At 37.5% G+C, this 1,018,469-nt stretch overlaps 1 protein-coding gene and 4 long non-coding RNA genes across 12 annotated transcripts; 2 read left to right on the forward strand and 3 right to left on the reverse strand.

Moving 5' to 3' along the window:
- Positions 1–113,508: 113,508 nt before the first annotated feature.
- Positions 113,509–937,140, forward strand: LSAMP (limbic system associated membrane protein). Of its 3 annotated transcripts, none has more exons than XM_072613944.1 (7): positions 113,509–114,316; positions 586,260–586,492; positions 681,638–681,763; positions 869,782–869,916; positions 879,956–880,076; positions 880,534–880,682; positions 927,941–937,140. In XM_072613944.1, the coding sequence occupies exons 1-7, from the start codon at positions 114,162–114,164 to the stop codon at positions 928,036–928,038; spliced, it is 1,017 nt and encodes a 338-aa protein (XP_072470045.1). In that variant the 5' UTR covers positions 113,509–114,161; the 3' UTR covers positions 928,039–937,140. The 3 variants fall into 3 exon arrangements, with proteins under 3 accessions (XP_072470045.1, XP_072470047.1, XP_072470046.1); XM_072613946.1 differs by lacking the exon at positions 927,941–937,140 and adding an exon at positions 889,339–894,779 and having other exon boundaries at positions 113,516–114,316; XM_072613945.1 differs by lacking the exon at positions 113,509–114,316 and adding an exon at positions 583,785–584,010.
- LOC140506607 (uncharacterized) lies at positions 193,031–196,053 on the reverse strand. The gene is made up of 3 exons (XR_011968008.1): positions 195,968–196,053; positions 194,049–194,293; positions 193,031–193,275 (listed from the first exon to the last, which is right to left on the reverse strand). It is a non-coding gene; the product is annotated as an uncharacterized lncRNA (long non-coding RNA).
- Positions 257,779–306,467, forward strand: LOC140506608 (uncharacterized). Its single transcript, XR_011968009.1, has 2 exons — positions 257,779–301,259; positions 304,135–306,467. It is a non-coding gene; the product is annotated as an uncharacterized lncRNA (long non-coding RNA).
- LOC140506609 (uncharacterized) lies at positions 336,203–354,991 on the reverse strand. The gene is made up of 3 exons (XR_011968010.1): positions 354,883–354,991; positions 350,494–350,588; positions 336,203–337,213 (listed from the first exon to the last, which is right to left on the reverse strand). It is a non-coding gene; the product is annotated as an uncharacterized lncRNA (long non-coding RNA).
- LOC140506606 (uncharacterized) lies at positions 806,173–877,729 on the reverse strand. Of its 6 annotated transcripts, XR_011968004.1 has the most exons (9): positions 876,742–877,701; positions 869,811–869,914; positions 864,661–864,989; positions 819,518–819,730; positions 818,435–818,622; positions 814,393–814,516; positions 809,990–810,041; positions 809,572–809,707; positions 806,173–809,284 (listed from the first exon to the last, which is right to left on the reverse strand). It is a non-coding gene; the product is annotated as an uncharacterized lncRNA (long non-coding RNA). The 6 variants fall into 6 exon arrangements; XR_011968007.1 differs by having other exon boundaries at positions 809,990–814,516; positions 819,619–819,730; positions 876,742–877,728; XR_011968006.1 differs by having other exon boundaries at positions 809,572–809,646; positions 809,990–814,516; positions 876,742–877,726.
- Positions 937,141–1,018,469: the final 81,329 nt, after the last annotated feature.

The raw sequence follows: 1,018,469 nt of genomic DNA on the forward strand, positions 1-1,018,469 counted from the left end.
TTTATACTCCTCATGGGCAAAATTTTAAAAAATTAAATAAAAACCTTGCTCTCACCCATGCTGTTTTCTTCTGTCTCCTGTCTTTTTCTCCACACACTGTGCTCTATTGAGTTGTGTCTTTGATTAGAGTACATCAGCCATAAAAGAAGAATGGGCTCTTGCTGAAGAGAAGAAAATCTCTCTGATAACTCTTAGGTTGTTTGCTCACCTACCTGGAAGTGGCTCAAAGAAATTCAGTGTTAAAAACTGCACTGGAGTTTTCTTCCTGTACTTCCCAAGAGTTCTAAGGCTAGTAGGTTAGAGAATACCTGATTTTCTAATTAGTTTCCTGGAGACTCAGTCTGTGATTATGGGAGAAGCAGGTCATGGCATAGTTAGATCTAGTTAGAATTCAATGAGAGAAATAAGTAAAGCATGAAACTTATTTGTAGTTTTCCATATTGTGATATGTTCTTAAAATGCCTTTGATACATTCCTAGGAATGTGGAAACACATATGAATCATGCCATATAATCCATCAATTTGGAAAGTTATATTAAGATGATGAGTGGTAATTCAGCCCAGCATCCCTGTTGAAGACTAACTTCTTGTCTATTTTGAAGCCCTCTGCTCACTGCTCTTTGTAGATGACATTTCGCTAGTTACAATAAGCCCCAGAACATTGCAGAACATCCTAAAAAGATATGTAACCAGTCAGATGAGTTTGGCCGCACCATCTCCATAGACAGCCTAAGTGAATAAGAGATTTCTGTTGTCCAGATTATGATACATATATGGTTGGAAGATATATAGTGCTAACTTATCCGAATATGCGTGTGGCACAGACAGTGCAGATGAACAATAAGCTGTAGCTAACATTGAACAGGAAGGAGGGGATTGATATCAGGAAATTCAAAAGCTTTAATGGCCCCAAACTTCTCCCAGAAAAAAGTCCAGATTTTAATATGAACATTTAATATTTACTATATTGCAATATGGCAGTAAGATGAAATACAATGTCCCCTAAAGAACTTAATGTGGTTGTGTTAGAATCTATATCACTGAAGGAAATATTCAGGTCCTTGAGTTCAGAGATTCATTCAAGTATTTGAGTATTTACACAGTGATGCTGTTGTGAAAAGAATGCCTTCAGAGAGACCAAGATGAGGCCATGTGTAAAAAGCCATATGGTCTACTGAAGTCCATATAGAAAGTGGCTCAAGAAGTCAGGCAACGGATGCTATTGATCACCTGATTGGGAAAGGAGATCGGTAGATAATGGGACAGGACCAAAAGATAAGAGATAGCCTGAATGCTCCAACAGTACCCACATCATTAAAAAAAAAATTCTAGAGAAAGGACTCTATTGTGGAGGAACAATGCAATAACCTGGACTAGGAAGGCTCAGAAGGTGGGTTTTATTCTGCTTTGACAAAAAATCTGTATATTGATAAAGTCACAATTCTATTGGAATATTGAATTATTGTTTTTATTCACTTCTTTTTGTTAAAATCTGGGTATTTAATAAGACCACTCAATCTGCAGAGTAGAATCAAAAGTAGAATTAAGGAAATTGACATAAATTTATAGTACTCAGAAACTGTACTCATCAAGATACATTATTTAATTTCAGTGATATAAATCTTCCCCTCTTTTCCACCTTTTCAAATAAAGAAACATTCTGAGAAAGTCAGATGGTATTTATGTAAGAAGACAGAAGCTTGTTCATGCTAGGGACATGATTGCCCTTGTGTCTTACTAGGATTGAGTTTGGAACATAGAAGTAGCACAGGGAATGCATTTGTTAATTATTGTGCTAGGTAGGCATGTTAAGTATATCTATGTAGATTTCATTTTTGTTGTTGTGCAGTTGTTTTCATTCACATTTGACTCTTAGTGACCCCATTTGGGGTTTTTTTGGACAGAGATACTGGAATGATTTGCCGTTTCCTTCTCCAGTTCATTTTACAGATCAAGAAATTGAGACAAACAGGGTTAAGTGACTTGTCCACACAGCTAGTAAGTGACTGAGACCAGATTTGAAATCAGGAAGATGAGTCTTCCTGACCTCAGTCCTGGCTCTCTATGAAGTACACCACCTAGTTGCCCATAGATTCCATATATCATTTCAATTGAGATGTACACCAGTCCAGAGAGGTATTATTATGTCCATTTTACAGATGAGAAAACTGGAGTTTAAAGTAATTAACATTATCTCACCTGAGATTCACACTAACCCAGAGAGGATCATTCCATAAATGTTATTACCATGTTACAAAGGTAGTGAATGGGTAAGAACCCTTCCTGACTCCAAGTTAACCATGAATTAACTATGAGGTTGTTCTTAAAGAAAATGTCTAAGGTTCATTGTTATTATTGTAAGCAAAAATTGTAGTGACTTTTCCCTCCTTCTTAACAGAGATAAATGGTTAATTGAAAAGAATGGCATACAGTGCATTGACCATCATTATTTTTAATTCATTCTGGATAGATCCCAACAAATAGCAATAGCCAGTGTTCTGAAATGAGTCATAGAGTCCCAGAGCTAGAGGGACTCTTGAGAAGTCATTAAACATATCTCCTTCCCTCTTTTGTTGAAATATGCAGAAACTTTCTCAGGGAAAAGAAAAAAAACCAAACTTTTATTTGGTAGATGTTGAGGATTTGAGAGGTGCTTTGATTTGTTTATATTGTAGGGGTTTTGTTTATTTGTTTTCCCAGAGGAGCAGGAGGACTGAAATTTAATGAATCCTCATGATCCGTGGCGATATTATCTATACGCTTTAGGGGCTTTTCTACTGGTGTTACTTTTAAAAATGTGGAGGCAGCAAAATGTGATAAAAAGAGCATTGGACCCAGGAAGACCTGGTTTGAAATACTACTCCTGAAACCTCTAGATGTGTGACGTTGGGTAAGTCACACAATTATATGCTAAAAGTACCTGCCTAGGATTTATCTACTAAGCTCTAGAGGGTTTAAATCTGTGTTGAGGAAATTCCCCATGTTTACAAAATCACAGATCTTGTTTTCTAAAACTAATTAATTTAAGAAGCCACTTGGTATAGTTCAAGAAAAGGCCCCAGGATTGGGAGTCAGGAGACTTGGAATACAACTAACTTGACATTCAGTCTTGGAGAAGTTTTGTCTGTTTCTGGGCCTCAGTTTTCTCATGTATAAAATGAGAATGTTGAACCATATGATTTATAAGATCCTTTCCAGCTCTGATGCTCTAGGACTACTTAATGGTTGGATTCAAAACACCTAGAGCCAAGGAGTCCATGAACACTCCCTTCTCTAATAAACCCACCCATTGTAAACTTGGCCAGGGTCACAAGCTATAATGTGATCTAAAAATTTTCACATTTTTCTGTGCCATGCTAGGAACTGAGCCCTTGTCCTTGCGTGGGAAAAAGAGTCCATTTGTCTCTCTCAAAAGAGAATGGGATAGTTGTTTGGGGTGTTTCTTAAAAAAATGCATTTTCTGGTTAGAGGGTAGAGAGAGGAAGAAAGAGTAAAAGAGATAACCCCCAAGAAAGTCAAACTATCTATTTATTTAGTTATGTGTTTTGGGTTGCATTTTGCATTAATCGCTGCCACACACAGGAGCCCTGCAATTTATTATTGGTGATAAGTGTGGACAGTAGCTATTATTTTCTCTCCCTGTTCTAAAATGTGGCATAGTGGGACACTTAGATTTATGGAACATGCATTATTCAAAACTCCAGGTCTGGCTGGGATGGCTCAGCAGGAACGGTCCCAGCTATTTGCAGAACCTTTCCTTTCCTCCTGTGTCACACACTTCTCCAAAAAGGCTGGAGAATTTTACTGACACATCTCCCAAAACAGAGGAGGGAGCATTCACGTAAGGAAAACCCATTGATCCTGCCATCTTTCACAGGGGGGAGTGACCAGATACCCTGATTTAACCTGGCACTTGAGGGTTCCTAGTAAAAGTGAGCAGTGTCTTGTGGGAAGTAATTAGGGAGCGATGATATTTTAATGCTACAACAAACTGTGTAATAAAAGCTGACATTTATGAAAGGCTTCACAGTTTACAAAGCATTTTACGTACATTAGCTCATTTAATCCTCACAAAAATCCCTGGAGAAAGAGAGTACGTGTGTAATATATTCTTCCCTTTTATGAATGAAGAAACAAATGCCCCACAAAGGTGAATGACTTACCCAAAGTGATATAGCTGTCATACACTAAAGTGAGAACTCAAACTCAGATTATCTGATTCTACATCCAGATATTTTCTTTCTCTACCTCTCTACTACTATGTTTTTTTAAAGGTCACAATTAAGGTGACCCAGTGGATAGAGTGCCTGGAAGACCTCAGTACAAATTTAGCCTCACACACTTACTAGCTATGTGACCTGGGGAAATTACTTAACACTGTTTAACTCAGTCTACTCCCTTGTAAAATGAACTGGAAAAGATCCACTCCAGTATCTTTGTCAAGAAAACGCCCAAAAGAGATCACAGTCAGACAATACCAGAAAAATGACTAAGCAACAAGAAGAGAGAAGGAATAAACATTCCTATAGTGCCTACTATGTGCCAGGCACTTTGATAAATACATTACAAATATTATGTCGTTTGATCCTCACAGTACTCCAGAAATTAGATCCTATTTTGTCCCCATTTTACAGTTGAAGCAAAATTGAAGCAAACAGAGGTTAAGCAATTTGCCCAGTGTCTGAACTGGGATCTGAAATCAGGTGTTTCTGACTCCAGGTTCAATGCTCCGTCTACTCTACCATCTAGCTGTCTCATCACCATATAATGTAGTTCCTTCCTTTTTCAAATTTAAGAGAATGTTCTATTCTCTATGAATTAATCATTAAGGCACTTTTCTCCCCTTTCTCTCAAATATATCTAGATTTTACCATATGGCCAAGAGACTCAAGGTGTTGGAAAAATGATGAAGGACTTGGAAAAATATTACTAGGAAATTTGCTAGAGAGTGGAGATGTGCAAACATCAATATATCCATAAGGATAAAAACTGATCCTGTGATATCCTTGATATAGGGAATTGGTAAAATTCTTTTACCAATACAGCAATTTATTTTATCTAAACCATAATTTTATTTGCCTAGAATAGTGGTTCTCAACTTTTTTGGTCTCAGAACACCTATACATTCTTATTATTGAGTATCCAATAATATTCTTGAAAATTATTGAGAACCCCCAATAGGTTTTGTTTATCTAAGTTCTCTCTCTAAACTTTTACCCTATTAGAAATTAAAATGAATAATTAAAATGTATTTGGTAATTCATTTTAAATAGCAATAATGAACTAATTCTTTGAAAATATTAATAATATATTTTACAAATATATATTCCAAAAAAGTTAATAATATATTTTACAAATGTACATATATATATATATTTCAAAACAAGAAATTATTGAGGGGCAGAATGGCATTGTTTATTTTTGCAAGTCATCCTAATGTCTGATTTAGCTGAAGACAACTGTTTTTATGTCTGATTCAGTCTGTTAGGAAATGTTGTTTTGGGTGAAGTATATGAAGAAAATCTGGCATCAAACATATACATGTATATATATATTATATAAATACATATACATATTTCAAAAAGAGAGGAGTATTTTCATAGGTAAATAATGTCTTAGTATTCTTTTGAAAATAGTTTTGACTTCAGATACACCATGAAAGGGTCTTAGAGACCTCCAGGAGGTCCGTAGACCCCACTTTGAAAATCACTGTCCTAGAGCACTGAGTTTTAATGACTCCCCAGGATCGTATAGACAGATTGTGTAGGTATTTGTCTATCTGCTGCAAGGCCTGCTCTTTCTTATGCTCCTAAGGGAAATAATGACAAAAATAAAGATAACAAATTATATTCAGAGTACATCGTTCTAAAAAAATTCTTTATATATCATTAATCAATGATCAAGTCATTCATTAAGCACCTAGCCTATGTTACAGAGACCTTGGTAGTCTATAGGCAAGTCAAGAAGGTAAATACTTTGCATGTTATTGCTACATAGTACAGAAAAAGAAAAAATGAATCAGCCACATTAAGTGGCTTATCTGTGGGCATTCAACTAGAAACTGGCACAGGTAGGTATGATTCAAATCTAGCTCTGTTCTGGTGTAAAATCTAGCATATTAACCACTAAGCCACAAACAAAACTCTTAGGATAATTTAGGAACAGCAGGTTCAAGATTTAAAAAAAAATAGCCATAGATGTGAACCGAGCATGGGCTAGGTGTGCTAACAAATCCCCTGGGTGAGAATTCCCATTGGCCATTGGCTTAAGAGGAAGAGGAAGGGTCCAAGAGAGTGCTCCTTCAGAATATACCCATATATTCACCTCATACTCAATGCATATTTATGATAATAGCTATTGGGCAACATATACATAATTCATAAATAATTTGGTGACCAGAACCTGACAGGTGCTGGCTAAAGCATCATTTAAAGAGATGCAGATGGTCAGAGAGAGGAGAAACGAAGCTGCAAGTTGTTGTGTACTAATAAGAAAAGCCTAAAATCAAACAGGGATGAGCTGGACTTTCTGGCATTGGATGAAGACCATAATTGGCATTTCAGCAACATGGTGAGATAAGGAGAATCAATAGGACAATGTAATCCCCAGCTATAGCTGATACTGAAAAGGTAGATAACAGAGGAAGGTGGCTGGTGTCCAAAGCACAAGACAGCTGCTCCAGTGTTGGCATTCCAGGCCTGACAATGACTTCTTCAGCTTTCCCAAAGTCACTTTCCTACCTTTACTTTTCTCATATATGTAAGTCTGGAAACTCCTCAAGGGCAGCCAGTGAGATTCTTATCCTCAGTAGACCAGTTTTATATGAACCCAGGAGCCATACCTTAAGTCTACAGGTTGCTGTTGCTGCTACTGCTGCTGGAATACTTAGTTACTTATGTCTCTTGGAGTTGAAGTGATAGGTTCATTCATTTAACAAGCATTTCTTAAGCGTTGACTCTTTTGCAAAACACCACATGAGGCACTGGGTTAGTTATTTTTTTTTAAATCAGAGAACTTGTGAAATGAGCAATAGTCTAATGAACTGAAAGTTTAAAACTGTATTTTATGATTTGATTCATGTAACTCCTGGATTCTGGGCTCAAGCTGGGATTTGAAGGCACAGGTTTAACCAAGAGATTTGAAACTGAGATGGATCTCAGCCCAGACCCATTTCAAATGAATTGTAAAGAAGTACCATATTGTAAAGAAACAAGCACCAAGAGCAGTATGAGGAGTGGAAGAAAGAGGAGGGGAGGAGACGGGAAGGTACTACACAAATGAAAAGAAAGACAGTCCCCACGCTCAAGGAGTCTGTTAGAGAAGATATAACATTTTCACTGGTAGGAGTTAAATTTTGAGTTGAAATGTAAAATCGTATTCCAGGAGACCCCTTAAGGACTTAGCTTCTGAAAGAGAGACTTCCTCCCATGGCATTGTAAAGTGATGCTTACTACCAATGGACTGTAAAAAAAAAAAAAAAATCCTTTAATACAGAAACCTCTCTGTTCTTGTTTACTGGTTGATTTGTCGCCCCCACCCCCACCCCCGCCCTTTTCTAAGTGAGGATAAATCAGAGATATAGTAATTCAGTGCAGCCAGGGCTAATACAAGATGTCCATGAATATATGTATAGGTGAATATAAGGATGAGAAGAGTCACCTTGTAGTAAAGGGTGAGGCATATGAGGTGATGTAGTGGAAAAAAAGCATGTGATTTTTGAGTCAGATATTGTGGGTTCATGCCTTGTTTTTCCTACTTGTTATACATAGGACCTTGAAAAAGTCATTTCACTTCTCTTGGCACCAGTTTAAATTGTTTTGCCAATTAAATGGTTGGCTATCTAACTTCACAGCACTAAGTCATAAGCCTTGCCTACATACTGAAAAAGCAACACCCTTTTGCCTTGATACTCAAATGACTTAGAGAGTTAACTTAAACAGGTTTTCCTCTGAGAACCTGAGCATCAGTGGCTTGCTAGGAAAGGAAGGAAATTGGAGCAATTGAAATTTTGGGAAATATGCAATATGCTGTAGAATAGACATCTAGAAGAAACTCTGAGAAATCTTTCCAATGGGTTACTTGTCAGTATGTATGTATATATATATGTGAGCATGCATGTGCATGTCCCAATCAATCTATATGAGCTTGCATTTGACAGGAGCAGTTATTTCTCTCACCTAGACTTACATTATGCAAATGATGTACTTTATCATGCATTTGTTTTCTGCTTCTTGGTCATGAATATGGATGCCATTTACTTTTGTAATAAAAATATAGTAATTTACACCTGAAATCAATTACATCCCTAAAGTAGGTTCTGCACAGGTCTTTTAAAAACAACTCTGCCATTGTCATGTCCCCACTTTCTGTGCTGAGTAATAGGATTGATGAGGCATTGCTCTATTGAATCATACAAATATCTTTCTGCCTCCCATAGGTCTCCCTACCAGGTCCTCATCCAAGTTTTGACTTTTTAATATCTTATTTCTATTGTAAATTATATGTGAAGGGCCTTCACTCTTCCTATACACAAAATTAAAACAAAATATAAAAATTTTCCATCATTGGAAATGTCAAACAGTAGCTAGTCATCTGCCAGGATGACGGGGGTTGGTGTTTCATGCATCAGTTAAGTGTTGCTTTTGAGGAGCTCTGAGGTTGCTTCCAAATCCAAATCTATGAAATGCCACATGGGACCAAGCTAATGACCGAACCAACATTTTCTCCTAAGTGAAAGTATCAGGGAACAGTTTGTGGATGAGCTTGGTAATGAGCATGCAATTCTGAAGTTAGAAAGCACCTCAGAAGTCCTTTAGTCCAAATGGACAAAGAGGAATCCATTCCACAGCATATCGGGGAAATGGTTATCCAGCTTCCACCTGAAGATTTCCAGTAAAAGAGACTTCAATACTTCTGAGGTAACCTATTCCACTTACATAGCTCTAATTGTCAGAACCTTCCACCTCCCTGACATTATTTCCAAACCTACTGCTTAGCAAATCCTTTCCCGTTGTTTCTAGACCTGTCCTCTGGCGCCAAACAGAAAAATTCTAATCATTCTTTCCTTTAACTACTTAAATCATCTATGTGTTCCTCCTAATTCTTCACTTTTTTAGTTTAAATATACCTTATTTGAAAGCCTCCAGTGGCAAAGAAATTCCTTCAATTGATTTCTATCTAGAATAACCTCCAGTCCCCAGTGATATCAACCTTAAAATATTAGGAATCAGAAATAGAATTCAAGAAATCTATATCTATCTGTCTATCTATCTATCTTTCTATCTATCTATCTATCTATCTATCTATCTATCTATCATGCATACACACATATAGGTTTGTGTGTATATATATATGTGTATGTAGAATATACACATATAAAATACACACATATATTTATAACACACATATACACATATATGCATACACATATATACATACATACACATATATGTAATACAAGCTCATATATACACATATATGTACATATATACCTACATATATTATTAGTGTTTGAAAAAACCCATACTTAACACACTAAAGAGTAAAATCACTGTTTAATTTTAAAAAACTGTATGGAAAGGATAGCAGTATTACAAAAAAAAGGCTTAAAATCCACCCCTTACATCATAAACCACAAAAGACTGAATCAATAAAGTAAATACAAAGCAATAATTTACAAAAGTGAAAGAAAAAGGAACAATACATTTTTTAATGATAGAGAGGAAAAGTAGTTTGTCAATATGGAAGATTTTGGTGGCTTTAATTATACTAAGATTAATATTTTTATGCAACAAAAAGCAATATTCTCCAAATGGAAAAATAAGAAACAAATTGGGAAACTATTTACAGTAAGTATATAAGATAATGAACTGATAAACAAAACCTATATGCAATACCCAATGGAACAAATCGTCAGTGAATATGAAACAGACAATCTTTTAAATACACTGCTAATGGGAGTATATAGTTGTGAAAATTTTTAGAGAGCAATATGGCAATATGTAACAACAGTCATAAAACCGATTTTACCTTTCAACCCAAAGATTCTATTATTAGGATTTTATCCTAGAATAAAAATATTCACAGTTGATCTATTTGTAAAAAGAGAGAAATAAACAAATAAAAACAACAAAATTAAATTTCCTACACATTTAAAATTTGAAAATGGCTGAATAAATTTGCCATATTAATATAAGATATTATGATTCCAGAAAGAGATAAATATGAAGCACAAAAGGAAATACATAGAGGCATATGTAAGATGATGCAGAATCAGATCAATAACATCAGAACAGTATTCACATTGACTACACTATAGAAAATTTTTTTTAAAAAGATGGAAGATAACCACACCACATATAATAGAACTGTGGGCAGACTTGAAAGGGGAAACAGAATCATTTTATTTGAATGTTTACTGTTTGTTAATGAATTTGGTTCTGTCTTGGTAAAGGCTAAAGGTTTGGGGAAATAACATGCTCGGTGGTTTATAGGTTTATTTGATTGCTTTTTGTTTAAAATGATTATTGACTCAGTTTCCTTATCCATAAAATGAGGAGGCAGGATTATCTCCCTAATATTCTCTCCAACTTTAATAGTCTATAATTTTACGTTCAACTTCTCCATCATTGACATTATGGAACTATTATCTATCTGTTTATTCAAACAATTTTTTGATCTTTTCATACCTTTTATATTCCTTTTTATATCTTTTTATACCTTTGCCTCTCTCAAGATAAATTGAAACCGTTTACAAACCATTATATAAAATATTTTTTCCTTTTATTCACCATAAAATTAGCTACTAAAGCAAAGAATCATGGAGTTGGAAAGTATATCAGAGCCCATATAATCCACATAGCTGACCAATAATTCGCATTGCCTAGTAACTGAAAACTGACTATCCAGTCTCTCTTTGAAGATTTATAACGAGAAAGAACTCACTAGCTTCTACGTTTTGAATAGCCTATATTATTAGAAAGTTAGATTTAATCTCACTCTCTTCAACTTCTACCAGTAGATCCACATTCTTCTCTCCAGGATGAATAAATAACAACTCCAATCCTTCTTCCATATAATAGTCTTTGAAATATGTGAATAGGACTATCTAGTGAAACATGTCAAGTTCTTTAACATAGTCCTATTATGGCATGTATTTCAGTCCATTACCAATTTGGTGATTCTTCTAAGTGCTCCACTTTGCCCATGTGCTTCCTAAAATATGGAATTCAGAATTGAAAACAATTCTTCAAATGTGGTGTGACCAAGGCAGAGTGTAGCACAACTATCATTTCCCTGCCCTCTCCCTTCTCTGCTCTGAGGATCTGGTTCCTTTGCAATCATGACTCTGTACAATTCAGTACTTGTACAAATTTGGGCAAGTACCTTACTCTTTAAAAGCTTCAGTTTCCTCATCTATAAAATGAAGTCATGAGACTATAGGAGCTCTAAGGTCCATTTTGAATCTAAATCTATAATACTTTTGTATGTTACTATGTTTTCATGTAACATATTAGTTTTTCTTCTTAGCAGATTTATGTTGTATTACATTTAATAATTCTATTATCTATAATTTCATTCAGATCAATGTTAAAAGTTTGTTTCTGTTGTTTAGTAGTTTTCTTATATATGATAAGAGATGTTTTTCATGAAGCATCTATATTTTCTCTCCCTCCCCTCCCATATGGCATGTATGTTGTAGCTAATGTCCAAATAACAAAATCTGAGATTCAGTCTAGACAGTCCATCAGAAAACATACTCGTTCATCAAAGAGTAGTAGTATTTAGCTTTTTAAAAATCAATGGCATTAGTGAGGTAGTTGTTTGTTACAACTCTTTAAAAGCAAGCCAGGGTTGTACACAATATTTTTTCCAGTCTGGAGCTGGTCTGTTGTTGTTCAGTCATGTTCAACTCTTGATGGCCTCATTTAGGGTTTTCTTGGCAAAGATACTGAAATGGTTTACCAATTTCCTTCTCTGGCTCATTTTACAGATGAGGAACTGAGGAAAACAGGGTTAAGTGACTTGTCCAAGGTCACACAGCTAGTATGGGTCTAAGCTTGGATATGAACTCAGGAAAATGAGTCTTCTTAATTCCCAGACCAGCACTCTGTCCCCTAGGCACCTAGCACCCCTTGTTCTAGTTTACATCAGCCCATTAATGACTCCTCAGAGATCACTATAGACTTAGAGCTGGAAGAGACATTTGAAGATGATCCTACATAAACTCCTTTCATTCTGGACCCTGGGACCTAATCAGCTTCAGCATTTTGAAATCTAAATATAAGATTAATGGTATTACATCCATAAAAATGTCTACTTTATTACTTCCTTTTGTGGTTTTAAAAATATTCCCTTACAAAGTACTCCATTTCCTCACCTTTCCCCCATATTTCCACGGGTGTTAGTATTTGTCATTTTTTAAAATTGAATAGTTTTTGGTGTGTTGTTTGAGGCTTTTAAAAATAAAAATAAATTATACCTCTCACTCTACATACCTCTTTAGCACCTCAAAAAAGAAAAAAAAATCTGTAGTCAATTAACAAGGCATGCTTTTGTCTTTAATAAAAACATGTTGACTTTCCTTCACCAGGTTATTTAGGTTTACATATTTACTGATTCCATGTCATATTCTAGATTCCACACACATATGTGTACATGCACACACACACACACACACACATCCTTAAATCTAATCCTTAAACTTGTTTTCTATTTGGTTTGGAATGACACAGTTAGAGAAAAGGACAGTAAAATTAGACAAAAGAAGAGTTCAGATGATAATTCTCCTTTTGATTGTATCTAGGAAATGCAATGAATTGAATGGACACACATTTATTAAGTGCTTACTTCTTGCCAAACACTATGTCAAGTTTCTTCTAGGAACTGAGAGGAGACAACACCTATAGCACAGAGGAATCCTGGGAAGAATGCTTGATTTAGGAGAATTATAGGAAAGATGAGAGAAGCCCACCAACAAGAGTAGATTGACAGACCCTTTCCAGAAATAACAGCAAAGATGCTGTGATTATGTTTCCTCACAAACACATACATACATACACACATGTGTATGTGAGTGTGATGTATAACATATACATAAAGAAGTGTGTGTGTGTGTGTGTGTGAATTTGTGTGTGTGTGTGTGTGTGGTTTCAGTTGTGTCCAACTTTTTATAACCCTATTTGGGGTTTTCTTGGGAAAGATGTTGGGGCAGTTTGCCATTTCCTTCTTAAGCTCATATCATATTACAGATGAGGAAATGGAGGCAAACTGGATTAAATGACTTGCCAGGGTCACATAGATATTATGTGTCTAAGATAGACACATAATTGATATTTTATGTATATGTATACATATGTGTGTGAATACACACATATGTATACATGTAAGCACATACGTACATTTGTAATGACTGAGACCACCACCAATCAAGACAAGATGCCTCAGAGCAAGAATTCTGGGGATGAGAGGGTCAATTCCTACAGGGTTTAATTTCTAGTCTGAGCCCATAGCTTGGAGGACATGACCAGGAAGTGGTCTAGATATAACTTCTAGATATAATAGGAGTATTTTTTAAAAAGTTAATTAATTTATTTAACTTTTCAACATTCATTTCCACAAAATTTTGGGTTCCACATTTTCTCCCCATTTCTCCCCTCCCCCAACCCCAAAATGCCGAGCATTCTAATTGCCCCTATCACCAATCTGCCCTCTCTTCTAACATCTCTCCCTTCCCTTATGCCCATCTTCTCTTCTGTTCTGCAGGGCAAGATAACTTTCTATACCCCATTATCTGTGTTTCTATTTCCTAGTTGCAAGAACAATACTCAACAGTTGTTCCTAAAACTTTGAGTTCCAACTTCTCCCCATCCCTCCCTCCCCACCCATTCCCTTTGGGAAGGCAGGCAATTCAGTATAGGCCATATCTGTGTAGTTTTGCAAATGACTTCCATAATCGTCATGTTGTGTATGACTACAATTCCCTCCGTTCTATCCTGCCCACCATTGTTTCTATTCTCTCTTTTGATCTTCTCCCTCCCAAGAGTGTTGACTTCAAATTGCTCCCTCCTCCCACTGCCCTCCCTTCTATCATCTCCCCCACCCTGCTGATCCCCTTCTCCCCCACTTTCCTGTATTGTAAGATAGGTTTTCATACCAAAATGAGTGTGCATTTTATTCCCTCCTTTAGTCGAATGTGATGAGAGTAAACTTCATGTTCTTTCTCTTACCTCCCATCTTTTTCCCTCCACTGAAAACTCTTTTATTTGCCTCTTTTATTAGAGGTAGCCTGCCCCATTCCATTTCTCCCTTTCTCCTCCTAATATATTTCTCTCTCACCACTTAATTTCATTTTTTTAAGATATGATCCCATCCTATTCAATTCACCCTGGGCTCTCTGTCTCTCTGTCTCTGTCTCTGCGTGTGTGTGTGTGTGTGTGTGTGTGTGTGTGTGTGTGTAATCTCACCAACTGCCCAGATATTGAAAAAAGTTTCAAGAGTTACAAATATTGTCTTTCCATGTAGGAATGTAAACAGTTCAACTTTAGTCAGTCCCTTATGGCTTCTCTTTCCTGTTTACCTTTTCATGCTTCTCTTCATTCTTGTGTTTGAAGGTCAAATTTTCTTTTCAGCTCTGGTCTTTTTATCAAGAATGCTTGAAAGTCCTCTATTTCATTGAAAGACCAATTTTTCCCCTGAAGTATTATACTCAGTTTTGCTGGGTAGGTGATCCTTGATTTTAGTCCTAGTTTCTTTGACTTCTGGAATATCATATTCCACTCCCTTCAATCCCTTAATGTAGAAGCTGCTAGATCTTGTGTTATCCTGATTATATTTCCACAATACTCAAATTGTTTCTTTCTAGTTGCTTGCAATATTTTCTCCTTGACCTGGGAACTCTGGCATTTGGCCACAATGTTCCTAGGAGTTCCTCTTTTTGGATCTCTTTCAGGCAGTGATCTGTGAATTCTTTCAATACCTATTTTGCCCTCTGGTTCTAGAATATCAGGGCAGTTTTCTTTGATGATTTCATGAAAGATGATGTCTAGGCTCTTTTTCTGATCATGGCTTTCAGGTAGTCCCATAATTTTTAAATTGTCTCTCCTGGATCTATTTTCCAGGTCAGTTGTTTTTCCAATGAGATATTTCACATTATCTTCCATTTTTTCATTCTTTTGGTTTTGTTTTGTGATTTCTTGGTTTCTCATAAAGTCATTAGCCTTCATCTGTTCCATTCTAATTTTTAAAGAACTGTTTTCTTCAGTGAGCTTTTGAACCATTTGGCTAATTCCATTTGGCTTTTCTGCTTTTGAAAGCATTCTTCTCCTCATTGGCTTTTTGAACCTCTTTTGCCAATTGAGTTAGCCTATTTTTAAAGGTGTTGTTTTTTGGGGTCTCCTTTAGCAAGGTGTTGACCTGCTTTTCATGCTTTTCTTGCATCTCTCTCATTTCTCTTCTCAGTTTTTCCTCCTCTCTTCTTGATTTTCAAAATCCTTTTTGAGCTCTTCCATGGCCTGAGTCCACTGAATATTTATTTTGGCTGTTTGGGATACAGAAGCCTTGACTTCTGTGTCTTTCCCTGATGGTAAGCATTGTTCTTCCTCATCCGAAGGGATGGGAGGAGATATCTGTTCTATAGTCTTATTTTTTTTTCCCTTTTTTGGACATTTTCCCAACCAGTTACTTGACTTTTGGGTCCTTTGTCAAGAGTAGGGTATACTCTGGGGACCTGTAAGATATCAGTTCCTCCAAGGTGGCACAATCAAGTGTGTGCTGGTCTGGGCGCAGGGAAGGATTTTTGTGCCCAGAATCTTAGCAGCGTTTCCTCACCACAGGCACCTGATCTCCAGTTCCGCCAAGCTAACTCTGGGGGTGGGGGGGTGGGATTCAGTCAAGCTGCGGGAGCAGGGCCTCCATTCAGTGCGAGACAAAGACCAGCTGCCTCAGGGCATCTACACAGGGCTGAGGTAAGACTCAGCTCCCTTAGTGCCCTCAGAGGTTTTTGCAATCCAGCTATGATCTCAGGCTGCTGTAGGGGCTGCCCTGAGAACTCCTGCTGCCTGAACAATGTGGAGGCCCTTCTCCCTTCCTGGCCATCTGAATAAACCCTGTCACTGACCTTTGGTGCCTGTGGGTTGAGGGATCTGAGGACCCTCTGCTGCTGGGACTGGGGCTTCCGCCACTGGAGATTCTGCCCCTAAGGGCTGTTCATGAGCCCTGCGGCTCCTCATTCCAGGCTCCGCACTCAGAGCTCTGCTCCACGTCTGGTGCAACTAATGTTTCCTGTGGGTCTTTCAGGTCACCCTGGGCTGGAAATCTCCTCCACTCTCTTGTTCTCCACTTCTGCTGCTCCAAAATTTGTTGAGAGTCCCTCTCTACAGGTGTTTTATGGGCTGTGTGGGGGCTGCCTCCTTATGTGTGTCTTTCTACTCTACCATCTTGGCTCTACGCCCCCTAAGAGGAGTACTTTTTAAGAGAATGGGGCCTTGGATTTTTTTACCCAGTTTACTGCCTACTTGATTTGATTTGAAGAAAGATTTTTTTTTTGTTTCCTAAGTCCCTGTGTGACCCATCTATGAAGCAACTATTGCCAGTTAGTTATTCATTAAGTGTTTATTAAAAGTTTGCTATTTGCAAGGGACTGTGCCAGATTCTGAGGATACAAAGATAAAAATGAAAGAGTTCTTGCCTTCAAGTAGCTTATATTCTAACAGAGAAGATAAACATATAAACATGTAAGTATATGTATAATATATACAAGATGATTGCAAAGTAATTTGGGAGAAAAGATCCTGGTAGCTATAAGTTTTCATGTAGAAGGTTAAATCTAAATTCATTCTTGAAAGAAATTAGGGATTCCATGATACAGAGGTGTTCTAGTCATGAGATTTAAGGTTTAGCAAATAAGGAATTTAAAACATGTTGAAACATATGAAAAGCACTTGAGGAAATAGAGTACCATGATATCTGTACTCTGTTTTTTCTTCCTGTTTTGAGGAAATTACCTTTGAGTTGAAATTGTATTCATCCTTCATTGCCGAAGAAGACCATGCCATCAGAGAAATGATGACATGCCTTGTATTTGACTTTGTTTTGAGTGAGGGAGGGCTGTACAGGTCACCAGCCTCACTTCTCCTCCAGAGCCTTCTGAATCCAGTGACCAGATACTCATCAGGGTGAAATATGGTATAGATGAAAGAGCATGGCTTTGGAGGCAGAAGACCTCGGTTCCAATTCTTCCTTTGCTTCTTATGTAAATCAGGAAATTCATTTTATTTCCTCGTCTACAAAGTGGAGATGGGGAGGACTAGATGGTCTCTAAAGTTGCATCCAGCTCTAAATCTTTGCTTCTATGATGTCTCCTGACTTCCATCTACCTCCTGAGTTGCCAGTGGTTTCTTTCATCATTATCCAGCCAACATTTCTCCATCTTATCCACAACAACAGCTTGAAGAACTCGAACAAATTCTTTGCTTAAAATCTAGCTAAACAATAACTACTCATCCCTACAAGCTATCAAAATGACGACTCTGTCAGGAAGGAAATGAGGTTAGTCAGGTATGACCTTTTCATAATGACATGGCACTTGATTCTTTGTGATCCCTGTTTTATTTTCTCCGGGAAACCCTTTGATAATCCATTTTAGAATTTGTCAGGAATTTTCATCGTAATTTGAAGACCCACTTTCTCCTCCTCTTAAAAAATTGGAGATAATTTCCCCTTTCGTAATTCTGTCACATATGTCCTGTTCTCCACAAGCTTTCCAAGATCATGGAAGTTAGCTCAGAAAACCTCATCTATTAGTTCTTTCAGCACCTGGTCCCAGTGATTTGAACTCATTTTGGTTATCCAAGTATTCTCATCTTACGTCAGTACTTTCCTTGAGTTTCAACTCCTAATTGTCCATTTTTTTTCTATTATTCAAAGTCTAATGGCCATCCTTTTTGGCAGAAAAAAATAAAAGTAGAAGAAGAATTATAGAATGTTATCTTTTTCTACTATAACCTGTTGTCATTCCATCCCCCTGAGCAGTAGCCTGTCTTTTCCTTGACTATCTCCTTTGCCCCTGGATAGATGAAAAAAAATAAAGTTGCAAAAACACCTTTTTTAATTCTTTACTATTCTTTAGTTCATTTTGCATTTTATCTATCCAGAGACTATTTTTATATGACAGCAGAACACTTTTTAAATTCATCTGTTATTACCTACCTTTGTTTCTATCCTATTTGCATGTGTTTTTAAGCATCAAAATTGGTCAATCAGTTCCCTATGCAACCGCATTGTTCTCTCTTCAAACAGCTCTGCCTTTTCTTCATCATTGGAATTTTGCTTCTAAAGTAGAATCTCTTGTTTGTTTTTGTGTGTTACAGACCTCTTGTGCAGTGTAGTAAAACCTATGAACCCCTTCTTGGTGTAAAAATACTTCAATTTATAAAATAAATAAATAGAATCACAGTGGAAATTCATTATATTGAAATTGAACTATCAAAATATTTTAAAATAAAATTTGTGTTATTATAATGCATATGCTTCTTTATTAATTTGTTAAATAATAAGCAAATATAAAGAAGTTAAAGAAGAGTTAAATTTTTAAAGACATGAGTGCACAAAAGTTGTTTTAATTTAATATGACTAAGAACTATTCATTGCGGATTGGCCTTTGACAAGGCAATGTTCATGTCACTTTGGACATAAAATTTTTATCAGTTATAATAAGAAATGAAATATTTTTTATTTATATTGGAGACCAAGTTACAAGTATTTCTAATACTATTATTGTATATTATCTATATTCATAATTATGCATTAGTGAAAACAGATTTTAAAAAATTTTTTTTGAAAATAAAATTTTTAACAATATTCAATCCATTTAAGTAGAGAACTTGGAATCTATCAGTGGTTCCCAGGTTAAACATCTTTGATTTAGAATTTCATTCTTGAGAGCTTTCTATTTCACTTACATTGATTTCCCCCATAAATTTGTAGGCCAACAAATTCTTTTTAATCTTTAGATACTGAAATCTGTTCTCCCAAACTCTAGAGTACATACAGTCAGACTGTGTTTAGCTTTCCTTTCCTCTATCAGAAATTCTAAGACTGAGTAGTTGCTTCTTCTCGAAATCCCCATGATTTCTACATCAGCAACCACTTCCTCACAATAGCAGATTCTTTTGTTTGGTCTTCTGCTTTTTGAAGGATGAAATTAGCATTGAGGTAAGCCAAGAAATTATTAGTTGCACTGTTTTTGGCAGAGAGTTCTAACAGTTGTTTAGATAATTGAAGTCCCCAATCACTACTGTATCACGCCTCCTGTTCCAGGCTTGTGAACTGTTTTTGAGACTCTGTATTTATTTATTTCTCTCTAGGTGGGTCTGTAGTATCCTCCAAAGACAATATTACTTGTATTTCTTTCTCCATTTATCTTCAGCCAAATTCTCTCCATCACATATGGCATCTAGATGTTATAGTGGATTGTGTACTAGATGAGGAGTTAGAGAGAGCTGAGTTCAAAAGGAATATCAGATGCTTAACTAACTGTTTGACCTTGGGAAAAGCTCTTAATCTCTATCTGACATTGTTCCCTCATCTGTAAAATGGGGATAATTTTGGCACCTAACTCATAGAGGGTTTTTTTTTGAGAATAAAATGAGAAGATGAACATAGTTCATTACAAATCTTAAAGCACTACAAAAATGTTCATTATTATTAATTATTATTATTATTAATTATTATATGTTGTCATGCTTCCCACATTTATCTCCTCAATTTTCTCACATGAAAATATGTTCTTAATATACATTGGTATTTTTTCCTTCTCCTTACCTATCCTGGCACTTTTAAGTATGGCATCACTCAGTAAAGTTCTATTCCTGTGTTGGATTCCAATCTATCAAGTTTAAGTGTAATCTATGAGGTCAAAACTCCTAACTGGCACACTGGAAAGAGAGACTATCAACATTATAATAATTGAGCGTCCTTTTATATTGCAGAAGAAAGGTTGGTTGGTTTGTTTTATTTTAGATTTGCATTGTTTTGCTTCTACCATTACATGAATCCTCAAGGTTGAACATTATGAAAGACCAGTTGTGGAAGAGAATCTGCTTTGGAATGTGTGTGAGGTCAGTTTTATTGTATTTTTGTTCCTGATTAGGAAAAATAGTACAGAATATAGGAATAGGGGACAGAACCAGGCTGATTGCAATGAAGTAGTGTTTTTACTGATATTCTAGTAGGTTCTTTGGGGCTTTTAAGTCATGGAGGATCTGAACTCATACATTCCCAAACTTTCTTTAATAAGCATTTATAAACAGCTAGATCCTGATTAGTGTGATAATGAATACCATGAAATGGTCTCATATATTTCAATTCACACTATTCAAAGTTAAAGTTACATAAAATATGGCAATTGATTTCAGCCCATTGGAGCTATGCAGTAAGATTTGAATAATGCTAATAGTTCACAGGATTCATTTTCCATGTTAATTGGGTCCTAGCTACTTTAAGCTTTTCCAAATACTTTATAGATAGTATCTTATTTGATCTTACAATAACTTTGGGCAGTAGATATTATTATTACCTTAATTTTAAAGATGAGGAAACTGATGAAGATAGAGGTTAGTAGACTTTCCCAGGTTCACACATTAAGAAGTATCTAAGACCTAATTTGAATCCAGTACTTCTTGACTCCAGTACTTTATCCACTGTTTCACCCAGCACCACCTAGCACACATAAGTTATGTCTTCCATTTCTCCTTCAATCTAATATTCTCATAATGAAGTAAATAAATGTTCAGACTGCCTTCCTATATATACAGTTTGTCATGTGATGACATGTGATGTTTATTTTCTAGTCAATCCCATGATATATGCGCATTCACATATATGCATGTATTTATACATATTACATGTGTACATATATGCACATACCATGTATATATGTGTGTATGTGTATATACCAAGTAGTGCTAGAGTTTGCTTTGATTGTTTTCTGGTTTCAAAAATCCCCAACATATATCAGAATACCTAAAATTCTATTGGGATTATAAAACACATCTTTTTTAATTGATGGAGTAAGATGACAGTGTTAGAGGAGAAACAGATCATTTGAAGTTTCCTAAGAATTTGGTAGAAGCACCAATTGCTTACAAAGGATTTTCCAGAAAGAAGTTCTGCAGTGTAAGTATCATGGTCATCTTCTTACCAAGGAGAATACTGAAGTTATGAGAAGGTGTGATTTGCTCATATTCACACTGTCAGTTGGTAACTTCTAGAGCCAGGACCACCAAGGTCTATGTCTTAGTTGACTGCTTTTTCTACTGTACCACCTTGCTTTGCCCACACTGCTACCTGTAGAATGCCTAAGAAAGAATGTTAAAGGACTTTCTAAAAGTACTTAAAGAATTTAATTACCAGGTAAGAACCTATAAAATTCTACTACCACCCTCTAGACTGCAGAAATGGTACCAGACTCACATAAAAAAGATTCTGATCCACTTGGATTCATTGGCATTGCTGTTACTTGGTCTTTCTGGTCAACACAAACTCAACTGTTTCCAACACAGAAAGCATTGGTACTGTTAGAATATAACAGAATATAAAGTAGGGCCAGAACTATCCCTTAACACTGGTATACATAAGAGTAACAGCATTATCACTGAACTAATGGAAAATATATTTCTTGGATGAGTTCAACCTTGTTTCAGATACTTAATTCCTTGAAAGTTTGAGTAACTTCAACCAACTTGCCCATTCCATTCTTTTATGTTTGAATCCTCCTGAATCATTGACACATATCTTTTAAGCTTGAATATATCTCCTGCCTCTGACCTTTGTTGTTTTGCTACTTGGTGATAATCATCCCTTGGCCTTTATAGTAGTCAGCTTTCTTTTAGCTTTTGAACACTAAAATAATCATAAGCATCTCTCTCTCTTTCCTCTTCTCCTTTTCCTTTCATTGGACTTCCTACCTTCCTAGACTAGTCCTATCACTAGCCCAATCCTAGGGTAAGGCCAAGAAGAACAGTGGCCTTCTCCCTGTTGTCTTGATGTAGAATTGTATTATAAATCATGAAGTGGGTAAAAAGGAATAGGATATGTTTGAGGAGGACAAGGAAAGAAAGTTCATCCAATTGCCCTTGTAGTGAGCGATCTTACCTTGAAAGTATCCCAAGGCTGTCTGAATAATGATAGGTGTCAGAAAAGAGACTGATAAAGACTGAATGTCTGACACTGACAACAATAACATTTCATCATTGGTAAAAATGTTCCATGAGGGGCTTGATAATATGCCCAGGCATCATGCATGACTTACTCACATAATGGTAGCTGGTCCCATTCAGAAGGGTTTCTGTAGACAATAGAATATGGGCTGGTAAAGCATTTCCACTCCATCAGGAAAGACATCTTTGTCCAGTAGAGGGGTCTGTGCAAAAACATAACTTGAAAGCTATCTTTTTTGTTCTTTAAGAGTAGAGGAATGAAACACTTTCAGCCAGGATTTTAAAAAAACATATTTAGTTTTATGTGATGCCTGTATATGAAAAATGTCAATTCTTCTACATGTTGGGCATTAAAAAGATTTTTTTAAAATGTGAAACAGAAGAGTAGGGGGGAAAAGGTCAGTTGAAGTTACAGTCATAGAATTGTAAGAGATGCATGAGTCTTCTCATTATTGAACTAAGATATCTCAGAGAAATGATCAGTTTTACCCCTCTCCCTCCAGATATTGAATGTATTCTTAATGCTTCGCTGAGACTCAGAGTAATTTAGACAATGTATATCTAATTATTCAGGAATGATAGAAGTCAGAAAGGTGAAAAGAAGGGGTACAAGCATTGCTTCCTGGTCACAAGAAGATTCAGCAAAAGTCTGTAACCACTGTGAAAAGGAAATATTTGTACTCTGCAGCTGTTAAAGGGTGAATGGATTTCACTTTTTCTAGCTTGGTTAGGGGTAAAGAATTGGAACTATAAAGTCTTCATAGTTGCCTAAAGGAACTTTTTGTTTGATGACCAAATGGGACTTTGGAATCTGTGTTGACTAGACCAGAGGCATGTTGGCCAGACTGACACTGTAAGAAAAGAGTAGTTGTAACAATTTCCTGAGAAAGCCACAGCAACAGCAGTAGAAAGAATATAGAAGCAGCAGAGGAATCAGGCATATCAGAACCATGAATTTGCAAAAGGAGACCAGTCAACACTGAAGGAGTGTGTGTGTGTGTGTGTGTGTGTGTGTGCGTGTATGAAAGAGAAGGAGAGAGAGACAGAGAAACAAAGACAGAGAAGGAGAGATGAGGGGAAGGAGAGGGAGAGAAAGGATATCAACATGTGAGAGAATGTAGTTCCCTATCTTTAAAGTCCAAAAGAAAGTCAAGGAGGCATAAAGTCCCATGAAAGAGCAAATCTGGACTTCTCATTGATACAATAAATTATGTGGACTATAAAGGTGTGAGGGAGTAGGGTTGGCTCTCTAGAAACCTCAAGTTCTTTATTTTTTGTGTGCTTATCTGATGCCTATACTGTTGGACTCCTTCAAATTCCTTATTTCTTTTACCACATGTTCTTCTGTCATTGTGGTGGTGTCAAGTAGTGCTACTGGTCATAAATGACTCTGGCTCTCTGAAAGAAGGCAGAATCTACCAGTGGGTACAATTCTGTGAGTAGGAATTCTTTGTTTTTTCTTTGAATTCTATATTTCATAACGTAGATGTCTGATGTTTGAATGGCACCTAAGGATCCTATGGCAAACCAAAAAAATAGCCAAATTTGTGTATTCCCAAAGAAACTTCTATGACTGGGCAAGCTTGAGTCAGGCCAATTGTTATTTGTAAAAAAAAATGTCAAGATTGAGTAATGCAGATGGAAGCAAATTAAGGTGTTATCAGTAGGCAAACATTTTGGAGGATTCACTGACATTAAGTTACTGAAATTTGGAACTATAAGTGACCTGCTCCCACACCTTCTTTTAAAATGTGAACAGAGAGCCCAATTGTTAATATCTAAAACTTATATAGTACAAATTAAGGAACTATATAAATACAATTGCAAAACATTTCACACAAAGATTTAAACAATTGGAAAAATATTAGTTACTCATGGACAGATCAAACCAATGTGATAAAAATGGCAATTTTATCTAAATGAATTTACTTATTCAGTTTCATACCAGTGAAACTACCAAAAATTATTTTATAGAGCTTGTATAAATAATAACAGTATTCATCTAGAAGAACAAAGGTTCAAGAATATGATGGGAATCCATGGGGAAAAATGTGAAGGAAAGTGGCCTGGCAATACCATATTTCAAACTATATTACAAAGTGGTATCATGAAAACAAAACCTGGAACTGGCTAAGAAATAAAATGATGGATAAGTGGAGTAGATGGTAATTTAGCATTTAATATACCACAAGATCCAAGCTTTTGAGTCATATACTCAATATTTGACAAAAATTTCTAGGAAAACTGAAAGGCAGTTTGGCAGAAAGTAGGTATAGATTAACATCTCACACCATAAACCAAGAAAAGAGCAAAGTAGGTATGTGGTTTAGACATAAGGATAATACTATTAGCAAATCAGAGGGTCATGTAACATTTTACCTGTCAGATCTAGAGATAATAGAAGAATTTATGACCAACCATCATTGCAAGTAAAATGGATAATTTTGATTACATTAAATTAAAATGTTTCTGCGCTAACAAAACCAATGCATCCTAGATTAGAAGGAAAGGAGGCAATTGGAATTACAGCAAGTTATTCTGATAAAGGCCTCATTTCTCAAATACATTGCAAACTGCACGAATACAAGTCATTTCCCAATTGATAAATGCAATAAATGGTCAAAGGATATAGATGGACAGTTTTCAGAAGAAATCAAAGCTATCTATGGTCATAAGAAAAAAATGTTCTAAATCACTGTTGATTAGAGTAATGCAAATCAAAGTAACTACAAGATACTGCTTCACACCTATCTGATTAGCTAACATGACAGAAGAGGAAAGTGATAAATGTTTGGTGGGGATGTAAGAAAATTGGGAAAATAATTCACCATTGATGAAATTGTGAACTGGTCAAATCATTCTGGAGACCAATTTGGAACTATAGCCAAAAGACAATGAAGCTATGCATATCCTATGACCCAACAATACCACTACTAGTTTTATATCCCAAAAAGGTCAAAGAAAAAGAAAAATAATCTATGTGTACAAAAAACATTTATAGACCTATTTTTGTGGTGGCAAAAATTTGAATTTTAGAGGAGGCCCAATCAATTGGGGAATGGCTGAATAAATTGTGGTACATGATTGTGAGGGAATACCAATGTGCTCAAAGAAATGACAAAGAAGATGATTTCAGAAAAGAACATGGAAACACTTATATGCCTTGATGCAAAGTGAAATAAGCAGAACCAGAATACTGTATGCAGTGACATTTTATATGATCAACTGTGAATGACTTAGCTATTTTGATGAATACAATGATGCAAGACAATTACAAAGGATTTATAGTGAAAATGCTATCCACCTCCAGAGAGAGAAGTAATGGTGTCCAAGTGTAAATTGAAGCATACTTTTTTCATTTTCTTTATTCTCTTTTTTTTTTTTTTTGCAAAATGGCTAATTTGGAAATATGTTTGACAAGATTTCACTTATATAATTGATATTACATTTCTTTGTTTCTCAATGAGTGGGGAGAATTGGAAGGAGGATAGAATTGGGAACTCAAAATTTTAAAAAAATGAATGTTAAAATAAATAGTAGTTATTTTTAAAAATAAAAACATATAGTTCTTTATGGTTTGCAAATTACTTTACATTTATTATTTCATTTCATCTGCACAATAATACTATGAAGTAGTATGATTATCTACATTGTACAAATAAGGAAATTGAGGTCAAGAATTGTTAAGTGATTTGCCCAGTGTCACAGGACTAGGAAATGTTTTAGAGAGCAATTTGAAACTATATCTTTCTAACATAAAGTTCAGTAATCTATCCATTGTGTCAGATAAGTGAAATAATTTGTTTAAGGTCACAAAGTTCCTAGCATGCTAGCAGAATCTAAATGCTAGGTTCTTTACCTTCTAGTTAATTACTCTAGTTATATCATATCCTATCAGGACTTTTGGTCCTGCTTTTATCCAGGAAGGACATCCTTGAATCTCAGCTGGTGAAAAAATCTAGTCTTTTGAAACTGAGTATACTTAACGGCATTATGTGAGGAACAAATGGATTCTTTGCATTGGACCTCTCCCCTGGAGAGGGAACTTTAATTTGAACCCTGTGTAAGGGTCACCAGGGAAATAAGTAGTTAGTTTCATTCAGTTGCTCAATATATTATGTACATCTTAAAGACCAGGACCAAACAAAGCACCAAAAAGCAACCTTGGCCTGAAAATGCTGTTAAAGATACTAGTCCTGACTGCAGTGTCTTGATAAAATTGTTAGAGCCCCTGTAGCAGCTTAAAGTAAAATTCAATAAAATCTTGAAAACTCCATGCCAAGCTACCTAGGATTTTGAGGTTTGGTGTTTGCCTCACTTCCTCTTAAAAACATGCTATACACTTTTCTGGCCTTTCCAAAGTGTCTTTGACTTGTTCTTTCACTACTGCTGTAATTAGTCATTCAATAATCCTTCAATATTATTGCATGCAAAGCACTATTCTAGGTACTGAGGTGAATAGAGATATAATTTTTGTGCATTCTTTCCCTCTTTTCTTTAATTCCTTCCTTTTCTTCTTCCTCCCTCCCTCCCTCCCTTCCTTCCTTCCTCCCTTCCTTTCTTCCTTCCTTCCTTCCTTCCTTCCTTCCTTCCTTCCTTCCTTCCTTTCTTCCTTCCTTCCTTCCTTTCCTTTCCTTTCCTTTCCTTTCTTTATTTTATTTGTTTTCTGTTTTTTCTTTTCCTTTTTTTCTTAATGGACCTGTGAGTTCATCAATATAAAGAGTTTCTAGTGAAGAGTTTCTTTTAGCAGTGCAGGTAAGTACTTTTTTTTTTACAACTTATACTCTAAAGAAGTTAAATGATATGTTCAGAATTTTCCAGTATGTGTTGGAGGCAGAACTTGAATCAAGGTCTTCCTGAGTCTAATTCTGTATCCTCTTGGCAATGCTTGCTTTCCTTATAAATATGATTAAGATATGAACTCTTGCCCTCATGCAACTTATAGTCTAGCAAGAAGGATATGACACACAAAGAGATATCCTATTCTATTTTATTCTGTTTTCATCTTTGTTTGGTTCAATGTGATTCAATCCTGTGATATTCAACAAATGATTGACATATATATATATTCACAGAAGAGAGGTATAAAGTATTGTTCAAACTTAGAGGAAAATATGATTTCTGATAAGAAAATGAAACTTCATAAACTATATGACATTTGAACATGACATGTCAAAGAAGGGTAGAATTTCAAAAGATGGATTTGAAGTTGGTGAGGGCATTTTATTTTATTTCTCCTTTGTAGGAAAATTTCATATTATATTATTTATTTTTAATACTATTTTATTTTTTCCCAATAATATGCCAATACAATTTTATTATTTATTGCTGTGAGACTTTGAGTTCCAAATTTTTCCCTCCTTCCCTCCCCTCCCCTTTTCTTTAGATGGTAGGCAATTTGATATAGGTTATGCATGCATTATCATGTAAAACATGCTTCCATATTAGTCATACTTGTAAAAGAAGAGACAGGTCAAAAGAAAAAACACAAAAAAGAATAAAGTAAGTGAAAAAAGTATACTTCAGTCTGCATACAAGAATCCATCCATGTCATCTGGATGTGGATAGCACTTTCCTTTATGAGTTCTTTGTATTTGTCTTGAATTACTGTGTTGCTAAGAAGAGCTGTGTCATTACACAATGTTGCTGATACTATGTACAATGGTTTCCTGGTTCTGCTCATTTAACTTTGCATCAGTTCAAGTCTTTAGAGGTTTTTCTGAAATTTGCCTGTTCATTGTTTATGTTCCATTACATTCCCTGCATGGTTTGTTCAGCCATTCTTCAACTGATGGGCATCCCCTCAGTTTCTAATATCTTGCCACCATGATAAGAGCTGCTATAAATATTTTTGTACATTTAGTTCCTTTTCCCTTTTTTATGGTCTGTTTGGGATCATACACTAAAGACTATTAGTGGCACTGCTAGATCAAGGTTATATACAGTTTGGTTGCTCTTTGAGCATGGTTCCAAATTGATCTCCAGAATGGTTGGATTAATTCACAACTCCACCAGCAATGCATTAGTGTCTCAATTTTCCCACATCCTTTCCAACATTTATCATTTTCCTTTTTTTTGATCATATTAGACAATCTGATAGGTGTAGAATGGTATCTCAAAGTTGTTTTAATTTGCATTTCTCTAACCAAAAGTTATATAGAGCACTTCTTCATATGCCTATAGATAACTTTGATTTGTTTATCTAAAACCTGCCTGTTCATATCTTTTGACCATTTATTAATTGGAGAATGGCTTGTATTCTTATAGGCTTGACTCAGTTGTTTATATGTTTGAGAGATGAAGCTTTTATCAGAGACACTTGCTGTAAAATTTGTTTCCCAGCTTTCTGCTTTCCTTCTAATCTTGGTTTTGTTTGTGCATAAGCTTTTTGATTTAATATAACCAAAATGATCTATTTTATATTTCATAACGCTCTCTATCAACCTGTAACTCACTTAAGTTCTCTTTAAGAATTTGGATGCTATACCACTTAGTGCAAATATGTTTAGCATTGATATTACTTCATTGCCTCTCATACCTTTTACAAAGGTGGTTTCCTTTTTTATCTCTTTTAATTAGTTCTATTTTTGCTTTTGCTTTATCAGAGATCAGGATTGCTACACCTGCTTTTTTTTTTTTTTCACTTCAGCAGAAGCATAATAGATTCTGCTCCAGTCTCTTACCTATATTCTGTGTGTGTCTCTCTGCTACAAGTGTGTTTGATGCAAACAACATATTGTAGGAATCTGGTTATTGATCAACTCTGCTCTCCATTTCTCTTTTAATGGAGATCCATTCCATCCATATTCACAGTCATTATTACTGTGCATTTCCCTCCATTCTATTTTTCCTCCTGTTTGTACTCTCTCTCACTCCTTTCACCCTTTCCCTCCCCAACAGTGTTTTACTTCTGTCTACCACCTCCCCATGGTTTGCCCTCCTTTCTTTTTCTTTTTCACCCTTCCACCTTTACTTAATCTCCTTCCTTCCTACTTTTCTTTCCAGTAAGATGAATTTCTTATTCAACTGAGTGTGTGTGTGTGTGTGTGTGTGTGTGTGTGTGTATAACTCCCTCTTTGTGCCAATTCTGATGAAAGTAAGCCTCAAGCAGTGCCCATTGCTTACCCTCCCATCTTTCCCTCCACTGTGAAGTAGTTTATCCCATTCTACTTCTCCCTTCCTTTGGACCCCAGGGCACTCCTCTTCCTCATCCCTTAATTATTTTTTCTTGTCATTCCCTCAAATTTACCTTATGCTCATATCTTCTGTCAAGATATATTCCTTCTACATGAATTTTTGAGAATTACATATATCATTTTCTCATGTAGGGTTGTAAACAGTCCAGCTCCATTGAATCCCTTATGTTTTCTTTTCCCTTTATACCTTTTTAGGTTTCTCTTGGGTCTTGTTGGAGATCAAATTTCTTTGATCATTTCTGGTCTTCTCTTTATAAAAACTTGAAACTATTATATTTCTTTGAATCGTCTTTTTCCCTCTTGGAATACTGTGCTTAGTTTCACTGGGTAAGTGATTCTTGGTTGTAGTCTTAACTCCTTTACCTTCCAGAATGTCATGTTCCATGATCTCTAATCCTTTAATGTTGTAATGATAAGTCCTGTGTAATCCTGATTATGACTTCCCAGTATTTGAATTACTTCTTTCTGGCCACTTGCATTATTTTTTCCTTGACCTAATAGTTCTGTAATTTGGCTGTAATGTTTCTGGGAGTTTTATTTGGGGATCTCTTTCCTAAGGTTATTGCTGTATTCTTTCAATGCATATTTTGCTCTCTGCTTCCAGGATATCAGGAAAGTTTTCCTTGATAATTTCTTGAAAGATGTTGTCCAGGTCCTCCTTTTGATTATGACTTTCAGGTAGTTCAATGATTTTGACATTTTATCTCCTGGATCTATCTTTTAGGTCAGTTGTTTTTCCAATGAAGTATTTTACGTTTTCTTCTATTTTTTTCCATTCTTTTGAAATTGCTTGATTGATTCTTGATATCTCATGAGTCATTAGCTTGCACTTCCCAATTCTAATTTTTAAAGAATTGTTTTCTTCAGTTAGCTTTTGTACTTCCTTTTTCATTTGTCCAATTGTACTTTCAAATATACATATATGTATGTATGTGTGTATATATATATGTAAACATACATATATATATATGTTCCAAATCCAACGAAAGTAAGGTTCACTCATTCCCTCTTACCTCCCCCTTCTTCCACTCCATTGTAAAAGCTAATTCTTGCCTCTTTCATGTGAGATAATTTACCTTATTCTGTTTTTCCCTTTCTCCTTCTCCAAATATATTCCTCTCTCACCCCATATTTTTTAGATATCATACCTTCATATTCAACTCACCCTGTGCCCTCCATCTACCCTAATATTCTTAAAGGTTATGAATATTATCTTTCCATGTAGAAATGTAAACAGTTCAGCTTTAATCTCTTAAGATTTTTCTTTCCTATTTACCTTTTCATGCTTTTCTTGATCCTTGTATTTGAAAGTCAAAATTTCTATTCATCTCTGGTCTTTTCATCAAGAATGCTTGAAAGTCTTTTATTTCATTAAATGAAAATTTTTTCCCCCTGAAGTATTATACTCAGTTTTGCTGAGTAGGTGATTCTTGGTTTTAATCCCAGCTCCTTTGACCTCTGGAATATCATATTCCAAGCTCTCCAATCCTTTAATGTAGGAGCTACTAAGTCCTGTGTTATCCTGATTGTATTTCCACAATACTTATATTGTTTCTATCTGGCTGCTTGCAATATTTTCTCCTTGACCTGAGAAGTCTTGAATTTGACTACGATATTTCTAGAAGTTTTCCTTTTGTGATCTCTTTCAGGAGGTAATCAATGGATTCTTTCAATATCTATTTTACCCTCTGGTTGTAGCATATCAGGACAGTTTTCTTTGATAATGAAAGATGATATCTAGACTTTTTTTTGATCATAGCTTTCAGGTAGTCTTGTAATTTTTAAATGATCTCTCCTGAATCTATTTTCCAGATCAGTATTTTTCAAATGAGATACTTCTCATTGTCTTGTATTTTTTCATTCTTTTGATTTTGTTTTCTAATTTCTTGATTTTTCATAAATTCATTAGCTTCCATCTGCTCCATTCTAATTTTGAAGGAATTATTTTCTTTGTTGAAGTTTTAGACATCTTTTTTCATTTGGCAGTTGTGCTTTTTAAGGCATTCTTCTCCTCATTGGCTTTTTAGACCTCTTTTGCAATTTGAGTTAGTCTATTTTTTAAGGTATTATTTTCTTCAGCATTTTTTGGATTCCCTTTAGCAAGTAGTTACTTATTTTTCATGGTTTTCTTGCATCACTCTCATTTCTCTTTCCAATATTTCCTCTAGTTCTCTTATGTGATTTTCAAAATCCTTTTTGAGCTCTTCCATAGCCTGAGGCCAATTCATATTTTTCTTAGAGGCTTTGAATGCAGGAGCTTTGACTTTTTTGTCTTCTTCTGGTTGTGTGTTTGGATCTTCCTTGTCATCAAAGTAAGATTCTATAGTTTGAATTTTTCCCCTGTAGTTGTTCATTTCCCTTGCCTGATACTTGATTTTGGAGCTTCTGGCAAGGTAGTTCTCTTCTATCAGTGGGGAAGAGATTATATTATCCCAAGCTTTAGAGGTTTTGTGCAGCTGTTTTCAGAAATACTTCTAGGGACCTGCAAATTTTCTTCCAAGTCAAAGAAGTGGTGTTTATTCCTCTCCTGGTCTGTGCCCTTGTCTGTGCATGACCCCCAAAACTTTTTTCTCCCTCTCCACCACTGCTACAAGCTCCAACACGCCAGCACTCCTCCCCGCCCTAAGACCACCCACGTCTACATCCCAGAGCCAAGCCAGGCAAAGTAAGAGAATCCTCCCTCAGCACCAGCAAAGAGATCCCTTCATTCCCTTCCAATCACCTGCTCAGTTCCCTCACAATCTGTGGGCCTAGAGCTCCAGAAATAGTCACTACTACTGCTGTGACCACTGCCCTCTCCACTGCTTCCTCTACCACCCCAGGTATGGGGTCAGACTGAGCTACTCTCTCACACAGATCCAGCAGATCTTTTTCACTCACCTTCCATGTTGTCCTCCACATTTTGGGGTTGAGAAATCTGGAAACTGCCATGGCTGCCAGTGATTCAGTCTGGTCAAGTACTGTCTGCTGGCAGGTACTGTGCTGGACTGTACTCCACTCCCAGCCAAGTGTGATAGACTCTTCCTGTTGACCTTCCAGGATGTCTTGGGCTGGAGATTTGCTTCACTCCATCATTCTGTGGATTCTACAATTGATTTGTTTAGTCATTTTTTTACAGGTATTTGGAGGAGTTTGGGGGAAAGCTCAAGCAAGTCCCTGCTTTTACTCTGCCATCTTGTCTCCCTGCACTTCCATCTTCTTCTTTCTTGTGAGGTCTTCCTTCACCTCCCCCGCAACTGTTTTTTTTTTAAGCAATTGTTTTCTTTTTCCAAACTGTTGACACTTTTTCATAATTTTGTTGCATCACTCTCATTTCTTTTCCCATTTTTTTCTTCCACCTCTCTTCTATGATTTTTAAGCTCCATTTTGAGCTTTTCCATGGGTCCTTCCTGGGCTTCAGACCACTTCCCTTTTTCCTTTGGTGTTTTGTCCATAAGTTTTTTGACATTGTTGTTCCCTTCTGAGCTTGTGTCTTGATCTTCCTATTACCATAATGACTTTCTACAGGCAGATTCTTTTGTTGTTGTTTGCTCATCTTTTTTTGGCCTTTTTCCTTTCTTTTAAATTTGAGCTCTGCTCCCAGGGTGGAAGAGGTACTGTCTCAGGCTTCTTATGACAGTGTCTATAGACCTTTAGTGTTTAGTTAGTATTGCCCTGAGGCCCATGGGGGACCCTTATGTCTGGTACTATGCCATAGAAGTGGTGTGAGTAGTGGTTGGCACTGCTAAGGCCTTAGAGCACCAGCTTACCTGGTGCTGAGCTACTCTCTCACATAGGTCCAACAGGCTTGTTCTGGTATCTGTCACATGCTGAGGCCATTAGAGTGTTTTTGCATTTCTCTGCAGGTATGCTGAAACACATGCAGGTCTGGCTGCTGGAGGATGCCTGTTTGCCCCTGACTGTCCTGAAGCATGGGGGAGGGTGGAGAGGGAGGGGTAGAAATGGCCCTAGTGTTGTTGGCATGTGCTTACTCTACAACAGTAGGGCTCAAGATCTCTTGCTTATTGAGGTGGGAAAACTCTGAATATATAAAATATAAGAGAATAAGTAAATAAGTGTGTATAGAGGACACAAAGAAGAGTAGTTATTGGATAATGCTAGAGAGGTAAGAAAATTCTAGATTGAAGTGATTCTTGAATGCTACCCTATGGAGTTTGGGATGGTAGGAGATAAGAAGGCCTTAAGGTTTTCTGCTTTTTATTGTTGTTCTTATTGTTATTTATTTGTATGTGTGTTTAAAAAGTATGAAAATAAAAAGGATGGTTAGGCAAAAAATCCATTTCTGAAAATATTCAAGGAAATCTACAATCTTGTCAATTTGAATACTTCTTTCAATGATGTAGATAAATAACCCAATCACAGCTGGTCATTCTGTGACTCACAGGTTAGCCAGAGAGTAGCCTTCCTTTCTGCTGATATCTACCTGTTATCCCTTGTTCTCACCATATCACTAGCCGATTTTCTTTTTTGAGTATACATTTCCCTGATGACATCTTTTATTCAAGTTCTTTTTTGATACTTTTTACATATTGTATATTGCAGCTATCCTACATCTTCCATGTATGTTTTAATCCTCATTTTCAGTTCTTTGCAGACAGTTGTATTTCATCCTAGATCCAAATAACAAAAGATTACCTGAATACTAAAACATTGTAAAAAGTCTGTGATTATTAAATATAATATAGGAAAAATTATAGTAAAAGTAAAATAGTTTTTACATAATAAAGGAATAATGGATTTCCAGGTAAAAAAAGACAGAAACTAAAACACAAAACAAAACACAAATACATTATAACAATGATTCCTTAAAGATTTTTTCCTGAGGCTACCTAAGGGACTTTGTGATAAGTCTTTCCCCATCTGGTTCTCCATGCTCCATCAGACCTATAATTAATTCATCCTGGATATTGACCATAGTTCAGTCCTACACTTTCAGGTCTGTATTCACTCTCTTGGGATTCATATATTCAATTCCATGGTTTGAATTACCATCCATGTGCATAGGAATCAAAAGCTACATCTTTTTCCTTGAGCTTCTCTCTCTCTCTCTCTCTGTCTCTCTGTCTCTCTGTCTCTCTGTCTCTCTCTCTCTCTCTCTCTCTCTCTCTCTCTCTCTCTCTCTCTCTCTCTCTCTCTCCAGACTACATGTCTAGTTACCTCTATTCCTATATTTTTGGAAGCCTACAATTTAAGTTGCCCAAAGCACCATATACCTTCTCCCTGTTTCCATAGTCCATTCTAACTCTCTCTAATATCATGAGTTGCCTTTGTTCTTCAAAGCCAGAAAACTTTTGATCATTTTTATCCTCCTCATCAATGTTTCATTACAAGCTATTAATTGTTACTGTAAAACATTCGTTGAAAGCAAACCTTTCTAGGCTCCACTCTCATAGCCTCCAATCCAGCCCTGTTGCCCATCACTTTATATCCATGCCCTAGCTGTACCCTTTGCCTAAAAAGAATTAAGCCCTTTAAATGACTGAACTGCAGAAACAAGTGGCACAAGGTGACAACTTTGTGAGAGGCTCTTTATGGCTTCTTAAGTTAAATTAAAATTCCTCATACTATATTCCATCTTATCACCTTAAACTTTCTCCCCTCATTTAAATGCCTAAATGCCTTCATCTATTAATAAACTTGGGTTGCACAGTCCACTTCAGCCAAGCAAAAGTACTTGCAGAGCATCACTTGTTTCTATTTTATTGTTCCTGCTTCACTGTAGAATGCATTTAACAACAGCAGTAATAATAACCTTGTGATTATATGATTTCAGAGACAGAAGAGACCTTTTTGACATGTAATGCTGGGAACATTCAGATTTATATCCCAAGGGCATCGCTAAAATAAATGGAAACTTGATCTAAGAATCACCCCCTATTCCTTACCAATCTCATATCAGAAGACCTTAGAGACTAATCAAGTCTAAATCCTTCATTTCAGAGATGAGAAAATTGAGGGACAAAGAAGACAATCCTTAGCAGGAATAGTTTCCTCCTCCTATATTCCATGAAACCTTCTAAAACTGACTATAAGTACAATATCCTCAAAGGGAATTCTCTCTCCCAGCACTCATTGCCTTAGCTTCATCACTATCCAAGGTACCTTTGTATTTTAAGGTATTTGTGAAATGAGAAGAGCTTGTTCTACCAGAAACCTATGTGCTTTACAGTTATCAAAGGGCAAAAGAGGCTTTTCCTGGGATCAAAGCATGGTAAACCAGAGTTAAACTTTTACCTTAGCTGGTCATTCAGAGATCTTCATGCTGAGGATTCTGAAAAAAGCAAAAAAAAAAATACATATTACATATTTAGAGCTAAAAAGTACCCTGAGGATCACCAGTTCAACTCTCTCATATTACAGATAAATAATCTAAGGCCTGGCTGGGAGAAAATTATTTCATTAATTATTTAGTAGTAGTAGCATTTGAATCCAGTTCCTCTAGCTGCAACTTTAGTTCTCTGTCACACATTAGCTGAATAAATTGTAAGCTTATTTTGAGGGAGGAGAAGAGGGGATGAAGGGAAATTATCCTTATCTTCTTTAAAAATCAACTATTACTAGTATACATATTTACTTTATGAAGTATTTTGAGTTATCCTTCAAGGGGCAAAGGTGGCACAGTGATAGTCCCCCTCCAATTATCCAGGAAAAATACATTCGCCAATAACAGAGCAATACTTCTCATGAAAATGACAATGATTTGTTTGAGGTCCCTTGACTGTGCCATTATGGATATTGATATGATCTAGAATTATCTTCCCATTTGTTTCCCAATACAATAGTAGTCAAATACTTTTAAAAAACAACAATTGGCCAACCTAGTATGGATTCAATTAAGCACCATATCCTGCACTAATTAATAAATATTATTACAGAAGAATAGGTGATTAAAGTTTTTGTGGATATTTTTCTTTGAAGAAAAAGCTAGATGACCACTCATTAGGCAGACTAGATGGAGTCTGAAGTAATTTCCAGTTCTTTGATTAGGAGACTCTGTGACATATGGGCAGAAGGGCACTCACTATATAGGTACTAACCAGATTGACTCCATATAGTCACAAGGGTGGAATAATTGATGTTATCGTTCAGTCATGTTCAGCTCTTCTTGACTCCATTTGGAGTTTTCTTGGCAAAGATACTGAAGTGGTTTGCCATTTCCTTTTCCAGCTCATTTCGCAGGTGAGGAAACTGAGGCAAGCAGGGTTAAGTGACTTGCCCAAGGTCCAACAGTTAAGTAAGTGTCTGATTCTGGATTTGAACTCAGATTTTTCTGACTCCAGGTCCTGTGCCACCTTGCTATGACAAGGGTGGGGTTTGGGGTAAAGCTTTTTTCCCCTGCATTTCATTTTGTATTTTAAAAAGTTTACACTAAAATGTATAATTATAGATGAAAGAATTGATGGTGCTTTATTAGTAATTCTGTAGCCTCCTACTAGGTCCTATGATAATACCTTCACATGTGTACAGTCAAACACATTTGCATATAATAATGTACATAATGTTGCTTATTGCTTTTCTCACTTTGGATTATTTCATTTGGGTCTTTCCATATTTCTGTATATTCTTATTTGTTATGCTTTGTTGTGATTCAGCATTCAATTACATTGACATTCTACAGTTTGTTCAACTATACTCCAACTATTGGGCATTTAGATTTTTTCCAGATTTTTTCTTTTACTTTTTCTCTGCTACATATAACAACTATAAACGTATTTGTACAGACTGTTATTTTTTATTTTCTTTTAATTGCTTCTTTAGGTTATATTCTCAATAGTGGGATTATTGGGTCAAGGGGTATAAATGGTTTTCTGATTCTTACTGCATATTGCTTATAAGATTGCTTTCCAGAAAGACTGCACCAATTTGCATTGCCAACAGCAACATATGAATGTACTTTCCCCACTGCTCCAACAATATCATTTTATTTATTTTTGCCAAACTGATGACTGTGATATATTTTATAGCTATTTTAATTTGCATTTATTTAATTATTAGTGAGTTTAAAGTTTTTTTAAAGAAATCTTTGCCTCCTATTTGCATTCCCTCTTTAATAAAATGTTTGTCCTTGCTTGTCCATTTGAAATTCATATTAGTTTTCTATAAATTTTGGATGAGAAGCGTTTATTTACTATATTGATTTAAAATTTTCCCCAATCTGTAATTATTGCACACACAATAATAATAATATATCATCATTTCCTTACTCATTTCATCATTTCATTTAAAATTCCCCCCAAATAAATGGACTAAGTATATTATTCCATTTACTTACTTAAATAAAAATATTTTATTGATCCAACTTGAATTTGTTGTGGTACATAGTATGGCCTATGAACTAAGATGTATGTTTTCTTCCCAAAATATTAGCTAGTTTTCCCAACATTTATGAAATGTTCATTTCTCCCATTGCTTAATGGCAATGTGGTTATACTGTAGTATTGTGTGTGTGTGTGTGTGTGCGCGCGCGCATATGTTTGTGTGTGTATGTTTTGGGGATTTGCATTAATTTCTCTTTTTTGAAAAGGAGCGAACAGTTTTGATAACTGTCACCTTATAATGTGTTTTAAAGGCCAGATAGATACTGAAGAGGGTTGTAAATTACTAGATGAACTCTGTGCCCTTCTAACTATAAGCAACTATTATTCTACTCTGAAGTAGGATATGATCATTTTGAATCTAGATAGCCTCTCTCTAACTACTGTTGGAACAGTAAATGTTTCTGCTTTGTAATACTCTCTCTCTGAATCTGGGGCCAGGGCTCACAAAATCTGAAACTAAGAAGTATGTAGTACAGGCCATATTCCATTATGACAGTAAAAGTGCAACATAACCCTAAATGTGCTATGTCATAAGGTTGAAAGATAGTAAGATCATAGCTGTATAGTTAGGAGGGACATTGGGATTATCTAGTCTAACACACATTTTCAGAAGAGAAAGGTTGGCCCCAGGGACTTTAAGAGACTTGTCAAGGTTCCATGTCACAGAGCTATAATATGAACCCAGGTCCTCTGACTCCAAATCTTCTTGTCTTTCCACTGGACCATTCCAACAAAATGGTCTATCTTTTTCAAACATTATTAAATGTCATATCATTTCAAGATTGTCAAATTATTAGAACAGGTAATTTGTTGTGAATTGTTCTTACAATTTGTTCTTGTAATGTGTTCTAATGTCATGAGTTAAAGATAACTACAGTGGTCATTGGGGTGAATAGAAGGCTAGTGGTACACTCAAGGGAAAAAGAAGTTAAGAAGATGAGAAGGTTTGGGCAGGAGGGAAAGATACTTCTGTCTTTATCAGTTATTGATTTTAAGTCTATTTTTCTCCCTAAGTTTTTCCTTTTCCTAAACTAGTATTTATTTGTTCTTCTTTGTCATGCTTGGGTACTTCCTGTCCTTTATCCTAATACTGGTATGGAAACCTATTAGAGAAGGGTTCATGGGAGGGGAGTGTCACATATTTTCCATATGTATATACATATGTGTATATGTGTGTGTACACACATGTATGTATACACACACATTTACATACACATGTGTATATATACACATACACACATATATATTTTTTAATTTTCTATCTTTATCCAAATAACTTATTGTAAGCCTACAGTCACTCATGATATCTGGATTACATGGGCACCTAGGACCCAGAAATGACCATTTTATCATTTCCAAAGTACTTTGATGTTGCCAGTCAACTGGATTTCACAGTCCATTCACCATCCTTGAATAGACATAAACTATGCCTCTGAAAGTACTTGAGTGTGTGACCTTGGTCAAAGTCATTTAACTTTTCTGGGAATCAGTTTTCTTACCTGTAAAATAAGGACCACAAGCTAGTTTTTTAATACTTCTCCAGCTCTAGAGCCATGAGCCTACAACCTTATAAATATGGTGGAAAAAGTCCTTTGAAATTATTTGATCTGAGGCAGTTGGATGTTGCAATGGATAGAGTACCGGCTCTGCAGTTGGGAGACCTGAGTCCAAATTTGGCCTCAGACACTTACTAGCTACATGACCCTGGGCAAGTCACTTAACCCTAGCTGTCTCCAAAAAAGGACGGAAGGAAGGAAGGAAGGAAGGAAGGAAGGAAGGAAGGAAGGAAGGAAGGAAGGAAGGAAGGAAGGAAGGAAGGAAAGAAGGAAGGAAGACAGAAAGAAAAGAAAAATAAATTATTTGATCTAAGCTAAACCTTCCATTTTGCAAATGAAGTTATTGAGGACCAAATAATGTAAGCTTCTTAACTCTCTTTTTTTATCAATAACCTTGCATAGTACCTAGCACATAGTACGTTATTTAAAAATATCTTTTTGAAGGGGATAAACTCTCCAGGATGGAGGAAAGAAATAAATACAGGGGGAATCTAAGTGATATGAAAGCAAAAGACAACAATAAAATCAATAAAAATAAATATTAAATGAATGATGTAATTTCTTAGTGTTATAAAGAAAGGTCACAGGACATACAGAACTAGAAGAATCTAGGTCTCCTGATTCCCAGTTCAGTCTTTTCAGTACTTGAAAACATCACTTTTTTTTTTCTTTTGCCACATAAATATGGAGATTTGTTGAATCAAATAGCTAAATTGTTTCTATTAAAGACCCTCCATGAATAAGGCTATAATTCTAGGTAAGGATATGCAACTACAAGTAGAAGATTTGAGATTGAGACTGAGGTCATCTGATCATGTCTGATTTTTTTCTATAGTATTGAAAAACGCAGCACAATTTTTCCCATTAATATACCAACCAAGGAAGTTGGTTTTTTTTTTTTTAAAGATGTGACTTTCAGGATTTTCATGCTCTGTGAGACAATAGGAGATTTCTAGGGCTTCTTTCCTAGAGTTTTACAGGATTAGTTCATGTGTATGTGTCTGTTACATGCATGATATCTTCTTGCCATGGAAGAGAGCTATGAAATATTTTTTTAATTAATTTTCTTATTTTTATTTTTGCTCAGTAGTTAGTCCAGCTGCTTTCAGATGCAGAGTCCCTCCTTTTCTCCATTTAATTCCTGGCTGGAACAGATTCCTCACAAATGAGGCTAATCCTGCCTTTCCTGTTTATTCACTTGGTTCCCTTACTGTGCTCAGTACCATACATAGCCGGCTCTGCTGCCGTTAGGTTCTTTGCTAGAATGCGCTTGTTCATTAGCTGTTTCATTACATTGTGGTTGACACGCATTCACTCCAAGCCTCTACATATATTTAGTGTCATGTAACTTTGTTTGCCAGCTTGCCTCTGAGGCTGAAAACTCTCCTGTTTGTTCTCTGCTCAGAGATGCAGTTTTTATTTTGTTTTCTCAGAAGGGAGAAGAAAACTTGAAAGGATGTGCTGACACACTGATGAGTCAGCCCTGGCATTTATGTAGCTTGCAGATTTTGTCACATGTCTAATGAGCACAGACATCTCAGCCAAGGTGAGTGAGCTGTCCCAGAAAATGCAAGCAATTGTCCTGGCTGCTGGACACGTGACCCTTGGATGCTTCAGAAAGTCAGTGCCCTTAACGTTTCTCACATATCTCCTTTCTTCCCCTGAGATCTCTTTTTTAGTGAAAATTTTAGAAATATCAATACCAAAAATATAATTATAAATTATAAATAATAATGCTTGCAATCTGTATAATGCTTTGAGGTTTTCAGAAAGCTTTACATGCATCATCTCATTTGAGTCTTAGCACTAGCCTGGAAGGTTAGGTACTATTATCATTTCTATTATATAAATGACAAAGCTGAGGCTCAAAGAGATTTAGTGTCTTCCCTAAAGTCATATAGCTAATAAGTATCAGTTAGGATTCAAACCCTGGTCTTCCTAACTCCAAAGCTAGCAATTGATGTGCTTCCATGCTGCCTATATGTACATAAAGTCAAGAATTATCAAATAGTTGGATGAATAGAAAATTGATAGTCAGGAATAGGAGGTAGAGACTGGAACTATAATTTCAATGGAATAGGAAATGTATGGATAAAGAGACCTCCTCTTCTGATGAAGATTGTCATGTTCTCTGCATCTTAAACCTGAGCTGGTTTTCCAGAGGGTAAGACTTGTCCAGGGTCACAGTGCCAGTATTTGTCAGTGGTAGCACTGGAATCTGGGTCCTTGACTTCAAAGCAACTAGACCCTCCCATCACAAGTAAGTGACTACCTGCAAATAACCAGTTTGTGACATGTTTGAACCAGTTATTTTAACAATCTTGCTAGCTGATTCAGATCAATCCCATATCCTATTTGTGATCAGTTTTTGGTTTTTGATTATTTCCCATGATTGTGGCAGAAAAAAAAAGAATCAGTCTTATTGCTGTCTATTCAGTCATATACATGAGCTTACATTTTTACAGGCTTTACATTGGGAAAAAAAGAAGTTTACATTGGATAATTAATTAACTGGAGACTAATCAATGTAAGATAACTAGGCTGGATAATTTACCATCTCTCTCTCTCTCTCTCTCTCTCTCTCTCTCTCTCTCTCTCTTTCTCTCTCTCTCTGTCTCTCTGTCTCTCTCTCTCTGTCTCTGTCTGTCTGTCTGTCTGTCTGTCTCTCTCTCTCTCTCTCTCTCTCTCTCTCTCTCTCTCTCTCTCTCTCTCTCTCTCTCTCTCTCCCCTCATTTCCCACTCCTGAACAGACATATAAACATAAAAATAGCCTTCTGTTGTCAGTCTAAGTATGTGGGAGTTGTGGCTTACAGTCATGCTGGTTCTTTGTTTATGCAGTATAAACACTAGAGATAATTGTTAGGGGCTAATTGTTAATGAATAAACAAGAAGTGCCTCTTCATTTCCCATAGTAGACATAAAATGACTAAAGATCCCCTGCATAAATATACCAAAAGAACATTCAGAACTCTGGGGGACCAGGGAAAACAATGATTACCCACCTACTGTATATGGATAAGGTATTTTATAAAGTTTCCTTGTTTTTGCACTTGAGGAATAGCCTGAATCTTGTAAATTAATTACCAGGAGAGAGAGAGAGGGAATGTGCTCCTTTTCTTTCCTTCCCCATGCAAGGGGCTTGAGACCTGAGGTGGTGGCAATGGATGGAAGGAAGCCTTTGAACTGTCACACCCCTCAAATCATTTTTCCCCAAGTACGTAGGTTTCAATGATTTAGATAAATATTTAAAATTTCCACTTCAATTGTCTATAAAGCCGTACCTTGCTTCTTTCTACTAGCTAAGCCTAGAAGTCAGATGAGAATAGGTTAATATTTTTGGAATAATAGATTATTGTAGAGCATATGGAATGAACGGGCAAGATACTTATCTTGCAGGCTAGACACTAAAGACTATTTCTATAGATCCATCAGAATAAAGAAGGTTCTAGCTGAGGGACAACACATGCCATGCAGGACTCATAGAAACAGAGCTGGAAAGCACTTTGAAGATCCTCAAATCAAAGTACCTCATTTTACAGATGAAGAAAATGAAACCTCAAACCATTTACCTACATACACACTATGGTCAAGCAAAACCTAGAACTCAAATCTCTTAATTGTCAGCTGAGTGGGGTTTTTTTGTTTGTTTAAACTATACCACTTAACTAAGTTGAATATTCAACATTATGGAAAGTATTCATTATTCTCTACCCAGAGAACAAACAACCTCATTGATAATCAAGGGCCTTCAGTCTCTGTGACTTTCAATGTCTTCTACAGCATCTAACTGATATTTCAAAGAGATTAAAAACTGAAGGGAAGGAACATATGATATCCATTTAAAGCCAAGACTTCAGATTTAATGAAGGCTATATCAGAATGAGATATGATTCAGATATCAAATTACATTTGTTTAGTCCAACACAGCTTAATAAATCACAGCCACATTTAATAAATATTTATCTTGCTCTAATCACCATTTAATGCTTTTCAGTGGTCGGCTCTCCCTTAATGGCTCACTCCAATATTTATTAAATGTGATTTCCATTTCTAAAATAATCAATAAATCTTTATTTATTTAGTAATCCAGGCAGCTCCTGCCTGCCTTAGTGAGATTTAATTAAGATTAAGGTTAATCTCTAATTCTGATATATACATTGCCACATGCTCAGTATTAAATTATTTCTTGGTAAACTCATTTGGTGGCAGATCTCAATATGGCACTGCCAAGTAGCAAATGTGGCATTTATTTTAACGGGTTAGGAAAGAGTTCTTAGGTGAAATAATAGTGGTGTCTGGTGTGTACCTACCGGCTGTTATTATGGATGATAACAGAGTGGTGATTTGGAAAAATGAAGCAGATTATTAGAATGCGTTTTAAACTCTTTAGATAATTTGACACATATCTCAATTATTTAATAAGTGAAAACAGTAAAATCCTTCATGAAATGACATTTTACTACATGCCAAGATCCAGAATAATATTTCTGAAGTTTACTTTGCAGAATAGTATGAACAAAATGGTAATATTATCACTTGAATCTCCAATTTGAAATTAATAGCTCCTTTTTAAAATATATATTATTCTTTGTATAATACATAATAATATCCTTTATAATAATAATAACTCTTATTGGAGCTGAGCACCATAGTCTAATGAAAAACCTGCTAGACTGGACTGAAGGCAGAATTTGGTTTTATGAGACCATGGGATCATAGATTTAGAGGCAAAAGAAAATTTGACATCATCAAGTCCAACCCTCTCCTTTTACATAAGAAGAATTAAGGCCTAGAAAGGTAAACTGACTTGCTCAAGGAACCACAGTGACTTGGAATTCTAATTTTAGCTCTAATATTTGCTTCGCATGTTACCTTGGACAAATTATATAACATTAACCTCAGTCTCCTCATTTGAAAAATGGGCAGGATATTCCCTACCCTAATTCTTTTGCAATGTTGTTGTAAAAATAAAGTGAGAGACATATATGTATGCATGTGTGTGTATATGTATGTGTAACATATATTTGTATACATGTATACATGTGTGAGGATACTTGTAAACTTCTGTATATGTATGTATATATGTGATATACACATAAATACATGTATATGTGTGTATACATATGTGCATACAGAGACATTTTGTGAGAACATTTTGTAAACTGAGGTATGATGAAATTGAAGTCTTAGTATGACTGTGTGATCATATACATATATATGTGTGTGTATTATATATAGCACTTTAAGTTTTGTAGTGCTTCACAAAATAATTTATTTAAATTTATTATCACAACAAACTTGGGAGGTGGGTGCTATTATTATTCCCACTTTATAGAGGATAAAACTGATGAAAAGAGAAGTCAATTGCCAAGGGTCACAAAGCAAAGAAAAATCTAGGGCAGGATTTGAACTCTGTTTTTTCTGATTTTCCAAGGCCAGCGTTTTATCCACTGAAGAAACACCGACATTAGTTGCCTGTTAGGTGTTCAGGATCTGTTAGGAGAAGTCAAAGAACTAACAGGTATAGGACAATAGGACTGAAAACTAGAAGGTACTTTAGAGATTACCTAGTATAAACTTTTTTTTTTCATAGATTAGGAAATTGAGACCTGGAGTCAAAGTAATTTACTTAAGAATACATGGGCAAAAAATAGCAGAGCCAAAATTTCAACTTAGATCTTCTGAGCTGAAATCCAAGGCTCTTTCCACTTTGTCACAAATTCACAAATTTCAGACGTGAAGATAACCTGATGTGGCACAATATATTTACACTAGACAAAGGGACCAAGTATTGTTCATTGTTGAATCTCTCCCCATACCTAGAACATTGCCTTGCCTATGGTCAGTGCTAAACAAAAAATACTTGTTGAATGAATGAATGACTATCAGATGGTCAGCTCCTTCTAGGCTCTTTCCTCTTTCCCCAAACTTGAACCCACTTTGAAGAAAGGATGACTATTTCACCTGCTCTCAAGGTTCTAAGAGTAATCTTGGGAGAAAGATATATTCCTACTACTATAGCTTCTGAGTCCCTGCTGACATGCTTCCCATTCTCATTCTAATTACTCTTATCTATATTTAAATAAATATTACAATGATGAATCATGTTATTTATTTCATTTGCAATTATAATTTATTGAGAATCATTGTATATGCAGAGGTTCCCAAACTTATTTGACCTTTAAGAAAAAAAAAGTTACTGAGCATCTCCACCCTCCATTGAATTAGACTAACCTTCATTTTCATTCTTCTACTGCCACCCTGGATTGTTCCAGAACCCCCCAGAGCATGGTATTACCCACTGTGGGAACCCATAGGTGGATAAATTTCCTCAAAATACGGAAGATCTAGCTTCATGTGCTGTTCTGATACATATTGACTGTATGACCTTGAGGAAGTCACTTATTTCTCAAGTGTTCCCATATAAGGATGAGAAAGACAGTACTGACCTGCTTAGGTAGAGGAATTTCTCTTACTTATAAATTAAACATTGACAGTGAGGGTGGGAGATAGATTCTGGAACCTCCTTCCCTAAGTAGCTTTAAAATAATGAAAAGGTTGTCAGTCTAGGATGATTTAGGTGTAATTCTGCCCGAAGGGAAAAGCAAAGTCTAAATTAACATCTTCCAAGGTCTCAAACACTATATGATTCTATTATTGTGTTTCCTTGTGTGGGAAAATGACCCTTCTCTTGCTGTCAGTGGGAATTGCCTGTTATTACTGCTCATATATAAAGTATTTTTCCCCCTATGGTGAACCTTTATTCTAGGAAGGCTCAGGTTGGGAGCACAGAATCTGATGGATGAGTTATCACAAAGTACCTAGGGAAGATTTTTTTTTGGTGGTGGAGGCGAAAGGATAGAGTTCCAGACCAGTTATCCTGTGATTTCAGCATTGCGAAGAACTCCCAATGTGGTCTCCCTCCCCACTCTCCCATCCCTCTATCTCTCTGTGTAATTCTCTATATTAATATGGAACGCCAATAGGATTTTAACTTAAAGGTAAACCTCCTCCCCATCCCAAGTGAGAAAATCAATTCTACATTGGAATAAGTCTTGGAGCAAAGCAGTTCTAACTGAGGGATATAAAGTGCTAGAGCTAGAGTCAGGAAAACCTGACTTCAAATCTAGCCTCTGAAACTTACTAGCTGTGTGACCCTGGTCAAATTACATCCTCTGTCTCAGTTTCATCTGTAAAATGGGGATAGCAAAAGTACCTGCCTTCCAACGTTGTTGTATAGATCAAATGAGATAATAATTTAAAGGTGTTTAGCACAGTGTCTGGCACATAGCAAGCACTATAGATTTATCCCTTCCACATTGCAGGCATTAAGGGTGCAAAGAGAGTGCTTTCTGGAAAATCTATGTTAAAATTTTTGGTCCTCACCTATCAGATTGGCTAACATGACAAAACAAGAAAATTATAAATGCTGTAGAAGATGTGGGAAAATTGGGACATTAATTGATTTTTGGTGGAATTGTGAACTGATCCAACTATTCTGGAAAGCAATTTGGAACTATGCCCAAAGGGCTACAAAAATGTGCATACCCTTTGACCCAGGCTGTATCTCAAGGAGATCATAAAAATGGGAAAAGGTCCCACATGTACAAATGTTTATAGCAGCTCCTTTTGTGATGGCCAAGAACTGGAAGTTGAGGGGATGCCCATCAACTGGGGAATGACGGAACAAGTTGTGGTATATGAAGATAATGGAATACTGTTGTGCTATAAGAAATGATGAGCAGACAGAGTTCACAAAAACCTGAAAAGACTCATACAAACTGACACTGAGTGAGGTGAGCAGAGCCAGGAGTACACAGTAAAAGCCACAGTATGTGAGGACTGATTTTGAAGGATCTTCTGATCTTCTCAGCAATACAAGGACCTAAAACAACTCCAAAAGTCTCATGATGGAAAATTCCACATCCAGAGAAAGAAATGTGGAATCTGAGTTCAGAATGAAGTGTACTCTATGTTCTCTTTTTTTGGTTTTGTTTTGCTTTTTCTTTCTCATGGTTCCTCTCATTCATTCTAATTTTTCTATATAACATGACTAATGTGAAAATATGTTTAATAAGAATGTAAACGTAGAGCCTATATCAGATTGTATGCTGTCTTAGGGAGGGAGGTGGAGAAAATTTAAAACTTATGGGAGTGAATGTTGAAAACTAAAAAGAAATAAATTAATTTTAAAAATGGCCCTCCCTTTGTACCAGAGAAGATGTCTGAATTATTATGATATTAAGAGATAAAATATCTTTGTACTATATAATACTCTACATGTATTTTATGCATTTCTGAGTTTCTAAACTTTTTTCTGTTTCATTTGTGGTATCTGCAAAACTCCCCCCAAATTCTCACTTAATTTTTTGTGGCTACCCCACAATATATCAAAACCACAATGAGGAAAGTTGTGATATGAAAGGGATAGCTGTATAAATGTTAGCTATTATATTGACAAAGGACATTGAATAAGTCTGAAAGGAACATACATCATAAGGTAAACAGACTAAGTTTATGTTGGAGGATGTTAGAGTTTTTTTCCCCTTGATCCACCTCAGGACCACACCTAGGATATCTTAAATAAATGGTGAGAATTTTAAAAGATTTACTTATAATTACATAAGCTTCTGGGTGTCAGAGACAGGACTTGAAGATAAATTCTCCTGACTCCAAGTTGGCTCTTCCTCCCTTACACCACCCTCCTTCTCTAGAGAAGAGAGGTGAGCTAATTACCTGTGTAATAATGTTTACATACACATATACACAAATATATGCATATGCACACATACATACATTTATATGCTTAAGTATATGCATTATATATATATACTTTAAAAATTTCACTGGTTTTAGGAATTCTATGCTTGGCAATTCTATTGTTGAAGATCAGCACTCCCCAATTCAAAGTTTTCTGCAGGCATTCAGAAGCTCAGTGAATTTATCAAAGTCATTAATGACAATATGTAAAAAGTGAACCCAGTTCTTCCTGAATCTTGGCTTCACTTTCTAACCATTATAAGATGTTGTCTCACAATAAATACAGCAAAAATAATAATTGGTATTTACAAATCACTTTACAATTTTACAAAGCCATGTTCCTTCATAGAGTTCAAGACCTGTTTGTTATCTGTCCTACAAATAAGGGTGAAAGGTTCACTTAATATACGAAATGGAAACTTAGTGAGAGTTTTAATATATGCTGAGTACTTTGAATTAGGAAGATAAGTTGAATCTTTGGTCTTTGGAGAGAATGTTCATGAAAAAGAAAGATTAAAAAACCACTTCCCAACAAATTATGTTATTATCATCAGGATGTATAGCTCCTGGAGGAAGCTGGTCTGGAGATGCAATGGTTAGTAAACAGGTAGAGAATGTGTTTCAGGTAAACCAGTGAGGACCAAGAGGAATGAGATGTGAGTAACAGAGTACTTTAAAGAGTTAGAGCTATGGAAACCTCTTAGCAAGAGAGATGCCTACAAGGTCAGTGTAGGATGGCCTGAAACCAGTGGAAATATATTTGGAGACTTCATAGGGAAGGGGATTTTCTTATTCAGAAAACCAGTGGAGGTGAGGATTAGATTTTTTTTTAAAAGATTATTTATCTGTTGAGGTATTAAATGAGTGACAGGAAAATAAATGGAAGTCCATTAGAGGATGGCAGAAGGTCCATGGGATCAGCAGGACATTTTTTTAGTGGAAGGGAGGGGAATAAACAAAGAAAAAAAAAGATAGGGGGGAGAAAAATTCCAGAACCACATACTTATAGATATGATTGGGAAGCAAATTGCAGAAAGGATACAAAAAACAGTAGCCTTGTCCATTTAAATCCATGCCAGGCTGGTACCTATGAACATGAGTACTATCTAACCCAAACAAAAGCAAAGCTAACTGCTTTGGATAGAAGATGGTTCTGGAGAGAACGATTAAAAAAAATTAAGACCTAGATCTTTCTACATTGCAATGGAAAACCAGGGTTAGCTTTTAATTTAGGAAATTTTCCTTTAAAAAATATTACCTGTTTCCTTGTAGTTACTAGCATAAAAATTCTTAGCAAACATCTAGGAATGGTTAAATGCTAATTCTAGAGACAGTGGATAGGAGACAACTTGAAAACAGGAATCTTATTTTGCAGGAGAGAAAGGGGAAAAGAAGGCAAGGCTAGAAAAGGAGATGAGGGAACGTTTAGGAATGGAGACTTTCAAGCCAGCCATGGACTGGAAGGTAGAAAATTGGAGGATCTTCCCCTTCCTGGTTGATATTTTTGTGATAGTAAATTAGACCATCTTTTGTCTGCATTCTAACCAAGTTGTTAGCCTGTAGGTGGGCATTATCTCAGAGAAACTGAGGCCTCTGAATGATCTTATTTTAAAAAGACCAAGATCTTCCACTGTATCCTGGGTCATTGCCAGTCATGTTTTCTTGCCACTACACTCTGATGACTCTGGAGGCTGATAACTTTGTGCAGCTCTGCCTTACTAAATTCAATTTACTAGCAAGACAAAAACATCACCCTTGTGACGTCATCGGTCATTTTCAAAAACAAAGAATGAACCACAACAACATTAACAACAACCCAGCAGGAGGAAGTGGAGGAAATCTGAGTCTAAAGAAGGAAGAAACATGACATCAAAATACCTACCCAGATTTATTTCAGATATAGCAAGATTATTTCTCATGTTGTGTTTGTTGTTGCTGGTTTGGTTTTGTTTTAAATTCTTATCAATGTTTCTAGATGACTGCATGTTCATTAAAGAAATGTGCAACATAGACAAGGAGGAAAAAAACCAAACAGCCTAAATTACACATTAGAACAAACCAAGTTAAACAAATATATCTTGTTTCATGTCAGGAACATCAGCCCATTATCTCTTTATTGTAGCAGACAGAGAGGATAAGCAAGTTCTGTGAAAGATTGCCTGCTTCTTGATCTTCTAACTCTGAATCTAGAAACCATTAGCTCCAGTTTGTTTTGTCTTAGAGAGTTAATAGAGACTAAGAGATTCACTTAGATACCCGGGTTTAAATATTTGAAATTTCAGCTCAAAATAGACTGGAAAGTTAGTATTGACCACTGATATGTCTCATACGGCATAGCTTTAATTTTTTTTAGAAGAAATGTATTGCAAGATTCCAATTTTGAGTTCATAAAAGTATAGTCATTCAAAATAGAATCAGTATCTTATTACATCATCTGTGACAAGAACCAGAACTGTCATCTGAGACTTAAAATCCTCGCTACCCCAGCCTAACTCCACTCTACCTTCCCATTGCTTCTACTTCCTTCCCTATCAAAATTACCTTGTAATTACTTCAGTATAGTTGTATCCATAGACGTATACATTTTGTTTCCCATGATAAACATAAGCTTCTGGAGGACAGAGACTATTTATGGTGGTTTTTTTCTTATATATTCAGCACCTAGCAGAGTGTCTAGCACACAGTAAACAACTCACATTTGCTGATGGACTGACTGAATCCATCTAAAAGTGGTATTAATACTACAAAAGCAAAATACAGTAAACCCCCAATACTACTGACTCCCTCATTTAGCTCTTCTATCACTTGGTGTTCAGCAGAGATCAACAAGACTTCCTTCAGTTCCTAGTGAAGACTCACTCCAGATCTGCCCAGCCTTCAAGGACTCTTCCAAACCACAATTGTATTAGTGTCCTCATTTAATGTAGTCCTTAGGATCTTTATTGAATACATAACAAGGACATACTGTAATTTATTGTTAGATATTGCAATCACACACTGGTCCTTTTCTCCTTTTCTCAATTTGATGTCTCAGGGGTCTTGATGGCACTCAAGTCAGGGTTAGTTTGAAAGGACTTACTGAATGTGAGAGCTTAAAAAGTGTCATCCCAAATTATGTTTGTTGCCTCACGTGTAATAAGTATGTGACATCACATAGAGGACTGTAATTCTTCCAGTGACTCCTTGTCATCTGCACATATCTCTTAATTTATGCCTTCTACACTTTCCTCATCTGAAAAAAAATGTGTTAACAATGATATCTACCTTCCAAGGATTTTGTGAATATAATATAAAATAAAATAATATTGGTAAAGATCCTTCTAAACCTCAAAGAGTTGTATAAATGCTAGCAATTATTAGTAATTGTTATTTTTCTTTTTGGATAAAAAGAACCTAGTCATGCCTTCCTTGTACATAGGTGATGAATAACTATTGGATTAGAGTGATAGATACTGACAGGTGTGTGGCTAGATCCATCTTTACCTTTTTACTTCTTATTAACTATTCATCATGGGTATTAATTGTGTATAATTGGTTTAATCTTAGGGATGACTGCTTTGTATTTCTTAGTACCTTTTAACTGGAATTTATTCATTCTAGTCCAAGAAATTCACTCACTGACATTTCCAGGTTTACTAAAACCATAACCAAAAATTCTATGATTATTGACTATCCATATGTCTAAAGCTGAACAGGGAAGAAAAAATGGAATGGGATGATTGTTTCAGAGTATTACCTAATTATTTGGTTTAACAATGTTGCAATTTTCTTTCCTCAATTTCTAAGAAAGGTCTACCTTCTCATATAAATATTTGAGATCTAATTTATGTTCCTAAGATGATACAGTGTCAGTTCAAAACATATGTTGAACATATAATGTTATGTGAGAAATTGCAAAGAAATAAAGACTTAAGGATCACCCTATAGCAGTTCATACAAGGGTGGTCATGAAGTCAGAAAGACATGTAGCCTCTGCTACATGCTGGCTGTGTGACTATGGACAAATCACTTAATTTTTTGTCCCCCAAGACAGTCAGTAATAGACTATTTGTTCATATGTGTAGGCAATGGAATTTTCTACACTGGGAGTTCTCCCACATAAATAAACCAATAAGCCTAGACAAAGACAAGAAGATGACATAACCCTTCCATCAAGGGGTTATGATTTTGGAGTGGAGCAATAAATGCTCATTCATTCATTCATCCTTTATTACTATCATATTTGAGTTGCTGTGTAAGATTATGTAAAACTCCCTTAGTACAAATTCATCCTTTTCATCTCCCTCCATTTCTCCACCTCGTCTTTATCACTGGACCACCCAGGCACCTTTCTAAGATGAGCTGCCTTAACACAATATAGTTATTACCATTACTGGAAGTGCTGACTATAGTCGTCTGACAATTCTCTGTCCAAAGGATAAAAGTTTTCTTTAAATTATTTAATAAAAATCAAAACTCCACAGACCAATGTACATTAAAGTAATAATGCAGATATTTCAATAAAACTTCTACTTTAGGACAGAATAAGCTGAATGTACACCACAAAAGTTGATTCAATACAGAATCATCGAAATTCAACATAAGATGGGGAATTGGGGACCTCAGTTGAGAGATATAATCAGCATAAGGCCAACTGGATCCCATAAATGCAGTTTTGATTCTTGACAAGAAGTGCTTCCCCAGCTGGGAGATAGCTTGCTTCCTTTCCTCCCATTTTCAACAGAAATCCTATGGTATTCTTTTGGTCATCCAAATATGTCCCAGGCATAGTTCTGGTGTGTTCTACTGAGGACTCTACTTTTCCTAAAATTTTTAGGCCCTGTCAGTTTCAGAGCAGGGTGAATAGATAATATTCCTGGAAGTATAAAAAGTAAACTTCCCAGCTCAATCATAACATAAGCAGATAATCAATTCTTCTGACAATATCACACATTCTTTAATTTTTGGCATAACAAAAGAGCTGAGAAAAGGCAACCTCCCCTCTTTTTCAGCATGATGAGTAATTAATTAAGCTCACTCAGACACATATCTCTTGAAAAATGAATTTGTGGCTTCATAGCTAATCCCAAATCGGACATCTCAAGTGACATATGATCTTGAAGGTATGCGCTAACTTCAAAGGGAGAAAACTACTGAATCATGATACCATCTTCTTCACAAACTTGAAGATTCTGCTGTCTAAGAATTAAGAAAGCACAGTAAAATAAAAGTCAACAACATTGTAACTTTATATATATGCATATATATGCATACACACATATATACATATTTATATATACAACACATACACATACACATACACACACATATAAAATCAGTACATCTCCATATATTCAATGGGTGTTTCAAGGATGGCCTCCTAAAATGCCAAGGGGCAAATGACATTAGCTTTCTTCTCATCAATGATCAAAGGTGGAATATTTGTGATCAAAGTCAGAAAACTTAATCTCTGCCTCTTTTATCATCATCCTCTTTCTTACTAGCATACTCACATAGGTTTTCCTCAATGATTTTAATTAGACACTCTATATTAAATTCTTGCTTGTAAAAAGGGAATAATTATGAGCCACATCAGTCTATCAGGATTGCTGATAATATTAATATTAATAATAACTAGCATTAATATAGTAATTTAAGGTTTGCAAAACACTTTACAAATATCTTACTTGTATCCTAACATTAAACCTATTATTATAATTCTATTATTGCTATAATAATGCTTTTATTATCTCCATTTTATAAATGAGAAATCCAAGATTGAGGGAGTTTAAGCAATTACCCATAATCACACAGCTAATACGTGTCTAAAGCTGGATTCAAATTTAGGTCTCAACTGAACCCAAGTCAAATATCGAACCACTGAGGCACCTAGATGCGATGTCTGTATTACACAATATGAAGTACAAAAGGTCAAATTGTATTATAGTATATATATTATATAAAAAGTCATGTTTTGAATTGAGAGACAGTATGGTGTAGTCAATAGGAAGCTGTTTTTGAAGTCAGGAAGAAACAGTGTTCCCCTAATTTCATTTCCAATCCTTATTCTATTCTCTTTACCCTGGAATAAAAAATACTGATTTGTACTGGAATTCCAATAGTTGCAATTAATTTCCTTAAACCAGTGAAATAACAAGGAGAGAGAGAAGGAAACAGAAAAATAGAGCAAAGGGAAGAAGGAAGGAAAGAAGGAAGGAAGGAAGGAAAAAGAGGAAAATATTATGTGCCATCATTTGATAGTAACAGAAATGTTAGTTTTGGGAGTATCCCTCTTAGTTCTACAAAAAAAAAAATCTTTATAGCCACAGTTATTACACAGCATGAACCAATAAGGCAATAGTTAGAAATTGGTAACTTATCCAGAATTGAAAAATTTCTATTTCAGTATGATGCTGCTGATATGAAGATCATTTTTGTAATTCTGAGACAGAAGATTAGTTCTATATACAGGCTAACATGCTGCTAGTTGTTTGGGGATAATAAAATTTATTATTTCAATCCTTGCTTGCCTATACATGTCTAAAAGATTTTGCAGAGTGATTTAATAATCTTTCTCAAAATAATCCACCTTTTGGCAGACAGTAATCAGTAAATATAACCTATCATATTTAGATCAGTAACTTCTATTTGGGGGTTTGTGAGTGGGATTGTGAAAATAGTGAGCCAGGCATAGATTAAATAGTCTGGTCGGTGTCAAAATTTTCAACTCACCAAGGTTCTTGTATTTTTCTTTCATAGAATTCAATTCAACTCCACTCAGTTTACCACATATTCAATAAATATTCATTAAATACAATTATATGAAAGACTCCATGTTAAAGTTTTGTGAAGGAGGGGAAATAAATAACAGAGAGTATGTCTGCTCAAAGAGCCTATACTCTTGTAAGGAAAGTGACAAGAACACACAGGATTGAAATATAAATTGGCATAAGTTCATGAATAAAAAAAAGTACAATGAAAATTAGGATGAGGTATTTATTCATTACCAGAGGTCAGAGAAGTCCTTATCAAAGAGGTAGTATGAATTGCACCTTAAAGCATATTTTTAACAGATGAAAATATGGTGGAGAGATGTAAAGAATCAATCAGTAAAGATATGGAAATGGAAAGGGAAGGTTAAGCTTGGGGAATGGGGAATAGTACAGTTTTTCTTTAGCACAAAATATTCCAAAAGGAACAGTAAATATAATTTTGCAAAGATTAGTTGGAGTTAAAATGTGGAGGGCCTTGAATGTCAGTCTTTGGACTTTGTTAATAATCACTAGCATCTGCCTATACACTTTCATTTTTATAGGAATGTTTTTAAATTATTTTCTTTTATTCAAAATCCATCTTTTCATTGGTGATTAGACTTAGATTTGTAAGATATATTATTTTTCAATGCATATACATAGATATAGATATCTTAAGATACTTTATTTTTCAAAATACATTATTTCATTAACTTCTGAAGTTTGTGATGAGTATAATGTTGTCTTGTATTGTTACGATTTAATTTCTTTTGCATTTGAGCATCCTTCTCTGGTCACTTGCAGAATTTTTTGTTTCTCATTAAAATTGTTAAGTTTGATGTCTTTCTTCTTTGAGTTCAAAGTATAAAGTCTTTTTGCTCTGGAAATGTTTGAATTCTTTCAATTTGTGCCCTATTTTCTGGATTCAGAAATTCTAGGCAGACTTCCTGTGTTGTTTCTTGCATTGTGATATTCATTTTTTTCAACTTGTCATTTTTTCCCCAGGACTTACTACTCTTAAATTATCTCTTTGCCTCCTGTATTTTAGATAAATGTGGTTTTCTTCCTTTATAAATATCCTGTGTTCTTTTAAATTTATTGCTATTTGCCTCTCTTCTGTGAAATCATGCTTTATTTCATTCTATTTGAAGTCTCAATATAGTGTTCTCTCCTTTGTTACTTTAAAGACATTCACCAATATGGATTCAAGTTTTGTTTTTGTATTCTGCTAATGATTTCTGCTGTGCAGGCCATGTATTCTTCTGTTTATTCCCTTTTAACTTCTTTCAAGATTTCTGATTTTCCTGTTGAATCATATAGAACATCTTGCTGTGATCCCATGATCTTTTGGAAATCCTGTTTGAAAATCCTATTTTCTGTTTCATTAAGTATTAGTTCAATTTTCCTTTGCCTTTACATATGTGTTTCAAGAGGTTTATAGTCATTTATATATCTTGGTAGCCATCTTCTTTTCTTCTTTTAATATCTTCCCTGTTTAATCTTCTCCCTCTCCTATTGGTTTTTAAATGTGTTTTATTCCACTTGAGATGTATGGTGGTTTTTAATCCTTTTTTTGACCTTATATACACTTATTATTGTCTTCTGACTCTTTCCCCTTTGATGAAAGTTTATGTCTGGGCATTAGCATCAAAGCTGTTTCAATCTTATTCCTCATAGAGGGATACATCCAGGCTCAGGTCCCGCCCCAACTGACTTGTGGAATAGTAGGAAGAAACAATGAGACGAGCTGCATGCCAGGCCCTTTTTCTTCAAGCCTTGTGCAGCTTCAGTTACTGGCATCCTGATTTCATTTTCTTCAGTTCTTTGGTTTCCTCACTAAGCATGGCCATTCTCAGCTGAATGGGATTCTCTGCTCTCTTATAAATTTTCCTCTTCTTCAAGTAGGTTGGCTCATTTGAGGTCCACTGCTAATTGCACAATGAGAGGTCAAAGGCTGGATCAAAGTATACGCTCAGAGACTGTAGGAGCCTCAAGGAAATAACTGAAGAGTTCCAAGAGCACAGACCTCTATGAATCTGTTTGTGTGACAGAATAAAGGTCTTACCTAGAGTGCTGAGTTTGTTAGGGTGATATTAAATCATAAGTGGGTTACTTTGTTAAGCTTCTCGTTGTCTTGTCCTGTCAAGATACCTGTGAGTATTATACTTTATTCCTCATTTGGGAAGTCTTTGAGGAATAAACAAAATGTTGAGCCACCCCTTTGTTGATCTCATGACCAGAAAGATTTTACTGTTGCATTGATCAGAATTTTCTTCAAAATTGTCTTTACAATATTTCTAATAATTTAATAAACTGTTCCCTTGTTCATTTCACTTTACTGATCATAAATTCATGTGTTTTCCCAGGTTTTTTTGAAACTATTTTGTTTATTATTTCTTCAAGTACGGTGATATTTTCATTATATTCATACAACATGGATTGTTCTCCCATTATTTACTGATGTGTATCCTTTGAACAACTGGCTAAAGAGTTTAGCAATAGGGAGCCCTTGAAGGTTTTGAGCAAGGAAGAGAACTGTGCTTTTGAAAGATTATCCTAGTGCCACTATGAAGGATGGTTTGATGGATATAGAAATTGGCATTATAAAGTGACTTAGTTATTGCCATAGTCTAGGAAGAATAAAGCTCTGAAAGAGAATAGGAGCTGTGGAAGTGGAAAGAAGGGCACAGAATGTTACCTGGTTACAGCTTTTAGTTGCTGGAAGTAGAATTTCTAAAGGTATTGTGCTGGGAGAGAGAGAGAAATAATTTGTGCTAAGGTCCCAAGTGGTAGAATGAAACATATCTATCTATATATAGGGCATTTTAAATAGGAATTTTCAAAATAAAAATTTTGAGTAGTGCTACCAAGTCATGAAGACACATTTCCATGAGATGCTACTGAAAATAATTTTGTTTGTGTTTTTTATGATGTTTACAAAAATAATTTACAGTTATTGTTAAGTTGAAGAGAAAAGATAGCTATATTCAGTCTTTAAAAAGTATTTTCCTACAAAATGCCTATGATTTGTAAATTGCCAGTATTTTGGAAGCGAAACACTGACACTGTCCCTAACAAACCAGTGATGACGAAACATTGGGAGGCATTTGTTTTCCCTAACCAACTGTGATTATTTAATGCATAGTATATAGTACATATTATGACAATGGTTGTTTGAATATCAATTTAAATAAGAGATGATTAAAACTATATAGGTCTGTGTTTGTTACAGAAGTGTTAGACCTCATTAAATATGTTCTGAATCAGTTCATGATTGTTTGACACATATTAGCTCTTCAGTAAATGTGCCGTTCTGGATCTGTGGTTTTCTGTACTCATCACTGATTTTGCAGACTACATACCAATGTGAGTGCCCCCTTTTTGCCTTACAGCTCTTTTCCTAATCTTCTCAAATACCACCACTTAATTCGCAATAATTTCTAATTCATTCCTTGCTAGCAGCTTATAGGTTTGAATTACAGGGAACTCAGAATAATGTATTTTTCCATGAAAGGATCAATTATTTGAATATCTGAAAGTCCCATCTCCCCTTCCTTCTTCTCTTCCTCTCTCTCTCTCTCTCTTTCTCCCCCCCTTCCCTCCCTATTTATCTTCTTGATTCTATACAATTTTTATCTGATAATCATGAACTTGGAAGACACATTAATTTGTCAGAGCATAATGTTGGAGTGTACACAAAGTGAGGAAGACATTGCCTCAGATACTCTCTGAGTGACCCTTGACAATTTCCTTAACTTCTCTGCGCCATGACTTCCTCACCTGATATATGAGGTTATTGGTAGACCCTCAAGTCTCTTCCAGCACTAAATCTGATTTTTAAAGAAACTCCTCTAATCCCCATTCTTCCTTTGTGACATTACAATTACCTTGTGGAATGTGAGGAGATGGCCTGAGTGAAAACTCATTTTTGTTATGGTCCTCCTCCTCCTCCTCCTCCTATTCCTCTTCCTCCTCTTCCTCATCCTTAGCAGCTGTGCTTGACTATTTTCTCTTCTGGATCCCTAACTTATTCAAGCCCCATCCCTTCTCATCTTTACAAACTCTCATATTGTATGCTTGTGACCCCTGTCACAAATGACTTTTAGGGTATACTGAACCTACCACCTGGCGAGACCAAAGTCAAGAAAACATAATAATAATGATTTCCTCTTATTTTAGCATAAATAGAGCTGGAAATTTTTTGTTATTGAATTCTTTCTAGGAAATGAAGAGAAAATTGACATAAATGCTTTCTCTACTTCTGACATAAATTATGTACAGCAACCTCTAAAATATAGATCTCTAATCCTCACCTCTTACCTAGGACCAACTTGGCTTGAAAGGTGTGATCCTTTTTATTAGCATAATTTACCCATGTAAAATTCAATGGAATAAATAGATAGTCAGATTTTTTGAGGGGGTCATCTTCTCACCTTGAAAAATATTTACTAATCCTATTTCCTGGGAGAGATGCCCATTTCATCCTCTTTGGTTTTGGGTTGTGCTGAACATCTACTCCATAACCCTCTGGACCTTCTCCTCACCCTGGTCTGCTGAATGAAGAAAATGTTTCCTTATCTGACACCCCAAATTTCTTCCCCTATGCTTTAGACTCCTTAACCATTATATTTTTCTGGGTGCTGTGGACCTCTTCTCTGAATGTTTTTAAATGCATAAAATAGAATGCATAGGATTACAGAGAACATCAATTATATTGAAATTGTTACTTAAAAAAATAAACATGGTTTATGGACCTCAGGATAAGTATCCTAACTTTAGAATATCATTGTAGACATCACCGTTACTTCTGTCCTGGAATTCTCTGTGACTCTGGGCAATGGGAGACCCAAGGTTATGGCTGACACATTTCTTTCTATTGCGTTCCTTTTCTGAAGCATATTCATTGGGCCTCTGTTGAGGTTACCTTTGTCAGGGTCTCTGAGATTCTGTACCTATTGTTCTAAGCCACGTGCTGGTCATGGGCAGAGTGACAGCTATGTGATCTCACCCTGGGAGGCAGAGGTTGTATCATTGTTCCCTCTCTGCCAGACATCAGCTCCTTCCTCATAGCTTCAGTGTTTACTGCTGTTCTTTCAGGTGACCCACTTCATCCTCTGGGGGAGGATTCCAGCTCTCAGGTCACTGGCCTCTGCAAATGATGACAAATACACTAAGCCCAATGAATGAGTAAGATTTTCTTGACTCAGGTTGCCAGGTCCCTACCATTTCTGAGGTTCTACCTGATGACTCATCATTCCGGTGTCCTTAGGGGAGTGATAGCCAAAATCTCATCACTGTGAATTTACGGTTACAAAATTGCTTTACTAATAAATAGATAGAATTTTTTACAAAGGGGAAAAAGGGGGAGAATTTTAGGAGAGGCAGTATGACCTAGTGGAAAGAGCATTGGACAGGGGGTCAGGAATTCTTGGTTCTAGGCCACGCTCTGATGTTAACCCGTCATGTGAACTTAGAGAAATTTTCAATATTTTACTTCCTTAGATAAATGCTAAATTCTCATTGACTCTAAAAAAGAATGAACTTTGTAAAAAGATTTCATTAAGCACAGGACTTAAGAGGTAGATGATTTGGGTCTATTTACTACCCGTGTAACCTTTCATAAATCTTATATTTTTGAACCCCAGTTTCATAATCTGTAAAAAAACAAATGGACACACTATATCTCAAAGGGTCATTAGGAGGATCAAATGAGAAATACTTATATAAAGCATGTCTAACACAATGTACATTTGATTAAATTCACATTTCTCAAAACATTCATTTTAATTAAATTGCAATTTCCCAATATATTTATTGGGAAATAAAAGATACCTCAGAAGCCATCTATATCAACTCCTTCATTTTTTTAGATATAAAAATGAAAGTCCAGGGAGACTGAATGTCAATTTACCTGTGTAGCCTTAGGCAAAACAGTTAACTTCTATGAACTCAACTCCAGAGCTAAGTACTCATTTAGCTGTTTGGATTCAATGAGATCAGAATGCTGGGGGCGGGGAGTGGGGTAGAAAGGAGTTTAAAGTTGGAAATTGCTGCCCTGCTCTTATCCTCCCTATTTTGACAAAATCCTATGCTATTTCATTCACAGCACATCTCTTTAAAATAGACATGTTTAATTGACCATTCCATAACTCAGGGTATAATCAGCTCTTTCACCTTTTCTTCTAAAAGGCTTTATTTCTTTTTTCAACCTGATCTTAATGTTATATTTATATTTCATACATATATGCAAAAGTCAGATGTCAATGAGATGTTTTATATACATCAAATCAAAATGGGCAGGGCATCCAATCTATTTTTAGTTTTAGAAAGTGGATCACCCTGAAGTCAAAGGGAACTGACTGCCACACTTTGTACAATGGACACAGACATCCCAAAGTCAACTTGGGATCTGCTTCTGTAAGACATCAGCTCTTCAACCACAACTACGTGAAACCAACGTATTTATTTATTTATCCTAGTAAAAGCAGGGGCCTTTTAACTTTCTCAACTCTAAGAAACCACCAGGTGGCAGTGTTTTAGAACATTCATCTTAGATCTTGGCACCTATAATTGATGATTCGATTCTACTCAATTGTTCTATTAAGGGATTTTTTCTTCATAGTTCTGTCATGTTCCCTTTCAATATGGACAAAAATGTCAGGAGCAACATTTAGCATTTAAATATATTGTGTGCTGGTCTTTATTAACTCTATTTAAACTAGACATCTTCAGTTTTTCCTTCCCTATTGGCATCTCCCAGTATACCATTATTAACTTTCTTTTGCCCAGAACTCAATCAGGTCCAGCTCTCAGATTTGATATAATTTGAGGATTGGTAGGGCCCTTACTCCTAAAAATATCCCTTCACATTGCCTGCTGTTGCTCCTTAGGAATCTCCTTAGATATCCATTGTATTTTTACTGTCTTGTTTCCAAAGGTGGTTGACTAAACTCAGTCAAATGAGATTTCTTCTTCAGAACTAAGGAAATGTGGTACAATGGAAAGAGCATTCAATTTAGAGACAGAGGAACTAATTCAATCTTTTTCCATCTTCTGTTTGCTACCTATATGACTTTAGGCAAAACACTTCCATAAAGACCAGTTCCTCATCTATAAAATAAGAAAATTAGACCTATATATCTATAATGTCATCATAATAACTAAAAACAGAATAACAGATCATAGAATATTATACCTACAAGGTAAGAGATAAAAGTCTTATCATGTAAGCTCCCATTTCCCTCCCTTTAGTTTCTTGTTGTCTATCAAATGCTATAGTAAGAGCCACTGGTTTGAAGTCAAGAGGAACTGATTCTGAATTCCAACTCTGCTCCTTCTTACCTGTGTCAGCTTGGGTATAATCCTTCTCTTTCTCAGTTCCCTCACCTTAAAAGTGAGGGGGTTCTTGATCTTTAAGGTATTTTCTAGCTTTAAATCCCATGATCTTAAATCTAAGCTTCAAGGCCCTTCATGCTCTGACCCAGTCTGCATATCTTTTAACATATGCCCCATATACCACACAACATAGTCTTTACAGTTCCCTAGACAAACCTGACACTTTCTTTACCAACTTTTGCTTCTGTCAGAATAGTACCTAACTGGGCTGCAACAATGTGCATACCCTTTGACCCAGTAATATCACTCCTAGAGCTGTATCCCAAAAAGATCATAAAATGGGAACAGGTCCCACATGCACAAAAATATTTATAGCAGCTCTTTTTGTGGTGGCCAAGAACTGGAATTCAAGGGAATGCCCTTCAATTGGGGAGTGGCTGAACAAGTTGTGGTATTTGAATGAAATAGAATACTATTGTGCTATGAGAAATGATGAACAGTCAGACTTCAGAAAAACCTAGAAAGACTTATATGAGCTGATACTGAATGAAATGAGCAGAACCAGGAGAACATTATACATAGCAACAGCCACAGTGTGGGAGGACTGTTTCTGATAGACTTAGCCCTTCACAGCAATGCAAGGACCCAAAACATTCCCAAAGGACTCGATGCAAAATGCCACCTACATTCAGAGAAAGAACTGTGGAATCAGAACACAGAATGAAGCAGACTATTTTCTCTTGTGTTATGTTTTGTTTTGTTTTTTTCTCATGGTTTCTCCCATTCATTTTAATTCTTTTATGCAACATGACTAATATGAAAATGTGTTTAATGAGAATATATGTGTAGAACCCATATAAGATTGCATGCCATCTCGGGGGGGGGGGGAGGTAGGAGGGAGGGGGAGAAAATTTAAAGGCTGAGAAAGTGATTGTTCAAAACTGAAAACAAATTAATTAAATATTTAAATATATATGTATGTGTGTGTATATATATAATTTATTTCAAACTCCAAAAATAAAATAGTACCTACCTTTCTAAATTCCCCTTTATACCCTCTCAATTCTAAGCACAGTGTCCCATTTGCTTTTCTCTGTATATGACATCTCTCACCTCTGGGCTTTTGTACAGAATACCTCTCCTCCCCCTTTTGTCTGGAATGCACTCCCTCTTTACTCCCACCTCAGGGAATCTCCAGCTTCCTTCAAACTACATCCCAGGGACCACCTCCTACTTTGGGTCTTCCATATTCCCACTGTCATTAGTTTTCTTAAAAGTGATTCTTGTTCCTTTTGAAATTCATCTACATTACTTTGTATATACTTCAAATTTACTTATCTATGCATATATTATACTCCCCAGCAGACTGTAAATTCCTTAAAGGCAGAGATTGTTTCTGTTTCTTTCCCAGTCACCTGAGGACCTACTGCCTTGCACCTCTTAGGTGCTTAATAAACACTGGTGTATTTGAAGTGTGGATTTGAAGTGAAGGTCAAAAACTACCATCTTCATATAATTCTCACTAATTCACCAACTGAATCTGATTTCTCTCATCTTTAAACCCCCTCAGAAAGTCATGCATGTTGCTTTTATAGTACATTCATTCTACAGTCTTAAGAAAAGACTTCATGGAGTAAGGCCTTTGAAAAGCAAATAAAAAAAGCCTATTTACTGTTCTCATGAGAAGGAACAGGAAATGACCCTTTTCAGAATACTGCCCCTAGAAAAATTTGTGTCCTTTGAGTCCTGGCTTCCTCTATCAGTAGAAAACTTATGATTTCCCAGCAGCTATAAACTCTAACTCATGAACTGTGAAACATTCTCAAATTCCATGGTGTAAGCATCTTCACGTATAAAAGATTGAACCTGCCGTGGAAAATGTAGATGTGGTCGAATGAATGAATGAATAAGCATTTATTGAACAATTATTATTTTCCAAGTATTATGTTGAAAACTGAGGATATAAATAGAAAAGCAATACGATCTCTCCCCCCAATGTGCTGGCATTCTAACTGGTAGATACGATACAAATTGGAAGCTACAGGGCTGATGGAACATTTAGGATTCAGGAACATAGTGGATGGAAAGACAAAGGGGTCTTTGGGGAACCGCTACAGGACAAAAGGTAAAGTCACATGGTCCAACATAATAGCAAAACAAAAATGCATGAAATAGACCAAATACACAAGTTGTACCAAATACACTGGTTGTATCTACCATATCTGGACTGCATACTACATAGTGGCCATTTGTTATATTTGGTATAGTATATTAAGGTTACAAACAGATTACATGTTATATATATACTCCTTCAATGGGCTTTTGCTTGCTACTGGAGATCGTAGAAAGCCATCATGCTATGGTGGAAAGAAGACTGGTTACAGCATTGAGCTTGATGCTTGGAACATAGTAAGAGTTTAACAAATGCTTGTTGACATTGAAGTCAGAGGCCCTGACATTGTAAGGCAGTTCTGTCATGATCTGTGTGACCTGGGGCAAACTTCATCTCTCTAAACTTCAATTCTCTCATCTCTAAAAGGAAGGGATTGGAAAAAAAGACCTCTCACATACTTTGCGCTTCTAAATCTACGATTCTGTGATCAGAAGGTATGTGAAACGCACTAACTGATGCCATTTTTTATTCTACAAGGAGATAAAACTTAAAAGAATCAGGATATATGAAGAACACATTTCAGAGTATTTCCAGTTACTCACATATGCAAGTTTTTGGATAGTTATCCCTTTTCTCTGCTAGAATCTTTCAAGGAATAGTCATTTAAATTCTTCCTGTTCCCAAACTGACAACATTTCATTTAGGAGTCTGAGTGGTGTTGGTAGTAGGAGGGGGTTGATATTCCTTAATGTAATTTTAAATAACAGACCCAATTTAGTTCAGCACTAGCAAAGTATTCAATTAAAATTACATTATTAAAATAAAAATTAATGTTCTGTTCCTGAACTGCTTGGCTGAATGCACCAATTAAAAGTTTTCTTATCTTCCTGCCTCCCCCCACACATCCCTTTTAGAGAGCAAAGACACACAACACACACATACACACACACATAGCATTATGACTCATGAATCAACTCTGAAGGTGGCTATTTTCCCCTGAGATATTGCATATGCTCGATTATCCAAGGTAATGGGAGATAAGGATAACAGGGATGAACAGAAGTCACTGGCAAACCCAATATTTTATTGTAATCCAGACATTTATTCCTCATCCCCACTATATTTCTCCCTGGGTTGGACCTTACCCTTCCTCCCTTTTCCCTGCTAGAGAACAAAGACATATCAAAAAGAACAGGGGTATCAGGCAAAAGGAGAAATAAGGAGCTTAGATAATAAATTTATGAGGCAATACTGAGGAGCTAGAATGTAAAATGTGGTTACCATAATCTCTGTTCCTATATTTAGCCAATTTCAGATACCTCTGTGAGGGGGCAAGAGGGGATAGGAAGGCAGAGAGAAATAGAGACATGGCAGGTGCAACCCAGTTATCAGGAACTGGCTTTCATCACATCAGGGATCACAAAAGAGCAGCCACCTGCTAAGAAATGCTGTCTAGAAGGAGTGGATGAAGTTATTATGAAAACAATTAGAAAGATGTCCTGGGAAAGAAGGCTAAAAAAGGAAACAAGTCTTTATAGATGGGGCATATGTCCTTCAAAAACCAGCATACAGACAAGTTACCTCACTTCTCTAATCTTTTTAAATGTGTAGATTTATTCTGGATGGCTGATTCAACTAAATCCAAAGCTGGAGAAGGGCACAATAATTTTATTTCTTTTCATGAGAAAGTTCAGGAAAGTGATTCATGAGCATTCAAAAGGATTCATATGGCATAATTGTTTGGAATTGAAGATTAAAATAAGCATCATTACCTTCACTAATATTAGTGCTTGCCATTTATTTTGTTTGTGGGCATGTGTTTGTGCATCATCTTATTTGATGTGCTTAATGGAGAGGTAATTCAAGGATAATTATTTCTGTTTTACAGATAAAGAAACTGAGTTAGAAAAGTTGAAAGACTTTCCCAAAAATTGCATGGCTAATAAGTGTTAGAGTTAGGACTCACACCAAGTTCTTCTGAGTTGAATCTGAATGAACTTTCTGTTGTAACACATTTCCTTTGAGTACTTTTTATGGATCTTGTAGGAAAATCTTATAGGAGTTTGCTGAAGCCAGCTCAAACTGGCTGATTGTTAAATTTTCAACATGACCATTTCCACTTTCAAAACTGTCAAAAGCTACAAATCAGGGCTTTATTTATAATTTGGTTGTTTGTTTAGATTTGAGCAAGTGATGGAGAAAATGTAATAATTCGGATTAATCTTAAAAGTATGTCTTTCATACCAGAAAACTGGTTGTTAAATATTAACTAGCATATATTGGCCTCTGGAAGACAGGTGAATTCTCAATAAAAGGCCTTGATCTTCTCTTTTCTTCTTCTTTATCAACCTACTCTGCTGTTCTCTGTATTCTAATGAGCAGAAATCACTCTCCCTATCATCACTCTGATAGCAATATTTATTATATCCCTACTTGAGCCTTCCTTTCATCTCTCATGTGTTTCTTCTAAGGTCCCTTTCACTGGAACTTTCTTTTTATTCTCACACTCTTAGATGTTATCATCATGACATTTATCCCCATTAATTTAAATGTTTCTTTGACTGAATTGAGGGTGACCAGAACAACTCAAGTTTGGATCCCAACAAAGCTTTTTAAGCAAACTCTCCAGCACTAATAAAAGTTAATGCATTCTTAAAGCTGATTAAGAGGCAGCTAGAAAACTCAGTGGATAGAGTGCTGTGCCTGCAGTCAGGAAGATCTGAATTCAAATCCTGACACTCACTAACTTTGTGACCCTGGGCAAGTCACTTAACCCTGATTGCCTCATTTTCCTCATCTGTAAAATGAGCTGGAAAAGGAAACAGCAAACCACTCTAGTAGCTTTGCCAAGAAAACCCTATATGGGGTCGCAAAGAGTTGGATATGGCTAAATGACTGAATAACAGTAACAAAGCTAATTAGCAGTGCATTCAATTCTCACTTATGTTATTGATTTTTCTGTTAGTAGCTATAAATGAACATGTATGTTATCAATACATATAATTTAGATAACATATAGGTATATGTATGTGTATATTCATATATACACAAACATGCATATGTGTATATAAATATATACATACATACATACATGTGTGCATATACATGAATGTATGTAGGTAGGTAGGTAGGTAGCCTGGGATGCTGAGAAGAGGAATGTTTTATTCAGAGTAACATAGTCAGTATGTGTTAGAGATGGACTTAAATCCAGGTTTTCCTGAGTATTTGGCCGCTTCTCCATACATTACTGCATTCTGTCAATTTTACACATGCATACACGTATGCATATATGTATATATAAAACATATTTGTATAAACACAAAGATATGTATAACATTTCTTTCTAAAGCCTCTTCAGCAGAAGCTACCACTATTCTTATAGTTTAAGATCAAATGTAATGTTATGGAAGTGACATTTTTTACTGGTAGTTTGGAAAGACTGTTCAGAGAGATGGCTTGAGAGGTAAAGAGATTATCTTCCTGTAGTTCTTAGAGAGAAACTCAAGAAGACAGAGAGAAATTAGTTAAAAACCTTCTTTCTTACTGAAACTATTTTTTAGCATACATGTTGTAAAGAAAATAATTCCTGAGAAGAACCTTGACTTGGTCTCTTGAGTGAACTGTATTTCCAGAAGTTAGGTTATCCCATCTGCAGTTTACATGGTATTTGAGGTAATTCTGGTTATGATCTATCTCAGAATGAGAATATTGTGAATGCTTGTTGTTGAGTTAAGTCATGTCTGATTCTTTGTGCCCCTATTTGTGATTTTCTTTGCAGTGGGGTGGTTTGCCATTTCCTTCTCTACTTCATTTTATAAATGAGGATCTGAGACCTAACTGAGATTAAGTGACTTGCACAGGGTCACACAACTTGTAAGTGCCCAGATTTGAAGTCAGGAAGATAAATCTTCATGACTCCACGTGTGACACTCTATGCACTGTGCCACCTAGCTGCCCCACATTGTGAATAATTAAATAGCTGCATATATGTGTGTATATGTATATTGATATATACATACGTATACACATGTACACAAGACATATGTGTGTTTATGTGTGTATGTGTATGTATATATACATACATATTTTATTTATATATATTATATATCTCCTTGGGTCATTATTGATTACATTTTTCTAACTACTTACAGGAGAAAAATATCTTCACTTTATTAAATAGTACATAATAAACTGGGACAGGGTTCCAAGCTAAGGGATTTATGAGAGCAAAGCTGCAATTTTATGGACTATCCAAACATATTTCTGGATTACTATAGAACCTAGGATAATATGAATAAATATGGTAATGAATCAAGTAGCAGGTTGAAGGATTACCAAGGTAGGTTCATCAGCTTCTCCCATAACACAAACACACACACAGGCACACACACCAATGCACATTCTTTCTCACACATACTCCTTTCCCTATAGATTGCTTAATTATTCAATTCAAAATTCATCCAATTACTCTAATGCACTTAACATCACCTGATAAAGTAGTAAAGCCTGTGATAAGCCCTCCCCCTAAAAAAAAAAGTTGCAGTTACATTTTAATGAATTTGGGTTTGTTTGGACTGTATATATTGTAGAAGAAAGTTCTCAAAATATACTTAAGCTTTCCTACCAAGTTTTCACTCCAGGAGTAGTCAAATCTAGATATGAGGATGAGGTGTGGACTCAACCTGGTACTTCCCACTGGTTGGGACTGAAGACTTTGTCCTGTGGGATTGAGGGAGTCTACACCTGGAAGGGGGCTGGTCTTGAAGTAAGGAACTCATTTGGTTCCTTAGAGACAGAGCTTGGTTGCCTGGGCTGCTAGGAGATGAGTAAAAGAGACAGAAAATAATGGAGCATCTATACCAGGAACAGAATGAGAGAGATGAATGCTAGCGATACAATCTGGGTTTATGTTTGAAAATTTCCCTCTGGGATTACTAGGCAGATCTGAGTTTTTCTCAGAATTGAAAAAAAAAAATAAGAACTAGCATTCAGCTCTTTGGGGGTATGTGCAGATAAGTGAGGCCAGCTCCACATTTTTTGGTCCTCTAAGATATCTGGGCTGTTCTCTGATATTGATGACAATACTAACTTACCAAAGAATCATACATTTTAAAGCAATGGTAGACACCTGGCAAATGCTAAGATATTTCTGGAAAGAGATGTGCCTTTAAATTGTCTACTTTTGGAGATATGATACCACATTAGCATTTTCTGGTCTCTTTAGTGAAGAAAGTATATTGTGGCATGGAGTAGCATAGAATGATATTATGAGCATACAATGACTAATTTTCATTTTTAATTCCTTTTTCTCTCCAGTAAGTTTCTAGTCTGGGAAATTGACAACTTTATCATCTGTATCAAGGGGGTGGGGGTGGACTAGATAACCTCTAACAGTCCTTTCCAAATCTAAAATTCTCTTTCTTCGTATTTTATCTTGTCCTAGTAACAGAGAATTCTAAAATGACCTCCTTACTGGTGAATAGACCAATCAGAGTGAAAGAGGATTTATATAAAAGAGTAGTATGAGATCACTTGAAAGGTAGATAGCTTTAAATACCAGCTTAAGGAAAATAGATTTTACACAGTAGGCTTTGGAGAGGCAAAGGATGTTTTTTAAATAAAGGAATACATCAGAAAATTAGTGTTTTGGGAAGAGTAACCTGACAACTGGATATAAAATGGGTTAGATTAGGCTGAGGCTAGAATTAGGGAGAAGAGTTAGGGAGCTGTATCATATGTACTGGATGCATGAGATATCAGGATAGGAACAAGAGTGAGTGGGAACAGAATGGGCAGTAGCAATACAAAGAGAATGTAACTGTGAGAAGTTGTTTAGAATCTCTTTTTTCCCCAAAAAAGAATTGAAAGAGCCCTTAGAGGAGCAGGAAATACAATCTCTCATTTGACAGATGAGAAAATCCAGCAAAGTTAAAAGACTTGCTCAAGATTACAAAACTATTTATTGGCCAATTTGGAACTAGAGGTTTCTTGATTCAAGTCCATTGCTCTGTCCAAAGTGTCTCATCACATCTCTTAGAGATGTATTAGATATTTGACATTAAGGGAGGGATCAAATGTGATACCAAGGTTTCAAGGAATAGGAGTGTTATTTAAAAAACAGAGAAACAAGGAAGAAGAACTAGTTTTAAGAAAAGGTTATAGGGAGATGATAATAACTTTGGTTTTAAGCACATTGAATTTAAGATGAAAATAGGGCAGGCAATTAATGTTTAGCAAGTACTTGAAAGTGGGAGGCTTAAGTGTTGGAGAGATCAAAGTTACAGATGTGGAATATGGAGCCATCTTCATTGGGGCAGGTGATAGTTGAGGCTATAGCAGTGAATACATATCCATGGCAGTGACAAATAAGATTCTGTATCTCTTTATGACCACAATACCATCTGCCATACAAAAGTAAACACAGGTCTTCACCTGGATCAAAATATTTGAAAACAGTTGAAAAATTATTATTGCTTCTAAATTATATCTTACCATCTTTTTAAAAAAAATGAATGTATTGCTCCAGCAAAGGGACAGAAAAAGGTCCCGGAAGATATTTCACCTATTAACACAAGTAATGGTATCAGACAAGTCTCAGAACTATAAAACAGCTCTTAAGCAATTTGCCCATACATAGGACCTGGAGGACCTAGTAGAGGGAATAGTTCCCCTATAAAAGAGATAGGATTGGGGGATAGTGGGATATGTCTGTTCACACACAACTTCTTTGTAGATTTGGGGCTCCACAACATCGTCTAAAATGTCAGCTTTTTTCAACGTATTCATTGGTTTCACTGATTTTCTCTTCCTTTTCTTTTAAAAATTCTTTATTATCTGGGATCATTCTCTGTGAGGTGGAGGGGGAGGAACATTGGAATATTGGAGGACATTTAAATGATGCCAAACCCAGAATTAACAAAAAATATTTATTTTTAAAACTGAATGATAATGGCATTTATTGTTCATATCAGTAAATATTTTTAAAAAATGTACCTTGGTGTCCAAAATCTTAACATTCAACATTATTTGGATATATATATACATATGTATAATATAAATTATATATATAGGCTATTTGTTTCAAAAATCAGTGTGCTCACTTTTTAAGTAATAGAATTATATTATGGAATTGAAATTTCAAAAATTATTATATAGAATTATTATATATGAGATATTCAAAGTTAGATATATTTTGTTATTCAAATTATGAGCAAAGTTTGTGAGATCTCTGGAGATAGAGCAAGATTTCAGAGGACAAAGTAGCCTTTGTTGGGACATACATGCCAAAGCCGCATAAGAAGGAGCTGAGTTGGAAAACAGACCAACTCTTTAAAAGTCTTAGAAATTACAGATAAACCAAGGCTTGAATAAGGAAGCATTAGAAATGTATTTCATATCAGGAAAGAAGTTATCACTACATTCCTAGGTATTCAATTTCTTAGAAACTTGCTTCAAATAATATTGAAACTTTCATTTTAATGAATTTATTCTCTAGAAGGAAGTATAAGGACAAAATATTGAAGTAACTAGAAAATCAATTTTTATGATGTCTGAAATGCTTAGAAAAAAATAATCATGGCTATTATTACAACCAAAATAATGTTATCAAGAAAATATCAGAAGCTATCAGTCTAAATGACTACTTTCTCATCTCTGTAATAGTCTTATGACTGTAGCATATATATGTATACAAATATGTATTGCGTGTAGATAGATATAGATAAACATATAACGTGTGCATCACGCAATTGATAGGTGCAAAAAAATGCAAGTTTCTAAGTTCTCCTCTAAAAACATAATTCCCATGAAAATTATAAAATCACATAAGATTCCTTGGTAGAAAAAGCAACCTGTATAACTGTATTTGGTGATCCTTTGATAATTAATATTAAGCAAGGAATACAACAGATAGATGTATACTTGCCAAAGGTATTTGCCGGTCTCATGGAAGATGATCTGTGCAAGATTCAAATGAAAGAGGGATTATTCATAAATTGTGAGGTCCTATAGATACTCCTGCTTGTTGATGACATTGCGATGGTTATGTTAAGTCTTAGAACACTGAACAGCCTCCTAAAGATGATCCTTAATCCCTCAGAGGAGTTTGCTCTAATTATCCACATTGGAGGGGGGAGGGGTAAGTGGATGGAGAGTATTTATTATCCATACTGCAATTAGGTGGAAAGCCCATAGAGCTCATGCATCAGAAACTAAGATTTAGATAGTCAGTATTAATGGAAAAATAGCTGGCACCAGAATTGAATGGGGGAAGAAATCAGACTCATTCGCAGCTTGGAATGTATGTATTTCTTTTGATGACCCCAAGCTTCACCCTGAAACAGAGGCCTTACTTTTTTTTTTTCAAACCATTCATTAATCTTCCCCTGGAGCTAAATGGAGATGAATCATAAAATGCCACATTTTGTGAAGAAACTGGGTCATCCAAAGGCGAATTAGGAGATGCATGGAAGGTATGTAAAGACTTCAGCAGATTACTTATGAAAAATTATTCACCCAAAGTGCCATGAATATCATCAAGAGATGTGTAAATAGAATAAGTTGAGCAGTTATGTAATGAGTGCAAGTCATAAACCAGTAGCAGATGCCCCACATAGTACTAGGAGATCTAGTTTAAGGCACTCAGGACGTTGGATGGATCCTCTGTAGAAAATTTATCAGAGAACATGTATAATATTCCTACAGGATGAGAAACCACTATGATTTATATCACTGAAAAGACTTCCACACTGATGAGATGACAGATCTATCAAAGCACTTTCTTTAAAATCAATTGATTGGATCATGTATTAATTCATAGCAATGCCTGTTATCCACACTGAACCTATGCTACCTCATGTTAACTAACAAAGCCATAAGCATAGATTTATAAAGGGAGTAATTCATCTATATTTACTTTGAAAATCAATTTTATTTAATGTAGGATTGGAAAAACAATTTACATTGCAGATCATATGTGCCAATTATTTTGGTTAAGTCCCTCAGTTATTTGAATGTCTGATTGTATTTGATCTATAATGCAGCTTTAAGAACTGATATTTGCTATAAGAGTCTTCAAGTGGCTTTATAGCAGGTATATTTAACACTAGAAATAATGACATTGTTACCGTGTAGTCATAAGAAATAGGGTTAAAAATACTGAAAAGCAAAGCTTAACAGGTAGTAGGCCTGTAACTACACAGGAGAGAATTAATGGAATGGGGGTGCATAGCATCCATATATTAGGACATCATGGATAAATAACAAAAGATATATGGAATTTTAATGGGGGAGAGCATCATGGAAACATCAGAGGAATTGAGGTATATTAGTGCTGGGCACATAGGAAGAAGGGTTGGAATTGTAATTTTAATGCATTTCATTTGTTCAATAAATAATGAAAAGACTAGAGAACTGTTTATAATTACAGAATAGTAAATTAAAGGCACCTTTTTTTTTTAAGATGGTACAGTGTGTCTGTGTTTCTCCCAAATGGGAAAAGGGGCTGTTTAAAATTTAAAATGCTGTACTTGGGCCCTGCCTATCGAATACAGATGAACTCTTTAATAGTCATTGAAAACTTTCCACTAGAGAAAAAGGAGGTAGGAAACAAGGATAAATTCAGAATTGGTAAGGAAGAGATTTGACTTCAAGAAGCTAAGTAATATAAAAGAAGGAAAACAGTTAAAATAGAATTAGCGTACTTAGATATTTTGTTCGCCTAACGTTGAGCTCAACTGTATTGTTAATAGCGTTATGAAAAAGTTCCTAATAGACAATCACATCTTTTTAGAATCAAATTCTGTACAAGAAAAAGAGAGGAGCAATGAGAGAGGTGGGGGTGGGGGGAGAGAAGGAAAGAAAGAGAGAGAGGAGTAGAGACAGATTTTAGGAACAAAATTGAACTAGATTCCTGTAAGCATATTTCTATTGTAATCAATTCCATTGTAGTTTATATTATTCTGTTCTATTCTGTAACATATGCCACAAAAGAATGCTTTAATTCCTAAAATGAATGCAACGAGACTAAACCATTGTTCTTATTTGGTTGTTGTTGATTTATTTTGTTTTTGGGGTAAGGGTATTGTTACATGTACTGGAGATTTTTTTTAAATTTCTCTCTGACATCTAGTTAAATTTTCTTCCTGAAATTGTTGCTCAAAATATATTACTCTAAAGTAAAAGAGATGATAAGATCTTTCTAATTGTCACTTGTATCGCAGGCAGTTTGTTAGAGTTGCTGGTTGCCAGGGGCAACCTAGCTGTTTTGAGAAATAATACTTTATTTTAAGTTTCAAGCTTCACCTCACAAAACTGTTAATGAAGAATGATACCCATTTGTAGTGGGGTGGGATTCTCCATTTTCAAAATGCCTTAGGAAATTATTCACATCTTTTAGGGAAAGTGACTCATACAGGTTTGACACTGTTGGTGTGAAGATCTAGTTATGTACCTTAGCTTTGCTCCTGTTTTTGTTGGTTTGGATAGAAGATGGAAGCAGCAAGGAACATGAAACAAGATATAATTGATAATAACAGCCTTAGTGACAAAGGGTCTAAATAGAACCCTTACTTATAATCTCTTGCTCTGTTTGTATAATAATTGGTTATCACAGAATTTTTAGCCAAGGATGAGAATCTAGAGATATTCTTGTCCACTATCCTCATTTTATGAAGGAAAAAATTGAAATAAATAAATAAATAAATGAATGAATGAATGAATGAATGAATAAATAAATAAATGAAATGATTCTCCTAATGACACAGAACTAAGGGTAGATGATAAGGACATCAGTCTTCTGACTTCAAATGCAGAGAAACACCACTATGCCTTATTTTAATAGTATCTTTAATATATTTTGACTTCAATAAAATTATGATCTCATTAAAATGAATATCTGTTGATTGGTAAACATTGTGGAAGAGAAGTGTGAGGTATCTCCAGCCCACAGCCAACATAAACTCATAATACTCCCAAGTATGGCCTGAATCAGATTAAAATGGTGGAAGATATTTAACAAAATACATGAAATACAGTGAACCATAGATAAAATTACATTTTAAATCTGAATCAATATTTGGCCTGCAGGGATCCTTATCTAGTATTTAATGGCCCCTTTATCTGTTTAAGTTTGACACTATTGCTTTAGAACGCAACTTATCTCCACCTCATTCTGTATAAGTTTGTGCATGCATGCCCCCTAAAATTTTTCCATAGGGAGACCCCAAATCCTGTAGGACTTCTTGAACTATTGACATGATATGGATATCAGTGGAACAGGTGATCCCTCAACCATACTACATCTTTATTTCCATTTATGCATGTCTCTGATGATCATCTTTTACACCACTTCTTATTTGTAATTCTTTGTAATGTCATGTTGCCACATAGATATGATTTTGTGCATTTCCCTATTGTCCTTTGAGTGATCCCCAACTTGAACTCCTCAGAATCTGTGGTATTTCATGACTCACAATCATATAGAATTATCATAAGAATACTGATGTTAGAAATATCTTTGTTTTGGAATGAAACTTGTAGTCATTAAAAGCACTCTGTGGTTTCCTAACAGTGATCTAGCTCACTCTCCTACTTCTATTCAGTTCTGAGCCCAATTCTTCTCCATCTTTGGTGTCTGAGACATAGGTACATACTTAATGGCTCAAAGAGCAATTCAGCCAATAGCAGACAGCATGCTCATCTCATCTTTGCCATGTGTGGTGTCTAATTCTGGTAATTTGGATTATGCAAACCAAATACCAATTCCTACCCAGATTAAAACTTCTATGACTTAACTGGTAGAGGAAACTCCTAAGTCTAGTGAGGAAATTCTGTCTACTAGTTCAGAGGGTTGGGAGTGGGGGAGACACTTCCTCTACAAATTATAGTGTTTGAGCAAAGGTCCTTATTCTATTGTCTATGAATCCCAAAGGAGTCAGTGGATAGATTTCAGGGGGGCATGCAAAACTGAATAGGAAAAACAAATTCATCTTGATTTTCCCTAACCTCTAAATGAAACTGAGGATTTCTTTTGTAAATTATGAAAGTAAGAACAAACAATATTATCATTAACAGTACCTGTGACTTTGTTACCATCACAAATCATAGATTTTTTTAATTTAGTGTTTAATTTTTTCCCCCAGTTACATGCAAAAACAATTTTAAACATGCCTTCTTAAAACTTTGAGTTTCATATTCTCTCTCTTGATCCCTCCCCTTCCCCCCTCATTAAGAAGGCAAGAAATTTGATACAGGTTATACCATTCAAAACATTTCCATAATAGCCATGTGAAAGAAAACAAAATAAAAAACCCTAAAGAAAAATAAAGTCAAAAAAAGGATGCTTCAATAAGTATTCAATCACCATCAGTTCTCCCTCTGGGGATGTACAGTGTTTTCCATTGTAAATTCTTCAGTTGTCTTGGATCATCGCAACTTATTATTTGATAATATTACTGTTACAGTGCACACAGTGCATTTCACTTTGCATCAACTCATGTAAGTCTTTTCAGGTTTTTCTGGGAGTATCTTCCTCAACATTTCTTATAGCAAAATCCGATTCCATCACAATCACATAGCACAATTTGTTCACCTGTTCCCCAATCGATGGGTATCCTCTCAATTTCCAATTCTTTGCCACCCAAAAAGACCTTCTCTAAATATTTTGTACATATAGGTCCTTTTCTTTTTTAAAATCTTTTTTGGGATAACTCTCTGGTTCTAGAATATCAGGGAAGTTTTCCTTGATGACTTCTTGAAAGATGTTGTCTGCTCTTTTTTTTTTTATTATGACTTTCAGGTAGTCCAATAATTTTTAAATTCTCTCTCCTGGATCTATTTTCCACGTCAATTGTTTTCCTAATAAGATTTCACACTGTCTCCCATTTTTTCATTCTTTTGGTTTTGTTTTATTATTTTTGGATTTCTCATAAAGTCATTAACTTCCACTTGCTGACTTCTAATTTTTAAGCAATTGCTTTCTTCACCGAGCTTTTGAAATTCCTTTTCCATTTGGGCAATTCTACTCTTAAGGAGTTTTTTTTTCCTTCAGTGAACTTTTGTGCCTCTCTTTCCATTTGGCAAATTCTGCTTTTTAAGCAGTCTTCTCCTTGTTGGCATTTTCTGCTTCTTTTACTATTTGGCATAGTCTGTTTGTAAAGGTGTTATTTTCTTCAGTGCTTTTTGTGTTTCCTTCACCAAGCTCTTTTTCCTCATTTTCTTTTTTTTTCATGATTTTCTTGTATCACTCTCATTTCTCTTCCCAATTTCCTCTACCTCTCTTATGTGACTTTCAAAATTCCTTTTGAGCTCTTGCATGTCCCAAGACAATTCATATTTTTTCTTGGAGGCTTTGGTGTAGGAGCTGTTAATCTTCTGGGTATGTGTTTTGATCTTCCTTGTCACTATAGTAACTTTCTATGGTCAGATTTTTGTTGTTGTTGTTGCTTGGTCATTTTCCCAGACTGTTAATAAACTTTTAACTCATTGTCAAAAGTAGGGTTCTGCTTTCAGAGTGGAGGGTACACTTCAGGAGTTTTGTGGAGATGTTTTCACAGATAAATCTAGGAACCTGTAAGTTTTCAGTTCTTCCAAAGTAGTATAATCTAAGGAGAGGTGTTTACTACTCTCCTGGCCTGTACTCTGATCTGTGAGTGACCACAAGCACTCTTCTCTGCCCTGGAACTGTGAGGGTCCCTGCTCCACTACAGCCTAAAGCTCTGGTGTGCTAGTGCTCCTTCTCTCCTAGTTCTGTGACCTGGATCTGAGTATGGGCAAACCAAGAGTCCTGACCCCAGTGCTAACAAAGAGACCCTTGTTATCTCCTTCTATCCAGTTGTTTGATCCCCTTACTATCTGTGTGCTGAGACCTCTGAAAGCAGCCACTGCTGCTACTGATTCAGTGGCTCCCAAGCAGGCTCCCAAGATCTGCTTCTACTTTGCTGGGGCTGGGGCTATGCTAGTGCAGCTTGTGCTGTACTGTGCTGCACTCTCTCCCTGGTGTAACAGACTTTTCCTGCCAACCATCTAAGTTCTCTTGAGCTGCAAAATTGTTTCCCTCCATCTTTTTGTGGGTTCTGCCACTCCAGAATTTGTTTAGAGTCAACATTTAAAAGATGGGTTTGGGAGAGAGCTCAGAGCAGTCCCTGTCTTTACTCTGCCATCTTGGCTCTGCCTCCCAATTATAGATATTTTCATGTCACATTGTAGTTGTTACTAATAACTCAAATGTCATCTACACTCATTGCTGCTTCAAGATTATTGCAGTTATACTTTCTGCTAAATATGTTGCTATATCACAAATTTGGTTTTTAAACATTTTGATAAACATATTTCAATGTAATTAATTTTCTTTGACATATTACATATTTTATTTCACATACTTAAAATTACTTATCTGAGAATGGTTCCATATACTTTTCCAGACTTACAAAGCTGTTCATGAGACACATAAAATATTAAGAGCCCCTGTGTTAGAGGCATCAAGAGTGCAGGCCATAGGCTATGGGAGGCTGTATGCATTACCAGATAAAAATGTAACTGGAAAATATTTAACAAAATAAATAAAAATAGGATAGGACAGAGATAATATTATATGATTTTAAAGTCAATATGTTCTTATGGTTTAGTTGTTCCATTTCTATTTGAGACTAGCAGAACTGGCCTGGAACACTGAGATGGTCAATGATTTCCCAGGTTCACCTAGACAGAATGTGTTAGAGATGGGAATTAAACTCAGCTCCTTAAGTCTGACTTTCTGTCCCCTACATTGAACTGCATCTCAATTTGGCAGAGAGGAAATATTGTTATAAAAGTTATATCTGCAAAAGTAAATATATATGAAATATGTACTTCTATATAAATATGCACATATTTATATATTGTGGAAAAATAACAGGCCAAGGTAGCATAAGGGGCACAAAGAAGCCAGGAAATAAACATGGAGTGAAGATTACATTAAAAAAGGAGTCAGAGACAATAAAATCAGTGAAAATGGTACTTTTTAAAGAAGCATTTGGACTGAAAGAAGATAGAAAGTTGATTCAAAGGGAGACATATTGATAGATGGAGAAGGAGGCTGAAGTAAATTAGAGGAATGATAAAATGTAAGCTCCTTAAGGGTGGGTCTATTTAATTTTTGTCTCTTTCCTCAAATACAGTGTCTGACACATAGTAGGTGCTTAATAAATGCGTGCCAATTTATTGATTGATTGAAGAAAGGGAAATGAAAGAGCAAGAAAGAAGAAAAATTAAGAACAATCGGAGCTTAAGGAAAAGTAGTTGATTTAATGCTATAAGTGAAATGAACTATAGGAAATGAAATATGGAGAAACATTTACTATGGGATAGTATGATAATGAAAATCAGAAAAATTAAAAAGATACAAAAAACAACACGAAGAAGGATGGGCTTTGAAAACAAAAGGTTTCTAGATAAGGTGACAAGAAGATGGAACTTTGAGAGTCAAACAAAACATGAGGGATGAAAAGAAATATTTTGAAGAACCTTTCCTATCTTACCGAGTTTCTTTTCCTCCCTTCTCCTTATTGTAATACTTGTTGTTTCCCCCAGCTCAGAATGTTTAAGCATTTTGGGAGGGGAAAAAAGGCATAGCCAACAAAGACAAGTTGTGTGTTATGTTTCTCTGCAGACCTCATAAAAGAGCGATTTACTCTTGCACGTTCTCTAAATGTTTATGAGAGAGAGAGAGTTTTATGGGCATAAAGATTTTGTACTCCCTTCCCATCTCCACCCCTACCAGACCTTAACTAGTTCATCTTTTCTTTTTTTCCTTTTACAAATCTGGCAGAGAAAAAGGGGCTTTTAGAGATGGAGACTTCCTTTGGAATGCTAGTTCTAGTTTGGTTTCTCGTTTCAAAATTAATATAAAAATAGAAAGGTCATTTTAAAAGCTATGGAATGTTGGAGGCCCCTAGATCAGACCCAGCCTCCCTTGCTTCATTTTGAAAATGAGGGATTCTCATAAATTCTTTAGCTTATAGTATAATGTAGGAAGATCACAATTAAGAAACAAAGTGAAAAACTGTCACAGAAAATAACTTGCTAAATAATGAATCCTGTCTTTTCTTAGGTGGGATAGTCACTGGGAAAGTGAGGAATCTAAGAACTGAAAATTCCTTACCTTGAAGATCATCTATTCTAGCCCACAACTCTCATTTTCTGCATGAAAGTGTCCTGAAACCAGAGAGAGGATGTGACACAAAGTCACAAAAGTCACAAAAAAGATGCTATGAGGCCAACTCTGTACAAGAGAAGAGAATAAAAGATAAGGGCTGATTAAATCCTACAATGTTAGACCTAAGAGGTAGGGCTCATGTCATTGGTAGAGGGATGGTAGCCTTGGAGTTAGGAAGACCTGTGTTCACATACTAGCTGCATAAATATGTGTTAGTCTCAACATTTCGATGCCTCTGACAACCAAGGCAATAAGCTACAGATTAACTATCAATGTCCATCTGTGGAAGAAATTTCTATGCTAAGGCATTTTCCACAAAGGTGAAATCATAACCTATGACCAAAGAAAATCCTAGATCTGGAAATGATACTACAGATCACATAGTTCAACCCTATCTTTTCACACTTAAGGAAATGAGATCCCAGAGAGATGAAGTGACTTATAGTTAAGTCACACATATTTCAGAGCCCAGATTCAAGTTTTGTTATGACTCAATCAATCTATGAACAGGCATTTATTAAGCATAACTACCCTCAGGGAGATTACACTCTAGTGGGGCATATGAAAATGAACAGAATATAAACAAAATTAATATAGGGTAACTTTGGGGGCCAGCTGGTACAAAGGCCCAGACATCGCAGAGATGAGAAGTGGCATGGGATGTGTGTGTGTTTGCATTAGAGTCACAAATTCAGAAATGATAATGAAAATGTCCTCAGTACCCTGTTGGCTACTTTAATAGCTATTGCCTCTCCTAAAGAACAAGAGACTTCTTGAATTTATATAGTATTTCTTTTCAAATAGTTCAAAAAGTTTTGAAAAAAACCATCATTCCTAGAAGAGATGTCAAGATTATCATCTCTACTCTATAAATATTCCAAAAAAGAGACAAATGATAATTATTTCAGGAAGCATATTTTCATAGACTGATATAAATTCAACCTGTCCAACCCTGGGCCAGTGACTGGTGAAGTGAAAAAAAATTTGATGAGTTACTGGGAAGAAAATCTATAGTTCCTTAAGTCATGTTAACAACACCAGCCTTCTTAAGTTGTCCTTTGGCTTCAGGGACATAAGCTCATCACCAACTGGCTTATCTCCCTCCTGGAATTGATGGAGCACTGCAGAATGCTACCCAGGAGAGTACACACAGCTATTTCTTTTAGTGTTTCACTTTCCTTCCTCACCTCAGCAAGCCTTATTCTCACTGAATGGCCAGCTTAGTTTGGTTACAAAGAGGGGTGGAGTCCATCTGTAAAGGAGGGAATGAGGCTAAGAAACAGTGCCTGTCTCTTCGGTTTCCTCCCTCTATCCCCCACATCTTTCCCTTTTTCTCCTCTATACTGTCAATATGTCAACTGCTTTTTATTGCACTACCACCCCCAACTCCTTTCCTCTGCATCATCCAACCTAAAAACAAGCAAATCCTCAAGTTTCCTTAAAGAGAATGGTAAGGAGTCTAGAAATATGATGAGGAAATATTGAAGAAACTGGGGATATTTAGCCTGAAGAAGAGAAGACATGATAACTGTCACCAGTTATTTCAAAGAATTATTGGATCTCAGTCAGAAGTTTCCTCAGAAGCCTTGTAATTTAACTTCTATCTGGACATGTATTCCTGAAGATCTAAGTTAAGTCAATAAGCAGATGTGCCAAGCACTGTGTTAAGCGCTGGGGATACAACAACCGCAGCCCCTGCTCTCAAGGAACTCACAATCTAATGGGATTTACAACATGTAGCAAACTAGATAGGTGGAGAGACAAATCTGCACATAATATGGAGATAAACATAAAGGAAAGGCATTAGCATTACAGAAAACTGGGAGAGGCTTCTTGCAGAAGATCAGATTTTCACTGGAACTTGAGATTTATTCATTTTGGCCCTAGATGCCTGAATAAGAAGGGATGGTTGGAAATTGCAGAGACATGTTCTATCACAGTATAAGGATGGAGAACAACTTCTTTACTTTTAGGGCTATCAAAAAATGGAACGGACTGCTTTGGAAGTAGTGATGTTCCCCCATACCATCACAGAAGCTAAACAACTACTTATTTGGGAATACCAAAGAAGAAATTCTCATGCGAGTACAGGTTGGACTGTACTCTGAAGTCCTTTTGTGCTGTGGCATTCAGAGAAAGGAGATGATTTACAAGTGCCCTCTGCTAGCTGAGAAGCTGTAATCAGCCTCCTATTTCCCATGCTAACCTCTTCAAAAATGGATTGTTCCTTCCTTGTCTTGTTTGCAATGTGGATACTGGCTGAGGCAGGCAGTGCTGGAAGATGAGACAAACACATCCCCTCATCCTGCAGATAATTGCCAAAAGACAGCTCAGTCTGGGAGCCCCACCTGTTAATGAGCTGCCAATTATTTATATGCTTATAAATCACCTTTTAAGCGCTAATAAGCACAAGCAGTAATAAGCCTTGGCCTGCTGTTACCATAGTAACAGACCAGTCCCAAAGGGGACAAGGGACTACTAACATGGAACTCTGGACTGAGATTCCAGTTACCACTAGAAAGCCTTTTCCTTTCCTCAGCATCCATTTATTATATCCTGCTACAGCATGGACTTACTTGGGGAGGAGGTTAGTGAACAGGCATAGGGCATGACAAAAAGTCTGCCTTTCTCATCTTTGGGCAGAGTGTCTAAAGAGAATAGAATTATGCCCCACTTGAGGCCAGCCTTGGGAGCAAGCTGCCTGCCCTACCTAGTTAGTGGATACTTCCTATGTGGTCTGCCTAGGCCACCTGCTGTCAGATATATTAATTCCAGAAAAACATTTAGAAAACTGGGCTCAGCCAATCTGAGGAAGTTTTACTAAAACATTCAGTTTGGTTTTACTAATAAACAAGAAGATTAGCAACTTGTTGCTTGCTTAGTAATATTTAGTGAGATGCAAAGAATGGATCAGATTTGAGGGGAGAGGAAGTAATATATATATTTTTTTCTTCCAGCTGACTGGAGACATTTTCTTTCCTCTTTAAAAAACAGTGTGTGTGTGTGTGTATGTGTATATATAATATGTATATACATATATATACATATACACATACATACACACATGTATGTATGTATGTATGAACACAACCACCTGTGACCCAAATAGACTATGATATTTTTTTAAAAGGAGGGAAAAAGGCATTCACTGCCTTCACTGGTTCCCCAAACATGTATGGAAGTTCACAACAAATCACAGTGTATATGAGATTCATGAGTTTAAATCTTGGGGAGTTCATGGTCACACAACCTTCCTTCCTTCCTTCCTGTTTCCTCTTCCTCTTCTTCCTTTTTGTCTCCTTTCTCTCCCTTCTTCCTTTCCTTCTTTTATTCCTCTTTCCATTCTTTCCTCCCTTTTTTCCTTCCTCTCTCTCTTTTCCTTTCTCTTCCTCTTTCCTTTCCTTTCCTTTCCTTTCCTTTCCTTTCCTTTCCTTTCCTTTCCTTTCCTTTCCTTTCCTTTCCTTTCCTTTCTTTTCCTTTCCTTTCCTTTCCTTTCCTTTCCTATCCTTTCCTTTCCTTTCCTTTCTCTTCCCTTTCTTTTCCTTTCTCTTTCCTTTCCCCTTCCTTCCTCTCTTCCTTTCCTTCTTTCCTTTCCTCTTTCTACTATCTTCTATTCTTCTTCTTTTTTGCTTCTGAGAGAAAATTATGAGATATTGACTATAGACTATATAGAAGGATGCTGTGAGTTGTCTACTTCTAAGTTCAGGCAAAGGCACTGTTCTCTGGGTTAGGTGATTTTGGTGTTAAGTGGGGAGGAGGGAAACATTCCCAGATGTATATAAAGTGATTTCCTGCAATTCCTCAAAGTAGACAGTGCCCCAAATGAGATGGACATAAAATAAGAAGCTCGTGAAAGAGCAGATGAAGTACTTAAAAGAGGATGTAAAAGAAGTACACATTGGGTCATTGAATTGAAAGTTAGAATGAATATCAAAGAGGAAAGGATAATTAATCTTGTGGGCTGCTGAAACAAAGAATAGGAGGAACCTACCATCCCCTTTCTGGTTTCAGCAGGTGAATGCTAAGGGCAAGGAGGTGAAGGAGTAAATTGTAAGTATATGCATGACTGATTTAATAAGATAGTAAGTCATTTGAAATGTCAAAGGATAGACTAAACTCATATGTGATAGAGAATTTTATTTTCTTTGGTTCTTTTTATTCAATAAGAATCTGTGTTAGGAATCGCAAGACTTAGGTACATATTCTGGCTCTTCATTAAGTAGCTGAGCAAAACTAGTAAAATCATTTAATTTTGTTCTGTCTCAGTTTTCTCATTCATAACATGAGAATAAGGGATAGGGTGAGGATACATTGAGTCTATCAATATGAGAGGACTCTGAAAGCTGAAAAACAAACAAACAAGTATAGCCTTGATAAAAATTTAGGGAGAGACAGTGCAGTATATTGGATAAAGAGCTAGCCTTCTCCCCTCTGACCGTAAAATAATGCTTACAAAAATATTAAAAGGATTTCATGCAGCACATACACACACATAAGCAAAACTGTCCCTCAAAAACAAACACACAAAATTTAAAGAGTCAAAAAAAAAAAAAAAAAGACTGTGATAAAGTCCCTCTATAGCCTGAAACAAGAAAAACAGTGAAAATGTCCGAGTGGCAAAGTAAAGGGAAGTGGGAATATGCTCCCTCCTGGATGGGAGTGGTATATTCATAGTGAACCAAAGAAATCTCTTTCAAATAGAGAAGGCCACCTGTCACCAACTGTAAAGGATATTGAAACAGTGCTTTCTGAGACTGCCGCCTAAGGGAAGTTCTAATGGAGATGGGGGTGGGAGTACTGGTTAGGGGAATGCAGAAGATTGAGTGCTGATCTCAACTTATCTAATGATATAATGACCAAGTTATTGGTGATGATCTTGTCAGTACATAACTAGGCTGGCCCTCATGCATCACACACCACCTATCACTTTAGGCATAGTCCTCATTTTTTCCAGCTTTTTGGGTAGAATTCTCAGAGCTTGAGCTCTACTGACAAAGCCTTAGTAAGTTCAGAGCCACCTCTGCCACATAATAGGGTATGTCACATACCTAGAGAGGGATATCCACATATATTCCAAATAAGCTTCCATTTCTAATGAACTACTTGGTGTTTTAGAGAAAAGTAGCACATAGCACACAAAGACAGAAACACTACATTACCCAGTGGTGTATGCCTATGATGCCTACTACCAGTGAGGTTGAGGTTGGTAGTTTGTTTGAGTTTGGGAGTTCTAAACTAGTAGAGCTAAAACCAATCAGTATCAAAATTAAGTCAGGCACCAATGTAGGGAGCTCCTGGGATTTGGGGGTGGGTACCAACATTTGTAAGGAGAGACAATCTGGTCCAGGTTAAAAACAGAGAAGGTCAAAACCTCTTGCAAAAATCAGTAGTAGAATTGGGACTGTGAGTTGCTTCTTTACTTCCAATCTGGGTGAAACAGAAAGACCTAGTTGAAATAAAGGAAGGAAGGAAGGAAGGAAGGAAGGAAGGAAGGAAGGAAGGAAGGAAGGAAGGAAGGAAGGAAGGAAGGAAGGAAGGAAGGATTACTCTAACAATGAGATGGGCAGAAGGTATGGTTCCAGTGATAATCTAGTGTCTATGAATTTTGTTTAATCCCTTTTGTGCCATATCTGAATGTCATCCCTGTGGAAAAATGTAAAAGATAGTGGTATAGGAAAAGCTGGCTATAAATTCAACAAGTTCATTTGGTGCCCTAGGACCAAGCAGGATTTAGGGTTAGGATTAAACTGCTTTCCTAAAGAAGTCATCACCCACCCCTTAAAAATGTTAGCAATGTGAGAGTAACTATGGATGCTGAATAGGGCCTTTACAAAGGAGCTTGAACCATGTTTTCCAGTGTCTTACAGTAGTGACTTTTATTTTGCCTCCTTTGAAAAGAAAAGTTATTGTTTATGTGTTCAGAGACATTGAAAAAAGAATATTTTCACCTTTGCTTTTGAACTGAAAATTCAATTTCCAAGTCTGAGTTTTCCTCCTGGACTGTGCAAGCCCTATTCAGAGGGAATCAGGGCTGGATGAGTAAGTGGAGAGATGCACAGTTGGTGGGAAAACACATATGTTGGATATTCTTTGTGATACCTATCAGACTCTAAGTATTGTAGATAGAATAATGTACCTGTGAAATTTGAAAAATACACCACATTTATTAATTTAATGACTAAGAAATGGCATAAAATGCATGTTTTTTCTATAGTTGAGTTTTTAAACATTAAATATTCCATAAGGGATTTTTAAGTGTAATTGCAGAAATGTTTTAATTCTCTATAATTTTTTTCTGTGCTGAGCTTCTGACCTCTGGAAATTCACAGTAATAACTGGTATAAGTTAAAAATCTGGCTGAACTCTCACTTAGTTGTAGCTAAAATGAGCTTAGAAAGATTCAGTGTAAGTGATGGCCAGGAATTGAGGAAAACAAAGGAGAAAAGGAACAAAAAAGGAAAAACAATCTTCTGGTCCTTCCAACATTCTTTTTTCCCTCTGCTTTTTATAATTTGTAAAGCATCTTCAAATGCCCCTCTACTTTCTTCACCTTGCCCCCAACCTCCCCACTGGGAAAAATAAAAAAAACCTAACTGGTCCTTTTCTTTCCCCTTTGACCTTTTGATCACCTATCTCAAAGTCTGAGTCCATGTGTAAGGAAGGGAATAACTATTTATGGAGTCTCATATGAGCTAGACACTACACTAAGCACTTTACAAATATTATCTTATTGGATTCTCACAAAAAACCCAGTGAGTTAGGTCTTGTCTATACCCTACTTTTTATTGTTAAAGAAATTGAGGCAAACAGAGGTTAGATGACTTGGTCAGGGTCACTCAGCTAGTAATATTTAATAGGTCATACATTTAAATATATATTTATATAAATAGGTCATATTTAAATTCATGTATTCCTGACTCCAAAGCCAGCATTACATTCACTTCACCCCCTAGCTGCCTATGGGGAGAATGGGGGTTGGGGTCACAGGGATTCTGGGGCAGACCTCTACTCCCAGGATGTCCTCCCCACTACTATCTAGAAAAGTTTTCAAGGAAATAAGACTGTGAAGGCCCACTAGATCAACCTTCTCATTTTATAGATAAGAAAATCAGAGAAAGCCACTTGCTCCAAGGTCCTTAGTAAGGAGAAGTATGGCTGGCATTTAGGCTCTGGCCCTGGACTCCATTTTTGTCTTGATATCTCTTGTAAATAGTAGTAAACATTTTATAAACACTGGTTGATTATTGATTAATTTCTTAGTTTACTGATAAGTATAGTGTATGTGTGCATTTATACACACACACACACACTCACACACACTCACACACACACACACACACTCACACACACACACAGAATAAAGGAAGTAGTCTGGTACCATGGGAAGAAGTTCTGGATTTGGATTCAGAACTGGGTTTTAATCATGTCTCTACTATTCTCTGTCTGTGACCTCAGCTTCTCATCTATAAAAATGGGAGTAGGAAACTCTAAATTACCTACGTAACCAGGTAACCTCTAAGATTTCTATTCTCTTTCATATCCCTTTCATGGGGCAGATGAGTGGTGCAGAGTAAATAGAGCACCAGGCCTGAAGTCAGGAAGACCTGAATTCAAATCCAGCCTCAGACATTTACCAGCTATGTGACCCTGGACAAGTCACTTAACTCAGTTTGCTTCAGTTTCCTCATCTATAAAATGAGCTGGAGAAGGAAATGGCAAACCACTCCAGTATCTTTGCCAAGAAAACCCCAAATAGGGTAACAAAGAGTTGGATATGACTAATCAACGAAACAATAACAATCCCTTCCATGACCGTATTAAGTGTCTATTAGCAATTAAATTGGTTTCCATAAGACAAACACACACAAACCTCTCTCCTTACTTGATATCCCTATCTTCTAAGGAGTTTTGTTCATTCAATTCATGTACAGGGAAAGGTTAGCCATTTTATTCTGGCATATTTATCATGAGAGATTCATGGTTTTAAAAATTAACTTTAACAAACAATTCTGCTTAGGCCCTAGGACAGAGTAATTTTATTCAGGAAAAAAAAATGTGTTTCAAGCATTATGGACATTTATTAATTTTTGCAATGACTTTAATCATATTTATTTATTTATTTGGAGTCTCTCCAAAGTTTCCCTATTTTACTTTATTTTGAAGTCTTGCAAGTGTGCATAAATGCTCATTACAGTGTGGCAGATTCCCTTAAATTCCTCCATTCAGTATTTTTCTAATACATTTCACTACTGTATCTTCCTTTCAATGAGGTTGGGAATGTTGTCTTTTTTTTCTACCAATGAACAATGACCCACAGGAGACAAATATCAGCTAATGAATGCTCACATATTATTAAAAAACAACTTCACTTAACTATTTCAGAATCTAAGCATTTGTGAATAAAACACTGTTTTTTATCTTTAAGGTCATTGAGACTATTCAAAGAACTTTGCAACTATAAGGGAAAAACTAATCGGAAAATTAATAATAAATATAATCAATATTCCTAAGAAAAATATTGCAATTTTGTATTACAAACCATTCATTCATTTAGATGGGCCTGGAAAGGGGCGGGGAACTCAAAGAAAAGGAAAAAAAAGAAAAGAGAAAGAGATTAAGACCAATAGATAACAAAAAATAACAAAAAAAGGTATTATAACTTTCTATTATAATGAAAAATGAAGGGAAGCAAGCAATTTTCTTGAGCACCTACTAGGTGCCAAATGACAGCCAGGTGGCACCATAGTGCACCGAGTTCTGCGTCAGAATTCAGAAATATTCATCTTCCTGAGTTCAAATCTGGCCTCTGATACTTAGTAACTATGTGACCCTAAGTAAGTCATTTAACCCTGCTTGCCTCAGTTTCCTCATCTATAAAATGAACTAAAGAAGGACATGGCAAGTCACTTCATTTTCTTTGTCATGAAAGCCCCAAGAGGGATCATGAAGAGTCAGACACAGCTAAATGACTAAACAATTGCAGTTCTATATTATAAATAGTTAATTTAGATAGGCATGAGGTATAGGGGACTAAAAGAAAGGGAAAAAAAGAAAGGAGAAAGAGACAGATTAATAGGTAACATCCTAGATTAATAGATAACATATCCTAACAAATAGTATGTCTGTGTCATCTCTCATTCTATCTCTCACCCCATCTCTCTGGTTTTTTTTGTTTTCCCATTGCTCTCTGTTCCTTGACCATAATTTTCTCCCCCACTTTTTTCCTTGTTCTTTCCTTCCTTTCCCCCCACTTTTATTGTCAACTTATCTTCTCCTTCCCATGTCCATGGAACATAACTGGCCATGATAGTTATACTATATACATACATACAATCGTATATATACATATATATGTGTGTATGTATGTATGTGTCTATATAACTATATATAGTCATGCTACATACATATATAGAACTATATATACATATACTTGTGTGTGTGTATATATATATATGTGTGTATATATAAAACTACATACAACTATAAGTATTGTAGAAAGAGCACCATACCTGGAGTGAAAAAGACCTCACTTCCCATGAGACCTTACCTACTTACTATCTTTTTGATTCTGGTTAAATCGCTTACTCTCTATTTGCCTCAGTTTCCTCAATTGTAAAATGGGGATAATAGAAGTATTGTTAGAAGAGTTGTTATGAAAATCATATCAAATGAGATGAGTCTTCCAGACTCCAAGCCCAGAACTATCCACTGTACCTCCTAGCTGTCCCCAGAATTGTGATTCTCTTTGTTATGTATTGATTGCATTTACTCTTAATTTTTTCCATCAATTCTTCAGTTGCAGTTACTTTTCAATGTAGTTCAGTTGTTTTAGTTTGCTTAAAAATAAAAAGAGTGTCCTACTCATGAATATTTAGATTCTGAAATGGACAATGAGACAAATACGTAACTACAGAAAGGAAGTGTAATGCCCCCAGCTTGTAACATCTCTTCCTTATATACAGGTCAGTATCTTTAAGAGTCAATTCATAGGGAGGTTACACAGAAAATCAAATAATCTCTTTTTTTGCCTTATCCCAGTTTTATCTTTCATATATGTATGTTTTATTTTTGATATCTCAATTGCATGATTTTTGAAATGCAATAAAAATTATGACCACCCAAAAACAATAGTAACTCAACTAGTATTTCTGATATCTCCTATTTTTAAAAATCACCCAAATAACCAAACCAGTAAAAGCTAATGTAAACCTACTTTGAATGAGGAGGAAGGGTGGAGAGTGAAAATGAATTTGTCTCAGATGACTTTAGCCAAGTTTAAAATACATGCACTTAGAGAGATAGAAAGTAGAGAATAGAGCGATAATAGAGAATTCCCTGAAATTTGACCCAAGGAGGCTTTAGAAGTACATGAAAAATGATGGGCATTTTTCAAAATCAGATTTGATTATATAAGGGTAAAGAGCTACTGATGGTTTTGAAAAATCACAGGGTCACTGAAAAGGAAAGTTAGATTGATGGGCAGGGTGGGGTGGGGAAATTGAAAGGAAAAGAAGAATACTTATTATTTGGCTTCTCTTCTGTCTGATTAAATCCTCTCTAGGATCTCCCATGGTGGTATGGTACTCTCCTAGTAAGTATAGCCCTTGGTTAACCTAACTCTCTGAAAACATAGTTTTTACAGTACTTTTCTCAATGAAATTGAACGGGCAACTGGATCCCCTGCTAAGGGCTCCTTGTCCGTTTTTAACCATGCCATTACTGCTGACTAATATTTACTTTTTCATTACTGAATTGCTTAAAGCCTTTTCATGAGGTCTTATGGAAGAAAGAAATAGGAGAGAGACAGAGATAGAAACATAGACAAAGAAATAGACAAATAGTCTCACAGAGAGAGACAGACAGACAGACAGAGAAAGATAGATGTATCTTTTTTCTTTCCCTAGGTATGGGAGGTACATATATTTTTGTCTAGAGGCCCCTGCCCTGCCCCCCGCAGAGTGATTGATCTATTTCTTTTCTCTTTTTAATTAAAGGAGCCATCCCCCTGACTCCCTTTTAAAGAGGACTATTCACTGAATGGGCATTACCTCACTTTAAGTGAGTACTGAAAAGGACTTAGCCTAAAAGGCCAAGGTCTCCCATTGCATCCTGGGCCATCTCCAGTCATTCTGATGAATATCTGGTCACTGGATCCAGATGGCTCAGGAGGAGAAAGTGAGGCTGGTGACCTTGCACAGCCCTCCCTCACTCAAATCAAAGTCAACTGCAAGTCATATCATCATTTCTCTGATGTCATGGTCCTCTTCAAAAACTAAGGATGAACACAATAATCTTCCTCTAGTATACACTAGTGGTGGTAGTAGTAGCAATAATAGTAGTGGTGGTGGTTGTGGTAGTAGAAGCAGCAGTAGCAACAGTGGTAGTAACAGTAGCGATAGTAGTAGTAATAGTAGCGGGTAGTAGCAGCAGCAGCATGAGTAGTACTGTTAGTAGAAACAGTAGCAGTAGTAGTAGTAGTGGTAATAGTAGCTGTAGTAGTGGTGGTTCTGATGGTAGTAACAACTGAAAATCTTTGTAGCTTTTAATCTTCACAAAGTGCTTTAAATACACTGTTTCAACTAAACCATGAAAGCACTGATATAAGTACTACAGGTATTATTATCTCAAACCAGAGAACTTAAATGATTTACCCAGGGTTCCATCGTTATTGTCTTTGTGGTAGATTTTGAACCAAGGTTACTCACCATCTGTTTGTAGTCTTCTAAAAGAGGTAACTAACCTCTTTGGGCTTCTGTATCATTGCACTTAACTGCATGACTTTGGGAAAATCAGTTAATCTCTTCAAGCCTCAGTTTTCTCATTTGAAAATGATGAGGTTGAACTAGATGAGGTTTTTTTCTAGCTTTAATTTAATAGATCTTATGAATCTGAAGTATTCTTATTGATTGTCTAGTCCAAACCCACCATTTAGTGAAATCATTTTGAGAATATAATGATACCTATTTATACTGGTAAAGAACATATATATATATTTACAATGATTCATGATGCCTGAAGATAAGACTAGCTAGCTCTAGACTGCTTTTATTGACTGATTTGGAGAAAAGTAGAAAAAGGAATTGCATTAGTAGAAACATTTTTAATATTTTAATTTTGCTATTCTGATCTGGTGTGAGGAATATAAGAATCTTGAGATTTAAAGTTCAGCCTTTTCCTTTAAAAATTAAGGACGTTTATTTTAAAATTTAAGATAAAAAAACTCAGTGCCAAACGCCAGGATACTGACACATAGTACATTATAACAAATACATTCTCTCTGACTCTGCCTAGGCAAGTGCAGATGATAAAGAATGAGGGCTGGCACATAGCTCGCACTCTGAACATTTCTAGGTGACAGTGAGAATTGAATAGCTGGAAATAGAGTAGGAATGTACCAAATCCTCAGCTCCTATCGGAATATCTTCAGGATTTGCATTTGTCAAATATGAAAACTCTAGCTCAGGGACGAAGGGCAATACCTGAGATATCCTCAGGCACATCATCCTTTTTTCGGTAACCTTTCTTCCAAGGTTTAGATCTCACAGTTTCAGCCTCTTCTTTTCTGGCTCCCAATGCCTCCCTCCCTGCCTCTCCCATCAGAGCTCTGACTCATTGGGTCACATTATAAGTAAACTTACAAGGTAAACTCTGCACATTATGCCATCAGCTTGTTTGCTGACTTCCAATTGAGACTACACTTGACAAGCCTCTCTTTCTTGTTTTTGCACATCATTTGATATTTAGCAGTCAGAGATATGTTTGTTTATTTTCAACAGTAAATATGGAGAATAACAGGATAGTATTTAATAAATGCCTGTTGGCTGACTGATAGGAATAATAACGTATTCTATATGGCAGCTTAAAAAGTTTTGTTTTTTTTTCCTTTTTATCACAGTCCTTTGGGGTAGCAAATCTACTATGATTCCCGTTTGAAAAAATTAGGAAATTGAGATTCAGGTCAAGTAAACCAACCTTAATAAGCATCTATTATGTGGCAGGTACTATGCTAAATGCTGAGGACCCAAAAAAAGGCCAAAAATAAAATAAAATAAAAAACCAATCCCTACTTTCAGGGAAACCAGAGTCTCAAGAGTGAGGTAACACAAAAACACCTAAGTACAAGCAATATTTATACAGGAAAAATGGAAACAATCATCTGAGGGAGTGACTAGCATTAAGTTCACTTTGGAAGTACCATTTGTGGAAGGTGGGATTTTAGCTGAGACTTGAAAGAAGGAAAAAAAGCTAGAAGCAGAGTTAAGCAACAGCTGTAACATAGGTCCTGTACATTATGACCTGGCATTCATTTGCTGATTTCCTGATGAGCCTAAACTAATATGTATATTTGTGTATGTGTATGTATGTGTGCACATGTGTATGTGTATGTGTGTATATATGTATATGTATGTGTATATATACATATATGTATAGTTAGTTGCTACCCTGATGTACTTACAACTAAATTCTTTTAATTCTCAAAAATAAAAGACTAGATACTAATACTTACATACCACCTTACCAAGCATCATTCTTCTCACTACACAGGGCTGTAGATAATCCATGGTTATCTTCACTAGACAGATGAGAAAAGTGAGGTATAGGAAAGCTAAGTGACTAGCCCAAGGTCACTTGGCAAATAAGAATCAGAGAAGTGATTTGAACTCGGGCCATTTAGTTCCAGAGCCAGTTTTTTCTCCACTATGGTATACAAACACTGTTCTTCACATTTATACTTGCAGAAACTGTGATCAAAATCACTTCACTTTGCATCTGCTGCCCTGCCTGGTTCCAACTGCATGGAACAAGATATTCCTTGGTATTCCTGTAACCCTCCCCTGCCCTTCTTGCTTCCTTTTGTGTGTTGTCTCCCCCTTTAGATGGTAAACTCCTTGAGGCCAGGGATTGTCTTTCTTTCTTGAAACAGGCACTTTGTGGAAGTTGATTGCATTGAGTTGGACTGGACCGGATAAAATGGCATTTCCTAGGACAGAGAGCAGCCACCCTAGATCTAGGGGAAAGCACACAGATACTCAAAGCTCTATCGTCACAAGTGAGTAGAGCCAAGTGTCATGGCCTAACAAATTTTATTTAGGGATGGGCACAATTGAATAAGTTAGAATGTTGTCTAAGAATTACAAGAGAGTAATAGTAGCAGTTCCACATTGTACCTATAGCAATCTCCCAGTTTACTTAGTGTTTCTGATGGTACTTGAAACAAGATGGTTTTAGTAACCTTGAAGTCATCTTTGGATACCAAAGAGGGAAGGGGGCATTTGTATTTGCTTCTATACGTCTTGTTGTTGTTGTTCAGTTGTTTTAGTCACATCTAACTCTTGGTGACTCCATTTGGGGTTTTCTTGTCAAAAATACTGAAATGCTTCGTGATTTCCTTTTCCAGTTCTCTCTCTCTCTCCCTATATATATACACACAAATGCATATATATACACACAATTGCATACATATATACATACACACATATATGCATAAATATATGTACATATATACATACACACTCACGTATATGTATGAGTATGTATGTATGTATGTGTATTTATATATGTAGATATGGAAACTGAGGCAAACAGGGTTGAGTGACTTACCCAGAGTCACGGTGCTAATGAGTGTCTTAAGGCTAGATTTTAATTCAAGTCTTCATGCCTACAGGCCCAGCACTCTGTCTGCTGTATCACCTCACTCACTACCCTGGGGAGGAGGTAGTATGGGACTTTACAAGTGACAAGAGGTGCACTGTTCATTCTGAACTCTTCAACTTGATGCCTGTCTTTAAATCCAGAGGTCAGGCAGGGCACACCTGCACACATAGGAGCTGAACGTAGCCACTAAAGGAGAACCAGAAATGGATTTTATGAGGCCAGATTGTAAAGAGCTGAAGCGCAGTTATTAGCCTCCTAATTCAATGTAAATGAAACATTGATAAAGAGGGAGGAGCGAGTGACTTGGAGGAATACACCCCAAGTTGCCATAGGAACCTCTTCCTGATCAGAATGATGTTGTTATGGGAAAACTGCACTGCATGTAGAGATTCTTTTTCCTCTTCTCCTTTTGGCATTTCCTATCTCCTTCTCTCATTTTTGGTCTCTTTTTCCTTCCCTGTTACTTCCGAACATATTCATATTTCCCTATTCTTTAAAAAACAAACAAAAAAACAATCAGCTACACTTGATCCTAATATACCCTCAAGCTATATATTTTTTTAAATCTCTCCTACTCTTTCATAGATAACACACTGGAGGCACTGGAGTTCTCGGTCTCCATCCTCTAGCAGGTTCACTCTTAATCTGATTAGACAGGTAGACAGCTTTGGAAGGGTTAATAATCAGTTTTATTCTAGTCTATTCTTCTCAAAGGGTTGTGGGAGAACCAGCTCCTAAAGCATTCCCCAATCACCCTTCTCACAGGGCCTGGTGAGAAGCAGGGAGCAACAACCCCTCCATCTCGGTGGGGTCACTAGAGACAGGCACACTTGCGCATTCCCTTAAATCTCCTCAAGCCTCAATAGGGGTCAGTTGAGGCACACACAGATTTCCCTATGAATTCCCCATGGTTTTTTCCCCTATAGGTTCCCTGTGGTTTTCCCCTCTGGATTCCCCATTGTTTTCCCCCTCACAGACCAGTGCCTACTTGCTTTATTGGGCAACAAACAAAAAGGGTATCTTGCCAACAATGGCCTCACAGGTTAGCTTTAGCAATACCATCATTTGGTGCAAGTGTAGTAATTATTACATTATGTCACCCCTTATTTCACGATGCAGCCTCAATAGGACTATCTGTCTATATTTCTAAGAACTACTATTTAGAATCCTTGGGGCTATCCTGGGAGCTATTATCTGACACCTGGAAACTAGACATTCCCATGGCTATTGGTCCTGGGAAACTAACTCTAAAAAAGATTTTAAAAATCCTCCTTACATACACCTACCTTTCAATTTGATGCTCCTAGACAGATTACTACTTATCTCAAACCTTTTAGTTCTCTGATTCTTGTCATCTGGCTTCTAAGTCAACCACTCTACCAAAGCTATTCTCATAAACAACTTCGAATGTCAAGTGTCAAACTCAAATAGAAATGGAGGTCACTAAATTGTGTGTGAGAATCCCTGTGGGTATGTACTGACTTAGAAAACCACATATTAATATTATCTATGTATTATTGCATTATCGTTATCTGTGTCAAAGTTTACCAATGATCTCCTAATTGTTAAGTCGATGGACCTCTTGAGTCATTATTTTCCTTGACCCTTTTTGTAGCTTTGGTACTGATGACCTTCTTTTCTTCCTGGATAGGAATGCTATGAGTGAATTGATCCCTCCTTCCCAAGAGCTTACTTTATAATTGGGGAGGCAACAAATACATTTATAAGATTACAAATAATAAGTACACAAGGAATTAATACAATCTAGTCCAATATAAATTAAATTGAGATGGAGGGCATTAGCAGGAGAAGGAATTAGGAAGGGCTTCATGTAGATGATGCTTGGATTGAATATTGAAGGAAAAGTGATGTTAGGAGGCAGCAGTGAGTAAGGATCACTGTCTAGACATAGGACACTGCTAATGCAAAGTCACGGTGATGGGAGGTGAAATATTACTTGTGAAGAAACAGAAAAAGCCAGTTTAGCCTTTGGTCTATTTGGTCTATTTTCTTAAATTTTGACAGTCATCCTGGACTCCTCACTTAATTTAATATCTCTATCTAGCCAGTCTCCAAACCCCATAGCCACACATAGCAAAGGCTCCAATGTCTGGTTAGGGTAGGCTCCATGCTTCCTCTCCACAGAAACTTCAGGCCACATGCCCAATCTCATAGTCCCCTGAATTATGAGCAGCAGTAAACCCCTTAGGTCATCACTTATCACTGTAGTCCCTCTTTCTCAAGATCTGCCTCTTCCCCTTCCTCTCTATGAACTCTCTAAGGAGGTTGGTCCATTCTCTTTCAGAATGACTGCCTCCTAGAATACAGTCTTCTGTACAGCCACCCCCTCAACTGCTTTCATTCCAAGTATAAAAATAAAACAGTACAAGTAGCAAATCATACGAGTTTTCTGTAATCCTGTTTTCTTTATTCCCCAAACCACTGGTACCTGACTTCTTGACTAGTACAACAGCCTCTGGGCTGAGCTTCATAATAAGTCAAGCTATACTACATACAGCTGCCTAACTAATCACCCGCAATGACTCCCTGTTGCCCAGCATATCAAATCTAATCTGCTCTGCCTAACCTTCAAGGCAGTCTATAATCCGACACCACCTCCCCTATCCTGTTTCATTTTTCATTGTTCTGAGCTAAACGGATGCCCTCTTCAGGCTCCTCCATGGGTTTTGCTATAACTATAGTTATCCCTTCCCTGCTGTCATTTCTCCCATCTCTAATTTTCGATATATTTTGGGTCAGCACAAGAGATTAAATGGAGATTTGGGGGGAGTTTTGCAGAAAGCGCAGATGACACCCAAAGGCCAGCAAACAACACAGAAAAAGTTTAGAAACTCTGAAATGTATAAAATATATGTATAGCATTGTATAATATAGACCAGATGTGAGGAGCCTGTGGCCTTAAGGTCATGTGTGCCTTTCTAGATCCTCAAATTACCACACTTAAGGATTTACAAGGCCACATGTGACCTTAAGGCCTCAGGTTCCCCACCCTAATATGTACACTATGACCAAATACTTAACCTAAATTTTATAGTAAGGTATTGAAATGCTCCAAAAGGGAAAAAAAAATCAGGAAAGAAACTTCTTCTCTGGTAGGAAGGAAGGGTCAAAAAATTTTACACAGATTTTCCAGCTCTCAGGAGTGTCATACTCATAATCCCTGCAATGTGGAAGAAATAACTGTACTTATTTTTTTACTCCCCCATGCGAATCCCTGCTTCTTTGCTCTCTCTCTTCCCTACTTACCTGATATTCCCCACCCCCTTGTCCACCCATGCAAATCAAACTCTTTAAAACCCACCAGAAAACCTTCCCTCTTCAGTAATAGCTCCATGTTCATTCCAGCTCATACTAATTGCTCCCTTCTCTGAATTCTTATCATGCTTATAAACTGTACCACAGTTTAGCGCTTAATTGGGTGTTGTCTTTTGTCATTAACCAATTGTTTCATGTATGTCAATGCTATTTCACTAACAAAGAGCCAGGCCATGAATTATATTCCTTTCCCAGCTCCACCCGGCATCCATGACAGTGGGGGCAGGGCACAGAGTAGGTATTTAGTAAACACATGTTGTTTCATTAGCAGAAAAATTGTCTTTACTCAAACAACAAAATAACACAAGTTACTAAGATAAGAGAGAGCATACAGAGAGGTTTGTTGTTCTACATTCATGTTCAAGTGACTTTGATGAACGCTGACCTATTTTCCTAAAACCACACTGGCCACTGTGTATCCCCGGGGGTGGGGGGAAAGCTATTTTACCTTAGTTACTGCACAAGTAAAAAATGAATATATCACTAACCTCCCTTATAAGGAGTAATGAATAAAAATGGCTAGGAAGCATTTTGTGTTACACGAAATACCACATCACATTATTAATTGCTTATCCCTCCCTCTTACCATTCTTCCACTGCCCCTATTTGCTCACTTCTCTTCCTGATCTTTGAAAATGAAATAATCTCAATCTCCCGGCTTTATCCCCCTAGAAGCTACCTTTCCAGCTTTCCCAAAATCTAACTCTTTATTTGTGATGTACTTTCCTGTCTTCACAAATGCAAGCCACCTGCCAAGGAACACAGATAAAGACCCATGAATTTCGTCCAGGTCCTCAGTGGTTTCCAGTACAACCAGCAAGTCCTGAAGATTGTAGAAAGTGATAGTGTTTTGAAGTATAAGGAGTGATTAATTTGATGTCCCTGGTTCAGGGATGGAATCCTGATGTAGCTACTTGCCACTTATTTGACTTTGAATAAGAAGTCTCTTCCTTTCTCTGAACTTCAATTAATAAAATAAGAAGGTTAGAGTGGGTGAATTCTATGGTCTCTTCTAACCTTAAAACTTTTGATCTATGACAGAATAGCTATTGATTAAATGCTTTCTATAGATTGTCAACACCTAGAGCAGAAAACAAGACAAAACAATAATGCACTAGTTCACCACACCCATGAACTAGAGTTTTTCTTGTTTGATCAGTTGTTGATCACTTGATCAACCTACTGAATTGACTAGATCCTCTTTGACTGAATTGACAGGGCTCTCTTGACTAAATTGAGTACTAGATCCATGTACAACTAGTTTAAAAGGAAAAGGTGTTTCCACCTTCCAGGTAGAAACCAAATGGCAGCTCCATTTTCACTGCTCTGTGTTAGTATTCAAGGGCAGTTAGGTGGCGTCATAGTGCACAGAGTGCCAGGCCTGGAGTCCGAAAGACACCTTCCTGAGTTCAAATCTGACCTCAGACATTTACTATCCTTGTGACCCTGGGCAAGACATTTAACCCTGTTTGCCTCATTTTCCTCATCTGGAAAATGAGCTGGAGAAGGAAATGGCAAACCACTCCAAGAAGACCCCAGATGGGGTCACCAAGAGTCAGATGTGACTGAAAATAACTGAGCCAACAGCATGTTATTATTCATGTGTTGAGTATTCTACTAATACTAAGTATGCTATAAGTACTATCATGAAGGATACCATCATCCTCCTGTCAGGTTTCCACTTGAGTATCTCCACTAATGGGGCAGCTATTACCACCTGAGATATCACATTCCATCCATCTTTGGACATCTCTAATCATTTGAGAATGGTTTACAATTGAGCCAAATTTTCTCATTCTAAAACTCCCAGCATTGCTCCTAGTTTTGCCTTCTGGGAGATTCAAACAAAGTCACTCTTCTCCCTCTTCCAAATACTTAAAAGCAGCTATCATGTACACTCTAGTCTAATCATCTCCAATTCTGCCTTTTGATTCTTCTATAGAATGGTTTGCAGCAACCTCATCACCTTAGTAGTCCTCTTTGGGTATGTTTTTGCTTGTCAGCTTTAAAAATTCCTGTGTCAGCCTCAATTCCTCTCTCTCATTCACCCCATATATCCAATCCATTGACAAATCTTATCATTTCTACTTTCATAGCATCTCCCATATGCATCCTCTTCTTTCCACTCACACTCCTCATCCCCTTTTACCTTGACTAATGCAGTAGCCTCCCAAAAGGGCTCTATTTTTCAAATTTCTCCCCACTCCACTCCATCCTTTGTTCAGCTGCCAAAGTGATTTTTGTAAAGTCTAGGTTTGCCCTTGTCACATCTTTCTCTCCTCTCCTCCCCATCCCCCAACCCATGACCTTGACTAGCTCTACATTACCACCAGGATCAAATATGCATTTCTCTATTAGACATTTAAAATTGTCGTAACCTAGCCTCTTCCAGCTTTTCTGCGTTTTCCTTCCCACTCTACAATCCAGCTCCACAAACCTGTTGTAGTGCCATGAACACAACACTACATCTCTCATTCCTGAGTCTTTCTCTTGACTGTTCCCCATGCCTGGAATTCTCTGTGCTCTCACCTCCACCTCTCCATTTTTCTGGCTTCTTTCAAGATAGTTCATATCCTACCTTCTACAGAAGATCTTACAGGTAACTCTTAGATTCTAGTGCCTTCCTTTTTCCTATTATCCAACCATCCCATGGTTTGCTAGTAAATGTTTAACAGCTAGCTCTCTGAAATGGTCCATAAAATACTTTAAAGTTTAATCTGCATTATTATTTTCCCCATCACTCTCTTGAGTCTAGACAGTCAGCAAAACAATAAATCAAACCCAGATTTTAGCATTTGCCAATTTCCAGGATATAAATGCTCACACTGAAAATTTAATAATTGGCACTTGTAAAATAGAAAGGCTCCATCATACCACTAATTATACATTCTTCTTCTATATTTTATAAATACCTATTTGTTTACAGATTGTCTCCCCCACTAGAATATATGTCCCTTGAGGGCAGGGGCTAATGTGTTTTGTTTCGTTGTTGTTGTTTGTTTGTTTTCTTTGTGGGGGACTTCATTTGTCTATCTGGCATTTATATCAGAGTGCCTGAAAATAGTAAGGACTTAAATGCTTCTCGACTGACTGAAAGATTTTTTTTTTACTCTTGTGATGTTGGGTGGAAATACCAAGGATATCTCAATCTGCTTCCAGTAGGGGGAGACAAATCCAGACTAAATTTCTTTGGGAAAGAAAAAATTTGATGTTTGCTGGGTTTTGTCTTTTTTTTTTCTTTTTTAGTGATCAGAATAAGATTTATAGTAATGATAAGTTTAAATTCTCTCCCTTAAATTCTTGTTAAATGTTATACACACATACATGAACTTGTGATTTCCCTGGTGTAAGGAACTGCCAAATGAGGAAACATCTTCCTCCAATTCAGGTTAGCACCTTCTCTGTAATGTATAATTTTGCACTTGAGTCTTGAGAATACTGAGCCCTTAAGTAACTTGTCTAGGGTCACAGAGTGTAAGTTTTCCTGACTTCAAGGTCAGCTCTCTATCCACTAACTCAGACTTCTTCCCTCTCTTAAATTCATCTTCAAGGTTATCCATACATACATATGTAAATTTGTATGTGTATATTAAAAAATACATGCATCTATGTTTACATCTTACTTAAATCATCCTTTCTCTGATTGAGGGGTACCTACTTTATTTCTAGTACTTTGTTATAACAAAAAAGTGTCGTAATAAAAAAAGTTTTGTATTCCTGTATCCTCTCTAAGACAGAGTTTGGTTCACTTCCAGGTATGAGCCTTGTAATTTTACTGGGTCAAAGGTTATGCACTATGTAATGACTTTTGGGGACTAGTTAAAAATTACTTTCCTGACTAGGTGGTGGATTTCATTCTTTCATCAAAAGTACTATAATACGCCTATCCCTTGGTAATCTTTCAACAATTGCCATTTTTCTTTTCTTTTTTTTAATCTGATGGATCATCTTTATTTTATAGTAGAGGATACAGAAGAGACGAAAAATTATGGCATTTTCTGAAGATCTCACAGATAGCAAACCGTAGAATGAAGATTCAGACTCAAATTCTCTCATTCTAAATCCATTGCTCTTTCTACGATGCCTCAGTAATGCTGATGTTCACACAGAGGAAATGGCATTCTTGTAAATATCTCTATCCCTGTTTTGCTTTAGTGGTAGCCTACATAATTGGAAATTGATTTTTCCCACATTAAACATTATTTCTCATTAAACACACACATACACATGTATGTACATATTGGGAGTACAGATACTTATGTCAGTCTATACATACACACATGCATATATATGTATATATGCATAAATAAGTGCATAGATACATTGTACATTTGCCAAGTGTAATAATGTGGTGAGCTAGAGTTAAAAGGACAGGGCAGGGTTTGCAGAGGGCTGAGAAGTAGTATGATGGTCTCATTCCTAGTCATAGAGGGTAAAAGTTCATCTGTCAGAGCCCAAGATGACAGTTTGATTTTTTTAATGGTAGAGAGAGACATGGTTTGGCGGTAGCCAGGAAGTACTATGTACTATGTAACTAACAATAGTATATCTACTATTGTTTGGTGATATCTCACCTAATAATGTACTGAGTTCTCGAATTTCTGAATTAAGGTTAACTTTAAGCATTTTTTCAGATTATAACATATTTAACAAGCTAGTCAAAGTAGTGCCTTGTTGCCTTCCTACTTTCCACCCTTCCAAGTCACATATTATACTTATCTATAATTCTGAGCTTTTTCATTTGCTGTTCCTTCTTCTAGATTATGTCTTTGCCTTCCCTCTAACCCCATATCAATCCTATCTCACCAGAAAGAGCTCCTGCAGAACTAACTTTGCCACAAGCTTTTCTTTCTGAAGTACTGAAAACGATCATTATTTCCTCTGAATCCCTACAGCACTTTATTTGTACCACTTACTTGGCACTCATCACATTCTGCCTTGTATTGTAGTTACTTGTCATCTTATTTCCCTTACTAAACTGTAGTTGAGTACAGACACTGTCATTCATTTTTGTATGATTCTCCCCTTCACAAAACTTATCAATTGTACTTTACCTTTCCTAAGTGTTAAGATATGGATATATGTATGGATCAATGGACGGACAGACGGATGGACAGACAGATGGATGGATGGATGGATGGATGGATGGATGGATGGATGGGTGGATGGACTGATGGATCATCTTAAGTCCCTATAAGTATTCCTACTTTGGGTTTTGCTTTCATTTATGACCCACTCACTTCTGGCTGTAAAAAGTTGCCCTTCTAAATGCTAGTACTCTGGAGCAAAGCTATTTGGCATTACTTCGGTATCTCTGCCTTACAGCCAATATTCTCTGCTCCCCTTCTTAGTGACATGTGACTAGTATAATAATATAACAGTATACTTCCATTAGGGCGCTACTTGAAAAGGATTGCTTGGTATTTTGTTTTATGTCTCCTGAACATACCAGTATTTCTACATAGTAGGTCCTTAATTGATTGTTGGATTGGATTGGATTAGCAGTGGAGTCTCTCCATAGGGCTTTCTCATTGCCAAAGTGATAATTAATCTGATAGATTAATGCATGACAATGAGCTGACAGGGCAAGATTTAAGAACCTCCTACCCTGGGGGGAAAAAAAGTAGAGCAAAACTACACTGCATTCATTATCTAATCCAGAAAAAATGACTCTGATGATGGGAATTACAGGCCAGGTGGGAGGGGAAGGAGCAATTTAAATCAGTAGAGAAGATATTTTTAGGCTAACAAGGCCTTTCAGTGCCCTTCAAATTGAAGGATGACCTACCTCTAGGACCCTTCCACTTGTAATGTCTGCCTGCAGCTCTCTCCAGTCAGTGCTCCTCAGAGAGAGTATATTGCTGACACTTTATATGACTTGCACCCTTGATATATTTAACTAGGCATTACATTTAGATTTCACAGGATAGTCATTGCTTGCTAAGTAAATACTGATATGTAAGGAAATATTTAGTGAGGTTTAGCAATTATATAGCAGATGCTCATCTTATTATGTAGTTCTTAATCTTCCACAAATGTTTTCTTACTCTACTGGCATTTAATTAACATATAATAACTTCTATTAAGGATAAACAAAGTACATACTTGAAAAGATGCAGAGATGGAAGCATTGTTTGATCCTGATTAGTTAAAATGATAGAACTACTGTCAATTTTTACCCTATCAGTGTTAGCTTTCTTAAGTGAAATGAATTCATCCATCCACAATCATTTATCAAAATGTTTACTATGTGACAACCATTCTTCTAGTTACGGGGGGATACAGAGACAAAATAAACCATCTTTACCCTTAGAAAGCTTACATTGAAACAATCTCTACCCTTAGAAAGCTTACATTCTATAGGAAAGATGATGTGTATACATATAGATGTGAATACACTCACATATGAAATGTATATAATTGTTATACACAAATATATACATATTAGCATATGTAGTGTGTATATAATAAAAATACAAAGTAATTGTTTTGAAGGAAAGTACTAGCAGCTGTGGGAATCAGGGAAGTCTTCATGTGAGAGGCAAGTCCCTTGGTGTCTTGAGAGAAACCAAGAACTCATAAGTGACAGCCTTTGCAAAGTTATAGGGAAGAGAGATTAATGTCAGTGTGTGAAGACCAACAAGGTCAAGTGGGCTGGACCAAAGAATGCTGAGGCAAGGTGAATGGGGTGCATAAAAAAGCTGAAAGGTAGACTGGAGCTATTGGAAATACCATATGGGGTAGAAAGGATGAGCTTGCTTTACAACCTCAATGGATCCTGTGATATTATTAACTCCATCCCACAATATGATTGGATTCAGCCTTATTAAAGCCTGTTTGTACTCCAGGACAGAAATCTTTTCATACCTTGTATCTATCTTTAAGTAAGGAAAGTGACATTCCTACACTACCAGAACTCACCAGCTATGTTCCTGATATTATCTTTGATTATAGGGATCTAAAGTTACCACCAGCATCCAATCCAAGAATCTATGATATGCAAAGTCCTATGGTAGGCACTTGGGACACAGAGACAAACAGTGTCTACTCTCAGTGAGCTTAAGTTCATCTTGCTGCATGTAAGAGATGAATATATATATATATACATATATATATATATACCAAATAATTTAAGGAAAGAAGAATTACCTTCTAGGATAGGGATCCTTAAACTCTCTCTCTCTTTTTTTTTTGGTATAATGGACTATTTTGACAACCTCATGAGGACTGTAAAACCATTTCCATAAAAATGTTTTAAAATACATAAAATTCCAAAAGAAATCAATTAATATAGTTATAATTTTTTTTCAAGTTCTTGGATCCAAGATAGAAAACACTGTCCTGGGGAGATCAAGAAAGATAAAAAGTAACACATGAGCTAAGTCTTGAATGAGGTTAGGTGGAATAAGGAGGAGGCGCCTTCCAGGTATAGAAGATAGACATGCAAAGGGGCAGAATTGGAAATGGAATGCCAACTTTGGAGAACTAGTAGTAGGTCAATCTGCCTACAACATAGAATGTGTGAAGGGGAATAATATGAAATAAACCTGGAAAGAAAGGCCAAGTCTAGATTACTACCAGCCAGAAAGTGATGTGGTTACCAGGTCCTGTCCTCATTCCATCTCTGTACAAGGCAAAGCTTTATCCACCTCCTTTCTAGATGTTGTGACTCTGTTCTTACTCAAATGAAAATCCTAGCACTTGACGCTATGCCTGGCACATAGTAGGTGTTTAATATTTTTTTTATTTATTTACTGACAGACTATAACAAGCATGGCAACAGCAAGAATCACAGATAATACATGGTATTCAGGTAAGAGAGTGGAGTAAAGAAAAGACTTGGATTATTTTAGTAGGTAATTATAAGGGTAATAACATTTATATACTCTTTACTACATGCCAGATGCTGTGCTAAATGCTTCACAATTATTATCTCATCTGAATCTCACAATACCCTAGTCCCAGGGAGTAGAACCTGGACCTTGAGGTTACATGACCTCGAGGCTGCAGGTTCCATACCCTGCCTAGAAGGTAGATGCTATTATTACCATCTCTATTTTACAGAGAAGGAAACTGAGGAAAATAGAGGTCAAGTTACTTACCCAGAGTCATACCACTAGCAAATGTCTGAGGATAGATTTGAACTCAGGCCTTCCTGACTTTAGGCCTGGCATTCTATCTATTCACTATACCACCTAGCTGCCACCTAGATGCCACATTTGCAACTCTAGATGGTGTGCTGGCATGGAAGAGAAAATAGGAAAAAAAAAAAGGAACAGCTATTTAGGTGCATATGAAGGGGGACCAATCCATGTATACAGAAGTTTCTATGAGTGTTCATGAGAACAATGTTCATGCTTATATGTACAATTGAGTATAATGGAATGAATCTGTGCCTACAAGGATGTATAGGGGAGGTTAGAGAACCAAAGTGGAATTTAAAAATTTCTAAGGGGCAATTGGAGTGCATGATGTCTTAGGGTGTGTGGAGGGAAGAGATGGGGAGAAAATTTGGAACTCAAAATCTTACGGATGTGAATGTTGAAAACCAAAAATTAATTAATTGTAAAAAATTTCTAAGACTTTCCTAAAAAAAGAAAATGGGACAGATTGAAACTTTGTGAACTGAAGTAGTTTAAGTCAGAAAGAAATCTGAGTTTTGAGGAAAACTCCAGTGTTAACACATGGTACCCCAAATGAGTCAAAGTAAAAGGAAAGCAATACTGGTTATACTGCCTAGAGTAGTTTCAATATTGGAAGCTTTATAGCAGATACTGACACTATTTACTCAACCTACACCTGACTGATCTTGACAAGTTCTTAGGTATGTATGAATTAAGTTAGTCTATTAAAAGGAACCAGATTCAGGAGGAGACCCTGGGAAGAACACCGAGGGAGTGTCACACTCATGAGTATAAACTGTGATCCTTGACGATTGCTAAAATATGATGAAATCATCATAGGTGTCATAGGAGGAATTCTAAAGAGGTAGATTAACAATTTAGTGCTTCTAATTCATATGGGGATGCTAATTCCTCTTATAAAAGAGATGTGCAGGAATGGTGTTATTGAGATTAAGACCTTGTAGCTATAGAAATGCAGAAGTATGAAATTTATAATATTGAAGGCATGTTTAGCATAAAATGCAAATATTGCTGCAGTTGGTTGGGCATTCCAGGCCACAGCTGGATTTCATTTGAACCTATTACCTTACAAAGCTAAATAGAAGAATAGATCTTTCATGCTTCTTGGGGTGCTTAAACATTTTCCCATATCTTGAGGCAGCGTTGGTCCCTGGAGGGTGCCACAGTCTTCTAAAGCCTCTCTAACAAAGGCAGTGAGTGATTCTAAAGTAGTATTTTAGATCATCTTGCTTGGGTTATGATGGCTGCTTCAACTGGCTAACAGGAGAGTTTGCCTCACAAATAGCCCCGAAGTGTGTTCATTTTCTGCCAGCTATCTAGGAAGAATGTGTGTGGTTTTTCACAGCAAAATAGCCTTTTAAAATTTCAATAAATTATTGGTATGTTCCCTTTTCTTGCATTTGCAAGAAGAGAAGTAGGATGGAGAGGGCGGCAGAGATGAGATAGATTTGGAGAAAGGATAAAAAGAAAATGGGAAGCAAAGGGGCAAGTTTGAGGGAAAGCAACCTGAGGATAGAAGTGATTGAGGGTCCACGTTGGAAAGTGCTCTAGGGGGTGTAGCTGAGTAGCTTGCCTAAAAATAGGCTTAATCAATTATACATAGTTAAATCTGCCATGGAAAAAACCCTCCGTGTCTTAGCACTGTGATGGCCTCTGTCTTTTTGTTTCATTCAGTTACATGGAAAACATGACAGCCATTATTGGCTTCAAGGAGACAGTCTGAACTTGGTCATAACTGGTCAGTGCTAGATGATACTAATATAATAAAACCTTATTAATTTAATATGAATTACAGAAAATTCTCAATTATAGAAACATCAGTGTGGTGTCATGACAAGGTACTAGATTTAATATCAGTAGATTTAAGGTCAAATAATGACCCTCCATCTACTGTGAGTGTTACCTTGGGCAGCAAGTCACTGAACCTCTGTGAACTTCAGCTTCCTGATATGTAGAAGGAGGGTTTTGGATTAGATGACCTCCAAAGTGCCTTCACACTTTAAATCCAGCATTTACCATAGAACATGACACCTATTATTATTTAGTCTTTTTTCAGTTGTGACCAAATCCTTACAACCCCATTTGAGATTTTCTTGTCCAAGATACCGGAGTGGTTTCCCCTTTCCTTCTCCAGCTCATTTGACAGATGAGAAAATTGAGGCAAACAGTGTTAAGTGACTTGCCAAGGGTCATACAGGTAGTAAGCGTCTGAGAGTGGAGTTGAATTCAGGTCTTCCTGACTTCAGGTTCAGCGTTCTATCTACTGTGCCACCTTGTTGTCCCACTTAATGAATGCTTACTAACTTATTGGCTTAAAGTATATACAAATGTTATTACTTTTAAGCAAACTCAGTGATGTAAATTAGTTACAGCGATGTCATGTGAAAAATCTTTTTGTTTTTTGCCTACACACACACACACACACACACACACACACACCCCTCTACCTGTCACAAAAGTCTTAACGCAATTTTTAAGACTTGCACTAAGACTTTTGGGATGTCTTCCATCTTAGTCCTGTGTATTGGTTTGGTTTATCAGGTTGTTAAGCACTGTTTTCATATACAAATATGCAGATATTATGTAGACATACATACCAATAGCATATGAATATGCACTTCATATCTTTCTATCTAGATATGTGTATCCATTTCGATCAACCTACTTATCTACTTGATTTACGTCTTTGTTCCTACTGCACTGGTTTTAAGACGAGGTCATCCTACATCTGACATATACTTGCTCTATTTGATCATGGGCAAAGTCTTTATCTGAGCCTCAGTTTCCTCATCAATTAAATAGAGATAATAATATGTACCCTACCAAACGGAATTATCCTAGAGATCATCATGATAACAATATATATATATATAAAACACATTGCTGTGAAAATGTGTTAGCTATTACTTCATTTATATATTTCTATTTTATTTCAAGATTTATCAAGTGCTTTGCATACAATTATCTTATTGGACCTTGACAATGGTCCTTGTGAGGGTAGTACTACAGGTCTTATTATCTCCAGGGTAATGACAATAAAAAGAAAAAAACCAAAAAAATGGTTATAGTTTAGGAGATTTGACCATTGTGACATAGCTAATGTGTCACAGGTAGGATCTGAGCCTAAGTCTTCTGCCTAGGGAGCTGGGTGGTACAGTGGGTAGAGCACTGTGCCTGGAGTTAGGAAGACTCCCAAAGAAAACATAAAAATGGGAAAAGGATCCACATGTACACAAATCTTTATAGCAGCTCTTTTTGCGGTGGCCAAGAACCGGAAGTCAAGGGCATGGCCATCAATTGGACAGCCTATACAAGTTGTAGTATATGAATGTAATGGAATACTGTTGTGCTATAAGAAATGATGAACAGTCAGACTTCAGAAAAACCTGGAAAGACTTAGAGGAACTGATGCTGAGTGAAGTGAGCAGAACCAGGAGAACATTACACACAGTAACAGCCACAATGTGCAAGGACTGTTTTTGATAGACCTAGATCTAAAATATTTCCAAAGGACTCTGATGCAAAATGCCATCCACGTCCAGAGAAAGAATTATGGAGTCAGAACGCAGAATGAAGCAGACTATTTTCTCTTTTGTTATGCTATGTTTCATTTTGTTTTTCTCATGATTTCTCCCATTTGTTTTAATTCTTCTATGCAACATGACTGATGTGAAAATGTGTTTAATAAGAATGTATGTGTAGAGCCCATATAAGATTTCAAGCCATCTTGGGGAGAGAGTGACAAGGGAAGGGTAGAAAATTTGGGACTTATGGAAGTGATTGTTGAAAACTGAAAACAAATAAATCAATAAATTTGGGGAAAAACATTACATTAAAAAAAGAAAATCCCAAATGGGGCCATGAAAAGCTGGATATGACTAAAATGACTCAACAACTTCCACTTGTACTATATCCTTTCTTCTGTTATATAAGTCTGGGCTACAATGTTGTTGACATTACACTAAGTGAGCTGGACTTTTCTCATCTATAAAATGGTAATAAGAATGCCTCCCTACTTTATAAGGCTGTTGGAAGGATAAAATGAGATAATGAATGAGAAAGCACTTTGCACCTGTAAAGTGTTATACATATGGAAGTTATGGCTACATATTATTACTTAGAATAATCATTGACATAGTAAATTATTATTTTTCATACATAGTGCAAAGGTAAACTTCAGTCTTTACTGAATTAGCACAAATTCCAAATTAGTGGAGTTCAAATTAATGAGATTTTATTTTAGTAAAAAGCCAAAATGCATTTGCATTTATGAAGGTGTCCTTCAGCGTAAGCTTCTTTGTGTCAGTACACCAGATGTGCTCTGGATAGTTTCAGCTTATTAGTGTAAAACTTTCTCCCTATTATCCCTGCACCTGTCCGTATGGAAGTCCTCTGTAGCCCTACTCTTACTGATTAAAATTTAATAAAAATAAACATTATATGTGTATATATATTATCTATTGGCCAGATAGATGAATGATAGATAAATAGATAGACAGATAGATAGATAGATAGATAGATAGATAGATAGATAGATAGATAAAGCCATAACATCAGTGTCCTTTTTGGCTCCAATCCCCTGCCTGGAAGGCCTTGGTCATTGGTGTATGAGGGAGCTAAAGCCTACCATATCTTCTCCACTGTTCAGAGAAGAGTTCATTTGGTGTCAGCAGACCTAGATTTAAATCCCGAATCTGCCACTTGGATAAGGCACCTAGCCTGGGCGCAAACTCAACTTAGGCAAATCATGGCTAGTATGCTTAGCATGATATAATAGAAACTGAGTTCAAATTCTGACCGTAATTTCTTGCCTTGGGTGAGTCACTGAACCTGGCTGGGGTTTGTTTTCCTTATCTGTAAAATGAATTGCTAAGACCAGATGACTCTTCTAATTATAAATCTCTGATTGATGATACCCAAGGGAGTTGGTTTCCTTGATCCTATACAATCCTGTGAGATCCTGTTCCTCTCCAGTCAGAACTCTTGATCCACCTCATCCAAGCAAATCCTCAAACAGTTTGAGCTATTAGAGCTTCTTCCATTACCACCCTTACTATCAGAAGCACAACCTACAGAGACCTATCTCAACTAGCACCTTCCATCTTCACTCACTGACTTCCATCCTCTGGTAACCCTTCAAAAAATGTGAAGCCTATTGGGATTAGGGAAGCATTGCATAAAGCTTCTTATTACTGGGGCAGATGTATAAATAAATCCTTGGCATCTCCATTTAGGATTTGGGGTTTATTTTTCCTGTGGAAAACTGTTTCAAATGGATCCTTAGATTATGAAGCAGGACTAGGACCTTTTGGCTGTATTGTGTGTCAAATATTCTTTTCTGGATTGGCATGAGAATTGAAATACTACTTAGGATATTGTTTCTATTAAAAAATACAAATTCCAAAACCATAAATATACAGACAGATAGATGAATAAACAAAAAGGAAGAAAGAAGAAGAGAAGGAAAAAGGGGAAGGAAGGAAGGAAGGAAGGAAGGAAGGAAGGAAGGAAGGAAGGAAGGAAGGAAGGAAAGAAGAAAGAAAGGAAGGAAGGAAAGAAGGAAGGAAGAACTTTTGGAACAAAATTTTTGGTTGACTGGGGCCTGCTTGTATGAAGAGATTTCAATTGAACTCTTCACATTTTTTTTTTTTTTTGGTCAAGGAAAACAAAAGGTTTTGTCTCTTTTCGTTTGCAATCTGTAGGAGCATATCACCTTTTGTAGTGGTTAAATTAGGTCTGTGGCATGCAGTGTAGTAGTTATAGGAAGATCCTTGGGGACAAGGCCAGTGTCAGTAAGTTAAGCAACTGCTCAAAGTCTGTGTTCTCTGGGGACTTGGGTATGGATCTCTAAACTCATTTCACTTTTTGTGAGAATCCTCAACTAATACGTGCCTATCATCTTGTCCAGTATCAACAGTGATGGAGGTGAGTCAGTTTGATGTACTTAGTACAGGAAGTATAGAAGAAAGGCAGATGTAAATCTCAATTCCATTAATTTAGGGGATCATTACTTGTAGGCTGATTGTAAGCCTGTAAATGGTATTACTGTGAAATTATTTTTACTTGTATATTAAAGAGTTAGAGGCACATGAGCAGTTTGTGTAGTCACGGATAAGTCTTGCTTTAAAAAAAAAAAATTCCTAATATCATCACTTCCTGAATGGTAGCTGAGTATTTCCTGGAGAGTTAAGTTTATGGTAAGGATCAGGGATCAGCTGCTGGGGCTGGCATTTGGAGAAGACAAACCAAGCATTCACACCACAGACCACTCAATACCAGCATTGTCTCACATCCATCTTTCAGAAGCCCAAAGAGAGTGGGGAGAAAAGAAAGGAAGAAGAGAAAATAAACGTTTTTATCTTGGGAAAGAAAGTGGAAGATAGAAGGAGTAAGATGTGAATTTGAAAAGACAGTAGCCAAGAATGTTACTCTCTAAATCAACTTTGGCTTTTGCTTTGGGCCATTGCTACCAAGTTCTTTTCCCAGTCCCCTCCCTTTTTGCAGTCATTTCTGCTTCACTTTTCCCTCTTTAACTTCTTCCTTATCATTATTTTTATTCCCAGACAGTCACTGGGTATTTTGTATTTTCCCCTTCCCTATCTAGCATCTCTCCCAGCCCCATTCTTCAATGTCTATTCCTTTCTCTCTTCTCATCTTTCCTCCTTCCCTTTTCTCCCTTGCTCTCCCTTCTTTTCCTTTTCCCCTCTTCTCAGCATCACATCACTCTGTCTTACTCCCTCTTTCTTAACTCTACCTCTAAGCTCCATTCCCTCTTCTTAAGGAAATCAGCCAGGCCTCAGATGGAGCTGTTGTCGTGACAACCTAAAGGAGCATCAAGCTTTCATCAAGGCTCGCTGCTGCTGAAGGGGGCAGTTGTGCAAAGCAAGGGGCCAGCCAGAGGGAGGAGGGGCATGAGGTGGAGGGGTTGTTGAAAAGCAGCACAGTGAATGGGGGAGGGGGGAGAGAGGGAGAGGACTGGGGAGAGAGGGAGAGAGAGAAGGAGAAAGGAGGAGAGAGAGAGAGAGAGAGAGAGAGAGAGAGAGAGAGAGAGAGAGAGAGAGAGAGAGAGAGAGAGAGAGAGAGCGCACTGCTGCTGCTGCTGATTTTTTACACTCACAGTGTAGAGCTTGGTGCTTGCTGGCCTCCCTCCGCCTAAGGAAAGTGGGTTATGAAAGGAGCTCCTCTCAGAGACTGTATAGCCCTTCCCTGGAATAGGAGCATTCAGCAACAGAAAGAAAAAGGAAAAGACAAACAGCACCAACCACAAATCTCTATCTTCTCTTTTTAAGGCTTTCCTTCACCTTTGCAAGTGGTTTATTTTTGCAAAAAGCTTTTTTTAAAAAAAGAAATTGTATTTTTGTTCATTTGACTTTTTTTTGTTTGTTTGCTCTGGTTTTATGAGGGGCTCGTTAAGACTTAGGGGGGAAAGAAGAGAGGTGCTAGAAAGAGGAAGGGAGAGCAGAAAAGTGGAGAGGCTGGGAAGCTGGAAAAGCCCGGCGTGCTTTCGCTCCGCGCTAGCTGTGTTGGTAAACTGCTCGTCCTGTCCGAGCTGCACGCCCCCACAGTGCCCATCTCCCTATATATACCCTGAGAGGCGGCGTGGCCACCATGGTCGGAAGAGTTCATCCCGATCGGAAACAGTTACCGCTGGTCCTACTGAGATTGCTCTGCCTTCTCCCCACAGGGCTGCCCGTCCGCGGCGTGGATTTTACCCGAGGCACTGACAACATCACGGTGAGGCAGGGGGACACGGCCATCCTCAGGTAGGGCATTCTGGCAACTTTTCCCAGTTTTGGATCTCTACATGCATATGTTACCGAGATGTGTGTGTCTGTGCATGGACGTGTTCCCCTTGAACTACGGCGGCGGCCGCTGCTGTAAGCATCTCTCTGTGTATTAGCTCTTTTCCTGATTTGATAATGTTGAGCCATAAACTGAAAAGGGGTTCTGGTCCCATTGGAAGCTTCAACACGGGTGGTTAAATGCTTTGTTCCCTTCATCTACTTCTTTTACCAAGAAATGCTAACTTTATGGTATGGCAAAAAAAAGAGATTTTTTTTTTTTTTAATTTATCAGTGCCTTGGTTTCTGAAGTCCTGGTGAGGTCCCTTAGTTTAAACACGGGTGTGTGGTAAGCCGAGTTATGGCTCTGACACACACTTCTAATGGTTCGCTGTGCTGGTCTCTCCACTCGTTGAAAAGAGATGCTTGTGAATACAGACCTGAGTGTTTTGCTTTCATACTAGTTCCAGTAGTCAGGAAGCTATTTGTCCCTATCCTATAAACATGGGATTTCCTTGTGGGCACTGAGGGAACTAATAAAGTGGAAGAACTTTATTTATCCCTTGGTCTCTAATATCCCTTTGAATTTTGCTAAAAAATCAACCTGATAAGTAAGGTGAAATAAAATAACTTTTCAAATACCTAGTTATTATAAGTGAAATATAGGACTGTTAAGCCAAAAGGCCTAAGGCAGAAATATTTTTTTTATCCTGGTTCATAATCCTTGACCTCAAAGTATTATTTTTATGGACCTCTACCATACTCTGAAAGAATAATTGGTGGATTGATATTTGGAGGGGAAAATCATAAGTCCTTGGTGAGTTTGACCCTTCTGAGGGGACAGAGAGAGCTGGCTCTCCAGGTGGTATTGTGTGCCATTCACTTTTTAGGTAATCTCTTAGTTCACTTCCCAGTCTCTACTTCCTCTTTATCCAACTCTCCCCCCCCCCCCCCCCCCCCCCCGCAGACACCACCCATACATATATATCCCTTTCCTTTGGTATTATTCTCCCAGAATTTCTGTCAGATGCTGACAACTGAACCTTTCCTATGGGATCCTTTAAAATCTCATTTTATCCCAATAAAATGTTCCAGTGTCTATCTGGCTATCTGGCTAATATCGCTTGTTGTGGCAATAAAGAACTATATAGAATTGAAAATAAACCTCTAATCTATGTGCAAGAAGCTGATAGTGCATAAACCCTGGGGCATCAGGGAGCAGTTCCGTAGCAGAGCTGCCGACAGCAGCAAAGTTTTCATTCCTTTCCTTAGAAATAAATTTGGTTGGCTGTCACAGTGTCCTGCTTTGGGATCTCTACTCTTGTTATAGAGGAAAGTGTGTGTGTGTATGTGTGTGTGTGTGTGTGTGTGTGTGTGTGTGTGTGTGTGTGTGGTGGTGGTGGTGGTGATGGTGGTGGTGTGTGTGTGCGTGTGTGTGTGTGTGTGTGTGTGTGTGTAGCAGACGGGGGAGGAGAGAGAGAGAGAAAGAGAGAGAGAGAGAGAGAGAGAGAGAGATTTTTCTAAGTTGGTAGAAACTAAGGCGAACGAGGACATAAATTATGCCTTCTTCCTCTTCTTGTGTACTGTGGTTGTGATCCTCAAAGATCCTTCCTTTCAAACACATTCGCTCTCCCACCTCTCTGGATTTGTTAGCTGGCATGTAAGGCTTATCCACATAGAGTAACAGGATTTACAGTGATTCATCTGCTTGCAAAGGGGTTTAGACATGACATGGGAAATGCTTTCCAACAACAACTCACAAGAGTCCTTCTTCAGCCATTTGCTAAAATCCCCTCTTCACTAAATTATTAACCCTTCATTGTATAACCTCTTTATTATGAGCATATGCCCTGGAAATACTTCTTTCCAATGAGTGAGTACCAGTTTGTTACTCAGAAGTTTGGACATGAGAGGGGAAAAGGGAACATTCTGGATTTGTAGGTACCTAAAAGACACATGAATTTGATAAATTATTTCTCTATCATGCAACTGTACATTTTTAAAAAATCAAAGAAAGTGGCTAAGAATTGTATATCTAGTGTGTGTGGAAATATAGGCATATATTTTTATGCAGTACGTATGGAAGTGTTTGTCTCTGTCAGTGGAAACTTGGGCTTCTGTACCCATGAACAAGTGTGTATCTGTGGACAGATTCATGGAAGGTGATTTATCAAAATGGAGTAGAGGATATCTATGTATGGTTTTTTTTTTTCCTGTATTAGACCAAGCATATGAGTGAGAGATAGATGAACAGATATATGATAAATTGAAAAATGATAGATTTGATAGATAAATAGTGGGTATGTACCTGTAAGTAAATGTATAGGCAAGGAGACTCCAGGTTATTGACAAGATACTTGGAGACATCAAATAGAGCTTCTAAATAAGGAGTCAGTCACCTGTGAGATGCCTGAGTGTTCTTTTAGTTCCCTCCACCCAGACCTCACCCAATCTGCCTCAGTGTTTGGTTGTACTTGCTTTGGGCAAGAGTATATTTGTGACTTGGTGAAACTTTATGAGAAGTAACTGGACATACTGTTTCCTTTGCTTTTTTTACTGGTCTTCTTCATGGTCTCTAGATTAATCTAGTGGTAAACTGTGCATTTAGGGTTAGAATCAGAGCATATGCCCTCTGTTTAAGAGTGACAGTCTGGGAAGGATACACTTCCACTTTCTCTGTGAATTTTACTGTTAGCATAAGCCTTCAGGAAGGAGAAACTGATTCATCAGAAGCCATGGATGTTGATTGGTGCTTGGTGAGTGAAAGGAGCTAAAAAACAAAGAAAAAATGAAATCCATATCAAAAGACTCTCTGACCCTGAATATTCTTAGGTAAGGGAAAGACATGGATGATGGAAACTTTTTTTTAATTCTTGTGGTTCAGTGGCAAGTAACTGACTGCCCATCAAACTTTCAGTCTTGCCTCTTTATTTCTTCACACCAGTTTTTCTTTGGAGAATTACTCATCAATGCAGTATAATTATGACCTTGAGTGTAAATATGTATCTCAGTAAGCTTACTTATCTCTTTTCTGATTCTTGGCTGTATATATAATCTTTTTTGTGGGAAAGATGAGGAAAATATCAGTTACTAAGGGAAGAGTTTATGATAATTGGTCCAAGTTCTAACACTCATCCTTTAAATCATCTCCCCTGGCCTCCTTTAATGCCTTCCACATATGCACAACTTCTTGTCTTGAAGTAGGTCAACAGGTAAATGAAAAAGGTCTGTTATAACTTGAACTTTAGAAAGAAAGGAAGGAAGGAAGGAAGGAAGGAAGGAAGGAAGGAAGGAAGGAAGGAAGGAAGGAAGGAAGGAAGGAAGGAAGGAAGAAGGAAGGAAGAGAAAGAAAGAAAGAGAGAAAGAAAGAAATTACAAGTCCCTGCTGAAAGTATAATTATCAGCAGCATCTTCACGAAGAATGATGAGTCAAATACATGACGTCAAATACATGATTCTATTCATAGTATATCAGCAGAGCCTTGTTAAAATGCAAATTCATTGATATAAATTATTGCATTCCAATAATCCACTTATATATTGGATGTGCAATATAAGTAGTTGTATATTAAAAACCAAAGAGTAAATTAGCAAAATAGTTGACATTCTGAATTCTCTACATTAGTCACTGAAAGTAATTTTTTCATAGAAAAAATTTCCCTTTCATATTATTAGAGATTATTACCATTTTATTAGATATTAATTATCATATTATTAGTCATATTACTATAATTTATATTACTGGATATGAGTATAACATTATTTATTCCCAAATAACTATGCATGGAAGTATAAATAAGCTACTTCATTTGGAACCTAGAAATATAAATTGTTGAACTTATTAGGCTTTAAAAACATTTTAACTATTATGTTGTATTATCAACCAATTCCTTTTTGCATTCACTTTCCTTATCAATTTTTAATAAAGGAAGTGAAGAGTCATAGAAGAACAATTCATTTATCTGAGAATAAAATGTAAAGATCTCATGCAGATTAAAAAAAATACATCAATTTCGCTTCTTTAAGACATCTGGAACTCCTACATGCAATAAAGACGTGTCATATTGGAGGAAACACACAGACAAATTGACTAAACAATATGTGATTTTTCTAACACTTATAATTATATTCTTTGAAAACAAAGTTTCTATATTAATACCAAAGGCATGGTTTGCCTAAAGGGTAAATTTGTGCAACATAGAAGTTCCATACCAAAACATTATGGTTCAGCTCTCACACCTTATAAAGAAGTCACAAAACTAGTTGGCTCTATGACCTTGGGCAAACCATTTTCACACTTTAAATCAACATTTTTTTTCATTTACATTATGGTTTGAAGAAGATAGTCTTAAAGGAAGGTCCTTTCCCATGATGCATCAATGACTGTATGGTATTGGTACTATAACTTTTAAGTAAAGATGTATGTATATGTGTATACATATATACATACATGTACATGTATATATGTTGTATATATATATTAAATTTGGTCATTATTAGACTGAAATTAATTAAAATAAAATTTTGTAAATTTTATGAAATTCTTGGAAAAAATTCTGAAATAAATTGTTAAATTCTATTTTGATAGCACAATACAATTATAACAGAATATGTGATTAATGTGTATTGAGTAAACTATATTCAGTATTGTTTAAACTAAATATGTTTAAACTAAAAATGTAGCATGATTTATACTTAAATGGCACTTTATGGAATGTTTAGCAACTTAAAACAATTCTAGCTCATTCATCGCTAAGTACAATAATTCTTTGCATAAGTTAAATTGTCCTAGATCGTTGGCTCCTGAAATCTCTCCCTGTTGTGACCTAGGATACTTATTTAACTATCTCATGAATGATAATGCTTTATGCATGCATATGTACATATGCATATATGTTTGTATATGTATATGTGTATGTATGTACGTGTATGTATGTAATGTACCTGTGATTTCATTTCTGTAAAGAATTCCCTGTCAGGAAATACCATCAATCAGTGCTGATTGACAATGCCTTTGTAACATAGAAAGTTGCCTAGGGCATTGAGAGATTGACTTTACCTAGGGTCACACAACCAGGATGTATGTATCAGATGCAGGACTCAGATCCAGTCTTTCTGATTCTGAGGACAAGTGTCTAGTCACTACATGACATACTTTCATAAGCACATTTTTTTCTGTTTTCTTCACCAAAAACAATAGACTTCAAATTGAGAAATATAGAACAAAAATGGCCTAATAGATAAATAAGAAGGTGGTAGGAATACCTACTAATGATTACATATGTATGAATGTATGAATATATATACATAATTTTATATGTGTATATCACACAGACATAGTATATATGTATAGCGTGTGTATATATATGTGTGTATATATGTATACATGCACATGTAATACTCATACAAACCCTGTGAGGTAGGCACTTTTGCTGTCCTTATTTTGAAGATGAGAAAATTGAGACTAAAGAAAAATAACCAGCTGGCTCAGGCTCATGCAGATAGCAGGCATCTAGGATCCATGTGAACTTGGGTCACTGTGATCAAACCTGCCACTCTAATCCACCATACATCTAGCTCCAGTAATTTTACTGTATTCAATGAGTTCAAGTCACCAGACTCAGATAAATTTGTGGATGTGATTGTTGAGCTATTCAGGAATGTGGAGAATAATAGATTTATCACATGGATGGAGATAAGCAATTTTGTATTTTTTTAAATGAGAAAGTAGATTAGCTATTATAGACTCTGAGTTTGACTTCAGTTTCTAGAAAAGTAGTAAAACCTATTATTTCCCACTCTAAATATGTATGAGCGTTTAGAATGTGAAGTGGTGATCAGCAAAAGTTGGCAAGGATACAACAAAAATAATTCATAGAATCATAGATCTAAACCTCAGAAGGGCCTAGGAGACCATCTAGGTCAAATCCCTAATATAAGGAACAGGGAGATTAAGTAGCATCCAAAGAAATAGGAGTAGTAAGCATGAGAGGGGAGACTTTTTGTAGGTCCTCTGACTCTTTTCACTCTACTCTACTACAGAGATTTAACACGCTAACTAGACAGAGAAAGGGAGGCAAAGTGGTGCAATGTTTAGTGTTGGCCCTGGAGTCAAGAAGACATCTTCCTGAGTTCAAATCTTACTTCAGACACTTACTTAGCTGTGTGACCCTGGGTAAGTCACTTAACCCTGGTTGACTCAGTTTCTTCATCTGTAAAATGGGCTGGAGAAGGAAATAACGAATCATTCCAGGATCTTTGCCAGAAAAACCCAAATGGGGGGTCCTGAAGAGTCTGAGATGATTGAAATGAATAAATAACAAAGCTAGAAATAGATCAGTTATGTTTGTAAACTGCATTTTGCAGGAAGGACTAAAGTAGGGCTTTGTTCTAGCAAAAATCTTTTGTTATATCCTTGTGTATAAAATGGAGAGATGTAAACTGGATTGATTCAGAAATAGTTGAATCAGCAGACCCAAAGTGAGATGCTTGATGCCATCCTGGAGTGATGTCTTTGTTATAGTTCCACAGGGATCTCTTTCTGGTCCTCCTCTCTTCAACACTTTGATCAGTACCCTAGATGAAAGCATTGATACTAAATGTAGTGTCTTTTTTGATGGTCCAAAACTGTGAAAAATGCTCAGATGATGGTATGGCAGAGCCAGGATCTGAAGAAGGTCTTGGCAGATTAGAATGATGAATCAAGATGAAATTTAATAAGCAGATTAAAAAAAATCTACTGCAAGGGCATATGTTGCTGAGTTCAACTTCTTTTAAACCTACCATTTTCTTTCCTCCCCATCAGCATATTTATAACAAACGTACGCAAGATAACTATTGTCTTTTTATGTCATTTAGTTGTTTCAGTTGTGTCTGACTCACTGTGACCCCATTTGGGGTTTTCTTAGCAAAGACACTGGAGTAGTTTGCCATTTCCTTTTCCAGCTCATTCTAGAGGTGAGGAAACCAAGACAAACAGGGTTAAGTGACTTGCCATGGGTCACACAGCTAATAAGTGTCTGAGGCCAGATTTGAACTCATGAAGAGGAGTTCTTCTACTTTAGGCACGGTGCTTTACTCACTGAACCACCTTGCTGCCCAACTACTGTCTTTAGCTCCCCAAAATACACACACACACATACACACACATACACATATGTATGCTTCTATATAGTAAGCATATGCATGTATAGCAATTATTCCAGATTTATTTCCTAGTTATGGCCATATATTGCTAAGATGTCTCATGAACTGAGCAGAATTTTTTGGACATCAATATCAAGTTTTGTAGACATGATGTGAGTAGATTTTAGTTCAAAACACAATGAAATTTATTTGTGTCAATATCCAAGGGAGCAAAAGGGAACATATTAACTGTCAGAAATTTTGCTATATGATAGCTCTTATTTCTTCATTTGAAATGCAAACACGGAAAAACTTTCAGTATTGGATGGATAGAAGCAGATTTCATTTAATGTAGTTCTTTTCTCACCTACATGAATATTCATTTATTCATTCATTCACTCCTTAATTTAGATGAGAGCATAGATTCACCAAAATAGCAGAATCAATCATATTGTAACCCCCTTTCCATCTCTTTCCAATCAGAAAATAGGTTCATTCTAACAAATTTTGGTTTCTTTGTTAATAATTCACATGTATATATTAGAACAATATCATTTTTTCCTCATAACAATATCATTTCTAATGTTGATGAAATTGCATTGTATTTCTCTTTTATTTTTAAACTTAGTTGTTAATTTTGGGTGAACTACTCTATCTAATATTGAGACTAATATACAAATTTTGACATAATAGTATTTATATAGTACTTACAATGTGCCAGCCACTGTACTAAGCACTGCACAATTATTATCTTATTTGTTTCTCACAACAACCTTGAAAGGTAGGTGCTGTTATTAGCTCCATTTCATAGACTAGGAAAATGAGGCAAATGGAGGTTAAGGGACTTGCCAAAGGTCACACTGTTAGTAAGTGTAGGTGGTACTCAGTCTTAAGCTATGATGATTATTTCTATTTCTATACATCGATAATTTACCAAGGATTCTATGGACTCCTGCTGTTTTGCAGGTGTAGTCAGTGTTTACTAGGAAGGTCTCTAATTGAGTACCCCAAGAGTCTCTCTTTCATCCTGTGATGTTTAATTTTTTTAGACTTTAATCAAAGGCCTATTAATTGCATTTGCAGATGAAACACAGATAGAAGCAAAGGAATACATATAGTGGAATACTGGACATAATGTCTAGCATGGAGAAGGTGATAGATCCACTCTGCTCTGCCCCGATCAGCCCACAACTGGAATATCAGCTCAATCTGTTTAGTTTTGGACATTACATTTTAAGAAGAGCATTAATTATTGAAAACACACACACAAACACCTACAAAAAAGAATAAAATATATAGATGTTTTAGTATTGCAAAGAGATCTGATTGCTGTCTTTAAGGATCTGAAGTATTTTCATGTTAAAAATGTACCAGACTTTTCCTGCTTAGCCCCAGAGGACTTAACTACCAATATCTGGACATGTCAAATAGGTCATTTACAGCTCTATAGAAGGAGCTAATCATTAAAATTGTGCAAAAGTGAAATAGATTTGGTTGATCTGGTGATTTGGTGCCAGTGAGCTAAGTAAAGGGAGACAGTTGTGGTGGAAGCTAGGAAAATGGAAAGAGTCCATCCATCAGCCTATCAACAAGCAATTTTTAAAAGCTTACTTTGTGCCAGTCATTGTACTATGTGTTGTGGATATTAAGAAATGCAAAATCATGGCCCCTGCCCTCAAAAAGGTTACATTTTATTGGTGGAATATGCACACCTGTAAGTATGAAACAAGATGTATATGATATCAATTGAAGTTAAACTCAAATGGAAGGCATAGTAGTGGAGACAGAAGGAGGGGATGAGTAGGGAAAGATCTGTAGAAGTTGAGTTTTGAGGTCATTTTTAAAGATAGACAGCAAAACTATCATTATTGGGAAAAGGAGGAAGGGAATCTACCATTCATTCCCGTGTTTGAGGAGCAACTGTTAAAAGATATTCAGGTTAAGATTCTCTATAGAGGATGAAGGAGTAAGCAAGCCAGAGAGGAAATTCTCCATGTTGAACCTGAAAAAGAGCACATAGAATCCCAGATGTACCTGGAGGTGTCAACCAGGGAGTATAACCACAACTACAACTACTACCACCTACTCCAAAATAACTGGTGAATGTTTGCAAAAATAGAAGTTTACAAAAAACATTTTTACTGTCCTGTGAGGCAAGTAGTTAAAGTATCAATATCCATATTTTGCAAGTGAGGAAATCAAGTCTTAGAGGTTCTGTGACTTGCCTGGGGTCCTATAGGTGGCAAGTGTCTTAGGAGGGATTTAAAAAGCAAGTATGGAAACAATGGAAAAATCAAAGAAGCAGTGACATTCTTCATTAAATGTTGTGGAGGAACAATTAGCCAGAGTGTTCAAGGGACAGTAAACCTTGTACCTCCTTTGGGGTCTTGTTCATGTTGACTACTTGGCTTTCTTATGCAACAGTGTTTGTCTTAACCTAAATCATATATCAATGGTCACCGCAGTTGACAGAAGTGGAAATATTGAAGAGTTGAGTTTGGCGCTGTTTGTTATGTGATGGAAAGCAAAGATGTTTTAAAAGGGATATGATGGATCAAGAAGAATCCAGGGAAGTAAGAGAGAGGAAATGAATCATAATGCTAGTATCCCAGATGCTACCTGGAGATCTGGTTTCCTGACTATTGATTTTGTGATTGTTGGATACAGACAGATACATGTACAAGCCTAAGAAATCTAAAAGGCCCTTTAGGAATCAGGAGATTCACTAGAGACTTAAAAGAATGAAAAGAAAAGGAATTTAATGGTTTGTAAAACTACTCCCAGAATTAGCATAACTGTGGAATGGAGGACAGTTTGTGAGAAATTCCAAGTGGGGCATCTCTTTCCAGTGACCTTTGAGGAACTGGCCAAGGATATTGCAACCTCTGCTGTTGCTATGGTTGTGGAAATGATTCTGGCCACCAATGTTGCTGTGTGCCATGCAGTCCTCTACATCTTATTGAATAGGAGGGATCCCAGATGGTGTAGTTAGCTGGCTGTAGTGGCATGCACAGACCCCTTGTGCCCCATCACAGTGTTGTAATAAACCTGCAGGGCTTGGAGCTGCCCTATGAGAGGAAACATATGTTTTTCCTTGGCGTAACAGCAGCCCTTGGCAGAGACAAAAATCAATGTGTTTGCCACCTCTTACCACACACCAAAAGCGTCCTATAACAGAGAATTTAAGGTTTGTTTGTTTGGTTTTTTTTCTGAAATGATCAGAATTTCTGATTGCTTTAAGAAAGTGGTAGGTGTTTGTTAGAGGGAGACAAGGGTGATGGGGATTAAGGGATCAGAGGACAGGATTTGTATGTGTGTATAGAAGCAGAGAGAAATCATAAATGGGTGAGAGAAGAGATGGGTGTTTCTTCTCCCTCTAGTGGCAATTATATATTTCAATCAATTAAATTCTTATTAAATTTCTGGAGCTGTTCTAGGTGCTAGAGTTAGAAGGAAAAACAATGAAACAGTCCCTATTTTAAAATAATTTATATTCAAATAGAGGAGATAACATGGGAATAAATAAGAATATTGAAAGTATATGCAACATATGTAAACACATATACAAAATAAATGAGGTGGAGACTCGTTATTTAAGTATTTACTATGTTTTATTCCCTGTGAGAGGTTCTGGCAATATAAGAACAAGTTAGCAAAAGGTTCTACCCTCAAGGAGCTTATGTTCTAATAGGAAAATGCAATATGCAGAATAGAGTAGTGACCAGGGTAGTGTATTTTGGTACTGTTATTTTGAACACCACACTCAGAAATAGCTAAAAGAAGGGAAAAGGAAGATATAAACCTAACTTAATGGAATCAAGAGGGCAAGGAAATAATTATGACATCAACAAATATGTGTTAATAAAATCAAATCTTGGAAAGTATTCTTCCTATGTGCCTCCACTGTGCCTGCCATGTCTTTAGGACTTGGGGACCTTGAGTAATCCTAGTCCTTTATTTGTTGCAAGATCGAACTTAAGAAGTATAGAAACACCACAGACTAAGGCCCATTCACTCTTTCTTGGATCCCTGCTCTTGGATCCCTCCCTCCCTTTCTCCCTCCCTTCCTTCCATTCTTCCTTCCTTCCATTCTTCCTTCCTTCCTTCCTTCCTTCTTTCCTTCCTTCCTACCTTTCTTCCTTCCTGTACAAGAGTTGGTTCCAATCCAATGTCAAACACTTATTAGCCACGTGACCCTGAGTAGTCAGGCAATAGTCAATTATTAAAAACTATGTACCGGGAACTATGCTAAGCAGTTGGGATACAAAAAAAAAAAAAAAAAGGTAAAAGAAATTCCTTGGTTTCTCCCATAGTGTAATGTGAGAGAGTATATGAAAGCAACTGTGTATAAACAAGCTATGTGCAAAATAGGAGATAATCAGCCACAGAAAGGCACTGGCATTAAGGGTGATTGGGAAGGGCTTCTTGTAGAATGTGATATTTTATTTGGGACTTAAAGGAAGCTAGGGATGCCAGGAGGTGGAAATGAGGAGGGAGATAATTCCGGGTATGGGGATGACCTGTGAAAATGTCAGAATTGGGACCCTAAATGCTTCCCACTCTATCATTTAATCTTTCCAGGCCTCACTTCTTCATCTATAAAATAAGAAGATCAGACTAGATGGCATCTAGGGTGTATTCTAGCTCAAAATCTATAATCCTATGACAACCCCCCCCCAAAAAAAAACTGGAGGACATGTACGCAAATCAAATTCCAAGAATGGTAAATTAGTTCAGGGTATATAATTTCTTAATCTACATTTACAAGTTAGCCCTAATAACAACTTCAAATATATAATGATATTTTAGAGATATTTAGATATTAGATATTAATTTAGATATTAAATTTTTCAAAAAAATTAAAATATTCCCACATATGCAATTCACTCATCTAATCAACAAACATGTTTTAAACACCAACTCTGTACATTCTCATTGTCAATAGAATTAACAATTCTATGGGACAGAGAAGAAATAACCTTAATCTTCTTACTTCTAGTGCAATGTTTTTGTCACCCTATCTATTTTTGTTTTATTTTTAATTGGCGGAGGGTAAGGAAGCTCATTATGCTATGTTGTCTTTAGAATAGAATTTAAATTTATGCCTACTGTTTCCCACCAAACCTTGTCAAACAACTTGTGAGAATATAAAAAAATGAAAATGATATAAACTGAAAGCTATATTAAAATTTTAAACTGATATTTACTTGCAGGAACAAAAAAGAGTTAAAGAAATCCTTTGCTTTATGTATTCTTGATTCTATACGTTTTTACCAGTGTGCCTCATGCCAATACAGTATAGGTCAGGATTATTTAGTACCTAAGCCGTAAGTCACACTAGCCTCACTGAATCACTAATTTTATTCAATTCAATTCATGTCTCTTCTTGACTACCAGATAAGACACTTCACCTTACCAAAACTATGTAATAAGTAGGATGAGCTCCTCACCACAAAACTGACAAGCAACCTAAATCTTATCAGCACCAGGTGAGCTAGAACCCTAGGCAGAAGAGCAGGAGAACTGAGTTTTAATCTAAGTAATACTACAATTGTAACCTTAGGTATTTAATATCATTTTCTATGCATATAAAATGGAGATAACTCTTTACTTTTCTGATTTAATGGAACAGCAATAAGATGAAATGCTGGTGAGATGCACGGGCAAAATTGTGGACAACTAGGTGTCACAGTGGATAGAGTGCCAGGCCTGAAGTCAGGAAAATTTGGTCTCAGACACTTGCTGGCTTGTGATTCTGCTCAAGTGATTTAACCTCTTCTTGCCTCTCAGTTTCCTCACCTGTAAAATTGGTATCTAAGTAACACCTACCTCTCAAGATTGTCGTGAGGGTCAAATAAGATGATGATTACAAAGTGCCTAGCACAGTGCTTGACATAGAGTAAGAGTTACATAAATGTCAGCCATTGTTATTATGTGGATATATGTCTCTCTATATGAAATATAGATATATAGATATATAGATATGAAAATATATACATGGGTGTAAGCGTATGAGTACTCATATACACGAAAAGTAGAGACACTTCAGGGCAGTGTGAAAGGAATATAAGACTGGGAGTAATAAGGTATAAGCATAAACAAAGTAGGATTTTTTGGTTTTGTTGTTTTTTTTTTTTTCCTGGAGTTCAGTTTCTAAGGCTCAGGCCAAATTGTAAAATTCTGAAGAATCACCTTGGTAATTCACAGCTGTGCTGAGTTATGTGGGTTGTCATGCCTTCTGGCTCTGAGCCTATTAGCTAAAAACTGTATATTCTGGGAGGCTGGCATTTTGCTTTGGGGGTCACGCATGAGAAGGACCTTTTGATTCCTTGGACCGGACTCTGGCTATCTGTTTGTTAAGAGCCCTCCCCGACTACTCAGATGTTGGTGCTCTCCCAGTCTGATGGTGTATGTAGGTGGTTGTATTATTCTGTTTAGACGGTTGGAGCCCTAGCTATTGGATTCTTTCTTGGATACCTCTTCCTACTTATCTGTAATTAAAGTAATATTGTTGACCCTTTTGATGCTGTGTTTCCTTTAGAAAAGCAAATCAAAGAACCTATGCTAGCCATCCACCCTCTGTGCTAGTGTGGTTGCTAATACATAAGGCAAGAAGATCTAGGTTCTATTCCCAGTTTTTCCACCAGTTTGCTGTGTTTTCTTGGGCAAATCTTTCACCACTTTGGTGTTGAGTTCTCTCATATGTAAAATAAGGGGTTTGGACCAGATAATCTCTGAAGTCCCTTCTAGTTCTAACATGCTGTGATTCTATGAATGCTGTTCAGACACTTCAGAGGAAAGGGTGTTATTTTTATAAAGATGATGTGATTAAATGAAAAAGGAAATCCTCATTTCTTATAGTTGTCATAATCCCAGAAGGGCAAAACAGATTTTCAGCTAAATGTTACAATATTTGCTACAAGGATGAGACAAAACTCAAATGTCTAGTTTTCCTGAAAATAAGTGTATGTGATCATACAGAAACAACCATGTGCTATAAATAATTTGTGTCATAAGCTTATTTCATCCATATTGCATTAATATATTTGTGCAGAAGGATTTGTTTTTCATCCTTTCCTTATTCCTCTCGGTGCCTGTGAATGAATTTATATATATTTGTGGTCATGTGCACAATATGAAGCATGCAAAGCTATTTCATATGTGTATATACATAATCTGAAGCACATAATGTGAATGCACACTAATAATGGCAGTGGAGGATGTCATTATAAAAAATAATTCTAGATTATCAAGTATGTAAAGACACAATATTTAAGAAGCATCAAAAAAATGCCTTTTTTCCTTTATTTGGATTAGTGTCTTAGAGCCTATTATACAAGAAGCTATTCAATACTAAGGAAGTATTGAATATAAAGGGTCCTTTACTTTTAATTGACCATTATGATACTTGAAATATCTCTTGTAAAGTAGTGGAGAATAATTTACAGGGAAATTTAGTTCTTAATATTTTTTGACATCTTGTAAACCTTTGCTTCCACATCATTAATGAAAACTAAAAAGAGATGTGTGAGGCATTTTAGCTTTGTTTTTTTTTATGCAAACTATTCATTAGACTAGCCAAACATTCTTGAATTATATTGCTTTATGTTTGTGATATGTTCCAGTCCACATGGAGTAAGATTGGACAAGGTATCTTCTTTCTTACCTTTCAACTCTATTATACATGTTTCTCATTTCTACTTCTTAGTTTTACATTCCCCAGTTGCTCTCCCACTTGTCATTATCTTTCTCCTGCTCTTTCTCTACTTCTCAACAGCTTTTGATATATTTGGTCACACTTTTCTCACCACAATTCACTATAATCTTTTTAATGGGTATTTTCTTATCTCTGATTATGTTTTAAAGCAGAGATTCCTCATCTGGGGATCTTTAAACTTGTGTGTGTGTGTGTGTGTGTGTGTGTGTGTGTATGCACACGTGTTTTTCCTTAACTATTTACTAAGAAGAGAATGCTATCAAGAAGCTCCACAATTTCAAATTCAGCTTATTCCTTCCAACACACAAATTGAAGAAACAATTGTCTTTCTCATCCTACATCTTGCAAAGGCAAAGCCAGACATCTCTTTAAGAAGAATACTGTCTCAATTTTACACTTACCTGGCACGGATATGACTTCAGTCAAGACAGATTATGAAGGACAAGTTAAGAAGGTATTAGAATTAATGGAAAACTCTTTAGATATTTTTCAATAAGGGTTTCCATTGTAATCCTGTGAATTTTATTTTATTCTTTTAATAGCATTATCCTGAGGATATGTCCACAGGCTTAACCAGACTACCCAAGGGAACCATAACACAAACAAGATAGAACCCATGCTTTAGAGGCAATTTCAGTAGTAACTTTACCAGGACTCAGTAGCAGGAACCTGATTATCTTCTGTTAATACCCATACTCCTAAATTACATCTGCATCATGAGAGAGTATTAGATCATAGTTCAAAGTTCCAGTTAGATCCAGTCCTTTGGTCCCTTCTATTTGGTATCATTAGGATGGGAATACAGAACACAAAACGTTATAATTAGCATAGTAATCACCTTATACTGAAGGAACAGATTGGTCAGATGAAATGAGAACCTTTGGTCATGATTGAATTTGGTTGTTTTATATTAATATAGCCTAAGAAATGTTATGTCCATCATCTCTCCACCTCACCTATCATCTCTACATCCATGATAATTTCTTTTTTCTCAACCTCTTTCCTTTAATTCACTTCTGCTTCTGATTCTGTTTATAGGGCACCTCTAAATATGTATTTCAATTCTGTCTCAACTTCCAAATGATTAAGAATTTTGATCCCCCCAAAATTCTCCTGTACCCTACTTCCTGATTATTATGGGGATTATATCATATACTCTTAGCTTTGAGTTATGAGACTTTCAGTACCTCCCTTTATACTGCTCATGTATACAGTGTTTTATACCAAAATTAACTTCTTTATTGTCACAGATCCATATGCATTCTGTTCCTTTTCTGGAACAAGTAAAAGAAGAGTCTTAATTTAACAAACATTTATTAAGCTCCTAATGTGTGCAGAACACTGTGCTAAGAAATTGAAGAAGACACAAATGTTAGGTAAGACTTGGTCTCTGCCTTCCAGAAACTTAGATTCTAGTAAGATTTCTAACACATTAAGATAAAAACAAATTATTATAAGTACATAAATGAGGTACAACATGGTATGTGAACATTGTGTCTTGATCATAAATCTATTCATCAATTCTAATCGTTATATACTAATATGTTGCTGTCTCTGATAAGACAAGACAAACTCTCAGTGACATCAAACCTCTAATAGGATACAATGATAACTGAGAGTCTACAACAATCCTCTACTTTCCAAGGAAAATGAACTGTAAATATTCATTATAATTATGTTGTATGTCTTCTTTGCTCCCGAGTCCAAATACTCACCTTCTGAAACAGAAAAGAGAAATATGAAGGCAGACTCAATGATTACAACAATTCAGATATGTTGTACTAGATGAAGTCTCACAAAAATAACAGAATTTTAGAGTTGAAACCAGAATCATGATCTCATCCACTCCACACTCAGCACTTGGCATGTGGTTACCTAGGTTCTGCTTGTAGATTTCCAATGAAGGGAGATCTTTTGTCACCTGATGCAGCCCCCTACCCCAGTTTGAACAGCTCTTATTTTGACTTTTATTTCTTTTTCCTTTTGCCATAGAGCCTAAATTTACCTCTTAGCACCTGCACCCATCCATTCTGGTAATAACATCCGGGACCAGTCCCTCTTCCACATGACAGCCCTTCAAACTCTTGAACACAGCTCTTATATCTACTGTGAATATTCTCTTCTCCAGAATAAATATTCTCAATTCCTATAATCATTCCTTTACTCCAGACCCTTTACCAACTTAGTTGTCATCCTTTAGATGTTTTCCTAGACTATGAATTTCTTCCTTAAATTATGCTACTCAGAACTGAACATATTTCTCCAGATGTTGTCTATCCCTTTTTTTATATGCATACATATGCTTTTGTTTTTTCAGGAAAACTATACATTTGATTTTTTTCTCATTCTTGTAATAAATACTGTAATGCAGAAAAGCTATTTAGTACCTCTGGAATATGAAAATTATAAGAAACATTGATTTATTTCTTTGATTCAGTAGCATCATTTTCATAATAATAAAAGCAAAGCTTTTACCTCCTCATTTCTAGAAACTATAATTCACAAAACAGAACAAGATCACTTTGCTTTTTTTGGTTGCCATAGCACACGGATGACACAAAATGAATGTAAGAATATACTAAAACTGGGAAGATGATTATTTGAACCCAAGTGTAAGTCTTTACATTTACCCTATTGAATCTCATCTTAGACTCCCAGTTTTTTAGTCTCTGGGTGTTTTGGGGGATCCTGACTCTATCATACTATTTGATGATTTTTTTTCTACTTTTTTCATCTGCAAATGTCATAAACATGTCTTTTTCTAAGTCATAGAGAAAAATGTCAAGCCATTCAGGGCCAATATCTCCCTGGAGGCATTCCCCTGGAGAGCTTTCAACAAGTGATCACTAAATCATTAACTTAATGACTTCTCTGAATTTACAGTATTCTTTAATTCAGGGATTCTTTATTTGTTTTGTGTCATGTACTCTTCTGGCAGTGTGGTAAATCTTATGAACCAATTCACAGAATAATATTTTTAAATATGTGAAATAAAATATAGAGTATTACCCAGGTAACAAAATATATTGAAATACTACTATCTAAACATTTTTAAGTGTTTCTGAAGCCTAGACTAAGAATTCTTCATCATTCTACATGTTTTCTATAAGAATAATGAGGTACATTATCAAATGTTTTGCTAATACCTAGGTTAACCATATCCAAAATATTCCCATTATTGATCTTGTTAACCTGAAAAAAGGGAATAAATTTAGTGTGACATTACCTGTACTTGATAGATCGAGGCTGGTTCTTTACAATCACTGATTCAATTTTTAGATATTTACTGTCTCCTTCATGAAACATTCTACAATTTCTCCAAAAATCAAATTCAAGCTCATAGGCTTTTAGTTTGAAAACTGTTGTTGTCATTCTTGACCTCTTCCTTCTCTTCCTCTCCTTCCTCATCTTCTTCCCTTTCTCCATTTTCTTCCTTTTCTTCTTTTTTTCTTCCTACTCCTCCTTCTCCTTCTCTGTATAAGTATGTAAGGAATAAATATAAAACAAACAAATGCAAAATAGTTAAATGCTAGGTAGCTTAGGGGAGAGACTACTAGCAGTTGGAGGATCATAGAAGACTTCATTTAGAAAGTGGCGCTTGAGCTGTATCTTGGCAAAAGAACTGAATTCTGTGGTATGGTGAATGTAAGGTGTGTTCCAGATGTCAGGAATAGACAATGAAAAGCATGGAAACAGAGGACGGAGAGTTGTAGGTGAGAAACAGAATACCCAGTTTGATTTTATTGCAGAGTGCAGAAAGGTGAGTTCATTCATTCATACAGTGAATCTCAGGAGATAGATTGGGCCTAGGTTCTGCAGGACTTTACAAGCTATATAGAAGAGTTTACATATATATTTTTACTATAAGAAATTGTTGTTGTGTGTTTGTCCTTGTTTTCAAAGAGGATCATGACATCGAGGGGATGATGACATGACTTGCAACTGACTTTGACTTGTGTGAGGGAGGGATATGTATGGTCACTAACCTCACATTCTCCTCCAGAGCATCTAGGTCTAGTGGCCAGACATTCATGAGGACAACTGAAGATGGCCCAGGATACAATGGGAGACCCTGACTCTTTTAGGCTAAGATCTTTTCAAGTTCTCACTTTGAATGAGGTAGTGCCCATTCAGTGAATAGGATTTTTTAAGAAGTGAGTTAAGGGATGACCCCTTTAATTAAGAAAAAAAAATCAAACTGGGAGGGGAAGACCCTCAGGCAAAAGAGAAATAGTTACTATTTATATTCACTCTGAACCAGTCTTGGAGGAAAGGAAAAGAAAGAGGAGAGGAGAGGAAAGTCAGGGAGGGGAGAGGAAGGTCAAGGGAGGATAAATTACTGAGAGATCAGATCTGGTGCTAAGAAAAGTCAATTTGGCAGCAGTGTACATAATAGGCAAGATTGGGGAGCAACTTGAAGAAGGGAAACAAATTAAGAGGCTGTTGCAATAATCTAGGCAAAAGGTGATGAGGTCCTGAAGTGAGATGGTGGCTGTATGAGTAGAAAGAACATTAGTCAGCTATGTGAGATGTTGTGGAGATAGAAACTGATTCAATATTTGGGTGTGAGTGAGAATGAGTAGTTGATAATAATATCAAGTTTACGAACCTGGGACACTGGAATAATGATTCTGCTTTCATCAGAAATAAGGAAGGTTGGAAAAGGGGTTGAGTTTTGTGGGGAAGAGAGTGAGTTCTCCTTTGTGTATGTTGACTTGTAGATGTCTTTAGGATGTTTGGAATGTCTATAGATATTTGGAAATGTGGGAAGATCAAGGCAGAGAATGGGGCAAGATATAAATCTGAGAGTCATCTTCATCAAGGTTATAATGAAATCCAGGAAAGCTAATGATAGAACTAAGAGAGAAAGAGAGTAGAGAGGAAAAAAAAAAGAATAGAGACCAAATGGTGAGGAACATCCACAGTTACAGTTTGAAAGGGATGATGAACCAACAAAAGAGATGTAGGAGTGGATAGACAAGAGTAGAACCCAAAGAGAGCACTATCATGAAAACTTGGAGAGACTATACAAGAGGAGAGAGTGGTCATCAATGTCAAATGAAGCAAATGAATGAAGGATGAAAGATAGACTGAAAAAAAAGTCATCCAGTTTGACAGTTGAAGATATCATTGATAACTTCAGAGTGAACAATTTCAGTTGAATTAGTAGGTCAGAATCCAGATTGCAAACAGTTTAGCAGTAAGAAGAAGAGAAATGGAGGCCAAGAGTATGGAAAGCTTTCTAATAATTTGACTAAGAAAGGGAGACATAGAAGAATGATTTTTTTTTTAAAAAATGAGAAATAGGGAGAAGATATAAAAGCATGATTTGAGGGGGTGGTAGGGTCTAGCAAAGGCTAAAACTTCCATGCAGTTCATTATTCAACTTATCCTACAAAATAATGTTAAAAATTCCCCACTATCACCACCACCATTATCTTACTCCACTGCTACTGCCAGCATTTTCTTTCAGTTCATTTCTGGCAAGAGCAAACTTACATAGTTTAGAATATGAAGATTTTGATTTTCCTTCGTATACTTGTTTCTGTCAGTGATCTCTATAAAACATGGAAAAGATGTTATCTATTTAAACCTCTATTGCCCAGGGTTTTAACACAGTTCCATAAGCAGGTGGGTACCTAATTAATGCTGTTTAATGATAATGATGCAGATTAAAATCAGTGTCTTCCTCCCTTTTTTTTCATGTACAACTGTTTACTATCACAACTGCCAATTTAATTCACAGACTGAAGCAAGAGATAGTTTGGTCTTATAAATTCCCATTAAAAGCCTGATCTAAGGTCCTGAGGACTGACTCTGTGGAAACAAGGGGATTAGGGGCAGAAAAAAATGAAAGAAAGTTTTTTTTTTTCTTGTTACTCTTCCTGGCAACTGTGTTTCCATAATTCTTTTCTGTTCCTCTTCCCTCCTCCACTTCTCTTTCCTTTCTCTTTTATTTTTTCTCCCCCTCTCTCTCCCATCTGGGCTTTGCTTTTCAACACCCACCAGTTTACACAAGGAGCAGAACTGAGGCAGGGTACTCAGATTTCCTGCTTTCTATTCCTAACAATGCAAACAAACCCTACCAATACCAGATCTGAAATCTGAAATCTGTTGGCAAGCAGCTTCCATAGCATTGAATGGGGGGAAAAAAAAGCTTTCTCCCACCTCCTACTACCCCCTCCTTTGCCACCTCCAAAATCCCTTTATTTTTCTCCCTTTCTTTTTGTGTTTCTGTAGATCTCTAGTTTTCTCTTTTTGTGGAAATGCTTTCATTTGTTTGCAAAGTACAACTGCTGAAATTTACAGACTGCACCTCTCAGGGTATAAACCCGGACTCTCTCTGTTATTAAGCTGACAGGCATGTAGCCAATTACCCCATCGTAGCCTCAGCTGTATTTATGGTGAAAGAAACACACAGTTGTATAGCATTTTCTGTGTAGTCAAGTGACGTATCTGTTGTATAATGTGGCATTTTTTTTGTAGTACGTTTGAAGTAGCTTGGGAAGTTCAAAAGGAAAAAAACAACAAGGTTTTGAAATAAGGAAAAAAACCAGCAAGAGATAGAAATGGGTAAGGCAGAGCTTCATTGACAAAACCTCTGGTCATCTTTAGTGAAACTTATAAACAATCCCAAGAGGGCCACATATGAGTGAACCCAGAAAAAGAACAACATAATCATGGGATTTATTAAAACGTAATGACACAGGAAGTCTTGCCCTTGTCCAACAAAACTTTCAAAGCATCCCTATGGATGCCTGGGAAAATGAAACCTTGGTCTCATTTGGTTTTAGTCACAAAGATAAAGGTTACTTTCATAAGAGGGCTCTGGAAATATAGAATAAACTGTGCTAGGCTTGAAGCAGGATTTGAACTTGGTCTTCCTGCCTCCATATCCTTCTATCCTTCTATCCTTCTACTGCATTATCTTAGCTGCCTCATGATAAAAATATTGAACAGAAGCTATCCAAGGACAAATAACCAGGACACTCCACTAGGGATCTCCCTCCAGATGGAAAACATTTTCTTTATTCAACACATTCCATATCTATTGATCATGCTATCATATAGGCCATATCTCTCCATATTTTTTACAAAGACATTGGAAGAGACTAATAAATGCCTTATTGCAATCCAGATAGGCTTTGTCTGTCATGGTACCCTTATTTGTGTGTGTATGTATGTTTGTGTACATATTTATGCACAAACATACGTATATATACACAAACATATATACATACATACATATATATATATCCAATGCATTACAGTGGAAAGGAAATAGGCTTTTAATCAATCGATCAAGAAGTATTTATTTAGCAACTACTACGAGCCAGTCATTGTGCTAGATGCTGAGGATCTAAGTACAAAGAATGAAACAATCCCTGTTCACAATTAACTTATATTTCAATTTGGGGGACAACAAGGGCATATAAACATACATACCACATACCTATATCATGAAGAAATTCAAATATAGACAGAGTAGTTCAGTACTGGATAGTTTGTGAGGATGGACCCTAGTATTTGAGTGGACTAGGACCTGTTTTCTAAATCCTGGCTCCACCTCTAAATAGTCCCTGGGGCAAGTCATTTCACCTCTTAGACTTTTTCCTGATTTGTAAAATGTAGAGGTTGATTGGGTGGCCTATGAAGTCCCTTCTACAATCTTTGCCAAAAAAGAAAATAATGTTAATCCAGCATGATGTTGTCTTAAAGACACTATTCTCACTTAGAGGTTATACATGCCTTTGCTTCTGTGTTGTTGTTCAGTTGTTTCAGTTATGTATGACTCTTTGTGATCCCATTTAGGGTTTTCTTGGCAAAGATACTGGAATGGTTTGCCATTTCCTTCTCCAGCTCATTTTACAGATGAGGAAACTGAGGCAAACAGAGTTAAATGACTTAGCCAGTGCCATGTTACTAGTAAGTGTCTGAGGCTGGATTGAACTTGGCGGCACAGTGCTCTATCCACTGTGCCACCTAGCTGTCCTCTTCCTTTTTCTTAGGGCTTACAGATTGTCTCTCATAATCCCTGATAAAATTTTACCAGGAATCTGCAATAAAATCATCAGATTCTAATTTGAGATACTCATCTTCTTTTTGAAATTATAACATTTTCCTGTCTCCAGTCTAGTGGCACATCTTTTGATCCACTCCAGGTGTAAATGATCACTTACAATGGTTCAGCAAGTAGAGCCACAAATTATTTTCCATACTGTAAAATGTAATTTATTCAGACCAGAAGACTTGAACCTCAGGAGCTCATATCCAATGATTCCTTTATCTTCCTCACAATTTCTAATACATTCTTGGGCATATGTAGATAATCAATAAATATTGTACAGGGAGTATAATCCTCCCTGTTATCCATCTCATTGAAGATATCAGAATAAAGGCAACAATGAGGGGGAATTATGCATCAAAATTACCAAGAGAGTAGACAAAAATGGGTTAAAAAAAATTCTAAGCCAGTGAAATTTTTAAAGATACCTGCAACTACATCTTTGCAACTACATTTTGAAGATAGTTTCATCATAATTTATCCAATGAAACCTTTGTGACTCAGGCATACTCAGGTTTACCACTAGGTCAGAGTGAAGTCTGTTCCAATGGTCGGTCCATTTGGCCTTGGAAAATTTTTCTCTCTGTCATTCATTAGGGAAGTTTCTCTCACAGAGATAATATTTCCAGAAGTAATGAATATATCTCCTTTTCTATCAATAAAGCTGTGATTTACAGTATTTAATCTAGTTGAAAGGCAAGAAAAATGAAAGTGTGCATACAGGAAAAATGATTCCATAATAAAAATGGCATACACCCCAAATTCTTCCTAATATGTATAGTATTAACCTGGCACATAGCTTTATTTGCTGCACACAGCAGCCATCAATCAGGGTAATGGAGAGGCAGAGGCTTCCCTAGTCTCTTGCTCACTGTCTGAGTGTATGACCCACTAGGATACATGATTTTTACAGGACAAATAACATCAAAATCATGGCATAATTCCTTCCTTTTTATCTCATTTAGTGGCATGACTCCACTTTCCTGGTCCTACCTTGCCCAGATCTATTATATCCCATCTGTGCCTTGGTACCTAACCCTGCATTAGACTTTTTGCACAATGTTCAAACCAAATTTATTGCAAAAAGATTGTTAATTTTGTTCCCATTCCTTTAGGGTTCCAAGGAAGCAACACATTATTATCATTTTGTGTTTTCTCTTCCTTCTTGCTACTGAGAAGTGAAGCTTTTCTATAGCTTCTTCAGTGATTTTTTTTCTGACTGTAGATAACCTAATAACAGGTATACCCTGCACAGACATATAGTCCTATTTACATGCACTGAGGAAGCTTGTACCACTAAGAATTATAGGATTATAGAATCACAGAGTTGGAAGGGATTTTAGGCATCACCTAATCCATTCCTCTACCCTGTACATATTAATCCCCTCTACATTATACACTACCAAATTCTTCCTTATGCATATATGTATTCATCTATAATCTATCTTTGCTTGCAGCACCCAGAGCTCCATCACAGTGTTAGACAATAGCATTTACTCCTTCCTGAGTGCCACTCCTCACTGGCATTCAATGCATCTGTACTTTCCCTGCAGACTTTTCAAATAACTACTTATCACACCCAGAATTCCTCAGATAGCAGCACTGAAGAGATAGCATGGTATAGTAAATAGAGTAGACTCAAAGCGAGAAAGATCTGGGTTCCCATACCACCGGTGATGTTAAGATGTCACTTTGTTACAGTTCACAAGCCACTAAGCTCTTTAAGTCTGTTTCCTCATCTGTAAAATTGGGATAATCATATCTATTGTGCCAATCTCACGAAGTGTTAGTAAGTACGAACAACATAACCTGTATAAAAGAATTGGCCAACTTTTAAGTATGATGTAATTGTAAGTTATTGTTAAATCTCAAAGCTCCCTATTTTAGCTTATCTGACAGACAACTTGATGAGTAGAATAGTTGATTGTATTACAGAAAAGGAAGGGTCCCTCGTCAAAGCTGTTTGTTAAGGAGAGAAAATAAATATATTGAAAATGATTAAATCACATCTCAATATAGTCACATGTTTTAAATACCTGGTTCTTTTTATCTAGATAGTTTCTGAAACAGGAAATTGGGTCTATTTGTTTTATATTATCTGTATTAATCAGTTTTTCCTTTAAAGAAAAGAACCCTGTATGGATATATCAGTGTTTTTCTTCTTAAAAGGAAAATGACAAAAATGCAAAGGACAAATGCTAGAGGGGATATGGAAAAATTGGGACAGTGATTCCCACTGTTGATGGCATTGTGAACTGGTCCAGCCATGCTGGAGAATAATTTGGAACTATGTCCAAAGGGTCAGAAAACTGCATACCTTATGACCAAACAATAACAGTGCTAGGTTGTATCCCAAAGAGATCAAAGAAAAAGCAAAAGAATCTATTTGTATAGAATATCTATAGCAGCTCTTTCTGTGGTGGCAAATAATTGGAAGTGGAAGTGATGCCCATCAATTGGGGAATGGCGGAACAAGTTATGGTATATAATCATGATGGAATACTGTTGTGCTATGAGAAATGGCAAGCAGGAGGGTTTCAGAAAAGCCCAAGAAGACTTACATGAACTAATGCAAGGTGAAGTTAGCAGAACCAGGAGAACACTGTACACAGTCATTGCAATTTTGTAAGTTTGATCAACTATGAAATACTTAGATATTCTGATCAAGGTAATGATCCAAGACAATTCCAGATGAAAAATGGCATTTACTTCCAAAGAAAGAATTAAGGAACTCTGAATGGAGAATGAAGTGCACTTTTTTTTACTATGTTAATCTTAATTGTTTTATTTTGTTTGTATTTTCTTTTTAAGCATGGCTAATATGGAAATGTTTTGCATTATATCATGTGTAGAATTCTAATCAGATTGGTTGGTTTCTCAAGGAAGGGAAAGGAGTAAGAGAGAGACAGATAATTTGAAATTAATTTTTTAAATGATTAATTTTTCCCATGTAATTGGAAATTATTTAATGAGATGTATAAAAATATTTTTAGAAATTATTATAAGCAATAATAGAGACTTTTGGCATGAGTTCCCTCCATTCCCAATGCATCCATTATGTTTTATTCAGCCAAATGATATTCTTCATAGGATGTTTTCTTCATTCACTTCAAGTCAATAAACATGTGTTAAGCACCTTCAGTGTACAGAACATTGTGCTAGGTGAAAAAAAGAAAGGATAAGAAATAGACCTTAAAGAATTTAAAATCTAAAAGGGACTGTCATATGTGCAATTAACTATTAATAGTGTTATACTACCTATAATACAATTTTGAATGTAATAACTGCATGAGATATAAAATAGAAAATAGAAAGAATCACTTTTAACTGGACAGAACAGAGAGCGTTTCAAGTTACCGATTGTCTTTAACTTGGCCCTTGAAGAAAGAAGAGTAGCATGTGCAAGTAAAAATGAGATCAGGAAGCAGCTGGCAGGCGGATTGGCAATGAAACATGTAGGGAGATGACCAACACCTTTGGTTCACTGCCCCAACACACATGCTTACTGCAAGATTTGGCTGGATGACATGAAGTGGAGTATGAAATAAGGCTGAAATGGCAGAATGGAGTAAGATTAGGGATAGCATTCAAAGTAAGGCCCAGGACTGTGTGTATTGTCATGCAAGAAATGTGGAGCTATTGAATGTTCCATAGCAGAGAAATTACGTCCTCAAGCTTGTGCATTTGGAAAACGGCAATGCAAAGTTTTAGAAAATTGGATTTGGATTTTGGAAAATGAAAATTTTCTATGAAAGATGGATTAGTGAGGACCGACACTGGAAAAAAAGAAATTGCTTAGGAGACTTTTACAACAAATGATTCAAGAGATAGGTAATAAATGACTGATCCAGTGGTATGGCAGTCATAGAACAAAGGGAGAGAGACACACATGTGAGAAACAGGGCTCAGGAAAAATTGACAGGAATTTTCACCTGATTGGATGTGAGAAGGTGAACGAAAGAGAACACCTAAAAATGATGTGAAGGGTTGGTGACTGCAAAGGTGATGGGATCAATACAACAGAAAAAATTAAGAGAAATAGTAGACTTGGGGAAGAAGAAAATGGATTCCATTTTGGACATTGTTTGAGATACCGTGAAAACATTCACATGGAGAAATGCAACAGACAGTTGGGAATATAGAGATACATCAGAATGGGGATATAGATTTTAGAGTTCTTTGCTAAAAGGTCATGATTGAAGAAATTGGATAAGAATTGTTAAGGGGAGCAATTATATAGAAAGGAGAGAAGAGGATTGATGACAGAATCCTGAAGGACTCCCAGATTTAAGGGACAGAAGGAGGAAGCAGAATCCATGATGAAAACTAAGGAACAGCTGTCAAAGATGTGGGAGTTGAATGAATAGATCAGTATCACAGAAGCCAAGGGGGCAGAGAATCAAGGAGTGAGGTTGGAAATGTCATAACATTCCATTGCTCAGAATGAAGGAAGATAAATTTGTGAAAAGTTTTCCGGTAATTAGGAGATCTGTGGTGACCTTAAAGAAAGCGGTTTTAGTAGAATGGGAAAATCCAGATTCCAAGGTGATGATAATTGTATGTATGATGAGAAATCAAGGCACTACATATAGACTCTTTTTTTTTTTAGAAACTTGTTAGTGAAAGGAAAGAGGTCAATGGAAACCTAGTTGTTGAGGATTGAATCAATGGAAGGGATTTTGTTTTGTTTTGTTTTGTTTTGTTTTAAAAGCAATAATTAGGACTCGTTTCCATGGTAGTGGAGACAAATCAGAATTGATCCCTGCTTCCTCTCTATCCTCTCTCCAGTTCCTCATTATCTCCTTTTTCTACCTTCATTTCTATTTCCATACTTAGAGAAAAGGATGAGCAGAGAGGGGAAAGAGACAAAAGAAGACAGGTAGGACTGAGGGTTGGAAAGCTAGGTGGCACCACAGTTCACAGAGCACCAGACCTAGTGTCAGGAAGACATCTTTGTGAGCTCCAGTGAGGCCTCAGGTACTTAGGAGCTGTGTGATCCTGGGCAAATCACTTAATCCTGTTTGCCTCAGTTCCCTCATTTGTAAGATGAACTGAAGCAGGAAATGAAATCCCAACTGGGGTCACAAAGAGTCCACCATGACTGACACAACTGAATGACAACAAGGCTGAGGATTGCACTATAGTGATATTTTGGATGGATAGCCTATGTGTAGTAAGATGAAATTAAAGTTCTTCCTCAAAGAACAGGAAACCATTATCCCCTGAATGACCTCAAAGCCTGTATATGATTTAATATTTATTCAACACCAACAATATACAGGAACTTCACATAAATAAACCGAAGTTAATCTAACGGTTTAGGATACTCAAAGCACCTTAAACATACTATGTGATCAGTCCTCACAAAAACACTGTAAAGTTGGGAAAGGAAGGCAAACACATTATCCCATCTTATAGACGGTAAAAGTAAGTTTAGGACTGAGTTGATTTTTGAAAGGTTATTGAGCAAATTTGTCATGGAGACTTGAAAAGAACTCATTTCCATAAACAGTTCAGGCTTTGCACCTAACACTCAACTCTGCTTTAAATGATCAGCTAGTCTGCCTATCTCTCTGTCTGTCTGTCTCTCTGTCTCTCTCCTGCTCTCTTCCTTTCTTCTTCTTATCATCAGTTTCTACCACCTATACTTTGTCCCATTTATTTCTTTCTTTTTCTTTTTTCTTACTTTTTTCCCCTTTTTCTTCTGGTCCTTTTTCTTTTTTTCTTTCCCTTTTATCCTGTTGTCTCCTCGTTCCCCTTGGACCATTCTGTGGTCAATTCTCTCCCTACTCTTTCAGTTCCTATTACATTTCGACTCCTTCTCCTGGAATAAGTCACAGTATAGAAGGAAGGCAGCAGTCAGCATTCAGCAAGTGCCTTTTTTCTAGGCCTCAGCAGCATAGTTCAGTGCAGGCTCTCACCTCTCCTCATTGAGGAGACCAACAGCTTCTGTGCTGAATTACTGCTTTGTATTCAGTCAGGGGCTGTGGAGTATTCCCAGTGTATTTATTTTCTGTTCCTGAGCTGAATGCCTGGTGTTTCTTTGTCCTGATGCCTTCTGTGAAGGAGGTTGGGACGTGGAGGGGAGGAGGAAAATGAGAGGAGGAGAAGGAGGAGAGGCCCCAGCTCTAATAAAGCTTTCTCTTATTCCCAGGAGTGAGTGTCTTAAAGTTGCTTCACTCACATTTCCCCTCTCCACTACCCTCACTCTTAATTGGATCTAGGCCCCAGAGAGAACAAGTTTGTTAATGGGGTGTTTAAGGAAACGGAGAGGTGTCAGTTGTATGTGGGCTCTTCTAGCAACTTGGCTTGCCTGGGACTACAGGACTTAGAAGTTGCAGCTAGAAAGAGAAGCTGTTTTCTTTCTCTTGAGGAACCCCCTGATTCCTTCTAGTGCATTCTTTTGAGGGACATGGTACCTTTTTCTATGTTGCTATTGGATCTTGATATTACATATGCAATGATTATTTCTTATGTTTAATATATAATACAAGAGATAATTAGCACATAATTATTTGGTTATATATGATATGTGATAATACTATCTATGATATATGACAGCTATATATAATAATCACCTGAAAACAATCCCACTTTAGAAGATATTTTGATTTGGAAATAGGGGGATGTCTCATCAGATCTATCTTATTATTATTTTTTAATTCCCCCAGTCCAGGAGGTAATGGTGAGCTTCCCTATAAAATCATAAAATCTGACGAAGATTTGATTGGTGGTCAGTCAATGAGAACAAGTACCTAATGTTTATGGAACGATAATCCTGGGCACTGCAGCGTGAGTAGTAAAGAAAGTAGGTGATACGAAGTCCAGGCCTCAGGAAGCTTTACATCCATCAATACACTTCAAAACACTTACCATGTAATATGTATATACCAGGTACTATGGAAAATATAGGCAGGTAGGTGGAGTAGTGGCTAGAATGCCTGGTCTGGAGTCAGGAAGACTTATCTTCTTCAATTCAAATCTGGCTTCATACATTTATTAACTGTGTGACCCAGCACTTAACCCTGTTTGCCTCAGTTTCCTCATCTGTAAAATGAGCTTGAGAAGGAAATGGCAGATCACTGCAGTATCTTTGCCAAGAAAACCCCAAATGGGCTTACAAAGAATCAGATACAACTGAAACAACTGAACAACAGTAATCTGGGAGGTATATATTTTTTTTTTTTTAAAAAGATGCACAAGGCACAGTTGTTGCCTTCAGGGCACTTAGAATCAGGAGAGACTTAAGTTCAAATTCTGGACTCTACACCTGGAAACTCTGTAACCTCAGACCTCTATGAATCTGTTTCATTATCCATAAGATAGAACCGATATTTATTCTTTATATTCATATAAATATATGTTATTATTTTCTTAATATTCCAATGGATCCATCAATTCTGGTTTTCCTTCTAATTGCAGTTTTCTTCTAGTGGCAGGTCGCAATCCATCGATGCCACCATATCCTATGCAACACTTGTAACATCTTCCCATACTTTTGCTCCTTGGTTTTCACCTCGTTTTCAAGGGGCTTTCCCTTTCCTCAATTTCTCTTGACATCTGAAGGATGCCAGTGCAGCTCATGGGCTGTCTGTCATGATTATTTCTTGCCTTGCCATGTCACCAACCTGTCTTTTTCTTTTTTTGGAGATGATATTTCTCTGGTGACATCTTTTGCACCACTTCTCCTGCATAATTCCTCATCTGTAATACTTTGTGGCATGTACACACCTACCATGAGCTTTGCTGCTGTCCTTTGGATGATCCTCAACTTCATTTCTTCAGAAACTGTAATAGTATTCCATGACTTGCAGCCATATATAGTAGCACTGGAAGAATATTAGTATTTTTAAAAAGTAAGACTTTGTTTTAAACAGAAGCTTGAGGTTATTAAAAGAACTTTGCAATGCCTCCCCAGGTAATCCAGACCAGTTTCCTCTGCCTTTTTTAGAATGGATTTTAGTTGAGAAGCCAATATGAAAAAACAGCTAAAAATTCAAAAGCAAAAATATATTTCATTTCACAAAAAGCTATTTGTTTTTTCCAGGCCTATTTATTTCATAAACATGGGAATCTCCTGTACCAATTTATAGTCTTTTAGGATGAGGGTAGAGGGGAAGAGGGAAAAGAACTGAGTAGTTATGTGACTTTACCATGATCACACAGGTAGTATGGATCTGAAGCAGAACCTGAAAACAAAGTGCAGGCAGGGGGAGACATGGGTGGGTTGTGATTAGCAGCATCAGAGAAAATACTATCATTGAGAACAGAGAACCACTTCAGGAATTTGCATCTTATTCAACATATAATGGGTAATTGTTGATGGCTTTTAAGCATGGGAATAATATGACTAAACTGTACTGGGAGTCTGGAAGTCATTAGTTCAAATCCTTCCTCATATACTAACAAGGAAAATAAAACAAAATTCCAATAAACTTTTATGCATTTAAAAAATAAGTTTATTGTTTATTTGTTTTTTACATCCTTTTTTTAAAATTTTGAGTTCCAAATATTCTTGATATGAAATGAAATGTAAATTATACATGTGAAATCATGCAAAGCATATTTCCATATTAGCCATGTTTATTTCAACAAAAGCAAGAAAAGTAAAGTGAAAAAATTATTCTTCTTTCTGCACTCAAACTCCATCAACTCTCTCGAGAGGTAGATAACATTTTTCATCGTATATTTTTGGAATTGTCTCAGATCACTATCTTGATCAGAATAGCACAGTTGATCATTGTACAATATTGCTGCTATCATGTACAATATTCTCAAGGTTTGGCTCACTTCAGTTTGCATCAATTCATATCAGTTTTCCCAGGTTTTTCCGAACCTGTCCTGCTACTTAATTGGTAAAGCACAATAGCGTTCCATCACAATCCTAGTTCATGGTTTGTTCAGTCTTTCTCCTATTGATGGGCATTCCCTCAATTTTCAGTTCTTAGCCAATACAAAAAGAGCTGCTGTAAGTATTTTTGTATATCTAGATCCTTTTCCTTTTCTTTTGATCTTCTTGAGATACAACCAAGTAGGGGTGTTCTTTGGTCCAAAGGGTGTGCCCAATTTGATGACCCTTAGGGAATAATTTCAGATTGTTCTTCAGAATGATTGGACCAGTTCACAACTTCACCAAAAGTGCATTCATGTCTCCATTTTTCCACATCCCCTCCAGCATTTATCATTGTGCTTTTCTTTCATATTAGCCAGTCTTCTAGGTGTGAGGAGGTGTCTACCTGAATATAACAGCATGAGTTTTTCCATCTCTAAAATGGAGATAATTATGTAGCACTTAACTTGCAGGACTGTTGTGAGGATCAAACGAGGTTATATATGTAAAAACCCTTTGTAAACCTTATAAGTCTACATAAATATTGTTGTATTGATATTATTCTTGACTCCAGGATCAGCCTGCTACCTACTGTGGCATGTTTCTTCTCTTTAAAATAAGTCGAACAGTTTAAATTGTGACAAATTTAGTGACTTCCTGAGTGTACAGTTAGGTAACACTTAAGAACACATTAGAAAATCTCTCACCATGCTGCTTTAATTGCAATGCCTAAAACAGTTTCATGTCCCATTTTCAGTGTGACCAGTCCAAGGAAGCTCTAAAAACTAATGAACTGTCAGTGATGGACAGCTAATAATGTGTTCTTTCTAAAGTGAATCATAGTCCAACTTTCAATGAACTTCTGAACACAGTATACCACAAATTCAAGACTATTAGGTAGTTAAATATCAAAGAGATGGTAAGGTCAGAGGAAGGAGAGATCACTTCCAATTAGGTGATGCAGGAAAGATTCATAAAGAAGTTTATATGTAAAATGAATTTTGAAAGATAAGTAGGAATCCTCCAGACTAGGGGTAGGGAACCTGCAGCCTCAAGACCACATGTGGCCCTCTAGGTCCACATTTTTTAATTGATTTAATTGAGTTGATTGAACCCAAATTTTACAGAAGTTTCCAGATTTGAAAGATCTTGAACGTCAATGTTGGTTGTACCGCCTGTTCAAGATTTATGGGAGGACGTGGACATGAGTGGGAAAGCATGGATGGATTCCAATATATTGCAGTTGGAAGGCATACCCATATTGATGAGAATGCATTTCAGCATAAGTAAAGGAATCTGGATTTTGTTCCATATAAAATGGGGTTGTTATTGATTTTTTTTAAGTAGAAGAGTAACATAATCAAGGAAGTATGGAAACATTAATCATAACACTGCATGAATGCAGGGACAGGGGTATCACTAGACAATGAGATGCTAAGAACTTGAAACAGTATAAATAGAAAGGAGAGCTTAGGTGGCAGAGACATGTTGAAGGGAGATCTCACAGTACCTGGTGAGTGATGCAATAGAGAGGCAGAGAGGGAAAGAAGAGCTTTGGATTAAGTATCAAAAGACCTTCATTCTAGTTCTTGTTCTGTCACATACTAGCTGTGTAATACTAAACAATCCATTTAACCTTTCAGAGCCTCATTGGAAAAAAAAGAAATAATAATTATAACATAAAATATGGGGAAAGGAAAATAAAAATACCCTCTCTGCCTACCTCATAAGTTTGTTTCAACAATTGTTTCAAGAATTTGTTTCACAAATTCAACCACTGAGAATCAGTCTTCAATTTGCATTCCATGGTGTACAGTAAAATTTATTTGTAATATCATCCGTGTCATTGATGGATGCTGGAACCATCCAGCACCTGGCTAGCACACTGCCTGAAACTTAATAGGCATTTAATTAATGCTTGTTAACTGACTGATTTATTGATTAAATTTTGGGTACCCCTTTTTCCATGTCTTCCCATAAATCTACCAGAGGGATTGTGCATAATATAGTGGAGGCTTTTTTTGAGCTCTCTTCAGATTGCATGACTACTCTTGGAGCACATGAGTACATTGCTTCTCATTTGTAAGATATTTTGACTTACTTATGGTCAGCAAGTGCTTCTTTATTATATTTTGAGTGATCCTTAACTTCAGTTCTTCACATTGTAGTATCCCTTAGCTTGCTATCATAACAACATTACTGGATGACTATTGGGTTAGAACGAAGATACATCTTTGACTCAATAAGTCTGCAGCTATTAAAAAGTGCTGTATGATTTCCTGCAGTCAAGATCCATATTCATCATCTTGTTCACTTCTGTTCATTTATAATTTATCTTCAAAATATGTATACTGATGGGTGAACTCTATAGTTTTGACATCCAACTGTATATCATAGTCCAAACTTGTGGTCTTCATAAGAGAGGCCATGACACATGGAACAAATGACAGTATGATTCTAAGTGCTGTATCATCAAACAATCTGAGGGTGGAAAGGAGAGTTTGAATACCATCTTCCCAATAGGCAATAAGAGGACTTTTCTTCAATACAATTACATCTATTCTTCACTTCATTAATCCCCAATACACTCCAACTCCATCCTTTCTCATTACTTTGCAAGCTCTAAACCTTGAGCTTTCTGTCCCAGTTGTAAACCCCTCAGGGCACTTATAACCTTACATACATACACATGTACATATATACACACATGCATACATACATATATACACACATACAATGGAAGTATATATTCATTGTCCATCTATATCTAGCTGCCCATCCATCCATCCGTCCGTCCACCCGTCCATCTGTCCGTCCGCCCATCCATCCATCTATCTATCTATCTGTCTATCTATCTGTCTATTTACCTATCTATCTATCTATCTATCTATCTATCTATCTATCATCTATCTATATATCTATCTACATTTAGTGGTAGGGTATGTCACCAGAAAGTTTAAGGGCCACTCATCAAGGTGTGTTCTTCATCCCCTTGTTTGAATCAGTGTGTATCAGGAAACCAAAGTCTTTTGAGACGTTCTATATCCCATTTAGGAGGCTATGATGCTCCAGGACTTTATGCAGTCAAAGCAAATAGCAACTGTAACAGAAGCAGCTGCCAAACTTCACCATCCACAGGGAATTCCTCTTCATTTTGAATTCTGTGCTGGACAACTTCCATTACAATGGTGACCAATCCCCCCAAAATATGATATCATTTGATATGAATAACTAAAGTGTAGAGGAACAAATGGGTCTCTGTTATACCTTTCAAACAATCTTGTATGATTTTTGCATGTAAGGAATTTTGTTGGATAAGAAATTTTAAGGTGGTGTCTTGTTCTACCAAATCAATCCTTTTTGTATACTAAACAAGCAATAAACACAGTGGTTCTTTGTATTCTCTACAATTTTAGACAGTTGTGTGACTTTAAGGATCTAGTCTCCAGTAGAATATCATTCCTCAAAGCCTGCTTATTCCCTTCTAATATTTTGATTAAGGATGCCCAGAATTCTTATGCAGAAAATAATAATGGAAATGTTGTTTCAGTGAGAAAGTAGGTGCATGGGTCATTAGTTACCAGTATTTTCTCAGTTACCGTTTTAAAAAAAATAACACAATACTTTCCCCCTCTTTACTACTGATATATTCCCCTAATAAATTATCCTTTTGTGGCCCCCAAAATTTGTTCCCCCAGTAAGGATCACTTCTGTGAACACTTGGTCTAATCCATATGCTTTTCTCTGTCTTTTTTATTTCCTTCAGTGACATTTCCACTTCTTTACATAATATACCCAAGACTGCATTGGTAGAGTCTAGATATGATAGTTCCATTATCCTTGAGGGTGAAAAGTGTTTGTTAAAAACCTTTGATGAATTTTTTTTTATTTAAAAAATTATTTGTGTCCCTCTATCCTGTTTTACCTTTAAATGTCTGAGGGATGACTTTAATTGGGTCTTTTACCTAGCTTTCTTTAAACTCCTTTTTCTCTACATTGCTTTTTTATTTTGAAGGTGGTAATTCTCATAATCTTCTACCATGGAATTTTTCCAATGAATTTATATTTCAAATTGATGTTCCCATTGGTTGTCATTTCTGTCTGCTTGGCAAAGAAAGTAAGTATGTATTAAATAAGCAAGTTTCTAGACTCTAATTGATTTATACCAGTTAAATTTTTTTAAATCACATAATTAGAACATAGATATAGATGCCGATATAAACGACCTACTAAAAACAAGATATTTGATGTTAACATATGGGATGTAATTATGAGAGAGGAGATAAAGAAAACTGCAAGGTGTGGAGACTGGCAAATCAGATAATTAGTAATGCTTTTAGACAACCCAGGAGCAAAAGTCAATATTGTAAGATGATAAAAAGGGAAAGAATATTATGAATTTTGTTTTAGATGCAGAATCTTCTAGAACAAGAGTTCTTAATGATGAAGGAACTAATTATGTTAAGTACAATAATATATATACATGTGCATATATACATATATATATTTTTAATTGTACATTCTAGGTTAAGGATGTCTGTCTTGCATGAGATGGTTGGCATCTAAGCTCCTTTTTAGTAGAAGGCCTGTGATTCTATGTTAGAATTTAGGTAATGTTGGCATATCCAAGTGGAAATATCGAGTTGGCATTTGGAAATACATTAATGGTTCCCCTACACTCTTAGAACTGACAAATCTCTTTGGCACCAGAATGGACTTCAGAAACCATCTAATCCAATGCCTTCATTTAAAGATAAACTAATTAAGATGTAATGAGATGAAGTGAATTTCATCGGAAGCCACAGAGATGGAGTCTTGACTCCAGCCCTAATCTAATGCCTTTTTCCACGACATCACATTGCATTCTTCAGTAGAGCAGATCAGGATGGACAAATAAATTTCATATTCATTAGACTTAAATGGAGGAAACAGGAAAGGTACAAATTACAAATAATCACAAAAACATAGACTGGCCTTCAATTAGTTTTGCTGCTGTGAAGTTATGACCAAAAAAAAGAAGTGAAGTATTTAGGGAGATGAAGAAGATAAAAGGGGGAGAATATCTTTCTTCTAAAGTAAATATTGTAATTTGGGGCTGCTTTTTTGTATGCCTTTTGCTTTTCACAGTATCTGGCACACAATAAACATGTAATAAATGATTGTTGGTGTTGATTGCCTACAAGGGTGGTGTAATTTACTTTCCTGTCTTCCCTGGAGGGACAGCTCAGAGAAGGTGGAACTGCCAGTCATAACATATCTCCCCCCCACACCCCTTCTGGAGTACAGCCCTGCACTATAGGGAACTCCTGATGAGGAAATTCCCTCTACCAATAAGACTTAGAAATATAATGACTGTGTCTATGCAATTTTATCATTTGCAGATTCTGTTTACACTTTTATTGACTATAGACAGAAGACTGGAATTTATTAGGTAGTGATGGACCAGAACAGTGATTCTCCTAGGAAGAAAGTGATTTTCATCTAATGAAAACATGAAAAGAGATACAGAAGAACTATGCTGTCCTCCTGTCTTCATTTTTTCATAATTAAGATTGGCAGATGAAATAGTCTCTCATTCCACCATCTTCTTAAAGGAGCAGGTAACCAGTTGTAGCAAATGCCCGTTATTAAAAACCAGTTAGGATGGGAGTCAAAGCTTTTCTGCTTCTTGCTTTCTCATCCCCGTGTCCTATTTCCGGATTGTGTTTTCTTGTCAGCATTTTCTCTGGTAGATCGATTCCTCCTCAGCTAGTCCCAGTGATTTTTAAGCAAAGAGAGAAACTTACTCTTCGCAGGTGAGAGATAATCAAATTGAATATTACACAGCCCCTGAAGTGCAGGCAGCTGATAACAAGAGCCAAACTCAATATCCTGACAGATGTTGTCTTGGATTGATTAATCTCTCCCCTTACTGTGGTGGAGCCATCCCCAGCATGGGCAGCAAAGATTCTTGGCACGGTCCCAAAAGGGTTTCCGTGTAAGGCTGGGGTTGGCCCACAGGAGCAGCACTTTGTCAAGTGCTCCAGAGAATGTGCTATTTTTAAGGAGAGAAAAATGTAATAGCCGAAGGCCATTCTCTTCTCTGAAACTGAACATAGTAGGATGCCAGGTTCTGGTTACCTTATAGTCTTCTGAATAAAAATGTCTTTTCTTCTGGTTTTCATTTGATGAAAATAAACTAAAATATACTGCAATAAAATGAACATAATCCCCCAAAGTCTCCTATGTATTTTGAAAATGAATGATGTATAAGTTTGTGTGGAGGAAGAAAAAAGAGTAACATCAGTATTGTTCCCAGATAAGAGTTTAGAGAGATAAGAGAAGAAAGAAAAGTCAAGCATTTCCAAAATATTCATTTAAGCAATGAAGATGCATTTATTAAGCATCAACCATGTGCCAAGCACACTGAGAAGGGAAAAATAAGTCCATGGATCCACTTCCAGAAATGTTTTGGGAACACTGGAGAAGAAACCTTAAACAGTAACTAACGAGCAAATACCCAGAAACTTCCTTTACATCTCCCAGGTTTTTAAATCTAGAAGTAAAAACTCGTTTGAATTATAGCCCTGCTTCTTTCCGTTTATGGATGATTTTTATAGTGCCAGCGCAAAGAAATACTGGAAAGCCTTTGTCTTACTGCTTGGAAGGAAATCTTCGCATTTGGGAGAGCTGTTTATTTCTGAGTTTTACTGCATATTCTTGTCTTGACCTGTGGCCTCTTATCTTTCCTCCCTTTTCCTGCTCCCTTTTTGTTGGATTCCTTGTTCTATCCTTCTTCTGAAGTCCAGGTTCCCTGAGTCCCTCATTTACATTCTGTTCAACTCCCTATGTTAATTCTGCATCAGGCAGCATTATAATGCAGTATGAACTATAAAGTATTATTTTTATTTATGTGTGAGGCTTAGAGTCTGCAGTTTACCTGTGAGGAGGTTCAAATGCCTCCATCCTGCTAGTCTGCAATAATCATCTGTATACATAACTTGGGGGTATGGTGCCACCTCTCTCTTAAACAAAACTGAGCCACAAAACTGGGTAGCACATCTTGCTTCAATTCCAAAAGCAAACAGCCACGCAGAAGAATTATATTATACAAGGGGAAACTCTGTACAGTTTCTGTGGCCCACTGACTTTAATGACGCACTCTGGTATTAAAGCAGGTTCAGCAGCTCACCTCATAGATTTAGTTTCATTTGAACTGGACACAATCAGGGTTAGTCTCAGAAAAGTTGAGACATAGGTCAAATTTGTACTCAGTGCTCTCTAATGTGTCTATGGCTTTTCCCATCCTTGCAATCCACCCCACTCCTGCTCCCTCTCACATCTACTCCTTCCCCATATACATGTTGTCCCATATCTCTGGTTAACAAAAAAAATTACCTTAAAGTGTTAGAGATTTAATATGTTTTCTTCTTCCAGAAATATTCACATTTTTAAGAAAAGGATTCAGTGTAGAAGATGGACTAAAGTGGGAAGAGTCTTGAGGCCACTGCAAAAATCTAAGCTAGAGAGTCGAATTCACTTGCTGAGGGTCAAGCAACCGGCTCATAGCAGACTCCTTGAACTAGAAGCCATATTCTCTGTCTCACCATCCAATGTTCTTTCTTTTCCACCATATGCTGTGATTGGCCCTTTCTGATTGTGCCCATGGCTAGATGCATTTCAGAGCTGGCTTTGGATTTCAACAATTTGCTTCAAGTCATGTTTTTAATATTTTAGTAAAATTGCTAGGATCAGCCTGAACTATAGGTTGTCAGCAGGTGCAGAGGATCTGGTCTTATCTATCTGTATCTCCCACAGTGTCTTGCTATATAACTATTAGTGGTTATGATCATCATCGTTGTCATCATCATCATTATTCAATAGCTACTATCTCTTTTTCTATATATGTGAATATATGCACATAGACACAGGTTGTATGCATATATACATACACAGAGCATGTGCGTATATGCAAATATGTACACAAAAAACCATGTGTTTGAGCTGTGAATTCATCCTCCAGAGAAATTTCTACATTGGAACTTCACCAATGAACATCTCACATGGCAACTCATCTGTGGCTTACAGTGTTAGAGTAAAGCCTGGAGCAATAAGACGGGGAAATGATTTGCTCTGGGACACACAATAAATATACGTCAGAGGCAGGACTTGAACCCAGGTCTTTGCGACTTCAAGGCTAGCCACTGATGAAGTATGCCATGTTTCTGCATGCTCGGTCAACATGTACTGAACGATGACGATAGCAGTACTAAAGGCCAAGAGGCAAATGAACTGGAAGAGTCCTTGCGTTAATACCTGATCTTACCCTAATATACTGTATTATCCTGTATTATAATACAGGAAAGGTGAGGGCCAGTATGAATAGTGCAAGACAGAAGGAGCTGAGGATATTTCAAGGGAAAATGGAGGTGCATCTGGCTTTTTCTACTATCAAATCTTATACCAGCCCAATTCTCACTGTGCTTGTTTCTAACCAGTGGTAACAGTCCCCAGATGAGCTATAAAATTCAACCTCCAAAAAATATAAATCCCAGCAAATGTAAGTTTGTATGATAGTTCTGCAGTGTACTACAGGCAGGTTAAAATGAAGGAAGTGCTCTTAAAAGAGAATAATGTACTTCACTTCAATTGCAAACTTCAATCCAACCCCTTTCCCTACCTCCCATCTCACCCAACCTTCTTCATACCTCTGGATTTGATTTAATGCTACAGAAATGCATACAGTACAGAAGAGCCAAAAGAACTGATTTACAAAAGCAATATCTCTCTACCCCAATGCCTCATTCTAAGATTAGCATGTGAATGTCTTCAGCCTTCTCTGAAACAGGCTGATCTTGGGTACCATTTTGCAATGGCTCACTCTACCTTCTGCTTTGCTACCTGTCCTCCTGACCTCTGCATCTCCTTTTCCTACAGCGAAAAGTATCCTTGAGTATCTAAGGGATTGAGTGCTATAGTCTCTATGCCTAGAATTGTGCTCAATAGCTGTGGATTTCCCTCTGCTTACTTTGTGGTAAATGCTTCTATTGCTTGGGAGAAATCAGATGGGGATGTCCTGAGTACAGCAAACCAGATGAACCTATGTGATGCTTTGGAAAAGCCTATGCCAACTCATAAAGGAAATATGTAGTAACTGATTCCTATAGAGCTGACTGCTCATGCATACCAGAATCTCTTTTAGTTCTATCCTGAACTCCATGTTCTCTTATTGTACCATATAATACATCATCTGCCTGCTTCTGCATTTTCGTTTTTACCCTTTCTTGTTCTTTTCTTTTTTTCCATTTCCTTTTATTATTCTTCCTAGTTATTGATTTATATAGTGTCTTTGGCAAGCATCTAGGTGATTTTCAGAATTACAAAGCACATGTTCTGTATTCCTGGGCAGAACTTAACAAATATTTTGGAGAAAGGAAGATAACACTTTCTGTTAAATAGGATTCCTCCCTACCCACCCCCACTTCTGACTCTCTAAAAGTGAGTTGAGGGTTGAAAAATTTTCATTGATCAGTTACAGTCCTGTAAGGTTGTTGAATTTACAATAAAGGCATATTCCTTAAAGAAATGTGTTGGTGGCATAAAAAAAAGAGCTTAGGAACAACTTTGTCACTGTGGGAAAGCTTACTCTATGAAGTAATAAGCTTACTATTTCTTAAAATAAATGTCTCAGCAATAGTAATAATTTGAGAATTTGGGGAGGGGCGTATAAAGCGCATTTTTTACTGATTTGTAAAATATGACCTCTTTACTACAAACTAATTCTTTACAAAATATGCTTTGTCTTCACCTCAAATTCACATGTACTATTTTTCATAAATGTCACAGTTATTCTTAGTTTTAAGATGCTTTTCCATGCTTGTATAAGTGTCTGTTAATGGGATCCCTATTTTTTCCCCACAGAAAATAGGCTTACGGATCTGCCCCCAGACTTTATAGTAAAGAATGATGATTCCTAATTCAAGTTCTGTTTATAAATGCATGGGATAAGTCACTTACTGGACTTCTTTATGACTGTTACTAAACCATTCCTAGGACTCATGAATGTCCAGCACTGGCATAGATAATATTTTGAAGTTGAAATCTAATGCTACTGTGGGTGGAGAGGAGGTGGGTGAGTGAGGTGCATGCCTGTCACATTTAGATGAAGAATAGTTTCAAAGCATGCCCAAACTGTGCCCTCACTGCCTGCTGGTGACAGGAATGGATGGAAAAGAGCTACATACAGGTGGGAATAGAACCAGGAAATTGGGAAATCTGGGAAAAGCAATGGGAACCTTGGGCACAGGAAGAGAATGATCATGCTTGTCTGTCAATCCCTGAGGATGACTCTGCTGGGTCAAATTACCTCTGGATCTGGAAAAAAGTAATATTTTTTCCCTTTAATAATAGGTAAAGGAAAGAGAATTTCTATTTCATGTCTGACACCAAACTCAATAGCTACTTTTCATATTCAATCCTAAATCCATTCTTGCATGCTGGGCATTCTTTGTCATTTCCTCAGAAACACTTTAATTTTCCCTAATTTTCTCTAAAGCCTAGAATTCTATCCATGATCAATAAATGTCAAATAATAACATCAATAGCTATCATATTTCACACTAGTTTTCCCCTTCTTGATTTCCCCCATCGTCTTTCTTTCCTTTTCTTTCTTTCTTTCTTTCTTTTTCTTTCTTTCTTTCTGTCTCTCTCTCTCTCTTTCTTTCTCTCTCTCTCTCTCTCTCTTTCTTTCTTTCTTTCTTTCTTCTTTTCTTCTCACTCTCTGTCTCTGGCTCTCTCTGGCTCTCAGCATAACTTTTATTCTGAGAGAGGAGTCTTTTGGAAGAGAAGCTAAAAACGAAGCCCACAGCCTTGAGGCAGCATCTCCTTTTGACTCAGTACCCTTTGCATAATGTAGCCACAAGTTTGAGAGTACTTATTTTTCTTTCCCAAGAAATTTATACTGATATGAATCTACTTTTGGCACAGTCTCAACATATCTCTCTTAGCACACTAGTAGTCTGGCACCTCTCTTCATCCTTTTGATTTCTGACTTGCTTTGTACTTCGTTGGTTCCTCATCCATAGATCATAGCCTCAGAATCTTTTTGTTATGAAAAAAGTTGACCCTGAAAAAATTATAAAGTAGGTAAAGTTGGTCTCCTTTACCCCTATTCCTTCTAGTTATTATTAACCAGATTATCCTTCTTTGCCATCTGATGCCTTGATACCCAGCAGATCACCTCAGTTGCATTATAATATAGACACTGCCCTCTGTAGCTCACTATCCTTATATCTCCTGGATCCCTAAGGCCCACACTGAGGTAATCTGTTCATGCCCCTTCTGCCAAGTTAATATATTGTGTTGCTTCTTGGCCACACAAGAAGCTGCCATTCACTGCTTGATTCATGTTTAGCCCTTTGGAGTCAGGGTCTGCATGCTTTAGCTAATCTGTGATAGGAGGCTAGAAGAAATCCTGAATATCTTCCCTTCCCTTCTTGAAAACAGTGTATTCATTATCTAGAACTTCCTATACTATTCTAGTCAACAGCCTTGGCACAATGCCTTGTGTACTGCTTTGTTTTGTCTTGACCCCTGATCTCATTTGAAGGGAATTCCCTTTTCTAACCACACATCAGCAAGCGCTTTATAACTTGGAGGTGTAGAAAATTGTCTGTAGATACTATTTGCCCAGGATGATAAAACTAGTACTATATACCAGAAGTAAACTTGAACTAAGGTCTTCCTGACTCTGAGTTCAGCTCTCTATCCACTATTCCATGTTGCCTGGTAAATAATAATAACAATAACAACTCGCCTTTATGTAGTGCTTACTATGTGCCAGGCACTATGCTAGTACTTTACAAATATCATCTCATTTAATCCATCTGAGTATACTCTGATACTTAGCAGACATTTAATAAACTGTGTTACATTTAAATGAATTGAATTTTATTTACCTAGTTTTTTGTCATATGGGGAGAGGAAGCTTGGGAAGTAGTGACAAAGCATTCGATCAAGAGAGATCTGAGGGTTCTTCCCTATTCTTATAAATTCCAAAAAACAACACTGAGGAATTGAATTTCAGAGGGAAGAAATGGATAACTTCCATGTGGCTCTTACTGCTTTCATAATTTCTTGCAACACAAGTCACATGATTTTTTAGTCTCTGTTAGAAAAGATAACTGACTCTTTACTCTATGACTCATATTTTTCTGCCAGTTTTGAATCCCTGCCTCAACTGCTCAGCAAATTCTTCAGACATCTTTTATCATCTCTTCCAATCTCTTTTTCTTCAGCTCTGAACTCTTCCCCTCCTTACTCTTTCTAAACTGTATCCCTCTTTCTCTCATGCAACTTAAATGTCTCCATATCTGTTTGTAGTTGCCAATCTCTCTACAATCTTATATGTCTCTGATTCTAAAACAGCCTAACATTCACTGTTCTATTCAATTAAGCACTTGACCCCACATCTCTTCTCTGCCTTCTTTGCTGAACTTCTTTAAAAAGTTGTTGATACCCAGTCTTTTTCTCACTGCTTTCTCCATTCCATGGCTCCATCCTATAGTCTTGACCACTCCTTACCCAGTTCTGACCTATTTTCTGCTTTTGTCACTGTTGATTACCCCTTTCTTGTGGATGCTGACTTCTTCCTTGCCTTTAGAAACACAATACTTTTCTATACAAATAACTCCTTGATCTTTATTTCCTGTCCTTACTAGTCTCCTGACCTTGCTGGTATGCATTTCCAACTTTCTACAAAACCTTTCTACCAGGATGATTCAACAAGATATCAAACTCAAAAAGTGTGAAGCAAAGTTTAATATTATCCTTTCCCCTAAAACTTCTCCTCCTCTTGACTTCACTACTTCTGCCATTGGCTTACCTATTAAACCTGCCTTCTGTGTTCAAAACTTTTGGGTTCTTTCTCACCTCCAATATCTAATCAACTGCCAAGTGTAACCATAGGATCATAGATAAAGAACCAGATGGAACCTAAAGGTTTTTTTAGACCAACTTTTGCATTTTAAAAATGAGAAACTGAGACCCAGAACTTGTATGACTTGTCCAAAGTCATTCAAGTGATAAGTAGCAGTGGTTGTTAGTGTTTTTCAGTCATTTGGTCATGTCTGACTCTGTGTGAACCCATAGATTTTGTCCATGGGGTTTTCTTGGCAAGGACATTGGAATGATTTGCCATTTCCTTCTCCATTTTTCTTCCTCATTTTATAGAAAAAGAACTGAGACAAATAGAAATTAAGTGACTTGCCTAGGATCGCACAGCTAGTGTCTAAAGCTGGATTTGAACTCAGATCTTCCTGACTCCACTGTATCATCTAGATGTCCCTAAAAAGCAATTACTAGAGTTCAAACCCAGATGCTTAACAATTTGACCTCAGCAATATGTTGGCCATCTCCTAACCATCACTCTGGTATTGACCCTCGTTAACACCTCATGTGCTGTTGCACCAGCCTGCCAACAGGTCTTCCTTCCTCTGTTTTCTCCTTCATCTCCTTTCAGAGCATTATTTCTTATGAATTAATCTGTCTACACCAGTCTTTAGCTCAAAAACTTTCTCTGTGTTGTCTGATGGCTCAAGTTTAAGCTCCTTTGCCTGGTAATCATTTGCCTCTCTGTTCTGTATTCTTCCTTTCTAGTCTTGTTTCCTTTTCTTTTCCTCTATATATTGGAGAGGAATGGTCGTAAAGGGGAATGTATGGGGTTAGAATCAGAGGACTTGGGCATGAATCCCAGCTTTGACCCTTATTACTTGTGTGACCTTGGGTAAGTTTCTTAACTACTCTGGACTTATTGGCTTCTATTCCACCACTGTTACCACCCTCTCCCCACCTCCAGCTCTTAACTTATGGTCCTTGTGCTGTTTTATTAGATAAATCTCCCTTTTACCACAACATTCTATGTCCTATTCTCTCATACCTCATTGTTGTTTAGTCATTCCCAGTTGTGTCCACCTCTTTGTGACCCCTTAGACCATAACATGCCAGTACTACCTATGGTGTTTGGTTTTTTTTTATTATTATTATTTTATTTATTTTTATTTTTTTTTATTTATTTATTTAACTTTTAACATTCATTTTCACAAAATTTTGGGTTACAAATTTTCTCCCCATTTGTCCCCTCCCCCCACCCCAAAACACCAAGCATTCTAATTGCGCCTATCACCAATCTGCCCTCTCTTCTATCATCCCTCCCTTCCCTTGTCCCCATCTTCTTTTTTGTCCTGTAGAGCCAGATAACTTTCTATACCCTGTTACCTGTATTTTTTATTTCCTAGTTGTATGCAAGAACAATACTCAACAGTTGTTCCTAAAACTTTGAGTTCCAACTTCTCTTCATCCCTCCCTCCCCACCCATTCCCTTTGGAAGGTAGGCAATTCAATATAGGCCATATCTGTGTAGTTTTGCAAATGACTTCCATAATAGTCGTGTTGTGTAAGACTAACTATATTTCCCTCCATCCTATCCTGCCCCCCATTGCTTCTATTCTCTCTTTTGATCCTGTCCCTCCCCAAGAGTGTTGACTTCAAATTGCTCCCTCTTTCCATTGCGCTCCCTTCCCTCATCCCTCCCCACCCTGTTTATCCCCTTCTCCCCCACTTTCCTGTATTGTAAGATAGGTTTTCATACCAAAATGAATGTGCATTTTATTCCTTCCTTTAGTGGAATGTGATGAGAGTGAACTTCATGTTTTTCTCTCACCTCCCCTCTTTTTCCCTCCACTAAAAAATCTTATGCTTACCTCTTTTATGAGAGATAATTTGCCCCATTCCATTTCTCCTCCCAATATATTTCTCTCTCACTGCTTAATTTCATTTTTTTAAGATATGATCCCATCCTATTCAATTCACTCTGTGCTCTCTGTCTCTGTGTGTGTGTGTGTGTGTGTGTGTGTGTGTGTGTGTGTATAATCCCACCCACTACCCAGATACTGAAAAGTTTCAAAAGTTACAAATATTGTCTTTCCATGTAGGAATATAAACAGTTCAACTTTAGTAAGTCCCTTAAGACTTCTCTTTGCTGTTTACCTTTTCATGCTTCTCTTTATTTTTGTGTTTGAAAGTGAAATTTTCTTTTCAGCTCTGGTCTTTTCATCAAGAATGCTTGAAAGTCCTCGATTTCATTGAAAGACCATTTTTTCCCCTGAAGTATTATACTCAGTTTTGCTGGGTAGGTGATTCTTGGTTTTAGTCCTAGTTCCTTTGACTTCTGGAATATCGTATTCCATGCTCTTCGATCCCTTAATGTAGAAGCTGCTAGATCTTGTGTTATCCTGATTATATTCCCACAATACTTGAATTGTTTCTTTCTAGTTGCTTGCAATATTTTCTCCTTGACCAGGGCACTCTGGAATTTGGCCACAATGTTCCTAGGAGTTTCTCTTTTTGGATCTCTTTCAGGCGGTGATCTGTGGATTCCTTGAATACTTATTTTGCCCTCTGGTTCTAGAATCTCAGGGCAGTTTTCCTTGATAATTTCATGAAAGATGATGTCTAGGCTCTTTTTTTGATCATGGCTTTCAGGTAGTCCCATAATTTTTAAATTGTCTCTCCTGGATCTATTTTCCAGGTCAGATGTTTTTCCAATGAGATATTTCACATTATCTTCCATTTTTTTCATTCTTTTGGTTTTGTTTTGTGATTTCTTGGTTTCTCATAAAGTCATTAGCCTCCATCTGTTCCATTCTAATTCTGAAAGAACTATTTTCTTCAGTGAGCTTTTGAACCTCCTTTTCCATTTGGTTAATTCTGCTTTTGAAAGCATTCTTCTCCTCATTGGCTTTTTGAACCTCTTTTGCCAATTGAGTTAGCCTATTTTTCAAGGTGTTATTTTCTTCAGCATTTTTTTGGGTCTCCTTTAGCAAGGTGTTGACCTGCTTCTCATGCTTTTCTTGCATCTCTCTCATTTCTCTTCCCAGTTTTTCCTCCACCTCTCTAACTTGATTTTCATAATCCTTTTTGAGCTCTTCCATGGCCTGAGCCCATCGAATATTTATTTTGGCTGTTTGGGATACAGAAGCCTTGATTTCTATGTCTTTCCCTGATGGTAAGCATTGTTCTTCCTCCTCTGAAAGGAAGGGAGGAGACATCTGTTCACCAAGAAAGTAATCTTCTATGGTCTTATTTTTTTTCCCTTTTCTGGGCATTTTCCCAGCCAGTGACTTGACTTCTGAGCTTCCCACCCACCTCGCCTCCAGATCCGCCCAGCCATCGCTTGGGGTCTGAGATTCAAATGCTGCTTCTCAGCCTCAGGGCTTTGGGCGGGGGTGGGGCTGCTATTCAGTGTGAGATTAAGTTCAGGTGCTCAGATTGGGGGAGGGCAACCACACGGGGCTTAGTTCCCTCAGGGGGTTTATGCAGAGACCTTCAACAATGGATCCAGGCTCTTGCCTGCTTTGGGAGCCCTTGTCTGCTGCTGCCTCCCGAGGGGGCCTGAGTTATGGGGACACACCACTCCCCTCTCGGCCACCCTAAAAGACTCTCTCACTCACCTTTGTCACCTGTGGGTGGAGGGACCTGCACGGCTGCTGGGGATTCCATCCCTGAAGCCTACTCAAATCTGCTCCTCTCGGTGCTGCATGGCCAAGGCAGGGCTGGGCTCTGCTCTGGGTCCGGTGTGCAATGGACCTTTTGGGTCAGTTTTTCAGGTCTCTCTGGAACAGTAATCTCCTCCACTCCATTGTTCTGTGGCTTCTGCTGCTCCAGAATTTGTTGAGACTTCTTCTTTACAGGTAATTTATGGGCTATAGGTTTGGAGCTAGCATATGTGTGTCTTTCTAGTCCGCCATCTTGGCTCCTGCCCCCAAGAGGCCCTATGGTGTTTTCTTGGCAAAAATATGGACTAATTTGCCATTTCCTTCTCCAGCACATTATGGCAAAAGTAAGTTAAGGGCCTTGCCCAAGGTCACACAACTAGTAAGTGTCTGAGGCTGGATTTGAACTCAGGTCTTCTTGACTCCAGGTCCAGTGCTCTATTCACTGAACCACCTAGCTGCCTCCGTAAATCCATTGTTTTAATATATTGTGGCATAGCAGAAAAAGGGCTTGGAGTTGGGAGAGTGCTGGATTCAAATTCTACCTCAGCACATTAACTATATACCCATGTTCAGGTCATTTAACCTACCTAAACCCCAGTTTCCTCCTTTGGAAAAGAGAAATAATAATATCCATATTATTTATCTCACAGAGTTATTGTGAGGAGTGAATAAGATAACAGTTTCATAAAACTTTAAACATTATGTAGATTACAGTTGTCATTATTATCATTACTTCTGGAATGCTCTTCCTCCCTCCCCTTCCTCAGTTCAAAGGTCACCTCATCAATAAAACCTTTCCTTGTTCTTCCAGTTAGTAACAGTGTCCCTCTTGGTCCTCATTTAACATTGTTATGTAGCTTGATAATGCATTTACTATGTTATTATTGTCTATGATGGTTACCCTCATTCTTCTTGGTCCCAGGAAGCAGAACAAAGAAGAATGGATGGATGTTGCAGAAAGGCAGAGGTCAGCTCTAATGAAAAAAAAATTCTAACTATTAGAGTTGTTCAAAGTAGGTATGTGCCACCTTAGAAGACAGTGAGTTCCTGCTGGTTCGGTGTCTTCACACAAAATCTGGACATCCACTTAATGCAGATATTTCAAAGAGGACTCTTGATCAGGTGGTGTTCAATGATGTTCCATTCTTCATGACCCCATTTGGTGTTTTCTTAGTGAAGATACTGGAGTGGTTTGCCATTTCTTTCTCCAGCTCCTTTTACAAATGAGGAAACTGAGGCAAACAGGGTTAAGTGACTTGCCGAGGGTCAAACAGCATGTGTCTGAAGCCAGATTTGAACTCAGGAGGATGAATCTTTCTGAATCCAGTCCTGGTGATCTATTCACTGAGTCACCTAGCTGCCCAGGCACAGCTCAGATTTGAAAGCCTGTGTGGCCCAATACAACTCAGAGATTCCATCAGTTTGTATTTATTTCTTGCGTTTGCTTCTAAGTGGCACAGTGGAGAGAGCACGGGACCTGGAGCCTGGAAGATCTGAATTCAAATACAACCTCAGATCCTAGCTAGTTCTGTGATGCTCAGGAAGTCACAACCTCCATGTGTTTCATTTTCCACATGAGCATAGAGTGCTAGACTTGGGGTCAAGATCAGAGTTCAAATCTGTCCTCAGGGACTATCCCTGTGACTCTAGGCAAGTCACTTAATCCTGTTTGTCTCAGTTTCCTTATATATGAAATGAGATGGAGAAGGAAATGGCAAACTATTCCAGTGTCTTTACCAGGAAAACCCCAAATAGAGTTACAAAGGGTTGGACACAACTGAAACACCTGGATATCTGCATCTTAGAGTATAAGCCATGTGAAGGGTCTTGGAGAACACCTGCTCTAGCCCCATCATTTTATTGATGAGGAAGGAAGCTAAAGTCCAGGAAGGTTGAAACTTACCTAAAGTCACACAGATAAACTTTGAATGTAGAATATAAACTCAAGTCCTCTATTTCAAAGCCTATACTCTTTGAAACAGAAACCCAAAGTAGAACAAAGCAGTTTGTACTGGGATCACAGAACAAGCTAATATGATAATCACTGAAAGATTTTAAGAAACAGAATGTCCTTTTGGAGCTAATTTGGAGTTGGACAATGAGAAGTCAGCATAGTAATGGAAGCATGTTCAAAGAGTTTGCTTTGAAATCCTCAGCTAATGCCTTCTGGTCCGCAGTGTCCTTCAGCAGAGTCAGAATCACAATCATATTGTGTCTCAATGCCTTAGACCTAAAACCACTTTCTAATGAACTCCTTCTGATATTTAAGTAGCTTCAGCCCTACAGACTGTGTTCAAACCCAACAGGTTTTCTGTACATTTCTCCAATCATTATGCACTTTAACAGTAAGGCTTCACTGCATTAAAAGTGTAAAGAGTGTTGGTGACTATGGAGTGTTGCTGTAAATGACATAGAGGCAATTTGGTATTGTCTGTAGAATTCTCTATCTAGAGTCAGGAAGACCTGGGTTTGATTCCCGCACTAGCCAGTGATATGACCTTTGGCAAGTCAATTAATCTCAAAAGTTCTAATACTATTATCTATCACTAATGGAGAACTATTCAGATATAGGCTGGTTACCTAATAGACAGTGGAAGGAGATCCCATACATGCTTGATGTAAATGCCACATAGAAACTTAATGAAAAAAAAAAGGGAGGAAGTCTGTAAGGTTACGGAAATGTCCTTTAATAACAGAAAAAAGAGAGCAAATGAGATTCCTCTTTCTTCCATTAAAGAACCTCTCCTGAATGAGTGACTACAGGGCAAATGAGATTCTACTTTCTTCCAATAAAGGATACTTCTTGAATAAGTGGCCCCAGGGAGAATCGGGAGACATGTTTTTTTCCTTCTCTACTACAGGAAGAAGAGCCTGGATATATTATAACTATGGATTGTGAGAGAACTGGGGAACTGAAAGGATTTTGACTGTCCTTTCCTTCAGAAAGCAGTTAGTTTAGCTCTGTAAATAAGCTCCTCTCTCCCTCCATTCAGTCCCTCCAAAGCATTTCACAGCTTCTTAATTAGACATATGTCCTCTATTTATTACCATTTAAAAGGGCAAGTGGTTAATGTCCCACTGTTGAAAATTCCTAGTAATTAATTATTAACTCAATAGGCCCAGCTACTTCTCTACCTACCTCATCGTTAGTTGTATCTCTCTCTATTTATACATTAATATAGAGTAATTAGATGATGGCAGAGAGAAGTACCTCAGAGCCAGCCAGTGTCATCTGCATTACAATGGATCTATTGCTGTTTCCTCCAGTCATCTTTTTCTGGGCATCCACAGGGAAGAAAAGAGGAGGCTGATCCATCAAGACCTGGCCACCCCTCTGAACTTCACCCCCCACTTGCCAGGTCACCGAGGCAACTTCCAATCAGTCTGAGGCCCCTGATTTAGAGGAAGAAAAATTCAAGGGCTTGCTACCGCCTTCATCTTTAATGGGGAGGTGTGATGAAGGGAAACTACAGATCCCAGCATGCAATGCAGCTTGGTTGCTATGACCCAAAGACAACTTTACATAGGGAGATGTTTAATCTCCCTGGGATATAACTCAGCAATGAAAATGAGGACAGCCAGAGGTCACTTTGAAGAGCTGCTCTGCCAGAGTTGGCCTGCAAGCTACACTTTGCCCACCCCTGACTTACATCGTGCTTCAAGGATGGAAAGGGAAAATGCTTAACAAAGAGCTGGTGGTTAAGCTTTTACAGTGCCTCATAACAATGTCAATGATAACATAATACTTTGTACTTAAAAGCATCTCTCATCCAAGGAAGTGTAAGAGCTTTACACCCGATAACTCGTTATAGCTCCCAACATTCCTGGGAGGTAACTAACAGGCAAATATGATCTCTGTTGTACAGATGGAGAAACTGATGGCAAGAAGGGTGATTACGCAATGATTCAGTTGTAGTCCTGGAAAGAGAATTTCTGTTCTCTCTCCATAACCCTACCCCATTTCTGCTGGACCACAGCTTTACTAGCACAAATGCACTTCAGAACCACGTCCTCCCCCTCCCCCACCCCAATGAAATTGGCTTCAGCTAACTGTATTGCTAGACTTTTTTTTTGCAGCAACAACAACAAATGTATTCTCTCTATCCAGTTGGATAGGTCTCTAACCTTTAATCGTAAGGTTGGTAATTAATCTTTGGGATAGGCTGAAATTATAAGTAAGAAAATTCAGTTTTTTGTGTTTCTTTCCTGACACCATAAATTTTTTTTTTATTTTTAGCTTATATGTGGATTATCTATTGTAGTCAGATATGAATTGGATTTTAAGAAAGTATATATACTATGCATTAAAGACTTTTTTTTATATTTATGTGATTCATTTTCCATCAGAAACTTAAATGATTTTGTTGTTTTACTTGCCAAAACTACCAAAGAAGAGACATGTGAAACTCCTTTAGGTGAAGCATTTCTAAATCAACAGAGATTTCATGGGTATATGGAAGATAATTTTGCTATCCAAAATAATATTCTTTTCGGTAAAATACTAACTAAAATACTAACCTTATGTATTTTGACATATATGTACGCATGCATGCATGCATGCGTACATATATGTATGTATGTTTTCCTTTAACAAGAAGTATGTGTTGCCAAAGCAAATAGGTTCAGTTTTTATTATTAAAAAAGTCATTAAGTACTTATGTGTTTGAAGCACTATCCAGTAACTGGGATATAAAAATGAAAAAGATATAGGTCCTTCCTGACCTCAAGGATTTTACAATGTATGTAATTGTACTGTTTAATCCTTTTGGCTATAAAAGTGAAAATAAAAATAATTTTAAATGACTCATTTAATCAAATCAATAAGAAAAACTTGAAATATGCCATCATGTTGATGTTGGGGAAAGAGGACAAGATTTGGAATCAGAAGACCTAAGTTTAGCCTTCGCTGCTTATTGGTCCTTTGACCAATCACTAAACCTCTTTGGGCATTCATTTTCAAATCTAAAAATTACAAGGTTAGACTGGATAACTTCTAAGTTCCTTCCCAAGTCTAAGTTTATCATCATAATAACAAAATGAAATTACCATCTTAGTTAATGATGGTATGTATTTTATAATTTAAAATATCTTAAATTGAATTTGTATTTAAATATTTTAGTTAAAAGTGATCAAGAAATAATGCACAATATTTCTCTTTAAAAAAATCATTGCTATTACGTAGCAGAGAGAGGCTTCAATTAGGTGAAACATCAGAAAATTGTGTGCATGCTTGACGAACTGTTTGAGTAAGAGCCTATCAGAGAGAACAGGAAGTGAGGTATTCAGGAGGCTTCATCTAGCCAATGGATGATGGAGTGGGAGACTCAAATTTGGAACAGTATAAAGAGGCTTGCATTGACCCGAACATATGTAGGAACCCATTAGGAGCTATCTATTCATTCAGAGGGAATGAACATAAAAGTTAGTAAAAGCTTTTCAGATTTCACAAAAAGAAGAACAAAAAACTTTTGGTTTTTATCCACTTGACCATACATTCATACTTTACAAGTGGGGATGAGTTCTGGCTGTGAATGGCCAAAATAATTCATCATTACAGGGCCAGTCTAAGAGTTAGGAACCTCCCTGAAGTTATCTAGATTGATTTTTAGAGGAGAAACTGTTTAAGACCAACATTCAAACATTCCCAGTTTGATAGGACCTGCCAGATCTTTCATTATTCTGGAACAGGCTTCAAGTACTGAGGGTGACCTCCATTCCATATATGAAGTACAGTTATCCCTTCCATATCAAAGGGTTTAAGGGTCATGACTCTCCCTTGATCTGGAAACCTGTGCAAATATTTTTAGCTCTCCCTTTGTAGTAGATTAGAAGTCTGAATTATTATAGTATTAAAAGATAAAATATGTAAATATTATACAATACTATGCACGTATTTTATATATTGAGTTTCTTAACATTTTCTGTGTCATCGGCTGGCCTTCATATGTCATCTTCAGCTTCTGCAAAACTACCAAAATATTCCCATTTAATTTCTTATATTGATTCACAATATATCATAAGTGTGATGGGGAAAGTTGTGATGTGGAAAGGATAACTTCATCTTTAAAGCTACATAAGGTAGGGTGGCAGGGTGGAAGTGGAGGGAAGTTATAATGAAGTGATATATCAGTAACATAGAGGATATGTTGAAACCATGGTTAGTGGTCTTAAATCTAACTCAACTGCTTGGATTTGATGCTTTGTGAAGATTCCACTGTTAATGAATTTCTTCCTTCCTCCAAATTTTAATCATATCCACAATGCCCTGGCTACTTCTTAAACAGGCCTATTCAATGAATGGGCGTTGCCTCACCTTCAGTGAGTGCCTGCAGAGACCTTGGTCTAAAGGGACCACGGTCTCCCAGTGCATTCTGGGTCATCTCCAGTCATCCTGAAGAATGTTAGGTCTCTGGATTCAGATGGCTCTGGAAGAGAAGTGAGGCTAGTGACCTGCACAGCCCTCCCTCACTCAAAACAAAGTCAAGTGCAAGCCATGTCATCATTTCTCTGATGGCATGGTCTTCTTCGGCAAGGAAAGACAAACCCAATATCCATCAGGACTAGACTTAGGAGTGACAGATTAGGGTGATATATTTAGATCTGCAAGGGACCTTAAGGATCATCTTATGTCAGAGTTGGAAGGGACCCTCAGAGGCCATCTAGTTAAGTCCATACCTTGGCAACATCTCTACAACATATTTGACAAGACATCATCCAGCTTTCAATTAAAGACCTCCTGTGCTGTGGAACCTGGTATTTTTGAGAGGCAGTCCATTCTACTATTTTGCACTATTCTTATAGGGAGCGTTTTTTGCTCCAGGTTATCTGTCCCCTAGAATCAAACAGAATAAGTCTAACTTCTCCTAATAGCCCTTCAGATACATAAACGCAGAGATTAATTCCCCTAACCTGAATCTTCCCTTCTCAAAGGGAAGGAAGCACCCCCATTTTGTACATCTCATCTTTAGTTGTCATGAACTTGAGTCCTGGTTGCTTCTCCCATCTATATACTCTTTAATTGATCAATGTACCTGCTAAAATGTGCCTTGAAGAAGGTCCACCCTCCTGACTTGATATTTGGGAAGAACAGGTCCCCAAAAGGTAAAGTGATATGCGTTGACCTCTGGATTGTGCTCATTATGATTTATTTGCAGATTCTAGTTTGAAAAGTCTCTTTTTGCGTGACAAGGTAAATTGTCATGCAAACCATGCACCAAAGCCATAAAAGAGGACAAAAAAATGCAATAAAAACTAAATGTTCCTAAAAGGAGTCAATTGGAAAAGGTTTATACTTTTCCCCTAGTTGCCAGAAACTCAATAGGGGTCAGCCCTGAAGCCTGATATTTAACAAGATATTTGGTACCTGGACTCCTGCCCAAGGACAAGATATAGGCACAAGACTGTAAAACAGAGTTGAGGTGTGCAAAGTCTTAGGATGTTTGTTTGGATGATCTTCCTTCAGCCATAGGCGAAGAGGTCTAGTCTTCTTAATTCTCTCTTCTCTCTTGCCTGCATTTTTAAACAAAATTTACTTTTTTGTTGTGCCCATAATAATGATCAATAAACACAAACATTTCAACATAAAAAAAGGACCAAGAAAAAGGCTAAAAGGCTATATAACAAACTTAACTTTTGTTATGTAAGGATTTTTTTTTAACAAATCAATTTCTCTTCTTTCTCATTTTTTCATCTCTCTCTCTCCATCCCTCTCCCTTCACATGTACCTATATATGTAGGTAGGTATGTCTATTTAGATATATGTGCATATATGTGGTATATATATACTTCTTACAAAACAAATTTTAATTTTCTGTATACACACATATATTTCTTAAAACTGCAAATGGTATATATAATTTAACAGGGTAGTAACAAAAACTCTTCTATTTATATTCCCTTCTGCACTTGCACTTTTTTGTTTCTTCCTGTGCATTTTTCTGCCAGACCGTGTCCTGATGTTAATTCAGCTTTTTGCAGTAAATTTGACTGGCTACATTTGCATATCTCAGCCTTCCAGAATCTGCTTTGCCAACCGTCAGTTATGTGTGTGGGAATCTAGGGTTTGGGCAGGCATCTCCCTGCTGTATCGTCATAGCTTGTTTATTTTCAAGAGATGTATTGTTCTAGAGCAGGAGATCCTGGCCTTTGTTTGTGTCATGGACCCTTTTAGACAACCAGTGGATTCCTTCTCAGAATAACATTTTTAAAATATATAAAAATGAAATATGTAGAATTAGAAAAGAAACTGATTGTATTTTAAAAGTGTCATAATTTTTTTTTATGAACCCAAGATTAAGAATTCTCCTGTTAGCATACAAACCTATAGACTGTGACCTAGGGAATTTCCTACTTTATTTCCTGATTCCCAAGACAAAACACCACTTCTCTACCTGGCCCCCTGTCCTATGTCACCATCTGTTTTCCAGCCTGGTGCCTTTCTCATTTTCAGCTGATCTCTATTTTCTGGCTTCTGAAAATTTATTCTCAGTTTCTTACTTCTGCTTGTCCTTGTTATTCTTGGCTGATATCCAGGAACTAAATTCTACTAGTTAGATTTTTTTTAGTTTGGTTCTTTGTGGCGAATTTTCTCTTCCAGCTATTTTCATCATCCAGTTTGTGACCCAGACCCCTCAGTCCCTCTGAGCCTGATTCCCCCTGCTATTCCTTCTAGATTCCTTGGCCAGATTCCTCTCCTGAATCTCCCTATAGAAGACAATAATTGCTTTAGTTTTCTACTCACTGTCAGAAATAATCTGGCTGATACCACCAATGACACTAGAATCGATGACTTTGTTGTCTCTCCATTACTAGCTCTAACTCATTCTGTGCCTCAAGGTGAAAAGTCATGATGTAGGCATGGGTCTCAATACTTTGGCACTAGATCCCGTAGAATAAACATATTCACACTAATTATAAATAAAAGTAAAATGACCTACAACAATATCAGCATAGTTTCACTACCCCTCTAGACAAACACCCAACTCTAGTCATACAGGGTCATATCACCCCAAAATACCACACAGCTTCCCACAAGACGTTCCTTTATGAATTTTTTAAAATCTAAATTCAAGATCTTTATCATCTTATTCCTTCCTTTCAATAGAATAACTGTTATTGTTATTCGTCCTTCATTCTTGAAGAGGACCGTGACAGCAGGAAGATGGTACCATGACTTCGCAAGCAAATTGGATGGCAAGATATAATAGAGGGGGAAGACTTTTTATCCTTGAAAGTTAAGTTGAAAATTCAGCAATAAGCAAATAGTTTATCACTTAGGAGAACTTTTTTTTTTTTCTGAGATGTCTAACATCTAGCATTCCCAAAGATCTGGAACTTAACTTTTCAGAGTCAGAAGATAAATGACTGAGGTCGTCTTTCTTTTCTTCATATTTATTTTAATGTCACAGCATATCTCTGGATCTATTGGCAAAGCTATTTATGCTTTGCCCTGAAAAGTCTTTTAGACTTTCTATAGATATCTTCTCTCCATAGATATTTGAGGGATACATAGATGGAGAAAAAGATACATAAATAATATGATGAGATAGACAGGTAGATGGAAGATTAATAGACTGAGAGAACTATGAATGGATGATGAATTGATACGAATGTACTGTGTGTCCTCTTTACAGACAGATATGCTTGGCTTTTTTCTTTATCAATCATTGTGAGCAATTTGAAATTAAAATGAAAAATATTCAATTAGTGAAGGCAGAAAGTTAAATTTTCCACAGACTCTCACAGCAGATGCCTGGGGATCCAAAGACAGGTGGCTCAAGCAATTACTAAAAAGAGCCATCATTTTTTTGCCTTTCTAATTTTCCAATTCCCCCTTTTCTTTTCATAATTCTCCTTATCTCTTTATTCACCATTTATACATTTTAGCTTTCATTCCTCTTTTTCTTTCATTTATCTCTCTTCTTGCCTTCCCCATCTAATTTTCATTCCATTTCCCTCTTTATGCCTTGAGGCAGCATGATATTACATTCCATAGAACATTCCATTTAAAATCAGGTCTTGGGTTCTAATCTCCCCTCAGATTTGTACTGACTGCATGACCCTAGGCAAGTCATTTAACCACTCCATAAATTAATTTCTTCTGTAAAATGTGAGGATTAAACTCAGTTATCTTCCAGTCATTAAGAACTGGTCCCATGTTGGTCTAAATCTGTGATTAAAAAAAATAATAAAAATTATTCTTAGTTCAAAAGAGATGCTTTTTAGGCCCTCTCCATAAGGAAAGAGAATGAAGAAGGGAATTAGAAGGGAAAGGAAAGGCAAAAATACATGTGCTATTTAGAATTTTGATGATGTTTTTTCCTTCAGAGGATTACTTTGCTGAAATGTTTTCCACTCTAACTCCTTCCTGAATGGCAGAGTAAGAAAAATGGGGAAGCAAGAGACTGGGGAAAAAAGTCACAGAGAGAATCAGGTGCCTTGAGGGATTGGAAGGTTGGGATTCCAAGAAAAATGGAGACAGAATGCAGTGAGAAACAGTTTGAAAATGAGAAAATAAGGAAGCAGTGAAGGTCAACCCTATGACGCATGATCACGAGAAATCAATAACAGATGCTTAAAAATAATAACAATTATTATGTATGTATAAATAAATTACAAAATACTCTTTACATAACATTTCTGCAAGGTATATGATATAAATATCCATTTCATAAGTAAGGAAAATGAGGATTAGGTCTTTGTGAAGGTCAAATAGATAATGTGAATGCCAGGATCTGAATTCAAATCCCTTGAGTTCATTTCTATAAATGACGTAGCATCTTTTTTTTTTTTTAAGAAATCTCAAAAAAAAAAAAAAACGAAATCTCAGACCATCTTAATGCTATTCATTTATTGTGTTTATCTTTTTCAGTCTCAAAACTTTAAACTTTCCCTATAGGACCACTTTCAAAACATAGGCGAGACTATGGATTTGTTGGCTGTTGAGTTTTTGTATGATTTATTCATTTTTGGTGCCCTTAGCCTGTACTATTGATCCCATGAAATCCCCTAGGTTTATGGGAACCCCAAAGAAACACTGTATTTAAAGGCTGAAAACAATTTGGAGGACATGTTGTTCGGTGGCCTTTTATTTCTTGGCAGTTATCCACTTCCAAATTTTAGCCAGAGCTGAAGAAAAAGAGAGAGAGGTGCCAATTGAGTTCCCATGAGAAAATGATGCAATTTGGACCTCCAACTAATTGGAGATAGAAAGAGATCAGAAACTTCATAGAGAAAGCTGTTACTGGAGACATTTCCGAAATGTTCTCCAGATCCAAATAATATAGGGTTCTGTTCCTTCCCTAATTACTTCCTTCTAGCCTTGGTTTTCTATTTTCATCCCAAAATTCAGCAGTAGGATGACCATGCTAGAACTCATGAATTATACAGAACTTAAATTATAAACATAAACATATATATGCATATGTATAATATATAAAAGATACCTACATATGTGTGTAAACACACACGTATTTGTGTGCACATACATAAATGTATATACACATATATATATATACATGTATATATATAGAAAGAAATATATATATACTTTAGAAAGTACATTCATCACAACAGCAGATAGGGTAGGGTAGGTAAATGACACCAGTATCCTTCCATTTTTACAAATTAGCAAGCTGAGGCACATGAAAGAGTCAGTCAATATCCATTTATTTCAGAGTTTAGAGTTTATTTCAGAGTTCAGAGTTTAATAAGTTCTCGGTACTAGGGAAAGAAGGAAAATTGAAAACAACCTCTACCCTCAATTAGCTTACATTTGAATAGGGCCCAGAACATGTATATAAATAGGTATATACAAGATACATGCAGAATAGAGAGAGATTACCTTCAGAGGGGAAGGCACTCACAGTTGGGAGAGTGAGAATGCTCTCCTACAAAAGGTCGTATTTGAGCTCAGTCTTGAAGGAAGCCTGGAACTCTAAGAGGGTTGAGACAAGTCGAGGGTACGTTTTAATTATAGGAAACAGCCAGTACAAATGAATGGAGATGGGAAATTAAGCATCCTATGTGAGGAACAGCAAATAGGCTGTACCATAGCTTGTATGGAAACGAAAAGTATATAAAAAGACTGGAAAGATAGGAGAGTTGAGTGACAAACACAGCAATAGTAGAGTTCTCTTTTAGGTACAAGCATATTTTAGTATGAAGAAAAGATACCATATCATGCTGGCTTTCCACAAAAGAAAATAGTAAAGAAGATGAAGAAGCTACTTCCAAATATATGCTGATTTCAGGCAAATTATTTAACTTCTCTTGGGCCTCGGTCTTCTAATCTGTAAAATAATGGGTTTGAACAGGATAGTGAGTGGATAGTCTTGGAGACAAGAATCTTTCCTTCAATTCATAGGCCCCCAAAGTGGGTGATGCCTCCCCCTGGGGGGGTGCTGGAACAATCCAAGAGGGTGGTAATAGCCTCAGGTGCAATTATGAGGCATTGAATAAAAATAAGGGGCTGTGGAAGCATAAGGGAAGAAGAAAAGATACAAAAAGTTTGAAAAACTGTTCGTACATGTTTCAGCTGCTGTGTAACTGAATTCATAGTTTTTTACATTATTTTCCAAGTAAACATACAAAATGGAAGTCATAACCCATCAGTGCACTGATAGGTCTTAACAAGCAAGTGTTAGCGGATGAGTTGTGATGCATTGTCAGAACTCCAGCATGCAGGAATGCGTGCAGGTGGTGACTTCTTTACAGTAGGATACTATATGGTTACATAACAGTACTGCATCATCAAAATTTCAATGAAGGAAAACCCCCTACAAAATGTGTCTTTTTAATACACACACACATATGTGTGTGTATGCATGTATATATATATATATATATATAAACATATATTTAAAATGACACACTTTTTTTATAAAAACACCTTTAAATGGTAAAAGAAAGGAGATTTCCAGTGGAACACTGAGCAATTTTTTTTTTAAAGGGGGCAGTAGGCCAAATAATTTTGGGAACCTCTGCCTTAATTCCCAGCTCCAATGCTTCTTAGCTGTGTAACTTGGGGCAAGACTTAACCCTGCCCAGTCCTAGCTTCACCATATATAAAATGAGAATTATAATGCTACCTTAAGCCCCATACCTACGCCTGCTGGGAGGGGAAGGTTTTTGTAAAGCTTTAAGCTCTCCATGTACAAGTGAGTTCTTATGATTATCAACATAGAAGCTTAAAGGTCCCTTTGGCTCTAAAATCTGCTTTTCCCCTCCTCTTTCTAGCTCTTGGTTAGGGCTCCAGTGAAACACAAAAATAATGTTCTCATTTGCATATAATTTTGCATGTAATTTATTTGTTATTCATTTAATGTCAAGATGCACAACCCCCACCCCCAGCACTTTATCATTTTTTTTTTTGGTTTGTCTCTCTCACTGTCATGCCTGTTACCATCAGTCTGTCTGTCATGGAGAACATTTGGAAAAGTGGCAGACTTGCAGCACAGGCAGAGAAAGCAACCCCTCTCTGTCTGTCTTTCAGCTACTGTCTGACTCTTCGGCCTACAGTCCTTATCAGGGGAAGAAGTAATTGGTTCATATTCTCCATGCAAATGACTGAGCCTACTCTCTGACTACAATGTGGCCATCCACAGCCCCCGCAATAGCTGGATACTTGACGTCCCTCAAATTTTCTTGCCTTTTTCTCACCCCCATGCACTCGTCAGTCAGCATTGCCAGCCCCATCAGAAAATATTTTCTCTCTTCAAATTTTTAAAACTCCTCTGACATCACCTTTGCACCTAATTGTAGCATGGACACTTGACTGGACTTGGAATCAGAAAGTACTCACTCAGTTCAAGTACTATCTTGAGGTACATCGATGGTACAGTGGATCCAGCACAGGCCCTAGAGTCAGTAGAACCTAAGTTCAAATTTGGCCTCAGACTAGTTGTGTGACCCTGGACAAGCCACTTAACCCCAGTTGCCTCAAAAACAACAACAATGAAAAAAATACTATCTGAGAGATTTATTTGGCCTGTTTCCTGGTTCCCATTTTCCTTAAAACTTAACTTTTTCCCTTTTTTTATCTCTAATTCCCATTCAATTCATATATCTTTCTGCTTCTGTCTCACTGTTCTCAACCTCTTGCTCAGTGTAACCATTAGTGTGTCTAAAACCCATGGTTAAGTTATGACATACCTGCTTCATTCAGAGAGGGACACTCAGATCTGGATGTAATTGAGTAAAGAGAGACCTTTGTGGGGTGGGGGTGGGGTAGCATTGCAGATGTGAAAGACTTTCTAGAGGCACATCACTGGGAGAGGAAGAAAGCAGACCTTTCCCTTGAGACTGCTGGTACAGAGTAACTGGCACATGCTGGAGAGGGATCAGCATATTCCCCTCCCAAGTTTAATGTGATTAGGACCTGCTAGTGAGTCATAAGAAAACATCAGCTACTTGCTGCTGTTTCTGGTGAGTATGTTCCTCCTCTAACTGATGGCTATCTCTAGCCTTTATGACATGATGAAGAGTAGCCAGGCATTCTTCTTCATCAGGTATTCCACTAATATATTATGGTGCTAAAGGTCACTTCCTTTCCTATTACCTAGTCAGCATGATGTGATGTAAGGGGCACTGCCCTGTGGAGTCAGGAATCTGAGGTTCAAACCCTTCCTCTGCTATTTTCTAGCAGAATGACCCTGGTCAAGTCACTTGATCTTCTAAGCTTCATTGTCCTGGTTTGTAAGATGGAGATAATAACACCTGAGACACATACCTCACTGGGTTGTAGTAAAGAAAGCAATTTGTTAAGTGTAAAAGTTTTGTATAAATGTGAATTATTTCTATCCATATTATCAGAACACCTATCAGAGAAGATGGAGATGAATATTCTAAAATATTCATTGTAAAGAGAACCTCAGCTTTTCACCCTTTCTTCTTTTTTTACTTTCCTTACTTTGATTTTCTTTATACCACTATTGATAAACATAAATATTTCAATATGAAGAGATCAGAAAAAAAGAATTCATATGGAATTGTGAACTTCTCTTATGCTCAGTTATATGTATATAAACATAATAGTAAGCAAAATTGTCTGTGTCTCCTAAATTTCCTTTTGCTCTCTTCTGTGTATTCTTCTTTTAGCTTTTTGTTAATGTACTCTTTCCTTTTTGCAGCGCTATCAACAGCCTCTCCCCCACAATTCTCCTCTTCCTTCATAGAAACCTTGTCTGCATGAATAAATATAGTCAAAAAAAGAAAGTCACACAGTAACTGTGTCAAACAGTAAAAGTATCAGATGGCAATTCTGCTCCCTCACCCCTCTACAAAGAGGTGGGAAGCATGTTTCATCATCACTTTTTTTAAAAGTTATGATTGGTTGTTATAATAATTAAGGTTCTAAGTCTTTCAAAGTTGTTTTCTTTTACATTTTCATAGTCATTATATAAATTGTTTTCTGATTCTGCTCGTTCCTGTCTCCATTAGTTCATACAAGTCTTCCTGAGTATATCTAAGTATATATCTCTCATCATTTTATGCTGCATAATAAGATTCTATTACATTCATATGCCATAATTTTTTCAAGTGCCCCCAATTCGAAAAGAACCTACTTTGATACCAATTCTTTGTTATTAAAGAAAGTGCCATTATACATAGTTTTGGATGTATATGACCATCTCCCTTTCTTATTACTTTACCTGTTTCCTTTGAGCCAACCACCATATTTCTTATCACCCCAATTGTCTCCCTTACAGCCATCCTTTAGTTCTTCCTCTTCTCATTCTTATTTCTACCTTCAGTCAGTTTAATCAGTAATTGCAAATCTGACACATATCCCCTCTCAATTTAAATGGCCCAGGCTCTCATCACCTCTGGAATAGACTGTTGGAATAGCTCACTGGTTCTCCTTAACTCCAATCTCTTTCCTCTCCACTTTATTTTAGACAGGAATACCAAATTAAAGTCCCTCATTCAGAAAGCTGACTATGTCCTTCTCCAGCTCGAGGAACTATAGTGCTTCCCTAGTACCTCTAGAATAAAAAACAAATATGGAATTCAAAGCTTTCTAACATCTGACTCAAGCCTGCTTGCCTCTTACATCGTATTGTCATTCATAGACTACAGCCAAACTGGGCTACTTTCTTTTTCATAAACATGACGCATTCCATCTCTCACCTCTGGGCTTTTGCATGGGCTTTGAGCCTATACCTTAAAGGTCCTCCATTCTCATAGATACCTGGTAGAAACCCTAATTTTCTTCAGTTTCCCCAATAAAGCTACGTTAATAATGCTCTCTCAAAAATGGCTGTGTACTCTCTGTCTCTTTCTGATATGTATACATACATATGTATGTGCATGTGGTATGTGTGTGTATATGTGCGTGTATACTACATATGTATGTTTGTTTATATATTTAAATATTCATGATCTATATGTATGTATGAATGGATACATATACGTGTTTGTGCATCTGCAAGTTACAGTACCTTACTTACCTGTTACTTACCTGTTAATTCTCCCATAGATAGTAAACTTCTTTGGGGAAAGACTTTTTTTTGTCTTTGTCCCTATAGTACCTGCAAATACTGGACACTTAATTGCTTATTGAATTAATTGGCTAAAGGTCACTAAAACATTCACATTTATATTTTCATTGGATTTTTGTATGGGGTTATTTCCGGGTCTGTGATTTCATTGTTTTAGGAAACAAGTGTGATAATTCCCTCATTGCATAGTAGATGATCCACTCATCTGTAAAACAGAATCTTAAAGGTTTGCCTGGGGCATTAAGAAGTTAAATGACTTTCCTAGGGCAACTCAGTTAGTGAGACTTGAACTTAAGATATTTCGGACTCCGACCAGTGAACCATGGAGAATTTATACTTAATAAATAAACAGCATATAACTTATTCACACACATATGTTCAGTTAAAACCTTTAAAAATCCCCGCCAAAATCTCAAGGGTGAAGCATACCATCATTGATATTTTTCCAAGTGTTAATTAAGTCTTGGGGAAAAAATAGTACTTTTCCATAGACAGTTCTTGCATGTGAATCATTCTAATGCAGCCAAATTTTAAAATGTGAAATTTTTATTTTTTTGTGTGACTGATCAGCTCTGAGGAATATTTACTACATCAGTGTGGTAAAATATGATGCAAAATGATGAAAGTATATGCATTCTTAACCCATATATTCTCTTATGCCTATGAAAACATTTGAATTATTTGAAAATTTGAAAATATTTGATTATAGAATTCAGTGACTTGCTAAATCTAAGCAATTAAATGATTAGGACTTTGACTTTAACTTTATGGAATCACAATTTCATTGGTCTACATATTCTCATCATGATATAAATGGAAACCTTTGTCTAGCTTTCTTATTTCTCATTCTATATGGCTATTGTCCCTGTTTTCCCAAAGTTTTATTTTGAGGATTTACCCAAAGACTTGAAACACTTTCCCTTCTTCTGTGTGTGTTTATGTGTGATGGAACGCTTTGGCAGTTTGAAAAAGATCCCATCTTGAAAAGACGCCATCTCACTATAATATTTTTGAATGCATAAAATAATACATGTATGATTGCTAAAGAAACCAATTTTACTGAAATATGCTTAGCAAAACTTTTTTTAAAAATTTATAGACTCAAGGTTAAAACCTACCTACTCTCTCTGTGAAAACATAACTATTTAGTTTTTCCTTTGCAGTGGCAGAAGCAGAAATAACGTATGCTTTGTAGGTCAATGGAAAATTGTCCTTGACCTCCATACTTAAGGAAAATGAAATTCCTCAGTTCTCTGTCATTCTTGTTGGTAACTTTTGTCTAACACTTAGACAAATTGATACGGGCAAATTGCCTCCTCTCACCTGAGAAATTTTATTTATAATGGGCTTTCCACATTTTCTGGGGATATGACCTACTTTGTCTGACTGCCTTTGATCCATAAATAGCTGATCTGCTGAAGTCCTAATGCATGGATACCTTTTTCAGTTGTTTTTAAGCTCTTGAATTGAATTCTACTCTTCCTCACTTCTCACCTCTATGCAGAGATCTGACTTTAGATAGCTTCCAACTCTCCTCCTGCATTCTTCAGTGTCTCATCAGGCCTCCAGGACTTCACAGGGTTCCTTGGCTCATAGTAGGCACTTATGTGTTTATTGACTGATTATTGACTGATTTTTTAACTGAATAGACAAGGGAAAAGCCAAAGATAGCACCAAGGCTATGAATTAATGAATGTAAATGATTGGGCAACCCAACCAGAAACAGTAATGTCAGAAATAAGGGTATGATGATGCATTTGGTTGTGGACGTAGTGTGTATGGATGTGTGTACACATACACACACACATATATACGGAAGCATATTCGAAGATACAGAATAGAAAGCATAGCTAGTCTCAACTTGGACTTTTTTAGTCCAGAAATAGGAAGTGGTTTACTAATTAATAAAGAGGCTGATTATGTTTACAATTCTATGACCAGGCAACATGACTTGCTCTTGTAAACTGAGATTGCCTTTATCACAGTCATTAGGGCCAAGTTGGAATATTGAATGTTTTTGAATTTCCTAAGTATAGGAAAATTGCACATATTTTCCATTTCCTAGCCAAACCCACCCTCAGTCAGCATTTTCCTAGCCTGACAGCCCTCAGCAAGGTACAAGGTCTTACCTAAGCTCAGAAGTGATTATCTCCCATAATAGAACTATGAACATCACCATAATGAATGTATTTCCTAATAACCTTTCCCTGTTTACAGACATTAGCCCAGATTTGGTCTTTAGCCCTGACATGTGGAATCACATTTAAAATATATAATTATCTATTTAAAATAGTATCAGATCAGCTGTTTCTACAGTATATTTAGACTATGACTCACTGAACGTTTTCTACAATGGGAAAATGAAGTGTACTATTGAAAAATGACAGTGGAAAGATTTTCTATTTTGAGTTTTCTCTATTGGGGGAGAGGAAAAAGAGAAGAGATTCCAGAATAACAAATAGTAGATTCCTTTCCTAATTCATCCTTGCTGCTCCTGTGAGGAAGATAGGAAGTATTTCACAGAGTATGCTAATATAAACCATTTGCCACTAAATGGTAAATAATTTGTACAGATCTCTTCAGTTAGTCTATTTTGGTTAGGGTACAATCCTTGTTTCATAGCTGTCAGTGATATGAAGGTTTCTATTATTATTAAGAAATTCAGAGTTTATGTGACTCCCCACCCAACCCCCAGTTATGGGTAAATAGCTTTGTGGTATGAATCAGTGGATTGGCACCACTTAGCAGCTGAAATCACTGACCACAATGAAGCAAGAAAGAAGTTTTATGACTATATAATAATATTTTAAGTTAATAATGACAGTCAAGTGACCCACAATACTTCTAGTGTCACATTCCTTTAGGAAGGTTCCCTTCACACATCCTTTGTTTTAATCAGTTTCACAATCATCCAATGTAATAGCAGGTTATACTGCTTTTAAGCACTTTTCGTATTTGAATTTGCATTGTATTTTGAAGAACCCAGAGTCATTTCAGATCAGGAGATTTGGTTAAGAAGGTATTTTAAATTGGTATGTATGTATGTGTGTGTGTGCATGTGTGTGTATATATATAGTTTGTATGTATATGTATGTACATATGTTTATATATGCATACACGCACATAGTTTACCTAATGTACACATATGTGTTTAGATGAGTTGCATGTTCTATATACTATCTACATGTATACAACTGACATGTATTTATATACATGTTCATAGGTAGATACCATAGGTAGGCAAGTTCTGTATAATAATAACTCTATGTATATAATCTAAAATATATATGTATTTATAATGAAGGGGTGCACATCATAGAAATGTACTTATAAATATCAATTAACAAAAATATATCAGTTGGTCAGTTTCTAAATATTTTGCTACAAATAGTAATCCCTAGTAATCATTATTGTCATCATCCACATTTATATGGCCCTTTAACTTGTACAAAGTATTTCCTTCACAAAGAAACAGTAATTCAAGGATTCTTAATCTGGGATCTGTGAACTTCTTTTTTAACAAATTTTATAACTATATTTCAATATAATTGGGGGTTTTTTGTTATCCTGTGTATTTTATGTGATGAATTTAAAAACATTAAAACATGAATTTAAAAACATTTTTTCTTAGAAGATAATAGGTTTGATCGGATTGTTTAAGGGATCATATATATGTATATGATCATACACACATATACATATATATGCAAATACATATACACATATATACATAATACCTACACACACACATATACAAACACATATAAATGCATACTTATATACATATATAGAGAGATGTACACATACACATGACAGACAGACAGACAGACAGACAGACAGACAGACAGATAGATAGATAGATAGATAGATAGATAGACAGACAGACAGATAGATTTAAAACCCATACTATAGGTAGTGCAAGTACAATTCTCCCTCTTTTGTACTACTTGACCTGCCTGAGAATCTGAAGGCTAGATTCCTCCATCTCTTTCCACCACAGCTGAGCACTGTTGGTGCATTAATTCTGGTAAAATCCTGCTGCCTTCTTCTGGCATCAATGGATTTCCTTAAGCCCCTGTCATTTCTGTTAGGCTCATTAACCCAGTAGAGCTCCACGTCCCCCAATGTGGCATAGTGGAGAAAGTACTTGTTAAATGGTCAGAAGCCCTGCATTCAAATCCCGGCAGGAATGCTTAGTGCCTATGTGACCTTGGGCAAGTAACTGAACTGTCCTATACCTCATTATCTTCCATCAGTGAAGGAGTTGTACTTGGTGACTTATGTGGTCCCTTCCAGTTCTAAATATATATAATTCTATGATCTTATTGAATCACTGAAAATGGAGGGGAAAGAGGGATATGAGGGTGAAAAATAGCAGCCAGGAAAAAGCAACATAGGCAAAGCATATGAAGAGTATTTGGAAATGGTGCTGAGTTGGTCAATACAGGTCCAGGCAGATAAGGCCACCTGACTATAAGGTTGTTTAATTACAAGGCCAGATGCTGTCACATCTGCTGTGACTGCCCAAGATTGATCCTAGGTAAAGAGACCATCTGGTCAGAAGATTGCATCCCCAGCAGTGCAAGCTAAGGACAAGAGAGTCTAGCCTTCTAGTCTCTTTTGGGATAGAAGAGAAAGGTAGGATTCCATGGAAGTTAGCAGTCCTTTGGTGACTCTGCAGACAACAAGTTGAGTCATTCTGAGTACTCTAATATTCTGAGAAATAGTTATGCCAACACCCTACCAGTATGTACCTCTTTTGTTTTAATCAGTTAAAATTAAAAATCTATGTCTGTCTCTCTGTATCTGTCTCTATCTCTGTCTCTCTCTCTCTTTCCTCTCCCTCTCCCTCTCTCCAAATCATATTCCCTGTTTCCCTTAACACACACCAAGGTCAATGCAGAGATCCATACAATACCCCATATAAGAAGTCAATTGTCAAATCTCTCCTCTCCTTCCACCATGAGCCCAGTTTTCTGACTTTAAGGTCACGGACTGGGCACATGTGAGCCTGAAAAAACACACAGAGAAATATCAGAGTTGGCAAGGCATATAGGCTCTTGGCTGCAGGTCAGTAATTCTTTCGCAAACCAAGCATAAACCCAGGGAGGTGGGAGAGTGAGGGTTTTCTTTCCTCTGTGACTCCACAGAGCAAGCCATTGTAGCCTGCTGAGCCAGAAAGAACAGCTCTTATAATCAGCCCATCCTCTCCATTCTTTCTGCCAACCCCCTTATGCCTTAACCATCCCTCACCTGGAGTCCTTGCCAGATTGTCTGCTTCTACAACTAATGTTCTCCAGAGAGTTCTTCCCATCACTACTGGAATTACTTTTTCTTTGTCACCTTAATACACTGACTTTATAACCATCTTCCTTAAACTCCCAGGGTATGATCCCGTTGACCTCAAGCACAAGATCTTCACCATATGCTTTGAAGTTCTGTTCCAGGATACCTAAGAATACCTTATCTGTCCTGTCAGGTCCTAAAGCTTTTTCACCCATCTCAAGCACAATTAACCCCAAACTTTTATATCCATTTCTTTCTCTAGGTCTTTTCCCCAAGCTATACAATGTGATTACAATGACTGTCTCCCTTACTCCCTCATCCCCTTCCTTTTTCTCTTTCCCTCTCTTTACTAAGCTATTTCCTTGTCTTCATTCAAATTTTTGTAACCTAAGCTTTTAAAGCCTTTCCTCTTCAATAATTATGTAACCCTGAGCTTACCACTTACCATTTCAGTGGTCTGGGAAATGAAAGGTTGCAAAGATGGTACCATATTGTATTGGTTGAAATTCTCTCGTCAGGGAGTTCCCTGTACAAGTGAAACCACAGCTGTACTTCCCTGGACCTGCCCTATAAAACCTTTCCAGATTCCATGAATGACAAACACATTTATAGTTGCTAAGTGTGAAAGTCCCATAGCTACCCAAAACGTCACCCTTGACATAAGCAAATACTTTAATAGATTCATAATTTTATTGTTCTGGGTATTCTTTCCATTCATTAAACCCCTTCCAGGCTTTCTCACCCAGCACTTATCATAATGCCTGTCATTAGTAGTTCTTATTAAATATTTCTTTTTTTCCATCCATTGATTGATCATTTATACATTCTATATAATTCTTGCCTGTACTTTCCGACCAACTTCCCATTTAGTATCTACCTAGGCTATTGGAAATGGTCCTCTTATTCTTTAGGATCCAAGGGGTTTAAATGTAGCACTGTACTGCATTGTCTCTTTTTTCTTTCTTTTTTAGTCCTTTTAGGTCTATGCTAAACATACAACCTCTTCATAGGCACAGGTCATCATTGTTCAACATTCACAGCCTACTCTTATCCATCACGCAAATTTGTAGCCCTTTGACTCCTTTCTAACTTTATTTTTTTCTAAGAGCATATTGGTTAGTAGTACATACATGTTTTGTTATATTTAAAGTTTCTAAGTGGTCCAGATGCTGATCTGTATCAGATTATTAGATTCAGAGAGAAAGTGAGGAAGGCCTTGATCATGTTGGTACTGGGTTCTTTGTCTGTGGTGAACTTAAGGAAGGGTGTGGTCTCACCCAGGAGGGGGGAATATATGGATAGCTTGGGATCAGAATTATTGAAGGGAATTACTAATGATAAGATTAGAGATTCATTTGAGTACATCTGTTGGGGCCAACCTTAATGTAAGGCAGTCCAGTGATCACAGCTGAGAATTCAAATGAAATGAAACATTGATGGGTCATAATAAAATTCAGTAAAATAAATATACTCACAATAAGATCAAAAAGATTTAATTTGCTAAAAGCATTTACTATTTCCCCTCCACTTCCATATTTACAGGGTAGCAATGCTGGATCAGAATGAAATCTCACAGAACAATGGGAATTCTGCCAAAACTCGGGAACATAAACATCTCAAAGTCTGAACTTTTTATGCTTCTTATCCCCTGGATCAACCAAATTCTGAGGATGACTTCCTTACCTCCTTCAAAGGAACATACTCCTCCCCATCCCCATTCTACAAAAAAAGAGATGTCATCTCCACCACACTATTCAAAGAATACAGACAGATGATACAGAACGTACACATACAAAAATGATATGAGAGAAATTACAAAGAAATATGTCAAACTGGAAAATAGAAGACTGAACAGAGGGGAACTGAGGCACTGAGATGCTGAAAGTCTTTTCTGAGGTTATAAAGTTAACCAATTGTTATAACAGGACTAGAATTTAGTTATCCCAACATCTAGTCTGGCACACAATAATTTCCTTCTCACTTTTGCTACACAAATAATTCATCATTCACTTGTTCATAAGATATCTATTGCATGCCTCTTCTGTAGAGGCAGTGTGGCTCAGTGGACGGAGAAGAGGCCTCCTATCTAAGAGGAACTGGATTCAAGTTTTATCTTTGCCACATACTGGCTGTGTGACCCTGGGCACCTTCGTGTTCCAGGCACTAAGGTGCTAACTTTCGTTATTAAAGGGAGTTTTTTTACATCTGGAAATTCCCTAAAGGATTATACAGGGTTTGGGAACCTACAGCCTCAAGGTCACATGCAACTCTCTAGGTCCTCAAGTGTGGCCCCTTGACTGAATCCAACCTTTATAGAACATTGTTTGGATTCATGTTTGGGTTGAAGTTTGGATTCAGTCCAAGAGCCACACATGAGGACCTAGAGGACCACATGTGACCTGGAGGACAAAGGTTCCCCATCCTTGCAGGAATTTCCTATCTACTTAGGGCAGAAGTTTAACTCACTCTGCTAAGTGGGCAGATGAGCAACATGAAATTGGGCAGTGGGCAACATGAAATAACTGTTTTCTTCCTAACATCAAACTTAGTGAGATATCATTTTGCTGAGGGAGAAGTGGTATCGAATGGTAATCATGGAGTGGCTTTGAAGCTAGGAAAGCCTTAGATAAATCTTGGCATATGCTGGCTTTGGGACCTTCTGAAAATTAGGTAAACTCTCAGCATGTGGTCCAGTCTGGGACTACGAGTCATGGAGAAGGTGCCAGACTATGCTGATAGAGGAATTTCCTTCATCAGGACAGTTCTCTGTACCAATGAAATCATAGGTCTAGTTCTTGTCCTCTTTGACTCTGTGAGCAAGTACTTCGTAAAAAAAATTACTATAAAAAATAATACCCTATTTGTCAGCTTGGGAAGGAAAAGGATCCATCTTTCCTCAAACTCATACACATAAGCAAAGAATCATATACATGTAACCAACTACCCTCATAAGCAGAAATACCACAGTGTACTTAGAAAGTCAAAATACAATATATCCACACATGTGTGCATATTATGAGTTACATGTGCATGTGTTGCATATACACATGCTTGTGTGCATACATGTAATATTGTATTGAAGTATGTGTATAGATGTATATAAAATTATATGTACTTCTGTGTATAGATATGGAGAGGTGTATACCTATAAACATGTATGAACATATATACATGCATGTACACATACATATATGCACATGTCTGTATTTGTGTACAAATTTGCACACAAATACGCACATATATCTCTATATTTAGATATCTATATCTCTGTGTATATATACATACATACACACATATATGTATGTTTATATATACATATATACTTACACATATTTTACATATATATGTATACGCACACATATATGAGTAGGCTGTACAATCTGAGCCTTTCTCTAGAGGTAATATGGAGTGCAGCCCCTTCTCTCAAGGGATTTTTGTGTACTGGAAGTGCCCAGAGATACATTTTTCTTGGAGTTAAGATATCCAAAATGGCTTTTGGGCTTTGTGTAATTTCTGTCTGCATACATACAGCTGGACTTCATTTCATTATATTTGTACTTAACAATAAACTGGTTTTCCTTAATCACAAGTTGTGAATTATCAAAATCTATCAAAAATCCTCTCTACTTTCCCACATCCTGCTACATATACTTTGAAATCATCCCAGTTGCCACCGTGGTGATTCTAGGGCAACACAAGGAAATGTGCCATATACATGAGGTGGTAAATTCTCTGCCATATTTCTTTTTCAATTTTGTTTTAATGTAAACCCTAGGAATGTCTCCATAGGCTTTGTGGTAGATTCATCTTTAATTGTTAAAAGACAGCAGATCATTCATGCCGATTTGAAGTTCTTATTTATTTTCTGACAGTGAAATTAATATAGAAGGCACTACATATGTAGCAAGGTAGATAATAGGTATAACAAATAAAGAGGGAAACAATGGAATGAAGGACTTCCTAAGGGGCAGAGGGGGGAAAGGGACAGTAACAGAGAAACTTGGAAAACATGGAAATATCTAGATAGATATAGATATATGGAGATATATGTGTGTATTTGTATTCAGATATGCACATGTGCATATATATGTGTGTGTACATGCATAAATATATGTACACACCTGTTTCTATGTCCTGTTGGATAGAATTGTGAGTGTATATTTTCCTCCATTATTTAGTGAGAGGCACTTGATATTCTTGCTGGGTCACTGTCAATAGATATATGTGCAACTGTGTGCTCACTGCCAGTGGGCTTAGAGAAGCTAATGATCAAGGAAAGATTGAAGAATAAGGAAAAAAGCTTTTAGATATTAAAAGTCACTGAGTGATGGCCTGATCTGGTGAGGAATTTGGAAAACAAAAGCACATACTAGTTCAATGAGTTCAGGAAGAGGGAAAAAGTGGGCGCAGAAGAACAGTGAAGACCAGGGGAAAAAAAGTTGTCGCTCAATATCAAATATCAAAGATCTCATGAGGTGTGTGGTTTTCATTTCTTTTTTAAAATTGCCTAGTTCTGGTAATTAGAAAGTGAACATAACGAGGGGGTTGGGTTGAGTCATACTTTAATGAGTCAAAATTATAGCAAGCTGGCATTCGTTAAGTGGAAGCACTTGGGGGGGAGGAGGGATAAAAGCTATTTTATTTCTGGTTCAAGGTACATTGATAAAAAGTGTTCATAGTACTGACTGGAATCCCTGAGGGAGTTTTAGGAAAAAATTAAGGCACATATAATGGAACAGATGAATATTATTGTGAATATTTTTATTGCTGAATATGTACATACACACATATATAAATGTTATCTTGTTTCCTTCTTGCTGCCTAAATTTTCAATTTCCAACAAAATGACCATGAAACAGACTGGTTTCTAAGTAGGACTTAAGTTAAAGAGACTGGATTCCTCTACTCACAAAATGTAAATGGCTAGTGGGTCTTTCCTGCTATAAGACCTTCCCTTATTTGCATGTTTAGTTTTTGATTGTTGACTCAAAATTATTCTACTCCAGCAGAGACATATATATCAAAACCAAATGAAAACATTTGAGGTTTATGTGTCCAAAAAGCCCTATGTGAACAGATAAGGTCTCCAGGAGCAAGTTGCAATGACTTCAGCAGCCTCCTCACCCTGCTAAAACAAGACTCAGATTCCCTGAGTAACCCTGTCGAAGTGAGATCAGCAGTGCTGGCCAAAAGGTCCTTTTCCCACCGCAGTAGAATTTGAATATCAACTCTGCCCCTCCAGCATGGATAGACCCCAGTCCCCAAACCTTGATCTACACACCATTTCCAAGCTTTCCTTTCCTCAATTTTGAATCATGATTGACCCAGATTATAACCCTATAAAATTGCATCTGGCTTTACTGGGTTTTGGCATGCCCAATTCCACCCTGGAATCTCTTTCCATCCTTCCTGATTGTCACTCTTGGTGTACTATCCCCAAATAAAACTAGTTTGCTTGACTTTTTCCTTGCTTACCCTTTCTTGTTATATTCTGTGTTTCCTTATAGTGCAATTTGGAGTCCTAAATCTTGCCTCAAACTCTTTTAAGATACATAACTCCACCTGGCTGTATGGGACTCATAGAATATCAACATTAGAAAGCACCTCAGATGTCATCTAATTCAACCTCACACCCCATGTGCAATTCTATCTCCACAATTTCCCTCTTATAATCATCTAGCTTCTATTAAATTAAATTGTTTGTCCTAAACTTTTTTTTTGAAAATAAACCACAGTTTTCAACATTTCACTGAACCGTGCAAATCCAGAGACATATTATTTTCATCATTCTGGGTGAATGTACTTCTCATCAGTAATGATCAGAAGTCCATGATTTATTTTTCATGGATTGCTGTGGAGGAAAAAAAAGTGTATCACTTGGTGGCCAACCTTCTAGTGATGTCCTTATAACTCAGATTAAAATGTTCTCTCTAGGGTTGCCAGTGATCTCTTAATTTCCAAATCAAATGACCTTTTTTCAGGTTTCATCCTTGACTTCTCTGTAACATTTGAAACTGTTGACCAATCCCTCTTCATAGAATAATAGATTTAGAGTTAGAAGTGACCTTAAATGCCAATGATATCACCCCTGGCCCCAGGATATTTTTTAATCTAAGGAACAGCTAAGTAACTGATGACAGAACAAGGTTAACTGATTTGCCTCGGGTCACACAGCTAGTAAGTTTCCCACATTTGAATTCTGGTCTTGCTAACTGCAAGTCCAGCACTCTATTCAGTGTGCCACTTAGTTATCATCCTCGATACTTTCTCTTCCCTGGATTTTGTACCACTACTTTATCCTGGTTTTCCTCCTACTTGTCTAGTCACTCCTTGAGCTCACTTTATGAATCATCATTCATTCCCTACCCCCTATGTGTGAGTTTACTTCGGGACTTTGTCCTGGTTTGTCTTTTTTTCCTGCACTAACTATTCCAGTGATCTCAGCAGCTCCAATGGGTTTGACAATTATCTCTATCCAGATGACTCTTAAATCTATATCTGTAGCCCTATTATCTCTCTTGAGCTTTAGTTCCCATAATAATAACTGCGTTATTGGCATGTTTCCTGCTAGATGTTCCAAAGGCATCTTTAACTTAGTATGTCCAAAATGGAACTCATTTTTCCTCCAATATGCTCCCCGTTATTGTTGTAGGCACAACTATGCTTTCAGACACTTTGTTTCTGCAACTTGAAGTCATTCTTAACGCTTTCCTTTCCCTCACCCACAGTATCTAATAAATTATGACAAATCTTGCCTGTTTTACCTCCATGCCCTCTGTTACAGTAAAAGTTGCTCTTCCACAGACTGTCCCCCATATATAGAGGGCATCCCCTCCTTGACCCCGCCTCATAAAGCCCTTGGTTTCCTCCCAGATTCTGCTTGTGTCACCTCCTACACAAGACCTTTCACAATCCTATCAATCTCTCCCTTTCCCCCAGCCCCCACCCCCAGGAACTCTTGTAATCTTGTTTTTGTTCTCTTCCTGGAAATTACTTTGCATTTAATTTATGCTGCATTTTATGCTGACTTATCTAAATATAGTTTGCTCATGTTTACCTCCTGTGATTGAATGTAAACTCCTTGAGAGAAAGTACTATTTAATTCTAGCTTTGTACTCACCGTGCCTAGAAAAGTAGAGTGGATTTAAATGATTGTTGAATGAATAAATTTATCATTCTGAACTTAACTACCAGAGTTCTAAGGTCACCAACACTATGATCAAAGTTTCTGAAGCTTGGTAGGACCTCTCAGATTCTATGTTCTGACTTAATCTCTCAAGGAGCCAGGGTTAACTCCATATCATGTCAAGGGTATAAAGCAGGGTTAAAAGGAGCTTTGTTTGAGCTTTTATGGTGATTCATGAGGCAGAACCCAGGAAAAGATAATTAAAAGGAATGTGTCACAAAATATGTCAAGAGAGGAACATGTGGATGGACTGATCCCTAGAGATTGGCAAAGGATTCAAGATGGAGCCAGCTTTTAATGATAACTTTCATAATGAGATAAAGGCAGTTTGGATAGGTCCACATCAGGAAAAGGAGATGGCTCATTGCATCTCAGCTCCTCGCCATAAGGAAATAATATTATAGATAAAGGGAATGGGTTTCTACAAGCTGACTAACAAGTAGGGGATGACTTGTTCCATGCTGAATAGTAGATAATACAAAAACTGCAAGACTGGATGATGCCTCCCCCAACAGAGCCTCCCTCAGCAGAGCTTCTCTGAGCAGTGATTGACAGGCAGTCCTGGAAACTATAGGCACAATGAGTCAGCATAGCTTTCAGTAATAGGACGTTAGTGGAGAAGCTATGGACCAGTCTGTAATGTATGATCACAGAGTTGTACTTTGGGTAAGAACTGTGTGTGGATAGCATGCTTTTCCTGGTAGAAAACAAATAGGACCTGGAGCAAGTGGGGTAAAACACACCCCAGTACCATCATCTTATGGGCAAGAGACATTGAGATATTATAATTTAAAGCCTTAAGAGTACAGGAAGTTCACGAGGATGTGGCTGCTTAAGGGGGGATGAGGGAAGCATCTGGTTGCTTAATATTTTAACTAATTCCCATGAGCTGCATGCATTCCTGCTCTCTTGATAACAAAGTTGTTTCTTCTGCTGAAGGAATATAGGTGCTTCACCTAAAAATGGAGCAAGCTCTAATTTTCACACCCTAGGGAAAAGCTTCAGACACCTTATCTTAGTTACAGATCAATTTTGGGTGAAGTACTGCATCTCTACTCATTAGAACTGCAATTGTGCCTCACTTTGATTCTTTGGAGTGCTTCATAGTCAAGTTTAATGGAAAACATTTTATTTCACTAATTAGTACTTCCCCACCCCTACTGAGAGATGGCTTCTTCTAGTTAAGAAATTAGTGAATGGTTATAATACATTATAATACTATAATCATTCATTGTGCCTGAAGTGCTCTCCCTCACCTATTCTAGGAATCCTTGCCTGATAACCACAGCCTGAAGTGATCTGTTCCTCCTTGGAATAATCATAAAACTGTTCCTTTTTTAAACACATGCTATTTTTCAATATTTAAATTTTGCATTGTAATAAAGCACTTATCACCTTAGAATTAGAATATAAAATCCTTTCAAACAGGCTTTATATTATTTTTGGTGTTGTTCTATCTCCCCCAGGACCTATCAGTGTGTAATTAACACAGTAGGCATTAAATGAATATTTGTTAAATTTGAATTTTAGTGTGCAGACACAAACTGACCCAGCATTTTCTCTAGGATCTTTCCTTTCAGTCATTGTTGTTTATTGTTGTTGTAGTTTTTCCGGTGTGTAGCCCTTCTCACCCAGTTTGCATTGTGGCCAATGTCATGCAGTTTCAAGACAGGTGGTCAGGGTTAGAGGTCTAGTATTTGGCTATGGAAGAAGTAAAAATGAAAAATGAATATGGTAGCCAGTCAGTGTTTTAGGTGGAACAGAAGGGACACAGATTGGAATAATGGACTAAGTTAGAATTTGGCAAGGACACAGACCCACTCTGGAGGGAGAACATGGAGGATGAGGTAAGACCTAGGATAGGCACGAATGGTCAGGGAACACATTGCTACAACTCATCTGAAAGTCATTTTGTCTGAGCTCTGAGTACTCCAAAGTCAATCCTTTTTCTTAACCATTCTCCCTGGAAAATGTCTTCTCTACTCTTTGTACCACCCTGTGCTCCTATAAACATTCCCTCCAAAATCCTTCCCACAGCTGGAAGTTGGCTGGCTTTTGAAATAGACACTGGAGAGCCTATGTTTGCATTTTTTTCCCCTCCATGCCATCTGTTCACAGAATGGATTACAGTTGCCTCCAGTTAAAAAGCAGATTGTCTTGGCCCAGAGTTGGGATAGCAACCTCAGCACCCTGCCTCACTGCCCAAAACCCCATCTCTATTCCCAAGATAAGCTTTTAACACCTGCAATTAGAACCCAATGCCCTTGGCTGATTCTTGCTATTAACTATTGATTGATTAGATTGACTGATTGATTGATGACCTACTCCTGCTAAACATTACTACCTATGATCTGTGATTCTACTACCTATGATTCCTGCTCTATGGCCAGACTCTACCCTCCTTCATAAATTCTATTAAGCATAGTTTTTTTTTTGTTTTTTTTTTAAGATGCATGCTGTCAGACTTGATTTACCTTCAAATGGTTGTTTGTGCTCAGAGCTTTCAAAACCATGGCCCTAGCATTCATCAGGGCTGGTTGGAGGAGCCAATGTTGTCACTGCCAAATCACTTTGGCACCTTCTTCAAAGGGACATTTTGTGTGTTTCAGTTCCTCTGCTGTATGCACACACTGCAGGCTGAGGTTGGGGAGGTGCAAGGACAGAGGAAGAGAGTGGAACTGAAAAAATTAGAGTCATTCTTGGATTTGTGGAATAATGCCTTGGATGAGAAGGAAAAAGAAGATGTAGTATGTGTGATATCTGTCTTCTGCTCTCCAGAGCCTGCCATGGGCAGTTGGGAAAAGAAATCACACAATTCCATACCCCTTATTTTCACTTTAAGGAGATGTACAAAAGTGGGGGGGGGGGGAGTCCAGCCAATTGCAGGGTAATGTGCCTGAAGGTGATAAAGGACTGATATTGGTGTAAGTTGTCTCTGAGCGGTAGTAGAGCAGCAAGAGTAGTAGAAAAGCAAAAGCCAGATGACAGGACATCCATAAACTCTCACACCACCTTTCAGGACAGATACAGTGACCAGAAAGCTACAGAGAGTTCCACTAACCAGGCATGTTTTTAGGCATCAAATATTTACTCCATTTCAAATTTCCTAAAGATATCCAAATTTCCAAATCCAATGACTTTACTTTCTTTAGTCTTCCCTTTCTTTTTTCCTCCCTCCCTCCATCCCTCTCTTTCTTTCTTTTTCTTTTTCTTTTTCTTTCTTTCTTTCTTTCTTCCTTTCTTCCTTTCTTTCTTTCTTTCTTTCTTTCTTTCTTTCTTTCTTTCTTTCTTTCTTTCTTTCTTTCTTTCTTTCTTTCTTTCTTTCTTTCTTTCTTTCTTCCTTCCTTCCTTCCTTCCTTCCTTCCTTCCTTCCTTCCTTCCTTTCTTTCTTTCTTTCTTTCTTTCTTTCTTCCTTTCTTTCTTTCTTTCTCTTCCTTTCTTTCTTTCTTTCTTTCTTCCTTTCTTTCTCTCTTCCTTTCTCTCTTTTCTCTCTCTTTTTCTCCCTTTTTCTCTCTCTCTTTCTCCTTTACTGTCTCTCTCTTTCTTTTCTTGACCTCTCTGAATCACTTGGCCTTGTTAATTACTTTTTTTCTTAAAACTTTCTCATCCCTTGACTTCTATGAACTGTGTTCTAGTCATCTCCATAGCACTACAACTACTTCTTTGTTTCCTTCATTGGTGTCTCTTTATGGCCCCCCAATGTAGGCATCCTGCAAAGTTTAGTCCTCAGCCCTCTACTTCTCTCTCTATTCCCTGTTTGTTAAGTGAATTCTCACACCATCAATAATCATATCCTGTGAGGTTGACTCCCATTGTCCATCATCTCTCTCCATGACTACTCGCTCAAACATTAGTTCTATATTCCTCAATTACCTGTTGGCTACTTTACTTGTGTATCCTATTATTAAGGTAAACTCAACATGCATCCCAACATTATCCTCCTTCCTTAAAAAACCCCATCAGAACCTCTTCTAGTATTTTTGACTTCCCAGTTTATGTCAATTATTATCATTCTCTAAACTATTTAAACCTTGAAGTCACATTTGATTCTTTCTTTTGCCCCCAATATTCAATATAATCCAATCATGTTGTTTCTTCAAAATGTCCCCTATATCTGTTCCTTTCTTCCTATTCCCATTGCCATTGTCCTAGTTCAAACTCTTATTACCAGGCATGTAAACTGTAATAAATTTCCTCTTTGATCTCTGCCATATATCTTCCCTTTTCAATCTACATGTATGCCGCTACCAGGTTAATCTTCCTACAAGAATATCACTTTCATCATGAGCCTTTCTGGCTCAGAAAACATCAGTGACTCCTTATTATCTTTAAGGAAAAGTTCAACATCTTTAGCCTGGCATGCAAGGTCTGCCATGATTGGATGCCATCCTACCTTGAGCCTTAGTTTTGTATAGTGACTTCCTGTGATAGATCTAAACTAGAGCAGTTGCTATCCCCAGTACATACTCCATTTAATCCCAGTTCCTTTGCTTCTAAATTCTCATAGAACCTTCTATCATTTGTGACATTTATTGCCTTCTACCCTGTGTTATGGTTCTTGGTGTATGTGCTGCTGTATCTCTCTTACTAGGGTCATAAACTATTTGAGGTAAGGGACTGCTCTTATTCATCCTTGTAGCCCCCATGGTCAGTATGTCCCTACACCCCCAACACTTATTGTTTTAAGTGCTAAATAAATATTTTGTGAATAACTTAATGAATACTTTATAATTTACTGACTTTTTTCATAGATATATACTCAACATTCATTCATTAATTTAATGTTTATTAATATGCCCAATTTATTTCTTTTTAATCAATCAAATATTGTAGTTTAAGTATGTACATATAACTAGGTATGTATTTTTGCTTGATATAACATTTCAAGGAGATGGAGACAAAAGAATTTCCTTATTCCCTAGCAGCCCCAATTGCCCTCTTTCTGACTTATGTTTGGACTTGAATCCACCTGGCTTCTACCCCTTCTGCTCTTACCAAGCCAAAGGGCTACCTAATGAACTAGAAGAAACAAGAAATCTGGAGTCAGCAATGAGCCTACTACAAGTACGAATGGAGAGCTAGCCAGAGGCTGAGGGTAGTCATCTTGGCAATGTTCTTAGATGAAACATTGCTATTGAGCATGAGATCATGCTTATGATGATGTTTACGAATGGAAAGGGGGGAGAGAGAGAGAGAGAGAGAGAGAGAGAGAGAGAGAGAGAGAGAGAGAGAGAGAGAGAGAGAGATTGAGAGAGCCCTATGTTCCAGGTTATTTAGTGCAGCTAGCTGGAGGGGGAAAAAACGCTTGTTGGATAATATGAAAACAAATCAGTCATATTCTAAAAAGTAGAAAAAAGTTAAAGAATGGAAACATGGTGATCCCTCTGACTACAGGTATGAACAAAGACTATATAGGGAAAATGGTGTTTGAACTTTATGTTTGGTGGGGGACAGTACATTATTTTTGGAAAACAACTTTTGTTTTTATAACACTTATATTTGGAAATGCAGTATATCTCTCCTCCTTTCTCCTACACAGAAAACCATCCCTTGTTATAAAGAATAAATAAAAGTAAAAACATACTTCATCAAAATTAACCAAATTATATACTAAATCGGATAGCACACAAAGTGCTCCCCTATGAGAAAAGTAGGGAGATCTGTTTTCTTATCTCTGCTTTGGGAACAACGTTGGTCATTATCATTACACGGTTTTCATTTTGGTTTTGTTTTTATTTTTACTATTGTCATTATTCTTGTTTTTCATTCTTCTATTTAAAGTGTTGCTATCCTTGTATTTATTGTTTTCCTGATTCTGTTTACCTCCCCTTTACATTCTTTTTGTCTTCCTATGATTCTCTAAATTTTTTGAGTTCATGGTTTTTTGAAACATAATAATATTCCCTTTTATTCGTGTACTATAATTTGTTTGAACTGCATTCCAGTCAAACTGGAGGAACTTGGGAACCAGGCTAAAGAGTCTGGATTTCATTATATAGGAACTGGAGAATCTTGAGGGGTTTTGAGTAGGGGGATAACATGATCAGCATTATTCTTTCAGGATATGGTAGCTGTGTGCAAGGCAGACTGGAGTAATGGAAGGCTGAAGGCAAGGAGTACATAGTAAACCTTTTTAGAAGTAATGACCACACTATGAAATTCATAGTCTGTGCCTTAAATAGATTGTGTGTGTGTGTGTGTGTGTGTGTGTGTGTGTGTGTGTAGACAAAGAGAAACAGAGAATGATACTAAAGAAAATGTACAAAACTCAGGAGAAAATATGTCATTAGAGGTATTGGATAGAGCTGGGCCTGGAATCACAAAGACCTGAGTTCAAATGTGACATCAGACACTACCTGTGTGATCCTGGGCAAGTCACTTAACACCTGTTTGCCTTAATCCACTAGAGAAGGAAATGACAAACATTCCAGTATTTTTGCCAAGGAAAACCCACGGCCGTTACTGGTGCGCTATACTCTATGAAGTCAAAAAGAATTGGATGTGAGTGAACAATGAATCATATTATTGCTTTCAGGGTATATTTACTCTCTCGAAATTATTTATTCTTCACAGTTCTGTTTTACTTCCTTCAATTCCTTCTAACTTTCTCCTTTACTCTTACCTATCTATTTCTCTACCCATGTTCCTTTTTTACTCTTTCCTTTCCTTATGAATTTCTACTTCCAAAAGGAAAAGAAAGAAAGAAATTCTCACTTCTTATTCTCTGACCAGGTCAAATTCAGTGACTTACACACATGCATGGTTATCCCAGTAATCTATATGTCCTCAGTAACTGCTTAGTTCCTAACATCCCAATAATTCATTCCACATAATTCAGTGGTGTCGTTTTGACATGAAGCTTAGGAAAGAGAAGAAGAGGAGGGAAAACTTGAGAGAGATGTGGGGTTGGAGAGGAAGCTAACAAACCTTGTATTGAGCATGTTGGAGTTTTTCATGATTAGGAAAGCATGATCAGGCATATCATAATGTATGACTCACATTAAATTCATTTTCTAAGGGGACAGGTGGTGGCAAGTAGGTGGTGCAATGTATAGAGCGCTGGGGACTGGAGTCAAGAAACCCCATTTTCCTGAGTTCCAATCTGGCCTTAGACACTTAATAGCAGTGTGACCCTGGAGAAGTCACTTAACCCTGTTGGCCTCAGTTTCCTAATCTGTGAAATGAGCAGGAGTAGTAAATGGCAAACCACTCCAATATCTCTACAAAAAAAAAAAAAAACAAAAAACAAACCCAAATGGAGCCATGAAAAATCAGGAATAACTGAGATGACTGAACAACAGACAGGTGGTAATGTGCAAGGAAAGAGGTAGAAATCACAAAAGCTCCTCTGAAGTCACCTTTCCTCTGCTTCAGATTTTTTAGACTGTTTGCATTTATAGAGAACAATGTGCCATCTGTCATCAGTACTGGAAATAATCCAGTTGATTTGTTATCTGCCTCTCTACACACAATCTCCTCTGAGCCTAAACACACACACACACACACACACACACACACACACACATATATTTTTATATATATGAGTATGCAATAGTTTGAAAATCATAGAGCTATTGGGGGAAAACAATTAGGCACTGGTATCTTGGTATGGAATGGAAAGGGAGTCATTAAGTTATAAAATAAGAATACTTTAGAATAGAGGAGGGAGAGTGAGAAAAAAAATAGACAACTCCTTTCCAAGGTGAGACATGAGACAGCTGCTCCCTAGAATGGGACAGAAGGGCTTTGAAGCTCCTGGATTCACTTTCCCTTTTCTAAATCATTCTGCAGTGTCATAGCAATAGGAATAAGAATGCAGGCTTCTGTGCATGGGACTGCAGAGATTGGCCCAACGGTACCCAAGCTCGATTAATGAGTTTCTTCCTGAACAAGGAAAATGGATTTGTGCTTGTTTAATTCAACAAAATCACTGCACACTGCTTGCTCTGGGTTTAGCAGGTTTAGATCTTAGCTGAAGAAGGAACTGCTAGTTAGAGTGTACCTATTAGGCACCGATACACTAATGAGCCAGCAATGGCATGTAATCAATGTGTGAAAAATGGGTAATTCTCACTAATGCCCTGCTAATGTTCTCATAATGATCTGTCAAAGTACTACAGCTAATTATTGTCATGGCAATTTGGCACAAGTTCACTAGGATAATACTGGCATTGGTGAACAAGTACATGCATTGTTACTTTTGTCACCCACATTCCAAAATATAAAGTAGATTTTCTTTCCTTTTTTGCCCATTTCTCCTTGTTTTATTTTGATTTTCCTTCCTTCTTTCCTTCCTTCCTTCCTTCTTTTCTTTCTTTATCTTCTTCCTTAACTCTTCTTTTTCCTCTATTCTATTCCATCTTTCCTTCCCCTTTTTTTCCCACCATAGGCATATATGGTAAGGGGCGGGGGGAAGTCCTGGATTATGTGTCAAAAGCTCTGATCTCCTATCTGAGCCCCTCCTCTAACTAGATGTCTGAGAAACTTAGACAAACAATTTCAGCTCTCTGATTCCAGTTCCTTCATATCATGCCGAAGGTCTCTTCTTGCTCTTAAGGTTTGAAACTATATGTTTTTCCATTCATAACTATCTGCTCCAGGGTTTTGGAATTGTATCACCATTTTGTGTAAAATCTTATTCTTCACCATGGCAACCCATTGTGGTATCATAGAAATACAGCTGCCAAGGTCACGGGTGCCAAGTGGTAAGTGATGGAAGAAAATCCTAAGTTCACATGCTTTAGAGATTCAGAGGAAGCAAAAGAAAGTAGGCGGGGAAGCCAAAGCAAAAAAACCAAAAACAAAAAAACCCGAACCTTTGTACTAGAAGACAAGTGGTATACAGTTTTATTTCAGGCATGTTTTTTGTTTCATGCATTATTTCACTCAGGGGATTTGATTGGCTGTAACACTACTTCAGCTTTCACCATATCTCATTTGAAGGATGCAGTGGGGCACTGGGCAAAAAACAAAAATAAGTCATAAACCTGGCCAACTGAGTTCAGGAAATTTGAATTCTGTGCCTGACTCTGCCACTAAGGACATGAATGGCTCTGTCAAATCAGATGAGTTAGATGAGAATATCCCAAAATCTTCCTCTCCAAGCTCCAACATTATTTAACTTCTTAGAAGATTCCCTGGTCTTAAGGAAGAAATTCTCATTTGACTATTACAAAGAAATGCATCAGTATAGAAACATGGCAGATTAATATAGATCCACACTTCCAAAGAAGCTGAAGAAGAGCATTGGATTTTGGTTCAAATCTTTGTTAGGAATCTTATGACTTTTGTGACCTTGAGCAATTCACTGAAACTTTCCAGGACTCATTTTCATCATCTGTGAAATGAGGGAGATTGGGGTAGATCACCCCTAAAACCTATGCCAGCCGTAAATCCATATTCCATGATCCCAAGACTTTTATACTTAAAACTATAAACTTAATACATATACATAACCTTTATACATACAAACTATAAATTCCCTAGCTTTCATTCCTTTTCTTTCCTTCTTTCTTTTCTTTCTTCCTTCAAGAAAGAATTTTTTCCTTCTTTCTCTTTTTCTTCCTTCCTTCCTTTTTCCTTCTTTCTTTCTTTCTTTTTTCCTTCTCTTCTTTCTTTCTTTCTTCCCTCCTTCCTTCCCTCCTTCCTTCCTTCCTTTCTTCCTTCCTTTCTTCCTTTCTTTCTTTCCAACAATTGCAACCTAACACATTAGGGGTAATCTGTAATCATTCTTAAGTCACCTTGAAGGAGAGGAAGAGAGTAAACCTTTCCTTCTTTACACAGACAGAGGAAAAGGAGAAACAAACTATAGTGCTACCAAACAATAGTTCATACTGCAAGTTCAGCCTCATTTAAACACTCTTATATTGCACAGAATTGTGGCTACAAATAATCAATCATCTAGCATTTATTAAGCATTTACAATGTGCCAGGCACTACACTAGGTGCTAGGGATATAAATTCTAAGAATGAAACAATAAAAACTCTCAGAAGGAATTTATGTTATATCAGAAGAGACAGCAGGTATAAATATATACATATACGTATATATGTGTACAAACAGAATAAATATAAAGAAAATAAATGCAAAGAAATGTCAGGTAGTTAAATAAAACTTAGCTGTGGAGTGAGCTCTAGAGTTGGGGGTGGGTATAAATTTGGTATAAGATGTTACTTAAATTTTGTCTCAAAAGAAGGGAAGAATTATATCCAGCAAAGGTGAGCAAGGAGTGCATTTCAGGCTAGGGGGACAGATAGTGAAAAGGCATGAAGATGGGAAATGGAGTGTCATGGATGAGGAATAAACAGAAAGGCTATTTTCACATGGAGTTTGTTGGGGACTGTAACATACACTGAGACTAAAAGATAAAATAAGGTTGCAAAGGACTTTAAAGTTTTTACAGTTTATATCTTATCTTGAAGGTAATAATAGCATGCCACCAGTTTGTTAAGTAGGAGGGTAGAATTGTCAGACCCATTTTAAAATAAAATCATTTTGGAATATTGTGAAGGATAAAGTGAAATAGGGGTAAATTTGAGGAAGGGAGAACAATTAGAAAGCTCTTGCAATGCTGTAGATGGCATGTGGTAAGGGCCTGAACTAAGGGGATGGCTTTGTAAATAGAGAGAATGGGCCTGATGTAAGATTTGTTGGAAAGGTATAAGCAGCAACTTTTGTTAACTAATTGGGATGAGCGAGAGGGAGGACTATGGAATTCAAAACAAGGTTAGTTACAAACCTAAGGGACCAGAAGGATGGAGGGGAGTTTGAAAGGAATAGTAAAGTTCAGAAGAAAGGTGAGTTTTGGAGAAAAGATTAAAAAGCTCTGTTTTGAATACATTGAATTTGAGATGCCATCAGGAAATTCCATTTGAAATATCCAAAAGGCCATTGGTGACATAGAACTGAAATCTGGGAAGAAAATTGGTGATCATCTTCATAGAAGTAGTAATTTTCCCAGTGATAGTTTCTGAGGCCACCAAGAGAAGAGAGAGGTCCCAGGATAGAGCTTATGGGAACATTTCCATTTTAAAAGGAATGAGTAGATGATAAACCAGCAAAGGTGGGTAAGCAAGGTAAGAGAAGAACCAGAGAAGAATGAGTATAGAGCAGGAATGGGTGGTCTATATATCAAATACGTCAGATGGATCAAGAGGGATTAGCACTGTGAAAAGACCATCCAATTTTTGAATTTAGAGATAATCTGTAACACTGGAAAGAACAGTTTCAGCTAAATGATGAAGTCAGAAGCCAGATTGCAAAGGATTGAAGAGTAAGTGAAAGGAAGTATAGGCTGTGAATATAACACCTTTTTCAAGGATGTTGGCTAAAAAAGTGGGGAGAGATATAGGATGATAGTTTGAGGGGATAGGAAGCCAGATTGCAAAGGGTTGAGGAGTGAGTGTGAGAAGAGAAGTGGAAGAAATGTATACAGAGAATCCCAAAACTCACCACTAGATTTTCTGGATTCCATGGAAAGTGATGTGTTGCCAGAAATGCTGTATATAGCATATAAAAATAACAATGATCACAATAAAAAAACAAATAAAATGAAAATAATGGTTCATCTTTGAGACAGTGGCAAAATTCCTTATTCTAGCAATATAAAATCCAGAAAAATCAGGATGCTAGGGGTATTAAATCCATTGAGAATTCTTCACTTCGAGGCAGAGACTTACACATATTGACCTAGGTTTATATATATATTAGATATACTCAAAAAAAGTTATCTCTAAAATGAAGTTGTATTGCATTATATTTTGCCATTTATGATACAATTTGGGTTGTAGTTCTATATAATCCTTTTTTTTTTGTTTTCTGTAATAAAAGTACATTCAAACTACTTGCATTTACTCCTAGAATACTTTGATTTTGTTCATAGATAAATTGCACGTGTACAAGAAGGTATTCTATACTTTAATGGACCTGTGATATTTCATCTATATTGATAGATTTTCAATATTAGAAATTACCACCCATCCACACCTTTTCATCCTGTGTCATCACAGATTTCAGGAAGGAAGAAAGGAAGGAAGAGGAGGAAAGCTAATATCTACGGAGTGCTTTAATATTTGTGAAGTACTTGTCATGTGTTATTTCATCTTCACAAAAACCTTGTAAAGTAGGTGCTATTATTTTTCTCTTTTCATACTTGAGGAAGCCACATAACTAGTCAGTATCCCAGGCTGCATTTGAACTCATCTTCCTGACTCCTGACCTAGTTGGTGGTCACCATTATCAATTATATATGGTATATGATTTCAAGGTTTTCTCAGTATTTGCCTCATATATTTGCTTAGGTAGTATAAATATTATTGTTGTTATTATATAAATAACATTTCTATAGCCCTTACTATGTTCCAGGCACTGTGCTGAATGCTTTACAATTATTATCTCTTTGATCCTCAACAGGTAGGTAGATGTTATTATTATGCCCAGACCTATTTTACAGATGAAGAAACTGTAGCTTGGAGAGGTTGCTTGTCCAGAGTCAAGCAGTTACCAAGTAGTAATATCTATATTCAATCTCAGTCCTTCCAAATATAAATTTAATGCTCTTTATATCACACAACCCTTAGAAAAAGAGAACACTTAACACAGTATGTAGCAGATAATGAGCTCTTAATCAGTGCTCATTGACTTGACAATGTGTAAAGCATTATTGTTGAAAGTCAGGTTGATATAGGGAATGGAATAACCATCTTGGAATCTGGAAAATCTGTTTTCAAATCTCTTGTACATATATGTGTGTGTATATATACACACATATACATATATTTATGAATGTGTATGTATGTGTATACATGCACACACATATGTATACATATACATATATGCATGTATACATAAATATAACTATAAATGTGTGTGTGGAGAGAGAGAGAGAGAGATAGTATTTGTGAGCCTGAGAAGGTCTCTTAAACACTAAGACCTTCAGTTGCAAAGAAGTCACCATCTGCTTTTTTTCCCCACCCAATGAAAGGAAACACAATTTAATAATTAAAGCTATTCCAGAACATGAAATGGGCTACCACCGTTTTCTGTCTTTAATCAAGAGGTTTTCTAGCAACAATTGTGTAACTCCTTTTAGGTGATATTGTACAGGGACTTTATAGTCAAATATAGTCTGGAGTAGATGGCCTTTGAAGTTTTTCCAAATCTTTCATCTGCTTTTGTAGTAAAAGATTCCTCACTAGGAGTTCCCAATAATGATGAAATCTCAGGTCTGGACCAAGAGTTGAGCTTTGAAGGAATTGTAATATTTGAATTGATGGAGTGGAAGAGAGAGGTCATACTAAATGGGGAGATACTTAGTATGATGCCATGGAAGTGGGAATGAGCATGTGTGTGGTAAAACAGATGGACCTACCCTGTTGGACTGGGTGATTTGTCTTAAGGCTAATTAATAGAGGGTCTTGAAAGAAAGGGCTGAACAATTTGGATTGAAGCCATTAGCAAAATAGTAAGGTGATGACAACGAGGTTTTAGAAAGATTAATCTGGCATTAAGTGACAGCTTAGATAAATATTTATAGGTGCTAATTGACCCCAAAGGGGTGTCTTTGAAATACATTCTAGGATGAAGCTTCTTTCAAGTTTTGTTCAGACACCAGCAAAAAAAGTGCTACCTGAAAATATAACATATGAATTGAGTCATTGCCCTAATTGATAAAATGTGCAGCCAACTAACTGAATGTTTCCAAAAGGAGGTTGAGGTTGACAAGAATCTGAGGACAAAGAGGACAGAAATGGTGTTTCTGTATATGAACTCTGATTCTCTCCAATTATATAGAGGTAAACTAATACTTTCTAGACTATTTGAGTAATCACAGGGAGGAAAATTCTTATCCCTGGAACTTCTCATCTCCAATTACCATAAAGTACTTCTTTAGAGAAGGAGGGCTCAGATTTCAGATTTTAAGTTGTCTTGTAATGATGATACTTATTATCATAAGAAAGGACTTGTTCATTATCACACTTCTCATCCACATGGATCTTAAGGCACTATTTGCATTTGGTGCTTAAAATTCAGCCACCTTGAAGCAGATTTGTGCATCATAGTCAGTTTTACCAAAGGGCATGACTGTTCAACTATTGATTTCCCAAGGGGATTGATGAGAAAGACCCAGCAACTTAATTACAACAGACAAGCCATTACTTACTAACAGGTTGTGTTTGGTGTGTATATGGGGGAAGGGAAGGTAGGGGAGGGAATTTTCAGAGTAAACCCACTCATTTGCGAGCAGTACTTCCTACGAATTCTTTAAGTTGTGAGAGGGTGACTATACTTCCTCTAAGGCAAAGAAAATACAGGTAGAATGAAAATATTTATTTCAAAGTAAAATTGTAATAAAAATTATGTCAATTGATATGTCTGGTCCTTCTAGAGTTTATTGGTAATATAGGTATTTAGCAAACTAGTAAGCATATCATGAAAAATATTATAATCAGCATTATTTTTATACCACCAAACTGAGTTTTTGTAGATCTTTTTTAGTTCTGTATCAGTAAACAATGCCATCATAGGCTGTATATCCTGATAACATATCCTATTCGGGTCCTGACATCCCAACATAATGTGTTTCAATCAGTTCTGCTACTTAGTACCTAAGTTACTTTAGTAAGTACTTACTAAGTACCTTAGTACCTCAGTTTCTTCATCTATAAAATGAGGAATTGATCTGGACAGGCTCTAAGGTCTCTAGGGGCAGCTAGATGGGACAATGGATACAGTTACAGGCCTGGAATCAGGCGGGCTTATCTCCCTGAGTTCAAATCTGGCCTCAAACACTTGCTAACTGTTTGACCCTGGGCAAGTCACTTAGCCCTGTTTGCCTCAGTTTCCTCATCTATAAAGTGAACTAGAGAAGGAAATGGAACTTCAGTATCTTTGCCAAGAAAACCCCAAATGGAGGCACATAAAGTCAGATAAGATTGAAAATGATTAAACAAAAACAACAAACGGTCTCTTTCAGTTCTAAATCAATGATCCTGTCAAAATAAAGACAAAGATCCTAATTCAGCCTTCCAAGTCCTTTCCTTTCATCAACCAGATTTTCACCTGCTTGTCTTCTCTTGTGCCTCCTCGCTCTTTTTCTTGCCATCCTATTCTCTTTGCCGCCATAGTCTTTAGTAATCACGCAGAAATATGGCCAGATCAGTCTCTTCCATCAGCTTGGTTTCTGCTCTATTTTTCCTTCTCCTCATCCCTTTGTGGAATTTTTTTTTAAACTGGTAAGAATTTGTTCTGGTGACACGAGATATAAATAGCTGATTGACCAGAAAGCTAAGTCTGTACACAAGTTTATATCTCCACCTCCCCTACTTGGTATTTCTTTGCAATGTTCTCCAGTCTCTCAGTATCTAGTAGAATGAAATCCCTTTGAGGACAGGCATACTTTCATTTTTGTCTTTTCATCATCAGAATATAGTACAGTGCCTTTGTTCGCTTAAATGGATTGTGAGATCAAATCATAACATGGAATTACTTCAATTCAATCAAAAAATATTAAGTATTTGCTATAAGTAAGGCACAGTCCTAGGTGCTGAGAATTCAAAGAGAGTGATAACTTACATATGATCATAAAATTTTAGAGTACAAATAAAAAATAAAACCCTACTAAACTCTAATAGTAATAATTACCTAAATTTGGTTTCAAGATTTTGATTTTAAGATGCATTATCTTGAACAAAAAGTGCTTAACTATCTCTGCTTCATGCTGTTATAAAACAATCATAGGAATGAATAATTTGCTTCTGAGAACTGCAGCACACCCTAGGTATGGCTCTGTGAATTGACAATTTAGTAGGGTTTTGAGGCAGCGCAAATTTTAATCCTGAGGTCACATATAAAATCTTAGCCATAGTTTCTTCACCTGCAAAAATGATTAAAAAAAAAAAGAACACTTTAAAATTTCCCAAGTGTTTTCCTTACAATAACCCTTCTAAATAGGCATGGAAGAATTAGTATCTCTGTTGTGCATATGAATAAACTGAGGCTCACTAAAGAGAAAACATTTCTCTCCAGGTTTCCATACAATGACTCAGTTTGAGAGCCATGATTCAAACCCAAATCACCTGATTTATGATACGGTACAAATCCCTAAAAATATGTGAGAGATGTATATTCACTCCCTTTTGCTTCTTCGGAATGATAAATAATTGCAAGATCAAATATTTGTATTTATTGAAAACTACGCAAATGCAAAGTAATGCTATTTGAACCATGGTGAACTATTCTCAAAAAGACTTTTTATGTTGTTCATTATACAGGCCAAGATATGATAACATTTTGATATTCTCCAAAGACTGCCCTCAAACTCTCAATGTGTTTTCAATTGACAAAGGCTTAGAAAGCTGCCAATTATTTGGACATATCCTTCAAATCGAGTGGGCCCCAGAGATCAATTGAGTCCAGCACCACACCAGCTGCTCTGTTCTGATAACTGAAAGATCATGGGTGTTAGGCTCAATTTAGCTATTCCCTGCCCCTTGATATTCAGCCCAGAAGCAATCTGCCAACTTTTAATGATGCACCTAATTGATTCTGTGCTTTTCATTAATAACTTTGTTTTTTGCATCCTGTGTATGTGTAATTTGATGACCTTATGATTGGGGTGATTCAAGTTTCTTGGTCTAAAGCTGGTCTCCATATTCCTGGCTCTGGGTCACTACATCAAGAGGTAGCATAGAATAGTGGGCAGAGAATTGGACGTGGAGTCAAGAAGACCAGACTAAATTCCACATCAGACACATACTATCTGGATAGCCCTTGGAAAATGATACAATCTCTTTATGCCTTATAAGGTTCCTTATTCATACGAAGAAGGAGTGGGCCTCAATAACTATAAGCTTACTCGAAGCTTTAAATCTACGATCCTGTTATACCTATAAGACCACAAAAGTATAAATAGTGAAATGTCTATTGTCGTCTTTGAGATATGTCTAATTCAACAGAAATGGAAAACCATGTGCACCTTGACCATTCAGCATCCATGAAGACAACACTGGAAGAAATAGAAAAGATAATGAGAGAATATGTAAGAAAGGCCCAAGAGTATGTGGAAATGTATCATTGAAATGCTGAAGGAGAAGGAACTAGTTATTAAAAAAATGGAATCAGGTGCACTTTCTAAACTTCTGTTGATTAAATGTGTCCTAGGTCTATGATTTCAACATTATAATTTTGGAAGACCCTAATTTCCTTTTCTTACCGGTATTTGTAAGTGTGAGATGAATACCATTATCCATCTATGACTGGGGTTTCCATCTCTCCTAGAGAAGGAAGAAGAAGTAATAAGTGAAGTGGAATGCTGAGGTTTTTTTTGTCCTTGATCACTGTCCTGTCATGCCATCATGGAATAGACCCATGAAATCCCATGATTTCATTCTCTTCAGCAAAAATATCTTTAGTAACTACTGTATGAAAAGAAAAGAGTGCCAGGCTCTGAGTTAGGAAAACTAGAATTTAAAGCCCACCTCTGTAACATACTGAGTGATGCTGGTAAACATTTCTGTAGCTATTATTTGTGGAGAAGGATTTGCCCCAATTTTCTAAAAGGAGTTTCCTCATTTAGGAGTTCCCTCTATCAATACATCACAGTTCTGGTAAAGGAAAGAAAAAAAATTACTATGCCAGGTTCTGAGGATAGAAAGATGAGAAACATGAGGTCTTCAAATTCACAATCAAAACAGGGAGATAAGTTATATACAAAAAATATACCATAATGCAGTATGATTAATGCAAAAGGAGAAGTCAAAAGAAAGTTATGAGAGATTTTAGGTGGAAGATATTGTTTTTAGCTGTTGGGATCAAGGGAGGTTTCATGAAGAAAATGGAACCAGATTTGGGCATTGGAAATATTGCAACAGGGTGGATGGGGAGCTGGGGGGAAGGGAGTCTATTACGGACATGGAGGTTTTGGTAAGTATGGGGACTGGGGAGAAGGGGGAAGGAAGTATAATGACAAATTCAGTGGTATTAAAAAGATTCGGCAATGGTGAATAGCCCAGTTTGTCTGAAATAAAATGTAGGTATGGGGAGTAGGATGAGATGATGAGATGAGATGAGACGAGATGACAGAGAAGAAACTTAAAATTGGCGATCTGATGACTCGATTGCTGCATCAGAAGAATTGAGTTCAGTCTTTGCTTCACCTGACTCCTTTGTTGACAAAGGGCAAGTCACTCAACCTATTTGACCTTTAGTTCATCAGCAGTTAAATTTCACATCTCATAATAATAATCCATGTCAGACTTAGTAAGAATCTTGGAAGCAAGGTACTAAGTGTCAAGAAGCATTAGATCTAAGCAATAGCAATATTTCTATCTCATTCAGTCTTTCATGAAAATTCAACATCTGTGTGCAAAAGCTAAGCCCTGTATTTAAAATATGATCATCTTCTTTTTACATGACAGCTTAATATGTGCTTCACTATGGATGGCAGCAAGGGTTCTTGACACTTATCTATAAAAAAGAAAGGCTTTTGACTCCAAGGAGATGATGGTCATGGATTTACATGATCATAAATTGAATACAGATGAGAATCCAAGAACACGTTGTTTTCAAGAAATACACTTGTAACAGAGAGGCACACACAGAGTTAAAATAAGAGAGTGGAGCAGATTCTATTATGCTTCAATTAAAGTAAAAAAAAGTAGGAGTCAGACAAAGCAAAAGGAAAAATGGATGTAATTAAAAGGAATAAACAGGGAACTACAACTTTTTTCCCAATTATTAATTTATTTTTAGTTTTCAACATTCACTTCCATAAGATTTAAATTTTCTTCCCTTCCCTTCCCCCTCCTCACCCAAGATGAGATGCAATCTGATATGGGCTCTACATATACATTTCTATTAAATATATTTTCACATTAGTCACATTGCATAGAATAATTATAGCAAATGGAAGAAACCATAAGAAAGAAAAAACAAAGCAAAAAAAGAAAGTAGTCTGTTTCACTCTGCATTCTAACTCCATAGTTCTTCCCCTGGATGTGGATGGCATTTTCCATCATGAGTCCTTTGGAATTGTTTTAGGTCCTTGCGTTGCTGAGAAGGGCTAAGTCCATTAAAATCAGTCATCGCACACTGTGGCTGTTACTGTGTACGGTGTTCTGGTTCTGACCACTTCACTTATTATCAGTTTATATGTCTTTCCAGGCTTTTTTGAAGTCTGCCTGTTCATCATTTTTATAGCACAATAGTATTCCACCACATTCATAGACCACAACTTGTTTATCCATTCCCCAATTGATGGACATCCCTTCAATTTCCAGTTCTTGGCCACCACAACAACAACAAAAAACTGATATGAGTATTTTTGTACATGTGGGTCCTTTGCTCATTTTTATGATCTCTTTGGGAAGAAACTACAACTTTTTAAATGGCACCATTGACAATTAAGTAATATCAGTACTAAAAATGTATGTACCAAATGACCTAGCATCCAAATTCTTAAAGGAAAAGTTAAGTGAATTAAAGGAGAAGGTAGAGAGTAAAACTGTACAGGAAGGAATCTCAACTTTCCCCTCTCAGAGCTAAATAAATATAACCATAAAATAAATATGAAAGATGTCAAATGGGTGAATAGAATCTTAGAAAAGTTATACATTATAGACCTCTGGAAAAAAAAAATGAATGGAAGTAGAAAGGACTATGCCTTTTTCTCAGCTGTAAATGGCACATTCATAAAAACTGATCTTGTATTAGGGCATAAAAACCTCACAAACAGATGCAGGAAAACAGAATTATTAAATGCTTTATTTTCAGATCATAATGCAATAAAAATTACATTTAATAAAGGGATGTTGAAGCATAGATTAAAACCAAATTAGAAACTATCAATAATTTCATTAAAGAGAATGACAACAATGAAACAACATTCCAAAATTTGTGGGATGCAACCAAAGCAGTACATGGGGAAAATTTTATATCTCTAAATGTGCACATCAGTAAAATGGAGAAAGAATAGATCAACGAATTGGTCATGCAACTAAAAAAAACTAGGTAAAAGAGCAAATTAAAAATCCCTAATTAAGCACCAAAGTAAAAATCCTGAAAATCAAAGAGGGCAATTAATAAAATGGGAATTAAAAAAGCTGGAACTAATAAGTAAAACTAGGAGTTGATTTTATTGAAAAAAAGCAGTAAAACATAAATTATTGGTTAATTTGATTACAAAAAAGAAAGAAAACCAAGTAATTAGTATAAAAAATGAAATGGATGAATGTACCACCAATAAAGATGAATTTAAAGTGATTATTAGGACTTATTTTGCCCAGTGATATTCCAGGAAAACTGACAATCTAAGTGAAATGGATGAATATTTAAAAATAAATAATTTGGCCAAATTATCAGAAAAGAAAATAGAATACTTACATATCCTATATTAGAAAAAGAAACTGAAGAAGGCATTGATGAGCACCTTAAGAAAAAATCTCCAGGATTAGATAGATGCACAAATAACTTCTACCAAATATTTGAGGAACAATTCATCAATGCCATATAAACTATTTTGAGAGGGAAAGGTACAGAAATAGTTTTGCCAGATTCCTTTAATGACACAAATATGGAGAGCAAAACAGAGAAAGAAAACTATAGACCAGTTTCCTGAATGAATATCAGTGGAAAATTAATAAAATACTAGCAAAGAGATTATAGCAATATATTACAAAGATCACATATTATGTCCAAGTGAGGTTTATACCAGGAATGTAGGACTGATTCAATATTAGGAAAACTATCAACACAATTGACCATATCAATAATAATAACAGTACAAATCATATGATTATATCAATAGCTGCAGAAAAGTCTTGGACAAAATGCAATAGCCATTTCTCTTAAAAAATACTAGGAAGAATAGAAATCAATGGAACTTTCCTTAAAGTTATAAGTATTATCTGTAAGAGAAATAAACTTGAAATCTTCCCAGTAAGATCTGGAATGAAGCAAGGGTGTCCATTATCACCAATATTGTTCAATATTGTACTAGAAATGCTAGTCATAGCAATAAGACAAGAAAAAGAAATTGAAATAATAAAAATAGGCAATGAGAAAACAAAACTATCACTCTGCCAATGATATGATAATGTACTTGGAAAACCCTAGAGAATCCACCTAAAAATATTAATTAAAACACGAACAATTTCAGCAGAGTTTACAAAATAATTAGCAGATACAAAATAAAGCCACATAAGTCATCAACATTTCTATATACTACCAATAAAACACAGAAGAAAGAGATAAAGAGATATTTTATTTAAAATAATTGCAGACAATATAAAATATTTGAAAGTTTACCTGCCAAGTCAAAACTCGGCATTATATGAACTTAATTACAAAGCACTTTTCACACAAAAAAGATAGAAATATTAATTGCTCATGGATAGGCTGAGTCAATATAATAAAATTCTACCTATGTTAATTTACTGATTCAATACCATACCAATCAAACTATCAAAGATTTTTTTTTAAAAGAGCTTAAAAACATAGTAATAAAATTCATCTTAAAGAACAAAAGGTAAAAAACGTCAAGAGAATTAATGAAAAAAAAATCTCTGAGGAGACTTAGCAACTCCAAATTTCAAACTATATTACAAAGTGGTAATCATGAAAACAGTGTGCCCCTGGATAAAAAATACAGTGTTGGATCAGTGGAATAGATTAGGAATATTATATATACAGTAGTGAAAGATCACAGTAATCTCATATTTGATAAACCAAAAGGTCCATGTGTTGGGGGTGGGGGAAATGGAAGTGGAGGGGTGGTTAGAATTCACTATTTGACCAAAGAAAAAATGCTGGGAAAACTGGCAAGCAGTTTGGCAGAAACTAGTCATAGACCAACATTTCACACCATATACCAAGAAAATGTCAAAATGAATAACTGATTTAGACATAAAGGGTGATAGCACAAGTAAATTAGAAGATCATGGAAAAAATGTACCTGTCAGATCTATGTATAAGGAAAGAGTTTATGACCAAAAAGAGATGGAGGGAATTATGGAAAGCAAAATAAATAATTGTTATTCCATAAAATTAAAAAGGTTTTATACAAAGAAAATTAATGCAGCAAAAATTGGAAGGAAAATAAGAAACTGGGGGAAAATTTGCAGAAGGTTCTCTGATAGAGGTCTCATTTCTCAAATATATAGGGATCTGAGTCAAATTTATAATAACAAGAACCATTCCTCAGTTGGGAAATGGTCAAAATATGTGAATAGGCAGTTTTCAGACGAAGAAATCAAAGCTATTAATAATCAAATAAAAACTCTCTAAATACTATTGATAAGAGAAATGCCAATTAAAATAGTGCTGAGATACCACTTCACACCTATCAGACAGGTTAACATGACAAAAAGGGAAAATGACAAATGCTACGGAAAAATTGGAACGCTAATGCACTGTTGGTTGAGTTGTGAACTGTTCCAGCCATCCTGGAGAACAATTTGAAACTATATCCATTGTCATAAAACCATGCTTATCCTTTGATCCAGCAATACTACTACTATGTCTGTATCTCAATGAGATTTTTTTAAAAAGGAACAATCATCTATTTGTATTTTTAAAATATTTATAGCTACTCCGTTTTGCTTTTATAGTCTTTATTTGTGAAGGTTCTGTTTTGTAAACTCAAGTGGAGTACTTAATACTTATCCCTTTTAAAATTTAATTTGATTATGGATAATCCACTAGCCTACTTTGTCAAGGTTATTTGTTGTTGTTGTTCAAACCAGAGTGTTTTAGGTATCCTTTCCAGATTCATAGTACCTACAGATTTGATTACCATTCTGTCTATACCTTCAACTAAGATTTTTCTAAAAATTTCCGAAGCATTGGAAATGAAGGGGATGTCCATCCATTGGGGAGTGGCTAGACAATTTTGGTATATGATTCTGATGGAATACTATTTTGCTTCAAAAAAAATGATGAACAGTATGATTTCAAAAAAATGGGAAGGCTTAAATGAATTCATAAAAAATGATGCCAGCAGAGCCAGGGGAACATTGTAAACAATAATAGCAGTGTTGTAGCTCTGATCAACTATGAAAGACTTAGCTACTTTGATCAAGACAACGATCCAAGACAGTTCTAAAGAACCCATAATGAAAATGGTATCCACCTCCAGAGAGAGATTTGATAAACTCTGATGCAGGTTGAACCAAATTTTAAAAATATCTTTGTTGTTGTCTTTTGTTGGTGCTTTCTTTTGCAGCATAGCTATTATGGAAACATTTCCCATAACCTCACATGTATATTCATAATCAAAAGGCTTGCCTTCTGAAGGAGAGGTGAAGGGTGTGAGAGTGGGAGAGAATTTGGAGATAAATTAGAAAAAAAAAGATTGTAAAAATTCTTATAATTTACTTGGGCAATATTTAATGAAATTAGAAAAAAAAATAATTCTATTGCAATTCCAGCTTCTATATTGTATACTTCCCCCACACTGTGTGCTAAGAAGCCAATGTAGATGAAACTTTATTCTCAATGAAATACTAATAAGCATACTCTTCTATTTGAAAATGTTCCCATTTGTCCCTTCTCCTGGGATTTGAAGTCTCATAGTGTTTTAATCCCAGGATTTTCAAGAGACCAGCTATGGAAAGCTGATTTTTTACCTTTCTTCCACTACTGTATACTCATATTTTTTAAATGACTCCAGATCAAAAATGTCAAAAATCAATTTTAGGTCTACAGTTTTTGACTTAACTTTGAGTGTAAAACTGACATATAGAGTATGCTTTTCAAATTGTGTGGATCACATTCCAGTTGCTCTGAGGCCTTCTTTTATTAGTTACTGGATGAAAGTATGAAATATTGAAAAAAAAAGAGATTTGGACTTGAAAGTCAGGAAACCTAGTTTGGAATACAAGTTCTAACACTATGTGAAGATGGAGTCAGTTCTTTAATCTCTCTGTGACTCAGTTTACCATCTGTAAAATGGGAATTCCAGTACTTATACACAATATGAGGTTATTTTGGAAAAAACACTTAGAAACTCTCAAGCATTTTATAAATAGGAATTGTTGTTATAAAAAATTTGGCTCCTATGAAATGGAAAAGTACCCCAATGAAATCAATAAACATTTCTTAAGTGCCTACTAGGTGCCAGGCCCATTTTACAGATGGAGCACTGAGAAATTAGTTGACTGCCATGGCTCACCAAGCCATTAAGTGACTGAGGCTGAATTTGAACCCAATCAACTAGTCCCATTTCCTTCAACCTTTATTTGTGGAAGTTTTGTTTTTTTTAAACTCAAGTGGAGGACACTACTTGTCCCTTTTAAAACTTAATTTGATTATGGATAGTCCACTAGTCTACTCTGTGAAGGTTCTTCTTTTTTTTTTTTTTTTTTGTTCAATCCAGAATTTGTCATCCAATGTTTTAAGTATCCTTTCCAGATTCATGGTACCTGCAAATTTGATTAGCATGCTATCTATACCTTCATCCAAGATTTTTATAAAAGCCCTAGTTTATTAGTGTGAAGCTATACTGTTAGTTCCATGTCACAAAAATATCTTATCCCAACCAGGGCATAGAAAGTTTTGTTGAGTAAGGAAGAACTACAGCCTTGGCTTTTTGAGACCCCTTTTCTGTGTTTCACAAGAAAATATAGCATTGATGTTATAAAAAAAAAATGAAAAATTTCCTAAGCCCTTAAGTGACTATAAAGTACATCTTCATAAAAAGTGGCAAGAGATAAATTCTGTCAATGTGATTTGCTACTGTGCCTCCTTACGGTTCTTTAATTGGCACAAATTTGGAAGTATTGGTCTCAGTTGCTTGTATGCCTGTCTGAACATAGCAGTTGGTCATGAATTGTCTCTCTGGAAACATTCATTCATGGATAGCAATGGCTATCAAAAGCAATGGGCATTAGAGACACGCATAGATATATTTATTATAGTACATTAATTATATTATGAGGATGGTAGAATAAAATATAGTATGAGGCATAGCCCAGATTTTCAGGAAAGATTTCATTAAGTTCGGAGGAAGTATACTTTAGGACCTCATAATCTAAATGTCTACTATGTACATAGAATCAAAAAGTTGTGCTAAAGAACAAAATAACGACACAAATATATCTTATTCTAATGAATAAAAAGATCTGTCTACATAGAGAATCCATTGGCCAAATTAGATTTTAATGAATTTACAGAAGATAGAAACAATAGCAGGTAATTTACAAAGAGTGGCACAGTCTATAGGAAAAATGTGAAGAATGGAAAATCCCATATTGAGTTGAGGCTACTTATGAATATTAAGGACAACAAAATGTCTATTTTTATCAGGTTGGGAGTATAAGGAAGATCACAGAAGCGATAGGGTCACTGCTTGGGGTGAACAGAATGAAGATGAGAGATGAGACAGAGAGTACATAACCCTGGCATTTCTTATTTCTCTATTCAAGGGAATGATCTGCAGACTTGCAAAAATGGAACTAATGCCAAAGTAATTTGAAAAATTGAAAAGTGAGATAAGTGAGGAAATTGTTTTTTTTTTAAGGAACCTAATTATTGTACATGTTGAACATTACTAGGCTGGAATGAATTTCATGGAGTGGCACTGAAAGAGTTTAGAGATGTTAATGCTCACTGGTTGGTTGTGATCTTTGTCACAGAGGAAAATAAAGATTCTTTTGAATAAAAGTTGGGCAAAAGTCCCAGTTTTCAAAAGGGCGAAGCTTGATAGGCCAGTGAGTTTGATTTTACTTTTTTGCAAAAATTTGAAATCATTATTAAAGGAATACTCTCTGGTTATTCTTTCATGCATTGTCTATGAGTTTGTAGTGAGTTCACCAAATATGTCATTACAGACTAATCAAATTTCTTCTCCTTCCTTTTTAAAAATGTGATGGAAATATTTCGTTATATCTAGATTTCAATAAGGCATTTGACAGTCCTTCTTAATGCCTGGGTGAAGATGGAGAGAGTGAAGGAAGACTTATATTTCAGTTAGGTGTTTGTGGAATTGGTCATATGACATTTAGAGTGCTGATGTGTGTGTGTGTTGCTATCAAAATGACTGTCTTCAAGTATTCAAAAGGCTGACATAGAAAAGGTACTTAATTTGCTCTGCTTTAGTACCTAATGAAAGAACTAAAGCCCTTTGATCCAGCAATATCACTTCTAGGACTGTATCCCAAAGAGATCACAAAAATGGGAAAAGGACCCACATGTTCAAAAATATTTATAGCAGCTGTTTTTGTGGTGCCAAGAACTAGAAATCGAGGGAATGTCTATCAGTTGGGGAATGGCTGCACAAGCTGTGATATATGAATGTAATGAAATAATATAGTGCTATAGGAAATGATAAACAGGACGACTTCAGAAAAACCTGAAAAGACTTAGATGAACTGATACTGAGTGAAATGAGCAGAACCAGCAGAGCATTGTACATAGCAACAGCCACAGTGTGTGAGGACTATTACAATACACTTAGCCTTCCACAGCAATGCAAGACCCAAAACATTTCCACAGGACTCTTGATGCAACATGCCATCTGTATTCAGAGAAAGAACTATGGAATCGGAATGCAGAATGAAGCAGACTGTTTTCTCTTGTGTTGTTGGGTTTGTTTTTTTTTTTTTTTTTGGTTTTACTCATGGTTTCTCCCAGTCATTTTAATTCTTCTATGCAACATAACTAATGTGAGAAAATACTTTTAATAAGAATGTATGTGTAGAATCCATATAAGATTGCATGCCGTCTTGGGGAGGAGGGGTGCAATGTAAAACTTATGCAAGTGATTGTTGAAAACTGAAAACAAATAAATTAATAAGAAAAAGAACTAAATACAGTAGTTCAAATCAGAAAGGTAGATTTTAGGCTGATAAAACTTCCTAATAACTTAGATTGTTAAAATAAATAAACCTATAAAAGGAAGCAAACTGCATTGGGACCCCATTCTTAGGGGGTCTTCAAATAGAGACTGAGTGACCTCTTGTCAGAGTTGAGCTAGAGAACTTGCTTGTTTAGATGTAGATTGACTTCTTTGTGACTTTTTCCCCAAATTTGAAATCATATAATTTTCTAATAATGCCAGTTTTCTGGTTTGCAAAGGTGACATTCTCTACCTCCTGGGTACAAGGCTCCAGAGGAATAACGAAAGGATTCTTTTGTGTCTTTGGTTATTATTGGGCTAAAAATTAAATCACAAATGTTATATATAGGCAGCTAATATTTTCACTTAAAGATATCTAAAACTACCCTCTCTTCCACTTACTCTTTCGCTATTCACATCTGTGTGGTATAGTTTGTGTCAATAGACCAACACATTAAGAGATCACATACAGTCACAAGTACTTATCCCTGTTCATTGGGGTGAGGGAAGAAAGGACTTTTGGGGAAAAGAAGGCCAAAAAAATTAACAATTGAATAATTGTTACAGTGTAATCAGTCTGGGTATGCATGTGTTGGGATCTTGGAAGAGGGAGATAGTGAAGGGAAAAGAATAGAAAGGGAAGAATAAAGAGAATGAAAGGAAAGAGAAGTGAAACACTTGGATTAAAAAATAGAGACAGAATGAAGGAGAACAAGAACGAAAGGAAGAAGGGAAAATAAACAGATATTTGATGAAGTAACTGATGTTATTAAATTTTTTTTCTTGTTCATCCATCATATTACTAAAATCTTATTTACACAGTTTAAAAAGTAAACTGAGTCTATCTGGGTACTTTATCTCAGATTGTCTTACTTAAACAATTGCTTTGCTACGTGCTTTACCTATTGTACAGAGAATTAAAATGATGAAAAGCATAAAATCAGTTGTGATCTTTTAAAAATGAAATTCATATCATCAGTGAGATAATCTTGTGGAGGAAAGCACTTGGATTCAAGTATTAGTGTTAAAAGAATAACTTAAGGTTTTTCCCATCAGTTTAGACTCGAAAACAAGAAACCTGGGTTTGAATTCCAAATCTAACACATATTTGATGTGTGAAAGTGGGCAAGTACCTTTTATCTTACGTTCAGTTTCTCATCTATAAGGTAGGGATAGCATTATTCCTAGTAACTGGGCAGAGTGGATACAACACTGGGTATGGAGTCATCATTCTCTGAGTTCAAGTTTAGCTTCCGACACTAGTTGCATATCCTGAGTAAGTTACTTAACATTGGTTTGTCTTAGCTTCCCCAACTGTAAAATGAGAATGAGCATTATACCTGCCTCCCAGGATTGTTGTAAGGATCAAATGAATTGATATTCATAAAGCACTTAGCACAGTTCCTGGCACATGTTGCTGAGGCATTTTTCAGTTTATCTGACTCTCCATGACCTCATCTGTGTTTTTCTTGGCAGAGACACTGGAGTCATATGCCATTTCCTTCTCCAGCTCATTTTACAGATGAGAAAACTGAGGCAAACAGGGTTAAGTACCTTGCCCAGGGTCACACAGCTATTAGGTGTCTGAAACTGAGGATAGATCTTCCTGATTCCAAACCCAGTGCTCTATCTACTGCACCACAAAGCTGCCTTCCTGGCACGTAGTAGGTACTATATTGTGGTGTCACTATAATAGCCTACAATCCAAAGTGTAATGTGATTCATAGAGTCTGAAGAGTATAACGTAGACAGGCAGTCAAAAGTTTTAGACCTAAAGAAAGTATTATCAAGACATACCATTTTCACTTTGCTCCTTCTTTCCCCCTCTACCTTCCCTCACTCATGTTGCAGTCACTCCTTCCTTCTGCTTTTTCCCATTTCTTAATGCCTACCTTGGGTGGAAGTTAGAAACAAGCATCTGTAGCAATTTTCTGCAAGTTCTCTATCCTCCTGTGGGTAGCCTTGCATGAAGCCACGTGTGAAAATGCATGGTTCTTTAAAATAAAGCAGTGGTGAGCAGATAAGGATGGGTCTAGGTGCAAAGGAAATGCCTACATGACCAGAGGATCCACTTGGCCTCATTTCTCACCCATCCCAGGATTTGCCCTAAAGAAAAGTCTTTCTGAAAAGAGCTAGACTTCTGCCTTCAGATAATTCTGTCCCTAGTTAGTTTCCAAGGGGCTTGGGAGTAGAGGGGGAAAGTTAAGGTCTATTATATTGTGCTTTATTGTTCAAGATAATATAAGCCAAGTCCTTAACATAAGCAGCTTGAGGGTACAGAATACACATTGTTCTACTCTGTTGTGAGTAACTAGTAAGGTACTTGGAACCTAGTGGAAATCCCACATCAACTGAAAAAGTAAGGCATCCATGTCAAAAGTCAATAAGCACTTAAACACAAACCAGCCTTGGTGACTGAGCTGAACAGAGGAAAAACTCAAAATCCTTTCTCCTTTGCTACCATTGAGAACTCTTTAAAAATTCTGATTATGTTCTGACATGTTTCAGAATTATGTTTTTCCAGTGACTTGAGTTCTCTGCAGTACTTATATTTATTTGTTGTTATTGAGTTGTTTCAGACTCTTCATGAACACATTTGGGGTTTTCTTGGCAAAGATGCTGGAGTAACTTGCCATTTCCACCTCCAGCTCATTTTATAGATGAGGAAACTGAGGCAAACAGGGTTAAGTGACTTGCCCAGGATCACACAGCTGGTAAGTGTCTAAAGCCAGATTTGAACCCAGGAAGATGAATCTTCCTGACTCCATACTCAGGAACCTATCCACTGAGCCACCTAACCCAATTTATTCATTACTGGGTGGCCACTGCATTCATGACAGTATGATAAACATAAAGGGAGAGTCAATTCAGTTCTATAGATATCAGCCCTTTCTACGTTCAGGAAACGATGTTAGACATTGCCAATGTGAGGAGATAAAAAAGGAGATAGAAACATAAATGTAAAACATGTCTTGTAATCTAGTTTGTCATGTGACTACATAAAGAACTTTTTTTTACTTTTTAAATTTAAACTTGGAGATAAAAGTCTTAGATGTAAAACTTTAGAAAGAATGCTTTGATTTTTTCTTTCGTTGTGTGAAAATATTATATGCAGTTGCCATTTCTCTGGTATGCCATTTTCTGAGTCTTTTTTATATTATATGACTATCAGAGCTAGAGTTCTGCAAACACAGGCTAGCACTATGTAGGGGAGGACAATTAACAGATACATTAATTAAAGTACCATTTGCCCCACAATTCACACTGTTATTATGCCTAAGAATTTATGTGCTATATTTACACTAATGTCTCTATTTTTTAAAAGCCAAAGTGTTATTCAGGAAATGATAGGGTTTGATTTATAAACATTTTGCACATTATAATAGTTGACTAAATTCTGTTGTCAACTTTTTCTTTTATTAACACGTTACATTCAAGGTGTAGTCATACTTAAAATACAAGTGTTTATCATTCATAATATGAAAAGCATTAATAGCATTTTAATTAGTGAGTTTACTAATTGTTTTCCCCCCCGCTTCAGGCATCAGCCTTTTTAGTCTTTAGTTTTAGTAATATACCTAATGAGTTTCATTGGGTTGTTTATTTTACATCTCACAAGTCAAATAGTATATTGACATTTACAATACTAATAGCCTTCTTTTAAAATACATTAACATTTGGCTTACTTTTCAATGTGTCTAATGACTTTTCTTCAACTGGGCAATATTAATCTGGCCATTTATAGAGAGATGTGTGTCCATCAACATAGCCATGCCTATAGGGTGTGCAGAGTGCCAGGTATACCCTATAGACAGACCTGTGTACCAATAGAAACATATCCTCATCTGGATATACACACTCTCACTATATCATGTTTGGTGTGTGGATGGTGGTATATTCCAGGGCTTCACTGGTAGTTAAAATAGGGAGAGATCCATAGAAAAGCTGAATATAAACAGTAGGAGCTAGTCAAGAAAAGAGGCTGTTCCAAGGAATTCTCTGGAAGCCAAGAACAAGACTGAACAAGTGAATCTAACATAAGGTTTGTAACCAGTAGTAAGCAAATACAAAGAAGTAAATGAATCAAAAGCTATGAAAATTTATAGAAATTGGGACATGTGCAGGAGTAGGAAGTCATGGCAGAGCAGTTCGTTAAAAATCAAAGGACAAAATGATCCCTTGACAAGCAATCCATAATAGCAACTTGAAGTTGAGGCAAATCAATGTGTCCATGCTAGGGAACCTCATGGGACAGCAACTGTTGGGGACCAGAGACAATGGAATCTTGAAGCTGAAGTGACTCCTGACTAAACCAAAGATCCTCTTCAATATTAATTGCTGCACCAGGAGTTCGGTATGAGTTTCTAGCATATGTCTAGCCCAAGGACTGGAGGTCCAGGCTATTGTAGCACCTTCTCATCATATCTGGTAGATCTTGACGTGGGCTGCTTGTAGCAAAGCCACAAACCATAGCTAAGTTCTGAAATCTAGCAAATGTCCTGATTGCAGGGGAGACGAGGGGGAATCAGCAAATTGTGCTTATACAGATTTAAATGTGGATTAGGGCAATAAACTCGTGACACTGGCACGCACTGAAATGAAAGAGTGTTTATTGCCCAAGGGTTTATATAGAGTGAGATGTAGCTGCACAGTCCTTCCAGGCACCATACTTATTTGGGTCTACTCCCTACTCCCTGTCTTGTTGCCTTAGTTCCATGGCCTTCAAATCTAGAATAGACTCTCTCCTCCCCGTTGCCTTTTAGAATTGTTAACTAAAGCTTAAGGGCCTTCTCTAATAAGAGGACTATTTTCCCTTTCTTTCTCCTTTGTTATTGCCACCCCTGCTGTGAAATTCTATTTAATTCCCATTTCAGGTTAGGGAACTTATTTTTAGAGGCAGCCAAGTACTTCAGTGGAGTGAAAGTTGGCACCTGGAATAAAGAAGACTGAGTTCAAATCTTGACATAGATAAATATTAGTTGCATGGCCTGGGCAAGTCACTTAACCCCTTCTGCTTTATCTTACTCATCTGTACAATGAGTGTAATAATGGCACCTACCACTCAGGACTATCATTGGATCAAATAAGATAATAATTGCAAAGTACTGTGCATACCTTATGGCACTATATGAATGCTTCCCTTTCTTTATTTCCCCTGTGCTTAGCACAATGCTTGGCATAGAGTAAGTTCTTAAAGAGAGAAATGACTCTTTCTCTTGTATTAATAACCAATTAATATGAGGTAGGAGGATCCAGGTTTTTTTTCCTTTCTGTTTCCTCAAGATCCAACTCTGAAGGGCATTTCTGACCCTGCCCAAAGAATTCAGCCCACCCAAAACCATCTTATGTAGGTGAAATTCTTCATCATTGTTTACTGACTGGGATTTAAGGGGTTTCAGAGTCTCCCTTGGTATCCAGTTCCTGAGAGAAACCGTCAGTCATCAACTTATTGTCAGCTTCTCTAATTAATAAATTGATTATTAATTACCCAGAAATTTGGTCTCTAAGTGTTTTCATTTGCCACACTTCTATAAAATAGAATATGCATTATGTCCATATAAGTATTTGATCTTAGCCCATACATTTTCATCAGTGTATAGCTACTGCAGATGTGTACACAAAAAACATTTCTGCCACATGTGGTACTTCACTATATAATATTGCACAGGGAAGAGAATGAATGATATAAATGAGCCATTATTACTTCTAAAAAATTCCTATTCCTTTTATCCCTTGATTTACCCACTGTGATGTTATCTTTCCATTTGTTAGGTGACCTATTAGAAGAGATGTATCCATTCTGATTTTAGTTTAGTTTAAAGTTATATTTGGGCAGCCTGGTATAAGGAGATAGATAACGAGCAGATCTCAGAGTCGGGACTTGGTTTCAAACCCTGCGTCTGACACACACTGTCTGTGTGACACTGGAAAATTAACCTCTCAGGGCCACCAGGCAACTCTCTTATGTTTATATATTATAGAGCAGTTGCATATTGGAAGTGGTAGGAGTTTTCTCACTGAGAGGGAACAATTATATACATAAAATCACATGGTCCAGACATAGTGAAATTCAATTCTTTGGGCACTTGACAAGAATCTAAAGAATCTATCCTCAACTTTGCCAGAAAGTCACTATGTGACCTTGGCCAAGTCATTTATTTTCTGTGCATCTTTTGATCTTATAAAAAAAATATGCGAGAACGGTTAAATTAGATTTTTTTCTAAGATATTTCTTGGATATTTGCTTCTATTTCTAAGGTTCTAATTATAATAGCTAGCATTTATATGGCACTTTATAAGGTTTACAAAGCACTTTACAAATATTATCTTGTGTTTTTAAATTCTCACCATAACTCTGGGAAGTAGTTATTATTATGAGTCCCTTTTGTTAAATGTGGGAACAAAGGAAAACAGAAGCTAAGTGATTTGCCCAGATAGCTATTATCTGAGGTTGGATTTGAATTAGGTCTTCCAGACTCCAGGTCCAGCACTTATCAATTATCTCACATAATTAATTTCATGAGTCACATTGGGGAGGATGAAATATTCAGCAACCTCCCTGCCTAGAGGGAACTCTGCAATGAACACACTTATGAAACAATTAAACAAAAACACAAAAATAATGTAAATAGGACATGATCATGTTCAGAAAATGAACATAGTCAATAGAACACAGAAGAATTCACGGTCCCTATATCATAGAGTTAGAGGAAGAATTAATCTTAGGAGTTATCTTATCTAGTTCAGTACCTTCATTTTGCAGATGAGGACTAGGTGCCTTAAGTGACTTGTCTAAGGTGATACAAATAGTATGTAACAGAGCCAAGATTTAAACTCAAGCCTCCCAATTCAAAAGTGGCACAGTGAATAGAGCGCCAGGTCTGAAGTCAGAAGACTCATCTTCTTGAGTTCAAATCCAGCCTTAGACACTTACTAGCTGTGTGACCCTGGACAAGTCACTTAACTGTGTTTGCCTCAGTTCAGTCATCTATAAAGTGGAGAAAGAAATGGCAAACCACTCCAGTATTTTTGTTAAGAAAACCCCAAAATGGGTCACGCAGAATTGTACATGACTGAAAATGACTCAACAACCCCTTCTTCAATCCAGTATTCCTTCCACTAGTTCTTCACAAGCCAGCTATTGACATGCTTGACACATGGTACTATCAAATTCATGTTCCTCTTGAGTCGCCTGATGATGGGTAATGGTTCATTCATAAATCCTTCAGGCAAGATACTTGCCTTCTCATGAACCAGAGGTTCATCCAACTGCTAATAATTTCTGTTAACCATCCAGATTATAGCTCAGAACATAAAAGTAAATGGGGAGGGTTTCTGAGTGATAACTGTTTGTCACAAAGTTCATACTTATTCATTAGCAAACAGGGAACCACCCTCAGGCTCTCACCCAGACCATTTTGTGTTAAATAAGGCAACAAATTAGAACCAGTAATATGCTGTTCAGAAGTAACAATTGAGAACAGAGGAAGAGATAGGACTGAAAAACAATCTCAGCAGTCTAGAGCCATTTTAATGTTGGGCAGAGTCCCCACATACTTCAGTTGACCTCAACAGAGTACAATCATTGATGTTCATAAGGAAATGCTAAATTTGGTCAATTATGTTCCATTTAAGAAAGCATAAAAGTATGAAATACAGTTTAGAAAGATCCCCATCAAAGACGATTAAAATAAGAGAGCACATTTGGGCACTTAAAAGGGCATGCTTCTTTTATTTGGAAAATTCACTCTTGTGAAGGAGTTTGCTCCCTGTAGACGTTAGATAAATGAGGCATCCAGGAATGATTGTACTGGTCTGCAGATTTCCTAGCCGAGCACACATGGTAAAGATAGTGCAGATAATCACCTCCCATTATCCTCAGGACTAGCTCTAGGCAAAATTCTAAAGCAGATGGGGCTTGCTTCTGTAGGAGTCAGTCAATAAGCATTTATGTGCTTTCTACTGGCCAAGCGTAGTGCTAAATGCTCAGGATTTGAAGAAAGGCAAAAAACTATCCCTGCCCTCAAGGTGTTTGCTTTGCATTCTAACAGGAAAGAAGGTCCCTACCCTTAAGAAAAACAAAAGACCTTCTACATCTATGACTCTGTCTCGGGGTCTGAATCTTTCCCAAATATCTCCCACTCAAAGCATGCCCATCCTGTGTCCTATTCACTGGGTAACTTGGCTCTGATACCTAGTCTGATGGACTACTACCACATGCTAATAAGCCTAATGGGTGCTAATGAATTAATGAGTTATCCTCCACAGGCATTTGAACATTTAGAGAAAATTAATATGGAATGATGGACACTGCAGACACCATAGTCACTCAATAATAACCTTTTAGACTGGGGGACACTTAAATCATGCTATGCAATTAGAATCTAGGGAAATGGTGAGAGCTGGTTACGCTTTTCCCTTGTTACACAGCTTGTAATACTGATGTATGATAGCTTCTTTAAAAGGGAAATGAAAAACCCCATAACAACTTCATTCTGTTACCTAGGAAAGGGAAGTAGGTGTCCACACTCCTGATACTGATAAACAGAAGAATAAAAAAACATTTAAGACCTTGTAATATGTCATGCACTATTCTAAGCAATTGGGACACAAAAATTTCAAAAGAGACAAGGAGAAACCAGGCCTTAAGAAACTTGCATTCTGATAAGGGAGACGACCTGAATATAGATAGGAATACGAAAGGTACCTGGTAAGACTGTTGTGATTTTGTGTGTTCAGTCATTTTCAGGCATGTCCGACTCTTGCATGGCAGCATTTGGGGTTTTCTTGGTAGAGACGCTGGAGTGGTTTGCCATTTCCTTCTCCAGCTCATTTTACAGGTAAGGAACTGAGGCAAACAGGATAAAATGGCTTGCCCAGGGTCATACAACTAGTAACTGTCTGAGGGCCAGATTTGAACTCAGGAAAATAAGTCTTCCTGACTTCAGCCTGGTCCTCTATCCACCATACCATCTAAACTGCAGTACCTGGTAAGATGGAGGGAACTGTTTGTTAGATTGGGAAAAGCCTCTTGCTGGGAGTAGCAATTTGAGTTAAATATTGAAGAAAATGAGGGATTCTAAGGAGCAGAGGAAATGAGGAACAGAATTCCAAGCCTGGACAACAGCCACTGCAAAGACATGGCTGAGATATAAAACTGAGGCATCTTCTGATGTCTAGGACCAGCCAATACACATAGCGGTTAAATGAAATAGATAGAACTGGACTGGCCTCCAAAGAAAGGTAGATTAACTTCCCCAGGACCTGATACATGCATCCGGGAAACCCTACATATGATCGAAGTCTCAGGTCCTGTTTACTGGGGGATAGGTCACCGAGGGAGGAGTAGGTCAGCACCTATGAGACCTGCCTTTGTCAGCATACTTATTTTTGCAGTCCTTGAGTTCTGCATTTGCTAAAGTTATGCTTGAACCTAAACAGCAGGTTTGAGGGGAATATTGGTGGAGAGCAATAGACTCCGCAGGAGTCCAGATAAACAGAAAACAGCTTCTGCTGGTTTGCTTTTATTCATTTGATTGGTTTATCACTGCCATTCGTTCTGTAGTTCCTAATGCAATGCTCTTCTAATCATCTGAAAGAGTGGGTTTATTCCAGGCTGATGAACACTGACTATATGCTGTTGTGAAGGAACATAATTACAACTTCATAGCAGGGCTGCGTCTGGGAAAGGTGTAGATGAAGGGCATAAGCCATTCGGCTCCTGCCCCACATTGTAAGATCCTATCCTTTCAGTAATTTCTCAATGTCAAACAATAAAGCTAACTCATCGAGGCAGAGTAGTGACAGAAAGCAAGAGAGATTTGGAGTGGGGTAGCTGGATTAGTATTGTGGAGTAATCTTCAGATTACTTGAACTGGTCACTTGCCCTCTGTGGGCCACAGTTCTTATAAAATGAGGATTGGACTAGGCAATCTCTAAGGTCATTTCCTAATTTAAGTCCAAGATTCCGTGCTCTAGTTCATTGACTGAAGAAACAAACCATATGGATGTAGACAAACTGAACAGCAGGTAGAATGTCCCATCTTACTGACATCTTACTGAGATCCTTAGAACTGGATACTTTGGTCCAGACTAATTCTTGGTCAATGGTCTCCTTTCTGCCTCCTCAAGAAATTCCCTTTTTCAGTCAAAGCTGGATTTCATTTACGTAGGCACCTAAGAAATATCTGACTCAGATTCTCAGTTCTTGCATGATAACCATTTTATTTTCTCCTTTCCCACTCCTCCTCTACCCCACATACTCTATTGATTTTGTATATAAAAAATAATGTGGCATAATGTTTAAAGAGTTAGCCTCAGGGTTAGGGAGACTTGGGTTCAAGTCTTCTGACTCTAAGAAGATCCAGGGACAACTCTAAGATTACAAATTGCACAGAAGGTGGTAAACTGTGTTGCTTGAGAAAGTCAGACATCAATGAAACCATAGATCTGGGTAAAATAAAATTTGAAAATCAGATAAACGTTTATGTGTATATATTATCCCTTCCAATTGGATGTAGTCTCCTTGAGGACCAAGAAGCTTTCCTTTTTTGTATTTGTTTTTCCATTGCTTAGCCCAGTGCTGGGTATAGAGGAGATACTTGATAATGACTTCATTGATCTCTCTCTTCCTGTACTCCTGAAGAACTCCTGAGTTAATATTAATAATTTTTATAATAGCTATCATTTATATAGATCTTTAAGATTTATTAAACACTTTACATGTGTTATCTTAATTGATGCTCACAACAAACTTGGGAGAGATATACTGTTGTTCCTACTTGACAGATGAGGAAACTGAGTCAGGAAGACATTAAAGGATGTGCCCTGTGTTACATAGTTACTATGTACCTGAAGCAGGATTTGAATTTGGGTCTTCTTGATTTCAATTCCTGCATTCTTAGGTAAAATCCTTGAGAGCAAGGACTCTGTCTTGATTAAATACCAAATTAATGAATGCCTGTAAACACACACACACACACACACACACACTCAACAACAACTAAACATAAAGTAATCAGGCATTTTCAGAAGCATATAGACAGGCATTTCTTCATTATTCATTAACAATTAGTAATTTAGCACAAACATGCAAACATGCATGCATTGGTACATGAGGTAGACGTTAGTAATTGCATCCATTCTGCAACCTTTAATGAGGAACAGCTTGCTCCACTTCTTAGCAATTCTGGTTTCAGAGTTCACTGGGAAGAACATTTCTAGAAGTATCAGTGTTGGGGGTAACAGGTATGGTTGTTATTCTTATTAGCTAATGTGACTTTGAAGATTATAGTTCTTATTTGAAGCAATGGAAAACTAATTCTGCTAGCTGTTCCAAAGAAAAGTAATTTCTCTAAATCCAAATCTAGACACCATTCACTGATCCCAGGAAGTTAGATGCTCCCCTCTTCCATTATCTGTAGGATGGAGTTAAATGCCCTCTGGTCCAAAGTTTAAGATCCATATCCTACTTGCTTCATCCTTCTCTGGTTTTTCTACTGGATTTTAAACTCCTGGAGAGAAGGGACTGACCAATCTCCTTCATCTTTATATCCTCAGCAGGTTCTACCAGAGCATTTGCACATAATCTACTCTTGATAATCATTACATGAAATTGAGTTGTCAGAAGCTTAGATAACACCCATGAGGTTAGAAATTGCCCACTTTCTCCTAAGACTATTCAAATCCTGGCTATTCTCAGAGACCAGATTAACACTGCAACCCTTAGAATCTAGAAAGATGTGATCCAAGAGGAAGACTAACCAAAATATTCCTCATTTATACAGCAGAAGGTTTTTGTTTGTTTGTTTTATTGTACACTTGGCGTTTACAACCCCATAAGAATTAACCCGATGCCTAGAAGTTAACACCAGTGTTATTGATTTTTCATATCAGTTATGTCATGATGCTTATATTGAAATGTTTTCCTTAGAAAGGGAATGAGGACTTACTATTCATAGTTACAGGGTCATATATTTAATTAACTGTCAAGGAAAAGGGCAGAGAGCAGGAAAACATGATTATATAATAGTTGATATTAGCCACTGATCCCACTGTTTCACAAGATAGTCCATGAATCACACATCTTAATGTTATATCCACTACTGAGAAGGACAAAGGATACTTTGTCAGGACACCATCATACCATGTGCCCCTTGAGGATGTGACGTTGTGATTCTTGCATTAGCGCTTCAGGATAATTCTTCTGCTATGACATTAGAGGCCTTAAACTCTACTATTGTCAGATTTATTCTCACTGTGACAACCAATAAATGCAAGATTAAGAGAGTTTGCTCAAATAAAAAAAATGAAATCTTTATTAAAAATAATAGGTCATAAATAGAGCATCTGAAAAGATCAGATGTAGAATTGTCAACACATTATGAGTAAACTTGGACCAAACTCTTTATTCCCCTCTCTTTCCTCCTACACATATGCTGCCAAGTCTACTGGATGGAAATATTGAATAAGTGATGGACAGCTACAGTTTGCAGCTTATCCATTTTCCCCCCTCACTCTCTTCATTAAACCTCTCCCCTGTCCTTCTATTCTTCCGCTTCCACTCAATTCTAATTCCTAAGACTTCATGTAAGAAAAATTCCTTTAAATATGGTAAAAATCAATGCTTTCATACATCAATGGTTCTGTGATCTCATTCACTTAGAGTCCCTCCAAAGATACAGATGAGAGTAAATCATCCTTTATCCAGCAGAATATAGGCTCTTTGCAGTCAAGGATAATTTTATATCAGTATGCCTAAAATCTACCTCAATGCCTGGCACATTGCAGGCAATTAATAAATATGTGTTGAATTCAGTGGAACTTTTCCTATAGAAATTTGATATTCAGATGTGGTTGGACTCAGTGAGGAGCCATTCTCTGTTTCTAGATCCTCCAGATGCTAGATGTCTGCATTTTTAGTTCTCCTTTCATTGACTTATGTCCCCTTTTGTACTTTCTCTGCTACCTGCTACTTCAGTTTTCAAATTAAATCTGTGGGTTACTTCCTCAATAAAAATCTCTCTCAACCAAAGAAACCAAACATGTCTGTCTGTGTATATTAAAGAAAAAGAGAGAGAGACAGTGAAAGGAAGAGTGAGAGGTAAGGCTGCCTTGTTATAAGTAATCAAATTTTTCAACACCCCTAAGTGACACTTCTCTACCCACACATACTGTAAATTTACTGCCTTGTGGTATTAAACTCGAGTTAAAGTAATTTACGTGTAACTTCGAAGAGATGAAATGTTTGTTTTCTGAGGCAATTATTTACAACTGACTGGCCCACCAACTGTGAAAACTATTTCCCAACTTGAGAGTGAGGATAAGAGTGAGGATAATAGTGAGGAGAAGAGGGGGATGGGGAGAAGAAAGGGGAAAAGGAAAAACCATGTAGGGGAAAACAACAACAAGCTAACAACTTTAGTTTGTTGTTCATACCAAGGTATATTTCCTGGATGATACACAAAAAAGAGGACCTTTATATATTGAATTAAATTCAAGCTAACCAAATATATTTAGTAAACAGTTCCACTTACTTCAGTTCACTGAATGTTTTTGGTTCTACACCTTTGGATAGTATTCTGTTCTGTTGAAGATCAAACATAAAATGCAATGCTTTTTGTGTAATTTTCACTGTTGTTGATATGATGTCGCTGTGTTATCCTCGGCATAGAATACCTTGCAGAGACGAGAGTTTGGGCTTAACTGTAGTGAATACAGGTCAACATAACCTAACTCCCCAGATTTGACTCGGGAGCAGTCCAACTACTGTGGATTCCCAACAGACCAAGAGATATAGAAACCACTCATGCTCTTAGCTACCTCTTCCTGAGGATGAAAAAATCCTCTGTAGTGTGGGGAAAGGGAAAGAAAAGAGAGAAGTTGAGGGAGAAGAGATAAACAGGAAAGTAGGAACTACAGCCCACATGTGCACTGCTCCCTTGGATGGGATCTGTTTCTAGAGTTTCATATTTTTTGTTTTGTTTTGTTTTCTGAAATAGAAACCATGTATTAGCTAGTTTGAGTTTATCAACAATGAAATGCTTTACTTCTTCCTTTTCTTACCTTGGTCTCAGGGGCTATTCACTGCAGCTGCTTGTTTGTCAATCCCATATCTAAGCAGTCTCTTATGCTCACAGATCATAAATCACTAATTCTCCTTTACTTAGTGGCAACAAAGTCCAACAAAGAAGGAAATTCACCTGGAACTTCTTGATTATCTTAAAGAGGTAGTGGAACTTTTGGTGACAGTATTAAGCTCTTGACCAGGTCAGGGGACTGGATTCTAATCCTGTTCCTGCTTTGCTGCTTTTTTGACCTTGAAGAAATAACTTCACTTTCCTGGACCCAGGTTTCTTCAGAATACGAGTTTGTGACAGCCTGGCTTCTGAGGCCCTTCCTGTTATAAAATTCTTATTCAGGGCAGCTCAGTAGACTCACAGATATTTTGTCAGGCGATTTGCACTAATTATTTTTGTATTACTTCTAAAAGCACAAATGAGGAAATCATTTTTACTGAAGAAACAGGTATACAAACCACAAAGACAACTTACGTTTTGCAGGAATTGGGGAGTGGGGTAGGGGTGGGTGGGTATTGAACTTGATAGTCACAGATGAGATGGAACATTTCTAGCACACACTGGGTTCCATGTGGGATTGTATTGTGGAGCTAGGACTGGGCAGGTTGGATAGACTTCTGTAGTATCACAATCTGAGCACGAGGAACCATGAAAAAGCAGAAGAGTGTAAGAGGTCAGTTACTAGTTGAACAGATGCCCAAGTTCACACAAATGGTGAGGCAAAAAGATGTGGCCAGAAACCTAGTGATGGGAAGTCGTTAGAATCCATAAGGATGGAAAGAATATAGATCCTGAGGCCAAAATAGTGGTAAGCAGAGCCTGAACACCAGGCAACCCAAAGGAATGGGGTTTGACTTGTGAATTACATGTTCATAAATTTTCACAACTTCATAGAAATTATGAATGTTTTCATGTTTAATGAGCTGAGTGTACACAGGTTCTTTTAAGCTGGGTTGAAATGGGACTAGTCCTACTTGTTTTGTTACACAAGATGAGCTGTGGACAAGTCACTTGGGCTGCATCCATCTTCTGCATAGGAATCAGTTGTTTCAGGATAATGGACACTTTAAATCCTTGCATTCTTGTGCGCTGTTTAGGTCTAGAATATCAGTGGGTGAGTGGGAGTAAACCTGCAGTCTTCAGGTCACATGTGGGCCTTCTAGGTCCTTTGGAGTGGTCTTTTGACTGAGTCCAGTTTTACAGAACAAGTCCTTTTATACCCCTAGACATCAACAAGGCCAGTCAGTACTAGAATCATACACATGTGGGACTGCATATTCACATGCTTTCACGTTGACATGAAAATAACCACTGATTTGTATGACCAGAGTCAGTCATTTATAAATCAAATGGTAGGATTTGAATGAAGCTGAACATATCTCTACATGTTTTTGTTCTCTTTTTCTTTAGTTTGCGTAGAATTCTGTGTCATTTCATTTGCTATATAACTAGATGGTTACCTGTGTTTAGCTTGGTGACATGTACCAGGACCCTCGAACAGCTGGTGCAAGAGATTTCATTGTCATATATGGACAAGGTTAATGCATATTTTGTAGATGTTATAAAACCTTTTCAAGTCTCAGGATTCTTAAAATCTATTTGCAAGGCTGAATACAGATATACTTCGTTTATTTATCTATCATTCATTCATTTATTTATCTATTTACTTATTTAGTCTTACTAGTCTTTGTCTAGTATTCAATTATTCTGCTTTGGGTTAACCTTATTTGTCCCTGCAAGACATAATTAATTTGGTGAATTCTAGGTAATTTTCTTTCTTCCTTTTCACTTTCTTTACTTTTTATTTACAATATTATGCATTCCCTTTGTATATTTCCTTCCAATCACCATGGAACAGGAAGGAGGAAATCAGTTTAGGTGATCTGATAGGCTTGTCCAGGAGTGGGGAAACCTGCGGTCTTGAGGCCACATGTGACCTTCTTGGTCCTCAAGTGCAGTCTTTTGACCAAATCCAAACTTTATTGTAAAACCTGGACTCATTTAGATACTTATTAAGTATCTGCCTCAATGCCACAGGTTCCCCACCCCTACTTGTTCATGTGGCTGAGCGCATGATTTTCCACCTAAGAAGTAATGCTTCTGTCCTCCCCTCCCCTCTTCTCTTCTCCCCTCTCCTTCCCTATCCTCTCCTTCCCTCCCTTCCCATCCCCTATCCTCCTCTTCTCTTCTGTCCTCTCCTCTCCTCTCCTGTCCCTTGTCCCGTCCTCTCTCAAAACATTAAACCTACTGCACTCTGAAACTGGGACTCCCCTGGGGCCCTGCCTGAGGGCTCCTCTGGACCCTCCAAGCTTCAGAGTGATTATCAATAGTAACTGTTGCTGTTCCCCACCCAGTCTGATGCCTTTCTTTTTCTTGACCTCATTAAAGGGGCAATGCCCTCTACTTCTTAAACAGGCCTATTCAATGAATGGGCATTGCCTCACTCTAAGTGAGTGCCTGCAAAGATCTTGGCCTAAAAGGCCCAAGGTCTCCCAGTGCATCCTGGGTCATCTCCAGTCATCCTAAGGAATATCAAGTCTCTGGATTCAGATGGCTCTGGAGGAGAAGTGAGGCTGGTGACCTGCACAGCCCTCCCTCTCTCAAAACAAAGTCAAGTGCAAGTCATGTCATCATTTCTCTGATGGCATGGTCATCTTCGGCAGTGAAGGACGAACACAACGCTTTCACCTTTCCCTTGGTATTAATGGAAGCTGTCTGTGTGTTTGCTTACTTGTTTTTTAATGCTTGTCTACTTTGATCATTACTCTACAAAACCAGTCCTTGTGTTGCTTGAAGTTTTCTCCTTTGTAGGAATTTCAGCTTCGGGACGCCATTGTGAGGATGTTTCTAAGTATACTTCTGTTTCTTTCACTCTTGTGAATGTCATATTTTCCTGCTCTAGATTTATGCAGAATAAAGAAGCAACACGATTTGGCAATTGCCCAGTGGAATCTGATCAAGTTCAACATATGACCCATAAAACTGAAACATCAAAATCCCCTTTACATACGTAAAATGTGTACTAATCCTGACCATAGTTGCTAAAACCAAAAGTCAACTTTGCATCCTGAATTATCTAGATTTCCTATCTATATTGATCACAATAATTTGCAAGATTGCAAACTGTCTTCCTTACTTTGTATCATATTAACATTACAAGTAATTTCTTATTGTAGATAAATTAGTATGATTTTGTCAATAGAATAGCAATGCTTAGTTATTGTCAATTGTAATGACTTATATAGGAATTCATGCTATCATAAGTACCCTTATTAGACTGACCTGCCACTATCAATTAATCAACAAGTTTTCTTAAACATCTACTATATCCTAGGAACTGTGTCTGACAACCCAGATACAAATACAATTAATGAAATAATCATTCTTGTAAATTAATGGGTAGTGGTATTGTCCAGTCATTTTCAGTAATGTTTGACTCTCTGCGACTCCCTTTTGGGGTTTTCTTGGCAAAGATACCAGAGTGGTTTGTTATTCATTTCCTTCTCTAGCTCATTTTATAGATGAGGAAATGGAAGCTAACAGGGCTGCATAACTTGCCCAGAGTCATACAGCTTGTAATTATCTGAGACCAGATTTGAAGTCAGGAAGATGAGTCTTCCTAATTTCCAGCCCAGTGTTCTATCCTTCAGTGAGTTAAGAAGAGGGAACTAAGGACGTAATTTATGCAGATGTATACAACAAATAAAAAGAGAATGAATACAAACGACTTAAATACAAAGTAATTGGGAGAAGAAGGCATTAGTAGTTGATGGGATCATGGGAAGGTGGCATTTGAACTGAGTTTTGAAGGAAGTTCTCTGAGTCAGAAAGGAGGGAAAAATATATTCCAGATATAGGAGTAATGTCCAGTGTGACTGGAAATACAGTTTGGTTCTAGGCTGTTTCAGACTTTAAAATTTAAGTAGAAGAGTTTGTATTTTACCTTAGAGGAAATAAGAAGTCATCAGAGTTGGTGGATTAGGGGAGTTATGGCACAGTCAGAGCTGGGCTGCAGGAAAATAATGGGCTGGAGTAAGTAAGACTAGTGAGAGACTTGAGTCAAGGAGAATACTTCAGAGGCTGTTGCAATAATCAAGGCAAGAGATGATGAGGTCTTGAACTGAGATAATGGCTGTGTAAGTAAAGTGAAAGGGTTAGATGCAGAAAATATTGTAGACACAGATTCAAGATTTGGCACCTGATTAGACAGGTAGGAAGGATAAGAGAAAATGAGAAATTGAGATTAATGTCAGGCTTAAAAAGACTTAGAGATTAAAAGAATGGTGATGTGTCTGACCAAGTTTAGAAGAAGGTTGAGTTTTAGTGGAAAGATATAATGAGTTCTGTTTTGGATGTTTTGAGTCTGAGATATATCTGGGGATGTCCATTTGAAATGTTCGATAGAAAACTGTCAGAAATTCATGAAATTCCATCATTAGGGTGCCTCTCCTTTGAGTCAGATTTTTTCCTTATAATGCATGGATCTCTGGACCTATTAAGCATCAAGCTGTTAGCACTTCCAAAACTTTAGTGGGAATTTATTTATCAGATACTTTTCAAGTAAAATTCCCTTGAAAGCAGGTTTTAAAATCATTAAGAGCTTGAGTAGCACCAGTTCCGTCCTAGGAGGGGAGTCCAGGATGAGGAGGTCACAGAAAATAGATGAGAAAACAAAGCCATACTTCGTCTAAGTTTCAAGTCATCTTTCACTGAAACTAGATTGAGGAAAAAAATTTCTTTTTTGGGCTAAGAGGTAATATCCACTCTCTTACAATCACAAGGAAAGAAAAATATCTCAACCCCTAACGATAAACTGACATAATTTTTTACCCTTTCCTCAGTAATATTTTTTGGGTATTTTATTCTTATGACTATTATTTTACATTTATATAGCCCTTTCCTCCAAGGAAATTTACACCTTTCAGATGTTTGCTGAGTAGTATCATGTCCCCACTTGTCATTGCTTATCCAGGAGATACACATTTAGCTCCTTTAATCTTTTCTCATAAATAAATCACTCCATTTCTGTAATCATTTTTGTGGCTCTTCTCTGAACCCAGTCCAATTTCTCTCCACCTTTTAGGGATTGAGAGATCTGACATTGTTCAGTTGAGCCTCCCTAGACTCCTAGAGGGAAGTTTGGGATTTTTTTTTTCCCCTCCATCCTTTCATTCTGTTATAATATAATGGATATTTGTATGCAGCCTAAAATAGCATCAGCCTCTTCGCTTGCCATATCACACTGTAAACTGATATCTCATTAGTTCTCCATTATCATTTCCAGGTCTCCTTCAGCATTACTTCTCTCTGGGTTCCTTTTGTCCATTGAATTGTTTTTACCCTGAATGGATTAGTTTTCATTTTTCCAAGGTGAAACTCATTTTGTTATTTTTCCACTCCTCTCTCTAACCTCTCTGAGTCCATCTGCATGATATCTTAGGAACTTCAGTATTGCCTGCTCCAAGGCTTAACTTATAGCCTGCAAGTTTCATTAATAAATGATTTCTTCTCTCCTTTTCCTGGAGATCATTAACATAATAAAAACAACCCCTATTCTAAGTCACGAAGAAAGGTATTAAATTGATACCAGAGATGATAAAACCCCCAGCAAGGGAAACCACAGTTCCAATATTATTTTTGCACATATAGTTAGGCATTATTTCTGTTAACGATAGTATTGTCTTTGTTAGCAGCCCCCATTATTAAAATTCATTTCATTCATGAAGCTTCATAAATGAAGTTTTTGAAATTTCCTGGTTTCTTTTACTTCTTTTTATGAATATTTTGTATTTTTATTTAAGGATGAGGCAATATGACGTAATATGTATAGGGCTGGATTTGGGAGTCTGAAAGACCCAGGCTCAAGTCTTTCTCTAACACACTCTGACTGTGTGACCATGGACAAGTCACTGAATCTCTCAATGACCCAGGCTACTCTTTAAAACAATAGTCTATGTATGAAGTATTTATCTCTATCAGTGTCAATAGTTTTGACAACAGGAAGTTGCCATATTGATGACACAGCAGGTCTGGAAGGAGGGAGAGAAAGGGGGAGGGTGGAAGTAGACACACACATACATACATACAGAGGTGCACACACACACACACACACACACACACACACACACAAAATGAGGAAACACCAAAAGATAGGAAGAGACACAGAGTGATTTAAAAAAATGCAGTTTTTGTAATGTAATGTAATATTTGTTCAAATATTCAGCAAACATTTATTGAACAGGAGTGGTGTAAGAAGATGATACCATTACCTTTATGGAGAAGAGTCTAAAAATAAGAGATATATTTTTAAATATATATATAAATATATGTAAATATAGTTTTTTAAATAGAGTAAATTCTCTTAGCAAAATAAAATTTATTTTTACTTCCCCAAGAAAAAAGCCCTAGTTTATACCACCAACAAAATAATAAATCTAACCCCAATTTGTAGTGTCTGCTGATTTTTTAGGTGTAAATGTTCACACTAAAAACTTAACAATGCCTTATTTGCCAAATCTGGTTCTAGTACACCCCTGGAAATAATCCTAGGTGTGATCTTTCCATCTCCTGGATGTTAGTTTGCCAATGTTTCTCTTAAAATTTGGTAGAGTAGAATATTGAGCACATTGCAACATCTGTTGTCGCACAAGTGCAATGTGAAATGTACCTTGATCTAGGCACTAAGCTTCAGTTAATGTGAGCATTAGCTTTTGTTTTAATTAAAGCAGTTCATATTGAATTTATAGTTAATTAAACTTCCTATGTCTAACTTAATTACTATTAAGACAGGTCTCCCCTTAGCACTGGGAACAATGGGTTAGAAAGAGTAGAGCTGTAGATTTCATCACCTAGGCAGCTAGTTGGCAAGGTGGATAGAGTTCTGATCCTACAGGCATTCATCTTCTTGAGTTCAGTTCTGGTCTCAGGTACTTACTAGCTGTTTGACCTTGGGCAAATCATTTAAACCTGTTTGCCTCAGTTTTCTCATCTGTAAAATGAACTGGAAAAGAAAATGACAAACTACTCCAGTATCTTTGCAGAGACAACGCCAAAAGGGGTCAAGAAGAGTAGGACATGACCAAAAACAACTGAACAACAAAGATTCCATCTAAACATTTCAAAATATTGTGGGATTTGCTGCCTTTGAAGGTTATAGGTTCACCTTCACCATTAGTCAGTTAATAAATGTTGATTAAGTGCTATCATGTGCCAGGCACAGTTCAAAGTGTGGAAAATCTCTAAGAAATTGAAAGAAAGTTCCATGAGCATCTTTCATTTTTGTCTTTGTATCCAGGTGCCTAGTGCGGGCCCCAGCGTTTGGAAGGCAGTAAACGTGCTTGTTGTCTGTTTGATTGCTTGATTAATTTTTGCCATCTCCTTGCTGGAGCAGACAGAATAATGTGCCTTCTCTTGAAACTGTCACTTAACCTTCATTGTACTACCCCCAGTATGGTTTCTGCAAGAGTGACTCTGTTTGTATATGCACTAACTTGATAAGCCTGCAAAAGCTCTCCTGAGCTAGAGCTCCCCTTATCAGAATGAAAATCTCTTCTGAGAGTCTTCTCATCTTGCTTTTACATGGTTTCCTTCAATGAACATTGGATCAGGGGTGGCCCCCAATCCCAGCTGGGATTGTAGATAAAATCCATCAACTGTCTCTCCCCACAAGCAGAAGCTTTCACAGCCCAGATACAACAGTAGGTATCTCCACAATGGAAAAATGAGTGGGGTTTGAGTTGAAGAGATAAGAGGGAGGTTGTCTCTGGGCTCTGGAAGCAGCGACTTGTCTCACCAGCCTTTTTATAAGAAGACTTGAGGAAAGGCTTAACTCTGATCTTAGTTTTTTTTTAAGAAAGCAAGATTACAAGGGTTGTATATTTGAGGGGAGTGGTGGAGAGTAAAAGGGATAGAAGGATTTGGATGGGAGACCTCACCAGACTGTAATGGTAATTTAAGGTTAATGGGGGTAAGAGTTAAAGATCTTCTCTGCCCAATAATAGACTTCAATACCTTTTTGTAATTTCAGTTGAAACACTGAGTCAGAGGGTTCTGCCTTCCAGTTCTGAAAAGTGTATAAATATTCTGAAGTGAGGTTTTACTTTGGGCTTACTCATTAGAAGTGTTTGTCTGGCCAGATGAGAATCTGGGTATCTCAGAAGGAGCCCTCTGGTTTTAAAAAACTACATACTGATGCTTCTCTCTCTGGTAACTATTTATGTATTGCTTACGGTCAGACAGTTGGAACCCTTGTCTGTTGGTTTCTATTTCTGTTTGTATTTCTTGAAGTTCAGGATGCTGACTTATTTCCTTGAACTGAGTGAATGATATGTGTGCTTGATTAAATAAGATTGTTGACCCCTCAAAAGTTGCTTCTCCTTTTAGAAAAGCAGATCAAAGAACTTGTAGAGCAGGCCTTCCTGTGTTTGCCGATATACAGCTTCTCACCAGTTTTAAGGAAAATGGCATACACTTTAGGTAGATGGGTATAGGGGCAAATCAATCAGTATGTTGGCCTGAAGGTCAGAGGAATAGCAAAGGCCTCAAATTTTCTTCATTTCTACTTCCATTAGTGTGGAATGTGCTCCTAAGTTCCCCAACAGAAATGAAAATTTAAAGAACCAAGGATAGGAAAATTAAAGTGATAAATTTAGCAAGATTCTGGTTATGTATTGGAGAGAATGGGAAAGTATTTTCTCTCTCTTGCTTTGTCTCATCTCTGGTGGTCTAATATTGAATGCCTTCATTAGAATGAATAAATGTTTTTCTTCCTAGAAGAGAAGTTAGGAATCCTTGGCATGGGCCTATTGAATTTTGACTATGAGAATTCTCAGATCCTTGAGGTATTCTGCAAATCTCCACAAATTCCCATTTAATTATTGATGACCAACCCATGAACATCCACAACCTCCAATGTGAAACCTGTGAGTGTTGAGGGATGATTGTATAAACAGACTATATCTGTATAGATATACATATGTATATATGTATACATATATGTAGCTGATATATATGTATACATATATAGTTGATATATACACATATGTAAACTTGATATATATGTATACATATATAGTTGGTTTATGTATGATTTCATGTATTGATGCATATATGTACTTGTATGTACCCAGACTTGTGATTTCATTGATAGAAAGGGCTACTTGTTGATGGAATTCCCTCTACCAATGCAAATTGCAACTTTTTAGTCTTACAGAATTCCTAGGTACTGAGATATTAAGTGACTTTCCCAAAATCACAGTCAATATATTTCAGAGGCAAAATTTAAATCCAAGTCTCCCTGACTGTTATAGCTACTCTCCATAATTATACGCAAATAATAATTAAGGGAAAAAAATCATTTGAACTACTATAATTTCTTCTCTGTTTCTGAAGCTGTGTGTGTGTGTGTGTGTGTGTGTGTGTGTGTTTTAAATTTTTATGTCCTTTAAATTAGGGCAGGGATATCAGGGCACTTCAATTTAGAGATTTTGAAACTTTTAAGTTCTTTTCCCATAGTGAGGTCTTGTGGCTTTATGAATATTCAAATTAATTATTTATCATTCCACTAATTATCATAATCAGACTTTCACTCCCCTTCTTCAGCAGTGTTCCTAGATGCTTAGGTGAGAGGCAGAAGCAAAAGATGAGTGCGTGCTAACCCTCAACATCTTCGTTCTCTGTATTGAAACTGGAAATGTTGCCCTAGTTGCAGCTCCATAGGAACCAAGACATCTTAAACTATTCACAATCAACAAGCTCTAAATACCCTAACGGATCTGCGGGTGTTTCCTCCAAATATGTAATCTGTCTTTCTTGCCTGATGATCCTATGTAACTTACCCATGCCATCAAACAAGGTTGCTACAGTCCTTAGGACAAAAACCACATCATTATAGCCATCTTTCAGGGCAGCTTGGTGGCACAATGGATAGATGACTGGGCCTGGAAGACTCAACTTTAGGCGTCCAAATTTAGTCTCAGACACCTACTAACTGTGCAGTCCTGGGCAAGTCACTTACCTGGTTTGCCTCAGATTCCTCATCTGTAAAATGAGTTGGAAAAGGACATGGCATACCATTCCAGTATCTTTGCCAAGAAAAACTCAAATGGGGTTATGAAGAGTTGGTCGCTACTGAACAACGATAACAGATCTTGGGCAAATCAGGAGTTGCCTGCTTGGTTTGAACCCTGATAAAAGTTATAACTGCATGTATCTCTATTAAATTCATGGAAGGCTAGCATAAAATCAATGTGGGCATGCCACTGACATAGCTAAAAGAGTTCACCCTCATATCCCATGGGATCGGTAACAGCTTCCACAAGAGGCTGGAATTTACTGTCATTGTGTACTGACTCGAAGCACTCTAAAAGATCTTGTGAATTGTTTGTTTGACTAAATTTCTTAGAAAGGCTATTCAGGAGGAATAATGGAACACAGACTTCATGTTTACAAAAGAAGAATTTCACTTCAAGTGGTTTCACTTTCTTATGTGTCATTTTTAAAATTACAGATTGAGGCCAATTGTTTTTGCTTCCAACTATCTCTGAAGATAATGGAAACATAGAAAATTTGGATTCTATATATCCTCATTCATACTAACAACAACTGTTCTGTAATTTTACAATTCTATCAGTAATATTAGGTAGAGAGGAATGAGAGGGATTGGACATCAGCAGCCATAGGCTTGAGTTCCAATTCTACTACTTAATTCCTATGTGAATTTTGACCTTATTTCCCTTCCCTAGGCTACAAGTTCCTTATTTATGCAATGAGTATTTGGAAAAAAAATAATCCTTTCAACTCCTTTGATCCCCAAATATATAATACTAATTTCTCACTTGGGTCTTAATATATGTGCCTTTTCCCCCCTGTTGATCTATTAATTATGCAGATAACCCTATCAAGTCTCAACTATTCCCATTAAATTATAACCACTTATGCACACTTTAAGCTCCTTATCCCTTCATGTCTGGTATATTTATTGTTCACAAACAGTTCTCTTTTTACATGACAGTTCTAATAATTAACAAATGTACATGCAAATTAGAAAAGCAGAGTATTACCCAAATGCCAAAAAAGATTACCTGTATTGTTAATCTGCACTGCAGGTTGATTTTGTATGTTAGGACTATAATAACATTTATTAGTGTGCACTACTTTTAGTAGGGCTCATTTACTAAAAATATGTCTACATTTTTCTTTCTCAGTTTTAAGCCTGTTTACTTAAGTCCCTGGAAAATGCTGAGTCAGATCCTCCTTCATTTATGTTTCCCTTTAAGGAAGTCTCAGGCTCAGCATCCTGTGCTTTGCCATCTCAATACAGGGTGAGGAAAATTGGTAAAGGGGAATAAACCTCTCTGTTCTCTTTCATGGCAGCTGGAGGGCAGCTGGAGGGCAGGAATGGAAAAATCATTTACTAGGCATAGTGAATTACTGGTGCCTTCCCTCCATTGATTATTTCTAATTTATCCTGCATACAGTTTGCTTATTTCTAAGGTTTTGGTTTGTTGTCTCTTCTATTAGACTCACTTTTGTTTGTTATCTCCCCTATGAGTGCCTTAAGCTCAGGGGTTCTTTTGCTTTTCTCCTAGGTGCTTAGTTGAATGCCTGACACATAATAGGTACTTAATAAATGTTTATTGACTGACATAGATGTCTCTTTCTAGTCTTGAAAATACCCTGGCCACATCCTCTGAATCCATTTACTTTAAATAAGAATAATTAGTTACTGTGCAGACCTTCCAGCACAGAAAATCATTCCATTAAGTCCCTTCCATTGCCTAACCAATTCCCACCCACTCCTCCAGCTTCAAAGAAAGCTAGTTAAGCTTTGAGTTGAAAAAGAAACAATATTATCTTACATGATAGGTGTATTTCTGTATGTGTTCTTACACTTAACTCTTCTACTAGAACATAATCTCCTTGAGGGCAGGAAAAGTTGCATTAAAAATTTTTGTATGAATAGTACAATGCTTTGGCTCTATAACATTAAATAATTTTAATTTTATTAAAGAACATTGAGTCAAATCAACCCATTATTATTATTATTATTATTATTATTATTATTATTATTATTATTATTATTATTATTGTTATAACCAAGGTTGACCAAAACTGTTAAGTAAGTAAAGTTTGTATTTCCTCCCACCTTCCATACCCATTCTCACAAACAATGCCTCTTATTTAAGGACTATTTTTAATAGTTTCCTCTCCAGACCTGATCTCTCTTCCAGCCCCAGTCTTATCTCCACTCCCAACCCTACCCAAAATGGAAAATGTAATGGTATGTTGGAATTTATACTTCATCTGGGTACCAGAAATGGGAATGACCGACAATCTTGCTAAATCATAAAATCCATTAAGGCAGCAAAATTTGTGTCTCTGCCTTCCCAATAGCAGCATTCTTCACAAAGCAGGTACTTAATAAATGTTTGGTGGATTGAAGTAGCCCTTCTAGATAAAAAAGAGCCTTTTGAACACATCTCTTTCCTCTCTTTTCCCTATTTTTTTCTTTTGAGTTCCCTGAGGAAGCCATAGGCTGAGTCACCTACAGACTGATAACTTGTTCCTTGCAGCATATCATCAGTGGCACCCTACTCACTTTGTTCTCAGAAAGGATGTGCATGAAAATCCTCATTAAATTAGGAGTAAGAGAAAACAAGAATGCATATCCAAGAAAATGTTAGGGGCTTGGGATCCTCCAGCCACTTCACGATTCAATAATTGGTATTATTTCTCTCATCCCAACTGACTCCTTAGTACCCTAACATGAGCACAATAGAAAGAAATGAACCACCCAGAAAAGTAGGCAACACCAGTTCTCTGAAACTTTGTCCCTCCAAGGCTCAAGGAAGAGAAATGATTCAATTCAATTAAATAGTTATCCTGGGCATTGAACATTCAGTGATGAAAAAAATAAAGCCTCAGCCTTCATGGAGCTTAAAATCCATTTAAGGGTCAGACTTGGGGCTGTGTTGTTTTGTTTTGCTAAACTGTATTTTCTTTCCTCTTCCTTTTTTTTCCTTCTTTGTTATAAAAGAATGGTTTGGTGGGGAGGGGGAACAGTAAATTTTCAGAAATGACAGCTTTATCAAAACCAAAGATATCAATGATAGTTTAAAAAAAATTTTAAATCTTAATAGATGTTGTGTACAGGAATGATGCAAGGTTGAATTAATAAAGGCAAAGGAGTGGTTCCGATATCGTCACTGATTCAGTGGAAAAAGCACTGGACTAGGAGTTAAAGGATTATGGTTTTACGTGTAACTCTGTCTCTACGTATGTGAACCTGATTAATGCCATTTCACCTCTGAGGAGCAGTTCCCCCATCTGTATAATGGAAGGTTGGACTAGGTGACTTCTAAGTCATTCTGATCTAATGTGATTATTATTACTAAGGATAACTAATATTTATATAATACTTCACAGATATAGTAATAATAGTAATAGCAGCTAGCATTTATACAACATTATAAGATTTACAAAGCCCATTACAAATGTTATATCTCTTTATCTTTACAACTAATCTGGGAGGTAGGTGCTATTATTTTCCCAATTTTACAGATAGGGAAACTAAGGAAAACAGGGTTAAGTGACTTGCCCAGAGTCATACAGCTAATAAGTGCTTCAGACAAGCTTTGATCTCAGGTCTATCCAATTTTGAGCCATGAGCTTTGCCTTCCACATCACCTAGTGGCTCTGTCTAATGTGTTTCTATGATTACTGGAAATTAGAAATGGTCCTCTGTGTACTCCAACCACACCCAGGTGACCAGTTCTGACCTGGGAAGGCATTATTTTTGTCTAAAAAAAATTGCAGATTTAGAAAAGATCTTGTGAAAGGGAAACAACAATTGGGAATATGGAGTAAGAAAAGCACAGAAGAGAAATGTGGAAGGTGGAGAGGAGGTGGAACTAATAGTTCCTGTTCAGTCATGTCCAACTCTTTGTGATTTCTTTTGGGATTTTCTTGGAAAATTACTGGAGTGGTTTGCTATTTCCTTCCACAGCTCATTTTATAGATGAGGAACTGAGGCAAACAGGGTTAAGTGGCTTATCCAGAGTCATACAGTACTAGTGTCTGAGGTTGAATTTGAACTGGGGTCTTCCATGACTCCACTCTGCCGGACCACTCCATCCATTGAGCCACCTAGCTGCCCAGAAGGGAGTTTGTTAAGTCCCTTACATCAGGTATTGTTGCAGTCTTCTGAAATTCTAGAAATCACATCTTTCCTTGGCAATTGCATCTTGATTTATCGAGATTTGGGTGGCTTCCAAGTCCTTCTAGTGATACTGACTGTTAAAGAAAATCGTGGGTTCTCCTCTTGGCGCTGACTTCATTGAATGAAGGAAGGGGTTGAAGTTGTAAGTGAGAATGTAGCCCAAGGTGGGATTTAGTGGTTTAGGGAGAACAGGAAAGCAAAGGTTTCTTATCCCAGGAAAGTGAAAGTAGTGTGCCAATTGGTGCCAGATCTTCTGACAAGACAACTGGGGAAGATAGATTAAAGAGATTGTTAGACAAGGAGATGTCACCATTCTCCCTCACTTTGAATCTTGCCCTCTTTCAGCATCTGTGTTTCCTGCACTGTGAACTTGAAAGGGCAGCAAATGGGATAGGAGAGGCTGAAAGGCCTGATCTAACAGGCCAAGCTAAAAATAAAACCAAAATCTTTATAGGCTATGAAGAAGAAGAAGAGGCAGTTAAGAAGGGATTTAATTGACTGTAAAATCCTAAATGGTATAGATAATGCCAAGGCACTGCTGTTCTCAGGCCAAATCAGAGGAGAAGACAAGTTACAGAAAGGAAAAATAAATTCCCATCAGCTCATTGGAAAATGCTTATTCACTCAGGGGACCACAGGCACCCAGCATGACTAGTAGGAAGGAGTAGGATGCAAAGAAACCAACAGAAGGGCATCCAAGGGAAACTGAAGCCTTGTATGTTATGTCTCAGGTTTCTGAGAGCTCAGAATGAATAGACTAAGACTTAGTATTAATGAAAAGAACTGGAAGTTTTATTGACTACATCCTATTGGGATGGATGTCTACATAGATCTGGCTAAATACTCTCAAGCTGTCATAAATAATGGCACCCACGGTATCAAAGAAAACCTGGAATGGATTCTGTATTGTACTTTTTATAATGCATTCCTTTAAGGAACACAGCTGGTAATTCTTTTATCTAAGGCACACGAAAGTGTATTTTACCATGGGGATGGTAACTCAATAATAATTTCCAAAGCTTCTTGATAGCTAGCTTATTAAGAGAGATGAAGTAAGTGAATTCTTCATAGCACTTTGAGCATCAGATAAATATATACACTTATATGTATATGTATTACATACATACATATATACATACATATACATACACACATTTATGTTGTTTTAATTTTTTTAGAGTAACAGAATTTTTTAATTTAAAGAATAAAAGTCATTCAGATTTATATCTCCCAAATTCTAGTAAACCACATCTTTCTAGAGCCTTTTAATTATTGTTATTAATTTTCATTAGATAATGGGGATTTTAAAAAATAACTTATACTACTATGCTAGGCCATTCTTTGTCTCTTTTCTTACCTAACCTTAAACACTGAATAAGTGTTGCCTATGTCAAACTAAGACCTGGGAAAGACCTCAGATTAAAAAGGTCTAGGTTTCCCATTGCATTGGGGCCATCTCTAGTCATCCTGATCTATATTTTGTCACTGGACCCAGATGGCTCTGGAGGAGAAAGTGGGGCTGGTGACTATGCACAGCCCTCCCTCACTTCAATCCAATTTACTTGCAAGTCATGACATCTCCTTCCTGATGCCATGACCCTCTTCAAGAATGAAGGAAAAACATCAGCAACCTGTGTGTGCCCCATCTCCTAAATTAGATTGCAAGTTCTTTGATAGAGGGACTATATTCTCTATTTCTTTGAGATTCCAGTGCCTAAGATGTATCTTGGACATGCTAGCTCTCAATAAATGTTTGCTAATGATATGAAGTAGACAAGGAAAGAAAAGAATAATGTTTTGCCACATTTTATAATCAGTGATATTCAGAGAATTGAAGCTTTTCAGGGATATAAAGGATACTGAGAAGTCATCAAGTTTTGTTCTGCCTCCAGGCAGAATTAGACTTATACCCTATCCAATAGAAGAATGAGCTGTCCTATTCTTAAATATTTTCATAGGCAAACATTTTGCAGTCTCATATATTAGATATGTTCAGGGCCTAATAGCTCTTTGTGACAAAATTTTCCTTTCCAAAAATCCTATCTGGAAAGAAAAGCACTCTGATATAGTTATTTATCCCTTCCACATTGGGAGTTGGGGTGGGTGTGTGGAGTGGGGGTGGAAAGGTAGGGGATAGGGCGGAGAGAATGAGTGTTAGGAGCGAGTGCCCCCTGGGATCTGGAAAATCCACATAAAATTTTTTGGTCCTCCCTTCATGTCAGAGAAGTCTGAATTATTATAGTATTAAATGATAAATATGTTGGTATTATACAGCACCATACACATATTTTATGCATTTCTGTATTTCTAAACATTTCCTGTGGAATCTGATGGCCCTCAACTGTTGTCTACAACATCTGCAAAACTACCAAATAATTGCCATTTAATTTCTTATGTCACGATATATCAAAACCACGATGGGGACAGTTGCAATGTGGAAGGGATAACTGTAGTGGAGAAAGAGCTCTGGATCTTAAGTGACTTGGGATTGAATCCTGACTCTACTTCTCATGACTTATATGACCTTTGCCAAGTCCCTTTATCTCTCTGGGTCCCAGTTTCCCCATAGGTAAAATGAAGAGACTGGAGTAGATGAATTCTAGCCTCTATCTCAAAACTTATTAGCCCATGATAAAAAAGGGTTTGCTATTTCTGACTGCAAACAAAATGAAATGTATTTGAATTATAGATGTGCTATTATTGTATTTTGATACCAGATGAGGAAAAAAAAAAGACCTGGTAGAGTAGCTAATAAGTGAAACTAGAATTCAGTGTTAATTTTTTTTTCATTTATACCATCCTGCCTAGAAAGTTTCCCTCTATACTTCCTATGAACTTAGCTGCCTATCATTGCCTGGTAGATTTAGGAGGAAAGTAGTGAATTTTGATATGTAACACAGTGTTCAGAATATGGTATAACATTTTTGGGCACAAACAATACTAAGATTGTGTTTTGTTTGATTGCAAATATTTTTACAATTTTTTAAAAATTTGTAGATAAGTAGGAGGGAGGTGGAGTGAGAGATGGAATAGGCAAAAAAAAGAAGAAAATGAGAGAGAAAGAGAGAAAGAGAAGGAGGAAGGAAGGAAGAAGGAAGAAGGGGAGGAAGGAAAAAATGAAAGAAGAAAGAAAGGAGAAAGAGACAAAGAAAAGAAGGATAAAAGAGTCATTGAAGTGTTTTTTAAATACACAGAAGAAAACAGAAGATCAGAAGCAATCACAAACAAATAGGGCATTTGTGAATGTTACTTTAGATTTATTAGATTAAATTTTAAAATAAAAGTAAGCTATACATAATAATTGTTAAGAATTTCATGTACAGCATTCTTTTTTATTTTATGTATATACAAACATTATATTTTTTTAATCTTTGTTAAGTTCCAAAAAATTCTAAACACACAAAATTAACAGTAATTTAGAAAAAGTACAAATGCAAGAGGGAAATCGTCTCACAAAAGAAAAATCTAATCCAAAGTAAGGAGAAGAAAGATAAGAAAGAGTCTGTAAGGGGGCTGACTTATCTTTAGTTATTGTTATTCAGTCCTTTCAAGTCGTGTCCAACTCTTTCTGACTTTATTTGGGATTTTCTTGATAGGGACACCAGAGTAGTTTGCCATTTCCTTCTCTAGCTCATTTTACAGTTGTGGGAACTGAGGCAAACAGAATTAAGTGACACAGGGTCACACAGCTACTAAGTTTTTGAAGCTAGATTTGAACTCAGGAAGGTGAATCTTCCTGACTCTGGATCCTGCACATTTTCCACGGTGCCACCTAGCTGTTAAACTACTATGCAGTGTTTGTATAGTAGGGAAAGTTTGGATTTGGAGTCAAGAGACCTGGATTCTAGCCCAAGGTCTGACATTTTATTTCATATGGGACCTTGTGAACCAATCACTGTCTTTTGTGCCTCAGTTTTCTCAACTGCAAAATGACATAGTTCCATTACCAGGTAACAGTAGTTCCACAATTTTGGTCACAGGGAATGTTGGTGAGAATCAAATAATGTATGCAAAGCACTTTCAAAATGCTATATAAATGTTAACTATCATTATTAGAAGATCTTAATGTCACATTAAGGCTAAACTGAAGGAGCCTGACTTAATATAGAGCACAATGGAGATCCATTACAGGAATTAATTGAAGAAGGGAAAGATATCTTTGAAATACCAAGGTTTCTGGAAGCTTCAATTAAGTGACTATGACAATGGTTAATTCAGGCCAATATCATTAAACTTTTCCCATACTCAAATCTGACCATATCATCCTACTGCTGTGAAATTACCCCTGCTTCCTGATTTATTCAATCCAGCATTTTAATCTTGGCATTCAAAGTCTTCCATATCTGCTCTCATGGACATTTGGACAGCTAGGTGGTACAGTGGATAGAGCACCAGTGCAGGAGTCAGGAGGACCTGAGTTCAAATCTCACCTCAGACACTTGACCCTCACAAGCTGTGTCACCTTGGGCAAGTCACAACTCCAATTGCCTCATCCTGGGTCATCTCCAGTCATCCTGATGAATATCTGGTCACTAGATTCAGATGGTTCTGGAGGAGAAATGAGGCTGGTGACCTGCGTAGCCCTCCCCCATTCAAAACCAAGTCAAGTGCAAGTTATGTCATCATTTCTCTGATGGCATGGTCTTCTTCGGCAATGAAGGATGAACACACACCCGGTTTCATGGACATTTCCAGCCTTGTGTGCTAAAACTCTCTACTACAATATTTTTGCCACAGCAAATTTGGATAACACACCACTATACAAACATATCCCATGGTTTCCTGCCTCCTTGTCTTGTTCATAATATTTCCCATACATTCTCTGCTTGCTCAGATGCCACCTTTCTATATTACATTGTAGTTACATTCCCAGCTCTGAGTAACCTCCCCTTACCCAGAATTCTCATAGCACTTTACAACTCTCTTGCATGCTTTTGTTTTTAAAGGGACAAAAGGATGTCCAGACTCATGTTTTCAGTGACACAAGGAACTTGCATAGTATAAAAATTCTCTCATGATGAGGACTGAAGTCTATTTGATAATTTGTGCTCTTAGACAGAATTGCCAATGGTACTGAGAGATTAAATGATTTGTCCCAGGATCACACAGCTAGTATATGTCAAAAATAAAATTTGAACCTAGGCCTTGCTAATTCTATAATCAATACTCAATATACTAACCCACACTACCCTAATGATTAGCATTCATTTACTTATAATGCCTTGCACATATGTCCTATCTGCTCTATGAGATTGTAAATTCTTTGAAAACAAGTCCAAATAATGGTACAAGAGTAATTTGTGGGTGACAAAGTGCTCAGTGATGATCCCGTGAGTTATCTAAATCTTGTTTGTATTTCTTTCTCAGTATTTAGACTTATGCCTTGTATTCAGTAGGCATTCAATAAATAGATTAGTTGCTGAATTATTGAGAGGGAGAATCTGCATAATTATACTTGCCACAACATATCTGAAGCTGTTTCTTCTGAATGTGGCATTGGTATCTATGTACTACCCTAATTATTAAACCCCAAATGATGGCATTGCCATGAAGGAATAATAGAGCACAATTGATGCCAGTTAAAAAATGTGTATTGGGTCTCTCTGCTTTAATAAAACCTGCTGTGCCTTCAAAGATATTCTCACACTCATCAAGGTGAGAATTTGGCTAGTTCATAGGTTTTGGTGGGGGGGGAGGTGGCGTTTAGGGGTACTTTTTTCCTCTCCACTAATGAAGTTTATAGTTTGTGGCTTCCTGACTCCTTGTTTTGAGTTCAACAAGTTAAATTTGGGCTTGGCTTTGTTTGATACAAATTGTTAGCAGGTTCCAGAGGCAGGCAAATAGTAGGAAGGATACTGTGTTTGGAGTAATGTGAACTGAGTTTGAATACCAACTCTACCATTTGGTGATTTTAGGAAGCCACTTAAACTATCAGTTGCTAATTTTCTTCATCTGAAAATGAGAATAATGACTTCTATGATCTTTTCAAATTCAATATTAGAGACAAAGCAGAGCTCTCCATCAAGGATAAAATATTGGAAAGTTTATCCACCAGCTACAGATAAAAGCACATAGTAGGCACTTGACAGATATTTGTTGGATTTATCTCATATTTCAGAATGAATAGTGACTCTGTGTAATGTAAAATATTCATACTCAAGGAGCGTAAATGTAGAAATGATGTTTACTTGTGCCTAATGGACTAAGAATCCATTTACCAATAAAAGTAAAAGTGTCTTAATCTACAGAACCCTAACACATCTTCTAGAGAAAAATTTCAGGGAGTACCTGAATGCGCTGATATTAAGGAGGGAGTATTTCTTTCCATCTTACAACCCAGTGAAACGAGGATAGGCACTTTATTAATACAATACAATAAAATTTATTTTTATAGGAGATCATAAAGTTACTATACCAGAAGTGACCCACCATTCCTCTACTCTCAAAGGGGCTTGAGCAGTGTGTGATTCCAAAGAAGGTATAAAATCCCTCAAATGTATCTAATTATCCCCAAGTATACCACAGGGGAAAGTATTTCCCTGACCCTATCTGGTGATCAGTTTATGTGCTGCAACATATGAATTGATGGCCTTTGTGATGGAGTTATGCTCCAGTAGCCAGTATAACTCCAGAACCTGTTTATATTCCCATAAATGCCATCTTTACTTGAGCACACTTTACATATGTGAAGTTCCCAGTATCTTCTTTAGAGTTCTTCTTTTTCAGAAAATTCTTTCATTTATCAATGGTACAATATGATGTTCTTAAGAATTTTTTATTTAAAAAATAAATCTTCCTAAATTCTGCTTTTACTATGAATATCATTTCCATAGAGCAGGCACAGGGACCAAGTTTGGGAAAATTCTTTTTTGAGGGATATTGGAGAATATCATCATTTCACAAGCACCAACGTGGCTGTGCCCAATTAATGCCAAGTAGGGATGAGGATAACTATCTTCTGTAGTCCTAAGAGAGCACTATAGCTCGTTGCATTTTCTAAGTTGTTCGTGTTCTCCTTGGAGAACCACAAGAACTTAAAAGAACCAGAGCCACTGACAGAACTTAGAAAAGAAATAAGGAAGAGGATGAGTCTTCATTCTCATGTATGAATTGAAATAACTATTCTTCTTAAAGAGATTCAGCTTTTGTATTGGAGTTGGGTAAGATTTTTAATGACCTAATGACGATTCTTAAAGAGTTGGCCAATTAAACAGTGGCTGGATTTTTCAAGGGTCTTTCACACCCTACACCTTGTCCTCTTCCATTTCTTTTTCTGTACAATCTTCCAAACCCCTTTGGGATTTTATAGATAATAATAATGACAATAATAATACAGACCTTATTATGTTCCAAGTATCATACAATTATTATCTCATTTGACCTTCCCAACAACTCTGGGAGGTAAGTACTGTTATTTTCCCAATTTTAGAGATGAGGAAAACTGATGCAAATGGATTTAAGTGACTTAACAAGATCTTACAATTAATAAGCATCTGAAATCAAGGACACTGAGACTTCAGAAATAGTACATGATTCAATCAAGGTCATGTAGTAAGTTTCCAAGCCAGAATTTGAACCCATGATTTCTGACTCCAAATCTAACACTCTCTGTTCTGCAAGGTGCTAAATCGTGGTTCTAATTTTGTTCTCAACTGATTGTTTTGATGAATTGACTGATCAATTCAAACAACTCTGTAATTCCTGCCAATGACTAGTCAATTCAGTCCAAATAATAAAACTAGCTTTTGTTTGTAAGGAAAGACAAAGAGTGTGCTTCATGGAAAAGAAATGTTGGATCATGACTACAGAAGACTGATGAAGCATTCTTATCTCTTTGCAGAGAGTTGATGGACCAGAAGTACACAATGGCACCTCTGTGTTCAGACATGGTCAAAGTATTAAAATATTACATATGTACATTTATGTACAGATGCCACACATCACACACATATACATATGTATTTGTCTCTGTGTATGTATACACACATATGTCTGTGTGTATATGTACATTAACATACAGAGATACCTATATACACATATATATCATATAAAGGCTTCTATTGGGAGAGGGCAAGGTAAGTTAAAAGGTAGTAATAGAGCTGCATTTTAAAAAGAGCACCTGTATAAGATTTTTAATAAAAAAGGAGAAATGAAAACACATACAGAAAAAGATACAAAAAATGCAAATTGTTATTACCTTGTACAGTTTAATAGATTACAAGAAAAATGTAAGACAGAAGTTCACAATTTCATATACTGTCCATATTATTGTTCAATATTATATATTGAAATGCTTTTGTTTGTTAATTACTATTTGGTTAATAGTGGACATAAAAAAGAAAAATAGCCAAGGAAAGCCATCATGGTTAGGAGGTACTTATCTCAGAGTGTATGTTAGAGGAGGACACTCCTCAGTTTACTGAGGTATCTCATAAAGGCAAAAGAAAAGATCCTTCACATATTCTAGAGGGAAGGCGGGCTAGGCAAATTAATTTGTAAATGATGAAGAGAAACGATGGGAATCATCCTTAAATATTTTAGGAAGACATTAAAAGATTGAAGTTATGTGAAAGGGGTGAAATATGAGCGATTAGGTATGAGGTGGAGTAAAGAGGGGATCAATCTGACAAATGGCCAATATTAACCTATATCCAAATGTTTAGCCATAGAGTGGTTTCAGAAGGTTCCTGTCCATACTTTCGGGGCTGAGCAGTCATCTTTAATAGTTAGAGGGCAGGACTAGGAGGCAGTTGACTTGAGGTTTAAATCCTGCTTCTATTACTGAGGGCTCATGGGAGCATGAACTAGTCATTTATCATCTCAGAGCCTCAGTTTCTTCATCTGCTAAATGAAGTTAATAATGCTTGCATTGCTACTAGACAAGTTTATTTGAGAAAGGTTCTTTGCAAGTCCTAAAGTATTATATGATGATTATGAGCTATCTTTATATATTTTTTATTTTGTTTTGATTTTTTGGGAGGTAGGTTAGGAAACTCTCAGAATAGAAACTCATTCATCCAACTCAGAGAATATCTTTTACGAAGTTCATAGTCTTAAGAGAGTTGCCAGAGGTCACTGAGAAGTAAAATGTCTTGTGCAAGGTCTTGTAGATGGTATGTGTCAGAGGCAGATCCTGAAATCAGGCCTTCTTGACTCTGAAGTCAGCTGTCAATATGACCTGCTGCATCAGCATTGTGTCCTCATTATCTATGATTATTTATGCCATATTATCATTTTTCCTTTTATACAGTACAGGAATCCGAGCAATTCATACTTTGGCATCCCTGCCAGTTTCAGAGTAGATACAAGTCTGATGAAAATAGAAAAGGAGGGATAATAGTTGAGAATAGCTGCTCATCCCAATTAATAGCATTAATGTTTGCTATTTTTGTGCTTTGACGTAAAAAGGGCATCATTTGGATGTTTTTTCTTTGTTTAGTTACCCAAAGGTAGGTTTTTAATATCACTTAGGAAAACAAGGGAGAAAAAAACACCCTCCTAACATTATATTTTGTTTTGCTGAAATCTGTAAATGTTTGGAAAGTCTTCCAGATTTAAAGGACGGAAAATGTATCCATTGCAAACTGTAGAAACAGAAAAACAAAACATTGTTTGGCTTTTCCATCTTCCCTGAGGAACAGCTGCTGATTTCGCTCTAATTTTAGCTGCTATTGCTCTGAGCTAAACTTTCCATTTTTATTAAAAAAAAAAAAAAAAGGAGGGGGAAAGTATGAGTCTGGAGGATTACAAGCTCCTGTGCTTTTGATTTTTAATAAAAAGCGAGCATTTACCTCTGAACAGTAGCAGCAAGAGAGGGAATTAAACCTGAGGCTAGCAAGCTGACCTTTCCAGGGGTACAGATCCAGAGGGAGATGAGGGAGAATTTAACAAACATTACTTCTCTCTCCCATGCACACACATCTACTTAAAAAAAAAAAAAAAAAGAGGCCCAGTGTTTTATTTTGTTTTTTTTTTAGTGGCAGGAGTAAATTCATTATTTTTCTTTTAAAATCATTACTCATTCATTCTTGTTTGTACTGCCTAGAGGTGATGCAGTTCTCCCAAAGTGGCATGTTGGATTGCCCGATTCTATTTCCATATGTAATCTGGAAATGTGAGACTGAGTATTCAGGGTAACTTGTCAAAAGAGAAATATTGTAACTGGCTCTTTACAGGACCAAACTGATTGGGGAATGTGGGAGAACACTAGCTAAGAGAAGCAGTATTTGGCTAACCAACTACTCCTCAGCAACTGAGCCTGATTTAGAGTCAAATAGGAAGGAAAATTCTCTTTTTCAGACCTATTTGCTTTTTCTCTTTAAAGTGAAAAAAGGAACCATAGTCTCCAGAGGGTGAAGGGGACTGATCTGACCAACCTATAACAGGCTGATTTAAATAAAGATTTTTTTTTTTTGCCTTTAGTAGCAATAGGGGGCAGTTATATGGAGCTTTATTGGGAGTGTGGAGTAGTGGATAGAAAACTGACCTCTGCCTCTTACATGTATTTGCCTCATGAACCTCAGAAGTTATCTAACCTCTGGGTGCCTCAGGAAAATTTCTAAAATTGTAAAATATAGAGCAAGTATATATTAGTGGAAGAAATCTTAATCACAGACCTAGACTGTGTATAATGTGTGAAACAATATATAAGCCTTAAGAAATGCATATATATATGTATATGTATATGTGTGTCTAAGTACATACAGATACATTTATATATGTATATATACCCATTGAATTATATATGTTTAATTTATATAATTTAATATATCATATATAATTTGTGTTCTTTTATAATGTATTAACATCATATATTAATAAATTGATTCTATTATAATATGATATAATGTAATGTAACATAACATAATACATATTAATTAGTTAATACTATATATAATTTTTTATATGTACACTCACGGGATTATATATTTTTATTTATAATGTATATGTAATATGTAATTTATATTATTTTATTATAATAGATTAATATCATGTATTAATAAATCAATTAATATAAATATAATATATTAATTAGTTAATATTATATATAACTTGTATACTTATATCCATAGAATTCTTTAGAACCATATAGTAATATGCTGATCCATAGTTCTTTTTATGTATATATATAAATTTATACACACATGTATATACATATATAGCTTTTAGGAACATGTAACAACCAGAGTAAAACAAACATAAATATATGCATATACGTTTATATACACATTGCTTCCTTCATATTGTCTCCAATGATCTTCATATTCTCAAAACTTAGGCAATATAAGAATGATCAATTCCAATTTACAGATGAAGAACAGAGGCTCTTACATATGAAGTGACTTGTCCAGGATAACATATCTGCTAAGTGGTCATACAGAGATTAGAACCTGGATTGCCTGATTGCAAGTTCAATGTTCTTATTCAACACCATAAGTACTTTTGATTAAATATTTTACGTATGTAAATGTATACCCATGAATATACACACACACATATTAATGTATATTACTAATGCTGACTTTTTCATCACTTTCACTTCCCAATCACTCCAACCTTTTCTTGTGGCAGAACCCTCCCTTGTAGCAAACAATAATAATAATAGCTAATATTTAAATAGGATTTTAAGATTTATAAATGACTTTACATATTGTAGTTCATAGACTTAGTGACTTTGCATGGGTGTTTGTTTTATCATTTATATGAAAGATGATAAATACCTATCTTATAAGTCATGAGCTGTAGCTCATCTATCTCAGTAGGAGAGTTGTAAGATGATATATTGCATATGTAAAGTACTTTGAGTCTCTTGGACAAAATGCACTTACATTAATTAAATGTTGGGGCTTAAAAATTCATTTGCTAGGAGGAACTGCACATTTAAAGATTAAATGATTTAACCAGAGGTTTGAAAGCTTTGGAGACAGAGTATCTAACAAGAATACAGATCACTGTCGTAGCATGGAGACGATGGACTTTTAAACAAGTCACTGTGCCCGTATACAATGGACCTACTATTACACATCTGGCATTCCAGATATATAGCCCTGAAAAAAGACTTCATGGAGGACTTGAACTGGGCTTTAAAGGAGGGGTAGAATATTGTCAGTCAGAGATGGGACAAAAGGATAGGTTATTTGAAAGAAATGGTAGAGACTAAGACATGGAGATGGGAAATCACAAGGTATGTTGAGAAAAAGTAGAAAGAAATTCATTTTGGTTATAACCCATGGCAAGGTTAGGGGAACACTGAGAGAGTAAACTGATCAGGTGTGGTGATGTGCATAATTAGAATTCCATCAAGTTTAATGACCTTGGTTTTTTTTTCAATATTTTATGACATTCTTTTTTCATCAATGATCTTAAGATCCATGGATTTTAAAGTCCCTTTTCTTTCCACAGGGGGGAAAAACAACTTTGGTTTGGGGTATTGTGGTGGAAACTTTTTTTTTTAAGAATAGAAAGAATATACAGCTTTATCCCTTTTCTATAGAAAGTTTCAAGATGAGTTCAGTTCCATATAAGTTTTGACAGCTCTAAAAACGGCAGTGCTAATGGTCAAACTCAGCCCAGGCAAAGCTAACCTCAGAGGGTGTGCAGACACAGAAGTGGGAGCTTTCAAACACCGAGGGCTCCTGGAAGGGCTTTAACTGTCTTGACTATTTAAGGAAGTAATCATTTTCTGCCAGGGCTAGTTTCTATAGATAGTCATTTTTAAAGTGAATTCATTTCATCACGTGTGAATTCTGCCAAACATGATATTTGATTCAGCATTAAAGTTCACTGGACAGTCAGGCCTGGGTTTTAGTTTCAGTTTTGCTAATAAATGTCTATGTAATCCTAGATGGGTCAGTGTATTTCTCTGGGACTCAGTTTACCTTTTTTAAGAAGGTGAGCTTATTAATTTTTTTCCAGGTTTGACATGGAATGATTTTTTTTTTTGTGGGGGAAGAGGGTTTCTAGTTTTAGCTTTTCTACTACTTAGTTGCATGACTTTGGCATATCAGTTATACTCTCTGTGATTCATTTTCCGCATCTGTAAAACTAGAAAGTTTTGTGAAGTAATAGGATGTAGCATAAAGAGCATTAGATTTGTAAAGCATGAGGTTAAATACCAGATCTTCTCCTTACTAGCTTTGTGATTTTGGATCAATTACATCTTCTTGAGTCTCCTTTCCTTTTCCTATAAAAATAAGAATTAGACAATGTCATCTCTAAGTTTCCTTCTTAGTCTATGATCTTTCGAGAGAATCATAGATATTAAATTTGCCGTTATTTCTGGAAAAAAAAAAGAGAAAGAATCCATATAACCCATAGATTGTCCCTTGAAATATGATTAAAATCACCTCCGAGAAAAAAGTATACACCTTCAAAACCATTTTGGTTCTCATTTTGTCCTCCCCTTATGTTTCATTGTCCTTCAGTCACTTCAGTTGTGTCTGACTCTTCTTTAGCTCATTTGGTGTTTTCTTGTAGATAGTGGAGTAGTTTGTCATTTCTTTCTCAAGCCCATTTTACAGACAAGGAACTGAGGCAAACAGGATTAACTGATTTGCCCTCTGCTTATTTGACACCCCATTATTTAAGAGATGCAACATTCAGCAATCAGAACTATTTGGAAAAAAGGTATGATTCTGAAATCTGAAGTTTCTAGACTAATGAAACAGTTGTCACAAAGCCCTACCACAAGGAAGAAAAATTAAATTTACCCACCACCTTTTTCAGTCAAAAAGTCCAAATGACTTGATTTCACACGTAAATACTAATTCATTATTGCACGATTTCTCAACCTTCTCATGATGCTTTAGGTCATAACTAGAAAGCCAGAAGAACAGCAGAGGTCCAGGTAGATTTTGTTTTTGTTTTGTCAGTCGGTCATGTCTGATTCTTCCTGACCCCATTTGGATTTTCTTGGCAAAAATACTAGAATGGTTTGTCATTTCCTTCTCCAGCACATTTTACAGAGGAGGAAACTGAAGCAATCAGAATTAAGTAACTTGCCCATGCCCATACAACAAGTAAGTGTCTGAGGCTGGATTTGAACTCAGGTCTTCTTGACTCAAAGTTTCATTCTCTAGCCACTGGGTTACCTAACTATCCTCTATAAAAACCAAAAGGGCATCTTGTCTCACTGTCATGTGGTTGTATTATGACTCATATTGGGAATCCAGTTTGTTTGCAGATAGACATCTTGTGTCCAGTGTAGAAAAATATATGGAGTTCACTCAAAATCAGGTTCAGTGTCAACAACTTCAGAAAAAGAACTATTAGTTCTGTAGATATGAAATCATCTTTGCTCATTTGAGATGTAATGAACAAAATACTGAAGCCCATTTAGGATGTATTCAGCAAAACATTTGATATGTGCAAGTTTAGTTTTCAGACACCTCTAAAATGAAGAGGAAAGATTAGAAGGTCTTAAAGGTCCTTCCAACTCTAAACAGAGTGAATTTGAGAGAGAGGGAGCAGAATCAGTTATTACTTAGACAGCTTTATCTGTCTTACATATCTGAGATCAGTCAAGTATTCTAATGAGGCAGGAGTTGTTGATTTGGCCTTTGGAGAACTTATTTTGGAATTCTAGGTCTGTTATTTGGTCTAGTTACAAAAATGACTCATCCTCACCCAAGTAAAATTATTTTTTTTAAATTCAGCAAGCAATTACTTTTAGCACCTGAAGAATATTTTTATTTTCTCAACTACATGAAAAAATAATTTTAACATGCATCTCTTTAATAGTTTTTAAGTTCCAAATTGCCTTCCTCCCTCCTCCTTCCTTGAGAAGGCAAACATTGTGATATGGGTTATACATGTTCAGTCATGTAAAACATATTTCCATATTAGACATGTTGCAAAAGAGAACAGAGATTAAAAAATTATACAAAAAAGAAATAAAAATAAAGTTTTAAAAAGTATGCTTTGATCTACATTCAGACTCTATCAGTTCTTTCTCTGGAGGTGGAAGATCGTTTTTCACCATAAGTCATTTGGAATTATCTTATGTCATTGCACTGCTAGAAATAACGAAGTTATTCACAGTTGATCATCATACAGTATTGTGTACAGTATTCTTGTGGTTATGCTCACTTCACTAAGCAGCAGACCATGTAAGTCTTTCCAGATTTTTCTGAAACCATCCTGCTTATCATTTCTTATAGCACATTGTATTCCATCACAGTCATATGCCACAACTTTTTTAACCATTCCCCAATTGATGGGCATCCCCTCAATATCCAATTCTTTGCCACAACAAAAATATCTGTTATAAATATTTTGTACACATAAGCCTTTTTTCTTTTTATTTTTTTTTATCTTTTTGGATTATAAACCTATTAGTGGGTTCAAAGGGCCAAAGGGTATGCACAGTTTTATAGCCCTTTGAGCATAGTTCCAAATTGCTCTCCGAAATGATCGCATCAGTTCACAACTCCAGTAGTGTATCATTGTCTCAATTTTTCCATGTCCCCTCCATCATTTGTTGTTTTCCTTTTCTATCATATTAGCCAATCGTAGAGGTATGAGGTGGTACCTTCGAGTTTTAATTTGCATTTCTCTAGTCAATAAGTGATTTAAAGCATTTTTGTATCACTATAGATAGCTTTAATTTCTCCATTTGAAAACTGCCTCTTCAAAGCATTTAAGATTCTGAACTAGATGTGTCTAGAAGGATGTAAACCTGACTGCATGAGAGGTCCCTAGGACACTAGGTAGAGAAAGATATGTGTAAGAGCTTTTAGGGCTGTCTAGGTCTATTAATTTAACATACATTCAGGGAGAACTTGGATTCTTCTCTGAGAGAGAAAGAGAGAGAGAGAGACAGAGACAGAGAGACAGAGAGAGCGAGAGAGACAAAGACAGAGAGAGATGAGGAACGGAGGGAAAGGGAGAGAAGAGGGGAGGAGAGGAGAGAAGAGAAGAAGAGAGGAGAGGAGAGATACAGAAACAGAGTTGGAGAAGGGGATAAAAGAGAGAGGAGGAGAAGGGGGAAGAGAGAGGAAGAAGAGAGAGGGAGACAGAAGAAAGAAAAGAAAGACAGACAAGAGACAGTGACAGTCAGACAATGAAAGAGAAATGAAAGACAAGAGAGCATTTCTTAAGCATTTACTACACGCCTGACTCCTTGCTAAGCAATGGGGATACCAATAAAAGATATAACACTTCCTGGCATGAAGGAGCTTACATTCTGACAATGGAAGGTCATTCATAAGGAAGTTTTAGAAAGGGTAAGGGAAGGGTACGAGTTGGGCTCTGTTGAGGAGTCTGCAGAAAGTAGTAGAGAAAAGGTCATGGTGTCCTGGTCCCTGGCAAGATAGAGACTCCCACTGGTGAGAGTGGTAGAGGTGGGAGGAAAGCCAAGGGATAGAATCCAAATTTCTGGTTAGATAGAGATGTTTAGAAAGCAGAATTTATAAAAAGGACCTTTATTTGGACAGTTGATGCATCTGTTATTTTCTTCATAGAAAGATTTTCTAAAACTCATTTTGGCTTAAGTTCATGGATGGGAAGTATTGGAAAGGGGGAGTAAGTCATAGATGGAGTTATCTCATGAATGACAGAACTGCTGGGATAGTGACAGGATGAATGCAGGGCTTAAGACCAGGCAGGACCTTTATAATAGTAGAAGGGGAACAGACCCAAAGAGTTTTATCATTTAGGATGAGGGCAATTAGGATTCCTGCTCCTTGGGAAGAGGTGAACTGGGTTGTGAGGGCATCCTGGAGCATGTTTTGACAATCTCACTCATCCTCTCATTTTGAAGAGGAGAGAAAAAAGTCATGTGACTTTCTCAAGGTCATAGCCAGTTAGCAGCAGGTATTGAACTAGAATCTAGCTTCCCTGACTCCTAACCTAGTTTTTTTTTTTTTTTTTTTTTTTTTTGCATTGTAAAGTGTTTCCTCCGTCCACTACATATTTTACTGCTATTGGTGATGGTGCTTGAGAAATACTTCCATACATTGCTTCAGATCTAGCGATTCAGAAAATTTGGGTTTAGATTTATTGATTGATCAGTTTTGGTCTTATTTTCTGTTCTACCATTTACTCACTGGCAAGCAGACCCCAGAAGAGCCAGGATCAATTTAGGCTACCTTGATCTGTTGTTCATGACCCTAACCTCCTTCAAAGGACTCTTGGATTAGATTAGGTTTTGCATGGTGTCTGATTCCAATCTGGGACCAACCTCTGTGGGGCTGGGGATCTCATCCACTCACTAGTAGATTAGGGAAACAAGAAATCACATACTGCATTTAAAAGGGCAGACCTAGGTGAGAACTAAGGCAGCTGGCAGACTGATGACTGATAATGGCATGAGACCTCTCTATCAGTGCAGGGCCTGATGTGTCTGCCCTGGCGGCACATACCCAAAGATGCTCCACACTGCTAATGTGAGTTACACATGTAATTATCCAGGCAGCAGGCTAAAATATCTCCTCAGACAGCAAAGTTTCATTGGCAGAAGGGCTCATTTTGTTTCATGTGACTCAAGCAGAGCAATGCACAGCATTATGGAGCAGAGGTGATTAATTGAAGGACAAGTTAGAAAGTCATACAGAAATACTTTATGCTCACAGACCTGGTCTCAACAGCCAAAAAAAAAAGTGAAAGATTGGAGCATCGATCTGGGTCACTCAGGGAACAATACCAGCTTGGGTGTTCAGCGATTAACAGCTAGCCATAGTTTCCTTATTATATGCTTCCTAGTATGGGTGCTAAAAATAGGACTGATGTCATAAATGAAAATTAAGGAAATATATATATATATATTTTCTTTGGGATGGAGAAAGGGAGAATATATTATAGAATCAAAGATATAGGTTCACAGAAATGGAACCCAGAAGTGATCGGTGCCAACCTCCTTATATTACAAATGAAAAACCTGAGATTGTGATTTAGACAGGGTCATGCATTTCATAAATACCTGAACCCAGGTCTTTTGGACTCCAAGTTCAGTGCTCCATCCTCTTATCAGTTATGTAGATAGGCGCCTCCACTAAAACATACACATAATCAGTATTTTTAAAGTTACATGAATATACACTCTTGAGTCAGACTGGTTGGTACCATCTTCCCTCAGCCCTTTCCACAATCCACTATTTTTCCCTTATGATAATAAGCCATTGAAAATGACCCTTTGCATCTTATTCTTGAGAACAGCAAACTTGAGACCACTCTCTTAAGTGTAGCATAAGCTTTTTACCTTGATGGTTACTACCATGGCTCAAAAATGCCTGTGGAAATCAGTATTTTAAGGCAAGGACAAAAGAGAAAAAAATGAGAGGGGGGAGGGGAAGAAGGAAGAAACTGAAACTGAATCAGAAAAGATGGTGTGTGGTGAGCAGCGGTAGGGTTTCTCTAGCCATATCCTTATGCTCCACTCAATGGTTTCCCTACCAAAGATCGCGTAACCCTAGGGTAGACTATTAACATAACAGGTTGGGGACTAGGACTGTGACCTTGCAAGGAGATCAAGGAAAGCTGAGGGATCAGAATTTGCCCAACGTTACAATTAGTTAATGGCAGATCAAAGTAAGAATTATTATGGGATGCATCCATCTTGCACCCTGAGCCCCCACTTCAACATTCTTTGTGTTAGGCATCTCTGTCTTTTCTCTGAGTGGTGCTAGTATATTTACCTCAATCATGATTGCTGCCCTCTGGAGCCCCTGAATCTCTTTTCCCTCCAACTTGGCTCTGTTCACTCCTCTCAGAACAGCTCAAAGGCCCACCGTTTTGGGCCATATTTTTAGAGCAGAGATTGAGGAAATGAAGCAACAGGCTCAGTAGTGCGTAAATATTTTAAGAATCACTAGCTTCAACCATATCTTCCTAGCTTTTTGATGAGAATGTGAAATGGGCCTGGATCCAAAGCATTATTGAAGCCCAAGGAGATATCATCCATTGCTTCCCCTCCTTTCTGCATGACATATCACTCTATCAGAAGAAAATTAAATTGATCTGGCATCATTTACTCATCACAGAGTCATGCTGGTTACCCTATGCTGTTCCAGAAGGTGGCAAGTGGAGGGTTTACTGATTTGGGCTGGTTTCTTCCCTGGTTTTGAAATTGCATAGTTGAGCTTTTAATTACCATGGGTTTCTTTTCACTCTTTTTAATCAAAAGTTTTGTCCCCTTCATAGTATTCACACCCTTATCGTACCTTCAGTTATTTCTGTGAATTGATAAGCAGGGCCTCTGAAAGAGCATTCCTTGCTTTCTTAAATCCTCTAGGCAAGGTGCATGCCATCAGGTGTGGTTGGTTTGAATAGATCCAGTATTAGTAAGAGTTTTTCAGTGGGTATATTTCCTCTTAGTTCAGTTTATATTTTCTCTCTTTCTATTCCCTCTGCTCTGTAACTTTGAAATTAAACCATTTCGTGAAGAAAAGATTTACGATGAAAAATACGCACATCCATACACAATTACTATAATGGTATGCTTTTTTAACCTATTAAAACCTTAGGTGAGGCACTTCATCTATCTGACCTTTATTTTTCTCATCTGGAAAATGGGAAATTATCAATTCATAAAATATTATAGCTGAAAGGGATTGGCCATTAAACTAAATCTTTCAAGTCAAGTGGGGCATTGGAAGTTATCCAAGCCAATCTCAATTACATACTTTTATAAATACACATGTAAAAAATGTCTTGAGCAGGATTTTTAACCTGGTGTTTATAAACTCTCAAATTTCAGTGGGTCCATTTTAAGCATATTTTAAAATATATATATTTCAATATAATTAGTTTCTTTTGTAAACCTAATGTACTTTTTCTCTATATAAATTTTATTTTCAGTTTTCAATATTAACTTCCACAAAATTTTGAGTTTAAAATTTTCTCCCCATCTCCCCTCTGCCCCTACCCCAGGACAATGTGTATTCTGATTGCCCTTTCCTACAATATGTCCTCCCTTCTACCACTTCTCCCCATCCCTTTCCTTTCTATTTTCATATAGGATAAGATAGATTTCTATATACCATTTCTTATAAATCTTATTTCCTAGTTGCAAATATAAACAACCTCTAACATTGATTTTTAAAACTTTGAGTTCCACATTCTCTCCCTTCTCCCCTCCGCACCGACCATCATTGAGAAGGCAAGCAATTCCATAAAGGTTATGCATGGGTGATCATGCGAAACACCTCCTTAACAATGATGTTGTGAAAGACTACCTATATTTCCCTCTCTATCCTGTCCTGCCCTCCATTTATTCAATTCTTTCCTTTGATCTGTTTCTCTACTAAAGTGTTTGCTTCTGATTACCCCTTCTCTCATTCTGCCATCCCTTCTATTATCCCCTCTCTCTTATCCCCTTCCTCCCTGCTTTCCTGTAGGGTAACTTAAACTTGCATGTCCAATTGAGTGTGTATGTTATTCCCTCCTCAAACCAAATCTGATGAAAGTAAGGCTCACTTATTCCCTCTCACCTCCCTCTTCTTCCCCTCCATTGTAAAAGCTTTTTCTTGCCTCTTTTATGTGAGATGATTTACTACATTCTACCTCTCCTCTTCTCTTTCTCCTAGTACATTCCTCTCAACCCTTAATTTTCTTTTTTAGATATCATCCCCTCACATTCAACTGTGCGCTCTGTCTCTGTCTCTATCACTTTCCTGTTTACCTTTTCATGCTTCTCTTGATTCTTGTATTTGAAAGTCAAGTTTTCCATTCAGCTCTGGTCTTTTCAACATGAATGCTTGGAAGTCCTCTATTTCATTGAAGTTCAACTTTTTCCCCTGAAGTATTATACTCAGTTTTGCTGGGTAGGTGATTCTTGGTTTTAATCCTATCTCCTTTGACCTCTGGAATATCATATTCCAAGCCTTCCAATCCCTTAATGTAGAAGCTGCTAAGTCTTGTGCTATCCTAATTCTGTTTCCACAATACTTAAATTATTTATTTCTGGCTTCTTATAATATGTTCTCCTTTAGCTAGGAACTCTGGAATTTAGTTACAATATTCCTAGGAGTTTTTCTCTTGGGATCTCTTTCAGGAGGTTATCAGTGGATTCTTTCCCTTTCTATTTTACCCTCTGCTTCCAGAATATCAGAGCAGTTTTCCTTGATAATTTCTTGAAAGGTGATGTCCAGGCTCTTTTTTCCATTGTGACATTCAGGTAGTCCAATAATTTTAAAATTATCTCTCCTTGATGCATTTTCCAGGTCACCTGTTTTTTCCAATGAGATATTTCATATTGTCTTCTATTTTTTCATTCTTTTGGTTTTGTTTTATAATTTCTCAATTTCTCATTAAGTCATTAGCTTCCATTTACTCCATTCTAATTTTTAAAGAATTATTTTCTTCAATGAGCTTTTGGACCTCTTTTTCCATTTAGCTCATGCTGCTTTTCCAGGCATGCTTCTCCTCATTGGCTTTTTGGACCTGTTTTGCCATTTGGGTTAGTCTAATTTTAAAGGTATTATTTTCTTCAGCATTTTGGGGGGGGTTTCCTTTAGCAAGCAGTTGACTCAGTTTTCATGTTTTTCTTGCATCATTTTCATTTCTCTTCCCAATTTTTCCTCTACTCCTCTTACTTGATTTTCAAAATCCTTTTTGAGCTCTTCCATGGCCTGAGACCATTTCATATTTTTCTTAGAGGCTTTGGATGCAAGAGCTTTGGCTTTGTTGTCTTTTTCTGGCTGTATGTTTTGATCTTCCTCATCACCAATGACATAAGAAAATACCTCTTCACCAAGGAAGTAAGAATCTATAGTCTGTTTCTTTTCCCCTCATTTGCTCATTTTCCCAGCCAATTACTTGAATTTGAGTTTTCTTAAGTGAAGGGCTCCAGAAGCAGCCTCAGCTTCAGCAGTGGTTGCAGCCACCCTGGGACTGGGGCTGGGTCCAGGTAATGCTCCCCTCTCAGTCAGGTAAGAGACTGCTTCCACTGACCTTTGAAACTATTCTTAGCGTTTGTGGGTTGAGAAGTCTAGAATCCCCAGCAGCTGCCAGCAGTTCAGTCCCCTAAGGCCAGTCTGCACCAGCATGACCTACACTGAACTGTGCTCCATTCCCAGCCTGGTACAATAGATCCTTCACTTAGACATTCCAGGTTTTCTTGGGCTGGAAATTTGCTTCAGTCTGTCATTTCGTGGCTTCTGCTTCTCTAGTATTTATTTAGAGTCATTTTTTACAGGTTTTTTGAGGTGTTTGGAGGGAGAGCTATAGCAAGTCTCTGCTTCTACTCTACCATCTTGGCTCTGCCCTTCAACCTAATGTATTTTTGAATTTCTTTTAAAATCATCTTCTGAGAAGAATTCTATAGGCTTCACTATGCTGCCAAAGGAGTTCATGACAAAATAAAAACAGCAACAACAAAATAAAAGAAACCTTGGTTAAGGGAAGCCAAGAGTCTTGTCCAAGGTCTTAAGAGAAATAAGTGATGCAACTAGGTCTTGTTCTCAGACTTCCTAACTCAATGCCCAGTACTCTTTCTATCACAGCTAATTGTGAATGAGATGATTGCTAACATCCTTTCGAAATCTAGCCTTCCATGACTCATTGGATTTTATTTGACTTTCCTCACTCTTGTTCCCTTCCATGGGGGGAAAGGAAAGGGCAGCATTGCATTTATTGGAGGATGATTCTTTTAGTTGAAAAACAGCTCAGTTCAGCTAGATACAGATCCTATGGAAAGGAAGAGGCTATAGTTAGCAAATAGGCAGTCAGCTATTTGTGAAGAGAAAGACTGAAGGTTTTGGACCAGTCCTAAATAACTGCACTGAGTTACATTTACTACACCGAGCCAGTGAAAGTGGCTTAAGCCCAGAGTATGCTTGAGAGGAAATATTGTTAAATTTTCAGTATGAACATTTACACCTTAGAAATTACCAAATACTACTAATCAGCATTTGATTTACTGTTTTTTTTATTGTCTAGACTTAAGAAAGGGGTATAGAAAATATTAATAGTGCAGATTAAACTGAGAAGTGTGTCATGGATGCATTTTTTTTTCTGAAAAGAGCCAATTTCAAAACGTTTACCAGTATACTACTACCTAAACCTAAATCAGTTTGTCATTATAGGGGAAAATATGAATACTTTCTACCCCAAACTGAGTGAAGGGTAGTAAAATTTACCTTATTTGGTCTTTGAGGAAAAGAATGAGTCATATGGGCTGCCTATGAGAGCAGCAGACTCTGGTAGCTAGAAGGGAAACATTAACCAACAGAAAATCACTGTTGCTTCTGGGAACCTATATTACTGGAATTCTGTGACCTCAAATATCCTTGATTATAAAAAAAGAGAAGAACTGCCTTGAGAAGATAAAGATATTTTACATGATTTACAATCTGACCTTAAGATGCTCTTGACAGTGTGTTTGAAGGAAAAGAAGGAGCAGTTGTTCCCAGGCAGCCTGAGCCCTCACCTTATCAGAAGGGTTAAAATAAATATTACTTCACTGCTGTGTCTTTCCAGCATTTCTCTAGCTGATAAAAGGGGAGATCTGTGTTGTTGGACAGAGAGTTATAGGGAAGCAAATCCAAAGAGATGCGACAAACTTTTCTTCCTGCTAGTAGACAGGGAGGTTGTTCCACTTTGGTTGCGGAGAAAACAAAGTGTTTTTTCTATTAAAAAATATACCTACACATGTGTGTATATATGTGTGTATACACACATGTACACATATATGTACATATATGTATACATGCATGCATATATGTATACATACACACATATATAGGTGTAGATATACATAGAGTTGAATGGAATTAGTTAGGCAGAAAGAATACTGACTGAAATGAGAGGCACTTGATAGAAATTCTGCCTCTGACAATGCCTATGAAACTTTGGGCAAGTCCCTCACCCTCCCTTGTCTTCAGTTTCTGCATTTGTAAAACGAGGGAGTTAGGCTAGATAGCCTTGGAGACTCTTTCCAGCATTGGATCTATGATCCTACAAATTTAATTTCTTGTGATGAAAATGGAAAGAGTTTGTCTGATAGTTGATAAAAGAACCCATTAAATCTAAATGTTATTTTCAGCTCTGACTTGATTTGCTGTCACTAACTGGAGAGTGACTCAGTCAGTCTGAGTTTCCTTTAAAATGTGAGCAAAACATTACATGTGGAGTAAAGATGATAGTGAGTTTTTAAACATTATGGTAATTGATGCTTTCTAAGCAGAGTAGACATGCTTATCCAAGTGTTACATATGTTACATATTGATATGAACACTTTTCCCCCAATTATGTTTAACTTCTCTAGCACCTCTCTGTGCCATTTTGAACCCCTCCAATTATTTTCCTCTAATAGACCAATGGATAGACTGCCCTTAATCATGTCAAGAAATTATATAGGCTACTGTAAAGTTTGAAAGTGGCTCTGATTAAATCTGAAACCCCAAATGAGTAAAGCTTGTCTGTGCTATTAACAAGGGAAATATTAAGTTTTAAGAAAGGTAGCAATGAAAAGAGAAGAGGAATTTTAAGATATTAAGGCAATGAAGAAAACCCTTAGGTTTGTCCTCATTCTTTCTTGAGGGCTTAGTAGCACAATACTGAGAGGAAATATGCTATCAGGAACACTTTCACATTCCACTTTCAATACTTTCTAGCTGAGTGATAATGAGTAGATCATTTTGCTCTGACCCTCAGTTTCCTTTTCTGTAAAATGGGGATAAAAAATATAAACATTGTCCACCTTACAGAATTATTCTGGGTATCAAATGATATGATGGGAAAAGTGTTTTTAAAACTATAAAATGTTAAATGTACATACTTTTCATTACCTTCAGAGGTCTTGGAAGGAAGAGAAGTTCCCATGTCATCTTTACATTCTATCTACTTCTTATCCACAGAATTCTGCCTCCCATTCAGGAATACATCAAATCACAGGAGACAATATTCGGGTAATAACACCAGCCAGTAAATTACCTAAAGTCACACAGTTCATTGTTATCATGGGCATCCCTGTTGTCATCATCATCATCATCATCACTGGCATTTATATAGCATTTTAAAATTTTCAAAGTACTTTACAGTTGTTATCTCTTCTTATCTTCACATTGTCCTGGGAGATAGGAGCAATTTACCTTTTACAAATAAAGAAACCAAGGCAGGCAGAGATCAAGTGATTTGCCTGAGGTCACACAGCTAGTTAATGTCTGTGGCTGGATTTAAACTCACATCCTGACTCAAAATGCTCTAATAATAGCCAGAGCTGGGCTTTGAATGCAAGTAGATGCTCTGACTTCAAATCCTTATCATAGGAAAATATATATTTAAAGCTAGAAAGGATCTTAAAAGATCTCATTTCAGAGATGGAGGAACTGAGTTACAGTGAGATGATTTGTCTACACAGGTAGTAAGTGGCAGAACCTGAGTTCCTTATTTTATTTTCTGCACAGTCAAAAGGAAGCACACTTATGAGAAGACAGAGCTATTGTAGGTATATCACTACTAGTTGCCACCTGAGAGGTTTCGTACACTTTTAACCACAGCCCTTTGTTGAAGTTTGAGTTCAGCATCAATATAGTACTGTGGTGTTATTTCTTTATGTTGATTTCTCTTTTGCTTTAGAGTACATGAGGGCAACTGTCCTTATGCTAGCCAATTCCCTTTTTTGCCTAGGAGGACAGTCAAGAAACAAATTTGTGTAATTTTAAAAAAACTGTTTTGAGATGGAATTCTGTTCTTGGTCTCATGTGAAGGAGAACAGTGGAGTTGTTCCCTTGGTAATAAAAGTTTGAGATTGGGCTAGTTATAATGGCTGAGGGTTTATACTGAATACAATAAATTATTGGTTATCTACATTATGAATTTTGCCTAGCCTAAAATTTTTCCTCCCTGTACCTCGAATGTTTTTATTAAAATGTTCCAAAGGGGTGTATATTCACTTTAACATTAACTTTTTAAAAAATATAATTTGAAAAATATGTCTTCTGGGGCAAAGGAAAAGAGTATACTACATAATGAGTCAGGCATGGTGGATAGCATGCTCACCCTAGAGTCAGAAAGACCCCTATTTGAAATCTGGCTCTTACACATACTGGTTATGTGACCCTGGGTAAGTCACCTATTCTATAAGTACTATAACAAAAGAATTGCATATATGAATTGGTAGAGAATATCTTCTCACCTGGAGATCCCTGTGTTGAAGAACTCACACATCCTAATCCAAATGGTAATGATATACTACATTAGGAAGATAAACAGGTTTTCTGTTGTTTTGGATTATTGGTGTTATTATCCCACCCTTCCCCCCCCCCATTAGGGGTGTGTGGACTCCAGTATGATTTCTGTGCCTTCAGCTCAGCTTAGTAGAAGAGAATCCAGAAACCTTGGCCAAAATGTAATGTTTTTTTTCTCCCCCATTTTTTTCTTCTTCCTCATCATGGGACTTGATTTGGCTGATACTTCCTGTACTATCCTACTTTCTTTTTCTTTTCTTAGACTGAAGGTTGTACCCATTTTAAGGGAGACACTTAGACATGCTAAGAGAAGAATACATACCCTTTCCTATATTTCACAAAGATTCATTTTCCACTCTTGCTTTAGATTGACAATGAGCTGTAGTTCAAAGACTGCCCTGCAGGGAATCTCATCTACCCTATAATTTAAAGGGCTTCAGATGCCTCATGGGAAACTTGGTAAAACATTCTATTTAGAGACATGCCTGCTGATATGATATATATTTTTATAGTTATACCTCTTTATTGCTGGGACATAAAACCTGTTTTCACACGAAATATTCCTGCTTTCAGCAAATAGAATGGGAGAAATGCAGACAACAGTGATCTTATTATCATGTATTACAGTTTTGTTTTATAGTCCTTTCAGCCCATCTCTCTTCCCTGTGGCTATGGAGTTCTGGACAGCAGATTCTTCTAGGCAATTCCTTCTGCCAAGCAGTAGGACTCCTCTCTGTTTAGAGGCAAAACATCACTATCTTAGCGGGTCACTACTAAGTCTCCTCTTGATTATTTCCTTGTGTTGAGCTCAATAAATGCAAGAGAAGCAGTAGAGGTAGCATAATCAGTCAGTTGTCCTTGTAATCAGCAATACCAGTCATCCCTCCAATAATCTAGTCCGGGGGTAGTAGGATACCAAAACATTGTTTTTTCTCTATTTAGTCCACAAAATCCACTAAATTTTGCTCCACTGTCTCCATCTCCTTTCTTATTCATAGACTAGATTTCACATAGTATGGATTGTGACTTATGAATTCAGGCAAATCACTTGAATATTCAAGGTCTCAATTTCCTGATCTGTAAAATGGAGGGCTTGTACTATATTCTTTTGAAGACTCTCTGAGCTTTGATTTTTGTGAATTACTATTAGTAAACATTTGAGTAGATTTGGATTTTATTCATCTTCCACCTCAATTTGGACTTTAATTTCATATTTGCTATATTTCTCATTTTTACTTCTAGTTTCTCTTTAATGGAAAATGACATCGTTTTGAACTTAAAGAGATAGAAGCAACATAGAAATCAGAAATGTATTTTTGATAGTAGTAGCTCATACCTAGTACTTGTTCTTTGGTGGATTTTTTGGGGTGCTATACTACAATACTTATGAAATCCCTCCCCAATCTAGAGTGTGACTGTAACGTCAATATGATCTGTTTTGGGGTAGGCATTCTTAACCTGGGGTCCATAGAACAACCAGAGTGTCATTTGAACTAGCTTGGAAAATTAAAATTGTGTTTTTTATTTCTTTAACCTCTAACCAAAATGTAATATTTCCTTCATTTTGTTTAAAAACATTATTCTGAGAAGTCCTCTATGAGAATGTGCTGGTAAATGTTTAATAACCAATATACAAGACACATCTTTAAGTGAAATTTTCATTATTAACATTTTGTTGCTTTTTATAAAGCCTAGACAATCAACAAAATAGTCATTAAATCAATATCTGATTTGTAGCAATTGCCAATATTTGAGGTATAAATGTTCATGCTGAAAATTTCACAGCTGGCTCTCATAAGGGCATTCAAGCTGGCTCTAGCATACCTGCTGGGTCTGTAGACTCCACCAGACTGCCATAAGGGTCCATTACAGAAAATAAAAAAGAAGTTAAAAACTACTGTTTTGGACCTAGACAGACCTAGATTTGGAAGCTTTAGAAAAAAGACTGAAGATCTCCAAAAGCACTTTTAAATAGATGTATCCATTTATTTAATATTGATTGCTGCAATTCAAAAACTAGATATTTGCAATATTGTCCTCCCTTCGCAGATACAATTCACTGGATTTTGGGTGACTACAAATTGTTTATTAAGACTTACGTGATCATCCTATCTCTATGTGTGCAAGGTAGCATGTATGCATGCCAGACTACCCAGAAATTCAATTTATCAAATTTTGAAATGTTTTAATAAGCAGATATATTGTTAAATTTTTAATATCTTTTGTTTTTGGTGTACAATAGCTCATTTATTTTCCTGTGAGGTGTACAGACATCTTGATAGAGAGATAATAATAATGAGTGTGGTCTTTGGAAGGGTCTGAAGTGGGAAGAAAGGTTCTGATCTTTTCAAGTCTAATGGAATATGTTCCTAACTACCTTACTTTGGATCATGTAGCTCTCACATGAACATAGTCTTGTATTCAGTTGGGCAGCACAAAGGAGATAAAGATGCTGGCCTCCATGGACAACCCAGGAGGCTTCCATAGTGGTTGACACTATTCATGAGGACCTTGTTCTTGCTGCTGGAAACATCTGGTCCACTGGCTGGGCTGGTAGTGGCCCAGACACCCATTGTTCCTTCTCTTTGTGTTTATATCGTGAGAGTACTTGTAAAAAGGTGAATATTAAATGACTAAATTAAATTTTTAGATTAATTCATTCTCTGATCTAGTAGAACATAATATTCTATTAGATTTTGCATATATAATATGAACAGATAATGGGCATACCATATCTTCCAGGCCAAGTGTTGGCAACATGGGACCATGCTCTTTCCAAAGAGGAAGGAGCTCTCTAATAAAATGTCAGTCATCACCCTGAAATTAAGGTGTAATTACTTTAAAATAAGGGGATAGGAAGGGGTAGAGGAAAAGTGTAATTACTTTGGTAATATTTTATTAAAATTAATATCCGTAAATAAAAAGACAGCATTATATTAGCTTTATTAGCTTGTCTTTGCTGTGTTGAAAAGACAGCAGAATGAAAGGGAAGGTATTTTATCAATATAAGAGGGTGGGAAATAAGAGAGTATGAGCCCTTTTAAATCAGTTTTAAATTTTTTTAATTTTACTTTACTTTAAAATGATTTTGAAAAGTAAAAATCATTTACTTTTAGATGACAAAAGATAGGGGGAGTGTTCCAGAATATACTTTTTAGTTTAATTTGCATTGTTAACATTTTCTCCATCACTTTTTTACATCTAGAGAATCAACAACAACATAAGATTTCAAGCCCTGATTTCTAGTATTTTCTGATTTCAGAGTTATAAATGCACACACTGAAAATATAACATTTGATTCTTTTTTTAAAACGTTTAAATTTTTCCCAATTACATATGAAAACTATTTTAAACATTTTTTAAAAATTTAAATTACAAATTATATTACTGTCTCCCATCCCTGAAATAGGAAGCAATTAGATATAGGTTATACATGTGTAATCATGTAAAAGATTTCCATGTGAGTCACTTTGTACAAGAAGACTCAGAAAGAAGGAGAGAAAGAGAAAAAGAAAGGAAGCAAGGAAGGATTCAAAGAAGGAAAGAAAGGGGGAAGAAAGAAAAGAAAGGGAGAAAAAAAGAAGCAAAGAAAGAAAAGAAACAGGAAAAAATGATATGCTTCAGTCTGTATTCAGATAATATCAGTTCCTTCTCTGGAGGTTGATAGTATTTTTCATCATGAGTCCTTTGGGATTGTCTCATATCATTGTATTGCTAGGAATAACTAAGTCATTTGCAGTTGATCCTCACAGAGTATTGCTAATATTGTGTACAATATTCTCCTGGTTCTGCTCACTTCACTTTATTTCAGTTCCTGTACATCTTTCCAGGTTTTTCTGAAATCATCCTGCTTGTCATTTCTTATAGCACAATAATATCTCATTACAATCATATACCACAACATGTTCAGCCATTTCGCAATTGATGGATATCACCTCAATTTCCAATTCTTAGCCACCACAGAAAGAGCTTTAATAAATATTTTTGTACAAATCGGTTCTTTTCCCTTTCTTAAAAATCTGAAATACAGACTTAGCAATGGTATGACTGAGTCAAAGGGGATGCATAGCTTTATAGCCCTTTGGGCATAGTTCTAAATTGATCTCCAGCATGGTTGAATCACCTCACAACTCCAATAAGAGTACATTACTGTCACAATTTTCCCACATCCCCTCCAATATTTATTATGTTCTTTTTTGGTCGTATTAGTTATTCTGGTATGTCAGAGTTATTGATTTGCATATCTCTAATCAATTGTGATTTAGAGCATTTTTTTCACATGACTATAGGTAGCTTTGATTTCTTTGTCTGAAAACCACCTATTCATGTCCTTTGACCTTTTATCAATTGAAGAATGACTTGTATTCTTATTCAAGTTCTCTATATATTTGAGAAATGAGGCCTTTATTATAGATACTGCCTGTAAAATCTCCACCACCCTTCCTCCATCTTCTGCTTTCCTTTTAATTTTGGTTGCATTGGTTTTGTTTGCACAAAAAAATTTTTAATTTTGTGTAATCATAATTATGCACTTCTATTTTGTGATGTTCTCTACATCTTAATTTGTCCTAAATTATTTCCTTATCTACAGATCTGACAGGTAAACTATTCTATGGTCTCCTAATTTGCTTGTTATCACTCACCCTTTATGTGTAAATCATGTACTCATTTTGACCTTATCTTGGTATATAGTATGAGGTATTGGTTGGATTATCCCTGGTTTCTACCATACTGTTTTCCAGTTTTCCCAGAAGTTTTTATTGAATAATAAGTTTTTGTTCCCAAAATCTGAATCTTTGGGTTTATCAAACACTAGATTACACTGGTCATTTACTATAAAATGAATTGTATAACTAATCTATTTTGATGATCCACCACTCTTATACAGTGCAGATTGTTTTGATAATTACTGTTTTATAATACAGTTTGAGATTTGATAGAACAAGGCAACTTTCCCTCACATTTTTTATTCATTGAATCCCTTGATATTCTTGACCTTTTGTTCTTTTAGAAGAATTGTGTTATTTTGTAGCTCTACAAAATATATTTTTGGTAGTTTGATTGGTATGACATTGAATAAGTAATTTAGGTGGAATGATCATTTTTATTATATTGTCTTGGCCTACCTATGAGCAATGAATATTTTTCCAATTGTTTAGATCTGACTTTATTTATCTGAGAAGTGTTTTGTAATTGTTTTCATATAGTTCCTGGATTTGTCTTGGCAGGTTGACTTAGCAACTGATTCTTACAGAGCCAGGACAAGCTGGCTCCAGCACATCCCTGAAAGGTACAAGGTGAAGGAAAGTTACCACTTCTAATTATGGATCAGGATGGTAAAGGAGAGCGATTTGATAGCGTTGACTAAGAGGAGTTGCCTTATCATCCATTGCTCCCCATAGGATGCCAAACTCTATTATCCCACCTGAAGCATAACAAGTGAACTTTCTCTAGATTTGGGCTGTCCTGATGTCAACATTTGCAGGTGTGTTTCCCTAAGGGATTTATGTCCTATTAGATGAAAAAGGCAGCTAGGTGGCTAAAGAAGAGTCAGAAAGCACTTAGTTCAGATCTTGTCTCAAACACTTACTAACTGTGTGATCCTGGGCAAGTGACTTAACCTCTCGGCTTTAGTTTCCTCATCTCTAAATTGATGAGAATAAGAATATCTCTTTCCACGGGGTTGTTGTGAAGATCAAATGAAATAATGAATATAAAAGGTTTTGTGCTATTTAAAATTCTATATAAACATTAGCTGTTATCAAATAAAGAATGCTGAAAGGCTGCTTGACCAAGAAATAGCTCCACAATACTCCTATAATAGGACTTAAAATGGTTATAGTTTTACATGTTTAGTTAAGGAATTGAAGATTCTTGTCACAATGGAAATATCCCATCTGGGAGGGCTAACACTGTAAACTCTCATCACTTAGGCCCATATTAGATAGAATCATTTTGTATTATTAGCTAGAATTGATGGTGTTCCTAGTAGAACAGGACAAGTAAAGTTCCTTTTAGAGAAAGAAACCCATATTTGAAGCATGCAATGTTGCCCTCAGAGGGCTATCTCTGGGGAATCAGAGACTCATGGACAGCCCATGAAGGAAACAGAAATGTATCCATTCATGAAAAAATAACCACAAGTCATAATAAGATACATAGCACTGTTCTAACCACTGCAAAAAGTGATAGGAAATTACCAATAGGTAAAATAACATTGTAGGAGAAACTGTACTAAATGGAAAACAAAATTTGCTCACTTAGTCACCAAGCATTTATTAAGCACCTATTATGTTCCAGGTTCTGTAATAAGTAATAGTAACTCAAAGAAAGTCAAAAACAAGTCTTGTTTGAGGAGCTAAGTGTGATAGGGGAGACAACATTCAAATGTCTACGTTTAAGCAAGATATATACAAGATAACTTGGAGATAATCTGAGGGAAATCCCTAGCACCAAGGGACCAGCAAAGGCTTCTTGAGGACAGTGGAATTGTAGGTGAGTCTGAAAGGAAACCAGAAGGGTGAAATGAGGAGGAAGAAAATTCTACGAAGTGGGGATAACTGCATAGAGTCAAGACATGGAATATCTTCTGCCAAAAAAAAAGCAAGGAGGCTAGTGTCACTGCATCATAGAATATATGGAAGGGAATAAGATTTAAGAAGACTGAAAAAGAAAAAAAAGAGAACCAGGTTTTGAAAGGTTTTAAAAACCTAACAGTTTGTAGACTAATAATATAACAGCCCTATTTGCAAATGGATATTTTCTGGAAGTGGGCAGTAAAATGTAGACTGATACTATTTATCATCTTATTGATTAAACTCTAATTTTATTTAAAATTAATTCACAATCTTCAATGTAAATGTTTCTTAAAATATAAATGCACTGTACCTACCTAACAAATAATTACAATGTCTATTGCCAAGAAATAGGAAGGAAGGACTGAGAATTATGATGGAAGCCTTTAGAATTTTGGATCCATGGACCATGGCCACCATGAGGCAGAACACTCTTTCTAAACTTATTTGCCTAGTCCTACCCAGCAGAACTGCTCTAGGTGGTGGACAGATGGATGAATTTTCATTTGTCTACACCGCTGCAGCCAGCCATTCCTTCTTAGGAGGAAAGACTACCACTGCTGGTCGAAATTGGCAGCTTTATTATGATGGATCTGTGTCAAGGGAACATAAACGCACCATCATGAAATACCTTGCTCTCTATCTATATCTATTCTACAAAATCACTGATTTTACGCTTTCACTGCAGCATATCTCTGTTTCTTCTCTTGATGCCCTAATTCCGGGGCTTGACAGATTGCTTTTTAGCATAGATACTAGAAAAGTGAAGAATATCTATGTCCCTAATGACTCATCTACTACAGTGCACAGAGAGTGGGCTGTTAGTGGAAATAACTGATGCCGCCTTCAGGGTGAGTAATGCTGTAGTTTTACTTAAGGAAGCTTGGGTCAGCTTCCTCAAGAAACCATCTTGGAGAACTGCCTTTCTAATTATAGCCCATTTTTTTCCAAGCAACCTCTTTCAAGGACAACCTGGGAAAAGGCCATTGAGAAATAATCCTGCCATCTTCTTGAGTCTTCCTTGTAATGTTTCACTTGAGTCCTAGACACAAGCTTATAGGAAGAAAGAGACAATCAATGATTTTCAAATCATGGAATTTCAGAGTAGAAAGGAACTTTATAGTCTACTCATTGTATCCATATCTGAACAAGGATAATATCTTCAAAAGCCCTGGAAAGTTATGCTTAAAGAACTCAAGAGAAGGGAGAACTCACTATAATTACCAACAGAATCTACTTTATATTCAAATAGCTTCAATTTTTAGAAAACTTTTCTTTTTTTTTTTCACTATACCTCAAGACTTTAAAAAAAAAACAGTTTTGTCCATTGCAACCAAGCAGAATAAAATTTCCCTTCCAAATGCCTAGTCCTCAAGAAAACTATTATGTTCTTCCTAAGCCTTCTCTATGCTAAACAGTCCCAGTTCATTCATCTAACTCTCAGGTAGCATGAATTTATGCCTTTTTCCTGGCTCTTTTTCTGGGGACACTTTCCAGCTTATCAGAATCCTTTCTAGAATGTGACATCCAGAAGTGAACTCAAGTGGTTGGACCAGAGCACTGGAGAGCAGGTCTATAACCTCCTTTTTCTTAAATGCTTTTATTTCTCTCTTAATAATATCTGAGTTAACATGATCTAGGCAGCTTAATGGCACAGTAGATAGAGCACTGGGCTTGGAATCAGGAAGACTCATCTTCCTGAGTTCAAATCTGGCCTCAAATCTAGCTGTGTGACCCTGGGCAAGTCACATAACCCTGTTTGCCTCAGTTTCATTATCTGTAAAATGAACTGGAGAAAGAAATGGTGAAACACTCCAGTATTTTTGCCAAGAAAACCCCAAATGGGGTCATGAAGAGTCAGACATAACTGAAAACAATGGAACAACAACAACAGCTACAAAATTCAGGTATCTTAGCTGCCAGATCAAACAGTTGAATCCTATGGATGTCAATGATCCCTCCTTCCTCAAATCTTTTTCAGATGAAGTCTTGTGAAGTTAATTTTTTGGACCTAAGCTATATGTATCCCTGTTGAATTTAAATCAGTATTAGATTCAACTCAGTCCTATAGGCTGGCAAGAGTTTTTGAGGTTTTGCTTCTAATGCTCATAATTTTACTTACTTCTCCCAGTTTTCAGTCTAGAAATTTGATGAAGGCCACATATGCCTCCATCAAAATCATTGTTCGCTGGGATAATTATATAGGATCTTAGTCTGAAGTTCCATGGCACCTTGGAGACCTTCAAGTCTGACCCCTTCATATTTTGATGAAAACACTGAAACCCAGAGAGGTTAAGTGACTAGATCAATGTGACTGGTCAAGCAATCAATGTATCAAGTAACAAGCATTTATTAGATACCTGCTGTTTGCCAGGAACTCTACTAGGTGTTGCAGATATAAATACAAAGAGTGAAGGAATCTCTACTTACAAAGAGTTTACATTTCAATGGGGAAGAAAACAAATGCATTTGTAAGTACATACATCATAAATGTGAAGTGATTTTCTTTTTTATTACAAATTGGTAAAATACACCATAGTTTGGGATGAGGATACGAGCATTCAGGATGATCTCAGCAGGCTTCATACAGAAGATGTTTGAGCTTCATTGTAAGTGAAGAAAGGGGATCTTAGGGGATGTAAGGAGAGAATGCATTCCAGGTGGGACAATCAATGAAAAAACACAGAGATGGAAAATGGAGTGTTGTGAAGTGTCCAAAACAGACAGAAGGCCGGTTCGGCTGGATTGCAGAGTTTAGGAGGGAAGTGATATGTAATGAGGCAGCAAGCAAGATCTGCATTGGTTGATCTTTCTTGGTCACCAGATTCTTCTCATAAGCAGGACTTGCAATAGATTTGGACTTTGGTGGAATGTTTTCAGCCAAAAAAAGAAATATTTAAACCAGAGACATACCAGTTCTGAACTGTTTCATAATAGAAATTATAGAATAGAATCTCACTGTTAGTAGAGACTTCAGAATTTATCCCCTCTATCCCCTACCTGGAGCATGAGTTCCCTTCTTCAACATCCTTGAAAATCAATCATTCAGTCTCTACTTGAGCTTTTCCATTTATAGGAAACACACTAGCTCAAGAGGCAGCTGGAGCTATTTTCAGAGAGTTTTAAGGTAGGAAACATTATAGACCTTTTCTAGCATCTGAAATTTTCCTTTCCTTGGATATATTTCATGGAATTTTAGTTTGAGAAAAGAACTCAGAGCTCCTGGAATTCAGTTCTCTCACGTTATAGTTGAAACTGAAGCCCAGAGATTGAGTAATTTAAGAAACCTAAGAAAGAAGAAAGGAAAGAAACAGACATTAATTAAGTATGTGCCAGGCTTCACAAACAGATCATTTGATCCTCAAAATAACCCTTTGAGGTCAGTGCTGTTATTATCCTCATATTTCCTCATTTCATAGTTGAAGAAAATGAGGCAGACAAAAGTTAAGTGGCTTGTAGTAGGTGGTCCAAAGGCTAGAGTATCAGACTTGACATCAGGAAGTTCTGAATTCAAATTCAGCCTTAAACATTCACTAGCTCTGTGACTCTGGACAAATTACTTAAATTTGACTTTCCCCAGTCCAAGATTGTTGTAAGGATCAAATGAGATGTTCATTTTAGAGTATTTCAAATAGCACCTGACCCACAGTTAGAGATATATAAATGTTAATTATAATTACTGTTGTTTTTGGTTATTTCCATGGGTCACACAGCTAGTATCGGAGGCTGGATATGAACTTAAGTCTTCCTGATTCCAGGCTAGCACTCTGTCTGGTGTACCTCCTACCTGCCTGTGATGAGGCTGTTTAGAGGCAGAGCTTAGAACATATTCTCTCTTGTCTGATCTATAATCAGTTGTGCTTCTTTCTTCTGCAGCCAGATAGCCTTCTATATGTCACACTTCGGAAACTGGTTCCCTAATGTAATGGCAGTAAAATGGGATCTTTTGCTGTTTTTGTTTTAGCACAATCAAGAAGTATAATTCCTTTATTTGAATGTGACTAAGGAGGATCTTTCCCACCCATTGTCAAACCTGGGAAGATTTGTAAGAAAGTCTAAGCCTTTTGTTAATGAGGCACTGGTTCTCAAGGGGTGTGATGCCCTCTGGCTCCAAAAAGTGTATAAAGACTCTGAGGATGGGGTCTTATTTCAGAACTTAGTTTTAGTAAGAAGATTTGAGTGCCAGAAGAGGACTCTGGGAAGCCCCTAAGGAGCCCTCCAGCTTTGAGAACTAAGATATCATTCTTTCCTCTCTGGTGACAATGGTCAGACAGCTGCACCTGCCTGTTGAATTATGGTCTGGCAGAGGAAGCCATGTCTGTTGACTTTGGATTTCTCTGTATTTTCTTTGAGGTTCAAGGTGTTGACTTCCCTGAATTAGGTAAATGATATATGATACATGTGATTGTTAACCCCTCAAAAGTTGCCTTTCCTTTCATGAATGCAGATCTAATAACCTGTGATAACAGGCTCCCTGCCCTGTGTATGTTGGGGTGTTTACTGATATAAATGTTGACCTTGAAGCAGAAATTCATTGCCACACAAGCCCCTCCCATAGGTTACATATGATTTAATATCTCATGACCCTTTTAGCATTCTTAAGACTGGAAGAAAAGCATGATTTCCTTTTAGAGATGACAAATCAGTCACAAAAAGGTTAAGTGGCTCTCTCCTTGGTACATGTCAAGTCACTAGGAGAGCAGGAAGCAAATTGCAAGACAACTGAATCTTCCCATAGTGTAGCATCCATGGGAACACTGCCTTTCATTGTGATCTGAGTGTTTGGGAGTTCAAGCATTTGCTAATCCCTACCTCGGCTCCATGCTTTGATAACTGTGAAGACTTGGACTGAGCCTTCCTAGGCCCACTGGGCTGCAAGGAGGCCAGTGACTGAGTGCTATTGCGTAGACAGCCTGCTTTTCTCTACCTCTCTGCTAAATGGATGGAATCCAAATGCGCCTCAGACATGAGAGTCTAAATAATGGGCTTGCATTTTTGCACGGGGCTCAGGAATATTTACTGAGCCCAACAGCTTCATTTTCCTTGGCCCCTGCTGCATTAATGGTTACCTTCAGAGAGGGAAGGAGGGAGGGAGGCAGGTGAAAAATGGCTGAGAGGGACTCAGGTGACTGGGTTAACGGATGGCCTTATTAGAGACACTTTCCCTAGGCCTAAGTGAAGTCTTTTTGTCTGAGTCTGCAAGAAGTGGGTCATTTTCCTGGGCTGTCAGCCCTGGTGATTGCTTCACTGGTGGCTGCAGTTGCTGTGAGTTTTTGGTTTTTGCTTCTTTAGTTTTTGGTTTTATGACACACAAGAGAATCATTAGGTATTGTGGGTCTCCCCTGGAGATGATGGAGCATCCCACATGCCATGTAGGGCACCTGTTTTCCATGAGATACCCCAAAGTTTGGGGTGCATGTGTTGTTTTGGGGGCTTGGTGACTTGTTCTCTCTCTTGTGTGGGACACAGAAAAAGTCCAGCCTCAAGAGTCAAATGACCTGGGTTCAAATCCTACCTGTAACACTTATTGCCTATTTCACCCTGAACATGTCATTTAACCTCCTTAAAACTCTGTTGCTTCATCTGCAAAATGAGGGGGTTGAATTAGATGTCCCCCAAGAGTCCTTCAAGCTTCTACTGTTATCTTATGATACCTCTTCCTATTCAAGTCTAGATATATAGGGCCTTAAAAAGACAGGTTGATTTGCTCTATCACAATCCCCAGATTCTAGCATGCAAGCAGGAATCAGAGACAGATATCTACAATTTGCCTTTGTAGAATAAGAATTTATGCATTCTCATTTAAACTGTACTTTATGAACTCTTCTCATTCTCATTATAAATACAGACAGGAAATTATATTTACTAAATTAATCAATTAAGATACAACATGGAGTTTGCAAAACTAATTTTATAGATAGGAAATTATTTGGGGGGCCATTACCTCCTAACTGTGAATTAGAAACTGCATTTGCAGAGGGTAGAAGAAAATTTTTTTGAATACATTTTACTACATGAAACAATGATGACTTAAATCTGCTATTTAACTCCCCTCACCCCCTCCAATTCTGGGCATTATCTATGAAAGAGAGTAGTGGTCCCAGACTCCCTGATCCATCACTTCTGCGTATATGTATCTCACAGAGATATGTTCCAAAGTGCTGAAGGCAACAGCAGCTACACAGAACTGTGAATCAGTGGTGTTCTTCTCCAAATGGGCACACACCTACTTTGGGCAGAATATCAGTGAGGAGACAGAAGGAGGGATCCATTCCCTCCTGCCATGGCTCTGCAGGGCGGTGTTTTTTGTGGGCTTTTTGGGGGCAGGGGGTAGTTTAATTACATGTAGTCTAAAGAAGAGAATAAGGCAGAATATCCTTTCAGCTTCCAAGAGATAGAAAGTCAATTGTTGTATTGTATTTGGGATATCAGCACCAGCAACAAACGCACAATGGGTAGATAGATGGATTTGTAGATAGATATCCAGTTTGATGATAAAGAAAAATAGAACATATGGTGAAGAATTATGTCACAACATACCTTTCAGGGGATTATTTGGCTGCCAGAGATGCTGCACATGAAGAAGGTAAAGATGAAAGAGGTAATAATCAAGAGATCTATTGTAACTATAGATTTGTTGGATTCTGTGGGTAAGAAAAAAGGAGCTATCACTAAATACCTGCCCTGAGGAAGTAACTGGAGAAAAATAACAATATTTTGCACTCACTGTGCTCATTTTTCTAATGTAATTCAAAACAGCTTATTAGTATCAGCCTACTAATCTGGTAATTTTACTTCAGAGTGAGGTAGAATGTATGCTTATTTTATAAAGAGACACTGCATAGTAGAGAAGTATAAGAACTTCCTGAAAGCCACATGATACTGTACTAATATGCTCCCTAATGGACATCAAAATTACTGATTCAATGAGGAAATTTCTGAAGTGTGTTTTGAAATCATGGTAAGTCATTTCAGGTCTAACATGTTTTTGTAGCTTCTGAACTTTATGAGTGGAGACGCATAGGACAGATCATTGGATATCTTCCATCTCTAACTGTGTCACGAGTCATAATTGTTCCTTTATGGTTGTCATGAGCATTGGTAATATAATAAAATTAAATAAACAAATAAGTGGTCATCCAACATCTGTTTGAAAATTAGGTGGAGGGGCCGATAGAAAGGTGGACCTGGAGTCAGGAAGATCTGAGTTTAAATCCTGCTCTGACACTTAGAAGCTGTGTGACCCTGGGCAAGTTACAGAACCTATGTTTACTCAGGTTTCTTACCTGTAAAATGGTAATAATAGTTTCTGCTTCACAGGGTTGTTGCAAGGATCCAATGAGATAACATTTGTAAAGCTCTTAGCAGAATGGCTGGAACACAGTAGGCCCTATATAAATGTTTATTCCCTTCCTTTTAGCACAGTAGTCACTTAATAAGTGTTCATTAATTGTTGCTTTTGGCAGTAGCTAGGAACCAAGGTTGGTTCTGGGTGCTTTTGGACTCTTGGCACCTCAGATCATGTGACTGGTCACTGAAGTCTTTTTTTTTTAACACAAAGTCATCAAATATCACAATAGTGTCTGCTTATTTGGTATATTTCGGTTGTTTTTTAAGACCTCATTTTTTGCCCCTTTTCTTTGCCTCTTCACTGCAAAAGGCCCCATAGGACTTAGCTAAGAAGACATTCTTTTTCATATTTAGCGGTTCCTGGTTTTGAAAGTGATTAGTTAAGCAAGCCTCCTAAGATTGGTCAGTATATATGAAATAAATGGACTACAGCTTGGTTATCTATTCTCTTCAGCCATCCTAGAGATCAGGGTAGATTGCCATACTATTGATTTAGCTGTAACAATTGGCATTGATCATAGAAACAGCCAGATTAGCTGAGTTCATCTACCACATATAGACAGAACTCTATTCAAATACAAGGGATATTTGTGCTTTATTCTACCCCAAACCTTAAAATTCAGTGCTAACTTTAGTCATAATTGTCCTCAAAAGCATATCCAAAGAACATGTAAAACCAATGTGAAATATATACTTATTCCCTTACTAATTTTGGCTCTGAATTTGGAAGTCTACTCTGTACTTACATATATAATCTCATTAAGCCTTCTTTGAACACTGTGACAGCAATTCACTGGATCTGTCTTTTCCTCTAGGATTTAGAGCTGGAAGGGACCTCCCCTATGACAAAGATGAGGAAAGTGATGCACTTGAGGGGAAATGAGGTGGTACTGTGAATAAAGGGCCAGGCCTGAAATCATGAAGACCTGAGTTCAAATTTGACCTCAGACACTTACCAGCTGTGTGACCCTAGCAAGTCTCTTACCCCTGTTTGCCTCAGTTTCCTCACCTGTAAAATGAGCTGGAGAAGGAAATGGCAAACCACTGCAGTATTTTTGCCAAGAAAACCCCACATGGGCTCATAAAGAGTTGAACATGACTGAAATGACTGAACATCAATAAAGTGAGACACAAAGAAATTAACTAGCCCAAGCCAACCCACCTGGTAAATGGTATGTCTAGGACTCACACCCTCTACTTCTAAGTTCAAGATTTTTTCCCCTATACCATGCTCATGCTAGCAATTCAAGCACATGAGCTCCCCAAAACAGTTGACAAAGATACTAAAGTTCCTTTGTGACAATGAGACCCACCATATTGGTACCAAGGGCAGCTTTTACTCATCAGTGGAATGAAGGATCGTGTAACCAATTTTATTCAGTCTATTATTTTTTTTTTTTGTTTGAGCTGTATTCACAGATGCAATAAAAGTCTGGAGTCATATTTTCAGTCTTTCAGAAACAGTATTCTCACTCTGGCAATGACAACTGACATGATAAATTCCTGAGGCAGTGATCCAGGAATCCTTTGGTGTTGATAACTATGCTTGAGAAGCATTTATATATCTGAAATATCTCCACTATTATAAAGTTAGAACACATGGTATGGTAGAGAGGATAGGCCTCAGGAAGACAGAGGACAACAGAATCCATGCATTCTGCCATATATTTTTACAGATTATATAGAACTAAAAATGACCACTGAAGCTTAGGGAGTTGTTACTTTCCAAATGTAAGCTGGTTGACAAATATAAGAACTGAAATTAAGAAAGTCAAAATAATGTGCAGTAGAAAGTACCAAGATAATTATGCCCACACTGAAAAAAGAGATAATGAATGAGCAAAGCATTTATTAAGTGCTTACTATGTTCAAAGTGTTGAGGATACAAATAGAAAAGCAAGACAGTCTGGCTCTCAAGAACTTCACATACATTTTAATGAGGGTAACAACTTATATGGAAGGCATCAGCTAGAAGCTGGAAAAGTTCCATGGTCTTTATAGTTCAGAAGCAAAGAAATTGGTAATTTCTCTTCTCTCATTTCATTTCCACAGATAAAATCGCATCCCTTTTTGATGCTGAATCATTCGATAGTGCCAGGGCCTTTGGTGACAAGAATTGTTATATAATTTAATGTATTAGTAAGCATTAGTGGTTCCACCCAACAAAGTTCCCTTATAGAGTGCAGTGGTAAAAAGAAATAATAAAGTTGCAATTGTTGTTATTTGTCATTTTTCAGTCATGTCTGACACTTTGTGATTCCATTTGAGGTTTTCTTGGGAAAGATACTGGAGTGCTTTACCATTTATTTCTCCAGCTCATTTTACAGATGAGGAAACCAAGGCAAGCATGGTTAAGTGGCTTGTCAAGGACTGAGTAGCTAGTGTGTGTTTGAGGCCAGATTTGAACTCATGAAGATGAGACTTCCTGACTCCAGGCTCTGAACTTTATCCACTTCCAAATTATAATATAAAACACTTCTACTACAATTCTAAACAGAACTAAGGATAAAAAAACAAACCCTTAGTCTCTGCCTGCAAGGGACTTAAAGGCTTCTCCAGGGGATTGCAACATAGACAGGTAATCATGACGCAACATAAAATATATAGGGGACTAAAGAAAGGTCAAGACAAAATGCTCTGAAGAGAGAGAGACCACTTTCATCTGCTAGAGTTGCAGATGGCTGCTTTTTCTCAGAAATACTTGTAACAGAAATCGTCATGTTTTCCTCTCTTCTTACTTTCCCTCCAGTGGTTCAGTAAACAATTGTAATACATAGACTTACACCACAAAAGGCTTTCTCAATAATAGCATTCTCGTAATAACTGCCTTATTACTTCCACAGTAATACAACATCCATAACCCTTTGGGGAATCCCCTTTCTTTTTCTTTGGGACAAGTAACTGGTGATGAGAGGAAAATAAGGCCAATCAGAAACAGAGTTTTGGGCACCCCTCACCACCATCCAGGGTGAGGAGAAGAGAGGAAAAAGAGAAGGCAAAAAGAATTGGACATTTGGGAAAGGAAGATGGAGGGTCCGAGGAGAATTCTTCCCCATCCCTTCTCACCCTCTCTTTCTTACAGATCTTAAGTACCTAGGGTTCAAAGTTTGATTGTCAAAGAACAAAGGCTTTATTTCTAGTGTTGTTGCCATACAACTAATAGAATCTCTTTTTTGTCTATTTCTTTCTAGTATAGTTAAATACATTGTTATTGTTTTGCCTGATTTTGGTTTTATTATATAAGCTCTTCAGAGAAAGAAGCAGTTTCATTTTTGTGTTTATATGTCTGGTCCTAACTACAGTTCCTGGATCATAGCAGCCAATTAATAAATGATTATTGATTGGTTCATTGATAAAACCAGTTAATGATATGAGATAAGACATGCACTCTAGGATATTCTGATGTCCCCTAGTGTTAGAAGAAAGACCAAGGCCCTATGCGGTTGCTGTCTTCCTGTCCCTTAACAGTAAATTTCAGTAAGGCTTTGGAAAATGTTAGCTGCAGGAGGTCTGAGCTTCAGAAAGATCCTGGCCCACATGGGGTACAACACAGTGCTAGGCGATTTTACTCCCCCTTTCTATCCCCTCCCTGTACCATTTACCTGTGAGTCTTATTTGTTCAGAAGGTCAGAGTGAATTAAATGAGATGTAAGCGCAATGGGGGAAATGAGTGAGCCTTTAGTACCCCACATCAGTGGTGATGAACAAAGCATACAAATTGGCCTTCAATTCATAACATTCATAGCATTGATTAATATTTCAATTTAAATAGCAAGTTAAGCTTGTAACTTTGTAGGTTACTTTTAATACCCTAAAGCACAATGGAAAACTGATTGCTATAATGCCGAATTCTGTATGAATAGTGGCAGCTATGGTAACCAATACAAAATACCATTCTTTATTGTAAGAGCCTGCTATCTTTTTTAAACCTGAGATTTATGTTCTTTCCCCAAGTTTTTATTCAGTTTATATTAAAAATCATTTCCCTGGCAAAAATAAGGCTACTTGTTACACTGATTATTAAAGATTTCTGAAGTACGCAAATGTTTCAGTGGCGGGATTACAGCAAGATTCATGAAGCAACATCTGCAGTGACAATTTCCTATTAGCCAACTATGTGAATTCCAAAAGTCATATTTTTCTGATCCTGACATGAAGGAGTCTTCTTCTCTCCTTCCTTCTCTTCATTCCTTCCTTAATTCTTCTATTCCCTCTTCTAGCATTTCCTCCCTTTTCCCCTCTCTCTCCCACCTTTCTCCTTTGCTTCCTTCCTACATCTTTTCTTCTCTTTTCCTCCTCTCTTTCTCCTTAAAGGGGCAAGCACTATTAAAAAAAAAAAAACATTCCAGACAGAAAGGATGAAAGGAGCTATCAAATTAACTTTATTACTCAGATTCTTTGAAGGGGTAGTAGGGGAGGGGGTGGAGAACTTGGACTTTGGACAAGACCTTGTTGCTGGGAGAAAGACACCCCAGGCGTGTCATTGTGTCTGAGAGCAGAGTAAGTCTGGGTGAGGCAAAAACAAAGCTGAGGTGCTACCACAGAGTGGGAAAGAACTGAGAAGGAAGCATTCCATCTGGAAGATTCCTATTTTCATTCATTCCTCTATACTAATGATTCTGCTGTTCTGTTGGTTCTAATGTAGTAGCAATTGACCCCATTTTGCTATTCCTTCTTGTCAAATGTCCTTCGTTGTGGGGGAAAAAAATCAGGGCAAAGGAAAAAAAATCCACACAACCTACATTTTGGTGTAAATCAGTTTGCTTGATAGATATTGTCCAATTATTATTCACATTTTGACCCTTTATATCTTTCTTTATTTGGATGTGCCATGTATCTTCTGTACATGGACTGAATCTTAAGCTGAAGGAAATTACAGGTAAAAAGATAATTCCATAGGAGTTATTTTTTAAGAAGTATTTAAAGGACCTAAGAGAATTAATTAAAGGACCTTAAATTAATTAATAATAAACAAATTTAAAAATAAAATATAAAATAAGTTAATTAAAGAATATTAATGTGGGAGCAAGGCCAACTAAATATTAATACAGAGGAGTATTGGAATGAAAGGTAGCTCCTACCTTATCTCATTGATTACGTAAGTAAACTGGATGGTAGTGAGGAGAGTAACTACTTTGAAGTCCTAACATGCAGGTTCAGGTCCCCCCTCTGACATTTGCTGCCCATGTGACTCTGGGCAAGTCGCCTTTTTTTTTTCATTGGTCCTCACCTTCTTATCTGTTAAATATTATCTGTTAAATGATAGTATTTCACTAGATGGTTCTGGGTGAGCTCTCTCCCTGTGCTGTATCTATGAACCTAAAAGATTATAATCTTAATAAGAATTGTGCGTGCACATATGCTTTAAAGATTATCAGCTAGCCTTCAGTGACTGTCCACTAACATCAGTACCTTAATATAATAATGATACTAATTTAATATTTAGTTACAGTCATCTAATTTGGTACAGCTAGGGGTCACAGTTGATAGAGCACTGGACTTTAAGTCAGGAAGACTCTTTTTCCTCTATCCATATCTGACCCCAGATAAACGAGCTGGGTGACCTTGGGCAAGTCACTTAGCACTGTTTGCCCTAGTTTTCAGATCTGTGAAATGAACTGGAGAAGAAAATGGTGAACCACTCTAGTATCTTTTGTCAAGAAAACCCCAAACAGGGTCACAAAGAGTCAGCCAGAACTGTAAAACAACTGAACAACAATTTAATATTACGTCAGAAGGTCGTTAACATAAATGCTGATAATAGTGAACCTCATTTGCCTCTTTGAGATTAAAAGGTTTGACATGTGACATGTGGTTTCTCTCGTGCTTACACCTCCAATCCTATATTCCCATCATGGAGGGTACATATTAGCAAGGGAAAAGGAACAGTATACTTTTGGCCATGCAACCTTGGTTTCATCATCTCTATGCTTCCCCCCATGCTATGATATGAGGTCACTTTCAGACAGCTGAATTCTATTTCCTTATGAGGACTGGAATAAACTAGCATGATTCCTAACTAGAATCTGTCAGCATAACTCAATTCAACACCTCAACTCAGTTTAGTAAACTGAGGGATATTTAATTTGGAATCAGAACTCTTCAGTTTCAGAGACTGTGACTTTCTTATTCAATTCATAAAGACCACAGTTGCCCAAGGTAGACAATATTTTCTTCTTCTTTCTCATCCCTACTATCTTCCCATTCATTTCTTTATCTAAGTTCTAAACTGAATTTCCATTCCTACATTCTAGGCTCAAAATACCTACTTTCATGTGAACATAGTTTGGGAACATTAAAGACTACCGGTTAAGCTGTAAGATTTTGTGTCTCACTACAGTCACAAAACTCCTAGCAACACAATTGTAGGCCTTTTATATGCAGATTTATAGGTACCAATTCAGAGAAAAAGAAGAGCACTTTCAACATCAGTACATCATTTCTTGGCAGTCTTAGAATCAGAATAATATATTTTCAAGCTGAAAAGAACCAGAAGAGATCAAATGATCTTAACCTCTCTACCTTCAGATAAGTATTATCATGTCTGTTTGAAAGATCATTGAATCATAAACTCTGAAATACAGTTAGAGGCAAAATGGACATTAGAAATGATTTAATCAAACCACCTCATTTTTCAGTGAGAAAATGGAGGACCATTAGTTAAATAACTTGCCCAGGGACATAGGGTTAATCGATGGCAGAGTTAAAATAAGATAGGAAGTCTAGTGTCTGCTATGGTCCAACTTTTTCTATTTGCCTTCTGAAGTTCAGAAAATAATAGCATGACTTAGTTTTACAAAAACCTGATGTTGGGTGAAACATTTTATGCCAGATGCACTTAATTCCAGAAGAACAATATTATAAATTTTGGACTGGCCACGTATTTAGGATTTGATTTAATCTGTTAAATGAAGATAGTGTGTGAATTGACCATACTCTTAAATGGGACATGCCTGCATTTTTGTGATATACTTACAACTTAACAATTTTGTGTCATGTACTTTCAATTTAAGAAAGTAAAGTTATCATTATATTCTTTTCATTCTTTCACTCTGCGTTTGCATGGTGAACTCCAGGATTAAAGATGGGCTAGTTTGATTCAATAACTATTAATATCTTGGGAAGATTAGGAGCTTTGTCAGTGTGATATTATTTCCTCCTTGCATTTAATTATAAAAACACCTTCCATCTAAATCTCAGAAATGAAATAAATAAAGGAGAGAGAGGGAGATTATCAAAGATAAAGTTTAAATTAACTTGCTGCTCCATAGGTCAAGAAAGAAAATTTTTTTTCCTCTTTTAAGTCTTTAATATTTCTGGTATTACTTACATGGGTACTGTTCCCAGAATGGCCATAGATGTCAAAAGGTAAAGTAACTATGCCTCTTTTCAGGTATTCTGCTATTCCTTCTATTTCAAAGAAAAGGTATTTTCTAACATATTGCAAATTTGTAACCTCAGAGATTAGAAAAGTTAAAGGTGGTCTGGTAGTGAAAGAAAGAAAGAATGGGAGGAAGGAAGCAAGGGAGAGGAGAAGGGAAGCAAAAAAAAAAAAAGACCAAATAGCTGTTGCTTGGCAGAATGCTTTATGATAATGGAGCCTTGCCAGTTACATTCATGCCTAAGTCAAGGACTTTCATTTCCCAAGGACTGGGGATTAATGCAGCTTCTGAAGTGTGGCCTGCAAGTGGACATGTATATTTCACAACTGGAGTCTATTACCAGTCGTTCAAGTGTTCTGAAATCTACAGGCTATAAAAGGTGTGCAAAGCTACTGGGATGCTGAAGTGGAAAAGGTGGGGCCTCTAAAACAACAAGGATAAAAATAGATCATTGTGTCTACAACAAGCTTTTGGAAAAATTCAGGTAACATTAGACACCAAGCATCCAAATTGACTACATGTATGAATCCAAATCATGCTAGATTGAATATTTCAGGCATCAAATCATAGATTGTTAAGAGTTGAAAGAGCATGAGGGGAGAAAGGTAGCTGGACTTGATCAAAGACATACAGCAAAATTCGGTGCTGGCAGGCATTAAAATTTTAAAGGAATCTGGGAATGGATTTTCAATATTTCTTAGAAATGGAACAAAGCAATTTGTGAAAGATTTCAGATAAATAAAAGATTTAATAATATTGTAAAATAAGATAATATTTTTGTAAAATGCCTGCAATTTTTACAGGGCTTTATGAAAGTTAAACTTTGCTCCTTTTTGCTGCTGTTGCTTCTTTTGTTGTTGGTGTTAAGTGTCTAAGAAGACACTGGTGGCTAAAGACCTACCAGCCTATTTTCTCACCCTTCTGAAATATTCATGAAAATACATATCTGTGGATTGAGGGCACCAATTCATTGCAAAAAGTATTTATCAAGAGCCTACTATGTACAAATCACTAAGCCAGACACTACAGATATAAACAATAATTGGAATATTTGCCTGCCTTCAAGGAGTTTAGATTCTACTGAGGAGATATAAAAGACCCACAGATAACTTCAGGGCAATTTAAGGGAGGAGATAACACTATTAACTGCCAGGGAGTAGTAATAGCAAAGACTTTCCTAGGGAATTAACCCTTGAAGAAAGAAAAGGAATCTGTGTAGAAAAGAGGAAATTGCTCATTCCAAGCATGGGTGATAGATTATGCAAAAGGCAAGTGGTAGGAGATTGAATTTTTACTTCAAGAAACTGTTCCATCTTGTTTGGTGGTCAGAGTACTAAAATGGGAAATATAAAGCTGGCAACATATTGATTGGAGCCAGGTAGTGATGAACTTTAAAAGTCAGGCTAAGGAATCTGTATTTTTTTTTTCTGGAGCCAATAGAGAGCCACTGAAAATTTTTGAGAAGGATAGTAATATGGTAAAAACTGAGTACTAGGAAGACAGTGTTGTCAAGTGACCTGTATCATTATAATAGCATCCTAATTGAGCTCTCTTCTGCCAGTTCATATTTCGTTTAATCCATCCTTTAAACAACTGCTAATCCTAGATTTTCTAATCCATAGGAAAGAAAAATTAGACAATGGTAGTGTCTAATCACAAACAGAAAAGACTGCCCAGTGCCTAGAGGACAAAGTATCAACTATTTATTCTAGCATTTAAGACCTTTCATAAATCTCATTTCTACTAGCCTCTCCAGTCCTATTCTACAGTATTTTCCTTCATATTCCCCATTTTCTAGCCAAAATTGTACCTTCTCTTTGATTCTTATCACTTTTGACTTTGAATGATACACACATATATGTATATGTACATATATACACACACATATATATACATATACATTTATACATATATGTTTGTGTATGTATACACACATATGAATTTGTAGGAGAATAAAACATGCATACAAATGTGTGCATATGTATGAACATTGTATACTCCTTGAGGGCAGAGATTATTATCTGATTTTCAATTTTGTATGCCCTGTCCCCAGCTCAATGCTCTGAGGGAACATTTAATAAAGATTTGTTTAATTAAACTGAGTATGATGAAGTGAAACATCCAGGTAGAGATGTACAGCAGGTGGTTGTACTTTTGGACAAAGCTCAAGGGAGATCTGGGAGACCTCCTGCTTAGAAGTGATAATTGAAACCATGGGAGGGTATGAAATCACCAAAAGAGAATCTAGAGGGAGACTTTTTTTGAGTGAATCCTTACTCGCCATTGGTGACCTGATGATGGGGAGACAATTGAAACCAATTGTATTTGGATGTAGTTACTGAACTAATGTTTCCTTTAGAATGAACCACTGAGGAACTATCAAATAGTAATGACTTGGTGCCATTATTACTGATTCACTTTGACTTCAGACCAATTAACCAGAAGCTGGGGCAGCAACAAATACATGGAATCCAGAACAGAAAGTAGGAGCTACTTATCATTTAGTGAACATATCTCCAGCAGCTTACCCTGTATTATCAGGCCACTGATCTTACTTATAAATTGGTTCTGTATAGTCCCTTCTGTGCTATGATTACTCTGCCCACCACATTTTTTATAACAAACAGAAAATTAGGGTGCTTTATCATGGTTCATCATCCATCTACCACACTGTAGCTATAGTTTTCCCCAAGGTTTTATTCTCCTTCCTCCTCCCCCCACTCTCTTCACTATATAGTCTCTCGTTTCTTGGCCCAGAACTTTTCCTTTCATACTGTTGATATGGGTATGTCCTGCTGTTTTTCAGATTACACTACTTTTTTAGCCTTCCAGTTAAGGTCCCACCCAGTCTGCCTGCAGCTTACCTTCCCAGACTTAGTTTACATTGTTTTCCTTCATGAATTCCATGTTTCTGTCAAAATAGCCTCCTTGCCATTCTCTGAGCCCAGTACTGCACTTTCCAACTCCAGGTCTTTGCATAGATTATCTCCCAACCCTAGAATGTGCTCTGTTTTTACCTATGCCTATCAGAATCTTTCAAAGCCCAACTCAGGTGGCTCTTCTTATAAAAAAAGGCTCATCTGATTGTCCCTGAGTATTAAAATTCTCTCCCTTTTCAAATTATATTGGATTTGTTTATTTGGTTTGAGGATTTCACAGGGGTTAGACTTGTGATTTCATTGGTATAGGGCATTTCCGAGTGAGGAAAGTCTCTCTACTAAAGCAGGTCAGCATTTTCTCTGCAACTTGGAATCCTAGAGAGTTACCTAGAGCACTCAGTTTATGTGATTTACCTAGGGAAATATAGCCTGTACATGTCAGAACTCAGGTCTTCCTGACTTTGAAGTTGGTTCTCTAACACTACACCATATGGCGCTACTCTTTCCTTCTCTCTTTCTTTAACTGTGTGTCCTGAGCACTGTGTACTTGTACACAATTTATTGGTTCTCATACATGATACAGTCTACTTCACCATAACTAGATAAACTCCAGACCTGCCATGCATATCCTCTTCAACTTTGTCTCTTAGACATCCTTATTTCCACCAGGACTGCTCAGATGCTACCTTTTACCTGTAGCCTTTCCTGATTATCCTTGTTGTGTCTCCCACAAAATTTTACCTTTTGCTCATTTTAGGGATTGGCTTTGTGTTTTCACTGAATGAGAGTCTCCAAGGTGAGGACGTTCCTTTGGTCAAAGCAAATCAGAACCTACTCTGTTGTCTTAGAGATTTGTCTATATCTCTGAGAGTTTAATTTATTTGCCCAGAGTCAGACTTGCAATAGGTGTCAGAGATGATAATTGAGTTGAGGCCAGCTCTTTATTCACTCCACCACGTGGTCTATCTTCATTAGGCAATTCTAGGAGAACTCAGCTGAGTGGCATACTGGATACAATACTGGAACAGGAGTCAGGAAGATATGAGTTTGAATTCTGTCTCTTACTTTTAGTTGTATGATATCCAGGCAAGACACTTCACTTCCATCTGCCTAGAATGCCCTCATTTATAAAAGGTGGATAATAATAGCACATATTTCCCACAGTTGTGAGGATAAAATGAGATAATATATAGGAATCTTAAAGCATTTAATGAATGTTCGTTGACTTTGTAATCTTCAGAAAATGAAATATAAAAGAATAATGGTAGGATATCTACTTGTCCCAGCACTAATTCTAAGTGAATGCTACCAAACAAGATGAGAAGAATGATCTTGAAATAATAATAGCAGCTTGAATAAGCTAGCATTTCCATACATGTCAAGGTTTACATTGTGCTTTATACATATTATCTCATTCTATTCTCATGATAACCCTGGGAGATAGGTTCCAGATGAGAAAGCTAAGGTAGACAGAGTGTAAATAACTTGCCCAGGTTCATACAGTAAGTGTGTGAGACTGAATTTGAACTCAGGGCTTTGTGACTCCTGGTCCAACATTCTATCCATTGCTGCTTAAGTTGTAAACTCCTTGAATTTAACTAGTACTTTTTTTATCTTAATATTCCTAGTGCCTAGAACTATGTATTATATATAGTAAATGCTTGTACAAATTATATTGGTGAGAAGGACTTTGTGACATTAAAATCTAAGAGATTTGGTTTTAGAAAAAAAAAAACATAATGATGGGGTACAAGCCCAAGCCAAGACCTTTTTTCCTTGGACCAAGAGGGTTTTTGTCCCATTTGTCACAAGGGCCACCGGAAAGCCTGCTCTTGGGGGGCTCCTTGGATTCTGCTTATTTGATTTTGACGTTCTCTTGAGGTCCATTTCTCCCAGCCTGGATACTCCCTATTTTAACAAAATCCTATTGTCCTGGATTATTGGCCACTATTTAACAATTCTCTTCATATGCCTACCTTTTATCCTATTACCGGCCACCACTTAACATTCTCTTGAAGTTCAAGTAGCCCAGCTTGGATTATGGATTGTGGATTGTCTGGACTACTGGCCAGTCCCATTAGGATCCTCCCTGGATTTGATCTACATTCCAGGCTGACCTCCCCTATCAAGAACAGACCACCTGGGGCACCTGGATTCTTCCCTCAGTCTTTTTCTATACTTAAATTCCATTTTACCAACTTGAAGGTGCTCTGGTTTAATCCAGCACAGACTCTGTCTAGCTGAGATTCTATCTGCCTGCTTGTCAATACGAGCATTACAAATGTTTAAGCTCCTTAAGAGTCAGCCCAGTATGGCAAATCTTTAATAAACTTTGTTTTTCTTTGGCTTTAAGAAGGCTTGTGTCAAATGCATTTGAGCAGGACCCAGCATCTCAGTATTTTGGGGTTCCCAACACCCCAAACCTCAACAGTTTCATACATATTTATTGAATTTGCCAAATTCAAACACCCAAATATTGTCTGTGTTTTCATTGTTTCTCTTTAGTTAAAATTGTATGATCAAACATCTTCAGAATTTGAGGGTAAATGCTAGTATTGGAGAGTAGGGATTTAAATCTGCTTCTTAAAATCTAAAGGAAGAAAAAAAAAAAAAAAAGGACCATCTCAATCTGTTTCATCCATTATTTTATCTTTAGCTTCAGTTCCCAAATCTATTCCATATTGCTTCTATGACACTGGGTAATTTACTTCTCATTTCCTCCTATAGAAAATGAGGAAATTGGGCTGGATGGCCTACAAAGTTCCTCTTGAATCTATGAGCCAATGATCAAATAGCCCCAAGGAAGGGAAAATAAAAACTGGTAGATCAATCATTGTCTTTATTTTCAATAAGTCTTGTTTAAATCCACTGCTTAAGGTTGAAATGGGTGGAGTACGTAAAAGACACTAAGATCTACAACCTTCCCTATACTTTCCTATGTCCCCACATACCCGAAGCATGTATTTTTCTTTTCTCCCCAGTTTCCATTTAGAGGGGTGTAGTAAACATGAGTGAGAGAGGGAAATATTGTGAAGAAACACATACACACACACACACACACACACACGCATGCACGCACATACACGAAGTAGGTAGGTAGCAAGCATGCTCCAGGGGTTGAGAGATTAAATTTTAAAGTTGCCCAAGGAAGCATCCTAATCTTAGAATCTTGATCTTCAGAATCTCAGTTGCAAAACACCTTGAAGTAATCTGATTCTAAACTGATCCACACATTTCCTCTACAGTATCTCTTGACATCTACTCTTTGCTTGAATACTTCCAGAGATAGGGAAGTCAGTCTCTTATGAAGTAGCCCATTCCATTTTGATTAATTTTAGAGAAGATTTCTCTTATAATGATTGAAAAAAAATGCCCTCTGGACCTTTAATTTCCAACCATTAGTCCTGGTTTTCCCCTCTTAGGATAAGGAGAACAGATTTAATTCTTCTTCTAGATAACAATTATACTAAGCACTTTTATTTCTTCCCTTTCTCCCACCCCCATTTAAGCTACCCTGATAGTCCCATAAACCCTTCTTATAGGGCTAAAGGCTTATAGTAGACCTAAAAAAAAAAAAAAAAAAAAAAAAAAAAAAAGGCAAACAGAACGCAGGCCAAAAAAAATCCTTCTTCAAAATATTCCTTTCCCTCTCCTACCCCTCTCAAGGGCTTGTAACCCTGACCATTTCCCCTGAAGGTCACAGATATTAGACATGGAGAAGAAACTCCCAGCTTCCTGAATTTAAGCCAGCTGGAATTACACAAGCATGGAGGTTTCCACAGCTCTTTGAGACAGGAGAAAATTAGGCACAGGCCAATTGTGCCATGCTTTAGAGGTCACTGTGAGAAATCCCCAATGACAGTGGGCAGCAAAATCTATATTAAGTAAGTCCTAGTACAGGAAGATGATGCGGCTCGAGGGTGGGGCATTGGGCCTTCCTTATAGGGAGTAAAGGAAAACAGCCAAATTAGCATCTGATTTTTTTTCTCCTGAAATAGCATGAGTAAGGTCTGTCAGCTTCCCCTTCTCATATAAATAGATTCTTTGCCTTCAGAGGCCACAGGCTCCTGGCTCTGCTTCTGCTGGTTACTCCTGGCTGTCTTTGTCTTTTGTACGGATATTTTAAGGTTTATTCTTCGTCTTTGGAAAACATTAAGGCCATTAATGCAGTGAAGGATGGAGCCAGATCTCCTCGCACAGCAGAATAAACATTCCACTGTGACCTGGACGCTTTCACCTCACTCAGGTACACACACTATACAGTTTCTGTGCTGCACAGGCCTGATTAATATTCCCTCAACCCACTCCTTGAAAGTAGGATTTGTGTGTATTGTAAATTAAGTCTTGCCACTTGGGAGTGCATCTTATCATATTACAGGGTCATCTTCTGAGTGGTTTAGGTGAGAAAATCATACAGGAGTGCTAAGTAAGCCTGACCCTTACAAGGCAAACAAAACCAAGACCCGTATTCGTATCTGCTTAAAATATATTTTCCGCTCTATGTATATACAATAAGTTCATGGGAGCACACTGGAGGGTACTAAAAGTTAAGTTCATGTTTGTAGATGAGCTAAAAACTTGGCAAGTCTTAAAAGCCTCTGCTCTTGTTTCCATCACTTCATTTCCTTCACCGCAGAAGGGAAAGTGGATTGTACAGGTGTGTGTGTGTGTGCATGTGCGTGCACGTGTGTGATCTGTTTCATGATCAGAGGATCCATCACCTACTGGTCAGCCTTCTGGAGATAAGTCCTTCCACATTAAGGTAAACTGAACCTATGGCAGCCAATACCATCTGTCGCCACCCTTCCATGAGACCTTTCCATCTGGCTGAATCTGCCAAAGCTAGGATCTAATAGGAATAACCTTCTCCTAAGGGTCTGTGTCATATCACAAATAAAGAAATGTGTTTATGAGTGTCTTTATACATATGTATATATTAGGTTTATCCAAAACAAATATTAGTTTACCCATTACTTCTCGTTATATCCTTATATTTAAGGGGAATTTCTGTGAATTCATCCTGGAACTCCTGAATGAGAAAACTTCTTATACCAATGCCTTTTGTGCAACTTATTGTCTTAGAGAATGACCTAAAGCCCTGAGAAATTAACTGGCTTACCCACAGTTATACAAGCAATGAATGTGAGAGCTAGCATTCTAATTCAGATTCTCCAACTTCAAAGCAAGATCAAGAACAAAAATGTACAACATAGAAAGTTTATATGTCAAGGTGGGAAATTCAGAATAGGGATTTAGGATTCTTCAATTCTTATGCAGTTATCACTTCCATAGCACGACTTTCCCCACAGAGGTTTCAATATATGGCAGGTCAGTCTAACACACAAAGGCCAGTAGACAACACAGAAAAAGTTAAGAAACTTGGAAATGCATAAAATATATGTATAGTATTGTAATATCAACATATTTTATCTTTTAGTAACATGATAATTCAGACTTTTCTCCAATACAAAGGGAGGACCAAAAAATTTAATGTGGATTTTTCAAATTGCAGGAGTGCTGCACCCCTAAAATCCCATGATATGAAAGGGATAAATGTACTAATGTTTACCCTTATTCTCATTCTTCAGACTGATAAATGGTTAGCAAGTTGAAATTTCCCCAGACCAAATCCCAATTTTTTGCATGGTAAGAATGATTTATGTGACTTTCCATCCAAATAGGGTTAAAGTCGCTAGTACTTTTGAAAAATATGTTGCCAATTCCTCTGCTAATCAAGGTAAATGAGCCATAGCTTGATTGATGGAAAGACAGACAAAAAAATAAAAATAAAAATGGTTAGAATCAGAAAAGTGATTAAAATCAAGGAGGCCTCATCCAAGGACATGAGCCTATAAGAAATCAACATTGAATGAGCCTTGAATTATGGTGAGAGCTATGCCTTTCTGTTATTTTTAATGGAATATTACTAAAGAATAATCTGGAGTGGTGAACCCTTTGGTGTTCCTCTGTAATTTATTTATTTCTGCAGAAGGCAGTCCTATTAACCCCACCAGATAATGTATTCATTTAGTGGCATTCATGGCAAGGTTGTTTCTACAAAATTTTATGGGATAAATTTAGTTCACAATTTGCCATATTTATACAGTAGGTCTCCATTTCAAGGTTTTTGGCTTTTGAGAGAAATTTATTCCCAACACATGATGTCTGCCAGATGTGTACATGTACATCTGCCATATATCCAGGCTCACTAGGACACCAAGACATTTGTCTTGAGGGACAAAGAGAGTTCAAAGAGAGTTCTGTCTGCTACCTCATTTGGAGGCACACAGTTTAGTGCCTTAGGAGGGATGGGTGGCAAGCTCTCTGACTATCCTGGAGCTGCAAAAGATTTCTAGTTAGGAAAAATGGGAATCCTAAGAGCTCCAAAGACCTGAGGGAATTTGTAGTTATGGCTTATTGGGTTCCAAAAAGCTCCAGAGGACTTCCTGGTATTCCCCTAGTATTAAGTTAACCAACATCCAAAGGATCAAGGGCTTCTCTTCCTCAGATTGACCTTGGTATCATTTATTTTTTCTTTATTTCCAAAGTGATTTCTTATACAAAGCTTAGTAATAGCTATTAATAATAGCACAAATTTATAGAATGCTTTAAGGTTAACAAAGCATTAAAAATGTTATCTTATTTGATTCTTACAAAAAGATATTATTATTATACCCATTGCACAAGTGAGGAAACTGATGCTACATGAGGCTAAATGAGCTGCCCAGAGTTACACACACCTAGTAAATGTTTGTGACAGGATTGAAAATCCTGTTACAGTTTTCTTCACTGCAAATTCATTAGTCTATCCATTATGCCATCTACCCGCATCTAGGTCATTCAACGTATTCTTTATAACAGATTGGGGATTTCTTGTAGTTACAAAGAATTAAAGTCATTGTAGATTGGAGGAGACAGCACTAAACTTAGTGTCAAAAAAAGTTAGATTTGAGTTCTGGTGCCAGTATCTATTAGTCAAGTTCTTAAATCATTTAATCTCTTTGGGTCTCAGTTTGTTAGTATGAAAAATGAAAATGTACATAAACTTAGTGGAAGTCTCTTGTGGAGTTTTTAAATACATTGTTGATATTTCTATTCTGTTTGACACTTTTTTTTTTTAGAAGTGTGAATGCTTCTAAGAAGCAACTAAGAGGCACAGACGGAGTCAGAAAGACCTGAATTCAAGACCAGCCTTGGAAACTTACCAGCTATGGGGCCCTGGACAAGTCCTTTAACTTCTGTTTACCACAGTTTCTTCCACCATAAAATGGGGATAACAGCATCTGAGGATTAAATAAGATAATTTTGTAAAGTGCTTTAAAACAGTGCCTGGCATATAAATACCTTATTCATTTCCTCTTCTCCCTTTCTCCTCCCAATAAGACTTCAAGGTTCAACTTAATTCAGCAGTTATTTAAGACCTTACCATTTGCAAAATACTGTGCTAGGTACTGGATGACAGCATAAATCAGGGATGGAAAATGGAGAGTTTTATACCATGCAGCTTCCCAAAAACAGGGTGGATGAAACATACCTAAGTGAGATATTTCCTGAATAATGGAGTGAGTCCTTCAATTTCCCAGAGCCTCAGTTTCCTCATCTGTACAATTGATCTATCTATACCTCAAAAGGTTGTTGAGAGAAAAGTGTTTTGTGTACCTATCACTACTATATAACCAGCAATTTTTCTAGTAGCAAAGACCTGGAAACAAAGGGGAGACCCAATAGTGCAAGAATGGCTAAGCAAGTGATGGTACATGACAGTAATAGAATACTACTGTGCTAGCAGAATAGATAATCACTTTGCAGTGGAGGAGCATGGGAAGATTTACTTGAACTGAAACAAAGTGAAGTAAGTAGGACCAGAAGAATCAGATACAATATGACGAAGGAAATGGAAAGAATAGCAATCACAAAGCCCTTGATATTGAATATTCTGAAATTGGGTGGCTGGGTGGTGATGCAGGGTATAGGGTACCTGGCCTGGAGTCTAGAAAATGAGTCTTCCTGAGTTCAAATCTGGCCTCAGCCACTTACTAGCTATGTGACTCCAGACAAGTCACCTATTTGCCTCAGTTTTCTCATCTGTAAAGTGAGCTGGAAAAGGAAATGGCAAATCACCCCAGTATCTTTGCCAGGAAAACCCCAAATGGAGACATGAAGAGTCAGACACAAACGAAAGTGACTGAACAACAACAAAATTCTGAAATTATAAAGAACAAGTTTGGTTTCAAATAGAAAGAGAAGAAACCTCCCCCTGTTTTTTTTTTTCAGAGTCTGAAGTCCACAGGTGTGGAATATTAAATAGAAGCTCCAAATTTTTCTTAATGTGTTGGTCAGTTATAATCTTGCAGTTTTTTCTCTTTTTTCTTTTTCTTTTGGATATTTTTATAAGATATTGCTTTCTGGTAGTGACAGGGGAGGGATTCAGGAGGAAATCTAGCCTTCTGTAAAAAGAAGACATCAATAGAATTTATTAAAATAAAATGCTATAGAAGAGTGAGTAAGAATACAGGTGTAATATGACAGTCAGCAATATGACATGACAGTCAAGAAAGATAATGTAATTTTCAGCTACATTAATAGTTATGTGTCTAGAATGAGGGAGGTGCTAATTTTTCTTTTCTTTGCCTTGATCAGAATATATATAGAATATTGTATTCAGCTCACATGGAATAGTTCAGAAATGAGCCCCTTTTTTTGTACAGTTTAAGTGCCTTCTTTCCCCAAAAGACATTTCTTATCTTCCTTATGAGTTAGAGTAAGATTGTATCCTGGGCCATCTCCAGTCATCCTGATGAATATCTGATCACTGGACTCAGATGGCCCAGGAGGAGAAGTGAGGCTGGTGACCTGCACAACCCTCCCTCCCTCAAAACAGTCAAGTGCAAGTCATGTCATCATTTCTTTGATGTCATGGTCTTCTTTGAAAACGAAGAATGAACACAGACAAACAGACAGTGAGCTTGTAAGGATGTTTCCCAGGAACCTCTCAGACCATTTTGTTTCACATATCTAGTGTGCTTAACATGTAGTATATGTTATTTACATCTCTTTTTTTTCTCTTCTCCAACTATCATTTTATAAATTCCATGAGAGGTAATGTGGAAACAAAAATGACAAGATTTGCCAATGGATTGGCTTACTAGGAAGATAGAATGTGATGAGCTAGGAATAGTGCCAAGATTGTGAAGCTGGATGACTGGAAGGATGATGATGCCCTGAAGTGAAATGAAAATGGGAAGAGTCATTGGGTTTGGGGAGAAAGCTTATGAAGTAGAATTCAAACCCATGTCTTCCCAATTCCAAGTCCATTGCTCTATCCATCACACCAGACTGCCTCATTTAATGTGTTGATCAGTTTTAATTTTTTTTCTCTTTATATATACTACCTACCTCACACTGTCATTTTAAAAGAAATTCCTTGTAAATAATAAATATTATGTTGATCAGAGCTATTATTGTTATTCTTCCATGGGATATGTAGATATATATTTTATCACTTTCATCCTGTTTGCTTTAACATTCTGGTCAGGTTTTTACAGTTTTCTTTCTATACTCTGGCTTCTGTACTTGCTCTAAACCAGAGCCCAGAGAATAATGAAGTATCAGTATCTCTCCTGATTTTCTGGTCATGTGGCCTGCAAACCCCTTGCTGGTTCTCCAGGTTTTGTCCTCAAGTTCAGGCCAAATTCCATTCCAGGTGACTGATATCCTGAACAACAATGATTCCTGAACTCCCACTCCCAGAAATTCCCCTGAACAAGTCTTTTTCTTTCCTGGGCACACAGCCCAAAGTCAGGTTCTTTTAATTGTCTTTTGCTCTCAAACCTATTTCAGCTGATTTATCTCTGATCAGCTAATAACTGTTTTTTATATCCACCAGTCCTCTCTTCTCCAGTCTCTATGAAACTGACTTGCTTTTGGAGCTCCAGATTCTCTCAGAGACTGAATAATTCTTCATATATCTCCCCCTCCTCATTCTGTAATGTCATATATCTCTCATTCATACATTCTGCCCTAAAGCTCTGTTTGGTTCTCAAAAGTCTGTAAATATTACCTTCCTCTTATATCATTAGCATGCTCAAAACCAACATTTACATTTAGCATTGCTTCTGTACCAGGCAGCAGACAAGAGAATATTTAGTTACTGGTGTTTTGTGGAAGTAAATGTTCCTATATATGAGACAGGGTCATTAATTTCCTAGGAGTCCTCTTGACCATCCAGTAATGAGAGACTAAGTCTCATTATACAACCTTCTTCCTTTCAACATAGGTTTCATATGATTCAGTGCTAAAAAGAATCACATGATCATAGCTTTAGATCTGGAAGAGACCTTAGAGGTCACCTATTCTAATCTCTTATACACCAGTTCAATGGAGCTCCAAAAGAAGTTAAATGACTTTTCCAAGTAGCACATAACAAGAGGAGTATTCAAATCATTGTTTTCTGACTCCAACTATAACCTTCTTTTCATCATACCTTGTATGTATCCCAAATCATTTCATGCAAATTAAAACTGAGGAACATAGAAAGGAAGAAACTTTCCCAAGGTCCCAAAATTGGTAGATCCAGGAATGAAACCTAGGACTCCAAAGATAACTACCCCAGTTACTTAGCAGCAGAATTTAAGATACTGAAATTAGTGGCTACAAGTGTCTGTTCTATAGATTTTGAACCCGCCATGAAGAGAGAGTGTAATGCATTGAAAAGAATGTTTTATTGAAGTCAGAGGGTCCAGCTTTCCTATTCACTACCTAGGTAGCCCTGGACAAATCAGGCCTCAGCAGTAGGGATTTGAATTAGAAAGCCTTTCAGTTCCCTTCCAGGTCTCAAGCTGAGTGAGATATCCGGTAAACTCATTGATGAGTTAGGGGGATGTCTACCTCATGCATGTGAAGACTTTCCCCAATGGAATGGGTTGATAAAATTGTGTTTGTTCATCATTTTTGAAGAGGACCATAACATCAAGGAGATGATGACATTACTTGCAGTTGACTTGGATTTGATTGAAGGAAGACTGTGCAAAGTCACCAGCCTCACTTTTTCCTCCAGAGCCTTCTGGGTCCAGTGATATTCATCAGGATGACTAGAGATGGCCCAGGAAGCAATGGGAAACCCTGGCCCTTTTAGGCTAAGATCTTTTCAGGTTCTCATCTTTGAGTGAGGTAATGCTCATTCAGTGAATAGGTGCCTTTAAGAAGTGAGTCAAGGGATGACTTCTTTAATTAAAATAAAAAAATCAGACTGGGAGGGGAAGACCTTCAGGGTTGCTGGACAAAAGAGAAATAATTGCTATTTACATTCACTCTGGACCAGATAGCTATAAAGTTGCTAATGAAAGAACATACCATAGAAACAATTTCTGTTGTGGAATAGGTTGGACTAGAAGACTAGTTTTCATGGGGAAAATGGACATCATAGATTGAAAGATTTATGTGTATAATTTCAGATACCTAATGACAATCTTCTGAGGAAAAAAGGTAATCTAATCATAAGATTATAGATTTAAATATGAAAGGGACCTAGGAGCCTATGAAATTCATCACGCTTATTTTTTACAGGTGAGGAAAATGAAGAACAGATAAATTAATAATAAATAATAATAAAATAAACCTTGCCCAGGATTAGATATCTAGCAAATGTCTATGGTATGATTTGAACATGGGATGCCCAGAGTCCAAGCTCAGCTTACTGCAGACTATAGCACACTGTCTAATTCTGGTGAGAACGAAGAGATAATTTAGCTTGTAAAGAGAAAGTATAGAATCTGGTGTTGGTTTTTATTTATTTATATTTTAAGGAAAGAGAAGAGACAGAAACATGCCCCAAATGTTCTGTCATGCTGCAGCCATAGAGGAAATGAACTTTACTTTTTAGGTCAATGAACCAGATGCATGTAAATGAACTGTTAACAAATTATGCTGATTTTTAGAACCCTCTGGAGCCTAAAGAAGAGCTGACACCTTCTAGAAAATGTAAAACAAACAAAACACATTTTAAAAAGCTATTTAGTTGCTGTGTTGGTAATAACTTTACCTTAAAAAACAAAGGAAAACAAACAAACAAACAAAAAATCCTGGTCATTCCTTTGACCCAGGACGTGAAGTAAAAATATTCAGATGATAAGCAAAACTCCCATAGGAAAATACAATAGAGAAATTTGGGACAAGAGATGACCAAACCTTACTTGAGAAAGAAGAACATCCATCACTTCACTCATTTTCCCCAAATCTTAATTTTCTACTCTTTTTTTTGCCCCCTTTCTGGACCTTAACGATAGCAATGTTTTCCATTCACTCGCCTTACTCTTCCACCACTTTTGTGGCCATATGAAATCAAAAGCATTTAAGAACAGAATGGCTGAGCTGCCCTGAGCCAGATAAATGCCTGGGAGACTGTTGAAGAAGAAGGCAGCTCTATCCCATTAGACAGAGAAACCATAATATTGCCAGACAACATTAGAACTGATACATACAGCTGCTTTTAGGAACTGAATCCTATAGAATGGGGTCAGCCATGCAGTCAACAAGTATTTTATTAAGTACTTGATAAGTGCCAGGTACTGTGTTAACAGCTGGAACTCTGCTATACCAAATATTTCATTAATGCGGATTATATGTGCATAGAAGTAAATGCATATTCATATATATATATAGGTATATAAAATAATCTGCTATATACATAGCATACCACACATATATAAACAGATGCATATATTTGTATTCATATATACATATATGTACATGCATGTGCATTTTTAGAAGTATACACGAATGAATGGCTATGTAATATGTTGTTTGACAATGTGCTGTTAAAAAGATCACAGACTTTGGAATCAGGAGACTCCCTGTCACATATTGTGCCCACGAGCAAGTTGTATAAGCTGCAGTTTTATTGTCTTTTAGAGATAATATTTATACTACTTCCTTCATAAATATGTTTATATATGTATGTATATATGTATGTGTAAATATATGTATATATACACATCCATACATATATATTCATGCAATCAAATTAAAAACTACGTAAACCATATTTCAAAGCTGAGTACCTTATAAATATTAACCTTATATATTTCAAATACAAAGCTCTATAAATTTATGTGTCTATACATGTGGGTAGCTAGGTGGAGCAGGGGATGAACACCTGGGCCTAGGGCTGGAGTCAGGAAGACTCTTCTTCCTGAGTTTAAAAAAAGATATCCTGTGATATTTAGAAATGTATCTATTTCTACTCAACATTGATATGATATATGACCAGATAATTGGTGCTATGTTATGATTTGATGGACTTACTCCAAATTATCTTCCTCAAGTTATCATGATGCCCACTATGAAAGCTGGGCAGCTAGGTGGCTCAATGGATAGAGTGCTGGGTCCAGGGTCAAGAAGATTCACCTTCCTGAGTTCAAATCTGGTCTCAGACACTTACTACCTGTGTGACCCTGGGCAAGTTCCTTAACCTTGTTTGCCTCAGTTTCCTCATCTGTAAAATGAGCTGGAGAAGAATATGGCAAACCACTCCAGTATTTTTTGCCAAGAAAAACAAAAACAGAAAACCTATATGGGATTACCAAGAGTTGGACATGAATGAAAAATGACCACACAATAACAACTATGAAAGCTATGAAGCCATCAGTTCAGAATAGAACTTTTCCTCTTCAGCAGTTAAAATGTAAATGCCTTTTAGGAGGGGTGATGCATTGAGTTGTTCTCAGTCAGCCTTGCCAGATATCAATTAATCAGGTTGATGAGAACTCAGTGCTTTAAGATTTCAAGATAGCAGAGTTGAGTTTTGATGTGATAAAGGGACAGGATGAAGGAACAAGTACAAAATAAAAGAAAAACTGTCCTGGGAGAAGTGGGCTTCCAGTGGCAGCAGTGAGGTAAGGGTGCAGAAAGTGGACATCAGGAAAGCACCAGTAGGTTACAGAAAGGGAACATAACTTGGTGGAGCACCCCAGACAAAGTTTTGTCTATTTGCCATTATACAAAGGCCAACCCCAACTTTGAAGGCTTGCTTCAGCTCAGTCATGTGCTTCCTATTGATAATTTGGGCAAAAGATACACCCTGCCCTTTTTTCCCCAAAGACATATCCTGGAAATTACTGAATTAAAGGGAAACCTGCATTGTAGTAAAGGGCTGGATCCCAATGTCCTTGACTTAGGGGAAGCAGCTTCATTCTGGTATTGTCTCATGTACAACTAAGACCCACTTTCCAGACAGTGTACTTTAAGCTTGAGAGACTACAGGCACACAAAGATACAGACTAAGGAGCATGAAAAATGTAACCTCCATTCCTAGGATCCTGAAAACCATTTAATAGTAGCTCAAGGAGGTGATATCGCTAACCTCCCATTTCACAAGTAGTTGCTCATGAGGAAAGAACAAGTCAAAAAAAAAAAGGTGTTAAAATGACTGATGTCAGTAAAATGATTGTTAAAGAAGAGCTTAGTTGTCAGTGGGTAAAAGTGCAGCAATTTTCAGCAGTGAAACCACTTGCTATGGGATATTTCTAGGGTCAGATTACCCTAGAGAACAGTGGGGTTTAGTCCTGGTGGTATTCTGCGTAGTTTTTACATTTTTCAGAAGAGGTGGGGGAAGCAAATTTTTGCATCACCCCTAGATCTGTCCCCTATCTCTAAGAAAATAGTACTCAAAATGTGTAGAATTCCAGAGAAATCCTACCTTTCCCACCCTTCCCAGGGCATCAAAGGAATTTTCCTAGAGATGGGGTGCCTGTTTCACTGTATTTTGGCCATGTTAATTAAGAAACTGTGATGCAATACCTAAAGAGTAATTTTATTCTGGACAAGGCAGAACAAATTAAAACCGAAATAATAGGCAGAAGTTTTTATATAACTCCCTTTTCCAAAACAATAGAGACCTCTGTTATTAGCAGGAGCAGTAGGTTAATTAAGAAATCGATTGATGTTAAAAAGGGATGTCTTCGATTCAGATCAGCCCTTCTTGAGATGTGACTGGTAAATGTGATAACAAATATTTGTGCACCAGCACAGATTCTGTGAGGAAAACATCTCCGTTCGACTGGGAATTTCAAGTTTAATACTTGGGTGAGGGAGAGAATATGTTGGACATTTTTTGTGGATATTTTTCAGGTTGATTCATATTTCTCTAAAAATATTCAATTACTGACCAGAAATGATAAAGGAGAAAGGCCAATGGGCTTTGCATCTTGGTCAAGAGAGTCATCCAGAAGCATTAATATGGAATACCCATCCCAGATCAGGTCACTGTAGGCTTGGGAGGAGCTTTAATTTTTGCACTTGTTTTGAACCTGTCTCTGAAATCTCACATCATTGCATAAAAGAATGATTATTTGTCATGGATAATGTAAGTAATGCAATGAACAGAGGGCTGACCATGGAACTAGCAAGACCTGGATTCGAGTTCTGCTTCTGACGTACACTAGTTCTGTCACTCTGGGCAAGTCACTTAAATTTTTGGTCCTTTAATCAACTTTCAACGTCTCTTAAGTTGAAGAGGTACCAATCTGCATTATTGAACAACTTGAAGAAAAGTTTCTTCACCTGGGAGTTCCCTTGAAATAATAGACATAGTCCCCTTTACCTATCCACAATTTGCCATGGATACTATGGGGAAGTCAGTGGCTTAAGTAGGTAGCTTTGAGAAATACATTCAGGAGTTTCAGAAAGAATACAACTTTTTTTTATTGCTCCATAGCCCTTGAACCTTTCACCCTTTTACCTCCTTTTGAATAACTCTGTACGGTAATGTCTACCATGCTCCCCTCTGCCTTTCCTTCTGCAAAATTGCTGCCAAATCTCAACCAATTTACCTAACTATGGGCATCCTGTAACTCTAGCAACTTGACTTCCTTCCTTCCTTCCTTCCTTCCTTCCTTCCTTCCTTCCTTCCTTCCTTCCTTCCTTCCTTCCTTCCTTCCTTCCTTCCTTCCTTTCTTTCTTCCTTTCTTTTTCTTCCTTTTTTCCTTCCGTCCTCTATCAAATTGTAATTTAATTCATATATGTAATAATAATTATATATAATATATTGCCCATATATAATATTATGTTAATAAATTAGAAAGAAACAAACAAACAAAGGAGAGGAAGTCTGGTATAATGGATAGAGAAGTACTGGCCTCAGTCAGGAAGAAATTGTGTCCTTGAAAAATACTGGCTACATGAGCTTGAGTTTATTACTTAAACTCTCAACATTCTAGGCAACTTTCTGAGATTATATATACACATTGTAGGGAAGGTGCAGACTTGTGTTGATGGAAGATATTCCCTCACCTAGTAGTCATCTATCAGTCTAGTCCAGACCTGCACAACTTGTAGACTTCTTCCGGCTGCAGAGAGGTTAGACTAGAGACAGACTGATGATGGTTGGCTGCGGTGGGTCATGTGACAGCTGCCCAAAATCCTTTGGTGGACCACAAGTGGCCACATATGCTGTGCAGGCCTGGTCTAGTCCCTATCTTATATGTACAAATACACATACACAGGCATATGTATGGAAGAAGAATCACCAAGCCTCTACTTGATTCACAAACACTGTTAGTTACCTGAAGCTGTAGATGAGTGGCTTTCTTTGGAGTAGCTTTGAGCTCTTGCACACCATTCAAATGAACTCTAAAATCTTGGTCCTGCTCCTGAGATTCCTTTAGTGACCCATTCTTGGGAAATTATCTAGTTAGTGCCAAGATAATAAAACTTAGAGCCTGCACTCTTACTAGCTGATCAGATATTATCTATCCATCTCCCTAAACTATCTACAAATTTGTCACTGTGCAGAACAACTAGAAATGTTAATAAAATATAACAACATACCACTTTGGGAGAGGGGAAAGCTAATGAAAATGTCAACCCTACTCATCTTGTCTGACCTGCCACAATGCTGATTATGGGTTAGAAACCCACTAAGATTCTGCTTGAGAAATATACACAAGCATATGTATACACACATGCATATGTAAACATACATACATAAACACATACACATTCCTATATTCACACATACATATGTGTTTGTGTATGTATATCAGTTTGCCAGTAGGTTCAGATGTTTGGAATATTAAATGGAAGACTTCCATTTCCAGGACTGGCAGCCAGATTAATTCATTTGGCTTTTGCTTTCTGATAGGAGAACTTTAACTAAAATTCCATTTTGACAATAAAACAATGGCTAGATGAAAGTCAGGCATGATTGTGTTTGAAAGATGCAGTGTATCATTTGTGAGTTTGAGTTTCTGGGCTGTGGGGAGACCATTTGATAGAATGTCCAATTAATGACTAACAGCATTAACTAACCAGCGCAGAACTGACCATAAATTATGGAAACAGGTAGAATTAGTCCTGGGCTCTATGAGAACAGAGGGCACTAGGAAGTGGGGCAGTGAAGTTCATATGTCATGGTATATTCAAGAAGCATTCAGAATAGAATTCAAAGATCATCAGCTGAGGAAACTCTGGGGAAACAAGTCTCTAGAAGTCTTTTCCATATTAGATGAGATTTTTTTTTTTAACCATGTAGCAGATTTCCACAATTCTATACTGATAATATATATTCAGTAGTCAGCAGTATACTAGTAACTATGTTACTGAAAACATTTGTATTTCTCCAATAATTACAAATAGTCAAATAAAATAACAAAGCATTTTTCCCTTTGGGCAGAAACTTAATTCTTAAAATTAAAAAAAAAAGTGTGGAAAATTTACACCATCTGCCAAGAGATTTGAGACAAGTACAAGTAAAATTTGTATAGGTATGCTCCTCATAGAAATAGACTAAATTACTCTTGGGCTTCTGTAAGTTAAAATATTTGATATTCTTTGTTCTATTTCTAATAAGAGGAAGCAAAACTAAAGAAGAGATTATCTTGTGAAATGTGACTGTCCCTTACATCTAAATATCAGGATGTGATAAGCATGGGACTGGCCAAGTGTGGCTTCTCCTTAGGGGCATAGTTAGCAATTCTGATGCCAATGGCAAATATTGCAAAACTAACCCTCAAATAAACCATGTAAGTTTGAGTGTTGGAGAGGTGGGGGTGAGGAGATGGGCTTTGGATGTCAGGATATTACGCTATGGGCTGAGAAATCTGAGTACTCTTTTCTGGAGTATGACTGCCAGGCACCTTAAGAATGCCTTGAGGTTGCTGCTGGGGGAGGGAGCAAAGTGAGGCCAGACCAGAGAGCAGTTCACCTGGGGCTTGGCTGCCTAGCAAAAGAAGTGCACCATCTGGTAGCTTCCTAGTTTAACTAATAATTGTAGCTAACTAGGTGCTCAGCTCAGTTGTTTACACCAGCTGAAAGAATCTAAATATTGTCAGCATCCGGCAGGTTTTAGCACCTTGGGACAACACTCCATATGCTCTATCCTAGGCATTGTTCTGTCATTCAAGAGTTCAATATACTGTTTCTGAAAGATTCAGATGGAATTAAAGCCTTTTACTGAGAGGAAGAGTATGCTGCTTACAGTAGTGCTGGCCTGAGCTCCCAACCTCCTCTATTCTGGTAGGCAAATCATGTTTGCTGGAAGCAGAACTGCACATGGTCTGTCAATTAATTGAAGGATGATAGTGATGTCTGCAGTGGTTGGGGAAGAGAGAGAGACTTATTCCCATTCTTATTATTTGACCCTTTGCACTGGACATTCACTCCCATGCTCCCTACATGATTTAATGTATTTTTCAAGCCCCAGAAAGTGGTGGAAGCAATCATTCCTGTGATTCCTGTCCAAGGGTTTGTTTTAGTGTCACCCAGAACAAAACTGAATCTTAGTTAGAACTCTCCTATCACAAAAGGGAAGTAGGTTGCCTGACAGTCCTGGAGATTAAAGACTTCCATTTAGCATCCCAGGGCACCAAAGGCTGAAGAGGAAGGATCTCCTGGCTGTACTTTAACTGTCATACAGAAGGACCCAAAGCCTTCTAGTTTTCATCATAATTTGGGGCTTTTACTCAACCAAATAACCATCTTACAGTAGGGGTTCCCATAGTACAGTGAAAAGAAGGTTGGAGGATCTGAATTCACATCCTATCTCAAATCCTGCCTCTATGACTTTGGACAAACATACGGTCTCTAGTCTTCAGTTTACTCAAACATTAAATGAGGGTTTACACTAGGTGACCTTTAACATCTCTCCCAGGCTCTAGCGCTATGATTCTAATCATCACTGAGTTGTTGGTATTTCTTGTTGTTGTGTTTGGATGAGTTAGATATTGTTTGGTGGCAGAGTTCTCTTCCTTTATCTAATGGAACTCTTTGCTCATTTTTTCCTGTTGTTGTGCCAATCCAGTCACATCCAGCTCTTCGTGATCTTGGCAGAGATACTGTCATGGTTTGCCATGTCCTTCTCCAGCTCATTTTATAGATAAGGAAACTGAGGCAAACAGGGTTAAGTGACTTGCCCAGGATCACACAGATAGTAAGTGACTGAGGTCAGATTTGCACTCAAGAAGATGAGTCTTCCTGACTCATCCACTGCACCATCCTGCAGTAATAATTTTCAGTCTCTACTAACTTGCCTAAGTTTAAATCAGCAACCTAGAGGAGAAAAAAGCCATCAACTAACCTACTAATTTCTGCTGTTTCTTCTCTTGCTTTTTTACAAAGTACTCTTGCTTATTTTCCCCAATTGAACTCAGATGTTGGGATGCTTTGCAGATAAGTGTGATGTCACAAGCTGGGGATAATAACTTCAGGTGGAGAATAAGCAGTCGGAACCAGCTAATAGTTTCATTTAAATGGCCTTCATAATAAAGCGCAGGAAGAGGAAACCTAGACAATATACAATCCAGAAGCGGAATTATTTTCAAATGGAATAATTCTCAGAGTTCCACATGGTGACAATAGCTCTTGAATAACATGAAAAGAGGAGGGGTGAGCTTATTTAAGATTCTGCTATGTTTGACTCTTCTACTCCCCAGAGCTGGGATTGTTCTGATAATATGCACATAGAGGGCTTGTCCTGCTGGGCCTAAATTGCAAATAAGGGAAATAAATGTTCACTACCCTCAAAGGACTTTACCTTTGATGACAGTGCTTTCTTTCTTGAATACACTTCACTTTTATTGAAGGATTATTTCTCTCTGTGCTTCTGCTTAATGGGAAATAGCATCAGCATGATAGCCCAGATTGATTAAATATTATTATTTGTCACGTAATGGCAACAGTCAAATAAGGTGGCGTTTCTGTTCTCCTCTCTCCCCAGATGTCCGAGGATATATTTTATAATCCGTAATATCTGAAATTCAGTTAGTTTTCAGATAGTCTAAAGGATTTGCAATAGAAAAAAACCAAGTTGAAAGTCTCAGTCTGTTTAACTTCTGCTAAGTCACTTTCCCTCTTTGAGTTTCATTTATCTCTCTATAAAATGAGGTCATTGTACTTGGTGATTCCAAAGTTTTCTCCTGACTCTAAATCCTAAACCTGGTGAAATCTTTACTTGTTTACATAGGACCTCTTACATGATGAAAACTTGAGTTTAGTTCATATCTACCGCAATGGACTTTAAAATCAAGTATTATGGTTTCCATCGCCGTAATAACAGTTGAACCAGATGGCTGCTGCATCTTTGCTCCAACAAAGAACAATCAGAAAGAAAGGAGTCTTCTGAATAACTCCAGAAGGCTAAAATAAGGGTAAGAGGGAGATGCTTTAAACAAGTAGATTTCAGCTCAACTATTGGGAAAAAACCTTTCCTAAATGATAAAGCTGCTAGAAAATACAACAGATAGCAAGTCTCTCATCTTAGGAAGTATTTGGATGGAAGCTAGGAGATCATTTTCTGTGAATGTTGTAGAAAACGTTCATTCGTGGGGAATCTTAATAATCTATCAGATCCCTTCCAATGCTGAGATAACAGAAATATTTTAAGAAGAATTCAAAAAGAATATTTGACCTTTAAGCATCTGTATTTTCTGGGGCAGCCTGACTGGGAAGAGAATTTAATAGCTATGAGCTTTCCTTAACAGATAGAAAAAGAAAAGTTCTTAGTTATTAGTATAGAACCTTGACCAAGAGAATGAAAGAAATTCAGTTACTGGTTGGAAATTATGGTTTAGATCTTTGTGTCATAATCCGAGGGCTAGCTATGATGGTATTGACTGGTTTGCCGTGGCACTCAGTACATTAATTTCAGATATGTAGATTCTGCCATAAGGAGATCACAGGTTTAGAACTGGAGGGACCTTACAGATCATCTTGTCCAACTGCTTCATTTTATCAGTGAGGCCCAAGGAAGCAATGACTTCCCCAACAAAGGATAATTATGACTGAGAAAAGACCATCAGATCGGGCAATTAAGAGATCATCAGTAATTGTGGAGAGAACAGTTTTAGTTGAGTGATGAGTTCAAAAGCTGGGGTATTGTGGAGTGAGAGAATCAAAGGAAATAAATATTGATACCTTTTAAAAGCTTTGCTGAGAAAAGGATGATACATATAGGGTGATTACTTGAGGAGGTAAGTGGTTGGATTTTTGTTGATTTTGTTTTTGTTTTGATGATGGGGAAATTTGGGCATGTTTGAAGGAAGCAGAGAAGAAACCAGTTAATAGTAAGAGGTTGAAAATTTGAAAGCAAGTAAGAATGATTGAGGTTGCAATCTGTTAGAGAAGACAAGTAGATATTAAAAAATCAGGTTGAACTGGCATAAAGAGAAAACTGCTGTTGAGCTCTTATGCCTGTATTATTGCTATGTGCTATTTCAATATGTCTCTCCACTCAGAAATACCGATTTTCTTATGGACTGTTGATAAATCATTAATATTTCAATCCTTTATTTATCTTCGATGAAATTATATTTACATAGAAGGAAACTGAAGTTCAAAGAGTTTTAATGACCTCTCTGAGGGTCACCCAGGTAGCAGGCGTTCACAATATTCACAATCTCTCCCTAAGTTCTCCCATCAAATTCATTCAATTGCATTTTTCTTAAATTCGATTTGATGGCACCTTTGGTGTGTGTGACCTATGGTGCCAGAATTAAGTACTAGTTATTATTACACTTTACCTTACCAATGGTTGTTATATCCTGGTATTCAGATGCTGAGGACATGGTTGTTTAATCAGTTGTCAGGTCCTTTGAGGGCAGGGACTGTCTTTTGCCTTTTTGTATCCCCTGGTTGTTGTGTTTGTCCTTCGTTCTTGAAGAGGACCATGACATCAGGGAAATGATGACATGACTTGTAGTTGACTTTGATTTGAGTGACGAAAGGCTGTGCAAGGTCACCTACACTGAGCACAACACCTAGCACATGGTGGGAGCTTAATGAATTCTCGTAGAGCTTAGGTGAGTACTTGTTTTCACTCTACCATCTTGGCTCCATCTCCACTTAATGAATTCTTAGTCTTTAATCTCAAAGTTAGAGAACAATCTGAGACTCCTTTAGTCATCAGTAAAACATGATTTATCATCTATCAATCATGACTTTTTTTTTCCCACGAACTCTGCATTGTAGAATGCCAGACTATGAAGGAAGTTCACAGATGATACAGTGCAAGCCCCACATTTAATAATTGGAAAGCTGAGATTCATCAAGATGAAGTCTTTTGACCAGTGTCACATAGTTAGTGTGACCTTTTGTCTGAGGGTACATAGTTTCCTTTATGTTAGATAAAGGAGTAGCTTGGAGAAAATCTCATATGGCCAGGCTTTTTCCTCCTAGTACATGGAACCTAATTATTTTGGCTTCCAGTGTTAAATCCTTTTAGGAAATCTTAACCTTTTTGGGGTCATTGTGAAGTCTGCAGACCACTTATTAGAATAAAACTTTAAATGCATTAAAATACACACACATATGTGCATATATATATATGCACATATATCTACTTTTGTATTATAAAAGAAACCAATGATATTGAAATATATTTATCAAAATATATTTTTTAAAAGTTCATGTACCCCAAGTTAAGAATCCTTGAGCTAGAGTTTTTCTTTCACTCAAATAAACAAGATATCCACCCACCCACTCCCACCTCCCCACCTTTTTTTTTTTGAAGCTATTTGTATTTCCAGCATTTTTTTAGAATCACGAGTTCCATATGGTTAACACCTAAGTTAGGAAGTCACTCTTGTTTATCTCAAATTTACTTCTCTCAAGCATCAAGAGCTGACTCCTAGTTATACTGCTAATTTGTATCAGCTATTCTACAATCCCGTCTTATTCATCGTTTTCCTGATTTTAAAGATCCTACCAAAGAGTATGCAAAAAGAACACTTTGCTGAAGAAACATGGTATTTACACTTTTATACAACGCACTCCATTTGTATCTAATATTTTAAGCCAAGTGTTTATTCAATAATAAAATACCATCATTCTCAGTCCTTCCCCCAATCCAGTAATGTGCTTTCTCTTCCTGAAGATTTAATTTTTTAGAATATCCGTTTAGATCATATGTTTATCCCCTCATACACATATTTTATAACCTGTTTCTCAAGATATATATTCATATAATGACTATATGTATATATGAATGTATTTATGTATATACATGTACACATACAGATTTATAAAATCTAGAAATTGAACCAAGTGATCTCTAAGGCCCGTTCCAGCTTCACATCTTATTATTCTATGAAATTGTACATATTGATCAGGCCCAATCTTTCCTTCTTTCAATAAACTTTGCTTAATTGTTTAGTGATTCCACCACTTTGTCATTTATGGAAAAATAACTTACTGACCCATAGTTCTCATAGGTCCCACGGGTCCCCTTCTTTCTGCTTACTTTGCAAAAGAGCATCTCTCCATGTTGAATGATATGTTCTTGCAAACTGTTGCACTCTAGTCCCCTTGAAAACTTTCAAAATCTTAGATCCTAGTGATTTATTAGTATTCCATATCAGGCCTGTAGAAGGTCATTCAATGTCAGAACTACAAACATATAGCCATTTGAATTGGTTTGTTGCTTTTGGTACATTTGATAATTGTTAAATTACGGACCAGTAGTGTATTGGTACAACTGGAAGGGATGTTAGAGATCATCTCCTCTAATCTTATAGTTTTACAGATGTGGAAACTGAGGCTCAGAGAGGTTAACTGACTTGCAGAAATACAGAATACTGGATTTGGATGTGAATTGGATTTTTCTTATGATCCAGAACATCCACCTTATTTTGTAGATCAGGAAACTGAAGCCAGAGAGGTTGTGATACGTCAGGGCACACAGATAGTAAACAAGATTTTAAATCTTGTGTTCTCCAAACTCAGTGCTCTTTTCTGAACACCAGTAACTTTGCTGACCAAGTTTTTTGTTTGTTTGTTTTGCAGGGCCAGCATAAAATTGACTTTTGCATGAAAATTACTATAATGCATAGACATGTTTCATGTATATTTTTGAAATATCACTTAGTGATAAAGGAAATTAAAATCTTTCTGTAGTCATATTTACATAATAACAAACTGTTTAAAAGGCAAAAGGTAAACCTAACCATAGGTGCTTGGGGGCATTTATTTTAAATATCTAGTCTCTAGTCAAATGTTGTTTAGATGGAGTTTTAATTTTTATTTATTTTTAATATTAATAATAATGTTTATTTTTAATTTTTAGTTTTTGTCACTGGCCATGTTACTATGTGTGCATGTGTGCGTGTGTGTATGTGCGTGTGTGCCCTAGGCCTGCTTCTCCTCTCCCTCTGTATTTAACTTGGTCATTTCAGGAGCTCCCACCATCTCTATGCCGATGATTCTCTAATCTATTTATCCTGCCTTGATCTCTGCTGACTTCTAGTTTCACATTTCCCAATGCCTTTCAGATAGATTTTGAATTCGGATCTTGACATTGGATTTCTAGTACACATTTAAACTCAGCACATCCAAAACAAAGCTCATTATCTTTTCCTTAACTCCCCCCCTCCAACATTTCCTAAACTTCCAATTACTGTTGAGGGCAGTCCCTGAGTCTCACAACCTAGGTGCTATCCTAGATTCCTCCTTATCTCTCACCTCCAATATACAATCTGTTGCCAAGGCCTGTTGATTTCACCTCTGCAGCATTTCCTGAATATACTTCCTCTCTCCTCTGCCTCTGCCACAATTCTGATGTAGATCCTTATCACCTCACCTCTGAATTATTGCAGTAACCTGCTAGTGGCTCTGTCTACTTCAAGTCTCTCCCCATTCCAATCCATCCAGCATTCAGTCTCCAAACCACCTCAGACCATATCAACTCTATCATCCCCCCTCAAGTGGCTTCCTAACACCTCTGGGATCAAATACAAAAATCTTCTTTTTGGCATTGGCATTCAAAGTCCTTCATAACCTATCCCCCTCTTATCTTTTCAGTCTTCTTATGTGTACTCTTCAGTGACACTGGCCCCCTTGCATTTTCACTAACAAGATGCTCCATCTTTCAACTCTGGGAATTTTCTCTGGTTGCCCCCCCGCCATATCCAACATGTTCTCCATCTTCATCTTTTGCTACTGACTTCTCTGGCCTCTTTCAAGTTCCAATTAAAATTTCATCTTCTGTAGGAAGTCTTTTCTACCCTTTCTAAATTCTAATGCCTTCTCTCTGTTATATTTCCTGTTTATTTTACATATATGTGTGTATGTATATATATATAATGTACACAACCACACCACAAACACACATATACACACATATATATGGAGAGAGAGAGAGAGTTATTTTTACACCTACATTTACATATCATTCCCATTAGACTGTGAGCAAATTGGAGGTCAGGGAGGGTCTTTTGCCTCTTTGTATCCCCAAGCACTTAGCAAAGTGTCTGGAGTGTAGTAGACATAGTAAATGCTTATTAACCAACCAACTGAACACACATAGTCTGGACAAAGGTATGAACAATTGTGTAGATACGGAAAGGAATAACAAAAAACAGCATTGGTTTTCCTCATCTGAGGATGTCTGAAACATTGAAATGTGTGTTTGTTTGTATGCACTGATATTTTCACTTTTTAACTAGTCTTTTTAGTTTTGTGTAGACACCTTAATGTGGGAACCAATTCAACACTTTCTTTCTTAACTTCTGTTTTTACTAGTTTCAGACAAAAGCCTGCTACTTGGCTAGATCAATTCTATTCATGCCTTTTCTTGAACATCATTTATAGAAAACTGAAGATCAACAGTCCTCATCAAGGGAAAACATCTCACACCCAATAATGTATTATACTTTAGGAACATTTTTCTTGGGTGGCCTGAAGCTTTGTATCACATTCTTAATCATAGAAAGCCAAAATGAAAGGTAAAAAAAGTATAGCTTCATGTTTCAGTCAGATAAGTGGTTAATAGATGACAAAGCACTATCCTGATAAATACAGTATAACTTTTATTTTTATTGGGCTCAATAGCTTCTGTCATCTTATTATTCTAAAATATATTTATATTGGGCTTTGTTGCCTAAGTCCTAGTAATAGGAACCACAAGATACAAAAGCTCAAAGTATAAACAACAAATTTAATAACGTTTTGTATTTTAAGTCATATTTCATTATGAACTATGTCTCCTCTGAACTATAGCAAACGATCTATATATGAAGACTGAGAAAGAAGTTCAAAAGCAGAAAAGAAAAAAGTAATTTTTGAAAAGAATATTTTTAATGTGAAAGAATTAGGGACAGAAAAGCCCATCTGAGCTGTTTAATGCTTAGGGAGGAAAACTTAATGACTAGTTGGAGAAAAAGGGTAGTGGTCAATGAAGGGAATAAATCAAGAAGGAAGAAGGAGTTAGAACTGGATTGTTCCAAAGGCATAGTAGACATGGGCTTTGGGAAAACCAAGGTTAAAGGAAGCAATCAGGTTACATCAGTTTCTTTTTGACTAAACTGAAGATGTTTCCTTTTTGTACCTTGGGAGCATCTGAGATAGAACCCTAGAACCAGAAATAGCATTTTCTGCCTTTACTTGTACCCCTGTTCTTGGCCCCATTCCCCATGGGTTTGGGTAATAGAATCCTAAATTTAGAGCTAAAAGGGCTCTTTGAGGCTATTGATTCCAAACATTCTCATTTTATAAATGAGGATACTGAGGCAAATAGACTAAGTGACTAGTGACTAGCTAGCCACTTAACTAGAATCACAGCAAGCGAGTATCTGAATAGGACCTGAACTTAAACCTGCCTTACTCCAAGTTCAGTGCCCTCTCCACTATATCATTCTGACTCTGTGGGATGGTCAAATGACTACTGATAGTCTCTGAGGTAAGAGTGAGAAGGACCCCTACTATAATACCCCCAAGTACCTTCAAGAATAGGAGGAAAATGTCAGAGAAGCATAGAAGAGGATATCCAATTAACTTATCTCCCAAAGAATATTTCTGATGATCTTAAAAAAATAAGTTAAAATATTTAAAATAAAATAACCTTATGTTCAAATATTACTACACATACACACACAGAACACACACACACACACACACACACATATTTGATTTAAAAACCATAGCTGCTCGTCTTTATCATTATAATCAATAAATTAAGGCACCTAAAGTTTAGGTTTTTGGATTACTAGATGTTTACATTTTACTACTTCTTTGGTGGATTTTTAGTATAATCAGTATAAGCTTTATGTAAGAAGTGCATAGTATATAAAATGGTTGTTTTACAAGTGTTCATTCTTAAGTGCTACATCCCATGATTTAGAGTTGAGAGAGGCCTTCAAGGTCATCTAACCACAACATCATGAGATTTTGGAGTCTGAAGAGAGTTTGTTGTTTGGTCATTTATCAGTCATGGCCGACTCTTCATGACACTGTTTAAGTGATTTGCCCAGGATAGTAAGTTCCTGAAGCCAGATTTGAACTCAGGAAGAGAAGTTTTGCTTACTTCAGACCCAGTACTCTATCATACACTGAACCATGTAGTGATCACCCAATCCAAAAACCCTCATTATTTATGAAGAAACTGGGAACTAAACAGATTATGTTAGTCAGCCAATGAACATTATCAGTTGCCTATTAAGTGCCAGACATGGAGCTAGGGATACAGAGAAAGGGTGAAAGCAAGTCCTCAATTTTAAGGAGTATGCAGAGGAGCAACATGCAAACGACTAAGTACAAACAAGATATATACAGGATAAATTAGACATAATCAATAAAGGGAAGATATTAGCATCCCAAGAAGTGGAGATATTAGCTGGGACTTGAAGGAAAACTGGAGGCAGAAATGGAGAGAGAGACTTCCCAGCTTAGGAAGGACAGCCAATGGAAGTAAGTGGAGGTGGGAGCCAGAATGTCTTATGTCAGGAATAGCAAAGAGACCAGTGTCATTGGGTTAAGTGAGAAGTGCAAGGTCACACAAGTAATGAGTATCAAACCTGGGATCAATTTTTTGAGATTTAGCACACATTTCCCAAAGAAACAATGTTATATGCATAGTGGCTGAATTTCCAGTCAAGTCCTCCAAAGTGTATTTAATCAATCTTTAGTGTATGTCTGTGATAAAAGACATAGTAAGGTAAAGGATTAGAAAATAATAATGGGTAATAAAAAAAGCATAATGAAAATGATTGTTAAGCCTTGGTCCAGATCTCTGGAAAATGAAACAGAAAAGAAAGATGACACAGGTCTTAATGCATATGCCCAGAAACCACATTGAGATAAGGGCATTTTTTAAAATGAGGGTAGCTGTGTATTTTATATTGCTGTTACACTAATTTACATTCCTAAAGAGGCTTTCTTCCAAAAGACAGTACCTTCACCCTCTAGCTGAAAGCAAGGACCTATAAATAGTTGCTCCTACAAGCATTAAAAAAGAAAAAAAATTCTACAATTGAACTTCTCTTCCAGGGAGCTTAAAATATTCTTCATATAATTTTTTTTTCTCTCATAGACTCCTCATAAGTTAAGAAATAGAGATCTATTCTGCAAAATCTTATCATTATAATCAATAAATTAAGGCACCTAAATTTAGATTTTTGGAATACCAGATGCCTGCATTTTAATGTTCCAATTTTCCCATATCTTCCCCAACATTTATCATCTTGCTGTTTTGTCATGTTAGCCAATCTGATGGATGTGATGTGGTACCTCAGAGTTGTTTCAATTTGCTTTTCTCTAATCAATAGTGATTTACAGCATTTTTATATGACTATAGTTAGCTTTAATTTCTTCATCTGAAAACTGCCTGTTCATATTCTTTGATCAATTATCAGTTGGGGAATGACTTGTCTTCCTATAGATTTGACTCAGTTCTCTGTCTATTCTTAATCTATCCATTTTACAGATGAAGAAATGGAGTAAGAAGGTATGTCAGCAAAATTACTACCACATCAAGTAAGAGAAGCAACCTCTGCTATTGCCTCCATCTCTAGATGTTTTTAATATAAACCCAATTTCTGTTAGACAAGGAAGGTGTGGACTGAAGATATGATTGATAAGGCCAACCTTTTGCTTCTGTTACATGGCACGTATGGGATCGTACTTGATATACTGATAAGCTTGCCTGTCCTATTTGTCTCTTTCTGAAATTATTAAGTGCTTTGCTGACCTTTAGGGAAACAGTGAGCAGTTCTAAGTAGTGAGCAAACAAGGAGTGAAAGCACTTAGCAACACCAGGAGGACTCAGAAACCAAGGGAACTTATTAACATATCATGAAGCCTCAGCAAGTCATTCACATTTTGGTCCGGTTCTAAGAATCTACTTGTGGCCAAATATTGCTTCTGTTAAAGAGGAGGAAATCCGGGAGAGAGAGAAGAAATAGCTCCTGAGATATTTAAAATGAAACCTGTCTCTCAGCAATTGTTTTCCTATTACTGAACTTTTCCTTGCAGATTCATGGTATTTTCTAGAAGATGGCTTAGAAAAATGGTTACATCGTTATAAATATGGCCTTGATCCATACAGGAAAATGCCTTCAAAGTGCATATTTTGTTCCACAGAGGGTTAACAGAATGGATTGGCTTATGACCTCAGACTGAAGGCTGGAAGGATCAAAGGATCAGAGATGTATAACTCAAAGGGACTTCAGAAGTCAGTTCCCTTATTTTACAGATGGGAACCTGGGCCCAGAGAGATTAAGTATATCAAGTCAGCAAGTTTTTATTTATTTATTTTCAAAATTTTATTTATTTACTTACTTTTAGTTTTCAGCATTCACTTTTATAAGATTTTGAGTTCTAAATTTTCCCCCTCTCCAAGATGGCATGCAATCTGATATAGGCTATACGTGTAGGATCATATTAAAGATATTTCCACGTTAATCATATTGTGAAAGAAGAATCAGAACAAAAGGGAAAAAAAATCAGAAAAAGTAAAAAACGAAAACAAAAAAGCAACAAAAGAAAGAGTATACTTCAATCTGCATTCAGATTCCATAGTTCTTTCTCTGGATGTGGATAGCATCGTCTTTTGGAATTGTCCTAGATCATCGCGTTGCACAGAAGAGCGAAGTCTAACAGAAATGTTGATTGCACAATGTTGCTGTTACTGTGAAGTGTTTTTCTGGTTCTACTCACTTCGCTCAGCATCAGTTCAGGCAAGTCTTTCCAGGTTTTTCTGAAGCCCGCCTACTCATCATTTCTTCTGGAACAATAGTTTTCCATTACACTCACATACCAAACTTGTTCAGCCATTCCCCAATTGATGGGCATCTCCTCAATTTCCAGTTCTTTGTCACTACAAAAAGAGCTGCTATAAATATTTTTGTCCATGTGGATCATTTTCCCTTTTTTTATGATCTCTTTGGAATGCAGATCTAGTAGTGATATTACTAGTTCAAAGGGTATGCACAGTTTTGTTATAATTCCAAATTGTTCTGAAGAATGATTGAATCAGTTTGCAATTCCACCAACAATGCATTAGTGTTCCAGTTTTCCCACATCTTCTCCAACATTTGTAATTTTCCTGTTTTGTCATGTTAGCCAATCTGATCGGTGTGATGTGGTACCTCAGAGTTGTTTTAATTTGCATTTCTCTATTCAATAGTGATGTAGAGCATTTTTTCTTATAACTATAATTTTAATTTCTTCCTCTGGAAACTGCCTGTTCATATCCTTTGACCATTTATCAATTGGCAAGTAATTTGTCTTCTTATAGATTTGATTCAGTTCTCTATATCTTTTAGAAATGAGACCTTTATTGGAGACATCGTCTATAAAAATTGTTTCCTAGCTTTCTGATTGCCTTCTAATCTTGGTTGCATTGACTTTGTGCAAAACTTTTTAAATTTAATGTAATCAAAATTATCCATTTTGCCTTTCATAATGTTCTCTATCTCTGGTTTAGTCATACATTCTTCCATTCTCCATAGATTTACAGGTCAACTATTTCTTGCCCTTCTGATTTGTTTACAGTGTCACCCTTTATGTCTAAATTGAGTACCCATTTTGGGCTTATCTTGGTACACAGTGTAAGATTCAACAAGTATCTGTTAAGCACTTGGGTGCTAAGCAAATTCATATGAGCAGTATCAAAAGCAAGATTTAAAACCAGTCCTTAGGTTATATAGTTTGTGCACCCTCTCCCCCAACATTTTTTTTTTTTTAATAACAGATGAAGGCAAGACTGAGGGAAGTTAAATAATGGCCCAAGTCACACAAGCAACCAGTGACAGAGCTGGGATTTGAAACCAAGTCCACTGTGACCCAGTGGTTAGAGTGCTGGGCCTGGAGTCAGGATGACTCATCTCTGAGAGTTCACATCTGGCCTTAGACACTAACTGTGTGACCCTGGGCAAGTCACTTAACCCTGTTTGTCTCAGTTCCTTATATGTAAAATGAGTGGAAGAAGGAAATGCCAAACCACTCCAGTATATTTGCCAAGAGAACCTTAAATGTGTCAGGAAGGGTGAACAACAACAGATCACTGACTCCAAATTGAGTTTCAAGGTAACCTTTGGCTTCAAAGCCCAGACTCTTAAGTCTTTTTGCTTCAAATATCATAAACCAGAAACAAGGGAAATGAAAGCTGATTCAATGAGAAAAAAGAGAATGGTAGATCTGAAATGGACCTCAGAGATCACCAAGTCTAAATTCTTTGTTTTATTCATGAACAAACTGAGATCCAGAGGAGGAAGTGAATTTCCCCAGGTCGCCCAGCTAGTTAGTGTTGGAGCCAGGTAAATAACCCAAGTCTGACTCTTAGACCAAGAGCCTTTCATGACACCTGGAATACTTGTCACCTCTGCCTCCTCTCCATCCATGAAGGGGAAACCAAAGGGATATTGGACAACACCCTCTGGGAGGAAAGGGCTTTCTCATGTCATTCAAGCAAGAAAGTTGGAGTGAAAATTGCCATTTGATTTGGTGGGCATATCTTTGATTGGCACACTTGGTTATTGCACTATGGTCAAGCAAATGCATTTCAATCTCTGTGCCATGAGAAAAACTGACCATTACTAATCATGTTATTTTAATGGGTTTATGATTCAATGAATAGCTTCTGACATCATAATAAGTATTTAGAGCTAGAAGTATCATTGGAGGCCATCCAATACAACCCCTTCTTATCTTATGGATGAGATAAATGAGACTCAAAGACATTAAGTAACTTGCTTAAGATCACAGAAGTAAGGGACTCAAGATTTGAACTCAGCCCTACTGACTCTAAATCCTTTTCTCTTTCCAATGTTCTACTCTCTACTGTTGCTCAGCCTTTCCATCTTGATGAGATATGTCAAAGTTCATGTTTGATGATGTAGCCTTTAGATACCCAGGATCCCTACTGGAGGTATTGCAATCCATGTCAGTGGAAGGAAAATGTCCACCAATGAAATCTTGCTGTTGTTTTTTTTTTGTTTTTTTTTTAAAGTAATGAGTCAGTGTTTGATTGGTGGTAAGGGAGAGGCTCCAACACATTCACTTACACCTACTTTCCTTGAGGTTCTTCTTTCACTTCCTACTTGAACCTTGGCACAGGTCCTCACATCTTGCCGTCACTAAACATATCACTGTGCACAATTTATTAATGTGGATTTAAAATAGAAATTTCACACATGACTTAAGTTGAAAGACAAAGTAACTAGAAGAAACTTGTGCAGTATGTTTCTCATAATGCAGATTTATAAAAGCATTAAATTCTAGATTTGGAAGTGGTAGGAACTATACAGGTCGTCTGAGCCAACCCCCTCATTTTATAGGTGAGGAAAATGAAGTATAGAGGTCTACTGACTTAATCAAGACCACATTGGGTAGTCCTAAGTGACAGAGCAGGCATTTAAATGTAGAATTTCTCACTTCAAATCTATCACTCAGATTTCCATGGGAATAAATTTCACCTATTGGAGGCAGAATAAACTCTTTCAGGATGCAAGATTGTTGTTTAGCAAATTCCTTATTCTGGTTTTCCCCTACTCATTGCCTTAACAAAAGTGTGCCTTCCTATGATAAAATCTAACAGGCATGCATCAGAAATGACAACTCAGATCAATCAGGGGGCAAGCATTTACTATACAAAATAATTCTTCACTTGGAAGGAGAACTCACAATTATGGGTTTCTTTTCATTGTGATCTCCTGGAGGAATGCATTTGAAATATGATCCAATTTACCTTACCCTAAAATATGACTTCTGTGCAACTTTGCAGTAGCATGTTTATCAAGGGATTCAAATGTTATGTTGTATAAATCACTGAATTCGGAGTCAGAAAGATGCTTTCTAGCCTATAAGGCCCTGGGTATGCCAATTAATTTCCCTGAGCCTCAGTTTCCTTTTCTGTAATCTCACTGGGTCATGGATATTTATTAGATGAAAGACACTTAAAATATATCTTAAACATTGTATGTTATAATAAATATTATTTGCAACAGTAATTGCTATATGCTCTGTTGATATTTATGGTATTCTCCCAAGTCCTACCCTGATGTGGCATAAAGGTCATCCTGGTTTCTCAAAGACAAGGCCATAAGCGCTCAGGCTCTCTCAGGTCCTCATAAGCTGGGAAGATTTTGAATACATAGTCCTGAGACAGAGAACTTGAGTATGGCTTAAGTGCATAGGGTCTCATTTTCATACAGTTTCTCACCAGGTAATGAATTGTTTTGGCCTCAGTAACTCATGAAGACCATCTGTCTACTAAGAATTTAGAGGCATTGCAATCTGCTTTGATGGTGGAGTCCTCATATCAATGAACTGGGAATAAAAAAATTTAAAAAGGCATTAAGGTAGCATTCATTAAAGAGTAAATTATTTACTAGAGGGGGACCATGGTATGGAAATAGGTTTTCCATCTCTCCTCTGCTCATTTCTCTGATGTTTTCTATTCAGGTCTTTCTCCTAGAACATTTTCTCTATTGTGTGTGAACTTTTTTCTTCCCTTTCTGGGGAAGAGGCATTGTACAGTAGAATGAGTGTTGAATGTGAAGTCAAAGATCTAAGTTCAAACTCTCCTCTTTGTGACTACTTTTGTGACTTTGGGGAAATCACTCCAACTCACCTAGTCTCAATTTCTTCGCCTTTAAAATGGTTTCAGAGGTCTCTTCCATCTCTCAATTCGTAATCCTTCAGGACTGTAGACCCATTGTTGCCTCCCATATTCTGGAATTTCTTATTATTACAATGAAAACAGATAAGGAAGCACTTTTACATTACTACTTATGACTCATTTAGATGCTTGCTGCCTTATTTTTTTCACAGATGTCCCTTCCTTCACTCTCCTATGTTACCTTGAGTTGACTTAAAACTGCATATTAGAATACTTGGAGGATACTACCTTCCCATTGTAATTAACTTCAGAGTTACTTTCTCCTATTCTCACTTCAGCTTAGTCAGCATTCCTTCACTAAACTGCATCCATCACTAGCAAAATTACCAGGACATTTCCCCTTTTTTTCTTGCTAGTATTAGTAGATCTGATGTTGCTTAGAAAAATCCCCCAGGAATCTGGCTTTCAATTAGTTCCAGTAAAAATGAAGCTTTCCTCCTCCCCAGTGCCCTCCCCAGAGAATATTTCAAATGTAGAACAAACCTGGTTTGGAAGCAAGAGACCTTCCACTTACAACTATATTACTTTTGACCTCTCAGAATCTGAGTTTCCTCATCTGCAAAGTCAGAATGAAAATTCCTTCCCTTTCCATATCAACACCTGCTATGGGTCATATGAGGCTGTAAGGGGATAAGGTATGTCTTTGCAAATAATATAGTTCCATACACGTGAAAAGAATCGTGACTATCACTTCTTCAGCAGGGATTGTTAACATGTGGTCTATGAATTTTTTTATGAAAATTGGATAATTATATTTTAATAGAATTGCTTTCCTTTGTCATATTATGCATTAATTTTATGCATTTAAAGCATTATTCTAAGAAGGGCCGCACAGACTTCACTAGATTGCCAAAGGGTTTCAAGATACTGAAATGTTGTGTTGCTGTGGGACAGCATACAATCTTGGGTTACTCTTTATAGGATCTCAGAGGATAGCTTTTCCAGCGTTTCTCAAATCTTCCCTTCACAGTTCATATCTCTAGATTTATGGGGTCTGCAAAACAGACATGGACAAGGACAATCCATACTGAACTTTGGAAAAAGTAGTTAATATCTGTGGTTATTTTTATTAACAGAAACATAGATTTTCTTAAAAATTTATTCAGATGAGATTTTTTTTAGAGTTATTTTTCATCCCTATGTGGCTCCCAAAGAGACTAAACACTGCATAATTTTTATTGGTTATAAGTTCTTATCACTGGATCTTGTAACCCCTTCCTCTCCTGTCTAATACTATGATAGTTTGGATTTCTCAAATTGACAGTCTCTGCTGCCCATAGAATCCCTTATAGAATGTTAGAACTGGAAAAGATCTTAGAGATCATTTATTATAAGCCCTCTCTTTACAGATTAAGAAACTGAGACCCAGAGACATTAAAGGCCTTGCCCCAACCCAAATAGTGTGTGGAAATAACGGGACTAAAAGCTAGGTCAGTGCTCTTCTCAGAGAATATTTGTTATTTAGTGTTGGTAACTAATGAAATATGGGTCTGTGAATGGGGATGAAAAGGGTAGAGCTTTGCCCTAAGCAATTTTCTGCAGTGACACTCACTATTTCCTTCAAGGAATGGAAAACGTAGGGAGCACATACAAAAGTCACAGCTGAAAGGTTTTCTGCAAGCTTCCAACATATGTTAAACATTAAAACTCCTTCAGCAAGGCTGATGCGCTCACAGTTATCCTGGGGCCAGCCGTTAAAGCACCCCAGTGCTGCCAGGAAAACGTTATCCTGGCCCTAATTGAGAGCGACTTAGCTAATGTTTCATTTCTTAATTAGTTCTTGTCAGGTGTTGGAAGGCCAAGGATGCTGCTGGTGGCACAAGGCCCATGTCTGGTATAACTGAAGTCATTCTGACAGACCAAAGTGCTGAGCTGATCTCTAAACTTGATCTAGGAGACAGTAGGATCTGGAAAGCACTCAAAGAGCTCACTCTCCTCAACTACCCAAATTCCCAATAACTCACCAGGATTTCCATGGAAGAGCAAGATGGTAACTGTAGGGTAGTTGAGAATAGGTTGCTTTAGGGCAAAGGTTCTTAAATTTTGTGTGGGTCTGTGGGGGTGGAGGGTGGGGGATGCGAAGAATGGACCCCTTTTGACAGTCCAGTGAAGGTTATAGATCATGAATCAGAATATTATTTTTAAATGAATAAAATAAAATACTTTTGCAAAGACAAGTGATTGTATTGAAATAAAATTACCAAAAAATATTTTGCTCAAGTTTTTCAAAAAGGTTAAGACTCCCCTGCCTAGAGAAACTGGCCTCTTCCTATAGTTATCCATATACAACTTGATTCTATGGAATAAATATATGTAGACAGATGAGAGAGACAGACAGACAGACAGACAGACAGACAAGGGAGAATGAGAGAGACAGAGACAGAGAGAATCATTCCACTCCCAGTTACTTTTACCCGTCCTATCATTCCCTCCGTCATCACTAGACTAAAAGAATATAAGCTAAATCCCATTATATCTATTATCATTACAATGAAAACTTACGTCTGAGCCCCAGGTGATGGCCTACTTATTGAAATAATTTTAGATAAGAGACTGGAGACACAAGGCGACTCTTTAAGAAAATCTGTTCTACAAAACTCTGAACTGACTATGCAGGCAAATTAGTGGGTGATTGTTTACATTATAACAAGATCCTTCATTTTGAAAAATAAAACTTAACATTGATATAATGATCTTCTTTTGGAATTTAAAAGAAATTGACTTACAAAAAATTTTTTCAGAAACAAATCCATTGGTTAAAGTAAAGGACACGTGTTCTTTTTAAAAATGGACAATCTCACATATTTTGAGGACACTGAAATACTGTCTTCCTTTGAGCTGTACACTTAATTTCCCAAAATAAAAAATTTCCATGAAAAGCTTTAAAAAAAGAGGTAAAAATAGTCTGCCATATTCCATTTTCGTACAATATTAAACATGTACAAGGCACTTTAATCTACAGTTATAGATTTACAGAATTTCAGATTCAGAAAGGATATCAGAGTTCATCTAATTCTACTTGCATCAGAACAGAAATCCTTTCTTCAGCACACCAGGCTAAGATTCATTCATTTTTTTCTTTAAGACCTCAAGTGAAAAACAGAACAAATCGCCTTCCAAGGTAATCACATCAGTTTTGCACATTTTTAATGGTTAGGAGAAGTGTCCTTTCTTTAAGGCTGTTAACCTCTGTGCAACTTCTACCCATTATTCCTATTTCTGCCCTCTGGGAGAAACAAAATAAATTTAAGCACTTTTCTACGTTAGACACCGTTAAATTCCTCCAGACAACTAAGGCATCCTGTTCCCTGCCCCTAAAGTGGCTTCTTCTCCGAGCTAACCATCCCCAGTACTCTCAACCAGTCTTCATGTGGCATGATCTTAAACTCTTTACCATCAGCGACCCTCCTATGGCTACTTTCCAGCTTACAGGTTTTGTTTTTTTTTTTCTAAAATCAAATGCCCACAACTAAATATGATACTCTAGATACTGTTGTCCCAACAGAGTACCAAAAACACTCTGAATTGTACTGAACCCAATGGCTCTGTGTGTGTGTACGTGTGTGTGTTTTGAAGCTATCATATCATACTCTTGATTTTAGTTGAGTTTTCAGAATCCTCATTACTTTTTCAGATGCACGGATCTCTAGCCAAAACTTTCCCATCCTATACTGATAAATCTGATCTTTTGAAATTGAGTAAAATTTTATATTTATTCATATATTTGCATTAGATCCAACCCAATGTTCTAGCCTGTCAATATCATTTTTTTTAATATTTGTCTCAGTTAAATCTCCTATCTTTTTGATAAATATGTTATAAATACCTTATTGATAAAACAAAATACTAAATTCCACTGGGCCAACAACCTATCCCTGGGACACTCTATAGAAAGCCTCCTCTCCTGCTGACATCAAACAATTAATGATGGCCTTGATGTACAGCCATTCAACCAGTTTTTAATCCACCTAACATTATCTAGTTCACATTTATCCAGGTTGTCTACAACAATAACACGGAAGACTTGCCAGAGATTGTTGTTGTCCATAACAATGGCATGGGAGACTTGTCAAATATTTTGCTAAAATCTATTCAGACTATATTTACATTATTGTCCTGAACTGTAACAGCATCAAAAAAGGAAATTAGGTTAGTCTGACATGACCTATTCTTCATGGAACCATACCATATCTTTATGATCATTGCTACCTTTTTAAATGTCCATGAACCATCCCTTTAATCATACCTTCTAGAATTTTGTGATGAATTAAAGTCAAGCTCACTGGCTTATAATTTTCAGGCTTTAGTCTCTTCCCTTTTCTGAAAAGTGGGGCATTTGCTTTAGTTCCATCCTATGTCATCTCTCCCATTCCCCGTGATCTTTCAGAGATCACAGAAAGTGGCTTAGAATATGAATCTGACAGTTCTTTCTTCATCCTTGGATCTAGTACATCTGGGTTATAGGACGTGAACTCACAGGTGTTTTGTTATTATTTTCCTACTTACCTTTGGTATTAATCAGTTGTATTAGTCTATTAGTCAATTTTGTTCCCACTTTTTCAGGGTTTTTAATTCTTTTTGGAGTAAATGGAAGTAAAATAAGAGTTAATTAACCTAAAACTACAAATAACTAGAACAAAATCAATAAAAATATATGGAGATAAACAGGCCACTGAAAGCTACCAATAATGACATAAAAACAAGAATTGACATAAAAGCTTCACAAAAATATGTATTATTGGAAAAGCATATTATATCATACAGATGTCCTAACAATCTTGTACAGTTGAGGAACATGGAACTCAGAAAAATTGAATAACTTGTCCAAGGTGATATTTAAGTATCAGAAACAGGACTTGACTCTATGTGCTTTCCTCTAATATCAGTGTGTAGCAATTGTATTCTTAATAGGCATAGATTTTTTTCTTAACTTGAGTTACTGGAAAATGATGATGATGGTGGTGGTGTTAGTGATTATAATGATGATAATGATAGCTGATATTTATATAACATTTCAATTTTTGTCAAGCACTTTCCATACATTATCCTATTTGATGCTCATAAAAACCTTGTAAGGCAAGTGATATTATTGTTCTCATTGCAGAAATGAGAAAACTGAGAGTTAGAGAGGTCACGAGACTTGCTCAGGGTCACACTGTTAATAAGAGTCTAAGATGGGATTTCTACCCAGGTCTTCTTGCCTCCAAGTGCAATGCTTTATCTGTCATGGGAATGTTCTCATTTGCATGATTTCTGTAGCCAGTGAACACTCCAGTGTTAATTGCAGGTCCAGAATGGTATTATGCAGAATGATATTATGCAGAATGGAATGTGGCCAGGATGCAAAATGGTGCCATCAGATCTTTAATGGCACCAAATAGAAAGCAAATTGGTCAGTAGCCATAAATGAGAGTCATATCAGCAGCCAGAACTGCTCTCACTTGTAATCTTAATAACATGATAATGTTACCAGAGAAAGGCATTCTTATCTGCAAAGGTATGAACCCAGGAGATGAGCATGTACTTGATATCCTGAGACAGTTATCCACTACTATAATTGGTGGGTACACTATTACGATCCTCAAAACCCAACTAATCATGAGAATTGACAATTTTGGTTTTCCAGAATAGATAAGGAAACAAGTTTCTCTTCTGTCTGTCAGATATATGGAGGGTTCTTGAAGCAGAATGTCCTGTTGAACATGTCCACTAGATTTGCTATTTTCATTGAATTAATTTTATTGTTGCTGTTGCTGCTGTTAAAATTAGGCTTCAACGCTGAAGATAGGGTGAGGTGGGAGATAGGATATATCCAGACATACCTGTGATGGAAGAACAAATGGCATCCATAAAACACTGAAGGCAAACACGAGGAACAATAAAGGAGAGAAGGTCAGAAAAGGTGCTGTGTATATCATAGTAATTTTACATATGTTTTTGACATAGGAGGTAGCATGGGAAAGGGAGATAAAGGAGAAATAGCCTGACAGGGACTGTGGGCTTTCTTAGACCTGCTTATTATAATCTATAGCATCTAGTATTACTTAGGATATTTTACAAGGGTGGGTTCCCTGACCAACCATCATGGAAAAACCCTTTAAAATCATAAAATGTCCAAGATTATAATCATTACCTATCTATTTTTGTTGTTTCAGTTGTGTCCAACTCTTTGTGACTCCATTTGGGGTTTTCTTTGCAAAGATACTGGAGAGGTTTGCATTTCCTTTTCCAACTCATTTTATAGATTAGAAGACTGAGGCAAACAGTGTTGAGTGACTTGCTCAGGGTCACATAACTAGTGTCTGATTCCAGATATGAACTCAGGTCTTTCTGACTCCAGGTCTGACTCTCTCTCCACTGTGTCACCTAGCTGTCCCTTGCCTAGCTATAGGTCCATACTTAATATTTTCAGAAAAAATACCATATTGCCCTATTGGCAGACAGTGTGTTGCAGTGGGGAAATTGTGAAATTTATAATCAGGAGAGAATTCTGTTTGAATTCTAGTTCTTGTGATTATAAACTGTCTAAATATAGGACCATCACTCATCCTCTCAGTCTCAGTTTCCTTATCTGTGAAATAGCAAAAATAATGACAGTACCTACATTACAGGGTAATTATGAAGATCCAGTGAGGTAATATATGGATAGCATTATATGAATGCCAAATATTACTATGATTCTTGCTCAAATCTCAAAGAATGCAGATGCCTCAGAATTCATAGATCTACCTGTCCTCCAGTCACTTATTCCTCATTTAGCAAGTGAAAAATGTGAACTTCTGAAATGTAAGATAAAAAAAGCAGGTAAGAAATAGAGCTGGAATCAAATAATAAAGAAATAATATTAAAATAATCTGTGTTTCTTGTGTTAAATATAAAATTAATTGTCCCTTGATCTACCTGCACAAGTACTAGATCAAAGAGACATTACAGGATTGGTCTCTTATTGGACATTGGTTTGGTAATGTGTTTAATACAATGAAATTATTACCTGTCTCAGCTGGGAGGGTGGAGAGAGGAAAAAAAAAAGAAAGAAAATCATGATAGGAACCATCCAAATAGAGAATCTTTTTGTCACATTATAGCAAAGAAAATTTACACATGTATATACGGCTATATAATACAGGTGTACACACATATATATTCACATGTATGGGTATGTCCACACAAATACATATGTGCATGCTTGTGTATATGTATGTATATGTGTATATATATATGGATGTGGATATGGAAATGGATACGGATATGGTAGAGGACAGGGATCCATAATAAGAATTAGCTTCTTATGAGTTGTTGTCATTTCTTTCTTTGCCAAAGTAGGCTCCTTTGTGAACTAAAGATAGTGTATCCAACTCATAGAAGAGCCCCCACCAAACATACACACACACACACACACACACACACACACACACACACACACACACACACACACACACACACCCCTCCAAAGTATTATACTGCAAAGTATCCAAAAGGAAGGGATATGCTTGAACTTTGTTTATCCTAACCCATATGTTGTAAGTTCAGGGTCCCTAATGAGACTCTATCCTATCTCTGAATTTCTTTCTTACTTTCCATCAGTAATTTAATAACTAGATTTCAAGAAAGGATAGAGTCCTATCCTTAGTTCACCAAGTCCAATCTTTTTATTTTACAGATAAGGATAAGAGACTTGTTCAAGGACATGTACTGTGTCCCTCCATGTGCAAGATATTGTGCATGAAAGGAAATGTAAGGCACATTCATGGACTTCACTAGATTATTCATTCATTCATTGACTCATTAATCATATATAAAGTGCCTATTGTAGGCCGAGAACTGTGCTAGACACTGGAATAGAAAGAAAAAAATGCTCATTCAAGTAACATGCTTCTTCTGTAGCAAAACAACATTAAAACAAAGACAAGCAAATACAAAATGTATTCCAAGTCAAAGGGAGGGGGAAGGGCCCAAACAGCTTGAGCATTCAGGAAAGGCCTCATGTAGGAGGCAACACTGGAGCTGACCCTTGAAGGAAGCAAGGGCTTCTCAATGGTATAAATGAAAGATAATGTATTCCGAGGCTGGGGAACAATTGTGCAGTCATGGAAACAAGAGATGGAATGTTAGATGGTGGGAATGGCCTGTAAGCCATTTGGGTGGGGTTGCAGAGGGTATGAAGGGGAAAAACACAAAGATAGGCTGGAGCTGGAAGGTGAAAGAGTTTACATGCCAAGGAGAGAAGTTTGTTTTTTAACCTAGGGTCAATTAGGAGTCACTGGAACTTGTGGAGCTGAGGAGTGATAAGTGGACTAGGTTTTGGGAATAAGAATTTCATAACCATGTGGAGAATAGACTGGCAAAGAGAGAAGGCAAAAGTCTGGGAGACCAATCTGGATATTACTACAATAAGTCAGATAAGAGATTAAGGCCTGATGCAGGGAGAGAACGGAAAGTATGTGAGAGAGAACCAATAAGACACCTGACAATTACTTGGACACTTTGGGTAAGGGAGAGAAAAATGCCTGGAATAGTCCTGATTTTACAAATTCAAGTGACTAAGAATTTGGTGGTGCTCTCTATAGAAATATAGAAATTGGAATATGTTTGGGAAGAAAGATAATGAGGTCTGCATTGAACAGACTGAGTTAAAGATGCCCACAGGACATATCACTGGAATTGTATAATAATAGAGTAACTATTCTTTCTTAATTCTTCAAACTGGTTTTGAGGGATATGTAGAAGATTTCTTGCCATGACCCCCATATTGGTGTCTAAGTTACTGCCCCTGTAGCTGTACATTCCATTTCTTTTTCATTTTTAGAGCATTTAATCTGTAGCCTTTTACAATTATCCTAAAATCATTATACATTTGCTATGTCCTGATTCCCTATCCTTACTCCCTGTCTTTCCTCTTCTCTGCCCAATCCCTCCTGACCTCTTCCACTTTCTTTGTATGAGATGCCAATCTTCTTAGTCTGTCTTCGGGGGCACATATAGTAACATCCTGAGAGCTGGGCAGATGGAGCACACACAAGTGCAGATCAATATCTCATTCCCAATACACTCATATTCCCCCTCTAGTTCTATGAAAAAACAAATAATGAAAGTGTCCCATTTATTGAACATCAGCAGCCACATGTTCTCCACTCCCTATTATTTCCCGTTAATCATCCACTTGCATTTTTCTGTCTTTTGCTCCCTGCTCAGGTGTTTTTCCCTCAATGCTGATCCAGTTCCTTGACCTTTCTGCCCTCTCTTAAAGTTCTTGGCTCAAACACAGCATAATAAATTCCCATCTCATCACCATTGACTGTCAACATAGAAACCCACAGCCAGGTGAAAGAGGAAAAGAAAAAAAGAACCCCTGTCTCTTTACTAAAGCCTGCTGGATCTCTAATATCTCATTAGCATACCACACACAGGCATTCAGCTCTTAATTAGTTACGTGGTGTGATAATTAAGTAGTATTTCTCTACAGTTTCTCTCTTGTGTGGAAAGGAGGGAGAAAGGAGGCTGGTTAGGGAGGGAAAGGGGTGTTGGAGTTTATTTCAAAGTTCTAAGTAATTGTGACCCTGGAGAAAAACAACCAGCCAATTCTCAAGGGGGTGAAAGAGAATTTATCCTATTTACCCCCTGCATTTCAAAATTCTTTTTATCCTCATCTGCATGAAACTGACTTCCTCAAAAATATTTCTATTTAGAAATATCTCAAAAGAGCCAAAGAAAAATTTATATTGTTATTCTATCTTCTCTTTTCCTATAGTGGCAAATCCTACAGATTCAAAACTGTCTGGGAAAGGAGCAAGGCTAGCCTAATCCATTGTGACCTTCTTACCAGGAAACTCATTTTCCCTTTGCTCCTTAAAGAATAGTGGTTTTCCTCCAGGGATAGTTGGTAGAAAGTGATATGTTATGTTCTCCTCCATCCTGTCACATAGCTATCTACCCCAATAGGTATGTGCATTTAGAAGAAATAAAAAAGTCCAATGAGACTTCCATCATTCAGTATTCAAGGGTTTCATGAAGGAACACACTGAAATAATAAAATATATGTGGCAGTTTTAGAGCCCAACACCATAGGGAAGATAGTACAATCATTTTTTCCTGTCCATGTAATATTATTAGTTTGAAGGGTGGGGTCCTCATCCCATGAGTCCCAACACATTGAAGCATTGCCTAGATGAAGAAAGGCATCTCTACTCTTCTTTAGCAGGAATTTCCCTGAAAAATTTTTGACCATCAAGCTGGTCAAAATAGTAGCAAAAATAAAATAAGGCCTTTCTCTGGCAGTATGTAGGCTGTTGGGTTTCTTATGATGGGAAAGCAGATGGCAAGGCTATGAGCTCTCTATATGTGGAGCTGAAGAGTTATTGCATCCAGGAAAAGACAGATGTAAGTCGGTTATAATATAAAGTACAAAATTCAGTTTCACATAGGCCCTTAATCTCTTGAAAATAGTATCCACCTAAAGAGATGTCCACCCACCCACCAAAACAAAACAAAAAAAAACTAATGCCAATATGTACCATATCATTTTCTGGGTGAACTTTCCTCAGGAATGTCAAGGATGATGACCCCAATACTGTGACCGGCATGCTTTTGTAATGCCAATACTGAATTTTTGGAAAATGTGTACAAAAATTTAGGTGTCTTGAAATAGCAGGCTATTCTCAGACTGACCTTCTCAAACTAAAGATAAATACAGAACAAAGAAAAGAGATGGAGGCAGAAAAAGAAAGGAGAGAAGGATAGTCAGAGAAAGAATTGATATAAACTTGGTCAGTATATGTGACCAGGAAACCATTACAGATTAAAAACGAAAAAGGGATGATGAGATTAATTTCTCTTTTATCTACCTGCCTTCACAGGAGAAGGAAGGACATTATGCCCCATTACTCCCTTCCTGTATAATTCTTAGTGAGTTTGTGAGTATGGTCCCAGTAGCTGCAAATTTTCAGCAATTCTCCTGCTTCCACTTAATCCCTGTTTGGCTACCCAATAGCAGTATACTTCCATAACACTGGTAATAATATGGTATGTTCGCTGCCCACAGCGTTGCATGTAGCCAGGGCTGGAGGAATTATTCTTAGTCCAAGCAGAAACCCAAATTAAGATCATATGTGAGAAAAACTGATTTAAAAGTTTGCTCCACTCCACAGTTAGAGACTATGCACTACTCATGCCTTGCTGCGACAAAAAGGGGAGAGAACAGATTGCATTTTGTTTCTGGTTCTGTCAGTGTCCTACCTTGCTGTGCTGAGCTGACAGTACAGTACGCTTGAACACATGTGGGCTCTTGTGTCAGAGGACTGGGTTCAGATCCCAGATTTGGCTATTGCCTAGCTCTATGACCTCAGGAAAGTCACTCAGACTCTGGTTTTCAGTTTGCTTATCTGTAAAATGAGAGGGTTAGACTAGATGACCAATAATACAACTGTCAGATAATCACCATCATCTATGTAGAATTTATTGTGTCTACTGTGGGTCAAACACTGTGCTAAGTACTTGACAAATATTTTCTCATTTAATCCTCACAACAACCTTGCTGTCATTATCCTCATTTTAGTTAAGCGTTACGTGATTTGTCCAAGTCGTGAAGCAAGTAAATGTTTGAGGCTGAATTGAAGTCAGATCTGCCTAACTTTAAACCTAGCTCTCTATCCACTGTGCTACCTAGCTCTGAATGTATAAGTCAAATGGTGCAATGGTTAGGTAAGATTAGATGATGGCAGATTACTTAAATATTGTTGTGTTTCATGTATTTAAGATCATAGGTGCTGAGCTGAAAGGGATGTTAGAAGTCATCAGGGTAGGTCATGGGGATAGGTAATCTATAGAATAATAGCCAGACTATAAGCAAATATGCAATCTTCTTTCATAGATTTAGCAATAAGTCTTACACTAGATCTCCAGAGCCCTGCTTTTCCATCTGATTCAATGCATATCCTTTAGAATTAATCTCAGTTGTCCTCAGCTAATCCTTTGCCTACTCCTGAAGTGTTGAGTACTTACCCAAGTCCTATGCCAACATCAGGATTAATATATACACATATATAATATATAGAGAGACATATATGTATGTTTATGTGTACATACACACCTCTATTTATACATATGCATGTATATATGTGTTTATATGTGTATATATATACATATATGAGATCTTATTCTAAGATGTCTTCTTTAATATTTTCATTTTTTAAAAATGACATAAAATGAAAGGAGAACCACAGTTTACTTTGATCTTTTCTTTTCCCCATCTTCAAGCATTTGAAGTTTTGTCACGTGGAAGACAAGTTATACTTGTTCTACTTGGGACCCAAAGGCAAAGTTAGAAACCATGTGTTGGAAGTTGTCAAAGGCAAATAGAGAATCAATAGAAGGAAAAACTTGCTAAAAAGGAGAGCTAGTCAGGTACTATCACAGTGATGATGGTAATGGTCATTCACATTTACCCAGCACTTTAGGGTTTGCAAACTGCTTTACTTACATTATATGCCTTCAGAGCTACTGTGTTCTCCCTTGCTAGAAGTCATCCAATGAAGGCTAAAGGAACAGATGTCATAGAAAGGATTCTTTTTTAAAATACAATTTTATTCACATAATTTCTTTTTTTAGCAACTCAACTTCCCAATGTATCCCTTCCCCTGAGGGCAAACCCTTATTTTTTAAAGGGAAAAACAGCCAACATATTTTAAAAATCTGACATAATTGCTGTGCCTACCTCCACAAAGAAGCCAAGAGATGCCTCCTCATCTCTTGTGGATAGAGTACTGGGCTTGGAGTCAGGAAGACCACAGTTCAAATCCTACCTGGGAAACTTACTAGCTGTGTGACGGTGGGTAAGTCACTGAATCTCACTCTACCACAGGTTCCTCAGCTGTAAAATAAAAGGCTCACTTTCATTGGACTCTAAAGTACCTTCTAAATCTGTGATGTTCTGTTCTCATGAATTTTAATCATTATGCTTCTGCAGCATTCAATTTCTATTGTTTTATTGCTGGTTTTTGCATTTATATTTTTGTAAGTTTTCATATAATTTTCCTAATTCTTCATACTCCATGGTACTTTATTTTTTATGTCTTCCCATGTTTTTCTTTATTTTTCCTGTTTATAATTTCTTATGACAGAGCAATGTTCTATTGCATTCATGTAGAAAACTTGTTTCAGCATTTCCTAAGCAATGGGTATCTATTTTGTTTCCAATTCATTGCTGCTACTAAAGTTACTGTTGTTCAATTATGTGTGATTCTCCTTGAATCCCATTTGGAATTTTCTTGGCAGAGATACTGGAGTGGTTTGCCATTTATTTCTCCAGCTTATTTTACAGATGAGAAAACTGAGGCAAGCAGGGGGTTAGCAACTTGCCACAGCTAGTAAGCAAGTGACATTTGAACTAAAGATAAGTTATCAGGACTCCAAGCCCAACACTCTATCCACCTAGCTGCTACAAAAATACTGTATTCTGCTATAAATACTTTTGTTTATATGAAATCTTTATTTTTATCATTTGCATCTTCAATATACATTCCCAACCATGGAATCTCTGCATCAAATGGTATGGACATTTTAGTGTTTTTATTCATATAAAATTCCAACTTGTTTTTAGAATGGTTGTATGAATTCATAATTCCACCAATAATGTATGTGTGCTCAGTTTTCTGGATATACAGGGAAAATGCAGTTATTTTGATTTTCATTTCTCATTAGTTGCTCTTTGAAGCATTATTTCACATGCCGGTTCACAGTTTACACCATCTTTTATTTTTTTGAGAGCATCTTGTTCATATCTTTTAATCATTTATCTCCTGGAAAATGTCTTTTACTTTTCTATTTCTGTTTATTGAACAAATTTTGATGATCAGAACTTTATCAGAGATATTTAATAGAAAAGCTTTTCCAAGTCAGTTCTCCTTCTTATCCTATTTGCAGTACTGTTATATCATCCATGCAAGAGATAATCACTTCATGTGATCAAAGTCATCCATATAATCTTTTGTAACCACCTTTATCCTTGTTTGCTTGAGAAAATCTACCCCTGGCCATAGTTGTTTAAAGTGTCTAATATGCTTCTTTCTCTCTCTCTGTCTCTCTATTTGCCTTTAATGTTATGAGCTTTGGTGTCTAGGTTGTATAATAAAAGGGATATTTTTTTCTGAAAAGATTTTGAAGCATCATCCAGTCATCTGAGACTTGAGTAGGGGTGGTAGACATGACATTATACTTTTTCATCCCTTAAAATCATAACGAATAAGGAGTTTTGACTCTACCTACCCAGAAAACCATCACATCTCCCTTTTTCAGTCTTTCAAAAGTCACGACATTCCAGGTTATGGAAAGACTGAAATTCCCACTACTCCACGTAGGTGCTGCTCTTATTCTTACCACACCGTAGCATGATCTTCATGATATCTTCTGTCCGAGTGTCAGATATTTCCCTCCCATTGAGTCTCCTGGTGCCAAGAATTGTTGGCAACTACATTTCTTTTCCTTCCTACCTAGCATAGTGGTTTTCACCTGATAGATACACAAAGTAATATATGTTGAAGAATGAATAACTATCAGTGACACTGTTGGTAGAGACAAACTATGAAAGACTCGAGTTGAACATTTTAGTTTCTGAGACTGAATGAGGTTTGGCAAAGTACCTGTTGAGGAATGAAGTCCCATCTTACTTAGATTTGCAGATATGAAACTGTGTATATGGTACATGTAATGACAGACATGAGTGAGTTAGCAATACTTTTTTGTGAAACAGATCTAAGCAAGAAAAGAAATGGAGTAAGCTGGGTGATCAGAAAGCAGGAATGAACAAAGAGGAGATTTCTTGTACATCCAAAATGTCCTGAATAGTATAGAGATTACATACATACAATTAGCCTCTGATCCTTTCATTTAAATTGGTCAAAGGGATGAGGATACAGTTCCAAGACTGGTTTCTCCCTGTCTTTCTGTCCCTCAGTTCCTACTCTCAGTATCTTTTCCTTTGTCCGTTTCTTTGTCTTTCTGTCTCTCTGAGTAGACCATACATTTAAACAGGTAGGTTGAAAGAACCATGTCTGTCAGCAGTGAGCTTTCCATCATCTCCCATATCACCATATTCAGGGAACTTGTGGTTTTCAGGGCCTCACTTGAATAATCATATATTCGGGATAGTTCCGAACAGGAAAGTGAAATAATTTTCTAGGCAGGCTTTGTTCACAAAACAGGAAACAGTGCTGACAGGGCTGACAGAAAGATGGAAAAGGGCAGACCATTGATGAACTTGAGCAGAATAAGCCTGTCCACATGCAGAATTTGAGGCTATCAGAGAGGTTCAGATAATATGGACAAGAGCCACAGTGGAACAGAGAAAGAGAAGGAGGTTCTCTAAAGGGCACTATGATGTGCTGACAAGTCAATGAAATATCCAGGCAGTTAAATCACTTAAAGATATTGGCTTCAAAAATAGAAGGATGACTTCACAGAACATGCAAGCTATAGCTTATGTCTTCTATTTACCATTAGAATGAAACTAAGCATTAAACCCTGCATTCTCATTTCTGTTTTGTACACCCCAGTATTAGAAGGCAGTTGATAATTATAAATGCAAGCAAAAATGGGCAAGAATTGTTAAAGGGCTTTTGTGCTTATACATAACATTAATTAAGAAGAATTAAAAAGATCTAGTTTCACCAAGTGACAACTATGAAACATTACGTATAGTGACCATCTACTGTTCACTGTGTTGGAATGATAAAAACACTAAGGAGGCAAAGGAATCATTTGTAACACTGTATTGCAGAGTGTAATGGAGGAAAATGGAAGGACATGATATTGAAACATACTATAGTAGATAGAATGTCAGGAAGTTTGGATTCAAATCCTTCTTCTTACTAGCTGTGAGATTCATTGAATGGGTATTACCTCATCTTAAGTGAGTTCCTGAATAGATCTTCACCTAAAGGGGCCAAGGTCTCCCTTTGCATCCTGGGTCATCTCCAGTCATCCTGATGAATATCGGGTCACTGGATTCAGATGGCTGTGGAGGAGAAGTGAAGCTGGTGACCTGCACAGCCCTCCCTCACTCAAAACAAAGTCAAGTGCAAGTCATGTCATTATTTCTCTGATGGCACAGTCTTCTTCAGCAATGAAGGACAAACACAACAACTAGCTGTGTGCCCATGAGCAAATTGCTTTATTTTTCTGAGTATCAGTTTCTTCATCTACAAAATGAGAATCCTACTACCTGCTGCAGAGATTTCAAAATATCCTTGAGTCTTAAATTAAATAGTGAACTTAAAGTGCTTTGTAAAAATGTAAATGCCATATGAATGTCCATTATTACTATTATTACCATTATTATTACCTTGAACAAAATATAAATTAAAAGCCTGAAAAATTGTGTCAGAAAAGTTAGGAGTCCACAGACCTTTGCCTAGTCTCCATTTCCTTCAAATTCTTTTATCAATTTTGTGACCCTGAGTACAGCACTGAACTTGGAGGCAAGAAAACCTAGTTTTTAATCCCAGTTCAGGCAGTTACTTATCTGTATGACCCTAAGCAGTCACCTAATTTCTCCACCTCAGTTTCCTCATCTGTAAAACATTAGGGTTTGTATTTACAATGACATTTACAGTGACTTACAGCTCTGAATCAGCAAACCTGTGATGCCTTCTACTTTAAGTTTTCCTGACATATGTGAATGTCCCCAAAGGGAAGTGTAAACCTTGTCAAGATGAAGAACACCAAGCTCAAAGAACATAAGTGGACTGGATAACTTCTAGGATTCCTTCTCATTCTCAATCCCATAATAATGTCTTGGCCCTAAAACATGAATTTCTTTCTTAAGAAGTGAAATGTTGTAGTCTTTGGCTTTGGGTTGTAGGTTGCCTTTGCCTGTTTAATACTTCTTGTTCCCTTTCCCCTAGTTGAGTATGGAAAAGATAGGGTTAGATAACCCTAGTGATGTAGTAATTTCAGCATTGCTTCTAGTAGTTAAGCATGCTGGAAGAAATTCTCTGACCTCAAGCAATCTGATTCAAATGAGGAACCACTCTAAAGCCATTTATTGCATACCTATTACATGATGGGGACTGTGAAACATGATGGAAGTATAATGACAAAACTAAAATCACAGAACAGTTCTTAATACCTTCAGGAGAGAAAACGTGTGCATATATAAATATAGAGAAAGAATACAAAATAAAGACAAAGTAGTTAAATGGAAAATGTTAAGGATGAAGGTTATTAGCATTTGGAGTAATCAGAAAAGCCTTCATGTAGAAGAAGTTGTTTAAACTGGATCTTGAAGGAGGTGAGCTGTTCTCTGAGGCAGAGACAGTGTATCCCATTCAAGGCAAAGACCCAGAGAGAGGAAACAGAGCATCATGAGTGATTTAGGAGGAATGGATAGAAGGCCATTTTGATTGGAGGGTAAAAACAAGGAGGGGGAGTAAAGTATAATGAGGCTAGACAGATAGGTTGAGACAAGTTTGTGAAGAACTTCAAAGTGCCAAATACTAAAAGAGTTGGTCTTTTAATCTCTGGGTTGTTAGGGAACCACTGGAGTTTGCAGAGTAGCAGAGTCAAACCTGAGTTTGAGGAAAATGACTTCTGCAACTGTGTGAAGGCTGGATTGGAGTGGTGGCTGGGTTGGACTGAGGCAAGGAGATAAATTAGGAGGTGGAAGTAGGGCAAAAAGATAATGATGCATATCATTATTGATCTATTGTCATTTTAAGTCCAAGAAAGGTAGAGAATTCAGCAATTCATCAAGTATTTATTATACTGTTATATTACACCCTACCCATAATCAGCACTTATTGAGCCCTTGGGACTTAGGAGCACAAAGAATCAGTCCCTGTCCTCAAGGAGCTTATATTCTACTGAAGGAATATATATTCTACTAGTAAAAGAAAAAAATGTGTTGGAATAATCATTTCGCTGGATTTCAAAGAACTAGCAGAGAGAGAGAGAGAGAGAGAGAGACAGGCAGGCAGGCAGGCAGACAGATGGATAAATAGATAGATAGATAGACAGACAGACATAGATAGACAGATAGATAGATAGACAGATAGATAGATAGATAGATAGATAGATAGATAGATAGATAGATAGATGATAGACAGATAGCCTTAACTGACAAAATAAGACAAGACCAATTCTATTTTGGACTCATACAGGGTTTAGGAAGTCTTCATATTCAGGGGGCCTGAAGAATCATGTTAGGAAAAAAAGACTTATCTAAGGGAACTTTTAACTAGATAATAAGCATCTGATATATTATTATTGATTCCTAGGTGAATTGATAAAATAGATAAATAAGCTTTGAAGACATCATTTTTATTGTAGCAATGATGTTTTATTTTAGTTAACTATCATACTACTCATGAAATTATAATTTTTCATTTTTAAATAATTATAGTACTTTAAATCCAAAATGAATAAAGAGGTAGAGTGCAGAGAGTGGGGTCATCCATGATAATGGTGTTGAGAAACAGCATGGTATGAAGTCAGGAAAATCTGAACTCAGATCTGACCTCAGACACTTACTAGTTGTGTGACCCTGGCCAAATTATTTAACTCCTGTCTGCCTCAGTTTCTTCATCTGTAAAATGAGAATAATAATAGCACCTAAAGGATGACTGTAAAGAACAAATAGCATAATCCACATGTAAAGCTCAGGAAAGGGAGACATTCTCTTCTCAGCAAGTGGGTCCAACTGAGAGTTTAAAAGGAATGTATTCATGTCTTGGGGGGAGCCTGAATTTTAAAGAGATGAAATTGGGTTTTCCTCCTACTCTTTGGCTCATTATATCATCACCCCAGAGTCATTTCTGTTAAAAAAAAATCGTCCAAAACCAAACAGGAATAGCTTATGTCTGGAGTCTCCCCAAAATGGATTATTAGTAGGGCCTCTTTACAAAAATATTCAATGTAAAAAATAGATCAGGTATATGATAGCTATTTATTTCCTTCCCAACAAAAGAAGCAATTTAAAAATCAAAAGACTTATAAGTGCTCACTGACAAAGACTTACTTAAAACACTTTTTACAAATCAATCCTAATGTTCTCCTGAGAGGTGAACACTTAAAATATGAAACACTGAACAGATGTTTCACTTTTTCCTTTTACCTGCACTTTAATTCACAAGTTCTTATGTCCTGGTAAGCCACGTGCTGCCTTTGTCCTTTCACATGTAATATCTTCCTGATGGTATTCACCTTTTCCTGCAAAATATGGTTGTACAGATCAACCAAAACCCAAAGAAAGGAGCTCTTGTCCTCCCAGACTTATAAGTGCCACTCAGGCTATGAACATTTATATTAGCATTGTTGTTTAGTCACCTATATTCGGAGAAAGTAACACAAAGCAGAGAAGGCAACCAGAGCCTTGAGGTCTTTTCTGTTTTGTCCAGGCTAGTATCCATGCTCTTGGGGAGCTGGTGTGTCAGTGCATAGAGTGCTGCGCCTGGAGTTAGGAAGAATAAGCTTCTTGAGTTCAAATCTGGCCTCAAGCACTTGTTAGGTTGTGTGACACTGAGCAAGTCATTTAACCTTATTTGCCTCAGCTTCCTCATCTGTAAAATGAAGTTGGAGAATAAAATGGTAAACTAGTCTAGTATCTTTGCTAAGAAAACTGCATCATGAAAAGTTGGATGTAACTGATAATGACTAGATAGTAACAAATACACATGCTCATGGCTTTTGATATTGCTGACAGGAGTATGGAAGAAGAATCTTTTTTGCCTATTGCCAGAAGTATGAGGGAAAGCTTGAAAAGATCTTACATGTAAAACAAGGGAGAATGAAAGAGGACTGAGTCACTCTTTTGAAAGTCTGTGGAGTAGGTCAATCATGCTGGCTCAGTGGTCAGTCCTCACTGCTACAGACCTCAATAATGGCCAAGACCAGCTTGTAGCTTCTAGTTAGTTACTCTTGTCCTTTACCAAGAAGCCTGCCGCTTTGAGGTGCCAGGGCCCATGGTCTACTTCAGCACTGTATGCTGGTCCAGAAGATCAGGGTTTACTGTTGTTTACTTCCCTTACAAATGAAAAGGGCATTCTAAACCTTAAAGATCTACATAAATGTGAGTTACTATATTGCTATCATTATCATATTCTGAAAGGATTCCTAGCACATGAATGCAAGATTTGAATCTCAAAAAGAATAGATCATACCAGCAAGAAAGCAGATAATTTGGGAATTTAGTGTATATGTGTTGTTATTTAGTTGTTTTTCAGTCATGTCCAACTCTTTATGACCCAATTTGGGGTTTTCTTAACAAAGATACGGTTGTGGTTTGTCATTTTCTTCTCCAGCTCATTTTACAGATGAGGAAACTGAAGGACATAGGGTTAAGTGACTTGCCCAGGGACTCACAACTAGTAAGTGCCTGAGACCAGGTTTGAACTCAGGTCTTCTTGATTCCAGGTCCAGTAATCTATCCACTTCACCACCTAGCTGTCCAGCATATATGTGGCTAGATTCTTTTCAGTGACTTAGGATGAAAGAGGGATTGATTCACTGTTTTGGAAACTCTTGGAAGCTAATGTTACTGAACAACTTCATTGAAAGGGCCAGTTAAACTCATCTTGAGATGACCTTTATTTTCCCTATAATGATAGTATCAGACTTTTAGTATTGTAGTTTATACAAGGTACTTTTTACATGAGCTATCTCATTTGAACCTTATAGTAAGTTCATCACATGGGTGCTATGAATTATCTCCATCATACTGTTGAAAAAAGGATATCTCAGAGAAGATAAGAGACTCTTCCTGTGAGCAAGTGTGGAAAGAGAGGAGGAAGGGAGAGAGAGACAGAGAGAGGGAGAGAGACAGAGGCAGAGAGAGATACAGAAAGAGACAGAGAGAGAGAGACAGAGAGAGAGAGAGAAAGACAGAGGTAGAGAGAGAGAGTGAGAGAGAGAGAGAGAGAGAGAGAGAGAGAGAGAGAGAGAGAGAGAGAGAGAGAGAGAAAGCAGCAGAGACAGACCGAGACAGAGAAGGAGAACATATTTATCACATGCTTACTTTGTGCCAGGTGTTGTGCATAGTTCTGAGATCTAAATGCAAGCAAGGGAGTTATTCCCTACCTTCAAGTAGCTGATATTCTAATGGAGAAATAAAATACATGGAGTGCAAGATAGCTGAAAAGGATAGGAAAGGTACCTATAAGAAATGGAGGTAATTTAGCAGGTGAGGAGAAGGAAGCTGGAGTCCATAGAGAGTAGATGCCAAAATGAGACACGATTGTGGTCCTTCCTAAATTACTGGTTCAAGGAAAGGAGTCATCAGTCAGGAGAGGATAGGTCAAGGAGTATTGTGTCAACTTTAGAAAAGATATATGCGTTTTTTACAAAAAAAAAGAGCAAAAATAAAGAAGGATGACTGGAACCATGAACTTGACCCATCCACATTTTATGGCTCAGAAAAACAAAGCAAAATCAAACAAAGAAAAACATGTTTAAATTCTGGAATGGTTGAATCAAATAAAGGCACTATGACAGCTATTATATATTTAAATGTTGTAGTTCTTCAATCATTTCAGTTATGTATAAATCTATGTGATCCCATGTGGGATTTTCTTGGTGAAGATACTAGAGTGGTTTGTCATTTCCTTCTCCAACTCATTTTACAGATGAGGAAACTGAGGCAAACAGGGTTAAGTAACCTGCCCAGGGTCACACAGCTAATTAGTGTCTGAAGTTGGATTTGAACTCAGATCTTTCTGAATCCAGACCCAGTGCTCTATCCATTGAGCCACTAACTGCCTGCCTGTGATAACTAAATGAGGACGCTTCATTGAGAGAGTAGTTTTCAATAATCAGAACATACCCTTGTCTCTGACCCAAAGATTTTTCTGAGTAAATATGAATGACTGACACCATGTGTATTTGCATGTGTGCATGTATGTATGTGTGTGTTCACCTGGAAGAAGGATTTTAGCATTTCAGCATCTGTGATGATATTGCAAAGCTGATTTATCTGGCTTTAAAAACAAGCAAACAGAAACACACACACGCACGTGCGCACACACACACACACACACACACACACACACACTTCATCCAGAAGCTGAAAAACAGTTCTTTGAAATGTTTAAAGACATAATTGTGGAGCCTAGCTTTATACTCAATCCCACACCTGATAAAATATTATTTTGGTGATGCTACACACAGTCTACCTTTGCATGTGCAAATGAATCTCTGTACCCTTGGATTTAGGGGGAATCCCTAAAATGATTGTTTTTATATGTGCTAATGCTTCAGGCTTACACAGATTAAACCCATTCGTGATTGGAAAATGTAATCACCTTACAGTTTTCAAAGATGTCACACATTTACCTCTTCTTTAAAAGGCATAAGAAATGCATGAATGTACCAGGATTTTTTTTAATGGTCTGATTGGTTTCATCATTTTTTAAATGCCTGTAACAAAAAACCATTTGAGAAATACAGGCCTTCCTGGAGACAGCAAAGCTGTTGTATTTACAGACAATTGTATAGTCAGTCCTCAGGAAGTAGAAGTAAGATATGGTAATATTTTTACCATCTTTTTGACTTTCATTCTTGAGTTCATTGATTCTTTCAGGGTCTTATCCTAGCATTTGAAATGTTACTGAAAAATAGATTTCCATCATTCAGGCATAATACAATACAGGTTCTGTCTAATTTAACTGACACGGTGAGAACTTGCTAAAGTAAACAATAATATGCTAGAGACTGAGGAGAGAGGAAAACCAAAAAAAAATAAATAAACCATCAGTTTCTACCTTCAAACATTTTATAGTTTAGGAGGAATTAGACATTCACATAAAGTAAATGAAAGACAGAAGTGAACTTTTATGAAATTTTGTAGCAGTTATGACTGCTTTCCTGGAGGCAGGTTGCAAGGAAGAGGTAGCATTTGATCTAAAAGCTAAAGAAAGGAAAGGATTTCAATTGAAGGAAATATGGAAGGACAAAAGTCTAGACATAGAGAAGCAAAGCCAGTAAACTTAACTTAGGCAGGATAATTGTCCACAGTGGGGATAATTAATGCTGGGGTTGCATGTTTAAAGGACAGTTTAAAGAGACTGGTATTCATCTAAGGACAGAACATGGTGGTGATTGTGATGGAGTTTTGATGGACAAGTGCTGTGACAAGCAGAAACAGACTATTCCTGTGGGAGGAGAGATTACTCAAGGCCCAGGTTGGTGGGGCCCAAGGTCTGGCATGAGGTACAGACATAGCAATCTTGTCCCTTCAGTCACCACATATTGGTGGCCTATGGTCTAACTCCTTATAGCAACTTGGGGAGAAAGAGGGAGCAACTCTGAAAAGAGAGATTATTAGGAAATAGTCTCTTCTTCCCTGGTCCAAGACCCACTCAGGGAAGAAGAAATGGGCATTAGGCAAATGACGCCAGACAATCAGAGTTTGGGTGTAACCAGTAAAAAAGATGGATGTTGCAAAGAGACAAATTAAGGTTTGATGTCAGGAAAAGGAAGAAAGAAAAAAATCCTAATGATTAGAACTGACCTCAGATGGGACGCCAGCTTTCAAGAAGTTAGCAGATTCCTTTTCTATGTAAGCCTTCAGACAGAAGCTGGCCTCCCACTTTTTCAATGAGTCATAGAAGATATTTCTTAGGTATTTAATAACCACTGAGATCTCCTCCAACTCTCAGGTAATTCCACTTTTTCAATGAGTCATAGAAGATATTTCTTAGGTATTTAATAACCACTGAGATCTCCTCCAACTCTCAGGTAATGTGATTCTGGGGAAAGCCCTACATGAAAGAAATTAGCATCAACCACATAGCTTACTTAATACAATCTCAGGTACATAATAAGCATTTAATAAATGTTGGTTGACTTGATGTGATAACATAGATAGGGTTAGCAGTTCACTAAACTAGCCTACCGTGACCACCTTTCTCCTTATAAAACATCTTTTCAGTACAAGGAGAATGACATTATGCAGCAACTGTGCTTGAATGCTTGAACTACCATTTATATCTCTGATAAAACCCTTCAGCTTTCTTCTACTTCATTTCAACATCAACAATTATATCCTCAAAAATGAAAGATAAAAAAACCCACTTTTAGGTCACATCTTGCCCTTTTCAGCCCCCATATTGAACTTGAGTGCTTTTTCGAATCTCACTTTGAAATTTAGATTCTTATTTCTCTCTCTCTCTCTCTCTCTCTCTCTCTCTCTCTCTCTCTCTCTCTCTCTCTCTCTCTCTCTGTGTCTTTTTCCTTTTCCCTCTCCCTCTCTCACTCCCTCACTCTCACTCTCACTGTCACTCTCTCTCATTTGGAGACATCTACTAATAGGTCACAAGAATCAAAGGTTTTGCAGATGGTCTTCCTGCCACATGAACCCTTATCTCTGAGGAAGTTGAAGCAAGTCTAATTTATTTTTCTTTCTCTCTCTCTTTTTTCTTTTCCTTGATCTGTATCTCTGACATGTCTGCTGTGACAATTTGTAAATTGTAGCCCCAGTCCCCAAAGACTAGGACTAACCTATACTTAGCTAGAATAGATAACTGATCATAGGGGTAAGGGAAAGGACAGGGTGGAAACTATCTGATAATGAATAAAGAATAGTTTCTGCAAAGCAAAATCAATGAGTGCTTAATAGCAGAAGCAATAATAATAGTGGCAATAAGAAGAATGTGTTCTTACAGAATGAATTTCCTGACTCACCCAGTAGGCAGAGTACATGCACCATCTGCAAGGAAGAGGTGCTGTCTCCCAGTCTTCCCATTATTACACTCAGGTGACAGACACATTGAGTCATAAAGACAAGGGTCATACACTGAAAGGGTTGTTTGTGGTGTGGCCATTTCCCCTCTCTGTCCCGGTTTTTCCTTTTTTGAGCCAGTGCTTCCCTGTTTATCCGATCTAATGCAATAAAATGCGTAATTAATTTCTAAACGCTTCCGTTGAGCGGTGCAATTTGTCAAGTCGAGTTGTTAATAGAATTAAGCTTTTTATCAGCGATTAGCAAAAGAAGGTAAAAAAAAAAATTAATTACGGAATTGTATGCCTCCCTGGTTCAAAGCCAGGTTTTGGATTAAATGTTCGATAAAGGTTTCCTGACACGTTATAAAACATTTAGCAAAAGCTGCTTTCCCCGTTCTGGGTTTCAAATCAGTCCCTGGGTAAAAACACACAGGGAAGTGCCATTGTCTACCTATATGCACAGGGGGAGAGGAAGGGGAGGAGAGAAGGATAAAGGGAGGGAGAAAGAGAGGGAGAGACGGGGAAGAGAGGGACTAGAGAGAGGACAGACAGATGGATAGATAGAGATAGCGACAGAGAGATACTGTGGCCAAAGCCAACAGATTCTCTGGCAGAAATCTGGTATGCTCTGAAGCTTTTTCTTCTCTGCCCAGGTGATCCTCTCATCCCTGCTCACTATCATTCTATATCTCCTCTTTCCTTTGTAGCTACATTCCTTCAAAAGGCAATGTAGGTAACTCTACTTTGTCTCTTCTCACTTTCTTCTTAACCTCCTATGATCTGACTGCCAACTTCCATTACAATCATTACACCAAATCTGCTCTCCACAAAGTCACCAATGATCTCTTAGTTGCTCAATCCATAGCCTTTTCTTAATTCTCATTGTCCTCAGCTTTCCTTCAGTCTTTGACACTACTGATCACTTTCGCTTCCTTCATATTCTCTTTTCTCTAGGTTTTCAGAATATTGCTCTTTTTTTCTCTGTCTTGGTTTTCCTTTCGCCCATCTGATCATTTCAGTCTTCTTTGCTTGATTTTCATCCATGTCACATCCTCTGACTGCTGATATCCCACAGGGTTCTGTCCTGGGCTCTCCTCTTTTCCCTCTGTATTACTCCACTTGGTGATCTCATCAACTCCAGTGGATTTAATGACTATCTCTACACTCATGATTCACAAACCTGTCTATCTCCAGATGTCAGGTCACTCACTTTTTCTTTCTTTCTTTTTTTTTGTTTGCATTTTTCTTGCTACTCTTTCACTTATTTTCTAATAATTAGTTTCTGAGATATCATTGCAGCTTTTAAATCTCTTCTTTGAATATGAGTGATTATCATGTATTCAATGGTATTTCATTCAAATACATTGAAAATATTCATAAACTTACCCTGAAAACTTTCCACAAACATGATCAGTTATTGTAGAATGGTGAAAAAGAGGGGAATTTTGCCATGTCATGGTGGAAAGAGTACTGAACTTACAGCCAGAAGGCATGGGTTGAAATTCTGGGTCCTTTACTTACTATCTATGTCAACTTGAATAAGTTATTTAACTTTTCTCAGCCTGATTTCATCTATAAAATGGGTTGATAATAGTTGTGCCATGTGCCTCCTGGGTTGTTATGGAGAAAATGCCCTGTAAACTTTACAATAATAAGTAAGAAGCAGTATTGTCTAGGGCAGGGGTGGAGCATCTATAGCCTTGAGACCACATGTGGCACTCTAGGTTCTGAAGTGTGGCCCTTTGATTGAATCCAAACTTCACAGAACAAATCCCCTTAATAAAAGGATTTGTTCTACAAAACTTGGACTCTTGGGGGAAAGAAAGGCAGAGGACTTGGGTTTGAATATATAGTTCCTCATTTGCCAAATGAGCAATATGTTCTAATCTCGCAGGTCTCTTCCCACTCTTGACCTGTTGTGCTAGGACTCTGTCAGGACTGGTTAGAAGAAATGAATGGAATGGGAATGGGTGGCAAAAAAAGAAAAGAAAAGACTGATGAATGATAACAATCCAGATCCACGGGCAGAATGTAGTTTGAGGGGAGTTTTCTTTTCTTTTTTCCCCCCCTGTGATGCAGTTGCCTTTATTCCTGGGCTGTATAGTAACAAAATCAGGTTCATAGAGCTCTTGGAATGGGAGTAGTTGCAGCCTCCCTGGAAGCTGTCATGATAACACTAAAAAAGGAATTTCACTACACCCAGGAAAACTAAACTGTTTTTGCTTCAGGGAGAGTGCAGATGGTTTGTGCTAAACAAACCAAATCTCAGAGGTGTCTGACGTCACTATTTAGTGAATACCATTGAAGGATTGCCAAGTGTGTAGAGTTTGCAACATTAGACTTACTTGAAGTAGAAACTTGCAATGTGGTTCAGATAATGTAAAGTTAGATGGGACCTCCAAGGTTGACTAGTTCAATGTCTGATGAAATGGAGAACCTCTTCATATCCTAACTGGTGATCAGCTAATCACTGATTGAAGAACTCTCCTTATGGGGAGCTCACTCTCATTTCCGTTCCACTAGTGGTGGTTGCAATTGTTAGGAAGTTCTTTATGTTGTCTAGTTGACCCTTTCTTCCAACTTGCACAGACTGGTCTTAGAATTCTCTTTTAGAGTCAACTTAATAACCCCCTTTCCACGTCAAGGAGGAGGAGCTGGGAAGACGTAGGTTCAAATCTTTTCATGGACATTAAAGTGTAATAATTTGAGTTAGGCCAGAGTGAAATATCTTGCTTCAGGAGGTAATGTACACCCATCTCATTGGAAGTCTTCAAGAAAAGACCAGATGATAATTTAATATGTTGTGTGATAGCAAGGATTCTTATTTAGGTATGCATTGAACAAGATGGTCCCATCAGCCCCTTCCAATGCTGACCTTCTGTGATTCTATGAAAGTTTCACTGAGAATTTATTTTAATTGCAGAGGGGACTATACTAAAATAATCATTTTGGGTATTCTATTCCTATCATCAATTAATTTTAAATTCATAAATTTTGTTTTCACATAGCAGAACTAGTTACCCGAATTCCCAACCCCTCAAAGTACTCAATTGGGGTCATGAAGAGTCAAACATGACCAAAAACAAGAGAATAACAAGGGGAAGTTCAGCAGTTCAGAAAATATAGTGCTAGACCTGGAGTCAGGAAGATCTGAGTTTAAATCCAGCCTCAGACACTTATGGACATTGGGCAAGTCACTTAATCCTGTTTGCCTGACTATCCTCATTTGTAAAATGAGCTGGAGGAGAAAATGGCAAACAACTCCAGTATTTTTGTCAAGAAAACCCCAAATGGAGTCAAGAAGAGTTGAACGTGACTGAAACAACTAAATAACAACAATACTCTTAAATCATCAATTTAAAATTTAAAACTCTTAAATCATCAATTTATTTTAAATTCATAAATTTTGTTTTGACCTAGATCAGCATTCCCAACCCCTTAACTAAAAATAGTTAAGTGAAACGACTGAATAGAGTGAATACATATAATAGTAGATGCCAATTTCTGCTTTTGTAGTTTGCCTTCTGTTAATAGACAGGAAGGATTTTTGCTTCAGTTTTCATAATCTGGCACCAACATAATCCATTTAGTCAACTTGAGTTTGTTGCCTTTATGTATGTTATTTTCTGTTTTCTTTATTTTCATTGCTGTAGTCGTTGTATATATTATTCTCTTCCCTTTTTTTAGGTATCATTTTCATAGAAATTTTCCCATATTTCTCTGAACTTTTCATATCCTTATAAGACTTAGCATTATCTCATTCTATTCCATATACTTTAATTAGTTCAGTCATTTCACAAATGTTGAGCATATAGTTTACTTCTAACTTTTTTTGCCTTTGAAAATAGTGCTGTGAATATTTTTATACATATGTGTCAGAGGTTATCTAATTTTGTAGGTTTCCTTGCTTAATTCTAATATGTTTTCCAGAATAGTTATACCAATTCTCTGTTATTGCTATTATCATCATTATGTTGTATGGCTTTGGATATACATTTCCCTTCTCTGGCCCTTGGGGAGGTTTTTAGCTATGAAATGCTGCCTATCTCCCAAGATTATCAGATCAGATAAGGTAATAGATGCTGAAATGTTTGTAAAGTTAAAAGTAATATACAATGTGAGTGGATATCATTCTTTCGCAACCCCAGGAACCAGTATTTTTTTTCTTCCAGATCAAGTATTCTTCACTTTGGGTCTTTGGATAGATTTCAGGGAATGTTTGAACTTCGATGGGCAAAATACATTTTTATTTTACTAACCTTTAACTAAAATATAGTTATTTCCTTCCTATATAAATGTAGGCAACAAACTATTATCCTGAGAAGTCGTCTAAAGGTTTCCCCAGACTGCCAAAGGGGTCCTGGACATAAAAGAAGGTTAACAACCCCTAATATAGAGGTTATCTTCTCAACCAATATCCTTTAGTTACAAGTATTGAACATATAGATTCTTATGACAAGGCTTTCATAGGGCTCAGGATCAAGGAGATATCTTTCTCAGGTCAGTCAGGAAGTCAACAGTCATTTATGAAACAAACACTATGTTCCAAGCACTGTATTACCTCTGGGGATACAAAGAATGGCTGTGAGATGCTCAGGTTTTATGGAAACTCACAGCACTCGGCAATTCTTAGGCTTTTTTCTTTTTTTTTTATTTATTTATTTATTTATTTTTTAATGTTTAACAATCACTGCCATACAATTGCGATTTTATCCCCCCCCACCTACCTCCCACTACCCCTCTCCCTCCCCACCACTGCTTACAATTCTGTATAGATTCTACATATACTTTCCTATTGAGTGTATTTTCACTACAGTCATGCTATGTAGTCAGACTAAGATAAATGAAAGAAATCGTATAACAAATCAGAACATGATACACAAACACATACACATACACAAACATGATCTGCTACATTTTGTGAGTGACTTCCATATTTCTTTCTCTGAGTGTGGAAGGCATTTTGCCTTAAGAACCACTTTTGGGATTTTTTTTTTTTTTATAAGAAGTTTTTGCGTTATTACAAAAATCCAAGTCTACCAGAAAAAACTCTCACACACTGTGGTCGTTGCTGTGCACAAAGTTCTCCTGGTTCTGCTCCTTTCACTCAGCATCAGGTCATATAAGTCCTTCCAGGCCTCTCTGAAGTCTTCTTGTTCATCATTTCTTATGGCACAATAGTACTCCATTACATTCATATACCATAATTTATTCAGCCATTCCCCAATTGATGCACATCCCCTTGACTTCCAGTTTTTGGCAACTACATAGAGTGCTGCTATAAATATTTTTGTACATGTGGGACCCTTTCCCATTTTTATGATCTCTTGGGGATATAGTCCTAGTAGCGATATTGCTGGCTCAAAGGGTATGCACATTTTTGTAGCCCTTTGGGCATAGTTCCAAATTGCTCTCCAGAATGGTTGGATGCGCTCGCAGCTCCACCAACAATGAATTAGTGTTCCAACTTTCCCACATCCTCTCCAGCATTTATCATTTTCTTGTTCTGTCATGTTTGCCAATCTTATAGGTGTGATGTGGTACCTCAGAGTTGTTTTGATTTGCATCTCTCTAATCAATAGTGATTTAGAGCATTTTTTCATATGATTATAGATAGCTTTAATTTCTTCCTCTGAAAATTGCCTGTTCATATCCTTTGACCATTTATCAATTGGGGAATGACTTGTATGATTATACATTTGGGTCAGTTCTCTATATATTCTAGAAATGAGGCCTTTATCCCCGAGCTTAGCTGTAAAAATTCTTTCCCAATTTACTACATCCCTCCGGATTTTGGTTGCATTGGGTTTGGTTGTGCAAAAACTTCTCAGTTTAATGTAATCAAAGTTATCCATTTTGCATTTCATAATGCTTTCTATCTCTCCTTTAGTAAAGAATTCTTCCCTTCTCCATAGATCTGATAAATACACTATTCCTTGCTTCTCCAGTTTATTCATGGTATCAGTCTTTATACCTAAATCATGTACCCATTTGGACTTTATTCTTGTGTATGGTGTCAGGTATGGGTCTATGCCTAATTTCCGCCACACTGTTATCCAGTTTTCCCAGCAATTTTTGTCAAACAATGAGTTCTTATCCCAGAAGCTGGGGTCCTTGGGTTTATCAAACAGAAGGTTGCTATATTCCTTGCCTACTGCATCTTGAGTGCCAAGTCTATTCCACTTGTCTACCTCTCTGTTTCTTAGCCAATACCAAGTGGTTTTGATAATTGCTGCTTTATAGTAGAGTTTGAGGACTGGTAGCGCTAGGCCACCTTCCCAAGCATTTCTTTTCATTAGTCCCTTTGATATTCTGGACCTTTTGTTTTTCCAAATGAATTTTGATATTATTTTATCCAGCTCTAGAAAGTAATTGTCTGATAGTTTAATTAGTATGGCACTAAATAAGTATATTAATTTGGGTAGAATTGTCATTTTTATTATATTAGCACGGCCTACCCATGAGCAACTAATGTTTTTCCACTTACTTAAATCTGACTTTATTTGTGCAAAAAGTGTCTTGTAATTGTGTTCATATAATCCCTGGGTTTGTTTTGGCAGGTAGACTCCTAAGTATTTTATACTGTCTACCCTAGCTTTAAATGGGATTTCTCTTTCTATCTCTTGCTGTTGGACTTTGTTGCTAATAGATAGGAATGCACAAGATTTGTGTGGGTTTATTTTGTAACCTGCAACTTTGCCAAAGTTGTTTATTAATTCAAGTAATTTTTTACTTGAATCTCTGGGATTCTCTAGGTAAATCATCATATCATCTGCAAAGAGTGATAACTTAGTTTCTTCTTTGGCTATGCTTATTCCTTGAATATCTTTATCTTGTCTAATTGCTACAGCTAACATTTCTAGTACCATATTGAATAATAGTGGTGATAATGGACAACCTTGTTTCACCCCTGATCTTATTGGGAATGCATCTAGCTTATCCCCATTGCATATAATGCTTGCTGAAGGTTTTAGATAGATACTGCTTATTATTTTATGGAAAGTTCCCTTTATTCCTACATTCTCCAGTGTTTTTAGTAGGAATGGATGTTGTATTTTGTCAAAAGCTTTTTCTGCATCTATTGAGATAATCATGTGGTTTTTGTTAGCTTTGTTGTTGATGTGATCGATAATGCTAATAGTTTTCCTAATATTGAACCAGCCCTGTAGTCCTGGTATGAATCCTACCTGATCATAATGTATTAATCTCGTGATAAGATGCTGTATTCGTTTTGCTAAAATCTTATTTAAAATTTTTGCATCTATATTCATTAGGGAAATTGGTCTATAATTTTCTTTCTCTGTTTTGTCTCTTCCTGGTTTGGGTATCAAAACCATATTTGTATCATAGAAAGAATTTGGGAGGACTCCTTCTTCCCCAATTTTCAAAAATAGTGTATGTAGTATTGGAATTAACTGTTCTTTAAATGTTTGATAGAATTCACTTGTGAATCCATCTGGCCCTGGAGATTTTTTCCTAGGGAGTTCATTGATGGCTTGTTCAATTTCTTTTTCTGAGATGGGGTTGTTTAAGTATTTAACTTCCTCTTCTGTTAATCTGGGCAATTTGTATTTTTTAAAATATTCATCCATCTCGTTTAGATTATCGAATTTGTGGGCATAAAGTTGGGCAAAGTAGTTTCTAATTATTGTTTTAATTTCCTCCTCATTGGAGGTGAGTTCACCCCTTTCATTTTTAATATTAGTAATTTGGTTTTCTTCTTTCTTTTTTTAAATCAGATTGACCAAAGGTTTATCAATTTTATTAGTTTTCTCATAAAACCAACTATTGGTTTTATTTATTAATTCAATAGTTTTCTTAATTTCAATTTTATTAATCTCTCCTTTGGTTTTCAGTATTTCTAATTTGGTATTTACTTGGGGATTTTCAATTTGTTCTTTTTCTAGCTTTTTCAACTGCAAGCCTAAGTCATTGATCTCCTCTTTCTCTATTTTATTTATGTAAGCATTCAAAGATATAAAACTTCCCTAATAACTGCTTTTGCAGTATCCCATAAGTTTTGGTATGTTGTCTCACTATTGTCATTCTCTTGAATGAAATTGTTGATTGTTTCTATGATTTCTTCTTTAACCCAACCCTTCTTTAGAATTAGATTATTTAGTTTCCAATTGATTTTTGGTTTCTCTTTCCATGGCCTTTTATTACATGTAATTTTTAATGCATTATGATCTGAAAAGGATGCATTGATTATCTCTACCTTTCTGCACTGGATTGTGAGATTTTTATGTCCTAGTACATGGTCAATTTTTGTAAATGTTCCATGTACCTCTGAGAAAAAGGTATATTCCTTTCTATTCCCATTCAATTTTCTCCAAAGATCTATCATATCTACCTTATCCAGAGTTTTATTTACCTTCTTAACCTCTTTCTTGTTTATTTTGAGGTTGGATTTATCGAGTTCAGAGAGGGGGAGGTTGAGGTCCCCCACTAGTATAGTTTTGCTATCAATTTCTTCCTTCAACTCCCCCAACCTCTCCTTTAAGAATCTGGATGCTATACCACTTGGAGCATACATGTTTAGTAATGATATTGCTTCATTGTCTATGGTGCCTTTTAGCAGGATATAGTTTCCATCCTTATCCCTTTTGATTAGATCTATTTCTGCTTTCGCTTTGTCTGAGATTAGGATTGCTACTCCTGCCTTTCTTACATGAGCTGAAGCACAATATATTCTGCTCCATCCTTTGACCTTTATCCTATGTGTATCCCCCCGTTTCAAATGTGTTTCTTGTAAGCAGCATATTGTTGGATTATGGCTTTTAATCCATGCTGCTATCCGTCTCCATTTTATGGGAGAGTTCATTCCATTCACATTCACAGTTATGATTACAATCTGTGTATTTCCCTCCAACCTCTTTCCCACCATTTGTGCTTTTAGCTCTCCCGTCTCCCTTCCCCTCCTCAATAGTATTCACTTTTCTCCCCCTCCTCCTGCAGCCTTCCCCTCCTTCTTTTAGCCCCCCTCCCTTTTACTCCCCTTTACTCTTATTGCTTCTTTCCTCCCTTTTAGCCACCCTCCCCTTTCTTCCCCCTTCCCCTCCTACTACCTATAGAGCTAGTTAGGATTATCTACTTAAGATTATTGTTCCCTCCTTTGAACAAATCAGATGAGAGTACCTCTCAAACAATGCTCATCTCCCTCCCCTCCTTCCCTCTACTATAGTTTTGTACTTCTTCCTGTGATATAATTTGCCATTTTCTGCTTCCCCCTTTCCACACCTCCTATTACATTCCCTTCTCATACTTAAATCATATTTTTGACATGACATCATTTACTTTATGCCCGTTCCCTCTACATATATCCCTTTTATCATAATAGCTGCACAGTTCTCAAGATTAACAGGTATCATCTTCCCTTATAGGGAGGTAAACAGTTTGCCCTAATTGAGTAGCAAGTTTTTGTTTTTGTTTTTTCCCCTCTGTTTACCTTTTTATGATTCTCTGGAGACCTGCATTTGAAGATCAAATTGTCTATCTAGTTCTGGTGTTTTGGTCAGGAAGCTCTGGAAATCCCTTATTTCGTTGAATGACTTTCTCCTTGCCTGAAATGTTATGCTGAACTTTGCTGGGTAGTTGATCCTTGGTTGAAGTCCCAACTCCTTTGCCTTATGGAATATTGGGTTCCAATTCTTTCGATCTTTTAATGTAGAAGCTGCAAGGTCCTGTGTGATCCTGACTGTGTGTCCTTGATATTTGAATTGTTTCTTTCTGGCTGCTTGTAATATTTTCTCCTTCACTTGATAGCTCTGGAATTTGGCAACTATATTTCTTGGGGTTTTGAGTTTGGGATCCCTTTCGGGAGGGGAACAGTGGATTCTTTCGATGACTATTTTGCCCTCTGAGTCTAGTACTTCTGGGCAGTTTTCCTTGATGATTTCCTGGAAGATATTGTCCAGACTCTTTTCTTCATCATGAGTTTCTGGCTGGCCAATAATTCTTAAATTTTCTCTCCTGGATCTATTTTCCAGGTCAGTTGTTTTTCCAATTAAATATTTTACATTTTCTTCTATCTTTTCATTCTTTAGATTTTGTTTGACTGATTCTTGTTGCCTCATTGAGTCATTAGTTTCTACTTGCCCAATTCTAATCTTCATCGTATTGTTTTCTTCAGTTAGCTTTTGCATCTCCTTTTCCATCTGACCAATTTTTCCCTTTAAGGAGCTATTTTCTCCATTTAATTTTTGTACTTCTTTTTCCATTCGACCAATTTTCCCAGTTAGGTTCTGGGTTTCCTTTTCCATCTGATCAATTTTCCCAATTAGGTTTTCGGTTTCCTTTTCTGTTTGATTAACTCTTCCTTTTAGGGAATTATTCTCTCCAGTTAATTTTTGAACTTCCTTTTCCATTTCTTCAATTTTCCTTTTCAGAGTGATGTTCTCATCAAGGAATTCTTTTTTTATAATTTTAAAATCATTGGCCAGTTTTTCTTTTATATCCTTCTTCAGATGTTCCAGGTAATCTAGTTGTGCTTGCGAGAAATTCATAGTCCCATCTGAGGTTTCAGATGGAAGTACAGTCTCAGCTCTGACCTCTTTGGTGTTTGTGTTTTGGTCCTTATCCCCATAGAAAGATTCTATGGTTTTTTCACTTTTCGTCTTCTTTTTCCGATTCATGATGTTGGCTGAGTGTTGTAGCTTCTGGTTTTTTCAGTCAGAAGATACAGATCTTTTAAGTTGAGCTGATGTGTGTCTAGGCTAAAAGCAGGCTTTTTTTGTTGTTGTTGTTTCCCAGATCAACCCTGGGGTTAGCTTGTTAGGTGTGTGGGATGGGTGGTCTGGTCTCAGGAGATCTCCTCAGCTGACCTGAGGCAAAGGCAAGGTCAGGGCATGGTGATCCCAGCTTCCCTATTGTCTTCCCTTTTCCCCTGGAGGGCTGGGGCACTCCTAGAAGCTAATGCACGTTCCAGCCCCTCCTGGGGCTTGTCTCCCGGCTCTGAGGCTTGCCTGGGTCTCAGTGCGAATTTTCTCTGCCCTGGGTCGTCTGTCCTTCCAGATTGCCTCCGCCACAGTAGGAAGAATCCCCCTTTGCTATTTTTCTAGCCTCTGGTGTTATGAGACTATTTGCCCCCTTCTGCTGTTCCCGCTGATCCAGGATTAATCTGGGGAAGAATTTTATGGTTCTTTCATGGTCATCAGGGGGGAGGAGAGAGCATTTACTGATCACTCCGCCATCCTAGCTCCCGGAAGTTCCAGTAGGTGACTTACCGAAGTTTGGTCTTCAGGCTGAAGGTTTCAAGGGGTGCTGCGCTGATATCTGGTGCTCAGCGGCTCTCACTGGCTCGGTTTGGCTTGTCTCCTGCTCCGCTGGTTTCGCCCGCCACTCTCGGGCTTCTCAGGTCCCTTCCACCCTGCTGCGCTGACCGTGCTGCACTGTGCGCTGGGGTCTTACCCCCGCGGAACAGATCCTTCCCGTGGACCTTCCAGTCCAACCTGGGCTCCGAATCTGTCAAAGTCTGTCACCCACTGGATTCTACACCTCCAAAGTCTGGTCAGATTCTCCTTTCAGAGATATCCAGAGGAGTTTTTCCAGGAGCTTAGGTAAGTCGTTGCTTTCACTCCGCCATCTTGACTCCACCCCTGGCTTTTTTCCATACTGTCATTCAAATGGTCAAAGAATGGGGAACCATAATTATTTGAACCTGTGAGTTCAAGCTCTTCCCTGAGTATCAAGAATGGGGTACAAGATGAACCTTTGATTGCTAGGGGTAGAAGCTCCAAGTGACCCTTTTCTACACCCAAAAGAGGTTTCCTCAGGGACAAAGGTGTTTATCAAAGGATAGTCTACAGCTCATTAAATCTTTCTTCTCCCACAAAATAAATCATATACAAATTTAGAACTGGAGAGGACCTCATAGGCCATTTAATCTTACCTTCCTCATTGTGTAGATGAAGGATGGATCCCTGGTCACCTTTCTGAGAAAGCATGCCATTTTTAAAATAGTTGAAGGAACTGTGTTTATCTGTTTTGGAGTAGAGAAAATTCAGAAAGGACATCTGTCTTCAAATACCTGATTTTCTGACATATGGAGGAAGGTAACTTCACAGAGTCGGTGCTTAATAAATATTGAGAATTGAATCATTGGGAGTTTCAGTGGATAGAGTAATAGAAACCTGAATTCGAGTTCTGCCTCAGATACTTAGCAACTATAACCCTGAGCAGGTCACTTAATCTCCCAATCACCCATCTATATATTGCTCATCTATAAAGTAGCAGTAGGGCAGCTAGATGGTGCAGTGGACAGAGTCCTGGGACTGGAGTCAGGAAGACTCATCTTCCTCAGTTCAAATCTGACCTCAGACACTTACCAGCTGTGTGACCTTGGAAGTCACTTAACCCTGTTTGCCTCACTTTCTCCATCTGTCAAATGAGCTGGAGGAGGAAATAGCAAACCACTCCAGTATCTTTACCAAGAAAATGCCCAAAAGGGTCAAGAAGAGTGGGGCACTACTGAAAAATGAATCAACAATAATTCAAAACAATTCAGATGCTGGTTCCTCCAGGGATTCCTCCATCCTTCATCTAGTCAGTAACAGTTTTCTCACCTTGAATCTCACATTCCAGAAGATTCATACTTGTCTGGCAATATTTTGTATTATAGTTCTTTGTCTATCACTTTGATGGACACTAAGCTCCATGAGAGCAGGGATCATGTCTTATTGAATCTTAGTACCTCCCTGAATGCCTAGCGGAGAGATTTTCAAACAGTAGGTGCTTAATAAAAGTCTTTTAATTCATATCATCCAGGGCTTTATGTGTACTTTTAAGATGAAGATCAACTAATAATTATCTTTGAAACACTCTTCCATCACATCTCCTTGTATGATGCTAATTGACTCCAGCATGCACTTAAGTAAGGAGACATTTTCATATGCTGATTGCAGAGCTGGAAAGGAATCCACTCATAACCATTTTGTAAACTACTATGACACATTTTCTGAAAATGATGTTATTAGCTGTTTGGAGTGTCAGTGCTCTCCTCTTACTAGTGGCACTGTGCTGGTGAAATGCTCTGTATGAAACACATAGACTAATTAAAAAACCCATTAGTTACTCCAATCCTAAATTTCATTCACCAATGCAATGCTGTATCCGCTGCTTCAGTGCCTTCTTGAGGCAGAGGTTTGACCACATCACTCTGTCTAGAAAAACCCTGAACCTGAAACAAAACAAGCAAACAAACAAAGACCACCTTTTAGTGCTTCTCATTAATTTGCTTCTGGAATAAAATATAAATGTCTTAGCCTGAGATTTCAGGCTCTCTACAACTTGCCTCCTTCCTTCTTCTCAAACCTTGTCTCCTTACCTTGTTGTTAAGTTATTTAGGTGTGTCAATTCTTCATGATCTCATCTGAGGTTTTCTTAACAAAGATCCTGGAGTGCTTTGTCATTTCCTTCTCCAGCTCATTTTACAGGTGAGGAAACTGAGGCAAAGTGAAGTCACTTGCCCAGGATCACAGAGCTAGTAAATATCTGAGTCTGATTTGAACTCAGGTCTTCCTGCCTCCAGGCTTGGAGCACTATCCACGACACTACCTACCTACCCTGTCTCTTTGCTACTTTTCATAATTCCATTAATGAGAAATTGTAGCCAAGTTACATTACTCTCTGAGCCAGCATCTCCCACCTCTATGCTTCTGTGTAAATTACACCTTATGCACTTCCTCCTCCCTGTCACCACTCTAAATCCTTGTCTTTCTATAAAGTTCAGTTCAGGTGCCACTTTCAGAAAAACTTCCCAAATCCTTTAGCTGCTAGATTCTACCCCTCAATTTTCCTTCTACTCTACTTGTCTATACATTGTAATATCCATCACCAACTACTGCTGGAAGACAGGGACTGTTTTGTTTTTGTTTTGACATTTCTTATATTTCTAGTACCTAATACGGTATGTTTGAAAAAAATTAACTTAAATTAACAAAATTTTACTGAGGTCATTCTTTTACTGAGTGTTTTTTTTTTATTTTAAAAATTAAATCACCAGACTTTTACTTGGATCTTTTATGAAGGTCAGAGTACCATATTATGCCCTGATTATTCGTGGAGGTGTAAGGTGCAATCCTTTCCAATAAGAAGCTTTCAATTTAATTGAAAAGACAAGGAACATAACTAACAATAGATGACAAGACAGTGTGTATGTATATATATATATGTATATGTAGATTTGTATATATATACATATACATGTATATATAAATACACACACATATATACATACAACTACGTATACACACATATATATATGTTAAATAAGTGTCCTAAACAATAAGTACTACAAAAATCCCATCTTTTTAATAAATAAATGAATGAATAAGTAGATAGGAAAGAGAGAAATAGAGAAAGAATGAAAGAGGGAGGGAAAGGCAGAAGGAAGGAAAAAAGAAGGAAGAAAGGAAGGAAAGAGATTGTAAAAAAGGAAGAAACAGGGAGAAATTAAAGAAGGATAGGAGAGAGGGTAGAAGAAAGGGATATAAGGATGGAGAAAGGGAGAGAAGATAAGGAAAAAAGAAAGGAAATGTCTTGGAAGCACACATTTTGGGGAGTTGGAAAAAGGCAAGTAACAGAAGCAGCATCATTTTAAATTAGCTGGTATGGGAAAATGAAATCCATTCTATAGAAGTTTAATGATATTTGAAAATCAGAAGTAGGTCTTGCAGGTCAACACCGTGCTCCGGGGAAGGTCATCCTGTGCAAATTAAGATGAGCTTCACCATTAAATCCTCCTGCCTTCTATATCAGGCAGGTTCCTTCAGGTCTATTGTAATTGTTCTCAGTTCTTAAACTTCAGACTTTGTTGGATTGTGTTTTTTTTTCTCTTCATACTTTAAAACCTGTGAGATCACTGAGGCATGGCAGTGGCTGATGGCAAAAGTAAAACAACAAATGAGAAATTTCCATCCTTGAGAAAGGAACCTTAGCTAACTCAATTCCAACATGGCCTTGCTGGAGTTCAGTCTCAGGCATGGGACACCTTCAATGTGCAGGGTCCTCTATAGGTCACCATGTGTTCCTTGACGTGCTTTCTATTTTGATCCCAAAACGAGTTAGTCAACAAACATTTATTATGCACTTACTGTGTACTGGGCACTGTGGAAAGCTCTGGTGTAAAGAAAGGGGGGAAAACAATCCCTGCTCTCAAAAAACTCCCAGTTTAAGGATGTGGTATAAAAAGGAAAATGTGTAAACAATTGTGTATAAACAAGAAAAGAACAATATAAATTGGGGATAACAGAAGGAAAAACAAGGAGTTAGGACATCATTTTACAAGCAATGGAATTGAAGTTCCAAGGTATAAAGTGAATGATCAAGGTCACATATTTAGTAGGTGGAAGAGCCTGGAATGGCTAGCCCCACTTTCTATCACCCCACCATGATGTTCTCAGTTGAAAGCAGCTGAGATATTATTATTCAGGTTTGTTGCACTTGGGATTATTTGGCACTCTTTTTTCCCCATCTCTGTTGTTTGTTTGTTTGTTTTTTCTGCTGTAAATTGTCATCTACAAAGATAATGTGAAAGATAAAAGAAAAATAATAGCAATAAAAGTATGTCACTTGTCCCACATGCATGTAGTGTATCAGTAAAAAAAATAGTGTTTTTTCCCCAGGGAGTTTAACCAGTGTTTATTGCTACAATGGAAACCCTTCATTTGGGGACTGGATGTCACTAATAGAAATACTGCCTTCCATTTTCTGTATTTCCATGGGTGACACCTGATTACTACAAACCACTGTATATGGCTGTGTGGTATCTGCAGATGGCAGGGTTTTTTTATTTCTATATTTATTCAATTGGTAAAATATATAAATTTCCTGGACTTCTTTGCAATGCTAACATATTATGAGCCCTATTCTGCCCTTGTAGGAAGATAGAACAAGCATGCAAAAATGCTTGAGAATATTCTTCACTACAGAATATTCTCTGGAGACCAGAGCTCTCATACCTCTGATCCTAAGTCTCCTCATCTGTAACATGGGGACTATACTAATACCTACCTGATAATGTATGTGAAGGAAAATGTTAACCTTCGTCTTCATCACAGTCTTGCAAAACTTTGTGAGGGCTAGTTGAGTTATAAACAATACTCTTTTTCCAGAGAAGTGTTGGGAGATACAAGTTGATATACCAATTGCATTGACTTGAAACAAAATAGATTTTTTTTCACTTGCCTCGGTGATTTTTGTTCTCTATGTTAGGGCCATAGCTGCAAAAGTTTTCCCATAGTCCTATGGATTAAAGGGGTGTTCAGCAGGGAGTGACAAAAGAGAGACATAGAGAGGCTGAGACAGAGAAACAGAGAGAGATGGAGACAGAGAGATCTGGTGCGGGGGAGAAGGGGAAAGAAGAAAAAAGTAAAGGAGAGGAGAAAAAGAGAGACATTTAATGCAGAGGCAGGGAACTTGTGTCATTGAGGCCACATGTGGCCCTCTAAGTCCACAAGCGCAGCCAAGGATTCAGTTAAAGATCCTCCACATACATCAGATTAGACCCATAGTATTTTATTTGTCTTTCACTTAATCTGGAATCAAATTGGCAGTGAAAATGGTGGAGCTTGATGTTAGTAAAGGATTCATTCATCCCCAAAACTTCATTTTATATTTTCCCAAATATTATTCTATTATACACTCTCAAACCAGCAAGTCCAAGTAAACCAATAAAACTTTAAGGCCTCATTGTTTTAACAACAACAATTAGTCGCTGACGGAAGGCGGTAGTATGCAGTTTGTAGAACGGAGGATGCTCTCTTTATTGTAAGAGATAATGATAGTAGATATTCCTATCTTACTTTAAGGTTTGCAAGACATTTTCCATCCATTAGTTTCCATCCATTTGGGCCTGTAAGAGAAGTATTACTGTTATGAAACATGGTCTTGTAGAAAGAATTGTGGATTTAGAGTTAGGAGACCTAGGTTCAAATTCTGACTCTAGGGGTAGCTAGGTGGCACAGTGGGTTAAGGGCTGGGTCTGGAAGTCAGGAGGACCTGAGTTCAAATGTGACCACAAACACTTACTAGCTGTGTGACCCCGGACAAGTTGCTTAACCCCAGTTGCCTCTTTCTCCCCCCAAAAAAGTCCTTCTTTCCCCTTCTCCCCCGCACCAGATCTGTCTCTCATTTACTGCCTGTGCGACCTTGGACACCTCATTTAAACTCTCAGATTAAATTTCCTCATCTGTAAAATCAGGGTGCTGGAACATATGATCTCCAAGATTCCTTCTAGGTCAAAATCTCTGGCCCCTCTTTTAAAGATGAGAAAATTTGAGCTTAGAAGTATGATTTGCTTTTCCAGGGTCACATGTTTATAAGTAACTGAGGCAGAAATTTAATCCCAGGTCCTCTTGGTGCCAAGTCTAGACTCTGCTTCCTGTTCTACACGGATATACCCATAACTCATACAAGTGCCTGTGCCATGAAGTTCATAGGGTCATAGGATCTAAGAGTTCAAAGGAATTTTGCAAATCATTTAGTCCATTTTCTTCATTTTGTAAATAAAGAATTTGTGGCCTAGAGAGGAGGAGAAGGGATTTACTCAGGATTCTACAGGTAGAAGACAGGGGTTTCAAAATCAGGTTTCATGATACGAAATTAAATTCTCCTTTCATGTTGTTCCCAATGGAGTTGTCCCATGTTAGGCCAGGATATTCTTCTTCCTGATTACCTCCTTTTCAACCCCTCTGGGAGCAAATGGGAATGGACCATGAAGACTTTCAGTGAGTAGCAGTCTGCCTCTGCCAAACACTGGGCCTCTTTAAAAAGTATGCAATAATGGTGACCCACATATTAGGTTCTTTGTGTTTGCGTACTGGGTGTGTTTTTGTGTTTATATGGCAGTGGATTGGCTGCGTGAGCACAAGGCCTCCCTGTGTCCCAATGTGTTTAAGAACAATGAATGTTAATGTGTGTTCTAGCCAGCAGCAAGAGGAGCAGAGAGGTGCCTAACAAGAGCTGACACATGGAGAAATACTGGCTTTTTGTCTCTGTTGTATGTTAAACAATTCATGAGGTTTGGGGTTGAGTGAGACATTTAATAAACATTGGCCGCTTGGGCTGCCTTCAGCTGGTCATTTGTCACTATTGGTCAAATGCATGAGAAGTAGAATGAGGTTTTTAGCTTTTAGAGCTTAGGGCTTAGCAAGTGGATGATGTTTCTTCTCTGTTTATTTTCAAAGATTTAAAAAGTATATATATAATTTAAATGAATAATTACAGAATTTCTTCAGATTCCAGAAGATACCAGTAGAAGTTGGGAGAGAAAAAACTGGCAGTCCACTTTTAGATTTAACATTGATACCATATGTGAATAGATGAGCTATTCCAGACTTTAGAAGCTGTGAAATGAGTCAGTGGTTTGGGGTCTATAATACAGCAACTACCAGTTTAATTTGTGCTCAAGGTCAGAAGCTTCATCGGAGTGTTGATCGTTCAACTCCATGGAAACCAAATGTATTCTCTTATTGTTACAACTGCTTCCTTCAGAGGAGAATGAGGCTTATAGGTATGAGGGAAATTGGTGTTCATAGAAGTCAATCACATAGCCTAACAAATAAAGAACTGTCTGTCTGGTCAATAGACAGTCAATAAACCTGGTGGTTCTCCTCTGGAGAAGTCAATCACATGGATTAAATATAAGATCCTTGAACAAATGACAGTTTCTTTTTTTTTCTTTGTATCCAATCCAGTAAACCTTTATTAAGTGCCTACTATGTGCCAGTAACTGCACTGAACGCTGGTGATTTTTTGTTTTTGTTCAGCTATTTCAGCCATGTCTAATTATTTGTTACCCCATTTGAGGTTTTCTTGGCAAAGATACTGGAGTGATTTACCATTTCCTTCTCCAGCTCACTTTTTAGGTGAGGGATTGAGGCAAACACGGTTAAGTGACTTGACTGCAGTCACATAGCTAGTAAGTGTTTGGGGTCAGATTTGAACTTGGGAAGATTATTCTTCCTGACTTCAAGCCCAGCACTCTATCCACACTGTGCTACCTAGCTGCCCTGGGCCCTAGGGATACAATTAATAAAATGAAATATAATCCTTGCCCTCAATTAGCTTACAGTCTAATGGGAGGGATGGGGGGGAGGATACACCAAAGGAATCAGGAAAGGTAGAGGGGAAGATGTAGAGACCAAGGGGTATCCAGGAGAGGGGCACCTTGTTCTGTGGTGTTGATACCTGGTGGGGTAGCAGATAAAGAGTGGAGAGAGCTGAAAAGTCCAGTTTCTGTCCTCTATAAAGGAAGATATTGGGAGGCATTTGGTACTCCACCCTCCGATCAGAGGAGAGAGGAGGCTAAGAAAGATGATGTCAGTCCAGGCTTGCGTGGGCAGCATGGGGCTGAAATTAGAGGTGATGAACTCATTCTGGGAGGTGTATCTTCTTCTTTGGAGTTGAAACCAAGTAGGACAGCAGATACAGAGGGGAGTGAGGAGCTAAGTGTCCAATTTCTGCCTACCATAAAGAAAGACATGGGTATCCCCACTAATTAGCACAGACCTCAGACATGATGGGTACCTAAAGACTGCTTGTTGATTGAATGATGGATTGCTAGATTCTGCTGCTAGAGGAATATCAACTAATCAACTTTGAACAGTCATGAGCTTTAGAAAAGTAGAAGTTCTATCTATTTTGTCAGAATGATATAGATGAAAAAAGCACTGGGGGCCTTAGAGTACAAGCATTTCAGTTCAAATAATATCATAGCTGATGTTTACCACCTGGGTGGTTTGAGGAAATTTAGTTTCCCTGATCCAGATCCAATGCACCCCATACTACCTTTGCCTCTTTAGCCTTGCTCCCTACCTCCACCCATTTCCTAGAGATAACCCCACTTCTGTGGGCAAACATGGGAGAAAGTAATGTAAGTATTACAACTTTTTAAATAGATGAATAATTGTCAAAAGCATCATAGGATATAGAGTGAATCAGAGTGCTCTTATTCTCCTAAAGGAAATATATAATGACAATGGTATTTCTAAAACTCTAGTAATTTGGGTTCTTTAGGGAAGGCTAGGTGGAATAGTGGATAGAGTATGGGACTTGGAGTAAGAGAGCCTTGAGTTCAAATCCTACCTCAGATCATTATTAGCTTTATGACCCTGAGCCAGTGACTTATCTTCTCTCAAACTCAGTCACTTCATCTGCAAAATGGCAATAATAATGGCACCTGTCTCTCAGGGTTGTTAATCAAAGGAGATAATACATGCAAGTGCTTTTGTAAACCTTAAAGCTCTGCATATATGATAGCCTTATTTTTATTATTTATTTCTCTTTGTCTTCTTTACTATAACTGAAAGAACTCTTTCCATAAAATAGAGCCGAATAGTTAGCTGGAGAATGATGTAATATAGGATAGCATACTGACCCATCCTTATTTACAGGATTGGCCAATTATCTGCAAGATGGAGGATCTGAGTGGGAAGATTAAATGACTTTCAGAGCCCCTGTCCAGAGAGCAAAGACCAGAGTTTTAAGTAACATAAGTATTTATTTGGGCTGGGAAACATCCCTTAGGGAACTTAGCCAGGGAATAGTGTTTCAACTAGGTCACTTTGGGCTGGCTAAGCTTTCCAGTCCTTGAAGGAATACCCTGGGTATCACTCTCAAAGATAGTTCTCAACTAAAGACCTTTCCTTAGTTGATACTAAAGGCTTTCAGATAAACCTTCTTGCTATAGAATTACATTTCGTCCAATTTCAGGTAGGTAATTTAAGCCAGGCATGAGAATTAGGGCTTTTGAAAAATGGGTAGGAGAGCTCAGAGAAGAGATCTCACTAAGAAAGTAAACCTGGTATAGAGAGTAAAGCAGATATAACCTATTATAAACGTTGACTAGCAAGAGACAAACTGTATCCTTGATGCTATGACTATCAAATACACACATAACTATTTGGAGACTTATCCTGAACAAATTATGATGAATAGATCACTATCAAATTTGGGATGATCTGAATAGAAAATTACCAAAAGATGGCTATTTGACTGACAGTCTTTATTTTATCACTTGGGTTGAGTGCTTCTTACTGATATGTAGTTCTACAGGCAAGTTTTATTGTTGCAGTTTTCTTATTTAGTTTTTATTTTTATCATTCCAAACCTATAATTTCCTTGTCTAGTGAATATCCAATATGAAGTGCCTCTCCACTGACTCAGATCTGCAATTCTTCTGTAATGTATTTTAATAGTATTTAATTTTTTCCAATTACATGTAAAGACAATTTTTAGTGTGCATTTTTTTAAAAAAAATTTTCTCCCTCCCTCCTTCCTAAGACAGTAAGCAATTTGGTATATGTTGGATATGTGTAATAATGTGAAACATATTTTAATAGTAGTCATGCTGTGAAAGAAAAAACAGACAAACAGGAAAAAATATGAAAAAAATAAAGTGAAAATAGTATGCTTCCATGTGCATTCAGAATCCATCAGTTCTTTTCATTGGATGTAGATAGCATTTTCCATCATCAGCCCTTTGGAATTGTCTTGGATCGTTGTGTTGCTTAGAAGAGCAAAGTCATTCATAGATGATTAATGTTGTTGTTACTATGTTAATATTCTCCTGGTTCTGCTCACTTCACTTTGCATCAGTTCATGTAAGACTTCCCAAGTTTTTCTGAAATCTGTCTGCTCTTCATTTCTCATAGCACAATTTTTTTTTCCATGTAATATAGTTTTAGAGAATTCTCTAGGTATTGTTGTTCAATTGTTTCAGTCATGTCTGACCCTTTGTGATCCCATTGGGCTGTTCATGGCAAAAATACTAGAGCAGTTTGCCATTTCCTTCTCTGGGGATCCATTTTGTCAGGCAATCACAGATTAAGTCACTTGCCCAAAATCACATCTCTAGGAAATATCTGAGGCTAAATTTAAACTCAAGTCTTAATGATCCCATGCATCTGGCTCCATCCATTGAACCACCAACTGCCTCTGTTGTCTAGGCTACTGGGAGGTTAACTGATTTCTCTACCATTACTCAGCTAGTATGTGTTCATTCTTCATTGCCCGAAGAAGACCATGCCATCAGATAAACAATGACATGACTTGCACTTGACTTTGTTTTGAGTGAGGGAGAGCTGTGCAGGTCACCAGCCTCACTTCTCCTCCAGAGCCATCTGAATCCAGTAACTAGATATTCATCAGGATGACTGGAGATGACCCAGGATGAGGCATTTGGAGTTAAGTGACTTGCCCAAGGTCACACAGCTAGTGAGTGTCAAGTGTCTGAGATGGGATTTGAACTCAGGTCCTCCTGACTCCTGCACTGGTGCTCTATCCACTGCACCACCTAGCTTCCCCACTCAGCTAGTACTCTTTGTTTCAGAGGTAAAATGAACACAGTTCTTCTCGATTCCAAATCCAAATTGTTACTTTTTTTTGAAAGTTGGGTCTTTTCAACAAGGTCCCTTAAAAGGAATTCTCTTTTGGTCATGGATTGCACTAGATGACTCTCAAGGCCCTTTCAACTCTAAGATTCTTTATGATTCAATAGGAACCCCATACCTAACCATCCCTGACTTTTAAAAACATTTTTCTTTGCCATCACCTGATCCCTCGCTTGATGGCTTCCTAAATCTCATCTATAATATAGAATTTCAAAAATGTCTAATATGGAAATTGAGAAGTAGAAGGGCTAGTCATAATAATCTCACATTTATAAGTTACTGTAAGGCTTGCAAATGTTTTATTTATATTATCACTTAATATTAATAATATCATTTAATTATCACTAACAAACTTGGAAGGTAGTGAATGTTTTTATCCCTAATTGGCAGATGAGGAAATCGAGGCTTAGAGAGGTTAAATGACTTGCCTCAGTTTAGGAAGCTAGTAAATATATGTGGGCATATTGGATCTCAAGTCTTCATGACTCCGAATTCAAGACTCTAGATCCTACATCACTTAGCTGTTCATATTAAGGATCATCTAGTCCAGGGGTGCTTGTTTCTTTGGTGTGTTTCATAATGGCGTCTTTTGACAGTCTGGTGAAACCTATGGGCTTTTCTTCAAAATAATATTTTAAAATAATTTAAGAAAATAATAAATTTCCATTAAAATTTGTGAAAATAAAGGTGTATTTTTTTCCCCCATCCATGTTCACAGATTTCTCAAAATTGATCTGGGAGTATGTGGAATCCAAGTTAAGAACCCTTGACTTATTACACATTATTTTGCCCTCTCCCAGAAGAAACTGAGGTAAAAAGAGGTCCGGTGATTTCTTCCAAGGATCCAGCACTAGTGAATGCCAGAATTAAAACTAAAATCCAGGGCACCTGATTGTTTGTATAGCTTAGGCAAGGTTCTTAAAACTTCCATCTAGTCTAAAAGGTATCTTCCCTCTTTCTCTTCCTATATTTTCTCTAAAAGTCTCTTAAAACTTCCATCCAGTCTTAAAATTATCTTCTTTCTTTCTATTCCTATCATTCTTCTAAATGACTTTCTCTAAAAGTGTTCTCTGTAAGTTCCTTCACAATTTCATCTACCCAGATTACAACTCCTGGGCTTCCACTTGCTTATTCAATGTCATTTATTTTAGATTCCTTCATCATCTCTACTCAACAAATGCTAGAATAACTATCCATATCGCTAATCTTAGTTCTGTTACCACAGTTCTTCATACAACTTAACATACAGTTTTTTTTTTCTTTCTTTAGTTATTTTTTTCCCTCCTGTAGCACACCAGTCCTTCATATCAAACTTTGTTCATCTTTCTGGTTCTGATTGGATTGCTAACATTATTCAGTATAATATCACAGGGTTTCTTCATAATCACATATCTAGTCAGTAGCCAATCTCAAAGCTATTTAATTGTTTGAGGCAAGGTGAGCTATGGTCACACAAGAATTGGGATGGAGAGAGCAAGAAAGGAAAGATATGAGCTCTGTCCATTTCAAGGTGTACTGAAATGAACTACCCAACCAGGTGGCCTGAAAGGTATAGAGACAATCTGTCTTTCTGTCATTTGACTGCTTTTGGATTATCTAGGGCTGTCTACCTATTCATCTATCCAAGTGTTCATTTATTGCCTCTCTTTTCCCCCTCCTTGCCATATGCAGCACTTTGGATGTGACATAGAGGCACTGTAACCCCTCCTTCTTCCTGCCCCGAGGTGGCCATGGAGCTCAGAGAGTGATGTGCAGGAGGGTTGTTTATCACCACGCCGAAAAATAGAAGGATGGCAGCTCTACAGGAGCAGATGGCATTGTACGCTTGGAATAATTTTCTCAGACAAACTAGGACTGTGAATACTGGCATTCACTTTAGTCATTCACATCAAAACATAACAGAATCAAAATAAGGTGGTTTTTTTTTTCTTCCTGTAAGGTAAGGAATGTCTGATTTGTATTCATTTAAAAGCTGTGGGTTCTATTGAGGAAAGCTCATTGAGATTTCTAGCTTGTAGAATAGAGGCATTCCTCAGGATTCAAAATAGAAGCAACCCTGAAATGTGTAAAGTGAAACTCCATATATTAAATCCCATTTCCTCATTGATTTCTGTTATAAAAATAGATATGTATTCTCACAAAAATGGCATCAAGATATAATAAAATCACATAAAACCACACAAGAATGTAGAGAGGATGAGAGATGGAGAGATAACAGTAACAACTGATGTTTGTCACTTCATAGTTTGGAAAGTACTTGCCATGCATTTTTCTGCTTTGAGCCCCAAAGCAACCCTGTGAGATGGGTTTTATAGGCATTGTTATCCCCATCTTACAGAAAACAACACTATCAGTAGTGGTAACAATAGCTACTTCTCACATAGTATTGTAAATTTTACAAAAAACCATTACATTTATTACCTCTTTTGATCCTTGGAACAGTTCTGTGAGGTAGGTGCTATTATTATCCCCATTTCCCAGATGAAGAACCTGAGGCTATCTGAGTTAGGTTGATTTGCCCAGGGTCACACCTCTAATAAGTCACATGAAGAATTTGAATCTACATCTTCCTGACTCCACATTCAAAAAAAAAACATTATGGATAAAGTGAGGATTTTAAGATCAATGAGAGCATACAAGAGGCAAAAAAAAAAAAAAAGAATGAATTTTTGCCAAATAGGTATGTTAAACTACCTTGAAAAAGTAACTTTAGGTCAAATGACTGTTAAAGAAATTTTAGGGGAGTGAGACTGAGAAAGATGGCATACCAAAGATCTACCTCCTTCTCAAAGAACTACACAGTTTACTCTTCCTTTCCCTCTTCTCTTCTGTGTCAGTTGCTTTTCCATTTTCTTTCACATCTTTCCTTTTGGTAATTAAGACTGCAATTTGATCTCAAGATGGTGGTTGTTACCTCCTGTATGCTACTTTTCCCTCATTGTCAGTCACTAGATTTATAGTTTAGAGAATCAAAGTTTTATAAATATGAGTTTTCAAATAATTTGATAGATTATCTACATTAGAAATTTGTTAAATCGATCTATATTTGCATATTGAGTCTATACATATATATGTGTGTATATATTATATATGTGTACATATTATATGTGTATGCATGTACATATACATTTAATATATGGAGTTTCACTGTATACATATGTGCACATGTGTGTACATATATACACATATCTCTATATGTAAATGTTGTGTGCCGCTTGATACATCCTCAGTTCAGGACAGCAGGAGGCAGGAGGACCTGAGTTCAAATCTCACCTCAGACACTTGACACTCACTAGCTGTGTGACCTTGGGCAAGTCACTTAACCCCAATTGCCTCATCCTGGGTCATCTCCCGTCATCCTGATGAATATCTGGTCGCTGGATTCAGATGGTTCTGGAGGAGAAGTGAGGCTGGTGACCTGCACAACCCTCCTTCACTTAAAACAAAGTCAAGTGCAAGTCATGTCATCATTTCTCTGATGGCATGGTCTTCTTCAGCAACGAAGGCCGACGAACACACCCACACAGCTTTTGTATACATAGCTTTGAAGTTCAAAAAATATTTTATGAATATTATCTAATTTGAACAACAATCCTGTAAGACAGGTGCTATCATTATTATTGAATGAAAAAAGCATTTTTAAATGCTTTTTATGTGCAAATGCCTATGTTAAAAACTAGTGATAAAAATGAAAAAGTCAGATAGTCCCTGCTGTCAAGGAGCTTATATTTCAGTAGGAGACCGTAGATATATATTGAGGTTTCAGCTGCAAATCAAGTGGAAATCCTCTATGGCCCTTAGGGTAAAGGAAAAAGAGCAGGTAAGGAAAAAGAGCAGGTAAGGACATGTCATCTTTAACATTATTTTCATTGATGAAACCATATCTATTTTTGGTATTGCATCATTTTTATTACTGAACTGTTATTATCCTCATTTTCCACATGAGGAAACTGAGGATCAGAGGGTATAAGGAAATTACCCAAAGCTGCACAGCTAGAAATAATGAGAGACAGAAGAGGGACCCACATCTTCCCGAGTCAATGTCCCACTTTCAAGTACACAAAACTTCCTCAACAACAAAATAAAGTCTACAAAGTTAAAAACTGCGACAACTCAAAAACTCTTCTTTCCCTGTAAATGAATCCTTCTCTTCCTTCAATTTCCTGCGGCTGCAGAGAGAATTTCATAAAAAGAAATGGATGTGCATGCCATGTGTTTCAGGGTAGCAAATTATATTTTTGAGTTAAAAAACTGAAACCAAACTAAAAAAGATATAGTTTTTGAATTAAAACTACACTTTAATATTTTATTATTTAAGAATATAGACACCTCAAACTTCACAGATTTGTGGTCTCTTTTGGAGTTATGATCTCCATTCAGAGTTAGGGATTACCAATTTGCTGAGTATATAGAAAGTCAAATATGAAAAATCTAATAACCTGCTCCTCACTGTTAAAACGGTACAGTGTGCAGCAAGAACCAGAGGATATTTCTGTACAAGGGACCTTTATATTTTAACCTGTTTTGAAATCAGATTCAATAACCTTTTGAGGCTTTTCTCACTAGGTGCTGGGCAGAAGTGGAAGTGCTAGAAATCTTACTTAGAACCATCTCAATAGATTCCTTTTTTTTTCTTTTTCATTCTAGCTTTTTTAGGTTGAAAATGTATGGGTGGTGAGATAGCCAGATAAGTAGAAACATGTTTATCGATGTTGGGGGTGAAGGGAGGTGGAAACAAAGGTCTGGAAGAAGAAATGATCTGGAAACAAATGATAGGCATGAGGCTGGGACAGCAGAGAGGAGGGAACTGAATCCTTAAAAAAGAGAAAAGAGTGGGAGGGCGGGGGTCCTGAAAGGCAGGAGAAAAAGAGATGAGGCTGACACAAAACATGAACACACTGACTGGTTCTCCAGCCCCTCACCCTAACCAGGCAGGCCTGCAGAGTCTGTAAATCCAGAAAGCTTTTTCATTTCAACTCAGACACCGTCCCTCTCTTTCCTCCCTCCCCCGCCCCCAATGTGCTAATGCTTTTCTAATAATTACCATTTTTTGAAACTATTTTGGCTGTTAAAAATGTTTTTTTTAATAAGCTGATTAAAAGAGACTGCTTATTAGCATAAGCTCCTTGCTGTTCAACCCTCTTCCTAATTAAAAGCACTCATCTGTGGAGACCTCGATTTTCCCCTTCCCTCTGGGCTGGGTTTTTGGATATTTTTCCTTGGCAATTTGTTTTATTTTACTTCTGTTTTGGTAGTTTTCTCTTCACTCCCGTTTGGTCAAAGCTGAGCAGGAGCTGGAAGGTGAGATTCAGGATGGATGTGGAGAGAAAATGGGGAGTGGAATGTGTACATCCACGAGGAGCTCCTCCAAGGTCAATCTCAATTTATGGTCGTTTGTAACCAAGTTTTAACTTTGGTAACAAGCAGGAGTCGGGTGTTGCTGTGGCCATGTGAGAGTGATGCTGGTGATGTGATGACCCCCTCATCAATAGCCCGTGAAACCCAAGTCCTTTCGAAAGATGTGTTGATGGATTATGTTTCTCTCTCTCTGTCTCTCTCTCTCTCTGTCTCTCTGTCTCTCTGTCTCTCTGTCTCTCTCTCTCTCTCTCTGTCTCTCTCTCTCTCTCTCTCTCTCTCTGTCTCTCTCTCTCTCTCTCTCTCTCTCTCTCTCTCTCTCTCTCTCTGTCTCTCTCTCTCTCTGTCTCTCTCTCTCTCTGTCTCTCTGTCTCTGTCTCTCTCTCTCTCTCTCTCTGTCTCTCTGTCTCTCTCTCTATCTCTCTCTCTGTCTCTCTCTCTCTCTCTTCCTTTCTCTCGCTCTGTCTCTTTCTCGCGTTCTCTCTCTCTCACAGACACATACATATGTAATATACATGTATGTATGTATGTGTGGGTGTATTATCTGTTCCATTAGGATGTAAAATCCTTGAGAGCAGAGACGTATCTATTTGTATCCCTATTACTTACTGTAATAAGGACTTTGTACATGGTTTTTGCTATTGTTTGGTTGCTTCAGTTGTATCTGACTCTTTTTGACCCCATGTGGGGTTTTCTTAGCAAGTATACTAGAGTGGTTTCTCATTTCCTTCTCCATTTCATTTTACAGATGAAGAAAATAAGGTAAATAAGGCTAAATGGCTTGCCCAGGGTCATACAACTAGTAAGTGTTTGAGACTGGATTTGAACTCAGGTCTTCCTGACTCCAGATCTAGAACTCTACCCACTACTCTCTCCACTCTGTCCCTGTATACCTGTTTGTTTTTCATATTTAAATGGTTCCTTTGGTTTCTGTCCCCTTGGGGCAACACTAGCTGCCCCCCACTTTTCACATAGTAAGCTTTTAAAAAATACTTTCTCATTCTTTCCTTTCTTCCTTGACTGATTCCCAAATTCTTCCCCCATCTTACTTTGCTAAAATGGTTATTTGAGGTGAAAGTGGATTCTTTGTCCAGAAGACGGTTTTCTCATATATTTTACCTTCCTAAGTCCATTTTCCTTGTGTGCAAAATGTGAATAAGAATGTCAATACTACATATCTCGAAAGGTTATTTTGAGACTCAAGTGATACAATCTGTCATCTTAATCATTGAATTCATTTAACTCCTCAGTTTTATCTGATAGATCATATAATTGGTCATCACTGAAACTGCTAGAAAATGAACAAAAGATTCTATTTTTTTAAATTGCTAATTCACAAGGCATGTGTTTACACAGGAAGTAGTTCAATACTCAGAGGGCTGTCTTTACTGCATTAATGTAATTAAACCTACCCTGAGTTCAAGTTCCACCTCAGCCATTAATTAGTTTTGGGATTTTTCAGTGAACCACTTAACCTCTCTAAACTTAAATTTCTTCTTTTAAAACATGGGAAAAGATAATACTTATTCAATGTACCTCACAGAGCTGATGGGAGGAAAGGACTTTTTTAAACTATAAAGTGCGATGGGTATATTAACTATCACCAAAAGAATTAAAAATAAGAAACAGTAACTAATGGTGAATTCTTTTAGGTTTAGAGAAAGGGCATAAGAAAGGGAGTAAAACTGTAAAAGTCCTTGTGAAAAAAACAGAAGAGAAAACAATCACTAGAACAGCATGGAGATGACTGCAAAGAGGATAGTTTCAATCTGAAACTGAAGTAAGATAGACCTAAAAATCTAGCAAGAAAGGATAGAGTGTTCCCTAGGGCCTGGGTGAAAAATGAGCTGTTCGACACAGGGGTGAAATAGAAAGACATCTGTCTGAGTCTGATTATTGTGTTAACCTCATTTTCTTTTGGGGGGATAGGGTTACAAGAATGGTAGATGAGAGAAATACTTTAGACACAGAGGATTTTGAATTTATCTAGGCATTTGACAATCTCTGGGGAGACTGTTGTGGATAAGATAGAGAAATGTAGACTGGGTAACAGTGCAGTTAGATGCATTCATAGCTAGTTAAACAGGCACATCCAAATAATGCTGATTAATTGATCCGTATCAATAGAGAAGCTTCCTAGAGATATACTACTAGATTTTTGTGTAGATCACGCACACACACACACACACACACACACACATACACACTCAATTATCCAGTTTCAAATGTCACAAAGTTGGGAGGGATCCTGTGTAAAAGGATCAAGATGGATGCAAATATATCCCAAGGGAGACAAGAAAAATGAACTGAAACCAATACGATGAAATTTAATAGAGACAATGTAAAGTCCTGAACTTAGGTTCAAAAAGTCAATTACACAACTATAAGATAAGGAAGACCTGTCTTAGCAGTGGTTCATATGAAAGAGATTTGGAAATTCTCTAACAGATATATGTTAAGTACTTGTCACACACAAGACTCTTGAAAATAAATAATGACATATTTAGAGTGCCTTAGGACATTAGATATCTCATACAATCCAACTATCCTTCCGTTCTAAAGATGAGGAAAGCTAGATCCAGAGAGTTTGTGGCTTTCTTGTGATAATACAAGTAGCAAGTGAAAAACAGAATTCAGTCTGATTTCAGATCTACTACTTTTCCCACTATGCCTTAGAACCTCAGGGAAAAATATGCAGTATTATCAAAGGGCATACTTAAAAATGAAAAGCTGATAAAAGTAGTTTATAAACTTAAATATTAAAATTCATTACAAAGCAGTTATTAGCAAAACTATGTGTTTTTGGGTAAAAAACATAGCAGTAAGTCAGTGGATTACAATAGGTATAAAAAATATCACCAAAATGTGTCTAGAATATTAGTTTTGGATAAACTTATAGAAAATGAAAACTGAGGAAAGGATATGCATTCTACAAACGTAAAAATGTTTGTACAATTCGTATAAATGTACTTGGGAACATTGGTTATCTATTTGGCAGAAATCTCATCATATACCACAGTGAGTCCCAACTGAGTGAGAGGTAAACACATGCAAAAAAGAACTCAAAAGTTTGAAGAAAATTAAAATATTTACTTGTTTCAACTATAAAGGAGAGAACACCCTTTCCTCACCTCAACAGGTAGAATAAAATTGTTAGGGGTAATACAGGTAACATAAAAGCTAACGTTTATATAACGCAAAGGTTTGCCAGGTGCTTTACAAATATTACTTTATTTTATCTTCACAGCAACCCAAAGAAATAGGTGCTATTCTGATCCCCATTTTCTAGATGAAGAAACTGAAGCAGACAGAAGTCAAGTTTCTTGCCAAGGGTCACACAATTAGTAAATGTCTGAGGAAGGTTTCAGTTCTTCCAAACTCAAGTCCATTGTTCTATTTGTATTCTGATCAAGCTGCCTAATTACATAAGTATTTTAATTAAATATATATGTATATACATATCCACATACATTATATATAGTTAAAATATAGAGATTATATTAAGAGGTACTATTCGTGGCAAATATGACAGATACAAACAACATATAAATATATAAGGAAACATTTAATATTTTTTTAAAAGAAGCAATTATTTAGCAAATGCACTTAGGAATAATGATTAGTTATGTTGTGCAAGTATTATCATTTCTATTTTTTCAAAGGGGAAATTGAAGCTCAGGGAAGGCCAACAGGGACTCCCATTTCACAATGAACATATCTAGAACTTTTTCAGAAAGGGGTCCCCCCACTTCCGACCTCTGCCTTCTATAATATATCCTTCACACAACTCTTGAATTGATATTCCTAAAAGACTGACCACATCATTCAAAACTCCAGAAGTTTCTGTCTCCTTATGCACTCCAGAATAAAATACCAATTACTCTGTTAAGCATTTAAAGTCCTTTGCATATATTCCCCAAGCATATATTTCTAGACTTGCATTCCACCCAAACTGGTTTACTTGCTTTTTTTCCCATAAACAAAATTTTATCTTCTATCTCTGCCTTTGTACAAGATGTCCCCAATTTATGAGCCCTTGCCTTCTTCTCCCTATTTCTTGCGCTCTCTACTTCAAAAATATTACTTCATAATTACTTGCCCATATATAATTTGTATTTCCCCAGTAAAATGTAAGCTCTTTGAGGGCAGGGACCATTTTGGTTTTTTGTCTTTCTATCCCCAGTGTATAATATCATAGTTGGCACTTAATAAATGTTAATTAAATCTAGTTGAAGAAACACAAATTATTAATAATCACCCCAAAATACTCAAACTCACTAATAATCAGTGATACAAATTTTAAAAATTCAGTTACCACCTCACACTCACCAAACTGGCCAAACTAATTTTTAAAAATGAAATTCAATTCTGCGAAATCTGGGAAAGACCAAAAATATTCATTCATTATGGATGAAGTTGAAGACTTGAAGACTGCTTTTAGAGAAGAATAGAGAAATGTATAGTGAAAGTTACATAAGAATGCTGGTCTTTTGATCCAATGATGCTGCTGTTCAAAATATACCCTAAATATCTCAACAAAAAATGGTGAAATAGTTCAACTTTAATCATCATTAGTCAATATGCATTTATTAAATAAAAAATCTGTACCAGTCTTTGTGCTAATCACTAGGAACACAAAGAAGGGCAAAAGGTGTTTGTGGCTCACATACCATTATTTGCAATTGAAATTTTAAAAAAAAATCCCCAACTGGTAGCAACCAGTTGGTAATGGCTAAATAAAATGTGTCACCTTAATGTAAGGGAATACTAGAATGCAATTAAAACCAAGATGTATGAGGAAAATAACAAAATCTGGAAGGACCTTTATGAGATAATAAAAATTGAAAAAAGCATATCCTGAAGACTAGAGTATCCCTTAACTACACCAACATAAGAGGAAAAGTGAATGAGGATAAATGAACAAGAATGCTGGAGACTTAGAGGAAATGACTAAAAAGTTATGACGGTTTGTGAATTGCAATTTATTAAGTGTGAGTAGTGGCAGAGCAGGTTTAATAAGTTGCATTGATGTCAATATATAGTTTATAAATACAGCAATTCAAATGAAATAGCACTTTATAGTTACAAAACACTTTACATATCTTATTTGACTTTATATCCACAATAACATTGTGAAATAGGTAGTGTAAGAATTATTATACCCTTTTCAAATATGAGGAGAAACCCATAAACTGAAGTTATGAAACTGATAAACAAAACTCAGAGCACCTTAAAAAATCAAATCAGTGAATTATTGACCAATCTGATCAAAACCAGAAAGAGGAAAATTAAAAATGAGGCAAATGAGCTTCAAATTGCTCAGAGCTTATGTCATTATAGTTCTCTGTGGTTTACAAAATAGTTTACTAACAGCAGCTCTCTAAAGTAGTTATTGCAAACATTATTATAGAAAAAGGACATAAAAACTCAGAGAGGTAGTGACATAGGCAAGGTTATATACACTCATATTAATGTGGCAGAATCTAGGCTCAATCTGGATTTAAGGATTGCTTCTGTCTACACATTGCAGCCACACTGACTTTCTCATCATTTTTAAGCCACTAATGCTGCATCTCCTGTCTTTGTGCTTTCTACTGGCTGTCCCCCATGCATGTACCCCCCTCCTCCTCTTGACCTCTTAGGATTCTTGATTTTCTTCATTTTTCAGCTGAATTTCTGGCTAACCCCTTGCCAGGTACTTTCCATCTGCTAGTACCTCCTCCACCAAAGGTGTCTTTGTTTTGTAGATAGATAGATAGATAGATAGATAGATAGATAGATAGATAGATAGATAGATAGATAGATAGGTAGGTAGGTAGGTAGGTAGGTAGGTAGGTAGGTAGGTAGGTAGACTGATGTATAATATAAACAAGTTCACATTGTTTCTCATGTTAAAATATAAGTTCTTTGAAGTCAGTAACTGTTTTGTTCTCAGTTTTGTTATCCACATCACCATGCACAGGACCGGTCCCCATAGTACATTTAAGAAAGGATATGGGGCTGGGGAAACAGAGAGAGTACAGGAGTTGGAATCAGGAAGACATGAGTTTGAATCCTGCCTCAGGCACTTCTCTACTCTTTTAACCTCTAAGCCTCAGTTTCCTTCTCTGTAAAATGAGTATAGGGAAATCTAGATGGTTCAGTAGATAATGCCAGGCCTGGTGTCAAAAAAGACTCATCTTCCTGAGTTCAAATCTGGCCTCAGATACTTACAAGTTATATAACCGTGGGCAAGTCACTTAACTCTGTTTGCCTCAGTTTCTTCATCTATAAAAATGAGCTGAAGAAGAAAATGGCAAAGTACTCCAGTATCTTTGCCAAAAAAATCTCAAATGTAGTCCAAAGAGTTGGACATGACTGAACAACATCCACAAAAATAAATACGATTGTAGCACATACTTCACAGGGTGTTGTAAGGATCAATTGAGTTAACACATGTAAAGTGCTTTGCAAACCTTAAAGCATTCTATAATGCCAGCAACTATTGTTATCATTAAGAAATGTTTGTTGGCTCATCAATTCATATAATTAATCACCCCTTCATAGTTGTATATCCAGATCAATTATGGGATAATGGATTCTCTTCTGTGTTGTTCAAAATATATTTAGAGAACTATGTTCACTTATATGCACCACATTTTAAAAGATGTAAAGAAAAAAATTGAATTTATCTAAAGGAAGACACTTAGAATGTTGATTATCCTGGAAACCATACAAAATGAAGGAAGTTTGTGGGGGAGGGGAACTGAGAATATTAAGCTAGAAATAAGATTAAAGGACATATTATGTGGTTCAACCCAACACTTCAAAAGTGTTTAAAGGGATGATATAAGGAAGAGTTAATAGCATTATCACAAGGCAGAATAAGGGTCAATGAATGGAAGCTACATATTTATGATGTAAAACAATCTGATCTGTCCAAAAATGGAACAAATGATTCTGTAAAAAAAAAAAAAAAAAAAAGAGCTCTCCAACATTTCAGGTATTCAAGAGTCTGGGTAATCATTGGTCATCTTCTCAACCCTTTGATGCTAGTAGCAGAAAATAGCAGCAGTTAAATAATAAATAAAAAACCACAAACACATAAATTCAGTGCAGCTAATTTTATGTCCCATTGATTCAGCTTCTTTTGCCATTGGTTTGTCTATATAAATGGACTAAAATTCATCCTTTCTTTTTGGTCATTTGATAAAAACAAATTGATTGTGGCTTAGGATGAGATCGCCTTAATTTACTTAAAGATTGAATTTACTTCATTTCTAAAAATGTATGACCTACCTCACATAATCAAGAATTTGCCACCAGGGTAGGCATGACAATTTCTAGAAGTCTGCTGTGTTCTGTTCATTTTATTATTTTTTGGACATGTTACAGATAGTGAAGAAGTCACAGTATCTTTGAATCCTAGGTTCAAAATATTGTCTTAAACTGAACAGGAATATATATTAATCTCTACATACAACTATGAAATCATCTACATCAGAAAATGATTTTTTTTAAAAAGACCTTTCAGGAAATCCTAAATCCTGGGTTAGCAGGTGATAAGAAAACAGAACTTATCCCAAACAGTCTTCTTTGTGCTGTGTATAAAGCTGAATCTTATGTTTTCTATTCTATTTTTTATTCTTTGTCCTTGTCAAAAGGAGTCAACATACATAATACATTAGCCTTAGGTTCAGGTGAAAGGTTATCCTGTCCCTTAATACCTTTGTCACTAAGTAATATATTTACTGGAATTTCCACAATGTTCATTTATTCATGGGACTTGGGAGGTCCCATTAAAGAACAGCTGAAGCATAATATATTAAGGTATTATTATGTGCTAATGCTTTAACTCAAATGCATTTTGTTTTTGGATTAACCAGCCAGGTACCTAGCCAGAGTGGGAAGAAAGAGGCACAAAAATAGTAAGTTTTGAAAGCGGGATTCCAGGAAGTCATAGATGATGAGATGTCAGTTGGAAGCGCAGGCTCTGGGAGGGTGCCGATTTTAGAGACCCTGGCCAGCCAAAGAGCAACCTTAAAGGGTTGATTCCTGGGGAAAAGGAGTGTCCATGTGAGGAGGAAATAAAGAAAGGTAATAGGCACATGAGGACCAGCTCTGCTTCCATCACCATTTTGTCTGTGATGATTTTGGATGAGTTTCCCTGCTAACTTCAATTGTCAAGAATCAGTACGTATACATGGATCAATACACACTAGCTCTGCTTTCTAGGTATAGACTATCTACTTCTTGCTGGGCCAGTCTAGATTAGGCTAAGGATCCACCACATGCAATCCAGTGAGCCAGGAAATAGATATACTATGGTTGTTTGTACCGAATGAAGATTAAGACAGTAAAATATGACTGGTCTGTTGTGTGGTAGCTTACATATATAGTGAAGTATCATGGCCAGGACTTCATATTATACCCATATGGAACTAGACTACAATTTACATTCCATGTTCAGATTATTTTTCTTATAAAAAAGGTGAAAAGCTGGTTGAGATTCACTTTATTCTAAAATTTGGATGACCTTAGGGAACCTGACACTACTAAGCCCAATATAGTGGAAAGAGTATTGGACTGGCAATCAGAAGAAGGAAAGAAGGTAGGAAGCAAGCATTTATTAAGTGTCTGCTTTATGTTAGGTCCTGTGCTAAGCATTTTAAAGATTTATTCTCATTTGATCCTTGAAACAATCCTGGCAGGGAGGTCTTATTATTAATCTCTGTATTTTATAGTTGAGTGAACTGAGGCAAACGGAATAAGTGATTTGTCTAGGGTCACATAGCTAGTAATTGTCTGTGGGCAGATTTGAATTCATTTCTTTCTGACCTCAGGCTTTATCTGCTCAGCCACTTAGCTACCTTGGTGTAGGGGAAAAGGGGAGGAAGGGATAAGAGGAAAGAAGGTTGGAAGGAATGGTGTAGAGATGGCTAGGAAGGGACATGGAGATTTGGTTTCAGGCAAAGTGATAGATTTTTTGTAAGAGTGGAATCCTCAGGGTAGAGTCTAAGGTCTCTGGTAAGGCTGAAAATAGTCAAATGATTTGCCTAGAATCTTACACAGGTACTTAAGTGTCTGAGGTTGGATTATAAACTCAGATCTTCCTAACTCCAAGTCTTTCTAACTCAATGTTCTATCCACTATACAACACTATACAACATAACTGTCTGGATTTGCCAATAAGTAGTACATGGCTCTGGACATTTGTAAAATGGGAGCATTGGTTTAGATGATTTTTAAGGACTTTTTGGGCACTCATTCTATAAGACTGTCAGCTTAAAACCATTCTCTTCACCATCTTACTAAGGCACAGGGAGGGATTTAAGCAACTAAGTTGCAATATATACACACATGCATGTAGGCATGTATGATGCATGCATGCATGTATGTATATACATTTATACAGATATGTTCAATTAGATTATTAAAGAATATTGTTTCACAATACTAATATGTAGGTAAGAAAAACACCAATACACACAAAATTTTTTTTTCAAGATCAGAAGTAGAATTCATAATATTATAGCTAGAAAAGAAAAATCCTCTTTTGGATTCTACATTAAGCATTAGTGATACTTACAAGCAAAATTATAATGAATGTAGAAAACTTCCATCCACTCATGCATTGATGCATATTTGTTTTCTTGGCTTATATTATGAAAGTTGAGGTTTTTGTTTCTTGTGTTCATTTGTTTATTGATTCTTTATGCCAGATGTGCAGTTTCATTGTTATTGGGAGCTCCCAATGTAGAACTTCAGTGAGAAGGTAAGAGACCTGTCCAGGGTCCCACAGCTGTAGTTATCAGACGTGGGACTTGAAACTCTGCCTTTCTGAACTCCAAGACCCACTCTCTAGCCACCATACCTCAGTGTTTCAGATGTCAGGGAAGGCAGAGGCTGGGAATTTCAATTTCATAGTAGGCTAATCCTAGCTTGACCTCCATTGACACCAAATGGCTATGTGACTCTAAGCAAATCATGTCACATCTCTGAACTTCAGTTGCCCCATCTATAAAATGAGAAGATTAGGAGATATGCAAGATCCTAGAATCTTAGAGTTGAGGAGGACCACAGAGAAAAACTCATTCCTAAACAGTCATCACCTCTGTAATAGCCTCAAGGGGCCATCTAACTTCCATTCAGCTTTCATTTGAAGACTTCCAATGATTGGAAATACCACCTCCTAGCCTATTTCATTTCTTAACAACTATAATATTTAGGAATATTTTCTTTATACCAAGTCAAAATCATCCTCTTTCCAATTGCCATAAACTCTTCCTAGTGCTATTCACTGGGTCCATGGAAAGTAATAATTAAAAAAAGAATTCTTTTTCATGACAGCCTCTTAAATATTTGGAAGTATCTTCTCTGCTCCCTCCCCAGGCTGCTTTTATTCAAGTCAAACTTCCCCAGTTGCTTCAAGCAATTCTGGATTAACTCAAATTTCTGAATGTTCTCCCTAAAATATGACTCCTAAAACTGAAAATAATCTTCCAAGTAGAGTTTAACAAGGCATTATGCCTATCATCTACTGCATTCTGAGCATTGTAATTCTAGTATTGTGGTCTGAGATGCAATAAACTCTTTTTGATTACTCCATCACATCATTGTCTCATTTTTAATGTATGTGAAGGTAAATTCCTCAGGTTTTGTCATTGTTGCATTTTTTTAAAGTCAATTTTTATACAACTGATTTTTTGAATTCGAGTATAGATTTTACATTTATCCCTATTAAATGAGATTTTATTACATTTGATTTATTGTTAAGAATATTTGGGACCCTAATTCTGTCATTGAACTTACTCACTGTCTCTCCTGACTCCATACTGTATGTTATCCAAGATTCTGACCAAAAAAAATTTAAGAGAAGAGGGCAAACCCACTCTGAATCTCCACTCAGGTTGACATCATATGAATAATCTCCTCTCTTTGAGCCAGTCATTGAAGCAGTTTTGAATCTACCTAAGTAAATTATCATGTAGTCCATACCTGTCAATTCATTTCAATTAAATCAAATTTAAATCAGTAAACATGTATAGTGTAAGAAATATGTTAGGCACTGAGGTTATAAAGACAAAAGTTAAAAAAAATAGTTCTTGCTTACAGAGGTTACCTTTTATGTGAAATATATAGGAAAATAGATACAAAAACAGATAATTTGATGAGAAAGAAAATATAACTGAAAAGGTTCAGGAAATACTTGCCCAATGAAGTAGCAGGTGAGCTGAGCCTAGAATGGAGCAAAAGGATCTAAGAGAGGGAGATTGGGAGGGAGGGTGTTCCAGGTCCTTTCTGTCTTGTACTGGAGGATATTATGAGAAGCTCTGACAAATATCAATACTATCTCTTAGGAACTGTTTTGATTTGCTGGTGCAGAGCCTCAGTCTAAGAGATCAATAAAAATTTATTAAGTGCCAACTACGTGCCAGTCCCTATCCCAGGCACTAGGAATTCAAAGAAAAAAATAAATAGGCCCTGACCACAGTGAGCTTACAATTTACTGGATTCAGCCTCTCATAATTTATTCATGAGGAATCTATGATGAAGAGGGGAAATACGATTTCCTTTACCTAATGTTGATAAACCATCACCTTAATAATGTCCTAGCAAGTCTCTTCTAGGTTTCTATGTTTATGACGTTTTAGGAGATAGGCAGCAAAGTGTTGCAGTAGATAGAACACTGGACCTGGATGAAGACTTGAGGTCTCATCCCGCTTCAGACACTTACTGTTTGTGGGACCCTGAGCAAGTCACTTAACTTCTGTTTCCTTATCTGTAAAAATGGAGATCATAATAACACCTACCTTCCAAGGTTGTTGTGAATCTCAAATGAAATGATATTTGTAAAGCACTTAGCAAATCTTAAAGTACTATAGCAATACATATATTATTGAGGAGGTAGATGGAACTTACCCATGGAACTATAGGGATACCAGAAAATTTTTAAAAATTAAGTCTTTATATGATGGAGAATCTAAAGTCTATACTTTAGTTTTATTATCTATCTATCTATCTATCATCTATCTATCTATCTACCTGTCTATCTATCTGCTTTTGTGGTTCTTTCCTCTGCATTTCCTCTCCAGGTAAGGGGTCATTTCTTCATGAGCCTGTGTATTCTGAAAGGGTTCTCTGCATAGGTTGAATTGAATATATGAGTAACCCACTGCTTCAATCAGGGCAGGTATTCAAATGGATCACAATTATGCAGGAATATTAAAAAGGTCAGAAAAAATGTTTTTGAAATTACATCTATTTTTTGCACCTGTTTTTACTCCCACAACCATTTTCCAAAAATGTCAGGCAGGATCAAGGCTATGATGAGATGACCCCAGCAGCTTCATTGGAAGAGAGAGAGCAGAAACAATTATGTTGATGAGCTGCTACGTCGAGGCAGACGATTCTTCCTCATGTCTGTCACCTGGTAGTAGGAAAGATAGAAATACCAAAGTAGGTTCCATGAATTAGCAGGGCACCGACGAGACCCTGACTGGTAAGATGGCCATGGTAGACACAGCTTTCGGCTTCCTTACCTTCTGGCCATAATCCGGGATCTGCAGCCTCTTGGTCTCAGCAGCTTATTTGAAGAATTGTTAGCTTTTGGCTTCTACTGCTTCATAGAGGGGCAGCATAGTATGGCGGAAAGAGTGACTGTGAAGAGGTGCTGAATTCAAAACCTGTCTGTCACTGACTACTGGTGTGCTTTTTGGTAAGTCATTTCATGGATTTGGGCTGGAGTTCCTTCATCTACCAAATGAAGAGTTTAGACTAGATCACCTCTAAGGTCCCTTCCATCCTTTTTTCCAAATTCCATCCTTTTAACAGTATGACAACATTTGGTCATACCATGAATTTTTTTTCTCTTTTTGTGCCTCTTTTTTCTTCCCCCTCTTTCTTTATGTTTACATCCCAAGAGAAGATGAAATTTAAAATTAAAATTAAATTAAAAAATGAATTGGGTTCTCCAATCAATGAGGTTGGGTATCAAATCTGTATACTCTGATTCCCTCAATGAAAGAAAAAGATGAAATTTTACAACAGCAAAGTAGCTTCCTACCACCACTACCATCACCACTACCACATACAAATATACACACTCGTGAAAAGTGTACAAGGAAAGTCTGGGCCCAAAGAAATTCTCCAAAGAACCAATAAAAGCATCTGAAGTTTCACTATTACTTCTGTGTACATTTCTCAGAGAAAAACCTAGAAATGTTTAAATTAGTGTCTCTAAGTAAGATGTCTTCTGTGGGTCAGAAGTTCTCTGATTGAATCAGTCAATAAGGCTTAAAATTCAAGTGGGTTACCTGGGAATCAGACCATGGGTGGGAGAATTCTCCCTTGTCATTCTGTTTTCAGCCACTGGAAGTGAATAATGAAGCAAAAAAAAAAAAAAGAGACAAGATTCCCAAATGAGGAAACTCCTTTTATCAATACAGGTACCTTCTCTGCAATATAATTATAGACTTAAGAAAGTTAGCTAGAACACTGGGACATTGAGTGACTTGTGCAGGGTCACACAACTACCATGTATCAGAAACAGGACTTGAATGTAGGTCTTTTCATGGCCAATACCAGCTCTCTAACCACTAAGCCATGCTTTCTCAAGACAAAGTATGTTGTAATTAACAAAGTATTTCAGGCAACTGAGTGATGGGTGTGGAATTTGGAGAGATCATATTGCATTAGAATGTAAACTTCTGGAGGCCAGAGACTTTTTTTAAAATTTAGTCTGAGTCAGAACAGGCACTTCATACATGAATGATTGAATTGAATCACTGAATTCCATACAGCAATAGTTTTCCTTAGACTAGTGATTTACTTGGATTCCATACTGGAATCTTCTTGGTACCACCTCTTCATTAAATCATATTGGTCAGTTCCTTTGTTCATCAGAAGATCCATGTCCATTATTCATTAATAAAAGATGCTTCTAAGGCACATGTGTGTTTGTCCTTCACTGCTGAAGAAGACCATGCCATCAGAGAAATGATGACATGACTTGCACTTGACTTTGTTTTGAGTGAGGAAGGGCTGTACAGGTCACTAGCCTCACTTCTCCTCCAGAGCCATCTGAATCCAGTGACCAGATATTCATCAGGATGACTGGAGATGACCCAGGATGAGGCACTTGGGGTTAAGTGACTTGCCCAAGGTCACACAGCTAGTGAGTGTCAAGTGTCTGAGGTGAGATTTGAGCTCAGGTCCTCCTGACTCCTTCATTGGTACACTATCCACTGTACCACTCAGCTGCCCCTCTAAGGCACATAGATTTCAACTGGAAGAGTCTTTAGAGGTAATCTACCTCAATCCTTTTTTCAGTTGAGAAAACTGAGATGCAGAAAGGTCAAGTGATTTGTCCTGGTCAGTGAGTGGCAAAGGAAGGATTTCTGCTCCAAGTTCAACATTCATTCCAGCACACCATGTGGCTCCTGGTGGTGTGCCCTTTCTCTCGTAAGTTCAAAGATATTCTGAAAGCTCTTTCCATTGCTAATAGTCTCTAAATGTTCATACAGTTTAGTCATTCATGCTAACACCTGATAATATGCTGACATGCATAACAGAGGGAAAAATGTTTTAAGAATCCCCCAAGCTTCCTAATTATTTTCCAGCATTGTTAAAGTAATTTCCAATTGGTAGGGGATTTAGAATCATCTAGACAGTTTATCAAATGCTCAGTAATCCACCTGACATATTTCAAATAGCTGAACCCCATTTAACCTCATGGTTATGCTTTCTGTGTATTTAAGACCTTTGCTTTTCTGAGACTTGGGAACTTTGCTGCCTCAGGCAGCTATAGAAAATTGTTTATTCATACAAGTCTGCCTTTCATACGGAGATAACTCAAGCTATCATGAGTTTTCACTTAGAAGGTATAAGAAGTACAAGGTAAAGCAAGCAAGCATAGTAAATTCTTTGCTTTTATGAAGTTTGCCAGTTTTCCAAAGTTCTTTCCTCCCATTAGGCCTTCAATACCTAACTTGACTGCGTCAGAAACGTGCACTAAAGGCTTTTAACAATTAGCAAATGCTGATGGCCTCACTAAGTGAATGATATCAAAGTATTTCACACTTACAACAGATCTGATTTTCCAGTCTGTACTTGTGAGATAAGTTGAAAAACAAATGAGCCATCTGGCTCCCTTCCAAGAGTCTTACAGGAAGGCTTGTTTACCTGATAGGGACTTTTAAGTACCCTTATTGTGCTAAAAAATACATACATACATACATACATACATATGTGCGTGTGGGTGTGGGGGTGGGTGGGTGGGTGTGTATGGCAGTGGTAATTCTGGAGCTTTGAGGATTGTTGAGAATCCTGGGAAGAGTCTAGAATTTCCAGCCCCCAACCTGAAATTTCCTATCTTGTCTTCTTGCCGCTTGGATGCATGATTCTCTGAATTCACATTCTGTGTGACCTAAGGTCACACTCCTCGCTCTAAAAGATCAAATATTTGATAGCTCCATTAATCTCCAAAGCTTCCATCTTTCCCTGGAAATGTGACAAGTAGCAAATTCCCTCTTAGTCACCAAGTAAGTCCTTTTTTATTGCACCTGGCCCTTATGACATGTAAAGCTGTGGGAAAGGTAGAGGAGGCAGATCAGTGTTATAAGACCTAACACAGAACTGAGTTTTGGGGCTGTCGCATCATACAGAATTCTAAATATTGCTACAGGTGCTTTATAGACCTGCATAATCCATGACCAAAGGAGACTTCAGACAGCATTATATGATTCCCAAAATGATTTACCTGTTGCCATTTTTGCTTTGCTGTCCTTTGGCCAGGATACATAAGGACTCTTTTCTCTGAGCCATATATGGATTATTACAAATATAATAATATTATTATTTTCTGTATTATTTTTCTCCTGTTGACTGGTTCTTACTTTAACTATGCTTCCTCAATGTAATTTTCACAGCCTACTCCAACTCACATGGATTCCTATCTTTTCTGAAGTCTTACTGCATTTAGAGTCACTATCATACCATGCAATATTTAATTAAACTCTATTTTTTCATGCCATTTAATTTTGTCTGCCCTGTCAGATTTAAGTTCTTTTGATCAGGTATCATATGTTATACTTTTATATCTTCCAAAGTGAAAGCTGTGGCTTCTTAGGGAGATATGGCATGATACTAAGGTACATATGAGTAAACAATCGAAGATGAGTCATTCTTTTCTCCATGTGCTGGTCAGTTGAGGTACTTGTCTCCAACTATATCTACTCTTAATCCACTATAATTCAGCACTTTTACTCTCTTCTTTCCCTACACAGTACAATACCTCCACTTCTGTCTCAAAGATCAGCTACTCTGGATAGCTACACCCTGACTTCAGGAAACCCATATCAGTAGCTGCTTAGGTACCATTGGGAAAATCTTCCCCCTGTTCATGTCCCTGTCCTCCATGTCCATATCCTCCATTTCTAGATCATCTCCTAGCTGAAGGTGTATGTTCAAAAACATGTTTTTGGACTGATAGGGATGTCCCTTCCAAAACAGTTTTTAAATTGTTTCCCTAGCATGCCTTGTATGATTCCAAGCACTCAAAACATAGTTGGTGATTAGTTGTTTTCTCTTCCATAGCATAGGTTGCCAGTTTGATAGTAGTAGATTTCTAAGACAGGAATAGGGAGAAAAAAATTGAAGACCTAAAAACAAACAAATAACCAAAACAAAAAGAGACTCATGGAGCTACTAAAGCTAGAGGTCAGCTAACACCATGGATGAAAGTCAGGAACGAAGAAAAGATTTTGACTGTTTAGAACCCTGAAATGAATCTAATAAGATTAGGTTTATTAAGAATAAATGTAAAGTCTTTCACTTGTGCTCCAAAAATTGACTTTATTAGAAAAAGGGGAGATATGGTTAGCTAGTAGATTGTCTGATGATGATCCAGGGATTTTAGTTTACTGCAAGCTCACTAAGAGTTAACATTAGCAGTCCTGAAAGGCAAGGTGACACTTGGCTCTTTTGGAAGAGCCTTCCTTCTTGGAATAAGGTTATAACAGCATGACACTCTACAGTAGTCAGAACACATCTAGGGTGTCTTGTTCCATTCTGCACAACATATTTTTAGGGATGACATTGATAAGCTGAAGTGCATCTAGCACAGGGCTTTTTGGTACTGTTTAGAAAAAGTGTAACAGCTGAAGTCAAAGGACCTGTATTCAAATTATGGGTAAGTTGCCTAAAATCTCCAGGCCTTAGTTTACTTTTCTATAAAATAAAAGAAGTTGGTCCAGATGACCTCTAAATCTCCTTCCAGCTCAAAATCCACACTCTTGTAATATTAAGGAAGCATTGAGGAACTAGGTGTGTGCAAACTGGAACAGAGAAGTTTCAGGGAGGAAATGATAAGTGTCCTCAAGCTCTTGAAAGGCTAATAGGATCAAGAATTCATTTGTTTCTTCAACCTGGCCTCAGAGTGAAAAACTAGGAACAATTAAATTTGGGTGTTATGCTGAGACTGTTTTCAGATATTTGGAAATGTCTGAAAGAAGTACTCCATGGAAACCCTAGAGGTGGTGGGTTACCCCCTCATAGGAGGACTGCTAATAAAGACTAGTTGATCTCCTCATTCTTTGGTTATGATTGGACAACAGGTTCACTGAAGTCCATTCTAACTCTGAAATCCTATGATTCTGTGAAGAATAATTTTACCTTCCTAGGATCTCACTGGGAAGTCTGTATGACTGCTTTTGCTCATTCCAGGACTGCTCTAAACACTATAGTTTGTCAGGGTTTTGCCCCCTTTTAAAGAAACAGACCTTTTCCTTGCATCAAGTATAAAAAACATCCAGCCATCAGATCTAATTAATAATAATATAAAAGCCAATTTCACAGCCCATTACTCTGAACAGCCTGGTACAGGAGAAAGGGGGCGGACTTGAACAAACATAGGCGTTTATGTTTGTGGACCTCATGGTGACCCACTGCCAAAGCAACAGGAAAGTAGAACTTGTGTTCTTTGACTAGCCAATCGCTTTTGGTTCCATTAACCTTAAACCCAGAATATGCATGCAAAAGGAGAAAGGAGAGGCTTTAAAAAGCCAACCTACTCATTTTGCTTTATTAAATGGGCTGCAATGCTTCTTTGACTGTCTTCTCCCCTCCTTCCCACTCATGCCTTGCCCACCCTCCCCATCCCTTTTCCTTTCCGTTTCGTTTAACTGAAGGCAATTCATCTCATTTTAATTAACTTTTACTTGCAGTATTATCACCCAGAGTATAAAGGCAAAAAGTTGTGTGTGTGTGTTTTTTTTTAATTATAAAGCTAACGGCATTAATTACCAGTACAGTAAACGCATCAGCGAACGAAAGCCAAGTGGTGTTCTGAGGCCCTGAGACAGTTATGGTGAACAACCCAACAGCTGGAAAAAAGGTGCAGTCACAAAGGAGAAACCTTTCTATGGTAACAATATACAGGCTGTCTTCACACCATTCAAGTCACTGTTTAATTGAAGGTGACATGGTCTATGAGTTGGGGGCAGTAGTGCAGTTACAGGAAAAAGACTTATTTCAGAGAGGTTTATTCCCCCTGGACTTCTCCGTATGTTTAATGTTGGATGAGAACTTAAGTCTCAAGCAGAAAGAGAAAACAAAATGGCAACAAATACATAATAGCCATTCAGGATGAATCCTACATCCATAGGCTAGTTAGGTCTTTATTCCATTCCTGGCAGCGAACCAATGATTATTATAGCTAATATCCAAAATCTAGCTCACATTTTGTTGGGGAGATTAAAATAATATTCTCTTCTCTCTCCCCATTCTCTCTCTCTTTATCTCTGTCTCTTGCACACACCATAAACACACACACACACACACACACCCCTAGAACCTTCCTCTTTCACATTTCCTTTCTGTTATTCTGTATAGATTTTGTACCTTTCCACTTACATTTGTCTCCCCCATTAGAGATAGCATGGTATAGTACAGAGTGAGTTGTCTTTGAGTCAGAAAGACCTATATGACCTAGGCAAGTCATGTAACTTCCCAGTTCTCTAAAGAACTCTGTAAGACAATAAATTTCAAAGATACTGATATACTTTAGTAGAGGGAATTTACCCATCAGGAATTAGCCAGAGAGTTCACTCCCCTATCCAATAAACACTGGTGGTTTCCTACTACCTAGAGTGGGGGATGGGGAAGTTGCAGCCTCAAGGTCACATGTGGCCCTCTAGTTTCTCAAATGTGGCCCTTTGACTGAATCCAAACTTCACAGACCAAATCCCAATGTGGCCTTGAAGCCACAGGTTCCCCACCCCTGATGGATGATCAAATATAAAATCCTGTTTTGTTTATAAAGCCCTTCATAAACTGCCTTCTTCCTACCTTTCCAGTCTTCTTACACCATCCTCCTTTCCACATACTCCATCATCCAATGTCACTGGATTCCTCATTGCCCCTTCCACAAGGGTTGGCATTCTCTCCTTCCTAGTCTCCATGTTACTTGGCTTTCCTGGATTCCTTCAAGCCTACCTTCTGGAAGAGGACTTGCCCAATGCTGTCTGATGCTGGGGTCTTACCTCTGACATTCACTCCAATTTATCTTGTATATACACACATACACACACACATATATACATACATATGCATACACATATAAACATACACATACATACATATACGTATGTATGCATGTGTTTATATTCTATATATCCTGAATTCTGGTATTGGCTGGAACCATTTTTTTTACCTTCTGTTGCCTTCCCTGCCCATGAATGGCACATTGTATGTGTTATTATTGACTTGATCAGCAAAATCACAGGTTTAGTCCCTTTTCCTTTTCCAATGGAATTTATGATCTTTACCAGCAGGGATTATTTTTTTTTCTATTTTTGTCTTTCTTTGTTTCTCTAGTGCTTAGCACAATGCCTGTCATTGAGTAAGCAATTAATGAAAGGCTTTTGAGGCATTGATTATTATGCTTTTCCTTATTGTAATCTTTTCTTAGATTTAACTCAATGTTAGGAAAACAAAAAGGCAGCCAGGTGGGGCAGTGGATAGAGCACTAGGCCTGGAGTCAGGAAAGAGTTCAAGTTCAGCCTCAGAACTTACTAGCTGTGTAACACAAGGCAAGTCACTTAACCCTTTTTGCTTCAGTTTCTTCATCTATAAAATGATCTGGAGAAGGAAATAGCAGACTATTCCAGTATCTTTATGGGGTCATGAAGAGTCAGCATTAATGCAGAAATAACTAAACAACAGCAAAAAAAAAAAAAAAAAAAAGCAAAGACAGCTAGGTGACTCAGGGGATAGGCCTGGAGTCAGGAAGACCTGAGTTCAAATCCAGCCTTAGACACTTTGTAACTGTGTGACTCTGGACATGTCATTTAACCTCTGTTGACCTTAATCCACTAGAGAAGGAAATGGAAAACCATTCCAGTATCCTTGCTAAGAACCCCCTCCCAAAAAAGGGGGGGTGGAGTCACAAAGAGTCATACAGAACTGAATGACTGAAAAAAAATATCTACAAAGAAAAATAAATAAAACTTCCTAATAATTTGAATTCTTCACAGAGGAAATGAGCTGTCTCAAGAGGTAGTGTATTTTCCTCATTGACAGGTCTTTAAGCATAGCTTGGATCAACTCCTTTTACAATCTTTACTTGGCAAAGTTGAACTCTAGATGGAATTTTTGTTGAGGTACAGGATGGAACAGTGGTCCTTGAGGTCCCTTCAAACTCTGAGCTTCTGTGACTCTGCACTGTCAGTCATAAAAACCTAAAGTCAAGTGCCTGTTGCTTTGGGAGATTCAAGCTTTTGTAGCCAAACCTAAGAAAAACCAGTATAACCCGCTCAGAAAGTGCTTAATTCTACGCTCTAGCTCTTTCTCTAGAGGGATGTAGATGGCAAAGCAGATCCTTTGCTGATATCATAAATTTTAATTTTCTAACTTTCTCCCTAAATCTGTTTCTAATGAACTTCCTCATTTAAAAAAATCCTCCTTCCTGAAGTTTCATGATATATTCCTACCTATGGGCATGGTTCCTCATGTGAGGATGTCAAATTTAATTAGTCTATGTTCCCTTTTACTTAATAACTCAACCAGGCTTAGGAGTCTATTTTTTTTTTACCAGGCTGTAGATTTGGCTGTTATGAAGGAACAACTTTTTAGCTTTTCCAATCAAGGCTTCTTTGAATCACACACAGGATATAATAATAGTAAAATGAGACAATATTGGTAAAATACTTTCACTTTTAATGAGGCATTTCATATGAGAATCCCTAAACATTTTATTATAATACTTCATTTTCTCTTATAACATGTCAAGGTAATAGGTGTCCAATATTGTAATCACATGTTTAAGGTTAAATTCCTCTAAACAAGGCTTAGAGCATTTATTCTTAAATTCCTTCTTGTGCCCTTTTTAATAGCTTTAATTCATGCTGCCTGATTTTTAGTTGAATTTGATAAGGAATAAGATAAAAGACCCACAATTGTTGTGTTCATACTTCATTTTCGAAGAGGACCATGACATCAGAGAAATGATGACATGACTTGCACTTGAGTTTGTTTTAAGTGGGGGAGGACTGTGCAAAGTCATCAGCCTCACTTTCTCTTCCTGAGCCATCTGGATCCAGTGACCAGATATTCATCAGGATGACTGGAGATGGCCCAGGATGCAATGGGATACCTTGGTCTTTTGGGCCTTTTCAGGTACTCACTTAAAGTGAGGTAATGCCCATTCAGTGAATAGGCCTCTTCAAAAGTAGTCAGGGGGATGGCCTCTTTAATAGAAAAGAGGAAAAAAAAAGATAAATCAGGGTGGGAGGGGCAGGAGCCTCAGGGTTGTTGTTTCAAAGAGAAACTGCTACTATGGTCATTCGCTCTAAAGCAGAAGGGTCCAAAAACAGCCATTGAGTGGTGGTTGGGCAGGGACTCGTTATAGTTCAATCCATGGACTTGAGAGTGGAAAGACCTACAAATTATGTAAGAAATGGCAAACAAAGGATAAATCATCATTTTTCATCTGAAAAACATCCTTTAACCTTTGTTTTTTCAGCACCATTGGTTACATTTTTTTGTTTTATCGGTGCCTTTTGTTTTTACTACATTTCCTAATGTAGACTTCTCCCCCCTTCCTCTATAGACCCTTTAATTTTTCACAAAGATAGTTAAACCAACATAATCAATGTCGTAATGACCACATCTGACAGCATATGTCCCATTTTGGCACCTATAGTCTTCCCCCTCCCCACTGAGAGGATAGAGGTGTGTTTGGTCATCGGTCCTCTGGAACCAACATTGTCATTGGTTTTGTTTACATCCTTGTACTCACTGTATTTATTATTTTTCTGGTTTTAATTTTCTTCATTCTATATCAGCTAATATAAGTCTTTCCATGCTTCTCTGAATTCCTCATGTGTATCATTTCTTTCAGCACTAAATATTCCCCTTTATTCATATGCCACAATTTGTTCCTCCATCTCGAATTGAGACATTTCACTTTCTTTTTTAAGATTTTTTTGTTGATTTCTTCTGTTTTTACATAAGCTCATTTCCCGTTGTTTCCCTCCTCATGCCCTTTCCCAGATAGCCTTCATAATGAAAAATAATGTTTTAAAGGAGAAACTGAGATAGGAATAAGGGGGTAAACAATCAACAAAATTGAACAATGCATATAAAAAATGAAAATATATTCACTGGTTCACTTCTGTGGGAGTGCACAGCTGAGCACAGGAGTGAGGAGAGATGTCTTCTCGTATTTCTTTTGTGGGGCCACACTTTTCTAATTTCGAAACATCCACTGTTTGGTGATTTTTCTCTCCATTTACATGGTTGTAGTCATTGTGTATAGAGTTTTCTTAGCTCTGCTTCATCATCACTCATCTCTCTTAAATCTTCGGTCTCTACCCATCTACAAGTTCCATTCCTAAGGAAGGTCTTCAAACTTGCCAGTCTCTCCTGGTCTGAAGAGAAATAAAAATTCAAAAACCTTTTGTTCTGATTGTTCCTTGCCCTCAAGGTATCGTTCTAAATCTCTCCTCCATTTATCAGCCAAATTCCTTGAAAAAGCTGTCATGCTGAGTACCTTCTCTTTTTCTCACATTCCTCAACCCACTGCAATCTGGCTTCCCATATTATATCTCATCTGAAACTCCCTACTCATTCCAAAGTTACAGATGTTCTCTTAATTGCCAGATCTGATCATCTCTCAGCCTCAGTCCTCCTTGACCTAACTGCTACATTTTGTACTCTAGACCACCTCCTCCTCAATATTCTCCTCTCTGAATTTTAGTGATACTACTGTCTTGCCCCTCTTCCTACCTGTTTGCTCATGTCTTCTCAGTCTAATATGTCAACTCATTCTCCATATTATGCCTCTTGACTGAGTACAAGTTTTATAGAACAAATCCATCCGTTAAGGGGATTTGTTCTGTGAAGTTTGAATTCAGTCAAAGAGCTGCATTTGAGGACCAAAGGGTCACATGTGACACAGGTTCCCTACCCCTGCTGTAGGATAAAATGCAAAATCTTCCCTTTAACTCTTCAAAACTTACAACCTCACTCCAAGCTATCTTTCCAAACTCACTGAACATTGGTGACATTTTCTTCACTCTGGAATCCAGATAATGTAGCTTTCTCTCTGTTCCTCACACACGACATTCCATATTCCTTCACCATGCTTTTAGATCGGCTTTGCTACCTGCATGGAATGTATTCCTTCCTTACCTTCACCACAGAGCTTCCTTCTCTTTCTTTAAGGTCCAACTCTTGCACCAAGTTCTGCATGAAACCTTTCCTAATCTCTCAAACTACTAGCGTCCTTCTTCCCAAATTACCTGGTATTTAACTACTTTGTATGTCATTACCTTATATTTTTTCTGTATATGTAGATATTTCTACATCAGGATACAAGCTATCTCCAAGGAGAGATTATTTTATTTTTTATATTATATTACCTAAACTAAGTTTGGGGGAATGCAATACTTGATGATGGACTGATCATGTTGTAGAATTCATTGTAGTCCAAATAGTCTTGTACGAAGGAAACAAGCAATCGTAAAGCACCTACTACGTGTCAAGCATCGTGCTAAGTGCCCTACAAAGATTGTCTCATTTGATCCTCACAGCAACCCTGGGAGGTGGGTGCTATTATTATCCCCATTGTACAGTTGAAGAAAATGAAAGCAGCAGAGGTTCCATCATTTGCCCAGTGTTACGTATCTAGTAATTGTCTAAGGTGAAGTCTGAGCTCAGATCTTCCTATCTTTGCTAGTACTTTATCCACTGAGCCATCAGCCACCTCATAAAGTCCTTATGAGAAGATTTCCGCTACTTCTCACAGTAGCAAAAATCCTCATAAGGGAACCAAGGCAGGTATGTATTATGTAAAATACTGAATAATAAAGACAATTTAAGAAAACCAAGTCACTTTTGTCTGGTGTGTGTGAGCAGAGTGCAACAAATTACAAACAAGGAATTACCTAGATTAAATGGAGGAAAGATTGCATTCAAAGAAATATGTGAGCAAAAGAAGAAGAGTCTGGTTATGTGAGGTGGCCAAGGGATGACTGATGAAGCCCATGAAGCAGCAAAGTCCTCCAGCATGTTGAATTTGACAGAGGACATTGACATGTATAACACGTCAACATGTATAACACAGAAGGGATGGGTTGCAGACTTCATCCTTAGAGAGAATACTCACATTGATGAGATCAAAGGTCCGTTTCACACCTTGAGATCTAACATTTATAGAATCCCTTTAATGTTTGCTCTTTGCATATATCATCTCATTTGATCTGATCCTGACAAAGAGATCCTGACACAATAAAGCTTCTTATAAGGAAACCAGTAATCTGAGTTGTCATGGGTGAATAATAATATATAAGGTGGGGTAAATGAAGTCTTCAAACAAAGTTACTAAGGAGCTCCTATTGGATGAGAGGTGACTGGAGAGAGGGCTCTCTGAAGGTATCAGCTACCTGGAACTCCTCTTCCTCACTCACAGCCATTTGAGAGACCTTTTTTTCAGTCCTAATGCTGTGAGCTCTGCCTCTCTTGCTTATTTTCCTTGATGACAGAAACCCAATTTGTGGCCTTGTGACTCCTGGCCTTTTAATGTGGCTCCCCATCGGTTAGAGACCAGCTCGACTTTTGTGGTCTGTGGCATGAGGAGATAAAAATTAAAAAAAGGAATGAGGAAAGTAAGTCCTAGAAACTGGCATCAAGAGATATGGGAGGAGAAGGAAAGCAAGTAATTTGGATTTAGATATAGTACTTACTGGAATAATAATCACTAACATTCATATGCCCATTCAGTCACTGCCACAACTCTCTAAATAAGTGATATTATTAAGTATCCTGTTTTACAAAGAGGGAAATTGAGTCTGCAAAGCATTGAGTGCCTTGTTCAGGGCCACACAATTAGTACGTGTGGGAGGTGTTGATTTGAACTCAGATCTTCATGCTTTCAGGTTCATTGCTTTCTACTGTATCAAACTGTCTCACACTCAAATTCAGGGAGCTTTAAATTTCCAATTCGCCTGAGGAATCATCGTGCCCCTTGAAAGTTGACACAGTTCACTGAGGACTAAATTTCCTTCACAGCACTTTCTTGCTTTTGGGTAGCAATGCACAAGGCTTCAAAAGTCCATGATTCTCTAATTTGGTCATGCTGCAGTATTATTATAGTGGGTCTTATGGCTCTGTGACATTGCTGCAGCTCGAAGAAAAATTCCCCTTCCCACAGAGGGATTCTGTGGCTATCTCATTAATAGCTAGTTTCTGAAGAACACTTGAAGAACAACTGAAGATCTATGAACAGGGGCTAAGCAGTATTTCCCCCTAGAGGGCTGAAGAGTAGAGGGAAGGGCAGGAAAAGGGGTTCATGAAAGGGGTGGATTCCCATTATACCTCACTTGCCCCTTAGGATGCAACTAGCCAAAATGTCAGATTGAATTGAAGGGCAAAAGGTGGGTGGGGCATGGGATCTCAGAACAATTAAAGTAAGTGATGGTTTCAGGTATAACCTCCAGCCGTTGTTGAATTAGGTAACTCTAATCAGTCTCCCACATGACATATATAAAACAATCTGACAGTTTGAGGCTTTTTATAATTTTCAGAATGTCATATTAAAAATAACCATTATTTCAAAAATAAACTTAGAAATTTGAAATAAAAAAGGGAACCAGTTTTTAAATGAAAAAGTTCTAAACTATTAGAATTTAGAGATTTTATTAGAATTTCAAAGGGCAATGATATCAAAAGATACTTATTTGACCCAGTATAATCAATTTAATGAGAAGGGAAGGATTTTCAATGAAACATAGCTCTAAGTAATCTATTCACCTTTGAAACCCACTAAGATCATTTCTGTCACCCTTCCCCTATCTTTCCTTTCATTTTCCCCTGTTTAGTCCTCTATCCTCTTCTTTTTGCTCATTCTGATTCTCTTTTAGTATTTTTCTCCATTTCCCTGTCATAATTTCTTCCCCTGCCTTTGTGTTTCCACTACTTGCTGTTTTCAGATAAAGAATGCCATGATTCTGCTAGTGTGATCTTGGGAAAATCACTTAAACTCTCAGACCTGAAATACCTCATTTGTAAAATAGAGATAATGATGATTCACTTGCTTGAAGTCAGGGAGTTACTGAAGACTAGAAAATCTCTCGAAGTCCATTTCAACCTGAAGAGCTATAGTCTTCTGGGTCTTATGTTTATTTTAAATCATCCCTTTCTCCTCATTGTCTCCCACTATGCCATACTCTCTTTTTCTCTCTTTATCTTCATATGTTTGTCTCAGAAACTGAAGGTGGTTATCTTATTATTACATGGAGATAGGACAGAAAGGGAAAGAACTGGAGATAGTTACATTGCTTTAGAAGACTGTGAATGCCACTACCCAGAAATTAGCTTTTTCTGGCAAGACATGGTAGTGATTGCTGAAAACTGTCCACTGCTGAAGTTTCTTTTAGTATAATAAGGCATGACAAAAAAGGATACTAGTAGGCTCATTGCATTTGTTGAGTCAGTTGTAACAAGAACTAGCAGCCGGAACAAAAGTTCAGCTCTCCTTGGCAAAATTTGATTGATGAAATGAAAGGACTTAGGATGGGTGCTTGCCTGACACAAAATAGGCACTATGTAATTTACTGCTACTACTACTGCTACTACTACTACTGCTACTACTACTAAGCCAGGACCCAGTTATCTCCTAGCCATTTGAAATTAAGAGACTGGGGAATGACTCCTCTCTCCTAAATCTGATCTCAGCAAAAACAAACTCCTAAAGTCATGTGATTATTTTGAGGAAGGAACTTTCTGGTTTTCAAAAGGCAAAATTTCCTTAATTCAAAATCTATTTGCTTCGGATAAAACTGGTGGTAGAGGTGATGCCATGCTGAGGTGCATGTGCTTAGGCTCCAGTTCTAAAATTGCCTTTCTCTTTAAAAATCACATTTCTCCCTAGCCTCAAAACAATATCCCAGGCAGTTTCTCCCCAGTCCACAGGCACAGACTGCTTAGCAAAATTTTTATCTCTTTTCCTGATACACCCAGTTGCACCTATAGATTTTATTAGTCTGAACCAGCTATGTACTGGCTGAATGGGCTGTGTACTGGGTCATAACAACATTTACTACTTACTGATCAATCATATGTGTCCTAGACTTAGACATACCTATACTCCCTTACATTTATCTTGTCTAACAAGACATTGATGGGAGCAACCTGGAATTTCTTAGTCAGCTCTGACCATTAGTTGACTTAGTGACTTTTCAGGCCTAAAACCATACCTCCAAGTAGCCTCCTCTCTCCCCAGGCTCCCAATGAACTCTGGGTAAAATACCTGTGCAGTAGATACCAAAAGTACATGTTCCTTTAAGAACTAACCACTCCTTAATCACTCCCTAATTCTACCCTGAATTACCTAATTAGCATATTTGGCATATGTCTTAGTATAGAATATCCTATATAAACTTTACCTGTACTCCTCTATGGTTGCAGATTCCCTAAGAACTCCTGCCCACTGAAAAGTGTAATAAAATCTTTACCTTGACCTCAAGAATACTAGAGTCCGGGAATTCTTCTCCAGACATCCCACAGAGGGAGCTCCAGTCTTGGGGTTCATGTACCACCCTGTTTCAGCCTTCATCAGAGGGAATTGACATAACATAATTGACAGCTCTGGCATAGAACTTAGAATGTTGAATTCATGGTATTGTCTCCATTCCCCTGGAGGACAGAGAAAGAAGACCCAGGGATTTTAGCAAGTGACCTAACAAGAAAGGATGTCTTAGATGTTCATGGTGGGCAAAAGAATACTCCCTGGTTCTTCTTTTCTCAGGAGACTACATGGTGGAGCTTGAAGCCAGAATAATAGAACAGTAGAGCTGATTGTGATCCTAGAATCATTTAATAAAACATTTCTTAACCTGGAATCCATGTACTTAAAATACACAGAAGTGTGTGTGTATACATGTACACACATATGTATATATAGGCATATACATATGTACACACATACATATACATATATCACTACATTTCAATATAATTGTTTTCCTTGGCTTAGGTCATATATCACCTGATAACACAATTATAGTCTTCTTTCCAAAATGCATCTTAGATCTTTAGAAATACTGGTAAGGATTATATTTTCATCTGATAGAAATCACTCATATGGGTTTTCATGTACCTAACATACAATAATTGTTTAATAAATGCTTGTTCATTGATACGTTCATTAAGCAGATAGAAATTTCTCTAATTTTTCATATGCTGAATAATTTTACCAAATTTCCCTCTCGCCAGTAAAATTACTTACATGTTTAGTTAGTTCTACTGTCTAATATCCCATCATTGCTGAGAAGGTCCCATAAGAAAGCACTGAGCTTTAAAAGATTAGAGATGCTGCAGGGTCCTTTACAAATTCAATCTTATTTAGACACTTTATTTCTTGAGCTCCAGCTTGACCTTGTTCCTGTCCTTTTTGTCCATTGAATCTTGTCTCCTCCACAATACTATTGACCTTTTATCCTTTACCCTGAACATATCTGCTGCTTCTAGCTTGGGTTTGACTGATATTTCATATTAGTTATTCTTTTAAGATTTCTTTTTTTTTCTCCTAACCTCTAGTTTCCCTTCTGGTTTTCAGCTTATCATGAACTGAAATAGTGTCACAGAGGCACAAGTATTGCCACAAAGTAACACCTGACATTTACACTATATCCTGTCTAGACCCAGGACATTTTCTGCATTATGGAGGGTTTTCTACCTTAGCCTCTGGGCTGGTCCTTGCCTCTAACTTTATATTTGGGTGGGTCCAAGGAGAATTGTAATAATACAATTGGGAAATATATCCATGTGTGTGTTTGTGTGATTCTAACGAAACCTGTGATTTTACTTGGGGTTCATAGATGGGATTCCCAGTGTGGAAACTCCTCCACAGATACAGATCACAACTTGTCCATAACTTAAATTCTTAAGAATTTAAGAGTTGCCAAGGATACCATTGGTACATAGTTGTACTTATTTGTATGTACAAAGGACTTGGAACTAGGTTTTATACTCCAAGGCCTTAGGTATGCATTAGGCTACATTTTCTTTTCAATTATGTATGTATGTGTGTATATGCATGTATGACATATATGTGTGTGTGACATACACATGTATATGTATGACATATATGTGGATATGAGTATTGATGATATGTATATAATCATATATAAATATAATTTTAAGGAAATCTTTCTAAACGACTGAGTAGTCTATGTCTATGCACACATACACAAATGCCATTTTTATTATTATTTTACTACTATGTGCATGAGTAGTGGATAAAAAGATGGTTCCAGAGCAAGAAAAAACTGGGTCCAAGTCCCTCTTCTGAAACATTCTGTGTATCTCGGGACAAGTGACATAAACTTTCGGTTTTCCAAGCAGCTCTCCAAGGCTGCAGACATATTAGAGAAGGGGCTGACTCCTAGGAGCAGAAGGAGTTACTCATTTCCTGGTAAGAACGACAGCAAAATAATCACAGGTCCAGTCCCGTCCCTATGCCTAGACATGTGTTAAAGATATAACATAGAACATATATAATATATAACATATAACATGTATAGATCTAGCTGGCTGACCTTGGGTGGGTAGGTCTCACTCTTTGTTTCCTCATTTGAATTAAGATTTTTATTTTTATTATCCCAAGGTCTTCAACATTTTGTTGTGTCAGGGACTCCTTTAGAAATGTGGCATAACCTATCAATCCCTTTCTCAAAATAAAGTATTTAAATACATAAAATAAAATGTCTAAAATTAAGGAGGAAAACAATTACATTGAAATGTATGTATATTATGTGTGTATATGTATACACAAACATATATGCACTTTTAGGTAAGCGTGTATTTTAAGTGCGTGGAGTCCAGGTTAAGAAATCTTATATTAAATGATCCTAGGATCACAATCAGCTCAACTGCTCTCTGATTCTGCCTTTAAATGAAAAGGAGAGGGATGTTATAATGTACATTTAAGAGAAGAAAGAAAGCCCCCTCCTGCCTCATCCTCCATTCCATTTCCCCTTCCAGCTAGTGAAGATATCCAGCATGGCTTGATATCAAATGTCTCTGTCCCTGAACTAAAGAATATTTTATCCTATATCAAGCAGATTCTTTTTGGGTACTTTTCATTTTCTGATCAGAGCTAGCCTTTCCTAGAATGTATTTAAAATTCTTTCCCTCGAACTTTCTTTTATTAGGTGGTTTGATATTCTATTTAACTAAGATAAGAATTATTCTTCTGCTTAGGCCCTGAGATTTCCCAAAGTCTTTTTCTCTTTCTAAAATGGAAGCTTTAATACCTCTACTTTCTTCTGTTTGTGACTTGTAACTCATTCAGTCCTTCCCCTTGACCTGCTCAATCCATTTCTCTGGTGGCTTTCTCAGCTGAATGGGAAGGCTTTCTGCCTTCCTTGCCTTGGTCATTTAATTTAGCCCTTAAGGCTAAGACTCTTCTGCATGTAACTCTCATGGATAAGAACCATGGGTTTCTCCCAAAGTTCCTTTTCTTTAAGTCTGCCCAGCAACCTCCTAAGCACTCTTAGAATAGGGCACCTACTTCTTCCATTATTCTCTCTGACATCACATACATTTTGGGGTAATCGGTCAAGGGCTGATCTTGAACTAGTCCCCTCCCCCACAGGAAAAACTGCCTGACTTTCTCAGCCCTGAAAATAGCTGATGGTCTTCCAGGAGGGACTTGATCAAAGTTTGACAAATTGTCATTTATTTTGCTTCTACTGGAAGGTGATCACAACTAAGAGAAAATTTCTTTCTGGTCCTCCTTGCTCTCCCTTCATCGCACTGTCTTTCTCAGCCAAAAGAATGAGACAGACAGTTCACTCTATTATGTCACCAAAAACGGTGCCTATAAATCTTCCTGAGCTCCACATATCCATCAGTGTCACAACTCCTGGGCCCAGAGAAGCTATGTTTGGTCTCAGCCTTCACTTGCGTGTATGAGGAACATGTATACACAACTTGGCCAGAGTCAGGCTTTCTGCACTGGGTAATGAGCAGCTTTCTCATTAACTAAATGGAGACTTCTCTGTTTGGGATTAAATTCCTTCACAACCTGCTTAGAAACTACTTTTCCCAGCCTCATCATGTACTACTTTACTTCTCCATATATTGCTGGCTAAATGTATTTCTTTTGCATATATTACTCTACAATTTAGTGAAACTGTCCTTGCTTTCTTCACACATTTCTGTGCCTTTGCATTGTCCCATGCATAGAAAGTACCCCCTCCACCTAGGGAATTGTGAGTTTCCTTTAGAGCTCAAATCAAGTGCAACTTTCTGCATTAAAGCCTTTCCTAATTTCCCCAGCTACTCTGACTTCTTCCCTCTAAAAATTTATGTATATATTTATTTCTATATACATTTCAGTTACTCTGACTCTTCATGACCCCTTTGGTGGTTTTCTTAGGCAAGACACTAGAGTGGTTTGCCATTTCTTTCTCCAGCTCATTGTACAGATGAGGAAACCAAGACAAACAGAATTAAGGGACTTGCTCAGAGTCACATAGCTGGTAAGTGTCTAAGGTCAGATTTGAATTTGGGTCTTCCTGATTCCAGGCCCAGTGTTCTATATCCTGTGCTACCTATCTATGACAAAATGTCAGGGTGTCACCAGAGTGGTCCCTGCATTCTCAACAAGTTACTGCAGCTACTGCCTTTCATCAGCCTAAAGGGGCTCAAAATACTCTAGTATCATCCTTAAGTATATCAATCATCTCAGTACATTTCCTATGTAGTGAGTTATTCAATCAACCCATATTTAACCAGGCACTAAGGTTGTATGAAACAACTTTAATAGGTTTTGAGGAAACATGGGGTATAGACCATACATTGGTTGGTAAAGTGGAGTAGCGTCTTGCCCAGCTTAACAGATAAATCTGGTATTTCTTCATTGTTCCACTTTGTTTCCTTCCCAAGCCAGCTAGGCAATCACTTTCAACCCCTGTTTCTTGAAGGAAAACAAAAGAAAAAAAAACCCACAAAAACAAAATTTCCCTTTTTTAAAAACTTTTTTCCCCTTCAGATAAAATCTTCTGGTTCAGGTGAGAAGACCCTCAAAAATTCAAGTTCAGGCAGACCTTCAAAAATTCAAGTTGATTGTTCTAGGCAGAGGTTCCCAAACTTATTTGGCGTACCTCCCCCTTTCCAAAACAAATTACTCTTTGCCCCCTTGTAAATTTTTAACCGTTAATAGTTTTTTTGAAATGTGTCATTTCAAAAAATTACTATTTGTCTATATATCTGTATTTATCTATCTGTCTATCTTTCTATCTAGTATGTATACACACACACACACATATATAAAATAAGTCTTAAATGTAATAATTTATTGTGAATTTGTGGGTTTTTTTCCTGCATTGAAATTTTGATGATGTAATATTATGTCATATGACCATATAGTAGCATAGTATTTTATTATAAACAAGTCATTACACACACATATTCCTGTTGATGCAGGCTAGACTTCCCAACACTACTCGACTGCTCAACTGCCAGCACTTGCTTGTTAAGACCTGTTGGCAGATTTGTTCACTAATCAGTTATAACTTGCATTCTGTGTGTTTATTTGGAAAATAATGTAATTACTACAACTTTGTTACACAACAGATGAAACGTGCACAGATGATTGTTCAAAATTTTCTTCTCTTCTTTCTTTATGCTTCTACCAACCCCTTATTGTTATTCAAAGTCCACCAATTGCACCCAAAACTACTACTGTCCCCCAGGTCATTTTAGTGCCCCCCCAGGGGGCAGTATTACCCACTTTGGGAACCTGTAGTTCTAGTCTCCCTCTGCTATTTACTCTCTGTATAATCTTAGGGGATTTACTTAACCTCTCTAGTCCTCAGTTTCCCCATTTATAATTGAAGAGTTTGGACTAGATAGCATATGAGGTGCCTGCCAGTTCTACATCTATGATTCTATACTCATTCCTGCTCCCCATACCCAGAAACCTCTTGAATTAGTCAAATATTCAGTTCAAGTAAATTTCCTTATAGTTCTCTTAATATCTCTTTTAATTAACTTAATACTTTTTTTTGTTAACTTACCTTTCTTTTCTTCACTAGTTTTAGCTTTGTACTTGGTCACTGTAGATTTTTCGCATTTTACCATGCCCACTTTCTTACTCAGTCCAGTTATCTCTCGTGAAATCATTATTCTTCTCCTGTGTAAGTCTATAAATCTCAAGGCCATACCTTACTTGCATTAAATGTCTGTATTTACATTTAGACATACAGAAATTGAGGGGAAGTACTCAGACCATAATAACTATTAGTTGGACCCCACTGGATAAGAAAACAGGTCAACATGGCAACAGTGACCAGAAAAGAGGTCATCATCATTTTTTTTTTTAACTTTCAAGAAGGCTGTTGTACATTGAAGACTTATTATCACTAACCATCCTCCCTTCTAACATTCTTAATCTAGCAATGAAATACATGCCAATGTATTAAGGACACATATAAACAATCTGCCAAACCTTTGTTAAGATGGAAAGGGGTCTCAAAGGATCAATAGGTTACATTGTTCCTTTGACTCTGGAAACAGGCTTGCAACAGACTTTCTCCTTTAATGTGGCTGTGCTAAAATTGAGGAACAGTTGAAAAACATAACTACAGGACAGAGTACCTGAGAAATACTTACTATTCACTTTTTATATTGCCTTTCCCAAAGGATCAGCCAACAGGGCACACAGATATAGACATAAACAAAAGAAGAACACCAAGATACCCCAGATATATGCAGCCATACTACTGTTTCATGGTAGAGTTCTTTCAGCTGCTGTCTCTCTCCCCACTCGACAAATACAGAGCTCTGTTGGGTAGTTTTAGATACAGACAAATGCTAATATTGATCATAACCTTGGGGAAGAGAGAAATATCAGAGAAATCATCTGACCAGATAGCTCCACATCTTCCATTTCCTCCATAGCTACAAGAATAAGATATGTTGATTGCCATTTTGTGCTATCACTGAAAGAGCTGAAGTACATTACAAAGATGTGTAACTTGCAAAAACACAAAAGAACTAATTACTAAGATGAAAAACAAACAGATTAAGTTAATGCAAACTTGGATATAAATGACTGATAGCTGATCTGATGTTATTTCTTCCCAGAATATTTGCAATTTAAAAGAGGATTTGTCAATCAAAGGGAATGACTCCTTAATGATGAGATTTTAGTGGAAATGACTTTGCACAAAGTGATCTTCCAGGTATTTCTCAAAATAAATTCTATATATGTTTGTGATCCCACCTGAAAGTAGGACCAATTGTGTTTACTGTTTGCAGACATGCATCAGTGTGTATGGGGATATTTGGCAGTCCATCACAAATACTGTGATTTTATAGACTTTTCAATTCCATTCAATATAATTTAAAGAATATGAGTTTCAAGATAGAAAGATGAAATCAGACATAATTTCTGTCTTCATGGAACTTACAGAGCACTAGGTGAGATAAAACATGTATATATACCACTGTAATAAAAACTGAAATACAATTGCATATTGAAGATTTGAGGAGGGAGAAATATTTTGAGGTGGAAGAATAAGGGAGGGATTCATGGAAATGAAAACTGAATTAGGGTTTGGAGGGAGGAAATGATTTCAACTGGCAGTTAAAAGGAAAAAAATAAGATTGTGCATCTGAGTCTCTAGACTTCTCCCTGACCCAAGGTTATACTCAACAGTAGCATTTGTTGATGTCTAAAACTAGCCCCCAAAGCTCTGTTTTTGCCAAGTAAGGAGAGAGACAGAACCTGTTCCACCTCTAGCGCACTATTACTCACAGTGTCCACTTTCTTGGCCTGGAACATCCCGCAATGCCCGGGGCTTTCTTACCCTGGGACATCCCTCTACCATGTTAGTTCCCTTTACTCATTGGTGAGTTCATTTATGGCACTTTAGTTTTGGGGACAAGCCTAACCTGGTCTTGTTTCATTCCTCTCCCATCTGTATGCTTCTGAATCTCTGGATTTTGCCATCCCACTCCCACAAGGATACCTTTCCCCTCTTCATTTTTCAGTTTCTTTTAATGTATAGTTTTTGCCCATTAGAATATAAGTTCCTTGAAAACAGGAACTATCTTTTTGTTTTCATTTGTATCTGGTAGAGCCTGACAAGCAGTCATATATGCACGTTTCTTGCAGGTTGCAAGGTAGAGTACATTCCTACCCCTTCTAAACAAAACAAAAACTAAGTATATTAATCAACTATTTGGCCTATATATTGGCTATTTTTATTCTAATCATATATATATCTATATATAGAAATATGCATGTATATATGAAAAGTGTTTATGTACAGAGACAAAAAATGGTAATGGCATGAAGAGGAAACATGGTATAGAGGCAAGTGTGCTGGATGTAGAGTTAGGAGACGTGTTCATATCCCACCTCTAACACAGAAACAGGTAGAAGTACAGTACTTAGAACACTGGGCTTGGATTCTGGAAGACCTGAGTTCAAATCCAACCTCAAATACCTAACAGCAATATGACCCTAGGCAAATCACTTAACTGAGCAAATCTGTATCAGTTTCCTCAATTATAAAATGGGGATCATAATTGCACCTAACTCCTAGGATTATCATAAGACTTAAAAGAGATAATATTCATAAAACACTCAGCACAGTACCTGGCACATAATAAGTGTCTAATAAATGTTTATTTATTTTCTCAGTTATTAGCTATGTGACCATGAGGAAGAATCATAACCTCTCTAAAATCGTTTCATCTTCCATGCATAGGAGGTATGCAAATGAAGTATGCAAAGCTCTTTGTAAGACTTAATAACTATTTAAATGTCAGATATTCTATATTCAACTGATTCATGCCTGCACACTTGAAACTAGAACTGGCCTTATGAAAGGGGAGAATTGATACAAGATACCCAACTAAAAATATGTCCATTAAAGTTCCACATTCTTTAAGATGAACAAGTTTTTCTTTTATAAAGGTATACTTGAAAGACTTAATACATTAATCCGTGTATACATTCATGACTCCATAATGTAAATTGATAATCAGATTGCTTTTATTTGGATAGTCAAATGAGATTCATTGCTACTGAGGGTTTATTAGTTTTTATGGAATAGGGATAGGAGAGAAAAGTAAGACAGAAGAAGAAAAAGAGCAAAAGAGGGAGATGGGAAAGTTCTTGTCACTCCCTTCTCTGTCTTTGCCTGTTGAATTTGCTTGCCTCCTTCGAGGCACTTAGCTCCATATACTACTAAGTGGAAGTCCATTCAGATTTATTCAAAATTCAAACTTCATTAAAGGCTGAAATGAAGGCACATTTTTTTTCTTTTCTAAACATTATTAATTCTGCTTATCTTTCATGAATCACTTTTAAAACAGGAAGTACTGGAAATTTCTTCTGAAAGTTTGTCCTCAGGAGATTTTTCAACTTTTTGTTTTTAAAACATTTAGAGAAGCATTTAAGCTCTTGGCTGCTTAGCCAAGTCACTCCCAACTTTCTGGCATTGGTCCCTACCTACCATCAATACAAAAGGTTACTTTGCTTCAATTAAAGGCACAAAAGGGATTTCTGAAGTCATAACAATGTACTCGACAATTTTGTAGAGTTGTTATGATTAAAATTCAAATTCTGTCTAATGCCAATATTTTGCAGCCAGTATTTACCATAGGGGCCTGGATAATGTTTGGAGAGAACAAATAGAAATTTCTATTATGATTATAACAAAATTATACCACCAAAACAAAGACTATAGATAATCCGAAATTTGCAAATAGGTTATATTCCAAAATTGAGCTTATAAGTCAGTTACTTAGGAGTTGAAACTTACTGCCATATAGAAATAATGATTGGGTCCCTAAAAAGTCCACAAAAAAGACTATTTTAGCAGTAGCATGGACAAAATGTCGTATATTTATAATGACATTTCCTGCCCAGACCAATCTCATTTCAACTGAGAATAAAAGTAGGAATTATGCAATTTTAAAATAATAATTTTGTATTTTGAATCTTGAATGTTGTTTTTTTATAAAATATATTTTCCAGGAAATGTATGCCCAGAAAAAAAGTAGGTTAGCAAGAACGAAGGGTAATAGATGAATAGCCGAAGAATTTTGTTAATTCTCACGAGATGTTAAAGGGGCCAGGAGAACACTTCCAGCAAGTTGAGTGGATGCTTTACGGAGAATGTATGGGACAGTATGGCCAAGAATTAATAGAATGAAAAGGCATGAGTAGGTTATAATTTGTACCAGTGATGGAGATGATCACATCAATATGATTATGTATCTATTGATATTACATATTGTTGAACTGAAGAAAGTCAGGATTATTGAGAACGGGATGAGAAGATGGAGATTTTTGCATAGATTATGAAATGAATCTTATGGACCCTTACAAAAGTTTTAGATGTTAATCATATTTGTTCTTATTAAATGCTATTTTCATTTCAATTTATGTCTTTCAATATCCTGTGTACAAACAGTTATCTCATTTACAACCATGATCATGATATTTTAGGGATTGCAGAGCTAGGGAGGGAGAGAGGGAGAGAGAAAAAAGAGAGAGAGAGAGAGAGAGAGAATTTGAAAAGTGTTTTGAAGGAAGCCAGGGAACACATTTAATAATCTGCAGAAAAAAAGGGGGTTTTATTTTCATAAAGAAAGAGGTCTCATTGATGGAGAATGAAAAAAAACACAAAAAAGAAAACCTCAGACCTCTAGATCCAAATTCTGGTGGGATGGTAAGGTGATAAATGAATCAAAGTGGGAAAGGATGGTGACAAATCCTAGACTTATGGAATATTTGAGCTGGAAAAAACCTCAAGGATTACCTAATCCAAGAACATCATATTAATGTTGAGGATGCAGGCCAAAGGAAGATGAATAGCTTGCCCAAGAGCACACAGTAAGTCAGTGATGAAGCCAAGAACAGGTTTTGTCCAGTCTCCTCTGGCACATACCTAATTGTATGACTCCATATCCCACAAATACCACACTCAGCCAATAAGATGGACCATACCAGGGTCCCCTCTCTTCTTTTGTATTTCTATTTACAGAGCTCTTGTCATCCAAAAGTCAGTTTGTAGTGCAAATAGTGACAGACTTGCAGACAGAAGTGATCTGGGTTTTAATGCTGCTCCTGTCTCTAACTAGCTGTGTGCTGATGGGAAAAAGTGTTAACCTCACAGAACCTTGGTTTCCTCATCTATGAGTTTAGGATTCAGCAAATTCTCCTCCACTATGAATCAATTCTCACTCTAACCTTCCTATATAGATAGGGAGAGAGAGCTGTGTGTGTGTGTGTGTGTGTGTGTGTGTGTGTGTGTGTGTGTGTATGTGAGTATATATACATTCGTATATATGTATGGACGTATGTGTGTGGATGTGTATGTATATATCTGGGTTGTTTCTTATCCTATTAATGAAGCTTCTTTCCTTATCTTTTAAAATTATTATGCTGTCTGTTATGTGATTTCACATACCTACCTCACAGGGTTGTTATCAGGATCAAATGGCTAATGTATGTAAAGCCCTGAGCTTAACCTTAAAGTGCTACGTAAATATCAGCAGAGACTGAAATAGAAATAATTGTGCCTGGTGCAGAATCATTTGGGGATGGGGCACAGACAGGTTGCAGAGTCAGTGGAGCAGAGGACAATATGAACAGCAGGTGTGCGAGTCCCTAGAGAGTTCACCTGGAGCTCCTCACAATTTCATTTAAAGAGGCAAGCCTTAGGGTGGGTATTCTATAGTGGTAGGACAGAAGTGATAGAAGCCTTGGTGGCCACATTGGTGAGGCACCACCATCTCAGCATATTCTGTAGAACAGCCAAATTGACTTTCCTTTGGTTTCATATAAATGACATCCAATCCTCTCTCCCTCTCTATCCCCTGTGGCTGTCCCTGTTGCTTTGAATGCATTCCCATTTCAGATTTGATTCTTAGATAATCTCTATTTCCTTCAAAATTTTGATCAAGGGGCAAGTCTCACATTAAGCCTTTCCTGATTCCCCAGTTGCTAGTGGCTACACCCTAAAATTTTACCTTGTTCACTTTCAATATATTTTGGTTGTGTTTTCTTCTCAGATAGATTATAATCCCCTTGAGGGCAGAGGCTGCTTCATTTTTCTCTTTCTGCCTCCCTGCCTAGGAAAGTGCCTATCCATAGTAGAAATATTAAATGCTTTTGTTGATTGATTGATTTTCTCAAGTCCTGTTTCTGACATGTGCTGGCTTTGTGACCCTGGGCAAATTAATTAAACTCCCTGGTGTTCTAAGCAACTTTCTTCCCATGAATAAAATGATGACATACAGATTTTATTCAGAAACTAACAAAGGGAACCTTTCTTCAATAAAAATAGAGCCCAGGTAATGATAATTAACAATAATTTCAATTCTGGCAGGAAAGAGCATTGTGAAATTAATCACCATGTGAAGTAGTAGGCACCAAATAGATCATCTAGTTCAAGCTTCTTCTTGTATAGAGAAACAGAACCCTAGGAAAGGTTAAGGGTGCACAGTCTTTCAACAAAAGTGGGTTAACAAGTGGGTTAGAATCCAGATCTCCAGACTCTTGGGCCATCACTCATCTCTATTCCACAATTGCCTCTGTTCTCTCAATCAGTGATCTAGTGTCTTCCTTACCTATGGAGCTTGATCCAGACTTTAAATAAGTGCACCTAAATCCCTTACCTCATTCTTTGCTTCCAGTTTGGTGAATGTCAATCTTGAAACTCGGAAAAGTGTAATGGGCATGAATCCACAGTGGCCCTTGCTCATCCTAACCAGTCTACATGTCTAGTCTGAATAAGAAATCAGTCTCACAAAGATGTTCCACTCTCTCCTGCTTGACAGCGGATGCAGTCCCCAAATCCCAATTCTCTCTTTCCCAGGCTCTGATTCATTAGCCTATATTATGAATTTTTCCTCCTTCTATTTCCTGGTGCAAACATAGCTTCTTCAACGCTAAAGCAATACTTTTGAACTATGCATAGATCTCATCCGGTCCTTAGAGTTACTCCCTTGACACAGCCCTTTCACTTCTTATTCTTTAACTGAGTCCTAGGTCTGCATCTCTATCCCTTTTAGTCGTATTCCTTTGCTCCTCTTTCCTCTTGTCTTCAAAAATAATATTCAAATGACAGGGAGAAATGGAAAGAAATTTAATTAAAATGTATGTGTTTCTTTCTCTATTAGTGCTTAAGGGTGGAATGGTAAATTGTTGTGAAAGGAGAGTACCTTGAGTAAGTTTAAAGAGCTGAAAACTCATTATATGGTACTGATTATTTTAAAGGAGGATGGGGTGAGTAGCAGCATATTTAGATATGAAAGGAGAACTGGTTCCTGGAGACTCTTGCCAAAGAGGGCATTTTTCCATTAGCTTTACTGCCAGAAGCTTGACCTAGTGACAAAATCCCAGTCCTGAAGTCAGGAAAACTTGGAACTCAAGGCCGGCCTCTGATATATGCTGCGTGACCCTGGGCAAGTCACTTAACCTCTAAATGCTCTAGGTAGTTGTTGCCAATTTGCACTAATAAAGGGGTTTCCTCACTTGGAACTCAGCACTAATAAAACTACAGATTTAGCCCCCTCCCCCATTATTCATTCAAAGTGGGAAAACTTCCTTCCCTCTCCCTTTCTTCCTTCCTTTCTTCCTTCCTCCCTTCCTTCCCTCCCTTTCCTCCATCTTTCTTTTCTTCTTTCTTCCTTTTCTTTTTCTTTCTTCCTTCCTCCCTTCCTCACTTTTCCCCTCCCTCCTTCTTCCTTCCTTCCTTCCTTCCTTCCTTCCTTCCTTCCTTCCTTCCTTCCTTCCTTCCTTCCTTCCTTCCTTCCAGGCTGGTCAAAGGAATTGTACCACTCCACAAGTTCTCTGTCACATTACATCATTTCCTAAACTTCCTTATTTTCTTGGATCTTCTTAGCCCTTGAGGCTCCTTGGTTCTCTCAGTTCAGAGATCTGTTGCACCAGGAACTTATGAACTCATCCTCTTCCCTTTGCCATTGTCATTATCTCAAGGTACCCTTTCCTATCAACAGCATCACCTCTTCATGAAAACTTTTTTATAGGACAAATAGGTCACTCTCAAAACTCATAGCAAATAACTCTTTCCCCCAAAGTAAAAGTATCCAGAATGACATTTTAAACTTCTGCCTCCCAGCTTAGATGGAAAATGAAAGCCACAACAGAGTGTGCAGGTGGGAGAATAGCCAAAAGAAACTGCTTTCCTCTCCACCTTCAAATAAGAGATGATACTTCTATAACCTTTGTCACCTAAAAGAAGCATCCTTATGGATTACTGAATAGGTGACATTTGAACTGGACCATGAAGGATAGTAGACTGCTACCAGTAGACTTAGGAAGACATCAATATCAGCAAAGTTACAGAGCTACAAAAATGCTTAACCCATAGAGAGAGCACGTATTTATTCTTTACATAATTTGGCTGAAGCACATGTGGAGGTGAGTAATATGATGTAAGATTGGTCAGGTGGGCGGGGGTCGGGGGGGGGGGGGATGGGGGGGGGGGGGGAGACTTGATTGCCAGATTAAGGATCTTAGAATTGATTGAGTAGTCAGCAGGAAGCCATTCAAAGATTGTGACAGAAGAATGAATGATCAGCTCTGTGCATAGGGATAGAAACAGGTACCAATTCTGTGATTTCAAAACAGGAGACTCCCTAATGAGGAAACTCCTTTCACCAATGCCAATCAGCACCTTCTCTGTAACTTAAAATCTTAAAGCATTGCCTAGAGTACTGGCAGGTTAAGTGACTACCCCAGTGGCCCAAAGATAGAATGTGTTATAAGGAAGAATAAACTGGCATCAGAGTGAAATATGGATCGAAGGAAAGAGAGACTGGAAGGCAGGGAGTCCATTATAATACTATTATAATAGCTGAGATGAGAGATTGTAGTTGGGAGATTGCAGCAGGATGAAAAAGGAGACAAGAGAGGTTAAAGGATGCTTTCTGTTCATCAGAGGATTCTCACTCTGATGAAAAACATCAGTATGAAAACTCTGAAGCCAAATCCACAGTTTCTATGTTTCCCATAATATTCCTCATCAGATAAGGCCAATTAAGAGCACAATTTTACTTCACAGGTAGCATTTTGATCTTTAGCTCTATTTTATTTTCCATCCTGGATCGATGACATCATTGACCTATATTTCCTCTTTTCTAAATGTGGCCCATAATTCTGTCTGTGCTGAGTCCTAATAGGCCAGGAACAGGCCTAAGTATTCCAGGAAGATGAGGCTAAGTGGGAAGGCACTTTGTATAACTTAGCTTATCTTAAGCCCCTCAGAGTCCAAAGATACTGATGCCTGCAGATTTCTTAGAGTCTTCTTAATTATACCATAACATATTTCTATCTCTGACAGTGGTTTCAGTATTGTGGTACCTTCTGTGTCCTTATATTTATCTAATGAAAAAAAATTCTGTCCTATCACAATCTTGAACCAATTTAGGATATGACACATTTTCATTCCCAGTTTAGTATCCAAGGAAATAGAAACCCTTGCAAGTTTGAGGAATATAAGTCTTATTTTTTCCCATTCAGTGATTTAATGCTCTCAATTTCTCTCCCTGCACTCCCCTCACTCATCTGTGAACTTGATGGACAAGGCTCTAGAAACTGTTCAGGTCGGGTCTCAAATTATTTGGATACAATTACTCTAGTGTATAAGTGCATTGTGTATATATATATAGGTCAAGTGTGGGCCTGTACCACAATAGAAAACAGCAGTGGGCATGGGAGTGAGGAAATCTCTGAAGTTCTAATTTAAATAATCATTGGAGAGCCCCTCTGCTTCAAGAGTGTCAAAAATCTATTTGGAAAATGTTTGTTTTTGTTCCAGTATCATATTGCAGGACAAAGAAGTTTGGGTAGTTGAAATAGGCTTGGCATGACAAGTCTAACTTTGCGTGGTTATGTCAACCAATAAGCTATGTATTTTTCTATAATACCAAGGGACTATCTTCCTCCGCTGTTGCCCCTTTGCATATCAATGAAATAAATGTCCTATGCGGTTTATTTCCGTCCTCTCCCCATGAATAGAAGAGGCAGAGTCTAACAGGGAACATTTCAGAAACTAAGTTCGTTATTGCCACAAAACTCCACTTTTCTCTCACCTTACAGAACTAACAAGTCCCACTTGGTGTGGATGTGGAGGCAACTGAATTCCGAAAGGTTACCCCAGCACAGAGCACCCTCTCTCCTGACCCCACATAATGATTTGAGGTAGTAGTGGTGGATGATCTTGGAGATTATTTAGACCAACTAGCTAATCTGAGATTGTGACTTGCCCAAGGATACAAAGGTTACAAGTAACAGAAACTTTACAACTTTCTGATAATACTATATATTAGTGTTTAAAACAAAATTAAATTTTATTGCAACCTCTCATTTTTATATCAGAGTAATTTCTACATACTCCCATCCTCTTTCTCTACCTAGTTAACTTTCATGTGTAACAAAGAAAAAAACAGCTAATCAAACCCAACTGAGAAATCAACACTTTAAAAGGTTGCATACTTCTAATACACTACCTCTCAAAATGTAAAAGAAGGATGTTCTCTCCTCCATTCTTTGACCAAGATTGGTTACTGTAATGATATACTGTTCAGCTTTGATTCAATGTTTTGTTTTTATGGGTTTCTTTGCTTACCTTATTGAAATGATTACATTTATTATTCCCCTATTCTTAGGAAGCATCGCTACTTACTCTAATTCATGTATCATGTAATATTGTGTATTACAGTTATATATTTTTCTTTATCAGTGCTGCTAGATTGCAAGTTCCAGTAGAGTAAACACTATTCTTTCCCTAAACTATGTGCTTTCCTAATAACTAGCATACTGTCCCTGGGGCCCCTAGTGTCTTAATGAAGAAGGTCCAGAGTAGACACTGAAAAGCTTTTCCCAAATCCTCCATTTTTGAGGGTATCCAGGACAGCCATCCCATCATTTCCTACCTGGTTGCAACATGCCCCAGACTATGTGCCCTCCCCTTGGAAAGTCTTTACATACATACATACATACATACATACATACATACATACATACATACATATATACATACTCATATATATGTATGTATTGTCTTCCCCTGATAACATTGTGAACTTCTTGAATGTAGAGATTGCCTTTTACCTTTCTTTGTATCTCCAGTTCTTAGCATAGTGGCTAGTATACAGTAAGCACTTAAAAATGTTTATTGACTAACTACTCTGCTATTGGATACTATTGGATAGATGGATGGATGGATGGATGGATGGATGGATGGATGGATGGATGGAAGGATGGATGGATGGATGGATGATTTACTAGCAAATCCTGTCAAGCTAGATAGTCTTTGGATATGGACCCAGAGTATCTAGCACAAGGACCGTTCTAGACAAATGCAGGCAAGGGCACCACCAGGACATTGGCTACAAGTGTCAGTTTGTCTGTTTTTTGGGGGGTTTTTTTGTAATAGCCGTTCATAAGCCATGGAATAGTTGTGTTCTCTATCAGTGGAGGAGTATCCATACTGATGACGTCTTGTATCTTTCTAAGTACTCCAGCAGAAGCATTTCTTCCTGGCTTTCCATTTCTATTTCACTCTGCCTTTCATATCTAATCAGTCACCAAATCCTGCCAGTTCTTCATACTTAGTATCTTTTTGATTTGCCCTTTCTTCCTCTTCACCTCCTGCCTAGGATTACTGTGACACACTTCTAGCTCATCCAATCCATCCTACACACAGCTGCTAGAATAATCTCACTTACATACTATTTTTATCCCATGACTCCTATGCACAAAAATGTACTATGGCTCCCCCTTGTGCATTATGTCAAGGCTAAAGGCCTCAGTGGAATACTGGCCCCTCCCCACTCCAGTCTCACCTCTACTTTCTCCTTAGTGCAGACTTTGCTTTAGTCCAGCTGATCTACTTACTTCTTTCTGAATAGTTTGTGTATCCTCTCTCTGTGTCTTTGCACATATCTTTCTTTGCATGTGAAATGCCCCCTTCCCATCTTGATAGTCTACTTTTCTATAAACTCTCTCCAAGTCCAATCCTTTCAGCACTTACTTATAATCCATTATTTTAAGTATAGTGAACTGGGTAATCTGTATAAATCCAAATGGGCAGGGATTTCATGTGAGTAATTCCCCTTATAAGAACTCCCATCACTGCAGCAGATCAAAAGTCCTTGAGAGCTTGCTGGCACACATCCTATATGTCTGTGCATATTTTTTTGTATGCCGTCTTCCTCATTTTATTGTAAATTCACTGAGGACAAAGACTGTCTTTTGGGCCTAACATAAGGTCTGGCACATAATAGGTATTTTATTAATTTATTAATGCTCTTTGACTTGACTTGCTTTGCCTTGCACAGGCCCACATCATTAGTAGGTGTCAGAGGAGAGTTTCAAACACAGGCCTCACTGACTCAAAGTCCAATGGTAGAGTTACTAATAGTGCTGGGTAGCAAAGGGGACAGAATGCTGGGCCTGGAGTCAGAAAGACTCATCTTCCTGAGTTCAAATATGGTCTCAGCTATTTAATAGCTGTGTGAGCCTGAGCAAGTCACTTAACCCTGTTTACCTCAGTTTCTTCATCTGTAAAATGAGCCAAAGAAGGAAATGACAAACCACTCTAGTGTCTTTGTTGAGGGAACTCCAAATGGAGTTAGGAAGAGTTGGGCGTGACTGAAAATGACCGAACAACAAAAGATCTACTAAAAGTGGTTGCAAATGAGCCTTCAACACACAATCTAGTTTCTTAACGAGTATTCATTGAATTAATGACTGAAAGAATGAATAATGGATGAAGACAAGTTGTTCTTGGAGGACACAGTTAAGTCCATTTCCTTCTAGCCCTGGGGATGCTGCTGGAAACATTGGGTTCCACTGTGCTAAGGTAGGGTATTTCTCCCTTTCTCATTCTCACCACTGGGCTTCTGCTCCTCTGGATAGCTCTGTTGGGTTTCTGCCCTGCTGGATCTTTCAGAGATATTTTTTAAGTTACCTGTTTATCCTCTTATCCTTTGAATCAACTTCTCAGTAAGTTGGAGACTGAGTATGTGCCGCAAGAAGCAGAAAGACTTAGAAAGACTAAAAAATAGATAAGCCAAAAAAAAGAAATATCCTAAAGTAGAATCTGTTTCAATACAACATGCCTATTTGGAAAATGCTGCTCAAATTTTGTCACAAAGAAATATACAGAAAATTAATTCTGTTTCAATGGGAGTTTACGAAATAGAATTATATTTTTATTTTTCTAAAAATATATTTGTATTTATTTCATTAAATATTTCCCAATTACATATAAAATCGCTAATATCTTTTTTAAAATTTTGAGTTCCAAATCCTCTGTCTCCAACCCCTCTGTATTGAAGAGGATATGATAATAATTATTCATGTGATGTCATATAAAACATACTTCTATGTTAGCCATGTTGCAAAAGAAAATACAAATATATCAAGAAAAAAATTAAAAGTACATATAAATACACTTTTTTTTAAAGTTTCCTTATGTTTGAATTGAATTTCCACCTCTCCCTCTCCCTTTCATTATCCAATCCTATTTTTCAAAGTGAAACACTGTGACCTCCAATCCCTCAAACCTTCAGTTATCTCCCAGGCCATCACCCCTTCACTAACCACTCTTTCTTCTTTTCCCCATCTTGACCTCTTCATGAATCAGTCTAACTCCCAACTGTCTTCTTCTCAAGTCCCTGACCCCCCTTTCATGTTGCTGATTCTGCCCTGCCAAGCCTCAGCCTTTACACCCCTGTATAGGAGTATATGTGCTGTATATGTTCTACGGAATGAAGGTAGAGAAAAAAAAATCGCCAACCATTCTGCCTGGGTCCAGTATAAATCTATGTTACATAAGCTCAACTGTGCCTCACTGCCACTAGGAAATTCTTCTATACTTCTCTTGTTCTTGTAGTTATTGAACCATTTCAGTCGTGTTTGATCTTCATGATCCTTTTTGGGATTTTGACAAAGATACTAAGATGGTTTGTCATTTCCTTCTCCAGCTCATTTTATCATTGCATTCAATGACCTTTTATCCAATGCATTTTAATTGGATAATTAAAATCCAATTAAAAATCCAATGACCTTTTATCAGTCTTGATGCTCCTCATCCTCTCTGCAGCCTTTGACACTGTTGACCATTCTCTTCTCCTTGATGTTCTCATCTCTGTAGTTTTTCAAGGTACTTCTCTCTCCTAGTTCTCCTTCTGTCTATCAGACTACCATTTGTCAGTCTCCTATGCTGGAAACTCATTCATTTCTTCCCCTCTAACTGTAGGTTTTCCTCAGGAATCTGTCCTGGGCCCTTCGTTCCTTCTGCCTCTATACTACTTATCTCATCAGCACCCATGGATCAGTTACCATCTCTATGCTGATTATTTTCAAATTTACTTCTCTGTTGACCTCTAATCTCGCATCTCCAAATGCCTTTCAGATGGAAGGAAGCTTAGTATATATCTCAGTCTCAATATATCAAAAACAGAATTCATTACCTTTCTCCTAAAGCCTTCTACCCCCCTAACTTCCATATTATTGTCGAGGGCAACATTTTCTTCCCTGTCCTTCAATCTCATGACCTAAGTGTCATGCTCACTCATCACTATTTCTCACCTCCCATATCCAGTCTGCTATTAAGGATTGTCTATTTTACCTTTGCAACATTTCTCAGATTTCCCTCCGATATTACCACCCCCTGAGTACACATCCTCATTACCTCATGTTTTTGGACAATTGCAATAGCTTGCTGTTGTCTCGCCCTTCCTCAAGTCTCTCTCCATTCCAGTCTGTCCTCCATTTTGCCTCCAGAGTGGTTTTCCCCAAAGCGCAGATGAGATTGTATCACTCCACTACTCAGTAAACTCCAGTGACTCTTTGTCACCTCTAGGACAAATACAAAATCATATGTTTGCCATTCAAAATCCTATCCTCCTCACCCCCTCACTTTTCCAGTCTTACTCCTAGCCCTACACTTTTTAATCCCATGACACTGGCCATCTTGCTCTTCCACAAACAAGAAACTCCATGTTGCACCTGTAGGCACTTTCTCTAGCGATTCCCCCCTGCCTGGAATGCTCTTTCTCCTCATGTTGCCTTACTAGTTTCCCTGGCTTCCTTCAGGTGCTAATTAAAATCTCCTCTTCTACAGAATACCTTTCCCAATGCCTCAATTCTAATTCCTCCCCCTTTCAAATTACTTTTTATGCGTCCTATTTGCTTACTTTCTCCTCCATTGGATTCCTAGAGGTAGTAACTATTTTTTGCCTCTTTTTTTCTCTTCCTAGTACTTTAGGACAGTGCCGGGTATATAGCACCATTAATAAGTATGTATTAATTGACTAATAATTCTTCTTTATACTTAATTGAACCCTTTCTTATAACAAAGAAAAACAGTTAAGGAGAACTGACTTACACGACTACTACATCTGACAGTATATGGAACCATTAATGCCCATGGTTCCCCACCTCTCTACCAGAAGGTGGGAAACTGATTTCATTATCTGCCCTCTGGGACCAAGATATGTCATTGAGTGCAGCCTGAGTTTGGCTACCTTTTAGTGTTGGTTTCTATTCGATTATTGTAGTGTTGTTTACAGTATCTTCTCTCAAAAAATTCAAACACATAAGCATTTAGTAAGCACCTACTATATGCCAAACCCTGTATTAGTGCTGAGTACAAAAATGAACTGCTCCTTGCATTGTCTTAGAAGAAAACAATGCGTACTTACATAAACAGATACAAATCAAATGCAAAGTAAATGGAAACTTTTTTTTCAGAAAGAAATGACTATTTCAAGGGTATAAAACTACCTTCACTTCCTATTACTGTTCTAATAAGTAAATAAATATGGTAAAAAATTATCTTTTTAAAGCAGTTGATTTTCTATACAGGTGTGCTATTTTTCCTCCCTTCCCTCTTCCAACTCCAGCTAAAGCAAAAAGAAGTAGTTTTGGGCCCTTAGTTTATATTGAGTCTAGAAGTTTTATTAGACAATTTCTAAGATCCTTGTGTCTCTGTATCCAATGATTCTAGGAAGCCTACTCAGATCATTCTCTTAAAAAAAAAATAAGTTTTTATTGATACCTACTGTTTCTTATAGCATCCTGTTTATCCAAAGTATTCTTCCTGCTCCTATTCTCAGAATGTCACCACTTATCACAGGTACTATTTTTGAGAGAAGAGAAAAAAAGTTGAAAATGTCTGAAAACGTGTGCAATGCATAACACCTGTGAACCTCTCCCCTCCATAGAGGGGTGTGTTGGGTATGTCTTCTCATATCTCTTCAATCAGTTCTGCTTGATCTTTATAACTTTGTCAGATTTAATTTTAATTTTTTGTTTTGCAGCTGCTCTTTCCATTTTTGCAGTCTCCATATATATTGTTTTGTTGGCTTGACTTACATCACTCTGCATCCGTTCATATAGATATTTCCATGCTTCTCTGTATTTATCATATACATCATTTCCTACCGCATGATAAAATCCCATTAAATTCTTTTGCCACAATTTGTTTAGCCTTTCCCCAATCAATCGATATGCATCTACTTTGTTTCTAATTCTTAGCTATCACAAAAAGTGTTACTCTAAATACTTTGGTGTGCATGGGGACTTTCTTCTTATTGATGGCTTCCTCAGGTTTTAAGCCCAGTAATGGAATCTCTCTAAGCATTCTAAATACATAATTCCTTTTTGGAATTTAAACAAAAATTAGTCAGCGGTCATAAAGTTGTTGGACCAAGGTGGACAGGTTCTCGCTATCAAGCTGTCCCTGAAGGATCTTTGCAGTCCAATCTGCTTCAGTAATGGCGCGGACGTTTCATTTTTCTCAAGAAACTACTCGGAGAGAAACACAGGCAAGGAACATTATACTATAAAATGTGTAAATGTGAACACTGGTTTAGTTAGTTTACGTTTAAATCTTGAAACCAATGGTTTAAAACCATCTGTTTTAATGTAAATAGCAACATTGCCTTAATTTATTTACTGACCAGTTGCTAAATGTTAGATACTGGGCTGGGGGTTGGGAGGGAAGATAGAAAGGTGAAACTTACTAGGGGTGATAAGAACAAAATCTGTTATTCAAGGTGGAATAATTAAGTGTACTGAAAAAGAAATGAAAAGTGGTTTGGGGATTCCAAGGAATAAACGGATTGTATCTAAGTGGAGGAGGTATGTCTTGAGGCAAAAAGGGGTAGAATGGCCACTAGAATAGAAGGGGAAAAAAACATTCCAAGTGGAGGCAACAAAATATACTATTTCTAGCACCAGGACAATTTTGCTGAACTACAAAGTATAAAGGTATGTTTGTGCCACATGTGGAAGATCTTAAATGTCAAAGTAAGGAGTTTAAACTCTTGGAGTCAATGAGAAGACTTGGTTGGAGTTGGAGCAGGTGAATGACAGACAGGATCAGAGCTATACATAAGAAAGATAAATTTGCCAGGACTCCTAGGGCAGAATGAGCATCTGAGTGGTGCAGTGGACAGAGCATGTGGCCTAGAGTCAAATTTGGAATCAAGACCTGAGTTCAGATTTGACCTCAGACATGTACTAACTTCATCCTGTTTGCCTCAGTTTCCTCATCTGTAAAATTAACTGGATTAGGAAATGGCAAATCACTCTAGTATCATTGCCAAGAAAACCCAAATGGGGTCAAAAAGAGTTGGATGTGACTGAACAACAACATAGGACATAGGATTCTGTCCTATGAAGGAAGACTAGTTAAGAAGCTACTGTATTAATCTAAGATATAGATAATGATTTTATGAATAACTAGGGAGCAATAAGAATGATACCGTAAGAAAGATATAAACATAGTATTGCTCTTCTCTAGGGATAGATTCAAGAAACATTAGAATGAAGCAATCTTGACTGAGATCTTCTGGCTAATAGTGGAAATAGCTTTGCTCAAGGCAAGGTTAACCTTCATTGGTTTGTTGATCAATTGTGGCTGGCTGGCTTTTTTACACTCCTCTTTATTATATCTATCAAATTGGTTTTCTTTTTTATTGTGGACTGTTTGTGACATTGTACCATATCACCTCCAACATCCCAGAGAATTACTCAGGAAGATTCTTTTTTTCTTATTCCCCTAACCAATTCATAGTAAAACTGAATTTAGTATATCTTTCCTACTGTGCCTTTCTAATTTATTTTTAATTTATTTATTTTAATCATTGCATGTGCCAATCATTATTTTCTAGTAGTTTCATCCTATGGAGTGACCTGTGGGCTCTTGAACAAAGTGTGTCATGAAGAAAGACGGAACTAGCCCAGAGCCACCAGGCTTTTGCTACAGATGCAGAAACTATCAGAGGATATGCTTCCTCCTACCTCCAGGAAAGGATGCTTATTTCCCTAGCGATAGCCACCCCATTCACTATCCCACTCCTTCCACATTCTTCTAGTCCATCCCTAAACATTTACCTGGACCACAGACGTGTTCTAACTGGAATCCACATGGATTGAGTATTTTTCAGGGTGGTGGTAGTAGTGGTAGATGAAATCAGTATAAGTGGGGGGCACTTACTGGCTATATTTGCCACTCACACTTTGATTTAGAAACCATGATGAACTCCTCACTATTCTTTCTCAGTCCCTAGTTTCATCTCCATGTGTGTTTCTACTGTGACCTCTGGACTTTTCTTGTGGTAGATTAGAAAGATCACAGATTCTAATGTCAGAAAACCTGAGTTCTAATATTGCCTCTGCCATTTATAATAGTTCATTTTACTCTTTCGTAAAATAAAAAGGTTATAACTCCTGGGTTCATTCCAGCTCCAATTCTGTGCCCCAATGATTCTAATGCTCTCCACCGAAATCTAACCTTCTTCTGTTGACAGGTGTGGATATACCTTAGACTCCACCCTGCCCTTCCTCATTAATCCCCCCCCCCCCCAACTCCTACAAACTGTTGTTGTTGGAATTCCTTGTTATACTTCTACCTTTGAACCCAGCATAGCTGGCTTCTTTCCATAGCACTAAGTTACCATCTCAGTCAGCATTTCAGGTATTCAACTCAGAGTTCCTTCTTGAATGCACACAAGGAATTCCAAATCAGGAACTTGACACAGGTCTTTTTTTTTTTTTTTTTGGAGGGGGGAAAGCAAGACAATTGGGGTTAAATGACTTGCCCAAAGTCACACAGTTAGCGTCAAGTGTCTGAGGGTAGATTTGAACTCAAATCCTCCTGACTCCAGAGCTGGTGCTCTATTCACAGCGCCACCTAGCTGCCGCTTGACACAAGTCTTAACCTGTGAAACCAGTACTTTCAGGACATAAGAGATTTTCTTCACTTTCTAATCCTTCCTCACATTTTCACTATCAGAAAACAGATATGGAAACTCTAGATCAGATTAAACAAGAGCTGACTTGAGCTTCTACCCACAGGGTAAACTCTGAACCAAGTTCCTTTTGAATTTATCACTAGCAGTCAAATGATATAACTTCAAATATAATATCCTCTTTGAATTACCAATCAGGAAAACTTGAAAGAGTGTTCTGACACTCACATGACTTCAGTATGTGAAGTGCTGCTATAGGGGCAAGCTGATATTATACATGTGTAACTGGCATTGGAATACTTCTGGCATTGCATCCTTCTGAGAAACTTGCTGTAATTTTAATATGGCTCATGCCCCCTCTGAAGAGGAATCCTGGTAATGTCAGTAGCTGTCTTTTATAGCTCTCCCAAAAGAAAAGTCTCCTGCAAGTACTCAGACTGAGAAGACGTTAAACATAGAAAAGGTTTTATTTACACAGCAAAGGGCTAGAAAGGACTTATATGTGACCCCACAGGCAAGCAAGAAAACTCTCTCCCCTTGCTGGAAGGAGTCAAGGAATCCTCTGGTCTGGTGGCCCTGTATTCCAGAGTTTAGTCTCTGTGACTTATTGTACCAAGGAAAGACAGGACCTAAAGTTTGGTTTGCCATCTTGTATCTCTGCTTCCTGGGCTGGTGATTACTTCCAGGAAGATTAGGAAACAGGAGACCAATAAGATGTTTCCCGAGTTATTCAAGTTTTAGAAGGCACTTCCCTAACAACTGCCCTGATAGGTAGCTGACACTGATGGCATTTTAAAGATGAGAAAACTGAGACCCAAAGATGTTCAGAGATTTGTCCAGGATTGTAGAGAGCCAGTGAGTAGCAGTTTAGAGCAATACCTGCCTCTTCTGACCCTCAATCTAGTACATTTCCAACTATTCATATTACCTTCTCTGTCCCTTATATAATCTCCCATCCACAATTGGGTTAGTCTTTGTGTAGCTGGCATTTAAATGTTGACAGGCTGATGGGCTGATTAATTGCCTACTCTCCTCAAGTTCCCATTTCATAGCTATATCTTTTTTTTTCTCTCCTTTTTTGTTTTTTAAAGGGCAATGAGATATAGGGTCATTTGATTCAACAGACCCTCTTAAGGTTGAGAAGTTCAGTTAGGGACTTTGAAGGGGCCCGGGGTCAAGAGCAAATGGTTTCCTCTTAGCTGCCCTAATTGGTATTGCCTCAGTTTTTCCAGGGTCTGAATCCCTGTCTTTAGGAAGGAATGGCAATTAACAGTCTGGGCGCCAGTGCCAATGCTATGCAAATGCGAAGCAAACAAATCTGGAGGCGGAGACAAGCAGGAGGGGTTAGGGGGAAAAATGGAGCAAATGAGACAGCAAACCTACCCATCAGAAGACTGCTCCCTTCCCTGCTTTGGTTTCCCAGCTGCAGAGGGTTGGCTGAGTGTACATGGCGTTTGTTAATCTTCTTTTTGCATCCCTGTTTTTTTTTTTTTTCAGTGAGTGTGTGGGGCTGTGTCAGAGCCCCATATTATGCAAATTGGACTTAAGCAATTAAAGCAATGATGTTTCCCTTGAAGAACTTGACAAGCTACCGGTAGTTTGGATTGCAGTTAGCCAACAAAACTTTAAAGGCATATTTACCTACACTAGTTGAAGGCGAAGAAATAGATAAACTCCATAGCACCAAGAACCACCTGAGCCATCCTGCTGATCCCTCATCTCCTTGCCTCCCCTTCATAATAGGAGGACAAAGGGTCACTGCAGGCTCTGGGGATGGTAATTTTAGAACAAATAAAAGGAAATACTTCACAAGGCTATAGCTTCAACCTGTTGAATTCACAGCTGCAGAAGGCCACCGAGTCAAATGTCCTGGCAGGATTTTAAAAGGGGCTGGTTGATTTTATGACCAAGAACATCTATAACCACAGGAGCCACATAAGGGTGGTCTTGTCTCCAGCATAAGGGTATAAATTGATTGTCTCTGTAGTGAGGGAGGAGGAAACACAGGAATGAGGGTGCCTTCCCCCTTATAAAAAATTAATGGCTTACTTTCATCTGAAAATTTTAGTAATTTGGGAGACCAAATTTTGATAGGTTTGTGATTTAAATTCCACACTCTTGAGCTTATAGGGTCAAGGCTTAGATGGTGAATATGGCTAAAAATCTTTCACACACGGCACCTGATTTTGAAAAAAAATGACGCTAAATCACCCTGATGACTTCTAAGGGTTTCTTTCTCCTGGAAGGGCTTATGGACATTTCTTTGAAGAACTTAATTTCAATAGAAAAAAAAGAAAGAAAGCATCTTCCTCTTTAGCAGCGGGTCACTTTCACCGCCTGATGTCAAGGGTGACTAAATGCCCTACAGACACCAGTCATTCAAGAAGTTTCTCCTGGTTCTGTCACTTCGATCAAACAATGAATCGGTAAACATTTATTAAGCACACACTGTGTGCCAGACCCTGTGCTAAGTGCTGGGGAAACAAAGTCAAAAGTCAGTCTCTGCCCTCAAGGATTTTGCAGTCTAATGGAGGAGACAACGTGCAAACAAATACGGATAAAACAAGCTATACATAGCATAATGAGTAAATAATTAACAGAGGGAAGACTCTAGAATTGAGGAGTTAATAAAGGCTTCCTGTAAAAGGTGGGATTCTAGTGGACATTTAAGAAAACCTGGGAAGTCAATAGGCAGAGAGGAGGAGGGAAAGCATTCCAGAAATGGGGGACAGTTAGAAAAAATGCCTGTAGCCAAAGGATGAACTGCTTTGTTTGTGGAACAATCCAGAGACTAGAGTCACTGGACTGAGAATTACAAGGGTGTGCCAGTTAAGGAGGAGGGGGACTCTTGAGGGATGGCTTTGAATGTCAAACAAAGTCTATTATTTGTTGTTATTTGTTGTCCTTCCTTCTCAAAGAAGACCATTGATGCCATGACATGCAAGTGAGTTGGATTTAAGCGAGAAAAGGCTGTGCAAAATCCCAGGCCTCACTTTCTCCTCTGCTGTCATCTGGGTCCAGTAGCCAGCTATAGATCAGGAGGACTAGAGATGACCCTCCAGCAAAAGGAAGCTACTAGAATTACTGAGCAGGCAGTGACCTGGTAGAACATGTGCTTTAGGAAGATAAGTTTGATGGCTGAATGAGGATGGAAAGGAGAGACTTGAGGCAGGCAGCCCTGCCAGCAAACTACTACAGAGGTGAGGAGATGAGGATCTGCACGAGAGTGCTAGTGATGTGCGTGTGTGTTCGTCCTTTGTTGCCAAAGAAGACCATGCCATCAGAGAAATGATGACACGACTCACACTGGACTGTGTTTTGAGTGAGGAAGGGCTGTGCAGGTCACCAGCCTCACTTCTCCTCCAAAGCCATCTGAATCCAGTGACCAGATATTCATCAGGATGACTGGAGATGACCCAGGATGAGGAAATTGGGGTTAAGTGACTTGCCCAAGGTCACACAGCTAGTGAGTGTCAAGTGTCTGAGGTGAGATTTGAACTCAGGCCCTCCTGACTCCTGCACTGGTGCTCTATCCACTGCACCACCTAGCTGCCCCACTGGCAATGTCAGAGGAGAGAAGGAAGCAAATACCAGAGATGTTGCAAAGGTGAAATAGAAAGGCTTTGGCAACAGCATGGATTTAGGAGATAAAAGTAAGGAGTCAAGGATAGCTGCCAGGTTGTAAGCCTGAAGGATAGGGAGGAAGGTGTTACCCTCTATAATAATAGGGAAGGTAAGAGGTGTGTGTATGGGGGGAAGGACTTTAAAGGAAAACATGGTAAGTCCCATTTTGGACATGTTTAGCTTAACATGTCCTCTGGATATCCAGTTTGAGATGTTTGAAAAGCAGTTGGAGATGAGAGGTTGGAGGTTGGCAGAGAGGTGGAGGTGGGATAGGTATATTTGAGAATCATCAGCATAGAGTGTGTGATCTTGGGCAAGTGAGCTTGTGAGCCTCAGTTTCCTGATCCGTAAAATAAGAAGGTTGGACTAGATGACCCTTGATTATCCAACTCTAAATCCATGTTAATAATAGCTATCATCTACTGTGAGAAGTCCAATGCTAAGCTCTTTAGAAATATTTCATTCAATCCTTATAATAACCCTGTGAGGTAGATATTGTTATTATCCCCATTTTACAGTTGAGGAAACTGAGACAAGCAGAGGTTAACTGACTTGCCCAAAATATCTGAGATTGGACTTGACCTCATGTCTTCCTGACTCTAGACCCAGAGCTCCTAAATTCCTATATCCTTAAGATTATTTTGCGTGTGGTGTAAAGAATGAATTAGCAGAAGAAAACATCTTCACTGAAAAACCAATTAGGAGATCCCCATTATCTTAAAGTTGTCCACAAATAACATTTTGGAAAATGTTATGAACTTCTTTGCTGGACAAATTCACAATTTCTCCATACTTCTCAAAATGATTATCTAGTGTACATTTTTCATATAAAACTTACAGGATTTCTTCCTATCTTGATTCCTCATTTTTTTAAATGGATGAAATCTCCTCTTTAGGTATAACTCAATAAACATTGATTAAGCACCTACTACGGTACTTAGCTTTAGGCAAACAGTTAAGAAAAAGATATCTCTCCTTGCCCTCAAGGAGTTTATAATCTTTTGGGAAGGACAATTGACAACCAGGATGTTGGAAAGAAGGGCAGGAAGTTAAAACTAAGCAGAGCTATGGGTAGAGAGTGGAGTGAGCTCCTAGGCTTTTAGAGCAGTTTAATATTCTACTCTCCAACACTCTAAAACAGAAGGGAAAGGAGGCTGAGGGTGACGAGAAGGTATCTGAAGTATACAAGGCTAAATTAACAGTGTAGTGATGAGATTAGTAGTGATCAGCTTTTCCTGAGAGGGGCACCTACTTCCATGGAGTTGAAACCAAGAAGAGCTGCAGAAGGAGAGAAGAGTGAGTTAAAGGTCCAATTTCTGCCCTAGCAACTAAATATGATATTTGTAATGATGGAGAGAATGATCTACTCCATGACAAAGTACTAAAAATCTAAATTTGGGTGTTAGCAGAGTGAGTGAGAAAGGGGCAGATGGGAGTATAATACTGTGAAAGTGGAATCCCAAGACTACATGGATTTAGGGGCTGAGAGTGAGGGCAGAGTCAAAGAGGAATTTAAGTCTTGAGGTCATTGTGATTGAGAGGATGATAATACCATCAGTAGAAATAGAGAAGCTGGGAGGAGGGGCAGCTTTGGGGATGATGATGAGAATTTTCCTTTTAGACATGTTAACTGTGAGGTGCTGGCTGAACATCTAAGTGATATTATATATAGCATGCATTTGGAAATGTGGGACCAGTGCTCAGAGGAGAAAATAGGGCAAGCATCCAGCAGTCCAGAGGGTGAGGAAGTAGAGAAAGGGAGTTTGGAATCAATGCCATAGCAGCTATGAGCTCTGCTGCAAGCTAAAGCAAGTCTACTACCCCCTCCTATGAACTGACACAAAGAGATAGTCAATGATGGATCCTTTTGACTTTCTTCCAGCCAGAAGCACGGTCCCTAATCAGCACTCCCTCTCCTCAGGCCTGTGTGCTGTGACACAGACAGTGCCAATTCAATCACTGTTTGGGGCCAGCATTTCAGTAGAATTGCAGTGATGAGTTAACCCCACACAGTTGCACAATACCAGCTGGGACTGTAGCAAGCAGCAAAGTTGTCATACAGATCTGGACCAAGCAAAGTTAACTCTATCCCTAACCATGGACCCTTGGGTAAGACAAGAATAAGACAGTTTTTAAGACTGTGTTGAGGGTGGTGAAACCCTTGGAAACTCCCTTTTAAACTTCTTGCTGATGACTTTTATTTGTTTTTTTTTTTTTATTCTCTGGACTTCTTTTAAGTCATCTAAGGGAATATCTTCTACTAGGGGAACTAGAATATGATTTTAGGGAAAAAAATTGAAGCAGTGGTATATTAGACAGCTCAAACTGGCTCTTGAGAAGCAGTTGTTAAATTTTCTGTGGGAGCATTGACACCTTGGAAATTGGTTTTGTTGCTGTTCTTCAGTTGTTTCTGACTCTTTGTAGCACCATTTGAGGTATTCTTGGCAAAGATACTGGAGTGGTTTGCCATTTCCTTCTCCAGCTCATTTTATAGATGAGCAAACGAAGGCAAACAGGATTAAGTGACTTGCCCAGGGTCACACTGCTAGATTTGAACTCATTAAGATGTCTCTTCTGATTTCAGACCCAGTACTCTATCCAGAATGCCACCTAGCTGGCCCTATCAGCTAAAATTAACAAACTGCTGCTACAACTCATTATTTTGTTAATTGTCTCTAGACTTAAAGTGATGGAGAAAAATGTTAATAATGCAGATTAAATTTTAAAGTATGCTGTGCATATTTTTTTCCCCAGAGAGCTAGCTGCTAAACATTTTCCAGCACATCATTAGTTTGAACTCTCACAATTGTGAGTAATTCCTGGTACCAGATGCTGGGCAGCTTCCCTGCCACTCTTATTCCTACCAACAACCAGGACTGAAGTAATGGAGCTGGGTAACTAATAAACTAAGGACTTCAGATTTAGGTTTGGGGATGATAAACAAGACAGCCTTTGTGAAAACTCATTGTCTGTATTATCTGTATTATCTCATGTATGTAATATACTGTATATAATATACTGTATATACCATACTGTATATACAAATAATACTGTATAATACTGTATTATCTCATGATAATGACTCAGATATTGTTTTGTGACATTTCTTTTAACATTTTATTTCAACTTAATTCAGTTTAGCACGTTTTCTACGTACTTATTTATGGAAAGGCCATTGAGTCTATAAAAAACAACGAAACATTCTCTCCCTTCCAAGAAACTTATTTTCCACAGGAGAACCCAGCAAGTATACAAATATTGTTGTCCTATAGTCTTATTTATCTCAATATTTTCATTTTCATATTAGTCCATCAACAAGCACTGCCTGGTCCTGTCCTATGTGCCGAGGATATGATACAAAGAGTGAGACCTGTGCCTGCATTGTCAAGGAGTTTACATTCTAACACTCAGTAAATACTTAATAAATTCTTCTTGATTTCTTGTCAGTCACCATTCAAGGTATATGTTTGTATCATGTTTCCCCAATTGAATCCTAAGCTCATTTGGGGCAGGAAACATGGCTTATAGTTTTTGTATGCTTGATAGCAAGTAATGTCATATCTCTCCCATCATAGATGTTCAGTAGCAATTAGGTGGCCCTGTGGGTAGAGAGCCAGGTCTGGAGCCAGTAAAGCTCATCTTACTGAATTCAAATCTGACCTCAGACACTTTGTAGCTGTATGACTCTGGGCCAGTCGTTTGACCCTGTTTGCCTCAGTTTCCTCATCTGTAAAATGAGCTGGTGAATGAAATGGCAACCACCTCACTATCTTTGCCAAAAAAATGGGGTTATGAAGAACAACAATAAGTTGTTTGTAGTTTTGGGATGGGGAGAAGGGAATACTGAGGCAGGATGAGTTGAGTGTATGCGTGTGTGTGTGTGTGTGTGTGTGTGTGTGTGTGTGTTTTGTCAATGTTATTGCACCTTGGAGAGCTTTGTAGCTTTAGAAAGATTTTACAAAGGTGACTTGGAAGTAGGGGTAGGACTTTTAGAGAAGTATGCCTTTTAGAGAAGAAAATATACAATGTAAAAGACAGAATGAGGTGATTGAGATTGGAGGGACTTGAATAATTAGTTCTCTAGAAAAGTTATTAAAAACAGGAACAGATGAGAATGTTTGGGGGCACATAGCCATGGAAGGTTGGACATAGGCTGTGTGCCCAGTGCAGATGACGGGCAGGCTGAGGCGGTTTATGTGGGGACAGTCCAGGGGATGCTGCTAAATTGGATCTGCAAAGAAAGCCATTGCTATGTGAAGCTGAAAGATTTAGCTAAAGCTCAGATTAGAGAAGACCCTGTACCTCCGGTGAACAAAGGGCCTGGAAAAAACCAAGGACAACACTAACTTGGCTTTGGAGTTGGCTTGGAATGTAACTGTGAATTAGCAAAAAGTGACTCACCCAAAGGATTGCCTGGCAGGTGAAATAGGGAGGGTTTGGAAGGGTCTATGTAAGGTTTTAAGCCAGCTCAAAGTAACTGAATGACAAGAGAATGTGTAGCTCTAATTTACCTACTATGTTGCTTCGGTATATAACTTTAACTGAAGATTCTCCCACTTGATAACCTGGTGCATCAGCTCTCCGGAGGTGGAGCAGATATCTCCAACATAGCTATAGCTCAGAACTCACCTTGTGTGACTCTGATCCACATCTTTTCTAACATCTTCCACCAAGGGGTCCATCCAGTAGGCTGGGACCATACACTAGCTCTGTTCCAGATTCTCCCATACCGTAGCCAAAAATAGTAATCGGTGGTATATTTTAAGAGGGTTGACTACATGTATTGTGCAACAGTTGATACAGAAGGAAGGGAGTACTGCCAGAGGGCATGGCTGGGTATTATATGAAACCTAGAAAGTAAGAGCAGAAGCCATAATGACAGAGGTGTGTGGTCTTTGGAGAAGAGATTCTGCAGATGAATTCTAGGGCAGAAAAGTGAAAAGTTATCTAAAGCAAGTATCAACTATACCTGGTGAGGAAAGCTTCCTTGTAAGAATTGGCCCAAAGGCCCCATTCCATCTCTGTTACAGTTAAAATCCAATTATGTTATCTAACAGGGCAGGGAGGTTATTTAGTTCTGTCTTTTTATCAGGGATTGGATTTCAGATCAGCTATTTTATACTTTGGAAAGCACGGAGAGCCTAGCCCTCTGGGAGTGATATACAGGTTGTAAATTTCATTGCTAAGGGGGATGATCATAGTGATAAGTTTTTAGTCCTTGGGGGGATGGCAGAGGAATGCGAAGCCCAGGTCAGGGATTCTAGTGGGAGCCCTGAGCAAGATAAGAAAGAGGAAAAGGGTCATAAGGTGGGGAGGAAGAACCTAAAATGATGATGTGCCTGGGAAAAGGAAAGAAGGAAGGAAAATCACTGATAGGAGGAAATAAGTTTCTGAAAAAAGGACACAGAAATGATGAAGGGAAGGGAAGGTGGCAAGGTGGCAGAAGGCACACTTCACCCACTTCATAATTCTGGCTAGGAAGTTTGGCTACTCATGAGATAGCAGATTTCTGGAAGGGAATAAATATGCCCACAGAATTGTTTTCCCACTCTTTCCTTCTTCCATACACTTTCCAATAGAAAACTGTGAAGTGCTCGGCTGGCAACAATGGGCTAAAGTAGAAAGGGAGAAAGAAGCAAGCTGGACCAGATGGCCTGGGAGGATGTACAAAGAAGATATAAGTGCCTGAGAATTTCACCAGTTGGGGTACTCATGAAGTATATTTACCACCATTTAATGGCTGTTAAAATGAATGAGTTATTTTCCTAAGGCTGTAGCCTCTATCATGACTGTCTATAGTCTGTGATCTTTTTGCTTTATACAAAGTCTCCAACCTCACTTTCTCCTTTAGAGCCATCTGGTTTCAGTGAACAGATATAGATCAGAATGGCTGGAGATGGCCAGGGTGCAGTGAGAGGCCTTGGCCTTTTCAAGCTAAGTGAACAGATATTTTAATAAACAAAATTATTTTTAATAATTTTTTAAACAAGTCTAACTCAGTTTGACTGAGGTAGCACTCATTCAGTGATTAAGGCTTAATAAGAAGTGAGACATGATCTAAATTATTGAGACATAGCCTGATACTCGTTTGATCTAACTCTGGTGTTTAACAGTAGCATGAAAACTTTCTAGCAGACAAAGGCTTTTGAGGATACACATCTCAACCACGAGTCTTGAAATCAGTTCTCCATGTGCATTGTACACAGTAACAGAAACCGAGCAATGACCAACTTTATTAGACTTAGGTCTTCTCAGTAATGCAATAATCTAAGATAATTCCAAAAGACTCATGATGGAAAAAGCTATCCACATCCAGAGAAAGAACTATGGAGTGTGAATGCAGATCAAACCATACTGTTTTCTCTTTTGTTGTTTTTTTTTCTTTCTTGTGGCTTTTCCCGTTTTCTTCTAATTCTTCTTTCACAACATGATTAATGTGGAAATATGTATTTTTTTTTAAAAAGAAATTCATTCTTTTTCTAAGAGATATAGCAGCACATGTTTTGATCCCAGGCAATCAGCCCTACCTAATGAGGTACAGAAGGAGTGACATTAAATATAATGTTGAGACATATAAAGAAATCTGGAATCTTTTGCAAATGGGTTAACATTTGCAAACAGGGAATGACCCCTTTAATGAGCAAAAGAAAGAAAAAAAATAAGTAGGTGGAGCTGGGAGGGAAAGAGCAACAGTTACTATTGATAATCATTCTGAAGCCAGGAGTGTCCCGAAAAGAGCCCAGTGCATCCTGGGTCATCTCCAGTCATCCTGAGGAATATCTGGTCACTGAATCCAGATGGCCCAGGAGCGGAAGTGAGACTGGTGACCTGCACAGCCCTCCCTCACTCAAAACAAAGTCAAGAGCAAGTCATGTCATCATTTCTGTGATGTCATGGTGTTCTTAGAAAATGAAGGACGAACACAGGCAGAACATTTGCAAAACCCAATTATGTTATTTAAAAGAGTAGGTTAGGCTAAGCAGAACCCATCCACTTTCGAGTACCCCAATCACAAATAGGCTAAATACAGAAGAATTCAGGTGTTAATTGAATTCCTTTGGTGTCACTCAGCAGCTACTCTTTCTGTCTATTTGTACTCCCTTCTCCCTTTGGGGGAAAGTATCTAGTTTAACCCAGCAGGCAGCTAGGTGGTACAGTGGATGGAGTGCTAGGCCTTGAGTCAGTAAGACTCATCTTCGTGAGTTCAACTCCAGTCTCAGACAGTTATGTGATCCTCTGTAAGTCACTTAACCTTGTTTGCCTCAATTTCCCCATCTCTAAAATGAGATGGAGAAGAAAATAGGAAACCACTGCAGTATCTTTACCAAGTCATGAAGACATAGACCTGATTGGACAACAAAAGCAGAAACGAAAACCAGAAAACTAATTTAACCAGATTCTAGCAGCTATCAGCAATATTATTTATTATTAAGTGCCTACTACATACCAGACTCTATAATATGGTATTGGTTTACACAACTAAGTGCTTGGGTCCCTGAAAGTGCTAATTATCTCCATCTAAATTGGATTAACATTAGAACTGAGTTGATTGAGGGACACTGGCAAGAGACAGCAGGAAGGAAGCTAACAAATGTAGTTGTAGCTAGTGTGAGAAAAATGAACTTCATCCTTCCATGCTGTTTACTTGACTCATCACTGAATTCTTCCAAAGGATATTTGACTGGTCAGTCCTATAACCCATGTTTACTTTGTTCTTTTATCTAAGAATCTGCCTTTCTTTTGAAAGCTTCCTTCCTTCCTTCCTTCTTTTAGAAGCAGTTTCATCTGCCATTTGAAAAACACCACCCACAGGTCTTTTTTGAGGTCTTTGCTGATTTTAAGATCCCTGCTTTACTTGAGTACTCCTTTATCAAATTTTTTTCCTTGTTAAATGGTCTTGCTGGGAACTTCTCTTACTCTGGCATTTAGTCCAGAGGGTAATTCACTTCCATTTACTGTGATGATTCAAATATAGCAGGAACAGAAAACACAACAAAATATTTACGATCAATATACGTATTGAGAAAATTCAGCAGAATTCTACACATATACCCAGTATGTGTGTTAGCCATTATCATATTCATCATAACAGAGCAAATGATATTTAAATAGAAGTATGGATGCAAATGCTTTTAGGGATTGCTATTGTGGTGAGACAGAAATGTTTTCCTTTTCTTCCTTTCTCCTTGAATTAATGGAGAGGTTGAAGGTTGTCCACCTGAGGGCAAACAAATCTCAGATTTGCTAGAAGTACAGCCTGTACTTAAGGGAAGAGTGGTAAGGATAAGAGCATTTGTATGATTATATCTTAGTTCTCAGGACATGCCCTCTTACAGGGACCCTCAGAAAAGCTATGCCAAGTTCAAAGTACTCCATGGGTCAGCGTTCATTCAAATTTACAGCTTATGAGCACCAAACAGTATATTTCCTTTTATCATTTACCCAAAGGACACATTTCTTCAGCAAAAATTCAGAACATAATAATAAATAGATTATGGTTGGAAATATAAAGAGTAAAGAAATTGACAGGAAAAGATTTCCTTACCCCTCCTCCTGCCATTCACACATGGGGTACAATTTTTTACAGTTTGCTACTCTATGAGTAGGAGAAGGTACCCAGAGAGACATAGAGAGTACATATGTATAATAGAGACCATCAAAAGCACCATCCACCAGAGTGGCCAGGTATATGCAGGGTTCATGTGAAAAGACATGAGGACCATCCGTACCCCCTCATGCTGTCACATCATACTGCTACATATCCCTTCTGCACCGTTAGAATAATTTCTGCCGGACCTCTCCATTTGTCTAGTGATCAATGAACTGTTCTCAGCTACTGTCTACTAGTCATCAAGCATCTAACCTTTTCAAAGTCAGCTATTTCTCTATCTGCTACCATTTGTGGGAATATAATGGCTAGAAATCCTTTCTCGGACCAGGAGAGCCATAGGACTTTTCTTGTATAAGCTGTATAATGCAACAGCATCCAGTCAAAAAGCCACACAAAAAAAAAGATAGCAAAATGACTGAGACTAATATGAATTCTATTCCTTTACTTCTTGTTTAAGTGCAGACAACTATCTGCTTTATGGGTAAGCAATTCCTTTTCAGTTCACTTTTGTTCCTGATTGGGTTTCAGTGTCCTCAAACCCTATTTCAGAGACTGCTCAAAACAAATAATAAACACATACGTACACAGACACACACGTACACAGACACACACACACAGACAAAACGCACAGACACACACAAGCACACACACCACTGGAGTTGTAAGTTGTTTGGATGCAGGGATGAGGTTAAGCCTTACTCATAAGAGGCTCTTTGATTGGCATACAAATGAGATTACAGGGTTAAAAAAGGTAAAGAAACTAAGGTTGTGGTTCTTCTACAATGCTGCTTTTATTAAGGTTATCTGACCACAATAAAACCTTAAGAGTCTTTTTCTTGTTCACCTTGTTGCTATTGTTTAGTTGTATCTGACTCTTCATGATCTCCTTTGGGGTTTTCTTGACAAAGATATTGGAGTCGTTTACCATTTCTTTCCTCCAACTCATTTTATAGATGAGGAAACTAGAGCACACAGGATTGTGACCTGCCCAGGGCCACAAAGCTAGTGTCTGAAGCCTGAAGTCTGATTTGAAGTGGGGGAAGATGAGTCATTTTGACTCCAGGTCTAGCACTATCCACTTCCTCACCTAGTTGACCTGCTATGTTTACCTTAGCTTTTAGATCAGGTCAGAAGCGTTCTCCCTTTCATTTCACTAATTAAATATTTAAGAAACCTTATTGTGGGAGTAAATCAGGTGTTTCAATATCTCCTGAGTGGAGAATAAATATTCTCTGGGTGGAGACACACTTATTTGTTGTCAGAGGATAAAAAGACATTGAGATGTGTGGTCACTATAAACTTGAATTTGATGTTTGTGATGGAAACTTTCTGGAAATGAGAAAATAAGGGTAAATTGGGTACTACTCTTGGGTAAATTATATTGTAGCCCAAGATTCAATAGTGTGGTAACTATCATAGTCTCAATAATGGGCGATACCGTGGAAGGTACTATATCATTAGGAATGGGCTGCATTCTAGGGACAATTGTGTTTTCTGCCGCACAAAGAGACCCAATGAGACTTTTTTTTTCTAGTGATAGTGAAGGCATAATCCAGTTACAAAGGAATTTTACTTCTTAGAAAGGTTTTTGTCATTGTTTTTACCTGGCATGGCCAAAGTTACCTATGCTGGATGCGAGAGAGTGAGGGAGAAGGACAGGGAGATGGGGAAGAGGAGAGTGGGGGGTAGGGAGAGAGAAAGAGAGAGAGAGAGAGAGAGAGAGAGAGAGAGAGAGAGAGAGAGAGAGAGGCGGGGGTGGAGGGGGAGACAGACAGAGAGAGACAGAAGTGAGGGGAGGAGAAGAGAGTGGAGGGTAAGGGAGAGGAGGAGAGGAAAGCACAGCCCATTAGAAATCTTTGCTGGGGAGCAATAGTACCTGAAGAGCTTTGGTAGAATGACAGAGTAATGCCTGGTTTTAAGCACTAGGAACAAGTGGGAAACTTACGTGGAAGTAAGAAACAATAGTGAACAAAGTTTGCTGGTCCCTGTTGGAAGCAGTGAGAAGTACAAAAATATGTCAGCCACTGTAGCTATCAAAGAGGACAAAGAGGACATAGACCGTGGAAAGAGCCACATTCAAAGCTCTCTGCTTGGAGCTATGGCCAGAGTGAAAACCTCATGTTCAGAACTGTTTGTGACCTTCAGGATTTTCCTTAAGGAAAATCCCTCTTGGGAAGGGAGAGTTGCTCATTCACAGATTTCTGTTTTGGTTTTGATTTTTCCTTTTGAAATATTATGAAATGCATACTAGTTAGTGAAGAGTAACAGTATGTATACACAAATACTACATATATCTATACACATATATAAAATTATATAATTATATATATTAACATGCACACATATACATATACATATACGCACAAACTTACTTGTGAGAACAGGCATGTGTGTATATATACACATATATATGTACATATACTTACATTCGTACATATAAACACACACATACACTGAATCCTTAAGGAGTCCCTTATTCAACTCATGTCAATTCAACAGAGTTACTACTACTTTTATGTTTAAGGCACTGAGCTTAGAAGGGGTGCGGGGAATGATTAGGGATACCAAGTAAAAAACCAAGGGGACCCTGACCTCAAGACACTTGCATTCAATCAGATCTTAGTGTTACAATTTGCTATTTAGTCGGATGTATCATATGAAAATTTTCTTTACTTCTCTAAGCTAAGTTTGGTTGTCACTGCTAGTCTCTATCAGCCCCTTCTGTTTATGTGCCTGACTTGAATTCTGAAGATTGATTTAGTTATGCCTTAGGGAGCCACTCATAGATTCCCTATACTTCTCTTTCCATTCTTCTCTTTGGGATTTGGTGTGTAAATCCCACAGAGAATGGGGAAAGCGGGATGCTGCTTTCTCTGCTTTTGTCCCCTCTGCTGTCTATATTCTTTCTGTCTTCCCTGCCGATTTTTAGGTTTCTTCACAATCCTACTTCTTAGTCTGTCTGTTTGGTATTTAGCAGACTGATATATCCCACTTAGGGTGGAAAGATCTTTCTTCACATTGTCTACCCCCACCCTTATCCCCCTTCCCTAAAGTGTTTATTTTTCTGATTCCTTTCTTTCCTATAGAAGATCCTGGACCTCAACCTCTTTGCTTTAATGAACTGGCAGACTTCTGAAAGGGCAGTTCTAAACGTGACTTGAATGACAGCTGCAAAGCATGCACAGCTCTCAGTCTAAAACTCAGCATGGAAATGACTGGCTCTCTTAAGGGAATAGCTACTCACTTCTGAAGCAGGATGTGTGTTGCAACTGGTGCTAGCAGAGATTAGAAGGGTATGATCCTGGTAATAGTGTGGCTTGGATCTCAATTCTTGCTACAATTTTTTTTCAATGTTTTTGACCTCTCTCTCTCTCTCTCTCTCTCTCTCTCCATATATATATATATATATATATATATACACACACACACACACGCACATGTGTGTAGATATGTACACACATATCTACGTGCAATGTACATGCATTGCATACATAATATATCTATGTATATAACACATGCATAGCTATATGCTTATAGATAGATATAGATATATTACTTTCATTTTTCTTGATATTCCTTTTTAGGGGGATGGGAAATTTTCAATGTCTATTCATTATCTATTGATTAGATTTTATGAATTTGAGGTACATAATTCTATTAAACCTGAATTGTTACATGAAAAATAGGACATAGAGGTGGACATGGGCATTAAATTCCACTTTTTGTGGTACTTTAAATCTTTTCATATAAAGCTAATAATGATACATATAATAATAATTAATATATAGCATTTATACAGTGTTCTAATGTTTGAAAAGTGCTTTATGCATATTAATTCATTTGATTCTAACAAAAGCCTTGTGAGGTAGGTACCATTATTATCTAGATCTTACAGAGAGAGAAACTAAGGCTGCGAAGGGATAAGGGATTTTCCTAGGATCACACAAAGTATCTGAGGCAGAATTTGAACTCAGGGCTTCCTGACTTCAGATGCCCTTCTCTACCTGCTCTGCCACCAAGCTGCCTATAAGACGGCACTGAGAAGTGGCACATGGCCACATTATAAATTAAATGATCCCCTAATGGGCCTAAAAGATTAATATTTCTCCAAAGAGTTTATAGCATCATAGATTTAGAACTAGTAGCAGTCTCAGAGGCCATTGAATTCAACTCCATGAATTCAAATTCATAGATGAGAAAACTGAGATGTAGGGAGAATAAATGGCTTGTTTAGGATCACAGTGTTAGGAATTGTCTGAGGCAGGATTTGAACCCAGAGTCTTTCTGAGTCCAGTTCTAGTGTCCTAGCCACTATTCCATTCTGCCTCACATCCTTTCTCTACTCTGAGACATATTGGCTCATGGTGATGTTGGCCTGCCAGGTGTGCACAGTAAAATTCCAAAGGAGGAGAATATGAGGTGATGAGATTTTGTATAGGTTAAGTTCCACTCATTTCCCAACAATGATACAGATACAATAGCTAAAGCCCAGTAGCAGATTCTGATACAAATACTATTTGGTTGTATGGGAAACTAATCATCTCCCATGGATTCATTCCTTCACAGTGCATATCTACAATGAAACTTGGCAGTCAGCGTTTCAATCTCAAGGCAATCTGATTGTTATACTTGAGCCACCTCCAGTGCTAGAGCAATCCAATTATGTTTGCCAACTCAATGGAATTGGGCTGGAAAGACACTCTCTAAGTTGGTCTTGGATTTAAAACTTGTTCTCTATTACCTGCCTAAGCTTAGAGTACTGGAATCTCCACGCTACTGAGGATCTTTGAAGCAATGAACTTAAACCTCTCCATTTTCTCTCACAGGAAAACTAGAAATCATGAACTGCTATTGTTTGTTGTTCAACCATATACTACTCTTTGTGACTCCATGGACTATAGAATGCTAAGACTCTACCATCTCTCAAAATCTTAGTTCATGTTCATTGTTTCCATAACACTGTCTATCCATCTCATCCTCTGCCATCTCTATTTCCTTTTGCCTTCAGTCTTTCTCAGCATCAGGGTCTTTGGCTCATGCCCTCTCAGAACTAGAAGAATTGGGTTATAGAATAAGGGGGTATAGGGAGAGACCCTGTTTTATGGTCATATGTTTGCATTAAGTATGAATAATATATTGTATACTTGCCCCCACTTTCAAATTGTTTTCTTATTATTTTTTCTATAAGTCTTCCTAATCCTTTAACACATTCTTTCCAAAACTATTCTTTTTGGCTGCTGAGACACTTGGGGTCAGGGTGAGGATGGGTAGGAGCCAGGAATGAGGATAGAACATAGGGATTCAGAGAGGGAAAGAAAAATGAAGTATTAGAAAAGGAAGCCAAATGATTCTTACTGCAGACTCAAGTGTATTCGTAGGAAGTTTAAAAGGGGTCATGATCATGGTGACCCATGGAAGCTATGTGGAAAGAGACAAATCAGATTCATTTCAGGGAACAAGAAGAACTGAGGGGTCCAAGGTGTCTTGGAGTTTGTTCATGCTGGAAATGGGTTATAGGAATTGAAAAAGATTTATATAATTTATTGTAACAAAGATTTATTATTATATATTATTATTATATTATATATTGATTACATTATTATATATATTATTAAACTCTATAGCTTAGAGTTTAGAAGCTTATAAGAAATTTGGAAGATCAAAGGAATTTCAGAAATAAAGAAGGAATTTCAAAGCATTTGCAGACCAAAAGGGATCCCATTCATGGATGAGTGAGGAAGAGTTTAGGCATATGTAATCAATCAATCAATCAGTGTCTAAAGGCACCTACTATATATAAGCACTGTCCTGGGTGCTGCAGATACCAGTACAGTGAATAAAGCAATCTTTATAACCCAAGACATTTAAGAGTAATGATGGTTGAGGGTAAGAGTATTGAGATGTTTTTTAAGGAGTTGCAATAGATATAAGGAAGGAGGGGATAAAGAGAAAAGATTCACCTCCTTCTCCATTGTTTTCAGTGTTCAGTATTTACCACAATGATTCCAGGCTTGTTCTTGTCTTTGAAAAAGCCCAACTCCCAGCCCTCCTTCTCCAGAGGGTCTCTCTTCACTAGACCTCATTGAAAATTCCACAACCAGGTGTGGAAAAAAAGGATTCCATCTGGCAGCAGATGAGTCAGTTCTGTCATCTGACTATGGTCCATGTTGATCTCTCTCTTCCACTCAAAGACAATGGTATAAATTGTGTAACTGACCTGTAGTATTTTTTCTAAACAGAGCCTTCAGACCAGAGAGACTTTGCTCCATTTTCCTTCTATTTTCTGTTCATTCTTGTGTCATCTTTGACTTTTCTATCAAATTGTTGGAAAGGAAGTATGGTACAATGAAAAAGTGGGTTGGACTTGGAATTCCAGGACCTCAGTTTATAGCTTACCTCTGTCACATATTACCTGAGTGATGATGGGCAAGACATTTAACTTTTCTGGACCTTAGATTCCTCATCTGTAAAATAAAGGCGGTTTGAATGCATGACTTTTCAGGTCTTTTCCAACTCTAAATCTGCGATGCTGAGTCTTGCCAGAATGATGCTCTTAGAGATTCATGGATGGCAGATCTCTGCTATATGTAGAGGCAATACAGAACAATGGAAAGAATATTTGTACTGCAGAGGACTTGAATTCAAATCCTACCTCTGAAGCTTGTTTCTTCCATGACCTTTGGCAAATCATTTAGCTGATTTGAGTCTCAGTTTCTTTATCTAAAAGAGATAATTTATAAACTGGATGACCTAGTTTCCCTTTCAGTTCTAGAACTATGGTTATACACTGTTCTGATGATGATAGAGATTGGATAGGGATGGGATAGGTATGAAAAGCTACCCATTAGTGCTTACAAGTTCAAAGCTCTTTCAGATGAATTTAGTGTTTAGGCTCACCCTTCCTTTTTAAATCTACTCTTCTGCCCAGGATAATTTTGAATTCTTCCTTCTTTAAAGCCTTTTGTTCCACCCTTCAGGAGTCACACACACACACATGTGTGTGCACATACACAAACAGACAACTTTCATCACATCCCACTTTTATGAAAAATGTAAAGCCAGTGCAATGAGAAGGTGAATGACTGTTCTCTTCATTCCCATTAAAATGCAGGTACGTACTGTTTGTTTATCTCCCTCTGGGAACAAGCTGGGAAAAGTGTTAATGTTGGGGAAAATAATATAAGAAAAAAAAAATCTTAAGTGTTGACTCCACATTTTCCGGGGCCTGATAAGTCCTTCCGAGTGTAGTACTCCATCACTTTTCTCAGCAGGGTATAATTACTCATAACTTGAAGGTTTTATCTCTGGGCTTTCTCTAATAAAAAGGGGGAGGGGAGAAGAAGGTAAATCTGCCATTCACTGGAAGTGTAGATGTTTAATTAGGTATCCCATTTAATTGTTTCTATGTCACGTGGCTCAGCTGCTGACAGTCCAAAGATGAGGTAGTTTCCGGTGGACTTATTAGCATAGAAATGTGTTCCTTTCTCAGAAGGCACCTTTTAAACTTTTTTTCTTCTCCACTGGAACTGAAGATTACCCTGTGGTCAGACAAACAAATAAAAACAAACAAATCACCATTCCAGAGTTGGAAGGTAGCATGGTATCATAGATAGAGAACCAATTACAGAACCAGGAAAAACAAGGCTCCTCACACCTCTGACATGCGTAAGTTGTGTGATCCTTGGTGAATCCTCTCAGGGTTCTAGGGAAACCCTGTAAAGACCACAAGTGATGGAAAGTTATACTCGGAGTTTATTGGTAAAAGGAGTTATCTCATTCAGGAAGTCACAGAGGCATTTCTTAGGCAAATTCCAAGAAAGAACTCAACATACACCTGATTAAGGACCTCCAACGAGTGAGAACTCCCAACCTTCAAGGCAGCCAATTCCTTTGATGAATAGTTTTAATCATCAGGAACATTTTTTTTTCTTACATTAAACCTAAATTTGCCTCCTTACCACTTTTACCCATTGTACCTACCCCTCTGGGGACAGAAAACAAGTGTAATCTGTTTTAAATATGATAGCTAACCATCAAATACTCAAAGATGGCTACTATGCATAAAGATAGGTTATATATCCCCACCTCCTTCAACTGTGTCTTATATCACATGGATTCAGTGACTTTCAGCATCCTGGCTGTCCTATCATGGATGATCTCCAGCTTATTATTTATTGCCTTTCCTCTCTAAACTTTGACATACAGATCTGAATATAGGTGGTCAAACCAAGCTGGAGTCTAGGGAAATTGCCATTTTTTTATTCCTGCAAGCACTGGCTTTCTTAATAAAGCCCAAGATTACATTAGATTTTTTTTTTATCTTTTCCTTGTGCCAGATACTGCTTGCCATTCATTTGTATTTCTTCTGTGGACTATGCTCAGAGTTTATAGTCTCCATTCAGCACAAATACTTTCATCTAGCTCATCTTTGTCTTTCATTTCCCTTGAACTCAGCATTTGGTTTTAGGATTTTTTACATACCTCTTTAGGTTTCTCCAGCACAGGAGAAAGAAAGAGTACCTTAGATCTCCATATGTACATAAAAAGGATGTCACAATTTCCTCCAATATAAAATGAAATATTTGTGTGAATAATAGTTTTGTTTACAAAAAAAACTGAAGTCAGAGAAGTCTAGGGGGGGAAATAATAAACTTGGTTTAGAACTTTATGAATTTGAGCAGCTTGTGAGACATGGCAAGGCAGTCTGGTGGAATGGCAAGTTGCACAGTGGGGTGAGTGCTGGATTTAAAATCAGATGATTTGGGTTCAAATCTCACCTTTGTCACGAAATTTCCATGTGACCTTTGGCAAATCACAACATCTGCGGTCTCAGTTTATTCATTTGCATAAAGAAGAGGTGGAACTAGATAACCTCTAACATCCTTTCCAACTTTAAATCAATTATCATATAATCCTCTGATCCACGTGGAGGTGTCCTGTAAGAAACTGGAAATGATGACCCAGAAGTTCCCACCAGGAGACAGAGATTTGGCAAATCGTCTTTTTAGAGGTGATAGTTAAAGCTATGGGATAAATGAAATGGCCAAAGGAGAAAGCATAGATATAAAAGAAATGCCTGTTTTCTTGACTTGAAAAGGGCAAACATCAAAGTTTAAACCTTTGGGAGAATAATACACCTTAGGAAATCAAGACAAGAATGAGGAAGCTGGTCAAGGAGAGAGAGGATGCATGGTTAGAAAAACAGGTTGAGCATAGGGCATCTCTGAAATCAAGGAAGGAGAAACTATCCACAGTGACTGGGTGCACAACACTATCAGTGACTTGGGCAAAGTATCCTCAAAAGACAGAGATAGTAATTCCCTCATGTTTGATCAAGTTGTGATCAAGAACTCTCAGCACAGGAGAAAAGCGTAGTATGAGATATCATGGTTAGGAATGAAAGGTAGATATAGATATAAAATTATTAAAATGGGGGAAGGGATGTCAGAGGTTCTTAACCTAAGGTCTTTGAACTTGGTTTAAAAATATTTTGATAGATATATGTCAATAAAATTAGTTTCCTTCATATGCCTATGTATTTTATTTCATGTATTTAAAAAGCATTATTGTGAGAGAGAATCTACAAACCTCACTAGACTTCCAAAGGGATCAAGAACTCTGGTTCTAGATATCTCTAGCTCTATTGCTTTATGAATTTAAGGCACTCTTACAATACTTGTTGATGATCACAAGACCAGTCACTTTGACATTGAAATGCTAGTATTACTTGGTTTAATGTAATCAAAGTTATCTCTTTTTTTCCTTCTATTTTTGGTTGCAACCAGCATTACTTGGAACACTTTCATAATATGCCATTTAGCAAGCATATTGAAAGGGGAGAGGGTTGGGGTCGGGGAGGAAAAGAACATATACATTTACAGCAGCCACGGATTTCCTTTCCAGAACCTTCTTATAACATGTCTGAGTTATAGCTGCCTAAGGTTTTCTCCCATGAAACTGAGATCTAGGGTGGGTAATATTTATTTGTCTCAGTAGGACAGGGGATTTCTGATAGGGGATCTGTTTGTATTTGTATATGGACCTAAAGACCTAACAAAAGTATGATCTGGCCTAGTCAGAGAAGTCAAGGTTTAATGATCTTATTCCGGGCTCTGCTGATTCAGTGCTGAGAGTATCCATTTGAAAGTTTTCTTCCTCTTATAGGTATAGTATAGGAAATATTGTATCAGTAAAATGAAGCAGTAATATCCTAGATAGAATTGTATAAAATTATGTATGTAGCTCCGTGTGTATGTATAACTATGCTTGAATGAGAATGGTAGGTGGAGATAGTTTGTATGTCAAGCTAAAGGGCCATACCTGTTAAGGACCATTAAGGGGTCCCTTGAATTTGTCTTTTTGAGTTGACCTATTTTCTAGAAACACTGGACCCAGAGCACGCAGGAGGCCTTGAACATATCAGGGATGAACCTCCCTACTGTACCCACCTCTACCTGACATAATTTGTGGTTTGCATCCCAAACTAGACTCTGTGTGTCCTTGGGAGTTGAGACAGATACCAGACAGTCTGCACTAGGTTTGTGCAGCTGGGCCCTTATAGGTCAGGAAAGCATCCTGTCTTCATAACCTAACAGTTCCCAAGGGAAAAGAATGCAACTTTTGCTTGCTTCTCCTCTTTGGGAGGGGGCGTTGTCCTTTTCCTACCTTTACTGCAACTTTCCCCTCCCGTGTCATGCCCCTTTATGTGGAGATTCTGGTATCACCTCCTTCCTTTGCCCTACTCTTATAAAAATGCAAACTTCTGTAAGAACTGTGAGCTCTTTTCTCTGGCTTTGGATTCTGTATGCAGGTTCATTTCTCATTATAAACCCTGTAGGTTTCATGAAGTTGTGATTTCCTGTTGACATACCTTACTATCTTGCTTATTGTAGGTATGGAAGAATGGTGTTTCCTACAAAAGGGAGAAAAAAAGAGTTGCCAAAAATAAGAATACAAAACTTTTACATTCTACTGAGCTCTTGGTGCTTTGAAGAATGCCCTGTTGACATTTCCTTGCAGCTGAAAGATCACAGTAAATGAAGGAGGGAGAGAGACACAGAGAGAGGAGAGACAGAAAGAGAGAGAGAGGAGAGACGAAAAGAAAGGCTAGACAGAGGAAGGGAGGAAATGAGGATGGGAGGGAAGAAAGGAGGGGGGGAGAGAGAGAGAGAGAGAGAGAGAGAGAGAGAGAGAGAGAGAGAGAGAGAGAGAGAGAGAGAGAGAGAGAGAGAGAGAGGTGGGGGAAAAGGACAGGAAGGAGGGAAGGCAAGTAGGAAGGTAAGGATGCGAGTAGTGACAGGAAGGTAGGAAAGAAAGAAGGAAGGAATAATTAGAGATAATTGGAATACTTTTTTTTCTATCACTGTGGTATACTGACCAGTCTGAGACAGGAGTCACAGAAGCATCTAGGCCAGCAAGGGAAATATTTCAGCATCATCCTAGTGGGGAGAATATACAGTGACATGCATAGTTGGTATACAATAAATGATGATTGAATGTGTGTGGAAGAAGGAATGACCTCTGAGATTACCCTATATACAGAACAAAAATATCAAAGCTAGGGGACTCAAAGATAACAGAGTTGGGGACCTATTATTGCTTTATCTTCTTTTTATCAAAACTTCTTTTCTGATCAAAATAACACCCCTATTTCCTTTCCTGTTCCCAGGATTACACTAGCATACTTTTAGAAACATCTCATAGGAAAAGGTATGTCTGGTCAATATAACTTTAGCTCCAGTTCCAAGCTTTCCCTCTGGGTTCAGTGAATTTCCACAAAAATTCCAGGGAAATAAAGTATAGTTTTATGTACTGTAGTCCTATCTATGGTTCTGACACTTTTCTTTTTCCCAGGGTTAAGACCGTTAATTTTTGCCAAATTTAGGTGTTAAATTGAATGGAGTGTTGTGACTTGGAGTTTTGAAGACCTGAATTCACATCCTGCTTTAGTTACTTAAAAGCTGTGTGACCCTCTGTAAATCACTAAACCTTTCTCAGCCTTAACTTCCTCATCTATAAAACAGGGATAATTTGGGCTATGATTAAGTATGCAAAGCAGCTTTCAAACCACAGAAAAAGCCACATAAGTGTTAGCCTATTAAAAAAAATAAGAAGGCATAAGAGCCATGAGTGAGGAATTAAGCAACTGAGGCTCCAGCAGAGCTCTGTTTCCTACTTGTTCTATGACCATGGGAAAGTTACTTAATCTCTCTGAACTTCAGTAACCTTACCTGTAAAGTGGGTTGGGGAGAGGAGGATGACTGGCCTAGATTACCTCTAAGGCCAGTAAGCACTTCTGCATGCTTCTAGAGGTAGCACTTCTGAATATGAAGTAATCTGGAGCTCAGGCTATGACTTTAATTAGGTAGATTTGAGTAGATAAATCCAACTCTGATTAATCCCCCTCACTCAGCAAACCCTAGAAGCTTTCCTTCTAGCTTGCATTTTCTGTAAATAGAAACTGAACACACCACACCCCCATTCTCCCTCCAAACAGAGATCACGCAAAGACACAATCTCTCCAATGCAAGAACATTTCTACAGATAGATGGAGTTTGTCTTACAAATGGGATAAGGTTGGAGGAACACTGTGGTGGAGAAAAAGCTAGAGGAGGGTGAGACAAGGTTACTTCAGAAACATCAAAAGAATTTTATCCATCATGCCTGCCCTTTCATAAAGACTTCATCTGGCAGCCAGATTGCCTTAATGTGCTGCCTAAAAAGGTCCACCCCAGCCTGACATACACAGAGGCACACTCCCAAGCTCGGGCATCCCTCTTTGATGCTGTCACATGTCCTTCATTTCCCATATTTCATTCATTCTTTGCCTTTAAGCTACAAAGATAAAAGCAACTGGCATTAAAAAAAAAATTCGCTTTTTTTTAAAGGGGCAGACATTTCATGAAGCCATCTGCAGCCTTTGATTTCCTCTCAGAATAAGATCATTACTCTTCTTTAAAGGAAAAATCTGGGTGGGGGGAAGCAGGTTTTTCTTTTAATTTTTGCACTTTAGTTCTTCCTCCTCTTTTTATCCCTGTTCTTTTTCAGTTAAAAGAGAAGAAACCAGATCTAGGACTGATCAGTCAGATGAATTCCTCATACAACTCTCCCAATGTTAGTGTAACATGTTACACTAGTAATAATGTTTAGTAAATGTTAAACAGTGACCACAGATAATGGGCAACTTCCAATGGCAGCAGTATGTTTTTAATATTCTGTGTTTGGGAACACATTGTATAAAACCAGTGGTTCTCAAATCACTCAAAATTGTGGAAGTAGAACCCATGAGATTTGGGGTGTCCGTGTTCCAGAATCTATAAGGATCAAGACAGGAAATCCCCTTGATTGTACGCAGAGAATGACATAAGGAGGAATAGTGTGAAAATCTTACGAAGGAAAGGAAATACTACAGAATCCCTGTGGGTGGATATTCCATGCTTAAATAATAAAAATGTGGCAATGGGGATATACTTAACTCTAAACTACTTGAACAAGATAATGAGACTGAGCTGAAAACATTAAGAGATATAGGGAATCGGGAAAAGTAGGCCAGGTAGTAATAAGGAGAGACATCAGTTATCTAAAAATATGCTGGCGGGACACCCTCCTGAGGGCATGAGGTGTGCAAGTAAGGTTTCTGAATATGATAAATGATTACTTTACAGAATGAGTAAAGCCCACAAGCCCCTGAGAAATGTGCTGGACTGAGTGCTGAGTGGTGTCTGGCAAATGGAGTGTCTGTGGAGAAAGTAAATGTGTAGTCATGCTTCCAATATAATTCAGAGCCAGCAGGGGAACTTGAAGAGCATTTGGTCCCATACTCTCACTTTTTAAATGGGGAAACTGAGGTACAAGTTAAGTTGAGACTTTTCCAAGATTAAATAGGTAGTAAATAGGAAAATGAGGATTCAAAGCCCCCTCCAATTAATTTTAAAGCAGATATCCTGATGAGGGAATAAAAACCAAAGGAGTCCACCCCACAGTTGTTCACTTTCAGAAAAGGAACCTGTGACAAAATGTGGGTATTAAGGGGAAAACAATGAAGCAAAAAGTGAAATAATCCACAGGAAGCCTGGAGAGTCATTAAAGAATACCCCATCCGAAAGCTAAGATAAATGTGTGCCAGGAATCAAAATGAAAGAAGTGCTAAGGGGAAAAATGAAAACCGAACTAAAACCTACTGTAAGGCCAACTGGCAAAATAGAAAACCTTAACTATTGTGGGAGGGAAGTCATCTTTCAAAGAAGATGAAATTATAAACTCAAATGAGAGGAACAGGCGAAGCTCACACAGTGTAACAGGACAGGTAAAACCCAGAAATTAGGATTGCCATGAAAGAATTGGGAGGGTGCTTGGAAAGGAACTCTAAAAGTTTATACATTTCTTTACATTCCTCAGATAATCAAATTTCTATTTGTTCTCAGTCTTTATATCAATTTTCTGAGTGCCTACTGTATACCTGGCACTGTGGTGTGTGCTGAATTTCAGAGAAAGACCACGAGACTAATGAAGATTGCTGTGCAAAAGGTATATTTAGACATGAAAGCTTTACGCTGTAATAGAGATTAAATGTACTTTTTGCTTGCTTACTTGTTGAGAAATATGTTTGGGAGATCCTCACTGCCAAATAGTTTTCTGAAGCAGACAGTTCAGAAGTATTAAATCAAATGTTATTAGATATCCAGGTTATTTCTTTTTGGAACAGGGTAGATTGTTGAGGGAATATTTAAGAATCAGTTCACCAGACACCTAAGTAAATATCACCTAGTGGGGAAAAAAGGCAACAAGATTTCTGTAAGAGAAAAACATATCTTATTAATATACTGAGTTTTTTTTGGGGGGGGGAGATATAGAAACAAGGAACAATCACTTAGTCTTATTTAGTTAGACTTCTAAAGAAGTCTTAAACAAGTATTAAGATTTTTGTTGTTCACTTGCTTTAGTTGTGAGTGCATTTGGTGTTTTCTTGGCACAGATACTAAAGAGGTTTGCCATTTCCTTCTCTTGCTCACTTGACAGATGAGGAATTGAGGCAGACAGGGTTAAGTGACTTATCCAAGTTTCTGAGAGACCAGATTTGAACTCAGGAGGATGAGGCTGACTGCAGGCCCTGTGCTCTAGTCACTCAGCCACAACAGCAGAAAAGTATATTTCATTCATATACTGAAGTTGGAGGGGGGGGTGTCGAAACAAAACTGATAAGTGTAATAACCAAATTAGACTATTAAAGAAGTCTTTAACTAGAATTAAGCTCTATTAAATTCATAGAGTTAACAGTGAGTGGGAGAACAAATTTACCCTAGATAAGGAACTTGTCTAAAAAATGAAGTAAAATTTAGGGATCAATAGGAACTTCTCTTGTTGGAGAAAAAATAAACTGTGGAATATCCCATCCCACTCCCAGGGAATGGAGAGAACAGTTATTCACCTTCTCACTGCACTGGCTTCATAAATAATGTGAAAGAGGAAGTGACCAGAAGAATCTCCATTTGCAAATAACACCAGACTTTTCTGGGTGGTAAAATGCAAAGCAAAGGTGATTGGTATAAACATGAAGATCTCAGAAAGCTTTGGGAGTAGAGAGAAAAAAATGGCACATAGCTTCAGTGTTGGAAAAGGTATAATAGCATCCTTAGGGAAAAATAATCCAAGGGTATCTCGTACAATACAGGATTGGGACGTGAAATTTGCACAGTGCTGGCCAGGTCAGTAAAGACAGCATAATGTTCAGGAACAGATTTGTAAACAAACAAAATATATTCCAGACACTGAAAGACCATGGAATACTTGTATGCCATGAAGGTCTAGTCAGTGTACCTCAAGAAAGACATTGCAGAGTTGAAGAAGGTCAGAGGGCAGTAGCTACAATCATCCATGGGATAAGGGCTGATAGGTGAACAAGATGAGCTCTCGCCAGTATGGAAAGAGGAAGGATAAGAGGGAATGTGAGCAAAAAAATCTACAAACTTATGAAATGTTTCAGCATGAGCATGTGTTCATGAGTTCCAGTATGTTAGAACTAGAAGATTGCCTTTGGAGTCTCAAAAAGGTAAATTTTGGACAAACAAAATAAGCCCTAATTCATATAGCAAATGATAAACTTATGGAATATATTTTTGTGGGTGGCTTAGGCTACAAATATCAATGACTTTGAAATAGTTACTTAAGTTAGATGGCACACAGTCTGGAGCAGAGGACTTAGATCAGAAAGAGATGAGTTCAAATCTTGCCATACATGCACTGTGTGACCTTATGCGAGTCTTTGAAACTCTTTGTGCCTCAAGTTTCTCATCTCTATGATGCATATAACAATGGCATCTTTTAAACTGTGGTAGTCAAATTAATTAGCACATGGAACACATTTTGCAAATCTTAAAGTGCCATGCAAATGATAGATCTTATTTTTGTTAACTTATGTTTCTTAACCTTTTGGTGTCACGGACCCCTTTGGCATTCTGATAAAGCCTATGAATCCCTTCTTGGGATGATGGTTTTAAGAGCATAAATGAGATTCCAAAGGAAACCAATTATACTGAAATAGAGTTATCAATTTTTTTAAAAAGTTGCAGACTATAGATTAAGAACTTCTGATTTAAAGATATAGATGATTGATTCATAATGAGATTAGTGAAATTAGTGAAATGTAAAATGTTTGGAGGTATATCAATACATTATGATTTGAGGTTGATAAATATATTCTCCCAAGGTACCACTTTTCACCACTTTCAGAGAAAGAATATTGGATTGGATATAACCTAGAGGAGACCTGACTCAGTGTGGCATTTCTATCTTTATTAGTATATAAACCCAAAACCTATAGCGTAAATGGAGGCATTTCCTTAGTCACATTTAACATAGGTTTATGTACATGCATTTGTGTTTCAAGAGTGTCTTATTTCTAAAGTGCTCAGGACTCTGTCTGGAGAGGGATTCTCCTCCGGTTTTATTCAGTTCTGCCTATCCTCTCTTTATCTTATCAGCCATATGGGCAGCTAGGTGGTACAGTGGATAGAGCACCAGTGCAGGAGTCAGAAGGACCTGAGTTCAAATCTCACCTCAGACATTTGACACTCACTAGGTGTGTGACCTTGTGTAAGTCACTTAACCCCAATTGCTTCATCCTGGGTCATCTCCAGTCATCCTGATGAATCACTGGATTCAGATGTTTCTGGAGGAGAAGTGAGGCTGGTGACCTGCACAGCCCTCCCTCACTCTAAACAAAGTCAAATGCATGTCATGTCATCATTTCTCTGGTGGCATGGTCTTCTTCGGCAACACAGGATGAATACACACATATCAGTCATATATAATAACTTGGCAACCTCCTATAAACTCTTGATTTACTAATCACCTATCCACATTTGGTTTCTTTTACTTTTTTGTTTTTTTGTCTCCAGTGCTTAGCACAGTGCTTTATACAAGAAGGCAATTAATAAATGCTTCATTCATTCATGGAGACAAAAGAATAGGGAAGCTTGTTACAGGTTAAAATAAGGTTGTATAGTTTTATGTTTTAATGTATTGGTAACACTGCAGATATTACAGAAGTCCAAAGCTTGAAGCTTCCTCTTTACATTCAAGCATATTTTAGGGGATTAGGGGGATACTAGTTCAGGTAGTGAGTACAATAGGTAAAGGAAGGTGACTCATTCTATTTAGAAGACAACATTATGGAAACACCATCACCAAAACATGTTTTGGAGCTCCATAACCTGATATCCTGACCTGTAACTTTTACTCAACACCTTTACATAAAGGAATGTCTATATTTGAACCCCTGCCATTGTTACCAAGGAGAGCAAATATATTATATTCTAATACTTTCCAATATTTTCAATATAAACCAATATTATACATGGTGACTAAATGTAACTGAACTAATGCCATTATTACTATGACTTCAAATGTATTTTGGATGACTAGGTTTTTGTTGGTAGGACTAAGAACCTAATCAGCATATATTGCACTGTTTTCAACAACTTGTTGGAACATAGATTTTTTTAAACATGACATATTACCAAGTTGGGACTTATTTTTATAAAATATTCATAAAATTCCCAGTGAAGCTGTCTCTGCATGTTCTCTTGATCTTTATTAGAGTCTTATAGACTTCTTTATCTTGGCCTGCTTAAGCTTTGTATAAATAAACATCTTTGTGTTTTGCTACCAAAGTTCCTAGTTATTCCAATCATCACTGTCACTAGTTAAACTTTATTGAATGTTTGTATAATCTATGGTACGATAAACCGAGTCTGAGAAAGAGTTGGTATATGTCAGTATAGATTTTGACCAAAAAATTTCTTCCCTGTGACTGAAACTATTGTGCCAAAATGCATTTAAGAATTATTAAATTGATTTAAAGGCTAGTTATCTAGTTTATGAATAATTCAGTTCCTTTCCTGATTCTAAGCACCAATAGCATTTGTGCCAACTATCTCTTCTTTAAAATAAAGATTTAAAAATATGATTATAAAGAATTTTCATGTAAGGAAATAGTGATGTCATTGACCCATTGGTTAGGGTATGCTAGAGAGGGGACTAAGGAAATAAAGCCTGGTTTTTTGTTTTTGTTTTGCTTTCTTAATACTAGTAAAGTCTGAAGATGAAGTTTGTTTAAACTCCTAGGAGATCTTAGGGTTTTGATGAGTTTGGTGTCTTTGCCCTACTAGTGGTACATTAGAACTCATTGAAGCAGTATTGGGAATTTTTACATACATGGAAGATCAAAGGTTAAAAATATATTTATCCTGGGGCTGGGGTGGAGGAGAAATCCTATTTAAATTATCTTGGAAGTCATGAGGTTTAATTTTCATCACTACCTGACTAGTACCAGGTAAAAGCCCTGATTTCTCTTCTGCCACAACTGAAAGGAATCTTGAAGTACACATTTCCTGGGTTTCTACCCTCCCAGGGCTCTTCCATGTGCTGCAGCTGTTAACTCAGTCAGTAACAGAACATTAATTAGGTTAGGATGACCTCTAAGAGGTCAGCATTTAAGAGCAAAGCTATCATGCAAAGCATCCTGGGTCAGAAGCTAGCAAATTAGACTGAGCATTTTGAATTTTCTTTAGAACTTGAACAGTTTAGAAACCTGACCTTGCCCCAGTTCAACAGGCTTAATTGTTTCCATATTATTGGAGCATCCAACACAAATTAGGTGTGTCCAAACCAAACTCTCCCTGGATTTCTTAGAGGCAGTGTGCTATTTGCCCGAATTTTCACTTAAAAAAGGTTTGTGAAGATAGAAATGTTTCTATATGGTAACCATTGACTTATTTCACACTTATGGAATCTTTTTGATGCTGATTATTTGGAACAATGAAGTTTGTTCTTTCAAACAATTATACATACTTTCATTTTATCCTCCTCCTTCTCCAACTCTATCAAATCTTTGCATCAAAAGCTCCCTTCTGAATTGAAGCATTCTGATACACCTTGGGGAACCTTTCGTTTATCTTTGTTTGTTTTTTGCTCCTACTCACATTCTACTTGAAAATTTCAATATTTAGTCTTATTCCCAAGAGTGACTACCACGTCCATTTACAGGGACTGGCGCTTACCAGGCTTCAAAAAAAGGAAGGTTCTGTTGACCCAGTCTGGACTCAAAGCCAAGTCCATTTAAAACCCAGAGAGTCCCTTGCCCTTTGTAGTGGGTCATTCCTTCCCATTAGGGAGGCATATAGTTCCTACTACAACTTCCCAGTACTGCTTGAGTGAGGTCTTTATCAAAAGTAAAAATTCAGAGTTCAGTCATTTTTGCTTGGCTGCTACAGTACCACCCTCATCATATTACTCTCCTATTCCTCTAGTCTCCATCTGTATCAGCCACAACTTCTATACCACTGGTTCTTGAACTGGGGTCTATGAATTTTAATGTGTGTGTATGTACATATATACATACACACACATATACACACATATATATCATGTATGTGTATATATGTGTACACACATTTAAATTCATATATACTTGTTTCAGCATAAATTGGAATTCCTTTGTAATTGTTTGTATTTTATTTTATTCATTTAAAAACATTATTCAGAAAAGGAAAGTCATAGACTTCACTAGACTGTCAAAGAATCCGTGACACAAAAAGTTTAAGAAGCTCTGTTCTATAAATATTGACTCTCCTGTCAGCTGCATCAGGCCTCCTGTTCTCCATTGGTACCACTTACTCATTTCCATAATACTAGCTCATTCATGTCCTTGCCTGTCCTCTGTTCCCTGATTCTTTGGTCCTTTTCAGGACCACTACTCTTGGTTACCCTCTTTTGACAGATTTGCCAAAATAAATAAGTAAAACTAGAAAGGATTGGGACCACCTCTTCCCTGGAGAAAGGGTTCCACCCAGGAAGAGGGCCTACAGTTGGAAGGGTCTTTCTTGGTTCTCTCTAAAGCTATCAGCCACATATAATGTATATGCCTACTGAGAGGTGTTCACTAATATAAGCTGAGCATACAAAATACCTTGCCAGTGTGTTTAAACATGTAAAGCAAGGAAGCTAAAGGAGTATTTAGTTTTATATGAAGCTGCTTTAGTGAGGTGTCTGCCAAGGTTTCTATAGTTTCTGTACTCTGAAGTCGCTGTAGGGAGGAGACCAGGCAGCCAAGAAGCCTTAATCTATAAGTCCTCTTTGTCACCCTGTTTGAAAATACCCTTAGGAGAATCTTAAACTGAGAGATTTTCATAGAGGTCATTCTGTTAGGAATCAGGTGGGGGCTACTGTCGAGAGGCATTTTTTATTAACTAGTAAAAGCTAGAAGGCTGGCTCCTTTGCAGAGGTGTTAAGATGCAGGGCCTTTCCATGAAATGTAAAGAGATTAAAAATGAGTTTCATAAAATCTCAAGGACTGAGGCAAGCTACAGGAGAGAGGGAGGGGAAGAAGGTGAAACTTAAGCCAGACAGCACTTTGGTCATCTTACATCCAAAGGCCTTATCAAAAAAAAAAAAAAAAAAAAAAAAAGACACAGTCCCTTCAGAAGAATGCTGCCTTAATTCCATCCCCAGCTATTAAACATTTTGAAAGTTAGTCCAGAGCATGCTGAGCTATGCCAAAGGGGAAATGGACTCAGCTTATCTCTGACCTGCAAGTGAGAAAGGATCTTTTTCCTACCCACCCCTTTTTGGAGGGAAAGGGGGTGTAACTTTAATTCAGGGAAGATGGTTGGCTCTTTCCTTGTTGACAAGTCAACATGTCTTGGATTACCCTAATATACAAATATATACATGTAAAATCCCTCTCCATGGAATTCTTTTTACTAACACCACTTAAAGTTCATGACATTGAGAAGCAGTTCTATGTTTTATTCATTCTAGTCTTTCTTATTATTCTAGTGTGACATCCCTCATGCCTATTAGTTTGCTTCATGCCTCTTTTCAATGCTGCTCCAGAATGGAACACACACATACACACACACACAAGTTTATATTTTTGTATTCTGTGGCCAGCTTCCCAGTGTTAAGTGTTTAACCTATGTAGATGAATACCTTTCAATGGGCAAACACACTGTATGTAGCTTTTTAGAGGCAAGACAACCTTAGGGTTTCTTCCCAACTACAGTGTGAATAAATGTTCATGTTTATTTTAATAATTAGAAATAATTTAGTATCATGGACAATGGATGCCATTTTAGTCCAGATCACTGCTGGGAAACATTAGATCTAGATCAGAGATGCTGGGAAACTAGATCATAGACTTAAAGCTAGAAGGAACTTCAGATACCAAATAGTTCAACTCTCTCTACTCCCCTTCCCTACCATTTTACAGGTGAAGAAATTGAAGCCCAAGGAGACTGACCGACTTGCCCAAGATTCCATAGGTAATTCATGTTAGAGTCAGAATTTGAGCCCAAGTCCCCCAACTCCTGAGTCTGGGCACTTTTCACTGTATTATGCTACTTCCTTGACATCAGGAAACCCTTTAGATGTTCCCTAGATTTTTCCCTTGAAGCAGAATCACTGTTGCTCAAGTATAAAAATAGAAGTGGATGAAAGAGGTTAGAATATGGCATAATAAGTACATTTTAATATTTTGATATTCAAATATATGAATATATACGTATTCTATCATATTAGTGTAGATCTACATTAATAAAGATGCAGCTAGAGATAGAGATCAAAATGTGATCCTCTGAATAGCAACATGTTTGTTTGACCTAATGGAATTGAACAGCCCTTTAGAACTCTCTTCTAAATGACAGACAAGGATGGGGTTTATGCTCTACCCCTAGGACTGGACCAGGGCTGTTTTATTGGAAAGATAGCAACGCTGTTTGTCAAAACATGCATCTCTCTCATTGAGAATTGGATCTAATATCACACACCTTCTTTGCTGAAAGACCACTGCGTACAAAAGTTTTTATTTTTTATTATTTTAGGTAGTTAGGTAGCACAGGAGCTAGGTGGCACAATGGATAGAGTGTCAGGTCTAGAGTCAGGAAATCATCTTCCTGAGTTCAAATCCAACCTCAGATAGTTGCTAGCTGGGTGACCTTGGACAAGTCACTTAACCCTCTGTTCCTCATCTGTAAAATGAGCTGCAGAAGGAAATAGTAAACCATTCTAGTATCTTTGCCAAGAAAACCCCAAATGGGGTCACAAAGAGTCCTACATGACAGAAATGACTAAATGATAAAAGGTAACACAATGGATAAAGTGTTGGACTTGGGGTCAGAAAATCTGAGTTCAAATTTGGCTCTAGCCACTTACAAGCTGTGTGACCCTGGGGAAGTCTTTTAGCCTGTGTTTCCCTTAGTTTCTTCAAAGTATAAAATGGAAATGATAATAACAGCACCTACTACCCAAGGTTGTTTGAGAGCCAATGAGGTCATATCTATAAAGTACTTAGCACGGTGCCTGGCATGTAGCAGGTTCTATGTAAATGCTTATTTCCCTTTTCATTCTTGTGCTTAAGGAGTAACTTAGTCAATGGCACGCATCCCATATATTTGTTGATTCATAATATTACAAGGACTAGAGAAAGACGTAGAGCACATTGGATTGACCTCCTTGGTTCACTTTGGGGGAGAAGAAGGAAATGACTTGAGCAGGATGGGCAGATGTTGAGGCAGATGCTGATAGATTGTGATCTGTTCCATTGGAGGGAGTACTCGTAGCAATGAGATCACCAAGTCGTTTGTGTTTTGGGGTATTTGAGTTCCTTCTTTACAGGGCAGGGATCAGGAAGGCATCTAGTCAAACTCACTCACCTTATAGATGAGAAAATGGAGGCCCATGGGGATTATACATCACAGGAGTAGTGAAAATCAGTGGCAATTTTAGAAATATGCTCTTCATTTTAAAGAAGGAGGTCACAGAAGGAAGATGACTTGATAAAGTTCATATAGCCAGGGAAGGATGGAGCCACTTAAATTCATAATTTTTTAAAATTTTAATTATTTATTTTACATTCATTTATAATTTATTCCTCTGACTACCTTTCTTGAACATCATCAAAGATGAAAGTCTCATCATCAAATTCTCAGGTGAGGTAGTAGATAGAGTGCAGAGCCTGAAATCCGAAAAACCTGAGTTCAAATCTAGCCCCAGGCACATACTAACTGTGTGATCCTGGGCAAGTCACTTAACTTGATTACCTCAGTTTCTTCATCTGTAAAATGGGGATAATAATAGCATCTATCTCCCAGAGTTGATGTGAAGATCAAATGAGTAATAATTGTAAGGCATTTAGTATAGTGCCTGGCTATAATGTCAATGCGATACCCACAGCTGCTATGGATATGCATGTGTATTTCCAGGACAAATTCGCAAAATATAAACTCTCTTCCTGAAAGACAAAACCAAGACATTTCTTCAAACACCTGAAAGCCAAATCCATCATAGTAACAAAGAAATCTATACACATTATCACTGCAGGGAGCACAGCCGTCCCCAAGCCTTCCCTCAGTCAGGCCTCCCCACAAACAAGCTCCCTTAGGCAAAATCATTCCCTTTCTCACTCACACTAGCTGTTCTGCTCAGCTCTGCCTCACTCTGTCTTCCTGCTGCACCCTTTCTGCTTCGCACATTCAGCAAACTTCTCCTGCCATCAGCTCCCTGTGACTCAGGCTGTGGGGCTGAGTCAAAGCAGGTCACGTGGGCCTATTAAGGGACAGAGAAGATCTTCAGATTCCCTTTGCATTACACTGGCACGTAGTAAATACGATATAAATATTATCATAAACATTCAATAAATTTTTTTTTTTCTGCATCAACCATGCCCCCAAACATCTACCTTTGTCTTCATTTTAAATTCATTATCTCTGGCAGAAGGTGAGCGGTAGATTTCATCTTCAGTCTTTTGGAATCAGGATTTGGCACTGCATTGATAAGTCTTTGAATCCCGATGTTCTGACTACGATATCGATCAATGTCTTCTTCTGAATGACCATATTGACTCTAATGATACAACTTTCACTCCTGATATCCCATTGCCAGATTGAATCCCAGAGTTCTTCCTTTCATGACCCCAGTTTTCTCCTTAGTTTTTAATTATAGGAAAAAGTAGCATTTATATAATTCTTTTTATTTTGCAAAGCACTTTTATATAATTTCTCATTTGAACTTCACAATAGCACTGTGACATAAGTTCTAAGCATTTTCGTTCCTGTGAAAAGAGAAGTGAAGCAATTTTCCTGTGATCACATAGCTTCTGTTAGAGGCAGAATGTGAACACAGGTCTTCATGCCCCCAGGTCCAGGACTTTTCCCACTATATCATGCTATATCTCTCTTTCTATCCACTATACCCTACTGTCTTTCATAGCATAATCACCTGTCATTCTAGGCTCTCAGAAATGCATTTAAACCTTTCACCTATACAGTGTTTCATTGATTGGTTGACTTTCCCTCTGAGCCTTTACTATGGTAGGATTAAATGGGATTGAATGCCATCTTTGTACATGATTGAGAAACGATGATGAAGTCTATTCACTACCTTTGGAACAAACACATCAGTGTTGCTTTGTGTAAGACTCATTCCAGTTTGGTGTGTAAGACTCATTCTCCCTGGATCTGTTGAAGAAGACAATGACCTGCTGATGGCTCCACATAGCCAACCCTCTCACATTTATATAAGATTGTATTTTAAGGGACCAGGAGTACAGTAATGTTTAAATATTCTGGAAGTTCTAATAGATTCTGGTGATTTTATCAATTCAATTCATTTCACTTCACTATGCATTCATTAAGCTCCTCTCATGTATCAGGCACGATGTTAGTCACTAGGGAAACAAACCAACAAAGCAGACTATGTCTTCTAGAAGTTAAGTTCTACTGAAGTCACATAGCATGTTCACAGGTGCATAAAGGCAAAGTGCACTTGGTGGAGGGGGTAAAAGCACAGCAGTAACAACTGAAATAATTAGTAAAGATGATCTGAAAGAAACTTCATTTGAGCTAAAGCATGAAGGGAAAGCTTGACTCTAAGAAATGTGGTTGAGGAGGGAGATCATTCAAGGCATGGAGTGCAGCTTGTGGAAAAAAACAAAAATCATTAGAGGGATGTCAAGTATGGGGCAAAGCAAAGAAGCCTGTTTGGCTAGAGAACACAGTATGTGTGAGGGTAGCCTCGCCCCAGGCCCTCATACCATTCATCTGCCTGACTTTTCTTCTACTGTACAAAGGAACAATTTTATAAATAGAGGAGGGAGAAGATAAGATTTACCTTTGACTATTAGGTTTTTTTTTACATCTCTCTGTTGGAGTTTTCATCAAATTCACTATAATACCAGTAAATTCAATGGAAATTGCTACAAAATTCTCTCTGCTTTGTGCAGAACAGCAGAGACGTGGTCCTTCCATGACTATTTCATTTTATGAGGCCAGATGGGAAGAGAAGAAGGCAGAGTAGGTGCTGTATTCTTTTTAATAGGTGGAGCATTGCCAAAAATATCATAGAAAGTGGGCTGATGCTGCACACCTTCCATCCTTTTAGATGAGATGGAAAAATGACAATGACAGTTCCAAACTTTAGTCTCCATAGGATATGTGATACACTGACAGTGAATGTTAGAGCCAGTCATCAGGATGACAGTATTTTAAACTAACCTTAATAGGGAAAACAAGATAAGCTGTTTAATCAAAATTTAAGTTCCATATCTAGAAAAGGAACTAAGGGTTAGGATTCTTTACCAGACAAATGGCTACTCAGAACATCAAGACTAATTCTTGCTTCTATGGGGTGTGTGTGTGTGTGTGTGTGTGTGTGTGTGTGTGTGTGTGTGTGTGTGTGTGTGTACGTGTGTGTTTATGTATGTGAAATGAGGAGTAGAAGAAGTTGTTATAAAACCTCTACTATGGCTGAAAGAATGTGTCGGAAGTGTATTGTTGAGTAGGCAGGAAGAGCTGGTTAGAAGGAGAATTACTGTGAATACTTCATGTGTTTTATGAATTGTTTTTGGAGTGTTGTGAGTTTGTGGTATAGTGATTTCACTCCATGGAGTGAAATAAAGGCCAGGGATGAAGCATCATCAAAAGATAGCCATTTCTCACTGTTTACTGGAAAATGGAAGGATTAGGAAAGGATAAAAAAGCATTTTGGATGAAAGAAAACCTGTTAATTAAGGAACAAGCTTTCCAGAGGTCACCATAAAAGAGGTTAGAGGATCTAGTGTAGAACATGGGGGTGAAGATACAGAGTTGTGGCAGATGGAAGTAAGATGATGAGAAACAGGATTTTTGCATTGGTAGTAAAGATTCAGAACCAATGGGATGGGGATCATATGAGAAAGTAGGAATATACTATCCATTAAAGAATGAATTCAGGCAGAATATTGGTTGTTAGAAAGAGGTCAATTGAAAAAGGCAGATTATTACAATGTTCAAAGTCCTCCCTCCAGTTCCAGTCTCTTGACAGAAGGTAATGTTGTATCCTGGGAGTCCTTAGCACCTGACCCACCCCCCACCCCCACTCCCCCTAGTCAGAAGTAGTTGGAGTAGGAGGTGGCAGCATGAAGTAGCTTCTATGAAGAAAACCATCGGGTATGATGGAAGCAAGAGGCAAGTCTGGTCCTGGGGATGAGCCCAGAAGGCCCTAGGGCTAAGAAGAAAGCCTGGAGGTGGGTGGAAGTCTTGGAATGAGAGTTAGGGAGAAGCAGGATAGTCTTCCCCATTCCTGCATTCTTTACCTCTCCAGTACATCCCAAGATCAGAACAGTTTCCCTGGTCGGCACATCACACTGTTGACCCATTGAATTTGTAGTCCACAAATACCCTGAGATCTTTCAGCCCTGAACTTCTAGAATTTTGTGATTGAATGAGATAATGTATAAAATATTTTTTAGTGAAAAAAATAACATTACATAAATATAAGCTGGCATTATTAGGAGTGCTTAAAACAGAAAGGAATTAGTTAAGAGAAAGACCCTCTTGGAAGAGCTAAGATGTGATACAAACAAGAACATTTGTGAGAAAGAGACAGAGAGAGACAGAGACAGAGATAAAGAGAGAGAGACATAGAGAGACAGACAGAGAAAGAGAGAGAGAGAATGTTGATAGGACTCTGGTGTGAAGAGATAGCATCCACAGAGACAGGGAGTACGTTGTGTGCAGGGGACAGTAATCATTGGCTGAATTAGAGCACACAAAATGGTAAGGAAGTTTCAAAGATGGGTGAAGGGTTTGGGAAATAAGACATCTGGGGGACAGATGAAGACAGATTTAAATGCAAAACTGAGAATTTCAACTGATGCCCAGCGTTTCCCTAATTAATATGTCCATGGTAAATTTAGGGTGACTTGAAATATTTTGAAAATATTTCAAAAGATTAACGGTAAGATTAGGGGCATAGAAATTTCTTGGGATGAAAGAAGAGTCTGGGGACATTTGGTGCAAAGTAGAGGAAATGAGCGATTTTCATATAGAAAAAAATGAAGCACATGAAACATTTTAAATATTTAATACATTTATTAAATCATAGATGTAGAACTGGAAGGGATCTCAGAGGTCATTTCCTTTAAGTCCTTCATTTTGCATGTGATGAAACTAAGGTCCACTGAGGAGGTTAAATGGCTTACCAAGAGTCACTCAGATAGAAAGCATCAGATGCAAGATTTGAGACACATACTCTGACTGCAGAATTACTGCTCTTTCCAGTGTGCAACAATTTCATATTTAATGTTTCAGAGGGAAAATATTGCTAGTATCTATATTTTCCCATGAAACCTCTATTACCATCCTGTGGAACACCACAGTGCCCCAGAACACAGTTTGAGAAATGCTATGTAACCAGTGGGGAACTATTTTGGGTTCTTGAGCACTGAAATGTGGTAATGAAAACAATGTTTCATAAAATCATAGAATATTTGAACACAAGGAAACCTTAGAAATAACCAAGTCTAATCTTTTCATTTTACAATTAAAGAAATTGATGATCAGATAATAAGGGTCACTTGGCTTAGGTCACATGGACACTTAGTAGGAAAGAAAAATCTGGAACCCAAATCTCCTGATAAATTAATCTTTGATGGTTTCTAGTATGGTAAGAACAGGAAGTAACAGAAGGTAAAGTAGTTGAATAGCAGATTATTGTAATTATACCATCATGAAATCATACACATCTATGCAATGAGGAGAATGAGGACAACAAAAGAAATTTGTACAGGAAGACATAAACGTATGCAATAGAAAATGTACTATTTTTTAAAGTTAGAGAACTTGGGTTTTTGAATCCTTTCTATAAGATTAATTAGTTTAGGGACCTTGAACATTTGACTTTATTTCTCTGGACCATAGTTTCTTAATCTGGAAGATCAGGGAGTTATACTGGATAATATCCAAATCCAGGAAAAGTCACTGATAGTGGAGTCAGAGGATATGGATTCAATTCCCACCTTTGATCCTTACTCCCTCTGTGACCTTGGGCAAGTAAATTACACTCTCTGGGTCTCATCTGAAAATGAGAGCTTTGGATATCTCTCAAGGTCTATCTCAGCTCTAAATCTTATGTTCTACATCTTGATGAGTAATGCTACAGAAAATGGCCCTTTGATTAATCCTTGGAAGAACTGATCACGTTGAGTTTATAGCAAAGTGTCTAAGTCCTGTTGGTAGGGGAGGACTCTACCTTTGCATCCAGCATATTTTTCTATCTGACTTGCAAGTGAGATCTTCTATATGTACTGTCTCCCCTATTAGAATAAAAGCTTTTTGAGAGCAGGGGCTCTTTTTTTTTTTTTTTTTTTTGGTCTCCTCAGGGCTGGACACAATACCTTGTAGATAGTCAACATTTAATAAATGCTTCATTGATTGATTGATTCAAAGAAACAGCACAATAAACTGTATCATGATTGTAGTCTTTATTAGCCTAAATTTCTCCCATAAATGCGAGAATAGTAGATAATAATGATCATGGCTTAGTGTGTTGTCAGTCACTACTGTGTTAAGTAGCTCTACCCTAAAGGGAGTTGCATCTTGAAGCAAGATGAAGCAATTCTTATGAATCTAGTTTTAGGGGTATTTAAGCATCAGCTTGGAGGGAAGACATTGAAATGCAAGATGTCATTGTCAATGGTAGTAGCAATGATTGTTAGTGGAATTGTTGCATTGGAAAGTTTATCGGGTCTAATTGCTATGATGGCTCATGCTACAGCCACAAGCATTAAGAAATAATCTTTTGAAACATCATCTTTATAATAGTCACATTGAGAGGGAGAGAGAGAGAAAGGGAGAGAAAGAGAGAGGATGAGAGAAAGAGGGAGAGAGGAAGGAAGAGGAGAGAGAGAGAGAGAGAGACAGAGAGAGAGAGAGAGACAGAGAGAGAGAAGAGAGAGAGAGATGAATGGAGAGAGGAAAGGGGAAGGGGAAGGGGAGGGCTTCTGAAACGTAAGCAGCCTTTGGGAGCACATGGGAATGCTTTGATTTTTAGGTGTGACCACGCACAGAGTTGGCATTTTCTGATTCAAAAAAAGTTTTGAGTCTGGAAATTAAACTGTCAGAGTTGAAAAGTATGAGAATGGGAGGTTCAAAAGCTGTTTAATCAAAGTGCTAGAAGATTATTTTTCAAAAGAGAAAAGAGATAGATTGTCCAGGAACTATAGAATACTGTGAAATGATAACTGCACAATAAGGAGAGAGAGGGCAAAAAGGAGAGAAGAAAACAGAAAATTATTTCCAGACTATTAAGTATCCAGGAGAGAATTTTTTCTCTCCTTTTTTCTTTCCTCTTATTATCTCAGGCTCATTGTCATAACACTGTCTCTTATCAGATGCCAGTGTGTATATGTGTATATATGGGCAGGGGCGTTTGTGAGCACACATCTTGAAGTAACTCCTACAACCATAGCCCTGTGTTAGAAACTGCTTCAGGCTCACCCCTTAAAGGATCTTGCAGTCTCTTGTTGGATATAAATGAAGCAGTTAAATAACATGGTCGGTAGAGTTCTGGACTTGGAATCATGAAGACGAATTCAAATCCCAGTTCACAAGCTGCCAATTTAGTTGGAAAATATTAGGCACAAATATAAATGTTCCTGCATAAAGTCATTTAGCCTCCTTGTGTCTCACTTTCCTCATCTGTAAAATGAAGAGATCAGACTCAGTGGTCTCTAAGTTCCCTTCTAGCTCCTGGGACCAACAGAGATATGAACCAAAGTACTCTTCATGGATTGAGGGGGAGGGTCATAATTGATGGGAATGAGAGATATGTATAATTTCTAGGGAAGGCTTCCTGAAGGAAATGGCATTTGAGAAGGGCTTTCAACAATGAATGGGTGTTCAATAGGTGAAGAGAGGTTCATGTACATACATATGTGTAATATGCTAATACATGTGTATATAGACTGTCACATACATATTAATAGCTTCATTTGTAGCTCTAATCTTTTCCTTTAAGATCCATCATTTAGCCCTATTGCTAAAATTCTTGTGTGTAAAGAGAGACTAGAAACCTTCATAATAAGCATTTGCTAAATCTACAGTGTCTTTTTGTCTTTAAGGACAAATATTTTGATCTTCTAGTAGAAAAATGGAAGGTATGAAGTAAGTGATCAAAAAGGATGGTAGCTAGCTAATGGTGTCTACAACTTTTAAGTCCTGGGTTACCTGTTTACCTTTAGATGTAGATTTCCAAGAAGGAAGATTCACTGGTGGCTATTTGAATATTCATGCAAATTGCTGATTTAACTCCCATTCTTCTCATGCTGGAGTTTAGACCAGCTAAAACTTGACTATAGTGATAATAATGGATATTGCATTGTCCCAAAACTATGAGTGGACCGGGTTGCAAGAGATACAATGGAAGGAACCCATTTGGAGGTCTCTTCTGTAGTAATCTACGGTTAAAAATTCTTTGTTATCCTCTCTCATTGGATCAGCACAATATTTGCTAAGAATATAAAAGACTTAAAATAAATTAGAGGGAAGATTTCTGTTAATATGGTAGATGGTATTCATGATGTTGTGCCAGAACTATAACTAGCATGGGGCTTTGCCTGAGGACATCCAGAAATGGTGGTCCCACTTCCTCCCTGAGGTGACCACTATCTTTGACTTAACTTGAGTTAATTTGGCAGCCCTTAGCACAGTCCCCAGACGTTATCACACCTACGGTCCTATTACTGTGACACTTCTCTGAGGTTCCCCTTCACCCTAACTGGGAGCAAGGACTATACTTTCTGGAAAACAAATCATACCCTCCCAGCCCACCTGTCCTCTATCACTGGATCTCTCTGTGAGACTGCTCTAGGTGTTGTCACATATAGTTACTGCTCTGATGATTTCCTTGACTTTTTGAGAACCTCATTTTTAGAGTAGTTGTGTTTAACATCTTTTTCTTTCTTCTTTCATCACTTTTCCCTCTGATTCCAAGATATAACATGTAGATATATGAATTAAAATAAGGTAATTTGAGGAGAGAGAAAGTACTGAGAACTCAGAAGAATACAGAAAAGCAGAAAATGGCTAAGCCAGGATTCAAACTCAGGTTCCCTGTCTCCAAATCCAGTTCTTTGTCCAATGTTCCAAGGCTTTGTTTCTTCCATTATTGTTAAGATCGTTGGATTTAGACCTGAAAGGGACCTCGGTATCCTCTAGACCAGCACTGTCATTTTAGATAAGAGAAAACAATGAAAAGCCAAGAGAGGAAAAGTGACTTGCCCAGAATAGGGTTTGAGCCCAAATCTTCTCCAAAGAAGTTCAGCCCCAGTGATCCTTTTATAAGGTTGTCTTACCTGCCATGAAAGAGCCAATCACAATCTATTCAGTTTGCCATAGACAATGTTCCAGGTGGATATAAGCTATTTCTTTTCTTTTCTTAGGATTATTGAGCAAAACTTGGTGGTTACTCAAAGCCTCTGAAGAAAGGCATTTGGCCAGCAAGCCACAGCACACAGGGGCGTATAATAAGGACCCCCTTGCTTTCTTTTTTTGCTCTTTTTCATAATTTTAAATTGATATCTTTTGTTTTTACATCACCTTCGTTTCCCAATAGATCTCACCCCAATTCAGCCACTGTGAGATGCATCTAAGGGACAATTTTCAATATTACTTTTTATAAATGACTATTTTTTAAACCATAAGCTTCTATTCTCTAGAGTTAGTTGATCTTAATTGCATTGTAAAAGTTACCTGCTAAAGTGAAGGCTCTCAACCTCTCCTGGACGATAAGACACATGGGGTACAATTTTCCCAATTCATGGGAGTACAATTTTCAGACCTTGAGGTCCTCAAATACTTTGTCTATTTCTTGTTATTTGCCAAATAAAGTAATAATGGTACTGGGATGGAAAACTGTTTAACAAATGAATTTAAATATTTCTTCTAAGGGTATGCATTCAGAATAATTACATGACGATATTTTTATTCCAAATCATCACTAAAAGTATATCTTCAATTATTTTTCATTGTTGTAAAGTGCTGTTATACTTATGTGTAATTATGTGTCTTTTCTAGTGCCTAGATTTCTTATTTTCTGCATTAAGTTGAAGCATTAATATCAATATTCTGGGAAAAACTATTGCCACATAATCCAGATGTTATGCTTTGATTCTTGTTGTGATTCTTTGAGAAGTCAGAGATTTGGGGATTGATGCAAGAAATCACCTTTCTTGTGATCTTCATGCCTCAAGAGGCATCAATAAACTTTAATTTTCAAAACTTTGAAAAATGGAGATTCACCTTTGAGATTTAGATCTGGAAACAACTGTAGCTCTTCTAAGTTTCATTTCTTACTAATGAAAATTTAAAGTCTTTAATTTTGCTTAGGGATGAATTTCCCCTTTCCACCCCCAACTTTTATGAATCAGTTTGCAAATACATAGCATGTGGAAGCAGTAATATTTACTCACTTAAGAAAGACTTGTCTATCAGGAATAGTGTTAAAGATGGAGCTGAAACACGGGATAAAGCAAAACAGTAACCTCAGGGAGAGTTCAACTAGATAACCTTTAAGATCTTGGTTAGTGACCAAAAAGTAAGAAGAGCTAATAAGGAAACTTTTGCATGTATGTTGTGTGCTGTTGGAGTGTCTGGTTACTTTGAAGAGAGTTTGGATGGTAAGCAGGGAAGAGGTTGAGAATATTTAATCAAAATTTCTCTAAGTTTTTTCTATTTCTGATCTTCTTGAGAAATTGAGCCACTGATAATATGTGTGTGTGGTGAGGCAGTCAAGTGACTTCTCTAAGGTCATGCAGCTAGTAAGTGTCAGAGGTTGGAGTCGAAGCCGTCTCTTCTGATTCCAAAGTCTGTGCTCCTTCCATTGTACCATGCTGCCTCCTCATTGGTTTGCTTATTGCTCCACCTGCTAAAAAGAGTCAGTTTGTGTCTCTTTTTTTATTATTCTTCTAAGGTAGGGTCATCCTCCTATTCATGTTATATGGCATGGAACTAGCACATTACCTTGAAAATAATAGATAATCAATGAGTGTTTCTTAAAGTTACTTGAATATTTAAGACCTGATTAGCCCATAAATAGTGAGATCACAAAAGGTTGCTCCAATGCTGGTCAACAACCTTGTTATTAAGTCATTTTTCAGTATCTGACTCTTTGTGACTCCATCTGGGATTTTCTTGGCAGTGATATTTAGTACTTTGCCATTTCTTTCCCCAGCTCATTTTACAGATGAGGAAACTGAGGCAAATGGGGTTACCTGGCTTGCCCAGGGTCACACAGCTAGTAAATGTCTGAGGTTGGATTTGAGTTCAAGGAGATGAGTCTTCCTGACACCAGACCTAACACTCTGTTGACCGCACCACCTAATTGCCTATTATTGTTTTGGTTAATCATCAGATTAGTTGTATTTAGCCCATTTTAGCCATTACTTGTTTGACTATTGGGACTTAAAAACCTGAAATTGACTCATTTAATTGCATATGTGTGTATACTTGTATTGGTCTAGAGTCTGCAAAACATGAACCAAAATATATGAACCCCGAAGTTTTACTGCATGAGAATTTAAGGGTGAACCTGATTAAGAATTGAAAAGGAATATAATGCAAGGATATTTCTTATACATGTGGTATTAAGCCCATCCCTTATCAGTGTTTGAGAGTATTTACAAAACGACTGTCATTCCTTACCGTTCATGTTTACAGTCTGTAACAGTCAAGAGAAAAACAAGCTTCACACATATTCACACACATTTATTTTAAAATACATTGAATATAAGGCATTAAAAATAGATGAGTCCAGATTCACTAGTCTCGGTGACAGTAATCAACAGCATCAGTAGGGGAAAAAGTAAATTAGATTTTTAAAATCTTTTCAGCTGTAATCATCAGCAGCGCTTCTAGCAGTCCACAGAGCAGGGTGGGTTTTTAAAAGATAGAGGTTTTTATTTGGAAAATGTGCCTTTGGAGTGAAGGACTGAAGTTATAAAAAGAAATCTAATTTTTTAAGAGTGCCTTCATACTGTGCAGAGGTGGCTCCCTGACAGTTGCACTGTGTATGTAATAAGAGATTATTCTGTTGGCATTTCAGATTTCAGGAGACCTCAAGGTGGAGTAGAAAGAGCATTGCACTGGAAGTCAAGAAACCTGGGTGACTGATTTAACTATGGAACAAATGACTTCATATTCTCTAAGTCTCAGTTTCTTTGTCTGAAAAATCCTGGGTTTAGATTAGGTGATTTCTAAGATTATTTTCAGCACTGACATTGCATGATTTGAGGTATGCTGGAAAACCAGGGAGGGATAATTGATGGGCAAAGGTGAGAAACTGCACACAGTGAGACTGAATTGATCTATAGCTGTACATGAAGGCACCTTGAATCTCACCTTAGACATTATTAGCTGGGTTGCACAGTGATAGTCTTGGAGTCAGGAAGTCCTGAGTGCAAATCCAGGATCAGACATATACTAGCTGTTTGACCCTGGCAATTCACTTAACCTCTCTGCATGCCTCAGTTTCCTCTACTATAAAATGGGGATAATGATGGCATCTTACCCTCAGGATTGCTGTGAAGATCAGATCTTCAATCTGTGCTTCAGTCTCTCTCTGGAATCTAGCATTTTTCATGACAAGTCCTTTGGAATTGTCATGGATCATTTTATTGATTGGAGGGGCTAAATCTTTTGTAGCTGATCATCATTTCAATAACCCTGTTACTATGTACAATGTTGTCCTGGTTCTTGCATCTACTTATATAGATTTTCACAGGTTTTTCTGGAACAATCCTTCCCCTCATTTCTTGTAGCATAATAGTACTCCCTCACAATCATATACCACAGTTTTCTAGCTCATCTCCAATTGATGGGCATCCCCTCAATTTCCAGGTCTTTGCCACCACCAAAAGAGCTGCTAGAAATATTTTTGTACAAATAAGTCCCTTTCCCTTTTCTTTGACCTCGTTGGGGTATGGACATATTAGTGGTATTGCTGGGTCAAAGCATAAGCACAGTTTTATAGCCCTTTGGTCATAGTTCCAAATTTTTCTCCATAGCAGTTGAACCAGTTCTTAACTCTACCCACAGAGCATTTGTGTCCCAAGTGTTTTTTTTTTTCCCTCATCCCCTCCAGCATTTATCATTTTCCTTTTATGTCATGTTAGCCAATCTAATAGCTGTGAGGTGGTACCTCAGAGTTGTTTCAATTTGCATTCTCTCATCAGTAGTGATTTAGAGCATTTTTTAGAGGACTGGTTAAAATTACTGAAAATGTTTAGTCTGGAAGAGAGAAGATTTAGGTGATCATGATAATTGTCACCAAGTATTTTGAAGGGCCGCCATGTCCAAGATGAATTAGATTGTTCTGTTAGGTGAGGAGAATACAACAACAATAATATTTTTCTAACAATTAAAGGTGCCTAAAAGTTAAATGGACAGGCTCAGAATTAGTCATTGCTCATTCACTGGAGAGAATTACTTGTCAGGGATAAAATGAAAGGAATTACTTCTTGGCTTTGGGTTAGACTAAGTGGACCTCAGGGGCCTCTTACAATACAGAAATTCTTAGTAATTCTTAATAAATTAGTAACATAGGAAACAATATGAGGTATGTCATAGAGGTGAGATAGTGCACAGTACCTACCTATATGAAGGGAATTGTGTAATGTGGTCACCTGGCGCATTCAGGAAAATAGTCCAAAAAAAAGTCAGGGTGGCTCCAGATTGCTGATGCCCTTGAGTGCCAGGTGAACACATTTGAATTTTATGGAGTTTTAAATGAATGGACACATATATTTCTCTCTGTCTTTGCTCTCACAAAGTAAAACTAAAACTGTTGTTTCTGTGTTACAGATGTCTGTTTCCACATTGAGGTAAGGAGATAAATTGTGTATCCCTACCAAAACTCAATAAGAAATTGAGAAAAGGATATTTTTTTAAATTTTATTTTTTAAAATAAAACAAGAAAGGGAAGAACATCTTAAAGAGATTTAATCCCTTAAAAAAGGAGACACCTTTTCCTAGGTATATGGGGTCAGACTTGCCTCACTTTTCTTCTAACCTTGTTCTGCTTTGTTATGACCTCTTTCCCTCACCTCTAAATCATATCCTCATTTCTCCATCACCTCCCTTTCCCCTTTTATCTGAGTAGCGTTTTCTCTATCCCCTTTTCTTTCATTTCCTTTCACCCTGCATGCCCACATGCTGATGCCTTCCTTTACATATTTGTCTCTGCCCATTTTATATAAATAGATTGGATTAGAATGATATCTAGGGCCCCTTCTAATTCTATATCTCAGGAGTCTGTGCTATTCAGTCCACTCCTACATATAATTTACCTTAGGTCAACACAGTTAGAGAACTATTTCCTTAAGTAGGTGTGATAAACCCTCGTTTTAACTGTATGAATTCTAGGATGTCTGGGCTGTTCAAGGCTTCACTAGTGACCTCACCACTCCCTAGTTCCCTTTTCCATTTGGTTAGCCATCGTGGATGAAGCAGGATGGGTTTTGTGGATACTGCCCACGGGACAAAACAATAACAAAAGCCAAGAAAACAGAAAATCACAAGGCACCTTTGTTCTTGAATTCTTTCAGACACAGACAACTCATTTGGACCATCACTAATGTAAAGGAAAAGTTCTATCCTTGGCAGACATCTTCCACATTTAGGTGATCGCTGTTTTCTTATAAACAAATGGCATGTGCCTATCTTTAGCTAAGCCTCAGATTAATCCAGTATAAATCCACCTACCTAATTGCTCTTTGCTATTTTCTCTTTTCTTATCCTTCAATTGCTCCACTGGGTGGGGGGTCTGGAGGGCAAACACATTCATTATGTTACCAGCAAACAAGATATGAATTGCACTGCAGGAGACAAAATTAAATTTACAGCTTTCCCTTGTACATGTCATAAACTATTGATTTAAAATAAGAGGGGAAAGCAGCGGTGGTTGGAGCAGAGCTCCAGTCTTGGGCTGGTTCCCATGTGCTTTGGGTTGGGTAGAGGTCAGCAATGACCTTAGCACAGCTAGGTGGGGAGCATTTGAAAATACCCCCTGCCTGCAGCCCACCAAGAGAAAGGAACAGTAGATTGTGTTTAAACTGAGTGTGGGTATTTTGGATACAGAAAATGGTAACGTGAACGTGTGGCTGCCTAAGACATACTTAAGACCATGAATTGAATTGTAGTGATTACTTAGTAATCACTAGATTTTTTTTTCCATTATGAACTTTTTCCTCTACTTGTACCTCCTTTGTTGACTCCCCCCTTTAGAACAGAAGATCATTGAGGTCAGATTTGTCTGTCATATTATCCATAGCAATTAGCATACAAGAGTTAGCAAATATTTTTTGACTGATCTCCTTTCTAATATGCCCCCGCTTTGCTGTTACAAGTTCCTCATCAAGTTACCTCATACTTCTCTCAGGAGTGGGCAACGGAGATGGAGTCAGGAACTGGCAGAAAATATCAGAACCAAGGAGAAAGTGATGCCTCTTCCTAAGTCAGTAAATCATAATCTCTATGCCTAGAGCCATAAGTAAGCATTATTTTACATTAGGCAAGCATGATAAAATGTGGTATTGGATCAAGTTTTTAAGAAAAATTCATTTGAAGTACATTGCAGAGTAGTTCTGAGAGAGATCTTGGCCTTTAAGACACAAGTGCCCAATGGGTTCAGACTTTGGGTCATTTGGAGGTCTTTGCTGAGAAGGTAATTTTGTGGGTAAGAAAGAGTGAAGAGTTTAGCCAGGGAGGAGATCATCCGAGGAGTGGGATGTAGAGGAAAGAGCCAATGCATGTGGTAGCTTCCCTTTTAGCTAATTATTTTGCTAGCTAGGTGCTAAGTTCGGTTGTTTGTACATACTGAAGGAAAAACAAGTGCTATCAGAATCCTCTAAAACTGAGTTAGAGGTGGGGAGAGGCAGGCAAAGCCCTGCTTGTCTCCCCATAGCTTTGACTCTGTGACTGTCTCCCTGAATGAGCTGTAATTATTGCTAAACGGTAACAGCTGTGTATAATGCTGTATGTGCTGTTGCTACGAGGCCATAAGTGGTCCATGGTTTTATCACATAGGTGAAGAATGTATTTTCACCAAGATTCTTGTGGTACCCGTGACTCCAGACCCCTTGAGTAAACTGATGATTTGATGGTTAATAGTGCAAAAATTGTGAATGGGTGGATGTGGGAAGATCTATTAGGTGACTATTGCAATAGCTTAGGAAGATGGTATAAGATAGGGAAATTGTATCAAGAATAGAAAAGAGATGAAAAATACGAGCAATTAACAAAGTCCAATTCAGAGAATTTGGAATAGTAGTAAGCCAATAAGCATTTTTCTAAGTGATTATGGTGTGTTTACTCTGCATATAATGGTATGCAGAGCTCTGAGAGGAACATAAGCTCTAGGGGAGATACAATGTCCTGTTCTCAAGGAGTTTATAGTCTAGGATCTAACTGATTTAACATGAGGTGAGAGAGAGAGGGAAAAGCAACCGTACCGAATGTGAGGGAATAAGTAAATGGTAGAACCATTGACAGAAGAGAAAAGATAATCAACTTGCTTTTGGCCATACTAAATATGAGGTGGGGCACCTGTTGGCTATTGGAAATACTCTTCTGCCATTTAAGAGGGAGATAAGGACTAGGGATATAGTATGACATTGAGATGTTAGTTAAAGATATGAGACTGCCAAGGGACAATGTAGTGGTAAGAGGGCCAAGGATGGAACCTTGAGAAATCCAGCTACCTTCAGAAGAGAATGAGGCTTCAGAAAGGTTCTCTTACTACTTTGTATGATCTTGGGCAAGTCTCAATACCCTTATTTGTAAAATGGGAATGGTAGATTATATGACTTCTAAGGTCCTTTTCAGCTCTAAAGCTATGAACCTATGATGACCTGCCTGAGGTCACACAATGAGTATTTTATGGAGATGAGAAGTAAACCTAGGCTTTACTTGTTTCAAGTGTAATGTTCTCTCTCCTGCTAGAGAAGGAGAGTGGTCCTGACCTCTGGAATAGAAAAAAATAAATACTTAGTACATCATATCTATATATTCTTTCCCCTTGTTTATAGTCAGCACTGAAAATAAAAAAATGCTTACTCTATTGCTAATTGCTAGATGATTTACACATATAGATTATGCTAAATAGTCCCCACCCCAAACAATTTTCTTATGCACATGAGGTCACATATCCCTCACATTATATCTGGTGTAATAATGCAGAACAAGCACATACACTTGTTCTTGACATTTGATACCCTACAATGGAAACTTTTCTCACAAATTCACATCAATTGACCAAACAACTCTTCATCCTTCATCTTGGCATTGAAGATCTGAACCCAACTTACCTTTCTAGTTTTAACTCTTTCTAGTCACCCCTACTGCCTTCTATGTTCTAAGCTAAATTGGGTCACTCTCTGTCCTCATTTTGAAAAATGGCCTGTGTTTTTCCCTATCCAAGTTTTTGTACCATTCTAAACAAAGTGTCCATTCCCCTCCCCATTACAGTCTGCTTGCTGAGTTCTTACATAGCCATCAAGGTCAAACTCACATTCTACCTCCTCTAAGAAAGCTTTCCTGGTCCCTGTCCCTACTCTAGCTAGCGGTACCCTTCCTCAGCATTCCCTTCTTTATACTTTTCTTACACATTTTCATATTCAAATGTGTGTTACATTTACTCATGTCTACGTCTTTCTATAGATTACTGTATTTTTTTTATCAGGGATCATGTCTTTCTGTCTCACATAGTTTTTAGTTACATAGTGCCAGTCTTTGCCTATTGCAGGCGCTTACTAAAAGATTGAATGACTGATTGTTTCTATGCTTTAGTTTGAATTTAGTATTTTTTGTTCTGTTTTTAATTTCTCTGGGTTGTTATCCCTCTTTCACTTCTAAAGGAGTGGTCCTGTCTTTCTTTCCTCTCCCCTTCTTATCATGTTATAGGTTGATGGTCTTGAGGAAGAAGGAATTTGTGGAAGGTACCTAAAACTTTCAAAACCTTATTCTTTCATGATTAGGATTTTTTCCTTTAACAAATTATCCTAGAATCATGGAATCATAACTTGAGTACTAGAAGGAGCCTTAGTGTCTAATCCCTTCATTTTTCAGATGTGAAGGATAAGAGGCTGAGTGACTTATCAAAAGTCACACAGGTATTTAAATAGCACTTACTATGTGCCAGAAACTATATAAGCACTCTACAATTATGATTTCATTTGATCCTCACAACAATCCTGGGAGGTAGGTGTGTTTAGGTTTTTTTTTACCATTGAAAACACAGAAGGTGGAAAGGGTAAGTGACTTACCCTGGGTTACACAGCTAGTAAGTATTTGAGCTCAGATTAATACTCAGGTCTTCCTGACTCCAGGCCTTCTACTTTATTCACTGTGCCACCTTGCTGCCCCAGGTAGTAGAAAATAGCATAGCTTAGTATAAACCCAAACTTTCTGAACCCAAATCCAATACACTGTGCACTGGGCTGGCCTGTATTTATTTATCTGTGCACATGAAATATTTTGTTGTTCAGTCCTTTGTCATGTCCAGTTCTTAATTTTTTTTGGCATAGATACTGGAGTGGTTTGCCCTTTCTTTCTCCAGCTCATTTTACAGATGAGGAAACTGAGGCAAACAGGGTTAAGTGACTTGCTCAGGATCATTCTTCTAATTGGAAGTCAAATTGGAACTTATGGAGATGAGTCTTCCTGATTCCAGGACCACTTCTCTATCCACTGTGCTACCTAGCTGCCCCCACATGAAGTATACTATGCTTTTAATACACATAGAATATAATGTCTGAAGGGAGAGACTGCTTAATTTTTTTTAACTTTTTGATTCAATTGCCTATCAAAGTGCCTTAACCAACATAGGCAGTTAGTCAGCTTTTGTTGTGTTGAGTTGGACCTTTGTAGATGAGAAAGTCTTTATTCTCCTTTACCAAACATAGTAACATCCAGTCTGGACTCTGGCCTTGAAGATACCCTGATTTCTCTTGATGAGTATTCACCTTTTTCTTCTTAGAACCAGACCTAATGTCACTCATTTCTAGACATTTCCAAACCATATGCAGTGCGCCTACCTTTCCCCTCCTCACCTTTTTCCATGTTTCCTTTATGTCTTATCTTTTCCCCCAAAGAATTTAAGCTCCTTGAGGGCAGGGACTATCTTACTTTCTTTTATTTGTGTCTCTCGTTATTAGAACAACACAAAGAAAGCGCTGAAGTTCATCCTTCACTCATTCATTATTCATCCACAATCAGAGACAGGGTAGCTGCATGAAGCAAATTTTGGGGAGAACTGAATAACAAGTTTCAAATACTCAGCAAAAAAGAAACAAAAATTATATATGCATAAAAAGACATACATGTGTACATATTTTTTCAGACATGGAAAATTGTCTGAAATCAACAAAACTATCTCCAATAATGCTTTTTCTGAAGGTAAGAAATGTAATTTAATTAATTGAGCACCTACTATGTGTAAAACAATGAACTAGACACCATGGGTAATACAAAGCTGAATAATATGTGGTCTCTCTCTCCAAGATGCTTTTAATCTAGGAAGGGAATGTCGTAGGCAGTTAATAACCATTTATAAATATGCAGGTGGAGAGAGCTGCTACACATGTTACATGTGTTGGGAGCACTTGTTAAATTATTTTTCCCAACTGTCAGGATTCCCACAAGGAAACTTTCTCTCTGTCCCTTGCTGTGATGGATAATGTAAACTGATGCAATCAGCCCCACCTAAAGTCAATCTTAACTGCTTCTGTTCTCCACAGTTTTCTTTCCCTGTGGTGCAGGATTATAGGTTTGCCATTCTCTGCCTGGGAACTCCTTGAATGAGACGTCAAGTGAGCTGGAATTTTCACTAGCATCCTAAATCACAATTATTAACTCCAAAGAGCACATCCTGTAAGGGGGAATTACAGCAGCATATGGCTAGCACTCTGTACTTCATATGGTATCCATCACGTTACAGAGCCCGGCCACATGTTCCCGAGGCGACGAGGGAAGAGCTTGGCTCAGCCCTGGCAGTGAAGGCCCTTCTAATCTGTTTTACAGCAAACAGTTTTGCAATAGCTGTGTGCACCATGAACATAGCTGATGTTTAGGCTCTGCACTGATGAGCCTGAAGCAATAAAGGTAGGGCACCACGGAAATATGCTGAAATCAATTGGGAAAGAGCATAAGCAGAAGGGAGGAGGTAGCAATAGGCAAAGGGTTACTGGTTACCAATGGAGGAGAAAAAAGTGGAATAGAAAAAAAGCAACACAGGACTTGAAAATTTTAGGTTAGAAAACTCTGAGCCCATTTGTTTGTTATTCGGGATTCCTTTTTGGTATCTTTATAGGAAACAATAATAATTGAGTTTCAAATGCTCAGCAAAAAAGAAACAAAAATTTTCAAACATAGAAAATTGTCTGATAACAAAACTATTTCCAATAGTGCTTTTCTTTACTTATTACCTCCCTGAAGATAGGAAATGTAATTTAATTTAGTGGACATTAATTACACATACCTACTATGTGTAAAATACTGAACTGAATAATGTATGGTTCCTATACAATAATATATGATCCCCATTTACTACAGACATTTATTGTGAGGACCATAAGATTGTGTTTGTCTTTTGTTTTCAAATAAGACCATGACATCAGAGAAATGATGACATGACTTGCACTTGACTTTGTTTTGAGTGAGGGAGGGCTGTGCAAGGACACGAGCCTCACTTTCTCCTCCTGAGCCATCTGAATCCAGAGACCTGATATTGATCAGGAAGACTGGAGATGACCCAGGATGCAATGGGAGACCTTGGCCTCTTTAGGCTAAGGCCTATTCAGGTACTCACCATAAGATTATGTATTTAGAGACAGAAGGGACCTTAAAGACTTATCTGGTCCAGTGCCCCATTTTACAGATAAAAAAATGAGGTTTAGATAGGTCAAATGACTTGCCTAAAGTCAAGAGCAAGAAAATGTTAAAGGCAGAATTTGAAGTAGGTCTCCCTGCCTCTAACTTCAGCAATTTCTCTACTATCCGGCTCTGCTTTCTTAATCAAGAGACAACCTACGTAAGGTACTTTACAAACCTTAAAACCCTACATAAATGCAATCTATTTTTGCACTATAAGAAAATCTTAACTAACTTGAATGCTCATGGATTTTATTTTTTGGTCATCAGTTGATCTTGTCATCCCTGTCATCTGTGTTGTTCTTCAGTTATTTCCATTTTCATCATTGTTATTATTTTGAGCACAAACCAGTAGATGTGTCCCAAACATCTCAATGGGCAGGCTCATATCCTTCATAGGAAGATACAGTCAGTTCCAAATAATAAGTTCAGTGGGACAACCTGTCTCATCCTATAAATTCTTCAGTTTGATCAAGAAACTTCCTTCATCCACACCCCATGCTCCCCTCAAACTTGCGGTATTTGCTTTAGAAAACGTACCTTGTAAACACTGTGTTTTGTAAACCACAGAGGACTATGCATGTGAGTGCATGTGACTTATAATGTTCATGGTTAATGTTGGCTTTCAGTACGCTAAACCTCACTTCCCAATGTTAAACAGCACTAGACATACAAAAAGGGCTAACCTGAACTGATCTGAACAGATCCGGAGCCCAGGGCAGCTCTAAGAAGTTCATGTCTTTTAAAAAATAAACCAAATAAAATTCTCTTGTTATTTATGTTTAATTTTACTTATATTAAATTCAGTTACTTTATAAGCATAGTTATCTTTTGGGAAAATAACTCAAAAATGTTGTGTTTTAAGAAAGCAAAAAAATATATATCCTTCAATTTGCATTCAGAATTCACTAGTTCTCTCTCTGGAGGTAAATAGCATTTTTAATCATGAGCCCAACTACTCCAAAGGAGTAATTTTAGATCATTGTATTGATCAGAGTAGCCACGTCTTTCCCAGTGGATCACCATTATAACATGACAGTTACTGAGCACAGTGTTCTTTTAATTCTGATCACTTCACTCAGCATCAGTTCATTTAGGTCTTCTCATACAGGTCTTTTCTGAAGCCGTGTCCCTTGTCATTTCTTATAGTACAATAGTATTCCATCAAAATACTAAACCACAAGTTGTTCACCCATCCCCCAATGGATGGGCTTCCCCTCAATTTCCAATTCTTTGCTCCCACACAAGAGTCGGTATAAATACTTTTGAACATTTCTTTTTCTTTGATTTCTTTAGGGTACAGACCTAGTGTATTGCATTGAAAAGCAACTCAACAACAGTTCCAGACTTAAGAAAGTGAGAGATACGATGTTAATAATGCAATTAAACTTAAAAGCATATCAAAGGTACATTCTTGGAGATCTGGTTATAAAACATTTATACCAGCACAGCTCTACTTAAAATTATATTATTCTTTGTAATTTTAAAAAATTTTTAATATATAATTTATTTATTTTTCAGTTTTCAACATTCACTTTCACATGAATTTGAATTCAAAATTTTCTCCCTATCTCTCCCCAACCCCCACCCCAGGATAGCATGCACTTCATCCACCCCTTCCTCCCATCTGTCCTCCCTTCTATAAACCACCCTTCTTCCATCCCCCTTCCCTTCTATATGCTATAGGGCAAAATAGGTTTCTATACTCCATTGCCTGTATAGCTTAATTTCCAGCTGCATGCTAAAACAATTTTTAACATTCATTCTTAAAGCTTTGAGTTTCATATTCTCTCCCTCTCTCCCCATCCACCCTCATTGAGAAAACAAGCAATTCAAGAGGTCAAAAATGTATAACAGTGCAGAGCACTTCCATAATAGTTATGTTTAAAAGACTAATCACATTTCCCTCTGTTCTATTCTGCCCTCCATTTATTCGATTCTCTCCTTTGACAGGTCCTTCTACAATAGTGTTTGCTTCTGATTATCCCTTTCCCCAATTTGCGGTCCCTTCTATTATCTTCCATCTCCGATCCCTTTCCCCTCACCTTCCTGTAGGGTGAAATAGATTTCTATATCCAATGGAGTGTGTGTTATTCCCTCCTTAAGCCAATTCTCATGAGACTAAGGCTCAATTATTTCCTTTCATCCCCCCTCTCTTCTCCTCCATTGCAAAAGCTTTTTCTTCCCTCTTTTATGTGAGATGATTTGCTACATTCTGCCTCTGTCTTTCTCTTACTTCTAGTACATTCCATTCAACAATAAATTTTAATTTTTTTTGGTATTCTCCCTTCATATGCAGCTCACCCTGTGCCCTCTATCTATGTGTACATATAAATATACACACACATATACATATATGTACATACACACATATACACATATACACACACCCATGAACATATATAAACCTACACACATGTAATATACACATACATGCATACCCATACACATATGCGTATCTCTCTCTCTCTTTCTATATATGTATATATATATATATATTTATAAATATATATATATATACATAATATATATTCCCTCTAACTACCCTAATACTGAAAAAGGTTACGAATAACATCTTTCCATGTAGGAATGCAAACAGTTCAGCTTTAATGAGTTCCTTAAGGCTTCTCTTTCCTGTTTACGTTTTCATGTTTCTCTTGATTCTTGTATATGAAAGTCAGATTTTCTATTCAGCTCTGATATTTTCAACAAGAATGCTTGGAAGTCTTCATTTCATTGAAATTCCACTTTTTCCCCTGAAGTATTATATTCAGTTTTGCTGGGTGGGTGATTCTTGGTTTTAATCCTATCTCCTTTGACCTCTGGAATATCATATTCTGGGTCTTTCGATCCCTTAGTGTAGAAGCTGTGAAATTCTGTGTTATCCTGATTGTATTTCCACAATACTTGAACTGTTTCTTTCTGGCTGCCTGTAATATTTTCTCCTTGACCTGGGAACTATGAAATTTGGCTACAATATTCTTAGGAGTTTTCCTCTTAGGATCTCTTTCAGGAGGTGATCGGTGAATTTTTTCCATTGCTATTTTACCCTCTGGATCTAGAATATCAGGGCAATTTTCCTTGATAATTTCTTGGAAGATGATATCTAGACTCTTCTTTTATCATGGTTTTCAAACCATTCAGACATTTCAGACCAATAATTTTTAAATTATCTCTCCTGGATCTATTTTCCAGGTCAGTTGTTTTTCCAATGAGATATTTCATATTGTCTTCTATTTTTTATTCTTTTGGTTTTGTTTTATAACTTCTTGGTTTCTCATAAAGTCATGAGCTTCTATCTGCCCCATTCTAATTTTTAAAGAACTATTTTCTTCAGTGAGCTTTTGAACCTCCTTTTCCATTTGGCACACTCTGCTTTTGAAAGCATTCTTCTCCTCATTGGCTTTTTGGACCTCTTTTGTCATTTGGGTTAGTCTGTTTTTAAAGGTGTTATTTTCTCTGGCATTTTTTTGGGTCTCAAGTAGGATTTCCTCTCCACAGCCACCACTAGCTTCATTACATCAGTGCTCCTCTTCTTCATTTTTTTTTTTATTTAGCTTTTAACATTCATTTTCACAAAATTTTGGGTTACAAATTTTCTCCCCTTTTCTCCCCTCCCCCCCCAAACGCCAAGCATTCTAATTGCCCCTATGACCAATCTGCTCTCTCTTCTATCATCCCTCTCTGCCCTTGTCACTGTCTTCTCTTTTGTCCTGTAGGGCCAGATAGCTTTCTATACCCCTTTACCTGTATTTCTTATTTCCTAGTGGTAAGAACATTACAGTCATCAGTGCTCCTCTTCACCCCAAGACTGCCACTCAGGAGTGAGAGCCAGATCAGTCATTCAATTCCCCCAGGATCCTTAGACCAGGGCTCCAAAAGTGGAAGCTGCTGGAGCAGTGTCTGCAGCTCTGGTGCCAGGGCTGGGGCCAGACAGGACTCCCCTCTCACCCAGGTGAAAGAGCTTTCTTACTGACCTTTGAAAGCTGTATTTAGTGTTTGTGGGTTGAGAAATCTGGGAACCACAGCTGCTGCCCATGATTCTGTGCCCTGAAGCCTGTTCTAGTCCTGTCCATGTCATGCCTCATGACCAAGGCTGGGCTGTGCTCTGCTCAGAGCCAGTGCAATAGACCTTTCTTGTTGGCCTTCCAGGATGTCTTGGGCTGGAATTCTCTTTCATTCTGTCATTTTGTGGCTTCTGTTGCTCTAGAATTTGTTTAGAGACATTTTTTACAGGTATTTTATGGACTATGGGGGAAGAGCTAGAGCAGGTTCATCCTTCTATTCTGCCATCTTGGCTCCACCATAATTTTTTTTTTATATGTACTGTTATCAATCAATTTTAACAGCAACCTGTAAATCTCTCAGAGCAGGTATTATTAGTCAAAGCTTATAGAGGAGGCTCAGAGAAATTAGTGATTTGTCTAAGGTGATACTTAAAAGGGGAGAAAATCTAAGGATTTTAATATATAAATTGTTTATATAGAGGCAATATGGTATAATGTGGAGGTTGCTGCATTTGGAGTCAGGAAGATCTGAGTTCAAATCCCTTCACTGATAAATGCTGGCTATACACAAGTATAGCCAGCTATATACAAGTGATTCAACCTATGAGATCTACAGTTAACTTCCTAAGATCATAAGTTAGAAAAAAAATCAGAATGTGAGCTCCTTGAGGTCAGGGATTGTTTTATGCCATTCTTTGTATCAGTAGTACTTATACCACAATGCCTAGCACATAGTAGATGCTTAATAAATTCCTGTTCATTGACTAACTGTGTTTTCTTAGGGTGGAGGGAGTTTCCACATTGGTGAAACTATGGGGTCTTAGCTATTGATATAGTTGTGGTTTTTTTTTAATATGTCTTCAAATGCTTTTAATTTTAAAATACATTTAACTTTTTGTTATAGGGAAACATACTGATAATACTTTATAATATGCTTCAAACTGTTACAGTTTACTTTCATTTAAAATAGTCCTAATATTAATTTAAATGGGATCTTTTCCCCACCACAATATTGAATTACACTGGGAGTTCACAGTGCATTGTTGTTATTGTGGTTAAAAGGGATTTGAGAAAGAAAAAAAAATTTGGGTGACACTGATCCAGACTTCCAAATACTCACAGTAGTAAAGTTTTCTGTTTTTTTTTTTTTTATCCTGTATTTATTTTTTTAGTGTGACCCCAATTTCTGAATATTCCTTTTTTTCTTTGCTATCACCACTATCCATCCCTGACTCAGCAAGCTATCCCTGGTGACGAAGAAGGAAAAAGGACAAGGGTGAAAAAACAAACAAACAAACAGCTCAGAAAAATCCACCACCACATTAACTATTTCAGGCAGTATGGGTGATTTACCATACTGTTGGTTTCAGCGTTATATATAATAGTCCCCTACCTCTGGAAAGAAGGGAGGAAGGTATGTTTTCTCATCTTTTCTGCAGAGCTAGGCCTATTCATTGGGCTGGAGGTTTTAGCAAACCTGAGTTAGTTTATCTTTTGGGTAAAGACAAAATTTTAATTTGCTTCTGGGTCAATAGCTAGTCTAAGACTCTACAATCATGAGTTAATGAGTCTGGGTCAGTGATACCAGAATTTTTTGTTTGTTTCTCAAATCTGTTTCAATAAAAACAGCAACCAAAAAAAATGCATTGTGAATCCCCAGGGTAATTCAATATGCAAGGCTCCCCTAAAGTCTTACTGCAGTTTTAAGCTATTAAAGCTTACTCTCTTACAATCTTCACTGAAATTATTTACTGTTTAAGGCACCATTAATGAATTTTTAGCACAAATCAACCCTCTATCATTATACTGTAATCATAAGCACAAAAATTAAGGAAAAACCCATTTAATAATAATAGGTGGCATTTTTTATTGTTTTAGTTTTTCTGAACCTTATTTCCTCTTTCTTTCTTAGTCCTTGTTACAATGGATGGCTTGTGGTATGGAGAAGGAAGGGAGTGAAGTATTTATTTGCAATGCAGATGGCATAAAAACATAAAGATATGTATGTATTTTTAAAAATAAATAAAATGAGGAATGTTCATCTGGATGTGTGAGAAATAGTTCATGGTGTTAAGTCAAGGGAGACATTTTCCCATTCTGCAGGGGGTATAGCTTCTCTTTAGAGTCACTAGGAGAGCTGTAGGGAACTTTCCAGGATCTTATCTAGCACCAGAACTTCCTGCCCCTACAGTGTAGTTGGCTTGAAAATACTAGCCAGTTCAATTACTGAAGGGACAGAGTCATCTTTTCTCGGAAAAAGCAAACTCTCCACCAGATGTAGTCTCACTGATGGCTATTATCATGCCACTGCAAGCTCCTGGATATGGAGCTCCTCTGGTTTCACTATATTAGGACTAAGTCATTAGCTAAATTGCCTAGGTATGGCAGGAGAACTCCCATCGCAGCCATCCAGATGCCTGGAGTATGTCTGTGGATGACAGAAGAGACCTTCAGGTTCTGAGGGAACTCAGGCAGTGACCTTCAGGAGCACATGCACACACTTATGAGAGGCAGGAGGGAATTAATTGGCTGCTCGGAGAAGCCATTGAGCAAAGGCACCACTAAACATTTTAGGGACCATCTCTGAACAAATAATGTTAACTGTTCTTCATTCTGTGAAAGTGAGAAAGTCAGTGGAAGGGAATGGAGCCAAGAGGGCCCAGGCAGGAGGCCTGGTTTCTGGACCTAACTGCCATTCAATTGCTCGTGACTTTCCCTCTCAGTTTCCTGACCTGTCAAATGAGAGATTTGGATTAGATGAGCTAAGGGCATATGGTGGTGCCTTTAGGTGTCCTAAGTCACCTAAGAAAGGGAGAGAGTAGTTATTTATCAAGTGGATGGACAAGGTCCAGGTCTGTAGAGCTCAAGGAGTATGGGCCAGGAACCCAAACTAGGTGCCTGGGTAATAATAAGAATAATAACAACTGAAATTTATGTAGCACTGAGTTTTGGAAAATGCTTTGCATTTATTATTTTATTTCATCCTCGCAACAAACCTGTAGTCCTTTTTCTTTTTCTTCTTCTTCCTTCCTTCCTTCCTTCTTTCCTTTCTTTTTACAGAGTAGTAAACTGAGACTTTAAAAGGACAAGGGACTTGCATAGAGTCATGCATATTTTATGTATCTGAAGCTAGATTCAAATTCAGTTTTTTTCTGACTCCAAGAACAGTGCTCTAGACATTTTTCCTTTATTTACTGTCTCTCAAAGGGTTAGTCTGAAAGACACAAATTAAAATCTTATCTCAGATACTTATTAGCTGTCCAAAATGGGGCAAGTCACTTTACATTCTCAGAGGGGTTTGGAGATGGCATTAAGACCCTTCTACCTTTAAATCTGTGATCCAATCAAAGGAACTGGACAATATGATGTCAGAATTCAGAGAAAGAGTCTAGATCAATGATTTCAAATTTTTTTATTTTTCCTCACATCCTTTTCAACAAATAAAAATGTGTTGTAAAGTCACAGGGTAATTTAAAGTACAGGATGCCCCAAAAGTCATAGTACAGTTTTAAGCTGTTAAAGCTTATTGTCTTACAATATTCTTTGGAATTGATTACTGTTTAAGACACCAAGAAAGAATTACTATTTAGTACAGACCCTTTGGATTATTATTGCAACCTTCCAAGGGATCTAAGAACCACTGATCTAGGCAATAGATATCATCAACCAGTAGTAAGGATAGAGCTGGATAATAGACAAGTAGTCTTTCTGGGCAGGTAGGTTTATCCCTTCCAACACCACCACCATCACCATTACCATCCCATTATTAAAAATAGTCTCAGCATGTGGAAAGACTGGTTAAAGCAAAATAGTTCATCTTGCTGGAGTCAGGATTGAGTAGGTAGAGAGGTAGTCAATTGGTGGGTAGCTTTTATAACAATCGCATTATCAAGTCACTATTATTAAAGGAGAGGGGTAAGATTGGAACCTGACAAAGGATACCATCAAGGATACTGGAAAGCATAATGCATTGTCCTAACCTTATAATCAGGGCGTTCCAAAAGTCTGAGTGCAGTTTTAAACTACTAAAATTTAAAAGTGCACTGAGACTTTTGGTACAACCTGGTGAATTGTTAAATGTATTGATGTGACCTGGTATAATCTCTACACCTCAAGAAAGGTATAATGGTTTCAGAAGTCAACTAAGATATTTTAGTAGTAAAATTGGGATAAGGAGTGAGTACTATAGGGAAAATGAAAAAAACATGAAAAAGTCAAGTTATGTCTGAGAAAGGCTTTTCATATACATCTGTCATATTCATATCCATCTATCAAAGCATGGATAGTTTGGATAAGGTAAACATGAACTTATTTGCTAAGACCAAGGATGCTCCCTTTGAAGTTTGAATGAGTTATAGATAGGACAAATACTAAAGTAGACTATTTCATACATGGATAATATACTTACTTCACTCCTGGTCCCCTGGAAAGGACTATCAATGTCAAATCAGGGGTTTCATAAATTTATTAATCTAATTATGAATGGCAGAACCATAAGTGTATGTGTGTATGTACACACATGCTTGTGTATGTATAAGGAGAAATGAGGATTCATGTAGCCTTTATGGTTAACATCAGGGAGGATGATACCCACTCAAAGCACACTTCTTGGGGCCACTGTTGGCAACAAAATAATGAAGTGAAATGACAGTGAGTCAGATTCCAGAATTTCAGTTAGGATAAACATTGATCTTAGACTGTTGAAGTTTACCACTCTGCTTTAGAAGATGCATAATTTTCTATTCCTGACTTCATTAGAAATATAGTAAAATCCCTCTAAAGGGAATCCCAAAATAGGGATCATTTAACTTTGGGCAAAGTTAAATCTTTGCACTATAGATGAAAACAAACAATAAAGAGGGGGATTTTTCATGTGAATCAATACTAAGCACAAGGCTACAGGATTCATGTTTACCCTACTTAGAAAACAAACTTTTCAAACACTTTAAAAACTATTTTAGTGTCATCAATTTGCGTATAAACAATACTACCTATAAATGATTCTTAATAGTTATTCCCATCCTGTTAGAAAATAAACTACCTGAGGGCAAAGAATGGTTCTTTTTCACATCTACAATGTGAAATGAAATGTGCTTAGAACATAAAAATTTCTAAATAAATGTTTGTCTGATTATTCTTGAAGCTTTCTTCAAAATTCAGTTCTAGGATCACCTCTTAGCATAAATATTTTCCAGTGCTTAATTTAGTGTTCTTTCTTTCCTCCAATTATCTTACTTATACTCATCTGCTATTTTGTGTTGTATTGTTCACACATACACACACACACACACACACACACACGGACATGCACACAGACATACACACATACACACACACACGAACATGAACAATAACTTCCTTAAATGCAGGCATTGGCTTTATATTCCCAGACTCTGGTATGGCACTCTTCACGTAGTGGACACTTGATAAACATTTGGATCCATTCCTTAAAGCAAAGCTACTTGCATCTCTGTTTATTCATGTTTTGTTAGTTGCAATTTTTTCTTCTTTATGAAACTACATTTCTTTCCAGATTCTGAGGTGTCATCATAGTATAGTGGTAAGAACACTGGATTTGGAGAGTTTTCCACTAGTGTTCTCCCATTGCCCATTTATATGCAATTTGGTCAAGTCTTTCTTCCTCATCTAGAGAATAGACTTGAAATAGATCATTTTGAAGTCTCCTCTAGCTCAAAATTAATGATCTTAGGACCTTACAATTCATAGTTTTTCATGAATTCAGAATTAAGCATCCTCCCCCTTGCTTGCAGTCCAGTCATCTAGTTAGTAAGTGCTTATTGAACCTGCATAATTTCCTTCCTTGTATTTTCACAATTCTACAAGTTTCTGTCTTTTATCATATTAAAACTACTTACCTTCATCTTTCTGGCATATTACTATTTTTTGATATAGATTTTATTTATGGTTCCAATTTCATACCTTTATGTCCTATGATGACTCTTATGGTCTTTAACTTAATGCTAATTTAGTTCTTTTCTACATATTCAAGTTTCCATCTTCTCAGTCATTCATCTGTTCTCGCCTAGAAGAAATGTCTTTGGGGCAAATTCCCTTGTCTGCTGTTCTCAACTGTCCAGTGGAATTGATGTTTGGTTACCCATTATACCCTGAACCATTAGCCCAATGATACTGAAATTGACAGATATCAGGGTTAGGTCGCACAAATGAGAAAATGTCTGTAAAGAAACTAGAAAAGTGCTTTTCACATAGTAGGCACTTAATAAATGCTTATTCCTTCCTTCTTTCCTCCCTTCCCAAATAGTGGTTTATGTGCCTGATAGGAAAAAAAAAGTTGGTCATTTTATGAGTCAGTGGTTATTATATTCTATTATGAGGAAATTCTGTTTTAGCAACTTGAATATACTCTATGCCTTTAGGTGTCAGTTGAAAATGTTGACTGAGCTTGTATTCCTGCTTGAAAATTCAAGAATATCAGGGTATGTTGGTAAATGTTTAAGAACTAGGTCTCTGAAAAAAAAGCACTTCCAACACACAAGTTTAACCTGTCTAGAAACAATCAACAAAATTATAAATCAACCTCTTATTTGCAGCATTTGCTGATTTCCAAGGTGTAAGTGCTCACCCTGAATATTTATCAAGCAGCTGGTTGGAGCTGGCTCCAGCACACCCATAGAAAAAAATATATATTTCAATCACATTTAAAGAATTCACACATTTTCAGTTACTCTTGGGTACTCATAGCCTTAATGAAGGTGCATTACCTTATTTAGAAAAATAATTGCCAGTGAATCAGCTATTTATTCACCTTCAGTCACAATGTTTCACAAGTTTTCCCTCTAAGCTGATAAAGTCAATGAGTCCTAATTAAAGAACTTTAGAATTCTCCTCCTATCCTAGGCACTGCATAGTTTGAGAAATATTTTATACAGAACCTAAGTCAATATTCTGAGGATTTTTTAATGCTTGGCTTTTGGGAGAGGGAGGGTATAGTCTACCTCTCTGCTACCAAAGTCAGTAAAAATCTAAAATTATTCCAGCCATTCAGGCAACTAAGTTTGACTAATACTAATATTCAAGAGCTCCCTCAAAAGAAGTGCATCACCACCACTACAAAGTCACATTTCCCCAAGATCTTGCTACATAACAGTACATATTCAGATGAATGCAACATTGAATGCTGTGTGTAACAGCAACAGCTGGCAGCTCTCAGATAACGCTGCCGTGCCTGGCCCCCAGAGATCAGAAAATAGGCAGCAACTAAGTAGAATTTTTACAGACCTGAAGTTTGCTGAATACTCATTGAAAAAGGGCAAAAAAGCACATTAGACCTTTGTGACAAATGCCCAAAGGTTCCATCTCTCAAATGGTTTTGCAGCACAACAAAAACAAGTTAGAGAAAGGGATTATCTTCATCCTTGCATTTCTAACATGGTCAAAGGGGCTGGAAAAATTGTCCTGATGAGAAAACGAAGTTTAATAGTTGGGAACAAATTTTTTTTTCATCCCAGGCCAGGTTCCTTGGATTTGTTTTTATAGCAAAGAAGGCTGTAGGTTCTTCTTCTCCAGCAGGATCCCACCCTCTATCCTTGCTTCTTTCCCTTCATACAGTCCCTACATCCCACCCCAGGTCCCAACCTACATAAAACCTCCCTCTAGCAAAGAAGAATAGCCCTAGTGATTGTTTCTCACAAATGTGCCCACAAACCACTCTCTCTGGAAAAGTAAATTGGGACCAGAGCTGCTAACTTCACTCTTAATTGGTGACTGGTGGAAGGCTGAACTCAGTTCAAACCACAGCTCATTAAAGGCTGAATAGATGATCTCAGACCATCAGTTGCTGCCGTTGCTATGCCCTGGAATAACAGTGGATCTACTGTTGCAGCTAGTCTTTACATGGTCTGTACCATTTTCTTTATTGACTTTTCTGTAGTTGCAGACAGCAAAGAATAGATGCTGTGTGACCAAAATCAGATTTTTGTACAAATTTGCAGACATCAGTTCCAGTTCATTATTCATCTTGTGTCTGGCATAGATGCCTTGGTATTTACTAATCAAAATTTAAATATCTCTTTCTCGTAAGTTTAGTTTTTCCCAGTTTCAAAGGGTGATAATTTCAGTGAGATGCAGACAGGAAGACTAGGGTTCCAGTTATTCCTCTCTCAGTTCTGGTTCTATGGCCCCAGGCCCTAGGCAACTGTCTAAGATTATAAGTGTCAGGTCATTAGGAGAGGAAGTTCCTGACTAGGAACTGTCTACACCAATGACATCACAGGTCTGGTCTAAATAAAATGCACTTATATGTAGATTTTTTTGACATTGTCAATTTCCATGAGGAGAAGGTATTCTAGGCTTACATCCATTGTCAGAATTTTCTAGGTACCGTAAAGATCTTTGAATCATTTGGATTGCATACAGATTTTAGAACAATGTCTTGCATAAATCTTAATTGTATCAGGGGTGTAGAATTTAAAGCATCAGAACTCGGAGGCACCTTAGAGATCACCTCTCCCTTTGACTGCTATTTGTCTCAAAGAGGCATGTGAAACTCTAATTAGATTCCATAACTGTACTATAGGGAGAAAGTAGTTTTTCTTTTTGTTATTGTTTGTTTCTGTTTTTTTAATCTGTGGCTTTTTTGTAGCTTGTAAAATGTATTTCATCGCTTTGCAAACATACCTAACGTAGGCCATTGAAAATAGGGAAGGACAAACCAAGGGAATTGTTTCTCTTTGCTCAAAATATTGACAAGAGCAGTTTGCTAGTAGCTGGACTAGCTATTGGGGGAGCACTGACTTAGGGATCCTGAATGTACAGACCAGAGTGTGTCTTTGGGTCGGCTATAGTGCAACCCCAGGTCTCCCAACCTAGTCCATCCCCCTTACATTTCCATTTCCTTACAGATGAGGAAACTGAGGCTGAATGGAAGTTAAATTCAAGTTCACAGAGAATCAAAAGAGGCTTTAAAGGAAAAGAAAAGAGATGTAGGGAGTTGGGGTGAATATGTGTGTGGGGAAGAGGGGAAATGAGGAATCTCCTCTATGAAGAGATTAGAACTCTGTTTAAGCAAATTAGGTAATTGTCACCTCAGCATAGAAAACAGGCTCCTGGGGATATTGGGCCAGGTCAGTTTAGGTTTATTGTTGGGGCATGTGAAGGTCAAGGTAATGGAAACATTGGGGCATAAATGTGCCCGATGCACTGAGGAGCTCTAGAAAGACAAGTATTAGTATAAAAATAATAGTCAGTTTCAAATTGGGAGTCTTATATGATCTTAGGCAGAATTCTAATTAGGAATTCTGATACAAGTGGTAAATTTAGTTGAGTGGAGATGGGAATGGGGATTGTCAGGATAGTGTTTAAGATAGTTTTGTCAGATTCCAACAGAAACTGGTGCCACTAAATTCTATATAAGGATTCATGCAGGTGCATATTGACTTAGAAAATCATATTATTTATGTTTTGTTGGATTTGTATTTATTTCATTAAATATTTGCCAACTCTATTTTAATCTTATTTGGTCCCATATGGGAGAGTTGTAGGTCACATTCTTTCAAGTTTGATACCTCTGGTCCAAGATATGCATTTTGAACAATTAGGATGTCAGAGTGTTTGAATAGTCTGGTGAAAAGGACACAGAGAAGAAAATTGTAGGATGGATGGTGGGAAGACAGTGATCTGGAGAGTAGTAGATAACAGCAAGGAACTAGACAGCCTAGAGCTCCCTTTAAAGAAATTAGTAGAGGGCTAGTAGATCTAAAAACCAAATTGGGGAGCAGGTAGTAAGCCAGTTCTTCCTCTTGGCTCTGTGTATCAGGTGCTGTTGTTCAGTCATGTCCAACTCTTCATGACCCCATTGGGAGTTTTCTTGGCAAACATACTGGAATGGTTTTCCATTTCTTTCTCCAGCTCATTTTACAGATAAGGAAACTGAGGCAAAGGGAGTATCAAAGGGAGGGAATAAACAAGTAGTTAACCTTAAAGAGGTTGCCAAAAAATGTGATATTTTCAAGATAAGTCTAATATTCATTGAGTACGAGAAGATGGATGAAATGTGAAAGGAAGAGATCTAAGGCCTTAGTGTTAGAGCCAAAAGGGACTTTGGAGGTCAAGTAGTCTAACCTCTTCATTTTAAAAATCAGAAAACTGGAGCACGGAGAGATAATTTGTCTAAGCTCATACAAGTAATGACAGAAAACAAGGTTTGAACTCAGATACAATGATTCTAGAACAATCAGTCTTTCTACTTCACCATAATACAGAAAGTTTTTTAAATTAATGGAAAGGGAGCCCAGAGTGACTGAGCACTAGCTGGATTTCACCAGCTGGGTCAATAACAATTCTCCTTCAATGATCCTCCAGTTTCCCTCCAGATAGCTAGTCCTCCATTTCACATACCCCAATTCACTGTTTTATTATTTTAGGGTTCTTAAGGTTATATGAAAAGTACCTATTGTGCCTGCTCTTTTGTGAAGGGCCCCTGTTTCAGGGGCTTCATCACTAAGAGTCCCTGGATGGGCTGAAAGTCTTGGGCTAGTTGAGAAAACAAACTTGTTGGGCTGTCATTCTGCCCCACAGGTAAGGAATCATCTGCCTCTCCCATATTCAACATGGTAGCATGTAAGACTCAACCCTGGTATCCCAGTATTAGTTCTGGACCTGGTTGGTGTTGGCATGGAGCATGGCTGAGCCCTATCATTGGTCAACCTGGTAGGCTTAGGGTCTAAATATCATCTTTCTTCTTTTCAAAGGAAACAGCTGATGGTACAGTGGACAGTGCAATGGGCTTGGAGTCAGGAAGTTTGTTGTTGTTGTTTAGATTTCAGTCATGTCCAGCTCTTCATGAACCCATTTTTGGAGTTTTCATGGCAAAGATACTGGAGTAGTTGTCATTTCCTTCTCCAGGTCATTTTACAAATGAGGAAGCTAAAGCAAATAAAGTTAAGTGACTTGGTCAGGGTCACACAGATAGTAAATGTCTGAGGCCAGATTTGAACTCAGGAAGTTGAGTCTTCCTGACTTCAGACCCGGCACTCTTTCTGCTGAATCACCTAGCTGGAATTAGAAAGACAAGAATTTAAATCCACCATCTGGCATATTATCTGTATGACCCTGGCCAAGTCACTTAACCTCCATTTCTTCAGTTCTAATATGGGAATTATAATAGTACCTACCACTAAAGGTTATGAAGATCAGATGAGATAATATTTGTAAAAAACACTTGGTGTAGTGCCTGGCACATAGAAGGCACTACATACATGCTTATTCACTCTTCCTTCTTCCTTCCTCATTGCTATTCTCTCCTCATTGACCTTCTCCTTATATTCCTCTTTGACTTTGAAAATTTGAGAAATACAAGAGGAATCCAGGCATATAATCGTAATAATCACATTAACAATTATCATTACATTGCCATTTGAAAAAAAATTATGTATCGAAGAAACTAAAATTGCTTCCAGAAATACCAACTTCACACAGGAACTATTTATAGTAGTTCCTGAAAAACTTCATACCAAGATCACAAATTTTTTTTAATTTTTCAAATGGTGGCATGAATATCCACAAATGGGCATTACAGTGTACAAAGAATGAAGAGAAGCGCTGCCTTCATTCTTTGTACATTCCCATATCCCTCAACAAAACAATGTTAGCTTACATGTAAATGATGCTTGCAGATTTGTAGTTTTACCTACCTTCTCTCATTTCACCCTGCGGTGGTCACTGAACAGTTTCTACGTCCCCAGCATCACTAGTCATTTTGTATTTCACAGAAACACATCCTCTATTTAAAGGGACCATCTTTGGCTATGAAAAAATTTGTTTTGATTCCAGTCATTTCAATTTGTCAGGCTTTCTAAGAGCAAATCCATGTCATGAAGATGTTGTCCCTGATTATGTTATCATATTAGCAAACTGTCACCTTTGAAAGCACGGAACAGAGTCCTGCAGGGAATAAGGATAATAATAAAATAGCAACTCATGTTTACATAATGCTTTAAGATTTGCAAGGTACTTTACAAATATTAACTCATTCAGTCCTTACAACAATCCTGAGAGGTAGGTGCAAAGCCTCGTTTTGCAGATGAGGAAACTGAGGCAGACAGATGTAAAATGACTTGCCTAGGGTCACAGTATCTAAGATTGGATTTGAACTCAGATCTCCCTGACCCCAGGTCTAGTGTTTTATCTATCGTGCTATATACTTGCCTGAACATAGATGACAAATAAAATTTATTTTGAAAAGATCAGAAGGTCAAAGGAACTGGACGTTGGTCAAGGGATGAGTAGACTATTTAGCTAAGTAGCCTGTCTTAAGGAGCTTATAATTTTTTGAGGGAGCCAAAACTACACGTATGAAACATACATTACATAATGTAAAGCAGTATTCAATTATATGCTGAATTGTATTGTCCAGACTCAGAAATGTTCAGAAACTAGAAACATCTTAATTAAGAACTGGGGCAGTCTGTCATATATCTCTTGATCTCTCTTTACTGGTTTTGATCTCTTTTGCTCCACTCTGGGAGACAGACTTGAATTTGCGAAGAAGAGACTAAAGGCAGAGAGAAGTAGTAGCAGCAGATTCATAGAAGGAGGTCAGAGAAGACTGGATAGAGAAGGGTTGAGAGAATGAAGGAGAAGAGGAACAGTGGATGAAGGCAGGAGGAAAACAACAGTTTTAAGTATTATACTTTTCTATATGCATCTAATGAATGAATGAAAATAATGTATCAAGCACTTATTATGTACCAGACACAGTACTGTAGAGACACAGATGCAAAAAGAAGATAGTTTTGTCCTCAAAAAGTTTACATCCTAACACGCTTACCTACTATTACTTAAGACTTACTGCAGGACTGTGGCTAAGGAAAGGTATTTTGGTTTGGAAGGTCAGAGGATTAATAAGTAGAATCAAAGGAGAGCTGATTGATATATTCTGTCCTATAGTAATGGAGTCTTGATTTGATCATGGCCCTGAAATGGAGCATGGCATGTGTATGATGGTAAGACATAGCAATAAACTGACTGTGATGGAATATGAATCGTGGCTGGAGCCAACTTGATAGAGTCAATCATGTAATGAAAGCACTCGCTAAGCAAACCTTCAATAAACAAAAATAAGGAATTTTTCCTTAAAATTGTTGTGTTTGTCCTTTATTTTCAAAGAGGACCATGACATGAGGGAGATAATGATATGACTTGCAGCTGACTTTGATTTGAGTGAGGGAGGGCTGTGCAAGGTCACCAACCTCACTTTCTCCTCCTGAGCCATCTGGGTCCAGTGACCAAATATTCATCAGGATGACCGGAGAAGGCCCAGAATGCAATGGGAGACTTTGGCTTTTTAGGCTAAGAACTTTTCAGGTACTCACTTAAAGTGTGGTAATGCCCATTCATGGAATCGACCTCTCCTCTTTAAGAAATGAGTAAAAGGTTGGTCCCTTTAATTAAAAGAAAAGAAAACAAACAAAAAAAATTCGAGCTGGAAGGGGAAAACTCCCTTAAAATAGAGATGATGAGAAGGAGGATAAGAGGTGTGGCAGGCAGGTGAAAAGAGATGGGGTGGGAGGGGAGAGGCTAGCAAGATAAGCTTCATCTTGTTTCCCTATTACCTAAGGCAAGCCCTGCCTGTGGCAGAGTTTCCACTCCCAGGAATGATAAAGCCTTTTAGCATCATCAGTTGCAGTGGGTGGGATGGAATCTCATGGAAGGTAAATCTCTAGCAATGCTCTAGCATTTTCAACTTCTGAGTATTTGGACCAAATCCAGCTTGGTTCCTCTTGACATTGGGGTTTGGGGCTGCTCTGAGTCTTCAATCCTGAAGAGTTTACTCAGTTGTAACGAATTCATCTTCCCTCAGTCACCTGCAGCAGTGAGGGAGGCTCACCTCCCAGCAGCCGTTATTTCTAGGGGGAATTACTCAGGTCTGTCAATTCCTTCACTTACATGGGTAAACTAGCTTGGCCTACCTGACAGATCCCAAGTGATTTCTTTATACTGCCACTGCCTCTCAGAGGTGTCAGGAAATCATCTCCCGCCCTGCTTCCTGCTGCAGTCCAAGTTTTGAGAAAAGGCAACAAAAAAATATTATTCTCACTTTTTTTAGCATCATCATCACCCTCCTAGCCTTTCTGTAGCCCTTTAAGTTTAGAAAAGTGCTTTACATGTTATCTCACTTGATTCTCACAATACCCCATAAAGTAGGAACGAGAAGGTTAACAGTACTCCAGTCATTTAGAATTTTTACCTTCAAAATGCTACCAAGAAATTATTTCCCTTGCCCCACAGTGCTCAACATTTATTCTATTTTGCATTTTAAATTTTTTTAATTTTATTTTTAATTTATGAAATAAAACAAGCTTTTTCATAGCATAGTACAGTAAAAAAGATAATTGTACATTTTGTGTTGTAATTTTTTTCCCACACTTCTTTTCTTTTCTAGTGTATTACAGGCTTTGGAAAGTAAGGACCACCAGCACCAATCATAATGACTTGCACATAGTAATTGAGGTACTTAATTATATAATTTAGAGCTGGAATGGACCCTTATATATCCCTTACTGCAGTCCTTTACTTAATAGGTAAGGAACATGATGCCCAGAGAACCTAAATGACCTCACCAGATACCACAATTTGTTAGGAGAAGTCCAATCGAGGTTGTCTGATTTTAAATCAGGGCTCCTTTTTGTCTCCAGAGCTTCCCACAATGCCTGGCATACAGTAAGCAATTAATAAATGCTTTTTGTTGTTGATTAATTTACATTGTATCATGTAACAAATGTCTGTTGAAATTAATTGAACTAAATTCAAAGTACAACTACGCAATTTTCAAATACCTTTCTGGATTTCCTTCTCACTCTTCTTTTTGCTTCCCTGGCATTCCTTTTGATGAGAATAGGGTATGGTCACAGTTTTGGAAGGGATGGGGAAAAGGTCAGCCTTAGACAGAATTGTGATATAGGTGGATTACTGTAGGTGACTTCCTGCTCCCTGGGGTGTTCCAGGCTCCATGCTACCACCCAACCCCACCCCAAACTGCTGACTGTCCATGGCATTACCCAGCCTAAGTCATTGTTGCCAGACATACGTATGTGTACCTTTCTTGTTCCTGTCACTCTCACTGAAATTTGCCTGCTTTTTGATTCATTCTTAGGGATCTATTCTCAATGAAACGATGGCCCACTAAACTAATTTGTAATAATAGATATTCCTCCCAGGTAACACATGCATTTTAATTGGTATTTTCTAGAAGTCATGTTTTAACTCAAAAGAGTGACTAGACTAAACCCTTAGGGATTTTAAGAACTGTGGTAGGTGCTTAGGGGAAGACATTTTATGGCAAGGGGAGGGATATCTTCCCAAGTTATTATCTCACTTCTCTCATCTTCTACAGTGCTAAACATTTAGAAAGAGTATTCCATGCCTTGCTCTCCGAGTCCTATCACAAACTTAACTGAGCAGTATACTGCAGTGTCACCCCATCACTCTACTGAAGCTTTTCTCCTTGAATCACAGGATCATAGATCAAGAGCTAAGAAGGAACTTAGAATTCCTTTTATCTAACCTTCCCATTTTATAGGGGAGTAAACTTAACCCTACGGAGGTTGTAACTTTCCTAAGGTCACTGAGGTATAAGTTCCAACTCAGATGCTTGAACTAATATCTAGAATTCATCTCACTATATGGTGAGATCACTGAAGACCTCTTAATTACCCATTCCAGTGGTCCCTTTTTTCAGCCACCATAGTCTGACCTTTCTTCAGCAGCTGTTAGTCACCTCCTCCTTCTAGTTAACCCATCTATTCCTAGTTTCCAGAATAACAGCTCTCTTGGTTATACTTCCTCCATTCTCCTGCTCTGTCTTCTTTCTGCTTACTCAGTCTTCTTTTATCCTTAAGTGTCATCATGCTAAGGTAAAAAATAGATAGATAGATGGGAAGTAGATGATAGATAGATTAGACAGACAGTCAGACAGGTAGAAAGATAGATAGAATTAAAGAAGAAACAAAAAATTCTAGTCCCAGAGGCAGGAGAGACCTGGGTTTGAATCCTAGTTTTATGCCCCAGAGGGACATAAAAATTCTCTGAGTTTCAGTTTCTTCATCTGCAAAATTAGAATACTAATGCTTGTATTAGAAAAATACTTTGTAAACCTTCAAGCTCCATACGCATATAAAGTTTTATTAATTATTCCTCGAATTCTTTTTTGGACTTCTTTCATTCTCTATTTAGATGTGATTTAATAAATATTTATTTATCACCTACTATGTGCAAGGCATTTCTACTTTTTCTTGGCACTCTCATCCACTTCCTCGGCTTCAGTTACCTCCTCTATGAAGCTGGTTCATGTCTGATCCCCATTTCTCCCGAGTTACAGTCCTGTATATCTGGCTGCCTGCTGAACATCTCCCGTAGAGTCCCTACTGATAGTTCAGACAATATATCCACAACTCATCTCCTGACTCAAACCAATTCCCTCCTCCCATCTTCCCTATTTCTCCTAATTGCGCCACCAATTCCTATTATTCAAGCTCAAAACCTGCAAATACCCTTTGATGCCTTCCTAATTCCTCTCCCTGATGATACATATCCCAGCAATTGCCAAATTCTGTCAACTCTATCTCTATGAAATCTTTTCTATCTTTCTTCACATCTCTAAATCACAGTGCTACCATCTCTTGGTATTGCTACTGCTCTCTTATTCTGTCTTTCTTAGACTATTTTAAATGTCTCATAACTGGTCTTCCTACCTCCAAGCTCTCTTCCCTGTCTAATTCCTCCTTCACACATCTGTCAAAATTATCTTTGTAATGCACAGGTATCAACCTGTCATTTTCCTGGCTCAGAAACCTTCAGCAGGTGTCCACTGAATTTGAACTCATTAGCCTAACTTTCAAGGTTCTCTGCAATCTGGCTCCAACCTCCTCTTTGATCTTTATTTCATACTGTTCCTCTTCAATCATTTTATTTTCTGGCCAGACTGGACACTGGTTATTACCCGAACTGTGTCATTCTGCCTCTTTATAGAGATGCGAGCAGTTCTCCAATTCCAGAACACACTTCATCCATATCTCTACCTTTAGACATCCATCTCTTCCTTCAAGGGCCAGTTTAAGTGACACCTACTCCCACAAAGTCTTCCATGATGCTTTCTTTCTCTCCTCCAGAGGAAAGGGGCCTGTCTTCCTTTAAATTTCTTTGTCTGGATTTCTGTTTTTCCCTTATCACAATCGATCTCCCCATCATGCTTCTTTGTAGATATCTTATTTTCTCTATTAGGTTGTAAGCCCTTTGGGGGTAGAAACTTCTTTTTTCCATCTCATATCACTCAACTTTCTAGGAGAGTAGCTTGCATATAGGGACCAGATCTGTTATTTCATTGAAATAATGAACTCCTGGGTATAGAACCTCTCTCTAATAATACAGGTCATCATCATCTCCCCTAGAATTTAGAGTCTTAGAGAGTTGCTTATATCTCTGAGAGGTTAAATAACTTGCTTGGGGTCGCACTGCCAGTATGTATCACACACAGGATCTAGTTTAGAGCAGGCATTAAAAAGTGGTTTAATTGAATTGAATTGTGAGGCCCCCCAAATTACTGGATTCTGGACTGGATTTTAGTAGAGGAAAGGAATGTGAAGGGGAGGCAGAGTTTTTTGAATTGTTTTTCCCTACCCTTATCTCATTCCAAGCCCTCATACCATGCAGGAGTTTCCCTGCAAGGTAACTAGTTCTGTTGTGGTCGTTTATGCATTTCAGTCATTTCCAATACTTTGCGACCTCATTGGAGGTTTTCTTGGCAAAATTACTGGTGTGATTTGCCATTTCCTTCTCCAGTTTATTTTACAGATAAGGAAACTGAGACAAAGAGGGTTAGGTGACTTGCCCAGGGTTATACAGCTAAGTAATTGTCAGAGGCCTGGCACTCTATACGTTGGGCCACCCAGCTGTCCTAGTAGGTTACATGCAGCCTACAAATCCTGGAAGGAAAAATGCTTTCCAGAAGGTTCCTGAATGACCAGCTTCATATCAAATAAAATAGGTTTGAACTCTTTGGAAAGAGATGTTTAAAAAAAAGTGCAGAAGTTCCACATTTAAGCAAACGTTTCTGCCCCTTTTCTTTGACCTTAACTCCATTCCTTTTCATAATTTCATCCCAAAGGCCAGTCTAATTTTAGTCCAGCCCCTGGAGACCAGAGTGACTCAGGTGAGCCTACATTGTGCTCTATCTATGGTACCCTTGGGACTGGTTCGAGACGTTACATCCACTCTCATTCAAGATATCTCCACAATTCAACCTCCTGCAGCCCTACTTAAACTGTGGGTTATGACCCCATATGAAGTTGCAAAAAAATTTGGCAACAGTAAAAGGTTTCCAATGTGCAATGACCAAAAATTAATTAAAAATCAAACGCGTAATGAATCTGAGGTTTTTCTGGCAGCTCTTGCCTATGCTGCCTTGTGCAACTTCACTTCAGCCTTGTTTCTGAACACAAACCATACACACTTTGCGCTGTGCATGCAGTTGGCCACATAACGCCAACAAACAATGCCAAAAGGTGGAAAGGGGACTTCAGTAGAAAAAAGTTTAAGAAGCCCTGCTTGATAGAATCTCAATTCTTGCATTCTTGTGGGACCACCTAGAGCTATAAAAGATTTCCTGGACCTTTCCTCCAGCTAGTTTTCTCTTTTAGCTAGCACAGAATAATGGAAGGAATGCTGACTTTGGAATTAGAGGACCTGAGTTCAGATCCCAGCTCTGTTTTGCATTATTACCCCAGTGATTTTAGGGAAGTCGGTCAATCTCTCAGTGCTTTCATCTCCATGTTTTAAAATAAGAGACCATAATCAATAGCCTTGAAGGTCTCTGCTGGCTCTAAATAGATGACCCTATGAAAGCAACAAATTGGTTGGATTCACCTGGAGTATCAGAGACCCTAGCAATTAATATTTCCTTTGTACTAAAATTTTAAAGGTCACAGAAAGAAAATGTCTGGGGAATTCCCAGAGCCAATCACCAAGGTAAGATTACCTAGAAAAATCTCTACTTTGGTCCTGTGGCTGATAGGGTGATACACATTTTTCTAATTTTTTTTAAGGACAAACAATCATGAAGCTATGGCCCATAGTACTATCACTGCTTTCTGGTAGACAGGCATAACTGGATTTTACTTGAACTGCATAATATACATTGCCCTGGTGTTTGAGAATCCTCCCCTTAGGAATCACTGGAAATTCTGTGTCACTCTTGGATGTCTCTTCACCCACTGGCTATGCTCCTTTTGGTTTCTATGTAATAATAGTAACAATAATTTGGTTTCTCTGCAAAATAATAATAAATTATAAAGCTCAAACAAACAATATTTGACAAATCACATTTTCTGCATCTCTATAAAGTACACAGTGCTGTTATCTCATTTTAAGGATGAGAAAACTGAGGCTGAGAAGTTATATAACTTGGCAAAAGTCACACAGTCAATAAGTGTTGGAGCTGAGACTTCAATACAGCTCTACTGACTCATCTAGATATATGCATACATATATGTATATGTGTGTATCTGTGTGTATATCTATATATGTATGTATGTATGCATGCACGTATGTATGTATTTTATCCACTATATTACACTGCTTATCTGGCATGAGTAATCTCCCCTGAGGATTATAAATATTTACCATTATCTTAAGGTAAGCTTGGTAAACCTCATGTGCCCTGTATGAGCACAGTCACTACTTTCAATTCCACTGAACTCAACAAATGATAATCTATTTCAGTAAACAGATCCAAGCACTAGTTTTAGCAGTGTGTTGGTAAATATGCAGTCCTTAGCAAGATGTGTCCTCTATGCAAAAGGCTCCAATGTTGCTTTGCTATGAAATGATTCATGCACATAGCCTTGCAAACGCACCCTGTGGTATTCTTATTGCCTCCCTATAACCAAAATTAATCCTGTTTTTGCCACTTTTCCCCACACCATGCCAGCAAGTGACAATGTTTTTCTTGCTTCTCCCAAAGTTTCCAAAGGTCCGTACAAACCAGGTTATCATTTGCCCCTCTCCACTGGTAGTCCCCAGATTCTGGACCACTGTGTCATAAAAATTAACCCATGACTACTGTTCCTCAAGTGCACGGACTCCTTACAGATAATTAGGAAAAGTTGCTGTCTGTGGTTATATTTACCATTTGAAAGTAATCATATGCAGTGTGCACTCACATGTCGCTTAAGAGTGACCTCCAGCTACAGTAAAAATTCTAGGTCCTCCAGATATTCAACACAAATTAATTTTAGAAACACTGTCATCTGGTGGCATGTTTGAGATACAGCAATTGCCTTCCTGTGAAATTTATTCAAAATTCAAAGCTAAGAGAAAAATGAGCCAACCTCCAAGAAACCAAGCCTGGCTCCTTAATACAGCATGTGAAGTGGAAGGAAGGGTTGGAGGGGAGCAGTAAATAATACCGGCACATACTCTTTCCTGCACTCCATGTGAGAAGACTCTTGAAACTAGGCCCATTTCTCATTCTTAAATTTCTAAGGCGGTCTTAAGCATCAGTCGTCCTTCTCATTTTACTTCTCCCCTCCCTTTGCAGTTCCTCCCCCTCCCCATTCTCGCCTAAATTGCTTGAATCTCCTGAAAATGTTTTGGATTGCTGTTTAGTAGTCTTCTGGAGCGTTTTCTACATTGTCTTATGACATAAGACAGAATTCACTGCAGTGTAGTCACATGATGAAGATGAGGCCAAGGAAGGAGATAAATTAGATTTATGTGTTATATGGTTTATAAAGCACTTTCATCTATCTCCCTCACTCCTGGGAAACAGTACCGTTTAGAAAAATAGGATAGTGAAAGCATAACCCAGTTGGAGTCAGGAGACCTGCATTCAAATTCTGGCTTTGTCACTTACTTGTTGTTTTACCACCTCCTCCTTTTGCCTTCGAAACAGATTATCTTCTCAGCTCCTTTCTAATTCTAAAATCCTAGATCCAGATTTCCTATGATATTGGCCATGAGAGTGCCATTGATGGGAAAAAGAAGGAATTTGGATGTTGAGGATCTTATTTCAAAAGCCAGCCCTGGCACTTATAAGACCTTGATGAATCTCTTTGGGCCTCTCTTTCCTTATCTATAAATTGTATGGATTGGACTTCAGGTCTAAACCTATAGTCTGAAATTACCTAAAGATCATGGGATTGGGAAGTCAACTCAAATCCAAGTTCTGCCTATTGTTCCCCATGTGACCTTGGACAAGTCACTTAATCAAACCTCCTGGGTATCAGTTTCCTTATCTGTAAAATTAAAAGGTTAGACTAGATTAAATCTAAGTTTCATAAGTGCCAGGTCTAGAGTCAGGAAGACTTATCTTCCTGATTTCAAATTTGGCCTCAGACACTTACTAACTGTGTGACCCTGGGTAAGTCTCTTAATCTGTTTGCCTTAGTTTCCTCAGCTGTAAAATGAGCTGGAGAAAGAAATGGCAAACTAGTCTAATATCTTAGACAAACAAACAGAAAATGAATGGGGTCACAAAGAGTTGGACGTGACTGAAATGACTGAACAACACAAAACTTCTCTTCTGACTCAAAAGAAATCTATGATCATATTCATAAAGATCACCTTGGTGCAGTCTCACTTTATAGTGTTGTGAAACCTGACATTTACTGTCTAGGAACCAAAGGCGATAGACTGCCAACATTGGGCTTGGTCTTCTGGGGCCATGCTCCCATCTCTGTTGTGGCTTGTTGGAGAGCAGGATAGGGTTCTTTTACTCTGATTTTTTCCAGTGCAGTGTGTCTGCAGAGACAGTGTAGATGAATGCAGTAAGCATTTCATATCTAGAAATAGCTCACACACGCATACTCTATTATTGATTAGAGCATAATTTCATGGTGGAAAATAATTGTCCCATGAGTTGATTTTTAAAAAAGTGATCTAAAACTAAATCAATACATCCAAAAGTGAAGTGATATGTGGCTATTAGTTAACCTGAGCCATGTGGAGACCACAACATAGAATTCATATCGACAGATTGGCTTTAGGGCTAAAATATGCTGTTGAGCTGTCTATACTGGCCAACTTGGTGAAATTAGAAATTAACTGTGTCACTGTTCCATTTTTAATACCATTATTATATATCCCAAACCACCAAGTTGTGTCAGTCAAAGGGGTCACCATTTTGGCCACTTTCAGTAATTTGGTCAAAAATTTTCAGCTAACCAAAAAATAGTTAAACTCATTTGGTGGTGCATAAACTAGGAATCAACATTTTTAAATGCTTTCTTAGCCCCAGAGAGTTAATGTTTATAGATGCTTCAGACCACCCACTTGCAGTCTTAAACTCAAACCTTAGAAGAGCTTCTTAGAAGCAGATTTCTGATCCCAGTATCCTTTGAGCCTTGAGGCACTGGATTTGGCACTCGGTAGGAAGTCATTGCTTGGTTCCTGTTACAGCAGCAGCAAAATATTAAAAAAAATTTTTTCTCCATTTCAGGATGGCTTACTTTTCTTCCAAGGTCCATTTGTTACTAGTTAATATACTGTGTTTGCTTACAGCTCCCTTGACTTCTTGTATAGCTTTTAACCTCTGGCTTAACCACTAATGTCCATTTCCTTCTTGGATCCAGACTGACCTCTTGACTTGTTCCTACTAATCATCTCCAGCCTTTGCCTGAGCCCTCCCAGTGCTAACTTACAACCAACTTCCCTGTTGCCCATTGTCCATTGGGAGCACAATATGTTTTTAATTGACAAGCGGATGCATTTTTATGACTTTGATTGTTATTCAAGGGGTCTTTATGTCCTCTTTCTCTACTGGAAAAGGTAGAAATGAATGAGCTCTCACTTAGCCACCAACATGGGCATGTTAAAGGGAGAGAGAATTAGGTTTGGATGAAATTCTCGGTTTGGATGGGAATCTTAGTTCCATCTTTGCTAGATCTCTCACCTTGTTGACATCACTTAATTTCTCTGGGCCTCAGTTTCCTTATCTGAAAAAGTGAGGGCCTGGACTTAGTAATTCCTAAAGTCTCTTCCAGCTCCAACCTTCTGCAATTCTCTAATCTGTGAACAACTCACCTTATGCGGGTCAAGAATGAATGATCTAAGAAGCATTTGAGAGAATCTAGAGTTCATCTTCTAAAACCATTACTGCAGCACATTTCCCTGGCACTGCATTAAATTAAATTAGAATAAGAAACAAGCACCAATCGATTCTTCTGTAAATTAAATACTTTAGTCTGAGTGTTTTAGCATATCCTTTTATGACTCATCCCTGCTTACCAATGGCATCCGCTGAGACATCTAGACTGTGTCCCATAGATTCAGATGGCTGACTGTTGCCGAGCTCTCATTGTATTAGCATGGTTTCTCTCAGCCAAGCTATTATAATTATTATTATTAAAGAGAATTTGATCTCTGTGTTCTTGAGTCTAATTACATTATTTTTCAGGACAGGTACTTGAGAATATTTAATTTATTGTTTTAGAAGAAAAAATCATTTTCATTGCAAAAGCTAATTCCAAATGATATCTGAAAAATTGCCTCTGAACTCTAATCCTTCTAATATCAGAAATTTCAGTCATAGAGCAACAGAATCTCAGAGATGGCTTGGACCACACAGGGAGCATCTAGTATACAGTTTTTAACATGGGTTCCATAAATTTCCCAAGAGATCTATGCATAGATTTCAGGTCTGTGAATTTGAATGGGAAAACATATTTTTATTTTCACTAACCTATAACTAAAATTGAACATTTCCTTTAATTATGAATGTTTAAAAATGATTCTGAAAAGTTTCCTATGTTTCACCAGACTTCAAAATGAATTTATGACATGTGTGTGTTTGTCCTTTGTTACCAAAGAAGACCATGCCATCAGAGAAATAATGACATGACTTACACTTGAATTGTTTTGAGTGAGGGAGAGCTGTGCAGGTCACCAACCTCACTTCTCCTCCAGAGACATCTGAATCCAGTGACCAGATATTCATCAGGATGACTGGAGATGACCCAGGATGAGGCACTTGGGGTTAAGTGACTTGCCCAAGGTCACACAGCTAGTGAGTGTCAAGTGTCTGAGGTGAGATTTGAACTCAGGTCCTCCTGACTCCTGCTCTGGTGCTCTATCCACTGTACCACCTAGCTGCCCCAAATCTATGACATAGAGGTGGTTAAGAACCCCAGTCTAGTTCAAGAGCCACCTAAACAAGAAACTGATTGATGAGATCTTTGTAAGAAGTGGTCTGTAACCTTTGCTTGATAACTAAGAAGGAAATCATAACATGCTAAGGTGAACTGTTTCACTTTCAGACAGCTCAAATTGTTATATCATGTCACAGTCTTTTTCTCGGGAGCTTCTACCTATTATTTCCAGTTTTGTACTCTGGTGTAAAACAGGTGTTTCCTTTAAACATTACCATACCCAATATATAACATGGGATTTAGAGCTCAAAGAGCCCTTGGAAATCATCCTATACAACCTCATTTCCCAGAGACACTGAAGTTCAATTAATTCCCTGATGTAAAAAAGCTAATTATGATAATCGCTCATATGTGTCCTGTGTTGTAAGATTTACAAAGGGCTTTCCTGGCAACTCTGGTAGTATCAATATTATTCCTACTTTACAGATGAAGAAACAGAGTCTCTGAATGGTCTAGCATCTTGCCCATAATTATACAGCTACTAAGTACCCGAGGCAGGATTTGAAACAAGGTCTCTTTACTCCCAGCCTGGCACACTTTCAATTATGCAGCTTCTTTTCCTCCATGTTATATAGAGGAGTCATAATTTTTTGGACCCAGTCTTTGAACTCTAAATCTAGGGATCTTTCCATTTATCACATTACCTTTGTCTATTCCTTGGTTTTATTTATTTGTTTGACTGAGGAACCTGCTTTTTCTTTCCAGAATATATCATTTTATGCCGTTCATAGTCTTTAACAAAAGAGGATGAGATGGGGCAGCTAAGTGGCACAGGGGATAAAATGCTGGGCCTGGAATCAGGAGGACTCATTTTTCTGAGTACAAACTTGGCATCAGACACTTGCTAACTGTGTGACCCTGAGCTGCCACTTGAATCATGTTTGCCTCAGTTTCCTCAGTTATAAATTGAGCTGGAGAAGGAAATGACAAACCACTCTAGTGTCTTTGTCAAGAAAACCTCAAATGGGGTTACAAAGAGTCAGACATAACAGAAAAATGCCTGAACAATGAAATGACCAAAAAAATTAGTTCATTCTGGTAACCTCAATGCAGCTTTTTGGTAATTCCTGGCACTTCACTGATCTTTAACCTCAAGATGATCACTGCATTTGCTCTCCTTTAAAAGAGTTTCACTCTATCTCCTCTCCAGAATGCTGGTTTCCTTTAACTTCTACATAAAATGGTGCTGCCTAGGTTCCAACTTGCCCAGAAAACATGGGGGAATTGGTACGGTCGAATGAGAATGTGGGTCTAGATTTGGCGATATTGTTCCAGAATTATAGCCTACGTGTCACTATTTTGGAAGTATAAACAATCTCTGTGTATTATTTTAAGTAAAGAATGAAGAAAAATAACTGGAGGGACTTCTTGGCTATTATCAGTTCTCTCTAGCTTGTATTGGGCAGAATTTTAATTATGTGGTCCAGGGCAAGTTTCTTAAACTCTCAATGGCCATAAAAAGCTCTTTGAGACCATAGGCTACAAAATAGTTTCCCATTTAGGCTGGTGCAGGGAATTTCCGCACCCCAAGTTCCCCCAAACAATTAAAACACAGGCCAGGGCATACCCACAGAGTTCCACCACTATGTGCTTTAAAAAAAAAAGTAATGTTTCAGTTTAGGAGGCATTTATTTGAAATATTAAAATGCCTTAGAATTACCCTCAGCTCATTTTAATTAATAACATTTTCAGAATGTGAATGACCAAAATAAATCCACTATGTTGAGATTGATTGAGTGCTTTTGACATCAGGGTTCCAATCACTTTCTTCCTTGCATTTTAAAGATGACTTAAATTCTAGAGACATCTATTTAAAATATAGACTTTTACTCGCATGCCTTGGGAGTGGGGGTTGTGAGAGCTATTTGCTTGACTTGTAGCTTTTTCTTCTGGTCTTGCATCGATTCTGCAGGGGAGTAAAACAGAGAAAAGAAAAATAATACATAAATATATAAAGTCTGACATACAGAGAACTGAAAAAAAAAATGGAGTAAAAGCATGATGATAGGGAGAGAAGTTTTGCCAAGCCAGGCCATAGGTGGGGGAATAAAATCTGACCCTGTGATTTCATTGGTATAGAGAACTTCCAAGTTTAGAACACAGGGGAGCTAGTTGGTATAGTGGATAGCATACTGGGCTTGGAGTTCAAAATTCAGCCTCAGATATTTACTAGCTATATGACCCTGGACAAGTCACTTAACTCTGTTTGCCTCAGTTTCCTCAGCTGTAAAATGAACTGGAGAAAGAAATGGCAAACCACTCAGTAGGTATCATTGCCAAGAAAACCCCAAATGGTGTCAGGAATGGTTGTACACAACAGAAAATGACTTAAGAGTAACAGAGTTTAGAAAATCCTAATCATCAAAACAGGTTCTTCTATTTAGGTTCTTCTATTTAGGCTCTTACAGTTGCTTAGACTATTAAGAGGTTAAAGGATTTATCCAGGGTCTCTACTATGTGTCAGAGGTGGGGCAGACTTTCTATTATGCCCCTCTATGTCTGGGCTACAGATAACTACAGGAAAATGAAGAGTGAGGTAAAATTTAAGGATAGTGTTTGCTTCGTTTTTTAAAGAAGTTAGAGAGTGAGAAGTTTAAGAAACAGAGTAGGAGTAGACTGTATTTAAAGAGTAAAACTCCCAATTAGTAATATTCCAAACAGAAAAGGAAATACAGTAGACGATCTCACACTATAATTGACTCACATGGCTCAATCCTAGACATATGATCCCAAATTTCTAAACATTCGGTTTAGTGATTGCAGTGTGCACGCATGTGTGTGCGTGTCTGTTGTTTAGGTAGTGTGTATCCATTCTACAGAGGCCTAGGCAATAAGCATGGGCCTGATTGAATGAACAGCCCACTGGTTTGTTCTGGGCATGCTCAATCCCTACCTACAAGCTACAGTCACTCATTGGACAGTAAGACTTGATAAATCAGATGTGTGTCTGAGAGAAGGGAGGTTTTTAAACCATTTATTCTATCTCCATATCTCTAAATGTGGGTCCTATCATTTTGCAGCACCGCAAATCAATAACCAAATTCAACAGCAAACTTTTCCCACAGCATTACTCATTAAGCTTTAGTGCTACTTAAGACAAGGACCTTGCTTGTGTAAGACCATCAAGTACCGATATTGACTCTCTAGGACATTTTTAAGGCTATTTATATCACAATAAAGCTGCTTTATTAGCCTCATCAATCAGAGCAGGGTGAATTTCACCCTGGAATCAGTTCTGCCTGAACCTCTGCTACAAGGAAGGGTGAAAACTTATGGGGTGCATTATCTTCCATCTCATTTGAAATCGCTTAATTGAAACAATGGAACAGTGTAGTTTATTGCTTATAATATAAATGAAGGAGGCATGACTAATGTAATAATGAAAGTTGGGTCTTCTCGTTGCCCCTACCCCCATTCTCTTTGGGCAGAGTGCTGATGGATACCCAGGATGATGATTCCTGGCTTCTAAGTCCAGGGCTAGCTAACATTGATGCAGTTAAATGTGCTAATGTGCTATGAGCATATTCCACAAGCAATCTAGGCAGGATTGCTACTACTAATAATAGCTAGCATAACAGGAAAGTGCTTTACATAGCTTATCTCATTGGATCTTCACAGCAACTCTGGAAGGTTGATATTATGATTATGTCAGTTCTTTACAGATGAGGAAACTAAGGCTGAGAGATTAAGTGAAGCCCAAGATGACACAGCTAGTATTTGAGGCCACAATAGAATTCAGAACTTCCTGTTTCCAAGTCCAATATATTCTATGTACTGTATCATCTGGCTGCTAGTCTTCTTGGCCTGGTCTGAACTTTAGGATGTGATTTCCTGGCATTCTAGCCTTAACAAAGTCATGCCTCCCTTGGCAGAATCAACATTATGTGACTTATGGTGAGGGTTTTTTTCCTTTCTTTTTTTCCTTTTACTCCTTCACGTGCAAAGTCAGACCCAGACTTGGAAGTGTAAGTGACAGTGAGTTCCATCCACTCCAACCCCCATCATAAAGCTAAGGAAACTGAGGCTCAGAGAAATAAGTGATTTGCTCAAGCTCAGATAGTTAATAAATAGGAAAGCCAGTTTGAATTTAATTCCTCTGACTCCAAAGCCAACATTCTTTCCGTGCCACCCCATGGCTTCCAGTTGGACATCTAAGAGATGGCCAAGTAAAAAGGCAATAACACATGATGGCCCCTTACCAGCATTCTGGGAAAGTACTATGGGATTTTTTTGTAGAATCATTAATTTCTCAAAATGGGAATTGGTTTCACTCTGAGGAATACTCAGTCAATTTTTTTTGCTTCAAAAACATAATTTCATATAAATGTTTAGCACTATCAAAGTACTTCTAAATCTAGCCCCAATCTATTTTAACTTCACCAGCCTTCTTAGGTCCTTCTGAATCCCTACTTACCTTTTTTCCCCTAATCTACCCACTCATAAACATGATTTGAGAAAAAAAAAAGAGATGAAATAAGGATGGAATTGAAAATAATGAATGAGAGCTAGAGAGGGAAGGGGGAAGAGACAGTGACAGAGACAGAGAGACATAAGCAGAGAGAGAGACAGAGATAGACAAATTCCTATGCTGTGTCTTAACATTATGAAGATTTTTTTTTTAACAGATTATCCTATTCTGTATACTTAAATCAATACAATTTCAGAATAGGGTGTCATTTCTGTTCAAGTTTCCACTTCTTTTTCTTGAACATGGTCTCTGAATTCATGGAAGGTATTCAAGAGGTAGTGAAGGATTGAGAATGTAGCAATGACTTTAGGCCAAGCAGTATAGGACAATGTGAGAATACTTGCCTTTTGTAAATATGTCCTAAGGCTAATAAGAACTGTGCCACAGCTTTAATGGTTAATTGGTGGGGCAATGTGTGTTTTTTACTTATTATTTTTATTATTTCTTTTAATTTTATTATTTATTTTTTAATAAGTTCAAGAGAAATAAAGGTGCTAAATACCAGTAGATATTTAAGAGATGTGGGAGTGATATGAGAGAAGAGAAAGAGTGAGAAATGGAGACAGGGACAGAATCAAAGAGAGAGAGATGGAGACAGAGGCGAAGAAAGACAGAAAGAGAGAAGAAAGAGAGAGAGACACACAGAGACAGATAGGGAGAGACAGAGAAGAGGAGAGGAGAAAAGAGAGGAGAGATACTTGCCTATGATGTGTTGTTTTTTTTAAACCTGTGGGTATTTTTAATAGGATTGTAAAATCATAGACTAAGATCTCGGAAGAGATCTCAGACAATCTAGAGCACTGCCTTCTTTTTAAAGATGAGGAGACAGAGACCCAGAGATTGTAAGTGACTTAACCAAGATCCCAAGGGTAACAAGGAGTAGGACTGAGGTTTGAACCAAGTTCCTTTAAGATAGAGGTCCAGCATCCTAACCATAGCACTTTATCTTATTTTATTTACAAAGTTGTTTGAATATATTATCCCTTTTGAGCCTCACAACAGGCCCCTGAAGTAATAGGTCAAAAATGTTCTTATTTTACAGATAAGAAAAGTGAGTGAATCATGGACTTTTCTAACTCCAAGTCCAAAGCTCTTTCCATTACACTATACCCCCTGAAGGTTGTTAGAGAAAGGTGTGTGCTGGGTGGTTACAGTCCTAATTTTCCCATGTTCTTGCAGACCTTGTTTCAGAGAAGAAAAGATGAACATGTGCAGCTTATTACAAACAATCCATCAGGTAGAGAGCAGAAAGGGTGAAGGCAGCATGACCTTTTGCATTAACTCCAGCCAGATACTTATTACTGAGTGACTCTGGCTGAATGAGGTTTATCACAGCTATCAACTGTCCTGTAGGGAAGGATATATGCTCCTGGGTTAAAGTTGCTTGTCTTCCAGGGCCCTGAGAGGCATTAAGTCAGATGTGCTTGACCCACTCTCATCCTGGATAGCTCTATCAGTGCCTTGCTACTGAAATACTAAGGTTTAGATTAGAAAGAAGGTCTCTGCCTATTTACCTGACAGTAAAAACCATAACAAGATTTCAGGAGTGTATTTACATCATTAAAAAAAAAGATAACTATAGCTAGCTAGAAAAGACAAGAGAAAGGTAGATTCATAACATTTTGGCCAGATGTGGTAGTAGGAAAGGAAACCATCTTGGCTTTCAAAGAAATATCCCCCTTTTTATTGGTCTGTTTTCTCCATCAAGAGGACAGATAGGTATATGCCCCTTATGGAAGGGAATGTTTTAGTTCTGTCTTTGTAAATATAGTATTTATTTACAATGCATTGTACATAGTAGGTGTTTAATAAATGCTTCTTGAATTAAATTGAACTTCTTGTCAAGTCATCAAACACTTGTTAAATACTGTGTGCCTGGTACTGTGCTAAGCCACTGAGGATGCAAAGCCCCTAGTTTTCTCTTTAAAACTGAACAGTTGGAGCTGGATTTTGTAATATCTGTCATTTCCCTACTTCATGCAGCCAGCAGATCAGTAAGCCATTGTGTAGGCTAGACAAATCAGTACCTGATACTCATTCAGGCATTTGACAGGCATTTGGTAAATCCACACTTATATTCAGAGCACCTTTCTGGGCCCCGGGATAGATAAAAAGATTAATTACAAGGCAGTCCCTCCCTTCCCAGTTTATAATAAGATGAAAGAATGGAGGCCTAAAAACTATAAATAACAAAAAAAAAGATAAATGAATGAGAATGGTACAAGAAAAATTTTATGTGAGAATGAGGTCCAAAAGGAGAAATAGCAATTCTCCCTGGGAGTGTCAAGTAAATAAATGGTAAATTTTACAAGCCCATAAAAGTGTAGAGGGAAAAAAACAATGAGTGAGGTTGGGGAACATCAGAAGGGTTTAAAGGTAGGGGAGATTGAAGTACCCTTGTAGGGAAGGGTCATGAAAGAAAGGAGATGGGATATTTCCAAGAGGGATTATGAGTGGGGATGGTATTATGAGAAGGGATAAGAGATCCTGCTATGAAATGTAAGAAATAGGGGAGGGGGATAATGAGGGACATGAAGATACCGATGGGAGGAGAGGATGGCAATCCCTTGGGGGCAGAAACAGTCAAAAAGTGGTTCTAAGAAGATTGTGAGTGATCCTGGGAGAAAGGGAGAGAAGATCTTATAAGGAAGAAATAATGGTACATTGAATGGCAAAAACACTGGATTTGGAATCAGAGAATCTGGTTTTGAATTGCACTCTCATTATATACTTATTGTGTGATCTTTAACAAGTCAGGAATTCTTCCAGTTGAGATTTTTCTTGTTACCCTGTTATCTACGGCTTAAAGGGTAGGTGACTGATTGCTAATTCTGTTCCAGGACCCTTGCACAGAATGTGTTTAAATTTCACTAACTGTAACAACCCAGCCATATACCCATAATACCTGCCTTTACTCCTAGTGCCTCTGATCAAGTCGCTGCCAACTGGCCATAGGGACTATGGTTCATTAGTATCCATTAGGTTGACCAAGAGGGACAAGCTCCCAGGCACTAAGGGATACCAGGCTGAGCTGCAAAGCACACAGAAAGACAGTCAAGAGAAATGGGAAACAGAGCTTGTAGCCAAGCCAGACAGTCATGTGACACGTTTGAGATAGGTCACAAAGGGCTAAGATAGTTTGAATGCCTTAAGATTTTTTCATCTTTCAACCCACCAACTTCTTCTAGGCAAAGTATATGGTAACATGTCCCTCTAACCACGTAGTTCTAGGGTGCACTATGCAAGAATCCTTGTCTGCCTTGTTTTGTGATTGATGTTCAGAATGTTTAGATTGAAAGTTGCCAACATTCAGGGTGCTCAGAAAGATGCGTGCTTGAATAGAAACCAGTCTAATATACCTCTCAGGAATTTCTCTTGTTACCAGCTGACCTCCAGAATAAGACAGGGACATCTCCAAGTTCTTTAGAGAGAACAGGAGGCAGTTCCATAGAGACATGAAGATATTTCCATGTGCAGAGAGCACAAGCAAGTACATATGATTAGGGGATGAGGCCACTTGTTTGACAGCCACTGAAAGCCTCTTTTATCTCATTAACACACTCTGTGGCAACCTGGTTATTGCAAAAAGCTGTGGCTTTTGTGACAAAATTTGAAATAGTGATTTTTCTGCTAAGCTCTTATTAAAGGTTAGCAGAGCACTTTTGTGAGACGAGGTAGAATGTGAACCTTTCATCTTAATGAATTGTGAATCTGTGTTCTATGCTTTGGGCAGGAATACTTTCCTGTAGCTAAAAACTACTATAGCAGGGACCTATTTGCTTCTGGGAAAAGAGTATGTTATTTGCTTTAGGTCAGAAGTTGGCAGTTCATTATCAGAGGATATTCGCTGAACAAATATTTCTCTAGTATGTCTCCCTCTTGCCCCTCTGCAAGGCAATGTGACCATTGCATTTATTATGAGGTGGCTTACCTGGAGCCAGACAAGTTGGTGTTTAGAGAATAAACCTCATAGTTTCTTATTGTTTTTCAGGCTTAGTCCACTAAGCCATACTTGACCAACTACCGTATTAGCCTGAATAAGGACCACACTTCTTCAAAGCTCAGATATGTGTGACTTTTACACAACCTGAGGATATATGGGCAATAATCAGTGTTGTTTAATAATGTGTATATGTGTGTGCGTATGTGTGTGCACATACACACACACATATACACACAGTCTTCCAAAAGATAGTGTAGTTTTAAGCGTTAAAAATTTATATTTTTTCCTTTTTTATTGTTATTTTATAGTGTTCTACAATCACTTCCATATAACTTAGATTTTTTCCCCTCCCTCCCCCTCTTTCCCCCCTCTCCCTCTCCTTCTCCCCTTGCTTCCTGAGACAGCATGCAATTTTATATAGGTTCTACACATACATTCCTATTAAATATATTTTCACCTTAGTCATATTGCATAGAAGAATTAACATGAATGGGAAAAATCATAAAACAAACCAAAATGTCATACAAAAGAAAATGATCTGCTACAGTCTGTGATTGAATTCCATAGTTCTTTCTCTGGATGTGGAAGGCATTTTGCCTTAAGAGACTATCGGGAATTTTTTTAAGTCCTTGCATTGCAATGAAGTTCTAATTCTACCAGAAAAAATCCTCACACACTGTGGTTGTTGCTGTGAACAAAGTTCTCCTGGTTCTGCTCCTTTTGCTCAGCACCAGTTCATATAAGTCTTTCCAGGCCTCTCTGAAGTCTTCCTGTTCATCATTTCTTACAGCACAATACTATTCCATTACATTCATATACCACAATTTATTCAGCCATTCCCCAATTGATGGGCATCCAGTTGATTTCCAGTTTTTGGCCACCACAAAGAGTGCTGCTATAAATATTTTTGTACATGTGGGACCCTTTCCCATTTTTATGATCTCTTGGGGATACAGTCCTAGAAGTGGTATTGCTAGGTCAAAGGGTATGCACATTTTTGTAGCCCTTTGGGCATAGTTTCAAATTGCTCTCCAGAATGGTTGGATCAGCTCACAGCTCCACCATGTTCCAATTCTCCCATATCTTTTCCAACATTTATCATCTTCCTGTTTTGCTATGTTAGGCAATCTGATAGGTGTGAAGTGGTAGTTGTTTTGATTTGCATTTCTCTAATCAATAGTGGTTTAGAGCCTTTTTTCCTAAGACTATAGATAGCTTTAATTTCTTCCTCTGAAAACTGCCTGTTAATATCCTTTGACCATTTATCAATTGGGGAATGACTTGTATTCTTGTACATTTGACTCAGTTCTCTATATATTTTAGAAATGAGGCCTTTATCACAGACACTAGTTGCAAAAATTCTTTCCCAGTTTTCTGCTTTCCTCCTGTTCTTGGTTGCATTGGGTTTGATTGTACAAACACTTTTCAGTTTAATATAATCAAAATTATCCATTTTGCACTTCGTAATATTTTCTATCTCTTGTTTAGTCAAAAATTCTTCCCTTCTCCATAAATCTGAAAATACAGTATTCCTTGCTCCATTGATTTGTTTGTAGTATCAATCTTTATGCCTAGATCATGTAGCCATTTGGACTTTATTCTTGTGTACAATGTCAGGCATTGGTCTATGCCTAGTTTCTACCACACTGTTATCCAGTTTTCCCAGTAATTTTTGTCAGACAGGGAGTTCTTATCTCAGAAGCTGGGGTCCTTGAGTTTATCAAACAGTAGATTGCTATATTCTTTGACTACCGTGTCTTGAGTACCTAATCTATTCCACTGGTCTTCTCTTCTGTTTCTTAGCCAGTACCAAATGGTTTTGATAATTGCTGCTTTGTAATACAATTTGAGATCTGGTAGAGCTAGGCCACCTTCCCTAGCATTTCTTATCATTAGTTCCCTTGATATTCTGGACCTTTTGTTCTTCCAGATAAATTTTGATATTATTTTTTCTAGCTCAGGAAAATAATTATCTGGTAGTTTGATTGGTATGGCACTGAATAAGTAAATTAATTTGAGTAGAATTGTCATTTTTATTATATTAGCTCAGTTTACCCATAAGCAACTAATGTCTTTCCACTTACTTGGATCTGACTTTATTTGTGCAAAAAGTGTTTTGTAATTGTATTCATATAGTCCCTGGATTTGTTTTGGCAGGTAGACTCCCAAATATTTTATAGTGTCTACCCTAGCTTTAAATAGGATTTCTCTTTCTATCTCTTGCTGTTGGGCTTTGTTAGTAATATGTAGAATTGCAGAAGAGTTGTGTGGGTTTATTTCGCAACCTGCAACTTTGCCAAAGTTGTTTATTGTTTCAAGTATTTTTTACTTGAATCGCTGGGATTCACTAAGTATATCAACATATCATCTGCAAAGAGAGATAACTTAGTTTCTTCTTTGCCTATTCTGATTCCTTCAATTTCTTTTTCTTCTCTTATTGCTACAGCTAACATTTCTAGTACTATATTGTATAATAGTGGTGATAATGGACATCCTTGTTTCATTCCTGATCTTATTGGAAATGCATCTAGCTTATCTCCATTACATATAATGCTTGCTAAAGGTTCTAGGTAGATACTGCTTATTATTTTATGGAAAGCTCCCTTTATTCCTATTCTCTACAGTATTTTCATTAGGAATAGGTGTTATATTTTGTCAAAAGCCTTTTCTGTATCTATTAAGATAATCATGTACTTTCTGTTAGTTTTGTTGCTGATATGATCAATAATGTTAATAGTTTTCCTAATATTGAACCAGCCCTGCATTCCTGGTATTATTCTCGTGATAAGTTGCTGTATTCTTTTTGCTAAAATCTTATTTAAAATTTTTGCATCCATACTCATTAGAGAAATTGGTCTATAATTTTCTTTCTTTGTTTTGGCTCTTCCTGGTTTAGGTATCAAAACCATATTTGTCATAAAAAGAATTTGGGAATTTCCCTTCTTCCCCAATTTTCCCAAATAATCTATATAGTATTGGAATTAACTCTTCTTTAAATGTTTGATAGAATTAGCTTGTAAATCCATCTGGCCCTGGAGATTTTTCCCTAGGGAGTTAATTGATGGCTTGTTCAATTTATTTTTCTGAGATGGGGTTGTTTAAGTATTCAACTTTCTCTTCTGTTAATCTGGGCAATTTATATTTTTAAAAATAATCATCCATCTCATTTAGATTGTCGAATTTATGGGCATAAGTTTGTGCAAAATAATTTCTACCTCATTGGAGGTGAGTTCATTCTTTTCATTTTTGATATTGGTAATTTGGTTTTCTTCTTTCTTTTTTTAAATCAAATTGACCAAAGGTTTATCAATTTTATTGTTTTTTTCATAAAACTAACTCTTAGTTTTATTTATTAGTTCAATAGTTTTCTTAATTTCAATTTTATTAATCTCTCCTTTGGTTTTCAGTAAAAATTTATCTTAAAGATTAAAACATTGTTAAGATTTTGTACATCTCTGTTTTATAGGTATGTATATCTATATCTCTATAAATATCCATATCTGTATCCTTATCATCTATATCCAGTTCTGTCTCATCTATAATTTATCTTTCTATCATCTATTCTTATTTTTAGATGTTTATCATCTCTGTGTCACCTATATATCTATTCTGTTGTTGTTGTTTAGTCATTCAATCATGACTGACTCTTTAGGATCCCATGGACCCTATTCTCTGTTGGGTTTTCTTGGCAAAAATACTGGAGTGGTTTGCTATTCCCTTCTCTAGTGTATATCTATTCTATCTATCAACTATCTCTCTGTCTGTCTGTCTGTCTGTCTGTCTATCTGTCTGTCTATCTGTCTATCTGTCTATCTATCTATCTATCTATCTATCTATCTATCTATCTATCTATCTATCTATCTATCTATCCATCCATCTATCAATCTATCGTAGCATAGAGCTTAATGTAGTGTAGTGTAGACTTAGAAGCCTGCCTGCTTCTAAGTAAAGTTAAGTGAGGTTTAAGCCCCTACCTCTGATGCACACTTGGCAAATCACTTGACATCTCAGTTCCTCTGACAACTATCTAACGCTATACAAGTTGCAGAATTGTTGCGGATATGCATTAAATTTATAAGTCTAGTATATATATGTTTGTGTATATATGTATTTATATAATGTGAATGTATACATGTGTATGCATGTATATGCATGTGTGCACACAAACATAATGTATATCACAGTGTCTCCAAAGGTTTTGTGCTTAATAAGATTTTTTTTGGGGGGGAACTGCACATACATATGCATATGTACATACATAGATATGGTATATAGTGTCATATCATATTGTATACCTTTTCAAGGTATCATTTTAAGACTACAGACTATATCCCAGGAATGGCTTATATTGAGAATTGTAGAGCCCATTCTAAAGACTACAAAGGATATTAGTCACAGATGAATACTTCTATTTGTCAAATATCAAAGCCTCCCAAATTTATGTGATGCTAGAATTTTCAAAGGAGTTGGAGAAATACAGTCAATTACTTCTGCATACTCGTATTGCAAGCCATACATGCAATCCCTTTGTGCTTTTGTTTGTGTTTTCAATAGATGGAGCATTTATTCCTGACAAGTGCCCAGAAATGCTGTCACCTTTGCAGATAGATTTTGAGGTGATTTAAGTGACATATGAATGGCTTTGAGTAATAATATTGGTTGCATGTTGCTGTTGTCTAAATAATCATTTCTTTTTCTTGGCAAAGGTCGTTTGAGAGTCAGCATTATAATGCTTACTTTTCTACTTGTTGAGTTTCCTTGATCAGGATTGACACAGGAAAATAACAAAAGACCCTGTGGCAAGAAGAAAATTTGGCTCTTGGCTTTGAACTTTATCTCCCATTGATAAAAGAAGGGAAGAAATATCCCACATTATAAGATGTTTATGTAATATTATGACTGCTTGTTGATCTAGGGTATAACATTCTGGGGATAATAATCCACAGAATGGGAAGATTAAAATAGGATGATTTTTACAGTCTTTTCAAGTTCTTTATTTCTATATTTCTAGAAAGGCTTTTCAAGTTCTCTGTTTCTTTATTTCTATTGTTTTGTGAGTCTGCCTTGTGAGACATTGAAGTTGTCTCTAAAATTTCCCAAATATTTTAGAAGAAAGAGTAGTACAGTCAATCCCTGCATTCTGTGTATCCTATCAGTTCAGAATATCACATGATCAACTGGACTTTCCCAATGGATATCAATTATTTCACAATTTGTGGGTTCGAAGAAACACTCAGGTCAGTCAGAAATTTGACCATTAGGTACTTACTTTAATCACTGAAGACAGCTAGATGGATCAGGAAATTTTGATCATATAATCACAATGACCACCACCACCATTTTTATCCATGTCTTTCTATCTCTATTTTAGCCCAGTGACTGAGAGATAGTAGATATTAAATAAACACTTGTTGAGTGATTGATTGATTGATTGATTGAGCATCTTTTGGGGCCTGAATTTTCCAATTTAGTTCAGTCATGAAAATGAAGATGAGATTGAGAACACTAACTGATGACATAGCACTGGGTAGAGTATGCGTACTGTGAGACATCCTATGATAAAAACTGAAAACATTATCAGAGATGGTAAGAAACTGTACTTAAATGTCTAAAGCTAAGCTCAGAAACTCCATTTTTATGGAGAAAACACCAACCTCAAAATTTCTTTACTGACAATTGTTTAAAAAAATACAGAGATGCAGCGTGAGAACTTTGTTTTTATAAAATATCAATATGACAAAATAAGAGAAATAGACATGTCTTTCAAACTCAATTTGTGTCTTTCATAGAAATTTGCACATACGGACACATTCCCCACCCCACCACCCATACACGTGCGTATGTACGCATGCACAGCAAAACATTTGCCTACTGAGCTTTTCATCCATTTTAGAAGCAAAGAGTGACTTAATTGTGGCTTTTAGAGGAGGCATGTAAAAAGGAACTGCCTTTCTCAACTTTATTTTAAAATGCTAGTATTTCTGTACCTGTTAAAGTTGCGCATCTCCTGTAATTGATTTGAGGCTTTAATAAAAAATGTGTTTCAGATACTTTTAAAATTAAACATCTGTGCCTTTTCCTGAAGTATCTTTTCATTTACTCCTTTTTCTTTTCTCTCCAACTCACTCTCTGAAAAGGACTTGAGATAAAGATACTAGTCAATAGATAAGAGCTACTCTTCAGTCTGTCACTGCTTGAAAAGGAAGAGAACATTGACTGAATCCAATGTTCTACAAAGATATGGACCCGAGTGGTCTATTTATTTTGATCACTGTGGAATACCACATGATCCATCTAGCTGTGGTTTTCCTGCTCAGCAAGGAAATTTTGATTTATTGGTTCCATGGAAAAGTCAAGTCCAGTGACCTCATATTGGCCTGGTGTTCAAAAATCATTCTGATCACAGAATCTCAAAATTAGAAGGAACCATAATGGTTATGTGATCTGTCCTAGGCATGATTAAGCATCCTTTCTATCTAGCTGATAAGTGGTCAGCCAACTTGCAATCCAACATAAAATAAAAAGGAACACCATCAATTCCAAATTTATGATTTTATGATCTTTTGACATCTAGATGCTGCCTGATAAAGATGTCTCTATTTTAAGAGACTTTTCTTTGTCTCAAGTCAAAATGTGTTCTCTTTACCTCTGCCAATTGTTCCTAATTCTTGACAGTAGGGTCAAGCCAAGAAAATTTTTACCCTTTTTCATGTGATAGCATTTTAAATACTGTGTAGTCAAACATCTCCAGTTTCTTGTTTGTATTTCCATGTGGCATGACCTTGATCCATTCTTTATCCATGTTATCCTGTTCTGGAAAACTAATTTATCAGTGGGTTGATTAAAATTTAACTCATGGAAGTTGACATAGTACTTCAATTGTGGTCTGACTATTGTAGGAAACAATGGAACCAACATGACCCTAGCCTTGAATGCGGCTTCTGTTTTTTGGCTGCTGTATCATTCTTTTGACCCCTACAAAGCTTGCAGTCCACTTAAACCTCAAGAATTGAAATGGTCAGATTATTCCATGCCCTATTGTACTTGTGAAGTTTATTTTTTGAACTCCGGTGTAAGAATTTATTTTTATCTTCTAGAATTTCACCTAATTTTCAATCTAATATTCTGACCTATGTACTTTTTGACTTATGATTCTATCATCATACATCTTGGTATGAGATAATTTTCTTCCTTCAGGTCATCCTTGGGTGTCATGGTCTCCTATCCTCCAATCATTCCAGTCCTTTTCCTCTGGGTGATTTCTAATTTGTCAATGCTTTTCCTAAAATGTGACGTTGAACAACATATTCTAGATGTGGTCTCAATAGGACAGAGTACCTCTCTTATCACGGAGATCATGTCTTTGTCAATGTTGCATAAAACAATTTTAACTTTTTGACCCTATAAAATCATATTAAGAGAGCAGGAGATGAAGAAGTTAGGTAGCACAAAGTACTGGGCCTGGAATCAGGTAGACATGAGTTCAAACTTGGCCTTAGACATTTGCTAGCAATGTAACCATAGACAAGCTACTTAACCTCTGTCTCCCTCAGTTTCTTCAAGTATGAAATGGGGATAATATTCGTGTCTACCTCATAGGGTTGTTGTGTAAAGCACTTAGCATACTGCCTCACATACAGTTAAAGCTTGACAAATGTGTGTTTCTTTCCTTCATGCTTCCAGTGTACTAAAACCTAACGTCAAAACTTGTCTCATCTGTCCTGTGCTTGTGTTGTTATTTATTTGTTTGTTTCTGGAAATAAGTGTAGGGTTTTAAACTTATTCATATCAAATTCTTTCTGATTGAATTTGATCCTTCTTTTTGTATTTTAAACAAACAATCAAAAATCTTTTATTCAATGTTAGGCATTGTGTTGGGCATTGAGTATACAAATAAAAAGAACAAAAACGGAGAATTCTTACAATGGATATAGAGTAGATAAAGAGAATCAAGGCAAATTAACTGACTACAAGGTATTGTGGTATGGAAGAAAATAGTAGTTGAGGGGACATGAAAACTATCATGTAGAAGGTAAAGCTGCATCTTGAAAAAGGAGAGGAATTCTACATGGTCAAAGTGAAGACAGTACAATCCAATGTGAAGTCATGGAGATGGGAGATGGAATGTTGTAAATGTGGCTCAGAAGGAAGGCCAGTGTAGCTGGATTGTGGAGTTCAGAAGAAGCAGTGATATATGATGAAGCTAGAAATATAGTTTGGGGCCAGATTTTAAAGGGCTTTAAAAGGTAAACAGAAGAGTTTCTATGTTATTCTAGATGTAAGTCACTAGTGTAGACTGAGTAGGGGAGTGAAAGAATCAAATCCATGTGTAAGGAGAAATAATAAGTAATGAAGTTGGAAGCCAGTTTTCAAAGGTTTGAGTAATGGGTAAGAAGAGAGGAAGTTAATACAGGAATTGTACAGAGCTTTGTCTAGAAGTTTAACTGAGTAAAGGAAAATAAATATAAGATGATATCTTGAGAAGACAGATGGCAGGGTATAACTTTTTCTTAAGGGTTGGGAGACTTGGGCATGTTTGAAGGCAGCAAAAAGGAGCCAGCAGATAGGGAAAGAATAAAAATTATTTTGAGGTTGAAATCTACTAGAGAATACAGGAGGTGATGAAATGAAGGGTACATAGAAAAGACTTGACTTTGGCAAAGAGAAAGGATTGCTAGTTGTAGAGACTGAAAGAAAGAAGGAAGTAAGAATAATGTCTTGGGGTTTTGATTTGGAGAAAAGGGAGCTCATATTGAATGACCAAAGTAGAGAGACTTCCTAAGTCATTCTAAATCATTTCACCTCTCTGTGCCTGAGTTTCCTGATCTGTACAGTGAGAAGACAGATGATCTCCAGTGACTCCTCCAGTTCTAAATGTGCTATCCTATGGTCCTATGGGTTAGCTATCATGTCTCAATCAATCACTAAAATTTATTTAAAATGTACTGCTTGCAAAGCAGTGCATTGAACCCTTTATTCAAATTATTGACAAAAAATAATGTACAGAACAAACATTGTCAAGGATAGATCCCTGGGAACCTTCACTAAAGACACCCTTCCATATTGATATTACACCATTAATGACAATGGTTTGATTGAATTCATTCAGTGAGGTCAAAATCCATCTAGTTGGACCTGCTGCCCATCTCCATCTAGGCCACAAAATTATTATAAATTTTAAGAAGCTTTCAGAAGTACAGTTCTACTATCTCTCCAGCATTCCTGTGATCTGCCAATCTAGTTACCTTATAGAAAAGTTAAAATATGTCTAGACTTCCATGACCTACTTTTGATGAAATCTTACTGATTGTTAGTAATACCTACCTACCTTTCAAAAAACTTTTTCACCCTTTAAAAATACCTTCTGGGGTTTTACAAGAAATTACAATTAAGTTAAGCAGCCTATGATACATGGATTTTCCTTTTTTTCTTGTTTTGAAAATCAATGCACTATATGCCTAGCAACATTCTTGTAGCACCACTTTGATTTTCCCATTTTCCCCCAATTAATAGCAGTAGTTCAACAATCAAATTCAGTAGTGTATTAAGTATCCTGAGATTCAATTTATCTAGTCAAGATGACTGGAACTCATTGAAAGAAGTTATGATTTCCTCTTATCTGCCCATTTAGCTTGGGTTTCAGTTCCTCAGTAATCATTTTTTCTTTTGTTTTGCCCTTCTACATTGTTCTCCCTGTTAGAGAAAACAAAAGGAAATGAATTCATCAGTAGTTCTACCTTTTATCTCATGTCTATTATCATAATACCATCTACCCAATGAAGTAGTCTGAGTCCCTCTTGTCCTCAAATAAGATTTTTTTTAAAGGTTGTTTTCCTTGTCTATAGAAGTTAGTGACAGCCTTAATTCATTCTTAGCTTAAGCATTCCTGATAGTTATCAATCATGAAAGTAATAAATTTTTTGTCAATTTTTCATTGTATTATGTATATACATGTATATTACATCCTATATATATATACTTAATCTATACATACATGCATATCTGCTTATAAAACATAAATTGGTTGGTGATCTTTTGTATACTTGTTGGTCTCTTTAGGCAGTGGATCAATATATGTAGTACTCCTGTGAAGCTGAAAGAATCTTAAATGCATATCCCTTTAAAAGTTCATATTTGTTATAAAACATGGTGTTGGGGATAAAATGTTCTGAAGAGTCATATCAAATAGCAGCTCTTATTCTCATTAGCTATGTGAACATGAGCAAGTCACTGAAGCTCTCAGAACCTCAGTTTCTCTCACCTGTAAAATGATAGAGATAATGAATCTCATGTATTATGCAGAATTTTAAAAGACTATATAAATACCAATTAAAATTGTTCTATATCTTCAGAATTTTATTCTTGAATCATTACCATTTCCCTTAGGTTGACTTTCCTTGACAGATTTAAAAGGAAGGAATCCCAACTATCCTCTCTATGAAACCCTCGAAAAATTTTCTCATAATCTAATGTTCATGGCAGCCTTTTCTTCAAGCTTTCTTCTCCATCTTTAGTAGTGGGGCAACTAGGTGGTGCAGTGGATAGTGCACCAATGCAGGAGTCAGAGGACCCGAGTTCAAATCTCACCTCTCAGACACTTGACACTCACTAGCTGTGTGACCTCGGGCAAGTCATTTAACCCCAATTACCTCATCCTGGGTCATCTCCAGTCATCTTGATGAATATCTGGTCACTGGACTCAGATGTCCCTGGAGGAGAAGTGAGGCTGGTGACCTGCACAGCCCTCCCTCACTCAAAACAAAGTCAAGTGCAAGTCATGTCATCATTTCTCTGATGGCATAGTCTTCTTTGGCAATGAAGGACGAACACAGACCATCTTTAGTATAAACTCTAAGATTAAGTAGTTACTTCCCCTATTTTCTTTGTTGCTTCAAAAACTGGACCTTTGAAAGAATGAACTTATGACTAATGTGACGTCTCTGCTTTTTACAGAAATAGATCTCCAGCATATATAGTGATTTAAATAATAAAGAACTATGTGCTTACCTTATTTTGTCTTTAATAGTCTAAATGTTAAATTATTTTGAGAAGTATCACAATGTCATTCAGTGTTTCGATGAGAGTTCTGAGTGCTTTAAATTAAGTGAACTCTAAGCCCGTGATTCTCATCTTAACTAAATTCCTGTTTCAGAGAACAGCTCAGATTCTACCAGCAAATAAGAGTTGGAGGAAAGATTTAGGAAGAGACAAAATTCATGGGCAAATGGCCCTATATGTTTAGGTAAGAGAAGTATCTCATTCACCCTCACAGTCTCTGCAGCATCTAGCATAGTGTCTAGCACATTGTATGTGCTCAATAGATAACTGATGAAGGAATGAATGAAAGAGATGAAATGAATGTGTTGCTCTCCCCAGGTGGTTGTATATCAGCTGCTTGATCCCTCTTTTCTCTGTGTCAATGGGAAAATAACATGCAGTTGGGTCCTCTCAAGGGTCGTTTTTTCTCAAAATGTATGCTGCAACATACTTGTATACTATACTTTTAGCAGATATGCTGCAAGACTCCTCTGAACACTAGAAGTATTGCATGTTCCCTAGCTCTCAAACCAGCTGTAGTTTCCTTCCTCCTCTTTGCACTTTGGCATTTCATGTGGGCAAATCTATTCATGCCTTGCAAGTCCTGGGAAGTAAATAAAAGGGTGAGATGGTGGGAAAGGAGAATGAAGGGTGGAGGAATCCTAAGACTAGTTAATAGCTTTGGGGCCCAACTGTCTAAGAATCTTTATTTGTCTTTTGTCTTTCTTTCACCATACTTCAATTCCTGATGACAACAAACTACTGTGCTGTGATTAAAAGAGAGTTGTTTAAGATCCGCTGCTCTTGGGATGCGTGAATTTTTTTTACAAGTCGGGTTCCATGTATTTAAACATATCTATCTGTTAGTGTCCCAAATAAGTTTTAACGTTAAAAATTCTATATAAGAGAAGGATCAGTGTTGTATTTTGCTTGGATCTACATGGAACAAAACAGCCATACAGGTTTTTAAAAATAGTTAAAAAGAACAAATATTATTTTTCCATGTAGGATTTATCCCATTTTCATTATAATTATCAATGATGTTTTTATTAATATTATGATGTAGCTATTGACGTTCATGATGTCAATATTTATTCATGTAATTAATATTGATGTTTATTAATATTATGATATTTTATAGCTATGGTCTTTTTTCCATGATAGCATAACTCATCAAAAGCTCAAAAGCATTTGAAACAATCCCTAATATCAATAAGGGAAATCTAAATCTTTCATCTGCTCCAGGAAAAATACTTTCAATCAATGTGTCCCAATAAGTAGTGTGCTGGACTTGAAGCAAGGAAGATCAGGGTTCATGTTCTTGCTCTAACATTTATTAGGAATGAAGCCATGGAGAAATCCATTAACTTCACTGAGTCTCAGTATCCTCAGGTATAAAGTGAAGATAATAATCCTTCTAATATATACCCACAAAGGTTGTTGTTTGGCTCAAATAAGCTAATACATGCAAAGCACTTTACAAACCTTTAAGTGCTATATATCAGGTGCCATTGTATTGTAGCAAAAATTCTCTTATACAGAATTTTTAACTTTAAAACTTATTTGGGACACTAACAGATAGATATGTTTAAATACATGGAACCCGACTTGTAAAAAAAATTCACGCATCCCAAGAGCAGCGGATCTTAAACAACTCTCTTTTAATCACAGCACAGTAGTTTGTTGTCATCAGGAATTGAAGTATGGTGAAAGAAAGACAAAAGACAAATAAAGATTCTTAGACAATGCATATGTATTGCATATATAGATACATACATGTATAGATAAATGATATCTAATTGGAATGAATGAGTGAATAGTGATGACCTAGAGCTCCATTCCCATGTCCTCTCCATCCAGGGAGACCATTCTTTGCATTTACAGGAAGATCATCAATTGAGAAAGTACAGTGAGATCAGGCACCACCACCAGCAGTCTCCTAGTCCCCAACCCCTACTGTCTTTTCTTTTTAAACTGCTAATTATAAATCAACTCAGAGTTTTCATGTTGCCAAGAGAAACGCCATCAAATACATCCTGCCAAATTTTGCTCTTCTTCTCTTTATTTATTTATTGCTCTACACTAATTTATAAAGCATATTGTGGGTCCTGGGATGAAGGTGAGTTAAGAAGAAAGCTCCTAGGAGTTCCCAAGCCTGCGCCCTCCATCTTTTTTATTGTTCTTTCCTCCAAAGTGGAACAGTGGGCAAATGTGGCGAAGCAGTGGGAAGTGCACTCCTGTTGAGCTGAGAGAAAGAAAATTGAGAGGAGGGAGGAAAAGGGAACAGCGAAAGAATAAAGGAGTTTTGTTAGGGGGGGAGGACAGATACAAGAAGGGAGTGAAAAAAATCAGAGAGATTGCCATCAGACGGCAGCTCGAAACAAGAAGAGACAGGTAGTAAGCAATAAAAGTAGTGGCAGGGGAAAGAAAGATGGACATGATTGAAAATAAGGGAAGAGTGGAAAGAAAATTAATAACTAATGAGGAAAGAAAGAGAAGGGGGAGAGACTGAGAGCCAAAGCAAAATGGAGAATGCAATGAAAGTTTCTGAAAGCTGGTCTGTAATGATTGCTGATGGAAGGAAAGAATAGACTTTGAGCAGCTGAATTATTTCTCCTTTGAAAGCTTCATTAAATGATCATATTTCAGGGCTAGCTTTAGATATGGAAATGAGTATCTCTCTGTACTTCTCGCCTGAACAGAAGCCCTGCTCTAATTTCAAGGGAAAGAGAAACAACAGGGAGCTACCATTCTTTATAAACATCAGTGCATCACACCAACACCAGAGGTCAGTGGATAATGAGTGAGCAAAAGTGCTACAGGGAAAGAGCTTCTATCTAACCCATATCCCACAAAAATCTGAAACACAGCATTCCTCTTGGCAATGACCTTGTCTACTGTTTGGGACCAAATTTTTAAAAATGCCGCTTATTTTGTAGAATAAAACAATACTGAGAGAAAAGGTTTCACATGATAGAACCAACAATAACACTCAGCTTACTCAAAGATTTTTTTTTAATCCCCCCCCCAACGCTTTTTGCAAGAATCTTTCAATGCTTCAGTTCACATATGTGAGTGGTTACACATATACTCACATATATTCCTTTTCAGTTGAGATTGGGGTAGATAACCTTCAATAGCCTTAGCTGGTTTATTCCTCACTTTTAAGTATTTATTGAAGGCACCAATACTTTTGCTGTGTCTTTCCACATTTCCAGATGGTTATTAGCAGGCAATATATTCTACAATCTACAGTATAGATCTTTCCTTTGCAGGATATGGTGCAGATTTAGGCTAGACTCTATAATTATTGTTTTTATGATATTTTACAATTTGCTTGGTAAAGTTGGTATTTAAAGAATTTGGAATTTGTTCTAGAAAGAGTCAGCTTTACGAGGTTTAGAATCACCCCAGGCCTAATAACCAACAAGACATGTGGTCAAAATCCCAAAGGACTCAGGATGAAAAATGCTATCCACATTCAGAGAAAACTGATGGAGTCTGAATGCATATAGAAGCATACTATTTTTTCATGTTTTTTTTTTCCTTTTGGTCTCTCTTCTTTCATAACATGACTAATATGAAAATATGTTTTACATGATTGTACATACATAACCTAAATCAAATTGCTTACTGTCTTAGGGAGGGGGAAAGGTAAGGTAGAAAGAAAATTTGGAACTCAAAGTTTTAGAAAATAAATGTTAAAAATTACTTATACATGCAATTTGGAAAAAAATAAAATACTATCCAAAAAGATACGTAGTCACCAAAACCATAATTTTGGAGCCTGGGGCAAATACTACAAAGGACATTTAGAGTGAACAATGTGGAAGATATATCCAAATAAATATAAAATAATTAAGATAAAAGATAAATGTGTGTAGTGATCAGGAGAGAAGAAATGTTGGGACACCATAGTGACACTGTTGTGTGATAGATCAACATGAAGACAGATCAAGGAGGGTCTGCCCAGGCTATACTTATTAGAGTTGAGAGGTGAGGATATAGCATTGCTAATGTCTGACTTTAACTAATTATTCTTGTTGACTAGGTGATTACCTTAGTGGTTTCTCTCTCCCTCCTGAGAACAGGTACTATTGATAGTTTCTAAATTTTGGTACCCTAGGGTTAAGCCTTTGTTACCTCATTCTAGTTATGACTCTAGCTGTCTTTCAAGGGTCACTGTAAGGGCTTTGATACCATCCAAGGAAGATGAACTTAGAGATGTAAAGTCTTTAAATTAGAAGAAACCTCTGTGACCATATGGGCCAATCTAAACGTTAGATTCGCTTTTATTATATTATTAAAAAGCTGTATCCTTAGCCATAAACGCATCTATCCTACAGTGTTAATGGGCCAACATGTCCACTAAAAAGGAATGAATCTTATGCTTTCTGGCCTTGTATCATTTAAAAATTGTCAGGAAAGTAATGATAGGGACCATGGATATTAATTTTTCTGCAGTAAAACAGGTGCTTTCTCCTATAAACAAACTATGTCCCCATAAATCAAATGGTTCATGCTACCTCCCAGGTTTATAGAAGAGTTTTCTTTTTCTACTTCAGGATGCTAGGAATTCTGCAAAGAGAAGATAGAGTTAAGCCTACTACAATCTGAATTTTTCTCTAGACCCCAAGATACATCTTGATTTTTCTTCCCGGATTTAGCAATAAAGGATATGTTAAGCATTGGATCTTGGGTATACCTGTCCATTTTCCATGTTGGAATACTCCATCATCATCGTAATAACCTCTGTTGGTATATAGAATATCCAATGATCAGGGAAAAAAAACAGGTAATATTGAACATAAAATGACATTTTCTCCCTGAGGTTCATGAAGACGTTATCCTCCCCTTTCCAAATTGCTTTTGCTTTCCAGTATACATCCTTCTTCCACACAATATGTACTTGACACTTGACAGAATTTTTTTTAAAAAAAGGAAAAAAATATATAACTTCTTAAAAGATTAGATATTCATGTGTGTGTGAATGTATGCGTTTTCCTTCAGATTCATCTTCACTCTGGTGGCAATCATTATTTTGAGAATTCCTCCTCCTGGAATGCCCCATCTTTTTAGAAAGAAAACCAAACAAAATAATAAAGTAAGTTTCCATTTAGGCTTATGTTTTAAGAATACTTAATGACAGAATTGTGCATCATCAACTCTGTTAAGCAAAGAAAATCTCTTCCTTTCTGCTTATTTTCAAATGGACAGAAGAGATCTAATAAATGGAAATTACGTCTTGCTCTTTACTTTAGTGAATTGGGATTGAAATGAGGAGAACTAGACTTTGAATATTGAACCTTATTTGCAAATAGCTGGGTGGCTCTGGCAAAGTCACTTAAGTTACAGAAACTCCTAACTTTCTCATCTGTGGAATGAATCTGCATATCCTTATGCTACCTATCTTCCAGGGTTGTGGATCTTTTAAAGTGTTTAAGTGCTATAGAAATATAAATTCTAAATATTTGTATTTACTGTGTCACTATTTAGGTAGAATTCTTCTTTTTTAACATCGTATCAGATGTTTATTTAGCAATGCATACAGTTCAACAAACAAATTGGATCCAAGGCTCTCCGAAGTAAACAAGAGCCCTGACCATTGGTTTCTACATGGTTAATAAACAATTTAGAGGGGGTGGAAAACAGGAAACACATAACTACAGGAATTGAGACACCTGGTTCCTTATTGGTAGAGAGGATCAAGAGACACTGAGATGAGAGGGAGAGAGAGGGGTAGTTCTGTATATTCCTTAAATCAGGTGACAGTTGGGAGGGGGAATAATTTTATGACTTCTCCAAAATCTGGTGACTTTCAAGAAGTTGAAACTTCACTTCACAAAATGGTGGATAAGGGCAAAATGAAGCTGTTAATGCTATTTTAATGTAACATTCCCCACTTTGATCCTAGGGTTCTCAATCCTTAGGATCACTTATTTAAATGTTTCATCTATTAGGGATTTCTGGACAGAATGATAGTCTAACTTAAGGGGTATCAAAGGGGTGAAGTGAAAGGTACAAGGAGTATAAGAAGAGCCATAATCTCATATATTCCATAAGGAGAAAAACCTTTTTAAATAGATTTGAAATTCTTTAAAATGTGGAAAAATGCTATTGTAAAATTTTAGGGGAAAAAATCAAACTTTATGTAGTTTCAAAAAGATGCTGTAGAGATAAACCAAGCTGCTTGTACCTCTTAATCAGGGCTCTGAGGGCAGCAGGTTTTCATTCATCCACTGACTCTAGGGTTTGTATTATGTTTAACCCTCTTAATTCTGGTTCTGAAGTCAGTCTAGATTTTGTGTGCATGTGTTATGTGTATGTGTGTATGTTTCTATAAATCAGATCTCTTGGCTCATTATCTGACATTCCCTTCCCTTTTTACTGTCAATCAATAGACTCTATACAAAGTAGAGTGCTTCAGAAACCAATTTAATTGAATTAAACTAAAAAGAAAGTAGGATATAAAAGCATTATTTGTAGATGTATATGTCATTGGATCCCAGGTTCAATTCTGTAGAAAACCCCTGTTGGGCTGATACTCATACTACCCCACTGAGTTCTTGGTCAAGGGATTATAGGAATCAGTATTGGGTCATAAGTAGCCAGGCCACCATAAAAATGGACCTTAACACATATGGTTGTTTTTAGGCCTTTAACAATTGAGACAATATTAGAATATTAAGAATTAAAGAAAATATTCCAATAGTCTCACTATCCAATTCAATACTAAGCCAATATTTGTTTAAGAATATGAGGATTTTTAAGGACCAGGAATCCTTTTGGTCTAACCTACATCTGACAGAGTATTTATTCCCTTTCCAAAATTGCATAGAAGGGGTTATCTAGCCTTTTCTTTGTCAAGAGAAGGGGAATCTACTATCTTCTGTTTTTAGATCGTCCTAATTATTAGGGAGGTTTTTCCAGGTCCTTAGGAAAAATGAAGTATGAACTCTGTGTGTGTGTGTGCGTGTGTGCATGTGTGTGTATGTGTGTGGTTTAAAGATGAGAGAAGAAAAAGTTTTGCAAACCCTGAAGTTACAAACTGAAAAAAAAAAATTATCCTTTGCTCAGCTGCAACCCCATTCTCATCTGGAACTGGATATTTCTGTCTTTAGATTTATATGCTATTATAGGCTACTGTCTAAAAATTCATCAGCCTATTTTATGAATATTATTGGGTGAAGACATCTGAACAAAGTGTGAACATAAAAATATTTACCTGAAATGAAAAGATCAAAGTTATAATGGCCACGTGGTTTCTCACTCCCACACCTGGTTAGCCTATTTAACTCCCAACTGCAGTTTTGGCCTGGCCCCAAATCCTGGGACCAATCTTTGCTCTAAACTAGGTTATTTAAGGAGTTCATTGCTAGTAGTTCCTTGGTTGATCATTGAAGTAATCTTGCAGGATGAGAGACCTGCTTAAAAGTTTTGGTGCTCCTGTGTTTAGCTTTCCTGGCTTACACCCCCATTTTGCTGATATCAGAATCCTACTTATGACTTAAGTGGAAAAAAATTTAAGGTACTTCGTAGCTGGTAAAAGGTATATTTAATATGATTAATATTTGATGTCTATAGTGGAAAAAATGTGAATCAGAAGATCATTTTATGAGAAATTCAGTGCTGTATTATATTTTCACTCCCAGAATTTTTATTTTGTATGTTTGCTTTTATCATGGTACAGTAATCTTAACATTTTGACTTGTATTTTTAGTGCTTTATCAAAATGTTAGCTAAATCGCAAAATATTGTTGTGCTCTTTGGTATGACTATTGTACACTTAGTGACCAATTTGTTTTCTAGTGGGTACATTTCTAATTTCATAAGGGGAATTCAGGAGAATAAAGCAAATTTGCTTTTACAATGAACTTTGCTAGCATGCATCTATGCTATGAAATAAGTGTGATTTGTCATTAGATGTAAAACTATTTCTCCAATTAGGAATATGCAACATAGATCAAAGACAGGTATGAGGCTAAAGAGAAAAGGCTCTAGATGCACTGAGGGGGAGAAGCTGCTTGCCCTCCAAAGAATGAAAGCAGCAGTTCTCTAACTTTTTGGTCTCAGCATATACTTAAGATTATTAGCTGAGACCCCTAAGAGCTTTTGTTTCAATGTATTTAATCTATTAATATTTTGTGTATTGTCTCATTGTTTCTGGCCGTCTACTGTCATGGACTTCATCAACTTTAGAAACTCATCATTTTGAAGATGAAATCGACTCAGAAACTCATGTTGCCTCAGCACTGCCTGCACCAGTGCCTCTCCCTCCATCTCATTGGGCACAGTCCCTCATGTGGGAGCAAGTTATGTTTCACTACTGTTGTCCGTCAAAGGCAAGGACTGCAGAAAAGAAAATTTAATTTGGGAAGTAAGTAGTTGGCCAAAAGATGGTTTCTGAGAATAAGATTTGGACTTCTACTAAGATATACTTTATAGCTTCAAATATAGGGGTGACAGATTCCTGGCCAGAAATGCAGTATGGCAAACAAGGACTGATCAGAATATAGTTGACAGGTTTCAGGCAAATTTCAGGTTGCAAATTTCATCAAATGGACCTTGAACTAAAGAAGATGAGGGAAGAAAACTGCTTCTGTGTATTCCCCAAGTTAGATAGTGTGGAGTAACTATGGAGAAGGAAGAACACCTCCTGATATATTCCATAGTTCCCAGGAGGCAAAATCAAGCAAAAGAGTGAGTAGTAAAATGAATAATAAAACTGATTCCACAAATGTCTATTCATAAAAGCTTAAAGTTTGAGCAACAAACAAGAGAAATGCAAGGTCCTCATGCAAACAGGTGAATTTGAATTCATTCATATCATTGAGTTTTGATAGTATGAAATGATGACAAAACAATGTCTCTTGATAGATAAACCTTATACAAAGGAAACAGGATGGATAAAAGAACATAGCTTTGTATACTGAGAAGAAAATCTGAAAACCAAAGGGAGAAAGCATTAGAGAGAACATATGGATGAAGTTGAATGAAAGGAAAAGCAAAAGTGATTTTGTCATATAACCTTCTAGACAAAAAAAAGAAATAGATGGGGAGTTTGGGAAATAAATCACAAGCCTGGCACAAAATAGCAAGATAGCAATGAAAAAGGACTTCAGCTATCCAGACACCTGCTGGAGCTCCCTGTCTGCCGGAAGCCAAGTGGCAGATAACTTTTTTACTTGCCACAGTGGTAATTTCTTCATATAAAAGGCAGAGGAACAGACAATGAGAAATTCTATTTGGGATGTGAGTCTCAAAAAAAAGTCATTGCAGAGTTATAACTAATGAGATTGACATAAATCCTTTTGGTCCTGGGGAATTTTTTCTTAGGGAACTCATTGATAACTTGTTCAATTTAGTTTTTTAAAGATAGGGTTGTTTAATTCTTCTATTTCCTCTTCTATTAATCTGGACAGTTTAATGTTTTGTAAATATTTTTGTATTTTTTTGGTAAATATTCACTCAGATTGTCAGTTTTACTGCCATGAAATTGTGGAAAATAACTCCGTATAATCGCTTTTAATCATTTTCCTTGTGGGTAATTATTTTTTTTCTATTTTTGATACTAATAATTTGGTTTTTTTTTCTTTTATTAAATCAAATTAACCAATGGTTCATTACTTTTATTTTTTTCATTAAAAGAACTGATTTTATTAATTAGTTCAATGGGTTTATTTTGGCCTTTCTATTTTACGAATCTCTCCTTTGAACCAAGTTAGATGGGAGTGAGGTTCAGGCATTGTCTGTTGCCACCATATTCCCCTCCACTGTAACAGTTTTTCTTTTCACCCTTTTTTTATGTGAGATAATTTTCCTCACTTTTCTTCTTTCCCCCTTCTGGTAGGGTATTCCCCTTTCTTATTCATCCATTTTTTTACATCATCCCAACATAGCTGATTCACTCTTGCACTCTCTTTTTATGTAGAATCATTTTAACTGACCTAATAATGATAAAGTTCTAATTAGTTACATGTGTCATCTTCCCATATAGAAAAGTAAATGCTTTGACCTTATTGAGTCCCTTATGTTTTCTCTCTCATGTTTACCTTTTTATGCTTCTCTTGACTTTTGTATTTGAAAGTCAAATTTTCTGTTCAGCTCTGGTCTATTCATCAGGAATGCTTTAAAGTTTTCTATTTCATTTAAATATCCATTTTTCCCCCCTGTAGGATTATACTCAGTATTTCTGGGTATTATTTTCTATTGTAACTCTAGGTCTTTTGCTTTCTGAAATATCATATTCCAAGTCCTCTGCTCCTTTAACATGATATTTACTAAAACTTGTGTGATTCTGACTATAGCTTCACAGTATTTGAATAGTTTCTTTCTAGCTACTTCAAGTTTTTTCTCTTTGACTTTGAGCACTAATTTGTCTATAGTATTCCTGGGACTTTTCATTTTGGGATCTCTTTGAGCAGGTGATTAGTGGATTTTTCAAATTTCTATTTGGATCCAAAGGGCAGTTTTCCTTGGTAACTTCTTGAACTATAATGTCAAGGCTTTCTTTGATCATAGCTTTTGGGAGTCCAATAATTCTTATATTATCTCTCCTTGATCTATTTTCCAGATTAGTTGTTTTTCTGATGAGATGCCACATTTTGTTCCATTCTTTTTATTCTTTTGACTTTGATTTTTTCTTTTTTTTTGATATCTTATAGAGTTACTAGCTTCCACTTGCCAGATTCTAATTTTTAAGAAATTATTTTCTTCAGTGAGTTTTTGGTCAACGCTATTTTTTTTTTAAGTTGGTTATTTTCTTCAGTATTTTTCTTCCTCTTTTCACCAAATTCTTAATTTTCTTCATAATGTTCTTATTTTTCTCTGATTTCACTTTCTTTTACCATTCTTGTTTGATCTTTGGAAAACAGTTTCAAAGATTTTTTCCAAGAATTCTAATTGAACTTGTGTCCAAGTTCATAGGACATTTTTCTTTGAGGCTTGTCTTATGACTGTTTTGACTTCATTGTCTTTTTCTGAATTTGTGTCTTGATCTTTCCTGCCACCATAGATTTTTATAGCCAGGTTTTTTGGTTGATGTTATTCTTAACCCAGAGTTTTTGGACTTGTTATTTTTAGTATAGTTTGATAGCTGTATTTCAGAATAATAGCTCTCCTTTATAATCTCATACATTCTGTTTTCTTTATTTAAAAAAAATATTCTGAGATGGGGTTCATAGGATTCACTAGACTCTGCAAGGAGTCTGATGCAAAAAAAATGCTTAAGAACCCTGCTCCAAAATAATGAATTCAAGTCGCCTGGCTCAAATGAACAACATCCTTGGGTTCTTAAAAAAAAGGCTGATATTGTTTTAGAGCCCCCTCTCAGTAATGGTTTAAACCTCATGGAACTTGGAGTAGATACTCCAAGACTGGAAAAAGGCAAATATCTTGAATTAAAAACAAAACTAACCTTATTTTCTTTTAAAGACCACTAAAATCATAGTTATGGAATACTGTAGCTATATTATCTAGATTTTAACCAAATTGTTAACATAGCATCCTAGATGGAGATGGGTTACTTACATCTCAAATCCTTGCAGTCTGTCTTCTGAAATAACTATTCAATTGCAACTACTGTCTCCAAGGTAATCCAGAATGTGCCCAGGTTTACTCTAATGGTCTTTCCTTAGTTTCCATTATGCTTGATTTCTCTCAAGTTTTAGACATTGTCATCTATCCCATCCTCCTGAAGTGGTTTCTATAATGCTGCAATCTCTTTCTACCAATCTGAACAGTTCTTCTTAGTCTCCTTTGCTACATCATCTCTTCACCAATAAATACAGATTTTACAAAGATTATTTTGGTCCATTTCTCTTCTCTTTCTACATTCTCCCTTGGTCTTCTCATTAGCTTCCATGAATTCAATTATCATTCTTAGGGAGATACCTAACAAATCTATCTATTCCTAAGCTCTCTTTCATGTTCCTGTTGTCTATTACCAGTTACTACCTAGAAATTCCATAACAATCTGAAACTCTACATGTCCAAAACAGAACTCATTATATTTTATCCCAAACATCTCTCTGTCAAAATTTCCTATTTCTGTTGAGATCATCATCCAACCAGTTACCCCATTTATAATCTTAGAGTAACCTTGTTCTTCTTGTCCTTCTTGTCTAACTTGTTCTTCTCCCTCATTGCGACATTCAGTAAGTTACCAAATCTTGATTCTACCTCTACAGGATATATCATATTCATCTCTTTCTCTTCATATGCATGATATATACCTTAATTTACTTATCACTTAACTGGACCTTTGTAAAAACCTCATAATTGGAGTCTCTGATTTCACCTTTTTCTCTCTTTAATCTATTCTAAAACTTTCAATTGAAAATTCATTAAACATGAATTAGACCATGTTATTTTTACAATCAAAAACTTTCAGTTGTTCTCTGTTGCCTATAGGATAAACACTATATGCTCAAACTGGTACTTAAAGTCTTCAACAAATTGTCTGCCATCTAACTTTATACTCTTATTATTTGTGTTACCCTTCTTGATGTACTCTGTTGCCTCCTCTACTCAACATTCCATCTCCAGTCTCCATTCCTTTAAACAAGTGATCCCCAGTGTTTGGATTGTATTCCCTTCTCATTGAAGCATAGTAAAATCCTTACATTTTTCCAAAGCTCAGTTAAGGTATCATGTCCTACATGAAACTTCCTAATTTTCCCCTCACCACTCCCTAGCTGTTAGTACACATTTTGTCTTTATTTATCTTAGAGGCAGCTGGTGTCTCGGTGGATAGAACTCTGGGTCTGGAGTCAGGAAGACCTGAATTCAAATCTAGCCTCAGATATTTACTAGCTTGGTAATCTTGGTCAATTCACTTAACCTCTGTTTGCCTCAGTTTCATCCATTGCAAAATGGGCATAATAAAAGCACTCACCTCCCAAGGTGGCATTGAGGATGAGGTAATATTTGTAAAAGTGATTGGCACTTGATGGGTGTTACGTAAATACTTGATAATAATAAATCAAAACCAACTGTATCTGTCTGTGTGCTTTATCTCCACAATAGAATGTTAGAACTTTGAAAGCAAATAGTAGGTACCAACTAGGTGCTTGCTATTGAATAGGACTCCCTCTTTGCTGTCTATCTCTCTGTGCCTCTCTCTCTCTCTCTTTCACTCTGCCCCCCCTCTCTTTCTCTCTCTTTCACTCTGCCTCTCTCTCTCTTTCTCTCTCCCTCTCTCTACTTCTCTCTGTCTCTCACTGCCCTCTCTCTCTCTCTGCCCCCCCACCCTCTGTCTCTCTCTGCCTCTCTCTGTCTGTCTTTCTCTTTGTCTCTCTCATTTTCTCTCCTTTTCAAATTGTTCTCTTCCTTTTCTTCTCTTTTTTTCCTCTCTTCTTTCCTCCTCCCTCCTTCACAATCCCATCCTCACACATTGTCTTTCTCTACCTCTTACCAGCCCTCCCAAATTAAATTTGTGGTTCCTTAATCATGACTGCTAATCACATGATATGTTTGTATCACAAAAAAGAAAACCCATAAATGTTAAATGAAACACAATGAGTCTGTGTTGACTTGAAAAGAGAATAATTCACTAGTCTTCAAAAAGTACCACAAATTCCCCTTCTCAACCTCCACAAAATTCTTTCCTGTCTCACTTTGGCGAGATAGCTTAGGGATCTTCAAAAAAAACAAACAAAACCTTGTTTCTCTGGGGAAATATATTCTGAATTCTAAATAAACCAGTTACATGTGAACTTAAGAGACTAAAATATACATTACCTACCTACAGTAGAAATGAGTCATGGAGAAAAAAGAGGAACTCTTTCTGACAGTTTGACAATCATCCCAGCCACAAAATGGTGTGGCTCTTACCTTTGCATAGATCCTATTGCTTAGCCTTACTCTTATGAAGTCCTCTATGGACATTGGCCCTGTCTAAACTGAGATGACTTTTACTATCCTCTGTGAATTAATTTCCAATTCTAGCTTTGCCAAGTATTTCACAAATATTTCTTGACCCTTTGTGGAGTTTGTATAATTTGGGGAACAAGATGACTTTGAAGTTTCCCTTATACCACCATCACTGTTTTCCTTCTTTCATTTTCTCTTCATGTTTGCCATGTCCCTGCTCTCCTTTCAGATTTGCTCTTTGCATTTCTAATCTGTTCCTTTATCTAACTCTCCAGGAGCTGTGACTTGATTTTTTTTCTCTTTATCTCCTGTCTCTCATATTCATTCTCTTTTATTGATATATTGTTGTCTCTCTCCATCTGCCTGAATGTCTTTTTAAAAAATCAGGTTGCAAGGAATCCCTGTGCAGGGATCTGCTGATATTTGGGGGATTATTTCAGGATCACCTCTGAGAACCTTATAATTACTAGTCATGCATTTTATATTCGATTTTCTGTGCTGTGGGAGTCAGAAATGCATTTTCAATCCAGAGTTGTAAAACTATAGCACATGATGGCTTTTCTGGGTCATGCTTGATGAAACTGTGAAAAACACAGTTTGTCAGGATCAGCCATCAGTAAACTCAACAGGTACTAACTTATTCGAAGCTGAAATAGTACTCTGGTGTAAGGCGACGTGTGTGTGTGTGTGTGTGTGTGTGTGTGTGTGTGTGTGTGTTGAAATGAGTTTGGGGGCATCTCATGGTTTGGCCTATGTTTGACTAAGGGAGTGAGGCGTGATAGAATGGTAAAAGTTTTATGTGGTGTCAATTCAGGCCAAACTTGTTTCTACCTTTATCATCTAGCACCTTTGTTTTGAGAACCTCAGAATGTCCAAGGAGCCCTGAATCTGACTCCTCTTCCTAGGGGATTATTAGACCATCTCTAGGTTTTCTAAACCTATCCTTTTAGAAAAGGCTACATGAATGAGCTAGGATGTGTACAAAATCCCCTGTTATTACAATATTAATAATAAATAATATTCATAAAATATTAAATAGTAGTTATGCTTTACAGAACTTAGGACAGCCCATTTCATTTGATTATAAGGTCATCGAGCTCTATCTGAGAGAATCCACATAAATCAATGCCAATGGTTCCCCTTTCACCAATGAAAACATTGAAGCAAAGGAAGATTAAGTTGCTTGTCCAAGGCAGCACAGGAAGTAAGTTGCAGCATTGGGACTCATATTCAAAGTCTCTGATGCTAAAGTCTTCTCTTACAGAAACTCTATATAGTAGGGAGTAAGAATCGAGGATTACTCCCATCCTTCTCCCCTACATATGCACTTACATAATTAATAGAGTTCTTGGAACAACATTATAAACATGAAAGCAGCTAAATGAGAGTGTGGGGGTGATTACAGAATTTCAAAAAATAGCATTGGTTGGGATAGTTTCATGTGAGCTGTGACAATAGTATTATCACCATTGTGCAAATGGAGAAAAAGAATAATTGAGGTCATATCACTTGCCCAAGGTCACACAGCTAATCTGAAATGGCTTTCTAACTCTTAAATCCAGTGTTCTTTTCTGTTGCCACAGTGGTATACTTATATCTTTATTAGAAGGCAGCAGATGGTGCTGTGGATAGAGCACCAGGCAGGCCTTATATGAATTTGGACAAAACATTTAATGTCTACCTGCATCAATTTTCTCAACTATAAAATAACAATATCTACCTCACAGTGTTATTATAGTGCTCAAATAGATAATATTTGTTAAAAGCATTTAACATAGTGTCTGGTACATAGTAGGTGTTATATAAATGCTATACACATATATATATATATATATATATATATATATATTCCCTTCCCTTATTTCTTGTGGCACTACTGTTTAAGCAGGATGTTGTCTTCCTTTAACTCTTAAATTTTGACGGAGTTGTTGGATATGATTCTCTCTGGACCTTAGCTGTTTCCTCTATCCATTCCCCATTATGGTGGAATCCTGGTGCTTCATATTTGAGGGAAATATTCCACTCTCATGTAGGATCAACCACTATTGGCTATATAGTCTTAATCGTTTGGGAATACTCTCTGTCCCACTCACAGATTTCATGCTCTACCGTTTGTCCTCCTTACCATGAGTTCTACGTCCATCTCCAATTCTGAAGGTGCTCCTTGTTACATGCTGTTCAATGACTAGTCTACGTTGCTTACAAAATAGGTCTAAATCTCTTTACCCTGGAGTATTAAGAGCATCAGCTGAAAGAAATAATGCTTTCTGCTTTTGGTTTAGCCATGGAGTCTGATCTCTGCAAGAAAAAAAAGAATCTTTTCAAATGCTCAGGGCTATTGTCTTTCACATATTGAGGAGGATCTGTTTTGTCATTCTTACCCTCCAAATCCTTCTGCTTTCTCTGCTGAATATGAAGTTTAAAAAGGAAAACAGGTTACTTCACTTATCATTCACTGCTGGAATCCCCTGGATTTTCTTCCCACAGCCATTATGGGGAACACATCAGGCATGCAACAGCATCATGCCTAACTTAGCCATGCAAACAAGTGGTCAGCATCATCCTGACTTTGGGCCTATTGTTGTGAGAGTGCTAAACAGTGAAGTTATATTGTGAAACATGAGAAAAGAAATATTCTTTTCTTTTTTTGGCAAAGCTGTAGAATAATATAATTAATGAGTTCACCACAATCATTGCTAAAGAGAACAGTGAAAGGGAGAGGACAAAGAACAATAACCAGAGATTTAGAAATGTTAAGAATGCCATAGGTCATCTAGTCCATCCCCCTGTTTTTGCTTAAGGTCGTAAGAAATAGTAAATACAAGGATTTAAACCATGCTTCTCAAACTCCAAATCCAACACTCTTTCCCCTTTATACAGTTCCTTAGGTAAATAAGATGGAAGTTTCCACAGTATATCATCACTCTCTGGTACACTACTAAGGCACAGATAGCTTTGTCTCATCCTCCTCAATTTCTAAAATATTATCTAACTGAAATCTGTTTCTTTCCTTCTCTCTTCATCTCTCTATATAAATATTTTGATCATTCTAATGGTAATAATGAAAGCTAGTTGAAAAAGTACAGATTTTACAATCAGAGGACCTTAATTCCCTACTTACTACTCATTCCTTCTACCAGTATTTATTTTTGTATCTATTTCTTCCTTTGTAAAACAAGAAGGTTGGATAAGATGAATCTCTTGGATCTTTACAGTAAATTTTATGATTCAATTCATTTTAGTTCAACAGTCATTTATTAAACACCTACTGCATGGCAGCGATTGTGTTCAGTGATGGGGATAGCAAGACAAAAATGAATCATGCCCTCAATGAGGTCAGATTACTACTAGAGTAGAAACAACACATAAATAGTAAAATAAATAAATTTACAAAAGAATGATAAAATAATTTCTGGCATGGGGTACTATAATGCTAATAAGAGTTAAAGATCTTCCTCACCCATTAACGGGCCTGCCCATTAAGGGAAATTTAATTAGGGGAAATTTTGTTGTTGTTGGAAGGTCCAAACCTTTTGTTAATTTCTAATGAGGCACTGGTTCTTAAGGGTTGTGATGCCCTCCAGCTCTGAAAAGTGAATAAATGTTCTGAGATGTTATTTTGTTTTGGGGCTTACTCATTAGAAGAATTTGTTTAGCCAGATGAAACTCTAGGTAGCCTCTAAGCAGCCCCCTGACTTTGAAAACCCAGATATTGGTGCTTCTCTCTCTGGTAACTATGTATGTATGGTCAGACAATTGGATCTGTCTGTTGATCTGTGATGTACGTATTGCTTATGGTCAGACAGTTGGAAACCCTGCCTATTGATCTCTCCAAAGTTCAGGGTACTGACTTTTTCCCCTGAACTTATGATCTATGTGTTTGATTAAAGTGATTGTTGATCCCTCAAAAGTTGCTTTCCTTTTAGAAAAGCAGATCTAAGAACCTATACAACGAGCCCTATTGTATACATTGGAGTCCTTGCTGTTACAGGTACCTAATTACTTAAATAATCAGAAAAGGTCTCTTGTAGGAGATAGAACCTGAGCTGAATTTTGAAGTGAAGTAGAGAAGAGGAGTGATAGGAAAACATCCTAGATCATAAAAGAATGCTCTTCCTCAGGTCTTAAAATTAGTTCCTGTTCTAATTATAATTTATAACACATTATGAAAGGTGTTCCTTTTTCATTATTGTTGTTTAGTCAATTTTCAGTTGTGTTCAAGTCTTCATGACCCCATTTGGGGTTTTCTTGGCAAAGATACTGGAGTGGTTTGTCATTTCCTTCTCCTCCATCTGTTTCACTTTATAGATGAGGAAACTGAGGCAAGCAGGATTAAATGACTTGCCTAAGATCACACAGCTAGTGAGTCCATAAGGCTAGATTTGGACACAGGTCTTCTTGACTCCAGACCTACCATTCTATCCACTGTGCCACCTAGCTGCTCTATTCCTTTTCATAGCTCCAGGTAATAACTGATTGGATGACTTTAAGAAGCATTTGCACTTTTCCAGTACCACTCCACACATAATAGTCACTTCACCCTAACCTATTTTTTCACGTTATGACACATTCTTGTTTTTCACAACATTCTGTGTGTTCATCCTTCGTGGCTGAGGAAGACCATGCCATCAGAGAAATAATGACATGACTTGCACTTGACTTTGTTCTGAGTGAGGGAGGGCTCCTCCAGTGACCAGATACTCATCCGGATGACTGGAGATGACCCAGGATGAGGCAATCATTAGGGGCAGCTAGGTGATACAGTGAATAGAGCACCAGTGCAGGAGTCAGGAGGACCTGAGTTCAAATCTCACCTCAGACACTTGACACTCACTAGCTGTGTGACCTTGGGCAAGTAACTTAACAATATTCTATGGTCCATTTAAACTGCCCTTCTTAATATACCCAGCATTCCACCCCTGGTCTCCTTGCATTTGCATTAACTGTCTCCATTGTCTAGTATTAACTTTATCCTCAAATTCTCCCTTTTAGAATCCTTAGTCTCCTTCAAGACTGGCCTGAAGTGCTGTCTTTTACAAGAAGTCTGCTTCCATCCATACAGATGCAAATGTTTCCCCACTGCCTTACAAATGACTTCTTAAAGGAAAGGAGGAAAGAAGAAAGCTCTGAACACTTACCATGTTTCAGCCACTTAATTTCTGACCTCAAAAAACTTACATTCTAATAGCAGAACACAGCATATATGGGGGAATTGTATCCAGGGATATAGTGTTTGAGGCTAGAAAGTCAGGAGAAACAGTGACTGAGTTATAAGTCAATTGATTGTCACTTCTTTTCCAAGAGTAGTGGTGTTAATTTTATTGCTGTTGACAAATTTAGAGTTAAAAAGGATAGATGAGGGGAGGCTGAAGGACAGGCAGCATGGGATGAAGTTGACTTAGAAATGGATTGGATACTCTAGGGCTGGGCATCTTAAGATGGTAGCTTATCAATCAGAAGTTCAGGGTTCCAGGAGTTGGGACTTGAGTTACCAAAAGAGGTAGAATCTGTTGATGTGGAGGTCTGGGTCTGATTTAAAGAAAATATTGATGACAAGTTATTCTTCTTAGGTCACACTCTCATATGATAGCCCATAACAGAATAGATCATAATAGAATAAGATCACTATTCTGGGCTATGTATCTTCAGCTATATATTTGCTGTCAAGCTAAATTTATCCAAGAGGCTCCAGTCTTACAAGTGCCTTCATCTTACACCCTCTTCTTGAAGATGTCCAAGCTAGTGATGTCAATCAGTAAATAGGGTCTTGAAAGGCTTCCTTTGTTTACTGCTGTCCATTAGGAAGAGACTGAGACCATTCAATAAACCTAGTCTCTTCTAAACGCCACCTACTACCATAGGAGAAACCCATCCACCTAAGGAACTGCTCCATCCCCTAAAATGACTGTAAACGTGCTAAGTGAAAACTGTGAGAAAGTATGAATGTGTTCAGCTGAGAGTACTTCTGGTTATAATAATTGCTTATTAATTTGTTATTGTTTTTAATCTGGCAATAAGATGATTACCATAATTATAAGGTCTCACTGAGAACACTCTAATGTTGTTTTCACCCACACCCTACTCTAGCAGTGAAGAGTCTAGGATGGAGATGTTTGGCACGATTAATACTAATAACTAACATTTATTTTGTGTTCTAAAGTTTGCAAAGTACATTCTATATGTTATCTCATTTGATCCTCACAGCAAGCCTGTAGACTCAGTGCTCTTATTAACTCCAATTTACAAATGGGAGACAATAACTTGGCCATTTAAAAAGTGAGTAAAGTGCTTGAGTTAGGATTTGGTCTCAGATCTTCCTCATTCCAAAGCCAAAATGCTATTCATTTTGACACCTAGCTGCCTCTTGCCCCATATCATCTGATATTTCTTCCCATGTTCAGATAGAATTATTACAGGGCAGCTATGAGAGGGAACAAAAAACACCATTGTTGCTAGTACACATTATTTTTCTGTAACAGTTGTGCCCTGTGCAACCCAGTATCTGACCTGTCTGCCATTTCTTTAAATAGGAGAATTGTGTTCAAAACAACATGAAAGAAAGGGTTAAGCCCTGATAAAAGACTGTTTTCCTTTTCCTTCTTTGTAAAATAGTAATTGATTCTCCTTCCTGATGAACTAAATAAAGCAAACTGAGCTGGAGAGAACAAAACAAAACAACCCAGTGAATTTTGCTTTGTGATTTGTGTTTGCCTGTGTGTCCACAATGCCTTCAGCAGATTTGTACCAAACTGCATTAGCTTCCTAGAATCACACTTTAGAAGACAATGGAGAATTTTCCTTTACTTATTTGTTGCTTGAAGCCAACTGACTGGGTTGTTTTGCATCAAAGGAATATCTTTTTTTTTTTTTATCTTGTTTTTATTCCCCTCCTGCCATTTTGGTGCTCCTAAGAACCCAATGGGGATGAGAAACTAGCAAACAAAAATAGCAAAAGGTGCTGAAATTTGACTTGCGGGCCACTGTATCCACTGGGAAGGCATGGGTTCCATATGTGGAGGACCTTGTGATCATCAAAGGAATCACACTGTTTACTTTGAGAAGCACTCTGCTTGGTTCAAAATGTATTATTTTCCCCCCTTGTATTCCAATTCATGGCTTCAGGAAATACAATCTTTGAGGTGTTAGATGGGTAGAATTATGTTAGAAGCAGTCATGTAGAAGGCATCTCTTTTGTTTTCAATGAATTTTATTCAGCACCCACTGATTTTGTGGTACCCAGGTTTTGCACAGCACTGTTTTATTTATTCACAACAGGACAACTGTGGATTCTGCCTTATAGTAATTTGACTCATTGAATAGTACTATTCCCTATCAGCTCTATGGAGGGTTTCCATTCTGACCAATTAACTAGTTAATCACTGCCTAGCAAAATATCATTATGAATTCTGTTCATATTAGCAAGCATTTTTAAACAAATATTAGGTATAAGGCACTGTGCTAATGGATGGGGTACAAAGACAAAAAATAGTCCCTTCTTCAAGAAAATTGCATTCTAAGTTGAATGGAAAGGCTGTAGTCAAGAAAGGAACAACTTCTAAATAACTGTCCAGCTCCATCAGGGATTCTGAAGCCGAAGAAGCAATTAATAATAATACCTCATTTATATTGACCTATTCAGCATGCGGGAGGAAAGAGTAATACAGTGTCAATTTTTTTTTTTTAGAAAAAGAGAACTTTTTTTAATCCTACCATATTAAATTATATTTGTCTGAAGGAAAATATATATATATATATATATACATATATATGTATATATATGTATATATATATTTTCACGTGAGGCTTTTATTAAACATGCTAAAACCTTGGGAGCAGGATTATTCATTTCTGCCCTGCCTCCACAGTGGGTAGATATTGGGCAGGTAGATATTGGGCAAAAGGTGAAACCACTACTACCAGGAGGCCAAAGGGAGGGCATACTGGTAGAGAGGCTAGTCAGAGCCCAAAGATAGTTTTCATAGAGGGTACTCCCGTGGGCATTTCCTCAAGATGTAATATTTAAAATGTTTCCCTTATACTATCTCCCCATATTTTAGGAGAAGTATCATTAAATCTCATTTCATAGACTTGGAAATTCGGTTCCAAAACGAAGATATTATGCCCAGAAATTCCCCAAAAGAGAATCAGTGTTGGACTGGACTCAAATAAATAAAGGACAAGTCCTTTGATATGTTGTTATTGAAGGGATGAAGCATACTAGCTATGTTTGAAAGACTAATAAGCCCTTGTGGTCCAACTGGATGACCCCAAGCGCATGGATCTTACTGACTGTCCAGCTTCCAAGGCTAGTGGGGGGAGGGGATCTCATTCTGTGTTCCTTCATCTCTGTACTTCTTGTCATCCTTCCTAGGATTTTTGCTAGGTCATACTGTTATGTCGAAGGGAAAAATAATTGCTAACTTGACTGTGCAGTGGGTGGAAGAAAAATGGAAAACATTTCTGCGAGACCAAATTAATCTTACCATGTCCATCTCAGCAGAGATGAGCAGAGAGCTTGTTATGATCCAGCGCCACACTCCCTGTAGACTCATAGGCACTAGAGCATACTGCTGAGGGCATTTAATCCTCAGGGTGACACCTGAGGTATGGAATTGAAAATGTGAAATCAGATACTTAAGTATGAGACTCTGGAGCAGTGGCCCCGACTATGATTTTATCAAGGACCATGTTCAGATGTGTGAAACAAGAGGGTTTAATGCTGTGTATGAGCACACAAACACTACCAACTATTGTCAGGGAACTTTTGTGGCATATTCTTTCTCCATTTGAAATCGTGCATATCTAATTTTTTTTTTCCTTTCTGTCTTTGAGCCTTTCTCTGTATGTCCCTTAAAGAATGGGTCTCCATATATTATCAGCTAGGCTGAAAGTGTAGCAGCCTCTCATGGGCCTGATCCCAGTGCAATCTGAATAGAAACTTTGATCTGTTCTGTTTCTGACCCTAGCCAGTTTGTTTCTTTTTAGGTGGCACAGTGGATAGAGTGTCTGGTCTGGAGTGAGGAAGACTTTTCTTGAGTTCAAATTTGACTTCAGATACTTTACTAGCTGTGTGACCCTGAGCAAGTCATTTAACCCTGTTTGCCTCAGTTTCCCTACTTGTAAAATGAGCTGGAGAAGGAAATGGCAAATAACTCCAGTATCTCTGCCAAGAAAACCCAAATGGGGTCATGAAGAGCTGGGCATGACTGAAAAAGAACAACAACAAAGGCAACCTGGTGACCTCCTCTGCCTCTGGAGGATGAACAAATTGATGCCAAACTTAGCGTCAATATCTGAATGCCAGAACCCATCTCAGCTGAGAACTGAGCTCAGGAGGTGAAGAGAGCCTCCCCCATAGCTAGGGTTATAGGTGTGTGCCTGCCTGCTCAGCTGTACAAAACTGTGTGTATATATCAGGTATATGTGTGTATATATGTATATACATATATGTGAGTATATATGTGTATATACATGTAAATATATGTATATACATATGTATCAGCTACATATGTGTGTATATATATACATATATCAGCTATGTATGTGTGTGTATATATACATATGTATCAGCGATATATGTGTCTATATGCATATATATCAGTGATATATGTATGTGTATATATACATATATATCAGCTTTATATGTGTGTGTGTATATATATATATAAGCTGTGTGTGTGTGTGTGTGTGTATATATATATATATATACACATATATACAGGGAGATTCTATCTATATCTACATCTACATCTATCTATATATCTACATTTTTGTTAATGTTCCCTTTCATTCAAAACTTATGTTGACCCTCATCCTTCACACATAAGTAGTATATGGCAAAGAGAAAGGGGGATGGAAATGAAACAGTAATTGTGTGGACACGATTAATGAATTGCAAGAAAAACTCCTGGTGAACATGTACTTCATCTTCTTGTGCTCTTTGAGTAGAATGGATACTTCCACAGGTATAATCTAAGCCAGAAGATCCTAGGACCAGATCATAAAATTACAAATTTTAAAGTTGGAAGAGACTTTAGACATTACCTTCTCCAACCGCTTCATTTTGCACTTGAAGAAATGGAGACAAGGATAAGTTAAATGAATTGGTTAAGGTCCCAGAGGTAATAAATAGTAGGGCTGTGACTTGAACCCTGCTCCTCTAATTCCACTCCACATCTTTCCACTATCATCTGAGACCTGGTCAATAAGCAAATAGTATACTGTGTTTTAATCTACAATTCAGAGGCACAGAGAGAAAGGTATTGTATCTCCTGCTTTTGACATGAGGGATGATAAAGGGTTTTCCCTGGATAGACAAAAAAGTAGTTGAATCCCTCCACATATCTACACTCTCCAAGGGACATATATGTAAGGTTTACCCATATAATTTAAAAAATTGTTCACATGAACCTAATGCCATTGTAAATACTAGAATGTCCTTGAAAAATATGACTGATTTTAGAGGATAACCAGCTCCAAGCAAACTCTAGTATTATGTACATATGTATAAATGTGTGTGTATGTTTGTGTGTATATGTGTGTGTGTTTGTGTATATATATATATGTGTGTGTATATATGTATGTTTGTGTATGTATGTTACTTTAAATCACCATTTCCCTGAGACTTCACGTGAAGTCTGCTTCTCTAAATTCTTCCCGTACTTCGATTCTTCATTTGGATGTAGATATTTCCTACACTGTTTTAGGGTCCCTGCTGATGTTAGGATTCTGTTGACTGTAGCTATTGCTACTAGATTGCATATATCTTCAGAGGAGTCCCTCTCTGACCAAGGGTCCTATGCCCTCCATATTTTTATACTTAAAGCAGAAATTTATCTCTTTGTCCTTTCTTCTTCATGATGGTCACTATCAGAAGGTACCTTTTAGCATGAATGGCCCAAAGTATTAGATTTTGGTCATAAATCCATATGAAGAGAGTGAGAGGGAACAAAAAAGACAGACCATAGTGATTCTCTTTCTTGCTAAGGGGAAACCATCTGAGTAGAGTTGGAGAATCCAGTATAGTAATTTTGCCATTTCAAAATGTCACCAACTGTTAAAAAAAAACATGGATAAGGAATATCCAATAATGTGTAAACCAACCATCATCATGAAGAGCATTCAGGGTAATGGTAGCCTAGTTTTCCAGCTAAAGGGACTTCTCAAGAAACTGCAAGTATTCATGGCAAATGACCAAGAATCAAAAGACCAACTGAAGTCATCAAGTTGAAATAATTCTTTGTCCAGCTTAAGGGTTTTTCTTTGTGTTACAGATCTCTTCTTGGACTAATGCATTTAGTATATAAAATAAATAAAAAATGGAGACATAAAAAAGAAACCAATTGTATTGAAATACAATTATAAAAAAAGATTTAAAGATAAGGTGATGGTCCACCAAATTAAGAGCTCCTGGGCTTCTACTTGCCTCTTGCTTTACAGCCTGAACCTCAGACCTTGCATCTCTACTTTCTTCGTGGATCTTACTCATCCAAATGATTTCTGACTTTGACACTGATTTTGTTTCATATACCACTTTCTTCTCTTTTAGCTTGGTGACATCTCTCTGATTCTTGTCTGACTCCCACATGTGCAAGGAATTTTTGAAGCAAAAATCTTGTCTCCATCCCCACATAAGGAGGCTTCATTCAGTACCATGGACCCAACCCTGGTCCTACTTAGACACCTGTGGGTAGAGGCAAGGTAGCTCAGAAAGCAAAAATAACATATAAAAGAGAGTAAATGTCTCTAAATAAATTTTTCTTTGTCAATCCACATTTTCATCTGAGCATTATATCAATCTCTGTGTTGTATGTTTTCCCCATGTTTTATGTATCTGTTCATTCAACAAATATTTATTGAAAGTGTTCCTCAAGGGGCCAAAAGACTCCTCCAAAACAGTCTCAAACTCAAAGTGTCCAATGGCGTAGGAGAATTCGGTAGAGGGTACCCAGATGAGCAAAGGACTTGGTAGAAATGATGGTACCCTCAACCTTAGGGTTTTTAGCTTTATCCAACCAGCTTCCCTAAACTGCTGAACTTAACTGTTTTCTCAGCTTGGACCAGTGGAGGAGGCTCAGAATCAATTAGCCAAACAAGTATCTAGTAAGCACCTACTAGGCACTGGGGGAACAAAAGAAAAAAATGCAACAGATCCTGCTTTCAAGGAGCTAACATTCTATCGGTAGAGACAAGTATATATATATGAGTATATACAAAAATGTATCATAGATGTTTCTATTAAACCAAATAGGTTTCTAGAAGTAAAAGACAAGGATCTTTGTCTTAGTTTTTCTCTCAATCTAGGCACCACCTGTTTCTTTTCCTTGTTTTGTCTTCCACCAAGAAAATTGCTAACGTGTCCTCGGTCATGGGTTTTGAGGTACAAGCACTGTTCCCCAGACTAAACAGGTTGAGTTCATTATGATAATGCCCTAAGAGGCTTTTGATTTGGTCATACTCCTCCAGGCAGAGCTATGTTGTTCTCTCTCTGTCACTGATGATACTGGTTTTGAAGACTTGTTGCCAATTTCCATCCAGATAAAGTTTATTAACAGCAACATTTGGAGTCCTGTTTGCCAAAGGGACAGAGAGCCCTGGTGAAGAGAATTGGGATGGAGGAGAGAGGGTGAGACAGAGAAATGGAGGAAGTGCATGGATCATGAAAATAACCACAATACATGGATAAATGAGCAGTTTCTTAGAAAACAGATCCTTTGAAAGAGAGATAGGCTACAGAGTGATGAGGAGGAAATATTGAGGAGGCGGGGATAAGGGAGATGCGGTGAAGACTGGGGGATGGGAAGCAAGCAAGGAAGTCAGAAAAATATGTGTGATTATAATTCTCCAAGTGAGGAGTGTCCCGGTGATTTATAGCCAGTCACCAGTGATCTATCGGCTTCCTGTCAGCAGGAGGAGGGGACGGTGCTGTTCCCTTCAGCTAAGATGGATCTGTTTGATAATATCTCTTCCCATGTGGGGAAAGGGACCCCCTAATTTACATTTTTCCCCACTGAGTTCATTTAAAACTATATTTTCTGGTCTTTCTTTTTACATTTCTATATTTACATAGAAGAACAAAGTAAATTCATAAATAATGTTTTTTTAAATTCCCTTGGACCCCTTTCTGATGGTGTTAGGAGAGAAAACCAACAGATGCCTTAAAGGCTATTTTTGTTTGTTTTTAGCAAGACTTAAGCTGTTTGTGTAGGGGTAGTTGATAGAGGGTGGACTTCAGTGGCAGAATAAGGTCTGCCACTTTGCTATCCTGGTCTATGAGTGACCATATCTCCTCTCAATACCCTAAACAATTCTATAAGCCTGAAAGTTTGAGATAGGGATGGAGGCTGGACCGGTGATTTCAATGGAGTAGGGAGCTATGAGTAATGGAAACTCTCTCTATCAGTGGAAGTATACAGACATCCACTCCACAATTTATATTCTTAAAGAATTGCTTAGAGTACTGAGAACTTAGTAGTTTGCTTATATCCCACAGCCAGTATGAGTCAGAAGCAGGAGCTAATCCCACTTTTCTATCCACTATGCTGTGTTGCCTCTCAAAAATAAATTGTTATTCAGATGTTTCAGTCATGTCTAACTCTTTGTGAAGCTATTTGGGGTTTTCTTGGCAAAGATAATGGAGTAGATTCTCATTTTCAGCCTATTTTATGGATGAGGAAACTGAGGCAAACAAGGTTAAGTGACTTGCCCAGGTACTGTAAGATTATCATTCTGTTCAGTAGAGGGAGTTACTATGCCAGGAGCTCTTCATGCAGGTGAAATCACAAATTTAACTCCCCCAAAATGAACATTTTTATGGGGTTGGAAGAGACCTTAAAGGTCATCAATTCTACCATCTTCAATTTACAAAGGAAGAAACTAGAGTCTCAGAGAAATTAAGTAATCTGTCAAATGGGTATCCATTGTAGACCTGGGTTTCAAATTCATATCCTCTCACTTATCGTGCACTCCTTCCAAGGCACAGTGTTTCAGATCGCAAATTTCCTTCCTGTCCTGACTTCATAGAATTATGAGGCATATTAAAATTACAGTGACATTCACAGAATGTTGTGTCTGATTTGACTATACAATGAGGAAACTAGTCTTTAACAGGTTACTATGGATGGAATGCTGCAGCTGGATCCACAAAGATATGGATTCATTTTTCCTTAGGTGCCAGTTATGTGACCTTGGATGAATCAGTCATAATTTCCTCCCCTGTAAAATGAGGGAGATGGACTTGGTGGCTTTTAGGATCCCTTCCAACTCTAAATCAATGATTTTTCTTGATTTATTGAAACATAGCATTTCATAGCTTGAGGTAGCCATATGCACTAGTTTCCTTATAATTCTTAGTTACAGCTATTACATAAACAAATTCCTTCCTAAGAATATTTAAAGGAGCTTGATTACTTCTGCCCTCCACCCACCTTTACCTCAATTCTATGTATAAAGTAGTTTGGCATGGAAGGCCCCTAGAAGATGGAGACCACATCTTTTTTTTTTTTTCCTGTATGGTTTGTGGGCATTTATTTGATCAAAAGTTATTACTGAACTGGATTTTTATCCATCAGGTTAATCTAAGCCAAGGATATTGATTTAACACTACTCCCCAAAATTGAATGAATAGGTTATTGAATTAGAAAGAAGCCACATTTCAGAGCTTTGGTTATTCTAGAGAATGAATATCTAATGCAAATGCCCCAAAATTCAAAATAGGACCACTGGCATGAATGCTGCTGCCCATCTTTCTTGACATCAGGGTGCATGGAGAGATAATCAAGTCTTTCCCAAGGAGACCAAGACGATTAGAAAAACCCCACACCATTTACTTGCAGACATTTAGCACTTTTCCTGGAATTGATTGAGCCCAGATAGAATGAAGATAGAAATCAATTTTCTCTCCTTCTCTCAGTCATCTCAATCTCTCCTGTCAACAGTAGACTACAAAAATCGTAACTTTCCTTACATCCTTAAATCTGTACTTCTTCTGACCTCTGAAGCCATGAATGGTAAGGAAGACATAAAAGAAATGCAGTGACAATCAATTATACCTCCCACCACTCACAGCTCCTCAGCAAATAGCCTTGGTGTGACTAGACAGCTGATCGCATGGCAAGATGACTAGATTTGGACTTAAGAGACCAGGGTTCAAATCTTGCCTTTACCAAGATTTGTGTTTTTATGGGTAAGTTGTTTGGCTTCTCCAAGCTTCAGCCTTGTCCTCTGTAAAATGATGGGGTTGAATAAGATGATCTTTAGGGTCCTCCCTTCTTCTAAAGTTCTATGATTCTTAATACCATATCATTCTTGTGGTATCTTTAGAATCTTTTTGCTCCTAGGGATAGCTAGCTCTTGATTGTTTAAATAATAATAGAGGGAGGTAAAATTACCTGAAATGACAGATAAGGCAGAAATAACTCATGCTTGATTTTGGCATGTTTTTATTTAAATTTACATTTGCATATAGAAGTAATTATGTAACATTGTAAGTTACAGAATTTCAATGGTACAGAGAATTTCCTCACCCAGGACTTCCCTATGGTAATGAAATGAGAGATCTAGTCCCTCTTCCATTTTATCTTATATCCAGATTTGGGGATTTATAATGCTTCAAGTAAAATACCCAAGAACATACTAGGGAGGTTTGATTCTAGAAGAATCAGATCATCTCCCTGCTTCCGCATTTTGACCCCATGATCAATAATTCTGACCTTCCTTACAGGAATTAGATAGTATCATGCCTCATTTCAGTAAATAATATCATTCAAGTGCTGTCACGATTGTCACCTTCCATATAATGGGAAAGGGAATCATGTAATAAAGTATTTTCTTCTAGGAATCAGTCTTCCTTATGCACTAATAGGCAAGGGGAAGAAACAAATACCCTTTTCAAGTTCACAGAGGCTGATAATACCAAGAAACCTCAAAAGCCAGATTTACCATAATGTATCAGTTGGCTTTCCCACCAGGCCTGGGTGTTAGTAAGTTATTTTTTCTTTATAAAAGAAAAGCTAAAGTTAAATGAGTTCTCCAGTGATAAAGTCACAAATCCAAGTGGCTTAACTCGTGGTGGGGTGGACTACATAAAATAGTGATAAATACCCTTAGATGATTGTGCCTGTTGTGATGACCTTGATATCAGGGAATGATGACGTGACTTGCAATTGACTTGGATTTGAGTGAGGGAGGGCTGTGCAGGGTCATCTGCCTCACTTTCTCCTCCAGAGCCACCTAGGTCCTGGGGCCAGACATTCATCAGGATGACTGGAGATGCCCCAGGATGTCATGCAAGACTCTGGCCCCTTTAGGTTAAAGTCTTTTCAGGTTCTCACTTTGGGTGAAGTAATGCTCATTCAGTGAATATGCCTCTTTAAGAAATGAGTCAAGACCTTTTTGATCAAAAGAAAAAAAGAAGAAACAAACTGGGAGGGGAAGACTGTCAGGATTGCTGGCCAAAAGGGAAACATTTACTATTTATTACATTTACTTACCTAATGACTGAGTGGTTACTGACTTTTTTTTTCTTTTCTTAGAAATTGAATTTCTCTAGTGAGTTCAGAAGTGTAATTTGGAATTATTTGGTTCTGAGCAAGTTCATTTGGAAGAAGGGTAACACAGAGAGCAGTCTGTTACAAGGCAAGTGCAGTAATGTTGAGAAAAAGAGTAACCTATTCACCAAAAAGTCTGGCCTAAATCATCATAGCATGGTTGAGAACCCCTAATGTCACAACACTCTAGAAGAAGAGGGGGAGAGAGAGAGAGAAACAGAGAGACAGAGAGAGAAAGAGAGACAGAGACAGAGAGACAGAGAGAGAGAGAGAGAATATGTAGGAATTAATGATCATGGAATTATGACTGGAAGCCATTGCAGAGGCCATCATACCCAACTCTTTTATCTTATAGATGAAGAACCTGAGACACAGAGGGGCTCTAAGACTTGGTCACCCAACAAGTTGAGTTTCTGGGGTTCTTGATTCCAAGTCTAGTGTGCTATCTAATCAATACACCACAGGGAAAGTTGCATTAGTAAGGAGGCAGACTCTGAGAAAGCAGTGCCATGGCTGTGGGAATGGCAATATGGAACCAAACAAAAGAATGGGAATGATCTTGTGAGCTAGTGAAAGACTCACTAGTGGAAAACTGCCATGGACAGGAAGGATATGTACTATGCCAGAGTCCTGCAACAAATTTCTGTTCATCCTCAGTTTAGATTCTGATTGCTTGTATATTGGGAAGTATATCCTTAATATAAGCCATCACTCTATTTGATTGACCCTTGATGCTGGTATTAAAAGTTAAAACTGAAAAAGCAGGAATTAGCTCATTTTAAATAAAATAGTGAAAAAAGGAAATAGAAAAGAAAAACACATACCCATTATCCCAACAACTAGAGAGAGAAATGAAGACTTACTGATGATTTAGTGAAAAAAAGATTGAATTGATTCATATAAAATTTTGATAAATAATTTGGATTTGTTCTAAATACTCTACTCCTGTATATTTAGCCGACAAGTGCCTTATTAAGTCTAAATAGAAAAGTGTCATTGCAATTGTAATTGTATTCACATTAAACATTAACTGAGACTTAATAGCTAATTATTATCAGTTACATCATGGTTAAACTGTCAGAGAATATGCTTTTTCAGGATCTTCTGGGATAGCCTGAATTACCATTTATTTTCTCTATATCCAATTCCATTCCCTTTCTGAAGCAAGTTGCGTAGTCCTATGTAGTGTGAATAATATAGCTGATGTATGTGTTTGTACCACTATGTATAATATACTTTGATGTAAAATATTTGCAGAGATTTGATGCTTAAATTTTTTACAAGTCTGCATTGATTTTTTTTTTTTCTGACAGTTTTATGGCCTCAGGTACCTGAATAGAGTAGATCAAAACTCTTCCATTTACCTTCTCAGTTTTTTTTTTTTCATTTTATCTTTTGTTTATGAACTGTAGCTCTGTAGTTGGGGTGGGTAGTCCACCTAATGGATAACACTATAATTGTATAGTCTTTTATACATTCCCATGCTGATGATCAGGCACAGTAAGGTGTGTCTATATTCTACTAGATGAAATCTTTCACTTCCTGGGTGACTTTTTTTTTTTTTTTTGTGATAGCTGACAGAAATCATTTTATTGCTCTACTAGCTTTTGTTAACACCTGGCTACATCATTCTCTGTAACTGCATTCACTGTAGTTGTGATCAGGCTTTGTATAATCATATATACACAGATATATGGATGTAATGCCAAGATATTCATTCATTCACTCTTTCATTCAACAAATATTTATGCAAGGTAGCATACTTGTGCTGTGGGAGAAACTAAGACAAATCAGAAATGGTGCTTGATGACTGTAGTTTACATCCCAGTACATATTTGCAAATAAATGTATACATGTACACAAATGAATATAAGAAATGGAAATATTTGACAATTGACATAAAAAAGGGAGTGTGGTACAGGGCAATGGGTGCTGCTTCTGAGAGCCTGAATTCAAATCCTTTCCCAATTCCTGTCCTAAAAAAGTCATTTAACCTTTTTTTCCCCTCATCTATAAAATGATGGATCTGGATTAGATAACCACTGAGGTTTCTTCCATCTCTGATCCTATCAAAAGACAATGGGTGTTAGAGGAAGGAATGAGACAATTTCCAGCTAAGGAACTCAGGAAGTCTTCATAGGGAAGTTGTGTCTGAATGGTACTGAATGAGGTTTTATTAAGGAGAAATGAGGCAGAAAAAAACTGCAGGTGAAGAAGACATGATTTAATTCAATTGAACAAGCATTTCTTAAGTAATAATGTACTATGTGCTAAGCACCAAGGATACAAAGACAAAAAAGAATGGGTTTCTACCCTCAAAGAGCTTATATTCTACTGAGAAGAAACAATAGCTATATAGTTAAGTAAATGCAACACATATGGAAAATAAATACAATGCAATCTTAGGTATGGGGTGGGTAGGACAGTACTAAAAACTGGAGGGATTAGGGAAGAACTCTAGTAGAAGGCAGGTAGTATGTAAACTGAGACTTTTGGGGGAAATAGGAATTTCAAAAGAAGAAAAGGTGAAAAGGAATATGATTCCAGGAATAGGGGATAGTCAGTGCACAGGCAAAATGCAGGCAATGGAGTATCGTGTATGGGTAACAGCAAATTGGCCAGTGTGGCTGGAACACTGGGAAAAAATGGGAAAACAATTTTATCAAGTAGGTTGAAAACAGATTGTGAAGGGTTTTAAATACCCCGAAAAGGAAATTGTATTTTATCCAAGAGATAATTCTTGAGTACAGGAGTGACATGATCAGACCTGACTTTTAGTAGTATCAATTTGGCTGTTGTATGAAGGTTAGACTGTCAGTAAGAGAGACTGAATGCAAGCAGATCAATTAAAAGACTATGGTATTAATGCAAGTGAGAGTAAATGTGGATGTGAAACCATCAAGTGAGTTGAGAGAAGAGAACTGATAGGAGAGATATTGTAGGAATATTGGGGACAAAATTGGCACATCTTAGCAATGGACTAGCTAAGTTGTTTGGGGTCGGGGGAGAGGTCCAGGATGTCTCTAGACCTAGAACCTTCATGACAGATATCTTTGACAGAAACTTAGAATCTAAGAATAATAATAACAGCTAGTATTTTATAGTGATTTAATTTTGCAAAGTGTTTTGCAGGTATTATCACATTCGAACTTCACAGCTCTGTGAAGTAGTGGTTACTATCACCCTATTTTACAAATGAGGAAACCAAGACTGAGAGACAGGTTAAATAGTTTGCTGAGGTAGTGTTCAAAGGCAGCACCCTTAATGACTGCCACCTTATTATCTGCCAAAGGAGTAATTTTTGTGGTAAAGATCATAAGTTCTGTTTTAGAGTTGGTAAGACTATGGACTATGTAGTGGAAAATGTCCAATGGACAATTGGTGATTTGTGACCATAGCTCAAAAGAGAGAATACGGTTAGATATGAATATCATAAAATGTCAAAATGAAGATAATTGAACCTATTGAAGTTAAGGAAATCAACATGTGCTATCTTCCTATCACTACAAAATTTTTAGATAATAGTCTTTATGTGCATCAAAATCATTGTTGTTATGTAAGACTTTCATGAAATAAGGAAGAGTGAAATGAATAGAACACAAAAACGTTGAATACAGTTACAGCACAATTGTTTGAAAAATAACCATGAACTATGAGTTTTCTAAGTATTATAAATTCTCCAATGAATTCCAAAGAACCTTTGAAAGAATTTGCTATCCACCTCCAGAGGAAGAACTGATAAATAGAAGTATGAGTGGTATGATTTTACACACACACACACACACACACACACACACACAGAGTATGTATATGTATATATATATATATATATATATATATATATATATCTATGCATGTATATATGCACACACATTCAGATATAAATTATATATATGCATGTTTATGTGCATATATGTGTGTATGTGTATATATGTGTATGTATATCTGTGAATGTATGTGTATATATGTGTTTGTTTATGTATGTGCATATTTGTGTGTGTATATGTGTGTATAGATGCATGTATATGTGTATGTATGTGTGCATATATGTATATCTGTGTATGTGTGTGCATATGTGTATGTGTGTATATATGTGTATGTGTGTGCATATGTGTATGTGTGTATATATGTGTATGTGTGTATATATGTATATATATGTGTGTGTATATATCTATATATCTGTATGTGTGTATAACCTTTTCTAGTATGGGTTGGAAAGGGAGGGAAAAAACAGTTTGAAATTTAAAATGTAATCAAAACAATTTTTATTTATTTTTTAAATATATAATTTATTTATTTTTCATTTCTTAACATTCACTTCCATAATAATTTGAATTCAAAATTTTCTCCCCATCTCTCCCCACCCCCCATCCCAGGACAGCATGCACCCCATCCACCCCTTCCTCTAGTTGTCTTCCTTTTTGTCATCCACATTTCTTCCGTCCCCCTTCCCTTCTATTTTCCTGTAGGGCAAAATAGATTTCTATACCCCATTGCCTATATAGCTTAATTTCCAGTGGCATGCTAAAACAATTTTTAACATTCATTCTTAAAGCTTTGAGTTCCATATTTTATCTCTTCCTCCCCATCCACTCTCATTGAGAAAACAAATAATTCAATATAGGTCATACATGTGTAACAATGCAAAGCACTTCCATAACAGTTATGTTGTAAAAGACTAACCACATTCCCCTCTGTCCTATCCTGCCCTTCATTTATTTCATTATCTCCCTTGACCTGTCCTCCCACAATAGCATTTGCTTCTGATTATCCCTTTTCCCCATTTGCTGTCCCTTCTATTATCGTCCCTCTCCTACCCCTTCCCCCTTGCCTACATGCAGGGTAAAATAGATTTCCCTATCTAATTGTGTGTGTATTATTCCCTCCTTAAGCCAAATTTCATGAGAGTAAGGCTCAATTATTTCCTTTCATCTCCCCCTTCTTCCCCTCCATTGTGAAAGCTCTTTCTTCCCTCTTTTATGTGAGATGATTTGCTACATTCTACCTCTCCCTTTCTCTTACTCCTAGTACATTCCATTCAACAATAAATTTTACTTTATTTTTAAGGTATTCTCCCTTCATATTCAGCTCACCCTGTGCCCTTTGTCTATGTATGTTTGTATGTGTTGATGTACACACACATGTGTATATACACACATACACATATGTACACACATATAGCTACACATATATAATATGCATACACATACATACCCATACACACCTACATATGTGTGTGTTGGTGTGTGTATATTCCCTCTAACTACCCTAATACTGAAAAAGGTCTCATGAGTTTCAAATAACATCTTTCTATGTAGGAATATAAACAGTGCAACTTTAATGAGTTTCTTAAGGCCTCTCTTTCCTGTTTACCTTTTCATGTTTCTTTTGATTCTTGTGTTTGAAAGTCAAATTTTCTATTCAGCTTTGGTCTTTTCAACAAGAATGCTTGCAAGTCCCCTATTTCATTGAAATTCCATTTTTCCCCTGAAGTATTATACTCAGCTTTGCTGGGCAGGTGATTCTTGGCTTTAATCCTATCTCCTTTGACCTCTGGAATATCATATTCCAAGCCCTTTGATCCCTTAATGTAGAAGTTGCTAAATTCTGTGTTATCTTGATTGTATTTACACAGTACTTGAACTGTTTCTTTCTGGTTGCTTGTAATATTTTCTCCTTGACCTGGGAACTCTGGAATTTGGCTACAATATTTCTAGGAGTTTTCCTTTTGGGATCTCTTTCAGGAGGTGATTGATGAATTCTTTCCATTTCTATTTTACTCTCTGGTTCTAGAATATCAGGACAGTTTTTCTTGATAATTTCTTGGAAGATGATTTCTAGGCTCTTTTTTGATCATGGTTTTCAGGTAGATCAATAATTTTTAAGTTGTTTCTCATGGATTTATTTTCCAGGTCAGTTGTATTGCCAATGAGATATTTCACATTGTCTTCTATTTTTTCATTCTTTTGATTTTGTTTTATAATTTCTTGGTTTCTCATAAAGTCATTAGCTTCTCTCTGCTCTGTTGTTATTTTTAAAGAACTATTTTCTTCAGTGATCTTTTGAATCTCCTTTTCTATTTGGTAAATTATGCTTTTTAAAGCATTCTTTTCCTCATTGGCTTTTTGGACCTCTCTTGCCATTTGGGTTAGTCTGTTTTTAAAGGTGTTATTTTCTTCAGGATTTTTTGGGATCTCCTTTAGCAAGCTGTTGACTCACTTTTCGTGATTTTCTTGCATCACTCTCATTTCTCTTCCCAAGTTTTCCTCTACCTCTCTTCATTGCTTTTCAAAATCTTTTTGGAGCTCTTCCATGGCCTGAGATCACTGCATATTTTTTTTTCGAAGTTTTAGATGTAGAAATCTTGACTGTGATGTTTTCTTCTGATGGTATGCTTTGCTCTTCCTCATCCGAAAGGATGGAAGAAAATACCTTTTCACCAAGAAGGTAACCATCTCTAGTCTTATTTTTCCCCCTTTTTAGGGCATTTTCCCAGCCAATTACTTAACTTTTGAGTCCTTAGTCAAGTGGAGTCAAGTGGTATACTCTAAGAACCTGTAAGTTCTCAGTTCCTCCAAGGTGGCACAATCAAGGGAGAGAAGTTTACTCCTTTCTTGGCCTACACTCTTGTCTGTGAGCAACCACAAGCCTTCTTTTCTGCCCAGGATCTGCAAGTAGGATTCCCTCTCCACAGCCACCACCAGCTCCACCATGCCAGCACCAGTGCTCCTCCTCGCCCCAGCACCTCCACTTAAGATCAAGATGCAGATCAGTCGCTTGATTCCCCCAGGGTCGTCAGGCCAAGGGCTCCAAAAGTGGACACTGCTATAGTGACTGCCGCAGCCCTGGGGTTGGGGCCAGACCCTTGCCCCCCTCTCACCCAAGTGAAAGAGCTTTCTTACTGACCTTTGAAGCTGTCTTTGGGTTGATAAATCTGGGAAGATCAGCTATTGCCTGTGATTCTGTGCCCTGAAGCCTGTTCCACTCCTGTCCCTGCCATGCCTTGTGGCCAAGGCTGGGCTGTGCTTCACTCTTAGCCTGGTGCAATAGACCTTTCCTGTTGGCCTTCCAGGCTGTCTTGGGCTGAAAATTTCTTTCACTCTGTCGTTTGATGGCTTATGCTGCTCTAGAATTTGTTTAGAGTCATTTTTTACAGGTATTTTATGGGCTATGGGGGGACAGCTAGAACAAGTTCGTCCTTCTATTCTGCCATCTTCAACCAAATTTTTTTTTTTAGAAAGGGGAAAAATCATTGTTGATAAAATATAAGAAGGATGCAGGTAGACTTATAAAAATATGCTACAGCATCTTTATATGCACATAATTGATTAAAATGGTACAAGGTTATTATTTGTTTCCTATTAACCCAGTGTGATGATGGAATTCTAATGTGGCAGCTGCAGTGTCACTGACATAGAAGAGTTTGTTATAAAACTCTTTCAAGATCATTTCTGGTTTTTGTCTTTAATGTCAACCCTAACTACCTTGAGGGTGATTATGTTTAATTTAATCAATTCAGTAAACATTTATTAAGTGCCTACTCTCTTCTAGGCACTACGCTAAGCATTGGGGATGCAAAAAAGGAGCAAAAGGCAGTCCTTGACTTCAAGGAGCTTACAATCCAATGGGGAAACCACATGCTAACAAATATATACAAAGCAAGTGATATGCAGGATAAATAGGAAATAATTGATGAATGGAAAGTGTTCTTTTCTTATAACACAGGTTATAGAAGACTTCCTGTAGACAATGGGATTATAGTTGTCATTTAAAGGAAGCCAGATAGGTCAGTATTCAAACCAGAGGAGGGAGAGCATTCCAAAACATGGGGGACAGTCAGAGAAAATGCCCAGAGCTGGGGAATGGAGTAGTTTGTTTGTGGAATAACAAAGAGTCAACTGTCAGAATTCCTCTACATTTTTTTTTCCATCTTGACTTGACTTGATTTGGACTAAGAGTAATTCAAATTACCATCAGATTTTCCATTCTTCTCCGTTAGATTTACAAATGAATTAATATTCTAAACTGGTCCTGTTACCAGGAATCATACCTCTCTATTTGATAAATTGATCAAGTGCTTGGTGACTAAAGAAATTTCTGGGTTATTTTTTAATCTCCTTTTTTGGTTTAGATTTATTTATGTATGTTAAGCTTCCTTAGGAAATTGCAATAACGGATGTTAAGGTCTGTTCTTTTATCCATTTCAGTTTTTGAAAGCAATGGCTGTAGAAAACAAGTCAATTTAAATAGTTTAGGTTGGAGTTGCTTCAACTTTTTAATTTTTTCCTGAAAATGTATCAATTTATTTGTTTTTACTTTTCAACAATCACTTCCATAAATTCCAAATTTTCTCCTCTACCCTCCCCGCTCTCTCCCAAAGATGGTATGCAGTCTTATATGGATTCTACACATACATTCCTATTAAACACATTTTCTTTTTTTTCTTAATTATATTTTCCAAATTTATTAATTTATTTGTTTTCACTTTTCTACAGTCACTTCCATAAGTTCCAAACCTTCTCCCCCTCCTTCTCTCCTCCCTCCCCAAGATAGCAAGCAATCATCTATAGGTTCTACACATACATTCCTATTGAACACATTTTCACATTAGTCATGTTGCATGGAAGAATTAGAACAAATGGGAGAAACCATTAGAAAAACAAAACAAAACATAACAAAGGAGAAAATATTCTGCTTTATTCTGCGTTCCAGCTCCATGGTTCTTTCTCTGAATGTAGATGGCATTTTTCATCATGAGTCCTTTGGAAATGTTTTAGGTCCTTGAATTGCTGTAAAGGGTGAAGTCTATCAAAAACAGTTCTCTCATACTGTGGCTGTTACTGTGTTTAATGTTCTCCTAGTTCTGCTCATTTTACTCAGCATCCATTCATATGTCTTTCCAGGTTTTTCTGAAGTCTTGCCTGTTCATTGCTTGTTATAACACAACATTATTCCATTACATTCTTATACCACAACATGTTCAGCCGTTCCCCAATTGATGAGCATCCCCTTGATTTCCATTTCTTGGCCACCACAAGAAGAGGTGCTATAAATATTTTTTGTGTATGTGGGTCCTTTTCCTATTTTTATTATCATTTTGGGACATAGCCCTAGAAGCATTATTGCTGAGTCAAAGGGTATGCACATTTTTGTAGCCCTTTGGGCATAGTTCCAAATTGCTCTCCAGAATGGCTGGATCAGCTCACAGCTCCACCAACAATGGATTAGTGTTCCATCTCTCCCACATTTTCTCCCACATTTATCATTTTCCTGTTTTACCATGGTAGGCAATCTGATAGGTGTGAGGTGGTACCTCAGAGTTGTTTTGATTTGCATCTCTCCAATCAATAGTAATTCAGAGCATTTTTTCATATGACTATAGATAGCTTTAATTTCTTCCTCTGAAAACTATCTGTTCATATCTTTTGACCACTTAACAACTGGGAAATGACTTGTATCTTGTAAATTTGATTTAGTTCTCTCCATATCTTAGAAATGAAGCCTTTATTACAAACACTAGTTGTAAAAATTCTTTCCTAGTTTCCTGCTTCCCTCCTAATCTTGGTTGCATTGGCTTTGTTTTTGGAATTTGTTTTTCAATTTAATGTAATCAAAGTTATCTATTTTGCATTTCATAATGTTCTCTATCTCATTTGGTCATAAATTCCTCCATCTGGGGTTGCTTCGATTGAAAACCATTATCTTCTCATTTTCATTCATTGCTCATTTTGATCTGCTCTACGTTGGTCATCTAAGTGTACATAGACAGAAATGGCTCCCATATACACAGCTAGTCATTTTCTGTTGGTTAAAATATAATTTCATATTTATGTCATTTGATTTACAACATTTTCATTAATTCCTGAATTGCTTTTTAAAGTATGACATGTAGTCTACACTCTGACACCTTTTTTCTTACTGCTGAGCCATATTTTCCAAAATATATTTTTATCATACTTCCTTACGTCCACCTTTGAACTGAAGTCACTAAGTATTAAATTAAAGCATATATGTGTATGAGAGAGACACATAAACAGAGAAATAGAAAAAGAGGGAGAGGAAGAGGGAGTGAGAAATGAAGGAGAGAGAGTTTCTAAGCCAGCAAGATTGTTTTGCTCCTAACACGTATTATTTGTACTACTATGAACACGTCATGTAACAGCTTAGAGATCTAGGTAGCAGTTTAAGACTTTAAACTTTGGAAAAGTTGCTGACCTCTATCCTAGGAGGTATTTGCTTGTTCTGTACCACTGAAGTCACAGGCCCAGACCCTGTCTCATATATACGTATAGACACCCTCCCCTATCCGAAGAGCCGTAGCAACTCAAAGTCGTCGTGTAAAAGCAGGAAGGAAAGATATCTCTTGATAAATAGGCAGGAGCCATCAAAGTACATGTATGTATGCATTTATGTATGTAGATACATAAACACACACATTCATATAAATATATGTATATACCTTTAATATACTTAGCAAGTTTCTTTTATTATTATTTATTTTTAGTCTTTGTTTATACTGTGTGTCTATGTGTATATTTGTATATATGAGAGAAAGAGAGGAAAAGAAAGGAGAGGAGAAAAATCAGAGGATCATAGGTTTAGAAGTGGTAGAGACCTCTAATGTCCCCTGGTCCAAATCCCCATGCTTCAGAGTAGGTAGCAAGGAAACAAAAGATCAGAAAGTTGGGGTGACTTGTCAGAGGTCACCGTCAGTGGCAGACCCAAACTGCCAAACCGGATCCTGGGACTCCAAAGCATGTTCTTTTTTTTTTCTTTCCACCACACAGGTTTCCAGTTATTACTTATGTTAAAAAATATTAAGAAATCAAATGACAAATATAATTTTAACTCAACACATTTCAGAGTGATACAATGGAAGAATACAACAGTTATTAAGCACATGCTGTTTTCAGAGCACTCTTCTAAGTTCTGGGGAAAATTCAAAATTTAGATCAACAAGATAAGACAATCCTTGTCTTCAATGAATTTACATACATTTAAATGACATTAGATTGTGTTATTGAAAAACTGTAAAAGGTTATACTTGCAGGGAAAGTACAAGAGAATAAATGATGTCAGCTTTAAGATATTTTTAAAGAGGAGCATTTTAGTTCTTCTTGACAGCAAAAACCATGGAAAATCAACATTAACAACTTCATTAATGATCTAGAAGAGGCAAGCAAACAACCTATTAATTAAATTCACAGATGATTCTAAATTGAGAGGTGCTGTAAATGCTAGGAAAGAGACATGCTACAGAGATTGGGAACTGGCAGAATAAAATTTAACATGGAAAGAGGCAGCAGCCAACACATCCAAAAATACTTCTTCGTGTTTATCTTACACAATTCTCCAAGTAACTCAAATTATTTCAAACATATTACATTATCAGTCACTACAATATTTCAAGGCTAGAAGGATGCCTATCATTAATGTGTTTGACTGCCTGAGAAACTGAGGCATTGAATAAAAAGTTGTCCCATTTATATCGGAGATATGAGAAAGAGAAGAGGCATTAAATCTTGCCTTATGATTTCTGGTTCAGTTGGATGAAATCCTCTTTCTAAATTATAACGGGTAAAAGATATCAACTAAAGTTGAAGGGACTTAAGAAAATGTATGTCCCATAGATTAGGCATTTAGATATGAAATATTTGTTCTATCATGCATGTGCAAAGGAAACTAACCCAAATAAGTCCATGCTAGATGGTGCATTAGTGTTAGAATGATAGAAGAAAAAACTGTGTGCGTGTGTGTGTGTGTGTGTGTGTGTGTGTAATGTATATTTACACATATGCATATAGCTTATGCTTAGAAAATGCTTTATGGTTGTTGTTTTTAAGTCTTTTTTCAGTTGTGTTTGACTCTTTGACCCCAAAGCTATTTAAGGTTTTCTTGGCAAAGATACTTCAGTGGTTTGCCATTTCCTTCTCCTGCTTATTTTACAGATAAGGAAATCAAGGGAAACAGACTTGAGTGCCTTGGCCAGGGTCGTACAATTAGTAAGTGTCTGAGACCAGATTAGAACTAAAAAAGATGAGTCATCCTGGCTTGAGACCCAGAACTGTAGCCACTGTACCACTCAGATGCCCTGTTTTATAGTTAAGGAACACTTTAACTCTAAAAAATTAGCAGTGTCAATATTATCATCTCCATTTTACAGGTGAGAAAATTGAGCCTCAGAGAGAATGCTTTGATCATGATCACACAGCTAGCAAGAGATTGAACAGGAATGGAAATATCTGCAGTATCTCTGGAAGAGAGGGATGCATATTATTATCAATTTGGCTGTTTGGGAAACTGAGGCACTAAATAATATATTGAACGTATGCGGATCATAAATTTTGAGTCCCCCTGTAGGGACCTTTGAGGCTATTTAGCTTAAACTCTTCATTTTACAGATGAGAAATCTGAAAGCCAGAAATGTTATGTTACTTTGGCCAAGGTCACAGAGATATGAGTAGAAAAGCTAGAATTCAAACCCAGATTGACTGACTCCAAATCCACCATTCTTTCCATTGTTCCAATCTGTCTTTCCAAGTTTTGTCTTCCAACTCCTACTCTGTAGTTATTCTTCTGCCCTTTCATTTCCATTCAAGTAGAGTCACTTCGTGCTTGATTATTTTAACTTCAACAAAACAATTCTCTGAGTAGGAACAGGATATAATTGGAGAACATAGTCTTAATAGCCTTCTGCCATAGAAGTTCGATCTTTGCTCATCTCCTGCTTTCCCTAGATGTTGCCCAGCTGGTGGCACTCTGTAAAGTGCGTGTAAGAAACAATATCTGTGACATTTTCCTTCCTGACCAAGGAACCACCTAGCCAAAGGAAAGCAAAGAACTTATCTGCCTTATTTCACAGCACTTGAGAGAGCATCTTTGGTCCCTGCTTCAAGAAACAAAGGAGAGAACTAAGTTCATTTTGAAATGGTTTACTTTTAGTGTTGTCATTTTACTCCACTCTTTTCCTTTTTTTTTTTGAGATAGGAACTCTGTTGAGATTTTAACTTGGGCGATCATGCAGATCATCTACCTGTACTTTCTTTGGTTTGTGCAGGCTGAAATGGAGTATGCTTTTATGGGAAGAGCTAAACCATCCTAATGTGGCTAGAAGGGATATCATTCTGTTCTCTGGCTAACCAACACCTGCTGCTCTCAGCAGCTGGAACCAAAACCTTGTCAAGTGATTGGTGATTGTTCTCTCCCTTTCCTTGACAGAATAAATACCCTGCTCTGATCTCCTGGATCTTCCTGAGTGCTTATACGCTTCTCACTCCTAGGCTTGTGCATTTCAAATAAGATTCAGAGGAGGACTGGAATGCAAATACTCTTATCCTTACCTACGTAGGTGGGACATTTGGTTAACTAAAGTTAAAATGTGGTTGTGAAGAAGTCTAAGGCTGAGTCGAAAGGATAAAATATTAAGATGTTAGTTATGGTAGAGTGAGTGTTTCTGAGAAGAATCTTGGCCTTACAGAGAGAAGGGTTGACTTTGGATTCAAGAAAACCCAGATTTAACCAACAGTCTAACATCAATACAAGTTGAGTAACCTTGGGTTAACTAAAATGAGGGAACTCAAAAAACTCATTAAAATTGGAGTCAAGGAGACCTAAGTTCATATCCAGCCTTAGATCCTTACTAGATTTGTGACTTTGAAGAAGTCACAACCTGTTTGCATCAGTTTTCTCAACTGTAAGATGGGAATAATAACACCTATCTCTCAGGGTTATTGTAAAGATAAAATGAGATAATATTTGTAAAGTAATTAGCACATTGTCTGGCATATAGTAGGAGTTTTATGGTTGCTGGCTTTATTGTTATTACTACTAGCATTATTATAGATGAGTTATTGATATGCCTTGGTGGAGGGAGATGACATCTTTGAGTACCCCTCAGATGAAACCACAAGTTAATTTGTTTGTTTCATGGATTTCTTTGTCTGGTGAAAATTATGGACCTCTTCTTAAAATGTTTTCAAGTGAATAAAACACGTAGATTATAAAGAAGCCAATTACATAGGAATAAAGTCATCAGAATAATATAAAAATAAATCCCAGGACCTTCTGCAATGTCTATGTATTTCTTATTGGGTTATGAATTCCTGCATTAGTGAATCAAAATTCAGTGAAGCAATCACATTTATAGAATTATTCAGATAGCTAACCATGACCCCCTTAGTTACTCAAAACAAAAAAGATGCCCTTAATGACTGCTAATTTAGCAAGTGTTTTATAAACAAATGTCTGTGATACACAGGATATTTCACATTGTCTCTCTTCTCAAGGAGCTTACAATCTCATAGGAAGAATGTAGCTAGTAGATATTGTTGATATGAAGTAGAACTGGATAAAGTACAAAGAAGTCTAAGAAAAATGTTCTGAAGAATTCAAGGGGTAGGAGGGCGATTCTCTTAGAAAAGAAAAGGAGACGATATATAATCCTAGAGAAACTTTGCTTCTCAGGTCCCGTGATGTGGAAGGAAGTGTACAAGGCTCAGGAGACCTGGTTTCCAGTCTTGACTATGCCACTTCACAAGCTATGAGATGTTGGCTAACTACTTCACCCTTGGGTCTCCTCTTCCAAACCAAGTATATAATAGGAGATGATGCTTACCTTGGCCACCTTCCTCATAGTCTGGTAACAGATGAGATAATTTAAAGTGTCTAAAACGCTATGTAAAATAAAGGGGGAAATAAGTATTTATTAAGGACCTACTGTGTGTCAGGCACTGTGCAAGTATATCAGCTGATCCTCATGACAACTCTAGTAGATAGGTGGTGTTATGATTGCCACTTTACAGTTGAGGAAACTGAGGTAAACAAAGGTAACTTGCCCATGGTCACACAAATTGTAAGTACCTGAGGTTGGAATTGAACTCAGGCCTAGAACTCAATCAGCTGTGCCATCTAATTGCTGAATAATTCTATAAATGTAACAGGTTTGCTTAATTTTGACCCATCTAATACAGGCATTCACCTGTCCACCAACCACTAAGAGTCCTTAAATAGATTTCAGAAGGTCTGGGATTTGTTTTATAATACTTAGATAACTGTTTCCATATAATTAGTTTCCTTTATAATTCTCTATGTTTTATTCACTTGCAAACCTTTTAAGGGTCCATAGTCTTCACCAGACAAAGAGGCTATAAAACAAAACCAAAAAAAAAATATTAAAAACCCCAGTCGAAATCCAAAGGATTTTTTAAAAATTATATATTGATTATGTTTTTATATCATAATCCTTACTAGATATGCTTCTCACCCCAGAATTTTATTCTTTTTTGAAATAAAGAGCAACAGCAAAGCAAAAACATTGTATACAGTTTTGTACTCTCATAGCCCTAAGCCTCTATGACAAAAGGAGGGAAATATATTTCATTATCTCTTCTGGAAGACTTTTTAAAGGAGAAATAACAGGGAAGTTTTCAGCACTCCATGTGAAGGAAAAGTAATGAAGTCATGGAATAATTCTTCCTTTTCCTAATTTTTTTTCTCCTAGGTTTCATTGAGGTCTATCGTTTACCAGTGGTGGAGAGAATGAAACTAGATCAGCCTATGACTTAGGTCCTAATGTTGTCATTCTCCTCTGACAGGTGTTACGTAGAAGACAAAAGCTCCAAGGTGGCCTGGTTAAACCGATCTGGCATCATTTTTGCTGGACATGACAAGTGGTCCCTGGACCCCCGAGTCGAGCTAGAGAAACGGACTGCTCTGGAATACAGTCTCCGCATCCAGAAAGTGGATGTCTATGATGAGGGCTCTTACACATGCTCAGTGCAGACACAGCACCAGCCCAAGACCTCCCAGGTTTACTTGATCGTCCAAGGTAAGCTGGGATGGGACTGAGAGGGCAAGGTGGGTCAAAAAACCTACTGGTTATGGAATCTTTATTTTCCTAGATCTCAGACCACTATCTATATACATAATCTTACTTTAACTGCTAAGCTTTTTTTTTTTTTTTTTTTTGGTTTCTTTGTAAATACAATGGCAGAAGGGTATTTAAATAAGTGGGTTGGATAGAATCCCTAGAGCAGATTCTTGACTATATGACCCCTGCTGGCATCTTAAAGCTTGACAGCTAAGGAATGCTTGTATTTGGAGTCAAGAAGATCTGAGTTCATGTCTTGCCTTAGAAGTTTTAGTTGTGTGACCCTGGATGAATTACTAAACCTCTCTGTGCCTCAGTTTCCTTATCAGTAAAATGAGGATAATAATAGTACCTATTTTGCAGTGTTGTTGAGAGAGAGGGAGAGAAAGATAGGCGGGAGGGAATGAATGAGAGAGAGAGATAGACAGAGACAGACAGAGGCACAGAGACAGACAGATTTCTTAACATGCAGCCATAATATTGCTAATAGCTAACGTTTATATAATGCTTAAAGTTTCCAAAGGTTTGTTTAATTTTAATTTTCAATACAACTTTATTTCATTATCCAAAAGGTATAAAGAGTATACTTAAATAAGAGATAAATGTGTCTATCAATCTGTCTTTCTAAAATAGGAATAACTGAGAACCTCTGCTGGATTTCTGCTTTATGCAACCAAGTTGCCTTTCTTTTAAGTCATTAGGGGAAAGCTTTGTGATCCTAAGCATTATGATGTGCACTGAGATCCACAGTTTCTTGGGTTCCACATTATCACTCAGATAGTAGAAGATACAGGTGCTTTCCTGGGTTTGAGATGTTCAAGTATCTTTGGTCCTAAACCTGGGGAAAAATAAAAACAAAAATCAGAAAAGGTGGTGTCTGTGGAATGTCTTTGCTAAAATGGAGGCATTTTGAGAACAAAGCTTCAGGGACCTTGGTATTGAAAGGATACTTCTCAGATTCGATGCAGGTCAACTTCTGGTGTTGACTGGGTCCCAGCAAGACTGAGTGTTGGTCATCGATCACAATGACACAGATCTATAAAGGGTACTGGGAGCAGGCTACTTATGAAGTATGGTATCCAGGGGACAACTGATTTAGTATTGTAGAAGATGGAGACCCTTAATGCAGTTCAATCACTCCCCCCCCACAGCAGTCACCTCATGGGCTCCCTTTTTCCTACAACTGAAGGTTCAGAACACATATGACCAGCTGCAGAATTTTACTGCAAGTGAAATCAAGCCACAGACTCAGTCCATCTATCAGCAAAGATCGAAGCATCAACAAATATTAAAACTGTGTGCATGTATTCTTGATTTACAATTTTATGTAAATTTTATGCAAATTAGCCATGGCCCCGGGGTTCCTGTCAAGATTCCAAGGCAGTCAGTGGTGTGGCAAAGTTTGAACGCAGCTTCTGTTAATGTGTTATGGAATTGATTATCGCAGGGTTTAAATTATTGCCCTCCCACCCCCTCTGATTAATAGATTGAAACTGGAATAAAGTACATTAGAGACTGTTGGGTGCAGGGGTGGTTTAATCATGTGACCTCTATCTTGGTCCATTTGCAGTGGCTGACAGCTTCATTTTATTGCGTATATATAGAAGGTGTATCTGTTGACTCACAAAATCCCTGTTATAAACAGCAGGCACGGTGGAGAGGAATCCCAACTCTCCCACTTTTCAGATTATGACCTTGGGCACAAACCACTTAGCTTTCCTGTCTTTTTCTTCATCTATAGAATGGGAATGACAGTCAAGGAACTATCTCCCTTCCAGAGAATGAGATGATATAGGTAACCTAATCTGTGATTAAAAAAGCATGTTATTGATAGGAACTATTATTATGATGGCTCAGCTGCCTGGAACACAGTTATCAAAACCTTTTGAAAAATATTTCCCCTTGTTTGTATCTTTGGCTTAAAAAGAAGCCAAGTCAAGTCAACAATTATTTATTAAGTACATAGTATTTGCCAGGCCCTAAGCACTGGGAATCCAAAGCAAAGCAAAAAGCAATTTCTGTTCTCAAGGAGTTCACAGTCTAAAGGAGGAGACAAAATGTAAACAATTATATACAATATGATATAGAAGGGATTAACTGGAGATAATTAACTGAGGGAAGGTAGTTGTATTAAGAGGGATTCAGAAAGTCTTTTGTAGAAGATAGTATTTTTGTTGGGATTTGAAGGATTCCAGACAAGCCAGAAAACAGTAATGAAGAAGGGGAGTCATGTATTTATTTATTTTCAATGCATTATACAATTCAGTAAAATATAAATTCCTTGAGGGCAAGAGCTATTTCCTTTTTTGTGTGTCCCTACTACCTAGCACAGTATCTTGTTCCTCCTAAATGTTTAATGAATCTTTTTTGAAGGAATGAAAGAAACATGGATTTTGCCTATAAAATCCATATAAGGGTAGGACAAGGACTTGAATACTAATTTAAGATCTGGATCCTTTATGAAGCTTTTTTTCCCAAACTCAACAAAAGTCAAGTTAAGTAAAATCAACAGGGATTTAATTTATTAAGCAACAACTGTGTGCTGGGCACTGTGATGACCACTAGATAAGATGTCCTGAATACCCATCAAGATGCAATCTTCTTTCATTCCAAAAACCTCACTGGAGATTGGCCAATGCAAGCCAATTCAACAAGCACATCTTCAACGCTTACTGTATGTATTACACAGGACTCAAGTCTGAGGATACAGACAAAACTGATTCTACTGAGGGATCAGCTCCCTTATTTGCTTGCCAAACAATTTGGGGGCTCTTGTAGACCTTAATGTTATTGGAAGCCTCCCAAGGAAACCAACACAGGATATTATGTATGGATTATTTTCTTCAACTGGATGAAATTGGATATTCTTAAATACTTGTGTTATGTTCCTTTCAGAGTCTGCCAAAACTAGAGAATCTTGGAGTTGGAAAGAACCTTAGTTAGCAGTATTTCATCAACTCTCTACCTGAACAGGAATTCTTTCTACAGTATTCTCAGCAGATGGTCATGCGGCCTCTCATGTGGCAGCTGATTGTCTCTTGAGGCAGTCTGCTTCATTCTGAAATCCCAGCCTTCACTGTAAGGGATTTAGCTCTTCTATGGAGCCCCTTGTTTCCCTTTAAGTTCTAGCCATTGCTCCTAGATAGTTCACTCATTAGAATGTAAGTTCCTTGAGGACAGAGTCTTTTTAAAAAAAAATTTTTCTTTGTAGCTTAGCACATTGCCTACTACAATTGCTTCATAAATACTTTTTGTTTCATTGATTGACTTAGTTTTGGAAAGGGAGCTTAGAAACCAAATAGTCAACCTCTTACTTTGCAGTAGAGGAAACTGAGGAGGCCCACATATCTAAGGCCACAGAGCTAGCAAATGGCCAAGAATCACCTCTTCAGTCCTGATGTAATTTGAAACAATAACCTTTTCCTTCGAATTTAATGTCAATTACGTTAACGTGATGATCTTGAGTTGTCCTGTCAAATTTCCAGATGTCTTTACCCTCTCATTTACTGCTTAAAAGAGATTGGGGGGTTGGGGGGTAGGTAAAGAATTTTAGGAAACAAGACCATACTTAGGGTAATGTGAAGATTAGAAGAAATTCTCTTTACCTTATATATTTATTCAGATAAAATCAGATTCAAATGAGCATTAAAAACAATCATTATGGGGAAGGTGGTGTGAAAAACCATGAAGGTTTTACTTTGAGGGCAAATGTGTGACAGAGGTAGTAGTGCTTCTTTGTCTTAGTAGTGAGGCTACATAGAGATAACCTCATGGGTGATTTTAGACAGAAGAATCTTAAGACCTTCTTTGTATCAGCTGGGGAAGGTCCTCCCTTTGCCCTCTCCTGTTTTCCTGACATAATATTCAGAAGTCAGGTTGTAGCTGGCTTCATTAACCATCTTATATGAACAGCTCTGGTCTCATAGTGTGGTCAGCAACCCTCTGCATCTCACTCTTCTGATGATTCCTTTAGAGTTAAGTCAAGCCAGATTAACAAGTATTTATTAAGTGCTTGGAGACTGTATAAGACATGATTAACTTCTATTGTAACTCCTCAGGTTACTCTACCTCTCAACTATGAATCTAAGAGTTGTAAGTTACTGTTCAAAGTCTTTCTCTGGCTATGACCCCATTTCTGATTTTTTTAAAATCCATCTACATGGTATATCACCTCTCAGGTGATCGTTGATCCTTCTCTCCACCCAACAAAATTTTCAATAAACCATTCTCTTTATCCCTTTCTTTCCATTATAAAAAAAGGATATAAGAAAAGGTGGAGGAATCATGGTGCAACAAAATGATAAAAGGCAACCCTCAGAACCAGGAAGCCTGGGTCCAAGTGCTTACTCTAACACATAATGTGATCATGCGTAAGTCTCTTAAACTCTCAGTATTCTAGGAAGTTCTTGGGATGGGAGAAGGCAGAAAGATGGTGCGGTCTATAGAGTACCAGCCCTGAATGCAGGAGGATCCAAGTTCAAATGTGGCCCCCAATATTTCCTAGCTGTGTGATCCTGGGCAAGTCACTTAACCATGGTTACTTCAGTTTCCTCATCTGTAGAACTAACTGGAGAAGGAAATGGCAAACCACCCTACTATCTTTGCCAAGAAAATGTCAAATTGGGTCATGAATAGTCAGACACAACTAATTGACTGAACAATGACAACTTCCCTATCTTGGTAGAGGAAATTTTCTTACCCTGGAGCTTTTTATATCAGTAAACTCCTAGGTTTAGTTCCTATGCTTATCCTGTAACAAGGGATATTTACAAATAGGATTTTCCAGCATAAACAAAGAGGAAGCTTGTCATTTGTAATCCAATGCTTGGTCAAAGCACTATTATAGGAATATAGATGGGATTTTACTGGTCATCTGATCCAACCACCTTATTTTATAAATGGGGGATTTAATGTACTGAGAGAAGTCATAAAACACTTAGTATCATATAAGTAGTCAGTGGCAGAGCAGGAATTGGACACTTGATTCCCTGACTCCAAATGTGGTGCTTTTTGTAGGAGACAACACTGTCAGTGATCTGTCTCCAAAGTTGAGCAGCTGCTCCCTCCCTGATGGTTTCACTTGGGTCCCAAAATCCTGACTCTCTTCCATAGTCCAGTCTGGTTGATACTCCTTTATCTATTGTCCTTTGGGCATTGAGAATCATAGATTTTTAGAAGTAGGAATAAAACAGGATTATAGAATCACATTTTTAGTGCAGTGAGCTTTATTTTACTTATACGAGACCTGAGTCGCAGAGGTATTAAATGATTGGCCCAAGATCGTACACCTAAGTGGAGAAGACAATTTTTGAAGTCTTCTTACTCCAAATTCAGCTGTCTTTCCGCAAAATATTTTTCTCAAATTCCTTTAATTTGATATATGAAGAGGCAGAGAGAGACCCATAGACATTCAGTTAGTGTCAGAGTAGGGTGGGGTCTTGAGCCTATCTCTATAGATTCCAAATCTAGTGCTTTCTAGAAAGTGCCATGTTTTAGTGCAATGAACAGAACACTGCGCCTGGAGTCAGAAAGTCCTCAGTTCAAATCCACCTTCACACGTACTAGCTGTGTGACCCTAGGCAAGTCATTTAACCTCTTTTTGCCTCAGTTTACTCAACTGTAAAATAGAAATAATAAAAATACCTTGAAGGATTATTGTGAGAATCAAATGAAGAAATAACTGTGAAAAGGACTTAGCACAGTGCTTGGCACATAGTAGGCTCTATATAAATACTTATTCCCTTCTCTGTGCGTCAGTATACTTGCTGAGGCCTACAGTGCTTTCAGAGACCTTTTAGAGAAAAGCTGTTTGACAAAAGATTGCTTAGAAACCCTTGAGATTGCCTTAGATTAAGTCTGCATAGTATCACATGGTATCACACTACTAGGTCACCCCAGACCTGTGTTTCCCCAAAGAATTTTACCTGAGAACACTCTGGAGATTGAAAGAGATTTACAGAAGCCATAAAAGCTGATCCAGGAGGCAAGAGAGTAAGGAATATGCCAGTGATGGGGAGGATCAGAGATGTTTTGGAGTAAACCAGATTAAATTAAGCCAATTTACACGTTGAAAAAAACTTCACTTAATAAACATTTTTGATACACAATTTCACATATGTTATTTTAGAAGGTGGTGGTTCAAAAGCAAGCCTTGGAGTGTGGTTTCAAGTTTTGCTGCTGACCCACACTGGATGTGACCTTGTGCATGTCAATTAATCTTTCAATAATCTAGGCAGCTCCCTAAAACTATAAGCCCCAGAGCAGATGTCAATCTGCAGTGAGAGACAGTTTCCTTACTGGAAGTTCCCTATTGCAGTTAAATTGCAGATCACAGGCCTAGTTCCAAAAAAAAACAACCAAAAAAAACTGGGAAAAGTATTGCTGACATTGGAAGTTTCTCACGGTTCTCTTTTTCACATTGATTGGAACAGTTTCGGTAAAATCCCTAGTGTCTTTCTCAATTAGTCAGTAACTGAGACAGTACAAAGATCCACTAACAAACCCTCCTTTGGCTTAGCATTTCTTGTGCCTTCTAAAGTTGACCTCACAAGGTATTACTGTATTAAGTTGACTCATTCTTCTCACAAGAGTAAAAGGTTTTTTTCAAGGCAATGGAGTCAAAGAGAACTCAGAGGCAATCTATAAAATGGTTATTACTTCATAGATGAGGAAACTGAGGAAGAGAAAAAGTTAACTGACTTGCCTAAGCCATACAGAGAATAAGTTGATTTTTGAACTCGTGTTTTTCATGTATCTCAACTCAATTATCCAGAGGACTCAGAAATAATCAAAATTTAATCCTCACATATTTCCCCATAAGATATAGAGAAAAAAATGTTAAAAAATTCCTAGAAATGGTGCTATATTTTCCAGCAGCAAATATGTGAATAAATTCTAGCAAATCTGGGATATGGTTGAAACTAGAATGGACCGCAGAAAGGCAAGACCACAAAGACCACCAAAGGGAACCTGTTACAGTACAGAGGACTTCTGGATTGGGAGAGCAAAAGACTTGTCTCTGCCACTTACTATGAGGGAGTTAGACTAGATGACTATCTAGAGTCCAGAAGACATTCAGATTCAGTCCAAGATATTTTTTTTAGCTGTGTGAATCTAAGTATGCCATTTAAATTCTAGTTGCCACAGTTTCCTCTTTTGTAAAATCAGGGTTAATGATAGGATCTACTGACCATGGTCCTAGTTTTTGATAATAGCAAAAGAACTTGTCTATGAAAGGTAGAACCCTGGTAGAGATCCTGGGAGTGGGGAGGAAAGGAGGAAGGGAAGTGTATGCACCATTTCTTACCAACCCATCTGCCTTATAATGCTGCCATGTCAGCACAGATGAGCACCTCCATTATTTTTTCCTTTGAGTCATATGAAGTTCTGTTATAAGGATTTTTGTCACTTTATTTTTAAAACATGATGCTATATCTCACAAAGGACTCCCTGGAGTTAGATCTAAGTAGTTCAGACCTTTAAATATGCTAGCCAAAGAATTTCTTGGTGACACTAGAACAAAAATATATATTTGAAACAAATGTGGCATCAAATATATGAATGTCTGATAGTATTTAGGGTCTCCTCTTTGGAATTTTTTTTTTCCATTTCTAATAATTTCTTAACTATTTTCATTCAATGAATATCCAATTAAATTTAAATATCTAAAGAGGAAAATAGCTTTTTTAATAGAGTGCATGGAATATTTTTAAATATCTAATATAAAATATACATGAAAAATCCTATCAGCCCGCTTGCCCACAAAAGGTGACATATGTATGTTTCTGTGGCAAAGTCACACACGTGCATCACATGTACATAACACCATGTTTGTTATATCAACAAGCAAGGATTGCGTAATCTTCACCATGACTCTGTTGACAGTGTACTTATTTCACCAAATTAATGATCTGTGATTTCTCTGGTGTGGATATCCTTTTTACCAATTCAATCATAGCTCTTCTATCTCTTAGTTATGGTTTTCATGATGTAGGGTGACTGGAAAATTCCTTACTCTGAGGCAACTCTGTTGATGAACCACTCCAAATTTAGCCAGATTATAACTGACATGTACACATACAATCACATATGCATACATGTGTATATACACATATGTACACATGTGGACATGTCTATATATATGCATATATGAATAGATAAGTAGGGTGTAGTTACTGACTAGGGCAATGAGGTGGTGCAATGGATAGAGCATTGTGATTGAAATCAGGAAAACTCATATTTCTGAGTTCAAATGTGACCTAAAACACTGACTAGATTTGTGATGTTGGGCAAGTGACTCAACCCTGTCTGCCTCATTTTCTCATGTGTAAAATGAGCTGGAGAGTGAAATGGCAAACATTCCAGTATCTTTGCTAAGAACACCCCAAAAAGAAGTCACAGAAAGTTGGGCATGACTGAAACAGCTAAACAACAAAGTGACTGATTAATTAATTGATTTTATACTTGGTTAGACCTGCACCTGACTAGCCTCACCTTGGCATTCTGAATACAGAAATATATACACACATACACATATGTATGTACACATATACATATGTGTGTTTATCTATTGTATGTGCACACACGTACATGTGTGTATGTATACATAGATATGTGTAAACATGCATATATAAAAGACAAAGGCAGAGAAAAACCTGTCAAAAGCCATTGATTAATTTACTTGTTCACAAAAGAAACTCTGATGATAATATTTTACAAGGAGTTCATCTAGGATGATAATGGTGATTTAAACTACAGAGATAGAGGAATGCTTTTGAATTCCACTTACCATGCTATGCTGTCATTTGCTCACTTTATACACACCCTAGTTTGGGTGGTTCATCTGTGAAACCAGAGGTCAGTTTTTACTTTGGCCAGATTTTTATGCAACCTAAATTCAAAATTCAGTTAGCATTGCTTCAGGGTTTTATAATTTGTTCTCTCTGTCTGTGTCTCTGTGTCTGTCTGTCTGTCTATTATTCCCTCCTCTCTCATTCCCTCTTGTCTGTGTGTCTCTGTCCGTCTGTGTGTCTGTGTGTGCCTGCCCTGACCTTGTATCTTGCTCATAGTGAGAGAGCTCATTCAATCTGTGCATCTTCTTCTACATACTTCAGATATATGCGAAGCTTTAAAATCATAATAGAACCCTATCTTAAAGGGCAATGCTGCTCCCTTAGTCCATTCAGTGTAAGGACAAAGTGGTGATCTGTCACGTGTCAAGACCTTTGTTGTTTAATTATCTTCATTAAGTCAGTATAATGAAAACAAAGAAGAAAATCTTCTCCAAAGGGCAGATTTCCTAACTTCTTCTTTTAAAATCCACATTCTTACATTAAATCCATCCATGGAAAAAGAAAAGACTGTGTTTTTTTTAAGATACTGAATCTGAGTTTTTGAGATGATATTTGTCTAATTTAAATCCAGATTGAAAGCCAAATTTCCTGTCTCCTGTTAATCTTAAAACATCCACATAAATTTTAAATTTTAATGAATTTAAATATCTGTTCCATTAACTACTCTAGGGCAAAATGTTATAAACCATAAATTTCCTTAATGAAGAAAAAGCCAGAATTTAGCATCATGTTCTAATTTCTGAATTTGTAAGCAATCATTTTTTTAAGGATCCCATTAGAATTGTTCAATACTATAGGTTAAATTCTAACACACTGAACTGCAAGGAGTGGTCTGTCTTATTTTATTATGCTCTGATTAGATCATAAAATCATAGATTTTAGTATCGTAGATCATAGTAACTTAGAAGTAACCCAGACTGAAACCCTGCATTTAATATATGAGGAAAAAGAGGCCCAGAAATGTCTCAAAACCTATCCATTGTCACCTAAAGGGGGAGAGATGATTTAAATCTAGATTTTCTGATTCTAGAATCAGCTGGTTTTTCTTTGACACCAGTTATATTGCATTAAAGATGAAGAGGGAGGTAAACATTAGCTTCTGCTCAGATATTCTGTTGTTATACAGAAAGAGAAGATGTCATAATGGAATTTAGTGTGCAAATCTTTCTGTCTTAAGGACATTCATAACCAAGTCATATTATAGAATTAGATTAATGATAGTGTGTTTAGTGTTAGTCAAAGAACTAGTCCTTAAGCATTATAATCACCTCTATTGACTGCTGGTTACCTTTAAAATGAATCAATTTAATCTCCATTTAGATGTTAGTCTCCAGAGCAAGGGTTCTTAACTTGGAGTCCATAGCCAATCCATAACTTGGATATAAAAAAAATCTTTGTTCACTAACATTTACTTTCCTTTGCAATCCTATATATTTCAATTTATGCATTTAAAAAAATTATTCTAAGAAGGGGTTCGCCCAACTGACAGAGTCCATGTCACATAAAAAGTTTAAATTCTTCTGGTTTAGGTAGTCACTGACTTGATTGTGTCCATTACTAGTGTGTATGTATGCATATACATAGATACATATGTTCATATCATGCACCTACAAGCATATATGTATATGTGCATATAAACATGCATATATACATAAGTATGCTCTGGAAAGTTATTTTTCCCCGAGATAATACTCTCTATTTAACTGCTGATGTGTCAGGTTAATGAGCTTCAGTTACATTCCTTACAATATTCTAGCAAGGCTGAGGAGCCTATGGACTTGAGGCCACCTATGATCCTCTAGGTCCTCCAGTGCAGCCCTTTGACTGAATCCAAACTTCACAGAATAAAGATTGCATACTTAAAGGGATGATCAATGATAAGTTCCAGCATGGCTTTATTAAGAGCACATAATGTCAGAGCAACTCACTTTCCTTTATTTGACAGATAGATCAGAGGAATGCTATAGACACCATATATCTGGATTTCAGCCAAGCATTTGTCAAAATTTCTCATATTATCTTTGTGAACAAGATGGAAAGATATGGACTACATGAAAGTTTACTTACATGGTGTAAGAATGCTTGAATGATCAGACCTCCCACCGGTAGAATGCTACAAGGATCTGTGCTTGGTCATGTCCCATTCATTATTTTATTTTGTTACTCAACTTCATTCAATATTTTGCTTTGACCTATAAATGTGCACATGACATGAGCACATTGAATGACAGTCAGGATCTAGAAAGAACTGCATAGACTAGAACAATGAGCTAAATGTAATCAAATAAAAATTGATGGGTATAAATGTAAGTATCCTTTTATTCCTTTTTGTTTGAACTTATGATTTCTTAATGAAGGGTACTTCCTTCACCAATATAGATGAGTAATTCTTCTATAACTTTTACCCTTAGAGAACTTTCTAGAGTGCAGAAAGGCTAAATTACCCATGATTACACAGCTTGTATTCATCACTGCAGGACTTGAATCCAGGTCTTTCTAAACTTCAAGACAGTCATCTATACTACTAGGGTCCAAAAAAAATTCTCTTTACAAATGTACCATCATGGGGGGAGGCATGACCAGACAGTAGTAGTTTATCTGAAAAAAACCTAGGAAATGTTGTGTGTTGGTCCTTCGTTGCTGAAGACCGTGCCATCAGAGAAACAATGACATGACTTGCACTTGACTTTGTTTTGAGGGAGGGAGGGCTGTGCAGGTCACCAGCCTCACTTCTACTCCAGAGCCATCTGAATCCAGTGACCAGATATGCATCAGGATGACTGGAGATGTCCCAGGATGAGGCAATTGGGGTTAAGTGACTTGCCCAAGGTCACACAGCTAGTGAGTGTCAAGTGTCTGAGAGGTGAGATTTGAACTCGGGTCTTCCTGACTCTTGCACTGGTGCTCTAACCTAAGAGTTTTAGTGAACCTCAAGATTAATATGTCAGCAATGTAACATGGCAGTCAAAATAGCCAATGTAATCTTAGACCATATTAAGAAAGGCACAAAGTCTAAAATAAGGGATGTACTAATACCTTTATACTCTCTTCTAGAATACTGTGCTTTTATTTTTGTTCTCTAAGTAACAAGTTTAAGGGTAGAAACTGATAGACCAAGAGTGCATCCAAAGGAGGTGAAAACGCTGGGAATCATGTAATAAGAGGATGGACAGAAGAACAGAGTGCATCAAGGATAGGACATGGAGCTTAGTACAGTGCCTGGCATATACAATGGTTGACTCACTGAAGTCCTGTCACCGATGATGGCCGTATAACCTTGGCCAAGTCATTTAATTGCTCTGGGGCTCAGTTCCCTCATTTATAAAATGGGAGAGAGCATCCCTAACAGCTCTAAATTTATGATCCTTTGTTCTATGATCCTATATTCCTGTGAACTGTAGATATTCATTCTGAAGATGAGAAGACAGCAAGAATTTAATAGTTGTTCTTAGGTATTCAAAAGTCTATCATGTAGGAAAGAGTTTAGATTTGCTCTGCCTGGCCTAACAGAGGTTTGATTTCTTCTCAGTTTCAGGGGAAGGAAGAAAAAAAAAACATTCAAAATTTAAAGCTGGCTAAATGTGGTAAGGGCTTTTCCATGATGCCAGAATTTCCTCCTCATTGGAGTTTTCTAGCTAAGAACTGATCGTCAATTATCAGAGGTGTAGTAGTTGACATTCCTTCTGGGTGTGAATTAGATTTGTGAACCTTTGAGCTCCCTTCTACTTCTAAGACTGTGGGACGCAGTGATTTTTGTCTGCTTCCTGTGTCAAGGAAGTACACTGGGATGTAGAAAAATATTTTGAACAAAAGTTTCAAAACACTTGCTTATGCAGATTCAATTAAAAATTTAAGTTATTAAGAATTAAGAAGGAACGTGTACCGGCGATATGATTTTGCTTTCACCTTTTAGTCCTCCAGGGATGGACCAGTCACAGCCAATTCACACGAATCTACAGCTGTGACTCATATGCTAATGATTAGTGAATCAGAATCCATCATGAATCACAAACTTTCTCTCTTTAGTCGCTTATTGTGCTTATGACATTTGGGAAGTATTGAACATTTAGAGGAACTTTAGTATGTGACAATGCCCACGCTCCACAACTGTTGGTCTATTCTCTGCTTCTCCTTGGGCAACTGAGAGGGATTATTTAAATTATGTGGGACTGCTTTCCTTTTTTTTTTTTTTTAATTGTCTAGCTCTTAGAATCCACAGCTGGGCAGTTTACTGAACATATGTAAGGAAATTTTGATCTCAGGTTTTTGAACGGTGAAAAGACATGACAAATAATAACTCCTCAGTATCTCTGGCATCTGTTCGTTTTACTAACATTACTTTTATACACACTCTCATTACTCCCACTATTTAAAATATATATGTATGTGTATGTATATATTTATGTGTGTGCATATATATATTTATATATATTTAGCTTTCAGCATTCAGTTTTATAGGATTTTTGAGTTTTGCATTTTTTCCCCTTTCCTCTTCTCCTCCTTCCCCAAGAGAGTGTACAATCTGATAGAGGCTATATATCTACAATCATATTAAACATATTTCCACATTAGTCATGTTGTAAAGAAGAATTAGAAACAAAGGGAAAAACCATGAGAAAGAATAAAACAACAAAAGGGAAAATAGTAGACTTTGCTCTGTATTCAGACTCCACGGTTATTTCTCTGGATGTGGACAGCATTTTCCATCATGAGTCTTTAGGAAATGGCTTATATCATTGCATGGCTAAGAAGAGCTAAGTCTATCAAAGGTAGTCATCCATCAGTTTGCTGTTATTGTTTTCCTGGTTCTGCTCACTTCACTCAGCATCAGTTTCATGCAAGTCTTTTCAGGTTTTTCCAAAGTCTGCCTGATCATCATTTCTTATGGAACAACATTATTCCATTACATTCATATACTACAACTTGTTCAGCATTCCCTAATTGATGGGCATCCCCTAAATTTCCAATTCTTGGCCACCACAAAAAAGAGGTGCTATAAACATTTTTGTACATATGGCTCCTTCTCCCATTTTTATGATATCTTTGGGATACAGACCTAGTAGTAGTATTACTGCATCACAGGGTGTGCATAGTTTTGTAGTCTTTTGGTCATAGTTCCAAATTGCTCTCCAGAATGATTGAATCAATTCACAACTCCACCAACAAGGCATTAGTGTTTCAATTTTCCCACATCTTCTCCAACATTTTTCATTTTCCAGTTTTGTCATGTTAGCCAATCTGATAGGTGTGATGTGGTACCTCAGAGTTGTTTGAATTTGCATCTCACTAATCAGTAGTGATTTAGAGCTTTTTTTAATATTACTATACATAGCTTTAATTTCTTCATCCAAAACCTTTCTGTTCATATCCTTTATCAGTTGGGGAATGACTTGTATTATTATAAATTTGACTCAGTTCCCTATATGTTTTCGAAATGAGACGTTTATTAGAGACATTGGTTGTAAAAATTGTTTTCCAGCGTTCTGCTTCCCTTATTGGTTGTTTGTGCAAAACATTTTTAATTTAATGTAATCAAAATGATCTATTTTGCATTTCAAAATGTTCTCTATCTTTTGTTTGGTCATAAATTCTTCTGTTCTCTATAGATCTGACAAGTTAACTATTCCTTGCTCTCTTAATTTGTCTCTAATATCACCCTTTTTGTCTAAATCATTACCACTCATTATTACAGAAGCTTTCAAAGAGATATTCTTGACTTTTCTATCTTTACTCTGTCTTGTAGAATGCTTCCAGGCCTGTCTTCCCCATGCATAGATAAGGCCGTCTCATTCTTGTGCTCAAACATTTTCAGTGGCTTCCTGTTTTCTACTGAGTAGAGGTCAGACTCTTAAGTTGGACATTCAAGGTTTTCTATAATATAATGCCATCCAGTATCACTAGCTTCCACTCATACAAGTCTCCTTAGCTTCCCTTTAGTTCCTGGCAAACTAAATTATTGGATATTTCCTGTCTATACTCTGAAACTTCCCATCTCTATGACTGGTTTTCCTAATCCTTCTGCCTAGATTTTCAACTTCCTCCTATCTCACCTGCTGGATACCATTCATTATTTAAAGCCCGACTTGAATTTTAGCTCTTCTTGGAAGAATCCCTTTTATATCTCTGAGTGTATAATGACCTTTTCCTCCCTAGAATCTTACAACACGCCTCTGATTTGGCACCTTTCATATGTTATTTTCTATTACTGCTATCTGCATATGTTCTTAACCTTGCTAAACTATTCACTTCCTGAGAGGGTATTTCTAAACTTTGCATCTCCCTCAGAACCTAGTCTTGTGCTTGTTTTGCAAACAATAGGTGCTTAATATTAGCTTGGGAGCCAATGGGCAGACACTATTTCCCATTCCTTCCTATCCCTAGTGCTTAGCACATTGCTTGGCAGACCGGAAGCACTTAATGAATGTTTATTTGCTATAGGTTTTTGTTGAAATGAATCTGGTGTTCAATTGAAAGTCATAAGACTTTTCTTATTTTAGAAATTCAAATATGCTCAAATGAAAACAAAGGCAGGGCCCTCAGTAACACAGGTTATGATTTTAAAATCACTTGAAATGACCTTAATGCCAGGATGATCTAACTGACAAGTACACTGAGTTTGCTGAACACAATGAGGTGTAGGGCAGATGTTAGAATATTGACAGAATGACTGCTCAGTGCAGCAGTCTCGGCTCAGGAGATGCCCCAGACTAGAACAGCAGCTCCTGGTGCTGCTCTGAATCCAAATGAACCCAAACTTTATAGGGAGGTATGAAGCTGCTGGGGAAGAGCCCTGTGGTATTCTCGGAAGCAGATTATATAAGATTTACCCCCATAATCAATCACTGTCTTTAGCCCTCTTCTTCTCCCTGTATTTTTTGTGCCCATTTCTCATTTTCTTCCTTCATTTTTTTCCTTATAATTCCAATAGGAACTGTTGCTTTGATAAGTTGTTTCAATTATACCCCAAAGCGATACCAAGCAGGACAAGGGAATATCCTCTACAGGAAACACCTTCAGTCCTTCTCTTCTTAAGAACTGATTAATCCAAAGCACATTTGTATTTGTGAGGAAAGTTTATGCTACAGGTATTTTTAAAAACCATCTGGTCTTGCTCGAGGAAGCGGCATGGTACAAAAGAAAGTAGTTCTGGATTTGGAGTCAGAAGATTTGGGTTTAGAGGTGTGCTGGCTGTGCAGAGACAATTGGCATATTTTTAGTATGAGCATTTATACCTCAGAAATCAGCAAGCACCACAAATCAAGGATTGATTTTTATTCTTTATTTAGACTTAAGAAAGTGATGGAAAATTCTTAATAATTCAAATTAAACTTAAAAGTGTCTGGTTTTTAGAGAGCTGATTGTTAAACGTTTACTGGCTGACTCCCACTTGGGTTCAGATCTCAGCTGTGCTATTTAATGCCTATGTTCATTTGGACAAGTCCCTTCACCTGATTAAGTCTCAGTATCCTTATCTGTAAAATGAAGTTGTTGGATTAGATGAAATCTATGATTCCTTCCTATTCTGCATCTATTATTTTATAATGCAACAATCTTATGGAATATATGCCCATCTATCTGATCCCTGGTTTCAATGAGAAAGCTTCCTCAGTACTTATTTTAACATTATTAACTCTCTAGATCATTGTGTGAATGAATGATTTTCAGGCATGGAATCCCTTATGCTTGGTAAACTAGAATGCCTACCCCTTAACTTTGGTTTTTGGATACTTCCTACTTCTTAGCTAGCTTCCAAATGGTTGTGGATTATTCCAGAATACTCCCTCCTTCCATCTTTTGCCCCAGTACCTTCTCTTTGTCCTCCCTGTCTCCCTTTTTGCTCTTTTCTGAAACTTAAAGTGAACAGGGTACTACAAGAGAACAATCAGGATTAATGAGAGTTTTTTATTTCTTTTTAAAATGTTATTTTCAACTTAAGAAACAAAGCAAACATTTCAATAACAGAGTAGAATGGAAAAAAGACAATTATACATAAAACTACAAATCTATTACGTACAACTTTAAAAGACAATAAAACAAAATATCTTCTGCACATCCATGACTATTAGAGACCATTTCTGCCAAATAACTTGGTTCTTCTTTTATATTCCATAATCCCACCAGACTCATCTTTTCTTCCAATTGTCCATTCCTCCTAACTAGAAGTTGATTTGATGCACATTGTTCATTTAGCCCTGATTTCATTAAATTAGAAATAGTATGACCTTGAAGAGAGAGTCCTACCTCTGATGTGTACTGGTTGAATTACCCTGGGCCAGTCATCTAACATTTCAGTACACATCTCTCTCAGACTATTAGTTGCAGAGAACGTGTGGATTCCAACTTGGTAGAGGGAGTTTCCTAATTTAGGAGTACCCTATACCTATAAAATCACAACCTGAGTCCTGTCTAAATATTTTACTGTTAAAAAGAACCCAATTCATTCTTCTTATAATTTTCAAAAATTCATTTTTAACATTCTTTTAAATTTTTTGTTACAAATTTCTGCCTCCATCCAGCCCATCCTCTACCCATTGAGATAGCAAGGAATATAATACCTATTGTATGTGTGAAGTCACACAAAATTTTTCCATTTTAGCCATGTTGCAAAAAAAAAAAGCAAGAAAAATAAAATGGAAAAATGCTTCAATCTTCCCTCAAGAGTTCATCAGTTCCCCCCAAAGGTGCATGGCATTTTTCATTATGAATTATTTAACAGCCCAATTAATTCTTAAAGAAATTCTTCTTGTCTGGTTACGTTCCCCTTGTGACTAGCTAGTACCTAATATGGACTTCCTTTACTTTTCTTTGCTCCACTTCCATTTCTGACTATATCTTTTCCCATCCCTGCATCTTGGCTCCGAACACTCTCTTAAAAGTCTTCCCATTCTACTGTTCACCTCACCACCACCACCACCCAGTCACCCAGTAAAACAATCTGAGTGCTATAGAGAGGAACAGAGACATTTCCCTTACAGAAAAGATAAAGGTCAGGATGCTCCCCTTGGAGCCTATTTCAGCAAGGTTACATTTTTTTTCACTATTAGAGTTTGCTCTATCCCATAGACATCATCTCTTTATGTGGCCAGGTTTTTTGACACAGAATATACTTTAGCGTAGCTGAATTTTCAATAAGAACTCTAGAGAACCAACGACTTCTTTTTAAGAGAAAATGCCAACTCTCCCTTCGCAGGTGGCCTGAAGAAAGTGTAGTTGTCTTTGGAATAACAAGCATTTCAGTCCTTGACTCTGAAGTGAACTACTCCCCAGCATAAATAGAAGATGGGAAATATAAAACAAACAACAATAAGAAAAAAAATTCTTCTTCCTTTCTATCAGGTCCCTTTGACCTCACTCCACTCTCTGCACTGCCTAGATCCTCTGGTCAAATATTTCAAAAAGGGTTGTACTCTAATACTAGAATTCTTGGTTTTCTTGATCTTTCACCATCACAAGCTTGAATTCCCAACCCTGAATAACCCTACCGCTGTATACTTTCTCTGTTCTCAGGATGCTAAGCATTGCTCCATAAAGTCATGAAACGGTGATTGCTACTTAACTGCTAAGGGAGGCTCACTGATGCTCAATAAACCTTTACTCATTTCATCTTGATTTCATTTTGTATCTCCCACAAAAGCTATTCCAAACCTTTCCCATATCCTTCAAGCCTTTCCCTTTCCCATAATCTTTGCACTTACCCTTAGCAGATATCATCCTTTACTGAGAAAATTAAACTGACTTTAAATTATTTCAGTTTCCTACTTTCCAACTCAGTCTTTCCTCCTCTGTCTCAATTTTCTATCCATTTTTCCCCCATTAGGTTTCAGTGGGCTTCTAGGATTTCACCTTTCTCCACTACTTCCAGAATATTCCAATGATCTTGAAGACTCAGCTCAGATGAGATATTTTCCAAGAACCCTTTACAGATCAACTCAGTCAGGAGTGGTTTCTCCCTCTAACTCCTAAAACACTTTGTTTATGCTTCGGTTATCATGTATTACTTTGAAATGTTAGTTATTTTTCTGTGTGTCTTATTTTCTTGGTTAGACACTAAGTTTCTAGGATTGGAATTGAGTCTTGTTAATTTTCGTATCAACCAAAATAATCTTTGTTTGTGGTTAATTGTTGTTGTTCTACATAATATGTGATTTCATCGGTATAGGGAATTCCCAAATAAGGAAACTCCATTTACCTTTGTAGAGTTATTTCATATATAGTAACAATAATTGCTCATGCTTATGAAGTGCTCTAAGGCTACAAAGAGTTTTCCTTTTGAAACAACACTGCAAAGTAAGCAAATGTATTATACCCATTTTATAGATGACACAGCTGAGGCACAAGCTAGTGAAGTGCTTGCCCACTGTAACGAAACTTGTAAGTGTCAGAGCTGGAACTTGAATGCAAATTTCTTGACTTTGGTTTCCCCAAACCACAATACCTCAATCAGTAGTCAATAAATATGTTTATGAAATGAAGAAATAGAAGAATGGCTTCCCTGTTGATCAATAAAGAGTCAAATATTTTAGTCAATCTATAGTAAACATTTATTAAGTGTATTCTATGTGCCAGACACTGTGCTATGTGCTGGAGATACAAATAAGAAAAAGATAGTCCCTACCCTCAAGGAGCTTACAATTGAATGGCCCCATTGCGTGCCTTCATCTTTCTTTGCTTACCTTGTGTGTTGTAATGGGCAAGCTCTTCTGTGTAACTGGACTTTGTTTTCTTCATCTCTAAAAATTTATCCATGAAACTACCTACCTTGTTCCTCAAGGATGTGACATGTATTATTTAAATAATGTTTATAAAGTATTCTAAACTTATCAAAGAAAAGACTTTTGGGCGTCTGCCAGTATGAGGGCATGTTTTATCAGAAGGAAAATTAATTATTTCCCTACCAACTCTCCAGTCAGATGAGCTGCATCACAGCTAAGCGTGAGTGAAAATGAGAGCTGGCCAGATTGTTCTGGGATGAGGAAATTGGGGGGTTTTCGAGGCAAGGGGGAGTTCCTAGGTGCTGATTGGTTGTTGAGGAGATCATGATTTATGATACATTTAAAAATATGCTTCTGGATGGAATGGTTTATAGAGGGGGAAACATGGCTTATTCTTTAATATCTTGAAGCATCTGAAAACCTATGCAACTTTCATTGATTTGTTCTGTACCGGATAATACTGCTGTTTAAAATCGATCACATATTTACTTCCCTAAGGATGCTTGTATGACTGTAAACCAAATTCCTTCCCCTCTCCTTTAAATCCGTGATTTTTTTTATAGACTTCAGGTGTTAACACAGATTTCTTAAATCACCCTTCATTCTGCCCACCATTTACCCTTCCACCCTCAGGGAACAATCATTCACAGTGCCCTTAACTCTGTGTGCGCGTGTGCATGTGTGTGTGACACACACACAGTTTGGTGACGTCTCTAGACCATTTCTCCAAATATTGTTTTTTAATGTGCATAAAATAAAATATGTAGATTACACAGGAAATCAATTACACTGAAATGCAGTTATCATTTTTTTTGACTTTATGAACCAAGGTTAGGAATCCCTGCTATAAGGTCTTCAGCTTACCGGACCAAGGGGAGCACAAAACTCAAAATTAGTATTCCGTACAAAATGTAACAAAGTACTAAGCATTTCCTGCTACCTACTTTCTCAAAAGAAACTTTTCCAGCAGTCTTTTAACTAACTCAGTGCTCTTGTTTTGGGTGTTTTGGTGATGGTGATATTTTTGGTAGGGGGTTTGGGGGTGGGGATGGAAGGGCTTATATGTCAAAATATTTTCTCTTTAAAATTGAGGATTTTCCATGACCACAGATAAACCGCAGGAAGATACCTCTACCAGAATCTCAGATCCAATTAAAGAGCTGCTTATTTCATTGACCTGAAAAAATTATTCTTTAACTGAGTTGAGGGGGAAAAAAGCTGTTCAAGAATGCTGGCTGGCCAAACTGCCCATGATTGATGGGGCAGCAGCAACCAGGGGGTATTTGCCAATGCACCAGTGCCAAGTCCTGGGACTGCTTTGCTGCCTGTGACAGCTGGTCTTCTCTATTGGAAGGCTGTTTCTGTATATGTCTGTGATTTGCATATTTATATTTTTCGGCTGCTGTGTAAGGTTTGCGTTTCACAGTGGTGTGCGTCAGTTGTACAGCATGGCTGCCTGCGTGCTTCTGGGCATAGGATGGTTGAATTGGTTTGGATAAAATTAGAATTTTAACTATTTCTTAGGGCTTTGTTATTGTTAACAAATTGTCAAATTGTCATTTCTCTTTCCCTTTCACATCTGCAATATTATTTACTTTGTACCATTCTAGGCAAGTCTTGTACCTGTCCTCCAGAAACCTATAGTCAGAGTCAGAGAATAAGGACATAAAAGATATTACACAAAACAGAACTTGAATATATTAAGCTTAGGCAAAAGAGAAAGTGTATTTATTGGAATAGTGTGTCAAGAGGGAATACTGGGATTTACATGTTGAAGAGAATATGCCTTTTTTTCCCATTAATTTGAGGAAGGTTTTAAATGAGAGATTCTTAAACTGGAGCCCACATAAAGTGTCTGTGGATACATTTCAAGGGGACTGTAAAATTAAATGTAAGAAAAATATTTTTTCAACATAATTGGTTTCCTTTGTAACTCTTTATACTTTTTATGCATTTTAAAGCATTATTCTGAAAACGGGCCCATCTGGGTGAGATAATACATATCTATAATCCCTGATACTGAGGAGGCTGAGTCTGGTATGTTGCCTGAGTTTGGAGTTCTGAGCTGCACCAGGGCTAATGCTGCTAATGGCTGTACCAAGTCTGGCACCAATGTGATGAAGTACTGGCATCAATGGGCCATCAGGCTGTCCAAGGAGGGGTGGACTTTCTCAGGTCATTAACAGAAATGTCAGAGTTCCCATGCTAATCAATCATTAACAGAAATGTCAGAGTTCCCATGCTAATCAACAAGTGTTTGAATGACTGCTTCACTTCCGATTTGAATGAGATAGGTAAGCCTAGTTTAAACAAAAAATTAGGAGGACAAAGGAGTCCATGCCATAATGAGGTTAAAAACTTTTCTTTTAAACCATAAAAATTCCATATTGAATCAGATATAAAATCTGTTAGGAGAAGCATTATGACTTTACAGTGATGCCAAATGGTAGGAGATCTTAATAGTGGTCTTACATGTATTTGGGTTCAAAAAATCTCAGGAGGATATGGGATTGCAGAAGTTTATTAATGGGAGGGGCACTTTTATAAATAGGAATAGGAAAAAGACTCCATGAAAAGTAGCATGTAGGAGAGATCTCAGAGGCAAAAGTAGGATGAATAGATAAAAGAAAGACATTTTGGATAAATTAGAGAAATAGAGAAGGATGAGAGACTAGTTGGAGGAGAAAAGGTAGGACAATGGCCTCTGGAAAAGGACTCAGCCTTGATCCATATGATGTGAAATCCTGGTAAGGACAAAGGAAGTAGTTGGAATGATCAAAATTATGGGCAGGAAAAGAAGAGTATATAATTACAAAGACAACTGATTGAAGTTGAAGTAGTTCAGGAGCAGGCTGTCTTGTAAAGAGGCAGCTTGTTCATATAGGAGGTTAGAAAATTCTATTCCATTGGTGAAGTAGAAGGGAAAAGATGTGTGCACTATTAAATAACAGAACTTGGTAGAAGATGCCATATATGAGAGAAGAGTAATGACAAATTGAAATTAGGTTGTTATTTATATAATGTGTTGGAGGTATCTTGATATCACCTATTGGAAGAGGGAATCTAGAACTAATGAAGTGTTATGGATGAAAGATTAGTGGTTCTGCTTTTCTTTATTTTTTTTTCTTCCCTTACATATCTAACTGGAATAAGCAATGAGAAATGCATTTGGAGATGGCTTATAACCTCAGGATGCATTATCAGCATCCCTATGAAGTTCAGAGACTTGGGCATTACTTACCTCATTTAAGAATCAATGACTGGCAGAGCACAGGGAGCAGCCCAGCCAAACTCACTCAACATTCCCCTTCAAACAACTTTAAAATAATTCCTCAAATTAAATTCTGAAGTGGCAGAATCAAAAAAAGTCAGCATGAGACAGTCTTCCAGTATAAGATAAGAGGTGGGCAGGAGAGGTCTGTGACACAAAAGTGGATGCCAGCCCTTAGTGCACATGGCAGTAACATCAGTGGTGGACCATAGAGGTGGCTGCAGTGGCAGCAAAAGCAACAGTTTCAGGAGGTCTCAGACAAGAGAAGGGCAGAGGGTCATACAACTGGTCAGAAAGAGATTACAGGGGACCCTTTGCTGACACAGGGTACAGCTGGCACCTATTGGCAACTCTCTTGCCCATAAAAAGTCCTCAATCACAATTCTAGGGCAGAGAGGAGTGTTTGTGATCAGTCACAAGGGAGCAAGGGTCCTTCCTGTATAAAGACCTGAGCATAAACCAAAATAGTAATGACCACACCTCTCTCCAGATCACACCACCATAGAAGTAACAGAAACTTGAAAATTCCCAGAACCAGTTCCAAAAACAGCAGCCTCAAAAAGCCTCAACATTGGGGCAGTGTTTCCCTACCCCCAGGTGAACAGAGCCCAATTTGAACATAAAGTTGAAAGTGAAGAAATAAGCTGGGAAAATGAGCCAATTACCACAACAAAAAAAAGAATTTGGCCATAAAAAAGCTCATACAATGGCAGGGAAGGAGAAGACATAAACTTAGAAGACAACAGTGTGAAAACAGCTACAGGCAAAACTTCAAATAAAAATGTGAATTGGACCCAAGTCCAAATAGAATTCATAGAAAAAAGAGAAAAAAGTGGTAGAAGAAAAATTGAAAAAAGAAATGAAAGTTATGCAGGATATCATAAAAAGAAAATTAACAGCTTCGTAAAAGACATATAAAAAACACTGAAGAAAATAAAACCTTAAAAACAGAATTGACTTAATGGTAAAAGAAAGAACTCTTTAGAAAGCAGAATGGACCAAATAGAAAAGGAGGTACAAAAATTTGTTAAAGAAAAGAATTCCTTAAAATTTAGAATTAGATAAGTAGAAGTTTCTATAACTCCATGAGATATAAAAAATAACAAAACAAAGTCAAAAAATGGAAAAAATAGAAGAAAATGTGAAATATCTCAACAGAAAAACAACTGACCTGGAAAATACATCTAGGAGAGATAATTTGAACTACCTAGAAACTATAACAAAAAAAAATCCTGGACATAATATTTATAAAAATCATAAAGGAAAACTATCTCAATGTCTTAAATTAAGAGGGTAACATAAATGGAAAGAATCCACTGGTAACCTCCTAAGAAATATTATATACAAAGGCAAGAGCTCTCAGATCAAAGAGAAAAGAGTCAGAAAGAGAAAAATCCAAAAATAATGGAGTCAGAGTTAAAGGTCAATCACACATAGTTTAGCAGCTTCCATGTTAAAAGAAGTGGAGGGTTTGGAATAAGATACTCCAAGAGACAAAGGAGCTAGGATTACAACTGAGAACAACCTGCCCAGCAAAACTGAGTATAATCCTTCAGGTGCAGAAATAGACATGTTAATGAAATAGAGGACTTTCAAGCATTTCTGATGAAAAAAATCAGAACTACATAGAAAATCTGACATTCAAACATAGGACTCAAAAAAAAATGTAAAAAGGTAAGCATGAAGGAAAAAGAGACTCACAGTTAAACTGTTTATATTCCTATATGGAAAGATGATACTGGTAAATCCTAAAAATTTTATCATTAATCATTAGTAGGGAAGTTAGAAGGAGAACATATAGACAGAAGTGTGGGATGTGGGATGTGGTATGATTATGTTAAGATGATCTCAAAAAAAAAAAAGGGATAAGAAAGCAGCACTGAGAGAAGGGGGAAGAGAAAGGTAGAGTGGGGAAAATTTTTTTCACATAAGGAGCCATGAAAGGAAGAGCTTTTACAGTGGAGATAGGCAATATTTAAACCTCAGTCTCTTTGGAATGGGTTCAAAGAGAGAAGAACACACATACACACACGCACACACACTCAGTTGGATTTAGAAATATATTTTACTCAATAGGGAAATAAGAGGCAAAGGAGATAAGACACAGGAGTGTGTATGTGTGTGTGTGTGTGTGTGTGTTTTGAAGGGGAGTGACAAAAGTGAAAGAAGGTTAAAGGAAGCCATGATCAGAAGCAAAACACACTTTTGAAGAGGGACAAGACAAAAAGAATGAGAAAAGAATAAACAGTAAATAAATAAGATGAAGGGAAATATAGCAAATAATCATAAAGGTGAATGGGATGAGCTTACTCTTAAAATATAAGCAGATAACAGAGTGTGTTAGAAACTAGAATTCAGCAATATGTTGTTATAAAGAAACACAGTTGAAATAGCAAGACACATACAGAATTAAAAGACAAGGCTGAAGCATAATCTATTATGTTTCAGCTGAAGTAAAGGCAGGGGGAAGGGAGGTGGCATAAATTAGGAATCAAGAAGACTCATCTCCATGAGTTCAGATCTATCCCCAGATACTTACTACCTGTGTGACCCTGGGCAAGTGACTTAACCCAGTTTGCCTCAGTTTCCTCATCTATAAAATGAGGCAGAAAATGGAAAATGGCAAACCACTCTAGTGTCTCTGCCAAGAAAACATTAAATGGAGTCAGGAAGTGTCAAACACAATTAAAAAAAAGGAGTGAACAGGATAAGAACAAGTGATCATAATCTCAGACAAAGCAAAAACCAAATTAGACCTAATTAAAAGAGATAATCAGGGAAACTACATTTTTTTTCTAATCAATAACATAGAAAATGAAGTAATATAAAAAAAAAACCTGACAGATAAAAGCCTCATTGTTCAAATATATATTCAAAGAATTTATTCCCACCCAACTATAGTACAGGACAATGAATTCACCACCTGGGTGGAGTCTGACCAAGATATTAAGAAAATTAGTCCAATCTTATTATCAGTAATGTCTTTCAAGATATTACACTTTCGAAATCAGGACTTTAGAAAAAAGGGGGGAAACTGGATCTCCCCAAATCATTGGTTACTAATAACCATTTCTCCCAGAGAGAGTTGGTATAACAAGGGCTAACAAATGTCTCCACTCTCCATATAGTGTTTAGTTTAGAGAGAGACCATCCACCACATGATTGGCCAATAGTCATTCTTTCAATAAGCATTTCAGTAAGCACTTTCTCTGGGTCAGAGGAATACACTCTAGAGATGCACCAAAACACTTACTACATGCATTCATTTGCTTTTATTTTTATTCTATTTGCTTGACTTATGTCATTATCAGTCTGAGGAAAGCTCCTTTTTATGGGAACACCCTTCATTGATACAAACAAGAAATGATCTGTAATTTTATTCATTGTGTAGAGTACTGGTAGTCTAAGGGACTTGACCGTAGTCACGCAGTTTTATGTGTCAGAGGCTGGATTTCAACTTAGGTCTTCCTGCCTCTGAAAATGGCCTTCCATCCACTACACAACATGACACTCCATTGCCTCTTTATATGGAAAATATCCTGAAAGATTTTGGACCAAAAAATTTGGATACTTAATTTGGTTGCTTTGGAAATTTAGAAAAGGAGAGCCTCCTACGAGGTGTTCATGCTTGATTTTTCAAGCAGACTCTACCAAGTGAGATACTGCCTGGCTCACCTTTTATATATTGTGAATGGAAGCTGCTTTGGGGATACTGGTATATGGAAAGTGGAAAAAAAGCATTTTGTACAATTTTATCAATCTGATACTTAGGGTTATTTTAGTAGCAACCCACCAAACCTTTTTTTTTTCTTGCCAATTGTTCTGAACTGTATAAAAAGTTGATCACCTCTGTACCTCAAGGTAAGGGGAAAAAGAGATGCAAGCTTTTTTTTTGCCATGTTCCCCATTGAAGCCAGATGCCTGTTTATATTTCTCCCACATTTATCTGATGCAGTTACTAAGGAGACCTCAATTGCCTATGATATCAAGAAGGGGATCAATTTTGCAGGAATAATTAATTGCTACCTTTCTCAATAAATTGCTTATTTTCTCTGAGACTCTACCTCAGTTCAAACCCCGGAATATATGGAGTAGGACATCACTCATTTAATGTTCTGGCTCTGAATTTGCTTGAAAGGATAAAATGAAGTATATCAGCAGGTCCAAATAAATTTTAGAATTAAAAAGCAAGGTGACATACAAGGGAAGACATTCCATAGAACTGTAAGAAAGTTCTGCCTTCCAGGGAACACAGAGGAACCATGCTCCATGGAGTGTCTCTCCTTCAGAATAACTGCACGTAAATCAAACCTAACTTTTCCATCAACACAAATTGTAATCTTAGAAGTAATTTTCCAAATTGATCTTCCTTTAATAAAATTCCCTAACATTTTTCCTTTTCTCCCCTTTGTCTCTAGTGTCTTCATCAGGTAAGTTGATGACACCCCTCAAAAACATTTGAACATGCCACTTTTCAAAAAAAATAGGTAATCCTTTTTGTGATTTGAAAACTTTTTTTTTTTGGTTATGTATGCAACTTTTTGGATCATGAATTTAGAAATGAAAAGAATATTTGCAAAATTTAGTCCAACCTCTTCATTTAAAAATACATGATTCAAATACAAATTCTTTTATATTGTCTCTATATCTTAATTATTACCTGTTATAAGGTTAGATTTTTAACATAAGGCACTGGATTTTTCAAAATCAAGAAACATATATTTTTATTTCTCATATAGGAAAGATGAGCCAAGTTATTTGCAATATGAAAGGAATGTACATTTAGATGGGTGTAATTAGAGTGTACCCTATTAAAAATAACATGCCACATTTTTTGAAGAAGAAATGTAAACTTGGCTTGGATTTCACTTTCTTTCACTTTCTGGGGTATGCCAATAGTTGGACTGCAAAAAAGGAAAGCTTTACTCTACCTAGTATTTGAGGATCATGGGTTTTAATTTGGACTAGAACTCTAAAAGAAAGTTTATAGATTCTTATCACTAGTGAATCTTCTAGGGATTAAAAAAATTAAATTGTTAAACCTCAGTGATTGTGATAATGATGACAAAAACAACTGATGTTTGTGTGACAACATATGGGAAGTTCTTTATATGCATATTCTCATTTGATCTTCCAGACAATCCTATAAGGTAGGTATTCCAGTGCTATCCTCAGGCATACAGCTACGGCTCCTACCTTAGAGGTTTAAAGAGTCAGTTGTTTAGGGCACTGAGTGGTTAAGAAGTTTCCCCATGGACATACAGCAAGCATAGGTCAGAGGTAGAACTCGAACTCAGGTTTTCCTAACTACCTAACAGCCCCATAGCCACTGTGCCACATTGGCATTCATGCAGCAGAATACGAAAAAAGGAAAGAAAAATCATGGATATTGCACTCAAGGATTCCACATGATGATTATAATAAAATTGGAGAAGCAAGACATTTGACCTTCTGCTGCTTGACAAGCCCACACGCAGCTTGTTTAAATGGCATTGCTGTTGTTTAAAACACTTTAGGAAATTCCTCTTTTGGAACTGATGTCCACCCCTTTAAAGGGTGTAGATTATAATGAAGACCATTCCATGGTTTCTAAAACCTTTCTCTTTTGTGTCCATTATTTTGTCTCCTATTAAATGAGATCTAGAACTTCAGAGATCAACATTTTATGAATAATTTTAAAAGTCTTACTGCTTAAAAAATCACTTCTCGGTTTTGAATGAAGTATCATATAAGTTGCTCTCTCACCCTATTCGCCAGACTTGGCTTCAAGTCACATTTTGCTGATTCAGAAGCTTAGTTATACCCTTAATGCTAAAATATTTGCTACCACCAATATCCTAAAAAATGTGCCACAGACTCGGAAGATGATTCCAAAAAAAAAAAAAAAATTCCCCAAATATTTCAAGAAATGGTGGTATCATTAGAATAATACACAGCTTGCCAAGGTGATTACTTCATGAGATATCTGCATCCTAGATGCACTGATCATATGTTTAAAAGTCATTATAGAATAGAGTGTTATATGGTTTCTATCATCTCTGTGTGATTTGGCTGAAATGCATTACTTTGTGAGTCATTGAAGGGGATAATACCCATTCAGTTGTATACATTGGGTTTGTTTGCTTAATAATAGAACCATGCCCTACATGATATGTTACCTTATTGCATGTTGCATTGAGAGAGAGAGACAGAAACATACACACACACACACATAAACATACGCAAACACATAGACACACACATGGAGAAGGAGAAGATAGACAAAGGAAGGAAGGAAGGAAACAAGGAAGGACGGAAGGATGAAGGAAATAGAGGTCAAGAGAGGAAGAGACACACATACAGAAAAGGAGAGAGACAAAAAGAGACATACACACAAACAGGCTCATTTACTAACATAGAATTAGATAATTAGAAATTATCTAATCCCAGAACCATAGAACATTATAATAGAAAGAAACCTCTGAGATCATAGAGACTAAAGAAGATTCCCTCTCCAACAACCCAGCAAATGATCATGCAGCTTTAGCTTGGTGACACACCGGGAGAGGAATTCTATCATCTCCAAAGGCAACCCATTCTATGTTTGGATAGATCCAATTGTCAAGCAGTCCTCACCCCTACTACCTTGTCTTAATCTGCTTCTTTGTGATTTCTGCTATTTACTATTAGTTTTGTCCCTTGGATCCAAACAGAAGTAAAATTCCATTACAGAGTTAGAGCTGGAAAGGACCTTAGAGGTCATTGACTCTAATGACTCTTTTTATTGATGAGGTCACTGGCATACCAAGGGATTAAACAACTTGCTATTATTTATCTCAAGAGTATCAGAACCTAGGTCCTTCTGGCTTCAATTCTAGGACTTTATTACTATACTACATTACATAAAAGGAAACTGCGAATGAGATGGGAGATCATTTGGCCAAAGTCACACGGTGGTAGAGTGGGGAATAGAAGCCTGGTGTCCTGGATCTCTGCATACTCTACCATCCTTCCTTTATACACATGTACATATATACATATGTGGTAACTGTAGGAAAAGAATTATCAGTTCCCTGTTTTATGTTCCATAATTAAGAATCAATCAGATAATTCTGCTCTATTCAGCTAATGTAAGTCAGCAGTGAGATATGAGTGTTTTAAAGAAAAGCTGATTCTAGAGATGTGTAAATGTGCTTCCTACTCCCTGGGCTTAGTAAGAAAACAATGGAAAATGTATCTCATTGGGTGGGAGTGGGGAGAGGTCTTTCTCACCTAAGTAGCACAATCCTAAACCAACATGTACCACAAACAGCTTTGACTCATCTGTCAGGAGGGTTGATTCCTGCACAAAATTCACTCATTAGGGAAGGAAATGTTGATGTATTTGATAGGGACTGTCAGTTAAGAAAACCTTAGTTTCAGAGAAAGTGTCCAGCCTTCTGAAAAAAAAAATGCTACCTTTGCTGATAAAGTTTCAATCAGCAACAGAGTGATCCCTATATCTCTAGCCCCATTCCTTATAGAATGAGTCCTTTTTCTAGAAAGAACTCAGGGAACCTACCGTAGGTGAGTGTTTCCATATAATGCCACATTCCTTCCATCCTCGCCTTGTTTCAGCCTCCATTCTCTCTTTTTAACTTTTGCTAAATGTAGTTCCCCAGGTTAATTTTAAGTAACTACCTTATGATTGTCATTTTGAGAAAATTATTCATCCTAGCAGACAAGTCAGTGTCAAGAAAGGAAGCCCCCTGAAAATCAGTGTCAGGTCTGCCAGAACCCATTAGCTGAAATTGGCCTTCTCATTCTACAAGGCTCTAGGAAAGAAGAATGCCTTTTAATGAGCTGCTCAGGAAGAGGGAGGAAGAGAGGAAATCTAAGATGCATGTTGAAGTGCTGAGGTTAGTTTTCATTTGGTGTTGAATAACTTGGAAAAGCCCAAAGTTACGCATACGGTGAATGATTTTGTCTGTATAGTTTCATCCTACAACCGAGACCATGTTTAGTGGGACATTCAACAATTAATTCTACTGAAAACCAGACATTGTAATGGCTTTAGTTGTCAGCCAAATGGTCAAATTGAGTAAAATAGAATATTATACTCTTAAAAATGTAGTTTATGGAATGACTGACTAGGAATGAGGAATCCTGGGTTCTATCTCTGGCTCTGTGACTGATTTAACTGAATGAATTACCTTTGATGTGTCTTTGCCACCTCCTTTTAAAAAAAATAGGAGCCAGGAGTAATAGCTCATTCCTGTAGTATCTGCTACTAAGAAGTTGAGGCTGCTATATCACTTGAGATTTGGAGTTCTAAGCTTCCACTGAGTACCTGAACTAAGTCTAGCATGAACGTAGTTACTCTCCCCCTTTAAGCCCAAGGAAGGAGACTGCTTAAGAATGGGTGGACAAGACTAGGTCAGAAACAGAGTATGTCAAAGCTGTTTTGTGCTAATCATGGATGGGATCAGACCCACAAGTCAGTTGCTGATGCCCTGCCAGTTAGGACAACATAAGCACAGTCTCAACTGGAAGAAAAGAGGAGGGGCAACAGATAGTAGATGTTGTATCTCTATATATTTCATGGTTGTTAAGTACAAATAAAATCATATATCTGAAAGTAGTAAGAACTCCTAGGAAGAGTGGGGATCTAACCAGTTGTTATATTATTATGGAACCTCAGGACCAGAATGGTGGAGGAGAAGTCATGCTGAAATTAAAGTCCCAGAACCTGTTTTTGACTCCTGGTTCTACTTATTACTTCCTGTGTGGCCTTGGGTAAGTCACGCAACCTCTGTGGACCTCAGTTTGCTCAACTATAAAATGAAGAAATTGAACCAGAAGACCTCTAAGTTATATTCTGAGTTTAAATCTAAGACTATGATCCCATGATCTCTAAGATCCCATTCTAGTTCTAAATCTATTATCCTGTTAGCCCTGGCATTCATTCTATTATGAGGTTTCTTATAACACACTGCTATGTTTCATAGTACACAATGCCTAGCCCAGTATCTTGTGCATAGTAGGCACTCAGTGAATTCTTATTCAGTGAATAAATAAATGAAGAATTCTTTAGTCACAAAGAAAAGCACTGTAAGAGAACCAGATAAAGACATCCATAAAGAAGAATTCTTAGGAATATAGAATCCTTGTCACCACACATGCCTTCCTTATTCAATTTAATTTCTTCTCTTCTGGGTTAATACATCTATTTATTAATAAGCCTGATTCCCAAGCTTCAAACAAAAACTCATTTCATTATTTATAATTTCATCATGCATATGCTTTCACATCAGGAAGAAAGACCCCTAAGTCCTACAGTCCTTCCAGATGAATGCTCTTGAGTTGACGACACTATGTCATTCAACATCAGTATATCAATGCATCATGATGTCTTTATCATCACAACAAAGTGGGTCTCATGCCAGCCTAGTTGACAAAACGTAGAGATATCTCAAGCTGGATGACAATATAATTACATGCATTTTGAACTGGTTGAATGACTGGACCCAAAGAGTCATTAATGGCTGGTTGTCAGCTTAGAGGAATAGCTCTTGTTGTCTGTCTTTGGTTCTGGATATCTGACTGGACAGAGGCACAGATGGCATGTTGATGAAACAGCTATGGGAGGAAGTCCTCTTAGGGGGTTGTACGCTTGATCCAATGATGGTACTGTTGTCAAAACACTTTATGGAACTCCTCTTTTAAAATTGTTTTTAAAGTCAAAGGGATGTGGAACTTCCTAAGTGTAGTAATGGCAAGTCTTTGCTGATTGAGGGTGAAACTGAGTTTCTTAAGAAAGTGAAATTTACTTTAAACCCTCTGTGGAAAACTAGAATGATGAGCTGCATCTAATGAAGTGAATCAAATAGGGACAAATGAAAGATCTACTTTTGGATCCAGTTATCAAACAAAAAATAATTTATATTGTTGCCTTTGTTGCATTAGGACAGCCTTAGTGTCCAGAACAAAAGACATGATAGTCAGGCTTTCTTCAACATTGTTCAGACAACATCTAGAGTAATTTTTGAGTTTAGTTCTGGGCACCACATTTTAAGACATACATTGATAATCTGGAGTGGTCCAGTCAACAGATATTTATTTAACATTTTCTATGGCTCTGGAGGAGAAAGTGAGGCTGGTGACCTTGCACAGCCCTCCCTCATTTAAATTAAAGTCAACTGCAAATCATGTCATCATCTCCCTGATGTCATGGTCTCTTTGAGTAGAAAGAACAGACACTATAACAACTGTGTGTCAGGTGTTATGCTAAACAAATGCATGTAAAAAAAATAAAATGCATATAGAAATTAAAAAAATAAAAACAAGCCGCTCTGTTCTCCAAAAGCTTACATTCTGATGGGGAAAGGCAATACTTAAAAGGAAGTTGGAAAGGGCCATGGAGCAGGGGAAGAAGGAGTCTTCTATGGTGACAAGATTTCTGTTTAGGGTTAATCTTCTAGTATGGAAAGGCTGCTTGATCATGGTGAAGAAGTAAGTCCAGAGAGACAGGAGGGGAGGCAAGAGAAGAAGAAAGGAATAAATATGGCTGACCTGATTAATTTCTTAAAAATGGAGGTTCCCGTTAGAACTGACCTGTGCAGGGGAGGAACTATGTTCCAAGGTCCGAAGGCTGCTGAGTTATGGTGGAGAAAAAGCCTGCAGAGTCAGGGGTGGAGTCCAGAAAGGAATGAGTGTGGCTGGGCTGGGCACTTTCCTCATTGTGATGTATGTTGAGAGGGATGAAACCAGAATTATTAGGAAGTTGGAGGCAATTCCAAATGAGAATCACCTAAGGAAACTGAGGATGTTTATCCTGAAGGAGAAACTACTTTGGGGGAGTATAGCATATTCTCAAATATTTAAAGAACTGTCAAATTGACAAGGTTTAGACTGTTCTTTTTGGTCCCAGATGGCAACTAAGAGCAATGGTGAACATTCCAGAAGAGTAGATTGAGCACTAGTTTGGCAAAAGCAGCCCCCAAAAGGAATCGGGGGGTTCTTCATTCTTGGAATTTTTTTCGAGCAGAGGCTAAATCACTTTCTCAGTAATATTGTAAAGGAGATCTAGATGACTTTAGAGGCCCCTTTCACTTTTATCATCATCACAATTATTCAAAATAATATGAATTTAGCTTGAAAGATAGAGTGCCTTTCTCCTGTGAGATTATTCTCTAAGAGAATGAACGTGTGGAATAGTGCCTTAATTATATTATTATATATTATAATACATATTATATATTATTATTATATATTATATATAGACTTGTGAGTTCATCATTGACATTAAGAACTCCCATGTAGGAGGAATCTCCTCCTCCAATTCAGGTTTCCTCCTTGGAAATCTTTTGTTTTTGAGAATTGCCTAGAGCGCTGAGATTTAATTAACTTTTTTAAGATCATCCATCCAGCAGTGCATCAGGGGCAGGGCTTGAACTTAGATCTTCCTGGACAGAAAGCCAACTCTCTGTCTACTGTCACATTGCTGTAGAGCACATCCAGCCAACAGCATTAAAAGAGAAATGGGACAGAGATCACGTGAACTGGGAGTAAGGGCAAGCAAATGTACAACTGAGATGGAAGTCAAGGAATTTGAGTTATTCTGCACCGGTCAGATTGCATCTGGAGCCTTATATTCATTTCTAGATACCAAACAACTTAAATCTGGGCCGGTCAGGGGATGTGCACATACATGCACACACATACATGTACACACATACATGTAGATGCCCATGCGTGCACATGCTCTGTTAACTAGAGAAAACTTCAGCTAATTCAGAAGCAAATACCAGTGAATTTTTGCTTGCTCTGACCCATGGCACAGTCCCTTTAAGATCAAATATCAGAGACAACATAAAGAGAATAAATGTTCTCATCATTTTTGTTGTCCAGTTGTGTCCGACTCTTTGTGACCCCATTTGGGATTTTCTTGGCAAAGGTACTGAAGCGGTTTGCCATTTTCTTCTTCTCATTTCACACATGAGGAACTGAGACAAACAAGATTAAATGATATGCCTAGGGTCACACAGTGACTAAGTTTCTGAGGTCAGATTTGAATTCAAGCCTGACTTCAGGCCCACCCCTCTATTCACGGCACTGCCTAGCTGCCCCAGTCTTGCCATACAAGTGTGCGGTTTTTTTTCTGTTACCCACCTGGGGAAGAGACTATTAAGACTATTATATTATACATTCTTATAACAAAATAATCATAATGATCTCGTTAGTGAATTTGACAGAATGTATTAGTGTTGCTCTCTATCTTGTACCTCTGCTTTCCCTTTCTCTGGTTCTGTTTTCTATAGTTGTTCCATGTCATAATAATAATGACAGCTTACCTTTTTATAGTGCTCTAAGTGTTATGGAATACATGAGTGCTACATCCCTTACTTGTTTCTCCCAAGAATATAAAGCAACTGCTACCAATATTTTTTCCCCATATAAGAAAAGTGCCATTCATAGAAGCTAAGTGACTTGCCCAAAGTCATGGAGCTAGTGCGGTGGCTAAGGAGAAGAGCTCAGACTCAAAGCCCTGTCCCTCTTTTCTGTTCCTCCTAATATACTGAGTTCTAGGCCTTTTTTGGATCCTTCCCTCCCTGCATTCTTAGATTCCCTTGCTCAGGCCTGTCAGATTCTGAACATTGCTGTTTTTCACTAGCTTTTACCTTTCTTGAATCATTAATACTTCATTGAACATAGTCTTTACGTGTCAGAAATTTTAGGAATTCATGAGTTTCTACCCACTTTTTAGTTTGATTGGGGGCTAGGTCTGAGTGGGGAATGGGGCCAAATGAGGAGGAATATATGGCTTTCATATGTGTGCTTTCATATCTCAACTTTAAAATGGATTAGAAGGAAGACGCTGAACATTTAGTTAAAAAGGGAGAAGAGAGAAAGAGAAACACTCTAGGAAATCTTTTACATCTTCCCAGGCCCCCATAGTGGATGATTATTGGCAGCACTTTCTGCCTGGAGGCATTGCTATGTAACATAAATCACAGAATGGCTGTGCTCAGCCAGGAACTGGGGGATTCAGAGAAAACTCAGAGCTGCTGCAACCAGTCAACCCTGCTTTCCACAGGAGAGCAGCACGCCCTGCTGGATCATGGAGGGCTCCTGAATTCCCTGCCTCATGTGTTACCCTGTCTGGTGTGTTCCTGCTAGCACCCAGTACACCATGGCAAAAGGACATTTTCATACAAAGAGTCTAGGTCTTTTTCAGCACCTCTTATTGAAGTATAGTCAATTCAGCTATCTCTGTTCTAACTGCCAGTCAGATAACCCAATTAAAAGACCTCATGTATGTTTGTTAGGCTACCTGTGTCTACAAGACCTGCAGGTTATCACAGCTGAGGTTTAAACAAGGACTCCTGAGCTCTGGAGGCACCAGTTCTTCCATCTAATAGGATCAGACCCTCAGCTGGACCAGCAAATCTCATGCTGTACTTTTTTTCCAGATTAAAATAATACAGTTCACATATGGATAGTGCTTTGCCATTTTTGAAGCACTTTACATGCATTATCTATTGTAATCTTCACTTGGTGTGAGAAGAGCTGAGGGAAGAAGGAGGATAATTCAGAAAAAAATAGAACACAATAACAATTACTTCAGCCTTTCATTCCTAAGAGCTAGTTACCTCCTTCCATAGTGCTGCCTCATTATTGGGCAAAAGCATGAGACCAGGAGGGAATGGGTCTTTTGCTATCTGTCCTTTTATTTGACCTATTCTGAAATATGATTGGCTCTTTAGCACCTACCTTGAAAGGTTGCTCTGAGTATTACATGATAACATTTGCCAGAAACAAACAAAACAAAACTAGAAACAAAATACAGCACAGTGCCTAACACATAGTAGGTGCTATATAAATGCTTATTCCCTCCACCCAGCTCTCTCCTCTCTAGAACTGGACCAAGCAAAAAGTTCTTTACTTGCAATGCATAAGTCTATTCATGGTGCCAAACCTCTCTCCCATAAAGGGCTTTTCCTATTCTTTATCTTACCTGCCAAGGAAGGGGATGTAATCTCAGGTTGGAACTTGAATCAGCTAGCAGTAGAAATAACTACTATTCAGAATGCTGTCATCAGTGTCAGAAAAGGAAAGACATAATCTTTTAGAAATTAATCTTTTACCTTGCTTGGCTATTTATCTTTTTGTATGCGTGCCCTAGTTCATCAAGGAGATGATAAGTCCTTTGGGGCTAAAAATTTTGTCTTGTACTTTTTTTTTGGTATCCCAAACAACTTGTAGTTCCCTACACTAAGTAGATGCTCAATAAATGTTTGTTGCAAGTGATTACATGATATAATGACTATTTTTTTTATCACTTTATTAAACCTATCATTTCAAATTTGTGCATCTACCTGGCTGGCACTTTGGCTAGCGACTTTTCATTATCTTCTGTATTTAAGAGACTGAAGACTTGTTCAGCACTCATACCTTAGGTATACAAAGGTGTTTAGTAAATTTTAATCCCATTAGTTTTCTCTTTTTTCAGTTTCCCTTTTATGTCATCATAATGGACTTTGTCCTCATATGACTTCAATTCCTTAACTTCTGGATTTGAGTATCTAACCAATGGAATTTGACTCCTAAAACCCACCTTTGTTTTTCTTTTCCTTTTCAAAATGAATACTTTACTTCAGGAGTGTAAGGAATCTGAATGCTTTTATGGGTTTTATCATTATGTGAAAGGATTCCTCCTATCTATTTACATGACTTACATATCTTATTTGATCTTATAATTCTGGAGCACACACATACAGAGTAATGTTGTTTAGTGATTATTTCTTATTGGACCATGCCTATTACTCCCAAATAATCAGTATCCTCAAAACAGTATCTTCATCATTATCACCATCACCACCTATCACCATTATGCCTATTAATTTTGTTATGTACCAGGTGCATTCAAAATCTAAGATAATTTCCACCCTCCATGCATAAACTTTATCCATGAAAACTATCTTTTCTCTCTTAGTGATCCTCAGACAAAGTAAGATGTCTAAAAATAAACTTTCCCCCCCTCCATTACTCAGTTCAGATAGGAATGTGATTTTGGATTCTCCTGTTTCCTCTCCACTAACCACTCCCACATACACACACACACACACACACACACACACACACACACACACACACAAATGTTACTCTATTCCACAATATGTTAATTGAAATTTCTTTTCTTCCAGCTCTTCTCCAGGGTATGATTTGTTTGGTTGTTCCTAAATCTTTTGAAGTCTTCACCTATAAATATGTACACTTTGTTCTCTACTTGACCAACAAAGCTATGTGAGAGCACTGTGAGAAACTCTTGCCTTGTCTCTTCTCTGAAGAATATAAACATTGAGCAGTTTGAATAATTTGCTTTTTCAATTTAAATGGATTTTCTTTCGTTAAGTGAGTTATGTCAAATTATCTGTTTTCATTACATTGTGAACTCTGATGACAGGGACTGGTTTTGTAGTTCTTTCTGTCCACATTGGTAAGTACAGTGTCTGGCTTATAATAGGTACTTTGTAAATACTTGTACACTTATACACAGTTGATTGCTACAGAAATAATTAAAATTTCTCTCTTTTCCTTAAAATCCATCTTAAAATGAATGATTCAGCTTAAAAGTGCAAGGTATGTTATTTTCCATTAAAATTTATTTCAATAACTTTTTTGAACATAGTTCAGTCTTCTTCATAATTTCTCATGATGAAGGAATAATATTAGAAATTTACACTATTTTCTTTAGTATGTGAAGGAATTTTTCCTGCCTACTTACAAGATTTTCCATTTGGTGCTGTAATTCTGGAACTTGGTCACAATATTTCTGAATGGTTTGTCCTTAAGGCTTTTCTTTGCCAGTGATCCCTGGGTTCTACCACTATTTCAACACTTCTCAGGATTTATTTTTTTTGAAGGGGAAGTATTATTTTATATCATCTGTTATTTTGGCTCTTTGTTTCATTATTTTTGGAGGAGATCAGTAATTATTGGTTTGTTTTATAGAATTCCATCTTCAAGGTCACCTGCTTTAGTTGTAGAGAGCTCTGGTGCAATGCAAACCTTATTTTCTTTGAATTTTGTTTTTTTGTTTGGTTGTTTTTGATATAGTTAATATTTTATTTTCCCCAATTATAAATGTAATATAATTTTAACTGTTTTTAATTTCAAATTCCAAATTCACTTCCTCCTTCCCCACTCCTTTCCTTGAGATAGCTAGGAAATTGATATAGGTTATAAATGTTCAGACATGCAAATCATATTTCCATATTGGCCATGTTGTAAAAGAAAACACAAACAAAATAAAGAAAAAGATAGAAGTTTTAAGAAGTATGCTTCAATATGCATTCAGACTATAACAGTACTTTTATGGAGGTAGATAGCATTTTTCATCATAAGTCCATCAGAATTGACCTGGATCATTGTGTGGCTAAGAATAGCTAAGTCTTAGTTGATCATCATAGGGTGTTGATGTTATTGTGAACAGTGTTCTCTTGGTTCTGCTCATTTTACTTTTCATCAGTTCATTTAAGGCTTTCCAGGTTTTTCTGAGAGCATCTTGCTCATCATTTCTTACTGAATTTTGTTCTAATACCCTTTCCTTCATTTCTGAATGTTTTTAGTGTAAAATATACCAAGGCTATCAGAGACTGTACCCTTTTAAAAGGAATCCCCTTTAAAATTCACATTTTCACATTTTTATTTTTCAATTCAACTTGAAGAGCTCTAATTCCTATCCCTGTTCCATTTTAGAATTTTATTATTATATTTCTTCTAAATCATATCAGAAGCTCTTACAATGGTAACACCACCATTTCTTGGTGGCTTGCTACAGTATCATCCCTCTCTTTTGGAATTTTTTCATCACTTTCTTTTACTTCACAATATGTATTCCTTGTATTGGGACTCTTTTTGGTTGTTTACTCATTGTTTTCAGTCTCTGCCAGTTTCTTTTATTTCTTTGTGTAAGTGTAATTTCCTTTGCAATTCATTTCTTTATCCCCTTTATTTTTAGTTGTCATCCTTTTCCTTTAATCTGTACACATCTTCCAGTTTTAAGATGGTAAAGGGAAACTGGGCTTAAACACCTCTCACTTGATCATTGTTGTTGAAAAACCTAATAATTGGGCAGAGCCAAGATGATGGAGTAAAAGGACTTGTCACCAGCTCCAAATACCTTTAAGTAATGACTCTAAACAAATTCTAGAATGGCAGAACCCACAAAAAGATGAATTGAAACAATTCTCCAACCCAAGACAACTTAGAAGATGGTCAGGAAAGGACTGTTGCACCAAAGTGAGAGAGGAGCACAGGCCTTGTCAGCATAGACTGGGACCCAGCAAACCAGGAACAGGCATCAAAGGGACTGAATCAGTGCTAGCAGTAGCAGTTTCCAGACCTGTCAGCCAACAAATAGTAAGGGGATTGAACAATGGATTAGAAGGAGATTTATAGGCTCTCCTTTGCTGGCACCTGGGGCAAGACTCTTATCTTGTCTATACGTGGATATGTATCACAGTCCTGGGTCTTAGTGTCAGTGTGAGGAGGAGCACTAGTATAGCAGAACTTGTTGCTGAGGAGCAGGGACCCTGGTGACAGTTCTAGGGTTGATCACTCACAAACCAGTGCACAATACAAGAGATAGTAAACATACCTCTCCCTAGATCATAACACCTTGGAAGAACCAAAACTTACAGGTCCCCAGAATTACCTCTGAAAATAGTTATACAAAAAACATGAAGCTTGGAACAATGCCCACACCAGTTGAGAAGGAGAACCTCACTTTAACATGGAGTTAAAAATCAAGAAATAAGCTGGAGAAATAAGCAAACCACAACCAAAAACATCAATATGGTGACAAGGCAGAGCAAAATACTTACTCAGAAGTAGACAACAGAGTCAAAATTCCTGCATCTTAAACCTCAAAGTAAAATATGAATTGGTCTCAGACTATGGAAGATCTCAAAAAGGATTTTAAAAGTCAAGTAGGAGAGCTAGAGGAAAAATTGGGAATAATGTATTAAAATCATGAAAAAGAGTCAACAGCTTGGCAAAAGAGACACACAAAAAAATACTAAAGAAAATAAGACCTTAAAAATGGACTAGGCCAAATGGTAAAAGAGGCACAAAAATCCAATGAAGAAAAGAATGCCTTGAAAAACAGAATTGTCTAAATGGTAAAAGACACAAAAATTCACTGAAGAGAACTCCTTAAAAGATAGAATTGACCAAAAGGAGCTACAAAAGCTCACTGAAGAAAATAATTCCTTAAAAGTTAGAATTGAGCAAGTGGAAGCTAATGACTTTATGAGAGATAAAGAAACAATCAAGCGAAATCAAAAGAATGAAAAAAATAACAGAAAATATGAAATGTTTCATTGGAAAAACATCTAACCTAGAAAATAGTTCCAGGAGAGATAATATAATAATTATTGAACTACCTGAAAGCCATGATCAAAACAATAGCCTAGACATAATCTTTCAAGAAGTTATCAATGAAAACTTCCCTGGTACTCTAGAAGCAGAGGATAAAATAGAAATTGAAAGAACTCACTGATCACCTTCTGAGAGAGATCCCACTGTTGGGGAGAGAAATGCAAATTAAAGCAACTCTGAGCTACCATTTCACACCTGTCAGTTGGCTGATGTGAAAGAAAAGGATGTCGGAGGGGATGTGGGAAAATTAAAACACTAATATACTATTGATGAAGGTGTATGCTGATTCACCCATTCCGGAGAACAATTTGGAACTGTGCCCAAAGGGTTACAAAACCATGCATGCTTTAACCAAGTAATACCATTACTAGGTTCTATATCCCAAACAGAAAAAAAACAAAACAAAAGGGAAAGGACCTATGTGTACAAAAATGTTTGTAACAGTTCTTTTAGTGGTGGCAAAGAATTGGAAATTGAGGGGATGTTCATCATTCAGTGTTGCGTATCATTGTGCTTTAAGAAATGATGAGCAGGATGTTCTCAGAAAAAAAAGACAGAACATGGAAAAACTTACATGAACTGATGCAAAGTGAAATGAACAGAACCAGGAGAACATTGTACACAGTAATAGCAGTATTGTATGATGTTCTACCATGAATTACTTAGCTATTCTTGGCAATGCAATGATCCAAGACAATTCTGTAGGACTTATGATGAAAGTTGCCATGCAACTCCAGAGAAAGAACTGGTAGACCCTGAATGCTGAACAATACTTTTCTTCATTTTTCTATTTCAATTTTTCATTTTTCTTTCACAGAAATGTTTTACATGACTGCATGTGTATAACCTATGTCAAATTTCTTGCCTTCACAATGGGGGAGGAAGAATTTGAAACTCAAAAAAAAGCATATTACAATTATGTATACATTTACTTGGGAAAAATAAAATATTAAATAAGATTTTTAAAAAGAAAAGTGTTGGGGTGTAAGCTCAGTTTTCACGTGGACAGTCTCGGGCAGGTAAAAGTGAGGACTTCTAAACCTCAGAGTTCTCACAAGGACCCCCAGGGAACAGGTGGGGACTGAGGCATGAAACATGGGCTATCTTGTGTATTTCCACCTCTTCTCAGTGGGAAACTTGCTGGAGAGAGCATCCCACCCTTGAGATTGGTCCATGGTCTGAGCACACCTGTTCTTAATTAGCTAGGGGCTGAGAGCACGCACGGTATTCACGTGCAAACTGTGCGGTGGGAGAGCTTAAGTAGGGACAGGAAAGTCTGAAGGTCCTCTTCTTGCTGCAGGGCCCTTAGAGGGAAGAGGGTCCCTTCCGCTCCCATCCTCTTGCTGTATGATCCTTGCCCCTTGGGAGGAGGAGGATTCTTTTCCCCTGGGGAAGAATTTCGCCCTGCATATGGATACATAACTAAGACCCTGAATAAAGCCTAACCCTTGTTTGACTCTGGAAAGTCTCTTCTCTCAATACGTTTATCTGTCTGATCACCAAAGACCTGAAAAGGTAAGAAGACTCGGGTAGCTCATCGGCCTCTAGGACGAACAGAAAAGCCTCATCATTATTTGTATTTTTATATATTTTTCCTGATAGATTGTAAGCTCCCTAAGAGCAAGAGGTTTTGAAAAATCCAAGAAGCAGAATCTTTAATAGTAGTGATAATATAAGAATAACCAATAAGTTTCACTTCTTACTTGAAATGCAGAATCCTAGTTAGAAAAAAATCCTCTTATGATACATAAACTAAGCAGATTTGCTGTATAAGTGATTTGAAAAACAAGGATATGGAATTAATTCTTTTTTATTCCCCAATGAATCATTCTCCTAACTAGCTATACTAAAAATGAAAAAAATCTAACAGCAAAATAGGTCCCAGGGTAACCCTGTATCAGGAAGCCTGGCCTGCAGTTTAGTTCCAAAGAGCCTTATTATTCTCCATTAAGCTATCTAAGAGCCAAAGGCATTGCCAAACACAATCTTTCACTATTCTCTAGTTCTTGTGTTGTAAAACTGTGGTTTCAAGTGGGAGGGGAAGAAACAAGTAAACAAATAAGCCTCAGCTTAACTTCTGACTTAGAAAGGAAAATTGGTATTCTAACTCAAATCTCTCAAAGCTTCATATTCAGCTCAATTCATTCTGTTACTAAAAATGATGAGGTTGACCTAAAGTACAACAAAAGTCATAAGGACACGATACTATATTTTTATAGCACTTCATGCTTTCCTAAAAAACACTTTCACATTAGATAAGATAGGTATTAGTACTCCTATCATGGTCACAAGAAATCATATTCAGTAACCTCTCTGTTAACCAGTGATGAGTGAAAAAGTTTCCAGAGTTAATTGCCACCTCAAACAACATTTTAAAAATAAGGATACTGAGAATCAGAGAAGTTAACAAGCCTTTGTCAAGGTGTCAAGGCAAACCAGTGGGAAAAAGGGAGTAAGATTCCACATTGCCCAACTGTTTGTCCAATATTTCTCCATGACAATATAAATCTATGTAGTACAAACATATATATACATATATATATATATATATGTATACACACACACACACACACATATATACATAAACACAAAACATTTAGACATTTCATTTTTAAGGACAAATTAAAACCTCAGTTTTAAAATTCCTAGAATCACAGAATCTTAGAATCAGAAGTGCTTCAGAAATAACATGTTGAAGTTGACGAAAGTGAAATTTGGGCTTGGTTTCTCTGTGGAATGAGGGGAGGAATCTTCACAATTAGAGTCATCCAACAGCGGAATGGACTACCTCAAGAGGTAATGTTTTCCTTTTCCTTGGAGATCTTCAAAGATTCCACATTTTAGGGTATGTGATAATGATGATTGCTTGTGGGTATTGTTAGGGCTAGATGTCTGCCAGTGTCCCAGTTTTCAAAATCTGTTATTCTAGTTAGAAAACAGAACAGAGCCTAGAGAAATTCAGAGAATACTAATAAACACTGTTTGAACCCAAGATTTAAGATTGGCATCTTAACTAGAAATTCTCCTTTGGAAATGCAGGGTTCTAAATGTTCTGAATTTAGATAATTGGGGTAGTCTAATGTCTTTCTCCTTCTAGATCTCAGGTATATTCAGAAACTGGAAAAAAGAGAGAGAGAGTGACTAGTGCCAGGGAAAATGGTTATGGGACCATTACAATCATGTGGATAGTAGACAGAGAGCTGATCTTGGAACCAGGGACACTTGGCTTCAAGTCCCACCTCTGATATATATTTCATGGGTGACCCGGGGCAAAATTCCTATACTCTTGGTGCCCTCAGACAGCTCTCTAAGATTGTAAGTTGTGAAACAGTCACAGTCTGCATTGGGAGAGTGCATTTCCTTACCAGGAGATCTAATAACAACTGCTAGAATAATACTAACAATAACTCGCATGCATCTAGCCCTTTAAGGTTTTTCTAGTGCATTTTACATAGGTTTTTTCCTTTAATCCTCACAATAACCATGGGATGTAGATTCTATTATTATCCTTATTTTGTTGTTGAGTCGTTTTCATTTGTGTCCAACTCTTCATGGCCCCATTTGGGGTTTTCTTGGCAAAGATACTATAGTGGTTTGCCATTTCCTTTTCCAGTTCATTTTATAGATGAGGAGACTGAGGCAAATAGAATTAAGGGACTTGTCCAGAGTCAAATAACTGGTAAGTGTCTGAGGTCACATTTGAACTCAGGAAGATGAGTCTTCCTGATTCCAAGTCCAATGCTCTATCCATTGCACCAGCTAGGCTCCCAATCCTCATTTTACTGATGAGGAACCTGAGGCAGATAAATGTGAAGAGGCTTGCCTAGGGTGACACAGCTAGTAAGTAGCTGTGAGCAGATGTGAACTCAAGTCTTCTCTTTCTAACTCTAGGACCATCACTCTATTCCATCCTCTGTACCACCTACCTGCTTATGTGGAGCCTAATTTGATCTAGGTTTTTTGCAGAAGCCTTGAAAAGCAGTGAGACTTTTAATCTTGATAGAAAAGTGGTCTTGGTGACAATGTTCATTATTAAAACAAGGTAACTGGACTGAATGAAGAGTTCTCATTTTCCTCTCCCATTTTTTCCATCTTATCTCATAACCAGATAAAATAGGAATTAGAGATAACTTGCCCCTTGAGTTGTTTTGGTGGTCATTGCACATTATATCCAGCTTTGTTTCTTTTAATGAATCTGAGCTTTACTTGAGAACTGGTTGATTCTCTACACTGGGTGGAGACAGAAGAGTGCATGTACAATCAGATCTCATTCAGCTAACCAATGAGATGTGAAATAGGTTCCAGAGTGCATGATCACCTGGGACAACATCACACTGACTTGTTTGCCATGATAATATATTACTGCTCCCTCCATGAAAGAAATCTCCTGTGTAATTGAGCTGTGATGCCTGGGAAGTAGTAGCTGGCAAGTGAGTAATTCCTACTTAATGGGGGATAGGCGGTAAAAGTCTTGTTCAGAATGCCTTGCCTTTCTGCCCCACCCCAAACCCGACCCCTTTAACTTTGTTCAACTCTAGGATTCCCTAGTGTATTCCCATCCTAACAGAATCTTTTTAAAGCACTCAACAGGCACAAAAATTCTTGCCTTTTTGACTTTGAAAGCATGGAATCCTTTTTAATAAATTGTGAGAAGTCGATCTGACTTGTCTGCGTTTGTTTTCTGAATGCCTTTTAAATTTAATGACCACACAATTGTGTCACTACACGTTGCTTCTCTTTCCTCTCTGCCTCTTTTCCTCCTTCCCTGATTTATTTGGATTTTTTCTTTTTACTTTTTGCATTGGTCTCATCTTTTCTTTTTCCATTCTTCCAATGACTCACTCTAGATAAAAAAAGAAAGAAAGAAAGAAACCTTCACTAAAGCACAGCCTCATATCTTCTAGTTGTTTGGTTTCATGTTGTAAGAGCTGTGCAATGAAACAATTAATATATCTGAACCACTCACCTTGTTGACCATAGTTCAATACTGGGTAGCCCAAGATACATAAGATAGATCACCACTGTCTGCCAGAGAGGTGGTTGTTGTAACTTTCTCCCTCTTTTTGACATCCATTATTGCCTTTTCTGTAACTCTCATCCTTTTCTGTTTTCCATCATAACCATTCACATTTCAGCTTTCTCTTTGTATCTCTGTATCTCATGGAATGAAAGATAAACACAACACAAAATATTTTGAAGCAGTTGGTGGTGGTATGACAGCTGTTCAACATGTTCTCCCCTAGGGAGTAATTTTACTGCATCAGGAGAGGAAAATTGGATCCCTCCCCCACATACTTCTACCGTTTCAGTGATCAACACCTGTCTGTCCTCCCAGCTGGCTGCCCTTATCTGAGTGGGGTCCTTCATCAAGGTGTGTAGACATCTAAATTGGAAGTGACATCCCTGTGTACTCTGTAGGCTAATCATAGCTGGACAATAAGCCATCACTAAAAAAAATCACAGTGAAAAAGGGCTTCTTTTTGCCTAAAAATTGCTTGTTGACTACTGACAAGTCTAGAGAAACAAATGACTACTCTTTAACAGGTATCTTGGTTAAGTACTAGGGATATGCAAATAAAAACAAAATGAATGGTCCTTGTCTTCAAAGAATTTACTTTTCATTGGGGGAAACCAACTTGTATACCGATCAATAAATGTAAATATATGCAAATTGCAAAGCAATCTCTTTTGGGGGATGAGTTTGGGGAAGTAAGGGCCTTAGGATTAGATCAAGAAAGGACACTCCTAGAGGCTGATACTTGAGCTGAGCTTTCATTGGAACTATGGATTCCACTAGGTGTAGATGAGCAGAGATCCATTCCAGTATGACAGAAAGCCAGTGGTAATACACGGAGGGGGACATGAGGTATTGGGTACTAAATAAAGCAAAGAGCCATTGGCGGCAGTGCAGAGGACCTGGATGTGGGGAGCAGGAGATATGGAAGAAGAAAAGGTTAAAAAAAAAGGTCGTTCTGTCGATTAGTCCTGTCCAACTCTTAGGACCCCATCTGGGATTTTCTTGGCAAAGATTTTGTACTTACCGTTCCTTTTTTAGCTTATTTCTTCAGATGAAGGAAATAAGATTAAATGTCTTGCCTAGGGTCACACAGCTAGTAAGGAGCTTGAATTGGAAGTGATGAACATGAGTCTTCCTGATTCCAGATCTGGTGCTCTATCCATTGCACCACCTGGCTGTCCCAACTTAGAATATACTGTGTAATGATTGTTGAGGGTGAATGCCCATCTGAAAAAATACGGAATACTTGGAAAATTGATTTTTCAGAGAGTAGGACAACTATCCTTTATGTTCTATGCACTTTGTACCAAGCAGCTTCATGAAGCAATTTTGTAGAAGATATTATTCTCCTCAGTCATAAGACCTTTTGTCTTATCTGGGAACAGTGACAAGTCACACGTAACCTAGAAGGTAGTAGTAATCTTAATGCCCTCTTACCTGCTATATGTACAAGTGAGTGAAACCTGATACTTTACTGCTGCCACCCAGGCAGACCTTGATGATTCCCAGACCTTAGTTGGGCCAACTCCCTAAATGATTTTATTTTATTTCCTTCTATTCTCTCTCTCTCTCTCTCTCTCTCTCTCTCTCTCTCTCTCTCTCTCTCTCTCTCTCTCTCTCTCTCTCTCTCTCTCTCTCTCTCTCTCTGTTCCTCTGGAAAGGGAAAATTAGGCTCTAAAATCCCTTGCTCCCATAGCCATCAGAATCTTGCTTGAGGCAGAAATAGAAGGATATTTCATTATATCATCATTTTAATTACTTCTGCTACTTGTATTATTTAATACTAACATTGAATTCCAGAATGTTGGTATCAGTGGATGTAGTAGAAATTTGGACTCCAGCATGTCCAACAATTCAGCCTGGTGCTGCACAATTTATCTTTCCCAAGATGTCATCATTCATTTTGCTCACACAAATGAAAACTTGAAACTTTGTGGCTTATGGGAGAGATCACATATTACAGGATCTCATACTTTGGGCTTTTTTTCCTTAAAAAATGTAATTGAAAATAAATAACTGGGAAATGTCCCCTTTGTTTGACATGAAAAAAGCAGACCCCAAACCTTTTTTATTTTCCTATTAAAATGCTGACTGGGAAGCGTGCCTCAGTGGAATAAATGTGCATGAGTTACTGTGTAATGACTGATGCTTGACACTGGAATTTCAGCACAGCTCGGGTGCATTTCTCTATCAAACCATATGCGTTTTGAACTTTGTGACTTGATATCTATTCCATTAGGGGATTAGTAATTGTAGTTTTATCCACTGGTTTTTAGTCTCTAAAAGAAGACTGAAATTCAGAAAGAGATCATTATAGCCTCCTAGGTCTTTCTCTGGTATTTTTTGTTTTCTTTTGTTTTTGTTTGTTTGCTTTGTTTTGTTCTTACTTACAGAAATACTTCTGTTAGAGATAGAGAGGAAAAGTAGGACCTCCTTTCTTTTGCCCTAGTGGAAGACAGAGATAGTATTTAAAAACTTGCAAAGTCTCTTGTATCTTCATTAAGTTTTATTTCCCATGGTTCATGTGTAATAGAAAAACAACATGAAAATATTTTTGTTACTTGGAATGAAGTTAAGACATTCTCTTCATAATTTGCTTGAAGCTCTCAATGTATCTTATTGCCGTACATTTCTAGTCTATGCAGGTGGGAGATAGAAAAAAATACTACTTTAATGGTGGTAGACTAGCTATGCAGTATATGAGGAGCCCTAGTCTTATCTTGTCACTTCAGTGTAAAGCAAAGTAAATTATACTAAATAATGAGATTTTTCAAGAAGACAGATCTTACATTTGTGAGAAGTTCAAATCTCATTGTGTCAGCAGCATCGTGGGTTGGAAGGAAAGCTGGAAGGAATCTCAGAGGTCACCTATTCCAACCCTGTCCATTTATAGATGAGAAAAAGGAAACCCCAAAAAATAAAGTAATTTGCACAATGTTGTACAGGAAGTAAAATTCAGAGACAGAATTTGAAACCACTTCCCAAAAGTCAGCAAGTTACTGTGGTGAGGACTCATTTCAACACAAGAAAACTTACTAAGGTATTACCATGTGAAAGACAATGTGCTAGGCACTGGGGATATAAAGATGAAAAATGTCACAGACCTTGCCCTCAGGTGGTTTGTATTCTCCCAGGAGGGACACAGCATATACATGATATATCCGTAGTACCCCCTGTTTCCTGTTGAATTACTATTATCTTTAAATCATGTGCTGCCTAGGTCACTAAATTAAATGACATCATTTTTCTAGATTCTCAAACTGAATATTTTCCTGAGTATACCCTAGCTTTAAAATTAAAGCATAAATTTGTTTTTGCACATGTGCACTGAGAAAGTCGAGCTCTTTTCCTGAAGGAATGCCTCAGGGCTGTCTGATGGTGTTCATTTCCCATGGCACGGTGGGAAGGAGGGGAATCGAAGTTTCTCGTTACATAAGAAGCAAAACCTGGTTCATTATTGCCAAACCTGATTGTGTCTGGACTAAGACCTTGCCTAATGCTAGACCAGTTACTATGACCCTTTGTGAAATGAGATGAAGCACCCTCTTATCATTATTGGTAACGTTTGGTGAAATGGGCCCTGAAACATTCACTCCATTTAGAAGCTTATAGCGATGGAAAGTGAGAAATGATGCTAATGTTCCTCTTTGATGCATGTATCTCTTATGTCTCTGTCTGAGCGTCCTTGTTCTAGGCTCAAGAATTCAGAATGGATTTATTCTGAGGCCAAAAGCATGAGGAAAGAGATCAGATTTTTATGCTGTCACAGCCATGGTCACCCAGCCCACATGCCCTTCCATTCAGAGATATGTCAACATAAGGGATACCAGGAGGTTGGCAATTTCTATATGTTGTCATTACTCCGTCTGCTCCAATGTCCCAAACCAGGGACTTTGAGCTCTGCACCTCCATCTAATCTGTACTTCCCTATCTAATGACATACACTAATGTGTGCTAACAGATGTCTGAGGGAAAATTAGCCGTGGTGTCCAAATCAATTAGGTGAGAGCTGCTGCGTAGGAACAATCTCTCAGTAGGCTGAAGGTGCTGTGTTTTGTTTTTCTTTTTTTTTCTTCTAAGGTGAAATGATACAGGTCCAGGCTAGGCCTGCTTGTTTACTAGTGCCGATTTCTAGGCATTTGCCCTATGTGCTTAATGAGTTCTAATCTGGCCACCAGATGGAGATGGCTCTACCAGGTATAGGCTCCTGACAGAAGGACTAAAGAAGTTTATGTGTTTTCCCTGAGTAGTATAGCAGGGCATAGCAGAGAGATGTTGTTGTGTGTAAGACAGACAGACAAACAGACTGACTTTATTTTAAGCTCTTGACCATATTTGTCTGCGAACATCTTGGGGGTTGGAGGATATTTGATCAATTCAGATTTTTTTAAAATGTAAGCTTCTGAGGGTCAAAAATTATCTTTTTTTTTTTTGTATTCATGTATTCATCACCTATCATGATACCTGCTACAGAGCAGTGCTTAATCAATGTTTCCTCTCTCCTCTTCCCTCCCTCCTCTTCTTCCTTCTTTTCTTCCTTCTTTCCTTTCTTCCTTCCTATTGATTTAAGGTCAGATCATTCTACAGAAGCAGTTGGTTTCCTAGAGTAAAATCTAAAGAGCTGGTTTCCAACCCCTTTCATTGTGGAGAGATTTTATTTCTTCCTCTCTAATCCTCTAGTGCAGAAGCCATATAGTCAATATAACCATCATTTCTCTTCCATCCATGTCTTTCAGTGGACTAGGATGTAAGCCATCATCTTAAAAGGAGTTTTTCTTTCCTTAAAAAGGGATGCCCTGGATATGGAATATTCCAAATTAACCTTAAGGTACAGAATCCTAGGATTAATATACAAGATGTTCTCTCACTTCTATACCTTACTACCAGATATTAGTATTAAAGAAATATAGTTGCCAGTATTCACTGTCTAGGGAGGTTGCAATTAAAAAAAAAAAAAAGATGAACTGAAAAGATTAATCATTCTCCCTGAAAGAGTTCACCAATAAGATTTCACTAGCACAATACCTCACATAATCTTACTGGATATCTTTCTTTAGCAGGCTAGAAAGAGGAATGGTAGAAACACTGATCAACTTGCAATTCTTACATCTGAATACACAAGAAGCCTCCAATTTGTGGAGGATGTCTGCTAATTTTGTTCTTTTGGGGGGGATGTTTTTTGGCACATTAGACAAAAATAACTTCATTTCCCTGGAACCCTACATCATTTCTGTCCTTGTCTCTCATGGGAGAGAGGTAGTATATCTCTACAATAGATGATCTACATGACTCCACATACTACTTTAAAATGTTGCACTTTATATGTCCAAGAGTTTCTGGGGCCACCTTCTGTTTGGTGTCTGCAGATGTTTATGTCTCTCTCTCTACATCATTGTGTCTCCCACCTTTGTCCTTTTTCACCAGCTGTCCCTGAAACCTGCAGTGCATTCCTTCCTCTCCTCCGCCCATTTAATGTCTTGGCTTCATTCAAGTGCCACCCCCTGTATGAGATCTTGGCTAATTCCCTCTATTTAGTGCCTTGCACCCACTGCACTTTATAATTTTTATATGGCATATCGACTCATCTCTGCATGTGTTTGGTACCACCAATAAACTCTCATCTCTTGGAAGGAAGAGGTTATTTTTAAATTTGTCTTCCTAATCCTAGCATTTAACCTAGTGCTTGGCTCCTAGTACATGCTTACTAAATGCTGTTGAATTAGGAGTGTCACAGAGCCTGGCACATAGTAGCTGATGAGAGCTGGGAAAGGGAGAGGAGGACCTAAGTACAGAGGAGGGCTGTCTGGAATGAATTCCCAGACTCAAGCATTCTTGCAGTCAAGGTGGTAAAGATTTATTGTTACACTTTTCAGTGGGCAAGAGTTCTTAGAGAACCTGTAGTTTGAAAGGGGTACAGGTAAAGTTTATATAGGATATTCTGTAGCAAAACATGTGCTAAAGATGCTAACTAGGTATTTGGGGTGGGGTTAGGGAGTGGTTAATTCTTAAAGGAATATGTACTTTTAGTATCTACTGCACAGGTATTTTACCCAGAGTTCTTTGAGAAATAGCCCTAGGGGGGCGGAGCTACACAGAAATGTTATTTTAGGCTTGAAAAATCACTAAGTCAACCAACAGTCAGGGCTGAGTGAGAAATACCCAGGCTGTCCCCAGCAGTTCCTTGTTGGACAAGATAAAAGTAAGGGAGTTTACATGTGTCTAAGTCTAAGATACATATGATAGGTCAGTGAGTAGTAAATATCCTTACAACACAGTACACAGCCAGTCCAGCCAGTACACAGCTGGTTCAAACTAATGAATTCTATAGGTGCCTCTGGCTACTCTGTCAGGAAGAGAGATAAAGGTTTTGCAAGAGCAGGCTGTCCTTGGGTGGAGGGAAACTGCCAGGGACAGTGTTTTAAGGTTAGGGAGAAATTTGATTTTTAGGGAGAAATGTGATTTTTAGAGAGAAATGTGATTTTAAAATTGAGGTCCCAGCATAGGCACCCAAGCATCCCATCAGTAGGTACTTGTTTTCTTCCTATGACCCTAGAACTTAAATATTCTTCCCTCCCACATTTTTTTAAGAATGCTTATTTATTTAGATGAAATTCACCCTAGTACTTAGGAATCCATTTAAGGAAATAAATTGTCTCCTTTAAAATCCTGACTCTACACCTTGCTTTCTATATAACTTTGGGACCATTTAACTTTTCTGGGACTCAAACCCTCTGTTGTAAAATAAGAGGGTTGAATTAGGTAACTGCCAAAGTTCTTCCTATCTAAATTCTATGATCCCCAAGTTGTGACATGAACCAAAGTAGAGATCCCCATTTCCATCCTCAAAGGTAACTGAAAGTTACCAAGCAGTAAATAGAAAAAAAAAAGTTTTGTTGTTTAATTTTTTTCTTTAAGAAAGTTAACTTTCTCTTTTATAGGTCTGATTTTGGATATTTAATCTAATCTCTCCGTTATAAGGTCCTTTAGGACAAAGAATTGCTGGTCTTTATGCTGTTGGTGGTCTATGGTTCACTGTTTACTTATTTATTTATTCAACTTTTAAAAATTCACCTTTTATGACCCACTTCAGGAAGCCCATGTATATGAAGTTATCCTTTTTTTTTCAAGAACTACTGACCTCTGCCCTGAATGACCATTCCAAATTGACGACCTATGCCCTTTCTTCCATTTTTCAAATGTTATCATCTCTGTGAAGTGTCAAGGTTTTCTAGGGCACCTTCTACCAATTGTGGATATCACAGAGAAAAACCAAAGCATCCACAGACTTCCCAAGCTCCTCACATTTATCCCCTCCATCAGCAAATTTTATTTTCATCACCAAACTATACTGATACCTGGGACCTAGTTACCATAGCTTTGTAGACTAATTATCTGGGCATTTGGCTAACATCATAACAGTGCAGGAAATTAGCTTTGTTTTCTCATCTTTGGTTATGGTGGTTGTAGTTGTTTTCCAGTACAATTCTGTCTAGTGTAGGCCATTAGATGGAAGCCATGAATAGGGATTTACTAGATACCCCACTCTAGTCTATCCCCTTTCTATACATACAACAGTTCCCCATGAACACACAAATATCACACTCGAGTCTGTCAGATCAGCTTCATGGCCACATTTATCAAAATTATCCCAGAGTCCCTTGCAAAGGCGAATATTAATAAGGTTCATTTAAAACCAAGAGTGTTACTAATGCTTTTTTCTATGTGCTAAATGGAAGGAAACAAGAATTACACAAACAAAAAAAGCAGGGTTGTTAGAATAGTTAATAAGGCGAGGTGGAATCTTTGGGCAAAGGGAAATAATGCTGAGTTTTCAGAAATACTGATACATCAATTTACATATTATTATTCCCATTGTTTGCAGTCTGGGAAGCATAGCTCCTAGCATACCATGTGCCAGTAGGTAATTGACCCTGAGCTTTTCCCTGAAGATTTTGTCTGTCCATCCATCTAAATCTTTCTAACTTACTAACAGAGTAATGAAACTGAGAATAAAGATAGCTCTGTCTCAGGTTGGTCAGTATGTTAAAAAGAAAGCAAAATAAATTGATAAAAGAGATAGGAGATTCCATTGGCCTCAGAGAGGGAAATTGAAAAGGATGATAAGAAGGAATATGAAATTCTCTTCATGTCTTCTTCCTGCTATGCAAGGCGATGTACCCATAGATTCATAGCCTTATGAGAAGGCTTGGTTAGTTCCAAAGAGAACTAATCTAGTGGTGCCTCTGGTGCTGTTTTATTCTACAGGATGTCACAATATAGGGTCGCATCAACATCCAACAATTGTTTTTGTCTTGTAGAGGAATAACATCTGGATTCGGTATATAGCTATATTGCTTCCCTCAAGAGAACCCCAAGTAACTTTTCAGCTGCCTTAGTTGTTGAGTTGACTTTTATTTAGAGTTGGTATTATATAGTCAAAACATTTCCATTTCTATTTCTGCCTGGAACAAGATAGCTATGGTCTAAATGTCTGTCACGGAATAATGGGGAAAACATAAGCTTTGAAGTCAGAGGGTCTAGGACTAAATCCCAACTCTGTCCCTTTTACTTCCTTAGGCAAATTATTTCATCCTTTTGGTCTTCAATGTCCTCATATGTAAGAATGACGAGGGCTGGATAAGAAGATCTCTAAGATCTCTTCCACACAGAGCTATGATGCTAGCATATGCCTCTAAGCACATCTAACACATTATACTGTTTTCTTTCACTGGAAAAAGAGCAACAGGATAGCCATCTGAAATTTAACCATAATGGGTAAAATTATTCTGTATTTCTCTGGTCTCTTTCTACTTCTGCCTTGTCAGTTTCTCTGTCTCTGTCTTTTTCCATGTTTTTCCATTTCTGTCTCTCTCTGTGTCTCTCAGCGTTTGTGTATCTCACTGTATGTATGTGGAGCTCTCTCTGTCTCCTCCCCCTACTCTTTAATTGGTGATCTAGCTCCATAACAAAGATGGCCATCAGCTCATTTTGGAAAAGAGAAAAATACAATAATAACTCAGTAAAAATGAAGTTGAAAAAATGACTTAAGAACTCTGATCAACTTAATGATTAATCATAGTTTCAGACTGCCAGTTATGATTAAAAATGTTACCTACCTCCTGGTAGAGGGATGATGGATTCAATATACATAATGAGACATGTATTTTTAGCTATGGCCAATGTAGGAATTTGTTTTGCTCGACAATGTGAAATTGTTACGGGTGTGTTGTTTTTCTTTTCTATTTTCTTTTTCTGGTGGTGGGGCACATAATGAATATTACTGTCCCTTTTTTTCCTTCTCTTATATTCTTAGATACAGTTGGGCACAGTGTAGTAAGAGCCAGTCTTGAAGACCGGGGTTCAAGTTCCGCCTTTCACATACTTGCTATGTGACCAAGAAAATAACGTTTGTTAAGCATTAGACCTGGAATCAAGAAGCCCTGAGTTTGAATCTTGCCTCAGATTCTTGCTAGTTTTTACAACTTGGTTCTAGGGTAGTAGTGTTTTTCCTACGGCAGTATAAGATTTTAAATACAACTCTCTGAGACTATAAGATGCAAAGAGGAAGTTGATCTGCACAGTGTCTGTATTTCTAATTTCAAGTAGAATTAACATTTAATTTGCATCCAAGTACACTGACTAGCAAATAATGGCCATCCTCTATATGGCATGTGTTGACCATGCCAAAAGGCAAAATTCATTAATGTGTTTCTTGCACATGGGTGCTTTGTCCCAGTTTATATTAAATAGAACTGAAGTAGCTAGTTCATGGAGTTGCACCTTTGGATACCATGGGAGGTTTGGTAGTGGCAAATAAATCTATAAAATCCTTGCCACTTTAGTATAAGTGACTTAGTTATTCCCCTGCTTTCTTCCCCCGGGGTGAAAAGATCAGTTCCCTTTTAATAAGTGGAAAAAAATCCAGCTCTATCCAGTTTATTCCTCACAATAGAGTCAGGCAGATGGGACCCTACCTAGGGATGATCCAATCCCAGTTGGGCAATCTATTTGCCACCTCAATGGACTTTGAATGTGAACTGTCTTCTCACCTGATTGAATCTGGAGACCTTCAGTTTATATACAATGACATAAGATTTGAAGACTGGGATTGTTTCACTGATCTTTTGTTCAACCCTACTGGGTGGTACATTTGACAAATACATTGTTCACTGTTAAGCAACGTTGCCATTTAGAAATCATTCCTTTGTTATACATGCCTTTTCTGATTGTCACCCAAACTAAAATTGGTTCCTGTCCTGGTTCACTGGCTGACAGGTTTTAAAAACCATCTTACTGATACTGTAATAGACACTTCTTTTTTCTTCCCTGCAACTAGGATATTAGGTCCTTCCAACAAAGCTGCATGTAATGAGCATTATTGTTCCTTCTCTTGTCTTCATAGAGGTAATTGGGCACAGTGTAGTGAGAGCCAGGCTTGAAGTCAAGAAACAGGGTTCAAATTCCACCTTTCCCATACTTGCTATGTGGCCAAGAGCAAGCCCCTTAACCCCACAATGCTGTAGGCCAGAGATATCAAACTTGCTGCTTCCCAATGCTGTCTGAACTAAATTAAAATATAATTAGGACAAATAGGTTCTTTTTTTCCCCTAATCATTTTTGGAAACAGTGGAAGTAGTAGTGTTCCTGTGTCAAAGGATGTAGGGAAGTAAGATGCTATCTACATCCAGAGAAAGAACTGATAAATAGAAGTACTATAGAATAATTATATGGATGTGTATATAAATGCATATACATCTATTTGTGTCTTATGGTAGCCATCTCTGGGGTGGGGGATGGAGGAAGAGGAAAAAAACGGATTTTACGTGATGGCTTTATGATACATCTAAAAGGAATAACACATTGTACATAATAAATTCTTAGCTTCACATCCAATCATCTTTTTTGTTATACTATGTTATGGAAATACTTATTTTATTCCATAAATTAAAAATAAAATAAATAAATGTGAAAAATATAATTAGGACATAGTTAACAATATAAATCAAAATTCAATAAAACATACATAACATTACATTTTAAAAACTAAGTCAGCATGCAGCCTTCAGGGATGCTTTGATATGGATTAATAGCCATTTCAGTTTGAATTTGACATCGCTGCTCTAGGCATCTCTAAAACTATAACTTGCATGATTTAACTCTGCGTGGGCAGAGGGAGTTTCATCACCTGCAAGTTACCTGTATCAGTGAGATCACTGGTCCAGGGCCCATTCGGTTCCTATCCCTTCTCATCATAGAAACATAGATTTAGAGATGTAATTGACCACCCAGGTGATGCATGCCAATCCTTTTCATGTTACAGTTTAGAAAATGGAAGCCTGGAAAAGTGAACTTGCTTACCCCAGTTCTAGTAAGTGGAAGATCTAGGTTTTCATTGTAGGTCCTTGGATTTGAACTTAGCTGCTATTGCCTTCATCTTCATTTGCATTTTTATTATCTTCATTCACAGAGGCATTATTGAGTTTTTGTATACCTAGCACAGTGCCTCTGCTATTTAGAGAGCTTCATAATCTTGGGGAAAGTGAGGGAGAAAAGGAGAGAAGGGGAACCAGCAATGAAGACAACAGCAAAACACCAATTTAAGCCAACACAAATATTTAGTAATCCCCTACTATATACCAAAAAATAAAAACTTTGACAGACACTGGAAAAACAGAGACAAAAATGAAATAGCCTTTGTCCTTGAGGAACTCATATTCTACTAGGTGGGGTGGGGAAGGTTGTATATGACTTAGAAAATTCAGAATAATACAAAATAATTTCAAGAGGGAATGACCATGAGGTCCTTTAACTATTAATCTGTGGCAAATCTATGGACAATGAAATAAGAAAGGAGGTATAGTGGTGGAGAGGATCTGGTTTCAAAACCTGGCTGTCTTTAGACACTACTTGTGTGACTTTGGGCAAAGTACTTTAGCTCCGGGGTCCTCAATTTTCTTTTTCCTAAAGTAAGAAAACTGGACCTGATGTCTATCATCTCCTCCATCTCTAAATCCTTTGTTCCAATAATAATGTTGAATATATAAATAAATTGATTCATATGCATTGTATTCATGAAATGAGTGAGTAGACTTTTTGAGCAAACGTGGAACTGTAATTCATTATGTCCATATGATTATCCCTGGAACCAAGGAAAGTAATTATTCCACTTCACTTATGAGAGGAAATTAAAGCCACAGCTCCATAGCTGCATGGAGTCTTAAGTCTAGGGCAGGGGTGGAGAACCTGTGACCTCAAGGTCCTCAAGTACAGCCCTTTGAATCAGAAATTCACAGAACAAATCCCCTTAATAAAATGATTTATTCTGTAAAACTTGGAGTCAGGCAAAAGGCCATGTCCAAGGACCTAGAAGGCCACATATGGCCTCGAGGCTGCAGGTTCTCCACCCTAAGTCTAGGACTTCTTAACTCCTTTGATCTCATTTCTGAACCTCCAGATATTTCTGCTTTCTTTGTAGAAACTTTCTCAACCTGGAGACACCTTTAACTTGCAGCCCTCTCCTCTGAATATTGAGTTCCTGCCATGGACCTCCATTCTGAGAAGTGCTCTGGCTATCCCTGCTCATTTTCATCTTGTTTCTCTGGATTTTCCCATCCTTCGCCCTCTGAGTGCTCCTTCGCCCACTTTCCAGCCTTCTAGTTCGTGTGTTGTCTTCCCTCATTGAGATGTAACTTACCTCATTGGTAGAACATGTCCTTTTTTCTTGTAATTGTATTACCTGCACTTGACACAGTGTCTGGCAGAGTCAGAATCAGAGGCAAGTCAATAAATATTGATTAAGTACTTACTATGGGCCTGATATTGTGCTCAGTGCTGGGGAAACAAACAAACAAACAAAAGACCTAAGAAAGACTCTCCTTGCTCTCAGGGAGCTCACTATCTAATAGGAGAGGTGGGCGGAGACAAATGCTGAAAAATAAGTTGAAAAGGAGGGCAGGTAGATGAGAGAGAGATGACTTGGCCAAAGGTGGAGGTGGGAAATTTTCTTTCTTTTCTTTTTCTTTCATTTTTTTTCTGAGGCAACCAGGGTTAAGTGACTTGCCTAGGATCACACAGTGAGTAAGTATCTGAGGTCAAATTTGAACTCAAGTCCTTACTCCAGAATAGTACTCTATCCACTGTGCCACCTAATTGCCCCTGGGAAATTTTCTGAGGGAAATTTTTCTGAAATTAGAGTTTCAGAGTTGATTTCATCTTGCAGAATGCTGAGCTTTTGGAGATTATGAAGTCCAGGAAAACAGCCAGATAGGAAATATTGAGATGAATTCCCTGAGAGCCCTCCTTAAATGGTGGAGGATCTGAGAAGAGCTCTCTGATGTCCACCCTACTCACTCATCAGTCAGAGGGAAGTAGGGGCCCCAGGGGCACAAGACTTGCTGAGTAGGTATGAGGAAAGTAAGTGTGAAATAACTTTTCTTTCTGCCTCTCTCTCTCTCTCTCTTTCTCTCTCTCCCTCTCTCTCACTTTCTCTTGCTTTATTTCTGTGTGTTTCTGTCTCTCATATGAATGCCTTTGGCAGACAGGTGAAACCTTTGCAAATATTCAGAAGAATATTTTAAATGCGTAAAATACAGAGGATTACAAAGAAAGGCAATTGTATGGAAATTATATTTGTCTCTGTGTGTATATACACACATATATACATACATATATTTATACATACACATGTAAGTACAGCTAGGTGGCACAGTGGATAGAGTAGCTGGCCTGGAGTTAAGAGAGTTCAAATCTGGCCTTAGACACTTACTAGCTGTGTGACCCTGGGCAAGTTACTTAACCTGTTTGCCTCAGTTTTATCATCTGTAAAATGAGCTGGAGAAGGAATGACAAACCACTCCAATATTTTTGCAAAGAAAACCCCAAATAGGGTCATGAAAAGTTGAATAAGATTGAAAACATCTCAACAACAACAAAACATATATACATATGTATGTGTATATATATGTATATGTGTACTTATATGTATAGATGTGCATATATGTATATATAAAAATTCATGGACCCAAGGCTACAAAACCTTACTGTAGCCTGATAGTAAAGCCCTGCATACCAACCTGTCCATTCTAAATTCTCTCACTGAATGGATGTTACCTCACCCTAAGTGAATGCCACATTGGCCTTGGCCTAAAGGGGCCAAGGTCTCCCACTGCATCCTGGGCTATCTCCAGTCATCCTGATGAATATCTGGTAACTGGATCCAGATGGCTCAGGAGGAGAAAATGAGGCTGGTGACCTGCACCGCCCTCCCTCACTCAACACAAAGTCAAGTGCAAGTCATATTGTCATTTCTCTGATGGCAACGAAGGACGAACACAACTGTGACCTTAATCTATCAAGTCCCACCTTGGCAGTCTAAGGAAGAACTCGGAATTCTCTTTCCTATGTATAAATGCCAGAGCCTTGTCAGAGCTCCTGCTTTTGGTCTGGTACTTCTCCTCCCCTCAGTCTGTGTTCACCCAGGTGTAACAAAATCATCCATATAAATACATGCCCATTCTCTTTGGGTTTGTCATTCCCAGCAATAAATCCAAATAAGATGTATGTATCTCTCTCTAAAGGGGGACTAGGACATTTTCTGGAAGTAGGGCAAAGGATAGCTGTCATCAGCAGCTGAGGAACTGAGACTGAGGCTGGGCTTAGGGAAGACTGTGAATGGTGCACCTTCCAGAGACAAGCCGGTCATTGACAATTAAATCCCCTGCTTGCCTCTGGTGAGCAAGCATGCCTGCTACACGTGTTGCTACCAGTTTGTTGTTTCTCCTTCTATCTTTCTCATTCAGCAGGCTCTGAATTCTCAAAGGTGTTCCTGTGCCTCTTGTTGCGATGCCCAAATCAGCAGGGTCCCTCGACAGAAGATCTTGTCATTGGCATTTTATTCCCACCCCTTCTCCCATCCATTCAGGCGAACTAAATTGAAGCAATAATATTCACAAGAGAAGTAGAATCCTGAGGAGTCACAGCTTGGCTTCCAATCCCTAAAGCTGCCTGGAAATGAGCCAGTTCTTCAGGATGACATACAGCATGGCCGCCTTTCTTACCTGGGCCCTGCTGGCATGGCGGATAGTGCTATGTGCTGGCAGCAGTTTACCTGGGACTGAAATTTTACTTTCACAATCCTCATCTCAGTGAGCAGTTAATAACTTAGGGGGTGGAGGAGGGGCAATGAAAAGGGAATTCCTTTTGGGCATAGAAATTTCTCATCCAAGGTCTCAGCCCCTAAATATTCTTTTCATATGCAGAAATATTTGCCAATGAAATGAATAATCATCAAGTGAAAATTTGTAATTATCTAAGCAAGAGAGAGAAACATCATCTTTTCCACAAAGGGATCCTGAATGACAAATGCCAATTCACCTATTTGAAAATATACAATTTAAACCTTCTTAAAGAGATTAACTTACCTCCAAACTGGACTATTGAGTTTTCACAATAACTTACAGCTCTTTGCTTCTGGGAAAGATATTGCCAGGGAGAGGGTCAGATCTCATTCCTTGTACCTGCAGTTCTAGAAAGGTCCACTGTGGCACCTGGGTACATTTAATGGAGAAAGTTATTTAAATACCAGCAGGAAATAAAGACCTTCAAACTGCATGGGAAGACTTTTATTTTCTCCCTCATAAAAACCTCAAGGAAATGTTATGCAGAATAAATTAGTTTAAGGTTGCCTAAAGGTTGTTTTTTTAATTGCACAAAAGCTAAATGTTTCAGTTGTGGTCTCTCAGCCAATCAAAGTTTTGCCTTTTGCATATTATGCGCTACTGCAGAATCTCTCAGCATTTGTCTAACAGGATGTGGAAATGCAGGAAAGGCCTTCAACTAATGATACAGTGGAAAAATGGCATCCTCTGTCTCTCCTCCGACCTGTAAAACAGCCTTTCAGTGAAAGTGGAAAAACGCAGAGTTGTCGCTAGATCGCATACCACACACATCTCAGAGAAGGTGGCTCTGATTCCTCCCAAGTCCAGACACTACTAATAATGTTAATGGGAGATGGAAAGTCCCTGAGGACAAGGCTGATTCATTTTTGCCTTTGTATCTCCAGCGTCTAATAGAGAGGCTGGCATGTGGTTGACGTTTAATAAAATGCTTAGTTATTGATTATATATGTGTATACATATATATATATACATATATAGGGTGTATATGTATATATGTGCATGTGTATGCATATCTATATGCATATGTGTCTATGTACACATGCATGTATATACATATGTGTGTATATATGTATACTTCACGAATGGCTCTCCTAACAACATCACTGTGAGATAGGGAGTGAAAGTATTATTAGGCCTATTTTGTGACTAAGGACACTGAGCCTCACAGAAGTTAAGTAGCCCACGCTTAGTAGTACAAGCAGGTCTCAAACCCAGGTTTTCTAACTCCAAATCTGTTGCACCAGCCATAATACCACATAGCCTCCAGTCTGATGGAAAGAAGGAGGGAGTTCAAACACAGTAGAAGTTGAAGGTGTTCAGAATTTCCTATAAAACTTTGGTTTAACATAATCTACATTATCTTCCTTTAGGGCAGGGTCTGTTTTATTTTTCTCTCTATATTGCCAACACCAAGCACATAGTAGGCACTTCATACATGCTTGCTGACTGATTAGATAACACATAGATACAGAAATATTGCCCAGTGTGTCAATTGGAAGCAGGTGTACATGTAGAAATTGAAGTTTCTTGACCCTATTCCATTGACTGATTTTGGCATTAAGAAAACCCCAGAAAAGGGCAGAGGGAGACTGGAGACATAACCCTGACTTCTACTTTAATTTGGTAACATTCCATTTGGTAATGAGAAGATCAGGATAAAATACAGAAAAGTAAGTACCCAACAGGATTTCCTGCTTGTTTATATAGTTCACAAAGCCAGTGGTAATGGGCTATTCTAATCTATATGGGGGGGGGGGGAGGGAGGAGAATGGGTGTGAGAGACAGAAAAGAAAAACAAACAGAAAAATAGAAAGCGGGGAGAAGAGAGTGAGAGGAGAGATGGAGAAAGAGAAGAAATCGATAACTAAGTATTTATTGAGCTCTTGCTGTATTGGAACTTTATTTTAGGCACTGAAAATACAGAGACTCCCTCCCTCACCTCCATAAAAGAAAGAAACAGTTTTTGTACCTAAGGAGCTTACATTCTACCAGGAGAATAAAATGTACACATGTCAATAAAATATATATTGAAATTAAATACAAAACAACAGTAACAGTGGTGAAGATGGTCTGTAGTAGCTAGATATATCAAGAAAGTCCCCCTATAGGCCTTGAATTGGGGTGAAGAGGTAGGGATTTTAAGAAAGGTGAGAAATCGTTCCAGGAAAGGAGACACAACATGGGCGTTGGCATGTTGTATGTGGGTAAAACAAGTAGACCAGTTCCACTGGGCCAAAGAATATAGGCAGGGGAATCATGCATAACATAACTAGATAGATAGGTCAGGAAGGGTGGAGCCTTAAAGTAGACTTGTTCCTGAATGCCATCAATAAGGATTCTTTACCCTTTCACTTCAAAGAATTCTGTGCAGTTAAAGGCATCTCACAATTAGGAAGCTTCTATGCTGGTAATTATTTTAAATAGAATTTGGTTTGGTTTTACACTTTTAAATCCTTTGGATAACATTTAAAAATATTTCCTTCTATCTTTACTATTTACTTCCTTCTTATAGTCACAGTGAGTTATTCAGTTTCCCTCTGAGGCATCATTTTAAGCAAGCTGTGCTTTTAATTTTTCCCCATAAATCAGTCCCTTTAATTGCTTTGAATTCTCTACTCTGAATTCTTTGTGTCAGTGAACAAGTGACCTAGTCAGGTTTAGGAAATTTAAGGAGCTGAAGTATACCCACATCCACCTTGTGGGAACCACAAGGTTTACTGGATAAATGCAGGCCACTAGTGGAATACTTTTCTCCAAGGAGGGCTCCAAATGTTCATGCTTATCCCCTTATGCTATCTGTGGGTCAACAAAGTGGTCTGATGTGAAAAAACCAAGTCCCACACACAGATTTAAGAATCCCAGGACAGCAGCATGATATAGGAAGTCAGCTGGTTCAAGATGACCCATCACAATTTAGGGGGCTGTAAGATTGGACATGGTAATGCTCCAGTGAAGACTGAACAAATTCTAGCTGTTTTTGAAAAAAATCCAATTTTGAATAAGCAGGATAAGTTTAAACAAAGGATTCCCTTGGAAGAGCCTCCATCACTCCTCAACCTTGTGATTATTTATCATTGTGATTATTTCCAACTGCATGTTTCCTCTCTTCACTTTCTGAGGAAGAGGAAAGAGAATGGGAAAGTGTAACATATGTATGGGAGACAGCTAGGAGAGCATTTAGGCTGTAAGATAGGGTGTGTTTGGGAGAATAAAATTAAATGCAATCAGGAAAAGTAGAATGTGCTTAATTATGGAAGGCTGTTAATTCCAAGCAATATAGTTGAACTTTATTCAGTAGGCAACAGGGTGCTATTGAAGGCCCTTGAGCAGAGCATTGACCTAAGAAGATTTCTGCATGAGTAAAAGGATTTGGGCAGCCCTGTGAGGGATGAGTTGAAGAGGTAAGGAAGGGGGAAAGAAAAAGCCAGAAAGAATGGTTAGAAATTTATTCCAATAGTCCAGTCACATGGTCATCATAGTTTGTGCTAGGGTATTAAAGGTGATAACATGAAAAGATTGGTGAGATAGATTTTCTTTCCAGTAGCCATGCATGCTTAGAATTTTTCTTTTAATTTTATAAAGGAGGTCAAAATATGAATCACATCATATTTTGTTGTGATGTGATTCTCACATCAACCCTAGAAAAAGGGAATGTTACACAGTTAAGTGTTGAGCCTAGCATGTAGAAGACTCATCTTGGTGAATTCAAATCTGACCTCAGACACTTACTAGCTGTGTGACCGTGGGCAAGTCACTTAACCCTGTTTGACAAACCCCAAATGAGGTCACGGAGAGTTGGGCTCAACCCAAAAACAACTTAGTAAGAACAACAGAAATTTCTTTCTCTCTTTGTAGATATAGATACTGAGGGACACAGCAGTTGTTACATAACTGAAGTTACGCTGTATTTAGTAAATCGGTTTCATCTCTTGTAAATACTAGTTTACCTGTTCAGGTTAAATCTCATTTTATTTTCTTGCCATGGACTCAGTGAGAGCTTTTTCTCCTCTGTAGCATACTACAGCTCTCCCAGCTGTTAGAAATACAACACTCCCTATTAGAGTGTTTTTTCTTCTTGGTATCTATGTTTTTGTTTTTAAATTTGCAAGGAGAGAATGTTATATTACAATAATTTTTGTAATGATGAAGCTTTCAAAATAAATGTTATGCATAGAAAAAATATTAAAATTGGGAAAACGATGAGAATACTCAATCCATAGAACCCGAGTTAGAAACATTACTCTTTCTATACAATATTCATTTGGAGACTGTATTTTAAGGAATGGGCATTGATGCTAATAAGATACTGAAATCTACATTTCGTATCTTTAATATATGATATAGCGCCCTTGAAATCTTCCGGTGCTTGTTACCATTTTTCAAGTGGAAAAAACAAGATTCAAAAGATAACAAGAAAGCCTGAGGGAGAACCAAAATATAGCTCTCTGCTGCTGTTTACTTCTGTTACCTTGGGCGAGTTATCCATCATAGATCATAGATTTCATACTGGAAGGGATCTCAGAGGTCATGTAGTCTAACTGCTTCATATTATAGAGTGAGAAACTGAGTCTCTCAGACACATCACACAGGCAGCAAATTCCAGGGTCAGGATCTGAACAAAGATTCTCTAAACATCCCCTCTCCCTTTCCCCACACATTTCACACACTCCCTGCTTTGTTTCCTCGTCTTCGGAAGGAGAGGGTTGGACTAGAATTGTTTTCATGATCCTATGACTTCTGCATTTTTAGCCAATTGTATTATTTACCAGCAGCCATATTGGACTGCAGGGAAACTTGGTTATAATACCGGAAATAGCCAAGTAAATATATTTAGTACAACAGTACCTTAAGCAGTTTCTGGAAATACTAGGTACTGTTTCATTATCTCCGTAGCTGTGAATGGGGGTGGTGACTCCTAGGGAGAGAACTGCCATTTTGCTAATACAGATAATCCTCCTTTTAAATGGTAGTGCCATAGTTTATATAAAGTCCTTGCCTTCACAGTGTGTGTCTTACATCCTTCAGGAAATAGGCATTTTAAAGTTTAAAACTTTGCTTAATATGTATGTGACAGATGTCAAGGGTCTAAAATAAGGCACTCCCAGTTTATTAATACAAGAGGTTTGTAATCATAGCCAGCATGACAGATCCTGTAAGTAGGGCACAGTAGTTTCAGGGATGTTGGCAAGGCAAAAAATGGAACCCAGTAGGAGACCCAGAATGAAATTTGGTGAGCTTGGAGGGAAATATTCTAGCCAGTAATTGGTGGCAGTAAACCCTAAGCCCTCAGTCACTAAGGCAAATTGTTATAAAATGAATATTGCATATGGTGTCTGGAGATCTGATTCTGAATCACAGCTATGCCAGTTCATCCATTTATCCAGCTACCAACGATTCACTTATTCAATTCAACAAGCATTTATTATTCACCAACTATGTACCAATCAAATTAATGGGTAAGTCAAGATATAACCTTTGTGGTGTCATTGGTCATCCTCAAGAATGAAGAACTAACACCACTACCAGTCAAGTATGTGCTGATAATACAAAGACAAAAAAGGAAACTGTTCTTGCCCTCAAGGAGTTTACTTTACAATTCCTGACTTTGTTTACCTTACAATTCCTTGACCTTGGTCAAGTCACTAAACTCCTTTGCTTCATTTTCCTCATTTTTAAAATGAGGATGATAATATTGACATTAATTACAGCAAAAGATGAAAGAGATGGGGAGTCACGAAGGTCACATGAGATTTTGTACAGAGCTTTGTAAATTTGTTTAGTACAATGCTATATAAATTTGAGTTATCATTCTTTTAATCTAGGAAGGTTATAGCTTGGCTTCTGCTGTCAAGAGACTAGTCCTTTAAAAAAAATATGCTGAATGGGCAGCATATGCAGGAGAAAAATATAAGCCTTGAAGTCAGAATTTTGTTTTTCCAGCTTCAGCTCTGCCACTGATTAGCTCTATTTACTGTTGCAAAGTTATTTAACCATTCTGAGCCCACCCTTCCTCTTGTAAAATGAGAATGGTGATACTTGCTCTATTGAGTGGTTGTGAGGGAAGCACCTTAGACGAAAATACATTAATGCAAGTTCTTGTTTTTGTTACTAAATACAGAAAAGGAAAGTTTTAATAGACCCTCACCTCATAAATGACAAGGACCCAGGAAAGTTCCTCTTACACATTTGTTCCCTGCATTCAAACAGGACTACTTCTCAACACAGGGATACCTAATTTTTCTGTGCTTCATCATCTCCAAGGACGTCATTAACAAAGAATCTAGGTGACTTTGGGGGAGCATTTAACTTTTATAACAGTCATTCAGAAACGATTGAAGCAGATGGGCAGGAGGACTGGGGCTGTGCTGCCCTGATAGAGCTGGGCAAACAACTAGGACAAGACGGTACAGGAACAGAAGGCAAGCTTGGAAGCTAAAGGATAATCACTCATGTACTGACGTTGTAGATTGGGATAAGCAGGAAATATTTCAGATTATAGGGAATCTGGAATAGAAGAGTTTTGTTGTTGTTTCTGTATTGGAAGAAATAATAGCCCTTTTTATCATAGGAGAGCCTTCCACCGATGCAGATGAACAACTTGTCTATAATGTATACTCTTAAGCTTCCTGAATTTCTTTAGCTTCTACTAACAATGTAAGTGGCTCATCCATGGTCTCACAGCTGCTGTCATTTGCCCTTTTTTTTTTTTTTAAAGAGGACTGATGACATCAGGAGGAGGATGCTTTGACTTGTGCATGAATTGGATTTAAGTGAGAAAGTGTTGCACGGTCATCAGCCTTGCCCTCTCTTCCTAAGTCATGGAAGTCCAGTGGCTGGACAAAAATCAGACAACTGAGGATGACCCAGGAGGCAGTGCATGAACAATGCGTGAAAAAGCTCTAAGAAGTCACTCTCATCCACCCATTACACAGGGAAAATCTTCACGTTTGGGGTAAACATTCCCCTCAGTCATTAACAGGTTTGAGGCCCATCAGTTACCCTCCACTTTGTTTAGCCTGTTTGCTGAGACAGTTTGCCTCTTCACATTCTACAGCTTCTTAGAGCCACAGCTGAGTGAATAAGGTAGATACCAAAGGTGGATGAGCAGCCCTGAGAAGGCAAACCCTCAGAGGCCCCAGTTCTCCTGAGCACCCCATACATCATACAAATGTGTGTCAAACGCACTTGAACCCAGAACTTTCTAATTCTAGGACTGACTCTGTCTGTCCACTACGCACCCTTCCTTTAATAATGCAGGCAGAACCTAAGGTCAGCATCATCCCACCTTTTCTTCCCCATCTCCTTCCCTGAATCAGTTGTAACAAACTTCAGTTCAATGGCACAATATGAATTTTCATGGGTAGTATCAATGGAAATTTCCAGCAATCTTCTTCTTCTCAGTAGTTCTGTTCTCATAGAACTGAGGTGGTTTTTTAGTTCAACTCAGCAAATATTTATTAAGCATCTACGAAGAGCAGCGCAGGACCCTGGGCTAGATACCAGGGATTCTGACAAGGACAAAGTGGTTTCTGCCTTTCACGAGCAAAAAAATAGAACTCTGGGCCTGGAATCAGAAAAACCTGAATTCTAAATTGTCCCTCTATACTTCCTAGCTGTTTGACCCCGGGCAAATCATTTGGACTCTGTTTCCCTCAGTTTCCTCATCTGTAAATAATAATAGCACCTACCTCCCAGAGTTGTTGTGAGAATCAAATGAGATGTTTGTTTTTTAAAAAAACACTTAGCACAGTGCCTGGCACATAGCAAGTAGCGTTATAAACGTTAGTTATCACCATCATCATCATTTCATAAATGGAGCATAGGTCAAAAAAGGTAACATGGTACAATAGAAAGAACATTATCTGGAGTCAGAGGGCTTAGGTGCACATTCTTCCTCTGATACTGCATGTGTGCCTTGGGTAAAGCATGTAACATCTTGAGTCCCAGTTTCTTATCTATGAAATGGTAGGATTAGACAAGATAACCTCTGATATTCCCTGCAGTCCTAGGATTATTATCCACTGAACAAAGTCATGGGATGAAATTTGGCAAAGAGGAAGAGTAAGCTTATTCCTCTGGGGGCAAGGGCACACAGTTTTAGATAAAAGTAGTGGAGGGCTCATAGAGGACAGCCTTTATATTTTCAGTGAAGTGAGGAAGATGTGAGGTAATTTTCTAAGAGTGAGGATGTAATCATATGGAATGGGAAGTCTGATGAATATTGAAGATTTGGACTAGACCCTGTAGGGTTGTTGTTGTGTTCATCCTTCGTTGCTGAAGAAGACCATGCCATCAGAGAAATGATGACATGACTTGCACTTGACTTTGTTTTGAGTGAAGGAGGACTGTGCAAGGTCACCAGCCTCACTTCTCCTCCAGTGCCATCCAGATCCAGTGACCTAATATTCCTTAGGATAACTGGAGATGGCCCAGGATGCAATGGGAGACCTTGGCCCCTTAAGACCAAGGTCTATACAGGTACTCACTTAGAGTGAGGTAATGCTCATTCATTGAATAGACCTGTTTAAGAAGTAGGGCATGGCCCCTTTAATGAGGCAAAGGAAAGAAAGACATCAGGCTGGGAGGGAAACAGTAACAGTTATAGGATAGAGTCATTACACTATAAATAAAACAATTAAATGTAACAGTCAAGGTCTGTTTGACAGCACAGTGTGTGTGTGTGTGTGTGTGTGTGTGTGTGTGTGTGTGTGTGTGTGTGTGTGTGTGTTGAGTAGAGGGAGATCTTTGGTTTTATTTATATAGGGAACTGCCATTTTGATCCCTTTACTCCACTGATATTAGATTATCAATTGGTCTATGATCTAAAACTTTAGTGACTTTCCTAGAGCACTAAGAGGTTAAGTAGACTGTCCATCCTTCTCAGCTGCTCTCTGTCAGAGTCAAGTCTTAAACTTGCTTCTCTCTGATTCTAAGGCTGGCCTTTTATCCACTGCACCATGCTGAGTTAGATCTAGTCAGAATGGTTTTCTGATTTCCCCCAACAATGTCTGGCCACTCCTATAGGAGCATAGAAGGCAGATGGCTTGATTGGAAGATAGCAGGATTCTAATGAGAAAAAGAACAGTTTAGCATTTGATTGAATGAGAAAGGGCTGGAGATTTTCTGTGATGGTTCTAAATTTGAGGAAAAAAAATTAATGACCATTCCATTTATCAGAAATTCCCACAATATTTCCTATGAAGTCATGTGAGTCTTCTGAAATCCATGCAATGTCATCAAACCATGAGCATAGCAGATTCCTGTTTGGTTGCTAATTTTTCTTTTTTTTCTGCAGTGTTTAAGACACTTTTAAAAACATTTATAATGATTTACTCTACTTTGTAATTAGACTTACTGATTAGAATCTTGCTCACTTACATTGCTGTTTTCCTTTAAATGGATAGTGCCAGCTGGCTTATGGCTGAAACCTGATCTGACTTTCAAAGCTGTTAGAGGAACCAATACCAGGAGAATCCAAGTGTGGGGATTCATGAGAATTTGGGCACTTGAAGGAGGAAAACATTTCCTGATGTCTTTAGGGTTCCTGGTTAATTTTTTTTAAATTATAAATTGGTTAAATCTGCTGTGGAAGGATATTCTTTGAATCAGATGCAAATGAGTTCTTCTGCCCTAGGGATACATTTAGTTTCCACAAAAATGGAAAATATACTAAAGCCACTCCAACTGTAATATACATTGTTAGTGGAGACATGACAGAGTCATATGCTGGAATTCTGAAGGTGTTGGGTTTTGGAGCATTTGAAAGCCTAGTGGAAGAATGATATGCCAATATTATTGATGGGAGAAAGAAGGAGGAATGCAACACTATGTTAAGAAAAACAATTATTGCTGTTCTTTAGAGGTCAAGAGATTCTTCTTATGGAGATCTCCAGGCAAAGGCCCTACAGCTTTGGAGACAAGTAGGGCTAGAAGAATTACCCTCTATTGAAGTTGTAGAAGGGATTCTTATTCATATGTGTTCTTTGACATCCCTTCCAACTTTGAACTTCTTTGAATCTGTTTAACAGAAAGAGTGTTAGACTTAGAATTGACTGACCTGGTTCTGAAGCCAGTTAGTTCCTAGTTTGTGATCACATACAAGTCTCCCACCCTCTCTGAGCCTCAGCTTCCCAATCCTATAAAATGGGAATAATAATAGAACTGACCTCATGGGAGTGTTAGAAGGATCAAATGATAAAACACACACACACATATATCAATGTTAGTTATTAATAAGCTAAGGGCTAAGGTAGGAAATTGATAAACTATGATCCCAAGTCCTAGAAATTTGTGTGGCATTATCATATATCATGCAGTATCATATCTGCACCTGTGAAATATTGGAAGAAAATTACTTTTAGATTCTTCTGGGGGCATTTACAGCCCTGAAAACGACTACTTTCTTATGATAAGTAGTCATAAATTCAGTTAATTGGCAGATGTCAGGTGACATCATGCAAAATTCACTTGTTTTCATTTTAACCTCATTTAGGAAAGGAGTATTTTTTTGGGTGTTTATGGATTAGAAATTTTCAAACATTTGAAAAATTCATTACAAATCTCCTCTAATGTCTCACAATGGATGATGTGGGAGTAATACTGGGTTCCCAAGTGGCATACCAGCACCAGCCATGCTTCTAGCAGGTTTGACTAAGCTGGAATGACTTTGAGTAAGAATAACCTAGCATTCAGTAAGAAGTAAACTCTCTCCTATCCAGGGGCCAGTCTAGCTAAGTTTGGAGAGGTTCGTTGGCAATGAGATGATGGATTATTTGACTATGGCAACAGATGAAGAGAAGTTTTCATCTGAGTTGCAAACATGAGTCTCCAGCAGGATGAAATTAGATATTCTTAAAACATGAAATAAGAACCTTGAATAATAGTGCTAAAAGGTCAAATTTGTTGCAATGTAAATTTTCTATGGTATAGTCATTTTGTTTTGTCTTAACTCTTTGTAGTCATGGGCAAAGCCCAGTCAGCCTGATGTTAATGATGGCTTATGAACACAATCTTTGTGAACATTCTCAGAAACTGACTTTTGGAATGGAAAGAAACTGAGAAATAAATACAGGACAACAGAGAACATGTAGGTAAGGAAGGTTCCACCATCCATTGCTGCCTGCTGATCCCTGCTTTTCATGAGAATGATTGGCAACCTCCCTTCAGTATTTACATTGCAGGTTACCTAAACCAGTTCCTGTATGTCAGGTCACTACAGCAATTAAAGATGAACACATAGCACAGATTGCTTTCAGATGTCAGAGTTGAAGGTGGTGAAAGTAAGCATGTGGTGGGTAAATGACTGTGTCCATCCTTCGGTGCTGACGAAGACCATGCCATCAGAGAAGTGATGCCATGACTTGCACTTGACTTTGTTTGGAGTGAGGGAGGGCTGTGCAGGTCACCAGCCTCACTTCTCCTCCAGAGCCATCTGGATCCAGTGACCAGATATTCATCAGGATGACTGGAGATGACCCTAGATGAGGCAATTGGGGTTAAGTGACTTGCCCAAGGTCACACAGCTAGTGAGTGTCAAGTGTCTGAGGTGAAATTTGAACTCAGATCCTCCTGACTCCTGTACTGGTGCTCTATCCACTACAGTCTTCAGGAATGATAGAACCAATTTCCATTCAGTTCAATTCATTTTAACAAGTCTCGTCCTAGGTTGTGGTCTGCCCTTTGTATCAGGGACATGAAGATAAACCCACAAGTTACCTCCATAAACCTCCATTCTACTGGAGGGAAAACCTTATATATATAAGTCAGTAGAAAACACTTAAAAAGTAAATACAAAGTTATTTGGGATGTAGAGGAAAGTACTAACAACTGGAGGGAAGAATGAAGACAGTGAATAATGGTATTGATCTGAGTCTCAGAAATAGGTTTTCCAGGAAGCTGAGATGAGCAAAGATTCCCAAGCATGAGGGACATTTTGGACAAAGACATAGAGTTGATAGATGTTGAAGAAACAATAAGTAAGCCACTTTGCTTGAAACAAAGAATGCACGAGAAGTAATATAAAAAACATGGAAGGACAAATGGGAATTAGGTAGCAAAAGGGCATAAATGATAGACATTTGTATTTTATCTTAGAGCCACTGAAGATTTCTGAGAAAGGGAGTGACGTGATCAGATCTCCTCTTTAGGAATATCAAGTTAGCAGCTATATGAAGGATGGATTTCAAAGGGAAGAGACAGGTCTGGGAGACCAATTAAGAGACCATTACAATAATTCATTCATTCAACAAACATTTATTAATTACTTACCATGGTTTAGTGGCATTGACTGAAGCTGAGAAGACTCATATGAGTACATAGAAAATACTGTGGGGAATTGTGGATAAATAATATGATCATTATTTTTTTTTCAAATTTAGAATCATCACAGAAATTTTCCAGCCCTCTCTTATTCAATCAAATACTGAGCTGTTCCTTTCCCATTAGGATCCTGCTATCATTCAATCAAGCCATCTGCCTTCTGTGTTCCTGCAGAAGTAGCCAAACATTGTTGAGGGAAATCAGAAAATCATTCTGACTAGATCTAACTCAGTATGTTGTAGTGGATAGAAGGCCAGTCATAGAATGCATCAGGCACTTTGCCAGATGCTTGGCATATAAAGATGAAAATTGTCTCTGTCTTTAAAGATCTTAACTTCTAGTAGAGAAAAAAACAGCCTGTATGCACGAAACTAAACACAAAAATAGACACAAACTTATTTTGGTGGTGGGTTAGCAACTGAGGGATCAGAATTGGCTTCCTGGAGGAGCATGAATTGGACTTGCAAGCAAAGTTGGTATTTTATGAAGTAGAGGTGAGAGGAGGGGATGTATCCCAGGTCTGCAGGGGGCATTTTGGGATATTGTATACAGAGAACAGTTGGAATATAGTGCATAAAGGAGAGTCAACCTAGAAAGGTAGGTTGGTGTCAGATTAGGAAAGGCTTAGAAAATGAGAAAGTTCAATTTGGACTTTATCTTTGAGGCAAGAAGGAGCCACTGCATATCCTTGAGCAGGATATTGACATGGATAGACTTGTGCTTTAGGATGGAACTGAGACCATACAAGGTCCAAATTCAGAGGGACCAAGTCAATTGTCCAAGTGAGAGGTGATTGGGGCCTGTAGTCATGAGAATGGAGAGAAGGGGACATATGCAAAATATGCTGCGGAGATAAACTTGTCAGGGTTTGACAACTAATTGAATGTAGGGAGTGATGGAGAATAAAAGCTGAGAATTTCTCTCAGCTTACAAACTTGTATACCTGGAAGAATCAAAGATGTAGCACTTGAAGCAATCTCAGAGGCCAGCTATTATGTCACCAACATTTTATAGATAAACTGAAGAATAGATACTTTAAATGACTGAAGTAATAGAGCTGAGACTCTAGCCCAGAACTGTCACTCTCTCCTCTGGGTCAGGCTAACTCATGGTGATATCCTTTCCAATCCAACCCACTCTCATTCAGTAACCATCGATTAAGTGCCAAGTATGTGCCAGGCTCTGTACTAAGAGCTTGGGATACAATTAATAAAAAGAAAGACAGTCTCTGCCCTGGAGGAGCTTAAAATCTAAAGGGGTGGGACAACACACAAAGGGAGGCATAAAAACAAATGGTGAGGTTAGAAGGCAACAGGGGATATTTGGCATGGGGGGCATCGTTCCATGGAGTTGAAACCAGGAAGATGCAAAGTAGAATCAACTAAGAGTCCAGTTTGTTCCTTCTATAAAGGAAAGCATTGGGAAGAGCTTGGTACTTCATCCTCCAAGGGAGCTGGTTTTAAGGCTTGAATTCGCAGCATGGCATTGAGCATAGAAATGAATAGAACATGTGCTGGGAGGGGCATCTTGTTCTATGGAGTTGAAACTGGGCAAAGAAACAGATGGAATTCTTGACAAATAAAAAAAGTTAAAATGTTTGGGTTTGAGTAGATGAGTTCAGGGGTTCTAAAGGAAGCTAGGACATGGTCTTGTTAACCCCTTCATTTTACTGATGGTAAACTGAGGCCCACTCAGAGAAATTAAGTGATTTAATAAAGGTTACCTAGATACTTATAGAAGAGTTAAAATAGCTGTCTATGATAATTTACTTTAAGATGCAGTGTGGGAATTTTAGAATCCTAGGTTTTAGAGCTGGCAGGGACCTCAGTCTCAGACCATCTAGTTCAGTACTTTCATTTTTACAGATGAGGAACTGGAGATCCAGGAATGATTAGTGGCTTAGCTAAGGTTATACAGATAGTAAGTGTCAGAGATGAGTTAGGAACCCACATCCTGTGACTCCATGATGACTCTTAGCATCTAAGCTCACAGCTGAGCTTAGAGTCTTTGGAGGCAAAGCTCAGTTAATTTGCCCTAGTTACCGAGAAAAGCCTGAAGAAGATAGAAAAACAAAATAGGAGGGAGGAGGGTAGAATAAAGGGAAGAGAGAGGAGAAGAAAGGGAGGGAAGCAGAAGGAGAGGTACAAAGATTGGTCATGCCCTTCCTCCTGCTGACTCAGAAGGGATGTTCTAAGCTGTAGAACAGCAGTGCTCTTGATGACAGTTCTCTCAGTCCATTTGTAGCAGATGGAAAAAAAAACCAGGAAAGATACTCTCTGTGGTATACAATGGGACTATTGTCTCATGAGCTTTCAGGTAGACAGAATGGCTAGTTGCAAGTACTACATTTAACAGGAACTGGGTAGTTAGTATCTAACCACTAGATTGGCACTCTCTTTTTTTTTTGCTTTCAATCTGGGTGCCTCTCACTTTTCATAATACACAGTGACTGACAGCATGGTGTGATGGACAGAGACAGCTCGATTCTGGCTGTATGACCCTTGACTTCTCAGTGTTCTAGGTAACTCTCTGACTATAAGGGCGTAAAAAGTTCAGGCCTGCCTTGGAAGAGGAAATTTTGTCTCCTGGGACTTAGTTATACCAATGAAAATACAAGGTGTGCTCCTTGAAGTCCATGGTGCCCACAGAAAGCCAGCCTTCAGGTCATTTGACCCTGATACTATTGGCCACCACTGGTATCCATAATCACTTGAGAAACCCTCTGCAGCCCCTCGCTCCACTTATCCTTACTTCCTGGAAGAGTGAAACAGCATGCTCTATCCAGTTCACTCAGGTTAGCTGTTCCTCACCCCTCTCCCAGGGGCAACTGCAGCATCTTGTTGTGATCCATTAAAAGGAGCATCCTTCCCACCCCATCCCATCCCCACCCCATCAAGGATGCACACAGTTTTTCTCTTACCTATGAATTCAGGGTTCTGCTTAGAGTTAAAATTGGCTTTTGAGGGAAGGGTCAGTGGACACATCGTGTTGTATGAGTGCAAGCATTGTGAGACAGATACAAACAAGGTCACAGAGGGTCACAGGCTGCCTCAGAAATCATTCACAGTGCTCAGACCTCGCAGCATGTTATTAAGAGACAGCTCTTTGCAAGAATTGATCGACTTTTCCTGAACACGGGGTTGTGCATGTATGTGTGTGAGATGGGGAGCGGGGTGGGAGGGAATTTGACAGCTAGAGTTTGTTTCCTTAGGACCCAAGGACTTAAATAAAACAACTCAGCTGGGTGCAGAGACAGAAGAATGGAAAACTTTGACATTTTCTCTATAACATGCCTCAGGCCCTGTAAACTGGTGGGACCCAAGGTCCCTCCTTGTCTGATTTCACACCTTAGCTCAGGATTAATGAGAGGAACACCCCCTTCGGGATTCATTTGTGGAAACAGTGGTGAAATAGTCATTATCCTCCACCCCCCAGAGTTTTAAGGAGAGGAGGGAAAAGGGAAGGTATTCACTCTTTGGTTAGAATTCAAGAGAAACATGAGGCAATATTGTTACCTTCTTAAGGCTTTTCAGTGTTTTAGATATTAACATAATTAATATTCATATCTCAATTACAAGTAACATTGTAGAAAGAGGAGAAATGAATTGCCTTGGGAACTGCAAAACTCATGGCAAAACTAAGTATACTGTAATTACCAAAGTTTTTGTATCCTTCAGTGACTCACTTTCCATTGTTTTCAATAAACCATTTCATCTTAGTCTTTTTTTTTTAAGATGATGGGTTTTGTTTTGTTTTCTGGACCAAACTTATGATGCTTTCCATACTTTGGGAAATTCCTGGTTAAGGAAGGAGATTCCCTCTATTGATGCAGATTGGAAACTTCTTGCTAATGCATACTGTTTGAGGAAATTATCAGGAGACACAGAAATTAAGTAACTTTGCTTGCCAATATATGGCAGAGGCAAGACTTCAACTCAGGTCTTCCTGGTTCAGAAGCTAGCTCTCTGTACAATAAGGCAGATATGCCTCTGATCATGACAAGGCGCAGATAATCAACTCGAATTCTTCAGTTTCAGAAGGGAGTCAGTCACACCCTTTCTAGTAAGAATGTAACCTCCTTCAGGTCAGGGACTGAGACTGTTTGATTTTTGCCTTTTTATCCCCACACTGTTTGGAAGTAGGGAAGGGGTTGCGGTTTCCCAACATGTAAAAGTGCAAGCATCCAGTTGGGGATTTCTATTGTGGAAATTCCCTCCACCAGTGTAGAAGAACAACTCATCTGTAAGTTACAGTTTTAGACAGTTCCTTAGGGGAAGTGAGACGTTAAATTACTTGTTCCCATTAAGGGGCTAATATACAGAGTATGAGAGGCAAGATTTAAACAAGTGTCTTCTTGACTCCAGTCCTCTGTTTACTATGCCCTGCTGCCTGTTACCTTTCACATAGTAGGCATTAACAAATGTTTTTGAAATCAAATCGAGTTTTCTGGATGGCTTACAAAAGCAACAGAAATTCTTTCTGTCTTCTACTTACGTTTCTTTCTGCAGCATTGCTATCATGCTGTACAGTTTTTGAAATATGGTAATTGGCATCAGACTTCTTCCAGTCTGGCCCAGACATCAGTTTCAATGTAAACGGTAGGAATTGTTCCACATTCTACATAACTGTGGTTAGGGATAGTCCCTGCTGTCTCTTGAGTAGGGACTAGCCAAGGGAATAATTTAGGAGAGCTGCTGTGTCAATCCTATTTCTACTAAATATACCATCTTCTTTGTTCTTGAACTATGACAGAAAATTCTTCTTCTTATTCTCATTGTGTTCTATTCCATGGGTGGCTGGATTTACACCAGTTTACTTCTCTTAGTATCCATCTCCGTCTCTATTTGCCTCTCCCTATACACAAAGAAAGCTTTTTATTAGGAAGATAACTAGGAAATAGAATTTTGGCAAGCAATGTGAGCCTGAAGTCAGTAATATGGGGTTTTCTTCCACCCTTTCTGGCTTTATCTCTCTGGATTTCTAGTTGGCCATATGCAAAATGGAAGTACCAGTAAAATACGTAAAAAATGGGCATTCATGTTAAGTGTTTTTATGCTAAATGTTTTTTGTTGGTTTTGTTCCCTTGATGACCTCCTAGTTAGCAGAGTCAAAAAAAGGAAAAAATAAAAGAGATTGCCAGACTGCCTTTAAATAATCAAGAATATGTTCTCTGGACCATTTTATACTCTCTCCTTTGCTCTTTCATCGTCCTTTCTCTCTTCCTTTAGAGGGAATTCTTACACAGGTACAAGTTGGACCAGATGACCTTTGAGTCATCTTCCCACTCTGAGGTTTATATGAATTAAAGATTCTTTCATTTTCTAAAGCTCCTTGAGATCAGGGCCTTCTATATTTTTCTCTTTAAACTGTCAGTGTCTGGAACATAGTGGATGTTTAATAAATGCTTCTTGAATTATTTCCCAAGTCAGGCATCCTTAACCTGGAGTCCATGAGTTTGTTAAAAAGAAAGATGCTTTTCAGCATTGGTTTCCATTGTAATCCTATACGCCTTGTTTTATACATTTAAGGACTCCGTGGTGCGTGCACGCGTGCACACACACACACGCGCGCACGCATACACGCACACACACGCACACACACACAAAGGTTAAGAGCCCCTGTCCTAAGGTGATAATTTACTCCTTTCAAAAAACTTTTCTGTTTTTGATATCAAGGCTAGCTGTTCGTATTTTCACCAAATGGCTAAAGCAACTGATCCGTACCTGAGGCACACTAAATATCTTTGTCTCTTGGAAGATCAGCATTAAAATCATCTTGAAGAGTAATGCAGAAAATCAAAATATCTGTGGGATACCTGTACAGCTTTTAAGAATATATTATGATTTAGAGATGGGCCATGCAGTCTTATAAAATGTGGTCCTCCTGGGATGAGAAATGGGTTTTTTAGATTGGCAAGGCAAGTTGAATTTTCATCTATGCCAAGGGAGTTTCTGCCAGCCAACTTCCTTTCACATTGAAAGATCTTTTAATAACCAATGGGAAAACGTGTTTATTTACTTCCCTTTTGTTACATATGCGTTCAGCCCCCCCTTTCCCCCCAACACACCCCCAGGCTTTGGAATTTAACCAATCCCTACCTGCCATCTACTGAGGGTAGCTTGATATTTCTGAGCCTCCTACTTCAGGGCACCACATTCCTGCCAAATGGTGACACCATCTGCTGTTGGTGTGGGCAGCAACAAATGCTTAATTCTTCAAGAATCAATAATCAGAAGAACTTTCTTGTGCAAAGGGTAGACAGAAATTTTCTTCCATCTGTTAAATTAGCATCTGGATAGTTTTCCAAAGTGATAATAACTCACATTTAGACAGTACTTTGAAGTTTACAATGAGTTCTCCTCAATACAACTCTATGAAGTGAATTGTATGAGTATTTTTACCCCCAGTTTACACATAAGTAAACTGAGACTCAGAGAGGGCAGCTGACTTGCCCATGGATACCCAGTAAATATATGGTGAATTGGCTAGAATACTGAATGTGGAGTTAAGTCTAAGCCCTACCTCAGACACTTAGTAGCTGTGTGATCCTGGGAAAGTCATTTAGTATCTATTGAACATGGTCTCCTCATCTGTAAAAATATAAATAATATTGTTGGATTGTTTTAAGACTCTAATGAGAAAACACATATAAAAGTTTTGTAAACCTTAAAGTGCTATATAAATGCTAGTTATTATTAGTTATCATTAATAATTATTAGTCAAAATTAATAATTACCATTATTACTAATAATAAATAGTTATTGTTGTTGGAGCTAGGATTTGAACACAAGTCATTGGACTTCAAATCCAGAGTTTTGTTTTGTGTATTTTTTTTTTTACCACAGCATGCTATGTCAAGATTAGTTAGGGAATCTATTATTAAATTAAAGGGAATAAGTCATTTTTTAGTTCTTTTTCCTACCTCTGCCATTGACTTACTGAGTAGTCTCCCCAGCTGTGGGCCTAATCAGCATGATTCCCTTTGCCCTTATTTAACGAAGGTATACACAGGAGAAACCGCTGAGTGGGCATTGCACAGGGTTTATTGAATACTCCCAGAATGTGGTTCAAGCCATAATAGTGGCATGGTAGACCCCTGAAAGTTGTTATGAATGCTCAGGTTAGAACCAGGCTGTTGCCTTCCCCTGGGAGATCAAATCACATTCTGGGTCTTTTAATTAACTATGAAGTTTTCAAGATGATGAAGAAATTCACTGACTCTTTCCTAGGCTGAGAGATATTCAGAGACACAAGGAAATTCTTAACCATTTCCACTTCTTTTTTTTTTTTTTGGTCATTTCTAATGCAGTCTAATCCAATAGCATTAAGTATTTTGTTTAGTATGTGCAAGGTACTGTGTTGGGCACTAGAATAGAGGGGAAGGAAGGAAGAAAGGAAGGAAGGAAGGAAGGAAGGAAGGAAGGAAGGAAGGAAGGAAGGAAGGAAGGAAGGAAGGAAGGAAGGAAGGAAGGAAGGAAATGGAAGGAAGGAAGGAAGGAAGGAAGGAAGGAAGGAAGGAAGGAAGGAAGGAAATGGAAGGAAGGAAGGAAGGAAGGAAATGGAAGGAAGGAAGGAAATGGAAGGAAGGAAGGAAGGAAATGGAAGGAAGGAAGGAAGGAAGGAAGGAAGGAAGGAAGGAAGGAAATGGAAGGAAGGAAGGAAATGGAAGGAAGGAAGGAAATGGAAGGAAGGAAGGAAATGGAAGGAAGGAAGGAAGGAAGGAAAAGGGAAAATAAAATAAAATCATACCTGCCCTCAAAGAGCTTACATTCATGTACATAGGTAACACTTTCGATAATTAGGAAGAAAGAGAGAGAAAACTAATAGCTCAGAGAATAATGGTTTTGTACCATTTAGTGACTTGCAGTATAGTTTCACATTGTTTTCTAGACTATCTGAACCAATTCAAGCTTTGCAAAGGAGGTAGTAAGCATGGGAGCTGAATTTAAAGTAGCCAGAAATTCTAAGAGCCTGAGGTAAGTAAGGAGAATATTCCAGGAATGGGGGACAAAACTGTGCAAAAGCCCTCAGTAGAGAAATGAAATGTCTAGCTTGAGGGACAGCAAGTAGGTCAGTCTGATTGGAATAATGTGAAAAAGCCCAATAAAGGAGGCTAGAGCCGGTGTTTTTAGGGCTTTGAATTCTAAGCTGAAATATTTCTTTTATTTACAAGACAATAGAGAGCCACTCTTGTAGAGGTAAAATAAGGAAGTTGTTTATATAAGACCTGATTAGTGTCACTGTTTCTTGTTGTATGACCTGAAAATTTGAATTCTTTGAGGGCTGGAACTGTGCTTTTGCCCTTTTATTTTTTTATATTCCCAGAGTTTAGAGTGGTGCCTGGAACACAGTAAATGCTTAATAAATGCTCATGACTAAGAAGGCAAGACCCAGAAAGGTGAATTATCTAGTCATGCATCTACTTGGGGCAGAACTGGGACTCACTTCAGCCAGCATATCCTGACTCCTGTCTCCAGGAGCTTTCTAACACATCCTAATGACTGTGACGAAAAGCAATGTCCATCTAGGTCCAAGGAACAGCCCTCTCTTCCCCTGCCACACCTTTGGTTCTTGCTTGGGGCACTATGGGGAAATTAACTTGTAGAGAGGTTAGCAACTCAGGTTAAAGGCTCACTTTCTCATAACCTTAGGGAATTTAATTACTAAGGTTAGAATTTAAAATAAGGTTACTGAAGGAGAGAGATTCTGAACTGATAAAAAAAAGTCCTAGCTTCCTCTATATCCACTCCCCCACCCAATACTTTAAGAACCAACTGGGTCATTTTAAGAACCCACTGCTCACCTTTCCACTGTGCTTCTCCCTCCCTTACTTATTCTGATTAAAATTAAATGAGTCCTCACTTTGCCTAAAACTAAATAGCCAAGGCAAGATGGCCCCTAGTTCTCACTTTTTCTTCCTTTTCCTCCCAATTTTGGATGTTGTACAGGATTTCTGTACCTTACCTATACTCACCACCCACCCCCACCAGAATTCAATCTTCCTTTCTTTGGTATTCAAGGGAGTAAATCCAGAATTTAGTCAGGGAAGGATGCCAGGGCAGGGGAGATATACTACTCTGGCTCTCCCCTCTCTCCCAGAATACCAATGAGGAAGGGAAGATTCTCCAGGCCAACATGGCAGGGGCTTGGGCTAAATACTTCATCCTGCCTGTGTTGGAGGCTTCTGGATAAGTCCAGTATGTTTATTACATAATTTGGCCTTGCTCAGAAGACCTGAGTGGATCTTATCTCTGACATTTACTTGCTGGAAGTGCTTGGCCAAGTCACTTGTTTTGTCTGGCCCTAAACTCCCTTACTTGTAAAAATGTAATTAGAGTTGGATCAGATAATCTCTAAGATCATGATCAACTTTAATTGTTTATAATTCTTTCCCTTATGTGGAGATTCTTTCAGTACCTCTGACCCAGAAGCAAACACTTTTGCTACTCCACACTCTCCACTGTGGCTAAAGTTTGGACCAATTCTATAAGGCCTCTTTTATTCTAAACTTTACTTCTTATAGCATACATAGATAGACAGCTTCCAGAACTGCAGTAAAGTTAGGTGTGATTTCAGAATGCTCAGGGCAGCCCATATCCATAAATGCAGCAACGCTAACTGTGAAGAGTCTGTTTAGTCTATAAGACAGAGCTAGCCACAGTTCTTTACTAGCTGTATGACTCTGGGCAAGTCACTTAACCCCTGATTGCCTCAGTTTCCTTATCTGTAAAATGAAGATAATAATGCATCTACCTCCTAGGGGTTTTGACTATCTTGTACATCTTAGGAGTTTGGGTAAGTAACTTTGCCTCTCTCGGTCTTAGTTTTCTCATCCCTAGCATGCTAATTAATGATCACTTGCAGCTTTAAAGCTATGCTCCTCTGACTGAGCTAGGTCATGGTCAATATCATAGAAGCAAGGAAGGCTTGAGAAAATGAAAAGATGTTTTACATATGTACTTTGTTCAGTCTTTGCTCCATTATCTGTATATGTCATTGATATTTATTACATGGAATATGTGTTTTCCTGGAGGTCAAGGACAATTTTATTTTTGTCTTTGTCCTCCCAGCTCCTAATTCAGTGCCTTGTAGAATAAGCAGATGTTTAATACATTTTTTTTTAAATTGAAGTGAATTATTAATAGACTGTAATGGCATCTAGTTCAGTGTCTTGCACATAGAGATGGTAATAATGACCTACAATATAATCTAATAGTTGCAACCTATAGTATTTATTGACCTTCAGATTGTCTTCAAGTTCAGTATTTCTCTTTTCCCTAAGCTATCTTTACACTCAAAGTGCCTTTTCCCTGTGAAAGATTCTTTACAAAATGCTCATTTCAGATTATAACTTTGCTAGATGGACTGTGGTCTTCCCATTTGAAAAAAAAACAAGGTAGCGGAGACTAATGCATGTTTCTGAGTAAGGAGGAGAAGAGATTCAGATATATTATATGGCTCATTCTGGGTACTACGGTGAACAACATGGCTTTAAATATTAACCTACAAAGTCCCTGCATTTTAGGAAATAGGGTACACTAAAAAGCAAAATCTTATAAAACTACTTAATTTTTTAGTCAAGGAAAAGGTAACACTGTTAACTTCTTTATCTGACACCCTGGGATTTGAACTTACAGTGTCTATTCACCTCAGATGTTGGGTTTCAGTATTGACTTTTGTTGCAGTGGACACTTGATGTTTTCAATTTGGGTACTTCTTCCAATGATATAGCTAGTAACCCATCCATACTTTATCATTATTTACAAATAGCCTATGTACTCCAATAAAGACTCTGTTGAGAATCTCAAATATTGGAGGCCTTCCCCTAGATCCTTTGGCATTTATTATGTACTTCTAAGATGTTCAAGCTGTCATTTTATCCCTTGAACTCCATACATGATTAGCCCATCTTCTTTTCCCACAACATATTCCCTGGATGATAACTTGTGCCATTTCTTAATTCAAAATATCATGGATAAAATAATGTGCTACAGTCTACTTAAACCAAATGCATCTTTGCTGATGTTGACCACAATTTTGATTCTTTGGGGATTGTGGTGTTTTGTGATTTGCAGCCATGTGGTTTTACCAGAAAACTATTGATATTAAAAAGACTGGTGTTCATGTCAGAGAGTGGTTTGCAATCATTGAAACCACTGCATCATTTCCCAACTACTATCTGCCCTGTTTTTCTTCCTTCTTTTGGACTCTGATTCCATCTCCAGGATCCAATCTTGTGAGCACAGGAATAATGGACTGACTTGAGAGGCTGATCATCCAACTTATATGTCATAGTCTGGGCAACAGGAGTCCTCGATTCATTTTTTTTTTGCTAAGTAGATTAAGAGGCCAATCTCCCTTAAATAATTATGGATCTCCTTGAACAAATCCTATGATTTTCTGAGATTTCATAGAATCAACACTATATCATCTAGAATCAAAAACATTTAGAAAAAATGCCTTTTAAGGGCATTTGTTCAATACTATGGAATTTTGGGGAATGCAAAGTCTAAGATAATTTCTTTCTAGATGTTGACTAAAGGGCTTGAAATATCAGCTGCTATATCCCCATAGGCAGGTACCTCAATAAATGCCTTCTGAATGATTTATTGTTATTATAATCTGAATGGTTAATTATTCATGATGATAGTAATTACCTACAATCCTTTGGCAGTAAGAGGATCTGCAAGCAAATAAGTAGAGTATTATCAGACACAGAAGTAAAGTAGAACTTTTTATTTTTTAATAAAAATGCTGGTGTGCTGGAGAGGGCACTGAATTTTGAATTTAAGGACCTGACTGTGTCACCTTGGGAAAGTTATTCAAGATCTCTGGGCCCCATCTTTGTTATCTATAAAATAAAGGAGTTGGACTAAATGATGTCTGTGGTCACTCCTTATTCTAAATCCAATAATCTGATACTGTTATTGCTGCGGGGTGATAAAATTATATTCATGGACACATTTTATTGTATTAATCATTTATTATTATTTCTGCAATATTAATCATTTATTATTATTATAATACAGTGGACAGAGTACTGAGTCTTTGAGTCAGGAAGATCTGAGTTCAAATGAGGCCTCAGACTCTTATTAGGTATGGGACCCTGGGCAAATCATTTAACCTTTATCTGGCTCACTTTCCTCATTTGTAAAATGAAGATAATACCTCCCAGAGCTGTTGTAAGGGACAAAAAAAGATAATATTTGTAAAAAGCTTTGAAACCTTAAAATTCAACATAAATGTTGCTAGTTTTGTAGTTGCTGTTGTCATCTGTTGTAGCTTTAGAGAATGGATCATCTTGTACATGGTATGAAGAAAACACTGTTTAATGATTTTAAAACTTGTGCTACTACATTATAGCCTATAATAATATATTATCTTATATGAGTTTTGATCATGTTACACCTAAAGACAACTAAAGTTAGGACTTAATTCAATAAGAATCAATTGCTTATAATTCATTTTGGACCACTGGATCATCCTGAAAGGAAAATAAATGAGTAGAAAACATGGAAATATGGATGCCAAATACATGGAAAAGAACATAAAGGTTAAAGAAGAATTAAATATCAATTCATGGATCGTAAAATCATGTATTAAAGCTGGAAGGGACCATAGAGAGTCTCCTCATTTTAGAGATAAAGAATTGAAACCGACCATTTAGTGACTTGCGCAGAGTCACACAGCTAATACATAATTGAGGCAGAATTTGTACCCAGATCTTACTCACTACAGGTCTAGCAATCTACCAACTATGCCATCAGAGATTCATAATGAGTTATTAGACAAGTTCCAGGGATATAAAGGGTCTTTAATTATTATCATGTGCTTTAGAACAGGTGCTTGTAATATTTACTTAATTATTTTGCATTTAAATATGAATCATAAAACAGCTAAGAAAAGGATTTTACTACTTGTTTTATTCAGAGAATCATAGATTTTTTTTGTTTGAAGAAAGTTTGATAATCTTCTAGAATAGACCCATTTTGTACCCACAATTTAAGTGTACTTTTATAGCATTCCCAAGAGTGGTCATCCAGTCTTTGCATGAATAATTTTGATAATGGGAGAACTTAGGATATAATAACTCATTCCATTGTTGTACTGAATGAGTTGGTAGTAATTTATTTCATATATTGAGTAAAAATATCCTTTCCTGGTGCCACTCCTGCCTTGTAGAGCCACACAGTACAAAAATATTCCCTCTTCTGTAAAACACCCTTTCACATTGATAAGTACTAAGATGCTTTTCCTTAGTTTGCAGATTAAGTATCCCTAGGCTCTTCAACCATTCCTGGATGATAAAATTTACAGAGTCCTCACTATTCTGGTCACTTTTTCCTTTATGCTCTCTAGTTTGACAGATTTTGACAGTTTCTCCATTTAAAATTCATAAGAACATAAGAAGAGTTACTAGTATTTGTCTTTATAAACTATATTGTCATTATAGAAATCCTTAGTGATTTGAGATGTTCTACCATTTTACTATTGTGACTCATTTCAATACCACATCATTCCTTGAATAGTTTAGCATTACACATTGAATTTATTATAGTAGTATGATGGTAAAGGATTGTTAGATGCTTATGCCATATGCCACTATCTTTAAGGTTAAATATTGGCCTTGGCATTAGCTTTTGAGAAAATTAGGTTAAGAAAGAGAGAGAAAATGAATTAGAAATATAAAGACCCATTGCAGCCTTTTTACAAATAATTTAAAAGAATATATTGTATCATCTAATGTGTAATTAGAAGTTATACTCCCAGTTCATAATATTTTAAGCTATAATATGCCTATATATTAAATTATAGCTATAATTATGCTTTTTAAAAATTAAAAATGCTTAATCAAAAAATGGAAAATCCATTTTTCAATAGCTACACTTTTGATTAAAAAAATAAAATAACCTTTAACCAGTTTGACAGATACCATTATCAAATCACTGATTGTAATATGCACACAAGAAGCAATATAAAAGATTTCCAAAAAATGTCTGATTGGAAAAAGATTTAGGCTCATGATAAACTGATACAGTGATAGTGGATAAATAATTTGTATAATTCGTATGTTGCATTTATGTCACTTGAATTTTAAGAGAACTAGAAAGCCTTCAAAATTTTGGGTGTATCTCTTATGGAAGATTTGTGAGAGAACATAGTCAAGTATTTCATAGGATGAAAAGACATAGATAGATTGTACTCACGTCCATGTAATAATAGATTCATTGAAATGCTGAGTTATAGTTATGCTTATTTTAAAAAGATTTGGAACCCAGATTTCTAATCGTAATAGAAGTAGTCATAGTTGTGGTAGGAGCAGTTGTAGTAGCCATAGTAGTAGTAGCAATAGTAGTAGTAGTAGTAGTAGTAGTAGTAGTAGTAGTAGTAGTAGTAGTAGTAGTAGTAGTAGTAGTAGTAGTAACATAGGGCTTTAGTGTTTGTAAAGTAATTTACAAACATCTCATTTTATCTTCACATCAATACCCTGAGAAGTTGGTGCTTTTATTATCCCCATTTTATCGAAGAGGAAACTGAGGCAGACAGAGCCTAAGTGACTTGTCCAGGTTTACATAGCTGGTAATTGTCTGAGTCTGTCTTGGAAATCAGCTCTGTAATCACTGTACCATCTACCCCCTTTCTTTTAGGCTCATGGAAACTAGAATCATAATTTCATAAATTTATAGCTGGAAAATATTGTAGAGATCATTTAGTCCAACCACCTTATTTTGTAGATTTAGAACCTGAAGTCTAGAGACATATAATTACTTAGCCAGGGTTATACAGGTAATAATAAGCATAGCCAGATTTACACCTAATTCTTCTTACTCCATAGTGAATATTTTTCATTATACTTCATCATCTCTCAAGTGCTTGTTTCTTGTAGGTCTTAAACCCAAGTTTCTCCTATAGGTATCTTATGCTGTTCAACTTCTCATTGACAACTGGAAGTGACTGCCAAAAAGAAGAAAGGAATTGGGCATTTGATGTTATTTATGAGTATATAGACCTCCTTGCCTTAGTTTTAAGGAAACAATACTTTTTGTTCTTGGTCATTTTCAGTTGTATCTGACTCTTTGTGATCCCATTTGGAGTTTTCTTGGCAAAGGTACTGGAGTGATTTGCCATTTCCTTCTCTAGCTCATTTTACAGATGAGGAAATAGAGGCAGATAGGCTGACTTCCCCAGGGTCTCAAAGTTGGTAATCCAAAGATTCTGTGAAAATAAACTCAACTCCTCCTAAGTGATAGGCAGATTTGGTATCCTTCCTCAGTTCATTAAATTCTCAGTATGTGACCCTTTGTAACTACATGAGATCAAGATATTAAGTAAAATGGGAGATGAATGAGGTGGGAATCTCTTGTTGAATCCAAAGCAATTTTATTTTACAGAATTATTGGATTGCCACCTTTGAGAGTTGCAATGGTCCTCAGTGGACTTTGAACAAGTAAGCAAGCTTTTATTAAGTACCTGCTATCTACCAAGGGCAGCTAAGTATGCAGCATTAGGCATGGAATCAGGAAGACTCATCTTCCTGAGTTCAAATCTGGCTTCAAACACGTTAGCTGTGTGATCTCAGGCAAGTCCTTTAATCCTACTTGCCTCAGTTCGTCATCTGTAAAGTGAGCTGAAGAAGGAAATGTCAAACCGCTCTAGTACCTTTGATGTGAAAATTCTGGACATGACCGAAACAATTCAACAACACGGAATATATCCCCCAATAAAATGTTATCTCTTTTGTTGGTGCAGTAGCTAGAGTACTGGGCCTGGAATCAACTGTGTGGCCCTGGGAGATTCACTTAACCTCTGTCTGCCTCAGTTTCCTCATCTGTCAAATGGGGTAATAAAAGTACCTATCTCCCAGAATTGTTGTGAAGATAAAGTGAGATAATATTTGTTTTTTATTTTTAGACTCAAACACCAGAACATAATTACAGAATAGAGAAAAGAAACAAAAACATAACATGAACTTAAATATCGGAACTTAAGTACAAAATTAAAAAGCAAAAATAATCCCATGTCGTGCATAGCAGAACATAAGAGAGGATTCAAATTATGTAAAAATATATTTTCATTTCAAGAAAGCTTCTATGATAAAAAATACTTGTTGTATTGAAAATTGTCCGTCTTTGCTTCCTTGTGACTTCTTTTGCTCTCTGCTATGCACTTTTTAACTTTGTTCTTTTTCTCCTTTCCCATCTCCTCCCCCTCCCCCAAGAAGGTTTGGATATGTTTCTCTGTAGCTATAGATATATGCATATATAACTGATTCTATACCTGATCTTTGGTTGTTATGTTTGTACATATCCTGATGAACACCTGCTCACTGGATCCAGATGGCTCAGGAGGGGAAAGTGAGGCTGGTGACCTTGCACAGCCCTCCCTCACTCAAAGCAAAGTCAAGTGCAAGTCACGTCATCATTTCTCTGATGGCATGACCTTCAAAAACAAAGAATGAACACAGACAGACCTGTTTCCTATCCCTCCTGCCTTCTCTATGTTACTTCTACCAACTATTACTTGCCTACACTCCTCGAAGTATCTCTCCCCTACCCTCCCATTCCCATAAATCTAAACACCCTTCTATACCCCACTTTTTACCTATTCCCTCGCCTCTAAAGATCCCTTCCTTGTCCTCTCTCCCCTCTCTATGCCCCTACCATTTTATTTCCTCTGAATTTAGAAGATTTTTATATTCTTCTAAATATATATGTATTGTTCCCTCTTAAACCCATTCCTGATGAAAATAGGTTACCAGAACTACCACCCCTCCTCCCCCAAAATAATTATTCTTATTAGCTGTTCCTAAATGGTTTTACTTTTTAAATTAATATCATAGTCAGGTTACCCCAATCTTTGTTATGAGCTACCCAATTATTAATAAGTCTTAGACATACATTTTACATATATAAAAGGTAAACAGTCTGTCTTTATGAATCCCTTATAATCATACTTTGGTATATACCTTATATTTCTCTTGATTCTTGTATGTCAAATCTTTTATTAATTTCAAGATTTTTGTTAATGAAGTCTTAAAAGTCTGAGAGTTGATCAAATGTCCATTTTTTTCATTCCAAATAATACTTAAGTTTGCAGGATATGATATTTTTGGCCAGAGCCCCAGGTCTTTTGCTCTTCAATATATTGTATTCCACGACCTGCAGTTCTTTAATAACTTTGCTGCTAGGTCTTGTGTAATTCTAATTGTGGCTCCATCATATTTAAGTTGTTTTAATTTTGTTGCTTTTAATATTTCATCCTTGATCTGGGGGTTTCAGAATTTGACTATAATATTCCTAAGAGTTTTCCTCATAGGATCTCTTTTAAGTGGTGAACGATGGATTTTTTTTTTTCTATTTCTACTCTCCCCCTCCCCTATCCAATGATTCAGGACAATTTTCTTTATTTCTTATGATATTTTATCAAGATTCTTTTTTTGATCATAATTTTCAGTTAGTCCAATTATTTTTATAATTTTCACTTCTTGATCTATTCCCCAAATCTGTTGTTTTTCTTTTCAGATGTTTCACTTTCTCTTCTATTTTTCATTCATATTTTGTTTAATTATTTCTTGATCTCTTATAATTTCTCTGGCTTCACTTTGCCCAATTCTAATTTTCAAGGTGTCATTTTCTTCCTTAAGATTCTGTATCCCCTTTTCTAATTGTTTGACTTCCCTTTCATAATGTTCTTGTTTTTCTTGGATTATTCTTTTTTTTATTAGTTTTTCCTCCATCTCTGTCATCTGATTTTTAAAGTCTTTGTTTAAGATCTTCTATGAATTCTTATAGGTCAGGTGACCATTTGATTTTATTCTTGGGGATTTCTTTAATTCGATATCCTTCTCTAAAGATGAACCCCCATCATCTCTATTTCCATACTAGCTTTCTGTGGTTGGATTCTTTCTCCTTTGCCTGTGCATTTTTTTTTTTTTTTTTTTGTGGTATTGGCTTAATTTTTGTAATCACCTCTAGCCCTGGGGTATGAGAGATGATGTCTCTTGTCCCAGCTCTTCAGTTTTTCCCTCTTGCCTGGAACCAAAGCCAAACCTCCAGATCTCTTGTAAATTCCCACAGCCAGCAGCTTTCTGCCCCACTGCTAAGGCACTGGCTGGGCTGATGCTGGATCCTTCTCACCCTGCAGCTCTTCACAGCACAGCAGAGGTTCCCTCAATCTTCCTGGGCTCAAATGCCCAACTCCTCCCACTAACTAGGGGTAAAAGGACATGTAGCTGGGGCCTAGGCAGACTCTCAAACCAACTAAGGTGCTATTTTAACTCTTTTGTGGGGGAAAAAATCATGAGTGCTTGGAATTTTCTGACCTACTTCACCATCTTCCCAGAATCCTCTGAGAGAATATTTGTAAACATTACTTGAAAACCTTAAAACTGTGCCATAGCTAGATAGATATAGATACATGTATACACAAATATAGATATGTATGTGTGTGTATAAGCTATTATTACTATATTTCCATGTAAGCTACAGCTCAGAAATGGCTGAATCTCTCACATGTGCTGTGTTGATTAGGGGTCTATATATCTTTCCTGTGAAAGACATTATTTCTACTTAGTGCCACAATTCAGTTCTGTAACTTGATTTTGAACTATATCATCATCCTCCAGGACTTCTGATTTCTTCTGTATGGGGGAATTTCTTCTGACTCTGCAAATCATAATTATATGTGACTTAAAGTTCTAGATAGTTCCCTGAGGTTCAGAGAGGTTAAGTGAATTGGCCACGGTCACACAGCTAGTGTCAAAAGCAGGTCTTACACGAAAGCTTTTCTAAATCCAATTCCAACACTCACTTCAAAATGCCACAGTCTTAATATCTCTGAACCTTAATATACAGTCTTAATACCTAGTTTCAATATCTTAAAATCTATTGTGAAAGGCATCCTAGATTTAACGTTAAAACATCTATCCTCTTCTTCCCCTGCTTTTGCTGAAGCATTTACCCGTGGGCCATCACGATCTTCTAATGGATATTTGCAGGGATAGAACAATTTTTCAGTCTATTTTCTCTGTGCTAAGAAAGACAGAGGATTTTTTTTCATGTACTACTTTATAAGGACTCTAATGTTGAGAGAGCAAGAAAAATTTTAAGATTCTCCTCTATTGAATTCCTAAATTCTATTGTCGTTCTCTCCATTCTTGTGTGTGTGCATTTATATACACAAAATGGTATGTGTGTATTCATGCATGTAGGTATATGTCTCTAGATATACATGCACATGTATGTATTGTCTGACATGCATATAACAAAAACATGTATGTTTCTATGTATTTAAACATGCAAATGTATGCATGTGGATATTCTGGAACTGGATATATATGTGTGTATTTCTAGACCTAAATCTACAGATAGATGATTAGAAGTAAGTAGGTGATAGGACAGAAGGATAGAAATACTACAAGACATTAAATGTGATGTTTACACTATTTCCTTTGCTTTGTCAACATGTGGAAGAAAAGTTGGCTTTTGGTTCCATTTTCTTCCAGGTAGTATAAATCTAGGTACAAATCAATAATAAGAAATTGGGCTCTTCACCTGTGTAAAGTTACTTGTTTTCCATTATCCTACAGAGAGCCCATCCTTATTAGAGCAGAGCTGGGACCTGTCCATTACACTACTCCATGCTAGTCAGATAGATTCTAGTAATAACTATAGTGGGAAATTGACGGACTACAGTTAATGCTTTGGGATTTGGCAAGCTGATGAAAACAAACTTCTTAAAAGCAACAGGCCCAGACCCCTAAGGTGGTTTGTTCTCCATCAGAGCACTTTATTCAGCTGTGCTAAACCCTTAGCCCAAACTGGCCAATTTCAGCGGGGTGGATAAGTGCATTGTAGTTAGAAATAACCTTAGAGCTCACATTGTCCAGTAGCCCATTATTACATATGAGGAAGCCCTAGGATATAAAGTGACTTGTCCAAGATGCCTACGTGAAGGTAGACAAGGCCAATGCTGAGAGCAATATTTCATTAAATAAGGAACAATTTATGAAGTATTTACTTTATTCAGGTCTCTGTGGTAAGTACTCGTGGAGATACAAGACCCAATGTAAGTGCTAGAAAAAAAATGTAGGATTAAATTGAATTAAGACAGATTAATAGATATATACATAGATATAAATATATGCATATATATATAATTCATATTAATACATTATCATTGTACAAGAAATACATACATATGCAGTCCTTATGTATGTACAAATGTATATGTACATCCACACCCACAAGAATGGAGGGACTGTCAATAGAATGCAATATCAAGTCTGAGGAGGTCAAGGTTTAGTTATTGATTAGGGAAACCAGGAACAGCATTTATGGAGTGCAGAGTGCTTCGGAGGTTGTCTCAAAGAACAGATAGAAGTTCAACAGGCAGAGGTAGTTTTCGGGAAGTCAGTCCAGGGAATGTCACCAACAAAACATGAATGAGAAACCAGAGGACAAAATCAATCTAAATTGGAGCATAAATTAGGCACACAGCAGTAATGTGAGATAAGTTTGGAAAAGGAGGCGGACCCCAGATTCCACAGGATGTTATGCCTGACTAAGTAGTTGGAATGCTACTTGGCAGGCAATAGGAAGCCACTGAAGAATTTTGAACATATAACCAGAGACATGTATATGAAAGATTATTCTCTGTGTGATACAGAAGACAGAATGGGGAGAAGGAGGAAGGGAACGAGCATTTACTGCGTACCTATGATATGCCAGGCACTGGGTTAAGTACTTTACAAACATTTTCTCCTCACAGTCCTGGAAAGTATGTGCTATTTTTATTTTACAGTTGAGAAAACTAAGGCAGAGACTGACTTACACAGTGTCAGAAAGCTACTACACTTCTAAGGCTGGATTTGAGCCCTGGTCTTCCTGATACCAGGATCAATACTCTACCCATTGAGCCACTTAGCTTCCCCATGGGAATAACAGATGTGGGAATATGTTTTAAGAGTTAAACCTAGATCTCCTGACTCCTAGCCCATCATTCTTTGTATTGCTGTTCTGTTTTTAGTTGTGTCCAACTCGATGACTCCCCCCACACCCTATTTTTGACAAAGATACTGGAGTGGTTTGCCATTTCCTCCTCCAGCTCATTTTACAACTGGGGAAACTGAGGCAAATAGGGTTAAATGACTTGCCCAGGGCTGCACAGCTAGTAAGTATGGGAGGTCAGATTTGAACTCAAGAACTAGAGTCTTCCTAACTCCCAAGCTCAGCATTCTATCCACTGCACCACCTAGCTGCCCCCTTATTCTTTAGTGTTTCCCCACAGTGTCTCTCAGGTATTCTCAGCATCCTTCTCTGAAGTTAACATAAGTCATCTGTTTTTGTGTTCTTAGTTCCACCAAAGATCTCCAACATCTCCTCAGATGTCACTGTGAATGAAGGAAGTAACGTGACCCTGGTCTGCATGGCAAATGGTCGTCCTGAGCCGGTCATCACCTGGAGGCACCTCACACCAACTGGTAACTACCTCTCTAGTCTCTGAGAGAGAGGATTTCAAACTTAAATTTAGAGAACTGGGCAGACACTAAACATCTACACAGCATCATTTTAGGCAAATGCTAATTAAATTAGTTTCAGGTGATGGCTACGTTCAAAGAATGTGCCCTGTGAACGACTGGCTTCATCTCTATTGCTGCTCTGTATTCATATCTCATAAGTAGTCTTCTCAGGGTGCCTGGAAGAATCTGCAATATGATTAAGTAATGGGAGCCTGAAATAACCAGCTCACTAGTCTACAATTTGGATTTCAAATCATGGCCAATAATTCAGGGAGAGAATTATGTTAAAAATAAGATTAAATATATAGCCATGTAATTTTCTCTCACAGAGTAATCAACGGATATCCCCAGGCAATATTTAAAGTTTTCTTTTCATATAAACTAAGCAAAGTCCAGTGGCAGAATCACATCAAAACAACTAACATTGTAGAACTTCAACCCTTGTGAATACAACAGTAATCTCCCCAGATTTCCCATACTAATTTGAGAACCCCGTAATGAAACATACTTTTACTTGACTCTTTGGTCTTCATGTTCATCCAACTTGGGTCAATATCTTTATGTTGTGACTAAATTTAGCCCATCCCCTGCATACCCAAACCACCTTCTTCAAGTTGAGTAGCTCTTTAATGTTATCTGAACCGCATGCTAAATAGCATACAGAAGCCTGGATATCTTCTTCTGTTATTCTTATGTAGTTGATGAAAATACAGAAGGTCTCGGTGAGTGTCCAAGTAAATTGGTCTAGCTTTGGCATAACCCCAAAGTGGGACTGAAGTATGGGTTCTACTGTTGAGTCCTGTAAAGTCACATGAATAAGGGGGTACAGGAGAATGTTGGATGCAATAAAAGAGAAGTACAGGAATTGTGACACCATAAAGAATTTTGGAATGGAGAAACCCAACATACACACAAAAAAACCTCATTAAAATCTATCTTTAGTGGTCGCATGGGCAGAAAGAGCACAGTGTCAGGTCCATAGTAGGCACTTACTGCTTGCTGACTTGCTGAGAAGTAGCATTGTGTGTAGGTCTCATATGACGGACAAGTGACACCAGCACTTCTGGTCTGTATCCTCCAGCAAATACATCTCTTTTCCCTGTCTTTTCCTTGCTGAACTCATTATGGATACTTTCTTTAATGCTCCTAAGGATCCTTGCTTTCTGCTACTTCTCTGTCCAGTATAGACAGATAACCTTACATTAGATCACCATAGAACATCTTGCCTATCTTTGAGTCTTCTGTGATCCAGAAGATTGCCTCTGGAGATCAGAATGATTCTAAGATTTGGGTTTTTCTCCAGGGTTTTTCTTAGGGTTCAGATCTTTTATGGCTACCCTTGAACAAATGGTAACTTGAACATTATAGCTGATTTAAAAAAAAAATCTTAAGATGCATCATGGCTGAGTGATTAAATGCTAGGTGAGGTCTATTCTGGATTAGATCAGATATCTCTGTCTCTGTCGCTGTCTCTGTCTCTGTCTCTGTCTCTGTCTCTCTCTCTCTCTCTCTCTCACACACACACACACACACACACACACACACACACACACACACACACACACCAGTCTCACTTTTCAAATATGACCTAGGGATTCTCTCCTCAATCAGTAAAGAGTGCTGGGGATTACTCACATCTAAGATGTATAGATTGATGCACACTCTAAAATCTGGCAGTATTCCACTAACCTATTTGTTCCTGTGTTATAATCATAGATCCTATATTAAAATATTCTAGGATGTGAGGGAAATAACTCTAAATATAGACCATAATTGAGTTACATACTACTCTAAGAAATGCCAAACCAGCCACCAGCTATATTTACCTATGTAAAAGTAGTTATTTATTCGCTGTGTTTTGTGTGTGTGTGTGTGTGTGTGTGTGTGTGTGTGTGTGTGTGTGTGTTTTCTGACAATGAGTATTAACTCTCCTGGTCTACTCCTTTGTCTTTTTTACGTCTTACATAAGCACCTTATCATATTCTTTCATTTCCCACCCCTGAGCTCTTATTCCCAGTGAGAGAAGAGAGGGTTTGCCTAGGTGATAGAATAATGAACATGGGGTAGGCGGTTTTGTCGCTCTCCAAAGTTGGAAGGACAGAGGTATTCCTTTCACCTCTTTCTGCACATAAAGGGAAGCCTTATTTGGAGTCAGCCACGGAAGATGCTTTACTGTCTCATATGACAGAATAGCTGCTTGCGATTCGAGGTAGCATGAGCAAGAAATCCAGCCAGCTTTGTTCAATTATTAATCGCTCCTTCAACACTACAGAGTGTGGCTGTCGTGCAGAGGAAGTGTACCTGTAATTAGCTCGACCCCACAGGGACATCAAGCCTTGAAAGGAGGAAGCTTCTTTGCAGGGTTTGTGGATACCTGATTGCCTGTCATTTGATGACACTGAGGCAGAAAGAAAAGAAGGTGGATGGTCTATATCTTATGAGAAAAGGAATATTTATTTCCCTCCTCCTTTGTTTTCTTACATGTGGGTTGAGTATTTTGAAAGAGGAAATTTTTTTATTTAAGTATATCACAATGCATTTTGAGGGAACAAAAAAAGGCTTGTAAGATAATAATTTGCAAAATATACAAAATCAGAAATTTTATCTGAAATGGGTGGAGCAGAAGAGAGGAGAAAACAGAGGATGTCTTTACTCAGAGGGTGCCTTCCTTCTCACACTGGCTCCTTCCCTTCTCTTTCCATTTTAACCATTCTATAGAGTCAAAATGGCATATCATGTATGTGGGTGTGAAAATATAACCTATTCCCCCGTGATTAAGTTAGGCTTTCATAATCCTGTGAGTCTCAAGGGGAAATCATATCATAACTTATATTTCCTTTGGAACATTTGATCTCCCTCCTGTGAGAATCCTGGTCCTGTCTTCATCAGACTTTTGTTTCTAAATCTTTCTAGTCATATCTAAGTAGAAGTCCATCTCTTGTGTGAGCATCACATTCTGTCAGAATTACTCAGGATTTTGCTGGAAAGTATTTTCTAGGCAGTTCATTTCTGCTAAGGTTATTAACCTGAGTAAACCAATGAAATTTCTCCCTTTTTTTCTCCTCTCTTGCTTACCAGCTCACTCTATGGAGCCATGTACTATAATCTGCAGGTTACAACAAGGTCACAGTACTTGAATGTATACTCCAAAATGAAAACTTGATATAGCAACCCTGCCAGGGTTCTAGAAATTTTCTAAGTTCTATAAGGAAGTTCAATATACTTTGATGGGTCTGGGAAGGGAAGGAAAAACTACTGAAAACTGTAGGTAATAGAGACTCACTGTTTCAGTTACAATCCTCTTTTTACATTTGACTTTCTATTTCTGTTTCCATTTACTCATTGTTTGTTCAGTTCAGAACGAAAATAAAATAATTGAGAAACTACTATGAGAGCCTAGGAGGCTCCCTTGATCCCCAGAGGTTGGGTTGATTCTTTGTTCCCCAGAGGAGTCAGGAGTACCTATCCTGTAATCCTAAAAGATTGGGAATTTACAGACTCTACTAGAATTGACCGTCCCTTTTCCAGGTTTTTCAAAGTTTAAATGATGTTCCTGAGGTTAGCCTTATGAAATTCCATTACTACTGTATACTCATGGGCCTTATTTCTATTTGTAAAACAGATGTAGCTACATAGCATCTCTAGTTCTTCTGGGATTGTTAATGAAATTTCTAGCCTTGAAAATTTGTGAAAAGTAAATAAAGAAGCAAGCTTAGTTTAATTTTAAGATCTGAATGTTCTATCATTGAATAAGTTGTGGTTCCTACAATAACCATAGTTTTATCCTCTGGAACACATGAGGGAAGAAGGTAGTATGAATATGTAGTTGGTATGGAAAATAAATGCTTTAAGATTTGTGTTTCAGGAAGTACTATTTCTAAGGTTCTTTAGAGTGAAGTTTTAGGAATATGGTTTGATTTGAAGACTGTCTGGGTTGTGGACAAGGTATCAAGGGGCTGAGAAGTATCAATTACAAGTATTGAGTTCAACTCAGTTCCAAGGTATATTAAGTGAACACCTATTATCAGTATGGTACATTGCTAAGTTGTAAATAAGAACATTTCAAACCTACTCTAAATATTATTTTCATTTGAGCTTCATGTTTCTGTTTTTTAGAAATTTTGTTTTAGATTTTCTAAAAAATGGAAGAAAAATGAAAGAAAAAATAAAACTTGATATGTAATTGAGATACTAATAGGTCTGATTTCATTGGTATAGGGAACTCCTAGGTGAGGAATGAGACTGTATCAACCCAGACAGGCATTTTCTCTATAGTGTTAATCTTTAAAAGTGCCTGAAACAAGGTAAGCTATATACCGAAGGTCATGTAGTCCATGTCCAGCAAGACTTGAGCCTAGCTCTTTCTAGCTTCACAGTCATCTCTCTGACCACTCTGTCATGTTACCTTAGATATTTAACTCATGTATCTCAGATCTATAGAATATCTATTTTTTCCTAAAGAAATAACACCTTACCAGAATAAAGTTCAATAAAGATTTATATTCATCTCTGTTTTACAAAAAGGTGACATTACATTAAGAGCTTGGGGATAAATCATCATATTAGCCAATCATGCTAAGCTATTCTGTATTTCTGATTTTGAAAATCTTTTTTTTTAACTTATCCACATTTTTTTCCATAGCTGTAGGGGAACTAATTGCAACGTCTACTTTTTTCCCCAAAATGTAGACATTTTGTGAGTTATTTGTGTGTAAAAACATCTTAAGTTTATTTTAAGATTAGAAGTATATTTTTACCCAATTCATATGATTCCAGAATGGCCTAATCAAGTCAGCACAGACTTTGCTTCAGGAAACTTCCCATTGAAGCAAATGTACTGTAGACAGAATGAGTCCTTGCAGAACTAAAGGATATTGTGGCTATGCATTTTGGAGTCTCTAGCATAAGTCAGATGATCCTATCTGATGCATGTCAGAGGGACTGAAATCAGTCACATGTCCTCTGAATACTTTATAGTCTATAGCGATGTTAACACAATGTTGCAAGGAGCACTTGACAAATGTTACCTGAATTGTTGCAATGAATTTGGAATGAGTGTCCTACATACTTCTGAACAAGCTTTGTTGTGAATCCTCTAGTGTGCCGAAAACAAAACTAGACATTTTGTATTAGTCCTAGTTCCTAGACAGATTTACTTCTAAATCCTACTATTTTCACTAAGCAAGATGGAAAAGAGCAAAACCAAACCAAAAAACAAACAACAAAAACAAACAAAAAACCAGCAAGTTGGGGATTTCAAGGAGTAGAAATGAGAATTTTAGGTTGAAAGTGGTCAATAATAAAAATAACATTTATTACAGATTGCAAAGATGTGAAACTTACAAAAACTATGTGATATACTATCAGTATTATTTCCATTTTACAGATGAGAAAACTAGGAATCAGAAAAGTTAAGTGACTTGGTCACATAGCTATTAATGATCAGAGGCAGAATTTGAATTTGGGTGTTCCAGACTCGATGTCTAGCAATCTTTGTACTATGCCATATTGCCTTTCTGACCAAAAATATACAGGTCAAAGTGAAAAGTAAAGAGTCAAATCAGAGTCAATCCTTTGTTCTTGTTCAGTTGTGCCTGACTCTTTGTGACCCTATTTGGGCTTTTCATGGCAAAGATACCAGAATGGCTTGCTATTTCCTTCTTTCGATCATTTTACAGATATGGAAACTGAAGCAAGTAGGGTTAATTGACTTGCCCAGGATCACACAGCTAGTAAGCGTCTGAGGCTGATTTTGAACTCAAGTCTTCCTGACTCCAGGCCCTAGTATTCTCTCCACTATACCACCTAGCTACCCAAAGTCGGTCATCCTTTCTGTTCTGAAGGTGCAAGTCTGGTTCAGGGACCGAGTCCTCATATTCTCCACTCCACAATACTCTTGGTTGAGAGGTACAGTCCTTAGAATCTATTCCAAGGGCAAATGTAATGATTTACATCTTTATTTCCATTACTGGGTCCAGGTACGTCAGATGATAGAAGAGGGAGGAAAAACTGAGCCATCAATCAGTCAATTCCTTTGGATGGTTCTTTCCAAAAGTAGGACAATCCATTCTTGGAGGCAGAGAGACATCTGCAGATATCAAACTGAAACGTTGCTGACAACATGCAGCCGACTTTATGTTTTTCCTTTCTGGTCACTGCTTTCTTCACAGAATGTTCTTAAATTTTGTTCTATCACATTATGGCACCGTATAGAGTTTGTTTCCATTTCTGACTCCCATAACTGACAGTAAATATTGTTCAAATTTGCCTACTGAGAATCTTCATGTCATTAAATGATATATTAGCAGGATACATTTCACAGTGGTACTAGCCATGGAAAATTAAAGATTTTAACATCTTCCATTTGTGATACCAGACTTCCAAACTCTTCCTACCCTATAATGATGATATGACACTTCTGAGAATATTTTCTTATGGAAAACCTTATCTTGGTACATCACCAATGGGTTCAATGAAGCACCACAGCACATGTGAGAATAAAGAACTTGTCTAGTACAATGGAGGTATACATTTTCTATCTTCTGCCTGTAAACTCTTATTTTGGGATTCATTTCTCTTTGTTAACCCTTCTAAAAATAATTTGTTGCCATCAAAAAGTGGCAGTAGTTTTAACCTACCAGACAGCTACTTATTTTTTAAAGTTAGAGTAGTAAGAGAGAATTCTAATAAGAAAAATTATCTTGTACTCTCAGTGGTAAGACACTTAGCAGTAACAGAACATATAGTCACTCAGTTTTTGTTGACCTACTGTGTGGCTTGTCTAGCTCATTAGAAATCTAGATTGAAAGGAAAACAATAAAAGAGGAAAAAGAAAGAAAAGAATGGCTGTGAAAGTTGGAGAAATTGGCAGGCAGAGGTGATAAAAATCAACAAGGAAAAAAAATTAAGGTTAATTCATTCTGAAAGCAAGAGCAAACCATCCTAGTAGAAGATAGAAACAGGGCTAACTTTATATCTGACAAGCACAAGAACCACAACACCAAAAAACCTGGAGAACGCAGTGAACTTAATACGTACACACACACACACACACACACACACACACACACACACACACACACAAGCTATGCTTCTCTCCCTAACATGTGTGTGTGTGTTTGTCCTTCATTACCGAAGAAGACCATGCCATCAGAGAAATGATGACATGACTTGCACTTGACTTTGTTTTGAGTGAGGGAGGGCTGTGCAAAGTCACCAGCCTCACTTCTCCTCCAGAGCCATCTGAATCCATTGACCAGATATTCATCAGGATGACTGGAGATGACCCAGGATGAGGCAGTTGAGGTTAAGTGACTTGTCCAAGCTCACACAGCTAGTGAGTGTGTCAAGTGTCTGAGGTGAGATTTGAACTCAGGTCCTCCTGACTCCTGCACTGGTGCTCTATCCACTTCACCACCTAGCTGCCTCTCTCTCCCTAACATATACAAAAGAGAAAGAAGAGAGAAAATGATAGGGGAAAGTAGCAAGAAAGCATACTTCTAAGATTATACCTCTGTGTGTGTGTGTGTGTGTGTGTGTGTGTGTGTGTGTGTGTGTGTAGAGAGTAAGAGTGAATATAGTCATTTTTTTCTGTTTCCAATAAATCAAGAATAAGAGAAAATGGGCTTAAAGAATGAGTAGGAAGGATTTCGTTCAGCTTTTCACAGTAATATTTTCACAGAAACAAGGGAGTTAGTAGTGCCTACCATACAAGAAACAGTTAAGGGAAATGGAGATATTTAGCCTTGAGAAGAAGAGACAAGGGGGAAGTAATAGCTGTCTTCAAATACTTGAAAGGCTGTCATGTGGAAGGATTAGGTTTATTCTGCTTGGCTTCAGAGAGCAGTACTAGTCTATTGAGGGGAAACTGAAAGGAAACAGATTTTGCTTCAATATAAGAAAGATTTTTCCCCCTAATAATTAAAATAATCTGAAAATAATCTCAATTTACGTGCACATAAGACTTTCTGAGATAAGTAATACAAATGTTATTATCTGCATTTTAGAGTTGAGAAAAGTGAATCTGAGAAAGTTTAGATGCCTTGACCATAGTCACACAGGCAGTAAGTAGTAAAACTAGTATTTCAAGTCAAGGCTTTTGATTCTAATTCTAGTGTATTTTCCAGGATATCATACTACCTCTGCACAGAAGGAATGAGCTTTCTCACAAGACAGTGTTCCCCATCTTTGAAGATTTTCCTGCGGTGTTTGGATGATCAGATTCTAGTTACGTTATTGAAAGAATATACTGATCAGGAGAAGGACCAGAGTAGAAGGATTCTGAAGTCCTTTCCAACTCTTTGAGACATTAACTCTTACTAACCACCCTTCGAAGAAAGAGTTAAATCTTTAAGAGCTACATGAATGCAATTTATTATTGTTGGTACCACTATAATCATCGTCATCATCATCCTCAGGTGTGAGCAGGTTAAGTGATTTGTCCAAAGATTAAAAATGAAAAAATACTATTAAGTAGTAGACTCTAGACTTGAACTCAGTTTTCCTGACTCGCTAGACAAGTACTGAACCTTAATTAATATGAGAAATCCAAACATCTCTACCTATGTACTCCACAAGCAATTTAAACATTTTTTCCAAAATATACATTAAGCTGATTCCCACACTAGTTCTCACTATCACCACTCTAACAAAATCCTTTGTAAAAAGCTCACATAGAATATTGCAGTATCTTCCTGTAGGTTTTTCTGTATTTATCCCTTCCTACCTCCAGTGTTTCAAATCATTTCCAAATTAATTTTTCCTTATCTATACATAAGATCATTGAACAAATTCTTCAAATAAGCATTTAGCACCTACAATGTGCAAGGTACTGAGCATGTAAATATAAAAATTAAACAATCTTTGCCTTTAAAACCTTATATTTTCCTTCTGAGTAGAGGAAAAAGACATGCAAGATGTATTCAGATAAATATTTGAGGAAGGAGATAAGGCTAATGACTATGGGAATCGGGAAAGACTGCATTGAAAAGATGGAACATGAATTGGTTATAGATTTGGAGGTATGGTGATGAGAAGGGAAGGCATTCCAGGTATGGGGGATGGGAGTGTGGTTTGAGTGAATATGTGGAGACAGAAGATGAAAGTGCTAGCTTTACATACCTGCTGGAATGTGGCATGTATAAAGGGAACTAAAGCAAAATAAACGTGGAAATGTAGTTTGGATTCAGATTGTTCAGGGTCTTTCAGTATCAGGCTGAGTAGTTCATGTTTTATCCTATAGGCAGTATGGAATCTATTGAAAGTGTTTGTGCAGGGGTGCAGGTTGATCAGTCTGTGCCTTAGTAGTTTATTTTAGTAGGCATGAGGAAAATGGATGCAGAGAAAGGAGACCAAAACAAGAACAATTAGGAGACTGTTATCATAATATAGATCAGCCTTGCCTGGAACTTGAACAATAACTATTTATTGTAGTTTATCCTTTGTTCTTAAAGACGACCATGACCTCCGAGAGGTGATGCCATCACATGTAAGTGAATTGGGTTTAAGTGACAGGGAGCTGTGCAAAGTCACCAGTCTCACTTTCTCCTCCGGAGCCATCTGGGTCCAATGGCAAGATATAGATTAAGATGACTGGAGCTAGACCAGGAGGCAGTGGGAGGTCTTGGCCTTTTTAAGCTAAAGTCTTTCTAAGTTCTCACTTTGACTGAGGCAGTGCCCATTCAGTGACTAAAGTTAGGTTAGAAATGAGGTAGGAGAGCTATTTAAAAGGTAAGCAGATAAAGGTGAGAGAGAGAGAGAGAGAGAGAGAGAGGTAGATTAGCATGGCTTGAAATGATTGGCCCTGAATGATGAGGGAAAGAGTAAAATCAAGAATAAACCTGGGTTTATGACCTTTGGCAGATAATGGAACACTCCAAAAACATAGGAGAGTTTAAAGAAAGAGAAGAGAGGGAACAAAGATATAAATCTTGTTTTGATTGAATTTGAGGTGACAGCAGGATGTCCAGGGAAAGGTATCCAGTACTACCTGCATTTGGAGATAATAAACCTTACCTAAGGAGAAGGATTAAAGTTGGTTATGGAGATTTGACAGTCATCTGGAGATGTGTTTATGTGTTTATCAGTGGCTCCCTAGGAGCTAAATCATACACTGTTGTCTCCCTTGCTGTAAAGATTTTGAGATACTAATAAATTTACAGAGCTTTTAAGTATCTGGGAGTAGTTTTTTGATTTGTAAAAAAAAAAAAAAATAGTTGTCATCCCTTGTGTCAAGATTCTAATGAATTTTAAAAATTCATTTAAAATGTGATTTATTGAAATTATGACAAAAGGGATGGTAATTATAATGATTTTTCAAACCAAAGAATCAGCCAAATACTCAGATACTTGAAGAATCTACAGTTCCTACTGGATCCTTTTTTTCCTTCTTCATTCCATTAATGTTTTTAAGTTGATTTGATCTAATCCATTTATTTTCCAAATAAGAAAAGTGAAATCCTGAGAGATTATGTGATTTGTTCAAGTTCACAAAGCTAGGAAATTAAAGAACCATAATTTGAATCCAGATTCTCTGCAGTCATATGCTTTTCACATGATGCCATTTTACCTTCCGTAGCAATGTCTCTATGCCTTTGTATTGCGAACCCCTCCCCCCCACCCCTCTCTCCATCTGTGCCTGGAATCCACTCTCTTCTCAGCTATTCCTCTTAGAATCCATGGCATTCTTCAAGACTCATTCAAATATTTTCTCCTAAAAGAGGCTTTTCCTGGTCCTCCCATTTGCTGTTGGCTTCTGCCTCAGTTATCAGGAATCTACTCTGCATGTATCTATATGCCCTCTCCCCTGGCAGAATGCTAGAGGAGCTGTTTTCACCTGTTCCTTTATATTATTTTCTTTGTATGATTCCTAGCATATAATGAGATCTTAAAAATGTTTGTTGATCATTCATTTCAGTAATTAATTTAAACACCAGACAATGGAATTTTGTTTCGTGAAATTTAGAGCTGGAAAGCCCTCAGAGATCTAGTTCCACCCTCTCGTTTTACAGACGCAGAAATTAAGACCTAGAGCAGTTAAATGATTGACCCAAGGTGATCCAGCAAATCTGGAACTCACATATCTTTAGGGGTTAGAGTGGGGTGGAGTGGGATGGGAGGGATAAACATTTAAGTTCCCACTATGTGCCAGGCACTGTCCTAAGCATTTCATATATTATCTGATTTATTACTGAATACAATATTCTCAAAAAACAACTTTTATATTTTTTAAAATGTCATTCCTTTCCTTTGTCCTTTACTTTTATTTTGTGATCCAAATCAGATATTCTTCTCATGTCAGTCAAAACTTTAGAAGCCCAGGAGTCATCTGTATAAAGTCCCTTTCTCTTCCACCATGTGATTGTTAAATTGGGGCTATTGCTGCCGTTGACTGCGGTGTTAAGGCCTAGGGAAAGGAAAGGAAAAGAAAAGAAGGGAAAAAAAGACTTGTATTAATAATTCAGTTTGCAAATATCAATGCAAATCAGATCTAATTCTTCAAGGTATTCTAGTAATAAAAACTGAAATGTCAATCTTTGAATGACATCATTCCTTTCCTATGCATGGTCACTGAGGCTCTCTGCTGTTTTGGGCAGTAGCAAAACAGTGCTTGATTGGGGAATGAGATGCTTAGAGGATATGTGGAGAGGAAATAGCTCTGCTGCCTCACACAGTACCTGTCTGCAGAGAGAACCAAGAATTGTTCATGAAGCCTCCCACTTCCCCTTCCTTCCTGCAAAAGCAAAAATCTCCAGCAATAATCATACTACATCACCTACTGTGGAGGAAAACATTGCAGGTAGCAGTATTTATTTTGCATTGTTACTTGCTTAGTATTTCTTTCTTTTTTTTTTAAGTATATTTCAGAGATCATAAGGAGTCTCACAAATACCTGATTCTGATGCATACTTACCTATAGGCTTACCTCTTATAGGCAGCTAGGTGGCACTGTGGATACAAAGCTGGGCCTGGAGTTAGGAAGACTCATCTCCCTAGGTTAAGATCTGACCTCAAGACACTTACTGGCTGTGTGATTCTGGGCAAGTCACTTAACTCTGCCTCAGTTTCCTCATCTGTAAACTGAGCTGGAGAAGGAAATGGTAAACTACTCCAGTATCTCTATCTAGAAAACTTCAAATGGGGTGACAAAAAGTTCGACACAACTGAAATGACTGAGAAACAACAAAGATCTCAACCTCTTGGAGGTTGAAAAAACTCTAAGACTATAAGCTGCAGAGGAGTCACATATCTTCACTGATCGAGGGAGTGTTAGAGTTTCATGCACCATTAAAATCACAAGAGACCCTAGGAATAGGGTTCTGGGTTACTAAGCGTGACCTCCCTCTTAAGCTACCCAGCAGCATTGTATATTTAGACGCTGGAATCCACTTCACTACATTCTCACCCACTTCCACAAGGAAGGATCATAGATGATTAATTTCTATTTGTGTAGTTTTCTTTGTTATCTTTTTCCTAATAATGATACATGAATATTCAGTTAAAGAAACCCTTTCCCCAGCCCCAGCCCTGAGAAATTCTACTGTCTCTATCACTGGCTTCCTGAATCTTTTTTCTTCCTCTCTTCTTGTAAGTGCCATGGACCATATCTGATAGGTGCATCTCTCATAGTATTTCATGAGGAGTGTCTGTATTCCAATGTTAAATGCTCTTCTAAATTCAGGACATAAAGCCATCTCTTCAGAAAATGAATGAGATCTAGATACAGACCCTATTCCTGATAATCCTGATATTTTCTCTTACCACTGGACTTGGATGACTTTGGAAGAGAGAGTGAGGCTGAAGATTGTGCAACTCTGCCTCATTTAAATCCAGTTCACATGCAAGGGAAAGCATCACTCCGTGATCTCAATGGTGCTCTTCAGAAATGAAGGCTGAAGAATGATAATTTAAACTCCATGTGGGCAAAGGATATAAATGTAAATATATATATATGTATATATAATACATACATATATAATATATATATGTACATACATATATGATAGGATCAGAGCTTTAGAGCTAGAAGGAACCTTAGGGGTCATGTTGTCTAAACTCCTAATTTTACAGACAAGAAAAATCAAGATCAAAGAGCTTAACCTGCTTTGCCCAAAGTCATTTAGGTAGGAGGTGGCAAAGCTGGAATTCAGGCTAGTTTGTCTCACTCTAAATCCAGTAACTTTTTCATTATCCAACAGTGTCCTCCTGTGTGACACGTTGCAACAAATCTCTTTTTACCTTTATATCCCTATCATTTAGAACAGGGTCTTGTACATTGTAAGTACTTAAGAAATGCTTTTTTTGAATGATGAATTTTGAATTAGTTATATTAGACAATTAGAAGCTCAATACTTTGGTCACTCATGATAGTAGTCAACGGGCAACTTCTAATATCCCTATTTCTGTTAATATCATTTACCATTTTTTCAATCAGTTACCCATGTTAAGAATCTTATCTCCATTTTTCACTCTTCCCTCTCCCTCATCTCCCATATCACTCACTTTTCCAGTGCTACCAATACTATTAATACTATGTGTGCATTATCTCTCTCAATCATCTTTTTAAAAATTATTTTTTTAACATATTTTTTATTCCTGTTGCCATCACACTAATTCACAACTCAAGAACTTCACTTCTAGGTTACTGAAATAAATCCCCTCTCATCAGATCATCTAGATTATGTTATTTCCAGGTTTTTTTTTTCTTATCTCCAATATTTTTCTCCCTTCCAGTCTATACCAGATTACAGTCATAATAGTCTGCTTACCATTAATGGGTTCCTATCTTCTATCCAATTAAGTCCAGACTCCTTAACCTGGTACAGTATATTGATAAGCCACTTTTGCAGCCTTATTTCACACTTTAAACTCAGTCCAAGCTGCATTTTTTTTTTTTACCCTGTAATTCCTTACCTCCATACCTTTTTATTCATGCAGTTCCTTTGCCTGGAATACCTTCTTTCTATCCATATCTCTTGGTATCCTATCCATCCTTAAAGATATCTATTCTATGAAATCTTTCTCCTCATTGAAAATTATTTTTTTCACTGGATCCGTCATGGTACCTTGTATCTCTCACATATTCAACATGCTTGATATAGTGAATAGAATACTGGATGTGGACACAGAAATACCTGAGTAGGAATTCTGACTCTGGAACCTATGATTTATGAGAGCTCTGAAGCCTAAGCAAGTCAATTTACACTTTAAACCTCAGTTTCCTCATCTATAAAATGGAATAATAGTACCTATATCACTTATCCCATAGGCCCGTTATGAGTCTACAATAAGAAAATCCTATAAAACAGTTGTCAAATCTTAAAGCACTATTTAAATGTTTAGTGTTACTACTGCACTGCATTTTGTATGTAGCTCCTTGATGTCCAGGTCTTATTTCTATTATGTAGCTCTTAATTTGCACATTAATTAGGATTTGAATGAGTCTTTTAAAAATGAATATATGAACCCAGTAATACTTCCCTTTGGGTTATCTCCTATTTTATTCCAAAGCTTGGCTGAAATCACACCCTGTTTTATGTGGGTGAGAATTATTTTCATTCCCTACACATAATAGTCCCTATTAACTAATTCTTGAGGGAGGAAATAATTCTCTAAATAATTCTCTGCTGAGTCAACCACTCATTGTTGTAGAAGATTGGGGGATTTTTAGGGGGAAGCATGGGATATTTCAAAGCTCCTGAATATAAACATAAATCTCATCTGATGCCAGGCACCGTAGCAGCTGCCAAAGGTACAATTCAGGCCCAGAGGGGAAGATCTGGCACCAGATGCTGCCTATAACCTTCTCACACTACTCTGAAAGGAGTGCAGAGTTAGTACAGTAATTGATACATAGGCTTACCTCATTTATGATCTGATTCCAAACTTAGCAACTATGTGTATGGAAACCAAATCGGGTATCCTCCAACTTAGACTCTTAGGCAGGACCAGGAAAAGTCCAAGAAAATCATGTCACCGTATTTCTCCTGGGTAATCTGGTCTAGTACTAAATCGGTTATAAATTTCCAGAGATTTCTCCTATAGTAAGAATCCATCATAGAATTCTTTGCCACCAGTATTTTTGTAAAGACTTTTGCTATCTGGACAAAAATCATACTTTCCTCTAATGCCTCTCTCCTGATAGAATCATGAACTTTCAAAGGTTCTTAGAACTGGTTTGATCCACCATGGGCCATCTGGACTTGGAGCTGGCTCACTCCTTCTGCCCTCCCCAAATCACCATACGGAGAACTCCCAAACATTGTACCCACCCTAAACGTCAGAATGTGGACAGGAAGATAAGATGAGATACATCTAAATACCAAATCTGTGGGAATGACAAATAGAGAGCATAAAAAGGGAAGAAATGAAAAGAGTAGAGTTTTTTTTCTCTCTTTATTTCTACTCCCCCAATGCTTTTCTAACCCAAATCTATAACTGTTACATTGTTTTGTTTTCTGAGATATTTGGTTGTGAATGGAGAGTACTCTACCAAATAGGTTGAGAAAAACTCTGGTATTCATTTTACAAGTAAGGAAACTGAGAACCACAAAAGTGAAGAAATTTTTCCATGGGCCATGTATCTACATCTAATGAGCAGCAGAGATGCTATAGCACTAGATTTCAAACTTGCAGACTCCTAGTTATCTTTCCACCATATGTCATATGAACCTCAGAGTGTACACTTTGGAACTTCAGATTTTCAAGTTTACCAGTACACCTAAAATTGTGCCATAATTCACCTGGCTCCTCAGGTTCCATGAAATTCTGTGAGACCCATCCTAATCTTAATCGTAACAAATTACCTTGTATTTTTTGAATATTTTTATATGTGTATAGATTGTCTCCTTTTCTCCCCCCCAGTCCCCTAGAACATAAGCTCCTTGAGGTTAGGTATTAGTTTGCTTTCATCTTTGTATCCAGTGCTATGCCTGGCATACCCTAGGTATTTAATAAATGCTTATTGATTGATTGATACAAACAGGTGAAAAAACTAGTATAATGCCATTTGTCCAGTTATTAAAATTCTGATATGTAAAATGAACTGCATAGACCTTGGAGAAAATACAAAATAAGTCACCCCTAAAAAAGATTTAAGTTAATGAGGCAAAGGATTCACCTCTGAGCGACTTGAAGGGCCATCTTTTTGCCTGGTCCATTAAACTACATCTTGTTTCCAGAGAGGAAAGGAGGGAAGAGTGATATGACCGAATGGAAAAATCACAAAGATATTCAGTAAGAACATACAGTAGGGGAAGCATTGAATATTTCACTCTTTGTTTCAGTATTAACAAGCAGGTATCCTATACTAGAGAAAAGAACCTGTTCCCAGGACAGCTGTTACAGTAGTCTGGGGCAGCTAGGTGGTACAGTAGATAGAGGACCAGTGCAGGAGTCAGGAGGACCTGAGTTCAAATCGTACCTCAGACACTTGACATACTCACTAGCTGTGTGACCTTGGGTAAGTCACTTAACCCCAATTGCCTCATCCTGGGTCATCTCCAGTCATGCTGATGAATATCTGGTCACTGGATTCAGATGACTCTGAAGGAGAAGTGAGGCTGGTGACCTGCACAGCCCTCCCTCACTCAAAACAAAGAGTCAAGTGCAAGTCATGTCATCATTTCTCTGATGGCATGGTCTTCTTTGGCAATGAAAGACGAACACACACACAAATACAGTAGTCTAGGACAGAGGGAAACAGATTTTATGGAGAAGAACAGTTATGATTCCCTAGTGAAAATCTCTAGGTTAGTACCAAAGATAGCTCAGAAGGAAGCAGAGAGGAGCACAATTCTGAAAGTAACAGGTTGAATATATTATATGCTTTTTAAAAAAAGCAGATAGATTCATGGTTTCACATACTGAGCATCTTTTTGTGCTCTAATTTGTATGTGGAAATGCTCATGTTTTTAGGAGTGATGATGTTTATTGAGGTCAGAATATTTGAAAAATCCTTCAGATTAGTAACATTTTTTCTATATTGCTACTGAACCTTTTTTTAGAGAAATAACTTTGCCCATGTGTAGGACCAGTAACCCTTATGTGCTCATGTGTATGAAAGAAGAACCAAGAAGTGGTTCCAAGGAGGTTAGACAAGCACTTCTGCATCTTTTTTTTCACACTCAGCTCAGTAGCTCCAGAGAGCCTTATTTGATGTCTCCACCACATCAAACACAACAAAATGACTGATATTTTTACTTTCAAGGGTTGCTTCTAATAGAGCTGTTTCTATTCAAACCACCTGTGGTTTTTGCAAACCAAGCCTTCGAGACTTAGGAAGCACTAAGCAGTCTCCCAAATTTAAAACCAAGTGAAATGGCCAATAAAAGCATGGTCCATTAACCAATATGGGTGCTGGTAGACACACATGCTTTTTAAGAAGAGAGGAGGCGATAACCCAGGGAAGAAAGGAGGCGTTTGCTTTGACTTTCAGAGATCAAAGTAATTGAAAATGAGCAGGACTTTGAATAAGTTTTCTGAACTGATTCTTCCCACAAACTTATCATTCCCACTACCCAATCGCAACCATTTCCCTTGAAATCTTCACAACAGTCCCTTCTTTTTCTGGGTGCACTGTGCTGTTTTTTTTCCCAAGTATTATTTCCTGATCTTCCAGTAATGTTCAAAAGAATGTAGGCCCTCATGATACAACAGGGAAGACAGCCAAACGAGAACATTTGAAAGGCTTGTCGGATGACATCAAAAGTCTCTGCCCCCACATTTCTCCTCTCCAGCCTCCCTTTGTTTTTGCCACAAAGCTGGCATCAGGAGAATATTCTTTTTCCTGGACTACCTCTCCCCTGCACCCTAGCTGGGAGTCCTTCTAACTTTAAAGTTGAAACCATGGAAAGAAAGTTCAAGAACAAGCATTGCTATTCAACGGAAGTAGGGAAAGAAGCGCCCCCAAACTCCATATTGGGTGCTACATATGTATCAGCTTTGTTCCTCTCCATCACTTTTTTTGCCTAGGTCTTACCCCAAGAGACTTCCAGATAGTTTGAAAGGCTTTTTTCCAAGTTGCACCTGTGACCTAGTAGCTTCATATACTGCTTCATTGAGCTCCAGGGATTTCTGTTGTCTTTTTACTTGGGCTTCGATGCTCTAACAGAAGACACTGGTACTGGTGCTGGGATAGGAGGAGGTTTCCTGGTTTATCAAAAAGATATAGTATCCAAATATTCTAAGCCACACCACGGAGTCAGGAGATGAAAAATAGCCATATTCAAATAATGAATGAGCAGCATCTCCTAGATTGGAAATAAATGGCCAACAACAAAAGTGACCTTTCCATAATATCAAAAGTCATTGTTCACAGAAGCATAAATGTGTTGAAAATTGACTTGAGCATATCAGAAGAGAAAGTATGTGTACAGATATAGTAGATAGAACCATCTAGTGCATAGGCCTCTATGGTATTCTGGGTAATAAAAAGTTGTTTTTAGTATATGCAGATGACCAATTTTCAAAAATTTTGAATTCTATAAAATTTACATAAGGATAAAGCTAAGCTGAAAACAATTCTATCTTTTGTAATGTTATAGAAAGAACTTTTATATCTGAGTGCCTTGGAGTCTTCATTGTAGACATTAATTATGAGTATACCTTGGAAGGAGAGTTAAAGTTCCTTAAGATCAAGGACGATTTTCATTTCTGTCATTGAATTTCCCTCCCTGCCCTCCCGGGCTGCTAGGTGGAGCCATAGTACACAGAGCGCTGGTCCTGGAGTCAGAAAGACTCATCTCCTTGAGTTCAAATCTGGCCTCAGACACTTACTATTGGTGTGACATGGAAAAGTCACTTAACCCTGTTTGTCTCAGTTTCCTGATCTGTAAGGTGAACTAGAGAAGGAAATAGCAAACCCCTCCAGTATCTTTGCCATGAGAACCCCAAATGGGGTCATGAAGAGTCAGATACAATTGAAAAACAACAACCTTCTCCCTATCCCCCCTCCCCCAGCCTGCAACAGCCCTAGACTGGTTTATAGCAGGGACTAAAGAAATGCTTGTTGGTTGGAATAGGATGGAAGTTCTTATTAATAGTAGATATGTTCAGTTAATAGAATGCCAAAATGTAAAATACAAAATGATTATATGATATTGAAATAATTGTGTAAAATTGAAATGTACTGCTCCAAGTAACTACTAGTTAAATTTAATATAGAGAAGAAATGAGAAATTACAGGCATTATTAAAAATTACTTTTAATTTAATTCAAATTATTGAGTTAAGGTCTTTTAATACTGCTACTATAATGACCACATTTCCATGGCTTCTGCTAAAAGAAAGCAAAGACCTTTGAATTTCAAAATTGGAAATTTCCATTTGAGGTCATCTGATATAACCCCTCATTTTAGAAGGCAGTAAACTGAGACCCAGAAAAAAAAAAAGAGACATACCTAAAGCTGCAGAACTAGTAAATAGTAAAACTGGAATTCATGTTTTCTGATTACTGGTCTATATTTGGATACAGGATTTCTTTTGTTTTTCTTTGTTAAGAAGATAGATACCACTTGGATCACTTGGACACACAATACTTGGTTGTCATTGCTGTGACAGAGGATCATGGTACACGTGAAAGAGGATTGACTCTGGAGTAAAAGGCCCCATGTTCAAATACCCCCTCCGGCATTTCCTTGCCCTGTGACTTTGGACAAGTCTTTTCACTTCCCTGGACCTCAGTTTCCTCATAAATAAAATGAGAAAATTATATTAGAGTTCTTGATTCTAGATCTGTGATCCTGTGACCTCCTTAATAATATTAGACTGAAAACTCCTTCAGTCCTATTAGTCTTTGCATCTCTTCTGTTAAGTAGCATTCTAACTTGCACATAGTTTTAGACACTGAATAAAGATTTGTGGGAGACTGGAGAGGCACTGGATCAGTGATTCCTTGGTACAGGGAACTCCCAAGAGAGGAAACACTCTTCACTAATACAGGTCATGAACATCTACTTGGCTACTTACAGTGTTAAGAGGGCTTAGAACACTGAGAGATTCAGTGCTTTGCCTGGGGTCTCACAGCCAGTGTATCAGAGTCCAGAAGCACCTGTTAGATAAATGAATTTTGAGAAGGGCTGATACTTTGTTTGTGTCATGTTCTCTTTTCTTTGCTACAAAGAGCATCATTTATCTCTTTTTCAGAACCTTTCTCTGCACACGCACACACACACCCCTACCTTCATCAGGGTCGATTTGGGTTGATGTGGGGAAGCACTGGGCCAGTTATTGTGCTCCTGGCAGGGATCTGGTAATGGCAGATGACAGCTGTGTTACAGCAGAAGCTATGGGTTTCAGGGAGCTGCCTCCTGCAGCAAAGAACCTTATGTACAGCCCTGAGAAAGTCACTCAGTGTTATGTTCTTCCCATGGGTGCCTGTGGCTATCTCGCAGCCTCTTTCCTTCCATCACCACCCACTGTGTCCTACAGCGGTGGCACATATACCTTACTCATGCCTGCTAAAACAAATAAAACCTGGGAGAGCACATTGATGGAAGCACCTCATGAAATCAATCTCAGGCTTCAGAATAACTCAATAAAACATGGACACCTGAGAAAGGGGAAGGATAGAGATGATCTCTTGTTGAATGCGATGGGATGTAAGGTCATTAGCCTTATAATTTTTTTGCTTCTCTTTTGTAAGATCACCCCCAGATTACCCTATCTAATTTGCAAAATGATAGTGCCCCCATTTCAGGAAAAATACAGGGTATTAGCTCTGCAGGAGCTGTCAAATCAGACAGTAGCTACTTAGTGCTTCAGGTTTCCAGGGGAGCAGAGATTAATAAACGGTCCCTACCACTGGGGAATGGAAAAGGATGTGGTGTGAGATTGTTGGGGGAGAGGGAGTAGAGGAAGGTACAGCACAGGAGGATTTCTGGTTTTCTATAATTTGCCCAGATGTGGAGGAAAAAGATCCTTTGCTAAAGTTATAAATCTCAGGGTTGGTGATTTGGATGGTGCCTGTCAGTAATTTTCATGCAGGCCACCCCTGGGGAACTGGGGACTGATCTAGAGCTCTCACCATCACCCCTTCATCTAGACATCATTTTTCAAGGGATTTGTTTTACATTTTCAATGTTAACACTAGAAACAGGGAAAAGACATCAAAACTGGGAACAGAGCAATAGCACAGCTTGGTAATTGGTTTTTAAATACATTGCTGTAAATTGATGCTATGGGTCTTTCATTCATTTTCCCTGGAGAAATTTCAATTTTGTTGATGTTGAAGGGCGACTTTTCTTTCTTTAGGTGGGTATTAAGTGATGTTCTGGCAGCTTCTGGGTGCCTCAATAGCAACTCTAGCAGTGAGGAAAAAATTATCTGGGAGTCGAGGGATCTAAGTTTTAGTCTCAGGTTTCTTAATGTATAAATTTGTGCAAGTTATTTCACATCTCTGAGTATCAGTTCCCTCATCTGTAAAATGAGGAGATATAACTAGACAACCTCTAAGCCTAAAATTCTATGAATATTAAAAAAAAAAAGGAATGCACTGAGCAGCAACTGATTTTCTAGCTCTATTAGTGAGTTTTGCTAAGAGTTACTCCTCTGTTCCATTCTCCTTCTATTGTGGGAAAATAATAAACCATGAACTTCTTTAGTCCTACTGTAGATGGGAAGTAGGAAAGGAGAGGAGGGACAAGGCAGCTCTTGAAGTCATAGAGATCAGCTACAGCATCTTAATAAACACCTGATTCTGAAATAGTTGATGTTATTTGTTGGATCCTAGTTCTGGACTTAGAAGGAAATGCTAAGATATTATCTAATCCAGCCCTGTTATAGTCAAGACAACAGGCTATAAAATGTGAAGTGATTTGTCCAAGCTCCAAGCAGAACTACTACTAGGATTTAGGTACAGGTCCTCCAGCTTCACATTCTACCCTAAGAATCCTTGAATGAAGGGATTACAGACATAGGATTGGAAAGGACCTTATAGACCATTGTCAAGACTCAATAGTCATTATCTTGTTGCTTTATCACAAATGATTTGTTTTTATGGGCAAAAGAAAAAATAACTAAAGGAGGGTCCAGAAAACAGCCATTAAGTGGAGTTTGGGCAGGGCGCTCTTGTTGTCCAATCTATAGGCTTCAGAGTGCACTGGGTTTAAGGTTTTGGGAAAGACAAGGAAGGGAGGGAAGAAGAGAGGAAGGAAGGAAGGAAGGAAGAAAAGAGAAAGAAAGAAAGAAAGAAAGAAAGAAAGAAAGAAAGAAAGAAAGAAAGAAAGAAAGAAAGAAAGAAAGAAAGAAAGAAAGAAAGAAAGAAAGAAAGAAAGAAAAATATCTAGCCAGTACACCCCAGTTAACTGGGCATCCTCTGGTCATCCAAATTTACTTTCCTTTGGAGAAGATGGGAGATGATGAGCTGAGTTACCCACCCAGCTGGGTCCCCATTCAGGGAGCTAGGTCTACTCACAGGTGGCATTAGTCCTTTATTTTCGAAGAAGACCATGGCATCAGAGAAATGATGACATGACTTGCACTTGACTTTGTTTTGAGTGAGGGAGGGCTGTGCAGGTCACCAGCCTCACTTCTCCTCCAGAGTCATCTGAATCCAGTGACCAGATATTCATCAGGATGACTGGAGATGGCCCAGGATGCAATGGGAGACCCTTGCCCTTTTAGGCTAAAGCCTTTTCAGGTACTCACTTAAAGTGATGTAATGCCCATTCAGGGAATAGGTCTTTCCTCATTAAGAAGTGAGTTAAGAGTTGCATAAAATACTATCAGTAGGGATAAAGAGCTACTATATGGAAGGAGGAATCAGAAAAACCTTACAAAAAGGTAGAAACTGATCCACCCTTTTGAAAGAAGCTAGCCAGGAATCCTAAGAGATTGGAGGTGAGGGAATACATCCCAGTCATGGGGAATGACTAGCACTGAGACATGGTGGAAGAGGGAGGGAATTAAAATACAATAGCTAGAGAGGAAATTGCAATAGAAAAGAAAGAGTATTGAATGTAAGTGTATGAAATGACCCTTTGGCTCAGTCCCCAGTCTATAGTATCTTTACTACTTGTGCAGCTAGATGATACAAAGGAGAAAGTGCTGGATCTGTAATCAGGAAAACCTGAATTCCAGTTCTGCCTCAGACCCTCACTAGCTATGTAACCTTGGCAAGTCATTTAATCTAAGTATCAGCTTCCTCCTTTGTAAAATGCAGATAATGACAGCATTCACCTCAGAACATAATTGTGCAGCTCAAATTGTCATCTCTATATTTTGCTTCCAGCTCCATAAAACTAGAATACGCAGCTACAGAGTAACAAAGGAAGGCATTTTCATTTTCTAGGTACAAGGCGCAAAAGAATTGCCTACCTGGGAAAGAAAGATGTTTATTAATCTGTATAATCTCGACATAAGCCTGTCCCTTACAGAGTCCATTGTAAACTATCATGAGACTCACAATAGTCAAATTATTGAAAATTCTGACAGCCCAGGAAACTTGCTAGAGACAGAAGACAGATGAATATTAAAAGATTAGTAAGCAAATGCCATGCAAATAATCTGCTAAACATTAATAAGTTTATCTGACATCATGAAAAGTAGCTGGAAATCTTGAGAAATAGATTCTTCATGGATTGTCTGTTATTTCTTACTTCTAGATACACTACAGATCAAAAAATCTGACTTTGAAATGTAGAATTTGGAAACCCAAAAATGGAGAGTAGGAGATTTATTCCAACATTTTTGAACCTAGCAAGAATGTTTATTGTATTTTATAGCGGATATGAGTTCAGGTTAGTTCATGTCATATATCCAAACTGTCATTGGGGGAAAATTGAGAGGGTTTCTGTGCATGTTTCTTTTTTATAAAAGAAACCTGCTTTTATTTATTACCTTTTTGCAAGGATCTCAGGGCATTACAGGCACTTATATTATTAATCTTAACAGCTCTGCGAAGTAGGTAGGGTTCTTATAAGACTTTTCCTCATTCTCAGGGGAAGAAAAAATAAAGGCAACAAAGTGAAGCAACCTACTGAAGTTCAGATAATAAATTTGTTTTAGAACTAGAGTTCAGTCGACTACAACAGATTTAAGCACAGTAAAGAGAAGCATTTATCCCAGCCCATGCAAAATCTCTCCCATATGCACACAACCGTAATCAGCATCCTGTTGAGTCTTAAAGTCTCTCCATAGCTCTGAAAGTATCCAATTACTTCCCATCATGGCATGTTGTTTATAGATATTCTTGACAGATATATAGCATTTCAACCAACGGAAATTAAAAAGGGGAGTATACAATGCATGGGGAACCGAATGAACAAAACATGGGTGTAGAAAAACATGGACTATGTTCATAGTATAATGAATGGACCAGTTGAGTAACAATATAGGGTATATGAAGGGGATTCTTTCTTTTTTAACTTTTTTCTGAAATTCTGATAACTCTATTATCTGCCTCACAATTCCAAGCCATGCTAGTCTATTGTTTCCTACAGCCACCTTTGCAACATATTTTATTATCCCCCAAACTTCAAAGACCTCTGATTTCTTCAATGTGGGGACTCCTTCCACTGCCACAGGTCATAATCTGTCTACAGCTTAATAGATAAGCAAGGTCTGTATACAATGTGAGGTCTGTACACAACATTTGTAGATTTGACCAAGACCTTTGATACTTTTAGTCATGAGGGCTTATGGAGAATTTTGTCAAAATTTGGTTTCCTGGAGAAGTTCATGAGTATTATACATCAGTTTCTTGATGGCATGCTTGCCCAGGTTCTGGGTAATGGACAATGCTTTTGTGCTTTCCAGCTATCAGTGGAGTGAAACAAGGCTGTGCGCTTGTTCCCCTGCTTTTTAGTATGATGTTTTCAGACGTTGTCAAATGCCTTCAATGAGGATGAACAAGGCATCAACTGATGGTAAATTCTTCAACTTGAAAAGGCTACAAGCCAAAACCAAAGTGGAGGGAGTGTTGGTGCATGATTTTCTGTTTGCAGATGATTGTGCCCTCAGTGAAGCCTCTAGAACTCAGATGTAGTAAAGTACAAATTGGTTCTCTGCTTCTTGTGCTACTTTTGGCCTAACAATTCACACAGAGCAAGCACAGGTGCTCCATCAGCCACCACCACACTCTCCATACTTGGAACCATCTGCTACAGTAAATAGAGAAGTTTTGGATGCTGTGTTTAAGTTCACTTACCTTGGTAGTATACTTTCCAAGGGTATACACATTGATAATAAAGTGGATGCATGCATTGCCAGTGTTAGCTCAAAGTTTGGGAGGCTACAAAGACAAGTGTGGAAGAGAAGAAGTATTAGACTGATTACCAGACTGAAGGGCTACTGAGCCATTATGCTGACTTCATTGCTGTATGATTGTGAAACCTGGACAGTAAACCAATGCCATGCCAAGAGACTGAATTGTTTCCAAGATTCTGAAGATCGCCGGGCAGGATAAGGTACCAGACATTGATATACTTTCTCCAACTAAACTTTCCAAGCATTCAAACTCTACTTCAGAGAGTGCAACTCTGATGTTCACCTTGTTCAATTGCAAAATGTATACTTGCCAAAACAACTTTTATTGAGAACTCACTCAGGGCATTCACATGGTGGTCAGAAGCAATATGAGGACACTTCCAAGGTCTCTCTTAAGAACTTGGGAACCACCAGAATTCCCAGGTCAAGGAGAAAATATTGCAAGCAGCTAGAAAGAAATAATTCAAGTATTTTGGAAATACAATCAGGATAACACAAGATCTAGCAACCTCTACATTAAGGGATTGAAGGGTGTGGAATATGATATTCCAGAAGTCAAAGGAACTAGAACTAAAACCAAGAATCACCTACCCAGCAAAACTGAGTATAATACTTCAGGGGAAAAAATGGTCTTTAAATGAAATCAAGGACTTTCAAGCATTCTTGATGAAAAGACCAGAGCTGAAAAGAAAATTTGACCTTCAAACTCAAGAATCAAGAGAAGCATGGAAGGGTAAACAGCAAAGAAAAATCATAAGGGACTTCCTAAAGTTGAACTGTTTACATTCCTACATGGAAAGACAATATTTGTAACTCTTGAAACTTTTTTCAGTATCTGGGTAGTTGGGATTACACACACACACACACACACACACACACACACACACACACACACAGAGCAGAGGGTGAATTGAATAGGATGGGATCATATCTTTAAAAAATGAAATTAAGTAGTGAGAAATATATTAGGAGGAGAAAGGGAGAAATAGAATGGGGCAGGTTATATCTCATAAAAGAGGCAAATAAAAGACTTTTCAGTGGAGGGAAAAAGAGGGGAGGGGAGAGAAAAAAACATGAAGCTTGCTCTCATCACATTCGACTAAAGGAAGGAATAAAATGCACACTCATTTTGGTATGAAAGCCTATCTTACAATACAGGAAAGTGGGGGAAAAGGGGATCAGCAGGGTGGGGGGATGATAGAAGGGAGAGCAGTGGGAGGAGGGAGCAATTTGAAGTCAACACTCTTGGGGAGGGACAGGATCAAAAAAGAAAATAGAAGCAATGGAGGACAGGATAGGATGGAGGGAATTATAGTTAGTCATACACAACATGACTATTATGGAAGTCATTTGCAAAATTACACAGATATGGCCTATACAGAATTGCCCGCCTTCCCAAAGGGAATGGGTGGGGAGGGAGGGATGGGGAGAAGTTGGAACTCAAAGTTTTAGGAACAACTATTGAGTATTGTTCTTGCAACTAGGAAATAGAAATACAGATAATGGGGTATAGAAAGTTATCTTGCCCTACAGGACAAAAGAGAAGATGGAGATAAGGGAAGGGAGGGATGTTAGAAGAGAGGGCAGACTGGTGATAGGGGCAATTAGAATGCTCGGCGTTTTGGGGTGGGGGGAGGGGAGAAATGGGGAGAAAATTTGGAACCCAAAATCTTGTGGAAATGACTGTTGAAAACTTAAATAAATTAATTAATTTTAAAAAAAAAAGAACTTGGGAACCAATTGTGTGGCATGGGAGATACTTTCACAGGACCGCTTAGTATGGTATGCCCTTATCAGATAGGGCACAGTAGAATTGAAGCAGCTCAAAAGAAACATGAGATGCACAAATTTAGACAATCCACTCCAAATATTTATGTGGACTCTTTGTGCCTGACCTGTGTTAGAACATTCTGAGCTCGCTGTCGGTGGTCTGATCAGCCACATTTGGACACACTTAAATTTGATTCTTGCATAGTGATGTCATTATGGTCCTCTTTGAGAATGAAGGGCAACAACCAACCAACCAGTAGGTAAGCAAGTGTGATGTTTTACTAAAATTGCCTCTGATTGAATGATGTGATTAAAGAAGATCTTCCCCACCCATTGATGGGCCTGCCCATTGAGGGAAGCTTGATTAGGGGAATTGTTTTGTAGGAGCGTCCCAGGTACCTTTTGTTTTTTTCTATTGAGGCACTGGGTCAGAGGATTATGCCCTCTGGTTCCGAAAAGTATATAAATGCACTGAGGGTAAGGTTTTACTTTGGGGCTTACTGACTAGAAGTGTCTGTTTGGCCAGAAGAGGACTCTGGGAAGCCACTAAGAAACCCTGGGCTTTGAGAAACCTAGCTATTCCCTCTCTGGTAAAGATATATGTATGTTAATGGTCAGATGTTTTTGGAAGCATGTCTGTTGACTTTTGATTTCTCTGTATTTTCTCTGAAGTTCAGGATGCTGACTTTTCCCCCTGAACTAATTGAGTAATGCATGTGATTGTTAACCCCTCACAAGCTGCCTTTTCTTTTAGAGAAACAGATCAAAGAACCTGTGACAGCAGCCCCCCTGTGTATATTGGAGTGCTTACTGTTATAGCAAGTAAGCTTCCATGTGTGAAAAAACATATCTATATCCAAACATATCTAGGCAGGTTCTTGGATAATGTATATATGAAATGTGATACTGAATCAATTTGCAAAGCCTTTCTAATTTGGTATAGAACTTGCCAGAGCTTATGCTCCATTGGCATAGTCTTCTAGAGTCCAAGGTCCTGAATATGACAATGAGTCATCAGTCAAAACAATTCAGGTTCCATTTTACTGTCAGAGAAAGACAATATGCCTAAAATTTTCTCAGTGAAGTAGAATTTTGAAAATTGAATTTCAGCTTAATGACTTTTCTTAAATTGTATTCATTATTGGTTCATTGTAAAATTGGAAAGTGGTCTTCAATGGGAGTACTCCAGGGATATGCTTATGCCTGTACTGTTTAATTTTGTTGGTCAATGACTGGGCTTCAGGGATAGACAGCATCTTTATCAATTTGGCAGGTGATAAAAAGCTGGGAATGAGAGCTAATATGCTAGTTGATAGGTTCCCAATAGATCTTGGCAAGCTAAACATTATGCAAAACAAATAAGATTAATTCAATAGTGATAAATGTACATTCATACCCTGAGGTTTTAGGAATCAAATTCAGAAATACAAGAAGGGAGGGGGGGGGCGGAGCCAAGATGGCGGAGTAGAAAGACGCACATACACATAGTCCGAACCCACAACCCATAGAACGGCTACAGGGAAGTAACTCACAGCGAATTCTGCACCCAGAGGCCACAGAACATGGGAGCGAGGGAGATTTCTGTTCTGGAGAGACCTGCAAACCTCTCGCGGGGGGGTCCTTCGCGCTGCGGACTGGGCGCCGGGACTGGGAGCTGAGTGCAGCCCTGCCACGGCTGCAGCACCGAGAGGAAAAGATCCGAGCAGGCTTCGGGGACGGGATCTCCAGCGGCCACACAAGTCCCTCCACCCACAGGTGACGGGGGTCGGTGAGAGAGTCTCTTTGCCGGGTCGAGAGGGGAGTGGGGTGCCCCCATAACTCAGGCCCCTCCGGGAGGTAGAAGCTGAGATGCGGCTGCAGAACGGGGCTCCCCAAGCGGGCAGGAGCCTGAATCCATTGTGGAAGGTCTGTGAATAAACCCCCTGAGGGAACTGAGCCTGAGAGGCAGCCCTGCCCCGACCTCAGCACCTGAACTTAATCTCAAACTGAATAGCAGCCATGCCCCCGCCAAAAGCCCTAAGGCTGGAAGCAGCATTTGAATCTCAGACCCCAAACGCTGGCTGGGAGGATCAGGAGGTGAGGTGGGTGTGAGGAGAATATTCAGAGGTCAAGTCACTGGCTGGGAAAATACCCAGAAAGGGGAAAAGAAATAAGACTATAGAAGGTTACTTTCTTGGTGAACAGGCATTTCCTCCCTTCCTTTCTGACGGGGAAGAACAATGCTTACCATAAGGCAAAGACACAGAAATCAAGGCTTCTGTGTCCCAGCCCACCCAATGGGCTCAGGCCATGGAAGAACTCAAAAAGAATTTTGAAAATCAAGTTAGAGAGGTAGAGGAAAAGCTGGGAAGAGAAATGAGAGACATGAAGTCAAAGCATGAACAGCAGATCAGCTCTGTGCTAAAGGAGACCCAAAAAAATGTTGAAGAAAATAACACCTTGAAAACTAGCCTAACTCAATTGGCAAAAGAGGTTCAAAAAGCCAATGAGGAGAAGAATGCTTTCAAAAGCAGAATTAGCCAAATGGAAAAGGAGATTCAAAAGCTCACTGAAGAAAACAGTTCTTTCAAAATTAGAATGGCACAGATGGAGGCTAAGGACTTTATGAGAAAGCAATAAATCACAGAACAAAGCGAGAAGAATGGAAAAATGGAAGATAATGTGAAATATATCATTGGAAAAACAACTGACCTGGAAAATAGATCCAGGAGAGACAATTTAAAAATTATGGGATTACCTGAAAGCCATGATCAAAAGAAGAGCCTAGACATCATCTTTCATGAAATTATCAAGGAAAACTGCCCTGAGATTCTAGAACCAGAGGGCAAAATAAATATTCAAGGAATCCACAGAACAGCGCCTGAAAGAGATCCAAAAAGGGAAACTCCTAGGAACATTGTGGCCAAATTCCAGAGTTCCCAGGTCAAGGAGAAAATATTGCAAGCAGCTAGAAAGAAACAATTTGAGTATTGTGGAAATACAATCAGGATAACACAAGATCTAGCAGCCTCTACATTAAGGGATCGAATTAAGGCATGGAATAGGATATTCCAGAAGTCAAAGGAACTAGAACTAAAACCAAGAATCACCTACCCAGCAAAACTGAGTATAATACTTCAGGGGAAAAATTGGTCTTTCAATGAAATAGAGGATTTTCAAGCATTCTTGATGAAAAGACCAGAGCTGAAAAGAAAATTTGACTTTCAAACACAAGAATGAAGAGAACCATGAAAAGGTGAATAGCAAAGAGAAGTCATAAGGGACTTACTAAAGTTGAACTGTTTACATTCCTACATGGAAAGACAATATTTGTAACTCTTGAAACATTTCAGTATCTGGGTACTGGGTGGGATTACACACACACACATGCACACACGCACACATACATAGAGACAGAGTGCACAGAGTGAATTGAAGAGGATGGGATCATATCTTAAAAAAAAAATGAAATCAAGCAGTGAGAGAGAAAGATATTGGGAGGAGAAAGGGCAAATTATCTCTCATAAAAGAGGCAAGCAAAAGAGTCATTAGTGGAGGGATAAAGAGGGGAGGTGAGAGAAAAACATGAAGTCTACTCTCATCACATTCCACTAAAGGAAAGAATAAAATGCACACTCATTTTGGTAGGAAAACCTATCTCACAATACAGGAAAGTGGGGGATAAGGGGACAAGCAGGGTAGAGGGGGGATGATAAAAGGGAGGGCATGGGGAGGAGAGTGCAATTCGAGGTCGACACTCGTGGGGAGGGATAGGATCAAAAGAGAATAGAAGTAATGGGGGACAGGATAGGATGGAGGGAAATATAGTTAGTCCTGTACAACACAACTATTATGGAAGTCATTTGCAAAACTACACAGATTTGGCCTATATTGAATTGCTTGCCTTCCAAAGGGAAGGGGTGGAGAGGGAGGGAGGTAAAGAAGTTGGAACTCAAAGTGTTAGGATCAGCTGTCGAGTAATGTTCTTGCCACTAGGAAATAAGAAATACAGGTAAAGGGGTATAGAAAGCTATCTGGCCCTACAGGACAAAAGAGAAGAAGGAGACAAGGGCAGAGAGGGATGATAGAAGAGAGAGCAGATTGGTCATAGGGGCAATTAGAATGCTTGGTGTTTGGGGGGGAGGGGATAAAAGGGGAGAAAATTTGTAACCCAAAATTTTGTGAAAATGAATGTTAAAAGTTAAATAAATAAATTTAATTATAAAGAAGGGAGAGATATGGTTACAAAGCCAGCAAAAAAACACAGGGAAGGAAGGAAGGAAGGAAGGAAGGAAGGAAGGAAGGAAGGAAGGAAGGAAGGAAGGAAGGAAGGAAGGAAGGAAGGAAGGAAGGAAGGATCTGATGATATTAGCAGACTACAAGTCCAATATAAGATAAACATGAGCTATGGGAACCAGTAACCCTAATGAAGTTTTGGGGATCAATAAGACATTTACAGCTACCAGGAATAAGGAGTTGATAGTATTTTTATAATCTACCCTAGTAAGACCACCTGTACAGTACTGCATTTACTTCTGGAGAATATGCTTTAAGAAGGACATTGGTAAACTGAAAGATTTCTTGAGGAAGAAAGCTAGAATGGCTTTCTTCAGACCATGCCTTAAGAGATGAGCATAAGGATATGAGGATGTTCAGACTTTAGTAGAGAAGACTAAAGGACAACATGGTAACTCTCTTCAAGTACTTGAAAGTCTAGTCTTTGGAAGATGGATATGATTGGTTCTGTTTGGCCCAATAGGCAGAACTGGGAATTATTGGATAAAAGATACCATGAGGTGAATGTTAGCTTGATGTCAGGAAAAAATTTCCTTACAATTAGATCTTACCAAATGTAAAATAGTCTGCCTCAGGTTGGAGGGGAAAGGAAGCTAATTCTCTCTCCTTGGAGGTCTTCAGAGAATGACTGGATGACAACTTGGGGGTGCTGTCCTGGGGATTCTTTTTAAAGTATAGGTGGAGGGGGAGTGGAGTCAAGATGGTAGAGTAGAAAGATGGACCTGCTGTAACTTTCCCCCCATAGCTCTCCCCCCATAAAATACCGGGAAAAAATGACTCAAAACAAATTCTAGAGCAGCAGAAGCCACAAAACGACAGAGTAAAAGAGATTTCCAGCCCAGGACAGCCTGGAACACCAACAGGAAATGTCTATTGTTCCAGGCTCAGAGCAGAGCACAGCCCAGCCTTGGCCACACAGCAGGCATAGGACTGGAGCAGGCTTCAGGGCATGGAATCATGGGTAGCAGCTGCAGTTCCCAGATTTCTCAACCCACAAATGCCAAAGGCAACTTCAAAGGGCAGTAAAAAAGCTCTTTCACCTGGATGAGAAGGGAGCAGGGTCCAGCCCCAGCAGAAGCCATTGCAAAAGCAGCCCATTTTTGGAGCCCTCGGCCTAAAGACCCTGGAGGAATTGAGCCCCTGATATGGTTCTCAACCTTGAATCTCTCCCACCATTGTCACCTTTGTGCCCATAGACATGCTGCTGACCAAAGGTGGAGACAATCATGCAACCATTCTGACAAGGTCCACTACAGATCTGTGTATCCCAGCTGGGCCATCTCTGCTACTAGGCAATTCTACCATACCTTCTTAATCAACTCACCATCTCAACTCTCCAAAGTCACTCGTCTAAACCTTTTTATCCCTTCTTAAACCTCATATGGCTTCCCTTGCCCCCATTCTCTCAGCTGAGAGCAATACCTCGTATTTTACAGAAGAAAATTGAGGTCATTCACTGTAAGCTCTCTCTATGCCCCTCTTTCTCATTTCCCATCACTGAGATACCTTCAGCCACTTTCTCCTTCTTCACCCTTTTCACATAATAAAATAACCTTACTCCTTGGCTTACCCCTCTACTTGTTCAAGAGATTTCCTTCCATCCCATCTCCTCCAATAGATTGCCCCCTCTGTTATCTGCACTCTTTCAATTATTTTCAGTTTCTCCCTCTCTCCTGTCTCATTTCCAATTACCTAAAAACATACTCATGTCTCCCCCATCCTGAAAAAAACCCTCACTTGATCCTCCCATTCCTGCTATCTCCCTTTTTCTTCTACCTTTTTGTAGTTCAACTTAAAAAGACAATATATAATATAGATGTCTCCACTTTCTCTCCTCTCACTCTCTTAACTACTTACAATCTGGTTTCCAATCATTATTCTATCAAAACTGTTCGCTATGAAGTTACTAATGGTCTCTTAATTGCCAAATTCAATGGCCTTTTCTCAATCCTTATTTTTACCATCCTCTCTGCAAGCTTTGACACTATTGATTACTCTCTCTTCATCATTACTCTCTTCTCTCCTGGTTTTCTTTCTATCTTTCTGACCTCTCCTTCTCTGTTTCTTTGCTGGATCCATCACCAGATCATGCCCTCTAAACACAGGTGTCCCTCAGGATTCTGTCCTGGGTCCTCTTGTCTTCTCCCTCTATGGTCATTCACTTAGATCTCATCAGGTCGCCTGCATTTATTTACAATCTTTATGCTGATGATTCTCAAATCTACCTTTCCTGCCCGATCTCCAACCACCTTTCTTGAACTGGATGTTCAGTAGCCATCTTCAACCCAATAGGTGCTTAACCTAATAGGTGTTTTTTTAATTGAAGATAAGCATGGAGGTGGCTGTACATATGAATGTGGAACTTAGGGGGAAAGGTGTGACTGGATATATATATATATTCATATATAAATATATATACACATATATGTATGTATGTATATATTTTCATGTATATATACACATATATGTATGTATATATTTTCATGTATACATATATGTATGTATGTATATACATACATATAAAATCCCTAGCCCCCTTTTATAACAGATTATATCCAGCAAGGTCTCAGCTCTGGATTTCTCCCACCATCATCAACTTTGTGCCTATAGACATGCTGCTGACAAAAGCTGGAGAAAATCTTGCAACTGTTCTGACAGGAATAAAAAAGAAAATAAAAGAAAGTTAAAGATAGAGCCTTGAGAAATATATATAATGTAGAGGACAAGAAAAGGGGTTCCAGAAGAAGGGGGAATGATATGAGAGATATAGCTCTTCTTCCTGTTCAAAGTCTTTCCTTCATAATCAAGTGTCAACCTCATTTTCAAGACCTGTTTAACATTATTCTCCCTTCACATACCCTTTATTTCATTTAATGTAAATCATTTCCCACTGCCATGCTCTTGAACAGTAGAACTCAGGCTTGGAATGATTAGTATCCCTAGCTGCATTCAAGGTTCAACTCAAGTGTTACCTCCTAGGGAGATCTTTATGCTCCCCCATGTTGTTGTCATTTCCCTCCTAAGTACACCCTCAAATATGTCTTTCCATTTATTTTCTGTTTGTATACAGATTTCATTAGTTTTTACTGCCATAATAGTCACCAGAACATTCTTTGCTTCTTAAAAAACAATTAAGAATCTAATGATCATTATTTCAAGTATGTGAAGGGTTGTCATGTATAAGGGAGATTAGATTTGTTTATGTACACATTATTTATGTTGCTTACTACTAGGAGAACATCAGCTCCTTGAAATTAGGAACTGCTTCCATTTTTGGCTCTATGTGACTCAACCTGATAAAGCTCGATACAAGTTAGATGCTTAGTGAACTCTCATTGAATTGAATAGAATTGGATAGATGGGAAGTGAGAGGGAGGCTGGGAAGTACATTGCTGTAGAAGCCAAAGAAACAGTGACCAAAATGTCATGGGAGATTAGAACTGAGAAAAGTCCCATTATCTTTTTAACTGGTTGGTCACTGGTAAATTTTAAGAAAGTAGAGTTATCTCTTCCACATCTTGACTTTTCCTATTGTGTTTTTGATATGTTGAGTCAGCATAAAAAATAAACTGGAAGTTTGAGGAGAGTTTTGCAGAAGCCACAGATGACATGATGATGGCGAAGAGACAACACAGACCTAACTTATGACCAAATACTTAACCCAAATTTGACAATAAGATCCTGTAAGCCCCTCTTAAAAGATAAAGAAAGTATTCAGACTGCTCTGTTAGAAAGGGAGGGTCAAAAGTTTTACTTGGATTTTCCAGATAGCAGGGGCATCATGCCCCTAACCCCTCTGATCGGGAAGGGATAACTGTAATTTAGGGAGAATGGTAAAATTGGGGGAGGATTCATGGTATAGGGGAAAGGATGCTAGATTGAACATCCAAGGATTTTGGGTTCACATTGCAGCTCTGTCACTTGCTTCTTATGGGAACAGGAGAAAATGACATCCTCTCTGCGATTCAGTTTCCTCGTCTATAACATGATGGGGTTGTACTAGATGACTTCTAACTTCCCTTCCAGCTGTAAGTCTATTGCTAGATGTTAGAAAGTGAATAAGTAGTAAATAGAGACAAAGATAGTAGAGTGATCTTTTGATAAATTTGACAGTAAAAGGAAAGTGAGATATTTCTTGACAGTCCTTTAATAATGATGACAATGACCATAAAGGGTTACACAAATTGAAGCGATTGTTGTAAGAATCAACCATATTTTTCTGTCACTGGCTTTTGGCCTTAGCAAGAATTTCTGAAATCCAGCCTATAGTAGTTTTCAATGCTATAACAGTCACCAGTAAAGCATGACAGTCTTTCTTTTATCTGAGCATCTGATGATAGCTATCTTCAAGATTTTGAAGGGCTGTATCATAGAAGGAAGATTAGATTTGTTCTGACCTATAGTGGAAAACTAGAAGTGATGGAAAGGAGTCACAAATCAGTTTAGGTTTGATTAAGAAAAATTTCAAAATGACTGGGACTGCTTAGAAGTGGCTGCCTTGGGAGGAAGTGGGTTGTCTTTCATTTGAATTCCTTCATCAAAGGCAAAATCACCACTTGTTGGAAAGGGTGAAAAAAAGACTCTTGCACAGATATAAAATGGATTATATGGTCTTTGTTACCCCCTCCAGTTCGAATATTCTGTGATTTATAATCTCACTGTATGCAACAAACACTTTACAAAATGCTTTCAGAGTAGGAACATTATGTTTTAATGAAATGGAGGCATAGCACGAGTAAATCATTTCACGATTTTTAGGAAGATTGAAAAAAAAAAACATACACTTGCTTACTTTTCCACCCAAAAGAACAAAGTTTGTTAAAACATTTTCTCTGCCCTCCAAGTACATCTTAATAGTGTGGTGGGTCATTTTAAAACGAAGATGATAGACAAGAGAAAACCAAAATAAATATGAGCATGCTTCTTGAGCACAAAACTAGACTGTGTCAGAGTCTCTGGACCAGGACCCCAAGGTACATTTAAATGATTTGAATTAAACTACTCTTAGGCTTGTTGCTGTCATTTGATGCAGTTTGCCTGAAAGTGTAAGTCAGTTACAATTTGATTGATCTAGATATGAGTAGCGAGAGGTAAAATCTGATAGAGAAAATCTTTCCAAAATGTTGACCTTGTATATGAGCTGGGGCATCTTCTGCTTAGTCACAAAATTTGTTTAAAAGACATGAATCTCTTACCAGAGGTTTTGCAACTTGTGCTAATCAGAAGCTGCCTGTCAAGTTGAAGTAGCATCAAGTGGCTCAGAACAAGGGTTCTTGGGCATTAAATGGTTCATACCAAATACCAAACCTATTATCATGATTGGCTGTTATAGCCCTCTAAACGGCAAAAGTGATTAAATTGGTCATTATGAAACCCTAAAGATGCATAATTATGACAAATAAGGCTCAAGTGCTGGGAGATTTCCATCTCAGTGGCTGAATTACATTTCAAGGAGGAATCAAGGAAGGAATGTTGTGGTTTTTTTTTTTTTTCAAATACACTAACTGTTGTGTTGAAGTACCTAAGGAGCCAACTTTCCTAGATCTTTATAAGCTGTCATTCTCCATCAGAGAAAGTGGTTATGTACCATCAAAATACAGCCTGGAGAACACTCACCTTTACATTTTAGTCCTGATCCAAATCCAAACCAATTCAACCCAACCTAAGAAGCATTGAATATCTTCAGAAATATACTTACCTGTTTAAAAGTTGCTCATTCTCCCTCTCCCTCTCCCTCTCCCTCTCTCCCTCCCTCCCTCCCTCCCTCTCTCTCTCTCTCTCTCTCTCTCTCTCTCTCTCTCTCTCTCTCTCTCTCTCTCTCTCTCTCTCTCTCTCTCTCTCTCTCTCCCCCCCTCCACACACACACACACACTCTCACACACACACTCACACACACTGTAAGAACCTTGAAGACGGGATGCTTTACATTTCATCTTTGTCATCTCCATTGCTGAAGGCAGAATCTTGTTTATAACTTTTCATTAGCAGTATAAAAATAGAGATTGGACCTGTGAGTTTAATCTGCATATGGAACACTGAAAACAAATAAAATAACAAAATAACAAAAAATTTTAAGAAGAGACATTGGATCAAAAATCTTACATCCATTGAGTGGGGAAAGAATGCACCCTTGCTTTGGGAGTGATTGGGGCACCAAAGAAGAAATTAATTCTGCTTCTTCATCTAGTAACATGCAAACCACTGGCTTCATCCTACCCAACCAATTCTCTTCGTTACTTTCTGTCCAATTGTTTCTATTGTTTTATTTCCTATTCTTTTTTATATAAAAGGAACTCCAGCAGCTTCCAACTATTATTTGTCATTAATATGCATGCAAGTAAAGATTTATGAAAATAAAAAAAATCTCCAAGTGGAATTTCTAGATGTGAAACCCACTCTACTAAACAAGTTGATACCTTCTCTGTAACTTATTGTCTTGGACAGTTAATATACAGAACTGAGGTAAAGTGACTTTACCCATGGTCACATAGCCAATATATGTCAGAGGTAAAACTTGAACTTAGATCTTCTTGTCTTTCAGACTGACTCTCCATTCCTTTATGTTGTACTGCCTCTTTATTATTTGGGAAAGATCGCTTTAACAGCTGAGGGATCAGGAAGGACTTCCCATAAGTTGTGGCTGCTGAGTTGAGCCATGAAAGAAGCTCTGCAATCTATCTATTTCCATGTAGGTAGTTACCAAGCTATAGAGTTAGCCATCCTATCCTTACTATGTGTCCTAGAGCTGCCTTGGGAATTCCTAGCTAATTGTAGTGCTGTTTTTTATAATTTTATTTTACATATTGACTTACATACAAGAGCACTTGATCCCCAGCCTCAGCTAGTCTCTGAAAGCACCTACACAATCTCAGTTATTACTCCCTCATTCCCCAATAAATGGGAGATCCTTATTTTTTGCCCATGATGATTATTCATAACAAAGTGGATGGATGTAGTCCTACTCAGGCTATTTGCCAATGGAATAAAGCAGGACTATAAGGAAGATAATTTTATTTTATCACTTTTATGAAATCCTTCCCAAGAATCCAAGAAGAAACCTGGAATCTGGTGGAAAGATGGCAGCCAGAAGGAAAACTAATCTGTTTTAAAGGAGGAAGGAGGCTAGACTAAAGCAAATTCATTGTATTCTAGGTAGTCAAAAAGTTAAAGAAGATACAGTTTATTCTTGTGCATGTGAATCATATTATGAACTACCATGTTTGTCCCGTTGAAACTGAGAGATTATTGGGGATATAGCTAGTGCTTAAGCCTCCACTTATTTATGCTGTAACTGGAATGCAAAATGTTCACTTTTGTCTCCTCCTCTCATCTCTTTTCTTGTTTTCCCCCTTCTCCCTCCCTTCCTTCCTCTGATTCTCTTTCACTGTCTTCATTTCTATTTACCACTTGACTTGAACTATACTTCCATCCTCCCAACAACTCATTTAGTGTGAAAATTGAATGCCCTTTAAGAAATGAATCACCAGTATTTGATGTCACTGTGTGCCATTCATTTTTAGCAATCCCATGGTTTTATTGGGGAGAAAGAAAGAACAGGAAAAGCTGACAGATTTTTAATTTTATCAAGTACACTTTTAAACTCTCATAGAAATTTAGGATAGACTTTTATGGAGAAAAGCTGTTTACCTAGGCAAACAAGACAATCTACTCTATCCCCTTAAAAAAATTTACAGTAGAAGTCATTGTACCTGGTAAAAAATATCATCCAACAAATTTAGTGCCAGTGATCATCTATGATCATCTCTTAGGGTAACAAAAAGGGCACTTAGAATGAATGGTTTACTATCTCCAAACACTCTACTAAACAATGGAGATACAAAGAAAAAAGTGAAACAGTCGCTGGCTTCAAGTAGCCTATATTTGAATAAGAGGGGCAAGATATATAGTGATTCTGTAGTGATCAGGGAGAATTCTTTGGTTAGGGAAGTCACAGTCACTGGGAGGGTGAGTGAAATTACAGTGAATTTGCTTGACACAGCTTCTTCTAGTACTGATGTGAATATGTGCTTTACTGTTCAAGAGCTGGAAAGAAGAGAAAGGGGTTGAGAAGAGCAAACAAGGGATGAGGGTGGAGGGCAAAATGTCTTGGGCAGAATGTGAAGGAAAAATGGGGCCAACTAAATACAGGGGAGCATGAGATATACTTGCTAATTACAACAGCAAGGGTCCCAGCTTAGTTGTTCCAAACTGAGAAGTGTTAAGTCCCCTAAGGCATGGCCTCTGGATGTCCGGTAGTATAGGATGGATAACAAGGTCCAGTGGTCATGGATGGATGGTGAGAAGATGATCTGTGTGTACTTATTTGCAGTACCATTTAATAGTGTTTCCCTCAAATGGTTTCTAAGAGTGCCACTGTCTGTTCTTCATTGGAGAATGCCATTCCCACATCCTCCAGCGCCAAATCCTGAAGATTGTCCCAGGGGACCACTCTGTAAGTCTCCTACTAGTGGAGGTTAGGTTCCCACCAGAAAAGAGAGGAGCACTGGACAGAAAGAAGATTAGTACTCAAGCATGATTTAGGCCTGGGATGAGTATGTGACAAAAGTCCCAGACAAGGATGTAAGCATCCTATACACCCCCTTTGCTCCTCAGACACTGTCACCACCCTGGGGCAGGCTCTCATCACCTCACACTTGGACTATTGTAGTAGTCTGCTTCTTGATGTCTCTAATATGACTTTCCTCACTCCTATCCATCCTTCACTAAGCTGCCAAAGTGATTTTCCTAAAGTGAAATTCTGATCATGTCAGAACCCAATAAATGCCAGTGGCTACCTATTGCCTTCAGGATCAAATATAAAATCCTCTGTTTGGCTTATAAAGCCCTCTATAACCTGGCTCCTTCTTATCTTTCCGGTCTTCTTATACTGTATTTATACCATGCTATATACTCTACCAGCCAGTGACATAGACTCATGATGTTCTGTCCCCTGGCTGTACATTTTACTGGCTCTTCCCCTCAGACTACAAGTTTTCAATTTAGTGTATAACTGGGAGTATTCTGGCACCTAGAATGCCATAATGGCTCCCTGTTCAGAATTTTGCTTATTCTAATAATGACTGGCAACAGGTACATGGATGGGTGCTGTCAAGCATATTTCAATAAATGTCTTCAAGGATGACTTACAGTTTAGTCAAGTATCAGATCTCTAAGCCCCAGAAATTGTAGCTTTCCTATACCTAGAGACCACACCCCAGATAGGTTAGATATAGAAGGATATGAACATCCTTACTTATGGACTTTGGGCCGGAGGAACAAGAAAGCAGAACTGGGGGAGTTCTTCAAGTAAATCGTTGGTAAGAAAACTGGAAAAGTGGAGACAGCAATGGCTTCCTGTCAAAGGACCTTGGTTCAGATCTCAGCTTTCTGCTGATGACTTGTGCAACACTGAGCAAGTGACTTAGCCTCTCTAGGCCTCAGTTTCCTCATCTGTAAAATGATGTATTAGGTAACCTCTGAAATCCCTGTCAGCTGTAGATTTATGATCGCATGAGCTCCCCAGGGAGTGGATATAATTGAGAAAACTCAGAGCAGATGAAGGAGATTGTGAGGACATCAAACATTGATATCAAGAAGTTTTGAAGGAATTTTACTTATTCTTTAATTCTTCTAATAAAAATTTAGCTATTCTTCTGTTTAATGAGATATCGTATTCCCCATTTGTTGGAGATATGCAACTGTGTAATCTATTCCATACTTTCTTTTTAAAAATTCTATGGTGATAGCTTGTTTTTACATCACCTTTTCTTTTCAGTGTATCTCACCTTCCCCCTCCTAAAAAATATTCCATAATAACAAAGAAAAAAAGTAGAAGAAGAAAACAGTTCAGTGAGACTAACCATCCCATTGAAAAAGTCTGCTGTTACATTCAGTGTTCTACCATCTCTTTTGAGTGGCCAAGCTGGGAAATTATAATTTCATATGATTCAATTTCAGTTTTTTATTCTTTCTATTTATGTCATTGCAGTCATTATATATATTGTTTTCCTGGTTCTACTTACTTCCCTTTGCATCAGTTCATAATTCCATGTTCTTAGGATATCTCCTATATTTGGGGAAATTGGGAGATTATTTTCTCACATTACTTTTAAAGAGGATCTCAAGTGACATCTTTGGCAGCTACTCATACTTTGTCTAGATTGAATAATTTTCTAAATGTCTTCAATGGAAATGACTGGGCAAGAAAGAGAAAAGACATAATGATGTGGTCACTGGAAGAGGCAAATGCATGTAGAGAAAGTGACAGGTAGATAAACAGAAAAGAAGAAAGCTATTAAAAATAAAAATCTCTGGTGCCTACTGAAAAAAAAATTTGACTGAGAGTGAGGAAGATGCAATAGACATAGCTGGTAATTGAAGAGGAAGGCAAAAACAATGCAAAGAGCAAGGAAAAAGGAGAAACTCTGAGTTAGAATGAGTGTAGGAGGAAAGTTAAGAATCTGTGAAACAGGCTATCAGCTGCCATGAAACTCGGCATGGGAGTATAGACAGTAGAGATCTGAAACTTCAAGGCACTGAAGGATTTCATATCTCTGTCAATTCACTTGCTCCATCAACACCATACAGCCAGTGGGCATTTTGGGAATGCTGTTTTATTTTCATAAGAAGAAGAAAAAAAGGAATAGAATCTTTTATAAAGAAGCTTTGTCTTGTAAGGCAGTCTGTAGGAGATGTAGTGCAGGGATGGCTAGAGATGCGACAGACAACTGAAATTTAAAACTAACTACCAAAACAAAAATCAGAGTCTTTTGTTAATATATCTCAGAGATCAGCAATAGACAGTCGTTAAATCTGTGCCAATTGCTGCCGTTTTCCCAGTTCTCTCTTTAGAAGCTTTTATCTTATGTCAACACAGTGTACCCCCTCGCACTAAGAGGCACGCTCTCATCCAGGCAGAGAGGCTTTACTTTCCCCTGTTGTCATTAATAACCAGCGAGGAGATCCTGAAGATTTCTCAGCTTTGTTCCCCCTCTATGAACAGCACAGATTGAGGATGCTGGTTAGTTTCCATGCTGCAGCTTTTCTGTGATAGCTTCTTCAATGATAAAAAATAAAATTAGCAACTTGGTCTCAAATCTGCCCTTCCATTCTATAGGAATGTTTTCTGACAATTCAGAGGACTTCTAAGTGACTGAGATGTGTCTGTCCTCGCTGACCCTTCTATCACTAGTTTTCTGACTCCTGTACTGCTATGTAGTGTGTCTTCCTAAATTATTTTCAAACTTTATAGTTTGCTGTTCCAAAGCCAGATGCTGTATGAAAGATGAGATTAGGGAATGGGAAGAACATTGGTTCTCAGCTGGAATTCTGATGTAAGGAGTTGGGTTTCAATTAAATAATACTCTCAGAAAACCCGTCTGCCAGAGAACATGGGACAATATTGACTGAAGCATAAAACAAGTCAGCCAGTGACCTTCATGCTTCTGGGGAACTAGCCAATCAGAATTCATGACATGTAGATGGCAGCCAGTCAGCATTCATTTCATGTGAATAATAACCAACTGGTGTCGGGGAATGGACGAAAGGCAGCAGTCAGGTATGTAATATGATTATAAGATGATATATCAGAGTGTGATTCCATAAAGCTACAGGCTCAGCATGGTTGGAAAATACATTTTATGGCTTCAGAGACGATATCTTTTTATGTAAGATTATCCATCAAGGGTAAATATTTCCCCAGACCAAAACTGTTTTATTTAAAACATTGTACCTGTTGCTTCCTGTTCGTTGAAATGGAGATAATTTCTCAGATATATCAGATGTTAGATGCCTGGATTTCTCTTTGCTTTATTGATACGTTGCTAGGATGGTCCTGACTGCTCACTAAATTGCATTTTGCTTCAGGAAAAGCTATATAGTTATTGGATTGGAGGTCAGGTTGGGGAAAACTACCTGAAAGGGAATGGACTAGGAAGAGTGAAATCAGTCTGGAATACTGATACTCAGAACTGAAAACCACTATCAGAAGTGCTTCTGAAAACTCCAGTTATCTCTGATGAAACAACAGTTCACCTCTCTGTTTCCTTTTTCTGTGGCTAACATTGTAAGTAACAAAAAGTATTAAGTCTCAAAGAAAGAAAAGTGACCTTTAAAATTTCTGAAGGAAAAAGGGCAGTTCATGCAACAGAGAACAGCAAGAGATACCTGGCCTTAGGAGGTGAATGAGATGCCTCAGATTAGGGGATAAAAGGGGAATGCAGCTGGGAACTCGAGCCTTGTCCTTTCTGAAGTCATAAGGACCAAGGTCCCCTTTAAGATGGAAAATAGTCGTGGATGAACCTCAAAAGACTTGGTTCAGATAAAAATCCAAAGGTCTCAATGCTTATTCAAGGTATCTAAAGCTTCTAAACTAGGTCAGCTATTTTACAATATTTCAATACTTTGCTTTCCAGCTCCATTGTCACCATCGTAAAATGAATAACCACAATAATTTTTCCCTGGACGTCTCAAATCTGAAAAATAGTTTAAATATCTTTTCCCCCCAAAGCAACTCCCAAATATGAAAACGTGTTTTTTTCTTTTTCTAAAGTGGTAATTTGAGTAATCAGAAGTAAGCCTAACCTAAGGTTATTAAAAATAATAATACAGAATTACTGAAAATGTAGAGAATTTCCACTTTCAAAGGATATCCATCTATAATGAAGAATTATATTTTATGGGGACTAAAGATTTTTTCTTTCTTTATTTTAAGTATTGCTATGAAATCATCTAAATATAATGAGATATAGATTATCTTATAGAGATGAGATTATATGATGATGATAACAACAATGATGATAATTTGAAATTGAGTCACCCTATGTCAACCAGGCTAGAAGTACAGTGCCCACTCATAAGTACGATCCCACTACTTACTGTCTTCAAAGCTTTGATCTGTTCCATTTCCAACCTGGGCTGGTTTACCCTTTCTTAGGCAGTATTGTTCTCCCTGTCACACAGTCTCACCAAATTGATGTTGGAATTACAGCAGATACCCACTGGTTTAGTTTATTGCCACGCAGAACTCCAGAGTTCAAAAGATCCATCAGCTTCAGCCTCCCCAGTAACAGGAATTATGGATGTCCAAAAACATGCCTAGGTTTGTGATTATTTCTTAAGAGTAATAATAAACTGACATTTAATTGAACTCGATATGGGAGACTCGAAATCATTAAAGTCATCTATCTAGAAGGAAAGCCCTGATGCACTGACTGGTCAGTTTTATTGCATCATAAATGACCTCATTTCCACCTTACAGCAACTCTCCAAGGGAGCTCTTACACTATATTCCCAGCTTACAGATGAGGAAACCCATCAGAAAGCTAGGTGACTTTGTCATGGTCATATAGTTGGGATCAGGGCAAGATTTCAACCCAAGTCTTTCTGCTTCCAATTCTTGTACTCTTTCCACTATCTCATACTGCTTGTCAGAATTTGGGGGTGAGGGTTTTGAGGATGAGGGAGAAAAAAGAAGAGAAGAGAGAGAATAGGAGTGAGGTAGGGGAAGGGGAAAGCCTATTTACCTTTATAGAGAGTTAACAAATATTTATCGAGTGACTGCTGTGTGGGGGGCATTGTAGTAAGTACTCTGAGGTATGCCCAAAGAATTGAAAGATGCAGCCCCTATCTTAGAGAATTTACAATTGTGTGAGAAGAGGAAAGTATGGCTATGGCAATGGTCATCATTATTTAGAGAATCAGAGAACTCAGATCTACTTTGAGAGTTCCCAGTAGAAATACTGATATGTCAATTACGATACCATCTGATTATTTATTCTCATCTTTGAACATATTTTAGGATGGAGACCCCACAAATTATTATTTTTGTTAATGATAAAATCTTACATCTGCACAAAACGTTTGAGGTTTTCAAAATGATTTCACATGCATAACTACTTTGATCCAAGTTTATACTGCTTTTGATTCAACGCAATAATTTTCTGTGGTGCTGTGCCTGGAAAGACCAGAAAGACCAGAATTTAAATCCAGCCTCATATACATGCTATGTGATACCAGGCAAGTCACTTAACCTCTGTTTGATTGAGTTTCCTCATCTATACCTTATCTATCAAAGTTGTTATAAGAATACACTTAAAAAGCTTAGCCTATGCCTGGACATAGTAGGCACTGTGTAAATGTTTACTGCTGCTGCTATTACTACTACTACTTCTACTAGATTTTCTTCTCTATCAATTATAGGAGTAAAATATTCACTATTGGTACTCCGAGTATATTTGTGTACACATACACACACACACAGACACACTACTTTGCTAATGATTTTTCCTTTGAAATTTTGACCTTCATAAACTTCTTTTTTTATAGAGAGATGATTACTTAGTACTGATTTTTAGATGTAGATACTCAGTATTTATGGTTTTCCCATTAAGTCCTAAAGTTCCAATTAGAATTGGCTTATACAACCTGTTCTCCATTAGCTCTCCTCTGCCTATCTATACACTAAATTAAAACACGCTTATGTTTAGCATGTAGAAAAATTTTCTGAAGTAATAGTCATATTTTGGACTACATTGCCTTTCTAGACTTTCTTTACATTAGATCTTTCCTGTTAGTACTCTAAACTTGATTAAATTATTCTCTTAAAGTTAGCTTTCTTAATCTCCTCTCAGGAGACTTACAGAATAAATTTAATATCTAATGGGAGAAGGGGAAGCTAAAAAGAACAGCTTCTTCAATGACATTAACTCTTTCATAGAGAGAAAAATGTATGGAACAATAAGAAAGGAAAATTCATTTCCCAGAGATAAATGTCCCTCAAAGCTATATCAGAACTAATATCCAAAAGTTAATTTCTGGTATTCTGAATGAAAAAAAATTCAGCAATTTAAAAACTACATGATATTCCTCTTTTTTTTTTGAAAAATTTCATTTCATTTTATTTATTTTATTCTGACATCTTAATAAAAACCATTGGCTTAGTTCAGTTTTAAAAACCCTAAGGGGACAGAGACTGGTCTCCCCTTCTAAATTCCCTGCTGCTACCACCAGCTAACTGGAAAGCACCCCAACTATTATTAATGCTGAATAAACATTAAGCAATACTAATGAGCCAGGCAAGACTTGAAAACAACAGTAGTTTGAAAGCTTTGCTTGCTTTATGTCAGTCCTTACATGAGAAATAAAAGAGCTAGTTTTAAATCAAAGAAAGATACCACAAACTTCTAGAGGGATATGAAAGCAAAAGAGGAATTATTTCCCTTCAAGGCTTTTGAAGTCAAGCTAAAGCCTTTAATAGACATCTTATCTTGAAATCTTAACAATAGTTCAACTTGCCACACATGGGTTGTAAACTTTATTGTTCTAGTAAGTGCTATAATCAGCATTAGAAAATCATCTGTTTCTTAGTCCCCTTTTGGCAGTATGGAATTATGGAGGAACTAAAAAATTGCACAGGCATTGATCATTAAAAGTCAATTTGATGTGCAGAATTTTGAACTTACTGAATGAATAAAGCAGGAAACATTCATTTTACTTAAGCTGAATCTTCAAAGACTTTTTTCAACCAGGGTACATGTCAGATTTCAGGACCTACTAATGAACTGTGGCACTGCAAATCATGTCCTTTAGACATTAAAAAAAAAACTGAATAAAAGAGGAAAGGTTTAGGACATATAAATGGGGAGTTATAGGACCTTTAGGCAGAGGTGAGATTCCCACATTTTCAAGGGTGAAAGGAATGGTTAGCCTGGAAACAGAAATTCCAGTCTGCTTCCTGTCAGACTTAACTGGAGTGATGATCAAATTAACATAATAAAATAATGCAAAACATTAAAATCTTTACTTGGGAGATCTTTTAAAAGATAATTATTTTATGTATAAGAGACTGTATGTTGCAGTAGCCAGGCAGACCTGGAATCATCTGTATAACCATGGGCAGGTCACCTAATCTCTCAATTCCTCCTTCAGACAACTGTCAAGACGATAAAAGAGTTGTTGATCTACATTGGTAGAAGGAGTTTTCGTATCTGGAATTCTTTACATCGACAACATTAACAACTCAAAAAACAAAATAGATGATGTTGCCAAGAATACCTGTCTGTAGAGGTAGAAAACTAATTTAAGAATGGGTCACTGCAGATCATCTTGAATGAGGTACGTACTCCCTACTTTTATGTAAGTAGAGTAAGTTAACTTCCTACGAGTGGTGAAATAAGAAGTACTGAGAAGATACCCTTGCCCAAAATTACGCACCTTGCCCCACAATGTCTAGAGCCTGAAATTCTAGGTCAGTTATCTTGGATGCTGCAATCCACGTGTCTAAAATGCAAATATTGACTGAAGGAGGAATGTTGGAGTACTAATATTACTAGTGTCACTCAGACCTATATCAGAATTAATCACGAAAGTAGTTAATTACTGTAGATCAAAATATAGAAAAAATCCAACCAGCTTAAAACTGAATGTGTAATTTAATAAATTAGTCACTACTCGCAGTCTTTTAAAATTCCTATTTTAGAGCTTTTGTCCATGATATTTTTTTGAATTTTAGATGATAGACACTTTCCCTTGGATACCTCTACATTCCATTAACCATCTTACTCATTGTAGAAGAAAGAAAAGTTAAGTAAAACTAATCTACAGAGTGACTGTCTGATTGGATTGTGTCTGACTTCATATGTAACATGGCAATGACTTTATCAAAACTATACTTTGTGAGGTGCGTAGTGATGGCAAGCAAAGGTGTGGGGAGGAGGGGTGGATAATTGTTGGCATATAGAAGAAATAACCTTTTTAAAGGGTTAGAAAGGTACATGTTTGTTCTGTCAAAGCCAAAAAATTTCTAACTCACAATATTGCCCCGGACCAGTCCTGTGACATTGACATGATGAAAGACTTTTGGATTCAAATTTAGACCTTAATTTTTTTTTAAAACAGTGACATTTTTACTCTTTTTTTATTTTTAGGTACAGATTTTCTCCCTTGCCCTCTCCCTTGACCCACTAAGAAATAAAAAAAGAACAAACAAAAAATTCATTGCAAATATATATAGTCCTCTAAATTATTTCGTATTAGCCATATTTAAAAAAAAGAAAAAATAAGAAAGAAAAAAATGCTTCAATCTACACTCCGAGTCCATAAATTCTCTCTACAAAGGTAGATAGTTTGATTCATGATAAGTCTTTTAGAATTGTGGTTGGTCATTTTATTGACCAGAGTTATTAAGTCTTTCAGAGTTGATCATATTTACAAAACTGTTGTTATCGTACAGATTGTTTTACTTGTTCTGTTTACTTTATGTTACATCAGTTCATATTGATTTTCCTAGGTTTGTTGAAACTATCCCCTTCATCATTTCTTATAGGACAATAGTAAAACCCAGTGCACTCTGAAGCCCGTGGTCTGGACAGCAATAGGTTCCTGCCCAAGCTCCACTTAATGGCTGACTTAGAGGGATTATCACTAGTAACAGTTTCTGTTGATTTATTTTTTTGTTCATTAAAAGGACCATTCCATGACTACTTCTTAAAGAGGTCTATTCACTCAATGGGCTTTACCTCCCTCTAAGTAAGTACCTGAAAAGGCCAGCCTAAAAAGTCCAAGGTATCCTATTGCATCCTGAGCCATTTCCAGTCATCCTGATGAATATCTGGTCACTGGACCCAGATGGCTCAGGAAGAGAAAGTGAGGTTGGTGACCTTGCACAGCCCTCCTCACTCAAAAAAACAAAGTGAAGTGCAAGTCATGTCATCATTTCTCTGATGTCATGGTCTTCTTCGAAAATGAAGAACGAACACAGATCATATTTCTACTATGATTTGTTCAGCTATTCTCCAATTGATGAGCATCCTCTCATTTTCCAATTCTTTGCTACCACAAAAAGAACTGATTTTATATATATATATATACATATATATACGTATATATGTATATATATACATACATATATATATACATATATATACGTATATATGTATATATATACATACATGTGTGTGCATGCATACATGCATGTGTGTATATGTATGTGTGTATCTACACATATACACAGATACGTATTCATAAATGTATATATGTACTATGTGTGTGAGAGTGCATGTGTATGTATATACATACACACATATATGTATATGGATATTTTTCTATTTTGATCTCTTTAAGTGTAGGTCTACTAGAAGGATTGTTGGATCAAACAATATGTGCATTTTAATAATTTTTGGAGGGGACATAGTTCCAAATTGATTTCCAGAATGGTTATTTGGCAATGAATTTTTCCCTTATCTATAAATCTAGCAGGTAATTCTTCCATATTTCACTAATATGCTTGTATCACCCTTTATTTATGTTTAAATCATGCACCCATTTCAAACATATCTTGGCATATAGTATATGTGAGTCTGTCTGATCTATGCCAGACTGATTTCCAATTTTCCACACAAATTTAGTCAAATAGTGAGTTTTTGACTCAATAACTAGGATCCTTGGGTTTATCAAACACTAGGTTACTGTGCTTGTTCTGTACATTAGATACCTAATCTATGGAATCAATCTCTTTATTTCTTATCTACTACCAAAATGTTTTGATCATTACATCTTCACAGTATAGTATGAAATCTGACTGTTAAGCCTGCTTCCTTCCCATTTTTTTTTATTGATTCCTTTAATATTCTTAAACTTTTTTCCTTCAGAAGGATTTTGTTATTATTTTTCTAGTTCCATAAAGTCATTCTTTGGTAGTTTTATTGTCATGGTTCTGAATAACTAAATTAATTTAGGGTGTATTGTCATTTTTTATTATATTAGCTCAGCCTAGCCATCAGCAAATAATAGTTCTCCAGTTATTTAGATGTCTTCATTTGTATGAAGTGTTCTGTAATTATGTTCATATAATTTCTCTGTGTGGTTGACAGGTAGACCCCTAAATAGTTTACACTGTCTCCTAAGTATTTTATACTAATTCTTAGTCTCTGTATTGTCATTCCATTGTTGTCTTTGTCTGCTGCTATGATTCCTTGCAATCCTCCTGAATTTCTGTTGTTTAGCATTTTTGCAGAATAAATGATCTCTTTAATTCTTGTTTTGTTTATTAAAATGTTTCAAATACTTCTTTGTTATTATTTAATGTCCATCTTTTTTCATGTATAGTTAAGATCAGATTTACAGAGCAAGTCACTCTGGGCTTCAAAGTCAGCTATACTCAGACATATTCTATTACCTCCTATTTTTCTTAGTGTGTTTAGAATAGTCTTGCATAATTTGCATTTCCTTTTTTCTTTTTGAAGATTTTGGTCCAGCTCATTTGTAAAACTTATTGGTTTTCTGAATTGAATTGTTTAATTTATCCTCTATATACCTTGATTTTTATATCCTTGGGTTTATTTCTGGAGGGAATTTATGAATTCTTTCTGATGGGATTTCATTTTCTATACTCAGAAGTTCTAGGCAGTTCTCTGCCTTTATTTCTTTTCATTGTTTTCACTATTTCACTTCATTATGGGGTTAAGATTGTCTGTCTTGTCGTGTTCCTCTGGGAGACCTGTGATTCTTAGATTGCCTCCACTCATCTTGTGTCCAAGAACAATGTTTTGTGTATATAATGAGCATATTTTCTTTAGATTGACCTTTACTTCTACATATTTGCGTTATCAATCCATTGTTCTGTTCTATTTCTTTAGTGAGGCTTGCCATTGCAGATTCCATTTTTTCTGTTCTGTAGGAATTTTTTGCTCTGTAGGACATATATCCTCTCATAACATTCATTTCTCTTTTGACTCACTCAAGAACAGTGTGTTATGGTTTCACATTCTCCTAAATTCCAAAGGGTCTTCTATTTCATCATATGTTGGATCATTTTCCTTTGTTTTGCAATACTTAGGCAACTTGTTCACTCTATCTGGTGGCCAAATTCCCTTCTGCTGTTACTTTTCTTTCTGTTGATTTATCTGTTTATGTTCAAAGTCTTTGAGTTTTCTTATTCTTGAAATTGACAGTTTCTGTTCTCTGCCTCTACTTATTCCAACCCCTAACTGTCCCTTTTCCCCCAAACACACACACACACACACACACACACATGCACACACATTTTTTTTTTTCTGTTGCTTACTTTCTGACTCCTTTTTTAATCATGTTTCCTTGGGGGCTGAATCTCAACATATCTGTGTATCCTTCCATGCTGGATAATTCATGATCCAGTAGCCTATGTCTGTGCCACAACTGATTTTTGGATGGTTGTAATTGGTCCTAGCTACTACCACCACCACCACCACACACACACACACACACACACACACACACACACACACACACACACACACACACACACACACACCCACTGTCATGTCCTGGTGTCATTTCTCACCAGCTTTGCTCCTTGGTTCTTAAACCTAGTACCAGAATTGCAGAATTTTGCAGAACTAGTATTATAGGATTCTCTGCTCAGGCACTAGTTCCACTGGTGTTATGGGGCTTTTGATAAAGTTATGGCTCTGCTAGGGCTAAAGAGTTGTCTGCCTTGGCACTAGTAGTTCAGAGTTTTGTAGCACTGGTAATACTAGATTGTAGCCCCTCGCAAGCTTTTTCTTCTGCAAGTCTGTGGCGACCTGGATGTATTTTGTAGCCAAGGAAAATTTCTGCAGCATGGAGCTTGGATCTCCACAACTCTGGAAAGAAGGAAGGTGAACCAGAATGTATGTGGTGTTTTGTTCTAAGCCTGTGTCATATCTTTGAGTCTGCTAGTGCAACCTCACTGTCAGTAACATGAGAGGTGGGAAAGGGATATTGAATGAGCTCAGAAGCATCAGTGAACATCAGTTTATGGGGTTTTACTTTTTATTTTTTTAATTTTTTTGGATTTTAGGTAACCTAGACCACAGAGACTACTGAAGTTACTTAGTCTTTGGTACATAATTTCTATTTCGAAGGAGATTGAGGGGTCACAGGGATCAGAGAAAATGTCTAGTCTTCCCTCTTATCTATAGAAGTCTGTCTGTAGTTATTTTAAATAGAATTTCCCTTTCTATTTGTTAATAACGTACAGAACCGAAGATGATTTGTGTGAATTTATTTTATGTCTAGCAACTTTGCTGAGCATGTTAATTATTTCAAATAGCATTTTTAGTTGATTCTCTAGAGTTCTCTATGCACACCATCATATTATCCACAAAAAAATGATAGATTTCTTTCCTTGTTAGCTATGCTTATTCCTTCCATTTCTTTTCCTTGTCTTATTGTTATAGCTAGAATTTCTAATACAATATTAAATACTAATGTCAATGATCATCACCTTCACTTTATACTTGATCTAATTGGAAAGGCTTCAATCATATTCCCACTATAGAAAATGCTTTTGGTAGATACTACTTATTGTTTTAAGGAAAGCTCCATTTATTACTTTGCTTTCTACTTAAAAAATACTAATGGGTACTATATTTTATCCAAAGATTTTTCTGCATCTATTAAATGATCATATGATTTTTGTTGTTTTGGTTATTCTTACATTCAGTTATGCTTATAGTTTTCCCAATATTAAGCCAGCCTTTCATTCCTAGTGTATGTCTAGCCTGACCAGACTGATCTGTATTACATGTTTTTGTAATTTCCTTGCTAGTAGTTTATTTTAAAATTTTGCATCAACATTTATTAGAAAAATAGGTCTACAATTTTTTTTGTTTTTGCTTTCCCTGGTTTATGTATAATGATACATTTGATTATAGAAGGAATTTTGCAAGACTTCATTTTTTACTTGTTTTCAGTTTTGAGCATTGAGATTAATTGAGATTAATTATTCTATAAATTTTTGGTAGAATTCCTTATAAATCCACATGATTCTGTCTTTTTTTTCCCCTTGGGGAGTCCATTTGTGGCTTCTTTCATTTCTTTTTCTAATGCAGGGCTATTTAAGTATTCTATTTTCTGATCTATTAATTTGGGCAATTTGTAGTTTGTAAATATTCACCTGTTTCATTTAGATAGACAATTTTATTGGTATGTAAATTGGGTAAAATTGTTCCTAATAATTACTTTTATTTCCTACTCATTAGTTGTGACAAACTTTTTTTTACACTGCTAATTTGGGTTTCTTCTTTATTATTTTTAAATCAAGTTAACCAATGGTGTATGTGTTTTATTGTGTATGTGTGTTTTTTCCAAAAAAATTAATGTCCCAATTTAATTTATAAGTTCAGGTTTTTTTTCCAATTTTGTCAATATCTTCATTGATTTCAGGATTTCTTTTTTGGTACTTAATTTGGGGTTTTAATTTGTTATTTTTTCTAGATTTTCTTTTTAATGGGATGTTCAATTCATTGATTTACTCTTTCTTTTATTGATATGAGAATTTAGAGATACAATTTTTTTCCTTAGTAATGCTTTGTCTACCTCCCACAGATTTGAGTTGCATTTTTGTCAGCATCTTTAGTGACATTTTTATTTCTATTATTTATTCTTTGACCCACTTACTATTTAGGATTAGGTTACTTAGTTTCCAATTAATTTTTAATCTATGCTTCAAAGACCCTTTATTGAATGGAAATATTATTAAACTAAGATGCATTTAACATTTCTGATTTTCTGCATTTGAGTTTTTATGCTTTAAAATATGGTCAGTGTTTGTGAAAGTGCCAAGCATGACTGAGAAGTAGGTATATACCTTTCTATTCCCATTCAATATTCTCCAATGGGCTGTATCTAACTTTTCTAATATTCTATTCATCTCTTTTACTTATTTCTTTTTATTTGTGTTTATTTGATGTTTTATCTAGGTCTGGGAGGGGTGAATTGAAGTCCTCCATTAATAGACTTTTACTAAATATTTCCTCCTGTAATGTATTTGAGTTTTTCTTTAAGAATTTGCATGCTATGACTTTTGCTGCATATATATTCAGTATTGATATTAGTTAATTTTCTGTGGTACTCTTTAGTAATATTTAGTTGCTCTCTTTATCTCTTTTAATTAGTTTTTTTTTGCTTTTGCTTTCTAAGATCATAATAGCCACTACTTCCTTTTTTAAAATTTCAACTGAAGCATAACAGATTCTGTTCCATCCTTTAACTTTAACATAGAGCTATTTTAACTCTGTGTATCTTTCTATTTCAAGTCTCTTTCTTATATGTTAGATTCTGGTTTCTAATCCATTCTGCTTTCTCCTTCCTTTTTATGAGTGAGTTCATCCCATTCACATTTACAGTTAAGACAGCTAACTGCGTATTTTCCTCCATCCTATTGCCTTAAACTTATCCTTCTCTTTTTATCCTATCCCTTCCTCAGAAATCTGTTTTGCTTTTGTCCATTGACTGTCTTGATCTATTCCCCTTCTCCCTGTCCACATTCTTTTTATTTTAATCCCTTTCTCCCTGACCTCCTCCTTGTAGGATTGTATATATGTTCTTCTTCCGTTGAAACAGTTCAGATAAGAGTGAGGTTCAGGTGTTGCTGCTTCACCTCCAGTTCTCTTTACTATATAAACTCTTCCTTGTGCTCCATGTTAATGTTAAATAGATTCTCTCATTCTTGCTCTTCTTTCTTCCCTTCTACCTGTGCATGCCTCATCCTCACCCTTACATTTTTCCTTTGAGATCATCCCAATTTAATAGATTCACTCCCAGGCTATCAGACTGATTAGATTCTCTCTAAGCCCACTGGTGATGGTAAAATTCTGAGGGGTTTTACCTACTGTATTTGATTTTATTTTCCTCTTTAACACTTCTAAAAATTCTTGTTGAGCCTATGTCCAATCTATATTTTTCTTTGCGACTTTACTTGAACATGTTTTTAAGTCATTGGCTTCTTTTGTACTTTCCCTGTCACAATCGTAGCTCTTTATGGTCAAGTTTGTTGCGTTTTGTTTTGTTTCCTTATTCTTCCAGCTTTCTTCTTGACTTTAATTAATTTTACATTGATTTTGGGTTCTACTTACTTCTGGGGGTCAGAGGGGAGGAGATATCTAGCTGGAACTTCTGTCTTTTTATGTTTTTTTTCTTCTGTGTTTTCACAGCTCAGTTTGGAGACCTGCAAAATTTTAATGCTTCCAAAATGGGGGGATTCAAGCCCTTCTGATCAGAGCTCTGCAAATTCCTGACCCAGCCAATTGGTTCATGTGGGATTGAGTTTCAGTAGACAATTGCTAGAGTTGTTCTGTGCAACTGAACTGCTGACTTCCTGTCATCTTCTCTTTGCCTGATTATTTCACTACAGGCTGATGTCTAGGGCTAAATGTAAGAACTGATCCCCTACTCTGCTCAGAGCTGACTCAGAGCCACTCAGCTAAGTTTTTGGAAGATGTTTCTTGCTCTGTCCAGATCTTAGGTCTCTTTTGCTTGTGACCATTCCTTTCTACCCTAGAACTGTGACCCCGAACTAGATAATAGGAGACATAGCTTTCAGGGAGCATTTCTGTTTCTTCCAATCCTGGTTCAAGGGTTCCTTAGGGTCTCTTTCTACCCTAGGATATCCTATCCTACTATTATTTTCTGCCCTTTTACTATCCATGGACCCTGTAATGCTCTGCCCTTCTACATTGCCCTCTTGGATAGCCTCAGTGGCTGCAGATGCCCCTATCTTCCTATGCTGCCCTGAGCTAGAATAATGATTTATGATGATACTTTCTTGATTTTCTTCCAACACAATTTGATTTGGAGCATTTTCTAAGTTGGTGTGGAGGATGTATGCTGGGCAAGCTGAGCAAAAATGTTGATTCTCACTCTGACATCTTGACTTTACCCTCCATAATTAGGACTAATACAAGGATTTATAGTTTATTACAGTATTGTAACCTGCTTTACTATGACACCTTTATATATATGTGCTATTTAACCCAAACATTTTTTGTGTACCTCTTAATTACAGGAGCATTCTTTCATTTTATACAGTGATATAAACCCCACTGAGTGAATCATGTAAAATGCTAGTTTGCTAAATAATAGATACTTCTGTGTTTGTTTTCCATTTTGACTTTGGTGAAATTTATTATCTCTGTCTCTTTCAATTCAAAAAACTTGTCTAATTTAGATAAGGAAAGACCTAAAGTTTGGAAAACCCATGCTGTGATCAGGATTTGTAAATTGACCAAAGAGGAAGAAGGTATGGGCTAGAATGGTGAGGAAGGAAGTATAAATATCAAGTTCTTAGAATCTCAAAATCCTAGGGCTCAACGGGACCTTGCAAGTCATCCAGTGTAGCCTCTACCTGAGTTAGAATCTCTTCTAAAACAACTCAACAATGAATTGTCTAGCTTCTGCTTCAATATGTTCAATAGTGGAGAGTAGCTATCCATCTATCCCAATCCATTTTTGATCACTTGATAGTTTAAGGGAAAAATATAGGAAATATAATTTTCTGAAGGAAAAGAAACAAAATGTGGAAAGGTAAATGAAATAGAAGAAATACTTATATATGTGTAAATTGAATGAACTTATTTGTAACTCTTTTGGCCTTTTCTCTGGTTTCCAGCTTGATCTGTACTTCATATCCAATTTCTCCCCATTCACTTCACTCTACAGTAGTTTGGTGTTTTGTTTTCTTAGGTTAAACACTTTCTCTTGCCCTTCTGCTTGAAAACTGTTGCTACAAGTCTTTCATTAAAGAAAAAATCCAAATGACTATACTGAAATAGTACCTTCCTTTAGAAGTATAAAATGGTAACTTTCATTGCTTTGCTTACTTCTAATACTCCTAAGTGACTGTTGTGTAATGATTTTATTTTCAACTAATTGATGACATTTTCCTCTGTTTTATCAGAGGTTAAGGCAATGTATCCACTTGATAGTGATTCCCAGATGTTTCCAACCCAGAACTTCGTTAAAAGTTAGTTATTGCATTCTAAGGTTGAAATTAGAGCAGTAAGGGAAATTGGAGATCAGTGTGTGTGTGTGTGTGTGTGTGTGTGTGTGTGTGTGTGTGTGTGTGTGTGTGTGTGACTTTACAGTAAAGAAACTGAGGTATGGAGACATTTCAGTGGCTTGCCCAAAGTCTAAAGGTACTTAGAACTATGATTCTAAATTAGATCATTCAAGTTCAAATCCATTGGCACACAGTAGGTACTTAATAAAAACTTGTTTCCTTCCTTCCTCAGTTCAGTGAATCATGTTAGTTCAATTAAACCCTTACCATGGACCAGGCACTGAACTAAGTGCTGAAGGTACAGAGAAAAATTTCACCATTTAGTTTGTTCCAGACTATTCGTAATGAAGGGGACAGTAACTTGGAGATTTACCTATAGCCAGTATATAACTCCAAGGTACTTCATTGGCCTGATCCCACTCTGAAGATGGCTCTTGGCCCATATGCTGTAATGTCTGTTTTTTCTTGGAGTGGGAGAAGGTGAAACAGATGATTATTATAGTATCTCCTCCCATACCTTCAATAAAATTGTGTGCAGTGTTCTATCTTCCTCATTGTTCTCGTTGCCCTTTCCACTAGTCTCATCAGATAAAGTGGAGTGCAAAATGGAAGTCTTATTGATGTGCTTTTCCCCATTGATAGAAATGACTTTTTTTCTGTGCCCCCTCCATACAGCTCAGTTTTAAAAATAAATTCAAGTATTAAATGCATCTATCAATTGGAATTTGGGACATTATACAAATTAAATTCTATCTCATAGCAACACACAAGTCATGGAGTCAAGCATTTGAAAGGGTCACCTCAATTATCCCTTTTGCTAACACCAAAGCCCTTCTTGTCCAAAAGCTAGATAGCCTATTTTAAAAGATATCTGCAAGTATAAAGTGTTATGTTCCCAACTTAACAATCTGATTTTCACACCCCATAGAAATATCTGCATATATCTGTGATGTATACATTCAGATGCACAGCTAAAATATTCAGATCTACAGAAGTCAAACCAAGAACTTTGTTCTGACCTGAAAGTACCTCATTAGTGAAGATGTCCAAGATGGACAGCTACAAACTCTTTAAGGGGTGAGGGCACCAAAGGGCACTCATATTCATGGGCCAACAAATGGATTATGCAATCACTGTGAACATGAAAAAATTATTCTGCCAAACTGATTGGTACGTACATGCTGCCAGGCCTTTGCATTATTACTGCTATAATGATTGCCATAACCATGAGACCTTCAAACTCTCTGGATGAAAGGCTTGCAGAGGAAAGACAGTCTTTCCCAGGGTTTGCTCTGTGTATGGGAAATTCCTTTTTAACCTTTTCTTCTTATTTATCCAACTCATTTGAAAAGATGAAACACCAATCTAAGATAACAATGGAGGTGGTTGATGGGGGGAGAGGAGAAGCAAAGGAAAGAATAGATGTCTTTCTTTGTTCCTTCCCTCTCTTTCCTTCTTCTCCTTGTTTTAATCTAAAATTATTTTGGCTTTCAGTAGACACACACACACATACACACGCGCGCACACACACACACGCACACACCCCTTCGGAAACCTACCGCTTCGAAAGCTACAGTACTCTTTGGGACATAAAAATTCTTTCCAAGGCCTATTACTGCATAAGTATCACAACTGTGAATAATGTAACAACTAAGACTGGTGAATCTAGGTCCCACCATGTTGTCATATTGACCATGGAGCAGAGAAAATTAGAAGAATATTAAGAAAAGCCTTCAAATACATGGCAGATCTGTCATTATACTCTGATTGCAGTTCTCACTCATGGTTTGGGTCCTAGCTGATACATTACTCATGATGTACTACAGATTTATTAAAAATCATTTCCTCAGTGTCCTGGTAGTTTATGAATGATCCTCTAATGGAATTAGAAAACGGTATTACTTCTTTTGATTAGTTGGCAAATGCAGAGACTAGGTATCCTCTGAGATTCATATTCATGGAAGGTATACAAATCATTGGTTGATATCCTAAGGGCTAGGGATTGTCCACCTACCCATGTGGGTGGAATGCCTTGTGAAACCAATTAAATAACCACTACTCTAACCACATCTCTCCATGCCCACTGCTTTCCCTTGGCTCAAGTTTCCAGTGAATGAATCCAAAATTACGTAATAGACTAATTCACAGTTATATAACAGAATAGTCCAAAGTTACGTAAGGGAAGGCCTAAAGAACAGGTCATGCCTTCAGCACTTGGAGCATTCTGCATGGATAACTCCTAGGCCCAATGTTTGTAGGTATTCAGTGATGTTTCTGGCTCCATGTGTCTAAGTGTTTTGCAGGTCACTGCCTTTCTTGGGGTATCTGGCAGAGTTTGGGCACTTAGAAGAGAGTTATTTTAGATAGTTGGAAAGTCTGATGGCCAAAGGCTATCTTCCAAGTTACCTGTTAAAATGTGTGCTAGAATAGGACAGAGTAGTTGGGAGAGTTTTTATGCAATGTTCTGGAAGACCTTCTCTGCATAAATGCACATATTGTTGTGATGACTGTTTAAGAATAGTGGGTGGGAGACCACAGTGCAAGTGGAGGCTTGTTTTGTTATGGATGTTGTTTTGTTTTGCTTTTGTTCAGTTTCTCAGGACCTCATTCAGATCTATAGTGGTTAATGATTTAGCAATCGGTGAGGGCCTGACCTACTGAGATGGAGCAGAGTGAGCAGACTGAGCCGCCTCATGTGATGATCTCATTGCCATTTGGGGACTTGGCTGGGGGAGCCATCTCCCATTCGGTTTCTAAGTTGTTTCTTATTATGGTCCCATTTCCAGAGGCTAGACAGAAGGAGGACAAGCGAGCTTTCTTTCCTCTCTCCCCCAATTCCAAATTTCACCCACCGGGATGGAAGACAGAGCCAGCTTGTGAGCCTCAGGGTCCATTGCCTGTATCCTAGTGGGGACACGGCATGTTTATGCTTCAGGCTGGCCTTGGCTGAATGTGAAGCCAAAAGTTATGCTTTTATTATGCTTTTCTTGCTGTGATCTCCAAGGGAGTCAAAAACGTGTGGCTGTCCAATAATAGGAGCAGATGTGTCTAGGGGAGATGTCAAATTCAAAATGTGTTTAGGTTCAAGTTTATCCAGTTAATGTATGATGAAAGTTTTGTTAGGGAGGGTCCTACCCTGCTGTGCATTAGTACATTTGACCTCAACTACTACTTCCTTTTGAGATGCTAGGTGTTTGGAACCCAATGTGCAGCTAGAAATGACAGTATGGGAAGACCTTATAAGAAAGTTCCTGTTGCTTAATGGCCTACATCTAGCTTTTCTCCACCACCACCTGCCTTTTGTCTGTCTCTCTCAAATAGCGTTTGCCTCTTGGTGGTGCCAGCTAGCTCACCTCGTTAAGCTGCAGCACTGGAGACCTAGGGATTGATGGCAGGCAGGTTTAATGTGACTCTCACAGAGCCGTGAAGTGCGGCGTGTGGGAGGCTGCTGGGGTGATATTACCGCAGGCTCAGGCAGAGGCACTTGATTGAAGCTGCCATGAATTGACAGCTAATGGGGGAGCTTTCTTTGATAGCTCTTTCATTTTGGGTGCAGCTGGATTAAAAAAAAATCTTAACATGAAGGGAAGGTTTTCTTTTTAATGATTTCTTTCTCTTATGCCTTTTATTAACAGATGCTTTCAGGGTATTCCAGCAGCATTACAATAGCTGATGAAAACCTGCATTGACAGCTCTCTAACTCCTCCCCTTTTTGGTAGCATCCTTGTAATACACCAGGCTTTAAGATGGAGAATGGCATCTTATTGGCATATAAGAAAGTGGCATATATTACTATACCAGTCATGGGCTAGAAATAGGCTTATACCCTACTACCTCTGAATAATATGGGGGTGGGAAGGGGAGTAAAGATCAAGACTCTGAGCTGTGAAATATTTCCCTGCAAAAATAAAAATGTTAGTTCTGGACTGGCTGGAAAAATGCCCAGGATGTGCAGGCAACCAGTGGTATTGATCATGCTTTGGCAAAAAGGAGGAAAGGGGCTGGAATAGCAGGGGTATCTGGGAATCAAGACTTACAGTGAGTGACTGGCAGCTTTGTATGGGGGCCCTGAGCTATAACAGTGAGAAATAGCATATACAAAATGTTATAGATTATTGATATAGAGAAGGGGTGGGTCCAGAAGAATAAAAAAAAAATACAGCCTTAAGAAACATTTTTAGTGCCTGGGATAAGAAATAAGAAAGGTACCCTCAGTTCAACTCAGTAAGACAAATCTAGTTTGGGGGTAGCTGGAGGGGCTTCAGGGAGATATTGTGGTCTTCAAGATAAAAAAGCCTGTTCCTGGGGGAAATATCACTCAGCACCACCAGGGCAAAGAGCAAGACAGAGTCACACCAGGGAGGAGCTCACATGGAGATATGTCAGACTATAGAAGAAACAAGTCTAACATTTGGTAGCTTAATATATTATCTAATTACTCTTACTAGATAGCTGCTTAGCAGTATTGTTTCTGTGAAGCTGAAATATAATCTCTGTCCATACCCTCTAAATGTTGTTGTCCTGGAGCAAAACTCCACTGCCCTAACCCAACTCCTGCTCTAGGAAGACAAAGTCCAATTGGATCTGAGAGGGCACTGGTTGGTTGAGGAATGCTACCCTGCTCTTGCCCCTTCTAGCAGTCTGCTCGCTCTTAAACTGATCTTGTTCAAGGAGGAAAGTCTTACAGAGACCTAAATAAGGAAAGTAGTTAAGGCTGCTCTTGATGAATCCTTTGCAGAGGAGAAGTCTTTACATCTGCCCCTCTGCAGACACATATCCTGCCACAGAATATTATCTTCTCATCTTCTCTGCCATATGTTCAGGCAATCTGTGCTTCTCAGTCTATATTAATATAGACTGAGTCAAAGAGAGTGACAATTAGTGGACTGAGCAACAACCTGGAAGCTGTTTGGCGGGTGTGAGTTCTAATTCCATCTCTCATATTGGCTTGCGCAAAAGTTTTATTGGCTCAGGTACCTGTCCTTCTTTTTCCATATGGAGATACTAGTTTGAGAAAATTGCTAAATATAGATATCTATAAAGTATTTTATATTTTGCAATTGTTAGATTATATAATCTTTTTTATATTTTGTAAATTTTATATTTTGTATTTTTTAAAATTGTTCATTGATGGATAGATGATAGATGTTCATTTATTAAATAATACTATGTGCCTGGAACTGTGCTAGGTACTCAGGGAAGAGAAAAGGGAGGGTTATAAACATTTATATAGCACTTACTGTGTGCCAAGCCCTGTGCTCAATATTAGCCCATCTGATCATCATAACAACCATGCAAGATAGGTGTCATTATGACTTCCATTTTATAGTCCAGGAAACAGACAAACAGAGATTGGCTGGCCCAAGGTCACACAGTAAGTTTTTGAGGTCAAATTTGAACTTAGGTCTTGTTGACTCTAGACCCAGTGTTTTATCCACAGTACCACCTACTTGTCACAGGGTACAAATAGAAGCAGGTAAGACTCCAAATAGAGGAAAACAATATATATGGGGAAACTAGAAGAGGTGGACAGGAAAAGGAAGAAAAATTCCAGTCATGAGGGAGATAGAGCATGTCCAGGACCCCTCGAAATAGTGATCAAAACAACTAAATCAATCACCAAACAAGAGATCAATGCCTCAGAGCAGAGTTTTCTCCAGGGTGGTAAGATAACATCCATGGAATGTTCAACGCAGAGGGGAAATAACCTTGTCACAATGACTGAGGAGTCACTAAGTTTAAGGAAAGATATGGTCTTGGCTCAGAAGCAGTGAGTATGTGTACATGAATCAAACTTATCTTTCATAATGAAAATAATTAGGAAGATCTTTGTTTCTATGAGGACATATTAAAATAATTCATCAAGAAATCAGTGAAGCTCAGGATGACAGAAAGGGCACATCAACACAAAAATGAAACACTTATGCCCTGATTCGTCATCTCATGCTATCATAAAATCTTAGAGTCGAAAGATACCTTTCAAGAAATCTCTACTAAGACCATGGAAAACAGAGATTTTCCACAGGGTACAGAAATTTAGAGAATGCTTTTAACAGTCTCTCTACCCATAGAGAGGTGAACTTCACAACTAGTTAGCAACAATTATGTAGGGAAATGGGATGGTTTACTTCCTCTATGGGAGAGCTAATCCATAGTCCACCCTTTGACTTCTAGCCATAGTTTCCCGTGTTCTGGGATCTTCTCCAGTCAGTCTGACCACTCTTCTTCCATCTCTTTTGCTGTCTCAAAAACTGTGGGTGTGCCCTAAATTCTATTCTAGGACCTCATCTCCATCTATTCCCCTTTGATAAATTCTTCAGCTCCCACAGGTTAAACTATCACCTCTATGCAAATGATTCCTAGATCTCCACATCCAGCTCCAATCTCTCCCCTGAGCTTCAGTTTTCACATTGCCAATTGCCTGTTGGATATTTCAAGCTCAATGATCTGGACATATTTCAAACTTAATGTGTCCAAAATAAGTCATTCTTTTCCCAACACATCTACTCATGTTCCATACTTCCCAATTTCGGCAAAGGGAACAGTCATACTATCAGTCTCTTAAGTTTTTATCTTCCATATGACGCTCCCCTGCTCACATATCCTTTATCCCACATATCCAACCAATCATCAAATCCTACTATTTATACTATTATAGCATCTCTTGCATCCCTTCTCTCTATTCTTCTTACTTAAGCTCCCACCCTACTTCAGGTCTTCATTACCTCTTCCCTAGATTATTTCAATAGCCTCTTAAATTAGTCTTCATGTCTCAAGTCTCTCCCTACTCCCCCATTCTATGCTGTTGCCAGAGTAATTTTCCTTAAGCACAGATCTGAACATGTCACTCCCCTACTTAATCAACTCTAGTGGCTCCCAACTGATTCTAGGCTGAAATATAAACTCCTATGTTTAGCTTTCAAAGCCCCTTTAAAAATGACTCCAACCTATCTTTCCAGTGGATATTACTCTCTTTCTTGCACTTTGTGTTCTGTCCAAACTGGCCTTTTCAGTAAGCCCTTCCATCCCCCATCTCTGTGCCTTTTCTTTGATCATGTCCCCTACCTAGAATGCACAGCCTCCTCATCTCTTCTTCATTAAATGCCTCTCTTCCTTCAAGATGCAATTTAAGGAGCATAATCTTCCATGATCCCCTTCCCTTCCAAACTATCCTTTATTTAAATATTTGTTTGTATTTATTAACTTTATATTTTTTTCTGTGTATACTTAACTGTATATTTGTCATCCCTTTCAAAGTAAGATTTGTCTCCTTTGTATTTGTATCCCCAATGCCTAGGCAGATACCTGACTGTGGTAGGTGATTAATATAAATTAACTGTTAATATAATATATTAATATATTATATTACTATATTATTAATATAATTCTGGTTGATTAATTGATTTAACTATATTGAATCAAAATCTGACTGCCTTTAATCTTCATCCATTGACCCTTAGTGGGCCTGAGCAAAATAAGTGTGGCCATTATTATAAAATGACACCCCTTTCAGTATTTGACATCATTAATCAAAAGTCTTCTTTGTCAATAAGCTTTAAAGCGTTCCTCATATAGAATACAGTGTTAAAAAATATAGTAGAAAGCCACAAAAAGAAATAAAAGATGGAACGCTTACTTTTAGTCTCAAGAATAAAAGACCCCTACTTTCTTTAATTGATACTCTTAGGGCATCTTTTCATAAATATGTGGCAGGGTCAGGGTTAGATAGTATTTTATTCATGATAGAACTGTGTTCACCCTGCCATCCTCAAAGACCATAGAAGGTTTCTTCTTCCCAATATTGCTTCATGGGGGAGTAGAACAGCCTTCACCTCTGGTCTTATCTAGAGAGGAAGAGTGAAAGGGGTAGGAGAACTAGCTAGATAGTGTGAGTTTACTGTATAATGGTGCCATGGGGTTCCCACCTTGGGCACCTGTGGAACAGCTTTGATCTATAGAAAAGCACAGTATTCCACGGCTTGATAATATACAGGAACTTGAGTGTACTGTAGGAATTTCAAAGTAATATCTCCTGTAAGGAGGAATCAGAAGCATGTCAGAACATGACCATGGACATATCTTTTTTCTGTTCTTTCTCTGTAACTGAATTGCTTATAACATATCTCTCCTTCCATTCAAACCCCTTTTTTTTCTAGTCATATGCATCCAAATAACATTGTTTTCATGTGATTCAGTACTTTCTCTCTGTCTCCGTCTGTCTGTCTGTCTTTCTCTGTCTCTGTCTCTCTGTCTTTCTTTATCTCAAATACCCCACGAGCCCTTGTTTTCTCTCACTTTTTCCATTTGTCATGTCCATTTCCACTTTTCTGGCTCTGTGATTGTTGTTACTGAAAATGTCCCTGCATCTTAAGAGATTTTTTAAATGTTCTTGTTTGTTTGTTTTTGTATCCCCATGGTAATATCACTGCATCTGTCTATCTGGAGGATTTGGCAGGTCGATTTCATCCTGTCAGTGTGATCTAGTACAAGGAAGCCCAAGGGGCAATTCTGCTTTAGTACCAGGCACACAGTAGGCTGTCCAAAACAATGTTATCCTTTAAAGCCAACTGAACATATTCACAGCAGCTGAAACAGTTGAATGGGGAAAAGTATTTGATATCCAAACCCCTCAAAGGACAAACTCTCACAAATGCATGATAGATAAGACTGCTCCCTGATCCTTTCCCAAATCCCACTCTATTTCTTTGCCTCTCTTCAGACTTCCCAAAGGATAATTTTTTAAAAGTCTGATTTGGACACATATCTTAAGAATTCTCCTGCCACTGATAGTACTTGAACTGTCTCTGCTGTGTTGTTCTATACAGCGTTCTAGTGTTTCTGCTATAATGAAGCAAGTTGGTGTTTCAGATGATCAAAGAACTACCAATATTTGTAAAGAGACAAGCTCAGATACAGACAGAGAGATGGAAAGACAGAGAGAAACAGAGACCAAGAAAGGGATATAGACAGATAGATATAGAGACAGAGACAAAGAGAGTGATAAAGACAGAGATGGGGGTGAGAGGAGTTGAGGGACAATGAGACCATGTGGTATAATGATGGAAAACTGGCCTTGGAGTCAGGAAGTCCTGGCTTCAAGTCCTTTGTCTAACTGAACAACTCATTTAACCACTCAGTATCTCAGGTCACTCTGTAAGATTATAAATTGGGGAGAGGTCCCAACCAATGTTAATAGAGGAAGTTGCTTATGAGGAGCTCAGTATACTGCTGAAATTTCGTTACATACACACACAAATACACACACACACACACACACGATGATCACTTCTCCATTGGTCTAGATAATTATATTTTTTTCCTTTAAGATCAATTTGTAGCCCATGAATACATCAGCCAGATGATAAAAAATAATAATAGCCTAAGTTTATTTAGCAAGTTGCAAATTATTTCACATACATTATCTCATTTGATTATCACAACTCTGAATGGAAGATGACGATATGAGATTTACAGATGAGGACACTTAGAGAGTTGGGACTCAAACTCATCTAATTGTCTTTGTACTGTGACAAGATCAGCTGTGAAAGGAGAGTGACCAGTATTTTGATTTGCTATAGGAGATCCACACAAGAATAATCAAGAGTTTTGTATTGTGAGAAAAATATCTTGTGAACCTTAAAAGTGTCTACAAATATGTCATCATCATCATCACTGTCATTGCCATTATGCTGAGTTTCAAACCAAGGTCAGATGTGTGTGGAAGGAAAGGAAGCTTGAAAGCAAATCCCAATCAAGTGCTTCTGTTTGATTTCACTCAGTTACCTTTTGTGCCTCATTTTCTTACTTTCCCAATATTAGCACCCAGGGGACCAGGGAATGGGCATTTTAACTGAAATTACAAGGCCTTAAGTATTTGTGGAAGATAGGAAGGAAAGGAGAACTTGTGTAGGATCTTAAGAATGAGAGGGAATGGCAGAAACAAGCGACAAATGGAAGGGAAGAGATTCATAGTAAGTAAAATTATTTTCTTTGGAATGATCTTTATAGTCTGGCATCAAAGTATGGCTAGCATTTTAGAAATTCTCAACGATTTTTAACCAGCTAATTAAATGACATTGTTCAAGGCCTGATTTTGGAGAGGTCAAGACCCTATTTCTGACCCACGCTCAGTTCCTCTGTGTTTCACACTTCATGCCCACAATGACAGCATCACCTCTCAGATTAATCAATGGGATAGGCCTGTAGTTATCTACTTACCTACCCCTGAAGCCACTAAAACCTTCTTCTGTAAGTTCACAAAATTTGATCTGCTCTCCAGTAATTTCCCAGTATATCCTATCCCACCACCGACTGAGTTCTGGTTTATAATAAAACCAGTCTCAGCAGGGCTATTTTTTCCTCACTCCAAAGCTCCATTTGTCTCTTTACTATTTTACAAGGATTGATGGAGGCTGTTGCCTAAATGTTGTGGCTTAAAAGTTCTTTCCTTCAAGTTCATATTGGTCTGAGGAAGAATGTAATAGGAAATCAAGATACTTCAAGCACAACAAAGAAATTTCATTAAACAAAGTAAATGATAAGGCCAATAAGAACCCAGTAAGATTTGCTCTGGATAATCCACTGTTGAGAATGAACTGTATTAACAAAACGCTTCATATCCTATCTAAACTTTGTATCTACCTTAGTAGCTTACATGGTGCCCTGTTCGCAATGGAGGGTTAATGAGCATCTGTTGAAATGAATCAAATAACCAAGGAGATAGCTGCTATTTAGTTAGAAGAGACAAATCTCTTACAGCAATTTTTATTTTTAATTGAAATTTTAATAATATCTGATCCCTGAAGTATAGTTTCAAGGTAATATTAGTGTTAAGTTCTAGGACTGAGGAACTAACTAGATGTCAAGACTTTTCAGATACCCTTCCTTGGTTCTCAAACTCATTTTAGCATTCTGTGGTACAAGAAATGAGAAAATCTGAATTATCCCATTTCAACTAAATTCATTATCTAAGCCTTTCTTGCCTCATTTGTATCATGTTGATAATCCCTTATTTATTTGAAGGGTATACTCTAGATCAGATAAGCCTTTGTTTTCTATTTTAAGAGCTAATAATAAATTGCAACTGCTATCTCATCAACTCCACAATTTTCCCAAATAGTCTGTATTATGAAAAATTCTTCATCTGGTATACCCAGAGATGCCAAGTTCAAAATACAAAACTGTAAGCTCCTACAAGCAAGCTTTGGACTGGAAGGGGTCTATAGCAATAAGATATCCCTTATCGCCCACCATGTCCAATTTCAGATTGTTCCAAAGGCTCTGTTTTCCTGTGGCCACTCAAGTAAGAAGAATTTGTGATATAAACCTGATACCTCCCCCAGAATTATAGTTGACTTAGAAAATTTCCAAGGAGTTTGTACTGAATTGGATTCCCTGAGATTGAACAAAGATCTCATGGGAAGGTTCCTCTTATTCTCAACAGTTCTAAAGTCCTTGTGCTAAATGTTGAATGTTGACTATAAGCCCCTTCTTGTCAATGTATCTCAAATAGCTAGTATAGTAACATTCAAATAACAGATTTTTTTTCTCCTGCCCCCTTCCCAAAAGGCTGTTTTGCTTCTCATCACTGCTTTCCTTCATCTACTCTCTTTCTTATCACCCCTCCCATGTTGTCTTAGCCCTTTATCCTCCTATTTCCTTGCTGGACAAGATAAATTTTCCATGCCCAACTATATGTGATGAATGTATAGTTTTACTTCTTTGAACTAGTTCAGACAAAAATGAGGTTCAAACATTGCTCACTCCCCCCAACCCTATTTTACTCTCCATTGTAAAAACTCTTCTTTGCATGCCTCTTTTATGTGAGATAATTTTCATCATTTTTTCCTTGCCCTTCCCTCTTCTCCTATGTATTCTTCTCACCTCTTGGGTTAGGGAAGATGTCCGGCCCTTTCTCCTGACTATTATGCCCTGCTGTTTTCAGAGCTATGTCTGGGTACCTCTAAGTTTTCAGTGCTTTCAGTGTGGTATGATATGGAGAGATTTCTGGTCACTGCCTTCCTGGTCAGTGCTCTGGACCTTATCCAGCTAGGAACCCTACGCCCTCATGACCACAAGCATTCTGGAACTGTCACCTGGAACTGGGTAATGGATAAAGGAATTACCATATGAAATCTTATCCTGAGCTGAGAGCTAGCAAGGTAACCCTTGGAATCTCCTTCTTAATAGTTATTCAGTCCCCATACGGTAGGCACTGGATCCTGGGCACTCCTGGCATCAATACTGTTGCTGCTGTCACCACAGCTTCCACGCCCTAGAGCTTGTTCTGCTTCCACTCATCGTACTGTAGCCCACCCACAATCCAGTGTCCGCAGACCTTTCTTGATCTAAGCTACCCTGGGCTGAAAAAATGACTCAGTGTGGCTCTTTGTTTGTTTTCCAGCTCAGAATTTCATTTGCTAGGCTTTTTAGAACTGATTAGAGGAATGTGTTGGGAGAGCTTGGAAAAAAAATGTTCACTTCACTCCACCATCCTGGCTCCCAATAATAGAAAGTCAATAAAATTATTTTAATGACATCTTTTGTTTTTCTATCACTGTTACTTTTTGACATATTCTTCCCCTGCCCCTCCCCAGAGAACTCTTCTATATAGCAAAGAACAAAAAATGAAGAAAAGAAGATCAGCCAAACAAATTGATCTATTTATTTTTTTTTATTTTCAGTGTTCTACAATCACTACCATATAATTTAGATTTTTTTTCCCTCCCTCCCCAAGATGGCATACAATTGTATATAGGTTCTACACATACAGTCCTATTAAATACATTTCCACCTTAGTCATGTTGCAAAGAAGAATTAAAATGAATGGGAGAACTCATAAAACAAACCAAAATGTAAGACAAAAGAAGATGATCTGCCACATTCTGTGATTGAACTCCATAGTTCTTTCTCTGGATGTGAAGGACATTTTGCCTTAAAAGACCATTGGTAATTTTTTAGATCCTTGCATTGCAATGAAGTTCTAAGTCTACCAGAACAAATTCCTTGCACACTGTGGTTGTTGCTGTGTATAAAGTTCTCCTGGTTCTGCTCCTTTCACTCAGCATCAGATCATATAAGTCTTTCCAGGCTTCTCTGAAGTCTTCCTGTTCATCATTTCTTGTAGCACAATAGTATTGCATTACATTCATATACCATATTTTATTCAGCCATTCCCCAATTGTTGGAAAGCTGCTATAAATATTTTTGTACATGTGGGACCCTTTCCCATTTTTATGATCTCTTGGGGACAAACTAATTGATAATCAACAAAGTCTCAAGTTACGGGCAATGTCCTATACCCATAGTCCCACTACCTCTGCAAAGAAGATAGGAAGATATATTCACATAATTCTTCTCTGGATAGAAACTTGGTCATTATAATTTCAAATCATTCCTTTCTGATTTTGTTGTTCTCTCCATTCACAGTGTTGCCAGAATTTTTGATATTTTTTTCCTACTTTGAGCTCTTTCATTTTGCATTAATTTGTGTATTTCTATATTCTTCATATTCATTATTTCTAATAGCAGAATTATATTCCATGTCATTTAAATACCACAATATCCTTAGTCACCAATAATAACAACTTAGCACATTTGTTGATCTATTTGTGGAATCTAAGAACTAACTCTTTCAGCCACCCATTCCTCAAATGTTACATACAAACCCATGATAGATTGCCTTCTGTGACCATCCAGCTGGAATGGACCACTTTGTCTCACATAAGTCTACATTCCCAAAGTTATTCAAATCCATCCTGGTTATCAAAAATATGAACCAAGATGCTGGATGGTCATAGGACATTCAAATGATAAATATTGTTTGGGAAAACCTTTTCTCGTAGCCTAATGTAGCAAACTGTTTTAATATTTGGGAGTGATATTGAAAGGTTGCTGAACTGTTTGTCAAGACTTGTTTTAAGGTGTTAAATTGGCAGCCCACCTTTGCAGTGATAGAGTATGGTTTAGTATAATAATAGCCCTCACAACATAGCATGATAGAGCTGAAAGTCCTTTACACATTCTCTAGTCCTGCCTCCTCATTTTAACAGATGAGGAAACTGAAATCCAGAGGGATAAAGCAGTCTATCAAAAATCATATTAAGTAGGAAAGAGGAATTTGAACCTAGGCCCAGTGACTTCAAATGCTGTTTTGGTTTCATTATGAAATGTAATTTAAATTGTAAGTGACTTGGTCTTTTTACTAAGGATAACAGTGCATACAACCAAAGAAATTGGCTTTGACAGAATAATATTGATATGGCTTTATTTTAGATGAAACCAAGTACTTTGTAACCCTGTAGCTGCTCACTGATATCAGAAGATAAATTGTTACTGAGAACAAGTTCCACTCTCATGGCTCCAGTCATAGCACCTTTGTTCCCTAAAGAGCCTCTGGCAAGAGAGTATGGTCAGGAATTTATAATCACCATGAGCCTTAATCATCATTATAGATTGAGGGAAAACTATTAATCTTGATTTAAATTTAAAGAGCACTTTGGTGCCTACTATGTGCATGACACTGGGGTAGACTTAGGGGGAGATCCAGCCTCAAAGAATCATAGGAATCTAGGAGGGGAAAGACATGTCCAAGACTCCTTTCTATACCATCTCCGATATATGGATGTTAAACATCTGTTTGAAAGTCTTTAATGAAAAGGAACTCATGACCTCCTGAGTGAATGTATTTTATTTTTGTATATAACTGTAAGTTGGAAATGGAAATCAATCTTGCCCAACAAGGAAATAGGAAGGGAAAGGGCTAAGAGAATATGGGATGGGTGAAAAGGAGAGAAGTAAAACAACTTTTGGGCTGGGGATGAAGAAAAACAAAATCTTTCATTTTTTTCTTCTTACATCAAACTTTCTCTTCACTATTGTCCCATTGTCCATAGTTCTGTCCTTGGGACCAAGCAGAACAAATCTTCAATGTGACAGTCTAGAAACATTTAAATTTAACTTATCCCTTCCCCCAAAGTCCTCACCAGTCCCTTTTTTGAATCCTCTCCAGTTTTAGCAACGACCTGGTCACTATCTCCAGATTTTGTTTGTATCTTCTTAAAAAATGGTGAGCGCAGAATAGAACATTTTGTTCCAGTTGTGGCCTGAACAGGGTAGAGTGTAGTGGAACTATTATCTCTCCCTTTCCGGACATCTGTTCTCTTAATGTGACATAAAACTTAACCTCCTTTACCTATTAGGTCAAACTATCGGCTCATATTAAGTATACACTTTACTAACACCCTCATGTATTTTTCAAAGTAATTATTGTTGCCTGAGGCAACAAAACCTGTGCGTGGGTCTCAGTTTCTAAATATACTGGCTATGAGGCCCTGGGCACGTCAGGTGATCTTTCAGTGATCTAGGAAACTCTCTAAAATTCTAAGTTTCAAAAATGATGCTGACCTGCATAGCAGAGGATTTCCCACTGAGAAATGAAATCAATGTCCTTATCCCCATTCGTGTTGTTGCCTTAGCCCTGTCCTCTCAGTTTTGCACTTCTTAAGTTGATTTTTTGAATCCAAGTGTTGAACTTTACATTTGTGCCTAATGAATGTCTTCTTATTCAATTTAGCCCATTATTCCAGTCTGTCAAGATCTCTTTCAATCCATATTCTGATACTCAACTTATTAAACTCTGTCTCCAAGCTTCAAATAAATCATCTCCAAATTTGATAAGCATGCCATCTATTACTTCATTCATAAAAATGGGGACTCCCACAAGGCAAATGACAGCTCCTTAAGAACTCCACCAGAAGCCTCCCTCTATCTTGACATTTACCCAATCCTTCATACCTGCTCTTTGGGTCCAGTCATTCATGCATTTCTAAATCTACCTGATAAGAACAGAATGAGAGACCTCATCAAATGGTTTGATGAGGTCTAGGAACACCCTGTCTATAGCAGTCACCACTGTATCAGAATAATTACTTTGTCAACAATAACACCAAAAGAAATAAAGTTAGTATGGCATGAGGTGTTCTTGTTGACGTCATATTAACCTTCAGTTAACTTCTAATGGCTCACAAACCATTCCTTTGACAATGTTTTCTTAGTGTCTGCTGCACAAATATTTGTTGTCGTTGTAAGCTAGGATGTAAGTAAACACCTAGAGAAGGTGCAAAGACATGAGCCAGGTGTAGCACATACAAAGCGATGCAGTGATTAGAGCCAGAAGCCAAGAGCACCAAGATACCAGGTCTCATACCTGTTCCTCATACGAGGAAAGTAGGTGCAAAAGAGGTTGAGAAATGACTAGCTTTGTGAATAAATAAAATTCACCAGCTAGAGAGAACAAGAACTAAGGTACATTAAGAATAAAATCTAGCAGAAGGAGGCTAGTCACAAATGAAGTGGGAGTTCATAAGAATAAAATGATTCATTCTATTCTTGCAAAAGTTCCCCTGTAATTTTTCCCACCTTCCTCGTATTTCCAAATGTGGTTCTTTGCATTCTATAGTAGACCTTTAAAAATCAAAATATAAGCAGGATTTGGCACTATTTTCAAGGATCAGTGGAAGGGAGTAGAAGAGTTTTATCACAGGCTAAGTTCAAATGAGATTATATCTGTAAAGCACTTAGCATAGTGCTTTACATACAGTAGCTACTACAGAGATGCTTATTCCCTCACCTTTCCCTCTAAATTAATTGTTGGGGAAGTGGACCTAATAGAGTCATGGTAAATGTCAAAGAATGTTGACTTTAGAGTCAGAGGGCCTAGGTTTGATTCCCAGTGCTTTTGCAGCTAAGATGGTCCAGTGGATAGAGTGCTGGTCGGGTCTGGAGTCAGTTCAAATCTTGCCTCAGATACTCACTGTGTGACCCTGGGCAAATAGGGTACTTAACCCTATTTGCATTAATCCCCTGGAGAAAGAAATGACAAACCACTCCAGTATCTGCCAAGAAAACTCCATAGACAGTATGATATTCCATAGAGTCATGAAGAGTCAGGCATGGCTGAATGATTGGACAATGTTACCTTAAGAAAGTAATTCTATTAATTTGAATCCATCAGGTTCTTTATATGTTCAATCAGAGAGTTGAATTAGATTTGAGGTCCTTTCTAGCCCTACATCCATATTTTCTTGAAACCAGAGATCTTTTCCATTTCTAAATCAATGATCCTACAGATAGAGAGAGAGAGAGAGAGAGAGAGAGAGAGAGAGAGAGAGAGAGAGAGAGAGAGAGAGAGAGAGAGAGAGAGATGTAAGAGATACAAATGTAGGAGATGTATATGTAGAATATACATGTATATATGTATGTATACGTGTATTTATGTGCATGTATATATGTATGTGTGTGTATGTGTGTGTGTATGCACACACACATATACACATACCCTAAATATCTAGGGTTTCTAACCCTAAAATTTGTTTCTAAATTCATTTCTAACTCCAATCCTGTATAATCAAGCAGAGCAAATCTAATCCTTTTCCATCTCAGTAGGCTTCAGAAGAACCTGGGGGATGCTATTCGGTGCTCCATAGAGTGAGATAGGAAGAATGAGAAGAAAATAAAAATTTATATTATGCCTACTGTATGAGTCAGATACTATGCTAAGTGCTTTATTTTTTCAAGTATCTTATTTCATTCTCACTGCAACCCTGCCCCCATTTTACAGTTCAGAAAACTGAGGCAAAAAAAACTGAGATCACACAGCTTGTAAGTGCCCAGGACCAGATTTGAAGTCAGGTCTGTCTAATGCCAGGCCCAGGGCTCCTTCCACTGTGCCACCAGTTGAATCTTTTTTTTTTTTTTCCAGGCTAAACATTCTAATTCATAGAACTATAGATTTAGAACTGGGATTTCTAACGAACTTTAAAGGTCACTGAGGCCAAACCCCTTGTTTTGTAGATGAGGATACTGAGACCTAGAAACATTAAGTCATCAGCCAAACACAACCAGTGGGGAATTGGATCCCCACATCTCCCTCACTAGCCCCTTTTCCTGTGAAATCACCTCAGGGACCATCGACATCCAGTTCCCTTTCCTCCAGATGATCTCCAGGTTATCAACACCATTTCTAAAATGCAGTGGCCATAACAGAACGCATCACTCCAGAAGTAGAGGAACCACACCAGAGTGCCGTAAGTATCACTTTGTTCTGGACACAGTGCAAAATTTAATGCAGCCCCAGAGTCCATTACTTTTCTTCTCTGCCCATGTCACACTCTTAACATATTAAGTTGTACACCACTAGAATGCCGGGCTCATCTTCACTGGGAGAGGAACAGAGACTTTGTGTTGTTAGTGCTACCAGGATCATTTGAACTGTCTTTATTACCACTATTTATTATTATCCTATTCTTAGGTATCAGCATATTTTGGAGGGAGGCAAGGCATGCAAATACTTAAACTTTAAAAAAATTATATTTAACATTTCTTCAGAGATGGAATAAGAATTCTACTGTTCCCACTTGAAGCATGTCTACTTTGTTCAGAAAGGTTATTTAGCAGACTATACAGTACAAACCGACCTGAGCACCAGTTTACTTTTGCCTCATGGAAACTTTTTTTTCTTTTTTAACAAGTGAGTCCTTCTTTTCCTCTGAAGACTGACGGAATAATGGCCCTGGACAATGTCAAATCATTGTCTGCACATTTACTGAAAGAGCTAGACTTTTATAAGAAAGAGCAAATCATAATAGCCATACACTTGAAGGAAGACAACATTAGTGACTGAACTCGAAAGATCAAGGGAGACTAAATTTTCTTCTAAGATGGTTTCATTTCCACCTTTATTTCCCTTTGTCTGGCCTGTCCCCTTTTTCATACTATGGTTCTACATTTCTTCAATAAACAATTAGCCAAGTTATTAGATTATTTGTTTGTTTACCCATTTTTATATCATTCTTTATAAAAGAATGGAGATATTTTGCAATAAGCTGAAGACATTTGCTAGAAAAGAGAGAGCACCAGTGTAACGCAGAGAGGGACAATGAGGTGTAGTGGAATGCACATTGATTAGCAGTCAGGAGACAGAGGGTCTTTTACTGCTTTAATAATTAATAGCTGAGTGAACTTAGGTAGTTTATTTATTCTTCATGTCTTGGTTTTCTCAATGTGCCTCCAACCAAAAAGCCTCCTTTCATTCCTTTATATATGGAATTGTATCTCCCATCTCCAATCCTTCACACACACTGTGCCTTAGGCCTACAACATTCTCCCTCCTCATTTCTACCTTAAGAAATTCTTAGCTTCTTTCAAAGCATAGTTCTGGAATTACCTACTCCAAGAAGCCTTTCCTGATCCTACTGACCTCGAACCTCAAATTTCTTCATCTTTGCTTTGTATACATTTTGAATTCACTTATCTGTGTTCATGTTGTTTCCTCTCAGTGGAATGTAAGGTCCTTGAGGGCAAGGCCTGTTTTATTGTCTTTATAGCTGAGATCTCCACTGCATCTTCTAGCCTAGAATATTACAGGTATTTAAGAAATGTTTGTTGAATGGAACTGAATAGAAGGTACAATACAGATACGCACCTTTGAAACAATAGTTGAGAACAATGACAATCCCTCTTTTAAACCTCTGCAGGGTGCCTTTTGCATCTCCCAGATAAAATTCAACTCAGCAAACATTTATGTATTATGCTTTTACCTGCGCTAACTCTAGAAACTACAGATGTAAACTTAGGAAATAAGTAGAAAAATAGCATTTTATAGCTTCTAATTGGATGATCTACTCTTGAAGACTTCAAAACCCTTTAAAATTATATTTAATTAAGGAATAACTAGGTAGGTATCATTTCACCTTTAGCAAATTTTGTCTGTTGGTTGTTGCTGACTATAAGGTTAATGTAAAGTTAATGGTGGAGGGGAGGGAGCATGGAGAGAGTTAAAGACCTTCCTCACCCATTAATAGGCCTCAGATACCTTTTGTTAATTTCTAATGAGGTACAGGGTCTTGAGGGTTGTGCCCTCCAGCCCTGAAAAAAGTATATGTACTCTGAGATGAGGTTTTACTTTGGGGCTTATTTTTGGGAAGAAGTTTCATGTGCCAGATGAGATTGTGGGCAACCATTTTAGGAAGCCTCCACCTCCCCAGCTTTGAAAACCCAGATGTCGGTGCTTCTCTCTCTGGTAATCATGTATATGTTGTCTATGGTCAGACAGTTGGAAGCCCTGTCTGTGGTTTTTCTGTTTGTAATTTCTGTTGGTATTTTCTCTGAAGTAAGTGAATGATCTCTGTGCTTGGTAAAGTGATTGCTGACCCCTCAAAAGTTGCTTTCCTTTTAGAAATGCAGATCTAAGGACCTGCACAGTAGGCCCTCCTGCGCATGCCTGGGTCCTTGCTGTTACACTGACGTGATTCGGCCATCTTAAATCTAGCTGCCATATCCAAAGAGAGCTAGGAATTGCTTCTTCTTGTTACTTTCCTCCTGGAAAAAGCATATTGGTATAATACTAAAGGTACTGGATATGGGCTAGTTAGGTGCCACAATGGATAGCATGCTGAACTTGGAGTGAGGAAGATTCATCTTCCTGAGTCAAATCCAGCCTCAGATAACTTACTAGCTGTGTGACCCTAGGCAAGTCACTTAACCCTGTTGACCTCAGTTTGCTCATCTGTAAAATGAATTGGAGAAGGAAATGGAAAGTCACTATATTACCTTTGCCAAGGAAACCCTAAATAGGGTCATAGAGTCAGACACAACTGAGAATGACTGAACAACTGGATATGAAGTCTAGAGGGCTCCATTTAAATTCTGGCTTTCATACTTTACCTGAGTTTCCTAATCTGTAAAACAAGGCTCATAATACTTTGCCTATCTCAGACGTTTGTTATGAGGAAATCACAATGTAAACTTAAAAGACTTGTGACAATGGGTTATTACTTTATACTAAAAGTAGTCATAGATTCGTGGATTATAACATCCAAAGGACATAGTAAAGACAGAATCAACAGAAGCCACTTATACAGTGGTGATCAATCAGTCAACAAGATTTTATTCAGTGTTTACAATGAGCCAGGTCCTGTGATAAGCGCTGGGGGTACAAAGGGGAAAAAAGCAAAAATAAATAAATAGATGGATAGAGTTCCTGAGCTCAGGGGCCTTATATCCTAGTAGAGGAAACAACATATATCTAATCCCAAGATCACTGATTTAGAGCTGGGAAGGACTTTAAATTTGATTTAATCCAACTCCCTCATTTTAGAGATGAAGAAACTGAGGTAGCTCTAAACACTATGTGTGTAATTATGATAGCCTCTACTAGATGGATTAATGGGACCTGTTAATGGGGGTTAAAGGCTAATGAGGTGTCACAATGGATAGAGTGCTGAGCCTGAAGTCAGGAAAACTGACTCCATTTCGTTCATTTCATTGAATTCATCTTTATGAATTCAAATCTGACCTCAGACACTTACTAGCTGTGTGATGCTGAGTATGTCCATTAACCTTATTTGCCTCAGCTTTCTCATTGTAAAAAGAACTAGAAAAAAATATGGCAAACCACTCCAGCATCTTTGCCTAGAAAACCCCAAATGGGGTCATGAAGGGTCAGACGCAACTTAAAGGACTCAACACACAATGTGATAATGGATGAAGATTTCAAGTAGGCTTTCATTAGGCACAAATCACATAGAAATAAGATAAAGTACTTGCTTCCATACTCCTTGTATGTGTGTATGGTCATACCTCTGTTATTTAGATTCATATACATAGTATACATATGATATATGAAAATACATACTCATGTACTTTATTCAAATAGAAGCATGAATTTTGAAGTATGCTGACAAAATGCTAAAATATCTCTGCTAGGTATATACCCAAAGTAAGTCAAACAGAGGAAAAAAGTAGTTTCCACGTATATCCGACTGGTAATGGCAACACTTTTTGTAGAGCAAAAGAAATGGAAACAAAGTAACTTTTTCTTGCATTGAAGGATAGGTGAATAAATTGTGGTTTATGAAGAAATGATAAATATGAAGAATACAGAGAAGCAGGGGAGAATTTATATAAAATGATGCAAAGTGAAATAGAACCAGAAAATAGGATTCACAAAGTAAAAAAAGAAACCTGGAAATTATTTCTGTGAAATTATAATGAATAAGCTCAGCCCCAAAGAAGAGAGATGAGAATGCATTTCCCTCTCTTTGAGGGAGTGAGGGACAATGGATGTATAGCCCTGCTCTAAAGGAATGCTCTCTGGGAGGGGAAAGGGGCAGAATATAATGAGAAATGAAGATACTGCAAAAATAAATTTTTAAGAGTAAAGAAAATAAAAATGCAATAGCATATTTAACTATTGAATAAACGATCTGCTGTTTTTCTAAAGATATTGACATCTGGATAGTTTTAGCTTTCTTATTGACTAAACTTCTGCTATTATTAATTATTGCTCAATCTGGCTAGTAGTCCCTGAGGCTTAAGTTCCAAATTCTTCTTAGTCTTTTCCTAGAGTGACTCTAATTGGAGTCACTCACTCTCATGGAATACTATTATAATTCTGAGGGGTGAAGGCTCCAGAAAAATAGGTAAATTTTTAAGTAGAGAAGGAATTTACTTCCTTAAATATGCTAATTAATTTGGGGACTATAGTGTCAGATTCTTTTAGAGTTTTAAGTTGAAAAGCCTGCCCGGGATCATTCTTACTTCCACTTCACCTCTATGGCTAAAATTGCAAACTGCCTTGAAAACGTGGAGTCAAATATTATTTATAGTTTGAATTTTCCACAATCAAGAATGGTTACATAAGTCATCACCTTGCTACATCATTTCTTCTGACTATTTCTTCCAGAGGTAGATTTGTTATTTACTGGAGATCAAATGGTTCTGATAATTTTCTGTGAATTTTTGTAGTGCCTGGAGCAACAGGAAACTGAAAGTGGTCAGTCTTCATCCAACCATTCAAATCCTTGCCCTTGGAGTCAGAAAATCTGTAACTCTCTTATTAACTCTCTATATGATCTTGGGGGAATTATTCAACTTATTTAGGCTTATCAATTAATCAAAAATAATTTCTTGAGTATGTACTCTGCTGTAAAAATGAAACAGTCCATGTCTTTTAGGAGCTTTACATTCTAGCAGGGTACATTGAATGAATGAATGAATGAATTGAATGAAAAAGCTTTTATTTAAGTGCTTGCAATGTGCATAGCACTGTTTTAAGTGAAATGGAAATGTCCCCTGGCTCTTAGAATCCAGAGGCAAAGCAGATGGCAATACATAGTCTTAAGGTTTTTTCCACTAATAAAATCATCCAGTGTCTGATGTTAACCTTTTTGACAGTGCCAAGACCTTTGCCAGAATGAATCTCCCCAAGGATCGTTTCCCAGAGAGATGGTTATAGAGACTAGGAGGAAGCAAGATTTGTGATCTAGGAGGTGCTTAGTCTCCCAGGGTCCTTGAACTTACTTACCCGCCAAATAATGACAATTGAACAGCAGTTGTCTTAGTAGTAGTGAGGAAGGTGAGTACTTCTCCATAGTGGTTACTCACTTTAGTGATGATTGTCAAAGATGGGCAGGAAGTGGACCTTGTGCTCTTGGGGGCTCTGTTATTTCAAGATTATTTAAGTTCAGGGTCCTCACTATGTCTGTTGGGCTTTGAGAGAAGATAATGGTCAAAGTGATGGTAGTTTGATTTGCCCAGCACATGCTGCCTCTTGTTTCTACCTTGGGATATTATACTATTTCAGTACATGTGTGTATACATACATACACACACATACATACACATACACATACATTTGTATATATGGTTATAAACATGCATACTATATATGCATTCAAATATATGGGGTATGTAGTTATGATCTCAGGAAAAAAAAAGGGAGAAACTGATAAAATATTGAAGTATTCCTATATGTATATAAATATAAATACATATATAACACCTATGTGTGTAGCTGTTTCACATACACTACATGCCTTCTACTGTCTGTTTACTATCTCTATGCACTGATTGTTCCTCATGTCTAGAATGCGTTCCTTCTTCCTCATCTTCCTTCTACAGTCCTTAATTTCCTGCCAAATCTGACTCAGACACCACCTTTTCCTGAAGGCTTTCTGGATTTTGCCAGCTGTAAATGCCTTTCCCCCCAAAAAAACAAAAAAAAAACCAAAATCACCTCATGTCTATTTTATTAACTAACTACAAGGCTATGGGGGGATACACAAGATGCTAAGAGGATCAGGAAAGGTTTCACAGAAAGTGATACTTAAGATCTTGTGAAGGAAAGAAGGGATTTTGAGAAGTGGAGGTATGGAGAGAGATCATTTCAGGCATGAAGGATCACTAAGGTAAAGACATGGATATAGAGTGTCATTTGTGAAGGACAATACAAATGCTAGTCTGGCTGAACCATGAAATATGCAAAACAGAGAATAGGTAAGATGTGACATGTGTATTACATATCATATATCTATAGTATACATATATATGTATGTATGTGATACATAGTGTATGTCATATCTAGTAAGACTTGGATCAGATGTTCTTTAAAATCCTTTTAAGCTCATTATCTAGTGAAAGATAGCACTGTATTTGCAGTAAGACCTGAAATTAGATTCTACCACTTATGATCTGTATGACCTTAGTCAACACATGCTTCCCCCTCTAGAACCTCAGTTTCCTCATCTGTAAAATGAGAGGTTTGGAGTAGATGACCTCTAAGTTTTCTTTTCAACTCAGTATTATGATTCTATGAAGAATAATTTTAGGTAGAAATGGTGTCATGACTGCAAGAATAGAGAAGCCCTAAATCAAATGTTTCAGCTGCCATCTAGTGTTCCAACTACCAGACAATTCTTTTTCCACTAAGTAAATTTGTAGCTTTGGGGGACAGAATTAAAATGAAAGGTACTTAAAAGTGTTATAAGAGAGCAGACTTTTCTCAGATTCCCAACTCATTTTCCATGTTCCAGGATTGGGTAAATTGTGAATATGTGACTTATAGAGTAGTTAAAGCCCCTCTGTGGGAGTTCAACAAATGCTAACTGAATGGAATTGAATTGATGCCCAAATTCAAATCCAATTTAATACCAAAATAGTAAAAGTTTGGCTTGAGCATAAAGTCACAACTGACAGGATTGACTAGACAAGCATTCCAAGAGGTGATGTGAAAGGTTGATGGTGGTAGGGAGTGGCCGAACTCTGTGGATACGATTCTGGGTTCTGTTAGAGCGCTGCGTGCTGCAGAAATGTGTCATGACACCTTGCTCGTTTTTACAAATCTTCAAACATTTTGCTATTGCTTGAAAATTGTCATCTTGTGAAAATTCCTATCTCACCTTCTCCTTCCTATTCTCCCTTCCTTCCCCCAACCTCCCAACTCTCAAAATATTTCTGTTCTGGTATTAAAATAAAAGACAGCAGGTGAAGAGAGAAGGAAAAAGATAACTACATAATCAGCTAACTGTAAAGTAAGATTTTTGAAATAATGTTTTCAGGGGAGTAGAGAAGGGGGTGAGGAGAGAGCTTGATAGATAGTAGCAGATAAACCAATACCTCATGGACCTGTAATTGCAAGGACCAACGTCACTTAAAATACAGGAAGGCTCTGGTCACTCCCCTCCCCAAGGACCATCCAGGCATCAACTGTGGTTTGACATCTCGCCTGGGGTTTGTTTCAGTGATCTATCTCAAATTCCTCTTTAGAACACATCTCACTCTCTGTCTAAGAAAACACAAAACTCACTTCACTGAGACTCTCCTCAATCCGGTTTGTTCATCTTCTTTGAGTATGGACACTTACTAGCTATGTGACCCTGGGCAAGTTACAACCCTATTTGCCTCAGTTTTCTCATCTTTCCACTCATCAGAGAATTTGGCTACATTAAAGTGAGTGTTCTTCTCTTGTCTTTTTTTGCTTTTCTCTATTCCCTTCCTCTCCCTCTTCCCCACACCAGCTTCCTCACGTTTTCTCTTTCCCAGCTAAGAGGCAGCCAAAGAAATTCCACATGTAGTCAAGTGCCTGGCAAAATTATTGAGAGGTGGAAGGATCTCAGAGGGAAACCGCGCCAGTTAGCATGTGAAACCAAAAGAAAACAACAGACTCAGGAGCTCTGTAGGGCTTCATAAAAAATGTATGTTTCAATATTTTATTCATCAGTTTCCCCCTTTTCTTTTCTTTTCCTGAGATCACACCTAAACTTTCTAATGCCTGTCATTCTCTTACTTTTGGTGCATCAAGCTTCATTATGCATGCCCTGCCCTCATTTTTAATTGAATAATTCGTCTCTTAGCTCAAGAAAGAGCATCTTTTTTTTCTCCCAAATCCCTGCTACCCCCCATGTTCTTTTAAGGCTACAGAGAGACATTTCCTTAACTAGAGCAAGGAAGAGGAAAGCCACAGAATCATAAAATTTTTGAACTAGGAATAACCTGAGGGGCTCAAGATAAAAAAAAAAACAAAAAACAACAACCACCTGGATTTAAATCCTAGCTCTGCTACTTACTAGCTATCTACCTAGTAAGCTTGGACACATCACTTTGCCTTTTAGGGACTCAGTTTCCCTACCTATAAAATGAAAATAATCATTCTTATCCATCCTGTAGGATCAAATGATATTATATATGTAAACATACTCTGGAAATTATATATTATTACATGGAAGGCATTGTTATTATCACTTAATTCAACCCCTCCTTTTACAGATAAGGAGAGGCTCCAGAGAAGTTAAATGATTTTGCCAAACTAGAATTCAAGACTCCAAAGTCTTAGTTCAATATTCTTTCTATTCTCCCAAGTGCCAGGACCTTTGTCAGGGCAGTGACCCATTGCTTGCAGTTCTAGTGCATGGAGAATCTTCATTCTGCTGCATAATATAGAACAAGGATAAGATATAAATTTCTGGAAATCATACCTGGTAGATGCTTTATGTTGAATAAATTTAAGTATTTGAGTCACAAGGGCAAATATAAAAGCCACTTGTATAAGGTAAGAGACAGAGATGAACAAGCTCTAAGAGGAATGCTACTGATTGCAGGAAGAGATGAGAAATGATGTTACAGAGTATATGGTAAGATAGGGGCTGAGTGAAGAGCCACTCCCTCTCAGCTGTCTATCCATAGATGATACAGCTGGCAGATTGATCATCCTAAGTCGCAGATTTGGTCATGGAACCCTCTTTCTCAAAAGCCTTTAGCAGTGTTCTATTGCTTCTGGAATACTAAACCCTCCTTTAAGGCTCTCCTCAAACTGATTCCTACATATTGCTAAAATCTTATTTCATATCATTTTGTTGCATTCAATCCTAACTTTACATGGCATTATATCACCTTCCCCCCCATGACTTTGGAGAGGCAATCCCCCATTTCTGAAGTATACTCGCTCCTTATTTTGCCTCATAGAACCTCCTAGCTTCCTTCAGAGTCAGGTGCCAGATTCTACATGGAGTCTTTCCTAATCTCTTCATTTGTTAATGTCAGCTCTGTCTTGAAATCACCTTGTACAGATGTATGTATTTATGTGTACATGTATATATACATGGGGCATCTAGGTGGTTCAATCCATAAAGTGCCAAGCCTGGAGTCAAGAAATCTCATCTTCCTGAGATCAAACACTCAGACACTTACTAGCTATGTGACCCTGGGCAAGTCAGAACCCTGTTTGCCTCAGTTTCCTCAACTGTAAAATGAGTTAGAGAAGGAAATAGTGAACCACTCCAGAATCCTTGCCAAAACAAAACAAAACAAAACACAAATCAACCCAAATGGGGTCACAAAGAACGGGACATGACTGAATAAAATATATACACTTATGTATATATATATATATGTATATATGTGTGTGTGTAATGTACATATGTATGAGTGTAAGTATACAAACACACATAAAAATTACCCCCCACTCACCCCAGTAGACTCTAAGTTTCTTGAGGGTAAGAACTATGTCATTTTTCTCTTTGTATCCTGGCACCTATCAGAGTGCATTGGACAGAGCAAGTACTTAATAATGTTTATTGAATTAAAATCCATTGAATTACAGTATAGGATTGCTACAATAAACAGGAGAAATGCTCCTATATAATTTTTTTTCAGGGTTATTCTTTGACAATGGCCTACAGAACTGAGGTGATATTGACATGAGAGATACCTCTTGAGATAGTGATCAAAGTTGGGGGGAGTGTATAAATATATATTAAGAAGAGAAGGGGAACGCTGGGGTATCTTGGGTCACATGCTATAAAGCTCTTTTTAGTCCAAGGGCCCATGTGTACCTGGAGACCTACCCTGTGACTTAAAGCACGAGAATCACTCTGACATTTCATTTTATCCTTTGCCTCTGTGAAACAATCACATTAGAGGAAAATGTGGTGCTGAGAAAGCAGTTTACTCATCTGGGGGTTAGCAAAGAAAATCATGCACGGCTCAGTGGTGACCTCTGTGACAAGCGAAGTGTTGGTTAGGGGCCTTGGGATTTGCAGGAGACTGTATCCATAGCCTTCATCAGAGGCTGCTGGGCATTTGGAAAGGAGGTAGACTAATGGAGGGTCAGTGTTATTGGTGATAATGACCTTCTTTCCCATCTGGTAGGAAATCCTAGAATGGGGGTGAGAGGCAGGGTGCTGCTAGAGGCAATGCTGGAAGTGACATATTGGGGATGATCATCAGACTGGGGAGCTCATCACTTGTAGCCATCAGTAATCCTATAGCTTTGTCCACAAGGATAGAAGCACTCAGTATGGACCTGCAGCTGGCTTTCATTTAAGACAATTTTTCCTTAGTCCACTTATGTGGTGTTAGACCATATTACATTATTATTACCCACTATGCATGGAATAGTGGATAGTAATAATAAACATTTCCATAGTACTTCAAGGCTTGTAAAGTGCTTTCTGTACATTGCCTCATTTGGTCCTTGACAACCCTTTGAGGTAAGAGCTATTATTCCCATTTTGAAATAAGGAAGCAGAGGTTGAGAAGTTAAAGTGATTCCCTTAGGGTCCCACAACCAGCACATGTCTGAAGTAGCTTTCAAACTCAGATCTTTCTGACTCTAAGTCCAGCATTCTGTGCACTAGGCCACAGAGTTACTAGACTTGAAGTCAGGAAGGCATGGGTTCAAATGCTACCTCAGACACTTTTTTTGCCATGTGACCCTGGATTCAAACACTACCTCAGACACTCATATGACTATCTAACTTATGTAACCCTTAGTTTTCTCATGTGTAAAGTGGGAGTGATACCTACATAATCTACTTTCCTAAGTTGTCATGCGGCTCAAATGAAGAAATATATATAAAGTGTTCTTCAAACTATAAAATGTTGTAGAAATGTCAGCTTTTGTTATTACATTGACTTACCAGTAAAACAAATAAATGGCAGATTTTGTTATTGTGGTGTTTAGTGCATCTAGACCTTCAATATACAGGGTAATACCTGTATGTTACAAATCAGACCTAACAGATTTTCATCCTCCTATGAAACAAGACGGGGTTTCTTAAGGAAGCAGGCCATGACTGACCTTTCCCTCAGTTATCAAAGAAGATTATGGCATTGGTAACCAGAGAAATTTAATTTCATTCAATAAACATTTATTAAGTGCCTACAATTTGCAAGGAAATGAAACAGGTGCTAGAGATATAATAATGAGTGTTGGACACATTCCCTGCCTTCAAAGGACTTACCTTACTACTGGGGAAGATAGCACATGTATATATAGATACATGTTGAAAGGAAGCATGTAGATAGAGTTTTGGACTTAGGCGAGAAGAACTAGATTTAAAGTCCTCATCTGACACTTACTAGCTATGACATGACTGGCAAATTACCTCTATAAGCCTCAGTTTCCAGATCTGTGTAATAGAAATAATAATACATGTAGTGCAGAGTTATTGAGATGCTCATATGAGATAATGTGTTTAAAGCTCTTTGTATAGTTCAAAGTATTAAATACATTTCAGCTATTATTATTATTGATACAAGTAGAGTACAAGAGAGAGTATGATAAGACCAAAGGAGAAATCCAGGTATAGTGTTCAGGAAAATTGGCAGAAGAAAGAACAAATTTGATGTGACCTATTGCCCCATGTACAAGTGAGACCCCACGTGAGGATAATTTTGAACCACTTGTCAATTGTCAATCTAATTCTTCTCCCCTTTTATTTTTATTGAAAGGAGAAAATAACAGTGCTGGTTTTAGAAAGTCTGTCCTAATTGGGGTGCAATACTAAGGAGAGTTATTTGTTTTTTCATTGTAGGAGGCTGCTTTCTTCTTTCCTCCACCTCCCACACATTTCCACCCCTGCTGCTGGTGTGAAGATGTTTAGCCTTTCAGCCTTTAGGCCTGCAGGACGGAGCAGCTGTGTTCTCTCATTCTAAATGCTCACTGATATTTCAGCTGCATGGGTTTTATTCCGATAAGAAAGCCTGGTATGCTATAGGGATAGTCACCAGCTGCTATAATATACCTGAGGCCAACCATTGGTAATTGTGAAGAAGGCAGAGTTTGTTTGTTTTCCTGCATCATTTTCCGTACTTATTGTGCCCTCAATGTTCTTATATGGGTTTCCTCATTCATAAATATGTCAACTTGTAGAATTATAGAATTGGAAGATCTTGTAGAGATTATGCATACGATGATCTACATTTAGGATTCAAAGCTGCTTCTTTGGGAAATGAAAATCAAACCTAGAGAGTCTGGAGAAAGTGTTTGGGTTACCAAGTCTGAAAACAGGCATGGATGAGGTTCAAACAATGGTCTAGGAAGCCAAATGGGAGGTCATTGTTTATAAACAACTAACACTACCAACTTGTGAAGCTCTAATAGGAGATAGGAAACTCTTATTAACAGAGGTCAACCCCACCATCTGAAGGTCATTTCTCCATCAATAATTGCTTTGCCTACTGCCTTTTCTCCATGAGTACTTCTTTCTCTGGTCCTATACAAACATAGTATATAGGCTGTATTCTGGTGTAAGTGAACGTTGAAGGTAAGCGTAATGAACTTTGAATTTAAGTCTAAACTATATACAGTTGGGGACAGGGGAAGATGTTACTAACATCTTCTCATTTTTCAGTTAGCTTTGTATAGGTTCAGATACTTTTATTTATGTAATTACCTCATTACATATTAGTTCTGAGGTTGGGATCTGCCATTATTTTTGCTAGTTCACCCTGTTTTCCTGGATCAAAAACTATAACCTTGGGTCCCAACTTCTGGTCTCTAGTGGAGGTCTGTTTGGATTACAAGTTCAGCCTTTGGAATTGGAGTCTATTCCAAATCTTTATCTCTGCATTCACCTGTCTCCGCTGCTCAGCTGGTAACTCCCTGGCGTACTGTTTTGCCTCTAAGTTTTTTCCTAGGCTTTTGACATAGGCTCTGATTCTTAGTCTCTACATTAGTATTACAACATCATAGATGCAGAACTGGAAGGGATTATAGAAGGCAACTTTTCCCAAACCCACATTTTAACTATGAAGAGACTGGGGACCCAGGTGGTTATGATTTCTCTAAGATCACCCAGTAAGTATCAGAGGGAGGATTTGAACCCAGCTTCTCTGTCTCAAGAGCCAAAAGCACTGAGTGGTAAACTAAGTGGCCTCCCACTCTCAGTTTTGTCATTTGGATATGTCATTTCCCTAACTACCCCCGTTTCCTTAATATAGACCCTTCTTTGTTTTTCCTGAAATCACTTTATTTCAGAAACTCAAATTCATGAAGCAATTCAAGTTTTATGGGGGAAATTTTCTTTTGAGGTTTAGGAAGCACTTTCCTCACAATACCCTGAGAAATCAGTACCACATGTGTTATTATCTCTATTTTACTGAAGAGGAAATAGAAGTTTCCATAGTCACACAGTCTGTAGCAGACAGTCTTCATTCATGACAGGCTTCCTCTAGATACAAGACTCTCTATCACAATTTAGTCCTTTGGGGCTCTGACCCCTCATCCATGGGTTACCATGATTGGATATAGTTCCTTTACAACATCCCTATTTAGTGATTTTCAATACACTTTTACAAGTTAAAGAAAGTTCCCATCTTGTCCAGAGGGGTTTTATTGTTTTTCCTTTGAGGTTTACAACATTTAAAATCCCAAATTCAAATCTTAGTTCAGAAACTTTAGCAACTCCTCTTTTGCAGCTGCCCGCTCCAGGTAGCCCCATAATACATAGTTATTTTGGGGAAAAGTAAATTTTACACTATTTTCATCCCTACCACTAAACTATGAGTGCTTTGAAACTCTCTTCTTTTTCTTTGTTCTCTCTACATAGTTTGCTATGTAGATACAGATACAGTGCTTTGCACACAGTGGGTACTCAATAAACACTATGGGAATGACTGATTGATGAAAGAAATCAGGAAAGCAGTAGGGCATAGAGGGAAAGAGTTGACAACAGAAGGGAGTGATTTACAAAATGTTATCTAGAATCTGAATGTCCTTACCTGGAATAAAAATTATTTGGATAACTTTCTCCCATAGAAATGAAATAATATATAAATATGGCTGAGTGGGAAGGAGGCACCTGGGAAAGAGTTATTCCTTTCTTAGGAAAATAAGAGGAAAGGGCCTTGTTGATGGGAAGCAGCCAGGCAGATAGAAGAAGTACACAGTTGTGGGAGAGGCTTATGAGAGGAAAAAGGCTTAGAAAATGGTGAATTACAAAGGCACACATAGCGCCTTCTGTGCACATCTGTTATTTCAGAGTGTGTGGTGAATATTTCAACAAGTCAGCTACCATCCCCAGCCTTCCAGCAACCTGTTTCGCCTCAGTGCTCTCTATTCCCATCTTAATTCAACTGGCTCTTAGTGAATGCTCTTTTTTCCTATCTCAGTGCATCTCTCTTGCTCACATATCTACCTTCTTTCCTTATGTTTATTTGTTTCCTCTCTGCCTTCACCTCTAGACCTGTTTCTTCTAAAATATCTCATCTTAAATTAAAACTCATTCCACTTACTCATCATTTCTCTTTCTTGTTTTATGTCTTCTCCACAAACCTGAATTTAACTGAAAATATTAATCCTCACTTAACACACTCTCTCATTATTATTATTAAAATTTAACAGTATAGATCATATGCCATCCTTTTCCACCCGTCCTGTATAACTCTTGTCCATTTTCTTCCACCAATCTAAAGTAAGGCTTTCACCTAGTGTCCTGGACTTCTTTTCCTCTATACTACTTGATTGTGTAAGCAATCCATGTTCAAAAACCAGAAGAAGAAGAAGAAGAAGAAGAAGAAGAAGAAGAAGAAGAAGAAGAAGGAGGAGGAGGAGGAGGAGGAGGAGGAGGAGGAGGAGGAGGAGGAGGAGGAGGAGGAGGAGGAGAAAGAGAAGGAGGAGAAGAAGGGGAAGGAAGGAGGGGGAGGAGAAAGAAAGAAACCCCATAACAAAATAACCCTTCGAAATTATAGTGGAGAGTAAAGCATGTGACACTTATCAGAGCCTTAGGCCAGCTGTGATGCAGTTATACTTCCCAGTTGCTCCATTCAAGCTGTCTGAAACACACCAAGCATTTATATTCCTAGCTAGCAAGTTAAGTAAAAGGTCACCAGTGACTTTCTCCCTGTGGGCTCAACAAGCCCAGGTGTAAGAAAACAGGACTCCAAATGGATAAGGCAGGCATTTCATTTCAGTATTTTTGGAGTCTAAAATGTCTTGTGCGCAGCCAAGACTCTTGACTGTCAGTCAGTAGTAACACGAAGGAAATGGGGTCTCTTGTTAAGCTTTCTGTACTAAAGAATCTCAATGAGCTCATATTTGCATCAGCCAGCCCCCCATGTGGACCACAGAAACCACTGCATGTCCTCTGATCAGATCAACTCATCCCAGACTGCCGGGATAATACTTTAGAGCTCTCCCAATGTCTTCTGGCTAGGAGCACTGTGGAAACCAGACAGGAGCTCATCCTTTTAGGATCTTGTCCCTATTCCAAAAATAAAGCCATCCTAGGCTTCCATTCTGCGAGGGGCCCAGCTGCAGAGAGCAGCATGTAGTTCATTATCACCCAGCCAAAGCCGCAGGAGGGGACGGTATAATTGAGCTAACTGAGGGGCTGATGTCAGCTACTCTTATCACAGCCGCACCCAGTGGGAGACTGATGTAGGGATCTTGAATAGGGAGAAAATAAAAGGCCCCCAATCTTTGGCAGTCACTCCTGAAAGGTTATGGTGGTCAGAGAAAGCACTACTTGGCTGATTGAATCTGGGCTTGTTTTACTGAAGGAACATAAAATGTCATGCTGGATAATATCATTCATTTCTCGGACTCTAGAGAAATCTTTCAGTATTTGATTTCAGCACAGCAGTTTTCCTTAAAATGACCTGGTTGGACAATTCCTAACCTTTGCATTGCTAAGAATAATGAGACCTTATCAGAGACATGAAGCAAATAGACATCTCATAATCTCCCACATATCACAATTTACCAATAGTATGAAAAGCATTTTAATGGCTTTGGAGGAATAAACCATTTAATCCACCCCCCTGTCCCCCCCCCACACACACACACCCACCACTAACAGTGTAGATGGTCAAAGGGCACCTGACCCTTTTTCCCAGAAACAAACTGGAAAGGTCAGTAGCTTAGGGTGGGGCTGCACTTTCTGCCCCTGCCTGGAATACTACCTTCTTCTCTGCAGCCTCCCTGAAAAGGCTGGTGCTTTTCTATGGCTGCATCACTTTGGAATATGAAGTGCTTTTAGGAAACAATAATATATAATTAAAATCTCACTGATGAACAGGGATAATTTTACATTCACAGAAGTTGCCAAGGCAGCAGTTTTTGTTCATTAACATATTTGCAAGGTTAATGTATTGCACTTAATAAGGTAAATCAAACTTTTAATATTTCAGGCAAATTATATTTTAAAAAAAGGAAAAGAGGTTCAACTTAATATTTGTCTGGTCAGTTTCAAATTAACCCATTATCTGCTTCTGGCTATCTATTTGGTAGTAATTTTCTCCCCTCAAAACACTCTTTATGAAATGCAAAGAATTACAAGACTTTGATGAAACCTGAATTACACTATGAAAGAATGAGGAGCTAGAGTGGTGAGGGGAGGCCTATAAAAAGGAGGTTCCTACAAATTGCACCAAGGAGAGGAATGATGATGAGAATTGTTAAGAATGGGATAAAACTGTGGGAAATAAGCTTTAGAAATAGCAGGAAATTGGAGGTTTGGATATTGAAATGTTTGGGGATGTGTCTTTGGATAGGGATTCTAGCACCTGGAGAATTTGCTTTTGGACAGAAGTGGAGAGGAATACCTGAAACGGATTTTTAGCTGGGGGTCCTGTGGGCAGATTTCTGGGGTTCTATGAACTTAGTTGGGGAAAAATACATCTTTATTTCCACTTGTCTTTGGTTTCCATTATAATCTTATGTGTTTTATCTTGTACATTTAAAAATATTCTGAGAAAGGATCAATAGACTTCACCAGGCTGCCAAATTTATGATCCATAAGAAAATTAAGAATTCTATTCTAAGGTATTCTATTCTAAGCTCCTGTGTAGATCTGAGGAAATCTGAAAACCTTGTCATGGCTGGGGAGGTTTGGCATGTGTAAGGCCAATGTGTTGAAAGGATGTAGGAGCTGAGGGAAGGGAAAATGGGAGCCAGATGCTGAACTTATAAATGAGAGAAAGTGATTTGGAGGTCCATGGATTGTAGCAGCAAGGTTCTAGATGGAATGGTGTGAATTTGGAAGGTAGAGAGGTGTTGTCTGAGTTACTGAGGCAGAGAAAAGTTATAAAAGCCTTAGTTGGAGATAAGGGGTATGCTAATTCCTCCTTTAGCCCTAGAGTGCATCAGGGGAGTAAGAGAGGAAGAACCACACAGCCTTGAAAAGAATATAATGATCTCATCCACATTGTGACTTTTCACTTTCCTCCTTGCTATTTCAATATATTGTGGGTCAACATAAGAAATTAAATGGGAATTTTGAGGGAGTTTTGTGGAAACTACAGACAACATAGAAAGGGTTGAGAAACTCAGAAATGCATAAAATACATATATATATATATATATATATATATATATATATATATATATATATATATACATATATATATCATTGTATAATATCAACCCAAATTTTACAGCAAGGTACTGTAAATACCCCATAAAAGAAAAAGAGAAAAAAAATTCAGACATTTTCTAGTACAAAATCAGAAATGCATAAAATATATTTTTGTATAATATCAACCCACATTTTACAAGATACTGCAAATACCCCATAAGAGAAAAAGCAAAAAAAAATTAGACTTCTTTTCTGATATGGAAGGAGGGCCAAAAAAAGAGCAGATTTTCCTACTCTTAGGGGTGCTGCACCTATGTGAAATGTGGAAGAGATAACTGTCCTGAGAAATATAGTGTCTTCAGGAGAAAGTTTGATCCCAGTGAGTACTAGAAGAGGAAAGGAATGTGCAAGGAAGAAATATAAGTTGAAAGGGAAATTTTTTTAGTATAGAAGAAGGTTTCAGAGGATTAAAAAGAGAGAGAGAAAGCTACAGAGATATGGGACTGAGTTAATGATGATTAATAGCTGGTTCATACCATCTTCACTATTTATCCCCTTAGGGTTCTCCATACCTGTCTCAGTTCTGACAACATACTTAGGGGGCAGGAAGGGAAGAGACAATTCACTTAATAGAAAGGCATGTTGGAAGGATTCTTGGGGTCAAGGAGTAAGCAAAGGAGGCTTTCACTGGCCCTATTCCAGGGTGAGGAGACAAGAAGGCACAATGTGTATCATATCCCCCTTAGATCATGCCCCTCTTATCAAACCCCTAACTGTCCTCTGTAAGTAACCAGCTTTGATTATGTATCCAGAATAAAGGGAGTGAGTAAGATGAAGTTTCTGTTGCTACAATGCACAAACCAGACAGTTTAATAGAGTCTCTGGATCAAGCCATTCTATTTCAATGGAAGGTAGTAATATCTCAACAACGTAAAATAAGTCAGTTAAGTGGTAGAACTTAGAAGTGGGTTAGGTGTAATTCAGGAGGATGGAGGCAAGAAGCAGGGAATTTCAGAGAGGAATTAAACTTTTTTTTTTTTAATCTCCTAGTTCAACCCCTGACAATATATTATTTTCTTTTAAGTGGCCAGACCCAAGAAGTATCTGAAAAAATTCAGTGCTAAGATACTATGAGCCCTGGGATGAAATCACAAACTTGCAAGCCCCAGGCAAATTTCAGATAATCATTAACAGAGAGCCCTTGTGTTCCTTATGGTTTTTCTGGCTTGAGTTTTGCTGGAAGATTGGTTTCTTAGACTTTTTTAATAGCCTACACAAAATTCACCTCATCCTAAGATAAGGGAAACTGGCCATTTCTATGGAAAGCATATCAAAGCTCTCACTTCAGAGACAGAGGGTCACTGAGCCAGTAACATCTACCAAAACACACACACACACACACACACACACACACACACACACACACACACATCTGGCAGCAAACTCCTTGGCTAAGCCACTTCATCAGCCAAGAATTTTGGAAGAGAGTATATAATGAGTTTATACTTTACAGCCGACTCTCTTTTTTGGGGGTAGTGGGGTGGAGGGGACAACTGGACAGAGAGATCTATAATTCCTTTGCTATTATGAATTCTCAGGAAGGCATCCTTCTCCACTGATACAAGTGAGCAACTGTCCTGCAGTTTAAAGTCTCAGAGTGTTGTCTGGGGGCCCTATGAGTTTAAGTGACTTGCCCAAGGCCACACAGCCAGGATGAGTCCCAGGTAGGAGTTAAACCCAAGTCTTCCTATCTGACTTCGACTCTCTATCCAATATGCCAAGCCAAACTATATTTGCTATCCTTCTTCTGCTCAAACCTAGCCTCCTTCTCTCCAAATAGAGCTTACTATGGAGGCAATTATTTTTAAAGTGATAAATGAAGGTGAAAGAGATCACAAGTGGGCAAAGTAAATATGTTGCTCCGTAGGCTGGGAAAGCAGTTATATACATAAAGATACCTCCTTCCTGGGGCCTTCATTAGTGACTACCTGTTCTGAAAACTGTTTCAGGAGTGGTCCAGGCCATGGTCTCTTTCATGCTAGTCTCCCCAAGCTGCTTCAAGGTTAGGACTGTCTTGCTTGCTTATATTGTATTCCCATCATTTAGCACTGTGCATCACACATAGCAAGCATTTAATAACTACTCTAGCTGTTGATATAACTATGTATCCATATACACATCTGTCTATGTATCTCTACATGGTTGAAAAACAGCCAACATTGATCTTGGTCAGAGCTGTAATGGCGCAGCTAAAGAAACCCTGGTTAAGGAGTCAGAGAGTCTAACTTGAAATCTTACATGTTGCAATCTTGACCTTGGTCAAGTTGCTGAAGTTCCCTGGGTTTCACATTCTTCATCTATAAAAATGATGAAGTTGCATCAGATGCTCTCTGAGATCTCTACCAAGTTGGAAGCTTTGACATAGAAATTAAGGGACAGAAATATATAGTCAAAAAGAGAACTGGATATGTACTATCTACCAAGTTAAATTTCTGTGTATCCTGGCAGCATTGGCCCTCACACTCCATTGCTTATACATCTGTTTACCTTTTCTTTTGGTCTCTCAGCCCCCTATTGGTTCCAAATATTTTATCCTGAGTCCCTATAGTTCAGATCCCTGTAGATTAAGCTAGTGGGCTTTAGAAAGATAAAACAGATGTGCAGTTTTGTCTGCCGTGTAATTTTATACTAATTTTTTTTTAACTTCTCTCTTATCTACCTGCATCAACTGAATGATTGATTTTGGATTCATTATTTTAATATTCTTCATCTCAGATCCTGTTAGTTCAACTATAAATGATGAACATACTTGTTTTGTTCCTTAGAAAGGAGATTGGTGATAGGGGCCAACTAAAGAATTTATATTTGGACATGTTGAGGATTTTCATTGCTTCTGTGATAGGCTCCCATCTGAGCCAGTACTGGGGACAGTATCCTGAAGGTTTGTTGTAAGTTTTATTCTGAACAGTGGCTGAATCTCCAAGAATAACACTTTAAGGATTCCAGAAGTGAAGCTAGAAACATAAGAAGGACATTTTAATGAGGTGGATTGTGGAGGAAATGGATAAAGCCTGTGTGCTGTGTGAGTTTGGGGAAAATATTTTCTCATAACTGTAGAGGTCAAAGAAACAGAGCTAAGGAGTTGTGTCATTTGGCTCAGTGATTCTATATTGTAGGAGGCCTCCACTATCTTAGAGACTTCTGTCCCACCAAGATATCCCAGTGGGATTAACTATAGGGAAAACATTCCCACTGGAATAGATAGGATTTTTGTGGCTCCTAGGATCCCAAAATTAAGACCATCTCTTCCAGATAACCCAACATCCTATTAGTCTACATCCCAAAGAGGAGAAATAGCTGAGTAGCTTCACCTTACAGGTTCTTTTACAGCTAATGATGTTGCCCTAAGGCCATATAAAACCCTACATTTGTGTATTGTCTTTTATTCTGCATATTGTTCCCTAGACTAATGGAATCATAGGTCTAGTCAACAAAAGCACGTGGACAAAATAGAAAGTGTAGGCAATCCTGAGTGCCCTAAATGCCAAGGTAAGGGAGACCTAAATCTTTGTGAGAAAAAAAATCTTAGAACTCTTAACCTGGACTCAGATAATGTTATTATGTGTATAAAATAAAATGGGATTACAAGGGAACATGAAAAATAATTATGTATGTACATATATGTATATGTATATATATATATTTTTCCTCCATCAAAGTTCATATACTTCTTGAAATCTTAAGAAACCCTGCTCTATAGCTCAGATCATTTCTTTGACTAATTTGATTGTGGAACTGGATTTGAGGGGTTCGATTCACTGAACCTTGTTACGTTAGACAGTGATGGTTGCCTTGCATTCTACAAAAGGTCCAACATACATCTAGCACCCTGTAAGAGTGGATGAGGCAATAATATGTGTTAATATGAGAATTCCAAGCCAATGACAGAGTTTGCTTCTCTGATGAAATGTATGTCGAGCAAATATTTTTTCAACCATGTTTGCCAATTATCTTTGTGTCTGGTTGCCAATTTTTAAAAATACAATAACAAAAACAATAGTAGTAGCTAGAATTTGTGTAGTATTTTAAGGTTTGTAAAGCGTTTTACAAACATCTCATTTGATACTCAAAACAACCCTGGGAGGTAGGTACTCTTATAATCCCCATTTTGCAGATGAAGAAACTTAGGCATACAATGGTTCAGTGACTTGCCCATGGTCACACAGCTTTAAGTGTCTAAGGCTAGATTTGAATTCAGGTCTTCCTTATTCCCCATCCAAAATGTCATGTGTCCGTGGGAACATGACAGAATAGAATACCACGATTGCTCAACTTCCATGACCAAGAGAGAATTCTTTCCTCCAGTGGAAAGAGTCTTATCTCTTTTCCTCAGAGAATGTTTGATCCCAGCTTTAGAATGCTTTCGTTGAAGAATATGATATTAAAAAAAAAAATCAGGAAACACTTCACTTGTAGAACTGGCCAGTCTTTGCCCAGGAGACACTGCATTGATCACTGCGAGTCTACTAGCAGCCTAATACAGGCCTCTGTGCTCTGGAGGCATCCAATGAATATTTGTTGACTTATTGACCACTGAAGGTCAAGGTTGAAGTGCCATCACATAGCTCTGTGAGGATGGGTAATTGGGGAAAATGTAGAGATGGGACAAGATTAAGTCCCTGGGCTTTTAGAATGCTGAAAATTCATTGGAAGACCTTGAACTGGTTCTGACACTGCACATTTTTCAAATTTCAAGATAAAAGGTTGATGATGAAGTACCACAAGTCAGGAGGAATATGAATCCAGAGGGAAAGCATTGGCTTCAAGCCACAGTAACTTCCAGATTGGGATATAAACTAGACTTTAAACTTACTTTGTCAGCATATCACCCTAGTAATAAACTTAAAATATCTACAAGGCAGCTAAGAGTCCATCCAAGAGAAGGAGTCAGTTAATCCCTGTTTGTCCAACATTATCATCTTGTCAACACAATCTCTTGGTTTATTTTTTCATCTGTCATTGGGGAAGGGAGGAGACAAAATGAACCAATGTAGTTATTGTTGCCTCTTAAGAGATACCTCGATACCTAGGTAGATGCCCATGAGGACAGACATGTAAGAGATGATTGAACTTTTGTTTCCACAGAAATCAAGTGATACATAATTTGTGAAACCTAAGGAGTCATACTTGTCAGAAAATCTCTCACTTATTAGTTACTTCAGGAAACTAGTTGAAAATGTAGTGAGGGATGTAGCTCTGAGGTTGAGAAGGGACATTCCCTTTGTCCTCTGTGTCACCAACTTCAAAGGGCAGGTCTAAGACACTGTCCTGAATAGTGGGACTTTTCTTATTTTAGTGATAGGGGAAACACAGATAAAGTGATTTCAACTCTCTTATCAATTGAGAAAATTCCTTTCTCAGGCTATGGAGATCATAAAATCTGAGTGGTGCAGGCATCCTGAGTTAGGATTGCTCTAAAAATATTTATAATTTTTCTTTAGAAAAATACAGTGCCTATTATGGGGAATGTGAAATGTGAATAGGGGGAGAGATCCATGTGTGAGGAGTTTAGGCATCTTGGATAGGCTGTGAGCCCTGAAGTGCCCGACCAATGGGAAGCAGGGGAGGGAGATGCGAATAGGGATAGGGATAAAAGCTGTGTGTTTGTCTTAAACAAGTGTGCCTGTTTGGTTGCCTTTTACCAAAAGGGTGTTGCCAGGGTCAGATTGCCTGCTTGCAAGAAAGTTAAATAAAAATCTTTTTTTTTCCCCTGAATTCATTAATGGCCATGTGAGTTCTTGGTAAGAGAATTGTTTCTTACCGACATAAAGGACGTGGAAATTCCTGAGCAAAAATGTATCACCTCCAGGCTCAACTCTGGCATTTAAGGCTCTTCAGAACCTGGGCCTTTTAAATTTTCTCTTTATTTTGTGGATGTTTTTGTTTGTTTGTTTCCACCTCACTTAACTCCACATACTCAATGTTCCGGTGGTAGCCCATTTGCTCTTTCCCAAATGTATCTCCGTGCCTTTGTTCTGGCGATCCCCATACCAGGAGGTATGGACTGTTCTTCCAAGGTGCAATGAGAATCTGATTTTCTAAAAGAAGCCTTTTCCTGGCCCTCCAGCTGGCTGGAGCATTTCAGAACTTACCTTCTTTCTACTCTGTAAATACCTTATTTGTGTATTTATTTCCATGTTATCTCCTTATTAGGATGTAAAGTCCTTGAGAATTAGAATTGTTTGTTTATTTTTGTTTTTTTAATTTTCTTTGTATGCCTAGCACTTAGGATAGTACCTGGCACATAGGAGATACTTAATAGATGTTTGTTGACCAGTAGGTGATAAATAGTAAATCATAAATTTTACATTATTAGAAAAAGCTTCACAAAATGGGAGTAATCTGTAAATGTCTGTAATGTAAACAGAAAAGGTATCAACGGTTTTTTTAAAGAATAAATCCTACAATTGGAAAAATGTCACTTCACTTCCATCTGGAAAGAGCTTTGGATTTGAATTTGGAATACCTGGGTCCAAATCCTCGTTCTAAAACCTCTTATTGACACTGGAACCTTAGCCTTGGGATCAGAGGAAGGGAGAGATTTTGCTGACTTGTCAAAGGGATAGGGAAAGCAGGGAGTAACAGGATCTGACCTAGCTAGAATGTCAGAGAGGGTCATGAGTTCATGACTAGGTTGTATGGTATATTTCAGTTTGGGAAGTTTTTACATTGTATGACAGGGATTCTAGTTATCTTGCCCTTTAGCTGAAAGAGGGGAGGGGAGGGAGGGAGACAGAGAGAAGAAAGGAGAGAGTGTATGAGAAAAAAAAGACTGGAATAGGAGGAGGGAAAAGCAAAGGGGGAGATGGCAGAAGGGAGACAGAGAGAAAGACTGATTGGAACAGGAGGAGGATGAGGGAGGAGAGGCAGGGGAAAGGAGAGTGGAGAGAGAGAGAGAGAGAGAGAGAGAGAGAGAGAGAGAGAGAGAGAGAGAGAGAGAGAGAGAGAGAGAGAAGAGGGGAGGGGAGAGGAGAGGAGAGGAGAGGAGAGGAGAGGAGAGGAGAGGAGAGGAGAAGAGAAGAGAAGAGAAGAGAAGAGAAGAGAAAAGAAGAGAAGAGAAGAGAAGAGAAGAGAAGAGAAGAGAAGAGAAGAGAAGAGATGCAGTTTGAAGAGTTTTGGATTTTGCATCTAAGGATGTGGGTTTGAATTCTGGCTCTGCCATTTAACTACCTGTAATATGATATTGGGCAAACTGCTTTATCCCTTAGTGACTTCGTCTATAAAATTAGAGAGCTGGATGAGAAGGCCTCCAAGGTCATTTCCAGTTTATGTCTATGATCTTCTTCTAAGACATTCCATTTCTAATGGTCTTAGTTTATTCATCTGTAGAGGGAAGATGTGGACAATCTCTACAATACTGTGTTGAAACTGTACATTGTTGTGATTCCCCTGACCACCTCTTCGGTTAGGATAGTAAGTAGGCATATGAGTAACCAGTGTAAAGTAACAGTAAACAGGAAATAGAAATTAAGTCTAAAGGAAAACACAGAAGCCACTTGTAAAAACTGCCACCTAAATTGATTAAGACCACATTGAATAATATGCTAAATTGGGAGAAGCCAGTTAAGTAAGCCCTGTTGTCTCAATAAGGGCCCCTTGTTCTGTAAGCTTCAGATAAGCAGCAGTCACGTGCAATCAAACCAGAGAAACATTACGCAAACGAAGTATCCCTAAACTGGCACTGATAACTATGAGATAATATTGATATGTTCATAAATGAACTCCAGGGTAGAATGGATAAGAGTTAGGCCATCCCCCACCACCAGAACCCTATAAGAATACCCCACCACCACCACCACCAATCCAGGCTGGTTGAGCAGTCCTCCACCTGCCAGGGGTCAGTGTTGCCCAAATTCTCCCAACTCCCATCAGCAATATGCCCCTTTCCTGCCACAGTGCCCTCCTCCCCCCAGTTTCCATGCTGTCTTCCTCCTTATCTTATGTGCCTTATTAAAGTTGGATTGATGCATTACTCCTCCCCACCCCACCCCATTGCCAATCTGATCTTTCTAGGTGAATATCAAATGAACAAGGTTTGGGCTTGTTAGCCCTGACCAAACCAAGACCCCGTTATGGTTCCTTCCCTTTTGATATAAACCAAGGGCACTTGGGATGAGATTGTTCATAGCTGTGCCTTGCATTGGGGGAGCAGGATGTAATGAACCAACTAGGAGAAAGCAAGAAGCCCTGTGCCCCTATGCCTCTGGTTGAGATTTCCTCTATGGGTGGGTCCTAAAAGAACAAGTCGTTACCAGCCTTAAAATCTGATCATCCTACCTAAAGAAGTTTTAATACCATAGAAAATGGCTGTCTTGCATTTGTCTTTTTTTCTTCAGTTTGGACACAAAATTAAGGAACCATAGACAGTAGCTTTATGTCTGTGCATTTGCATTCTAAGCCTTATGGCGCTTTTTTTCAAAATGAAATAAGAATGAAATCTTAGTTGAAACCATTAAGAACTCTAGGCATGAGGCTGCTTTATCAATCAATCAATCAACAAGCATTTGGTTTTCAAAATTTTAAAAATATATCCTCTTTTTGCTGTAATGATTTATTTGGGTCTTATAATATTTTGGCATATATTATTTTATTATAAAACCACACTTTTATCACATTGGATATATTTGTTTTCCCAATTCAATATCTGGCTTTGATTATAACTTATAGATTTTCTCTTTCCTTTAAAAAAATAATTCCAAATTCTCTTCCTCTCTTGACCCCTGCCCCACTCATGAGAAGGCAAGAAATACAATATCCATTATGCATACAAACTCATGCAAAACACACTTCTACATTAACCATGTTTCAAAAAATAAAGCAAGAAAAAAAGGGGTGTAAAGTTCAATTTGTGCTCTGGGTCTATCAGTTCTCTACCTAGAGGTGGGTAACATTTAACATCATGAGTCCCATGAAGTTGTGATAGATGGCTGTATTGATCAGATCTACCAAAGCCTTTCAGAGTTGATTATTTTTACAATACTTCTATGACTATGTAAATGGTTCTCCTGGTTCTGCCTACTTTATTTTGAACCAGTTCAGATAAGTCTTTGCGGGTCTTTCTGAAATCATTCCTTTCATAATTTCTTATAGCGTAATTGTAACTTCACGTTAGTATGTCATAATTTATTCAACCATATGCCAACTGATGAGCCTCCCCTCAATTCCCAATCCTTTGCCACCACTGAAAGAGCTGCTAAAATATTTTTGTACATATGAGTTCTTTTTCTCAGATCTCTTTGGGGGTATAGACCTAGCAGCAGCATTTCTGGATCACAAAGTATGCACAGTTTAATAACTTTGGGGACATAGTTCTTAAATTACTTTTCAGAATATTTACACTAGTTCATAACTCAACCAACAGTGTGTTAGTGCACCTATTTCTCCACACTTCCTCTAGCATTGATCATTTTCCTTTTCTATCATCTTAGCCAATATGATGGGTGTGAAGTGGTACCTCAAAGTTGTTTTGACTTCCATTTCTCTAATTAGTAGTGATGTAGAGCAGTTTTTCATATGACTGTTGATAACTTTGTTTTCTCCCTCTCAAAACTATATATTCATACCCTGTGACCATTTACAAATTAGGGAATGGCTCCTATTTTTATAAATTTGCCTTACTTCTCTATTTGAGAAATGAGACCTTTTTCAAAGAATCTTCTTGAAAATGTATTTTTTATCTCTCAACAAGCATTTATTAAGCTACTGCTGTTTACCAGGGATTGTACTAAGCACTGGGGACATAAGCACAAGAATAAAACAAGCTTTACCCTCAATGAGCTTATATTCTATCAATGGAAACAACATGTAAACAAATAAGTACGTACAAAATTAAAGAAGCAATGTGGCACAGTAGACAAAGAGCTGGTGGAAGACCTGGGTTCAGATCCTACCTCTGATACACAGTAGCTGTGCTAAGTAAGTCATTTACCTCAGTCCTCTAGGCAGTTCTCTCTATAACTATAACTATAAATACATATATATGCGTACATACATACACATATGCACATACATGCATTCTTGTGTTATGTGAAGAGAGAGCTTTCTGACAGGAGCTCTTTATACCAATAAAATCATAGGTGTAGTCTCTATTCCTATACAAAATAAATGCAAGGTAAAAATTGACAAAGAAGGCACTAGAAAACGGGGGGCCAAGAAAGACTCAACATACAAGGTGGAATTCAAAAGTAGCTTTAAAATAGTCTTCTAAGAGATGGGTAGAATGTGCATTCCAGGTACAGAAAGAAGTCAATGAAAAGATGCAGTCACTGGGAGGTGGAGTGCCATGCATGCAAAATAAGTTAGCCAGAATTCAAATGCATACAATTGAACACATGTTCCTTAAGTATCTGACAGTCATGGTTAAAGAAAGAAGGAAGGAACGGAGCAAGACAGTCATTTTGCCATCATCCAAGAATGAGAGGTCTACATCTTAGGACCTTCCTTGGCAAAAAAAAAAAAAAAAAAAATTTCTCTCCTGTCCTTTACATTTTACCCTTAGCAACAAAGAACACCAGTAAGTTAGAGGAGTGACTGTCCCAAGGGAAATGGGATTAAGGCCTTGAGCCTTTCAGAATATTGAAAACTCATCTGAGGACCTGGAACTGGCTTTGCTATTATATCTCTGTCAAACCCCAAGATCAAAAAGCCTCAGAAATAGTGTTCTATAAACCCGAGGAATTATGGTAGTAATAATAAGAGGTATAATAATGCAGCAGCTTCCTTTTTTTTCTCCTCCAACTTCTTTCTTGCTTTTTTTTAAATAAAAGACCAGACTTTTAGCTTTGATACTGATGGAAATAAACACAATATACATATCAGACTGAAAAAAAATATAAGTGCCCCCCCCTCCCCCCGCAGACCTAGGCTGTAAGTATCTACAAGACAAAATTTTAGCATGATTGGAAAATGGTCCCCTCTAATTCTTTGGCTACAGCCTCTTTACTTTATAGGTAAGAAAAAACCTAAACCAGGAGAAGTGAACTGATTTAACTTAATAGGATCATAGTATCATAGACCTAGGGCTGAAGTCATCTACAACAAACCTGCCATTACATCATACATCATTACATCATAAGACAAACCTATATTTTATAGGTGCAGAGACTGAGAGATAGTTGACTAGCCTCAAATCACACAGCAGTCAGAGCTGGCATTGACATCTTTTGTTAAGCTTCCCTACAGTGTCAGACACTGTGTTAAGTGCAAGCAAGAAAGATAATCCCTACCTTCAAGGAGCTTATCATGACTATAAAACACTAATGAGGGAAGAGCACACATAAAGGACACTGAAAATTGTGCAGTGTTGTAGGAGAGGAAATGAAGATATCCACTGAGGTGGACATGGTAGAGAAAGTCTAGAGCACAGTCTGGAGAGGAATGAGCCATGACTGTCCCTGGCACACTTCTTTTATGGAAGTCCTCGATGGAACCATCCAATCAGGAATTGAGGCTATATAGCGTGGAGGGCATTTCAATTTCATGAATCCTAGGATTGGAGGTAGACTTTAGCATGGGAATATTTCTTCAGGATCATAGAGGAAGTCCAGCCTGCAGCCTAGAGAGGCTTACGATTTGATGAATGCCAACTAGGTGTTCTGTCATCTGAGTCTGGGAGAAAAGTTATACGGCACTTTGTGATTACAAATTACCTTATATATATATATATACATACACACACACACATATATATATACATATGCATACATAAAGTTGGTAGCATAAGTATTATTACCACCAGTTTGCTGATAAGGAAATTAAGGTTCAAGGAGGTTATAAGTGATTTGTCTAAGGATGCATCACTGGTAAATGACAGAAACAAGATTCAGACTCAGGTTTTCTGACTCCTAATCCTGTGCCCTTCTCACTATCCCTCTCAGGTTCTCAGATTTCAGAGGGATAGCAGAATAGATTCAAGGAGAGATAAACAGATAGATTATTATTATTATATTATTAAGGCAATGAGAAATGACAAGTTTACTGCCAATGAACAGCATGACCAGCCATAGCTCTTTTTAATAAATACAACTTAGGTGTAGGGACAGATCAGGCAAAGCACAGAGATAGGAGTACCTGGGTCACAGAGCACTAAGGTAGTGTTTTCTCAGAAAATTAATTGTGGCTCCACTTGAGCTCAGACAGCTTCCCTTTCTTTACTTATTGCTAAAGGTCAAAATTTCATTTGTTGGCTACAAATTCCCCATGGATTCAGGGCTGAACAAGAGAGTTCTTTTACCTTTAAAGAGACAGTTGTGGCCATACGATGTAAGCCACTGCATGGTCCCAAGCCCCAGCTGTCAGATCAGATTGCCCAGCCAGCATCTCTGGGTCTTTGGGGATTGAAAGGCTTTGGGTGCTCTAGAAATTGCAAAAGGTATTGGATGAAAAGGGACTATTTCACAAACCCTACTTTTAGTTCTGCACAAGATATCACATAAAGATCTGCGGTCATATTTTTATAATTTTTTAAATGAATAATGCTCTACTATTGTTTATAATATCACAACTGCCCAACCAACTCATCATTCGTATCCAAGTTATCCCGACTCTAATTGACCATTTTTCTTTTATTTTTCTGCCTACCTTTTGATAATAATAATTCATAAGGTTTCTGTAGTATTTTCAAATTTTTAAGCATTTTTTTCTTATGACAACCACCATGTATCTTTGTTGGAGGATATATATAATGCTGATCTGAATTATTCAGTTAAAGTATTTCCATTATTTAAATTCACTGGGTAATTGTCCAATGACCCACGTTAGCTCATCTCTGTAGACATTGCGTGAGAACTCAAGTAAAGCTTGCTCACTCTTTGAAATACATAATTAGAAGTAACAGAGTTAAACTAGAAAGGGAAGAATTAACCTTCCCTAGTTTCACGCTGATTCCAATATATGTGTAACTGGTATTCAGGATTTCTGTGGGGGGCGGGGGGGGGGCACGGTATATTCTTGAACTTGGTAGCATAGACTTCTGGGAATTATAGTTCCAATGAATGGTATAACTTTCCTTAACAAAAATCTATAATTCTACTAAAGAAATCTTAAATATAATTTCCTTTTGAAACTTAGTATGGTGGTTTGATCAGGATGATAAACAAAAAATAAATATTTATGGTGTGTTTATGTATCTATATAAATATATACACATCTGTGAATATATCTGGACCCTCTTAGAAGACTAGATAATATACATCTGTTAAATAACCCTTTTTGTCAGAAAACAGACCTGAGCCATGTTTGGGTTTTTTTTTTTGCTTTGTTTTGTTGTGGTTGTTTTCAGATGTTGCTGGTATGTTGTTTGAAATATCTACCAAATTACAAAAAAAAAAAAATAGTTTAAAGGATGGCACTGAAGAAATGTAGAGTTGAAAAATAAACCAGGTTGGTCATGTGATGAGTATGAGGGGTAACCATAGGATAACCTACATGCTCTATTTTTATCCTCAAATGTCAGGGGAGTTCAAGAAGGCTCCCAGCATGTTAGGGAGACCCTCTATGATTAATTTATTATAGAATATAGATAAGAATCCTGTAGGATTTAATACTCGGATTCAGCACTATTATGCCTCCAATGGATGAGATCAAAGATCCATTGGACTTATGAAATTTTAAAGTATTGGAGAGAACCTAAAGTCAATCAATAAACTCGTGACCTTTGCTCCTCTTCAGTAACACATTTGTGTAAGGGTATCCATCTGCCAGAGTAGTTTGTGTTGACCTTAAAACTGAAATGAATGGTGAAAAAGGGGGAGAAGATTATCACAATTAAGTTAAGAAACATATGCCCCTTCTCTTGACTTCATTACAAAATGTCTCTTGTATCTTCCTCCACTATCAGCAGCAGTGGTTCCTTTTAGTTGAAGCATCCAAGTGGCCCAGTGAATAAATGGAGTCCTGGGTGTTAGAGTCAATAAGGAATGAGTTCAGCCTGAGACAATTACCCACCCTAGACAAATCACTTAATCACTTTCTGCCTCAGATTCCTCATATGTAAAATGGGGATGATAAATGTAGGTACCTCCCAGGGTTGTTGTTGTTTGCAAAGCACTTTTCAAACATTAAAGAGTTAGACAAATTCTAGCTGGTGCTGTGGATGTCCTGGTCTTTAGTCTGATAGCCTTTGGGCATCTGATTCTTTCATTCATTCATTCCCTTGCTATCCACAACTGCTCCCTTAAATTCAAAGGCATTTTTTTTCTAAAGCTAGAGAAATAAGGGAGAATCCAGTGCAAACATACTTAATTATGGCTGGTTGCTCATAAAGAAGGTGATAGAAAGGGAATGTGGCTATCCTACTTTGCTAAGTCTGACCTCCCATAAGTAAAGAGTCACATACCATATAAATTGTGGCTGAGTTCTATTGCAGAATAGATTAGTTTCCTGGCACATAACTAGAATAGAGAGCCCCAGAGCAAAACTCCCTGGGCTTGTGACATCATCAGTTCTTTTCTTTCTTTTGACATTGGCAAGAGCCTGCAGTCTGGATGGGAGCTCTAATTGCCTTCCATAAGGTACCAGCACCTGTTTCCAGGGTCTAGTGGTCAGATTAACAGACTGAAAGCCAAGAGCCCTGTTTGCTATTTCCAGTTCTGCCATGCTGTGTGACCTTGGGTATTGTGGTACTTCCCTGAGTCTCAGTCCTCCCCCTCCCTTCTTTCTGCAGAATAGGAATACTGTACACCTACTACCTCTCTCCCTCCCTCCCTTCTCAGAGAAACGCCCTAAGGGTTATTGAATTCCTGAGATGCTCAAATGACAGATGCTCAGAATATAAATAGAGCACTGTGAGTCTCACCCTAAGGGAAGCCAAAATGAGGGAACTTCTCTCCAGGAGGTCACCTAGATGAGGTGAATTAGTTCTCCCTGGGCGTTCTCTCATGTGAGGGAGCAGCTCATCTATGGGGGCTGCCCACAGGCTCTGGCATTTCATCACCCTACACCCTGTCTCTTTCTGAATACATTTGCTATAGCAGACGTTCCCATGTATACTATCTGCAACTAGATAACCCATGTCTTTAATAACTCTCAAAGTCTTTCCATGTTACAGACTCAACAACAAAGGATCGATTTATGTTAACAGATAAATATTAAAAAATTCTATGTGGTGCTCTGGAGTGTCTATGTGGGAATTTAATTGAACCAAGTGTAATGATGTTCCTAGATGAAAAAGCAGTTTGTGAGTTTATTGGGGTTTTTCATTTCTTTTTTCTTTCTTTTACAAAATTAATTGTTGGCTTTAAAAAAAAACAGTTTTTATTGGAATGGTCATTCCGGATTGTGAAATTAAGAGGGGAAGGAAGGGGCAACAATGATTTTTAAAGAAGGCCATGTGCCTATACAGTAAACAATGCTTCCCCACATCTAATATTATGAACTAATATTAGGACAGCTGTGGGCTCCTCAGCTGTCTAAGTTTCAAGGAGAAATGGCTGATTCTCTTTTCCCCTGAGCAGGCTTGCTTCAGAGGCTTCTCATTATCTCATACAGTCAGTCTAGGAGAGATTATACCCCAAGAGTATGTTCAAAAGGCAGTTGTTTAGAATTCAGAACACATTTACCCGCAGAAGCAATGGAATAGATTTTTGGTTCATAGATTAAAAACTCAAAACTTGCTAGCCCAGTTCTCTAATTTCCTGATTTAAGAAACTGAGGCCCAGAGACATTTAGCTACTGACTTAACTAAGCTCACATAAGTAGTAGGTGATGGAGAAAGGATATGATGGCAAACAAGTTTCCCAGATAGCTTATAAAAAAGTGTTTTTACCTTTACCTGACTTAAAACATGCTGAAAGGCAACATAACATGTAGGATACATTTGAATCAAGAAAATATGGATTCATGTCTTACTTCTGATGTATCACACCATTGGCAAATCACTGAATCTCTCAGTTCCCCTAAGATTACAAACAGTTGGATTCACAGGTCTACACACACACACACACACACACACACACACACACACATACACGCACATACACATGCACACACACACATGTCTCCATGTAGGGTAGAACATCATTTCTATGAGAAAATGTATTAAACCTGAACCAATTGAGGATGATATGAATGCATTTTTAAATTCCTGCCATGGCAGTAGGAACTGGAACTCTCTTGATGCAAAAAACAAGTCACCCTTCTGGGTCTCAGTTTTCTCAATTTTAAAATGGAGACAAACAATCCTTGTGGGACCTACCTCACGAGGTTGTTATGTAAAAATCACTCTGTCAATGTCAGAATTCCGTAGAAGTGGATTATTATTATTAATAATCTCTAGATAAATTGTTCCCCAAGCATTCTGAAAAAAGGAACGTAAGTCCCATAGGACAAATGGAGTTGGGGCATGTATGGGAAGAGACAAGGGTCCTATGGGCATCATCCATAGGTTAGGTGTTCCTGTGAGGCAGCATAAGGTCCTAAAAGTAACACTAGTTTGGGAGTCAGAAGTTCTAGGTTCAAGATTTGGTTTCAGTGCATATCAGTTTTGTGTGTGCATGTGTGTGTGTGTATGTGTGTGTGCACGCACGTGCACACACATATGTATGTATATGCTGAAGCGAGTTAAATTCCCTAAGTCTCAGTGTCCTTATTAGTAAATGGCAGTATTCCTACTTATACTGTCTACTTCACAGGATTTTTGCGAGACAATTATTTGATGACCTGCAAAGTGAGATATCATCATCATTGTTATTTTTATTTGAACCCAAAATCTTCTCAGTGGTAGAAGGAATTACTTAGGAAATTCCCTCTAGCCATGAAGATGTGCAGTTTATACTCTAAGTTACCTAAGGCACTGAGAAGGCAAGTTACTTGCCAAAAGGAACAAAACCAGTACATGTCTTAATTCAATCTCTCCTGATATTGAGGTCAGTCTTTTATCCATTATGTTCTATCATTTCTCATTATTATCATCATTTTTATACAGGGTGTCCCAAAAGTCTCAGAGCAATTTTAGGATACTAAGCCTAAAACTACTAAGACTTTTGGGACATCCTGTGTTATGATACATAGAAATTGTGGTTTTTATAATAATATGCACAGATGCATCTCTCTCTCTCTCTCTCTCTCTCTCTCTCTATATATATATATATATATATATATATATATATACGTATATATATATATGATATAATATATATGATATTGTGTGTGTCCGTCCTTCATTGTTGAAGAAGACCACGCCATCAGAGAAATAATGACATGACTTGCACTTGACTTTGTTTTAAATGAGGGAAGGCTGATATATATATATATTTATCTAATTCATTGATTCTTCTTTCATGCATATTTTACCTGACAAATGGAGTACTAGGAGATATTGTAGATAGTAGGCTACCTTCAGTGTCAGGTAGACTCAAGTTCATGTCCTATCTCTTACAAATGCCTCAGCAAGTCTCTTAACCTCTTAGTGACTCCAGCAACTCTCTAACACTGTAAGTAACAAAACAAGTGCCTCCTACTTTGTCAGAGGGAATTTCCTCATTTAAAGTTAGTTATGACAATGAATGGGGATAAAACATATTAACAGCTAAGTGAATGCACAAGAATTTAAGGAGAGAAAATCCCTAACAGCTAAAGGGATGTAACACCAAGGACCCCAGCGTACACAGGAGGGCCTGCTGTACAGGTTCTTATATCTGCTTTTCTAAAACGAAAGCAACTTTTAAGGGGTGAACAATCTACTTTAATCAAGTACATATGTCCTTCACTTAGTTTAGGGAAAAAAGTCAGTATCCCGAACTTCAGAGAAAATACAAACAGAGAAATAAAGACCAACAGACAAGGTTCCAACTGTCTGACCATAAGCAATACATACTTCACAGATCAACAGACAGATCTACCTGTTTGAGCATTACATACACACACACAGAGAAGCACCAGTATCTGGGTTTTCAAAGCCAGGGGAAGGGGGTGCTCCTTAGAGGCTATCCGGAGTCTCCTCTAGTCAAACAAAGACTTCCAATGAGAAAGCCCCCAAACAAAACCTCACTCAGAGTATATGTATACTTTTCAGACACTTAACACTCACTAGCTGTGTGACCTTGGGCAAGTCACTTAACCCCAACTGCCTCATCCTGGGCCATCTCCAGTCATCCTGATGAATATCTGGTCACTGAATTCAGATGGCTGTGGAGGAGAAGTGAGGCTGGTGACCTGCACAGCCCTCCCTCGCTCAAAACAAAGTCAAGTGCAAGGCATGTCATCATTTCTCTGATGGTGTGGCCCTCTTCGGCAATAAAGGACGAACACATACTTTTCAGAATCACAGGGCATCCCAACCCTTGAGAACCAGTGTCTCATTAGAAATTAACACAAGGTATGGGCCTTTCCTACAAAACAGGTCTCTCCTATTGAGGTTTCCCTCAAAGGGCATGAATGGGGAAGATCTTTAACTCTCATTAACATAATTAACATTACATTGAACCAGAGAAGGTTTGGCGGTGGCCCTTAGATGAGCCTTGAAGACAGCTGATGGAGTCTAAGAAGAGGAAGCACTTTTTTTTTCAGTTTATAAAAGAATCCCATCCTTGTACTCAAGTATCTTGGGAAATGTTGATATAGTCTAATTCTATCTTTTCAGAGATAATTGAATTAAGGAAGAACAATGAAATCCTGTAGGTGACACAAATATATACTACATACAGACCCAGGGAGATCCAGATACTTGCCAATAGTCACGAAACTTTTAACTAGAAGAAATGGGATTGATTCAGGTCTTTTGACTCCAGATCCCCACATAAAGTGAAGGTGAAGAGTAGAGAGATACAGTGCTGTGCTTTTGCCAGGCTTCAGATAGATAGCAATTCATTCTCTCGTTCAATGCGAGGGGGGAAGTATAGAAATATCCCAGCACCAGCTACAATTATGTGATTTGCCCATAGGTATCTTACTGCTAAAATTGTCATGCAGAGCTAATGTGGGTAATTTGCTCCTATCTGCTTGCTACTGGTGACAAGTTAAATCCCCACAGATTATTATTGAAGTGTCTAAAGGCTTGGTCAGAGCAACTAACTATTAAGAGCTGGTGGTGTGTGGTTGGAAAAAAGCTTCTGGATTTGGAGTCAGTGAACTTCATCTCAAGTCGTGGGTCTAGTAATTAATACCTGTGTGATTTGTTAAGTCATGAACAGAGGCTCAGAGAGTTTAAATCATTTACTCAGGGTGGGAAAGCACACACGCAAGCATTCTTGAGTCCAAGTGTTCTCTATTATGCCATGATGCCTAAGAGATACTTATTAGATTGGAATGACCTATAATGTTCCTTCTAGTTCTACAATTCTATGATGTTATAATCCAGAGAGTTTGGGAATAAAGGGAAGAGGGGAGGAGGTGAGAAAAGATTACCAATTGCTAATTACTGAGATTACCAAGAAGCAAGCTAGTCAAAAACAGTTTATAATGCTTCCTCAAAGGAAGGCATTTGATATATAGTAAGTAAATTTCCAGACTTGTAGTTGGAAGACCTAGATTCTTATCTTGTCTCATTTATATGATCCTTAAAAAAAAAAAATCACCTAATAGCTATGGTCCTCAGTTTTCTCATTTGTCAAATGAAGGAATTGAACTCGACTTTCTAAAGTCCCTTCCAAGTATAAAAATCAGTGGTCATATAATCTGTTTCCTCCTTTCTACCTTCTGAGGACCCTGAGATTTCTAATCCTATAAGGTAGCCCTGGTCATCAGGAAAAACATCCGTTAGTTTAGAAACTGGGACTGTTTCCCTGGGAGAAAGTGGCAGTGAACAAATATAGAACCCACAATGCCATTTTTAGAGAATTCCATTGTCGGCTGTAAGCACAATTTAAAATTGAACCAGATGTCATGTCCTACTCTCAGGATGTTTGAGAACGTAGATGCTGATGACTGTGCAAATCCAATGTTTGGACTATGTATAGAGAGAAATATAAAATCATGCTAATCAACAGAGGTAAAACAGCATCCCATTTAGACTTCATGGTAATATATCAAACAGAATTTAGTGAATGTGCTAGGACTGAGTCACTGAAGGCAGTCACTCAGTCAGTCAACACCATTTATCGAGGACTCAGAAAGTGCAGAAGACATGTATAAATATAGGCATCAGGCAAACATTCTCACAAGAGTAATCATAGTCTAAATTAAATGGTATGCTTTTCTATTCAACAAGCTCTGGGAGAGTTAGTGATTTATGCTAATTGTGAATGTTCTTCCCCAGATTACTTCCTCAGATACTCTTTCCCAGACAGAACATGTATGAGCATTCTGACTTTGTACATTCCTTCTGATGGCTCCATAGGTAGGCAGATCTCCCTGAACTTGTTAAAGAAAATCTGACACAAATTAATTGTCCTTCCTCCAGTGGTAACATCCATGGTGCACATAGAAAATGTTATTTTAGAAAGAGTACTCGCTAAGTTCTCAAAGAGAACTCACTGAAAGGAAGAAACAAATCTAGGAACATACATTATTAAGTGCATACTATGTTCCAGGGATGTATTAGAAACTGGAAGTACAAAGACAAAAATAAAATGGTCATTGGCCTCAGTTGTTGATTCATTTTTCAGTCATGTTCAACGCTTTGTGACTCCATTTGGGATTTTCTTGGCAAAGATACTGAAATGGTTTGCCATTTCCTTCTCCAGCTTATTTTACAGATGAGGAAACTGAGACAATCAGGATTAAGTGACTTGCTCAGGGTCACGCTGCTCGTTAGTATCTGAGACCAGATTTCAACTCAGGAGGAGGAGTCTTCCTGATTCCAGGCCTGGCACTCTATCCGCTGTGCACGTAGGTGCCCCCCTGACCTCAAAGAGTTTGTAATTTAAGGAGAAATAAAATGGGGGTGGGGGAAGGAATCATGGGAGAGTTTCCAAGAAGTAACAAAGTGCTCAAAGAATCACAAAACAAGCAGTTTATTACTCATAGACTTGCAAGAATAAGTTTCTTCAGCCTTTCAGTCCCAAGGGAAAGCATGGACAGTGGCAGGCCAGGCATACAGTGGAACTGAGAGCCTAGAACTGAAGGTCTCCACCCTTACATCTAATTTGTATTGCTAGGTAGATTCACAAGAACCTAGTGAGAGGGGAACTTTTGGAGCTGGTGGCCCATACTATATCCCCCTTTTATTTTATTTTATTTCATTTTTGTAGATAGGATTTTTTTTCCAATCACATGTAAAGATAGTTTTCCATATTCTTTTTTTTTTATAAGATTGAGTTCCAACTTTTTTCACCCTCCTCCCCAAGACAGCACACAATCTGATATAGGCTATACTTCTGCAATCATGTAAACATATTTTCACATTAGTCTACAACCCCCTTTTATTAAGAAGGGCATTGTGACTGGGAAAGCTTGCTAACCTTGCATATATATAATCAAGAGAGCCAGCATTCATTGCCTAAATAAAATTGACTAAACTAGTTATTGGGTACATAGGAATTTGTGGTCCAGGTAGGAGCTAGCAATAGACCAGTTCTAACAGTAGGGATATTGAAAATGTCTACAAAGTAGATACAAAGTCATTTGGATGGGAAAGCACTAGTAAATAGGGGAAAGGCTTCATTTTGGGGGAGGCAGAGGAGGCAACTGGGGTCAAATAACTTGCCCAGGGTCACACACTTAGAAAGTGTCTGAGTCCAGATTTGAATGTAGGTCTTCCTGACTCCAGAGCTGGTGTTCTATCTACTGTGCCACCTAGCTGTCCCAGGAAAGGCTTCATGAAGAAGGTGGTAGTGGTTGAACTGAGATTTTAAGTAAATTGGGGAAACTAAGAGAAAGGAGTGTATGGGGAGCAGCCCATGCAAAGACATGGAGTTGGGAAATGGAATTTTGTATGTAAGGTACCAGTCTGTCACAACCATGTTGCTCATGAAAGGGAATGATGTACAATAAGCCTGAAAAGGTGTGTTGAAGGTTAAAATACTAAGACGAGGACTGGGCGTTTGATACTAGAGGGACTAGGGAGCAGTGGAATTTATTGAGTGCAAGAATGTCATGAACAGAACTATATAACTGTATGGAGGATGGATTGAAAAATGAAGGGGTGGGTTTTTTGCAACAGAAATTCTTAAAGGAAGGGGGCATGGCAATGTTTTTGCAGAAGGGCAAGAACTCTGTGACTAAAAGACAGCTCAAGAAGACCAGGAGCTTCTTGGTACATCACAAAACTGGGCTTACTGAGGGTCTGCAAGTGCTGGGATAAGAGCTGAAAGGAATTGAGCATCCTGGGAAGTTTGCACCTTCAGACAAAACCCTAGTTGCCCTGTCCTAGTTATATCTCTTATTCCATTCAACCAAGGAACCTCTATGCCAGTGATTTCAATTTCACATAGAAATGGGACCACTAAACCACACATAAGGATCATTGTAACTTAGAAAACTATATAAATGTTCTATTATATTTTTATTTATTTTGTTACATATTTCCCAATTTCATTTTCATCTGGTTCAGGCCACACTCAGGAGCACTGCTGGCCACAATGCCCCAAGTTTGATACCTCTGCTCTATACTCCTCCCAGAACCAATCTCCTATGATGTTCATGGACTGCCTTTTTCTTATCAGAATCCCTGAGACAGCCTTAGGGGACTTTGACACATCCAGAGCTTGAGGAGTATACTAAAAATCCTTGCTGCCCAGGACTACTAGACAGTAAAATATTCCAAAATTACATGCTCTCATTTGTGCACTATTAACACCTTCCCTGTCAAAATGCCTTAATGACATCCTCCCTCTCATGCACCAAATTTGCCCTCCCAGTTTTATTAACATAAGAGACTGGGGGTGGGAATACCAGTGATTTTGCCAGAGGGCACTTCTGAATCTATTATAGCAGGCAGGGAGTGAAGGCTCATCTTTCCATTTTAAAGAGAGCCCAGACACATTTAAAAGCATGTTCTATTTTTAACAAAACACTATATTAAACTGTCACATACTTTTCTTTCTATTTTCTTCTTCGTGGCTGCTGATAGTGACCACAATATTTGTATGGAAATAAAAGCTGTCTCCTTTATATTCAGTCAACATCTCTACTTCCCACATATTATTATTATTTTGCATTTCTGTAGCATTTTATCTTCCAGAATGCTTTATAATCATGAGGTAGTTATTTTTTACAGCATCCATGGAAGGCATTAGAGTATAATTCATCATTGTCACCATCTTCATCTTCTTCTCCCCTCCATTCAGTTCCCCTACTCTTTTTTTCCAAATGAGGAAACTAAGGCACTGGAAGATCGAAATGTCTTTACTGAACATCACACGCTGGGTCAATTAGAGTAGCAAGTGGAGAAGTTATCTTTTTGTCCTGTCTGTTTATATATGTAACTTTAATCATGCCATAGGGTTTAGAGCAGGAATGAATGTGAGACATCACATATTTCAACATCCTCATTTTATAGGTAAGTAAACTGAGTCCCAGGGAAGTCAAGTCATATAGTTAATTTGAGAAAGGGTAATTTGGATTTTCTGACTAGTGGAAGACATTCTTTCCTCTACTCCATATACTCATACTATGCCTCTATCTATGCTAATATGTGTATATTATGCTAATATAGTTATATATATATATATATACTAATACATACACATATATATGTGCATATGTATTAGCATATACACATACACATACACATACATACAACTTTACAAATCTTAAAAAACTATGTAAATATGTGTTTGGGCATAGGGCAAGTTAGGGGATATAGTGGTTAGAGCTCTGGATCACTGGGTGTGGAATCAGAATCATCTTCCTGAGTTCAAACCTGGCCTTAGACACTTACTAGCTATGTGACCCTGTAGCACCCCAACATACACAGGGGGGCCTACGACTGGTTTTTGGATCTGCATTCATGAAAGGAAAGGCCCTATGAGGGGTTAACAATCGCTTTAATCAAGCACATGTTATCAATCCTTTAGCCAAACACATATATCATTCACCTATTTCAGGGGAGTCAGCACCCTAAACTTCAAAGAAAATACAGAGAAATTAGATATCAACAGACATGCTTCCAAAATGTCTGACCAAAATTCAACAGGTAGGGGCAGCTCCCTGACTATAATTACCAGAGAGGGAAGCCCGAGATCTGAGTTCTCAAAGCTGGGGGGCTCCTTAGCAGCTTCCCAGCATCCTCATCTGGCACTCAAACCTTCTTACTGAAACTAAGGCCCGAAGTAGAACCTCACCCTCAGAGGATTTATATACACTTTTTAAAGCCAGAGGGGGCATAACCCTCTGATCCAGTGCCTCAGTGGGAAAAACAAAAGGTAGTTGGGACCCTCCTACAAAATGACTCCCCTAATCAAGCTTCCCACAATGGGCAGGCCCATCAATGGGTGGAAAAGATTCTCCCTAATCCCATTCAAATAGAGGCATTATAATTCTTGATTTTACTGAAACAAAAACAGCAAAAGATCCTATTTTACTTACCATTACAGACCCTGGGCACTTATTCTCTCTCTCCCTCAGTTTCCTCATTTGTAAAATGGGAATAATAATAGCATCCACCTCGTGGGGTTGTTAGAATCAAATGAGATCATATTTGTAAAGCACTTTACTAACCATAAAATACCATATAAGTGCAAGCTAGTACTATTATTATTCTGTTTTTGGCAAACTCGTAATGCAATTTGAGTGTTCTATAGGGAGTGTCAGAAGACATAAAATGATAAAATAAAATATTCATAAAATACTCAGACGCTAACACCGCTGTAGAATTTGTGTGATTCCCTGCAAGATGCCTTTCTTTAGGGAAGCTTTGCGATACCATGGGCAGAGCAATGACTGCTGGTAGGTTAAAATCCCACCTCTGATACTGGCTATGTAACACTGAGGAAATCACTTAATCTACTTGGGCCTCAGTTTCTTCATCTGTTCTATGAAGGACTTCAACTAAATGACCTCTTGGACTTTTTCCAGTGCTAGCTTTATGAATTTAAAGCCTCTCTAGGCCTTCATTTCTTCATCCAAAAAGTGAGGGGGTTAAAATAGATAACCTCTAAGGTCCCAGCACTGGAATACATGATTTTCTAATTACTTTGAGTCATCAAAAAAAGAACACTGTTGTGTATCTTTTAAGAAGCCAAGAGAGTTACTGCACTTTAAAAAAAAAAAAAAACAACCTTTTTCTTTAAGAAAGGTGAATATTAAATTTTGGTGTTAAGAGTTACAAATCAGGGACAGAGCAAAAGCAGGTACTTGCTTGAGCTCTCTCCTAAACCCCCTCCAAATACCTGTAAAAAATGAATCTAAAAAAATTCTAGAGCAGTGGAACCCACAAAATGACAAGGTGAAACAAATTTCCAGCCCAAGAAAATCTTCAAGGTCAAAGGAAAGGTCTTTTGCATCAGGCTGGGAGAGCAATGCATATTAATGCTAGCTGCGCCCAGCACAGATGGTGTCCCTGAGCAAACCTGAAGCAGGCTTCAGGGCACTGAATCACTGGCAACTGTGTTGGTTTCCAAACTTCTCAACCCACAAATGCCAAAGACAACTTAGAAGTCAGTAAGAAAGGTCTTTTGGACCTGAGTGAGAGAGAATCCTGATCTGGCCCCAGCCCCAAGCTGGCAGAGGTGGTAGGGGTAGCAGCAGTAGCTGATCTGAGGGGGATTGCAGGGATCTCTTTGTTGGTTCTGAGGCAGAATTCTCTTGCTTTTTCTGGGCTTGGATCTGGTCACAGTCCTGGGTGGTGGGCCTGGGGTAAGGAAGAACACTGACAAGGCATAGCTTGTGGTGGCAGTGGAGAGGGAATCTTCGTCACATTCCCAAGGCAGAAAAGAGTGCATGTGGTCACTCACAGACCAGAGCACAGACCAGGAGAGGAGTAAACACCTCTCCCTTGAACATCATCCTTGGAAGAACTGAAAATTTACATATCTCTGAAATATTTCTAAAAACCCCAAAACCCCTGAAGCTTGGGACCGAACACCATCCACACTAGAAGAGTCCTACCTCAACAAAGAGCTAAAAAGTCAAGTAATTGACTGGGAAAATGAGCAAACAGAGGGAAAAAAATATCAGACTATAGAATCTTAAACTGATAACAAGGACAATCAAAACATACAATCAGAAGGCAACAAAGTCAAAGCTCCTACATCCAAAGTCTCCAAGAAAAATATGAATTGTTCTCAGGCCATGGAATGAGCTCAAAAAGAATTTTGAAAATCAAATAAGAGAAGTAGAGGAAAAATTGGGAAGGGAAATAAGAGTGATGCAAGAAAAACATAAAAAAACAAGTCAACATTTTGCTAAAGGTGACCCAAAAAATACTGAAGAAAATAGTACCTTAAAAAATAGGCTAACCCAAACAGCAAAAGAGGTTCAAAAAGCTAATAAGTAGAAAAATGCCTTAAAAAGCAGAATTGGCCAGATGTAAAAGGAGGTCCAAAAGCTCATTGAAGAAAATAATTCCTTCAAAATTAGAATGGAGCAAATGGAAGCTAATGACTCTAAGAGAAATCAAAAAATTATAAAACAACATCAAATAAATGAAAGAATAGAAGACAATGTGAAAAATCTCATTGGAGAAACAACTGACCTGGAAAACAGATCCAAGAGAGAGAATGTTAAAAATATTGACCTACTTGAAAGCTATAATAAAAAAAAAAAAGCCTAGACATCATCTTTAAAGAAATTATCAAGGAAAACTATCCTGATATTCTAGAACTGGAGGGTAAAATAGAAACTGAAAGAATCCACTAATCACCTCCTGAAAGAGATCCCAAAAAGAAAATTCCTAGGAACATTGTATCCAAATTCCAGATTCCCCAGGTCAAGAAGAAAGTTTTGCAAGCAGCCAGAAAGAAACAATTCAAGTATTGTGGAAACACAATCAGGATAACACAAGATTTAGCAGCTTCTACGTTACAGGATTAGAGGGTTTAGAACATGATATTCCAGAATTCAAAGGGGGTAGGATTAAAACCATAAGTCACCTCCCCAGCAAAACTGAGTATGATACTTCAGGAGAAAAAAAATGGTTATTCAATGAAATAGAGAACTTTCAATCATTCTTGATGAAAAGCCTAGAGCTGAATAGAAAATTTTACTTTCAAATACAAGACTCAAGAGAAGCATGAAAAGGTAAACAGGAAAGAGAAATCATAAGGGACTTATTAAAGTTGAACTGTTTACATTTTTACATGGAAAGATGATATTTGTAACTCATGAGACTTTTTCTCAGTATTAGGGTAGTTTGAGGGAAATATGTATATGAGTTGAATATGATGGGATGATATCTAAAAAATAAAATTAAGGGGTGAGAGAGAGGAATGCACTGGGAGAAGGAGAAAGGGGAAGGTAGAATGAGGTAAATTATCTCACATAAAAGAGGCAAGAAAAAGCTTTTACAATGGAAGGGAAGAGATGGAAGTTAAGGGAATAAGTGAACCTTACTCTCATTGGATTTGGCTTAAGGAGGGAATAACATACACTCATTGGGTATGAAAATCTATCTTACCCTACAGGAAAGTAGGGGGGAAGAGGACAAGAGAGGGGGGATGATAGAAGAGAGGTCAAAAAGGAGGAGGAGGTATTCAGAAGCAAACACTTTTGAGGAGGGACAGGGTCAAAGGAGAGAATAGAATAAATGGGGGAGCAAGATAGGATGAAGGGAAATATAGTTAGTCTTTTACAACCTACCTGTATCAAATTGCTTGCCTTCTCAATGAGGATGGATGGGGAGGGAGGAAGGGAAAGAATATAGAACTCAAAGTTTTAAAAACAAATGTTAAAAATTCTTTTTTGCCTGCAACTGAGAAATAAGATATACAGTCAAATGGGGTATAGAAATCTGACTTTCCCTATAGGAAAGTAGAAGGAAAGAGGATAGGAGAAGGTGGGGGGTGATGATAGAAGGGATGGCAGATTAGGGGAAGGGGTAATCAGAATGTATGCCATCTTGGTGTGGGGGTAGGGAGAGAAGAGGAGAAAATTATAGACCTTAAAACCTTGTGGAAAATGTTAAATGTTGAAAACTAAAAATAAATTAATAAAAAAATTTACCCATAAAAAAAAAAAAGAGAGGAACAAATCCAAAGGAATCAAGAGAAGTGGACTAGACTGAATGACCTATTTATTCTCCAAAGGTGCTGGGTAGTAAGATATGATTTTATGTACTTCTGTGCATATTTTGAAAGCAATGGTGTGATGTTTCAGAAAGAGAATAGTCTCAGAGCCAAGAGACCTGGTTTTGAGTACTGATTTTGGATTAGACTTGATATGATGACAGGTTCACGTAGAAGTTAGAATGGGTCCAAATTGTCCCCTCTTTCCCCAACTCTTACACAAGAGAGTTGGGCTTGGCTTGGCCAGCACCTCATACCAAATCAAAGCCAAGAAGAAAGGGATAGGAAGCACAAACTGATTTCAATTGCTAAGTAGGCAAGCCTAAGGGGTCAGGCTTGATACCTTATAGTGACCTTGAAGGTGAAAGGACTAGACTGTTATTACTGATCTGCTGCAAGGTGCCCCAGAGTAGCACCTCCACAACAAATTAAGATTATCCAGTTATAACCAACATAGAGAGATTAAGATCTGTGTAGGGGTGGGGGTGGGAAAGAAGAGAAATACACAGTGAAATTTCAGATATTTGACTTAATGGCATTCCACAAAGATAAAATGTTTTAGGAAAAATACACACACACACACACACACACATACATACACAGATACATATATACATATATATGTATATATATATATAATCTGTATGTATATCATTTTCCCCCAGTTACATATTAGAACAAATTTCTAACATTTGTTTTTTTTAAAGTTTTGAGTTCCAAATTTTATCCTTCACTCCCCTCCTCCCCCAAATAAGCAACCAGATGTAGGTTATACATGTACAATCATGTAAAACATTTCCATATTAGTCATTATGTACATGAAAAATCATTTTTAAGTGATTCTTGATTAATACATACACACAGGTACTGCTCCCTTCCCCTATCTTTTCCACATGTATAAACAAGTGGTTACATTAGAGGTTCTTCTAGAGTGACCCAAAAACTGACATAATGGATTTGCCTGTTTCCCACCTTCAGCCACTGAGTAGCCTACTGCCCACTTTACTATCATTTGTGGGAAAAGCGCTGGTCTGATATCACAGCATCTGGGTCCAAATGCCATCTCTGATGCGTACTGACTATGTGACCTGGGTTAAGTTGCTTAGTGTCTCTGGGTCTCAGTTTACTCATCTGCAAAATTAGGAGGATTGGATAAGATGGCCCTCAAAGCCTCTTTGAGCTCTAACTCTATGATCCCATTTTTCAGGAGAGGAAAGAAATATTTAAATTGTGTTGCTATTGACAAGAAGACTTTTCTACATGCTTCCCCTCCCCCCTCAACCTGCTTCAAAAGATCAAGAACTGACACCTTTGTTGGATGTTTGACCTTAGTCGTTTCTCTGAGGAAACTGACCAGCAGTCTAAAAATGAGAAGTCACTGAAATCTTCTGGAGGATGTTCCTGCTAAACCTCTATGACTTCATAATTTGCAGCCAAAGATAAGGGTGGAAAGCTCTGGTCTGTGAAACTAAGGCAGGCTAGAAACAGGAAAAATAATCCTAAAGGGACAAAATTTGTATTTACACCCAGTTATCCTGGTAATTATCAGTGGGAAGGAAGCTTAAGGGCAGATACAAGAGACCTTGAGCAAGCGTGGCTCTCTATTTTTTTTCACACTTGCCTGATTTAGCAAGGTTTATTAACCCTTAATTTGCCCTCCCTCCTTACCCCCTTCCTCTTTCTTACTCCTCTGCATTTGATTCTCTTGAGAGTAATGAAAAGAAATCAAAGTGCTTTTGTAAGTTGTGACAGCCAAGTGCAAATAGATTGATTAAAAACACCGTGTTTCTTTTTAAAATTTAAATAGAGAAGAGATTTGTGGGTAATATGCATAATATGTGTTCAGTGGCAACAAGCTTTCTGGAAAGAAAGAGAGAGGGGAAATATGGAGGCGCTGCCACTGTTGTTCTGCTCTTAAACACAAGATTGATTTTAAATTTTTCCTGTGTCAGTTTTGTTACAAGCAAATTAATCCTTCTTTCTGCAGCTTAAGACTTTTTTTCTGGGCTTCTCACTGAAAAAAATGTACATTGTTGGTTTTCATCTCTTAGAAGCAGTGAATTCAATCAGAATACATTAGCACACCTACCTTTGAAGGCTGAAGATTTAAATGATGGGGGTTCTGCCTGATTGATTACATTCCTTTTTAACCTCATCAAGTTTTCTGTCTCCCCAATTCTAGCCTAGGCTTAGGGAGCCCTCCTTTCAAGGCAGAACTCAGAGATGAAGGAAGGCAGCATTCTCTTCTAGTCCTATATTATACTGTATCTTAAACATACTTGAATTGGACACATGGTTCATTTCCTAGATTTCCACATCTGACTGTGGGGTTGGAAGCAAGTATAAAGCAAAATGAGAATGTGAACAACAAAAAGAAGCATATGTTAAATTCCTACTGCATGCAGAGCATACAAAGAAAAGAAAGGAAAACCCCTGCAGTCAGTAAGATTATTCTTGCTCTACGGTTTTCCTGCAAAAGGATGGGTTTTCACACAGGTAATGGCAAAGGCCTAATGGACCTTAAATTGGAGAGAGAGGATAGATGACATGAAAAAAAGGTCAGTATGACTCACTGAGGAAAATATTGGATTATGAATCAAAAGATTTCAGTTTAAAACCTGACGCTATTACTTGGGTAGCGCCAATGCTATACCTACAGCAGCCGCTATGGATATGCATGTGTGTTTCTAGGGTAAATTCACAAAATATAAACTCTCTTCCTCAGAGATGAAACCAAGATACTTATTAAATACCAGAAAGTCGGTTCCACTATGGTACAACAAAGTTTGTTCACATTACCAATAAAGGGAGCCCAGCCATCCCCAAGCCTTCCTCTGTCAGGCTTCCCCACAAACAAGCTCCCTTAAGCAAAATCACTCCCTCTCTCACTCACACCAGCTACTCTGCTTTGCCTGCTCTCTTCTCTCTCTCTCTCTCTCTCTCTCTCTCTCTCTCTCTCTCTCTCTCTCTCTCACTCTCTCTCTCTCTCTCTCTCTCTCTCTCTCTCTCTCTCTCTCTCTCTCTCTCTCTCTCTCTCTCTCAGCTCCACATCACTCTCTCTTTCTGTTCCACCTGTTCAGCAAGGTCTTCCCACCATGAGCTTCATGTGACTCAGGCTGTGGACGGGACCAGAGCTCAAAGCATGTTACATGGGTCTATTAAGGTACAGGAAATATCTTCAAATTCCCTTAACATTGCACTTTGGACAATACACTTAAGTTCTTTGTAGCCTCAATTTCTTCATTTGTAAAATTAGGGAGTATACCAGATGACCTCTGAGGTCCCTTATTGTTCTAAATTTAGAAGAGGCAGTATATAATTCAATAATAATTTATTAATTAACAATGCATAGTATTAGACTTAGGGTGAGGGAGATATGGATAAAAAAAATAAAAAAATAATAATGAGACAACTGAAATCCTGAGTGGTTAAAAGAGGTCCTTGAGCATGCAGTGGGTTAGTGTTCTTTCCCCTATGGTCTTATGAATTGCATATAACTTGTAATTCACCAAACTACTAGCAAACTCTTATCTATACATAGGTACTCCAACCACCGAATTAGGATGTTGAATTTAAAGTCACTGGAACCAGTCTCAATCCTGCCACTTACCAACTACATGTTTAAGTTACTTATTCAAAGCCTTGTTCAAGTTACTTATTTTATCTGAGTATCAGGTTCCGTATCTGTAAAATGAAGGAATCAGATAAGATGACTTCTGAAGTCGTGTATAATTCTAGATGTATGATCCTATGATCCTAGACTTATAGCCCTATCTGGTCCACCTCACCCCACAGCAAAACAAACAGAAAAACATTTCAATTTATAGGAGTCCAAGAAGTCACTTGCATATTTAGAGAAATTTGATAAATTGAATTTAAACATTTATTATTTTACAGACATTGAACTATGTCATTTATGGATATTGTCGTTAAATACTTTGCCATAGAGATGACCATTTTTTTGTATTACAGATTGTATAATAGATTACTAAATACATTAATAATTCTTCAATCCAACCATCCCTTTTTGCCTTCTGCACCTTGCTTAAGAGCAACTAGCTGGCACAGTGGAAAGAGTTCCAGGCCTGGAGGCAGGAAGACTCATTTTTATGAATTCAAATCTGGCCTCAAACACTTATTAGCTGTGTGACCTTGGGCAAGTAACTTAACTCTACCTCAGTTTCCTCATCTGCAAAATGAGCTGGAGAAGGAAATGGCAAACCACTCCAGTATCTTTGCTAAGAAAGCCGCCAGTGGGGTCACGAAGAGTGATACAAGTGAAGATGACTGAACAACAAATCCCTTGCTACCTGTTTGTTGAAGCAGGGGACTTTCATAGTGGATAGAACTCTGGATTTTGGATCAGGAAGATCCTTTTTCAAATCCTGCTTCACATGTTTGGAGCTATTAGACCTTCAATGAGTCACTTAACCTCTCCTGGCCTCAGGGTTGCAATCTCTTTATCTCTAAAATTAGATTATTGAACTCGATGCTATCTGGTCCCTTCAAACCCTAAAACTGTGACACTGTGATCTAATGACAGTGAAATGAAAGCTAAGCCAGGAAACATCAACAGTCAATAGTCAGTGGCAATAAACATTTATTAAGTACTTATTACATCTCAGGTACTGAGTTAAGTGCTAGAATAAGTGCTAGATGAGAGCTTAAAATGGAACATGTAATTTAGTAAGGGAAAAAGTATTGAAATGTTGAAATTTGTTTTATATATATATGTATATACATATATACACACATTTATATACATATAAGTAGGTATATCCAAATATATTTACATATACATGTATAATTTGACAGTTTTTCCAACCCTTCATTCCTTTCCTTTTGTCTCTCTTTCCTTAATCTCTTCCCTTCAAATCTTTTTCACCATTATTCAGAAGCACTACTGGGCTACTTGTAACCTAGCTGAAGTAGGATAGGATGTTGATGGTGTACAGATCCCTTGTCCTTTTCTGTCTTAGGTCTCTACAATTTCTACCCAAATCAGTATATAAAAGCTGAATTTACACTCCTATTATTTTTAGACCCTCTCTCAAAATCTAAAACAACAACATTTCCAACCAACTCATGTGAGTTAGGGCATGAACATAATTTTTTTTGTGACACATATTTTCTTTCATAGTTTCAAGCTGTCAGAAAAATTTTTTTAAAAGTCTACTCAATTGAAAAAGCTAGGTGGTAAAAGTAAAAGGTGGGTCCCAGGTACCTTAGAGTTATTTTAACTTATAACATACATTGTTTTAGAAAGGAACTTTGGGAACCTTTTAGAACAAAAGGAAATAGAGGAGGCTGCACCCTCCAGTGGGCAATAGAGGACAATGTTAAGACTCAAGTAGAATTGTCCAAATGTCAGAGTGAACAGCAGAGAACTGTTGGAGGTCATTATAAACTTCATTCTAGGAAGCTGGAAACCAAATGAAACAGAAGCAAGCAGAAACTTTGAAAAATCCCTGGACAATTTCTTTAGAAACTAAACATCCTTTGAAATAGATAACTTGTTCCTACTAGGAGATCAGTTTGGAAACATGCAGAGAAAGGAGGGCAGAGTCCCTGTCATATTAATAGGTTGTATTCCAAAACTTCATTTGGAATACAGAATACCTTCAGTTCAATTCAGTAACTGACCAAACAAGTATTTATTAATCACTTCACATTCTTAGAGCACCATAAGTGCAAAATTGAAAAAAAAAGTGTGTGGGGGAAACCATCTCTACCTCCAAGTAACTTACATCTAGTTGTTTATTTTCTATAGTATTATAATTGGTCTCCCTGAATCTAGGGATCCCCTTCTTTAAATCATCCCCAACAGATTTGATATTCCTAAAGTAGAAGTTTGACCATGCTACCTCTACTCTCTCCAAAAGCTGCAATGAGTACCTATTCCTTTCAAATAAAATATGAACTCTGGTTAGAATTTAAAACCTTTCATAAGTTGGCTCCACTCTACTTTTTTAGGCTTCTTATACATTAATTCCCTTCACACACAAAACATCATGGTCAAACTGGTCTACATTTTAATCCCAATACAGTTTGGACTCCAATGGAAAGAGTAAAAATCGAACATGTAGGAATTAGAAGTTTCAGCTCTAAGTCAGATGGCAAGGTCCTTGCAGTACAGTAGTAAAGCTGATGATAATGACAAAAGTATACTTTTTTTATATTGAACCATTGCAGAGTGCTATGGACTCTAGTGATGAGAACTTTCTTTTCTGAATCTTCAGTAACTGTGGATTCTGGGTTTCCAGCCATATCTTCACAAAAGTTTCTTTCTTAGAAACTGACTATGGCATCCACATCCAGAGAAAGAACTATGAAATTGTAATGAAGAATGAAGCAGACTATTTTCTCTTGTGTTATGTTTTGTTTTGGTTTGGTTTTTCTCATGGTTTCTCCGATTCGTTTTAATTCTTCTATGAAACATGACAAATGTGAAAATACATTTAATAAGAATGTATGTGTAGAACCCATACAAGACTGCATGTCATCTAGGGGAGGAAGGGGAAGAAAACTTAAAACTTATGGAAGTGATTTTTGAAAACTGAAGACAAATAAATTAATTTTAAAAAATGACTATGGGAAGCAAGGTTAGTGGTTTGAGGGGGGATATAGCATAGCTCTTGGGATCAAAGTCATGGGCAGTCTCCATTAAGGCATGAGAGAATATGTTTGTTAAGGTAATGGCCCTTGTTTCACTTACCTAGTGGAGAGAGAAAAGTCCATGGAAGACCTTGATCATGTCTCAGTGCCTCAGGCAGCTTTCCAATACTATAGGCTACAAAACAGTCACCAATTTGCAGAAATCATAGGATCACAGATTTTGAGCTGGCAGGGACCTTAGGGAATATTTAATTTAATCCTTTATTTTGCAAATGAAGGTGGGGAAAATGAAGTTCAGATAGGTTAAATGACTTGAGAGAGTTACCATTTAACTGAATTCATCTGCGCTGATGACATGACAGTTTCTATTTTTTTTTTTAAGTCTTAGTGGGGATCCTGGAATCTAGCAAGGGTCGTCTAACAGCTATCCTCTGTCCCTTGTTTAGAGTATTTAAAGAATTGACAACTTCTCAAAATGATTTCTTCCAGGCATGACCCCAACAAGAGCAACTACTTACCATATACATGTTGCTATAAAACTCCATGGAGCTGATTTTCTTCTCCACTCCTCTTGTAACCAGGAATTGTTTTTGCATATGTAGATATAATAAATAAATATATCAGAACTGCTTATTTAGGAAATGGCCTTCACAAAACCCTAGAGGTTCACTTCCCAGTTATATTTAACATTTTACCACAATTGATCCCTGATCATTTTTATTGAATTGTTTCTGTAAGGAAGAAATTCAATAGAATTCAGGGACTTTGTACTTTAGCACTATCACTTAGGCCATCACTTTTTGTTTCCTTGCTCTGTCTATGACTACTTTGATTGGTGGCCTACTGTTCATCTAAATTACCTTCAAATATGTTTACAGAGAGAATGATTGACCTAGCTTGAGCCCCTTAAGATGCTGCATTTCAAATTCTGCTTGTCTATATAGTTCAAATGCTTATGCTATTTTATTCTCAATTAATAATTGTATGTGACTGCTTAGAAATAGAACTTATTCTGTTACCATATTTATTATCTCTAAATTGGAACCAAGAGAGTAGGATGGCCTTGATCTTTCAAGCTGCTTAGTAACCTTCATCCCAATAATAGTTAGAGGCATAAAGATATATATATATATATATATGTATATCTATCTATCTATCTATATATATATATATATATGTATATCTATCTATCTATCTACATGCACACACACACACACATATACATATAGTGCTGAACTTTGAGGCAAAGACCTGAGTTCAAATTCTACCTTGGATACTAATAGTTAACTCCAGGCAGGTCAAAACCCTCTATTCACCTGAGTTTTCTTATCTATAAAATAGGGATAATAATAGTAGCTATTTCACAAGGTTGTGGTAAGAATTAAATGAGGTATATAAAATCCTTAGAAAACTTTAAAATGTTATATAAATGATAGTTTTAATTATTATTCAGTTTGGATATATTTGGGAAAATGGACAAGATAGACTTGGACTGCAGACCTGTCTTATTATAGGTCTGATAAGGTTCAAGATACCAAAGTCCAATATAAGTGAAAACAAAGTACACAAGACAGAACAGGTGAATCTGCAGGCCAGTTTTATTGAAGAGATATTCTTATTAAGAAGAGTAATCTACAGGGATAAAAACAAGTCAGGTCTACTCTGAACCAAGAAGAAATGAATACCCCTCTCTCCCCTCACCAGTGGGTTAAGTGGAGTGGATTTTTATAGATTTCTTTTCTTGGTCAAGACTAAACATTGAGGCAGAAGACAGAGAGTTCCCACTTGGAGTGTAGGTCAAGCTTCAAGACTGGTACTGACTTTTGCTGGAGGAGTGAGGAATTGGTAGCTAGCTGATATGCAAACTCTTTAAAGGTGAGTATTTGGCTTTCCTTGACTGCTGATAGGGAGTGACTCATAGGCTTTCCATGGAAGATTGCCAAGGTGGAGAGGGGGAGGACTTCTTTTCTTTTTTTAAGCAAGGCTAGGAGGCTAATGAATTCTTTACAAAACTTCAAGCTCTATTCTCCAAATCTTAGCCCCAAACTACAGGGGAAACTTCTGATCTAATTTCTGCAAATGCTAAAAGACAGTCAGGTCTTTTCCCTTTTCTATAAACATTCAGACTAAGCCAGTTGGCTTTGTTTGTGTTGGGCAGTGAAGATTTGTAATCCTAGGGACCAACCAGTGCAAAGTGTTTATGGTCCTCAAAGATGAAAGGCATGACCTAAAAGATGGGGGATGTGACCTGCTTCAAGCTACATAAACTATAATGGCATTTAACTGATAAAACAGTTTTTATCAGTCTACTTTTGGTACTCTGTAGGACCCTCTTTATGGTGATGCACTGAACAACATTCAATAGTATACTTCACAGTTCATCTACATTGGTCACCTTTCCACTTTCATATCCTGAATAATGATCTCAGAATCTCTGTAACTCTTGTCCAAACTTATTAAATATCCTTTCCAAAAAACCAACACCATACCTGAGATGCCAAGATCTCCATTTAGTTACTGTGGAACTGTTATTTCATTAAAATGATAGGATATGACTTTAACATAAGTTGGGGACTCTTCCCCACAGACGCCTTACTACCAGGCAGTAGATTGATGGTCAGTAACCCTCTAATTTCCAAAAGAATCATCATTTCTTTCTCTCTGTGTATCCTAATCTGCAGAAGACTGGCAAAAGGAGATAATGGATTCTTAGGTAACAGAAATGCATAAAGATTATGAAGTTGTGGGTGGGGTATAAACTTTGTGAGTTGCAGTTGCATCAATGTCAATGATATCACAGCTTCTTTCAAATATGAGGCATATACTTGTATTTAAAAATATACCTACTCTTCATCCCTTCCACGACATCATCAATGTACTATTTGGGGGGAAATGTTCAAATTATATTTAAGATATTGCTTAAGATATTACTTTAGTCCATTGCCACATTCAAATACTGTCTCCAAAGGACAAACGTTTTGCTGTGTTTCATTGGTGTAAATATTTCACATACGGCTACACGTCACAACTTCTACATGCTTTATACTGTATGTAATTTACCTGAGAGGAAAAAAAAGATTGATCTGGTTGTCAACCTCATGTTGAACTTACCTAGACCAGTCTTCTCACGTATAGACCACACTCCAAATCTTTTTAGGATGTTAGTACCTAATTTCTTCCCTAGTATCTACATTACATAATACTGATACAGATTCAGATTTGTGTCCATGCCATAATAAAGTTCTGGAATGAAACATTGGTGGAGTCAAAAGTCAGAAATTTAGTTAAATTACCTGATAAATGAACATGGTTTGTTAAGCAAATCCCCAAATTGGGATTTCCCATGCAATGACATTTATTAGTATATTTTATATATGGGTTGGTAGATAGAATGAACTGTCATTGGAAACATGGAAATAGTTCCATTATTTTTTGTCTGCTAAGACAGCATTGGGCAACAAATTGTACTAAAATCAGGCAAAGTGATTTACTTCCTCATTAAGAATATGGATATGGAAAAATTATATAAAAATTAGATAAAGAAGGAAATTAAAGGGCATATTTCTCACAAAATTTTCCCTTGTACTCACACTCACTTCTTCAATATCAGTTATAGATACTTAGTATTAGAAAGTAAAAAAAAAAACTGGAAAGTTAAGAATTTTGGAAATATTCAAGACAAGTCATGATTTTAAAAATTCAGAGATGGCCTTTCTTTTGTCCAGTTGTAAGCATCGGATGATTCCGAGAAAACATATTGTGATACCCCAAAACGTACAAGTTTCCTCTATGCTAATTATTGTTAGTGCTGGCATGACATTTTATATTAGGACACTGTCACGGGAGAATGGTTTTAAAAATGATTAAAAGAGAACATATTTATCCAAGGGAACATTTATTGCTGATCCCTGTTTACATAGACAGAAATGAAACATTCAGCCATTTCAACAATGCTGTTGACTTACTGTCTAAAGGTGCTTTCCAATTCCCCAAATACTAAGTAAGGATCACACATTGTTAACCTGCAAATGACATTTTTTCCTTGGAGACTCCTGCTCCATTTCATCTTGGATCACAAGTGGAATGAGTTCAGTTGAGTTGTATCCTTATTCTATTCAGCCAAACCATTGAACAGCTGTCTTTCTATCAAGTCTCCCCTCACAAGGGGCTCAAGACTAAACTAGATTAGAGGTACTAAAGGTCATAGAGGAAAGATTTTAGAAGTAAGAGAAATGGTTTTTGGAGTGGATCCAGGACTCAAATAGCTTAGGTATTACAAAGCATAAAAATCAGAAAGGGTATATATAGACCAATGGTTGAAGGACAAAGCATGACCTTTCTAGTTCATCTCCTTGACTTTGGGTTGTTACTTTTTATAGCATTTCCCTTGGTAATCTGTGCCATATAGTCCCTGAATGTTTTATGGTGTCATTTTTATTAATTACAATTTCTTTATATTCTACCTAAACTTTTTTCTTTAGTCCTTCTCATTTATACAAAAAATATGTTGGTTTGGGTTTTGGTAAAAATAGGTGAGGTACCATAATACTTTCAACATGACAGTTTATTGTTAAAAAACTACCTTGGGCTATGTTTATTCTCTGCTATAGCAGTTGCTATAGCATCAAACCTTACACTGATTGTAGGATGCAAGATGCTATCTACAGGACACTGAAAAACATTTATAAACTAAATATCATTGATTAACTTCTGTTTTACTTTTCATCAACTATGTTGGCATAGTGTAGATGAATATTGTCACACAAGTGGAAATGGTGGCTACTAAATCATACATATGGATACTTGTGTGCCATCTATTGACTTACTAACCGTTTATTAGCATCATCTATGTCCTCTTGTATTCTTATTTAGTTTGTTAAATATTTCCCAATTATATTTAAATCTGGTTCAAGCCAGATACCTGGGAGTATTGCAGGCCTTGTTGACACGCATGCTGCATGTTTGGCAACTTTGTCATAGATGCAATCTGAACTCCATTTTACTTCTCCATCAGTGTCTCTGACGGCAGCAGCAATAGTCCTGCTCTGTATGGAAGGGAAGGTTTGCATTAGAGAGGAGAAAAAGACTGAAGATAAGAATCCTAAGATTCCCTCAAAAAAAAAAAAGACTTTTTTCATTAATTAGGAACTCAAACTGCTCTGATTGTTCACTAAATTTGCCCAATTGTGGGCCCATTTTCAGACAAGTGGAAACATAGCCCACTTTACAGAAGGTAAGAAGTTCTCACAGCAGACAAACACCCTTTAAGTTCTATCGGATCCTGCCCTTGTTCAGCCAGTAGAAGGAAAAAAAAAAAAAAGAAAAGATGAGAGACAGAGATATAGAGACTGACAGAGGGTGGGGGGAGAGAGAGAAGGATGTTTGGCTTATTCATAGAACTAAATCACTGGAAGCTTTCCCTGGTGCTTCTTAAGACCCTTTGTGTCTCCTTAATGAGTCTTAAATTTGTCCTATTTAATCAAATATTCTGCCTCTCTACTTTTTGTACTTGTGACTTACCTTAATGCTGACCAGACACCCATATTTGTGACTGTGAGTCCTGGTCTATGATTGTATCCAACAGATTTCTATTTCATCTAGGTTACCAATGCCCAGCTCAGAACAAAGCAAACTTTAAGTGATTCCTTTAGATCTTAGGTAACTAGATATTTCATATATTTAGGTTCCTTTTTGGACTATTTTTATATTACTCCAATTCATTCTTCAGCACTACCCTTATTTCCAATCTGATCAAGATCGTAAAGTTTAGGTCCTCTTCTCTTTTCTAAAAAATTATTTGTGGTGTATTTTTCTCTCTCACTCCTCCCACCCTCTGTTAAATTACTTTGCTAGTATGTGTTGGTAGAGGTAGTTTCCTCCTCAGGAATTCCCCCTATCAATGAAATCACAGTTCTAGACCAAGATAATTGAATGCATATTTTCTTGTCAGTATCTGACAAGTGCCTTATACATGATGGCAGCTCAAAAAAACCATTACTTAATTGAATTTTTCAGTATTATAATGCTGTCTTCCAAAAAAGAAAGAAAGATTATCATGATCCTCTTCACATTTGACCTTTAAAAAATTAGTTTTTGGTTGTTGTACTTTTGGAGACTTATCATTCTTGTCATATTTACTGTCTATTCTTCTTTCATTGTTACTAATATCTAGCTTTACCACCCTACTGAATTTGTATTTTGGATTATTTTCTCCTCTGTTATGGATTATGTGATTTCCAATCTGATCCTCATTTTAGTTGTTTCCAGCTCACATGTTTAACCTTGCTGGCTGGCATTGTTGATATTATTTTCAGTTTTTCACTGGTATTTGCAAATCTCCCCCTATTTCGTACCATCTGCAAATTTTCACTTGGTTACATTGCAGTGAACCCTGCTGTACCCCAGTATAACTCTCTAGCCTCATTCCTAGTCAACCATGATAAACCTTGATTTCTGACCAAGCTGATGACATTTCCACTAGATTTTGATTTTAATTAAATTTACACATTATTTTTTATTTCATATTTATTCAAAATCAACTATATGAGTTGCCCTGTGTTACCTTTAGCTCCTTAATTTGATTCTGCACCCCCGCCAAGCTTTCAAAATTGATGTCCACCATTTGTCCTTCTCTAGCTAATCCTGCTTATCTGTCAAATTGATGCTGAAAATTATTTTCCATGAACATCTGTTCTATTGAAAAAGTGCTTAAATCAGCCTCCAAGATGACTCTCTTTACCTTTTATGAAGATTAGAAGCAACACCCATTACTTCTCTCATTTTAAAAAGTGTTCAAACGGCTGCTTCCCTTTTAGTAATTTTTCTAAAATAATCAATTCAGTCACTCTGTCACCCAACTCTCAATATGACTGTGAGATGAATATAACCAGAATCAATGATTTGTTAATGTCCAAGTTTTCCAATTATTCCATTCTCTTGCCTTCTAAAAGGCTGTTTTCACAAGGTCTTAATTATATCCTAATCATCCACACTAATTGTTTTCTTATTAAAGCCAGATTTAAAAAATTAGTTGGGTATCTCAGCCATTTGGAGTTATCATTAATGTCATGTCTCTCATTTATTATGGTGTCTATTTACCCTCTGGTTTCTCTATCCCCATGGTACTTTATCAAATCTTTCCTATTAACTTTAACCATTTATGTGAGCTGTAACTCATTGTGCTTTTCTATTGTCTTGATTTTACCATGGAAGTTACCATGGAAGTCTGAAATCCCATGGTTCAGTATATGCTTATTTCTTACTATGAATGTGTTTGTAAGAATCTAATTTGCTGTCTGACTTTCTACTTGTTGCTGTCTGCTGGTCTTATCCAATATCCCAGTCTTAGCTCTAACTTTGAATACAATGCCTATACAGAACCTCTACCTTACCACAACATGATTTAGCATTGTCATTTTTACTTCCAAGTCCTCCCCTATACCTATCGCCCAATCATTCTGCAACTGAATTTTGATTCCCATTGATCATAGACTCAACATCTGGTTCCTAGTTACTGATGCTATTTGGTGCCTAAGTTGAGGTCAGAGTTGGGAGAGCTGGTTCAGATTTGAAAGAATTCATGTAGACCTTCTTTTTAGCCAATGGGAGCTTTATTGACGCAAAAGCACATGGACCGGAGATATAACAAGGAACTAAACAAAGGCATTGATATAGGAAAAAGAGACAGAAAGCTATACAGCCTGTACGATGATGATATAATTTTTAGAGTTTCTAATGGAGATGGAAGATTTAGGGACATGATGAGGAAGATAAGGGAGACAAGGAAATTTTATGACCTAGAATGGGGGGAGATAAGGAATTTTATGGTACAGAATAAGGGGGAAGTTTTATGGTATTTCCCAATAAGGGGAAGAGAACTTAGGATGCCCTCAAACTGAGGAGGGACCTCACAAGGTACTAAAAAAGCACCCCTTAATATTAACCCTTAGGGCACCTTTGTATCCACATCACCTAGATTCATACTATTTTTTCCAGTCGTTCCATACCTGAGTATTTACCCTTTTAATCTCTCCAATTTGCTACCTAGACCTCTATATTTATATGTTTATCTCAGAACTATGCCTAGCCACCCAGAGTCACAAAACCCATCTGTTCTAGCTTATCAGTGTTCTTTTTCCTCTCAACTACTGAATTCCACCTACCTTCTTGACTCACCATCTATCTTCCCCATTTTTATGAAGTCCTAAAGTATGAGCCCACTATGTATATTCAGAACCTGCTTCCTATCTGAGCCTTCTTCCCTACTCTGGATCTTTTCACATTGAATGCCATTTGCCAATATTCATTCAGTGACTGTACCATGCATACACCTAATATATATGTTGATATCCCTTCTGAATCTTTTTGCCAATTTAAAAACCCAAACTCTTCCTACTCTCCAAGGCCTGGCAAAACCCCTTTTCTGGCTCCTCTTCAGACTAGCTCATCTATCTATCTGAGTCCTGGCTCTGCCCGAGGGGCATAAAAGAGTCACTGTATGTGTTCAGAAGACATCTTTTTGTTTTTAAAGCGTCATCACCTATTATTCCAGTTTCTCAAGCATCCTTTCCATTCTGTCTCTTACTCACTGACCTACACTCTGACACTGACCGTTCCTCATCCACTTTGCTGCTTTTTCTTATGGCCACTCCGCCATGACAAAAAGCATTAAAATGAAAACATTAGCTAAAATCCTGGCTCTGCTGATTACTAAATATGTAACTTTGAAAACATTGCTTAACCTCTTTGAAGCTAAATCCCTTCTATTAGAAGTGGGAAGATTACTATTTGTATTAACTACTTTATATGGGTGTAGTGATCCACTGAGATGTCTGTAACACATTTTACAAATATCAGGTGCTATAGAAACACAAATTATTGTAAGTGTTTGAATTTATGAATATAATTTTCATTAACCACTATGCAGCTCTTTCATTTGACTCTCCTTTAGGCTGGTGACTTACCCTTTATAAGCACTTAAGACCAGCAGAACATTATAGAAGTATGGGCTGGTATTATTGTGAGAGACAGCGGGACCCATGGCATGAAGTTCCAGACACAGAGACAAAATACCTAGGTCCAAGTCTTAATTCTTCTTCTTATTAGCTGAGTAAATATTGACAAGTCATGGGATTCCTCTAGACTTCATTTTCTGTAAAAATAGAACAGTAAAGAATTACATACCTCACAGGATTGTTCTGCATAGAGCTTGAACCTGTGATTTCAGTGGTAGCAGCAACTCTGAGTTGTTGTGTGTGTGTTCGTTCTTCACTGCTGAAGAGGACCATGCCATCGGAGAAATAATGACATGACTTGCATTTGACTTTGTTTTGAGTGAGGGAGGGCTGTGCAGGTCACCAGCCTCACTTCTCCTCCAGAGCCATCTGAATCCAGTGACCAGATATTCATCAGGATGACTGGAGATGACCCAGGATGAGGCAATTGGGGTTAAGTGACTTGCCCAAGGTCACACAGCTAGTGAGTGTCAAGTGTCTGAGGTGAGATTTGAACTCAGGTCCTCCTGACTCCTGAACTGTTGCTCTATCCACTGCACTACCTCATTGCCAATCTCTAAGTTGTTATCTGGTAAGCAAAGTATTGTGTTAAAGATTAAAGGAGAGAATGTGTGTTCATCGTAAAAAAGTCTTTAAAGCATTATACAAATGTCAACTCATCATTATCCAAAGAGAAAGTTCACTGTATAGGATTGACCCCATTCCTGAAACCTCATACTGCTTCTTATCCTGTCATCTAGACATTTTCTATTTAATCTCCCACCCACTCTCTTAGCTGGAGTGAAATATCAGAAAAGAATAGTATATTGGGCTAGGAGTGGATCAAGAGGGGTGGAAGTCCAGTGTATATCTTCAATTAAGCATATCCAAAACAAAATTCATTATCATTTCTCCTAAATTCTCCCCCACCATTACCTTCCATATTATTAGAGAGGGCAACATCATTTTCGTAGTCCCTCAGGCATGCAAACTAGGAGTTAACCTTAATTCCTCACTATCTCTGAACCCCTCCCCCCATTTCCAGTCTGTTACCAAGGCTTGTTGACTCCAGCTCTACAACATCTCTTGAATATAACCGCCTTCTTGCCTCTGACGCTGCCACCACTCTCCTGCAGGCCGTCATCACTTCCCACCTGCACTATTGCAGTAGCTTGCTGGTGGATCTGCCTACTTCAAGTCTTCCTCCACTCTAATCCATCCTCCGTTCATGAGGTCTGACCACAAACTCCAGGGGTTCCTTATCACCTGTAGAATCACATATAAAACATTCTGTTTGCCTTTCAAAGCGCTTCATAACCTAGCCCCTTCATAACTTGTCTAGTATTCTTATACCTTACTCCACATCACATAATCTTTGATCCAGTGACCCTAACCTCCTGGCTGTTCAGTGAACGAAGTACTCCATCACTCGGTCCTGGGTATTTTCTCTCACTATTCCCCAAGCCTGAGATGTTCTCCCTCCTCATCTCCACCTATGAGATTCCCTGGCTTCCTTTAAGCCCCAACTAAATATTGTCTTTTGTAAGAAACCTCCTAACCCTTCTTATCCATAGTTTCTGTTCATTATTTCCTATTTATCCTGTATATAGCTTGTTTGTTCATATTGGCTTGGTTGTTGCCTCCTTCATTACATTTTAAGCTCTTTCAAGGCAGGGACTGTCTTTTGTCTCTTTTTACATCCCCAGTGCTTAGCACAGTGCCTCATATATAGTAGGTGCTTAATAAGTGTTTATTGATTGATTGTTATATTTTTAACCTTACAATAGTAAGGACAGAAATGACAGGATAAATACAATTTTTTTTATTAAGTCCTGACTATTTATCAAATACTGTGCTATGCACAATATAAAAGAAAACAAGAATCTCTTCTTTCAAGGAAGAGGAAGACAAAATACAAAAGGGCTCAGGGAAAGGGAGAGAGGTGGGGAAGAGCACTTGATGGGGCAGCGCAATCTACGTGCAGGCAAAGCTTCAGGGGAGCTGAGTCACTTGCCTGGGCCTTCTTGTGATATGGCAGTTCTGCAAAAGGACTTACCAGCGAAGCTGAGAGTAAGACAACTTGTGTGATGGTGGAGCGGGGCAAACAATTAGCTGGAAATGAAGTGTGTAGTGAGTGGTAGAAGTAGAGAAATTAACAAAGCAACGAAAGCTGCCTGTAAGCCATGACTGGGCAACACATTGACAGTAATTAGGGCACCTTGCTTCAATCAAAGTGTGTTCAGCATATAATTCAGTTTTAAAAAGAAAATATTGTTTGTCATTTAGAACTGTGATTTCATCAATGTGGGGAATTCCTGGTATGAAAACTTCTTACATCAAACAAGATAAAAAACTCCCTTGTAACTTCTAGTCTTAGAGAATCCCTTAAGAGACGGAGAGGTAAAAGTGATTTGTCCAGCTAGCCAGTGTCAGAGGCAAGTCTTGAATGCTTGTCTTCCTGATTACAAAGCCATCTTGTTATCCCTTCTGTCACGTTACCTCTCAAGAAAAATGGATTAAGCCTGACTGCTGACATGACAATTCATTTTTAATACAATAATCACAATTTTTTTCCATTAAAGTCCTACTTTGGTCCCTAATCCTCATCATGGGAAAGAAACCTTGGGTTCCCAAAGGCTATGCCAGTAGAATGCAAGCTTTCACAGAACCCATCAACATAGAAAGTCCTCAGAAGTAGATCTGGCAATGGACTGTCCTACCTGAGTTTGGAGAGGTTTATCATCAGAGGATTCATCACCAGATATTCACACACTCAACAAACAGCTTACAAAGACCAATTGTTTACTCATGGTTTCATGAGCAACATCACCAGAGGGACTTCTTACACTGGACTAAATGAGCTTGATGGTCTCTCTCAGCTCTAAATCTGATCATCTCTTCTTATCTTTATCAGGGGTTTTATCACTCAAAGTGGGAACCTTTGCATCCTGCCATCTTAAGTTATCCTGATGAATATCTGGTCACTGGGCCCACAGGGCTCTGGAGGAGAAAATGAAGCTGGTGACTTTGCATAGCCCTCCCTCACTCAAATCAAAGTCAACTGCAAGTCATGTCATCATTTCTCTGATGTCATGGTCCTCTTCAAAAACGAAGGACAAACACAAGAACCATCTTTTCAACCCATATATGGGTGACAAGAGAATAATTCAAAGAATAGAGCCAGTATGAGGCCCTAGAAATAATACTTGCTGTAATGAAACACTAGATGGATATCAGTTAGTAGTAGTAGTAGCAGCAGCAGCAGCAGTAGTAGTAGTAGTAGTAGTAGTAGTAGTAGTAGTAGTAGTAGTAGTAGTAGTAGTAAATATTTATAAAGCACTTCAATGCTCAGCTCTTCCTTAATACAAGTCCAATATCTTATACAGTATCATACCTAGCTTCCTTAAGAGATGGTAATAGTGGTAGTTGTATTGATGGTGGTAGTGGCAGCAATAGTAGCAGTGGAGTTAATGGGATTAGTTTTGGTGGTTAGTGGGATTGGTGGTGTTGATGGTGATGGAGGTAGTAGTGGTGGTGGCAGTAGTGATGGGGGGATGAGGTGGTGGTGGTGGTAGTGGCACATCGAGAAAAAGTTTTCCAAAATCAGCTAAAGGTGATAAAACAAGGTGCAAAGAGGCAATACTGGGGATGACAAAATAAACCACAGTTTTAAGCCATTTGACAGAATTCTAGAGTTCTGGGGGTGATGAGGAGAGGAATAGACAAATAAATAATTGTTTTAAAAAGAAAAACAACCCATAAGGTTGGCAAATAGCAAGGTAGTGTATACTTACATACATATATGTGTGTGTGTGTGTGTGTGTGTGGATGTAGTATAGTTCTTCTGGAACAAAAGTAAAGCCTTGAGCAATACCAAGCTTTATAAGCAGTAGACGTAGTCAGTAATGAAGAGATAATCTTTACCTGTGCTATGTATGTAAAAGAAAAATGGAGCACTTTCCCCCTCTACATATGTATAAGAATGCTATCATCAGCATCATCTTTGAATACCAAGGACAATATGCTCTATAAAATAAGTCCTTGTGCAGATTTAAGCATTAATAATGTTGAATGAAGAAATGACAGAACCAAACTGTCAAAGGCATGTGAAAATACCATTTACAGTATTTTAACAAAACAGAGTTCAATTGTACAGGCTTCAACATAACCACCATCTTTCATGACTCTCTGTTCACTCTGATTTTCCAACTCATTGAAAATATTCTCCAGCCGCTACTGAGTGATTTTGCAAATTGCACTCATGATCCTGGCCTTAAAATCACCCAACAAATGTGCTTTTGGAGAGTAAATAGTAGTTTTAATGTTCTCTTCTATTCCGTGTACATCCCTAGAGAGTAAAATTGCAAGAGGAAAGTTTGTTATTAACTACCACTCAAGAGTTCATCACAAGATTATGGATACTTATGGTCATTCTGGCTAAATGCCTTATACTTTTTTCCTTAATATTATTCCCATGTCCCCTTTGGTCATTTTTATGTATGATGCTTTCCAAAATTCCATGGAGAAATTTCACAGGTCAGGTTCTTATTGTGTGTACTGAACATAGAATGTTGTATTGATTGTAACTACTTAGAACCACAGAAATCAGACCTGACTTGTGTTATAATGTTTTTAAAATAAATTTTAGATTTGCTCTTTTGGGCATTGATTGTTCCAGTAGTCTCTATGTAAGAAGAGATGGAGAATGGAGTACTGGAGTCAGGATCCCCTTGTTTTTCTTTTTTACATAGGCCTGTGATTTAATTAGTCTAAAGAGCTCTCCCTGAAGAATTTCTTCTGCCACTGCAGAGCAGCATCTTCTTTTCAACTTTAGGTTTGAGATAGTTGTCTGGAGCCTTATATGTTTTGCTCATGGTTCCCCAAAAAGTAAGTGTCAAAAGACAGACGAACTCAGGTCTTCTTAACTCTCTAAGGTCAGTTATTGTTTCCTATCTATGATCAAAGATTTGGAGATCAAAGGGACCTTAGTAAACATCTAGTGAAATTCCTTGTTTTTGGGAAATTGAATAGGGAAATTGAATTCCAGAAAGGCCATGTGCACATCCTTAAATTCTCTAAAATTCAAAATACATTATAGTGACATACACGACAGAAAACCTGGATTTAATTGCCCTTTTCTCCACTGATTAGCTTGGTGTCCTCAGTCATATCATTTTACCTCTTTGAATAAACAGTTTCATTATCTGTAAAATTAGAATATTAATGCTTATAGTGTTCACTACACAAATCTGTTGTAAGGAAAGTGTTTCATGCATTTTAAAGTGCAATAGTAATGTGGATTGTTATCACTTTGATGGATCTGTGATTCCATTGGTAAGTGTCCACCCATTACTATCAACACAAAACGCAATTATTAAATGTGTTTCTTGTGACTTAGCCATATTTTTTTTTCAGAAATCTCCACAATGTATCCACCCTACCAAATAAAGAAAGATCTTTTAATTGATAAGTTGGAGGCAGCAATGTGGCACCATGCTGTTCATCTATTGTCTCTCATTTGTTACTACTCATTATTCTCACCTCCTTTTCTAATGATATATCACCTTAATGACATCTTTTACACCAGTTATCCCATATGTACAAAGCCTAGTAATAAGTTTCAGCCTACCAAACTTATCATGTCTCTTTCCATTGTCTTTTGGTTTACTTGCAATTTTCAATTATCCAATTTCATCAGTGGTTCATCTTTCTAAGTCATCTAACATCATCAGAATTTTGATGTTAATAGGATTTTGTGACACTGATCACTTTGGGATCATTTAAAACACTTGTAATTGTTCTTATGAAGTGTAGTCTGATGGGCTCATTGATTATCATGTGTGTGTGTGTATATGTGTGTGTGTGTGTGTGTGTGTGTGTGTGTGTGTGTGTGTACACTAACTTAATAAGCTGCCCATCAAGTCTGGATGATGGATATTTTTCATACCCTTAGTTATCAAGCATAGCTTATTAGAACAATTACTTTTACACTACTATGAATCTCCTCCAAGAGGTTTTGTGGTGCTATAGGAATACTAAAATCAGCTAAAACAATGCCATGTACAAATAGGAATATTTGCAGAACTTCATAGGTAGTCTTTTTATTTGGATATTTGCATAGTCAAATTATTAAGAATAGTACTAACTTAATAAACATGTGTTCATTGACTTCTATTGCAAGGCATTGTGTTATGTACTATGGGTGCAAGAGACAAATATGATATTGCTCCAATGGAACTTGTCTAGAAGGCAAGATTGTGTTCAATCAGAACTTTTATTTGCTAGTCATTTCTCCAGCTCAACATCCCATCTCCCATTTCTTTGCACAGACTACCTCCCATATTTATTGTATTCCCTCTATCCTATTAGAATTAAAATTACTATTTGTTTTAGATTAGATTCAACTAGATTTTAATGTTAAGATTTTAGATTTAGATTAGACTAGTTTTTAAGTTTACTGTTAGAATTCCTACTTTTCTCAGGCTCATCTTAAATTGTCTTCTATGGAAAACATTCTCTGATTTTTGTCCACTCTTTCCAAGATGCTAATGTTTTCTCCCCCCTCAAGTTATCTTGTATTTACTTGTGTGTGATTTGACTCTTAGAAAGTGAATTCTTTGAGATCAAAAACTAATTTTTCTTTTTTGTCTCGGTGCCCTAGTTCCTCAAATAGTATTTTGTGCATTGTAGTTGTATAATAAACATATGTCAGGTTGATTTGAAGAAAAGACACACACATGAATACCTATAATAAAAACACACACACAAATATCTATAGTATAAAGTGTAGTTTGAAAGTAAAACAAGAAGTGCCAGACATTATGGAGAAAGAGGAAAGGGAAAGAGGGAACACTTTGTAGAAATGACACCATCTCAGGGGAGCAAGACTTCAGAGAGAGTTAGGCATTGGATATGTAGAGATCAAAGGGAAGTGCATCCGAGGAAGAGAAAAGAACAATTTGAGCAAAGGCACAAAGGTAGGAAAGAATGGGCTGTGCTTGGGAAAGTGCAAGTAATTAAGTCTGAATTGAAGTTTGTAGATTCTAGTATGAAAGATTTGGCAAGTGGTCTCTCCTAGATTTCCCAAGAAAATGTGAACATAATTTTCCCTCTTAAGAAAGCAATTTATTTTCATGTCTGGAGGTGGTTATACCAGCAGAACAAAACCACTGTTATTTATTTACAGATACAGTTGCAAGTTGCAAAATAAACAACTTAATTTCATGAAAGGTGAATTTTTTTGAGCATTGGGATAATGACTTCTGGAGTAAAAAGACCTGTTTGAATTCTAGCTCACCCTTTATTACTTAGGTGAACCAATTAACTTCTCAAAGCCTCAATTTCTTCATGTGCATTTCTTAAACTTTAAATATCCTTCATGTGCCCCCCATTCAACTGCCTAGCTACTGCATCCCTAGTTCTGGCCCTGTGCATAAATCAAGTAACTCGTTTACAATTATACAATGACATTATCTGCACTTCCTTTTTTTGGTCTTGTTCATCAAATAGTCTAATCCAGGTGAAGATCCCTGCATTAGATAAATAAATGCTTCCAAACCCAGCAGATAAGGTCACAAGTCCCTTTTCTCCATATGACTGAACAGAGGCAGTTCTGTCAGGATCGTGGATTCTTTGAGGCAGTCAGTGGAATCCTAATGCCTTTTGAGAGTAAATTTACCCTCCCCAGAGGAAAGATTTTACTCCTCTTGGATATTGTACTCACCTTGGCTAATCACAGATTCAGACCAATTATTATTGCTTAGAAATGAGAATTTTTAGGCAGCCTATAACAGTAAAGGAAATCAGAGAGGCAAGGTTCCTTTCTGCATATAAAATGTAAGGTCTAGTATTGATTGATCTTTCAACCTTTTGCTTTTTTGAGTTCTGTTCCTTTAAAGTCCTGCCAAAGGTTTAAGATGGATTCTCTGGACCAAGATTTCTGCACTATAGTCTAACCCACTGTGGCTTTACCAGGCACATTCTCCCTGTGACCTCATTCAGCAAACCCTTCTGCGCGCTCTAGCTTCACCGAACTGGGTGTCACAGTTCAGTCACCCTCATGCAGGTTTGCAAAGTCCAATTTTATTTTTCTTCCTCTCTTAACTTCTAACTTCCCAGTGTGGTCAAGCAAATATAAGCAGCTATACTTTTGCCGCATCTGTAATCCGAAATTATTACTCCGACAAGACTGGGCTATTTCTCCATCATCTGGAGAACAATTTTAATTAACTTCTTTTCTTCCGCTCGTCCCTCATTCCCTCTGCTCTCTCCCCTCCCAAATTCACCCTTCCCATTTTGGAAGCTCTCCACCAATAAAGCCGAAGGAAGCAGACTGAGAAAGGTTAGGCAAATACAACATTATTACCAGAATAAGTAACATATTGCTCATTAAACATTGAAAATCAACAGTTGCTCGCTGGATCTGCCAATATTTTGAGAAATGTCAGTTTTACTGCTAGGTGCCACTTGGCTTGAGCTGCTTAATTCATGATTTGTGAACTGACATCCGGGATAACAAAGCTGCATTCCAGTTAAGAGTTGTGCCGTGAACAGCAAAGCTCTAAATATCACAACAGAGAGCTCTTCACTCCCCAGCTTCCCCTCCCCCATTCCTCTGCCTCCATTCCAGAAACAAATGGATGTGTTAAAACAGTGAAATGTGTTCATGGAAGATAAATAGTTTATCTTAAATTTACTGTTGCAGTGTCAAACTGAGTCTCAAATACATGTGCATATTTTATTCGCAGACATAACATTTCAAAACGAATATTTGTTAGTCTTTTTTCCCCCTTTTCCAAATATTTATATATGAATTTGAGGCTTGGGGGGAAAGGAAGAATTGATCTACCTCAGACCTTATCAGAGCTGTGCAATGATTTCATCAATGGTGTGTGCTCAGAATTAAGGGATGGTGCTATAAAAAGTGTCACTTGCTGACTGGCAGCAGCAGAAAATCTCTGGATATTGACAAAACCCTCCCTTTCCTCTTACTCTGTAGTTTTCATTCAATTTCTTATTCAGAAAAGTGTGAAATGCTGGGCCAAGTCCTGGGCATGTTCGATCTACACTTCAACCACCGTGCAACTTCTCTAGTGAGACTTGTTTTAAATGCTTTTGAAGGAAATGGTCGGGTGCATTAAGCTCAATTTTTCCAACCTTGTACCAATATCAGCAGAGGTGAGATAATTCTGTAGCGTGTAATGAAGTGCATGAATGCTGGTCTTGATGTACGAAAATGTAGGGGTATAAACGAGAATTAGAAGTGAAGATTTCCAAAGGAGGTTGTAGTGTAATGGGAATAACAGATTCTTGGTGAGAGCTTTCTCCTAATGGTAATGTTTGCACAATATGAAACAATCCAGATAAAAGGGGACCAATAGAAATGTGATGGGGTGGTACTTTGTACCAAATCAGTTAACATCAACAGTGAGTTATGATTTCATGATAAAATGCACAACGATAAGGCATTTTGACTCAGATTACAATGGACAACAATGCAAGGTGAAGCAATGGTGCATACACTTCTACTCTGGGTTATTAACTAATACAGGATAAAGATACAGCCTGGAGGTGTGATTTCATTGGTATAGGAAATTCACAGATAAGAAAATTCCTTCTACCATTTAACATCAACACATTCTCTGTACACTGATAGTCTTAGAGAATTTACCACAAAACTAAAAGGTTAGGTAACTTGCCAAGAGCCCTCCCTACAGTCAATATGTGTGACAGGTAAACTTGGGGACAGCTAGGTGGTGCAGTGGATAGAGCACCTGTGCAGGAGTCAGGAGAAACTGAGTTCAAATCTCACCTCAGACATTTGACACTCACTAGCTATGTGACCTTGGGCAAATCACTTAACCCCAATTGCCTCATCCTGGGTCATCTCCAGTCATCCTGATGAATATCTGGTCACTGGATCCAGATGGCTCTGGAGGAGAAGTGAGGCTGGTGACCTGCACAGCCCTCCCTCACTCAAAACAAAGTCAAGTGCAAGTCATGTCATTATTTCTCTGATGGCACGGTCTTCTTTGGCAAGATGGACAAACACACAGGTAAACTTGACTTGGGTCTTCCTGACTGCAAGTCCACTATGCCTAATGGTGTCTCATTAACTAACATAAGAGGAATTCAGGATTGTGTGAATACATATTCTAGATAAATAGTGATCACTATTAAGAGCAGTAACAGAAGCCACTGGGTCTGAATGTGAATGATAATTACTCAGAATGGGTCTGCCAGCATGAACCTTGAATTATATTAACTGAATAAAACTGGGAGATCTGTTACAAAATGATATAGTCCCTGCTCTCAAGGAGATTATATTCTAATAATAGATGAAGATGGCATATATTAAGTGAATGTTAGCTCAGGAAGGGAGTTTTGTTGGAGTAGTCAGAGGAATAATGAGTTGATCCACAGGACAATTAATTAACAAGTTCTTTATAGAAGCAATGATAATGTTGATTTGATTAGTGTGCCTAGAACAAAAGGTAAAAACTGGACAGGGAATGGGAGAGGTAGGACTAAGGGAAATTGGGTCAGTGATGTATGGTTGGATGGAATGTGAAGCAGAAATTTACCCTAAAGGCAGTGAAAATCCATTAAGCTACTTTATATAGGGGAGTGAAATGGTCTAACTTGGGCTTTAAGAATATCAATTAGTCAGTGCCAAAGAAGAGGAATATTTAGTAAATACAAAGAGCAAGAATCCTAAAACATGAGTCTCTGTCCTTTGAATGGTCTTTGAGATGTACCTATCCTGAATGGATCACCCATTTTATTGAGTTACTCTAATTCAGGGACCATTCAAGGCAGACTCATTCTAAATAATTATGACTCATACTCAGACCCAGTGGCCTGTGTTATAATTGTTATCATTAGTTATCAGTATCTATGTTTTGGCATCCCCAGAACTTAACACAATGCCTGGCACATGGTGAGCACTTAATAAAAGACTTAAAAATTCATTCATCCATTCATTGTCATAAAATGTCCTTCATAACCTGATTCCAATCTGTATTTTGGAGCCTCTTTTAATAATCCCCAAACTGACCTCCTTGCTGATTTTCATATGCTACATTTGGTCTCCTCTTTCTATGCCTTTGCATAGCCTGTCAACAGGCCCATTCTTTCTTACTTCCGTATCGTGGAAAACCTACCTCTCTCACAAGGTTCTGTTCAGTTATCTCCTTCTATAAAAGGCCTTTCTGAATGTGTTCTGTACTTACTTATCTGTACACAGAAAAAAAAGCACACTTATCTGGGTACTCTGTGATCCAGTGACACTGGGCTTCTTCCGTTGTTTGAACAAAAACTCTCATCTCCCAACTCAGATATTTTTACTATTGTCCCCCATTCCGGGAATATTCTCCTTCTATCACTGCCATCTGGCTTCCCTTGGTGTCTTCAATTCCACCTAAAATCTCACTTTACATAGAAAACCTTTCTTGATCCCCCTTAAATCTAGTGCCTTCCTTTTGTTGTTTACTTCTAATTTATCACCATGTACATAATATGTCCATATCATATATATCTTATTTGTATGTAGTTGCATTTATTCTATCTTCCTACTATATATGTATATATATAATTATGTAGATATGTCATTATATAACATTATGTAAACATTTCATGTGTATATTATGCATATAGCATTTTATGTATATATTATATAAATAATTGTGTACATATACGTATATGGGTATATACATGAATATGGCATGTAACAAGAGCAAAGAAGCAAAGTCGGGAGTCAGGAACATCTGAAATCAAGTTCTGCTTGTGTTACTCTGAACAAGTCATTAACCCCTCAGCGTCCCAGGTACCTTTCAAAGGCTACAAGTGGTTTATTATCATTCTGTTTTGGTAGAGGAAGTTTTCTCATCAGAATGTCCTATACCTACAAGGAAATTTCAGATATTGGTCAATAAAAATATCTACATAAACCTATTGCTTATTCTTTCTTTGAACAATAGTTTGAATGGGTAAACCCAACCACTGAGTGTTAGGAGTGTGATTTATGGCCATGAAATTAGAGGGATATTGTTCCTATGACCTAGGATCTCATTGGTTCAAGTTCTAAACACCTTAATTTTACTCCTTAGCAAGAAAAACATCATTGTTTGAAAATTAGAACAATGGGACTGTACAACATCACGGAAGCTGGGTTGTGGCTCAGAGGCACCTCAGAGATCACCTAGTCTGATCACCTCATTTTACAGAGAAGGAAACTGAAGTCGCTCTTGGGCTTTTGTACTCCAGGAATAAAGTGCATAACTATTCTGCTGATAGGTAGACTTTGGAGATTGCTCATATTTCTTTAACTGTTCAGAGAGAGGCAGGGAAACCCTGCAGATACATAAGCAATCTGTCAAAGGATGTGAATTTAGTATCCTTTTATCTTCTAGTCAATGTGCTAGATGTTGTGAAGGATACAAAGAACCTTAAACCCTCCCTCCCTCTCTCTCTGTCTCTCTCTCTTTCTCTCTGTCTCTGTCTCACTCTCTCTCTCTTTCTCTCTGTCTCTGTCTCACTCTCTCTCTCTCCCTGTCTCTCCCTCTCCCTCTCTCTCCCTACCTCCCTCCCTCCCTCCCTCCCTGTCTCTCTCTCTCTGTCACACACACACACACACACACACACACACACACACACACACACACACCCTATACCATAATAAGCTCAAAATAAGTATATGACCTTGATTAAAGATCACACCATTGTGTTAAAGGTCATGCCATTAAAAATTTTTCTATAGTCAGTTGGTACAGCGTTGGACTTGGAGTTAAGAAAATCTGAGTTTAAATTCTGCCTCAGACAAATGTTTGCTATGCAAGTCTTCCTTTTCTCTTCTGTAAAAATAGAAATAATAATACCTACTTACAAGAATGTTGTATCAAATATTGGTAAAGTGTATTGCAAACTTTAAAATACTGTATAAAAGCTATTATTATTTTAAAATTGAAAGAAAGAATATCAGGTACTCCACAACTAGGTTTAGGGGGAGACATTCTTTAATACGGTAGAGATAGTTGAGATCATAAAAGATAAAATTTACTGCAAAATTAAATAATTTTGCATAGATGATATCAAGATACATTTTAAAAAGAAACTAAAAAGCAGAAAATACTTGCATCATTATTACTGCTACAGGTATAATAGCTAATGCAGAGAAGTTATTGATGCAGATATATATCACCAACAGGCATTCTCCAGTAGATAAGTGGTCAAAGTATAGGAATAATTTTCCAAAAAAAATTATAAATTATAACTACCCACATGCTTTCAGTGTGTTCTAAGTCAGTAGCAGTAAGAAAAATTTGAATTTGAACAACTTTGAGTTTTCAAAGTCTATTAATGGAAATAGACAAAGATGACAAAATATTAGGACAATCCATAGGGGGAAGGGTCATAGGAATGCATATATTGATCCACTAGATTTCAAATTGCAGTTGTGCAATAAAAGTTATTAAACAATTCACACTCTTTGATCCCCCCAAATCTCACTACTACCTGTACTTAAAGAAGTCAAAAGCAGAAACAAAGCCCCAATATGTAAAACAAAACAAAACCAAAGTTGAGTAGTATTTCCGGCAGGAAAAAATAAAATCAAAGAAGGTACCCAGTAATAGACACATGACTGAAAAAAAAAACCTATTATATGTAAATATAAGTGGAACTTATTGTGAGTGAAATAATAAGCATGAGGATTCAGAGGAATGTGAGAAGCTTTGTGTAAACTGATGCAGAGTGAAATAAGCAGAAACAAGAGACTAAGAATACAATGATTACAGTATGGTCAACAAGTATAAATGAAAAAAAATCTCAAAAATAAAGTTGAATAATCATTCATTAGCAGTCATGGAGTCTGCAGAATAACAAACACTCCTCCTCCTACATGTCTGATAGGTTGAGGATAGGGCAAAATATTATAAACACTCAGACTTTTTTATCGATTGGACTTGTTTATTTTTTTTTTATTTGTCATAAAACAGTGTTCGGTTTAGAATTGGTAGAAGTGAGAAACAGTTATGATATAAAGATAAAAGGCATAAATAAAGCATATTATAACAATATTGAGACTTTAAACTAGAACTAGGGAAAATGGAAATGGAAATGAGGGAATGGATTCTAGAAATATTGAAAAATTAGAATCAAGAGATTTGGAAATGTAAATGAAAAGTACTAAAATTAAGAAGGATCTGGCATCTTGCAGAAAGTAGGATTTTAGCCAAGACTTGAAGAAAGTCAGGGAAGTCAAAAGTCAGAGATAAGGAGAGAGAACATTCCATGATTGTGAACAGCCAGTGAAAATATTCCAAATCAGGAGATGGAGTGTCTTGTCCAAGGAAAAAAATGTGATGCCAGTGTTACTAAATGTGTGTGTGTGTGTGTGTGTGTGTGTGTGTGTGTGTGTGTGTGTGTGTGTGTGTGTGTGGAAAGAGGAGAATGTAAGGTGTAAGAAGACTGAAAAGGTAGGGAGAGGTCAGGTGAAGAAGAGCCTTGGATACTAGAGGATTTTATATTTGATCCTAGTTTTGCTAGGGAGCCACTGGAATTTATTGAGTTAGGGAGTAGTGGCAAGGTCAAGGCTACTGTAAGGCTCATTTTGCCAGCTAAGTGGAGGATAGACTAGAGTGAAGAAAGACTTAAGGCAGGGAAATCAACCAGTAGGCTATTGTGTTAGTCCAGATATGAGGTGATGAGGGCCAGGACTAGGGAATGGACAATGTCAGAGGAGAAAAGGGAGCATATGGGAGAGATGTTACAAAAGTAAAAATTGGCAATTATATATGAAGGATGAGAAAGAATAAGGAGTCAAGGATGACACCAAGGTTGTGATCCTGGGGCACTGGGAAGGTGGTGGTATGCTCAACAGTAAGAGTGAAGTTAGGAAGAAGGGACGGCTTGGGAGAAAAGATGAGTTCAGTTTTGGACATATTGAGTTTAAGGAATCTATGGAACATCCCACTCAGTGTGTTGGAGATAGGAGACTAGAGGTCAGCAGAGACATTGGGTTTGGAGAAGCAGATTTGATCTTTATAGCATCACACTTTCCTTTTATCATCAGATGCATCCATAACTAAACTTCCTTTTCACCTTTGACCCAACCACTTCATTAGCTACTTGCAGTTGTCCTCTGTTCTTCCCCAGTAGCGTACTGGATGCCTTCCAACCTAAGGGGATCATCTTCTAATGTCATCTCTTTTATCATTTTAGTACTGTCTGTGGGGTTTCCTTAGAAAAGATACTGGAATATTTAGTGGATCACTTTTTGTCTTTGGCTTGAAGCTTAACATAAAAAAACCTAACCCCTAAGATATTGGCAACTGGTCTTATCAAACCGAAGGAGAGGAAATGGAAATTGCATCAATATTCTAGGACTCAAAGACAGCAATGATGCCATGAAATTAAAAGACATTTGCTACTAGGAAGGAAAGTTATGGCAGCTCTGGAAAACACTAAAAATCAGAGACATCACCTTGTTGACAAAGGTTTATAGTCAAAACTGTGGTTTTTCCAGTGGTAATACATGGCTGTAAGAGTTGAATTACTAGAGAAGATTTTCGAGAGTCCCTTGGACAATAAGGCAATCATTTGATCAGTCAATACTTAAAGAAATTAATTCAGGCTATTCCCTGGAAGGTCAAATACTGAAGTTCAATAACTTTAACCACATAATGAGAAGATGAAACTCATTGGAAAGTACCTTGATGTTTGGAAAGATTCAAGCAAAAGAAAAAGAGGATGGCAAAGGAAGAGATCAAGAGATGGTGTTATGGAAACAATGAATATGAACTTGAACAGAATTCAAGAGATAGTTTAGGATAAAAGGACCTAGTGTGCTATGTCCCATGGAGTCATGAAGGGTTGGACACAACTGAATGACTGAACAACAGCAAAGTATATTTGATATTCATTGATATAAATGTTAACTGACTCGATGGAAATTGATGAAATCATATTAAAAAATGAAAAAAGAACCAAGGATAGTATCCTTTGGGACATGGTTAGCAGGTGTGACCTAGATGAAGATTCAGAAAGGGATACTTAGAAGGAACAGGCAGATAAGTGGAGAAGCAGGAGAAAGCAGTGTCCTGAAAACCCAGAGAGAAAAGAATATCAATGAAGGAGAATATCATTTTGACTATCAAAAGCTACATAGAGGAAAATAAAGATGAAGGTTGTGAAAAGGCTATTAGAGTTGGTAATTAAGAGCTTGTTAGCAACTTTGGAGAGAACAGTTTCAATCAAATAGTGAGGTAGGAAACCAAATTGGAGAGAATTAAAAAGAGATTGAAGGAAAAAGAAATGGAGGGACTAATTACAGATAGGCTTCTCAAGGAGTTTAGTCACAAAAGTGAGGAGAAATGTGTAATGATAGCTAGCAGGAGTGCACAAAGCAAGTTAGTATTTTTTGAGGATGAAGGAGACATGGTTGTGTTGAAAGACAATAGTGAAGTAGCCAGTAGATATGGAGAAACTGAATATAAATGAGAGATTGGGGGTGATAGAGGAGAAACTGCTAGAGAAGACAGGATGGAAGGTTGCTACTTATACATGTAGAAGGGTTTGCCATAGCAAGGAAGAAGACCACTTCATTATATGAGTCAGAGTTGAAGGTGGAGATAGTGCCAGAGGGCAACTGGGGAAAGTGAGTTGAGGAAGAGGGAAAAAGAGGAAGTTATTAGCGAATGGCCTCAACTTTTTTTCAGATAAGGTTCTCTGATGAGTAGGATCAGGAGAGTAGGGGGAGATATGAGAAGTTTGAATAGGAATAAATGAAAAAAATTTATGAAAGTCATTGTGGTGAGTGCAATAGTGAATCAATTAAGGAGTCATCGGACTGCAATGAGGACCGAGTTGAGAGTAGACAGCATGAATTTGTCATGGAACCAATCAGCATGATTTCATGATTTTTTAAGCAGTATATGAGAATTAGCAAATGATGGGAGCAATCCATGGATGAAACATAGCAGGACAAGATCAGCTGCAGGACAAGGGGACAAGGGATTTGAGAGAAGAAGACAAGATAGAGTGGAACTGCTCCACTAAGGAGTCAGGATAGGGAAAGGAAAAGACTGAAACCAAATCAGGGCCAATGGAGAACCAAGAAGAGAAGAACCAAGGGGTAGAGGGACTGAAGGTCATAATGTTCTTTTAGCCATGCAATGCTGAAAACAGAAAGACAATAGAAAAAGAAAGCAATTCCAGAGGAGGCATCAAATAACTTTTTTCAGAAGCCTATATATCCATGCAGTCTTTATGTCACCCGAATGGCATGGAAACTCTTTGTGTATCTCCCACTTCTCTGTTTCACTAGTTCTCTTCAGATAATTGGAGAACTCATTACCTGATATTTTCAGTTGTCAGCTCTCCTTATAATCTCAAAACATGAAATGTTTTATTTTTAAGCTAATAGACGTACATAGGGCTCTCATTTGAGCACATCCAATGTAGCTCCCCAATGACAAACTTTCCCCCAAGAAACCTATACCTACAGGCAAACCCTTTTCTCCATAACTACTATTGACTAGGCAGGCCCCCATTCAGGGGTCCTCAGAGTGTGTTTCCCCTCCCTGACATCTCTCTACATACTTCCTCTGTGTGTCATGTGACTTGCATCCTGCAGCTTTCCTCCCATGACCAGCAGGCAGTATATATACCTCTTACCACTTCCATTGTCCTCCACATCCCCTGCTTCTTGAGGGGCAACTTCTCATCCTTAGTACTCTTCCCATTTCAGCTCGTAACCCATGGATTTTTTACCACTCAGAATCTCAATACTCTCAGCTCTGTTTAGTACTTAGCCCCTCTGTTTGCTTCCAAAAGACTATTTATCCTCTTTCCCAAGGTAGAATCTGTCCAACCTATCCCCTATGGCCACGTGAAACCCTGACTTTAAAACACGCACACATGTACACACACATGCATACATGCATACAACACAATACCTCTGCCGTTCTTGAAGTGCAGTGTGCTACAGAAGAAAACATATTGTCTTTCTAGTCAAAGATCCTGGATTTAAATCCTGACTCTTTTGCTTTATACCTTTGTGACCTTGAACAAGTCACCTAACTCTCTGGGTGTCAGTTTTCTCATCTGTAAAATGAAGGACTAGAGCATCTCTAATGTTGCTTTCATCTCTCAACATGTAATATATAGGATTTGTCCCCACAGCATCAAATTTAATACAATAAGGCAGGCTATGGGAACCTCTTTCTTATGTCATTGTTTGGAAATATCTTAAGCTGGTTTAGGCTGATGGAAATTCAATGCTGTCTGACTCCTACCTGCCCCAGTGATCAGGCTGTATATCTGGTGCTTACCTCTTGCACTTTCTGCTTAGTCCTGGAATTTGTGCAAGCACCTCTCTCCCATCCCCAATCATCCCTCAGCCCTACTCCCAACCCCCAGGAAATCTGGATCAAGTTATTAAAAATTACCCAGAGCTCTTTATTGAATAGTGGAGTAATGTCACCAATTCCTATTGGCACAGCTGCCTAATTGACAGGAAGGCAGAGGGATTTGTTGGTTTTGCTGCATTTATACTTTTTTTAATGTAAAAATCTTTATTAGACTACAAAACATTCACTTTGTTTTATTTCAGTGGGTCTGAAAGTTTTATCCATGTTGAGAGAATGATGAACTCTTATGAGTATCATATGGTACCACATGGTTAGTTAGAGTACTGGGTCTAGAGTTAGGAAGACAAGTTCAAATCTAGTCTTGTAATCCACTTCTTAGCTGTGTGACCCTGGACAAGTCACTCACTTTTTTTTCTGTTTGCTTTAGTTTTCTTGACTGTAAAATGGAGATCATAATAGCACCTACCTCTCAGGGTTATCATGAGGACCAAGTGAGATAATATTTGTAAAACTGATTATTTCAGTGCCTGGCACACAGTGCATCACGTATGACAGTGTATTCCTTCCCACTACTAAGAGCATTATCACTCTAATATTGAGAAAGAATATTGGAAAGGGAGTCAAAAGATTTTGACTTGAATCTTCATTCTGTTTCTTTTTTGCTGTATATCTCAATCTTAACCTCTCTGAAACTCAGGTTACAGGATTCTAATACTCAGTAGACTCTGTGAACTCATCAACATGGGGATTCTTTCCAGTAATAACAGATCACTTCCATGCCTCATACATCCCCATATCCTGTACAACTTTTATTCATGTACTCTCATAAATTTTTCAATCTGCGTTCATATCTTTAAAGGTACAACAATTAAATAGAAAAGATTTTAGATAAGAATTTTGTTTATATTTGATGCTGAATCTGTGTTTTTTCTGGCTATATGCCCCTTCTCCTTCTAATCACATTTTTAAAAAAAATTCTTAAATTATTTCTTGTCACTCCCCTGCTCCTATTATAGAATCTCAGGGTCATTTAGGCTAAGCTCAACACGAATCCCCTGTTCATCATCCTCCTCAAATTGTTGTCTAGCTTCATTATTTAGATCTCTGTAGAAAGAAATCTCCCTGCCTCCTGAAATGCTCCTTTCCACATTTGGAAATTACTAATTGCTGGAAAGTCATACCTTCCAGTGAATCAACATTTGACCTTTTCAGTTTAGTTCAAATCAACAAATATTTTAAAGTACATACTATGTGCATGAATAGTTGGTAGGGATGCAAAGACACAAAAGGATTGCTCACTGCCCTCACAGAGTTCACTGGACTCTTTTCCAATATTTTCACCCATTGCTTCTACAATCACACTCTGTCTGCCAGTTACCTAGAATCTATTAAATATTTAAGTGCTAGAGATAGGAAAAAAAGCAAAAGAAAGTCCTCTACTCTCAAGGAGCTTACAATCTAATGGGAGAAACAATAGTAAACAACTATGTTCAAACTAGATATGTACCGAGTAACTGTAGGAAGGAGTTAGCATTAATTAAGGCTCTCTGGAGTGAAGCAAGAAGTCTAGGTTCTCTTACATATTTTAGTCCTTCAAATATTAATTTTATGTTCTTATTAAATATCTTTAATCCAGTTAAAGTCAATTTAATTAGTATTTATTAAATACCTACTATATGCAAGATGTAGTTAGTACTGGTGATGCAAAGACAAAAACATGTTTGAAAACATGTTCAAGCTTTACAGTTTAATGGGGAGGTAAGGATAGCAGAAGGGGGTTATAATAAGTACACAAGATAAGTAGATTTAAAGAGTAAAAAAATTCAAAGCAGTTTTAGTGAGTAAGCTCTAAAGACAAGGAGAATAAGGAAGGGTTTTCTGAAGGAGGTAACACCTAAGCTGAGACTTAAAGGGATCCCAAGAGACAGAGGAGAAAAAGGACAGAAATCTAGGCAGAGGGACAGTCTGGGGAAAGTGATATAAGAAGAAATGTCATATGCACAGTACAACAAAAGTCCAATTTGACTATTATGTAGAACAGTGTTATCAAACTCAAAAAGAAAGGGATCCCTGCTGGCCACCTAGTGACTTAAAAAATCATAAATTCACGTCATCTATGTTGTATTGTATTCTATTTATTTTGTTAAACATTTCCCAATTTCATTGTAATCTAGTTCAGGCTCAACTCATGAGTTTTGAGGGCCACATCTGTAGACCACAGCTAGCACCATGGGCTTTTAAGAACCATAAACCACGGTGGACCTTGATTTCAATCTCGTCACAAAGACTTATTAACTGTGTGATAATAAATGGGTCATTCCTCTCACAGCCCTAAGTTCCTCATTTCTTAAAGGGTGATAACAACACCTGCACCTCACAGATTTGGAGGATCAAATAAGACCATAGCAGAATTTCTCCCTCTCCCTATACTACTCCATATTACTCTTGGACCTTTTGGACTTTCTACAGAAAACAATTAAGTGTGTATTATGTGCCAGATACCATGCTAAGTATTGGAAGTATAAAGTCAATGCAAGAAGTATTTATTAAGCACCTCTTATATGTCAGGTATTGTGTTATGCACTGGAAATGCAAAAAACCAGAAAAGTCTGTCTTTGACCTAGGACAGTGACCTATATGTTTACGATGATCCTGGGCCCTAAAAGATCAAAGTCAAGAGAGCACAGAAAGTCTTACCTGTCTGAAGGGCATTTGGAAACTCTTGTTAGAGGATCTTAGTTTCATTATTAAAATTTCTTAAACTTTGGTGAGCAAAGAGCAGCTCACACTCTAATTAAAATGATTTACATTTGTATCATGCTTTAAGGTTTACTAAAACTTTAAGTAAAGCAAGATTTTATAAATGAGGAAAAGGAGAACAGTGTGCTTGCTGCTTCTCGCATATACCGTTCCCCTTCCTACTCTGTGCCTACTTCTCAAGTTGAATAACTTACTGAGTGAATGAATTTGGGGACTTGTTCATCTAGGAAGTATTGGGCTTGCTTTTTCACCCCAACTCTTGATTCCGAGTCTTCTCTTCCCCTATGCCATATTGCCTTTCACTTAAAAATAGAAATCCAATGCCTTATCCCTCCCCTCCTACTCCCTACCCTCCTGGTCAGAATGATGTATGTCACAAATTGGCTTTTTCCCCATTCCATGAGACTTTCTTGGTTTTGTTTGTTTGTTTGTTTTTTGTTTTTTTACAAATTCTTCCAGATTTCATCCTTTTTTTCTTCCCTATTTTGGAACTAGAAAAGCACTAAGCAAGCAGCTCAGTACAGGTCTAGCAAAAGCCAAGTGCTGAGCAGAAAACAGTAAATGCACGAGTGATAAAACGATAACCATCTGTTATTGGTGCTTTTAGACAAATATCTTATCATCAGGTTTAGCCATCGCTGTACGTATCTTTGAGGGAAAGTAGAGCTCTCTCTTCCTCAGAATGCCTTATGCTACTGCCTAGGAAGGTTTCTTTGGGTCCAGCTGGCAAACATTTTATTTCCTGAGGCAAGAGGATTGATGGTGTTTACCACACTTATTCTGCCTTGTGTTTCTGCAGATGTTCCACTTATTCACATCAATGTTGAATTCTTTCTAGATTCTTGCTAGGTTTCAGGAATAACCTGAGAATAGAATGTAACACTGGGGTCCCCCAGTATAGTTATAAGGAGAAGGAAAGGTGAGAAATTCACCGCTTTTACAGGTAGGTAGTGTGATGACAGTCAAATGAGGATCTTTTGCTGTTTTTGTTTTACTAAAAGTGCCTCTGATTGAAGAGGATCTTCCCAGACAATTGATGGGCCTGCCCATTGAGGGAAGCTTGAATAGGGGAGTTGTTTTGTAGGAGGGTTCCAAGTACCTTTGTTTTTTCTTTTGAAGCACTGGGTCAGAGGGTTATGCTTTCTGGCTCTGAAAAGTGTAGAAATATTCTGAGGATGAGGTTTTTCTGACTGGAACTGTTTCTTTGGTCCAGAACTGGGGAAGCCACTAAGGGGTCCCCCTGCCCCTTGGAAAATCTAGATGTCAGTGCTTCCCTCTATGGTAACTATGGCCAGACAGTTGGACTAGTGTGTTGATCAGTCAGAGGAAGCCATGTCTGTTGATCTTTCATTTCTCTGTATTTTCTTTGAAGTTCAGGGAGCTGACTCCCCTGAACTAGATGAATGATATATGTGTTTGGTTAAAGGAATGATACATGTGCTTGATTAAAATGGTTGTTAACCCCTCAAAATTTGCTTTTCCTTTTATGAATGCAGATCTAAGAACCTGTGACAGCAAACCCCCCTGTGTATGTTGAAGTGTAGCATACTGGATAGAACAATATACTGAAGTCAAGAAGACCTGAGTTCAAATCCAGCCAAACAAACATTCTATCTGTATGACCCTGGGCAAGTCATTTAACCTCTGTGTCTCAGTTTTCTCATCTGCAAAACAGAGATAATAAGAGCCCCTACCTCCCAGGGGTGTTGTAAACATAAAACTAGATAATATTTGTAAAACACCTTGCAAACTTTACAGCACTATATACATGTTAGCTGTGTATTTTTAAAAATCCTTTATCTTTGGAGTTCCTTTGGGTAGAGTTGCACTTTCAATCAATTTCCTCTGCCTGGCCTGTGAGGCAGCCTCCCTTAGTGCAACATTTTGAACAGCTTTTTCTTAGTATGCCTCTTTTCTGGGGACCCCTCAAACATCTGGATCCTTTTATAGGGAAAGTTGGATTTCCCAGGGCTGTGCCTTTCTAAGGGCAAATGTCCTACAGGTCCCCAGAGTCACTAGGCTGTTTCTCTCTATCCCAGTGCAGAGACTTACTACTAGTTCTTAGCTTTGACTCAGGGCAGAGAGATATATAAAAGAATTTAAAGGGGGAAAAGAACAGAAATCTCTAGAGAGTCAAGGTTCTATCAATGTGGCCACCTATGGCTTGGAGAATTCAGTGCCATTCCTACGAGGGTCCATCAGTTTAGAGAGCTACCAGGCAGCATAAAATGAGAAAGAGGTTTATTGTGAATTCTAGTTAATAATACTCTCAAAGGGGAAAACTTTTCAGTTCTTTGAAATATAATTTCTAGTTTCATAAATTGAAAAGGCGATGACTGATTTGTACAGGAATTTTTTTTCCATGTGGTCCGTAGGTGTTTACGTGTGATTCCATATAATGGCTTTTCCCTGCTGAAGGGACCTAGAGAGCTGTGCACCGTGCAGGCTTGTGATCACTACCTTTCTAGCGGGCAAGAGAAATGCCTGGGGCTTTTTCAGCTTTTTAGAGAGAGACAAGTGTAAGGTTGTTAGTCTGATTCTAACACTGACTACAGTTCTCCTGGGAATGACTCCATAGCAAGTACTGCAATATCGTTCCCTAGAAAGGCTCAGGCCTGAAACCGAAGTAGATGAGAATGAACCCTAGGGCTTAAACTTCCTACAGCTTTGCTTAAAACCCAGCCAATTTATCAAGACCAGAGCAAAATCACCAGGAGCATCCAGTGAGCAAAAGCTCCTTTGGGCTGCATTATGAGGACTTTTAGAATGATCTGATACCCGAGGTGGGGATGGCAATGATAGGCGTATCATTACTACGGCAACTTTGCAAAGATAACATGGGGAAGGCATGGTTACAAAGCAGTAGTTCTGAAAACGATCTGGGGGTGTTAGTAGACTACAAGTTCAATATGATTCAGCAGGGTGATAAGGTCCTCCTGACTCCTGCACTAGTGCTCTATCCATTGCACCACCTAGCTGCCCCAAACTGGAAGGAAACTGAGAAGTCATTGGTTGCTGTGTGACCTTGGGCAAGTCTCTTAACCCCAATTGCCTCATCCTGGGTCATCTCCAGTCATCCTGATGAATATCTGGTCACTGGATTCAGATGACTCTGGAGGAGAAGTGAGGCTGGTGACCTGCACAGCCCTCACTCATTCAAAACAAAGTCAAGTGCGAGTCGTATCCTTATTTCTCTGATGGCAGTCTTCTTTAGCAACGAAGAATAAACACACACACACACACACACACACACACACACACACACACACACACACAAGGCAGCTAAAAAAGCTGCCTTTGGCTGCACTCCTGGAACAGGGAGATGATAGTCCCCTTGACTTCATCTGCAGTATTTTGTTCATTTATAACCATCATGGTTTATAAAGGACACAGATAAACTTAACAATGTTCAAAGGAGGGGGCATAATATATGAGGATCATTGAAAAAATTGAGCATATTTAGCCTGGAGGAAAGAATTGAGGGGTTGAGAGATCTTCAGATATTTGACAGACTGTTACGTGGAGGGATGTTGGGCAACTAGATAGCACAGTAGACAGAGTGCTAGGCCTGAAGTCAGGAAGCCCTGAGTTCAAATCCTCTCTCAAAGATTTACTAGATATGTGACCCTGGGTAAGTCATTTAACCCTGTTTGCCTCAGTTTCCTCATCTGTAAAATGAGATAGAGAAGAAAATAGCAAACCACTCTAGTATCTCTGCAAAGAAAACCTCAAATGGGGTCATGAATAGTGGAATTTGACTGAAATAACTGACCAGTAATGTGTGTGTGTATGGGGGGGGGTGAGGTTTAGACTTTATTTTTTTTTTGGCCCTGGAAGGAAGATTCCAAGGTTGAAGCAGGAGCAAGAGGTTGGAGGTTCGAAGTGATGATGATGGCCAGAGTGAAAAAAGGATAGTATGACTGAGATGGAGCGTGAAGGTTTAGTTCTAGGGCAAAATGAGGTAAAGGCTCATCCAACAGAACAAGTGGTCATACTTGTTCCACCTGACTGTTATACTTTGATCCATGTGAAACCAGAAGGAGGGAATTTTTATAAAAGTTTTATGTTTCTGAAGATCCATTTAAAAAACACAATTTGGATATTATCTTCAGATTTCTTTATTGTCTAGCTAGGCCCAACACAGGAAGAAAAACTTCTTGGACAATGTCAACAGGAAAAAACGTACCCTGAAGCTGTAGAATTGATTTCTAATCTGGTGATGCAGAAATGGAAAAGTTTTCTGTGTGTCACTGTGGCTGTCTGGGTTCTAATCCCACCATTTTCTTATAACAAAACCTGCTGTGAACAATGGCAGTTTGGAAAGAGGATGCGTGGAAGTGTTCATGTTGTGTACAAGATCCCCTTTGGAATTCTATGGAATTATGAGAATAAATCCCCTGATTTTTCTGCCTGAACTCAAGAATGCTTAAAGCCAATCAAGTAATCAATCAGCAAGCATGTACTATGTGCCCACTATATGCCAAAACCCGTGCTAAATATTGGGAATGCAATGTCAAAAAAAAAACAAAAACAAAACAAAACAAACAAAAAAACAACCCAATTCCAGCAGGACATTGACCCATTTGTGGAGACATAAGGTCAAATTTTCTACCAATATTAAATTAAGTAATTTGTGTACAGGGCAGGGATGTTAGCATCTTCTACTATTCAAGAAAGTTGCCTGAGACACTGAAAGGCTGTGATCTGTCCAGGGTCACACAGTATGTGTGATTTTAATTCAGAACTTTTTGACTCCAAGACCAGTGCTTTGTCCATTGCACCATCCTAAAACCAATGCACTTTCAAAGGACTTTGAATTCAATTCAGTTTTTCCTAGGGGAAAAAAATGCAAGTATGTGAAAATGCCGGAATGTAATTTAGATCAAGACCATTTGGTTCAATATAGAGAAAAAAGTTCCAATGCGCAGAAACATCCAAAAATGAAATGGTCTTTCAAGACAGTGAATTCTTTTGTTACTAGATGACCTCAATCAAGGACTAAATGGTCACCTGCCAAGATTTATAGGTTCATTAGACTTAGAACTGAAAGGGTCCTCAGAATTGGTCTATTTCAACCTCTTCACTTCACAGATGTGGAAACTGAGGCCCAGAGAAGTGATTTATCCAAATTCACACTGGTAGTTAAGTAGAAGAGCCAAGATTTGAACCTAAATCTTATGATTCCACCACATTTGTCCTACTCCACCACAATTCTTACATGAAGCAAATGATTGGATTTGATGATTATTTAAGACTTTCATTTCTTGTTATTTGTTGTTGTTTAATCATTTTCAGTCATGTCCCACTCTTTGAGACCCCTGTGAGCATTTTCTCGGCAAAGATACTGAAGCGGTTTGCCATTTTCTTTTCCAGTTCATTTTATAGATGAGGAAATTTAGGCAAACAGGGTCAAGTACAGGGTTACACAGCTACTTAAGTACCTGAAGCAGGATTTGAAATCAGGTGTTCCTGACTCCAGGCCCAGAACTCTATCCACTGCACCGTCTAGCTGCCCTCATTTCATTTCTAAGATTCTATTATCCTACGAAAACAGATTTTTAAAAAATAGTATAGCTAGAAAAAAGTAAGGAGTTTTTCTTTTTCTTGTCTTTTCTCCTCATTTCCTCTTGCTGCCTGAAAAACTACGAAAAGAGAGGAATAAATATTACCTTCAAAGCTTCCATTTCTGAGATTTGATTGACTGTTTCTCAAAGTGCACATCTTAAAGTCTTTAATGATACATTAGTTTACATTATTTTGCAAATATTTTACATTCCAGCTGCCCAATTCAAAATTTATCTACTCACCTCTCTCAACTGTCCCATGTACTTTTAAATAGCTTCCTAAACCTTCATCCCAAACACTTGCTATCCCAGAATCTTAAATTATTTCAAATAATCTCCTTATAAGAAAAGTGGGTCAGAGGTGAAAGGAAAGACTTTGGAGCTCGGCAAGAGGAGCAAGTTTTCTACAATGTCAGGATCATCATCTTCATTGTTATTGTGCAACCTGAGATAATATCTAAAACTAGAGGGGAGGAGACCGATGGGATCCTTGGCATTCCACACAACCATAGTCCTAAGACTATCTGTCCCTTGGGATCTGACTGGCTGCTTATCAAATGCCTACGTTCAAGGTAGTGAGAAGGCAAAACTCAACTAGCCATGGTTCAACTGGTATAGTGGCATTGCCAAAGGAGAAACATCCGAGAATTCTGTGATTCCTCCCAAACTGTGGTACAAACCACCATTTGGCCTGTATTTGGAAGCATATCCACCTCGTAACTATAAACTTTGTATTGACATCAAAAGCCTGTATCAGTGTGTATGCCTGCTAAAATTAAGGAAGATCCTTAGTTACTAAGTTCTTGCTTAACTTTAAAAAAATTCTTTGAAAATCAGAATTCCATGACTACAGGCTGACTTGTCTTAATCATTCTTTCTTCTGATCCCAGATGTTTAGCAGGAGTGGTTCATTTGGGTCATTGCACGTTTGGCAAGTTTTTTTTTTTTTTTAAATTTAACTATACCAAGCTACCCAAGCACAGTTACCATTTAGGGTTATCCAGTAGATACAGAATCCATAAACATGAATCTTTAAAGCTTTTAAGTACTTAGATGTACACTTTTTTAGATATACACTTTTTCAGTTCTTAGATATACACTCTCTCCACTGTGTCAGAAATAGTCATTCTAATTCTTTAGGGGACTTGAGGTATTCTGCATGCAGCCTTCCATGCAGACACATTGTCATCTGTTTGCTCAGATCAAGGGGTTTATTTGATGAGTAAGCAGTAAGTATTTCTTATCACGAATGTTTTGTATAGGAACAAAATGCCTTCCACATGTCATTAGAAAAACTTAGACCTGGCAAATAGTAAAGTTTTAAGAAAAAAATATGCTGTTAGCATTTGGTTTTGTTTTCCAAATTCTATATTCCTCTCCTACCCCGATAGTAATCACCTGTAACAAAGAATTATTTTTAAGAAGAAAGAAAATGCAGTTTACCAAAAATTAATCCACCTATCCACTGAGTCTGAGAGTCTATGCAATGCTCCAAAGCTCCCACTGTTGAAGAAAAAGAAAAAGGAATAGTGGTGAATTTTTTAATCTCTTTTTTGGGGTCAAATTGGGTCATTGTAATCTCTCAGTTTCACTTTGGTTTGTTATTGTTTTCTCCTTTTACATTATCGTAGTTGTATATGTTGTTTCCATGGTCTGTGAAATTCTCTTTGCATTAGTTCATTTAAGTCATCCCATGCTTCTCTGAATTCCTCATCTTCATTATTTTAAAGAATTTAGTATTATGTCATTTCAGTCATGTACCATAATTTATTTAGCCATTCCTCAGTGAATGGACATCTACATTATTTCCAGTTAGTAGATATTTCATAAAATATAACTATAAATAATTTCATACATATGTATGACCTTCCATTTGTGTTTGACCTTCTTTGGATATATGTCTCATAGAAGGATTTCTGGAACAAAATAAACTGACAGTTTAGTAAATTTCTTATCATAACTGTGAATTGCTTTACAGCATTGTTGGGTTAATTCAAAGATCAACCAGAAGTGTATCTTATTGTGCCTGATTATTCTGCATTTTCTTCATAATTCCCAATTTTCTGGATGTGCAATGAAACATCAGATTTTTTTATTTGCATTTTTCTTATTAGTGATTCAGAGCCATCCTTCATATGATTGTTAATAGCTTGAAATTTTATATTAATAGCTGTTTGTTCACATCCTGTGACCACTTAACCATGAGAAAACTAATTCTTGTTCTTATATCAGGCAAATAATAATGATAACCAGAATCTGTATAGTACTGTTAGTTTACAATATGCCTTAAATATATTATCTTATTTAAATCAACAATTCAAGTAACTATGCTAGGATATGATGAAGCATCAAATCTAGAATAACCATAGATTCCTTTAAGGAATCCAGTCTTGGCCCTTCCACATGACCTTGGACTTTAGTCATGGTACCTGGGACAAAATTTTGTCTCTAACATTTTTGAACTGCATGACCATGGGCCAGTTTACTAATCCTTCTGGGCCTTAGTTTCCTCATCTACTAAATGGAAAAATTGGATTATTTTAGAAAGAATGTTGGATCTGGAGTCAAAGTATCTAGGATTGAATCCTATCTAAACGTAATACCTGAACAACCTTGGGTGAGAGCCTTCAGATATCTAAGTCTGTGTTTCTTAATCTATAAAGTGAAGGATTTGGACTAAATGGCATCTAAGTTCCCTTCCAGCTCTAAATCTATGATTCTTTGGTTAGGTGATCATCAAGGATCCTACTATCTCAAACATCTTATAGTTGTGTCTATGGTATCTAAGAGGAGATGGTAATAAATTTTATGTCACATGATCTGAGTGAATTAAATGCTCCTTCCCCTTCACAGATTGTTTACTCCTACTGATCTTTCACATATGAGGTATGCAGCATGCATCTACCCTAGCCCTTCTATTCAGTTATTTCCCAGATTCTTTACCTGCCTATAAAAAGGGCATTGCAATACAACAATGCATAATAGATCTAGGAGAGGCCATTTTGATTTGTTTGTTTCTATCTGACCTCCAAGTCCAAAAGAGTGGTTAACCAGACATATATGTTATATGCTTAATGGACATTAAATAAATATTGCTATTTACTCTATTTAAAACTGGCAACCCGAAATAAAGAAAACCATCAAAACAACAAAAACCAGAATCTTTAATCAAAGCAAAGGAATTCCAGTTCTGGTTACCATCTAGCACCAAAGTACTGACATGCCCAAGAGGAGTGTAGGGGGCATGATTACATACTTTTCAACTGGGCGCAGCCTTGTGAAGCTATTATATATTATATATTATATAAGTTGTTTTGTATAACAACTGAATGTCAATAGGGAAGATTAAGGAGACTTGGGAGTGGTAATATCTGGTCAGACATGCAGGCTCTTCTTTTCTATATTTTCTTTTTTAAACTTGTAGTCCATATCCTTTTAATTACTCACCCTAAAAAAAATATCCTAGTGGCTTCACCCTAGTTATAGCCTTGAAGTTTTCAGAGTTTTCCAGTAGCTAAGGCAAAAAGACAAATGTACTGGAATAAATAGTCTTCACTTTCAGGAAGGAAAAAGTATAAACTTCCATCTATAGATTTATTTTTTCCTCTGGAACTAAATTCAAACAGAAGGCTGTTGTATGGGTCTTTATCTATAGGGCACTGAGTTACATAGCAAATAATATCTGCAACTACACCTTTACTAGAGAGTCCAACAGAAGAATTATTCGAATAGACAGTTCTTGTATTGACCTTGTGTAAAAGAATAGAGCAGAATGCTAAATCACAATTCAGTGAAGGCATTTTTATTGGAGGGAGAGGTGGGAAAAGAACTGAGATAATATTGTATATGTGCGTTCAGTTTTTATAATTCAATATAGGATAGACCTAAATGAATGAACAGCCAACATGCCTATCAGGCTGTCTCCTTTAACTACCAAATATCTTAAGGAAGCTTTTGGTAGTTTCTGCCCTGAAGACAGTTGATGATTGAATCCCCTAACAAGTACCTGTAATGAAGATACCCTATGCTGTTAGCTAAAGTGAGAGCCATATGCTTTTCAGAACAGATGTGAGGGAGACAGCACAGCCTTAATGAAAATCTAAAAGCTGCATTTGTAATCTCACCCAAACAGCGGGCCAGGTCATTTCAGCTCAGGCAAAAGGAGCAGAGAGAACCAATATTTCTCTCTCAAAATAATTTTAATCTACTCAAGCCCATATCTAAATAAATCCTTCGTTAGACCTTGAATTTCTAAGTCACATGACTCAGAAGACTTTAGATTCCCATTTTGTTGGGGGGGAGGGGGGAAAAGGGAATTGCTACTAGTATTTGACCTCTTCAACCATAAAAGAACCTTCAAGTGACCTGTGTGGAATACCCTATAAATAAATATTAGTTATGTTATTTGTGTCTCCTCATAGGCATTTTTTTTGAAAATTCCATAACATTTCCCAAGATTAGGAAATGCTTTTTATCATAGTTAGTCATTGTTAGAGTTTATCCTTCTTGTTTATAGCTACCCCTCCTATAATTTGATCATAGAGTTTTATCTTTTTCCTTTCCCTTTGGGCATAGTTCCAAATTGCTCTCCAAAATGGTTGGATCAGCCACAGCTCCACTCACAATGAATTAGTATTCCAACTCTCCCACATCTTCTCCAGTATGTATCATTTTCCTGTTTTGTCATGTTAGCCTATCTGATGGGCTGTGACATGTAGTACCTCAGAGCTGTTTTGATTTGCATCTCTCTAATCAATAGTGATGCAAAACATTTTTTTATATGACTAGAGATTGATTTAATTTCTTTGAAAACTGCCTGTTCATGTCCTTTGACCACTTATCAGTTGGGGAATGACTTGTATTCTTATAAATTTGACTCCATTCGCTATATATTTTAGAAATGAGGTCTTTATCATGGACACTAGTCGTAAAGATTCTTTCCTAGTTTTCTACTTCGCTCCTAATCTTGGGTGCATTGGCTTTATTTGTGCAAAAACTTTTCAATTTAATGTAATCAAAATTATCCATTTTGCATTTCATACTGCTCTCTATCTCTTGTTTGGTTATAAATTCCTCCATTCTCCATAAATCTGACAAATAAACTATTCCTTGCTCCCCTAACTTGTTTATGGTATTATTCTTTATTCCTAGATCATGTACCCATTTGGACTTTATTCTGATATATGGTGTCAGGCATTGCTTTATGCCCAGTTTCCACCACATTATTTTACAGTTTTCCAGCAACTTTTGTCAAACACTGAGTTCTTATCCCAGGAGCTAGGGTCCTTGGTTTTGTCAAATAGTAGACTGCTGTAATCACTGACTACTGTGTCTTGTGTACCTAACCTTTTCCACTGATCTACCCCTGTGTTTCTTTGCTAGTACCAAGTGGTTTTGATGATTGCTGCTTTATATACAATTTAAGATCTGATATGCAGGCCTGCAATTTCATTGGTATTCTCACCAGTTTCAAGTGAAAAACTCCCTCCACTGAGACAGATAAGCATTTTTTAATGCGACTTCTTGTCCCTGAGAATTGCCTGGGTCTCTGAGAGGTTATGCAATTTGTAGGGTTCATTCTGCCTCCATTCTGACTTGAACCCAGTCTTCTGACTGCTTCTCTAAATTCAGCTTCAGAGTAAGTATTTTTACCCCCAGAATTTGTTACAGGAAGAATAAGACTTTAGTTCTCCATTAACAACATAACGCAAGCATAATGCCCATCAAAACTTAACTGAAGAACATTTTCCATATCTCTGAAATCTTCTCCTTCTGCACTTTCACTCCCAAGAATCACTGATTTACTTAGACTCAGCTCACATTCCACCTACTGCTGGAGGCCTTTCCTTAAAGCACCATCTCCGCTATTCTCGCCTCCCCCAGCAGCTAGTGCCTAAAGTTAGCTGGCGTTTGTAATATTTATTTCTGGTGCAGTGGATAGAGGTCTGGGCCTATCAGGAAGACTTGAGTTCAAATTTGATCACTCAGTGTGACCCTGGGCAAGTCATTTAACCCTGTTGGCCTCAGTTTTTATATATATATATATACACATATATATATGCATATATATATACACATATATATATGTTTAAATATATATATACATGTATACATGTGTGTATATATATATATATTCTATTGTCTCCTCCATTAGATTGTGAGCTCATTGAAAATAGAAATTGTCCTTTTGCCTCTTTTTGTATCCCCAGATAGAGTAACACAGTGCCTAGCCCGTAGTACATATTTAATAAATATTTAATAAATAAATATTGATTGATTGAAATTATATGAATTAAAATATTTTTCAAAATACAGAGACTTAGCAGAGAAGATTCAAACCCAGGAGGAGCATGGGGTACATAGCAGCATCTCCATTGTCCTGTCTTCTCATTGAATTGCACCACAGATGTTTTTAGGGAACCTAGATAATTTACATAATATAAACTTGTCATGTTATCCACCTTAATTATATTGTCTGCAGAGCAATAACATAAAAGAATAGTAGCAAAACTATTCTTACTCCCATCCCAGAAATATTTCTATCTGAACTCCATCAAACTTAGATGAAAAAATGAGATAATGATAATAATGTGGAACAACTGTAAAGCCCTTTAAGTCATTATTTCCTATATGTATACACACAGTAGACATAAATGTGTGTAAAATCTCATTTTACACCTCAAAAATTTCAAATCTCAATTAATTTAAATTACAATCAATTTCAATTAAAATCTCTAACACAACACCTCACCACCACCCTCTGAGGTATTTTTTCATCCTCATTTTACAGACGAGGAAACTGAAGCTGAAAAGCATTGGGGTAAAGTAGAAAGGATGCTAGATTTGTAGCTAGAAGACTTAGATTTGAACCTTCGTAAAATCAGATAAATTGCTACACTTCTCTGGGCCTCAGTTTCTTCCCCTATAAGATGAAGAGTTTGAACCAGAAGACTTACAAGGTCTCTGAGTTCTAGTTCTATGGTACTCTTTTAAATTACTTTTCCAGTAAGATGCAGCTGGAAAGTGCCAGCCAGACATTGGGTTCAAGCCCAAGTCTTGTTGATTCCAAGTACAGCACTCTAATCACTATGCCACTGCAAATATCATTTAGACAACTCTTACGTTAAGAAATATGTGTTTCAAAACTTATTCTCTCATATTCAAACTTTCTCCCTCCCTCCCTCCCTCTCTCTCTCTCTCTTTCTCTCTCTCTCACACACAAACACACACTCACACACACATCATTTCCTTATTGAAGATAAATAATAAATAATCTTATTCAGTCAACTTCCTCAAATTATATAAAATTGGGGAGAAGAGTGGAAAATAATAGCTATAGAACTTAGTTGTAAAGAAGATCTGTAACTACACCTTTTTTCTGTCACTAGATTGCTAAGCACTCCCATTTGTGAGATTCAGGAATAGTTCTCTCCCTGTCCAAACTTACCCATCTGACTTTCACACGCTTGCTCACGGTCTCTTTTTCTAACACAAATATTTCTTGTATACACATTTTGGCAATCATTCCCCACAGAACCAAACTAATTAATCAGTGTGTTTCACTTCCTTTGAAGACCCAGTAAAGACCCAAGTGGCCAATGCATTGGGGAGATTTATAGAAGGAATCCCTTGCACTCCTTGGTAGAAAGCTAACACAGTTCATCATGTAGGGTCCTTTCCTTTCAGTCTTGTAAGTTACTGTGGCTGCCTGCTTTTTGTTTTTATTTAAGAAAGTAGGGAGAAGGGAAGAGGAGGGGAAGAATCTTCATGCTGGAGCTTTTTAAATGAAGTGACTTGTCAAGTCAGAGACTGTGGCAGTAATCTGAAAGGCAGTAAATTCCCTAGCCCTCACTTACACTGACAGTCTGTCACACACTTGAAACATAAATAGCACTGGAGACAAACTGCTGCTGTTTTCCCATTAAGCTTTGGCCCCCTGGCCTTCCAGAAGCTCATGTGCCCAGTCTGCCAGCATGTCTTGTTTCAGGGTCAGGCATGCTTGCCTTACCATTTAGGGAGGGCTGCCCATTGTTCTCAATCCTACCTCTATATTGGCAACAATGATCATAAAAGGTCCCCAGTGAAATAATCCCTGGAATGATGATTCACAAGAATCTAAAACTCTTTCAATATGTAGAATTCTTTAATTCTGGTGAATGGGGCCAAGTGTGAGAAATGAGCCATGTAGCCATCTTTTTATTTTTAATTTGCATGTTGTACTATCAGTGGGTACAGGTACAGGTGACCAGATATAACTACAACCTCTGTTTCTCCCCATAGTTTCTGTCTCTAGAAAGGTAATCAACCGCAGCCTATTATAATAATTAGCTCACTTTAAGCCTAGGGACAATAAATATCTCCTCAGTTCCTTGTGACTCCCTCTTCTGTTGCTTTACTGAACTTATATCAAACAATAAATTAAGAATGCAGTCATAACTGCTCAGAACCCCCAGTTAGGAAAAGTTCTAATTTTTAGACAGAAATTTGACTCCACCTTTAAATTTATATTTCTCTCCAGCTAGTCCTTGACATCTTAATGGCTGAAGGTTACTAGAATTATTTGGGTAAAGTATGTTGCAATATATCTTAATAGTTGGACAAGAAGATGGAAAGTTGAGGAAAGAACAGACTTTTCTAGAAACTTCCCTTGGGAGTTAGGAAGGTAGAAGAACTACCTATAACTGATGGTTTCTGTTTGAGCCTTCTCCTAGATACACGTAGGGCCAATGGTGTTCCACATCTTCTCCCGTCTCTGCCATAGTTCTGTCCTATTTTTCATTCTCCTTTCATCCGTTGGCCTTGTGCCATCATTTCTTTCTGGCTAAGTTCTTGAGGTCTGTAGTCCTTTCCTCTCTGCTACAAGAACTTCAAGTCCTGAAGTGGGGTCTGAACTAGATCACTAGATCACTAGATTTTGTAGATGACCATATTTCCTCATAATCAAGTTTCCTCAACCAGTCTGCAAACTTCCTGTGCAGCATCACTTTAATTCATGAGAAAGTTTTCAAAGACATCAAAAGTCAATGATTGATTCCTTAGAAGTGGTTAGGCCTGATTGCCTCCTAGTTCATACCTCTGGATGATTTTTTTATAATTTAGAAGTCCAGCCTCTCTTTAATTATTGAGATGGAGACATAGGGTGTTTCTTTTACATCTGCTTAGATCTTTCAAGGACCAATTGCATTTATAGGCACCCAGCTTCCCATAAACCATCTGGTCATTAAAATATTCTTCAAACTGCTTTCTGTTACTTGTATCATCCCTTATATCATCGGTTATCCATCAATGGAAAATTCCCAAAGATCAATTTGTGCTTGAACCAACTTGAAGTCCACTGACTTTAAGAAAGAAAATTTCTTTTTGCTATAATAGAGTAAATAATCCACTCAACTCATTGTCTCATTGTAGGAGTCAAGAAATAACTAGGTGAGCAAAAATAAAGGAAAGGCAGCACTACAGATGATAGTGCTTTATTTTAGTTGCATTTCAAAGACTTCCCTAAAAATTCTTCTGCTTCTTGGGTTCAGTTGCCTTGATAAGCTTACTTAACATATATTTTTTTTAATGCCATTTGATTTCTGTAATTCTCAGAAAAGGCAACTGCTGCTCTCCTCTTTTGATATTTAATCCTTCCTTATGGCACCATCACTAATAACAGCCAGGGGATGCCCCTACAGATTTGGTGATAGCACTGAAAGATCTGTTGTTCCTACTTCTTTGCAGTGATTCCAATTTTGTCCTTAAATGAGAAAGAACAGTTTTCTGCCCCCAGCCTTGACTACAATGCTCTCCAAATGGCATTTGACTCAAGTTGAGTGCTGCATTCCAGTCTTATTTATTTATTGAATTGTTTATTCAACATAAGGCATTCAATTTAGTCACCATGTTTTTATAAAATACTGATTGTGCCGAGTATTCTGCTAGGTTCTGGGGATACAAAAAAAGGGGAAACATGATCTCTGCCTTCAAGCAACTCACAGTCTAATGGAGAGGACAATACTCAAACAATTATATATGGGGAAGATATTACAAAGTAAATGAAAGCTAATAGCATTATGATGTTCCCAGAAATGCCTCCTGAAGGTAGGAGTCAAGCTGAGTCTTGAGAAAAACTTTCATAAGCTAGAAGTAAAGAGAGAATGCTTTCTAGAAATGAGAAAAAGCCAATGAAAAGGTATGGAGTCCAGAGATGGAGTGTCATATTCAAAGAACAGGAAAGAAATTAATTTCACTAGATCATCCAGCATATGAAAACTAGTAAAGTATAAGAAGACTGGAAAGATAGGAAGGAGTCAGGGTGCAAAGAGTTTTTTAAAAAGAAAACAAGATTTGATATTTAATACTATAGGTAATAAGGAGCCCTAGGAGTTTATTGAATATGGGTAGTAGTGAACAAAGTTATTATTTTGTAATAACAATTGGCATTGCATAGGCTTTATGGTTTACAAAGGACTTTCCTCAATAGAACTGTATGGACAAGATAGTGTGAACATTATTTCTGCTGTACAGATAAAGAAACCAAGTCTTGGAAAAGCCCATGGTCGTGCAGTGTCAGCCAGTGTCAGGAATTGAACCAATGCCTCCTGAGTCCAAACCCAGTACTGTTTTCATTATGCCATGTTGCTTTTAGAGCATGAGATTTTTTTTTCATATTTTACCTAGAAGGTGACGTTGAAGATGGAGAGGAGCATGCTGGTAAATGTTTAACAACAGTCTGTCCAAAACCAAAAGTATACAGGACCCACTTTTAAGTATAATTTGTATTTCTAACATTTTCTCTACCCCTTTCTTAAATCTAGATAATCAACAAAACGATCCAAGCCCTAATTTGTAGCATTGGGTGATTTCTGTAGTTTAAATACTCAAATGAAAAATTAGTCAACTCTTAAAAGGCAGTACAAGCTGGCTCCATCACCATCTTGAGTCCTACCCTTTCATTTTAGAAATGAGAAAACTGATAGGGGCAGCTAGGGGGCGCAGTGAATAGACCACTGGTCCTAGAGTCAGGAGGATCTGAGTTCAAATCCAGCCTCAGACACTTGATACTTACTAGCTGTGTAACCTTGGATAAGTCGCTTAAGCCCAACTGCCTTGCCTCCCCTTGGAAGGAAGGAAGGAAGGAAGGAAGGAAGGAAGGAAGGAAGGAAGGAAGGAAGGAAAGAAGGAAGGAAGGAAGGAAGGAAGGAAGGAAGGAAGGAAGGAAGGAAGGAAGGAAGGAAGGAAGGAAGGAAGGAAGGAAGGAAGGAAGGAAGAAGAAAACCAAGGCAAGAGAAGTTGAGTGACTTGCCCAGGGCAACACAGCTAATAAGTGATCGAGAAAGGATTTGAATCTAAACCAGTGCTCCATGCACTATACTATGCTTCTACTCAAGGATAGATTCATTCACTCATTCATTCATTCATATACTCAGCATCCGTTTAGTAAATACTTAATACTCATAATAAAAGTGATGTGTAAGTTAATTTACCTGTGTGTATGTATCTGTGTGTCTAAGGTATTCTGTGGATTATGGAATACACTCCTCTGTGAAGAACCCCTTTAGTGAGCTAGTCCAATTAGGTGGTTTTAATCACCTTGCACTTACAGATGGCTCTCAGAACTACTTCTTTAGCCAGGAACTTCTTCTAGCTCCATATCCCCGGGTCTGGGTTCTCACAAAACATTTTTAGTAGGATGTCCCAGTAACAGTAGAAACCACAAATTTAAAACTCTCCAAAACGTTCTCATTGTTTTCCTTGATAAATAGGTACTCCTTTCTAATTTTGCCTCTCCATGGTCATCACGACAACTTCCCTTTGCTTGCCCTACCCCAGAGGCATACAGTATTAAAATGATCATCAGAACCTCATTTGCCTTCACATATCATCTTTCACATTCAAGTTAGGCAACCAAGTGTAGGGAATAGGGTGTAGGGGATAGAAGACCTATGTTCCAAACCCACCTCAGATACTACTGATGTGATTACAGAGTGTCAAGCACCTCTCTATGGCTGTGAGTTATACATAGTTTGTGATCTGTGGAGTTCACTGATCCACAAAATCTTGGCATGATGATATGCTCTTCTGCCTAACTTTACAAATTTCCCATAATGCCATCTGGATCCTCCCTTTGTCCTTAGACCTGGAAAGAACATCAATCAGCAAACATTTATTATGTACCTACTATGTGTCTGGCACTGTGCTAAGTACTAGGGACCTAAAGAGGGAAAAGCAAGTCCCTGCCCTCAAGGAGTTTATAAACTAATATTATGTAATATTATAATATATTATAATATAATAATATAATGTAACATATTATAATTCATATGCAAACAAATATGTACAAAGCAAGCTATACAGGATAAATAGCAAATAATTAACAGAGGAAAGGCATCCTTTTCTCTACACTACAACTCTTCTGTCCTCCTGCTGCGTCACTAGCTTCTTTCAGGCTTACTCTTAAACAAGGGGCCTGTGTTCTAGACAAATTTCATTAAAGTCTTACCCCAGGATCCCAATCATCTCCATCATCCTCTTTATCACCCTGTGACACCCAACTTCTTCAAATCCCAGTTCGAAACTCACCTTCACCATGTTTCTTCCTTGGTTAATAATTCTATGTTTCTCATCGTGCCTATATTTTGTTGATGCCTCAGCATTTTTGTTTTCAATTTGAATCATAATTTCCTCTTACTATGTCAGTATTTTCATATGAGATAGTACTCTTTCACTGACTCAGTAGTGAATTAATAGGATCATCAATTTAGAAATAGATAAAAGCTTAGAGGCCAGCAAATCTAATCCTTTCATTTTATAGATGAGGAAACTGAGGCACACAGAGGCTAATACTATATACAAATTATAATGCCTTAAAATTTTCAAACTTTACAAATACTATTTTATTCTTACAACCCTATGAGGTAAATTTTATTATTATCTGTATTTTTCACAAGAGGAAACTGAGGCAGATAGAAGTTAAATGACTTGCCTGGTTACATAGTTACTAAGTATATGAGGCTGGATTTGAACTGAGGTCTTCTTAACTATCTTAGTGCTACTTAATTTGCCTAGTAAGTAAAACACAACTAGTAAGTGTCTGAGGTGGGGTTTCAGCCCAAATCCTACTAACTGCAAGTCCAGTACCCTACCTACTAGAGCTCTGAATCTGGTTTTTGTTTGCTTGGTTTTGATTGTTTAGTTTTTTATTTTATTTTCTGTTTTACACCATCCTGACTAAGTCCATGTTCTGAGTGATCAATGGATATTTTTAATTGCCTGGATTCAATCAAGTATCTCAAACATTCTACCTTTCTTATTCAGCTATATGATTGAAAAGTAGCAACCGGTGAGCACCATTTGGAGTATATTTGAATTATGACCGTTATTTATCTCGTTTTCAACTTTTTAATCCTGAGGCCAGATTTTAGAGCCCTTCTGATTTCTACAGTAAGGTTAAAGACTTGACTCTTCAGCCCTTGACAAGACTCTGCTTCTCCCAACTTGTGCTTTTTCCGGAAGCTGACTTTTCAATTGCTTCCTCCTGTTGTTCTTAATTATTGTGTTGCTGATTCGATCTCATCCAGTCATACCCAGTTAGCATTTATTAAGGCACTGGGCATAGAGAGACAAAACAGATAAGCCAAAGTTCCCTCAAGGAACTCGCATTCTACTGGAAGATACATGGAAGGGACCATGAGGAAGGGCCTGCCCTGAAATTTTGATTTCACGTTCAGAATAGTAAGGACAAAGAGAACTCTAAGAAATCCAACCAAGCTGGGGGAAGGAATTGTGAAGCAAATTTAAAATTTAAAATGCCACGGCCCATAGGTAGAAAAGCAAATGGAAATGGAGTCGATAGCCTTAAATTATAGCCACCAGCTGACTGTATATAAAAAATGAAAATGCAAACCATAATAAATTTAGTTTCTGTAGGTGCCAGGAAAACAATGCCAGGGTATTCCTCATCACTTGGCTCATTCTCTTTCATGGAACCAGAGCCAGTTTTAAATCTTCTTTACCATTGTGCTTGTCCCAGGTTTTCTGGCTCCTAACTAAAACCCCTGGGTCTACAGAAGGCATGAAGCCAACTTACACCACATATACACTCTTGTCTTTTGCTGTTTAAAGAGTGAGCATTCTGTCCCCCTGTACCTATCCATATAGTGCTCCTGTTCATTCTCCTTCTCCCTCTCTCTCCCTCCCTCCCTCTCTCTGTCTTTCTCCCTCCCTCCCTCTCCCTCTCTCTCCCTCTCTGTCTCTCTTTTCCTCCCTTCCTCTCTCCCTCTCTCTCTCTCTCTCTCTCTCTCCCTCCCTCCAAGAACTAATCTCATTAATTCCCCTAATTTTAACCCTTCCTCATTTTCCCTTTACCCTCTATCTCTTTAAATAATTCTTTAATTTCTCTCCCTGATTTCCCACTGAGATTGGTCCCAACCCCAATGTGTCCACATCACCCTCTTAATCATACTCTATTCACCACCTTTCACCCACCTCGCTTAGTGATAACAAGTTCTTTCAACCATGGGATAGTATAACTGTATGACAAACAAGGAACTCTGAAGAAGGCTGGGAAGCTGAGAAAACAGAAACTTCAAAGGATTTGAGGGGAAGAGGTATCACAGCTGGAAATACAAATAGAACACTATTCACAGCCTTCTTGGCTTTTTATTTCTTTATTTGATTGTTGCTGGTGAATATATTGTGCAGAGTTGGAAGGAGAGAAAAGAGAAGCTGGTGAACATGTCCTTAGGAAAAAACAACAACATGAAAAGTGATGTAAGAACAGAAACTTGGCTCCAGCATTTGAAGTTACTACAGAAAACTTCAAATGGCATTATTGATTTGTAATCCTTTTTCAACCATGTTTTTTAAAAGTAGAGTTTGATAGCTTGCTTCTGTTCAACTATCATTACTTTCCTCAACACATATTCATGAAAAAGCAAACCTGAAAGTGAGGTTTATGGGACTCCTGGAAAATGACTGTGTATATGTGAGTGTGCATAGGTATGTGCACATTTGCATATAATATGTCTGGGGTGGGAGGGCGGGATACATAAATATGTTAAAAATGGTAAATAAGTGTCTTAAAACTAGCTAATATCTATACAACCAGTTATCACAGGCTTCCTCCTAAGAAGGGCCTGAAAGTACTAAGCAAAACTTTTCCTTTCTCTTAACTGGTTGCCCCAATCCAAACAATCTGGAAACTTAGTTATCTGACATACTTTCCCCTCAAGGATACATCAAGAAGCAACAGTAGGGAGCAGTTCACCTAACAAGCACACAGGTTCAAAAGGCTCACAGATAAATATGTTGATTTACAGATTAATGGAAACAAAGAGAATTTATATCAGAGCCCTTAGAAAATTATAATTCTGCTAATTAGAAAACCTACCTCCTGAGGCTCCAATAACATCAGGCCCTTAGAATTATAGTGCACTTGGCTGTGGAAGTTGCTTCTATGTTGCTAATGAAGCTTCCCAATATATGTATTATCCTGCAGTGTTTTATAGCCTTGTACTCCCTTCCATGGTTGTTCTGATCATCTGAGCAGCTAGGAAAGAGCACTGGCCCTAGAGTCAAGACAGCCTGAATTCAAATCTGGCCTCAGACACTTGATACGCCCTAGCTGTGTAACCCTGGGAAAGTCACTTAACCCAATTGCCTTGTTAACAAACTACTCAGAGCTGCACTGTGTATCCGCAACCATGAGCTCCCAGTAGTTGTCTGGCATCTCCTTTCTTTGGATTACTCTTAACTGACATAATAGCTAATTGAAGAGGCTTCTATATTCTCACTTTTGGCCTCAGGGCCTTCCAACTGATATATGTGGAAATATTAAAAGAACTAAGATGTGCAGCTTAAGTAAATAGTCACTAAAAGGAGGATATGCTAATTAGATGCAAAAATTTGAAAGGTACATACACGAGGGAGGACAAAGAGTTATTTAAGCTCAATAGTGAGATATTAACAGGAAAGATGAAATAACATTGAGAAGGAGAGATTTAAACTAAGCATCAGTTCCCAAAATAAATAGAATAAAGAACAAGGTCTGCAAGGAAGTGGAAATAGGTTGAATAGTTTAAAATGTAAAATGTTGAACTTATATTTCTAATAAACATTTTCAAGTGGGCAGAGACTAGAATCAGAAGCTATTTTTGTAACCAGGGATTGGGGGGCAGGAGTGGGGCCAAATGGCTTCTAAAATGAAAAAGTTAATTCAGCAATAGAAGGAGCCTCAAACTCTTGTAAACTAGAGAAAATCCATTAAGTTTGTATCGAGGAAAGAAGCTAGGCATGGTCATAGAATTGATGAATTGAGAACTAATCATCAAAATGGGTTATGAGAATGGAAGAGAAAGATTTGCAATAGGGAAAGATACCAATTTGTCAAAGATCTGTTCAGTGATTGGCCTAAGTTCCATTATCTGTAAAATGAAAGGGCTGGACCAGATGACCTTTGAGGTACTATACAGTTCTAAATCTATGATCATATGAACTACTAAAATTATAGTCATCTATAACTTTATACCTTACAACTATAGGCAACTACATTTTGTGATTACACAGTTCTGGGCTTGGAGTCAGAAAAGGCTTGAGTTCAAATCCTGCCTGATGCACTCAATAGTTAGCTGTATAACCATGATCAAGTAACAATTTCTTTGGGCTTCAGTTTCCTCATCTATAAAATTAAGGTTGTTCTCAGTTATCTCTAAGGTCCCTTCTAACTATAAATTTATGAATATGTAGACAGAAAAACATATATTTTGAGTTGAAAGACACTTCAGAGTCCAACCCTCTTATTTTACAGATTGGGGTAACTAAGGAATAAAAAGGCCAAAGAAATATAGTATGAGAGATTTAGTGTTGGAGGATCTATGATTGAGCAATACCTTTGGAGTTGGAAGATGGGATCATAGCCTATGTTTACCACTTACCTCTTTGCCCCAGTTTCCTCATCTATAAAACAGAGAAGTATCAACTAAATAGCCTCCAAGTTATTCTTAAATCTGTCATCTTAAAAAATAGATACATGATAAATGCAAGGTAATTTGGGAAGGAATGGACATTGCTATTGAATCACTTCAGTCATGTCTGAATCTTTGTGACCCCTTTGGGGGTTTTCTTGGCAGAGACACTGAAGTGGCTTCCATTTCCTTCTCCAGCTCACTTTACAAATGAGAAAACTGAGGCAAAGAGAGTTATGTGACTTGCCCAAGGCATGGCAGTAGGCATAAAGAAATGCTTCATGGAGAAGGAGTGTTTGAGTTGAACTTTGAAGGAAACAAGGAATTCTAAGAGGTGAGCATGAGTAGGGACGGCATTCCAGGAGCAAAAAATAACCGGTGCAAAAGCACAAGGATGTGACTTGGAGTGACATGTGTGAGAAACAGAAAGAAGGCCAGTCAGGCCTTCAGGAAGGGGAATAATGTAGAACCATGCTGGAATGGTAGGTTAGAGCCAGGTTGGGAAGGGCTTCAAATGTTAAACAGAGGAGGCTATATTGGATCTTAGACACAATAAGAAAACACTGAAGCTTAATTGTTATGGGAATGACAAGATCAGAGCTAAAGTTTAGTAAAATCACTGTAGCATATGTATGAAAGATAAATTGAAATGGAGACAGGATTGAGTTAGGACCAATTGGAAAACTATTTGAAATAGTCCAGACGGGAGACTATGAGGGACTGAAGTGAGGTGTTCAGCATATGAGTAGAGAGAAGAAAACAGAACCAAACAAAAGAGAACATTTTGTTGAGTTAGACAAGAAGGTCTGGTAATTGATTTGATACAGATGTGAGAGATGGCAAAAAGTCAAAGACTGAAGTGGCAGTTTTTGGTGATTGGAAAGTTCATGGTATCTTTGACAAAAATAGTGAAGTTCAGAGGAGGGGTTGATTTGAAAAGAAAGAAAGATAATATGTTCCATTTTAGGTATTTCAAGTTTGGGAAGCTTATGGGGCATCTAGTTGAAGTGGCTAATATATAATTCCTGATACAGAAAGAGGAGAGGGAGAAGGAACTAGAGGGGCAACTAGGTGGCACAGTGGCTAGAGCCCTGGAGTCAGGAGGACCTGAATTCAAATCCAGCCTCAGACACTTACTAACTATATGACCGTGGGCAAATCACTTTAACTTCAATTGCCTCCCAAAAAACCCCCCAAAACTTTAGGGTTAAATTTAGTTCTCTGGGTTACTTTCATCATGATGATAAACCTGTGGGAATGAGTTAGATCACCAAGTGAGCCTTCCCATAGAAAAATGAGAATACAGGACAGAGCCTTAGGGAACACCTATAGTTAAGGAGATGTGATATGAATGTGAGTCTAGAGTAATTAGAGAAGTAAGGGGAGAGTCAAGAGAGAATATTGTCATAAAACACAGAAGAGAAAGTATCTAGGAGGAATGGGTGACCAATGATGTCACATGAGGCAAAGAGGTCAAAGAAGATGAGGACTGAGAAAAGAAAATTAGAATTAGCAATTATGAATTAAATTGGAAACCTTGAAGACAACCATAAAAGATGAGCGGTGAGGTTGCAATCCAAATTACAAAGAATTAGGAAGCAAGTGAAAAGAGAATAAATCAAGGCAATTGTAACAGCAAGAACCTGACACATCCAGGATGGCTTGCTAGCACAGGTTCTTAGACCTGCTTTTCTAAAAGGAAAGCAACTTTTGAGGGGTCAGCAATCTTCTTTAATCTGTATACCAACAGAGAAAATAAAAGTGGAGAAATAAAGATTAACAGACAGGGTTTCCAACTGTCTGACCATAAGCAGTACATACATCACAGATCAACGGACAGATTCAACTGTCTGACCATTACATAAATACATAGTTACCAGAGAGGGAAACACCAACATCTGGGTTTTAAAAGGGGGAGAGTGGCAGCTCCTTAATGGTTACCCAGAGTCTAATCTGGCATCTTCTAAGCCTCCAAAGCAAAACCTCACCTCAGAGTATATATACACTTTTCAGAGCCTGAGGACATGACCCTTGTGACCCAGTGCCACATTAATTAACAAAAGGTGTGGATCTTCCTACAAAACAAGACTCCCCTAATCAAGCTTCCCTTAATATGCTTCACCTGAGGTTTATTAATGGGGAAGGGAAGATCTTTAATTCGAATTACAGCAATGCTTACAGATTGCCTTTGTTTTATGGGAGTTTCCTTTGAAAAAGAGAAGAAATACAGGGTTGTGGTTTAGGAGGATGGGAGGGCCTAGTGAGAATTATTTAAGGATAAGAAAAAATTGGTTATCTGTGAACTACAGAGAAGAAACTAATAAGAGCAGGGAAGAAAATGATAGTGGTGGCAATCTGCTAAAGAAGGTGGGAGGAAATGAGATAAAGGGTTTGTGAGGAAGGATTAGTCTTGGTGAGAAAAGGGTCATTTCATCAGAGGCTGGAATAAAGGAGGAGAGAATTAATTAATTAATTAATTGATACGGAGAGAATGGAACATGGTAATACAGAGAAATGGAACTGAATAAGCTCAGGGTAAGGGGCCTCTATGTACTCACTAAAGTAGGAGACAAGGTCCTTAACTTAGTGGGAATGTGGAAAAGATGGTGTGGTGGGTAGACTTGATGAGAAGGTAGAGATCAAACTGGAAACAAAGTCCTGGATCTCCAGCTTCAGATCTTCTTCTATCACTGTCAGCAGCTCAGGAAGATGTAGCAATGTGGTCACAGAGATAGTGTCAAAGATAGCATTTGAACTCACATCTTCTTGAATTCATTTACAGCACTAATGATAATAATATGCCGCTTTTCACATTGGAAAAATAAGGTGGCACCTAACTGAGCTGTGGAATGTTGCCATTAAGGAGCAGCTTTTTTTGTTCAATAGCCTGAAATGAACAAGGGAAAAAAATTATAGTTCTTCAGATGAAAGCCATAAAATTCAGCAAATTTACACAATATTAATATTTCCATACCTTTTATAGAAACAACAATTTTGCAGGGTTCCCCACGCATTTTAGAAGTCAAAGAGGATATCCCAGCCCATTCTGTAACTACAGAATCCTTGATATTCTGTGTCTCCGAGCAGGAGAGTATCCTCTTCTTACAGGGATATTTATCTGCCTACCAACAATTAGTCCAGTACTCTAAGAAATTAAATCTGTTAGAAGAAGTTTCCAGCCCAGCAGGTTTGCTGGGTCCTACTGATTTTGTGTAGTAGGACAGATGATTCATGTTGAGAATCTGTGTCATGGTCTAACCAGATAATATATAAAAAATGCTAAGGAGGAGAAGGCAGTCAAGAAATATTAAGGAAGGTACACAATAGGAGAACCCACTGAATCCAAGTCATGGTATTTCTGCAGGAGTAAACTGTATAGTAGAGGAAAGAATAACAAAGGTGCAAAGTTTCAGGGAAAAATCAACCCATTACTTAAGTCTTCGGAAGGTTGGAAAATTCCACAGTTAGAATGCAGCTCAAGCTGCCAGTTTAGGCTTTCTCAAGGACTTCTGGGGGCTCTCTTCTTTTCAAGCCTTCTCGATTCCAAGAAAGGTTTATCTGCTTTCAGCTGGTGTTGACACTGCCTTTGGGACGGGGTTGTGGAAATTGAGTCTGGTCTTCGTAACTTAATTTCCTGCTGTTTGGAACTCAGGTCACAACAAGGCATTTTGCCCAAAATCACTGTGGATTGATAAGGGATGCCAAGAAATGTGATTAAGTATAAATGTGAGGCTTTAAACATATTAATGTTGTTAGGGGAGGCACAGTAGTGGAACGTTTTAGCAGAGAACATGCAATTGAAGATTTCTCTAACATATTAATGTACACAAGGTATTCAGTCAGTCTGGGAGTTGTGTTTGTCCTTCATTTTCGAAGAGGACCATGACATCAAGGAAATGATGACATATGTGACTTGCAGTTGACTTTGAATCGAGGGAGGGAGGGCTATGCAAGGTAACCAGCCTCACTTTCTCCTCCAGAGCCATCAGGATCCAGTAGCCAGATATTCATCAGAATGACTGGAGATGGCCCAGGATGCAATGAGAGACCCTGGCCCTTTTAGGCTAAGTAAGGCCTTTTCAGGTATTTAGTTAGAGTGAGCTAATGTCCATTCAATGAATGGGCGTCTTTAAGAAGTGAGTTAAGGGATGGCCCTTTTAATTAGAAAAAAAGAGGAAAAATCAAGGTGGGAGGGGAAGACCCTCAGGGTTGCTGTTCCAAAGAGAAACATTTATCATTGACATTCACTCTAAGCCAAGAGGGCCCAAAATATATCCATTAAGTGGAGCTTCGCAGAGAGCAGAAATGTAATGAATCTTGGAGATTTTAGAAAATGAAGACATGGGCAGTTGAGGTTTGCTACTTAAGATAAATCTAGACTGCAGAGGGTGGTGCATGCATGCCTTTAATCCCTCCTTTTGGGAAAGGCTAAGCCTAATGAATCTCTTGAGTTGAGGCATTCTGAGCTGCAGTAATGCCAACTGGTGTCTATACCAAGTTCAGCGCTAAATAGTGAGCCCACTTGGATCAAAGGCATTTGGAGATGGAAGATCAGACATAGGCACAAAGTTTCAGGCAGTGTAGGTACATTTGAGTCATTACTATCAGTCATCAGGTAATTAAATCCATCGGAGCTCAAGAGCTAATTAATATATGACCTACATATTGATTTGCTTTTGTTTAACAGTACCTATTAGTTGTAAGAAAAGACTTCTACTTGCAGTGAGAGAAGTGAGGTAATGGATAGCAAAATATATGGAAAAAATGGAGCATCATCGAAATATTTTTAAATGCATAGAAGAAAATAAGTAATATAGTGAAGAGCACAGATAAGAAGAGATTTGTTATTACCATATTAAATTTATATATATGTATATATATATATATATATATATATATATATATAGAGAGAGAGAGAGAGAGAGAGAGAGAGAGAGAGAGAGAGAGAGAGAGAGAGAGAGAGAGAGAGACAGAGAGACAGAGAGACAGAGAGAGACAGAGAGAGAGAGAGAGAGAGAGAGGTATTTAGGTGGCATAGTAAATGGTGACCCTGGTGTCAGGAGGACCTGAGTTCAAATCTAGCCTCAGATAGTTACTAGCTGTGTGACCCTGGGCAAATCATTTAATTTTATTTGCCTCAGATTCTTCATTTGCAAAATGAGCTGGAGAAGGAAATGGCAAACATTGCAGTATCTTTGCCAAGAAAACCCCAAATAAGGTCATGAAAAGTCAAATGCTATTAAAACTACTAAAGAACAAAAAAATTCACACACACACACACACATATATATATGCACATGTAAATACACATATACATACACGTATCTCTACGTACATTTACATGGTTCCCCAAAATCTTCCTTCAATTTTAAGTTATTAAAGATATTGATACCAATTTTAAAGACTATATGCAATATAAGTTAATAGTTTTCATATATAATCCTCTTTCTTTTTTTATGTACTGAAATGTTTCTATTTATGCAATGCAAAAGTTTACAATGCATAAGAGTTTAAAATAAAGTCTGCTTACGAAGCAGTATTAACAAAAGACGAAAAGAGATTTTATGGTCTCCAGTATTCCCTGACCCTAGTTTATGGTATCCTACTTTAAATGTTCTGGCTCTGCTCCTAGTTAATCTAGTTAATAGACTTGGCCTGCATACTAGACACAGCATATGTTTCTTTGTTGGCTAACAATTATGTGTACGTGACCATCAGGGAATGTCCTGGAAAGAACAACATCTTGAAATATATGAAAATAGCTACTGACTACTGGTGTTCAGTTTTTTATGATCACAGGCAAGTCTATGTCTATATAATTTTGATTCTGTAGTAGAATTAAGCTCTTTGCACTAACTCACCCATCTTTCCAGTAAAATCTAGTTACACTTTTATCTCTCTTATTCTAGATTACCAGACTTTTGATGAAGTGCATATTTGCTATCTGTTCCTTCTTCATGGTTCATATATAGAATTCCCTCCTTTTTGCCCTCCTAAGGACTCAATTAATCAGTTCTGCTTTTTGTGAAGGACAGTCAGGCTAGAATAAGGGAGAGAGAAGATTTATTCCTTAGAGAAGATCAATGTGTCCAATTTCACAAGTTTTGAGACTTTATATTTCTAGTTATCACTTATCACCAGATAAGCTCACCCCTTGGGACCTTTAATCTGTTGCTGAGTACCCAATTCCCATTAACATTCTGCCTGTCAACTTGATCGGAGATGTGCAATGAATCTGGATGGCACCACCGTCCATTGAGTCATCCAGGGTTGCTACCTTTGACTCTTGCTTCTCCCTCACTATGCACATCTTTACATTTTTATTAAATGTACCACGACAACATCTCTTGCTTTTGTCTGCTTCTCTCCACTTCTAACCACCAGCTTAGCCCGGACCTTCATCATCTCTTGCCTGGACTACTGCTCTAGCCAATTATCATAAAAGTGATAGTGCTTCCTACTTCCAGTCTCCTTTCCCCATTTCATAGAGTGGCCAACATAACCTTTTGAAGGCAAGGTCTGACGAGGTTACTCCTCTGCTCAAAAATTTTCTGTGACTTTCCCTCATCAATGGGATTAAATACAAATTCATTTAAACCCTGGCTTTTCAAGACCCTGCAGTCTCCTTCCTACTTGCCCAAGTCAAGATGAGTCAACTGAAGTCAACATGCATATTGTTATATGTCATTTACCTGTTAAATGACAGACACTGCCTACGTACTTTCCAGTCTTACCCCATGCTACTGTTTTTCTGAAACTCTATATTCCAATCAAACTGGACTCCCAGATGTTCTTGAAGTCAATTCTTCTTCTAACTCTATCATGCCCCATGCTTGGGATCTATCTTCCTTTAAAGGACCAGCTCCGATACTACCTGCTTCATTAACTTTCCCTGCTTGCCTGGTTGTTATTCTCTCTCTCTCTCCTCTATTTTCTTTGTATTTTTTTTGTACTTATGTACATGATAAACCTGTACTTCCCCAATGAAGTTTAAAACCGTAGAAGGAAGAGACTTCCACTACTAATCTTCATATTCCACAAACCTACTAGTTCAATGCCTTGAACATCATAATAAGTGTTTAATAAGAAATGATTTAATTGATTGGTGACATAGTTTAATATTGAGCAGCATGGTCAGTGGCAGTTTCGAAAGTATGTCTTATGAGGAAGTTATGTGAATTGAGTATGTGTGCAGTGGTATGAAACAGGGAGTATGACTTTTACTAGTACATATATCCACATGGGATTCGGTTAAATTCACTTCAAATCAACAAGTATCTGTTACCTCATTTTCACAAGGCATGATCCTAGGTGTCAGAGAAATGTAACTCATCTCAGTGAGCTTGAATTTTACTAGAATTGAAATATATACATATATGTGTGTACATATATGCATATATGTGTGTATATATACATACACATGTGCATTCTATACATATACACATATTTATTGTATACATACACATATATATATACATACAAACATATATGTATGTGTATGTTGGCTAGACCATATTCACCGGTGGCATCAATCTCACATTGATAGGTATAGCTAAAGATATATCACACATACACACACACACATATATACACACATACAAACACATTATATATGTTTATATTCTATATGCCTTTTTATTTGTATAAATATAATATTCATTGATCTATCTGTTTTTTAGGAAGAGAATTTGAAGGAGAAGAAGAATACCTGGAGATCCTTGGCATCACAAGGGAGCAGTCAGGCAAATATGAGTGCAAAGCTGCCAATGAGGTTTCCTCAGCAGATGTCAAACAAGTCAAGGTCACTGTGAACTGTGAGTATGACATTTATGAATCACAGATGCAATTAGCACAGAGATTTGAGGAAGTAATTTCTAAAGGTTCCAGATAACAGCAGCCAAGGGCATTTCATGTTAAACAGAAATTCTGTTCTGGTCAGAGCAGTCCTGGGTACATTCAGATTTTCCAATGGTAAAATGTGATCCTTAGATCTGGTAGAGTACCTTTGCCAAGATAATCACTAAGAGGTTATTTTTTTTTAGAGTCACAACTAGGGTTGAGTAATTGGAGCTTTGTCCCTGGGTGCCAAAATTTGAAGGTATATAACTTCAGCAGTTAGGTACAGCTGAACTTTGCATCTAGTTAGCAAGAATAACTAGTAAAACTGGAATTTACAAATGGCCTGTGAGCATTTCAATCTCAGGTAACCTCTTCCCTCCCCTTCCACTTTGAGACTCTCCAGAAGTGTGATATATAGATATAGATATGTATACACAAATACAAACATAAATAATTGAACTATGTTACACTTAAATTTAAATAAATATAGTTACATATTGGCCTATCATAATTTTTTTTTTTTACTGGTTCAGCACACAGATCAGAGAGTTATTAACGTGGACAAAACAAACCAGGAAACTCAGATGTCCCCAATCTTATGGTTTTTAGAGGCTATATCTGTCCCTAAAGAGGGATAATATATAAATAATTGTATTTTAATAATATTTTTTCAATCATTTATTAAGTATGTAAAGGTGTAAGTTTAAAATATGGCACTGGGTTAGTGCTGAATGCCCAATGACTGTGAGATTTTGACTAAGTTCCTTAACTCTCTTGGTTGATATACCGCTGCGAAGTGCACCATAGGCGTTTGGGGGTTATTTGATAATTCAATATCAGATTGTCTATAAATTGTGTTAGCAGGAAAGGTTCACTGATATGTATTAGTGGGTAAATAAATAAAAGTATGTGGAATCTCTACTGAAAGGTTTAGAAATTAAAAAAAAAGAATAGAAAATAAAAATGAGTGAAAGAGGATGGGGAATGGAACCCTGTGATTTGTCACCCAGCAAAGCATTTTTTTTTAATTCACTTACGCTGTACAAAAAGAAGCATCTTTCTACTGAGACATCTCTATCACAAACTTTTACCTAGTGACAGGATAATCTAGCTGCCCAGGCCTGCCCTTTTGTGCAGTCACTGAATTCCCATTCTGAAGTGTATGAAAGTGGATTTCCACTCTAGCTCAGCTACTTTACGCTTTGTTATAGTCACCATGCCATTATACTCGTTTGGAGTTTGGGGGACAGCCCCTGAGGGAGGCTGTGAAATCTCCTCCATTCATGACAGATGCTTCAAAACACAACTGGCACCTGTCTTACATGTTCAAGGAGCTGGTGTTTCAGGAACACTCGGGGTACCTTAAAAGTCTATTTTTTGTAGCCCTCTTTACACTATTATCATTATTCTCCAATAGAGAGAAGAAAGGGGAAAGAAAGAGAAGAGAGAAAGGGATAGGAAAGAGGGGGTGGACAGACAGACATTTATAGTTTCAGAGACAAATAAAAAATTTCCATACTATAAAAGGCTTTGGGACTTTTTCAGATGAAAGGCACTTTCTGAGTGTTTATATAGCTTTCTAATTAGGTTAGTTCACTTCTTTTATGTGCATATACCCTCACCAATATCATGTACCTCTTTCCTGACTTTTGGAGTTAAGATTTCATTTTCTATTAATTGACCTTCTATCTTAATTAGATTGCATAGAGCCCAATCATGGAGTACATGGAAAATATTTATGCTCCCATTGTGTGAAACATCAAAGAGGCACGGACTGCAGATTGTTCCGAAGATCAAAGCTATCAGGCGAGGCCATATTATTAGAGCAATTAGTCTGACGCTGCTCCTTCTTGACTGTCCTCAAAGAGCAGTGTAGAATGGCTAAATGACGGCCAGTTTTCAAGGAAAGGGTTTTATGAAAATTGGAGGGCTTTTTTAGCTAGTGACAAGTGAATCACAAGAAAGCAGAAACAGAGCTACAGGCTACTGGGAAATTCCTTTCACCTGTTTGTCCATAAATCTCTTAAGAGAGCCCCAGAAAACCGCCGGTATTTACTATCACAACTAAGAAATATTTCACAAGTATATTGTGCTCTCTCAAAACAACTTCTAAATTTGATTTCAATCCTGAGCAAAATTTAGAAAGTACAATGAGACACTGATTCCCTTAAGAATCATCTTTCTTCCAATATGTTACATTCTCAGGCTGGGTTTATGTGACACTGTAGCAATTGGTTGGAAAGTTTTAACAAATCAACTCATCAATAAGTTGTTGCAGCTGTACGATTGATCTTAACTGATTTGAATGGTTGTAGAATACAAATATAGATGCCAGGTTTGATTTTTTTAGGAACTAAGTAGCATTATAGAATTAAGTTCTTGTGCAGAAGGCAATGCATTGAACAAAGGCTTCAGTGTGCAAACCAAAATCAAAAGGAACTGAAAAGACAGGGATGAACTCCAGCCTGTGTCTGGAGTTGGGGTAAAATGGGATTTCCTACATGAAGTGGGAAAGGAAAAGGTGGGGGCACTGAAAACTTGGAGCTTAGAAACAGCTTTGAAGCACTTTCTGAGAAAGAGCACTCTGTTAAAAAAGCAATTGCTTATCTTCCAAGGAATGATCAAATAGACTCATGGGTACAGTGAGGTAGGAGATCATCCAGTAAGTGGCAGAGGAAAAAGAAAAATAGTGATGATTGGTGACACCAGACTCAGGGGTACGGAGGCAGTTATTTGTTGATTTAATAACAATATTATCTTCCTTAAGGGTTAATGATGATGATAGCTAGCATTTACATGGCACTTTAATGTTTGCAAAGCACTTTACAGTTGTTCTCTCATTTGATCCTCATAACAACACTGAAAGGTCTGAAATCTTATCCACAGTTTGTTATGTTTTCCTTCAAATATCTTGAGAATCAATTCCCCAGTTTCCTCAAATTATGTCTCCTCTAACATAGCTATCGTCTGTATATATTCGACTAAGTCCAATTCTTTTACTGTCTTTTTTTTCTTCAGTACCATTTTCACTTCTGTAAACACGATCAAAAAGAAGTATGATGGATGTTAAGAGTCCAAATATAGTGACTCCACAGGCTTTGACGGTGAAACAAAGAGCTTGCTGTAAAAATTTCTGTAGATCTTCATCTTCCACCTGGTTCTTGTCTGCTTTTTATTTCAGATAACTTTCCTTTGAGTCTCTTACTAAGTTTTCTTTGAACTGTTTTTCCTTACATTGCCTCTTTTTGGTTTATGAGGCAATACTGCTAGTAATCTTCCACCGTTCTTCCCTGAGATTTTACCAATCAGTGTTCCTCTTGACTGCCAGCTGTCTCCAAATGGCAAATAGATTAAATGTTTATTCTGGCCGTTTTTAGGTTCTTTTGGTATGCTCATTATGGGAGTTGATTTAAATTGCTTAAATTCCTAGGTATAATTGTTATAATCAGTATCAATGACCTTTATTCAATCCATTCCTCATTTGTCAGTATCAAAAATTTTGTGTAATCAGTCAGGTTTGGCTTCTTTTAATTGTATGCAATGCCTTCATTTTCATTTTAATCTTCCTTCTAGCTTTGTATTAATTTTAATATTTTCTCTAATAAGCCCATTATCTGACTGTACACGTATAGCTAATTCAAGAATGACGACCACATCAGTAATCACTTGTTTTCTCTCTGTTAATCAATTTCATTTTTTGGCAATGCTCTTTAACACTTGTCATGCCTGGCACCTTCCCCATTCTTTCATAAAGAAAATATTGAGATATATAGACATTAAGTTTCTTTATAGCCCATAAACATTTTGACCTTCTAATTCCTTATTCCTGAACCATGTCAAAATTTGCAACAAAGTCACCAAGAATTAAAGTTGGTTCTGTTTTAGTTCAGAGGGTCTAATTGACTCTGTACCAGATGCTACTATAAATCTGCAATTATTTTCATGGTGGTCTTTTTTTTAAAAAATATTTATCATATATCCAATGAAACTTTTTGGTAGGCATGAAAAACAACAATTCCACCAAATCTTTTATTTGACTCTGACAGAATCTGTGAGCCATCTTTCCATTTAGCTACAAATTCCTTTTGTCTTATGGTGATACGTATAGATAGAATATAATTTCAAGACTGATAATCATTGGTACTTCAGGTAGTATGACCATTCATTTGTCATTGAATTTGGCTGTCACATTTAGAATACAGACAGCTAATTCAATGTCAAAAGACAACTGTTTGATTCTTAAATCCCTTTGACCAAATTTCCCCCAATTTTGTCATCATCAGTGCAAAGGCAAAATGGGGACTCCAAGGATTGAGGGGTATTTTCTATTTTTATTTGTTTCATGCCATGCCATGGCCAAAAGATTCATCACAAAATTACCAGCCTAATGACAATGAGCCTTTTGTGTTTAGCCAGGTGGATTCTCAGAAAACAGACATAATCTGTTGCCAGGATAGTACTTGGCAGTCATAGACTTATTAAGTTTCTTGAAACAGATCCTTGTTTAGGAAGAGTATGGGAGAGAGAAGAGGAGAAATATAAGAGAGGAAAATAGGGAAGAGAGAACAGGAAAGAGAAAATTGAAGGGTTTTTCCCCTTTATTATAAAAATGACCTCCCCCTGCTGAAAAATGACACACTTCACTAGTATTCTCCTAGTGCAAAAAGTAGACTAGAACAAAATCTATGTGAAAGCCTTTTAAGATCTTCAGAGGAAAGGCACAGTAAGATGCCTAGGTGCTGCATTATTACTATGATTATGCTACATGAAACTTTATGGTGTGTTTTATGTTCATCTAAATAGCTTATACTTAGTAGGAGATTGCATTCAGACAAATAGCTACACCTCAGCTTTCCATCAATCAATATACTCCTATGAACCAAGTAAAGTGAATTATCCATTACAAACTTGACATGTCACTTACAGAGAGACTTCATTCCATTCAGACAGGAAGATGAACATGCATTTTTTCCTTCTGTGGACTTAATTTGAAAGAATCATTTAAGCACTTTCTCCTCACATATGATTAGTTTTGTAATGGAGAAGTTAAACTGAATTTTATTCTGCCTTCTGAACCTTTGATAGTGGCATCCTATCCATTCTAATTGAAGAATTCATCTTATTGGTCATAAGAAATAGAAATAACTCATTAAAATTTCAGGTACCAGATGGAGTTTAAAGTGTATGAGAAGTGGAAATGTCCTCTGATAACAGTGAACTATTCCAAAAGTCACAAAAAAGAATAACAATGAACCTCAAACCATCATTTTATGAAAATTTCTTGTTATAACTACATTTTAAGAAAGAAATGTTATTTTAACTGTACTACAATATGTATGCTTCCCTATTTAATTACCTTTCTTAGCTTTACCTCCTCAGAATACATTATAGGCGCATTTTAGAATATGCAATCTAAAAGCTGAAAGGCAACCTGAAATAATGGGCAGAAGACTTGTTTCAAATCCTGCTTCTGATCCATACTGGCTTTGGAGCCTTGGGCAAGCTCTTAGCAGCCAGGCTCTCTAACACTTGTCTGTTGGGGAAGAGTGGTTTGTCTGCATCATTTGAAAAGCCTTTCTCACTAGGAGTTCCCTGTACCAAAAGCCCCCACAGATTTATACCTAAAAAAAAAAAAGACTAAAAGTAATGAAAGACTTTTGCTATAACAGTGTGTCCTTTAAAAACATTTAAAATGATTTGCTATCATTTACCAATATTGCTACTTGCCTACTAATATTCCTCCTAGGTTGGCAGATAAAAAAATTTAGTCTTTTGTACACTAAAACTTAGGACAAGATATCAGGGACCACAGTTTTCTGGACCATGAGAAGGGAGATGTCTATCTATGTATCTGTCTGTGTGTGCATGAATGCATGTGTGTGTGTATGCATCTTTCTATCTTATCTGACATACATCTATATTTAAGTAAAGATACAGGTACATGTGTGTCTGTCTATATATTTGTGTTCACCTTTCCACACATCTAGACTCTGTCCATATCCCATAATAATCCCATAAGAAAAGGATGGAAGAAAAACTGCAGTTTTGTGGTTATACTGACAGGAAGTACAGAATGCCAGTATGCTATGGGGAAGATGGTGGTGACAAGTTTAAAATATTTGAGACTAGCATACAGTTCTATTTCCCCATACCAACACCTCCCCCAAACTTCACTCAGACCATTGATGCATAGATACAGATCAAAATTTGTTACTTACATTCATTTTATAAATTGGGAGATTGTGTAAAGAGAGGAAATCTCATGCCAATTCATTTGCAGGACTGGAGAGGAAACTCAGATTTCCAGCCAAATACCAAAGAACCAAAGTGTGAATTCATTAGGCATTGGCAACCAAAGTGCCAGGATTACTGAGACCAGTGCAAAGCACCAATGAGGTACCAGTAGGAGCACAGCAATAGGAACACAGCACAGGGAAGGAATTTAGGGGTGACATTGGCTCTTTTTTTTCCAGTCAGCAACTCTAGAAAGCTTTAGAGAGCAATCAGCCAAAAGGATACTAGGGAAGGTTGATCCCTCCACAAATAAACTAATTTTGTAGAGGTAGAGAAAGCAGTAGTTAACGAAGAATAACAAAACGTAGGAATTCTTTAGGGAAATTGCTAGCTCAGAACAAATGTGCAAATCTATCTGAAAGTGATCATTTTTTGACTGCCATTAAAGATATAGATAGGTAAGCATTATTGCAAAGAAGAGAAAATGCTATCACAAATCAATAACTGTGGTAGGCAGAGAGAGAAAGACAGAGACAGAGAAGTTAATGATAGGTCAGTTTTAGTACCTTGCTTCTTGTAGTTATTGTTTATCCTTCATTCTTGAAGAAGACCATGACATTGAGAAGGCGATATCATGACTTAAAAGCACATCGGATTTAAGTGAGGCAGGGCTGTGCAAAGTCACCAGCCTCTATCTTTCCTCCAGAGACATCTGGATTCATGGCAAGCTATAGATCAGGACAACTGAAGATTGCCCCAGATGTAGTGGCAGACCTTGGCCCTTTTAAGCTTAGGTCTTTCCCAGGTCTCAGTTTGTCTAAGGCAACCGCCATTCAGTGATTAAGACTAGGTAAGAAATGAGGCAAAAAACCAAAAATGTTCTCTTTTACCTAGTCCAAAATTAAAATCAGTCTGGAAGGGGAAGACCCTCAGGGTTTCTGGCCAAAACAGAAAAAATTAGGTACTGAAAGCCAAGCTTCTTCTAGTTTGCTCACCAGAGAGACAAAAGCCCAAAGAGTACTGAAAAGAGGAACAAAACTGAATAGGTAAGAAGTCCTGGGTACCTCACCCCAATGACCTTCTTTCTGCTAGTCTAGTTCCCTCTTGCTAAAGGCTCTTATAGCCTGATCCTCACATTTATTTGGCACTTCGCAAAGTGTTTTCCATACAACAAACAACTCTGTAATCTGTGTACTGAAAATATTAACTCCATTTTAGTAATGGAAAAACTGGGGTAGAGATAAATTTTCTAACTTGACCAGGGTTGCAGAGTTGGTAGGTGCCCAAGCAGAAAGAAACTCAGGTCTCTTGACTGATCAAGTCCAGCACTCTGACCACTAACTGATGCCATTTCTGGGTTTTATCTGAGTAAACTAAGATATGCCTGTACCTCAAATGCTATGCAAGATTTAAGGGTCATTAAGAAGACCCTTTTTTGAAACAACAGATAGATCAACAAAGGAAGTCTATGTTAATAATGGAAAGCTACATGCTCAGGTCATGCTGTCCTCTTTTATGAATGTTTGCATCCTGTTTTCTTAGACTCATAGTTCTGGAGGTAACTGAGTAAATGAATCACCAGTAGACTATTACTGTGATCCAAGGGAAGAGGACTAGATTTAGAATTGGGCAACCTGGATTCAAATTCTGATTCTTCCATAGTAATCTGTGTGAATTTAAATGGATGTATCATTTGACCTTTCTAAGCCTCAATCCCTTTATCTATAAAATAGGGGAGATAACACCTAGGTTCAAATACATGATGCTTTGTTTCAAATAGCTGGAAGGTAATGAGGAGTGAATAGATAATTACTTCATCATGAAGGATTTCTAAGCTGTCAGGTTCCTGCAGAACAAAATTCACTATAAGGTCAAGGCACTGGTTGTTTCAAAAAATTTCAACAGTCCCTTGAAAAACAGATATTTTTTACATGACTGCACATCTGGGAATGAGACTATTGGGTCCAAAGGTATGACTAATTTTATGTTGTATCTCCCCAGGAAAATAGAAATTTTTGAGGACAGGGATTGATCATCACTTTTGCCCTCATATTCCTATTGCTTAGCACAGTGCTGTGCTCAGAGTAGGCACTTAATAAATGATCAAATTGATTTGGAATACTACTCCCAACATATTTAGACAGCATAGATGTAGGATAATATAATTTTAGAGCCAGAAAAGACCTTACAGATCAAGCAACTTATCCTCTCTCATTTTGCAGTTGGGGAAACTAAGGCCCAGAGAGATTAAAGTGGTCAAGATAACAAAGCCAGTTAGTGGCAATGTCTCTGAAAATTTTTCTACTATGCCACTGTATGCCTACATAAACTATCAATGGATAATATATTGGGCAGGAATGAACAAGATGGAGGTTATTCAGTACACGTTCAGAATAATTGAGGGTTCATTTTAAAACAGAATCACAATTTTTATATGACTCACTTATCCCTTCACATTTTTAAAGCATTTTAGAAAAAATTCTTGGGCATATATGTTTACAAATAGCTAGAAGAGACCTGACCAAATGTGCTTGTAACTTAAACTTTCTGTTAATAATTTAATGATGTTCATGTTAAAATAAATCTGAAAAGGCAAAAAAATAGAGGTTGTAAAGTGATATAGTGATTTTCCTTTTCAAGAGCCGTTTCTCTAGAGTTGAAATCGTGGTACTGGAATCACAAAGTAGGAAATGTTTGTGTAAAAATGATTCTTTTTATCTCTCAAACTAAAGGAACATTCCAGTATAGAGATGATTCAGTTATCCCCCAAACTAAAGGAACAAAAGTTTAATCTGCTTTTCCACTTTCCCCCAACAGAATTTTGCTTTGTCAAATATAGGCGAATGAGGTCTGTCTCCTAAAAATGGGCATTTCCCAGTGTGGAGAAATTGGACAGAGTTTACCTGTCCATTAGAAATTGGTGTGCTTATAGGAAAATGGACCCATCAGTGACAAGCAGATATACTAATTAGGAGACTGTTATAATGCTCTAGGTGAGAGAAGAGTCAATTTTAGCAAAGAAATCTCCAGGCTAAAAAAGAATGGGCAATGAACATAAGTGGAGAGGAAGAAGTTAAAGAGAACTGAAAATAAAATAATTTTTTTTAAAAAGAGAAGGTCACAAAGTAAATATAATATTCCTATAAAAGAGAGAGACAGAGAAAAAGAGAGATAGAGACTGAGGATGTGCTGTCTCTGACAAAGACATATACTGACAGTGTAACTAAGACCATATTATAGAAAAAGTACCAATCTGAGTTCCCTGAACCAATGAAATCAGAGGTCCCATCCATATTCCTCTAACACCTCATGTTGTTGTTGTTGGAAGCTAGGTGGCACAGTGGATGGAGTGCCAGGCCTGAAGTCGGGAAGACTCATCTTCCTGAGTTCAAATCTGGCCTCAGACACTCACTAGCTGTGTGACTTTGGGCAAGTCACTTAACCCTATTTGTCTCAGTTCCTTATCTGTAAAATGAGCTGGAGAAGGAAATGGCAAACTACTCTAGTATGTTTGCCAAGAAAATCCCAAATAGGGTCAAAAAGAGTTAGACGTGACTGAAAATAACCGAGCTACAACATATATACATATATATAAAGATATGTAGTATGTTATATACATACATATATATGTTTATGTAACAAGAGGTTGTATAAAAACAGGGGAAATGCATCTTTGTTATTCTGCTATCCATGTCTACACCAATATTGAGTTTTCTTTGAAGACCTCAAATATAAAAAATGCCTTATTTTTGTTTGTTGCGTTTTATTTTCATGCTGCAGATCCTCCCACTATCACGGAGTCCAAGAGCAACGAAGCTGCCACAGGGCGACAAGCTTCTCTCAAATGCGAGGCCTCTGCAGTGCCTGCGCCTGACTTTGAGTGGTACAGAGATGATACCAGGTATTTATTCTGCCCAGCATAGTTCCTCCATGGCCAGGGAAGGTGTTTTAAGAGGCAAACAGAAGTTTTTATGAGTTAAACTAAATTCGATTTATATTTGAATACAATTTTTAAAGAGTCTAGAGACTCTGTCTTCAGGCCCTAATTAAATATTCAACCAACCAATAAAAAATGAGGATGTAGCTAGATGGTTGAATAGGCTCTATACTCCCTCCATATTCTCCCCTTTGCTTATCATGGAGATCAAGGTAAATTGGAACTAGTCTCCATTGGCAGGAGTCATCTACTCTACTCATTGAAATTACATAAAAAATGTAGTAGAGATGATTCAGAAAGTAGTGAACTGAAACTACTATCTTTCCCCTTCTTCCCAAGCCCCCCACAAATGTGAATCAGAATGAGCTACTTTATATTATACATTTCATTGGTCTACTTGTGTTGTCTCTTGCACTCTTAGGATAAACAGCGCCAATGGCCTTGAGATTAAGAGCATTGAGGGCCAGTCCCTCCTGATGGTGACCAACGTCACTGAGGAACACTATGGCAACTACACCTGTGTGGCTGCCAACAAGCTGGGAGTCACAAATGCCAGCCTAATCCTTTTCAGTAAGTATATCACAGATGAGGGGGCCTGGTCCAGTAGAATTAATTACATTACAGATTTCTCCGCTCAGCAGACTGGACCATTCACTCATCATATCTCACAGAACAAACTCTTAGGCGAAACAAGAAATAAGTGATTGAGAGGAGATAAATTCATATGTAGCATTGATAATCCCTCCATAAAGAAATATTTGTACATGAATGTGATATCATCTCTCTCCAAGATTGTTGGTTTGTGGGTTGTTATTGTTTTAAATTCAAGTTGTTTGAAGCAACAGGGATAGAATACATTTCTCTTTAAGTTGATGGTAGCTTTAAAAAAAATATGAGACATAAGAGGGTAGAAGATCATGGTAGTTGGAAAAAATAACAGTTGAAGGTGATTGAGAGAGAAACATTCAGTGAGAATTGGATAAGGTGACTGAGAAAAAGAGATGCAGAATATCAAAAGGTGTTTTCAGCATTGCATGGTAAAAGAGGGAGGACTAAGGAATTAAATACTGGAATGTCACAGAAAAATCTTAAAAGGAAAGAAAGTAGGGACATGTTTCTGTATTGGTAGCTGTGGAAATATACGTCCCATGGGAATGTAGGTGAAGCGGTAAGGAAGGAACGTATTGACCCTTTTCTGAAGAAGGTTCGGAAATAAAAGTACTAGGAATCAGTGATTTCAGAATTATTGATGCTGGTAGTGATGTCCTGCATTGGTGTCTCTTTAATTAGCAGGATGTTACACCTTAGGTATGGAATGAATCATTGAGTAAGTAGAATGTGTGGCTGGAAGTGCTAAGGGGAGTGCAAAGACACCTTTAGAAGAATCTGTGGCACTAGCAGAACTATAAGGGAGTAGATTCAAAAAATGGATCATAAAACTTAGGACAGGGTCAGTTCAAATAGTTAAAATGATCCTTGATTTACCCAGTGTGAATACTCCTTCCATGTGCATAGATTGTAATCCTGCTGTACCTTAGGAGACCAACGATCCCTATGACTTGATTCAACAGAAAGTACTCATCATTTGTCCAACTATCCAGTAATGGGTCCCTCCAAACTCAGATAAACTGCTTCTCAGGAGACAGGCGTGTTCCCTCACTTTTGGTGGGACCTGTTGGAATATTTATTCCACAAGCATAATCTTTGAAAATACAGGACCATCTTCATGCCTTCATGAGGAATCAGAGGAGGATTTTTCTGGATGGCAATAGAAAAAAAAAGAAACAAAGATTATAATATTCTAAGTCAAGGAAGCAATAAAACAAATAGAATGTAATTAAATAACTGTTATCTTCATGTTGTTCAAATTTGCAGGAATTATCTGCACAGGTACAATTCAGAGATACTGTGTCTTGGGGTATGTCAGTGGATTTGTGGAAGAGTATAAGATAAATTGCTTATTGAGCATTTTTTCCCTCAAGCCAGACTTAAGTGGGTCCTCATAAAAGGAATTTAAAAATTTCAAATAATGGCCCTTGAAGTGTACCATTAGAGACAGTTTAACACTGTTCAAAATCTAAATTCTAGTGGGCATATGCATATGTGTGTGTGTGTGTGAGTGTGAGAGTGTGTCTGTGTTAACCACACTAAATTTGGCCTTCAGTTTGTCATTCATAACTCTCATTGACTTCAGTCAGTGACAGTTTAATGTGACATGGGTACACAAATGCTTTGTCAACATGAAGTTTAAAATTCATGTCCTTCTTTACTTGTCTCCCAAGACTGAGCATCAGTGTTTCCTGCTATCGCTGCAGACATCAATAACCCATAAGACACCAAAAGGTTATTTAAGAAATGTACATCCCTACTCTGTTCCTGACACGAGTGAGTCCTTAAGTAGTAGCAAAAACAACATAACCTATTGAACTCTGAGGGGGAAGGGGTAGAGGTAGGGGAAGAAGACTCATCTGAATAAGAATTAATGTTGAAAACTGGAGATTGAGGGAGAAAGGGGAGAGATTGGGAGGACAGTTGAAGTTGATTGATGAAAGGAAATGGGTAATGATCAAATTATATCAATGGTTCTTTTCACTTTTATTCCACCTTGAAAAGAAAATACTTGACAGCTATGTTCTTATGAGAAAGCAGCAAAAATGGGCTAGGAAATATGAGAGATTGAAAAAAAGAGGGATTGGATATGTTCACCCACAGAGAACGGAGACAGTACCAGTCTGCCTGTGATGGAGTCCACTTCCACACACAATAATTTTTGTAGCAAGAGGGTTTTCCCTCATTGTTAAATCTTCCAAAGAGACTCATCAAAGAAACTAAAGAGGAAGCAGAAGGCATAATGCTCTAGAGTAATAGTTCTTAGAATTTGCCTCCATGGTGAAACCCTTTGGCTTAAACAAACAAAATTTTGCCAGAACTCTGGTAGTAAAATCCTCTAAAGTTATTGTTTTTCATACCTATAAAAAACATAAGACCTGTGGAAAAACAATCTTGAGGTGTTTCAGATCTTTGCAATGTAGTTTGACCAACATTGCTCTGAGGAATCGGCTAGCAAAGCTACAGATGGAAAATTTGGGATATATTTTAAATAAACTCATTGTCCTTGGAGATAATGTTAATTGCATAATAAATGCTTCCTGATTGATTGATCCAAATTAAACTTTAATAAAATATATCCACCCTTAAAATAAAATAAGGTGGTAAAGACAGATTGAAGTCAGCTAGAATTGAGTTCAAGTTCAAATTCTGCCACAGACATGTGCCTTTCTGTTCTGACCTTATCAGACCACATCTAGTGGACCGTGACTAGTTCTAGGTACCACATTTTGAACAGGATTCTGAGAAGGCAGAATACATGCAGAGATGTGTGGCCAGGGAGGAAGAGGACTGGAGTCCAGCCCCCAAAATAGATCTATTGAAGACTAGCTTTGTGACCTCGAACAAATCTTAGCTTTGGGTCACTTAGCCTTACTCTGCTTGTTTACTTATCTGTAAAATGGGGATAATAATAGCACATAATTCACCCTGTTATTGTGAGGATCAAATGAGATAAAAATATTTTGTAAACCTTAAAGTGCCATGCAAATGCTAGTTATATATAATAATTATTAATCATTATTATTCAGCTGCTGGTATGCTTGATCTGCTCATAGTTTCAGAACTTATATTTACCATGCTGTTTGGAATGGATTACCTGCTTCATCAGAAAGTTATGAAGCTTGGCACCTACTGGGGAGCTAAATAGCCATATGTCCTTGGAAAAGTGCTATGAAAAATCTAAATAATAAGTCAAACTATCTGTTCTCTGTATCAGAGGCAGGCAAGAGGAAAAGAAGGTTGAAAAATTTTAAAACAAAGTCCTTTGGTGCTTCTAAAACAGGAATATCCTGTTTATTCTTGTTCAGTTGTGAAGGGTACATTGCTTCTTCCTGCAGAGGCGTGGTGAAAAATAACCACTCAGTATTAGCACACGTACTCCTTGTACCAAAAGATACGATGTCCACTTCACATGTTCATATACACATAGGATTTAATTAAGAAAGGAAGGAAGCACGTTCTTGCAGTGCCCTTAGATGCACTTGTATTTTTCCTTATCATAATGCCTGATTTGCATCAGGCCAGGCAGAGAGACAATACCTAGGAACCACATTCTCTCTGGTGAGCACTGTGTGGGCAGTGGGGTACTCTGCTGACTAAGTCAGTCTGGAGGAGAAGAGGCAGCTGGCAAAGCCTCTGCCAGACCCAGGCAGCAGCAGGTATAAGCTCCTGCTCAGATCCCTGGAAGAGTTTCTGATTATTCATCATTTTGGGAAGTCAGTAGATTTTTTTACCCATGTCCACCGTGATTTTGAATGCAGTGTCAAATCGGAGTCACCTGTTCTTCTTGCGCCCCTATTTTCCCGCTTCTCATTCAGACACTGACAACAAAAAGAAGGGAACAGAATTTAAGAAATGGAAATGGTTTATTTAAAAAAAACTTTGAAAGTCATGTTTTCCTCCCCATTTCTGTCTCTTTTTTTCTGTAGCTTTTCATGCTTTCCTCATAATTCTCCTACCCCAAACAGTCAGAAATATACGAAATCTTAAGCATGTTCTTCTTCTGCCTTAGTAAAAATTGTCTTCCTTCCTTCCTTTTTTCTCTTCCTTCCTTTCCTTCCTTCCTTTTCCTGTTTTTGCTGTGTGTGTTACACCTTATCATAGCTTACTAAATTTTCCTTTCCTTGGTTTTGTTTGAAGAGGCAGCTTGGTGGAGGTATATAGAAAGCTAGCCTCAAATCAAGGAAGACCTGTCTTCAAGAACCAGGCATTCATCCTTTTTTTTTTTTTTAGTCAATAATTTTTCAAGGTCATTATGGTATTTCTCAAAAAGAATTGCTGATGCCAGAGGATTAACTACTAACCCCCCAACAATTCATGAACTTCAGGGAGGCCCCAAGGACTCCCCTCTCCCTGTCAACTCATTATTGCCTTGCTTGGGATTTCCATGGTTAAAAATTTGCACTAGTTGAAGTCCCAGTAAGCTGATACTTTTTAATATCCCATTATAAACTATCCTGGACTTTAGCCAAGTTCCAAATGGAATTCGCAAGATGGTATTGGTAGTAGCCCAAACAGATCATGTATTTTAAGCTGTTTTAATAGAAATATGGCATCAAGAAGGAAGAAAATAATAGTCCCTTTGTGTTCTGACCTTGTCAGACCACATCTAGTGGACTGTGACTAGTTCTAGGTACCACATTTTGAAGAGGACTCTGAGAAGGCAGAATACATGCAGAGATGTGTGGCCAGGTAATAAGAGGACTGGAGTCCAGCCCCCAAAATAGATCTATTGAAGAAAATAGGAATATATATATGAAATAACCAATCAGACAATAGACATTTATTAAGGATATACTATGTGCCAACCACTGTTCTAGGTGCTAGAAAATCTAATTTAAAAATTCAGATGACTCCTGACCTCAAAGAACCTACATGCTACTTGGGGAATATAACAGCTACGGAGACAAATAAAATCAGTGTCTGTCTGTCTGTCTATCAGTCTGTCTCTCTTTTCTCTATCTCTCCCTCCCTCCCTCCCTTTCCCCACCGCTAGTGATCCCTGTTAGGTGAATGCTTGGGACAAACAAATTTTTGGACCTGAGAAGCTACTCAGTTCTACTTGAACTGAGCCTTAAAGGGAGCTTAGGTTAAGGGTTAGGTTAAGTTTAGGATAATCTCTGACTTAAAGAGAGTTAGAGATTAAGAGAAAGAGAATTCCAGACAGGGGGTACAGCCTGTGCAAAGACATGAAGAGAGGAGATGGAATGTCATGTAAAGGGAGCAAGTAACCCAATTTATCTGAAAGGTAGAATGTGATCAGGAGAAGCAATGTATAATTAACCTAGAAAAATAGGTTCGAGGGAGATTGTAGGAGGTTTTAAATGTCAGAGACATTTGTATTTTGTCTTAGAGTCACTGGAGAATCACAAAAGTTTCTGGGGGAAAAAAGGCAGGGGGAGTGGTCAAATCTGAATTGTATTTTAAGAATATTAATTTGGAAAATATGTGAAGAATGGATTGGAGAGCAAATATTAGCTAAAGGGAAACCAATTAGGAGGCAATTTCAGGAGTCTCCCATGGGTGGGACCGTGTGGACCTCAAAACCATATGTAGCCTTCTGGGTCCTTGGGTGTGACCTTTTGACTGAGGCCAGGTTTTATTAAAGGGATTTGTCCTGTGATGTTTGGATTCAATCAAAGGTCAGAATTTGAGGACTTAGGGGCCACATGTGACCTCAAGGCTACAGGTTCCTTACCCCTGGTCTAGACAAAGGCGTTGATTGTGGTACAAATTGAGAAAGGGACTAATGTGGGAGATAGTGAGGAGATAGACTGGAAAAGAGAGAAATATGATAGCTGCTATCAAGAATTTAGAGGGTTGCCATACAGTGAAGAGATTAGATTGAATTGTTTGATCCTGAAAGGCCAATGGGTAGAATTTATAGAGAGGCAAATTTCATTTCAACATACGGAAAAATTTCCTAACAATTAGAACTGTAAAAGAAAATGGGAGGGACTTCCTCCTGAGTCAGTTACACCCCCTACAGCAGAGATTGGAGGACCATTTGTCAGGGATATTGTAGAGAAGGTTTAAATTGAGTAGGAGTTGAACTACCTGACTTCTGATGTCCCTTTCAACTCTAGATTTCGTATTTGCAGTTAAAATTGAGAGTGAGGCTCTGATTACCTGACTTCTTGATCTGTGGTGGAGTGGTGCTACCCCACAATAGTGGTAACCACCTCCAAAACCCAGAGGGCAGGATAATGGGATTAGTACCCTGAGAGAAACTGGGACTGAAAGTTTCTGTGACTTTTTTTTTTTCATGCAAAAGGTACTTTCTACATCCTGTTTCATTTGACACTCTTAGAGTTGTCCATGAAACCAGAGATATAATAATGACTGCAGGTATAATGGGATGGAGTAGGAAAATAATAATAGCACTGGGGAGATAATTGAAGAGTGAGGCTAAAAAGCTGGGATGGAGAAGAGACTAGGGAGTGATCAGACAATGGGATAGAATTAAGAGAATAAAATAACTAATAAGATGTGATAGGAGGGAAATGATGATTACAGGGTGGAGCTAAAGTGATGATAAGGTGAGAAGAAATTGAAAGGGTGATGAATAGAAGGTGGGAGAAATGACTTAGCAATGTTATAAATGGCCATGTGAAAATGAGGGCAGAGAGCATTTACCCAACTGTGAACAGCATGGGAAGAAAATATTAAGCTGAACCATTTAAACAGCCTGAATAATAATAGTAATAATAGAATAAGGTGGATGAAGTAGAACATAGGACATTGCTCACCTACTGCAACATAAATGCTATGAAAAGACTAGATATTTATTTTCTAGGCTGGAGATGTAACGTCAAATAACCAATAGAAGTTCGAATTGTCTACTTGACACTTGGATAAGTAAGTCCTGATTGTTCACTGAGCTATTATTGACCTGCTACATTATAATATGCTCAGGAAACATCGTTTGAGGCTAAAACTTTCAACTGAACCACACTAAGCTTAGCAATACATTTGGTATCTCAGATTTTGAGTGACTGAAACGTTATCACAAGTTGTATCCTTAAAAAGTCCAACTTCCTTTCCATAAACTTAGAATAGAAGATGACAAAATAGAAAATATGCACACACATATACCCACATGTATAACTACATCTGTCTATCTATAGAGAGAAAGAAGGAGAGTGGGGAGAAGGCGAGAAAGAACGAGAGAAATACACAATGAGTTATAACTGACTGGTAATGGATAGAGAGCCAACCTTTTTGGTAGAAGAAGTTTTATAATCTGAGAGTTACCATGATTGGTGAAATAACAAGCCTAGTCTAGATATAGATATTTACAAAGTGGGAGGGGTGAGGGAAAGAGGGGTGCCTTGGGTGCATTTAGCTGAGGGGAACATCATGTTTCTGAGAGAACCTGTAGGGAGGTGTCACAATTCAGCTTGGGTTTTGACGTAAGGTGAATAACCTGTGAGAGGTGAGATGGGACATTGAGCAAAATCACTGGTTCAAACAGTGCCACTTTTTGTCTCTGCATCCTCAGTGCCTACAGTGATGCCTTGCACATCTTAGGCATGTGGTAAAGCCTTCTTGAACTGACGTGAAGAGGCTCCTTGTTCAAGTTTTTTAAAGTCACAGGACACACAAACTTTGTGTTTATCCATAAGATGAGTCATCCTCTTTAGCCTAACCAGAGGCAAACCTTCTGACAAATTTGCATGGCTGTCAAAAACCTAGTTTCTGAGATGGGGAGATAATATTTGTGTATGAGTTGGGAAACAGTAAAAAAATGTGTTATATGTATATGTACTGAAAGTAAAGTAAGAATATATGCTCATACATATGCCTGTTTATTACAAACATATATAGCATACACGCAGAAACACTTATTTTTACTCATATCTTCAATGCGGAAGAGGCTATGGGAAAGAAAATGTTAGTACTTCAATGTGAGAGCTGCATGTCTGGAGGGAATGTGAAATATTGCCAAAAGATTTATGGCTTGTAATAGCTATGACAGCCAGGTTGGTGAAAATGAGGAAGTAAAAACATGGTAGTTAAGATGCTTGATGATATAAAGCAATATGTGAAGACTTTTAAGTATTCCATATAGTAGATGGGGTGAAGAGGGTTGGAGTGGGGCTGTAGAGGAGAAGGGCTAATTAAAATTGGGTTGGGGATTCAAGAGGAGGATCTATAGCCAATGCAGTTCTATTGTCCAGTGGTGAGACTAGAATTGAGAAACCAGTACGGTGGTAAGTAGGGTGGGTATGTCATGTGATCCATCAGGAGTACTTGAACAATGGTGGCCAGAACCCCAAATGGCCTTTTTTGAACCATATTACTTTTATATCAGATCTTCAACTGGATGATAGTTTTCCTAACAAAACGTAGGAGCCACTTAATACTCCTATTTAATATAAAGTTGTTTTGTTTTGTTTTTCTCCACTACTTCACAGACAATTTTGGTTTTCATTGGATGGCACTCTGCTATCAACAGGGGACGTACAACATGCCCTGTCAGTGGAATCGTATCTTTCATTTCTGAAATTCAGTTAGGATGGAAAGTCATCTGTTTTATATTTGCTTTATAGCTAGAAATGAGAAGTTCACTTGTATATATTTTTCTCCATGATACTTACTGTTTTTCCCCCTTCAGAGCGAGTTTTACCCACAATCCCCAACCCTAATCAAGGTCAGTATGGCTTCTATGACACTATGCTATTGCAGGGTCATTCTCCATCATCTTCATGTTTAAACCTAGGGAGGGGAAACCAATTCCCAAAATTCACATTCAATAAGGATCATTCTCCTGCCTTACACCTCCAGAGAGAACACCAATGATAGCTACCCCTTCAAACCTGATAGGCATGATATAGTTCAGTGACCCTGTTTAAAGTATTTCTACACTTTGCTGCTGCTGTCTGGCCTGCTGGTATTTGATCAGGAGTCACGGTGACAGTACCAAATACCTAGAAATAAAGCTATTCAAAGACTTTTTACTTCTTAGCCTCAGCAGCAACAGCTAACTACCCTAATCTCCCTTTTTTACATGAAAGTCTGCCTCCTTCTGAATCCATAAAAGACAAGAGCAGATAGACTAACTTCCTCCACATTTGGGGATTTAGCAAGTCTAAACCAAAAAGTACTGATAAAAGTAGTGGGAAATATTTTCACGTATTGCCCAGTTTATCGTATTATGTGAATTAGACATTTCTAGGACACAGGCTCCGACTCGATTGTCTTGAAAGTAAAGGCAGAGAAACCAAGGTGAACATTCTGTGTTCATTTTAACAAATCTCTGCATGGACAATCTAGTTAAATTATGCCATCTGCATCACATTTAGATGCAAGCTACAGCCACAACCCTATAACTTAAGGCTATTTAAAAGCAAATTGGCAAATAAAATTTAAGCAAGGTTGAAAAAAAAAAAGAAAGAAAAGTCCAAAATGAAACCAACCTACCATTAAAATTGAATCCCAGAAAGTGATTTGCAAATATCGCTCAAAGAACTGAAAAAAAGTAGGAAAGTAGGCCATAAGGGGCAGAGTGTGAAAAAATAAATCCAATTAAACATGATTACTGTATGCACCATAAATGAAATATATTCAGGCAGAGAATTAAAGGTACAGTGCTGCTGCTGCTTGAGCTAGAAAGAATCATTCTTTGTTAAGACTCATCAAAACTGAATACCTGTACCCATTTTTGTCCTACTTTTTAAAATTGCCAATAATTTATTTTTCATAAATATATGTATGTAAATCTCTAAATTCATTGCAAACATATTTTATGTGCATTTTAAAAATTAATCAAAGGATTTCTTACTTTGACTACAAATGATCACTTGCTGACTCAACAAAAGAGTATCAATCAACCTTTAAGCAGGATTTAGACTATACATTCATATAAATAAAAGAAAAAAGGAATCCCTGCTACAGGAGAAATTTCCCTAGGAACATATACAAAGCCTGTCTTGTCCCCAACACCAAAAATACTTCTTATTTCCATAATTCAAAATACTGTAAGGAATACTACCTCCACTGGTACAGATGGTAACCTCCATATGTATCACTAGACAATTTTATGAGTTGCTGTGGCCAAAACCAAAAACAAATAAAGAAAAGAAAAGAAAAAACTTAGCTAGGTTGGTCCCCAGATGATAAACATAAAGTCATAAGACTCAAAGCCTTTCCAGTTCGGAGTAGGATCTGCCAGAGTTCCTGTTTCTTTGAGGGTTCAGGCTCACTCCGTATCACAATGAATCATCAGAGAAACAGACTAGTTGAAGACACAACAAATATAAAGGATACTTCTAAAAAAAAAAAGAAGCATTTCCTTTATTTATCACCAAGTTTAGTATTCATAAGAAATGTTCTATTTGGGATTCTTGAAATAAACATATTTTTTATAAGTCTTTTTGTCTTGGAATTGTAGGGGAATGTATTACTATTTTGCTGTGTTACCATTTTGCAAACATCTTCAGGTGCAGCATGTAGCATTTTTACCCTGGAGGATATCATTTTCAAAGGGGCAATTCTATCAATTTATTCACCTATATTCAAAGGTGAGCATTGCCCAATTTCCCTAAAACCCTATGCATACTTTGTGGATACTGTTTCCCAGCCACTTTTGTCAGTTCAAATATTTCATTGAATCATGCCTTACCATAAGAAAAAAGAACACCCAGAGGAAGAATTCACATACCATTGATAAAGAGAAATAGATTAAATGAAATTGACTTGAGTGGGAAGAGAACCCTTAGAATAGTGAGACCTTTACAATCCCCCTCCCCTTCCCCAGTGTTGATTGGAGAATGGCCCTAGATTGATCTCACATTATAAATAGATTGTAGTTAGTTTTCTCTTAGTTCATGTAGCTCGTAGTATTCTAGTTTAACCTATTACTAATGCTTTGGGTTGCTGGTGGTGGGAATTGGGAAGCTATTCAATGAGATTTGAGGTAACTGGTGGGAATCACTTGGGCCAGAGACAAATCTTCTTCTGACAAGTCTTGTATTCCCAATAATTAAATGGGCATGTTAGAGCTGAAATCACTGTCTACACTCTTGGTAGTCCAGGGAGCCGTAAACATATCACATGCTCAAAAAGGAGTGATTAACAATGAGATTCCAGTATGTCTCTTACTGTTCCAACTCAATACTTACAACCTCTATGGAAAGTGTGTTTTACTGTCGTCTTGGAAGTTAAGGTACCTGGGGGTGGTCTATTCATAGGCCTGTTTTGTCCCCCTGAATTTGAAGCTTTGCTTTACTGACACTTTAATTAATTATTGGTTATTGAATGACACAATGTCATGTATGAGGAGAAACAGTTCTTGAGATAATTTTCTCTCCTCACAGTCTAAAGACATTTTTCTCCCTGCTTTTTTCACTTTAATAGAAATATGCATTTAATTCCAATTTCTTTCTCTTAATATACCTCATGCAAAGCTTTCCCCTCCAACCCTACCCTGAATGGTTCATCAAGCAGACTTGGTTTCAAACATCAGTGTCTCAGCAGGAACCTTGTCCTAAGCCCCTTTCAAGCTGTGATTAAACAAAAACAAGTCTCAATAACTCAGAAGAATTTCCCTTGAGTTTCTCTCATCACATTACTTGATTTTTCTGCAGTAGCAATAATAATATTAGTAGCTGGAATGCCCAAAGATTGACTTGCATCTGCCATGGCCAATCAAAGTTTTAAAAATTTCCCTCATCCCTTTCCTAACACAGAAGACAGTACACCCTCTCACCTCATTTCTTCAACCCTTAGCTCCTTGCTCGATCTGTTTCTGTTAGGTGTGTTTTCATTAATTTTAATTTAGATTTATTTATTCTGAAATGAGCCCTGGATTGCATGTATTTGCATAACCCTCTCCTGACTGCATCACTGCAGAGAACGTGGTGAATTATAAAAGGAGAAAAGAGAGATATAGGTGGATCTGAAAGGCTAAGAAAACAATTCTCATTTTTGTTAGAATTCACACCATTTCCTAAGGTCTCATTCCAAACACTTGGAGAGATTAATACTGCCACTCTCAATCCCTTAGCTCTTAACTTGTTGTTGTTTTTTTTAATATAGTATTCACTGATGAAAGGAATGAGTTTATAGAATCTCCCACCCCTAAAATGATTCTGTGCTCAAAATGTAGGGGTAGAACCTGCCTTAGAAAGGAAAAGCAACATGAAGGGCTGTGGGCATGGGGTGATGGAAATCTACTACCACTGCTTTTGGGATCCTTGTATGAAGCATCCTCTTGACTAAGTGAGCAACAAGACCATTCTCCTGTGTGCTCAATTCACCTTTTCTCCAGCCATTTCTACTTTGTAAATCACTTTGGAATTTTGTCTAACAAATTTGCCTCCTATCTGATTATTATCCCAAGGGAACAGCCTTTCCATTCACTAACCCAGAATGGCAAGTAGGTTCAGGAAATGTTTGGTTTATCTTCTACACTCAGGCTTTGCACTGGGTCTTTTCAGGAGCTGGTTACTATTCAGTCCCTGTTTTTCTGTTGATAAAACACATTGCACATGGCTGGGTTTGCATGATTAATACAGCTGTCTAAAGCTCTCTAAAAAAAAAAACAGTCTCACAAACAAACCAAGCTTGCAGAAACTCTAAGTCAGCCTGGCATATTTCCCTTCTGAGTAGAGTCTGATGTACACACTGACAGATCCTGGCATCAGCAAAAGCCTGTATCCCACAGACAGAGGAGGGAAGACACCTTCCTGCCACCACCTGGTACTTGTGGGAATGGATTATCTGTGTCACTGCCACTGTGATGGAAAGGTAACAGGATAGAAAGTACTGCAAATATCTCATTCCATGCAGATGGCTATACAGTTCCATTCATTCCCTCTAGGACATCACCTAGAGTATTAATGAGTAAGCCCTCCAGTTCCTTATTGCAACAGACATTTTACCTCTTCTGAACAAATGGCACACCAGCTTTCTCTCTCGTTTGATAATCCTAACTAAAAACTCCCATTTTAATAATGCACAATAATACATAGTGACCATCCTATGAAGATACACATGATTACCCCCAACAGCAACACATATTTTTCAGTGTCTATATTCAAATACACAAAAGCAGTGTAGTGTAATAGGTAGAATTCTAAGCCTGGAAGATCTGAGTTCAAATCCTATCTCTAATAGCTTAATAGCTGTGTGACCCCGTATAGGCGCTTATGCTCTGTGTGTCTCAGCCACATTATTAGGCCATAAAGACTTGAAATCAGAAGATGGACCTGGGTTACGTCCCAGCTCTGCCTCTATTAATCATGCAAATTGTTTAACCTCTTGACGCTCAGTTTTCTCCTTTACTTCACCCTCCAAATAAAGGAGCTGTACCTTATGACCTCTAAGACCCTACCCCCTTACAACTCTAAATCTGTGATCCTCTGATCAATTGAAACAGATTAGTTACTCTCTGTGATGGTGCAATGAATTCTCAACACTGATAAAATTATACATATTTCATGTCTACATACCTACAGATATATACACAAAGGCTTTCTTTAAGCAAACATAGCTTCAGTTACCTATAGTATTTATAAACTGTAACTCAGATTCACCCAAATTTGTTTACATGTACATTTCTCTTAGTCCCAGATAATTGCTTGCAGAGTTCTCTGTCATTCATTTTCTCCATCTTTTAAATGGGAAAGTAACCTGTGCATACTTTTCCAGTAGTGCTTTAAGAATGCATAGACTAGAACACATGAAGGATTTTTGAATTCCTTGGAAGAAAGGTTCTTATGAAACTAAGAGTAGTCATATTCAGATGCACAACTGTCATTACTTGATTTTTATTATTTAAATCACTAATCTCTAGTAGGGTTTGGGCACTTTTACAGCATCACACAGAGGCCAGATGTATGATCAGTGCTCAATATTCATGGTGTGTTAGTGGCATTTCACTCTCTGGACACCTCATAATATAAGCTACCAGCTCCTTCCCACAAATAGAGCTTAATGAGGGCACACTGTTTCCATTAACCTTTAGTGTTCTCCAGAATGTTCAGTAATGGCACAGGTATAAGGCCTGGAGAAAGGGATGCTGTGGAGCTAAAATACACATAATAAAAGTCTGAGTTTTTACTACTGAAATAATATTAAAATGTTATATAGCTGTAAATGTATTACATCAGCATATGAGTATATATGCATATGTGTTTGCATATGTACGGCCATATATATGTCCATATTCCTATCTCTATACACACACACGCACACACACACACACACACACACACACACACACACACACACTTATTGGTAGATCTTGGCATCAGCAAAACCTTTCTTCCCAAAGTAGGGGGAAGTCCTACCTGGCATTTGCTGACAGTTCCCACAATAATGAAAACATAGCAAGATTAAAGAAAAAAACTCCAAACAGACTATTCCATATAGATGAATGCTGGTGAAGCAGCATTCACTCCTTCTGAAACAGCACCTACATGCAAATGATGGATGCCTTTTCTGGTCTTTATTATGATAATTCCCTAATAGAGAAGATACTTACAGATATGTATGCACCTGAACACAGAGAATGTGTGTATGTACATATGTTTTGACATTTATGGATCTACTTTTGTATTTATGCATGGATTTAAAATTCCATGTGACTCAAAGCACTGTTTGATAAAATGACAACAGAAAGCTAAAAACCTTGAGTGGTTAACCCAATGCTGTGAGCTTGATAAGTTACTCTCTGAAGAACTTTCCCTGAAAGGGTTATAGTCAACCCATCTTAATGGAGGAAACATAACTAATCCAAAATGACAGAAAATGTATCAACATGTAAACACACACATATGTATAGATGCACACAAAGTGTGTTTATATATAATATAATGCAAATCTGCATATTTACATATGTGTAAATACATATAAGAGACACATTCATACATGTATCACAATGCCTAGTACACAGGTGCTTGAAAAATGATCATTGATGGATATATGCTCATTAGACAGATACACATGTCATATATACATATATATAAAGAGCTTTGAAAAGCTGATTTTTTTTTAAATCAACATTGCTTATCACCATTATGTGTGTTCTTGTGTATATGTCAGTTTCTTGCAGCCTCTGTTTCCTCATCTGTAAAATATAAGTAATACCTCAAATGAGATAATATGTGTAAAGCACTTTGCAGTGTAACATAAATGTTAGCTATTATTAATAATCATATTATGTGTAAATAGGTATTTCTAAATGTAAGGATAATATATCTACATATACATTTACATATGGCAGGACAGCATAGACAACCGGCTTCAGTGTCAAGAAGACCTGTCTGTGTTCAAGCCGTGTCTCTAACACATCGCATCACTTACCATCTTCTCAGTACCTAATGAAAGTCACTAAGACCATGAGTTACCAACCATTGCCGCTTTGCACAGGTAGAAGTTTCCCACCCAGGACCTCCTTCTACAGATGACATCACAGGTACCAGTATAGACAGGGTGCCATGATATAGTAACTGAAGTCTGAAACACTTGGGTTCAAGTACTGCCTTGTGACCCTGGCCAAGTCATTTAACCTCTAAGAATGCCTAAGAAACTCTCCAAAACTATAATTTGCAGAGCAGGTTCCAAGCTACATTACAGAGAACCAATTTAGATCAAATTTGCCAAAACACCTTAAAATGCACACGTAAATATAGGTCTATTTGTACCTATTTATACTTAAATTAGTCATAGGATTTCCTGCATTGCTTCCAAAGAATCACTTGATAACTCAACAAAGGAGCTACAGTCAATCTTTAATCAAAGACACCCCACCCCTCATTATGTTAGGACTCATTATTTTAATTAAAAGGAGAAAGCCTTTTGTAGAGAAACTTTCTCTGGGAACATCTGTTCCCAGGTAGCAGTTTCTTGTCTTAACCACCAAAAGTGCTTATCAGAAGATCCAAAAGGACACCCTTCCTCATTCCTTCCCTTTTTTGCTTCCCCTCCCTCTCTTCCTCTCTCTCTCCCTCTCTTTCCTTCCCTTCTTCTCCCTTTCCCTTTCTCCCCTTCTCCACCTCTCTCACCTCTTGCTTCCCACTTCTCTCTCTATGTTGTTCTCAGTCTCTCTGTACATCTGTCTCTCTGTCTGCTTCTCTCAGTTTGGCCTAGACACTGCTACTTGAAGCTGTGTGACTTTGAACAAGTTACAATCTTTGAGTTTCTTTCTCTTTATAGTTATTTTTTATAACTTTACATTATATTTTTCATAGAATGCATTCATAAAAGATCCATTCATAGAAAAATTCATCATATAGGTACAATAGTACCCAGCCCTACTCTGTAACGATCAAGTAAAATAAGGAGAAATTATTTATAAAATATAAAGGGCCATGCAAATATAAGAAAGTATTGATAAATTCAAAATTTAGTTTAAAAGTGTCACTTCCCTATTCTAAATTACACGAAACTGTCATTTTGGGTCACGAAAGAATAGGTGACAGTTTTTAGCAAAACTTCATAGCAAGATTAGTCCTGGTTGATCCACATGAGAATAATCAAGAATTCTGTGTAGTGAGCTTTCCTACCTCACACCATCAGTCCAGCAATATTTAAGGACTGCCACTGTAACCATACAAGTGCTACAAAATATAGGTATTTTATACTTTTTGTATTTCAACCAGTATAGAGATCCTGCATTCAGTTTAGGCCTTGGGCAAAATTATGAAGGAGATGAAGTTCGTCTTTCCAGTTGTGTGCCCTTCTTTCTCCCCCTCTCTTTCCTTCCCTCTACCCTCAGGCCACCCAATGTCATCTTGTCCTTCATGTACAAATGACTGACAGCAGCTTTAAAGTGTTACCTCTCCCAGGGGGTTGGGATTTTAACAAGAATCAAAGCTTTAAAACTAAATGGAGAAAGCCCTGACAGTGGAGGTTCAGGCATCCATCCACAGATGGGGAGGAAGATAATTTGGGACCAGGGAGCTTGTCCCAGTGTTTCTGAAATCTCATTCTCCTCCTCCTTATGGTGGTCCATACTTCTCAGTAACCACCCTGCTCTAGTTCACAGCTTTACTATTTAAATTTCCAGTATTTGCAAGGATTTTTAAGGTGAACATACATACAAATACACATATATGGGTGTACATCTGTATTATATTTAAATTAAATTTCCACTGAATTTTAATGCCATGGAAATCATTCTGTTTTATGAACTTTAAGGGAAAAAAAGCAACTAACTTTCGCAGAAACATTTACATTTGGGAATTAAGTTTCAGTAATTGACTGCCTCATCATTTTAATTAGCATGAATTAGAGCAGCCTAAAAGGAAAGACATTATATTTGTAGAAGCAAAGGATGGCATACTTCTCAAAAAGGTGAGAGTACTAAGGATTTGAGCAGACGGATAATGCTGTTCAGGTTTTTCAAACCTTTATGCATACTTCATGGAGGAAGTTAGTATCAATGTGCTCTCTTTAAGAATGACCGTCAGTCACCATTTCCATTGGCATTACTGGGCAGAGGTACATGAGATGATCCCCTCTGCTCTTTCCAGAGTCATTGAGCCTTGGAGAAAACTGGACTGTGCCATTTTCATTCAAAGACACAAAACAGTCCTTCTAAGGAAAACCAAAATAATCCTCCTGAGTGACTCGTTTGTGTGATTCTCCGAGTAATCCTAACGCCTCAAAGCCAGAGCAATAATGAGAGACTAGGATTTTGCCACTAACATAAAATTTAGTTACTGCTGACAACAGTCGTTCTCCTTTAGCAAACAGAAACAACTGAGCTTAATACCTAGCTAACAAGAATAGTTAAAAGAATAAGCTTCCAGATTATATAATTCTTTCCACACAGATGCTTCCTCTGTGTTGAGTTCTCTCCTGAAGTAGCCCCACCTACTTCACCCTGCTCTTCCTACCCCAAGTGAATTTGATGTTAAGAATTGATGTGAGGGTAGCTTTCATATGACTTGCCCTGGTACATTTCATGGTGTTTACCAAGGTCAACAGATTTTCTTGTTGTGTTGTAATTATAGGGTAAATGTACCAACTAGTCAATTCACTTTTGGTCTTAATAGTCCCTCATTTCATGTTCCCTTTTCTCACACCCCATGAAGTCAGAAGACTTATAACAGAGTAGTCTCCAGTCATCTATGTCCTATTGAAAGAGACCTTATAGATTGGTCAATCCAAATTCTTTGTTTTACTAATTAGGAATTAGAAAATTAAGGCTCACACAGTTCCTAAGTTGCAAAACCAGGACTTGAACCCAGAACTTCTTACTCAAAATTCAGAGCTTATTATAATTTGAAGTCCCCCCCCCCATCCTTATTATCTATCATACCTTGTCCTTTCTAATCTCTATTGTAAAACTGGTAGATTGGCTTGTAGGGTTGACTTCCTTTGCCCTAATAGAACAACTGCTAACTAGAAATTCACCACCTAGGTTTCCCTACCCAAAAATATATCTTTGAAACTAAATCAGAGGAAATTATTTTATGGAACATGTCTTGCCTATGGGGCTTCCTAGACTAGAAAGCAGGGATTAGATGTGAATGCTAAAACTAACACATCTGGAAGAAACACCCACTTTTAAAGGGGACAGAAACTAACTGTAGTGTCCATTTGTCTTAACATGGTCTCCAAAGCATTAGGATGTTCTTTTATCATCACAGGACATTTATAGTTATTAGGATAAAGAAGCACTTACAAGAAAAGAAAAAAGAAGCAGAGCAGTTCCACATTAGATCCTTCCCTTGTGCCCTGCTGCGAGGAAACACACCTACAACATCAGAACACAGCAAGCTATAATGAGCTTGGAATTCCAATTTAAGGTGTTCAAATGTACCCAGGTGCATGGTGGGTATATGGAGACCACTCACCAAGCATCCTCGGAGAATTTGCTGTTTATATCCACCACACATCAGTAGGGGGGGAAATATCTTAAAAGTCTTTTACACTTCCTAATTGGACACTGGGGAAGCAAGCACCCCACGTAGCTCCCAGCACTGTTTGGCTTATCACCATTTCGATTGTAAAAGAAAGCATTTCCCACATTTGTATATACACATGCATCTTTAACACAAAAGAGTGATGATACAATCTATCAATTGCTTTGCTAACATCCTGCTAATCATTACAAAGCATTTTTTCTGTATATTCCCTATTCCTTACAGTGGAGTAATCAGCTTCAGCTCCCCACCCCTCAAATCCATAAGACCCAATACTGTGAAAGAACTGTCTTGCTACCAGATGAACAATGCTTGGAACTGTAGAAAAGGGTCATTCCTGGAGGCTCAATGATTTTTTTATCCTGTTTTTGCTTTCTGTTGGACTTTATCCCACAAAATTCACAGCACCTTGGTCAGTGGTTTTCCTATATATTTGAAACGTGCTTAGGTATTTGAACAGGTGCTCTTCCTGTGGAATTCTGCATTTTGCAATAATTGGAATCTAGGGAGTTTGGGGAGCTAACTGCTAAAAGCACAGTCAGAGGGCAACATACCCTTCTCTTTGTTCTCCATATCAGGATAATAACATGGATGATTTGTTTTGTAGTAAGAATGGAAAGAATCCTGGATATGGGGTCAGGAGAAACTGACTTCAGATCCAGATTCTGCCAGGTAACCACAGGGCTATACATGTACCCAAGGTCAGTTACTTAACTGTGGTAGTCCACAACATCCTCATTTATGAGATGAAGGTGTTGTTCTAGATGACCTCTAAGGTTCTTTTCCCCCTCTAGTCTATGAATCTTTTACTTGGGAGTTCTGAGCCACAGATAAGTTCATCTAATTGGTTGCAATCAAAAGCACCCTCATATACTCTTCATTTCCCAAAGATTGAATTTCCTTCTCCCTGACATACTCACGCTCCAGATGTAGCTCAAGTCTTTGAGTGATCTCTCACTTATTTAGATGTACTTTCCACTTGCCCTTCTATCTGACTTTTAGAGTGCAAAGCTTTTCTATTTTTCCCTCCCCTGTAGTTTCTGATTATTAGGAACACAACAAGGAACCCTGGATTTGGGAACATGAAGCTTAAATTCTAGACCAACCTACTCACTTTGGGGTCTCCTTGATTTTTGACAGTGAAAATGAATTTTATTAGGCACAAGTTAAGTGTACAATTTTCTTTATAGTTTTTTAAAGGTCACACGACATTGCACTCACACCCCTCCCTCCCAGTATTAATTCTTTATTTAAATCTTATCTGCTGAAAATTGTGTAATTCTATAAGCATTAAGGAAAAATGATATTTTCCTAGCTCTTTTTCAGTCTTGCCCAAAGCCAAATGAAGGCCTCACTAGTCAGATTATATGGATAAGCACCTCTTTCTTATATAATGAATCGGGTAACTATGTTGTTATCTGAGGAATACTTAGGGCTAAGCATCCCTCTCAACTTCTGGAATAAACATGCAGTCTTAGACTATGGTCATGTGATGATTATTTTTGTATTTACCGGGACAATCAGGTGGAGAAAAAACATTTTGATCAATTGAAGGTATTATGCTGCCTTAGGGGTTATAGCAAGCCAATACTTCTAATAATATTTTTAAAATCTGGATAGGAATCAAAGCAGATGTATTTGTACTAAATCGTCATGGTACAACAAAAAAGAATACGAGACTTTGAACCAGGTGGCCCAAGTTCAAATCATAGCCGGGACACTTACACCCTTATGTCATCCTTCTCAAGTTCATTAACTTTCTTGGGTCTCAGTTTCCTCATCTGTAAAAAAAGAGGTAACCTCTGAGGTTCCTTCTAGCTCTTGCTCTATGATGTTAGGATCCTCTGAATCCCTGTATCATATTATGTGAGTCATTTCATATTTCTAGGCCTCCATTTCTTAATCTGTAAAATAAAGGTCATATAATCTTTTAAAGTTCCTTTCTAGTTCTGAATCTCTGATGCTGTGGTTCTAAGAACTACACTATGGAAGGCAGAATTAAAGTGAAGTTCTACTGATTTTAAGCAACTTAAAAATCAATCTTTCTCCACACCTGAATTCTACCAACTGAACTAAAAAACTCCCTAAGATCTCTTGGATTTCTCTTCTTCCTGGGAATATTGCACACCCTCTCCTCTTGTGGAGATTTCCTGTTTTTACTCTTTTGAAACATCCAAAACAAGAATAAAAGTGGCATGAATTAAATGCAGGTATTTATCATTTTGAATTCCAAAACTGAAGCCTGCTTCATGTGGATTCAAAACCTGATGCTAAGAAATATAAGGATAAGGCTAGAACAAGAAAGGCTGAGGACCCCTATAGACATTCACTGAAAATTTCTATTTGAATCCATTTCAGAATTAAAGGAAGTGAAGAAGCAAAATTCTTACACAGACACAGAGATAGATGGTCAGACAGACAGGCAGGAAGGTGGGTGGATAGTTAGATCACTGCTATTCGTTGTTCTTCAGTTGTGTATGACTCTCTGGGACCCCATAGACAGTATTATCCCTGGGATTGTCTTGGCAATGTGGTTTGCCATTTCCTTCTCCAGCTCATTTTACAGGTGAAGAAACCGAGACAAACAGGTTAAGTGACTTGCCCAGGATTAAACACTTAGTACGTGTCTGAGATCAGATTTGAATTCATGAAGATGAGTCTTTCTGACCTGGCACTGTATCCACCGTGCCACCTAACTTTGCAATACATTCAGATATACAAATCCTTTAATTGCATATAATGTCATGGTTGATCTGAACACCTAACTTTTCCTATTAGATGTGTTTTTGTAGAGGAGCACAGTGAAACCCCATGAAGGAATTTTCACTCTTCATGTCTGTTTTAGCATTTATGTTATTTGATTAATAAAATCTTTCAGACTGAATAAGCAAACTTTGGAATTTAGGGCATGATTATATGGTGTAGCTGATTCATGAAACTCTTGGTATATGTTTAGAGTGCTTAACGAGACAGACTTGTTTGCAGCAAGCTGTATTGTGTGACCAAGTCTAGTGCATGGTGTCTAAAGCTAGGTCATAAAATATTGTATTTATGATAAAACCAGTAATAAAACAATCATAGACTACTTCAAGTAGTTAAACAGTTTAATCCATTTGGTATGCATTTTACTACACTTCCACTTCACAGCATTAGCGGTATTTGACTTAACAGAAGTTATTTTCTTCACATCTTACCTAGTCTTTCACTGTGATTATATAACCCCAGATCAACCAATAAAGAAGTAATCAGCCATGGAACCTGAGAGTTGGTCTAACTCTGGAGCAATTAACCATTTTTGTGTGTCATGAATCCTTTTAGCAATCTGGTGAAACCTATAGACCCCTTCTCAGACTATCTTCAAATGCACAAAAAAATACATAAGTTTAAAGGATACCGATTATGTTGAAATACTTATCAAAATTTAAAAAAAAAAATCAATGGACTCCAGGTTAAGTGTCTCTGAAAGTAATGCCAAATTGTCCATCTTTCTGATTTTTTCCACTTAATTGATTTTTTGACTATTTTTCATCATATTATTGTTGTTCAGTTGTGTCTGACTCCTCATCACGCTATGGACGCATCAGGCCCTTCTATCCTCTACTATATCTTGAAGTCTGTCCAAGTTCATGTTTGTTGTTTCCCTGACGCTATCTAGCCATCTCATCATCGGTCACCTCCTTTTCCTTTTGCCTTCAATCTTTCCCAACATTACAGTCTTTTCTAATGACTCCTGCCTTCTCATAGCTTAATACAAATACAGTACCAGAAAACTTAAGTCCAGTAGGATGTCAGGTTGTTGAGAATTTCCTTGTACCCAGTAGGTACTTCATAAAAACTTCGCTGCTTTCCCCATTGATCTTCAAAGCTGATCCAAGTCTTTCTAAGGACTAAGATCTATAATAATCTGATCTTGCACACTTGTATTCCTCCTTGTTATTAACTTCATTTTTGTTGCATTTATTGCTACTATTACAAAGTTTTCTGTTTAGATAAAATCACTGAATCATAGGTCCTGGTTTTAACTCAGAGGCCACATAATTCAAATCTTTCATTTTACAGATATGGAAACTTTATCTGAGGGATATTCAGTTATTTGTCTGGGGTAGGACAAGTGATACTTATTGGAGAGATTTGAATATAAGCCCTCTGTCACCAGAACCACTGATCTTTCCACTGCACCAAATTGCCTCAATAAGGAGAAATTCATTAGGATGTTACATTTTAAACCTTCCAGTGAATTCAGAATGCATTCACAGAGCAGTCAATGACCCAATTTGGCTGGAGAATAGCAAGCATAGGGGGAGACAAAAACTGGAAAGATAGGTTGTACTCAAATTCAACGATCTGCAGGTTTCTATTAAGTACCTACTATGTGCTAGCACTTTGTATGAATTTTAGATTAAGGAATCCAAACTCTTAATCTGTAGTGAGGCAGCATTGAGATTTTATTTGTTTGAGGCTTTTTTGGTCTGGCTTTTGTTTCAGAAAAGGACTGTTTGGTCCGTTATGCTAAGGATAGATGAATCCATCATCATTTCCAATGAGTTGGAAGACAAAGATTGGAAGTGAGGATGCCATTTGCTAGGTTATTGCAATAGCTCAAATGAGAGGTAATCAGCAAAGATTAGGGTGGTACTGCAGAGAGAAAGGAGGAGACAGATAGGGGAGGCATTTCAGAGGCAGAACTGATAGAAGTGTGATGGGAGTTGGATATAAAAATCAAAAGACAAGAAGGATATCAAAGGTCACTCTGAAGATGCCAGTATGGATATCTGTGATGACAGTACAAATAAATAGAAACAGGAAAATGATGAAGAACACTGTTTTAGGGGAATAGAAAACAAGTTTAGAACAGCCTCAGCTTGTGATGTTGGTAAGATATCTACATAGAAACACTGAGAAAATTGGAAATATGGAAGTGGAACTAAAGGGATAGGTTGAAGTAGCTAGATGGCCTATTGGTTTCAGCACTGGACTTGGAGTCCAAAAGAGCTTCATTCACACCCTGCCTTATTGATTTACTAGCTGTGTGAACCAGGGAAAATCACTTAGCATAACACCTCTTGGTCTCAGTTTCCTCATCTATAAAACTTATGATAATAGCACCTCCTTTGCAGGGTTCTTGTAAAGTCTGAATAAGATAGTGTACATAAGGTGCTTTGAAGACCTTAAAGCACTGTATAAGTGGTAATTATCATTATTGAAACCAGACAGAAAGATTACGAGTTCTGCAAAGCTGATAGTTTGAAGACATGGGACTGGATCAGCTCACCAAGTAAAAGAAGGCTGGGTAAGAAGGTCAAGGACTGCGTCATAAGGAATCTTGACATTTGGAGGATGTAAAGAGGAAAAGGATTCACTGAAAAAGTGAGACGAATGATCAGGGAGGCAGGAGAAGAATGACGACTCCTTAAGAAAAGGGACTGTTTCAATTTTCATCATAATCCCCAGTGCCTAACACAGCTCTTTGCCTATAACTGGTGCTCAACACACGCTGATTGGATTGAATTATTTGGATTGAGAGAATCAGAATAATGTTCTGCCATGTGAGCTAATAGAGGAGAATATTTCAAGGTCAGTCATGCCAAATTATATACAGAAAGATCAGGGAAGATGAAGACTGAAAAAGGGTATGGAGTTGATGATGAGGAAGTCATTGATTGCTTTCAGCAGAGCAATTTTAGTACAGACTTACTAGTGGGTTTAAGAGGTGCATGTGGTTCAGAGTGGAAGCAGTAGAATTTTTCAAATTTCACTTTAAAGAAAGGAAAGAGAGAGGGCTGTAACTTGACTTTTAACAGGGTCAAGAAATGCAGACCAGTTAGGTAGCTGTGTGAATACAGAGCTGGGCCTGAAGTCAAAAAGACTTCCTGAATTTAAATCTGATCGCAGACACCTACTAGCTGTGTGACCCTGAGCAAGTCACTTAGCCCTCTTGGCCTCAGTTTCCATATCAGTAAAATGAACTGGAGAAGGAATTGGCAAACCACTTAAGTATCTTTGCCAAGAAAGACCCAAAAAGAGGTGGGTCAGGAAATGTCTTGAACAATAACAAAGTGTCAAGAACAAATTACATTGGTTTGTTTGTTTTTTCCCCAAGAATGATGGAGAGCTGAGAATGTTTGCAGGGTGTGCCAAGGATAAATTCTTCCTCTGAAACAAGAAACAATAAAAGATAGCTTAATAAGTTTCAAGGTGCTGACTCAAATAGAAAGTGAAAGTAAGTTTGTGAAATTCAAATAAACTCTTCACATTTTTGACTCTTAGCCAATCATCAAACTTCTAAAATTAGGCACTCAGTACCCTTCGATTCCAAACTAAAGAGACAGGAATGGTTTTTGAAAGTGGTAAAACAACAACAGCAGTATTTATGTTTAAGGATATTAAGAAGATATATGTTTAAAGGACTTAACCCACTCTTGTGCTGAAGTCACATCTTGAATCTCAAGGTGTGGTTCTATCCTGTATGTTAGGTCTGCTCAACTGTCCCTAGCCTGTCTGTTATATTCTTTGACTACTTGGAACTGCCTCTGGAACAGTTCATAAAATATCATTTTCCTATTAATGTGCTACTCTTATAAGAATGAAGCTTTAGCTTTCCTTATAGTTTGAGTTCTTTGAGTTCTCAGGTAGACACAGCATAAAGTTTATGATCTCTGGAACAACACAGCACTGGACTTATGGTTAGCATGAATGTAGACTGAAATGTACATGGAAGAAACCCACCAGCTATGATGAAAGCAGAAGCACAAAGCTTTCCCTTTTTCTTCGCAAAAAAAGAAAAAAATGAATAATAATACTGGTAAGTAGGAACTGCTAATCCCTAAAGCTTAATTGCAGAAATCTGGTGGAGAAAAATTATGAATTTTCAAAATGTGACATGAAAAATGAAATTAGCAATATCCTTCCCTAGTAAGCCACCTTGATAATAGATAATAAAGCTTTCATCTTGGGAAGCCCTGGCCGAAAGTGTCAACAGCCTAGAAACCTAGGTGGGCGTGCGTTCAAATTTGATCCTATCACATCAGAGGGAGAGACCAAGTAGTAAATACACATTTTCTTTTTCCTTGTTTGATTTTCTGTAATGTTTTTGTGTCAACTTTTTTTTCTTTTTCCCATCTTTCTTGGTTGACATTCCGCTTAAAGGTAAAAGTCCAATAATGTCTCAATTTCCTAGATGGAAAAAAAACAAAAAAAGAAAACTTGCCCCTGGAAATAGATTCCTGCTGTATCCCCCAAACAGAAGATCTGCCTGCTTATAGCAAGTCATTCTGTGTGACCTTTTCAAAACCCAGTATTAGTTGTTTCAGTGTCATTGGACTTAAACTTCATTCTTAAACTATTTTACGTAAATGATTTGCGGCCTCAACCCTTTTACTTCCCTTCTTTAATCGGTTATTGCCGTTTTGACCGGTCTGTTTGATATGTTTTGATATCTAAGACAGTTGAGTCTATTATATTACACCTGTGAAATTTTTGGTCTGATGTATGAAATCTGTGTAAATAGAAAAGTGCTCAGAGAATTGAAACCTCATCTTGAGGTGGTAAAAAGGAGTAGTAGTCTTTAAACTAAGCAAAGTGATAAAGCTGTATTAATTTTGAGGGTAAATAGTAACCATAATCATCCTAGCTAACACGTATTAGGCACCTACTGTATGCCATGCATATGCTAAGCACTTTACCAATATCATCTAACTTGACGTTCACAACATCCCTGGGAGGTAAATGCTATTATTATTCCCGTTTTACAGATTAGGAAACTGAGGCAAACAGAGATTAAATAGTTTCTCCAAAGTCACACAGTTAGAAAGTATCTATAACCAGATCTGAACTCATCTTCTTATGTCCAGGGCCTGTGCTATATCCACCTTGCCATCTAGTTGCTTTAAGATGAGAAAAAAGTGCTTGGTGGACTATGCTGCTATGACTTCTATACCAAAAAAGGGAGTTATTTCAATAACAAGAAAAAAAAGTTTTTTCAAAAGAATGTGGTAAACATTTTATTTATGTAAAGATTAAACTTTGTTCACAAAGGAGAAAAAAATAACTCATGTCACATCAAGACAATGAGGCTTAGAGGCAGATGCAAACAGCTACGAAATAGAAAGGAAGATACTTTTCTTAAAGACACTGACTTAACCAGTGCTCTGAAGAATGAAAAAACAGCATTTATGCCTAAGTAAGCACCTTAAAACTAAGTCAGTTAGCCAAATGACACAAATTCCAAAGTTCTAAAACTGGCTGAGAAAAGATTTCAGTGAACATTTGAAGGGCAGTGGAAAATCTCTGCTCCATGAAAATTATTGGCCCTTTAATTTTCTTTGCCAGTTGGAAATCAAATGGAAAAGCAGCCAATCTAGATTTGAGCTCAGGTCTAAAAAATGTCCTAGATGGAAAAAAGAAAGAAGTTTTAGGTAGATGTTCCTAATCAGCAAGTTATTGGTATGACAACTCTTAACTAGGATTTTGTTGCTATCATATTATTTCAATCCTGTTGGACTTTTCATGACCCCATTTGGGGTTTTCTTGGCAAAGACACTGGAGTGGTTGGTCATTTCCTTCTCCAGTTCATTTTATAGATGTGGAAACTGAGGCCAACAGGGCCCAGGGTCGTTTACAGATGAGGAAACCAAGGCCGACAGGGTTAAGTGACTTGATCTAAGTATCTGAGGCCAGATTTGAACTCATGAAGATAAGTATTCCTGATTCCAAACCCAGTGCTCTATCCACTGAGGTATCTAGCTGCCCTTACCAGGACAGAATACACTTTAAACAGACTTTCTTTTAACTAGCATGCCACAGAAAACTTTTCACCATGGAAGTTCACTTTACTTCTAGACTTTCATATGCTATGAAAGTATATCCTTTATTCTGTAGCCTCTTCTTTGATTGGCTCATTTGAGAACCTCAGTCTTAAGGAGGAAACCTAGGCCAGGCGTTTCTTCATTCCTCTCTAGGCTCTACTCTTGATTCTTGATTTTCTCTACCATGTACCTGCATAGGAACTCTTTTCTTCTCCCCTGCTTTTCACCTTCCTTTTCTGTGACATCTGTTCTCATTATAATATAAACTTCTCAAAGGCAAGGACTGTCTTTTGGCTGGTGATTGTCTGGCATGTAGTAAGCATTTAATAAATGTTTGCTGACCTTTAAAGTTAAAGTTAAAGAGACAAACTGCTGCTATGGATATTACATACAATGCAGATGCAGAAGGCCTCCTAGAAGGGCAAAGCTTGCTTTTCCTCATCTTTGTATGTAGTGTCATCTTTGGTACCATATACCAAACTTTACAATGTTTTACAGTGGAAAGGGTGAAGGGTTTAGAGTGATATGACTTAGATTTAAGTCCCACCTCTGTTCCTTATTACCTGTGTGAACTTGGCTAAGATACTTAACTGTTATGACTTCTGTGACTCAAGTTTCTTCATCTGAAAAATTAAAGGGTTGGATGAGATTACCTCTCATGTCCTTTCTGGTTCTGTTCCTATGATTCCAAATATTAAATTGAAAGTACCATCAAAAACCTTTGGATAGAAGGCACACAGGTTTGATTGTCTCAGAGCAACATACTTTGATTCCTCATCATCGCTAACTCAACAAAGACCAAGCCTTAGAGCAGAAGTTGGAATTCCCTATGTGACAGTTCCCTATGTGTCTCTTTTTCACTATCCTGAAATGGTCAAGCTTATCAGTCTTTTGAATGAAGTCATGGAACATATAGAAAGGGAAATGGCATCTTTTCCCTACTTCACAAATTTACTTAAAACATGGTACAATGGAAATGGCCATCCTGAAGTCAGAAGAACTGGATATAAATCTTGCTTTTTGATGATTGCATCCTGTTGTGACCTTGGATAAAGTACATTATTTGCCTGGACCTCAGTTTCCAATAAAATGATTAGGTTGTATTAGAAGGTTTTTGAGCCCCCTTTCTCATCTTAGATCTGTATCCTTCAGGGATAAACTGTAAGGTGAGTGGGATCTAAGTAGCTTGTTCAGGAAAGAAGAGGTACTGGGGCATATCAAGTAAGTGTCAAATAATTCAACAGATTTTGGGGGGATGGCTGTGATTTTCCTGATTAAAGAAATTAGCAAAATATTTATAGCAGCACTCTATGTAGTTGCCAAAAACTGGAAGTCAAGGGGATGTCCATCAATTGGGGAATGGCTGAATAAATTATGGTATATGAATGTAATGGAGTACTATTGTGCCATAAGAAATGATGAACAAGAAGACTTCAGAGAGGCCTGGAAGGACTTATATGACCTGATGCTGAGTGAAAGGAGCAGAACCAGAAGAACTTTGTGCACAGCAACGACCACAGTGTGTGAGAGTTTTTTCTGGTAGACTTGAAATTTTGTAATAACGCAAAAACTTCTTATAAAAAAAAATCCCAAAGGTGGTTCTCAAGGCAAAATGCCTTCCACACTCAGAGAAAGAAATATGGAAGTCACTCACAAAATGTAGCAGATCATGTTTGTGTATGTGTATGTGTTTGTGTATCATGTTCTGATTTGTTATACGATTTCTTTCATTTATTTTAGTCTGACTACATAGCATGACTATAGTGAAAATATACTCAATAGGAAAGTATATGTAGAATCTATACAGAATTGTATGCAGTCGTGGGGAGGGAGGGGGGTAGTCGGGGGTAGGTAGGGGGGGATAAAATCTCAGTTGTATGGCAGTGATTGTTAAACATTAAAAAATAAAAAAAAAATTAAAAAAAAAAAAGAAATTAGCATTCAGCAGATCTGCTCTGTGGACTTTCACTAGGGTTTCTCAGAGAAATTCCTGCTTCAGTATGACTCCCAGGGCAAGGCCCACCTTGTAGAGTAACCTTAACTCCATAAAGATTTTATTATTCCTTGTCCAGGAATAAAAGGTGGATTTTCTTTAGTTGTTAAGAATCAAAAGACTTCCCTGTCTATCCTGATAAGAATAGCACTTTCCACTGGTGCCAAGGAAATTTTTTATTTGTTGTGGGTTTTTCCTCCCTTTCCCACTGTGGTTAACCTAGCCAGTGATGCTCCTATCCTTGCCTCTGTCGCCGCCTTGTGGAAGAATTTGTTTGGGAGTCTAGTGGAGATATCTCAGTTTTACCACAAGATGGCACACAGAACCAATCTTTGACAAAAGATAGGCAGAGATGAAAGAAAGGTCTTAAGCATTAAATTAACATTTATTTTGGCCAAATGAGAATATCCTTTCAGAAGAGGAAGGCAGGACACTGTGATGCTGGGATAAGTGCTATGAAATAAGCGTTTCGTCTTCTTCTCCAAGGGAAAAGTAAAGTCCCAAATCTTCTGATCTTGAGCATTTCTCAAAATAAATTAAGAATCAAAACACTTACCACAATCTACTCCAGGAAATTCAGTGTTAGGATTACCTAATATGTTATTAATGGGCTCAGATTAAATGTCTTTATTTGCAAAGTAAGGTGGAGAATTCAAGCTCATCTAGGTAATCAACAGAAAATCTGTTGTTCCCTTATTTTGAGTGTTTGTATATTTGGGAGCAAATATGGGGGGAGGGGGCTGGTCTAAATGATTATTATTATTTAGGTAAATGTTAGACCAGTTGGCCTTTGACAGTGCTTCACTGGTCTTAGGATCCTTCCTGTGATTCTGTGACACTGACTGTAATCTCCATTTCTAGGAAGGGGACTAACCACTTTAGAAGAAAACTGTTACTTGTATTTAATCATACGTTGGCAATGCTGTTGCTGATGTCTGTGCCGATAATAAATGAACCCTGGTATATTTTCTCCTGACAGCAATATTACTCAGTTAGCTCCCTTGCCAATCAGATCTCTCTGTATTCAAATCACCTCTGCTTTGTCAGTTAGTTGCTATAATGGATTCATGTTTTCTTTTCTGTATTCTGCATTGTCATGGCCTGTTCTTTGAAATGATTTCTCCCCAATAATTTAATTAAAAGTAGGCTTCCCAAGAAGGGAATTTGCCCATATGTTCTCTGTAACTGAATTCTAACATGATCTTATCGTGGCTGGCTTTCGTTGGCTGTTCAAAGTCCTTTTGACAATCGGTATTTTAAAGAGCCAAAGTAATGAGATACATAATTGTGTGTAGAGAAGACACAGCCCCTTTTATGAGATAAGGTTGTGGTGCAGTGGGAAGTGCTTTTGAATCAGGGGCTTTGGATTTCCATCTTGCCATTGCCCATTGTGATCTAGGGCAAATGACTTCATTTCTGGGTGCTTCGGTTTTTTCCTCTAAAAATAAGTTAGATGAACTGTTGCTATTGTGCCATTTTTCAGTCATGTTCTACTCTTTGTGAGCCCATTTGAGATTTTCTTGGCACAGATACTGCGGTGATTTGCCATTTCCTTCTCCAGCTCATTTTACATATGAGGAAACTGAGATAAACCAGGCTAAGTGACTTGCCCAGGATCATACAACCAGTAAGTTTCTGAGGCCAGAACTGAACTCATGAAGAGAAGTCTTTTTCTCTCCAGGCCCAGCACTCTATCCACTGCACCATCTACCCATCCCTTGGCTAAGATATGTTTCTTTAGCCTGGAATTCTTTTTCTTTTCATATATAAACCAATAGGTAGATAAAGACTCTGTGTGTACGTGTGTACACGCAGATGCTTGCATATGTACATGCCTGTATGTATGTTTTTTCTTCGTGTTACTTCACTGCCAGCACTCCAATAATGTATTACCTCCACACTTTATCTTCTCTGCTTATATGATTTAAAACTTCATTTTAAAATCTGAAGTGTCCTAAGGATGGAATCTCAACAATGTCCATTTTGTTATTATATTCAATGATAATATTGCTCTCATATTGTGTCATAGAAAAAGGTAGTATGACAGTAATACACAGAGAGTTGAGAGTCACAAACACTTGGGTTCAAATATTTTCTCCAACATATATAAGCTGAGTGACCTTGAGCAAGTCACTTAACTTTTTATTGTCCCATCCAACTCAGATTAGAAATAGCAGAAAAGACCTAGTCTTGAATTAGCACTGAGAGTCCCCAACCAATGAAATCACAGGTCCAATCAGAACAAAAACAGACAATTCTTACTAGGGAAATTTGATCTATATTAACTAGTAAGATTAAAAAATAAATGTGGAATGAAGCTATGATTCTTGTTATATGCCCAGAAAATCCATTGATTTGCCTTATGCCTCATCTTTGTCGTCTAGCAATGATATAATAGCAGCTAGAGGTAACCAGGGTACCACCAGAAAAGGAAATGGCTCCAATGAGGAAGCACAGAGTCCATACTATTTCATAGGAAATTAGGCTTCCTTAATGCAAATAAATGCTTATCTCATCAAACCACTGGTCATAGACTCATATGATTTAAAGGCAGAAGTAATCTGAAAGAGGATCCACTTAAATGCCATTTTTTATAAATTTTCAAAAGAAAATATCAAAAATAAATTTTATTTTATTGTTTTGGTTTTTTCATAATTTTCTTTTTAATGATGACTGAGCCTCAAAGAGTTGACATGGCTTTGCTGTAGTATTTGTTTCTTCTTTTCTGTTTGAAACTCAGATTCTGATTTCTCCCTTGAAAATGACACCCCAAAGAAATTGTGCCCGGTCATCAGACATATTAACTACCCTAAATCTGAACAAGGTGAAAACACCCTATACATTTGCAGACAGCATGATGGCACAGTGGATAGAGTGCCAGGAAGAATCATCTTCCTGAGTTCAAATTTGACTTAGACATTTACTAACTGTGTGATCCTGGCCAAGTCAGTAAACCCATTTGCCTCAGTTTCCTCATCTGTAAAATAAGCTGGAGAAGGAAAAAGCCTTACTACAGCATCTTTTCCAAGAAAACTATCAATAAGGACATGAAGAATCAGATACTACTGAAATGCCTGAACAGCAACAAGAAAAATCATGGAATGGAAAGACCACTGGACACAGATCAGGAGACTTACTATTTAGTTCTGATTGGTCAAAAACTAGAAGAGTGACCTTGAGCAAATCGTGTAACTTTTCCTTGGGATCTTAGGTCAACTTTTATAAAATGATGAAGTCAGGCTAATGGATAGAATGATAAACTCAAAGTCAGGGAGACTTGAGTTTGAATCCTTCCTCAGACACTTGCTGTGTTACCCTGGGCAAGTCATTTAACTTCTCTGTATCTCAGTTTCCCCATTGATATAGAGTCAGACTGAAAGTTTCAGATACCATCAATGTCTACTTGTACATTTATCAAGTTCCACTGATGAGTGTTACTTTATTATATAACAAAGAATGTTATATTCACTCAGAAACAGATATGGAATAGAGTTCCAGGTAATGTAGTCTAATCCCTACCACGGTGCTGTCTAATTCAGTTCCTCCAATTGATTATCTATCCTAGGTTTCCCAAAACGTGGCTTAGAACTGAGCCAGGTTGTGTTTATGCTAAAAGACCTGTGCGCAGAAACTGTCTAATTTGCATTTGGCAGACAGGACCTAGTCAGGTTAGAGAAAAGCTTATTCCCTGGCTTGAGACAATGAAGTTAATTAAAAAGTATTCTTGTTGAATTCAACAACAGTTATGCCAATGAAATTATTTATTTAAAATTTTGAATAAATAAAAAACTTCCATTAAAGAGTGAAGCTGTTTTTAAGGTCCACCTTACCCTCTCACCCCCAAGTTGAGAAGATTCTACCTGAATTTTGTTTATTTTTAATGACTCATGGACTTTAAGATAAATCAACTGGCTGAGCCCTGAGCTACATTTTTGAAAGTGTGGACTAGGTGTGATCCTCTGGATGACCTGTGAATTGACTGGATTTCTCAAATGCTGGAGAGGGAAGAAGAAGAGTGGCTACCACCGAAAGCTTAACCACTGTAGTATTCGTGTATGTATTTTTAAATAGTCATGATTCTGCTGGCTGGGTATGCTGTCCAATCAGCATAGATCATAACCTTTTCATGACTCAAGACTTTTCATGAGCTTCTGTGGCCAAAATTTTTATCTCCTGATAGCCAACTAAAAAGTTACTGAGATTTTATGATAAGCCTGACTACTCTTTAAAGGGCAGATATACAATCTACCATCTGAACAATTTTGTAGCTTGCATTCCACTGATGTAGAGATGACTATATTCATCATAAAGAGGCATGAGTAAAATTTTGGTAGAGGGTTCACTGTATTATACAATGAAAAATGCTATGTCTGATCCTCTGTGTTAGATAAGAGCATAATGTTTCACATGAGTATAGCATAACTATAAGGGAAGGGAAGAAACATTTATTAAACCTAGGCCCAGTACTAAGCACTTAACAAATAATAATTCATTTTATCCTCACCACAACTCTGTGAGAAGTAGATGCTATTTTTATCCCCATGTTAGAAAAGTGAAGCAGGTGGAGGTTAAATGACTTGCCCAAAGCCACACAGCTAAGAGTCTGAGGGTAGATTTGAACTCAGGTTTTCCTTTCTGTAGGCACAGCACTTTATTCATTATGCCACCTAGCTTCCTCTATATAACAATTAAAAATAACATGGACCAAATTTGCTCCAACTGTCTTTGGGCTGGGCATTCTGCAAAAACTCATATATGTATACACATATACCTATACATACACACACATATATATACACATATACATATATGTATGTGTGTATAACTACTTGAAATCCTTTAATCACATTTTATACATTAGAATCTTTATTCTACATGCATATAGTTTAACTATATGAACAACGTTTGGCTCCACAATTTAGGGAAATTATTCCTACATCCAATGATAAGTAAATATTCCGAATTAATTTCCTCTGACTTCCTGCTCATATTAGTTTTGTTGAAATTGAAATTAAGTCAATCAATAAAGGTAAGACAATTTAAACACTTCTAATCAAAGATGGGCATAGGAATGGTAGGCTGTCTACCAAGAGACCTCCTTTAAATGTACATGCTAAAAAATAGTATGAGTGTGTGGCTAAGCAGAAGGGGTGGGAGGAGAGCAGCATTGAGCCCTAGGAATGAATCTCATGGTTTCTAGAGGCCCTATGCTTTCTTTAACATGCCAAGAAATAAAGCAACTTCTTAAACTCTGATCACACAAAACAGCAACAACATGTGTGTGCTCTTACCCCACCAACAGGTGAGAAAGCAGGGTTGGCACATTTTCATTTCTCCTTTGTTTCTGATCTTTTGTCAACCCTGTAGTGTTTTTATTTTCCCATGACCTCCTTTCATGGGCAGTTGGGTCGCTTGCTCTTGGTGATAATAAAAACAAAAGGAAAACATGTTCTCATATCCCCAGACTTCACCTTATACCTGGGCAATCATACTCAAAAAATCTTTGAGGTGGAATGAACCCCATGATAATTTAGTCCAACATATATCAACCATAGCAACCCAAATTTAAGAGGAGTCTGAAATATTGGTCTATCAAAGAAATCCTTATGCAGATACAACTGAGTTTTTTTAATTTACATTTTCTTTTCCTTTAAAAAAATCTAATGAGCAAAGTTATGCTTTCTCACTCCCCCAATTCACCCCCCAATCAAAAACATAAAAAAAGCAAAACCCATTACCGGCACGTATAGTTAATCAAAGCAAATGTCTACATTGCCCATCCCCACCCCCCACCCGCCAGATATCTCTTTTATTCAGGAGGTGGCTAGCATGTTTCCTCGTTAGTCCTCTGGAATGCTGGTTGGTTATTATGCTGATAAGATGCTATTCAATTATATTTCTGTACCACAACTTGTTCATCCATTCTCCAATTTATGGGCACCCTGTCAGATTTCCTTTCTTTGCTACCACCAAAAAGAAATATTGATGGTTTTTTGAACATCCTTAGAGTTTTTGTTTGTTTTTGCTTAGGACTAATCTAGCACACACACACACACACACACACACACACACACACACACATCTACATTCATTTTCTATATCACTTTTTATCTGAAGACTCAGATTTCATTTTTAGGGAACAACAATAGCCTCAATGGTCCTACTGACATATTTCATGTTTACATGCAATTTTTTTTTAAAAAAATCATGTTAAATTGCTTACATTTTATGATTTACATTTGAGCAAATTGAAATCAAAGCCACTTAACAAATAGTTCATGTTCTGTGCCATCTGTGAAAATAAATTTTATATTCACATGTATTTGAAGGGGGATTCTTCAGTTTCATACAAATTATTCCAAGTCAGAATCTCATTGCTTATCCCTTTCTTTGCATCACTGGAGCCTGCAAGCTAAATCATCTCTTCCTATCTGAACTACCTTTCTATCTTTTCTCTCTCTTCACAGTAGAGTATCAAACTTGTCCTAACTAATCTGCATTGATAAAGAATTTGTTTTTGTTTTGTTTCTTGTTGTATTAAATGTTTCTTTTTTTAGAAATTGGCACCACCGTGCACTTCAAGCAAAAAGGTATGGCGTCTCCTTCTGATAACTCTTTGTTTTTATATTAAACTTACCATCATACAATGACTGTGCCCTGAAAATGTTAGGTGATTACATTTCAATGTCCCCACCCTGGATATTAGAAATCCAGTGGCAAATTTGCTTCTGTTTTTCTCATGTTGTATATATCTCTTGTTCATGGAAATTCTATGTTTCAGTGAGCTTTGTTAAAATAGTTAAATGGATCTTCATTAAATGTTTCCTTCAGCAATACAGATTACAAACCATCTATGCCTGTCATTTATTTTGTCCCCTGATTCTAAAAATCTACAGCACTGAAAAATCTGTTTCTCCCTTTTCCCTCCTCATCCCTTCCCGGAACATCTTTTGGTTCATGTCAAATTCTAATAAAACCACATAATTAGAGACTCTCAAAGTTATGTACCATCCCCATGAGAAAAGGATACCTTTGAATTTTCAGGGTACCTTTTGTAGATATTGAAAGAAATATATATGGTTAGATAGAATAAAGCAGAATCTCTTAAAACAAGTTATGTGAGCCCCTAGGCTAAGAGTATTGTGGGGAAATTAATATTCATTCCCAAGGGTAATCATTCCTATCAGTGGCCCAAGACTTGTGGTCTATGTATCTTTAGACAAAGGACAACTGAAAGAATGAATGAAGTATTTATTAAGCATTTTCTATGTGCCAAGCACAGGAAACTGAGGCATATTGTAGACTCTCACCAGGACTGTGATAGCTTATTGAGAAAGGCTGGGAAAAGTCCTAGAGCCAGGGTCATTTAGGTTGAAAAGATTTGATCTCCAAAATAGTAGAAGAAGAGGTAGCATGATATAAGGTACTTTGGAATGGGAATCAAGGGCCTTAGGTTCTGATCTTAGCTCTGCTGGATGAACTTGGGCATGTCCCTTCAGCCATCCTTGAATCTTGGTTTTTATCAATTGCAAAATGGAGGAATTACTGGAATATCTCTAAGGTTCCTGTTGTTTTAATATTTAGTGCTGCCCTGCTCTTGTTATGAATCTCTTCCCTCACTCTATAAATTGGTATAAGATCCGGTCACTTGGGAATTTGGTGAGGTTGGTGTTATATGGTGTATGTAATGTGTTAGACGTCTTCAAGATAAATATGGGCTTATTAAATTAAAGAATGACTTGAATATATATGTGTGTATATAATATGTATAAATACACATGTGTATGTATGTGTATTTATACATTATATATAGGTATAGCTATGCATCTGTGTGTGTATATATATGCATAGGTGTATTTATATATCTGTTTGTGCATGTATACATAGATGTATCTATACATCTACGTGTATATATAGATGTACACCTATGTATGTATATATAGGTATATCTATACATCTGTGTATATATGTGTGTGTGTATATATATTTATATACATAGATGTATCTATACATATATATATGTATACATAGGTATACCTATACATCTGTGTGTATATATATCCACATAGGTGCATCTATACATCTCTGTGTGTAAATATATACATATATATGTGTGTTTGCGTATATATATACACATACACACATAGGTATATCTATATAGGTGTATGGATACATATACATATACATATCTTGTTTGATACTTCAATGGAAGACAGGAATTGGATGGTACCCATCTTGCTGTGAATGTATGTTTAATTTTGTAATAAATTCCCCATATAGCCAGCATTGGCTGCAGGTCAAAAGGAAATTTAATTTAATCCTGTGAAGGTAGCTCAAAGGTGCTGCCGTCAGAATTACCTGAGCAACCTTCAAAGAAGGGTGCATTGATGGATGATAGGCAGCAGGTGGCACCAAAGTCACACTTAGCACTCTTTCTTACTATGGGTTCCAGGAATGCTGCCAATGTAATGGGGTCATTATTAACAGTGAAACCCAAATACAAGAATAGGTAGGAGGAAACAAAAAGGAAAAAAGAAACGCTCGGAGGGCTTGACCAGTTTTCTTGCATTACTCAGCAGTTGTTACCTGGGATACCTTTAAGGGTTTGTCTGGTTTGGTTTTCATTCACTCGACCACCTCTTAAAGGGATAAAGTGTTTATAAAGCTGGCCTTGCTCTGCTTCCTAGGTTAAATGGTCTAGTTAAAAAAATCAGCATGAATCTGGGATCAATGAGAATATTGACTAATAAAAGAAAAGCCAAGGAGCACCAATGGAGTTAGTCATCACACTTAGACATTTAGGAAACAATTAGACAAGATCAACTAAGGATGGAAAGCATCCAGAGATCTTCCTCTCTGCCTCTCCAGCTCTTTGCTCTGTCTTCTTGACCTTTCTTTGTATTTCTAACAGTGAACTCTTAAAAAGTAGGTCGGTGCATTCAGGATAACACAAACTAACACTAGTTAATCTCTTCCTTTTTCTTCCTTTTTGTATTATTGCTAACATGGTGAATTTTCATTTACAGATGTGGTAATAACAAGAAACTAAAATCAGAAGTGAAAAAGAATTATTTTTATATACAGGGACAATTGCAAAGCAGAAGGGTAATACTCATGAACCAAAGAGAGAGAACTTATTTGATATTAAGATGTGCATTCATAAAATATGCCCATTTTTAAGTCCTTTGTTTTATTCTCTCTGGGTGGTATACCCTATCTAAGTATTTTGCCTTACAAAAGTAGGTCCTTGCTTAACCTTAGTCTTATACCAGGAGTGGGAAACCTGCAGCCTCGAGGCCTTATGTGGCCCTCTGGGTTCTCGTCTGACCCTTTAACTAAATTCAAACTTCACAGAACAAATCCCTATTTGCCCTTTACCATAATACAGAAACAAAGGAGTTATGCACATTCAAGGACCTATACAATGTATCTCAGACTATCACTTACAGAGATTTATTAGTGTCATCAGATACTATCCCACTGTTCCCATATTGCCAAGTTTTTTACTGTCCTTTAGCCACAAATTCCCTTTCATAAGCAACAGTCTGATTAACCAAACAGCATGATTGAACAGTTTAACCTAACTAATTAAAAGATTCCTGACTCATTTGTTTACATTCCTTAGACTGTGCCATTTCTCACCAGAATACGGACCCCCATCGAAAGAGCAATGGAATCCCCAGTTTGGCTGGGACATCAGAATTCATCCAGTCCAGACTTTATTTCAATACTTTAAGTGCCAGTGATTTTGTCAGCATAGGTAATCTTTCCACTGACACAGTTCACAACCTCAATTTAGCTTAAAAGATTTTTTCTGAAAGCCTTACCGATTAAGGCCAAAAATATCATGGACCCTAAAAGAACGTTTTTGAACTTAGCTAGGCTGGACCTTAAATAACAAACATAATTCACCATGGGACCCATAATGGAAGATGTCTTAGTTTTACACAGCCAGGAAGAAGTTGTGATATTCTTACATCTCATTCAGGAACCCAGGGTCATTTCCACACCACTAGGAGCCATCTCCTATGTGAACAGAAATCCCTTCTTCTATGCTATACCCACCAAAGGCTCCATTTGGAGATCTTCAGAGACGGAGAACTCACTGTTTTACCAAATTGGCCATTCCATATTTGTACAATTCAAGTTATTAGAATTTTTTCCTTTGTATTAAACTGAAGTCTATCTCTCAACAACTGTAGCCTCTTTTTTCCCGAATTCTTCCCCAGGATGTCAAAATAAGAGGAATCTCTTCTATAATATAATAAAATCTTCTATAATATAAAAGCTATCAGGCTTTTCACAAATTTGAAAGAAAAATATACCATCCATATTTTCTCATGTCTAGGCTAAGCATTTCCCCATTTTCATAAGACATGCTAGTTTGCCTATTTATCATCTTGGCATTTATCTGGAAGTACCTCAGTTTGTCACTGTCCTTCCTAAAATATGGGGTCCAGAAATGAACACAGTGTTCCTTTTTTCCCTGTCATGTCAAATTTGGACTGAAATTTTGAGCTTGCATTCTACAAAATCCCCAATCCTTTTTCACACAAACTAGCAAACCAGTGAGCACTTCTCTCTTCTATCCAATATTTATTCAATCGATTGTTTTGTATCTAAGTATAGGACTTTACATCTAGCCTCACTAAATGTTGTCATCATTTTCATGCCTTTAAGGAGTGACATATAACCCGCTGTGGGTACATTACCTCCTTTTTCCATCAGTGGAGATAAGTGTCACACCTACTAGATATGGCAATCATAGTAAATTCTACCCAACACACTAAGCTGACATCCTTTTAGACATAGATACATTTTAGCTAACATATTTAGTTTCTCTACCAGCTTTGAGTTATTTTGAAATTTAATAAGCATAAGATCTCTTTCTTCAAGCTACTGATAAAAAGCATTGAATAATACATAGGGCAAATAAAGAATGCTTGGGTTCTCTATTGTAGACCTCCTTCTCTCTTGATCAGTTTCAGTCTGTGATTGCTATTTTTGGCATCTGATTGTTCAAACACTTCCAAGTCCACATAATTACACTATTATCTATAGGCTGTATCTTGCTCATCTTGCCCACAAGCATATTATGAGAAATTTTGTCAAATGCCACAAAAGAATCCAAGTATAAGGTTTCTCCACTATTTTTCTGATCTGCCAACTTATGATCTTGTAAAAAAAAAAAAAAGGAGGAGGAGACATGATAGTCAGACATGATCTTTTTTGGTGGACTTAAACTGGACTTTTCTTACTGTCACTACCTTTTTAAATTCTCATAAGCTATACCTTTAGTGATATGTACTGGAGTTTTTATTTTTCAAATATAGACAAGTTAACCAGCCTCTAATGTGAACAAAATTCCTTATTTCTTAAAAAATATCATTAATTTGTCCATCTCTTGACCCATGTCACTTGTCCAACTCTATATGAATTATCTCTACTCATATTGATACTGTCTTATTAAAGACAACTAGGTCATCTCATACCACTATGGGTTTTAATTCCCCATTGACTATTTCTGTTTTCTTCTTTTCAATACAAAGGCAATTCTTTGGAAGAGAGAATAGAGTTGCTTAATCCTGCCTTCTGTCATCCAATATTATTTTCATGTCTTTCTTGAACAGTGATCCTATCCCTTGTTTGAAAATCTTGTGCCTCCAACATAGATTTGGAAAAGCTTTTTTGTTGTTGTTCTAGGTATTCATCATCAGCTCATCATTCTGAGCTTTTCTCTAACTTTATTCTTATAGTATTGTGTCATACTTAATGGTCTCACCTTTCTTTTATCTTTTGTGTATATCTTTTTAAATTCTTCATGCAAAACTATATTCCATTTCAAAAACATTTTAAACACTTGTTATGACCAGTGACTCATAAAATTGACTTATTGGTGTTGATTAGCTATCCTGTATATTGCTCTAATCCTTTATCTTTTCTTTTCAAATATCAGAGGTCCAAAGCCTTGGCCCAGGGATTGTGTGCATCCTAGTGTCTGATTCCTACTCGTGTTTTCAGAGTATCTATTTAGTTCTTGCTTCCCATCAATTAGCAGAAAGAGTACTAGACCAAGAGCCAGAAGGCTGGATTCTAGTGTCAACCAGAACTAAACAAGTAACCATAGGGTGAATCCTTTCACCCAGAACTGAGGAGTCCCTGAATTTGGGAACCTACAATTGACTTAATAGATCATATAATCCCACCATTTAACTTTAGTAAGGGACATTGCCCAGTACTGTTGAGTGATTTAATCTTAAATCTGTGGCAGAGCTCATACTTAAGCAGTATAGCCCATCCCCCTTTCCCTAATGGCCTAGTGCTTATTTGAATATTCTCCTTGCCTTTTCTAATCTCTAAACTGAGGAAGTTAGACTTCATGATCACAGAATTTCAAAATTAAAAGAGATCTCAGGGGCTATTTAGTCCATCCCTAAGTAAAATTTTAATGCACATTAAGTCCTTGTTCCAAAATCACTGATGAAGAAGACCACTGTATCTGAGAAGGCATGCAACCCAAACCGCTTTAGGACAGCTTGAATTAAGAGAAATTATTTTCATTACCCTATGGTTAAATTGATCTCTTTTCCACTTCTATCCACTTTTTTTTCTAGTTCTGCCCCGTAGGTCCAAGCAAAACAAAAATCTAACTCCTTTTCCTGTGACAGCCCAGCAAATACTTGAAGACAAGCTATCATGTCTTCTCTGTCTTCTCCAGGCTTAGCATATCCAGTGCCGTCAACTGTTGCTCCCCTGACATGAAGCTGTTCCTTCACCATCCTAGTTTCCTTCCTCTAAATGCTGTCCTTTGTCTATACGATTGCTCCCAAATTCATCTGCATTTGATATCATTCAGCACAGTATATTAGTGCATTAATTTTATAGTCAAAGGCACAAACTCCAGTTTGAAAAGAAGATTTTGCAAGTTGGGAAATTCTCTTTCAGTTTACTGTTGCATTCTTAAGAATGAATTAATGTAAGACTTTCTACCTCAGTTAGATCTCTTATTCCATGAAAATATTTGCAAAGGATGGTTGTTTTTCCTGAACTATAATGAAGAATCATAAAGTTCACCCCTATTTGTGGATAGACCAACTTATACTTATTAGGTAGAAAAGCAATCCTTCCTTAAACCATTTACCTCTGGAATAGAGTAGAAGTCAAAATACAAATTATGAATGGGCTACTTATTTTTCCCTATTGAAATAGTATATATGCATATATATCATATTATATATGCATATGTATATTGTACAGATATTATGTATATGCCCAAATACATAACCTATATATGTGACACATGTAGATGCAAATGTGTAACTCCGTGACATTTCTCTGTAAACCAAAACAGCATTATATACTATGCATTCAGCTGATTCCTAATAATATTTCAAGAAGAAATGATGACGATGCAAACATACTACATGGTCACTACACGGTCATTAGTAAATAATCATTGTTGTTTAAACATCAGTTATGGAGAGCATGCATATCCTAAACACGTCATTTTATATATAATTTTAAAATTTATATTACATTTTTGGGTTTGCTAAGTGCTTATCTAATAATAGTCCTGTTTGGTAGGCAGTACCTATTTATGGATGTGAGAAAGGAGGCTCTGAGAGTCTACATGACTTCTTTATAATCACACAGATGGTAATTAAGTGTCAGAATTGGCAGTAGAATTCAGGTGTCCTAGCTTTCAGCTGTACTACACTGCTTCTTGGATGTCCCGAGAATTTCACAAGTAGTTCAGACTTTGCATCTTTCCCATTCTGCGTAATTTTTCTGGAGTTCCTTGTCCTCTTTTCTAGGATTGAAGTACATTAACTCTCTGACCAAAAAAGGAATCGAATTAATACACAGTTGGACTTTCCATGCATATTTTCTGCAAGCAATTTGGCAAATGTTTACTGAGACAAGGAAATTAATAATTTAACTTAAAGGCCCTTTCTACTACTTCCTAATGATCAAGAATTAAAATTAAAATCTAAATTAAAGGCATTGGGGCATAGTGAAAATAACCCTTGATCTAGACCTCTATAGCTCCTGTATTCTGCACATGACATTTCTGCACACAAGAAACCATATTCCCCCACCCCCTCCCAAAAAGAGATTCTAACACCCTATTTACTTTCTCCTAAGTATAGGATAAGCATTCATTTTAAAAAAACATTATTAATAATAATTTAATGAAAAAACTATTAGTAACTTATTACTTAGTATTAAACAAAACCAATTAAACATTCACAACTCCTTACAAATTCCTTCCCATTCTCTAAGCATTTAACTTTGTATTTGCACAGTCATACTTTGTAAAATACTGTTTTTCTGATTCTACTTTCTTTACTTCATAGTGTTTCATATAATTCTTTACATGTCTAGATTTTTCATACTTGTCATTTGTAATGATATAGCATTCAATTATATTGATATATCCTAATTTATTTAGCTACCGTTGAACATTTAGGTTGTTACTAGTTCTTTTCCTTCTTTCCTTCAACAGAATATTTTAAAATGAAAATGATGAGCAAGGTACTATACAAAGTTCTGAGGATACAAAGACAACATGAAAAATAATACATACTCTCAAAGAATTACATTCCATTGGAACTTGAAATTATAAATAATATTGTTATTTGTATTTTTAAACATGTATCTTTTTTTCTTTATAAGAATCATCAGGGTATATTCTCACTAGTGGGATTATTTGGTCAAAGGATTTAATTATTCTTGTGAAGGCCAATTTGCCTTCACAAAGAATCTAACAATGTATAAGTCTATCAGCAATGTTTGGGCATATTTCCTTTCAAAAATATTTATAATGACTATATGCTATATAGAAATATAGAGTTCTATCTGTAGATTTCATACTTACCTAAGGGAAACATGCAGAGTTCTTGGAGAGACTGGAAGTCTGAAAAAGAGTTATAATTACCAACTTTTTTCCCTTTCACCATTTTGTCCATATTCCCCACACTGGCATGTCCCCTCTAAATTCCAGCTCCATTATTTTACATCCAAGGCAAATAGTGAAGTCAAAGCAGAACTTCCTACAATAATTTCTTTGGAGATAATGTGATACAATAGAAAAGGAACCAGATTTAGAAGTCCTGCGTTCAAATGTTGTCTCTTCCACTTATTGCCTATGTGACCTTGGATAAGTCATTTAACATCTTTGTGATTCAGTTTCCTCATCTGTTAAATGAAGAAGCCAGACAAGATGATCTACAATACCTCCTCTGGTTCTAAATCTGATGATCCTGTATCAATAAAATATATGTATATGTAATAATGAAGAAAGCCCTGAAGAGAGACAAGAAATCTAATCTTGCCTCTAACCTTTATGACTATAGGCAAATAATTTCTTTCAGACTAATGTCCCTGACCTGCAAAAAGAAAGAGGAGGAACAGATGATCGCAAAGATCTATTATTCGATTGAACACTACAAATGGAAGGTATCTTCAAGATATCTTCTTCAATCCACTCATTGTACATAAAAAATTAGACCCAGAGGATTAAAGTGTTCTACCAAGGGTCACCAGTTTAGTTACATATGGAGGGCATGTTAAAACTCCAGTCTCATTTCTTCTGTTCACTCTATAAAATTTCATAATGCAGCATTCTAACAAAGTAGATATATAGATATATTCATAAATATTTGAAACGAACTCTTACCATGGGAAATTTATAATTGGGATAACCCATTTGGGGTAATAGAGTATTGACAGTACAGTTGAAGATTCCATCTTAAATTTCCATAGATGCTTTATTAATATACTGGTCTACTTCACTTTTTGAAATAGATATTTTCCTGAAAACTGATGTACAAGCAACCTTTGTCATAAAACCCATTATTTTAGTATGAAATTTTAGTGCTTCAGCACAAGAGTTTGCTATGTAAAGAAGTGGAATGCAACTGTTAATCCTTTTCTAAAAGGATGATCTTAGATCTAGCTTGAAGAGAGAGACACTTGGGTTTTCTCACTTTCTTATTCACCACATGAAATAATGACAAAGAGGTATCCTTTAACATTATTTTTATATCCTTTTTCATTTTTAGAGCACTTATGTTTGCCAACCTCTGTAGTGTGCGTACACACTCATTTGCTTCCATCTACGTGTTGAGTGCCCTTACATTTTACATGCAAGCACTCAGAACCTCAGAAACAACAGTTGACTTATACACTCCTTCTCTCTCAAGTCTCCCATCCATTCAGGGACCCACATCCCAAGGGATATCACTTTCTGATTTGAGGACCCATTTTTAAGTACACAAGTACCCTAGGTTCTAAAGCAAATCCACACCTAAATGGTGGGCAATAAGAAAATCTCTAGATTTAAGCTGGCCATTAAAGCAATCTAAGAGTATCACATAATAGCAGAACATGAGAGAAAGGTTTTTAAGTTTACACTTAATATAACTTCAGTATTTTTCTTCCAGTCATACTCTTCTCCCCTTTCAACAATATGTTTCATGTCCTAGCCATAATAATACCTTCTAAAAATTTCTCAATAATTCAAGCCAACATAATTAGTGTACAAAATAGAATATAATAGCATAGGTAGAATATAATACAATCTGCCTTCTTGCACCTTTTTGATTATCAGGAAAATATCATATCCATTGCCAAATTCTTTGACACCATTACCTTCTCTATACTTCTTCAAGGAGACAGAAGATTGAGAGGAGAGGACAGGGGAAGAGATAAACAGACAAAGATACATGAGAAAGAGATACAAAAAGAGAGACATACACACAGAGGTAACATAATGGCAAGGACACTGAAAAGGGAATTGAGATCTAGGTAGCTAAGCTCAGAACTCTATAACAACATTCACGATGTTTTACTTCATTGAATCTCATTTTCCTCATCTGTAAAATGAGCCATTTGGACTAGATTGAGCTGTAATTCTTCTTCCTCCTCTAACATACTTTGTTTCTTTGCCTTCCTTTTTACTCTTCTGGTATGCTACCATTTGAATATAAATGTCCCTTTGAAATAATTCTCCCTCCTCATTAACAAATAAATAATTACTGTTCCTCCCTTGGGAAACAAGGGATTCACTGATTGGTTCCATGTTTTATTGATTGAAATGCTGTGATGAATTGGCCCCAGAGGAACTCCTGTCTGGCTGCTGGCGGACACTCGTCATTGTACAGAATTATAATGAGGACTGGCATCTAAAGTCCTGTAGCAAACAGGATGTTCAGACAGGGTGATACTGTACCATGTGGAACTTGAAGTGACCACCAACTTAGGTCCTTATCTAGGGTTAGCAGGATTCAAAAGGTACAGCATGAACCTCAGCGGGTCACGAGTGCCTTGACATCCAGATTGTTATGGGGGAATTACAACTATTCTTTGCCCCTTGGTTTCTATTGAATGCACTAGTGACATAAAAGGACACTAGCCATTAGGCATCAATGCCTCATATGGCTGCTGAGTCTAATGCTTAAATGTATTTGAAAGGTAGGTTTAATAAAAGGAAATCTCTACTGGTTCTAATATTGTCTTTTTTTTCTTTTTCTTGCCCTGCAGGACCTGGGTCAGTGAGAGGAATAAATGGATCAATCAGCCTGGCCGTACCACTGTGGTTGCTGGCAGCATCCCTGTTCTGCCTACTCAGCAAATGTTAATAGAATAAAAATTTACAAACAAAAAAACAACACACAAAAAATGTGTCAAACAGGAGACAGAGAGAGAGAAAGAGAGAGAGAGCAAGGGGGGAGGACTGTTTCTTTTACAACTTTGTGTGTTCAGAAGTGAAGGGAAAAAATATGACAACAAAGTAACTATAACATTTTCAAAAGTCAAACTCATTAAGTAAAAGTTTGAAAACAACTTGGTGGAAAAAAATGCCACTGTGCATGTATGTGTGTTTGTGTGTGTGCGTGTGTGCGTGTGTGTATGAACAATTGGTTGCTGTGTAAAGAGGACATTCAGGTGTTCTTTAGATATGAAAGAGAGAAAAGAAAGAAAGAAAAGGAAAAGGAAAGAAAAAGAAACGGAATGCTAGGTAATTGTTTTCTCGCTTTTTTCTTCCTTCATCCTTTTTCATCTGTGAAAAGTCAAGTCTTACCTTTGGTGTTTATATAATCTTTTTTTTTTTTCCAGTTGGTCATTTTGAACCGACTCAGCCAATTCAGACTATCGAAATAATCCATGCTGGTGTCTTGTGAATAGCCTCTCATTGGCATGCCCTACCCTCTCTCTTAACTTTATTTTCTTTTCCTAAACCATCCATTCTCCCTCTCCCCTATTCTATAATTCTTAGTACTATCCCCTTTATCTTCCTTATTTTCCTTTTCCTTCCCTGCTGCCACCACCTTGAGCTCAAGTCATGCCGCTGATGCTAGGAAATGACATTTTTAATTTTAATTTTCTTCACTATGTGTGTGAGCGTGTTCAGGTCTCTCTCTCATGTGGATGTATATGTGTGTGCGCGTGTCTCTCTCTCTAAAGCATGCCAAGGGAATGGTCCATATGTACATAGACTCATCGTGCTGTGGATAATTGTCCTGCATTGTAATTGTGAAATGCGGTTTTGACATGTTGCTCAGAAAGATGGTGGAGAAGGTGGTAGATCCTTGTGTCTGACCCTCCAGTGGCAGCCTGACTGGAGACTGCCTTGAATTTCACTCATTAAGATAACATGGAAGAGCCCACCTCGCAACACCTTTCTCCACTCCACTCCTCCACCCCCATCCCAGATCTAACCAAAAGGCATTAGATTAGTGGCTGTCACATGACATCAGTGTGTATTCAAACAGGAAGAGAAGCTGGGTTCCCTCCAGGAGCAGGCCTCTAAGCTTCCTTTTATGCCCATCATCAGAACCCAGAATATCACTGTTACTGAAAGTGCCTACTACTGATGGGGTGAAGGATAGGGAAGGGTTATTCAGTAACACAGGCTGAGCTACCTAGGAGGGGAAGAATTCTGACTTAGCTCTTGCTTCATAGGTCTGAAAAAATCCAAACATTTAGTGACATTTTGCTGGATGTGCCCTGTCCTCCCTCTGTAGTGGGTATGGTATATACAGAATATATGGAGAAGCAGGGAAGTCACCAAGTGCTAATTCATAACTGTAAAAATGTGAGCCCTGTGATCACCTGAACTTCCCTCCTTTTGCCCGTCCCTATTGGTCAAATAACATTAGGATCCCTCCCCCAGCCACTCCTGACCAATTCCCTTGGATTAAACATGTGGATAATGATTGTTTCATAATCTGGATCAAATAAAGTGTGATCAAGTGGAGCAGGAATCTTTGGCAGCTGCAAAGTAATCAAGGAACTTGTAAATACTGAAGCCCCATGACCCATATTCCAAACACATAGGTTAGAGCCCTTGTATGGAACGATTGCACAGAAAGAAAGATAAACAATAATTTCCTTTTACATGCTCCACAAAGTCTTTATCTGGTGACTGGCTTAATTTAATACAAAGATACAAAGAATTCAATTGCCTAATTTCTCTTCAATTCTTTTGGTGCTTTTGGCAACTCCATCAATTCATAGTAGCCTGAAAATTACTTTTTCACTGGGCTTCATGACATTGAAGTTCCCAGTGATCTAGCCTGCTAGCTTGTGTTTTCTTTGAGGGATGCTGTGGGGCATAGTCTTCCTCAAAGTCTAAAGATTTAATCTCATGTTTCCCATGGAAGACTGAAGGAAGACAGATTGGGAAATGTACCCTTGGCATAGAAGACAAATAGAAATTTGAACTATTTTCCTTTTCAAAAAAAAAGAGGTTGGGAGATCTGAATTAGACCTTGGAGCAGATATGACAGTAATCCAATAAAGTTATAATAATTAGTAAAGAAGCAAGACAATTTTTTTGACAGTAATATCTGTAGAAAGCAAACCAGTAATGTATTGAAAAAGCTTGAAATTGACTGAGTTCCTGAATAGTTCAGGAGAACAGACTGGTGTCCTTTAAATCTATTTTGATTGGATTAGAGTAGGACCAAATATATTATCTCCACTAGCAATTACAGGGGGGAAACTTTTTTTTAAAAAGAACTTTTCATCCTTTTTGCTTGAAGGAAGTCTACTATAATCCACAATACACTGGAGAGAAAATCCATGCTAGAAATTTCTCCTCTTATTAGATTTTATACATGGAAACTTTTTTTAAAAAAAGGCATTTCTTCTGGTAGATGCAAAGAAATTTCTTTGAATTATAGCAGCTTGTTTTACAGTGTCTGTGCAGGCAAGCAATCATCACCATGATGAGCCCTTCATTAGCTGCCCCTCCTAAGTATTTCTTTTGGAGATAGCAGTTTGGTCAGAAAAAGAGAGACAACTAACTAGATGGCTCATCCCTTACACCCCGAGCATTAGTGTTTGTTTAAGAGTCAACATTTTTCCGTATTTTAAAATCAAGAAGCTGAGAAAGTAACAGATTAATTCCTTGAGGATGAACCAGAAATCAACAAGTCCTCACTTATGGGCAACTAGACTGAATTTCTCAACAAGAAGCTGTCACCCATAATTTACCTAGTGTTAGATCATGATGGTGAACAATGGTGGCGAGGAAGGATCATGCAACTTGTTTCTTTTTACAGAAGAAAACAAAACAAAACAAAAAAAAACTTGGCTGCTAACTTCCTTCAGGGAATCATTATTCACTGTGCTGAACTTTAGCCATTCATGGTTAGGATTGTTTAGAAATTTAGACTGGCAAACAGTGAATTGGCTTTGCTCTAGGTCCTCATAGTCCTGGAGAATTTTTGGTCAATCTAACTGAGGTGATATGACGTGATGCTACGTAGTTCACAATACAATACAATATAATGCACTGCACTATAAAGTAATATGATACATTAGAGTGTAAGACAACAAACCTTTTTTCTTTTTCATTTGGGTGAATTGCTAGCTTAAATTTTCAATTTTAGGTGCTGTTTCACTAGCCTTTTTCTGGGATCTGCACACTTTATTCCCTCAGCTCTGAAACACAGAACAGGAAACGGGGTACCAAATAGCCATCAATACAAATGCTCTACCCCGTTTCCTTTCACCTTGTGTCAATATACTTTAAAAAATCTTACACTTTCATCACAGACAAAAAAGGAGTAGTCATGAGGCAGAAAGAGAACATGACAGAGACAAGAGGTGGTAGGTACTTGCTAATGTGATCAAGATAGAAGATAATTAATCAAATGATTGACCTAATCTGAGAAGAAACCTAGTTTAACCAAAATCCCAGTTCCTGGTTAGCATCAATCTGATGATAAATCAAAATTTTTGTTTTGTCCTTTCTACAAAGCGAGTCAAGATTAGGTTAGAAAAACTCTTGCCTAGATGTTTAAAATCTTTGAAGAAAGAAGTCTTAATATGTTCATCATAAATCACTCATAATTGACACCCCCAATAGAGAGAAAAAACTGAAATGTTGTCTGTTCCCTCAAAGATGAATACCCCTCACCCTATCCCTGTCCAAGAGAATAGTCGTAGTCAGTAATCCACTTAGACATAAATTGGAATTGCCATTAGTAATAGATTATGATAGCATGCCTCCAAATAGAGTGACACACACATATTCTCAGTGCCTGATACAGATTGTAGTGACAAATTTCTGTTTCCTGCAAGGATCTGCTCTCAGATTCTCTTTCTGATTTTGATTTTTTCTTTTTCGCATATGAAGTATAAACTAGAAGAGTTTCATTCTCTTCTCTTCTTCCCCCCTCCCCAACAAGATCTTTTCTTGCTCTTTTGTTGCTTGAACATAGAAAGAAGCAGAGTAGACATTTGATAGAAGTGTTGAGCCTGGAGAAGAGAATTTGAGGATTTGTCAGCAAAGTAGAGGAGTCAAGAAATAGGCACTTAGGAAAAAAGGAATCTTAGCAAGGGACCACTTACTATTTGGCTCATCTCTTGGTTGTCTGTCACTTGAGGAATTAAGTCCATTAACAAATGAAGCATGAAACGCTACATGGGAAAGAACCAGCTGGATGGAAATAATTTGCTGAAGGGAGTGAAATTCGTCAATTAATCTGACTGACTAATGTACTTAATGTTAGGAAAAGTGCCCTTTGTATACAAAGTGAAACTCAACCATCCATAAAACTTGAGTCTTCACTCCCCAAAGATATGTCCTTTAGCTTCTATTTGACAAAAACAGTAGTGATCTTGGCCTAGGTTCCTTCCCAAAGAATGAGAGTAATCTGAGGTCTTGTAGCTTCAGATAGCATTACCATTTCCTCCCTCCTGGTGGCTTGCATTGCTGTTTTTCTCTTAGATCATTGTGATCATTCCTTGTTATAATTAAGGCATGTGTCTATCCAGAAAGAGCTTTAAAAATTCCAAGGATACAAGGTGAGATTTCCTAAGTTATAACCAAAATCATGAGTTCATGGTCTCATTATCATCTTCCAAGTCAGGCAATCTTTTTTCCTTGGCATAGACTTCTTTACAAAGACAGAGAACTATGGATATTTAAAGACACTTTGTTCATATTTTTTTTCCTATTGCTGTTTTCCTTTTGCCTTTTGTGGTTTTTTTGGAGGCTGAAAACTAGAACCAGTGTCTCTTCCATAATTTGGCTACCCTTTGCACAAATAAACTGGATTCATTATATAGAATTGCTCTTGGCATTGGAGCTACACCCATTTGCTTGTTAATTAATTACTCCAGAGGTAGGGATTGCAGTTCCAGGCTTCTTTCTAGTGGCCAGTCTATTAAAAATTCTTGCATTTGGATAACTTTTCCCATGACCTAATTCTTCTCTTCAACTCCCATGGCTTTTTAGCTTGGATTTGATGTTGATTCCCAGTGGGCCACCAGTTTCAGAAGCATGTAGATATTACCAGGTGTTAAAATACCCACTTGTGACATTATAGGATTATAGTCTTAGGCTAGGCTGATGTAAATCAATTTCCTTATACATATTTCCATAGCAACCCAAATTCAGCTTAATGTGTCCTCTTATTGTCTTAGAGATTTTAAATTATTTTCAAAAGATCAAGGACATAAGGATATAATTTCCTCAGTTGCAAATTTTATATCATGGTATTATAATGTCAATGTGTACAAAATGAAGTTTGTAGTTCTTTCTAGGTTACAGGTACAGATGCAACCTAAACTCCAATTCGTGTACAGATTGGGCATGCGAATGCTAGAAATTGACGATTAAGGATGAATTTGTTTTACCCAGTAAAATACAGAAATTCTTTCTTGGAAAGTCAACCAGTGTTAACATTTACATTAACAGAAATGTTTATGTATGTAGTAGAAAAATTGTTTTAAACTCTTGATTTCCTTCTTCTACATTTACATACGGTATGCTGATTAATAAATTAGTCCCCAATCATGTGTAAATCAAAGTAAATCACTAGTTTATGTACATAAAATAAACTATACAAACTTCATTTTTTTCTGTCACACACAGGCCCAGGTAAACCTGTTAAGTCTACAAGATACACCAGTGCTAAACAGGACCAAACCATTTGAAGTGGCCAGAGGGAAAGCATAGGAAAGAATAAGTCTCTCAAAGGATTAAATTTCCCCAACAGGAGAAAGTTTTGCTTTATTCATGCAGTGCTTAATCCCATTGATTTTTTTTCAGAGGCCAACTAGATACAGTACAACCATCATAATGCTTAACTTCCAAGTGCAGGGGTCACCCTCATGAGGAAGGACAGTGTGATGGAAAGAGCGTTGGCCCAGGCTTTGCACTAACTCTTATGACCTCAGCCATGCCACCTTCTCTCTCTGTGCCTCAGTTGTCTCATCTGTAAAATGAGTAAGTTAAACTAGGCGATTCTACGTACTCTTCTAGATCTAATGTTCTCTGAGCTAGGAATGACAAAAGCTTTCAGCTATTTCCATCACAACACCAGATAATATCATTGCCTTTCTGGCTTCCCTTGGAAAGGAGGAAAGATTGAGGAAGAGTCTTAGTTGTCCCTTCTGTGTTTCTGCTGTACCTGTTTCCAAATTTCCCATTCTTATTGACCTCTTGCTTCAGTATCCTAGACATTTTGGTTAAATGGACTCTTGGAAAGATCTTAAAACTTGACAAGTAAAAAAGTTGCTTCTGTTACCATCCATTTGCTCAACAAACCCTAGGAATTATTCCAATGGGGGGGTGGGGAAGAGATTGCAATTCTGTCAACTTTCCAAGAAATCATGGAGAGAAGTGTTGATCCTCCACGTAAAAGATCTATCTTCTGATTGCCGTAGAAGAAATGAAATAGAATCCTTGGAAAAGGTCTTATTCTTTAATCTTGGGAACTAGTAATTTTCAATTGACTTAGTAGACTGTTCCCACCATTCTGTCTCAAATTCCATTTCTGAATCCTTGTCCTAGAACCTAGATACTCTCTTTCATATTGCCTTTGCCCTCATCCTGGGATTGCACAAAGTGCCTGATTTCTTTGATGAAACAGATATAAATATTGACAGCAAACTAGATAATTGGCACACAAAAAGCACATCAAAGACAAGACTTGAAAAATAGGTCAGACCTATTTTTAAGAATACTGTATAAAAAGAACTGTCAAATCTGTATGATGCCCCAGAGTTATCCTGGTCCTACTAGTAATTGTCAGTGTGATCTTGGGCAAATTATTTCACTTCTGTGGGTTTCAATTTCCCTATCTGCAAAATGAGGTAGTTAGATTAAATAATCTTGAAGGTTATCATAGTTGTGATTACAGAACTATAAACTGGGTGCTCATGGTGTATAGCACTGTGTTTGCCTTTTTGTTTTAGATAATATGATTTCCTTTTTCATCAGGATCTTCCCATATCCTTTAAAAGTATTGACAGATTTCCCCCAAAATGATAGTGTCTAGGGCTAAAACTCCTAACCAGAATTTTCTTATGGATTATGATCTGGTCATATCTGACCATATCATTTGACTGTATGCTGGGGATGTCACCTGTCTGGAGTATTTAACTAAAGGCACTGAAATGCTTTGGCTATTGCAATTTTTTTTAAATGTATCAATTCTAGCTGTTACACTGTTTTATTAACCTAGCATAAAAGGAAAAAAAACCTCATCTTCTTCGCACCCATGGAATACAAGTCCTCAAATTAAAAAAGTAAACAGCAAGTGTTTTTAATCTGAGGAAGTTCAAGTTTCCCATTAAAGATTTAGGAAATGTCTGATCCCAAAAAAATTGAGTAAATATCTTATCAGAGATGATAGTTAACAGCTGCTGGCACAAACAGGCACAGGTGATCCTGTATTATTAAAAAGAGAGAGAGAGAACATTCATTAAAATACTCTTGTCCAACACTTTGCCCTGTATGACTCAAGCTTCCTCCAGCCTGTTCCAAGATATTAGGGACTCCAAGCCCTAAAAAACAACCAAGTGACAGGAAAAAAATATCCTTTTGGCCCACACTTCTAAACTATTTTGAGAAGTGTCTAGCAAGACTGCACAGATAGTATTTCAAGGCTTCAGGCAAAGGATTAGGATGTCAAGAAAAATCATTGAGGAGGCTCTAGAGTTGATGGTAGTGACAATGGAACTTTGATATATCTTTGGGGGAGCTAGGAATGGCCAAAATCAGATATGAAAAGTCAAGGGTTTTGGTTTTAAATAGGATATTATAGAAAGTGCAAAGTGAGGATGGGTATCTAGGTGTAGAGAGAAAGGTTTCTTAGTATCTTGGTAAAATCAGATATCGCATTCAATTCCCTGCCTGTGTCCTTTAGGGAGCTGAACATAATGTTACAATAATGACCCAAGGGTAAATGACCCACAGCATCTCAAGAGACCAAGCTTAGCCTTCTCCTAGCTTGTTTTCCTATGCATTGCCAGAAATAGCCAATGGAATCTTAGTCACCTATATGCTGAATAGTGGCCTGTATCTATATCTTTCTCTATGTCAATATCACTTTGTATAGATATGGATAAGCCAAATCCTTAGAACACTTATAAAGTTATTTTGTAAATGAGAGAACTATCAGTCCAACTGGGGATACTTTCCTTCTCTGTGATTATTTCAGATGTTCTTCCCATTCTGGCCCTTTCTCTATCTTCAACCTTTATCCATCTACAGACAGACACAAGCAGAAATGTTCTAATCTGCATCTAGAAAATGAAGAAAGTACTTCTAACTACTAGCTTCATAGTTCAGACCACCCAATACCAGTTCTCTAGGGCCATTCCTGATTCCACCACCAATGAGTCTTTACCCTTCACCAGAGAATGTAAAAGGCTGAGTCTGGTGAATTGTTGCCAAGTTTCATTCCCTAAGTGTTTACTGGGGGGTTCCAACAGGGAGGAGATGAAGTGGAGAACGGAGTGCCCAAATAAAGCCTCCTCTTCTCCCCCTCCCCCTTCCCATTGCTCTATGGAAGGGTTTACAAATCCTGCTATTGGTTAGAATTCTTATTAACAGTGTTATATACATATAAATATATATATATAAATATATTCCTTTTTTTCAACCCTGTAGCCATGAACTGAACTTCCCTTGACAATACAAACACATGATCATTTTTTGGTTTGGGACTTTTATTGTTTGAAGTTTCTTCCTTTTTTTAAAAAAAAAAAATTAATTTGGTGGGTTTTTTTCTCCCATATACTAGCTCTATGGAGAAAAACAAAAGCGCAATGTGTGTAAAAAATTAAAATTAAAACAAGCTTTTTTCTTTTTCTTTTTCAATGTATTTAAATTCTGTTTCTCTCTTCTGTTACTTTACACGTATGAATGCTCTGCTCTTCTGTGATCTTAAAACAAAATGAAATAAACGTGAAAAGGAGATGTGTCTTCATTGCTCTAAGTTGGTCTTATTGTGATCTACTGGGTTATTTCTGGGTAAATCTGATGCCTTACCTGAGAAGCCAAGCCAATGGTAAAACAGAATTGCTGTGGACAAAACATATGACCCAGGCTTAGCTGTCTATGCTTCGGATATTTGCTGAAGAGTCAATTTGTTGATTTTCTCACAGATGGAGGGAGAATATAGAAAACAGGTACTCTAGTCTGCTAAGTAATGTGTCAAAATGGTTGTGAACAAATTTTCACTATCTTCAGTAAGACAGGGGCCACGGAAAATGGAAACAAATTTCCACACGACAGATTTAAGTTAAATGTTAGGAAGGACTTCCTGGTTATTGGAAGTGGGACTCTGCCAATACTATCATGGTAAATTCATAGAGTTGGAGAGTTGGAAGGCACCTTATCAGCCATCTAGTTCAACCTATAGGCAAAAGAAATCCCCACAATTACACACACAACAACCAGCCATGCATACCCTGCATGAAGACTTCCAAAGAGCTTTCTAGGCAGCTCTTTCTACTTTGGGGCAGATCTTAGAAAGTGTTTTTGTTTGTTTTCTCTCCTTGACATCCAGCCTAAATCTGTCTCTTCAAATTACACCAGGTTCAAATTTCTTGTTCTGTTCTCTAAGGTGAGATTTTAGAGTGTCTTTTTCTGAAGATTTTAGTATTTATTTTAGTATTATTTTCTGAAGAAAATAGTAGATAGTTGTTTCTATGGCATAGTTCAAAAGATCTAGGTATACTTATCTGATGGCAAGGAACTCAACAACTTCTACTCAAGAAAGGCTTCCATTTACCTTTACTAAGAAGTAATATTATTTAAAGCTATTAAAAAATCTTCCATCTATCAAGAACCTTTTTTTAAGAGCATAAGAAATGAAATGAAAAGAAATGAGACAGAGTGATTGCTGGGGAAATACAATTTAGTACAACATGATCCAAAATTCAGCTATATATCAAACAAAGGTCTGCATTAGAGAGATCAGAGGAATCAGTTGTGGCCTGGAAAACCCCTATGTGATTTGCTCTGGACCCTACTGAAAAATTGTAGACATCCTTCATCAAACCTTCCCAAATCATTTGAGTCTATCACGTGGCTTCTGACTGTCAATGTTTTATGACCCTTGACACAAATATGATCAAAAGAATAGAGAAGACTTCAGAGCATCCCAGAGTTAATAAGATCCTTGGAGCTCATCAAGTCCAACCCAGATATCAATAAGAATATCCTGTACAACATGACCACCCAATGTGGTCATTCAGCCTTTTCTCAATGACCTCTTGTAATGAGTAATTTACGACTTTCCAAGGGTTAAAGGTTCTTTTTTTTCTTTGATAAAACCTAAATTTATAACTTCCTCTCACTGTTCCTAGACCAGGTGTAGGGAACCTGTACCCCTAACATTACATATAGCCTTAGCTGCAGCCTTTTGTAGGAGTTTCAGTTTTACAGAATGAATACTTTTATTAAGGGGATTTGGTCTATGAAGTTTGGATTCAGTCAAAAGGACACACTTGAGTACCTAGAGGGTCCATGTAACCTCAAGACTACATGTTCCCCACCCCTGACCTAGATTTTAGACCAAGCAAAAAAGGTCTAAATCCTTTCCCATATAATAGCCTTTCAAATACTTGAAAATAACTATCACCCTACTCCCAGACCCATGTTACCTCTTCTCCATGCTAACCATCCCTAGTTTCTTTAATGGACTCTCAAAGAGGTTGTTCTTAAGGTCTTTAATTGTCCTTGTTGCTTCCCACTATGTTCTCTCCCATTTATCAATTACCTTTCAAAAGGGATCGGAAGTAAACAGAAGAATTTAGATGTGGTCTTCCCAGGGTAGATGACAGTGGGGCTGTCACCCCTTCCTAATCCTATACACCATATACTTCCTTTCTTAAGAGATTGAGTTTCTTGACTGGCAAACCACACTATTGGGAGGCAGTGTGTGATAATGATTAGTCTTACTGTTCTTTGTGTCCCAGGTCTTTTATAGTATCCCGTGTAGATCCTCATATACACTCTGTGTTGTTGGCTGTATAGCTGAGCACAAAGTAAAATTGCCGAAAGGTGCCGTCAGAGACACAGTTGTTGTGACAACAGAGTAATCGCTTCCTACACCTTGTAGTGACAGCATGATATGTAAGAAGTTACATGGTGTAGTATGCAATGCTCTGAAACTGGAAACATGTTTTGGTTCAAATTCTTCCTCTGAGCTTTATTAGCTTTGTAACCTTGAACTCGCGCCTTCTGAGTCCACATTTCCTCATATTCATTGCTAACTATCTCATAGGGTTATTGTATTATACAAATGAACATGAATAACTATCTTCACACAAGACCTCAAGCAGTCTACAGTGTGGCCCAGCACTCAAGACTTCCAGAGGCAAACACACAAAACAAGAGAATACGAGCACAAGACCATGAGGAAAGTCATGCAGTGATAGACTTTGAAGAAGTAGTAGTTGGATGCCATGTGTGTGAGAAGATAGTTTCCTGTAGTAGTTCATTTTTCCTTAGGCTATAAAAGAATTTTATAATATTCTCCTGATGCTAATTGGTCAAATAAGTGTCATTGGAAACCAATCCCTGTCTTCTATATGTGACTGAGTAAGAGTGGAATGGAAGTGAATGAAGAGTACAGTGGATAGTGAGACCAGAGTGTGGACCAAGTGTGAATATCAGGTTTGGAACGATTTATGATGTGAATAAGAGCAAAAAAGTACTTAATGCTTTAACTGTGTGCACGTTGAAGGAATGTGAGTGGGGGTATGGCTCCACAGGATAATTTTAAGATTCCTTTCTTCTTTTCAATGAGTAATCCCTAGAAAACTCTAATTGTGCCCTAGGGCAAGTGTCCATTAGACCTCATTAAAATTAGGATGATTCATGGAGTTGGGTGTCCCCATCCTGTTTCCTGTCACTAAAATTGAATTCTTGCCAAATTCTACTGATCACAAGGCTGGATAGATATTATATTTGGACCACATAGTTTCTAAGGCCCCAGTATTTTCTAACCAGGAAAAGAAATTGTTAGGTGGGCCATTGAGAAGGAAGTGTAGGGTCTATAAGCAGACCCAGAGTTAAGCAAATGATTAAGCTTGAGGGCATTTATGAGTGGACTCCAGGCACCCAGAGCCATACTACTTTGCCACAATATAACGGGGCCAGTCTATAAGAAGCATCAATCTACAAGTCTCACTGAGACTGCCTAAAGGCAATAGATAAAAACAGGTAGGAGAGAGTCTGGTGCTTTTTTTTTAGGACTGTTACCAACAAGTGCTGGATTCCTGGACCCGTAGTGAGTCTGCTCCAGTGACTCCAATGGCACTGACAGAATCAGCTTCAGGATAGGGTGAAAGAACATAAACAGAATAAATCTACTAGATCTGCCCCTTTTCAGCATTTCAAGGTTAGGCTACCATGTGCAAAGAGGACAACACGTGTATTGATACTTTGGCTTGCCATACTGGATGCCTAAGTAAAAGTAGATGAAATTTAACTGAAAAAATATAGTAGACTGAATCCCAGCATAGGAAATCTCACCTCTACTAAAATGAACTAACTATAAAAAGTTGTGGGTTATATGGTTTGTCCATTTTTCTTAAAGAGGACCATGACATCAGGAAGATGATGAGACTTGTGAGTGAACTGGATTTGAGGGAGGGCTGTGCAAATCACCAGCCTCACTTTCTCTTCTAGAGCCATCTGAGTTCAGTGGCTAGGTACAGATTAGGATAACTCAAGATGGTCCAGGATGCAATGCAATTTATGTCAAAGACTTACTATAAATAATAAGAGGATCTCCTGGTTCAATGAGAATTCCTCCCACCAAAGTCCCGTTAATTGAATTCAATGTTGTAATACCTGTAATCATTAGACATTTTACAGTGGACTCCATTGCTTCCATTTCTACAGATTTGATGTACCATGTGGTAACTTCATGCATAGTATATGTTTATTCACCTCTGAAAATATGAATTTACAAATTTACATATAAATTACTCTTTATGAAAGATAGAAAGTTAGGGAGTCACTTTGAAATCAACCAGTTTTCCTTAAAATGTCCAACCTTGCTCTTCCAGAAAAACCTATAAAATCTCAGACCTCAAGGAAACAAGCCATGAGACTGAAGGACTTAGACGAGGATGTGGCTAACCTTATGACAACATGTTCCATTTTTCCCTTTCAGAAAGCAGAGCTGCTTCCATTAGCATCAGCTGAGGGTCATTAAGACAATTCAACCATTATTTACATAATCATCATCAAATGTTTACACTGTCCACTGGATGAATGCCCAGGACAGACTTGGTTATTACTCAATCTATTTAAGATTATTTCAAAGGCCTTTCAAATTAGCTTAAATTAATTAATTAGCCATATTCTACAAGTGAATAAGCTTTCTGGTCATAAGTTATGGAGAAAATGATTACTTCAAGCATCAGTATAATCAGTTGCCAAGTCTTATAATTCTGCCTCCATAAAATCTGTTGTGTCCTCCCTCTTCTCTTCATTCATTTGGCCATCACTTAAAATGAGACCCTTATAGCTTCACAGCTAGGTTTTTTAAATATCCCCCTAAATAATCACTCTGCCTTCAGTCTCTCCGCTTTCTAATCCATATGCCACAGAGACATCAAACTCCTATTCTAAAGTACAGTTCTGATCATGCTACTGCCACCCCCTGCTTCAAATGCTCCAGTGGCTTCTACTGCCTCTAGAATAAAAATTTAATTTTTCTTTTTTGGCATTTAAAGCCATTCATAACCTAGCTCCAGTTTGCCAACAACCATTTGAGGAAATAAATACTATGGAGAAAGGGTCAGCCGTTCCCATCAAATGTCAATCAGTTTCTACTCACATAGCAGGCTCTCTAATGGAAGTTAATATGGCACCCTGAGAGTAAAGCAGGGGGCAGCATGTGCCAGGTAGGTCAAACCACCAATACCACCTTGGCCACCAAACCTCCTCTCTCCACCAGCCCTTGATGGCAATAGCTCAGGATCCTCAACCTAAGAGCCTTGGATATGTGTCACCCATACAACTAGACATGCTTCCAGCCCTTTTCTCTTGGCCATCAGAGGGCAAAAATAATTGTGGGCAAAGGGCTACTTCCCTTATCACGAGTAGCAACAACTACTGACCAAATGACACCAATAGGCAGATGAGCAGAAGAGCCTGGAGAGTGACAGTATTCCACCCAAAGCACTAGTTCAGCTTCCAACCCAGCTTTCACAACCATCCAGGGAAGCAGTCTCTGAATAATCAGCCAGACACTAAATGCTACTGATAGGGTAGATAGACCAGCCTAGATGAAGTAGTGAGGCATCCTGAGAGAGATACAGAGAGCAATGTGTGCCAGACAAGTCAAACTACCACCATCATGACCTTGACCATCATTTCCCATCCTGATGGAGAAAGTCATAACCCTGAATCCAAAAGCCTTTGGAATAGTAAGGCTTCCAGCCCAATACCCTCAGTCTTCATTCTCTAAAGAGTGGCTGTGGAGATGCAATCTGGCAACTGCTTCTGTAGGTGCTACACTCAAAAATTGAAGACCCAGAAAAGAATGTTGTTGTCACCAAAGTTGTTGTGAAATGATTCAAAATCAGAAACTAATATGATTTTATTAGTGGAAATGACATTAAAAAAGAGTCAGTAATATCTGCTATGCCACTTCACCCTAAGGACCATGGGAACTTTCTATCTGACTTGCATCGGAAATCTTTCATATGTTAACTTCTTCCGTTAGAATGTGAGCTCCTATAACATCTATTCCCAAGTAATAAATGGTCAAAGTACATGAATAGTCAATTTCAGAAGTCAAAGTCATCAACAGCCATACGAAAAATGCTCTAAATCGTGAACAATTAAAGAAATGGAAATGAAAATAACCCTGAGATACCACCTCACACTCACCCAGATTAGCTAAAATGAATGAAAAGGAAAATGACAAATGTTGGAGGAGATATGGGAAAATAGGTACACCATGCAGTTAGGAACTAGTCCAACCAATTCTGGAAAAGTAATTTGGACCTATACCCAAACACCTATTAAACTGTTCATATCCTTTGACCCATAAGTATTACTATTAGATCTACACCCTAAAGAGATCAAAGAAGGAGGAGAAGAATATACATGTATTAAAATATTTGTAACATTCTTTTCATGGTGGCAAAGAATTGGAATTGAAGGATTGTCCATCGATTGGAAAATGGTTAAACAAGCTATGGTATATGAATCTGATGGAATACCACTGTGCAGTAAGAAATGATATAGGAGGTGGTTTCAAAAAAAATATGGGAAAATCTGAATGAGCTGATGCAAAGTGAAATGAACAGAAATCAGGAGAGCAATCTACATGGCAATACCAATATTGTAAAGATAATTGACTTTGAAAGACTTGGTAACTGATAAACGCAGACTCACCATGATTTCAAAGGCCTCATAATGAAACATGCTTTCCACCTTCAGATAGAAAGCTGATGGATTCAGAGTGCAGATTAAAGATTTTTTCCCTTTCTTTCTTTCTTTTATTTGTCTTTTTCGGGGGAGGAGGGGCGGGGAAGTGTAGACATGGCTAATGTGGACATTTGTTTGCATGACCATACATATTGGAATGGATTTGGTTTTTCTTGCCTTCTCAATGGGTGGGGAAAGAAATAGATGGAGGGAAAAATTTCATAAATGAAAAATAAAAATCTCTGGGCTTTAAAAAATTATTTTTAAAAAAATATAAAAGTGCAAAAAAAGTGAGCTCATTGAGAACAGGGACGGCCATTTTTTTTTCTATTTGCATCCCCAATATTTTGCATTAAGTAAATGCTTAAGAAATGCTTTTTTTCACTCATTTATATATTTATGCACATACACACATATAAGTATGTACCTATACATATATGTAAACAGAATAACTTTTATATGAATAGTGTTTCTTAGAGAGTTTCATCCCCCATTACCTCCACTAAATTGTAAACTCCTGTAATGCTAATCAGAGTTAAATATGTTCCCCACCCATTAATGGGCCTGCCCATTAAGGAAAGGTTGATTAGGGCAAGCCTCCACCTTCTACTAATTTCTAATGCACTGGTTTTCAAGGGTTGCGATGCCCTCTGTCTCAGAAAAATATATAAATACTCTGAGGTGAGGTTTTACTTTAGGGCTTACTCATTGGAAGTATTGGTTTGGGCAGACAAGACTCTGGGCAGCCACTAAGGACCCCCCCTCCTTACCTCCCCCCAGCCCCCCCACTCAGTCCCCAACTTTGAAAACTCAGATGTTGGTGCTTCCCTCTCTGGTAACTATGTATGTATGATCAGACAGTTATCTGTCTGTTGATCTGTGATCTACGTATTGCTTACTGTCAGAGAGTTGGAATTCTGTTGATTTCTCTGCATTTTCTCTGAAGTTCAGGGTGCTGACTTTTTCTCCTGAACTAAGTGAATGATATATGTGCTTGATTAAAGTGATTGTTGACCTCTCAGAAGTTGTATTCCTTTTAGAAAAGCAGATTTAAGAACCTGGGCAGCAGGTCCTCTATGTATGTCGGGGTCCTTGCTTATACAACTCCTTAAAGTCAGGAATACACAGATATACATATGAAAATCTACTCATATACATCGACTGTATATGTATGTGTGTATATACATATGTATGTATATATACTCACACACGCACATGCACGTGTTTACATATATATATATTGGTTGGTATTCCCAACAATTAAAGCAAATAAAAGCTTTTGATTGTGTTCTTTTATAGGTTTACCAAAAGACAACAGTGTTATCATTTTCTTAACCAGCAGGGCAGTGTAATATCTAATCTGCCTTCCTATACATTAGCTATCCTATACAAAGGGTTCTCTGATACATACGTAGGAGATTCCCTTTGAGATGTATATACAAGCTACTTAGTCTGAAACTTCAAATAGTCAGGTTAAAAGAAAAAGAAAAACAAAGAAAACAACTCACTAGATGTTGCATTCTAGTCTAGCAGCTGATAGTATAGTAAGTGTTGCTAAAATATGATTATTAGAGAATTTCCTATGGCATCCCCCTCATGCAGTAGTTCAATATTGAGCTAGGAAAGTTATATAATGAGGGCATGTAATTTTTGGTGGCTATGTTCATTGAGCAAAAAAAAAGGTTGGGCGGGGAGCGAAATAAATCAAGGCACACTTGTTAAAAAAAACATGGAACTTTCACCTGCTCATATCTCATACCCACAGGTCAAGCAAAGCAAGTTCAGGGGATTGGTGTGGCTACCTTGGATCCACATCAAGCAACTGAGCTGGAACAGTAAAGCAAAGGAAAAAGACAAGAGGCATGCTAAGGGGTTGGGTCTGACTCCCAGTCTTCTCATGTAACCATTAGAAAAATCTCATCCCCTCCACCCCAAATCTCCTAGCCTTCTCACATAGCCATTAGAAGAATCATCTGGCTCAGAAGTTGTCCTGATCCACCACTCTCTCCAGATCTTCTCTATTTATTGGTCCTTGATTGTCTGCTCTAGCTCCCCATCCGATCTTAGCTCTTCCACCATGGACCTCTTTGGTCCATAGAAGCAGCAGCAACAAAATCACCCAGAAGCCATCAGCCCATATGGCCCTTCTGGAAATTTTCAGTTTCAAGGCAAAAAGATATGGCAATGTCTCTATTTCCTAAGCCAAATAGAAAAGCTGACAAGAAATTTCTCCCAGTTCCCTAGTTTTTGGTCTCTTTTAGATCTGTTTCCCCTTTTGGGGAACTCCCTGTAGGTGAGGAGAAAGGAAAATCTTTAGAAACATTTTTTTATACCACTTATCTTTTTTAAAATCATTGTTATCACTCAGGGCCCAAGGAAAAATAGGAATGATTCAAACAGATAAGAAAGTAATACATGTGCTTGTACCCACTGCATGTATAAAGTGCTTTGCAAACTTAAAAGTACTATAAAATTTGTTATAACTATTATTATATTATTATCAGACATGGTAGAAGAATAACAGTAAGCCAGGTTGCATGCATCAAAAGCCTCTGTATAGTCATACTTTTCCTTTACCTTTTCTTTAACCTTTCCCAAGCCCATCCCATGGTACATGACCTGTGATGTGAGTAGTAACGGGGAATCATTGTAGGACAGCTGCATGATGCATAGAGCAAAGGGTAGTCTTCATGCACATTATAGAATTTAGAGCCAAAGGAAACCTAGAAGATCCAACAAAGCCCTTTTACAGATGAGAAAACTGAAGCCTTAAGAGGTTAGAAGAGTTGTCCAGGCACTAAGTGACAGAGGCGTATTTGGACTGACTCTCGTCTAAGTCCAGGCCTCGGCCTCTTGTGAACCTCTCTCCTTCTACCAAGTGCTGAGCATATCCTGGTTTTCCAGAAAAATCATCTATGCTGCTTGCTTCCACTGTGATTTCATCTAACCAGGCAAGGAGATCCCCAGCCAAAGGTATTATTGACAGGGACGTAAGTAGATACAAGTCTCATAACTCAAACAAGTCTCTACTATTGGCTAACAAGGCTCACTACCTAACACAGAAAGTCAAAGCACACTCTGTGGTGTGCTTGCTCTTACATAGACCCATCCCAAGATCTATTGTTCAGTCACTCAGTTGTGACCAACTCTCCATGACCTCATACAGCGTTTTCTTGGCACAAATGCTAGAGTGAGTTTCCATTTCCTACTCCAGTGAATTAAGGCAAGCAGAGGTTAAGTGACTTTCCCAGGATCATACATCTAGTAGGAGTGTAAGACTGGACTTTAACTCAGGTTTTCCTGACTACAGGCCCAGCATACTGTTCACTGAGTATTGTAGCTGCCTCTTATCCTGGGATATCTGGGCCTAAATTCTGGAATTTTAATTACCAAAATTATATTCCCTGGTGCTGAGAGATATCAGTTCTCATCTTAAGTACTTTGGAAGACATGAAACTTGACTCTGGAATAATTACTTGAGGTCTATCTTATAGTATAATTAAATACCAAGATTTTTTTAAAAAGTAAATACCAGAGAATTATCAGGAGAGAAGTCACTATGGTCAGTATGAAGGAAACTAGGAGGGCCCTGGGCTGTTTGACATACAGATTATGTCAGCAGTATAAGAAGGTTATCTTTTCATTTCTCCCCTATGCATTAACCCTACCTATAAACAGTGTACCAGTGGTCTTTTCCTCTTTAATTCACCACAAATAGACAATGAATTTATAATCTTCCCCAAGCCCCTTTAAAAATAAGCAATAAAGCAGGGACCAAAAAAAAAAATCCTAGTAGATAGAGTCTCTGTTTTCATTAACATAGCAAATGGTTATTTTTAATGGTACATTTAACTAAAGCTAACTTAGCCATGGGAAGAGAATGTGGCCATTAAGATCAGCATCTGTTGAACAAACTGAGGCTCCACATTTGGCGATGCATGATTATAACACCAATAATATTACATGCTAACAGCAGACTCATTAGCATTAATTGCTGCATTTAGTCCCACGTAAAACCTACTGTATCTATAACATTTGCTAAATATATTACTCTTTTAAAAATAAACCCACCCTGAATATCACTTGGGTAACAATGGAACTGATTTAAAATTGCTGAATGGTGGGTGGGGACTGGGAAGTGCAAGGATACCCAGGAATTTCAGAGAGTCTGCTCAGCCATAGTTATCAACAGAATCCTTGTTCAGGCATAGTTTGGGACAGATGGCTTCTGACATCACTTTCAAATTCCAGGACTTAGTGTTTGTGTTTCTGGATAATGCTACAATACATGGAAATGATACTGGAAAGGCCCTTCCAGGGGTGGGAGGTAGGATTCTCACACACATAGAGATGCTACCCTATAATTATTCATGTACAAATCTGGAAATAAATTCTGTAATGATGTGAGCATTCAGAAATTGACTATTCCTTCCCTTTCTATATCTATATAGTATATATGTGGTGTATACACACACATATACATATACACCCACATATATATGCACACACTTTTTCTTTCTCTCCTTCCTCCCTCTCCCCCACCTTCACTTCCTTCTTCACTTTCCTCCCTCCTCACACGCTCTCTTTCTCATACCTTTCCCTCTTGAAAGGAGTGAAAGAAGGATGTGTTTTCTTTGGGGTTAAATTTGTTCTTTGTAATTTTGCTAAATTCATTTTAGATGTTTTTGTGGTGGTCTTTCTATTTTCCTTGGTAAAGGAAACATAAAACATAAACAATGGTTTATGTTGTTTTCTTGGCTCTGCTTACTTCGCTTTGTATCAGTTCATGCTGTCTTTCAATGTTTCTCTATATTCATTCTCTAGATCTGATTTCACAACAATTAGAGTTTCCTGCACTATGGACTTTTTATCTTCTTTTAACTCTTCATGATCCATCTTGTTTCCCACTCTTTCAGGAATGAAACTGACAGAAATCAAGAACACCCTAAAAAGACATTGACCTACCAGCACATCTTCAGAGAACAGTCCGTTATCACCTACACCTACACACACACACACACATACACACACACACACACAAATTTGTATCCCCTAAATCAGAAGTTATGTGACTAGTTACCACTAAGGCATGTTGAAGAAATTCAGGCATAATACTAACATATTATAAAATGTAGACCTAAATAATTTTTTTTCGTTTTTCACAATTGTCTAGTAACCAGAAGGAGAAATGTTTGGCTTCCAAAATGAAACGTTATATTGAAAAGACTCAGGGAAACGTTTGCTACATTTCTTCCAGAAATATCCCAGAAAAAGGCCATGGGTACCCTAAGCACTGTCACCCCATTAAGAGACCCTGTCTTAGTTGAATTAAAGGGATTCTCACAGATCTTAGTATCTCTGCCCCCTTCTTTTCCTTACACCTGTTCATTTAAAAATATTTATTTTTCAATTATCAAGCACTTTCCTTCTATCTACCCCAAATAGAAAAAGACAAAAAAAAAACCCTTTGCAACTTATAACCATAGTTAATTAAAACACATTCCCCCACTGGTCATGTCCAAAATCTATATGTGTCATTCTGTCTCTTTCAGGAGGTCTTTGGCATGCTTCATCATCAGTCTTCTGGAGTCTTGGGTGCTCCTATCTGTAATCAGAGTTCTTACCTTGTCCAAAAAAAATCTTATGTCTTTACAATCAAGCGTGTATTTGAATGATATAAAGACAATGTGATAAAATGGGTAAAGACAGAATGATGGAAATGAAAAGTGTGCCGCTGACACATTACTGTGAGGCCAAGGGAAAATCACTTGACCTCTCTGAGATTCTAAGTTGTATGTATGTATACATATGTATATACACACACATACATACATATATGTATACACACACATACACACACTATCGTCTGCCTCAGGGGCAGGGGTTCCCACACTGATGAAATAATGACAAACATATTTGTTGTGGTGACTAATTTGGAGCATCAGTCCCTATGTCCATTTGTACTGATATACACTATGACCCCTCCCACCTTGAATGAGGGTAACATTGGCTAAGTGGATTGAAAAAATTTAGTTCTCCAGAAAAAAGTCTCTTCACACCCTACACGGGCACACACACACACACGCACACACACACACACACACACACACACACAAGCATATGCACCTATACAATGAGAAGACAGGACTCATTGGAAAAGACTGATATAGGGAACTATTGAAGGCAAAAGAAGAAGGGGATGGCAGATGAGATGACAGATAGCAATGAACATGACCTTGGACAGACTTCACAGGAGGGCCTGGTGTGGTCTGGTCCAGGGGGTCACTAAGAGTCAGACATGATTGAACAACTACAACAATAAGTTCAGGGCAGTCACATGAACAAACCCTATCTCGTTCTTTTGTCCTTTTAGAGAAAATTCAAGGGATTAGATCAGGAGTTAGAGATGAGATAAAAGCCAACTGTGTGGTGTTTTTGAGGAGTCCATGACAGCTTGTTTGCTGGAGTGTTTACAGTACATTAAAAAAAAAATCTGGATTCTAAGTTGATACTTGTCTATTTCCCAAAGGAACTAGGGCCCCATAAAGGTCAGCAGAGAAAAGACAGGAGAGGGGGAGCTGGGTCAGAATAACAAGAGCTAACATAGCTGGTGGCAATAACTGAGACTGGAGTTAATAACCCAACAAGCGCCAAGGATCTTGTCAGATGGAGGGAAATAGATGGCAGAACAGTTTCTGCCGCTAATGATCTCAGTGATGAGGGAGACATGAGAAAATTAAAACAAGACAGAAAAATGGAAATTCATTTCCAGCAGCTGCCAAACAAAATAGGATGGCAGATACTGGATAACTGTATCGAAAAGCTCATAAGATTTGCTTTGCCAGAATTTAACTTTGCCTCTCCCAGATGTCAAACCCCTCCTCTGTCTGAGCTACTCTCCCATTTCTATCACATTACCACTCTCTCTATTCCTGGAGCACCTTTGCTGTCATACTCCCCTTCACAACCCATATTATTCCATTTTCCTACTTCCTTCATCTCCTTTTTCCCTTTTTAAAATCCTCATAATTATCACAAATACATGATTTTAATTGCTCTCTCTCTCTCTGTGTCACACACACACACACACACACACACACACACACACACACACACCAGCATAGCTTTCATTCATTAGTTATAAGGCTAGGAACCATCCTCCCTTTCTCCTAGCAGTTGAATGAAAGCTATAGAAATGTCTTTTTTGAAAATGCCTGGAAAGATGGTCATCTGGAGGATGACCTACCTACTACTATTGCTGCTTTTGTAATGGATGAAAGGACCAGAGGGAGGCAGAAGGAAGGAGAAAGAGATGCTGGCTGGGGATTGCCATTGTGAAAAGAATAAGGTGGATAAATCTATGGACTATTTCCTAAAAGGTGATTGAGGGAAAACCATTCTTTAGGCCTCACCCATCCCCATGGTGCCTGATTTTTCTGAACAGGGAGACTGTCTACGTCTAGGCAGCCGAGGTAGAAGTGCTGGAAACAAGAAAATGACTATATTCAGAGCAGGTGAATTCAGCCTTAGGTTTAACAGATGTATCTCTTGCAGAGACAAAGATATGAGTCACCCTCTCCATGATTAGGAAAGGAAAGGCAAGAAGGTAAGACTGAGCTTATTCATGGTCTTTAAAAATGATCATCTACATCCCATCACAAAAGGTTCACATTTTTATAGCCCTTTAAGTTGTATAAAGCACTTTTTGCAGAAGAGCACCAGTTTTAGATACTCTTGGATGAGTCATTGCCAAATGGAACTGTTTTCTCATGTATAACATGAGGAGGTGGGCTTGGTGACCTCCAGGCTCTTTGCCACCTCTAAATCTATAATTTTACAGAAACTGGAAGGTATGTCAGTTTCTTCATATTTCAAAGGAAGAAACACACTCCCAGGGATAGAGTGCTTTTTTCATGGCCATATAGCTAATAAATGTCACAGTTCAGAGCTGAATGTGAACTCAGGCTCTTATTTCCAAACCTTTTGTGGTTTCTACTGTTCATTTTGCTTTTCCCTACCTAGCTCCATGTTTTACACAGAAGTGTGTCCCACAGAGGCAGTGACTTGTCCAGTGTCACAGAGGAAGTGAGGCAGAATAAGAATTCAAACCCAAGTCTTCCTGTCTTTCCTCCCAGTCCCCACCTATCTTGTTCTCCATTCTTTGACTAGGGCATAGTTATTGATTTACAATTGAGAATTATTTTGGGAGGAGAGGTTTGCACACAGATGTGCAAGCTAAATCATCTTTGAAGCTCAAATACTGCCCCCCCCACATACATAAATTGCATTCCTTGTCACCATACCCATGTATATAAATGGGAGGCAGCTAGATATCTCAGTGGATAGGGTGCTGAAATTTGAGTGAAGAAGATCTGAATTCAGATCCTGCTCTCTGATACTTACTTAGCTGTAAGCCACCATGCACTTCTCTTGCCTCAGTTTTCTCATCTGTAAAATGGGGATAATCATAGCATTTGTCTTCCAGGGTTGCCTTGAAGATCAAATGAGATATATAAGACATATGGCATATAAATTAATTTCCAAACCTTAATGCACTTTATAAGTGTTAACTATTATTACAGTATTAAATGATATTGGTTCTGGGAAGTATGAAAGAGCTCATGTTTGGTCAGTGTGGAATGCATGAAAGTTCTGTTTTCCACATTCCTAGGTGATAAGGGTTGTGACCTAGCATGGGCAGGTTAGAGGTCAGAAACTAATGTGCAGGCCCAAGGAGCTATGTGAGGAAGGGCCTGTCAGAGAGGAGAACATGGAGTCACCTGGCCAGGGGGCGGTATTACGGGAGAACCAAAGTTAGGAAAACAGTATAAGAAACCCCATCTTTCTTCACCTATTGTAGTTGTCTTGCAACTTTACTGGGGAGGTTACCCATCCATTCAGGGGAATGAACGTAATGATTAATAAAGGCAGTTTTTGTTCTTTGTTTAAGATGAGTATGTTTCTCACTGCTAGAGACTTGTTAGACAAGCTCCTCCTAACAGTCAGAGACTCAAGCAGAGTTGTACAGAGTGAAGGGCATTATGACCCCGTATTGTGAGCTAGAACTGAATTTAAACTTAAAGAAACCGGGATTACATCTTTGCTCTGCCTGTGAGACCTAAGGCAAATCTCTTTCTCTCTTTTGATATCGGTTTCCTCACCTATGAAATGAAGATTATGGGCTAAATGACCTCTGAGGCCTTTACAGCTGTAAATCTATGGTCCTATGATCTGACTCACATTACATTGTGTTGGGATGGGGAAAAGAAAAGGCTTGGTTTGAAGTCAAGAAAAGAGAAAGCAGGTTAAAAATCCAGACGTTGCTAAGAACAAGTGACAAGGAAAGAAACGAGACAGCAGGTGGCGATAATGTCCCTATTATTTTTCAGAAAAACTAGGTTTTTGTTTCTATAAATACATAGATATATGTGTGAATATAGCTAAAGCTGCCATTTCAGTGGATTTTGGAAGCATCCCACTTTCAGTTTTAGGAAAATGTGTTATTTTCCCCAAGTTTATTAGATGTAATAGATCCATTATAACCAAACCAGGATATTTGGGAGCATTGCCACATTTGGTGATTCCAGGGCCTCACTAGGAAGCTACCAGAAAAGTGCAATGTGAATTGGGAGACACCGAAGCATTAATTCCAGAATATCAACAGATAGTACATCTTCTCTTTGCTATGGGGACCCCTATTCTTATGTTGAATAAGTGTTGGGGCATAGGAGTTTGGGGGGGGGTGGAGTGGGCAGGAGAATTACATGTTGTTCTACATTGAGCTGCCTTTATTAGGGAGATGTCACTAAGCACCGGTCAGTCAGCTGTGACTGGGTAGTTCTGCAAAAGACAGGAAAAGAATGTCAAGTATTATGTGGGCACATCTTTCAAAATCTAAGACATTCCAGATGGGCACAACGTTTTCATATACCCCTTAACTATTTCTTGAGCCATAAGTGTATACCCTTTGTGCATCAAGTCAAGTTGCTTAGCTTAAACTATCTATTATTGCCAAATCATTTTCTAAGTGAGTTCACCCCATGTTTGGAACAGATCAGAAATGCCTCATCTTGTTCTAGTGAATAGAGCAAAGGATAATAAATATTTCACCTTATTTCTAAAATCACATAACATGAAGATATAATGAATGGGAAAAATTAAAAACAAAACAGACAAGGTTCATAGGAAATGTTCTCATTCAAGGCAATGTCATTTCAGTGAGGGCTGGGTTATTAATTTATGATGTCACTAAGTTAGGGTTCCACCTTGTACTGAGATTTTTGGCTCATACACCAATGTAAGGAATGAGGTTTAGAAGTTTTATAGAAAAATATTCGATTTATCTCTCTGTCTCTATGCACTTCTTTCTTTTGCTATCAGGTCTCTCTTTTCCCTTTCATTTGTAATAATCTATAACTTCATTCTTTGTTATACATCTAAATAAAATTTTATTAGCCTGGAAATTAAATTTTCTTGTTGATTTCGATTATTGTCATACAGATCTTGTATGTGTTTGTTCTGAATTAATTAAAGGAAATAAAACTGTATTTCAACGTATAGGCTTGCTGTTACATATACATATACATACATATATAGATATATACACACATATATGTATATATGAAACATATTTTTTAACTTAGAATTTGGCTTTTGATATTTTTTTCTGTAAGTTGTTATTGATAGAAAAAGTATATTTTCCAGTCCTGATTTAAGAACTTAACAAGCTATTTTAAAATTAGAGCTAGGTGCTTGTGTGCCAGAAAGGTGTTACAATTGCACTGAGCCACAATAAGCCACTAAAAGAGTATATTTTGACTGAGAAACATTATGAAAAATACAATTACTTATTTCATCAATATTTTCTAGCAATGTGCATCAAATTAAGTGTGTCATTCAGGCACAGGTGGGCCTTTAGCCTGAATGGCACAAAGGTGCTCTGCCTCAGAGACCTTGACCTCACATATTACAAATCAAAAATTATCTCAAATCAAATATAATTCCTGATTCACAACAAATAATTTAGTGATAAGCGCTTCTTATTCATAATCTAGGAGAGAGAGTGTCTTAAAACTGGAAATAAAGAAAAGAATCCCCTTTCCCAGTTAATAATGATTCCAGGTAGAAGAGAATAGTGGACCGCAAGCTGGGTTGGAAGTCAGAAAGACTAAAGTTCAAATCCCACCTCCTGACCCCTACTTGTTGTTAGACTATGGCCTTAGTCTCTCTACCTTTCAGAGCCTCAGGTAACTATAAATTACAGGAGAAACCACAGATCCTTGGCATTGATAATGAAAACATCTAAAAAAGAGAAAGTGTGGTGTACTAGCGTGTTGGCCTTGGAGCAAAGGAGACCTGGATTCAAATCCTGTCTGAAAAATACTACTGGCATGACCCTGGGCCAGTCACCTAAGCAGCTACTCCATGCTTTAGGAAACTTTGTAAGGTACTGACCTGCCTTGGTTTAGAGAGTTCTTGATATTAAGGAAGTCACAGGTTAAGTTCTCAATAGTTAAAAAGAATCTTTTTTTAAAATAGGATTCACCATATGGCAAAATGTTAGCTTCTTTATTGAAAAGGGAGGTTTTTCTGTCCTCTTCCCCCTGACCTTCTAATTCAGGAAGGAGACTTACTCAGTAATTTATAGTATCTTTTCTGCCTTTGCCTTTTTTTTAACAGGTGCAGTTGATTATCCTCCTGAGGGAAGTTATAATCTATTAAATTCTAATTTCTAATTGATGGGATAAAGGGCCTCAGTGTTTTGCAGATTTTCTTCTCTGACTTTTTTCCATTAAAAGCAGAGAATTTGGAAGATACTTTGTACGAGTCTTTTTATGGATTTTTCTTTTACTGCAGAAAGCAGACCTAGAGAAAAGGTAGGAAAGTCCCAGGAGGCATATGCTCAGCCAGCAGGGAGCCACAGCCATTATATAAAGGGCACATAGCACCCAGAAGCAATCAGGACTGCTCTTTTAAACACGGAATATGTAAATGGGAATTTTGTTGTCTTTAAGGTATTAAAGAGTGTAGAAGGAAAAGAGGAAATAAGCAGAATCGCTGTAGGTCTGGCTTGAAATAATGGTAAGCTTAGAGAGAAATTAGAGTAATGTTTGAGGGGGAAATGGTGGCGTTGAAGCTGTGGAGTGAGTCAGAAAAACTAGACTGTTGACCAACCAACCGACAAGCTTTTTATAAGGGCGTACTGTGTGCTAGGCATTTGTACCAGACATGGGAGTTACATCTGCAAAGGAATAAGTCCTATTCTCAAGGAGGAGCTTCCATTCTAATGGGAGAGAAAAGTATACACACATACAAAGCATAAGTATAAACTGAATAAATGCAAATACATTCAAAGTAGTTACATAAAAGGTAACACAGGAGAGAGGGTGGATTGGACTAGGGAAGAGTTTATAAAGAAGATGATGTTTCTTAAAGGAGGTAGAAGTAAGGAAGGAGTACATTCTAAAAATTTTGGCCAGTTAGTTCCAAAGGCATGGAGGCTAAAAATGGAGTATCACGTGGGAGGAAAAGAAAGAGAAGGCCAGTTTGACCGGATTGCAGAGTTGGAAAGGAAAATAATGTCTAATGAGGTTGGAAAGATAGAAGAGACTGAATTGTATAGAATTTTAAAAGCCAAACAGAAGAATTTATATTTGATGATTAATTTTTATTATCTCATCATCAGAGTTGAATAGGACAGGGCTGTGCTAGATCAGAATTCTAAATAAGGAGACAGTCAGGACAGCACCCATCAGGACAGGCAAAGGGCCAAGTCCAAAAACATCAGAGATGCACATTGGGAGGAATTGTTAGATTTCATGAAGTCAGGAAGTGAACACGACAAGCACTCATGAACAGAATGACAATGTCCAGTCCTGAAATAGGTCGCTTTTTCTTTCAAAATGATTCTATATTTCCTGATAAATAAAGGAGGCCCTTGGTCCAAAGGAATAGATTGTACACTGAAAGAGCTCAGTAGCCTTGGGGTAAATTGTTCTTTATTGACATAGGAGGAAGGGTGCTTGAATCGTCCATCTCAAAGATGTTCTAGCTCTGAATGATTAGTCCAACTTCCTTGGGGATTAGATCTCAGTAGAAACATTCCTGAGGTAGGTCAGAGTAGTGTGTGTGTGTGTGTGTGTGTGTGTGTGTGTGTGTGTGTGTGTGTGTGTGTGTGTGTGTATGTGTGTGTGTGTGTGTGTGTGTACACACACAAAAAAGGAATATATATTTATATATATGTGTGTGTGTATGTATATATATGTGTGTGTATGTATGTACGTATAAACATAGAATATGTATTGGGAAATAATCAGAAGCAAACTTGAAAAGAAGCTAGATGCACATTTCTAAGGGCTTTAGATGTCAACAAGAGGAATTTGTAGCTTATCCTAGAGACAATAAGGAGTCATTAAAGTTGCTTTCTCAAAGACGTGACATGGTCAAAGCTGAGCCATTTGGCAGTTGTATAGGTCATGTAATAGAGGGGAATAGACTAGAGGCAGGCAAATCCCTTAGGAAATTATTGAATATCTTCAGGTAAGAGTTAACAGTTTTCTGAACCCAAATGGAGAAAATGGAATGTGTATTAGAGTGCTGTGAAGGCAAGATTGGCAAGATATTCCACGTGATTAGAGGCAGGAAGTGAGAAGAGTAAAGGGTCAAAGATGACTCTGAGGATACAAACCAAGGGTGAGTGCAAAGATGTTAGTGCCTCACACAAAGCTGATGAGTTCTGTTTTGCACATGTTGGGTTTGACATGCCTACAGGACATCCAGGTAGAACGGACTGTCTGGCAGTTGGTACTATGGGACTAGAGCTCAAGAGAGCCATAAGGGCTGGATATATACTTTGGGAAGCCATCTGTACAGAGATAATAATTGAACCCAAGGGAGCTGATGAAATCACCAGGAGAGTGTATAGAGAAAAAAGAGAAAAGGGCTTGGGTCTGAGCCCTGAGATATAGTCACATATAGGAAATGGAACATGGATGATCATCTAGCAAAGTAGACTAAGAAAGAGTAGTTAAACAGGCAGGAGAAAAACCAGTAATGAACAGATGGAAAGGCACTTATTCATTCCTTGCAGTGTTCCAGACACCATGCTGGACTGAGGATGCAGGTATTAGACAGTTAGGTGGCATAGTGGATAGAGTATTCATTTTGGAGTTGAGACAGACACTTAATAGCTGTATGACCTTGGGCAAGTTATTCAACTTCCATCAGACTCAGTTTCCTCACCTGAAAAATGGAACTAACAACAGTAACTACCTCATAGGACTGCTGTGAATATTAAGTAATACATATAAAGCACTTTGCAAACCTTAAAGGAATATATAAATGCTATCTATAATTATTATTTTACAAAAATGAAACAGTCTTTGCCCTCAAGAGTTTTGAATTCTGATACTAGTCTAGTCAATAAATACTTATAAAGTGCCTACTATATAGCAAGCAATCTGCTCAGCCCTGATGACACAGAGAAAGGTAAAAACAGCACCTTGCTTATAAAGAACTAAGAATCTAATACATGAGAAAATATTCAAGCAACTATTAATAAACAGAACAAATAGGACATAATAGGATAAATAATAATATGATATAGGAAAATTGGAGATAATCTCAAAGGGAAGGCATTAACATCAAGAAGGACTAGTAACGGTTTCTTGCAAAAGATAGGATTTTAGCTGAGACTTGAAGGAAGTCAGAGAAACCAGGAGATGGGGATAGAGAGGAGAATTTTTTTTATTTATTTTTTGAAATAACATTTTATTTTTTCCAATTACATGTAGAGATAGTTTTCAACATTCGTTTTTTGCAGACCTTTGAGTGTTAAATTTTTTTCTCCCTCCCATTTCCCCCTCCCCAAGATACCAAGCAATTTTATATAGTTTATACATGTACAATCATATAAACATATTTCCACATTAGGCATGTTGAAAAGAAGAAACAGAACAAAAGGGAAAAGCTACAAAAAACAAACAAAAAAAAGGAAAATAGTACACTTTGATCTTCATTCAGACTTCAGAGTTCTTTCTCTGGATGTTGATTGTATTTTCCATCATAAGTCTTTAGGATCATTGTATTGCTGACAAGAGCCAAGTCAATAATAGCTGATAATTGTGTAATGTTGCTGTTATTGTGTACAATGTTCTCCTGATTCTGCTTACTTCACTTAGAGAATTTCAAGCATGTGGAAACAACCACTGAAATTGCATGGTGTCCAGACATGAAATGTCTTGTGCAGAGAATAGTCAAGAGGCCAGCATTACTGGATCTCAAAGTATGTGGAGATGAGTAATTATAAGAAGGCTACAAAGGAGGCCAGGTTATGAAGGATTTTGAAAATTAAAGGGTTCAGGGGAGTGGTGACCAAGGAAGGGAGATTCCCCCTAGGGATTGTGAGTAGAGTGAGAGGACAGTCAATTGTTACATATCTAGCAGTAGGCTGGATGACAAGATGCCTACACTGACCCTGATTTCTTATGCATCTCTGGATGAGATGTGAAGCATGTTCTGAGGCTGGCTCCTTATCATGGGTCAAATGAATTTACATTCATCAATCAGGAATCAAGATAACTTAGCCCCAGGCAAATATTTCAAAACTGAGTAGATTGATGCTATTAAGGAGAGGGGCAGATCAGATCCAGAGGATAGTTGGTCCACATGCCCTGCAGGTGTTCAGTAGCAGGACAGTCAGCAGGATTTCTTAGTCACAAAAAACCAGGGAAAAGGACAATCAGGAGATGAGCATGGTCAATAATGTCATACTTTATAGAAAGGGGTTATTTTTGTTGTTTTAAGAGGACTAAGACAAGGCCGGTGGATTTGCCAACTAAGGGAACTTTGATAACATTGGTGAAATCAGTCAGTCAAGTGATGAGGTTAGAATTTAGATTTTTAGGGGTAAAATTAGTGGAAAATAACGAAGGAGAAGCAACAAGTGATCACTTTTTAGAGAAGTTTACTGTTGTTTACCCTTTGTTCTCCAAGAAGACCAATGACGTCAGGAGGGGGATGTTTTGACTTGCTACTGAATTGGATTTAAGTGAGGGAGGGCTGTGCAAAGTCACCAGCCTCACTCTCCCCTCCAGTCTTTGGGATTCCGTGGCAAGATGAAAGTCAGGAAGATTGGTGATGGCCTTGGATGCAGTGGAAGACCCTGATGAATTTTGGCTATAAAAGGCAGGAAGATGAGGACTTAAGATTCATGGGGGCTGATAAGGTAAGGCTTTGAATCAATGCAGACCTCCAGAGAATTCTGAACCTGGGTTAGTTTTGTTTTTATAGGAGGTGAGGAGGTAAATGTGGATGCTACTCTGGGTGCTACACAGTGAAAGCCACTAGACTGGGAAATGAACAGTCTTATTTTTGTCAGGGCCTTAGCATTCATTCATAGCACACTAGTTTCTAATGAGCTGTCACCCTTAGGATGACCCCAGACTGAATCAGCGGTAAAAATGGTTGATTTAGTGGTTATAATGGATGTGACCAAAGTGGACTTCAGGGATATTTGGAAAGCACTTAGAGTTTCTGAAAGTAAAAGCATGATTTTGTCCAACCCTAAGTGCATAAATGAAAAGCTGAAATGATAAAGGGGATTTCCCACAAGGTCTTTCTGGAATGAGGGAACAATCAAGAAGAGAAAAGAGGCAATTCCACAAACCAAGGCATTTGAACTGATGAATTTACAGGTGAGTTTGAAAAGAAAGTACTGAAAGTAATGAAGGCTTAGAGAATTGCTGAAAGTTCTGTAAGGGAAGGAGACTTCTTCCTGAGGCAGGCTCTGCTGAAACAGGAAAGATGCCAACAACAGCTTCAAAACTGGCCCAGAAAGCAGACTGCAAACCTGGCAGGGTGAGGCAGGGTCTGAACATTTGGAGCAAACAATCCAACATGTTTTCCTAACACACAAGATAAGAGAGAGGATGAAATTGTTCTGTGGCCCAAAACAGGGTCTACGAAAATAAGGAGAGAATGGAATACAAAATGAAATACAGTTTGAATCAATGAAGAGTAAGTCATCTGGGGAAAAAATATACAAAGCAAACACATTCAATGAACAGGAGGAAACCAAGCCATAGTTATAATGAGAGACTAAAGAGGAGAGTGGGCAGCAAACACAGTATGAGTTGGCGCTCAGCAACAGCGGAAGCTATTTCCAGCTACCACAGGACTGGAACATCTTTTCACCACAACATTGGTGGATATGCATCTGGGGAATTGTGCTCCATTGTCCTCAGGACCAGGAAGATGTGTGTACATTGTGAGGAGTTCAGAAAGGGAAAATCCACAGAGAGTAGGGAAAAAGATTAAAGTTATTTGAATTAAAATTAGTTGGGTGATTAACAACCAGGCCAACTTGATCTTATAACCTTTAAGGAATAGATGGTCTAAGGGAGGCTGTGTGGTAAAGTGGAAAAAGCACAAGCACTGGAGTCAGAGCATTTGGGTTCAAATCCTAATGTTTACTACCTGTGTGATTCTTCCCCTCCAAAATGACTTTACCTCCATGTGTCTCAGTTTCCTCAGGTGGAAAACAAAAAAAGATAAACTGGGTAAGTTGGCTTCTGAAGTCCCTAGGTCTTTGAATGTTTGGAAAAATGAGTTTTATGTCAGAGAGAAGACAAGGGAAATGGCAAAACTGTGGCTAGAAACCTTAAAGAGAATATTAACTTACCTTTCACTCCTCTTATAGAACTGGTTGATCTGTTCTTTTGTAAACCTAGGTGAGTTTATAGTTCCTCACTCCCAGACCACAGGAAAAATATTCTTCCTAATTCTTGCCTTTGAAGGAATGAAGTCAGTCTCTGGTGTCCTGAAGTTAGTTCAAAAAAGAGTGCCTCTTCTGAGAGCCATGTGGCTTCAGAAAGGGCTAAGGAATAGTCACTATGGTGTTTGCTGCCTGACAACTCCAGGAGAAAAGCCAGGAACAGAACAGAAGTCTGTACACAATATTTGTAGATCTGACCCAGGCCTTTGATACCGTTAGTTTTGGGGCCATATAGAAAATTATGTCAAAATTTGGTTGCCTTGAGAAGTTCATCAGCATTTTATGTCAGTTTCATGACAGCATGCTGGCCCAGGTTCTAGATAATGGACAATGCTCTCTTGTAGTCCTAGTTATCAGTGGAGTGGAACAAGGTTGTGTGATTGCTCCCATGCTTTTTAGCATGATATTTTCAGCCATGTTGTCAAATGCTTTCAATGAGGATGAACATGGCATCAAGGTCAGCTACTGCACTGATGGCAAATTCTTCAATCTGGAAAGGCTACAAGCCAAGACCAAAGTGGAGGGAGTGTTGGTGCATGATTTTCTGTTTGCAGATGATTATGCACTCAATGCAGCCTCTGAAGCTGAGATGCAATAAAATATGAATCAATTCTCTGCTGCTTGTGCTATTTTTGGCCTAATAATTAACATCAAGGAAACACAGATGCTCCATCAGCCACCACCACACCATCCATACATGGAACCATAGCTTACAGCAAATGGAGATGTTTTGAACTCTGGATAAGTTCACTTACCTTGGTAGTTTACTTTCCAGGGATGTACACATTGATAATGAGGTTGACACATGCTAGCTCAGTGTTTGGGAGGCTTCAAAGAAAGGTATGGGAGAGAAGAGATATTAGATTGACTACCAAACCAAAGGTCTACAGAGCTGTTGTGCTGACCTCAGTGTTGCATGCCTATGAAACCTGTGCAGCATACCAGCACAATGCCAGGAAACTGAATTGCTTCCATTTGAAATGTCTTAGGAAGATTCTGAAAATCACTTGGCAAGATAAGGTACCAGACACTGAGGTCTTTACTCGAACAAAACTGCCAAGCATTCAAACTCTGCTTCAGAGAGCACAACTCCAATGGGCTGGTCACATTTTTCGAATGCAAAATGTACCCTTATCAAAAAGACTGTTTTATGAGGAACTCACACAGGGCAAGAGTTCATACAGTGATCAGAAGAAATGATACAAGGACATTCTCAAGATCTCTCTTAAAAACTTTGGAATTGATTATGTGACTTGGGAGACACTGGCACAGGACCACTCAGCATGGTGTACCCACATCAGAGAAGGTACAATGCTCTATGAGCAAAGCAGAATTGAAACAGCTCAAAGGAAATGCAAGATGTGCTAATTTAGAGAATCTTCCTGAAATGTTCACACATATTATTTGTGCCCAACCTCCTATTGAGTATTCCAAGGTCCTGTTTCTCTGATCAGCCACAGTCAGACATAGTGAAACTTGATTCTAGCTTAGTGATATCATTTTGGTCCTCTTTTAGAATGAAAGACAACAACCAACCCAGAAAAACAGCTGCTATGGCCTTTGGAGAGTCATGAAACTGGAGATTATGGCTAAATTCAGAAGAAGAAAAATCAATGATTTCTATAATTTTGTTATCTAGTGCAAGGAATAGAGGACTAGATTTAGCGTCAAAAAGAAATGAGTTCAAATTTTTCATTAAATACTTACTGGCCATATTATTTTAACCATTTCAGCCTCAATTTCATTGTCTTGTAAAAATAAAAGGGCAGAACTTGATAGTTCTTTCTACTTTAAATCCATAATGTATAAAGATTTTTATTATTTTAAGAATTTTCCAAATAATGATCCAATGTTATGTTTTTATGATCACTAAGAATTTTTTTTTGGTGGGATGAAAATAATCAAGGTCCCATAAAGGGAAGAAATCATATGTCGGAAATGAAGTAGAGTCCTGCATTGCCATCTGCTTGTTGGATATCCTTACCTAGCTGTCACATAGACTGTCCATATCAAAAGAGAACTTGTGTCTTTTCCCTAAAACCCATCCCTCCTCCAAACTTTTCTGTTTCTTTAAAGGTTATCATTATCCTTCTAATCACTCAGGTTCACAACACTAGGGTTACCACTGACTCTTTCCTTTGCTTACCTCTCATATCTAATTAAATGTTATGTCCTATAAGTTCTACCTCAATTAATTCTCTCAATCTATCCTCTTTCCTCCATTTATGTAGACCCTCTCCTTGGTTAAGCACCTGTCACTTGTCACCAGAATGATTGAAATAGCTTCCGAGATGGTCTCCCTACTTTCAGTGTCCATCCCATCCAGTTTACCTTCCATGAAACTGTCAAGAAGATATACCTAAAAGAGAAAATCTTTAGTGACTCTATCTTGTCCCTAGAATGAAATTACAAAATCATCACCCTGTCCTTAAAAGTCCTCCACAATAGGGTTCCCACCTTCTTATTCTCCTCTATGAGTACCACATTCCAGGCAAACTCGTCTGCTAGCTAGATTTGCTCAGTTAAAGTGAAAAGGCCTCTTATATAAGGCCTTTTCTGATACCCTCAACTGTTAATATCTATTCCTAAAAATTAATTTGCATTTATTTATTCTACATTTATCTTTCTTTACCCATATTCTTTCTTCCCAGTAGAATGTAATCTCCTTGAGGACAAAAGCAATTTTTTTTTTATTCACCAGTACCTAGCAAAGTACGAATCAATAAATTCTCCTTAATTTGAATCAAATGGAAAGAACAGTTTAAATGCTAACTCTTAACCTAGGTCTTTTGCTCTTGATCCATGACCATTCCCCTATTATGTGGGCTCCCTCTTGAAATTTCTCTTTATGTTTGTATGCATACCTTATATATACCAATAAGAATCTACTTTTTCCCACTTAAAAAAAAAAACACCCAAATCCCATTATTTGGCACCCTTCTCCCACAGCCTACAATATTGGTAGTGAGACTGCACTAGCAGACCCGAAGACCTTACAACAAAAACCACTCCTACACACCATACTCCTTCCCTCTTTCCAGGTCCATGGAGATCCTGGCTCCAGGCTCCAGATGTTTCCTTGGGCTGCAACAGCTGTTACAGCCAAAGTTCTTCAGGAACAAATGCCTACTGGAGGCCTCAACCTCCTAGCACCATGCTGAAAAACTCTGAGTTGTTAACTTTGAATTGTTGGTGCCCTTGGCACCAGAGAACTGAGAAACAAAAAGAGTATGTGTGTGTGTGTGTGTGTGTGTGTGTGTGTGTGTGTGTGTGTGTGAGGGTGGTGGATGGTGGGATTGAATGTGCAGCACTCCACTAAGTCTCTAAGTCTGAGGGAAAGGGCACACCCTCCATCTGGGGCCAATTCTGATCACCCAAGTCATTTGCATGTGGGGGAGCAGTGGGTGGGAAGCTGGTGAACTGAGTGGAAAGAGGCTGAGCCCTCTTAAGGAAAACACCTTGGGGGAAGGAATTAGAAAGCAAATAGGGGCAAATTTAGGGGAAAAAAAGATTGAAATTGCCGAAGATCTCAGGAAGAAGAAAACTCATAACACTGAACATAAGCAGATAAATCAACAGGGAAAACATTAACAACAGAAGGAAATATGGCCTCCAGAGCCAGTAAAAGAGTTCAGTCCTGCATCTATGAATAAATATTACCCAAACAAAGAAAAATGATCTAATACTGGATGAGACAGAGGATCCTGTGGAATGTGAGGAGAATATGGAACCACAACATGATATTCTTCTTTAGCTCAAAAGAGAAATGGGAATTATAAAAGCAGAATTTGTGTCATATAGCAAAAGTAATGAGCAGGATAGAAAACCTGGAATGTGCAAGGAAAGGCAATAGGTAAGGATACCCTCTCCTGCTGGTTCTTCCTACCCAGCCTGCTCAGGAGGGGTCTGGGTCACTAGTGGGTCCACAAGAGAAGAAAATGGAATGGAATTCCTCTGTCCGACATCTTTTTTTTTCCTTTTTCAAAAATTTGCTTATTTATTTTAAACATTCATTTTTTTTTAAATTAAATTTTGAATTCTCTTCCAACAACCTGTCCCTCCTACCGCAACATCTCTTTCTACTTAAATCTCTCCCTTTCTTCAAGGCTCAGCTTGTTTGCTACCTACTTTATTATCTCCTATCTTTCTAACCGAAAGTAACATTTCCCTCCTCAAATTTCTCATTATTTAACTCATATCTCCTTGCTTCTTACTATATTCTGCCTTACAGCTTCACCATTTGTGTCCGTGGCATATTCCTCCAACTATATGCACCTTAAGGAAGTGTCTTCATCTATGCATCCCCCAGGACCTGACCCTGTTCGGTGAACATAGTAGGTGCTTAATAATACCTGCTAAATGGAGCTACACTGGATGCCTCTGTGATTTGAAGGTCCTGCACCAGGAAGAAAGATAACATCACTCTCTAAAATAGAGACTTGGCAATGTAGGGACAGATAGTAAATTTGAGTTTTCAGTGCATTGCCCTGGGGAGGACTGGAGATTGGGAGAGAAGATGTGGCTGAAGATAGTTTGAGCAGCATCCCTACAGAGGTGATAGTTGAAGCCCTTGGAATGGATGAGATCGCTAAGGTAGAAGGCTTGGTTAAGCGTTACCTACCTATAAGCCAGGGCAGGCATTGAGGAGGAATATCAAGCTGCTTTTAACTTAACTTTCAATTTTTTAAAAAAATGCTGAAGCGATCTTTCCTGGCCCACCCAAAAGAATACGGTGATGGCAACAGAATAGAACTGTGACACCTTAGCCCAAAGGTATAATTTTCTTCCCCAAAAAAATCTATGAAAAATTGATATGGGGAGGAGATATGGGAATTTGATCTCATGGAACTGCCTTTTCTACTCTTGCACTGAACTGTTGATTGTATAATTTTTCTATTGTAAGATGATTATCCATGGCAGGCTGATTCGGATGCCATTGTCTGTATTAAAATGAACCCCTAGAGTGTACTAATGGGATTTCATGCCATTAATACTGAATACAGCAGAAGGAGAAATAGCTTTTCTGATGCCCCAGTTCCTTTTTCCCAGAGCTCAATCAGAGAACAAGTGGCTACAATGAGAAAGTGGCAACTGGAGCATTTGGGTCCATTCCAAGTCTTCTGATATGCCCATACAACGTGCATTAATATATCCCCACCTTTCATACATTTTTATCTTTTTTGATTCAAAGGTCCATTTGGATCCTAGGAAGCTAGAATCAACTTACCCACCTATCTCAGACACTCCCATCACAAACATCAATTCTTTTACATTATGGAGAACAGAAAAATGCTATTTAATGTGGTTTATATGACAAGATACATTTAGCTTTATTGATGCAGTCTAAAAAATTTTCCTTTTCTGCAACGTAAGGGTTGTATTTTTTTTCCTGGTCCATGTATATCACCTTCTCTTTAAGCAAAGAACTAGACTATGTAACCTGAGTATTACAAGGAAGGAAGAAAGGTAAAATAATCTATGCCTAAATTGTTTATACTTCTTTTGTCCAACATTGAGTAAATTACTCTCAAACTTGACCCAGCATAACAAAACAACTGACAAAATGACCCTAGAAATGTGAATAGGAAAAAAGTAGGAATGTTTGATGTGTGACTTCTTCCTCCTTCTTTAATGGGCCTTGAGTACTTCATAATTTTTTTTAACTCACTTCAGTACTAGATAGGGATTGTATAGAATTACAGTGCTGTAGAAATTATGTGTTCTGTACAGTATAAGACCCAACATGGAATCAGGACTTGGGTTTGAATCCAACCTCTGACACTTACTAACTGTGTTACTCTTTTAACTAAAATTTTCTCATCTTTAAAATGGGATAATATGTCTGATCTTACTGAATTGTTGTGGTTATTAATAATTCAATAAGTATGCTAGGTACTGGGGATTCAAAGGAAAAAATAAAATCTACCTTTCCCTCAATGATTTATTGACCAAATGACATAATCTATGTAAAACATATTTCAAAATCTAAATTCCTATATAAATATGAGGTACTTTTTTTACTGAGAGACTGGTTATCAGCCTCTTTCCCCTCTGGTTACTGAAAATTATATGTTAAAATGTGTTTCCTTTCACATAATTTTTTCTCCAATTATTCCAAAATGTCATTTGGACTTGAAAATTTTTTTAAAAAGTCCTTAATGTACACCAAAGGAAGGAACTAAAGCCTTTGAGCATTAATCCAGAGGTCAAAATAAACCAATGGACAAAGATGACCCTACACCATCAGATAAGGCATATCAAACATCAAACTCTCAAAGAGAAAGATGAATCTGATTACTGAATCTTAAAATCAAAGCTCAATGGGAAGAATGAGTTTATGCAATTCCAATATTAATTTATATTTTCAGAACCATAAAGTGGACAACAGTAGATCTGGGAAGCAATGTAATCAAAAAGTTGCTCATTACTAACAAAAACCAAGTCTTGTTTCCCCTAAGGAGGATATACAAAATTAATGCTTTCTCACCAAAGAGGTAGAAGACAATTGAAATGTGCATTTTCAAGGCACATGATAAATAGGAAAAAAGACTGAAAAACTACATAGATACTTCTGTAATAAGCAGACAGAACTTCATTGAGTAATAATAAAAGCTCACAACACATACCCAAAGCAGCATATTTCTGCACAGACTAGAGAATAGCTAAGATCCAAGGATGGAAGCAAAAAACCCCAAAGCCCTCCAAGGGCAATATCCACATGAGCTCAGTCATCAATATGTCAACAACAACAAAAAAAAAAACCAACCCAACAAACGGCAACCATATTAATAAGATAGACAGCCATTCAGTCCAGTTCATCAAATCTGAAAATTACAGGATTATCTTTAAGGAGAAGAGAAATAGTGATCAATGCAAATTAAGAAAAGAAACAAGAGAAATTGAATAAGATGTCATTGTAGAACATATCAAATAATTAGAAATAGCCTGTTGGTAAGAATTATACTCCAGAAGAAGCTCATTATTTTCCATTAACTACAAGTGACAAAATCCCCATACTACAAAGGCATTTCTCTAAATATCCTTGCAAGCTAAATCAATACATTATACTAGAAGTGGCACATTATCACAGAATGAACTCTTACTCCAGATATCACATCAGTCCATAAAAATTTAAGAATAGTGTTTTAATAAATGTCACCATACCAAAATACCTGCAATTTCTAAACTTTATAGAATAAAAAGCTTTCAAAGTACAGAAATCTAGCAGTAGAAATCATAATCATATGGGAACAGGGTTAAGTACATTTCATCCTCATCATTCTGTCTGCTGCAAGATTTGTGTTGAGCATGCTTTTAGTAAGCCTACAGAAGACTATCTCACATACTAAAAAATAGTTTTATTCAGCTACAAAAACTTTCTCTACCTGTGTAGGAATGATTTGTCTTGGGCCATTCTTATTAGAATTCCATTAAGCACGGTGAGTAGAAAAATTTACTATAATAATAACATCTATATCGGGTGGAGCCAAGATGGCGGAGTAGAAAGACGCACATACACATAGCTCCGAAACCACAACCCACAAAACGGCTAGAGGGGACCAACCCACGGTGAATTCTGCACCCAGAGGCCACGGAATATTGGAGCAAGGGAGATTTCTGTTCCGGAGAGACCTGCAAACCTCTCGCAGGGGGTCCTTCGCGCTGCGGACTGGGCGCCGGGACTGGGAGCTGAGTGCAGCCCTGCAGCGGCCGCGACACCATGAAGAAAAGATCTGAACGGGCTACGGGGACGAGATACCCTTCGGCCACGAGGGTCCCTCCACCCACAGAGGGACCTGTAAACCTCTCACGGAGGGTCCGTCGCACTGCGGCTCCGAGAGGTACAGATCCGAGCAGGCTTTAGGGACGGGATTTCCAGCAGAGGCACAAGCACCTCCACCCACAGGTGAGGGTCGGTGAGAGAGTCTCTTTGGCAGGTCGAGAGGGGAGTGGGGTGCCCCCATGGCTCGGCCCCCCCCCCCCCCCCCGGGAGATAGAAGCTGAGAGGCGGCTGCAGACAGGGGCTCCCCAAGCAGGCGGGAGGCTGGATCCATTGTGGAAGGTCTGTGCATAAACCCCCTGAGGGAACTGGGCCTGAGAGGCGGCCCTGCCCCGACCTGACCATCTGAACTTAATTCTCACACGGAATAGCAGCCCTGCCCCCGCCAAAAGCCCTAAGGCGGGAAGCAGCATTTGAATCTCAGTCCCCCGACACTGGCTGGGAGGACCAGGAGGCGAGGTGGGTGTGAGGAGAATATTCAGAGGTCAAGCCAGTGGCTGGGGAGAATGCCCAGAAAAGGAAAAAGAAATAAAACTATTGAAGGGTACTTTCTCGGAGAAAAGACACCTCCTCCCTTCCTTTCTGACGAGGAAGAACAATGCTTACCATCAGGCAAAGACACAGAAATCAAGGATTCTGTGTCCCAGCCCACCCAATGGGCTCAGGCCATGGAAGAACTCAAAAAGAATTTTGAAAATCAAGTTAGAGAGGTGGAGGAAAAACTGGGAAGAGAAATGAGAGGGATGAAAGAGAAGCATGAAAAGCAGATCAGCACCCTGCTAAAGGAGAACCAAAAAAATGTTGAAGAAATTAACACCTTGAAAACTAGCCTAACTCAATTGGCAAAAGAGGCTCAAAAAGCCAATGAGGAGAAGAATGCTTTCAAAAGCAGAATTAGCCAAATGGAAAAGGAGATTCAAAAGCTCACTGAAGAAAATAGATCTTTCAAAACTGGAATGGTACAGATGGACGCTAAGGACTTTATGAGAAAGACAGATATCACAGAACATAGCGTGCAGATTCGAAAAATGGAAGATAATGTGAAATATCTTATTGGAAAAGCAACTGACTTGGAAAATAGAATCAGGAGAGACAATGTAAAAATTCTGGGACTACCTGAAAACCATGATCAAAAGAAGAGCCTAGACATCATCTTCCATGAAATTATCAAGGAAAACTGCCCTGAGATTCTAGAACCAGAGGGCAAAATAAATATTCAAGGAATCCGCAGAACACCGCATGAAAGAGATCCAAAAAGAGAAACTCCTAGGAACATTGTGGCCAAATTCCAGAACTCCCAGGTCAAAGAGAAAATATTGCAAGCAGCTAGAAAGAAACAATTCAAGTATTGTGGAAATACAATCAGGATAACACAAGATCTAGCACCCTCTGCATTAAGGGATCGAAGGGAATGGAATAGGATATTCCAGAAGTCAAAGGAACTAGGACTAAAACCAAGAATCACCTACCCAGCAAAACTGAGTATAATACTTCAAGAGAAAAAATGGTCTTTCAATGAAATAGAGGATTTTCAAATTTTCTTGATGAAAAGACCAGAGCTGAAAAGAAAATTTGACTTTATAACACAAGAATGAAGAGAACCATGAAAAGGTGAACAGCAAAGAGAAGTCATAAGGGACTTACTAAAGTTGAACTGTTTACATTCCTACATGGAAAGACAATATTTGTAACTCTTGAAACATTTCAGTATCTGGGTACTGGGTGGGAGCACACACACACACACATGCACACACTCACACATACATAGAGACAGAGTGCACAGAGTGAATTGAAGAGGATGGGATCACATCTTAAAAAAAAATGAAATCAAGCAGTGAGAGAGAAATATTGGAAGGAGAAAGGGAGAAGTTGAATGGGGCAAATTATCTCTCACAAAAGAGGCAAGCAAAAGACTTATTAGTGGAGAGATAAAGAGGGGAGGCAAGAGAAAAACATGAGGTCTACTCTCATCACATTCCACTAAAGGAAAGAATAAAATGCACACTCATTTTGATTGGAAAACCTATCTCATAATACAGGAGAGTGGGGGACAGGGGCACAAGCAGGGTGGGGGAGAGGATGGAGGGGAGGGCATGGGGAGGAGAATGCAATACGAGGTCAACACTCATGGGGAGGGAAAGGATCATAAGAGAATAGAAGTAATGGGGGTCAGGATAGGATGGAAGGAAATATAATTAGTCCTATACAACACAACTAGTATGGAAATCATTTGCAAAACTACACAGATTTGGCCTATATTGAATTGCTTGCCTTCCAAAGGGAAGGGGTGGGGAGGGAGGGAGCTAAAGAAGTTGGAACTCAAAGTGTTAGGATCAAAAGTAATGTTCTTACCACTGGGAAATAAGAAATACAGGGTAAGGGGTCAAGAAAGCTATCTGGCCCTACAGGACAAAAGAGAAGATGGAGACAAGGGCAGGGAGGAAGGATCGAGGAGAGAGCAGATTGGTCACAGGGGCAATTAGAATGCTTGGGTTTGGGGGGGGAGGGGATAAAAGGGGAGAAAATTTGTAACCCAAAATTTTGTGAAAATAAATGTTAAAAGTTAAATAAAAAAAAAATAGTAACATCTATATTCTGCTTTATAGTTGTAAAAGCATTTCTAGTAGTGTAATCAATTCAAATTGATCTGTATTTTCCTCTATATGGATGTTCCCTCCAATCATTTCCAATTCTGTGCAACTTACCTGTATCCTCACATAAGATTTCCAGAAGGGGTCAGTACAATGCTCTGGGATTCCTCAGGTGTCTCCTTAAAAGCTACCATGCTTCCTGGTCCTAGGTCACGTAATTTTTTCATACCTGAAACTCTGGCCCTGAGATCCTCTGGGATCCTGCTTCCTTTATCAGCGATTTCCTTGGTCAGCTATCATATGCTGTCCCAGACTCCGGTATTACTTCAATTCACTCCCTGGACTTCTCTTCATGAGCTGCATATTCCAGCCCAAACTTCCTTCCCATCACCTTTGTAGATGCCCAAGTTAACCCTGTTACTGCTCCTAGAAAGAGTATGTCAGTCCGCTCTCCTATGATCTGCTATCCTTATAACTCTCTAAACTAAAAGATCTCTCTTTAACCACCAGATAATTGTTTTCTTTCCCTAATAGAATGTAGGTTCCTTGAGAGCAGGGACTATTCTTCCCTTGTCCTCAGTTCTTCTCATAGTACTTGGCAGATAGTAAGCATTCACTACATGCTTTTTAACTAGGTGATTCATTCATGTGTTCACCGTGTCACCCCAAGAATGCCAGTGGAGCACACAGACGATCTAAGGTTATCTCGTTTTTTAAAGACATCTTTTGCTGCAATGCTTTTGTTGTTTCTAATTTGTCATGAACTTGTGCCTGATCGCACCTACTACGTACCTCTTCATTCTCTTCTGAGTGATTTTAATCTTCTAGAGAATTTTGTTTTCATTGCTTATTACAGCCTTAGAAGCACTGATAAAATATTGGTGTTACCAAAATGAACTTCATTTCAAGAAAAAGTTTGGAGTCATTAAAGGACTTCTTCTCTTTCCCATAGGCAATCCAGACTACTTTCCTCTTCTGGTTTAATTCTGGCCCTAGCTCACTGTCCATTTAAACAAAATTCTATTGCAATGGAGTAATTTTGCTGTCTTGAGTAGTTACTAACAATAATTTTACCTGTATCATCCTTCGTCACCCTCCAGTTTGCTTGACTGAAAAGAAGGGGTTAAGTGACATAGTAGAGGGAGATAATCCTCGTGATCAGTGAGTCCCTGTCATTGTATGAGGGTCCCCAGTCATGCTCACTCCACTCACAGCTCAATCCACTCTCTAAACCACTTACTTTCTCACCACAAGCTTTACCCTTCCTACCAACTCTGCATACTTCCTAGTTCCCCTTTATGCATTACCTTCCCCTACTAGATTGTAAGGTCTTGGAAGGCAGCCACTTTTTTTACATCCAATTGTGTCCACAGCTCGTGCTTGGCACATAGGAAGCTCTTAAAGGTTTTATTTCTAAAGGATGCAACTCTCTTCATGTCATTATTGATAGGTAGAAAACTGCATATTCCACAGTCAGAGAAAGTCTTGTATTTCCAACATGGCAAAGTGCTCAGCATGTCAGAATTTCACTCGATTAGCAGAGGAAAGTTAGTGAGCAGGACAGAGCTGAACAGTAGGAGGTAAATCAGGTTTAGACTTTACATCAATATTACCGCAGCTCTATAGGAGTGTATGATAACATTTTTTTCAGAGGGAGCATGTTTCTCTCACTCAAGCAGTTAACCATAATTTTCCATTAAGTTTTCAGGCAGAATGGGTAGCTTCTTATATGACAGCTAAATGGTAGCTCCCTATGTTGACTCACTTGTATCCCAGAGCAAGGAATTTTCTGAATTTTTGGAGGAATAAAATATTTTACCTTTTATCGTGGCTCCAAAAAATTATTTAATATACAATTTACTCACATTTATGTAAGTAGGGTATGTCTGAGCATTCAGAGTAATTGACCAGACAATCCACATTTGAAAAACTAAGTGTAGAAATAACATCTATCATCCAGGCTTTGATATCTTATTGGATGAACAATCACTTGAGGTGGTCCATCAGTGCATTTTGGACAAATAGTGCAGATAAGACAATGAGTCATATCCAGAACACAGTAGAAGAAAGAGAGCAATCTAGATTCCAGTTAGGAAATTGCACAATCCTCTTCTGATAATTCTCATTCTTTTTCTAAAACAAAATATTGATATTCCACTGGTTATCACTCTGCTAAAGGCAGCATGGATATAGTGGATAGTGTTGGACTTAGAGCCAAGGAAACCTGGGTTCATTTGCTGTCTTTAACATGTAATCTTTGTGTGAACCAAGGAAAGTAAGTTCACTGTGTGCCACAGTCTGCTGACTAGGACTTCTTTAAAGTTATAGAAGAGTTATTATCTATATTAGAGACATGCTGGGTGGCTCAGTGCATAGAGCATTGGACCTGGAGTCAGCAAGACCGCAGTTAAAATCTTACCTTAGACACTTAATTGTATGATCTGAGGCAAGTAACAACCTGTCATAGCCTCAGTTTTCTCAACTGTAAAATAAGGATAATAATAGTACCTACTTCCCAAGGTTATTATAAAGGTCATATAAGATAAGACTGTGCTCTAAATAAAGTATTATTCTCTTGTTCCCCTTTGTTTTCCTTTGCTACTTCTCAGAGCTATTTGTAAGAGGAAAATGAGAAAATATTTGTAAAGTGCTTTGCCCACCTCATAGTGCTATATAAATGTTGGAGGAGAAGAAGAGGAGGAGAGGAAGGAGGAGAGGAAGGGAAGGAGGAGTGAGGGAAGGGGAGAAAAACTTGGGGTCACAGGACCTGAGTTTCTCACGTTGATGAAATCACAGATCCTTCAGTATTTTTTGTATTCTTCTAGTAAAGCTGTATGCAATCAAATCATGAAATTATGTAGCACCTGAAGAATCAAAATTTGAGGTCATTCTTATAGCTGAGGAGAAATATATGGTGGATATAAGTCGGCTATAGTGCATTATCTATGTGTGGCATGAAAAAGGATTGCAACTCACCCATGAATGCCCATCCTGTGCAATTCTTTCACATGTCTTCCCATCAGTCTACCACAGGAAGTACAACCAAGATGCTGGGTGCTGTCTTGTCATTATCTTTACATAGTGTAGGTATCAACATGATGCATTTAAACCGAGCATAAATTTTTAAAAAATGCTTCTGGTGAGTGTACAATTGAAAAAGTAGGAAGAGTGATCATCTGTTAATAGGAAGTAGAAAGAGATGCAGCCTGAGTGCTGAAGTGTGACCTACAAAGTGGTAAAAGACCTTGTGGAATTAGTTTTACAAAAGTTCGTTGGAGGATTTAAAGGAGGATGTGGACAAGAACAATAGAGGACAAGAATGAACATAAGGATGGTCTGTAGTACTCACATTAATGAGCTCCATTGAACTGTTAGCCAACCAAACTATACCTAGCTAGTAATCTCTGTAAGAGAGATGTGAAATCCAATACTAATGAATATCTTTAGATTTAGTACTTGGGAGAACTCCCTGTTAGAGATGTTGAAAATAGGATGAGATGCCTCCTGTGACAAAAGGAACTGCCATCCCTCCCAATTGGCATTTAGAAGACAGACAAGCCAAACTACTTGAACAATCATGGTACCCTGAAGGAGAGACAGGAGGCATCATTCCAGGCAAATCAAACAACCACCACCATCTTGACCGCAAACTCTTCTCAGAACCAGATGGAGGCTGACCAGGACCCTGAACCCAAGAGTCTTTGGAATATCCCTGCTTCCTTTCAAGTGTGCACAGTCATCATCCTGAGAAGCAACCCTTTGGGAACACAGCCTGGCAGCTGTTCCGGAAGATGTTCCAGCCACAATTACTTAAGACCCAAAAAAGAAAACTCTTGCCCTCAAAGTCCTTAGCACTATCATATGATCCAGTATAAGAAACTGATGATTTAATCAGTGAAAATGATATTAAGGAAGAGGCCTTACCATTATCTTTGACACTATATCCTTAAGATCATGGAATCGTTCCATCTGACTTGCAGGTGAAACCTTCTGTAACTGTCTTCTATTAGATTGTGAGTTCCTTGGGAACAGGAACTGCCTTAAAAAAAATCTATTTTTGTAGCCAGAGTTTAGGAAAATGCTTTAAACAGAAGATAGATGACTACTTGTAAGGGATATTATAAAAAGTGTGCTTATTCAGGTTTGTATTGAACTAAGTTACCTCCTTAGTGTCTTAACAACTTGATTTTTTAAAAAAATTCTATGATGATGAATAAATGATAAGGTAATGTGACTTAGTAGGTATGTAAATTGGCCTCAGTGTATGATTTCAAAGACATGGGAAGCTCCTGGCATGTAGATTTGCTTCACTATGCAGATGAGCAACTCCCCTATAACATCCTTTAAAGAATTGTCTGAAATATTAAGAGGCTAAGTGACTTTCCAAGTGTCTAATATGTCTGAGAGGCAGAATTTCAACCTAAGTTAATCTGACTCCAAGACTGCTGCTCTATTCATGGTGTCATGATGCTTCTCTGATGGGAAATAAGGAGTTTGTGATAATATCTCTCTTTCTCTCTCTCTTTCTCTCTCACTCTCTCTCTGCATATATGTATACATACATGTACACATGTGTATGTACACATATCTGTTTATATACATATGTTTATACATGCAGATATATGTGGTGTTTTATATGCATACAGATGCAATACATTTTACTCCTGCAGGTGGCAATACTTGTATTGTTAGTCTTGTTTTGTCTTCCTTAAATATCCCTGGGAATATTCAGTGCAGATAAGCTAATAAACAGGATACTGAAGGAAGAAAAAGCAATTAGATATGGAAAAGTACCCTCACACATAATTAAAATATTCACCTAATAATTTAACCAAAATATTCACTAATTTTTACAAAAACATCTAAAGTCTAAAATCACTTGCTAAATACCTTATATTCATTCAATTGTTGTTGTGTTTGTCCTTCGTTCTTGAAGAGGACCATGACATCAGGGAAATGATGACCTGACTTGCAGTTGACTTTGATTTGAGGGAGGGAGGGCTGTGCAAGGTCACCAGCCTCACTTTCTCCTCCTGAGCCATCTGGGTCCAGTGGCCAGATATTCATCAGGATGACTGGAGATGGCCCAGGATGCAATAGGAGACCCTGGCCCTTTTATCCTAAGGCCTTTTCATTACTCACTTAGAGTGAGGTAATGCCCATTCAGTGATTAGGCCTCCTTAAGAAGAGGGTCAAGGGATGGCCCTGTTAATTAGAAAAAAAAAATCAAGTTACTATTGACATTCACTCTAAGCCAGGAGGGTCCAAAATACAGCCATTAACTGGAGGTTGTTGGACATTTATTAAAGACTTAGGGTAGATAATATCATCATAAGATCATAAATCTAGAACCGGAATGTACCTCAGACATCATCAAATTCAATCACCTTATCTTTTAGATAAGTAAACTGAGACCTACAAAAGGAAGTGACTTGCCTAAGGTAATGTAGATCTTAAGTGACAGATCTAGGACTCATGATCCTTTGACTCCAAACCAGAACTCTTCCTAGAGGAATCATCATTATCACAACACCAACAAACATTTTTGGCACTTTCAGGTTTGCGAAGCACTTTAAAAATGTTATCTCATTTTATGCTCAGAACAACCTTGAAGTGAGGTGTTATTACGATCTCCATTTTACAGATGAAAAACTGAAGCAGCCAGAACTTAAGTGTCTTGCCCAGAGCCATGTGACTAGTAAGTATCTTGAGGCTGGATTTGAACTCGGGTCTTCCTCACTCCAGATCTACTGCTCTATCCACTGCATCTGGAAATTATTTTATATTTAATTTGTCTTATCTACATGCTCCATTCCTCCCCAGTATAATGTAAGCTCCTTGAAGACAAACACTGAAGAAAAAACTCTTTGTTTTTGTCATTATATCTCCAACCTAGCATGGTGTCAGGGACATAAGAAGGGTTTTTTTAAAAATTTAGTTTGAATTGTAAAAGGAACTTCTATTACCTATCTGTTCTGATAGTTCAAGTTGACAAAGAAGAAGGTTCATTAAGCTTCTGTGGCATCTCAGGATGTCTTTTTACTATACTAACGTCCCTTATTTCAATTTTCCTCCCCCCTGGAGAAAAGCCTGCATATCTTATCATGAGAACTGCTCTATACATCTGGATGGCAGACGGACAGAAACTTGCTGACACATTCACTGACATGCCATACAACATGCTGATAGAAGGATCTGTGGGCGGCTTGTGAATACCTGGTAATTAAGATGATTCTGGGCACACTATATAATGATTTCATAGATACTCGGAAAAAATCTGTGAACACTTTCATAAACATTTGACTCTTGGGGACTGTGTGTAGGTGGACTGATGAATATTTTCATATTAAGCATAAATACATGTGTGGGCTCCCCTCCCCTGTGCCTACCCCATCCCCTTGCTGGGAGAGAGGCAAATGGTTAGGATTTACTAAGGATATCCAGGAAAGGAACCAGAATCTTTTACTCAAGAGAAGATGGTGAAATAGTTTCAGTAGTCAGAATACTGTCATTCAGTTTGAAGTAGCCTACTGTAGAAAAAGGCACCTTTTTTTTTTTTTTTTTTTTTTTTTTTTTTTTTGTCTAGTTAACCTTGCTGATCACCCACTGGAAGGTAGTTTGCTAACATCTGGCTATATCTAACATGCCATCCTGACTCCATTTTTACATGTTATAAAATGAAAGCTAATGGTGTAGAGTGGATAAAGAGATGTCCTCAAGGCCAGGAAGGTATGTATTCAAGTTCCCCTTCTGACACATATTGGCTGTATGTCCCTGGATATGTCAGCTAAAATTTTAGTACCCTAGACAACTCTATAAGACTACACTCTGTCAGAAAAGGTACTTAGCTGAATTGGTAGAGAGGTGAAGGATTAGATTTTCTAGGGATAGAGAGGAAAAGATTCAGGAGCTAGTATTTGAGATGAAAGGATAGTTTCAAATAATTGTGAGCCTAAAGACTGTCATTCAGTGTGTCAGTAGGTTGGAGTCATCCACTGTAGATTAAGGTATGTACATGACCATTTCTTTGATTTAGTTTATTCTGCTAATGACCCATTTGATGGCTGATCCATTTGTCAACACCTGTCTAAATATCACACACCAACCCTAAATCTATATTTCTCCATGATATTTAAAGAGAGACAGTATGGTGAAGTGAATAGAAAGTTGGCCTCCTAGCGAGGAATATCTGAGTAATACATACTGGCTGTATGAACCTGGGCAAATCACTTAACCTCTCAGTTCACTAAGCAGTTCTAGAAAACTCTAATTTGAAGAGAAGGTACTGGAATGCATTGGTACAAAGACTTTGTTCATCTGTCAGTTCCGTGTTACAAGAATATCACAGGTTAACAGTATGGCAAAACTAGGCATAGACCAAAGACTGACACCATACACAAGAATAAAGTCCAAATGGGTACATGATCTAGGTATAAAGACTGCTATTATAAACAAATTAGTGGAGCAAGGAATAGTGTATTTATCAGATTTATTTAGAAGGGAAGAATTTTTGACTAAACAAGAGATAGAAAACATTATGAAATGCAAAATGGATAATTTTGATTACATTAGATTGAAAAGTTTTTCACAAACAAACCCAATGCAATCAAGATTAGGAGGGAAGCAGAAAACTGGGAAAGAATTTTTGCAACTAGTGGCTGTGATACAGGCATCATTTCTAAAATATATAGAGAACTGAGTCAAATGTACAAGAATACGAGTCATCTCTCAATTGATAAAAGGTCAAAGGATATCAACAGGCAGTTTTCAGAGAAAGAAATCAAAGCTATCCATAGTCATATGAAAAAATGCACTAAATCACTATTGATTAGAGAAATATAAATCAAAACAACTCTGAGATACCACATCACACCTCTCAGATTGGTTAACTTGACAAAACAGGATGATGATAAATGTTGGAGAAGATGTGGGAGAGTTGAAACACTAATTCATTGTTGGTGGAGCTGTGAGCTGATCCAGCCATTGTGGAGAGCAATTTGGAACTAGGCCCAAAGTGCTACAAAAATGTGCATACCCTTTGACCCTTTAACACTGCTTCTAGGACTGTATCTCAAAGAGATCATAAAAATGAGAAAGGGTCCCACATGTACAAAAATATTTACAGCAGCTCTCTTTGTGGTGGTCAAGAACTGGAAATTGAGGGAATGCCCATCAATTGGGGAATGGCTGAATAAATTGTGGTATATGAATGTAATGGAATACTATTGTGCTGTAAGAAATGATGAACAGGAAGATGTCAAAAAGACCTGGAACTGATGCTGATCATGTAACTGATGTTACATGAACTGATGCTGAGCAAAAGGAGCAGAACCAGGAGAACTTTATACACAGCAATAATCACAGTGTGCAAGGATTTTTTTCTGGTAGACTTAGAACTACATTACAATGCAAGGACTTAAAAAATTCCCAGTGGTCTCTTAAGGCAAAATGCCTTCCACATCCAGAGAAAGAACTATGGAATTTGATTGCAGAATGTAGCAGATCATTTTCTTTTGTATTATGTTTTGGTTTGTTTTATGTTTTCTCCCATTCATTTTAATTCCTCTATGCAACATGACTAAGGTGAAAATGTATTTAATAGGAATGTATGTGTAGAACCTATATAAAATTGTATGCCATCTGGGGGAGGGAGGGGTGAGGGAAGGAAGAAGGAGGGGGAGGGTGGGGGAAAAATCTGAGTTATAGGGAAATGATTGTAGAACACTGAAAACAAATAAAATAATAAAAAAAGAAAAAAAAAAGAAAATCAGAAGTCTAGTTCTAATTCCTATCCTTATGTCTATCCAACAACAAACAGCGTGGTTTACATGGGCATACAGGGTTGTTGGCAAAGCTAAAAAACCTAGATTAATGTTCTGCCTGGGATACCCACTTTCTGCATGTCCCTGGGAAAGTGACTTAACCCTTTCAGTGCCCCCAGGCAGTCCTCTAAAACTATAAATTGTATGGAAAGTATTAACCATCCATGGGTAGAGGGAGTTTCTTCCTTTGGGAGTACTCTATACCAGTGAAATCACAGGTCCCAGACTCTACCACAGTCTCTAAACAAATGTCACATATCATGGATGTCTCATCCAAACTTCACATGAGAGCCTTGGACCTTACCTTCTTTGCCAGTGCTAAATGACTCTCCAGCATCACATGTCAGGCCCATATTGACTGGAGGTGGTGCAAAAACAGCTGAAATTAACTCAGAATGCAAGGCATAAAAGCATGGGTGGTAAGGCAGAGACAGAGCCTCCACATAGCTCAGCCCTTTATGTGTGAGCAAATTACCAAGCAGACTGATTGAACAAATAACAGTAAAAGAATGGACTAAGTAAGAAGAGATAAGGTATTGTGTGTGGGGATGGGGAATGAAGGAAGAAAGGAGCAGGGTGGTGATGGTGGGATTTAAACCTGCAATAATGAGTTTGGAATCAATCACCTGAGGCTGGATCCTGGATTGCTGAATTACTTTCATTTGACCTTAGGTTTGTCTCTTTGAGTCTTTGGGTCTTATACTCTTCCTTACTCTTAAGTTTTGAATGGTTGGTTGATTGGTTGTTGTCCTTGGTTCTGGAGGAGGACCAAAATGACATCACTATCTCTAGAATCAAGTTTCAGTGTGTCTGACTGTGGTTAATCAGACCAACATGACCTTGGAAAACAGCAAATTACCCCTGACCCCTCAGAAGTACCCCTAGAAACCTGAAGGAGAAATGTAGCCAGATTGGTATGAGGATCTTCAGAGCTCACATGGACAACATTTAATTAAGAACTTCTCTCTTTATCAAAATGGAACATGATAATATTTGCTGACATTCAAAACCCGTGAAATTCAAACATACTTCAGAAATTACAAACATATTTTCATCTAATTTGTGATCCTATAAGTCTGTTTATTAATGTTTTAGTAAGACTGAAAGCTCTAAGAATCTCAAGTACAATTTGTTTACAAATAAAATTACAAATGTGCTAATTTTTTGGTTTTTTTAAAATTCTGCTATGAATTGGCTCAAATTTTCTCCTTAGCTATGAATCATATATGTATAAAATTTAAGGTATAGATGAAGTAATTTCCATTAGCATTAGCATTTTGATGACTATCCTATAGGCATTATATTTAAATTAAATGTCATTACATTTGCCAAAAAAGGATCCATTTCACTAAGCATTTGTTAAGTTCAAAGCAGTAAGTTAGAACTAGGAACAAAACACAAAATGAAAAACTGTTCCTGCTTTTGAGGAGTTTGAAGTTCATGGAAAAATAATGATATTTTTGGAGCACTTTAAACCTTGCAAAGTATTTTACATGTACTATCTTACTTGAACAACGCACTAACACAGTAATTTAGATAGCACAGTTCTCATCCCATTTTGCAGATGAGACAACTGAGATTCAGTAAAGACGATTTGCCCATGATCATGGACAGTTGGTATATGTAAGAAACTGAATTTGAACCCAAGTCTTCCTGATTTCAATTCCAGTCCTCCAGGCTTACAACTGGGAGTATGTGAGGATAACATCACTCAAGAGGAAAAACAATGAAGAGGATGTGGAAAAATAGGGACACTGTTGGAGTTGTGAACTGATCCAACCATTCTGGAATGTAATATGGAACTGTATTCATAGGGTTACAACACGATGTACAACTTCTGATCCAGCAATACCCTATGCGATCTGTACCCCAAAGAGATAGAAGAAAAGGAGAAACTACCTATAACTACAAAAATATTTACAGCATATCTTTTCGTGGAGGCAAAAAATTCAGGGAAACTCAAGGAATGCCCATCAATTGACGAGTGGCTGAACAAGCTGTGGTATATGATCATGATGGAATACTATTGTGCTATAAGAAATGACAAGCAAGATGCTTTCAGAGAAACCTGGAAGATTTACATGTGATGATGCAAAGTGAAATGAGCAGAACCAGGAGAAAACTGTACACAGTAACAGCAATACTGTATGGCGATCACGGTGAATGACAGCTATTTTCAGCAGTACAATGTTCCAAGACAATTTCAAAGGACCTATGATGAAAGGACCTATTTACTTCCAAAGAAAGAAATGATCCAGTCTGAATGCAGACTGAAGTATACTTTTTTTTTAAAGTTTCTTATTTGCATATGTGTTGCTTTTTTGGTCTGCATATTCTTTTGCAACATGGCTGATTTGGAAATGTTTTGCATGATTGCACAGGTATTAACAGTATCAAATTGCTTGGCTTCTCAAGGAGGGGGAGAAAAGGGAAGGAAGGAAAGAATATGGAAACTCAAATTTTTTAAAATGAATATTAAAAATATTTATTATATGTAATTGAAAAAAATAAATAGAAATTAAATCTTTAAAAGAAAAAACAAAAGCTGTTTTAAACTGAAGTTGACTGGGGTAATTAGAATTATAGATGTATTTATAATCAGTTATAAGGAAGAAGAAACTAAGCAAAAATCTTAAATGAATAATGTGAAATATATCATCAGAGAAATTCATGACCAGAAAAGGATGTAGGCCAGCTGTGTTGGACAGCTCACATGCCCCATTAGTAAACATGTAAAGGACAGGAACAGGGATGGTGTGAAGCCCTTCCCAAATAGACTTCATTCTCTAGTATTCTCTAAACGATCGATATTTTCATTAAATTTCATTGCTCCCATACCCTGGCACCCTACACTCATGAGGTCATCATATTTGTGCATTTACAAGTCACCTCAATTTCTTTTTGTAGTGAAAGCAACTAGTTTGCAATCCCTGCCCCAAAGTTTATAAACAGAATACTTGAATGGTCAGTTATTTGGGTCTTCCTAATTGTGATATTATGAAATTTTATTGGTCAGGGAAAGAATGTCTTTAAAATGAATAATAGGGTTAAGTATCTGCACAACAAATAATATATTGTGAAAAAACATTTTTTTCAAAAAATAAGAAAGGATTCTGAATGTACAACTAATAGATAATCTAACATTGCAGAAGACTTCAATGACTGATTTTCAGATAAGCAAAAAATAGTGAAGAAAATAATGTGTAGTCATGGGATTAAAGGAGTTGTTTCATTCGTGTATTTTTTATCTCCAGTGGCTGTTAATTGCGTGCTTGTTTGATTGATTGATAGCAAAGATGAACTGTTCAGTGTCTGATACAAAATGAACTCTCGGTTCTATCAAAAATAAAGTGATTTTTTTTTCATTCATTAGAATTCTTGACTCACCACTTTTCCTCTGGTCTCAAGTGGAAATTATGCTAGTTCATCAGATCTCTCCGGGAGGAATGTGGCCAATTTCTGAATGCCTAGGGCTGAAGGGAGGATCAAGAAACGCAGCTGAATATCAAGGAATGTGCTCCATCCTTTCTCCTCCCAAAAAATTCAGTGTTTTTGCTGCTGCAGATGTTTTATATTGTGCCATTCTCTTCATGGCATAGCATACATTAAGAGGAAGAGCCATCAGAAGTTGGACCTTGATCATTACATTAATATATGATGTGGTGTAGGTTTTGTGCATGAATTGGTGAAACTTAAGAACTTGGGACCGAGTTTGGAAGATTCAAGAGTCATTATCCAATCTATTTTGAATCCATTTCCCACCTCACCATTTTTTATCTTGAATCCCACTCTGATTTATGGTATGCCATCTGCAATGGGACACACTTTAATCTGTATTGTTGATGGTAGATGTTCTTAAACTTTACTCACCTTTATCATCAAAACTATAAATTTTTGAGCTAGAAGCTTACATATAGTTTGTTCCTTAAGAAGAAATTGGTAAATCCTCTTAGAGAGTTGGGCTAAGTGAACTTTCTTTCATAGCTGGTTGTTTTGTTTTGTTTCCCTTGTGCCTCACCCCACCACCCCCCACTGCCTCGAAGCAGGGAGATTTGTTCTAAAGTCTATAAGAGTTAATTTACACACACACACACACAAACACACTCACACAGACACACACAGTCACATAGACACACACACTCACACAGACACACACATAAACACACACAGACACACACACACAGAACCAGCTGAAGTAAGAATTAAGAATACGAATTCTCCAGAATTCCCAGCTAACCTACTATGCCGTTTCTCATCTTCATTTCTCTTATCTCAGTAGTGAGAGGTAAGGCCAGACACTCCTTATATAACTCTGAGAAGAGGGCTCTATTTTTGCATGGCCTTTGCAGAAGTGCATTTTCAGCACATTGGGGATATGTGAGTCAAATGGTTTTCAGATAAAATAAGAATTTATTTTTTGACCCTAATGTCTTGTTTCTTATCTACTTTGGGAAGTAAGTCACCTGGCTGATCCAAGGCATTTTCCTAATCCGTGACATCTATTTGCCACTTCTCATCTTTCTTGCCCTGTGCCACTTCAAAGGTGGGTTGGTAGAGCAGGAGAGAATTAAGATTCAAAAAAGATGGGAAAAGTGATAGGAAAGAACATGGTGGCATGTGAAGAGGAAGCAGTGAGTCAGGAAACTAGCTCTATGTTGTTTGGACAAGTCATTTAGCCTTGCTGATCCATAATTTACTCATCTAGAAAAATGAGGACATTGGACCAGATGACCTCATTTCTCTTTCAGCTCTAAAAGTCTATGCTTCAAGTAAGAGACATCATTGGACAGGGTAAAAAATTGGTCATTGGAGTTTTAGTCAAGAAACCTTTGGGTTAAAGGCTACTTCAGATATGTATTAATGCCTGATACTGGGCAAATCAGTCAATTAATAAGCTTGTATCAAGCTTTTTTGTGCCAAGATTGTGCTAAGAACTGGTGATACAAAGAAAAGCAAAAATAGTTTCTACCTTAAGGAACTCACAGTCTAATGGACCATCACGTAACCTCATTATGCCTCAGGTTCCTCCCTTCCAGTTATAGCTCAATGATTATACGATCCCAAATATAATTGTCTTAATCACTGACAATCTTTTAAGGAAGAAAGCAGAACAGCAAACTCAAACACCGAGATAAAAACTCTAAAACTTAGATGGCTTAGGAACTAGATGGCAAAGCAAATAGAAGACCAGACCTGGAGTAAGGAAGACCTAAAATCAAAGTTCTCTTGAAACACTTACTAGCTCTGTAATCTGTGTAAGTTACTTAAGCTTAATACCTCTCAGGATTGTTGTGAGGATCGAATGAGGTAACTGTAAAGCACTTAGCACAGTGCCTGGAACTTCGTGCTATCTAAATGTTAGATATAATAATTATCAATCATAATAATTTACTATATTTTTAATCATTATTAATATTTCACTCATCTTTGTTTTGCAGCTATGAGATGAGGACCCTTGTTCACCTGCCTTAGAGATATATGTACATGTATGTATGTATGTATGCACATATACATATGACTGACAGCCTCACCACAGACCAATAAGCATTTGCCAGAAAAGGATTTACTGACAGTGAGCATTGAATTTTGTCACATATATAATCTGTAGTTCTAGGTTCTAAAATGCATTCTCATCTAATCCAAAGACCACTTGTATGGAACTCAATTTCAAATGTAGATGAAAAACAATCTGCTTATCTATAATTTAAAGTTAATAGTTAATAAATATCTAGTAAGCACTTACATTCCCCCAGGGACTGTGCTAAGCACTTGAAGACACAAAATATGAAAAAGAAAGAGTCTCTGCTCTCAAGAAGCTTGTGATCTAATGGCGGGAGACAACATACAAAAAAGAAAGCTTTAAAGCACTGTGGGAGGGAGAGTTGAAGGGGAAGGTTCCTAGTCTCAAGGTATGGTGGGTGGTAATAATATTTACAACATGCCGGCAGTGAATTAAGGCTTTTAATATTATGAAGTCAAATGATCTGCCCAAAAACCCTGAGAGGTAGCTGCTATTACAATCTCTACTTTGCAGATGAGGAATCTGAGGCAAACGGACTTTAAGTCACTTGCCCAAGGTCACAGTGAGACTCAGTGTCTAAGGTCAGACTTCAACTCAGGTGTTCCTGGCCCCATGCTCTATCCAAAGTGGCGCTTCTCTTCTTTGGGGAAGCCAAACAAGTCTGAAATGAGTACAGTTCTGTAGGAAAATGAGGAGACAGCTGAGGAGATATCATTCCTGTTCCGTCTCTTTCCTTAAATGGAGAAGTTTATGGCTCTAGTTTCCAATCAGAGGGGCAGAGGGAACTGAGGAGATGGGAGTTACAAGGATCATTGGATCTTGCAAGATGAGATTTCTTATGATGAGTTTACTGGGGTCATGGTAGAGAACCAAAGACTGCAGCCTGGGTAGAAAATGAGGAGGGGTCTGAGGAGCTGTCAGGCTTGTTCCCTGTCCTTCCTTAAATGGAAGACATTTCCCATTAAATGGAGAACACAAATTGGATGCTGCCAGACCAGAGAGGGTCAGAGGCATGAGCTAACTATGGGCCAGGGAAGACTCATTAAAATAAATGTGTATTCTTCATTCTGAGGAATCATACCAAATGCCATTACACCAAAGCTAAGATGACAGAGAATTAAAAACTAGCTGGAAAATAGCCAAGGAACTGGGTCACAATCAGAGGTGTGACAGTATGTGTGACTTCCACCAGAAAGTGTGTCAGCAGTGTCTTTGAACTGTTTTCATTATTTTCTTCAGTTGTCCTTGAATGACTGATTAAAAAAAAAATCAAGCCTGATTTGTACTATTTCTCTTTCTTTTCTTTTTGGAGGTAATTGGGATTAAGTGAGTAGCCCAGGGTCTCAGGAAGTGTCAAATGAATTTGAACTTAGGTCCTCATGATTCTAGTGCACCAGTTCTATTTCTAAGGTATGAATAATTTCTAAGGTGTAAATGTTCATCCTGAAAATTTAAAAATGTCTTGCCTCTTAAGAGTTGTCACTGACTGCAGCACAACATGGCTCCATGGATCCCCTTGGTAATCTTGCAATACCCTTCTCAGAACAATTTTTAAATGCATGACAAAATGGGGTTATAAAAGAATCCAATTATATTGAAATACAGTATCAGAGTTATTTTTTTGAATGAATGGACCTCAGGGCTCAGAAACTCTTCTGTACACTCTGCTTGGTGTTTTGAGGTGAGAACTACATCTACTTGTCGCCTTGTGCTTCAGAGAAGCAGGAGATAGAAAGGACACTCGCATTCATAACCAGCATTTGATTTAGAAAACTGTCATGTCTAACCCACTGCTAAAAGAGCCGGGCCTTCTGCTCTGAAAAAAAAAAAATGGTGGTATGATGCTTTCAGTTCATTTGCCAATAACAACAACAAGGGGACAGTCTCTGAAAAATTTACTGTTCAAGAACAAGGAAGATAGCATGTCAATGGGGAAGGCAACCCTGTGCCAACTAGTTTCGAGCCTGGCAAATCTGTTTGTTTACAAGATTTTTTAGGAGAAGAACAGAAGCCCTAACAAGACAATTCATCAAAAATCTCTTACATTCACAGGGGAGTTAGTTAGTCAGACTCCCTAGTGAAGTAGAGAACGAAGTGATAGATGGTTAGCTAAGTAGATTCAGAGAAGCCACTGCCTCTAAGGGAGATGGTCTGGCCTATAAAGTATAACTCTGAAGGTGATGTTTCAGATGAAGAAAGCGATGTGTACACTAATGACTTAGCCTTGGGCTGCAGGGGTCCTTACAAAAGAGTAGGGGGGAGGGTGGGTAAAGGCGGAGGAAAGGCTCATTCTACAAAGGCAGTTCCCTTCCTGACTGATGCTTTGGCTGTGGGGGCTCTACAGACAGTTCATAATGCTTGAGAATCTTTTTTAAATGAATTTTTATTTTGAACTTGACAGACAGTATATAAAATGGGCATTTCCAGTGTCCTAGAAGAACGGCAAAACAGGAGTATATATGAAATGGTAGATCTTATTACACAGAATGTGATTTTTTTTAAGTATAAGTTCAATCTATAGCTTTCAAAACTGACTTTTCTGCACTCTTCTCTGCTTTAAAAAAGAATCTTAACCCTCTCCTCTCTCTCTGTCTCACTCCAGCCTTCCCCCAGAAAAATAAAACTGTTGTAACAAATATACCGTCAGGCAAAAGAGGTTCCCACATTGATTATACCCAAAAATCCACATCTTATTCTGTTTTGAGTCTGTTCCTTTTCTGTCAAGAGGTAGGTAACACTTGAGAATCTTGACAGCCATCTTGAGCCATGTAAGTACAATGGACTAGGAATATAGGTATATAAGCTGAGGATACTGATAATCTGCCTAGATAATCAACTAGCTTAGATACAATTGCAGTAAAGCCAGCCAAGGGGCACAGAAAATCTAGAATCTTCCAGCTAGTGAGTGGCCAGACTAACTTGGGGTGTTTCAGGAAAAATGGTTACACGTCATCAGATGACAATGCTAATGACTGCTCATGGAATGTATGCTTTGGATATAATTATATATGTCGGTATGTATTGATGAAGGTGCCAGCTATTATCACATATTGTCTCTTGTCATGTATATTACTTGTTTTTCCATTCATGATATGTATACTTGTACCAGGTACTGTGCTAAGTGCTTTCCTTTTTTTAAAAAAAAAATTACTCTATTTTAAATTTGTAGAATAAAATAAGCATTCCTGTAACACAGTATAATAAAAAAAATGATTGCACATGAAACTGCAAATCTATCACATAAAACTTATAATTCTTTTAAAATATATAATAAAATTATCATGTAAATTTCTTTTTTTCCTCCTCCCTGCTACTATCAGAAACAAATATGTGTTTGTACATGTGTGTGAAATTATTTTATACATACTTCTATTTATTAGTTCTTTCTCTGCATGCAGATAGAGGCTTTCTTCATATATTTTTAATAGTTACTTTGGGTATTTATAATAGTGAAAATGACTTACTTGCTCAAAGTCATTCCTGAAACAATATTGCTGTTGCTGTATACAATGTTTTCTCGGTTCTGTTAATTTTGCTCTTCATTATTTCTTGCGTGTCTTTCCATGATTTTCTAAGATCATCAAGTTCATCATTTCCTACAGCACAGTAAGGTTCCTCCACAATCATATATCACAACTTGTTTAACTATTCCCCAACTGATGCGTTTCTCTGCAATTTCCAGTTCTTTGCCAGCACAAAGTGAGATGCTAGAAATATTTTAGAACATATAGCTCTTGTATATTTTCCCTAATCATCTTCAGAAATAGACCTAGTAGTGGTATTAGTGAGTCAAAAAGTATAGGCAACTTCATAACTCTTTGAGCATAATTCCAGATTGCTGTTCAAAGTGGTTGGATCAGATCACAATTCTACCAACAATGAATGTGTCCAAATTTTTCGACATCCTCTCCCACATTTTTTGCTTTCCCCATCAATAGTTTTAGCCAATCTGGTAGATGCAAAATAATATCTCAAAGTTGTTTTAATTTGCATTTTTCTAATCAATAATAATTTAGAAAATTTTTCACGTGACTATAAATTGTTTTGATTTCTTCATTGGAAAAATGCCTCTTCATATCTTTTGACCACTTCTCAATTGGAGAGTTACTCACATTCTTATAGATTTGATAAAGTTCTTTATATATTTGAGACATAAGACTTTTATCTGAGAAACTTTATAGTTTTCCCACCCCATCCTCTGCTTTCCTTCTAATCTTGGCTGTATTTACTCTATTTATACAAAACCTTTTAAATTTACTGTAATTGAAATTATCAATTTTACACTTAATATCTCTATCTCTGGTTTACACTTAATATCTCTATCTCTGGTTTATTCACAAATTGTTCACCTATCCATAAGTCTGATAAGTAATATGTTCCATGTTCTCCTGATTTTCTTGCAATATCTCTCTTTATATCTAGATCATAAATTCATTTTGACCTTCTCTTGGTAAATGGTGCAAGATAATGGTCCATGGCCAGTTTCTGCTATATTGCTTTCTAGTTTAACTAACATTTTTTTAAGCCAAATAATCAATTCTTATCCCAAAATTTTAAATCTTTACACTTGTCAGATACAAAGATATTCTATTTATTTAGTGCTGTAACTCATCTGTCTATACCAGAGGAACCTGAACTTATAGGATCTGTGACCTCTTTTCAAACAAAAAATTACTCTGTGCCCCCTGGGAAATCTTTCTTTAATCCTTTGGCAGTGTTTTTTTTAATTTGCATCATTTCAAAAATGTGTTTTTGAAATGATGAATCTTAAATTTAATAATTTATTATAAATTTGTGATTTTTTTCCTGCATTGAAATTTTAATGATACAATATTATGTCATGTAACTGTATAGTATCGTTTTGTAAAAATATCATTAAATGCACATACTTCTGCCAATACATACTGAACTTCCCAAAAATTCATGACATGCTCACCTGCCAATGCTTGCTTGTTAAGACCTGTCAGCGGACTTGATCCCTGATCGATTACAACTTGCATTTTGTGTGTTTACTTAGAAAATAATCACTATAACTTTAAGTCTGTTACACAACAGATGAAACATATACAAATGGGTTTTCAAAATTTTCTTCTCTTCTTTCCTTATGCTTCTACCACCCCCTTATTTTTATGCAATGTCCCACAATTGCAACCAAGGCTACTACTGCCCCCCTGAATCCTTTTAGCTCCCCCCAGGAGGCGGTATCATCCATTTTGGAAACCTCTGGCTGTTCAATTGATTGACCTTTCTATTTCTTAGCCAGTGCTTTACAATTATTGACTCATTTGGTTCTCACAACAATCCTGGGAGGTAATGCTATTATTATCTCCATTTTACATGTAAGGAAACAAAGGCAGGCAAAGGTTAAATGCCTTGACTAAGGTTATACGGGTGGCTAAGTGGCAAAGTAGATAGAGTGCTGGGCCTAGAGTCAGAAAGACTCATCTTCCTGAGCTCAAATCTGGTCTCAGATACTTCCTATCTGTGTGACCCTGGGCAAGTCACTTAAGCCTGTTTGCTTCAGTTTCCTCATCTGTTAAATGAGCTAGAGAAGGGAATGGCAAACTATTTCAGTATCTTTGCAAGAAAACCTCAAATGGAGTTAGGAAGAGTTGGACATGACTGAAATGGCTGAAAAACAAAAAGGGTCACACAGCTAAAAAGTTACTACATTCACCAAGCTACCTATCTGCTCCCATTTGCCATACAAATAGTATAAAACACTGTGATATAGAATAATTACCCTGGAAGTGTTGGGTATTGATGTTTATCATGATGCTAATGGCCTATATAGCTGCAGATATTCAAACGTGTCTTAAGCAAATTTCTTAGAGACATCTGCTGCTAGGGGGAGAAATATCAGTGGGTATGAAATTTTTTTTTTAATTTTTGAGACCTTTAAGGACCAGAAAGTTTTCCATAGGAGAGAGAGAAAGAGCATGATTGCCCTGATTCTAATTGAACTGAGAGCTCTGAGGCAAGAAGTGACATAATTGAAGAAATCAAGATGATCTGCATGCTATAGTACCCCCTGTTCAACTTCTGTTATTCTTTCATTGACTTTGTCATCTTTCCATGAGAGAGAGTTGGTAAATAGTGACTGTATCAGGAGGGACAGAGACCATGATCAAGGCCAACCAGAAGTAATGGAGACTGAGACAACTGGAGGTCAGAACAACTGGAAACAGCCTCTGACCCAGGGGCAGAGAAGTGGATCAGGAGGAGATGTCAGTTTTTGTGCTTTGTCCTTGGCTAGGGAACTGATTAAACCGATTCTCCTCATCATTTTCCCTTCTATCTTTTGTTTATAGTCAACGATCTTGAAACGATGAAGAGATGTCCCTTTTGTTATTGCTGAGCCATGAATGAGTGTGATTGGATTTTCCCTTCGCTATGTTGATGATCTAGAATGATCTAGAGTTAGGAGTTGGCTGGAGACAAATTCCTCTGAACAAGAATATTTAGTCTAGTATCTTTTTACTTTATTCTGTGTATAATGAACTTTTTGATCATAAAACAATAAGTATCTGAATCTGCAGTTTTATGGTCATTGAATTGAAAGAGGGAAACTCAAGTAGGCAATCATGATGTAACTACAGAAAACAGATTTCATATGTTAATATTTTAAGCAATATTCTATGTCATTCCCTAGATCAGGAGTTCTATCACAGACAAAAGAAGGACTTTGATAATCACTCAGCCAATTTAAATCCTGTAATTTCATGCTTGAGGAAACTGAGGTCTAGAGAAATCAAGAGACTCAATGTCCTACTGTGAAGGAGCTGGGGCTGGTCCTCTGCTCTTCCAACTCCCAGTTCAATACTTTGCACTACGTCGTGAGACCGCAGTTTTGGCAAAATCTCTTCCTTAAAAAATCCTTCCCACTGAACAAATTCCCAGGGCAATGATCTGAATCAAGGGTTCTTAAGTTGAGGGCTGTGAACTTAAAATGTATATATGTGTGTATGTATGTATGTAGATAGATGGATAAATTTAATCAAATGTAAAATGGTTTGTTTCCTATATATTTTATTTCATACATTTCAAAATATTATTTTGAGAAAGGTCAATAAGCTCCCGCATAGTGCCAAAAAGGTCCATGACGCAAAATAGGTTAAGAACCCTGTCTTGAGTTAATTTTTAGACCTCTCCAGCATAGGTTATTCTAGGCTTCTTAGTGCTACAATTACAATGAGGAGTGGAGTGGTGAGAGGGTGGAGAGAATTGAGGAAAGGGAACAGCAGTTATGCATCTTCTGGCTAAGAGCCCTCTGGTGGCCTCTCAGGAACACTATCTCACCCATGTGCCCAGGAAAAACCAACAGTTCTGGCCCAGTAGTTCAAGTACATTGGCACCCAGTGGGCAATTCAGATATTATACTCCTTAGTGGATAACTAATATAGTGACAATTTGCCTTTCTAAAGAAGGTTTGAGGAAGATGGCACTAAATACTGAAGTCCTTTGTATGGGGACCAATGAGTTTAACACATTTATGGAATGAATTTCCTTTATCACTTATTTTATTGTATTTCTTAGCTAAATGTCTTTTTCCTTGAAATGCTTTGTCATCTGATTAGACTAGTAAATGGCCAAGTCAACTCAAGTCAACAAGCATGTATTCAGTGCTTACCACATGCCAGGCACTCTACTAAACTCTGGGGATAAAAAGAAAGGCAAAAGACAAAGCCAAAACAAACAAAAACCTATCCTTTCTCTGAAAGATCTCACAGTCTAATGGCAAGAAAGGCAAGTAACTGTGTACAAATAAGATACATTCATGCACACACACACGAGATATATTAGACATAATCTCTGAAGAAAGATAGTAAGTATAAGGAAAACTGGGAAGGGTTTCTTGAAGAAAGTGTGATTTTGGTGAGATTTGAGAGCAGCTATGGAAGCCAGGAGGCAGAAATGAAAAGGGAGAGAGAGTACCAGTCAGGTATGGGGGATAGTCAGGAAAAATGGCATGGTGTCTAGAGTCGGAGTGTTCCATGCAGGGAATATCAAGTATGCCAACCTGGGGATTGGGGTTGGGGGGAGAGAGTAATGAACTACAGTTTTTAGTTAGATACTGACTTCAAATAATCATTGTCAAGGGGAAACTTTCAGGGGATCCATGTGGGAGACGTCATGTGGGATACATGGGGGTGTCAGAAACACAAATCTAAAGCTACTCCACATTAATGTCAAATTTGCTCGTCTTGAAAGTTCTTCAAACTCACAAAGACAAACTCACCAAAATGTAATAATCATTCTCAAATTGAACAATTATGTGATTATTACATGTAAGAGCTAGAATTACTCATTTGCAATTGTATAAACCATGGCAGAAGCAGCTGATGCGACATAGCTATGATCTGTTAATTTATCACATGCCATCCATGTTAAGAGGGACTGGAAGAGAACGGAATGGGAATAGAAGAGTCCAGATGGGGAGAGTGACCAAAAGAGGGCAGTGTTGTCCAGAACTAAGACCTTCCTCAAATAATTTTCACTTTCTTGGATGTTCACCACCTTCCCTGACTACATGCAATTCCCTTGGGTAATTTTCCATCATTCTGGGGAACTACTGCAAGTTCAACTAGGGGTAAGGGGTGGGGAAAAATACAAACTAGGCAGGAACATTTAGGATTTTTCTCTAGAATAATTCCCCCTCTAGTTTGTGAAGGGGTTTTCAATCAGAACTATGAAAAGGGGGACTCTGTATAGAGACTTAAGTACTCCTCTCCTATAACCAATGAGCTCTTTTCTTTCTGCCTTTCCTTCCCCCACTTCTTTCCTTTCAGTCTTCCACTACTTCCTCTCTAATGGAAGAGGAGGAGGAGAGCATGAAAGCCCATGAATATTTCAAAGGCAAAAGCCAAGGGACTCCATTAAATCCTGTATGCTCTTTGTAAATGGAGATAGAGTTTGAAAAATGAGACAAGCCAGAAGTGCTGAGAAGATTTCACTGGCATAGCAGATGGGTATAAAATAAGATGTTTCATTTCCAGATGATCGTCTTTGCTCCTTCTCTAACTTTCTATCTCCACTATCACTCAATTTGGGTGATACCTTGTAGACCTCTAACTCAACTGTACCTTTCTCTACAGGAATATGCATTCCATTTCAATGTCCACTCTGAAGGAATAAGTGGGGTACGTTGGAAAGAATACTGGTTTTAGAATCTTATAGCTTGGTTTCAAGGTCAAGTTCTTCCACTTACTTAGCTGTATAATCTTGGGCAAGTTATTTAATCACTTTGGGCCTCATTCTCCTCATCTGCAAAATGAAAAGGGTGAAACAGAAGACTGGTAAGATCCCTTTCCGCTCTAAATCTTTGATTCTTTTGTTCCAGGTCTAACAAGGGTTTTTTCTTCCTTTCCACCTACCATCCCATGACTGCACTATCTCTCAGGGTCAGTTGGGACATTAGCACAAACTGTTTTTTCAAGTGTCAACCAGACAATGCTGGAAAGACCCATATGTTGTAGCAGACACAGTTCTTTCCTCTAATGGACCTTGGGGAATAGGGCATTGGGGCTTTTAAGGGATTTGATATGGATGGGACAAGCTAGGAAACCTTTATTAACTGTCTGTACTGTCAAGGGCAGTTCAGTCAGTTAGGATGCAATCAGCCAACGAGAATAAGGTCTGATTCCTTGGAAAAACCACCACCCTTCCTTTCCTTTTTAATTTCTCCTAGAAACTATAAAGATATATCCACAGGTTGTGAGTCAAGATGCAAATATCTCTGAAGGTCTGCCTTTTGAGATCATAGAACCACTGGCTATTGTATTTGAAAGGGATTTCAGATATAATGGAGATTTTACAGATAGATAAAGTGAAACCTAGAAAGACTGATGACATAGCTCACACTGGGCAGAAAGAGGTACAGGTAGGATTCAACCTCCATGCATTGTTTCTGTCTCTTCTACCATATCCCCAAATAAAACCGATCTGGTCTACATTGTCACTGAAGTCAGGGTCCTAGAATCAACTGGAGTCTCATGCCAATGGACATATCATTACCAGGGCTTCAGGAATATATCACATTGAGTACATCTCTACAAGAATAGTTTTAATTACTAGAATGTATGCTTTTTTTCCCCTATAATAAGCTTAAATTAGCTGCTTTGCAGTTTTCATCCCTTACTCCTACTGTAATTCTGTCTTCTGAGGCTAACTATCTTACATACAACAAACAGTCTTATAAAACCATCACACTATATTCCAACTGTCCCTAACACCTCTTCTAACCAGAGCTGAGCTAGCAGTTTATGAATGAGAAAAACATTTTCACCCCTATGAGAGCAATATTGAATTTGGTAGACTGTGTTCTAATCCCTCAAGTAGAATCAGTCTGGAAGGAAAATGAGTCAGTTCAAAGTTGTCTACAGGGCCCAGAGGATTAAGCATGCAGGCAAAGACAGGAACACTCAGGCAGACTTGGAGACACTGCAAACACAGAGAAGCTTTGTCTTTCTTATTAGAAAAATACCAATTATTTTAATAAATTCAGTCAGATAACTGCCTTAGATTAGATATCTAGAGCTTGAAATGACATCAGAGGCTACCTAGTCCTGCAGGTCTGTTATTTTACAGATGATGAAACTGAGGCCCAGTGAGGTTAAATGTGTTAGAACTTACGGGTAATAAGAACCAGATATAGTTTTGAACTAGAGCCAGTGCTCTTTTCCATTTTACAATACTGCTATAAAAAAATCAATCAATCATACCAGTAATTTCATTGAGCAAAACAATATTTTAAATTCTTACCTAATTTTAATACCTTAATACCCAGAGATCTATAATTTCATAGGTGTGGTTACCATCTCCATCAGCACAGATTGGGACCTCTCTAACATCCTAGAATGTCCCCATGGGTTTCTGTGGTCAAAGCAATTAACACCCTAGAGACAACCCAGGAAAATTGGCTTTATTAGCATAGGCTGGTCCTGGGACAGTATATTGAGTGTGCCAGATCCATGCTTTTACCAAAGCCATTCTACGTGATGGAGTCATCACTCAACTTGTGTAGCCTTATAGACCCCCAATGCCCTGAGGCTCCCGAGTAGTATTTTAATGGAGGATTCTTATACAAACAGAACCTAGATGACCCAATGATACAGTCATTTCCCTCATTCCTCTATCTCTATCCTCTACAATTCACTCTTTGCTCTGCTGCTAAGTAAATGTTCCTAATTCTTAAATATGAGAATGTTCCCTATTCTTGATTAAGGATTATTCTTAACTCTCAAATCTCTATAACCCAAAACCCTCTACTGGTTCCCTGTTTCCTCTCCTTGGGCACCTACATGGCCCAGGAGATAGAGCACTGGGCTTGGAATCAAGAAGACTTTTCTTCTTGAATTCAAATCTGGCCTCAGACATTTACTAGCTGTGGGACCCTGGATCAGTCACTTAACCCTATTTGCTCTAGTTCTTCATCTATAAAATGGTCTGAAGAAGGAAAGGGCAAATCACTCCAGTATCTTGACCAAGAAAATCTCAAATGGGGTCACAAAGAATCAGACATGACTAAAATGACTCAACAACAACAAATTTCCCCTCCTAAAATCCAAATTTTTTATCCTGGCATTCAAGGCCTCTCCTGTACCATAAATTTAGTTCCAATCTGCTTTTAAAGCTTCATCTCCCACCACTTCCCTTCTCCACCCATCTGTTATAATCAACCTAGTCTACACATCGTCCTCTGAAAAGTCATCCTATGCCTCCACACCTTTGTACTCTGCATCTGATATGTTCTCCTCCCCCCCCCCATCTCTGTTCATTCATATCAAATGTCATCTCTCCCATGGAGCTTTCCATCCCACTGGAAATTTCATTTAGACATTTACACTCATGGAATCTACACCTCTTTTAAATACTTATTCCATACTTTATATTGCAGTTATTTGGATACATGTGTAATCTCCCCTATCAGATTTCTGGTTCCTCAACAACAGCTGTGTCCTACTTATCCTTATATATCTCCCTCAGTGTCTAGGACAGAGGCCTTCCCATTGCTAAGAAAGGACTGAAGGTCACATTTCCCATCAAGTCACCATCCCTAAAGCCAATGGTCTTGCTGTCCGCCCAATCTCTCAGCTTGATTATCTGGTAACCTTGTTTTCCTGGAATGGGAAGAACCTCTGTCAGGGTCCCCCACTGTGTGGGCTAGGCTAGATTTTCCTTAAAAGACAAGGAAGTGGGCACCAAGATTTAATCAGACCAGAGCCCAAGGATTATTCAAGTTTTGATGTAACTTCTTAATCATCTCAGGCCATAAAAGAACCAGTTTCTTACACAACTAGGTGGCATGGTGGATAGAATACCAGCCTTAAGGTCAAGAAAACCTCAGTTTAAATCCTACCTCAGACATTAGCTCTGTGATCTCAGGCAGGTCATTTAATCTTCTCAGCCTCAGTTTCTTACTGTAAAATAAGATTTTACAGATTTATTATTATTAATAATAGCACCAACTTCACAGGGCTATTATGTGAAGATTAAATGAGAAAATATATGTAAAACTTTGTAAACTTTATAGTGATACACATATGTATATATGTGTGTTTATGTGTATGTGTACACACACACACACACATATATATACACATACACATATACATAATATTGTTCAGTCGCTGCAGTTGTATCTGACTCTGTGACCCCATAGGAAGTTTCCTTGGCAAAGATACTAGAGCAACTTGCCATTTTCTTCTCCAGCTCATTTTATAGATGAGGAAACTGAGGCAAATAGAATTGAATGACTTGCTCAGGGTCACACAGCTAGTTAATGTCTGAAGCTGGATTTGAACTCATATCCTCCTGACTCCAGGTCCAGTGCTGTATTCATTGCATCAACCAAGTACAGATAGAAAGATAGACAGATGTGTGTTCATATGTGTTTATGTGAGTACACATGCATGTGTGCACATATGCATATATATGTGCATACACATATGTATATAAAGTGTGTATGCATGTGTATATGTGTGTATGTATACATATACACACATAAATATGCATCAGCTATTTTTTTTTAATTAAAAGATGCCATCCCACAAGAACTAAGGGTCTTCAGATTTGTAAAATATTCTACTACCTTCAGCTCTGCCCTGCTAAGCAGACTAGCTGCTATACAGAGAGACACGGCAGGGATGCATCTGTCTGAACCATTATGTTATCTTCAGAGAGCGTTCTATCTATGATATGGCAAAGTAAATCTCCTTTTGTTAGGTGCTAGGTGATCTCTAGGGATCTCACTTAATTCCAATCTCAAGCCTGAGCTGGTAGCCCAGTCTGGCCCAGCCTGGCCTGTACCTCCTCTCTCCCTCTGTCTCCTTCACACCTCACATCCACTCCATCAGCATATTCTTCTCACTCTTCTGTGGTTTTGCCTCCCCAGATCTCACCACTTTGGCAAAGTCTCCATTATGACAGGAGTTAGTAGGAGTGGAAAGAATGCTAACTACAGGGAGAATGGGAGAATGCTTACTTTACTGAAATAGACCTATTTTCTCCTCGTCAGCACTCCTGAAGTCAATGTTGCTGGTGGAGGGTGAAGCTGTTTTTCTCACACTCCTTCAGCAAGTGCCAGCTAAGCTCTGGCTAGTGATGGTGTTGAAAGCCTGAAGAATAGAACTTGATTGTTTTTTAAGGTGTAAGGCTGAGGCTGGGATAATAGTAAAGCAAAGCCCACTTCACGGCAACCTTGCTTCAGCATTTTTGTGCAGATGTTTTCTTCTTTTAGTCCTTTAGGAAATTATTAGAGGGGTTTACTGTTGTGCCTTTGTTTTCAGGTCTCTATTTTGACTTACTAAATGAGCTGATTTGATATGAGAATGATTGAAAATGAGTAAATATAGGATAATAATATACATTTCTCAGAGTCCAGATTTAGTCCTTCTCCCTGACTTAACTATTCAACATTCTCATTTCCAAATCAGGAAATATTCTTCCTCTCTCTCCATTCCCACAGTGGTCATCAATGTAAAACTGTGTCCATCAGCAGAAAAATACAACCTTTCTTTCAGATTCATTTTCTGTTGCTTGTAATGAAAATCTGGCAATTAAAATTCACCTGGCAGCTTCAAGGTACAGGAAGGTGGGTGGGAGGAGGAAGACATAAATGGAGACACAGAGAAACAGAATGAGAGATAGAGACACACAGAGGCAAAGAGATAGAAATAGAGTGACAGAGAGAGACAAACACCCAGAGGGAGAGAATTCAGATTTTTTTTCATATTTCTCTGTTATTTGTTTATTAAAATGTTTCCATCTCCCCACTGCACAATCTTTGTCCACCAAAATATGTAAGCTCCTTGAGAACAGGAACCGTTCGCATGTTTATATTTATATACCCAGTGACCAGCAGGGCTTGGCACTTAACAAATAACAGATGAATAACCTATATTTTAATTAACACAGTGCCAAGATAAGTCAAGAGTACCTGACACATTGAGTAGACCCCATGTAACAGGTTTATGAGAACCATGGATGAGTTGTGATCAACATTTTTAGAGGGAATACCCATGCCGAAAAGTCCTTTGAAAATCTAATAAATAAAGGATCAGTTGTGCTGACGATTCTCAGTAGGCAAGACTCAATGTGTGGTTGTGTGGTAGTGATTTGTCCTTTGTTCTTGAAGAAGGCCTTGGCATCAAGAAAGATGACATGACTTGCAAATGAACTGGATTTAAGTGGGGGAAGGCTGTGCAAAGACAACACCCTCGCTTTCTTCTCCAGAGCCATCTGGGTCCAGTGGCCAGATATAGGTCAGGATGACCAGAGATGGTCCAGGATGCAGTAGGAGACCTTGTCCTTTTTAAGTTGAGGTCTTTCCAAGTTCTCACTTGGAGAAAGATCTTGATCCTTCAGTGAATAGGGCCTGTTTAAGAAGTGAGTCAAGGGATGACCTCTTTAATTAAAACAAACAAACAAACAAACAAACTGGGAGAGCAAGATCCTCAGCGCTGCTCGTGAAAAGAGCAACAATTACTATTTACATTCACTCTAAGCCAGGAGGGACCAAAATAACCATTAAGTGGTATTGGGGCAGGGACCTATTGTTGACCAATCAACGAGAGTCAGAGTGAATTGGGTTTAAGACATGGTCTTTAAGAAAGACTTCTAGTCAGGAAACTCCAAGATAACTAGGTAGGATTCAGTCATCAAAATTTGCCTTCCTTTGGGCAGAAAACCTTCAGGTAATGCCACGTGTAATGCTCATTTAAATGAGGAGATCTTTCATATTCATTCATAGGCCCATATGGCCTGCCTGGGTCACTTGGAAGCATGAGTCAAATGGAGCCTGTGGTGGGAGGGCTTTGCTGAATGGGTGGAGCTAGAGCAGAGCTGAGAGGAAATTAGTGAGAGAACAGTCAGAACTGAAGGATACAGGCAAGCAGGCAGCTGGCTGTAAGTGTTAGAAAGGCATTTTGTTTAAGGAAAGCCTGTTTGTGATTTGTTTAATGGTTTGTGGGAAGCCTAACAGGCTTGGGGTTGGTGTTGCCCCCTGCATTGTTATTGTGTAGAGATTTTTGTTACTATGATGGATTTGGTTTTCTGGTGCCTGAATAAATGTTTTAGTTCTATCTTCCATAGGGAAAGTTTGTGGTATTTTACAATTCAGAATTACACTGTGATATTCATGGCTACCGTGGGCACTATGAATATTGTATTGGCATTACACCATGACACTCTATGTGAGGAGGGGAGAAGAGAGAAAGGGAGAAGGGAGGGAAGGAAGGAAATTGGGGAGAGGGAGAAAAAGGCAGAGGAGGGGTGGGGAAGGAAGAGGAGCTGAGTTGCCCAACTGGAATTGGGGCACCACTGGGGCAGCTCAGTCTGCTCACAGGTTGTGTTTTGTCCTTTATTCTTGAAGAGGACCATGACATCAGGAAGATGATGACATGACTTACAATTGAATTGAATTTGAGTGAGAAATGGATGTGCAAAGTTACCAGCCTCATTTTCCCCTTCAGAGCCATCTGGGTCCAGTGACCTGATATTGATCAGGACAACTGGAGATGGCCCAGGATGCAATGGGGAAACCACCCTTTTAAGCTAAGGCAAGACTCAGTAGACACAGAGAAATACACAACCTAGCTGATTTCTAATGCCCTTTGCAAGTCTAAGAAAGATTCTCATTTTGTAGACAAGATAATTGAAACAAAGAGATCAGTCCTTTCCCAAGGGTACCTTTTCCATGTGTTACAGCTATGTAGCATAGAGGGTAGAGAACCAACCTGGGACAGAAGGACCTACATTCAAGTTGTTTCTTTGAAACACATTAAATGATGTCACCCTGTGCAAGTTACCTGGCAAATCTCTAAGGCATGAAGTTGTAGAGATGGTGCTGACCTGTATTTGGAGGAGTTTCCTCATAAGAGATTTTCCATTTACTAGTGAAATCACATTTCCAGGGCGTATCCCTATTTATTAGATAACTATTTTAATTGAATATAAATTAGTTTAAAGTTGACTTTGCAGAATTACTTTCTATTTAGTTTGAAGATATTTTTAAGGGAGCTAAATTATGTATAACTTCAGTAGACTTTAGTAACTAAGAATAGAGGGAACAGTATTGAGAGCTCTCTGTGAATTCAATTCAGTAAACACTAAATAATGTCAGTTATTTGCAATATACTCTGCTAGGCATTGAGCAGAGAAAAGAAGACAGGGTCTCGTCTCTCAAGCATGTGACAATTTAGCAAGAAACATGGGGAAAAAAGTCAACTTCTTCTAATTCATCTGAGAAAGCTTTATGGAGGAGGTGGAAATTCAGGAGTTCTCTAAATAGCATAATGAAAGCTTATTGGGCTGTAGTGGCAATTACATAGCAGGCATATTGTACTTGAGAAGAGGACTGGTAAAGAAAAGGGAACTATCAAACAAGGATGACTATGGACATGTGCTGCAGGACTGGCCTAAACAGTGGTATTTTAGGTTTGGTATTGGAACAAAATGAGACACTTGTAGGTCATTCAACAGTTCACAAAAAGAGATTTCCTTAGACATAGTAAGGGAAGAATGTTTAAAAAGAATGGCCTTTGAGGACAGCCAAAGCTGATTCATCCCAGTGTAGCTCACTTTTCTGAGTTCTCTGCCTTGGTCTGTCAGCCAAACCATCAGTGCAAACATTTTGGAACTCTTCATGTGTCTTTAGTACTTATGGGACCAGGAAGCGATGGCAACACTAGGCCTTTACTTCCCTGAGTCAATCAAGTCTCAAGGATGATTCTAATACCATTTAAGAAAAAATTATATGTGGATGGTGGAGGGAAATTTAGGAGACAAATGAAGAAAAATAGCACATGGCATAAAGAAAGAGAACTGATTTTAGAGGCAGAGGACTTAGATTTAAATCTTAGATTTACTGTTTGCTACCTGTGTGACCTTGGGTGGGGGGAGGAGTCACTTCCCCTCTCTGAGTCTCAATTTATTTGTCTGCAAACTTTTGAGCTAAGTGTCCTTGAAGGTCTCATCTAGTTCTCCATCTACTGCCATTCATTCCATAATGGTTCTGAACAAAAGGAAGAGAATCTCGAATTTGAACATTTTACCTCCTTCCTGGGCACTTGTTCCATCAAGACCATAGCTCAGGACCTGAGTCATTCTTATCTGATTAAAGAATGGATAGTTAATTGTCTCCCTGCTCTCACTCCAATTCGTCCTCTACACAGCCTCCATACTAAGGTACAGATCTGATTATGCCACTCCTTTGCTCAAAAACCTTTGGTGGATCCCAACTGCAAACTACATAGCCTGACATTTTGTGACTTCCAGAGTCTGGTTCCAACCGACCTTACCAGCTGTGTTTCACATTTGTTGTTCATGAAATGACCCCATTTGGTTTTGTTTGAGCAAAATTACTGGAGTGGTTCACCATTTTTTTTCTCCAGTTCATTTTACAGATGAAGAAACTGACATTACTCCCTATCAAAGTGAGTCACTGGAATTTAAAGGGCTTCATAGAAGAAAGATCTGAATCAGTCAATGTTGAAAGCAGTCTGCTACTTTAGTGAGCAAGTGAAGTTGGGTTTGGATCATGTGAATAAGCCTGCAGAGGTCATCCTATGAAGCATGTTCCAGAGTTCCCTTAGGCATTTCTAGGGATTCTAAGGACATATTTTGAGATATACTTTGAGCTATATTTTAAGATAACAAAACAATCCCATATTGGCCACTGAACAGGAAGACTCACTGATTCAATAGATCTATAAACGAAAGTGACCCACCCTTTGTTGCTCCCTTCTCTTCCTATCTACAGATAGTGTCAGGACTATTCAAGCATCTCCCTTCGGATATAGAGGTCTTCCCTGACCCTGGCTACATACAGGCTGTAGGTATATGGTGGCTAGAGCAAATAACCTAGCTGAGCAAACCTAAGAATGTCTCTCAGAGCCCTAATTGCCTCTTTTGCTTGGATTTCTTTGCCTCTATAATAGCACTTACAGCACAAGTACTACATTACTTCCAGGGTCAGAAGTTTTGCAGTCCCTTGCAGAAATCACCCAGAGTAATCTTGAAATCTGTAATCACACAACACAATTATAAAAAACCAACATCAACACTAAAATAACAAGAGTGACGATATTTATTTATTTGTTATCATATGGGGAAATATTGCCTGATAGGATTCTCTATGTGACCAATCTCAGCCTTGTCCATGAAGGACAAGAAGAAAGTTTAATCTTCCACATGCTCACAACTCCCATACAGTCAGTGTGCAACAGGAAGAGGATCGAATAGTCCAGATATAGACTGTCAACAAGAAAAAAGAACACGTCAGAAGAAAGAGGACTCATTTTTAAAGATCCAATGAGTCCACATCTTCTTCCTCTTCAGTAGCCTGTAAGGAGATTACTTCATCTCAAAACTCAAACTTGTCAATACTGATTACCAGAAGTTTCCAGGGAATTTTTTTGTTTTTATGTAATCCCCAGGATAACTCCTACAGCAAAAGGCTGAGCATAAGTAGTGTTAAACGTGGAGTTGGTCAACACTTGGATCGAATCCTAGCTCTGACATTCATCAGCTTTGTGGCCACAGGAAAATCACAATTTCTTTGAGCCTCAGTTTCTCCATCTACAACATAGGGATGATAATATATGTGAGACTCAAATGAGATAATATACATAAAACAGAGATATAATTAGCAGTTTCAATAAAATGTAAGGCTCATTGAGTGAAGAGGGATATTTTTGTTTCTGTTTTTGAATTCTCAGTGCTTGGAACATAGCAAACATTTAATACATGCTACTAGAGTTGAATTAAATGTAATATATTTCCCCAGTTTTGAGAGGTAACATGGCCAGTGGATAGAGTGCTGGGTTTAGTCAGATAAATCTGTGTTCAAATTGTGTCTCAACCACTTATTAGCTGCATGACTCTGAGTGAGTTACATAACATGTCAGTGCCTCTATTTTCTCATCTATGAAAATGGGAGATTGGACTCTATGGCCTCTAAGACTTTATCCAGATCTGTGTCTGTGATTGCAATATTCTACTGCTCCTCACCCATGTCCAAACATTAGATACATATGTCATGGGAAGATCCAAAGGGAATGCCACATGATTTAACTGAAGCTAACCCAAGGGAGCAGGATAAAGAGATAACAGAAAGGGCATTAGGAAAGACCATTGACTTCTTTTTTACAATGGAGCCAGAACCAACAAGTCCCAACTATGGGAAGTCTCTCAGTCAAAAGAACTGTGAGTAATACTTTCATTGCAGAACTAGGAATGGGCAAGAAAGGGAATAAACCTAGAATATCATCAAGTAGCCTAAGGTCCATTGGTGTTCAGACCATATCTTGAAAATGGAGTCCTTCTCAGACCACAGAAGGAAGAGATACTCCATTGTTATATAGAATTGTTGGATGTATGACTTCACATAGCTCCTGATCTTGGTTTTATGGAGCATTCCAGCATAGACCAGACAAAGTGTTTTATAGGGAGGGGAGGGGTCCTACTGAGGTGGATCTGATTGATTATTCATCTAAGAAATAAGAAAAAGAAACCAAAGGTTCATACTATACAGAAGCTTTACATCTATTTATCAAAAATACATTCTTTGAGAAAAGGGACAGCAATCACTGGACACAGTAAAATTCAAATATCAGCCGAAAGTGAAATTGACTGTATTTTAAAAGACAGAAAAGAACTAGTTTCTGATGGGGGAATCAATTCTGAATCAACTCTGTGTGTACAATTATATGAACAACTTTTCAGAACAAAAACCAAAATCAATTCCAATGAAATGAAAATGAAATTATATGGAATGAAACTGAGACTACTCCAATCTGACATTTAACAACCCATTGATTCTTTTAAAAGAATTATTAAAATTATAGATATTGACATAGGGTTATCACCATTCCTGAAAGATGTTTAATCAATGTAAATCAATTGCCATAACAGGAAGACCAAAAGGCCCTAGAAATCACTTCAGGCAGAAAACTCTTGATCTCTTTGACAAGCAGAGAAATATGGCAGCCAAAGGTAAAAATGTTTTAGGGTATAAAACTAATGTGTAAAATATTATATAGTAGGTTTAAAAAAATGTAGTGAGCAGTATCTTCTCGTATGAAGGCAAGAAGCAGCACAAAGGGGACATTTTTAAAGAAAACATGTTGAAAATATCAGTTAAGCAGAGTCATCCCAAGGAAGTTTAAGGATGAAACTAGATGACAACAAATATAAAAAATGAAAAGAAGTCCTTAGAGATGTTTATAATAAACCTTTTCACCACTAATGACAATAGAACCAATACTTTTGGACTCAAATATCATGAGATCAAATGTGCTATAGGAAGTAGTGAAAATGTCCCTGAAGAAAAGTTGGGAAGAAAATTGAACTACTCCAGAGATACACAGAAATATATAGGTGCTATAGAGTATAAAGCTCTGGTTCTGGAGTCAGGAAGAACTGAATTCAAATCTGTCCTCAGATATTTACTAGCTGTATGACCTTGGGCAAGTCACTTAATATTAATATGGCTCAGTTTCCTCAATTGTAGAATGTGGATAAAAAAAGCAGCTACCTCAAAGAGTTATTGTGAGGAACAAATGAGGTAATGTGCTCAAAACACTCAGTACATGCCCTAGCACATTAGATAAGTATTTAGTAAATGCTCCTTTCCTTACTTCAATCTAGGAGCAACAAAATTTGACCACATCGAAAGATTGATTCTCAAGGTATATAAAAGAGGGGAAGATATCAAAAGCATGGGAAAAACCAAAAATAAAAATGTCTTGAACTTTATTATTATACCCAAAAAGCAATGGAGATAATACCAGAAACTATGGATCCATATCCCTATTTTCTCAACTATATAAAACTTGTATAAGAATACTCTCTAAAGTATGGGTGGCTAGTGGCAGTTCTGAGCCTGGAATCAGGAAGACCTGAGTTCAAATACAGACTCAGGCACTTAGTAGCTCTATAACCCTTGGTAAATCACTTGACCTCTGTTTGCCTCAGTTTCTTCATCTGTGAAATTGGGATAATAATAGCATCTACTTCCTAGGATAGCTACGAGGATCAAATGAGATAATCATTGTAAAGAGCTTAGCACAACGCCTAGCACATAATAAATGCCATATAAATTTTAACTATTATTATCAAAACTATCCTTAATGAAATTGTTCTGAATTGGTAATCGTATTTGAATACCATCTGAACAACTTACTACGTGTGTGATCTTGGACAATTCACTTTTCCTGGATGGGCTACAGGTTCCTCAACTGTAATGAAAGGAAATTGGACCATATAGCCATTCTTGGATAGGATCCAAGATAGACCTGCATTATACCAGATATTTTGTTCTGGTATACAGTGTTATAATTAGGTGCTTTTTTCCTTCTTTCTTTTTCATTATGTTTTTCTTTTCTAGACCATTTGTTCCTAGTCTTATTTTCATTATATAAATAGCATGGTGTATTAGTTAGACAATATGCCTATTCTACCTATCTTGCAAGATTGTTGTGAGACTTCAATAAAAAAGTGTTGTAAGTAATTTTAAACCTTAAAATGACATGAGTGTTATAAATTGTTATTTTATTGTTAATTATCATCTGACTAATTGCAGAGGGAAATTGATCTGGGTATGTATCCTGCTTCTGACCCATACTGACTGTGTAACTCTGGGATAGCGTGCCTGGAACAACTTTCTAAGACTGGAGGTTACATAACAGATGCAGAACTACATTGGTAAAGAGAGTTTCCTCTCCAGGAACTCCCTACACAGAAGAAATCACAAATCCAGATCCAAAAAAAAATGTGAAATATGCATTCCAATTTTCATATCATGAAACACCCACTCTATTTTATTGCTGTGATAATGCAACAAGAATAAATATTTTTAAATATTTGTTCAACATGGTTCGTTAATAGAGATGGATTTGTGTTAATTAAAATCTATAATTACTTTCAAACCATATGCTGTTATGATGCAATTAGGGTCAAGTTTTGAAAAGAGTCACCTATGATTTGGATATTGGCGCACATATAATATTACATTCTTCTGGGTAATAAAATATGCCTTGTGACTTTCATTCAGCATTTTGGTTTCATGAGAAGTATCACTCATGGGGCAGCTAGGTGGTGCAGTGGATAGAGCACCAGTGCAGGAGTCAGGAGGACCTGAGTTCAAATCTCACCTCAGACACTTGATACTCAACTAGCTGTGTGACCTTGGGCAAGTCACAACCCCAATTGCTTCATCCTGGGTCCTCTCCAGTCATCCTGATGAATATCTGGTAACTGGATTCGGATGGCTCTGGAGGAGAAGTGAGTCTGGTAACCTGTACCTCCCTCACTCAAAAAACAGTCAAGTGCAAGTCATGTCATTATTTCTCTGATGGGATGGTCTTCTTTGGCAACGAAGGACGAATGCACACATCACTCATATTACTAAGCCTGGATTCTTCCCTTGGCAATCTTTGGCCCTACCTTCTTTACAGAAATTATTGTAATATCTTTTGGAAATTTTTTATCACTTAATAACTTCAGCTTCGATGATTCCATCTTGAAAAGCTTTGCATTCATCCCTAAAATAAGAGTATGCCATATCAGCTAGTTATGGTACCCTAAATAATTGATATAAGACATAAATAGTAATAGTAAAACTATAAGCAGATTTGATCCTTATACAGATAAGCAGACCTTTTCTACTTAAAAAAAAATCCAACTGAACTTGAACAACCTTTAAACAAACATGACACACTTTGATGGATCCCTATCACATCTTTTCCAGCCATTCCCTTCTGGAGAGGAACATGCTTCAGTTATTCCAGGGGAAGAACTGGTGGTGATAAAATCAGGACCTGTTTGAAATAGCGCTTCCTGTGCCACAGGTGCAGGGAGGCCAGAAACCTAGCCGCGTGAGGACCCATGCAGGTGTAGGTCATAATATGAACTCACTGCGAGCAAAAAAGTCCTGAAAAGAGACAGGTTTTCAAAGACTGTTTCCTACAGAACACATTCTTATAATATCACAGTTGACAGATAGGTCTAAAAAAAAAAAAAGAACTTGTATTTATTGTTTCTTGGTTTAAAAAATGCAATTTGACTCAGTGGAGAAACACTCAACCTTCTGGTTCTCTTCAAACAAAATGTAAAGATTTATGCATGTTCTTCATCTCTCCCGTTGGAACTTAATGGCCTTTAATTCAGTGTACTTGAGTCCAGAGTGTTTAGTACAGCTCTCAGCATATAGGGCAGTTAGGAGGTACAGGAGATAGAGCTCTGGACCTGGAGTCAAGACAGACCTGAGCTCATATCTGGCCTCAGATACTGCCTAGCTTGTGTGACCCTGGGTTAGTCACTTAACCCAGTTTGCATCAATTTATTCATCTGAAAAATAAAGTGGAGAAAGAAAGAGCAAATCATTTTAGTTTCTTTGCCAAAAAATCCCCCCAAAACCAAACCAGGTCACAAAGAGTTGGACAATACCAAAGAATAACTGGTTATTATATATTATTGTATAATATATAATGTTATATTATATGTTAGGTACTTTAAAAAATACTATTTGATTGATTGAAATTTCTTCCCTTCTATATGCTAAGACCATATAAGTCTCCATGATAATTCCAATAATGACTTTGTTCATTTGGCCTCTGATTATCAGCTTTGAGTGAGGTGTAAAATAAGGAGTAAACATGCTTTTAGAGTATGTTCCTCATCATAATAAGTAATGTCCTAAGCATAATCTCAAATTAAAATGTGATTCTGGGTAAGTTACTTTGGTACTACCAAGGGAGATTAATATTATGTTGTAGTATTTAATAACCAGTAATGCTCTGTGATCCATTGTTATCCTCATTTGTGTCAGACTCCACTTCTGAAGGGCAGGTAGTTTTTCTGAAGGCTGTGTGAGCTGTGTGATCCCTCTCAGACCCCCCAAAGGATCTGCTCTTTAACCTGCCTGGGCTGGGCCTCTCCCAAGTAAGACCCCTCTTTCTGTTTACCCTTTCAACAGAACCCAGTTTGAGCTAGGCCCTCCCAAGGCAACATGTCCCTTGTCCTTACTTTTCCTTCATCAGAGTTGGAGGTGACCTGCTCTACAAGGGGAAGACCAAGCCAGGGAGATCCTGACTGAGGTGGTTTTGTTTTGTTTTCAGTCAAGATTGCTAGAGGCAGTTGGGTTTCATAAAGCAATTAGCATTCCTTGGTTGTCAGAAAGGGGTATAATCAGTCACATCCGAAGGCCAACCTTTTTCCTAGCTACAGATTAATCCTTTCACTTGAGGATTAGTAGTGCCCCACCCCCCAGTGATTAAAATAATAGGGAGGCGCTGAGAACTATCAGCTTACCTCCTTATTAAAATATCTACCAGTCAAGATTGCCATGCCTTTGCCAGATGAGTTCCAAATGATGTCCTTTCCATCCAATCAGAAGGATTTAAAAGGGCCTTTTGGCCTTACTCCAGGTCTTTGGCATAGATGGAGGCAGGCCAGAGACCCCTTTATCAATGATGCCCTATTAATAAACTCTTATCTTATTCAGAGAATTGCCTCAGGTTACCTTTTGTTAAATTTCCCTTGGGAAGCTACTATTTGATTGGGACAACTAGGTGGTGCAGTGGATAGAGCACCAGTGCAGGAGTCAGGAGGACCTGAGTTCAAATCTCACCTCGGACACTTGACACTCACTAGCTGTGTGACCTTGGGCAAGTCACTTAACCCCAATTGCCTCATCCTGGGTCATCTCCAGTCATCCTGATGAATATCTGGTTACTGGATTCAGATGGTTCTGGAGGAGAAGTGAGGTTGGTGACCTGCACAGCCCTCTTTCGCTCAAAATAAAGTCCCTCTGATGGCATGGTCTTCTTCTTCAGCAACAAAAGACGAACACACATTTGTTGATGTGTTGATCACACTACTTTTTGTAGCAATACAAAGTCTTCTTAGTGAAATCCACAGTCACTCAGAAGTGATCAACTCAGCAACTGAAACAGGAGGAAACAACTAGGTGCAACAAGGTGAGGAATATACATTTCCCATGTTATGACCTGCAGTTGAATGGGCCAGCCTCCTGAGTTGGTCCATCATCATATGAATCTTGGAAGGCACAAAGGTGTTGTTAAATTGGGCACAGAGTAGAACAGGAAGAGAAGAGGGGATAGAGATTATATGTGGAAAATTCTGCAGCATTTTTAATGATTAACAGCTGCATCCTGTTACAATAAACTGATCTTTTTTGACTCCAGTATTACTTCTGGCAATCCTACATGGCCACTAATCACAGAACAATGGGATCAGAAAATAACCAAAATTTAGATTACTCAAAGGTTAAAGGAAAGGCACATGGTGGGAATAAGGATCTAGTGTAATAACAAGGATAACTTGGATGTAAAAAGTGACATGGTTGTTCAGCCATTTTTCAGTCATATCTAACTCTCCATGACCCCATTTGGGGTTTTTTTGACAGAGATACTGGAGTCATTTGCCATTTCCTTTTTACAGGTGAGGAAAGGAGGCAAACAACGTTAAATTACTTGCCCAGGGTCATACAGCTAGAAAGTGTCTGAGAATGGATTACAACACAGGAAGAAGAGTTTTCCTAACTTCAGGACCAGCACTCTATCCACTATGCAACTTGCATCTCTAACAGGCTGTGAATAGAAAAACAGTAATACATTCACAGAGAAGAACAAATCAGACTCCAATCTACCTCGATCTTTTTTGTTTTGTTTTTTTAAATTGTTTATTTATTTGTTTGTTTATTTTAAATTTTCAGCATTCATTTCCACAAAATTTTGAGTTTCAAATTTTCTCCCCATCTCTCCCCTTTCCCCACCCCAAAACGCCAAGCATTCTAGTTACTCCTATCACCAATCTGCCCTCCCTTCTAACATCCCTTCTTTCCCTTATCCCCATCATCTCTTTTGTCCTGTAGGGCAAGATAAATTTCTATACCCCATTACTTGTATTTCTTATTTCTCAGTTGTATGCAAGAACAATACTCAACATTTGTTCCTAAAACTTTGAGGTCCACCTTCTCTTCCTTCCTTGCTCCCCACCCATCCTCACTGAGAAGGCAAGCAATTCAATATAGGCTATACATGTGCAGTTTTGCAAATGACTTCCATAATTGTCATGTTGTGTAAGACTATATTTCCCTCCATCCTATCCTGTCCCCCCATTTCTTCTATTCTCTCTTTTGATCTTGTCCCTCCCCAAGAGTGTTTACTTCTAATTGATCTCTTCTCCCATTTGCCCTCTCTTCCATCATCCCCCCCACCCTGCTTCTCTCCTTCTCCCCTATTTTCCTAGGTTTTCATACCAAATTGAGTGAGCTTGTTATTCCTTTCTTGAGCCAAATGTGATGAGAGTAAGCTTCACTTTTTCCCTCTCACCTCCCCCCTTTTCCCTCCATGGATAAGGCTTTTTCTTGCCTCTTTTATGAGAGATAATTTGCCCCATTCCATTTCTCCCTTTCTCCTCCCAATATGTTCCTCTCTCACCCCTTAATTTTACTTTTTTAGATATAATCTCTTCCTATTCAACTCACCCTGTGCTCTCTCTCTCTCTCTCTCTCTCTCTCTCTCTCTCTCTATATATATATATATATATATATATATATATATATATATACATATATATATGTATATATGTATGCATGTATGCATGTATGTATGTGTGTGCATGTGTGTGTGTATAATCCCACCAACTACCCAGATAGTGAGAAAAGTCTCAAGAGTTACAAATATTGTCTTTCCATGTAGGAATGCAAACAGTTCAACTTTTATAAGTCCCTTATGACTTCTATTTGCTGTTTACCTTTTCGTGCTTCTCCTGATTCTTGTGTTTGAAAGTCAAATTTTCTTTTCAGCTCTGGTTTTTTCATCAAGAATGCTTGAAAGTCCTCTATTTCATTGAAAGACCATTTTTTTCCCTTGAAGTATTATACTCAGTTTTGCTGGGTAGGTTATTCTTGGTTTTAATCCTAGTTCCTTTGACTTCTGGAATATCATATTCCATGTCCTTTGATCCCTTAATGTAGAAGATGCTAGATCTTGTGTTATTCTGATTGTACTTCCACAATACTAGAATTATTTCTTTCTGGCTGCCTGCAATATTTTCTCCTTAACTTGGTAACTCTGGAATTTGGTTACAATATTCCTAGGAGTTTCTCTTTTTGGATCTCTTTCAGGAGGTGATTGGTGGATTCTTTCAATATTTATTTTGCACCCTGGTTCCAGAATATCAGGACAGTTATCCTTGATAATTCCATGAAAGATGATGTCTAGGCTCTTTTTTTTGATCATAGCTTGCAGGTAGTCCCATATTTTTTAAATTATCTCTCCTGGATCTATTTTCCACGTCACTTGTTTTTCCAATGAGGTATTTCATGTTATCTTCATTTTTTCATTCTTTTGCTTTTGTTTTATGATTTCTTGGTTTCTCATAAAGTCATTAGCTTCCATTCTAATTTTTAAAGAACTATTTTCTTCAGTGAGCTTTTGAACCTCCTTTTCCATTTGGCTAATTCTGCTTTTTAAAGCATCCTCCTCCTCATGGGCTTTTTGAATCTCTTTTGCCAATTGAGTTAGCCTGTTTTTAAAGGTGTTATTTTCTTGACCATTTTTTTGGATCTGCTTTAGCAAGCTGTTACTTGCTTTTCATGATTTTCTTGCATCTCTCTCATTTTTCTTCCCAATTTTTCCTTCACCTCTCTTACCTGATTTTCAAAATCCTTTTTGAACTCTTCCATTGCCTGAGACCACTAAATATTTATTTTGGACATTTGGGATACAGAAGCCTTGACTTTTATGTCTTTCCCTGGTGGTAAGCATTGTTCTTCCTCATCCAAAAGGATGGGAAAGGATATCTGTTCACCAACAAAGTAACCTTCTATGGTCTTATTTTTTTTACCCTTTTGGGGCATTTTCCCAACCAGTTACTTGACTTTTGGATTCTTTGTCAAGAGTAGGGTATACTCTGGGAACCTGTAAGATCTCAGTTCCTCCAAGGTAGCACAATCAAGCCTGCACACTGATCTGGGAGCAACCAGAAACTTTTGTGCCCAGAATCTGTGAGTAGTAGAATTTTCTCTCCATGACAGCCTCACCTCCAGTTCTGCCATGCCAGAACTCACGGTTGAGCTTCAGATCAGCTGCTCAATTCCCCCAGTGGGCTTTACAATGAGGCCTCCAACAATGGAAGTCAGCTTCTGCCTGCCATGGGCACCAGCACCACTGCTGAGGCCTCTACCACTGCTGCCTGGGGCTGGAGCTATAGGGGGACGCTGCTCCCTTCTTGGCCAGGTGACAAAGCCCTCTCACTGACCTTTGGCACCTGTGGGTTGAGGGATCTGTGAACCACTGCTGCTATCGCTGGGGATTCTACCCCTGAGGCCAGCTCCTGTCCTCCTTCCTGCACCATAGGGTCAAGGCTAGACTGTGCTCTGTTCTACATCTAGAGCAACAGACCTTTCCCATCAGCCTTCCAGGTCACCCTGGGCTAGAAGTCTCTTCCACTCCATTGTCCTGTGGCTTCTGTTGCTCTATAATTTGTTGAGAGTCATTCTTTACAGGTATTTTATGGGTGTGGGGGAAGAGCTAGAGTATGTGTGTCTTTCTACTCTGCCATCTTGGCTCTGCCCCTATATCTCAAATTTTTCAATCAAAATGTCAATTCAACCCCAACAGTATTCTCCCAAAAGAATGTCTAATGACTGAGTGTTCCCCTAATTAAAAATGAGTTCTTACACAGCTTCATTAACCAAGAATTTGCATTCTAGGAAAAGGAAAAAAATAACAACTAGTGAATATTAGGAATAAGTTTGTGGCAAAAATAATGCTGAATGGGTGTAAATTATGTTTCACATAGTGGGTAAGCCTGAGCTCTTCATTCATAGTAAATCAGAGATCCAAAAAGGTTACTATTAGAAAGAAAAGAAGCACTAGTTCCAGAAGTTTCTTATTTACAGAAATGCTATTGTAACTCATGGTTCAAAAGTTATTTGCACAAAATTTTCCTCCTTGATGGAAATGGATCATTCGGTATTCTCATGTTTACACAAGGAGCAGTATTATTGAGAACTAGATTAAAGAGAGAATTGGTCCTCCAACTTCCAGCTTCAAGAGAAGATATTAGTTCCAAATTCTCATGTTTGCTTCTTCCCAGATACTTTCTTTCCCTTCAAGGAACTGAAAAACATCTGGAACCAGTGACTTCCCTCTTTAAGCTGTCATTTAGAGGACCAAGATGTCTTTTCTCTACAACTCTTACCAGTTCTATTCCTGTCATGGAATATTGGCTAATGGAAGAATGAACAATAAATCTTCATCAATGAGTTTTGTGCAATTGATCTTAGAGACACAGGTAATGCCATTCATTTATTTCTAACTGTGTTTTCAATTCAATCCAATTCAGTTCAACATTTTTGTTTAAGTCACTAGAGATATAAAAGGGGAAAAAATAGTCTCTGCATTCAAGGAGTCTACATTCTACTATACATAAACTTGTAAGTGAATTCAAGGGCCATGCAAGCTTACAAAGTGATTTCAGGCCTGAGGATGTGCTAATAATTGGGGCCTGAGGACACTTTTCATGGAGGAGATAAAACCTGAGCTGTGCTTTGAAGGAAGCAAAGGATTTGAAAAAGTATGGTCTTTTTCAGATATGAGAGAACCTTAGCACAAAAGCAAAGAGGTGGGAAATAGAATGTAATATACCAAGAATGAGGCGGTGCTTGGGTCCTTTCTCTTGGACCTCATTTCCAAGATCACATTTCCCCCCAGCTTCAAAACGCTATACCTGACAGTTTTCTCTGCAGCCAAAGGACCTTATGCCTAGCAATAACTCTTGAGTAGGCCCCCATAAAACAAACTACCTTTCCCCATCACAAGAACGAGCTGACCTCTGAAGAAATTCTCATGTAAAAAGAGGACTGTCTTGTAACCACAGAATTATCATGTATTGATTTCCAAAGTTATATTCAATTCAGAGGTCAAGCTATAGACATCAGCTCTCAAAGCTATCTCACTACAGACATAACAAACTAAAAATGCACCCCAGATTAACCCCTTGCCCTGCTTTTCAGTAGTGAATGACCCTTGTGACCAAGGTTGTAAGTAATCACCTAATTAGCATATCTGCCAGATAATCTACTGCTTTTCCTATATAAACTTTAGCATCATTCCTCTTAAGTTGCAAGTTCCTTACATTCCTTAAGGAGCCATGCCTACTATATTGGCATTACAATAAACCTTTGCCACCTTTACTTAAAGAATGTTTGAGTCTGTGAATTCATTTCAGATGACCCTCTCCTATACTTCAGTCCTCAAGGAGTCCCTGAACCTCTCAAACCTCCTCAAATTGCCTCAAAGAACAGCTAGTGTCAAACTGGAACAGAGTTCATGAAAAGAGACAACATGAAATAATCCTAGGAAAGTAGTCAGATTGGAGAGGTCTTTAAATCTCCAGCTAAGGATTTTTCGTTTTTTACTGGAGGCAATACTTTAAGAATATTAATTGGCACCTCGGGGAGATGTTGAAAAAAGAGAGATCAATGAATAGTCTATTGCAGTATTCTGAGTGAGAAGTGATGAGAGCTTGGAGTTAGGACAGAGACTGAGGAGAGCAGACACAAGACACACATGCTGATACACATGCTAACTGATTGGCTAGGAAGATTTAAGGAGGGGGAAAAGTCAAGGATGATAACCAGGTTATGAACCTGAATGACTTAAAAATATTGATAATTCCATCAACAGAAATATGGAAGTTTGAAGGAGAGGTGGCTTTGGGGAGAAACCAAGTGATTTGTTCAGATGTGTTGAGTTTAATGCAACATTTAAGTGGAGATGTTCATTGGGCAGTAGGAAATGTGAGACTGCAATTCAGTAGAAAGCTTATAAAGTAGCAAATAACTGACTAAAAATTAAAAATCCAAAATGATCTCCATTTGTTATATGATTAATATGCAACCTACAAAATATGACAACAATCCTTGCACTATTTATTTTCTATACGGTTTTATTTTAAGGATCAAATGAGGTAACATTTGTAAAACATTTTGTAACTCTTAAGTACATTATTCCACACTATTTTCAGGGCAGAGTAATTGAAGATAAACTTGTCTTTTTGGATAGCAAAGAACGATGCTGGACTTATAGTTAGGAAGACCTGGATTCAAATCCAATCTCTGACTCATTATCTGAGTAACCATGAGCAAGTCACTTAACCTCTCCAAGGCTTAAGTTGTACATTTTTAAAATTGGAATAATATCCCACTACCTCCCATTATAATTATATATGTAATATAAAAACGCGTACAAAGTTCCCTGAAGATCTTAATGAGCTATATAAATGATTGCTGTTATTATTTTTAAAATTGTTAGCTATTTCATAATTATACATATAGGGTCACCCCCTACTTCTGAGCCTGTAAAGAAAGAGGTATGTTGTGGGGTGGGTGTGAGATATTTTGATTCATGGGAGACATAATACACTGGCTCTTCCTTTTGGTTCCCTAACAAATAAAAAACTGTGTGTGTTTGTCCTTCATTGCCAAAGAAGACCATGCCATCAGAGAAATAATGACATGACTTGCACTTGATTTTGCTTTGAGTGAGTGAGGGCTGTGCAGGTCACCAGCCTCACTACTCTTCCAGAGCCATCTGAATCCAGTGACCAGATATTCATCAGGATTACTGGAGATGACTCCTGAGGAGGCAATTAGGGTTAAGTGACTTGCCCAAGGTCACACAGCTAGTGAGTGTCAAGTGTCTGAGGTGAAATTTGAACTCAGGTCCTCCTGACTCCTGCACTGGTGCTCTATCCACTGCACTACCTAGCTGCCTGCAAATGAAAAAAACCCCACAAAACTAGTGTCATTGCAAAGTTATATCAATTGAATTTCATGTGCATTT

This window comes from Notamacropus eugenii, chromosome 5 (assembly GCF_028372415.1).
Source record: "Notamacropus eugenii isolate mMacEug1 chromosome 5, mMacEug1.pri_v2, whole genome shotgun sequence".
In the NCBI taxonomy this organism is placed as follows: domain Eukaryota; kingdom Metazoa; phylum Chordata; class Mammalia; order Diprotodontia; family Macropodidae; genus Notamacropus; species Notamacropus eugenii.

What these genes read in the sequence shown, in the direction of transcription:
- LSAMP (XM_072613946.1), top strand. Translation starts at nt 114,162, where the DNA reads ATGGTCGGAAGAGTTCATCCCGATCGGAAACAGTTACCGCTGGTCCTA. An exon ending in GGGGACACGGCCATCCTCAG is followed by an intron (nt 114,317 to 586,259) that starts GTAGGGCATTCT and finishes CTCCTCTGACAG; the next exon opens with GTGTTACGTAGAAGACAAAA. An exon ending in GGTTTACTTGATCGTCCAAG is followed by an intron (nt 586,493 to 681,637) that starts GTAAGCTGGGAT and finishes TTGTGTTCTTAG; the next exon opens with TTCCACCAAAGATCTCCAAC.